The following is a 1072565-nucleotide window of genomic DNA, read 5'->3' on the forward strand; positions in this document are numbered from 1 at the left end:
CGGAGTCGTCGCGCAGATATATCTAATTCACATTGCGCGCTAATCATTGGACGCCGCAGCCGCTCGGTATCTGGCCAGTGTTGTAGTCACTGATGTGAACATGTCCCCAGTTTTCAGGTCGCATTGTCGAGCTCCGCTAGGGTGCAGGTGTACATGTGCGAGTGCATGTGCATGTAGCGTGTAAGTTAGCGTTAGCGTGTAGCGTGTAGCATGTCGATCGTATTAGAGCTGGCTTTCAACTTGGCTATAATTGTTGTTGTTTTTTTTTTCTTCTCGTATTTGTATTTCGTTTGATACCTATTCTGATGCTGCCGTTTGGCATGGGCCACTTTCAAGGATTTGAAAAAGAAAGTGAGCGATTAAATGTCTCATTCTCAGGCGTTCATGTCACTTGATGCACGTGGGCCCATGCAACTCGAAGATACTGTATCTCGAGGCTTAACTCCGGAAACGCGTGACTAATGAATAAGAGGCCGGTTTCCACACTTCCAAACGGGGTCAAGTCGGCTATTCTCCGGTCATTTCCAGCTCTCCCCAAGGCTTGGCTGTAATTTCTTTCCCCGGAGAGCCAGGAAACCGGTTTCTTTTATGGGTAGCCCTTAGTCGGCGATCCTAATCCAGCTGTCACTCTTGGCTGGAACTGAAGTACCTGGATTATACCTGGACTTTTGCCTGGATGGAGCCGCGCCTGACTCAAGACACTCTCTCGAGACAATTACTCCCATATAGCACTAACCCGCCATGTGCAGTAGCGTGTTGACGCCCCACGACTTGCCGAGTTCTCAAAAAATACGCAATTTCCCATCTCCACCGGTGGCCAGTGCGGTACCGGAGGAGGCTACGCCGCACATAGTAAGTCTTACCCGCTAATGCTTCGGCAGATCGCGTTAACTTGATCCCCCAGATGATGATCCCTGGGCCGTTTGGTTTATGTTCGGAATGGGATATAATAAGATCCGAGCAATCTCGGTTAGAGGAAGGATGTCACCCATGCCAGTACTAGTATCAGTGGAGGCCAATGAATGCGACGGAAACATGCAGGGATCTAACTTTGTCGGATGGGGGTCTAAGCATTGCCAACTCAAACCCTTTCATTATCAATTCCTGACCCAAGATATTATGGGGCCTCATTACGGTATTTGAATGCACTTGTCTACCCCGGGCCGAGTATATATCCAGCATGGGTTGCTTGTACTCTCTGTACAATAGGATGGTGAGCCCAACTCCCAAAGCCTGAGTCCAATCTGCCGAGCAGAGTTACATTTTCCATGCATATTCTTCGTCTGCTCTAGGCTCTCAAAAAAAAAAAAAAAAAAAGAGGAAGGGGCCTGAACCCATGTGAACCTAAACTTACATTTCCCAAGGGAACGTTGTCTTCTCTTAGCGTATAGCGGGTGTCCCTCCCGTTGGCCGCGGCACGGAAGAATTATTTATTATTTTTCTGATTTATTTATTGTGTTTTACGTTCGATTTGGATCTGGACCACAGCGTACATGTCCCCTTTTTTACTTTGCTCCGACGTGCATCGTCGGATATCACGTCTTTACTGGTCTTGGCATGGCGTCTTTGAGGCGTCGGGGGCGCTTATGCAGATTACGGGAATTGAATCCTCTACTAGATTTGACGCTAGGCTTGTGTTGGCATTATCTGACTGCATGTCGCTGTCTTCGGTTGTTTTGTTGTCGTTCTGAGTTAGTCGTATTTTTGGACGAGACTTGGGGTGCTTGGGACGTTATGCATGCACCTGCACTGCGATGCTGTTGGTTTCTATCGGGCCGGATGCATGCATTTTATATGTACTTTCATTTGATGATATCGCGTTGAGTAACTTATTTTTGAGGTTTGTTGGTACCGATGGCTCGGTGAGAACATCGATGTCTCTCCCGAATCATTCAAGAGACATCTAGACACGTGCCTCTTTTGTTTTTGTTTTTGTTTTTTGTGTGTGTGTGCATTATGATAATGCAGAGCTCGTAGCGACTTCTAAACTTCAATGTGAGGTAAAATTAGAATGTTGCAGAGAGATAAGCAAAATTTATGTATGTGCGTACACCAACAAAACCAGAGAAAGCAATGATCTACCTTCATGGACTTCCAATTAACCTCAATGTTAGTCTTACCCGGATCCTAGAGTTTGTCATGTCCTGAAACACTAAATGCAATCCACTGATAGCCTCATAGTGGGCCAGGTAAGCCCAAAGCTTGACGTTAAGCTAAGCACGAGCAACGATCTTGCAAATCAGAACCCTAGGGAAATAGCCTGCGGAACTAAGGAAGAGCATTGACACCGGTTGATAGATCACACTTAGGTCGAATCTGGTAAGGTCTATAAGGCTGTGTAAACGTTGCTACCTAATACCTCGCCCCACCTAGTATACATTCTTCCGCTACTATGTTTTGATTGACAGTGAAGTGATATCAATATTTGCGCATATCAATGAACATGGCATGATGCTACCTAAATTGTGTGATGATAGTGATACGGAATTCGACTTTCTTGATGTGACTCGGTGCAAACGCCTTGTTTAGACACGTCTAGTCATCCCTGGTTGTTTGCTTGCTAGGAGGACCTAAAGTCCACAATGAGACATAGAAGCAGGTTTATTGAGCTAGACTCTAGTTTTTCTACGTTTGTGTGATAGACCGTTAGAGGTCTATCAAGAGTACCTTCGTCTTCCAACCAGATATATCTAGATCAACAGCTCTACCCAAAAATGAGACTTGATTCCCAACAAGATCCAATTCTTCGATAGAATCTTTTGAGAAACACTATTTTTCAGGGAGCCTCGAGACCAAGCAGCCTCTAAGTGATACATGTCCCAGATATATTCCGCTTTATGACCAACAAAAACAGGATGGAGCGCTGTCCAAGGATCCTCATCTAGACCATCCTTTCCAGTCAGACTTTCAAACTTGAGCTAACTTGAAAAACGTTATAACTCAATGTCGACGGAAAAATTGATTCCGTCAAACCTCAGAATTTCCCCGTAGAACCGAGTAATTGCGGGGTTAAAGTAATGAAAGATCAATATATAACATTCCTAGTTAGAAAACATCAACGCCAAGTAAAGAAACTTCATTTAATCTTTAATTCCTGGTATAACTGATCACCGGGATGCTTCGTTTAGCTACATATACCCTAGCGGCAATCTCGAATATTCCACTCGCCCAGGCTGGCCCTCTATCAAAACAGACATCCAAATTTGACTGGTCATCAACAAATGCTGTGTGAGTACGAGAAAAAGCCTGACAAACAAAGTGATAACCTGACTCGAGATCTTAAGGATTGCTTTTGGTGATTCCTACACCTATGTACAGGGAACCCAGGGCCGCCAGAACTTCAGTTTCATTGGAGATCAATTCGATTTTGCCTATGATACGGAAACACTGTTGTCTAATAAGATAGTTCAGAATCAGGTGAGTAGATAATATATTGTCCACCTTATTTGCAACAAATGAATGATACTAGCGCTTAATATATAGACGGGAACCGCAGAAGGCGGACCAAACTGGATCGAATATCTCACAGATTGCGGCGTCAAAGACGGCCTAACTTCCCCAAAGAGCTGCGAGAAACAACTCTGGGATTTTGCATTTGCAGGAGCCGACATTTCAACCGAATAGTACGTCCAAACCCCTCACTTCCACCTACCATAGTTCTCAACAGTCGATATCAACCCCAGAGACTGGGAACCACCAACCCAAGAATGCAAACAAGAGGAACCCCAAAATATACCCAAATTAAGACTAACAAAAAGACCAGCATACCCCTACACCACAACTACACCCTCTCCCTTGAAAACCAAATAACACAATTCACCCAATACGGCCACCCAGCCCTACAGAAAAACAAACAAACGACCAACCCAAAGGAAACCCTAGTAGCAATATGGATAGGAATAAACGACATAAGCGACAGCGCAAAATACCCCGTCCCCTCCTTCCAAGAATTTTACAAAACCCTAACAAAATCCCTCTTCGCCTCCGTCGAATCTCTCTACGATCTCGGGTACAGAAAATACCTGTTCATGAATTTACCACCGTTAGACCGGACACCTGGAAACCAAGCTGATATTAATCCGAGTCCGAATGCCACGCAGGTTGCGTGGTACAACCAGGCGTTAGAGACTCAGGCGGATGCTTTTGGGGCTGGGCATGGAGATGTCGAGGTTAGGGTTTTTGATGCTCATTCGAGGCTGGCTGCGATGCTTGATGGACCTGCGAGGTATGGGATTGTTAATACTACCGGGTTTTGTGTTGGATATGATCAGCCTGATATTGAGGTTGAGTATTTGAAGTATGGGTGTCCCGTGCCGTTGGAGGAGTATTTTTGGTTTAATTCCGGGCATTTGACTAGTCACGTGCATCGGGTTTTGGCTGAGGAGTTGGAGGGATGGCTGAAGAGTAAATGAACTGATTTTGGAAAAGAAGAAGAAGAAGAAGAAGAAGAAGAGGAGAGGAATGGGTTCTAGTTGGCACATCTACAGAAGAGGAAGATTTGAATAATATCATTATTGCAGAGTGAGTCTGATTCAGAAACTCCCGCGAGCTTTGTGAAATGAACTTTTAATCAACATGTATGATTGTCGCAAGGTACCAAGCTTAAGTGGTAAAGCAAGTCCAAGCCGTGACAGGCTCCCGAGCCTGGAACCGATAAAACAAGTAAAACTGTCTATGACATCGAAAACGCCGCCCGAACCGAATTACGCAGGGAATCGAGAAAAAAAGAGTCTACCGGGACAATACAAGCTCGTCAGCAGCGAGACATCTACCAGCGACGGTTGTTGCCGAGGCCACCAGCGTTAGAGCCAGTGAAGCCACCACCACCACGACCACGGCCACCCCAGCCTCCACGGCCACGGCCACCCCAGCGACCACCGCCGCCGCCGCCACCACCGCCGTAGCGGACCATCTCGGCAAGACGAGGATCAATCTGCTGCTTAGCCTCAGTGAGAATGGTGACCAAGTCGCGAGCCTGCTTAGAGTCTACGAGAAGAGTTAGCAATTGAGCGAAGGACAAGACATGGAATGAACTTACTGTCAGTCGTGAAGAAGGTAATGGCGGTACCGTTGGCACCGGCACGACCAGTACGACCAATACGGTGAACATAGTCCTCCGAGTTGTTGGGGTAGTCATAGTTGAGCACGTGAGTAATGTCGCGCACATCTTTTCAAGAGAGGGTTCGTTAGCAAACACAGAACATTAGTGGGATTATAGATGAGGATGGCCATAAAGGACCCTTTCTCAGTCGTGCAGGACTTGATGCGTCACTGCTCTCTTCATGGGCCTCCTTGGAAAATCCGAAAGAAAGCGAGTCCATGGGAAGGTGGTGAAATCGTGGTCCTAGAGTAACCTTGGAAATGCAGCCTTCAACAGTTCAAAAAACAGCGTTGAGGTGTGGAAAAAACCTCGACTCTCCTACAAGTCTGTCACACAAGAAATGGAGAATCAAAGTCAGGCCTGAAATGCCTGCTGCTGTGCTGCACTGTGAGTCCAAGGTCCTCCTGGTATGAGAACCAGTTAGGATGACCAGATGTGCCTGGACAAGGCGTTTACACCGAATTACTTCGAGAGAGTTGAGCACCGTGCCATTGTCATCACACAATTTGAAACACGGGTGAGTTTTCTCAAGGGCCCCAAGGGGGGATAAACAGGGGAGAGGGGAAAAGGATGGGGGGATGCAATTTGTTCATACCGATACCACGGGAAGCCACATCAGTGGCCACCATGATGGGGCTCTTGCCCTGCTTGAACTCGTTCAGGACCCAGTCACGCTCGTTCTGCTGCTTGTCACCGTGGATGGCTGGAGAGAATGTTAGTACTGAATGTATGCACCAATAGCCTAGAAAACTTACAAAGCGCGGGCCATCCATCCTGGCGAAGGAAACGGGTAATCTCGTCAGCGATACGCTTGGTACCAGTGAAAATGAGACACTTATTGGCGCGGTTCTCCATGATCTTCTCAAGGTGCTTGATCATCTTGTCGCGCTTCTCGAAGTCGGAAACGACCTCAACAATTTGGTGAATGCGGTGGTTAGCGGAGAGGTCCATGGAGCCAACGTTGACCTGAATGTAGTCGTTCAGGAAGTCAGAGGCCAGCTGGCGGACCTCCTTGGGCCAGGTAGCAGACCACATGCAAGTCTGACGGTCAGGGCGAATCTGGCCAATGATCTTGCGAATTTGGGGCTCGAAACCCATGTCCAGCATACGATCAGCCTCGTCAAGAACGAGGTAAGTAACACGACGAAGGTTGGTACGGCCAGCCTCGAGCATGTCAATGAGACGACCAGGAGTGGCAATGCAGACCTCAACACCACGGGAGAGGTCACGAATCTGAGGACCCTTGGGGACACCACCGTAGACACAGGTGTTGCGAATGCGGGAAGACTTGCCGAACTTGGTGATTTCGGCCTGAATCTGGACAGCCAACTCACGAGTGGGGGCCAGGACGAGGACAATGGGGCCGTCACCTGGGGCGAGGAGGGGCTGAGCGTTGATGTGGACAATAGCGGGAAGACAATAACTCAGGGTCTTTCCGGAACCAGTCTCGGCAATACCGACGACATCACGACCAGAGAGGGCCATAGGCCAACCCTGGGACTGAATAGCAGTGGGCTTCTCGAAGCCCTGGGCCTTGACCTCGGAGAGGACGTACTGGGGGAAACCAGCCTCATCGAAAGTCTCAACGGGACGGGGAACGTTGGTACCCTGAACGGCCATGACCTTCTCCTTGCGGAAAGCTTGGATATCCTCCTCAGAGCGCTCGCTAACATCGGGGTGCTCCTTGTAGAAAGACTTTTCGAACTTGGGGAGAGAGTTCAAGTCTGAAAGGTTAGCAGGGAACAAATAGAAGTGAGAATAAAGGGAAAGCTTACCCCAGTCCTGTGTCTTCAGGCCAGCGCCGAGGTTGGACATGCGGTCACCACCGGCACCACCGCCGAAACCACCGCCGCCGCCGCCGTAGCCACCTCCGCGGCCACCACCGTAGCCACCGCCGCCGCCGTAGCCACCACCACCGCCTCCGGAGTAGCCGTTGTCACCTCCGCGAGAGCTGTAAAATGAGAGTCAGTAAGGTTTTGGTTCAACTTTGAATGTGATGTATTGCCTGTTTCCCGGAAGGATATTTGTTTTCCGGAAGACATGGGCGCGGAGAACCGAGACCATAGACGACCAGTACCATGAACACCCCAGTTTGATTCTCAAAGCTGCCAGTTGCAAGCGTCGGCTCAAAACCAAGTCGCTTGTCAACAGCGTCAAGAATCTGAAAAGAGCATACGGAGCAACAAGCCCGAAACACAGCCTGATGGGAAAACTTACCGGTAGGAGTTGTCGCGCGAGTAGCCGCCACCACCGTACGACATGATGAAATCTGTGAGGATGGACTGTGTAATGAAAAGGGAGAAAGAAGAAGTTGATCTCAAGAAAACAGAAGATCAAGTCCGCAAGTGAAAGGGGATGAAAAAAAGAAGGATGGAGGAGGAAGAAAACTGCCAGGGGAGAAGGCGCGAGAAAAAAAGTTGTTATCGGCGACGAATGGGGCCTAGCGTACTTGCTTTTTCTTCATTTTCTGCGCCTGCCAATTCACGTGATGAGTCTGGATCGGGGGCTAACCGCCTGCCTAATCGGGACCGATTAGAGTTTTAAGAATGCTTAGTCGATTGCTGATTGGCGCGGTAAAAAGCGGTAGAATCACCCATGGAAAGGAAGGGGCAAAGAGGCAAAATCCTTGATGGCAAATCGGAGGTGAATGAGATCGTAAAGTATAATTTGAGGAATTGTGGTTGATTACTGAGAAATTTTGCATAGAACGTGACATAGGAAATGTGAAAGACTCACATTAAGAAAGTAATCGAAAATCTACAAATTCAAAGTTAGAATTTAGATACAAGGTTGAGATGAAAAGCGCATGGAAGCATTCTAGAAGCTGTATGGAAGCAGATCGGAAAATTACAACTTCGAGATCACAATAAAGCACAAGCACTGTGGCGAAATGGTATTGTCGGCATAATGAAGATAGTAACACCCAACTACTCTCAACAAGTAGGAAGGAGCACTTTGTTCTGGCTGCAACGAGCAAGATTAAATACAGTAAGAAGCCTCTCATGGAGGTATACATTGTCTATCTACTCCTTACCTCCAAGACCCATGTCCCAGAACCGAATCTCCAAGTCTGTAGCCCGGATGAAGATCTTGATGAGCTCTTCCATGCGACTAGGTGACACCAGTTTCATATGCTCCTCGAGCAATGCTATAATAAGGAATGATTCAGCTAAGGTATCGCTCGTCAGTCATAAATCAACGTACCTGAACCCAATCGTACAGCCTCGGTATAGTCCTCCGCAACATAGTTCTCAATCCATTTCCAGTACTTATTGCCTTCTCGGATGGTACCTTCTTCTGTGTAGAGTCTGCGTGCAATGGCACCGTATCCGATCAAGCAGGGCGCGAGTGCCATTTGAAGGGCTAGCCAGTCCTCGGATTGGCCAACGTCCAGGATGTATCGACTGTACGCAGTGCAGGCTATGGATCCGGGTGTTAAATATCTGAGATACATCAAAGAGGTAGAGGGAGCTTACCGATGGTTTCGGGATGACTTTCCATCTCCTGCTTTGACAGGCCGAAGGAGGCACAGTAGTCAATGTGCAATGCCATTTCCCGCTGGATGTGCAGAACGATTTGGGCGGACTGAGATGCAAGTTAGACTGAGACCATGATAGGCACCGAATTACATACTGCTGCTACTGAGTCCATGGTCTTAGCTTTGTATGAGGCCAGTGCATTACTGCGGGCAAATTGAACCTGCAGGTTTAAGTTTTGTTAACAAAGGGACCCTTCGAAGCACATAGAAAAGGCGATCTTACCAGATAAAGATAATCCTGAACAAGGTATGCCTTGAACCGGTCGATAGGCAGAGTACCCTGGCCCATACCCTCCACAAATTCGTGAAGAGTGAACTTCTCCCATACCTGTTGCACATCGGGGCGATCAAGGACATACTCAAGGAATCGGCCACTAGATTATTCAACAGTCAATATCCCTGATCAAATCGTTCACAAAGGCGATCACATACGGCGCAAACGGCATGGTATAAATAGAGTGGAAATGGTTGATAGGTCCACTTCCTTTACCCAGGTCAGTGCTAGTCTTGATACCAACCTCAACGAATCGAACGGCACTGCGAACAGCTCTGATCATGTCCTTTCCTGAAGCGAGATTTGCAGCGATTGCTGATGCAAGTGAGCAACCTGTGCCATGTGTGTTTTTGGAGACCAAGAACTCGGTCTCAAACAAGGTGGTCGTGGTTCCATCAAAGAGAATATCCACAACAATAGCAGCCTCCTTTGGTTCTTGAGAGATCTTCTTTTCTTTCGTCAGAGGTAGATGTCCACCCTTAAGAAGGACTGCTTTAGGACCCAAGGAACAGATCTTCTTGGCGAGCTCAATCAGCCCCAATAGATCTGTCGGCTCGGGCGTTTCAGCACCAGAATCCTTCAATAGAAGCAGTGCTTCGGGAATATTAGGTGTCAGAACTGTGGTCAAGGGAAGCAACTTTGTTCGCAACTCCTTGATAGCTTTCTCGGGTAACAATTGAGAACCACTGGTTGAAATCATGACCTATTGATTGTGGTTAGTCTAGACGACATATCAACAGCCAATTCAAGCATACCGGATCAAGAACAATAGCTGGGACTTTGTGAGTCTGTAATGTCTCCGCAATGACATCGATCGTCTCTGCAGAGGAAAGCATGCCTAGCCAAGTCATCAATTTTGCTCTATATCGGTTTCAGTCTGACTTACCCAATTTAACTACATCAGCACCAACATCCTCCAGACCAGCATTGATCTGTTTCCTGACAAATTCCGAGGGAACGACGAAAATGTCTTGTACGCCCAGTGTGTTTTGTGCCGTCAACCCAGTTGTAGCAGTGAGGGCATAAACACCATGGGCTGCAAGAACCCTTTGGTCTGCCTCGAGGCCACTATGAGATGTTAGGATTGACTTATATAACGTAAAACAAGATGGAGTACAAGGCCAATCAGCGGGTTGGGGTGACATGATGGGATACTGCTATTTTTCTCGTACGAACTTGGGGGACCAGGGTAGACTTACGCGCCGCCAGAGCTGTCAGATCCAGCAATGACCAGAACTCGATTGGCCGACATGATGCAGAGAACCAATCAAAGGAGGGAGGGAGTTGCAGAGGAAGAAGTGAAGCACGTCGGAGTGGGGGATGGGGAAGAATTGCCGATAAGATAAGAGAGATCTACAAAAGGTTAAGCCGAGCTTTTTTTTGAATTGAATTGAATTGAATTCCGACGAGCGCAGTTGTAGTCACACTGTAGCAAAGAGAATTTGGAATACAAAAAAACAACACTGAATTATGCGAAATTGTCATAATGCTTGCCCAGAGACCCCATCCCTATTTACATCCAAATCATAGCCGAAGCATTTATTGTAACATGAAGCGGAAGAGACCATCCATCTCAACCCATTGCCGTCCACACTTCTTCAAGTAGCTGTCGACGACACCCTTGATCGTACCAAATCTTATCCGATTGAATTCTACAAGGGCGGCGATGCTGTCCTTCTTCTCCCCCGTCTCCTTCTCCGCCGCACTCTTGGCCTTGTCAACATCCCAGAGACCCGCAAAGTAGAGGAGCTGGTTGTAGATCTCCTTCTCGGAGTACTCGTAAGACATGCGACCCAGACAGCCTTCTGCCCGACCACGAGGACCGAGACAGCGATGTCCATACACACTGATTTGGCGTGTGCGGTTTCCACATGATGAGTCGTCGCAAGCCAACCACCCTTCGTAGTATCGTGAGGTTTGTTCACGGATCTGATTCTCCAGCTGGGCGACAATGGTCAAGACTGAGAAGGGTTTCTGGCAGCGCTGGTTGGGGCAAACAATTCCCTGAGAGGTGCACATGTGCGATGAAGCTGCCAGACCCTCAAATACAGACTGTTCTTTGCAGAATCGACATCTCAAGTTGAGTCGTGTGGAATCAGCAAATCGAACAGAGTCTGGAATTTGAGATTCAAGTGGGAAGATCTCGGCGTTTTGCTGGTTGTTCGAACTGGAGGTGTGGATTTGGTACTTGCGAGTATCAAGACCCAAGCATTCAGCGAGGCGGACGGCATCCGTTCCAGGGATTGGAGCGCAGAGACGCTCAATAGGAGGGAATATTTGCTTGAGGATGTAGAACTCGACGTCTGGCTTAAGGCCCGAACCTGCCTTCAGCACGTCCTGCGGGCTGTACGACCGCTTGGCAGGCGGCAGAGACGAGGTTTCCGAGTCTCCGTTTGTCACAATGTATGAGATGACGTCGTTAGGCCGAACATTCTTGCCTCGGGCAATGTCACGAAGAGCAACTTGTGCTGGAGGCATACTCTCCTTGTTGGGGTACTCCTGGGGTCGTTTCGAAAGTTTCTATCAAGGGGTTAGTAATGGAACTGAGCAGTCATGGTCTTCATCACGAACCGTGTAGATCACATATTTCTGGACAGGAATGGTGTACTCCTTCATTCTGTCGGCAAGCTCGCGCAGATACTCGTGAACCTTGTTGAGGACGATTTCTTGATCCTCGCCAGACAGTATCTCATTAAGAAGCTTCGATGAAACCTCCTTCGAAAGGGCGCAGTATTCACGTCGCTTCATATCAAGACCCTTGACCTCAAGTTTTTCGACATATTTGCCATCTACCTCAGTCAGGTTGACAGCAGCGTACTTCTTCTTGGCATGAAGCAGGAGACGACGGAAAACATTATCAATGTCGATCTCCAGAAGGCGGTAGCGCTCGTTGACTGATTTCTTGAACTCGTCTCCAACCTTGAGAGCATCACTCATATTGTCCATGTTAGTGTTGATCATGACTGAATCCGTGTCGCCATAAATGACTCGCAGTTGCTGACTTTCGGCTAGTTCCTTGGTGTTCCTCAGAATTTCACGTCCCTTAAATGTGGTGAGCATAGCTAGTGGGCGAGCATAGAAGCGACTCTGTGTGTATCCCAAGCATCCGTACATGGAGTTTGCAGTCAGCTTGAAGGCCATTTGTTTTGTGTCCCACAAAGCCAGTTGTTCAGGCGTGGCTCGCTTGTCTTTCATCAACTTTTTCACTTCGCGTCGACGGCCAACCAAAGTTGCAATCAGCCGAGGAAGCACGCCTTGATCCTGGTCCGAAGAGGGAACATCGGGTACTTTTTCTTCATTCTCATTTTCGACCTGTTTGGTTAGCATGAAGGGTATGGGATGAGGGTGAATCAAGCTTACCGAAGCTGTTCTGTCCACCGTGGTGAAACAAATGTTGTACTCTTGGATGATACTGGGATACAGACTGTTGAAATCCATAACCAGAACAAATCTGTCATAGAGGCCCTTTTCGGGCTCAAACACGAGACCACCTTTGAATTTGTCTTTCTTTTTTTTGTCGACCGCTTCTTCTTCCTCGCCATCTTGCATCATCTTCTCCTCCGCCTTCTGGAGACGGGAAGAATACTTGTCAGGGCAAATGTACTTGTTTCGATGGAACTCATGGAGTAGAATGTACTCGTTTCGCTCTGCGCGTGTGCCGCTAAGTGTACGTGCCCATGAGTTACCAGCGATGTTAGTCAGAACCTTTGTGAGCGGCAGCATTTGAAGACGCAGGACTAATGCCGCAATGAAATATGTATCTGTATCACAATGATTGACGAAATTCATGAGGCCTTCCTTTGTAGTTGCCCAAGTCTTCAATGCGGCCTCAGTATCCAACTCCTGTCGCACGTGGCCTTGGCCAAGGTAGAGTTGACACATCTCAGTCAGACTCCACGATTGGCATTTCATCATGAGAGACTATCTCTTGTCAGCGTTGTCATCTAACCAGTCCGTAGGGAGCATTACCTTGCCCATATCGTTGGCTATGTCACACATCAATCTTCCGGCAATCAACTGCCTTTCCGCAAAGAAGTTGCCGCCCTTGTTGAAGTTCTTAGGCCAATCTCCACGTCTGAGCCGACCAATACGGTGCCAGCCCGGTGTCTTCTTCTCGCGCATTCGGCTAAGCAGAATACCCAAGTCGACATCCTGCAGCTGGTGACCCATGATGACATCGGGATCCATCTTCTCAAACAAAGCAAGGAACTTGCTGAGCAAGAACTGCTCGGACCTTTCCAAAATCACCGTGCCACGTTGTTGTCGCGCTTCAGCTTCGAAGTGCATTGGATAGGAACTACCAGCAGGTCGCATAACAGTGAATGTCTTACAGGGGAGTTTCTCGGGGGGAGTAGTATCAGTGAGAGAAATGTCCTCGTACACTCTGGCACTCGCCACAAGAATCTCCTGTTTGTTCTCTTTGACATTGAGCTGCGTACGGAAAGCGAGACTCATGAATGTCAAAGGCGGGGTGTCCATATTCTCGGAATCTGGAATAGGACTGATGAGGGCTGGTTTAGTAGCTTGGCATTCAAATTTGCACCACGATGCATTCGTGACTGCAGCAAAGTCGGCCTCTTCAATTTTAAGCCAGCATGGGCCCATGATGTTCTTCCAGAGAACAAACTGTTCAAAGAGGGAGGTGTTGGTACCAAAGACGTTGGAAAAAGTCTCGCCTTTGGTCTCCATCGGTAACGCGGTTTTATCGTAAGGGTAGAGTAATTTGAGATATTGTGCCTCTTTCGGGACACCGGGCATTTCGAATGCGTACTTCCGCGTGCATTCTTTGATCTTGTGCATGCCAACTTTGAGCTTGGACATCATTTCGTCGACCTCGGTGTAGACGTCTTGCATGTCAACCTCCTCTTCCGTTGCGCGTCCATGCTTGTGTCTGTATTCCCGAGGAAGAAAGTAGAGCTTTCGCAAGATGTTGTCGACCTTGACGAAGGCACTGGTGTAGGACCCATTCTGCTTGTTCTTCACCTTTCCAAACAAGCAGAGACTACCGTTGACTTCGGTGTAATCCAACCAGAAGATGCGCAGGCTACCATCCTCTTCAACTACATCTTGGGCACGCAGTTTTCCGAAGGAACGCATTTCCGGGGCCGGGCTGCTGAGCACATTCAACTTGCTTCGTACGTCATTCCAAGAAGGATCCATGACTTCCGGCATAGACTTGACTGGGGATGAACTGGCCGGCTCTAAGATGACTTCGTTCTTGATCTTGGGGGGTGGCCGGCTTCCAGTCATATTGATGCTTTCTGTCTTGACGCCGGAGTCGCCTGTTACTTCTGCGACGTCCATCAGGTCGATATCATCATCTTCGGGTTGCTCGGCCTTGACAGGCACAATTTTCCTGCGCTCTACTGCCTTGCTGATTGGAGACGAGGGCAAAATATCACTCATAGGAACATCATCGTCGTCTGGCATCGGGAGTGGGCCATCGTCGAGGTCATCGGAGTGCAGTGCTTGGTCCTTCATTGGTGAACTTGGCATGTCGTTTTCGTCTCGTGGGTGAGCCTTCTCGCGGCGACGCTTTTCAGACAAAGGTGGAGAGAGAACGCGAACTTTGCGACGGGCCTCTGATTTCACAATGTTTCGAGTGGGGGCTTTGTTCGATACGACGTTGGTGTCAACTTCTCCGAGTAGGTCGGCCATGAATGCATCGTCCTCCGCAGTGGCAACAGGCTAGACGTACCCTTAGGACAAGTGTTTCTAAGTCAACGTGGAGGGCGCACTCACCTTTGGTTTGGGTGCGGAAGAAGCAGCCTGTCCACTGTTGAAATACTTGGAGATGCCATTGTTCATCTTCTCCTTTCGCTGCTGCTCCTCATCGCGCTTTCTCTTGGCAGCTTTACCTCGTGCGGGTAATTCTGCGCTCTCATCGCTGGCATAGTCTACTGTTTGTTCATTCCACACTTCTCGGCCATCGTCTGCGTAACCAGCACCATTGTCGTCGACGACAAAATCGTCTTGGTCGAGGCGGCTGCGGATGACCTTTTTGTAGCCATCGTCATCGACTTCATCGTAAATGTCGCCCTGGTCTTCGATCTCGTATGTTGAAATTCGTTTTTTTCCTGAGGCGCGAAGAGCCCTCAGCTCAGCTAGCCTGTCTGGCTTAGAAGGCATTGTTTTTAGTGATTGAGTCGAAGTCGACTGCCCATCAATCAGGATTGAAAGACAGAGATCGATATGGGGATCACAATCCTTGCGGGGAAAGGGAGGACGAAAGGAGAGTCACGCATTTGATTCAGGCGCGTGCACGCGTTGTGTCGCGTCCGCGGCCTGTAATTAGATTATGTCAGCAAATTAATTACTCCTGCAACCTGAGGCACTACTCCAATGTATGCCTGAGGTGTCAGACTTTCAGCACTCGTGCCCTGGACGGGAAATTGTTCATCCGGTGCCAAGACCATTTATCGGACTTTCTTTAGTCCGTCTATCGAGCCCTAACGACTTAGGCCCCTTTTCACCACTAACAGATGAGTGTATGAACAGCCTTTCAAACCTGGTGCTACAGGCATTGAGGGTCTTAGAAGATTCTCAGTCGTTCGATCCAGAGACCTATATACACACATTGTGTACTAAGTAGGCATCTCTCGTTTGGCGCCGGATAGAGACATGGAGCTGGTTGCCGTAGTATATTTAAAATCTGAGATACAATAGTGAGACATGTTGGTTCAAAATGAGTAGTAGGACGGCTGAGCTTTCATAGCATGAATCATACCAATGGCAGGTGTCTCACTTGGTCTAGTAACCGGAGATAAAGCCTAGTACTTACGTGTGGGGTTTGGTGGACGGGAGCAATGCATTTTGTCCACATATCACATTGCACAGACGTGAATTGAGGAACACATGAGTGTATATGGGGGTGAAAACTTAAATTCCATGGGAGATGTCTCAGATAAGTCCAGAGCCGCATACCACTTGACGGTAGATAATAGTTGTTCAAATCCTTGTACTTCGCTACGCACTACGGGAATTGCTAAACGTTAGTGATTTATTTTGACCCTGATGGAAATTTTGACATGATTATTATGATACTTTGCGGTGGGGTGCTTCGTTTATAGTTGTAATACTGTTGATCTCAAACTCAATCTTTGAACGTGAGTTGGTTGACCGTCGTAGATAACTGGGTTGACATTAACCAAGCAAGTAGACCGCATTTCTGTAGCCGTAGAGTGGTTTTCTCAAAAAAGCACCTGTAAAATGGTTCTTTTGATTGGGTAGCTCACTGTCGCCTCGACGATGTCGTGGGTGTCACGGTCTTTCCTCAACCTCTTGCGATGAAAAGTTTCCCATGAACACATCCATCTTCACTTCATTAATTTTCTTCTTTCTCATGAGATCTACTAAGTCATTGTCATCAATCGCATGGATTCGAGGTTTTCGAGCAAAATAACCACCCAGTCTACCGTTCCATGATCCTGAGGCCTTGAGGTCTTTCGAGCGATTGACTCGTCATTCGCCTCACCATCCCACTTCAGTACGCTTCTAACGTATTACATGAAGAGTTCAAGTACTCATCTCTCTCATGAAGCCTACCTTGCATCTTGTTGTCTCATTGAAGCTCGAGGATAGCATTTCTGGAGCACCTTTCCCCATATCGCCTCTTCGACACGCTCCAAATACAACCAAATGAGCCGGCCGGGATCAGTGAACACAGACAGCAATGGATTTTACAATTGCTTGGTTATATATCTGGGTTGTGGGTTGTTGGGACAAAAGCTAAGTTGGTGTTGAGGGACCTTTCATCTTATGCCCGACTGGGCGAGTGCTACCCATCCATCTTATACCCGCCAGGACAGGGCTCCCCATTCAATTTACACGCTCTGGAAACAGCTCAAAGGCTAACTCGTGGAACAAATTCTCTAGATTTTACGTCTTTTTTCCGGTATGGGAGCCCTCGAGACACCTCTCAGACCCGACATACACTTGCTGGTGATGAATGGACACAATCTCAAGTTGTTGAGTCAAGTTGATCTCTCCTTCTGATACACTGTATTACAGTGCATTCAGTTCAGATTACTTTTGAACGTGAGAAGAGGCCCCAATTGCGGGTATACAACACGGGCAAAGTTCTCACGCTTCTGGTTGATCCAATTGCGATATGGCTGTCGTACAGTCCTTGAGTCGATGACAGGTTGGTGAAAAAGGCTGGGAGTATCCAATCAATTTCAAAACATCCTCCCGCTTATGCTCATATACTGACAATTCTGTTTATCATAGATCATCTACCTATGTATCGCCAGACATACCTCAACGGAACTACCACAGGGAACAACCCCGCTACAGTCTGCAACGCCGACGATGAACTGAGACAATTTGATAATCGAACGCCCTTTATGCACTGTTTGTTGGATGCCAGGTATGTTCCTTCATCTTTGCTCTACAATTGATCTGGTGATGCATTAATTTGTGACTACTGTGGGCCACATTTTCTCTCTTTTCTCACGTCTATGATGAGGTTCTTTATACAATATGAGCTCTTGAACTGGCTCACATCCGTGTGGGTTAATATGATGCAAGAGAAGAACATCTGAGACGACGCCACTACGTACAATCATTGTTCGTCTTTCTGGTTCCAGGTATGTTCCCTCATCCTACTTATTTGGCGATGCACTGACTCGTACATTGATGAAGAAACCTTCTATCTACACAACAAGCTACTAGATTGGTGCATGAATTGTGTGAGACCTGCACAAAAGTAGGCACTCCTACACGGCCCCCCCTCCTTTTCACGTTCTATCTATCACACGCACTATGATGATGAAGTTCCAAAGCTCAGAAAAGGACTGTGCTTGCACTTGTCTTAGCACTTTATTGTGCGAAAGTGATGAGTCAAAATACAGATACTACATCTGATGTGCTGAAGGACCCATGGGGGCTCGGGTCGCTGGAAACATACTACCTGATCCGAATCCAAAGAAGAGAAAGAACTGTCTTTATTGACCTAAACTCCTGGCGCTCTATGCAGACCCATTGAAATACCCTCCTCCCCCCCCAAACTTTACCCTCGGTGGCTCTGTCACGACTTGTAAAGGTGTCTTTCAATTTCTACGGTACGTCTCGATGGTACACAGCTGTGGCCTTTCAATTTGAAGATAACCCCAGAATAAAAAGTTTGATCTCTGAAAAAGCCGAACCGAGGATCAAGTCTTCCTAATCGAATGGAGTACACACCAGGAATCAGACTCGCTATACTCACGGTAAGAGCAATCCCACCCATCAGACGAACTTGTTGATTTGGGACCCAATATTTTATGATGACCCCTATGAAAAGAACAATCCGAGGGAGAGCCACTCATATATATGGGTGACTCTGGACCGATGCTGATTCACTTACACTACACACCTGAACTGTCATTTTCAAACTGAAACATCCGAACACAATACTTTCAGAGTTATGCTGTCATTCTTCTCTATTCTAGGTATTCTATTTCTTTTAGGTCTCCGCTCCCGCCGATTACCACGACGTGAACCACTCCCATTGCACTTTACGACATAAGCAGAAGATCCCTTGGGATAAAGATTCAACCCCTCGGTGATGAAAAAGAGCTCTGAGGGAACATTATCCCCCATTCACTTGGATTGGATTGCCTAGTGGTGACAAACCTTGATACATGCACTTGCTGAGAGGGGTTTCTTTAAAACGCCAAGTCACCTTGGACAATGGGACTGGACTTTGCTTTTGAACCGGCTTTCATGATGTGTTACCCCATTGGGTACACTGCAAGGAACGAATGAAACTCCAAGAGAAAGACTGACAACATATATCTGCGGGATCTGATAATCAGGGGAACAGAGTCCCCCCCCCTGGTATCGTCGATCAATGAGCAGTAAGGAAGGTTGTCTGATGTGTTTTGAAAACCAAGCCCGCAGCACAATTGCCATTCAAGATCCGCTGCTGACCTTTTGTTTAATCCCAAGGACTTCACTCCGCATCCGTATGTTACCACGATCACGAACACGATACAAATTTGATACACTTTACAGTACGTCTAGTTGATACATGCAGATGGCATGAGATACCCCAGGATGACAGCCAACGAAAAGAACATTTGACTCGAGCCCACTAGGGAGAGAGGATGAAACTCTCGGAATCTAGATCTGGTGGACTTTGATTCACCGTGGAACCCGAAATAATACTACCAACTTCTGTCTGACTTGTTCGGGGTTAATTAAAATGCAGTACTATGCAACATTGTTGCGAAACAACTGCTGACATTTCTGCTTCGATAAATAATATAGGATCATACCTCACAGACCATACGATGACGACGACTTGTTTGCTCGGCTGGAGGTACAACTGGTGCCAGCGGTTATGATGGCTCAGCTTACGACATAAGGGGGTGAATATGGATACAAGAAGCTTGGGATGCAGCACTTGAACAGTCTGCTTGGGATATAACCTCTGTCTGTACTGTCGACTACAGGTGATTGTTCTCTATGGCCATAGTCTGTGTTGATGGTTACTAACTCAAAGACATCCCAGATAACCCCGCAGCCGTCATCTAGAATCGTCGCACATTTGAAGAATCGCGGAGGAGTGTCTGATCTGAAGGGATCTCTACTACAAATTGCTGATGAGCAAGGTTGAAACGATGAAACTGGAGACGGAAGCTAGAGAAGATCTCTCTCATGTGCTGATACCAATACCTTTTGCAATGACGTTCGGGGATGCGAATATGTACGAAGAAAGAGGCAGAGCAAGCCTCTAGTTAGGGCTCAAAGCCATTCTGCTGTATCTCACCAATGACATGTTCGACCGCAACCGCGCAACTGTAATTTCCTTGTAAACTAGGCTGGACTGATGAAATCGGAATATTATGCCTAGAAGAAGTGTATGTGCTGGAGCTAGGGGTCACTCTGCCACAGTGTTTAGCAATATCAAGAATTGGGAGGCAAATGAAGCAAGAAGCGAAATAACATTTATCGCAAGAGGTATGGCAAGCTTTAAGTTATAAAACTTCTCCCAGTCAGAATTGTTTTGGTACATGCATCGATAGTTCACGAAGCCACAGGGTTTGAACCAGTCTTTGTCAAGGAGCGCCTCGAGTGTATCGGCGTTATTCAGACAGGCATCCATCGTGGGATCGCGTTTTGCGGGGACCATTATTGTTGAGAATGTGGGAATGGTTTTCCCGAAATATGGTGGTTTATACGTGGGCGTTGCGCGACGTGAATGGTGGTTAATAGGAGCAGGGAAGCGGACAGCACTCGGGCGGGTGGAAAGGGCGAATTGGCTGTAAAAGCGTGGAAAGTGTGTAGTTCGGAGACATCTTCTAGTAATCATGGGTGTGAAGATCCCTGGCATCTTGTTATAAGATGATAGGGGGGGGTGGTAAGACTGAAAAAGGAAAGCTAGATAAATTAGGGAGTTAGCCATAGTCCAGGGGCACGCAGGTATCTTCCAAGGTTACAGGGCTTGAATTAGGGATCCAGTTCGTCTCCCAAACGCTCTAATACCTCAAATCTACAGGTTCCACGCTAAAATACCTGTGCCTAGATATAGTATACTTCTCCTATCCATAGATTGGTGCAGCTAGAGCCGACACTAGGGTTCCACTGGTAGAATTGTTCCAGGGTGATGTCGAACTTAGTCTCAACTGTAGCGTAATTATCGCTATCAGTAATCGTGCAGAACAAATAGCATCCAGCCACAGTATCTGTGGGCGTGGGGCCCATGGTGGATGTGGTATAGGTGGCAGTTCTAGTGCTAGAAATAAGGATGGGAAATAGACTGAGCAAGAGAGACTTTGGCACGGGCGTCGCCATCTTGGACCTATGAAAATATTAAGTAAACAATCGAAGACTCCAACTTCCGGGGGGTGGAATAAACAATAGTTACTTACCGTATACCACGCTAAATGTCGCGATCTCCATGGCACCCCTGCTGGTGGTGCTGTTGGCTTGAATCAAACTCTCGAGGATCACCAATTGCGGACAGTTTCCCACTTCCCCTTCTCCCCTCCTTCTCATCCTCATCCTCAAGTTTTTGGCGGTGGCGGGCGCGTCATTTCCGAGATGGCTCTGGAACCTTTTATCACCTGAAGCTGCCGTCATAGTTACATGTTTTACAGATAATCAAATTCAAAAGCCTGCCGAGGAGCAAGCATTTTCTAGGCGCGTGCCGTTATTTGACAGTCAGAAAGACAATTTACATGCGGTTGAAGAGCCTCTCATTTTTGCGAGGCAATAGTCAAGATTGCTCTATCGGAAACTGATTATTCTCATACATCGACAAGGGGGAAGAAGGAAATGAACAGAATCCAATAGCTGCTTTTGAGTAAATGAAGAATCATCAAATACAATAGTGTCAAGCAAATAGTCCTCCCTGCCATAACTTTTGCTCTGACTAAAGAGCTTGAAAAAGACAGGCCTGGAATAGTGAAGATTGGCAAAAATATGAGTAATCCTTAGGAAATCTCGATAGGGAATATTTGAACCTTGGATATTCTCGCTTTAAGAGGAGGGACTAACGTCCTTTAGCATCTGTTGGATCTATTACTAGTCGCATTTCTCGGAGATGAGCGATTTTGCTTCTGGTAACTATCTCCGTCTTAGGAATCACTTTGTGACGATAGGCAAGTGTGAAGGCTCTTAGGAATACCTACCAGGCTTCATCTACTAAGTATAAGATATTTTGTGGGTAGGCAAATAAGGAGCCGCGAATACTGTTAAAGCAGTCTAGACTATCTAGTGCGCATGGTCGATATGTCTAGAACTATTTGGCGATATCCAGATCGCTAGAGTTGAAGTCGGATTCCTAGGAGCGAGCGGCAAGCACTATCAAAGATCAAGCGAGAAAAAAACTAGATTAAATCAACAGACTGGATCTGGGATATTCTAGATATTGTAAGCCCAAAAATTGAGGGTGGGATTTTTTCCGCACCTATATAGAGACGGTAACGTGGATGCGAAACCTCGGCCAGTGGAATAGTGGCATAGCCGCATCATAGTAATGCCAATGAATATGGCCCCACTGTGCAGCTAGAGGCGACACAACCAGCATCGACCGCCATGCCATCCTTTCGTTGAGGGGACAACGGTCAAGTGTGTTGGTCAAAAGTTACATTGGATAGGGCTTGCATGGTGCAGTTTATTGAGGCGAGCTACTAACTTACTTAGCTCTCCCGCTTTGCTCAGGTCGCGCTCAGTGAAAGTCAAGAGCGGTTAGTTGGGTCACGCTCCGTGAGTGGGATCGGGATGCTTAGTGAGCGAGTCATCTGGCTTATAGTTATAACAAGTACGTATAACGTTAATTTAGTTAACAGTACTCAGGGAGCAATATCATTGTTAAGGTTAGACTGAGGGGCGTGCTCAGCTCTCAGTAAGCAAAAAGCGGCGAGGGGTGAGCACCAAAACGGAAAGGGAAAGCCAAGACTTGTCAGACATTATCCTGTGTATATGCGTCCTCACTGTGGTTCAGTGCAACTCTAACAGAGGTGCAATGGAAGACCCGTAGCTTTCTACTTGGGCGCATGCAATGCCGTAACCGCCTGGGTAGCTACCTGCTTGCAATATCGCACTTGAAAAGATGCATGCAGAAGACCGCTATACGAGGGAAGGTAAAGGTGAGCTAGTAAAGGTGATCCAAATACCACAATTAAGATAGTTCAAAACCAGAATGAACAAGGAAGATTGAACAAGATAAAACCCAGTATCATTGAGTAGATTTTCCTGGCTATGCTAGGTATTTTTTCCAGCCGTGCAGGACAGCGCCAGTGAAAAACATAGGATATCCATCCTCAACACAGAAACCGGCACAGCAACCAGAGGCCATGTTTCCCAAAGACCTCCAGCCCGGTTCTCGGATCTCATGCACGAGCGGCCATACCGAACAGAAACCGCTCAATACACATTCCCCGGGGATCCTCCCAATCCCATACACACCAGTCCACCAAAGAAGTCATGGAAATGAGTCGTGAGAGAAAAAAAAGACATAAGACAGACACGTTCCCATTTCCTCCCGTTTGTAAACTTTTCTTTTCCCTTTCGCCGCGTAATAAGGTATAAGAGAGAAGAAAAATTTAACGGTAGGACTTCTGGTAGCGGGAGCGGGCACCGCGACCACCGAACTTCTTGGGCTCGGCACGGCGGTTGTCGGCAACCAGGAGTGTGCGGTCGTACTGAGCGAGAGCCTGCTTGAGCTGGTTCTTGGAGTGCTCATCGACGTACTTCTGGTAGTAGGCGACAATGGACTTGGCGATGGCCTGACGGATGGCGTAGACCTGGGAGGTGTGACCACCACCGGTGACACGGACACGGATGTCGACACCGGCGAACTTGTCAACGCCGACGATCAGGAGGGGCTCGTAGACCTAAATTTCGAAGAGTCAGTTTTTTGAACTGGATTGAATGTCCCCGTTGCCATTTGTCGGGTTGTGGGCGAACCCTTTTTTTGCATCTGGCGGGTGGGTATTGGCGTAGCGAATGTGCGTACCTTGAAGCGGAGGATCTCAGGCTGGACCAGAGAGAGGGGCTGGCCGTTGACCTTGACGAGGCCCTTGCCTTGCTGTAAAAACACTCAGCATGTTGTCCAATTCAATCGTGTGTGAACCCCCCCCCAATGTTCGCGCAATCTGTTGTTCGTAGACCCTTTCGAAAATTCCATGTCGACTCCCAATTCTGTCTTCTTCCACGACAACTCTCCATGATTCCTTCCAGGTTTTTCGAAACAACGTGTTGACATCGAGGATGGGGGTAGAGGCGTCTTCATACCTTGCAGTGGGCGACAGCGGTGGCTATTGAAAATTGAATGTCAGCGCACAGATTCATGACCTCGCATCGAAAAATTAGAGCTTACCCGTCTTCTTCTTGCCGAAGCATTGCACACTCGGGACGGAAGCCATGGTGGATGAAATGGCCCTTGTTGTCGACGGGGAGGGGAGTGTGTTGTCGTGGGAGATGGAAAAAGAGATCGCTTGAATTCCCATACACACTGATTTGCCCTTCGGTGCGGGTTTCGCTTAGTGTGCGGCCGCTAGTGCCCAATTAGGCTTAGCCCAACACGAGACTTAGGGCTTGGTCACATGACCGGAGAACTTCGTCGGGCTGGGGAACAACAGTACCGTGAGAGGCCGATCAGATCAAGCGTTGAAACTCGGCCAAACTTGGGTGTTGGGTCTTTCTTGTTGCTTGAGTACTGAAGCGGATATCTGCCTTCATTAACTTTTTCGACTTTTGCCCGTCCCGAACCCCTATCACGCCCTCCGTTATCTGAACAAGATGTCGCAACTCGTTGGCAAGGTAAATAGCTTCAATGCGGAGTCTGCCGGACCCTCCGCGCATGTCCGTTATCATCTCAATGGACCCAATTCTAATAATTGATACTACAGACACGTCTTGCTTACTCGCGCGCATGGCACTATGTCGACGCCGGCGCTGATGAACGCTCCTTGGGCCGCCTGGCCTCGTCCATCGCCCTCGTCCTAATGGGCAAGAACAAGCCTATCTACGACCCCTCGACAGATTGTGGTGACTATGTTGTTGTTGCCGGATGCCACGACTTAAAGACGACAGGAAAGAAGCGCTTCCAGAAAAAGTACTACACTCACACGACGCGGCCGGGTAGCTTGAAGAGCATGACGATGGATCAGATGTTTGCTAAATGGGGAGGTGGTGAAGTGCTGCGCCGGGCTGTGAAGGGCATGCTGCCCAAGAACCGTCTGCAGGACTCTCGTTTGGCTCGTCTTAAGAGTAAGTGCCGGTCTTTGATGGGTAGACTGGAGATGTCCCATTGCCCTCGAATGAAAAGGATTATCTCTCCCTCTGCCCATCTATATCTCCCGGTGACTTTCAACTAACATCCCCTGCAGCTTTCGAAGGTCTCGCCCACCCATACAAGGAGAACATCGTCAAGTTTGGCAACAAGTCCACCACGATCGGCGCCATGCCCGAAGTGCAAGAAGCCTTCAAGGCCGTCAAGCCCACCGAACCCACCGCATAGAGCACAAAGTTTTCTCCTTCTTGTGTTACCATTATCGTCATTTTACAACGCGACCTCAACCGGGTCCGCGCGTGCCTGTATTCTATTCTGCGATGTTATGATCCAACCGCAAAAGCGCATGGGTTCGGAGTCAACCTGGGATATTGCTTTTGATTTACCATCTACTCTACCGTTGGCTTGGCCTCGGACTTTTCTTTTCATCTTCTCCAGCCTGCGGTTTCCTTGAATTGAAATGTAATTATAGCACATACAATACTACATACTAAATAAATTATCATGGGAAACACCTCGCAGGCGAAAGTTATATGATGTACCAGATTGGATTCGAGATAGGGAGTCAGTATCCCAGAGGTATAAGAGCATGAGATATATGTACAAGAGAGAATAAACAAAGTCGTGACCAAATCTAGCATTTACAGCTTAGCCTTCTGGCCAGCGCGGGCAACAGTGCACTTGATAAGACCGTTGGGGTTGGACTGAGGAGCATAAACCTCGGCGTCCTTGCCAGTGTTCTTGAGACCCTTGTGCCAAGACAGATCTATAAGCGCAACGATTAGTCCGGAACCCCAAAGCCTTCAAGGCAGCGGAAAGAAAGAAAAGAGTCAGAAAACGTACCAATCTCAAAGTAGTGCTTGTTAGGCAGCGAATACTCAACAGTCTCAAGCAAAGGCGCAGCAGCGAGAATCTGCTCACCCATCTTGTACATGGTAGCCTGAACACTGGCGCTGACATCCTCAGCGAAAGTCTTGAGGGTAATCTTGCGCGCAGCCTCGTAGGCAGCATTGAACTTGCCAACATCAGCCTTGACCTCGGCCACATTGGCGAACTGGCGCCACTGCCAGTTGGCAGCGACATCAGTGCTGAGAATACGGTCCCAGGTCTCCTTGAGAGTGGTGTACTCGTCACGGAGGAAGCCCCAGAACTGGGAGCCGGTGCTCTTCAGCACGGTCAGACCCTTGATTGCGGAGTTAATGGCGATACCCTTGCCCTCGACGACATCGACTTGCACATCGCGGGTCTCGGCACCGGGCTGGATGAACGAGTGCGGGTGGGGCTTGCCATCGACGTCCATGCGCTCCCAGCGGTGGGTGATGATGTTGACGTGCGCGGCGTGGATGTGGTTGTACTTCTCGACGAAGTGTGTTCCAAGAATGGAACCGAACAGTTCGGGGGGTGTGACGGGGTTCTGGCGGGCTGTGATGTAGATGGTGTTCTTGATAGAGTCGGTTGCGACGATCACGCTGTTATCGGCCTTGGTGTAGCTGCGGAGATGGGTTAGTTGGTGTTGGATAGGGTGTAGACTGTGCTACTGACGAGGTCTCGATGTCGCCTTCCAAAAGGACGCAGACGGTCATCTCCACGACTGTCTGGGTGCCGGTCTTTGCATCGCGCTCGACCTTTAGCACGCGGACATTGTCCTTGCCGTAACGGGCTGGTCCCAATGCGCTCATTTTGAGATAATAGTAAGATGGAGAGATTGAGTAGGTTAGAGATAGAGATTGATGCAAAGCTGTGAGTAAAAAAGAGAATCTAACTCCAGCAGATAGTCGAGTATTTAAATCACATCGCCATCGGGCACCTCCGATGACCGCGGATGGCCGCCCTCCCCGATCTTATCAATTTCTCTATCGTATGGCCTGACTTTCTCTCTCTCTCTCTCTCTCTTATACTGTGTCTAACCTCCAAATTCCACCAATAGCTTCCAATCTCAACATCCCAAGTCAACAAATGAATAAATCAAACCAACCTAAAAAAAGAACAAAATCCATCCCCCAGACTCTCGGCCCAGCCCGAACATCTATCTCATCAATGTTAACATTCCCGGCATCCGAACTTCCGACGCCCGAATAAATACAGTAAAGCGTCCCCAAATCTCACCCCTCTCTATAGTGTACTGTAGTCCATAGCAAAGCCCGTCATTTCCCACTGACGGGATCTCGACTCGTCTTGTCCGGGATCTACGTGGAAGCGCACTCTCCACTCGTGTCAGCCCGTTCGGCGACCTCCACTACGGATCAAGCCTGCGCGGAGAGCTGCGATATAGCATGGGCTCATTTTTTACGGACTAATTTTTGAACTGACCCTTTACTTAACTGACTGCGCATGGCCATGCCTTTGTTGTACAGTGCGGGGACATTATCGTGGTTTACTTGTTGAATTGCACTGGGGTTTATTTATTGGTTTAATGTTGGTTTTGTTCTTGGTCTTCTTGTCTATGTGCTACGCTGGGATCCTTCAAGTCAGCTGTGTATATATATATCTTTCGGATTTCATGGGCGCGTGAATGATATTGCTATAGGAAATGGTTTCTGGTAAGTTTATGAGCTGGAATTACAGGTTTATTGCGAGGCTACTATCTCCATGAACTAGTTTCTTTTGAGAAGGGTTTGTACTTCATTATCAAGACTCGCGAGTGGTAGTGTATTATAGAGAGAGGTTCAATATCAACAGACTACTATCAGCGACATACAAGGCGAAAAAGCGTGGCCGATATATCCTGGCACAGCGTATGCAGACATCCACCATCTCAATCAATCCAACGCTCCACATGGATACGGCAAAAGCAAATATCTGGGGCGGTGTTCATGCATTGGCGATCATGCGAGTCATATTGAAACTACAGATTGACCAAGGCTAAGATACACAAGATTGAAATATGACGGGGATCTGCACGTGATTTATGGCTTATAATCATTGAGTTCAAGACGAAGAGTCAAGCACATAGAATCGAAGATTGGTTAGCCGGCAAGAAACCTCAATAAACAAGAAGTATAGCCAAGTAGCCCCACCCCAGCTAAGATCGCAATCATCGAATCGGAAGCCGAGGTGTACTCTTTACCCCGGTGCATAGACTCAGTGGCGTCACACCTGCAACGACCATTGGACGAAGTCTGTATGCAGTGCGCATATAGACACTCTAAGCAGGGATGAGAAGATTTTGTGATTGGGGGAGGATGAAATGGAGTGGTGAAGTTCTCGAGTTTCTACATTGGGACTCGGCTGACGGTCGGGTTTCTTTGTTGGACAAAGAGCCTCTTTGCGATTGAGTGTCTGTCATGTACTTATCTGCTGTGTCATGTAACTTGACTTGGGTTCCTGGGGTTGGATGAGTGAGCTGAGCACGGCCGAGGTGTCATCTTCGCGAAAACAAAGTGGTCTTTGTTGGAATTCCTCGCGGGCTTTCTGCTCTGTTTTCTTGAGTATCATTCGTCCTCTTGATCACATCATGACCACGTGGAACCCATCAGGATCTGGAGAAGGACACGGGGAAAAGTGTCGGTTATTGTTTCTGAAACAGCGTTCATCGACGACGCTCATTGTTGGCGCCGTCTGGATGTCCACCTTGACAGTGCATAGTTTGCCTGGAATTATTGCAGTGTGACTGGCCTGGATTGAAATCGAAGGTGTTCCTGCTATATGCCATGGTAAGTGGGCCTTTCCCTCTGAAAAAAATGAGAACCAGAATCCATGTCGAACAGATTGCCCAGTCATACCGACAACACAAGTCACCCGAGCCGGAGTTGAGTATAAGCACCGTAAGTCCAGTCCCAGATCCACTGGTATCTGTCCAGCTCATACCCACATCCAGTAGGAGAATCGTGCGTCAGCGTACTCCTCATATGTGAAGCCGGGACATCCCTGGTTCTCTGTCCATTATTTGGATACCTAGTGGACCGCGGGCGCACACGAAGTCTGCCATTCATATTAACGCTACTTTATTAGTTGGCTGCATGCTAATCCTGCAACTGGCACATTCCGTGGCCGTGTTTATAGTAGCGCGTGTAATCCAAGGAAGCTCAGGTGCGTTATCCTAGGCTTCATCACCGACGGATTAGGTGCCCGCTTTGTATCCTTTGGTTGCTTCGTTGCTCTCTCACCCGCCCTCACCTGCCTCCGATTTATTGAGAGGAACTCCACCGGACAGATTGCGCTGCTCGTGGGACTGCTGTTCGTCACAGGTATCTTCATCCACGCCTGCGCACCAGCCATGTACATCGAGACCCAGCTGCCTCTCACGGCTACGGAAACCAACAATCCAGGTATACTGGGCGCCAAAGGTGCTAAGGCGCAGGGATTCGGCCTACAGAGTATGTGCCAATTTGCGGGTGTGTTCTTCGGACCGCTCTGGGGTGGGTTCGTGGAGTATCGATGGGGGTGGGGCGCGATGACAGGAACATTGGGGAGTGTTGATGGCCTTGACTGCGAATCCAATGTTGTGGTTGGAAGAGAAGAGAGAGTTTGGGCAAGGTGAGGTTGTTCAGTAGGGGTCCACTGTTCGGTTGGACTATCCCAATCAGGCAACTTATCGGCAGTCATCCATTGCCCGATTTGGTCTCTCCAACGGTTGACTTCATCAGTCTTCTCTTTATTTTAACCACATTCGTTGCCTACTGTCTTCGAAACATAAATACTGAGCTTCACTCTGCTAAAGTTCATGTGTCTTCAATGTCTCTTCATCTTCTACGATACGTTCCAAAGCTAGCGACCGTAAGTCTCATACTTCAGTGCTCAGGGAATATCATTGATTTGCATGTGATCTGACTCTATCAAGAGCTCGCGACTATCTATCCAGCATTCCAAAGCCTCTTTCTCCGATTTCGCCCACTTCAAACACACCACCACAATGGCTCCAACCAACAAAACCTGGCACATCCAACATCGTGCCAAAACCCAGGCAGCAATGCAACAATATACCTGCCCAGCAGAAACAACTCCCCACCTAGCAACCCTCCTAAGTTTCCCATCACGCCGCTCCCTCCTGCCAGAACTGCACACAAAAACAAGCAACGAAATCATAAACCTAGCAAAATCAATCGCAACCTTCGAACCAGTCCGCCTACACGTCCGCCCAGAAGACCTAGCCCACGCGCAATCACTCCTAAATGCGAACGAAAAGGCATCCCCATACCCAATAACCCTAATCGAAGCCCCAACAAACCACGTCTGGATCCGCGACACAGGCCCAGTCTACGTGCGCGGCGCCCACGACAACGCACGGTACGCAATCGACTTCCAATTCTGCGAATGGGGCCACAAAACGGGCGAAAGGATCTACGGCAGCAGCGCATCGCCCGCCGCAGCCCTAGCGCTAGAACAGACGCCCGCATACGCAGACTGGCCAGTCATGGACAGCGCAGCCATGGCGGAGAACACGAATTTCGCAGCGGCAGTGCTAGATCTGGAGAACGAGGCTGTGGCTGCTCAGTCTGCGCACGCAAGTCCTGCGCCTGTTACTCGTGTTTCCACGCATATTCGTCTTGAAGGTGGTGGGATTGAGATTGATGGCGAAGGGACGTTTATGGCCACTGAGAGTAGTGTTCTTGGTGCGCCGCGGAATCCGGGATTGGGGCGGAAAGAGATTGAAGGGGAATTGAGTCGCTTGCTTGGTGTTTCTAAGTTTATTTGGTTCCCTGGGAGGGTTGGGTTGGATGTTACGGATGTGCATATTGATGCCGAGGCAAGGTTTGTACGGCCTGGTGTTGTTGTTGTTTGTCGGCCTCATGAAAGTGCGGAGAAGGTTCATTGGGAGGTTTATGAGGAGATTCGGGGGGTTTTGAGGGATATTGTTGATGCGCGTGGACGGAAGATCGAGGTACATGATGTTGTTGAGCCGGATCCTAAGTTTGTGAAGGGGGATTTGCCTGGTGAGGAGGCTGCGCCGGCGGCTTCGTATGTTAACTTCTATTTTGCGAATGGCGGTTTGGTCATGCCTGCGTTTGGGGATGTGGACGCTGATCAAAAGGCTTTCGAGTTGATGAAGAGTCTTGTTCCTGAGAGGGTTGTTAAGCAAGTTGCTGTTAACGCCTTGCCGAGGACTGGGGGTGTGTTGCATTGTGTTACGCAGCAGGTGCTGTGATTGTAGCCAGTTGTTGTATACCAGATTGGAAGATTTGATGTTGTATTGCTTGAGCTAGTCACATAAACCAGCAATATAAATCACTCGGTAACTTTGGATAAAATGTGATATTGATAGTTGCATTGATCTGATAACGGAATCCATGCACTTTTGGTCAGGCTTGCATTGCAGACGAAAGAGAAGAGAAAGCAAGAAGCAAGGAAATGGCCCAAATCATAAGTCATGTAAGAAATCGTGTAAATGTATGTCTTTTGGGGGCTTCATTTGTACCAGCAAAGCCAATAGAAAGAAACCCAATCCCCAGCCCTCCAGAAACCCAGAGTGAAATAAACGCCATTCCGGTGACGCTCGGTAAATGCCATACGCCACACGAATGAACCAAAAAAAGAAAGCACAAGCATGAAGATCGTAAATATCAGTCCCACTACTGTGGCCGCGGTCTAGGGTGCAGTTTCGTATCATAGGAGGGACAGAAGTAGAAAGAGAAGCAATCCCAGTCTCGTCACAGACTCAACTGATCAATGCTTCCAACCCGTCCACTACCCCCAAGCCGCCCGCCACCCTTGGTGACCATACCAAGACGGTAGAACCGTTCTTCACCAGCCGGTGTCCGGCCCCCAATATACCACTTCTCGGGCCCTATAGCATCGCGGAACCCGCCAGAGCCACTGGAACTATCACTGCCTCGACGCTGACGGTCAGCCGGGCCCCGGTTGATCGGGATAGGGGTTGACGAAGCTGGGGTCGTCGGCGGCGAGGAAGGGAGCGAGGAATCGGCCTGGGCAGTAGAGTGGTGATAGTGGTGGGCCGGGGCCGGGGCGGGTCCTTGCACGGGCCCCGCTGTGCCCGCTGATGCGGAGGTCGATGAAGTATGCGTGTGGTGATTGTGGTGCGAGTGGTGAGAGGACGTGGAGCCTGAACCGCTTGACGATGAGCCTGCCTGTGCTGAGCTGGCGGCTTTTGTGGCGATAGCGCGGGCGCTCTGGGAGATTTGGGCGCTAGAGAGGGAGGAGGTGCCGCCGCTGCCCACGGGCTGGGAGGTTGCTTTATAGGTTGACTGGGCGCGGAAGGCGGCCAGAAAGTTGGCCAGGAATGGGCGGTTGGTTGACATGATCACCTGTGTGTTCACCAAGATGTGAATCTGGGGAGACTGGGAGATCCAGGAAGATATGGGGAATGTCTTGAGTCTTTGAAGTGGAGAAATGGAACCCGATTTCAACCTTTGGAAGTTCCCGAACCCATAGGCGCTCCAATCACAATCGTTGTATTATGGCCATGACGTCGCAATGGGAGTTTCCGGAGTTGAACTTCTTTTTTTCAGATTTCTTTCTGTCTTTTTTTGCTTCTTATACAAAGGGCTCTATTTTGGTGTTAATACTCACTAGTCTCTCTCGCTATAGAGCCCTGCAGGATGCCAGGTGCATGTCAAGACAATCAGTACCACATTTGAATGCTTATCTGATTCAGTTGTAGATATCTCGATATCTCTATTTCTCTCCCTATGGCTATACAATCTATACAAGCCATGCGCGCATATACCCTGAGCACCTGACTTCACCTAGTCTTCCATGGAACGCAGTATTTCCAGATGCACCCCGGACAAAGTATACCTCGGATGGCCGGCTAGGACCGGGCACATGGTCCCCTGGCCACGGGCATAAGGATGTGACCAAGAGGCCTGAGTTATCCGCGAACTCGTGAAGCCCCTTCCAGCCTGATGGTCATCCATTTTGTCCATGCAGTGGTGCCATGCTTCTGTCTTGGCTAATCCATTCTTGTCCATAACACCAGTCATGCCAGGTGGTCCAATTTCGATGGCACAGTTGTATCGTGCCCGCTGCGGTTGTACTATATCCCAAGAAGAAGAAGAAGAAGAAGAAGAAGAAGAAGAAAAAAAAGGAAAGTAGTAAAGCCACTCTCGAACCTGATATGCATTCATGTATCCTCAAGCCGTAGTTGTCTTCTTCTCTCCTCTTGGGCATCCAGCGCTCATTGAAGAAGAGGCAGTGAAGCCTTCACCAACCTGATGGTCATCCGTCTTGCCCATAGCATTGTGTATTATCTTGCTTGGTCGTCCTATTCTCGCTGAAAAAGCAGCACTGATGCCATTCCAGTAGTCGCTTTCCGTGGAAAGCTATATCGTGTTCTTGCGATGGGTCTTTCTAACCATTTCGAAGAGAAAGCAGAAAAGCTACGTCCAACCTAATACAATTCATCCAGTCATCCATATCCCATAGAAAATTGTTCCATTCACTCACCTCAGTTGCTTCATTATCGCTGAAGAAGCAGTCAAGCCATCTCCGCCCAGTAATATTCCAACCATGGATGGCTGCCCTGAGCTTCTGAGCTTCTGGAGAAGAACCAGTAGCTCTATTCTCACCATGCTTGCAACTGCTCGTCTCTATGGATAGGTGTGACATACTCTTACTTCGTTGTCCCTCTCCTCATTGTAAGATGTGCCACATCGATTTCGTCCGTTTCCTTCGGTGTGCGTCTCGGCCATTTGACGTTTTGGGAAAATCGAGGGTTTGGGGCTTCGGAACACTGCAACGAAACGATTGGTAAAAGTCGTAGAGTTTCCGGAAGAGGATCTCACTGTTGCTCTAGGTCGTGAGCTCGTGGGCTTGCAGGTCGTAGGATCCTTAGATGTCGCTGGCGTGATTTCTGGTTAGCATCTGGAAAGTCATGATTGTCTCTTTGGGCTCTGAAGGATGGAGTTGTCAAGCCTCTCGGTATCGCCTCATAAATTCACGCGTGATCTCTGTGCTCTGGGATCGCTGGTGGAGAATCATCGTGGACCTCGTCGGCCACCGAGGAAAGAAATTGTTAGAGAGAGAGGATACCCACTGGTGCCAACAGGAAATTGCACCTAACTGATCCTTGCTAGCACAGCTGCTTTCCCTTAATTCACGCTTAGCAATCATTCCAAGTCACCTTGCGGTCTGGTTACTTGGTTTGAGCTCATGCCAGGTTCTCAGTCGCCATGTTCAGGTTTCTCGGTCTCGAGTCTGTAGATGAAGCCGTTCCCATTAATGGCCAACCTTGATACATAGAATTATACATACATATATAGTCTCCCGCCTTGTAGATTACGACAGCGATGAGCTCCTCGGCAAGGGTGTCTCGGTTGCATTATCTGTCACAATAATGGTTGCAGAGCAGCCCTTCACGTAGTCAAGGCCCAGCAGCCTATCCAACTCTTAGCTCCGTATGTGTATTTTTAGTCTACTGCTCTATTCCTGTCCGCTGGAGTACTCTGTGGCCGTCGCCGTCGCCGTAAGTACTTGGGCCATGGGGTGGTACTGGTGTTTTTGTGCGATGCACAGGCGTGGTGGGCCTTGGGTCTTGATGGCCCGGTGACTCCTGTATGGTCGCAACATCGTAGAGTAGATTGCTGTAGCTCAAATTGTAGCTCTATACTAGCTGATTATCGTGAGATAATTTGTTTGACCATAATTAAGTGCTGAGATCGTATACGGGAGTGCCCACAATGGCCACCCAGGACCTCGTTGTACGGCGTGCGCCGGGGTCTTCAGGGCCCGGTGGCTCTTACGACCTCAAAATCGTAGAATAGACTACTGTAGCTCAAATTGTAGGCTTAGACTAGCTGGTTACCGTGAGGTAGTTGACTTGGTTATACAGGAGTGCGGTGGCCGTATACAGGGGTTCAAGAACGGCCACACAGGATCCCATTGGCAAAACTCGCTTCCTCGGCCAGAATCATCGCTTCGAGCCTCAAAAAAGCTCTCATCTATTCAGACAGGCCTCTAAAACATCATCATGAAGGTTTTTAAGCTCTACTTGGTCTACAAAAGTTTTGGTGGGGCCCCTTGAAGTGTCCGCATTTCTACAGGGCTGTCAACCTTCCAGCAGATCGACGCGCCATGTGGCTGCGGCTCTGCCCATTCTCATCTCTGATTGGTTGAATTCTGAGTCGCGCTCCGCTACAGCCAATCACAGGCGAGGATCGATCTATATATACCCCCCTCTCTTTTCTCCCTCCTTCTTTCTTTCTTCTCTTCTTCACATCTCTCCTTTCTTCAGGTCTTTCCCTCCAAAGGACCTTCCTGGCCAGGAGGTCCCAAGGTCAGGTTTCATCCCAACTTCTGTTCATCTTCCAACCTTCCAACATTTCACATGGTTGTCCAACATCTATGATCTATGTTGACCATGTTTGTTCCATGTCTTCTTTCTTTACCTTTCCCCTTCATAACGCTCCTTCACCTTCATGACCCTCCTTTACCTTCATGGCCCTCCTTTACCTTCATGACCCTTCATGACTAACATGTCTTGTCTTCCTTAGATACGTCCTTGACTTGGATCGACACTCAACTCTTGCCTTCTTCTCGACCTGCCTTGCCTCCTGACTTGCATCAACCTTCAACACATGTTACAACGGGATATGAACTCGAGTCCTCGCTTCTTGTAGCGAGTTGGATGTTGGAAACCGACGGGACCACACTCATGCCTTGCCTTAGCCTCATCGACAACCTTGGACACTCACTCAACACATGGTACAACATCGGGGTGGGAAAGAGGGGTCCGCGCTTCTTGTACGCGGGTGGGACTGGGCGGATACCGGGTCTCCGTTTCTTGTAGCGGATGGGATAGCCGGCTGTGAACTATACAGGCACCGAGAGGCATCGACAACATGTTACCACGGGATATGAATTCGAGTCCCCGTTTCTTGTAGCGGGTTGGATGTTGGAAACCGACGGGCACACACACTCAACACCGGCATCGACAGGCATTGGCACTCAACACTGGTATATCCTCCAACTCTCTTGACCTTCATCTTTCTTGGCCATCAACTCCACGTCCTCCTTCTCTTCGACGTCCATAGTCCGTCATGTCTTCCATGACCCTCCACCTCTTTTGACATCCGTGTCCTCAATGTCCGTCATACCTTTCATGACTTACATTTCCACGTCCTTCCGACATCCGTGTCCCTCATTGTCCGTCATTCCCTCCATGACCGGCATGTCCACCTCCTTCGACGTCCATCGCCCTTTATGACCTTCAAGACGTCTCATCCACAGCTTACCATCTTGCCTCTTTTGTCAACACTTCATGACATCTATCTGACCAACCTTCATCCACGGTCCACCCTTCAGGCTCTTGCCTTGCTTTGTCACTCACCAACCTTGCTGTGACACATCATCTGACATCACGGTTTTCTATGGTCTCGACTCACATCGATCTCCATCGGTCTTCGGTCTTCTCAGTCTTCCCCCATGTATCTATCTCCTATGTTGTTTGGTATTTATGCTTTCGTGTCACCTCCATGAGAGGTCCGACTCCCATGTATTAAGTCAAATGAAAGGTCCATCTTCAATTTCATCTTCTTCATTCAGTTTTCAATGTAGTTTCTATTGTATGGTCTTGTAAGATGTAAGCATACTTCAGGGTTAAGACATTGTAAGTGTTGTTATACACTTGGACACTCTTCTTCATGGCCCTTGGGTTTGTATATTGTCTTGATGTAGCTTGCTTGCATCATTGTCTATACTCTCTATCTTGCTCTCTGTATCTCCTTGTTCTTATGATCCCTATTCTCCGTGAACATAACATAATATTCACCATCAGTGCTGCTACCCTCTACTCAACCGTAGTCAACGGCCATCCACCCCACAACCCCCACCAAACAACGGAGCATAATAACATCCACAATCAAGGTCTTGCAGACTGCACTCTCAACTCCATTAATGACAATACCCACGATCCAGGCATTGTTTCTCATACCTGCGCTCGACTGCAGACAGACATACTCAAGCCTCTCTGTTCCCATGTCCTTTTTGCACCCAAGTCTATTTCTGCGCTCAGTCCCAAGCAATAGACCAAAATAAACCAAGATGATTACCGCAGCCCATGCATGCTTCAGGAATCCACTGTATCCAACGAGACTACGAAGATACACCCCCCCCCCCCCCTCTCTACAGTCAAATTGCATGCAACAAGTTGGACGACACTCATGACCAAGGCCAACGCTTTCTTTTAGGTTATATTACGCTGCACTGCATTTAAGTCTAGACATGCTCATGTCTTCTCTCTGTATCAGCAGAGCCCTCGCTTCATAAACAAGATCCGGGTAAGGTTATATCCACGGTCCATGCTCTCCTCTCCTGCTCTGAGGTGTAGGCGACTCTAAGCAGGCCTGGAAATTTCCTAGTCCTTCGCATAATCTTGAGGAAGGGGGTAGGTTCGAGTCACTGAGGGAGACGGTATTCATGACTGCTTTACAATTGACTTGATTACTGGGCTTCGGACATGCCCTCTCTTCATATTAAAATCCCAAGGCTGTAAGTGTAGCTGCAGATGCAGATAGCAACTTGCGACACATACCAAATTCAATAGATACGTACATCGATAGCCATGGATTCAGCAAAGTGAAATGATTAAAGGTCTATTCTGACAGCTTTTCCCTTGACCCATGAAGAACCATAAACACGAAAAAGAAAAACACCTAGATCACACCCTATCAATATCAAACCCAACGCACATAGCACGTAGCACATATAATATAAATGTTTCTCAGACCGACTTTACTAACACAAGAAAAGAAAAGGCCAAGAGATGCACATGTACACACCAGACCTCAGAAAAGAAGAGAAGATCAATGCACAAGGTAAAAACTGCCAAGAAAGTAATAAAAAAACCGACAAGCAGCCATCCCATAAAAAAAAGTAAAGATAAGATGTAAAGAGTAAAAAAAAGCTTTTTTCTTCTTTCTGATGATCGAACACTCGCGCAAAAAGATGAACAGAACAGATCACATGCCCATGTCTATAGTATGAAGACGCCGAAACAAACCACCCACCATACCCATCAACACACCCCCTCCCACGAACACGAACACACACAAACTCCAATGGACAATGGAACCATGGAGAGAGAGAGGGGGGGGGGAATGAGGGTAAGTGTAAAAAGTAACAACCAGATATCGCAAATCAAGTCCCACTTAAGATATGACATAAGGGTGTAAGGTGAAGATAACGAGATGCGGGAGACACAACCCACGCCTGATGGGAACAGAATTGAATCGAATGTAGAGTAGAATGAATAGAGAAAAATGAAAAATGAGGTGAGGGCCATCAAGGACACACGATACAAAAAACAAAACCGGACGAATAGGGACGCCGGGGCACGGAACGCCGCTGCGAGCTTCGAGGGCCGGATGTCGAGGGCGGTTCGGATCAAGGGACTGTCGTTGCGGAATTGAGGATAGAGAATCGCGACCTGTGAATTTGCACCAGCAGAATGCAGTGTATGGACGGGTTGATTGAGAGGGTGGAGAGCAGAAGTCCTACCCCCGGCGTTGCGGAAAAAGAGTGGTTTTCTCTTGATTCGTCAGACGCTTTTTCAATCTCTTGTCTCATCTTGCGTTCTGATCGAATTCACTGTCTACTGTCTCGCGGGCTGCACGGTACCTGATATGGTCAGCATGTATATCGAAAGATACAAGGGATTGACTAACCGTCACCACCCATGGTGGTCGAGGCAAGGTACAGGCCGTTCATGCCGCTCTCCGGGGCAGTGGTGGCAGGGTAGTACTTGCGGTCGTGGTCGACGGGAGCGTGGATGGACTCCTGGCCTGCGGCCATGGAGTGGGGAAAAACGGGGTTGATGTAGCCATCTGAGGCGCCGTGCTGAAACATCGAATTCCAGTCAACACCGGCGTGATGTGAAGGGGGACCGGGCATCACCGGTTTGTGGTCAGGAAGGACCAGGGGCTTTACCTGTTCAAGGGGACGATCAACCGTCAGCTGCTGGCCATGGGCATCTACACCGGGCTGCATGAGGTACGGATTCTGTTTGGGTGCAGCCATCCACGAGGCTCGCGCTTGCGCCTGGCCAGCGGAGAACGCGTCGTCACCGGGACCACGGTTCATGCCGTTGACAGACTGCATCGTGAAGCCAAGGGGCTGCTGATCCGCGTAGGCGGGACGACCAGCGGCCATTCCATTGCCATTCACGGCCCCATCGAAATGCGCACCCATGACACCATTGGAGTGGGGGACAGTATTACTGACTTCATCCTGGAGCGGCTTGGGAGGGTTGGCCGCGGCAGCCGCAGCTGCTTGCTGCTGAGACCGCTTCAGATGGGCCTGGGGGTGCGACAGGTGAGTAGCACCAGTCGGGTTACCGCGACGAATCGAGCACTTTTGGAAGTGACGCTTCAAGATGTCACTGCGAGAGAAGGTGTCCTTGCAAAGAACACACATGTAGGGGCGATCACCGGTGTCTGTGGCGCGTTAGTCAATGCCAATTTACTCCATATCGTCCTCAACTCACGTCTCAAGAGATGGCGCTTCAGGTGCTTCGCGTGGAGGTAAGTCTTATTACAGTGCGGGCAGGGGAATTTTCCGTCGGCGTCCTTGGCGGGGATGGTGGTGCTCTTCGCGGTGCCATTGACACCGTTGGGCACAGGAGTCGCGCGGCCCGGGACACTGGGCAGGATGCCACGGCGGCCCTGAGAGCCCACGACCTGCGTGCGTGGCTGTTCCTTGGCGTAGGGAGAGCCGTTCGCGCTATTCACATCAGGGGTCATTCCCCAACCCTTACCATCGGAATAGCTGAAAGCACCGGAGGGGAGACCATTGAAGTCAGGGCGACGGTCGCGTGGGGGAGCAGGGGCGATCGGCTGGGGGTAGCTCTGAGCGGTGGATGCGGGCGGGAGCACGCTCGGGGGAGGTGGGGGGTACTGCTGGTGCGCCTGTGTTTGAGGGTTAGGAAGGTTCAACATAGACGATGGCGGAAGGCTACCGACAGTCGTGTGCGGCATCATAGGGGCCGTGGAAGCCCCGTAGACATCGTGAGTTGAAGCGGGATACCGCGACAGATCCGGGCGGTACGGCTGGCCCATGTAATGGTGCGGCGCGGGCGACTGAGGGTGATGCGGCTGCAGAGGAGGCAGTGTATGCGGCTGCGAGACCGGGTACTGCGGCTGCATCGAGTATTGTGGCATGTGCATGCTCGAGATGGGAGTCGAGGACATAGGCGTGGAGCCTGGAGGCAGGCTGGTGGAGGGAGGACGGGAAGGGTGAGATCTGGGATCCATTGTATATAGAGAGAGAGAGAGATCAAGAGAAGAAGTTGTTCACGGTAACTGAATCATCGAACTCCAAAATCTGCAATCTCAATTTTTTTTTTTGGCTCGAAGCGCAGCTCCTTGTTTGACGAAATTTTCCCCGGAGGCGGAACGACTTCACAGATCACGGATCACGGGACGAGGCGGTTCTGAAACTCGGACTCCACAGGATGAAGAAGAGAGAATAAAAGAAGAAGAATGCTTAATTGAAGAAGATGTCCCCACGGCAGAGAAGTGTGATTTATCCGCACGTTGTCAGCGTCGATGGTTCTGTATCCACCGAAGAAGCGGGCGTGCAAGTGGGTCTGCAGGAAAAAACAACTAGTCCGAGATCTGCTTCGCGTCAATCGATTGAACAGTGAGATATGAGAAAGAAAGAAAGAGAAGCAAGAAAAGGTGTATCAAGTCGGAGAATTGAATGAGAATTGAGAATTGAGAATTGGGGGGAAAGAGAATTCTCAGGCGGAAGACCGGGTAATAAAAAAAAAAAAGAACGAAAAAGACGAAAAAAGACGATCGTTCCTCGGGGAGGCAAGAGGCGACGAGCCAAATATTGAGACTGTACGGTATTACGAAAATTACATGGCTGCCGTTTTGGGAATGGCCGATCGCGGTACTCGCAAGCAGACACAAACTATGCTATTCCATTCTGTAACTGTACTATTCTGACTATTCTATTTTGATTCTGTTCTCTATGGAAACTCAAACACCGGCTCATTGCTCCGATCACGGCCTTCCATTCCATCCCCCATCTCCATGTCCACATATACAATGTACTGTATGAAGATCTCATGGAGCTCCAGTGGATTATCACCCTGGCTCTTCTTTGTTTATGGCTCCGCAGTGGCTGACAGCCCCGCAAGTTGAGATCTGAGATGTACAGCTGAAGAGATAACAGTCATGTCTAGATCATCTGCATTGATCTCCCAGCACGTCATTCCGAGGTCCGAGAGAACCTTGGAAGGGTTAGAGCTCCGGAATAGGACTGCATCATGCTTCCCGGCTGCAGAGAGTCTATTGCATGCAGAGGGGATGGTTCTCCGGCCCCGACTTATCAATCATTATGGTTGGGGGGGATGTCCGACCGGGCGTAGTGTCGAGTCGAAGTAGTAACGACCATGCATAGTTGCCCTTTACGTACCCCTGTGAAGTTGTACATATGTACAGACGTACACACAGGTGTAGGTATAGTACTTTATCGGAGCGCCGTAGCCGCCCTGATTCCGTTCCTAGACTCGTAAGCTTGAGAGTCTAATCCATCTCCGATTTCTGCCTAGAGACGGCAGGAATGTTTCCGAATTCAGGGGGTGCAACCCCTGATGGAAGCAGGTTTAATAAGCATCCCGAGAAAGTTTCAGACTCAAATAGGAGAGGAAACAGGAGAATAGGGGCTAACTTATAACGTGAACGCATTCGTAGATTGATAAAAGTGTAATCCATATTGTAGCGTAGTCTAGTATAGTACGTGGAAACGGACGAGATCTGTATTCCGGACCCAATATCCCTGCCCCTCCTTCTCCACCCCTTCGCAAGAGCTTCTCCCGCTTCGATTGTGGACCTGGAAGGCTTCGACCAGGGTTCTGCAGAAATCAGACTATATCAGTGTTCTTTGAGGGTTGTATGCACTCCTTGGGATTCTGTATGAAGTGAATGAACTGAAAATAGGGAATGACCCAATTCCACACGTAACAGGCTCTCGCTTAACCTTCCACATTGTCTCACCTCGGTATGTGTATGTGTGTGTATTGAGTACCTGCATAGACCTTTCCATTTCATTTTTATTCCCATTTCCCCTACAATCCGGAAAAGCGTTATATTCGTGGCTTACCCTTAGCTCCGACTCAACTAATCAATTCAATGCGGTGTGTTCAATCTGGCAGGTCGTTAGGACTGCGACAGAATTAGGGCACTCGGCATCAACGCCGGATGTTGGCGGTCTCCACTCATCCCCCGAAAGGGAAGGGTTTGCAAAGTACGGTGAGGCTTTGCGGAGTTCTTTTCAAGAAAATCAGGGGGTTAATTGATTCAGGTACAAGGTATTGTTCTCTGCTTATACTACTGTTTATAAGGAATATACGGTTAGTGTACATATAATCCATGGATGAGACCGAGGTCTAGTCTCCTGCATGACCAAGCATCGGATCGGCCTTTTCTTTTCTTTTCTTTTGGATGGAAAGCTTGGCTTGAGAAAACCCTGCCGATGGATTCGGGTCTAGTAAAACTAACTGTCTACAAAAGTACTTGTTGGGCTGTAGTCAGGCTAATCCATACAGAGTACAATAGTAAATAATACCTCGAACCCGCGGAGATCCCGACTCCACGACTGCCGAACTGGTAGGAACTCACGTGAGAGTAGAACTGTACTCCGTAAAAGAATCAAAAATTACCCAACAGAAAGAGAAGTCTACAAGGCGCCGGCACAGGCCGGAAACACCGCCCAAGCCAAGTCCGGATCGCCGAGTTTCAGGATCCTGTTGGCCAATCATATGCCCTTGTCCACTTCAGCAAAAGGATCACGCCGCCACCGACCTCATAGGCAAAGACTCGGTATTCTAGATCTTACGTGTAAGTTGGAAGTGGTATTGGCGAGTTCAGTTCCCGAATTGACTTTGGACTGGAGAACATGTCAAGTGACATTCTCTCCATGTGTATGTGGAGTTGATGGAGACTTGAGATGTTGACATCTACTATAAATATATACTCCTGTAGTTGACAACCTCACTGTTGACTGGTATATGATTATTATATCTCAGGCAAATCCCTCAACCGGACGCCACGTCATAGGTTAGGATAGACTTTAAGAATCTACGGAAGTATGCGAATAATCACCAAATTCTATTCCGATAATCCAATATTATAATATTATAATAAGTATAATACTACCTCATGTGATGCAAGCCATGGTCATCTCACCACCCAAGACCCGAAACCCGTGGAAACAAAGTACCAACTACTCAGAACCGACCTATCCCATGTATGTGTATGCTGTTCGCATCCGACAATGCATCTGATTCCTAGTCTACATGACATGGAAATAACTTAGTGGCTGCCTGAGCCGAAGAAAAGCCAGAAATCGGGCCGAAATAGCATACCAATACGCCAAGTAATGGAAAACGGCAAAATGGCTTACCCTATTCGGAAGGTATGGTATTGTAAATTGCACTCGGGTGGTCTCCGACTGCAGCCACCAAGGCGTTTTTCTCTTTTGGCTCGCCTCCTTAGGTAAATTCCACGGTACTGGGATCAAGACACTTTCACACTTGTACATTTTCACACTTTTACTTGGGAAAGTGAAAATTTGCCAGGCACGGGATCATTGAACCGTGGGTATCTGGATTTCATGACGTACTCCGTATATTCTGTGCCGATCGGTTCCTGGGACACTGGGACCGCGACTGGGACCGCTGGGGTTGGCATTGGGACACCCCTGGCAGTGTCGATCGGGGTTTTACTGTACATTCTGTAAACGCCGGTGTGATTTGGGTGTGATTTGGGTGTGATTTGGGGTATTTTCGCTCTAGTTCTCGTGGCTTGGGGTAAGTGCTTGGCTGTTGCAAGTTACGTGTTGTCTCGCATGGCCGAGTTAGCTGATCTGGTTGGGCAATATATATAATAAATAGAGCTAAATTGACTTTGATAATAATGACCTGTGCCGTGTCTATAGGCTTGGAACATTGATAATGGTGCTATTTTTCATATAGTATCTCACTATTACATATAATGTTGTCGAGTTAATGCTCACTATCGACATGGGCATCAACATATCCATGTACACGTCGGTGGAGACAGTGGATGTTCTCCTGGGGTCAGATTAAGCATATCTGTGCCAACCCTTTTTTTTTATTCTCCGTTGCATCCATGTTCAGTGTCCACCAGCGTCGGTGGGGTCTCAGGGGGTGGATCTTTAGGATTCTCCCCGGGGATCCCAGCGCAAGGTACGTTGTATAGGGTACCTGGTGGTGTGGGAGGTGGTGTTCGCAGTCACTCTCCAGGGAGGAAAAGGGGTTTCTAGATTGCGGTATCTCGTCGCTGTCCGTCCCTACTTGGTTGAGGCGTACTAGGTGTCGTTTCGGGCTTGCGTTGCTGGGCTCTCAAGTGTTCTCGGCCCTAGTTGAGGTACCTGGTACAACTGCTAGACCCGATCAGCGTGTCCGGTACATGTACATGTACATGTCCTTGGCTATTCTGCGGTGTAAGATACTCTGCAGGGCCTTCTTTGAATTATTGCTTTTTCTTCTTTTTTTTGGCTGTGATATATGCTGTTATTCGAGATCACTGCATTTCTGCGCCTAGCCCTAACTGAATGCGGATTCTGCCTCAAATACCCAATGCCCAATACTTAATACCTTGCATCTAGTTTGATAGACAGATACCTGCTAATCGCTATCCTTATCCCTAGATACTGCATCCGGATCTAGCATACCTGCATGCAGTCGCATACGCTTATCTCAAGCTGGGACTGGTGGAGTAAGCCCACTCCTCCATCCACATGGTCATCACAGCCCCAAAATCAAGGCAAGATGGGGCACTGGGTCTTCTCCATGTGGCGGCTGTCAGATTTATCCATATTTATGGGCCCTGCGCTTTGTGACATGCAGGTGGCGGATGCTTATATTGTGTTGCTCATTTATCAACCATTTTGTGTCACTTCTTACCGGGATTAAAGCGTTAAGAAAGCTTAGACTCCTGAACCGAAGGATAAATTCCATTTAAACGTTATACATATTATACCAAGAACGCAGCACAAAAATCAAGTCCTAACTCTCATCCGATAACCGACATCCACCTCACAGAGGATTATCAGGATCATCCGACTTGCGCGGGAGACCACTAGTCTCCGTCTCCAGAGAAACAGGCTCAATCCCCTCACTAACAACAGGCTCCTGCTCAATCGCATGAATAGCATGCTCAACATTAACAACCGGCCCAGTAAACCACTTCCTTGCATCAACAACCCACCAGACCGAAACAGCCAACATAGGCGCCCCCCACACAAGACAAGTCCAATTCATCAGATCCGGGGTCAAATCACTGCCGGTAACACTAGGCAAACACAATATCGGCACCATAAGCAAAACAAAAGAAACACCAATACCACCAACCCAAGGCCCAAACGGACCCAAATGCCATGGCCCCCTCCTAAACCGATTGCCCACGAAGAAAACCCGAATACAAATCGGCACAGCAAAAGCAAAGAATTGCGCAATAGCCCCAATAGAAAACAAAGCCCCAATAGCAACCTCCCCGGCCAGAATGAGCAGACACATCAAAATCCCCAACACAGCATTCAAAATGACCGCATTTACAGGCGTCTGCGTATACCCATTAACAACCTTCCAATACCTCGAAAAAGGAAAACAATCGTCACGAGCATAGGCATATGTAACCCTCGATGCAGCAACCATACACCCCTGCCCCATACTGAATCCACAAACAATGGTCAAAGCCAGAATAGCCATAGCCGTGTTGGCCGGCATAACTTGCAGCAGGTACGACGCCCACGGCTGACCAAGATCGGAATCGATAACGGCCTCGACATCCAGAACCGTGTACGCAACGACGAGCTGCAGGAACCAGCCCAACAGCCCGCCCACGCCGGACGTCAGCACAATCGCGCGCGGCGAAGCGATATTCGCGTTCGAGCATTCCTCGCTCAGGTGGAAGGGCGAGTCGTAGCCGGACATTGTCCAGATGACACCGACGAAGGTCATTAGCACTGCGACGCCGTCGGGGAAATCTGTTAGGTTGGTGATGTGCGACCAGACTTCGTGGGAGGGGGTGAATTTGGGGACGTTTTTGGTGTTTGCTGGGATGAGGATGAGGACGGCTATTAGGGCTAGGAAATTGAAGGTTGAGCCCCAGGAGTTGAATTGCGCGACGCGTTTTGTTGGCATGCTGCTTATTCCCGCGTGGACTATCATTATGAGCGTTGTTAGGAGGAAGGTTTGCCAGGTTGTTGGGGTGTAGGATGGGTTGTGAATTGAGACTGCTGCTAGGATCATTGCGCTTAGCGAGTAGTTCACCGATGGGGCTGCTGTTATTTGGCCGATCCAGTTTGACCAGCCTGTTATCCAGGCTGCAAAGGGGCCGTAGCCTGGTGGTGCAAGGACTGCTGCTGCGTAGTAGAGGCCGCCGCTGTGGGTGGATTGGTCAGTTCTTCGTCCTTTTGCCCTGGCTGCCCAAGCGGTTGGCCTTCAGGTGGTGACTTACCTTGTAGGCATAGCTGAGCAAAGCTCCGCCATCGACATTGCAATGCATTGGATGAAGATCATGGCGATTATCCAACCCCAGACCATACCTGCTGTTCCGGCATATCCCATACCTTGATCCATCCATGTCAGTATGTCGAAATTCCATCAAACGATGCACGAAACCAGATATATAGCACTCACCATAATAAAGGGTACTCGCAAAAGAAGGCAACAGTCCCAGAACAGCAAAACTAACACAGAAAGTCGTCCACAGCGAGAACTCGCGCTTGAACTCCTGCTTATAACCAAGTGCCGTAATGACTCTCTCATCCGCATCCATATCATGATCCGTAAATGGCACATCACCATCAGGCAGAATAGAGGTAACCTGCTCATGTCCAGCATCGCGATACCCAGCGCCTTTGTTGACAGAGACGGAGGGTTTAGACTCCATGCTTGCGCCCATGGCCGAGGCAGTAGTAGCCAGTAGTCGGTATGATAATAAGATAATGCGGGGGTAGAATTTAAGATCTGAGATCTGAAATATTAGAGGTGAACCAGCAATCAAGAAGAATAATGGATAGTATAAGTCAAGTACTGTAGATCGAAATGGTAGGACCAAGTCCAAGATACAAGTTCAACAAGAAACCGAACCCTGACCAGAGGGAAGGAGGATATAATATAATATAAACAAAGACTCGATTCGATCCGAAGAAGACCAGGGGTACCTAGCACAGCATGTTATCTACACAATCTTGCAGGGTGGCGTTTTCCTTCCATCTTCCCCCGCGCACGATCGGAAGTACACTTCCAAAGAGAGCGGTGGAAAGACTATATCGCCAGAGAGGGGGCGAAAGCAGGCGAGAACGGTGTATTCCGCGATAAGGACGAATGACATGAAAGGAAATCAAATGAATAATGCAGATATACTAGCTTCGAGTTTGATCTGTAGACTTGGATATCCGGGAGTCCAAGGATATAGCTGGTGTTCTCCGCACGCGAGCTATGATTCGTACAGGGGGGAGCTGTTCAGGGTGTTCATTCGAGGCTCAGGGCTTCTGTGCTACTTTTCTTGGCGAAGGTTCCATGCCTATAGGGGAAACTGCAGGCGTTGAAACTCACGGGGTTGAAGTGCATGATAAGAGTAAGCGAGATAAGGCTTGACTTTGACGTTAGGGATAGAACATGGCCTTATCTATGCGTGGACTTGCCTGAATAGGTTCTGTTTGTATGGTTCTCACTGCTTTCAAGTGATATGATTGGGTCTTTTGAGGGTGGTACATAGACATCTAGAAGCCTTGTACGTCGTACACTTTTGACTACATAACCTTGGAGTATCGGAATACGACACTTGGAAACAGCCGTTTCTATGTGCTATTAAAAACAGAAAGACCTCGCTATTCTACACAGTACAGCCCTAGCCTGTCCAGAGTTTCAAGCCATGTCGGTCAAAAAGGGGAACAGGTATAGATCCGCGGATAATTTAGAAGGGCTAAACAGGAAAAAAAAGAGTCAGTCAGTCTCAATATCGCAAACAAAGGATCGGCCTCGACTTACGTTGTCCTCGGCGGGGATAGTGCGGTCGTAGTAGGTGTCGAAGAAGGGAAGCTGGCGGAGGATGTCGTTGCGCACACGGGGGACCTCGCCGAAGATAAAGAGGGCACCAGTGCCAATGGCGACACCGAAGCTACCGAGAAGGGTACCGCTGGGAGATGTATCAGTATATACTGTCCGAGTCGGAGTATTTGCATTTGGGGTGGGATGTCGGGGGTCTCACGTCTTGATGGCGGTGCCCAGGGTGTAGCCACCGTAGTGACGGGGGATGGTGTACCTGCAGATTGATGGTTAGTGTGGTGTTCTAATTCTTCCTCAGTCTTCCTTTGAGTCTGCTGTGAAGGTCCACAGGGTTGCACTCTGCGCTATACAGCTCCGCAAAGCTCCGCTTTGAGAGAACGAGAGAATTATATGAATTCCAATGAGCCGTAGAGACTGCATCAATGTTTTCGCCATCTAATAGCTCTGGGATTCTCTCGCCTGACCCTGCCTGGCACACTCAAAGTCCATCGTCCGAGGTTCAAGGAAGGATCGGGAAGTCTCACTTGGGAGCGAAGGCGGAAGTCTGGGCCGCAGCGCGGCGAGCGGAAGTGGCGAACTATAGTATGTCTGTTAGCAATTGATGCCTTGTAAGGTGACATCTTGACTTCTCATTCCGCCGGTCCGGAGGCCCGGTTGTGATATCCACAACGCGACTTCCTGCCCGGACCGTAGCCGAACAGGTAGAGAACTTCCAGATGACGATGGTCTTTCTGTCGTCTGTGCTTGCTGCAGTCACTTACCATTTTGAATGACACCGATGTGATTTGGTGGGACAATGGCTCGAGGGGAGAGCAGGCACTTCGACGAAAACCGGGAGCGCCCGAGTGGGCACGTGACTTGAAGCCGAACAGCCAATCAGAGGGAGGATAATTGTTTTCGTGATGCTCTACAAGTACAAGTATAGGACTGAGATGAATGCAATTATTGATTCGATTTCTGGAATATAGGAACTGATACGCCTGGACTCCAGGGTTGGGTAAAGGGGGAAAGGAATAGAATAAGGAAGGAGATATGTGCTGCAAAAACCCACGATCTGACATGCAAAAGATTCAAATGAGACAGAGTTGGTCGAACAGGCAGTGCATGAAAATAGACCAGCATCAATCAAATACAGTGGAAACAAAGATTATAAGAATCGCGCAGCCAAACACCCTTACTGTACATGTATCTCATTAATCGACTTTTCCGGTCGAGCCTCCGTTCAGAAAACCCTCCTTGCCGTCAAGGTGGAAGAAGCCGCCATTATTGTTGTTATTACCAATAATGCCGCCGCGAGAGGCGTTGCGACGGAGGCGTCCACGTCCAAAGAAGGTGGCCAACGCCACCACAGCGCCCAAAATGATGAAGAAGAGGATGGGGTGGCTGCTGAGGAGAGACCGGGCGAAGAAGAAGATGGTCTCGAAAGTGCCGATGGTTGACTTGGGGGACAGCTTGGTGGGGGAAGCAATGACGAGAGGAATGGTCTCGAGGATGGAGGTTCGCGAGGCCATGATGGGGGCTCCACTCGAAGCGGTATCCCAGTAACGGCGGTTATCTTGATCGTTGACAATCACGCGGTCACCGCTCTCCACATCAATGCCGTAGGTAGTGCGCAGCCAGCGCTCCCAGAAATCGCCATCAACCCAAGCAAAGGCGACTGGCTTCTTGTCGTCCTCGCGGATGGTGATACGCATGTTCTTCGCAGCGCGCAGAGCGCGCTGATCGTTGCGGTCATCGGCTTCTTCAATACGCAGTTGCTTGGCATCACGAAGTTCAGCACGCTCAAGACGGAACAACTGGACCTGCTTGTCCATCCACTCAAGAGCAGCCTCCTTCAATTCGCGCTTGGACTGCTTGAAGTCATCAGAACGACGACGGCTGAGGAGTCCCAGGACAACGAACTTTCCGTCCATGATTTCACGAGCGTTGGATGCAGTAAGTTCAGGAACAATGGGCAGCCACACAGTTTGCATCCATGAGAGGACTTGGCGGAAGTCTCTCATGTCCTTCGGGGCGAGAGCGTTATAGTAGTTAGGACGTCCATCACGGACCACCAGAAGACGAGGCCAAGTAGAAATCTTGAAGCGCTCGGACAGCGTAGCACTGTTGGTCTTGACGATGCGAGCGTGTCCAACAAGACTGAGAGTCAAACGGTTCATGGCCTCGAAATCCTCGGAGGTCGTCGCGTCGTCGTAGAGATACAAAAACAAAACTTCCTCGGTCTGTTCCAGCTCCTTGAATGTAGCAGCGTCGACATCCTGGATGCTGGAACCAACGCCAACAGCCTTGTTGGTATACGAGAGGAGATCGCCCAGGCCGCGGAGGCCAGTGTATTCAACCCTCTCGCCACCACGGAAGAAGTAGATAGTCGGGTAGGCACTCACTCGGGCATCTTCGCAAAGACGCTTCTCGACTTCACAGTTCACTTCACCAACGTTGAGCTTATCCTTCATCTCCTTGGCCATCGAGTTCCAGTTAGGGGTCATAGCCTGGCAATGAGGGCACCATGGGACGTAGAACTTGATGATCCATGGGTCACGGGTGGTGGTAACAAGCTTTTGGAAGCTCTCCGCAGTAAGTGGGATGGAAAGACCCTGGGGGTTAGCGGGCCGTCCTTGAATCTTGGCCTTGGCGGCCTGAGGGCTGACGCCTTCCAATTCAGAGGTTGCGACGCTCTGCTTCTCGTCAGCCTTCTCCTTGGCTGCCTCAATTGCAGCCTCGGTCAGAGGCTTAGCAGTCATTTCCATACTCCTGGCGCCAATCTTTGGCAGCTCGATGCCTTGCGAAGGCCGAGACCCAGGTTTAACCGCCTCTAGCTTCTTTTCAATCATCTCGCCCAGATCGGACATCTTTTTGGCACCAATTGGAGGCTCCTGCTGAACGCCATTTTGATAGAAACCCCACGCAGGATAGTAGTCAACCTTCAGCTTAGAGCAGAAGTCACTGTATGCTAGACAGTTCATTGATCCAAAATGGAAGTTGTAATAGCCAGTAAAGGAGTTCAAGGACTTCGATTCATCGGGCTTCGCTGCCGAGACGAACAGTGGATTCGAGGTCTACCCGCAAATTAGTTTATCTCCACGGATTGAACCAACATGGAGGATACTCACGTAGTAGTACTCATAGAGAGTCTGGTAGATAGGAGCAGCCGTCCGACAATGGGGGCACGATGGAGAGTAATGCTTAATCATCCTATAACAGTCAGAATACTGATGAATCCATGAGCTGGGCATCCTTACCAGAGACCGTCTTTGGTGACCTCCTCGAAATTCTCCGGGGTGATCTGCGTCAGCGGGGGCACCTCGACCCCATTGAAGACCGAGGGTTCTTCTGGGTCCAGTCCGCGACCGCCTCGTGCAACGAGTAAGGCATGGTCTCCCGATTCCAGATCCGAAGAAGCATCTGAAGGTGCTCCTAAAGCGGGCGCTGCCAACAGTGAGAGGAGGGACAAGCCCAACCAAGATGATTTCATGTTGACCGTGGGTCAAGTATCAGGACTGAAAGAAAGTATGAGGTGATTGAGAAAAACGAAGGACTCTGGTCGAAGTACGGGATCGCGAAATGTCACAGGTGGCACATTGAACGGGGGGCGAAGACGACTCAGGTGGGCACTGGTCAACACGTCGCAAGAAGGCAGCACTTAGCGACTATAGCGCCCCGGAGCTGAGAACAAAACAGAACTGCACACAGCCCGAACAATCCAGACGTGAGGCTTTGATGGTTAAAGAAAAAGGCGAGATGCGTCTTTCCCCCTGCCGTTTGGGTGGAACATCGGGTTAATCCGCTCCGGGCCGACTTCGACACTTCGCCCTCCCTAACCAGTGTGACTTCAATATCACCACAATTCATTCACAATGCGGTCTACACTCCGGCTACTGGCCAATGTCAAGCCCCGGTACTTGGAGCCTTTCGCTCCTACCGGTCTGACTGGTCTTTTCACCCACCCCAGCCCTCGTCCGACCTTGATCTACCTTTACTCGACTACTCTGCAAAAGTTGCAGACGTTCCCCGAATCCTCCGCCTACCGCCAATCCGTCGAGGCACTGACCCGCCATCGTCTCCAGATTATCGAATCCCAGAAGCCCGCCGGATTTGACGCCTGGTTGGAGCGCGTTCGCAAGACCGTGGGAGCCGAGCCCGAGCGGTTCGCCAAGGTCCAGCGCGCCGACGGCTCTTTCACCTACGCCGCTGCCCAGCAGAAGGATGGAAGTGACGATGCTCGTGGTGCTGAATGGGACGGCGAGGAACTCACAGCCACCACCGAGGGTCCCGCCCGCACCCCGCAACAAGAGGCCGAATGGCACAAGATCATGGCCGAGGCCAGCGAGACCACCGAGAAGGCCGAGTCCGACTTCTACAACGAGGAGATGAAGTGGGAGAGCGAGCCTGCTCTTGATGCCGACCAGTACGTGCGCCTGTATCATGGTTTGATCTGAAATATTTGAATATTGCTAATTTCTCATACAGGATCTCTCTGGTTGAGTCACAGATTGGCGCTGGTCTGATCGAAGAGGTCATTCAGGTTGCCGAGGCAGAGCTCAAGCTTGTCGATGAGCTTGCCAAGGCTAAGGTGTAAGTGAAAATGGCTCCAAATACTCCATGCCTGAACATACGCTGACACATTTACAGGTGGGAGGAACTCGAGGAGAAGCCTCAACCCGGCCAGTGGTCTTACTTTGAGCGTGGCAACTAAACAGCAATTCTGGAATGGCTGTGAATTTTAATCTCTGTAACTACTACTAGAGGTCCCTTTGTTTGAATACATGTTTCTCAAATTCAATGATCTTAATTCGGCTCAATTGTAAAATTATTTAGATTCTATTCATATGCGAATAGTGAGTATCTGTGCAAAGTATTCATCACAGGAATTTAGTGCTGACAGATTTTTTTATGTCGTATTCGCTGATCTAGATTCTTCATCAGAACTGCAAGATATATATACCCAAGGTTCGGCTCCATTAAGAATGTTTCCAAGATCCAGATCAAGCACTTTGACAGGACTAAAGAAAGGATACTCCCCCCAATGGAGGCCTAATATTTCCCATACAATTAACCAAAATAACACATAATTTCAATTGCTGCGCATGTGGATGGAAAGCTGTATAAGATCGATAGAGTGGAAGGCGGTGAGCCAAGGCGGGAATCCCTTGTGGACACATACATTGCTGTCCCTGAAGTGCTCTCCCTTAAGCTCTCCATCATCTCAATCCTTTGTTAATACCCTCAATTCCTACCTTAATTCGAGGCCTGTTCCTCAATACAACTTGGGCTGACTGAGCGGCTCGCGGAATCCCCCTCGCTGTCGCAGGCCCAACGCCGCACCACACAAACACTCATCTCATCCCCCCACACAACATGCGGCTCGACGTCAAGGTACGCAAGACGAGAAGTGCCTCATGTCGCTTTGAATATGCATTCAAAGGATATAGCAACATGGCACCTCATACCGATATAAACAAATTGAAGGGATTGCTAACGAGAATGTTCCATGCAGAGGCAGCTGTTTGCCCGCTCCGAGCGGGTAAAGGGCATTGATTTCCACCCTACAGAGCCATGGGTAAGTCTTCCAAGTATCCTCTGATGATTCACAGAAACTGATTTCCCTAGATCTTGACAACCTTGTACAGCGGTACGTCTGAAGGGCAGCCCACGAGATGTCCAATGCGCTAATCACTTCCCGGTGCAGGTCATGTCTACATCTGGTCTTATGAATCACAGGTAAGACCGGCTACAAGATTGCACCCTTCCTGCTCTCTAACCGTTCCAGTCCATTATCAAAACGTTCGAACTCACCGATGTCCCCGTTCGTGCCGGTCGTTTCATTGCGCGGAAGAACTGGATTGTCTGCGGTTCAGACGACTTCCAACTCCGTGTTTACAACTACAACACCTCCGAAAAAATCACCTCCTTTGAAGCACACCCCGACTACATTCGCTCCATCGCCGTTCACCCCACCCAGCCGTTCGTGCTCACAGCATCCGATGACATGACAATTAAGCTTTGGGATTGGGAGAAGGGCTGGAAGTGTGTGCAGGTCTTCGAGGGCCACAGCCACTATGTTATGGGCATGGCAATTAACCCGAAGGATACCAACACCTTCGCCTCTGCTTGTTTGGACCGGACCGTCAAGATCTGGAACCTCGGCTCTCCCCATGCCAACTTTACCCTGGAAGCCCACGAGACAAAGGGTGTCAACCATGTCGATTATTATCCCCAGGCTGATAAACCTTACCTCCTCACCACTTCCGACGATAAGACCGTGAAGGTCTGGGATTACACCACCAAGGCACTCATCGCAACCCTCGAGGGTCACACAAGCAACGTCTCATTCGCTTGCTACCACCCCGAATTGCCTGTGATCATATCTGGTTCCGAGGATGGTACTGTTAAGATCTGGCACGCGAACACTTACCGCTTGGAGCAGTCATTAAGCTATGGTCTTGAACGCGCGTGGTGTGTTTCTTACCAGAGAGGCCGACAGGGTATTGCCATGGGTTTCGACGATGGTGCGGTAGTAGTGAAGATGGGTCGCGAGGAACCTGCCGTTTCCATGGATGGATCCGGTAAGCTGATCTGGGCTAGGCACAGTGAAGTCGTCTCGTCTGTAATTAAGGGCGGCGATGCCAGCATCAAGGATGGCGAGCCCCTCATGCTACCAACAAAGGATCTTGGTCAGTGTGAGGTCTACCCCCAGACTCTGACGCACTCTCCCAACGGCCGTTTCGTTTCTGTTTGTGGTGACGGAGAGTATATCATCTACACCGCATTGGCGTGGCGAAACAAGGCCTTTGGACAGGCCCTCGACTTCGCCTGGGGTGCCAAGGACAACAGCAACGACTACGCTATCCGCGAATCATCGACGAGTGTGAAGATCTTCAAGAACTTTAAAGAACAGAGTGCTGGTCTTGATGTTGGATTCCAAGCCGAGGGTCTGTCCGATGGTGTTCTTCTTGGTGTGAAGGGCCAAGGTGGTATCGGCTTCTTCGATTGGGAGACTGGTAGCTTAGTCCGCAGAATCGAAGCTGACCCCAAATCCGTAAGTTTTCTCCGAAAATGTGATGAAAAAAGAAACTAATTTTTTCAGGTTTACTGGTCCGAATCTGGTGAATTGGTTACCCTCGCTTGTGACGATGACTTCTACGTTCTTCGCTACTCTCGCGAGGAATATATCAACGGCATGAACAATGGTGAAGCCGACGAGGATGGTGTTGAGGCCGCTGTTGAGTTGGTTGCCACAATCAACGAGTCCGTCCGGACTGGACAGTGGGTTGGAGACTGCTTCATCTACACCAACTCTACAAACCGCCTGAACTACCTTGTTGGTGATCAGACCTACACAATCTCCCACTTCGACCAGCCAATGTACGTCCTTGGCTACCTGCCCCGGGATGGTCGTATCTACCTTGCCGACAAGGATGTGAACGCCACCTCTTTCAGCCTCTCCCTCAGCATGGTCGAGTATCAAACCGTGGTGCTGCGTGGTGACATGGAAATGGCTGCCGAGCTCCTCGCGGATGTTCCTCAAGATCAGATGAACAAGGTCGCCCGCTTCCTCGAAGGCCAAGGATACAAGGAGATGGCCCTCGAGGTCGCAACAGACCCCGAGCACCGTTTCGACCTGGCTCTCTCTTTGAACGACCTCGAGACTGCTCTCGTGATCGCCCGCGAGGCCAACGTAGAGCACAAGTGGAAGATCGTTGGTGACGCCGCCTTGGCTGGCTGGAACCTCGCCTTGGCGCAGGAGTGCTTCACCAACGCCAAGGACGTCGGCTCCCTGCTCTTGTTGCACACCGCCAGCAACAATCGCGAAGGCCTCCAGTCTCTGGCTGCCCAGGCCTCTGAATCTGGCCTCCACAACGTCGCCTTCTCCACTCTCTGGTCCCTCGGCGATATCGATGGCTGTATTGCTCTTCTCATCCAGACCAACCGCATCGCCGAGGCTGCCCTCTTCGCTCAGACATATAAGCCTTCTAGTGCTGCCAAGCTCGTTGTCCAGTGGAAGGAGTCCCTAGAGCAGTCAAACAAGAACAAGGTCGCCCGCCTCATCGGTGTCCCACCCGGTGCTCCGGATGTCGCTACCGACGACGACCTCTTCCCCGAATGGGACGAGTACATCCGCCTAGAGAAGGAGGGTATCGTCCCCGAGCCCCCATCATCCGAGAGTCTGATTGACATCAACGGAGATGGAGATGAAGAACCCGCCAGCGCAACTAATGGCGCCCCCGAAGCAGAGGCTGAAGCCGAAGCCAAGCAGGAGCAAGCTGTGGATGAGGCCGATGCTGCCGAGGCTGAGTAAATGAATGGAAAAGCACCGGGATTCTGTTTGATGGAGAGATAGGTAGATCGTTTGTTTTCCGACTGACGAGTCAGTTGATTGTGGATTGCGACCGGCGTCTTAACGTGTGTCCGACTTTTTTCTTTTTTTTTTCTTTTCTTACTTTGTGTAATTCAGCTGCGATGTGTCTTGATCTGGAGGAAACCCTGAGACTGGCTAGATACAATTACAGCTGTTCTTCTCTATCCAGGAGGTTCCGGCCTGGTTAGGTCTATTGTTATATTATTGATGCATATATGCCTCTATTCCTATTTACTGTACCGTAGCAACCTTCTCTTGAGAGATTTTAGGATGATGGAGCTGATTATACGGCGGTTCGTGCTCACCAGTTCGAATATCAAAAAACGATTATGCTCTCCCACGTGAAATTGCAATTAATTTATGACGTCCTTTTCTTCTGACCGGCATCATATAGCTAATCCTCCAACTTTCCAATACGACTGCGGAATCCACGGCATAAGGCGAAGGGCGTAGGGCGCTCTGTACATCATGGCAGGGTAAGGCGTGCCCTAAACAAAGCTCCAATTACTAGCTTTACGATGAGTAGGTGCGTTACAAGGACTGATTATTCCTAACAGAGTCTTTGCAGAGAACAAAAACCTCGGACATTCAACGGTCAACCGTCGAAAGTTCTACGTCAATAGATGTAGCAGTATCATTTTAGCGCACATCAATTAAGATCGAATATGATTCTGAATCAATTCACTGAGGACAGATGTTACGAGTGCAGGTAAACTTCGACAAATCATTTGAAGCCAGCCCAGTCAAGGCAAAAACAGGAATCTTGGGCAGAGAACCAGTCCGCACGAGGCTTCCCAACACTCTGATAAGAGCAAGCCGCATCTTCATTATCAATAGACACCGGCTTCCCACCACGTCCAGCAGCAGCGGCATACGACAGCAGCTTTCAAGAGTATTATACCAGAAGTTACACTCCTCGATCGTCTTTTCAGCAGGAAGCAGCCCATAAGTCTGCAGGGTAATGGCCTTTGTATTACCAAGGGTATTGGCAAAACGATGACATCTACGGAGTATGCAGCTGGGATAATCTTTGGTGACGGGGTTAGGCTTATTCGGAGCCGTGAGGCGCCGAGGGCTGCTCCTGTTGGTTGTGTGGTTTGAGACTTTGGCTTGATGGAGGGGGGGGGCGCGCGGTTATTCATATAAAGTTATCTATCTATTCAATTGTAGGGCATTTCAGACCATCCGATTCCGCCGTTGAATTCGCAATTTGGATTCGGGGTTCGTTGGGCGTGGAGTGGGACATAGGGCGTAGGGAGCACAAGGCGCGGGTGTATAGGGCGCGGAGGAGATAAACGCAATGGATGCGCTCTCAACCGCTCTCAAGCTCGTCGACCACCGGATTGGTGCGTTCACGGCCTCAGAAACAATGTACAGGTTATTACATAACACATAATGATAGATGCACAACTGTCTGGCATTGTCCATTGCAAAGTTTTATCGAGAATACACAACAAGAGGGCAGGGAATGACCGCTTGAGAACAAACGAAACGAGGAAGAAAGGAACCTGCCTGGAGGGAATGAGATGAAACAACAAACCAAAGAAGATAGAGCAGGAAGAAGCCCAAACCAAAGCGCTCAATGGAAAAGATGACACGAGAAGAAACAATGTCGTCTCGAGATCAGGGAGCGACTCCGATATCAAGATGCCACAGACTCCTTTGTGATGGGGAAATCAACAAGATGGAATAAAAGAGACCAAAGAAAAGAGAGGAAGAAAAAAAGATCAAGATTGGTGATATGTGAATGAAAGGCGTACACAGTAGCAAAAAGTAACAAAGGAGAAGCGTTCTATGGAAAACCCCCTAAAGTCTCTTTCTCGGTCACCGATCAGTATTTCTCGATCTAATTTGACGCTAAGAGGGGACGACGATCTACTCCGGGATGCTACCGAAGGATGGGTCTTTGACACTGCCACCTGCGTCGCCGAGACCAGCCACTGGTCGGTTGTAGGACCAGCCTGCGAACTGTTGCTGCATGGTCTGCGACAGGACGGGACCCTCGACGTAGGAGTCCTGGGGTGCCTCGGAAGTGAACTCGCGGTCGAAGTTATCCGTGTCACGGGCGTCCAACTAAAGAAAGTCAGCGGGTGTTTCAACGTTACACAGGAAGGATACATACCACGTTCGGCCGGAAGCTGGGCTCGTACTTTCTCTGGAGAAGCTTGCGCCAGTCAATGTTGGCGAAAAAGTGGTGCGACTTGATTTCAGCGGCACCGTTGGCGCCCAGTCGGCGCACGGGATCACGGTCCAGCAGGCGGGTAAGAAGATCCCGAGCGGCGGGAGGGACGATATCGCTGGTAGGGAAAGTCAAAGGCTCTTGCAAGATCTTGCGGTACATCTCGTTGGTGTTCTCATCATAGAATGGAGGAAGACCAGTCAACATCTCATAGAGCAGGACTCCTAGAGTCCACCAATCGACGGACTTGGTGTAGCCATTGCCAAGGAGAAGTTCGGGGGCGAGATATTCAGGAGTTCCACAGAAGGCTGAATTCAATTAGCGTAAGTACAGGGTCAAAGAATGATGAAACTTACTGTTTGTCCGATCCTCGTCCTTCATGTCCAGCTTGCAAAGACCGAAATCACAAAGAGCAATATGTCCAGTGTAATCCAGAAGAATGTTCTCAGGCTTGAGATCTCGGTAAATAACCTTGAACCCATGCAGACACTCGAGAGCGCACAGCAACTCTGCGGTATAGAAACGGGCTCTGTTGATGTCAAATCGCTGTTCCCTTTGCAAATGGTGGAACAACTCTCCACCATTCACAAAAGCCAGAACAAGATACAGCTTCTCAGGCGACTGGAATGAGAACTTCAGTGGAACAATGAACGGATTGTTGATCTGTGCAAGCACAGATCGCTCAGCAAGTGTATGTGTGACTTCAGATCGTGAGATAATATGAGCCTTGCGGATGGTCTTGAGGGCGTAGATTCGGCCGGTGTCCTTCTTCCTGTTAAATCATTAGTAAGGCCCCAAAAAGTAAGCATTGATCCCTTACATGACCTGCATGACCTTGCCGAAACTACCCTTTCCGACGACCTTGAGCAAATCAAAGTCTTCCATCTTAAGACTGCGCTGCCTGTTCTCCACAAACGAGACACCAATCTTGATCGAGCCAGCACCGAATTGAAGATCCAGCCATTCGGCACCCGACTGACCAGGCCCACCAGCTTGACGAGCCTGCTCTTCATGAGCCGCAGCGGCCTTCTGGTTGTCCTTCTTGCTCAGCTTAGGATCCTCCACATATGGTTGTTGGGCCTCCTCAAACTTAGGGTGGACCTTGCATGCGCCTAAGAAGATGTCCTCACTACGACCGGCACCAGGCCGGGCAGCAGGGTTACGCAAGTACAGCTGCACATTCAACTCGGTCTTCCGGGACACATCGAATTTGAACGCTGTGCTGTCACCTGCCCACAATGGACTCTCGGGAGAACCCGAAACGGCATCCACAAAGACCTGGTTCTTTTCGAAATCAAGGAGGGCATAAGGAAGGTATTTGGTGGAATAGCGACCGTGGATAGTGGGGGCGGCATTTATTCCCCCACTTGTGGATTGTGGGCGGCCTGAGGGCACATAGGAGCCTTGCTGATTCTGGGATGAATGTGACGAAGAGGAGGTGCTAGGGCGTAAGGACGATGGTGCGTAAGAGTTGTTCTGGAAATGCGAGTTGAAGATCTGCTGGAAATGAGGGGACAGAGAAAAATTGCGTCCTTCGTGGAGAGTGACGATGAGAATACCCGGGTTCACGGGAGCCACAGGCGGGGAGACGAGAGATTCCGAAGCCGCTGTTTAAACAATTAGTGGGCTGTACTCCCGATCAGAGGGCCACGACATACAAATTCCGTTTGTTGACGGGGCGCCGGAGGAGATGCTAGGCGGGTTAGAGGCCACAGGGGTTTGAGCCTCGTCCCCATTTGAGTCGCCCTTGATCGTCGAGGTAGAGGACGATCGACCGAAGTTGGTCAGGGGCGCCAGATGCGTCTCCTTCAATTCTGAAGCATATGCAATTAGCCATTGTTCTGACGGTCTGCAGTGCAGGGAGGAGCGGGGGGAGAGGGAGACCAACTGCCAGTAAACATACTTTTAGTGAGCTTCCAGGACATTGTGGCGGTGGGTTGTGAGGGTTAGTGACGATAGTGAAGATATGAAAGTCCAAGAAGCCGACCGCAATGCGTGGTGTTGCAGAGTGCCACAAACCGAGGATCAACACATGCGAAAGGCCCAAAAAGAAAGCCTTTTAAGGAGGGACGGAGCACGAAGGGTCAGACCACTTTTATCCGGAAGCACAACTAATGAGAGAAGATGAAGTTAAAGTTGAAGATGAAGATTGAAGTGAAGGAGAAGAGGGGAAGCCCCCTGTAAACAAAATACGTGAATTACCGCTGGCCAAGCCCCAAGGGCGCCGATAGGGCTGTATGGTACTGAAACCAGCCTGAGGCAGAACTCCGCCACATTCAAGGGTGAACGTCAAGCTACGAAGTACCTCGGACAAGTCTGTACTCAGTGCTCACTTCTTATTGGGCGACTCCATGCTGTTACGATTGTGTTAAGCTTGTTTATTCCCCGCGATCTACTTCCCCTAGACCTCTCCTCTCCTCTCCGGGTTCCTGGGAGACACTGAGACTGGCTCCTCGACACCGTCAAAGCGGACGATGAAAGAGTCACTCAGACAATGGGTGTGATTCGCAAGAAGACCGCATCGCGCGGCACCGAGGCAGGCACCAAGTTCCATTGCGACGTGTGCTCTATTGATGTCACATCAACAGTAAGGACCAACCGTGTCATCCAGAAGCTCTACCACTCAAGAGCTCTATCATCCAGAAGCTGACATTGATTCTCCCATCAGGTTCGCATCTCGTGTTCGCATCCCTCGTGTCCCGAATATGACCTCTGTGTCCCCTGTTTCTCCGCCGGACAAAGCTCCAAGAACCACGATCCCGCTACACATCCATTCCAAGTGATCGAACAGAACTCCGTTCCCATATTCCAAGGTGACTGGGGTGCTGATGAAGAGTTGTTATTGCTGGAAGGTGCTGAGATTTACGGACTCGGCTCATGGGCCGACATTGCAGACCATATCGGAGGCTACCGCAGCAAGGACGAAGTGCGCGACCACTACTATGACACATACATCGAGAGCGGCCACTTCCCGCTTGCAGACCGTGCCGACCCAGACGATAGAAGCTTACAAGATTCGATCTCGAAAGAGGAGTTCCAGACGCGCAAGAAGCGACGTATCGAGGAGCGCAAGGATGCCGCCAAGGCTGCACCACCCACCACCCCAAAGCAGAAACCGACCGCCAGTGTACCGGCATGTCACGAAGTACAGGGCTACATGCCTGGACGATTGGAATTTGAGACCGAATTCTTGAACGATGCCGAAGAGGCCGTGCAGCACATGACCTTTGAGCCTGGAGCTGGTCTTAACGAAAATGGCGAGCCAGATGCAGAGACGGAGCTGAAGATGACTGTGGTCGATATCTACAACTCTCGCCTTACCGCGCGAACAGAGCGCAAGAAGATCCTTTTCGAACACAACCTCCTCGAATACCGGAAGAACACTGCCCTCGACAAGAAGCGATCAAAGGAAGAGCGCGATTTGTTGAACAAAGCCAAGCCTTTGGCCCGGATGATGAACCGGAAAGACTTTGAAGACGTCAACAAGGGCCTAGAATATGAGCACAACCTCCGGCTGGCTATCTCCCAACTCCAAGAATGGCGCCAGATGGGCATTGGGGATCTCAAGGCCGGTGAAAAATACGAGCAAGACAAGCAGCAGCGCGTCCAACGACTACTTCCCCAGGGCTCCTTCGACCGCTTTGCCAGCGCACGTCCCAAGCAGGCACAGCTCACCGAAACCCCACCGGCGGCGACTCAATTGACAACACCCGAACTGCCACTGCGGTTACAGAAAGCCGCCAATCCCCATGCCCCGACAGATGCCACCGATGAAACATTGAATGACTTCGATCGCGCTTTCGCCGTGGACGGAGATGCCCCTCCTCCCCAGCCATCCAAGACCAAATACGTTGTACCGCCATTGAGTGGGCTACCAGCATGGAAACTGGACAACGACACCGCAGCCGACCTACATCTCCTGACCAAGGAAGAAATAGAAGTCTGCAACGTGCTACGTATCATGCCCAAGCCATACCTCGTGGTCAAGGAGACATTATTGAAAGAAGCAATGAAGCAAGGCGGCAGCCTGAAGAAAAAAGACGCACGAGCAATTTGCAAGGTACGTTCCCTTATACCCAAACCAACTACAGTATCTCTTACTGACATGACCCTAGATCGAGGGTACCAAGACCAGTCGCATCTACGACTTCATGGTACACAGCGGCTGGATCAACAAGGCATAAGCGTGTGACCTGTTGATAGCCCCGATCGTATCCAATTGTGTTGTTTCTATTGATATCCCCGGTACCCAGTAAATTTTGCTTGCAGAGCGGCTTAGGCGTTAATAGGATGGCGGATTGATCTGTTCTCCCCTTTGCAGAGAACAAACCACAAATGAAAATCACCAATCTAGGCGGGTACCTGTCCTTGCACACCGGAAAGTAGACCGAGTATACCTCAATCACTACGTAGTCAATAGTTGGCTAAGGTACAGTAGAGTAATCAAGCCGAGACCTCCACACCGATCGGCCCTCGGCATCTCATCCATTCTCCGCATCTACAATTAACCCCAACCCCCACTCCTTACAGCCAACTCTACTCCATAATAACCTATACCAACGCCAAATCCCGAATCCAATTCAAATACCAACCAACCAACACTGAAGCAACCAACAAACACCCCTGATCAAAATGCCAAAATTCACCATTCAACCACCAACCCCGCACACGGCCATCCTCTCCTACCCAGCACCACACATCCTCCTCGTAACCCTCAACAGGCCAAAAGACCTAAACTGCATAAACGCCCAAGGCCACGCAGACCTCCACGAAATCTGGGAATGGATGGACGAGGAGCCGAGCATGCGTGTGGGCATGCTGACCGGAACGGGGAGGGCGTTTTGCGCTGGCGCTGATTTGAAGGGTATACACCCCAAATACCTTCACACCTTCAACTGAAACTGCAATTGCAATTGCAATCGCAATTTTAGGCCTCATAAGATCTACCAAACTAACCGAGTGCAATACAACAGAGTGGAATACCCGCGCCTCCTCCACCACCACCTCCACATCCCAAAAATCAACCCAAATGCCGAGTAGCGGCTTCGGCGGCCTCGCCCGGCGCAAAGGCAAGAAACCCGTAATCTGCGCGGTGAACGGGCTATGTTTCGGCGGTGGGACGGAGATGATCATCAATAGCGACATTGTGATCGCGTCTTCGCGGACGGTTTTTGGTTTGCCAGAGGTTAAGCGCGGTGTTGTTGCGCTTGCTGGTGCATTGCCTAGACTTGTTCGGACGGTTGGCAAGCAGAGGGCTATGGAGATGGTTCTTACGGGGCGGAATGTGGATGCGTTTGAGGCAGAGCGGTGGGGGATTGTTAATTCTGTTGTTGACGTTGGGGGGATTGTTCAGGGTGGGAAGGGGACGGAGGAGGTTGATAGGGAGGTTTCGAGGGTTGTTGTTGGGAAGGCTTTGGAGGTTGCTGGAACTATTGCTGGGAATAGTCCTGATTCTGTTCTTGTTAGTCGGGAGGGAGTTAAGCTTGGTTGGGAGGGGATTGGGGCGGATGAGGCTACTAGTATGTTGAGTGAGACGTGGGTGAAGAGGTTGAATGAGGGGGAGAATATCAAGGAGGGATTGAGGGCTTTCGTGGAGAAGAGAGGGCCTGTGTGGGTTGATAGTTAGTTGTGATTGCAAGGAAGATAGAGATATAAAGTTATTCATTGCTATTCATACTACAGTTCATTAATCATGTCAAAACCTAATCCATCGCGCCGTGTACCTAGTATTCGCCATATCCAATGCGAGCGGAAGAAAATCAATCAGATGCGCGGTTGCCCTGCCTCCCTGGAAGTGATGTTAAAAGGTTGGATCGAGGTTGGCGGGGGGGGGGTAAAAGGTTCCTACTTTGCGTCGGATTGTACGCCGTCGACGACCTTGACCACATGGGGGAACAGTGGGTGGTCACGGTCTAGGCCGGTGAGAGCGATGGCTGCATCGGCAGGCGAGTTCTCCTTGAGCACCTTGGCCAATTCCACACTCTCTTCATCTCCCTCGACATTCTGGAAACGCAATGCCATCTCAACAGATCCCATCAACGAGTCGAACTTTCCTCCACGCTCCGCCAGCTGTGCAGCCGGTCCGATAAATCGCTCCTTGCGAGAGACTTTGCGCATGGGAGCGCGACCCACACGCTCTACACTGTCTTCGAGGTAGGGGTTGGAGATGCGGGAAATGATGGTCTCGACGTACTCCTGCTGCTCGGGAGCGCTGATTTCGTGCTTGTCGATGATGAGTGCGGCAGTCTCTTGGAGAACATCACGGACGACTCCGCGGATGTAGTCGTCCTTCAGTGCTTCGGCAATAGTCTTCTTGCCGAGGTGGTATCCGTAGTAAGCAGCAGTGGCGTGGCTAGTATTGACAGTGAAAAGCTTGCGCTCAATGTAGGGCTCGAGGTGCCCAACCCAGTGGATGGCTGGGATGTCGGGGTGGCCGTAGCTGCCGAAGGGGGTCTTTTCCACAGCCCACTCGTAGAACTTCTCAATGCGCACGTTGAGACCGGCATCTGCGGCCTGAGCAGGGACAATGCGGTCGATGGCAGAGTTGGCGAACCGGGCACGGTCTGGCATAGAGTCCACACGGTCTGCGGCAGTGTTGTCCTTGATGAATCCATGCAGAGTATCGGTGGCACCAATAGCGTTCTCACAAGCAATGACAGCCAATGGGTGGGGGTCAGTGCGGGCATCGATACCCTTGGCAATGACGGGTGCGATGAACTTGAGGATGTTGGGGCCCACGGCGCAGGTCACGATTTCAGCAGTTGCGATCTCCTTGATGACATCGGCCTCGTGTGTCTTGGAGTTGATGGCACGGTAGTTGGTGATGGTCTTGGTGTTCTCACCCTCCTCACTGACCTCGGTGACTTGGTATGACTTGGTGTTCTGCAAAGCGGAGATGATGCTGTCCATGACATCCACAAAGACCACCTCGAAGCCAGCAGAGTGAAGGAATTCGGCAACAAAACCACGGCCGATGTTACCACCGCCGAAGTGAACAGCTTTCTTCTCCATGATGTAGAGTAGAAGTAGAGAGGGGGAGAGAGAGAGTTGAGAAAGGTGAAGTGTGAGAGGAAGTTGAGATAGAAAAGAGACTATGGACTAATGAGGAAATCGCAGAAGGGGGAAAGAGCAGCTATTTAAACTCAGGAAAGAGCCATAGTCCAAGCCCAAGCCGTGAGGCCAGGGAGTGGCTGAAGCAAAAGATGACTTCATAGATATCCCGGGACTAGTCTCCGCCTTGTTTGGAACCGTCATAGTCTTTTACCCCCACTCACTTGATATCGGCAATCTCGACCTGCCTATTCCCGCTCTCCTGTCCTCCTGTCCTGCCCGACTGCCCACCCAAGGCTCCGTATCCGTTTAGTCAACCACTGCCCGTCGTCCAGGGATCATCCGCCCGAGCCATACACACCTTCGGGCCTGAACTACTCACCGAGGAACAAAGGGTGGTCTGCCCCGGAAAAACCCGCCCATACAACATTCCCTCCGCACTCGCGCTTTGACATGCAACAAATGTCAACCTTGGCAGTTCGGGGCTTAGCCGGAGTCACCAGCCGACAGACCGGGACGAAAACCACAGGTATGCCCGGAGTACAGTGGTCCTAACACACCTACAATGAGCATAATAGAATGTGTTATAGTCAACCTCAAACAATAATGCCTCTATGTTACATGTAAACACAATGACTTTGATATCACATTGATATCTCTCATACTCTCAAGTCTCCACAGTGGTGACGTCGGATAACGGAAAGACCCAGTTTTGCCCGTCACTAGAGGGAGTCTCGAACTACCAACTTTCCCCATACCTTGATTCCAATGTCATCGATGAATTTCCATACAAGTCTGGATCCAAAACTAGACTAGAGTAGAATCTTCTATGGACTTGATTGTCATTGCTGCCTATCGTGAACCACCCCCCCCCCCCCCCCCCCCCCAACTCAGACAGTCTCCCATCACGCCCATTGGCTACACTGACCCCCTAGCATAAGCAAGCGGCCGGATTAGCAACTGTAATTTCACCATTACCGCCCAAGTCAGATTGGGCTCAAGGTAGTATTTCATTTCACGCTTTAACGAATACAAAGATCTAAATTGGAAATTGGAATGGGCGAGTAGGCCCGGTCATACCCCGTCCCCAGTCCTAGTCTTTCCCCCCACCCTCCCCCCCCCTCATTCGCATTCTCTGGCGCGTTCAGGCTACCAGTCCTCCGACTGGTTCCCTTTCATTTTCGTGCTTCCATCCCCCTTTCCCGTTTCCCTTGGGGTTACTTTACCCCTCTATGTCCTTCTCGACTGCAAATGCAGGCGCCGCTCGCGTGCGAATGAACACGTTCACAAACGACGCTACACTACCTGCGAGTAATAGCCCCACTGCGGCCCAGGTCATTCCTAGGAACTTTTCGCCGTAGCTAGCGGACACGTTGGAGCCCTCGCCGTGCGCGTTGACAAGGGATACGAACTCGAAGGCGAGCACTGTTGCAATTATTGAGGCGATGGTTAAGCTAGAGGATCCGAACTGGAGTCAATGTGTTAGCCACTGTCGTATTCAGTCCACCGAGTCATAGTCATAGTCATAGCCATGACCACGGTCAAAGCCATGGTGAGAGTGAGAGTGAGAGTGAGTGATATGGTATCCTGGGGGAATACATGCACAGCACAGACACCCCGAATTCGGGGAACATCATCTGACCACACCATCCCTCCTCTTCTGCCCCCAAGTCGTTCAAATGCAGGACAGAACTGCAGGAAAAGGGAAAGAAAAGAAATACTCACAATCAACCCCCCAAATTCAAAGAACCCCATCCCACCCCAAGGCTTAACCGTCCCAAAAACCCTCCCAATAAGCACAGCGCCCAAAACACCAACAGATATACAATAAAGCACAGCCATAGCCCGACTCGTCATACGGAAAGCATGAAAATCATCAGCAATGACACGCGGCCAGTCCAGTTCCGCGCCGTGCGTGACCTCTTTTGGCCAGGCTTGCGTCGGGTCGAACGCGAACAAGATCGTGCGGTTTGAGCAGGTTGTTACGTTGCGCGTGACGCCCGCGCTTGGGTCTGTTGTGCCTAGTTCTCCGCTGCAGTAGGACATTATGTGGACTGAGTAGAAATCGTGTGCGACATTCTGGGTGGTTGAGGGTGTTGCTGAGGGGGTGTAGAGCTGGTGCCATATTAGTTCGTGTCCTTTGGATGGAGTGCATGGGGAGGTAGGGCTTACTGTTAACAGATCGGCGCCATCGAGAAAATCCTTTTGCGTGCCGGCGAAGAGGCACAGGATGGTGATTATAAATGCGATGAAGGCTGTTATTGTTGGGAGTAGGGCTTTGAAATCTATCAGGGCCATTTTTGCCGTTGTCTGTCTCGGTTAGGCTGTGATCCGGTCTAACCTGGATGGATGTAGTTGATAGCCGAATGGTGTCAAGTCAAGTATGACAGTATAGAACTGAGCTAGATTCGACGCAAGAATAGATCGTGATAGCTGGAGCTGAAGCAAGCGGTGCAACCACGAAAAGAAGTCTACTCAATACCTGAATGAGAATCTTTGATTCAGCTGGTCCTCCTGTCATTATATACCAGAGTCTCTCATCCGAGATATGGATCAGTCGCGTAGATTTCTCGCGATCTGATCATTCCGGATGTGGGCTGCCAAAGGGGAGCAGAGGGGCATGTTCTAGCGTGAAAAGCCACTTTGAATTCTCCGTGGTATGTATGCATTGCACATGATGTGCTTGAGTACTGGTTATTGGAAATTTCAGCTGTCAGAAATGCCAGGTTCGAGCATGATGGCTGAAAAGTTCTGGGTTGGATTGAAGGGAGGGTGGTGAGGTTGGCCCTGCCCGCTTCAAGAATGTTGACAGCCACGGGGGATCTCGGTGCTGAATAGGGGGGCTTGGGGCTAGATGTGAGTTTTGACTCTTGGGGAATTCTGGGTATAGGCTGGAATTGTTATTTGAATAATTCGTTATTCAAGGGTAGGGTCAACATTGTTGCCCTAGTTTGCGTGGGATGAGCCCGCGACCCAGGTGTATGACTCCCTGCGGGGATTATTCACCACGCGAACGAGGAACTCTTTGAAGGTTGGCAGTTCACCATTCGACTGGTTGGTTTTCTGGAATCCTGTGAAATGCTAATTGAGCTTTGTGTCGTGTCAGCTCGAGCATCACTTTGCAACATCGACGGCGACCAAACTTATCACTCAAAAATTAGCTAGATCCAAGGAACACAAGAAAAGTAAGCTGAGCCCAAAGCTAATAAACCCATTCAGCACAGCTTACCGCTTGAGCAGACCACGGCACAAAGCGTACAACTCACCATAAACCGCCCATCTGACCCGAGCGAAACAGTTACATCCGGATCCAACCCACGAATCTCCACCAAACCCAAAGAACTGGTAAGCAATCGATGAATTCGACGGCCATCTGATCCGTGGCATTGTGATACAGTGACACCATATAATATACTAGCAGTATAGACAGTCCTATGAAGAGCCGCCGTAGAACCACGGGCAACGCCCACGACCAAACAGAAACATGTTCGCGAGACGAGCTGAAAGCCACTAATGAACTAGTGGCACGTTGTTACACTAGCATCCGAGTATCCGAGAGAAATCAAGCTCTTGTTCAAATGAAGGAGCGCTTAGTGCGGTTGTGGTGTGCATGTACAATATGGCTGAATTCAATAGACCCGGAGCTGGGCTGGGTCTCGGTCTAGACTACTGCAAGGAGGTGGAGTGCGCCACGAACATGATCATGATTATGGATGTGATTATGAACAGGAGATGGCCTACTGTATGTTCGGATCTTGCGGACTAAACGGTTGGATCTGTGAGTTTCGGAGATACCGACGGAGTTTCTGGATGGGACTACAGTGAACCATCTGGTCTGGTCATTGTGATGACGCTACCACAGGCGAAATGAAAGAGCCGGTGGAGTCATGCAAGTAATAGCTGATACAAGGGCGTTCCAGAAGGCATCCACTTTCTAGAAGGCATCTGATGCATGCATCTCGTGTCGGGTGATGCAGGGAGACGGGACCTACTGTACTGAGAGAGGGGCCGAACACCTAGCACGAACGGAATGTCATCACGACACACCTATTGGCCGGTAGATCAAACACACACCAAGCGATAGTCTCGGAGCAGTGCATGGGCCGGAGATCGGCCAGCTCCACGTAAGGTAGCCCCTGGAACAAAGTAAAAAAACCGGACCAAAAGCGCACTTATGCAAGCGAGCGTGTCATACGCAAGGCACAGCAGCAGGGGCCGGAAACAAGTACGGAGTACTAAGTAGATTGCAATCTCTCAAACCACATACTGGAAGCAGAGCATCCCCCGAGACAGGACACGCTCTGTGCGCGTTGGCTGACACGAACTGTCGACCAGCAATAGGCGCGGAAGAGGAGCACGTGCGTGTCTTGCTGGCAGGCGAACCAAGCATTGTTGAAGCTCACTTGGCGACGCCTCGCTCGCTACGCCGAATGCTTGACACGCATGGCTTTGCTGGATCAAACGCTAAAGACGTGAAGCAAGCATTAGCCAAGACGATGAACCGGCTCGGCATCGATATTGGTGGCATGGAAGGAATTGGTCGTGTGGTTGGTTAGAAGATGTGTCTGAGCGTATAATTCGGGTTGATTGGGGTGTTTTTTTCGGGGATTCGTGTCAGCCGTAACATTCTAGCCCTTCCTCTGGCTGAGATTAATTGGACAATGGCTTCTGTTTGACACGCGAGTGCTCCCACGTGTGGCCGGCGAGGTGAGTCGACGTTGAGAGGGAGATGCGGAGGAGGAGCACATGGGTGAATGGGGTGTTGTGAGTGGTCAGAGATTCTGCATGGATAGTCTCCCGAGTCTCCTAGCGTGGACTCTACTTCAAGGGGCCCAGCCCGTTTGGGATGAGATGGTTCCTGGTTGCACCTATCACAGCAGACTTGCTTATATCCACTGCCCGCCCCGGAAAGTGTGCACGTGTGTCCGAGCAAGAGTGACAGGGATTCGAGAAGCGATGCTGGCGCCACCCAAAGGTCTATCTTGGATGTGAAGTGTATCTAGAATAGTTAGTTCGGACCACTTTTCATTCAATGGACTATTATCTTGATAGAAAAAGAAGTATCATAAAGTGTATACCATGTCAATATGGTATAATTGACACTCTCCTCGTATGACACTGACTTTTGACTTTGTACTGTGTGATCCTAACGTGTGAGTCCCCGCGAAGATCTGCCGTGAACCGCAGGCGGTGGCAATCTGCGTTCAGATTCTGCCCCCACGTGCATTCTTGATTGGTTACCGGCAGCTCCAGCGTAGCCTTGAGGCCCCATTTTATCTGCTTCCGGCCAGAAAACCTTCGCCCGAGGACTCCATCGCTCTTTCCTTGGGAGGGGTTTTTTTTTTTTTTTCTGGGCCGAGTGGAGTCCGCCACCGACTTATCAGAAATGGCCGCTATTACATGTGCGCTTCTCTGTTCTTCCCACCCTTTTCTTTCTTATAAGAAGCTGATCGCCACGGACTTGGCTTGCAGTCAGCCACGCTCTCTTGTGGTCATTTCGACTCTTCCTTGTCTCCCCATTCGGTGGAATTGACCTTGCCAACTCTCTCGGCAAACTCTTATCGAAGAGACCAAGAGTTTCACCATGTCTGACTTTGGACCTCGTGCCCCCCATGGGCCTGACATGTCGGGAGATCACAACCCGCTGGAGGATATGGATATCAACGAGAAGGGTGCTTTCGATTCCCTCATTCGTCCCGATGACAGCTATACCCCCGAGGGTACCTACTGGGCCGACTTGCCCTTGTTCAAGAAGATCAGCTTCGTGACTTCCTACGACTCCAAGGAAGCCAAGCGCGAACTGAGCGGCATCTGGTCCATGATTAAGGAAGACCCGCTCTCGCCGGTCTCCTACTACTTCCGCAACATGGTCCTACCCGGTGCCGGTCTCGGTTTGGAGGGTTACGTGCTCTTCTCTATCGGTAACATCAAGCCGCTCTTCCAAAAAGCTTTCCCCACCTGTTGGGACACCCATGAAATTTGCAACAAGCAATGGATCAACGCCGTCGACTACCTCGAAATTATCGGTATCATTGTGGGACAGATCTTGGTTGGCGTTCTCGGTGACTGGTAAGCCAAAATTCGGATAAAATTCGGATCTCGGAAGCTAACGGCAACAGGATTGGTCGTCGCTGGGGTCTTATTCAGGATGCCACTATCATGCTTCTCGGTCTGGTCATGTTGACTGCCGCCTGGGGTGTTACCCAGAACGGCTGGGTTATCTGCTATGCTTGGTGTCTGTTCATCTACGGTATCGGTGTTGGTGGCGAATACCCCATGACCGCCACCAGTGGTATGGAGAACGCTGTCGGCTCTGGAAAGGTCTCTACCAAGGAGGATCGTCTTCACCGTGGTCGCAAGGTCACCAGTGCTTTCTTGATGCAGGGTTGGGGTCAGTTCTTCAACCAGGTTCTGCTCATCATTCTGCTGCTCTGCTTCCACCACGGCAGTGGCAACAACCCCTACTCCACTGTTGCCGTCCAGTGGACCTACCGTGTTTCCTTCGCTATTCCCGCCGTTGGCACTCTGTGGCTTGTGTACTACCGTGCCTACCACATGAAGGCCGCCAGCAAGCAGCTCACCGCCGCAAAGAAGAAGGCCTCCGTCACCGGTTACGATGCTCAGTCCCTGAAGCTCACCTTCAAGTACTTCGGTTTCCGTATCTTTGCCACTGCTGGCGGCTGGTTCGCCAACGATGTCTTCTTCTACGGTAACAAGCTCTTCCAGAGCGAGTTCATCAAGGTCATCAGCCCTGCCACCTCGTCTGTCATGCCCACCTGGTTGTGGAACTTGTGCAACGTCGGTGTTTCGCTGTGCGGATACTACATGGCCTCTTTCTTGATCGATAACAAGCTTTACGGTCGCAAGTGGATGCAGATTGTCGGTTTCATGCTCTGCTTCGTTCTGTTCGTCGTCCCTGCCTTCAACTACGACTACTACCGTCGTCCCGAGAACATCAAGTCTTTCCAGGCCATGTACTTCCTCAGCTCCTTCTTCAACCAGTTCGGTCCCAACTCCGTCTCTTTCCTGGTTGCTGCTGAGGTCTTCCCCACCCCTATTCGTGCGTCCGCCCACGGTATGTCCGCTGCCTGGGGTAAGGCTGGTGCCCTCCTCGCCTCCGTCCTGTACAACTACATCGACACCCAGACCAAGTTCTACGTTGTTCCTTGGTTCGGTCTGGCTGGTGCTTTGATCACCGCCCTCTTCCTCCCCGATACCACTGGTCTGGATCTCAAGGAGCAGGAGCGTCGCTGGGAATACCTCCGCCAGGGTCGTGAGGAGGAGTACCATGGACCTGCCGTTCACCCCAAGCACTTGTCCTGGTACGAGCGCTACGTCCTCCGCAAGGGCCGCTACTACAACGCCGAGCTCGACTATCAACAGAAGGTCGAGGAGTACCGTGCCGAGTGGGAAACCGCCATGGCTCAAAAGGTTGCCGAGAAGGAGAACGAGAACAGCTTCGACACCGACGACTCCCTCCTCGAGGGTCACGTCCACACTTACTTCCACCGTACCTCGCCCATGTTCAAGGGTATGGAGAAGAACGTGACCTCCAAGCAGGACAATTTCACCCTCCCCCCTCCCGCTGAGAGCGAGTCTGAGGAAAACTTGAATGAGAAGTCTTAATAAGCTGTTGCTCACAGTACATATCTTTTCTTATCTGTTCTTTTTACGGTCAAAATACTGGATATACATCGCGTTCCTTTCTCGAGCTTGCTAGCTTGCTATATGAATATTGTTGCATAGAATTCGCTGCATGGAGCGACCCATCGCTGTTAGATATTGATACCTCATACCCCGCGAATGAAACCTTACAAGATCATCTCCAATATTCAGTAATTTACATCGTACAGTCTAGATCGAACGTCATAATGATCGGTCCCATTTGGATCAGACAACCCAACCTTCTTTTCATTTGTGTTTCAATGTCTTTGTATTCCAACGAACTACAAATGATTACATCACACTCCCGCCTCCAACAGTTCACACTGAAGTTCGTCCTTCCCTCGCTCTCGCTCTCGCTTTGTTGCCAAGACACCCGTATATCAGCCTCCCAACAGCCGTGGATAGAACCAATGCCAATACGATAATACGAACATATATAAACCACCCTCTCACCTCATCAAACCACATTACCTCTGAAACAAAGTCCACCCCAATACTTTTAATACCATCTACAACCCTATCAGTTGATTATACCCCAGGCAATCCCTGGCATACCATTCAACGACCATGAGATCCACCATAACACTAACACTAACCCTCCTAACCCTCCTCACCACCAATATAGTCATCGCCACCCCCGATAACACCGACAACAGCAATAAAAACACAATCTTAAAACGCACCCCAGCACTGAACTATATAGGCTGTTACTCCACGAGTGAAAACCTCTCAAATCGCACATCCCACCTCTATCAGAGTTTCGGATGGTGCCTGACACAATGTCGGAAGAATAATGCCGCCACTTTCGCTCTGAAAGGGTATGAATGTCTTTGTGGAAATGCTCTGCCGCCGTCTGAGGATATGGTTCCGAAGAGAAGATGTGGCACTGTTTGTCCGGGTTGGGTAGAGGATACATGTATGATCCCTTTTTTTTTTCTTCTTTGGTGCATTGTTGTTGATGCTGATTAATTGCTACGCAGGTGGTGGTAATGACCTCTATTCAGTATATACAACCGGTCTACCCGGCAAAGATGGCGTCGCAGTTGATGCGAACTCAGCTTCGAATTCAACTTCCAGTTCCACTTCGACGTCGGAGTCAACTTCAACCTCGACTTCAAGTGCTGAAACAGCCTCGTCAGCTGATAACAATACCCCCGCCAGTGACTATATCGCAGACGACACGCAGAACAGCAACAATAACATTAACAGCAATACCGGCCTCATCGTCGGTGTCGTCATCGGAGCGTGTGGAGGTGCAGCGGTTGTGATTGGCGCTCTGTTTTTCTGGAGATGGCGAACCAGGAAACAGGAAGCTCAGAAGACTGGAGTTGATAGTGCCGGTGATTACTGTGGTGATTTCGGCCACGAGGTCTCGAGGGCCGATTCTCGGTTTGATGGGGATCATTTGGCTGAGTGTCGCAAAACTAATGGGAGTATTGATGACTTGGGTGATTATTCGAGGAGGATTTTGAAGGTATGTATGTTTCTGTGACTTTGCTTTTGTTTGGGTATAACGTTGAATGCTTTGACTAGGTTACCAACCCTGATCGATGACCCGTGGATAGCAATACGAATCTTTATCATGACGAGTGACGGAAGGCCTCTTTGGGTACTTTTGACTATTTGATCCTTTATTTTGGATCGATTTCTGCAAGCCTTTGATTCTTCTAGCCATTGCCCTTTTTTGACGCGCACGTCGACTTCTTCGGATGAAGTGTACTAACCTGGAAACACATAACTATCAAAAATAACCAGCTGATGTCAAAGCCACAGGTGAATAGTGATCGATTTGGGTGGAAGTAGAATATAGAATGCGAACATTTTAATAGAAGAGGTCTCCAGTCAGCGTTTTGCTCTCCTTTTCTTTGGGCGGTTAACAACGCACTATCTTGATATAACACAGGAGACAGCCCGATTCCTAGTTCCGTTGTCGTTGTCCTAGCACGCAGGAAGATGTCAGCCAACATATTCTCCATTACCTCCAATCTCTGCATCACTCTCCTCTTCTCCGACGCCTAGACCTTTAGGGTCCGGATGGCAGAAGGTATACTGAGTAGGATTCGGATCTGTCGTGATAAACGCCCACGTCCGATCATTTCTATCTACCATAACCGTAGCACCGATATTATTCTTGCACGAACTAGTCGAAATGAAACTCTGCAGGTCCGCGGTGACCTTCTCAATAGCCTGACCCTTTTCCGGATGAACCTTGCACTGCCACGGATCCGGACCAGCTACATGCATATTGATCAGGGAGTGTTTGGGCCTTGTGTGGCGCAGGGTCCCAGGAGCAAAGTGCCGAGGCCACTGTACAGGCTGACATAGATAAAGTCTTTTTCTTGAGGCCTCTGTCGATTCAGAACATGATATGTACACCAAGGCATTGTTTCAACGATTCCCATTCTGGGATAAAACACTTTACTATTTCTCCCGAATTGATCCAATCAGTCACTCCTGTCATAGCTGCAATGAAAATCGGTTAGGATGAACTGTTGCAGAATGGGGTTTTCTTCCGATTCGCTACCGATCGCTTCGGCCATCTCGGCCGCCTCGTATAGCCATCGACCGGCTCGAGAACAGTTGCCTAGCCTCGCAGTGATCTGAAGCGTCTGCGCATGTGACATGGTTCCTGGTCTCTGAACGCTTTTGGCATCCCGTAGGGCTCTAGAGTCAGGAGGATGGTTATACGCCAAGAAGCGTGGTGAGATCATCACCAACCAGATCGAGAGAGTTTGGCTCCGGGCTATGCCCAGAGCCGAGGGAAGAACCTTGCTTGAGATGAAGGCTGTTTCTTTGAATTTCCATCCCGACTTATGTCACTTACGAGTGCTACGTCGGAAGGTCAGCGCTGCGGGCGTAGGAGGGCCGGCTTCTCTATTGGCTAGAAAATGATCCTCAACATTGCTATGTATCATGGTTCAACTACATTCACCTCGGACGATATGCGAGTCCGACATGACTTTCCCGTGGGCATGTTTGGGCGTTCCGCCACAACCGTCCCACACTACGTCTGCATTTGCTTTTTGCATCCAGAGTCAAAACCCATCTCGTTCCTATTCCCGAAAATGAGAACCGGCAATGAGACTAAAATTGATGACTACCGTTACTTCATTGCTAGAAGTAGGTCTTCGTGATGAACAACTGACAGATGTTCTTTGCGACGCCTGAAATAGCCCCAATAAAACATGCTGACTTCCACCCAAACTTGCCTTCGATTTCAGACCATATGTTCTTCAAGATGATACGTGAAATCACCAAAGCCTTATATGTGCATAATATCTAAGAATACCGTGTCTAGTCTATGGACTCTGGTACACTCCAATCGGCCAAGCCATGGCTGTAGATGCTCCAAAGGAGTATTTTGCTCGTCAATCCATTGGTCCTCGGAGCTGGATTGATTGGCTTTTGTGAAGTCGTCGGATCTTACGAGAGGATCATTGTCTTTCTGACGTTACTGGATGTACTATGGATCCATTCACATACCTCATTGGGGGTTCCTGGGAGAGGCCCTGTGGGATGCTCCTGTGAAGTGTGCCGAGAACGAGTGGATCAAGATTGATTTTTTCGAAAGCCAGACCTGCGCTCCTGACATGGGCCCTTTCATTGGGTCTGCAAGGGCATATGTGCGTGATGCTGCCTCCACATCCTCGTGCGAATATTGTCAGTACGCGGTCGGCTCGGACAATGCACCACAGTTCATTCCGAAGGCTGAGTATTATTCGGGGGGGGGGGATAGAAGCTTCACCTATTATTCTGCTTGATCCAAGTTACCTGTTTTGTTAGGGATGATCCGCTGATATATCTTGTACAGATTGACATGACTGCACTCTTCTGTGTCACGACCTACACCTGCGTTTCCATCAGGATCAAGCTTCGCAGCAAGAAGACCAGAACTGCTGCAGCTAGACTTGTCTGTCCAATGCCTTGGTTTCAGGTGATCAGGCTCCCTGAAAGGTTGAAAACTTTCACTTTCGACTGTGCCCTCTTCCGACCTTTCATGTCCTGGTTCCTTTGTTATCTCCACTCTTTTGACACTGCTGTCTCTATTACTGCTGTAATTCTCAATGAGAATTTAATAATTGTGTCTTCATCTTTGTATAATGGAACTGCCTTCTTTCCACTATGGCATGCGTTAGTTCTGCGTGGTCCAAGGCAGACGGATTAGTAATCGAAATTGCTCTTGGCTGCCCGCTTCTATGTATAACCCCCACACCTCCTTCTCTTCTACAACCTCCCCAATACAGCATGAAACTTTTCGCCTTTGGATCCAATGGATCAGGCCAACTAGGAATTGGCCACACGGAAGACGTCTCAACACCATCTCAATGTCTTTTTGAGACAGACGTTGCAGAAACAGCCACAGCACAACACGAAAAGACAACTCTTACCGATATCCTCGATGATGATATCGTTCACATCGCAGCAGGAGGGAACCATACCCTCCTCATGACGAAAAGCGGAGCTGTCTATGTGGCTGGTTGTAATATTGACGAACGTTGTGGTCCACAATATCAAGATCAAGACGAGGATGGGAATATATCCCATTTTCGCCGTTTCATTCTCAAAGATTCAACTACCGGATCTGAAATTTCGACGTTCAAGTGTGTTTCTGCGACTTGGGAAGGGACTATTGCTGTTGCATCTACCCCACAATCACAGACCCAGTTGTTAGGGATCCCAGAACCACAGGACAGAGTCTACATAACCGGGCTCTCCCCTAAAGGAACTCTAACGCATGATACAACAACCCCAGTCCAACCAGGGACATTTATATCCGATTTTCCACCCAGGGGAACAAGCATTACATCGTTATCGAGTAGTATGGCGCATACAATCGCCATTCTCTCAAATGGGGATGTATACGGCTGGGGTGGATCGAGGAAAGGTCAACTCGGTGCTGGGAACCGTGGTTCAAAGATTGTCTGTCAGCCACGCAAATTCGATGTACCATTTCCTGTGAAGGGTGGGGTCTGTGGACGGGAGTTCTCGGTTGTCTGGGGGAGTGCCGGGGATGTTTATGTATTTGCTGATTCGGGGATGAAGTGGGGGGTGACGGGAATTCCAAAGGTTTTATCGGGGCTTTCAGATTCAGTTGGAGCTGAGGACGTGTGTGGAGGGGCGAGAGGACATATTCCTTTTGCTTCGGCTGGTATTGGGGCTAGTTGGCATGGTGTTTATGTACATGTTGCTCCTGCATCTGCTCCTGCATCTACTCCAATCCTAGCGCCCGGCTCCATCATAGCATGGGGCCGCAATGATCGTGGTCAACTCCCACCCCCGACCCTCCCATCAACTGCCCACCTCGCTGTCGGAAGCGAGCACGTCCTCGCACTCTTAGAGCATGGCCAGGTGGCAGCATTCGGATGGGGCGAGCATGGCAATTGTGGACCGGATACAGATACACAAGGTAATGTATCGGGGACATATAACATTGTTCCATTACCTGATACTGTGAGCGCTGCTGGTGAGCGGGTCATTGGTGTTGGGGCCGGGTGTGCGACCAGCTTTATGCTTGTGTCATGATCATAGCAATGACCACTAAAAAAAATGCGAATAATCAGCACCGAGCGTACCATCCCCTCAATCGAAAAGTCCCAAGTGCCGAATTTGAGATAGACGCTGCGTAGGCGGCAACCCCGTCTCATCTTCAGGTTCTTCATCCTGCCTCGAGAACGCAGGCTCAGTATCGTGCAGCGAAGTCCCGAAAGCATCCTGCGTCCCAGACGCATCCCACCCCAGGATATCCTGTGGCTCTGCTTCTTGCTCATTCATCTCATCCCACTGTCGGTCGTCATCAGCAGGAACGAAAAGACTATCGAATTCCATCGAAGGACCAGAAGCAGGGAGTCTCTCCGACCCAGCCCGCTGAGAAAGATTCTCTTGCGTCGATGATCCGTTCAGCGGACGAATGGATCGACTCCGCCGTGGAGGCGGAGGCATCTGCGTACTCGGCGCCGAGGGTCGAGTCCGAGCATGACTCGAGACTGGGATTGGAGCGGGAGTTTGTCGGGGGATGGTAGCGCGTGATGAAGTCAAAGTGTCGTCGATGTCTGCTTGGCCGCGGGTCATGATTGTGAATTCGGCATTCACGCCTTCGAATTTGTATTCTAGTTGCAGAGGTTTGCAGGGTCGTGTGTAGCGTGCTGTTACGGTTACGTTCGCTGTTTCTGCGTGGGCGATTATTGCTTTGAAGTCTTTTAGGTTGATTGCCACGTGCATGTTTTCTTCGACTATGTAGTCTTGGAAATCGCGTTTATCGGCGGCGACGGAGGTATGAACTGGGTGTTTGAGAACTTCTGCTTTGGGTTAGTGGCGGAAGTTAAACAGAAGAGGTAGACAGATGTATGCATACCTTTGCCTTCCATAATCTTTGTTGTAAAACTCGTGAATACTGCCCTGCTTGAATCGGAGTACATGTCTAGCTGCTCGGCTGATAGGCTGAAGTGATCGATAAGCTGCTTTATAAACTTTGGATCGGCTGCCCACATGCTTGTAGCCTTTGATTTGTCGAAGACGGCATGTTGGATGGCAGCTGGCTCGTAAGTGAGCTTGTACGATTTGATCACACCTAAGCATATATCAGCAAGAGGAAACATGACGATTGCGAAGTGTGTCTTACCGAGTCCACATATCATCTTCACCGTCAGTCGACATTCTGTCTGCTGTGAATCTTCATGGATTTCCATATCACAGCGTTCCACGGCTGTATCTTTGTTTCTATCAATTCTCCCACGGAAGATAGACAGAAGTGCCTACATCGCATATGAGCATCGAGTCAGAAAGGAGATATGTTATTCACGGACTACGCTGCGAGCATGTGCAATGAAGTCTCACTCACCTTGATATAAATTTGGCAAAAGAACCGGTCTAGTAAACTACTTCCACTGCGACCATCTCCACGCGCACTGAAGGCATACTTTTCAAAGAAAACCTCCTTCTCAAATGCGAAGGATGCAAAGCCCGTCTTGGTGGAATTGAGAGCACTTAAGCGGAGCTGGGGAGCAGTGTTAGCCAAGAAGCACGGATCAAAAATTTCCGAACATTATCTCAGAGAGCACAAGATGATATAACGTACAACATCTGGTTCTGCTTCGATGGCGACTGTTTCGCTGAATTTGGCTAGACATATCAAGACGTCGTGGAGCTGGATCAAGGCTGCCGGGCCTAGTGATAGTGAGAGCGAGGTCATGGCTCTTTTGGGGTTGTTCGGCTTGGCTTGGCTCGGGGTAGATTCTACAAAGTTGGCTTTGTCTCAAATTATGAATAATATGATCAGTTTTGTCCCATGACGCGCTGTTCGCTGCTCGTGGTTGATTGAAGGAGAAGACGCGAGCAAAAGACACGAGATTATGTAAGCACTTTACAGAGCCGCGAAGCGTACAACAATGCACATGGCGTTCTGTTGCGTTACTTGGAGAGCATATTATTGCAAGGCTCATGCTATGATCATGCAGTACTCTCTAATGCTATTGTGTACGGGTGAGCAGCCGACGAAACAAGTCTTCTTATGGACGCAGAGATTGATATTGTAGTAATTGACTAGCGATATGTACATGGCAACCACAATAGATCACCACAGGTATGACAATGAAAAGGACAGGAGAAAGATCGTATCGGTTCGTTGAAAAGGGGTATAAATGATTGTCATATGACAGAATTAACGAAAGTGCCTTTCATCGTTTTTGGGGAGTGGAGATTTCCAGATTCACAGACTACTCAACGGTGGTAGTCTCCGGGGCAAGTGGTCGTACGTTTTGTTCTCCAGCATTGGCATCAGCCCCAGTGTCTCTGGCTGGACTTCGAGTTTGATTTCGCTGGGGCAAGGGCTGTGGAAATTGCATTTCCAGAATACGACGTCTGCGTCGCCCTGTTCTCACAACTTGCAAGAAATTTACACCAACCTGAGCGAGGAATATGGCCACGAATGCACCAATCACAAATGTTTGTGGGACATATGTTTCATCTTTTTGCTCTTGCTGGCCAACTTCCCGGGGATAACCATCAGGATCAGGCATGTACGAGCCCGTCTCAAACGTCGACAATCCCGAAGTACCGAAAGAAACAGAAATCGAGAAAGAGAATGGCGTGAATGACGTAAATACATTCGGCGAGACAGATGTAAAGAATGCAGACAATGGTTTCAATAGCAGAGGAATGATGCAGAAGACGAGGAGGGGAACGGATAGTCACAAGACAGAGTATAGCGATGAACGGGTCGACCTGTGTAGAAATGTTAGAATCAAGAAGCTAAAATCGAGGATAAGGCATGAACCCACCAGTCCCGCGCTTCAAGTTGCCTTGCCCATCTTGCCGAGATTTTGAGTCTCTCTCGAACGCTGGTTGCGGTGAGAATCCGGTACTTCTCTTCCTCGGAGATGGGCATGATGCTGGCAAACCACCAAGGAAAGCGGGATGCATCTGTGGGAATGGGTCCATATGCGAGCATAACCCGCGGATGCAGCCAAGGTGCACCTGATCTGCGCTGGTTGGTGAGGAATTCTCTCGCCGTGAGGAGAAGCTGCTGAGTTGACATAGAGTCTAATGAAGGCTCAGCGGTATTTCCTTCGGGTAAAGGCTCTGTACTTTCTGCAGAGGTTTCCATCGACTCGAGCCGCTCTTCCTCTGCGAGTGAGATATCATCCACGCGCTCTGTTTTAGCAACATGATATCCATCAAGCATTGAGGAGTCAAGGATTTTGAACCGCGATATGCCTGTAGCCACCACGAGACTGCGACCATCTGGAAGCAGCTCATAGCGTTCGATCATCAATAGTGTCCCGTACTGCATAAATGGAGCATTCTCGAGTTGTCCTGGCTGCGTCCGGCTGCGGCGGTTCACCATGACCATGCCGAATTTTCCGTTTCCATTTTCGACCACCCGTCGAATCATAAGCCGGTACCGAGCCTCGAAGACATGAAGGAAAGTGGGCATCGTAGGAAATGACAGCGTACACACGAACAAGGGTAGATTCTTGTCAAGGTCGGTGCCCATCTCATCCTGGGCAACAGTTTCCCGCCGAGTTGCAACCTGTTCAGGGAAGAACTGATCGATCAGGTGCGCTACAGCCCTATTCATAGGCTCTTCTTTCAGCGAAGTTGGCATGCCAAGCTTTCGACGACAGATCGGACATAGATCAGTATGATCCAGGACTCGCGCGACACATTTCTGGCAGAAGGTATGACCGCAAGGAGTAGTCATCGGGTCAAGGATAAGCGCATAGCAGACCTGGCAGTCAAGCTCGGCACGGAGACTATCCCGTAACGCTTGGTAGTGCACGAGATCTCGCGATTCTGCGTGTCCATCTGCAATCTGGGGATCTTTATAGACGACCTCAGATGCATCAGAAGGGAGTCGGCCTTCCAGTGCCAAGGCGTAGATGCCCTCTAGCCACCCACGCCGCTTCAAGTGTGCAATTTCAACTCGGCCCTTCTCACTGGATCTCCATAGCAAGCTTCGACCATCATCATTTGAGACGTCTTGAGAGATGTTGTCTGGCCCAGCCAGTACACCCCCAAAAACACCAGCCAGCTTCCCAAGCAAGACATCAACGCCACAATCCCCAACACAATGCTCTCCGACACACCTATCAGTCCCTTCCCAGTAGCATGTAAACCCCTGCTCCCTCCCCTCAGCCACGGGGTATGTAATACCAGTCCGCTGCCGGACCGGGGGTAAACATTCCCGACATACGGTATTGCCGCACGGAAGTCGAAGCGGGGTACGTAAGGGCCGAGCACAGTGGTGACATTGAATCAAGCGAATGACAAGGTGAGGTTCGTCTGTTGTGTCGCTGGGCGCATGCTCATGTTCCTCGGAGCTGGAGATGTCCGAGCTCTCCATTGCGGTCGGGATGGGGTTCTGGTGCGGGGGCGTTGGGGACCCAGACTCGGCTGCATCTTCCATTGCACAGGGAGAATGGCGATGTTGATTTAAATATGGTCGAGCTGATGCTAGTGCATGAGTATTTTGAGAGGTGTTGTGGAGATTGGATTGTTATCGGGGGCGGGTCAACTTTAGACAATCTGATCTGATCTGGCCGAGGTTCAACGCCACATATGTCAATGACACCTTTGACTATTTCTACCAGGGTTATTTATTTACTGTGGATCATATCTCATTCAAAAGGACTCCGCCATGCCATATGGGCACAACAAAAAAACTCAAAGTTTCAAGCAGTTCGAAATTCATAGATTGGGCATGCATAAATCGTCGCTCAGAGTACAAAAAGCTAAACACCCGATCAGCCATCGTGCAGGGTATAGTAGCAAGACAAAAAGCCGCAGAAGAGAGCATTCATGAGGTTCATTCAGAGTTGGAGGTAGCCGAGGAGTCTGAATCCGAGTCCGAATCTTCGTCGAGGACGATCCGACGCAGAACACGCTTGTCGAATAAGTCCAGGGCAAATCGTCGAGCTGGTAATCTGAAATGGTGACTTTCTAGGATGCAAAGAGTTTTTCGGAAGAGATGGGCTTGGTGGAATCGCTCCGGTTGTTTGGATTTCAAGCTGGGATGGTAAGTAAATGCGAGCAAACCGGCCAAGTAAATTTGCAAACATACCCATGAAGATCTGACGCAGCTCGTTTGGAGAGCACGGTATTGCCCATGTCCACGATCAACTTGAGGACCTTTTGATTAACGGGGTCAGGGTCCGTAGTAGCCTCCTTGAGCTTTTCTGGGGGAGTGCGTTTCGATTCGGAATTGTAACCGGGGAAAGAAATCTAGACAAATGAGTATGACGAGCCAAATGAGATGAAATATGATACCCACCAAGAACAACTTCCGGAAATCGGTAGGAAGACAAAGACCCAGCGAGTCTCCCTTTTGGTCCACGCCAGAATCCCAGCCTAGTCCTCGCAGCACCTTAAGTCCGTGCCGGCTGCGAGAGATTAATCCCAGAACGAAGAAGGCGGTACCTCGCATGGTGAGTACTCCTGCACTTGTTGCTATTTCCACGATTCGTTCAACAATCTCTGCATCAAGGAATGGCGCTCCCAGCTCCATTGAGCCGACATTGCCAACAGCCCAGAGACATCCTTTAGCCTTGAGGAGCATTTCGTTCTCTTCCTCATCCAGCCTGAAATCGCGAATCGTCCAGGCAAATTCGTTGAAGTGGCCCGATTGTTCTAACAGCTTGCAGCCCTCGGCAGTGCGTGCAAGTTCGCGATAGAAATGCGGTGGTACCAACCCAATATCCTGGAGGTCCACCAGATCTTCGGGTGCAAAGCTTCCACGTCGAGGTTGTTCAACATAAGCTCGGGAGAGCGCAGCCTCAACGAGGCCAACGTAGGTATCGTTGCGGCCGAGGAACCAGTCGTCCATTTCTTGGGTGATATAGTCAAGGCCGTCCAGGTAGTGATAACCAACTGAAGTCGACAAGAACCGGAGTAATAGCGGCGCGCCGATTTCACCCAGATGATCGAGAGATGGCCGGCACTTGACCACAAATTCGAGGTAATCACGCTGGTTACATGCCTCTTCCAGGATCTTAACAGCGACTTGGCAAACAGTGACTTCGGGATCGTAAAGTTGAGTCACGAGAAGCTTGACCACCCATTCCGCATTTCCAATCGCCACATGAGGGGATAGTGAGACATCACCGACGGCATACTTGCGGAGAATTCTGGTTGCGAAGATCCGGATCTCCTTGGAGCCAATTGTCAGGGCCTTGGAAAGCATGACTCGAAGATGACTCTCCCGACTGTAGTCCATATTTCCTAGCAATGTCTGGATGAGATCATTGCGATCTCGCAGCTCAATGATATGGTAGAACATGTTAAGCATGTGCCAGCGCTCCATCATGAGCAATCCATTTACATCACCACTGAGTGTTCCCAACATCGCGAAGTAACCGCCACTCAATGTGGACGCCATTTGCTTTTGAGAGAAGAGTGGGGAAGTAGAAGTCAATCCACTCATGCGATCCAGCTGCGCTAGACACTCTGCAACCTGACGAAGGAACTTATTTTCGGCCAGATATTTGGTACCTTCGGGGGTCATGACCAGAGTGCGCATGAGAACGCAGCCAGTTCGGACATAGCGCTGGTTCGGCTTTGTGTTTGGAATCATGGCGAATCGGTATTTGAAAGGTCGATAGAATCCAATGAGTCGTTTCATGAACTTAGAGCCTTTGATTGCCTCATCCATTCGCTTTGAATTTGTGAGAGGGCCCTCAACCAGACGGTGAATCAAATCCCATTTCCACTTGGTATAGTTCACGGTGTTAAGAACGTGAGTCTCTAGAATGGCATTGCGGAACTGGGTCTCGTCCATGGCAGGGCTTAGTTTGTCCTTTCCCTGCTCGCCGGGAATGAGGGATAGAGAAGTTGATAAATCAGTCACCATGTTGTATCGGCCCTGCCCACTGGGATATCCACCGGAACGAGCCAATGTTCGGTTGATGCTTTCGATTTGGAAGATTGTTGTAGTTGAGAGGTCGTGGTTTTCAACGTCAAAGTTGACGGCTGGAGGAATAAGATGAGGAAGCACTTGTAGCTTCGCACTGACGGATTGTGGGAGGGAATGATGCGCAAGTTTGAGTACCTCCGTTAATAGTAGGGTTGCCTTGCGTCGGAGAGAAAGATCTGTTTCATCTTCAATGACATCAGAAAGAGTCTTTGCAAGCCCTGCCTCGACCAAGCCAGCCAAGATGAGAGTAGAGAAGTGGGCTGTCAGGTCAAATCGGTTGCTATTGGTGTCAATGAAGGTACGGGAAACCCTTGGGTCGGTATCAGAGCGCAGGTTAGAGACTCTGCCATAGGTTGTGAGCCTCCTACCTGCGAGGAAAGATGATGACCAGGATGGAGGCTTGATCCGCAAGGCGTCGAATAATAGCTCCATGATCAGGTCCCGGGCTGTGGGGTCATCGTAGTGAAGCGAGTCGAGGAGAGAACGCAACGGTTGCGAGTCATGCCTTGCAAGGATGACCAGACCCGGCCAAGTCTTCAGCATCGCCGAAATGGCCTTAGCTGCAGTCTTTAATCGTCCACTACGCAGAGAATCCGATAATGAATCAGTGAAAGGCGTTAGAACGGCTTCTAGTTCTGATCCTTGCAAGAACTTTCTGCTGCGCGGGGCGTCCACTACATGCAGGAAACTTGAGATCAGACTCTCCGAAGCACCAAAGGTCCCTTCTGCCAGCGCATCGTGTAGGGCAGCGAACCCGCCAGCCGAAGCAATCAGTTCGGGGTCTTTTACCAATATCTCGGCCAAGGTCATGATCGAGATGCTCCGGAGACGATCTTCATGGTGCTCGGCAACAGCAACAATAGTCCGCACAATGGCGCGCGAAATCTCTCGCACGCCGTCCTTGACATCCAGGAAGCCTCGTACGAACTTCAAAGCTTGTTCCCTTTCAATGCTCGCTTTGCTTTCTTTGACAAGGGACAGTATCACAAGCTCATCGGTATGCAGTGATCGGATTGTCTGCAAAGACTTGCGGTCCGCAATAGCATACCGTGTCAATCGATAACCAGCAGCTACTACTTCTTTGCTGTCGCTCAGAAGCATCACCTGGACTCGGAGACCAAATACAGACCATGCAAGATCATATTTTAATGTAGGGTGTCGTCTGAACAAATCAACTAGGCTGTTGGCACGTTCAACATAGAAATCAGGGGACATTCCTTCAATCTCCAGCGCTTGAAGTGTCTCCGAAAGCACGTATGTTGGCGATTCCATATCCGCCTCTCCATAGTCTTGTTGTTCTCCGTCCACTGATCCGCCGGTGTCTTTGTTGCGAGATGGTGAGCGCATGGGACTGCCTCGGAAGAGACTAGAAAGGCGGCTGCTGCGTGGGGGGGTTGAGGCCGGCGCCTGCGCACGTAAGAGTTCCTCTTCCAGCTCATGCTGCAATTCGACCAGTTTGCGGTTGGAAGAGCTCAGCTCTGACTCCACCTTAATTCTTTGGTCCTTGGTTTGTTTGAGTGGTTTCGATAGTAGCGCCTCTAGCATGTTCTCGGTTCCGGTCTTGATCTTGGTTTCCTTCGCGATCTTGCTCCGAAGGAAAGCCTGACGCTGTTCGGTAGTGTGTAGATCCTCCTCGCCAATCGATCTGCTGGCACGTCTGTTATATTGGCCATCTGGCCGGGGCGTGACACTGCGGGAGTTCATGCTTTTGAGCTCCGCACTGAAGCTGCCTGGCCCGCCAAACGAGGGTGCCAGCGACCCTCGCCCGCCCATATTGCTGCTGCCTCCAGATTCGGATCTCCCATTCCTTCCAGTCCGCGGGGTACCATCGTTCCAGCTGCCATTTGCTGAGTTGTCATCATGGCTGAGCGAAGAGCGTCCATCCACCAACGCGCGATGCTGCGTCGACGCGGAGAATGCTGAGTTGTGCCCGGAAGCCATGAAGCTCCATTTAGCCGCGCAGGCTTCGCTTTCACCTATCGCAAGTGTATCCGGTGGTGTATGGCTGCATTGAAGTCGCTTGTTTCGGAGCAGAGCAAGGGTTCCTGGGGAAGCGTAAGGGAGGGGCGCAGTCACGGGTCGCACTGAAGATCAGAAGAAGGCCACGGTCATGCCCGCTGATCAAGCAGCAATGACAGGTGGGAAAGCGAACTTAATCAACACAGCAGTGATCGTCAACTACTCCCACTAAAGATACTCTGGTTCAGTCTGATCGAGAGAAACAATGATGACTAAGGTACCTTAACCCCGGCCTGGGGCACGTGAAGACACAGAATTTCACCGCATGATTGTTGCCTTCTACTGAACTAATATCATATTTGCTATAAATGAACGACAAAGGCTGTTGAAGCACAAAATCATGGATCTCAATTTATCCCCAATTCCCCCAGCCTTGAAATTGAAAGAACCTCGGCTTTACCATACACCGAAACAATGCAATCGCAAGAATATCATACACCCTCATCATTTCATTACTTGTTAGAGGTCGTTTTCTCTAGGATGGTCTTCATCATCTGGTTACCAAGAGTGGCAGCCTCAGGGAAACGTGGCGCGAAGTACTCGGCAATGCGCTCAAACCGGTGACGGTAAGACTCGAAGTCGCCGAAGGAAACACAGTCTGACCATGCCTGGAAGTTCAAACAAAGGTTAGCTAGTCTGGTCTTGGCCTGACACAGGCGCTGAGATTGTTCAGAACATACCCGTGCAGCAAAAGTGAATTCCAGATCATCAGAACGGAAAGTGGTGTCGTCAATGGCAGTGTCCAAGGCCTCATTGAGGAGGTCGTCGTTCCGGAATAAGTACTCTGTCACACCCAACCAAAGACGGAAAAGCTGCAAGACATTAGCTCATCACTGGGGACTACTTCTCCATGGACGACGTACCGGTGTGGAACAGATCATATGGTCATAAGGAACAATGCCCAGCTTCGACCAACAGTCAACAATAGCAAGCAAGCTGAGATGGCTGTTCGGGGGCGACTTCTCGCGCGGCCGGTTGGAGAGAGAAAACTGGTCCAAGACCTCATCCTTCAACAAGAGATCCTGACCTTCAGTGCCGGCCTTGAAAACCGAAGCACCTGCAGCCTTGACTCTACGCTTGAGCTCTTCCCGGTGTCCTCCAATCATGAGTTTATACAATTCGGTGACCGACTCTGCGTACTGTCGGATCTGCTGCTTGGCCGCCGGGTTGAGAATGGCGAGTCCAGCATAGACGTGCCACTTGTTGGAGTAGATGCGCAATGTAATGTTGATCTTGACGTTCTCGATACCTCCGACCCAGCGTCCATGCTCCCAAGGGAACTGGTTGTTTGCCTGCCATGCAGTTCCCATACTCAAGAAGGCGGCATGGGTGACGGCCTGTGTATCGGCAGTGATACGGTCGTGCATCTCACCGGTGAGATAGACATGCTTCGAACCGAACGAGGAGAGGATTTCTTCGACGAATTTGAGGCTTTCGTCCGAGGCGCGGTGTTGGATCAGGACCTATATCACGGTGTTACTATTGCACATTTGTGCTGGTCCAGAATGGAACATGCGACGCAACCGTACCAGAGGTTGACCCTGCGTGTTGACTTTGGGGCCGTGCAGCGAGTGGCAGGATACGATCTCTACATCGGCAGGCAGATGTTTGTCGAATGCAGCAAGCTCCGGAGCCTTGCAGGACGTTTGACCTCCGACGATGGCACCGAGTTTGGTTGCTGGATTCAGAGTCAGACTGTACTAGGGCTTGGGCTGGGAAGAGACCAATTGCATTGGTTCGACACATACATGGTCCGTACTGTGCCACGACCTTGTCGATGACTCCAGCCTCTACACTGTACACAATGAAATCGCTAATTCTTGAAACGAGATGCCCATTTGGGAATATGGTGACTCCTTGCTATATACGATGAGCTTCTGAGCGGTATAACCCCGGCCGAGGGACGTACTTGAGAAGCGAACTCTTGTTTTAAAGATTCATAATTCTCAGGTCTGTCACATGCGTTTATCCTTGATATCAAATACCCATGTTAGTAAATTCAGGTCTAGTGGTTAGTGGTCACGGTAACCCAATGCGAATCTACAAGACTTTTCACATGTTAGCAATGTTTTAAAGCAATAGCATGAGTGAAAGCAATAAGAGTGAGGTTGAACAGAATCAGACATAAAAAATAAGGTAGCGTGGTTGTTACATCATCGACAGCAGGGCGGTTTACTATCAACCAGAATGGTGTAATAGCGACAACCAAGCCATGCTCGAGCCAAATGCACTCTAGTCATCATTCGAGAGGGGGTGTGGGGGCGAGAAAAGAAGGGAAAAGACAAGCTTACCTGAAGCATCTCTGGGCCCGTGTTGTTGAAGAACAGGGGGAATATGTCCAATTACCTCCATCCAGCGGCACTCAAGCGATTGGCATACATCTTGCCCATATCACCCATGCCGATGATGCCGATAGTGGCATCTTCCTTAGTGCGACCCATTCCGGCACACCTATATCTGCAATGTCAGACAGCTGGTAGTTCCCCTAGCGTGCCCAATTCGAATCACAATCTCGGAGCTTTATCACTCGAGTTTGAGAAGATCAATTGCAATGCTGAAGAAAGATTGAGTGGGAGAAAGATTTTTTTAAATAGGCAACCAAGCTAATGACTCACCGCCCGTCGGGCCGACTTCTGCCCGTAATATCCGCGGACCTGCGAATTCAGGCATCCACTCGCTTGGTTATGGCCAATCACAGAGCAGACATCACGCTAGGGCACACATCCACTTTTCTCCCATCCAAGTGGGATCGAATTTTGATCTTTCGTTCTCTGTTCCGTATTCCATCCACTAACCACCAACCGTCGCAATGGCCCCCAGCAAGAAGGCTCCCGCCGCCGCTAAGGAGAACGTCTCCCTCGGCCCCCTCGCCGGTGATGGTATGTTGAACAAATTATGAGAATAGGGACGAGTATTAACAATGAACAGGCAAGCTCGTTTTCGGTGTTGCCCGCATCTTCGCCTCCTTCAACGATACCTTCGTTCACGTTACCGATCTTTCGTGAGTATCCCCGAACCAGAATCTCTTGCAATCGACCCAGCCAAAGAAAAGTTGGGAATCGAGCGCGACAGAGCAATATGCAACCAAGAACATCCGACTAACAAGTTTGCCTTATAGCGGTCGCGAAACCATCTGCCGTGTCACCGGTGGTATGAAGGTCAAGGCTGACCGTGACGAGTCCTCCCCCTACGCCGCCATGTTGGCTGCCCAGGACGTCGCTGTCCGCTGCAAGGAGCTCGGCATCAACGCCCTCCACATCAAGATCCGTGCCACTGGTGGTAACGGCACCAAGACCCCCGGTCCCGGTGCCCAATCCGCTCTCCGTGCCCTTGCCCGTTCCGGCATGCGCATTGGCCGTATCGAGGACGTCACCCCCACTCCCTCCGACTCTACTCGTCGCAAGGGTGGTCGCCGTGGTCGCCGTCTGTAAGCGTGTGCGCTTGCAGCTTGGGTCTTTCTTCTCTACCGAGTTCATTGCTTGGCTGGATTGGAGGCTATTTGCGGGCTTCTCTCGCATCTGTGGATGGAATAAACGAGAAGAACGGCATTGATCGCCTGGTCTTCAATTTTTTTCATACGCTGAAAATTTTACCCCCTCGGGTTGGGGTGTTGTATTAGGTAGTCTTTGGCATCTGAATCAATATCTTGACCTATATATCGATGTTTTTGTAGGCTCTATCGGTCTCGTAAAAGCACCTTCGTCGTAGTACATGTATCAAGTTTTCTCCGGGGCCCTGCGGGGAGCTCTGGCGGGGTCGATAAGCCTTTGAAGATGAACTTACCGTTAGTCCTGTTCACGTACCTCCGTCACTTGCTCTTTAGTTTCGAACCCCATCACCCGCAGCTTGATAATGTTTATTGCATTCCAGCTCAATTGCTAGCTTGAGCGGGTATCCAACGGTCCCCTAAACTCACACTCCGCAACCTCATCTTTTCAACTGCGTTCGCGCGCATTCCCAACTCCTACCAGATCGAACCTTCAAGTTCGCATACGATCAACCAAAATGTCAACACAACAACCAACACCAACAATCCTCCTCCCAGACCTCCCCCCCAAAACACTCGTCGGCATCGACCTAATAACATTCACCTCAACCGCCAACTTCCACGGCATCCGCGACCTCCCAACCGGCTGGCACTTCCTCTACACAGGCGCAACAGAAACACTCTCCCTCCGCAGCGGCGCATGGTTCTACATCGGCGACATAAACACTGCAGGCAAAGGGCGCAATGACAACGGACTCGTACCACAACGACAGAAAAATCAAAATCAGAATCAGAATCAGAGCTTCGTGCCGGAAATATACATCTGGAAATGGAGTGACAAATCCGAGTCTTTGCTTTCGTTGAGTGGGGACAGTGATTCTGCGAAGCAGGAGGCCATGCGCTACAAGGCTAACCTCGGTGCTGTTTGGCAGAGTGGAGGATTGTTCAAGTATCGGAGTCGGATTTCGGCGTCTATGCTTGTTAAGCCGAAATCCGAGGGCGAGGAAGCCCAAGACCAGAATCAAAATCAGAATCAGGATGATGATCAGGAACTTGCTTTGACACAGGCCCCGGCTCAGGTTGAAGATGACGAGGAGACGGAGACAAATGGGCGAAAGGATTGGACTGGGTTGACAGATCGCATCTCGCCAGCTCTATTGTCGCGCGTTATCGGGAATCCTGATGTCGATGTTGATGGGCACCCAAGATGGGTATTGACGTCTGCTTCTACGGCTAACCGGGATGCGGATCATATCCCTGGTGTTGATTCACCTGCGGAAGGTGCGGAGGGTCCTGGGGCTGGCGAGGAACAAGAACGCGAATTCGGATTTCTGCCGATTGATCTGAAGCGCACGTGGAGAGAAGGCGCTGTTGGGCGTGAAAGGACAGAAGCTGCGCAGGACCGGTCTTGGGCTCTGGGTGAGCTGCTTGATCGGTATTCGGGTGACGCCTCTGGGGGGAATCAGGTTATTGGAGAGTTGCAGTTTACGTTCCTTATGGTGCTTACTATGATGAACTATTCGTGCCTTCAGCAGTGGAAGAGGCTTCTTGAGCTCATTCTCACGTCTCGGCGGGCAATTCTTGACAGGGATGAGTTCATGGGTGAGGTTCTGCGTTTGCTGGCTTTGCAGTTGCAGCGGTGCGATGATGTTGATGGTGGACTTTTCGAGATTGATGGATATGATGGTGGGTCATTCTTGCGCAAGCTGCTCACGAAGCTGAGACAATCTGTTGATGAGCTTGTTGGCGATCGACAAGATTCCATGGTCAAAGTTGAGCTTGACAAGCTTGAGGAATGGGTGAAGGTTGAGTATGATTGGGAGCTGCATCGCGAAGCTATTCTCCGTCGGGGTATGCTCCAATTGGAGGATGGTGAGGAGGTGGAGATGGATATGGAGGAAAATGATGAAGACGAGGAGACTGGAGAATATGCTCCTATGATAGTCGATCTGGGAGATGGAGATGCGCATGCTTAATCGCGAGGCTAGGATGATGACCCTAGCTTCGGCGTTTATCGATGTACAGTAATTGACGATTCTCTAATGATGCTTCATGTTCAGTTTGTCGACGCATCTACTGGCGTTCTTGCTACCTATTGAACAACGATCTATTAAACCTTTTATGAGCAGTATAGGTTTGGATATATCCTCCTATAATAGTAGAAAAGCCGATCTTTTTCTATGATGCAGTCCGAAATCTATATACAATCCATCCTAACTAACCTTCTTGAAATCATAACCGTCTATGGGGATAGGAACTCATGAGCACATGACGCGTGCACCTCTATTGCTTCTCCTCCTCAATGGTGTAGGCCCAGTCGTGCTCCACCTTGCCGAACATAATAGCCTCGAGCCAAGACTTGATCTGGGTAGCGTAACCAGCAGGCTCATCATTGACACCAAGAGTGCTGATATCAGTGTTCTCATTGCGGATCATAGCAACGGGGGTAATGAAGTACTAGCATAACGTCAGTAAACCCAGACAAACCAAAGAACCTAGAAAGAAAGGAATAACTCACAGCAGTACCAGAAACAAAAGACTCAACAATCCGACCCTCCTTAGAAGCCTTCTCAATATCACTAATAGTCAAAGTCCGCTCAACGGCCTCAAGAGGCTGAAGCTGGCCAACAGGACCGTTAGACAACCTCTCCCGAACAAGCTCCAAAACACTGCGACGAGTCACACCAGGCAGAATAAGCTGGTTATCAAGGGGAGCAGTAACAAGCTCCAGCTTGCCATTATCAGCATTGTGCCAGACAATAAAGAAGTTACTAGCACCAGCCTCGGTGACCTGGCGATCCTGACCGAACAGCCAGAGGATCTGGTCGAAGCCCTGGGCCTGGGCCTGGCCATGAGCCTGCAGGGAAGGGCCGTAGTTAGCGCCGAGCTTGGCATAACCGAAACCACCAGGCCAGGCGCGGATGGTATCCGGCGACGAGGCGAACAGCTTCAGTCCCTTCTTCGGGGGTTGCGAGGGGTCCTTGGGCATCTTGGTGAAATCGGGCCAGGGGACGGCAATGATGAACAACAAGGCTTCCTTTGGAACCTGGACACCCAGGTGGGGACCGTTACCGATGACGGTGGGACGGATGTACAGGAAGGAGCCTGGGTTGGGGAGCCAGCCTGTATCTCATTGTTAGTGACCGTCTATGATAATCCAGACACGCACAGGGCTCTTGGGACATACGGGGACCGTCAATCTGCAGGAGCTTGGCAACAAGCTTCTTCAATTCGTCAAACTTGAATCCGGGGAGCGAGGAGCGCTGGGAGCTGTTGTTCAGACGCTCGCCGTTGCAATCGGGACGGAAGAGACGGAGCTTGCCGTCGTAGCCGCGGTACACCTTCATGCCCTCGAAGCACTCGGTGGCATAGTGCAGCACCGAGGCTGTGGGGGGGATGCTGAGGTTCTGGTAGGGCTTGACCTCGGGGGTTTCCCAGCCCTTGGCTGCGGTCCATCGCACGGTGACCATGTGGTCAGTACAGTGGGAGTGGCTCAATTCCTCGGCGGAACCGGGGAGAGGCACATCGCGCAGGTTGGTAGAGCGAGTGATGTTGAAGTTGGAGCCATCCAGCTCAGCAATATGAGGAGCAACGGAACCCATGGTGTATGTGATCAATTGAAGGTTGCTTTATGGGATGTATCAAGCTGTTGTTTTGGTATGAGTCACTAGTCGTGGGGTTAACCGACGATCCTCCGCACTACAGGGAGGAATTGTGCGTACGTACCTCTTTGATCCTTGTGATTGATGTTTCCAAAAGAGAGCGAGATCCAACTTTCTTATAAAGTTGCGCGGTTTGTCCCGGGAATGCCCCTCTGGTATCAGGGCGGACCGAGAAAAGTTTTCAACGCCGAGCGGGAGTCGCCTCTCCCACGTTTTGGCCAATTGCCACATCTCAAATCGAGTCTACTGTCTAAATTGGGTTGGTTACTTTCTGCTATGACGAATCCCATGTTCCATTGCTCGTACAACATGCCAATCGCAACGCCTTACGCCCTGCAATTGACAAGCTGATAGTCGTTCTCGATCTATAGGCCCACTCGGCCCGGTTGACACCTCCGAGGCTAACCGTCACGTTGTTATTTAAGAATGAAGGGAGATGTGTGAAGAAGACTAAGATCTAGTGGATTGAAGTTGAGAGAAGAGAGGATTCAAATATGTCACTGTGATGGCATTGGCTGAACAAGAATTTGGTGAATCATTCTAGGTTACTGATCGACACTGCTGTTTTAGTTCGCATACATTCCACATTCCCGATGGCTTCTTCTAAAAGCACCTTGGGTAGTACAGGAGGGGCAGATCTTATCCCAGAATACCTAGTGTATGCGTGCCATCGATCGGGGAAAGTAATCTGTATTGCCGGTGGACAACTCCCGGCTATATCATCATACTGCACCAATAATATTTGTCTAGGTGATTTCTCCGACTATACAAGGGGAAGTTGATGGTGTGCAAGATTGAGGTCAGCCCGATCGATTTAACACGTTGCTCCAAAGAATGTATTCGACTGGACCTATGATAGGCTAAGATGATGCAGTCTCACACCGAGTCTAGCAGCATAGCAAATCAAATAACATCCAAACCACACACAAAGGAGATCTCATGAAAATATGTGAAGGACATATAGAGGCCCTCTTTTCCGGTCGGAAGTGGCGATACATTCTACAAACTACACTATGTCCAGTACCAGACTTGCAAAAACGGGAAGTGGCTCTCTCCGTCTCTTCAACCCAACCTACAGAACGAACACATCAATCGAAGCGTTCATCCAAGACCACCCCGTGACCCGCGCCTTGCGAGCCAACCCTAAGTTCACCGAGTCCCGCCCCCATCTCAACGGACCCGCGATGCTTCGAGATCCAAAACTCCTAGCGGGATCCCTCGCAGGCACACAGAAGCTATCAGTACCCCCATATGTGTTCAATGAAACGAATGGCAAACGCATGATCGTCATCCTCCATGTTGAAGGTGATGGCTGCAGTCATCCGGGTATCATCCACGGTGGTCTGATAACGACATTGATAGACGATACTTTCTGCAGATGCCGCTCGGCCGTTCTTCCCAAGCGGGTTGGTGTCACTGCCAATCTCAATGTTGATTTTCGTAAACCCGCTTTGACTCAGTCTTATATTGTGCTGAAGGCTGAGGTGACCAGGATGGAGGGGCGTAAATCTTGGGTGGAGGGGTCTATTGAGACGCTGGAACTTGATGGTGGGGATCCGTCTCTTCTTGCCGAGGCTAAGGCTCTTTTCATACAGCCGAAGGAGACTGAGGTAAGTCTTCGTTTTTTGGGAAAGCTTTGGGTAGAGTCCGAAGCTTACTTTTTAGGGCTTGGGCTTGTAAGATTGTACTTTTCCGGCCCAGCGAGACACGGGGAGTAGTCCTCACCACGGTCGATTTGCAGTTGCTGTGGCCTTTTGCTAGACAGATGAGTAAGTTCACATGAAGGCTTTTGGTTTTACGTGCGACGTTTAGTTGGATTAGAAATACAGAGAGTTTGGATGCAGGAGTTGGGAAATTGATACACACCCTGGATAGATATTGTAGTGGTGAGACAGATCTCATCTAATAGCTCCTCCTAGTGCTCTCAGTTGCCCTGTATCCCATGGAGATATCGTGAGAGTTCAGTACGCGGCCGGAAGAAGAGAAAGTCCATTGCCCCAGCAATCTTGGAGATAGGCAGCCATTCGTTGTGTGGGTGTGTCTAGCCTATCGACCTGTCTGCTCTGAAAAACTGCCAGCGTGCCATCCCCAGTTCAATATGGTCAAAACAATGCATGAAACGGGATAATCAATCCGGGGCTTTTGTCTAGAAACTGTTCAACCCTTCATAAGTGGCACTGTATTAACATTCAGGACCCCTGTTGTATTAATGACGTATATGCAATTGGAAAATCCAATAGTCTTTGTGAAGTCAAGTCCAAGCATCGACAAGTCGGACTCAGTCAGATCCAAGCGACCAGAATGGACCACGTAACAGATGCGAAAGATAAATCATGATACTGCGCAACAAACAATCTATTCCGGGTGCCATGTTAGTAAGCCTTGTAATTTAGAAGGGTTCTGGGGGTCATCACGAGGATAGATGATCCCTACAAAACAGTTGATAATAATTTCAACAACTAGGTCATTCAAAAAACCTTCATATTTCGTACTCCTTATGTGAGCATCGACAAACATGGTATCTCCACGAGCTTACTGTGTACTACGTCAGCGCTGCTGGGCATCCGTCATAATACTTAGAGCAGCAAACAATCCCTGAATTATCACCTGAGTGCACAAGCCTACCGCAAGCCTCGCCACGAGGCATGAAATAGGAAGCTAGGTTGAATATCGGCCCACTTCAAAAGCATCCAAACAAACCGTACACATCAAAGTCTTAAATCACATTTTTCAAGTCAATAATACCCTGATATCAGACCAACCAAGTCAAAATCAAGCCCAACAAGGCCCAATCCTCAGAAACGATCAACTCCCCGAAACAAACCAACACCAACACTCGGGTAACAACAGCGCATTGACCTAGGCGATCCGATGTCCGATCTCGTGGGTGGCTGAACAATATAGCAAACAACGGTGCAACACCGTCCCCACAGCCCTGTTCACACGGACGTCAAACCCAAGATCCAATACCCAATCTCCCTGCGCAGGGAAGCCCCCTGGACAAGTGTAATCAAACGGAACAAAGAAACGAGGGGAACGGGAAAAGGGAAAAGACTAGCGAAACGATCTGCATTATGACCTCAATATTAGGTATACTACTAAGACAGCCGCAATGCAGTCGCGGGCAGTGGCAGCAAAAAGTGAAACACTCTAGATCGGCCTTGGAAAAGCCAGATCAGACGTGTCATGTTCTGAAACTAGAGAAAATCAAAAAGGACATGTGAATAAAGATGCAATATGATGCAAAATATCCAGGGCAAAATTATCAGGAAGAAAAACCCAACCAATACCAACACGCGGAAAAGAGAAACTGAAAATGAAGGGAGTTGGGGGGGGGGGGTATGATGCCGGGGAAAACATACAGCCAACCAGGATTGTCCGGCTGCTTTTTCCGTATATCAGCCCTAGTTTGCCCATGAAGTGCGGTATCGTATAGACGCGGCAATTCCGTGTCTGCAGATCTGTTCGGCTAATCGCTGCAAGACTGGTTTCTTTGTTCTTTCTCTCTCTCTCTCTCTTTTTAGTCTATCTGTATCCCTCGGCTTCATCTATCACACCATGCAAGTGACAAGGGGATTCATAAGTGTTGTTACATCGCAGCTATTCTTACACACTAAAACAGTACTTGCAGGGGATTTCCATCCTGTCGGTAGTCTATCGCTGCCTAAAACACGGCACAAAGAGGGATCTCAGCCGCATGGCCCTGTCGCGGGATTTAGATCCTGGTATCCCCCATGGCTGGGAATATTTCAAGCGCACGAGATCTACTTCCGATGGAAGCGATAGTTTGGATTGTTCAGGTGGCTTTATCGTATTAGGCCTAGTCAGAGTACACAATTGGGCCTGTTGGATCTATATTTTTTAGTCCACGACTGGGGGAGCGGGTGTCCCACAGCATGCAACTAGTGTCTATAATTCGGTTAAAGGCCCGGAAGTTTGCTCCCTATTTTCATTTTGCTTTTGGCTGGCTCTTTCTGGTGTCGGTAAGTATATCTTATGATCTGTGGAGAAACGATGACGAACCACAGGAGTTCAAACGGGCCTGCATAGTCTGAGCAAAGTACCGAATTCACGATGTTTGCGTGAATCACTCAAAATGTACCTCGACCGCTGCGGAAATGGTTTCGTTGCACCTTCAGCTGGTCTTCATAGTGTTCCTGTGCGACCGGCATCGTTTGCGTGTCGCCAGCAAGGGTGTAGACAAGGTCAATCGTTTCAGGTCCCAGCAACAAACTGCCAAGATACTGAATCTCACAGAGGGCTTTCAACATGCAAAATCCGATTGGTCGGGTATTAACCACCAATAAAAAATGACGGAAGAATAATTTGTGGAGGTTTTCAAAAGGAGAATCTGTTTCCAAGGGGGGCGTCTTGACCGCGAGTAGAGAGAGACGGGAATTGGACCATTTGATCCTATATACCCCCAATCACTTCTTGCATGGCAGATTAGAATTCAGGCTTACATCTTCCGGGATGTATATCTGGGATGGAAATTTCGTGACGGTTCTTTTCCCCTGGGCGTTTTACTCCGGCCGATCCACCGTGATTGGGGCGGTACAAGGTTGATCCAAAGTACCGGTACGTCCACTTCATCTCTTGCCACTTGTACTCCGTATCACACCGTGTAGGAGCATGTCTCGTGGTCCCATCAACCAGTGTGTTGGAATTTGCCCATTCGTACGAACTGCAAACCTAGGATTCGTTTTCCTGACTCGTCTGGGTTGAAATCAAGATTGCTATATAGCAAGCTCTGCAGGTATCGCGCATTTGGCAGTGGTGAACGCAAACCGATTGCAACTGGAAAACAGTTGGTTTCCTGCACATGACCCAAGTGGAACTTTTGGAGGCCGTATCGGTGATTGGCCTGGAAACTTCACATCCATGTTTAGCAAGATACTCCGGTAAGCATCTTTAGGTCAGGCGTACATGAAACCTGTGAGTATCAATAAGTGCCTCTGTACAGGAGATATGCGATGCCCGAACCCAGCTAGAGGCACTGATAGGGCCAAGGGCACAAACAATGTGAAGCTGCGAAAACACAGTATGCGCTAGATTATGTTCACGTACTACGGGAGCGCATCAAATGAGCCACGGGGTGAGATTGGCTGTTGTGAGATCGATGACCGGTCGCAGTACCGAGCCCGACAAAGGCATCAAAACAGTATTGGGTACCACTGCCACGGGAACAGTCCCTTGTCGTCTGGTGTTGATGAATTTTGAGGTTCGTCATTTTTGTTTTCGCTTTTTCATTTTCCGAGTCCTTTGTTCCACTTCTTTGTTTCGAGGTCTTTCCATAGCTGCCCTGGACCTGCTGAATCTCACCATCTCTCATTTAGCCTCGTCTCGATAGGTCTTCCATTGCCCATCTGCATACCACCCATCCCAGATTGGCGAGCTGCTGTATCTCTAGTCCTCAAATCACTTGTGCATTCGACATTGGGCCACCGGGCTACCCTGGCTGTGTGACAGGCGTCGAACCCCCACCCCTTCTGTTTGCCAACGCGACCCCCTTGTTTCTGGGATCTTGTTATCTGCATGTCGACTTTGATCACTTCGACTGATTTCAGAACGGCTGGCTTTTCGTTTTGTCACACTCGTCATACATAACACAGCCGCCGCACCGAGCCATACTCGTCCTCACGACATGGCATTTTACACACCTTTTGATACTGAACCGGCGAGGCTCTGAAGAGACCGTCTTTAATGACACATAAGACGACGTGCAAGAAAAATAAAGGCGTGATTCGGCACCGGATTTGTTCGTCCTGACAACATTTTGCAAGAAAGAGCAACGGGTGTTGATTTTTATCACCATATTGCACCTGTCAAGACTTGGGCTTTGGCTTACCTAGCCTAGCCTGTTCGAAACAGAAACTTCTGCACATAACATCCCGCTGGGCTGATTTTGATCATGATCATGAGCCACCCAGACAACACGAAGTCACTACCGGCACTGGCTCCGGGGCCGCCACGAATAAGTGCTCCTCATACTTCCACGGGTGTCAGCAGACCAAAGAAGAACTCCACGGCGTGTTTAGCCTGCAAGGCGGCAAAGAGAAAGGTAAGCTGGTTCTCCGCTTGCTTTCATTCGAGACTCGTCCCGGGATATTCATGAAAAACACCCAAATCGATGGAATTTGCTAATCGTAATTTGCACTTCTGTTTAGTGTTCTGGACCACCCGGTAAATGCAAGGCCTGTAGTGCCTCCAACCTCGAATGCCTATTTGATCCGAGTCGAGACCTTAGGCGCAAGGTAGCCGTGAAGCGCACAATCCAAGAACTGACCGATCACAAAGACCTGTTAAATGTTCTGTTAGACACAATCCGATCAGCTGATCAATTCGATTGCGACAAGGTTGTGGGCATCATTCGAAACAGTGTCTCAAAGGAAGAAGTCGCCCGCGTTCTCGGAAGTCCTGCCACCAAGTTTGAAGACAGCCATGGGGCTAATGCCCTGGCGATCTTGGATGATCAAGACTATCCCGTGGAACCTTTAAAAACTGGAACGAGACGGGCCTCAGATCCTCGCCACATAACAAGCTCTCCAGAAGAGATACATGTCGAATTTCCTCAACAACCAGCAGTCAGCTCTTACGCACGTATCACACTGGAAAGCCTGTGTGATATACCGCTGTTCGAGGTGCAGGCCAAGCCGTGGACGCAAGTCACGGACGATGACTATTTGGTCTCCCACCTTGTTTCGCTTTACTTCACCTGGGATCATCCATGCTCTCAGTTCCTTGACCAGGGTGCTTTTATCGCGCATATGCGGCGCGGAAACCTGAACTCGGAATTCTGTGCACCTATCCTTGTCAACAGTCTTTTATCAATGGCCAGTGTATGATGCAGTTGCCCTATTTCTGAGATTGTCATGTTTCTGACCCCAGTAGGCCTATTCCGATAGCCCTGATGTCCTTTCAAATCCCGGAAATGCATTTTCACGAGGCCGAAGTTTCTTTTGTGAAGCAGAAAGATTGTGGAAAGCCGAAAAAGGTCGCGCGAATTTGACAAACATCCAAGCTTTGCTTTTGATGTGCTGTGTGTATGTGGCCCATTCATCGGTAGAATAGTTGTTTTGATGAGAAAGACTGATTGTATTGGTAGGCTCAAATTCCAGGGACAAGTTCAACAAGGTTGGTTGATGCTTCGGCAGGCTGTTCGCTTGGCTGAGGAAATGGGACTCCTCGATGTCTCCACATTGTCTCGACCTAAAAACAAGATGCTGCCTGAGATTGAACGTGTTCGTACAATCACTGCTTGGGGAATTTCCCACTTGAGCTCGTAAGTAACACCTTCGGCCCAGAGACTCATGGATAAAAGCAGCGACTAACAGTTCCCGCAGGGAATTGTCACTGGAGCTGCAGTGGGTTCCTGCCATAGTGTACCCGGCATTGGATATCAAGCTATGTGGCGACCAGGATTTTGACTGGACCCCATATCCTCGCTCAAACCAAATTACATATGACAAAAGACCAGCATGCCTTCCAGGTGTTCGGGAAGGAATGGCCCAGATCACCAAGGTCTTAATCGATGTCCAGAACCTTATTTTCCAAAAAGGTCGGGGTACCGCCTTTGAAGAGTTATGGAGACAGGCTGAGGGTCCATTCGATCGGTTGACTGCTTGGCTAGGACGTTGGCCTCAGGTGATTGAATTGGAGCGTGAACCCATTCCACAAGTTCTCCTCATGCGGTAAGCTCTTTCTGTTCACTCACGTTAGAGCCTGTTCCCTATGCTGATATTTTCTTTTCAAAGAGTCAAATGCCTTCACACCATCATGTCCCTCTTTGATATCCTGAATGACCCTCGTCAGCCACGACTCCTGCAACAGGCCTGGTATTACCAGATCAATGCCGCTGAGGAGATGGCGCAATGTCTTCGTATATACCGCGAGTCGTACGGTCTCAAGCACATACCCAGTCAAATGGTTGATGCCACCCAGACAGGCCTTCGGATTCTAGCTTGCCAGCTGGATGACAGTGACGAACTAAGACAAGCATTTGTTGAGCTCAGTCGATTTGGCACCGCTCTCAGCAAAAGGTTCAAGCGAACAGCTGACAAAATCCATGAGATTCGTGCCCAGACACTAAGCCAAAACCTCAAGCTACCGTCCGAGGCCGTTGCACTGTTCGATGACCCAGAGCACTGGGAGGGACGTGAGGCGTGAGCCTCAGTGTGGTCCGTGTAAATGCCTATTTGTATCACGAAATAATGCCGGCAGAAAATATATTGTTTTTTGATGTTGCTGGCGGTGCAGACTTGACGACGCGAAAGGAAAATGTGAATCATGAGGGCGACACCAATACAATCAAAGAGAGTGATAATATGGTGTTGACCGAAAAGTGACTGGAGGCTAGCGCGCAAGCTCCGACGAAGATGTTGAAACTCCCCAGACAGTGTTATAAGTGACCAATGTCATGAATTTGGTCCTTGGTACCTACCGTTGGTGTTGGCCAGTGTGAGCCGTCTCTTCTTCCCTGGCTTCAAGGTCGAATACCAAGACATGTCACCATGTAGGCTTGAATGAGTGGTATTGAAAGGGAGGGCAAAGTGGTCTTTCCTCAAGGCTAGTGGTTAGCTTGTTCTGTAGTTGCAGCAAGGATGTCTGGCCGATGTCTCTTTCCCGCTTTGCGGAGCTGAGCCGGAAACAACACCCGGATGTCTTCTTGAGAAGTTACACTGCATTTCCATTGAGCAGAAAATGTAATTCCAAGCGCGTTGCAGGGAATATGACGAGAGGTGAAGGAGGATGTTTCAAGGCTGGTACTTCGAAGGCGACTTTGTTGTGCCACCGCCGCCGGCGATTCTCCGCCTACATATCACACCCAGCCGTGGAATGAAGAATAGTCAAATAGTAGAAGTGGGAGGATCGATTAAAGTCAAATAGAAGCGCAAGTTTAGAGGGTATATATGGAGGAATACCAGGTTATTGATGTTTAGGTAGCTTCGAAGTGTCAGACCGTTTGTGTGATGCTAGTTTATAGTATCGAGTCGGATGCAATATTTGCAAAATATAGATATCTCTCTCTATTGAAACTGTACACTCCCTCTAGCAGTTCAAGCACCTACATTCTTCTTTTGATACATCTGAATCCGAAATAAACATACAAACCCAAGCATACAAACCCTGGAGTAAAGACTGCTTACTCATCCCGATAACAGATAAGCAAACACTGAGGTTAGCGAAAACCCTCACAAAATTCGTCTTTGGCAAATCGCACACGCCGACGCCCCCGACCCCTCCCCACCCCCCTCCCTTTGCCGTCTCATCTCGGCTTCTTCTTCGATTTTTATCCTTCTCTTTCCTCCCATACCCAATATGTCCTACGACGAGCGCGCCAATGCGCGCCCCAACCTGAACGATGAGTCCGACGTTGAGGAGGAGGCTATGGTCAACGACTACCGTGAGCAGGTCAACTTCGACGATGGCATGAGCGAGCTCGACCGCACGACATCCAACGGTGGTGCCGGCCAAGATCTCCAGGCTCAGCTGGCTGCCGCTGCTACCCCGCTGGAATACCAGGCGACTCTCGAGACCAAGTTCGCCAGCTACGACAACTACTGCAGTCTCTTCCACTACATTCTGAACTCGGATGGCCCCGTGGACTTGGAGGTTCCTTCGGTAGGTGGTCCACCTCACCGACCATTGTTGAATGCCATGAATGAAACGAATTGCTTGGCATTTGTGGAATCAACAGGTTAAGCTATTCTTGAAAGGGAAAACGTATAACTAACGATACCATTCTTCATTATCAGTACTACTGGGCTTGGGATGTTATTGATGAGTTCATCTACCAATTCGAATCTTTCTGCCGCTACCGGAACCGCGTGGCTTGCGGTGGAGTTAACGAGGAGGAGGCCCAGCTTCTCCGCGAGAACCCGAACACATGGGGCTGCTACTCAGTGCTGAACGTGCTGTACTCCCTCATCCAGCGCTCGCAGATCAACGAGCAATTGGCTGCCACAAAGCGCGGAGATGACCCTCTTACCGTCGCCGGCGAGTACGGCTCCCGCCCTCTGTACAAGATGCTCGGATACTTTTCGATCATCGGTCTGCTGCGCGTGCACTGCCTGCTCGGTGACTTCAGTTTGGCCCTGAAGACCCTCGACGACATCGAGATGAACAAGAAGGCTATGTTCGCCCGCGTGATGGCCGCCCACTTCACCACCTACTACTACGTGGGCTTCTCCTACATGATGATGCGTCGCTACGGTGATGCCATCCGCATGTTCAGCCACATCCTCGTGTATGTGTCTCGGACAAAGAACTTCCAGAAGGGCGGCAACAACTACGACGCCATTGCCAAGAAGAACGACCAGATGTACGCCTTGATCGCCATCTGTGTCGCTCTCCACCCCACCCGTCTGGATGACACCATCCACTCCGCTCTGCGCGAGAAGTACGGCGAGCAGTTCTACCGTATGCAGAAGGGTGGGCCCGAGGCCCTCCCCGTCTTCGAGGAGCTCTTCCGCTCCTCTTGCCCCAAGTTCATCAACCCTACTCCTCCCGACTTCGACAACCCCGCCTCCAATGTCGACCCCGTGGACCACCACACTGCCATCTTCATGGACGAGGTCAAGAACACTCTCTTCAACCCCACCATCCGCTCCTATCTCAAGCTCTACACCACCATGGACCTCAAGAAGCTTGCCGGTTTCCTCGAGGTGTCCCCCGAGCAGCTCCGCTCTTGGTTGCTGGTTAACAAGCAGCGCAGCCGCCAGATCCGCTGGGTCGAGGGTGGTCTGCTGGATGGCGAGCCCGCCATTGCCAACGACCTCGACTACGCTCTTGAGGACGACCTGATCCACGTTAGCGAGACCAAGGCCGGCCGCCGTCTGGTCGACTGGTACCTGCGCAACCTAGCCCGCGTCTACTAAGCGGTGTCTCATAAGTGTGCCGAGAGTTGAAAAGAAAAAAGCGAAGAGCGGTGAGAGCCTTCTGCTTACAAGAAGAGGAACGGACATGACTTGAGATGAATTTCTTTCTTTTTCTCTGCCGACTTTGTGTTTTCATTTCCAATATTATACTCATTGCCCCTCCCCTGTTGCCCTGTTAACGGATCCCACAACTCCCATTTCTCCGTTTCTTGTTTACTTTTTTTGTTCGAGTGTCATCTGTCCCGTGGACCTGAAGGAGCTAAGGCTTCTTGGTCGGTTCAAAATCAAGTTGGATTATCGCAATTTCTTTGGTGGGCGTCCGCTGTTTCATGTGTTGTCCTGGTCTTGCTGTCTCTGTCTCTTTGAAGACAGTGTGGTTTACACAGCAGGGAGAGTATTTGTGTCAGGTAGAGAAAAAAGCAGTTACTTGATGAAGCAATAGATCAACGAGATACTCTACATACACCCGCCCTGTCCATTCTAGTTATTAACTTGGGTACCTGCTTGATCACTTCATGATCATACAAGACCGAGACTTAGGGTTACAGCTACATGTAGTCTATCGTGGCAACCCGAAATCAACAACTTCTTCAGTGAACATCTTTGCCACCTTAGGATTTGTCAACGTGTCTGAATAAGGCATAGCAACGCTATATATATTCCACGTTCCGTCAGCCTCATGCCAAGCTCTATATACATTGACAAACCCAAGACCACATCCAAATAAACATGAATATATAAGAGAAGAGGGGTATAGCATGCAATTAAACTACCTATCCGGTGAACAGTATGCAATATGATTTACATGAAGGCAAAAAAAATCTCCCAACAACCTCCCCAATCAATCACTGACATCAAAGCTAGTACCGCAACCGCAATTGCTTGTAGCACGGGGGTTATCAACGATCTTGAATTGACTTCCGATCAACTCGGTGGTATAATCCACAGTACTGCCATGCAGCAGCTCGAGCGAGGGCTCATCCATAACAACCTTCGCATCACCGGCTGATTCTGCTGCACCCTCTGAGGCATCGGGCTCGCCTTGGAAGATCGTGTCTTCTTCTGGATCGATCTTGGAGGCGCCCTCCAGGGACATCATATATTGGAAACCGTGGCATCCACCACTGGTAACTGTGATGCGGAGGTGGTGGTAGGGGTTCTCTTCTTTTATGGCGGAGGGAGAGGTGGTTGGGTCTGTGATTTCGCGGAGACGCTGTGCTGGGTTAGCTTGGTCTTCGACAGTACATCGACTTGGAGACAACATTGAAACGACGAAAAAGAACACAATCGCAGCAGGAATGCACGAGCTGAAAAAAAAAAAAAAAATACATGCAACAGTGAGGATTCGCTAGTGGTCACCCACCTAACTACTAACTCACCGGCGTGTGGCTTAAGTACGGCTGAGCGGACGGGAAGCCCTGTTCTCCACACCCTGTGGTCGCATGTACTTGAAAGAGCAGCTGGAGAGTAGATAGCGCGGGTATCTGGCCGTCCACTCCAAGTGAAGTAAGTGACCAGAGCACCAAACACTTTCCCGAGGCAGCTCAGACGGCTTCCAGAAGACCCAGCACACGCCTTGCAGTATATAAAAAAAAGCAAAAGCAAACATATTGCAAAAAAACCATCATAAACGTACCTCTACAGCCCGTGGCGAAATGGCAATCTCAAGTGGTTCCCCGTCATCTCCGGTTCTCGGATTTTGCGTGACCGTGGTGGCCGGGCGAATGGAGGAGGATGAAAATTCAACGTAGCGCTGGCGGAGGGAGCGAGAAATCGGGGAGCGTCCAACAAAGCCTCGAATAAATGGTGCAGTGGCTGTCCGGCGAGAAAGGAATTGGCCGTCGGAGAATGCGGAGAGGCAAGCCGGACGAGAAGTTGAGAACAGGCGGCAAGCTGGGGCTTGCGAGAGCCGCCGAGCAGCTGTGGATGATAAGAGAGAGCGGGGCATGGTATGATGTGGTTTTATATAGAATATGTGGAAGAGAGAGGCTCAAGAAGAAAGGTCGATGTGCTTAGATATCAAATCATCCCATTCCTGATTGCTTCTTAGTCATTTCGGCAGTGACGCCATTGGTCAGAACTGGTCGGAGCAGGGTGGCAGAATATGTCTTGATCGGGAAGGGATCGTCGAATGGTGGGGGACTGCAGGCAGTTGCACGTCTGCAAGCCTCAATAACTGCAGCTTACAGGTGTAAGTGACGATATCAGGTTGATCTACCTGTTCCAATCTGGATTCGCAGCCATGGGTTCCAGACAGCACGTTCGGGATATTAAAAGCGGTCCTCCGCTGCACTACACGGATGATATCAGATCATACAAGAAAGAGTATGCTGAGGCTCTCGATGCACAAGATCCACTCCGATCTTTTCGGAATGAGTTTATCATTCCGTCTAAAAAGGATTTGAAGAGGAAGACACTCGCGGTTGATGAGGGTGAGTATTAGAATTCGACCTTCGACCATCTATTCTGAATTTCAAATTTGCTGACTTCTCAGTAGGCAATGAAGAATCAGACCCAAGATGCATTTACTTCTGTGGCAACTCCTTGGGAGTTCAACCTCACAGCACTCGCAGGTATATTGAGCAGTATCTACGAGCTTGGGCAACCAAGGGCGTGACCGGGCACTTTGTGCCGCATGAAGATGAACTACTGCCTCCTTTCGTTGACGTGGACACCGCAGGTGCCAAACTTATGGCCCCTGTCGTAGGTGCTTCTCAAAGTGAAGTGGCAGTGATGGGTACCTTGACTGCCAATCTACATCTGTTAATGGCAAGCTTCTACCGTCCAACAAAAGAGAAGTTCAAAATCATCCTGGAGGGCAAGGCCTTCCCCAGTGATCATGTATGTTGACAGCCGTAGCCACCTATGATACTCATTGGCTCTTTATTCGTACTGACACCGATACCTAGTATGCAGTCGAGTCTCAAATCCGTCATCACAACTTTCACCCAAAGGAGGCCATGGTTTTGATTGAGCCCGAGAGTCTCGATAAGCCTACACTCCGTACGGAACAAATCCTTCAAGTTATTGATGACAATGCTTCCAATACGGCACTTGTACTCCTCTCGGCTATTCAGTTCTACACGGGACAATACTTTGACATCGAACGGATCACAGCACACGCTCACTCAAAGGGAATAATGATCGGTTGGGACTGTGCTCACGCCGCGGGCAACGTGGATCTTCAACTTCACGATTGGAACGTGGACTTTGCAGCCTGGTGCAACTACAAGTATCTCAATAGTGGACCGGGTGGAATGGCTGGTATATTTGTCCATGAGCGCCACGGCCGCGTGGATGAGAAGCAACCTGACAGCGACGATACATTCCGTCCTCGATTCTCTGGCTGGTGGGGGGAGACATCAAAACACGCTTCAATATGGAAAATAGTACGTAAGGTTGTATTGGTATGCAGGATCCAAGACTAACAAATTAGAATTCCAACCACAACCCGGAGCGGCTGGTTTCCAGCTATCAAATCCCTCTGTTCTGGACATCAATGCTGTCGTCGCATCCCTCGAGATTTTCAATCGGGCAACAATGAAAGAGATCCGACAAAAATCGTTGAACATCACAGGTTACCTGGAACACCTGTTACTCAAATATCCTCTGGATGCGCCACCAGAAGATAAGCCCTTTACCCTTATCACACCCTCAAACCCAACCGAGAGAGGTGCTCAGCTCAGTCTACGTCTCCAGCCAGGATTGTTAGATCATGTGCTACATCAGTTGGAGGAGAACGGTGTGGTAATTGACGAGAGGAAGCCAGACGTCGTGAGAGTTGCCCCTGCACCGTTGTACAACACCTATGCCGAAGTATGGGAATTCTCTCAAATATTCTTGCAGGCGTGCAAAGATGCAGTCAAAGCTCGTGGTTAGTCGCATTCGGCCTATACATCGGACATAAGCCCAATCTCCGAGACCGTTTCTCCGGAGAAATGGAAGGATTTTCATAGTGCAGGTACATGTAGCACGACTCCATATTCAAGCTGAGCAAAGAAATACAATCAGATCCTCAAATTACGACAGTCACACTGCTTATATCATATTGTATCCCATTGCTTAAAAGAACGCCTTCGGTGCTGATCGGCTCAATCCGCCGATAAGCGTCCAAAAGCAAAGCTTCGGCTTCTCGGCACCCATTTATTAACTCCGCAATTAAATGGCCAAGCTATGGGCCCCTCCACATGGGGGATAGTGGAAAAAAAAGCAACATGACTTTTGATTCCGTTAACCCACATCTCTCTGGGGCATATCTCCTGGTGGTTGGTTGCAACCTCCACGTCTGCCATGACGGAAAAGGAAATACAAGAACCCTCTGCGCAAGACCCAGAATCGCAGCCGAAGGCAGCAACTGAAATCAGAGATGTCACTGATGTCGACTATTCGGTCTTCACTGATAGCCAGCGGCGCTATATCGTCTTTATGGCGTCATGGGCTGGCTTTTTCTCGCCCGTCTCGTCTCAGATCTATTTTCCCGCTTTGAACACTTTAGCGAAGGATCTTCATGTGTCTAATTCCTTGATCAATCTGACTTTGACAAGCTATATGGTGGATCTTCCTATCCTTTTATGTTTTTACTATGTGGTAACTGACTAGACCACAGATATTTCAAGGACTGTCACCCATGTTCATTGGTGATTTTGCAGACAAGGCTGGACGACGACCTGCATACTTTGTTTGCTTCACTATATATATCGCAGCTAATATCGGACTTGCTTTGCAGAGTAACTATGCAGCTCTTTTCGTGCTCAGATGTCTGCAGAGTGCAGGTAGCAGTACCACCATCGCCCTTTCATCTGGCGTGGTTTCCGATGTGGCCACTGCATCTCAACGAGGCTCCTACATGGGGTTCGTGACTGCTGGATCCCTAATGGGACCCTCAGTAGGACCAGTGATTGGTGGTTTACTATCTCAATACCTGGGGTGGCGCGCCATCTTCTGGTTTTTGACCATCTTTGCTGGTGCGTTCATGGTGCCCTTCCTGGTCTTCTTCCCAGAAACAGCTCGTGGCATTGTCGGTAATGGATCACTGCCTCCTCAAAAATGGAACATGTCCCTGATCAGCTACCTCAAAATGAGGAAAGCCTGTAAAGACGGGATTGTTCCTCCTACCAATGCCTCAAAGCAAAAACTCAAGTTCCCAAATCCTTTTCAGACACTCGCCATTGTCTTCCAAAAAGATACAGGTATCATTCTTTTCTGCAATGCCATTCTTTTTGCAGGATTCTACGATGTCAGCGCAACCATTCCTTCCATCTACAATGAGCTCTATGGTCTGGACGATCTCCAAGTCGGTCTCTGCTACATTCCATTTGGCCTCGGTGCTACCATCGCTTCAATCGGGAATGGCAAGTTCCTGGACTATAATTACCGCCGCCTCGCAAAGCAACTGAACTTCCCCTTAATCAAAAACCGCCACACCGACCTACGGAACTTCCCCATTGAAAAGGCTCGCTTGCAGATTGCATTCCCTCTTCTCGCATTGGGAAGTCTCAGCGTCCTTGTCTTCGGTTGGTTTTTGAACTATGGAATTCATCTTGCCGCGCCAACATGTATCCTGTTCCTCATGGGATTGACTTTGACGGGTGCATTCAATACTATCAGTACACTACTGGTGGATCTATACCCGACACAAGCGGCCAAGGCCACTGCTGCTAATAATTTTGGGCGTTGTTTGTTAGGTGCTGGTGCTACGGCGCTGATTGATCCTATGCTTTCGGCTATGGGTCGGGGCTGGTGTTTTACTTTCATTGCGCTTGTCATGCTGGCTACGACGCCACTGCTTATTATTGTTATTCAGAGGGGACCTCAATGGCGCGAGGAGCGTCGTTTGAAGGAGGAAGCTAAGAAGATTGGGAGTGAGGGTGCACTAACAAGTGAGAAGTGACAACTTTTTCTTTCGAATTAGGCAGCTGATTCGCTCAATACAATAGTAAACAAACCCTGAAATGCTATCTCGAAGTGTCATGTCAACTTTTTTCTTGGCACATAACTTATCCAAATCTACCTAAATCTCCGTCGACAGGAGGCAAACCAAAGGAACACGCAACTCAAAAAGTGTGAATCATGAAGCTGAAAATTCAGACTCCTATCCACACAACTCTATCTCATCTTTCAGCTCGTACATCGTCAATGCATGTCGCCCATTGGCCTTTAAAAGCTGGATCGTCTCATTCACTGCTCGAATCTCTTCCGTCGCTTTGTCGTCCGCTGCTTTGCAAACAGTCTCTAGCTATCTGCCTAACAACATGCGGTCCTTCGCCTGTGATTTCAAAAGGTCTTTCTGAAAAGTCAAGCCCTTCAGATCTGCAGACCATTCCGAACTTGTTGAACATGTTACCAGGCTTTCATGTTGTCATTATTCTGGAATATCGATAATAACTCCTTCGCTAATGACTCCGTGAACCCTTTCTTTTCTTTCAACTTTGGAAGTTCTTCGATATGTTTCAGGACTCCTCCTATTCGGTTTGGGAAGCGCTCTTCTACCGATAGAGGACGGTCCTTGCCCTTTTCGTCTGTCCCATTTCCGGAAAGGCCTTGCGTCTTTCCTGCTCGAGATCACGAAGATGGTTCAAATATTTCTTTCATGAGAGCATCATACGTCTTTAGAAAGTTGACGTCAATTTTGAGCTCTAATGCGAGCACTGGGCTAGTGGGATACTATCCCAAAGACCGAATCAACGCTTGCATGCTTAAGGAGACTGCCATTCACTCATCACTTTGCGCTTGTAGTCAATAAGCCGGATGAACCGACCATCGAGATCCTCGTATGCATCAAAAGCGCCATACAATGCGTTTCTTGCAATGGCTACACAAGAAAAGGCAAAGAGATCTGCGATGGTCGATTCATATTCTTCCTTTGTTTTGCGAAACTTTGTCGGTCACATGTGGTCGACAATTGGATTATCGTCGCACCGTTAGAGTAGAGCTGCCGCCTTTTCGTCGATGGTGGTAGGTAAAGCTGCCTCGGACAGACGGTTATATCTCACAACCACGTCCGAGATGGTTTTCGCTGTGAGATGCGCGGCATATTCAGAAAAGTAATGGTCACCACTAGCTGTCTCGTACTCTTCGAGAATCATCTGTTTTGATCCAGCGAGACAATTTCATGGCCCTCCTTGAGAGAGCCACTTCACATTTTGCCTGAAGCCTTTTGCTTAACTTCAGCCATCCCCTCCCTTCTTCGGGTTGCCAGAAATCGTCTTTGGGAATTGAGCCTGGGGCTTTGATGGCATCTTCACTTGCCTGTGCGCTTTCGATCGCAGATTCTTCCTTTGTGAAAGTATCTTTGGTCATATCTCAGCCCATTTTGACGAGAAAAATGTAGGGGTAGAAACAATAGAAAATAGAAGAGTTGGTTGTGAACGAATATTTCGAAGATCTAAGAAGCCACGAGGCCCCTGATTTCTTATAAATACATCTTGGCTTCGCCTCTCGTCCAACGCTACATGTACTTGGGAATGACGATCGAGATGCATATATCTGCAGAATGAAAAGGACCGGTTTCTGCAGCGTAGCGGATCCTGGCGCCGATCCTGGCCGATGAACGCCTTGCGTCTAACTAGATTTTGGCCAGTGTTTGGCAAATCTTATGTTCAATATAACCATGATCAGTATCTATATGTTCACGCCCATTGAAGGTTAGAACATGTATTGCATGCTTATAGAGCTGATACTACACCAGGCAGAAGGTCACGATATGAAAGGTTCTCATCTGCATTTCAATCTGCCTAATCCAAACAGCATCTCAATATCATATTATATCACCTGAAAGCAAAATGGGCATGCTCCAAGGGTTGACGTTCCGACTCCCACGCTAGCCAATCCGATCTCGTGGTTCTAGCCGTATATGTTAGCAATGAACGACATCGACGAAGGAGGCAAACTAACGGCAATAGACCCATCGCATTAACCTTCCAAATTCCTAATGCCAACAATAGCAGCTGCATCAACATGTAGACAATCTTCACTCCTAGCAGACGTGAATGTGTCGACTCGGTCTCGTACTTGGCGAACGCCGCGTTGGTATTAATCAAGCCCTGAATAGGACCCTTGAACAGCATCATAACCATCATAATGCTGAAAATCTGAAGGCTGTTGCCGGACATGTACATCATGATGGCGTTCATCGGGATCTGCTTGGACGGGGCGATGGCGATCTCCCATGCCTTCTTCATCTTAAGCGCATCGGTATCTTCGGGTTTCTTGGCTGTAGCCTGTTGCTGCTGCTGTTGGCGCTAGGAGAATCCGTGTTAATAGCTTCGTTCCCTATTTCCATAGGGGTGTCTCACCTGCTTGCCTCCCCGGCTGCTCGAGAATCCTGGAGGGTCTGGAATACTAGATGCGGCCTTTGAAGGGCGCGGCATCGGGGAGTTGAGCGCAACAACCCATTGTGGAGGAGGGGGTGGCGGCAAAGGTGTTTGTGACATGATGTTCGAGGTGGTGTGGGGAGAGGAAAGAGAACGGGAGATGTTCCAGTGAGTCTTTCCTCCGCAGTGCCCACTCCGCCTTCCGACAATTCTCCTTTCTCTCTCCCACTCTTCAATCTCAGTTCTCTCAATTCTTCTAATTCTTGCAGTTTGCGTTACTTCTAATGTCCAGTCAATGACCTTGTCTGCCGAGTTTCCCGAACGCGCAGTGGTGCAGTGAATACGCATTCGGTCTCACCCTTTTCGGTCCCTTCCACGAAACGCCCCTCGAACCTTTTTGAGCTCGATTTCGCACCTCTTTTACTTCCGTTTCATTGACGATCGCCTCGATATCACATGTGATTGTTCGCACGGTGACTAGACAAGAGCCTAAATCCGCCGAATCCGCACCTACAGCCCGCGCTTAGCAGTCCCTAAACGCTATTCGCTCATATCGCAGCCATGAGTTCTGGGGGAGACGCGAAGTTGTTCGCCAGGGTACGTTAGCTCCTGTCTGATCGGCTGATCCTTTTCTTTCCCCCCGCATTCTTCTTTCTGTCCCCTCGTTCTGGCTCGGGCATTTGCTTGCAGCTTGCTTCCCTTGCTTTTGGTGTACCCCTGTGATATTCTGCATGAACTCGCACTGTTTCATATTTCCTCATGTTTCTCGCGGTTGCTCCTTTTGCTCCAACATATGGCTCACGCTCTTCAAATCAACAGGGGAAGGTCGCGGAGCTGCGGCTGGAGCTCAATAGTGGCGGCAAGAAAGACAAGAACTACTCTGCCAAGAAGATCGCCCTCAAGAAGATTGTCGCCAACATGACCATGAGCAATAACGATATGGTAGCCTTGTTCCCGGACGTTATCGGCTGTATGAATCTGCCCAGTTTGGAGATCAAGAAGATGTGCTTCTTGTTCTTGGTCAACTACTCGAGAATGAAGCCAGAGGTCGCATTGAAGGCACTTCCGATCTTGGTCGATGTAAGACCCTGATATCGGCAAGAGAACATGGACTTGAGCTGACAGGTGACCTACAGGATATGGCCGATAACAACCCACTTGTGCGCGCGCTTGCACTACGGACCATTTCATATGTACATGTTCGCGAGTTCGTCGAAGCAACCTTCCAGCCTCTCAAACGCCTAATGCAAGACAACGACCCTTATGTCCGCAAGACGGCCGCTTTCTGCGTCGCCAAGCTTTATGAACACGATAAGAAGATGGTGGAGAACTCGGATCTGATCGATCGACTTAATCGCATGTTGAAGGATGAGAACCCAACTGTCGTGTCCAGCGTTTTGGCTTCGCTGGTAGACATTTGGGGCCGCAGTGAGTCGATCTCTCTCACTATCGACTATGTCAGCGCTTCGAAACTGGTATCTATTTTGGCAGACTGCTCCGAGTAAGAACTTTCCATCCACCTGCAGGAATAGATGTACTAACAGCTGCTCAGGTGGGGTCAAACCTACATTCTTGAGGCATTAATGGCATACGTGCCCCAAGATGCCGCGGAAGCACTTCTGCTAGCAGAGCGGATTGCTCCACGTCTCTCACATCAAAATTCGGCCGTTGTTCTCACTTCTTGCCGAGTCATCCTTTACCTCATGAACTACATCTCTGGTGAAAAACACATCACCTCCTTATGCAAGAAGCTATCCCCGCCTCTCGTTACATTGCTTTCAAAGCCCCCAGAGGTTCAGTACCTGGCCCTGCGAAATGCTATTCTAATTCTTCAGAAGAGGCCCGAAGTCTTGCGGAACGATATTCGCGTATTCTTCTGTAACTACAACGACCCTATCTACGTCAAAGTGACCAAGTTGGAATTGATGTTCATGCTCACCACAAAAGATAACATTGGCGTGGTCTTAGCAGAACTTCGCGAGTGAGTATATCCCAATCTTCAAATTGGGTTACGTGCTGATGGTGTTTGCAGATATGCCACTGAAATTGATGTGCACTTTGTGCGCAAGGCTGTTCGGGCCATTGGAAAACTGGCGATTAAGATCGAGTCTTCTGCAAAGCAGTGTATCGATACATTATTGGAGCTGGTCGACGCCAAGATCCCGTACATTGTTCAGGAGGCAACTGTGGTGATTCGCAACATTTTCCGCAAGTACCCCAACCAGTACGAGAGCATTATCAGTCACGTTCTCCGTAACATCGATGATCTCGACGAACCCGAGGCGAAGGCAGCTGTCATCTGGATTATTGGCCAATATGCAGACCGCATTGATAATTCCGATGGTCTCCTTCAGGATTATCTGGCTACCTTCCATGACGAAACGGTTGAAGTACAGCTGGCCCTGCTTACGGCTACCGTCAAATTATTTATCCAACGGCCTACCAAGGGCCAACAGCTTGTCCCACAAGTACTAAAGTGGTGCACAGAGGAAACGGATGACCCAGATCTCCGTGACCGTGGTTACATGTACTGGCGTCTACTGTCCACCGACCCAGCCACCGCCAAGCAAGTCGTCATGGGTCAAAAGCCCCCGATCACAGCTGAAAGCGAAAAGTTGGATCCCCGCACTCTGGAGGAACTCTGTCTAAACGTCGGCACGCTCGCCACCGTCTATCTCAAGCCCATCCACCAAGTCTTCCGCGCGGCCCGCCCTCGCCGCCTCTTACCCAGCCCAGCCTTGCAGCGTTCCCCCGTCGAGGACGGCACAGGCAACATGTTGGACTACAACCCTCCAACCGCAAACATGCCCGCTGCATCAACCAGCAACAGCGGCCTCGCCACAATCACCACGACAGGCGACCCCATCACCCCAGTCAACGCTCCTCCCCCTCCCAATCTCCCAATTCCTGCTCCCAATTCTGTAGCAGCCTCCGGTCCCAGCAATATGAATGAGGCAGCCGATGCAGCCGACGCCTACTTCAGCGGCATTGGATCTCAACAGATGGCCTCGCTGGATCTGGGTGATGTTGGTGGTGGAGGTATGCCTCAATCGCAGTATGTCGTGACTCAGAACCAGCAGCAGGTTTATCAGCCGCATTTGGCTGGTGGAGCTGCTACGGGTGAGCTTTTGTTGTTATAATCCACCTTGACGTTGTGGAGGGGTGTAATTGTACATGTAGATAGAACACGGGTTCTGTGTGGTCTGCGCCTAGTAATTAAGATTATTTTTGTCTACCATTTTGGAAAAGATATAGCCAAGACCTAATTCAACTTGGACTTCATCGTCTAGCTCTCTAGCCCGGATATGACCTGGAAGAGTGCCTATATCACTGCGCTACTCGAGGTTCACATGCACGATGGTAGCCCTAATGAGATACCATGGACGGCGCTATACCCAAAATGGCCACAAGTGTGTATACATATGTCAGTTCGATATCAGACGTCACTGTACCTCATGTGGCAGTGTGTGCACATATCAACTCTTTGTACAAGCCTCTTGGGTCACAGTCGCTTCTTGGGAGATACTGTACGTCTCTGAGCTGACATTTACACAAACTGCTCGCGCAAGCAACCTTGTCCAGCACGCCATTCCCAATGGCCGAAGATTATAAATCGGCTGATAAATGGGATTGCAAGGCCCCTTAGTATGTATATAGAGGAGTATATAGAGCACAGCTAATCCCCCTATCCAAAGCACGCCTACAACGTATTCCATTATCCTCGTCACCAACCTCTCAGAACGCACACAATATCAAAACAACCATCATGACAGACCCAACCCCAACCCGCCAACTCCACCTAACAGCCTTCATGCGCCCAGTATCCCTACACACAGGAGCGTGGCGGTACCCAGGTTCATACCCCGACGCAAACTTCAACCTCCAACACATAACGCACTTCGCCCAAAAGCTCGAAGCCGCCAAATTCGACGCCTTCTTCATGGCCGACCATCTAGCCGTGCTAAACATGCCCATCGAAGCCCTGAAGCGCAGCCACACAGTCACATCCTTCGAGCCCTTCACCTTACTCTCCGCGCTGTCAGCAGTAACCGAGAAGATTGGCTTGGCCGCAACAGCCAGCACGACCTACGATGCACCATACCATGTTGCACGTCGCTTCGCCAGTCTGGACCATCTGAGCAATGGCCGTGCAGCGTGGAACATTGTTACGACTGGCAATCCGGAATCAAGCCATACTTTCGGGTTCGATGAGCACATGACGCATAGTGATCGGTACAAGCGTGCGCGCGAGTTCTACGATGTCGTCACGGGTCTTTGGGATAGTTTTACTGATGATGCGTTTACACGGGATGTGGCGAGTGAGGAGTACTTCGATCCGGGCAAAATGCATGTTTTGAATCATGTGGGTGAGGAACTGAAGGTGCGTGGCCCGTTGAATATTGCGCGGCCGGTGCAGGGTTGGCCTGTTATTGTTCAGGCTGGACAGAGTGAGCCTGGAAGACAGCTTGCTGCTGAGACTGCCGAGGTTGTTTTTTGTAGTCCCAGGGATATGGAGGGGGCCAAGGTTCTCTATGCTGATATTAAGGAGAGGGTTGTCCGGGCTGGACGCGAGAGGGATCATCTGAAGATATTGCCTGCTGCGTTGATTATTGTTGGGGATAGTAAGGAGGATGCGCAGGCGAAGAGGTTGGCGTTGGATAGTCTTGTGCATTATGATAGTGCGCTGGCTTCTTTGTCAATTTCGCTTGGGGTTGATGTTGGTGCTTTTGATCCTGATGGGCCTTTGCCGGTTGATCTGCCTGAGACGAATGCGAGCAAGACCAGCAGGGAGAGTGTTGAATTGTTGGCTAAGAAGGAGGGTCTGACTATTCGCCAACTTGCGCAGCGGTACGGAGGGTATTCGGGGCTGGCTTTCCTTGGTTCGCCGAGTGATATCGCTGACGAGATGGAGACTTGGTTAACGGAGGAGGCCTCGGATGGCTTCACTTGCACATTCCCTTTCTTGCCTCAGGGTCTGGAAGAGGTGACGGACAGGCTGATTCCAGAGCTGCAACGGAGAGGTCTGTTCCGCACGGATTATACGGGCTCGACGCTGCGTGAACACTTCGGTCTGCCGAGGCCAGAAAACCGCTTCTTCGGCGAGGCATGATTGTAGTACCGTCTGGAGGTACTATTGCGGCCAGCAGACTAGATCGGAGATTTCTGGCATATCCTGTATAAATAAAAGACGTTGTCTTCCTTGGTATGTAGGATGGTATTGAACGTAAGTGAGCATCATCGAAGCGTGGTAGTCAAGAACTATGGCCGGAATGGTGTGAGCCATGACAGCCACGCTGGAGGGCAGGAAGACGAAAACACAGGGCAAATGGTGTAAATCCTCCTCAATCTCTTTGACGCGTCTTCAGATCACCAAGACGTTGTGATGTCAGCAACTGAGTTTCCTCCCAATAATTGGAAAACGTCGCCAATTGCCATGTCGGCTCAAATAGGTAATCTGGGGTAGCAAACAGCTTAAATCGTTTTACATGTAATCCATCAATCAATCTTGAGATGATATCAAAGCGCCTTTCGTGTACTTGATAGTTCTTTCTCTCCCAAAGTCTATGACCTACGCCACACCCCAACCACGAAGGTTCAGACAGACCTTGTATCCTTTTGCATTCAGCATGGGATGCGATGTAGCTAAGAAGCCAGACACAAGCCAGAGGTAGAGTAGTCTTCGTTGACTCGTGTCGTGTACGGAGTACTGCATACAAACACAGAATAATAGATATTAATGATCGACGTTTGTGCGAATCGCTAAAATAAATCAAGGGAATCATAAATACCAGTCCCATATCCAAGCCATCGAGGCTAGACAACACAGACAAGAAAGGAAGACCGATCTCACGCAAAGCCTCCTTCTCAATCCTCCTCCATGCGCTCAAGTCCACCACGAGAACGACGAATACGCTCATCGAGACTATCCTCTTGCACTCGCTTATGCATATCAGACATGAACCTGCCCCGATCTGAACGCTGACGATCATCGGCTTCTTGCTGCTGTCCCTCCTTCGCGGTGATATCCGTGATCCGCTGGCGTCGGTCTACCTCCATATCAGAGGCATTGGATTGCATCTCTGCCAGCTTGCGACGTCGTTCTTCCTCAACCTCCTTGGGATCAGGCTTGTTGGCTGGTGGACGAGCAGGAGGTGCACCGTTGTCACGACCAGAGTCCCGTCGGATATTAAACTCACGGCGGGCGAAGTCTCGGCGACGGTCCTCGGTGGGAGGGGGGCGTTCGTTGCGGTCTCCAGACGGACGAGGTGATCGAGAGTATCGACGAGATGAGCGGTCACCTTTGCGGTCCCGGTCACGTCTGTCATCGCGAGCCTGTCGGGAATATGAATCTCTCTTGTCCTGGTCGCGACGGTCTCGGCCACGGTCCCTGTCATCCCGACGAGATCTGGTGTCATCACTCCGCCGATCACGGTTATCTTCACGGCGTTCATCGTCACGGTGCTCACGCTCGCGCTCACTCCTATGCCTGCGGTGTGGAGATCTGGATCGGTGCCGACGAGGAGATGACCGATGGTGGTGTCTATCGCGGCGCTCATAAGCCGCATCATCACTGTACCGTCTGCGCTTGGAGTCGTGGTCTCGATGGCGACGATCACGGTCTTTTCCGCGCTCGCGAGCACCGTCTCCTGCCTGAGCACGCTTCTCCTCCCGTTCCTTGCGCCTCATCGCTTCCTTGACCATCGCCTCGTAGGCCGCTTGTTCCCTCTTCTTGACTTCAAGGAGCGGGTCTGCCATAACCTTCGACATGGTATCGCGCGCCGACCCAACAGATGGACCGGCCGCCGCAGCATCATTGCCCACAACTTCCGACCCCTTCTCCAGCTTCTTAGTCTCGGCGTCGTTCTTGAGCAAGACTCCATCAATCCGTCGCTTTCCTAGCAGGTATCCCTCCATCTCTTCGGAGTAGTGGCCGGTGGCGCTGGAGGGGGCTTGGTACATCCAGTCGACGCGGTTCTGCAGCTTCGTCTTACCGGAGGCTTCTTGGAGGCGCTGGAGTTCTTGAATTTGGCGTTCTTCTTCTCTTTCGCGTCGGAGCTGATCGATCTGCTTGCGCTCCTCGAGCGCGCGCTTCTCTTGAGCCCATACGCGCTCTTGGTTCTTGAGCAGCGATGGATGCCATGATCTGTTGTTGAGTTAGTATTAGCCATGTGCGTTTTCTCGAGAATTCTGAGTGGAACTCACTTCTTCAGGTTCAGATCGCCGCCCATTTTGGTTCGGGTGTGAGGAGATGTGGAGGTGAGACGGTAATGTGTCGAGTCCCGCTCACGTGGATGTGATCCAAGGTGGCAATGTTAAATCTCTTGTTCCTCCCAGATATCTTCGGCGATGTTTTCAAGCCGTGCCTCAGACAAATAAATATCTTTTCTTCCCGAAATCGAAGAAGGTCTGTCAAAGATGGACTCGAAAGGCATTCGGAGAGGCGCCGTGATTCGGATCTTCCCTTTCTTATCCTTCGAGATCAACACACTCTGATCACAGTGCGGACGCGAGCCAACTAATACCCAAGTTTTGATATCAATCAGAGCCAGGCGACGGCTAATCTTCATAGTGATCACCATATTAGTATTGCCCGTAGCGGGGTTCAGCCAAAAATCAACATCTCGCTTTAGCTTGTCTGCCGTTTCCGAAACCGCAGCCTCCACGGTCACGGTATACTGCCGTTGAACTGCATCAGCTCCTCTGAATCTCCTTTTCAGTGCCCAAGCTAGATCCGTGTCTTTCCCTGTACCATCTCGGCGAACGCCCGAACCTGCAGACATCTTTATAGCGCTTCCAAGGCCATGGCCCATCATGGATATCTCCAGGGTCACTTCTTTCCCAAGTGACCCGGCCGCAACGCCATGTTCCGGAGTTGGCATATTGATCAATAAAAGGCCATGCCCAATGTCTGTAGATAAACGAAGAGTTGGAAAATACGTTGTCTGAGGGTTTAGGAAGTCATGTTCTAAATCTACCAAGTCAATGTGAAAAAGTAAACAATCGGTTTCACGGTCGTGCCTGCCTAATTCAAGACCCATCATACGACAGAAATGGTGCCTTCCTTGATATTGGAACCTCCTGATCGAGAGAGGCAGACCCTCGAGGCATCCGTCTTCAGGCCGGGAAGAGCAAGTGACAGGGTTGGTCATTTTTCAGAGTCTGACACCAGAGATCGAGATATAAAGTATAGGGGAGGCCAAAGACGTAGGAGATAGTACGACGGGGAAAGGAATTGACCTTTACAGATGTTGGAATTACGAGAGATGATAGAACAGCCCGGAAAACAAGGCCGAGGAGCCATAGAATAACATATCGCCTTATGAGGCAAGGCAACAGACTCGCGAAATCACAAAGCCCAAAGGCAACTGAATTATATCTAAACAGACCAGAAGACACAGGCCCGAAAATGGGAAGTGTCAAAATTCAAATCAACCAAATAACAGGGGTAACTCTACATACAAGGTGAAAGACAAGATAAAACAAACACGCATCAGATCATATCATCATCCACGCCATAGAACACCAAAAGGAAAAGGATCCACATCAACCCAGACTACCAGAAACTACACCATCCGATCCAGTGCTGACAGATGTTCTCGACATTGGTTGCTTGTGCGAGAAGCTTGTCAACCTGGTCGCTGACACTCAGCTCATCATTGGGCTTGAAGTCACGTCCAGTAAGCTTCTCCTTGACTCGAGCGAGCACCTGGAGAGCACGGGCATTCTGTGCCTCGCGGGCTTCCTGAGGGACGTTCTCTTGGCCATCGAGGATACCGCCTTCAAGAATAGATCCGCGGCGGCGGGAGAAGTTGCCTGGTTGAACGCCGTGCTCGAAATTGACACCCTCAATGATGGATTGGCGACGTTCTGCTGTGAGGGATACCCGATCGGGAGACTCCTGGGTACCGAGACGCCAGTTGATCAGTGGATCGTGAATGAACTAGAACAAAAGTTAGCGGATGATGGCGAATGGTAGATGATTAAGTCACTTACGGCTTCCAAGACTGCCATCAGGGAATCCTTATTGTCCCGTAGAACACGCATGACAGCCTCGCAGGTAATGCGGTAGCTTCCTTCGATGTTGCTGACTTCCATGGCGAATGTCAACATACGCGTAAGTCGGAACGGTACTCGCTCTGGGTACTTCTCGCGATGCATTGCAATTTCGAAGCAGTCACCGAAATCGATGTGAACGACCCGACCGTTGCCACGATCAAGTAGCAAATTGGACGGATGCCGGTCACCAAGACCAAGAATGTAACCAACCATGGACATGACACCGAGAGATCGGGTGTAGTTGGTACGCCGTTCGAGCCATGCTTCTGAGCTCTTGCTCTTGAGCCAGAGTACTCGGTAGAGATCCTTGCCGGTTGTATTATCCATAGCGTAGCCGAAGACCTCAACTTTCTGCATAAGCGTAAGGCTGTCGTAGTCAGGTGCCATTTGTAACATGATGCGGTGCTCGATGTTGAGGAGGATGCGACGGCTTTCACGATACTCTTTGATCAAAGCGTGTAGTGTATCACTGTTGCAGACCCAACCGATCAGACCGGAAGCCTGGGACAATGGGATGGCGGGGAAGCGCTGGACTGAGAGGTGTCGCTTGAAGCTCTCGCTGTCGTTATCAAGCAGGGTATTGCACAGACCGAACAGTTGCATGACTCGCTCGTCTTGTCGAATATCCTCGTGTCCCTTGAGAGCGTACATGTACGAACTGCCGTTGCTACCCTTGAGTGTCATACGACGAGGCCGCTTCTTTGTCTGCAAGACATGCAAGATTGGATCGAAGCTGATGATTCGAATGATTGGCTTGCCGCTCTGGTATGTTCCGGGCACAGCAAGGTCAAGGTCCGAGCAGTCCTTCAGCCGAGGAGAAACATATTTGAGATCAAGGGTCGATAGCTGTGGGAGCTGTCGGTTGATCTTGCGGAATACCGTGTAGTACAAGTCCCAAGCTTGGTTCAAATCACCAATTTCTTCCGACTCACGGTACAGCATGCAGTAGTGCTTCGCCTCGGCCAGATCACGCCCGAAGGCCTGCGCAAATGATACCTCACGCAGGGTCTCAGCACCCTTGTCTAGCATGTCGTGAAGAGGAGCAAGTGTGGTGAACATGCCTTCGACATTGTGATCGCCAAAGTAGAGACGAGAAGCCTCTTCCAGACCCTCGTGCCAGAGTTCGTGCCACAGGACTGCGACACGGATCAACTCGTGACTCACGAGATCTGCTTGCTCGACAAGTTTGGCGCTATGTTGCCGCATACTTTCCATAATGTTGCTAGCAGATTGAGAGCGTCGGGTCACGGTCGATTTCGATGCAACCGTGAGTGGATACACCAAGGCCTGAGGATGCGTCTTGCCCACCTCAGCAAGCAGCCTGTGGACGGCACTCCGGACTCTGATGTTAGGCTGGTTGATTCGAGCGATCAACTGAGGAGTCACAGATAGCCAGGTATCAATGTTCACAACCGTAAAACCTTCCGTGACGACGGTGTTGACTTCATGGTCGCCACCATGACTGAACCAAAGAGTAAGCAACCTTAATGTGTCTTGCAGCGAAGATGTCAAGGACAAAGCGATGGACCGCAGGAAGCCACGAATAGCAGGAATGACATGCTCTGTGACAATGTGGGCAGGAACTGGCGCTGGTGCACCGTCGCGGCTGGCTTGGCTAGCGATGGTTGTGACGACTTCAAAGTTGGCAAGAGCCCATGAGTGCCATGCCTTGTACGAATCGCGGTTGTACTGGGTAGCCGCAGAGTAGGCGCTGAGGACCTCACGAACGTGCTCTGGTCTCCAATCACCTCTCTGGAGAGCTCTCTGCCATTCTCCCTGTCTGAGGTAACTCTTTGAAAGGAGCCTTCGGAATTTGTTGGCATCTCCAATCCGTTCACGCAAGCTGATTAGATCTGGGTGGTTTGGATCAGCAGCTCCATTGACCCCGTTCATTCCATGGTGATCGCCCTGTGCCACCATGAGAGTGTTAAACTTTTGGAAATCATCGGTCAATGCACTGGTGAACTCCTTGAGCATGTCGAGAGAATCTTGCTGGTGTCCGTTTGCCCAGCTAAATTTCAGCCTAGCATATGTGACTTCAGGGGGGATAATAGTGCGCACACCATTGCTATCAGCCACGATCGTCTCGAGAGATGCCAAAGATCGTTCGGCGAGACCCATGCGGTTGGATTTGCGACAAAGGTTGGCAAACTTAATGCTCATATCAAGGTTCTCGCGGGGAGCCGTGACAAGGGCCCTGACCTTGAGCATACGCTGCCACACTTCCACGTTCTGCTGACATCCAAGCAATCGCTGATTCCATGTTGCGCGCATGGCTTCTTGTTTTTCTGGGTCACCGACATTCTGCTTATATGTGATGATCTCTTCCAATTCAGCCAACATCTGAACACGGACAACAACGTTGTAAGCACGATTGTATGACTCTCCAAGAAGAGCAGACAATTCGGTATCGAGGCCATTACGTGCTTTCTCGATGTACATGTTCGCTTCTTCGAATTGATTGCGGTGAATAGCCAGAATGGCACCGAAGAATGAACGATCGGGAGACTGCTCCTTCATAACACCGAGGTAGGAGTCCATCAACTCCCACTGGCCTCGGCCCCAGGCAGCGGCAGCAGCAAGAGGAGCGATGGCTCTGCGATGCTCCAGTGATGCTTGGTTCCATTTCTCCTGCGCAAGGTCTGAAAGTACCTTCCATTCTCCAAGAGCGTGCAGACAACGCATTTTACCCATAGTAATGCCGAAGGAGTCTGGGTCTGTTTTCTCACGACGCTTGTAAGCAGCCAGAGCTTCGTCCCACCGTTGAAGCTTCTCGAACCAGGTTTCCTTGAGTTCCACATCACGGTACGCCTGAGCTTTGCGGAGAATACCGATAGCAGCATCGGATTGCTGGAGCTGATTGTTGATAGTAATCAGAGCTTCCACAGCGCCAGAGTTTTGATCTTGCTCAAACTCGAGCTCCTTGTAGTGAAGAGCCTTGGCAAAGGCATGACATTTGGCAGCATACTTTCCAAGGGTGCGAATATCAATTGGAAGAGCCTTGTCATCATGCTCCATGAATTCAGCCAGATTCAGGAGAATTTGCAAAATCTCCGGGGATATATTTGGAGAAGTGAGCGCTTTCTCGATAGAGCGGACGAGCTCTTCCTGGTATTGATCATACAACTCGGTCCAGCATGATACGAAAGCAGCATTGAACAAATCTCTGGCGAGCGGCTGGTAGATACCAGCCAAACTAGCACATGCACGTAGTGCCGGAGATGGGGATTCCTTGAGAAGCTCAACACTGAAGCGGCGGATCCATTCTTGCCAATCCTCTCGCGTGGACTTTTGCGAAGCATCCCAGGCGTTCTTTAGATGTTGTTGGTTCACAACGATCTTCTTTTGTCCAATTTCCGCGAAGTTGGTATCATCGGCTGGGAAAGCATACACTTCTTCGGGATTGAGATCCTGTGGAAGGGGATCACCCTTTTGAAGCTTGGTTACCAGGATCTGGTAGTTGACATGTGTAATTTGGTGGGTCTTCAGGACCTTGTTGAGGAGATGGATGTAGTGTGTGAAGTCCTGACCGAGCTGGAAAATAAGAGCACAGATGCAGTCAAGGGCAGCCTGACGTAGGACGCGGTCACCACTGGCCACAACTCTTGACAAAGAGTGGATCATGAGGGAGGCGAAGTCAGACACATTGACTTGTCGCGAAAGTTTGGTTAAGCTATCGATGGCTGACTTGCGAATGCTTGTTGGGTTCTGTGGCCGATCAAAGAGACGCACAATGGAAGGGATGATGAGATGCATGTACTCTTCTCCACTTGAGCCGAAGATCAAAAGAGTATGGAGAATCTTCTCAGATGGCTGGTGACGGGGCGTTGAGTCCTTCTCAAGTGTGTCGAGCATGAGAGGAATTAGGCCAGCAAGATACTTCCTGAATTCACCTTCTAATGATCTAGCAATGGCCTCAACCAATGACAAGATTGTGCCCTGGATTTGATATGATGAATCCCAAAACTCCCTGATGACTTCAATGATTTCTGGTAGGAAAGCACGAATATGCTGCCGCACGATATTTACCAAAATTGCCATCTGGTTGAAATATGATTCGAGGCGACTGGAAGGAGAACTTCTGATCACCAAGATAAACCCTGGAATAATTTGGCCAAGGAATGGTACACATTTCAGACCCAGCGTCTTGAAGATTGTGACGATTGCATCAATGACAGCTGAGTGATATTGTGCCAGAGAATTCTCGCGTAGAATGTTCTGCATCAGAGTGTGAATCACCACAGTGGGATAATACTCCTCGTTGGATGGAGTAAGATTTTGCATGATCAGAGCAACTTCAGAAACATTCTTCATCTCGTTGATGTGGTGTACGTCAGGCTCAAGCTCGCTGATCTGTTGATACTTGTATGGATCAAGAGCACCTAGGACACCGAGAAGTTTGATGGTTTCCTTGCGTAGAGAGCCGGTCATTTCCGTTTTGATGATGTTGATCAGCACAGCGAGAAGATGAGGGTATTCAATATAGGGCTCAATGACGTAACCGGAGTTGCTGGCCAATTGACCGAGTGTTCGAAGTGCAGCTTCCCGCTTGGTATGCGATGAAAGGTCCTGTAGAGCGTCTAGAATGATGGGCATGATCTGCGAAAGGTACCCTCTCATCTCACTGCCACCCACATTGGCAAGCTCACCGACAGCCTTCAAAGTGGTAGCAGCTACGCCGGGGTTGCTATCTGTTGCTTTTGGCATCAATGCAGTCACCATCGGATCCACATAGGACCTGATCAATTTGGTCGCATTTGAAACAAACAAGCTGATGAGCAGAGCAGTTTCTTCTTTTTGTCTGGCTGTGGTTGCAAACCCGAGGCCTGTAAGAAGATTGACCAACAACTTTCGAAGCGGTGGGAAGACATAAGCAGGGTTGACACTGGATAGTCGACCTATGATACAGATGGCAGCTTCTTTGACCTCGAAAACCTCATCATTGACCGCCAGGAACAGGCATCGAATGTTCTCTGGTCGTGCCAAGTGACGGTCAAACTTGCGGTCCAGAGACCACAACACGGTGCGTCGAATTTCTGGGTCAGGGTCTCCGATGCCCACGGTCAGCAGCTTGTCGATCACCTCACTCACAACCTGTATGGAATGTCCACTGGTTTGGTTGATGATCGGGTCGTGAACGAATAGTTGACAGCACGTCAAGGCTGAGGCCTTTCGAATCTCGGGGTTATCATTTTCCACGTAGTTAATGGCAACATCACGGACGAATTCATTCAAGATATGCCCGGAGAAGTCAAAGCTTCCTAATGTGTGAAGTGCCAAAGCGATATCGGAATCAGCATGAAGCTCGTGAGGTGCAAAGTCCTTTGCGAAAGATGGCATGGGAGGAAGTCGATTTTCAGGGCAACCGAGGGGCCTAAATGGGGTTCCGCAAAGAATGATGCTCAACATGTCAAGGAGCCTTTCTTGAATCATGGGTTTGATAGGTGGGATGTAATGAGCCATGTCAACGAGCGCCTGCGTTAAAGACTTGCTGAGTCCGCAGGCGAATATGGGATCCAGAAGAGCCTCCATGTATTTGCTTAGGGCTTGCCCCACTGCGAGGGACAGCATGCTGATACACTCAAACATCGGTGCCTCCTGAATGCCGGCTCGATTCCTAGCCTTCATTGCAAGACCTTCGCGGATGTAAATAATGATACCATCAAGGTATTGGCCGATGGCTGGGCCCACTGCATTGGCAATCTTTCCAATGGCAATAAAGGCGGAGTTCCGCTCTTTGTCTCTCTTCAGCTGTGCTTGGAGATAGATCATGAATCGGTGGAGATAGATCTCAATAAAATCGGTAGGAGCATATGATGCGAGAATGGGGATAGTGAGGACGACCTGGGTGCGGATCTTGGGGTCGCGGTGGTCCTTTAGGCGGAGTATGATTTCGCAAGCATTGCGGTAGTGCTCTTTCATGAACATTGTGCCCTTGAGAATCAATTCCTTGAGAATCAGAAGGGATCCATGAATCCAATCCACATTGTGGGACTTCAAGCCGAGAAGGGCCTCGTCGTGTATCCGCGCAAACCATGACTGTCGAACTTGGGTATCACGGGCCACAATGATCTCAAAGCATTCACCTACGGCTTCAGCAGCGGTCTCCCGAATGAGAACCTTGGGGTCTCGGAGAGCAACCCAGACGAGCTCAAATATTTGGGGGACGAAGCCGTATAGAAGTGTCGGCGAGCCCTTGGCAAGTTCCCGAATCACAAGCACCGCCGCAAAACGACGGCTTTCCTGGCGTTCTGACTGCAACCATTCTAGTGCAGATTGTATTTCACTTTCCACCAGCTCTGCGGTAAGAGCTCCGCCGGGTTTCGCGAGGCGGCCCAGCGATCGGGCCGCGCAAACCAAAACCACATTGTCGTTACTGCGGAGAGCGCTGCGGAGGTAGCTGGCAAATCTTGTCGTCTTCTGGGCTGCATCGACACCATCAAAGTCAATGAGTCGATCGAGGGCCAGCAGACCACCGATTCTCTCGTTTGCGTCACCGCCGGTTACCACGAGTTGGGCGATACGTTGGCTAACCGCGTTGTAAAATTCGACGAACTTCTCGGCAGGCCAATCTGTAGAAGTGAATGCATTAGTCAAGTCAGACAAATACCGAAGACTGAAATCGTGGTAGTACCTCTGGAGACAGAGAGAACATTGTCGTAGAGCTCATAGGCAGCTCTGGCTCTGGCCTCCTCATTCTTGGACTTGAGCTCCACGAACAGTCTTTGGGTGACGTCCGTCATTGCACCTGGTTGTGCCATATTTGTAAATCACACCCCAGGGTGGACATTGGAAATCAACCTCTAGGGGCAAAAGAAAGACGCGAAGCGCATAGAGTTGGTAGAGGGATGGTCATGTGTGAGGCCTGGAGAAGGTCGAGAGGCGCACGGGCCACGGCATTCCCGACGTGCGACCCTCAACTCTTCCGACGTCTAGACATGTCTACTCAGTAGTGGCATTTATTGTATTCTATTTCATGTCTTTCCATATGGATAGAACCTTGCTCCTGGAATATGAGTGTTAGTTCGTATCAACATAACAAGAAGACTCGTTGACACCGATCTTTGTCTTGACGCCTCATCCTTGCTTGCTATACCATCATGTGAACTATCTCTAGTAACACTAACATGGTCAGCCCATCTTAGAATATGCACAGTTCTTCTGGATTCTGACATTGAGCTAGAACAAAAAAATTAGACGACGCACAAGGGTCACAGAATTTAAGATGCATACAAGGTTCTATAAGATGACCGAGTCCAAAAGAAATAAAGAGTGCATGGGAAAGAGGCCGTCGACTTATCCTTACGTCTAGGTCTATGATCCACTTTAATACTGACCAGAGATGATCTACTAGATCTACTAACATTGCTTTGATGGCGGAGAGTTGTCTAGGATATTGACCTCCATCTAAGGGATATGGCATACGCCACGGCTCATTCTGTTTCAAGCGTTCTATTCAATTAAAGAGGACTTATTGCAAATCAGCCAAGACTACTATTACCAATAATGACTTTATCTTCCCCTTCAAGGGACTGTAGCTCAGCACCATCTCTACCGATGATGAATAGCGCAGAGTGGCTTCAGCCTGTGCAAGGGATACTAATGAGAGAATGCGGCTCTTCTTAAGGAATGACGCCCCATTTTTAGGTACGCAAAGATTTCTTAGTGAGCAGAGACGTTCGCCAGTAGTATACCTACAAATTCGGTGCCTAGCATGTTAAAGTCCGAAAGGGAGGCCTGGAGCTGGTTCTTGATATGGCACTTCGTTACTGTGTAAAAGTCAGGATGAATCTCATCGTATCAAAATAACTTTTGTCCTACGAACGTACTTGAAAATCATATATGCACCAGCAGAATCATTCAACACACACTCGCTAGATATTAGTTCAACGGATGTGCAAGGGTTATTGAAAGATTTTGATATGTCGAGCTTTCTAGTCAACGTGGAACCTTTGAATGGTTTCACTGTTTGTCCGAAGGAGACATCACTCAGTCTGCTTGTTTATCTAGTCTGCGATGTGTTCAGCTGCAATTGAATGTTTAAGCGGTGAAGACTAAAGTAATCAAGCATGGGCCTCGGGTCCTATCAAGGGCCACAATTAGGTACACGTACGCTGGTTGGAAGCTCTGGCCAATGGGCGGATATACTCGGATACAGGTTATATGGATGCTTCCATTTGACCCTATCCAGTATTTGTAATCTCTCCAACCCCTCAACCTTATCGGTGGAGCGATGACGGGATGGAGGGGCCGGGATCCATAAAAGCCAAGGTCCTCCCTATACTTCCTGTCTTCCCCACGTTCACTAAGACACTAAACACGATGGTTAAAGTACTCTTGACTGGTATGCTGTGTCACCAAATAGTATTGAATTGGTCTAACTTTCTACTTTAGGAGGCAGTGGCTTCATTGCCGCCCACATTGTCGACATTCTACTACAGCATGGGTATGCCCAAGATCCCCCCGCCTTTGAGGACTGGCTCTTAATCACTACGTTTTAGCTTTGACACTGTAGTGACTGTTCGGTCGGAGGAGAAGGGCAAGCAAATCCTCAAAGCTCATCCCGACGCATCAACGGAGAAGCTTTCTTATGTGATTGTTCAAGATGTGGCCAAGGATGGTGCATTTGACGAGGTCAGTATAGAGTTCGACATCTGGAATATTCGAGACTAATTGAAACGCAACAGGCTGTCAAATCTAGCCCTCCATTCGATTATGTTCTGCACACCGCATCTCCATTCCACTTCAATGTCCAGGATCCCGTTAAAGACTTCCTTGACCCTGCTATTAAAGGAACTACGGGTATTTTGAAGGCCATCAAAGCCCACGCACCTAGTGTGAAGAGAGTGGTCATCACATCTTCTTTCGCTGCCATTGTGAACCCCGATAAACACCCCAAGGTATATAGCGAGAAGGAATGGAACCCAGTGACCTGGGAAGAAGGATTGGACCACTCGAAGGTCTATAGGGCTAGCAAGGTAAGTCATCCTCGGGACTCGATGAAGGTAATGCAAGAGCTAATCGGGTCCGTATATCAGACATTCGCAGAGAAAGCAGCCTGGGACTTTGTTGAGCAGGAGAAGCCAAATTTTGATATTGCAACTATCAACCCACCACTTGTGTTTGGTCCCGTCGTTCATTACCTGAACTCTCTAGAGGCCATCAACACCTCGAACCAGCGTATGAGAAACCTCATTCGGGGCGACATGAAGGAGAAATTAGCTCCATCAGGCACCTTCCTCTGGGTGGATGTTCGGGATGTTGCCCTTGCACATGTTAGAGCCATCGAAGTTCCAGAAGCTGGAGGCGAGAGATTCTTTGTCACTGCTGGCTTCTTCTCGAACAAGGATATTGCGGATGTTGTTCGCGAGACCCACCCCGAGCTGGAGTCTAAGCTGCCCCCGAAGGACTCTCCCAGCGACCTCCCGAAGGATATCTATGAGTATGACAACAGTAAATCCCAGAACGTTCTGGGAATCAAGTATGTTCCGCTGAAGAAGACAGTCGTGGACACTGTCGATTCTCTTCTGGCTGTTGGTGCTTAGTATTTTCCTGGACGGGTCAAAATTTAGAACGGAATGAAAATAAGATATTTGAACATTTCATATATTCAATAAGATTGAAGTGTACTATCATAAATACTCGGAAATTGAGGAGCCAAAGTGCCAAAATCACATAGATACAAAGTTGCGGTTCAGGTCGTTACGTCGTACCCTACCGGTTTGGCCCGTGTTCTCCGGCCAACTTTTCTCGCGTTAACTCTTCAAGACCAAATAGCCCATTGAACAAGATGGCCTCCGCCAGGCTATCGCCAACGGCGAACCTTTTGCGCAAGTCCCGTTTATTCGCTCTTCCGAAATCCCTTAAAAGCTCTAGCGAGCCCTCAACATCTCGAGCGGTGTTCGAATCCGATACAGCAACTCTGCCTCACCCTATTCGGGCAGCCATTGTCACGCCGCAATCATCGCTAGCCCGAGGCGATTGGGGTCTGAAGAGACCTTTACCATCTAAGGCGACATCGGAGAAGTCATCGAGACCTGTCGTCAGGGTTAACGCCCTCGATACCTACGAACATGTCACCGACTTCGAATCCGCAGCGGACCACACCATGACCCTCGAGAAGTTTCAAGAGCTACACATGCCCATGTCTCTTCCCTCTAGAGTCAATTATGCCACAAGCGTTCTCCCGAGGCACCAGAGCCCATTTGAAGCACACCTTGATAACACTCAGGAAAGCCGGAACAACCAGGGTATCCAGGACCCTAGCGCCAAACAATTCAGACACACCGGCCCTTGGCTCGCTGGACAGACAGAGGCGGAATTTGCAGACTACATTAAGCAAGTTGGCCGAAAGAAACCTGAGCTCATGCAGAAGCTGCGTGAGCAGTTGATCGCGAAGCGGTCTGCAGAGATCCGCAAAGAGGCCCAGGATAATGGAGAGGATTTGATTGATCAAGCTGTCACCATTACCGATGCAGAGTTCAACACCTATATCAAGACCTTGCGCAGTGACCCTAGCGCCCTTGGTCCTGCTGTCTTCGATCTGCTCGATCTGCCCTCCGGCCCTGCCATTCCCAGCGAGCGCATCGGACGCAACCACTTCGCAGCTCCCCCAACCAGCTTGTCCTCGGCTGAATACGCTATCTCAGGACCCCCGAAGACACACCCATCTGCCGGTCTTTCGTACACACGCTCGCACGCCTTAATTCAGAACCACGCCCGATATGGCCCGCAGGCTCATCAGCGCCCTGTCGAGGCCCGCATCTTGCGCCCTAAGGGCCGTTTCAAGGGCCGCATGAACCGGGCTATTGCCGGTGTCGGTGGTATCGCCACTGAGGATTTGAATGCCATGGCCTTTGTTGAGCAAGGCACTCCTCCAGGCCTCACCTACTTCGATGCTTCCATTCCCGGTGGAGGTAAATACTGGGTCACCCCCATCCGTGCTGCCATTGATGCCCAGGGCCGCATTGGCCTTTCATCTTACCGCGCCAGTGCAACTTCCAAGGCTCCCTACGGACTTGAAGACCATTCCAAGCCTAACAGCTTGAGCGTCTCAAATGTCGCCAACAGCGACGACCAGACAGTTCCCCGACTTGACAGACTCCCGCACCAGCAGCCTCGGTTCCAGTCTAGGGAAAAGCCTGGCCCGAGACGCCCCATGCGGGGAACAGAGGATGTCGCTCGCAGTCTCCTCGACAACCTTAACTCTAGATCATAAGAGAGGTTCAACGAGAGTGGGAAGGATGTATGATAGAATTAGTGCTTGTAAAGCTACTCTCATTTTCTTTTGGACTGTGTCATAGTCATTTAAATTAGGTACATCAATGTATTTTTTCTGAGCGATTGTTGTCTAGGAGTATAACTGACAGGCTGAACACAGTTGACGTAGTCCCTTCCTAAAGGGGTAAGATTGGATCGATGACATAATCTGAATGTCCGACGCGTGATTAGGGCTCAGGGCAAGGACCCGCACAGGACTAAGCGAAAGCCGCTCATCAACTCAACCCAAATTGGCCATACACTTCGAATCTCCGAACATCCATCCCGCCAGCCAACAACCGCCAAAATGGGTCGCGTCCGTACCAAGGTGAGCAAACCAAGACAACAGCAGCGAAATAATCACCGATCTAACTTCTCTCCTCGAACAGACAGTCAAGCGCTCCGCTAAGGTCATCATCGAGCGTTACTACCCCAAGTTGACCCTCGACTTCGAGACCAACAAGCGCATTTGCGATGAGATCGCCATCATTGCTTCCAAGCGTCTTCGCAACAAGGTGAGATCTCATAATTACAACACTAGTTGCGACCAAAAATACTGATTCAAAATTCCTCAGATTGCTGGTTACACCACCCACCTAATGAAGCGTATCCAGCGTGGTCCCGTCCGCGGTATCTCCTTCAAGCTCCAGGAGGAGGAGCGTGAGCGCAAGGACCAGTACGTCCCCGAGGTCTCCGCTCTCGACGTCTCCCAGACCGAGTCCGGCCAGCTCGATGTCGATGCCGACACCAAGGACCTCCTCAAGTCCCTCGGCTTCGACAACCTCAAGGTCAACGTCGTCTCCGTCAGTCAGCAACAGCAGGCTGAGCGTCCCCGTCGCTTCGGTCCCCGCTAAATCTAGCGACCCGGAATACGGAACAAAAATTTCATGTCTGGTCTTCGGTCGACTCCCGGCGTTTCCCCGACGATGCTTGTTCTGGCTGGCTTTCGCCCATGCTAGCTTTGGTTTAGCTTAGAGTGGAGGTTATTCCTGGATGAGGAATGAATAAACATGATTCTCTTTGAGAAAGGTGTCGCTGATTCTCCGCAAGGGGATGATGCTTGATTGCCAAGTTTCCTCGTGTTTGTCTGGTTGGGGTTACTCTCCAGGTTGAACTACGTAGGGGTTTCTCATTCCAGGTCTTGTATCTTGGTTTGAGTAGCTCAAGACTTTTGGTCTGAACTCTGCATTGCTTTTGACAAGAGTCTTGCAGGCCAGTTCTGTATTGCATGGTCTCTGTAGAATGTTCATTTCTCGTAGTCGACATAAGAAAGGTAGGTTGGGTATATACGGTAAAGCGACGAAAATAAAATCCCCAAAATGCCATGGCAAATTCTTTGCCATTCAAATCTGATCGAGCACATCAATGTCTCCATCTTGGTCTTGGATATGTCGCTCTTGCTGCTCTCTGGGCACATAACCCTCAATGGAGCCACCCATGACATCCTCGGGACGCATCTGCGGAGCATCAACAGCTCGCTGAGATGCCCGCTCGTTCTCCCTGATATCGATGTTCACACGTCCATTCCGGACAATAGCACTCGTATCACCTCGCTCAATCGCAAGCTCACGAGCCCTATCTCCAAGCTTCAGATTCTGCAAACCATCCGCAACAGAAGAAACAGTGCCAGTAGCCGCAGGAGCCTTCTGCCGTCTAGCGCGTGCCTCCTCAAGGAAAAGAATCATCCCACCCCGCGTATCACCAGCCCGCCGCTCCCACACAGGCACTTCAGAAAGCTGCACACGGAGCCAAAGAGCGCGCTCAGCACACGCATCCGAACACCATTTCTCAACCTTGTCCTGCGGAACAATATCCACGGCGCGTCCGCGCCCCCCTGGCCCGCTCCCCTTCGCACCATACGTAAATCGAAACCCGCCGCCCCGGCCTCTGTTTTCTTTCCGGTGCTGTTTCGGACATAGACTATAACCGCACAGGTCACCGTAGTTGCGCTCCAAGATTAGGTTGTCGTAGTCGCTTGGGCGGAAGGGGGCTAGTGAGATTTTCAATTTCCGTGCGTCTTCTTCGGACGGTGCGGCGGGGTCGGCGTTTGGGTTTGAGGGTAAATCGAGGAGGTCAAGAATGTTGTTTAGGATGACATCTTCGGCATCCTTTTGGGTTTGGATTTGCTGTGCATGCTGTAAGGCGATCTCTAGGTGCTGTTGTGTAGCCCCAGGTCTGCCTTGGAGGTATTTGTCTTGCTCTTCTTGTGAGGGGTGCAGGTATGACGGCGAGGGCCGTTGGGCGTTGATGGCTGCGAAGGTCTCAGGGAGAGACGTTTTTAATTGTTGTGCCATGGTGGAATATATGAGGAGGGGAAGAAATTTTGGAGAAGCGGAAGAGGCAAACCCCGGATTGCTGACGTAGCTTGGGCAGAAGCAATAAAGTCAGGTGTTCACAGCCTGTTGTCACAGGTAAGTCAGTACTGCCAGCAGATTGCCAGCATATCCTTACGGTATGCTGTAGAATTGTCGCCTTACCCCCGGGTCTGGCTTATACGTGGTTTTCTATACTTGAACCCGTGAACAGAAATACTCCTATTACTTGTTCTCCTCCATAAAACCGACATATCCCTGCCCTCATCGTCTACTATAATCTACTTCTGAAGCTTGGTATCCTACATCTTTCCCCATGTGCGTGTTCCTTGGTTGCTGTTAGCCGCCGATCGTCAGTGGAGCCCATTTCCCTCATCCCGCCAAGTGACGGCCACACCTACCTCATCTCTTTCTCCCTCTTCATCTGCTTCCTCGTCTTTCCGGTAATTCCTTTTTATCTTGCATCCTTCCTAACTGGCCCTGACGAGGGTGTTCGGTTCTCCCGTGAGTGCTTCCGCAGTTTTCCCCCCCTCCCTTCCCCTCATCTCCTGGCAGGCACCACTCATTGACGTCTGTTTCATCTTAGCTGACGCACCTTCGTACCACCAAGGAATTGATTAATTTCCCCATATACCACTGCATGCTAGAGGTATCGAAGCTAGCGATTTGTCCTGTACAGATATCCTAGCGTCATTGCCGTTTCACACGCTAGCATTCCTCTCTCCCCACACCGTTCTCAAGTCTGAACCTCGGTTTCGACTTGCCAGATGTCCAGCCCGCCCTTTACTGTTCGGGCGGTCTTCGAGTATGCTTCGGGCCATGATGACGACCTCCCATTTCCGATCGGTCAGATCGTGACCGTCACCGCTCAGGAGGACGACGATTGGTACTATGGTGAATACTCAGACGCCTCGGGCGCTAAACAGGAGGGCATTTTCCCGAAAAACTTCGTCGAAAAGTATGAACCTCCGGCTCCTCCGCGCCCATCCCGCCCCAGGCCGAAGAAGGAGCCCGAGCCTGCGCCAGTCCAGTCACCTGTGATCGAAAGCAAGCAGCCCGAACCCGAGCCCGAGGCAGAGGCACAACCCGCAGAAGATGAGGAGGACATTGCACCCCCACATCCGCCTGCGCCCCAATCGCCTCCCCTGTCTGCAAATACCTCCGTCGCAGAAGTTGCATCGTCGCCCCCGCAGCCGGCAAAGGCGCCCGCTCCCGCTCCTCCGGTAGCCCCGGTTGAACCCCCCGCCAAGGCAACATCCACCAAACCTGCTCCTCCAGCTGTCGCGGAGAAGCCTTCGGGGTCGTCGTTCAGAGATCGCATCGCTGCCTTTAACAAGCCTGCCGCCGCACCAATTACGCCATTCAAGCCTGGTGGTTCTCAGCCATCTTTCATCAAGAAGCCTTTCGTCGCGCCACCTCCCAGCCGCGATGCCTATAAGCCTCCACCCAGGGAACCTGCGCCTCAGGTCTATAAGAGAGAGGAGAATCCGGATGTCAAGGAGCAGGTTGCACGCGAGCCTCCGCTCTCCGAGACCCGCCCTCCTGTTGTCCCCACGGAAGGTGGTGAAGAAGGTGCAGAGGACCAGCCTAAACCGACCAGTTTGAAAGATCGAATCGCCTTACTTCAGAAGCAACAACTAGAGCAAGCTCAGCGTCATGCTGACGCAGCTCAAAAGAAGGAGAAGCCCGCTCGTCCTCCCAAGAAGTCCTCAGAGGAACCGGTAGCCCCCACAGTTCCTGTGGCTCCTGCAGTCTTCGAAGATGAGCCAGGATCTCCTCTTGTTGAAGGAGCTCCGGCTGCCCGGGATCCCAGTGTTGATACCGTGAGAGCCCAGGCTCCCACCGCACCACCCCCTGTTCCTGTTCCCTTCTCGCCAACCGAGGAAATTGCTAGTGACACCAATGACGCCGATGCCTCCGCTGCTGCCGACTCTGAGGATGCCGGAGAGATCTCTACGGGCAAGGATGATGATGAGGAGCAGCCTCGTCCAGTTTCCAAGCGTCAACCATCGACCCGAGCAGTCGAGCAGACTCCTACCGAGGAGGCCGACGTGGAAGAAGAAGGGGAGGCAGAGGAAGAGGAAGAAGAGGAAATGGACCCTGAGACCAAACGCAGAATGGAACTGCGCGCACGAATGGCCAAGATGAGTGGTGGTATGGGTATGATGGGTCTCTTTGGACCACCTGGTGGCGGTATGCCGATGCCAGGAATGGCTGCCCCTAGTGCTGGTGCTCGCAAGCCTAAGACCCCTGGCGAGTCTGATAAGAGAATTGGCGAGACTGAGCCTGAACCCACCTCGCCCGCTGCTGCACCTCCGGTTCCTATGGTTCCCCTTCCTGGAATGAACCTGAACACCAAGCCCGTCCCCCCTCCTACTGATGTTGAGAAGGAGGAAGAAGAGAGACTGGCTACCCCCATCACTGAACAACATTCTGCCCGCGAGGTGCCAGACGTTGAAGAGGTCGTCCACGAAGGCGCAGTCCCTCGTGGTTCTGTTGACAGACCTCGTGGTTCTATTGACCGGCCTCCCCCGGCTCCTCCATCTCAAGGTAGGATACACCAGCAACATAATAATTGATTCCATTTGCTAACGACCGTAGAACGCTCCGCTCCTCCTCCGCCTCCCCGGGAATCAAGACCTGTTCCACCTGTACCAGCTGAACAACCCGGTCCTCCTCCGGCCGTTCCTGGAGGTATGGTTCCTATTCCTATGCTGCAACTGAGTACTGACCATGATCAACAGCCCGGCCTGTCCCTGTTCCTCCCAGACCCTCTACCGCTGATCAGGGCGAAGAGTCTGATGATGAACTGTCTACTCATGCAAGCAACCTATCACTGAATACTACAGTCCAGCCCGGTGCACCAGTAGTGCCTGCTCCTGCGGTCCCTGATCAGTTCGATTCTCGTCGTTCTTCGACCTATGACTCTGCTTCCTCTCCAGCCATGACCCCAGCCGCTGAAAAGAGAGCCAGTCGTCCACCACCTCCTATCCCTACTAATCCACCCATTCCACCATCGCAGGGACGCGCCCCGCCTCCACCTCCTCCCGGTCAAGTGCGTCGCCGATCTACTGCAGACAGTCGCACCAGTGCGATGTCTGGCCCCCGACAGGCCGGGGAAGAGGCGGAGGGAGAGGTGACCGAATACGATGGGGACTATGACACTGATATTGCCTCGGGAGTCAAGCACAAGGATGCCCTGAAATCTCACGAGCGTGACTCCAGCTTTGACGAGGGTACTATTACCGATGATGTCTCTATTCATTCCCCACGCAGCCCCCAGGAAGTTCGGCAACCCCCGCCTCTTCCTCCAACGGCTCCTAGAGGCGTCCCTCCTCCACCCCCAAACCAGCCGCCCCGTAATGCTCGTGCGTCTATTGACACACCCAGAGGACCCCCTCCTCCCCCACCAAACAGAGAGCCGGCTGGTGGTGATGACGATGAATACGACCCTTTCAACTACGCCGCTCCTCAGCACGGCCTGCCCAGATCTCCCGGCATTCAGCAAGGACGCCCTGAGGCGCCACCTCCCCCGCCGCCGCAGCAAGCGAATGATGACTATGATGATCTGTATGACGCCCCTCCAGATGTGCAGAGCCCAACACATGAAAGTCCCACTTCTTCACACCAGAAGCGGCCCTCTTTGGTACCTCCGCTTCCCCAAGGCGGGGCTCCAGGCATGCCCTCTCCCTCTGCAGCCCGAAGCCAGCGCGCATCAATGGATCTGTTGAGAAACCAGCCTAACCTTCGTCGTTCCATGGATGTTTCTCGCCCATCGGTTGACCTTGGCTACATTGCTGCCGATGTTGACCTCTCTGAGAGTACACTCTGGTGGGCCCAGCCCAATACTCCGCCTCCAATTTTCCAAAACCGCAAGGATCTACTTTTCGAGATTGAGGAGTCTGCGTCTACGAAGCGCGGCGGAAAGACATCGGTCTCTAAGGATGTTTATATTCTATTCATCGATTACTCTCAGACGATCGTGACAGTCCAATTCGATGCCAAGAACCCTGCGGATGCTTCCCTTGAACAACGTCACGAGTCCCCACCTCTCCAGCCCCGTCAGGATCAGCTAGAGCAGGCTCATATCCAACTTGGAACCAAGATTTCCGAGGCCGTTAACTCGATTCAAAACTCCACCGTTGGAGATGGCACTCCATTCGGACTGGTGCAGTACTTGCTCAACCCTCTATCCAACGCTCTTCTCCCCGTCGGTACTCGAGGATACGGTGCGTCGGTCTACTCAAACCTGGCCAATGCTTCCGTGTCCCAGAATGATGAAATCCGCGCTGGTGACATCGTCAGCTTCCGCAATGCCCGCTTCCAAGGCCACCGCGGCACAATGCACCAGAAGTACAGCGCCGAGGTTGGCAAGCCCGACCATGTAGGTATCGTGGTTGACTGGGACGGCACAAAGAAGAAAATCCGAGCCTGGGAGCAAGGCCGCGAGAGCAAGAAGGTCAAGATGGAAAGCTTCAAGTTGAATGATCTCCGCAGTGGCGAGTGCAAGGTCTGGCGTGTGATGCCCCGTAGCTGGGTAGGCTGGGAAGCCGGCAAATAAGCAACTGAGTTGGACTAGGATTAGATTCTGGGGCCTATTGTTCTTGGAGTCTCAATCCTCTTAGCAGATATTGCGCTATGAGCAGATGACCTTTTCTTTTGTGTCCCTTTTCCTTTTCTCTCTTCTTTTTTTCCCCGTTTATCTTCTAGATTGGGTGGGATCATGTATGAATGAAAAGGTGCTTCCTTTGTCTCTCTGTCCTCTCTATCTTTTTCTCCCGTTCTCTCTCCTGTGTCTTCTGTTCTCCTCTCGTTGGTCATCTGGACTCCTGTGGTAATGTGAAATCGGGGGTGGTTTCCTGTTTGATGGAGAGTTCAGCGAGCGTGCAGCTTTTTTCTCTTTCAATGTCAATGGTAACTTACATTTTGCATCTGTCTTTGGTCTTCCATATTGTCTAGCTACTGACCAGTTGGGATGCTTTTAATTGGTGTCAATTAGGAATTGTAGGTATAATTCGGTCTCTAAGCTATATATATATATATTTTTTTTTTTTTCATATTCAAGGTGCCACATAGAACTGACCAAGCTGATATACATACACGAGTTGGTGTGTACATGACGTCGTGACACATATCCAAGCAATATATATTAACAGAAGAGAAAGACAATACATGTGTAGAGCATGTTTAACCTAGAATCCCAACAAAGCCCAGCCCATGGTCTAGAACCAGTAAGAAATAAATTAACAAGCAACCAAAAATCGTAGCGAAGCACTAAAAAACCAAACCAAAGAAACCTTCTCTGATTAACGGAGCCAAAAACCCCAAGCGACCCCACCAACGCCCCAGGACCGTTGAAGCAGTTAGCGGCAGTAGTAGCCAGTTTGACCACAGCCACAACCAAAGGAAAGACAGAAAAGGGAATCCACACTTAGGCCACACTTAGGCAATTTGGCACGAACTCTATACCCTCTCCTCTCTGGTACCCGAGAAAAAAAAACCCCCCAAACCCAGACCTGGCAAATTTCATACCCTGAAACGCCGGCTTCAAGCACCCCCCACCTCCTTGGAGACTGGGGCCCCCCGGCGCCCCCCCCCCCCTTCTCAAAACGGGGCATAACGGGGGAAGAGAGAGGGGGACCCGCCAATTACGACTGGATTGGGGGCGGTACCTTTTCACGAAGGAAATTTTACTGTGTGCCGTGTTCGTGCGATCGAGTGATAATCGACAATCGCTGGTTCGAGAGTTCGAGACCCGGCGCGCTCGTCCGGATATTCGCGATCGGGTCGGCTGCTGGTTTCCGTGCTGATCGCGGTGAATGTCATGTCGATTGTGGTGACTATTATGCGGTGTTGTATAGATCCATGCACGGTACATGTACATGCACCCGTACAATGGACACTTACTGTACAAGGGACAATGGATAGTCAGCTAGGGAGTCCAGTCCTATTCGGCACTATATTTGGGACTTGGACGTGAAAGTGATAGATCCAGCGTCGGAGATTAAACTGGTTTTTGTGCCCACGAGGAATATACGGACTGTGTTCTTTGTTTCGACCTGGTTTTCTATATGTATATGTCTACACACAGACATTATATACTATATTCCAAGCCTACGTAGTACTATATCGTAGATTAATGACATCAATCTCGATCTACCATATTCTTGTTTATGTCTGCAGTGGACCGGGGAATACGGTGACCATCCCCATTAGGACTAGTCAGGGGCACTATACCTTATACTTCCAATAGTCTCTCTTTACTCCCTTCCCTTCTTTTCCCTTTCATTAGGAAGCTTTACAACGGCTGTCAGCGCTCACCGGCTATTAGACGCTAACTTCCGTTCTAGGCTTTCTCGCTTTCGGTCCCAGTGATCTCATGGGTTCCACGCCATGTCTTTCTTTCCTTGTTTCCTTATGATGCAACACACACACACACACACACACAATCTAAATTCTCTACTCCGTAAACTCTGTATTATTAATGCCGGCCTGGAGCCCTGAACGCTTTGGAAGATGCCGGGCCCCATCCCAGCCCATGGTTCCGATTTTGATTTCTCGGGGGCGGATCCACGTCCAGCAAAAATCTGCACCGTCGTATAATGTAGAGCTGAATGTGGGCTACACGGAATACCGCCCCCATCGGTCCTGCACAATGCAGGAGGCCCTGCAGTGCGGAAAATAAAATAGAATGCATTGTAATCTACTCTGTACAGGCCTGCGGCCTACAAGGAAATTTACAACTCATTCTTGGCCGACTCTTGCAGCACTGGTCTTATATTGTGGCTGAGTCCTGCACGCCATGTCCATTTCGCTAATCTCAGCCATGTCAGCCATATTTAATATGGTGGTCTCGTGTACCTGCAGATGCAGTACATGTACCGAGCAGGCGATATTGCAGATGAGGTGAATCTTGCCTATCTGCTTTTTGCCTTTTATGCTGCGCAATTGGTTTACGGTATTACCTGTTTATATTTACTGTACAGGGTTATTTCCTTGCCGGCCGACTTGCAATGCAAGGAGTTGGGTGGTTTAGTTGATCTCATTTGATATCAGAGTCTGATGTGAGTATCCAGTATCCAGTATCTATTGGAGTATATTGTGATCCATAAGACAGTAATTGCCCTCTTGGATCACCTTCTCCATTTGATTTCAGCTCCGATCTGGTATGAAGTAATCGAGCGACGATCTTGTTTCCCGTGTCCAGGCCCTCGGATCTTAGCGGGAAATGTTTTTGACTCGGACCCAGGTTATTGGAGAGTTTTGAAGACACACATGCTCAGTGTCGCATGGTGAGTGGCGTTCAGCCTCGAGCTCCGAAAGAGATACATATACTTCTATAAAAGAGGATGAAGCAAGGGGATGTATTGTGTAACGGTAATTTAGGGCAGAATTGGTGCGTGGGGGGGGAACGGAACACTACTGGATGACCATACCATACACAAGTTCCATGGATGTCGCTCGGGTAGCCCCTTGAACTTCATCAGGTTTCAGAGAGTACGAAGTATGTGTAAACAAACAAGTGTCTATATTTTCTGGTCTTTGGAATTGTACCATTGAAACATCTCATCTTTGTGATCGTGTGAACGGTGGGCTCGACGATCCCGAAGTTCATTTTAATTTTTTTAATTTTACTTTGACGCTAAGAGGACCTGGATCCATTCCAAATCGTGACATTCTTCGCGTTCCCTATGTGATTTGTCTACTCCAGATATCTCAGGGCTTCCTTTCTGCCATTTACTCTCTGACTTAGGTCATGCCGCTCTCTTCCTCTGGATAACATCCAGTGAGTCAACTCCTTCTAATTGAAGGGGCATCTGCTGATTCGGCATTCAAAGTACACTCAACACACTCGTTCAACCCCTCGCGATATTGTACATTCCTTACCCGCCGACTACGGCCTGCCTCCTGAGCTCACATTACGGATGATGAACCGCTTCCGCAAGAATAAGAAGGTGAAGAATACCTTGGGGGATCTCGAGGGGGAGTCACCAGCATTCATCCTCAAGGGATCCAAGAAGAGAGATGTCCAGCAACCCAAACCCGAACCTGATTTCGACCTCTCAGCCGCCCTCCCCTCCACAGATGACTTCCGCACCAGTCTGCTCATGCCGAAGCTGTCGGCTCGGTTTAGCATGCTGAAGGAACAGGATGACCCGCTCTCATTACTCGGCAAGGCGAGTGACGACAGCGTGTTATTCCCCAAACGCGCCTCACGATTGAATTTGTTTGGCCACAACCCTAATATGCTCGCGGATATCGATGAATGCTCCTCCAATGATGGGAGTCGGCCCTCCATGGCTCTCGGCCGCACCGATTCATTCGCTTCTGGGGGAGATGGATATGGCACAGATGACGACCGATCACAAGCTGGGAGTATGATGAGCAGAGGACGTCGCGCAGAAGGCAATAATTTGTTTGGCGGTCGCCAGAAGGTGTATAAGATCCCGGTTCGAGGCCCAGGGGGACCCAACGGCGCACCAGAGAGTGCTAGTCGGGGGATGGGCAAGCCGGTGTATGAACACGACATGAACCTCTCGGCTTTCCAGCGATTACGTCTTAAGGAAAAGGAAGAGAAGGCTGTGGAGGAGGCGCGCGAGGCTGCTGCTCGGGAATCAGAATACGCTCCTTCGACAGTCTCATCCAACGACCGGACGACATACTCATCTATTGCCTCCGGACCCCTATCAAACGTCCAGTCATTGACTCCAGCGACATCGGTCGATGAGTCGCCTTTAAGCGCATCATCCCTGCCCCCAGCGGGTGGATATCCATTCCCTGAAACCGTTGCCGAGCCCAATCGGTCCAATTCCGCCATGTCTAACCCGAAAACTGGCTCGATTCGAACCCGTCGTCTCTATGGCCAAGGATTGACCCAGGCAGCCCAGAGCCAGCAGACCTCAACTCTGCACCGCCTAGAAAGCCTGAGCCGTCAGCGTGCAGGAACGCCTGACCTTCCTTCTTTGAATCGCAACTACTCCCGGAGTGCAACCAACCTGCGTGATCGCCTGCAGAAGCTTGCCATCAACGAGCCCGCCTCCGCCTCTCCTACCAGCCCACCTTCGTCTGCGACATCGCCCAAGCCCCGCATTTCCGGAGAGTCTGCTCTGAAAGAGCGCATCTCACCTATAGCAGCAACTTTTGGAGCTGCCCCTCTGAGTCCTCCCTCCAGCGAGGCCGAGGATGTTGCCGCCCTCCTGGCTGCTTCAATTCACCCCGAAGACCACGGCAAGGCCACCGCCATGGGTCTCTTCAACCGCCCTGCCACAGGCTTCGACGAGCAAGCATTCTCCCGTCGGCAGCTTCAGATGCACCAAGGACGAGATACCCCCCCGCCGCGACGATCATCACCCCCGCGCCGGCCTCCGCCCGCAGAGCCTGCTAGCCAGCGCCCACGAGGATTGTCCAAATCCAGCTACCGCTCCAGAGCCGAGTCCGCCTCCTCTCACTACAGCAGCGAGGCGCACCGTGGCGTTGATCACTCCCGCGCTTCCAGCATCGAAGCTTCCCCTTACCGAGGTGGAGGGAAGACTTTCTATGCTAATTCCACTGCCAGCGAGTCGGGAGATGAAGGCGATGATCGCCGCTCGCACGACCTCTCGTCGGCTACATCTTTGGCCACAGAATATGGCCAGTCGATCCAGCGTTCGAGCGTAGTATCTAACGCCCCATCAACCCAGACCAAGGATCACCTCGAAACTCTTCCGGAAGTGAGATACTCAGATCTAGGTGACCTCAAGCCCATCGAGGAGAATGATTCTTTCGATGCCGCTTCCTCGCACGAGTGTGTCCCGCCTAGACCTGATTCCCCCACGATCCAGGCAGATCCTGGTCTCGGTGGAATGGGTGGAATGGTTCGCTCTCACCTTCGTCAGCAAAGTGACCGATCCTCCATCTTCCCTCCTCCGTCGCCTCGTCTTCCTGAGCATGAGCCCGAGGAGCCTGTGACAAAGGATACCATTCCTATGGTAGAACAATCCCGCGAATATGCTCGGCCGTCATCAGCTACACGCCCCAGTACATCAAGCTCACATGCTCCCTCTGCTCACTCCGCAGAGGGAATCGGTTCTCGCAATAGTGAGGACTCTTCCGCCCCTGGTGTCGGCGGTGCGAAGACACCATCGTGGAAAGAGGAAATGGCGTCATTCTCCCACCGCCGTGACGGAAGCACTGAGACCCAGAAGGAGCGCGAGGAATTCGCCATTGAACTGGCTGAACGACGCAGAAAGGTGCAGGAGAAGCTACGAAGTGTTGCCGAGAGCGAGAGCAGATCCAGCAGCCCTACTCCTGGCCGCTCAACACCTGACTTCACTAGAACGGGAAACGCATTTGCTATGTTGAAGCAAAAGGCCAGCAAGCAGGCCATGCCCAAGCCTGACCAGAAGAAGCTCTTTGGTTACAATAACTCGTCCTCCCCTGCCCTTGCTTCAGATGACTCGTGGCGCGAGGAGCGTCCTCCCTTCAGCTTTGGCCAGCACTCCAACTCTAGTTCTCCCCAGATTGGAGAGCGTTCATTCAGATCCCGTATGCCAACTCTCAGCCGCAACAACAGCCACGAGGAATCACGCGAGTCCAGCCGCAGCCGTGGGCCATCCCCACACGGTGCTTTCCGGTCTCAGAGAGACCGTTCGGGATCGGATGCATCTGGCCGCTCCAAGAGCCGCACCAGATACCGCGAGCGGGATGATCTCCAGACCGTGGAGGAGGGATCGGTCATTGCGCATGACAACTTTGTTGTCCCCGAAGGCTTCGAGCCTCCTATGCCCATCTCTCTCCCTCCCTCGAACCGCCCATCCGTTGAGATGGCTGAGTCACCGAACGTTGACCGTGCTCCCTCTGCTGCCTCGGGTAGACTCCGTAGCACCAGTCGCTCCGGCACCCCGAGCTTCCAATACGAGCGTCCGTTCCAGTTCCCCAACTCGAACACATCCTCAATCATCGGCGCCTCGCCCCGGCCCTCGCCTGCTGCACCACCCTACTCTGCCAACGCAACTCCTCCCCTGAACGAGGTACCAGCCAACACCTCGTCCACATCCCTCGCATCCGCAGCCAACTCTGCCCACACAATTCCCCAACGAGCCCCAGGACACGGATTTCTCCTCAAGCGCCCGGTGAACAAGAAGCAGATATCAGAGCCGACCTTCGTCTCTTCAACATCCAACGTCCCCCTCGTTGGCCTCCAGTCTCAATCGGGCAGCGCTCCTCCTCTCCCCCCAATGAACCCTCGCCGTCGCCGCGGCACAGCAACCCAGACAATCTTGGGTGCATTCAAGAGCGACAAGCACGACTCGTCGCGGGTTGCATCGCCAGCTCCAAGCACTATGGAGGAACAAAGCGTCTTCCCAGACGACGAACTCCGTCCCCGCTCCCGCAATCGTCTCCGCAAGACTTCCAGCGAGAGTGGTAACCTGAACGCGCGGGCGCGCCAGGAATCCCGGTCCGGCTCTCCACCTGCCGTCCCTCAATATCCTCCCCCTGCCGTCCCTGTTGATGGTGGCATGTTCTAATTTAATCGTATTCCCATTCCTGTCCTCTACCTCTTTCCTTGGACCTTGACTTCGACTCTTTCTTTTCTCAATCATTTCATTCCATCCATGTCTACCTACCATCTACATCTGTCACTGTCTTTGTCTGATCACCACATCCCAATTTCCGGGTTTCATTCTCATATTTCATTTTATTCGTTTTGTGCTCCTGTTCACTTTCATCTTGACGACTAGATACCATTCGGTGCATTTGAGCGTCTTGTCTTCCAATCTTTTTTTTGTTTTTCCTTTTTAGTTTTCCTTTCCCCCCATCTTTTGGATGCTCTTTCTGTGTATGTACTGTGTCTTTTTGAGTGTATTGTCAATGGATACATATCCGGTTTTCATTTTCATGGTGTCTTAGTAGTAGGTCGTACTTGGTCTAAGTGCAGTGCGATATGCGGTACACTCAGGAAGACTTCGGATTCCAAGGTTGGTCTACGTGTACAGATTGATATCCAACAGGGGCCATCATTCTGTTCATAGTGCTACAAAACATTCCACAATTTCTATACGCAGTCCTCGCAGCGAATATACTTTTCATGCATTGTTTGAACCCAAGTTGGCCTCTCTTTTTCGTCTCTTTTATCACCACTTTTTTGCCCATTCTCAAGTGCCTCAAGCAAGCTATTCAGATTATAGAACGTTAGTAGCGGGCGTGTGAAAAGGACTTATCACCCCTGTAACTACTAAGCCATGTTTGGAAACTTAGCCTCAACCAATCCATGGAACTGGACATGATTTCAACAACCCATTGTAAAAGAGCTTAGACGACAGTATCAGAATAACATATGAGATCACTGAGCAGGTATGAGCGCAAAGTCTCATTGCTCTCGCAAAGTCTCAGTGCCGTCAATCATACCACGAGCAAACGCCCCTCTCACACCAGCACTTTCAACAGTGATCAGCCCCGTGATAGTCGAACCCCCTGGCGACGAAACACTCTCACGGAAGTCAGCAGGCTGAACTCCAGTGCGAAACATCTCCGCCATTCCCAGCATCGCCTGGGCAGCTAACTCCATTGCATCGGCTCTCTTAAGACCCTCCTTGACACTACCGTCAAGCAGCCCATCAAATCCAACAGACAGAAGAGCCATCAATGACCCAGCAAGCATAGAAGCAGCATTGAATGCCTCAGAGTCAATAATCTTAACGTGACCAAGCCTCTAAAATATCCACATGAGATTCTCCCGTTGAGCCGGGTACATATCATTGCGTTCAATGGTAGTCATAGACTTGCCAATCTAAGCCGCCATATTGGGAATCGCTCGAACAACGCACGGTGGAGGATAATAATTTGGATCGCTGTCCTTGATTCAACCTCTTATGTCTTGCATCGTTACACCTCCCAGGTTGCTAAGTACCGATTTTCCTGCTAGCGCCCTCTTTACAAGTTTCTGACTTAGGAATTCTTGAGCCTTGTGCGGCTTGAATGCTAGAATGACGATTGAGCAGCCATCCATGATGGTCACGTTGTTACTCATCTCTGGTTGAGTGTTTTTGCCTCGCCTACCTCTGCGACGAATTTCCACCCTGCATCGTTATAGTTTGGGAATTGAGCTAACAAGCGATTTTCTTAGTGGGTTGTGTTTGTGTAGACCACTAGTAAGATTGATGACCCGCTTTTGCTGTCGTCGCGCAGTGTATTGAAGATGCCGGAGACGATTGCTGTCCTCATCTTTCCTGTTCGTTTGTTGGTGGGCTGATTTGACGACCAAAGAGAAGTCTTGATAGGTACCACATCCGATGATTCCCACCGTCTTATCCTGATAACTGAGTGGCATTTTTGCGAATGTCTTAATTGCGAATGAAGAGGTGATGATGATGCTGGAATCTGTCCAAGGTTGATGCTCCGCATCGCTAGACCTCTCGCCGCATTCAATGTTTACTCTCCGAGTGGTTTATTGTTCGCATATTGACTGCCAGAGATGATATTTTGCTGCATGGTCTATAGAAACGCTGGACTTGAAATTCTAGTATACATTCGTAGTCTACGTCTTCTCCGCAGCAGACTTCAGGTATCCCAGCACCCTCTCAACAAGGAACTTGCGCGGCTCAGCCTGATCATCATTGCTCAAAGCATGAGAAGCATTAGGGATAATACCCGTATGCTTATCATCCCAGATCTGATATTTGCCATTGTGATCTGTAGCATTCTTCCACCTAGCCAGCATCTTCTCCTTGTCAACCCAATCAGGAATAGACTGATCCTTCCCAGAGATCAACACCATCAACTTATGGTTGAGCAAACCACGCTCCTGAATCATACCGAAAGTCTTGCCAAAGTGCGCATCACTTAGATCAGAACTGAACAAATCATCTTCCTGAGGCGACTGCGGACTCTCAGGACTAACAAGACTTAAGAAGCGCCTGCAACTAATAGGCGTGTTGGCGGGGTAAATCATAGAAGTCAACTCCAAAGGCAGCATAGTATCATGCTTAGAATCGCGCGCAACAGCCTCGCGTGCCAGCAACTCCATCTGATCATATACAGCACGAGCCTTCTCAGGCGTCGTATCACCTATACCCCATTTCAGGACCCAAAAAATAGCCTCGCGATCCGAGACGGGCGCCTGCATAATCGCGCCATCAAGCACAGGCCGCTTTACATGCTCGACATCCGGGTCAAAGGCCGGGATGCTAGTGTGGGGGTTTGCTTGGGAGAGATAGTGCAGCACGCATTGACTGCCAGTGGAATGGCCCATGACGGCGATCTTGCCGCCGCCGAACTTGTCTTTCTTGTATTCTTTAATGTACTCCAAACACTGCGCGATCTCGCTCGTGTCGCGGTCCAGATGTCCCAGGCCCCAGGATTGGTAGGAGGAGGTGAGGTTTAGGGTGAAGAGGGACCATTCAGACTGCTGTAATGCGCGCGCGAGATCGGCCATGTATGATGTTGTGGCGAGGCCGTCGCCGAGTCCTCCGACGAAGAGGAGACTGTGTGGTTGGCGAACGGTGCTGGAGGCATATTCGAATGTGACGAGAGTTTCGGTCTTTGGTGTGTTAGCTCCCGTCAGGGTCCAATTGACCTTTTTTGTGGGGGGTAGGAACTCACGTAGTGGTGCAGGATGCCGGGGAGGCCTCCCTTGGGCCAGAATTTAGACATTTTGGCGTGTAGATGGTGATACTGCGATGGGTGAGCTGGAGGAATGTTTCTAGGAGAGGAAGTTTGCGGATCGTTCGATTTGCCGAGTTCGGGCTTTCAAGGTTCCGCATGACGCACTCTGTGGGATTCTGCATCGGTTAGAGAAACCGAATGCGCTCCACCGGTCAAATGTTTCAGAGCATCTTATCAATCTGATTACGCCGCGTCAAGCCGGGGACTATTAGGTAACAAGTCTCATATTTTGCAGCCAAGACTTCAGAGTCGCGAAAAGGGGTTGCACGGTTGGAAAGACTGGGTTGGCGTTTTTGTAATACAGTGTATAGCTGTGTATGGACATAAGAAATACTGTGTATCGTAATATACTAGAATAACGTGTGAATACGACGGTATCGCACCAAGTGGGCACTCACAGAGTCTGTCTCGCCCAGCAGGCTAATAAACCCACAAAAGCTTTAATACGAGCTAAAGGTAGGTCAATTACCATCCTCCGTTTCTGCTAGAAATACGGTACAGACGCGCCAACCCGCGCTAGTTGGAGATAGGTAAGATCAACGGATCTGATTAGATTGATTGGTCGAATCAGCCCGAATCTGATTAGATTGCCCCTCGGTGAAAACTCTATCCGGGTTAGATCGGACTTAATTTCATCACTTCCTCTCACCAATACCTGTGCTTTACATGAGCTTAGAAAGCCAAGGTCTATTGAACGCTTGAGAAGGCTTGTCCTTCGATAGCTAGCCTTACCTGACTCAAGCTTCAAGCAGATGATCACTGCCAAAGGGGGTGCGTCATGAGATGCTTGGCCAAAAGCCAAGTTGAACCACAAAGATCAACGTTGCAATTTCGTCAACCGATGGGCATAGTATGGACGAGGAGGGGCTCATGGATATTGTGGCGTTCGTGAGACTGAAGAGGCTTTCCGCAAGCGAGCCAAGAAATCACTCAAAAAAGCAGGTACATGTAAGACGCTAAAACCAGGGCCATTTTTTGTCTTTTTACTTTTTTTTTTCACTCCATCCACATTTTTGTAGCACCCGGAATAAGCGCATGTAATTTTATTTATAGCAAATCAGTGCTCAGAACGAGAAATGCGCACGCGTGTGATCTGAGTGGGTCTCAGAGTGACAGGATATCGCAAAGATCCTCGCTTCCATCGGGCATTACATCGGGCATTTCCGAAAAAGCTGCACAATAGAGGGTCTTAATGCACAGCCAGTCTCCGAAGCTTCCGTGCAACGGATTCAATTTCCTGTTCAGTAGGGGGTAGGGCTGCTGCATTGCAGAATGTAACCATGTTCTCCCCCCAGGTCTTGGTATTACGTAGCCCAACACCAAACCTACGACTAGCCCTACAGGAAAATGGCTCGGGTCGATTTCATCTTCTTGGCAGCAATTTGTATTATTTTACGTTTCCACATGACGCGCTACCCGCATGTGGAGCAGACATTTACATTACTTACATTACAGTATGAACATCTCAACGGGCAAATATGAAACCTTGAAACCTACAGGCTCCGGCCCGTTTCTTCTTTTTTCGAGTTGAACCCACCCCGCAATAGCCGATCTCGGGCAAGATGTGCAATACATGCAGGGAAAAGTTGACGCTTCGGAAGTTGGGTGGAGCATAACGCGACAGAACCGTGGCTTAGTATAAGAGTCGGCCATACCACTTCCGCCAAGTTGACCCGCTCCAAATTAAACAGCTTCAACTCCTTCACATCAGGGGATATAGGACCAGCTGTGCTGGTTAACGTCAATATGGGTTTCATCCCGCTCGATCAGGCGAATCTTCCCAGTGCGCCAACAAACGGTTTCGAGAAAATGACGACACACGTCAGTGTCGACGACTTTCTGTCTTTCGATGTTGCGGGCCTTGCATCTGATACCCCGAGCCCGACTGGCATGAAAGAAGAAGTCGTGTTGCTTTCATGGCTAATTGTTCTTCTGCGAAGCCGCGAAGATGCCCAAATAACCTACGACTGGACCTACAAACATGGCGCGGACTATGTGGCGTCGGAGCCAGTCAACAAGCTGTCAATGAATGAAGTAATGAGTGGATTACAAAGTAATGTGGGAGAAGTTGGTGCGACAATTGCGCGCAACATTGCGACAGCTTCACAAGCCACTTCAAACCCGGCATCCCTCGTTTTGAGCACGAGCTCCCTTTCAAGAGAGCCTGCTGAAACAAAAGATGAAGTGAGTGTGTAATAACTTTGTCTTCCCGGTAATAGCTAACCGTAATTGCAAGGATGTACTTCATCTCGAAATCCGCTTCAATAATGCGCGCCTCGAAATCAGCCCAGTGTGGCACATTGAGAAGATGCTGCCATACGCAGTGAAACACCATATTGAGGCTTTGGCTGATACCATTAAAGTGTGCCTTTCAAGCTCTGACGCGACCATCCAAGCTTGCTTGAAACCAACAGAAAGCGATTTGAGAGACATCTGGAGTTGGAACCACCAGCTGCCTCCTACGCACAGCTTTTGTATGCAAGACAGAATTGCTGACAGAGCTCGGGAACACCCAGACAAAGTCGCGATTGATTCTTGGGATGGTAGCTTGACTTACGGCCAAGTTGATCAATATTCCACCTATGTGGCATGCTGTCTCGTGGAAATGGGTGTCCAGGTCCACGATGTTCTTCCAGTATGCTTTGAAAAGTCAAGATGGACCATCATCGCCGTGCTCGGTGTGATGAAGGCTGGAGGAACTCTCGCCCTCATGGACCCAACTCTTCCCCTCGCCCGTCTCCAGAACATGGGCGTGCAAGTAGGCGCAAAGTCGATGGTTGCGTCTCGCAAGCAATCTGAACTGGCCCAAAAAATTCTTCCCGATGGTCAGCACTTTGTTGTAGACGAAGAGACGTTCACAAAATTGGAGAACTCTCCATCAACCACCACCCTACCAGCTGTGCCTCCCTCCGCTCTTCTCTACATTATATTTACCTCTGGAAGCACCGGTACCCCCAAAGGAGTGATGATCTCCCATGAAACATACACAAGTAGCGCTCTTCCTCGAGGCGAGGCAGTTGGCTACACCCCCGAGTCCAGAGTTCTGGATTTCGCGTCCTATGCTTTTGATGTCAGCATTGACAGCATGCTTGTCACTGTCGGAAATGGGGGCTGTCTTTGCATTCCCTCTGACGAGGACAGATTGAACGATATCAATGAAGTGATTCGGAAGTTGCGAATTAACTATACCGGTCTGACTCCTTCAGTTGGCCGAATTTTGGAACCGGATGTTATTGCATCCCTCAGTGGACTTGGACTTGGTGGAGAGGCAGTCTCCGCCAGAGACGCCAATAATTGGGGCAAAGAGACCCGTATTATTATTGGATACGGTCCTTGCGAATGTACAGTTGGTTGTACTATCAACAGCAGCGCTGCGACTGGCAGGGATTACCTTTCCATCGGTCCTGGCAATGGTGCTGCCATGTGGATCGTGAACCCCAATGACCACAATGAACTTGTTCCAGTTGGTGGTGTGGGTGAACTGCTTGTTGAGGGTCCTATTGTCGGACAGGGTTACCTCAATGACCCCGAGAAGACTGCCTCAGTGTTCATTAACGATCCCACCTGGTTGGTTGCGGGCCACAAAGACTACCCCGGTCGTCAAGGTCGCCTGTACAAGACTGGTGATCTTGGAAAATATGATCCCGATGGACTGGGCGGTATTGTCTTCGTGGGCCGCAAGGATACCCAAGTCAAGCTTCGTGGACAGCGTGTCGAGCTTGGCGAGATTGAGAGCCAGCTTAAGGCTGTTCTGCCTTCCGATGCCAACATTATTGCCGAAGTGATCACCCCTAAGGAGTATGGAGGCCAGGCGATGCTCGTCGCATTTGTTACTTTTGGTTCCACAAAGGGACAGAGTGAGCTTGCCCTAGAGCCCCTCTCGAGCGAGCTGAACGAGATTATCACCAAGGCCAATGCGGATGTTGCCAAAGTCTTGCCACGGTACATGGTACCGACTATCTATATCCCCGTCAACGTCATGCCAGTGTTGATCTCCGGCAAGACTGATCGTAAGCAACTCCGCGCATTCGGCTCCAGCGTCGATCTGCGTCAGCTGGACCAAGGAGCAGCAAGCACTGCCTCTCGCGAACTCAGCGAACTCGAGCAGCGTCTGCGGAAGACATGGGGCGAGACACTCAAGCTTGACGCCGAAGCTATTCGACCCGACGACAATTTCTTCGCCCTCGGTGGTGACTCTTTGGCTGCAATGAGACTTTCGTCTGTGTGTAGAACACAAGGTCTTGATCTCTCTGTCATAGATACCTTTGGGAATCCGACTCTCTCAGCAATGGCTGGTGTTGTCAAACCCTGCAGCACGGAGACCGAGACAGAAATTCCTGCATTCTCATTGATCTCTCAATCTGTCGAGAGTGCCCGTCTTGAAGCAGCAGAGGCCTGTGGGGTGGACCAAGAGGCCATTGAGGATATCTACCTATGCACACCCACCCAAGAGTCACTTTTCACTTTCTCGCTCAAATCAGCCAAGGCATACATCGCCCAGAGAGTCGCAAACATCCCATCGCACATTTCCACCGATGCATGGAAGAGGGCGTGGGAGGATGTTGTTGCCGCAAGCCCTATCCTTCGCTCTCGCCTGGCACCTCTCCAAGACCCTGGCCTTCAACAGATTGTTGTCAAGGAAGGCGTTTCCTGGAGATACGATACCGACCTGGAGCAGTACCTTGAGAATGACCGAAGTGAGCGCATGAACCTCGGACAAAGTTTGGCTCGCTATGCCATTGTCGCCAACGAAGACAATCGATACATGGTCTGGACTGTTCACCACGTCCTCTACGACGGATGGTCAGAGCCTATTGTCCTCAAGCAAGTTAGTGACGCACTGCAAAACCAATCCGTCGAGATCCAGACAAAGATGCGTAACTTCGTCAAATACGTGTGTGACACCGACGAGAATGCCATGCATGAATTCTGGCGTCGCGAACTGAAGGGCGCCGTTGGTCCTCAATTCCCTCGTCTTCCCTCCAGAGACTTCATGCCCACCCCCAACGGCTTGATCGAGCATCAGATCTCGCTCGAGCCCAACGCTGGCTCACCTTTCACAATGGCCACCTTGGTCCGTGGTGCATGGGCTCTTGTTGCATCTCAATACACTGGAAGCGACGATGTCGTCTTCGGCGAGACCCTCACCGGTCGTGATATCGCCCTGCCAGGCATTGAAAGCATCGTCGGACCCTTGATCGCAACCATCCCCATCCGCGTCCACGTCCGCCGCTCAAGCTCCATCGAGGCTTATCTGCAAACAATCCAGCAATCAGTCTTGGCCCGTACACCCTACCAGCACATGGGAATGCAGAATATCCGAAAGGTCAGTCAGGATGCTCAGTACGCATGCGAAGCCCCTACCGGTCTTGTCATTCAGCCCGACCCAGAATACGTGGGTAGTGAACTCGGCTTTGAGCTTGGAGACGTTGTACGCGAAGCAATTCACTTCAATCCCTACCCTGTCATGGTCGCCTTTGGAATTCGCAAGGGCGGTCTCAGAGTCTGCGCAAGCTTCGATACCAGCTTGATTGAAGGTTCTCAAATGCAGCGTATTCTTGCACAGCTGGAAACCGCTTGCATACAGCTGTCCAAGGGTCTTGACCGGAGACTTGATGAGATTTCTTGTCTTCCTGAAGCGGAGCTCAGTCAGATCTGGGAGTGGAACCAGACTCCCCCCTGTCTGTGGATGAGTCTACTGGTAAGCTTCGCGCGGAGGCTACCATGAAGCAGGGGGCTGTCTATCCCCGTGCTGTTGTTCCCTGGGTGTGTGATGCGCGCAATCCGACTCTTTTGTCGCCGATCAACTCTGTTGGTGAGCTCTGGCTTGAGGGTGATTGTCTCTCCGGCGAGACCGTTGACTCTCCAGCTTGGCTCGTGGCTGGAAGTGCTGGATCCGCTGGCCGGACTGGAAAGTTGCAGCCCACTGGGGATATGGTGCAATTGCGTGAGGATGGCAGTTTGGCGTTTGTCGGCCGCAAGGAGAACGTGGTTGCGCTCCATGGACATGCAATTGATATTGCAGACCTTGAGTCGCACTTCATTGACCACCTCCCATCGTCAACTCGTGCAGCAGCAGCAGTGTTCATGCCATCTGCTGATGACACTCAGAAGATGGTAGAACAAGAGCTCGTTGTCTTTGTTGAGAAGCAGCTTTCGGAGGAAGACAACATTAAAATCTCCTCCGAGAAGCACGGCGTTGCCAACAGTGAGTCTGGCTTTGAGACAACTATCTGTGATATGATCCCTGTCAGTCTTGCTGTTTCTCTGAAGAAGCTTGATAAGTACATTCGGGACTCATTGCCGGCTTATATGGCTCCCTCTACGTACATTATAGTTGACAAGTTGCCCGCTGGTCTGGGTCAACTCGAACACACCATGCTGAACCAGCTGGCATCGAAGATCCCTCGGAGCGTTCTCAACCAAGTCCGCGAGGGGACAAAAGAGGCCTGGACCAAGGGCTTAGCGCAGACCAGCCTGACACCCGAAGAGAAGATCCTACAGGCTGCTTGGGCCAAGATCCTTCGCCTTTTCCCAGAGCAGATTGATGTCGATGACAACTTTTTCCGTCTCGGAGGTGACTCTGTCTTAGCCATGAAACTAGTGTCCGGCCTCCGCACCCAAGGTCACGCCCTGTCTGTGGCCGATATTTTCCAAAACATGCGTCTCGGCGATGCCGCCAAGGTGTTGAAGGTTGACCAAGCTTCCAAGGACAGTGTTCAGCCTTACAAGCCCTTCTCGGCACTGAGCAACTTGGACATCAAGATGTTCTTGGCTTCCACCGTCCGACCCAAGCTTGCCAACCCTGGCTGGCCCATCCGCGATGTTTGTCCCGTCACGGAGTCTCAATCGATGGATATCCGACAGACTGTCCAGGCACCACGAACATCCATCCAGTACAACATGCTGTACTTTGACCAGACGGTCAACATCAAACAGTTGCTCCGTGCATGCAATGATTTGGCCAAGACTCATGACATCCTGCGCACCGTTTTCATCGAAAACGAATTTAGCTTCCTCCAGGTTGTTTTGGAAGAGGCAATTCTGCCCATAGCCATGCACCAGACCAACCAGGATCTCGAGCAATACGTGACCCGCCTCTGCAAGACAGACATTGAGACAGCCTACGAGCTTGGGTCGCCATTCTTCAAGATCTTCCATGTGGAAGGCACCGATGGCAAGCACTGCCTCATCCTCAGTCTCTCGCATGCCCAATACGACGGTGTCTCATTGCCCAGAATCCTCCAAGATCTCGAGACCCTATACACAGGCGGAAAGGTTATCGACTTTGAGCCATTCGCCTCATACATCGCCCGCATCTCCGACGGTCGCCTCCAAACCCAAGCCGTCAACTACTGGAACAACCTCCTCAAGGACTCATCATTGTCCGTGTTGGATGGCCCAGTCGTCGAGCCAACCGACAAAGCAATCTTCCAAGAGACGCCGGTGGAGAACTTCACCCCGGTGCAAGAGATCACCGCTGCAAACGTCCTCACCGCAGCCTGGGCATTGGTCTTAGCCCGCCGTCTCGGTAAGCCAGACGTGACATTCGGAACAGTCACATCAGGCCGAACTCTCGACCTCGCGAATGTCGAGAACGTTATCGGTCCTTGCTACCAACTCACGCCAGTTCGAGTGAAGTTTGAGTCTCAATGGACAGCAATGGACCTGCTTCAATTTGTGCAGAAGCAAGCCGCCGAATCGTCCGCATATGATTTCCTCGGCTTCGAGAAGATCTCCAAGCAATGTACCCATTGGTCACCAGAGGCGCGTACTTTCGACTCGATCGTGCACCACCAGGACTGGGCTGACTTTGATGATATGCCTTTTGCTGGTACTTCTTGCAAGGTTGATATTTCCAACCCGCATGGTGATGCTGCTTATCCCTTGAAGGCGGTTTCGTTTGCCAAGGGTGGGAAGATGCATGTTGGTTTTGTTGGTAGTGAGAAGGATGCTGCCTTTGTCGCTGCTACTCTTGATGAGTTGGCAGCTGCAGTTCAGGAATTGTCTGGCTGTAGTCCTGAGCCTTTGGTGCTTGATGCTTGATTTACGTAGTGGATTATAATACCTAGTTGCTTCTTTGGAAGGAGATAGTATAGATTGGTTTGGAATTTGATCTGTTACTTTTCATCCCTTGCTTCCTGGTCCACTTCGCCTAAATAAGACTTTGCCTCTACAGTAGAGATACTTTCAAGTTAAGTTATGTTCAAGCTGGTTTGAAGGTATTTCTACAGTATGTTTTCCCTTGGAAAACAGATGTCTTTCATTCTAAGCAACATTGTCTACATGCCTAAAGTATGCTCATTGACACAGCGACGTAAACCGAGAAAGAAACAAATGGATATAATATTATAAAGTAACTAAAGATATGCAAATCTACGATTTTAAGTAGCCACCGTCTGGTGCATGACGTTAGCACGGTAACTATCCGACCGCTGCAACAATTCCTCATGCGAACCAGAGTCAGTGCAAACACCACCATCAATCAAAAAGATAACATCCGCCTTGCGGATAGTGTGTAGACGATGGGCAATAGCAATCACAGTGATACCCCGAGCAGCCTTCTCAAGGCCATCCTGCAGAAGCTTCTCAGACTCAGCATCCAAAGCACTAGTTGACTCATCAAGAATCAACAATTTAGGTTTGCGAACGAGCGCACGGGCAATGGACAATCTCTGCTTCTGACCACCGGAAAACTGGTTACCGTTAGGTCCACAGAGAGTCTGGTAGCCCTCCGGAAGGGACATGATAACTTCGTGAATGTTGGCAAGTTTGCAAGCTTCTTGAATTTCCTCGAGGCTGACATCGTGACCAGGTCGGGCTCCGAGACCAATGTTGAACTCGATGCTTCCCTCGAATAGGACGCTTTCCTGGGGGACTAGGGAGACCCAGTCGCGGAAGGAGACATCGGTGGTCTTTGTCACGTCGACGCCGTCGATGAAGATGCCTCCGGATTCAGGCGTGTAAAGACGCTCGACTAGGGAAATGATGGTCGATTTACCGGCACCACTGGGCCCGACCAGAGCACAGAACTTGCCGGGGCGGATATCGACGCTCAAACCCTTCAGGACCTTCATGTCTGGGCGAGCAGGGTATGAGAAGTGCACATCGCGGAGCTGCACGCTAGAGGCTGGATTGCCAGTGTCGTAACTGGGCTTTTCCTCGACGGACTCGACATCCTTAAGGGTTCCGTTCATCTTGTCCTTGCCGATCTCGATCAGGCCCAGGATTCTGGCCATGGCGGATCGTGCAGCAGACAATTCGGGTGCCAGGGCGAACATCTGACTCCAGAGCAGAGCACTGACAAGGAGGGAGAAGACGACGATCAGGAACTGGGTCTGGGTGTAGTTTCCGTTGACGATTTGCTTGGAACCCCACCAGTAGGCGAGGGCGTTGACGAGGTTACCAAGGAAGTAGGTCATTGCCTGCCATAAACTGGCTTGAATGGTGACCATAAGTGTTTCCTTGCGAGGCCCCTTCAGGGATCGACGGTAAGTCTGCAGGGTATCTTCCTCGAGGGAGAGGGATGCAATGGTCTTGATAGAGGTGACTGCTTCGACACCAATGTCGACAGACTTAGTGTAGGCGTTCTCATGACGTTCCTCAAATTTGCCGAGGACCATCAGCTCCATCATGCCGGCTCCCAGCAGAAGAGGAACCACGGCCAAACAGACCAAAGCGATTCTCCATGCGATAATATGGGTGAGGATGATGGCGGCGATAAGGTTAACACTGATAGCAAACAGAGTACCGACGACAGAGCCGCTCAGGCCAGCCAAGGCGTTACCATCTCGAGTGATATATGAAAGAAGAAGAGCGGGAGATCTGCCGTTGGACTGGTGCCATTGAAGATCTTGTTCGAAAAGTGATCGGAAAGACAAGACGCGGACTTTGTAGACAATCTTTTCAGAAACGTAACCGAATCCTCCCCAGCTGACGATGTTTGCAAAGAACTCAATCAGAGCGAGAACGAAAAACATAAGTCCGTAGAAGTTACCGCGGTTCATAATACTGGCCGCGCTCTTGCAAGGGTTTAGACTTCCAACGGTGTTACCGAAGATGACAGCTTCGCCAGAGAAAGCTCCACCGACCATAGTGGCACCGAGGAGAGAGGCGAGGATCATAAGGAGATGAGGCCTGACGGCGGGTGCATATCCCTTGCAAAGAGCCCACAAGCTCTTTCTAGGAGTCTCGGGCTCTTCTTCCTCATCCTCTGCTGATTCAGGGACTGGTTGTTCGGTGGTAGAGACATGGGCCTCTTTAACGGGTTCGGTCTCATTCGAAACACTGCCCTTCTCGTTGTCAACCTCGGTGATAGAGGTGTCGTCAGACTTGCTGACGGTCTCAACGCTGACAGTGGATTCGGTCTTGTTGGAAGCGGACCCAAGAGTCTGCAGCTTGACGAGTTCGGAGTATGGACCGTTCTGGGTCATCAATTCAGAATGACTGCCTTCCTCAAGGATATCTCCCTTGTGCATGCAGACAATCTTGTCAGCACCAGTGATGGTAGACAATCGATGAGCGATGGTGATGACAGTTCGGCCGGTCGAGATGTTGTTGATAGCACGCTGGATGCGTTGTTCACTTCTAGAATCCAAAGCAGCAGTGGCTTCATCCAAGATGAGAACTGCAGGATCCTTGACAAGGGCTCTGGCGAGAGAAACACGCTGCTTCTGACCACCACTGATCAAACGTCCACTAGAACCAACAAGAGTGGCATATCCGTATTGCAAGGCCTCAATGAAGCCATCAGCATCTGCAAGCTGGGCAGCCTTTCGAACCAATGCAACGATTTCAACAACCTTATCACCCCGCTTTTCAGCGGCTGTGGTGAGGTCTGAGCCTTCTCTGATTTCAGCAGCGACATCCGAAAGGTCAGTGCTGAGAAGAGTAGTCTTCAGGTGTGCGTGGGCTGGGTTGCTTGAGTTCATCAAACCATGAGCAATGTTCTCCAAAAGGGATCGGTCAAGCAGAGAAGGCTCTTGCTGGACCAGACTGAGGAATCCTCTCAAATCACGAGTGTTGAGGTCGCGAAGATTATGACCGTCGAAAGTAATCTCTCCCTCAGTGACGTCGTATAATCGGTTAACCAGACCAGCGATGGTTGACTTTCCACTTCCGGAAAGACCAACAATAGCAGTGTGCTTCTTGGGGGCAATAGAGAGATTGATCTTGTTGAGAACAGTGATTTCAGGACGAGACGGATAAATGAATGAAACGTCCCTAAACTCGAATCCGCCCTCGGCCTGCGAGAGACGAATACCCTCATCACCACATCCATCAATCAAAGGCGTGCGGTCAATGTCGTCGCGGAGCTTGTGATACGAAGCCACAGCCTGGGTGAACAGGTGAATGAAGGGAGCAACTTGACTCAGGAGCAGGGTAGCTGTGTCTTTGTCAGTATGACTTTCGTTGTAAGAATCCTGCCAGACTAACCTTCAACCAAGACAAAGATAACAGTAAAAATGGATCCAACGGTCTTGCCCGCTGAGTCCGTGCCTAGTGATTCGGCTATCTGCTTACTTCCCTGCCAGAAGGCCAGACCGTTCGCACCATACGCAATGAAGTAAAGGAAACCAGCCTGAATACCAGTAGCAGCAGCCTTTTTCAGGCCTTCAGTCTCAGACTGCTTCAAAGCCTTGGAGAACTTCTGCTCCAGACGGCCGTTGGCACCAAATGCCTGCACCACAACAATGTTCGAGAGCGCCTCGGAAGCAATCGACGCGGCGGAAGCAGCGTAGTCAGACATGCGCCCGGTGTATTTCTCAATATAATGACTTCCAACAAAGGACATCAAAAAATAGGCCGGGACCAGAGAAATGAGCATGGCAGCCAGAATAGAGTCCTTGATGAAGGCGACAATGTACGCCGTGACGAAGAACGAAAAACTGGAAAGACAGATTCCAACCTTTTCTGCTGTACCGGAACGAATTGTCTGGATATCGGTATTGAGACGAGAAGCGACCTCACCAGCAGGCAAGTTATCGAAGAAGGAAGGTTCCTGACGGAGCAAGTTCTGCAGATATCTTTCACGGAGTCTCTGCGCAAGGCGCGCACCAGTCATGGTCCAGCATAGCAGGTGCATATAAATGAGAACGAATTGCGCAACGGCGAGATAAACAATCAACAAGATCTTGCTATTGATGTCAGACTGAGAGCTGGAGTCGGAGCTTGAGGAGGCGGTTCCGTCGGATTGACTGCAAGTAACATCGTTGAAATCGTCGAGCAGTTGACCGAAAACGATACCAATAATTGGAAAAGGAACACCAGCTGCAATAGCCGACAGTATACCGACCAAAAGCGTCCCCAACTCGGCTCTGGAGGGGTTGCCGGCCAGGAGCAGCTTGGGGTAACCAGAGAGTTGCCCGAAGAGCTTCATGGTGACTCGATATGGGCGCTGGCTTGCAACACCTGTATAGTTGACGTTTCGAGTGTTGAGGAAACTAAGTTCTTCAAGGCAACAAATTTATTGCTCCGCTTGACAAAGTCAGAAAAAAAGCCGCATCCACTCGTTAGCGTCTTTCCATCCGGTAAAGCAATAAACACACGAGCTCCAGAGAAATATGCCAAGTGAAGGTGAGAATTGAAGGGGGCCCGGATGTTTAACATCCGGCTACTGAGTTTTTTTTTTTTTTTTTCTTTCAGCCGACATCGGTTTTAACACTTGACGATAAATTGTAGAAAATATCCAGAAAATCAAATCGTTACGGGGGTTATCAGATCGTGGGGCTGCCGTACCATGGGTCGACTTGAGCTGTACATACCAGTTCGTACGAGTATGTATTGGAGTACTGTATGTTCATTTCACAGCATTGAAACATACACCGTTACAAGCCCTTTCAATTTGTGTGGTATGATGTTTTGTCCAATTGAACAAAACAAAGATACACTGTGTTTCAATCCCAAATTCTGTTCGAACTGGACAAGGACTCATGTTCGAAAAGACCTTCTGTCTTAATTTCGCTGCACACACATCTGCAAAACCTCCGACTATGAATTCCCTGCATATTACGTACAACAGTCGAAGCGACGGTACATGTACTCCGCGAGCTCCGCCATGCAAGATGACGGTGTGAGTGGGCCCTCGGGCTCCGTAAATTTACCGTGCAATCTAAACAGATTCCTTTTAACTTATCTGATCAATCAGATTTGAACAACAGAACAAGAGTGGATTCTCTAATTACCGCAGAGAACTGCCATAGGTAAGTTGTAGATGGTCAACAGCTGCGAAGTACGGAATACAGCAATACCCACATGTCTTGGACGTGGAGAAGCGAGAAAAAAAATCAAGAAAAACCAAGGCCGTGAATTTTGTACATTAAAGATCAAACAAGAAGGTCAAGCATTATTACAGCTTGGCATTCCACGCGGCACGATCAGCAGATTCTAAAGGCCGCTCACGTCCATCCCAGAACAGCGGGCATAACTGGAACCACTTCTCTCGGCTACAGATCGAGTGGACCGATCTTTTATGTCCGAGGTCGACGTACTTGCCGATAGTGAGACCTTGAGAATTTTCGTACGACAAAATGGTGGCACCGGTGGCCTTGGGCTCGCCTACCACATTGGCTGTGCGTGGGTCGTCTAGGAAACAGTAGTGGATGCAGCTAGAGTACCAGGCATTCACGCGATGGGCACCTCGGAAGCTCGCGTCGCCCACGAGGGAGTGGCGGCCGCGATCGTAGTCTCCGGCATCGTAGTGGGCGCCGTAGTGATCCTCCTGTGGGAAAATTGTAAGCATAATCGATATAACAAAGGATTACGATTGAGAGTGGAGTGTGAAAATTTACTTTTGACCAGTACAATTCGTAGTAAGAGAAGCGGGAATCGTTGAAGCGGCCAAACAAGCAGAGAACGTGAGGATCAAAGTGCAGTTTGCGTAGATACTCGGTGTGTTGCTCAATAGTTCCAGTCTCGTTCCAGCCAGCTGCAACGCGAGGGTCGTTTTGCCATGTGTTAAAAAGTTTCACATGCTCCGCATTTTGCCAATCCACCACCTCGAGTGAGAAGTGCTCGTTGATTTCTGGGATATAGCGACTGTACGCAATTGAGCCCGGGTGAGGCTTGGGACGACGTGTCGGGTGACGAGTATACACTGGCTCCTCGGGGAACTTGTTTGTGACTTGGTAGTTCTCTGGCATCACCGGGTATTGATCGAGCGAGCCCCGCATAGGTCCGTCTGTGCCATCTCCTACCACCCAGATGGGACGAGGTCCCATTGGTGAAGCAGCGCCTTGCCAGAAGGCGCTTCGGAGAACCAGCAGTTGGTTGAATTGGAGGGCTTTGTTCTCTCTGTCGCGAAGATTCCTTGGGTGTTGGATGGCCATGCCGGTAGAGAGAAGCTCATTGCGAATCACCTCCTGTCCTCTGCCGGCCAGGTCAAGTCTGAAATACTCAATTGTAGAATGAGCGAGGTAGATAGCGTGGATAATGTTCCAAATTTGCGCCAGAGAAGGCGCGCTTCCAGTCCATTGGAAAACGGTGTGCGGGCTGCGTCGCGCGCGACCCCAAGGTGTGTTATCTGAAATTGGCGGCTGTTCAGCCTTGGGAATGAATGTGAGGTCGTTCCATGAGAGCGAATCTGAGTGTAATGGTTCTGGCAGCGATCGTCCCACGGTGGGTTGCTCATCGAGCGTCAAACTGTGCTTAGCTGGCGACGATCCGGCAGACTGCACCCGATATGAGGTCAGATATGGGTGTGGAAGCTTGACCAAGGGGTATGTCTGAACAGTGGCGGAATTGGAGCTCATTGTCGTAGTCTTTGAGCAATTAATCTCAAGCTCGACAAAAAGAGTGTAAGTGGGAGTAAGAAAAATGTGGAAGGGCGCCAATCCTGGAGATAACAATCAGATTATAAGTATGCAGGGACCCTGAACAACCGAGGATGATCAAGAATGGATAAGGGAACCGAAGCCGAACTTTTTTTTGTCAGATCCTAACGAAGTAAATTTGTTTCGGATGCTCTAGACAACGCTATAATCCGAAAATACGGGGAATAGTTCCTTTTTTTTTTTTTTTTTTTTGATCTGTACCAGTCATGGTACGCGGGTTCCGAGGTTCCGTCGTCCGGTTGTAAGCTTCGACCGAATGCGCTAAAAGTAATGTCACGTCCCAAGCATAAAAAGACATAGGGCAGCCTTCGTTGTATTGGTCTATACTCTCCACATTCTTCGCCATGTCTCTACGAACAAGGCCGTCAAACTATGAGAATTTTGATGTGTCTTTCCCGCATGAGCGGGTTGTCCAGGTCACAATCAACCGACCAGATAAGTTAAATTGCATCGACAAAGCTACAAGTCGGGCGATCGCAGATATCTGGGATCAATTCGACCAAGATGAAAGTTTATGGGTGGCTATCATCACAGGCAAGGGCAGGGCATTCTGCACCGGAGCCGATCTAGGAGGTGGGTTCGCTTATTTTCTGCTGTTATCACTCTAACTGGAGCAAAATAACTAAAAACGAATAGAATGGAACGCGATGAACAAGGCCGGAGTGGTAAATGACATGTCCGCACCCGGTCTCGCAGGGCTACCTCGCAGGGGTGGCAAGAAGCCGATCATCGCTGCAGTGAATGGCATCTGTATGGGTGGAGGCTTCGAGATGATAGCCAATTGCGACCTCATCGTGGCTGCATCCTCCGCTATCTTCTCTCTTCCGGAGGTCAAGCGAGGTATTGTGCCTGTGGCCGGTTGCTTGCCGCGACTGACCCGCACCATCGGCCTTCAACGCACGATGGACCTCGTGCTTACCGGCAGGAACGTGGACGCCACCACTCTCCACGAATGGGGCCTTGTGAGTCGAGTGGTGGACTCGCCTGCGGATGTTGTCCGTGCGGCCCTGGATATTGCAGAAGTCATGTGTAAAAACAGCCCGGATGCGCTAATTGTTGGTCGCATGGGAGTTCGCATGAGCTGGGAAGCTGGCAGCGTGGAGGATACTGTCTCAAGTCTGGCGGATGAGTGGTATCCTCGGCTAGTAGGTGGTCCTAACTTCGCCGAAGGGATCCAGGCATTTGTGGAGAAACGGTCTCCAAGCTGGCGGAACTCGAAGCTATGAGAAAAAATGAAGAAAAAGGAATTTTATTATTTCCAAGGTTCAATTTAATCAGATTACCAAATGGGGACTAGTTCTGAGGTACGAAAAGTGGGGGGTGATTTATCTGATTAACACGTATTTGGTATTTGATACCTGATGTATTTGATACCTGGTGTATTTGATACTTGCTTTGTATTTATCGAGATGTGCTAGGCAGAACATTTATTGTTAGTACAATTGCAGATCAACTTGGACTTTTTAAAAGGACAGCGATTTCCGCTCCGAATCACTGATACTTGACCATGTCTGCTGCTTAGGTACATCTCTGAAATTCTTCATGACACAACAGTATGTACCCGTATCGGGTGAGCTCGCTCGGATCGCGACTGAGAGCTCTGGTGTCGGCCTCTGTGTCCCAAATACGGAGGCCCAATTTTAGCATAGGCGATTCTGGTCATTTATGGCTCTTGTCGCGGTGGAAAAGACAATCCCATTCGCCAATGTACGCCAAGTCTTGCCAAGGCAGTCCACTACTTGATTCCCTGAACAGGAAGAATCCACGAGCATCTCGAAGCTTGGTGGTAGTTACCCCCCCGGTTGGCGTTGCCTTCGCTTGCTTGAAACCAAGAAATCATTGCATCTGATTAGATTTGTCCGAATGTGTCCGAACGTGGGCTGACCAAAGACTTGGCACAATTAGCCCGGAAATTTTTTTGAATATCATGGCTTTCTAGCAAATAGCATGTTGAGACATTGCCAAGGCTTTACATTTTGGTTCAAATATCACGGCGTGGCGTGCATTAGTTTTCCACCAAGTTGCCGACTTCGGTGGATATCAAGCGCTGGATCTCAAGCGCTAACAATAACAGGAACTCTATAAGGGCAGCGGATCCCGACCTTTTTTGAGCTGATTTGAGTTCTTCCAAGGCATTTTCTTACGCAGATCATCATGGGTTTCGCCAGGTTCCGATCTACCTTCCGGAGGTCTTCGACCCAAGAGAATGTCACTCCTGTCACTGTGAACACAGACGAGGAAACCAAGAGAGATCTTGCTTCCGAGACTGTCGTTCCAGCAAATGCCAATGAGGAAAACCCGGAGATTCCTACCGAGGACACCCAGCGCGGTGTTCGCGATGTTGAGGCCATCACTTTGAGCTGGTCGAAGACCATGTTGATTGCGGTCTTTGTCAAGTGAGTTTTACTATGAGAGGAATGAGTCAAGCAATCATATCAGCGAACTAACAGAACTCTCCAATAGCATCTGGTTCCTCTACTTCGTCAATGCCATGCAATCCTCGATCAACTACAGCTTGATGTCCTATGTCACCAGTGACTTTGAAAGCCACTCGCTGCTGAACGTCATCTACATTGTCGCTGACGCCATGACAGCCGCAGTATACATTCCCACTGCCAAGGTCATGGATGTCTGGGGTCGTGCTGAAGGTTATCTGTGCATGACCGTTTTCGCGACTCTCGGTCTGATTATCATGGCTGCATGCCAGAACCTTCCTACATTCTGCGCCGCCTACGTCTTCTACAGCATTGGTTTCGGAGGTATGACATACTGTGTTGATGTTATCACGGCCGATATCTCTACATTGAAGAACCGAGGATTGGCGTTCGCCTTCACCTCTTCTCCCTACATTATCACTGCCTTTGCCGGCCCGAAGGCAGCTGAAAGCTTCTATGAAAAGATCAGCTGGCGTTGGGGCTTTGGTTCCTTTGCCATCATCTTCCCCATTGTGGCTGCTCCTCTCTTCTTTATTCTGAAGACCAACCTGCACAGGGCCAAGGCTGATGGTCTCCTGCACAATGAGCCAAGCGGTCGGACCATGCTCCAGAGCATCTGGCATTATACTAAGGAGTTCGATGGTAAGTTTATTCAAAAAAAAAAAAAAAACTTTGACTATTGCAAAGTACTGATCTTGAATAGCTTTTGGTGTTGTCGTCTTCTCGGTCGGCCTCACAGTCTTCCTTCTTCCATTCACCATCGCTGCTAGCGCTCCCAATGGCTGGAGCTCTGGCTATATTATTGCCATGATTGTGGTTGGCTTTGTGATGCTTATTGTCTTCTTGGTGTGGGAGATCGTCTTTGCTCCTACTCCGATGTTTGATTTCAGTCTTTTGACAGATCGGACTGTCATTGGCGCCTGTTTGCTTGACGCGACATACCAACTGTCATACTACTGCTGGAACAACTACTATACTTCCTTCTTGCAGGCAGTAAACGATCTCTCCATTTCCGAGGCTGGATACGTCAGCAACACCTTCGATGTTGTCTCCGGTGTCCTTCTGCTCGGAGTCGGTTTCATCATTCGCCGGACTGGCCGTTTCAAGTGGCTCCTCTACATTGCTGTTCCTCTCTACATTTTCGCCCAGGGTCTCATGATCTATTTCCGCCGTCCCAACCAGTCCGTCGGTTATCTTGTCATGTGCCAGATCTTCATTTCCATTGGTGGATCCGTCTTTATTATTGTTGAGCAACTCTCTATCTTGGCAGCGGTTGACCATCAGCACGTTGCTACTGTGCTTGCCCTGTTGAACGTTGTTGGTACTGTCGGTGATGCCGCTGGTTCCACTATCTGTGGTGCTATCTGGACCAACACCTTCTATAAGGCCTTGCAGACCAGGCTCCCGTCATCTGCCATGGGCGATATTGATTCAATCTACGAGGACCTTACCGTCCAGCTGAGCTACCCTGTTGGATCTCCTACCAGATTGGCAATTCAATCTGCCTATGGCTACTCCCAGACAAGAATGCTTGCTGCTGGAACTGGATTGATGGGGCTTTGCATCTTCTGGACCCTCATGATCAGAAACATTGACCTAAACAAGGTCAAGCAGGTCAAGGGTGTTGTCTTCTAAGGTGCTGGGATTCGCCTTTGCTGATGCTTCTTTTAAAAAATGGGCGTTGGTTCATTCTCTCCCCAATTCTCGCCAATCTATTGGTGTTTATTTAAAATTTATCGATGGCCTGGAGGCTGTTATCATACATCTTTATGCGTTTATTATATTATTTAATGTTACGCATATAACGATCTGAATGCAGAATGTTATAAACATGAATACTCAATTCTCCTTTGCTGTAAAAAGAAGCCTCGTCAATTCCCGTAGCCGCCATTCAGCCGCACTGAGGCTTGCGTGGACATGCAGTGTGACACGCCAGCTCAATTCTGTTCTGATAATGCCAAGTCCGTAAATCCTACGAGACGCGACAACCCTCCGCTCTGTGGTGTGCCAAGGCTCGGATTCGTAGCCTATGTAGGAATTCCCCTGACCTTTAACTCGCTAGGAATAACCATTATTAACCATTATAAATTGGCCTCCTAATTCAGCGAATTGGTAAAGCAATACCCCCCGTTAAATTACACAAATATACCACTAGTATGTAATGTACAAAGTCCAGATACAGTCGCCACGCATCCCAAACGGGCAAGTAGGGACCTCAGTAGATACCTACCTTTGTCGGTCACAAAGTCCGGTGTCTTCATTAAGATCTAGGCAGAATTCCGACCTCCAAAAAGCTCCACTCCGCAGTGGGACCAGGGATTGAAAGGATCAGATAACCTTTGTTTCTCCTGTTTGCGCATCTTCTCCTCGTTTGCTCGACATTCCGAGACAATCGGGATTTCTTTCGGGTCAAACCGCCTACCCTGCCACGCGTGGTTGACAGGGCTGATCCACTGCTTTATTTTCTTTTAGTCGATGGTTAAGCATGTCGGCCAGGTTTGACCGGATCGTCTTGGAACATTCCATCTAGGGAATCGTCGGCCGAGCTGTTTCAACCTTTTCCGCGGCTGCATGCATTGATGAACGTTCCATCAAGTGCATATAGTTACTAGTATAATTGCTCTGGAAACAAGTTGAACAGCATGGCATGTGCCAAATTTTCTAGATCATCTGATTAGATTGGGCTGGTACCGGTGTCCACCGTGGCGTTATTATCTGATCCGGTACCTTTCAATTTCCGTGTCTCGGGCTGCCCAGAGAAAGGTGATTTCGGCCCATGGTTTTGTATGAGGTACCGGTCTGTTGTCTCATTTACACGTTTGATGACATGTTTAGGTTGAAATATTATGTGCCATGTAGACCGTATGCTAGGCAAAGCGGCTGCTCGTGCTCAATAGAACGGACAAGGTTGTCCTTGATTACACTGAATTGGATTTGTATCAAATATAGGCTAGTGCTAGATATTGGTTTCCGATATTGACGCATAATATCTGGTGTCAATTCTTCACCCTGTGAGGTGAATTCTATACCGTACTCTTGAACATCTTCTACAATCATGGCTGTGCTTTGAGAAAGAGTTACTACTTTACTTTCTACTTTCATATACTCCGATGGTCATTGACTGGGTGTGAAGGCATTACAAACCCTTGAGCAGGTGGGAAAGCAGGCATTAAGTTTGTTTGGCATGTTTGCATGTCTTGTCTTGGCCTGTAGTCACGTGGCCCATGGTCACGTGTGGAGCGAGCCCTGAAAACAACACAACCTATATGAACGAATATAGGCCCCGTCCGCGCCCATAACGTCTACTATAGGGAATCAATGGCTCTAAAAGTCACAGATAGCTTAGCTAGGTTCTGATTTAAGATAATTAATTCTTTTCCGGGTCTCATCCATTGTTTCTTTGTCCCTTCTCGTAACCTTTCATCCTATCTTCTTCACTCTTCTCATCTCTTTCTCCATCCCATACTTGGCATTTGCCCCATCTGCTATAATCACGTTGATTACACGAACTGTGTATCTTCGTGTCTCCTAACACTAGACCTGTCTGATTGATCTCTTCACAGCCCTACTCAATTGTCTACGGTTCCGTGAGTACACCATAGTTCATCTGAAGCAAGCCTGGCCCAGAAGATGACCTTAATGCTCATCCCTAGGTGAAATATCATCTCACGCTGGTCATCGCTGTCTATCACACAAGATTGGCTATCCTACAACGTTCAAAGCCCTTCCTCTCATCAGCCTGGCAATCTGCTCAAAGCCAAGAGCTTTAGAACCAACACACCCTTCTTTGTCCATCAGACAAAGGCGCATACCCTCGTTTGCATTAGGCCAAAGGTCTTGATTACAACCATCTATTGGGGTAAGTGCACTCTAGTCTAGAGCCCTAATTGCAAAGGCTCAAAGCTCATCCTTTCCATTCATTAAGCGCGATAATCAAGATTCGAACCATAAAGCCCGAGCCCCAAAACCCGCAACTTTGAAGCCCTAGCATATCTCAGCCAATCTGTTCGATACCTACCACCGCCTTAAGATGTCTCCCTCGGAGGTTCGCCCTTCGGCAAAAGAGCTAGGTGACAATGGGTTTCCCAGCACCTCTGATGCGGCCCCTGCCTCGAACATTCTCGTGCCTACTCATGGAAAAGCTACTTCTGCTGTTTTCAATCACAGCCAGCTCCCAGAATACACCACAATAATCGAGCCCGTCAGGGACAGCGAGTGCCACCCTCTGCCTTTTGAGGCCCCTGTACCACACCCTGTGTCTTCCGAGCCTCTTTCTCCTGTCCACAATCCTCTGTTTTCTGAGGCCCATCAGCCGCTTGAGTCTTCTTCTCCTGATTCTGTCGAACAGCTAAACACTTACCGTCTCGTCTCATCAACCCAATCTACTACCGTTCCTGGCTTGACCCCTGCCAGAGATATTCAACCTGACAGAACCACCGTCAATCCCAAATACGGTGTGACACAGTTCGCATGGGATCAAATCGAATCGCATCTCCGTTTCATAGAGCGCATTACCAATATCAGAGCTGAACGAATTATCCCCAACATCAACATGCCGGACACTAATTCCGAGGTATTCGACTTGTATTACTCACTGGCCGAGCAGTGCGAGGCACTCGAGATTGAGATTGGCCTGCCTCCCTCCCCCTCGCTCCCGGAGAATACACAATCTGTGGCCAAATTGCCTGCGATAGCCCGTCTCAACTTCTACCGGGAGGAGTTGGGCCGCGAAAAGATTGGTAGTCCCCCTTCGGCCTGTGACTTCCATAGAGGTCCCCGCCCCGACTCGATTAAAGTGCGTGGTTTGCACTTTTTGGGGCAATATTGCAAGCGGCTCACGGACGTCAAGGAGGCCTTCGATGAAGAAGCAGAGGGGTTGCGCGCGTGTGTGATCAAGAAATACGAGGCGGAACGCGACGACGTAAGTTATGATATGCCTGGCTCCAAATGAGATTCTCATGCTAACTCTGATAAAGCCAAACAACAGCACAGTCTCCGACATTAATACCGAATTGATCGATGCCCTTGTTGCCAAAGTTGAGAGGGGCGAGGCAACCACCGTGAGGCTGCCTCAAAAGAAGAAGAAACGCAACAAGGGCATCAAGAAGCGAAGGAAGCCGGCCAAGAAGGGCAACCAGGAAAACACCCCTGGTCTGCCACCTCAGTGTCAGCCCCAGTTCGAATCCGAGGCGGCAGCTCCTTGTGAGTTTGACACTGAGGTGGCTGTGGAGCCAAAAGAAAAGGCTCTAAAGGAGAAGAACAACAGAAAGGGTGGCAAGGCGGCCAAGGTCATGGCTGCTCAGGTGCGAGTTGGTCGTTACCTTACTCAAGAGTCATCTGAGGCCGAGACTGACTCATTTGCTGCCGACACTGAGCATCTGAGTAAGGCCAAATCAATGGCCATGGTCAGCGAAGAAAAGCTTGGGGCTCCCGTTCCGGGAAACTTCATTTACGAGTCAGACACAGACTCCAGGGCTGTGATCCCAACCCCAGGCTCTTCTGAGCCATTCACGGGCCTTGCTGCCCTTTCTCAAGAGATCTCAACAGACCCTCCACTCCCTCTTCCGGCTGGCAGACCGTCCACCGGAAGAAGGTCCACCGGAAGATCTTCCCTCGAGAGAGATTCCACCACAGTAAGTTGCAGGAGAGGATGCGCCGCGCAGAGCAGAACTAGAAGAAACATGGCAAACTCGAGCGTGCTTTAGTGTCCTCTGTTTCCATCGGCAACGCCGAAAAGATGATCGGCGCCGAGGACCCAACCCCTTCCCCTCCAACGCCTCCAATCCCCACTCCTCCCCAAAAGCTCGCGGCCTTGTCAACCGCCGAGTCTGGCAGCGCAAACCCTGACGAGATAGACGCAGACGCCCGGGGAATTGAGGGTGAGACCGCAACTTGGTCTCTCCTCATGAACCCGTGGGCCCGGCCAGACACCGCGGCCGGCCGTCTGCTTGATGCCCAGTACCACCGGTCTGGGGTCCAAATTGTCTCATCGGAGGAAGCTGTCACCCGGGAGGAACGCCTCACCGAGCCGGAGGGCTCGTGTCGCGCTTCGGGATCCGGTATGTGCGGTTTCTACCGTGCATGCTGCTACCACCGGCAACGGGATCTGTGCGGCTGTCCGCCAGGCAGATCTTGTTGCTGTCTTCACCACGCAGGAGACTGCTGTCACTGCCTTGGCACTCATGGCGCCTCGGCGGAGCTGTTGAGTGAGCACCCTGATGGGGCACTCATTCGCCCCTGGGTTCCCCGTCAGGGTTCCCTGGGTAGTAACACTGTTCCTTTGCGTTCGAGGGCACTTACTAGCTAATTTAGCTGGTAGGTAGTGATAGGGAGTTGCTGTGGGTGGTGGGAGTGGAGACCGATGGGGCTTCTTTCTTTCTACTCAATTTCTGTTTCTTGGTGCCCCGACAACCCCCCCCCCCCCCCCCCAATGTGTTGCCAGTCCCTGGTCACCTCCCGCTTGACTCCCATCAGGGTGGTGAGGTGGCTTGGGACTGACTTATGTATGACAAGAAAACAAGAAGAAAGAAAAAGAGGAATAATATATTAAAAAGAAAATCCCAGTGTAGAGGACAGATAGTAGCGTAGATGTGTAGAGATAGAAGTAGGTATAAGTGTATATTGAAGGTAAAAAGCTTCGTTAAATAAGAGGTTATGCCTGTCAATCGAACATACAGACAAAAATCGTAAACAATTACTCAAACAAAACGCGGCAAATTTCAAGAAGGCTTGCTCGGAGGGGAAGGGGGAAGTCAACGAATCCATGGATATGACCTATGCTGAAGCTATTGGCAAGGCTTTCTGTTAGAGATTGAAGAATGTATCATCAGCTTCATAGTGATATCTCGGGCAACGCGTGGACTCAGGAACAGTGGACTCCGGGCGTGGGTGGCTTGAGGTCCAGTTGTTATGCCCGAGCAAATTGTAGCATAGTGTTTGAGACGTGGTTAGTGACTGGCTCTGTCTCGTGTCACGAATTAAGTGCAGCTTTGAGGAAGGGGGTCGCGGTGCCATATTGAGGCGTTCTTTTTTTAAAGTTCTCGACGAGTTAGAGAAGCCCGGGACAATGGTGGATAGCTTCTAACTCTAGGAGGGACAATGAGATCACGTAAATTCAATCTATGGTGCCTTGTTCCTTCTAGATCTTTCTAGCAATATCGTCTTTCGCGGCGGCATAGAGGTCCGGGATACCGTATAACACGATATATATCGCGCTAGGTAGAATGTTGGCCGTGACCTACTCGGCGCCAATCTAAGTATCTCGGTTAGCAAGCATCCATGTGGTCACCGATAGCTTCCCTCTCTTGTCGATTCTAGAAGGAAGAGGCCCACTACCCTCTATATAATTGATCGATATCTAAAGCCGGATCTTCTTGCCACGACGGAATAGATAGGCCCACACTAGTAGCTATTTCTCCGCCACTGTCCAATCAACACTAGTAACTTCAAAGTGTTTGTCAATACTCCTGTAGGAGTTCACCAATAACACTATATCAGTATTATCTAGTCTCACCCGTCGGCCACGCGCTATCTTCCGTCGTAGAATATTACTTGCGTCCTCTTTTATCTAACCCTAATAGGATGTAGGCTTTTAGGTCAGGTCTTCTTTTGTATCATTAACCATAACTCGATTGTTCAATTTAACCCGCCACTCGATTTAATGGTGGATACAGTCCAGAGATTGTATATCCTATGCACTTCTATCCGTACGTTCAACCATATGATCACAACTTAGCCGGTCGGACGGATGTTGATACAAGGAAGGTGACCATTCAGCAACTATGTCCTCAAGATCGGGTGAAGGGCAGATTACTGATAGCGTCCATTCGCGGTCTAGGTAACCGGGGGAAGGGGCACATGAGGTAGTCCCTTCCCAGAGATCAGGCAGCTTAGGTCGGTAAGTATCATCATCGTTAAAAGGAGTGTAATCCCCCCAAGGCAGAAGGTGCCACTAAGGAGTTTATTAACCTCGTAGCTCTCCGGCTCTGTTTAAAGCGAGAGTATCATGAAGGTGGTAAAGAACTATCTGTTGAAGTTATAAATATCCTATACCTCGTGCATAAAAGGTCCTTGACCCTGCAGGATCGACAATATGTCGTCTCGCATTTTTCTGATTTAGCTACATAGGCTTGCCCCCTCGCCCTTTAGACTCGACAGCCCATTTTTGAAGCTTTACGATTGTTAGAGAGTGGAAGTAGTGTTATCCTTGGTCTTCTTATGGATGACCGGGGTGACATGTCTAGAATAAAAGATGCCTACCCTGCCTGATGTGCAGACTTCGGACCAATGCTTTCTTTGTTTAGTGGACTCGATCTTGAGTTGATGCTTTTTGTTTGATGGACTCGACTGTTGATTTGCTGAGTCGCTGGTCTCGACTTCGGCCTCTTTCATGCATAGACAATACTTTGCTACAGTATTTGCACATGCCTTCTCTTCCTTTAAACTCCTCCCTTGAAGCTCCTCGTGGGCTTTGCTCTGCCCTGTTCCGTACACAATATCTATTCCAACCAATCAACCATAGCTTCAAGTCCATCAATAACGCAGCATTCCATCATCAATCCAGTCTACTTTCACTACAAAAAGCAAAATTGATATTCATGAAATCATAAATTTTCCTGGTATCTATAGCAACAAAACAAATACACCGATCTACCTTCTCTCTATGTACGAAGGCTCTATCAACCAGCGCTGCAATCATGTACAAAAACCCGCTTACTGCTTATCGGGGAAACCAAAGTTAACACCGAAGGGAGGGAATACAAAGCGCTGAAACTTGTTCTCGGCCTTGAGCTGCTCGATGTACTTCTGGATGGTAGCCAGATCCTCGGCGTCGAGTTTGATCAGGTCGGCGCGGTTGGCTTCGATGCGGGCTGGGGTGACAGACTTGGCCAGGACGGAGGAGCCACGAGCGACTGGGATTTTGTTAGTTCCCTCTTCATACGGAAACAGTTGTTTATAACTTACTGTGCCAGCTGAGCAGAACAGTAGCGGGGGTAACACCACGCTTGTTGGCGACCGCGACGATGGGCTCGGCAGTGAAGAGGGGGCTGCCAGTGCTGCCAAGAGGGCTGTAAGCAGTGATATGGATCCCCTTCTGTTTGCAGAAGTCGACAATCTCTTGCTGAGGCAGCGAGGGGTGGTTCTCGATCTGGTTGGCAGCGGGGACAATGGTGGCCTGGGGGAGGAGCTCCTCCAGGTACTGGACACTGTAGTTGGAGACACCAATGGCCTTGACCTTGCTGGTGCCAATGAGCTTCTCCATGCTCTTCCACGTGGTGACGTGCGAGTGGGAGTGGTCAATGTCCCGCGATCCATCGGGAAGCTTGGGGAAGATGTTGTGGTTGCCTGTGCGGGGTTTGTTTAGTTCATTCGATCTATATACAATTCCGTGCACGGAACTCACCCTTGGGGTTCATGGCCAGGGGCCAGTGCATCAGGTAGAGGTCAACGTAGTCGAGTCCGAGATCAGACAGACTCTGCTGCAGACCCTCCTCGACGCGGGCGTGAAACGAGCACCACAACTTGGTGGTGACGAACAGGTCCTCGCGCTTGACGATACCGGAGTCGATGGCCTCCTTGATACCCTGACCGACCTCGTTTTCGTTACCGTAACAGAGAGCAGCGTCAATGTGACGATATCCAACCTTGATAGCGTGAGCCACGGCACGCGCGACTTCGCCGGGCTGGGACTGCCATGTTCCCAGGCCGAGAGCAGGGATCTCAGCGCCGGTGTTGAGCTTGAAACGAGTATCGCAGGCAGCCATTGTGTAAGATTCGTAGAAAGAAGATTATTTACAGAAGAAGATTACAACTTCCAATCGAAAGTAAATGAGGAACTCGTTACATAGACACCCCGAGGTCCCCCACGCGGGGCACTTCAACCCCCCGCGTCGGGGTTTTTCCATCAATCACCGGGATCCAGTTGTGAAAGCGATGGAAATCTCTGGAATTCAGGTTCTCATAATAGAAAGACGTTTGGTCGGTAACCCAGTCGGCTCTCCAAACTCCAACAAGTCATTGTAGCGAGGGGCTATACTCCCATGAAAAACAGATGACTCAGCACGGAAACTGGCTTCCTCGAAGCCTTCGATTTCCTCGACTTTTCTCCGCTTGACATCAGCGCCCACTTTTTTGGCTCAACTTGCTGGTGGCGGCCAATGAGAACTCGAGATGAACTGCCCAAGTCAGATCTTCATCGGCGCGGAAGCCAGAATCCGATGTTTCACAGGATACTCGTTTAGGGCACATCATGGGTTTTTCTGGGGAAAGACTTCGGCGCACAATCTCGAAGATCGGAATTCTAGACGCGATATCCTAACCTGGCATCTTTCCCCGTGTATATAGTCTTTGATTCCTATATATACGTCTATCAGCCAGGGATAAATCATCTTCTACACAACCCTTCAGATTACCTAGACTGACAATCATTGCAATCTCATTTGACAAGGACTGCATCATTATTATTCAAGAGAAGCATATCAGCTTCTTCATTTATCCTTCACAATGGCACCAGTCGCCGTTTCACCTCAGGCCTCCCCCATCTTCAACAAGCGGGACGGCCAGGCACTCGAGGACCTCTCCGATGCCATCGACGAGGTCAATGTCCTTAAGGACACCCGAAAGCGTGAGGCTGAGAAGAAGATCGCTGAAGAGAAGGGTCTATACGAAGAGTCCGAGTTCGACAAGGAGAAGGACAAGACCAACTTCCGCCAGTACGAAGACGCCTGCGATCGCGTCAAGAACTTCTACCAGGAGCAGCACACCAAGCAGACAGTGGCCTACAACCTGCGTGCCCGCCACGCCTTCCACAGCAAGACTCGCGCAGAGATGACCGTCTGGGAAGCCATGGAGAAGCTCAACACCCTAATCGATGAGTCCGACCCCGACACCAGCCTCTCCCAGATCGAGCACCTGCTCCAATCCGCCGAGGCCATCCGCCGCGACGGCAAGCCCCGCTGGATGCAGCTGACCGGCCTGATTCACGATCTGGGTAAGCTCCTCTTCTTCTTCGACGCTGACGGCCAGTGGGATGTCGTCGGTGACACCTTCCCCGTCGGCTGTGGCTTTGACGAGAAGATCATCTACGGCCGCGAGTCGTTCAAGGGCAACGAGGACTTTGGGCACCCCATCTACGACACCAAGTTCGGTATTTACACTCCCGGCTGCGGTCTCGACAAGGTCATGCTCTCTTGGGGTCACGATGAGTACCTCTACCACATCGCGAAGGAGCAGTCCACTCTCCCCGCTGAGGCGCTTGCCATGATCCGATACCACTCGTTCTACCCCTGGCACAGTGCTGGCGCATACCACGAGCTGATGGATGACCATGACCGTGATATGCTCCGTGCTGTTAAGGCTTTCAACCCGTATGACTTGTACAGCAAGAGCGATGGTATTCCCAGTGTTGAGGAGCTGAAGCCTTACTACATGGAGCTCATCAATGAGTACTTCCCTACTAAGGTTCTCAAGTGGTAGATTCGAGACTACAGCTTGATGCATATTTGTTCTACCCATTTTGTTTTTATGAGATTCCCCTGATTACCTTTTGGTACATACTATCACGACACGAATAAGCGTTGATTTTTAGTGTCATTCTTTCAGGCAATATACTTTCAAGTAGTGGTTATATATATAATTTTACCCTCTCATTCGGAGGATGCATTATTTTTTGAGAGTAAACTCGGTCTAAGATGTTTCACTCAGTTCTATCTTCTATTGTAGCAGTCGAATTCTTTCGCATCCTCAAATCCGGACAGTAAATTCTCTTCTTATCCCGAGGAACATGTCCACACTGGCCTTCTTGAAAGATAGGCAAATGAAAATGACATATTACCTTCTAATGATTGGTCCATTATTGTGCCTATGTCATAGGGTTGGCAGAGTAGGCGATACTGTGACAGTTTCAAAGGTATAGAAGTATCCAATCATCTCTTATATTGTCTCCAACACAACCCTCTACAACTTCAAATTGCTAGAATGATACAAAATCCAATCAAAAGCCAGCCTATCTGCAAAGTCCTCCACTCAACATTTACAAGCGAGCAAGTTCACACCTCTCACCTTTCTCATCAAAGAAGATCTTCTTCTGAGTAATAAGCGACTCCTGCAACGCAGCCCCAATACGAACAGCAGTAACAGCAGAAAGCAAATCAACTGGAACAGGAGTATCATCCAAACAAGCAGCCGAGAACTCCTGAGCCTCCGTAACAAAAGCATACTCAAAGCGATCATAATAAGTCTGCGGAATCTCGCGACGAATACCAGTGCCATCATAAACATTAACATGATTCAGCGCCGGCTGCGTATTAACCGCCAGCTTCCCCTTGGTACCAATAATCTCGGTAACATCCTCCTGACCGGCCGCCATCATGCGCGAAGCATAAAAGAACGCAATGCGCCCATCATAGAACTCAACCAGTCCAACCGCGTTATCGCGGTCATTGTGTTTGCGCAGATCGGGCTCGACGGCTGTTATGCCTACCGCCGAAACAGATTTGATTTTGCTTTCTTTGCCGAAGAACCAGAGGGCTAGGTCTATGTCGTGGATTGAGCAGTCGACGAAGATTCCGCCGCTGAATTCGGCGTACGCGACGAAGAAGCCGCTTGGGTCTAGTTTGTCACAGGTTTGGCTGCGGAGGACCGAGGGGACGCCGATTGTGCCGGCTTGCATCTTTGCGTAGGCGTCTCGGTAGGATTTGTCGAAGCGTCTTGAGAAGCCGCACATTACTTTTAGGTGTGGCTTTTTGGTTGCGGCGTCGATTACAGATTGGGACTGTTTGGTGTTTGGTGTTAGTTGTGTTTGGTTGGTTGGGATTGAGATGTATAGATCGGGTGGGTCGAGAGATGGGGAGGCAATCGACTTACAACTTCCACACTGGTGGAAATGGGCTTCTCGCAAAGGACATGCTTGTCAGCTGCGATCGCTTTGAGTGCCTGTTCGGCGTGCACGGCAGTGGCCGAAGCGACAACCACGGCCACCAGGCCCTCGTGCTTGAGCATGTCGTCGTAGTTCTGGTACAGTCGGACGCCGAATGGCTCGAGATGGGTCTTGGCCCATTCGAGCTCAACAAGGTCCGGGGAGCTGGCAGCGACGAGTTCAGCTCGAGGAGTACGTTCAAGGAAGTTGAGGGCATGGCGCTTGCCCATGCGGCCAAGACCGGCACAGCCAATTTTCAATTTGTGAGCAGACATTATGTAGAATTGACTGAAAAAAAAGAGTTGCAGGGCCAATTGTATGAGCAGAAATGAAGCTCTTATAGAGAAAGGTCAAGACTAAATACGGAGGCCAGTCTCCGAATGGTCTCCGCGTGGGGTCGGAAAGTGAGTTCCAGCCAACCCAATGAATTATTACATGCAGAATATTACTCTTTCTTCGAGTCCCGACGTGCCTTACGTTTCGCTATCACCTCAACGGGGTCGGTGTATCCATCGCCTCTCATCCAGGAAAGACCCTTGCGCACACCGCCACCTTGCACGGCTTCGGGGTTGGCCTCGAGGATGGAGCCCATCATCGCCCAAGATAGGACAAAGAGCAACAGCTCACCGCCTCTTCGACCCTTCCACAGTCCGCGCTTGACGCCCGTCTTGTACGCAGAATCAACAGCGGCGCGGAAGAAATAGAGGAAGGTGCTGCGGCTGTTGCCCAGGAACAGGAATGGCAGACCGCCAAGCGCTCCGCTGAGGAAGAAGCGCTTGGTAGGGAGTGTAGAGCGAGGGAGCTTACTGTTCAAGAGACAGACACTGCCCCAGGCTGATCCAATGGCGACAGAGACGATAGCGGTCATCTTAATGATGCGCTTCGACATGCTGTTGAGTGAAGTCATGGGCTGAGACAGAATGGTCTTGAGCTTGGGGATTGAGAGGGCTAGAGTAATAGTCGTTAGGAACCGGGCAAGCAGCGGCACAGAAAGAAGGATGTGATGCAGGAACGCTGTGCCACAGTTCGGGAGGTTCGGGTGTAAAAGGGCGCATGATAGATTCGAAATTGCAGGATGTGCTGGACCAGTGATGGGAGAAATGGACGACACTGATGAAGGCAAGGTGTTGGGGTCGCCAGGGTGTAGAATTGGAGAAACGAATGCCCTGTATCATATTAGCAACTTCAACGCCCTCGTAGAAAGAAGATAAGACCTACGGCCAGCGGAGATCTGCAATAGATGCGAGGGAGTTCACAATCTCCTCCTTCTCAGGCCATGCGATGTCACTCGGGAGCGCATCAGGTCGAGTCTGAATGTAGCTCGGTGAGAGCCTAATAATAACATTTCCGAACCACTGCGAACACAAATTAGCGATCGAAATATAGTCCAGCATTCTCCGACCACTAACCTTGGGTGTAGTCTCCCGATCAAAGATGAATGCATGGAAGAGCTGCGCAAACGACACAGGCATCAATAACCAACTACCAAACCACCACGGGCGCTTATCCAACCAGCCCTTGGAATCCAAAGCATTAAACAAGAACTCCAAGCAGCGAGTACTAGAGTAGATAGCCGCTGACAGACGCAACTGGTCCTGCGGACAGATCCCCAAGGCGAAGCCCGCAACACTGGCGCCGATAGCCGGCGCATAACGCGAGGTCAAGGCACGCGAAATACGCGGGTTCCGCTCTCTGAAGGGCTGCGCATCGTCCGTGCGGAGGTTGGCGCGCAGTCGAACAAGAAAACGGTATAGGAGGCGATGGAGGAGTAGGAGGAGGGACAGGGAGATGGAAAGACGGAACTTTGGCGAGCGAAGAAGCGGAGTGCGGTCCTTCTTCCTGTAAATGAAATTGATTAGTACATTTGCTGTATAGCACCTGCAGAATCAGGCTTGGGATATAGTCGGATCATACTGTGGAGCGCCAGTGAAACGACCGATAAGCAGCCCACCCAGCTTCAACGCGATTCCAGAACCAACGAATACACGCAGCGATGCGCGAACAGCAGATTCGCTGTGTCTGTTTCTGGGACGAGCGATCGCATCGTATCGCGATGGCTCAGTGAGCTTGTTTTGGAGGGAGGGGATTCGCTTCGCTGTTGCGTGCAGGAAGCGGTATTCTTTGGCGGTGAGACATACGCGGAGGATATCGCGTAGTGCTGGTGGAGGGAGGTCCAGCGCATCCCCAGGGGGAGGGTCTGCGGACATCTTGATGTGTATTGTCCTGTCAGTGGATCTGAAGTCGGGGATGAGAAGGGGTTTCGGGCGGAGAGGCGGACCTCGGCAATTCTGGGCCGCGCATGGAATGTCAGATGTGGTGAGTTACTCAGTTATATTTGTTATTGTTCTCCTGTCTCATCTTGGATGTTATGGCAACTGTTTCGCTACTTTTTCCATGGTATGATGCTAAAGGCTTCAGGCAGAAACAGTCAATATTGTGCTTTGCCCTCAAAATAAGCTATTTTGTACCATGAATAGCAACCCTTCCTTCCACAACGCCCGGACAACTACGTATACGTAGATGGACAAAGTGCCGTGTTTTGTGGCGTGAATGTGGCTCTGGCTTTTGACCGTCTCTATAATATAATGTCTACTATATAAAGTTGCTCCCATGTGTGAGTACATTCAATATATGTCATGGGCCCATCCGTAGTATAACTTCGGCCTGGACCACACCTATACCTCCTGATTAATGACAAAAGTTTAAGAGACAACGTCCCTATCCTAGGCATAATTAGGCGTACCCGAGAAACTTGATTTATAATTGTAATGGTGTAGTCTTCAGTAAGCATCGTGGAGTATTAATCAATGAAAAACGCCATGTGAGGGTCTTCACGAATTGCCAGAGTGGAGAGGTTTCGACGCCACTGAATACTTCGGGATCAGCAATTCCTCGAACCGAGCCCTAGATGATAGATTCTAGGGACTCGTCCGTGGAAACCAGTGGTGTAAGGGGGGATCAGTATGAAACACAAGCTCGAGGTAGCTCCACATGGCGTCCAACGGTGTGGATAATAGCTCTGCAACTGTCAATTACCGCCAATCCTTATTGGACAGGAAGTAGTTCTTGCCAATATGAAACGGTACTTGGTCCAGGCTTCAGAATTCACCCGATGATCTTCCGATATTTGAGTCCAGCCGACCATATTTGGGTTCGTTTACAAGCCAGGTCCTGTGGGTGTGGATGCTTCGGAGGATTACGGATTACCTGTTATAGATAGCTCTAGCACATTTAGATTAACCTCATGGATGAGATAGGATCCTCTAAGGTCCCTGGATGTGATACTGGCCTTTTCTAGGCATAGCCCTATGGATACACTATGGGGAAGGACCAACACGGCGCTGCAGTAGGCATGTATGGAGGCGTTTCATGATTAGCGCAGGGGCTCAGGAGTGAAGCTGTATCGATGGTTTAAATATCAAGTCCAATCTAGTCAAATGTGTTCCTCCATCAAGTCGTTCTTTTTTCTTATTTCCTGTTTATTGCTTTCACTGGGCTAGCCCCGAACACATTTACTCTCTTTACTTTGTCTGTTGATCAGACATTGCTTCAAAATGCGTACTTCATTCCTTTCCATGTTGGCACTCGGCGCTGCTGTCGTCTCTGCTGCTCCTGCTTCCGACATTTCTGAGCGGTCCTCCAAGACCTGCACCTTCACTTCTGCTTCCAGCGCCAAGTCTGGCCAGAAGTCCTGCTCCACCATTTACCTTGACAACATCTCCGTCCCTGCCGGTGAGACTCTGGATCTCTCTCACCTGAAGGATGGCACAAAGGTCATCTTCAAGGGTGAGACCACTTTTGGATACAAGGAGTGGAAGGGTCCCCTCATCCGTGTGGCCGGTAACAACATCGAGGTCTCCGGTGAGGAAGGCCATGTTATTAACGGTAACGGAGCCAAGTGGTGGGACGGCAAGGGAACCAACGGCGGCAAGAAGAAGCCCAAGTTCTTCTACGCCCACAAGCTCACCGACTCGAGCATCACCGGCCTGAACGTTAAGAACACACCCGTTCAGGGCTTCAGTATCCAGGCCGACAACCTGGTCCTCGACCACATCATCATCGACAACTCCGACGGTGACAGCAACGGCGGTCACAACACCGATGCCTTCGACGTCGGCGAGTCCACCTACATCACCATCAGCAACGCCAACATCAAGAACCAGGACGACTGCCTCGCTGTCAACTCCGGTGAGAACATCATCTTCACCGGCGGTACCTGCTCCGGTGGCCACGGTATCTCCATCGGCTCCGTTGGTGGCCGTGATGACAATACCGTCAGCAACGTTACCATCTCCGACTCCACTGTGATCAATTCCGACAACGGTGTCCGCATCAAGACCATCTACAAGGCCTCCGGTGAGGTCAAGGATGTCACCTTCTCCAACATCGAGCTGTCCAACATCGCCAAGTACGGTATCGTCATTGAGCAGGACTACGAGAACGGCAGTCCCACTGGCAAGCCCTCCACTGGTGTCCCCATCACCGGCCTCACTGTTGAGGAGGTCACTGGCTCCGTCAAGAGCTCTGGTACCGATGTCTACATTCTCTGCGGTGAGGGCAGCTGCTCCGACTGGACCTGGTCTGGCAACAAGGTCTCCGGCGGTAAGAAGACCAAAGAGTGCAAGAACGTTCCTTCCGGTGCTTCTTGCTAAATCAGTCCTGGTTTGGGCTCTAGATCTGTCTGCGATTGGTCAATTGTGCAGTAGACGGGATCTGGGGTCCGAGTGCCATTGTACATTAAATAGACTTTAAATGTCATAATCAATGTATCATGGCTTGTATCCCAAAAAGGACATACCCTTGTAAGATAGAATTGAAAGTGGTTGAGATGAACTTAACCTTTGAACCCTAAATCATATTGAGTTTCCAGATCCAATGACGACATCACTCCCGCACGATTAACAAATAGCTCTTATCTTCGGGGACTTAATTACCTACTCAACTACCTACTTAACCCTCTCCCCTTTCATACAACCTATATTCATTTTCAACCCAATTCAAAATGCAAGTCCTTCTTCTTGGCGGCCACGGCAAAGTTGCCCTCCACCTAACCCCACTCCTCCTCAAGCGCGCTTGGAACGTAACCAGCGTGGTACGCAACCCAGACCATGAAAGCGAGATTCTAGCCCTGGGCAAAGGCCTCAAAGGCAAATTGAATGTACTCATCTCCAGCCTGGAAGATGTGAAAAGTGCAGCGGATGCACAGAAGATCATCGACACCGTGACACCAGACTATGTGGTCTGGTCGGCTGGTAAGTTAACGATATGGTTCTACCCCTCACCGCACCGATCTCAATACTTGAGCTTCCACAACACACAAGCTAACACCCTCCAGGCGCGGGTGGCAAAGGCGGCCCAAACAGCACCATCGCAATTGACCAAGAAGCAGCCAAACACTTCCTTACAGCCTCCTTCGCAAGCAAAGGAGTAACAAAATTCCTAATGGTCTCCTACCTAGGCAGTCGCAGAAACCAACCAACGTGGATGCCTGACGACCAGTGGGCCGGACTAGTCCGCATGAACAACGAGATCCTGCCCACATATGCAAAAGCCAAGCTAGAGGCAGACGAATACATGACAGCCCTCGCAGCACAGCGCAAGCGCGACCCTACTGCGGCACCCTTCCAGGCTATTAACCTTCGGCCTGGATTGCTGAGTGAGGAGCCTGCTACGCGCAAGGTTGAGTTGGGTATCACACCTAAGGGTCGGGGCACTGTTACCCGGGAAGATGTTGCTATTGTTGCGGATGAGTTGCTTGCTAGGGCTGATACTGAGGGGTGGATTGATCTTGTTAATGGGGAGGAGGGGGTTAGTGAGGCTGTTGAACGAGTTGCTAGGGAGAGAGTTGATGCTGTTGTTGGGGAGGATGTTGAGGGGATGATTAAGCGGTTCTTTGGATAATATGCTTGAAGGTAGGTATAGTTCTCAGGCTCTGCTTTTCGGGTTATATATGATTAAAAGGGAAAACTAAATATCGATATGGATGTGAATGTGAACATTGGTGTAAATTTGTCCAGTGTATTGTCCTGCAAGATAATCTTTGGGTATCGAATCATTTACAGCTTCGCCTTAGGTGCCTTGACCAACTCCTTGAATCTCAGCTTCAGTACACGGCGGAGAATCTTCCCACTGGGGTTCTTGGGGATCTCATCCACGAATTGCACACCACCGCGCAGCTTCTTATGATGCGCGACCTTGCTATCCAGCCACTTGGCGATGTTTGCCGCTTCCTGTTGCTCAGTTGTACCTGAAGATTTGCTCTTTGCGCTACGCACAACGCAAGCCATCGGCACCTCCGAGCCATGGGCATCACTCTCAATACCAATAACAGCAACATCATCAATGGCATCATTGTCAACGAGAATACCCTCTAGTTCAGCAGGAGGGACCTGGAAGCCCTTGTACTTGATAAGCTCCTTAACACGATCGGTGATGTAGAAGTGACCCTTCGAATCCTGGTATCCGACATCACCAGTCTGGAACCAGCCATCCTCAGAAAGACAGCCCTTAGTAGCCTCAGGGTTCTGATGATAACCCAAGAAGACGTTCGGTCCCTTCAGGTACAGCTCACCAACCTCGCCGACGGGAACCTCAGTTGGCGCAGATCCGTCTTCAGGCATGGTCATGTATCTAGCTTCCATGTTGGGCATCAGGCGTCCAACAGAGCCAGTAGCTTCACGCCAGTCCTCCCATTGCTGGGAATGGGTGGTAGGACTGGTCTCGGACAGTCCGTAGCCTTGCTTGATACCGACTTTGATGCGCGAGTACACGGCCTCAACCAATTCCTGGGTGAGTGGTGCCGCGCCGGAATTCATCATTCGCAGACTTGACAAGTCGTACTTGTCTACAACTGGGTGCTTTCCAAGTAGCAAGACCACAGGCGGGACGATGTAGCTGAACGTGCAGCGGTAGTTTTGCACATGTGCACACCACCTTTCGATGTCGAACTTTTGCATCACGATCAGATGATAGCCCTTGTAAAGGGCCTGAGTGATCAAGCAGGTCAACCCTAGAAAAATAAAATCAGTGACTCGTTCTGTATACTCTTTCAATCCCAAACATACCATAAATGTGATAAAACGGCAAGAAAGCCAAAACACGATCCCCCTTCCCATCATGTCCACCATCCCAGCTCAACTTTCCACCCTCCCCAATAACCTGCTGCATAATATTGGCGACAATATTCCGATGAGACAACATAACACCCTTAGGCACACCAGTTGTCCCGGAAGAATACACCAAAAACGCAACATCCTTTTCGGGAGCAATCTTCTGCTTCCGATAACGGGTAGCACCAGAGATATTGCGCACAGAAGTGAAATGCTTAACACGGGCATTGGGGTCCCGCTCATCGCCCACAAGGAAGACATTATCAGCATCAATGCCGACCTTCTTAGCTGCCTCAACTGCAACAGATAACACAGAGGCGTGTGTGGCCACGGCCTTTGCACCAGAGTTCTTCAGCTGGAAGACTAGCTCGTCGACTGTGTAAGCCGGGTTTGCGGGTGAGATGATTCCGCCTGCCCAGAGCGTTCCCCACATCAGCACCGGTGTGTCGATTGTGTTTGGTGTGAAGAGGGCTAGCACATCGCCTTTGCGCCAGTCGTAGAGGGCTTTCAGTCCCTTGCCAAAATCTAGAGAGGCCTCTCTGAGGGATTTGTAGGTATAGTGTCGCTGGGTATCGGCATCTTGGTAGAGGACTGGAGCGCGGTGTTAATTTCAACTCCAAAAAAGAAAGATATATCTGCGCTGAGCATATCAATGCTCTAGATATGACATACTTTTATCATCCGAAAACGGCCTATCCTTGCGCTCAAACAGGAACGTCCAGAGGTCCAATTCTGGAATGTCGACTGGGGGGTAATTCGAAGAGACTGGCATATTGCGGGGAAAGAAGGCCGATCCGGGGAATGACGAGGCTCAAGAGAGTCGGCAAGCCGGTTACACGTGCGGATATTCGTCTGTGTGTATGTGAAAGAGGAGTGTGAATGTGAAAAGCAGAGGCAAGTACTTAAAGAGTGCAGCTTTCTCCGCAGTCTCTCGGTACTGGCGGACTGCCTCGGTCTATTCCTTTGATTTGAGTCTTGACCAATACCCGAAGACCGGTTCAGTTAGCACCGAAGTTAAGCATGCTTGGAGTTTTTAGTATTATTTTACTTGAAGCCAATTGGACTTGGTTATGGATTTTGAGGCACATATTGAATTACTATATAAATTCCTATTGGACCCAATTGCTTCCCCCATGGACACGTCGTTGGGATATTGGGATCTCGGCGATTTCGGCGCTTTTCAACCGTTTTTGGTTTGACAGCCTCGGCGGATTAGTAATCCGGGGGACCAAGCCAACTGGAATTGTAACGTCTCGGAGTATACGGAGTGAACGGAGTAATCAAGCGATACGTATCGATATAGCATATTGTGAAATGGCTTCTCAGTAAATATTTGTATGTGCCGCAGTGTATCAGACCCTACGTCGAACTTAGTCTACATGTTGGGCAACGAGGTCCACTAACGGCCGACGAGACAATTTACAACAACTCGTGCAGATTGAAATTTGTAGTGTCGTTAGATTAAACTCCAGCCCCAGCAACAATAAAGGAGACCGGGGAAAGAGCATCTTTTTTACCTCGCCAGGATAGACGAGGGACCGAATCAACCCAGAATGATTTCATGCCGACAAGTTCTTAAATTGAGTTGGAAACAGCTGACCCGCACTGGAAATACATGCTGAAAAAAAGAAACCAGTTGAGATTTGTGCTGAATTCCATTTTTCCATTCCAAGCACCATTTCCTCCACACGCCACTCCGAGGGGAATCGTTTGAAATCGTTTACTTGAGGGGAATGAAACGGGAAGAGTGGGTGGCACCGATACCGGGACGACCGTGCTTGACGGGCTTGCTAAAGGGCTGTTAGAATTGTGTTCAGAGTAGACAGGATTCCAGAGACACATACTAAGAGATAGAGAACTCAGCCAGGTAGTGGCCAACCATCTCGGGCTTGATCTCAACCTGGTTGAACTCCTTACCGGAGTAGATACCGACAACGGAACCGATCATCTCGGGGACGACGATCATGTCACGGAGGTGGGTCTTGACGAGGTCGGGCTTCTCGTTGGGCTTGGCCTCCTGCTTGGCCTTGCGGAGCTTCTTGATGAGACCCATGGGCTTGCGCTTCAGACCGCGGTTGAAACGTCTGCGGGCACGGGCGTGAACGACATCACGGAGCTGCTCGGAGGAGAGGTCGAGGAGCCTGTAAGATTAGGTTAGAACCGTGATTTTTTGAGAGATGGCTTGGGTCTCATTCGCAGCGCAGCATCACATATGTAACAATGTCAAAGGTGCAACCATGGTGTGATGGCAGATGGTTTTCTTCAATAGTGTGGCAAGAGGGGCTGACTGCGAATGGACTTCCAAGGATTCGAAAATTGGTGGGAACGTACTGGTCGAGGTCAATACCGCGGTAAGAAAACTTGCGGAACTGTCTTCTCTTCTTGATCTCTGTTCGGCGAAGGTTCAGTCAGTCTCTGCGATCTCGTTGTCGTGTGTGCGTATTCCCCTGTGCCCAGGTCATATTCGTCCCCCGCCAACATCAAATCCATCTCATCCTCATCTCATAGTCGACCATGCGTGCTTCCTTCTTCTTCTTCTTCTTCTTCTTCTTCTTCGTTGGGTTCTTCTGTCCTTGGGCGATAGGTTGGGAATAGGTTGATCAAAACGTACCGGCAGCCTCCTCGGCGTTCTAGATGAAAACACATTAGCATATCGCACGGTACTCGAAGGACGAAATAAAAAAACTCACGTATTCGTGGTCAGCCATTTTTGCAGAAGTTCCTTCGGGTCGCTTTTCGTTTCTGAAAAGCGAAAGGAAAATGGGTTGTCGGAAATTGTCGTGTCGCTGAGCGGTCTGCTGCTAACACACTGGGTTTGGGAGGTGGGCAGGGCTCGTTAAGCGACGGGTAGGTTCAAGCCCTATGCCCTAGTCCCGATTGGGAAAGTGTAATTTATTTCGAAACATGGGTTTGGGTCTGGTAATTTACCCATTGGTAATCTTGTTTACTTGATTGTGCTTGGCGGATGGCTGCAAATACTGTACCCAGATGGTAACTTTGGTGTATCATAATTACGCATGGTTCGTATGGAGGCTCTCAGTATCACTTGATAACAATGAGATCTACAGACATGAACGGGAAACTCTAGTCCCTGATAGATTCCCGATTCACCTACATGCGATCGCCGCAAAGAACGACTACATTTAATGGAAAAATTGAGGATCAGATAATCTGTATTGGCTAGAGCTGTTTCCAGCTCAAATATGATAAGTTATAACTGTATCAAAACAGTCGGAACGATACACATCCAAGAAGCCAGCCGGCACAAGGTATTGTCCGGACTGACGAACCAGCCAGACATCTGCTCCCCCAGGTCATGATTTTGGAGGTCGTTGAGGGTGAGACGCTTAGTCGAAGAGTCCGAATCCCATGTCCTCATCGGACTCCTCCTCAACCTTCTCCTCCTTCTTCTCCTCAGCGGGAGCAGCGGCACCACCGGCAGCGGCGGCGGCGGGAGCGGCAGCACCAGCACCACCGGAGGGAACGGAGGCGAGCTTGGTAGAGCCCTCGGAGATGAGCTGATATTAACGATTAGTATGAAATCAATGCGCTTGGTGGTGAATTTGACTAACCTCCTGGAGGTTCTTGCCCTCGAGCTCAGCGATGACCTTGTCAAGACGGTCACCCTCAGCGTCGATACCGACGGAGGAGAGGACGGACTTGATGTCGGCAGCGGAGGGGGTCTCGTTGCCGGCAAGGGCGAGGAGAAGGTAGGCAGCGAGGTACTTCATTTTGAATAGACTGATCGAATTTTGTCGTTAGAATCTGGATTTGAAGATCTGGATGCGACTGCAGGTTGCGATGCGCAGGAGTCGTCCAGCTGGCTGGCACCAGAGAAAAGAGGCGTACGTACCGTTGTAGATTATTATCTGAACAAGAGAAACAATCGATTTAACCGCAAGTTGGGCGGAGACTGCAACGTCAGGTTCTGGTTGAAGAGGTTGGTTGACGAAGGATGGACCGACTCGCCAAAATCTTAAAGGAAAAGTGTGGTGCGAGCGGGTGTGGCTGGTGCCGGCAGAACTTCTAAGCGAGCGCTGTGGCGCAGGCGGACTGACTGCCACGTGACCACTTATGCAAATGTTGGCATTTACGTAGTTGGTCGCCCGCTCTTTCTTTTCATTCAGAAAGTCTCCCCATTCAAAGCTGTCAGGGCTCACGTGCCCCCTATTGCCTCAGGTATATTGCTCTTGAGAACAATAGAGTTATAAAGCGTGCCAGAAGGAGCCAAACAGAGATCTACTCCCAGCTATCGGGCTCGGAGTCATGAAGTTACTTAGTACAAACCATCGACGGTGAGCGTGACTTCTTCTCTGTACCACTTCTACGCTATCTCCCGACTGTTCATCTCTGTTCTTAAATATCTTCATCATGAGTGTATGGCCCTTTTCCCCTTTGTTAGACCCCACTTTTTCTAATATCTAATAGTTTCTTGATTCGGTTCTCTCGTCCCTCCAGACGGGCAAACCCTCGCCCCTCCCGCCTTCCCAGGTGCCAGCTGCGCCAGCGCCATCCGCAGTTCCCAGAAGAGACGAGCGGAAGCCAAGTGCTGTGCGACAGCCAGCCCTTCCAAGTAGCAATGTCGGTGGAGGTCTGAAGCGCAAGGCCGAGGACCAGCTGGCTCGGCCAGTGAAGCCTGAAACGAAAGTGGCGAGCAAGCCCGCAATCACGAAACCCACTGCTATTGCTACCAGGCCACCTATTTCATCTGCGCCAGCCAAAGCTATGTCCAAGCCGGCCTCCACCCTTACTTCCAGGCCAGCACCAGCCAAGCCTGTATCTAAAATCGGCACATCCACGGCTACAAAAGCAGCACCTGCACCCAAGGCACCGACTAAGCCAGCAGCTGCAAGCACCCCTCCAAACCCCCGCCAAAGGGATCTTTCGCCGAGATAATGGCAAAGGCACAGGCTTTGCAAGACAAAGCCCCTGCACATGCCGGTACGTTCCGACACCAGGCGGTCCCGAAGGAAAGACTCAGCAAACTCGAGCGCAAGAAACGGGCCATGGAAGAGCAGGCTAAAGAAAAGGAAGCCCGCTCTGGAAAGAAGCCCCTACCCGGCGGTACTGGCAAGGACAAGCTTGCCGCCACAAAGCGCAGCTCCGACGGCCCATCTTACAAAGGCACGGCCAAACCTGCCAAGAAAGCACCCGAGCCGCCTACTTATCGTGGTACTGCGGGCTTGCCGTCTAGCCGCGGCGGAGGTGACCGCAGACACCAGTCCCGCGGCCGATCTCGCGCAAATGAATACCTCGGAACTGACGAAGAAGACGAGGGCGACTTCGGTGGCTATGGTGGCTATGATGATTATTACTCCGATGAATCTTCCGACATGGAGGCTGGACTAGACGATGTGGATCGCGAAGAGGCCGCGGCGTTGAAGTTCGCCAAACGGGAGGACGAGGAAGAGCTGCGCCAGGAGACAGAAGCAAGGAACGAGAAGTTGGCGCGCCAGCGGAAGCTGGCTGCTCTTGCCTCTCGGAAGCGTTAAATGATCTTTTTCTTCTTTCGATTCTATTTATTTGTAACTGACCCGTTCTCATCCCGGTTATTTTTCCTTTGTTCTGGGGGATTTTTGTACTCAGCATTGTGAGCGTGTGCGGGGCACCCATAGAGGGTGTTCTATTTTTTGCTTTGAAGCGCCATCCATAGCGGGCGTCTTGTCAATACCAACTTGTTTCTCGCGCCTATAACTTGATATATACATCTGGACATGTTATAGTGAAGTAACCGGGTTGTCCTGGCCCCACTTGGCGGTGACATCACCCGAGAGCTTCACCTCTATTCCTCCAAATATCTCTCCAGACCTAACTTCAATTTCGCACACCTGTATTTCCAACATGGAGTCTGTTCATCATGTCTCAACCACTTCAAAGATCCTCTTCAGCAAGGTGCGCAAGATTGTGCCCCCAATGCTAGAAAAATTCCACAAAGGTTGGTGCCAATGTCATCCTCGGGTTGGTGCGCGGATCCCAAGTTTGATGATCGACCATTATGCATGTATAGAAGCTGAATATCTGATCAGGACAGCTTGGCCGTGTAGCCGTCATTGGAGGCTGTGCTGAGTATGTACTCGATCCCAATAGCATCGACACCCCACTAACTAATAAGCTATACCGGCGCTCCATACTTCTCCGCCATGGCCTCCGCAAGACTTGGTGAGTCTCTCATGTTGATGCATAAAATCCCACTGATGCTGACTTTAGAAACACAGGATGTGACATGGTACGTCAAACACCAGATACCTACCTCGCCAACGACTAACGACAACCAGAGCCATGTCCTCTGCGAACGATCCGCAGCACCGGTAAGTCCAAAAATCATCTGCAGTGACCTACTTAATCTAACACACGAATAGGTTATCAAGGGCTACTCCCCAAATTTGATGGTACACCCACTACTCCCAAGCCGCGACACAATCAATGGCCATGTCTCATTCGACGCACCAACACTAGCAGCCCCAATAGTTGACATGCTATCACGACTGCACGCACTAGTCATCGGCCCAGGCCTTGGCCGAGACGAAGTCACGCTGAAGATAGTTGCCGAAGTGATCCGAGAAGCGCGTTCACGATCAATCCCGTTCGTGTTGGACGCAGACGGTTTGCTGATTGTGACTGAAAACCCGAACCTGATTAAAGGATACAAGGACTGTATTCTCACACCCAATGTCGTTGAATTTGGCCGTCTTGCCAAAGCGCTGGGTGTCAAGGTTTCCAGTCCGGCAGAGATCGCGAAGAGCGGCGGGAACGACGTGACCAACAAGGAATCCGATGCCTGTGAGCAGTTATCCCAAGCTCTTGGTGGTGTGACTATTCTCCAGAAGGGACCTCATGATGTGATTTCCAATGGGGCTACTAGTATCATTTCTGATACGAAGGGTGGCTTGAAGCGCAGTGGTGGTCAGGGAGATACCCTGACAGGATCATTGGGAACATTCCTTGCCTGGAGATTGGCTTACCATGATAAGTTGTGGGATTCTGGCGAGAAGGATAATGAGAAGGAGGCGCAGAGCAAAGAAGATGTTCAGGCGGAACTTGAGTCTGAGGATATGCGCATGTCGCCTGCGACGACGTTGCTCCTGGCCGCCTGGGCTGGAAGCAGTATTACGCGGGAATGCTCGCGCAGGGCATTTAAGGCTAAGGGGCGAAGTATGCAGGCTAGTGATCTGACTGATGAAGTGCATCATGCATTTTTGGAATTGATTGGGGAGCCGGAAGGATCGAAGACACATCTTTAGACCGCCATATTGGAGAATATTGGACAAGAATAAGAGTCTGTGTGTATCGAAGAAGCTCTAGTTAGTGGATCTGTCTGTGTGCTTGTCTAATCGAATATCTTATCTAAAGGCAAGACAAGGCAATGGATATGACATTTCCATATTTGTGATAATTTTCGTGTCCGTTAGACTAACACAAAAAAGGGTCCAGAGCCCGATTTCCATTTTCCAAGTACCCCGGTTCAATATTCCAGCCTCAGCTGCGCTTACTTTGTACGAGATGCACATACGCGAACACGGGTTTCAATATAATATGCATACCGCTCAAAAAGAAAAGAACATACAGATCTTGAAAGTATCGAAATCAATTATTCAATCTTATCAAGGTCATACCTCGTCGGTGAAAAACCATTGAGACTCCATTACTAGAGAGGCAAATCAAGAGCAGAGTACGCGAGGACCCTTGAAGACGAATCTTCCATTGACTGTCATCCTATATATGGGTCCTTCCAGATCAACTATACCAATGTCAGTTCCAATAGCACCCGTGATGAATGTGCCACGGGCACCTAGGTACAGGCGAGCGAGTTTAAAGACCTCACCGAGTGATTGTAGAATTTTACCCGAAGACTTGACTAAGGATCTGAATCCGAGTGTTACATTGGACTGTTGTCAGTGACTGGCCCGATAGAGGCGAGAGTGAGCTGTCATGTTTGATTTGAGGTCGGTCTTATGGGTCAACATGTTTTTTTTGTATGTCTAATGATGTAAACATGCTAGTCTCAACAACTTGAGAAGCAACGATACAAGGACAGAAGGCATAAAAGCGGACACATAATCATCATAGCTACATCGAAAGATTAAGAAGCCCTATATAGCGCTGACTTTGGATACCGAGTTGCATCAAGTTATCTTAAATATCGATTGAAACCACCCAAAAGCGATATACGAATATGCATACTTAAATGGTTGGTTTCGATCAGGTCTGACGGTATCACCTGTATGCAGAGCCAACATAGATTCCTGTCCTAAATGACAAGGATGTTATACAGAAAGGAGGAACAATGTATCACAGCCCTTGCTTCAATCTTGAGTACCTAGCCAGCGCCTGATTCTCGTTTGCTGAGGTCCGTCTTTCGTCAGGTTCCAGAGCCCGCAGACGGAAGAAGTAGGATTTACATGCGACGACCTATCCAGACCAGAGAACACAAAGCCGTTGAGCTCAAGCGGTGCGAGGCAAATGCAAAGACAGCACAAGGCCTTCCCCGCGTTTCTATACATAGAACTGATGAATGGTTGGCGTCGAGCTCTGGATGCGGTTAGGGCAATTCGTAGCCTGAGACATATCCCAAGGCTGAACCCCTCGGAAGCAAGAGTGAACGCCCCCCCCAAAAAAGAAAATCAAAGCCTGGTTCAAAGCAAATTTGGCCCGACACAGCTTTGGTCAATGAACACTGACAATGTCTCGAGTCCTTGTTCCAGATCTCGTATTCAGATTCGCCCCATCCCGGATCCGGTGTCACTCATCCCCGTCCTATCCGATGAACAGAAAGCAATATTGGAACCATGGAAATCCGTATATGATACGATCTTCATCTGAGATCATCAATGCTGGGACCCAAGCTGAAGATGCCCGCGTGATGTGACGCTGATGGACATTACAGGGAACAGGCCGCATAGCATATCCGCACGAAAACAAAAATAGAGGAATGCAAATGACATAGGAGCAATCAATCGTATTAAGTTAGCCCTGAAGTACAGTCTATAAAGATGACGACCTTCCCAGCAAAAGAAATCGCCATCCAACACCAATCCAGCAACAACCCACAAGGCACAAGCTTCGATCTACGATAAGTCTATATACTCAATCCCAACCTCCGACCAAAATGCACATCTCAACATTGGCCTTGGTCATCGGCACCGCTACTCTGGTTGCCGCAAACCGAAGACCCTCTCCACCTTGCGGTACCTGCAACCCTGTCTCAGGCGAGAACCGCTGTGATGTGACCACCTCGTGCATCAACACAGGAACCGCCTTCCACTGTGCCTGCCGTGCTGGTTATAAGGCGTCGCAGAATAACAATAATGTCAATGATCAGTTCCGCTTGCCGATGCCGAATTATGAGTTCCTTGTTTTCGTTCCTGAGAAGACGGCTTGCAATACTCTTTGCAACAATCCCTTCGGTATGCCGTCGGAGCTTTGTAATGAGGTTAAACTCTACAACCGGTGCCCAGCTTAAGGGGATGTAATGGAGGCCAGGGCTGGCCGTGGGTTGAACTGAAGAGGACTTGGGGATGAAAGGCAACATCTAAGTTCGAGGATGCTCCCAGACCCTGTTGTGGCGACGCCAGGGAGTCTGGTGTTTATTCTTATAGCACCATGCTGCCCCTTAAAGTGAATCGAACATGTTTGTGTGGTCGTAAACCAAGATTAAAAAGTAAATTGGATGATCTTTCGATTGACCGTACAAAATCATAACAACCGGCTCCATATTCCCAAGAATACACCCAAACACCCGTCGCCTTAAACTCAGCCTGTTTCAAATGCATCTTCAACAGGCACCAAAAGCCCGGTCGACATTCAAGAAGCAAAAAACAAGATAGATAAGCTTCAAAATTACATGCCCATATCAGCATCAACTTCGGTGAAGAGCAGACGTGTGCCGTTGCCAGTGACTTGCCAGAGCTGTGAGGTATGAAATTAGCCAAGGTACATAATGAGGTGAAGGATGAGTCAAAACTTACGTCCATAGCGGCGTACTCATCGATAGTCATGGTGAGGTTGTCCTCGGTGAAGCCACGGGCCAACACTCTTTCGCGGATACGTCTCATGCTCATCTCACCCTCCTCGCCATCACCAACGGCGGCGGCACCACTCTCCTTCATGCTACGGATCAAGTTGTAGATCTTGCTGGAAGGAGTGTTGTCGGCACCAGACTCGCCATCGTTGTACAGGGAAGCCTTGGAGATCTCAATGAGACGTAGAGCCTCATCGACATCCTCACGGACAACCACCTCACTGAAACGAAGACGAGCAAGGGCCTGAGATAGACGAACAATACCGAGCAGAGTACGAGGGGTGACGTGAGAGAACTGTCTCTTCTTGGATTCGTCGACCTTTTGACGCTTGCGCATGGCTACGTAGGCGCCAACCATGTAGTCGGAAACGTTGGAAGGTACAACAGGGCGGAATGAGCGAGCCTTGGCGATGTACTGGCGGACTTCGTGAGGAGTGAACATCACGCCAGAGTCTTCGGTCTCGGGGTGCTTGTTGTGCATGTGAACGTAGGTTACGTGGTTGGCGAGTTCCTCATCACCCTCGCGGGATGGAGTATCAAGGAGCAAGAACATCACATCGAAACGAGACAGCAAAGCTGCGGGAAGGTTGATGTTCTCAACGGGCGACAAGCGGGGGTTGTATCGACCGTACAGCGGGTTAGCTGCTGCCAGAATGGAAGTGCGAGCGTTAAGAGTGGTGTTGATTCCGGCCTTGGAAATGGAGATGGTTTGCTGCTCCATCACTTCGTGAATAGCTGTCCGGTCTGAGTCCTCCATCTTGTCAAACTCATCAATACAGCAGATTCCGTTGTCGGCAAGAACAAGAGCACCTCCCTCCAGCATCATCTCGTCGGTGACGGGATCTCTCATGACCGCAGCAGTAAGACCGACACCACTGCTTCCTCGTCCGGTAGTGTACACACCGCGAGGGGCGACCTTGGTTATGTATCGAAGCAGTTGGGATTTGGCAACACCGGGGTCACCCATCAGACAAATGTTAATGTCACCACGAATGTGCATGCCGTCACCCATCTCCTTTGTGACACCACCAATCAACAACAAGAGCAATGCCTTCTTGACATCGAGGTGTCCGTAAATTTCGGGTGCAATCGAGCGAGAAAGGTACTCGTACATGTTACCGGAACGCTGATGCTGTTCAATCTTGCGTAGAGTCCGGCTATCCATGCCCATGTCGTTGTAGGACTTCTTGTGCTGGGTAATGTGCTGAGCCTCCAGATAAGTGTCGGTAAGTAGGCCAGCGCGGATAGCTCTGAAACCGGTGTAGGGAGTGGGCAGGAAGATTCCAGCAATGTCAACGACATCGCCAGGGTTCAATTGACGAGTGAGAGCACCATGGCAGTGAATAGTCAGAGTGCGAGGAATGTGGCCTACGGGGACTTGGTCGGCCATCTCCTGGATCTTAACTTCCTGGAAGGGAACGAACTTGGAAGCACGAGTTGAGAGGAAGAGCTGTCCCTTGGAGTTGTTCTTCTTGCATTCCTCCGACAGACACTCGGACAAGGGAAGGAACTGCTTCGTGGTGACGGGCTGGAAGACTTCGCATCCACAGCGATCGCAAGTGTAGGCGTTGATTTGAACAGCGGGCTTGACATCGGAGACACGGGTGGTAATACCGCGCACAGTGATCAAGCTACCCAGGTGCTCACCACGCACGCTGCGGACGGCCATGGCTTTGGACTCAACACTAGAGCCTGAAGGGGTGAGGGGCTTGAAGTTGAGGGTGTATCTGCGAGTGAGCTCCGGGGGGAACATCGATGAGGGGTTGGCGGCAGCTTCCATGTCGGCCTCCATAGCTAGTTCCATTGTTTCGTTGCGCTTTTCACGCTGGGACATGATCACATCAAGCACATCATCTTTAAACCTGTGCGAGGGTTAGTTGGTCTGAGAGGTCGCGCCCGCCGGAACTTCACGTACGTAACATCCTTCGTTTCCCTGGGCATAATATTGTCAACCGCTTGAGAAATAACGTCGATATAGCGCTTGGTGTTCTTTTCAATTGACTCGACCAATTTGAGGTCGACATCGCCGGGAAGGGATTTTTCAAACTGTAAGAAGATAGCTGTAAGGCACTGCTCAATGAGTACGAGCTGCTGGACTCAGATACTCACCACCGCGAGATCATCCAACTCGATTAGGATGTTGGACTTGTCTCTGTTTGCGACATCTTGCAGAATCTGCATATACTTGAGCTTCGGCTCCCGGCGCCTGCTTGATCGAGTGTTGGCGCCCGTCTCATCGGCATCATCCATGAAATCATATTCATCACTGGTCCGGCCTTCGTCGATGTTCAGATCCTCCAGAGCCTCAGTCGCAGCAGCTTCCGAGGAAGATTGGAAGGTCTTGAACCCCTTCAAGAAGTCCTTAAAGCCATCCAATTGTGCAGCATAATCAACGGGGGGTGGTATTGAAGGAGCGACATTGTGCATAAACGAGGGTTAATCGCAAAGAGGTGGTGGGACGGAAGAAATAGCAGGAGGGTCTAGCGGCTTTCCGAGCCCCTACCAAAATCGCTGGCAAAACGCGAACGCGACTCAACGACGCGCTAGAATGTTGCTAGCCTATTTGGGAATAGTGGTGACGATTTCGGATTATATGTTCTTCCGCTATCACGATACGTGGTCACGTGTATGACCATCGGGCCGAGGCGAAACAGAAGCAGTGTGGAGTCCGGGGTTCGTGTCTCTCCGAGTTCACGTTCCCCTCTCCCTCTCGCCCTTTGGTATTCACGACAGTTCAGCGCTTACAGATGGCGCCCAAGAAGCCTGCGGCTACGGCCGAAGTTGCCCTCGTTCCTCTCAAGAACTGCCTCGTCAATCTACCATCGTCACTGGTCGCTCTGCTGGTCAACGCAAACACGGTCAGTCTGCCATCTGTGACGTATCAATGCCTGATTTTCAGCTAATCCTCAGCTACATCAGACTGCCCAAAATGTGATCATTGAGCTACAATATAAGTCGAACTCCGCGAAGGCCAATGGAGCTCCCCGGCAGCAGTCATGCTTCCTCGGGTGGACTGGTATGCCAAGCAAGCGTCGGCTTGCGCCGGTCGTTGGAAGAGACGGTATCAACGGTGGATATTCCAGAGAGCAGGAAGTGTCTACTATTGAGCTGGATACTACCTTCGGGCGACTTCTGGGTATCACCGAGGGGCAAAAGGTAAATTCGTATCCCTGCCCGTGCACCATCCACGTGGGGTACTAACGCCTTGCAGGTCGGACTGTTCATTCACCTCGATCCACCTATTGCGCATACTATCAACATTGAGCCATTGACACCAGAAGACTGGGATAGTAAGCCACACTTGTGAACCATTCATATGAACACACCGCTAAATCAGTATTACTATAGTTATTGAACTCCATGCGACATTCCTTGAGCTCAATCTCCTCTCACAGATCCGCGCCCTACCGAATCCTACATACAATGCTCCCCAATCAGAGCAGCACATGCACCCGCTTGCATTGCATCTATCTCCCACGTCTACTGCAAATATTGTCGTCACATCACTTACACCCGCTCCCTCAAACACGTCTCCCTTCGCCAAGATAGCACCAGATGCGGAAGTTATTGTGGCGCCGAAGGTTCGATCGAAGACAAGCAAAGGATCTTGGACTGACAGTCGGAGTGCAGCTGGTAGCAGTAGAAGAAGCGCTGGAGGCAGGAGTGGCTCAAGCACCGTACGCCCAAAGAGTGGCCGTTCCGACTCGAGCACCCGCGGCTCTCTATATTTGAGAGGCGTTGATAGGTCAGCTACCAGCCAGTGTTTCGATGCGGAAATCGAGGAGGATGCGAATGAAGGACTACGTGTTTGGGTTGACCCGGACCTGCTTGCAAGTCATGAGCTGCGCGGGGCAACTTGGGCATGTGTATCGGTGGTTCAGCCATCTGGTCTCAAGCCCCCACCTGATCCCCAGCAACAACTTGCCCAAGCCGAGCAGCAGAAATCGAATGATGCTGGGACCCCTTCAATTAAGATCGTGGCCAAGCTGCTTCCATGGGAAGAAGCCCCCGACAATCGGCATGCGGCGATGTCCACTTTATTGTGCACGGCCCTTGGCACGGAGAACATGGTCGGTGGAATCGTTCGAATTGAGGCAGCGCCCCCACAGCTGCATAGGTCGGCTGTCAAGACACTCAAGGTTTATCCATTCATCGCCGATCCCTCCAAGAAACGAGATGGTCTGAAGTTTGGTGCTGACACCGCGGCTTCTCGGGATGCCCTGGCCGAGCGGCTGAAGGTTATTTACGGAAGCACAGGGTCGGACGTTGGGCTATTCTCTGGTCCTTTGACCGACGGGATGATTTTACCGAAATCTGAGTATCATCCGTCGGTTTCTTCATTTGATGGCGCGATTATTCGCTTTGATCCTCCCTTGAAAGGGAGCTCAGATGACACAAAGACCATGTTAGGATGGCTGTTGGGCTCGGAAGCCAAGTTGAACCTCGAGGTTCAGGCTGAAATTCCCAAGCCATTAGACACGAGTTCATCTGCACTGCCTATGGAAGATCCTCTTCCAGAGACCGCTCCTGATCTTGTGGGAATTGATTCTATCATTTCTCAGTCTCTGAACAACCTGACAAAATCATCTTCCATCCTGCTCACTGGTGGTCTTGGTGCTGGAAAAACAACACTTGCTCAGCTCCTGGCCCATCGCTTAAGAAAGGACCATCTTTCCAACGTCAAGTATTTCTCTTGCCGTAAACTCGTTACCGATGAGACCAGAATTTCCAATATCAAGGAGACTCTGAACCGCCTGTTCATGTCCGCATCATGGTGCGCACGCCTCGGTGGTCAGTCGGTTGTGATTCTTGATGATTTAGACAAGCTTTGCCCGGTTGAGACTGAGTTGCAAGTGGGTGGAGACAATGGCCGCAGTCGCCAAAACAGCGAGGTTATCTGTTCTATGGTCCGAGACTATTGCTCCTTGAACTCTTCCGTCGTGCTACTGGCCACTGCTCAGGCCAAGGAGTCTCTCAATAATGTTATCATCGGTGGCCATGTTGTTCGTGAGATTATTAACATGCGTGCTCCCGATAAAGAAGGGCGCCGCAAGGTTTTGGAGAAACTCACTAGCCAAGACAAGCCTACGGAGAACATGAATGGACATGTCCGGACCACAAGCTCCTCGACACAGGACTCGTGGCTGGACCCTTCAAATCCTGGAAGTCGCCCTAGCTCTTCCGGGGGCGATGGTTTCGTCATTGGAAGGGATGTTGAGTATCTCGAGTTGGCTGGCAAGACCGACGGGTATATGCCCGGTGATCTTGTACTACTTGTTTCTCGTGCGCGTAATGAGGCTCTCATCCGCTCTGTCTCAGATCTAACAGCAACATCGAAGATGATCACTCTTGGATTAGAGGACTTTGAGAGTGCTCTGAAGGACTTTACACCAGCGTCTCTCCGCAACGTTACTCTTACTTCCTCTACAACAACGTTTGCTTCAGTTGGTGGTCTCTTCGAAACCCGAAAGACCTTATTGGAAACCCTTCAATATCCCACAAAGTACGCACCTATCTTCTCCCAATGTCCGCTGCGGTTACGGTCTGGCTTGCTTCTTTATGGATTCCCTGGATGTGGTAAGACAATGCTAGCTAGTGCAGTGGCTGGTGAGTGTGGGTTGAACTTCATCAGTGTCAAGGGTCCGGAGATTTTGAATAAATATATCGGAGCCAGTGAGAAGAGTGTTCGAGATTTGTTCGAAAGGGCACAGGCGGCTCGTCCATGTGTTCTCTTCTTCGATGAGTTCGACAGTATTGCACCTAAGCGTGGTCATGATTCCACCGGTGTGACTGATCGTGTCGTCAACCAATTGTTGACACAGATGGATGGTGCAGAAGGCCTTTCAGGTGTATATGTGTTAGCCGCAACGTCGCGGCCGGATTTGATCGATCCTGCTCTTCTGCGTCCTGGTCGTCTAGACAAGTCACTGCTTTGTGGTATGCCAACCCATGAGGACCGTGTTGATATTATTCGCTCAGTGAGCGAGAAACTTAAAATGAGCGATGAGGTTGCTTCTCGTCTGGATGAAATTGCTGCCGCAACTGAAGGATTCTCTGGAGCTGATCTGCAGGCTGTTGTGTACAACGCCCATCTAGAGGCAGTTCACGACGCTCTAGGTGACCACTCTGGCGATGGAGACAAGCCTGGTGCCAAGTCCAATGCCGCTAAGAGCTCCAACAGTGCCTCTAGCAAATCATTCATCCAGTTCCTCTACTCCTCTTCCGAGGAGGCATCTGGATCGGTCTCCATGCCACCTCCAGCAGTGATTTCAGCCAAGCTTGAGGCAATTAAGAACTCGCGTCGTCGTCAGCGCCAGCTCGAGCAAGGCCCCGCTGCTGCAAATAACGCCGCCGCGCCGGTGACTAATGGCACCGAAGCACCTGCAGACGAGCTGCGCGAAGATATCATTGTCCGCTGGGAGCACGTCGAGCGTTCTTTGGCTACCACGCGCGGTTCCCTCAGTCCAGCAGAGCGTAGACGACTCCAGGGGATCTACCGGGAGTTTGTTGTTGGCCGAAATGGCGAGATGCCTAACGGTGAACCCGGCAATGAGATTGGTGGCCGGACAAGTCTGATGTGATATATTTCACTCTGGTTTGGGGGTTATGTATATTGTAGAATAAGCATCTGTATGCTGATTTAGCTTCTTGCCTTCTATATCTGTATTTATCAATGGAGGCAAGTGGACGTCATACCATCTATATCATTTTTCTACTTTGGTGTTGTTGCGTCAACCCACATATCCAATAACCGTGAGGCTTTAGTAGATATGTCATTTGCCCCCGACTCCCGAGGTATAAACCGGTGGCATGAGGTAGTTTACCTGCATTCCAGGTTGATACATGTCAGTACTAATACTCAATGACTCTGGAGTGAAGTATATCCTGGTCATGGGTCACTTGAAAATAAATATTTCGTTTTCGCAACCATTTTCAGCCTACTTTTTGAACGTCTTTTTATACTTGGCTACATGCCCATTTGCTTCTTAGTCTATTATTAATGAATCGTGGATTAAATTTGAAATCACCTCAGTATGCCTCTATAACTATATCTCTACTTAAATCAGATATAAACTATACAAAGCCGTACACAAAAATCATGTGTGCGGCCTCTGATTAGCTGCGGGGCGACCGCCCCGAGTCGGGAAAATCGAAAAAAAAGATAATTCTTCCCCCCCTCTTCACCTCTTCCTCTTCTCTTCAAGATCCACAAGATCTCTCTAGGACTCTCTCGTCCTTTCATCTGACTCTTTTCCGGCCCTCCCTTCCCGCCGGTCCGCGCTCCCCCCGGAGTTCCTTGCTTTATTTGGAGATTTCTTGACTTTTGGTATTGGGGGATTGTTGCGCGATGGATGTCACAGCCCTCCGAGACCGCATTCAGTCTACTCTAGACGCGAATGCAGACATTCGTACCCAGGCGGAGCAGGATCTGAAATATGTATGTGCTGGAATTTGCTAGCGGGGCAGCCGTTTAACTCACACGTGGTATAGGCCGAGACACAGCCAGGGTTTATCAATGCACTCCTGGATATCCTGCAAGGCGAGCAGAACAATGCTGTTCAGCTCTCTGGTACGTCCATGACATTTTCACGCGAGCATGAAAACTGTTCACTGTCCCTCGATCGACCCCGCTCATTTTCTCCTTTACAGCTGGTGTGTATCTGAAGAACCGTATCACCCGTGGATGGGCCCCCGTCGAAGATAGTCCACAGCGTACGCCAATTCCCGAGGCCGAGAAGCCCGGTTTCAGGGAACGCCTGATCCCTGCCCTGGCGTCTACACCCCCCAATGTTCGCAACCAGCTGGTTCCCCTTTTGCAGAAGATCCTGCAAAACGACTTCCCTGAGCAGTGGCCCGGATTCCTGGACCTTACTCTTCAGCTCCTCGGCACCAATGACGCAAGTACGGTGTATGCAGGTCTACAGTGTCTATTGGCAGTCTGCCGGGTGTACAGATTCAAGGCTGGCGAGAAGAGGGAGGAGTTTGACAAGATTGTGGAGCACTCGTTCCCCCAGCTGCTCAGCATTGGATCGAAGCTCGTGGATGAGGAGAGTTTGGAGGCCGCGGAGATGCTCCGCATTGTGGTCAAGGCCTTCAAACATGCAATCTACGTGGGTTTTTCATGCGCGCAAACCGGCCAAGCATACTGACTGACTGTGGAATGTAGTTCGAGCTCTCCCCTTGTTTACAAACCCACCAGGCCACCGTGGACTGGTGCACACTATTCCTGCGAATCGTCTCGAAAACACCCCCCGCGAACGCTATGGGAGAGTCCAAGGAAGAGCGGGAAATGAACCACTGGTGGAAGTGCAAGAAGTGGTCCTACGCCAACCTAAACCGTCTATTTATCAGGTGGGATGCATCTTATCCTGTGAACTGGTCCGCAACGGCTTTTACTGACATTTGAACCCAGATACGGCAACCCAACTACAATCACAAAGTCTTCCACTCCCGACTACACACCGTACGCGAAGACCTTTATCAGCACATTCGCCCCCGAAATCCTCAAGGGATACTTGACGGAGATCGATAAGTGGGTTTCCAAGTCGCAATGGCTCAGCAACTGCGCCCTTTCATATACCCTGGTCTTTATGGAGGAGTGTGTCAAGCCTAAGGCCATGTGGGACCACCTGAAGCCGCACATGGACAATCTTATCGCCCATTTCGTCTTCCCCATCCTCTGCCAATCTGATGAGGATATTGAGCTTTTCGAAGATGATCCTTCTGAATATCTCCATCGCAAGTTGAACTTCTACGAGGAAGTGTCTGCTCCTGATGTCGCCGCTACCAACTTCCTGGTCTCCTTGACCAAGAACCGCAAGAAGCAGACTTTCTCCATCCTCACTTTTGTTAACAGCGTTGTCAGCAAGTATGAGGCCGCACCAGAAGACCAGAAGCAGCCTCGTGAGAAGGAGGGTGCTTTGAGAATGATTGGTTCTTTGGCTTCGGTCATCCTAGGCAAGAAGAGCCCCATCGCGGATCAGGTCGAGTACTTCTTCGTTCGTCACGTTTTCCCCGAGTTCCGCAGCCCCCACGGTTTCCTCCGCGCTCGTGCTTGCGATACCCTGGAGAAATTCGAGCAGCTTGACTTCAAAGACCCCAACAACCTGATGGTCATCTACCGCAACATCCTCGAGTCTATGACCGACCCCGAACTTCCCGTTCGTGTTGAGGCCGCCCTTGCTCTGCAGCCCCTTATCCGTCACGATGTTATCCGCACATCCATGCAGCAGAACATCCCCCAGATTATGCAGCAGCTTCTCAAGCTCGCTAACGAGGTCGATGTTGACGCTCTAGCCAACGTCATGGAGGACTTTGTTGAAGTCTTCTCCGCCGAGCTTACTCCCTTCGCCGTGGCCCTCAGTGAGCAGCTTCGCGATACTTATATGCGTATTGTTGGTGAGCTCCTGGAGCGCAATGCCTCCAAGGGTGGTGATGAGGATGGCTACGGTGACTTCTTGGATGACAAGAGCATTACTGCGTTGGGTGTTCTGCAGACCATTGGTACTCTCATCCTCACACTCGAGAGCACCCCCGATGTACTCCTGCACCTCGAAACTATTTTGATGCCTGTCATCAGCATCACCTTGGAGAACAAGCTATATGATCTTTACAACGAGATCTTCGAGATTATTGACAGTTGCACATTCGCCTCCAAGACCATTTCCGCTTCCATGTGGCAAGCTTTCGAACTGATTCACAAGACTTTCAAGGCTGGTGCCGAGCTCTACCTCGAGGATATGCTCCCCGCCCTTGACAACTACGTCGCCTACGGTTCCGAGATGCTGGTCCAGAACCCTGCCTACCTCAACGCCGTGGTTGGTATGGTTCAGGACATCTTCGCCGACGAGAAGGTTGGTGGTGTTGACCGCATTTGCGGCTGCAAACTTGCCGAGACCCTGATGCTTAACCTCCGTGGACACATTGACCAGTACATCCCGCTCTTCATTGAGATGGCTATGCGGGTCATTGATGCCGGCGAGGCTCGTACCAAGTCTTACCGCATTCACCTTATGGAGATGGTCATCAACGCTATTTACTATAACTCCGCTCTCAGTCTTCAGGTTCTGGAGGCCAAGGGCTGGACCAACAAGTTCTTCAGTGCTTGGTTCGCCAACATCGATAACTTCCGCCGTGTGCACGACAAGAAACTGTCGATTGCCGCCATCAGCTCGCTTCTGACCCTCCCGGCCGGTGACGTTCCCGTCAGCGTCCAGCAAGGGTGGCCAAGGCTGTTGCAGGGCGTGACGCGGCTTTTCCAGACCTTGCCTGCTGCATTGAAGCGTAAGCCTTCCTCTCCCTTAATGGACCCCCAAATTCCAAAGCTAACCAAAAATATAGAACGTGAGGATGCCACCAAGGAATCTGACTTCACTCTGGACGATGAGGATGATGACGATGACGAGGAGAATGACTGGGATGGAGATGTTGAGTGGGACGAAACCGAAGTTGAAGCCGCCCTTGACGATGATGTCGCCGACGAGAGCGCCGCCTACCTCGACTTCCTCAACCAAGAGGCACAGAAGTTCGGCTCCTTTGCCGACGATGATGACGATGATATGGACGAGGAAAGCTTGCTGGAGACCCCTCTGGACAAGGTTGAGCCATATGGCATGTTCAAGCATGTCTTGCTGAGTATGTATTCCTCCTACCGACCACTCTGTTCCACCTGCTAACACAAACCTAGACCTCCAACAAGAGCAGCCCCAGCTCTATGAGAGCCTGACCAAGGTCCTCGGCCCCGAAGAGCAACAGATCATCCAAGGCGTCTTCCACGAAGCCGACGCCAAGGCCATGGCCGCCGCCGCCAATGCCGAGGCCGCCGCTGCAGCGGGCATGCAGAACGGCAACTAAGAGAATTTATTTATGTTCCGAGTTGATGTGAATATTTTCCCATGTCAATGTCAATGTCTCGTCTCGTTTTTGGTTTTCTGTTCTCCCTGCATCTTCCTCACGAGACCATATGCCCATATCATGTCTTTCCCGCTTCGCTTCTTTAGATCATGTCCCCCCAATCGTCCTCTTCCATCTCTTGCTTCTGTTCCTCTTTTTTCTTTTCTCTTTTCTTTTTCAGTCACACTCCCGCTGATGTACTCACACAAAAGTCCTACATCCTTATCCCCCTCTTTTTCCCGTCCTAATCGCTCTTCGCTGCACAGATTCCCCAGAAGACCTCATTTATTCTCCATGATATAGTACATCAGCCATGCTACAAATGTTGGATTCAAGTTATTAGATTCTGGATTGTAGAAAGTAGAATTCCTGTCAGGTAAGGAGTTGGAATCACTTTTTTGGTCTTGGGCATTTTTCTTCGCATCGACTGCTACTTCTTAGCAACTTTTGCTATCTTCGGAGTATCTAGTTGCTAGGTACAAAAACGTGTATCTTATCCTGTCCCTGTTCTCCTCCTGAACAAGGTCTGCTGTTGCCGGACCGTCTGGTCGCTGAGTATGAAGGGGCGCCTTTTGCCAATTTGCCTAAATCCCTTTGTCAACTATGTATATCAACCCTCCATACCTTTGCCCGTTCGAATACAACGGTGGCCAAAAGCCCTTCCCCATCTCCCACGCTTGTATGGTATGCATGGCTCCCCGGACGCACTCCATGGATTTAAAAAAAAAGGTGCAAAAAGAGGCGAAAAAAAGAGGCTAACTACGGACACCAATAATGCATGAAAAGGCACCCTACCCTCACTTTGGGAACTTTGTACAGAAATTTTTCCAATACTTAATAGCAGTGTGAACAGACTTATGGTCTCTGTTGCACATTGATGTGCATGCTGTCATGGCCGCAATTAACGTCGGCAACCAAAATACATGTACCAACTTCATCACAAACTATGAATGGAAACTCCACAAGCATTACCCCGACAATTAAAGGCAGACCAAGTAAACCAAGTAAAAGACAAGATATCCAAGGTTATTGTCCGCAAGCGCTCATACAATTGGAGCACAATCCAACGGCTTCACGGTCAACGTCATCATGATGAACACAGACCGGTTTGGTAACGTCAGATGGAACTTCGGCTTCTTATAAGAGAGTGAATAGCAAGTCTGAAGCTCGACTCAATCTCACTCTACTCATCTGAACAAACCACCACTCAATTATTCAATTCAATTGAGGAAAGCACTGCTATCAAAGGTGAGTTCGTGATCTATGCGTCGTCACCCACCCCAAACGTCTACCTATCTATTATCCCTGTTTACCACAAACCCACCCAAGATCACCAACTAACACAATCCTCCTGAATCCAGCACATCCACATATCTATCCTCTCCTCAACAAAACACAAACCAATATGTCCGCTCCCCACGCCGGCCGCCAATCCCCCGACCCGGAGCGTCAAACTGGCGCCCAGCTGAACGACACTCCCGGCACTGGCAGGACAACTATGGGCAGCCACCCCTCATCCGAGCAGACTCAGAAGGGCGCCGATGAGTTCAAGTCCCATGGTCTGACGAGTAACCCCGAGCACCCGCTTGAAAAGATCGAGGCGGCGAAGTTCGCGAAGGGAAAACATGATTAAATGTATTTTACAAAGTACACGGTGGTACTATATGGGCGTGGTTTTGATTTGATTTGAATTTCGGATAATGATATCATGATAATATTGTATTTCCCATAAGGGATCAATGAATTTGTTGAATCTCTACTTGAAGCTACGGTATGCGTAACCTAGCTACGTATGAGCAAGATATTGAGATAAATAATCCAGCATGGAGTAAATTTCTATGTCCTTTCGTTTGCTCTCATTAAAATATCAAGAAGAGGTAACCAACGCAATCACAAGCTCGCTCTGGCTGTCCAGAAACAGGTTATCATCGAAGACGCGAAAAGAAAAGTCAACTATGGACATATGGCATGGCATCATAAACAAAGGGGTAATGGAAAAAGCAATAGAATAGACACGAAGGAAACACGCCCAGCGCAAGTATTCATTCATCCACCCCTACATTCTCAGCGAATCTAAGCCTTAGGTTCCTGGGGAGGAACAGCAGCGATAGACTCAGAAGGAGCAGCAGGGGTAACCGGGGCAGCGGCCTCAGCAGCAACAGGGGTAGGAATATCAGGGGCAGCAGCAGAGCCCTCTGCCTCACCACTCTTACCCTGCTTCAAGTCTGCCAAGCGACGAGCCTCAGAGTGGATATCGCGAACCTGCTTATCAGTCTGAGCGTAGAAGTCACGGATCTTCTGGCCGGTGGGGTGCTCAAGGGCCTTCTCGAAGTACGAGCTCAGGCCGTGCCAGCCGCTGGTGGCCTTGTTGCTGATCTGGTAGCTCTGGTCGAGGCCCTTGGCGCGCTCGGTGGCGTTGTACTTCTTGTCGAAGTTGCTCAGGGCGGAGGTGAAACGGCTGGTGAAGCCGTGCTTCTGGTCGAGAGCGATGGCCTTGGTGATGGCGTTATCGCTGAGGACGTAGCCATGAGCAAGGTACTCGGCGACAATGCGCGAGCGAGGCTTGTCCTCCTGCGAGATGTCAGTCTCGTCTTCCTTGGTGTCGGCCGTGGTGGCCTTGGAGCCGGCGAGCTCGTCGATGTTGTGGGCGGCTTCGACGTGCACGGCGGAGGTGCCCAATTGGGTTTGGTCCAGGAGGAGGGCGGTCTTAGCGGCTCTGTGGGTGAATTCGGTTAGAATTGTTTTCAATTCAGTTTATGATGTCGTTTCCGTTGCGATCATCTGGTTGAAACCGGGTGCGGGGTAGCTTACGCCTCCTTCTCAAAAGTCACTGACGCGGACTTGTGCGCGTCGGCCTCGGACGAGACGGGGGTGATGGACAGAGAGACAATTTTGCCACTATATGCCAACCAGTCAGTGAGTGTTCGGTGTTCGTATATGCATTCATGCAAGGTTATGCCATACCAGAAGCTGAAGAAGTCGCGAACCTCCTTCTCGGAGGTTGCGGGCGAGATGCCCGAGACATGAACAGTAGCGGGAGCAGACATTTTCAGATAGAATGAATGGTGTGGGAAAAAGAGAAGTAGAGAAATCCAGATCTCACGGAGGGGCAGTACATATAGTGATCAGAGCTACTGCGCCACATGTGACGTAGAGAGGGGCTGGCACCGCCACATCGTTAATCTGGTCTTTTTCTTTTATTTTATTGAGCTGCCTGAAGTACATCCAAGAGCTTCTCGACTATTCTGTGCTTGCCTGCAAACTCCCAGCCCGAAAGGAAAATAGCACCGCCCCCATGGACGTGTAAGAATGATATGAGATACATTGACAGCTGAATTACTCCGCAATCTCGTCAGAAGAGGGTGTTACAGAGATATCACTTGTTGATACTGATGACACTGTGTCTTTCTGCTTCTTCAGTTTTTGCTCCAGATCCTTGACACGCTTTCTGAGCTGCTCATTTTCCCGCTTGATGGATTCCAGCTCCGATCGGTGTTGAGTTGCCTCTTCAAAACGGGATAGGGATGTAGTTGGCGAATACCCCAGCTGGGTCTGCGAGATCGAGTTCCGGTGGGGATACACGCTGCTGTTGCTCTGCGAGAATGTTGATAATGACCCGATTGATGGACGGCGAGATGTCAGAGAGGGTTCTCGGCTGCGAGCAGTTCGGGAGTGCAGACTGGTCTCTCGGGAGGGCGCAATGCCCGTTACACTTGCTGTCTGGGGGACCTGACCCGCCGATGCATGTGAGCTTAAGCTTGAATTGGACCGGTGCCGTCGTGTTGAATGGGGTCGGCCCGAATTGCTCAAGGTAGGGGATGCGCGTGCATCTGGTTCATTGAATGTGGATGTAGATGATGCTGTCGATGATACGGACGCTGTCTGGTGCCGGAGTAGAGAAAGCTCGCGAGTCAATCGGTTTACCTGATAAGCACATGTCAGCATTCTGATATTATGTACTTTGGGCCTTGGTCACCCGACTCACCATTGCTTCCTGCTCCTTTTCAAGCACTAAATGTAGATCCGAAGGCGTCAGCGGCTGCGGGTGACGCAATGGCCCTTTTTTCCGTCAGCCGGAGAAGAGCATAAGCGGTGTTTTCCACTAATCACTTACCCTGTGCTGTACTTGTGATGCCATAATCACCCGTGCCTAGGGGTGGGCTCCCGGGATTCTGAAGAGAATGCAGTGTTGTATGTGGTCCTTGTACCGGTTGCCGCGGGGTCGGCGACTGTGATGCCATGTCGGGAGGAACCGTTGTGGAAGCACGCGGCCGAGTCCCAGACGGATTCACGGTGCTCAAATCGGGCGCCATAGGGGAGTATCAGATTGAAGGTCGGGTTCCGGAGCATGTAAAGCGGGCGCCAGCGAACTATAACAGTTTTAGCATTTTGATAAACAATACATAACTCCACGTCAGAGATCGGGGCTGTGATCAAAATACCCCTTGATGATTCCAGGGAGGACTCTGAAACATACCAGTAATAGAGGGGTTCCGAGCGTGGTGACGCAAAGTTGCTACTTTGTGTAGTTCGCGAAGCAGGGAGAAGGAGACGGGATCAAAAGGGTCAGAGGCGACAGAGCACTTTGGACTGAAATCATAATTTAGGCCTCTTCAGCGTTTGTTTACTGCTTCATTGGGCCGTGCGCATAAACGGGATCTACTTGTACAGGTACTGGTGCAGGTACCTACATCTGCGTACATTCCAGAGCTCCGTAGAGATGTATCTCGAGAGATTTGGGGGATCTGCACTTCAATAGCATATCACAGCAGCCGATACTTATTAAACCATTTGTGAATATGTGAGCGTCATTGTCGATCTATATTCTATGACGGAATTTGTAGACAGGAGGTTGTGGACGTGCTCGGACCCCGATGAAGAGATAATGGATGTCTCATTTGGAGCTATCGAGCAATTTGAGCCCAACAATAGAAGATCATCTGCTGTAGGGACTATTTAATGCCATTTAATATAGAGATGAACGTCCTCGCAGCAAAACACGAAGTAACGTTATTACGTTAAGCTCGACGATCGACAGGTTATGTAATCCTCCACCCAAAGGAGCAAAACAACAACTTCTAGACATCTTCCTTTGTGATATTGTGGCAGTGAAGCCCGACCTGTCAGGGTCTCAGCTTATTTCTCATATCCCACCTCAAGTGTGCATAGCCTCCACGGCCAATGAAAGCCATGGCCCTACCCAGCGACCCTGTCCCTACCCACATTCCAGCCGTTGTGAAACCGCTGGCTCCTTACGTCAAATCCCGTCAGGAAGCCCGTCAGATCCGCCAGGCATTGACATTTTATCTTCGATCGTTTATCGAATTCGACGAGAACCAATCGACTCACCTTGCTCAGTCCCACCTTGCCCTGTGTGCGCCGACTGCTGCCGTTAGAGAGGTGAAGCGCATCCCCACCAATCTCCACGGACTACGAAAGGACTACTTGAAGGCGTTAGCGGCAAATGTTGCAGCTCGAAAAGAATTTGCCGCGGCTTCTGAGAATGTTGCCTCATTGAGGAGGCAGAGGAACGAGCAAAATCGCCCTGCTGACGACGCGGATCAGCAAGAACCCGGCGTCGAACTGCGTGAATACCTTATCCTCCTACGCGATCGCCGGCGACATACCAAGCTGCAAGTCTTTCAACATTATCTCGACGAGTTGAAGACGAGAGACACGACTGAGTTGGGAGATATTGAGAGTGGAGGGGAACAACTGCCATTGCGCGAGGTTGAAGCGGGTCGCAGTGGTTCTGAAACGGGCTTGGATGAACTCGTCCACAATCTCGAGAGGGCTGTTATTCGTGCTAGAACTCAATTGGATCGCGAAAAGCTGCTTTTCGAGAAAGCCAAGGCACGGAATGCATCTCTAGAGACGTCCCAGAGTGAAGTCTCGCCAGAGGTCAAAGCTCAAGCTTTACAAAAGACCCGCGATGAGCTAGTTCAATGGGTTGAAGAACGACTAGTTAGTCAGGGAGACCCGGATGAAAGCGTACTCCAGGATCTTCCTGCGGAGGAAATTGAGCAGGTCCAGCGGGAGCTTGAGGAGCGCAAGCAGCAGATTGCAGATCAATATGCTGCATATGTACAGGCACGGCGAGATCTCCTTGATGCCGCATCCAAGGCATGCCAACCACCCACCATACCGCCCAAACCTCCATCCAGATCAACCTACAAGAACGAAATCACTACCGCGGAGGTACCACCCCCAAACCCAATTGACGTGCTTTCGTACGCAAGTGAAAACTTGGTGCCACTATCAAAGAGCCATAAGGCCCTGGCTCTCCAGAAAACCTATCTATCGGGCTTACTCTCCAAGGAAAAGTTTACGACGCTGCGAGCTCTCAACCGCCTGAGCGATGAATCCCACTTGCTCCCCGAGTATCCAATTGTTGCGCGACAGCCACGGTTCAAGCACGCAGTTTCCGCTCTCGGTTCTCGAACCCAGACGCAACCTTCAGAGCAGCCCACTGATGAAGTTCTCAGTCTCGCCGAGGCATGGGCATTTGCCTCTGATGCTGCAGCCACCAACGAGCGAGACTTTGTCCAGCAAAAAATTGCACTGGGTACTGAAGTTGCTCAAGATGCAAGCAAGACTCTTACTGATGTATACAGCATTCTTAATCAGGACCTCGATGAGGTCATGGATGGCCAGGCACGGGAGCGGGATGGGAATATCTGGGCCTCCGAAGCTTACTCCAGAGAACTGCCGAAGGCTGGTGGGTCTCGGATTGAGAAGCGACCGAAGGGTCCTTGGTCAGGATTGAATGGAAGAGTTGGTTTAGAGTGAATTGTGTGTTCCTAGTGTGCGATTCATATACCCTCTTGACTTGTTATTTTATTGTTTACTGTTTCGTTGTATTGGGTGATGTTTGGTCCCTATTATATATATGTAGAAGGCTTGGCAACCGGCAGCTAGCCGGCGCAGATTTCCCAGGATCTTCATGCAGCGAGTAAAAAAGTTAATTGCGTCCAGTGTTTGGTTATACAGTACTGAGATGAAATAGGAGTCTGTGCATCAAGTGGCTATTAAGCATGTCACTTTGGTTTGTAGTGATATTAAGCAAATGAGTTTATCTGGAGCTAACATGAGAAGGACTGGACCGTTCTGACATTCAATATAAATTAGCTAAAAAAGTACTTTTTGTTCTCACCTTGCGTTAGTCTAGACCATTGGCAGAGTTTTCATACCATTGGCCCTTAGCCTACTGTATACACCATTATTTGTGACGTTCAAGTTGAGAGATAAGGCGGAGCTCCACCCTGTAGACAGCGTTGAGGTCCGGCATCGGCATGCAGATCGTACTTGCGCACAAGCTTGGCTTTTTGCTCAAACTTCCCAATTGCTTCAGGGTCTCCAGTTGAGACATAGATGTCTATTTAGTTGTGTTTATTCTTATAAAATAGCCATAGCAACGTCATAGGAGATCAGAATGTTCCCCGAGCGTATAGTCCCCGGCTCCACCTCCAGATTGACTCATCCGAAAAAAAGAGAAAAAAAAAAATTACCACTGGCTCCCCAACAACTTTTCTTATATTAAATCTTGTATTCAAATCTTCTAGTTCAACATTCTTTCCCTCTTTCACCCTCTTTACCTCACTTTCCAAGCTCTCGTGCGCCTTTATCTGGTAAAGTGGAACCGTATACGGTGAAGGGTACGAGCCAATTAGCGAGCCAGAGGGGGAAAAAAAGAATCCCGGAAAAGTGTAGACTCACCTCCTACACATCACCCTCGCAATTGAACCGATCTTTCTCCGCTCGAGCGGTGCAGTGCGCAATGGTTCTTGCTGCTCGATGTGGCCAGGCGGCTGGCCTGCTGCGCCAGCGCTGCCTCGCTGAAGCCCGTCCCGGTCTCTCTCTGCGCGCATTCTCCTCCCAGACTCCCGTCCGCTCGACGGCCTCCGCTCTGCGTCTGCAGAAGATCCCCACGGCCCGCTCTCAGCAGCTCCGTTCTTTCTCTAGCAGCCTGCGCCGTCTTGCTGCTGAGAAGCCTCCCACTGCTGAGTCTTATCTCGCCAGTGGTGCGGTGAAGACCGGTAGCGACCTTGTTGATGTCAAGAAGGTTCTCGTCATTGGTAGTGGTGGTCTGAGTATTGGACAGGCTGGAGAATTCGATTATTCCGGTACGTTGGAATTAATTGGTGACAATTGTGCTGCACTTGAATTGTTTGCTCCTGTGTAGCTTCCCCAAGAGGGTGAATGGGGATGGTCTCACGAAGCTTTTCTGCGGGGAACACAGAGAGCTTAGAGAGTCTCCTACAAAATAACTCTTCAGAGCAGTAGCTAACCTTGGAATCTCGGTTACATAGGCTCCCAGGCTCTGAAGGCTCTCAAGGAAGCCGGCGTCCATTCGGTCCTGATCAACCCCAACATCGCGACCATCCAGACCGACCACAAGCTTGCCGACGAAGTCTACTACCTCCCGGTTACCCCCGAATATGTCACTCACGTCATTGAGCGTGAGCGTCCCGATGGTATCTTCCTGACCTTTGGTGGTCAGACCGCCCTGAACTTGGGTGTGCAGATGAACCGCATGGGTACCTTTGAGCGCTACGGTGTCAAGGTCCTTGGTACCAGCATCAAGACTCTGGAGACCAGTGAGGACCGTGACCTCTTCTCCCAGGCTCTGAACGAGATCAACATCCCCATCGCTGAGTCGACTGCTGTCGAGACTGTTGAGGACGCCCTCAAGGCCGCCGAAGAGGTTGGTTACCCCATTATCGTCCGGTCTGCCTACGCCCTCGGTGGTCTGGGCTCTGGTTTCGCTGCCAATCCCGAGGAGCTCCGTGACTTGTCTTCGCGCTCTCTGTCCCTCTCTCCCCAGATTCTCGTTGAGAAGTCCCTCAAGGGCTGGAAGGAGGTTGAGTACGAGGTCGTCCGTGATGCTAACAACAACTGTATCACCGTTTGCAATATGGAGAACTTCGACCCTCTTGGAATCCACACCGGTGACAGTATCGTTGTTGCCCCTAGTCAGACCCTGTCTGACGAGGAGTACCACATGCTCCGTACTGCTGCCATCAAGATCGTCCGTCACTTGGGTGTCGTTGGCGAGTGCAATGTTCAGTACGCTCTGCAGCCCGATGGACTCGACTACCGTGTCATTGAGGTCAACGCTCGTCTGTCTCGTTCGTCCGCTCTGGCTTCCAAGGCCACCGGTTACCCTCTGGCCTACACTGCGGCTAAGATTGGTCTGGGACACTCCCTTCCCGAGCTTCCTAACGCCGTCACCAAGACTACCACTGCCAACTTCGAGCCCAGTCTGGACTACATTGTCACCAAGATTCCCCGTTGGGATTTGAGCAAGTTCCAGCACGTCAACCGTGACATTGGTTCCGCCATGAAGTCTGTTGGTGAGGTTATGGCTATTGGCCGTACCTGGGAGGAGTCCCTCCAGAAGGCCATCCGTCAGGTCGACCCCAAGTACCTCGGTCTCCAGGGTGACCACTTCGAGGATCTTGACGAGACCCTCCGCAACCCCACCGACCGCCGCTGGTTGGCCGTTGGCCAGGCTATGCTCCACGAGGGCTACTCCGTTGACAAGGTCCACGAGTTGACCAAGATCGACAAGTGGTTCCTGTACAAGATCCAGAACATCGTTGACTGCAACAACGAGCTCAAGGAGATTGGCAGCCTCTTCGGCATCAAGCAGGAGATCATGATGAAGGCCAAGAAGCTCGGTTTCTCTGACAAGCAGATCTCTCTTCTTGTTGGTTCCACTGAGGACGATGTTCGTGCCCGCCGTAAGTCCTTCGGAATCACTCCCTGGGTTAAGAAGATCGATACCCTGGCTGCCGAGTTCCCTGCCGACACCAACTACCTCTACACCACCTACAACGCTACCTCCCACGATGTCACCTTCGATGACCACGGAACTATCATCCTTGGTAGCGGTGTGTACCGTATTGGTAGCTCCGTCGAGTTCGATTGGTGCGCTGTCAACGCTACTCTCTCCCTCCGCAACATGGGCAAGAAGACCGTGATGATCAACTACAACCCGGAGACCTACTCCACTGACTTCGATACCGCTGACAAGCTCTACTTCGAGGAGCTCAGCTACGAGCGTGTCATGGATATCTACGAGCTCGAGGCCGCTAGCGGTGTCGTTGTCTCCGTCGGTGGTCAGCTGCCTCAGAATATTGCCCTCCGTCTCCAGGAGACCGGTGGTGCTCACATTCTCGGTACCAACCCCGAGGACATTGACAAGGCTGAGGACCGTCACAAGTTCTCCCAGATCCTCGACAGCATCGGGGTCGACCAGCCCGCCTGGAAGGAGCTTACCTCCGTCACCGAGGCCGAGACCTTCGCTGAGTCTGTCGGCTACCCCGTCCTGGTTCGTCCCTCTTACGTCCTGTCCGGTGCCGCCATGAACGTCATCTACAGCGTCGACGAGCTCAAGGAGAAGCTCCTCAACGCCGCTGCCGTTTCCCCCGACCACCCGGTTGTCATCACCAAGTTCATTGAGGGTGCCGAGGAGATCGACGTTGATGCCGTCGCTTCCAACGGTAAGCTTCTGGTTCACGCCGTCTCTGAGCACGTCGAGCCCGCCGGTGTCCATTCCGGTGACGCCACCCTCGTGCTGCCCCCTGTCAACCTCGAGGAGCCCATCATGGCCCGCGTCAAGGAGATCGCCGAGAAGGTTGCTAAGGCCTGGAACATCACCGGTCCCTTCAACATGCAGATCATCAAGGCCGATATCGAGGGTGCCGAGCCCCAACTCAAGGTCATCGAGTGCAACCTGCGTGCTTCTCGTTCCTTCCCCTTTGTCAGCAAGGTCCTGGGTACCAACTTCATCGACGTCGCCACCAAGGCTCTCGTCGGTCGTGATGTCCCCGAGCCCGTTGACCTCATGAAGGAGAAGCGTGACTACCTCGCCACCAAGGTTCCCCAGTTCTCTTGGACCCGTCTGGCCGGTGCCGACCCCTTCCTCGGTGTTGAGATGTCCTCCACTGGTGAGATTGCTTGCTTCGGTAAGAACCTCGTCGAGGCCTACTGGGCCTCTCTCCAGTCCACCATGAACTTCCGCATGCCCGAGCCCGGTGAAGGTATTCTTCTCGGCGGCGACGTTACCCAGCCTCACCTCGCCAAGATTGTCGAGTACCTCAGCCCTCTCGGCTACAAGTTCTTTGCTGTCAACCCCGAAGTCAAGGCCCACATCGAGTCCACTGCCCAGGACAGCGTCTCCGTCCAGCTCATCGAGTTCCCCAAGAAGGACAAGCGTGCTCTTCGTGAGGTCTTCCAGAAGTACGACATCCGCGGCTGCTTCAACCTTGCCAAGACCCGCGGCAAGACCCAGCTTGACGAAGACTATGTTATGCGCCGCAACGCTGTCGACTTCTCTGTTCCCCTCTTTATGGAGCCCAAGGTACGTTCAGCAGTCACCATCACCACATAACAACCTGGTAAAAGAACCAAATAACTAACCAATTCTACAGACTGCCACCCTCTTCGCTCAGTGCATGAACGAGAAGCTGCCCCGCTCCGACGAGGTCCCCTCCGAGGTCCGCACCTGGTCCAACTTCACCGGTGGCAAGAAGGCACTGTAAATGATTTATTTCCTGCACAAAGTGTCGAAAAAAAGCCCCACCATGTCGAAGCAAAAAGATGGAGACAGAAAGAACCCAATCTCTCTCTCTCTCTCTTTGACCCCCTTTGATATCCCCTATGACCACGGTCCTCCCGTCATGGTTCCAATATAGGACCTATATATGTTCCACTGTATGGTGTGGTGTAGTGGGTAGGGCAAATCTTGTTGATAGAAGGCGTGCATTTCGGCTTGTTTTGGACCCGCAGATTCAGGAATGCCTTTGGTCTTTTTTCCGCCCTCTGTTGAGTTGTTGGCTGTTTCCATGTTTTTTTATTATTTATTTCCTGCGAGAGGTGGGTCTCTTGTGGCGTAGCGCTTATGTCCTATTTTCATTTTTTTTAAAAGACGAATTTTTGGTCTGTGAATGCTTCTTTTTTGAGATGTCTTTTGATGATGTAGTAAATTGGTAATAGTGATATGTATTCGAGCATCAAAAGATTATCTGGATTTTGAGTTGGGTTCTCTCTGTGATATTTAGTTATCGATTGTCTCTCGTTTCTTGCGCAAATTCTTTGTCGGTGGTCTTATCTATACGTGCCAGGTCTGTTTGTGCATCATGGCTATAAATTCACTCGACTTCCTTGTCAAACCTCATCCTGAAACCATTACTGTCGCTATATCATCATCAAAGAAACCAATAACAAGTATATACAAGAGCGGGCTACAGATTCCAGCGTCCCTTATCGACTTCGTTAGCCTCATCATTGCATAGCCTCTATATATCTATAACCATTATCATTGATATTATTATCATCATCATCATCATCATCACGGTGAGAAACCCCATCCACCAAAAACTATCAACTACATAGCTAACCGAAAACCCATGTACCACCAGTTTAAAAATCCCTTACAAACCGGCATCGAGTCTCACTACCGCAAGATCAAGTTGCAAGAGCAGTCGATCAACACCATGAACGTGAAGCCACTAAGCAGTGTCACACGAATAGGAACACATAGTTATGGCATGGGGGATTGTGACAAAGGAGATGGGAGATGTTGCTTGCAGAAGCTGACGAGGTTCAGCTCCTGGTTGAGGAGTTGCAACTGGATGTGCCAGCCTAGGGGAGGCCTTTTAGGTGTCCTTTGCCCTTTGGTGACACTATAAACCAGAGTTTCTGTGGTTATTGTCGAGTATACCATGTCAAAAAAAGGCAACCAAGGCGATTAGAAGATTCAAGATCCCCCCAAATAGAACAGATTGTTGCGATGGTCCACCGCCTCCGTAGAAGATGACTAAGAACCATCCCCCACGCTCAAGACGTCGTCTGATTCTTATATCTTCAAATTATCCTTCTAAAAAATACCAAGAATACAAAAGATGACTTCTCGTATTTCTTTGCCCTCGGTGGAAACTAGGACCGTTCCCCGACAAGCCCCCAATGGCATGGGCAACGGTCTGTTTGCAACAACCGACATCAAACCCGGTGAAGATGTTTTACATGTCAAAACACCTTTCGTGGCTGTTCTTGATACGCCACGGCTAGAAGATACTTGTGCTGGCTGTTTTGGTAAGCGGCAGATGGAGACTGGGAATGAGTTGAAGGCTTGTACTGGGTGTCGGGTTGTTAAGTATTGTGATAGGGTGAGTTTGGTCTGTTGGTTTTGGCCGTTTGTTATTCGGGATCTGGATTGCTGCATAATTTTTGCTGCAGAAACAATATATGTTGAATTTGCTAACCTATTTTTACCAGGCCTGTCAATCCAAAGATTGGAAGTTTGCTCATTCTCTTGAATGTCCTATCTTCAAGAATCTCAAGCCTATGATTCTGCCCAACAATGCTCGTGCCCTGCTGCGTATAGTGCTGCGTACTTCAAAAAATAAGTACAGTGCCGAGGAGGCCAAGGTCTTTGATGATCTAGAGACTCATATCAATGAGATTCAGGAGAGCCAGGGTCAGCTTGATAAAATCACTTTGACTGCAAGGGCTGTGAAGAACTACTCCGGGACAGATGTGGATGAAGCAACTGTTTCTACCTATGCTGCCAAGGTAATATCTTTCAAGATGCGCTTGCATTGGTTTATTGCTAATACATTTCTATAGCTGGATCTCAATTCTTTTAACCTCACCACTTCCATGTACGACCGCATCGGTCTATACCTACATCCATATGCTGGCTTGATCAACCACAGCTGTGATTACAACGCCACAGTCGGATTTGATGGCGAAGAACTCTACGTCAAAGCCATGCGTCCCATCGAGAAAGATGAGCAAATCTTCATTTCTTACATTGACACCACAACACCATACAACATCCGCCGCAACGAATTAAAAGAGCGATATTTCTTCGACTGCCAATGTACTAAATGTGCCAAGGGCACAGATACAATCGAAGACAGATTCATCTCTACACCGGAAGACATGAGCCCCCTAGAGAATGCCGAACGAGAAGCCCTCCAACTCTTGCAAACAGCCACTGCATCTAGTACAGAAGCCTCGGTCACAATTGAGCAACTAGAGGCTGCCATGCACACTCTTCACAAAACCGAAAACTGGCCTCTCACCCGCCAGCCCTACGCATCTCTCCGTGACAAACTCATCATCTCTCTACTTTCCGAAGGAAACTTTACCCGCGCTTTCATCCACTCTGCCATTCGATACACAAAGATCGACCCCATCGTCTATGACAAGGCACATCCAATCAGACACATTCACGCATGGAGTCTGGTCAGACTCATTGTCTTCCTCTCTCAGGAAGGATTCCCCCCTAATCCTAAAGATCCAGTCCAGGTGAAGGATTTCCGATTGAACTTGCACTTCTTGATTTGGTACATCCTTGCCGAGCTTACGAGCACTCAGCTGGAGAGTTGTACAGTGCCTAGCTTCCGGAAGCTGGTGAGCACTCAATTTGCGCAGGTTCACAATGAGTTCAAGGCCAATGGTATTGATCCTACGAAGTCTCGGGCTGCTCTCAGTGCTGAGATGAATAAGTTGGAGCAAATGGTCACTCAGGCCTTGGCAAAGGAGTAGATATTATGCTGTATTTCACGTGGGGGTGTAAGGCTAATATCACCGTTGGTCTATGGCATAGAATACAAAAGTTGATACACTTGAGCAATTTCAAATGGCATGAAAGTAATTCAAATAGTCATTGGGCTCAGTTCAATGTTATCCGGGGCTACCTCGGAGCCTCGTTGAACATCACCGATACCCCGAGCATCGACAAAACCAGAAAGCACCGAAAAAGAAAGCCACGACCTCGCACAATGCCCCACGAACATTTCACATCTTCATTTCCAAATTTCTCTTCCTCTCTCGGTTATTCTCACTGCTTTGAATCCAACATCCCAATAACCATTCAAAGCATCCAGCATGGCGGATGACGAGTGCATCTTCCGTTGGTCCCTCGACCTCGGTGACCAAGCCCTCAGGCCCACCATCCCCGAGCACCCCGGCGCTACCGATTCCACGGGCAGCCCCATCCTCGCAGCCCTGGCACCCTTCTATTGACCAGCGAGCTCAATAGCCGATGTGACATAGAAAAATGCCAGCGCCCACGCCAGCCGGGGCGTCAGCCCCCCAGGCTATCGGCCTACTGAGAAGCTGGGCTTTCTTTCATCTGTTCATGCTGCCAGATTTATCCAGCTACTACTATAGAGGAGAGGGTGAGGGTGGAGGGTTATTTTTTTTGTTTCCTTTCTTTTTTGGACTTGCTTTGGATGTGCTTTGAGTTTTGTGGGATCTATTTTGGATGTGCAGTGTGTGGTGTACGGTGTCTGTGTATGGGTGTAGACGTATATATAGACCTTTGGCCTAATGTTTTAGCACCGCATGGACATGGCACGAGTTCCTTGACCTGAGCGCCCTTCGGGCCTTCTCAAAATTGTTTACTTTCTTCCGTATTTCTAGCATTATAATCAAGTGTCGGTGTACAGCCACGCGACCCGACGTGAGCGCTCTAGCCAAGTCCCGCACGAAGCCCTAATTTCTCGAGACAAGATGAGATCACTCCGAAACCCCGGATAATCAGTAAAAAAGCACCACATGCGAAAGAAGAGGAAACAAAGGTCACTTTTTGACTTGATCTCCCCGTCTGTCAGATCAAAAATCCTCAATCTTTAGAGGACTGTACCTTCTAGTTCTAAAGAGGTATCTTGAATTGAGCGCTAAAAACGAACATTCAATATGGGCCTGATATATTCTCAACCCCAAATTATTTCTCTGACCGGTAAAGTGGCCGAGTGGTCTAAGGCGCACGGTTTAGGTTTCTTCATTTGTCTCCGTGTCTCGAAAGAGGCGAGGGTTCGAACCCCTCCTTTGCCATTATTTTTGTGTTTTTTTTTTGCTACCCGGGAAGAGGTTTGTGATATCTAAATCACTTGGTTTTGGATTTAGTGCTATAATTATAGTTTTGGAATGAAATAGATACAAAAATGTACTGGAATAATGAAGCATACGTGGCGGAGAATCAAATATATATTTGCACATCTCGACCAACTGCTACAAGAAATAGCACATCGCGGAAACATCGGCCAGTGTGCAAATTCGGAGATAAAATGTCACAGTGAGCAGGACTATAGGATCAAAATAATTCATGTTTATTTCTTTACCCTGCTATACACATACATACGCTAGGGTCTCAAGTGGACGGAGAGTAGTCGTGTCAAGTAGGCACGAAGGCGCAATATCCCCCAACTTATCATATCAGGCACCTCACATGTAGAGCGAAGCAGCGAAAATAACATCACGCTTTATCAACTCCTGTGCCTGCTGCATCTTAGTGTAAAGATTAGGATCACCAACCAACTTAGCCGCATTCTTGACTTCGCGACATGTCTCATCAAGACGGGTAATGCAGCGAACAATAGTTCCCTCCATGACATCAGTCAGATCAGTAATACGATTGAACGACATGCCCTTGGCCCATTCATAGACAACCTCAGCTAAGCCGAAGCGGGGCTTGCTGGCGAAATCATTGGAGTCCTCTGTGGACTGGATGACTTGGTGTAGGATCTGGAAGTCATTCACTTTCTCGGCGATGGCGATGATCTCTTTCATTCCCTTGTCCAAGCGGGGGGTGAGTGTAGGCTTGCTGTCTGTCTTCTCCTGGAAGACGAATGCAGAGAGGAGGGCGACGATTTCCTCGGGTTCGTATTCTGCAAGGACGTTTTCGAGGACCAGCTCTGTCAGGACTAGTTCGTCGGCGGAATGGACCTCGCAGGCTACCTTGCCCTTTAGCTGCACGCGGGACTGGTCGTCGACGAAGCCGAGTTCCTTCAGGACTTGGATGCGCTGTTCGTAGTCGGGGAGCAGTTGGAGGTTTTGGTCTGACATCAGCTGCTTCAGCTGCGTGATGTTCTCCTTGACTTGCCATTCGTCATGTTGCATTTCGAACTTTTAGATGTTAGCAGAGGCTCAGCCAAAGAGAAGGAATCTGTTACTCACGTGTTTCAAGAATTGAGGGCACTGGAGGCAACGGCATGACTGAACGATTTCTGCTTGAGCCTGTCGCTTGTTCAGGAGCTCACGCAATTGCAGCTCTGTGATGCGCTGCCAGTCCATTTCGTCCCAAACAGAGCTGGTCCATGACTTGGTGTATTTGTGCAATTCTCTGTCGGCATATTTGGCAGCCTCTGTACGTGTTGTGAGTGTTTGTTCCACAATTAATCAAAGATGTTTTTACCTTTCTTGATGTTAAGATACCAAACGGGTCCTCCACTCCGAATTACAGTGTTGGTGATGCACTCGACATCAGCGAGAGGAATTTTACATACTTTCAAGCTCATCTGAGCAGCAGAAGTAGGCAGTGGTGGGAAGAATGGACGGAACATGGGAAGGAAAGGTAGGATATCGGCTGGATGGCGTTTGCTGCTCATGGTTCCGACCTCAAGGACGTGGATACAAGGGGCGGCTCCTCCAACTCCGCCGGCGATTCCTTCACGAAGGACAAGACCAGCAGTACGGAGTCCATCCTATGACACAGTTAGTACGTACGAAATATGATGGCGATACGCCGTCGAAATGGCACCACAAGACGTGAAATTTCTTCAAACTTCATGAAGGAAACCCACCTTCTTGTAAACAACCCACGTCTTCATTCCGATGAGACGCTTCGCAACCGGGGATGATGCCATTGCGGCATGCAGTTCAGCTGTAAGTTTCTGATACTCCATTGCTGCATCGTGACAAGCTACCAGATCCAAGTCGCAGATCTCACAAGGCTCCCGCTTGATCTTCGCAAGACTGTCCTCAGACAGTTGCACTTGCTTCTCGTGCTCCGGCAAGAGAGCCTGTGTGGCATTCTCACTGAAGCTGCGCTTGATCATCTCTTCAATCTTAAGTGCTTCCACACGCAACAGGTTCAAAATCATGTTGTACGTGAGACGGAACTGCGACCTCAACTTGGTGGGCTCGCCGAGAATCATCTTCTTCAGCGCACCAGCGGGTGGTGCTTCATCTTTCCCGCTGTTTGTGACGATCACATAGCCCACTGTGTCAAGACCACGGCGACCTGCACGACCGGCCATCTGGGTATATTCACCGGGGAGGAGGTCACGGAAGCCCTTGCCATCGTGCTTTCGGAATCCAGAGAACACAACGGTACGAGTGGGTAGGTTCAGACCCATTGCAAAGGTTTCCGTGGCGAACAAGATCTTCACGAGTGACTTGGCAAAGAGGATCTCAACAACTTCCTTCATGATGGGCAAGAGACCACCGTGGTGAACGGCAACACCTCTGCTGAGCAACTCACGAAGACGAAGAATCTGGGGAAGATCACGGTCCTCCGGCTTCAAACGGGTGAGAGACTTCTCAATGAACATGTGAATAAGACTCTTCTCAGTAGCGTTACAAAAGTCTTGATTTGATAGCGAATCGGCGTTCTCCTCGCATCGCTTCTTCGAGAATACGAAAACACATCCTGGCAACAGATCTTCCTTGCGGAGATGAGAGACAAGGTGTACCCAAATGTTCTTGTCTTGCGCCGCACTTGTTCGTCCACCACCACGACCGGTTCGAGCAATGTTTCCGGTACCGCGGTTGGTAGGCTGTCCTCTTCCGCCGCCAGCTTGCCCTCGACCTCGCTGGGGAGCACCTCCACCCCGCCCACCGCGTGGAGGTGGGCCACCTCTGCCACCTTGCTGGCCTCGTCCCCTGCCTTGACTACCACCACGCTGGGCCTGATTTTGAGCCTGAGCCTGGGCTGATTGGGCCTGAGCCTCAGCCTCCTTCTTGGCATAGATCTTGTCTTTGCCAGATATGATATCGTTTGCTTTCTTCCAGCCACTTTCGAGGAATCTCTTGTTGGAGTCAACGATCTTGTACTTGTCCTTTCCAGCCCAGAGATAGTGCTCCAGTGGAACAGGTCGCTTGTGAGTGGAAATGACGTAGATGTCCTTCTTCTTTGTGCGGCCCACCCAGGAGGCAAACTCATAGGTGTTGGGCACAGTCGCGGACAGAAGAATCAGGGTGACATGCTCCGGAAGCATGATGATGACCTCTTCCCAGACCACACCACGCTCGGTGTCATTTACGTAGTGAACCTCATCGAAAATGACGAACTCAACGTCACGGATAAGATCAGCACCTCGATACAACATACTTCGCAAGATCTCAGTGGTCATGATGAGACAGCTGGCTTCGGGATTGATTTGAACATCACCGGTCAAAATACCAACATCATCAAATTCAGTTCTAAAGTCACGGTACTTCTGGTTGCTCAATGCTTTGATGGGAGACGTGTAAATAGCCTTCGTCATGTGCTTGGAGGCCAAAGCAATGGCATACTCGGCCACAACTGTTTTTCCGGCTGAAGTGTGAGCAGCAACAAACACTGAATCACCGCCCTCAAGGTGGTAAACGGCCTCTTTTTGGAAAGTGTCCAGCTCGAATGGCCATTCTCTGGCCATGTCAGGAACAAGTTCATTGAAGTTCGGGATTTCTTTATTGACGTCGACAATGTGAGCCCATTCTCTGCCCTTGTCTTTCTTAACCCCTGCGAGCAACTGGTTCCGCGGCTCCAGTGCAGGGAACTCGACTGGCAGCAAAGCATCAATGTCTTCTTCCTCGTCATTGTCGGAGACATCCTCGTCAATTTCAGCATTGGAAGCTTCAATGTCGGGAGTTTCGTCGGGCTTGTCGGCAGAGAGATTGCCTTCTTCTTGGAGAAGCGCATTCTCGACTTCTTGGTCACCTTCAACGTCTTTCAACTTGGTCTCATCGAATTTGAGGCCGCGATCAAAGCCAGGGGCCGTTGTCAAGAGACCACCCTCCGTGCCAAAGTTGATAATCCGGTCAAGTCCTGACTGTTTTCCACCACGAGAATGCTCTGCGACTTCAGATTCGTCTTCCATTGCAGCAATAGCCTCAACGCCCTCCAAGCCACCGGGGGCGAAGGGGAAGAAGCCGGCTGCTCCTCGAACGAAGTCAGCCCGACCAGCAGGTCGGCGAGTAAGTGACGTAGAGTTCTTAGCGGTGGCAGCACTGGCAGCAGGAATAGTGACTTCATGGTAACCGGTGACCCTACCCTCTAATCCTTCGCGTGTAAATCGAGTGACGGTTCGAGATTGGGTGGGAGCAAGTTCGAAAAGATCTGTATGGTCTGTCGAGACATCCCATCGTCTGTGCAAGTCGTTAGCATCCAAAAACGCAGCTTCCCAGCCAGCCAGCAAAAAGAAAAAGAAGAACGTACTTCTGGAGACTGTTCAGCCATTTGGTATTGAACTTATCCGATGGAGTCAGAAATTCGTTTTCAAGCTCAGCCAGCAACTCCTCTGAGGTCTGGTGAGCTTGTTTGCGAGGTTGAACGCTCTCGACCGTGCCGTTCTGCTCATCTGCCAGGCGAGCTTCGAAAGCTGCGGGGCTGACATTCTTGGCACTCAAGCTTAATCGCTCCATGGAGGAGGCGATCGAGTCTGCCATGAGGCTAGCAAGTCTGGATATCGGAGGGAGAATTGGCGTGGTGAAATTGTGCTGATGTTTGACTCGGCAAAAGCCGCACCCCACGCCGATCTGTGCTAAGGCAATTCAATCACTGCCCGGAGATCCGACAGCAATTGTTCTTAATTGCGAAGAAACGGCCTTGTGGTAGCAGTCCTTGCGTGTTTCGGGGTGAAAAATGACGAAGATTGTCCTTCGAGGAAAAATGAGGTAAAACAGTGCCCTGTTGTTGGCTGCGCAGACCTCGTGGTTGGAAGGCTACTGGGGCGGTGTCGACTAAACAGGCATTATCTCCTGGCAGTATCCATGACGTCGTGTGGGGGGCGGTGTGAACCACTGGCCGAACGTTGTTCTACTTTCTTTCGGCGCGTTGAAGGGGTCATTTTGACCTGTCTTTTGCCTGATTGCCAGCGTTAGACTGTCAAAGCTTGACTAACTGTCTGCCTGGCTTACTAATGTTGTTCAGTTCGGAAGGAATCATATTAGCTTGGCAGCATATGTAGCCTAACTTTTTGTACTGTAATCATCCATACAAAGAAGAAAGAATAGCAAAGATGACATAATGGAAACATGGTGAAGATAAAATGTACGCCCCGAAGCGCCAAAGGCCAAAGGCATATGCAAAATAAATCAACAGCAGTAGTGAGAATTAACGACAAGAGAAGCTGGGGAAAGTTTTTCGGTCATGAATATTGAGATGAAACTCGTAAATACCTTCCAATGTAGCAATGTACCTACAAAAGTTAGTATATTTTCGCAATATCAGCCAAAGGTAAGAGTATACTGACAAAGTCCGTCCATCGGCTCCCCAACCAACACCAGCTGTAGAGTCCGGTTCATCGGCCGAATTTTGGCTGTTTCGATCAGGGAGTTCATTGATAATATTTCTGATCCAGTGAGGAGAGTGTGTCTGCTCAAAACCAAGTAGTTGTTGACGATGTCGCTGTTCTCTTTCGAAGGAGCGGTTGTGTACCTCATTGGCGATCTGGCGTTGGCGCCTGAGTCGCTCGGCGGCTACGTTGGCGCGGATTTCATATGTTGTCAGGCGAGACGTGTCATATCTCCTCTGTTCCGATGCCCCTGTTGGTTGTCGATCGATTCGTCGTGGGATAGAGCTTGATCGCTGGGACCGGCGAGTCAGGCCCTGTAAGCCGAGGTTTGGATTGGATGAGCCGTTTGCTTCAGACGGTGTGCTGATTTCATCATGAATTAGATCTGTATCGACTCCCGCTCGAGACAGAATCTCTGATGTGAGGGATGGAAGTTCAGAAGGAGAAGCTGAATAGTTCAGTATATTTGACTGGCGGTCCGGGTGGACAGACGCCGTTTCCGAAGATCGATTATCATGGGACAGGATTACCGAGCCCTGGCGTCTTGGATTGGATGCTGCACGGCCCAAATGGTTATCACGGGAGATATCAGAGTGATCATATGGGTACGGGGGTGAAGTAGGACGACGAGTGCGAGTGGCGCCATCTGTGGAACCATGATGCCGCGCCCGGGCTACAGGATGAGGAGGATGAAGACCAGAAATGGCGGCTGATCGTTCTGGTCTTTCAGTAAGTCCCTCTTCAAGTCGTGACGTCCATCGTGCCGTGTTCAGAAACTCCATAATCAACCCTTTCTCTCTCGGTAAGATCGTACATCACAGATTCGCGCAAAGAAGAACGCTCTGTATCGTCTGTGTACCTCTCAATTTCGAGCTCGTCATCATTGAACATCTGATATGGTGGCTGATCAGCTACCTCTTCGCTGGGACGCGGGCGTTCGAGCTCATCGGTCAGATAATCTGTATACACTTCTTCCATCGACGGTTCGTCGGCATCCAGATGGAGGATCTGCCTGCGTACAAATCCTTGACGAACGTCTGCAACACCGGCTCGGCCATGGCCTTCCAACCAGACCAGAAGGTCCCAAGGCTCTGGTGAAAAGGCCATGCAGCGCACAGCTCCACCCTCGGCGCATGACCTTGAAGCTGAAAATTGGCAAATAACTGGCGTGTCATCCTCAGACTGACCAAGAGTCCCCCAGACGGAGGCAACATCGATGACTGTGATAATTCCAGATTGGGATCCTATGGCACACAAACGGCTGGATGGTGAGAAAGCAACGGTAAAGCAACACGCATCGTCCGCGCGCAGGCCAATGTTCAACTCCAGGCATTGGATAAGCTCCCATTCCCATCCTGCTACCTTTTGATCGGCATCATTGGCACCGACTGACTCCAAATCACGGACAATCTCATAGAAGTAAGCGCGGTTCTCATCTCCGACAGCTGTAAGCAGTTTCGAGTCTGGAGAAATTGTGGCATAGTTCATGCATGTCGGGTGATGAAGAACTTTGAGGACTTTCGTGCGCGTCAGTGAGTACACTGTTACTGTTCGATCATTGTTGCTAATCAAAACGGTTAGCATCATCGGTATGCGCCAATCCTCTGATCCTGCGCTAACCTCAGTACAACCACGTCTTCATCCGCCAAACCATCGCCGCCACCATAGAACCGATGAACGGCTACCGAATTCACTATGCTACCACCAAACTTGTGAAGCTCCACTTCACGTAACGGTCGATTGAGGCGGCGGCGTGCTGATGCAAATTCGGAACTGACGTTATGGGGAGTCCCCGGCGATGTCCGTCTCGACGGTGGGTCGAGATCGAGTGGCAGCGGAGTATCCACATCGGAAGTGTAGAATGGAGGTATTTCGCCATGTACTTGCAGGTCTCGGTCACCAATTCGCACGAAAGCGCATTCGCCATTTTCGGGACCCCCGATGGCTATCCAGCCATGCCCGGCGGCTAGACAGCGCGGCTCAAACGGAATGACCGCTACACTCACTCGCTTTTGCGCAGAAATATGGATCGAGTACACTATTCTCTCAACGACCACATAGATGCGATCGGGATCAGCGGTGCTGATGTAGTTGCGAAGCTGCACATGGCTATGACAAAGTTCGTTAGATTGCGCACAGATAAGAGAGGGACTCAACGAACAAGTTGGGTATCTTGAACGGAAAGAAGCGCCGCTTGTTTGGAAGAATGAGTGCCTCGGTCGGGCGATGTCTAAGACAGTCAGATCAGTTTGCAGGGACATGATCCGGAGACTCACAGTAGAGAATCCGAGGTCATGATGAGAGCTAGTCCAGAGGTGACATTGTTCGAGCGGGGAAAGTGGACAAAAGAAACAGCCCCAGTCGACGTTCGATAGAGAACTGACGGTACTCTTCTTCTCTTTTTCCCTTTTGATAAGAAAAATAAAAAGGAGCAAAGCTCTCAGTTGAAAGTCCAACGCTTTCAGAAAATGATGACGTAAGATGGGCCAAATTGGCTGGTTCCGGTGTCGCAGTCCATCTGGGACAAAACCCGGGGAACTGCAAGCCCAGCGAATCGTGTTGATTTGCGTGCATAGACTTAGTATGAGCCATGTGCCCATGTTTAGTTGTGATTGTACTCTATTTGAGTTGGATGTATCTTGCCACTCCACTCTATACGGGCACTCTCTACTCCAATACAATCCGGGGTTAAGATCCACTCCATACTTCCAACGTAACTAAACATCAAGATCCAAACGGACTTGGCTCTATTGCTAATGTGTCTCAGGCTCAGCCAAATAAGGGAGTTTGCCGACCATGTCACACGACTGTGAAGTATAACTAGTTCTGTCACCCCGCTAGTACAGAGATAGGAGAATGCTTAATGTAACAGCTCAAGTTTGTGAATTATGACATATTCTGCTGCATGTGATATAGTTTTCTACATGTATACTGTGGTGCTCACATAGTCCGTGTCTTGACAGCATAGCTCTGGACCTCGGGACAGCATGGCTGGTATATAGGCATGTAGTATGGAGCATAAAGTACGAGTTAAAAGTACATCTGTACAGTATAAGTTGACCATTGGATATATCTAAATATATACCAATTATTATCTATCAAGAGCTCCAAATAATAAAATCTATTCTCCGTGCTGTATATCGATCGGACTTCCCCTATAGTTCCCCGATGACGCACACAAAGGCGGTGAGCCGGTTACCGGGCAGCCTGCCGGTGGCGTTGATTGGCCAGGTCCCGTGATTCTACCAAGTTCGACGGCCCGAAGCTCTCCGTGCAATTTCTATTCCCTTCTCCCCTTCTTTCTGATTCCATCCTCATTCCCCATCCTCTCCATCCTTTCTTCCTCCCTTTAATACTCTGCGATTGAGTCGTTGAGTTCTTTTCCTCTTTGTATTAATTAATATCCTCACAATGCTTCCTCGCACAATCACCCGCGCTGTAAGCTCCAACTCCCCTTTGGTCCGAAAAAAAAAATCGACGCGTTGACTAACATCTCTTTCAGCTCCCGCGCGCTGCTTTCGCTCGCACCCCTGCCTCCAGATTCCCCGGCGCATCGATCCGGAGATGGAACTCGACGGAAGGCGGTGAGGAGAAGGTGAAGGGCCAGGTCATCGGTATTGATCTTGGTAAGTGATCGCGCGACCTTGATCTATCAACATTTATCCTAACATGGTCAATTATAGGTACCACCAACTCCGCTGTTGCCGTTATGGAAGGCAAGGCCCCTAAGATCATTGAGAACGCCGAAGGTACGTGACAGAAAAACTTTTACACGCGGTCAAGTGGTCAGAGCTAGACTTCGGGAGCTCTGCCGAGGACCGAAATTTCGAACATCAGTGTCTAACTAGATGCTACAACAGGCGCCCGCACAACTCCCTCCGTCGTTGGTTTCGCCCAGGATGGCGAGCGTCTCGTCGGTATTGCCGCCAAGCGCCAGGCCGTTGTCAACCCCGAGAACACTCTGTTCGCTACCAAGCGTCTGATTGGTCGCAAGTACACCGACGCTGAGGTTCAGCGTGATATCAAGGAGGTCCCCTACAAGATTGTCCAGCACTCTAACGGTGACGCCTGGGTTGAGGCTCGTGGCCAGAAGTACTCTCCTTCCCAGGTTGGTGGCTTCGTCCTTAATAAGATGAAGGAGACCGCCGAGGCCTACCTCAGCAAGCCCGTTAAGAACGCTGTCGTCACTGTCCCCGCGTACTTCAACGACTCTCAGCGTCAGGCTACCAAGGATGCTGGTCAGATTGCCGGCCTGAACGTCCTCCGTGTCGTTAACGAGCCCACCGCTGCCGCCCTTGCCTACGGTATGGAGAAGGAGACCGACCGTGTCGTCGCCGTCTACGATCTTGGTGGTGGTACTTTCGATATTTCCGTTCTCGAGATCCAGAAGGGCGTCTTCGAGGTCAAGTCTACCAACGGTGACACCCACCTTGGTGGTGAGGACTTCGATATCAACCTCGTCCGTCACATCGTCGGCGAATTCAAGAAGGAGTCTGGTCTCGACCTTGCCGGTGACCGCATGGCCATTCAGCGTATTCGTGAGGCCGCCGAGAAGGCCAAGATCGAGCTGTCCTCTTCCCTGCAGACCGAGATCAACCTTCCCTTCATCACCGCCGACGCGTCCGGCGCCAAGCACATCAACCTCAAGATGACCCGTGCTCAGCTCGAGTCCCTGGTTGACCCCCTCATTGCCCGCACCACTGAGCCCGTCCGCAAGGCCCTTAAGGATGCTGGTCTCCAGTCCGGTGATATCCAGGACATCATCCTCGTCGGTGGTATGACCCGTATGCCCAAGGTCAACGAGTCTGTCAAGTCCATCTTCGGCCGTGAGCCCTCCAAGTCCGTCAACCCCGATGAGGCTGTCGCTATTGGTGCCGCCATCCAGGGTGCTGTCCTTGCTGGTGAGGTCACTGACGTTCTCCTGCTCGATGTCACTCCCCTCTCCCTCGGTATCGAGACCCTCGGCGGTGTCTTCACCCGTCTGATCAACCGTAACACCACCATCCCCACCAAGAAGTCCCAGACCTTCTCCACCGCTGCCGACATGCAGACCGCTGTCGAGATCAAGGTCTACCAGGGTGAGCGTGAGCTTGTCAAGGACAACAAGATGCTCGGAAACTTCCAGCTTGTTGGTATCCCTCCTGCCCACCGTGGTGTTCCCCAGATTGAGGTCACCTTCGACATTGACGCCGACTCCATTGTCCACGTCAACGCCAAGGACAAGTCCACCAACAAGGACCAGTCCATCACCATTGCCTCCGGCTCCGGTCTCTCTGATGCCGAGATCCAGTCCATGGTTGAGGACTCCGAGAAGTACGCCGAGGCTGACAAGGAGCGCAAGGCCGCCATTGAGGCCGCTAACCGCGCCGACTCCGTCCTGAACGACACCGAGAAGGCCCTCAAGGACTTCGAGGACCGTCTTGACAAGACCGAGGCTGAGACCATCAAGGAGAAGATCGCCACTCTCCGTGAGTTCGTCGTCAAGAACCAGTCTGGTGAGGGTACCGCCACCGCCGAGGAGCTCAAGGAGAAGACCGATGAGCTCCAGACTGCCAGCTTGACCCTGTTCGACAAGATGCACAAGGCCAACAACGAGGCCCAGCAGCAGCAGCAGCAGGGTGGTGAGCAGCAGGGCGAGAACAAGCAGTAAATGCATTCTCCCTAACTCCTCCCCCTGAACCATGTTGAACCTGGTTCCTGTACTTTTTATTATTTCCTCTTCTTTTCCTTTGTTAGAGACTCCCTGATTCTGCATCTCCTTTTTTTCGCATTTACCTGTACACATACTTTTGAAAGCCTCTTTACCTCTTTCCCCCTTTTCGTTTTACGGTGTCTCGGTGTTTGACTACCATGTATGATCATCTATTCTTCTCTCTTTGCCCTCGTGCCTCTGGTCGGGTTCATTGCCTGTCAGCTGGTATGCCGGGATTGTCTACAATTGTATCTAATGACATTACGGCAAGGGGCCACAAAAAAGGATGTGGTAGGCTTTGGTTATTTGGGGCATGTGACAATAGAAATCGGACAATTCTCCTCTCGCTTCAACAATTTTTGTTTTCAGTATCTTTGATCTGTAGAACCAGTAACGAGCAAAGTTTCGTGGCACCGGGGGTTGGAACATTCGCTGCTTCACTTTGCGTCACTCTGCTTCAGCTGCATCTCTAGTTGTTTCCGACCTATCACCTCCCCAGTCCTGATACAGAACCAAGTCTAGACTTTTAGCCCCAAACAAACAATAGATTGAACGTGACTGTATACATTATGTGTACTCTGCAGCGTGCAGATGCAGCTGTCTGGACAGTAGGCCCTTCGCACATATACATGCTAGTAGCATCTATAGTACGGAGTATGGAGTAAGTTACAATCTACCTAGTCTGTGACTAGTACGATTGGAAGAACACAGTCCAAGCTCGTGATTTAATTATAGTTATATTAACCCTGCACTGTACGTACACTTGTACACATCAACTCCAAAGGCAATATGTGGCCGACAACACTGATAGGCTGGATACCTCTGGCGCACGGGTTTCTCTCACTCCTAGCTCCACCTGTACAGCCAGTCATCTGAAACTGACGAGACGCCTTTGAATCCAATCTATTAATTTAAAATGGCCTCCACTTTTGTTTGTTGGGCCAATCGCCTAGGCTTTTCTTGCTTCCGCGGTTATGAGATGACATGTTTGTTTTTATTTGAGAGAAGTAAAGCGATGTACCGTAGAGCGGCTTCACAATGGAATGGAATAGAATACACAGTAAATAGCAAATGATATCCCAGGAATGAGACCGTTATCTAACAGGCCGGCCTAGCCTCACATCTACAGTCCAACACATGCTTAATCTTAATCAGAGTTTTCCCCATTAAATACTGTACATGCAATGCACTTCAACGTGTATACATGCACGCACTCCGTACATGTACATGTGAGCCGAGGGGAACCAGGGGCATGGGGAAAGAACCCAGAAACAAGAACACCACTTCCACAGAATATTGTTAGTGTATATGTACATGTACCCCCAAACAAGGATACGAACAATTGTTATCAGACCAATCTGGACTCGAGAGGGAAGTTTGCGTACAGACACTTCCCTGCAACGAGCGGTCGAGTAACAAATCATCGTCGTACACACACACCCCAGTCAGGCCCAGTCAGGCTGGCATTGTGGGTCCGGTCTTTTTGCAATGACGATGTGAATAATGTTGGTCGTCATCCTTTTACTGTACAGTTACAATTATTCTCAATTATTGTGGGGAGTGATAGGTAGGGTTAGGGGGTGTAGGGAGGAGGAGGAGGACACAATAGGGTATAGGGGGAGAGATGGGGATGAATTCATATAGACTATAGACTATCGGCTATAGAGGCTACTCTCTATACAAGGAGGTGTAGATCATAAAGACTAAGTGAAAATTTTCATACATACCAATTCCACCCTATTCGTCGATCATTTCTGGAGTGAGACCATCTGCTTTAGCGTGCCCCTAGTCTTGATTAATTCTCTTATTTCTCCACTCTGTTTACATTTCCCTTTCTGTAAACCCTGGCGTTTGTACCCGGCTACAATCCGGCTGGTGTTCGGGACCAGTTTTTGTGCCCTGATTTTTAATGGGTATGTTGTGGGTTAGTGTGTTAGTGTGCTGTCAGAATGAATGAATTTTTACCCTATCCTATTTTGGGGGAGGGGGGATAGTGTATTGGGGCTGGGATGGAAGGGGGAATATTGGATAGATTATGCAAAGGACAATAATGTACTATAGAATGTGAATGTACTTCGTAGCATGTAGATGTAATGAGTCTATATCCCTACTGGTATACTGGGTACACCGATTCGATTCTTCCCGTTTCTCACTTGTACCATGGAACTGTTCAGGAACCAGGTTACATAATATCTTGGCAGCCCTGGAGATTTACTGATTTTAGTTGTTTTCACTTACTTTTCCCTTGTTTAGGAAGTGATCGATCGACGGGGAAGGTCCGTCGCTCTCCAGATCCTGCGGGAATTCCAATTTCCCCTTGAAATTATCCTCTGGAACCAATAGAAGTCAAGGGAATCTGCAGATGGATTTTTAGACAGATCATGTTTCCCCCCTGAAGAGTGTCAAGTGACCTACAAATAACATGGACTAAGGAAATTGCGATCATTGGGACCCATTCTGATCCAAAGATGTGTAAACTGGTTTGAACTTATCCACTACGGAAATTAAAAAAGATGATAGTTTGAAGCTAGAAATCGAGATTTCGATTTAGATCCCCTTACGCCGTTACGGGACATTTCATAACGGGGGTGCAGAAGGGTCGCGCTAGTGGAAGTCATTTCTTATTTTCTTTAGAATTAGAATGTCAATGACCCATACATCGGGAATGGGTCTGTTTTCCTTTTCCTGTTTCTTCTTCTTCTGCTTTCTTCCTCCTTTCAGCCCATCATGACAGCTGCACCACCGGTGCACCACCCTGTTACGGACAGTGGCATGCCTGGTCACCTGGTTAATCTCCCGCGCTATCATCCCATTGCCATGAATCCTAATCCTCCACATCCATCAATGCCTCCTCCGGAGCAGATGGTGCAGAGTCACCACCATTTCCGCCATTTTGCGCCAATGCATGAGCATCACCAACAAGGCGTACCTCCAGTACACAGTCCAGCCACACTAGAACATATTGAAGCTCGGCTCCGCCATCTAGAGCATGAAGAAATGGCTCGCATGGCCACTCGCAGCCGCATTCTGGCAATGCGCAAGCACGAGGATGAAGAATTTCGATCCATGACTGAACGGGCCGAGGCGGAGGAAGAGGTGAGTCAGATAGTCATTTAGATCATAGAAATCAAAACTAAACAGATTCAGGACCTACGGAGACAGCGCAAGAAGCTGAAGAGGGAATCTATGGGCCTGGGGCCCAATGCCAACGCCGACTCGCCGCCTCTCCGGCCAACACCTCCGCGGCGGCTATCAGAAACCAGCGCCGCAACAACATTGGCCTTCTTTAAGCAACAGAGTCCTCCCGAGCCCCGCCAAACACCTCTCCCACCTTCACAGGCTCCTCCGATGCCACCACCACCACACATCCACCAACCTCACCACCATCCAGCTCCCCCACCACCCCCACCATCCCAACATCCCCATGCCCACCCAATTGTCACCCATGACTCAATACACGGCGCTGGTTCCATCCGCCGCAAACAAAAATACACCATCAAAAACGTAGAAGCGTGGGGCGAACGCCACGGCCGACCAGCAGCTCACGACTCCTCAGGCCGAGCTCTCTGGAAAAGACCCTCAGACGGAAGCCTGGTCTACCTAACATGTCCAATCCACGGCTGCAACAAATCGGACTTCGTCACCCTCCACGGCTTCATGTGCCACCTCACAAAGAAACACAAAGACCGAACCCTAGGCAGCCAGTCACGCGCCCTAGAAGTCTGCGGCGTAGTCTACGACCCATCCGCCCCCCTCCCGCCAGTCATGAACACACACCGCGCCTCAACAGAAGAGAGCCCACACTCAGCACACATGGACCAAGACCTGGGTGACGGCGACGGCGACGGCGACGAAATGGACTCGGACTCGGAAGCTGATGAACCGTACCGCGTCAAAACTGAACTCCCAGATCGAGATCGATACATGCCTGATGCAGAGGGGACGCCGGTTGATTCGTTCAATGCTGCTTCTACGCCTCCCAAGCCTGCCCTTCTTAATGGCAATGGCTCAACTAAACAATCCATCTCTTCTATCATCGACCGCACGCCTGATTCTGAGCCGAGAGAGGCGCTGGCGCACTTGCCGGCTTCTGAGGCTGTTGTGCAGGGTCCTTCGCCTACGCCTACTGAATCTTCTATTTCGGGGTTGAAGCGCAAGTTTGAGTACTCGCAGCCTGAAAAGGAGAATACTGAGCCTAAAAATGGTGTTCATGAGTGATAAGTTGATTCTTTTTCCTGCATCGTTTCTTCACATATTGTCCTACTCCTTTTTTTTTAAATTTACTTATATTGTCTATTGCCGCTGGCTACTCATACATAATTGTCTTACTCGGTTATCTGGTGATCTGCGGATTTCATCGGGTTTCTCAAAATACGATAATCAATTGCATTTTGTTTATCTATTCTGTTGCTGGTTTTCTTCTCGACAGCATGTTGTGTTTGTCATCATGCTGTGTCTGTGTGTGTGCCTGTTGCATCTCTCATCTTTTGAATACCCTCTGTTTGTGTCTGGGTGGCCCTGGTGTCTGTTTTGACTTTTGGTATGTCACGTCTTACAACTGTTGATTTTTGTTAGAGTGGCTGGATCTGTCTATATTTAATTGCATAGCATATTCATATTGACATTTTACTGTCTACATCGCTGTTCAAGCCCGTAGCTATTGCAAACCATTATCTCGTTCTCTATACTCTATCTATGATCTATGTCTATGTACAGCTCAATCTATATGCATGACCTATCACCCACCAGTATGTACGCAACATCATCTCATCCATCTCATCTAACCATCAACAAATGAACCAAATATCCAGTCCCACTCTTCAATCCCTGCCCCAGAACATCATCCGAAAGCCTCCAAACCCTAAACTCGCGCATAGTCTCCCTCAACCAAGTCTCAAAAACATCCGGCGACCTCTGCTGCTGCGCAATAATACAAATAGTCGGTCGACGGCGTCCCTGTCCCTGTCTCTGCTTGGCTGGATCATAAACCGGACGCAGCCGACAAATTTCAGCGCAAGTGCGCACGAATGGGGAGACGAGGGCTTCGTTGTAGATGCAATCGCACGAGAGGAGGAGATCAAAGCCGCGGTCTTCTTCTCCTTCATCTCTTTCATCTCTTTTGTCTTGGCTATCTTGGTTAGAGTGTGTTCTTCCAGAGGGAATACATTCCTCCTTTAATGAACCCGGTTGATCAGTTTCCCAATCTAGAGTCGTGAAGCTGATATTGGACGTATTTCCAACTTTGGGACTTGAGGCTGTGGAGGACTGTTTTGATTTGGAAATCTTGCTTCCTTTCCCCTTGCTGCTTTTGCTTTTGCTATTTCCTGTCCCTGTTCCAGTTCCAGCGGACGATGAGATGGACACATTCGCTTCCAGGTTCGTGCGGAATAACCGCTGCACGTATTCCTGGTCTGTGGCGATGTAGTAGCTGACGGAGGGGGCTAGGGTTAGGGCTACCAGGGCTGAGATTCCGGTGCCTAGTTCGACTACTGTTGAGGAACTGTTTAGGAGGGTTGTTGTCCAAAGGGGGTTTGTTGGGGAGGTTATCCATTCTGCGAAGAGGGGGGTGATTTTCCAGAGGACTGTTTTGTCTGGTTAGTCATTGTTCTGTTATTTGTCTTCGTATTTGGTAGTTGGTAGTTGGTTGGCTGGAGGGATTGGCAGTGGCATTGGCAGGCAGTGGCAATGATAGAAACCATGGCGAGAAGCGGTAAAGGAAGAAGCCACACGAGATGAATATATAGAAGGCCAAGAGATAGCAGTGCAGGTGACCGAAGCCAGCTCGTGTTCAAACGAAGTAACATTCGGAAGCACCTCGAGCATCTGTCAAATGAAAGACATTCGACCTCGGCTCACACGCGCTCGACGATTGGACGCCCCAAGCCCGTGGGCCGGTCTGGGCAAGACATTCAATCAAAAAGAAAAGCAGAAAACAGAGTTTGCGGGGCAGAACAACCGGAGTCCGTGCTGGAATGGGGGAAATGGGGGAAACGATATTCGGTGCAGATCATGCGAACGGCTATGCATTCTCATGTTCGTGGAGTAGGACTCACCGGCGCCTGTAGTACCCCCGGCTCTGTGACCAGAGAGGAGAGCAGGTGATTGATTGATGGTGTATTCATTGCCGTGGATTGTTAACTCCACTGATTGTGCGCGGGAATCGATCATGCCCAGATTGTTGGTTGGGATGTCTTGCGCGAAGAGGAGGAATGACTCTGTCGGGTGGTTAGTGTTGGCCTTGGCTTGGCTGCATTGGCTTACCCTCTTCGACATCGAGGACTTCTTCGCCTGTGGCGAGTAATTCGCTGATTTGGTCCATTGGTTTGTGGTTTTAATATTCGATCTGAATGAGTGCGGGTTTTCATATCTACGATCACGGGACCAGAGGCTCTACGGGAATTATATCAATGGATTAAAGGGATTTTGACTTGGCAGCACACTGTATTCCTAATTGGGAGGCTATGCAGTCATCATCTTGTTAGAATTCAACATGCGAGTAATTCGTATTCACTTGTTGGGACCCAACAGAAAGAAAACGGAATTGATCAGCCGGTAAAGACAACACTAAGTTCAGTTAGCCCAAGAGCTTTTAGCTATTTGCAACAGAAATGAGCACAGGCCTATGTGGCGTACGTTATGCAAATATAAAAAAGCACTAGTTTTGAAGGAATAAAAGATTAAGGAGACTAACGGAGTGGTACGGAGTACTTTGACTCCCGAGACAAGGAACCGTAGCTGCGTCATATTGCCGACCAGCCACATCTCCGACTTCAGGCCCTGCAGCTCAGGCACTTCCTCTTTCTTTTTCTCGAAGCTCATCCTCTCTCTTCCAATTAATTACTCTCGGGTCTCTGGTAAGCTCGGCGCTGACTACTCCGCAGCTCGTGTTGTTCACGGGTCCCCATTCCGCACTAGCTAACCTCCCCCCCCAGACAGAACTTTTCCAACTGCCTGCCCGACGAGTATCTCTGTCGATCCCTGGCACCCCTCTTCTCCTGCTTGAAGCTATACTCCCAGTATGTCGAAGCGCGACCTCCACATCCAACCGCGCATGGCCAAGAAGGGGCCCTTCTCCGTCGAAGCCCCCGGCTATGAACCTGTCGAAGGTGAGACTATCCCTCGGCGGCACCCCTCGGCCAAGGACGGTCTCATCCTGCGTCCCTCTGAAGACGTTAAGACTACTTATGACAACTTTCGCCGATCTGCCCGCGTCTTCGGCAATGCCAAGGCTGTCGGCAGTCGCAAGTTGATCAAGACACATGTCGAGAACAAGAAGGTCAAGAAGATCGTCGATGGCGTCGAGAAGGAGGTTGACAAGCAGTGGACCTACTTTGAGATGAGTGGGTACACCTACAAGAGCTTCCTCGAGTACGAGCAGCTCTGCTTGCAGCTTGGTTGCGGTCTCCGCAAGCTTGGCCTCGAGAAGGACAGCAGAATCCACCTCTACGGTGCTACAAGGTGAGAACATCCGCTGCAATGTAGATCTGACACGAAGACTGACTTGATTTGTTTACAGCGCAAACTGGCTCGCCATGTCACACGGTTTGTTTTTCTCCCTACCTCCTTCGTGACTCTCCACTAACCAACTGCGACAGGTGCTGCCTCCCAGTCCGTGACCATTGTGACCGCATATGATACCTTAGGCGAGGAGGGCCTGAAGCACTCTCTGGTTCAAACCGGCAGCACTGCCATCTTCCTCGACCCTGGCCTGATCAAGTCGCTCATCAACATCCTCCGCAGCGTCCCCTCGATCAAGCACATTATCTATAACACTGACGGAGAGGTGGACCAGAAGCTGCTCGACCAGCTCCACAGCGAATTTATCCACATCAATGTGCAGAGCATTGAGGACTTGCGCAAGCAGGGTGAGGAGAACCACGTGGAGCCCGTTCCTCCCAAGCCCGAGGACCTTTGCTGTATTATGTACACTTCTGGCTCGACCGGCCCACCCAAGGGTGTGCCTCTGACCCATGCCAACGTTATTGCTGCCACCGCCGGTGTTAACGAGATCGTTGGCCCTTATATCAACCACAAGGACTCGTTGTTGACATACCTACCCCAATCGCACATTCTCGAATTCATGTTCGAGAACCTTTGCTTGTTCTGGGGTGGTACCATGGGATACGGTAACCCCCGTACCCTGTCCGACGCCTCAATGCGCAACTGCCAGGGTGATATCAAGGAATTCAAGCCTACTATCTTGGTCGGTGTTCCCGCCGTGTGGGAGTCGGTGAAGAAGGGTGTCTTGAACAACCTGAACAAGAACAGCTTCTTGGTCAAGGGTATGTTCTGGGGTGCTATGTCCGCCAAGAACTTCCTGATGACCACCGGCTTCCCCGGTTCCAGCATGGGTGCCTGGTTCCTTGACACCATTGTGTTCAAGAAGCTGAAGGAGGCTACTGGTGGCAACCTTCGTATCGTTATGAACGGTGGTGGCCCTGTCTCCAAGGACACCCAGAAGTTCCTGTCCATGGCCATTGCTCCCATGATCAGCGGTTACGGTCTGACCGAGACCTCCGCCATGGGTGCTCTGGGTGACCCCATGGCCTGGAACCCTAATGTCCTGGGTGATATTCCCGCCTCAGTCGAGATCAAGCTGGTTGACTTCCCCGATGCCGGTTACCTGACCAAGAACACTCCTCCCCAGGGTGAGATCTTCATCCGTGGTGGCAGTGTTACCTCCGGCTACTACGACAACGAGGAGGAGACCAAGGCCGCGCTCACCGAAGATGGCTGGTTCATGACCGGTGACATTGGCGAGTTTGACCACAACGGCAACCTGAACATCATTGACCGTAAGAAGAACTTGGTCAAGACCTTGAACGGTGAATACATTGCTCTGGAGAAGCTCGAGTCCGTCTACCGCTCTTCCCCCGTCGTTGGCAACATCTGTGTCTACGCCGCCGAGGACCAAGACAAGCCTGTTGCTATCATAGTTCCCGTCGAAGTCGCTCTCAAGAAGATTGCCAGCGAGAACAAGATCGAGGGTGACACTCTCGAGACCCTTGTTCACAACGACAAGCTCAACAAGATTGTGCTCCAGCAGCTCCAGGCTGCTGGCCGCGCTGGTGGCCTCCGTGGTATTGAGATCATCAACGGTGTTGTGCTGTCCGATGAGGAGTGGACTCCTCAAAACGTAAGTGATAACCAAAACAGATAGAATGGCGAACTCAAGCTAACATAATTTATAGGGTTTCATGACCGCCGCACAGAAGCTCCAGCGCAAGAAGATCCTCAACACCTACGAGAAGGAGATCAACAAGGCGTACGGCAAGAAATAAAAAAAAAAAAGGCCCGCATTGAAATGATTGCGACTTCATTTGATTTCCTAGTTACGCTACCATTTGTCTTTTCTCTTTGCTTTCATCTGATTCAGCTTTGACACCCTCTCCGTTCTGTTGGTTTTGCTCACTTTGCGGTTCCTTCGACTTTTGATCCTGTTCATATGCCAGTTTGATGGGATATGGCTTGACTGTGTTTACTCTCCCCTCCCACGATGTGGACGAAACAGTGATGAATGCGGACATGATCAGATCGACTTCACGATGGATCTGGCTTCTATCTTATTCTATCTAGTTAGCCTCATCAATTGTGCTCTAACTCTATTCTGGTGGCTCCTTTTGGTTTCTGCCTTCTATGCTTTACACAACACTAATGAATTCCCTCTTAGAGATATGTATCCATCCTCTGCTAGATCTAATAGCCATATAAAATGGTGGTACCTGCATACATTGTCAAAAGTACCCAGGTACCTCACCGATCAGCCACAGTTAAACTAGCCCATCTCCATCCCCCGTACCCATATGGTACATGTACCTGACAGGACATGGTACCAAGCAACAAACCCACACACTCGAACCCGTCCCATTTGTACAATCCAAGTATGTAAATCGAAGTATATAATAAAGTTACGAGAGCCTCAGGTACCATCCCGTGACACTGTCAGCACGTGACCAGGTCATCCCAAGGAAACACTCAACTTCCACCTTCAGAACGGTACTGTACATAGTACATACTCGCCTAAATCCTTCTCCGACTCGACCAGATTAAGATATCCCTGCAATCCAATTGAACACAATGTCTCTCTGGAGGTACGTGACACAACCACAAAACCCAATCACCCAGCAACGACAAAAGAAAAACAATCCCAAGCTTGAATCCCAGACTAACAAGCCTCCGCCGCATACAGCTCCTATCGTGGCCTTAGCCCCAAGACTCGGGCTCTTTTCGGAATCGGTGTCATGGCTTGGGCGGGTATCGGATTATGGACCGAGTCGAAGATCGAGAGCGCGCTCGGTATGCAGCCCTCGAAGGAAGAGCAGGAAGCGCTGGATCGGCAGATGGCGGTGCGGGTCTCGCGTGTTGATGGGGATGAGCTGACCCAGAGCCCGGCCAAATAATTCCCTACTTTGGGGTATGGGTGTCGGGGAGACGTGAAGCAGCGTGGAACTACAATGCTTGGATGGTTGGACATAGGAAAGTGAGAGGGAAGGGGACAAACATGGCGCACAGATCCTGGCGCGCATTTCCCGATGCTCATGTGACCGATGATATACCATGACGATATCTGCATATGATTTTCTCCGAGAGCTGTCTCTGTCGTGGATGCCTACGGAGTCGGAAAGTCAGCCACAGAACCCTGGGCTTGAATGGGACTGGCTATGCGGGGGGGGGGGAAGAAAAAGAGAAACCATGTTAGTCCGGCCCGTTGCTGGTTTGGCTAGGTTGACCTGGGAGTGCTCATCTCCGAGCCTCAATCAAGTCTACCACGAACTGAACTGCAAAGCAATGCTGCGCCCGTGCACTCTGCATCCAGACACCAGGAGCCAAAGACCAGACTTCAAACCAAGCATCCATACACCCAAAATTCGATTTCGGATCGGAGATCCCGGGATTCAAAAAGGGACCAGGTTCGTTGGGGGGAAGAGGCGGTCATAGCAACCCTGCGCCTATTTGTCTGTCTTAAATTTTTGTCTTGTCTCCGGAAGTCACCAGCCAGAAAGACAAACAAGCAGTGGGGACCAATGATCAATGACCAATGGTCAGCACCTGCAGTACAGAAGAGTATTCTGTCGTGCACGCAACGCGACATGGCCTGATCTCTCTGCCCTGCCTTACCCCCAACTTTCTTTGTTTTTCCTCATGCATATCGCATGTAGCATACCTCATGTAATGTCCGTGCGGCTGTTCAGATACCCCGGCTTCCACCGCCCTGTTCAATGCGCACTGCGCAGAGTTATCAGACGCAGACGCAGAAGCAGGGGAAAAAAGAGGTTGCGCCCGCCTACCCCCGTCTACCCACCGTTTTTTGTCTTTTCTTTTCTTTGTCCAGGTTAGCACACATGGCTCGGAAGAATTGCTGCGGCTGAGAAGGTGGATCGTTGCTTAGCCTGGTCCAAATCGTGACGCGCTGGCTGGCTCTTGGACTGACAGTCCAATTAGCGGGGAATCTTTATTTTCCCTTTTTTTTATTTGCTCCGATTTGGGAAAGACATGCGAGGGGCAGGTGGTCTGGTTAGGATTGTTTTGAAGTGATTTGGAGTTTGCTTTATTGGTCACAATTTGATATTTGAGATATTTGCTCTAATATATGCGTCTAGATTAGCACTTTTCATCTGATCACATATTGGCTCTGTTTGTTTTAATATTGGAGTATATTTGTATCTTTGTTAGAGATCAAGCCACAGGTAAGTAGCTGGCCGACTCATTCGCAAGACTAGACCACCAACATGGGTATGAGATTGCTAGATTCGGGTTTCTGAACTCTGTCTTACATACACTCAAGCTGGATCATGCCATATCATCACGTAGATAGAAAGCTCATTCCTATAGCTGCGCATACCGTGCGGCTCTAAGTCACGAATTCCTCGGAACAGAAGTAGTCTATATCGTTAGAACTGTGCCACAAGGAGCCATTGGCTATTGAATGGCAATACTGTGTATCTAAAAGATCAGGATCAGATACCTAATGTGGAACTGAGGTTAGGGGAGTCCTAGCTCAATCCTGAGCCGACTTTATGCTTTGATATGTCCCTTCTTTACAGCTCTGGAGAATATGATATTGTTTTCGAGGCCGGCAAGAAATGAGACCAATGCCCTGACTTGGACAGAATGAATTACAATACGTATGGCGCTCAGACAGCGCGGTCCCCTCCTGAGACATGGACCATGAGGTATCCCGGAGTATATAGATTCAAGTGTCAGCTAGGAGTCCAATGACTTGCAGCGAAGTATATATATATAGATGTACAAGTATTCTTGACAGAAAGCTATTCCTGTACAAGTCCAGCTTTGAAAGCCAAATTTTCACACCAGCCCCCAAACAATTCCATTTCAATCCCATTAACAGCCCCATTATCGGGCTCCGCCTAATTGGATCTATAAAATAGGTCATGTGGTTCTATTCCCGGTGAGACTGAGCTAATGTCACACATTGCTGGGAGGACGTTGAAGTGGAACACGGAGATAGAGACCAACCTTTTCGGATGGACAATAACAACATTGCAAAGCCCGGGGTAGAGAGTCGGACAGATATAATTCAAAGCAGAGCAAAGTAAACCCCGATCTAAAATGATATCCCCGACGTGGCAAAGCATACTCGATTGACTTTTTGGCTATGCACTGCATACTAGGACCTGATTCTGGACACATTTGGTCTTTAATAGCTACACATGGGTAAAAATTGTTTGATTATTAGAGGACATTGATTGTGTGTAGGGTCAGCTTGACTGTTGCTCTTTGGGCGGCAAGCAATGATAGTTCACTACCTGGACTAGATAGGAAGGCCGAGATACACAAGAGTGTCTTGCCCTGTGGATGGTCAGACATTGTATGACGTATAGGAATAGTTGGATCTCGTCGTACTGACAAACCAGGGTCCATGTGTTTATATCATATGCATGGGCAATGTTTTGAAGTTATATTTCATGGAATCCTTGCTGTCCATGCTCTGGTGTACATGTTGACATTGTATGGCACATTTCAATGGAACCTGACTTATCTGCCTTTGATATTTGATGCTCTGGAGCTCTTCTTGCTTAACATGTTGTGTGACAGATATGAATCTGAGCCCAAAACAAGCCCCGGAGATCAAGTCTCAAGGACCCATAAGCATTCTGCGACCTGTGTTAATTAGTAGTCTTGCAAAAAGATAGCATTTAGAAGAACTTTACTTCTTCCGTCCTATATTCAACCTTGAATGAAAGCATTGAGTGTCTATTTCATGAACTATGTCAGACGCTCCCTGCTGCGGAATCAAGCACGGAACGCGGAGGGTCCAAAACGTCATTGTATCGAAATTGAGCAATTATCGTGACACCATGAGACACAGAGAGAGAGAGCAAAGGAGACAAAATGCTATTCATTACGCTCGAACTCTTGAAGGCCTGACAATAGCCCAAAATCAAGAGATCCCGGAACGTTGGATTGTCAAATATTACGCCCCAATCTAGGCAAATATAGGCGATGACTATAGATACTAGCAAATTTCTTTCCAAGTCTTTTATCGACCATATAAATTGATGTAAATTAACCTATATACCGAGGCAAGGCGGTCAGGAAGCTTGTGTTTTTACACCTCGAGCCTTCGACACATGTGAGCTCTCTCTCGATCGTCACGAACAATTCGAAAGAGGTAACTTGAAGACGACGCAGGTGAAAGAACTATAGTACAAAGTACTCGGACCCGAAAGGAAGTAGAGTTCTGTCACGAGAAGTAGCAAGACGATGATATAGAGAGTGGAAATAAAACACGGCCCAATGCATATAAGAGATACCTATACGCTGGGATGATGAACCAGCAATAAAAGTGTACGGTAGTAAATATTCCGATTAACAAAAGGCGCCTAGGATTGTCCTTTTGCCTAGCCCCCTTTGTACGACGTGCATAAGTACTTCTCGAATCGGCCCTGAGAAAACGCAACCTCCAATAAGAAAATCTTGACCTAAGATAATACATGATCACCCTTCTTACTAAACTCATTTTCTGCTCATCGGGATCCGATGTAGCTCCCCGGTGGCAAGCCAGGTATACCGATGCGGTAACTGGCACTTGATTGAAATGAACCGAAATAGGTGTTTCAGATCAAAGTAACAGAGAGTCTGACCCCCACAAGCAAACCCTAACTGATCTACAGACAGCCAGTACTTCAACCTCTTACTGCATGCGGATATTACCACCCCAGTCCATAGCAGACAAAGTTGATCAGGATTATAGGCTTGAGAACATCGGAATTTGCCGAGATGCATGGGGAGGCTGAGATGATACGAGAATCATTTCCACTTGGGATAAAAAGACATCAGCCATAATGGTGACCATATTGAGTCATGGGTCGATCCATACCCTCGTGGACATAACAAAACAAGAAAAAAATTAGAGATCAAATCAAACCCCCCCACCAAAAACCTGTTTATGTTTCACTCCGTACGTATATATACCGAGAGCATGCCAGATTTGAAAACACTCTACATTGCTGCAATAGCAAACAAGGCTGAGCTGGCTGCAATAAAGTATCAGCTGCACATGTACCGTCGATCACGATCTGCGCCTTTTGATTCATTACATACATACACAATAACACAAGTACGATACATAACCAGAGAATCGCTTCTCCATAGAGATAGAAGTTTATTTCTTACTTGAAATAAGAATAATCTCCAACAGCAGGCCTAATCTCTGCTGCCTAGTAATAAACCAACAAGAATTGCAAGCCCAAAGGCCTAACCCCAGCGCCTTTGAAACTCTACACCCAAACAGGATGCTGCTCAACTTCCTGATTGGCTCTAGTCTCTTCCAGTGTGCATCTTCCCACCCTTCCAGCTGGTGCTGGTTATGCACAGTACCTAATCTGCTCTGTTTGGTTTCGACCGCGGAGTTCCCCGGAAAAAAAGGTCATAGAAACAAAAAAAAAAAAAAAAAAAAAAAAAAAACAAAAAAGAAAAAGCAAAAGACTAAAGGCGATCCATATCGTAGATTGCCCCATACGAGAAAAACACTTTTATCTTGCATGACCCCGTAATAACCAACTAACCGATTCTTGCCGAGGCCACCCACACCCATATCCATGCCGCTGACAGTACAGATACAGGTACAGGCACATGGACCAAGGCAGAAATCAATCCAAAAACGTAGTCTAGAATGGCCAACGCATACAAAAGTACGAAAATAGACCCCAGAGGCAAATGATCCTGGGTCGTTGCATGCCTGAAATTTGATTGGATTGGGCTTTAGAAGAATACCTGACAGACGGGGAATAGAAAAAGCAAATAAGGTAAAATGGCAAGACTGCAAAACTGCCTAAAATCCCGGGCATTGTGAATGGGACTGGGAGCCCTGCAAAAAGATGCGGGATAAGACCAGGACCACAGGAAATAACGGTTCCTGGCTATCGGATTTAGCAAATCGGGGAATTAGTCGTCAGATCGAATTTGGGAGAGATCCGGAGTCAAATTTTGGCAACTGAATAGAAGTGAGGTTTTTTGGGGGTTTGTTTTGTAGGTAGGTACAGATCGTGGAGTTAGTTCATAATATGGCATTGTTATCCGTTGGATTTACTATGATCAAGTCAAATTGAGATCTTAATTGCATGATTGATTTTATAGTACCATTAGAAAGACCAGACATTTTCACGGATTGCTGCGGAAGAAAGTCTTCAATGGCATTCTGTATGTTTTTGTTTTTTTTTTTCAAAACACATGACAGATAAATGGGGGGGGGGGGGGGGGGGGGGGGGGGTAAGACCGTAGAAAGAGAAAAACCAATAACTAGAGTGACAAAGAAATGAGATCAAGTTCAAATTCACCAAAGAAAGCGTTAAGAATAAAACAGCGAATAAATTAGTTCATCAAGATCCCCCACGCCTTGCTGCACCAGTGCATAAAACCCGATCCAGAGGGTCATATCAAGCAATATAGAAATAAGACATGAAATGAAATAAACAAGGAGCGAGAAAATAAGAACTCAAGTGCATAGACTATGCGAGCTCTGAACAGGATCGTAACGGGTATAAGTCGTAGAATAAACCGGGTCATACCCACCAGTAGTCGCCTGACGGTGCTGGTGGCTAGGAACACTGGTATAAGATGGATCCTGATATAGGTCTGGTTTCAGATATGGATCTGATTTGAGATATGGGTCGGACTTGAGATAGGAATCCGACTTGATAGTGTCCATGGGATCCATCGTATCAATCATGGAGTATTCAAAGCCAGAGGAGGAAGAGGATGAGATGAGAGGGCTATCACTGAGAGGAGAATGATCCGTGCCGGGCATCTGCCGGAAGTCGGTTCTGCCATAGGGCAAACTGTTTCGATGGGCCGCGTCATACATATATGCGTGTGAGCGGCTTGTTTGGCTCAGGCTGTGTGGGATAGAGCTGCTGTTGCAGTTGCCATCGGCTCCTGCGCCATCGGGACCCATGCTGGCTGTGCTGCCACGGCGTCCGTCCTTGTAATGACCGGGTGAACGACCGCGCACTACCATGGGGTGTGACTGGCGTCGGGCGATCTGAACCCACTGCATTTCACCGGGGACTGAGCTAGCAATCTCGGCGTAGAGCTCCACGACCAGATTGTAATATTGCTGTTGGGCGCGGCGCTTGCCGTTGTTGGCGGTCGCCTTTTGGAATTGGATTCGTTCAAACATGTGAGATGTTGGGGGCTGACAGGGTTGGGGTGCTCCGGTAAAGGAGGAGTTGTAGTCCATGGACTGAGAGCTGAGAGGGAAACCTGACATATTTCCATTGCTGACTGAGGTTGTGGAGTGAGAAGCTGGGGGAGAGGGCTGAAGAATGACACGACCTGGTTTGCGTTCGGATTGTTTGTCTCGCTTTGGGGTATGTTGGACAAGTTCTCGAGTTTCGCCTCCGTATTGGCCGTTTACGATGGCCGAAATGGCCATTGCAAATCCTCGAATCAGCTCAACTGTCTGATCAGGGTAGCGGATATAAAGAGGAACAGTGTGGGGCCAAGGATGAAGACCAAAACCACAGGTCACTGAGAAATAGTTTCGTCGATAGCAGGTCCATTTGCCGTCGGATGGGAAGAAGCCGCGGCCCATTTTCGCTTGAACCTCTGGCTTTAACTTTTGGTATTGCCCGCCGAAATCTGCAACAATCGTTTCGAGGAAAGTCGTATCATCGAAAGGCGGTACCTCAATCTGTGACTGTGAGCGCTGCGAGGTGTCCACCATCGGTTGCTGATACAAGGTACTGTGGGCCCGCTCCAAGTTTTCCAAAGCTCGAGGAGTGCCTGAATACTGGTGACGTGGGGGAACATCGCTCATTCCAGCCAAAGGTAAGCCCATAGCTCCAACACTTCCGCGGTGTAAGCCATATGAGCCCCCATAGCCATTGTTTCGCCCCATGAGGGCAGGGATGGAGTTCAAAGCATACCCTGAGCTCTGAGTAGCAGATGGAATACCAGCCGGAGGTTGGCTAGGGTATCAGGTATAGATTAGCCACGACTTTATCAACGGCTGACAGAGCAATGCTTACAGAGCTGGCACTCGTCGAAAGTCCATTCTATCGAAGGAATGTTGAAGCTGGGAAAGATGAGGAAAGATGGGACCAGAGGAGGGCGAAAACGAATCTTTCCACCAACAATCAGTTAGTATGTCTCAACAGAAGTATAAGCAAGACTTACCAGCACAAGAGTCTGGGGGAGTCATTGCAAGAGCACTTGAACCAGAATATCTAAAGCAATGCAATTTAGTCAAACAAGATCCACGTGCGATCGCCTGGAATAAAAACAACGCCAGAAGATATCAGAAAAAAGTCCAAGCGCAGGTAATCATGATGCGCAAGGAAGCGAATCGAAACGGGCGCGAAAAGAGGCAAAAGATCTCAACGGCACAAGCCTGATAAAAAGGGACTCATCGGAAGAAAGACATGCAGGCAGCAGATCGGTATGGAAGGTACAGAAACAGGCCAGACTGAAGTCCAAGCTGCCCGGACCCGGAGGAAGCGCAGCGACAAGGGGTCGAGAGGCTGGCCGAGCGCAAGGGCAGTTCAAATTGAAAGGTAGAAATAACTTACTGTAAATCCTGCATCGCAGTCTGCTGTGCATGGTACCTCACGCCGTTGGTGTCAGGAATGGAGGCGAGACCTCCGACTCGCCGGCTGTCGTCTTCATCCATCGCAAACCCTGTCCCATGGGGGCTGATATAGTCACCCTCCGAAGTTACTGGATCATTCAACGAGAATGTCTCCGATAGGAGAGATGCTGAAGATTCCATAGGTTAGACCGGGGGGTATTATAGGAATGTTGAAACAAGCCGCATGACAAGAGTAGAAAGGAAGGAAAATTCAAAGAAATAGGAGACGTAGAAGATCTTACAGGGATTCATCCTGAGTGTGCTGATGCCAGGTGCTTTGAGGACCCTGAACTTTGGTGCAACTGAGGTGACACCAGCGAGACGCCAAAGCCGTCGGTCCTTGACTTCTTGGGTGGCAAGAAGTTGATGTCTAGAATAGCCAAGGTTAGTGGCCCGGCCCAGGATTCTGCTCTGTGTCAAATTCCCTCATACCCGATTAATGTTAATATCCAGGACCGTCGGAAATAGCGTGTCAGAATCTATGAAAGGATACGTTGAATATGGCGTATGTAAAGATAGGCCACTTCGGCCGGTCTCTTGATAGAAGCTGGAACGACCCTCAGAGATAATGGCTGGGTGGAGGGGGGGGTGGTAATCAATATGAACTTTGGAGAGGAATGGCAGAGTACATGAAAGTGGGCAATAAAGAGCGGAGTAAAGAAAGACGGCAAAGTTGAAGAGAAGAAAGTCAGGACAATATCATGCCTCCAGAGAGTGAAGCCTTATAGGTGACAGGAAGAGGTGTGAATGGTAAACGTCAGGCAAATAGTGCGTCACCGATTGATAGACATGACTTCCTATTTAGGGACACTCACATAACCCAGTGTACTAGGTACACACACACGCAGGAAGTATAGATCGGACCAGTCTTGTTGCGCTGAGACCACGAAAGAATGGAAAGAAGGCTGTAAAAAAAACAGCCAAATCGAAACAATAGCAATCACAGAGGGGCAAAAAGAAAAGTCCAGAAGGGGAAAAGATAAATTGACTGATGTAATCCGGTGTGACAGCGTGAACAAATAAAAGACAACTCGGCATCAACAAGTATCTTGCAGGTATTGCAAAAGAATGCGACCTCCAACTCTGCAGCCCTCACCTTTAGAGAGTAGAGACGCAGAGCAGATCCTGAGGGATATTCCTTTTAACAGGTTGCAAAGGTGGAATCTGGCTTACCTAGCAGATATAGAGGTGGATGGACGTGTACCGAGATTGAGGCCAAAAGGTGCGTATGCAATTGAGCTTTATGGGAAAAAAAAAAAAAAAAACAAGAAGAAGAGACATTCGTCTGAAGCTCATCCAAAGCCGTTCTCGGGATTGTAACCTTCTACCCGTTTGAAAAAGGCTCAACGATCTAGCCGAGAGGCGACCATTCCCACGAGTTCCTGGGAAGCTCCCAGGGATAGTGGAATTACGTTGTATTCAACAAGGCTACAATGGATGGCAGCATTTGGCATAGGGGTCCAACCAGAATCGGCCAAGAATTTCCATGAAAATTAATCAATAGTTTTTTTCTTTTTTAGATGATTTGTATTTCCCCCTACTTCCGCTCAAGCGCGAATGGGGTGGGTGCGTGTCTCCATAGTACAGTAGCATCGAATCATCGGCTCCGGCCCCAGACAGTCTGATTGTTCAAGGAACATAACATTGGTCGGTACACCATGCGTGCCCTAGGACCCGACACCGGCTGCACGGACCGTGACTCACTAGGAAAGGATGTATTTTCCCTTCCAATTCCCGAAGTCAGATGCCCCATCGCGAACCGACAGACGGGTTACTGCAGGAGAACGAAATAAGATGAAACTAGAAAGATGAAGGAGATGATCAACGCCCCAGGATACCCGTGCAGACCCCAGTCCCATGACAGAGCTGATGTATCAGACTTGGAAGCCAATAGCAAAATGTTGGATTGGGGGCATGTCCAGACAAGGAAGATCAGATCCTTGACCATGGTCCGTGGTTTTCTCCCCAAAGGCCTGTCGGAGTAGTCCCATTCATATTCATTATCGTTTTGATTTCTGTTGGGTCACCCAGGAGGCTCGAGGCTCCCAGCGGCGGTTCTTGCATGAAGAAATATTGAAGATCATGCGATCGGCGGTTTCCATTGAGCAAGCTGCATTGTTCATGTTGGCAATGTCCTCACCGACAAACCAGGAAGGGGAATAAACAGAGTAAACAGAGTAAACAAATCACGTTTGAGCTGACATGCCTAATCAAATTCTAGCTCAAAAGAAAGAGACCTAGCACGCCTGGATTTGTATGTTTAAAAAACCATTTAAAATTTAAAATTTAAAAAAAAAACAGTAATACTTAATGAAGGATGGGGTCTCCACTTGGGGGGGGGGGCTAAAATAGATGCAACGGGGGTAAAGGAAATGCAATGGGGGCGGTCCGTACCCGGTAGCCTTTTCCAAAATGGAGCTTTCAGGCCCACCGAAATCTGACCACGGGCCTTGGGGTTAGATCCAATCCTAGTCTCCATGAGCCCGTCCTGATCGCGTCGACAGAACTGCATTAGTGGCTGGAAGATCGGCCATCCTGCAGGAGGCTAGCTGGGCGTGATGGAAAGGTGCAGGGTGAAAAAGCACCCGGGAGCCCATGATTGGCGGGACAAGACCTAGATCGAATTCCTCGGGGTCCCAGTGAGTGGTAATGGAGGGTATGTTGTGCAGGTCTTTGCCCCACGTACTGGCGCTTTTGCCAATATCGGTATTATTTGCAGGGTTCTTGGTCAAATCGAGACTAGAACGATCAGAGACGGTGACGAGTGATGTGATGAATGACGATGTTGACATTTCTCGGCTTTTGGATATCCCTTCCCGCGGCACGTGCAGGGGGCGGTGAAGGTCTCTTAAGTCACCAGTACATGGACTTGCGTATTGAATATGAGGGAGCCCGAGTACAGGACTTGCAGATATTACATTATTACAGCGCCTATAGAGTGGTACTATACTAATGGTTTTGCTCTATAGGGCAAACTTCAACCTTGCAACCTTGGAATAAGCAAAACTAATATGCCTCTTCCGATCTATCACTTGAGATACATAAACATAATTGTCCGGACTCTGCAGGTACTGTACCAAGTCTAATTCTGATGATTTGAGTTTCCTGTCGGGCTAATAGGATGTGCATGAACTCATCAATCCAACCATGGACATGCAGGTCGATCAAAACCTAGAAGCAAATTCGAGATTGCAATATCCGCTTGTCTCATAAAAATAAATAATACAAAAAACCACCCCCAAACCCCAGCAAACAGACCCTGTCTATAGTCTGTGCACATGCCATATCATACCCCGAGTCAGTGAGGGATTCGCATTTCAACGCGAAAAAAACTCTTGTGCCATCCGCTGCAGATGAGAAGCCCCGTGGTCAATGCCATGCCTGTTTTACTGCGTTCGGCCGGGCAGTACTCCGTAGGCAACAGGTCCATGCAATAGACAAGAACACTCCGGGGTCGGGATGATCTACTTCGAGACATTTGGAATATTCTGAATTTCAAATGATCATTGGCTCTGCAAATCAGTTCCTGTCATTCTAGACCCTACAACCTGCGAGTTGCTCTGGGATCTTCAATGCGACACGCCCAATGGACCCATAACATCCACCCTGGTTGGTTCGAAGCAGATGATGCACCAAGTGCGGAAGGAGTTTCTCTTTGTTGCCTGATGTCGGGTCCGGAATAAGGTTTCAACGGGCATCCCGAGACATCAGCCTCAAGGTTACTTCACAATTCTAGACATGATCCACATCGACACAAGGTTCGGTGATGGGTTACCTACGTATCACTTCTTCCGAAATTGATGGTTACCAGATGCGACGATTGACCTGATTACTGGTAGCCCGTTGCAATGGATGAGATGAGAATGAACAAGGGGATCTGTCCTCCATACAGGCAAAGGGCTACCCTATATTGATGGATGTCATTGGCTGGGAGCCCTATCCTGTCATCACAGACCTTGATCTCCTTGGATCTCCAGCCCGACAACATTCGATCGTATCACAACCAAGAAGCTCCCGGCAAAAAGCTCCATCAAAGTCTGAAGCATCCTGACCCTGCCCGTATCGATGGCAAGACAACGTGACAACGAAACAAGGACCTCACCGGAAGTCAGAAGGTCCCATTGGCTCGCCGTCTTACAAACTCTGGACATGAAGCTTGTCTGGTAGGCAACATGCTTTGAATGGCGTCGATGAAAGACCAGTTGAAGATCACTGCGAGCCAAACAAACCACCTGTCAGCTGTTTGATTTTGTTTTTCGCCTCTCCATGGCAATCAATGCTCAGCCTTCGTCAACTATTTCTGACAGCGCCCAGCCAACCCTAAGATGCGCCGACGTAGCACGGAGAAACAGCAAGAAAAAACTCGCTCAACGGCACGGAGCCGAGAGGTTTCTCAACGAAGAATTGCCCTTCTTGTCAAACCCCTCCAATCAATACCCTTGCCGTCCTAGTTTCGTTCTGGCGCTACAATTCCCTGCAATGCCACCGAGACTTCGGAAAGTCATGAACGCCTTTCACATGTGTCTGCCTGTTATATTAGATGGTGGCAGCAGAAGCCAAAAGAAGAATACGGTGGCCTAAGAGCGTTTCCAGGGAAGCAGTAAACAACAGGGGAAAAAGCCCTCATCGCTCCACTTCACCCCTGCCCACGCAAATCCGCTCACCACAGGCAGAGACAACGGGGCCAAAGAAAAAGCTACAGACGACAAATAAGCTTTGTGCCCCCATCCCAGTCTCTTTCCTAAAAGAAACACCGATACTACGTTATACAATGGCATACATCCCGTTGCCGGGAAATTCAAATTAAGTCAATTTTTGCCGGCGAGGGTTGGTGTCTGGTTTCATTTGAGATCTCTTGTCGATCAGTACATAGGTACTTTTGTGATTAAATCGAGGGGGTCAAGGGCCTGAGGCGTAGATAGTACGCAATAGCGTGTGTCTATCCTCGCCTTGTGGGTACTTGTTCGCCGGAGACAGGTACCGTTATTAGCTCTAGAATGATCCCTCCAGGTTTCATCTCCGCTGTCATGCGAAGGTGCAGATATTGAGATGTCTCAATGCTTAATTCACCACCATTACCTGACATGTGTCTGATATTGGAGCAGTCGAGGCCTGCGCCTTTTTTCTTGCTGTCCAGGATTATGGTTTATCCCCTCTCTATGGGTTGGGGGTTTATTATCAGCCGGGTTTTGCACCAGGTCAATGCCGTTCATGAATGAGGAGATATGAGCCATTTTGTTGAGCGAAGTCAAAACCGGAGGTCCAGCTGACTCGTTCTGCCAATGGAGGGTTGTCCGAGAGCCTAGAATCAATGTCTATCTATGCAATTTATCTAGCTTGAGAAGGTTGAGTTATTGGATGAGCGAGATGGACGACTGACATCCTGCACATGAGCATATACCATGCTTGGTCGATGTGAGGGTCAACCCCATACCAACCAGTCTTCACAACCATGTATAAATAGAAATTAGATGATCAAAGGATTCAATCGGGTGCTAGATTCGCCATCAATCATGTCTACTGGTGAGCACCCCAGGAACAATACACGCGGCACACGTCCCATGGGGAGCATGAAATGTTCCGTGGTTGACATTGAAGCAAATATAGAATAAAACCTTCTATGAACAAGCGCCGATTCTACCCAGGAACAAAAAAGGCCATAAAAACCAGGACCGTGTAGAGTTGGAATGAATGTCTCTAACCCATTGCTTTTGTATCTGACGAATGCAAGTATATGACATGAAAGATGTCTTTTTGGTAATCATCATTATCAATCAGATCATACAGTACAAAGGAAAAGAGGATCGGCCAAAAGGCAGGCCCGCCTGAGAAGAAGGAAACAATCCATCCAGAAAGTCGTAAAAGAAAACTGAGAAACGAATTTAAGTAGACCGCTTGGCGAACTCGACGCGGAGAATGAGGTGGCGGTAACCGACTAGGAGAAGAAAAAGGTGTTAGTACTCTGTTGTCTTGCCCGACGTAGATGCTGGAAAAGGGTGAAAACATACAGCCATCCACCTTCTCGCAAGCAAGCGCCGCATCGCCACGGTCCGCATAGCTGATGAATGCGAAGCCCTTGGCCCTCTGGGTTTCCCGATCCCGAGCAAGGAAGACTCTGGTAACACGACCGAACCGTTCGAAGAGATCCCGCAACTCCTGTTCCTCTGCCAACTCGCTGACCTGTTTGAAGAAAAAAAAAAGAAAAGTCAGCACGGAACCGAAAAACAACAGTAGCCATCGTAGAAGAGCAGATAGAGCAGCACATACGTTTGTAACTCTCAGAGTCGCCAAATCGTCCTTCTCGAAGCGACCACCCATCTTCTCGCCGCCGCCAGCACCACCCTTCCGCATGTGAGGAGGAACGTAGCTGGAGCCAGAAGCACCAAGACCACCCTTGTCCTCCTCCACATCGGCAGCACCAGCACCAGCGGTGCCCTCCTCGACAGGGGCCATGGTGTCCTTGAAAGGACAGCGGGCCGTGAAATGCTCTCCGGAACAAATACGACACTTGACCTTCTTGTCCTTGAGCTGGTCCTTCATGCTGCCCTTCTCGCCGCCGTCCTTCTCGGCCTCCTTGGCCTGTGCCTTCCAGTTAACGCTGGGGCGGAAGACAATGTTCTCGCCGACGGAGGTGGTGTCGAAGGAGGGACCGGCGGCGTGGCCCTTCTCGTTTCCGAACTTTTCCCATTTGCGGCGTTCGGCGACTGAAGGGTTGACGTGTTCACGGACCACTGTGGTCTTAATCCGGCGGGTGACCTTCACTTTCTTGTTGTCATCGTTGAAGCGGTAGGAGATGACGGTCTTGGTGCCGTCTTTGTTCGCGATCACTTGTTGCGCGGGGAGCGCGGAGGGGTCATCGAATTCCTCGTCGTCGGCCCAGTCGGCGCGGCTGGAAATTGAAAGATTCTGTTAGATCGAAAGATTTGAAGGGGTTCGATGGGGGTTTACTCACTTCCCAAGTTTAGACATGGTGTGTGTAGTGGTGTTATTGAACTGCGGCTGAATTTCTGGATTTCTTTCAAAGGCGAATCCGTTGTGGATTTGATAATTTACTGTGGCGCTGTGGCTGGTGCAGTCACGTGGGGCCGTGATAGCCCCGATCCTTTTACTCCTTTCTACTTCTTCTTTATAGCGTACATAAGAGCAAAATCAATTTGTATTTGCTACTTTACGGTATGTCTAAGCATACCGACACAGGCCACGGAAGAAATTCATGCAAACGCCTGTCTAGAATCAAGCTCCCATTAACCACCAGCCATAAGAATCCTATGCCTGCTCCGGCATTTGAAACGCCCAGACCAGCACCATTTGACCATGTGATAGGATGACCGCTGCCAAACCCGAATATCGCGGAAAACACTGGAAAGAATGAACGTGAGGTATCTTACAGGTTGATACACAGAACTCTCGACTGGAAAAGGATCGGTGAGAATCAAGAGAAGAGACGTTGAAGACTACAATATCCGCGATAGGAGAAAGGACTTTTGACACTCTCCTACACCAGCTTTCGACTCATTTTAGAGAGAGGGAAAAAGATATGATATGTTCTCAAGCCTTCCACTCTCCCTATGATGCTTGACCCGCTAGGACCAGAGTCTGTAGAGCACCGTAGATTCCATAACAGGTGTAGTAGCAAAGCACAAAAGTAGTAGAGTTACACGCAGCCAAGATGAACGGGAACAAAGAAAGTAAAAATACTAACACAATATACAATATACATTATCACCATATTAGAACCTCCAAATTATAAACACTTCAGGTAGCGGAATAACGGAAAAGAAAAGCCCACGGGAAACGACAGGTCCACACCCTTAGAGTCCCTTCAGAGCCTCCTCCGTCCACTCCCACAGCCTCGCGGCAAGCTTGCCCTCTTTATCCAAGGCAACAGAATCCAAAGATTTCTCCATGAATTGCCCAACAGGCTCATAATACCCCCCATTGACGACGCCCTCATCCCCACCCTTACCCTTCTCCTCGCCAACCCGGCCCCCAAAATCAACAGTAGCAGCCCAAACCTGATTAAACGCCCCCTCCTCAGGCTTCACAAACCTCCACCAAGCAGTAGCATAAACAATAGCCCGATTCTTCAGACTCAACGCATCGACCAAACCTGTACTCACGATTCCCGGATGAATAGCCAAAACTTTAACCCCGTCAACCCTCTTCACAAGCTCACGCGCATAAAGCAAATTAGCCAATTTACTCTGCCCATACCGTTGCCACGGACCAAGTAAACACATATTCTGCCCTGTTTTCAATGAATCAAACATGATCCCGCAACGCGGGTGGAATGCCCAGCCCTGCGAGGTGAGAATAACGATACGCGGATCGTCGGACGTGGCTTGCATTGTTGGAAGGAGTTTCTTGATTAGCAGCGCGTGGCCGAGGTGGTTTGTTCCAAACTGGATTTCGTAGCCGTCGCTTGTTTGGCCTGGTGAGACGGCCATTATGCCCGCGTTGCACATGAGAATGTCTAGCCTCGGGGGAGGGGATTGGGATGTGAAGGATTCGGCGGCTTGCTTGATTGAGGGTAGGGAGGTGAGGTCACATTTGATGAATGTTGTTGCCACAGACGGGTTGATGGATTTGATGTTGTTTATTGTTTCCTGGGCGCGGGTCTCGTTGCGGCCGCTTATGTAGATGTGCGATGGGTTGTGATTTGCTAGATGGGCTGCTGAGGTTGCGCCTAGGCCATTTGTTCCTGGGTTGGGGTCAGATTTGGCTTCGAGAGAGTTATATCTGAAAGGTTTGATTACCTCCTGTTATGAATATTGATTTGCCTGTCAGGTCTGGGACATCTGTTTCTGGATTGTAATTGGATGGCATGGTTGCGGAATCAATTAGGGCTAAGTGGCGATAGAAGTTCCCGTGTACAGCTTAGTTGAAGAAGCTCGGCCAACAAGTTTTGATCTAATTTAAGCTGAATCCGAGTGTTAAAATGAATTTCTACGCGGATTTCTCGCCTACTTTATAGACCAATATGAATGAAACCCGGACTTAGGAGTTCGACGGAATTCCGCATAGGAAGTAAGCCTTGATATCCACATTCCTCTATTAACCAATCAGAGCCCGTAGTTTCCTAGCTCTCCAACGACACGCCTTAACCACGATCCTTTGCGCCAAACCGGCCCAATATCGTACCGAAACTCAGCCTCCAAGCTTGGGGATGAATTACCCCGACCCCGAACAACCATAGCGAACATGTGTATGGCCGAAAAAGATGACGTCGCTGTTAGAGTTGCGCCAATTCCAGACCTTGACGATTTACATCTACGTTGGACCAAGATCAAAAGTATAAAATTAATGTAAACGCTGAATTTATATGCAACTATGGACATGCAAAAATAACATACTGGCAGTCAAATGCCTTTAATCAACATTCCGACCCAAACCGACCTATTATGTACACCGTGGAAACCAAATTTACCGACCAAAGCGACGGAGCTCAATCGGACGCAGAACACAATATGATGCAAAAGCGAAAGCAAAGCCAAGCTCGAAACCGACGTCACCATTACCGGCGTGTTGGGCGATAGGACCCTCCCACCATGTTTGGCTCATACCTACGACAACACCTGCGACACCGCAGCAGAATGCGACAGAGGCAGCGATTCCGAGAGGCAGCTTCTCGGGCTTGTCATAGTCTTCCGGGTGGTAGCCGGCAAACCCACGACGGAAGATGAAGTGATCGGAGATGGCAATGGCGGAGTAGATGGCCAACCAGTAGGCGATCAGGTTCATGAAGTTTTCAAGGACGGTCTGGAAATGGGAGTATCCAGGAATGGCGATGGCGAGGGAGACACATGAGGCTAGGAAGGTCCAAATGAATCGGGGCACGCGCTGGGTGTACTTGTGCAAGACCTGGAGGGTCAAGGAAACCGAGTAAATGTTCGGGCAGTTGTTGGCAATGATGGACAGAGCCAGGATGACGAGACAGAACTTGCCAAAACCACCCAGGGGCGATAGCACAGCATCGAGTAGACCACCGTTGACCGAGGCTGCGTATCCAACGGCATACTTGTTGTCTCCACCGTTGATTGTGGTGGCAGTCATCACGGCGATACCCAAGAATTGGGTGAAGATCAGAGGAACGATCAGACCGAGCCACGCAGAGAAAAAGACCAGACGGCGGCTCTGGGTCTTGGGCTGGTAAACAGTGTAGTCGGCGGCGTAACTGGTCCAGCCAGTAGCGAAGCCGTAGACGGTAGATCCAAAGGAAAGACAGGAGCCCATTTCAGAAACACCAACTTTCATAGGAATGTTGTAGAAGTCACCCGAGTGAGCAAAGCAACCGAGTACAAAGAAGAAAACAATGCAGGTTGGGATCCAACTCCAGTATTCATAGACGTGAACGATCTTGTACCCAGCAAATGTGATGAATAGAGTACAGAAGGTGATGATCAGAATACCGGCGTATCCAGGCACGTCGCCGTTGACGGCGTTGAGAAGCTGAGCACCGACGATGGCGTTGGACGCGGACCATCCGACACAGGCAATCACGTTGAGGATGGCAACTATAAGATAGCAATCAGCACTGCCCCATGCCAGCTCTTCCGATGTCCAAAAGGCAACTTACTGAATTTCACAGCCCACCATCCAAACCAGAATCTAGAGAGCACCATCTGGCGCAATCCAAACTGCGGACCGAAGCACGAGAAGAAGCACACGGTCATGACACCAAGAAGGTTGAAGAAGAGGCACACCAAGATGGCATCCACAAAGCCGAGACCGAATGCAGACTGTCCAAGAACACCAATGGCAAAGGAGCTGACGACCATGTTGGCGGCCAACCACTAGGTTTGGTCAGTGGGACGGGCCTCTGGGCCATGGCAATCACGCCGGGTAATCGCAGGAACACACCATGCTGCCAATATTTAGATACGATGTATCATTCCGTTCGCTATCCGGCACTCGCTCCACACCACGTTGCTCAATGTTGAACTTTCCGGCGAAGCGTTGAATCTTAGCGTAGGTCGAGTTACCGTATTCGAAGCTTTCGCCGGGCACGGCACCGTCGCTGGAGTTATCGAACATATCATTGCTGCTATTGACCTCGGAGGCATTGTTCACCTGAGGAGCCTTTTCAAGATCCTCGTCCGAGCTGCGGAACGCTTTTGCGAGCTTAGGAAGCATTGTGAGAGATTCCGCACCAGTGAAGGAGAAGAAGAAGAAGGGAGAGGTAGAAAGGGATAAGTTTAGATCGAAGAGCTGGTAGGCTCAGCGAGACCCGAAATCAGGATGAAGAGAAGACAAGAGAACAACAGAGTCACATCTTTTTCTTTTCTTTTTTGTCTCCACCGCGAGGGACGAGCAGTACATATAGTGTCGCGAGAATTCTGTTGCGCGTTGGCCCCACAGTGGCAAAGATAGCCCTGTCGCGTGGGCAAAAATTCCATAAATTCCAGAACACAAGCAAATGACAAGCCTCGGGAACCCCCTGCCGGGCGCCTGTGGCCAATGAGAACTCCGCCAGTGGCTCCAGCTTATCAGCAGCCCGAGGGTTTCTGCATTCGCTTGCTTTCACACTTGCCGCAGATTGGCCGAAGTGGAGAAGTTTCAGTGCTGTCGGACCCCGTCGGAACATCACTGGATGATAAGAGCAGACTGCTATCGATGACTGTAAGCTTCACATTCAGCCATTCAGTGTATCTGTCCATCCATGCCCCCGGGTTTCTAACCTACCTAGGCAATCAGTGCCTGTTCTGGGTGTCCTGCTTATCATGTGCAGGGACCTCCCTGATTCCCCTCGACTACCATTGGCGTAGAAGCCCTGTCTGGTTGTCTAATCCAGCCATGATCAGGATGAGTTCAAGCTTTTATTCTGCTTGTCAGACGGGGAACGCCGAACTGCGTGAAGCTTGACAGTGTTGGCAATGCTTGTATCGTCTTGGCACGTGCCGTCGAAGCCATCCCCGTATTCATGGAGAGTCTCCACGCGGTCGCTTACCCCAGAAAGGACTGAAAATACATCGTTTAAGTCATGATCATCCATTATGAACTCACTGAAATGGCCCAAATCGCTCTTTGGCCGGCGACTGAGATGGTGGGGGAAGAGAAGAGAGCCAAGTATTCTCAAGGCAGAAGGTTCAGCCGGATGCCTGTCTGATAACTCCGTCTCCTTGTCGCTTTTACATGAACGTTGTACGTCAACTTAGCATTCGGAAATATCTGTGGCCTCAACATTAAGAGACGGAGATCACCGTATCGGACTTTATTGGTAGATCGACATCCCCAGACCCGCAGGCGTTGAAGTTAATGTTTGACCCTACACCTACAAATCTATACTGCCTCAGCATACAATCACGAGTCTTCTATTGGCTCTCTCTCAGATCCAGCTTGATCATACCACCTATCAAGCATCACCGAATGACGTTGTCTTCTATCTTGCATCTGCATCCACTCTTGTCGATCAATGATTCGGCACCCTCCGAGATGTCGGAGTCTTGCTATCTCTGGATGAAGTTCAAAGTCTCTCAGATTTGAGATCTCGGGCATGTTCGGTGTGTGACGGCAAGCGCGCTTAGAGTGCGTATCGATTGCCTTGCCCCTTTTGGGCACCATCGACTACTGTCCCTCCTGGGGTTGCCTGTGTTCTGAAATATGCGTAAAGTTCCACTCACCACGTGGTGAGGGACCTTGTGAGATTACTGGGTATTTCTTTATTCCTCCTCTTTTGCTTAGTTTCCATCCAACACTGCTGGACATTACACCCCACGTCTCACCATGACATACTAACCCCTAAAGTTCACAACAATCACTAACAAAGATCAAAGTCTGTACATTCATTCCACTCAGAACACTGAAATGAAAACCTATCATTGACAGGTTCAATAGCGAAGCCGAGTACCGGAACCCTCCGAGAGTGATTTCAGCGCAACGCAGACGGCGACACTCGGCCCCTTGATACCTCGTCACCCCAGGCATATATAACTTGCGGGGGCTTTTTACAAGAGCTTGAAGTCTGTGGGAACAACTGTCAAGATTTGAGGATGCCTTGTCCCATACTTGTGCTTTCCTCGTCGCGTTCAACTGCACAAGGTGGTGCCCTCGTATTCCCCACAAGCCGACAACTTGTTTGAAAGATATATCTACGACAACATACCAACCCCTTCAAGGTATGCAAACATGGGAGCCGGGTGAAGTAGCTCGATACGTGGGATACCGCTCACAATCTATACAGGCTGCCGCGTCAAACAGCCCGACGAGTTACCCCGGAAAGGTTTTGGCGAGCAGAATTCGGGAGAAATCAGACCGAGCGAGACAGAAGAAGCTTCAAGCCCAGATTCAAGACTGTCTTGTGACTGATAGCCCTGGACACATTTATCCCACCAATTATACAGTAACCCGAGTCGGAGAGAAGCCCGACTGTCCCAGTCTAGGTATGATTCCCATCAAGACTGGAACAACTGTCGACAAAGCCAGGTAACTTCCCCGCTTCCCCTCCTTTTGAAGGGGGAAGCTATATCTTGATAAACATGGGGAAGCTCGGCTATAGTTCGCCTTTCAACTAGTCATTTTTCCTTCTACCTTTGCGGGCTTATACATCGTCTCAACAACCCGTACCGAGTACCTCAATCTAATCAAATCCCCACCGCATCCATTCATCATGGGAGACCTTGTATCACCAACGAAAAAGCGGTACGCCTTAGTGGGCACCGGAGGAAGAGCAGGCCTCTTCTACACGACCATCGCAAAAGACTACAGCAAGACAAGCACCGTAGTAGGACTTTGCGATACCAATCAAACCCGCCTCAACTATGCTAAATCCAAAATCGAAGCCCTAGGCCACCCACCAATCCCAACCTATTTAGCAGCCGACTTCGACGAAATGATCGCAGAAACAAAACCAGACGAAGTAATCGTGACAACAATTGACCGAACCCACCACACCTACATCGTACGTGCCATGGAACTGGGCTGCAACGTAATAACCGAAAAACCAATGACAATCGACGTCCCTCAATGTCAAGAGATCATCTCGGCGGTCGACCGCACCAACCAGCGCGTCAGGGTGACATTCAACTACCGCTACGCACCGCACAACACAAAGATCTTCGAGATCATCCGCTCAGGCGCAATCGGGTCTGTGACGAGCATTCATTTCGAATGGATGCTGAACACGTCTCACGGCGCGGACTATTTCCGGCGCTGGCATCGCGATGTCCGGAATAGTGGTGGTCTTCTTGTTCACAAGTCGACGCATCATTTCGATTTGATTAATTTCTGGTTGCAGTCGAAACCGAAGACGGTCTATGCTCAAGGTGATCTGAAGTTCTATGGCAAGAAGAATGCCGAGGAGCGCGGTGTCACGGAGTTCTATGCCCGGGCTCATGGTAGTGCTGTTGCTAGGGATGATCCATTTGCTCTTCATCTCGATCAGAACCAGCAACTTAAGGCGCTTTACCTAGATGCTGAGCATGAGGATGGCTATTTCCGTGATCAGAGTGTCTTCGGTGACGGGATTAGTATTGAAGATACCATGAACGTCCTTGTTCGGTATGAGAACAATACCGTCTTGACATATTCACTCACGGCTTACGCGCCATGGGAGGGCTTCCGTGTCAGCTTCAATGGAACGGGTGGTCGATTGGAGGCGGAGATTGTTGAGAGCAGCTATGTCAACTCTGGAGGCGAACAGGCCAAGGAAGGTGCTGCTGAAAGCATCACGCTGTTATTGCGGCCATTGCTCCAAGAGCCACAGAAGGTTGAAATTGTGCAGGGTGCTGGTGGTCATGGAGGTGGCGATAATGTGTTGCTGCGCGATCTGTTTGGAGATGTTGAGCCTGATGAGTACATGAGGGCTGCTAGTCATATTGATGGAGCTGCTTCTATTTTGACTGGTGTTGCTGCTAATCGGTCTATTCGGACTGGGCAGGTTGTCACTGTTAGCGATATTCTCAGTCTACCTTGAGGTAGTTTGGTATAGATAGAGGGTTAGATATTCATATTGATCCGATAGAACAATCGATATCGACCAAGATTCAACTTGCACGCGTCCAAGTTGTACATCAACACACCTGTTTTTCCACTTCTAACAGTCTTTCTTCAAGGTTCCTCTACAACCCCGCAATGCAATGTCAGTCGTCAGATCCGGGTAAATTGGGCTGAAACGATGCGAGAAAACACGGGGAAACCCTATATCAGAGAAATGCGGGGGAATGCCAAGAACTATGAACTTGTACATCAAACTTATCTCTAGAATACATAGCAGGGGATGATGGAATAATCTCATCGCTTCAAAAATAACATTTCACATTCCAAGCTCGCACGGTCTGACAATGGCCAGACCATGCCGTATGCAACATTCCACCCGCATGATAAACGTCAACATCTTCTCAAGACATGAGTGTCTGACCATCACATTTGGTCTAGCTCATCTTTGAACCACCGATGATAGGTGCGAAAACTGCATTAAACGTTGATCTTGTGCCGCCACGCCTCCAGCTTGGCATCAGTAGTGCACCGATCTAACGACTTACGTTCCTATTTCTTCAATCTAGTTGTCCAGTAGCAAGGGGGAGGAGCTCAGTTGAAAGAGAAACGGCTGATATAAATTAGCCGAGGCCTGCCTAGTGAGCTCTTATTCAAATAGCTTGTATTTCCTGTCGTTCCTTACCTCCTGTAGCAATCTGCCCACAATGACTACCTCCTCACAGGACGAGATTTCCCCAGTGCAGAATCAGGAAAAGAAAAATCGTCCTGCAAAGACCACACGCTCAAAAGCTGTTGAGTTTTTGGAAAACCATGCTAACGAAGAGACTTCATTTACGTACGAGGAGGAGAAGGCTGTTCTCCGCCGCATTGATAAGCGTGTCTTGCTCCTCCTTCTATGGGCATATTTCTTTCAACAACTGGACAAAAGTACTCTAGGGTATGAAGCACCACTCACAACCCGCGCGGAATATCAATATCTAACCGTTGCCTACTCCACTCTTTAGTTATGTCTCCATCTTCGGCATCTCAGAGGATGCCCACCTAGTCGGCAAACAATACTCTTGGCTCGGATCCATCCTCTACCTGGCCCAGCTAGTAATGCAACCACTAGTAGCCTTGATCCTTGTGAAACTTCCAAGTGGAAAAGTCCTCGCCAGTGCCATCTTTCTCTGGGGCTCAGCCCTAACAATCATGGCGGCCTGCACGGATTTCGGATCTCTGTTGGGCCTACGCTTCGTCCTCGGATCATTTGAATCCTTCATTGCCCCATGCTGCGTTGCCATAACACAGATGTGGTGGCGTCGAAGCGAACAAACACTGCGCACAAGTTACTGGAGCGCCATGAATGGTGTTACTGCAATTGTTGGTAGTCTGGTCACATACGGCCTTGGACATGTGCATAGTCATACCTTGTACCGGTACCAGACTATCTTCATGTTCTGTGGACTATTGACAGTTGTTTATTCGTTCCTTGTTTTCTGGCTTATGCCAGATTCGCCTATGGAAGCTAATTGCTTGAGTGATCGTGAGAGAGTTATTGCTACGGAACGCCTGCGCGCGAATCAGATGGGTATTTCGACTCAGGTTTGGCGATGGGATCATGTGAAAGAGGTGGCACTTGATCTTAAGACTTGGATTTGGTTTATTGCTACCATTGCAATTTCAATTGCAAGTGGTGGGATCTCGACCTTCGGTTCTCTTATTGTCAAGTCCTTTGGATTTTCCAGCTTCCAGAGCATCTTGTTTAACATTCCTTTCGGTGTGATTCAGGTTATCGCCATTCTGATCACCGGATATCTGGCCACAATGACTCAACGCAAAGGCCTCGTGATCGCGGGCGTCAGCGTTTTGCCCACTATCGGCACGGTCTTGATGCTCACAGTTCCTCGGAAACAGAAGGGCGTTCTGCTATTTGGTTACTATCTTGTAAGCCCTAATCAGCCCCATCGATCTGCAAAGTATGAAGATCGGTAACTAAGAAGAGATAACAGGTTTCAACACTGGCAGCTATCACCCCACTTCTATACGCATGGTCAGCACAGAACACAGCAGGTGAAACAAAAAAAAAGTGTACCTCCGGTATGGTCTTTATCGCCATGTGTGCTGGCAACGTGATTGGACCCCTTCTCTACTCTATCGAGGATGCACCATTATACCGAACTGGTCTCATTGCCAATCTCGCCATGTTTGTGACGGTCGGAGCTGTCTGCGGGTATGTCATTAAATTTCTACCCAGTCTTTTATGCAACTCTTACTAATGTTTGTCCATAGGTTCACCCCGTTCTACCTTATGATTCTGAACAAGAAACATGAAAAGCGCCGTCTGGAGCTGGGAAAGACTGGTCCTGTAGCTGACATGTCTATGCTCGGTAAAGACCAAATGAAAAATACCAAGGCGGTTGAGGTGGAAGACATTCGGGACCAAAAGCTCTCTGTCGAAGAGGATAATGGTCTTCATGATATGACGGATCTGAAGAACGAGGACTTTGTCTATGTCCATTAGTGACTGTTCTTCCGGGTGAATGTCTCGTCTTCTTGTCGATATATAATTTGTGCGAGCTGCGACAGCAACTAAACATCATGGTTCGTCATGGTACATAGTACCACTCATTAAGGCTTTAATGGCACAAAACGGAACCAAGCCCCGTTGTGCCGTTTCATGTATTGTTTTATTCTTATGGCTTTAAACTAATATGGCTGTTCCATGCCGAGCGTTTCTAAACACTCATGGGCCACGAAATTATAGCTTGAGCATACTATGGTCAGGATAGTGTGACAGGTATTCAAGATAAGAGTTGTACTGCTTTCAATTGCTTCGGATAATTGTACAGGTTGGCTCAAGAATCTCCGCCAAATGATACTTCGAATTTGCTCTCGGTCCCTTCTCAAGAATGTCGCACTCTCTTTCTTCCTCGTTTCTCTTCCTCTACCTCTTCCCCTGTGGATGGCGAGAGGCTCGGCATATCGGACGGTGTCCAGTCATAATCGCTCAGACCGTTTGGATCATTTGGATCATTCGACTTGTTCGAATCTATATCTTCTCCAAAACCTAGAATGAAGACGGCTCGAGTGTGTCTCCGGCTGGGTCTCCGAATCCTTATCTTCTTTTTCTCCTTTGAAAGCATCGATGTTCTGATTGAATGGGAATGGGAATTCAGCCGCGCCACTTAGAGCAAGAACCCGAATTAAGAACCATTGTAACTCGATAAGTTCCATGGAAGGCAAGGGGTTCTTCTCAAGATTCTCAGTCCTGATGATGATTATGTCTCCTGAACAAATCTCTCTGATTGTTTCGTAGTTCCTCAGCCTTGAGAGGTTAGGGCCCCCGTTGAGATTCAATGGATAGACTGGCCGGTCTGTCAATTTGAACAGCTTTTGTGCACAACGCGCACAACCGGGAGCCAAAAGAATTGCAGCGTCATTGTCATTTTATCCTCGGATACTGTGATTGGCTTCAAAGCGAACCGTGCCATCTGCCATAGTTTGTGGGCACTAGACGAAAGGGTGACCATACTTTCGCCCGGTACCCGAAAATAACTCTGCGAATCGACGGCCTTCTGCCACGCCAACACTCTTTCCGCATTCCAGAAAAAAGAACCCCATTTCCAGCAGTAAGTATAAACTCGAAATGACTCCCGGCTTCAGGTGTGTCTCCGTGGCTGTTGTAGGGCTTCTTGCCTTCTCCCAAGCATCCTGCATAGATGTATGCAAGCTCAATTGGCTCGCTACATTTTGTCAGGATGCACTGTTCTTTGTCTCTGTCAAGGCACTGGTAATGTTGATATGTCATAGAAGTTCAACAGCTACTTCGTCAATAAGCGGCTCACATTGTATTCGATAGTTCTTTTGAGAATCACTTCAGCGGGCACACCACCCAGATGAGGAACTGTTTGGTCCGATGGTCCACACGCAATGTACTTGGTTGGGATGAAGTCATGGGGTATAGGTGGTTGAGGAAAAGAGAGACGCCACCCCAGAGGTTTCTTCCAACCAAGCCTGAACAGTTCATTTTCTGTCTTGCCTTTGTGCCAACCGTAGGGAGCCGTGGCGACAGGACATCAGTGGATCGGTCGACTTTGCGACGAGTGTGGCAGTACTTACAGTCTTGGATGCGATCTCGAAGCAGCAATCCATTGTATATACCCAAGATCTCTTGAATCTCGAAAAGACGCGATGTTGATGTATCCATCATCCATTCAAGCTGCGAGATATCTGAAAGCCACACCAGCGCGTGCGTGGTTTTATCGACATAACCTCGACCCGTATCCTTGGAGAGTTGTTCAATCAATCTCACCCTGATGGGATCGTTGGCCTCTGGTATAACCTCCATGATTGCGGCTTCTGAAGAGATGCTTGCGCCAACAGAGGATATGCTGACGAAAGGTAAACAGAGATCGCGACTGGAGAGAGGGAGGAACGAATCTACTTCAATTTAAGGTTCGGGCACCTTCCCCATTGAAGCTAGACTGCTCGGAGAGCCCCATCCCTTACATTTCTATTAGTTCTTGTTGGATCTTTTGCTTTGCAAAATTCGTAATATATCAGCTTTGGATCGTGCTCATGTGGTACATTTCGAGGGAAGCTGAGATAGAGACACATCTGAATTACCATACAGACAGGCAGAAAAATCTCTAGTAGCTTCAAAGCCGAAAGAACGCTTAATGCCAAAGGCACATCTTGTTTGAAAATTAGTCATAGAGCCAGACAGATGATTCTTCCCTTGGAGTAAGAATTGATCGAGAACGGGCGATATTACTTACGAGGAAATCAGGTATTGCTGAATTGGGAACCATATCTCGAGGATTTGCAGTACATGCACTCTGGCAATTGGCTTTGGAGTGCTACCTGGCCTCTATTTGACAGTTGGTCTCTCAATAATTCCATTGGAGCTTGTCTTGAAGATTCGGCAGCTACCTGTGCTACCCTATTATCAAATGCACGGCCTGTCCCTCAGCCAACCGATTATGGCACTACTGGTGCGGGAAAAGTGACGAAGGAGCTTGATACCGATGTTTATTTTACAACTGCTTGAAACACATGTCATAAGATTTTGCTAACCAGAATTCTATTTGCTAGTTCCTAATGGGCCCGATTGAATACTACCGATCCATGCCTTCCAGAAACCTCGCAGCTATTATCATCAATGCACTAAACCTATGGCTGAAGGCACCCGAGGCGTCAATCATCCAGATTTCAAAGATCATGCATACTAGATCTACGAGAGTTGTCAATGGAGAGGCGAGAGTTGTCAATGGAGAGGCGAGAGTTGTCAATGGAGAGGCGAGAGTTGTCAATGGAGAGGCGAGAGTTGTCAATGGAGAGGCGAGAGTTGTCAATGGAGAGGAAGCTGGATGAAGTGAAATTCTCTCTTCCAGTCATTCATACGTTTTCTCATTCTCCCGAACATCAATGGTTGAAATCCATCTTCATCCAAAGGTTACGTTCAGGAACGATGCCAATGGAGCACAAAAGACTTCTTTGGGACGAGATGGAGAGCGTGGGTAGCGCTAAGTATTGTAAAGGAATCATGGAAGATATCCGACCCAAAGCCTTTGCCAGACTTGAGAAGATCGAGAAACAACTTGGAGAGAAGAACTAAAACTTCCGCTTGATATTGGAATTCTTCACAATGGAGGATTAGTTCAAGACGTCTGAGTGAGCAATATGCTTTCCTTGTTATATTCAAGATTGAAGATTGATATTGAAACAATATCATACTCTGCCATTCATGATCATATCTGTGCGCTATGGCATCTTATATCCCAACTCTGTTCATCTCACCGGGTATGAAAACTCTCTCGCTACATGCCCAAAAATTCAGCAATCACCAATAACCACCAGGAAACAACACCACACCATTTGCTCATGAAACACCAATCAAGCCATACCCTTAACAACCTGCTCTTGTCTCTCCTGCCAAACATTCTTACCCGAGCAAGAGCAAACCATCTTATCATTATCCCAGACACCAGCACTGCGTGCAATAACACCAACAAGGGTATTCTCATCCTCTCGCGAGAACGGGCCCTCAGCGCTCTTGGACACAACCATACTTCTACCAATCAATTCCCAAATAGCAACAGGTCGGTCCAAAAATACACTGCCGCGACCCTTCTCATCGACATCTACATTTCCGAAGATACCGCGGGCCTCCTTGGGCGGTTGAGCAGCGGCCTCAGAGCCAAGAACCTTCGCCTTGACAGCCTCCCAGAGACCACCGGTTGACTCGGCACCTCGTGAGATATCTCCTGCTTCGCGGATAGTAGCGATATATTTGCCTGGCGAGAGGCCGTTAATTGTCAAGTCGACAAGGGTCATATTGGAGGAAACCTGGACCATACGGGCCAGGCCACGGATCTTGTCCGAGACGCTTGAGGAGTGGGTTTCAAGGATGCAGACAGCGGAGCCTGTTCAGATATATGTGAGCCAACGTATCTCAGGGATTTGGCGTATGAAATGGCCTTGGACTGCCGGGATCCGTACTGTTTGTTGTGCCGCTGCCGCGGAGGATAGCATCTCGGCCGGTACTTTCAATCGCGGAGACGATGGAACTAGGAGGAGCAGTGCCTTCGATAAAGACTAGTTGATCCTTGAGGTTTGCGTCTACCTTATTAATGCCTGTCGAGAGGTCAGACCGGAGGATCGCGGAATAGGGCCAGGGTCGGAGGGAAGACTACCTTCCAAGTTATATAAGGAGCTGGAAATAGACTTGACGCAGCCCTCGCAGGTCATAGGGACCGCAAAGGTCGTCTATAATTGAGCACGGCATCAGTATGAGGACTTGTTGAGTCACAGCGCAAACAGACCTGGAATGGTTCGATCATGGCGGGGAAGAGTGTAGATCCGACGTCGGTGGCAGGTATTTGGGTTAATGATGTGCACAGCTGAAAAGCGCAGTAAATAGAAGAAACGAGAGAACCTCAAGATATATTCAGAAGTTGCTACCGCATGTTGTACTTAAATCGCGAGGCGGGGCGACAATTGGATTTCAAAGCGAAGGAACTCGGCCCATTTCTGATCCCCCAACGTCATTCCCAAATCTTCCCCTGCCGCACTCTCCCCCGTCGCGCCGGCGAAAATGGCCTCCAAATCCAGATGGGCAAATGACGACCCCGAGACCGAGGCAATTATCGCGCAACAAAAACGCGAAAAGGAGGAAAAGCGACGCGCTAAGGCGGAGAAACAGCGGAAGCTCGACGAGGCCAGCAAAGCTCGGCAAGCTCGGCAGGATGCCAACAACGCACAAGGCCCCAATGGCGAGTCTGGGCCTCCGACGAAACGACGGAGAATCTCGAATGACCAGGAAGCTGGTTCGAGCGATGCGGAGGTAGTGAGGGTCGGCCAGAAACAGAAACGGTCGAGCCTGTTACGCTTCCCGGTTGGGGTATGGGGGCCTTGCAGACATGTGGATAACTTCGAGAGATTGAACCATATTGAAGAGGGCTCTTATGGATGGGTGTCGCGCGCGAAGGATATCTCCACGGGGGAAGTTGTTGCGCTGAAGAAACTGAAGCTGGATAACGCGCCGGACGGGTTCCCAGTCACAGGACTGCGGGAGATTCAAACGCTGATGGAGGCGCGGCATGCAAATGTCGTTTATCTACGCGAAGTGGTGATGGGAAATAAGCTGGATGAGTGAGTTCTCCTGTGGCAGATCTATAGTGACAACAAAAGCTGATCGATTGTTCTCAACAGTGTCTTCCTGGTAATGGACTTTCTCGAACACGACCTCAAAGCCCTCCTTGATGAAATGCGCGAACCATTTCTCCCTTCGGAAATCAAAACCGTTCTCTTGCAGGTCGTAGGAGGCCTTGAATACCTACATTCACAATGGATCATGCACCGCGACCTCAAAACCTCCAACCTATTAATGAACAACCGCGGCGAAATCAAAATAGCTGACTTTGGCATGGCCCGCTACTACGGCGATCCGCCACCAAAGCTGACCCAGCTGGTCGTGACCCTCTGGTACCGAGCACCAGAGCTGCTACTCGGCGCAGACAAATACGGCACTGAGATCGATATGTGGAGCATTGGCTGTATCTTCGGCGAACTACTCACCAAGGAGCCTCTCTTGCAGGGCAAGAATGAAGTCGACCAGGTATCCAAGATCTTCGCACTGACCGGCCCGCCAAACTCGCAGACATGGCCGGGTTTCCGCTCACTGCCTAACGCCAAATCGCTGCGGCTGCCGTCGACATCGGCCGCTTCCTCTGCTGGCAATCAGCCTCTGCTACCTCGGTCTCGATTTCCATACCTGACGAATTCTGGGTTGGGTCTTCTGTCCGGGCTGTTGGCGTTGAATCCTTCTTCACGTCCTACTGCGCAGCAGTGTCTTGCGCATCCGTATTTCCGTGAAGATCCACGGCCGAAACCAAAGGAGATGTTCCCTACTTTCCCTTCAAAGGCTGGGATGGAGAGGAAGAGGCGTCATCATACGCCTGAAGCTCCGAAGCGAGGCCAGGAAGCACCCGAGCTGGACTTTGCGGGTGTGTTTGGTGGTGCTCCTGGAGGGGATACAGGTGAAGCAGGTGCAGGATTTACTCTCCGGTTGGGATAGTCTCATTTCGCTGCATTGGCCAAGAGATGAACAAACGATAACGAACTCTCGGTCAGCTGCACATTATTTGAATACGATACGTGGTGGTCAACTCACTTGCATGGATTGCAAAATGGATTCCTGCCTTGAAGCTCCATGCAACTTGAAAATATCTAAGAATACTGTATACCACACAATGGATAGAGGGTAATAAATAACAACATTGAATCGGCGGTTTTCTCTCTGAGGCTCAAATGAAACGTATCAACGAATGACTTCCACCACCCTTTCTCGCTCTACCAATGGGGGTGACTCGGCAGACCACGATACTCAATATCATACATCTCCGTTTCATCTTCGTCATAACTCAAGTCTGTTCCGTGAGCGCTGTGCGATGCAAGCTGCACAGACATGTTTGATGGGTACATAACCTCAGTCATCTCTCGGCTCCGAATGGAAGAAGTCCAATCCAAACTGGAAAGACAATGGGAATTGTCTTCGCTGGTTGCTTGGCGGGAAGTCTTGACTGGTTGGTTACCTCGATCATGGTAGTAAGTGCTATCTTTCCCGTCGACGAGGTAATATTCGTTTGCGTTTACCGTTGACGTTGGAAATAGAACTTCGCTGTCGATCGGCGACCATGGGTCACTTGACATTGATGTCATTGAAGTGACTTCGGCCGATGTACAATCTGGCGATGTACTGTCGGCGTAGAGACGCGGATACTCAGGACCGTCCTGTAGGTTTTGGAATGTGGCATTCACATGCTCAGTGCCGGAGGCACAGTCCTGAGAACCTTGGTTTTGTGCGTCAAATGCAGGCTCTCGGTAACTTGCGCGATTTGACCTGTCAGGGCTATTCCTCTTGGTATCCTTCCCATGTCAGCTAAACATCATATCTAGATTTCCATTGCATAGTACTTACAGACGACAAGGATATGTGAAGGCCAAATGAGTGCCGAGCCTTCAAATTTGTCGCGTTCGTTGAGGATGATTCATGATATAAGACTTCGTCAATGGTATTGGGAGAATGTGTGAGCCCTTGCGATCCGTTGTCAAAGTGCTGACGGTCTAAATCTTCAGCAAAAGATGGGCCTGAGTGGTCGAGTGGCTGCAAGTCTTCCATAACTGAGGCGTCTACTATGACGCTGGGTTTTTGTGGGGACTCTAAGATGAGAGCATCCTGATCGTACTCATCGTATGAAGGTAGATCATCGCATGCATCGTCTTGGGCCACGGGGTGTTGTGCTGAGTTCGTGCGGGTTCGCTTTTGCAAAACGGACGATGTGCCTTCTAGCTCAGTGGCAAGGGCAACCTGACTTTGACGAGGCTCTCTCATCCACTGCTCAAGCATCTCTTGATAGATTCCAGGGAACGCAAATTCCACTTCGGCGGAGCATTGTCTCGATATAGTAACTGTTGCTGGATTCGTCGCGGCGCTCGCAAGCTCTTGTTCCGTGACTCGTGACGGATAAAGTCTGACATTCACCCCTTGGCATGCTGTATGAACGCTGAGATGACGAAAGATGCTGGGTGTTGTGCTTCTGGAAGATCTTGAAGATAGTCGGCTTTCTGATTCCCCATTCCCACGCATCCTTTGTTGGACAGCTACATAACCGCTTACGTCTGACATTGAATCTCTCTGGGCTCCATTGCCTTCCGTCGGCTGTTTTGCCCAAGCAGGTTGAGTATCACCGAGCTCATGGGACGACATATCGAGCTCTTTGTTGGTCGTCCCTGTAACACCCCGTGGTGTTAAGTTACGAAATGAAAGGCTGGTGTCGGCAGCATGACCATCCAACTGGCGCTCTAGTTGAGCCGGTACAGCTCCAGTGCTCGAAGTCAACTCTCTCTCGAGTTGATAGTCAACGTTGTTGTTGTGGCTAGAGGGTGACTCAACTGGGTCACTCAAAGGCGACTCCACAACAGAGATCAAGTCTGGACTTCGGTACACTGTTATTGTTGGAAATGTTGTTGGGGGAATCCCAGAAGGCCTTGTCCGTATTCTGGGTGCGGGAGTCACACTGTCTGATATATCATGGCCCTGGTGAACTTCCATCTCATGGACCTCGATGGTCGGCCATGGAGTACCAGTTCGATGAATCTCAGTACCGAAACCCAGATCATCTTGTGTATCCAAGCTGAAAGCTGCCTGTCGAAGACCATGCTGCTCTCGTTCGCGCCTCAAAGCAACGGGGCTAACAAAACTTCGCAATTCAGCAGTATCTCCAAGCTGGTCATCTTCGACAGCGGAACGGCGTAGCAGGCTCGCCCTCAGTGCCAGCAGACGAGACCGCACCCTGCGAAAAGATTGTCTTGGGATGCTCTGAGTCCACTGGTTGCGCTTTCGTGATTCCGACGAATTCAATGATCTTTGGCGATAGAGAGAAAAGGATTGTGCCTGAGGATTGTGACGAGGATCTTGAGGATCGAATACAGGGTAGAGGGCTCGCTCTTGGCAAGTTGGCTCTCCATTCATCTCAGGGAGGCAGCTTTTCAGTTAGCAAGACGCTCTCTAGTTTCTGGATATCTGTGTCTACCTGGCTCTCTTTCTCGTTGATCGGAACATCAAAGACAGTGAGAATCGCTGGCTGCGCGCAGGATGCAAGCTCTGTGTATTGGTATCCATGTTGAGATATTATGCAAAGGTAGTTGAAATGAGCCAAGAAGAGAGTTGAGACAATAGTGAAGGGAAGATAATGTAAGAGGTGACATGAGGGTCGACAGTGATGAAGAAGGAACGATCAATGTCGCCAAATTGGATAGTCTGCAAAATTATATGACTGCAATGAAAGATCAATAGAAGTAAGAGTGTCAATGTCAACGTGAACGTAAATATAAAAGTCTATAACAAACTAGCAATACTTGAAAGCATACTATGGAGATATAGTTCGGCTCGGCCCCAACTACTTTTGCGATCGGCCCCAAGCTTCCTTTCTCCCCCTACCTCCACTTCAGCTCAACCATCTTGCCTTTCGTTCATTATTCAACATGGCAGACAAGAAGCCTGTTTCCTTCGATGATATTATCCTCGCCGGTAATTCCTGCACCTTTCCGCTTACCCACGCGCAACTCTGACCCTTTCCGCCAGATCGCGAGAAGAACCAGAAGAAGAAACAGGAGGAATTGGCAAATCAACTACTCGGAAAGAACCGACGCAGAAGCGCACCCGCCTCGGGATCTGGCTCTGGCTCCGGCACCAACAGAGGACAGAACAGAACACAGAATGCGAAGCCCGGAAGCTTAGCAAGCCGGATCGGAGTAGCCAAGGTAGGCGCAATCCCAGTCCGCCACTACAAACGCGACCATAACAAAAGAACAAGCCCTGACAATCGATCAAGAACCAGCGCTCCACATCCGCGACCGTGAATGCCAACAAGAACAAGCCAACCCCCGTCACAAACACCGGCCGCTCACGCGGAAACACAGGGAAGAATGATCGCGCCAAGTCAGAAAAGGTCTGGGATGCCATCCGGGCAGGAAACAGCCAAGCGAATGTCCGTCCCGCCAAACAGAGCCGGGGATCCGGGAACAGCCTGTCCATTAAGGGCGCTTCAGGGCCATTTGTTGTGGTAGGAAGGAACTTTGCGCCTGGTACAACCGCTGCCGACATTCAGTCTGCTCTTGAACCTACAACTGGACCCATGCTCAGTTGCCGGATAGTTTCCAGCCAGCCGAGTGTTGTTGCGGAGTTTGCATTCGCAGAGAAGCAGACTGCTGAGCTGGTGATCGCGAACTTTGATAACCAAAGGGTAACGCCCCTTTGTCCTCCGATTCAAAGCCGATGCTAATATGTCTTAAAGGCCGATGGCAGAGTTCTCACTATGAGCCTCAAATCCGCTAATGCTAAGCCCGGCGCCCAAGATCCCTTCACTGCGCTTCGAGCGCAGGCCGACCAAGAACGACTCCGCGCTCGCGGAGGTGCCGGCCACCAAAAAGATCTTCTAGCGCCGCAGACTTCGCAATCCGGTCTTTACAGCGATGAAATGATGGTAGATACACCGCAGCAGAATAACAAGGGTAACCAGAACCAGAACCGCCGGAGAGGACGACGTTAAGCACAAATTTGCAACAATGATTTTTGAATTTGACCATAGTCACTGGCGTATGGAGCTTCTTCACATAAAATGGCCTCGGAGCCATGTTTGTCATTGAAATCCGATGAAATGTATGATATTGTCAACAATAGTGGATTCATGCACTTTCTTTTTGCATCCAGCTCAAAATGCGAATATCGATGAATCTGATACGTGCAGTTTATATATGTCCATACCTTGTAGGCTTTGGCTATGTCCTCATGACTTTCGCCCGCTGAGTTCTTCAGTCCACCATAGCGGTTCGTTGTAACTGACCACAAGCACATGATATCAGCCAGCCCTAAGGTTACCCACGAATGGGGACGAGAACGCATTCAAAGATCAGCATTATACGTGGACTCAATCATTACTTCCAACAACATGCTATATAGAAACCAAATGCCATCATAATCTGTACCGAAAAGTCTCACCAACAGGTCTACATCACGGCTCCTCCGCCGGGGGCCAAAGACAGAATCGTTTCCACTTCAGCCCTCTCAATCCAAACAATCAGCCGATGAGCCACTGAAGCCTGAGATATCATCACCACATTCTGATCATTGCTACCCAGCCCTGCATTTGCCAGCAAGCCAGCTTGGCTCGAATGAGAACCTACTCTATGGCCATATTCTGGAACCCAAGATTTCCTCCCAGGGCACCAATTAAAGATAAGCTTATCCACCGCCCTAGTCAAGGCATTTGCGGCATACTCAATATGATGGAAGGGCCTTATGCAATATACCGCGGGGGTTACAAGTCTTTCCACGCCTACATCCAAACGATTAGCCCGAGGTATTTGAAAACGGACAGAAAGGAGGCCAAAAAGAGGGTAACACAGAAATGCTAAGTCATAGATTACGCGTGAGCTAGTAAACTCCGTTCGAAGATTTATAGAAGCTGTCTAACACTTCATAGCACCGTGAACAGATTTACGACCCTAATTGTAGTTCGTTGTCAAAGATGTAGAGACATCAATTTACCTCTTTGGGACTGGGGTCAGATAAGACATCGATAAGGATATAGTCACGTGCAACGGAGCTTTTGCGGAGAGATTCAGAGAAACATTTGGACTTGAGTGTTGCACAGTCAATTGAAATCAAAGACTTTTACTGTGATATGAACATCCAAGTCCGTGTGTATCTTTGATCAATCAAGTCGAGAGCGCAGTATTTGCCATTTTCGAGATTTGACTCGACACCAAACAGAAATGAACCCAACGGCGAGGCGTGTAGCGTCGCATATCTTCCGCAGACCTCACAATGCAGCCGCTCCAAGATGCTCAAGAAGATGGAACTCCTCTACATTTGAGCAGAGAAAATGGTCCACGCCGTTAGCCCAGACATTGGCCAATGTGATGAAGGTATACCCGCGTCCCGTGTTCCGGTTCAATCGCACTTTCACTGACTATGCACGGCTTTAGGTCACCGGTCCTGTTCCAATTGCAGCTTTTATGCGTCAAGTCTTGACTTCTCCTGATGGCGGATACTATACAACACGAGGGGAGGGCGGAGGTGTTTTCGGCAAGAACGGCGATTTTGTTACTTCACCCGAGATCTCGCAGGTGTTTGGAGAGTTGATTGGTATCTGGACAATTGCGGAGTGGATGGCTCAGGGGCGGAAGAAAAGTGGTGTTCAGTTGATGGAGGTTGGTCCTGGAAAGGGTACTTTGATGGATGATATGCTGCGGGTAAGTGGTTGCATTTGCTTCTTATGATAAGAGCCAAGATCGTTGGATTGACGGAACTTTTATATGGCAGACGTTCCGCAACTTCAGGATGTTCTCTTCAAGTGTTGAGGCTATTTATCTGGTGGAAGCAAGTGCAACCCTCAGAGAGGTGCAGAAGCGGTTGCTCTGCGGTGAACAAGCTGCAATGGAGGAGACAGAGATCGGACACAAGAGTGTATGCAAGTACTTCGACGTACCCGTTGTCTGGGTGGAAGACATTCGCCTTCTGCCTCATGGTAAGTGACTAGCGCAATTGCCAATCATTCCGGCCGAAACTGACCAAAGTACTGGGTGGTCTGCAGAGGAAGGTAAGACACCATTCATCTTTGCCCATGAATTCTTCGACGCACTCCCAATTCATGCCTTTGAGTCTGTTCCGCCATCTCCCGAAAATGAGCAGCCAGATCAGCCACGAAAGATCATGACTCCTACCGGCCCAGCAGAACTACACACCCCGCCCAAGGTTGCAAACACACCGCAATGGCGTGAGCTAATGGTCACATTAAATCCCAAGGCCGTTGAAGAGAACATCGAAGGAGAACCCGAGTTTCAGTTGACCAAGGCCAAAGCTTCGACGCCCTCATCTCTGGTGATCCCAGAAATATCTGCACGCTACCGTGCTCTCAAGTCACAGCCTGGATCAACTATTGAAATCAGCCCCGAAAGTCGTATCTACGCTGCTGACTTCGCACGCCGGATTGGTGGTGATTCTGCCTCTGCACTTGCTATGAAAAAGAACACTGCTCCCAGCACATCCTCGGCAGACCAGAAGAAGACGCCCTCCGGCGCGGCTTTGATCATGGACTATGGGACACTTTCGACTATTCCTATCAACTCACTCCGCGGAATTAAGAGCCATGAGAAGGTGGCTCCTCTTTCGGAGCCCGGCCGTGTCGATGTCAGCGCGGATGTGGATTTCACCTCGCTTGCTGAAGCAGCTATTGAGGGTAGTGATGGTGTCGAGGTGCATGGCCCTGTTGAACAGGGTGATTTCTTGGGTGCCATGGGCATCGAAGAGCGTATGCGCCAGCTCCTTCGCAGTGTGAAAGATGAGGAAAAGAGAAAGACTCTCGAGACCGGCTGGACAAGGCTGGTTGAGAAGAGTGGTGGCTCAATGGGTCAGATCTATAAGGTTATGGCCATTGTGCCTGAGAACGGTGGACAGAGACGACCTGTTGGATTTGGAGGTGGTGTCCAAATGCCCTGAACCCGCAAGTACGCCTTGCTGTAAAGTAGCCTTTTCTGTGAACCCCATGTAAAATAATCTGATGCATACAATACATTCCAATTAAAAATGTCCTCAAGATCTGTAGGGCAACAAGGAGACGACAAGACAACTCGAGACTCGAGAATGTCAACGTGAAAGAAGGCCGGCTGGCACACCTTACCATGAAATCCACAAAAACCAAAAAAATGTTAATAGACATAATCAATGCATCTATCTAAGTGGTATCTCGATCATATTCATTTTCTCATCAAAAAAAAGGCAGATATGCAAAGTCTGAAACCCCCTTCACCTCAGAAACCCAATGCTCAATACTCTTCCCAAATATCGGCAGCATAAGCATCAGTCAAACGAGTATCATTGCCATACTTCTGCTGCCATTCCACAAATCCGCCGTCAAGTATGAACACCTGCTGCTTCTGACTTTCTTCCGCGCCAAGGGCGGTTTCGCGCTCGCGCGCATACCGCAAAGCAGAAGAGGGACCACGTTGCTGGCTGAGCGCGCAGTGGAAGATGACCATCTTCTTGTCCTTCAGAGTACGGATCAGCTCTGGTATGCGGACATCCAGTGTTGAGGTGGGGACCCAGGTTGATGAGTGGATGTGGCCGCCAACATGGTCTTTTGACGTTATTAGCTGGTTTGGCATACTTGAATCAATGCTTGTAGTCACATACCTGAGTCTCGGACATCGATGACTGCGAGGTTGCTTGGCTCGCTGGCGGAGAGGAGCAGGGCTGCAAGAGCATCGCGGCCCATGCGAGGGAGGGTTGCGATTGAGATGGACGACATGAGTTTGCAGCTCAAGTCAAGTATTAGAAGCAGAAGTACCGCTTTCGAGTGAAATGAGAGAGATATTTGTAAATACAAGAAAGTTTGCAGCTGTGATGTTCTTGATCTGTAACGTGTAGCATGGAGCATGCACGTGACCTACAATTTCCAATCGGGGTTGATTTTCCACCAGAACAACTTCAAACATCCAGTGACCCTGCGCACTCCGCCAGACCAACGCTCCAATTCCACGACCCAACAGACAGTTAAAACCCCCTCAATTGCACCTGCATAACCTTGAAACGCCCACATCTTTCCAAAATGGACGTCCGCCTCCTGGCTCGCAGCCTCCGCGCCAGGCCGACGCCATTCCTCCAACAGCGAGCCCAATTATTCCCTCAAACAACCCTTACATCCCTCCAATTCAACTCCTCCTCTTCCTCCGAAGCCCCAACGACCACCAAAACCACCCCCTCAGCTACACCCTCCACACAGTCCACCGAAACGGCAACAACAACCCGGGACAAGAAACCCTCGGACTTCGACGACATCCTGGACAGACTGGACCTTAACCCAAATAACTCGGCCCAACGCGGCCGTCGCATCTTCACCGATAGCCTCTCCCGCGCAGTAGGCCAAGGCGCCATGGGCCGGGGGCGACGCGGCGGCCCACCACCCCAACGCAAAGTCGACCTGAAGCTCGGCCCATCGCTTGGCCGACAGGCATTCGTCGAGCCTGAGCGTGGCCAGGACCTTGCTACTGCGCTGCGCAAGCTCAACACTACCATTGGCCAGAATAAGCTGCGTCAGACGGCTAATGCGCAGCGCTTCCATACGCGGAAGGGTATGGTTGCGAAGCAGAAGAAGATGATGCGCTGGAAGAAGCTGTTTAAGGTTTCTTTCCAGAGTACTGTGCAGAAAATCCAGCGCATGCAGACTCAGGGTTGGTGATTTCTTGATCTTTCATGTCTGCTTGTTGGCTGTATGTATGTATATACTGAGGTGGCTGTCCTCCGGTGTGTGGGTGGTTTGAAGAAGCTGTGATGTATGTGGGAGTGGCTTGAAAATGGGTTTCTTTTACTCGTTATATGTGTACAATTATTACCATGGTACCTTTGATTTATTTGGATTTTTGGCTATTGCATTAGACATGGAATGCATTGCACTTGATTGAATCAATTTATCCGCTATGGTCGTTTCGTGTAGAGCATAGCATAGCATAGCTCTCGTCCTCGCAGTCGATCGTTTCTTTTATCCTTCTTATAGGGTACACTGTACACGCCCATAGAACATCACTCTATCCCAGGCTATACAAACTTCACTCACCCCATCAACATTCATGGTTCACCTAATTAATCCCTCTTCCCAGTAGGGAGTCCATACCCACCACCACCAGCCCCATTACCATTAGGCGGACCAGAATAACCACCATACCCATTAATCCGGCCCCCGTTCCCAAAAGTAACACCAGGACCCTTCGCCCCCCTAGCAGGCGTCCCACCCAAGAGCCCATCACCATGCCAAGCAGGACGACCCCGACCCCCATTCCTCTCCCAGTAAATTGCAACCAACGCACCAACCGAAGCAGCCATCAAAAAGAAGAAAAGCTTCGAAAAGAACGACCCAGACCCCTTCCCAGACCCAGTAGCCAAAGACAACCAAGACGCAGAACTAGGCCGAACAGGCCACCCAATACTATCACCACCCTCCAACCAAGCAACATGGAACGAGAACGTCAACGGCTCACCGCGCACAACCTTAGTCCCATGTCCAGCCGTCCACGGCTCACGCGCCGCCTGTGCAAGAGCAACAGGCTCCTCGTCCTCATCGAGTTGCCGGTTTTTGCCAGTATTATCGAACTCAGGCGTCGAGTATGCAGTTCCCGCAACCGCAAACCCAGGCTGACCAGACTGCGCGCCGTTCATGGTCTTCTGCTCGGCGGCTGCGTCAGACGCCATGTTGTGCATTACGACGTTCATATCCGTCCAAATGTGCAGGTGACTGCGTTGCAGTGTACCCTGCAAGGCGATTGTGAGTGGTGTAAAGGGTGGGCCGTTATTGGCTAGTGCGGAGAGGGAGTCGACTTCTCCGGAGGCTGTCTCTGCGTCTTCGGCTTTGGTTTTCTCCGTGTGGTCGCTGCTGCCGGATTGAATTAGGGGTGCTGTTGGGACACGGCAAGTCATTGGTACGTCCGAGTGAACGTAGAACTCTAGTAGGTGGTACATTTCATCGGTGAGCGAGGCGATGGTGCAGGTTATTGTTTCGGAGATGCCGTAGTGGAGGGAGAGCGGGCGTGCGGTTTCATTGCAGGTTACGAAGGGGACATATTGTAGTTTTCCAAGGTCATCTGTGATCTGCAGATTTTGTTAGTTGTTGTCTCTTTCTTTGGGTTTGCGGGTTGTTGTATGCGTGTCAGGATTAGAGGGATGGGCGCTGCCGCTTACATGTTCCCCGTCACTGGAAGGCGAGTCTTGATTAGCGATGTGATTATATGCTGAATGTAAAGAAGACTTACACTGTGCGATTCAGACATGATACTGGGATGTCTTCTTTCAGCTTGTAGCCGTCGATGTTGCCACTGCTGCTCCCCGCAAATGCCCCGGATGGCCACCACGCGCTCAAAGAAAGCAGCGCGAGTGCGACCGAGGATCGGCTCAATTGGTGTGTGGGGATCATTATTGGAATTGTAAGGACTGTGAAGAACTCGCCCCGCGTCGGCGAGTTTGTGTAGAAAGATGGCGCAGGGGTCCAAGACGGAGTTCTGCCGCGCTGCGGAGGCGAGTGGCGGCGAATAAGGAACAGTATAGCTCTCCTTACTTGCTACCACGCCCAACCAGAGCGTCTCTACGGGTAGGTTACTTACCAACAAGTTCAAAATTGAAGAATATCAATAGCTGTTCATTTCTTTTTCAAACCAAAAATATGTGACAAAGTATCATTCGTTGCTCGTCATCACTGCATATCCAAAGGTCTCAATCTATGCCAGGTTAGCCTTCGCCTTGAAGGCGAGCAGTAGACCGCTGGTTGAGCTGTCGTGGTTGGCACCCTCGCCGGCGGTCTCCAGCTCCTTCTGAATGTTCTTGGCGAGGACCTTGCCGAGCTCGACACCCCACTGGTCGAAGGAGTTGATGTTCCAGACGGCACCCTCAGTGAAGGTGAGGTGCTCGTAGTAAGTGATCAGAGCACCCAAAGTGGAAGGGGTGATCTTCTGGGCCAAAATGGAGGTGGTAGGGCGGTTGCCCAGGAAGGTCTTGTGGGCAACAAGCTCCTCAGGGGCCCCCTCGGCCTTGACCTGCTCAGGGGTCTTGCCGACCATCAGGGCCTCGGACTGGGCGAGGAAGTTGGAAGCAAGCATGCGCTGGTGCTTGCCACCCTCAACGGGGTTGTGAGACTCGGCGGCCATCAGGAAGTCGGCCGGAATGAGCTTGGTACCCTGATGCAGCAGCTGGAAGAAGCTGTGCTGGGCGTTGGTAGCGGGCTCACCGAACAGGATGGGACCGGTGGTGTACTTGACGTACTCGCCGGAACGGGTGATAGCCTTACCATTACTCTCCATGGACAGCTGCTGCAGGTAGGCTGGGAAACGGTGGAGGTACTGGTCGAAAGGAGCGACCAGGTGAGTCTGGGCACCGAAGAAGTCGCTGTACCAGACGCTCAGGAGACCACCGAGGGCGGGAATGTTCTTCTCGAGAGGAGTCTCGCGGAAGTGCTTGTCCATGGCCTGGGCACCAGCAAGGAACTGGTGGAAGTTGTCGTAACCAATGTACAGGGCAACAGACAGGCCAATGGCACTCCACACGGAGTAACGACCACCAACCCAGGACTCGAAGCCGAACATGTTCTTGCTGTCGATACCGAACTTGGTGACTTCGGGCTCGTTGGTGGAAAGGGCGACGAAGTGCTTAGCAATGTGAGCCTCATCCTTGGCGGACTGGAGGAACCAAGACTTGGCAGAGTTGGCGTTGGTGGTGGTCTCGGCGGTGGTGAAGGTCTTGGAGGCGATCAGGAAGAGGGTGGTTTCGGGGTCAGAGTTCTTGAGGGCCTCAGCAATGTGAGTACCGTCAATGTTGGAGACGAAGTGGAGCTTCATGTCGGGGTGGCCGTAAGGCTTAAGGGCCTCGGTGACCATGACAGGGCCGCTGTTGGTGGGTTAGCTATGAAATCATCAATCGCATCGGGAGGAGTGCTTACAGATCAGAACCACCGATGCCAATGTTGACGATGGTGTTGATCTTCTTGCCAGTGTAACCCTTCCACTCGCCGCTGCGCACCTGCTCGGAGAACTCTTTCATATGCTCAAGTACGGAGTGGACATCCTCAACCACACTCTTGCCGTCGACCTGCATGGGCTCCTTGGAGACATTACGCAGGGCAGCGTGGTAGACAGCACGGTCCTCAGTGAAGTTGATGTGCTCACCACGGAACATGGCATCACGGAGCTCCTCGACATTAGCCTCCTTGGCCAACTTGACCAGAAGAGAAACGGTCTCCTCGGTGAGGAAGTTCTTGGAGAAATCGAAGAGGATATCCTGGTTGTCAACAGTGTTGGTAAAGGTGTGGCTGAACTTCTCGAAACGCTTAGGGTCCTTCTGGAAGTACTCCTTCAGGACAATGTTGCGTCCAAGGGCATTGTGGTGGTCCTGGAGCTCCTTCCAGGCAGGGAGGTCGCAAGCTTGTGAGAAACCAGGCATGATGACGATTATGGGTCTATGTGTAGAGCGTTAGTGCGGGGCACACGGAAGCAGAGGAGATAGGTGAGGTATGCAGGGAGTAGAAGTACATACCTAACAGTTTTAAAGGGGGTATATAGATGAAGAAAGCAAAAGTGGGAGAGGAACAAGAAAAGTAAATGAGGTCAAATGAGCCCGGCGCGTTGGGGTCCGGTCGTGGGGCAAAGCATCCGGCGAACATCATCATTGCCGCATTCGGTTTTCCACTATTGATTTCCCTTCTTTATTCTCCGATTTATCCGCAGTAATTTGCTCCGTAGACCGAAACTACCAATTCGTACTCAGGCTAATGACACGGCTTTTCAAGGCCCATTCTGACCAATTCGGCTGTTCCAGAATACCCGACTGTTGTCACTGACGTCTATAGCGGGGCATTTGGAACTGAACGGCTATCACGTCAACGTTGTTCAACTTTCCAGTTCACATCCTAAGCTATGTACAAGTGCTAGGCAAAAATAACGCTGGTACTATCCAGGTGACTGCTCACCCTAGCCCGGTGCAATAAGGGGAAGATGATCATATTCCCACATCTCCTAGCTACCTATAGCTGTGTCACGTGGTTCGGTGCTTCAGCGGTAGTTCTCGAATTGTATCTACGTCCTGCATCTCATACCAAAGAAAACTGACGAGTTGCCCCAGAGCCGAAAGGTGCGCATAAGGAGAAATTTAAAATCAGCCGTTATGTCCTAAAGTATGCAGCCCTCACGTCTAACTGACCATTGCATACAGGTAGCACTTGTTCGGGGAACGGAGCAGAGGCTCCTGGATTGGGCAGCTGGACCCAATCCAGGATGTAGGGTAAAAAATTGGCTAGAAGAGAAAGCGAAAGTTGAAGCCTATATAGGTCAAGAGGATTGAGGAATACCTTTAACTACGGCTTTGATAACGGCTACAAATGTGAGGAGGAAAGTCGAAAAAAAGTGGACGCAAGGATACTTACTATTCTTAGAGCACTATACGGAAGCCGTGATGGTGTATATGTCTTCAGGTGCTATGGCGTATTCATTTGGTGAACACGGTCTACTCCATTGGCGCGGGAATTCGTCGGTATACAGGGCAACATAAGAAGGATAAAAGCATGATCTAAGAAATGTATTTGGTGTCTTTTCGATCTCGGTCTCCGTACGTAGTTGGTCTTTCTTGGGTAGTGAATTGCCCTTAGCCCTGTCTTTGAGCGTCCTGATAAAAAGAGAATAGCACCGTTCCAACACATTTCCCCAGCAAGAAATCCCATCCTCTTCTTGTGGTTAATCACTAGGGCAAGCTCGCGGCTAGGTCATGTGCACAACTAGACATAATAGTCACGTAAGGTACTCTGCCCCCGACCATTTTACTTTTAGACTTCATCCGTTTTTGAATTTGTTGAGCCCTGACTTTTTCTTCTGGGGGCTCAAAAATTACTCGGTGATATCACATACCTAGCTTTCACGCAAGACGTTAATGTAATTTGGATCATGCATTGGGACCGCGCGCCGCAAACGTTCAAATGCTCCAGAATTTTGACGCCCATCAGTCGTCTCGGTAAGCATGGGGGATTTGTCCTTCATTTCCATTGTGGCAAATGCCTGGAGTTGGAATCGACGATATTTGCGGTATTGATCTATGGGGAATATTGCCTATGAGAACTCCTATAATACGAGGAACGCACTAAACTATCAAAACTAGCATTGCAGAAAACGGCAACTTCTCCTAGGGAGATAAGTGATGCTCGTGATTCTGAAGAACAACTAAAGGAACTCACAAGGCTCATCCACAGGGCAGAGCAAAAGCTTGAATACAACAAGTTATATCTCCCGCAACAGCGGTTAAAGAAGTTATATCATATAGCAAGAGAAGATCCTGCTTGGTATCTTCAGTAGAGCCTTGTCAAGGACTGTATAGCGAAAGGTGGATCCTGTAGCCGAGGCTACAAATGCTGCGAGAGCCAACATCTGAACAGCGAAGGAAGGAATGGAATTGGGCATTGTACGCTCCAGTCCAAGTGCTGTGTGAGTCATTTGGGATTTGAGCCGACAGAGGAAGACAGGAAGTTTGGAGAGGATGAAATATGGAAGGTTTTGGTCTCCTTTTATCCTGCGTATGCCCTCTACTTTCAACTTGAGTCACGATTATACATGAAGAAAACACTATGAGAAATAAATACTGTGAAAATGAAGCCCACGAAATAGCATATAGATGCATCCCTTTGTTAAATGAAGTACCTAGTGAGCAGCCAATTGCTCTCAATTCTATACAACTTGTAACATTATAACCGTCTTGCCATTTCCGAGCTGAAGAACTTCGGTCAAGTTTAGATAGACTCTAAGTAAACTAACTATTTCGCAAATAAAGATCTGACCTTGCGCAGCACACCAGAATGCCTCGGTGATCATCTCCAGAACTAATCAAGCTGCTGCCAAGATACGCGCACGGACCACATCCAATGCGCTTCTTTCGCCGACTTCAAACTTGACATTTCATCTGCGTCTGTACTTTCATTTCATTGCAGTTTGGAACTGAGCCTTAACCAACATTGCACAGTAAATTGTGTACTGGTTCAGTCTCCTTCAATATGTACAATCCCTACCAACGTGAGTGCATTCATCCTCTCCGATCCATGAGAAAGTCCCCAGACTTCGCGAAACAGATGCTGATCAATCCACAGACCCAGGTCTCTACGGCCAAGCCCCCGATTACGGTGCCTATGGCGCACCCCCAGGAATGGGTGAGTATCCCCGCCACCAAGTGAATCCTCATTTTGAATACAGGCTGACCAGCACCAGCGCCTCCTCCAGGGATGGCCGCCCCAGGAACCGCTGCTCCTCCAGGTGTGCAGCAAGTAAACAGCCAGCAGCCAGGCCGACCAGGAGGCTTCCCGCCCAACTTCCAACCGCCCGCGAATATGCCCAACATCAACTTTTCCGCGCCGGTGATTCGCCTGGGAACCTCGGGTCCCGCAAAGCCTACAGGCGCAGCTCCAGAAATGGGTCGGGAGCGGGGATCGGACGGTCCTGGCCGTCGTGCTGGTCTTGGAGCCGGAGGCATGGATACCCAGCGCCACCATGGCCGTGATACAATGATGCCGCTTCAGCCTCCTACACGCGACGAGGTCGTGCGCACTCTTTTCGTTGGCGGCATTACGGAGGGTGCTGGTGGTGATGATGGAATTGAGCGCATTCTGGGCTCTGTGGGTGGTCTGCGACGGTGGATTCGCGCTACGGATGCCGATGAGAAGCCCTGTCGGTTTGGTTTTGCTGAATTTGAGGATCCCGCCAGCCTGGAGATCGCGGTGGAGATTCTTAAGGATGTGCAGGTTCCTGTGAAGAGGCAAATGCCTCGTGATGAAGGTGCTGAGGAGCTGGATGTTGAAAAGAGCACTCTTCTGGTGCGTATACAATGTTTATTTGATCGTATTGGAACACTACTAACACATCCCATAGGTCGTTGTTGATGAGAGCACGCTCACCTATCTTGAGCAGTTTGAGGCTTCGCGAGCAGAGCAAGACCCCGAGGAACGTCAAGCACGCTTCAGCGCTGCGCGCAACAACCTGAACAGTGTTTTGTCCGACCTTTGCAACCCTACTACCCCTACAAAAAAGGAAAACGCCTCGGCCCTTGATCGTGAGGGAGACAGTGAGATGAAGGATGCTGTTACGAAGGACGGCGAGGTCGTCACCATTCCGATTACAATTGAAGACGAGTTGGCCGACATCCCACCCGAGATGCGCGCAAATGTCGCCAAGGAGATTGCTGCATTCCGTGAACGAAGCAACCGCCGCGATATTGAGCGTCTGAAACGCGAGGAGGAGATTGAATCTATGGAACGCGCTCGGAATTCGGGCTCGAGAATCAGCCGGCTTTCGTCACCCCCAGCATCAGCCCCCAGCGGTCCGGCTGGTGGTACCAACAATATCCCACTGGGTCCCCGGGATCGTAGCGGGGCCAACGCTAAGCCGTTCGGAGTTCAAATCCCCAAGGACTACCAGAAAGGTGTCTCCTTTGTGAATGGCGGATCACTCAACGGTGTCTCCATTGACCGTGACGCCGAGGACTCCGATGCTAGCGACGAGGAAATCGAACGCCGCCGACAGGCCAAGCACAACGATGATCAAGAGAAGCAGTTCTTGGATCAGGAGCGCCGCTGGCTCAACCGTGAGCGCAGCCGAACCGCTGCCCTCGAGCGTGAGAAGAAACGTGAGAAGGAAGAAGACGGAAGGCTACAAGCTGCACATGACGAGATGGAAGCACGTCTTAAGGCCTGGAATGATGATACCGAAGCCAGCCGCAAGACAACCGACTATTACGCAGATCGTGGTGCTTGGCTGCGCAGCCGTGCCGCCCAACGCGCTCGCGAGATTAACATCGACGATGCTGATCGTGCCGCCGAAGACCGTGAACGTGTTCGCAACGCCCAGCAACAGGAGCAGGCTCGCGGTATGGCAGATGACTTCCTTGCCCGCCAGGCTGAGGAGCTCACGGCCCGTACCGTGGAAGCACCCCGTGAACCCCAGCGCTTCAAGCTTTCTCTCGGAGCTGCAGCCCAGAAGGCCCAGGCCGCTACCAGCCGCCGCACGGTTGCCGAAGTTGAGGGTCTACTCGAAGACGAGGAAGAACCTGCTTCTACCACCCGCCGTCAACTGGTCCCAATCAAGTTCGACTCCGCCGCCGAAGCTGCCGGTCTCACCGACGAAGAGCGCGCCCAAGCAGCTCGCCAACTGGCTGCCGAGATCCCGACGGACAAGGAGGGTCTTTGGAAGTGGGAGGTCAAGTGGGAATTTGTGGACGAGGCTATTCTCAGCGACCAGCTCAAGCCATTTGTGGAGAAGAAGATTGTCGAGTATCTTGGTGTGCAAGAACAGATGCTGGTGGATGTCGTGGAGGAGCATGTGCGCAAGCACGCGCCTCCTCAGGAACTGGTCGAGCAACTGGCAGAAGTGAGTTTTGATCCATTTCCATTCATGTATTCGTTACTAACCATATTTCACAGGCATTGGACGAGGAGGCCGAAGTTCTTGTTCGCAAGTTGTGGCGCATGATCATCTTCTTCTCGGAGAGCGAGAAGCGCGGTCTTTCTTCGTAGATTATATGCCGGTCATTATTGTGGTACCATATTCCCAGATACGTACAAAAGCCGAATTTAGCTGTTTGAAATCCCAATCCCTTTTCCTAGTAACTTGACTTGCATATGTAGATACAACCCCACGCTTGAATAAAAACGCGGAGCTACTCCGAGTACACTTCCTCCGCTCTGATTGGTGGAATCTGGCATTTTCCCGCCGTCCGCAATCATCCACCAATTAACGCGCGTCAACCTCGAAAGTGTGAGGGGCGCTGGGTAAACTGGCGATGGCGCGGGGGATTATATTTTGCAGTATATACTGCTGCTTTTCTCTGGGAGTCCTCAATTCTTTTTTTTTTCTCTTCATCTCTGCCATACTCTATTCTTCACTGAGTGACTTTGACCAGGAAGTGTGGATTCAACCTCCGAGTCTACCCCGAACATATACTCCCCGCATTTCTAGCAACTACTGCTACATTGAACACTGCGCCTGCATTTCTTATCGCCGTTGCTATACCAAGCCTCATTGTTAACGTCGCATTCGACTACTCTCACAATGGTTAAGATTACCGGCTTCAGCACCCGGGACGTGAGGTTTCCTGTATGTTCATCCTTCTAAGAAATTGCCATGACCAACTTAGCGCAGACTCTAACAATGCATAGACCTCTCTCGACAAGACAGGCTCAGATGCCATGAATGCAGCTGGCGACTACTCTTCCGCCTACTGTATCATCACTACAGACTCGGAGCACTCCGGACATGGCATGGTACGTTAACCCATCCACTACCAATCATCCACTACATTATACCATAATCTCCAACAAACAGCAAACTAACCCAACAAAAATAGACCTTCACAATTGGCCGCGGCAACGAAATCGTCTGCGCAGCCATCTCTCTCCTAGCCCCCATGGTCGTAGGCAAAGACCTCTCTGACCTAACAGCCGACTGGGGCAAGACCTGGCGATACCTGGTATCCGACAGCCAATTGCGCTGGATCGGACCCGAGAAGGGTGTCATTCACCTTGCCCTTGGCGCAGTCGTCAACGCCCTCTGGGATCTCTGGGCCAAGACCCTGAACAAGCCCGTCTGGCGCATCGTCGCGGATATGACTCCCGAGGAATTCGTGCGTTGCATTGACTTCCGCTACATCACCGATGCTATCACACCGGAAGAAGCTATCCGCTTGCTGCAGGAGGTCGAGCCTGGTAAGCAGGAGCGCATCAAGGAGGCTGAGGCTTCCAGGGCTGTGCCGGCCTACACTACTTCTGCTGGTTGGTTGGGGTATAGTAAGGAGAAGCTTAAGCTTTTGCTTACCGAGAGTGTTGAGCAGGGGTATAAGCACTTCAAGTTGAAGGTTGGAGGTGATCTTGAGGATGATAAAATGCGGTTGGCTATTGCTCGTGAGGCTATTGGGTATGATAAAGGGAATATCCTTATGGTTGATGCTAACCAGGTATGTTATACTCCATCCCAACATCCCCCATTACCAATTTCTCTGAGCTGACACTTATGGTCCAAAGGTCTGGTCCGTCCCCGAAGCCATCACCTGGATGCAAGAACTAGCCGAATACAAGCCGTGGTTCATCGAAGAGCCCACCTCCCCCGATGACATCCTCGGCCACGCCGCAATCCGCAAAGCCCTCTCCAACACACCCCACGGCCCCGTCGGCGTCGCCACAGGCGAGATGTGCCAGAACCGTGTGATCTTCAAGCAACTCCTCCAAGCTGGCGCCCTGACAGTCTTGCAGCCAGACGCCTGCCGCGTCGGCGGCGTGAATGAAGTCCTCGCCATCCTCCTCCTAGCACGCAAGTTCGGCGTGCCTATCGTGCCGCACTCTGGTGGTGTTGGTCTGCCTGAGTACACTCAGCACTTGAGCACAATTGACTATGTTGTCGTTACGGGCAAGAAGAGTGTGCTTGAGTATGTTGATCACTTACACGAGCACTTTGTTCACCCTTCTAGTGTCCTCGATGGGTACTATGTTACTCCTATGGAGCCTGGGTACAGTGTTGAGATGAAGGCTGATAGTATGGATGCCTTTGAGTTCCCTGGACAGGAGGGCAAGAGTTGGTGGAGGTCTGAGGAGGCCAAGAGCATTATTGATGGGCCCCGCGTTGTATAGATTGGTGATACTGGTAGATCAGCGTGCATTCTTCATGTTATTATGTGGTTTCTTGTTAATAATTTTACATAAGAATTATTGTTCATATTGTGATTTTAATTTTTGAGTGCATTTTGCCCGGGCTGCCGGACTTGTGTTGATATTTGGACCGCTGTTGCGGTCTGGTATGACTATAATACATCGCACAGGTCATTGGAGCCTGAGTGAATGGCCAGTGGCCGATAGAAGTTACAGAAGGTACCGTGTCCAGACTGCTATGAGGAGATCAGACTTGGACAGGACAGGAACCAGGAACAAATTTCCAAGTTTACCACAGATAAGAAGCCATAGGTCTTGTGGTGAGAGTAGAAGGGTATAATAGCAGATTGGAGGCAATCGTGACGTTTAGCGCCACTGCATACCAAAGAGCTTCAAGGTGCTAGCAACGCTGGCTTTCTCCGAGGCCTTTTCAAGGACAACACGAGAGTGACCCTTAACATCGAGCGCGAGAAGCTGGTACTCGAGGTTGCTCTTGTCCAAAGGCTTCATCATGTGCACAATAACCACACCGGAGTTGAGAGGACCCTCGACCTGGATTCATAGTCAGTAATTTCGTCTTTTTTCATCTGTGGGGAGAGCATCATACGTGGAAATTCATTCGCAAATGCTCACGGCCTAATCGATCCTTTTCGATGGTTGTCCTAGTGATTGTTAACACTTCCGGTCTATAGATGCACAAAACTTATACTCACGCAATAGGTCTGCTCCGTGCCCACCGACTCCAAGTGTTCTCGCCATATGCCTTGATCTCTCCGCGATCACCAAGTAGTTTTATACACTCGGGGTCATCCTTGATGCGCTCAACTGCCTTCTCGAACTGCCACGTCTTGCTGTTTGGCGAGAATAGCTCTTGATAGAGAACTGTGAACACGCCAGCCTGGGAGTATAGTTAGCATCTCGAATTTAGCGCTTAACTGGGTGAAGTTCTTACCGTCAGAACTGCACCAGCCAACACAATGACGAAGTTGAAGGACTGTTGCGTTGTGCGCGCAACCTTCTCTCCTCTACTCAAATCACCCCACTCCACACGTCCGTCATCTGACAATACTGTAATGCTCTTCTTTCTTGATGTACCCGTAGGTCGAGGCCCACGGCCCAAGTCGCTCTGGGTGGCATAGTGCCGAGCGATCTGTGTGCGGGGAGACTGGCGGAGGAGGGACAGGGGGGAGATTTGAATAGCGCGGACCGGAAGGTTATTCATGGTGAACGATATAGCCCATGGAAGTTGAGGCAAGACGTGCAGTTATCGCCGTCGCTATCTGCATCGGCATCACGTGCGACGGGGCTCATTATGGAGTAAAATACGTAATTACATACAGCCTGTGGAGGCGTGGTAAGCGGCGAATTGGGGGGCGTCGTAACTCAAATACCAGGAACTTTGAATCTCAGTCCAAGTCCGACCACCTCTCCGTTTCCGACGCTTTTTGTCTCTTGGGCACATTTCACAACCACCCTTTTTCCTTGTGTTCTTCTCCTTACCTCTCCTCTGTACCAAAATGAGTGCCTCCAAGGCGCAGTCTCAAAAGATCTTTGAGAAGATCAAGTTGAAGCCCGCAAACAAGGTGCGCAGAACCCCACCCCCGTACGCTGCACGGTGGCACTCGATTCTAATGCCTTCTGCTGTGTTAGGTATGCTTCGATTGCGGTACCAAAAACCCAACATGGTCCTCCGTGCCATTCGGTATCTATCTCTGCCTTGATTGTTCAGCACACCACCGTAACCTTGGTGTGCACATCTCCTTCGTTCGATCAACAAACCTCGACCGTATGTACCTGCGACACAATTCCTCCGTTGTCTATGCTTTCCAGTGGATCAATGCTAATCTTTTACACAGAGTGGCAATGGGAACAGCTGCGGGTAATGAAGGTTGGTGGAAACGAGTCCGCGACCAAGTACTTCCAATCGCACGGAGGCTCCGCTGCGCTCGCAAGCAAGGACACCAAAGTCAAGTACACTTGCAATGCAGCTGTCAAATATAAGGAGGAACTCAAGAAGCGCGCCGCGCTCGATGCGCAACAGTTAGTGGACCCCAATGTCTCGGCGGAACTGCCTCGACCAGGCACTGATCAGTGTTGTTGCTTTGTTTAGGTACCCCGAGGAAGTCATCATCACAGATCTCCCCGCTGGAACTCCCTCCGATGGATCAAACACTCCTGCAGGCGACGCAGACGACGACTTCTTTTCCTCGTGGGACAAGCCCTCGATCAAGCGTCCCAGCAACCCGCCCTCGCGCACTGGCACGCCACCCGTTGTCAGCCGAACCGGTTCTCCATTCCTGAACGCCGGCGCGAATGCAAACGGATCCCGCTCAAAGTCTCCCCTGTCTTCCGAAGAGAAGAGCGCATCTCCCGCGCCGACTGCTATTCGGTCAAACCCTGCTGCTCGCAAGACCACCACAAACACTGCCGCGAAGAAAGGCAGTGTCCTCGGTGCTAAGAAGGTGCCTAAGCTTGGAGCTAAGAAGGTCGCTGCTGCTGATACTATTGATTTCGACGAGGCCGAGCGCAAGGCCAAGGAAGAAGCCGAGCGCATTGAAAAGCTTGGCTACGACCCCGAGGCTGAGCAGGCTGAAGCCGAGGCTAAGAAGGCTACCGCCGCTGCTGCTATTCCCATCCCTGCTTCCACCCCGATCAGCCCCGCTGGAAAGTCTCATGAACGCAACTCCAACGATGTTGAGCGGCTAGGCATGGGTATGGGCAGACTTGGCTTTGGTCAGGTCTCGAAGCCTGTTGCTCCTAAGAAGCCTACTTTTGGGTCTGTTGGCCCTGCCAAGCCCAACCCTGCTGATGGTAATACTTCCATTGATATTTACATTGGAGCCATATGCTAACATTCATTTAGACGAAGAACTCGCCCAGACCAGGACCCGTTTCGGCACCCAGAAGGGTATCTCCTCCGATGAATTTTTCGGACGGGAGCGCTTTGATCCCGCCGCTCAGTCGGAGGCCAAGGAGCGTCTCCGTCAATTCGACAGCGCTACATCCATCTCCAGCAACAATTACTTCGGCCGGTCCGAGGATGAGATTCCTGCTATTGACGATGGCTACGGTGATCTCGAGGTTGCTGCCAAGGACTTTATCCGCCGCTTCGGTATCACCGCCGGAGACGATATCGAGAACCTGTCGCACATTGTCGGCGAAGGCGCTACTAAGTTACAAGGTATGTAAATATTCTTTATAGTAATGAGTATCTCGCTAATGCGTGTCCTAGGCGCTATCCGCAACTATCTGAACAACTAAGTCAATACCCATTTTCATCAGATATCCCGCCTTCTATCGCTCTAAGTTCTTAGCAAGCCTCATTGTTCCCCTGTTCCCCCAATCCGCGACGTATATTGTGTCTCCCTTTGCCCTCCACCTTCTGAAATCTTCACCTGAAAATCATCGCGATCAGAAGCCGTTCAAAATTTATCTTCCTATTACGATGTTCACTTTGGCGTGTTCATGATGGCACCTTGGCTTCTTCTACCCTGTTTCTTCGCATCCCTTCACATTAACATCGGATGCTCGAAGGAATCCTTTTGTTTCTTTTCTTTTCCCCGTTTCGTTGGTATGGTTCAAGATAATCCAGAAATTCGTGATTTGATATTATTCATAGAGAAAATGAAAGTATTGACAACCAGTAACATAAAACAAAATTGTTTCTCAAACTCCCAATTTTTGATGTCCCATACCGCTTTATAAAACTCCCATGATGAATGAAGAGAAACGCAGTACAAGTATAACCCCCGCAACCCAAATGTTGAATACAAGAACTGGCCACTGTGCAGTACAGCCGATGGGTATAAACAGAACAAGCAACAAAAAAACACCCCCCTTCAACACTTACTCAACACGATAAATCGCATCAGCAACCTTAGCAACCTGCCACATCTCCTGAACATCATGAACACGAACAATATCCGCACCCCCAGCAACACTAGCCGAAACCGTCGCGGCAGTTCCCCAAACCCGATCCCGAGGCGTCTTAACACCAGTAAGCGTTCCAATAAATCGCTTCCGACTAGGACCCATCAACCACGGGAAACACTCCAGCCCAGCCATCCCACGCAATTTCGCCAACTCGCGCAGGATCTCCAGATCCTGATGCTGGACCTTCGCAAAGCCAAGTCCAGGATCAAGAATCATCCTCCACCGCCGGATACCAGCTTCCTCAGCAGCGGTGATTCGACCACGCAATTCGGTAGCTACGTCGTCGATAACCCCGTTCGGGTAGTCATGTAGCTGGCTCTGAGTCATTGTCTGCGGCGTGCCGCGCATATGCATTAGGATGATAGATTTGCCAATACGCGCGACTGTAGAGAGCATTTCTGGATCTAGGAGGCCAGCCGAGACGTCGTTGACGATATCTGCGCCGGCGGCGCAGGCTGCTTCCGCCACGCGCGCGCGGTAAGTGTCGATGCTGATTGCGATGTTTGCGGCTTCGGGGATGTTGGTGCGGATGTGGGTGATTGCTGGGACGACGCGGGCGATTTCTTCATCTGCGCCTACGGGTGTTGAGCCGGGACGTGTGCTTTCGCCGCCTATGTCGATTATTGTGGCGCCTGCTGCGATCATGCTGCGCACTATTTCTGTTATGTAGAATAGGTCTGTAGGGGAGTGTTTTCCGCCGTCTGAGAAGGAGTCTGGGGTTAGGTTTAAGATTGCCATTATGTGTGTGCTGCGTTTTGGGTCTGTTGCGTGGAGGGGTTGGAAGTTTGGTGAGATTGGAGTTGTTGATACAGGTGTTGGGTCTGGTGGGGTTAGGGCTGATAGGTGGCCGCTATATGTTTTTGTTTCTTTCCCTGTGAGTGGTGGGTACTCATTAGGGATCAATCTGGGGTGGGTGGTTAGTTTGCTTAGGTTTTGATGTTGGAGGCGTTGGGGGCGTACTGGCTCAGAGGGCGCAACACGAAGTCTCGCTCTAACATCAGGTTGTGTGGGATGTTGAGACGCTCGTGAGATACGACTCTTTGATCATAGAGCAAGATGTCCAAATCGATACACCGTGGGCCTTTGTCGATTAATTTTTTTCGGCCCATTTCAATTTCAATAGCTTGGATGGCATCGAGAAGCTCCAGAGGCTCAAGAGTTGTTTCAACCTATGATTGTCAGGTTCTGGTATTGAAGTATAAGGCTTTTTCGTGTGGTTGGAAGGCATACCTCGCACACGCCGTTGACAAATGTGTCCTGGTCAAGGACATACATTGGCGCAGTCTCGAACAGCGAGCTTGTCCGCTTCACTTTGATACCAGCTTTGTCCATTTCGAGACAAGCCTGTTCGATCATCTCTACTCGATCCCCAACATTGCTTCCTAGGGCAATAAAAGCCCGGTGTACATCTGGGGTCAGATATCTCAAGTTCATCTTGAAGTCTGAACGGGTGGCGGATCCACTGGAGAAATTCCGCGCAGGCGGGGTCAAATGTGGCGATTTGATCAGGAGCTGCGAGCGGCCATTTCTAGTAAAGGAATTTGGCTTTGCTGCTGATGTTGGACAAGTTTGTCCTACTAAAACTTTTAGTATGGATCAAATGCAGATCGGATGTCAAGAAAAAAAAAAAAATTGCGGGACAGTCATCTTTCCCTTTTGGGGTGATAGGCCGATAAGCGGGGGCGCGTACTCAAGCTTGAGGTTATTCCCAGTCTATATCTGTTAGAGATTGTGCAATTAATGGGATATGTTTACTCACCTTGCTGGTCGGTAATACTGCCTCAGCGAGCCCGGTGTTCCCGGCAATGCAGGGGTTCCCGGCCACCTCGCTGGTTGTCGAGAGACAGAGCCTCGGCGGATGCATGGCAATGCATGAGCTCTCCAACTCATCTGGACACTCATACTGGGAAATTGATTGAGAGAAAAAAAAAAGAAACGAAAAGATCAGGAGGATGAAATGATAGCGGGCACGGGAGATGGACACGGTTGGATTAGTGTTTGGTGCCTGAGGTGTCCGGTGTCAAACTACACGAGATCTAGAGAGTAGGGACAACATTGCAGTCTTGTTTTCCATTATATTCACTGTGTTGTGCTTGGATTTTTCAGCTAGTTCAATTCAACTTCTCCAGACTTTTGGCTATTCAGTTACGCATGGGTATTCTCAAAGATCAACGAGCACGGTGCAACTCAACCCTATATGCATATTCACGGTGATGGCTCGAGACCCAGGTAACCTGTCCAAGTAAAGAACATGACTCCTACAAGATCTACCAGACAAAATAGAATAGATTCCGATTTGGTTATATTTAATTCTTTTGGGAAAGTCATGCAGTAATGCAGGGAGAGGACAAAGAGAACTCGCAGGCTGTCAATGCTCATCGCATCCATTTTCAAACAGCAGGAAGCCATTTAGTTACCAAATGAAGTAATAGTTGGGGCTGTCAACAATAAAAGCCACTCGAGCGTAGTGGTGCACTTCTAAATGTACAATGTGGTAGATCGTATTGTTCTTGTTTCAACTGGGATCGCCCAATGTAACTATAAGGCCCTAATTTCTTGGAAGTCGCGGCCTCGAGAACATTGATGTACTCGCAAGTGGATATGTTATAAGTATTTACATCCTCTGCTTTTAAGAACCTCTCGTCTTCAAAACCGTTCATACAACATGGGTAACACTTACCTCAACCTTTTTGTGCTATGTGGGCTGTTTTTCAGCTACGCCAGCAAGGTATTAGGCGCTACTTCGCCTGTTCCAACGCAAGGCAGTGACGGGATTTGCTACACATATACCGTTCAAGGTGCCGATACTTGTTCTTCCATTGCCCAACAAAACAGCCTCACTGTGGCCGACATCGAAGCCTTCAACAAGGACACATGGGCCTGGCTGGGATGCGACAAGCCACTTTACCAAGGTGCATTTATCTGTCTTAGCGCTGGCGCTGCTCCGATGCCAGTCGCACTTCCGCAAGCTACTTGTGGTCCCCAGGTACCTGGAACAGCACGTCCGAAGAACTTTGATCTAGTTGGCACTCTTAACCCTTGCCCGAACAGGGAATGTGTAAGTGAATTCACAAAGAATCAATGTCTGGTTCGCATCTAATCTGGTCTCAGTGTTCTCTATGGGGATTATGTGGTACTACTCCGGAATTCTGTAGTCCCTCGGACTATTCATCCCATACCACATCGGCGCCGACTCAGACAGCTGATCAGAAAGCTGCTCAGCCAGTTGAAACAACACAAGCCGCCAAAAGTGAACCTACGAGCACCACTAAAACGACCAGTACCACAAAGAAACCCACTACTTCGACAACAACCAGCAAAAAATCACCAGCAACAACTAAAAAAGCAGACAAAACGACAAAGTCCGCGGTCGCTACTGAGACTGACATGGTGCCATGGCAACTGACACTCTACGAAAAGAAGAACTGTCAGGGAAATTACTACCTCCTGGGAGGATACAACAAAGGATATGATCAAATGAACCTAGCAAGATGTCTGAATCTCAACAGTCATCTCAATAGCGACTCCATGGGCATCGAGACCTTTTGCAAGTTCTACACCGAAGAAGGTTTGCATTCTACTAGTTGCGACGCTGGGACTTTCACCAAGATTGCGTCGTGGTACCTTAAGAATGGGTTTTGCTACACATGGAATCTGGAGGACTGCAGTTACAAGGATCATAAGGATTCGTTCATTGGTGATGGTAGTAATGCGTTCGGTTGTGAGAATCATGGACCCAGACATTCTCCGAATTATGCCTCTTTGAATTGCTACATTCTGTGATGGATTTCATTAATTGATGGGGCTGTCGACAATAATTAGATTTTGTTTTTATTTCTTCCTTGTTTCACGTTCGACTAGGTTAGGGGGCTTTTAACTACATCACGCAGGGAATATATATCTCGGTGGTTGAGGTAAAGTGGATTGACCACAACACAAGTACAACCACTGAAAGAGCTACCTAAAAGATGCAACGATAAAGACAGCTCAAAGGGTCGGTGTTATTTGACCTTCAGGAGCTGTGGACTCTACAACAAATTGAGGAGCTCGTCATAGACAAGAGACTGTCTTTCGAGGTGAAGCTGAATTTTTTAATTTCATGTTTCTGATCTATGAATTCCATGGTCCAAAACCCATCTACCAGGCCTTTAAAATTGGGCAAAAACCAGTGAATTTCTACTTTTTGAGCATCCCCCCTACCCGGTGCAATGGAAGCCGCATCCGGCCTCCCATTCCATGACATCTTGCACTCTAAACAAACATTACTGGCTCACTTCTTGAATTTGGGACAGCTTATCTTCTGAATATTAAGGAGACTGTCTAGCATTTCACTGATGTCAGGTTTTCCTCGAACTTAATCTAATGAATATCGTACGACAATGACGTCCCCCAGATTAGTTCATTGCTATACAATGTTATCTACGGGTATTATGAGAGATTCTTCCGTGGAATCTGAATCCCTGGACGTGATCATGCAATTTCTTGTGAAAAGGTTGTTCTCTTCGACTCCTCGTCCGTCTCTTCTGGTACATACCTATACCCGCCAGAAGAATTGGAAAAGTCGACCAGTACCACCCACTCGAATAATAAGCCAGTCCTATATTACCAGATAATATGTACTTGGCTGTTTGAATTGGAATTATGATCATAGTGAATAGTGTTGTCGGCCGAGTTCATCGAATTTTGAACTTCTAACGGTGAATGAACATCAATTATTTTTATCCTGTCAAAGCGTCGATCATTCTGGGGTATGGCAAGGCATCCCCAGAGGAATTACACATATCTGGATGCTCGGTTATGGGAATAGAGACAATAACCGATCTGTCTGCACTGCCACGGTGAAAGAATCTGAGTTGGAGAAGAGGAAGAGAATTTCATGGTAGACTTTGCAGATTGAAGTGGCAATGGGCCAAGTTCGGGATGTTCAGAGAACATTTCTCGGCGACGAACAAATAATTGAAGGCATCTCGGAACAGTCGGCAACCATGCTGCTAGGCGCCCAACCTGATTATTCAGTCTGCCATATTGGTTAATCAGCTTCTTCCTTTTTCCATTGCATCTGAGAGGCTGACTTGCGTCTTCAAGTTGCCACTTTAGGCTGACGTAAATGCTGTTTCAGTAAACGCCACAGAGGGCTGATGTCAGGCTCTCCAATTGCAATGTTTTCGGATGAGGAGAAAAGCAGTCCTATTTGACGACCAGGATGCGTAGACAAATGGAACGAACTTCTAGAAAGGAAGTTCTAGAAGGCCAAAACCACTGCGTAAGGTGATTACGAGGTGTTCGAGACCGGAGTGGAAACGAGAGCCGCAGTTCATTGGTGGTCGATCCAAGGAACTTAACCTTATTGCGCGCATCCACATCTATACTTGTACCATAAATGTAGTTTATCCATTCTTTGCTGGCTGTGGTTCACTTCGGGGTTTTGGGGCTTGGGACGTTGAAACTTTTTCGATTTCTTTCTCCACCATGTAGTATAAAAGGAGCCAGAGTCCGCTGCTCAGGTACTCTTTCTTCTTTTCTCTCCATCAGCACAATCTTTTGATCCTTCAAGTCACTCTCTTCTTGAAGTCATTCCATTCTCTTAGAGGTAGATCCTCATCACTGTCACTTCGGACAACTGTTTCACCAGAATCACTATTCTTTTCCACCAATTCCATTCACTTTTGCAATCCTGCAATATGACTTTCAACGTCTTCATGACTGGCCTCCTGGCAGCTACTGCCGTCGCCCTTCCCCAGCCCCACTGGACCCGTGACGCCGAGTCCAACGTCGAGGCTCGCAGCTCCGGCGGTGGTGTCCAGATCGTCAACAACATGGACACCAACGTGTACCTGTGGAGCACTGACAACAACCCCGGCTCCATGCAGACAATCAGCTCTGGAGGCGGTGACTACAGCGAGAAGTGGGCCACCAACTCCGACGGCGGTGGCATCTCCATCAAGATGTCCACTACCGAGAGCGAGGACAGCGTCCTCCAGTTCGAGTACACCCAGGATGGCAGCACTATCTACTGGGATATGTCCTCCATCGATCTTGACTCGACTTCTGACTTTGTCAAGTCTGGATTCAATGTGCAGCCCAGTGATTCGAGCTGCACCTCCGTTAGCTGCGCCGCTGGCGACGCAAACTGCAAGGAGGCTTACCAGAAGCCCGATGATGTGAACACCAACTCCTGCTCTCTTGACGCAGGCTTCACTCTTACTTTGGGTTAAAAAATTTGTTCTTTTAAACAACGGCAGGCCGGTGGAAATGTTGGTATTCTATTTTTGCAGAACAATATACATGACTTGATTGTGTTGAACAGCGTTGTGCTACGTGCTACGTTTCATTTCTTACTTGGATATAGACATAGATATAGACAGATTTTTGAACAATGTCAATACGTCTTTTTTTCTTTTCGAGATACGCATTATCTGACTCGTAAATTGGCTGGTCTATAAGCCCTAAGATCTACAGTCTTATACTCATGACAGACCAACACATGAGACAGGCTAGATCTGCATGTCTAATGACACTTGATGGCTTCTCAATAGATGAACCCTGGGGCAAAACCAGCATTTTTAGAAACCCTCAAGACGCCAAGCTATTCATGTCTCGTAGCAGATATTCGAATCACTCCTCGGTATACAATTCGGCAGGCGATGTTGATTACACTATCTACGAATTTTGATGGTCCAAGGGTGAGTTATGAAACTGAGATCAAGGATCAACAAAGAAAATATATGATTTCTCAACACATAATTCATTTCATTAAAAAATATAGTAGCAAACATGTCAGCACGTGATCCAACCCCGCTGCCGGGGTAGCATCCGTGACTAAGCTCGGTCAAGTCATGGACCGAGGCTCATCGCGAGTCTGTGAAGCGCCGAGGCTGCTTTGGTTTATAGGGTGGCTCCCTGCTTCTCCTCTTCCCCAGATTTTATTTCTGCATTATCTCTTTGACACATTTGACATCATGGCTTCTCCTCGTAAGTGATATCTTCAATACTGTTCCCCTTGATCTTGACATCGTGAACACATCCTCACATGTGACCTGTTTCCACCGATGTCACCCCCGCTGTTACCGAACGTTTGACAACTGCTAACATGTCTACCAAACAGAGGTCATCCGTACCCCGATCACCGATCTTCTCAAGATCAACCACCCTGTCTTGCTGGCAGGCATGAACGTGGCAGCAGGCCCCAAGCTGGCCGCCGCTGTCACCAACGCCGGTGGTCTTGGTGTAATCGGTGGTGTCGGCTACACCCCCGATATGCTTCGCGAGCAGATTACCGAGCTGAAAAGCTACCTGACCGACAAGAACGCCCCCTTCGGTGTCGACCTTCTTCTCCCCCAGGTCGGCGGCAGTGCCCGTAAGACCAAGTAAGAATACTCCCCGATCGGCTACCACGGTCCTTTGTTGTCGACATAGGGCTAACCACGTGTCTTTCAATAGCTACGACTACACCAAGGGCAAGCTCGGCGAGCTCGTTGATATCATTATCGCCGAGAAGGCTAGCTTGTTCGTCTCTGCCGTCGGTGTTCCCCCCAAGGCCGTTGTCGAGAAGCTCCACAGTGCCGGTATCCTCTGCATGAACATGATCGGTCACCCCAAGCACGTTGCCAAGTGCTTGGACGTCGGCGTCGATATCATCTGTGCTCAGGGTGGTGAGGGTGGCGGCCACACTGGTGATGTCCCGACCACCGTCCTCATCCCCACTGTTGCCAAGCTGGTCCAGGGCAAGAAGAGCCCTCTGACCGGCCAGCCCGTGCAGGTCATCGCCGCCGGTGGTCTGTTCAACGGTAACTCTGTTGCTGCTGCTCTCATGCTCGGTGCCTCTGCTGTCTGGGTCGGTACTCGCTTCATCTTGTCTGATGAGGCCGGTGCCCCCAAGGCTCACCAGGAGGCTGTTCGCACCTCTGGCTTCGAGGACAACATCCGTACTATCATCTTCACTGTATGTTAGACTCCTTCTCTGTATTTGGTATGATCACTAACCGATATAATAGGGTCGTCCCCTCCGTGTTCGCAAGAACCCTTACATCCTCAACTGGGAGGAGAACCGTCACGAGGAGATTAAGCAGCTCACCTCCAAGGGTGTCATCCCCGTCGAGCACGACATGGAGAACCTGCCCGATGACGTTGACGACGACACTCTTGATAACGCCCGTCCTTTCCTGATGGGCAAGGTCGCTGCCGTTGTCAACGAGAAGAAGTCCGCCAAGGCCATCGTCGATGAGCTCGTCACGGATGCCGCTGCTCTGCTCCAGAAGGGCAACAAGATGGTTGCCAAGCTGTAAATAAAGAATATCCCCTGTTTCGATCTACATAGTCATTCTCAGCGTTGAATCAAATCCGGCCGGTTTCCCGGCTAACTTTTGGACTGTACTTGTGTGAATTCCCTGTAGCCCTTTCCGAGAAGCCATGTGGAACATGTCAATATGCTATTTCTAGCACACGTGGGCCGACAAGGGTAATAAGCGCCTGAGTGGGCCTTGGACTACCAAGCATATGTTCACGTCAAGACCGATCTAGCGAAGGCTTGATATAAATAGATCTTTTGGCAGGGTTTGCCATGTGTAAATGGCGCATCACATTAATCTGCTCTCATATTTCAGTGAGCTTGCACTTATACCATGCCATGAGCATAGTGATACTACTATACCACGAAGTCAATGGTCCTACACACTTTACATACTGGTATACCTCCATACATATTTTTAAATCTTTGGAAACCCCAGTTTACTCTACTATATTCTATCATCCTGCGTCATTGATAATAAATCCCAAAATAACGCGAGACTAAAAAAGGTGCATGCATCTACTGTTAGCAGATATGTAGCTTTGTGGACCTCGATCGTCCCCTCTTCCAACCTTCCCTCATCATCTCTCATTGTCCACCATTCGATCTTTCATCTTCCTTTTCAGGCATCCCAAGCGAAATGTTGGGAGATACCCTCGGACCCTCAGCTCTAAATAAAGCACTACAAGCGCCGTGGCGGGGAATGAAGACCGAGTGACAGGGGCCACGCACCAATGATCAATGATCGCAACAGCTAAGATGCGACAGACCAGATTCCACGATTCTGTATCCCCGCACTCTGTACTATTTGGTTGTCAGGGTCCAGAGAAAAGTCCAATCCAAACTTGAGAGCGATCAGTCCACTGGATATGCACGTCAACCTCCACTCACAGGGCAGTATCACGAAATGCCTCGTCCGGCCTTCTCATTGCTCCAATCATGCATAAATGCTGCAGGTGCACGGGTTATTTTTGTCGCTCTTCCCTCGCTTTGGCTAGCCTCTCCAGCCCCCTCTCTGCAGGCTTTGAGGTTTGGGTTTTGCTTCCCTGATGCTCGCACTTTTCCCTCTCCTTTGCATACCCGCCTATCCGCTTCTGGGATCCAATGTGCTGGGTCCTCCACATCCTCACCGTGATCGGAGGTTAATCCAAACTTGTCCAGACTGGCGGTTTTAATCACACCAGCCACTCGCTCTGCGCACCCCTGGTCGCTTGTTCGCTTGGTATTTCGCTTTCTATTAATACCTTTTTCCAACATCCCAAGGCTTCACTTCGCAATCTCGGAGGCCCGCTCTGATATCGCCTCGTATCACGGCCAATCCGCATCCCACCAACTCGTCTCCCCCGCAGCTCCTCTCTTTCGCTCTCTGTGTTCTTGGCTGGCCCCTTTTATCGCGAAGGTTTTCGGTCACACCGACTAACCCCTTGGCCATTGGTGCCAGCGGTTATATTACTGGGATCCTCCTGACGTCTTCCGGACGGTGACCCCCGGCAAGCTCGTACCCCATCGATTCTCCTTGTGTCCTAGAGAGTCGGATGAGAAGTGCAAGACCTTCTCGCCGTCTATACCAACCTAGGCACGGGAGAAACAATCAATGTTCTCGTAACTCGAGACGATGTCGCTCAAACAAGTATGGACATTGGTGATGAATTGGAATTTGTGCGCTGACGACGGAGTAGGAAATCGAGACCTGGGTGCAGGCCTTGGACGCTTATGACAACCAAGAATTCGAGGAATCCTTGCGATTCTTTGACCAGATCGCCGATACTTCCAAGATCTTGTTCAATTGCGGAGTGATTTATGCAACGTTAGGAGAGCACGATAAAGCGGTAAGTGCATGAAGAAGATGGCCCTGGCCAGGCTACTGACATCGCGGTGCAGGTAGAATGCTATCAACGTGCTGTCGGCTTAGACCGGTATCTAGCGATTGCTTACTTCCAGCAAGGCGTGTCCAACTTCTTGCTCGGGGACTTTGAAGAGGCATTGGCCAACTTCAATGATACCTTGTTGTATCTCCGGGGAAACACTTCAATTGACTATGAGCAGTTGGGTCTGAAGTTCCGTCTCTTCTCGTGCGAGGTCTTGTTCAATCGAGGCCTCTGCTATATCTACCTACGGCAGATGAACCCAGGCATTCAGGATCTCGAATATGCGTCGAAAGAGAAGGTCACCACAGACCATGATGTAATTGACGATGCAATTCGCGAGAACGCAGATGTATGTGAATCTCTTGTCACCCGTCTACGCAGCTAACCAAATATAGGGATACACCGTATTCTCAATCCCAGTCGGAATCCTCTATCGTCCCAATGCAGCAAAAGTCAAGAATCTCAAGACGAAGGATTACCTCGGCAAGGCTCGACTGGTCGCTGCATCTGATCGTAACCAATCATCAGACCATCAATGGAAACCAATGGTGATTGATAAAGCTGCACTTCAAGAACGTGAAGGAGTATCCTACGCTGCAACCAATCTGGTACACAAAAACCTCAGCAGCCGCACCCGTCAGCACTCCGAGCCCCCTCTAAACCGTAACTTATTCCCACCAACACCACCACCAGATGACCGATCCGTCAGCACGGCTTCAGGCTCAGGAGGCCACTCATCAGGCCACCATCGATCATCATCCCTCCGAGGCGTGCGCCCACCACGCCTCGACTTAGACCGAACAGGCGCCAGCCTAGACCGTCGTCAAGAGCAAGCACTCACCGAGAAACCCCGAGTAGGCACAACACGCACAGCATCAGAGCCCCGCGGACCCTCCAAGCAAAGCAACATGCGCGGTTTCGGAGAACCCCGCCAATGGACCCAACAGTCCAGCCACAGACGAAATCTCAGCGACACAAACACAAACGCAACCTACCCCCCAGACCAAGTCTACGGACACCACGACCAGTACGATCCATACACAAGCCAACGCAATCTAGCAAACACAGGCTGGGGCCGCGGCTCCCGTCACCAACCACCACAATATATAGAAGAAGAAGAAGAAGAATACGGCAGTGACGCATGCGACGCAGCCACGCTTAACGACGGATCCTTCGAACTAGTCAACACAGCCGTTTCTGGCGGCCCGAATCATTCATCCCAACAACGACGTACACGCTCACCAACCCGTTTCTCGCGCCATGCCAACCCCCGCAGACCGGAGATCCAGAAATTCCGCACAAAGGTCCATGCCCCGGATGACACAAGGTATATCATGATCGGGCCGTCGATTGAGTTTGCGGAGTTTGAGAATCGTATCCGGGAGAAGTTCGGCTTTAAGTGTCCGCTTAAGATGAAGGTACAGGATGACGGGGATATGATAACTATGGTTGATCAGGAGGATTTGGACTTGTTGTTTACTTCTGCGAGGGAGGTTGCTAGGAGGGAGGGGAGTGAGATGGGGAAGATGGAGGTACGTTCATGTTTTACTGTACTTCCTCTTTGAATATGGGATGCTAACTTTCTTTCAGATATGGGTTGAGGAGCGGTCGATGATTTGATGTGGTGCATTTGGCTATGGTTTTTTTTTTTTTTTTTTTTTTTTTTTTTTTGATTATTGGTTCTGACTCTTGGATATATGGGTTCTTGATGCTGTTTTTATTAGCATACTGATTTTGTCTATACCCTGTTTTGCGTGGCATGGAGATACGAATGAAAGATATTGGATACTAGACAACACCTTGGTATTGACCCGGTCGTAGCTACTACGAGGACCCTTGACGTTGAGGCGTGGTGACAGCCATGGGTTCATCGATGCGAGTGGGGCTGTAGATAGCCTCGCCCAATCATGTGGTCTGTGCGTTGAATGACGATATCGATATCACTGCCAGGGTATGGCGACGAAATTTTCTTAGATTTCGAGACTGTGAGACTATACAGGGGTTTGGAGCATACTGGGTGGATGGAAATTGCAATTGAGAAACTAGTTCTAGTCAAGCTGCAAGGAGAGCAGTAGAGGAAAATAAGCACCATAGCTCGAACGGCTGGAATGCTAGGAAATCAGATCATGCAACACTTTTAACTAACACTCTAAAGACAACCCTGGCTGCAGGTATATAGTCTGAAACAGACAGCTCCAAACTCATTCACATTCGGAGATAACTCGGTTTCACCACCACGGATATAACCGCGGACTAAGGTCTTCGCCATCATGAAGGATCGACAGGCTGGCAGATTCCACAAATCTTAGCTTTCCGGATGAGCTGCCACCAATCACGGGCCTATCAAATATCAACACGCAGCAAAATTCTCACCGAGACAAAAGAACCCTGGAAAGATTTTCACGATCGACGGTGACGAAAGAGTGGAGCATCCCTTTCCAAGGTTTGACGACAAGCTTTGACAGCTGGACATTTATTAAATGGAGCATTGTCTCTGTTTCAGATTTGACATTCGCGTTTACCTCTGACATTGACCTTTCGAAATGGCTTCTTCGGAGGAGACACAGTATGGAAATGGAGGTGGAGGAGGTGGTGGTGTTAAGGGTAAGTATCCATCCAATCCAATCTTATAGATACCCACACGCGACCAATCCATCCAGGAGAACCCCCCAGCTAACCACCAAAAAGACACCGTTGAACTACCCGAAAAAGAAGCCCCAAATGGCACCCAAGAAGCAGGCAGCAGAAACGAAGGCCTAGGGAACGACCCATCATACAGTCTCGCAAACTCCAACGCACAAAACGCAAATGCCGGCAGAAACCAAAACGGCACATACTTAGACGGTGAATACCAAAACTATAACCCACAATACGGCCAAGAAGACGATGGCCCAACATGGTCTCTCGCACAGCCATTGCCTCACATCGTGCGACCAGGTATGCGCCACGGTGCGTTACCAGAAGACCGCAAGCAAAACGCAGATGATATGAAACGGCACGGCGAAGATCCAAGCCAGAAGAGCGCCGCGCAGAAACAGCAGGCGAGTGATACGCGTGTGAGACAGAACAAGGATACAGATGAACAAGGGTTCTTCAATACATGGACTAAGATTCGGCATTATCTTCGGGAGCCACTGGCCGAATGGCTTGGAGTGAGTATACCACCCAATAACAACATCCGTAACACACCAAAGAAGAAGGAAAGCAGCTGACAATCCCGCCAGACAACAGTAGCCATGACAATAGGCATTTGCGCAACCCTCTCAAACTTCACCTCAAACGGCCAAGGAGGCTCCTACTCAACCCAAAGCGCAGCCTGGGGCTTCGGCTTCATGGTCGCCATCTACACGACTGGTGGTATATCCGGTGGCCACTTGAACCCAGCAATTTCAATCTCGCTCTCTGTCTTTAGAGGATTCCCCGCGCGGAAGTGTATAATTTACATCGCGGCCCAGCTTCTCGGGGCGATTACCGCGGGCGGGTTCGCGTACGCACTTTATCACGATGCCATTGTGGAAATTGCGGCTGCGTCGAAGGTTCCGCAGAATGCTAGTGCGGCCATGTCTGCGCTGATCACTATGCCCAAGTCCTTTGTGCATCCTGCCTCGGCGTTTTTTACCGAGTTCGTTGGCAGTGCTTTTCTCATCGGGGCTATTCTTGCGCTGGGTGATGATACCAATGCGCCACCTGGAGCTGGTATGCAGGCGTTTATTTTGGGGATCTTGATTACGGTTATTATTCTTGCGCTGGGGTATAATACTGGCGGGTATGTCTTTCCGGGGGGGGGGGTTTCTTCTTTTCTTTTGGCTATTACGAGGATGGGACACATTGGCTGACTTTTTCTGTGTGTAGATGCTTCAACTGTGCCCGTGATTTCGGCCCTAGACTTGTTGCTCTCATGGCTGGATGGGGTGGTCAACTCTTCCGTGAATACCATGCTTGGTGGGTTTGGGGACCTTGGTGTGCTGATATTAGCGGTGCATTGTTCGGAGCTTTGATCTACGATATGGCTGTTTTCACTGGTGGTGAAAGTCCCGTTAACTACCCACCACGTCGACGCAAGCGTGCCATTCGGGTGAGATCATTGAACGTGCGGAAAAAGCTCGGTATTGGGAAGAGGAGGATTGGCGATCTGGAGAGATCTGTTCGGGAGACCGAATAAGGAAGAGAGTATAGCGTCGTGTACAAAGGGCTGGAGAGGGAAAAGCAAATGGTGGTAATTTTGTAAAACTATTGTACAGTTGAATGGCATTGTTCATTTTGCATCATAAGCGCTGAGTGACTGTTTCCGATGTTTCCTCATGTCGTGCTCGTTTTCTAGGAGTATCTTTTGGACACAGCGGCTGCCATTCGGGTTGTGCTTGACACGGTCGTCGTTGAGGATGTTTGTGAGGGTCGCTTTGACTTGTTGTTGCTCATTTAGGTGTGTGTCCGAAGTGTGACTTGGGGTACTTGGATTTGTACCGGTAGGATCGTCTCGGGTGGAGTATGAAGTGATTGAGCGCTTCATGTTTGGGGTGGAGTTGATAGTTGGCACCCTAGTCGATGAGGCTGCGAGGTGCATTCGAGATGGTTGGGCCATTTTGGTGGATCTTTGATGGGGTCTGGAGTGATGTTGAAGCTAGAGGGAATTGATTGTCTTTTATAAAGGCTGTGGTTAGATATTGCCCGATACAAGGGGTAGCCTTGGCCGTGTGAGGTGACGTGTGCGCGACACAATCCTTACAGCTATGGAACTTGACTGGAACCCTGTCCTGTCAGAAGGTTATAATTATAGTTTCCGCCAATTGGAAGCTGAGATTACCTTGTTGTTGTCTTCAGTTGATACTTTTCCGGGCTGAGGTGGTCTATACCATGTGATTCATCGTGGTGGTAAGCTACCGCCACATTACGAGGATATGAACCCTCTCAGCTATAAGTATAGCTAGGGTACCTTTGGGAATTTACAGGCTATACGAGATAAGCCTTTGATGTCATTATTCGTTTCATATCAAAAGTCTGAGATGGGCTATGACCCGAGTCTCATTATACATCATTTCCAATGGACGTGCTTGTGACGGCCATGGATAAACAAAAGTACCTCTAAACCGATGGAGCGCTGATTTCAAACTGCCCAAAATGGCTATCAATATGGCAGAATGGAATCATGGCCATGTTACAATCCAGCCTGTCCAGACGTCATTTCATACATCTGAGACAGCAGAACCCCCGATCCAACATCCAACAATATCACCACCAGTCTCTCTGAACCGAACACTAATCTCAGAGGGGCATTCCATAGCAAAACCCTGCTTCACTTCGACAGTCTCCTCAAAATCAACCACGAGCCCATTTTCCAATAGCCCAAATGCCAAAGCCGACGCCGCAATCCCCGTCGCCGCATCCTCTTGATACCCAGCCCCCCTAGGGAACTGCCTCGCCTCGAATATTTGGTCCTCCAAGCCCGATACAGCGTATGGATATAGACCAGTGCTACCAAGAGTATCACATAGGGATTGAACACGGTCGAATTGTGGTGCAAGGCCGTTCAAAGCTGCAACAGACTTGATCGGAACGAGCGTCTTCACTCTACTTGTTGCTGCATTTTGAATCGACAACCCCGGAACGAGGTCATCACTCGAGATTCCCAAGACGGATAATATCTCATCGATATGGTCTTGTCGTTCAACCTTTTCTAGCATCTTCACTGATGGTTGGGATACTTCAACCCATATCCCTTCGTCTTCCTCTCCAGACACCCGCGAGACTGTAGCTTCGACAATACCACTCTTAGTCGAGATCCGTAGATTGTCCTTCAACAACATGCCAAGCTTCGACAGTAGCCAAACTGCTCCTACAGTTGCGTGGCCACACATCTCCATTTCCTGGTCCGGAGCATAATAGCGGAACGCATAGTCGTATCTAGAGTCCATTGGTGCTGGAAATATAAAGCAGCACTCGTAGCCTTGGCTTTTGGCTAGTGCTTGCATGTCCTTGTTCGACATGTTTTGCGCATCTAGTATGACTCGAAGGGGATTGCCGCCATTTGGACCTGCGGAGAAGACTCGTAGTGAGTGTGGTTTTACGGCCATTGCGAGGGGTGTGTGAGAGAATAGCATAAGAGAAGAATAATGAGAGCAGTGAAAGAAAACAAGTACAATGCAAGTGGCAGTCAAGAATCAGTGCCCCGTAGGTATTCTCTATAAAATGCAGGACGCCGCACGGACCAACCGCGCACAGTGACGTTGAATGTTGATTGAGCTTCATCTACAGACCACATCACCAACAATGACCGACCTAACGCCCACCTTCAGCAGCCTCCTATCCAAGCATGGCTCCTCGACACACACAAAGGCCACAACCAGAACAGCAGACGAATTCCTAAAAGAGGCCTACAGAATCGTAAGTCAGCGAAGCGCAACCAACCCCAACCCCAAGCCCAATCCGACAGCAACAAAACTAACAACCCACCCAGAACCACCACATAACATCCCTCCTAGCCTACCTCCAAACAATCCGACACCCCTACCTCTCAACAACCCCAAACCGCCGCAATGCCAACACCAACCCACCAACCACCAAATCACCACCACGAAACACCCATACTACCCTCCCAACAACCCAAACCCTAACAGATCCAGAACGCGACAACATAGACACACAAACCTCCCTCCTCCTCCGCGACCTAGCAAACTCCCTCAACAACCTCTCAAGTGCGGAAACCCTCCGCCAAGAAACCGAACAAACCCTCCTACACAAGAAATACGGGCACAGCAGCGCAAGTGCGCTCCTCTTCCGCTGGGCGGGCGGAGCGGGCGTCACCGACGAAAGTAGCTCTCAGGGCGGTAAATCCGCCGAACAGATCACGGCCGAGGAGAAGGCGCGCGCGCTGAAGACGGTGCGCGAGGGCGTGCTGTGGTTCCTTCGGAGGGGGCTTGAGGGTGTTGTTGGTGTTCAGCGGGGTCTTGTTGAGAAGAGAATTGAGAGGGTTAGGGAGAGGGAGAAGAGTGTTCTTTATAAGGTTGCTGCTGGGAGGGATGTTGGGAGTGCTGGTGGAACTGCTGGTGGGAGGGGGAGTGAGAAGACGGGGGCATATGGTGGTGGTGGTGGTAGTGGTTCTTCTGGGGCATTCGATTCTTCTTTCACTGCGCCTGACGCCAGCACGCTTAGTGAAGCGGATACGGCGCGCATCGAGGCTCAGCTTTCGCCGGAGCAGTTGCAGCTCTTTGCTGAGGAGAATGATTCTATGTTGAGGCATTATGAGGATACGTTGGGGAAGGTGCAGTATGTTTCTCCCATGCCCTTTTACCTGCAGTGTTGTGTTTTGGTGCTAACGTTGTTCTACGCAGAAATGCAGAGAAATCACTCCTTGAAATCTCTTCTCTGCAAGAGACTCTCGTTACGCATCTTGCTACGCAGGAAGAATATATTACACAGCTTGTTTCGGATGTTGATACGACGCAGACGAATGTCGGGCAGGGAAATCGGGAGCTGAAGCGTGCTACTGAGCGGCGGAGTACGGCGCAGGCTGTATTTTGGGGAACTGTTGGGTTGTGTACTTGGCTTGTTGTTTGGGATCTGGTCTTTTGATCATTGAGCAGTACAGCAATCGCATAGCAATAGCAGTGGAAATAGCAGTGGAAATAGCAGTGGAAATAGCAGTGGAAATAGCAGTGGGAATAGCAGTGGGAATAACAGTGGGAATAACAGTGGGCATTTCATGCCATGTCGATTATAAAGTATATGTACATTTCTGGGCTAGGGGGCAGGGGACTTTCTATGAGATCTCATGGAAGAAAGACTGTAGTCTGCAATCGTGTCTCTATCTTCACATGTGACATATGCATGCCATACTGTATGGCATGCATAACCGGACCCACAGATCCATAAGGAAGAAAACGTCAAATTGCATGGTAAATCAAAAAAGAATAACGCCTAGCTCACGGTCTAACCCGAACCCAGCAAAAGGTATCAGTATCAGTATCAGTATGAGTATGAGTATCAATCCACAGATATCAAATCACCCCCGGACAACACTATCCACCGCCTCAGCGAAATAATCAATATTATGAGTATTAAGGCCAGCCATCGATATACGCCCATTCTTAGTCATGTAAACATGCCACTGCTGACGGAGCGTCATCACCTGCGCCTCGGTTAGGCCAGTGAAACTGAACATGCCAATCTGCGAAGTAATATGACTCCAATCACCAGGCGTCCCCCGCTTCTCAAGACGCTCCCTCAACCCAGCCCTCATCTCCAGAATCCGCCCACTCATAGTGCGCAAATCATCCTCCCACTCCGCAAAGAGTGTGGGATCATTAAGGACACGACTGGCAATGCGGGCCCCGTACGCAGGCGGGTTTGAGATCTCGGAGCGCTGCAAGATCGCAAGCTGGGAAGCGATGTTGGCCGAAGCAGCGGACGCATCAGCGCCAGGCGCCGAAACGAAATGGAAGGCACCCGTGCGCTCGCCGTACAGGCCGAAGTTCTTTGCGAAGGATTGCGCTACGCACAGCTCGAAGCCCTGCGAGACGAAGTAGCGGATTGCCCAGGCGTCGCGGGATAGATCGCCTGATGCGAAGCCTTGGTAGGCTGTGTCGAAGAAGGGGAAGTGGGAGCGGGCGCGCATCACCGAGGCGATTTCTTTCCATTGGTCTTGGGTTGGGTCGACGCCTGTTGGGTTGTGGGCGCAGGCGTGGAGGAGAATGATTGAGCCATTGGGCGCGGTGTTGAGGGTTGACATCATGCCTTCGAAGTCGAGGCCTTTGGTTGAGGCGTGGAAGTAAGGGTATTTTTCGATGTTGAGGTTTACGTTGGTGAAGATTTGGTTGTGGTTTGCCCATGTTGGGTTTGACAGGTAGATTGTTGGCTTTTTGGGGTGGAATTTCGAGAGGAAGAGGCCTCCTAGGTGGACGGCGCCTGTTCCTGAGATGGTTTGGAGGGAGCAGATCTAGTTTGAATTTGTCAGTTTGGCAGGTTTGGGGGTTGGAGGGCTGGGGACTGGTCGTACTCGCTTCTCTTTGATCGCAGGGCTGTCGGCACCGACAATCAGCTTCTGGGCGGCAGAAGTGAACTCGGCCAGACCTCCAATGGAGAGGTATTCATGGTTGAGACTGGGGTCATTGTGGATGGCATTGTCGGCCTTCTTGACGACAGGCAGAATCCAGGGCTTTGCGTTGTTGTCACGGTAGGCACCGATGCCCAGATCGACCTTCTTATCGGAGGGGTCCTCGCGATAGGCCTTCATCAGACCAAACAGAGGATCTTCTGGCGCCGCAGCCACAGTGGCTGCGGTGAATACTGACGGATTGGAGGAACCCATGATGTGTGAGGAGATGGAGGAGAGACGGTCGTGGGGAGACGAGGAAGACATGTTGTTAAATAGGAACGGCCGTAAGGGTAATTTCCCCGGAATCTGACACCGAAACGGGATTTACCTGCTTGCGGTCACCGAATGAGGGGGTGGGGAATCAAGTGATTGTCAGCGTCCCAAGTAGAAGAGAATATAGGCACAGGGGTTCTACAGCAGGATGTCCAACGAACGCTATATATCTCTGTTCTCTTCGACTTTATCTACCCTCGGTCTCAACATACCGAGGAACCCGTAATCTCCCTCCCGAGTTCACATGCTAGGCAAGTGTAGCCGTCAAGTATAAAGGCCTTACCCATACCCATCTACCTATACCCACGCACACGCACACAAGATAATAGAATAGGCTACGTGCTACAATCCTCTGACAGGCCACACACGCCGACCGTGTGTCATACGCCGAAAAAGAACGCACTGTGGAGACTGGAACGCAGCGCATGGTCTCGGGCCAGGGGATACATGCCACCGGATAATATCAGTAAAGAGGTACATTGGCATGGAAATCTTCTCCTCATCAAACTGACAAAGGACCCTCGTGCCAAGTCACGATGTAAGTGTAAGGAGGGGGATGTTAGCTGCGGAGTCAACACCCAACTCATCGCCGGGAATAGTAATTCCAAGCACCCCCACACGGAGGAGAACACCCGACACGAGACCAGGCCAAGACCCGGAGAAGGCACAAGGAAAGGGAACCGAAAGGCAAAGACACGGAGAAACGATTAAGGCGGACTTGGTCCGACTCCAGCCGTTCTCCACACCGGCTGGGTATTTCCGGAATATTTACGATTCAGTGGTATGATGTACTGCGGATGGGATGATGTATAGATTGCATGTGAGTAGATGAGAAGAACTATAACGCACAGGACATATACAAGAATAACAGTCTATTTGATCTACTTTACTCGGCCGTTGAAGAAACAAATGGAAAACCGGAAGTGGAAGTGGAAGTGGAAGTGGAAGTGGAAGTGGAAGTGCATATATCCCTCATACTCAAACCAGACATCAAACAAATACAGCCAGCCGCGGATGCAATCGGGCAGGTGGCAGTCCGAGTGTAGGGAAAGCCACCTACCCCAACTTGTTCCTGGCGATCTTACCATTCAATGACCCCGGAGATGATCCGCAGTCAATGATTTAATAGGTTCTTGTTAGTAATGCCTTTGTTCGTATTTCGTCATATGAACAATGCCCAGGTCCAGTACTCTTGGTACAGTCTATCCGTTCATATACGTCGGGTCCATGGTTTTAGTTCGTGTCTCAACCTATCTTGGCTGGAGGCCTGCTGACCTACCTGCACAGCCTATCTCTATCCATAGGGCTGGATAAACATATGTCGTACGCTATACGCTATACGCCAATGGGGTACAGGGGCCATGATGTTCATGTGAAGGTAGCCGTGATCGATGACATATACTCGGTCTAGACTTGATCGACGCACCTTGACTTTTGACTTTCGCTTTCGCTTTCAGGCAGTGCTGTACATCCATATCCAGTCAAATTGAAATATATATGTGATCTACAGCTGAAGCTAAATCCCAAATATACAAGTCCCACCAAAACATGCATGTATATGCAAGGAAGAGAAGAAGAGAAGAGAAATAAATCACAGATCCTCTTTTCCGCAGGAACGCCGTGCCAATTCCCACACATGGTAGCCAAAACATAACATAAACAGGAGAATCAAAAAAAAAAAAAAAAAAAAAAAAAAAACGCCTAGCCTCCAAACCGAGGGCATTATCATAACAGAATATGTGCAACCGTAAAGGAGTGATATGTATAAGAACGCAAAAAGGGAATCAAGTCACCTCCAATCAGCGATCAGATCAAGATGACGTATGAGCAGCCGCAGGAGCAGCAGGCATCGAGGGCCCAGCCTCCGCCTCCTCACTAATAGGCGTGTGAGTCTGAGTCTCCTCCGACTCGCCGTGAGCGCGCGTGCGGATGCGGAAGCGATCGCGCAGGCGGGTCGTCAGGCGGCGGCGGGTTCCTTCGGGGGTTGGCTCGGCCTGGTCTTGGTCTTGGTTTGCTTCGCGGACGCGGCGGAGGGCGGCGAGGCGCTCTTCCACCGTGGCGTCGCGCATGCGGCGGGCATTGAGGGGGCCGTGCAGGTAGTTTGTTAGGCGGCGGTGTGTGTGGCGGCTTGCTTGGGTTTCTTGGTTGGCTGGTGGTTCTGGTTCTTGGCGTTCACCTGTTTCTTCGGTTTCTTCGGTTTCCTCTTTGGGTGGGTTGAGATCGATGCGGCTGATATTGTTAGTCTGGAGCTTTGATATAGATGGTGGATGGTGGATGTATGGGGGACGGGGTGGGGGACTCACCAGAGAGGACAGGTGCCGGAGACATTCATCAGCCAGGGGTCAATGCATTCCATGTGGAATTGGTGGTTACAGGGTAAGACACGTAGATCTTGGCCCTTGATAAAGTCGTCGGTGCAGATCGGACACGAGAAATTGCCTGTTTCTGGCGTCTCGGTCTTCTCCGAGGCGGCAATTGGTGCATCCTCGACTGGAGTGGGAAGTTCCGACTCGGTCGGCGTCGAGTGTCCAGTGACCCCATCGCGCGGGGGGAGTGCTCGCGGGCGGGATCATCGGGATTAGCAGACATCTCAACGTCCCGCTTGGCGGCAGCGATTTCGTCATTGTCATCACCGAATTTGACGACGGGAATCGTGTCCAACATGGCTCGGGCTATACCTCGAGCTCGACTTTGCCGTACTCGTCCGGCGATACGACGAGGTCCATAGCGTTCTGGGTGTCGATGGGCCCGGACGGCACCGGTGATGATAATTCCCAGGAAGAGCGCGGTGATGATACCGGTAATACTGTACAGAATGATCATGGCTAAAGAATGTTAGCGATTGATCGCTCCATCACCCCTCTCAACATACCAGTGTTAGGACTGTCGCCGGAATTCCCGGAGTCACCGGTATCGGTCGGCACATTGGTCATTAACGACATTGAGACAATGGCAATGGTTGGGGATGCTTCTGTGAAAGTCCGTTGCAGCGCCAGCCAAGCACCTGGGCCTGTAAGGGTGAAGATATTGTTGTACCGGGCGGTGGTTTGATCATCGGCTGTAAAGTTACAGTGCGATGAATAGTGGGTGTACAACAGCACGGCAGCAGGCAAAGAAGAAGCAGTGAGGACAGTCTTCACTGTCTCGTCCAAGGTGTAGAAGCCGGGGTAGTCGTCGGGATCACAAGAGATACAGGCGATATCAGAATCAGTCAGCGAGATGGAATTGCCCGGTTTGACTTGGGTGGCAGTGCCAGACTGATTGAACGACTGGCAAATGTCAGCAATGCAGATGTAGCCCTAGACCCATTGGACCGACCTGTAGGTGGGCGCTGGTCGCTCCAGCGAGGGCCTCGGTTAACGGGGCAACTCGTTGAGTGAGATTGGAGCCCTGAAGACGAAAACCCTTGGATTGAACTTGAATCAGATCAGTGAGGTTAGAAGGAAGTACTACCACATCAGCCTGAACAGAGATGAACAGGAGAAAGAGGAAAAGTAGCCCCATTGCGTGTGGGGGGGGGGGATTAAGGGAAGAGAGAAGTGGAGGCCCCCAGGTGCATAAAGGAAAACCGGAAAATGAGGGGACTAGGGCCGATCGGTGGAGATGACGATAAGAGTTTACGAGAAAACTGTACGGAGTAGGGGAACTGAATAATGGTCTCCTATTTTTAACGTTACTTTGTTTGGCTACCTCTAGACTTTACTTCTGCATTGGACCCTGTAGACCGCAACGTGATCAACACGATCGCCATACCCCGTCGTATTTCAAGTGAAACTTGGTCTGAAGCAGCAAGAATCCCGACCGATCGACCTGGGGTTATGACATCTTGCAAATCGCTCTCGTATTTCTCCGCGCAACTTGCCCGTTTAGCCGCCCTGTTCCCCCGAGACATTTAATCTACAGTGGTCCCCCGATTCGAACCAAACAAAAGACGTACCAAAACACACAATTAAAAGAAAGTGACAGAAGAAGAGAAAAAGAAAAAGCAACGAAACCAAACTTTATCTAAAACGAACACCCTGGGGGGCTGGGGAGACCCGCCTAAATCTATTCTACTCGACACGCTTGATCATAAGATACTATATACTATATCTATATACTATATACTATATACTTGGACGTTATGCGGTATACTATCTATCTATACTAGAAGTATACTTAGATACTAAAACACTTAGAGATCATATCCCTATTTTGTCATAGACCAGTCTCGGCCTTTGCAAAAAAGGAGGGAAAAATCCCGGCCCAGTTCTCCGTATTAATAGATTCTTTTTTAGCTTCCCCTTCTTCCTCTCTCCACTCCTTTGAAATGCCCGCCATGAGTTGGCTTCAGCGTTATGATGCGAAACCAGTCTCTCCGTAAGATCTCCATCCCTGTCCTTGACTATTGGCTGACCCCGTCAGGATTCCCGCTATCGCCGAACTAGACATCGAACGGAACGAGTTGGCTCACACCTGGAAACGCTTCATCAGCTTACTCGTCCCACAAGACCAAGTCGAGTTTGAGGAGCGACCACAGACCGGACAAGATGTACAGACTCTGTTGGAAAATATTAAGACTTTTTGGCAATCGCGACCACGGAATAGAGTCTTTAGCGACTCCATGGACTTGTGCGATCGACTCCTACCGACCATAGACACCCACGCGACTCTCCTTGCCACCGTCCCCGACTCCCAGTCTTACTATACCCCTTTGCTATATGGCGTACTACAGTCGGCGATCAAGGTGTGTAGATAGCGTTTCCAGACAGTTGCGTAGCTAACATAGTCAGGCATCCTCACACTACCCGCGAGTGATGGAGGGCCTAGCCACTGCTCTACTGAACATCCACGACGCAATCGGCCAACCCGATCCCAGCTCACTTCAAAATGCCGTGGAACCGATCGCGAAAACTTACACTTTAATATTCTTCTTTCTGACCGAGTTCATGGACTGGTATGTTCGACGGTCTACGTGCCAACTACTGAACATCCATAGCCAAGATGTCTACTCGGAATTTCACCACTTGATCATCTTCACACAACGCCAGGCCCAAAGCCTTCCCTGGCAGCACGAGGATACCGACATGGAAGAGGAAGACTCGGATACGTATAGTGCCCGGGCGCTGTGGGAGGAAGCCCGACTGAGCCAAGTCGGGCGCCGAGGAACGGAGCGTCGGATTGCTGCCCAGAACACCATCACCCGGCGACTCTTGTGGGAGATTCAACAGGATGCAGAGGAACGTGCCCGGTATCGGGAGGGTCGGGATCGGTTATTGGCAGAGACGTTGAGCTCGGTGCGCGAGCAACTAGAGCCCGTCAGCGAACAGAGCACTGGCATTGTCTGCATGACCACGCCCCCTGCGCCTAATATTGGTAAGAACCCTGCATCTATGGGTCGATCCATGCTGACATCTCCAGACACATCATCCTTTGAATGGTCCAGGGGATCCAAGCGTCGTCTAGCACGACTCGAGATTCAAAGTTCCTCCAAACATCTGCAGGATTTCTTCGACAGCGATGATCAAATCTGCGACTATGAGCCAGATGTCAAAGTGGTCGCCGAAGGAAGCGTTGTCGCTTCTCTTCAGCAATGGGCTACTAGTCCACGGTCTCAAGCCCTGGCAGTGGGCGGAACCCAGCCTCCTTCGTCCAACAACCCGGTCGCTCTGATCTCAGCCTGCTACGCATCGTTCGCCCGTCAAGCGCGATTACCTGTGGTCTCTCACTTCTGTGCCTTGCCCACCCAAGAGGTCAAAGGACTCAGTCTCCAGCAGCAGGGGCTAGTCGCCCTCACCTACAGCGTGATCCGACAGTTGATCGACTGGCTTCCCCCAGTGGTAGACAGCGACGCCGTGCTAGACCTCAGCGCAGAGCGATTCCGCCAACTAGACGGAACCCTCACGAGCTGGAAAGCAGCGCTGTCGCTCGTCGACACGCTCCTCCAATCCGCCCCACCTCTCCTCGTCTTCATCATCGATGGCCTAGATGCCATCCATGACGCGGCCACAGATAGCGCCATCCGCGACCTGGTCCGCGTCTTACTCACCCACACCCGTCGCCAGCCCCAGGGCGGTCTCAACGGAGGTCCAACCCTCCTACTGAAAGTTCTCTTTACCGTCACGGGCCGACCCAGCGCACTGGTCGAGACGATGTCCGAGCACCAACTTATCCTCAGCGAGGCCACGGACCAACGCCCCTCCGAACCCGTTCTCAAATCGGATCTCGGAGTCATGATGAATGCATGAAATACCACAGTCACGCTTACGAAGTCTTTTCATTTTCTGTTTTCTGCTTTTCCTAAAAAGACGGTTGACTTATGACACCGAGCATAGATTTGCGTGGGGATATTGGATTCTTTTTCTTCTTTTTGCTTGGACACGGAGCTTTTCTATTTATGCATTTCTTCCAGACCAATTGGGCGTTTTCTAGCGCTTTGCTTGACCTTTGCGTTCTTCAACGGTATTCTGTACTTATGCTGCTTCATAGCTGTGATACCCATCTAGGTCTATAATTTGATTTGAGCCTGATTTGGCGTAGCTCGTTACATGAACTCCGTAGTTATCCAGTTGTACCTTCGGAAACCCAATCCCGCACCCAATATCCAAGTATCGTCAGAGCGGTTCTGACCCGAAAATGCGGGGAGCCGAAGGACATTGGTTTCCGCCGAGAAGATACTTAAGATACTCCATCTCTGCATAATTTATACCCATTCATCAAGGCAACCTGACCAAAGAAACCATGTCTTCCCGTCTCTACACCACCTCCACACCCAACCTCTCAGAGTTCAAACAAATCTGCTCCCAAACCACAAACCAAGCAGACTACCCACTATCAAGCACCATAACCTCCAACATCCCAATCTACAACCTCCAATCCCTAGAATCAACAGGAGCAACAAAAACAAAATCCAACCTCGCCGCCCTACAGGATGAATGGTACAAATGCCTACACACCGGACCAGGAGTCTACATCCTAAAAGGGATGTACCCAGCATCCAAATACGCCAAAACCTTCCAGTCCACCAACTCCGCCTTTGACAAAATAATCGCCACCGAAAAAGCCAACAACTCAATGACAAAGGGCGACCACTTTGCAGCAGGAGGAACAAACGATCGAATCTGGAACTCCTTCCAAAAACACGCCACAACAGATCCAACCTCCTTCGCAGACTACTACTCAAACCCCTACCTGAACGCCGTCTCGGAATCCTGGCTCGGCCCAAACTACCGCATAACAGCCCAGTTGAATGCAGTGCATCCAGGCGGCGCAGCGCAGGACTCGCACCGCGATTATCATCTCGGATTCCAGGAGGCGGAGTCCACAGCTCGCTTCCCGGCCGCTATGCAAATCGCTAGTCAATTCTTGACGTTGCAGGGTGCGGTGGCGCATTCCGATATGCCGGTTGAATCGGGCCCGACGAGGTTCTTGCCGTATTCTCAGACGTACGGGGCGGGCTTTATGGCGTGGCGACTTGCTGAGTTCAGGTCTTATTTCCTGGAGGAATATGTTTCTGCGCCGTTGGAGCTTGGCGATGGTGTCTTTTTCAATCCGGCGCTGTTTCATGCCGCTGGGGAGAATGTTATGAGTCCAGAAACGGGTTTCAGGCGTGTGGCTAATCTCTTGCAGGTTAGTTCTGCTTTTGGGAAACCCATGGAGAGTGTGGATTCTTTGGCTGTTGTGAGGGCTGTTTGGGGGGATTTGATTAGGATGTATGAGGCTGCTGGGGGAATTGCTGGCGGCAATCTTGATCCTGGTTTTTGGTCGGAGGCGCGGAGGGAGGTTAGGGCGCTTGTTATGGCTGTTGGGGAGGGATATCCATTTCCTACTAATCTTGACAAGAGGCCGCCTCAGCCTGGGGGTATGGCGCCGGGGAGTGAGCAGGATGTTCTTGTTAGGGGATTGGAGGAGGGCTGGAGTTGTGAGAGGGTTGTTGGGGTTTTGGAGGGGATGAGGGTTGACTCGAGGGCGTAGATTGTATGTATGTGGTAGAGATGCGGTTGACCATGGTTTCTAAGTTGTCTTTCTGCAATGTTATGCATAGGATATTATTGGGGTCTGGGTATATAATACTTCACTTAGTATGATCGGGAATTGGATATGGTATAGATCATCCTAGGAGTAAAAGCCAATCTTTTTGTAGCTAGTATTGCAACTTGATCTGGCAGTGGATTCTTCGATCCAGACGATTCAGATCCTGCAGAGAAAAGAGGGAGGGGTTGGAAATTGAGACAATTGGACGTTGTGGCAATCTGCATGAGGCGGCGGACAGTCCCTTCAGCATACTAATGTACCAACCCCCCCCCTCCCCCCCCGGCTTGGTACATAAAGTTAGATTCGTGAAATGAGAATGGTCTTACAGGAGCTCCATATAAATGCCCCAAGCCACTATTTGGAGAATCCACCTTCCAACTGCAACGTTGCGATTCCAATATCGATTCCTGTGAGAGACAACCTGCCCACAATATCGGCCAACATTCCCCAATATGAAAAGAAGTCCGGTACACAGTCCGTACATCGGTGATGTCAGTCCCCCATCCATTGAATCGCAATGAACATCTTCAATGAACCGAGATGCAGATTCTCGGCGGAATGTACCAAGAATGAACAACACGCACGCACCCCTGTAAAGATACATCCCAAGACAGAACCGAAATAGAGATTCATCGGCCATAGAAGAAGTATTCTGAAGCATCATGTTGATCAAGTTTCGAGCAGCGAACAAATGCTCCTTGCCATAATCGTTCATGTCCCGTTCCGCGCCCATGCGCTAATGCCGGCAGCACAACGGTTAGACAACATGTGTTGAATGCCGATTCGCACACTGGTCTTCTCCTCCCGAAAAAAATGATAGAGCTTTACCCTTTACCCCGTTCCTCAAGGGCTATGATCGGCGCACATGCGGGGAAATATTGTTCGTGGTTGGCGCTCAGCGATTGGATGGCATGCATCAGTGCAGAGGACTGAGGAATATATGTGAGGGCCGAAAATGAATATGGATTATCCTCCGAGTTTATCATCAGCATTTGACTGACTCTCTTTAACCAGCATTGCAGGAGATTACGATTGATGATTGTATTGGGATTTAGTGAGAACCTGGGTGTCTCGGGTTGCCATTTTGTCAGAGGTGGTATTGAGTAGCAGATCAGTCCGTGCCGCGCGCATCGGAGGCTATCTAAGTTTACAGACGGGCCAGAATCACGCGTCTGAGATTCGCAATGTCAACGCTGTATCTCCAGTAATGGACTTCAAGACGCCGGACTTTTGCAGCAGACAGGAAAGACCGGTATTTAATATGCCGCCGTTCTCCCGAGATCGTCTCGAGCGCCACATGGAAGAAGTTGAGAGACAGGAAGCCATTACGCAGAAACCAATGATTGTTTCTGAGAGTGTTACCCAGGATCAAATGGGATTCATGTTCTCGCTGTGTCAGCATGGGAATGGGGAGTTTGTTGTCAGACGATACTATCGCTCCGTATCCTCGGCACAAGTGAGAGCAACGAGCTCACATTCCGCGGGGCAGAGTGGTGGTGCTTCATGGGAAGGATGATACGGTGGCACCTATCTGATAGAGCTATAGATTGAAGAAAACGCTTGCTGAATGCGTACGTGGGTAACTACGTACCTGAGACAATGAGGCTATATATGGTTCGGAGTAACCTCGGAACGCGCACGTGACTTACTGCCTTGTCGCATTTGCCCCTTACCGTAGCTTCCTTACATCAGCCGACTTGCCTCGGATCTCATTCGAGCTCAGGGGATGTGGTTTACTTGGTTATCGGCCAATGATGCAACTGTTGAATAGCCCTCTCAAATACGTACGTATGATGTATCTTGCATATGCACTTATTCGGGTATTGAGACCCCTGGATCGTAAGCCACCCGCTGTTTCGCCAATATCATTGGGCGATCAGATACATCGCGATGTGGGGAGGAAGTGGACCTGCATCCATGTGTCTCGAGATTTCATGTCAATGGCCGCGTATAGTGGCGAGATGAGGAGGGTCTGAATTGTAGAGTCGATCTCAGCCCGGTGGACATACATCCAATCAATCAGAGACAAATCTGCACATTCCACACTTCCAAAAATGGCGGTCTCACATTTTTGGTGCTCCCGTGTCAACGGGATCTGATGAAACAAGTGGCTGACTCTAGGGCTGGACGTGTTAGTTGATTTCTGACTTTTGTCGTCTTTGATCTTCTCTTCTTTCACTTCGCTCCTTGACCTCCTGTCACTCGTTTGCCGGATTTTCCTAGACACGGAAAGGCTACTCGCGGTCCACATCTCCACCTCGCACAGCCATTGAGCAGAAAGGATCGACTCCCATCTACATCCAGACTGGCCCGGGAGCAGTAGCCAGCGAGCTAGCTTGCAACTATCACGGCAAGCGAAAAAACTGGTCCAAGAGGGGGAGGCGAAAAATAGCACACGAACCGTTGTTTTTTTCCTGCGTCTCCACAAGACCCAGAAGTCTCCGACTCCAGGGGCCGATCTACGACTGATAAAAAGGTCCTGTCGACCCTCTGCGTGCTGCGCTCTGCGATGGGAAGACCGAGCCTCTCGCAAAAGCGATTGACCGCACATCGATTCGAACAACTACCAGATATGCCTGAATACGGCATGGGGAATCCCCACGACGTGACCATTGACATCCCACTGACCGCGACCGCGAGTCGTGGTCAGACCGGTGCGCGCAAATGGGCCTCCAATTCCTCCCCCGAGAGCAGCGAGGCTACGGCCACCGCCACTGCCACGGAAAAGGGGCCTATTGCTACACACCGCGGGCCTGGGCGTAGGCGTCGCACCGATACGGATATCAATGAGTTGACTGGGAAGCCTGCCGAGTCGCCTGAGGATGGTACGCTGAATCGCATGGGCCGTGTCTACCAGGCTGTCTTGAATTTTTCGCTTATCACTCGTTACTTGATTTATGTTCTTCCAATTGCGATCTTGATCGCTATTCCTATCATTGTTGGTGCGACTGCTGCGCCTAACGCGAAGATTGGTGGTGTTCACCTCTACTGGTTCTTTACTTGGATCGAAATTGTCTGGTTCAGTCTGTGGACGTCAAAGATCTTTGCTCGGTACATTCCTTACTTTTTCCAATTTCTTTGTGGTATTGTGAGCTCTGGAACTCGCAAGTATGCGCTTATTCTGCGTGCGCTTGAGACGCCCATTGCGCTTCTCCTTTGGTCTATCATTTCCCTCGTTACCTTCCTTCCCGTTATGACTTTGAATCCTGGTAAACAGGAATCTGGTGATACTGCTCCCAAGGCTTGGGAGAAGAGTGTCAAGAACATTCTGTTTGCTTTGCTGATTTGCGCTATCATCTACCTTGCCGAAAAGGCGCTTGTTCAGCTGATCTCCATCAGTTACCACCGCAAGCAGTTTGATGCCAAGATCAAGGTCTCCAAGCGCAATGTGTACCTGGTTGGTTTGCTCTTCGAGGCTTCCCGCAATATGTTCCCCGTCTACTGCCAGGAGTTCAAGGAGGAGGATTCTCTCATTTTCGACTCCATTCTGGCCCAGGCTGGCAACAAGAATGGCAAACGCTCCTCCGCCATGCCCCTACGCATGCTCCGTCAGGTTGGAAAGAATGTCGGCCGTGTCGGTGACAAAGTCACTGCTGCTTTTGGTAACGTTGCTTCCGAGCTGACTGGAAAGCAAGTGTTCAACCCGACTGCCACTCACACTATGGTCATCCAGGCTCTTGAACGTAAGCGTTGCGCTGCTGCTCTGGCCCGCCGTATTTGGATGTCTTTCGTTGTTGAGGGCCGCGAGTCTCTGTACATGGATGATATTGTTGAGGTGCTTGGTGCTGAACACGAAGCCGAGGCCGAGGAGTGCTTCCACGCTCTGGACAAGGACGGCAACGGTGATATCAGTCTTGACGAGATGGTTCTCACCATCACCGAATTTGGTCGCCTGCGCAAGTCCCTCAACAACAGCATGCACGATGTCGACCAGGCTATCCGTGTCTTAGACAACTTGCTCATGTGTGTTGCCGGTCTTGTCGGCGTTTTGGTCTTCATTTCTTTCGTTACCACTGGATTCGGTACTGTCATTGCTGCCGGTGCCACCTCTCTGCTCTCCCTGAGTTTCGTCTTCTCTGTTACCGCCCAGGAAGTTCTCGGCTCTTGTATCTTCCTCTTCGTCAAGCATCCCTTTGATATTGGCGACCGTGTTGAAGTCAGCGACAAGCCATTCATGGTCGAGCGTATCTCACTGCTTTTCACTGTGTTCCGCAACGTGAACGACCACCGCATCACTCAGGTCCCCAACAACATCCTGAACAGTCTCTGGGTTGACAACTTCACTCGCGCCAATGCTATGCACGAACAGCTCACCGTTCCTGTTGCATTCGACACTTCTTTCGCCGAGGTTCAGCTTCTCCGCCAGGAGATGGAGAGCTTTGTTCGCGACAAGGACAACTGCCGTGACTTCCAGCCTGATGTTGATATTGAACTCGGTGGCGTTGGTGACATGGACAAGCTCCAGCTCCGTGTTGATATCCGCCACAAGTCCAACTGGTCCAACGAGACTGTCCGCGCCGCCCGCCGATCCAAGTTCCTCTGTGCCCTCGTCTTGGCCGTCCGCAAGGTCCAAGTCCGCGCCCCAGGTGTCGCCGCCCCCGATGCCGAGGCCGATGAAGGTGACGACAAGGGTGATGATGCCGACACCGGCAAGCGCGCCTCTCAGCAGGGCGGCAGCACCGAACAACCCGACGCCGCTAAAGCAGCCGCCGCCGGAGGCATCCTGAACTACGAGAACTCCGCCCAATCGACAGGCTTCGACCACGGCCGCTCAGGAACCGTCACGCATCGCGGCTCCACTCAAACGAACGCCGAGCGCGAAGCCGCCATCGTCGAACTGCTCAATGCTCGCTCTCCCTCCGCCATCAACCCCGGTCTGGACGTCGACGACAGCCACGCACTGCACCGCACAGCAACGAACGCCTCCAACACTCTTAGCGTCAACACCGCCGCAGGAGTCTCCCGTGGCCTCTCAACCGGCCACAGAAAAGCCGGCAACCGCGTCTCCTACACCGACCATGAGGCCCCCGCCGTCCCCCACGCACCCCTCTCCCCAGTGCCAGCTGGCCTAACCCCCTCCTCAAGCCAAGTGCCCATCCTGGAAACACCGAAGCCCGGCTCCCGCGGCAGCGCTCGCTATGAGCCCCGCCCTCATTCGTCTGGTCACTCTTCCTCGCAAACCGCGACTCACAACCAAGGCCAGGGCCACAGCCAGATGTCCACTGTGCAGACCGTCGGTTCGCCCGATCCCAACGCTTACCAGGGCTACTATTCCCACGACACGGGATACAGCCAGGTCCCCGTTGGCAACTTCAGCGCCGAGAACACACCTCATCGCCACGACCCTATCTCCGGCGTGACGGCGAGCAGCAATTACGAGCTTACGGATCGCTATGATCCCGTTTCGCCGCCTTCAATCTACTCCCCGCCTCAGGGCTACCCCGGTGCAGGTAATTCAGATGCCCCCGGGAGACGGCTCTCGTTCATGGACAAAGCTTTGAGGAGGAAGGATAAGTCGCCTTATGCTGAGCATGATGCCTGATTTGTCTTTTCTTTTTGATCTTTGATCCGTTTTGCATACTTTCCTTCTTCTAAAACTTTCCTTACCCCTTCTCTCATCTCTTGGGTTGTTAATACTCTCATGTGTGCCATGTCGGTAGATATGTTTCTTTTCTTTTCTTTTGCGTTTGGAGCACTTGCATAAAAAACCTTTCCTTTCTCTTCGTGCTGTACGAGTATGAGATATGCTTGCCTTCTGGTCTATTCCGATACAGGGGTTTACAATTTACTTCATTTCAATCTACAATCTTTCTCCATCTTCTAATTCGTGTCCAAGACGTATTGTATTGACAGAGGTCTCCGCTCTCGAACACTGATCTCCCACCCACAGCTCCCAACCAGAGACCAATCAAACCTTCCTCCTGACCAACCCCCTAAAGAAATCAAAACTATTAGAATCACTCTGCAATTGCCAAACCCGGCCCGTAGGCCGATCCCCCCACCCAAGCTCCTCAGCAAGAAGCAACCCATAATCACGCGTAATACCCTGAATGCGCGCCTTAGCCCCACCCTCCTCTTCAAGCGTAACAATCTGATGCATATGCAACCAATCCTCATAATAAAGCGCCTCAAACCCGCGATCAAATCCCGTCCGCAGGAACCGCGTATACAGAGACTCGAAGGTGGTTAGGATCCGCGCGAGCAATTTCTCCAGTGTTACTGGGTTTGCGGCGGCGCTGCCGGGTGACGCGTATTTGGCGGCCAGAGTGGTTAGCGCCGTTGTTGGTGAGGCATTTGTGGCGTTTACACCTATTCCTACTACCGAGATGTATTCGTTCGACATGAAGTGGCTGTTGATTAGGATGCCGCAGATTTTTGTGTAGCGTTTTTGGGCGGGGTCTTCTGGGTCTAGGGCGTCTAAGAGGTGGGTTTGTTAGTTTGGGGGTATGGCGTATGGTGTTGGGTATACGTACAGATGTCGTTTGGCCATTTTAGTTTGACGGGGATCTTCTCGTAGCCCTTGGCGTAGCTTTTGATGCCTCGTACTACCGCCATGGCTGATAGGTATTGGAGGAAGACTACTGGTGCTGATTGCATCTTTTCCATTGGGTGGCGGACGACCGTTGAGAAGATGAGTGAGCCTGCGGGTGAGACCCAGACATTGGAACCGCGGCCACGGCCGGCGATTTGGTTCGTGGCTGTTGCTGTGAAGCCTTGCGGTAGCTGGCGGAGGAGTGCAATGTTTCTGTTGCTTATTAGATTGGATTGATCCCAGGCAGTCAATGGAATGCTCACTTTTCAAGAATTGTGTTCGTGCTGGTCACGACTTCTCCGTATAGAAGGTTGGAGCCGAAGCATGTAGCGTCTCCCTTGGACTCGGCCTGATATTCACGTAAATTGGAATAGAATGCGTGGTGGTTGAAGTATGGGGTAAGTTTTGAAGATGGGATATCATCGTGGAAGACCAGACGCTTGGTGATTGCCTGGTAATCGATGATACCATCACTGGGCGCGGAGGACTCAGTAGGCAGCGATTCCTCGAGGTCACCGAGGTTCCATGTTCCAGGCCGCTCAATACGGAACTTATCGTGTTCATCTTTGAGGTACTCGGTTTGACCATCGTTGGTAAAATCCTTGCCAAGACATGATAGGATATCCATAGGCCCATCGGCATCGATACCAGACAGGTGCAAGGACGACAGTGAAGGCATTGCCGTTGTCTCCTGCGTAACCTCAAGCCCAAGTTTAGACAGGCAGGCCTTAAGGAAATCTGTTCGTGCCTTGTCATCTGCAGCAAGAGCAGCAACCATCTCCGCGTATTCCGGCCCGCCTGCCTTGGGGTCGAGATTGACAGCCGCGAATCTAGTCGAGGTCAGTCATTAATCTTGCCAATCGAACTCTGAACATACTCAGGATGAGGTCCTGTCAAGACTGCAGCTCCTTCGCCAACTTTGCAGTAAACAACAGCAGCCGCACCCTCCCCAGGATCGACATTAAGCTTCTCAGTATAGCTCGCAAGAACCTCAACTCCCTTGCCCGCAAGCAATTGCGCGTCAACAAACACTCCTCCACCATTGTAGTAAGACTTGAACTGCTCCGGCACAGTACCAATGCTCAGCGCCTCCTTGGACACTTTGAGCTCCGCAGCACGCGCACCCTCCTCACTATGGTAAACGAAGCCAGGGAATGCCCCGCCACGACAGATACCGGGGAAAAACGCCAATTCGCGGTCCCCGATAACCTCCATAGTCTTATCCCCAACCTCAAACTCACAGCTCTTGCAACCATAATAGCCCCCAGCACACATACCCAAGTATCTTCCGCCGTTGCGAACGAATTGCGCAATGCGCCTGTTTCCCGCGCCATTGAACGTGCGACAGTATCCCAGATCCGCACCGCCGGGGAAGACTAGCAGCGCACACGTAGCCATCCATGGCTCTTTCAGGAGCATATCCCCCGTCACGGGGATCACGGCATAGTGGGGAGCGAGGAGGCGGCGGAGGGTGTAGAGACAATGGCGGACTGAGTCAACAGTGGTTCCGTTTCCTGTCGAGAAGTCGTCGGTCAGAAAACGGCTAAGTTGCCATGCGGAGTAGGTGAGCGAACCGGAGTAGACTAGCACATTGAGTCTTTTGCCAGTGAAATTGGCATTGTTGCCTGTTGGCGCGGACATTGTTGTTGGGGGGGGAATCAGTCATCGATAAGATCAGATCGCCCGTTCCCCGTAGCTCCGATGCCAACCGCTTGATTTTGTCGTTTTCATACCTCGGCCATGTCGAACAACGCGGAAAAGACTACTGTTGTCCCGGAAGAAGATGATGAGCCTGATGATTGGTTAGTGGGATTGCAATTTTTTGTATTCCGAGAGCTAACTATGGGCGCAGGGACAAGCGCATCTTCAGCACGGGCTGCCACAGTGAGTTAGCTTGGTGTCCATTGGAAGGTAATAATTCTAATACAGTGCAGCTGAGCAGGACAAGATGAATGACTGCTACTATGCCAAGAGAGACTGGCGCGAATGTAAAGAAGAGGTGAGATGATCCTTATGGTCCGACATCATACTGGAAACTATTGGAAGCTATCTGCACCTTTCAATGCTTTCAACAAGCAACCCAGCTTCGATGATATTAAGCAAGAGTATACTTTCAAGATTCAGATCTTATATTGACCGAAAATACAGATGGAAGCCTTCCGTGAATGCTGGAAACGCCAGGGCAACGACCAGCGAACAGAGACCAAAGATGCCTAACGCATGATGTATTTTATCCAGCCACTATAACTCGTTCGATTAGCCTCTCCAAGCCTCTCCAATCAACTTTACAAATGAAATCACCTCTCTATATTGAAACTCGAGTCGACCAATTTAAAATCGGTATCACGTGATCACTCTCACAACTGACTTCACAGCTCCCCTGTCCAGCTTCAACGTATCAGTCAACCATGTCTTCAGCTTTGCGCATCCGCTCCTGGTGGGCAATCGAGTTCCTTCAGCATGCTACACCGATTTCCGGCCCTCGAGGGGTCACCCGCCTCCAATTCGGACAGATCTCCACCCCAATGACCAAAAGGGCAATCAGCTACAGCAACTCCCAGAAACAGAACGAAAAGCCCACCGCCCCGTTCTCCAAGCCATCCACAACAACATCAACCCAGAAACCCTCCTCTCCAACGCCTACAAGCTCCGCAAGCCGTGCATCGGCCCCAACTCCAAACCGCTCGACAACAGAAAACATCTCCCACAGCGGCCTAGCCGACAAGCCCCTCCTGCTCGAGACCGCCCCCGAAGAAAAGATTGATTGGACACGCTCATTCCACGGTCTTTCTGCTGCTCCATTCCCTAAGGAAGCAGCTGATATCCTGTTGGCCGAGACCGACCCGCAAGAAGTCGAGATCAAGCCCGATGGTATCCTGTATCTCCCCGAGATCAAGTACCGTCGGATCCTGAACCGGGCTTTTGGGCCTGGTGGCTGGGGTCTTGTGCCCCGAAGCGAGAGTATTGTCACGCCCAAGACTGTGACGAGAGAGTATGCTCTCGTTTGTAACGGACGGTAAAGATTCCTTAGACCCCAATTTCACATTGCATATAATATGCACTACTCCGATATATGTCAACATTCGAACAAAAGGCTAACCATGTTCCTAGCTTGGTCTCTGTCGCCCGCGGCGAACAAGACTACTTCTCCCCCGACGGCATCCCAACCGCAACAGAAGGTTGCCGCTCCAACGCACTCGTCCGCTGCTGCAAGGATCTCGGGATTGCAAGCGAACTCTGGGACCCGCGCTGGATCCGCAAGTTCAAGGCCCAGTATACGCGCGAAGTGTTCGTCGAGCATGTCGTTAATAAGAGAAAGACGAAGATCTGGACGCGCAAGGACGATGGCGTGAGCTATCCGTGGAAGGAGACGGGTAGCGTGAATAGATAGATCTAGATGTCCGTTTCGATCGACAGATGGCATCGCCATGTAGTCTTAGACTGCCTTGTACATTATGCATTGATTTATTTCTAATCACCCGCTTGATGAAGCGTTCCTGAATGATGGCGATTCCCATGAGAACGTTTGTTCTATCCCGTGGGACGGTGGCCAAGTGGTTAAGGCGCGCCGCTCGTATGTAGACCGTTCAATGCTTCGTTTCTTGATACGTACTTCGTATATACGGCGAGATCGCCGGTTCGACTCCGGCTCGTCCCAATTTGTGTGCATGTTTTGTCATATTTTAAAAATTCTTTTCGGCAGTTGATGGGGGGGGGGGGGTACTGTTTTTGGTGATTTGTTATGGTCTGCGTGGAAGTAAGGACGGACAGCCGGACCGTTGACTCACGGTCTTTGATCTCGACCTAGACAAGGAGAGCTACAGTCAATAGTGGGCATGATACCAGATGAAAATGCAAAGAAAAGCCTGCTTCAAAAGATCAGGTTCAGGCTTGAGCTATGCTTGAATTAAGTAGACTGACAGGACAGGGCCACGACATGAAAGTGGGCAACCGTAACTATACCTTGGAACCCCATTGTAGGGGCGAACAAGTCACAGGCTTGAATTGCGGTGTCATGACTGCAATTAATTCTTGTTACATGCATCTTTATGCCCTGCTTTGAAGACCAGACGATTTACCGCTATGTTGCTCATTATGATGTCAGCGTCAAAAACGCCTGGAAAGGAACGAGATAATATTATAATTGATCCTAGTTAACCTTTTCTCTCGAATGCGATTGATCAAAGTTTCAAATTGTCTCAAAAAATATAAGACTGTACTCAAATTGATCCGCAATGGCTGTATCTCAAGCAGCGAACATCGTGGAGAAGATTGTCGGCCATGGAGATGATGCCAAAATTACCACTGATGTCAGCAACTATGAAAACGAATTTGGAAAAGAGAGTGATGAGAGAATCCAGGCTACTACCTGGCAAGGCAAGAACACAATGGAAGTTGGTTAGTGATACAACGATCTTGGAGGTATCTTGCCATCCTAACAAAGTCAGTGGAAATGCCCAAGCCAAGAGTCATTGATCAGGATGATGTGATTGTCAAGGTGACAGGAAGCACTATCTGCGGAAGCGACCTTCACCTGTATCATGGTATGTTAGCCTTCTTATCTAAGAGTTACTGCTAAATTGCGTTGCGTCTAGGCGTCATCCCACAACTCCAGAAAGGTGATGTACTCGGCCATGAATGCTGTGGAGTGGTGGAAAGTGTAGGCCCAGGGACTGAAAAGATCAAATCTGGGCAACGTGTGGTTGTTTCTTTCCCTATTGCCTGCGGAAAGTGCATGAACTGCCAGAGGGAGTTCTTCTCGCAGTGTAGTGAAACTAATCAGAACACCCTCACGAATGCCATGTATGGCAATCGAACTGCTGGTATGCAGACAAAACAGCCAAGAACGACGAGATCGTTGCTGATTTGACCACAGGCATGTTTGGTTATTCTCATTTTACCGGTGGCTTCGCTGGTGGCCAGGCTGAGTACCTTCGCGTTCCATATGGAGATGTCAATCTGCTTCCTATCCCGGATGATGTTCCAGACGAGAAAGCACTCTATGTATCGGATGTCTTAGCAACATCCTGGCACTGTGTGGTCGACACTGGAGTCGAAAAGGGTGACGTTGTTGCCATCTGGGGTGGCGGGCCGATTGGACAGATGTGTGCACAATTCAGCTTTTATCATGGAGCCAGCCGTGTCATTCTCATTGATGGAGGCAATGCTGCATGGCGGCTGGACTTTGTCAAGCAAAAATTGCCAAAGCTTGAGACCATCGACTTCACCGATCTACCCAAGGGTGAGTCGGTAACATCACAGCTGAAGAAAATGGTCACAGGAGGCCCTGATGTCGCTCTCGAGTGTGCTGCTGGAGAGTATGCAAAAGGATGGGCGCATTACTTTGAGCAGATGCTCGGAATGGAGACAGATACTTCGGAACTACTGAACGAGATGATTACTTCTGTTCGTCCATTTGGACGAGTAGGCGTGACGGGTATCTACGCTGGATATGTGAGTCGTGCGTGACTATGTGCCCAGCCAAGCTAATGAATATTATTTACAGACTAATCATTTCAATATTGGGGCTTTGATGCAGACTGGTGTTCATCTTATGGGCAACGGCCAGGCCCCCGTACACAAGTACTGGAACCATCTCATGGATCTCATACAGACGAACGAGATTGATCCACTTGTTATGGTGACACACCGATTCCGTCTTGAGGATATGGCAAAGATTTATGAAATGTTTGATAAACGAGAGGGCGGGATACAGAAGGTCTTCGTACAGACCAAGCATTCTGGCCCTGCATCAAAAGGAGCCCCCACATTGACTGAATTTTGATAGGTGCTCTAAATAGTGTCCCATTGAATTTCGTATATAATCAGAATGGTGATATTAATAAGTTTCAATATTCCTGCAAATATCTGTCTCAATCATCGTTAAATAGTCCAAACACGGTTCGTTATCCACCAAAAAAACATAGTTTTTGTAGCCTCCGAGAAATACATTTTTTCAACTAACCAGCTACTGTTGTTAGTGGTCACAATAGGCAACTTACATTTCAAACTGAGAGCTTACCGATCAAGGATCCAACAAGTGTTCCACCAGAGTTTTGAAAATGTCAAATAGTCCGTACTCTCACACCGGATAGGTACACAAACCAAAATCACATAAGTGAAAGAGAAGTAAATACTTACTACCTGCTCTTGAGCACCACTTGGACCAAACCTTACTGGCTTTTCATCCTCGGGTTGTTCCACAACCATAAAGATTTCTGCTAGCACGGGAGTCATGATCATTTTCATAGACATGCCGATGAAAGAAAGATCAATAAAAAGCCCGGCTTCCTGGAGTTTGCTCTCGCCAGTGTGAAATCGTAGCAGTATATGCATGATACCAAGAATTATGTAGCCGGCACAAGCTACTGGGTAATTTCAAACGCGCTCGCAGTAGGAGCCTAATATTAAGATCCATGTTTATGAACATCTCACTTTTCAGGAGCTTGGGTTCTGTAATATAGTACTCGCCAACGATGGGAGAGAGGAATACGGGGATCATCCGTGGAATGAACGCAAGCGCTGTACGCGAGGCCTCAAATTTGGAGACTTCTTGTAGATACAAAGGTAAAGTAACATCCAAAGCATCCATAGTCGTAGCTTGGACTGAAACGCAGATCAGGTCACGGTTAACTGTACATTCTTGTTCGGGATATTATTATTTTTAAGATATATTTACAAACTTCGAAGCCCACTTAGGCGAGCCCGCAAAGAAAATGACAGAGAGAAGGGGGTGTCTGATCACAAATCCAGCAGGCTTTCTGGGACAGCAGTGAAATGCATCAACGTGTTGCGTAGCTTTCCCAACAAGCCGTTGATCCCACATTCCGGAACGAAGTGGCTAGAATATGCCAGTGTCAACTTGAGCATACCACCTTGCAGTTGCTCCGAGATAAGCTTCAAAGAATTATCAGTGGGTTCAATGGGAATATAATCGGCCAAATTACAGCGCAGGTCCTCTCCTATCTGGATCTCAGTCTTCTCAGAAAGATCCTGATGTATCAACAGATTCTGCGGCTTAGAGCCCGCGACCCAGTCGGTACTGCGAGATACAACGTGCTCCCACTCGGCAGCTCTGAAGGGAGTTGCCTGTGTGTTTTGGTCCTCAATAGCTCGGAGGAGATCTAGTGTTGTTTTGCATTGCCCATACTGCACTCGAACAGGCACTCGGTTTGAGCACAGACCGATGATGCGGTGTGCATCTGGTACGTTCAGATTGCGCAGATTGACAAGCTGGGCGAAGACAACGTCATCGTCCCCTGACTCTAGTCGGAGGACATTTGACCAGGCTGCTTTGACCATGCTCGCCATGGTGATTCCACTAGGCAAGGATGGAATAGTGACTTTAGTTGAGCATCGTAAGATGGTATTCTTTGACTGCATTTCCGGCGCGGTGTTTGGTATTTCGGTCATACTTGAGCCCGAAAGAAGAATACTCCAGAATTCAAATGCCTCGGGAGTTTGTTGCTTGGTGACTTCGTGCGCGAACAGAGCATATTCCGTTGAGCTGACAGCATTTGTCGGGTCTTGATAGAGCTGACACAGATCGGAAACCAAAGTCTCGGGACAGACACTGTCATATTGAGCATGTGATAGTTGGATCATCAGAGCATTCTGGTTTCTGACTCCAGTGATTAGAGTAAAACACAGGGGAAGTGTACCAAGAGGGAAGGTGTTTTCGGGATTGACTGTGCACAGGTTATGGGCAACTGATATCGGATGTTGAGACGCGTCGGTATGCACGGTGAAAGGAAGATCAAATTTTTTGAGTACAGTCTGTACTAATGTTTCGTCAACCCGTGTAAAAACAGACCGGAGTGCAGTATGGGACTCCAGGAGACGTTGGCATGAATCTTCAAGCCTTGAAGAGTCCAAGGGCCCGGAGAATTCCAGAACAAAGCAGCCCCCCTCGTGGTTGTTGAGTAGCCATTGCTGTGTTTGCGTGCATTTGAAAGTGCCTGACATGCTCTCAGGAGATGTCGTGGCTGAATCTTGGTTGGTATTTTCTTCAGGTTGCTTTTCGAAGATCGTGTCACAAGGAGAAATTGATGAATCGCGGCTTGTGGGAGGAGTATTGTCTCCCTTCGCAACATAATCTCCAGTAGTTTCCGTCCATGCCACTGCTGATAGCTGCGACTGGTCTGACTTTCCGTCCCAATCGCACAAAGGCGGGGCATTTTTGTTTTCCTCGCTTTTTGTAATTACATCATGTAGACCCAGTTCCTGTCTGCGCAGCTGAAGACGAGAGTTCGACGATTCGTCCCCCTTGAGTCCATTGGGTGAAATATCAAGAAGAGTTTTCAATTGGATTTCCGGGTCGGTCTGTATGCAATTCACAATATGGACCAATTGATCCATCACTATCTGTGACAGTGTTGTTGAGAGGATCACTGGGTCAAAGTCGAAACGCATATGAATCTCGGTTTGCTGGTCCACGCCAGTCAACAGCAAAGGACAAGTATCGAAATGACCACCGCTTGTTACAATTGGTGGGCTGGTGCTTGTCCAGTCTTCAATGTCATTCTTTATGACCAAGATATTTGGAAACACAGAACTTGTTGGTAATTCTGATTCAGAAAGCGGAGACATGACATCGCGTTCGGTACTCAGTAGCTTCAACAGCTTACGTACTGTCTGCTCTGGTTGAATAGTCATTTGCACAGCCGAAACCGGGTTGGCTGAGCGTTTTCCACATAGACCGAAGACGACATTGTTTGAGTTTGTGTAGGCCGCAACCACAATTGTCCAGGCAACTTGCAGAACAGAAGATATACACACAATCTCCTCTCCTGTCTTGATTGGGATCACTGAGCTGTGCTTTTCGGTCCGGCGAGCATCATAAGGCTCATCTGGCAATGGAGGGAAAACGCTTGGTTGCAAACTTTTTTCTTGATGATCATTTTGGGGTGATGGGTCAGCTTGCATAGTGATGGTATACAACAGAAACAAGGAGCTGGAAAAGAGAAAGCTAGAAAGTTCAATGGGCGCGAACATGTTTTGTATGTATGCTCCTCCAGCTTGTCTATTGAAAACCTCCAGACCCACCCGGAAACTCATGTGGAACTGATAGCCCCTTTTGTCAGATCATAGCGATCCAACCACTCTCTTGGGACGTCAACCCCCGTACTCCGCATAATAGTATGATATTACAAAGATCAAGCTTTGAGAGTATGAACAGCTTCAATTGCTGGTCCTAGGTACCTGAATACTCATCTGAGCAGGTCTGGGTAGTGACCAGTTTGACTCAGACTTCTACGCGATGGGATCTGCATATAACATTCCCAAAAACCAGCCTGTCAAAAAAGAACCAAATCAAGATCCACAATTCTCCATTATGATCGCTAGGGTTATGCTGTAGTTCATGTGCGTCACGTATGTGGTGGATCGGTGGGGCGCTATGTTTGAACTATAACCCGATAGATCGATACTGGCGACAGCCCCAGTAAGGGGGAATCAGGGGCTTCCCTGCCGCGAGAAAAATCTGCAGATCAAAATGCAGCTGTGTTAACATGTTTTATCTCAGGCCAATAGGGACTTATCATTCAATCTTGACGATTCGCGTGGGCATGTCAGTGGTATTATTGACAGCTCGGTATTCAATGGTTGTAGGATCCGAAGTTCATAAAATTGGATCTTTACTGACGATCGCTACTGTAACTGAACAGACGATTGGCTATTTAAGAGCTCACAAAGCTACAGTGGATCATCGGCCCTTCGGCTACAGCGAGCTCCTGGGTGTCTGCACCTCTTAGTCGTATTAGAGCTGCTAGCAGAGAGTTCACCGTATATATGCGTACTCTATGTATGTCTTTGACACTGCGAAGGGGTCAAAATTGAGCGCCTGATAGAGCATTAGAGTTTCAGTGAAGATTAGAGTGCAAAACACACAGTAGATTGGCCCCTATATGCAAGCCCCCAGCATTTAACCAAACTTGCCATTCCACTGTGGCAGATATGGTAGTGGTCATAAGTCCTTTCACACCCCCATGTTTATGTGATCTGAATAGCTCACCCAGGGCACTTAAAATTTGGGGAAAGAGGCGAAAAAGACAGGCTAAGAAAAGGCACGACTAATGAATGAACTGGCACACTCATTTTGAGGATTTGGTAAATAATTTGTCTCATACTTCATAGCGCCGTGGACATTTTCATGACCCCTATTGTTTTATTCCTGCCAACTCCCCAGTGCATGATAACAAAAATAAAAATAAACAGATGCTTTATCCTTGCAAGAGTGTGTATCTCCCACAATGGTTACATTGGGCCCAATGTGAACCGATGCATTTCCCCTGGAAAAAGGCAAAGTGTACCTGAGCCGTCCCCGGCAGTAGAGTATAGATCATAAGTAGGCTATAGCAGATCAACCGAACAGCAAACTGTAATTCATTCATATGTAGCGGTGACTATGCTTACAGAATACATGTACAGTACATTGATCCAAAAGAATACTGTATAAATTTGTCCAGGTTTCTGCGGTCTCAGCAAATTGGGCTGAGGGCTGGATCTGGCCCCTACACATGGTATGTATCGCCGCACAGGATTCTTTCGATGAAGAGCACGATCCACCATTAAACGTGTCTTGGCACGATTCCAACTACTGTGCACTTAGCAGGACTGGAGACCAGGTTTTTGTTGCCATCTTGCCTGGTGATGGATGGCCCCAGCCTCATCCAAACATCGAAATTAGGCTTCTCATTGGCCCGATATCTCAGCTGCCCCACATGTGCATATGAAGTGAAACGCCGGCCTCAGCGCGTAACTCGCGGTTTGATAGTATGCAGGAAGAAGACGCTTCAGGAAGAGATCTTCGGGATAATCGTCAAACTCGAGGCTCATATCAACCACAAAGGTGCTCTCGCGACGCGTATTGGAATATCCGAGGCCTTAGATTGAAATAAGAATCTGACCACCTGTCTCGTGTTATCCGATGAAAGGTAGAGATGTGGTTTACAGTGTGGAATGCTAGATTAGATTATTGAGTGAGCCAATTTAGGAAAATAAAGGTGCCTAGAGTAGGGTAGGGATATTATAAATTATATGAGTGTTGACATCTGAATGGATCGCCGTTCGGGCTATGCACATGCACCTCTGCGGGTTACGGGCGTTTAGAGTCGACCAAATCCCGGTGCCTCTTTTACCCGGGTCCCTAGGTAGATCACTTAAAATAGAAATCTCAAGGATGAAGTAGTTTGGGTTACTAGGCCGCTGTTCTTAGCTCCAAACATCAAAACCCCTCAAGGATCTAAGCTAAGAACATTTCTCTCATATTCCTGCTGCCGCCTTCAAGTATTCCACCCCATATTATGTATTTCGTTGTGAAAAGGGTTCCGAAACAATAACATTCGCCTAAACCGGGGATCAGAGTACCGAAAGTGGCTGCCACATCTATATGATGACCCTCACGACACGGCTTGGGCTTACGACATTGGTTTTGTTCGCCCAAGTCAGTCAATCACTAGCGGCTGTTCTTTCAAAAAGAGACACCACCATCACTGTCCCAGATGGTGTCACTTATTCCCAGAACATGATTTGCACACCAACCTCATGGACTGATATCGTGTCGTTTTTCCTGGGCAACTATCTAGCGCATGCGGCGACGGTCATCGCATTCCCTGGAGAACCAGCCCTCACCACCACAGTGAATATGATCTTAGCCATCCTTTTCCCTTCAATGGGCGCTAGTCGGGGATTGATGGCTATCGTCGGGCGAGGAGCTCTAAAAACTGATCCCCTAAAGCGGGCGCTTCAATCGAGAGCATTATGCATGGTGGTGCGATCTCGAGAGTGGAATCCGAAGCCTTTGCAATCTATACGCTCATTATCAGCAATGCCTATGTCATATGACGTGGATGAACCTGAGTGGTGGCCGTACCTGAAAATCGGTATGCTTTTCTCGGTCTATACACTGGAGGCTCCTGCTAAGATTGAGTAGCCCGGAATAAAGACAACTATGAGGACGACATTCAGGAATTGTAAGCTAAAGCTTTTATCCCGAACGAATTATTCTGCTCACATTGTCTTTCAGGGAGAACTATACCGGCTTATTCGAATTCAATGTCTGCACCCCTCCTTGGCTTGCACCCGAAGGGAACACATTTAGTATCGTGCCCCCGCGGTACAAGATATGTGGAACTTGCGACCTTCCTCCTGGGTATAGTCTGGCATACGTTCCGTTGCACGCCTTGGTAGAGCCACTGTCGTCGGCGGAGCGACTTCACTGCAATGGCCAGGATTCACAAAATCTATCTTCGACTTATAGCTTTGGGCCACCGCTGATTGCGCTCATTCAGATACTCTATGCCTCCGTCACTATATATCAGTCGCGCGGTCACCAAGTAGACACATATGGATACGCTGCTTTTGGATTTACCGTTGTGCCATATCTGATCATGTCGGTTGTTAATCTCCTTGGCAATATGGCTACTCACAGCTACCCATCAGTTTATCTTGTTCATACTGAACTGATGGATGAAGCTAGTAGCCGCGGAGGTACCTTTGCTGGCGCGGTTGGAACACTCAAAAGCGAGCCACTCCCCGTAAACGATAAGTTCGTTTTTTCGGGCACATGTCAACGTCGCCAAGGGTATTTGTGGGAGTTTGATTTGGGAAGAATGTTTCGCCCTGGCGAAATCGAACCGGTATATTTGAAGGAAAAGAAGTACAGGAACTTTTCTTATCCAGTACGAGCAACCAAAAGTGGCATAGTTTCTGATCATGGTTCTCAGTCATCATGTGAATCACTTTCATCGAAAGAAAACCGAGAAAAACCCCGACTTGTCATAATCTGTCCAAGTTGTCAGAACTTCAGAACCAGCTCCCCGAGGCCGTTTCCGATACTCTCCTTTCTGGTCGTATTCATTTCAGCGCTGCCCTTGGTAGCTATTGGTGCACTCTCGCGTTTTGAGGCTGGGTCGAGCACGTTGGCACAGCGGTTGTGGATTACGTTGTCGCTTGTATTTGGAATGATTATAGTCACCAATCCTATGGCTGCAGACTGGTTTATTGACAACATCCTCTACAATCCTGCTTGGGCCAAACTTCTCAGGCGGAACTTGGCCGACCCACGAGAAAAGAAACATTTCTATATGGATGTTATGGGCTTTCTTCATTTGACCTTTACTCTTTGTGTGATAACCACTCCAGCAATCGGTCATTTCGTTGTGGTTGGTAAAATGCTTTCAGAGTATGGGTCGTGCTCTCAGCTTCAAAAACTGGGGTTATAGGTCTGAACGTGATATTAATCATGATGTCAACCTGGAATAATGTACATCAACAAGATTTTTAGAGCCTTATATTAGATTCTCATTACCTACATACCGTGCTTGCAGAAGTTTGTGTCGTCAGCAATCATAGGACACATGAACCAAGTCTGCATGTGGCTAAGTAACTAGTCTTTTCGATTTCTGTTGGATCCATGTTTCCTGCTTCCACCAGTTGTTGTAGATCCTGTCAGATAGGATCCTAAGCTTAATCAACCAATGAAAGTTGTTTCTTGGGATAAATAGTTTCCAAAAGATTCAAACCAGTTGTTGGCATAGAGGGAAAGTCCATATAGCTGAATTCATAACAAATGTTTCATTCTTGTTATCATAAAGGGCAACGAAGCCTAGTCCGTGAGGTAGTCTGGAACAGACTGATGCGAATAAATATACTGAATCAATATGAAGCAAACATTCAAGTCACTCAGGCAGGGGAAACAAGGTGTACAAAAAAGGGATATAAACAACCCAAATGGGTTCCACCAAACAAATAGAACATCATAACGGAATATTTACTCAGCCGCCTCGTGCATGCGGACAGTAAGCCGATCAGCAGGAGAGCTGGTCAAAGTCAAGCCGTGTCGAATCTGACGGTCGGGGTTCACATCCTGGATCTGATCGAAGCGTTGCAAAAGACGAACAATGACATAGCCAGCCTCGGTAAGAGCGAACTGCTGGCCAATGCAAATACGCGGGCCACCGTTGAAGGGAATGTATTCCCAGCCGGCCTTGCGGTTGGCCCAGCGGTCAGGCTTGAACTCGTCGGCATCAGGGCCCCAGAGGTCCTTTCGTCGCTGCATGACATGGGTGGTGTAGATGACGGACTGACCCTTGCGAACGTAGACGGGGTCTTGGCCGTCAGGGCCACCACCGCGAGGAATGGTAGTATCGCGGGTTGCATTCCGGCGGTTGAATGGGACGACAGGGTAGAGTCGGAGGACCTCGTTCATGACATACTGTAGGTACTGACAGGATTTGAGAGCAGCAAATGTGACGTTTTCCGGATTAGAGTAAGTGCCAAAGGTGGAGATGATGGTTTCGCGAAGCTTATTGAAAATTTCAGGGTTGCGGGCAAGCATGAGAGTGGTCCAGCTGAGGAGGGAAGCGGTAGTATCACGGCCAGCCAGGAGGATGTTCAGGAGTTGTGAGCGTAACTCAATCGGGTCTCGAGTAACCTCCAGAAGGGCGTCAAGGAACACATAAGGGGACTTCCCCTTCTCAGTGTCCTTCTTTTCATTGTCGGCGGCTTGCAAAGCGGTTGCGACGACCTTGTCAACAAAGGCTTGCACTTGCTTGTCTGAGCTCTTGCTTTCCTTGGTCTCAGCGAGGAAAGCAAGCTTCTCGAATCGGCCGCGCTGCGCGCAGATGAATTGCGAATAATCAAAGTGGCCAGCGAAAGAATCCTCGGGTCTGTTCAAGCCGTTCAAGCCACCAAGCTGGCTCTCAACACTTTCGCCGAATAGGAACTCTGTGGCAGAATCGATAGTCAGGCGGAAGAAGATAGTCTGAATGTCGGTGGAGGCGGTCCAGCCGTTGGCTGCGACAGGCAGCGCCTGCATGGCCTTTTGCACATGTTCTTCCTCCAAATCTAATTGACTGATCTGCTCTCGGGTGAATTGAGGGCGTAGAAGACCTCTGGACCTGGACCAGTCCTCACCATCGGCCGTGAACTGTATGCGGTTAGTGCCCACACTAGACGGACAAAAAGGTTATCATGTGACTCACGATACCAGTGCCGAGCAAGGGGTGCAAGGCCCTCCGGCGAGAATCACCGAGTTCGAACTCTTTGAATTGTGTTGCTAGAACAGCTTGGATATTTTTGGGATCGATAGTGAAAATGCCATCGCGACCAAGGTTGCGGATCATGAAGGTAGTAACGTAGCGGTTCTCCTGCTCCGCCATAACTTCAAAGCGCTTCTCAGCCAACTCGGGCACGGCATTTTCTTTAGCTGCTGCCAGAGACTGCTTCAAGGTGTCGATTCCAATAGGATCCTTGCAAGGATACATGGGCAGACTGCCACAGCCCAGCTTTTTGGCATTGCGCGAATGCTGCCATGAGTTGATTACCATGCGGATAACCTGCAGCACGATGGCTGCGGCCGCGAAGCCCACGATGAACGTCAGGGCCATGGTGTTAGTAGTTACTTTCAAGCGGAGAACCGAGATTTTGCGCGGGCAGGAGGCGAGTTATATGGATGAATGCAGCACAAAGGCTGAGTGGGGACACTTGCGGAACACAGCAAGATTCAGTCAGGATCGTCAATGTCGGAGCCAATAAAATGCGCAACGGAGGTCATATTCGATCGGTGGTCGGAGTTCGCACTGATTCCATTCCCTGGGCCGATAGATCTCGGACCTCTTACTCGGTGAGTCCTTGGATTGAAAAGATCTCGGAGCCCACAAGTTTCACCTTCGGAGACACCGCCAGTTTGCATGTCCATGTATCCACAGAGATCTGTATCCTGCACTTTGTATCCACAAAACAATCTTCATGTTCGCGCCACCGTCGGTGGGTTACGCCTTTAGGCCTCGGTTGCACTCAAGGGGAGGTCTGTGTGGTGTCAAAACACGAGGCGGATTTCGGATTTCACGAACACCCTGTGCTCCGCACATGATGTGTACAAATAAAAAAAATATGTACTCCGCAAAGGTCCGCTGAGAATTAAAGTATAAATGAAGTCATGGGCATTGATATGTCATGCAGGCGACCCCTGTTGATGTCTGCATTAGTGTAGTTGCGACTTGGCCACTGCCGAGGTGATGAGTGATCAAAAAATTCACGGGATGAGGAGGCCTTTCTTTGATTACTTGAACTTGTCAACTTTCTAACATCACCTCAGCCCACCCCGATGCAGGATAATGGGAATTCTTCAAACGTGCTATCAGACATGCTCTCATCCAGATCCTATCTGGACTTACCCCCTGAACGACTACAGGGTCTCCCTAGACGGGAACTAGGCCCCGATATTAAACATGAGCCGGAGCGCAGTCTAAGGCCACGGAACAAGCGTGCCCCTAAAGGCCCGGAGATGACCGACCAACTAGCGATCAGTAGGGAGTCGGCAGCTCCGGATCGTCCCGCTCGGAAGCGAGGTCGGCCAAGACTGGAGACGGTCAAGGATGCGGCTGCCATTGAGGTAATTTGCCATATAAACCCTTCAAGATTCACCTAGTTGACTCCAACAGGAACGTCGTCTACAGATCCGGCGTGCCCAACGCACTTATAGACTAAAAAAAGAGTTCACTATCCAGGCTCTCAAATCTCGCGTCGATGGGCTAGAACGTACATTGGAGAACGTGTCTAATCTACTCAGTGCTGCCCACCAAGATACAGCTAGTTACCATAATGACCGACTTATGGCACAGTCGGGCACCGACTACCTGACTCGCGCACGAGAATTGGTTTTAGCCGAGCTCCATGACGCCCCTTCTACTCCCGATGAAGATGAAAAGATTGAGCGAACTCACAAATTATCGAGTAATATCTTCGGATATCAAGTTTCACATGCATCAGACAACTCAGTGGCACATTGCCAGAAGGACTATCTTTCGTACACCAATCGTGCCAGGTCACCTTCTCCGCTAATCAATCGCATCCTCCCAAACACAACAATATATACATACAGCCATCAGGAATCCAATCTCTCGCGACGCCTACACAGGTTCTGTCTCGAGCATACATATCGCTGGCTCACAGATGCTCGAACTGACCCAGCACTATTGGCTCGCGTCTTCGGGCTGGTACCCTGTATTCAAGACATGCCAGGCATAAGACGCAGTTTTCGCCGAACACTGCAGTCCGAGATTGGAAGTACATTGGAATTCAACAAACTGCCCTTCTACACGCTGGGTGGGGCAGGAAAGCACTTCCCTCGTAAAGGTAAAGATGGAACGCCCAACTTCCCGGAAAATAGTCGGAGACCTGGCAAGATTTTACGAAGGATGGTGAGAATTCTGCAACGTGGTGGTATTCAAGATTGGGATGAGGATTGGAGTGGGGATCTGGAACCTGGCTCTGTGGGACTAGACCAAGGGGAGGTGGAGATGGATCGGGATGAGAGGATCCGTTCGTTAGATCTGGATGGTGAGTGGTTTGATTGCCATGATATACAGGGTTATCTGGAGCACCGCGGTCTGGCGCTTGATAGATCATCGCTGAGGCTGGAGGTACCGCCTGCTATGGTTGGGCATTTGCATGGGTTCTCGCCGGATCGGTCTGTGGCGAGTTTGTACAGATCTCCCGACGATCTTTGCATTGACAGGCCTGCATCAGAGCTGAGCTCGTCGTCTTACATGCTGGACTTGGAATGTTTCTTTGATCGTGAGTCTACAGTCTATACCGCCCGTTTAACCTTCAACGCATACTCTAACATCACTAGTCCTCCTGGCCAACCTACGAATTCTTGGCCGCGCTCCAGGCTTCCGAGTGTGGGATGTTGACGCCGCGTTGAGATCTACCATCTACCGACGCCAGTTCTGTTAACCAGGAAGAGCATACAGCCTGTACATATATTACGACTATAAAGATACAGTATTAACCTATAGTTGTTGCCAAATGTCAAGGAATTAGAAAAAATGAACTCCATCACTGGTATTCTTCTGGGTATATATAGCGTGGATACGGAAAAGCGGTGTATAAAAGCAACAAAAGGGAAAGCAGCAAACAAGCCGCAAAAATGCCCGACACGTCACATTACAGGGATCCCAATCCTAGTACCTCCATCATGTTCTCAATAGTAGGGCGTTGGTATCGGTGGTCACGTATAGTAGTTGATCGAATCGAAAAAGCGTCCATTGATGCGTGAAGTATTTAGCAGCAGCACTCACAGCACTCGAAGCAGAGAAGACCGGCGCAACTATTTCACGCATTAGCTTGATATTTCTACTTTTTTCTGCGCAACCAGGAAATGTGACTCTGATATACAGTCCATGGATGGGTGTGATCATGAACTTACACTCCACAGCAGATACCACCGCCGTTGCCACCACCTCCGCGCAGCTGCATTTGCTCTTGGTTATTCTAGAGGCGACAAGGGTTAGTTCTTGTTCCTATAGTTATATCGCAGAGGATGTTGCACGTACGGGCTGCTCCGCAACAACAGCCTGGTTGCTGGAAGGGGCAGCAGGGCTGACAGGCTGCATGGTGACGGTGTTGGCGTTCCATGTGTTCTCAGCAGGGGCCTGGTCGTTGACCGGGGCGGACTTGAAGAAGTTGAAGTTGAACATGGTGAAAGAGGGTGTTGTAGAGTTGTAATTAAACACGAGAAGAGGGTATGCGACAGGGGATATGACAGGAAAAGTCAGACACGGGATAAAGGGGAGAATATATGTACTATTTATTTCCCTTCTAGAAATGTGGAGGATCAGCTCCCGAAATACAATGAAACAAATTTAGCGCCCGACCCCGTTTGGGACTGTACTCTCCGTACACGGGATTTTGTTACACATTCCTGCACACCAGCGTATTGGTACACTAGGTTTCAGTGCAGTAATCAGAATGATGCTGCCTGCTGACTGCGGCCGACCTATGGACCACGTATTGAGGCTTTGCACACATACGTAGTTCCCTTTAGACTGGTGGTTTTCTATATTTATTGAACTAAGACTATCTTCACCCCAAAGCAAAAATACACAGCCTCTTTTACCCACCCTTGGCCATAGTCAAGCATCATGAAAAGTCTGGCTCAGCCCTAAGTTCCTCAGCCCTGCCGCGCGAGGGCGGGTTGCCAAGAGTCTTGGCAAAACACTTGTATCGACCATGTAATGGGGAGATCAAAGAGGTTTACAGGTTGGCATAAAAGGTAGTATGCATTGATGTCAAGGCTGTTCGAGTTGCGCATATATGTACGTAGACAAATATAATATCAGTTATGTTTCTGCTCTCCATCATCCTACAGCTTCGAGAGGATACCATCTGGCAGTAAAACCGAAAGATAGCTTTTCTGAATCTCGCCGATCGTTCGGCACCTGTTTCCGATCAGCAAAGAAAAATTCAAAAATAGTCAGATGAGCATTCCACTTACCCGGCTAGTGCCATAGTGATACGCAACTCTTGGCGCAGAATTCGGATGGCTAGTTCGACTCCTTCTTGTCCGTTATACTGTCGATAGTTAGTTATGCACGACATCACAACAGGGGGCGAAACATACAGCCAAGCCCCAGAAGGGGATTCTCCCCATGAAACAGAAGTCCGCCCCAAGAGCCAGAGCTTTGAAGATATCTGAGCCTCGACGGATTCCACCGTCAACAGCAATCGGGACCCGGCCTTTGGCTACTGGCGCGCAAGAGCGAAGGGCATCCAATGTCGAAGGCATGCCGTCTAGTTGACGACCTCCGTGGTTTGAGACGACAATGCCGTCGACGCCATATTTTATAGCTAGCTCTACGTCTTCGGGGGAGGTCACTGTAAAAGCAAAGCATTAGTGGATACGTTCACATTCATACATCTGACGACAAAGAAAGGAGAAGAGAGTACATACCACCCTTGAGCCAGATCTTCAGAGAGGTATGCTCTCTCAACCAAGGAATTGTGCTCTCCCAGTCCAAGCTGGGGTCTACTAATCGTCAGCTATCTATCCTGCGAGTATAAAATACCCACCCCTTCATCCGTCGCAATCAAACATACCGTAATCAGTGCGATCGGAGGTATCACCACCGTGACTCAAGATATTCGGCCAAGACATATCTTCCGGAATGCGATACTCATGGCGGTATTCGTTCAGCCGTTTTCCAAGAACGGGCACATCAACCGACAAAAAGAGTGCCTTGTATCCAGCCTCTGCAGTACGAGATCAAGTCAGCTTCAAGAGCAATGGAATACGAGTGAGATTGAAATTCAACGGTCAACCACAAGCAGAAAAACACATACTCTCAGCCCGCTCCAAAAGCTGAATCGTAAGTGACCGATCCCGAAGCACACACATCTGCATCACATGTGGATTCCCCGTTCCTTGTGCGGCAACATCTTCAAGTGGATAATTCGAGTACGAGGATAAACCCATTGTGAGGCCATATTTTGCGGCTGCGCGTGATGTTGCGAGTTCGCCGTCTGGGTGAGCTAGTTTCATTGAGGCGGCGGGACTGAAACCGAATGGAAGAGCAACCTATTGGCTGAACTGTTAGAGGCGATTTGTGATCTGGGCTGGATTGAATTGTTCAATTCGTAAGAAAATTGGACGCACCTTGCTGCCCAGGATCTCTGTGCTTGTGTCAATCTTGTCGACATTCTTTAAGATTCGGGGACGAATCTTGTATCGATCATAGGCGGTTTCATTCTCGTTGAGACTAGATGGAAACTAGTATTAGCAATTGACACTGGCGATCCGCTTTTAAGCTCCCGTACGTGATCAAATCCATGGCTCCTTCATTGTAATAGTCTATCAGAGTCAGTATGGTCCATAGCAAACACAATTGTGGTAGCCGCTCACCTCTTACCATCGGAGCCAGTCGAGCACTTCCCAATCTCTTTAGATCAGCAATGCAGCACACATCTTTGTGAAAGGTTTCTCCGCGGTGGGCCATTGTTGCGCCAGTTGTGGGGTGTAATAGAAATGAACTTGGAAACCGAAAGAGACGACAGCAGCACGACTCAAATAAGATTTGCAACAGCTCAAGCTAACCCCAGCGCAAGACACTTATTACCAAATACAGTTATGCACTCCTACTTGCCTGCTCTTTTGCTATAGATTGGATGTCGATTTCCTATCGTGGATTTCCCCACGGGCGATCGTCGGAATTACCTGCCTGGTTAAGAGAGTCCTAAAGACTTTTAATTGGACATGGACTTTCAAAAAGTAAATTCCCCAAAGGGTCTTTTGTTTCAAGTCGTACGATATGGTGGACAATTCGTGGTGTGTGGTCCGATATTTGTTTGCGCCGCGCTGCTCATTTTATATTTCCCAACTGACTCTCGAGCTATAGTGTCGGTTTTTTCTTGTTTCTCTTGAGGATCATACCCCGAATATGAGTATTGTTTGTTAAGTGAGATGAACCAAAGTTGCCACCATCATAATTGTTTACCTAGATAATCGCATCATATCTGGTGATCTCGACTTCTCGTCGCTTGAGAAGGCTGACCAGGCGGATATAGTCTTTTGTGAGCCATGTCCAAAAGCCGCATTGAGCAATGACCGATATCACAAAACGCTTCTACTTCGGGTTATATCACAAGCGTTGACCGTCGGTATCTGAAAAGGTGTTCGGCAATGTTGATGTACTATACCAGCGCACGAGTTATCGTGGGGTACTAATGCATGGCCGCCGCGAACACTTATTTCAGTAGGAGATTCCGACGACAGTAAAGAAAAGAGACAAACGGGTCTTGGCGGTAGATAAGATAGCAAGTCACGGGTTGGGAAGGCGTTTCCGAGCTTTGCGGGGTCACCTCTACATGTTTTCTATCAGATTGCCAAAATGACATCTATTGCGATATATCTATTTTAGTTATGGTAAAAAAGCGGTCACGTCCTCGTCGGTCGCATGTGCTCGGAGGTTGCAGCACATGCAGGCGCCGGCATGTCAAGTGTGACCAGAAACGGCCCGTCTGTCGGACGTGTCGGGCTCTCGGAGTGACCTGCGAGGGATTCTCGGATCAAGTGCTTTGGATGCGCACTGATAGCGTGGAGGCCGAGGAACCTCATCGGGGCACTAGGCGGCATCTTTACACAGGTAAATTGCCTGATCAAGGATCATGTTCCGTTATTAATTCATGCTTTAGAACAATCCAGACTGTCTATGAGCGCTGCTCTTGGATCTGATCTGATATCTGGATCTATTGATGCGTCCTTGGCCGAGGTTGACTCAAGATCGAGAGACCCAGAACGTTCACTTGATAGTGATATCGTGATTGGGCCTTTTGCGGTCCTCGACTTCTCTACTGCGCCAGAGAAAACGCAACCACAGCCAGAATTGCCGGAAGTCGAATCCAACCCAATTGAGGCCGAAGTATCACCTGGAGTTGTACCTGAGCAAGTTGAAAATGTGCTATCAGAAGACGTACAAGGTCCCAGTCCTTCTTCGATCCTTGATTCGCTATCCCATATCGATGACTTCCTTCACTGGTCTGATCTATTGAGCTTCAGCCCAGACCAGAATGGATTTACCATGAGTGCTGCATCGACTATCCCAAATGATTTATCGTTCGACATGAGCCACGAGATGGGATTACTCCCAGCGGACTCGACAATGAACGACGAGCTTCTTCGGATGTTCACACCCCAGCAGACACCGCCAGATCCTATAGTGATGGAGATTGATGCTTTGAGTGACGCCCCCTGTCTGTTGAAACACTTTCAAGACATCGTCATCCCACATATAATGGCAATTCCATGCCTGCAAAAGTCACCGTGGAAGATTCTGAATGTTCCAGCGGCTGTAGTCACTTATGGTGACTCGACTTTCCTCGGAACGGAGAGGATTAGCCACGCTCGACTTGCAAATCTATACGGCTTGCTTGCATGCTCGGCCATTCACCTTGTTCTCAATCCATCAACAATTTCAACCAAACCGCCTGAGTATTGGTGGTCGGCTGCCAATCAGGCATACCAAAAAGCCAAAGATCATATGCAAACCTCGCTACAATCCGAAACACATGGTCTGAAAAAGGCAAAATACAAAGATCAGCTAATGGCTACATGTATTCTTATACAGTTCACAGTGAGTGATCCTTTCCAAGACTCTTTGAATAGTACTAACTCGCTCAGATAATGTCCGGACAGCAACAGCATGCTCGATGTTTCATGATTGACGCAGAACGACTATTACGACTTCGAGGACTATCCAAGACACGAATATCAAAAAAAGCCCGGCTTCTACATCACGTATACACCTGGCTACGAATCGTCGGCGAAAGCACTTTTGTTTTACACGACTATAATGTCTCCTCCTCCACTCTCCAAGCCCTTGGCTCTCGATTTAATTCACATCGATCAAGCACCAAAAGGTCCTCAGATACAACGGTTACTAATGAACCAAACCCCCGCCTCGATGATTTCCTACGACTTGAAAGCCAAAACTCCGACAATGATCTCAACATCGATGAACCGAAAGATCAAACCTCCGGACTACACGACATTCACCTCCAAGATTCAAGAAGCTATCCCGAAACATTATACAAACAGATTTACGGTATCCCAGAAACATGGCTTAGCCTAATGTCACAAACAACCAGATTAGCCAATGTGCTAGAGACATTCCGCACAGCGCGTAAGTCAGGCAAAGATGTCAATTTCGAAGCATGGGATACTTTACAACGACGAAGCATGCGCTTAGAAAACATGATCTGCTCTTTTAGCCTGGGTCGCACGCGGGGTGGAGTCTTGGAACTTCACGCCGACTCCAAGCCACACAGCCATATGGTCGAAGCATTAAATGCAGCTCTGGTGATTTTCTTCTACCGAAGGATCAGACAAACTCACCCAGCCGCTCTTCAAGGTCATGTTGACAATGTTATTGCTGCATTGGAGTCATGCAGTGCGGCCCTTGCACCGGATGATCCTACTGGTCCAGGAACCGCTTGGCCACTGTTCATTGCGGGATGCGAGGCGATGTCATCATCAAGGCGGGAGGCTATCACAAGTTTGCTAGATAGAGCGAGTTCTGTTTGTGGTTTTGCTGCCTTTGTGACTGCTAGGAATATCATTACTGAGGTATGGCGAAGGCAAGATGAGCATCTTACTGCTAACTGTGGTGACATAATGCCATCTTGGGTTGATACCGTGAAGCAAGGACAACTATGGCCTTTGTTTTGTTGACTAATGGGCGATTTATCTTTCTCCTTGACTTGTATTTATCTTCAACCTTACAATTGACAATCAGATGCCAAAAAGGAACAGCATTTACAAAGATTTAGTCGACCAGAATGATACAGAATACGAAAAAAAGGATAGCGTTCACGAGATGCATTAAAGATTATATTACTATGCATAATTATTCTAAAATATGAAAAAGACAGATCCAGATGTTTACGAACTTGCCGACCTAGCTTCTTCATCAGAGACAGCAGCCTCAGGCTTTGGCTTTACACTCCTCCAGCGGATCCCTAGCGAGAGAAGAAATGCAATTGCAGCAACACTAGTTGCAACATAGAACGTCCTGGTGATTGCATAGTTGTACGCATCAAGCACGCCTGGAATGTGTTCTGGAGAAACTACGCTCCTCGCTTCAGCGGAGCCTGCACTGAGAATTTTCTCAATTTCGAGCTCTTCGAATCCCCAGCTGTGAAGCCGCGAAACCAGTTTGTTTTCGAAAATAGCCTCTGCAATGGCAAGATTCACGGAAGCCCCAAAAAACTGGAAGCATTGCAGCAATGAGGTTCCGACAGGAATATCCTCTGGCTTGAGGACTGTTTGTGTGGCAACGTAAGGCATTGAGAGGGTCATACCCACACCAAGGCCTTGGAGAACTTGGAATGGGATCCACTGCTGGTGGGGAGTGCCCAGGGAAAAGGTAGAGAAGAGCCCCGTTGCTATGCTCATCAGGCCCGTTCCGAGTAGCATGTAGGGATTCGGGTATCCAAGATACTTGAGTGAAGCGCCGGTCAGTGTTGCAGAGAGAACATCTGATAGTGCTAAAGGGAGATACATGACTCCAGACTTTGTGGGTGGGGCGCCTTTGATGACTTGAAACCATTCTGGTAGGTAGTAAATGGAAATGTAAACGGCACCCATGGCGAAGAACTCGCTGAAGCACGAGAAGAAAATTGTACGCTCAGTGATCAGGCGTGGTGGAATCATGGCGTTGTCGCCTCTTCGGATTTGCCAGAGAGCAAAGACAACACCGAGGCCGGCGCCTCCGATGAAGAGACCAACGATGGTGGCACTCTTCCAAGCGTGTTCGGATCCGCCCCATTGAAGAGCCAAGAAGATCATGATAATGGCTGGAGCGAACAGGAAACAACCCAGGAAGTCCAACTTTTCCAATCTAGCAAGAACCGAGGGAGCTTTCGTCGAGCCTCGTGGAGGCGGTTTGAAAAACAAGACCAATGTCATGATGGTGACAGCACCGATGGGAAGGTTGATCCAGAAGCACCAACGCCATGTCACATGCTCTGTGAATGCACCGCCCAAAACTGGTCCAATGATGGTAGCGATTCCGAAGGTCGACTGAAGGATACCAATGTAGAAAGGTCTCTTGACCAGCGGGATGGAAATCGCAACAATGCAGAAGGCACCTGTAAAGCAACCTGCAGCTCCAGATCCGGCAATAGCACGCCCAACAATTAGCATAGGACTGTTGACAGCAAGAGCACAGAGCAATGAGCCCAGCTCGAAGACGGTAAAACAGGCGAGGAACATGTGCTGATATCGTTAATGGGATTTCCATGTATAATTGCAAATTTGGGATTATCTCACCTTCATCTCAAAGTTTGCAAACAGCTTTCCTGCGATAGGTTGCAAAGCACACATCGCAAAGGAGTATGCACTTCCATACCAGCCAATATCACCAGTACTGTTGAATTGCGACGTGATTCGGGGTATAGCCGTGGCAATGATAGACGAGTCCAGCGACATGAGAAAGATTGAAAGACCAAGCCCAGTAATGACCAGGAATAACGGAATCCCAGTCAGCTCGTAAGTGCTTGCATCGTCTGTGCCAGAGTCATTGTTGCCAGTCGACAGGCTGTTCCGTTCGGAGTCGCGTAGACCCTCGACGGGTTCTTTCTCGGCCATTTGATGTGGCTCTCAAGGCGTAGGTGGCTTAATGGGAAGACAATTACAAACGTAACCAACAGTCTTATATACCAAATGGACGATAAAGTGGATATACTGTACTCTCATTCCCGGCTAATCCACTTTCGGCCTAGCGCAGGTGAATCAAGATGACTCATGATGGCTCAAGGCACATCATTGGCCCGCAGCATGGCAAGTATAGTTGCTACAAGCGTGTATAAACACCAGATCTAACGTCAGTTTTGTTGTTTATTCTTGATCAATCACAATTAATTGCTATATATACATTTAGCGCATTGATGAGTGCCTTTCTTGGATCATCGAGGCTATGCCACTTGGGCGCTTGCATTGTTTGCTACTATATCTCTTTACCCCTGATCAAGGGTGGAACTGACTCCCTGGATATATGCGTCATAGTATGCTTCGTATATAACTCTCTCCATCCGGAGTGTCAGCATATTGGGAACTACGTCAGGCCACTCATCCAAAAATTTGCGAGTCATGGCTGGATGATGAACGAACATTTTATGCGGAGCGTCAGCCTCCTACTCTTCAAACGCATCGTCTGAGAATCGGAGTTCCAGGTACTTCCGGAACACACACTGGAAATTTTGCAAAGGAGGAGGGGGAACCGGGTACAAATCTGCATAGCGATTGGGCTGACCGGACCATGAGTGCATGACCCCAGAAAGAGGTTCATAATCTGGGACGAGTGATGCCATGTAGTATTGTCCTTCTCCAAGTTAGGAGTATTTGAGCAGAAGTGTCTGTAATGCATTCTGGGGATCGGCCGGCATAGTGATTCGTTCAGGGTAGAATGACCCTAATGGTACGATCGTAACCTCTCTCGAGAACTTTCCAACACTTTCACTTTTTTTGTTAAAGATTTCGGCTGTGCTCGGGTTATTGCCTCAAAAGGTCGACTAGCTGCCCGTATAAAGTGTCGTTTTCGGCCTCGAAGTCAAAGACTGGGTACTTGAGTAGATAGGCCATTTCATCACGTCTCATGAGTCGTTCGTCTGGATTTATCAATTTGCATTCCGCAGTTTTCCAGGAAGAACTCAGGAAGCCCGTTTTTATTCGACGCGGATAAAGCCTCCTGGTACACCAGACACAATACCGCACCCATATTTAATGATTGATACATCAAGCGACGGAACTTGTGCCTTCAGCCGAGCCAACTTGAAGACGGCTCTTCGGACTTAGCCGCTTGGATATCCTTCTAACAATCTTGACTCCAGTTCGTGATTTGCAAACAAAACTTTTCAATGCACCTGATCAAATATTCCCAACCAAGCAGTTGTTTCATTTCGTCAGAAGGTGGTTCCCGCGCTTCTGCACTTGATAGGAGCTGGAAAGGGCTCGGCGGGAATTTCTCTCTATGGAAGTGCTACACCACTGTGTTTGTCGCGCATACCTGAGCGTGGGATTTGCTAGCAAGTCCATATTGCTTCGACGGAGAGCAAGACGCATCAATATGTCACTTACTTCCATGATGACCTCGTTGAAGGCAGGGATATCACAACGTCCACAGCATCCTATGATTGTGTACATTTCAGACTGATAGATGGAGTGGACTCATTTGCATGTTAAAAACAGCGCAATTGCCTGAGGTATACTGTCACAATTTTAAAGAATGAGGAGAAGTCACTCAGTTGGAAGAGATATAAGAGTACACATGGTGGATATGATAAAAGAGGCCCAAAATTTTAGACCTCGCTATATCAAGACTACTGTAAAGGATCCCTTTCTCAAATCAAATGTACAACCAGCCCACCAACTAACCAAGTCAACTGAATCACTTTCTGAACAGTGCGATATTCTCATTGAACACATTCAGGTTATCAGCCTGACTGGCAACGCTGGCACCGTTAATATCAACCATACTGGCCGATCCCACCGTGTTGAGATTGTAGATGGAGATTGAAGATGAGCCCTCGAGGCTAAAGATTGAGTTCTGGCAGCTTCTTCCGGAGTCCTGGGCCGAGCACGCTAACTATTGTCAGTTTCGGCAAAGGTACAGTGGTAGGACTCATTCTTACAGGCATCATTGTTATCAAAGAAGGAGTACAGCCCCGCCCCGTAGACGAAGATACCAGTCGAATCTAAAACTCGCAGACCCCAACCTTCGGCGCAATACTTGCCTTTGCCAGCGCACGATGTTGTAAAGTTGGGATCATGAATAGAGGACACAACGGGGAATGGAGTTGTGGCGACGGGGTTTGGTTGGTAGTACCTGAGAATCATGAGTAAGTGGACTTTATCATGTAATGCGAATAATATACTCACGCCGACTCGGTTTGTATCTGTCCCATGTAAATGTTTTTCGTTGAAGCAAGCTGATATTGATAAAGCACGTTATGTTCCACCGAGGTACCCGAGCTGGATGTTGAGTTAGTTCATCTTGATCTTTCCTGCGGATTTGAACGTGATACCTACAGCCAGATATTTCCCTGGGTGCTCTCAATGTTCATTCCACGACCACTATAGATAGTGAGCTGGCCGTTTCCGTCAAGGTCACTACTTGGTCAGCATCGTTCTTAAGAAGTGAGTGATACTCAGAAAACATACTGATCTGCAACCCAAAACCAGTTGTTCTCCATATACAGCCCAGTGGCAGATGATGTGATGTGCATGAGCATAAAGGCAGCAATGCAATTTGGATTCGCCGTCGTGGTAGCTGTGCCTGGAGTCGCAGTACACTGTGCAGCCTGAAGTTGGGAGCCCGCGAACCCTCCAACCCTTACATGCACATCCCACATCCCAGAGGGGCTTCCAGAGGGAGACGCGAGATTCCACTCAATGAGAACAGCCCCTGCTTGTGCACCTTGTGTGCTAACAATCATGTCTGACCACTCAACCTGGCCACTGTCACCAGAAGCGCCAACTCGAACAACAGGCCGGGGACTATCCATATTGCTGAAGAAACTGCCGCTAGACATGATCACTGGATAGGCTTCACCAACGATTTTGGAGCCTGCCGGGATCTTGAGAGTGCTAGTGACACGATATGTGCCCGCATCGAAGTAGACTACTTTGCCAGATGATGCAGCATCGTTGATGATCTTTTGGAGAGCAGCTGTATCATCTGTTTCTCCATCACCCTTTGCACCGCCGTTTCGAGTGCTACTGAATGAAGACACACTCAAAGCGCTGTATTGAGGCTTGGAGCGTTCATAGAACTGCTGTCCTTGGAGGAGTGATGATGGCCGAGAGTTGGGCGTGAAGGTACCTTGGAGGGCCTGAGGACCATCTGGGGTGTAGCTATGTCCTTGCCCCCAGGCATCTACATGCATGGTTCCACCAGCCAGAACAGTTGTCTGGCCCGGGCCTTGAACAATGACAGGGACATTTTGAACGGACACATTCTCAAGGACAACACTGCCTGCCGTCGGAGGCTGAGAGGTGGAATCACGGGCAGTAACGATACCCACTGGTGTGTTGGTGATAGAGCTATCCAGCAAGGTGAGAGAGCCAACGGTCTGCTGGTCATGGCCTCCGGAGGTAATATCAATACCGACCTGACAATTGTTGATATGAATGCTCTTATAGGTCCAACCCCAGTCCCAGTAGTGACTGATAGCGGTGATTGCATTGTTGAAGGTCAAGTTTCTCATGGTGAATTGCTGGTTGCCTAGTGCTGCACCAATGTTTCCTCCATTGAAAACAAGATCACCCATATAGCCAGCAGAGCCTATTTAGTATTAGCGCAATCTCATCTATAAGGCTCTATCAGAGGAACCACAACTGACCACTTTCACAGAAAACACCCTGATGCTTCGTGCCAGACGCTGAGCTCATCTGGAAGACCAGGTTCTGGAGACTAGTTGCCTGCGCCGTTGGCCAATGAATGCCACTCACAGTGTTTCCCGTGGGGATACTGCGGAGATCTAGAACAAAATTCCTAATTTGTCGGAAGAATACCACTGTGGATGCCCAGTTGAGGTCCGCAGTGAAATATGGGTCGGCGTCAATGAGGTAGCCGCCTTGAAATCCTGATGTTGCTTTAATCACGGGCATGTTCGTGGGGTCTCCAATAATTTGCGTGTAATAGTAGTCGAAGATCGGATACGAAATCATGTAGGTACCGGCAGGGAAGTAGACCAAGGCTGGGGTGGTTGTATCTGATCCACAGCCCTGCCCACATCTATCACCACTGCTGATTGCTGCGTTGATTGCTGCAGTATCATCGGTGACACCGTCACCTGGTTCTCATATCAGTACTTTAGTTCTGCCATATATTCATCAAGAAGGTACGTTACCTTTCGCACCAAAGTCCTTGACGTTACGGAAGACTTGGTATCCAGAAGCCCCAAAGGCAGAGACACCTTGATGACCTATAGATTCCAACCAAAACGAGGAGCCGCTAGGGAGCAAGGCGCTTTCTTGGGTGATTTTTGCTTTCGCTGGGGGCTTTTTCTGAGGACCGGTGTATGCTTCATAATTCCCATATTCTTCGAGCGCCGCAGCAACAGCAGCATCTACTGACGGGATATCTATCAAAGCCGCACTTGCAGCAAGTGCCAAAGGCAAGATGGCCAAGATACCAAAGCGGACCATGTTTGCTTCGGTGAGATGGTTGAAGTGATGCCTGTATCTTAGAGTCCACGGCGCTCATATCCCTATTTATATGTGTACCCACATAATGGAGAGCAAAAATCAGGAGCCTCCTTACTTTCTTCATTACCGGGAGTTGATTCTTAGCCTGGACTAGACAAAAACTTGAAACCCACTTCCCCTCAAAATTGAATGCATGTGGCGGTAAATTAAGCCGATGCAGAACTTGTCCGAGCGAGCATGCATTGCAAGATAGACCCGAGATTCCGCAGCCTCGATTATAAATGTAAAGCAAGATTTGGAGCTAATGCAGGTGATCCGTGAAGGAAGTATATTCCATAGTAAATACTCTTCTCCCGAAAATCCGCAAATTGAATCCAAACGAGCAGATGCTTGAAGAAATTTCGGCTTTGTGCTCAATCAAGCGGCTGCAGGGATCCGAAACTCCGCATTGTATTTTCGGACGTCTTTATTGGCTTTGTTTAATGGTGTGTCTAATTTCGCGTAGAAAAAATGATGCCAAGAAAGCCACCAGTGAGAGAAATGAGATTTTTGGAACAATGTTGCAGTCTGAGGAAATATTCTGATTGCGCAAGTGATGACCCACCCACAAGACTCGTGTTAGTTCGTTTCAAAGTCAAAAAGTAAACTGATATATGAATTAGGGTACTCTAAACTATCCCTAAGTCTATTTGGCAGAATATTTTACTCCTCACGACAGGCCACAAGTTTCTATCACCAAAGACCTCACACCATACCTTAGCAATGGCTTACACTTATCTTCTCTTGGCCGCTCTGTGTCTCCATGAGGCGCATGGCCTTTCTGCGAAGAGAGGAATCGCATACAACAACAACAACCCTTCCGGGAATGCAGTGTACGCGAACCTTTTTAAGGGCAACACGAAGGTATCATGGGCCTATGATTGGGGATACCCGTCCTGGGACTTGGACTCCTCGTTTGAGTTGTAAGTTAAACCAATCAAGTTGGTTAAGACTTTCGATTAACCCATCTATCAGTGTTCCCATGCTGTGGGGATTGCCCAGCGGTGCCGATTCAGACTGGACGGCTGCTGTACAAACTCCAGGAACGATGAACATCCTTGGGTTCAACGAGCCTGATTTGACTTATGATGCTTCATCGAACATCATCCCCGAGAAAGCTGCAGCTGGGTATCTTACCTACATGCAGCCCTTTGCGGGAACCGTACGAATCGGTTCTCCCAGTGTCCTGTGGAATAACGTTGGTTCATCTTCTGGCGGCTCTTATAATACCGCTACATGGACTCAATACTTCCTGGGAAACTGCACTGGTTGCCACTTGGACTTTGCAGCTATTCATTATTACCAGGACTGTGTTACCCCTGATGGCCAGAATGGTGCTGTCTGGTTTGAAGGCAATGTGACAAACGCGCATGATGTTTTGGGTCTCCCAATTTGGATTACAGAGTTTGAGTGCTATGGAAGCGAAGAGCAGCAGATCGCATTCTTGGAGCAGGCTCTTCCTTGGTTGGACTCGCAAGACTACGTGGAAAGGTATGCGTATTTTGGTGCTTTCCCTGAATATCTCATCAATGCGGATGGAACTGGACTGTCTGATTTGGGAACTACCTACGCAACTATTTGAGCGCTCTATGATTTCATACTTGACTGGGATCTCAAGTACACGTACCTACTAGGGACCGCTAGGTTAAACGGAGCTATATTGAGAATTGATAGTTCAAGTTGAAAAAGCCGAAGTCCTCACAATAATTAGATATGACCAATAGGGATAGACCGCTGTAAACTTTCTATGGCTTTTCTTAAGATCATGGCTTACCTTCCACTTTTGTTTCCTGCTTTAACCAAAGCGGATTCTTCTGAAAGTCGTATGTGGCCCGGGCCGCTCGGGCTTTGTACCAATGGGCCCGTCCTTCGACTGTAGACCCTTTAATTTCAGCGACACTACTGTAGGTCAACCCCGCAAAGCATGCATGTTTAATATACATCTTAGGCCCACAGCCGTGTTCCTGCGGGGTTGTTCGGCACTAATCTAGTCTTAGCAAGGGCTCTGCCGCCGTGTGTTCTTCAATGTAACCACGTGGAAACCTCAATTGATGTCCGAATGTGTCAACTGAGCAATATCATGAAGTCTACCCCTTTTCTTATATTATTTACGCGGAGTCTCGGAGATAGCGACTGTATCGCTTCAGCATGTACTCTCTCTTGTATGCCGAAGTAGAGAGACACAACAACTTAGATTGTGCTAATGAAACAACCAGCTCAAGGCCAAGAATATGAAGAATAAAAGGAGATCAAACTGCCACTTGGAGAAAATCATTATCTGAATTTCACGTTGAAGAAACGCAACTACTATACCGATGATGACCATGCGAGCTTGTGCGAGTTATATTCCTTCTTTGTTGATATATATCGGTCCTGCTTTGGCATTCTTCAAGGTGCCATGCAGTACACCTCTGGTCATTGAGAGAGCAGACCCTCTCATTTCACCTGGGACAGTCTCCAATCATGTTCACACCATCATGGGTGGATCTGGCTTCGGGTTTACCATGAACTATGACATGACTCAGGAGTCGGAGTGCAACTCTTGCTCTGCAATTGAAGACAAGTCCAACTACTGGGTTGCTTCTCTCTACTACCATGCTCAGAATGGAAGCTTCATTCAAGTTCCACAGAACGGTGGAGCTCTGATATACTACGAGTAAGGGGTCCAAAGCCATATTTACGGCGCAGTCATACTCACACTGGCAAATCTAGACAGCGCCCCGATCCAACTACGGATGGGAAGATAGTGGCACCCCCGGCTGGATTCCGCATGATTGCGGGCAGTCCATTTGACCGCCAGTACAAGGACAGTATTGAAGCCGACGCGAGAAATTTCGCCTGTCTCAACTATGATGGTCCCGCAACGCCTCAAACAAATGGATTCCCAACGACAAACTGCCCCAACGGCCTTCGCGCCCAAGTTTACTTCCCTTCCTGCTGGGATGGAGTGAACTTGGATAGTCCCGATCATAAGTCCCATGTGGCCTATCCTAACCAAACATATGACAACGGCCCATGTCCCGCGACACACCCAGTTCGCATTGTCTCTATTTTCTACGAGATTACATGGCACACCGAGCACTTTGCAGACATGTGGTATGGCGACAGCCAGCCTTTCGTCTTTTCCTTCGGTGACCCTACAGGATACGGGCTACATGGCGACTTTATCAACGGGTGGGACATTTCAGTCCTTCAAGAAGCCATTGATACGTGCAACGATGGCGGTGGAGATATCACCGAATGCGCGCCAATCCATCTCTATCCAGACACTATCACAGACGGCTGTTTATTGGAACCATCGATCGATGAGCAGGTCGGCGGATGGCTGGATGCTCTACCGGGCTGCAATCCCATCCAACCAGGTCCAGATGACGCGACAATCAGGACTGGCTGCGGTGCGCCCACGCAGATTGGATCACCACAGCATTACTATACCGACGTTACCGGTGAGCTGGGTTGGGAATGGATTGGCTGCGCGGTCGACAATGCAGGGGGCGTAAGGATCCTAAGTGGCTCCAGCTCGGCTGGCTCGGACATGACGGTCGAAAAGTGCATTTCGAACTGCAAAGCTGCAGGGTATACAATTGCCGGTCTTGAGAACTCTCAGGAGTGCTACTGTGGCAACAGCATTGACCCTGCCAAGAAGCCGTCTGTTACGCCTATGGGAAATTGTCTTTATCCCTGCACCGGTAACCCTGACCAGAACTGCGGGGGTTATGGATTTATCGGACTTTACCAGAAATGTACTGGCAGCTGCCAGAATCTGCAATATCCCGTGGTACCTCACTAGGGGGCTGCATGGGTGGCTGTTCCTGTGAGAGGGGTATGGGGGAAGAAGAGTAGCTAACGGTAGTTAGTCTCGCATAATTGATGCTTATTGATTGATTTCCTCGGAGGGCTTGACTCTGAGGCCCTTGATATTTAGTTAGATTTCATTAGACTGGTTCAACTGCCGTTCCAAGGATAGGCTTGCCCACTAGCTCCGGGAAATAGTCAAAATCGGGGCCTAGTCTCGTTCTCGTTCTCGGTCTATGTTTCCCTGTTTCAGCCTGAACAATCGCTATCTTGTTTTCTAAATTAAGGAGCTGAATAAAAGAGCGCGTACAGAAAAAGAAATACCTGCATAACTGGGCGAGACTATGCACGTACTAATAGAAATCCCGCCTGATTTCTTCCATGTACAGATGTACAGATCTTTACATTGAGTCATCGAAGCTCTACGTCTTTAAGCAACTTCTTTCAATAATTATATAAAATTAACTGTACGCTGGTAGATACAAGTTGACAAGCTGCGATTAAGACCGCATCCCGTAAAAAACCCCTGCCCTGCAATTGACAGCCATGCCAGTGACAACCGACCGGCCTAAACCTCAGCTGCAGCCTGTTTTTCAGAGACCTCGCCGAATGCTTCTTCTCCGTCAAAGATTAACGCAACCTCTTCCAAACTGCGCCCCTTGGTTTCAGGGAATCCAAAGTAGACGAGACCAATTTCAAAGGCAATTACACAGCAGTAAACGATGTAGTATTTCCAGCTGATTGCATCCATCGCCACAGGATTGGCGTATCCATTGAAAAGAATGGCACATGTAGCTGCGATCTGCATAATGTTCGTACCCTTCGCACGTAGATGGGTGGGGAGGACTTCGGTAATATAGACCCATGGAGGCCCATTTAGACCAGCGTTGTAGAACAGCTGATACATAAAGATCATAACTATGACACCGGTACCAAGAGACGTATCATGGAAGCCTCTCTGCTCGTTGATTGCAGATAGGATTGTCCAAATCACGAAACAGCACAACATTCCTATTGTTGAGAACAGGAACAGACGTCTCCGACCAACGATTTCCATGAATGAAGCTAGGATGACGGAAACTCCCAGGTTGAAGACTGTCAGGCCACCATTGATACGGAGCTGCTGCGGGTCCGAAGTGAAACCGATGGAGTTCAAAATGAGATGTAGGTAGTAGGAGGTGAGGCCATTTCCAGAAAGCTGCATCATGCACGGTACTGCAATGATAATGAACAGGCGGTGCATGTTGCCTCTGGTACTAAAGAACTCCCGGTAGCCAGTTGAGGACGAATTCTTGGCGGTCTGGATGTGCAAGATGATTTCCTTCATCTCGAAGTCAACAAGCGCAGAGTTCTCATCTCCACCCGCGTGATACTTGGTAAGGACCTTTCGGGCTTCATCATATCGGTCTTTCTGTACGAGATATCGTGGGGACTCAGGAAGCAGGTAGACGAAAATGACTTGCACCAAAGGGAATAATCCTTGCAAAAGCGAAGGAATGCGCCAGGCCCAGGAAGCATCGGGTCCCATGAAATAAGTTCCGTAAGTGACCCATGCAGCAAGTAAGGCCCCGAGATACCACAGATTGTTATAATAACCAACAAGAACGGACCGATGAGGTGGATATGCCAGTTCGCTGACCAACATGGGTGATGCTTCAACTGCAATTAGGCCTCCGAAGCCAATGACCATGCGGGAGGCCAGAAACATAGCATAGTTCTGAGCGGCGCATTGAAGCACAGCACCGATCACCAGGAGAGCTGATCCGATAAAGATCGGGAAGCGTCGGCCCGTGTGGTCACATAGCCAAGGAGCAATGGGGAAAGCGAGAATCTGACCAAAGATTACACCGTTGGAAAGTGAGCCCAAACGAGTTCCGGTCGGCGAGCCGAAGAAGTTCTGCCACTGGCTCATAGACTGAAGGCCGTTGAGCATAGATCCATCATAGCCGTTGGTAGTCGAAGAGAGATAAGGAATGATCATCCCGAGGTTGAGGAGCAGAAGGTGACGCTGCTTATACCACGGCGTGCCGGTATCGGGCAGAACACTTGAAATGCTCCACTCGCCAGGGCTGTTGTGAACAGGTTGAACCTCGGCGGTTGCTTTGGTGTCGGTGTCGCCCATTCTGACTCTGGTTCCTATCCTGCTGGCTGGTTTGGTTGTCGGACTCAAGCAGAAAGCTGATTCGGATGCCGTGGAGGTCTGGGATTGTCGTGGTGAAGTCCTTGATATATCAATCTTTCCAACAGAGACCTCCGTGATTCCGCAGTGAAATCTGGACGAGGCGTGCAAAGCGCCATTCCGAATGGTTCTTCGTCTTCTAATGTGCAAGTGGTAAAAGCCAGTCTCACGCAGTGTGGCGTATTGAACTAACCGCTTCTGATCGCGCATGTCAGGTTTAGCCTCAAACTCCAAGCGAGAGAATCCCCGCGCTGGCAACCCCAGGGTTTCGGGTCCGGGGAAGGGACAAAGCGTCTCAGGGCGAATCGAATTTATCCATATTGGCTATGGCTTTGGAGGGGGAAAATTCAGATGCGCACTACAACCAAAATAGCTTAGGAAGACCCCTGGAGTTCCGAAACTCCGCTGAGTACTTAACTCGCTTCATGCTCTCTTCTCTACGCACTAATCTACCAGTCAAGAGACTGCTTTCCGGCTCGAATGGGGACCGTCTATCTGTCTAAGAACCAATCAGAAACCCCTTCCGATGGAGAATCTCCTCCTGGTAAGGCCAGTCATAAGAGAAAGCACCCTCGTGCTGCCGGGACGTACCCGCGGAAACGAGCGACACAGGCATGCCATACGTGCCGCCTTCGACGGACTAAATGCGACAATACCCGACCCGCGTGCGCATCGTGTGTCCGTCTCGGGGCGGAATGTAGCTACCAGCAGATAGATCCTTCGACGTGAGTGTCTCGAAGCTTGCGGAGATACGGAAGCTAACCGAGACCATAGGTTTGATTCCGCGAGTTTAGCTATCCTGAAGCGCATAGATGATCTAGAATCTCTCATCCAATCCAAATCCAATGACGTGCCGGTAGCGCCGTCTAACAGCATTTCATCCACGTCGCCTATCTCCTTCAGCATTGGATCATCTGTTATCGATCAAAAAGCTCAGTGGAAACCGTCATTTATCAATATAGACGAGGTTTTGAAATGGCCTGTTTTCGAGAATCAAAACTTTGATCAGCGACTACATTCACTATCGCAGTCAGAAGAAGACAAAGTTCAGTCGGAACTACCAATATCTGTTGATCTTGACCTTCACGAGGCCGATATTCTTCTTCGGAACTTCTTTGATGATGTGCATATTTTCAATCCAACTCTGAAAGAGGAAGATGTAGCGGAATATGTCAAGATTGTGAGGTACAACGGTATCGGCTGGGATGCCACATCTTGCCTACTAGTGAGTTCCCTCTCGTTTCAAACATTTGGACTTTTGCTAAGCTGTCTGGATAAAAGCTTCTCATATATGCCCATGGCTCAATCGTAACTCCATTTATCAAAAATGAGCCAGGTGTATCGTCCTCTTCTTTCCGTCTGTCAAAGGAATTCCTGCAGGCAGAGTCCTACTTCCTTGCTGCGCAAAAGCGAATGGGCATGCTGCTTTGCAAAAATGGCGCGATAGAAGCACAATGCTTTTTCTTGGCCGGTGTCTATTTAATGGCAACATTGCGACCGGTCGGTGCCTGGAGAATGTTTGTACAAGCACTAGCTTGTTGCCAAGGGTTCTCCACCCGAAGCACAAACGACAGCCAGTACGAAGATGAATGGAACACTAAGCAGAGGATATACTGGACCTGTTTCAAGTCTGAGCTGTAAGTAATCCCACTATGGACCGTTGATCTGACCTTTTGACTTTTCCAATAGGGAACTTCGACTGGAGCTAAACCTTTCGCAAAAGAACGTCTTGGATCTAAGCTACCCAACGTTCTTTCCTTCACCACCCGATGGACTGAAGGCTAAAGATGAGGCAGCATGGTACTTTTATCTGGCTGAGATTGCCTTGCGCAGATTGGAAAATCGCATCTTGGGATACCTCTATCGACCCGACACGGCAATCTCAGAATCAACCATGGTATACGCAATCCTGGATTTTGAGGAGCAGAAGGATGCCTGGTACTTACAAATCCTCAACACGCAAGAAATGTCACAGATTGCTAATGCCCTGGTTCTACCAGGTACCGCTCTCTGCCTGAAGGCTTAGCTCTTGACGCTGAAGCCCCCAACACAGACCAATATGAACCGTTTCGATTTATTCTCCGGGGGCACTTTCTGGACTGTCAAGAGACTATGTACTGGCACTTCCTAGTGGAGGCGATTTACGGCCGTGTACATGGCAACAGTGATATTTTTCTTCGAAAGGGGCTGCAAGTCTGCGTGGACAGAATCCAGCAGAATCAGACAGGCTTCTATCACCGTCATCATGGAACATGGCTCATGCTCCGGTCTTGTACAAGAAGCGCTCTCGTTCTCCTTGCTGCTGAGCGGTGTGTAGATCTTGTACATCTGTTGCCTCTAGGCTGGCAAGAGGCCATTTTTGAGGTGACTAAGATGCTGAACTTTTGGAAGGACGAGTCGAGTGACGTGCTTGAAATGTTGGACATTGCTCAAATTCTTATCAATGCCAGAGCTTCATAGTGCTCCGAAACCAGCTAGAGCGAGATCAACTCTTCGCATTCCTACGACAGGGGGACATGGGTCTGTTCATAGTGTCATGAAGTATTGGACAATCCCTTCACCAAATTCTCGAAGTGAAACTGTCATTTCATGCATGACTTGTGCTCTGAAATAGCCTCTCTTCTTTCACCTCTTTTTTCATTTCTTTTTTGCCAATTTTCGAGTGCCACAGGTAAGCAATACAGATTATATAAACGTGGGATTGGAAAAGTATTTATGGCCACTTTGTCATGCATGGTGTAGTTCACGATATGCAGCCTAGACCATTAGGCTAATCTGTAGAATCATTGAAGCCAAGGGCGACTCCACCGTGTAATTGGAATGTCTCATGGGTGTCGAGGCAATCTGATCCAATGGATTGCTACTCAATTCTCCAAGCCCGATACTCCGCGATGCACCCACTTGTTTACCGAAGTTATTACGATAATGAATTATTTCTTTAAGACAATATTACATAGAATTTCTACATAAGCTGGCATAGCCTTTTGCATAAGAATGGGCTCCGCTCCCCAAAAAGATCCAATTCTTCGTCTTCGAAATATCCTCCCGTGTTGATCACTTCCGCTAAGATGTCAGACATAAACATTGAAAATACGCTCGAGGAACTTTCGCTCAATGAGAAAGTATCCCTTCTATCAGGTCGGTGGCTTCCAGTCCTGGGACATTGCACCGCTAACCTCAAATTCAGGCGTCGATGGCTGGCACACGGCAGCAATACCTCGACTAGGGATCCCTCAAATACGAATGTCAGACGGACCAAACGGTGTTCGTGGTACTCGCTTTTTCAATGGTGTCCCTGCAGCCTGCCTTCCTTGTGCCACTGCGCTAGGGGCTTCATTTGACAAGGACCTTATATTTTCTCTCGGAAAGCTCCTGGGCGCCGAGTGCAAGGCGAAGGGGGCGCATGTCCTTTTGGGTCCGACCATAAACATTCAACGAGGGCCTCTGGGTGGGCGTGGCTTTGAGTCTTTCTCAGAGGATCCTGTCCTCTCTGGCTCCTTGGCCACGAGTTATTGCCTAGGAGTTCAGACTGAGAACATCATTCCGACGCCGAAACACCTCGTCTGCAATGACCAGGAGCATGAAAGAGTTGCTGTTAGCGCACTTGTGACAGAGCGAGCATTACGGGAGATCTATCTTTTGCCTTTCCAACTAGCCATTACAGGTGCGAATCCTGGTGCTCTGATGACTTCATACAATAAGGTCAATGGATGCCATGCGAGTGAAAGCCCTAAGTTGCTGCAGGATGTTGTTCGAAAGGAATGGAACTATAAAGGTCTTATTATGAGTGATTGGTACGTTTTCTCATCCAGACTTTACATTGCTTTCACCACTGACCAAAACAGGTTTGGAACGTACAGTGGGACTGAAGCCGTCAATGCCGGACTGGATCTTGAAATGCCTGGCCCAACTCGATTCCGGGGACCCGGCTTAGTGCATGCTATTACATCGAACAAGGTCTCTGATAGGACTATCAATGACCGGGTCCGCTCGATGCTAGAGATGGTAAAGTCAACAGCCAGCTCAAACATTCCCGAGGACGCACCCGAACTCCAACGAAACTTGCCTGAGGATCAAGCACTGCTTCGCCGAGCAGCTTCTGAGTCTATTGTCTTGCTCAAGAACGACGACCGCATCCTTCCTCTTGACCCAGCTATGAAGACTCTTGTGATCGGACCCAACGCCAATATTGCGGCATACTGTGGTGGAGGCTCTGCCGCCTTGCCGGGGTACTATGCAGTCACTCCATTGGAAGGAATAGTTAGCAACTGCACCGGCGGTGTTAACTTCTCTCAGGGAGTATATGGCCACAAAGAGCTGCCTCTTCTTGGCTCTCAGCTTACAAATGAAGAGGGTCAGACCGGGTATACATTCAGCGTGTTTACTGAGCCCTCTACTAAAAAAGACAGAGAACCGGTCGACAAGTTGCACATGACCAGCAGCTCTGCATTTCTGATGGATTACAAGCACCCAAAGGTTCACTCTGACCTTTATTATATCACAATGGAAGGCATCTTCGAACCAGCTGAAAGTGGAGTATATGACTTCGGTCTCACCGTCGCCGGTACCGGAGAGCTATTTATCGATGGAGAGTTGGTAGTCGATAACAAGACCACCCAGCGCCAGGGAACGTCGTTCTTTGGTATCGGCACTCCAGAGGAGCGCGGTTCTAAATATCTTGAGGCAAACAAGCAATATAAGATCCTTGTCGACTATGGTACGGCTCCAACGTCTAACTTGAAGTTGCATGGGGTCGTTTCGTTTGGCCCTGGTGGCCTGAGGGTTGGAGGATGTCGACGTATTGATGCAGAGCGCTCAATTGAAGATGCCGTCAGCCTGGCAAAGATGGCTGAACAGGTCGTCGTCTGCGTTGGACTTAGTGGGGAATGGGAAAGTGAAGGCTTTGACCGTCCACATATGGGACTTCCTCCACGGTCGGATGATTTGATAGAGAGAATCCTCGCTGTCCAGCCAAATGCTGTGATAGTAGTGCAAAGCGGTACGCCTGTCAGCATGCCTTGGGCTCGGGATGCCAAGGCACTGCTTCATGCTTGGTATGGCGGAAATGAAACAGGAAATGGGATTGCGGACATTATCTTTGGAGATGTGAACCCGGTCAGTGTTAAACTGTCTATATCTTCTCATATTGACTAACTTCATCTTGCAGTCCGGAAAGCTTCCTCTCACATTTCCAGAGTTCATCGAGCAGAACCCAACATATCTGTCTTTCCGTTCAGAGGGAGGACGTGTATTGTATGGCGAAGATGTCTATGTCGGTTATCGTTATTACGAAAAGACTAAAGTGAAGCCCCTGTTTCCCTTCGGGTACGGTCTCTCCTACACAAAATTCTGTCTATCAGGTCTTTCTGTGTCGCAGCCTCTGGAAAGCTTGAACAGAATCAAGGAGGAAATCCTAGAAGTTGCATTCTCAGTGGACAACACCGGACTATACAGTGGCGCGGAGACTGTCCTGGTATACATCTCACCTCCCTCCAGCAGCAGTGTTGCACGCCCAATCAGAGAGCTCAAGGGCTTCAAGAAGATCAGACTCGAAAAGGGGGAGAGACAAGAGGTATTGATCTCAATTCCACTTGCTCTCGCCACGAGCTTTTGGGACGAGGGTCACTCTGCATGGCTTAGCGAAGCGGGAGAGTATAAAGTGATCGTTGTTGGCACTGGTGATCAGAACTCACTCTCGGCGACCTTTCAGGTTGCTCGTAGCCGGAGTTGGAATGGATTGTTTGGGCCCGACGTGAAGGCTCCATCTCTTCATGTCAACGGGAATGGCAATGTGACTAATGGGCACAGATAAGGAGTAGACAAGATTTTTAAATGGCTTCATAAGTCAAGGTTTCAAAGATATTTGGTGGCCACGAATATATCCATTGAAAGCCGCATATATATATCTAAATACCCCATCTAGATAGTCTTAACACCAGCGTTTTGCAACAATTGCTTAAGCTCAGCCGTTAACTCGGGGCTAAGCAAAGCAAAAGGCTTGCGCAAGCCACCAGTAGGCTGTCCAATCAATTCACAGCCAGTCTTAACCGCAGCAGCATAGTTATGCGACTCCAAGAATTTGCAAACAGGCCAGGTCTTGGCCCAGATTTCACGTCCACGCTTGAGGTCGCCCTTTACAGAAACGGCATCCCAAAGCTCAACGGCTAACTCGGGAATAATGTTGGCAGCACCCCAAACACCGCCAGGCGCGCCAGCAGCAAGACCGTAGAATGTCAAAGTATCCCATCCATTGAATGCAGTAATCTGATCGGAGAGACCAAAGATCAACTCTGTAAGCGCAGGCGCATTACCAGAGGTATCCTTCAGGTACTTCACGCCAACCTTGGCGAGTCCCGCGATCTCAGTAGGCGAAAGCGTCAAGCCACTGGCGGAGGGGATGTTGTAGAAGACAATTGGCAAGCTGGAGGCAGTGTAGATATCATTGAGCATCTCGTGCAACTGCTCCAGGTTGACCGGGTCATAGAAGGGAGGTACAACCATTGTAGCGGCGGCACCGACTTTGGCTGCGTGCACGGAGAGCTCGACGGCTTCCTCAGTGGAGGTGCTGCCAGTTCCGGCAACAACGGGGACACGGCCTGCGGCGAACTTCACGCACAGCTCTGTTAACTGCTTGCGTTCGGCAAAGCTAAGGGTTGTGAATTCGCCTGTGCTGCCGCCTGGTACGAGGCCATGGCAGCCTGCTGTGATGAGATGCTCAATGTGTTGCTGGAGGCGGCCTTCGTCGATTTTGGTGCGGTCATCTGTGAAGGGTGTGATGATCGCCACCATGATGCCGCCGAGGGATGCCATTTTGGAAAATTGTGTAGGGAGGTGTTGAGAGACAATTGTTTGGGGGTTGGAGGGGTATATTGATGGAGGAGTTTGGATGAATACCTAGTGATCTAGATATAGTTGGGATGTTGGAGTCTCTTTCCATCTACGTTGGTTGTATACTCGGAGAGTAGGTTTGCGCGGTCGGAATCACTTTCCTCTTCGGTTAACCCACCTTTATCAATCTCACCCCCACCTTCCTTTTTGTGCTGACAATAGAATCGCCTTTCAGTCTTACACTGATGGAGCACTGAGCACTCCATTTGAACTGCGATGTCAATGAATCGGTGTCGGGTATGAGGAGTATGCAACGCGCGATCGACGTGACACATTGGCCCCAGAGCGGTGAACCCCACGTCCCCACTTGGAGGAATGGAATTGCCTCTATACAACAGAGCTGTAGATCTACTCTTCGGGTTCCTTCATTAGAGGGCACCTCAAGTCACCTGTCGTCACATGATCATTTTTGACATTGTAACCTTGGTAAGCATTGGTCTACCCCTGGACATAGGATGGTATGCGAAAAAAAGGTCTATGAATAACCGACTGACTGTTGTCATGAAAAGATATTAGTGTGCCTTGAGATATACTGTTTGTTTTTATCAGACCGAAACAGAATTAGAAGTATTGTTCAATGTTATTATACATGATGTAGGATTAGAAGTAATTCCATTGTCTAGGTAGTGCATCTGTTATTTCAAAAAACGTGGTCGGCTTTGATTTAGGCTATAGTTGCATATATGACACAACGGTAATGTTCTCGTTAACTGAAAATTACTTTGAATTGCATATCCACGGTGTGACAGGGTACTTTTATTGCTCTTCTAACCTTGACACGAATAGATTCCTACAATGCTGACGGGGCCAACGTACTTTTTGATACCGTTCGTGCAGTTTTTACTTGACAGGGAGCTATTATATGAAATCCCCGATGCATGCACTAAAAGGGAGGGTCTACTATGTTCTCTTCCCTTGTAGCAAGGGATGAATGTTGAATCTGTCAAGTTGCTTTAGGCATATCAGATGCTGCATCAAGCAGAAGTGACAAAGATTGAGGTATGAAACATCTACATGGAACAATCAAGTGCAATTTCCTGGTCAAGTCAAGGTCTGAGAAGTGAGATTCGTGACTTCACGATAAATGCCCGCTGGTGCACATGCGATTAGAAAGGAAACACTTGCCAAATTGGTCGGAGATCAGTCGGAAGGACATGCCAAAAAGGGGATAGCCTGTCCCCAAATGATCTTATATCAAACACTCCGCGCCTTGAGCTTAGTTTCTCAAGCAAAAATGGATCTCTTCGTCGATATTGTCACTCCCAATGGACGCAGCTACAAGCAGCCCACTGGCCTCTTTATTAACAACGAAATTGTACTCGCAACGGGAGGACAAACCATCACCTCTCTTGACCCCGCGTATGTCATACCATTTATCAATTATAGCCCCTCACTAATCCAATTGCCAGCACCGACAAGCCCATTGCTACCGTCCAAGCTGCCAGCGCCGCAGATGTCAACCGCGCCGTGGAAGCAGCCAAAGCGGCCCTAGTCCACCCCTCATGGAAACAGCTCCCCGCTACAGACCGGGGCCAACTTATGGGCCGATTGGCCGATCTTATGGAGGAGAACCGTGGACTTCTGGCTTCTATTGACGCATGGGATAATGGTATGCTTGATTTTAACGAATGCCTCGTAACTTGCTAACTCCCACTTAGGAAAGCCCTACCACGTCGCTGTTGATGAAGACCTCACAGAGGCAATTACCACAATCCGCTACTATAGTGGCTGGGCCGATAAGACTTTTGGCCAAACCATCAACACCACTCCTCAAAAATTTGCCTACACAATCCGTCAACCCATTGGTGTTGTCGGTCAGATCATTCCCTGGAACTACCCCTTGTCAATGGCAACCTGGAAGCTAGGTCCTGCCTTGGCTTGCGGAAACACAGTTGTTCTTAAGCCCGCCGAGCAAACCCCTCTTAGCGCCCTTATTCTCGGTACCTTAATCAAGGAAGCCGGATTCCCTCCCGGTGTGGTCAACATCGTCAACGGGTACGGCTGCGAAGCCGGCGCATCGTTGGCATCGCATCCGCTGGTCGACAAGGTTGCATTCACCGGGTCAACTGGGACTGCTCGGGAAATCATGAAGATGGCTGCTGGCACTCTTAAAAATATCACCCTCGAGACTGGCGGCAAGTCTCCTCTTCTTGTCTTCCCCGACGCAGACATGGACCAAGCAGTCAAGTGGTCACACGCCGGTATCATGTCCAACAAGGGCGAGATTTGTACAGCCACTTCCCGTATTTTCGTCCATCGCGATATCCTGGAATCATTCACTGCTTCTTACAAGGCTGCAGTTGAAAGCGTCAAGATCGGTGATCAGTGGGACGAGGCCGTCTTTCAAGGCCCCCAGGTCACACGTGCTCAATATGACCGTATCCTCTCCTATTTCGAAATCGCCAAGAGCGAGGGTGCGACTATTCTCACCGGGGGTGGCCCCTACCAGCATACTGATGCAAAGAACGCAAATGGATACTTTGTCCAGCCCACCGTTATCGTCCATGCCACTGATTCCATGCGCATCGCCCAAGAAGAAGTCTTCGGTCCTGTCGTGGTCATCTTCCCCTTCGATGACGAAGAAGAAGCTATTCGCCGTGCTAATGATACCACCTATGGTCTCGGCGCATCTGTCTTCACCCGCGATCTAGAGCGAGCTCACCGCGTCGCTGCAGAGATTGAGTCCGGTATGGTCTGGATTAACAGTAGCCAGGACTGTGACCCGCGCATTCCGTTTGGTGGTGTGAAGCAGAGTGGTATTGGACGAGAGTTGGGCGAGGCTGGTCTTGAGGCTTATAGTCAGGTCAAGGCTGTTCATGTGAACATGGGTACGAAATTATGAAATTTATGCAACTTAATATGTAGATGGCGCGATAGAATGATTATAACAGAATTGAATTGCAGTTAACCATTCATACAACGAACAAGCTTTGATCTAACCTCCCAAAGATATAGTTTTCCACTCACGCACTTAACTTGGCATTATCACATACCAATTTTAAATTGACTTTTTAATCGTCATGTCGGCTCACCTACGTCCGAAGCCCCTTTCACGCGCTGTTTTCATGGAGTCTATATGACTGACCTCAGGCCCTCGAAAATGAAGCTGAAAGGGTCGAAGAAGGAGAGATCATAGTGGGATAAATCAATGCATAAAAATGGTCCTCCCTATCAGGCTGCGATATAAAGACTGATAATAACTATAGTTTACATATCCATGACCAGTGTGTCCATTATATCAGTCATCCGGCCCGTAGAGCTAAGCAGATACACGTCCCACATTGATTTCATAGCGGCGTCATTCTGGTGGATAAACACGACTTATATCAGATAAAATGACACATGGTTAATTTTTATAAACACATACAGCCGCCTTAGAATTCTCCAAAAGTTCTTGCACTCCTGCAAGTGATTGATATGAAATATTGATATGAGCTTTATATTGTTGCGGCTATTGTCATCTACCGCTATAGCAGTGCCGACATTGCCTCCTCTGCCCTGGAATCGGCTGGTCCGCTGATCTCGAAAAAATTTTATAACTTGGTTCCCCCTACAGTAAGAACAGCTCGCCTTGCGTTTCATGACTATCACCTATCTATTCAGATTCTCATTGCTGGTGTTATCAACGGAGACCTTGCCGCCAAGTCGCTCTACGTTCTTATATTTGCTGGCACCGATCGCATGTCAAAGCGAGACTGGGTTGCTGTTAGCTCTGGATCGGTATTGCTTTTGGCCACTGGGCAGTTGCGTAGATTCTTGCTCAGGCAATTCCGGCTTCAATAACCTTCTTAATTTAATAGTGAGAGTCAGACTTCAAAAATCTACTTGGTCACATACTGACTTACAGATCTTAATCATAAGATGGCGCGATTTCGCAGCTGGTTCACTTTTGGCTTCACTGGCATGTTCTGGTTGCATATGATAAGTGCTTTCTCCCGGGTTTTCTGAACTGTACTAATGACTTATTACTAGAATACTCTTGATCGTTATGCTTCTGGGATGTCCATTCATAATAACCCCAATGGCGCTAGTTTCTCTTACATGAGTAGTAACTCTTGATTTCCGTCATTTTAGCTCCCCTACACGACCAAGAGTAGGTTTATGCAGCTTGTGGACATTTTACCTGTTCAAACCCTTTCACTTGTATTTGTGCTTGTAATTTGTACGGATCATTCAGCGCAATGCTAAATTCCGCTAATCTACCATCACAAGTCCCCGGCAGAGAAAGTAACAATATCAGAGTGTTTAAAGAAAGTCTTCTAGCACATGAAAACCCTCGGTCTGTCTAAATCCTTCTACCCGTGGCTATATATGCTCAGTAAACATACCAGGTATACATACTCAGGTTTTGGTGGAAAATTCCAATACAATAGTCTGGGGGTACTTTGTTACTCAAAGATCCATGATTCTGTGTATCATGGGCCATGCCCCCACACTAACCCAAATAGGTAACTTCAACTGTCGGTGCATAACTGGATGAGGGGAAACGAACTACATTGTGCTGAAAGCAACGATGCATTCATACCATCAGTGGGGAAGGAAACATATAAAATGTGCCTCCAAGAGTAGGATATCACAGATACATTGCTAAAGTTATGGCTTCCCAAGAACCCCAGATTAAACTTATCGAGTTAACCGACGCTGAGCTTGCGACTCGACAAATCGGATCACACAGCCTGCAAAAATGTCTAGAAGCTCTCCATCGTGATGGAATAGTCGTCCTCAAGAACGCCGTCAATCCATCCCATCTGGACAAGCTCAACAAGCGAATGGTCGACGAAGCCAAAAGCCTCTATGAACGCACAGAGACTCACAGAAACTTCGGCAAAGGAACAGGCAACATTCAACAAGAGCCCGTCTGCTCAGCAGAGTACATTTTCGAAGATATAATCGCCAACCCCTTCGCAACATCCGTAATCGAAAGTATGATCGGCCCACACCCAACAATGCGCTTCTACAGCGCCAACACGGCATTCAAAGCTACAGAGAGACAGCCAGTGCATATCGATGTCGACTTTGATATGCCGCGCATGCCATTTGCCTTCTGTGTAAATGTCAATCTTGTCGATACCTCGCCAAAGAATGGAGCGACGGAGGTGTGGCTTGGTAGTCATACGGACACGGATCGATATGTGCTGGATCAAACCACCCAGCATAAGCAGATCAGGGCAGATTTACTGGAGGAAAGGAGGCGCATTAGTCCCGGTATCCAGCCTGGGTTGCCGAAGGGTTCTTTGATGATTCGGGATTTCAGGTTGTGGCATGCTGGTATGCCGAATCGGACTGATGATCCGAGGGTTATGCTTGTATCTATTCAGTTTGCGAGCTGGTATCGGAGTGGGCTTAAGTTTGTGTTGCCGCGCAGTTTGGACGGGAGGGTTGATTGGGGCCGTGTTGTCCCTGCTGTACAGTGGGTTGATGATGATTATGATTATTTGCAGGGGGCGCATGATCATGATTTTTCGCCGTTGCCCTAGTCTCATTCTTGGTGTACATGTATCTTATCTCTAGTCAAAAGTTTTTTTAATGAAAATAGCTGGAAACAATTGACTCTTTCTATACCGGATAATTGGCCGCGAGCGATTGTTATTCTTGAACGCGCTCTCTAGTGCGCTGTAGACTGATATACCAATCTGAGAACCTTTCCAGGGGCCCCTCGTCTCACTGAACCTTCGTCTTGTTAGGTTTGATGTGCGGAACTCTTAGCGTTCCGTGGCCCCGAATAGGAAAGTGGTGTCATGTCGGACCTCGGGATCTTCATCTGATTAGATCTGATCTGATTGCCTGTCCCAAACTCTTAAATAAACCTCGAGCCCTTACATCCTTTACCTTATCTCCCCAATCCAGATTGCATCACCCTCTGATCATGGCAGAGTATAGAGACCTAGCAATAGCCCATCCCCAATGGGCTGACGTACATCATACCTCCCCTCCCACCCCTACATTCTACCTCCATAGCTAACTAACCATGTCCAAAGTTCCCAAACAACCTCCCACCAAATACCCGCCGACTTCCCATGACCCGCGACCACCTCCCAATAGCACCCCAAGCAAACCTAGACATCGAGGAGTTCCATATCCCCGCACGAGACGGCCACCCGATCTGTATCCGGTCCTACAAAACGTCCGACCAGAAAGATTTACCTCTGCTCATCTATCTCCACGGCGGTGGTTTCGTAACAGGTAGTCTAGAGACAGACCATGGCTCGTGCCGCGTACTGGCAGCGAACCTTCCCCTCCTAGTACTCAACGTCGAGTACCGTCTTGCTCCGGAGAATAAGTTCCCGGTTGGTTTTGAAGATTGTTTTGATGTTGTTCGCTGGGTAAGTAATGGAGTATTGTTAACTTGTACGCATTGGTTTGAGATGTATTTGAAAACAAAGTGGGACAGAAAACCAGCTGACAAGCTCACTCATATAAATCTACAGGCCGCGAAAGAAGGATCCAGTCACTTCCCAATAAATCTACGAAAAGGCTTCCTATTAGGTGGAACATCCGCCGGAGCAAATTTCACAGCCGGAATCGCCCATCTCGCCGTTGAAGAGGGACTTTCGCCGTCATTGACGGGGCTGTTATTTCTAGCAGGAAGCTTTTGCCATCCAGATGCCCGTCCAGCGAAATACTTACATCGTATTTTGAGTGTGGATGAGGTCAACGATGCACCTGGGCTGACGAGGAAGTCTATTGATTATTTTTCTGGTGAGGCATCCATCTTGGATTCGTCGATGGTTGTATAGGTTGGCGAACACTAATCCGGGTTTCCTTTCAGCTAAATACGGCGCGCCACCAGAAGATAAGCGGCTATCACCTTTGCTCTTTGATTCGCATGCCAATCTAGCTCAGAAGGTTGCGTTCTTTGTTTGTGGATGGGATCCGCGGCGGGATGAGGCTTTGCTACTTGAACAGCTGCTTAAGGAAGAAGGTATTGATACTAAGTTGTATGTTTATCCAGGGTTGCCACATGGGTTTTGGACGACTTGTCCTGATCTTGATGTCTCCAAGAGCTGGCAGCGGGATTTGGTGGAAGGGATACGATTTCTATTGACGTAGAATAAGCAAATAGATTTTCTACTATCCGAAATGAAGAACCGCCTCGGGTAATATGGTTATTCTTCGACAGGCTATCGTATACATATCTTCGGTCCGGATTAGAGGGCATCTCGGCTATATAATTTTATCTTGCGAGTACACATAAATGGAGATATGATGTAAAAGTAAATGTCCAAATGAATTTATATAGTAGAAGTGAAGAAAAGATGTGAAGAGAAAGTATACAAGGGTCAACCCAAAAAAAGATCTGCAAGCCCAATTTTATCCGTACGCTTATACATTTCTAGAAGAAATGGACTCATTTAAACGCACTGGTAGTAGTAAGGGTTCTGCTTGACACAGGTGGTGCCGGTCTCGCAGGTAGTGGCGCCAGTGTAGTTGATACCACCACACTGGAAGTAGTGCTTGACGACACCTCCGCTGGCAGAGGCGCTAGAGGTGCTCTGAGCGGCGGAGGTAATGGTGGCAAGAGTGGTAGGGGCGTAGGTGGGAACGTGGACGTCAACGGGGATGGAGGTGACGGTGGTAGCGGCGGGAGCGGGAGCAGCGGTGGAGGTAGAAGCGGCGCAGACGGCGGGGGCAGCAGAGCTAGTGGACTCGACGGCGGTGGAGATGGCCTCGACCTGGCTGTTGGGGGTGCTGGTGACCTCGATGGCAGCGACGGTAGTGGTGGAGGTCTGGGCGGCGGTCTTGGTGGAGGAGGTGGAGGAGGTGGAGGACGAGGAGGAGGACGAGGAGGAAGAAGCAGAGGAGGTGGAAGCAGAGTCGGAGGAGACGAAGTACTTCTCAAGAATGGGGAGGTAGGTGGAATAAGCAGGGCCATCGGAAGGCTCCAAGCTGTACATGTAGCTGTGCCACCAGGGACCAGCGGACCACCACTCAGCACCCATCCAGACGTCGCTGTTGTCGGACATGTAGGAGAGCATGCCCTCAACAGCGGCCTCACAGTCGCTGTTGACACCACCGGCAAACTCTCCGATGAAGCCCTTCTTGCCGTTGGACTGGAGCCACTCAGTGGCAGCCTGGATACGCTCCTTTCCGATGGTGCTGCTGACGCAGGTCTCAGAGGTACCGGAGCTGTCAGAGTCGAGGTACTGGTGCATCTCGTAGATGATCTTATCCTCGGAATCTGTGAGGTCCTTCAGGTTGTCGTTGTTGTCAGTCCACGACCAGGCACCAGTCCAGGCGTTACCCTCAACGAAGATGTACTGGCTGGTGGCACCGGCAGCACGGATACCGTTGATGGCAGCCTGGTTCAGGTTCAGAACAAGAGTCTGGTCCATGTCGTGGTACTCGTTGTCTATGGGAGAGGACTGTTAGGTTTTTTACCGATTCTGCAAAGAGTTATTGATCTTACTGGTGTCGAAGATGACCTTCTCGTTGTCAGCGAACACGGTAGCAACGGTCTTCCACCAAGCCTTGAAGTTGTCGGTAGACGAAATGATACTGCCAGAGCTGGAGATTAAATGTCAGTATGTATAGCATCTTTCCTGTCCGATGTAACTTACTATCTTCCGTAATTATGAGGGTCAAGGACCGCATAGGCACCGCTGTCAGTGATGAACTCTACAGTCTTCTTCAAGGCAGCCAGGTAAGTAGCATCGGTGGTGCCGGTCATGCTGGAGGGGACCAGACGCTCCATCAAGAAAGGAACACGGAAGACGTTCATGCCGGCATCTCTGAGGATCTTGATCTGGGAGGTCTCGGGCCAGGTGTAGTCCGATCCAAGAGTACCGGGGACGTTACCCTCGCCGAACTCAGCACCAGACTCGCTGACACCAACCCACTTGAAGCCGGTGCCGCGCTTCTTGATGCTCTGCTTTGCGGGGGAAACGTCACGTCCACGGGGGTAAGCAGCAGCCAGGCTTGCGGCGCTGGCAGCGAGAACAATGTTGGTGAACTTCATTTTGAAATGTATAAGAGAATGACAGTCGAGTTTGACGAAAGAGAATGTAAAAATGCGAACAAAAAAGAATGAATGTCAAGAAGCCAGTCTTGAAGAATTTGGATGAACAGCAGACAAGACCCCGGAAGCCGTCTGTTTTATAGTCCTGTGGCCCCATAAGTGTGCTCGGCGTTGTCAAGCTGCGCTTAGCGCAGACCAGCAGGACCTCCGGCACGAAAGTGGGCACATGGTTCGAGACTTTCAATGTAGCCACTCAGACGATACTCGGCTTGGTGATGACCGGTATCCCGGTGGAGGCTAACTTTGAGTTCCATAGTGAATATCCCGGATACAGGAAGAATTTCTCCACCACCGGAGAAACAAGCTGATGGTTCACATTGCCCAGGGGTCACGGTTCCAGCACGAACGGCCAGAAACGGTTTAGACTAGTGCATAGGTCAATCTAGCTTAGGGTAGATCCAGTATAGCGGAAATTGGCTTTATGGCGTGGCCGTTCATATGACGATGAGGACGGGGGTGGAGATGAGTGGCTGCAGCAGTCAGGGTTAGTTTCCTGATAGTTAATTTGCACCAGTCTCACCGTCAAAGAAAAGTAATCAAATCGATATTACTCTGATACACTTCTAGAATCAGCTATACCAATTTGGGGTGAGGGCCGAGATCGAGGCACCGGCTAAATGAGCGATTGCTCAAGATGAAACACGACGGGGCGGTTAGTATGGCCGTTATAAACCGGCATAATTTGCCCAAAGAGACTCGGAGGTTCCTTTTCGAATGAGAGAGCAAAATGAGATACCTGAACATTAATGTATCAGCCTAGAGAAACTTGATGGAATTGATGTGGAGGAATGACAAAAGAAAGGGTCGAAGTCGAAGGATAAACAAGGGCTGCAGGTCAGCCCACTACACCACAGAACTTTCGGGACTTTTAGATTTGGATATCATATTTTGGTGCTTGGTTTTCTAAATTAAATAACCCAGCATCAAGTCTCAAAGGCTGATATGTGCAAAATAATCGGCCCTTGTCGCGTTCGAACGCGACCCCATACGCAGGCGTGTGTGTTTTCTCGAAAAAAAGCATCAAGGTCGTAAAGTGGTGGTTACTCTTGACATAATCCCATTCCTTGTAACATTAATTGATCGCCCACATGGGAGGCACATGTGGAAATAATTGGCCACTGTCGCGTTCGAACGTCGGTCGCGCCCTCAGAACCAGCCCCTTTCCTAATTAGGCAATATGGGGACCCATAGACAGATTGTGAATAACCTCGAAAAAGCTTCCGTAAAGAAAAAAAAACTGGTAGCTTCTCTTTGATTGAGCGTGTCATCCTTAGTGCAGGGGCCATGCTAATCTTCTCTGTATATTTTCATTTGACCAAATGCCCCGTAGGGCGAAGAAACAGTGTCTTAATGACATGATATACCCTTTTCTTTGGCAGTATCAGACCGCCTTTTGGGAGGCCAAACCGACTGACGGAAGCTTTGGTGTTTGGTCAAGCACATGTGGGGCACTGGTTACGGGTTACGGGCTATGGCTTTTACCTGTACATGTACAAAGTACGTGTGATAATATTCAAAGGGTTGGCGAACTGCGAAAATATGAAGTGGTAGGGTTGCAAGGCGTGCTTCTGGTATCATATTGATATCTAAGTGCTACTGAATGGTAAACTCAAAGGAATGATCGCCTTCTCCCAACGGTATAGCCTTAGCATCGTTATCATACAACGTCCTTTCAAAGTATCTCACTCGCCCGTCCGGTCGTGCCAAAAGGACAGTCTGTTTCTGGGTTCCATAAGCTCCAGACATGAAGCTTTGGTCCAGGGTTCCGTTTGCTGGAGTGCCTGCAGCTTTTTCATGGTCGTTTGTATCTCCGATGATGGGAATGAAAATGCTTTTGCGCAGATGATTGATATATGTATCGAGCGTTTCGCCCTGTGAAAGCCGTGGTAACGTATCAGTGCTGAGAACGTGTAGTAACTGCTCAATCAAGGCATCCTCATCCTCCGTTTGGGTTGAGACATGATCCTGGATTGCAGCTTCCATCAGTCTCTCTCCATCAAGAATCTTGGGCCAGGATCTATCATCAAAGCTGGTATTGCTGAGCCCACGAGTTTGGTTTTCCTCTGTGGCAACCCATGTGATATGATCCATGTCGGATGAGCGGTTGGACACGATGGCCAGCGGTTCATTAATATGTCCACAGACCAGGCTGAATCCACCCACTTGCTTGGCTTCAGGGCTGGCAACTATGGCTTGGACGAATTCCCGAGTAGCTTGCTTGTCTATCGGTCCGGTCAACCAGCTGTTGACAATCAAACCACGACTGTAGACACCGATGGCTTCGCTGGCTTTGTCTTCGCGGTAGTTGGTGAGTACAGCGATTTTGCCATGTTTTGTGACCCCCATCCAGGTTCCATGTGTAGATCTGGCTAGGTCGCGTGAGCCGAGGACGTGCGAGGAGGGCTCCGGCCACCAGTCTGGAGATGACGTAGGGCGATGCAGAAATTCCTAGATCAGTCAGATTTATTCGAGGATTCAAGCGAGATATCTTACATCTCTGTTGTTGATCACGATCAATGAGTATGCAGGATGCGCCGTTGAGATCAATGCGATGCACATTGTAGCAGATGTGGGGTGGGAATGAGACGGGAGAGCGGGGATCGGGGAAATCACAACAGTTGATGGCCTTTATGATTATATATAGTATATTTCAAAAAGAGTATAGAAACTGTAGATAAATATGAGGGCAAATGCAAGTTCTGATCTAGAAAAACAAGGCGGAATATATATGTACGGTGCTACCTAGGTACAGCTCCCGACTATCCAGCTGACATGCAGTCGTCATAGTGTGATTCTTTTGATGTCTTCCCGCCTTCTTGGCTTCACCTCGTCTCTTGCCCTCGTCTCTCACCATCATTCAGCGGCCGGCCGCTGTCTTTGTTGTTGCCTGTTCTCTGAGCCCCATTTTTTATTGTACCCTCTGCCCTCCTGAGACAGTGGGGCTGAAAACGATAGTGCAGCTTCTCCAATAACGCTGTGGTTTCTCTCCTGGAGAGTGAATTCCTCACACATCGCCCACCATGTTCGGAATTTTCGCGGATTTGATGTCGTGAGTGCCTATACCTCAAGAGTTCCTATCCAAAAGATGGGTCCGACAGCAATCTAACGCAGATCTATCGTTTAGCTCGGTCATCACGATCCTCTTCCCGGTGTTCGCTTCCTACAAAGCCCTCCGATCATCCGACCCCTCACAACTGGCACCATGGCTGATGTACTGGGTGGTGCTCTCCGTCATTCTCCTGGCAGAATCCTGGACAGTATTCATCATCGGATGGTACATTCCCCACTCCAACCCATTCCGAAATCCCAAGCTGATTATGAACGACTCCCAGGTTCCCCTTCTATAGCTGGATCCGCCTATGTTTCCTCTCTTATCTTGTCCTCCCCCAGACGCAAGGGGCTCGCTTGCTATACCAGGATTACGTGGATCCGTTTTTGACACACCACGAGCGGGAGATCGAAGACATCATCGGCCGCACCCATGAACGCGCCAAGGCCCTGGGCCTCCAGTACTTCTACCAAGCGATCGATTTGATCCGAGAGAAGGTCCTCGGTCTTCCCCCGCAGCGTCCATCCACACCGCCCCAGCCAAATGCCGCCTCCTACGCTCAGTCCCTCTTGTCACGCTTCAACATTCCCACTGCCGGAGCTTCCGCCAACAATGACTGGTACTCAGTCCTCAGCTCTGCCGTGGGCTCGGTAGCTTCCGGCAAGTCTCGCGAAGCGCGGGAAGAAGAACTGTCCGCCAGCGGCAATTTGCTCCAGCGACAGTTGTCCTCCATGTCCGGAGCTGAGAAGGCACACTTCATTTCCTCACAGCGCGAGCTGCTGGATCACCTCCGGTCAACCCTGACCCGCGAGGAACAGAGCAGCAACCTGGATGTACCCGAGCCAGACGATCTCGCCTACGGCGTGCCCCTGCGTAAGAACCGCAGCGACAACTCCTTCGAAGTAGTCGATAACGAGGAACCAGGTACCCACACGGCCCGAAAGACCAGCGGTGGATGGACATCGGGCTGGTTCGGTAACGAGCAGGACTCCGCTGGTTCTTCTGGAAGTGATTTCGCTGCCCGAGCTATCGACGAGATTTCTCGTTCGCGCGCAACAGGCTATGATCGATCTTGATCTGCTTATTAGGGGGGGGTTTTCACTCTTTCTAGGGAATAGAGTAGAATCCCCACAACCCAAAAATAGAACCCGGTGCTTTGCTTTTGCTGGAATGCTGGGAAATGCAGGACCTGTATGGCTTACCTTGCTGAATATCGACTATTGAATCGAACTTGAACTGAATCTGGATTATATGTTAGATGGGCGGAGTAATTCTTGTGTGTGATATTTGATGTTTGCTGTTGTATAACTTGATAGTTATCTTGGAAGTAAGTTACTAATCCTTCTATAAAAGGACACAGCAATAGGACATAAGTCTTCCCACATCTCTACCTCTACATATGTATATGGTCTATAAGGTTTACCCGAAACATTCGGAAACGGGTACAAAAGGCATCGAAGGTGAGGCCAGAGTATGGCAAAAACAATGCAAGAGACAGCTCAAATCGCTTCAAGGTCCTTCTATGAAATCCCAAGACCATCTAATGCTTCATCAGTCATGAATCATTCACGCCTTGTACATCTGCTCAAATTGCTTGCTCGCTGTTCATCCATATGATCCGGAGGGAACTCAGAACCGTACATCCTCTACTACATGTCACATAATGAACATCACCAGTAGGACAATTTGTTGAGCTGAGAAGTTTCCTAACTTGCTAACGTTCTTATAGATACGACCGAGGCTCAATTGCTTACTCTCACGCGTACTGTATGAATCTGTGAAGGTTCTAAGCTCCATCCCTCCAAATCCGCTGAAGTGCTAAGGGCGTATTTTAACGTCTAGTTATAGAAGGTTTCTCTAGGGAAGGTCGGATTGTCATAGCTCATTTTCAAGGTAAAACTTTACATCTCCTGGAAATAGAAGTGGGCCAATATGTATATAGTTGAATGCTTAATCCATGGGTATCCGACGACATGATGTGCGCGCTGAAACCTTCTTTCTTTACCTCAAATTCTATCTTAAATCGGAGGAATACTTCTGCAATATGGTATATATAAGGAAGATCATATCTTCAAAGCGTACCGTTGAGCGCAGAAGGCTGCTCCCATACTATTACCGAGATGTGATTAAGCGTTGCTGCCTGGTGACTATTCAGACATATGGAGGTCTTTTCTTCCCCGATCATCATATGGCCAGGAATTTCGGAACAGAATAATTCGGTGACATATTTCAACTTATTACCATGGTTCCATTCTCTATAACGGATAGCTTCATGTGCCGCCCGCTATATTGAGGGTAATGTTACCACACCTGGAGATTTCCATTCACTTGACAACAATAGAGCCTCATGATCTCATCGTAGTCTCGGAGAATAAGCACTAATTAAAGGAGTGACTCATGCCCCTCGCAGAAGAGAACTTGTAGATGTATGGGTCACGTGCTGCCAAGACAGGCGAGATGCTTGAAAGTTGGCAGGTTCTGGTCATTTGCTCTTCCGCAAAATAGTATTAGTATAGGGAGTGAACAGTCTATATAGTACAGGAGGCTAGGAACACAGCTACGGAATGTTATTGAAAGCACATTCACAAAAGAGACCGAGGATCAAGGACCAAGACCAAAGACCAAAGACAAAAGTACCACTGGTTATCCACTGTATAAGCCTATGTATTGAATATAATAGTACAACAGAACCTTTGACATACCAGACGTAGTATTGTTCTGCACATTTGGTCTCTCCTTGAGTAATGTTGTTCCGTCATTTGCTCGCGACTTGATTTCTTTGTATAGGCGATGTCATGGTGGCGGAAGTAGATACACAGAATACATAGCATTCTTCTTGGAAATTCCGAATCCAACAATACTTTTGATTACAATAATCACACTAGACTCTCGAAAGAATCACACATTGAAATCGTTACTTTGACGTGAGTTGAGCCTGACTCGTTCGTAGTCGCGACTTTACCCTTTCGTGTTCCTCCACAAACCCCGAATTTTTTTCCACCGAAACGACTTTTTCCTTCACCCACCCATTTGAGAAAAATCAAATCATCAACTACCCGCCTTGTCGACCAAAACGCTGCTTCATTTGCTGCGTACCTGGTCTTCATTGCATCTGGGATCTTTCATCCCTTCTTTTTTTACGATTTCATCCCTTTGACTGTGTGTGCAGACATCCCAGGTTTGGATGTGGCCTTGTCACGTTCCGCGCCTTGACATCACCTCGTCTCTCCCCTCGAAAAAGACACCTCGCTCCCTTCGCGCGTTAAGGACACCACCTGTCTAATGACCTCGAACCCTCCTCAGTCGGGACAAGCACAGAGCACCGCGACCTCCGCTTCGACCCAGCCCGCAACCCCTGCCTCCAACCAGGCGCCCAAGTCCTACGCCAACGCAACCAAGAAGTCCGCGACGGATTCATCCGCCGCTTCAGCCACCGTGAGCGGTTCCGCGCAACATGGGAAGTCGAGTTCCGTCTCTCCTGTGAACGGCAAACCCATGCAAAACCAACAGGCCTCGGGCGTGACCATTGTCAATGGCGCCCCGACTGCTCCAGCTTCCCAGGGCGATCACTCTCGCAAGCCCTCTGTGACTATTTCCTCCGCGGGTACCTCCGGACAGATGCCCAACGGCGCCGCCAGTCGTCCCAACAGCCTTCAGTTTGGATTCGCAAACCAGCAGAGCTCTCCCAACATGGGCGCTCCCGCTGTGCCTGCATCCAACCCAGCCCAGGGTGGTCTGAGTGCTCCCTCTGCGAACCCTCGGGTGACATCTCCTCAGACCTCCCCATCGCCCATTCCTCAGCCTGCATCCAGCGGTGGACGACCTCCACCATCGACATACCAGGCGCAAGGCAACGTGCCTAACTTTGGCAGCTTTGGAGAATCAGGCGATGCCAACGTAAGTATTACAATATCGTTTTTTTATCCCCTGACTTCGTACATGATATGTGGCGTTTTTTACGTGCGCCACTTTTCCGGGTCTCTGAAGTCCGATCCCTTTGCTCACACGGCGAATTTTGACAGGCCGCCCTCGCTCACGGTTCCCAACACCTGCGTCGCGAATCGTCTCAATCTACCCACAGCGATATGAGCAACGTGGGCAACGCTCCCGGACGTTCTGGTTATCCTCACCAGGGCGGCCGCGGTCGTGGATACTCCCAGTCAGGCTACCAGGGACAGCAGATTCCCTACTCGCCTAACCCCGGTTTCCGCCAGCCTCCCAATCAGCCGCGGGGCGGTCCCAACATGGGCCCTCAGTTCCATGGCAACCAGAGTCGCCCTATGGGTTACCCTAACTCGCCACACCAGGCCAACCGCAGCCCTGCCCTGGCGAACGTGAACCCTACGACTCCCCAGATGAACCCGGTCCCCATGGCCCATGGCCAGATGCCTCCCGGCGCCTACGGTTACCCCCACCCTCAAGCTGTGAGACCCCCTTCTTCTTCTGCTTTTAATTCCTGCCAAACTCTCGCCCGGCGTGGCAATCACCAAAAAAAGAAACAAAACAAACCCTTTACCTCGGATTTTCCTGTGGACCTTGCGCCGGAAAGCGGCCAGTTTGAACAGATTCTAACTATGATGAAGGCTTACCCAGGCACCTATGACCCGAACTATGGTTACTACAATGGCGGATACTACATGCCCCCATCGCCTCAACCTCGTCCCGGCATGCCCTTCAACCCTCAAGCACAGTTCCCCAACCCGATGGGCGCCCAATTCCCTGGTGGCCCTCAGGCACCTGCTCTCTCGCGTGAGCCATCTATGTCTACTGACCGTCCAGGATCGAGCCTCAGCGGCCACAACTCGGCACCCACCGGCCCCGCTGCTTCTGGCCACTCCCACAACGCCAGCCGTACCTCAAACAGCCCCGCCCCCAAGCCTCACTTTATCATTCCCGCCAAGAAGAGCCCCATTGTCATCAAAGACCCTGGCAGTGGTGTCGTCAAGACCTTCGAAAAGAACCCTGCATCCCCCGCACGTGCTACTCCGTCTCCCGTGAAATTCACTCCCCCTCCCACAGCTACTCCTCCCCCACGAACTGCCAGCGCCTCTGAGCACAACCGTTCCGACAGCAAGGCCAACGCTGCCAAGACCGATGAGGAGAAGAAGCAGGAGTTGAAGAACGCCGTTCGTCTCAAGATTCAGCAAGATGAGGCTGACCAGAAGCGTCTGGCCGATGAGGCTGCTCGCAAGACTACCGAAGCCGAGTCCAAGCCCAAGAAGGAGGACGAGACCGAGGCTGCTCGCGCCGCCATTGAGGACCTGAGTATCAAGGACAAGGCTGCTGAGGAGCCCAAGAAGGTCGTCGAGGAGCCCAAGAAGGCCCCTGCTCCCACCTCTGCCCCTGCTCCCGCTCCCGCCGATGACGACGAAATTGACTTTGACGCCATTGAGCGCGAGATGGCCGAAATTGAGGCCAAGGAGCGTGCTGCTGAGGAAGACTACTACCGTGCCAAGCAGGCCAAGAAGGACGAAGCTGAGCGCAAGGAGCGTGAGGAACGTGAGAACTACGAGGCTAACATGAAGAAGGCTGAGGCTGAGGCCGAGGCTCGTGAGATTGCCCGTGAGAACGCTCGCGCCCAGGGAGAAAGCGAGTCCGGTGACAAGGACGCATTTGCATCGCTCAAGAAGGGTGGATATGGTGCTACCGAGTCATCCACTCCCGCTGACAGTGGTACCGCCACCCCTGTCTCTGACATGGGTCCCCCTGCCAAGCCCACGGGTGCTAAGAAACCTGCTGGCCTCAAGCTTGATACCCCCAAGCCCACTGAGCCCCTGCAGCCCACTCCTGGCATGAAGTCTCTGCAGAACGCCAAGTTCCTGGACGACCTCAGCAAGGTTACCTACCCTTCATCTATCACTCCTCCCAACCCTGCTCTGAATGCTGCTTCTCCCCCTGGCCGTCGCTTCCACTACGACCGGGACTTCTTGATTCAGTTCCAGGCTATCTTCAAGGACAAGATCTCCGTCGACTGGGACTTGCGCATTCGCGAAACAGTCGGTGACAATGACGCTTCTTCTCGCACTCCGTCCGCTCGCACTCCCAGCATGGGTGGTAGCCGTGCTAACTCCCGTGGTGGCATTGGTAACTTCCCTATGGGTACTTTCGGCACTGTCCCCAGATCTGGTGGTATGCCCCCCATGGGTGGCCCCGGAATGGGTAACCGTGGATCCTCCAGCTTCGGACCCTTCCCTGGCTCTCGTCCTGGCCTCAACGGCCCCGGAAGCATTCGCACTGGTAGCGGCGTTGCTGCTCGTGGTAGCAACAACAGCAAGGGTCCCCGCCAAGGCAGCAAGGCCGGCGGCCCCAAGCACGGCGGCAAGAGCGAGCACGAGCAGAACAAGACCATGCCTCTCACCGCTGGTATGGACCTCAAGGCTATCACTACCTCCGCCTCCGGCTGGAAGCCTCGCAGTGTCGGACAGACTGCTGCTGGTCCCGCCCCCGGTGGCGAAGGCTACTTGGCTCCCGATGTTGTGCAGCGTAAGGTCAAGGCTGCTCTTAACAAGATGACCCCCGAAAAGTTCGACCGTATCGCCGGCCAGATCCTCGAAATTGTTTCACAGTCCAAGGATGAGTCTGATGGCCGCACTCTGCGCCAGGTCATTCAGCTCACCTTCGAGAAGGCTACTGACGAAGCCCACTGGGCCCCTATGTACGCCAAGTTCTGTAAGAGCATGCTCGAGAGCATGAGCGCTGAGATCAAGGACGAGAACATCCGCGACAAGGCTGGCAACGTTGTTGCTGGTGGCAGTCTCTTCCGCAAGTACCTGCTCAACCGTTGTCAAGAGGAGTTCGAGCGTGGTTGGAAGGTCAACTTGCCTCCCAAGCCCGAGGGTGTTACCGAGGAGATTGCTATGATGTCCGACGAGTACTACATTGCCGCTGCCGCTAAGCGTCGTGGTCTTGGTCTCGTCAAGTTCATCGGTGAGCTTTACAAGCTCGGCATGTTGACAGAGCGTATCATGCACGAGTGTGTTAAGAAGCTTGTTGACTACGAGGGTATTCCCGATGAGGCCGAGGTTGAAAGTTTGACCAGTCTGCTCCGCACCATTGGTGCCAGTCTCGATGCTTCCGAGAAGGGCCCCGCCATGATGGATGCTTACTTTGCTCGCATCAACCTCATGGTTGAGACTCCCAACCTGCCCAGCCGTCTCCGATTCATGCTGCTGGTAAGTGCAAATTTCAGCTATGGTATCATTCAAACTAACTCACTTTCCAGGATATCATTGATCTCCGTTCTGCACGTTGGAACTCCAAGGGGGCCGACAAGGGTCCCCAGACCATCCACGAGATTCGCGAGGCTGCTGCCCGTGCCGCTCAAGCCGCCGAGGCCGAGCGCCAGCGCCAGAACAGCAACCGTGGAGGTGGTGGCCGCATGCAGATGGGCCGTGGTGATGCCCGCGGCTTCAGCTACAACAACCAAGCCCCTCCCCCCGACTACGCCTCTAGCAAGGTCGGCAGCGATGATCTCCGCCGTCTGCGCGCGACTCGCAACACCAACCAGCCCATGTCATTCGGTCCCTCCAGCCTGCTAGCAGGAGGCTCTCGCACCAACAGCGGCCGCAAGAACCTCGGTCCCGGAGGCAATCTGGTTCGCGGCAGTGACGACAGCGCTGCTAGCAGCCGCACTGGCACTCCTCCTGCCGGCAAGAAGGAAGACAAGGACACCTCGTCCATGAACGCTTTCAGGTACGCACCCACTCCCATTCTCGACTCCATCCCATACTAATATCTAGTTCTTAGTGCTCTCGCCGCTCTCGAAGACCGGGATAACATGGCGACCTCGCCGCCATCAAACCCCACCTCCCCCATGCTCACCAAGTCGCAGCCCGCGGCCGCTGAGCGTCGTCCCTCAAAAACCCCGTCGAAGGATGGCGAGTCCACAGCATAGAAAGTTTCTTTAGGAGTAATGATCAACGTTTCCATTATTTTGGTTCCTCAAAAGATTTCCTCATTTTCTTGTGATTCCATTTTCCATCTTGCTTCGAAATCCCGCCCTGCGCTTGCGCTTGTGCTTTTTTGTGTTTTAATCTGTGTTCCCTCCCATACGCAGTTTCTCGCTTGCATTTCCCCGACTGGTCGGTTAACGGGAATCAATTCTTCTTTATTTATCCTACCTACCCTTTCTTCATAGTGTACAATCTTGACCTCTTTCTATTATCATTATTTGACCTACCTCTTCTTGCCTTTTTTCATCTCTCCCCCCCCCCCCCCCAACCTCTTTTTTTCCCTTCTTCGTTTCTTGGCTCCTCTTTTATTCTATTGTTGCTTCACAGAGTGGCCTGAAATATGGAAAGACCGGAGTGGAGGCTTGGAGGGTGAGGAGATGAAAAGATGGAATATGAATATTGAATGTTGAATGCTATAACGTCGATCCATAACTATAACTCGGGGACCTTGAAGACGAGCAAAAAGAGGCGAAAAAGAAGTGAAAAGAGAAGCTAAAGTAATACGGACATGATGTGTGTGTAGAGCGTCAATTTCGCCTCGAGGGTTTCCTGAAAATATTCAATCTTTGATCAGTGGCATTGTATACAACCCTAAGAACCCCGTTATATTATAAGCTATGTAGAGCTACGTGTATTGTGTTAGAGTAATGAACTAGCTATTTGTCCTTATAGACCAGGTCATAGAAGCCTTACGTTAGGGATCGAAGTGTCAAAGCTATGATGTGATGGAATGGATGCTTCGGCCTTGGATACATATAACTTACCATGTTAAATGGCGTAGTAATTGGAATTATCTGTTGTAAGGTATCAATCAATCTACGTAGGAAATAGATCAAAATAGAAAGAAGTAAGATCAAGACAGAGAGGAAGAATTGGAGACAAATAGACATCCTACATTGAAGATGTGCAGCGTTTAAGGATGAGTTTTGCATTGTATTGTATTGGTAGTAGAGTAAAGCCACAGTAATATCTCCCACCAGACCAGGACTATATAAGGTTAACGTGTAGAGTATCGTATGCATCGTGAAATATGAAAGGTTTCCCGGTGTATAAGCAGCATCGCGGGGAAAAAAAAAAGTAAAAAAAGAGCCAGGCTATGCATGTGTTTAATGTTCTTTTTTATCGTTCTGATCATTGTCATTTGACACTTCAATGACAGGAATGGATACCGGTGTCTTGTTCTCGGGTGTCTCATCTGCCTCGCTGGGCTTTTCAGTCTCGGCGGCCGACGCAAAATCGTTTGAGTCGTCTTGCTCGATAGATGAAGGAAGATCCGTTGCGTCATCTGGAGATGATTTGATTCCATTTTCATCGCCAACAATGCTCTCTTGGGAGCTCTCGGCTGGACTTCCCATGACAACGGCATCCAGTGAATTTCGCGCTGGATAGGTTGAGTCTGATTCATCGACGCTGAGACTGCTCCGATCTGAGATTGATAGTGAACTTCGCGAGTTCGCATTTGAATATGAAGCGGGGAGACCCAGGGCCTCGGCGACGGCAGCTTCCTCGCCAGGTAGTTTCGAGATACTGCTTTCAGTGCTGGAGCTGGCGTCGAAGATGCGACTGCCACGCTGCTCACTCATTTCAAGGATATGGTTATAATTGCGACGAGTAGGGTCCGCTCGGCGCTTAAGTTTCTTCTTTTGGCGCTTCGGGGATGGACGCACGACGATGACGGGAATGGGTGATTGTTGAAGACAGTATTTCGAGACCGAACCGGGTAGAAGACTGTGCACTCCTTTCAAATTGCGGCCACGCGTGCCAACAACGAGCATTGCAGGTTCGTATATGCGAATCTAGAAAGAGCACGTCAGATTGAGAATTTCAACAAACTTCTCGGGGCGCTTACCATGCGCTGAATGATGCTCTCGACCTTGCCGACTGCAAGTTCCAGCACCAAGCTGATAGCCTTCTCATCCTGGCTGTTCTTCTGGATAACCTGCTCAAACAGCTTCTCCGCTTCCTGTCGGTACTTGCCCTCCTCAATGCCGACGTCACTGGCTATGCGCGAATCCTTCTCCACAGCCCGGAGACAAACAATCTCATCTCCGTCATCCACCAGCTCATCAAGAAGCCATTCTAATGCAAATTCAGAGTAATCGTTTTGATCCGTTCCACATAAAAATGTCCTGCTGCGTCGCGTGCTCTGGTATCCTTTGTGTTTGTAGTTCAATGTAAGGGAAAAATCAGTCGCATCGAAATTATCAAAAGTATCAAAGGAAACGCCTCGCTCATAAGTCCTGCCGGGAATCAGTCAACGCAATTCGGAAGATAGGGTTGGAAAAAACCATACTTTGGCGGAGGCGGAGACGGCCCTCTATTCGCAAGAGCGGCCTTGTGTTCCCTGTCCTTCTCTTCCAATTCCCTCTCTCGAGTCGGAGCATCCCCATATGACAGCCGCTTTTCCTTGAAACTGGATTTCCGAGTCGGGAGCTGGGCTTCCGCGGCTCCGACGCTAAACTGGATCGATCGTCGTCGGGGACTGTAGTCGCCGGATTTGTCACTGGCGGTGCGGGTGTGGCCGGAGCCTGTGGATGCTGTCGTATGATCCTGGGACTCTGGGCGGTCCTCGGAGTCGAAGGATGGTTTGGGGGAGGGTTTGGGGGAAGCTGGTGCAGACATGTTTGTGATAATTGCGAATACGCCGGAGATGGTGTGGTTGTTCTCCCGGTGATGATGTAGGTGGAAATGTACCAAAAAAGGGTTCAGCGAAGCATCTCGGGCGTGTAGTTGTTCAGGAAACCACAGGTTTCTCGGGCATGTTTTGGAAGTGGTATATAGGGTTACTGGTCACGAGGCAGCCGTGACGGATGCAGCGAGGGGTCCAGGGCGGTGACTGCTTATCGATAGGCAATAAGCTTAACTTCTTATGTAATCTGTGCAGATCCCGAAATGCCACGTGATCTGAATCTGAATGGCTTCAATTATTCAGTAGAAGTTGACTGCATAGCTAGGTATTCAAGTCCCTCGGAGATTTTAGATGTCAATTAGCCTAGTAATTGACAAAGAATTACAGACAAGGCATTCCATCTCACCAAATTGCATGTCAGATTAAAGCCACTAGAAATGACAGCCGGACGAAACATAGCCTAAGTCTTGATTCGAAACAACAAGTCAAGGCCAGAGAATCCAAGAATCCATACGTGTCTCAAAGGTATATCTCAGCCGCAAGCCACAAAGCCAAGCCAAGCTAATAGTCACGGTAAAAGCAGATTAACATACAACTATTATTTAGTCAGGGCCTGCGCAACACTCAAAAACCAGATCCAAGACCCCTTTCACGCATGCCCAACTCACGCCAAGTGAAATTACAATTACCATAGCGGCGCCTAACCTCACCATCCCAGCCCCCCAACAAAAAAAAAAATGGCCCTTACATGTACCCAAATCCACATCCATTCCATGTGCCGTGTTCCATTTCAACCCCGTCAAAACGCAACACTAGAAGCAAATAGAAGTGAAAGAAACTAACACCGATCCACAATTCCACAACGGAGCGTCCGAACACCCCCATCAAACCCACCAAGAACGCTAAAAACTAATAATACAACGACACTAGTAAAACCCTTCACAGCACTATAGCCACTATCGCCACTACACTTTCACCAGCATAGCTAACATGGTATAGCTAGGGTTAGGTTAGTGAGGTTGAAATGTATAGTATGCCGACCTAGCCGCGCAGATCTGATCTCTCATGTCCACCAGCGGTGAAGGGCGGCGCATGGCGTGCTGGGATGGCGGTGATCTATTTGGTCGTTACCCGCGCTCGGGGCGCTGGCTTGCAGGGATCGACGGGTCACATGGGGATTTACTTGGATGAAAGGAGATCAGATGAGATGGAGATTGTGAAGATATTGTCAATGTTACTGAAGAAGGGTCTGTATTTAAAATTTTTATTATGTATTTTGTGTGATTAGACATGTGTCACTATATAAATTCCAATGTATGTTCCAATGTCAATGTCCAAGAGAGTCTCGACCATGCAGGGAGAGCTGTTGGGCCGCTATCACAGATAGCGCAGAGATGAGAGGGGTATGCAAAATCCAAATTTGTGCAAGCGGTGCGCTCCAGCGACCGACCAAAAACGCCGATAATGAAAAGTAACAAATATGAGAAGATAATTATGGAGTCGTCAGAACATCGGGGTATCATCGCTGTATAGTACACAAGAGTAAGAGTCGTAGAATGGAGTGATCAAGAAAGACAAGGTAAAAGACACGACAAGTGTCTAGTAAGCCTCGATAATGGTACTCTGCTCTTGTGCACCAAAATACCCCTGTTCGAAGAGATGATCCTGCTCAGGCTCGGCCAGGGCAATGGCTGTGGTGGCAGGTTTCTTCTCATCGAAGGAGTCAAGTGTAGGCTGGGGCGGCGATGGGGGTGTAGCCTCGTCCTCGGACTCACCATCCGAGTCGGCGAGGAGCTCGGGTGGAGACTGGCGAGAGGGAGACCGAGTCAAGCTGAGCTCGTCGAGGTCCTCTGCGTCGTCATATTCAAAGTCCGAGTCTGTGTCGTCGGCGTCGTCCTCCTCCAGGAGGTCCTCGTGGAAGGGAGCCACTGGTGAAGGGGAGCGGCGACGGACGGGGGTGTTGATGACGAAGTCAGCTTCATCGAAGTCCGAATCATCGCTGTCGCTGTCGCTGACGTCTGAGTCCAGGTCGGAGGTATCCTCTTCCCAGTCTTCGGGCTCTTCCACTACTGTTGAGGTCGAGGCCCATTGGATGTGACGGTCGTTGGAGGAGGCCTTGGTGGCGCCGCTGACGGTTTGGTTGAACCAGCGTTCTTGCTCACGCTCTGCATCGGCTAGGTCGAACATCAGGGAGTCGAGGAGGTTGGCGTGGCCGACCAAAAGGCGGAGATCGTGGTCTGCCCGGGAAGCTTCACGGGTGAGCTTCTTCCGGGCAGTATGAGCGAGATAGTATGTTTGTGTGATGCTCATCTTCTTTTGTTGGCGGCGTTTGAGGAGAGAATCAAAGTAGGGAGAGGTGGAGGTAGTAGAAGTAGCCATGGTGGGCACGGCTGGGTTTTGAATATTTAAGTATGACTCTTTGTTTGACTCAATTAGGCGTCATCCAGTCACAGTGGGGGCGGTGTGAGCTAGGGATGAGACAGATCAAGTTTGATATTCCGATACACGTTAGTGTTGTAAGTGTGTAACAGGTGTCAATGTTGGAATATGAAATAGTATATGAAATTAAAGTAAGAGATAACCCTGGCGATCCAGGTTTATTTAATATCTGAGGCAGCGGGATTCTTATTTTTTTTGTCCGAACTGGACGGAGTTTACGGATGACTGACCCACCGGAAATAAAAAGTAAAAGTGGATCTGGTATTTCCATGTAAATTCCGAGATACACTCATACATAGTAGCCTCACCGCTACATGCAAGGGTTTGGATAATTGAATAGGCAATTAACTACAGTAATTTACACACATTCTCTCTCTCTCTCTCTTTACTCTCTGTTGTTTCGCTCAATCTCTGATAGTACTACTGTAAATCTCTCTCATAGTGAGTCACCGGGACTCGGATGACCAATCCGTGCCGTATCCCGGGACGGAGCATCGGTCGCACCTTCGCCCGATTATTCAACGTTTCCATTAACATTCTGAATAATCACCTCTATCTGTGGTTATAGTCCACGGACACGGATATAACAGACTTTCAGCTTCGATTTACAATCATTGATTTCAAATCCCGTATCTAACTTTAATTTCTCTATATCCATATTGTATTTCCAATATCACGCCTTGCAGATTAACGTGGACATGTATGACCTGGCATGTCAGCAAAAGAGGCTCAAGACCTTGGTAGCACGGCACAATCTATCCGCGCACATGTAACGAGTACGAGTCTTGGCAAAGGATTTAGCATTCCCCAGGAAATGATTCACATACAGGCTGTGCAAGCTGGGTGGAGAATCTCTAAGAATTGGCAGCCTCAAGGCAACCCAATTGAAATTCGTCGGCCTATACCACTGCACCAGGATGCGCTTATCATATACGTATACACGTATACTAGTAGACGTCTTGAAGCGTTGCCTGGGGAATTCGAGATTGCCATCTTACCTATCTTACCGCCTGTAGCTAACTTAACTTATAATTTACATGTACATGTACAGGTATGACCGCCTCACTCCTTGCCTGTGTATCGGGCACCCTTCTCGTCTGGTCAACTGTGGGGACCAATAACAGTTCGGCGCCATGTTTCACTTGTGGAATGTCCAGTAACGTCCATGTAATGTCTATGCGTCCTCATCTTCCTTGCCTGGTCGGCATATACAGTACAATATGTACATACCATGCCATGCGAAAGTGCGAAAGACAAGGCTACCTAGATGAGAGCGTGTTTGGCGTACGTCACAAATGGTCACAGTACATTGCCCTGCTCTTAATCCTTATCTTGGCGCTACATACCTAACTAGGTATACAAGATGTAGAGATTAGCTAAGAGCGTAAATACACACTCAGATTCGGCGAGGCGGATATCACCGAGCCAAGCCAGGCAGCCCAAGGCCCAAGGTGGGGAGTGGACTCGCTGGGTTTTCCCTTTTCAGTGCTTTCCCCACTCTCTTCCATCCCAGCCCTACCAAAAACGAAACCGATGACTGTGACTAACGGTTGGAACTGGAACTTAGAAATGGACATCATTCCACACTATTCCATCATAGTTGACTCCATATTGGAAATCTCCGTAATTCGATCCAAATATCCATTGGACCCTGATTCAGCATTGACATCAATGACACCATCAACAACAGCGCGGAACCATTGATTGTAAATAGTAAATAGATGAGGTCATTCGACAGGTCGAGATCAGGCCAAATAGTAGCCTAGAACTAGAACCAGACTAGAACAATTCAATTCACGGAGATAGTGAAATCCTCGGGCACGAAGACTAAGCTATGGCTCTTGAATTCCATTAATGAGCGCCCAATTACGCCCCATGGCAGAGATCGGTGGATCATTTCAGCAAACGCCGAAGATCCGAGTTTGACAGGTCGATGACATCAAGATGTGGCCTTTGCTGTTCGGCTATTTGGTACCGTTCGCCGGATGGGTCGGTGATGTCGTTTTGAGTTGTGAGATTGGCAATTGCCTAGAATTGACTAGCTTAGGTGGAGCTACTACAGTTCATGAGCTCATGAGTTACCTTGTTGGTGCTGTGTGTCGGTGATGTGATATGACAGGGTTTGGTGATCATGAGTAATACTATATGCCTAGTTATTAGTCTGCAGTCATGACGACTACACCATCTTATCAACACAAATACGTTTGAAACACCAATGTCCTAATTCTGCCAAGTGCAATTGCCAGGCTGGAGCTGAATAACCTTGGAATGCCATGCGCTGACTCATACCCCGAGCCTCGGGAGAAAACTTTACTCTCGGAGCCGGACTTCGCATCTCCGAGTTCCGCTCGCATTTTTCGATGAGCTCCACAGGGCGTTTAGGTTATGCTATGTCCTGTCCTTATGTACATATCCCGTGCGTGCCCACTCATATCCGGATGATCGACACGTGCCTTGTGACTCGATCTCGGGATGTTAATCGCCGTGAATCGCAACCTGGGTATTGCGGCATCCGTGCTACATCTCGGATAGATTTTTCCGTTATCTCCACTATTGGCCTTGTGATTCAAGTTGGAGCCTCCCAGCTCCTAGCTCTTCCTAGCGCATTGCTCATGCCTCATTGCTCGTGATAGGCTGCTCTCGGTGGTCCGCGGGTGGATGCGGATGCTTGGTATGGTGTCTTGCAGCTGATCAGGTTGGGATTTACATTCCGTGCATTTTATGTACCTGGGGGGCTGGGGTGATCGGTCATGTGACTGCACATGATTGATGATGAATGCGGGATGTAGTCCTGGGGGAGGTGGCCTGAGGAAGTTTGATATATTGGAGTTATTGAACTTCGATGGTTCATTGTTGGTTTCATAACCTGTTGTATGTATTTATTAGTTTTTTATCCCTCCGTACACGTTAGTTCCTTGTCTTCCTCTTCATCATCTGGTCTAGATATATATATATATATGTCTCTTTTTACGACGCCTCTTCCCTTCTTTTCTCTGTACAGAAATTTCCCACCATTCTCCTCAATACCTGTACATAATTCATTTCCGAAGCGGCTTGCCAAAGCAGATCAAAAGGGTGGCTTATTTAATACCCCAATGTAACACAACATGCTCACATAACGCACCAAATTAGTCAACAGGCCAATTCGCGACACGAAGAATGACACCCTCCCTCTATCCACCTTTATCAACATCGATGCAGGGGAAGACGGAGAAGGACTCACGGAGTGAATGCCCACTTCAATGCTTCTCTTGTATCCGATAAATCTGGCTGAGCTGGATGATTTTCTGGCTAAGCCGACTTCTTTTTGTTCTGTTCATGCGTGCTCTTCCCGAGTAGTCTGTTAACGGTGCCGCCTTACTTCGTGACATCTCATTATGTGAATGGGACTTGACTTGATTCACAAATGGCTTGGTTTAAATGGTATGCTGATGACTTGATTGGTCCGCTCAGACCTTTCTCATGCTAATAGTTTCTAGGGTCATCTTCAGAAAGTCATTACAAATCTCATCAAGATGCATGCGAACATGAGTACCACATTTGCTGAATGACCCATGGGTCGGCCTGCACCGACTTGACCATGTAGAGAAATGTCCCGTGATGAGGTTGTGCATCGAGCAAGAAAATGTCAGCTTTGGCTTGTGAGGAAGAGCTCCCTCTGGTTGAGCTTGCGCACTTCAGCAAGGACATCCAAGCTTCAACTCATGTTGATGTTGAAGTGACAGAGAGATTTAAAATATCCAATCACGGCTACCATAGCTACAATGACCAAGTTTTCTCGAACTCTGAATCCTTGAGGAATATCCATACGAACTCACGTACGTAGATCCAATGGTAAATTGTTGCATTCCTATGTAAAATTCAATATCAAAATCAAGATACAACCCAACCTCCACAGTATCAGTATCAGTACCACACCAGTACCAGTATTAACATCAGCACGCATATGCAGAAGACCTTGGTCGACGTTGTTCACGGGCTCTGGGCCACAAAACCAGAGAAACCACCACAGATCCAAGAGGTACGTTCCAACAAAGGGTATCTCGCAAAAGTATCCATAAAACCATCAATGAACAAAAGCAACAAGAACGAAAAACAGATCAGCCCCTCCCACCACCACTACCAAATAACAACCCTCCTAGATCTTCTTCCCCAAATGATTGATAACATCAGGCACATGATCAACATCCGCCAGTCGCCGATCAACAAAAGCCAAAGCATGATCCATAAAAGAATCAACATCAAACTCTTCAGCCAGACCATTCGCCTGCAATTTCCGAATAGCAGCCCGGATCCACCCAACACAATTTTGACTCGGCATGGCTCCACTAGACCCCTTCACTGGCAACGGGATAGATCGCAAGAGAGCATCGATGCGTTCAAATGCATCGCCATTGCTCTTGCCAATCTTAATCTTTCCAATTAGAATCCTCAGCAGTAACGAACCACTGTGATCTGGGTTGACGTAATTCTTCACACGGAAATGCCATTTGAAGTCGGGGTTGTTGTCTCTTCGTAGCAGTCGATCTGGAGATGAGCCATCGGTTACATCGAAGGCGTGGCAGTCTGGGCCTCGTGGGTGCCGGGGCCGGGGTGCCAGAAGGACGCCCCAGTGGTAGGCGCTTATGCCGAGTTCGCGTCTCCTTTCGTCGAGGGAGAGTTCGCCGCGGTGGTGGATTGAGATGAAGATTTGGTGGTCTTTTGTTAGGGTTGGTGGGGGATCGTCCTTGTCCTGGGGTTGGTTAGCTTTGTGCTGGTTTTCGGTTGTCAGACTCGGGGGATGCCTGTGTGCTGGATGCTAGATAGGAGATGCTTACCTCGTGACCCATGGCTGGCTGTTGATGCTGTGTGGGTGGTGATGGCGACGAGGGATGGTTTGCTTAATGCATAGCGTGGGCTTGGAGGACAGAGATGGAAGCTGGGATTCATCAGAGCTGGTTTGCCATATGGCCTTGTGTTGTCTTCCTATCATGATAGCTCCATTGTTGGTGGTAGGGCTGTTCAATGGCCCTCTATCGAAGATTGTTTGATTGACCGAGGCCATTCAAGCTCAGCTGTACCTGTATGTGTCTATTGTGTATTCAGAGTTTTGCTATATAGTCTGCTCGTACATAGGGGCACCGGTCTCAATAGGTATTCCCCGTATTCAGGTACCCGGGATATTAAGCGCAGAGCCTAAAGCTTAATTCAGCTTACCCCGTATATTCAGGCACAACTAGTACAATACGACGTAGGGAATAAAATTGGAATTTGGACAATCTGAAACATCATATATTCAACTAGAGTAATATGTGCCGAAAATCTGAATCAAAACACTGATTTTGTCATGACTATAAACAAAGTTCGTAACCAGCAATGCCTCAAGATGGCCATGACGTAAAAAGAGCCTCCAAAATGACAGCTACTCATAAGTTCGTATCCACAAACAAGCATACCAAGTGCTCCTCAAGGCAGAGAAAGGAACAGCTTCTTCATTTCGGGGAATTTAGGTGTACCCAGTCCAGTAGCTGGATCCCATCTACATAATCTGTCAGCAACATTCACAAACAAATCTCATAGGAATAAACATACCCTTTGATAGCACTGAAGCCATCTGAGCCACAACCAACATTGGTACCGTTAGTGATATCATTGAGAACATGAGGATGAGCGTAAAGCACAGGGTTGATGAAACCAACAGGACCCTTGCCCTTGTGGATACGCTCCTCATTGATCTAGAAAACAAGTAACACACCAGTTAGCCCCATTGCCCAAAACTAACAGCGATTCCAGACTCCACTTACCAAGCTCAGCACAGAAGCGAACAACGGCGAAGACAAACTGGCACCATAGAAGTGATGCTTTGTGCCACCAGCATAAGCAGGGAACAGAGCACCATTGGCCGCAACGTCCGGATAGGCACGACCAATGCGGTTGTAAAGACCTGTGGTCGTGTTCAGATCAACATTCATCTCCGAGTAATAGGGATACTCAAGCTTGGCCTTCTCAAAGTACTTCGCGATAGTAGCCTTCTGGTAGTCAGGCTGAGGGAAGTAGTTGGAGAAACCACCCGAGCTACTGAAGTTTGCGGCTGTGCCGCCCAGGTTGGCGTGCATGACGCTCTCATCATCCTTGTAGGTTTGATCGGCGTAGAGCATGGTGCCACCGACAGACGTGACGTATGGGCAGTTGGACGGGTATTGCGGGTTGAAGATCTTCGACTCGGGGCCTAGACAACCGTTGGTGGAGCCATCGCCTGGGAACGAGGCCACACCGTAGTCGCCGGATGCGAAGAGGATCGAGTGGCCTTGGAGACCGAGCTTCAGGAACTCGTTGCACTGGCGCTTTGTGTAGGCCATTGGGAGGTCGGCTTCTGCTTGGCCGTAGGAGGCGCTGATTACGTTTGTGGGCTTGTAGACGCCACATTGGAGTTGGCCTAATCGACCTGTAAGTATTTTGGATGCTGAAAGGAGTGTATGAGGTACCTTTATAACCACCGGGGCGGGGGTTGGGGTAGATTGGGTCGATGTCGGGGTTGTTGCCTGTCTCGCCGTAGGCGCTATATGTGCAGTATGACTGGGCATGTTAGCAAAATTTTTTTTCGGCGGGAGGTTGACACATACGCCGTCGAGGGCATCGAGGAAGGTGTTGAACAGGTTGGTGGTTGCAACCTCCTCTGGCTCGTAGAGCTGGTCATCAACCTGGTACAGTGTGACGGTCTGAGGGTAGATGAGAGCATAACTTGAGACTATTAGCAAAGCACCGAGCTTCGACCGAGAATGTTGTACTTACGCCATGTCGATATCAATATCAGACTCGCCACCATTCAGTGAGCTAGATGCAGGCACAGAGTAGTTCGCACCATCAATCAGAGCAGGGATTGGATAGGTACCCTGAGGCACATTTGGAGAGTACTCCTTGTAGAACAGGTCGAGGTCAGACTTGGCAAAGTAGTCACCTTGCTCGTACAGACCAAGCGAGTTGCCCTTAGCTGCCTTCTTGGCCACTGGAATATGGTACAGAGCCCTGATACAGTCAGGGGTCATCTCAGATCCGCAAGTCTGGAGGTTCTTTGGAAGAGCAGCTGCCTTGGCAGGGATTGATGCCGCTCTTTCAGCGTCGCTGACTTCCATGCTGCCCTTTGAGTGCGCCAAGTGGGACATCCGCTTCACCTTGGAGCTCTTCTTGACAATTGGGCTGAGCTTGACTCCAGGGGTAATGTAGTCAATGTGTTTTTGGATGTGGTCTGGGACATGGTATCTGATGTTTGTTAATCAAATAGGTCCAAATGTTAATCAAATGAATAATGCCGTACTCATCACAGCCAATCTTGATACTGCTAGTAGCCGCGTGCTCATGCTCATAGAATTCCGCCATGAACAGCTTCTCCACTTCATGAGCATGGGCATCGAAAGCCAACCATCCCTTATTGTCCGAGTGTACAACCCGGGACTCGTGAATACCCGAGCCCTCGAGCCACTTACGGACAGACTCGACAGCTTCCTTGGAGGGAGCAAACATATCATGCACCTCCTCTGCAGTCCAGTACTTTCCATACTTGGCAGAGGTTGGGTCGGAGCTAAGCAGGCGTTAGTGATTGACATGCAGACAGTCACAAAGACCAACTTACACCTCCATAAGCAAAGCATCACCCTTATCCAAATTGTTCTGAGTCAGACCAATTCGCACAGGCAAGACAGAGTCGCGCTTAATGCGCTCGCCCTTCACCCAGTCGGCATGCTGGCCACGCTTCTCATGCAAGACATGCTTCATCGGCGCAGGAACAGCACCCGAAAGGGCAGCGATCGCCAAGGCGAGACACACTTGACGCACCAACATCTCGAGGAAGAAGAGAATGGGGCAGATACATCAACATCGGGGGGAGAGGGGATGCCCCCTTAAAGTACCAGGAACTATTGACGGGCTTGTTGTGATTGCAACCCTGTTTCCCCATCTGAGATAGCGACAGGTACCATTTTACGCCAATGGGTTTGATTGGACATCATGCAGACCAATATGCACAATGCCCGAGACATAGCTGCACGCCCACGCGCGTCTTTAGGGCTAAGCATCCCTGGAAAGGCTAATCTCGGCATTTCTCAACAGATCCTGATCAATTGAGTCTTGCAGATATGGAGGGCAATTTCCGCACGGGTATTATTTCCTTATCATGTCTTTTTAGTGTTGATCTCTTGCTTTTTTTTTTGCGGGATTGGCTTTAGCGAGTTGGTTATCTCAGGCCCGGTGCTCCGATTAGGCCGCCCGTTGGCTGCGGAGTTCCGACGGAAGACTCTTTTGCATATTGCACGCGATGTTGAGAGTGCGGGGAATTCAATCAAGAGTTAGACCATGCCACTAGGGATGGGAAGTGGATGGGGCTATGTGAGAAACAACTTCCTCGCCACGCAATGCGCCCGAGTCTAATTTCAAAGTCAGGGGATGTCGAGCTTCAGGAGTATAAGGTCAGTTCCGACATTCTAATTTTTTCTTAAGCTTCTCAGTATACTCCAATATAGGAGTGAGTATGCTCCAGGGATCAATGTGTGATAGCCCCTGTGGCCGAAGCTGTGTACCCACGATGGCATGTTGATCTACTTAGGGTTGGACGACATCCTCGAAAACCACTCGTCAGTTCAGTTTTCCCGATAGATCTGCTGCTTTGATTTCTATATATCCCAAGATGACCTTGCTTTCAAAAGAAACAAATGGAGTGTTCCACTCAAGGGCTCGTTGGAAGTTCATATGTTGCCCGGGTTGTTTCAAAGGATATTAAGCTGAGCTGAGGCTAATTCTGCGTATAAAAAAGCATCCGTTTGTGCAAGCGTGTAAGCTCTTCGGAGCTCTTATCTGCTGCGTTCTCTTTCATATATCTTTGAGGGTGGGACGGTCTGCCGCAATGCTTGCTCGATGCCGAGAAGCTCATGAAGAGAATCGGACTTACTACACTTTCTTTCGGCAACAACAATTTTCAGTCGATGTCTTTGGACTGATTTTATATCCCCACTCTTCTCAAGGCTTGCCTCTTTGATTGTCTCTTTGCCGGGCAATGCAGCCGACTCGGTTGACTTGATCTCGCTCATGGTGAAGATCGATAAGATAAGTTGAAGGTTGTGGATTAAACAGTGATAACAAAACATTGAGTGTTAGATATACCGGCGAGGTAAATACCCCCAAAAGATGATGAAAACAGAAGAGGTGTGACTGACTTCAATTCAGAATTTAGAGCCCGATCCTTCCTCGGTATTGTCAAAGTAGTTTATGGCTGGAACGCAGTTCTAGGGGCTACCAGAATAAAAGCTGCGAGGAAGGAGCTCTCTCCTGGCTTGTATGAGTAATAGAATGGTGGGCTAAAGGTTGCAAGTCAAGCTATGAAAAGATCACCAGTCTTGGATTTCAAGATCAGAGTATAAATCTCTTAGTAGAACCTCATGCACCAACATGAACAAGCCCAGCAACTTTGGTGTAAGAATTACAAAGTCAATAATAAACACTGTACTCCTTGGGTCACGTTTGTTCTTGGTCAAAACAGTATATAGCAAGAGGAACAAGTGACAAGCCCAATCATTCCATCTCCACATAATGATGAACCTATCCCACCATTTAATTGTATCTCGCGTAGGTGATAGCATTGTTTGGATAATAAGGGACAGGCTCCTCATCAACATGAAATCTGTTGACAGAATCAAAGCACCTACAGAGTGTCCATGTCGATCGAGATATCACAGTGGTGCGAGATGAAACCAGTACTTACTTCAAGAAATAAACCGAGTAGACCGAGACCGGCTCGATGAATGCACAAGGTGGAAGCGTACAGCGTGATAGACACCTTCGTAATATTCCAGACTGGGCTTTTCATGAACCATTCTGCACCGATTGCTGCTGAGTCCGGACGTGAGACGACCCAAAGTACCCAATAAACCCAGTTGGCTGTTATGTAGAACACGAGTTTCACGGAGATTGCCCCGGAAATGCTCTACAAGGGGTTCTTCCCAACCCATTTGCAGAACAGTGGTGTTCTACCCGGAAACAAAACGGCCCAATATACATTGGATTGACTTGAAGGCTCCAAAGAGGAAAGCCGTCGACGAGGATTCACCAACAACTTCAGACGAGGATAGAAAGGGATCTTCCATCTAGTGCTTGTAGCCTAACTTTCTCTAGATCATCTGTAAATGTCATATCAAGGGATGAACATGATGGGGCGTGGTTCCATCGGCAGGAACCATGCTGTTCTTGTGCTTCACACTCAGCAATCGTAGACCAAACTTGCTGCCGATCACATAGGCTGGCCTAAGACAGTCTATAAAGAAAAAAGCCGTTAACGTACAGGTTACAGTAGAAATCGGTTATACTAAGCAGGGAACAGCTGACTAAAAAGGCTTCTAGAATTACGCTTTGGAAATGGTACAAGTGATTCGGACTTTTTGCCGTTGACTGTACAACAATGATCATAGGTCCTTTCACGCCCACCTTTATATGATCTAGTTGATTCCCCCGAGACACTCAAAGATAGGCCAAAATGCGATTAAAAAAAGAGAGACCAAGTCAGGGCACAGGAAATGCACGACATGGTACACTCGCTTCGAGTATCTCCTTTAAAGTTGTCAAATACCTCATAGCGCTGTACGATTTATGACTCCTACTATGTTACAAACACAAATAGCACGAAGAGAATATGTATATTTCTAAATCACAAACAAATAAAAGCTGACATCATCATCATATCGAATATCCATCACAGGGGAAACCACACAAGACGTGGGTTCTTTTTTACGAGAAGGGAGAAAAAGGGGATGTTAAGAAGGAAGGATGAAAAAGAAGGAGAAAGAGACCGAAAGATAACTACTAGTAGAAGAAACTCAAACTAGTGGTGGAACAGACGGATGCCCTGCTCGACAAACGTGATGCCCAGCTTCTCAGCGGTCTCGAAGACGGGAGTGTCGTTCTGGCTGCCGGTAGGGGCGGCAATGTACTTGACTCCTGAGCGGGCGGCGCGGAAGACGTTGTCGATGAAGGGGAACTAAGTCATGTGAGTCTCTATCAAAGAGAGGGAAGATAGATGGGGAAATGTAGAGGAACTTACGAAGGCATCGGACGAGACAGCAACCTCGCCGAGCTTCTCGAGCCAGGCCTCACGCTCCTCAGCGGTGAAGGGAGCGGGGACCTCCTCGAAGACACGGACGTACTCGGCAGTCTCGGCCTCGCTACGGGGAGTCTGGCCTGAGCAGAGCAAGTCAATGGCGTTGGACTTGTCAGCGCGCTTGGTGCCCTGCTTCCACTTGATGTTGATGACACGCTCGTGGAAGCGCATCCACCAATTGTCGGCCTTGTCACCGGCCAGACGGGTGCAGTGGATACGGCTCTGTTGGCCGGCACCGAGACCGATGACCTGGCCGTTCAGGGCGTAGCAGACCGAGTTGGACTGGGTGTACTTGAGGGCGATGGTGGCGACGGTCAAGTCACGGAGAGCAGCCTCGGGGAGGGAGCCGGAGTTCTTGGGGGTGATGACGGTGTTGAAAGTCTTGCTGGGGGTGATGACGACGTCGTTGCGGTGCTGGGTCAGCTGCACACCGTACAGGGTGCGGGTCTCCTCGGGGGCGGGGGTGTAGTCCTCGTCCATCTGGAGGACAAGGTACTTGCCGCCCTTCTTCTTGGAGAGGATCTCCAGAGCCTCGGGTTGGTAGCCGGCGGCGATGACACCGTCGGAGACCTCGCGGGAGATGATCTTGGCGGTGGGGACATCGACGATGTCGCTGAGGGCGAGGATATCACCGAAGCTGGACATGCGGTCGGCACCACGGGCACGGGCATAGGCCTGGGCGAGGCCGGAGGACTCGATGCCCTTGATGTCGTCGACCATGTAGACCTTGCGCTCCTTCTCGTTGAGGGGCACACCGATGGCGGCACCAGCGGGGGAAACGTGCTTGAAAGAAGCAGCGGCGGGGAAGCCAAGAGCCTGCTTGAGCTCCTTGACCAGAGGCCAGGCGTTCAGGGCATCGAGCAGGTTAACATAGCCAGGCGATCCGTTGAGGACCTTGAAGGGCAGGTTACCCTGGACAGAGTAGGCAGAGGCGGGCTTCTGGTGGGGGTTGGTACCGTAACGCAGAGACAGCTGCTTGACACCGTTGCCAGCGTACTCCTTGCGGAAGAAGCCAGAGATGGCGGAGTCGTAGTCGGCAGTCTGCTCGAAGGCCTTGAGGGCGTACTGCTTGCGGCTGGCATCGGCGATCTCACCAGCCTCGAGCTCCTTGAGGAACTCGGGGTAGTCAGTAGGGTCGGACAGGATGGTGACACGCTTGTGGTTCTTGGCCGCAGCGCGGAGCAGAGTCACACCACCGATATCAACCTCCTCGACGGCCTCGTCGATGGTGACGTTGACCTTAGCGACAGTCTCCTTGAATGGGTACAGGTTGCAGACGACGAAGTCGACCTTAGCAATATTCTGCTCAGCAAGATCCTTCTCGTCGGACTCGATGTCACGGGCGAGGATACCACCGTGGACGGCGGGGTGGAGGGTCTTAACACGGCCACCGAGCATCTCGGGGGCGTGGGTGATGGCGGAGACATCCCTGCCATGTTGTCAGCGCCTGAGCTGTATCTAGCCCAAGCTTCCAGTATGCTTGCACGAGGCAACTCACTCGACGGGGAAACCGGCCTCACGGATCATCTTAGCGGTACCGCCAGACGCGAGAAGACGGACATCCTGCTTGACGAGGCCCTTGGCCAGGTCGAGGAGACCAGTCTTGTCATAGACGGAGATGATGGCTATAATAAAGAAGGTGTTAGCAATTGCCTGGAGCAGTTGGGAGCAAGCAATTCATAGTCCGGGGAATGCCCGATCTATGAAGCTAAGAGTCACATACCAGACTTTTGAGACATGATGGAGTCGACACTGTATCAGTCAGTATCAAAAGTCAAACCTCAATTGCATTCTGCAATTGAACTGTAGCAAGAAGCCAATAACATACCTGAAACCAAGTGACAACAGGGTATAAAGCAATGACGGAAAGAAAAAAAAAGAGAAGAAATGTCCCGCGGGGTCACACCGTAATCGGAGGGGCAGCATTTGGTGGGCTAGATTACCAAAGATACCATTGGCCACTATTTACTCTCCGCTTTGAAGTCTATCCAATCACAGCTCGTGAGTGGCAGAATCCCTAGCGCACCACGTGACCCAGGCATTCAAAAGCTTTTTTTCCACTCGGCGCATTTCTTCTTTTCTTCTTTTTTTTCTTCATGAACAACGCAAAAAATCACATTCCAAAAAGCGTTCCTACGAGGACTTGTCTGATGAAGTACGGAAATCGTAAAGAGAATGGAGAGCGAGGGCCAAAGGCTAAAGGTATCGATCTTGGGTGCAGTGCCTGCTTGACCTTGTGTCAGATAGCAGGGATTGCAATGATTGATTCCACATCGCGAATCTCAATATTATTATCATTATTTATATCAATATTATCTTCATTGACATCCATCTATGACCTCTACGTATATGTCTATATCTATATATAATTCAAGAATTGCTGTTGGAGAGCCAGTTTCCATTACAACGTGCATATATCTATCACATAAATTATTTCTGTATCGGCCTTCCCGCCCTAAATCAAGCGTTGCATCATCTTCATGTTGTCGAGCTGAAGAAAACTCGGGTATTTTTAAGCCTATGGCTTCAGGGTATTTCTGCTGCCAGCACCGATGGCCAGCTGACGGCCAACGTTTCCAAAGCACACGCACGCGCAGAAAATGACGCTCGCGACCCAAGTGCGGACCGCAATGCTCTCCTGCGTGATGCCTGCTCCAAGCGCATTCTCCAGTCCAGTGCCATTCAGAATGCTCGTACCAAATGAAGGACCAGTGGACGCAGGTACCAGCTCTGGCTTGAGGCCGAGAACCACTCCCATACCGGCCAAGCCAACTGTAGTCGAAAGGACGAAGCCGGTCGTGGTACGGTCAATGAGGTACCAGAGAACGGGATTGGCGAGGGCGAGGGTAAGAGAGGCTTGTGTGGTAGATTGCCAAGGGAGTCTCCGCTGCAAGGGTGAAAAAAGTCAGCTTTGTCCAGCATGAAGAAAATAACAACGGGGGAAAAGAAAAAGAAAAAACCGTAAGCACATACCATAGCAAAGGCGATCCCAACAAAAGCACCAACACTCCGAGCAACAGTAACCCAAGATGGAGTCCGGTCCTCGCGCTCTTCGTCGTTACTCGCGTGCTTGGAATCAGCCTTCTCAAGCTCGCCCTCACGCCAGCCATCCAACCAAGGAAGCAAATTGCCCAGCGCAATACCAGCCAATCCCCAAATACCCAAGTACTGCCATGAATCATAGTAATGAACATTCTCCAGCTTAACAGGGGTAATCCAATGGTTCTCATGGAGATGCATCGTAATTACCCCGTAAGCAATGCCAAATCCAAACAGCAGTGCACTGCTCAGAATCTGCGGCAAGATCACACCGCGGAACAGTCCCTGACTCAACCGCGAGCGTGTGCGCCGCAGCGCCATTCGCCGCGGTTCAATGGCCGACTTTTCTGCTGCGAGCTGCGACGGCTCGGGCGGGAACTCTGATGCCGGAGAATTGACTTCTGTGCCCCAGGGGCTGGATTCATCGCGCAGGCTGTCAAATGCCGTTGGCGAGTAGATGCCGTACAGAGTTGAGGAGGTGAGGTTCATAATTGAGCCGGTGCGACTGACGCTCGTGGAATTGGGCCCTGTTTCTGGCGCGGCGCTGGGGTTGAGGTAATCCGTGCTGGTCGATTCGGCGGGGGTTGGAGGTCCGGAGGATTCGGTTGATGCCGGTGTAAGGTCGAAGGGCCTTCTTGGGCGTGGACGCAGGATTCGAGGTTGTTCTGTCATGGTGGCTAGGTTGGGGTGAGGTTGAAGTAAGCTGAGCTGGAAAAGTGTTTCCGGTGGTCGGCGCGACGGAATTCGACCGAGTCCCGTTCCGTATCACCCGTTGAGGATCGTACGAGAACGTCAGATGATGGTCCGGGGGTTGTGAAGGGGATGAAGTGGCCAAAGTCGAACCGGAGACAAATTTGTAGGGTCAAATGCGGGATACGACGCTTCCCAACAAAAATGTGTCAATTGCGATGCAGGGGTAGACAGAAATAGGTCTCAATAATTGTTTAGGAATCCGCTCTATGCCGTTGGTTGCTGCAGTATCCACACGTCCGTTCTATGACGGCCTTTTAGATCTTTGTAGAATTCTTTGTAAATGAGTCGGTGAAGGATAGAATACAGAATACAGAAACGAAGACGAGACTGGCAATAGAGGGAAAGAGGGGATTATCACATGTTCTCCACTGAGGTCTGATGTCAAGTCTCCACGATGCTGAGCTGCATGATGCCTCGGAGACTTCGCCACTTACGATCTTAGCCTATACCCATGTTCCGGGGGATACTTAGCGAGAACCTTCAACGGATATTTAAAGCTAGGTTCAAGTATGTTCAAAACATATTTATGATGACATTTCAAGAACACTTCAAAGACGCTTTGAAAACAGCAAAAAGAATGTTATAATGATATTCAAAAGTACACTAGAAAAGACATTAAAAAAAGACCCTTGAAAAGAGGCCTCTAAACCTAATCAGAAAGACGCCAAAAAAAACCAACCTTTACAAGAAGCTATACAAAGTCATCTGAAGGAGTTAGATTCACACCTAAACAAGACCCTTAAGCCGAAAGCACAAGAAATGTAGATCATGATACACAGTACAAAAGAGAAATCAAACGCCATTCCAATTACCTAGTCTTCCATCACTTCGTCGCCATCACCTTCACGGTGATCAGCAAGACCCGCAGGGGGCGGGGACGAGGCCTCATGTCGTGCATAGCCATTGGCACCTTCATACGTAGATGAGTTCTCGTCTTCGTCATCATCGTCTTCTGTGGAGTCGCCATCAGACCCTTCACCTTCACCCAGCAATTCGCGGTCGAGATCGTCAAGCTCTCCATCTCCTTCCATGTAATCGTAATGTCCACCCCAGTTCGGCGTGCCCATCGCTAATGGTGTTCCGGCGCCCGGACCGTCCTTGGCACGAGACGCTTGGGCTTTCTTTGCCGTGCCTGGGGTAGCTGTTACACCTGACTTGCGCTTGGCTGCACTAGGGCGTGCACGAGGACGCGAGCGATTGTTGCTGTTTCGCACGTCTGCCTCCAGGGCTGCGCGGGCTTTGAATCGCTCTTCGCGTTCTTGCTTGCGGTCTTTCTTGGGACCGTTGGCTTCGTCGCAGTCCCAGCGGTCCAGTCGTCGTGCGGCTTTGCGTACTACAGATAAGAAAACGCTGGCACATTCTCCGAAGTCGTCTTCTTCGTCTGGGTTTGGGAAGAGGCCGCCCTTGCCCCAGGACTTTTCTTCGTCATCTGTGTTGTAACCTTCTGGGAGACTTTGGAGCAAGCGACCGTAGCGGCCGAAGGGAATCTCACTCTCCCGCTTGGCGCGAAGGACGCGGTAGGCATTTGACCTGCGCTTGGCGAGGAGATAGTCGATCCTTTGGCGGCGATTTTGTTCCACGGCAATTTGGTGCTGTGTTAATGGGCGCGGTCGGCGTCCGGGCGCTGTAGACAGTGAAGGTTCCGCGATGAAACGGTTAAGAATTGGGTGATTGGAGCCCGGGGGCGCGGGAGAGGCATCAGGAGTGTGCTCCATCCTCGTCGTCTTCAAGACAAGTCTCTGCTGCCCCATTGCTCGGCTGAGTGATGATTCCCGCTTGGCCTGTTTAGGGCGCGGACGAGAGTAACCACCAGGGGTCATATCGTCTTCTTCGTCGTCCAAACTTCGTTTGGCAGAGGGGTGAAGAGGGGTCGACATGGCAGAGCCGCGGCCTCCGAAGCCAGAGTAGTCTCCTGCAAATGAGTCTTCTTCGAAGCCAAATTCTGTGAATGCATGTTAGACAAGAAAATATATCGGCTATCGCATATTGTGCTTACCTTTCTTGGGTCGCTTGGGGACGCGTGGTAATGGTTCTTCTTCCTCTAAAATGCCTGTACCAGTTTGTCAGTCAACAATTCCAAGTGTCAGTTGTCAGCACACATACGCTTGCGTTCCAGTCTCTTCGACTCTCCGTATTCCTGCTCCTCGGGTGTATCTACATTCTCCTCATTCGACTGCTCCTCGGTCAAAATATCAAAGGCTGGCACCTTGAGAGGTAGTCCTTCGGAGCCTTCGCCTTCCATACCAGCACCAAACGGGTTTTTCATGGCCGCTTCACGGCTAAAGTCACTCTCCAGGTACCACCACATCAGCCACAGGAATGCTCTGGCACGACTTTGACTGGAAAGCGTAGATCTCATAACCAAATCGAAGAAGTCCCGTGGAGGGAAGAAGTGAGTTTCCGACACTTTGGGGGCGTACTGCGCCAGAACGAAAATCAGATTCACCGGATTCGTCCGAGGCACATTTAATCGCTTGATCTTATCCAGTGTATTCGGTTGTTCGGCATCCTCAGAGGCACCCTTGAGGATAGATTTGAGACGTGGGGCATCTTGCAGCTGCTTGTAAGCATTGGAGTCCTGGTGCGCTTGTAATGAAGGAATCGAGTGATATGTCCGGAGTTGAGCACGCATTTCAGGGAAGACTGTAAAACAAAACAATCACAGTTAGCATTGTAGACAGAGAATGCATAAGCTTCCACGTACAGTTCAAAGTGGTATTCATGCGACCGAAATTGACCAGCAGACAGACCATGGCCATGCTGATAGCTGCCGGCTTGTCATTCTGCAGTTTGTCCTTGAGGATCTTGCTGGTCTTGCTGCTCCGGGCCATTGCATCAATGTAGACATCTGCGAAGTCCATTCCCTTTTGTCCGTCGGGGTACCGCGTAAAGACTGGTGTTTTGTCTTCAAACACCAACTTCAGGAACTGGTATTGAATATCTTTGCGCCACAGTGGAATACCGTCTTCTTTCTTGAGGTGCCGAATCTTGTTGCCAGAGTAGACAGAGCCAATCGTGCCATTTGCTTGTCGTCTTGTACCGACCGTCGCGCTTGCGGTTAAGCCAGCGTGGTTCTGGTCATCCGCAGCCTCGGACATCGCAAAGGACTCGTCCATCATGCTGTGATCCATGTCGGCCATCTTGGACGGTGGGGATTGGGGAAAGGTGGGCACGCTTGCGACAAACTGAAAACCGGAGAAATCGCGGGTTGGGGCAGTGGAGATGCCCCCTAGTAGGGCGGCCGATGAAAGAAGCAGAAATACCAGCAAAAAGATCAAAATGAGGATAAAAAAAGATAGAAGGGGGGAAGTGGAAAGGATTGAGGTTAAGGGAAAATGAAAAATGAGGTCAAAGTTCCGGAAAATCGAGGAAGAAAGCAGTGCCGAGTGCCCATGAAGGTATAGCTGTGATATCTACCCGTATCGGGTACTGCCACGCACTGAGCTGTATATACTGACATCGCCAGATGTATTTCCCAATATCTGTCTGCAGCTCTCGCAGTGAGCGTGCTATTTCATGCATTGTTTGAGCTCTGGATTGACCTCTCTTCTTTCGCTACTTTTTTACCTCTTTTTGGCACATTTTCAAGTACTTTCGGTGAGCTAAACAAATATGTCAACACATATTTCCCAAGATCACGCTTTGTCTTGGGTCAGTATAAAGCGACTCCGTTCTGCAATGATGATCCATTGGCTGACAATTCTCCATAGATTGAATCTTGCATATACGAAGCTCTATACCATTTTGGCTAGTGTCTTCCGCAATGGACCTTGACGATGGTACTGGAAGCAAATTGGCCCAACGTGGGCATTGTATGACACCCACCACCCGAGAGTGGGACATGGATGCGCAGGGAGATCAGCTTATACCTCTTCCTACTAATGTCATTTTAGCCTATATATTGCCAGCAAGCGGGTGATCGGGTGATCATATTAAGATGGGGGCGCGACAGGACCCGTGGCCAACGTTTGCTTCTACACCTCTACACACGAATTTGATCTTCACGAGCTGCATTTCACTAGGCTACATCATACAGATCTGGAAACACGTTTGAAAATTGCATTGGAGAATTCCTTCTCATGGCCTAGGGCCTCAGGTTCCTCCGAACCGCATTCATCCAGCGGCGGCGACAGCGTCCCATCCTCCAAGGTCCGAGAAAATGATCAAAATAGACAAATAATGTGATGTGTTCCCACTCGGAAACAATCAGCCTCCAGGACCAGAAAACAGAGGATATTGTGGATGCAGGTCAAGCCAACGCCATACAAAATGCAAAGTAAAACCATTTTTGTTTCGCCAGCAGAAGCCCGGAGAAAGAACATATTTTTGGAATAGAAAGACCGCAGAACGCACGAGGGCAGCAACTGGAAAGAAATGTCCGCCATGAGATACCGACGCTGTAAAAAGTCTATGCTGCACATAATGCAGCCATAACAAACACCGAGAAGGATGCAAAGAGAAAGAGAGAACTTTTCGAGAGGATGAAAAGCCAGCATTCTCCGCTCGGCGCACGCGCGTCACTCGAACGTGTCCCCTGCTGGGAACGCTCGAACATAAGGGGTATCTGACGAGAGCGGACATGAAAAAGATAAAAAAGGACAACGCGATCTATGATGTTCATGCAGTGGTGATCATAATTTGCTCGAAAGCAGATGATCCAACTGCACCAATGCCCCACGTCTAGACAAGGCTGCAAGCCTGGTATAGAACAAGTAAGATGGGCACAAGGAACAACAAAGGTAACAGGATTAAAGAAACATGCGCATAAATGGAAAAAATGACTCTAAAACAAGCATAGGAAAGTCGTAGCAGTCATGACAAAGCCGTCCCTGAGAGATAGCAAGGCAAGGAAAAAGAGATACTCAGGGACTCGTTCTGATCGTATCCGTCAACGAGAGACAAAAGAAAATAAAGCAATGGAGCCAATCAGACCCGGCGGCCTCGTCAAAAGACCACGACCGATTTACCACCAGGAAGAGGGGCCAGAGGAGCCGGAGGGGTTGCCGTAGCCACCACCGCCGCCGTAACCACCGCCGCCGCCGTAGGAGGGAGCAGCACCACCGTAGCTACCACCGTAGGAGGGGGTAGAGCCACCGGCAGCACCGCCGTAAGCAGAGCCGCCGCCGAAGCCACCGCCCATACCCATACCGCCGGGAACGCGACGCATATCGCGAGTGGCGTTGGAGCCACGGCCACGGCCACCACCGCGTCCACCGCGGCCGCCGAAGCCACTGCCCTCGCGGGCAATGCTCTCCAGGAAAGCGGGAACCTCCTGGTGGGCCTCCTTGAGGAGCTCGAGGAGGTCACGGACAACACCGCGGTTGCCACGGTTGAAGAAGGCAGTGGCAATACCGGTGTTACCAGCACGACCGGTACGACCGATACGGTGAACGTAGTCGTCAATGTCGGTGGGCAGATCGTAGTTGATGACGTGGGTCACGTTGGGGATATCGAGACCACGGGCAGCAACAGCAGTGGCAACCAAAATGGGGCAACGGCCGTTACGGAAAAGCTCCAGAGCACGCTCACGCTCGCGCTGGGTGCGGTCACCGTGAATGGCGGTAGCAGGGAAGCGCTGGTTGATGAGGAAATCGGAGAGGGAGTCGGCCATACGCTTGGTCTCGACGAAGATGAGGGTCAGACCAGTGCTGCCGTGGGTGTGGAGGATGTCCAGGAGGACGGAGCGCTTGTCAGCGTCCTCGACGTACTCAACCTTCTGGGTAATGTTCTCAGAGGTAGATCCGACACGACCGACGGACAAGAAGATGTAGTCCTTGAGGAAATCACGGGCGAGCATCTGGATGTCGCGGGGGAAGGTGGCAGAGAACATGAGAGTCTGGCGGTCCTGGACCAGAGGCATATCCTCACCCTCAACAATACGGCGAATCTGGGGCTCGAAACCCATGTCCAACATGCGGTCAGCCTCGTCAAGAACGAGGTACTTGATGTTAGCGAGAGAGATCCGGCCACGCTCGATCAAATCGACGAGACGACCGGGGGTGGCAACAAGAAGATCACAGCCACGCTCGATCTGGCGAAGCTGGGAACCGATGTCGGCACCACCGTACACGACACAGGGGCGGACCCAAGAGCGGTAAGCAAACTTGCGGGCCTCATCGAAGATCTGAGAGACAAGCTCACGAGTAGGAGCAAGAATGAGGGAAGTAGGGTAGGCCTTGCGCTGACGGCCGTAGCTGAACTGACCACCAGCAGTAGCAGGAGTGGCAGAGGGACCGTTCTTGAAAGCCTGGGAGAGGATGGGGAAGAGGAAACCACCGGTCTTTCCGGAACCAGTCTGGGCACAAGCCATGAGATCACGGCCGCCCATGACAATGGGGACGGAGTACTTCTGGACGGGAGTGGGGATAACATAGCTGGCGAGCTTAATGTTGGAGATCAGGTGATCGTCCAGAGGGGGGTTGGTGAACTGAGAAACGGGCTCAGGAACGTCGTTACCAGAGGCCTCAACGGGAATGTCGTCGTAGTTGGCGAAGTTGATACCAGTCTGCTGCTTGGAGGGGTCGTTGGGGACACCGAAGAGCTCGCGCTCGACACGGGCGTTGGCGGGACCGGGAATGTGCTTGCCGTCGCGCCACTGGCCATCGCCAGAGCCACGGCCTTGCTGAGCACCACCACCGCCGCTGTAGCTGCCACCACCACCTCCACCATAGGATCCTGGATGTCCGTAAGCCTGGGGATCAAAGGGTTTCATTTGACCGATTTGGTTCGTCATGGGAGGTTTACCATTCGCGGGGCCGCGAGGGCTGAAGTCGGGGGCGTTAGCGTTGGCCCATTTTCCACCACCGGGGGGACCACTAGAGAAGCCACTCATATTAGTGACAATTGATCAGGGTATTGATTTGGGAGACTGTACCGAGGGCCACCAAAACCGGCAGCGGGAGCAGCAGCAGGATCAACGTTGGCGGGAGCAGGACCGGGGCCACGCTGGCGGAGGTGTGGAGGAATGTAGGCAGCACGGCCAGCGCCAGGAGCGTTACCGGCGGGGGCGTGCTGGGACTCGTTGAGGGAAAGGTTTCCCATCTGCAGACCGTCGGCCATTTTTGCGGTTGAAAATGTCTGTGGCGACTGAGGTTAGAGGATGAAGTGCCAGGGGGGAGAGAAGTGATGCGAACAGTTTTTTTTTTTTCTGGTTCACCGAAAGGATGACAAGGCGCAAGCGATCTCAGAAAGACACTTGCAGAAGAAAAGAAGTCAAAGATACCTTCACTGTGAGAAGGACGGTGAAAAGATCGGGGTTTGCTGTGTTCCACCTAAAAAAAAGATGGAGTGTGCAAACAAAAAGAAGTCAAGAAACCGATAAATGCAAATCTCCCAAATCTAACTCTAGAAGAAAAGAGAGGAGAGTGGAAAAAAGGGATAGAGAACTGAAGTGTGTGGGAAGGAGGCAAATCGTCAGGTTGAGGCAGTACCGTACAGTGAGGTAATGAGACGAAACAGGAGGCGTGGGTACTTGGAAGGAACCTCAGATTTGGCTGACGATCGCTGTATTGACCAGGTACCGAACAAGTACTGACCGCCACGAAAAAAATTTCTTCTTTTTTACTCGCCAGTTGGGTCTGGGCGGTCTCTGACTAAGAAAAGGAGCTGACTGGTCATTTTGGAGTACACTAAGTATACTCTATTCTAGGACTTCATTTAGTACCTCTACTTCGGTCATTTCATGACTTGAAAGATGTAACATGAGATACTCAACAAAAGTATACATTCAACTCTTACGCATCATAGTGCTCCTTCTCCTGCTGTTGCTGCTGGCTGCGGCGACGAGCAATCCAGACACCCACAATAGCAACCAGAACGAAGAAAATCACCAGCGGTTGGAATGGGTAAGATGTCGTGGTCGTCTCGGGAGCCTCGGTGACCGGGTCTTGGTCGATTTCTTTTAGCCCAACATCATCAGCCACCAACCAGCAGCGGAGGAAACAGCGCAGACAGTCACCTATCTACAGCTCATCACGGCTACCTTTGTCCTCGGTCTTAGCCTCGGTCTTCTCCTCAGCCTCCTGCTCAAAAGGGAGCTCGCCGCTCTTGACGATCTTGACAGTCTCCTTGGGCTTATCACCGGGCAACTTAGGGACGTTCTGGATCTTGTCAACAATCTCGTAGCCCTCAAGGACCTCTCCGAAGACGACGTGACGGCCATCGAGCCAACTATTCAAGTGTTAGCCACGAATCATATAGTGGGTAGTAATAATGGAGTACGAACGAGGTGATGGCAGTGGTGATAAAGAACTGGGAACCGTTGGTGTCCTTGCCGGCGTTGGCCATGCCTAAAAATGGTCAGATATCCGAAGCATTCAATCAACAATTTGATGAATGAATATAATGCTTACTCAGGAGACCCTTCTTGGTGTGGCGAAGCTTGAAGTTCTCATCCTTGAACTTGTTGCCGTAGATGGACTTGCCACCAGTGCCTGCATACACTTAGTATCATGCATTTCAGCCTGATTGGAGGCTAACATACCATCACCCTTGGTGAAGTCACCACCCTGGATCATGAAGTCCTTGATAACGCGGTGGAAAGTAGAGTCCTGGTAACCAAAGCCCTTCTCGCCGGTAGTCAGAGCGCTAAGAGAGGGGTCAGCTTATACAGTGATCTTGAAAACGTTGGCGTATCTAGCAATCCATACCGGAAGTTCTCGGCGGTCTATAGTAAGAACAATGTCAGCGATAGATCTTCAATTGCCAGTTGCATGGGATATAGCTCAACTAACCTCGGGGACAGTCTTGCCGTACAGGCCGAACACAATGCGGCCAAGAGTCTCATCGCCATGCTGGATGTCAAAGTAGACCTAAATCACCATTTAGCTTGTTTTAATATCGAGCCGGTTAAACGGCCAAGGGCAAAGTAATCACCTTGCTGGTGACCTTTGGGCCACGGGGCTCCTTAGACTCCTCAGCCTGGACCAGCGCGAAGCCGACAGCAAAGATGACGAAGAGAGACAGGAATAGGTTCCGGAAATACATGATTGCTAATTGTCACTGCTTGGGAGAGACAGTGAAGAAGGGAGAAGTAGTCGAGGCCAGCTTGCAATGGCGTGCGGAGAATACACTCCACTACCACACATGTAATTTTTCAGTTGAGCTGTTGAATAATAGCGTGTAAATGAGGGTTTATTACAATTAATACAAGATTATACAGTGCAAATACGTAGTCTGATCTGCAAATAGTCACCGGAAAAACAATGATGCCGGATGATTTCTCGCGGAAGTTCGAGCAACGAGCAACGGACTTTAGTCGAAAGCCAAGACAGCAGCCAGCCAAAATACGTCAAGATGGTATGTCAGACACAATGCTACCACACAAAAATTACTCACTAACCATCCCGCCAGGTCTTCATCCTAGGCGTTAACTTCCCCGAGCGGAACCTGCTCAAGGCAAGCCAACCCTCATACGCTCGCAGTGTCACCACAAGCTCGACTCAATGGACCCCCAACTAACACGCAATACTTGTGCAAAATAGAAATCCCTCGAGACTTTCTTCGGAATCGGCAACAATGGCTCCTCCCGCCTCCTGTCCCGCTTCAACATCCACCCGACCTGCCGCGTCGGCGAGCTGGCCAACAAGCAGGTCCTGGATTTGACCGCTGTGCTATCAGAAATGAAGATTGAGAACGACTTGCGCCGAGAAGTTCTCAATGATATCAAGCGTCTAAAGGAGACTGGAACATACCGCGGCCGACGTCACGCGCTTGGCTTGCCTGTACGGGGACAGCGGACACGGACTCAAGTGAGTTATCTCTTTCGTTGCACATATATTGACTCGCTTGGAGGTGGATTGTGGCTAATGGATGTTCAACAGATCAAAACTCCTGTCCGGTTGAACCGCATGGAGCGAAGGCTCTAAATTGGACGGTAGCTTGTTCGCTGTGTGCTTTTATGGAATTGTCTCACGCTTTTGTGTGAGGGGCATGGAATTGGCGTTTTCTTGATACCTGGTACTTGCCAGGCTGAACTGTATTTGAATGTATCACCGCTCTGGATGTATTATAGGCTAGAAATAAACCTGGTGTGAACAATAGCAAAACAAATACTTCTACTCGACAATGCGGTAATCTTTGAAATTGTACGGAGTCCGTAGTTTTACAAATAGATATACACCTGCATCCAGTGCAGAGCTACAACCGAGCCTATAAGTTTGTACTTAGTGCCCTTGACAAAGAATTGATGTTTTCTACTCGACAAGACTGTAAGATCGTAGAAACTGTAGTCTTGCAAAGATATACATATACATTCAGTTCCAAGCTAAAATTATGAGAGATGGAACAGTAAAAAAATAATATGTATCTAGGTAGATTCTCAACTTTTGCCCTCAACCAAGTGTTAAACGCCAAGCCCATATGTGCAAGCAACTCATGCCTTGGAAGACAAGACACCCTCTCCGCGGTTGATTTGAATCCGCTTGTCCTCACCAGCGCTGACAATTCCAATCGTCTTGTCCCAGCACACGCTGAACACCTTGACACCCTCACCGCCAACACGCTTGCTGTCGGCCTTGCCCTCCTCCTCGAGGCTCTTCCGTGTAATGGAGTAAACGCTCTCACCGATAACACCTTCCTTATCGGTCTTGGTAGACCGGATATCCCAGATACGACATGTGCCATCGTGGCTACCACTAATCAGTCCATATGTGCTGTGGGGATCGCGAGCCAAGCTCACAACGGCGTTGGTGTGGCCACGGAGAGTCATAGCTGCAACAGTTGTGGCAGATGCACGGGGATCAATCAGAGTAATATGACGGGCGGCAGTGCCTGCAGCCAGGAGGTTGAGTTCGGGGAGGTGCTCGAGGGAGAGAAGCGAGTGTGATGTGGTGCGGGTGTCGACAAGACCGCCAGTGACCAAATCCCAAGTGCGCAGGGAGTGGTCCCATGAGGCAGAGTAACCAACAGTGGCATCCTTGGCGTCAAAGATGGCGGCAGAGACGGGTGCAGTGTGTCCAGACAAGAGGGACAGAGGTCCGCGCTGGGCAGTGCTAACAGAGGAGTTCAGCTTGCGGCGCTTGGAGTTGCGAGCGCTGGAAGGAAGCAAGCTCTCTGGTGCGGCCGGTGCGTCAGCCTTCTTGGTTGACCAGAATCCTACGGTGTGGTCTGAAGAACCAGTCAAAAGGCGGTTGGACTTCGCGTGCACCGATAGTGACTCGATTCCAGACTTGTGACCGTACAGCTCCAATTGGGGAGCAATCTTTCCCGCGAAACCACCTTCGTCCTCGGTATACTTCCACAAACGGACTGTGCGGTCAAGACCCGCCGAAGCAATCTGGTTCGGGGAAACGAATTTGGTGGCTTTGATGGAGGCAGTATGGCCGCCCTCGGTGGCAGCAGGGGAGGTCGCAATAGTCTCAGATGACATGTTCCAGATGCGGAGAAGACCGTCATAACTTCCGGAAAGGAGTCTCTCTTGGCCCTTCTTGACGGTTGCGCCTGATGCCCATGATGCAGCGGGTGAAGTGGTGGAAAGGACGTCAGTGGAGCTGACCCAGTCGTCATGCTGGAAAGAGGCGATGTGAAGAGGAGGGATCAAAGCCCGGACGTATTCAATCTCGAGGGTTGTCTCAGCAGAAATACCATTGTCGATCAAATATTCGTCAATCGAGGTCCGCAGAAAAGTTCCGTTGATCAAAAACTCAAATGGAATTGGCTTCTCGCTCGAGAGAAGGTTGTTCACCAATGTCGACAGCGCATAACGGCGAAGACCTGCACAGAAGAGACGTTAGTACTGTGGCTCTTACTTTTTGATCACCATCAACTTACCGGTGGGAACGAGAATTGGGCCGGTGCTCTCAGGCAGAGCAATATCCTCCTGCTGGCTGGTGAGCTGCACACGAACTTGTCGTTGCGCAGCCTCAGAGGCTCCTGACATGATTTGATCTTCACTCATGGTGAAATCGAGTCCAAATCGGTGCTGATGTTGGAGATAGAATCTTTTCTGGTGGCTGTCGCATTTTCGGCGGGCGAAGAAAAAATACGGTGACCTGTGCGGCACACTTGCGCAGAGCGCGGAGATAGGCCCCGTTACTATATGCAATACGCTAGGAACATGGTTTCTGTGAATAAATTCATATACGGAGTCTCTAGGTGATATATTGCTTGTTTGTAAATTGACATCTATTCTCTAGGAGCTCTGCGAATCTCCGCAATGGCTCGTCGCCGATGATCAGATTCAGCAAACAATGCCTCAATCAGGTCAATCACCTCCTCAGCGGAGAATTCCAGGCCCAGCTCACCTTCCATCCAAAGGAACTTGATATCGGCGAGTGAACTCTCCAGGATGTTGACCAGATACTGGAAGCGAAGCCAGCTTGGGACGTAGATTGCAGTGACAGGCAAAGCCTCGGCATCACCATTCTCGGGCATAAACAAGTCTTCAAGCTTTGAAATTTGGTTGCAGAAAGAGACTAGTTGCCGGGACTGATCTTCTGAGATATCTCCCAGATCCTCGACATCGATAACAACCTTGTTTATCACTGTAGACAATAGTGACCCAATAGACTGGAGTAGAGCAGAGTGTGACAGAATGGGTTGCCATTCCTTATAGACATCACGGATCCGGTCAACAGTGACCATGACAGAGTTCTCGCAGTCTGACTGGAATGGCTGTTCGGAACATTGTCCAAATCCTTGAGCTCCATCTAGCAAATCGGTAACAATAGTTCGCTGGGTTTGCATCTCCTTGCTATAAGCAAGCTTCCCGAACTTCTCCAATGCTTCAACATCTGGTTGAAGCCTGGAGAGATCGTGCTCCTCAACCAGCTTCCGGATTTCATCCGCGAGATACAAGCTGTCATTGTAGAGATACATCTGCCCTGAGCTAAGCTTCATCGAGTAGAACGTCGATGATGTAGCTTTGAACATGGCCAGGATGAGGGTCGGAAGAGCCAAGAGACCATTCCCAGCAGAGGCAACGCGGGAATCAGCATGTCTAAGACCTCATTAGTTTCGATGGAAGTGAAGTAGTGGCGGGCATGACTTACGTAGGCTGCGAGATATCCTTTGAATCAGTGATTTGCTGCCGAACCACCCTGAGAATCGACTCTGGGATATCGGTAATGGTAAACACTTCCTTCAGAGTAACCTCTTTAGGCGACTGAGACCCGGTAGTATTCTTTACGTCTGTTTGGTTCGTTGCAGCAGTGTTATGTGGCTTTGAAGTCTCAGTGTCGGCTTTCTGGGCTTCTTCCTCCTCATCACCCCAGCCCCAGGCATCATCAGCCTCATCATCTTCTGTTGATACAGCTGCATCTGGATTGGGCTCATCTTGAGTCTCGTCGTCATCAAGACCCCACGCACTAACGTCTTCCTCTTCTTCGTGAGGGTTTGATTTATCTCCTTTCACAGACGTGTTTTCTTTATCATCATCCCAGTCCGCGTCCCAGTCATCATTGACAGCATTTTCCAAGAGTGCCTCATCGGACTGGGAAACCTTCTCTTTCTCAACACGTTCAACCCGTTTGGTTGTGCTCTGGCTAGCAGCGAGGACCTTCCGAACACTATCGAGTGAGTCGACCCGACGCCGAGTCAACCATAAACGTGGAGCCTGACTGACCCACGCGAACAGTTCTTCCTGGCCAGTCCAACCCCAAGACTCGATTGTCTGAGTGAACTGCAGGACATTGTTCAATAATTTCTCGAAATCGGCAAGACCAGCTAGATCTGTGGGGATGGCAGAAGATAGCCACTCTGAGATCACCTTTGAAGCGATGCTTGGAATGAAAGTCTCGGGGAGGGCTGCAGATACCACTGAAGGTAGGTTCTGTCGCAAATGCTCTAATACAAGAGAAAGACGATCCAAAGTCTCTGAAATGGTGGCCTTTGAGGCCTCGGGCTCAATTCGGATGCTGGTATCCGTCACCACAACGCCATGGCTGGTGCCATCCGGGAGAGGCAGCAAAATTGGGTTGAGAATTGTAGAGGAAAAGTCCTTTTGAAACTTTTCGTTGGCAGATATAAGGATATCCATCCTGGCAAGTGATGCGATAGTGTCCTCAAGAGCAGTTGCGTCCGTCTTGGAGACCTGGAATTCGCGATTCTGTCGATCGACCTTCAGTTGGTCTACCCAGCGCATATGAAGCGCTTCAATAATCTCAGTTCGCAGCTGTGCCACCTCTCCGGAGAATATGCTTATCACATTTGTATTGGTAAAAAAAGCATCCTTCCCAACAGCCGCGTCCGTAGACTCCAGTTGTTCAATGGCAATCGTGATCTGGCCATTTCTGAGGGCAGCGCGTCCATTTTCCAGCTGCTGGCACAGTTGCTGTACCTCCCCCAGGGTGTCTGCGACGGCCTCGTTGAAGGCTATCTCCTTCTCAACCAATGCGACTTTCGCCTTTGCGTCTTCAACCTTAGCTTGTAGGGGATTGGTATGCTCATGCTGGGCGACAATCTCGCGCGCAGTTAATCTAGACTGTTCAATGTCTGCGTGAAGTTGTTTCGCTTGGATGATCCAGTCGTCGGCGTCAAAGGTGTTCTCGCGACTCAGGGAGCTGATCTCGTTCTGAGCGGGCACAAAGCGCAAGTCAGTAAATGCGATCAGCAAATGAATAATTGAAAGTTCCTACCTCTACCTGCTCACGAGCTTTGGAGATAAGCTCCAACTCCCTGGCTAGGGCAGCTGCCGGGAACTTGCCAGCAACCACCTTCTCCTCGGGGTACGTGCCCTCAGCGACGAAGCCCAGCACCGCCTGGCACACCTCCTCATCTCCGGTATTCCCGGCCATGGCGCCAGTGATTCGAGTGTTTGAGGGCGAATTATCGAGAAAAAGGTGCTGGTTAGAATGAAGTGTAGAAGCAAAGAGCTAAGCTGTCAACAACCCGTGACCTTGGGTGTCACCGCCCCCACGTGTGATTACATTCGTATATTCGCGTTCAGAGAGAAGAGAGAAGAGGACTCAAGATACTATTTGGACATGACATATAACCCCTAATTTTGATACTCCGAGTGACCGTTCTTTAAATCTCCAACACTGAGCTCGCTTTGTAAGGAACGGGACCCAAACTCCGCCTGGGTCCAGCGCACACTCTGAACACTCATCGTGTCTCGATTTTTACGCCTGAGTCGGGCAAAACCTTTGTTTCTGTAAGTCTTGGTTTTTGATGTGCCGTTGTTGGAGGGGCCATTTGATATCCCAATTTTCTCTGTCTGCCCCTCGATTCATGTCCTTCCTCGGCAGGATGTGATCGTAGGAGCCCAGACCAGGTAGCCATGTGCTTTCAAGGTATATGATGTGGCCATAAAGAGGATGTATACTGTCCTTCTTGTGTCCATCATCTCGATTTGGACAAGTCCTCTCCGGTTTCTGAGTTTCGGGCTTGGTATCAGAATGTTCCCCGCTGTGGATGCGCTGGCGATGAGACTCGAATCTCCTTGAGATGAAACGTGCTGACGAAAACCTTTAGACTGTCAAGCTTCCAGCGAAATATCTTCACTGGGCCTGCCCCATTGATCAATATGTCGCCCTCGGTGCAAAACAGTCATTTCAAACTGCTCCAGCAGTTCAAGCCAGACTACTCGCCAAGCGAGTTTACCCAGTATGAATCACAGCGCACCGGTATGAGGGTGGTTGTCATTGACCAGCCCGGTCCCAAGGTGAATGGCTACTTTGTGCTTGCCACTGAGATCCACGATGACTCTGGTGCTCCTCACACTCTAGAGCACCTGTGCTTCATGGGATCTCGTAACTATCGCTATAAGGGCTTCCTGGACAAGCTTGCTACCCGTGTATACTCCAGTACCAATGCCTGGACAGCCACAGATCACACAGCCTACACTCTGGATACCGCAGGCTGGGAAGGCTTTGCGCGTATCTTGCCAGTCTACCTTGAGCATGTTATTGCTCCCACTTTGACCGACGAAGGCTGCTATACTGAGGTTTTCCATGTCGATGGCACTGGAAATGATGCCGGTGTTGTGTACTCTGAGATGCAGGGCGTGCAGAACAATGCCGCTGAGCTAATTGACCTAGAAGCCCGGCGGTTGACTTACCCAGAGGGCAATGGCTTCCGTTACGAGACCGGGGGTATGATGGAACAGCTGCGTGTCTTGTCTGCGGAGCGTATTCGCGAGTTCCATCGCGAGATGTATCAGCCCAAGAACCTGTGCCTGATCATTACCGGCGAGGTCGATCAGCAGAACATGCTTGACATTCTGGATAAATTCGAAGACACAATCTTGGATGTTATTCCTAGCCCAGATGCGCCTTTCAAGAGACCCTGGGTGGACTCCGTGCAGGCTCCTTATTTGCAGAAGTCAGTTATCAAGAAGGTTGAATTCCCCGAGGAAGATGAAGACTTTGGTGAAATTGAGATCCGGTTCATGGGACCTGACTGTACCGATCCTGTTCAATGTACGTTTTGCACAATGCTATCTTTTGATTCTGGATAGAACTGACAATCACACAGCCGGAGCTCTCAATGTGTCTCTTTTGTACCTCGCTGGTTCATCTGCTGCCCTTCTGGAGAACATCATTGTTGAGAAAGAGCAGCTTGCCAGTGCTGTGTACTATGCAACCGAGGATCACCCCAGCATGGAAATTCGTTTCACTTTGACCAGTGTCGCCACCGAAAAGCTCGAACAAGTTGAGCACAGATTCTTTGAGATTCTCCAGGATGCCATGAGCAAAGACTTGGATATGAAGTATCTCAAAGAGTGCATTGATCGTCAGCGCCGGACCTGGAAGTTCTCGACAGAGACCTCTGCCTCCTCGTTCGCAGAGTACGTCATCTCTGACTTCCTCTTTGGAAAGCGAGATGGCTCGACCATGATGGATGTTGCGTCACTCAAGGAGTACGATACCCTTGAGGCCTGGTCTCAGGACCAGTGGCGCGATTTTATCAAGAAATGGATCTCCGATGCGGCCCATGTTACCATCTTGGGTGTGCCATCCCACAAGATGTCCGAGACATTGAAGAAGGACGAAGAGGACCGAGTCGCTGCGCAGAAGGAGCGCCTTGGTCAAAAGGGCCTCAAGGAGCTTGCTGCCAAGCTTGAAAAGGCCAAGGCGGAGAACGACAAGGAGATTCCCCAGGAGCTCTTGGAGAAATTTGCTATTCCTGGAACCGAGTCTATCCATTTCATGGATACAACAACAGCGCGCTCGGGTGCTGCTTTGAAGGCTGGACGTCCCGACAATAAGATCCAACAGGTCGTTGATGCCGACAAGTCTGACCAGTCCCTCTTCATTCACTTCGAGCACATCCCCAGCAGCTTCGTTCAGTTGGCGGTCCTTATTTCTGCTGACTCTGTGCCCGTTCAACTGCGTCCCTTGCTCTCCATCTACACTGAGGCCTTTTTCAACAGTCCCATCCAGCGTGATGGCAAGACAATCGACTTTGAGCAAGTCGTGGTCCAGCTGGAGAGAGACACTGTTGGATACTCTATGGAAAATGCTCGTGGTCTTGGAAACTCTGAGATGCTCCGTGTTTCCTTCCAGGTCGAGCTAGAGAAGTATGAGAACGCCATCGCATGGCTGCAGGAGCTGTCCTGGAAGTCCATCTTCGACGTAGAGAGGCTCCGTGCCATCAACACCCGCCTGCTGGCCGATGTCCCCGACTCCAAGCGCAGTGGTGATGACATGCTCGCCGCAGCCCATGTGATGGTTCACTACGCCCCGGAATCCATCGTCCGTGCTCGTTCCACTCTCGTCAAGGCTCGCTACCTCAAGCGCATTAAGCGTCTGCTCGCCGAAACCCCCGAGGAGGTTGTGGCCCGCATGGAGGAGATCCGCACTTCTCTCTTCCAGCCCGACAACGTCCGCGTCATTGTCATTGCGGACCTCGAGAAGCTCAAGAACCCCGTCTCGGCCTGGAAGTCGTTTGCCGAAACTCTGGGCACCAGCACTGACCTCCGACCCATCACCGTCCGCCGCGAGCGCTTGAGCGACGCAGGTAAGAACATTGGCGGCAAGTCCTACATCGTCCCCATGCCGACGGTCGACTCGTCCTTCGCCTACGCCACCGGCCGTGGTCTTGACTCGTACGACCACCCGAAGCTGCCCGCCCTGCTGGTTGCGATCTCCTACATGAACGCCGTCGAGGGTCCCCTCTGGGTTGCAGTCCGCGGAACTGGTCTGGCATACGGCACCAACTTCAGCTACAACATCGATACTGGCTTTGTCAACTTTGATGTGTACCGGTCTCCCAATGCCCATAAGGCCTTCGAGTCCAGCAAGCAGATTGTCGAGGACCATCTGTCTGGTGCTACGCCTTTCGATCCGCTTATGCTTGAGGGTGCTATTAGCAGCATTGTGGTCAACTTTGCCAATGAGCAGATGACTGCTGCTAGTGCTGCTCAGGGCAGTTTCATTCGCCAGGTCGTGCGTAACTTGCCTAGTGACTACAAGGAGAAGATGCTCAAGAATGTGCGCGGTATTACCCTTGATGAGATCAAGGGTGCTCTGCGTGAGATCATTCTGCCACTGTTTGCTCCTAAGACGGCTAACTTGGTTGTCACCTGCGCGACTGTCTTGGAAGAGGTGAGTTATAATTCTATTTGTATGCCTTGTATATACTAACATATATTCTCAGACTATCAAGCAGGGCTTCGAAGCCTCTGGCTTCACTCCTACTGTTCAAGCTCTGAAGGAATTCGAAGACGACTATGGTCTGAAGGCTGGTGACGAGGAAGAAGAGGATGATGATGATGACGAAGAAGACGACGAAAGCGAGGAAGAGAGTGGCGATGAAGAGTGATATGCTTCATGAATTTCATGCATTACAGGTAAAGTTAGAGGGTAGATCCCAGTGGTACTTGAGTGTCGAGAGACTCCACATAAATTAGGCATGATGAATCAACTCTCAATACTCAAGAACATGACCCGGTCCAGAATAAATGTAGCCCCAAGGCAAATTGAAACAAAAAAAAACGAAGCTGAAAATTCAAACTATATGAAAGTCTCACACCTCCTCTAGCAGAGGTAATATGGTACACGCCAGACAAGAGCCACATCATCTCATCTGAACCCCAAAGCCCATCTCAAAAGACCCCTATGAAAGAATCAGTCTCGAGAATGCAGAGTCAGGCAGTCAATCCCCTCTATTCTCCCTACATCATGGCCATAAACCCAGACCAATAAGTACAATGATACAATGAATCCCAACCTATCCATCAAAACACATACACGTTGGTATAAACCCCCCGACAAAATCACCAACTCAACTCCTTCCGCCCTTTCAAAAGCCTCCTCGTAAGAGTCTTCCGTCCATTGCGATCCTTCTTCCGCGCCAGATATCCATGGCGGCGCTTCTGCACCCGCCGCGACGGCCGGAACGTGACACGGCGCACGCCGAGCGACGCACTAGCCGAGAAGGACCGAGACTGCAGAGGCACTTGGCCGGCTCCGGCGCGGAGTGATGAGAGTGGTGAGAAGGATGTTGTGAGTGTCGAGGGAAGGCGAGAGCCAAGTGTTGATGGTTGGAAGCGGGTTGGGGTTGAGAGGAGAGAGAAGGGTCTGGAGGTGAGGATGGTGGATGTGCTTGGTTGTTGAGGGATTTGGGAGAACCTATGGCCGGTGGAAGAAGAGAGGGTTAGCTATATGCTGTTTCTGGTCGGGGATGATTGTCGATTTATAGGGTTGGTTGGGGTTGCTGTTGCGTACCTGGTCATTGGGGCTCGCATGGTGGATGTGGAGGCCCGGATGGCCTGGGGCAAGGCCCCGGTGCGCAGGCTGAACATTTTGAATACCCGGTTGGAGAAACGGGAGAGGCGGGTTGGGAGGGCTTTCAATGGATGTGAGATCTTGAAGACGCGGTGGTCGGAAGACAGAAAATTAAGCGCGGAGCCGCCGAGGCACGGACCCGCCTGGAGATGTATGTCTGCAGTAACTGGGCTATTGGGCGTGATATTGATATAGGAAGTATTTGAGATATATGGATAATTGTATTCTTCTATTAAACTTATTCTCCTGCACATTTTAACCAAGAACTGACGCAATTGAAGCACCGCAAGCCCGTTAAGAATACCTACCTAATCGGGCCTAGCGCCACCGAAACTTTTTTGATCTCGAGATGCGAACTGCTCGCCGTCGCCCATTCAACTCTCTGCGCTGCGAGTAAACCACCCTCAACTCAGCAGAAACACCGACTCTCAGCTCCTTCCAAATAGCAGCTGGACATACCTCCTCTCAAACCCGCACCCATCGGCGAACAACCACCAAAATGGCAACCAACGGCCCCTCCACGCTGCCCCCAACAACAGTGCAAGGCACCACAGCAATCAGCCAGTCAGCTGCGCATGACTTCCTAGCAGCCTACCTGGACCGCGCAGCCACAGACCCATCCCTGCAACCAAACGCCAGCATCAGCGAGCACGGCCCGGTCTCGCGTACGACAGCCGCAGCCCCAAATCTGATCCTGCACAACCTGAAGCGCGTGCAAGCAGGTCTATCTGGCGAGCACCTTGGTCGCGACTTGACTGTTGCCAAGCAGAACCCCGGCGAGGAGTATTTGGATGTTGCGGCTGGCGTTGTGCCGAACAATGTGGAGCACGAGGCGGATGAGGGCAATGACCTTGAGATGAATGAGGCCGAGTTTGAGACTGAGGCTGAGGCGTTTGCGGAGCAGGAGGCTGGGATTGATAAGGAGGAGCGCAAGCGGAAGAAGAAAGAGAGACGGATGGCTGAGAAGAAGGATAAGGCTAAGGCTAAGGCTATTGTTGAGGAGAATTCTGAGTGAGGTATATCCCTATTTGGTTGTGGGCGTTGATGCATTGGGTCGGAGTTTTTTTTTTTTTTTTTTTTGTCTGTTACGTCTATCATTCTGGGCTGGGCTTGGATTTAAAAGTACAAAAGTATCTTGCATCTCATGCCTGGACAAATTTTATGGAGTTTAGAATAGCTTCAAGTCAATAGATGGGATAATCCCATGCCTCAATTCTGCTTGTTGAGACTAGAAAAGATTACTTCAACCGATACTGTAAACTGGAAGGAAAGATCTCACACGCCTGCTTACAGCTCACGGTCAGCTGCCTTGACGGGCGTCTCACTGTCCTCCTCCTTGCTACTGGTGACCTTGCCACCCTTCCAGCCAAGCGCAGCGAGACGCTCAGGGAGGATGGGGTGCGAGTAGTGGTAGCTGGCATAGAGCGGGTCAGCGTCCATGGTGCTCAGGTTCTGGATCTGGAGCTTGAGGAGCGAAGAAGCGAGCTTGTCCGAGTATCCAAGCTTCTGAGCAAACTCATCGGCTTCGAATTCGAATTTCCGGCTGAGGATGTTCATGAGAAGCTTGACAACAGCATCCATAGGGGCCAGGGCATCGGAGAACAGAAGGAAGCCAATCATGATGGGCTGCTGTTTGACAAAGCCGAAGGACTGGTAGAGAGACTTGTTGTTGACGAAGACGGAGAACAGAGCGAAGATGTAGAACATGTGGAACTGGGCAATACCGAAGAGCTTAGTGGTGTGGCTCAAGCTCCAGTGACCAAGCTCGTGGCCGAGAACAGCGACAACCTCCTCGGGCTCAGTCTTCTCAATCAAGGTATCGTAAATAACAATGTGCTTCTTCCATGGTAGACCGTAGAAGTAGGCGTTGCTGTGGGCACTGCGCTTGCTACCGTCAATAACGTGGAGCTCGGAAAGAGGGAAGTTGAGCTTCTCAGCCAGCTTCTCGACACCAGTCTTAAGTTCACCAGGCTCAAGAGGCGAGAGTTTGTTGAACAGAGGCAGGATGGCAATGGGGTAGATGGTAATGGCGAACACCTGGAGGAAGACTCCAAACAGCCAGAGGTAGTAGTAGAACGAGGTATCGAACTTCTGAACGATCTTGAGCACACCAGTGATGATGGGAGCACCAAGAACAATTCCGAGCATCTGACCCTTGAGCATATCCGTGATCCAAAGCTTGAGCGTCTGCTTGTTGAAGCCGAACTTCTCCTCGAGAACAAAGGTGTTGTAGTACGAGACGGGCAGCGAGAGGACAGTGCTTAGAATGTTGAAACCGAAGAAGAAGACCAGAGTTTGACAGATTTCGCCTTGGAACCGATCGGGGAGGTATCGCGCCAGCAGGAGGCCGCTAACGCCCCAGATCTTGGGAAGGACATCACCGTAGATGAATGCGAGGTTTTGAATTTGACCGTAGAGACCGGAGAATAGACCGAACTTGGCCTTTGCGCGACCATATGCCTGCAGAAATATTCCAATGAGCTCTTGTCTATATCACGGGTTGTCTCATTCATACCTGACTTTGGTCGTAGACCTTCTGGGTGACCTCCCCAGCGAGAACCTGGGGAGGCTTAGTACGTTGCAGAATCTTGTATTGACGGAGCGATAGAAGACCCTCCAGGACAAACTGCCCCAGGGAGAAGCCCACGAGCACGTTCTTCCATGGGAAGAGCGGGCGATCGAGAAGGCGCGCCAGTTGCTGTAAGTGGTTAGCAAAGCCATGGTGTCCTGACGAGAATTGAAGAACGTCTCAGATGGCAAGAAATGTCAAGAGAGATATGACAGTGAAATCCACTTACCTCGAGAATATACATGATTGAAGTCGCGCAAGGCGAAGAAAGAAAGTTGCTTTGTTTCAAAGGACAGAAGTTACTTTGTTGTTGCGAGCCTTAGTCAGATCGTCATGCAGGCCCCCAGGGAATACACCACGAATGCTACTTGGTAGACAATTCGTCTTTGCAAAGAGTATTTAAGTCGGGAGGTAAGAGAACTATTAGTTTCAAGTCAAATGCACTATCTCCAAGTAAATAATAGGACTGAGGTGGTAAGGGTTTGTTCATATTGACCATAAATCCGAATGCTTACATTGTCAAGACCCTCGCTTTTATTTTTCTGAATTGGTTGTTGTATGGCTATGGGATTATCAATGTGTGCTTTGGTTTCAATTAACTTAAGGCTTTTTCAAATTCAACTTGTCGGTGATAACTTTTGGCGCCTGTCAGGCACGATATATTTATAACCAGCATTCAATATCGGCACTACACCTGCTACAACCTAGCTCTATTGTATATCCCAGCCGGAGAATAGAACACATTGAACATGCAAGCTCCTCAATTGTCATAATCATGACTTCCTCTTACATTTTTGATCACAGACCTATAAAGGTCCTTATCTACACAAGATCCGATGATGCAGACACAAAATGAGCAATGAACAGGAAACCTCTTGAAAACAACTCCCTCGAAAACACAACAAAACACGTCTCTCATTCGCCGACCTCACATCCTAGTAGTCTTCCACCCTGTAGACCAAATCCGCTGTCGTGCTGTCGTGAGCCAAACGTGGTAGCTGACATGCATGAAGCAGGTAATTTGATCAAGGTGGCGACAATGCAGGAATGCATGTCTCCTCTCCCACCACCATCTCTCTATCAGCCAGGGGAATCAGGTATATCATGTGTTTACTTTTTCCGACTCGTCATGACCGTAAAATTTTCTGCGATCTATGATCGTAAATCGCAAGACTCGTGTTCGAGGGTTGGCGGGCGGAGAGATCGTTGGTCGAAGATATAGCAGGAGTTTTATTTGCGTATTTTCCTCGATATAACAGACCTCTTTCCCTGAACCTCCCCATTTCGAACTGGGACATCATTCAAAGAATCGCTTTACTGCTGAATGGGCTCAAGGGTGTTACCACTGTAGAGAAGTAGTTAGTATATGTTATGAAAGTGTTACTAGGCCTGTAGAACTTACGCAACAATGTTGGCCCATCCAATGAGACGCCAGTGCTTCTCGATACGGCGAGAAATGGCAATCTTCTCACCAACCTCCGTGCAAGCGGGGCTGGTCAAGCTGAGCTTAGCGGCATCGGCCTTGACACCGAGAACCTTCGCACCGGTGGCAGTAGAGCCAATGTTGACCATGAGAACCTCATTCTTGGCGAGCTTGGCAACCTTGGCCTGCTTGCCGTCGGCGGTCTTGACACCGAGAAGACGGCGGAGTAGGAAGTAGTTGACCTCGATCTCGGTGTAGATAGCAGGGAGACGGCCACGGTGACCCAGGACGAAACCAACGAGACGATCGGCACGGCAAAGCGTGGGGTCGACGCGGGTACCGACACCGATAAGACCACCGGGAACGGCAAACTTGAGGTCGTTGTGCTCAGCGAAGAGAGAGACAATGCGGGAGAAGATGGGACGGCACTGGATCTTGCCCTGCTCATCCTTGGTGACAAGACCGGGACGGATCTCAATCTCGTCGTTCAACTTTACGACACCGGTAAGGATGGAACCACCAGCAACACCGCCCTTGAGCTCGTCGATCTCGGCACCGGGCTTGTTGACATCGAAGGAACGAATGATCATCATGTGGGGAGAAGCCTCGAAGTTACGGGGAGGAATGGGGATGGTGTTGACGAGGGCCTCGTTGACAGCATCGATGTTGTACTTCAACTGAGCGGAGATGGGAATAATGGGGGAGCCATCGGCGACGGTACCACGAATGAACTTGAGGATCGACTGGTAGTGCTCGAGGGCACCCTCTTCGCGCATAAGATCGACTAGGAGACGGCGTTAGAATATGCATAGAGGCGCAACTCGAGACAGAATAAAAAAAATACCCTTGTTCTGGAGAATAACGATGTGGCTGAGCTTCATGATCTCAATAGCAGCCAAGTGCTCGGAAGTCTGGGGCTGAGGGCAGGTTTCGTTTCCGGCAATCAGGAGGAGGGCAGCGTCCATGACGGCGGCACCTGAAAGCATAGTGCTCATCTGCGAAGCTTGGGTTAGATTCAAATCTCAAAAAAAAGACAGAGAATCTGGAGAAGGTGGAGACTCACGAGAATATCGTGACCAGGGCAATCAACGAAACTTTGAGGTACCATATGTTAGCCTATATTCGACGCAGAATGACTCTGAAATCGAGCCTGAAGGGCGGATTGGGAATTCGATGTACCTGAGATGACGCTATATTGAATGTTAGCTCGCTATCGGTAGAAAGAAAGCCCTGCAATCGGGCAAAGGGCGAGAAACATACCAACAAACGGTAACGACCTGTGCATCCATCGCGCTCACAAGGAGGGTCGACCTCCTTCTCACTCTTGAAACTCTTGTAGCATGTCGGCCGGGGGCATTCGGGGCTGTCACACTTGTAAATCTTCGCATTGGCGTAACCGAGCTTAATGGTAATATTGCGCTCAAGCTCGTTCTTGAAACGAACAGTCTGCACCTCCGAAATGGCCTTGACGACAGTCGATTTACCGCTGGAAAAATATTAGTGACTCGGAGGATAAAAATATCGGAGGAGGGAATCTAACTGAGCGACGTGACCGATGGTACCTATAAAAAACCCGTTAGTCAATCTGTAGCCCGGAAAAGAATGAGTTCACAGGATGTGCATTTTCGAGCGCAGGACCAGTTCCGCTGAAATTCATCCGTTGCCCGCAAAATACCTCCCAACAAAAAAGAGATCGAAACGCAGTCACGATCCAGCGATCACATACCGATGTTCTGGGTGGCTTGTCTGCAAATGATCTCAGGCGACAGAGGAGTCAACTTGGACAGATCGAGGGTCGAGGGCTCGGGCTGCTCGGGGAGTTCTGGGCGCACATGCTGGGGAGCAGGAGCAGAGGGCTTCTTCATCGCGGACTTGGTGGGCTTCTCCTCCTCAAGAGGCTCCTGGTCCTCGACCTCGCCGCGGGCGTTGTGGGCGTCGAGCAAAGGCGAGCCGGGCTGGGACCCCTCATCGGAGAAATCACCGTTGGTAGCCATGATTGCGGAAGAGGAAAAAATCGATTCGCGCGGAGAGGTGGAAAAGGTGGAGGGTGGAAGTTGGTCGGGTGAAAATTGCTTCCGATACTGATGAAAGAATGTAGGTGGGGGATTGTGTGCAGTGGAGAGCCACTCGGGCGGTGTCTAGATGGCAACTCTACACTTTTGTATAGTATACTTGATGGTAATTCTGTTTTTATTTTATATTTTTGACGCATGTAGTATGTAACTTGTAGCTTGTTAAAATTTATTGTGGATTTGGAGATATTCTAAACTAATGTGGTGCAGGGATAGACCACAGAGAACTTTCTATGTTTCTAAGGCGTCAAACTTTTGCTCATGAATACATTGCCGTTGTTTTATCAATGGTACAAAGGGTATAACAGGTGAGAGCCACGTATTACTCGTCGTCGCTATCACTGGAGTCCTCCTCGTTCTCCGAACTCTCTTCCTCAGAGTCAAATAGCGTGGATGGGTCCTCTGCAGGCAACATGACAAACGATGTCAGGCAGGTGATGCGGTTTCCAGTCTCATAGGTAGTCAGAACTCTTCCAATCTGAACAGTCTCATCCTTTGCCTTTGCAAGGTCCTTCCCAGAGGCCTTCCATACACGAACCACACCATCGCTACTGGCAGTCACAACCAGGAAGTCATTACGGAGTTCCTTTGCTTGCTCTTCCAAGCTGAGGATGTCGAAATCCTTGATGCGACCAGCGAAGCCGGCCTGCTTTCCACCAAGCTGAGCAACAGGGGTTGCATGGGGGATGGTACAGTCGTTATCATCCTTTGCCTCTTTCAGGTCCTTGGTCGAATAGAACATCACCCGGCCATCCTCTGTGGAGAGAACCAGGAAATCCTTCTTCTCATCACCCTTTACAGGCAGAGAAACATACTTCATCTGATGCAATTTGCTCCGAGGTCCAGGGACCACTCTGCACTTTGGGATTGAGTCCTATAGCCGATGGTCAGAAGGTGATTTCAAAAAGAATGATAACAAGAAACTTACAATTCCGAAAACCACTGCACCCCATTCAAATGCAACTGCAAACTCCTCTCCTTCCGAGTCCCAAGTAATGCGGCGACCCTCACCACTGCTGAATCTCGACTCGTTAACACCCATGAGCACCTCCCGTGTAAAGTTCAACACTCCGGCCTTTCTGCCGGTTACCAGGTTCCACAATCTCATACACCTCTCACCCTTGCCGAGAGTCAGCATGAGTTTCATGCTGGGGTGTACTGCAAAGTGGTTCACTCCAGATGGAGCACCGCCGAGTGGTGCGGTGTCACCGCTTGGCCGTCCTTGCACTTTGGGGTTTGGGGCTTTGATAGTTGAAACAACGGACCAGTCACGGGTTCTGGAGATAGAGATGGTGTTGTCTTCACCAGCAGCAAGTAGCTTGCTTCGGGAAGGGAAACTCAATGACGTTAGGCTGGCAGTGTGATGCAGCAAGGATCCTAGTTCGCGGTTCCGGGGATTTTCGAGGATTTTGTTTCCGGCGAGGGTGGGCACGGAGGGATAGTCGTCATTCACAGCAGGAGGAGCGGCGGAGATAGAGTACAAGTTGATACGTTCATCGGTAGCACCGCTAGCCAGCATCACCTTTTGATGCTCAGCAGAGTCGGTGGCCTTGGGGAGCGGTGACAAGGCAAGACAACGGATTGCAGATCCATGTGCCTCGAACAAGAAGGTGTCCACGCAGTCGAACTTGGGAGATTCGGCCTCAGTCTTGGCCTTCAGGCTGGCAGCTGGGATTCCTGCTGTGAATCCATGCAGGACCCGCTCATAGGAGCCAGTAATGACTTGAACAGTGATAGCCGCATCGGGGGTCTCTGATGGTGCCGGGGCGGATTTGGTAGTCTTGGGTGAAGGAACAGCAGGCTTATCCTCCTTGGATGCATCAGTTCTCTTGCGTTTAACCATGATTGTATATCAATGCTTGTTTGATGTTGAAGCTTGGGTGGATGATAACTTTTTTTCTGCTTTTCTGCCGGCCGGTTATCGCCGCCTGATAAGATCCTGGGTGCCTTATTGCCTTACAGCCCTCAGGCCTTGAATCCTTAGTGCCGGATAAGTGAGGTGTCTATTAATGCCCGATATCTCGGGTGTCAAACTACCGCAAGCGGAGGAATGACAAGATTACGCATTACATACGAAGTTACTTGGGCAGTTTGGCCAGTTCCAACTCCCATAAACATTTGATAGCTCGAATAATACATTCCTAGTGTTAGCCAACCTTATTACCCTTCCCTAGACCACAGGGAGGCCAAGTACAGGTACTTGGCACACCCGTGTAATTTTTGTGAGGGAGCGAGTACTGTACCCAAACCACCCACCCGTCCTTTTTCCCCAAACATTTTTTCCATACCGTAACCTCATTTTCACCCCCTTCAAAAGAAGACTCTGCTCTCCATCACTTCACTCCCTTTCTCCATCATTTCCATCTTGTCCGAGCGATTTTTTCCATCTGGATGACCTCGCTCAGTCCGTTTCCCTTGTTCCCGCGTTAATCGGATGCTGTGTTCCCAAGCTAGACTCCATGCTCCGCGACGAGCTCCTTCGGTCTAAAAACGATGAGATCGCGTAAGTATTAATTATCTGTCGCGTATTTTTGATATTTGAGTGCTTGAAAATGAAGTTTTGACTGACTTTGTGGCCAGAAACTGTTTGTCGCGCCGAAAGCGCAAGCTCAGCGCATTATATCTAGCCACGGTCGGGTTTGGCGCGACCGAGGACTCGCATTACCAGCAAAAGGAACGAGCATTTCTCGACGCCAACGACCTTTCCAAGTGAGTACCCTCTCTGCCTTACTCTAAAATTCTAACATTATCTGCAATTATTAAATTAAATTATTTAATTTCGCAATGCTGATGCTCTATACAGAGGTCGATACTTCGATGAAGCTACGCTTCCGCCGCCCGCCCATGCGCGCGCGCGTTCTCTACCCAGAAGCTTAGTTTCCCCGACATCAGCTTCTGGTACCAAGACCAAACCTGTTACCGAAATCATCCCCCCATCCACCGTCGATGGCGGTGTTCCACAGGTGACCGAACCAACCCAAGGCGAAACACCCGCATCGGCGCAACCTGGAATTGCAGCTCCCCATGTCGCGCCTTCACCAGAAACCAATGGATCACGTCGGCCATCTGTGCCAACCATCTCCCAGCCGCCAAAGGATATTGAAATGCCACCAACGGCTGCGCCATCACCCCAATCCTCGCGCGACCAGAAAGTCAGCGCATCGATCTCCGATGCTAATCAAGATGCAAACGAAGTCAAGGCTCCTCGCGTGAAGGGCACTGCGATAGGAGTTCCCTCACTAGACATCCCATCCGACACCCGAAGAAAAGAGGCGAAGCCGTCTTTGACTTTAGGGCCCTCTAATACCGAACAACCTCTTTCACCCGCCTCCTCTATCGACCCTTACTCTAATAACACACCCGTGCCGGCCGCTGCATCACCCGACACAAGCCCTGCAGAAGAAGTGGCCGAGGATGCGGAAACGATCACTCGTCCACATAAACATGACCAACCACGATCAAGCTTGGTCCCGTCCACCCCCGACGAGCAATTGCGCCTAGAACAAGCCAGCTCGACACAGGAGGAACCTGTGGATGTGAACACTGATCTGCCTTCGTCAAACGAGAAAATCAAGGAAAGCGCAAGTGCTGATGATCTCCAAGATGAAATGGATGTCGACAAATCGGCTCCCGATTCTGAAGCGAAGCAACCTGTATCAAAATCCGTGTCGCCTTCCACAATGGGCGTTACTGTAGATTCTGTCACACCTGTCAAGAAGCCATCATCATCTATACCTGGTACTCAGCCTGGATCGTCGCAACCAGAGCGCATGACCACGCGAGTTTCGTCTGGAGCTATCCGCCATAAGTCTGTTTCTGAAATCCTTGGAGAAACTCCGAGGAGTCACCATGACAGGGCTCCGCCCACACCCTCTGAGCAAGGATCCCCGGATTCCGTTGCCAGAATGCGTTTCAAGGACCGAAAAGACCGAGAGAAGGAGAGAAGCCGACTTTCAACAGTGGTTTTTCCCAAGCAGCAAGCCTCTCAGCCCGAGTCTGCGGATCTACTGCACAGAGACATGGATGCGGTTGCCAAGTTGAACGAGGAACAAGACTATCTGTTCACACTGTTTTTGAACCGAGCCTACGCTCCCCCACGGGGAACAAACCTCAATACTTTGTTGGCTTCTGCACACAAGACATTGAGTACGAACAACCATTTGCTTGAATACCAAGAGTCCATGGATTGTCGCACTCTACGGCGCATTTATGCACTTCAAAACGCCAACCGATGGCCCTTGCGGCAAATGAAGCGTTCTGTCGAACCTCCTCGGCAAGGATCACATTGGGATGTAGTGATGGACCACATGAAATGGATGCGAACCGACTTTCGAGAGGAGCGCAAGTGGAAGCTTGCTGCCGCGAAGAGCTGTGCCGATTGGTGTGCCGAATATGTCACCAGCGACGAGGAACACCGGGCTCTACTGCGTGTTCAAACGAAGATTCCTTTGCCAACCTTGGCCGGGAAGGATGCACCAAAGGCCGGCCTCAGTCCGCCCTCCGAGGATACTGGCGATGAAGCGTTTGGTGGCTCTCATCCCACTCCGGACCTTATTCCATCTGCCGAGGAGGAGTCGGTCAGTGATGGATTCAACGATGAGCCTCGCCATGACCTCCAAGACACTGTGACTCCTGCCGCTATCTTCTCCCTCGGCTCGGATGAGTTCAACTTTTCCATCGACATGACCCCTGCTGCTGAGAAGCTACTCGACGAACTGCCGATATACGGGCCACTGACAATGGCCTCTGGAACAAATGCACCGGACTTCAAAGCACCCCCTGATTCAGTCTGGAAGACAGAGCTTCTGCCTGTCTCTAAATTTGCGTCGACCAAGATCACCTTCCATGATGATGATCGTCCTCGCAAGCGGAGCAGATATGATTTCTCTCAGTACAACAACGATTCAGAGCATCGCATAACCGATCTTCCCCCAGAGCAGACCAATGTCGCCCTTTTCCGCCCCGAGAACAAACCCATCCGTGATCGCATTCACCCCGGGCACTCGTTCCGACCTCCAACCGAACACCCGATGCCGTCTGTTGGGTTCTTTGAGTCACGTCAGTCATCACAGTGGACTTTTGCTGAGGATGATGAATTGCGACGCTTGGTCAAGGAGTACTCCTACAACTGGTCTCTAATTTCCAGCTGCCTAACTCCATCTTCTATTTTCACTTCTGGAGCCGAGAGACGGACCCCCTGGGAATGTTTCGAGCGATGGGTAGGATTAGAAGGTCTTCCGGCCGATATGTCCAAGACGCAATACTTCCGGGCCTACCACCAGAGGCTTGAAACCGCCCAGCGTACCGTGCTGGCCCAGCAGGCGGCTGCGCAACAGCAGCAGCAACAGCAGCAACAGCAGCAGGGCAACAGCGGTCCTCCTCAGCCACCCATTCGCCGGAGGTCTACACAGCCCATTCGCGTTGACAGGAGACGCTCATCAAAACATCTCGCTTTGCTTGATGCCATGCGTAAGCTGGCTAAGAAGAGGGAGACTATGCTTCAAAAGCAGCAGCATGGTATGTTCTAGATCGAATCACCAATTATAACAGCTCTGACATTTCCTCTAGCTTCTCATCTCGCCTCATTGCGCAAGGCCAACGAGGCCAATCAACCCAAGCCGCCTATTTCATCGCCAGCTGAATTTAGTCGGCTGAAATATGACAGGGAGATGAAACTGCAGGAAAGGCAAGAGCAGTACCGCCAGCAAATGATTGCGCAACAAAGAGTGAATTACCCTTGATCTCCACGAGAGAGCTTTTTTATACTAAACTCTCATTTAGGCTAGTCTTGCAGCTCAGCGTTCCGGTCAAGCGCCTAACCAGCCTGCGGCAAACGCTCCAGGACGCAGCAACACCAACATGCCCCCCACCTCTAACCCTAGCCTGCCCGGAGGTACTTCGAATGGAGTGCCTAATGGCATGCAAGCCGGTGCCGGTGTCAATCAGGGCCGCCCTCTTTCAATGCAAAATATGCCGGCCGGTGCACAGTCGAATGGCCAGATGCCCAACGGTATGGCTATGAAGATGATGCCCAATCAGATCCAAGGACCAGGCGTGAGACCTGGTATGGCGATGCAAACCTCTCCCGATAACACTCGCGTCATTCGAGAAGCGAATCGATTGCAGGAGCAGCAGCGCCTTCTTCAATCTAGGCAACAACCGCAAGGCCAACAATTCCACAATCAGCAGTTTCCATCACAGGGATCGCCCAACCTGAACATGTCAAATGGTACGCCTAACAATCCAGCCATGATGGCTATGCAGGCTCAAGGAGGAATGCAAAGCCCATCATTCCACGCTGGCACGCCCCAAGGCGTGTCAACCCCGTCGCCTCGCATGGGCCAGCCGAATCCCCTCTCGAGCGGCGTCGTGCCACAGATCAGCAATATCCAAAGCCAGATTCAGCGCAGCAACCCGAACATGCCCCCTGAGCAGATAACCAAGTTGGCTACTGATCGACTCAATCAGTACCAACAGTCGCAACAGCAGCGCTTGTCCCAGCAGGCCGCGATCAACGCTGCTTCGGGTAGCATCAATGCGAATGCCATGAATGCGAACAACGTGCAGGCCAACTTCCAAGTTTCTCACGATGGTAATTTCCAGACTCCTTCGGCGCCTAACATGGCAAATGGCAATTCTGGAATACAGGTCCCTCAAAACCAGGGGTTTTCCCCAATGATGCGGGTTCCTCAGCCGGGTCAACAGAACCGCACTGGTCCAACTAGCTCGCCTGCCCTGAACGGAGCTGTCGCTCAGCCTAGCCGAAGCGCCACTCCTCAAACCCAACGCAGTGGCAGTGCTCAAGCTGGCCCTCAAGGCTCCAGCAAGAGCCCCCATGCCCCAGCAGCCCAGACAGCAACTAGCTAATGAATCGGCTAAAGCAGTCGCTGTGGCACCGTGATGTATCAATCACAAACCCCTTTCATCCCCTTATACCTTAAGCTGTACATACTTACACCACGCCTTATTTTGATTTATTACCCCATCTTTGTCCTCCATCCTTTCTTTCTCCTACCTCCGTTGATTCGGATTCTCGCACTACACCTCGCGCTAACTCATTTACCCTTTACTCTTTATTTACCACCTATCCCTCAACCCCTTTGACTCCTGCTTGCATGCTCTTATTTCTTTACCGTTCGAAAATTTCGATGCTCCCTCAACAGAGCGGACTCGATATGCACTGGCTTCTTTTTTCTCACCAGTGCTTTCTCTTTTGATTTTTTGGGTCTGGGCTTGTATTATTGATAGGATTAGGCGAACCTCTGGGACGGACGGACTCTAGGAATTGAAATGAATTGTATGATTAGTTTTGAACTTGTCTCTCTTGCTCGTAGATCTTGTCGTCGTCTCATATGAACAAGAACTAATTAGAGGATTTGTGAACTGCCTTTCTTACACACGACACAGCAGACCACTATGCAAATCATGGCTCCACTCATCACTTCCAACTCCGCTCCAGACAAACAGACTGCCAGTGGGGTCATACTTGTGCTTGATCTCCAGAAGCCGGTTGTAGTTTTCTCCATAGAAGTCATGTTTCCAGTTGCTGGCAAAGGGATTGCCCTCATTCATATAAGAGCCGCTCTCAGGTGCCCACTTCTTCCAAACAGGTTCACACGTAGAATCTAACCAGCTTGCCACGTCTCTCATAGACTGATTTGGATCACCAGTGGCATCGACAGAAGCTCCATAAGCCATGGTATGAGCGTACGCTGTACGCCAGGCCGGAAGAGTACTTCCACGTCTTTCTTCGGGAGTACTGGCTGTACCCTTGCCGGCTTGCAGTCCGAACAAAAGCATTGAGCCCGCAGTTGGATCCTGAGAGGCCATGATATCTTGGAGGTATGCTACCAGTTTTGCTTTGGCAATATCAGAGAGCTCGCGCCTGCCCAGAAGATGGCTTGTCATTATGCTGACGGATCCACAGCTAGCGCTGGAAAGAGGGTCTGGCTTGGTGGTTTCCCAGTAATCTTTGGAAGAAGGTAACTGCAGAGTGATGTTGACATTTCCAACATTTAGCCGAGAAGCCAATTGGCTGAGAGTAAAATTCATGCTCTTGGTGGTCATGTTGAAGCCAGTGAAACTGAGCATGGCTGAGACACCAGGCAGTACCTCCTTTAGTCCCAAAAGCGACGTGGCCTTCTTTTTGGTCAGAGCAGTCACAGTACCCGTGATTCCGTTGTCCATCAAATCAGGGATCTGGGCGGCGGCTTCGGCCATCGCATTCCAAGATGCTTCGCCGCTGGCATTCGAATTAAGGGCAGGATAGAAGGTAAGTCCGCCGCTGACCACATTCGCAGGCACAGGATGCGTTTTCAGTACAAATTCTGTGACTACTCCATACTGGCCTCCACCAGCACCCCGAACAGCCCAGAAGAGGTCTTGATTTTGCATGTCGTTGGCGACGCACAATCGGCCCTCGGTTGTGACGACAGTAACTTGATAAACCTGGTCCGATGCAAGGCCATAGTGGCTAGAAAGGAGGCCATGGCCACCATTTTGTATCAAACCACCGAGTCCTACAGTGGCATCCTCGCCACCCACCACTGTCCGATTCATCTTGTGTACTGCAGTATAGACAGATCCCCAGTTGTTACCGCTGCCGCAGATAACAACATCCTCGGTGGCATTACTTCCGGGCACTCTCCATGTAGATCTTCTCTCAACGTTATTGAAGTTGTGTGTCCATATTGAAAGAGAATAGGCACCAGTGGAGCTGTTACGGAGTTAGTCAGAATCCTGAAGTCAAATCAATATGAAGCCCTAGGTGAAACAACATACCGGCCACCAAGATCATGTCCTGTTCCTTTCACCACGATGCGGATATTAAGTTTGGATGCCCACTTCATTGCAGTGGCAACCTGCTGCTCGGACGTGGCATTGACGATGTATTGCGGCAGGCCACCTATGCTACACCCCTTGTCTTTGGAATATCCATCAACTCCAGGGGGAAGACACGAGTTGTTTGCATAGATCGAGTAATCGACACTTTCGGGCCGTGCTGCATGGTAGGCTGCATAGGACCAATGATTTTTCACCGTAGTGCAGTTTTCAGAAGAGCTGAAGGGATTGCCCAGATAGCACGAGGACCCAGCCGGGGCCGTCTTGATGAGACTTCCATGGATTGTCTGGTTAAGAGTATTCCAGTCTTCCGTGGATGGCCATGTCAAGTCACCAGGTGAAGTTTTGCAATCCGGTGTGGCGGAGGAGGTGGCGGTCAATGCCAGAAGCGAAATAATAGGAATATGAAAGAAACGCAGCATGTCAATGGTAAAGTAACTTGGTGTCAAAAGAAAAGAAGCAGTATAAAAAGAATGCAATCGGCAGATTTTATAGTTCTTGTACCTAAGAAGTGGATTATAAAAAACCGGCAACAAAACGACTACGATGATATCTTGTTGCGCCACTGACAATGTACCGGTCCAGGGATAGATCTGGATGCCAAGGCTTATTCGGCAGGCAACAAGCAATCACTTAGGTTAGATTGGAGATACACACATCGGGGGATGACGATACCTACCATACATGTACGAATGATTGTTGGGTGTCTGGAACTGACCAACTGAGCCTAATCGGGAGATTCCCGCGTATTCGCATGAACATTTCCGTTTCGGGCCTTCAGCCCTAAATTCAGCGCCAACAAGTTTGAGAAGCACTAGAATATTGTGCTCTGGGGTATTATATATTAGATACTACGATATAAATTTTGATGCCAATCGTTAATGAATGTCTTAAATCGGTAAGAAACAAGCTTATCAGACTACTCCACGCTCTACGCTTGCCGACGATCCAAATCGACCTGAGACCCGCCACCACGGCACCATTTGCTCTACTGAAAAGTTTCATTGGTACCTGCCAAGTTATAAGTCGCTAATTTACCCCATCCAGACTTCGGATTTTCCAAAAATACCCCGACGATAAACCCCTACGCGGCAAAAAAAGAAGCACAAAAGGCAAAGTCTGATCCAAGCGGATCCATATGCCCCACAGTCAGGCGTATTCGTTCGCAAATTACCCGATTAGGAATCTAGAAATAGCTGATGTTGTTCGACCTAAAGACCCTTCAATCTATAAAGATGTGCCATTTCTTCGGTTGTAAAGCGATTATCAAGCCCACCACTCAGCTGCTTTTTCCCAATATACAACATGGATATCGTTTACCACCCCGGCGTAAATGGATCCGATCCCTGGGTCGAATTCTATCCCTATACACCGTCTGCCACGGCCGGCTATGCCTTCGTGGCGATTTTCGGAATCTCGACCATAGTGCATCTCGTGCTGATGTTCCCCTTCCGTGCTGCATACTTCATACCCTTAGTACTGGGCGGAATATGTACGATCACCACTGCATTCCCTTGAGAAAAGAAGCTTCAAGGCTAATAATCATGACACCAGGTGAAGCATTCGGTTACTACGGCAGAGCATGGTCCCACGAGTCACGAACCGAGATCAAGTCATGGATATTGCAAGAAATGCTCATCATGTGCGCGCCACCACTCATCGCCGCTACAGTCTACATGGTCCTCGGTCGCATAATCCGCTCCTTCGACGCCGAGCATCTATCGAGCATGCGAGTCAAATGGCTCACATTTGTCTTTGTCATGAACGACGTTCTCACTTTCTGCACACAAATTGGCGGTGCCGGTGTCCAGGTTACCGGAGATGCCAATGTCATGAATATTGGCAGGAAGGTTGTTCTCGCTGGCTTGATCTTCTCTCTGCTCGTATTTGCCTTGTTCCTTTACATTACGGCGAAGTTCCATCGACGACTTCAGCGAATGCCTACACCTCTGATCCAGCAGAACCCTAATTTTCACTGGCAGCGGTATATGGTGGCAATGTATGTCGCCTGTTTTTCGATGATGATTCGAAACTTAGTGCGGACTATTCAGTTTGGTGCCGGTCAAACAGCCGATGTCAATACCAAGGAGGCTTATATCTATGTCTTTGATGCCTTTTTGATGTTTTTGACTATGCTTGTGCTGATGGTTTATCATCCTGGTCGACTGATTAAGAAGGCTCGTCGCCTGACCAAAATGTGTATGTTCGACGAGCGGATGGGAGAGCGCAATTGTGATCATATACTGCTGTCTGACACTGAAATGGGTCAGCGCTCATATAAGTGAGGGGTAGGGTTTGATCTGTTTTATTCTTCTTCTTTGTTTCTATTCTACAATGGGGTCCATAAATCTGTTCCTAAGGCTATGAAAGTTTAGACAAGTGTTTAACGAAATTCTCGAAGCGAGTGTACCATTTCATACACCAAAGGACAGTGCGCTGGTTCTAAGCCACATATCTTGACAACGCTGTTCTGCACTCCAGACCTGTCGTCTTCCTGTCCATTGCGAATCCCACCTTATAGGCTAATCAGCAGCTAGCACCCCGGACAATAACGTTCCAGTCAGTTTTGTGAAATACCTGCCCGTTGACAGTGGGAAATTCGATGCCAGCGCCAGAATTTGTACAATGGCCCAACACGTACGATGCGCCATCAGCAATGCTCCCAAAGGAGTTCAATGTCTTCGACTTCTTAGACTATTCAAGCATGTCAGTCCTGCGTATACAACTACGGTATCTCCTATGACTCACGTCATTGCACCACCAGATGCCAGACTGGTACGAGCAGCTCACTCGAGCACATTTACCCGGGCCAGGTCCAGCTCTAGGGTGGCCGCTAAGACCCCGAAGGTACTTGATACCATTGGAAATCGGTTTGGACCGTGCAGACGACCACTTGCCGCACACCACCTTGGCGCCGTAGAAGTCAGTTCGTTTGACTAGTGTAGAGGATTCGTCATCCTCGACGGGCAGGTCTGCGAGGAACTCTTCATCCCACTTTGGGTTCAGCTTGAGGAGCTCCTCGTGGACTTCTTCAATGGTGCCGTTTAGGATGACGCGGTCACCACCAGGGGTGATTTCGACCTCCCATTCAGGAATATCTAAGCCATATCCCTCGGGGGCTTCGCTGGTTGCCCATACCTGAAACCATGTGTGTTAGATTCTGAGTAGTGTGCACACTGGAGGGATTGAGTCAAACAAACAACAGGGCAGATGGCGGAGAGCACCGCAAAAGCAATTGCAAGTCTCATGTTGCTGGTTTGAGTGTTATGTTTCTGTGCTTTAGTTGTGGATATTGAGTATAATCACATTAATGGAGACAGCGGAGAGGTCTATATATACCCTATGGATCTAGTCTCTCGTCTCAACTGCGCTACACATCGCCCGATGAAGAAGGACCCCCGAGGAGAGAAAATGTTACCCTTACTCCGATGTATGTGAGGACTTGGTAGTGATCGAGCTAAACTAGCTAGGCCGTATGTTCTTGTCGATGGCATCTCGTACCAGAGCCTGTATTTGCCAAGGTGTGATAGACAGTGATTCAGGCCCCCAGCGTCAAGTGTATCTGCTAGCTCGGTCTGGCTGATCTAGAATATCTCATTATCCAACACTGTCTGTACCTGAGCAATGTCGGAAGCTTGGCAAGGCGTCCAGGGCACACTTGAAGGATTCAGCATTAAGACTCTGGCTTCTGTTTTTGGTATCATCCAGCGCTCGATTTGCTACACGGCCAGTTGAATTAAACCATCCACCGGGGAAATTGTCCGAGACATGCACACTATTTCATGCAGGGTGCAGCCCTTAGCGCCCAACAAACACCTGCAGTGAGCGATGAATGGCCCGATTGAAGGCTAATCGTCTGATGGTAACATCGCGTATATTTTCTCTCTCTTGCCAAGCGTGTAGTCGGCTTTGTTTCTTCTTTGGGGTGAATTGAGCGCTACAGGTTGTGATTCAATGCAACACTGTAAAGGTCAGCATGCTGATAGATCCAACCAGTGATGGATTCCTCAGAAACTTCGGGATTGGGGAGATGTAATTGCTAGTCAGAAAAGGTATAAAAGATAGTAGGATTTCCTCAACATGAATCAATTCAGACCATCAGATTGACTGTGATATACTGCTACAGTACTAGTACTATATAGCAAGTTCCACTTCAACGCCTGTTCTAGTCCATTCTCGCCGCCATGAAGTGTGCCACTCTTTTTGGCGCTCTCTGCATCTACTCCTTCCAAGTGATCAGCCAATTCTCCATGTGAACATTCAATGTCTCTAACAAGTCTTCTAGGCTCTTGTGTTGGCATCGCCTACCCCATCTCCCCTCGATGGATACGACCTCTTCATACCCTCATGGGAAGTCCAGGTCACCCCTGGTAGCGAGCCCCTCATTCTCAATGGAACAGTCGAAGAAGTGCACACCGAGTTGCTCCGACTGAACCCAAACTGGGATGAAGACTTCGCGGACACAGAAGACGAGACACTGGTTGAACGTAACTTCGACCTCGAGAAACGCACCGATTTTGCCGACTCAAAGTACAACTGCTTTGGTCGCTGGGGTCGGTGTAACAGCATAACTATACGCCAGGGCATCACTTACCTCCGCAAGCTCAGCGGAAATCCACGAGCCGCCGCTGGCCCAAGCAAGTGTGCTCGAGTGAGCTGTTCGTATAATTCTGCCATCTATTGGTGTAACGATGTAGGCTGTCTTTCTTCTTATTTTCGGAGGCTAAGCTGACTTTCCCCACAGAGCAAGAGTAAAAAGACGTTGAATTCGTTTGGTAGCATTGCTGATGGTGCCAAATATATTGACACCAAGTGCCATCTTGGGGAGGGGATCTCAAGGTATACCGCTGGGCAGGTCTTCCACAAGACTAACTGGAATGTGATTGTTCAGGAGGACAAATGCTGAGAGATTCGAGGCTTTGTACTTCAGCGAATTCTCACACACTCTTGCAGGTCGGCCTGTGTTCTGTTCATCTGTGTTGAGTCTGGTAGCAAGAGGGAGCAGGAACATGGAAAGATGGTGGTTGTGTTCTACAAACGAGGCAATTGATGTTCATGTCTTTTTGCAATGGTCCTAGGTTCGAGACACGATATAACAGGGGGTCAGAAATCTGTGCATAGTGTCATGAAGTACTAGACGGTTTCTATCTTGAACACTCAAAAGCAGGGGCCATGAAAGGACTTTTCGGTTATGTTTTATGCAGTCTTGTTTTACATCGAGTAATGCTTGCAATAGGGATATGATTGAACACTCAATGCACCAAAGAAATCCGGTACATATGCAAAAATGGTAGAAATACATACACCGATCTGACTCCAAAGACACCGGACCCCGAGCAACGCTCCCCATTTTATCTTCGACCAGTGAGCAAGGCCGAGACAGAACAATTATGAACAAGATTTATACATCAGCCCTCACGGTTTCATTAGTGGTGAGCGGAACCTCGAACACGACAGCTCCGTTACGGCCCTCAGCAGTAGTGCCTTCGTAGTAGTTGTTGGCAAAGCACTTCCAGCGAGCTAAGCGGTGCTCCTTGCCAACAGCAGCAACGATTGATACACCGCGAGGCTCGTTTTGGGTCTCCAACTTGGATTTTGATTCTCCGGGGAGGTCAGATTCGGGACGGCGCTCAAAGACAGCAATGTCGTTGATGACACCCTTGATCATGGGCTCCGGTTCTTGGGCTCCGGCTTGAGGCTTCTCATCTTCAACCATGCGGTCTGGGGTAGCATTGAAAGCAAGGGTCTGGTTGAGTTGTTGAGATGGTGTGTCAGGCGTGGCGCTACCAAGAGAGCCCTGGCCGATGGGTCCTAGAGGAATGATAGTTCTCTTATCGTCCGAAATGCGCCATGCGCGAATGAAACCATCCCAACTGCCACTGAGTACAATGTCGGTGCCGGGGAGCGTGGTCAAGGCGGTAATCCAGCGAGGCATAGGGCGCAAGTGCCGCATGTTGTGGGCGGCGGTCTCTTCATTGGTTTCGGGTGATAGTTCTTGAAGAGGTGGGATTGGGTCCAAGCCGTGGGCAAGACGGATGGTGAAGAGAGGCTTCTTCTTGTGTATGGACCAGAGACAGATAGAACCAGAGTCTGAACCGGTGACAAAGTGAGCTGGTGGTAGAGGAGCAATGCAGTCAATGTTGCTCTCGTGATAAGGAGCGCTTTTTGCGGAACCACCACGGAACACCAGCTGCGTTTCGTCGACAACCTTCCACAAACGGGCTGTGCGGTCACGAGCACCAACACTAACACATTCGTCGATGGTCATAGCAGCAACTCCAGTAACATGGTCCTGGTGACCGAAAAGTGTTTCGACATAGGCGTGGCCAGCTCCGCTGATGGACCATGTCTTAATTGTACGATCGTAAGAACCAGAGAATAGCTGCTCTCCGGAACTCATCGTTGAGATATGGCGCGCAAAGGACAATGAGCAAACAGAGTCTCTGTGTTGTAGGAAAGTCTTCGTGGGCGTCAAAGTCTCCGCATCCCAAATGATCAGTTTGTTATCGGCTCCACCAGTGGCCACGAACCGTCCAGAGGGGGACACGGCAACGGATAAGATGTCTTTCGTATGTCCATGCTCCTCGCCAGTTTCAGGGTTCTTGCGCATACCCCGAGCATACTTGACACGCTTGGGCTTCTTGCGTTGGGGGCGTGGTGGCCGCTTAGAAGTATCAGTATCACCGTTCGATGCGCTCGAGGCCGGTACACTGGGTGTAACCAACTCCCACTTGGTCAAAGTCTTATCCTTTGAAACAGCGTAGACGTATGGTGCGTGAACAGCAATAGCAGTTGTCGATTGGGTATCTGAGCGGAAAAAGGAATAGGGTGCGGTAGGGAAGGCTAGATTCGCAGCGATTTGACGGAACGTCCGTCCTTTGAACTCATCAACGTCCTTCTTAAGTCGTTCTGCGATCAAGTCTCGATCAATGTCTGCCGCATCGAATCCGGCTTCGTCGACCTCGTCCTTAATGTTTTCCAAGTAGCGTTCAGCGAGTTTCAATCTTCGATCTCCAGCCGTTTCGCCGTCTTCCGAATCCGATCCGCTCTCGTCGTCTGATTGCGATGCGATTTCGTCCTCATCGATATCACTACCAGAGATCGACTCTTCTCTCTCTCTGGCCCGACGACCGGCACCATCAGGTTTAGCATCTCCACCTCGCTTCTTCGATCCTGGGGCTGAGGCGCGGTCGTCTCTCTTGCGCTTGCGCTGGGCAGCGGGGACAGTGAAAAAGGAAGACATATTGGACTTGTGTCAAGCCGTGGCGCCTCTTCCTATCTTCCGTAGAGAACAACAAGAATTGAAGAAATGGCGTTCTCGAAAGACTCGGGCTGCGGAGATCAAAACTTCAACTTTTTTTTGGCAGAAAAAAAAGCGCTAAGCGGCGGCTGAGTCAGCAGTAGCTGACCCCGGGAGCTCCAGGCGTCAAGCTCACCGCGCGGTCCTCCTCACTTGACCACTTCTCCCGTTCGCCTTCATTGATCATCTACTTGCTTGTTTCTTCTTTGATATTCACTTACCGCAAACATGTGAGTTTATTGCTAGTCATAACTGTTATTTTCCAAATGGTTCCTGACGGCTGCTAGGGAGGTTCTCTTGGGTATCGCCGGCAAGGACTTCGTCATTCTTGCAGCATCCAAGGCCGCAATGAGAGGCCCGACAGTTCTGAAGGCCGAGGATGATAAGACACGACAGCTGAACAAGAACACACTCATGGCTTTCTCTGGAGAGTCTGGAGATACTGGTATGTGACTTCAACTACGGCCCCAATGTAACAAACATGCTAATGAGATGGGTTGTTATAGTTCAATTTGCCGAATATATCCAAGCCAACGCTGCGCTTTACAGCATGCGTAACGACACCGAACTCAGCCCCTCCGCCGTTGCCAATTTCGTTCGGGGAGAATTGGCGCGCAGTCTGCGATCACGGAGCCCGTACACCGTCAACCTACTGCTCGGTGGCATAGACCCGGTCACTGAGGCTCCCCATCTCTACTGGATTGACTACCTTGCGTCATTGGCACCCCTACCATATGCTGCCCACGGTTATGCCCAGTATGTTGAAACAAAGCTTGGGGACGAAGTATCAATGCTAACTTGAATAGATACTACTGTCTATCCATCCTCGACAAACACCACAACCCTAACATCAATCTGGATGAGGGACTCAAGCTCCTCACTTTGTGCACAGACGAGCTGAAGCGCAGACTACCTATCGACTACAAGGGAGTAAGTGAAATGCGACCATTCCAACATGCCAACATAACTGATTCTCTCTACAGGTCTTGGTGAAGGTAGTGACGAAGGACGGTGTGAGGGAAATAGACGTTGATAACGATAAGGTGGTCAAGTGTGCTTAATGGTCGACATGAGGCGTTTGTTGAATCACATCCTATGACGTTTTCTTTGGTTATGGCTTCATCTTGGCATGGTATGACTTAGGCTGTAACAAATGAGTGGATTTCTAAATGGTCCTGACAATATAAAAGACCAACCGAGCGAAGATCGCGTCCTATGAAATAGCCCAGTAAACAGCGGCTGTTGTAGTGTATACCTGGGGAGCTTCCCTGATCTCGTGTTGGCTGTTTGGCTTGTTTGCATCGAAATCGCATTCCGTCCGTAAGAACTGGGCGATCAACTTCCACTACAACAATATCGCAATGTCGAAAAGACCCGCAGAGCTTCCTTTGCAACAAGACTTTTCAGGTTCACCTGCCTCGAAAAAGGCCCGCGTCGAGAACCAGGCCCATGGTGATTCTCCAAACGGCGCAGGACTCGCAAGCAGCGAGTTGGAACAGAATGGTCGCAATGGGGCGGATATCGAAGGAGCGGCCGAAATAGAGAGAGAGGAGCTGGAGGAAGGTGAAAAGGATCCTTCAGGTCTCTCGGATATCGACGAAGATGCGCCTGCGCTTAGTGCTCCGAAGCGACAAAGCGCTCCCATGGAAGGCTACGGCGACCTCTACCTGGACACGATCAACCGCGAGATTCTTGATTTCGATTTCGAAAAGCTATGCTCTGTTAGTTTGTCGAATATCAATGTGTACGCCTGTCTCGTCTGCGGTAAATACTTCCAAGGTCGCGGTCCCAAATCGCACGCATATTTCCATGCACTCGAAGTCGGACACCACGTCTTTATCAACATCGGCACAAGGAAGGTCTACGTGCTGCCAGAGGGATATGAGGTTAAGAATAAGAGCTTGGACGACATAAAATATGTGGTGGATCCCCACTACACAAAGAACGAGGTGGTCAAGCTCGACAGGGAAGTCCATGATGCCTGGGACCTCTCTGGAGCTCGTTACCGGCCAGGTAAGAGCACCGCATATACCAGGACCTTTGAGATGCTTGGGACTGATTTATCTTATTTGCAGGATTTGTCGGCATGAACAACATCAAAGCCAACGACTACGTCAATGTAGTGGCTCAACTGATGGCGCATGTTCTACCAATTCGCAACTTCTTCCTCCTCCATGACTTCCCCACGCCTGGCACACCGGAGATGGTCCTTCGGTTCAGGACTCTTGTGCGAAAGCTATGGAACCCCAAGGCGTTCCGGTCACATGTCTCTCCGCACGAATTGCTGCAGGAGATCGCCCTGCGATCCTCGAAGCGTTTCACACTCACAAACCAGTCAGACCCGGTGGAATTTCTGTCCTGGTTCCTCAACGCCCTTCACCTATCTCTGGGCGGATCTAAAAAGCCCTCGTCGACACCTACGAGTGTCGTCCACGCAGCCTTCCAGGGCCATCTCCGAATTGAAAGCCAAGCTATTACCGCCCACTCCGATACCCAGAATGCCCGCTTGGTATTTACCGAGTCTGGCACTATCAATAGCCAGGTCACACCTTTCCTCATCTTGACATTGGATTTGCCCCCTACACCTCTTTTCCAATCGGCCAACCGGGAGTCCATCATCCCCCAGATTCCCCTGACCACCCTCTTGAACAAATACAACGGCTACACGGCATCAGAGAAACTGGCCCACCGTGTCCGACATCGTCTTCTCCATCCTCTCCCACCATATCTTTTCTTCCACATCAAACGTTTCAGCAAGAACCGCTTCGTCTCCGAGCGCAATCCAACTATTGTCACCTTCCCCTCCCCCCGTTCTCTGGACATGTCACCATACGTCGAGCCCAACCCCGATATCTGGCCTCCAGGTGAGCCAATCCTCTACGACCTCGTGGCAAACATCATCCTCGACCCAGCTGTAGCCGCCCCTGGTGCAACCGATGACGCCGTCGACAAGGGCGTCAATGCCGCATCAGGTGCCGGTGGTTCATCCAGCGGTGCTGGCGGCGGCAGCGAGAAGGTCTCCTGGATGGTTCAGCTCCACGACAAGGCCATGTCAGCCGAGAACACGCGTATTCAAAATGCCGGTTCTACGGAACAGCAGCAGCGCGGACCGGAGTGGCTCGAGATCCAGGATCTGTTTGTTAAGCGCGCAGAGAGCGAGACATTGTTCACGCGTGAGGGCTACCTGATGGTCTGGGAGCGACGCAAGACCCCTGGGAAGAAAGGAAAGGGCCGCGCATAATCTGAAACTGAAGTAATAAAATATTGGGGAGTTGATTTGGATATCTGTATTGCCGTTTTCTCTCATACATGCTAAACTATCAAGCTTCTCGTTGCTCCCTCGAGAGCAAGCCTGGTGTATTTTCACACAATGACGAAATTATGTACCTTGGAGTTAAGCTACTTTTTGGGTATCTTTCTTTAGTACTTGAGAAACAGTATGAGAAGGAGTTAAAACAGTGCAAATGCTGCACTGATTAGTGCATACGTAGTTCACTCGTAAAACATAACCTAGGTATTGACAACTCCAACAGAAATAGCAGATCATAAGCTCCCCCAATCACAAAACTTCCTGCCAATCCTCATCGTCGACCCAACCAGGAAACCCCATATTCCAGCTCTCATTGCAATATGCATTCCCCTCATAAGGAGCAATCGGCACGTATACGCACCGATATCTGGCCAAGTCCTTCCACCAAACCACAGACCCAAAGGATGGACATCCGAAATTCGAGTCACATCCGAAGGATGTGTGGTGAGCCATGACTGGGTTAAAGAGCGAAAGAAGAGTGCTTCAAGGGGCGCAAGGATAATACCGCTGATTGCAGCAGCGAGATTTGATGCAAGTGAGTCCACTGGGTATGCCGAGAGAAGGGTCACGCGGTGAACACCCGATGAATGGTCGGTTACACGTCCGGGAATGCGAGAAGTTGGTGGAAGGGGCTGGTGGAGGGTGTCGGACATCGTATCTAGGTTGTGGTCTGCGACGGCGACGGGAATTGGCTGGATAGTGGGTTCTTCATCGATTGGTTCTTCCACGCCGTCTGGGAGGATGTTTGGTACGCTGGGCTCTGGTGCCTCCTCAATAGATTCTAGAGCCGGTTCATCGTCGGACTCGTCATCTTGGGTCTGATGCTGGGTTGTCGGCTCGGGGACGCCTAGATCTTGAGGAGTCGTGATGGATTGGCCGGCAGTGACACTGGAGAGGCCGTCAGTGCCGCCTTGTGCTGGTGGATGCGGTCCCTGGCGCTGAGCCTGGCTTAAGATCAGAGCTTCGAGGAATTCAGCTATTGATCGTCTGTCCATGGCATCTGCATGTCTATTAAGACCTGGGATATCATTGCCTGCTAGTGCATTTAGGTTGGCAAGATTCGAAGCCTGGTTCTGTGGATTCCGGTTCCGGTTGCCTAATAGTTCAAGCTGCATTGTGATAATGTCAGAGCTCTGGTGGATCAAGGATGCTCTGACACGAGGTGATGTAGGTGGAGACGTCTCTGGCGAAGAAGGGCGAGAGAACAGAGTATTGGACCGTGAGTTGTTTCGGTCCATTTCTGGGCTCTCGCCGGTCTGTGAATCGCCTGGTAGGTCTTGTTGGTTTGAAGTGGTCGACGGACCACTTGTTCGCCCAACTGTGGCTATTTCGGAGAAATAGTCGTTGCTCATCTCGCCGGGCGACTGTGACATACGATTCTCATTTGTGAGCACCCGGTGCAAGCCTACATCTGATTCCAAACGACTCGAATGCGTAGATGCGATTGCATCCTGTAATGGAGGTGGTGAAGTGGCGGCCACCTGGACATCAGGTGCGATCCCTGGAGGCCTGGGTAGCGGGTCATTTGGTTCATTTTCATTAGGGTTGAGCTGTGTTCCCTCGAGTTCATTTTGTAGCATCTCAATCGAGTTTCGGAGAGATTCGATCCTCTCATCTCTAAAGGACGTAAAGGCTTGCTGGTCTGATGACTTGCTTGATCGTAGCCCAAACAACGAAAACACCCAGTGTCGAAAAGCACCTAGCTCACACTTGATATCTTCAAAGAGCGTAAGGTTGCCCCGGTACATTTCTTCGTCTGATTTGCGCCCCAGTGTCGGCACCACCCACTCAATTAGATTTTCTTCAAAGGCCACTCGGACTGAGAGCTCATCTGCAATAGTTGCTTTCGGGAGGCGCCGCCGAATCAATCGATAGATGCGCTCTTCGAGATCCGGGCGCAAGTAGTAGCCATAGATAAAGGCCAAGATGCCAGGATGGGTCAATAGACCCACGAGTGAAGTGCCTAGGGAGCCAGGGGAGAGATTGGTGGGAACCGCTGGGAGCTGCAGCAATGACCCTGTTCCAAGCGGAATCAAAAGCTGAACGCTAGGGATTGAGTAGGGCGACACAAGCGATAGTGATTGGAGTACGGAATACATGTAGAACTCCACGGAGAGCATGAGCACCGAGTTCTTGGCCCTGTATTCATCATCAGTCTTGTTCATTATCACTGTAAATGATGCTTACGCTGTGTACATAAGTCCAAAAATAAATCGGACGCCAAGTGATTTGCCTGTAAGAGACTGGGCATAGTCCCGCAGAGAGGCGAAAACCCGTTTGAGCGGATTCTCACGAGCAATGGCCAATCCACTTGAGATTGCCCAGGCAGGAATTCCTGCGAAATAAAAGCCCAGAATGCCTGTTGATCGTCTCTCGGATTTAATGACATCAAGCAAGGCAGAGTGTGCATAATGTTTGTAAGTCTAAGCAGTGACTAGAGGTTAGTCTATCCCCGAAGGCGATTGAAGTGTATTTACCTGTACTCGCCCAGTGAATGACAAGGTCCACCAGGTACCAAAGAAGACAAATAATTGGTCAAGGGTCGTTATGACCAGTCCGAAGTCATTTTCACTCGCAATTTGGTTGATTTTTTGCTGTTCGTTTGGAATACTGGTGTTTCGGTCTTCTCCACTGACAACAATTCCCATTGTTGAAAGGATATCATTCTTTGCCCTTCGAAACTCCCGTCCAAGAGATCTGGACTCGGGATTTACAGGGTGGCCACGAGCATCGTACTGTTGCATATAGCTATCTGCGTGGACACTCGAGACCCGTCGAACGGGATTAGAAGGGTCAACCGCCGCAGTGTCAGGGGCTTCATATGGCGAACGGCCCTTGAAAATAGTCAGTATAATTGATCTGTCAAGTTGTAGCATGTTTCAAACAAGGACATTATAACACGATGACATGTTATTTGCGGAACAATAAGTTGGCTTCCCATAATACATCCAAATCATCTTGCATATATAATCAAATAGAGACCATCTTGCCATAGGCCACATATATATTATTGCATCAAATAAGGAGAGTATATTCGCAAGACAAGAGAGGTAGCTTACCAAAGCGAGCCGGTTCAAATAGGCCTGCCGACCCATATCGTAAATTGTGACTGGGCCAGTAGCACAGCTACATCGCCTTACAGTGCAAGTGAGCGAGATGTCTCCCAATTAAATAAACGTGCATTCAAAGAAAGATGAAGATGTGAAACACAGTTGAAGGTGAAGTGATGCGGGTTGGGCGCCTAAGGCACGCCGATATCTTATCACTGAGCAAACAGAACAAACAAAAAAAGTTGCCCGCTCGAGCTGCCATTTTTTGCGACGGAACTTCTCTCGGGCAATGGCTGATTTCTGATTTGATCTCCTACAGTCATGTCGAAAGCTATTGTCAAAACTACTTTCGAGGCGTCTCGCACGCTCCGCCCTATTTACACCGGCGGTAGCACGGCGCTGGACGCCAGTGGGCGCATCTTGCTGAGCTGTGTCGGCGAGGATGCTTTGATCGTCGATCTGGAAACTGGTAACCAGCTTGCCAGTCTTGAAGGAGTGAGTGTTGCCGCTGTTATTTTTCTTGGTTCAACTACAAAGTGCTAACCGCAAGCCACACAGGATGGAGAAATTGTTACCGGTTTGGCCAGTAAGTCACAATTGCGCTCGTTGAGATTCAACCCTAACATATTTTTTAGTTACGCCATCTGCCTCACACGCTATTGTCTGCTCGCGCTCCATGTCTATGCGCATCTATTCCCTCTCACCTTTCGACGAGTCCGCTCAAACCATTGAAACAGAGCTTCTCCGAACCCTCAAGCCTCACACTGCGCCAGTCGTGACCATTGCTGTTGATCCTACTGGTACTTTGCTCTCCACTGGTGGTGCCGATGGCTCGATCAAGGTCTGGGATATCAGAGGTGGCTTCGTCACGCACACTTTCCACGGTCATGGTGGTGTTGTTTCTGCACTCTGCTTCTTCGAGGTTCCTACTGCCGACGAGAAGTCCTCCAAAAAGAACAAGCGCAAGTCTACAGATGATGATGAAGACATGAGCGAGGGCGCTTCTGTAGGCTCTACTGCAGGCTTCCGCTTAGCTTCCGGCAGCGAAGATGGCAAATTGCGCGTGTGGGATCTGCACAAGAGAAAGTCCATTGCGTCTCTAGAGTCGCATGTCTCTCTTGTTCGCAGCTTGTCCTTCTCTCCTTCAGAAAATGCTTTGATCTCAGCTAGTCGAGACAAGACAGTCATCGTTTGGGATGCGCGCACTTGGAAGACCCGCAGAATCATTCCTGTTTTGGAGAGTGTAGAAGCCGCTGCTTTCATCGCTGATAGTGGGCTTTGCGTTATTGGTGGAGAGAATGGAAAATTGCGTGTTTGGGACTGCAATCGCGGTAGCGAAGTTACAGAGGAACAAGAGGCCGGAGAGGAGTTTGAGAGCGTTGTTGCTATCCAGTATTCGGCTGGTTTGCCTTTTGTTTTGACTGTTCACGCAGATCAGACACTTCGCCTCCACTCGCTCGCGTCACTGTCTAGTTACAGGCCTGGGTCAACGTTGGAGCCCTTGACAGTCATCCGTCGGATTTCTGGGAACGACGATGAAATTATTGATTTGGCCTATGTTGGACCTGACCGATCAATGCTTGCATTGGCTACCAACACGGAAAGTATCCGTGTCGTTTCGGTTGCTCCATCGGAGGACCGACCCTCGGACAAGGGAGAGGAGGAGTACTTCGGCGCTGATGTCACACAGCTTGAAGGTCACGACGATATCATTATCTGCATTGATGTGGACTGGTCAGGACACTGGCTAGCAACTGGCGCCAAGGATAACACAGCACGCCTCTGGCGTATTGATCCGAAGACATCCTCTTATACTTGCTTTGCTGTCTTCACTGGTCACGCCGAGTCGTTGGGAGCTATTGCCCTTCCACGGGTACCACCGCCAGTTGGCAGTGCTGCATACAACGACCCCGTCAACCACCCGCCTGCTTTCTTGATTACTGGCTCGCAAGATCGCACAATCAAGCGGTGGGACACAAGCAAGCTCGCTCCTCTCAAAGATGACAAGCCGCACAACCCCAAGGCCATCTACACCCGCAAGGCACACGAGAAGGATATCAACGCAATTGATATCGATTCCGCATCTGAATTGTTCGCTTCCGCATCACAAGATCGCACCGTGAAGATCTGGGCCGCCGAGGAAGGCTCCCCAGTTGGTGTGCTTCGTGGTCACAAGAGGGGTGTTTGGTCTGTGCGATTTGCTCCCCAAGGCACCCCGATCATCAACACCGATTCTCGTACCAGCACAAACCGAGGACTAGCAGTCACAGGCTCCGGTGATAAAACTGTCAAGCTCTGGAGTCTGTCTGACTACAGCTGTCTCCTGACCTTCGAGGGTCATACCAACAGTGTCCTCAAGGTTCTCTGGCTTCCACCTCCCCAAGTCTCCAACGACAACGGCGACGACGAAGATGAAGAAACCGCAGCGGCACGCCACAACGCCATTCAGGCTCGTCCCCTGGTCGCTTCCGCCGCTGCAGATGGTCTGGTCAAGATCTGGTCCCCCTACACAGGCGAGCTCGAAACCACTCTGGACAACCACGAAGACCGAGTCTGGGCGCTCGCTAGCCCGACCCCCTCCGGCTCACGCAAAGACGTGAAGCAAATCACCTCCAAATTTAACACCGCCCCCTACGCTATCGCCTCCGGCTCCGCAGACGCAACAGTCACCTTCTGGACAGACACTACCTCGGCCACATACACCGCCGCTGTACACGCCAACTCCGAACGCATCGAGCAAGACCAAGAACTGCAGAACCATATCAGGGCCGGTAACTACCGCGAAGCTATCATTTTGGCCCTGCAGCTCAACCACCCGGGTAGACTTCTGTCCCTCTTCACAGCCGCCATCAACGCCGCAGACGACCCAACTCTCCCAGCCGAGGAACGCAAGCGTGCCGCAGCCAGTCTGACCGGCAACCCCTCCATCGACGAGGTCCTGCAGTCCCTAGACCCCGCCAACCTGCGCACTCTCCTCCTTCGTCTCCGCGACTGGAACACCAATGCCCGCACCGCGCGCGTTTCGCAGCGTATCCTCTACGCCCTGTTTCGCTCATACCCTGCATCCACATTCGTCGAGCTGGCTACCCAGTCCGTTCGCGGAAAGAACGGCCGTGCTGCTGCTGGCTTGAAGGATATCCTGCAGGCATTGGCTGCATACACCGAACGACACTACCGCCGTGTTGAGGAGCTGGTTGATGACAGCTACCTGGTTGAGTGGGTGCTCGGTGAGATGGATGGTGGTGTTGGTCTTGGTGGACTTGGTGCTTTGACCATGGACGATGCCAATGGGGATGAGGATGAGGTTGAGGTTGAAGATGAAGAGGATGTTGATATGTTGGAAGCATAATCTGGCTTTCGTCTTCTGTCATGTTTGTATATTGAATTTGGCGCTTTCTTTCTTGGAGTACCATGGGTGGGAAGGATAAAAGCCATCTACTTTTATAGAATTGAACAGTGTATTACGGCTCTTTGATCTCGATCTTTAGATGAAATGGTAGCTATATAGTTGCTAAAATGAGGCACTTGAAGAACACTGTAGATTCTCTAGCGAAGGCTCGAATGGGTGACCTACCCTCTAGGGCTTCTTATCTCTCATATCTCATTCTTCACTTTGATTGAACAGGGTATCTCTATTTTGTAACACTTTTGAATGGCCGAATATGGTCAGGCACATCTTCTGTAATGCAAGTTCTGATGTTCAACATCCTCCAATTTCCCATCCAAGTCATTGATATCTTCAATCGTCGCGACGGCTGCGTCGGGAGTCACGATCGCGGTCTCGGTCTCGGTCATGTCGAGATGAGTGTGACGAGCGTGAAGAACTGTACTTATCGTCTTTGTACCGGTCACTGCGTTCGCTGCGACCTCTGTCATAATCTCGATCGCGGTCTCTCCGTCGGTCCTTGTCGTCATGGCGGTCCCGGCGGCGATCTCGATCATAATCCCGATCACGATGGGAACGATCGTCCCGCCTGCTTTTATCATCATCGTCATACCGGGAACGTCTGGAAGATTGGCGGCCACCGGACAGACTGCGGTCACGGCGTGAAGACCCATTCCTCCGGTGAGAGCGGTCATAATCGTCATAATCGCGCTTGCGGTATTCTCGGTCCATGTCTCGTCCACTCTTTTCGAGGTTGCGGTCTCGTCTGTCGCGCCAGTCGTCCTCTTTGGGACTGGCCTTTGCCTCTTTTTTGAGGGCCTCGAGCTCTTCTTCGGTCAGGTGCTCACCCGTCTTCTTGTTGCGCATCGTGACTGGCATGTATACACCCTCCGCCTTTCCGTTTTCTTCGCCTGTTTTCCTAGAGGCCTTGCGCATAGCTGACTTACCCCACGCGCCAAGCTCTGCTTCGGCACCTTTGCCGCCAGATGTATCCTTTGCGCCAATGCCGAGGAATCCAGGTCGTCGTTCGGGGACACGGGCATTCTTCGCCTTCTCAGCAGCCGCGGCGCCGCCATAATTGCCCTTTCCAATAGATTGACCGTCCTTCCAACCCATTCCTCGTAGCAGCGCAGCACCAAACTCCTCTACTGGAATGGCATTGTAGGCGTCCAACGTAGCAGGCTCTGGTCGCGAAGCCACATCTGTCCGGAAAGAGCTTGTTTCGTTGTAGTGAACTGGCGCTTCCTCTTCTTCCTTTAAATTTGACTCGATAACAAGATCTGTTCTGCGCTCCACATCACCCTGTGTCTCGCGAATGAGGGCCTGCATGGCAATTTCGTCATCGGTGAGAGGTTTGGTCGCAACAGGCTTCGCATCGGGCATAGCTTGATCTTCATCCGCTGCGCCCTTCTCTTCCTGGGACTCGGACTGCTTTGCAAAGCTCAGGCCGTATGCCATGCTCGGCGCATCTGTCTCGACTGTGGCATCTCCGCCGGGAGTTTGTCCATTCCTCTCTGCCTCTTGCATAGCTTGCACTTCACGGGGAAGCAGATTCTTGCCCTTCTTCACATTACCAGTTGCCCGGTCGCGCCAGTTGTTCTTGCTTGTAACTGGGATTACCAGTAGCTGGTTTTTGTCGTCGACCGCTTGTCCGTCAACGGTAATTGCGCCACCGGTGTGCGTGTCGAAGCCTGAGACTTCTTCGTGGACCGGAGCGGCCTCTTCTTCGTCCGAGTCATCGCCGTGCGCTAGTTGGTGAGGCCGCCTAGGGAGTGACTGGCCTTTAGCTGCTGGAGAGTCGGTGGCACGGCCGCGGTTCGAGGAATGGAGGTTGAAACCGGTCTTTTTTGAGGGCCCATTTGAGCCTGAAAGGGAGAGTGAGATTGGCTTGGACGACGGTTTCCCGCCTCTATTGGGGTCGCGTGAAGACATCGCGACGGTCCCGAGTGTATTTTCAACAAGCCGAGGATATTTGAGAAGACATACTAACGGAAGGCGGAGCTGATATCTCGAGAGCTTGTACCGGGCGGTGGCAAAATTGGTTGCGCCAAACACCGATCACCGAAGTATAAGTTAACTTGACGTTTACAACACTTGAACGAACAACCTTGCAAATCTTGGCCTCCCCTTGTACCTATCATACAAACCGCTTTTGATTTACTCTCAAGCATAATCTTACCTATTTTGGACCCCGAGGGTTGCTCAGGGTCTAGAGTCACTGTTTTAAATATAGGCAGCACAATTAAAGTAGGGCTAAACAAGCCTTTTTCTATTAGACGCCCCGGAAATTGTCACAGTTGAGACTTCATCTGCCCACCCTCATCTTCCATGGTCTTCTAGATTGTAAGGCCTGCAGTAGTTAATTCTCTCCATTTGCCACCAGGTCCTCAACCGTCATCATGGCGTTGCGGGCTTGAAAGATGGTCGTGCTCGAGAGCTGAACTCATTCTCTATTATTTACTTGAGCCTCCCCTCCCACCTTTGAAAAATTTACCTTCTCTCCCTTTCCTTGCCTTCCTCCAAGGATGATATCCCCTTCAAAGGTCTCTGCAGGATTGCATGTGGCGTCCTCAGTCACAGTCGTGCTCTTTGTTTTTGCATCTTTCTTAATCAACTTCGGTCAGAAACAGAAGTTACCCACGCATAAGAGCGTCGTGAAATACACGGCTGTGGGATTAATTGCTCTATCCTACATCGCCAAAGCAATTCTTCTTGTCCTTCATGGCGATGCTCTCGGTCAGAGACCGGAGCGGCTGCATTCCGCAGTACTATTCGCCTTTGTATGGACTTTTGTCTGTACGAGAAAGCAGTTGATCAATTTCGAGGTCCTGGGCCTATCTGTTATCACGCTCGGCTTCTCGGTTCCCTTTCTGGCACTTGGGACGGCAGTCGACGACGCTGCACTACTCACCATTTCATCGACTCAGCTTCTCATTGCTACATGTTTACTCGTGGATTGCACGTCCAAATGTTTTACACGCAGCAAGAATCTTGATGAAACGACTCCTTTCTTGGCCCCTGAGTCAGGCATATCTTCCTACGGTAGCCAGTCCCCATCTGGTCAATCCATCAATGCCGAAGATGACGAGGATTTCAGTGACGACGAGCACGATGAAGACGATAACGAAGACTCCAATTCCCGTCAGCTTCGTAAGAGCGGCAATTGGATAACCTACATCAAGAATTTCAAGATCGTTCTACCTCTCCTGATTCCCAAGAATGACCTCAAAGTCCAGGCATGTCTTTTAGCTTGCGGTCTCTGCTTGATCGGCGGCCGTTTCTTGAATGTCCTAGTACCTTACCAGCTTGGAGTCGCCGCTGATCAGCTCTTTAAAGGCCGATTGCCGTACCTTGACCTGGCGATTTATCTTGCCCTGAATCTCCTACAAGATGAGTCGGGTCTAGGTCTCGTCCAAGCTCTCGCCAAGATACCCGTTGAGCGCTTCTCATACCGACAGCTCACAAACGCTGCATTCAAGCATATCATGGGTTTGGAGATGGAGTTCCACGCGGACAGAGACTCTGCAGAAGTCATGAAAGCCATCGAGCAGGGGGAGGCACTGACAAATGTTCTCGAGACTTCCGTTCTGTATATCCTTCCCCCGATTATCGACTTGACTGTTGCCTTTGTGTTGCTCTATCTCAAATTTAACTCTTCGATTGCACTTTGTATGCTGATTGCATCTCTCGGCTTTCTTTCACTGGAAGTCGTCACCTCTAGCTGGAACATCGGCAACCGTCGGCGCGTGACAAAGGCAGAGCGCGAGCAAGCACGGATAATGCATCAAGCCGTTCAGGGCTGGCATACCGTGTCATCATTCAATATGCTTAAGTGGGAGATATCACGGTTCGGAGGTGCTGTTGAGAAGCATCTCGAGGCCAAGACAGACTGGTCTAGACGCGATGCTTTTATCAATGCTTTGTTGGACATGTTGCTTCCTGCGACATTGTTCTTGCTCACATGCCTTGTGGCCCATGAAGTATACGAAAAACGCGCCTCGCCCGGAGATTTCGTCTTCCTGATTCAGTACTGGGACAACCTCATCTGGCCAATTAAATTTCTTTCAGGCAGTTTCCGCTATATCATGACGGATATCATTGACGCAGAGCGGCTTTTGGATCTACTTATGACCGAGCCTGGTATCATAGACAAGGATGGTGCCCCGGAAATAGGGCCAGTGGAAGGCAGAGTCACATTTGAGAACGTTCACTTCTCCTATGACCTCAAAAGAACTGCAATTCACGACGTAAGTATCTCCGCTGCCCCCGGAGAAACGGTTGCACTGGTTGGTACCACCGGGTCTGGCAAGTCGTCGCTCATGAAACTGCTGTTCCGATTCTACGACGTCACTTCCGGGTGTATCAAAATCGACGACCAAGATATCCGCGATGTCACTCAAGGGTCTCTGCGAGGCACTCTAGGCTTGGTTCCCCAAGATCCCCTTCTGTTCAATGCGTCAATTCTTGAGAATCTGAGATATGCAAAGACCTCAGCCTCTGATGAAGAGATCTACGATGCCTGTCGCGCGGCCGCTATCCACGACAAAATCTTGACATTTGCAGATGGTTACAATACGAAGGTTGGCGAGCAAGGGGTCAAACTCTCAGGTGGTGAAATTCAGCGATTGGCAATTGCGCGTATCTTTCTAAAAGATCCGCCAATCCTGATTTTAGATGAGGCAACCAGTGCTGTTGACACTGAAACTGAGACTCAGATTCAAAGTGCCTTGAGGAGACTGTGTGCCAAGCGGACGACCTTTGTTATTGCTCATCGTCTGTCCACTGTTATTAGAGCGAATCAGATTCTGGTGCTAGATGAGGGAAGTATAGTCGAGAGGGGGACTCATCAGGAACTGCTAGACATGGGCGGAAAATACCATAATTTGTGGCAAAAGCAGCTTGGTGGTGATATAGAAGAGGAAGGCTGTGTCTTGGATTTGTGAACAAGCATATAACAATAGTAATAGGTTCTTTCGCATCTCCTGTTGTACAAGATGAGTCTAGTTCTGGTAAATTCATGTATGTAAAAACATCCCGTACCATTTTCCAGCCAAGCCCTGGCCTCCCTCATTCGGCTGATGGGATAGTTGATTCTAGGAACTATAAATCAAGGCACTTGAATGTGAGCAAAACGAAGGCGGAAACGAGAGGCTATAATAAGGCGATCAATCTATAAAGCTAGTTTCGGTTAGGAATATTTAATATTCTAATGGTGTCACGGTGTACAAAATCATTACTTCTGTTATGTTAGAAACTATACAGATAGTGTAAGAGTAATCTAGGTGACAGTAAAACTGCCGCCTCGGGAAGTGATCGACTCCCAGAGCAACCTGATCGCTCACCCCAATGCTCAGGCTGATCGGCCCATTCAATCTTATCCTATCTCTCCGTTCTTTCAAATGCGAAAATCTAGTCCCATGTCCGTAGGACTTAGTCCTATAGGAATTCCTATGGAGGTCTAGTCCCGTGGACCCACTCCTATAGGACTAAAAGAATTTCCCATCTATACATTATTTTTATAAGAATAATAGATAAATCGCTGAGTTATCATGATGAAATACGGTAATTTATAGGTGTTTCAGCGAGTATCAAACCCACTAAGTATTTACTACTTTTGATATATTCCGACCATAGTTTTGTGATTATTTAGTATATCTTTAGTATCATCTAATGTGAACATTCGTCACCTTAATCCTATTTTATCACACTTCGAGATTAGAAGCGGCTAAGGCGAGAGGATAAAGATTTTGTATATATATAAGAATATAAATATTACTTAGTCTAAAATCATCTAATGTTTAGAAAAAGCTATTGTAAATGAAATATCGTTTGGAATCGCCAAGAAATGCTTAATTCATATAAGTCACGAGATAGCTGATGTTTGCATTGTTTACAGTCCCATGGGAAATGTCAAGGTCTAGGCCTAGAGCCCCGTCTGGCTATGGGGTACTTCCTCCGAGCACCACTAGCTGTACAACTACTAGGTGTCTAGCGCCAAGCACGTCTTTATAGGTCTCATTCAATCTAAGACGCCCTATTACCAGTCCAACACTACCTCCCTAACCCCCTACACTCCCCAGGACTCCTAGAACGACCCCGACTTCTCGAACTGCAAGACCAGCTCTTGCCGCAAGTCCTAGGGCCTGCGTGTTCTAGGTTCCTCGGATGGCTTCGTCTACGGCGCTAGTCTCTACAGTTTCTTTGAGAACTACGCCTAGTCCTGCCTCAACTCCGAGGACTGCTAGGAGAACATGGTCGAAGTCAACTGTTCGGATACCCACCTGTACGGTCTCAGCACCAAGGCGGCCGTCAACATGGTCACTTCATCTCAGGGTATGAGCATGGTGCCCAACAAGCCAAACCAGAGCAACTACTGCTCGACCATTGCTCTCTTCCAGCAGAGTGCTTAGAGTACCTCCCTTCCGATACTTCCCCCACCTCTCCTGCTATTCTGTCTTATACCCTTTTTCTTCTATTCCTATCATTCCTCCCGTCCACATATAGTGTGCGATCAAATCATTATCCCTTTTATTGACCTCCTTCCCTCCTTCTCTTAAATTGTTTTTCGGTTTAGCACTTGGTAACGGGTGATCAATCTTGGCGGTTTTCTGTTTGATACTAACTCGGCTTCGGTTCACGAGATCATTAATAGATTTTTCTCTTCTCTCCTTGCTTTTCTTATTACTACCTTTACCCTTTCCCTTTTCGTGGGCGATGATATACAATGCTATGAACAATTATCTTATGATCTTTACCCTTCTCTTAATGTGTCGGTATGTACCTTGGCACTTGTATTGCAGGCAAAGTTAAGAATTTCATGCACCTCCATGGAAATTTCAGTAGACTGATATATGTGATACGACCTAGTGGTGATGATGACATCAGTTGATTTGACTCTGATCAAGGAAAGATAGCATCTTGAAGTGTTAGCTCTAGGTCGAGGACGTTGAGATCATCCTAAGTGAGAGGTTTCGAATGCCTCGTGTAGAGCGTGCTCTGTTTGCGGAGTTATATAATGGATGGACATAATAACTTCACGATGTCATGTTGCATAGATAGAGACAAAAGACTTGGACTGAGAATAGAGGTTACAGCTGCTCCCAAAAGGGGGACTGTACTACGCCAATAAGGAAAATAAAAGCCTGGATGTTACCCAAACATCGATCTAGGGAACATTTCCGACCCCGAAATGTTATTCGAGAGCTATAGAGGTTGCTATGATATCTTAGCCCTTGTACCTTGTGTACCCCTCCCTAGCCTGTCGTTTCCATTTCCTCTTCTGCCCCTACTCTTTCCACTGCTTCCTCCGCTTCCTCTTCCCCACCTGAAATAAGGTATAACGGTACCACAAGAGGCATTTAAAGGATAGACCAATGACTAAGCTATGACCTGTACCTAGTACCCGTGGACTTTCATCCGGTTTCATGCAGTATTCGCGTGGGGATGCCAACTTGTTTAATGGTCGCATTGTTGAATAGTAGATGAACGAAATGCCCATCACGTTGGTAGATCAACTAAAATATCGCAAGATATAGCCTGATTGCTGCATTAGTCCCAATTCCTGGTGCTCCTACATTTGGGTCAGGGGGGTCATGGGCGCCCACGCGCTAAGCGAGACACAAAAGGACATCCAAGGCCCCGAGAGATTCTCATCCAAGGACACCTACTTGCAAAGGCACTGTGAGAACCATGACTCATCCACGTCAACCCAGTACCTTTCATCACGAATCATGGTCTACACCATGGCGGTCGTCGTCATCCGAATTTCTGCCCGAAGAAACCCTCAGCCAGCGAACAGCCCGACAAGAAGCAAAGCCAGAGTGGAAGTCCGCCCCGGAATTTCTCAAGTGTCAATGCCTTCGTGAGTTTCATGGCTGGCCATGGGGCTGGACCATCTATCGCACTGCTTATGCTACCATATCTGAGGAGGACTGGGCACGAGCCATTGAAACGCTCGACCAGGCCTGTCTGGCTGGTCTGGCAGATAAAGAGGGGGAATGGACCTGGCTAGGGTGTACGCTTATTGAACTTGTCCGAGAAGGCTATCGAAATGTGATCTTTGAAGATCCCGCCTTAGAAGGGGCGTCAGAAGCCGTGGTTCGAAGTCGGCATCGAGCGTGGCTTGAAACCCGAGGTCTCTATGCTAGTGGTGCCTGTCCTCGATTTCATTACCCTCTAGTGTTGGATGATCGCTGTGTGAGGTCGATCCTGGCTAGCGCGGAGCCTCGAGTCCCAGACATTGCTCAATGGGAGCTAGGGTCGCCGTTCGTTATATATGAGCCCGGCGCAATGGTCGGCTATGTCAATGTCGTGGACGCTACTTTTATCTACTCAGATTCTAAAGATGAAGCAGAATCTGATAATGAAAATTACTACCGTGGCATGGTCCGTGTTCATCTAGATTGTCTGTTCAAATTCGCGGATAGTTGCCAATATATTGAGGACAGAGATGTGGTTTGGGATGATTGGGGCATGGAATCACCTTTGGATATCATTTTTACAGACGGCCCGTCAGCGAGAAGTCAACCCAAGGATATGTTTCTGTTTTCTCCGGATCAGGAAGTGGAAAGAACAACAAGTATCACTGAGCGTGAATACATTGAACGCCAGTGATGCGTATCAATCAAGAAAGGGGTAAATAGCATTAGGGTGTATGTCACTTAAAAATTTGTATCCCAATATTCAAGTCGGGAATGCTACAACCTCTGCTTCATACCCATTGCTATAGATCTCACCCATCTTGATCCCAGGTCAACCTCCTTATGAGATTTTTCGAACCATGCCACAGCAGCCAGGTCTAACTCCTTGTGAATGCCTTCGTAGATCACATTGAATCTTTTCAAGGTGTTTTCCGCATTTTGATCATTGAAGACGGCAAATGTCTGTAGTGAGTCAGCGTTGACAGTTTCTCACAATAACACGAAGAACTAGAGCATTATGAGTAGTGAGACTTACGTCTCGTAGCAGTGTCAAAGCCTTTCCAGGATCATCATCCTTACGCAAGGTCTTCCAACGCGTGTTGCTATACATGCCGGTTGCTACACCCTCTGCACTGTCCCAAAGCTAGTGGACGGTAGTTAGCAAGATTTTCGATGCTGTGAAGTGGAACCAGACACCTACATCGCCTTTCAGCTTGTTCAAGATTCGATACGTTAGTCGGTAAAGATCCACGTTGGAATCAGAGCCAAGTTGCTCCATGATCCGATCAATAGGCTTTCGCAAGACTTCGCTGTGGCCAGGAGTCTTGGCCGCATCGTGCGGGATGACATCTTGATTGAAAAACTCCACAAGGAAGTTGCAATCAATAGCACATCCCCTCTGTATAGCCCATTGCAAAAATTGACCAATTTCCTTTACTGCAATCACATGGTCGGCTATAGCTTGTTAGTCATGTTCTTGTAACCCAATGAGCACGTACTGTTGATTTCAGGATCCGAGCCATCTGTGCCAGGTTTGAGTTCTGTAGTTGCCGCTTCTCGCTCCTCAATTTGAGTGTTTTTACAATCAGCTTTGTCTTTGTTGACCACGGCTTGACTGAGCGCAGTGTGTTTTCTGGGATCTGGATCCTCGTTCCCCTTGGGTAACCATTGGCCTGATCCTGGATAAGCAAATCTTTTATAGACAAAGACTCGCGTCGCCCCGGCCAAATCTGTGCATTTGAATTTCAGTTCTTTCTCCTTGGCACATTTTTGAAGATGATGGAGTACATCCCGCTGATATAGGCAGTGACGTTAGTTACAATAGAGACTTCGGGGGTCGCAGACATTGACAAACCTCTTGATACCATTGGACCTCGCGGCGGGCAAGTGCGCCGTCGGCCTCGTCCCCGCCTTCGTGGCACGACGCACCATCATATTCGCAAAGATCTATCTCGCAGGTGATTGTCGTGTCTTCTTCACCAAAGAAATCGTCATACAATGGCGGGTGATAATAGATCTCTTTGGCAGTTGCATCGTAGCCATATCTGAAGAAGTCATCGTGTGTTGTGTTCGAGAATAGACGTGGAAGCATCCCGTGACGCTTAAAATGGCGTCAAAACTAGCCGTTTTCGGCGCCCAATTTACCGTCACCTAGCGTTGTGGTGTAGTAAACTGGCTAATTATCCTGACTAGACTCACCTACAAAAGCTTTGCCTTCTAGGGCGCCCGAAGGGCGCTCCAAGCATCTTGTAGTGTTGTTATAATACAGACAGATTTAGTTAGGGATGGTAGCTAAGATTACTTTAATTAAACCTCATGACAAGCTAAGCTAATATCTCACGTTAAAAGAGATGCTGTAAGTAATGTTTGGATTTGATATTATGAAATAACATCCTTGGGGGTTCAACAGTTGTGTATCAATGATTGAGTTTTGGTGTGTGTTCTTGGTGGTAAGAACCAACAGAGGATCATTCAAGCCGAGAAAGAAGCAACAAGGGCATAAGTACAAGGGTGACAGATGATAGAACCGAGGGTTGGGGTGAAAAAGGGGGACAGAAAAGATCTAACACTGGTCGCCGAAACCATCAAAGATGAACAGTCCGTTTTTGGATATCAAAGGATAAGAAAATGCAAACAAAGCGCCAAGCATGCTTTCTACCTTTTCCCAAACGCCGTGCCAAAGAACAAGAAGTAGGCTGTATAGGGAGATGGTAGATGTTGTTTCGAAATATGAGTTTTAGTATGGGGAGTATCTGTTACGCCGTCTGTGGGTATTTCTTCTCACTGGGCCAATGGGTTGTTCGTCATCGGAATCATCAAGGGTAATCGCATTGCGAGCGGAAAGCCCGCGAACCGTGTTAGGTCGGCTGGGTGCTGGAGGAGGCGATGAGCTCGGAGGTTCTGACCTATCAGATGTCTCTTCCTCTTCTTCCTCAGATCCCGAGCCTGAGTCAATGGTCTCGGCAGAGGGTGTAGGAGCGTCTTGCCTCCTATGCATCCATGGAGAGGTGGGAATCAACCAAGTAGACTGACGTGTGTTGCCAAACGCCTGTCGAGCAGGCACAGCCCGGATATCATCTTCGTCGGATAATTCTGAGTCGTCTGAGTCTGAGTTCGAGTCTTCCTCTTCCCCTGAAGAGGATTCGGAGTCATCTTCACCATCTGTGTGATGGTTGAATAGAATGGGACGTTCATTGCGCTGAGAACTAGTTACAACGGTAGAATGACCCGAGTCCGATTCGTAGTCGCCACTTGTGATCTGTGTTCCATCATTGATGAAAGAGTCTTCGTGATCGTACTCATTCTCATCCTCGTCCTCGTCCTCTTCGTAATCAAACGCGTTCGGATCATAAGGTACACTGTATTCTGGAATAGGATAGGCAAATTCACCTGCCGTGCGGAACTCGCTCGGAAAGGCTCCTCGCAAAGGGTGCGATCCAAGTTCGACACCATTGGAAGAGATTGTAACCGATCCCCACACGCGATTCGCAGCATCTTCAATATCTTCAGAATCGTCCTCGGAGTCCTCGGAGTCATCGTCATCCATGCCATCTGAATCATCGTCGCTACCACTGTCATTTTCATCGCTTGATTCTGTCCCGTCTGTTTCGGACCCGGGGCGATATCGATAGCCACAATTAGCACATTGCTCTCCTTCCTCGAGTTCCCATGAACAATGCGGACATCGCATAACCCCATCGTCAATGTCGATGACGGGCTTGAGAGGGGGAACTTTGGGTTTGAAAAGTCCACCGAATAGACCACCTTGCGTTGGATGGTTATTCGCCTTGTCTTCCTCAAGTCTTCCGGCTTCTTCTTGTCGGTGTTTTATATGCTCCATGGTCGTTTCACCTTTGTCTAGAAGCTCGGCGCGAGCTGTGAACATCTGCACGACCGCCCGGACCTGTCAAACACCAGATTGTTAGATGTAATGAGCCAGATAAAGGTTTGTGTTGTAGTTACCAGATACGCTGGTGCCGGTTGCGATTTGACGGGTGCTCGACAATCGGGACATGTTCGCTTTGATCTTCCTCCTGCGAACCATGACGATAGACACTGTAGAGATCTGAGTTAGATTGCGAAACGAGAACCAAATCAGGGCAAAGGAACTCACTGAATAGCAAAACGTGTGCCCACACGCGAGAGTAAAAGGCTCATAGAGTGGTCGAATACAAATTCCGCATTGAATTAAGGTTCGAATGTCGTCCACATGGCTTTGGAGAGTATTGGCCAGCTAAAAGCGCGCGTCAGTCTCGGTCACGATGTATAATTCCAACACTCGACTTACTCCGGATGTTTCGCCCGCAGAGCAGCATTCGGCTGCCATGTTGTCCTTCGGTGGCTTATCAAGTGCTTGTTTCACTGCAAGAGCAGCTTGATCATCCACCTGGCGCGTTCGGCGTGTCGGTGGAGTGACTGCACGATTGCCGACACGATGCGGTGGGGTCGGGAAGGAAAAGGTTTCGTTTGACAAAGCAGGTCAAGAAGCTTGCGCAGAGGCTGAGGAGATATGGAGATCGCGCGAAAAATCAGATCTAAGCTTCGAACGAAGAGAGAGAGAGAAGAGCAAATAAGGCAATGTGATTTGGATCCAGAAGTGAGGAAGCCAGGGTAGGACACTTTTGTTGGTGGCCTCAGGCATATATCACATAATCAGGAAAGCTTTGGCAAACAAACTCGTTTGACGAGTCACATCACTTTGCGTTACTTATTGTTGACTCCTCGAAAAAGGGGCGAATCTCGGTGTTCTTCGTGCATGCTCTTTGTGTGTCAATGCCGAAATATAGCCTACGATACTATCGGTTCCACTTGGCCTCCGTTTCTTTACGTTTACAAGCCAACAGGTAGCATTTCAATCGCAAAATTAGCCTGAGGACGCATTTAAACGGCTTATTCTTTGGCTTACAGAATGACAGGCTTCTTTTATGGGCGACGAGAAGACGGCTTTCGTCGAAGACATCTTTTTGATATTATCATCAACAGTCTTCCGTGTCCATGTGTTTCAGGGAATCATTCTACTCACGGATACATCTTCGAGGCATATCATATCCAACCAACGCCTGGTTCACTTCTGGTCCCACATAAATCGGTATTCCGTCGCGAAACCAGTTCTGAAAGACCTCGAAGTGATACTCGGCAAATTGACGATACAAGCCACGGAGAGCTGAGATATACCGAACAGCTGCGAGGGCATTTTTGTTCTTTGTAGCTGACAATTTTGGTATTTTATGCATCAACCCTACTGGAACATGGCTGATCTCTATACATATTTCAAGTCTTTAATGTTGTAGATGCTGTTGGCGCCTTCACAGCCTCACCATTTCCATTCCTGTGGGCAGTCTTGTCGCCAACCCTTTCTGTACACTCGGGGAAGCATGCATTTACGCATGAATAGGTAGCCCTCGCCGTAAGAATTACGATATGGCTGTCAAAATTCTGCAAATCAGCTCTGTCTGCTTACTGTACCTCGCTACTCACGCAAAAGTAGACGAGCCCAATTCTCACAAAGCCCTTTCATGGCTCTCAATTTGCTATATCCTAAGCTCTTATAGTCCATTAACATTCGTGTTCTCGTCTTGATGTCCCTGCATTGTTTATACTTCGTCTCCGTGGTGTTTCAAACATGCTGCCCATGCTTATTATCAGCTTGAAATTCCAACTTAGCCTATCAATCCGAGCACCTACATCAGTAGTTACCTGATTCGTGCAAACTGCACTGATGCCTACTACTGCAGATAAAGTCCTCATGACACTGGCTCTGCATTTTCGGATGATTTCTGATACACCATTTTTTGCCCCATAGTTTTAAAATTAAATATGAACTACCTACAATTACTATTAGTATGGACATTGTACAAAATGACTCTCCTAGGGGAAGATAAGAATCCCGATGCATGAAGTGGTCGCAAACCCCATTACGGATCTCCGCGCCAAGACCGCGGATCCCCAACTCTTCTTACGCCCAGCGCCAACTTCTCCAATCAACTAACCTCCACCCCAATTTCCAACCAACATTTCGGTCTTTGGCCTTGATCTGGGTCTACCACCTTGATCATCTACTACCAACGCAAAGAACATACCAACACGGTGTACTCATGGCCGACTCCACACAAGGAGACGCGCATGACAAGGCGTGGAAGAAGGCCGAGAAGAAGTTTGCAAAGTATGTTTTGATATTACTTTACTGTCTTGATCCACTGGCTTTTGATTCTCGCGAGATATAGTCGTGTTTCCATGGTTATCCGTGGAATCGAGGTTTGTGGGGAGCCTCTCCATGGATTATGCACGGAACATCGGGCTGCATATCAGTCGAGATCATATGTACACATTCACACAACCGATAGCTAACATGCCATAGCAAACATGCCAGCCAATATTATGATCCATGCCAGGACTTCGCGGATCGAAGTCTCAAATGCATGAAGCGTAATGGCTTTGATCGGGAGATGTGCCATGATTACTTCCAGTAAGTTCATGGCCCCTTATCAACCATAATCACCCATACATATTGCTTGGGTCAGCTTCCGATGCCTGACCTACCCATGGACAATTCGTGCTCTATGGCTGTCGTTCAACCCAGCTCCTAGGGTTTTCACTGACCATTTTCATTGTTAGGGCATACCGTGATTGCAAGAAGAACTGGGTAAGTCAAGTAAATAGCTCCTTGGTTATCGTCCTAGTCTCCTGTCTTGTGTAGTATTCGCAGTCCGCGGTTTCTGTTGGCCTTGGCTAAACATGTTGTATGTTCAATTGCTAACAGTGGCAAAACAGTTAACCCAGAAGAAGGCCTCTTAGCCTTCATTTAAACAAAACTGGAACGCTGCCAGGAATTGGGATCTTCCGACAGGCAATCAATCTTCAGTTGACAATCTGCAAGATGAATGGGTCTTCTGTTTCGAAGTTTGCTTTGCTACAATTTGTACTGCAGTATGTAATTCTTGGCGTCTTAGCACTTTGATTTAAGTTTGTATATTAGCATCTTTGGTGGCCTTGTAGTATTACTATTGTGTTGAAGTGACATGGTCTTTTCGCTCCTAAAATGCGCTCTCATGCTATGCGAAGCCTCGTCGACTACTTTTTACATACATATATATACATGATCCCAAGACACATATTTTGTTTTTTTTTTTTTTTTTTTTTTTTCCAAGGGTACTCAATTCATACCTTTGACACCAAGCCAAATGCATATAATTTGCCTCTTTACAATTGCGATTATCAATTATGCTTGCGCCGGGCAAGTATAGTTCGTTCAAGTTGACAATGTACGTCACCAGGGTGTTGATTTACTGCCGGCAGTATGGTGCGGGGAGGTACATACCGCCTTCCATTTGATATCTTTCCCCGCCAAATAAAAATGCGGCATTCAATCTAGTCTCTACTGCAAACCAGCTCCTCGAAAACTTTTCGGCGCATGCTGTGCCTGGCGCGGCAGACAAAAATTAGTTTGAACTACTTGGAATCGAGTTTGAAGCTCAAGTTGAGCTAAATCTTCACCATGAGCTCCGGTAGTGATGCGGTCTTCCTGCGCCGCAACAACCAGATTCAAGATGCCATTGACAGCCAAAACATGAAGCAAGCTTTGCAGCTGATCGAGAAACGCATGAAGAAAGGCGAGAATACACCTTTCCTCAAGGTAAGGCGACCCTCACCAGCTCCCGAATGCTACCTCGTGGCCAAACTTGCTGGTCCCACTAACACATGAACTTGACGGAATAGGCCTGGAAGGCAAATGTCCTCTTCAACCACACAGATGAAGCTCACAAGAAGCGAGGCGTTGCGGAGACCCTTGAGCTGTGCAAATCCGAGCCACCAGTCACCGATCTGGATACCCTGGACACACTTCGCCGAACCCTCGAAAAGATGGATGACCAGACCGACCTTCGGAGCGCATTATGGGAGAGAGCAGCCAAGGCAAAGCCGCAGGACCATGAGCTTCAGATGAGATGGTTTACGGACGGATTTGACAGCCGTGATTGGAAGTCTGCACAAAAGGTACTATGGTACACAAACACCCCCATCTCGACGGCCAGCTGACACAAGCAGGCTGCCATGAGTCTCCAAAAGAACTTCTCCCGCGATCGAAAGTACTATTTCTGGGCCATTTTCTTCTGTCACATTGTTTCAATTGACTCGGCCTCCTCGGACATGGATCGTAAGCTTTTTGGAACTTTGGCATATCGCATGATTTCGAAGGCGGCAGCCGACGTTCCCACCAACCCGGTATGTGGTCCCTGCCGTAGAAACTCCGGGCAAAAGGACTTGGCGTTTGGCCTCAATGTTGACCAGTGACTGACCGGACATGAAAATGATTTCCTACAGACCGAGCTAATGAGCCCCCCTAGAGCTATTCAAAATGCCGAGGAACTTTTGCTGCTCATCAAAATCTTCGAAAAGCAAGATAAGCATGATGAGATCATAAAAATTCTCGACAGCGAGAGCACTGGTCTCAGCTCTCGGATTGTTAATAATGACCGGGTATTCCTGTCAAGCAAATTGAACAGCCTGGGAAATACTGAGCGCTGGGAAGAGGGACTTGCATGTGCAAAAGACCTTCTGACTGTGCCAGAAGATGAAGAAGGGCGCAAAGCCCTCAAAGAGCGTGATGAGTGGAAATTCTGGAACATGCTCATTGTCAGCACTCGCCATTTAGAAACAAGTCCAGGGTAAGTTGATCAATAACTCAGAAAAACAAACAAGACTTATACGATTTTTCTAGTCTGCTCGCGGAAACACAAGAGCTTATTGAAAAGTTCATTGAATTCAGCCCCAAATCTCGAAACGCGCATCTTGCTCGAATGGATTTGACTCTGGTTGGCATCGGACGTGACCAAAACACATCAGATGATTTGATTTCTGCATGCCAAAAATACTGGATCCAGCACAAGCACAAACTCTATCTTTTCGGTGACTTCCGAGGTATCCTGGAGAATCGCGAAGATAGCTTGATCCGCCAAGTCTGTGAATATTGCATGGACAGTGTTGAAGGCAAAGCTGTCAGTAAAGAATATCTTGCATTCTATGTATACGAGCTAACTATTTACCAAGGATGATGTGATTCCACTGATCAATGCATACAAGATGCAGTACTTTGCACGACTGTCTGGCAAAGACGCATCAAAGTCCACCATTGAGAACCTTGTCCGCAATTGTCTTGACTTTTATGAGAACTTTACCCTTCTTGCAAAGACCCAGATTAAGAAGGACAACCAAGAAGCTTCCGTCATGGAAAGTCGACCCACAGATGACTTCTGCCTTATTGCCGCCATGGCTCTTCTTCGGCCCAACAAGACCACTGGCGAAGTCGGTGACAAATCTTTGATCCGTGCCGCAGGCATTCTGGAGCGCCTGCTCGTTGATTCACCTCATAATTATGAGGCGCTCTTGAGTTTGATTCGGATCTACATCCTTCTCGGCGCTGGCTCGCTCGCTTTGAAAACGTTCAGTAAGCTATCGGTCAAGCACGTGCAGTATGAGACTGTTGGACATATCCTCTTCACTCGACTGGGCAGCATCCACCCTTACTCGGCGCCTCCGTATGAAGGTGCTGAGTATAAAGACTTTGATCCACAAGCTGCATTTGTTCAGGGCCTGGACTTTTACCGCTCTGCAAACCTCACCGTATCACGATCCCTCATGAATGGACTTCGCGAAGGCTCCTATGTCAACCTCGAGGAAACAATTGAGCTGCGGAACCGCCTCAACGACAGTGTTTGCCGGAGAATCATGGCTTTGGAAACCCGACGAGTGCAAAGACTGAGAAAGGGAGAACACTTGAGCTTCCATGAGGAGATTGGTAAGTCTCCGTCTACTCGCCACCCATCTGAAGCAACTGATCACTAATTACCTTATAGCCCAGTCTACTTCACCGGTTCACGACCAACGGTCGTACGATGCGTTTATGAACCTGGAAAACCATAGCCAACCGACATTCGAGACGCGACTGCGCGCAGGCCCGATTCCTAAGGTATGTTGATTTGACTACTTAGTAGTGATGACAACTAATACCAATATAGTTAAACTGGCTGGCCTCTGCCCGAGTCACTGATCAACTATTCGGTGTCCTCAAGAGTATCGCTATGCAAAAGCCGAACCCCACAGACGAAGCGCTGCCTGATATTAGCGACCTGAAGCTATCCGAACCTGATAATGACCTAACGTCCACGGAATTGGACGTAGGAAAAATCAACACCGAATTGCTCAAGGTTGCTAATTTTATGGCCGGATCTAAGGCCCATACTTCAGACCAAATTGCCAAGGTGCTTGGCCAGGTAGAGGCCTGGTTGAATGATAAGAAGCAGTACCTGACTCTTCAAGACGACAAGAAGTCTCCTATTATCGAGAGCACGACTATTTCATTTAACGGAACCCCTGCTGCCCCAACTTGGAGATACTTCCACGCCATCTGGTCTCTCGTGGAGATCCTCAAGGCTTTGTCGAACATTTTTGACCTAGATTCGAAGAAGACCGTGAAGACTGCTAAGCTTCCAGCTGAACAGTTGAAACGGGTGACTGCTCTTGTCTGTGATGTCTTTGAGGATGTCCGTTCAAACACCCGGGCTCTGAAACGGGGCCTTTCTGAATCGGCCACCCTTAGCACAGTGATTGACCTTGTCATGCAGGGTGATGCAGATGATGAATACGAGAAGCCCCTTCAGAATGTTCTCGACAGAATGATGGACGCATCTGCACTTGAAGTGTTCTGTGGAGAGCTGAGGGAAAGCTGGGAAGAGGCACTTGATGGAGTGATGACAGCCAAGCTCTGATACTGCATATCAAACGATGTAAATGTGACTTATGTGTCCATGACAAACATAGTGGAGTACATTCAAATGAAGAACTTTCAAATATTGAGTAACCGCCAAATGCTTGTCAGCAAACAAAGAGTCTGCCAGTTTAATACGAAGGGTAAGTGATATCACGTGACAAAGTCAAGACAGCCAGAAAATATTCTGCCTGAGTTGTCAGAATCACGCTAGTCCAAATTAGCTCACAGCCCTAGCCCTAACCACTCGCCTACCGCACCAACCAGCGCCAAGACCCCATTTTGCGGTTCCAGGCAAAAGACCAGGTGATTTTCACACGGCTTCCTCACCTCTTCTTCGACAACCCCCGCCAAACCCTTCAGTCAACAACCGTCGAGATGGTGCAAGAACGCTCCGGAATTGTGGTCGGCCTCAACAGCGGTCGCGTACGTTAAACCCATCTCTTTCCCCCATATTGCCGGGTCATCTGAAGGTCTCCAAATCTCTTTTCAATCGGTCTGTCAGTCTTCGAAGCCAGTCGGGTCAGGGTATATCACGAGAACACTGGGAATCACCACGCAAGGGAATATATGAACAACCAATGGATCGGAAAACAAGCCAGGCTAGCTGGAGAAAAATCGAAGATTTGACGGAAATTTTTCTGGAACTCCAATTCAACACAACAATCACACGACCTCGCCGCAAACATACCCCTGACTTTCGACGACGCCTCAATGACCGACAGGCACGAAATACGAACAAGAGATCTGGACCTGAGGCTGCTGTTGCAATACATTTTTTTGTGAAATAATAATACTGACTTCATACCCAACAGAAAACCACCGCCTTGAACACCCCCAAGACCCGCATCAGCCGCTCCGTTGGCAAGTCTTCTCGCCGCACCGCTTTCGTCCGCGAGATCGCTGCCGAGGTTGTTGGCCTTGCTCCCTACGAGCGCCGCATCATCGAACTCCTGCGCAACGCCCAGGACAAGCGTGCCCGCAAGCTCGCTAAGAAGCGCGTATGTCTTTCTGAATCCCAGTGCAAATCTTGTCTGCGGCTTCACGTGTGGTGGATGTGATTTGTCTTGTTTGAACTGAGGTATTTGGGTCAGGATGGTACAGCATGGATCGTGAGAGTCAATTCTGCGAACGGATACAATCTTGGCCGTTTGAACACTCCATGCTACTATCATTCTGTCTCGGTCGCTGAAACGTCTTATAAGACTATCCAAACACCCAAACTGATCCCAGACAAGTCGCCACCAAAACTACAAAACACCATGCTAACATTTTTTTTTTAAGCTCGGTACTTTCGGCCGTGGCAAGGCTAAGGTTGAGGCTATGCAGAAGGTCATCGCTGAGGCCCGTCGCACCCAGACTGCTCACTAAATCGCTCGACCCGTTTCTGTTTTTCTTTCGTTATAACGACTCGACGCAAAAAAAAAGCGGCTTGCGGATCGAAATGATGGGGTTTTGACTATTGGTTGTGCATGAAAGGGGTGGCAAACATGGTATTCCTTCTTAGTTGTATGGAAGTGAAACCATAATGAAAACAAATTTTCAAACATTTTATGATACCATACTTTTTGATCTTATGAAAGGATTCGGCTTAGAAGAGGTGACGGGTACCGTAGACCAATGAGCGATGTTAGATGCCTGAAAAATAGCATTTCTGATACAGGCGACTGTCTATATGATGGTGTAGATCCACCTGCTTGTTTATATGAACTTCGAGGCGTTATGAATTTATTTGCTAGTCTCAATATTCCTGGATTCTGAAAAGACGCTCTATATATCCCAGTCATCATCATCAACAAAGCGTAGCACATCTCGCTTCTATGAAGCAAATGAAATCCAGTATGTCCTTTATTTCTTCCCGGGTAACTTCAACCACTTGGGAATACCACCACCCTTCCGTAGCCCGCTGGGCTTATCATCTGTGGTACTCGGGCCGGCTTGCGAGGGAGCTGATGGCTCCTCTTCTTCCTTGGGCTCTGGTAGTTGCTCCACCTTCAGCTGCTGGGCCTGGCTTCGGAGCTCAGGGCGGAGCACCTCTGCACGGCGCTCGTGGACAGATTGAGCAACACTATCAGCCCAAGAGAAGTTGACCAATACACGGCCAGCCAGGCCGAGACCCTTGATCAGTTGTGTCTTATCTGAATCGGGGATAGTTGTTGCATTGTGAGATCGAGAGATGGTGTGGACTGTGAGGTGGAACTTTTCGCCGGCGAATGATGGAGCAAGACACCCGCGCACAAATTCATACAGCGAGTATCCTGTATCCTCCGGTCCGAACTTGGCGACTACTTGGCTCTGGTCGGGGAAGCGGACCTTCACATCAACATCGCGGATTGCTGCTCGCCTTGCCTCTTCTGCTTCTGCTTTGGCGGCAACCTCGGCGTCCGTTGGTAAGCGTTGGTTGCGCGAGGATTGATTGAGTAATCGCTGGTGCAGTTTGGCGTGCTCGATAGAGGGTATGTAATCATTCTCGTTGTAGGCTATTTGCGCCGAGGAGGGTGTGTTGTCCGAGGGGGGAGAGTAGACGGTGACAGTTCGGCCAGACGAGTCAGTTGTTGAGATAGCTGCTTCGGAGGTAGCTGTAGGGTTGGCTTCCGGCCCAGATGGAGTGGGTGCGCTGGAGGTCTCAGACTGCAAAGAGCTAGGTGGCTGCTCAGTATGTTCCTCACTTATGCTTGCCATGGAAGCCGCTGCGGGAGCAGCTGCTTTATCCTGTGTTGAAGGAGCCTCTTCCTCCTCCGACTTAAAGAACTCGCCGATCTGCACCATCGCATTCTCAATCGGCTCTTCTGTTCGTCGGAAGCTTAGTCGCATAAGCACATTTCCACTGTTGAATCCAAGCTGGGCGAGTGTTTTCTGGAGATCTGTAAAGCTTGATACTTCACGCTCCAAGATCTGAAGCACTGGCATCTCATAGTATAGACGTCCCGCACCATCCCCGCCATCGGTAGCGGGCACTGCACGCGAAGTGAGATTCCGTACGGGGCCACTTCCTGCAACACCAGCCTCAAACTTGCGCAGTACTAGCCAAAGTGTGGTCGTGCTTGGGAACTTGTCAAGTATGCGGCCATTCGGGGCACCTCGAGCTTCGGATTCGGGGAGTTGAAGGCCGACGGTAACAACGGAGGGCGAGCGAGAGAACTGTACAAGCTCAAGCTTCGCTCCAGAGCTGAGGCCAGTAAGGCGGAAGGAGAGGGAAAGGTCTAGTTGTTTGCGATTGTGCCTGATGCGCCGCAGGGCTAGGTTAATGCCTGCCGTTTTTGAAGGCAATAAGAATATACTCACTTCAAACCGTATTGGGTAGCATTGTATCCAAGCTTCTTGCAAGCTTCTTGCAGAACATCGGTCATGGGCTTGGTGGGTGTCGTCTTAATCGTTGCCCGCCTGGCCGTCGCGTCGATCACCACGACGTGGGCGCTCATCGTGATGGTATATGAAGATGCTAAATGCAGAAAAGAGGAAGAGTAAGGCTCAAGATGAGAAAGAAATAGACACCGAGAGTAAACACAATAAGTGAGAAGTGAAAGTGAAATGCGGGGAGATAGAGGGCGAAGAAAGTAGTCGAAGGTCACATACGAAACAGGCAGCGGTGCGGGCGTCATCCGAGCTCTCGCGTACCTCAAGAGCTTCCCCGTCATCAACCTCCCCCATCACATCCCCCATCTCGCCCCCCTCTCAACCCCATTTTCTGCTCTTCTTTTTTGTTGATTAGCTCTGAACCTCTCCGTCTATCTGGATTGCTTTGAAATACCGCAATAATGGTGCGTAATAGGCGCCCTTTCTCCCATTGAACTTCTGGACTCTGGCTGACCGACTTCTCCCATCAGTCCAACCCCTTCGACATCAGTATGCCGGAACCCCGAACTCCGTGAAAATTAAATGGAATACTAACCGTTCTTCAGATGGCGGTGCCTGTGTCGCCATGGTGGGCAAGGACTGCGTCGCCATTGCCTGCGACCTCCGTCTGGGCATGCAATCCCTGACTATCTCCAATAACTTCCCCAAGATCTTCAACTACGCCCCATCCACTTACCTCGGCCTGACTGGCCTGGCCACCGATGTCAACACCGTCTCCGATCTTTTCCGCTACAAGGTCAACATGTACCGCCTGCGCGAGGAGCGCGATATCGCACCCCAGACTCTGGCCAACCTAGTGAGCTCATCGCTCTACGAGAAGCGTTTCGGTCCTTTCTTCGTCAGCCCCGTCCTGGCTGGTATCAACCCTACAACGGGGAAGCCGTTCATCTGTGGATTTGACAGCATTGGCTGTATCGATTTCGCCAAGGACTTCATTGTCAGCGGAACAGCAAGTGACCAGCTGTTCGGTACTTGCGAGGGTCTCTGGGAGCCCAATCTGGTGCGTATCATCGCTACTTCATCTAAATTTCCCGGCGCTAATATGATCTCCGTTCCTTTAGGAGCCTGAGGACCTCTTCGAGACAATCTCACAAGCGCTGCTTAGTGCCGTCGACCGAGATGCTCTCTCCGGTTGGGGTGCCCAGGTTTATATCATAGAGAAGGACAAGGTTACCCAGCGGCTATTGAAGGGACGACAGGATTAGAATTGGGGAAGTGGTTATTTTGGGCTTTCCGTTGGTTTGAGGGCAAATCCCGGCGTCTACGGTCTTCACTGGATGATATGTGCCGTGTACGGTCATCAAGAACGGGATAGCACGTCAGCGACGTGAGAGCGGTTGATATCTGAGCCGAAGGGCGCATATGTTCTTCGACTCCATATTTCTCTTACTCCTATCATGATAATTCAAAATCCGTTGTCACGTCACGACAGTGTTTCATTTTGCGTCATCATTTGAATCTTTAACATGATATCCAGGTCAATCTCGATTTCAGCATTCAATAGCCATCCCTGCCCGCCACAGCTCCGTAGGCCGGTCCATCCATACCCAGGAATGCCTTCAAATCAGCCGCCAGCAACTCTGGCACCTCCCAGGCAGCGAAATGACCACCATGGTCATACTCCGTCTCCCTAACCACATTTCCAATAGACCGATACCAAGCAAAAGGAAACATAATTAGTTCCTCTGCAAACTGCGCCACAGCAAAGCGCACATTCTGCGGAGCCCTCGCCCCAAATACCTGCCAAAGTGAAATATACCTCGAATCCACCTTTTCCAGCTTATCATCCTCACCTTCCCCCTCGGTCTGTTCATCATCCCGCTTCGGCGCCGAAGCCTCATAATATATCCTCGTCGACGCCATCGGCCCAGCAGTAGAAAAGTAATAAATACTCACCCAAGTCAAAATCTCCTCATCAGTCCAGGGATATCCATCCGACCAGGAATGCATCTTATCATAAATCCAAGCGAGCAAGCCAACAGGACTGTCATGAAGCCCATACCCCAGTGTCTGGGGCCGGGTCTCTTGCACTTTCATGTACGCATTTTCGCGGGTGAAATACCCCACTGACTTGGCAATGAAGTTGCGGTCTCTCGCTGAGAAGGGGACTGATAGGAGTGATTTTAGGAATTGGTAGGGACTTCGCCAGGGGTAAGGTGGGATGACGGGGATGAAGTTTAGGTGGATTGCTTGCGTGTGTTCTGGGTAGAATTGGGCTATGCTGCGTGCTATCATGCTGCCCCAGTCGCCACCTTGGATTGCTAGTTCGCATTAGTTGGAAGCTTGATTATTTGGTTGGGGGTGAGGAGTTCGGGCTTGCCGTATTCTTCGTAGCCTAGCGTTGTCATTACTTTGTGGAGGGTTTCGGCGTATTGGGCTAGTCCGAAGCCTCTCTGGGGTACTGTTAGTGTCATTATAGGTGAAATTATATGTGGAGTGTCTGGTACCTTGTTGACTCCCTGTGAGAAACCGAAATTGGGCAATGAGGGTGCCACAATGTCGAAGACTGGGCTATCCTCGTTGTCTTGAGTGAGCAGCGGGATCAGCTTGGTTGCTTCAAGGAAGCTTCCTGGCCCTATTGTACAAACAAATCAGTAAACGCAGAGTTAGGGGGAGTTTCAATAGCTTCCAGGATTCCTACATCCATGAATAAACAGCAATGGAATCGCATTGGGGTTCTCGCTGCGGTGATGCACGGCATGTATATCAAGCTTCCCGAACCCATCTACTCCCACTTTAACATTGACATGCTCGAATTGCTCGTTCAATTTGGTTTCTTGCGCACGCCAGTCAAAACTGTCACGCCAGACAGTGACAAGTCTCTTGATTTCATTGAGGGGAACACCCATATCCCAGCCCGAGGCATCGAGCTCATCGGGGAATGATGCGTGTTCCAGCTTCTGGTGGAGCCGCTGGAGTTGCTCGTCTGGGACAGCGATCGTGTATGGAGTTACAGAAGACATTGTATGTTAAGAATGAAGTTCAAGTTGGAAGAGATATTCAACATTAGTTTTCAGTTCCACTTAGTTATGTCACGTCGTACAAATGTTTGCATGCAGCGATGATCAGTCGATCTGTTTAGATATTACCTCGGTTTCACGATACTGGCTTGCATCAGCAAAATTTGTGTCTAGGTGGTAGAGAGGGTGGAGATAGAACCTATATCTTCTCTTTCAATCTCACTAATCTCACTTTGAATAGCTGTAGGTATTGACCGTCTCCCATACACTTCAATGACAGCATTCTGGCATGATGTCGTTAATATATCCAGATCCGGTCACGCCAAGTATAAACGCGCAATCTTGAGACGTTGCCCTAACTTTGTTCCCAGACATTGTTGACTGGGATTGGGATATGTCTATACCTCGATCTTGAAGAAAGAAATGACAAAGAAACAAAGAAAAAGGCACACATCAAATGACGTTGAAGATCTCACGATAATCCTTAAGAGGCATTGTTGACAAGCACCCCTGTCATGTACTGAGTACTTAGTAGAGGCAGAGTAACCCTCAGTATAACAAGTATCCAGTACCTGGCGGACCTGTTCTGGTCTAGATCGCCGATCCTACTAACGCGACCCCGTGCATCTCCGCAGGGATCGAGAAAAACACACACAAACACATCAAAAAGAAGGCGAGAACGAGATCTATAGGCTTTCTAGAAGTAATAAATTGATCAACCCGGCAGGAGTCCATCGTAAACCACTCGTACTTCAAAGAAATCGCCTGTTTCAGGCCGCCCGTGTCTAGACCGCCCCCATCGAACTAACGGAAAATCCCCTCTCCCCTCCTTCACTTGGACACTCTTCTCGAGATATATGGTGGATGTTGTTTTGATTCATCCAGCCATGGTTGTTGTCCTCAGTTAAAACAAAGAAAAGGACAACGGAGAACCCCAACTTCATTCCCTTTTACCACATGGACTATGCCCGACACGCCCGAGCCGGATGCCTCCAATCCTGTGCAACGTCCCACCATGGCCTTCCCCTCCTGCAAATCCGAGTGCATCCCTGATCTGAACGTACGTGACGACGATGTGCAACTCGACAAGGGAACATGGAATGACGGTGCCCAGACCGCTGCTATTGAACATCTGGTCACCCTCAAACAGGGGTTGAGAACCTCCGATACCGAGCTGTTCTGGAAACGGCTCATGGAAGATGTCACCTCGATCGCAAAAGCCCAGTATGGATTCGTGGCACGGAGGGTGCACGGAGGTGAGCCCATGCCAGAACTATGCGGGCGGCGCCCGTCCCTGTTTGGTGCCGCTTTCTACTACAACGATGGCTACCAGACAGTTGGTTTGCAGCGAAACAGGTATTTCGCAGGCGGGAACCCCTTGTTGCACATGGACCATGAACGGCCTTGTTTGATTCCTGAAAACCTCAGCTCCTTGGTATCCTTCGGCGACGATCAACTCCCCTTCGGCGCCGATGGCTATCTGGCAATTCCACTATTCGCGGCTGGAAAGTGCCTGGCGCACCTCGGGTTGATGTGGTCGAAAGACGGTCTTCGCAATCGAAGTCTGTCCTGGTCTTTTCTGGAGATGATTCTTCACTCGCTCGAAGACCTCATTGTGCAACGACTCCTCTCCGGCGAGGTGTTAGCAAACGGCCAGACCTCGCATAATCCCACTACAAATCCCTCGATCCCCCACCCCCACGATGTCGGCATTCACGAACACTCCCATTTCAACTCCCAACCCCTCAAACCCTACGCACGAAGTTTGTCACATGAATTACGGACCCCAATGCAGGGTGTGGTAGGCATGCTTGATGTTATGCATGCCACGGTACGCGAGGCGATGGAGAGCAAGACTCCCGTCAAATCTGGTGGCATATTTCAGGCCCTGAAAGAGGGAATTGAGATGGTGCAAGATAGTGCGAGACGAGCTGTTGAGGCAGCTGACAATGTCGTCCATGCGTACGATCTCAACATGCAGGTCCCTAAAACACCACAGCGAGAGGAAACCCAAATCCTAGGCGAACCCGCAATTCCTCCTATCCCCGAAATCCCCGAAACCCGCCCGAGCATATTCATTGAAGGAAACAATATCGCGGTCAATCCCTACAAACGGCGACGCAGTCTGCCACCCGAAATGAATCCAAGGCCGGCACGGAAGCAGAGACTCCGTGCGGCATCATCTCGACAAGAGCTGTCGCCCCGTAGTGAAGAAGTGAAGAATGCTGTCCATGAGAGTGACCAGATCGTTCATGCCACCCCCGCTCGCCAGATTGAAGCTGTCATGGCCAACATGGTCGATCCACGCCCATCTCTCGCCGTTCGACGATCCGCGCCTCACCTACTTTTGGAGGGCATCAATGTGAATTTGAGGGGCTCTGCTTTGCGCTTCACCAAGTTGCGGGATCTTCTCCGCTTGGTGATCAATGAGTCTCTTCACGTTGGTGGTCGACCTGAATCTGCAGTCAGCAATACAACCGATTTTGGCGAGAGGATTGAGATTCGGTCCCGCTCCTCGAATGGCGAATTGTTCACGCAGGTTGTAGACTGGTCTGTCGATCCAGCACTCCCTGACACCCTTCTTGCCGATGACCGTGACCTGGCCAAACTGATTTCATGCGTTTTCCTCAACGCAATCAAATTTACCAACAATGGCACCATCACCGTGTGCGCTACTATCGACCCCAAGAGAAATGACGTCCTCATTCTTGTCCGAGATACTGGCCCCGGAATCCCAGCTGCATTCCTACCAAACCTGTTTAAAGCGTTTGCTCGCGAAGACGCATCCACAACTAGGAGCAAAGACGGGTTGGGTCTTGGTCTTCTCGTGGCCAAGGGTCTCTCACGTAAGATGGGCGGCGATTTGACCTGTGAACGCTCGTCAACCTCAGGGCCCGATCGTGGCACGGAGTTCCAAATTCGTGTCCCTGTGAATCAACGCGAGGCTGATGGCCGACCCGCAACTCCCAATGAACGGACTCTGACACCACCCATAATAAACGAACAAGGAAGACAGGGCAGTTCTAGCAGTCTCATTTCCGAGCCTTCCTCCTCTTCTGTCTCACCTTTCATCCTCCCCCAAAATCCCCAGGTGCAGCAACCGACACCCAGTACTTCTGACGAGAACATGTCTCAAAGCTCAACACCCCCGCGTCGAGTATCACAACCCCGTCTACATCGAACAAACATATCTGCTGGCGATGTATACGACAAGAAGCTGGCAGAAAAGTATCCACTGCGCTTCCTTGTTGCAGAAGATAACCGAATCAACCGTCGTGTTCTTGTGAACATGCTTCGCAAACTTGGCTACCGCGATGTTCTCGAGGCAGCTGACGGCAAAGAAGCGGTTCAAATCGTGCATGGTATTCTGTCCGCAGCAAAACCGTCCAACGAACCCGAAGCCGATTCCAACAATGCGAACAGCATGCAAGGCGTAATCAGCGAGCCGCACGAGCCGACAAAGGTGAAAGCCATTGATGTGGTCTTGATGGATCTCTGGATGCCAGAAATGGACGGATACGAAGCCACCTCGCGCATCCTCCAGATGGTCGATAATCACCGAGACCAACATAATGCTTCCGAGCAACCAAAATTAAACAGCCCCGACTCAATGGAGATGGATCCCAAACCCATGATCTCCTCCGCACCCCCACCTCCAACCGTCTTGGCCGTCAGTGCAGATGTCACGGACGAAGCACTGAACCGTGCATCCCGGGTGGGGATTAAGGGCTACATGACGAAACCCTACAAACTCTCCGATCTTGAACGATTGATCCTCGAATTTTGTGGTGGCGCTGGCAAGCCCAACTTCTGAACAGTAATGTTCTAGTTGATATCACCATCAGAACATATTGCTTTCTTGTGGAAAAATTCTGCACACATCCCCATTTGTTTTTTCGTTTGGCCCAGGGGCCTCTCATTTCGAAACAAGACTGTGGATTTAGATGCTTTGCCTCTTTGTTTGCTTGCATGTCTTGTCCTTCTGTTCACGTTCACCTGCCATATACCATTTCGGCTTTTTTGACACTATTTTGTTTATTACCTCCTTCTTGGATATAATGATTGATGATAAAATCTCAAGTGAACATTCTGCTATATAACGCCATGCAATGCATACTTACATTCATGTCCTTTGGATAAACGTCTTCTTAATAATGATATTGTTAGCGTGACCTAGATCCGAACAGTCATTTACAAATTGCCTATACCTCCTAGTTGAGACGAGACGATACTGACGACCCTACGCTCCTACTTGCATGTTGTGACAGTTTCTTTAGCAAAGTTAAGGATATAGAAGGCGGGTACTGCCGGTACGGCCCGCAGCCCCAATGTACATGGTCTCGTTGGCAGGACCATCCATGGGTCCATCGCGAAAGCTGACGGGTGATTAAGCATTTAGCCATAAGCAGTAACTTCCACTGGCAGTATGAGATTTCCCTAGATGAAGTCTAGGCTAGATGAAGTCTAGGGGATGAAGTCTAGGAAGTAACGGTAAGCCCGCGCGGGGGATGGTGTCTTTTGCAGCCCAATTGGAGATAGCCCAATTGTCACCTACAACCTACAGGATCTAGAGCATAGTTAGCCAATGATTAAGCATCTAACTGTAAAATGAGACCACCACTGGTAGGCACGCAGATTTCATCGGTGACCTCCGCATAGTTTACAGCTCAAAGCGGCAGCTTCCGACGGCTTGAGAACCCAGCGTGATAACGTGGTGCTTCTCCAACCAGATTAGCTCAGATAGCAAGGATCTACTGTGTACGGAGGGCTTTAGACAAGCTAGAAAGCGTTGGTAACCGGAAGTTTGGAAAAGTAAGATAGGCTGTCGATTCTCGGCAGTCTCCGTTGAAAGCTTGAAAGATTATAGAGCCTGAGGCTGTGCTATAACTCCACCGAAGAGAATTGGGAAAGGCCTTGAATGACGGTTCTCCGGCTAGAAAATGGGAATGGATCCTGCGTCTATACGGAAGAAATACACATCAAGAAATCTGATTTTCCCTCCTCGTGTGCTCGCAGCATTTCGTTCTTGGGATTGCATAACCATATGTCCGAAATGATAGAAATCAAGACACATCCGTCGAGTATACAGGAACCAAGTGCCAACAGCCAAAGAAACGACAAGCAAGCTGTAGAGAAAGTATCGAAGTCTTCTGCCAGTGAAATTCAAGATGTTCCCAACGGGGGCCTGAAAGCCTGGCTGCAAGTGCTCGGAACTTTCTTCATATTCTTCAACACCTGGTGAGTTTTCTATCTTTCATAACGCTGTCACAAAGGGTTTTTTTAACCTTTTTGGGCTGTAGGGGAATACTGAACACATTCGGGGCTTATCAGACGTACTACGAAACAGGGCAATTGTATACCACATCGTCGTCCAACATCTCCTGGATAGGCTCCGTTCAATCCTCCTTGCTTTTGATCCTCGGGCTTGTGACTGGACCGCTATACGATGCTGGATATTTCCACGCGCTTTTATACAGCGGGTCCTTTATGATTCTTCTGGGGCAGATGATGACCAGTCTTTGTCATGAGTATTACCAAGCGCTCCTTGCGCAGGGCTTTTGCATCGGCATCGGGGTGGGACTTATCTTCATCCCTAGTGTTGCAATTCTGTCTACCTACTTCGGCTCCAAATTAGCTCTTGCGAATGGCATAGCCGCAGCTGGAAGTGGTCTGGGTAAGCATAAACGAGCTACAACCTGATCGGTTACTAATATCAAATCTCCTCTAGGGGGGATATTGTACCCTATCATCTTCCACAGACTATGCGACAAAATTGGATTTGGCTGGACTGTCCGAGCAATTGGGCTTGTCATATTCGTGACTCAACTTATCCCACTCGCACTCTTTAGAGTCCGAGTCATACCTTCTAGCAAGAGGAAGCCAATGGACCTTCTTGCTTTCAAAGAGCCAGCCTATACCTTTTTTGTTCTCGGAGGCTTACTTACTTTCACTTCTTTGAATATACCCTTCTTCTACATCCAGTCTTATGCCATTTACGAGGGGATATCCGCTGATAAAATGGGATTCTATCTTCTTTCTATCATTACCACCGGCTCAGTCTTTGGCCGAATTTTCCCCAACTTCTTTGCCAATCATATCGGCCCCTTTAACATCATTTCTTTGTGTACCATTATATGTGGCGCTTTGATGTTTGCCCTGGTGAACTTATCCAGTCTGGCGGGCATGGTGGTTGTCTCGTTGCTGTACGGCTTTTTCTCGGGGGCTTTTGTTTCATTGCCCCCAACCTGTTTTGTGCAACTTTCCCCAGATCGAAGTCTTATCGGAACAAGAATGGGCATGGGATATGCAGTCATGACGATAGGCAACTTGATTGGCACGCCTGTAGCAGGTGCTATCCTGCAAAATGAAGGGTTCAACCCAATGTGGATCTTTGGGGGAGTTATGTCGATTGCAGGAGGGTTAATTATGATGGCCAGTCGGAACATTCAAGGGCAATGGAAGTCACTTGCTAGGGTGTAAGGATTCACTTGACGGATGTTGAACTGTTCTATGTTTCGCAGAACAAGCTGCTTCGCGTTGTCTTGCTAAGTTCGCCGGCCATTAGAAGATATTATCTTCGTAATTTTAGGTTCGAGTAATCTGTACGCTTTGCTCAATCTATATTCATCGAACAGCTGTTGGACAGACCTTTATCATGCTAAGTTAGGGCTAACTATTCCCGAGACTAAAGGAAATTTGTATTGGTCCAGTCATTTACCCAATATACGAGGACAGCTGACCTGGAGGATTTACAAGGATAACGGAAATAGAAGAAAAAGGCTATCATTACATCCATTATCAATTCGACACCGCTCCAAGCACTCCGCAGTCTTTTTTTTGTTGCGTTGTTTTGCTAATCCAGTCTGCTGACCATGAATAACCCAACTATTTAAATAGCCTGGAATCTTTCTAGCCAACATTGACTGATATATCGCTCGCAAACAAACAGTATAAAATCGAATCCCATGGGTAAACTTTGGTCAATATTTGCGTAAACTAACGTGGCCGTAGCAAAGATGAAAGGCACATGCAAGGCATTAGAAACGAGGTATGTGGCAGGGAAAATGGCAACAAAAAAATCCTAAGTCAACTTCTGCTTGATGAAGAATGACCGCAGGTGCGAGAGTTGCCAGGCGCAAGCGGCGGAAAGGACGGCCAGCTGGATAAGAGTCCAGCGAACAACGCGAGAGTTGGTGGTTTCGGACTGGTCACGGAACTCGGACTCGCGTTCCTAAGCAATTCGCATTAGTAAATGCATTATTCAATCTACTGCAAAGACCCGCAATTTGATAGCGAGTCTTCCACTGGAATGGGGGTCACTTACCCGCTGGTACACCTGCTCACGACGGATATCGTGCAACCGGCTGTTCAGATCCTTGACGCGCTGCACAATGTCCTTCATCTTGTCCTTGTCCTCGGTTTCGATCTTGCTGGTCTCACCAATGGCAATGTCAACGCTGACCTTCACAGCACCAAGAGAAGAAGACATGAAACCGGAGGTGGCATCGGTCTCCGGTGTAAAGCAAATTCTGTGCTGGCCAGCGTCGGCAGCGGAGAAGTGGAAGCGGCCAGAGTGGCTGTCGCGCTTGGAAACAACTCGGTGGTCATTGTCGAAGGTCTCCTCAACGGTGATGAGCACCTTCATGTTGTGATCGATTGCGTAGGTGTTGGTCTGAGGTTGGATGACATGTGTCTCGAAGCGGCCTGTTCATCGTTCAAAATTTGCCCATTAGCTTTCACTTTGATACAAGCATCAAACATGGTGTCGTACCGGCCACGAGGGTATCCTTGGGCAGGTCCTCGAAGAAGCACTTCGTTTGCCTGCCCTCCATGTAGAAGTACAAGGCATTAGTGGGGACCAGGAGAGAGAGAAAAGAGAGAAGAGTCAAGGCTGACGCCAGCCATGAGGATGTCCCAGAGAAAGCCATGGTGAAGGAGTGGGCAATTGGAGAGTCGCTATTCCAAGTATCTCCGCGAAGGTGTCAACATCAGGGACCGTGGCACTTCACCGCCTGCCGTCTGCGGAATCCACCCTTACCAACGGGAAACCTCTGTCGACTTGGTCTTCAATTTACTGCTTCTCTGTTCTTTGTTTCATCAAGACAAACGCGATATCCCCTTTTAATAAGCCGCCTCATTGCCTAGAATTTCCCCCATAACCAACAGCTCGATTTACCGCGTCGCGCCGGAGCAGAATTTCCACCCGACCGAATCGCCACAATGGCCGCGGCCGCCGATGTTCGCGACATGCTGGATTTGCCCGCAGAAGGGCAGCCCAGACCACACAAGAAGCAGAAAGTGGTTGAAAAGCGACCAGGTTCGTACTGTTTGCACCGCTGGGAATAGGACGAATGACTGACAGTCTCCGTTGTAGAGGGGATCACTCGCGAACTGTACGCGCTATTGGGCGAAAGAGCGCCCCCAATCGCGATTAATGAGAATAAATACAAGGGTCGCCCAAAATGGATGAATAAATTGCGCGTCCGGCCGTGGTATGTTCTGATATTGATTATCGTGAGATCCGAGTAAATGCTGATATGAGGTTGCGTATAGGAGCATGACACCATTCACCAACAACGCTCGCTCCGATGGCTTAGTTTTGAACCACTGGCAGAGAAAACACGAGTCAGCAAGGCCCCCCGTACCTGCGCCGGCACCTGAAGGGTCTGAGATGGAAGTCGATCAACCAAAGGAAGACGGGGAGGACGCCCCCAAGCCACCGGAGCAGGAATACGCTTTCGCCAAATACAACATCAAACCGCGCTTACCCAAGCGATACACAGACGACGAGTATGCGCGACTCCTGAAAAGCGAAGACTGGTCTCGTGAAGAAACCGACTACTTGGTGGATCTGGTTACTGAATATGATATTCGATGGGTAGTCATCGCGGATCGATACGACTACCAACCACCAATGGATACGGAGCCAGATGCCAATGCAATTGTATCAGCCAAGCAGTTCCGAACAATGGAACAAATGAAGGCACGGTACTACTTCATTGCTGCGACCATGCTTTCGCTGGAACACCCTCCTTCCGAGATGTCGGAGGCAGAATTTGAACTACACGAGAAGATGCTAAAGTTCGAGCCAGACCGGGAACGGGATCGCAAGGAGCTAGCCGCTCTCCAGCTTAACCGCACAGCTGACGAAGTCCGAGAGGAGGCAATGCTCCTCGAGGAGCTTAAGCGCATCACCAGCAACGAGCAGAGCTTCATCACTGAACGTCGCGAACTCTACTCTCGCCTTGAGGTCCCGATCAGCGTTGGAAACACGACCATGTACCAGTCCAGCGCAGGCCTATCTCAGCTCCTACAAACCCTCTTGCAAGCCGACAAGAGCAAGAAACGTCGCTCCATTCTCGGCGACGGCGCCATCCCTAGTCCCGCTGGCCAGACACCCACCCACACTGGTGGACTCGGCCGCGCCGAAACCCCTGTCACCCAAGCCGCAAACAAGAAAGGCTCCATGGCCTCAAGGGAAACCCAACAAAACGTGCGAACTCTCACCCCAGCTGAGGAAGCCAGGTACGGCGTTCAGCACCACGAGCGTGTTACGGCAGGTGTCAACTTCCGAAGCGACCGTGCCCAGCGCCTCACTCAGGCCAAGTCCAATGTGCAAACACAAAAACTGGCCAGCGCCCTCTCCGAACTCGAAATCCCTGTCCGTCTCTTCATGCCTACTGAGCGTGTATGCAAGGACTTCGAGAAACTTATCCAGTCCGTTAACCTGCTACTTGATGCCCGCAAGGTTTCCGAGAAGGTCGAAAGCGAGATCCGTGTTCTTGAGGCTGCAAAGGCAGAGCGCGAGCGCAAGTACAGAGAGGCCAATGGTATCCCAGAGCCGGAACCTGCTCACCCCCAGGTCAAGACTGAGGCCGAAGATGGTGATGCAAGTGTCCTGAACCCGTCTGCTGGTGGTGCTCAAGCCCAGTCCACAATTGGCAACTCTGCACAAGATCATGCCCACGGTGCGGAAGGTAACCACAAGCGGTCTGCTAGTGTGCTAAGTGGCACAAGTGAGAGCAACAAGCGGCAGCGGAGGTAGATTGTTTCCTACTGCTACTTTGTGTGCACTGTGGCTGGATGTACGATGTGTATTTGGGATATTACCCTTTCTTCTTTCTGTACGATTAATGACATCTGGCGGGGAAACATATGCATAATTCAATCAACTTTGTTCCTGCGGGTAACAATAACCTCGATACAGAATCCATCACTGTAAGAATGCTTTTCGTGTGCCCAGATACTAATATACCTCAATGCATCAGTTCGTTCGCCATCACTCTGCCTCAACCACTAGACTAGTCCGGCTAGCCCATTTGCTGCCAGAGAATGCCCCTGGCATCTCAATGCATTCCTGATACGCACTCGCCAACTCTTCTGCCATATCACTCCGGGTGGAGTTTGTTCGTCCCAATCCTTGACGGTCACTGCCTTGGTACTTGACCGATGAGTCCTGGGATGCCTCTTTCGGATAGAGCTTCGAACGCCGCTTGCTGTTCCTGTTCCTAGAGAATTTCAAGATCCAACGTCCGCTTCGAGAACGCGTCGGTGTCTCTTCCACTTGATCTGCACTTCCGTCGTTCCGCGAGTCGCAGTACACGGATTGAGGCTGATTTGCCTGATCCATTGAGAATCGCCGTTGTACCAGCGGTGGGCCTTCTTGGAAGGGGTTTAGTTCTTCGCTCTTGAGGTTGCTGACAGGGTTGATCTTGAGGGGCCGTGGCTTATCCCTGCCGCGGCTATTTTTAGTCCATCGACCCAGAAAGATTTCCGCATCTTCGACATAGCCAACAGCCTTAGGTGGGATAGGCCCATTTTTTTGCTCTCGTACCGGGAATGGACTACGAGAATTTCCAGCAGACATTTGATCTGCTGCTAGATCTACTGCCAGAGGCGCGTCGTTGTAACCTCGCACTGAACGGCTTCTGATTCTTGCCCATAAATCCGGAGTCAAAATGGGCTCGTCCAAGGCATTGGCAGGACTTTTGGGATTGGACAAGCGGCGTCCACCAGGAGAATCGCAAGACCGGCCCTGTTCTGGAGAACACGAATGAGTTGATTGTGCCATGTCGGATACATGATGGAGAGACCCCTTCATTTCCCGCGTTTGAATATCACCAGGTGTTGGTTCTGGGGTCAGATTGCGCCAGCCTCCGTTTGGAAGTAAACTGCCGGTTCCATCAACTTGCGATGGTCCCGCCTCGACATTGTCCACCATGGCATATCCGTACCCCATCCGTCGGCCTCCAGTCATCCATCCCGGACTGACCTTGCGCTGCCCTGCACTTTCGCTGGGCATGTCTTGATCCTGGACCAATATCAGGTTGCTATCGCCAAACTGCTCAACAAATCTCCCCTTCGGCCACTCGGTTCCCAAATATTGCTTGTTGCCGACATGAGCCTTGTCAAGCATATCTGGATGAAAGATTGGCATTTTGCTTCTGAAGTTTGCTGGACGAGCTCTGATTGACTGCGCGGCTGGGGATGCTTCTCCTGAAGGGTTGCTGCTTTGTCGGGAGTAGAAAGAGGAAACGTCTCGTTTGTGAAACATTGCCTGCTTGTGAGCTTCGAGACCCACGATTGTTGATGCTTCTGACTTTGCGGGCGAGGTCACATTTTCTTGAGACGTCATGAGCCACCCGTATCTGTTTTGATGCGCAAGATCTGACATGGATGGATTGGCTGATGTCTGTCCGGATCTTATGGCTGTCGTTGCGACTCTCTGCGAGATATCCATGTCGCCTAGGCGTGGGACTCGAGTCTCCTGACTTGTTCCATGCGAGTCCGGTTGCGGTCTTGTTTTGAAAACGGACAACTCTTGGGGCTGGTTGTATACAGACCCTGAAGATGCCGTGCGATAACCTTGGGGGCCCCCTCCCATATAATGGAGCCAATCAGCCCCGAGACCATGAAGATTCTCACCACTGCTCCCAACATTGTCCCCCCGAGCACGAAGATGCTCTTGACTTGGCGCAACATCTTGGCTGGGGTGTAGACTCGGAAGCGATTTGGTAAAGGCGTTTTGTTGGCCCGATCGGTCATCCCCAAATGACGACACAGATTGACTGTTCGTTCCTTCAGTTGCAGGTTTAAAATGAGCTCCTCGTGGTCGACCTCTCAAACTTCCCGGGGGAGTAGGTACGAAATGCATGCCAAATGGAGGCTCAAGACCGTTTGCATGAGACCGAACTCTGTTGTTAGCCCACTGCTCTGAGTGATTTCGATCGCGACTTCGCTCTATAATATCATTCAACCCCATTCTGCGGAAGGCTGGACTATTGGGCGATGCGCTCAAGGGGCCGGGATACTGTGGACTTCCAATACACTGAGCATCACTGTCGTAACCTCGTGCACTCATTAGACTGCTTCCCTCATCCACAAGTACTGACATCTCTGTTCTAACTTTGGGTGTGCTTGACTTTGGCTTTATCCCAAACGGAAAGATCGTGCGATATCCCGAAGACTGCCTCGATTCTATCGAGAATCGACGCCGGAGCCTGCGCGAAAAGCTTGTGGATCTTCGTTTCGGGTCTTGAGGATGGGCTGGCCTCGTTTCCGTGTGCTCTGTGATATTCATGTCAGACAGAACTCGCCAGAACTAGACATGGGAACCTTGCCTTGCGATCGTAGGGCCTGCTCATTCTCTCCAGGTTGATCAAAATTGGAGGGAGAGACATATCGTCTGTAAAGACGAGGACACATAAGAAAAAACATGGCTGAAAGAATATTTACAAGATGAGGTTTGCTGTGACTGCTGTTCTCTGCCTTTGGGCTGACATGGAAGAAGGCGCAGGTTAAACCACTCGTGCCTTCTTCACTGCACATTCCCACATCTTTAGCACACATCCTCTCATAAACATGCACTTCTTATAATGATCATATTGTCATTGCGATCTAGCATATGTACTTACCACGACTTCCAGCCGTATTTAACAGAATTGTCGAGGTGGTCAGAAACAAGTCTGTACCTGTGCCCTAATCAGACGCCAAATTGGCTCTGATGCGTGATTCTTAGGGATAGAAGTCGCTTCTCCAAAGTTCAATGTCTTTTCAAACTAGTCTGGAGACCATCCGAAAAAGCTTCCATTCATCCTCGATCGGATGGACTGGTACCCTTGACTATGATGTACAGGATCAAATGGTGTCCGAGATGCTCTATTATCCTATGAATTCAGTAATAGTCAGGCACGCCTGCACTGCCGTTCGTTCACTAGAGCCTATAATGATATGGAGATGGGAACCCTGCCTCCACGGCAAGCTCTTGCTCAGGGACTACAAGCTCTGCGGAAATCCGTTGGTAAAGTGGGAGATAGCACAGTTGTTGAATCTCCATTCATGCCTGATTATGGATGCAATATCCCGATTGAAGAGAACACTTTTGTTAATTTTATGTGCGCTTTGTTATCACTTTCATTCATTTGGGCAAGAACCTGTGCATTATCTCAAAGGAATACTAACTGTTCATAGTTGCACGATTCTGGACACTAGTATCATTGTCATCGGCAGTGGTGTGCAGATAGCTTCCAATATAAGCATTCTATCTGCTGGCCGTGAGACATGTGTTTTGTCCCGACAAATGTTCCTTGAGTTTGGCCTTCCTGTATACATTGAAGATGATGTCATGCTGGGCGCAAATGTGATCATCATGCACGGAGTCACGATTGGAAAAGGGTCTACAATTGGAGCTGGCTCGACAGCGATGAAGGCTATACCACCTTACTGTGTGGCAGTGGGAACTCCGGCTCGAGTGATCAAAAAGGTTCCTACACTGGAGGAGTTGCAAGATCCAGAAAACCCATTTCGAAGCGCTGTTGCAGTATGTAGCAAACATGCCACGATCACTATTTGGTAATAGGAGTATCCGATAATCAATCATGAATTTTTTCGCTTCTGAAAATGTTCTTGGCTTTGTTTGCCTAAGGGGGAGGCATATATCAACCAGCTTAATGCTTAGCTCGTTGGACTTGAAACGAGCCTTCAAAGCAACCTGCAGATGTCTCAATCTGATCACAAGGAATCTTTGATTGGAAACTCGAATCTACCAATGGCGGGGGAGGGGCTCCCCCAGGGCTGATTCACTCCATGACTATTTGATGCATGAAGCTAGGGGTGACACGGATTGACGAATAAACTCAGGGCTGAAAAAAACATAACGAACACCCCCTATTTTTCTCCTTTCGGCGTATTGACTCTTCCACACTCATGACGATTCTTTTCCCCAATCAATTCGCATTTGCAGGTTCACCATGCGACCTTCCGTTGGCCTCGCGGCTCAAGCAGTCTTAACGCAACCGCATGTTGGCATTAAGAACTTATTTACATTGTCCGTCACGAACTGCTTGAACCCTGTGTGTAACTGGTGTAATAAATGGACTGACCTGAGAAAATTGGCCCTGCAGCGGCGATTCCTATACAAGCACGGGCTTCAATACATTTGGGCCACAGCCATCGCCGTCTAACCCTTTAGGCAATCCACTGCTTGGCCAGGGCTCTGCGACCGACGGACTCAATTGGGTCGGTTTTACCGCGGCTACATACAATACCAGTCTGCTCTTCGCGTACGATTTGGCCGTATATGGCGCTTCGATTGACAACAAGATCGTGTCTGCCGTGCCACATGACCTTGTTTACCAAGTTGAGACTAGTTTTCGCGAGCGATACTGCAAGAGTAATGAGAATCCACAAAAATGGGACTCAGAAGATACTGTTTTTGCTATTTGGATCGGAATCAACGAGTATGTTGGCCTCTCATCTTGGGCTCCCACCAGTCACAGGCTAATTCCGATTGATTCACAGCATAGAAATGTCCTACGAGCGAGATGATACCGATGAGGGTTTGACTTATCTTTTCCAACGACATTTGCAACTGGCTGAGACTATGTACAATTGTGGAGCCCGTCGATTCTTACTGATGAACGTGCCTCCCGTGAGTCGCGCACCTACGTACCTGAAAAGGGACGCGTGGCAGCGAGACGCCCACCAAACCATGGTGGAGAAATTCAATACCAGGTTAACTCTTGAGACGGGAAAATTTCAGCGGAGGTTTCCAAATGTGAGTGATATCCTTGCTGGATTTGATTGCCGGACAACGGAGACAACAGAAGACTGACCTATAACTCTTTGCAGTCGTCAACTTTACTGTATGATTCATGGTCCTTTTTCACGCGAGTAATTGATCATCCGACTGAGTATGGATTTGATGCCGATACCGCTTGCATTGGGGATGGGTGTTTATGGTGGGATTCATATCATCCTACTTCTGCGGTCCACTCGTTACTGGCCTTGGATCTTCAGAAAGTGGTATTCTCATGATCCAACAACCAAATTCATGCCAAGGAAAATGTGCGAGATAGAATGTGACTGTGTTGGGCGCTCCGTGCTATCTTGAAGGGACTTTAATACGTTGAAATATGACAAAATACAATAATTTCGTTCGACATGGCTGTCTTGATTTCTTCCATAGATCTAGAGCACGGATCGACAGATAGTTATCGAGTTCAAACACAAGCGAACATTTAGTGCATTGTCCGGATAAATTCATGCATGGAATGAGCTGCCTTGGCTTCCTAAACGGAAAAACAAGCCAACCAACTCATGTTCCCTGTCGACATGACCGAGCATAACGCCTGATATAATGGATATTTCAAAACATTCAACCCTTTTTGTGACGAAGGATTGTTTTATATAGATATTTGTCTAGCTTTAGACTGCAGTACAAACTACAGTATGAAGACATTCAGCATTCTTTTCAAGGAGTGGATAGAGTGACATGTACAGTCAGGACTGATTGAGGTACATGATGCGATTGACAAGCTTTTCCCGTGTACCTGTAAGGTGCACTCAGAAAGTTTGACATCTTAGTGTAGCATCCCAAATCACTAGTGATAACGAAGAACTGCCTTCAATTGGATGACACTATAGAGTTACACAGCGTTGTGCCTTCTGGGGCTATCAAGACATTCGGGGCAATGTCCTCCAAGGGAGAGAATACATCTTGTATGGTAATTGCTTTTTCTTTGAAGATTGCTAGCTATATTGTCCAGCTGGTGCAATTATCGGTTACAGCATGCAACTTGGCAATAAGTTATCGGTGACATAGTCTCAAGTGGAATGGCAGATCTTCATGATCATGCACTACTTGCAAACATCATAACAAGATCAGGAAAAGAGAATGAGTTGTCAAATAGCGATTGGTCGGCCGATCGAATCGAACAATAGTTGAAATGCGTTGGATGATGCACTGAATAATGTAGCATTTAGAACCTGCTCAGGTGCTGCTATAAAATTCCATCGCTGTTAAAAGTTGGATTGGACCTGCCTTTTTTGGTAGCTTGAGCGACTAAATTCCAAATCTTTATCTTTATTCTCAATTCATCAGCCAACCTCATGTTGCCATCATTAGAGACCCCTGTTGACGAGGGGGTGTTTGAGGAGCAATATCAACACGGGCTGACCAATCTTATTAGGAGAAACACGCAGATCTTTAGCGATAACGTCGCGCTCGAACATGGAATCGAGAAAATCACGTATGAAGCTCTCCATCGAAAGGCCCAGTATCCTCATCGTCGCCTCCAGGCACAATTCATCCGCTGCGAGGAGCCGATTTGTGATATTAGCACCACAAGGAATCAATCAAGTTGTGGCCCAAGAATCAGCTATAATACACTTATTCTGATCGATGGACTTCACCAAAATGTTTCATTTTACATTAGGAATGACCTGATTTGGAATTGAGACTGAATTTCACATTGAGTCAAACCAAGAATTGACTCGCTCCATGACCATGCCAAAGATGTAGTAAAACATTGTGAATAGAAACATGTGACAAAGCTTACCGCTTCAACTCACCTTCCCAACTTAACCTCCTGTTCAGCCTATTCTTCCATCTCGTCCACATTCATCAAAGAGTTGAACTCCTCTTCATAGGCAGCTTCGCCCATTTGCTCGTCCATGGGCTCTGCAATGGTGTCATTCATTGGATCACAAATCTGCTCGTTCATCGGGTCAGCGTGTTCTTGGATCTGTCCTTGTGTCTGTTGCACGTCATCCCAGGTGTGAACCGGTTCTTCTTCCATTTCTGTATCATTAGCAGTAGTTGCCTGCTGGAGAAGCGCGATATCTTGGAACGTCATTCCCAATTTCTGTTCTTGTGCGGCCACTTCTGCTGTCAGTTCTCGTGTCACTTGTGTATTGGCAGGGGCTTCAGGCTGCTCTGCCGGCACCTCTTGGCGTCTCTGGGCGTCATTCAATTGCTTTAGGTATTCTTGTTCCTCGGTTGATGTTTCGAATTCTTCTCCTTCTTCTTGGTTCTGCTGGTGTGTCTTCTGAGGCTGCTGCCGAGGCTGTTCCTGAAGCTGCTCTTGCGGTTGACCCTGTAGTTGTTCCTGTGGCTGTTGCTCATTACTAGCCAGCGAACTCACATAGTCTTTCAAGGCGGGATCTATATTTAGGTCAGTTGCGGTAGTTGGAGCGCCAATCGTGGCAATAGTTGGCGCTGGTAGAGGGGTCTCATCCTTTTGATCTGTTTTGGCTCGCTTTGATACGGTTTCTGGACTTGAGCTCTTTTGTCGCCGCCTTGTACCTTTGACTTTTGAATATGGAAATGGGGCCCCTCCTGCGCGTTCAAGGGTTTCGACGATGTTCCATCCATAGGGTGTTTTCCCTATTGGAGCCTGTGACTGAGGCGTTGCTTGAAATTTACCAAATGGGCTGTTTTGAAGTAGTGTTGGAAGCGATATTCGACGAGATGTGACGGGTTGAAGGCTTCCCTCAAGTTCAGTGCCCCTTGAGCGATCTGTCTGAAATGAACGATACGGTCTATATTTGTCCGCAGTAGGGGATTCTGTTAGGACTCTCGGCGGAAGCGCATGAGGCGGACTTGGCCTTGGCTGCAGGAGTTCACCTCGCCGGTGCATATCAAGGAACTCCTGAAGTCTCCCCGCCAACAGTTGGTAAAGGACGTCCTCAACACCTGCCTCTGGTACACGTGATACGTAATTTGCAACGGCCGCCGGGAGCAAGTACAGTCGACGGGTGATTTGGAGCCTGATCTCATCGCGAATTCTCTTAGACTTGAGCATGTTTGCTTGGTCTACGGGCTCGACTGGTAAGACCAAGGAGAAGACATATCTGAGTACATTGAGGACTGCGTTTAGGGCCGCAGTATTACCGACGATGTCGAGTTCTTCAAGAATTCTGACTTCTCCCCTTCTTCTGACACTATTTTGCAAGTTGGTGACAAATCTCTCTCTCTCCGACATCTTGTATCCTTTCTTGGGCATGATGGGCTGCTGGAATAATCAATCTTTTGCGTTGTGTGCGGTGACTTTTGCTAGTGCTTAGTGCTTGAAAATGAGCAGTGAATTAAAAGAATAAATCTCGATACTTAAATACTCGAGAACCCTTTGTGTCCATTTTCTACTAAAATAGAATTTGGGTTCGAGAGGCTTGTGCTATTTCCATTGTCACTTAAATCCAAGTATAAGGTCACAAAGAGAAACAAGCTATAATTGATACTCAAGTTGACTGGGCATTGAGACAATGTAAGTGTAGAACAAAGGGGCGTTGCAAGAACAATGCAACGTTTCCCCTTTGCAGTCAATCGGTCATTCAAATCCAAGGAACCCAACAATTGCAATATAGAGCGAACAAAAATCCCGACGGTATCTGATACCAATAATCAAATGGTACGGCGCCATACCTTCGAGAACGAAGGTCCTCCAAGCCTCGCAGCAAGAAGAGAGGATAAGGGAAAGCCAAGAAGCCATAACATCATTGACCGCCTCCTATTCTCCAAAGGGGCGCCAAAATCTGAGGTGCAGGTCATCCGCTTCACAGGATTGATCGTTACGATAAGGAGACCAGGCGCTATGTCTATGATAAATTTGCCGCTACGATGTACGCTTTCGTGGCTTCATTTAATGATCCTAGAGAACAGCCATGGCCCAAAAGCTCCGCATCCGCTTTTTCAAGCATCTGAACTTCCAAACTTTCGTGGAAATGAACGGTGCCGATTAATACCCTACATGAAGCACTGAGTGAGAAGGTACTTATGTTCCAAGTTTATGGACTCATATCTGACAGCTGTTAGTTTTGAATCACGGGCTCAAGCGATCTCAAACGATCCCTGCAAGTAAGTTGAATCAGTGAAGTAAAGCTTGTCCTGTTAGCGATCACACGTTGACGTAGATTCGTTGTGATCATGAAATTCGTGCCGTAGGATTTTTGTGTACATTTAATACCTGTCGCTCATTTTGTCGATTCAGGTATTTTGGGGATCAGATTTGTACCAGGTAATTAAACCACATCAACTGTGTCATTATTTATAGATATTTGTTCATACAAAGCGCGTTGTTCGGTCATAATCACTCGATCGATCTTCTACCGTCACAGCAACCCCATAGTTGACCATAATAGTGCCCCTATCAGATGAATGGGCGAGTTTCTCTTGACTGCTTGCTGGACTGGATGACCGATAGGCACTTGCAGACTGATATGCCTCCACTTTCCCCGAAAAGCTGCTCAAGGCAATATCCGTTTCCCTCAGCCCACCTGATCTATGTGATTGTATGCCTCCACCGCCGCGGCCCCTCATGTTGTACGAGTCGTATGGATAGGTTTGCTTTGAGGACGAGACGCTGGTTCTGATGACGCGGTAAAGACCAGGGCAACAACCGATCATCACGGCTATGAGAATTGCGGTCAGTAAGGACCTGGCACTTGAGAAATGCTACTATGACAACTTACCTATTGCTGCCTCAATTGTTGCCCATAAGGCTAGCCACGATGGAGCCGGGACATCATTCACTGATTCTCCCAGCTGAACAACTCGGATAGTGGAGATGATGATGCAAATCCACCCAAAGCAGAACAAGCCACCGATGCTCACTTTTTGCTTCCGTTGCATCTTCAGGTTCCATATCAGACGAAGAGGCAAGGCCATAACTGTAGAAGAGTCAGATAAACCGTGTTACACTTGGCTTTTGTTGGAAGTGACACATACTTGCTAGGTCAGTGATGATATCAACCGCATACGCGAAGTATAAGCTGATCACGGCAGCGCGATGATCTCGTGGTGTGGAGCATTCCCCCGCAGTAAACCAGGCATGAAAGCTCGAGCAAGAAAACCATGATGATAGAATGCAGCCGATGATAAACTGGCGCACTGTAGGTCAGTGTGTGAGAACACGTAGCAGTAGATCCGGATATTCGTACCAGAACACAGAATACCAAGATAACCCACCAGGCGATGAGGTATGGTTTTCCAACTAACAATCGTTTATACATTGCCAAAAGAGAGAATTTTATCATCCACAAACACAGCCATAGCGAAGAGGTTGTGACGAAGAAAACAATCTGCAAATGAACCGAGTCTTCCAAAACGGTAGGATAAACGGGAATTGTTCCATCCTCAAGCGCTGCCAGTCGAAAGATAACGGGGGCAATGTAGATGTAAAGAATGCTCAACTCCAGAAAGAAAACATAAGCCAGGATCAGCAGGTAATCCTCCGCTTTGAGGTCTTTGGGTCTTCGAAGTGCACCGGCAAATCGAGTACCCACAACAAGCGAGGTTAGCACGATCAAAGCGATTCCCGTTCCTTTAATTGTTTGGGGCCCAAAACTGCCTTCTGAAGATACTTCCATCACTGCAGGCGAAACTTGAAGAAGGTCTACAGGGTAGTGCGGGACGCCCGACATCCATATAAGCTCCTTCTACCGAAATTCTATCACACATGGCTGCAGTCAGCTTCATTGTTCGTTTCAGAATGGGGGGCCACAGGCCTCGAATTCCTTGATAGTCAGCTGCATGCACCATACAGGGATGTTAAAACTCAGCCCGAGGCCAATATACATAGAGCACGGACTCCACGGCCGATTTCTCCCACTATGGGCCGGGCCACTCAGACAAGTGAGACAGCGCCTGGTCTAACCGCAGTGGACGCCTCAACTCCGGTGGGCCCGGGGACGGGCTGCCGGGCCGTCAAGGGAGAGAACGTTGACAGTGAACAACATGATACATGCCAATGTCAAAATATATGGGAGCTTTTGATATATGGTTCACAAAATTGGCCGATCTTTTTCAATTTGAATTTTGAATGTGTCAAGTGCAGTAAAAGATTGTGCCTGATGGTCTTATCTTCATTGGTTAATCGCGACATGACCCTAAGGACCGCTTCGATGCGTGGCGTTCTAAGTGCGGTCGCTTAACACGATGGGACTTTGCCCCTTTTTCAGAACGATACTTTCCCGGTACAGAAAGGGTATCGCGTGTTTTCGTAGAGCACAATATAAACAGATTGTCCATCAAGTTCATCGGCATCTTTTACCGTAACTCATAGGCCAACTGAAAGGCTTTGTCGATATCGGACAGAGAACGCTCCAATTTTCAATAGTAGAGATGGCGCATTTATGTTCATATAAAAGCCGTTCAAATGTCTCACTTAATCGGCATATGCCGCTTCGCTTACAGACCGAAGCGAAATTGTCGAGCGCGTTTACCAAAAGTGGATTCGATGCCGGGGTAATGGCATGCTTCCCCTGAACAAAGTGTTTAACAATCTACAGCGTAGTATATTGCTAATAACACATCGGATCTGACTTAGATCCAGTTCGAACCACTGACTTGGGGTTTAAAAGAGGCTCTTCTTTCCCCGCCTCTTTTTTTTCTTTTTCCGAACATCTTTTCCTTGCAATTTTGCCTATTTTGTTCTATTTTCCCTGGCAACATAGCATTTCATCATGCATCCTTGGACCTTACTTGGCGGATTATCCGCAATTGGAGGAGTTGCCCTCGCTCAATCCAGTGTATTTGAGCCAGCCAGTTTTAATGTCACCAACGCATTGGAGGATCTTGGTGTAGACGTTTCGGAAATCCCGGCACTCCAATCACTTTCTAGCATCCAATCGCGGTCTAGCCAAACATCTTGCTCGATTGCGGTTAGTGCGAAACTGCCTCCATCAATTCGGCCTTACTGGACTAATACTGATTATGTCAATTTTAGTGCTCAAGCCTCAGCTTCCTTTTTGGATCCAAGGTGTCAGCTCAGAATACCGCTGGATATGAAAACTTCACTGGCTCATTTTGGTCTGTGCAGCAAGAAGAAGTCCAGCCCCATTGCGTCTTCCGGCCCACTGCGAACACAGAAGTCAGTACTGCAGTCTTGATCTCCCGTCTTACCGGTTGTGAGTTTGCCGCCAGAAGTGGCGGTCATGCTGCTTTCACTGGAGCCTCCAGTAGACCTGATGGAATCAGTATCTGGTTCAAGGACATGAACGAGGTCACTTTGAACAGTGACAAGTCTGTTGCTTCCATCGGACCTGGAAACAACTGGTTGTCAGTTTACTCCGCACTCGAGCCCTACGGTATTGCTACTGTCGGAGGCCGTGCCTCTAGCATTGGTGTGGGTGGTTTTGTTCTGGGTGGTGGTATCTCTTACCATTCCAACTTGTATGGATGGGCTTGTGACAACGTTGAAAGCTTCGAGGTAAGATAATTTTCACTTCCCAAACAACCACGTGCTTACATGGGTTAGGTCGTCACTGCCAGTGGTTTGATTGTCACTGCAAGTGAATCCTTCTTCTCGGACTTGTACTGGGCTCTGCGCGGTGGTGGCAACAACTTTGGTCTTGTCACCAAATATAACCTCTACACGATCCCTTCTCCCGTTATGCGCGGTGGAGCCCGAAGCTTCCTCCGGGGATCTGTTACCGACTCGTCCTCTGGATTCAATGATGTCATCAATGCTTTCATCAACGTCGTTAACAATGCCACCGTGGATGGACATGCTCAGCAATATGTGGCCTTCCTTCAGACCAGCGGAATGGACCTGGCCTCGGCTGAGCTGACCTATACGAAGAACGTCACCGACCCAGAAATCTTCAAACAGTACAGAAGTATTCCTGCAGTCTCCGATGTTACAAGCACCAAGACCCTGGTCGAGTATGTGAAGTATCTCGAGACCGAGAACCCATTCGGTCTTCGTGAGGTGTATTGGCCTCTCGCCTTTGAACTTAACGAGGAATTCTCTAACTGGGTAGTCACTCTATTCTACTCGATGATTCCCCAGATCGCCAATGTTACCGGCGCTCAGCCCGTGATCATCTACCAGGGTATTACTGAGCCCATGCTCAACAACATGAACAACAACGGGGGCAACGCTCTCGGACTCGCCGACTCAACTGGTCCTGTCCACCTTATGCACATCGCCTGCTGGTGGACTAACGAGTCTGATGATGAGACCATCTATAGCTTCGTCAACAGCTTCTGGGAGAAGGTGGTTGCACAGGCCAAGACTGCAGGTGTATACAATGAGTATATTTACATGAACTACGCCAGTATGTTCCAGGATCCTGTCTCCGGATATGGAGAGTCGAACAAGGCCTTGTTGAAAAATATTGCGAAGAAGTATGACCCCAAGGAAGTCTACCAGACACTCCAGCCCGGTTACTTTAAGCTCGATGGTGCTCCCGTGACTGGCTCGTTTTAGAAGGATTTGGGAGGGGGATCTGACCGGGATCTTTATCGGTTGGATGAAAGTTCTGTATACTAGGGCTTAGTACCTAGAGTATAATGTAATATAATAGAAATTGTTCTCCCATGTGATATTCAAAGCCTTTTGCCACAAATTAAACGCGATTTACAAAATGAAAGTACCAGGAGTACCTTCATTGTTTTAGAGATTCAATTTTTCTCTGATCGTGCAGACAGATCCGATAAGTAACAGGAAAGTCTCTTCTTGGCAATTTCTCCGTGTATCTCGCTGATTGGATGTAGGTGTGAACCTCAAAGCAAAGCTTTTGAAGTTTGGATGGAGTCATTTGTGTGGCCTGCGGAGTTTCTGTTAGCCTGGTTCTATCTTTAACGTACCTAATTTACAATGGACAGTCGTGAATGCGTACGGAATGCTATGCGATGTGAGACTTATGTAAGAAAGCCTCGAAAGAGAGTATAATCCATTTTCCAGTGCCTCAGCTCTATTAGCTGGATTCTATTCATGAAACCAATTGTATCAGCCCGCAGCTCTTGTAATTGAACGATGTGCTAGATTTAGAGTAGAAGGTCAACTAAGATTATGATATCGAGCTTATTTACCTAAACCAACGTACATTAGGCAACTCCAAGGACTACAAATATGGATTTCGATGTTGAATATCTCTATCTCGGATTTTAGACAACATTTGTTGGCTTTCAACCGGAGTTGCACTTGCCTCTCAGGAGTTTGCCTCCCCAAAACGTCGCGTCCTTTACTTTGATATCTCATCGTCCCTCGTCACATCGCGATTTTGTGGTTACACAGTCCCGTCTCATAATCTCCCTAGCCTCTTGGTATCTGCCTTCTTCCTTCTCACCAACACAAGATGACTGCCAAACTCCCATTCCAAATGATTACGAGCTTCCTTCTCGTCGCACTCTTCCTGCGACTGGTGGATGCAGCCTCCGGCAGGCCCAGGGTTCCACAGATTGAGATCAAAGTGAGTGCTCGTAAAATCGGAGGCATCGACCCGCTAACCATCCAACAGGGCTCGAAGTTCTTCTATTCCAACAACGGAAGTCAATTGTGAGTCTTCATGTTTTCTATCAAGCTTCGCTGATACTAACTAGGTCATCAGTTACATCCGCGGAATAGCCTACCAGGGTATGTTTACTGAGCTGATCATCTGTTGGCATCTTAAGTCTTACTTGTCGCCCAGAGGATTATGATGCTCGCGGAGCGAACACAATCGGATCGTCCGATTCCACCAAGTATCTCGACCCTCTCGCCCAGCCCTCCAAGTGTGCCCGTGATATTCCGTATCTTCTCCAACTGCGGACCAATGTTATCCGTACGTACGCCATCGATCCGACAAAGAATCACGATGAATGCATGAAGATGTTGGCGGACGCCGGAATTTATGTCATCACTGATCTGGCATCTCCAGATATTTCCATTACTGCCGACTCTCCTTCATGGACAGTGGAACAATACGACCGGTACAGCTCGGTCATTGACGCGTTCCACAAATACGACAATGTTATCGGCTTCTTTGCTGGGAACGAGGTCGTCAATCATGCCAATCAGTCCGCAGGTGCTGCCTTTGTCAAAGCTGCGGCGAGAGACATGAAGGCATACATCAAGTCTAAGGGCTATAGGACATCCCTGGCAATTGGATACGCGACCACCGACCACGGCCACTTCCGTCTGAAGCTTTCTAGCTATCTCGACTGCGGCGACCAATCAAGCTCCATTGATTTCTTTGGTTACAACATCTACGAGTTCTGCGGAGACAGCAGTTTCAAGACATCTGGTTATGAGGACCGGACAGAAGAATACAAAAACTACTCAATTCCCGTCTTTTTCTCTGAATATGGTTGCAACACTGTCAAACCACGAAAGTTCAAGGATGTGTCGATACTGTTCGGCTCCGATATGGACAGTATCTGGAGCGGTGGCATACTTTACATGTACTTCGAGACACCTAACAATTACGGACTTGTGTCCGCCTCAGATGCTTCCGTCAGTACGCAGAAAGACTTTGACTATTATTTGAAGGCAATTGGAAGCGTTGATCCGACTGGTATTAACAGCGGCAGCTATTCTCCCACCAACTCTCCTCAGGCCTGTCCCACTATCGATGATACCTGGCGGGCAAAGGAAAGCCCTCTCCCTCCTTATCCCAACAAGGAGCTACGCTCTTGCATGGTAGACACTCTTGCATGTGTTGTCAAAGACGACGTGGCCTCGCATGGCTTTGGGGGACTATTTGATCAGGTCTGCGGTACTTCGAAAAGCGCTTGCGTCGGCATCTCTGACAACGCCACGGCTGGGGGATACGGAGCATACAGTGTGTGTTCTAGCCGAGATCAACTGTCGTTTGTCTTTGATCACTATTTCCATGCTCAGAAAGGCCTGCCTATCGCTTGCGACTTCAATGGTGCTGCAACTACCCAAGACGCAAAGGCGGCGACGGGCAATTGCAAGAAGTTGATTGAACAGGCCGGTGTAGCAGGTACAGGAACACTTACCAACCATCCCACTGCTGCTGCGACCTCTAAATCCAAGGGAACTGCTATCAGATTATTCACACCAAATGCAGTTCAGGGAAGCCTCTTTCTGGCAGTCACACTTTGTGCTGCGGCTATGATTGTAGGAGTCTTGATGGTGTATCTCTAATCAGCTTTCGCTTCGGGCACTCCCAATTATGTGTTCGTATTGAGGTGAAATACATTTATTTTATTGCTGGAGGTCGACGTTTTTGTATTTCGTTGAGCACTGAATGGAACAATTTCTTAATGATGCTGTGTTGATGATCTATTTGATTAACCCATTACTCTCGGAAGAGGCAGACAAGGTGAAATAAGAGAGACTGAAGCTTGACTAGAATAAAGCAAATAGCTATGTTGATGTTTAAGTTTCTTGGCCTCATGGTATTAATGCTATCTATCCTTAAGTTGAAAAAATCCCTCCCTATTTAATCCGAAGTATACTAAATCGGGACTGGCGCGGGGAAATTTTTTTGTTTGCTGAGTCAGCATGTATCCCGCCCCACGTGGAGATAACCCGCTCTTCCTTTTTTTTACAAAAAATTACGGATTTCCCTCGACATCAAACTACGCAACCGTCGCATTTCGTCCTTTAATATCTCCCTTTTTTACAGACCACGAGTCGCATACCGCTAATATGGGCAACGTAAGTCCAAATCCGAGGCAGCCGGGGTACATGTCGCAAAACTCTCTGCGCTCCATCTCCGAGCCTCCGGCTGACATGTGCATTGACTGACAATCTTTCCACAGGGAGCCAAGGCCACAATGAAGCGCGAGCGCAACCAGAAGGACACCAAGACTGCCAAGTCCCAGACTAAGAGCGTATGTCATTTTCGCATGGATTCAATGCCTTCCAACTGTTTGGGTGCTGTTGCTGACACTGAACTCGATGTCTAGAACGAGAAGGCCTGCAGCATTATGTGCCAGACCTGCCGGCAAACTTTTCTTCAAACCACCAAGGCCCCTGCGTACGTTATACCCAGCCTACGGCTATTTCCTGCCTTGGCGCTACATGCACCGCTCTACATAGTCGGGTTTGACTACATTTTACTAATGAAGTTCTTCTATCTAGTCTCCTCGAGCACGCCTCCAACAAGCACAACAAGGGCCTCGCCGACTGCTTCCCCGGCATCAGCGCATAAGATACCCAGCCCAGCGGATCGAAGACGAGTCTCTTTACGATATTACGGGTTAGCATGGCTTAAGGAGTTTTGATGGAAAGCGAAAATACCTGGGAACTACATTTCAAACTGCGGATATGCATTGTGGGCAATTGCATAGGTGTCGTGGGGTGTGTGGTGTAGAGTACATTTGGGGTTGGTGTGATTGCCTGTGATGATGTTCTACGTATTCGAGTCATACATATTATCTTGCTCTCCCTTGATGCTCATCTAGAATTCTACAAATTTATAAGAGGGGACTGGTTTTTTGAGACTACTCAATTCAATAGTGTTGCTCGGCTTGTTCATTTTTCTTCGTTGGTGGCCGGCTACGATTCCTCCCGACATGCCTTCGCTGCAAATTACCCTGGTTGCATTTCGCTCCTTTGAATGTATTCGGCATGCCTCACAATTGCCTTTGAAAGCCTTCATTGGGATTGGCCCCTTCACCTCATCTAGTGATGATCCTTGAACCCACACTGGATCTGGCGTGACCCACAGCTTGATTTACTTACTCCACACTCGGCAGATGATCTGCTGTTCAAATCTGAGTAGCCTTTAAGATTCCCAGCGCAAGTCTCAGTAGTGAGGTCTTCAATCAAAGCTTTCCGGTAATATCACGGTTGTTTCTATACCATGCTAGCTACAAGGCTTTCGCTTGACCCCCAAAGTCCCGAAGAAAAATCCAATGCAATTTTTCCTTCACCCCTGCAGCTTTCCAATTGCTAAGGTTTGCCAGGAATTAATCAATCCTTCCAGCTAGGGATGCATCATGTCCGATGATCACCCAGCACATTTTCGTTGGCATGAAACCGGGGCAATATCTGTATGGAGTATTTTGCAGCAACTCGATCCACGGTAGCATCTGCTGGCATTTCGTAAAATGGTTGCTTGAGGCAGTTCCTGGGGTGCATATCAAGGTAAAATGCTGTGGGCAACCTGTCACCTTGAACTAATATTAGAATCAAGAGGCTCTTGTTCGCTCGGTCGAAACGTTCCTGGGTAATAACAAATGTCGCCCGCCAAGAACACAAATATGTCTCTGGAGTGAGATGTTGAAGAAGATCTAGATGTAGAGTTGCTAATGCTGCAAGATGCCCGAGAGTATGACCAGGGGCATCCAGCAGGAAGAAGCTTCCATCTCCAGAATAGTCGAATGCCTCGGTGGAATCCACCAATGCACTGAACATCAGGCCCGTCCTGAAACGATATTTCCCGGACATTGCGTCCTGTCCAATTTGCATCAATGAGAGACGAGTCAGGACGGATCGGCCATCCTGGCAGATATGCTGCCCTGAAGTGTGCATGTCTGTGGTTTTGGGGAATTCACTTAAATGATCCAGATGATCTACGTGGTAGTGGCTTACAATAACAGCCTCAATCTCATCTAGCGATTCGTCATGCTCGCTGAGAATATCCGAAACATTCTTGTCAACCCTGAAGTTCCATCCTGAATCACAAAAGCACTTTTGCACTGCGGGTGACAGTGCCGAGAAATCTTTTCGCAGGCCGAGATCAAAAAGAAGTCTGCTTTTGGTTGCAGTGTGTTCAATGAGAAAAGATAGTGAGGGAATGTTCAAGGTTTGGTGGTGTGGAATTAACGGTGTGAGCAAATGAGAACAGGGGAAACTCATTCAAACTCATGCGGGTACTTGACTTTCATTAGCGGTATGTAGTAGGTACTACTACTGAGTTTTGGGTACGAGATCCTACGTGGGGATCCATGCTTACCTGTCGATCACCGATACATCTACAGTTATCGAGCCATCCGGCATTCGCAAATTGGGCGGCTTAGATTTGTTGGTCATCTTTCTTAGTAGCTGGATAACGTGGTATGACCTGATTGATCAAGCTGTGCAAAAACCAGAGACATAAAACGGATTTGTTTGGGAGTCAGTTGTGGATAGTTACGAGGTTATCGCCGATGCGGCCTTGTTTATCAGGCTCCGTCCCTCAAGGTTCATTTTGTCTAGAAGGTGAACTTCAACTTCCATTATAGGATGACCGGTTGGTGATGATACACTGTCTGCCGGGGATATGTACCCCGCAAATGTCATCCCTGGCTAAGGGGTGATCCTGCTGATCAATCAAAATTCCTTTCAGGCTTCCGAGGCTTAGGTCAAGTGCGCCTCTTCCGGCATAGCGATATTCCACCCCTGTCTCAATCCCAGTAGTATGCTATGTTAGCTAATGCGCGCATTAAACAGTAATTTCTCCTTCCAGTAGATGCGTGAGAGCATAAGGGACCGAAGCCCCTGCATTTCTGGGGTCATTTCCCCCGCACTGTCCCCGCAATATATGGCGACTTCGCTTCACAAAATGATTAGCCCAGTGTTCATTCCACCGGCATAGTGCTTTTCCTGAGATTACTGATCAGTTCTCACAAACAGCTTGTCTTGAAATCCCCGCATTAGTTTTACGGGCCTTGTATGCCACCCAAAAGCATTTTGCCGTTCAGTATGGGCACATAACAAAACTCCGGGGCAAGTTATAAAAGGGCCGGCATTGCCAAGGTGAATCGATGGAATCTTCAGTCAAGCCAATTGCTCTGCAGAGATCTCTAGTGGGTCTTCAAAGATGATCAAGTTACTCACCTTCCCCGTGTTAGCGGCTCTTGCTTTGGATGTCTTTGCTGTTCCTACTCACAGCCCTAGAAACTTCGCCGACTCGGGTCTACTTGTCGAGACAACTTCAGGGTCTGTTAGGGGCTTTGTCAACCATACTGCTCCTGAAGTCCGACAATTCCTCGGTGTACCGTTCGCGGAGCCTCCCGTGGGAGATCTTCGCTTTGCCCGGCCGCAGAAAAAGAAGCATGGTGGAACCATCAAGGCATTTTCGCTTCCTAATTCTTGTATGCAGCAATTTGACATCAATTCCTCGACAATCTACACAGAATATGAGTCGGAATTCTTGATTAGTGGGGGCAACTCGGAAGATTGCCTCTATCTTTCTATTTGGGCGCCCAGCCTTGACACTCTTCAATCGCAACAGCGCCCCCTGCCAGTTCTGCTCTATATTCCGGGAGGTGGCTTTACTAGTGGTGGTCAGGCATCTATGTACAAAATTCCTGACAAATGGGTTCAAAGAACACAGTCCCATATTGTCGTTATCATGAAGTGAGCTCTATCCAGGTTGGATTTTATACTCTCGGCTGACATCTCTTGATCAGTTATCGCGTGAATGTTTTTGGCTTCCCCAATGCAAAGGGACTGGAAGACCAGAATGTTGGGTTTTTGGACCAAAGACTGGCGTAAGTCAATCACAGCCATCCTGGAGGATCCTTGACTGACCCATCAATAGTGTCGAGTGGGTCCATGCTAACATAGGAAATTTCGGCGGCGACCCGGAGAGGATAACCCTGTGGGGTCAATCCGCTGGAGCTGGCAGCGTTGCCGTTTATCCGTATGGATATCCCGATAACCCTCTTGTTGCAGGTTTGATCGCAGACTCCGGGGGTCCGGGTATTGTGAGCGGAAGTGATGTAGCCCACACAAACTTTACTTTCTTTGCTGGTCTGGTTGGATGCAAGGGGCTCAGCGCTGAGAAGGAACTGAGCTGTGTCAGAAAGGTACCAGCTCAGGCCCTTGAGAATGCGCTATCGTATTATTCTGGCAATGATACGTTACCGTCTATCTCGTTCAAGCCAGTCATCGACAACAAGACCGCATTTTCAAACTGGACCGAGCGCATATTGGATGGAAAGGTTGCCAAAACGGTCAGTAGACAGGCCATTCCCCACTTGAAATATAAGCATACTAACGCGTTTTAATAATATAGCCCATGATCATTGGTAGCAATTCAAATGAGGGTGCTGGCTTTGTGTCCTTTACCCCTAATGGACCCGGGGATCAAGCCCTAGCCGGTGCTACTAAGATTATCAGCTGCCCCGTCGCATCAGAAGCTAAGAACCGCCACCTTGGCGACCTTCCAACCTATCGATACGAATATGCTGGCAACTTCACAAATATTTCCCCTCTGCCTTGGTTTGGTGCCTATCATAGTTCAGAGCTACCTCTGCTCTTTGGAACCCATTCTGAGTATGGTGGCGCCTCAACTAAGTTTGAATGGGAGATGAGCTACGCTATGGAGGCATTATGGCTAAGCTTTGCCGAGGATCCCATGCGTGGTCCTGTCCGTGCAGCGCTAGGAAATATTGCCGCAAATCCGACAACGGAGACTTTCTTTTCCTGGCCGCAATTTGCGCAGGGGTCCGCTGATATGTTACTGTTTGCGAAGGACAACAAGTTGATGCAGCTGGTATCTTCTAAGAGCATTGACACTTCATGTTCAATGTCCTAGTTGATTGTCATATCGTTTTCGGCAAGAGTAACCGAGACCTAGGCACAACATGCAATTCAATTTCAATAAGGTCTTATCCTGTTATCCTACTCCTGAACGCCACTTTGAACGCTCATCTCCTTGACTTGATTAGCGTCCGCGTTGTCTCGGGCAAAAATAGTAAATAAATCCTTTTCTCGAATATTTTTTCCTTCTAGCGGATGCTGGCGGGTTAAAAACATTAGAGCAACCAATCATTTAGCTCAAAAGGCCGGTGCCTGGATAGTTTGCTAACTAAATCTAGCAAACGTCTCCATCTAATTTGGCAGAGTGGATACAAATAGCTTTAGCGTGGAGCCAAGCTTCGCAGGCTTCGCAAGCTCGCCTCGAGTCTCGGAGCTAAACTCACAAGTTCAATTGAATCTGGCACAATTTTATGCGCTAGGCTTGAACAAGCATAGATGGCTTCTAATTACAGGTGGAATCATCGATAGATCTCTTAGCCTCGCTTATTGACCTCCCTAATCTTGGTTTCGTCGTCAGTGAGCTGGAATTTTCAATTTTCATATTAAGACATGGAATGGACACTCTCATTCTAAATCCCTGATGACGTTCGATTATTTGTTGTTCACTTTTCATCTCACTCACTAGCTCGATTGCATTCGCTGCACCGACATAGCCAATCGGCCCATTCGGATCGGACCGAAGAACCGTGTTGGCAGGGCACACAACACGACCATGATGACGTCCTTACTTCCCTTCCTCCTCATCGCTTTGGGTGGGTTACTCAATCTCACAAACGCCGAATATACCGGCACGGATTGCAATCCCCTCAACAAAACATGCGACGCGGATCCTGCCCTCGGCACCGAGCATACATGGCTGTTCAACTCGACCCTCGACAGCGAGCTATGGGACATGAGAACCGGAACACTGGACTACACATCTGAGGGAGCAGACTTCACGATCAAAACCGAGAATGCGTCGACCCTCCTGGTATCCAACTTCTACATCTTCTTCGGAGTAATGGAAGCGCACGTCAAAATGGCCAAAGGAGCCGGCATTATCAGCAGTGTGATCTTGCAATCCGATGATCTGGACGAGATTGACTGGGAGTGGGTGGGATACAACACTAGCGGGGTTCAATCCGACTTTTTCGGAAAAGGAAACACGACTACCAGTGACCGAGGCGGATACCATGCTGTTTCGAATGCTGATACCGAATGGCACAACTATACCTCATACTGGGATAAGGATCGCCTTGAATGGTGGATCGATGGTGATCTGGTTCGCACAGTGAACTACTCTGAACCTTTGACTGTTTATGGCAAGAATTACCCGCAAACGCCATGTCAAGTAAAGGTCAGCAACTGGCCGGTTGGTGTTAAGGGCCAGTCAGTTGGTAATCTCGAATGGGGCGGTGGTCTGGTCAATTGGACGAATGTACCATTCACCATGTCGGTACAGAAGATCCGTGTGCAGGACTTCCATAGTGGGAAAGAGTATAAGTACTCTGGGCATACAGGAACGTATGAGAGTATTGACGTAGTCAGGTAAGTCTTTCGATACGAAAGAGCAGGCTTGTTCTTGTTACTGACTTGTGTGTATAGCGGCAACTCGACCGCAAAGACGCAAATCAATAAAAAACCAGCAGAAACCTTGGCTCAGAAATGGGATGACCTCGGAACCGGAGCACACATTGGGGTTTATGCGGGTGCTGCCGTCGCAGGTGCCCTTCTTATCAGTGCATTTGCGTGGTTTTGTATTCGCCAACGGCGAGATGGGAAACTTCAACGCGCGCTCCACGACGGTCAAAATGATGCGGAGCTCATTAATTTGGCAGAAAACAAAATGAGGTGGAGGCAAAGTGAACTATTCCGCCAGAACCAGAAGTATCAGCCAGTTCCTTGACGAGATCTGCAAAGAACAATTCTTGTATCATAGTTCGCCTTTTCATATATACTTCTAAATGGAGTAAAAGTTTCACTGACTGAGATGTCATGTGGACCTGTCTCACCTGGTGGTATCAGCGACGTGTCTCGATTGCAGAGTAGAATTCTTCGGGCGAGATGGTGTTATAGCACACACCTTCCACGAGGCCCAATGCGGTTGTTTCTTGGCTAAGGATAGTCCATGCTCAACGGATGGTACGTGGACTTTATTAGGGTTGCTACTTGTGGGGTTACAGTCAGGGGTGATTTGCCGAGGTTTACAATCAGACAAGGGGGGAGGAAAGCAAGAGTTCCCCATAGTGAGGTGGCGCTCATATTTAGTTATTAACGAGTTACTATAGAATACCAAAGTTCGACCTAACGCGACAATTAAAACCAAGTGGAAACAACCAGCAAAGTGGGAATCTTTCTGGGAAGAAGCCTTGGTCCCCGACCACGCGGATGAGGAGCGTCTTCCTGAAAGACTTCTCGCATTTAGGAGTCGATGGCAGTACACTATCCAGGTCGGTATTGTTAGTTTCAGGTGTTGACTTGGAAGGGGAAGCGTGTTCTTACCTTGCCGGAGCCCTCGGGGCAGCAAGCAATGATGTTCTTGCAAGAGGGACCCTCGTTGGTGTCCTTGGTCTGGGCTGTAGGATGTTAGGAATTTGCTGGGCGAGGACAGTGGGGACGGAGTGAACATACCCAGGACGTTGAGGTCGTCGAGAGCGCTGGTCTTAGCGCAAGCGGCATCGTCGTTGCCGAGGAGGCCGTTCAGGGCGCCCTTGGCGAGGAGGTTACCGAGGATACCGTCACCGGAGATGGTCTCCTTGGAGTCACAGCAGGCAAGGTCGCCGGAGGTGCACTGCTCCTTGGCGCCACCGAGGGCGGCGGAGTGGCTGAGGCCCATGTTGGTCTTCTCGGCAACGGGGGCGACGGCGGCAACGGACATGGCCAAGGCCAGGATGGCGGTGAAGCTGGTCATCTGCATTTTGATGAATTGAGAGTTTGAACTTGGTTATAGGAGTGAGAGAGAGATGTGAAGTGTGATGATGGAATATACAACCGGGATGATGAGAGGTAATTTATACGTTTGTGTTGGACCCCTATGGTCCTTTTTTGTGACGTAGATACCTGTAATAGACAAGGAATGTGATACGGAATCGGTCCTCCTGCTACTCCCGAAGTAATTTCTTACTGAAATGGTACAATACTACGCATTTCCAGAGATCGCCGGGAATGTCAATCCGAGAATCTGGAATGACCAACCCAACTACCGCTTTCCCAGACGATCTACAGCGGTGACAAAGAACAATACTATCTCTATAGACATATTCAGTTTATTGTACTAAGTCAGCTGTCTTTGTAAAACTGTAGCTTGATTTTACACTGTATTGGAATCAATTAGAGTTTGTGGTCATTTCTATACTTAGATCGCCTTTACAGGTACATGCATAATCTACACACGATAAAAAAGCGAAGGGTTTCAAGATGACGATTCGATCACACACAAGCCCGGAAGAATCGAAATGAATCATCAATGAGCGATTCCGTATCTCGATGGTCTATGTAAGTGGTGGCGATCTGACTGTGTTCATGATACCCAGAAGGCCCCTTGTGCGGAGACTAAGGTCCTAAATGGGAAGCGGGTCCAGGGGCAACGAGTCCTCAGCGAATGCAACGGTCCCAAAAATAAATGTTCCGACCAATAAACATTATTGAGATGACGCTGCGTAGCTTAGCTGAACCTCCCCTGCGACATTCGCATCGCCAAATTCCGGAAAAAGTTTCCAGGAGCGCGCCTGGACAACCCTCTCCGCTTTCTTCATGAAACCCAAGCTCTTACATAGGCAGGGATTGCCGTCTAGACTTGGGATCAGGCACTACGGCATTTGACCACGATAGAATGCAGTAAATGAAACTCCCCGCCTAGATTCGGGTTGATCAGCATTCAAATTTCTACTATGGGTTGACCAAGGTACTTTTGAATCGAGCTTGCTCAAACACAGACAATCATCTACGGGGTACTCTAAAATTAAACGAGTCATTGACATTCATGTGCCGGTTGCTGTCACCCTAGCTTTCCCGCCACTATCAAGCCTGAGGCTGGATCAAGAATGCTCCAAAGAATGCTGATCGGAGAACACTTCGAGCTCAGCGTTGCTAGCCCACTAAGTCAAATTTGGTCAATGCTTAGTACTTTTAAACGTTTCCTGCTCTCAATTAGGTCGTGATAAAATGTCATCCTGGGTCAAACTGTCTTCGCGTCTACGTGGTTCGGGCCTAGCCTCACTTTACAGTGGCCTTGGCTATTCAGAATTCAGATCTTCTCCCTCTCTGGCTTTCCAAATATCTACTCGCTACCACCCAATTACGTATACCTTGCTTATCTGGTCAAGACATTTAGATATTTGAGTTTGCTGGCAAACTTCGCGTGTCCCAATGAGTAGTGATGATTGAACTTGGCGGAAGATCGCCTCTTTTGAGGGCACGACAGCTAAGCAGCTTTTGTACCTGCCCAAAATGTGTACCAAACACCTGATCAAGAGGCAAGGGTCACCTCCTGGCACTGTTGTTGGGCTTTCTGAGAAATGATTCATGTTACCATGCGGAATTTTCTCTGTCTGGTTTCTTTCTACTAATGTCGGTGGTCTAATGGTATTGACTTAGATCCGTCTTGTAGAATTCAGTAGCCTTGACCTTTCTGTGGTCATTTCCCACGGGGAAGGGATGTCAACTTAGAACAATGGGATACTCTTGAGTGTGCGGAAAGTCTAAGCAAAGGCCTTCATAATGTTGCAAGACGTGTCGTTTATACATATATATCGTAATGTTCTTTCCAATGACGTTGTTTGCTTGTTACATATGTATCGCATTTCTCGTGCTACGTATTGTGTAAAAGCATTCATATTCTAATTGCTGGTTCTTGTTTTTAATTTTAGGTAAATTGATTATATTAACCTATTTACTTTTTTTATGGGAGCTACTATATGTCACTCCACCCAACAAGGACGCCACAAGGAAAGAGCAAACAAATCCAAGCCCCAAATTAGTCCTTGTAGACATCTTGTTTCCTCAAGGTCATAATCTATTTGCCGGAGTTGTCGACAGCGATGCACTAATGGGTTCCATTGGTTAGGCTCTTGAAGATCTTGTTGGAGTTATTGGCATAACTTACCTCCTTGGTTCCCTCGGGGCAGCAAGCGATGATGTTCTTGCAGACGGGGCCGGAGTCGGTGTCCTTGGTGGAGGCTATGGCAGACGTTAGTATCTCGTTCCTTGTTTTGTTGTATCGTCTGTAGCAATAACATACAAAGGATGTTCAGGTCGTCGAGGAGGCTGGTCTTAGCGCAGGCAGAGTTGGAGTTGCCGAGCAGGCCGTTGAGGAGACCACCAGCGAGGAGGTTTCCGAGAATACCATCGGCCTCGGTCTCCTCCTTGGAGTTGCAGCAGGAGATATCGCCGGTGGTGCACTGGCTCTTGGCGTCGCTCATGGCGGCAGAGTCAGAGAGCTTGGCGCCAATGACAACGGAGGCCATGGAGAGGGCGAAGGCAGCGGTTCCGATGAACTTCATTTTGAAGGTTTGATTGAAGTGTGGTGAGATGTAGAAGTAAAGGATGAATTGATTTGGGTTGATCTGGAAAAGACATCCAGAATTCAGTAACAGCTTTATATGATTTCGACCTGGAGACCCGATGCCGCTTTGATCAGGTCTAGATGGAGTCTTGTCTGTTTTCATCAGAGACGAAATGTTACATATTCCCATTGGAGTGTGTCTAGAAAATTTCTGCTGTCCGATTTTGCAGCACTGACTTCCGCTTTTGGATGAGTATGATGGGGACTGCTTTTGGACCATTGGAAATTTAAGGACAGTGTTTGAGCATTGGCCAATCTGTGTACTCGATCGATCAAATGGCCCACTATTTCCAGGTCTAGATGTAACGTTCTCTGTCCTTTGGACCACAAGGTACCATATAGTACTCCTGAGTCTCCACCTGCACCAGCCAACTATTGTTTATTAAGTTTGGCCTAATATAGCGTCCGAAGGGGTATCTGGGGTGAAGATTTTGATGATCATGACGCAGTTTCAACACATTGGACAGCAACAATGTCAACTTAGTCAAAGTGTGAGGACTAAGATTATCTAACCTGGCCCGGATATAAGTTTTCAGCTCTGTAGGACCCTCTTAGACTGTCGCCGGTTCTAGTTTACTGACTAATCATGACGTCAGTACCTGCATTTGCCGCGGACCTGACCCTTAAAGAATGACTGTTGCATCTGTATACAACTTACTTTGTAGCTCTGGATGAAGACTCCAAGTAAGGGTCCACTTGACACAGTAACTATATGCGCGATTTTATAGTTTCGGCTTACATTCAGAGTTTGTCCTTCTAACGAAGTCCAAGTCTTCCTCTACAAGTCATTAGATGAACTCACATTCCACAGTGGCGTACGCATTCTTCACGAGATCTCAGAAAAACAGCCTTAGCCAATCATTACGTGTTCAAACCAAGACAAGATAGTCCGTGTGGTGGAGCTCAACTTGGTGATCAATTTCTTTGGACATCGGGAGCAACCGCAAGCGGATCTATGTAACAAGACAAGCTACCAGAGCTTAAGGGCCACGCGCCAAGAAAAGTAACTCCATTTTTTTTTTCTGAGCCCTGAATGGTCTGGGCAACTACTGTCTTAACTGCAGACATCCCACTCACAATTACCGAAGTCTCATCGAAATGGATGTAATCTTAGTCAATTACGCGTATAACGGATTGATTAGCAGAAAATTCGAGGTGAATGGAATAGTAATGTGCTTTGTTTTGAGTTTAGAGTCCATGCGACTAGTTATGAGCGTAGCAAACTCGATATTTCTTTTATGGGCAGTGAGACACTAGCGGATATATATCGGGCATAGTAGTTCTGTGCAGGACATCCTGATAGGGCTGTTTCAGCATTGACGTTTGGATCAAGAACACTGTAAACAACAGACGGCAGACTTATTGAAAAGAAGTTATCTATAGACTGTCTCCGTCCGTTATCTCCTAAACCCTTAACGATGGCTGGAATAAGCATTTGACTTCGACGGTTGGCTGTTGTAATTTAACGCTGCAGGTGGCCGCGAGTGTCCTCTAGGGAGGATGCGGGACTATTCAGGGTGGTGATAAAAGGCAACAGGCTATCTCCGTAGTACTAGACTACGATCGGCTTCCACGCTCCTCCCTTTTCAACTATACTGACCTAAGTTTCCAAAACTTTTCGCTAAGGACTATATTATCACCCGTAAGTAGATTCCTTCTTAGAAATCGGCTTATCAACGCACTCGTGGCACATAGTATCAATCACTCCATGTTGTATATAGCCCTCAAAGCCGGTCCCGATGATAGTGCTCCTCAACCTACACTGTATTATCCACCGTTCCAGCACGGCTCCCCTCCTGTGGAGTTCCTGCGTCAAATGTCGCGTACTCTCTGTCCCTTTGCTTGAACTAGACTGCCTATCACCCTCATCATTCTGATTAATACCGACCCGACGCAACCCCAATGACAACCCCGGTCTCACCTCCCCATCCTTCAAACATTGACCGTCCATTCTTCCTCGAGTGTTTACGCGACCGCGACCGCGACTGGCTTGCTCCCGAGGAGGATTGGTTGATACACCCGCTGGCCTTGGTCTGCGGAAGCTCGAGCCCGATCCCGTCGGCGATCTGGGTTGTGGTTAGGCTAGAGTGCAGGCCGGCGAAGATGTGGTAGAGGGTAGGGACGCAGGCGATTATGATGGCTGTGAGTATCATTGTCTGGCCGATTGTTTTCCAATTGACAATGTCCCCTATATAATTGTCAGATCAATTTAATGAGTTAGTCAGTGAGTTATTGAATTCGAAGGAGAAATCCCTAGAGTTTGTGCTAAACTACCTTAGGCGCAAAGAGAAGGAGTAGAGGATCTTCACCCGTTTAGGCCAAGCTATCTGGACATTCCGCATCATAATAAATGACGAGACAACAATAATAATCTCTGTGAGGATGTTGAAGACTGCGATTGGGTAGAATAGGGCTCCCTGTTCCAGATAAGATGAGGTGTTGAGTGAATTTGGACCCGGTTTCTTAGTGTATAATGACCTCTCCGGCACATCGCTCGGGGGAGTTTAGCCACAGATCGGGCAATTCGCACCAGAAAGCTATCCTCAACATTGCGAATATCGACCAACTGACAACTATACCAGCGGTGACAGCACAACTGCTATGGAAGGTCTTACTCGGCGTCGACTTCAACACCAGCAGAATGGCCGAGGTTTTCGAAAGCGACAAGACAATGCGGTACTGGATGGCAGTAGGCTAGCCCTAATTGGGAATTTGCTCTGCCCTATGACAACTCTAACCCCGATGACGGGAGTCTTTATGGTCATATTTCCAGGAGGTTGCTTGCTGAAGTAAGTCACTTTTTCTTCCATAAGGACCGGATATAATGCTAATAAAAGAAGCTCTCTTCGATATTTTTAAGTCTAACTGGGCGGGGTATGGATGCCAAGGTCCACGTCCTGTGAGTAAAATACAGCCCCTCCCCCCGAAACTAGGGCTGACACATCTTACTTTTGCTTATATTTCCGTGACACCCATGGACAGCATTTTCATTCTGAAATTTGTTTCATGTCAGATCACATATCCTTTGCTAGAACTTGATCCCGAATATGGCTACAGACGAGAATACTGAGTTAAATGACGCTGTTATGAAAGAGTTTACCGCTGCCGGGTATACTCTGGACCACACCCAAACGATAATTGATCAACAGGATCAGCTTCGTCTTGAAGGTCCCAGCGAGCTCATATGGCTCAGAGTCAATCGCATTTACCTGGATCCGAAAACCTTAGCTAAATATCGACTGCGCTGGAAATGGGATGAGGTAGGCATACCTTTTCTTGTATACCCCGTCTCAATGATTTGGTAGGAATTGGTCATTGACAATACTTTTAGGAGGACAAAAATTACTTAATAATCATGGAAACGATCAGTGAGGATTTTCAAACCGAGCTATTCGAGCATACTCGGCGTTTAGGTGAAGCTAAACGGAGGGAGATGAAATGGTTCACCCAAATTATTGTGCGTAAGGATAAAAAAAGCAAATAAAGCCCCATGAGAAATCACATGTCCGCTGAAGGGAGGTGTGATCTGTGTTATCAATTTGATGCTGCGAACAGAATTCTTTCAACCGTAGGATTATTGGGTTTAGGGGAAGGACATAAGGAACGCAGATTGATGTAAGAGCACGATACTGCCGTCACAAATTATCAGGGCATAGTTCACAGCAAGACCTGAGATATCGAAAGTTGCTGCCCAGCCTAGCTAGATCCTCGTGTCGTGATCAGATTTCTGTGGTTACATTATTCAAGGCCCACGGTTGGAATGAGTGTCATGTTTGATCTAATGCTTAAGCGTATGTACTGTGTATTCCCCCGGTTCACGATAGTCAGTCAATTTCAACTAGCTCTATGAATGCTCAACTTTCCCAGTTAGGCGTAGTCTGCACCTGCACACGTGATTGAATGGATGACCCCGCTGTGAACCGAGGTCGTTCAAAGAGCATCTTTTCCGCTTGCGCTTTTGGTACAATTTTTAGATCTTTCAAATACAAGCTATCTATGATCGGAGATGAAGATATGGCGCCTCTAGCTTTCGACTTTCGGAAATTGAACAAAAGGTCCATTTTTGTACGAAAAACAGACTCCTCGGGCCTCGACTCGGTGCTTCCTCTCGATAACCCTCAGAAATTCAAAAATGGGACTTCGTATATCGAAGACGCCTTTTCAATAGAAGCTGTTACGGATATAAAGATACCTCCCGATGATATTGGAGGGGTATGTTTGCGAACTGAAAGCATCGATCTGGCAAATGAGATTCGAAAGCCGGAGCTACTTCGATGGACGTAAAGACCCCAATGCGATCAACGTTGCACTTATGAGACTGACAGTTATATGGCTCTTTAGTCATTTGTCTAGTCAGGAGATCGAGCTTGAGACCTTCATCGTAAATGAAATTCATCTTCTCTATATGCGGGTTGAAAGAGACTGACATTTACGCCTCTACGTGACAGAAACGCGCTTTACGGGCATACGGAACTGAAAGTCAGACGCCGTATGCAAGCTGCTCCGAGCTTGTTGATTTCATATCAAATTCTCTGGAAGAGCGGTCCTACCAGGGCAAACGGCTACGGACCGGACTTGTCATCCGAGACTTTGAAGACCATCCGAGCGGAATCAAATTCACTTTCTTGGCAATGCCATACTTTCTGCTACAGCGGTTGCAGCAGAGAGGGGTATCTTCAAGCTCAAAATCTCATTGGGTTCAGCCCTTGGTTCAATCAGCCTATCATCTTGATTCATCTGTGGCCCGAGAAGACCAACAAGCCATCCGGAATTTGTATGATGGTAACATCCATGAAGCCCTTCATGTTCCACGGCTTTGGATATTGACCATGGGTCATAGTATGTCGCTTTGAATATCCCTCTGGTGGGTTTCTGTCTAGCCTCGAAGAAGCGACATAGAGAAACACCCCTTATGATGCACCATTTCGTCGGCTAACAAACCCCTAGAATTCATAGCAACATGCTCACCAACAGCCCTCTATAATGCCAAAACATCGTACATTACTACATCAATGATTGGAAAGGCGGCTTCTCCCTCCATGATCAGATTGATCTGGGGTTCAGGATTTTTCTTCTGTCTCAGCCGCACTAAATGCGAAGTGTGGTTTGTAAGTATTTCTGTTGCGTTCCCTGGCCGTATCGTGGTAGTGATCTAACAATACAGAAATTCATACACCAAGTTTCATACACACTTTCTGAAGCTTTCAATGGCTCGATTTCAGTTGGTAACCTCGTATACAGACTTCAAAGTGATGGCAGTCGCATTGAGGGGCACAACTGGGAGTCGGTATTACAATCCCATCCGGGTGATGAGCCATTGTGCATCTTAGTTCAACCCGAGGATCCTGAATCATTGGAGCTAGCTCCGCTTGCCATTGCGCTGGAAGGGGATTATTCAGGGGAATTTTCGGACAACTTCGAAGGAACAAGACTTAATGTGAAAATTTTGAGTTCACAGACAATGGATGCGTATGGATTACCCTTCCAATGGGGTCCCTTCCGGTCGGGGGTAGGATTGTCCCGATACTACTTACATCTTGACAAAGAATACTGATTAGAGTCATTTTTCATAGGCGGGCAAGGATCTCATCATTCCCTACAAGCTCACGGACCTTGACCAAAAGATTCTCTGTGACCATACAAGGCGTTTCCGCGCCAAGGAAACCAGATTCAATGCTTCGCGTGTGGTGCCTTACAATGATGAAAGCCCGCACTACGTTCCCCCCGAACAGGTACTTGAAGCGGTAGAATGTGCGGTTGAGGTTGAAAGCGCCCACACACATCATTCGGAATTCCACGTTGCGAAAGAAGAAGTCGATGGTCAACCCTCAGCAGGGAGAACTACCCAGCCCATCCTCAGATGGCCAATCAAACAAGAGATTTGCAATGCAAACCCCATGAAAGATGTACTCAACCGTCGGGATTTAAAGCCGAGTACGGCACGGAAAAGCCTCGGTCAACCAGAAAGAACTTCAGTGCATGGCCTGGCGTCTTCACATCAGATGAAAGCTTTGGCGGCCCACATGCATTATGAACTTCTCTTTGTACCTTCTCGTAAGATTGCCAAATTCTACAATGACTTATGCCAGAAGACAAAAGCAGACATTGAGACTGAGCTCGTTGGGCTCTTGAACAATCATCACGTCAACACGCATATTTTCAAGCTTGCTTCATCATTTTTTCATCATGTCAGTGGGATTGTAGGGTGTTTCATTGACGAAGACTACGATTGCCTGGTCAAGCGAAAGCTTTGTGCTGCAATTCTTCTCGTTGTTCATGTGAGTTCTCTGTTAGGCTGACAGAAATTGTGTAGTCCCATTCTAATAACATACACCAGTCATTTCGAATCCCTTTTTCCGACCCACTTTTCTCATTTCATTACGATATTCTCTCTTTGCCGCTGCTTAAAGTCAAAAATATGATACAGGCGCTACAAAATGGAATCCCCAGTACCGAGTGCCGCTATATTACACGTTCCATGGCGAGCGCATTTTCCCGGATCTTGGTACTTGTTATCCAGATATCATCGCAGGCATCTAAGCTTACGGAAGCATATGAGCACTCCAAGACATCCAAGTGCCACAATTCTCACATTGGCACTTCATCGTCCTCAAAATTGAAAGGCAGCAAATTGGCACCCGACGAAACAGATAACATGAGCGATGCTGCATCATCTGATGAAGAAATAAACTTGACAAAAACCACAGCAGCACCAAAGAATACAGCAGGACCTGATTTCCAAGAAGCCGATTTCTTGAATGACGTCAAGATTAGTATAAATCGGATCTTGTCAGATCTCCATCAAGCGCAGCACGAATGCGGCGCAATACTTTGTTCGGAGGACGGCATTGAGCAGGGCTACGGCATCATAGACTCTGGACAAATAATTGCTCTTGTCATGAAATCTATCATCCAGGGGCATTCAACCAGCAACCAAATGCGTACATTGGATGTGGTGGACATATACGCAACACGCACAACCCAGCTAGTAAGTCTGATATCAGTTAGTCCCACACTCATCTAACCTGAACATTACTTAGCAACTTGAAGCCCGAAATAAACCGAGGAAAAGTTTGCTGATAGAGATGAACCTCCTGAAAGAGGAACTCGTTATCATCACTGATAACATCCGCGACCAACTCGGCTTGATGGACGTCCTGCTTGGAAATGAATCGGTTGGAAACGGGTCGGTTGGATATGATTCAATCAAATATGATTCAGATGGAAGTGAGTCGGACGACGATAGCCATTACTTCGGTAATCAGAGTCTTTTCCATTCATTGTATGCTGTCAATCAAGGGAAGCATTCAGTGGTCGACAAAGCAATTTCCAAAATTCTCAACAATATGCAAACTGATCTTCAAGACAAGGTGGCATTATGTGATGAGTTGACTCAGCGCGTTGCACTTTTGGAACGACAGGTACATGGTCTTTCTTCTTCATCCGCAATAACTGCATTGTACTGATCAGGCTCTCTGAATCGCCTAGGTTGTTCAACGTGTTGACATTATGCAAGAAGACCATGGCAAAGCCATTCTCATCTTCACTATCGTCTCGGCAATATTCCTTCCTCTTTCCTTTGTGACCAGCTATTTGGGCATGAACACATCAGATATTCGGGACATGGAGTTGAGCCAGGCATTGTTTTGGCAGGTGGCCATGCCTTTCACTGTGGTGATAGTCTCTCTTGTTCTCATAGGGACATACAACGCTGACCGTATCGTGGGGTGGTTGTCCCGGGGGTCAAGACTTCCATAAATTCTTTTTTTTTTTTTTTTTTTTTTTTTTTGATATTCAGGCCAATGTAAAAGGAGCGTGAGAATAACAGGCAAGATAAAGAGTCAATGGGAATTGCGACACGAGGGTAACCAGCTCAGAACTATTATACAAAACCCTTGGCATTGGCCCAAAACATACCAGGCATGATCATTTCATCTGCTTTGATCCATTAGATACCTAGTGAATCCATTTATCGGCAAAGGGCTCAGATATTGACTTGAGAAGGGTTTCTTTAGTCATGGCGCTCTTTGGCCTTGTGATCAAAATTCTTAAATAATCAGCAATATGTGATCGGATTGGAAGTTGGCAGACAAAAAATGTGAGTAGTTCAATTGCACTTTTAGCAGTTCTTCAAACAAAAGAACGTCCAATACACGGACCATCTTAAGCCCGCTGCGGCATCGGAGCTCTTCAAAAAATCGACCTTTTTTGAAGACAAGTTTGTCTTGCATACAATCTTCACAGCCTGTAGCTCAGCTTGATCCTGTGCAACTGGACTATGCCGAGGACATAGTAAAGGAACACAATGGCAGAGGGCCCGGAATATGATAAACCTACGCCAATGGAGGAAGTTAACTTAGTAGCCATGTCGGCTAAAGTAATCGGAAGGTCAGTATAGCACTCGTGCAACGAAGTTTATTTCTCATTTAGCTTCTAATCCAGCCTGTTGCGCACTCAACCTTGTCATCCCCAGTCGCATGATAGTAAAGCGGCCACCACAATTGGTACATAGCGCCCATTACTGCTACATACGACCACAGGGTGTGGAGAACAGGGCTTCCCGTCCGCTCAGCCGTACTTAAGCCACACGCCGGTAAGTTAGTAGTTAGGTGGGTGACCACTAGCGAATCCTTACTGTTGTATTTTTTTTTTTTTTTTTTTTTGTTGGACCCTGTTTGCTGTAAGAACAATTTTTGGACACCATCTTCATTGGAGGAGAGATACTACTGCACGAAATTGGGCGTACTTGTGGAATGGTGACTTAACCTTAGCGATCGGGGAAAACACACAAATAAGAAAGCAAGAGGCGGAAAACAAATCAGGGTCGGTAGGAATCTGCATTGTCCCTTAGAGATATCGCCATCGAGTGGGCGCGGCCCTGAGCGCAAGCCCCACTTATCCAACGCGTGGCCTGCTTCTTTAGCCGCGGATCCTGTCATCCCAAGCCTGCTGGCAAACGCATTCTTTTTTTAGGGCGTCGAATTTTTTCTCACTAAGCTTGAGCTGTGGCTTGTTTTTGTGTAATCAGTCTTTTCTTTTCGTGCTCGATTGACTCTAGTTAATAGGGTAGTGCTTGTCGTTGTTTCGCACAGCTAGCTATACTATCAAACTGACCCGCTCATAATCCACAACCACAATGCTTGACCATTATGCCCAGAATGACCACGGGCGGTTTCAATCGGAAGCTCAAATACCGCCATCAGGATTTTCAAGGGCCAGCCAACCACCCGCATATAGACCGTGGGGTGAAGAAGTTGGAGACCAATACTCTAGATGGGATCCTCGAGGATGGTCCTTGAAGAACAAAATCTTTCTCGCGGTCGGAATAATCATTGTGATTGTTGCCGTTATCGTTGGAGCTGTTCTAGGCGTGCGAGCCAACCGATATCCCAACTACTCCTCCTTGGACTACAGCCTGGTAGACACCTACTCGGGGTCATCCTTCTTCGACAACTTTGAATATTATACCGACGCTGATCCGGCAAATGGATTTGTTCAGTACGTTTGTTATCAATATGTGAGGCATGGAATTTTGTGCTGACTTTCTATCTAGATACATTAGCCGGGCCAACGCCGAGTGGCTCAATCTCACATACGCTGATAGCACATCTGCCATTCTCAGAGTTGACACGACTTATAATGGAACAGAAGCTGCCAGTGGGCGCCAATCTGTGAGAATTACATCTAACAACACATATGCCGATGGTCTTTTCATCTTTGACATTCTGCACACTCCATACGGTTGTGGAACATGGCCTGCATTATGGCTCACAGACCCCGACAACTGGCCTGCACATGGAGAAATCGATGTCGTGGAAGCTGCCAATAAAGGTGTTTATGGGAACCAAGCCACTCTCCACACATCTGAAGGGTGTTCAATGGGCGTCAAGCGCAAAGAATACGGCACAGTGCAGAACAAGAATTGTTACTACGAGGCGAACGATTATTCGGGCTGTGGCGTGAAAGGAACTGAAAGCACCTATGGGCCTGAGTTCAACTCAAACGGAGGCGGAGTAAGTCACAATTCTGTATACCCACACTCGTTTCATCCATCGTACTGATATATTGTCTTACTAGGTCTATGCGATGGAACTTCGTGATGCCGGGATCCGAGTTTGGCAATGGGCTCGTTCCAGTATCCCATCCGATGTGACCTCAAGCAGTCCTGACCCATCGACCTGGGGTGAAGCCTTTGCAGACTTCCCTAATACGGATTGCGATATGGGATCTCATTTCAAGAACCAGAGCATCATCGCTAATATCGATCTTTGCGGTGATTGGGCTGGTGCAACCACGTACTATACTGATCAAAGTAGTTGCTCTGGTACCTGTGAGACATATGTGCGGGACAATGCTGATAAGTTCAGTACCGCTTACTGGGAGTTCAGCAGTTTCAAGGTCTACCAAGCTACTTGATCTTGTGGCGCTGGGCTTTCAACCCTTTCTGCTATTTTAGCGTCTTTTTGTATCTTTTTATATTAGATTAGCTTGGATTCTTAGGGACGAATGTCATACGAATAATTTCCGTCGTTATACGGGAACTTGATATAAGTTTCAAGATGTATTATTTTGAGCAGATATCTCGTCAACCTGGCCAGTGAACAAACCCGTCGACGTGACAGCAAGCTGCCGCATTCCAGGCTTATAGATGAGACCTTTACTGCGAAAGACTGTCTGAAAGTCAACCTTCCTTAACAGAAAATTGGAAATCTTGAGCTACGGGCCATTGTTAGCTGGGTTCAAAAGACATCATAGTATCACTTACGCTTCGCCATCTTCAGTTTCGCCATCTCACGAGGACCGGCCTCACCTTCTTCCAGACCATTGCAATTCTTACCTTCCTCAACAGTGCGCCATTTCCAAATTGGCGTGAACCTATTGGGGACTTTCTCTAGTTGATTTTTGACATACTGCAATAGAATTTAGCCTGAGATTGACATTCCACTGGAAGCAACACAGTACTGACTTTTCCGAGAACTGGAAGGAACTTAAAACCATGACCACTATAAGCCTAAGCTTAGAAGATGTTTCCGCATCGGAGGCAAATTACTTACGAACCACCAGTACAGATGAAAAGCGAGTCAGAGTATCCAGGAACGTAGTCAATCACGAACTATCATCTCTCAGCATCTTGATTGACATGGAATGTTGGCTACTTACCTCATTGTCAATGCTATCTGTGTACCAGCATAGCTAAGCTTTCGTCAGTAAATCGTGGTTTCAAATGATAATGAAAGAACAAACCCGGCTGTCAGTGAAACCGATATCCCTCAACTCTGGAAACAATCTACCGATAACTTGCTTCATGAGATTGAGACCATAAAGAGGCACGGTGTCTATGGGCTCGGGGCTGTATTTTGTGCGCGGAGTTGAGATACAACTGAAGTCAATCAGCAGAAGTTTTGGAACTTAGAGTATGTTTTCCTATTAAAAAACCCACATTTCTTCCGTTGGATGGGGTCGGAAGTTGGTGAACTATTAATGAAAAAGTAAGTCAAAGATGCAGAGGATGAAAAAGAAAATAATGACCTTTCGAGCCCGGAATCCGAACTTCAATCTACCTTCTCGGGTAATAGGGAATCCACCTCCCTCGTAAGCCCTGAAAATACTGGTTACTTAGAGCTCAGATCCAGTGTATGATCGACTTACCCATCACCAACGCCCTGGATGAACCGCCACACAGGGATATTGTCTGGATGAAACTTTTCCCTAAGATCTTTTCGGTCCTCCGGTATACCAATAAACATGACTGTTCCCATCGTGGCTTCGACAGAACGATGCGCTTCCGAGAGAACGGCCGAGGTCCAAGGACCACCTAAACTCGATTGTTAGCTAGATATTACTTCCTCGTACGAACTGAGACTTGAACTGACAAGCAACAACAACGACATCAGCTGAGTGAATCAATCCATCGCGCGTTTTTATGCCCGTTACTCGCTTGCTAGTGCCTTGGTTCTCGCTGATCAACTCTTGAAGTTCCCCCTGAGGTCGACCCAGGATAAACTTGACACCTGCCTTTTCACACAAGTGGCGAGCGTACACACAAGCCTATTTCAAAAAGTTAGAAGTCCCTGATAACGAGGGTGTTGTGACTTCACCTTGTCAGCAAGTGTGATCCCAGAGCCCGCATCGAGGAACCCATTTGTAGCACCATCCTTGAATTTGTCAAATAGGTGGTATTTTTTGGCCCATTCTGGACCCAGCTCCTTGGCTCGCTCAAAATCATCCTTGCTATCCTATGTTTGCTGTTAACAAAAATCTTCTGACAAATCACTTGATAACACACCTTGATGAATTGCAAATCGCGGAAGCTGGACGCTGTATCCTCCATCACGCGCAAGTTTTCAAATATATCGTTCTATCATATCGAAGCCATCAGCCAGATGATATACGCCACATAAAGTGAGGAGTTCATCTTCCGGAGTTACGAGGATCTTGAGAACTTCTTTTGGACTTACGTCACAGGAATGGAAAGAGGCACTTATATTAAGGACTACCTCTTTGTCGACGACTTGAAGTGGAAGACCTTCTCCGGGTAAGCTTGAAAAGTAGTGAGATCAATGTCATGCTCGCAGTCTCGATCTAATCATCGGTACTGTTTCCTCTCCTGACATGCTAATTCGTCAATATATCCCGTTACTTGGTTCGAAGGGTTGATTTGTCCAAGTGGTTGCCAGATGATGCACTTCCGGCGATTTTCGCCTCGGACTTGATTGCTGGAGAAAAGTCGATCGCCTGGGGCAATATCGAAGCACGGAAGCAGATCGAGGAGATGTTGCAGTTGGCAATGGAAAGGAATGTGCGACATTGGGTAGAGGAAATGCCAATGGGTGATGCCAATCAGGTTATTTCGCATTTGGAGTATGATTTACCTGGACATCGCTAAACTCTCGTCTACGATAAGCGTCTGAACTATATATCTTTTTGTCGGTTATCGTTGGTGGTAATGAATCAACAAATTAAGGAGTCTTTTCACATTTTAATTCTTCAGAGGCAAATATATTATTATTGTCAGAACATATAGCGCTCCCCGATCACCGGATAAAGATAAACATGGTGGTGACTCGAAGATATCTTCGCACTCACTCTTCTTAGAGTCGTACTGCAAATAATAATCCTTTTCAAAAGAGTTGACCAATCACATCCGGTTGTAGTTCAGTTGGTTTAGAGCGCAAGACTGTAATTGTTAACATTCATCTTGAAGTCGGCGGTTCGACTCCGCCCAACCGGATCTTTTTTTTTGTACTTTTAATTTAGTCGCTCCACTTTTTTGTTATGAGGTCTTGATGTTTTTTTTCTATCTAAAGAGTGTTTGGATCAATTTACAGATAACGTATCAAGGCAGTATCTCGGCGTGATGCCAGAAACATCATAGAGCTTTCATAAGCCTGGGAAACTAGCATTCATAGATGTCGAACGCCACCAGAAAGCGTGACACGTACATTCAAACAGAACCTGTGAGAGTGCCTGCCCACAGCCACGGAACACATTTCATTTCGCCACAATATCGCTCAAAGTGTAATGAAATGAAACGGTGAGTCACAAAGGGCGAAATGAGGTCATGCATTGTTTATGGTGGAGGCGGCCTTTTTAACAAGAGACGATGGCACTTATTAGATCTATTAACTTATATATAACATTCATTTCAAAATGTCTGAGCAGCAGAAGAAACTGGCGAAAAGCAAAGTAAGACACCAGCTTATTTTTCGGAAGTATTGTTTGTTTTACTCTGAAGGTGCTCACTGATAGAAATTTCTTAGATAGCGAGTCGGTATGGGGTTATCCCTATGAGGGAAAAGATGTTCCCCGAGGAATCAAGAGTCTGAGACCCAGACATACAAACAAGACCACTCAGTTCTAATAATCAAGGCAGCACCGGACATACTTCGATTCCGGAGACTTCGCTCTCAAGTCGGCCCACAAGTCATCGGAAATATCCCAGCAAAGCATTGGCACTAAGCACCCACAAAGGTCCAATATATCTCATCCGTTCTGTGCCGTTCCTAGTTCCAGTAATGTCTGCGAGGACGCGAATGACCCAATCCAGGCCCCGAAAGAGACGTGCCACAGTCATCTCCAAGATAAAGGCGAGCCAGTTCGCCAGGAAGATGAGGCCTGATATGTAATAACAGATGTTATGGTTTGGTTTTACTGATTCAGTGATAGCCCCTTTTTGGCGGAGCTCTCAATTTGTTGAGCAATAAAAAGGAAAGGTAGAATGTTGCGTGTGACGCGCACCTCAACTTAAAGATTTCAACCTGATGAAAATGAAATAGATTTAGCCTAGCCATGTGTATGGTTCCCAAGATAATTCAAACTCAAGGATTCGGAGTCTTCCTGCACGTTTGTTCTGCGAGGCAAGGCAGTCCTAGAATAAACAACCATTCTTCTAGAGTACGAGCTCGTCGGTTGAAAGTTAACAACAAAGAGATGATAAGAGCGGGGCTAAAATAAGGGAGCAAAACATGTATAAAACAATGTAATGGTTTTGGGGGTTTCGTATAGGAAATAATCAACCCTTGACCTGTTACAGACTCATGTTGTGTTGACAAGGCAGATAAAGAATGCCTTTGCCGGAGACTAATAGTCAATGGCTAATATAAATCACTATCGGTAGGTCACTCCTTAGCATTCATTTTATCTGTGATGTTTGCAATGTTTGTATTTGATCACAGCAGGGGGCCATTCCGCGATACTGTACAATATAGTACTCAGGCTTTTGCAGTGAACACGAATGAGCACTAATAAAATCTAACATTGCAGATAGATTTAATGTGGATACATCCACGGAGTATAAATGTGCACCAGTGTAGGTACATGTTCTCCCCACTTTTGGTTCGTCCGGCGACTTAACCTTATTTAGCTCGGGTTTGCCGGGAATAGTCAATGCCGGAGCTCGGCCGGAGACTCTGCACATTTTGTATGATCTTCCTATGGTTCCGCAGTAGAAATAGTAGGGCATGGAAAGATATCTCCCATTTCTCCGGCGACTCTCCAGAGATCATCCGTGAATTCTCTGATGGGTAAGAAACAAAGAATTTTGATTCGTGGAGAATTGCAATTGCACAATTTTGCCGATATCTTAGCATACAGAAAAAGTTCAGCCTTCAAACGGACTTAGAACTGATCAGTGCTTCTGTGTTTGGCGGAAGGCTAAGCATTGGACGGCATATTTTTCTGCATCTTATCTCTCCAGGATCACGTCGACTGTGCCAAAACGATTTATAGATTCGAACTAACGCCTTCGGGAACAATCCCCAGTGGAAAGGGTTCAGCTGATATCAGAATCAATAGTGTCGCCCCTCAATCTAGGACATCCAGACTCAATCGGGAATTTGCAAACAAAAAACAAGATCAATTCCAGTTGACTGATGGCCTGTGGCGTCTAAGGACCTACAGACAGCTCAATCATGCATTCACGGCGTATCATCTTTAACTTCATATGACAGATACCGTTGAAATTAAAGACCTATGAATGGCCTAGTGTAAGGAGACCCGCACTTGCGGAATCCGTCGGTTACGTTTGCACCCAGTCTTTCGTAAGTATACGGTGTGGCGCATTATGTCTAATCTCGTTCAAGTAGTCCAGGATCGGAGACCCCAGCAGCGATCAGCTCGGACCAAGGCGGCTACCACCTGGAAAGATCATGGTCGATCTTCAGGCCATCTAAGACTGTCTAATTCTCTCCAGCGCTACGGACCTGGAACTGTCCTGGTGCCCTGGTATAAAATTCTCGGCACAGTCTACTACAAGCTTTGTTCCCGGCGTCTCTATAGGCCTTTGTTTTTTTGTCGCTTATTTCTACCCCAGAATAGTATCAATTCATGGTTGGCAATAGCCACATTTTCTGAAACCGCCTTAGTTGCATCATCGGCCCTCGTACTTTCTCTCCAGAAAAATATATACATAAAGTCCATTCATAGTCTAGGGACGAACGTGAAAAGTCCCAATCGCTTTCATAAAGTATGCTCGAGCGGTGAGGCTCGCTCTCACAGCTTCTTTGCTCCGTTTGCATTTTTGGGTTTTTCGGGATGCATTTCTTGTCTCTCTTGGGCCTGACTAGCCTGGCAGCGGCTGCAAAGAATTCAGTCCCAGTGACAACCACCGCGTCAAGCACGACATCAACTACTACCTCGACTTCTTCTATTAAGCTTCCTCTAAACGTGTATCCTAGAAACACCAGTCTGACAAACCAATAGCTTCGAAAACTGCCATAATTGTTGCTTCAGATGGCACCGGCCAGTTCACAGCCATTCAAGATGGTATCTCTTACGCCCAGATCCATGCAATTCCGACCGTAACTGTTCTGGCTGGTACCTACACTTATTCGATCACCGTTTCAGCGACGCCAACGGTCACTGTGGTGAGCCAAAGCGATGGAACCGATGACTATGCACAGAACAAGGTCATCATAACCAATACTGGTACTGTGCCGTGAACAACAATGTTCAACAAATCAACTTCAAGAACGTCAATCTCATCAACACTGGGGCTAACTACGCTGACATGGTCCTGAAGGGAAACAAATACGCGTTCTATGATTGCCAAATTGTCTCGACTGGAACTTTGGGTATTACCGCCAGCGTTGGTCTCGGTGTCATTGCAAACTTGTATATCGAGACGCTCGACAAGATTATCTACGGATGAGCCAGACTCTATGTTTACAACACAGAGATTGTGCCCATTGACACAAATCTCGTCATAAATTTTCTCGTTCTGCTCATAGACGGCGTACTAGCAGTCCTTACTTTGAACAGTTTATCTTTGGTGGATCGGATGACTTCGATATATTAGGCTATCTCATCTTTTAAACTTGAAGCGTCTCTTACTCTCTTCGATTTCTATGGTCTCGGCATTCGAGTGAGCCGCGATGTTGTGGCAGTCGATCAGGTGAGTGAAACCCCTGAAGTGGATAAGAATGCCACGGTATTAGATCCCGGAGAAGCTGAAGGATGTTTACAAATTGGAGTGGACAGCTTTTCTGATACATATTGACACTGATTAGCAGAAGAAAGCGTGGCCCTTAAAGCTTAATCCAAATTGTATGAACATGATCAAGCGAGCCTTGCTTCTATATCTTACTAACCATAATGCTACAGAACAATCCCTGTTCTCGTTGACAATACGAGTGAAACGCCTTTCCCCATCATCGAGTCAACAACGGAGCTACTGTATCTCCTCGAAATGGTGGACAAGAACAATCACTTCGGTTTGTCCAACCACAAAGAACATATTATTGACTCGGTGGATTATCTTCTGGCATGCTACTGGTCAGCCTAAATAAGGTCAACTTGATCGATTCGCAAGATTTGCTCCAACAGAGTCCCGGCCAGTGGACATTTCCTACAATTGTAAATTACTACAGGTATTATGGAGCAAAGATCCAATTGATCAACCAATATTGTAGTTGCCGTTGAAAGAGTTCAGGCCGAGACACTGCGAGTTTACAACGTGTTTGAGCTCCATGTATCTAGAACCTTAGCAGTCAGCCTCGAGAATATATAGCTGGATATGAGCTTGAAAAGTACACTATTGTTGATATCAATGTGGTTCCTTGCATAAGGGCATAGAAAAGAAAAAGTACTATTTCAGAAGAAGACATGGCTCAATACTCCCGCTTGAAAGAATGTATAGCACGAATTGAGTCCAGACCAACTGCGCAGAGGGGAATAAGTGGTAAGTACCATGAAGACGTTCATACTGATTTACTTTTTGGTACTGCTAGTAAACAAATGGTACGTATGTGCATACATTCTGGTATCAGTTGATCCGTTTCAGACAACATGTAGTCCTAAGATGATGGTGATGGAATTAGTCCACTCATGCTAAGATAAATCTTTCCTAATTAACCTGAGTATATATGAATTGATTGATCATCAACACCCACTGAGTACCGTACCTGTATAAGCTTCCTACCAATGCTCAGTCCGTGAGCTCCACAATCAGCTTTGTGCAACTAACCCCCAAGAGCAATTTGTCCAACCCAGCATTGATAGCCCCCAAGCCCTTTCCTACGACGTTCGGCTCTGGACTCGGCCTGATATTCCCCTTGATCAAATTGCTCTTGAGAAACGTTCCAAGCCAGTATCGAAACTGCTCCAATCGCTCTGCTTCGACCACCGATGGGAAAACAAATATTGTCTCCAGTCCGTTCATTTCCTTAGCATTCGGAGGAAGCGGTGGAGCCGACGCGATCTTCGAGGTCTTTGTAATACTTGCTTTGTCATGCTCGAAGAATTTCTTGAGCACCGCCTGACATGGTGCTAGGTCCCCCGTAGCGAGAAAACAATACCTAATCACTACTCCGTCTTCCTTCGCTGCTGAGACGATCGCAGCCACCACTTGTGAGTCATTGTAATCGAATACTCGGTCCGCACCCAATGAATGCACGTAATTATGGTTCAATGATCCTGCTGTGGCGTAAACGGCGGCGAAGGACGAGTTGGGATCATCACGGAGCAGTCGAGCTGTTTGTACGCCCATGGTGCCGACGCTAGAGGAGGCACCCCAGATTAGGAGAGCTTCATGCTTCCCTGTGTTTGTCTTTTGTCCGCTCCCGTTGGTATCAGTAGTGGAACTGATGGAGACAGGAGCAGACACGAATGCGTCTCCTACCCGGGGGATCCCCATGGCATCCCACGCGCTGAGGGGCACCTCAACGGCGACAGGCAAGGTTGCCGCCTCGCTCCAAGTCATTCCAGAGCCCGGAATTGGTACAGCATGTTGCCATGGAATGAGGCACCGCTCCTGGAACGCGCCATAGTCTGGATCACAATACTTCCAGACAGAGACAGCGTAGGCGGCGACGCGGGTGATGCCCGGTTGGAAAGATGGGCCAGAATCATCGTCGGTATCTCCGGTGGGGACATTGTCACCGATTTCAAGGACTAACCCCGACATATCGAAGCCGATGACCGTGGGGTATGTGGGTATCATGAGGCCTTGATCACGCATGATGGCATCTGCCGGGTTGAGGGCCACACATTTGACAGCGATAAGGAGCTCACTCGGTCCTGGCTTGGGTGTGGGGCGGGTCTGAAGCTCGAAAGACAGTCCTTTGGCTGGGGATACGGCGGCAAGGTGAGTGGCCATTCCGACGTTCTGTGTTCTCGTTGTTTTGGAGATGGAAAACATGTGAACAGAGCGTGACATTAATGTCAAGGGTTCGCGACTCTGGTACAAATTACCCGGGGATGAAGCCTTTTTTTATATCTTCAGACTATCATTTCCATGCATTATTACTTTTGATATAGGGCCAAGCTTGCAGCCAATCAGAGCCCTCTCCATCCGAGGAAAGGCTAGCGTGTATGTTCGTTCTCGAAAGAGGTTTAGCGCATAATTCACTTCGGTGCTTCGCCGACTACCTACGAATCGAATCTTCTCGGCATTCAATATGTTCCCAGCCCAGAAGAATCACTCATATCAAAGGTGCCTTAAATTATCAGATGACTAACCAAGAATGGACTCCACTTGTTCAAGAAAAGTCCGGAAGTACAGAACTGCACGGCGGTCGAGATTTGGATGCCGAAATTGCAAGCTCAGAAAACTAAAGGTAGGTTTCTCTGGATGTTTCTTGTTCTGTGACTGGCTGAATAAGTCTCAATTTCTTCTCAGTGCGACGAAGAGAAACCCCAATGCAAGAGATGTATTTCGTTCGGTGTATTATGTAACTTCATGTCCGATATTCCTGATCTACAACCCATCGCCACGAATATAGGGAAGAAAATGCTGGCTCAAGGAGAAACAGCACCTCAAATCCCCGTCTCCAGCGCTATCTGGACATCTGATGGAGTTATATCCTATCAATTGAATGCGAAGTGTCAAGATTTAATCACTCGCTGTTTTGAACGAAGTCTCATTACCGCTGATGATCCTAATACGATATACGTTAATAGTAAGCTCCTGAGGCTGGCCTTCACTGTAAGTCTCATTCTACTGTACTTGTTATCTTTGGACAATTTCTAATTGTGTTTCCAAATTGATGGACCAAATGTTGGCTAACTCCTCTGGCTTACAGTACCCTTACTTGATGCACGCCTGTCTCGCTGTGGCATTTACATATGACCGCCACCTGAATAGATCAGGCGTTCGTCGCAGTCTAGATGAGTGCTACCAATGGTCTCAAAGCACAATTCTCTTCAACAAGCGATTAAGAGACCCAATTGAACCGGAAGATAAGGACCCAATCTGGGCCACTGCCACTGCCATGACCATCTTAATATTCTCATCTCCTGATCCATGCACGCCGGGGGAGTCCTGGCCCTTGAAGAACTCTGATCAATCCGATTTGAACTGGTTACATATGAGCAAGGGTAAAATGTTACTGTGGCAAACAGTGAATCCACTCCGCCCAGACAGTCTTTTTAGCGTCATGACCACAGCCTTTGCTCAAATAAATACACCTTTTCCGGAGAGAGGCATGGATGGTATACCAACAGCTCTGGCTGCCATTTGTTACCTCGAAGACTCATCTACGGCCGGAAACAATCCATATTTCTATGCCGCCCACGCAGTATCCCAGATCCTAGATCTCTCACATGGCGAGGTCACAACAGCTCAAACCCAAGTATTCATGCTCAACATACATGGGCCCTTCGAAAACCTACTCTGGCACAAGGACCCTGCTGCTCTGCTGCTGCTGTATTTATGGTACCGCAAAGCAAGTCCTAGTACATGGTGGATCGAATTGAGAGCTAAAGTGGAATGCCCTTCAATCTGCTTGTACCTAAGACTATACCACAAAAGCAATTCTGCAGTGCAGGCATTTCTTCCAGGAGGGCGGCTCGCTGATGAATAGAAATTTTGACCCTCTCAATGCCTTGCAGGGAATATTTAAGCCAACGCCTGTTTACGTGGGCGTGAAAATGCGGGAAAGCGGATGTTTCACCTACTTAAATGTTTTCTTTCTTGCGTCAAATCAAATTGTCTGGTCCCCTGGAAGAATATCTATGGGTCTCTTGACACTGAGCTATCTAAGCGGGATATGGTAGAGGAGAAAAAGTCTATCTGGCGAATGGATGATGGTGTCATGGAAACCTTACCTCACGTAAGGAAATGGTCGCACCCCAGTTCAGTAGCAAGTAAGTATCTGTTCAGGCTTTTTTACATTTATCGAGGAAAATCTAACATATAGAAATTGTAACCTTATCGCACCTCAGCATATCTACGGAGCCATGGACGAAGAAGTCGACTTCATCATTTCGAGTGACATTGGTAACTCAGAGAGAAGAAAGCGTGGGGGTGCATTTTAGTTGAGCTCCTGTCCAGAAGGACGTTTAGCACTATTGCTAGCTTCATTTTCATGCTCCAAGTAGCAATTGAGCAATGCTATTCCTTCTCTCCTGATCTTTACTTGAAATAATAGCATATCGTGGAACGATATACGTTGGTCTTCGAAACTGCTTTCCTTTGCTGAATTTGAAAGATATGCAGGGGCAGATAAAGCGTATATATCAACCAAAGTTTTGGCTCGACTGCTATTTGAAAGCTGAGAAATACAACACTGAAAGATGAACGCCGAAATGCTCGCTTGAAAGTACGACATTTCTCACTAACGATTGCTATGCGTACGTGCATACCTTCCTAGCGCCATCATAGGGAAGTAGTGAGAATATAGACTATACCCAAGGTAGAAATGGTTTGGGAACCCGGTTCCCGTATATTGAGACTCGGGCCATGATGCTTCATCGGGACGGTCAGATTCGGTCTGTGTTCGTAACAGATATCCCACTCCGCTTTCAATAGACTTTTCGTGGGACAGGCTGCGAGCCAAGAGTGCCATCAATGCCCACCCTGTTTGCGAAGCAGTCGAACACCCCTTACCCCCCAAATCGGGCTTTCTGTAAGATAACAATGTCTCTCCCCATCCACCATCTGGGTTTTGAGCGTTTCTCAGCCATAAAGTTGCACGATTGAGGGAATCGTTCACAAAATTGCTCCCCCCTCCCAATTCGAAAAGAGAGCCAATCCGCAGACCACGTTACTGGTGCCGTAGATATAGTTTGCTCCCCATCGGCCATACCAGGAACCGCTTCGCTCTTGTATGCTGAAAAGGTATGGGATGGCGCGGTCGCAGGCAAGTTTCATGTCTCTGACCAGATCAACTGGGAAGTCATTGCTGCTCTGAAAAAGGAGGCCAAACGCCTCAAGGATCCGGCCTGTGACATCTGCAGTGGAGGGATCGCACAAGGCTTCCATATCACTGAAAGGAATTTTGTTCAAGAATAGCCTATCATTATGAATATCGAATGCTCCCCATCCGCCATCATTGTTCTGCATGCCAATGATCCATTGAACTGCCTTGACAACAGAAGTGCGCGAGTTTGTCAATTTCGGATCTTGTTTAATCATGGCCAAGATTGCAGCTGCAGTGTCATCCACGTCTGGATACCACCGGTTGAAGTACTCAAAGCTAAATCCACCTGCGGTGATGTTTGGCTTGTAAACTCGCCAATCACCCTCTGGTCCGCACAGCTGTCGGCCTTTAACCCATTTCATGGCACTCACAGTGTCCTGCGAGGCCATATCAGCGTCGCAGAGTCCAATGGTACTCAGGATTGTATCCCAAACTGGTGAGACACAGGCCTGTACTCTTTTGCCGCGTTTGTCAGACCATGAAAATCGTTCAATGGCTTCGAGACCTTTCTTGACTGGGGCATCATCAAGCGCGTATCCTTCAAGGCATAGTGCTACGACCCCGGTATGCATGGGTGGGAATATTCCAGCCCAGTCACCTTCGGTCTCTTGATGCTGTAAGATCCAGTCAATGCATTGTCCTCGGGCGCGGGATCGTGTGGGAGAGCTGCGCAAGCCACCGAGCATATGAAGAATACTGTCAATTACCACGAAGGTGGAAGCTACCGCGTCTGTCTTCACCAGTTGCCACAAAGACGGAGAATACGGAACATTCTTCTTTGCTGGATTGTCCCATAGCTCATCCAAGAAATCATTTGTCTCCGAGATGCCATTTGGCAGAGCGTATACAGGACGGTGATGAGAAATGATGAGAAGGGGCACAATAGTGCTGCGTGCCCAGGAGGCTAGTCGATATATACTGATGAAAGCGGCATTCGGCATCATAATCAACTCTGCCGGAAGCTCTGGCACTGCACTCCATGGAAACAGGCCAAACGTTGCCAGATAGATACGCGTGAAGATGCGAACTTTGGCGACACCGCCAACAGAGAGAATGAATAATCGAGCCTTGCGCATGAATGCTGTATCTGGCTCAATACCGAGGATTTTTAACGCGAAATAAGCCTCCACTGAGGTCGAGATGTCGCCTGAATGACCCGGAGCGAGTGACCATGATCCGTCCTGATTTTGCTCTGACAGGAACCAAGAGATCAATTCATTGCGATCTGACTCCATGTCCAGGCCTAAGGCCTGGCGAAGCATGACATATTCCGCGGTGATGGTAGCGTTTGACTTCAGCTCACCACACCAATGGCCATCTTCATGTTGGCGATGGTGTGAGAAGTTTGCAGCTCGATCAAGTGCATGCTTGGCCTCGGCCGCCAATGAACCGAAAGAAGCATCAGCCATGAGGTCTCGAAATTCTTGGAAAGTATGATGAAAATTGCTTACTACCTCCGACGCAGATGCTTTGGAAGATCGTACCAGGGTCAGGTCAAATAAAACTACTCATAAGCCTGTGCAGGAGACTGGATAAAACAAATCTTTTTCTTTACGCTAAGGGCTGACCAGAGGATCCACACGTGGAAGCACTCTATCATCATTATGAGAGGCCACGATTGGACCCCAGACTGTCTGAGTCCAAGTCTGGAAGGTAGCAGCAGCACTGGCCAAACATCTCAATATCCCTTCCTGATCCTTGCGATTTAGATCCGATTACATGTAAAATCGATTGGTCCTATTTCGTTATTGCTAGTACCTGAAGACCCATGCTATGTGAGTAAGATTACCGTAAATCGGCAATAGATTTGGATCACAGCTAATCAGACACTTGTGTGGAGGTTATCTTACTCGCACAAGTAGTGATCCTGCGTTCGGCTTTGTTCGGATCTCCTTAAGCTGCATCTTGCGGGTCCACAGTCGAAAAGTTTTTCAAAAGTGTTTTCATCAAAGGATTCCCTACAGATCGAGGAAATATCTGAACCAGATCTCGGTGGCGTCATAAGTGGAGTCATAATATGGGCTTGAAGATGTCGATCTGTCGGCTTGCACCAAACGATTCGGATTAAGTGAGACCTTCCCGTATCGGTTCGTCTAGTACAACGCTAGGCCCACAGAAGAGCTTGGCTACATGTAGCTGAACCCCATGCTTGGCGAATAAGATTTGCACGTGAGTAAGCTAAGAATTCCCTTTGTTTTATGGTCAAAGGAACGCCTTTCCGGTACCCATAATGAGAGCCACCTCTTAATCTTACCCCGAGCCATAGTATGGTCGCCTCTATTCCAACCAGGGAAAATTGTAGCAAAGCAAATTTTATGGGTTTATAAGAAGAAAAACATTCATCCGAAGATTTCGAAGAAGTTTTCTTGTGGATCTTGGATCAACATTATCTTAACCGCATCTAGGAGAATACCCCGTGTGGATCCCAGTTATGGGGTTCTAGATCCCGATCTGATCCTTGTTTACACCGTACTTTCACGGAAAACCTCGATTGAGGTAGGGCAGTCTTGGACTAGCTCCACTGAAGAGAATTGGTAGGCCAGGCTGATTGTTCCCCTGAAACACTGACCCAGTCTGGGCCTTGCCCAGGTAATCACCAAACATCGTCCTCCGATTTGTTATTCTGACTTTCGGAAATTTCCAGCATATATGCCCCAATATGAAAGACTTGCAGGATCTGTCGACAGTTTGTGTCACTACTGCAGTCGGCCTTGTATGTCTAACGCTTGTCGTTCGTACATGGATCCGTCCTGAGCGGGTCCCTCTGGGGATAGAATGGGCAGGAAGGCGACAAGAGTTCTTTGGCGATATCAGGGCATGTATGCGTGAATACACTGGAGGGTTGAAAACAATGCTTTTGGGTTACAAGAAATTCAATCTCCGTGGGAAGCCATTCATCTTGCCCGGAACAGGCTTTGAACCTCATGTGATGCTACCACCTGAGTTCATCAAATGGCTCATCGACCAACCTGAGGGTGTTCTTTCCCACCGACTGGTTCAAGGAGAAAAGCTGGGTCTTAAGTATCTCCTTCCGGCTTTTGATTACACCTCTGATATGGCCATCATTGAGGCAATTCGTGTCCATCTCACCCGAAATCTTGGCAAAGTGCAGGGTGATCTCTTTGACGAAATGCGTCATTCGGTTGATCAAATGCTCGGGTTGGATGAAACAGAGTCGAAAGAAGTAAATCTCTATGACACTTTGAATGAGATTGTCTTTAAGGCGAGTGGTCGCATTCTTTTTGGCCAGGACTTGACTCGCAATGAAAAATTCATGCATTATGTCTTGAAGTTCGCGACATGGTTTGGCATGGGAACTGTCTTGATCGGACAGTTGGTTCCATGGCAATTTCGACGATTGGTTGGCTCACTCTGCGCTATACCAACGGCCTACTATCGGTCCATGTGCGCAAATCATCTTTGGCCACTATTTGCTGAAAGATATGAGAACATGCAACGCAAAAGAGATGACCCGACTTTTGATTACTCTCCGCCGGAAAACCTGATAACTTGGATGTACCGTGCGGCATTCGATACGAAAGACCAAGAGATCACGAGCGGAAAGCCTTTGGCGGCTAGGTTCACGGTCCTAGTAGGTGAAATCACAGGGGCATATTGTACGCGTCATTTCAAACTAACAACTATTTTTACAGGTAGCGGGGGCAATTGCAACATCCGTAGTGACATCCACTAACGCTCTACTTGATCTCCTTGGTTCCGACCCTGACCAGGACTATTATAGACTCTTGCGGGAAGAGTCAGAAGCAGTTTTCCTAACAGAAAGTGACTGGAACAATTCCACTTCACTCTTAAAATTGCATCGTTTGGATAGCACGATTCGGGAAAGTCTTCGACGACATCCGATCATTCTTCGCGGCTTGTCTCGACAGGTGATGCCCAAGGACGGTGTGACGCTACCGAACGGCCAAAACATTCCTCAAGGGGCGTGGCTCGGATTTCCCGTTCCAGCCATTCAGAACGACAGCCGATATTACAACGAGCCCGATGTGTATACTCCGTTCCGCTTCTTGCCCACAGAAACGACCAAACGAACTATGTTGGTGACTACCAGCGATACTTTCCTTCCTTTTGGCCACGCTAGGCACTCTTGGTATGCAATACATTGTGATCCACGACTTCTGGACCAAATAAGCTAATGAGATCTAGTCCCGGTCGCTGGTTTGCGTCTCACCTTATGAAGCTGCTCTTTGCGTACATCACTATCCACTACGACATCGAACCCTTGAAGGAAAGACCTTTGAACATGATAGTTGGCGATCACCCAATTCCTCCTCCATGGATCAAGATTCGTGTCCGTCGCAGAGCGCGTTATACCTAGGCTGACATAAGTGCGAGACTTGTGGGCATTGATGCGTACTGCAGAATCCGAAATCTTCTTCCTTTGTTGCCCCCCCCCCACCCCCCACCTTGGCTTTTATGGAAATATTCAGTATAAATGATTACTTAGGTCGCTTGACAGATGTATATACTGTCCAGTCATCTGAGCATGACTAACCCGAACCAAAAGCAAACCTCGGGGTCCACGGGACCATTCATGGTTACGTCATCAGATGGAGCCCAACAGCTCCTCACTCTTTGTACATTTATTAGTTTTCACTCAATTCTGCCTTCCAGAAAGAGACCCCATAGTTTAGAAAGCGCCGAATCACAATCAACAGAGAGTAGTCACTCGACGAAAGCAGAGATGAAGAATGCAAAACGATGCTTCCCAAGATACTCGTTTACATAACCCCTTCGAGCATGTCGAACTACCTGAACAGGCCCTGTCATCTCATCATCACATTGTGAGAAGCGAAAATGACACAGAGACAAGAGATTTTGAACCTCCTCATATCCCTGATGGATTAAGCAATATCTTCTCTAGGTGGGGATGGTTGACACCTGAATGTGAAGGTCGTTCTCATTCCAGAAGAACGTTATCAGATCAAGGTTCTCTAGAACCTACGACCCCATCTCACCCGCAGGAGACGGGTTTGTATGCATTTGAGTCTGATCAGACGCAGAGAACTGCAACGAGAAAGAACAAAACAGAGGGAAAATCACCAACATCGTTCGAGGAGGAATATGGCAAATTCAACAAAGTTCTCCATTTCGATGACTCCAATACTGTTCAATTATATGCAAAGAAAGTGCCGGCCTCCGATCTAACCTCATCGCCAGAGGCATCTTCGCCTAGTCATATGTTAGCAAGATTGAGGCGAAATTCAATATCCAACACAATCAGGGAACTATATGCAGTCAAAGTGTTTCGCCACGCCCCAAAGACTCTTCTCTCACTGCCCAGTTCTCTTCAAAGTGGAACCCCAACGGTTTCCCTGTGCCACCCCAATATTGTTCCTCTCCTCGACATTCTCTATAATAAGCAAAATAACCTCTGTCTTGTTATGCCTTATTATGCTGGCGGCAACCTCCATACATTTCTCGCACATAAAGTGAAATTAACGGAGAATGTTCCCGCCGAAGAGGCAGATTGTTTGACCATTCAAATGCTGCGGGCAGTGGCGTTCTTACATGAAAATAATATTGCCCATGGTGATATAAAGCCTGAGCACGTACTGCTGACCGCGCAGGGTGCTGTGAAACTAGGTGGTTTTGGTGAAGACCCAGATGCCATTCGAGAAATATTTCAACTATCACACGGCAGTAGCCGCACTTCAAGTTTTGCGGTATCCAGCCCGAAGTCAGCTTCGGCTCAGAAGCATGCGCCAAATTTTTGCATTCGGACAAGAGTATCGGATTCAAGTAAACCGTATCTTCCACCCGAGAGGTTTCCCGGTCACCCTGCTTCTCACCGTGAAAGTTATACGCATCAAGATGTGTCTGATGCCAAGGCGGGAGATATCTGGGCATGCGGTATAATCTACATGTTCTTACGTTCCGGTCAGCTTCTTTGGCAGAGTGCCCAGAGAACCAGTCCTCATAAATTCTTTGCTGAATACCTCCGGTGTCGCATGGAGGAAGATGGCTATAATTCTATACAGGTTCTTGGAAATGTAAGTAACTCTATCATCTATTCCCAGGATGAGAAATGTACCTAATCCTTCGAATCCCGCAGCGTTGTCGAAATGTGGTTTACGCGATGTTACATCCTGATTTGGGTTCAAGGATTACTGCAGCAGAGATCTTAAGATCTGAGTGGGCCCTGGGGGTTGCAGTATGTGAAGTTGGGGAGAAGGGGCTATGATCGTCACTTCAATGTTGCGCTTCCCATATGCAAGCAATTGACGCGAAGTAAATCTCAAAGATTGATGTAGATTAATAGCAATAAAGACAGAGAAAAAGAATATATAAGAACTACAACCGCAGAACCCCCTCCCATGTCACATGGTCGTATTTGGTTGCCAAGTGAAAATCCTTACTAGAATTGGTGACACTGCAAGAGTACGAGGTGCCCTTACCGCGAGGCTGATGCCAAACTTTAGAATTACCAGGGGCACAAGAACGCAAAAATATCATTCTCCTTCATATTCTTTGAAACACAACATGCTCATGGAATAGCTGACTTGCACTTCGGGAGGTTTTCTGCACCAAACCGTATCAGTCAGGTATGATCCCCCAAGACATTCACTGATGGGGACAAAGCTTACTAGTACTGCATTTAGAACTGGTATAGTAGCCATTGATATAGCATCCCATACCCCAGTTCCAATCCCAGGTGCTGATAATATTATGTGAGCTAAAGGGAAAGCGTGGAGTAAGTAGCAGACTCACCAGTTTCCTTTGTAACAGTCCCCAACAGCGTAGCACAGATACCTGTCTTTATTGCCATCTGCAACCGAGCCCCAGTACTCTCCATCTAGCCGAGGCTGTCTGCGGCACTTTACCCAGCCGTCATTATCACCATGGCTAACGATGCTGCACTCTTGTTCTCCGCGCTTAACAAGGGGGTTGGCAGTGGCGGCCAGAGGGAGAGTTATAGTAAGGACAGTGTAAAATCCAAGAAGCATTGTGAGTTCGGAGGTTTTTGAATCTTTGATATCGGGGGTGTCTTAATAAATTGGTTGAAAAAAACCAGCCTGGAGGGCAATGCAACCTTTTATAGCATGAAAATGTACTACATCCCGCCAAGACTACGACCTCGTATTTCGCTGCTTTGAACCTAATTGAAAGAGAAAAACAGACTAGTGATCCTCATGCCGAAGAAAGGATATTATTTCAAGTACAAAAGGCCTACAATGTAGGGGCATCATTTGTCGGATCCCCTCCAGTTGACTTTATTCTACGCGGTATGATACGTAGCTTCCTACGAGACAATGGTCTGTCAAGTTTTGCATGTCACAACTTAGAGGAAGCAAGTTATTTGGGGTGTCTATTTTCAACTAGCATATTGAGTGGTAGTCATTGGATTGATTATAGCGAGTCAAGAAAGCGGTCAAGATGATGGTCACGTAGTTGTAACTACGAACGGCATTGTGAATGAAGAATCAAAATCAGGACGTAGTCCAGAAATAGGTACCGCAGTCAGGTCAAAGTGATAATGAACACTCAACAGCCTGTGAAACAGCCAGGACATTGCTCTCTTTTACCAGAGTTTCAAAGCTACCTTGGAACCCCAGCAACCTAGTGTAAAGCGTGATAAAGCTCGTTAGTGCGCAAATAAAAGGCCCACCTGCATTCTTCTTGTGGCACGTCTTCTTGCTCTTGTTCCAAGCCGCAGCCTTACACTTGGTCCGACCAGCAGCAGCAGATTCCAGACAAGCGCGAACTAGATTCGTCACAGGGCTATCATAAACCGATCCTATGATTCCTAGGATGACACCGAATTAGTTTCAAGTCTGGAAATGATATGATCTTATCAACATACTCCTGTTGCAATGTACGCGGTAGGCCGGGTAACTTCCAGTAAGGTATTTGACAAGCCGGAGTTTACCATTGGCGTCGTCGCCTATTTCATTGTCTGTCTGTCTGTCTACCAAAGAAAAAACAGCGGTTGCAGAGAGAACTTTCAACATACAGACGAAATCTGTGATGGCATTGTTGAAAAGTTTTTGTTCCCTTTCTCGTACTCGGCTACTTCATTATGGCACTGGGTAGCTTTGACTTGGCAATCTTTCAGGATATCCATGCATCCTTCAAGCGTTTCAGGATCGTCAGGGAACTCCTCATCCTCAGTACCACGGCGCTTTGCATCTTCCTCCTTGACCTCATTGGTCATCCAAGTCTAGTCAAAAAGGGGTTTAGTGCCACATTTAATGGTATGGGCATAGTAGCAAGCCTTTCAATCTCTAGACCTGGAACTCCATGCGGTGGCCTTGCCTACAGCTGGGCATTTCTCACTGCAGCTAGTGAGTCAGGATTTCAAACTGTTTGAATCGACCCAGTCGCCCTAGGTAACTTTAGCTGCGGACTTGCTGCAATGGTAGGTTAATTCATATTTCTCATCAATCTATTGCATATCTTTTTGTGGATCTTGGCAGATATACTTGTACTCAGATTTTTCTTCACTGAGACTAACACTAGCAGTAGCAAGGCTAGCGGATAATACTAAAGCAAAGATGGATTGAGTCGTTTGCTCGAAATAATGAGCTACCAGAGCTGAGATCTACCCAGCATGGTCGCGCGAATCCACGTGGAATACATCAACAGATAGTTGTTCATTCGACAAAAGAATCTAAAGTCGTGGATTCGACGGCTGAAGTATCAAAGATGGCTAGATGAGGTACTTATAGAGAGCTTCTGCTCACGTCCGCTCCAATGAATTTCGTGGAAAAATGGACGACCAGTTTAGACTCTCGCCAATTGTGCACAGAATATGAATAGAGCAATCGATTCCAAGCGTTACTTTTGAACTTGTAGGTCGTCAAGCTCACATATCGTGGAGATCTAACGCGAGTATGTGGCTTGAATCTGTGGCTGAGTAGCCGGAGCCGCCCAACTCCGAGGAAATGCCGTTTCGGCCGAAAGGCTAGGCACAATCTTATAGTTCATAGCTTCAGAGTAGCACGGCTCTAGTGATCCCTTCGGGTCAAACTGGGAGGTCAAAAGCCACTAGATACTACTGGGGCTCAATAACTCTCGAGACTGATGGTAGATAGATTAGTCCATTCACTAAGGCATTCATTTGGCTTTTGACGGACTGAGCAGGCGACCACGAACCCTCGACAGTGTTAGCGCGGCTGATGGCATAACTAGCACGTCTCCACACTCTCTTCAAATCAAACGGATATCCCCTGAATAAATATGCACGTGACGTAGTGAGTCGGAGGAATAAAAGCCTGGATTTGACCTGTGTTCTGCTTCAGGAGTTCAGTTTCAACAGAAGCCGAAATTGCCCATATTGTCCAACTTGAGAAGCTGGATCGAGATTCAACAGGTTAATCCTATATTAAAAGGTCAGTTGCCATTGTATCTCTTCTCTTCTGCCACTTAGCATTACTAAAGGTAGTAACAGACCTGGGCAGCCACGTGCCATTTCCCGCCGACAAAGCAGAATGATTATCACTCGCGGATTTTCTCTCACAAACTTCGTGATCGCCAGCTCGGCATTCTGTTTCCAAGTTTGTGTTTTGTATCCTTGGCATCACAAACTCGACGATGAATTTCAAGAGCTGAAGGCCGAGCATCTTCGCTTACTGCAGGAGGGGGAGGAGAATCGATTAAATGAGCTGAAGTCTATCCGTGAACATCTTGGCCTGCTTAACGCCAAACCAAATTAACATTTTAATGAACTTGATGCTGGACAGGATCTTGGGGAGAGTGAAAGGCCCACACCTTTGGGCGTGAAAGACCATGTTCACAGTTATCACCCGCGTTAACCACTATCTTAGAGGAAGAATTTGGTCAGATAGACTATTCAAAGAACTGAGTTGAGCAGCAAGAACAATTTGTACAGGTAAACATCACAAGAATATGCACAATCAAAAATCCCAATGAAACTCCGGCGATGGTTGAAACCCAGGGGGATCGCGATAGCAAAAGATTTGTCATGCCCTACTCATCCCCAAGAGTCCTTTGATCCGTAACTCTTCCTCAGAAGCGCCTGAGTGTGTTGTCCGACCTCGATGTCACGGTAGTTGTGACAATGTCCAGCAGCCCCTATCTTCCAATCGGCACTGAATGCATCGATTACCTGGGCCTTTACCTGAACAGAGACCTTGGAATATCGATGACCGTGTGTCTCCGTGACATTACGAGTGTATCTTTCAGTGATCAATTGGAAAGTTTGACTCTTCGATCACTGCTGGCAAAAAAAGGCCTCTGTTACAATGCCATTTTTAAGATCTACCGAATCGTAAAGCCACCATCTACCCGAATATCCGCTCCATTGATCATCCCACTAGAATCCTACACAAATCACGCGTTAGCAATCCAGCATACATCAAACCTGTCACCCAACCATGAATGCCAAACCAAAGAAAGACTTACCTGACAAAGAAAAACAACCGCATCGGCAACCTCCCCCGGCAACGCAAACTTGCCAGTAGGAATGCTCTCCAAGAAAGCCTTCCTAACCGTATCCTCCCCCCAAGCCTTCTTCCCCAGCTCTGTCCAAGCAACAGTCGGCGAAACCGTATTAGCCGTAATCCCCCTTCCGCCCCACTCCGAAGCCATACTCCTCGTCAACCCTAGTAAACCAGCCTTGGACGCACAATATGCGCCATGGCGATATAAGGCGGCATGCGCAGCTTGAGAAGAAATACTAACAATCCTCCCCGGTGGAGCTGGAACCGTCGGTGAAGCCGACTGTTCGGACTCCGAAGCAGCGAAATAACTCCTTGCAAATGCCTGCGAGCAGAGCATCGGACCGAGCATATTAGTCGTTAGATGTTTGAGTGTCTCTTCCGGCGGTGTGATTTCCATATTGGATAGGGAGACATAGCCAGCTGTGTTGATCAGGATACTTGGGAATGGTTTCTCTTTTCCCGAGAAAGGGTGGGTTGATAGAGTCTCAAAGGCGGATTGCACTGAGTCCGGCGATGTGATGTCGCATTCGTACGTGCGGATGTTGTCCATGCTGCCTTCTTTGCTTCCGTAGCCTTGTTCTAGGAGTTCGTCGCGTCTGGCGGCTTCGAAAGGAGCGTAGAGGATTGCCAGGCTTGCGCCTTGGGAGTGCAGCTTTTTGCCTATGCTTGAGCCTAGGCCTCCTGTTTTTTTTTTTTGTTAGGGAGGCTGTTCTTTATATGTATATATCGGTGTGATGTTGTTCGCGTTGGGCATACCGAGGCCTCCTGGGAGGATTGCTAGTCTGCGTGCGAATGCCATTATATAAGGTTCGCCTGAATGAAGGCAAGATTACTATGGACGAGATTGGCAGAGAATAGTTGTTCAATGATGAAGCTGAGGTTGTTCAGTTCCCCCACGCTTGGCCTGAGGGGAACATATATGCTTTTGGTAATGATCGTCGAGACGTCTGACGTCAGATAAGACTGCTCCGGATTCCCATTACTCATGTGAGTAGGCACCAGAGGTTGATGATGCTGAGTTATATATCTTCCTAGTTCAGTTAATTTGTGTTACTGCCACTGCCATTGGCTTGGGAATATAACGTCATCTCTGTCTCTGGTAGTCAAGACTGAGCCGCTGGATTGACAAAACTCAATTGGAGAGAGCTCGGTCCAATCATATCAAGACCACAAACGAGGTTAGTATGGATGTTCAGTCTACATATCTACATGTCTACGAGCGGTTTGCTGTGACTGGTAGTGTACGGTGCCGACCTGCTGATCAAGTGGGGTCCGTGGGAGAGCTGGATCCCTGTGCAAGCCACTATCCTGCATCAACTCGATCCCAAGGAGTAAACACTATGCATGAGCAGAGGTATAAATCCTCTTGACGCAGCGAGCTAGACAAACCTTGTCGGTCAGGCGATACCCTGCAGATTGTACTCTGTACATGGGAAGAGCTATGCCCAAATCCTCCATTCTGCCTCATGGCAGAAATGCAGAAATGCAGGAATGCAGGGCGTCGCGGGATCGACAAGGGCACATCAATAGTGTAGCAAAGAGACAGAGCCTGCAGCAAGCACAGGGCAAGCAAAGAACCGGAACAAGCATGGTCTACCTGCCAGTAGCAAACCGCAGATCTATACCTTCGGAGAGGTGGTAAAAGCATCTGCCCTGAGACTGGGTCTGCAAGGCAAGACATCAAGGAGAGAAGAGGGATGAAGCATGCATGTCCTTTCGCTGGTATTGTCCAGATCAAGTTTTAACGGTAATATCTCAGAACGAGGCTTGCACCTTTGGCGGACCAAAAGCGCGAGATCTCGAACACCCGTCATGCGTGCTACGTAAAAATACACTTACCCTGTGCATCCCTATGGATGCCATATTATACCCTCCTCGGTGCTTCACTCGTCGCCATGACTTGTGAGAAACACCATACCTTTTTTTCTCGGCGAGCTGAATGGGAACTCAGACCGACACTGAAGCGTCCTTGTTCTCATCCCGCTCGATGGGCTGGTTGACCTCAGAATCCGAGTCAGCGACCTTGAGGTGCTTGAACCAAATATCATTCGACTTGCGCCACCATTCAGCGATCGCGAGGATAGTGACACCACCCATGATGACGATGGCGTAGTTGAACAGACTTGAGTCAGCATCGATCTCGCGGTTTGAGTAGGTCGGCGCACACAACACGGCGAAGGCGAACCCGTTCCAGATGAAAGTGACAACGGCAGCCACAACACCAAACCGACCCAAGTCCCAGAAACCCGGGCGGAAGGTCTTGCGAGTGATGAAAGCCCGACCAATGCCAACCAGACCATATGCTGCGAGTGAACCAGCAGCGGAGGTCGAGATCAAACTAGAGAAGGCCACTTGGGACGGGAGCTGTGTGCAAAGCAGAAGAGCGGCAATAGTTGCGATGAAGATGACTGCGTTGTGGGGCTGCTTCGATTTCGAGACACGGGACAGCACATCACTATATGGGAAGACACCGTCGCGAGCCACGGCGAAGACCAGTCGGGAGACAGCCACCAAGGAGATCGAAGTATTCAGAATAGCTCCGATCATTGAGATGATGGTCATCACCACATGGGCATGCGGTCCGAGCGCCATGGCGTACATATTGATAAATGGCTGGGGCGCACTGGTATCGTAAAAAGTCTCGATAGGTGGCATGCAGAACAGGAACAAGATAATGATCGGGAAACCACATATTGCAGAGGCGACGGTCGCCCAGAAAATACCCTTAGCAGCCGCCTTCTTAGCCGAGACAGTCTCTTCTGCGACATGGCCCGACGCGTCCTGTCCGACTAGGCAGCTGCCCACCAAGAACCAGGAGAGAACCCAGTTGAGGCCGGGACTTGTACCGCCTCCATTGTATGTGGACGTGAAAACATATTCAGCCGATTGGAAACCATAGGTCTTTGAAACACCGATAGGAAGCCAAATGAAGTTGAGCAACATATCGATGATGATAACCGTGACACCCGCCCGGAAGACCCACGAGTACATACGTGGTGGCAGGAAATTCAATGCGGTAGCGATAGCCAAGAAAAGCAGCGAGAAAGCCCAGGCCACGGCGCGGGCACGTACATCGGACGTCTCATATGGGAAGCTTGTTTCCGGATTGAACACGACGACTTCGGAGACGAGATAATTGGCAACACCAAACGAGTCACTGGCCAAGAAAGCGGTCCAAGCAACCAAAGTCCACGCAGCAACGAGGAAAGAAACAAAGCGACCAACGCGGCCACCACCCCAAGATCGGAATGCCCAGTAGTAAATCGACCCCGCGGCGGGGTAGCTCGAGCAAGCTTCAGCGAGGCAAGCGGCGGTGATGATCGAGAGAATGCTGCCGGAAATCCAGGAGCTCCATCTGAATGAAACAGGTGTTAGTGATCAACATTGGACTGCAGAAAAGTGCAAAGAAGGTGCAGAGGGGATTGCATAGAGCGTGTGATACATACATCGCGGCTGGCCCACCTCCACTCAAGGCAATGTAGAACAACACACGGATGCCCCCAATGCAGTACAAGGCCGAGAAGGAGCAGGCGAAATTGTCAAATGACCCCCAGCCACGTGCCAATACTGCACGATAACCCAAGTTCAGCAAATCGCGATCATCTTCGTTTGTCACCGACATTTCATCGGTCTGGACTTGATGGGTCTTGTCTTGGGACTTGGCCTCGACGGGGCCAATGGGATCAACACGGTCTGAGGATGCCATAATTGCTGTCTTTGCAACAAGAGCTTGAGGAGAGACGAGAGACTTGTGCTTGACTATTCTTTCAACAGCTGGACAATTGGCTGGAAGACCAAGGAATTAACTTTTTCGATGGCAGATCACGTGGGCCGATCAATTGCTTGAACGGACACCGATGTTCGGGGGAATTCTGGAATGGAGTGGATGTGACTTGGACGTGTTAGTCAAATAGGGGTTGGCTCATTATTGGAGCTTTGCTTGTAGTTCCCTGGGTTACTAGATATTTTCGTGTAGTAGTAGCTCTGACCAATTAATTGGTTCTAGTTGCGCGGGGTTGCAATAGGTTACATTTACTCGACACAACCTCATGAACAACATAAACAACATAAACAATGTAATAATATCAATTGGGTATGACCAGTATAAAGCAAACATAAGTACGGATCAATTATAAGTAAATATCATATCCTTACAGCTTACAGCACATCGACATATGCACAAACTATTGAGTCTTATCGGTGACACCCAATGGCGTGATCGACCTTAGTGCCCCGATCACGGAGATTACCGTGGGGTGTAAGTACACTGTATGGACTGTAACTTACATGTTGATCCCCGGAACTACACCCATAATATCAGCTGTATTGTCAAGTTCCCCGGTATTGTTAGTGTATGAGGGCGGCCATACCATACCACAGCCCCTCCGTGTAAACTCCCCCTTGGGTTAGTCTATTTTCCCTTCCCCTCTATTTTCTTCGAGCTTTTCCCTCTTTCCTTTTCTCTTTCTTCTTCATCTCTCAAAGGCATCGTCGTTTGCTTAAGAGACCCTGCCCATTCCCCCCTTACACACACACATCCATCAAGATGGTTCAATCGTATGTTCTATCCTCTCTATCCTCTCTCCATTGCTCCATGCTCCATACTGACCGGACCCTAGATCTGTTCTGGGTTTCCCCCGTATGGGAAAGCTCCGTGACCTCAAGAAGGCTACTGAGGCTTACTGGGGTGACAAGATCTCTCGTGATGAGCTGATCTCCGAGGGCAAGCGTCTCCGTCTTGCTCACTGGCAGATTCAGAAGGATGCCGGTGTCGATGTCATCCCCAGCAACGACTTCGCCTTCTACGATCAGATTCTCGACCACCACCAGCTCTTCGGAACCATCCCCGAGCGTTACACCAAGTACAACCTCCACCCTCTCGATGAGTACTTCGCTATGGGTCGTGGTCTCCAGAAGGAGGGTGTCGATGTCCCCGCTCTCGTACGTGTCCTCTATATTCCACTTTATGTTTATTTGTTTTCTTGGTGAATCAGATGTTAACATCCCAATAGGAGATGGTCAAGTGGTTCGACAGCAACTACCACTACGTCAAGCCTGCCCTCCAGGACAACCAGGTCTTCAAGCTCGCTGCCGAGCCTAAGCCTGTTGCTGAATTCCTTGAGGCCAAGGCCGCTGGCATCACCACCCGTCCCGTCATCCTCGGTCCCGTCTCTTTCCTGACTCTCGCCAAGGCCGACCGTGGCCAGAGCGTTGACCCCATCTCCCTCCTTGACAAGCTCGTTCCCCTCTACGTTGAGCTCCTCGAGAAGCTCAAGGCCGCCGGTGCCGAGGATGTCCAGATTGATGAGCCTGTCCTCGTCTTCGACCTTGCTGAGAAGTCCAAGGCTGCCTTCAAGCCTGCCTACGAGAAAATTGGTGCCCTCGGTGCCAAGGGTCCCCGTATTACCCTCACCACCTACTTCGGTGATATCGTCCACAACATTGATGTCCTCGCCAACCTCCAGAGCCTCTACGCCATCCACGTGGACCTTGTCCGCAACCCCGAGCAGCTTGACACTGTTGTTGCCGCTCTCGGCCCCAACCAGGTCCTCTCTGCTGGTGTTGTCGATGGTCGTAACATCTGGAAGACCAACTACAAGGCTGCCATCGAGAAGGTCGAGAACGCCATCCAGAAGCTCGGCAAGGAGCGTGTCGTCGTCGCCACCTCCAGCTCCCTGCTCCACGTTCCCCACACCCTCGAGAGCGAGAAGACCCTCGATGCTGAGGTCCGCGACTGGTTCTCTTTCGCTGTTGAGAAGACCGCTGAGGTTGTCGTGATCGCCAAGGCTGTCTCCGAGGGCCCCGCTGCCGTCCGTGCTGAGCTCGAGGCCAACGCCAAGTCCGTCCAGGCCCGTGCCTCTTCCGCTCGCACCAACGACCCCGCTGTCAAGGCCCGCCAGGCTTCCGTCACCCCCGAGATGCACAACCGCCAGTCTCCCTTCCCCACTCGCCACGCCGAGCAGGGCAAGACCCTCAAGCTTCCTCTCTTCCCCACCACCACCATCGGTTCCTTCCCCCAGACCAAGGAGATCCGTATTCAGCGTAACAAGTTCACCAAGGGTGAGATCACCCCCGCTGAGTACGAGAAGTTCATTGAGAAGGAGATCGAGGAGGTTGTCCGTATCCAGGAGGAGCTCGACCTCGATGTTCTCGTCCACGGTGAGCCTGAGCGCAACGACATGGTCCAGTACTTCGGTGAGCGTCTCACCGGTTACGTCTTCACCACCCACGCCTGGGTCCAGTCTTACGGCTCTCGTTGCGTGCGTCCCCCCATCATCGTCGGTGACATCTCTCGTCCCGCCCCTATGACTGTCAAGGAGTCCAAGTACGCTGCTTCCATCACCAAGAAGCCCATGAAGGGTATGCTCACTGGACCCATCACCTGTCTCCGCTGGTCCTTCCCCCGTGATGATGTCCACCAGTCCGTTCAGGCTCAGCAGCTCGCCCTCGCTCTCCGCGATGAGGTTGTTGACCTTGAGGCTGCTGGTATCCACGTCATCCAGGTCGACGAGCCCGCTCTCCGTGAGGGTCTTCCCCTCCGCACTGGCTCCGAGCGTGTTGCCTACCTCAAGTGGGCTGTCGACTCCTTCAAGCTGTCCACCGCCGGTGTCACCGACGGCACTCAGATCCACTCTCACTTCTGTTACTCTGAGTTCCAGGACTTCTTCCACGCCATCGCTGCCCTCGATGCCGATGTCCTGTCCATTGAGAACAGCAAGTCTGACGCCAAGCTCCTCCAGGTCTTTATCGACCAGGCCTACCCCCGTCACATCGGTCCCGGTGTCTACGACATCCACTCTCCTCGTATCCCCAGCGAGCAGGAGATCAAGGACCGTCTCGAGGAGATGCTGCAGTACCTCACTCCTCAGCAGTTGTGGGTCAACCCCGACTGTGGTCTGAAGACCCGCCAGTGGCGCGAGACCAAGGCCGCCCTCGAGGGCATGGTCGCCGCCGCCAAGTTCTTCCGCGCCAAGTACGCGCAGTAGATCCTTTCAACCCTTTACCATTTTAATAGGAGGCGACATTCTCAACCTGTCGTCTCTGGATCGGGGCATTTTATTTTATGATGAGTTACGAAGATGATACCAAAAGTTCAACATATGGGTTTCAATGGGTTTCTAGAGGATACCAAAAGCGGGCCTGGAGTTTCAACATGACTGACGATTATATCTGACATGGCTGTCGTCGCCTTGGTGGTGTACGGCCATGTCGGGTTTACTATTTCAACATTGTGTGGTTTCCACATGCGCAAGGTGTACAACCTTGCTTGATCGTTCTCGATCGACTGTTTCTATTATCGTGTAGAATCAGATGTCAATATTACATTTCCACAATACTTTTTCCTTCCGTGTAGACTGACTGTAGTGCTTGACCTGAGCAGTTGTAGATGTCAATTGGTGCTCCTTGGTGGATGTTCTTGTTACTGAATTGAAAATACTCGCCCATCAGGTGATGATGCCTCCAGGGTGTAGCGTGGTCCTGCATCGTGATTTCGAGGAACTCCCTCAAATACTTTTTCAGTCGTACCGTGTAGGTACCCGGTCCTCGGTTTCATTCCATGTTCTTCGTCGCACAGGCTGTTACATGTAGCTCCATGTGTTTGTCCTTGTGGAGTTCGAGTGATTGAGGGGAAGGGTGGAGGTTGGAGTATACTTATACAGGAGGGGAAGGACCTTGAGTTACACCTTGGTGGAATGCCACAAGGTACCCAAACAATATCCCACGTGCCTTTGTGAGAGCAGAGGTTATTGCGACGACATATAGCTCACTAGTGACGTGATATCGAATATCCAATTCTTATCTTAATACACGCCAAGGGAACACAATTCTTGTAAATCATGTATTCGAAAATTTGAGAATCAGCCACTTCATGAAGCTGAAGCCCGTAGCGAGGCCTAAGCACGGCGTCTAAGCGTGGGCTGCAGGTCCCAGGCCTAGACAGTCAGGGACTGCGGGGAAAGAAAAGGGATGATGTGCGTCTTGGCGCCCCATTCCCGCCAACCCCAGCCCACTTCTCGACCTCCATCAACTTGCACTGACCTCCGACGTCAACGCTACAAGTCCAACTAGATTAAAGTGATCAAGGATACTGCAATTCTCTCCCGTCAGCTCCCTCCCGGACATGGCGCCCCGACTCGACAGACTGTCCGCCCAGACAGTCATCCGACCACCAACAGAGCGCACCCTCCGATTCACAGAGAATGGCACCTTCCACATCTCAGTCTTCGAAGACCTACATTTCGCCGAAGGTACATGTCATGCCCAGTCCAAACCCCAGAACCCATGATTCCACCACCAAATCCATGAAAAAGGGGTCAAATTCAAACTTACGCCCCAATAGACGACAAAAAAGACGAAAAATCAACAGAAGTGATGTCATACATCCTCTCAAAAGAAGAAATCGACTTCGTAGTCCTAAACGGCGACTTAGTCTCCGGCGAGCGGACCCAAAAAGCCGACAGCAAGAAATACGTCGATAGAGTCGTGTCCCCGCTTCTAGACGGGGGATACAAATGGGCTTCGACGTACGGCAATCACGACAGCGAGGTTAACCTTGATCCCAAGGAAGATATGTTCGAGGCTGAGACGCGTCATGCGAACAGTCTTACGGAGAGTAAGGTTTTCGGTCCGAAGGCTGGTATCACTAATTACTACCTGCCTGTTTTCTCGCATCGTGCGGCGCCCACCGATAAGCCGGTGCTTATTCTTTGGTTCTTTGATTCGAAGGGTGGTCATTACTATCAGCCTGAGGGAACTGGAGGGCCTTCTGTTAAGAGGCCGAGTTGGATTGATGAGTCTGTATGTATTTGTGCTATTGGAGTCTTGAACGTTGTGGAAGGATGAACTAGCTAATTGGATTTTACAGGTGGTGGATTGGTTCACTGATACGGAGTCCAAAATCAAGGACAAGTGGGGTGTCATCCCATCGCTGGCTTTCTATCATATCCCGGCCCATGCCATGCTGGAATATCAAAGCAAAGACAACGTTGACCCGCATCGAAACCCAGGTATCAATGGCGAACGAGTGAATCCGCAGGGAACAGGCGATTGGAGCTATGATAGTCAAGATGTCAAGTTCATGAAAGCACTCCTTCACACCGAGGGCTTGATTGCCGGGTTCAGTGGCCACGACCATCAAAATGACTGGTATGCAACCCACCAATCACAGCCACCACCCCAGTCTCAATTCTAACAAATGAACAGGTGTTTCAAATGGGACGGCACTCTAATCGACCACGACCTAACAGGAAACGGCATGAACATGTGCTACGGCCGACACACAGGGTACGGAGGCTACGGCGACCTAACCCGCGGCGGCCGACAAATTCTACTGAATGAGAAGAGTCTCCAGGAAGGAATCGAGACTTGGATTCGGTTGGAGGATGGGTCCATCTCTGCGCATGTCACGCTGAACTCGACTTATGGTCAGGATCCGTATCAGGCGGTTTCGAATGGTGGTGTGACGCGGCCGGGTGTTAACTCGGAGGGATCGGTGCTTTCGCTTTTCTGGATGTTTATTCCTCTGTCCAAGCTTTTCCGGTGGTAGAATTTTGGTTGGGTTGCTCCGTTTGTTTTATATCTTATTTTTATATTTCGTGTCAGTCGCTGTGCAATGGAATGGTGACTTTGCTGTTAGGCTTGAGGTGTTTGCTAGCCTGTATGACCCACTTGGGACGACGAGGGGCTGTGGTGATCCTATACAAAAGCAGGTCTCGATCGAGGATAGACGCCCCAATATCCGACCAAGAGACACTGCTAGATCGATTAGATCCATACCCCGGATCTGTACTTCGTGCACATACAACAATCTCTCTTTCATCCTCCCTCTAGCCCATGCTACCATCGATTCTCTCAACTTCCCCGTTGCCCATTTGATCTACCCATCTATCCTTGCGATGACAGTAAATTTCAGTTGCCAATTTCGCACAGTTCCGTCGATGCTCTTCATCGAGTGTTCCCGATTTGATCGCGACTTCCTTCTCATCGCCTGATCGTGATGTAAACGGTGTACCGCAATCAGAACAGAACTCGCGGAATACCTGACCACCGTTATTGCCGCGATCCAGATAAACCTTGGGTGACCCCTTGGTGTATGTAAAAGTAGATCGAGGAACGATGATATTGGCGGAAAAGCCTGAGCCGGTATAGCGTTTGCAATTGATGCAGTGACATAAAACCACCTAGCATAGTTGTCATCAGACTAATAGGACTTGTAATTCATTAAAGGCAATGCCTACTTGAGGAAATGACTCTGATGCGGGCAAAATAATTTGATATGCAATGTTATTGCAGAGGCAAGTGCCAGTCAAGCGATTCTGCGCCATCCTGAGAGTTTCGGGTTTTCTGTGTATCTTTGAGAGAATTACATTCTGAACCAAAATATTCGAGCACGCATTGCTGCCATTTTACTGTGGGATCTCAGGGCTATTTTTAGGGTATCAAGAACGGAATATAGTCTCCACTTGACTAACCCCCAATGGCAGGATGCCCCGATATATCGCCAGCATCATTGAGTTTAGTCTGATGAGCTTAGCAAGCGTTGATGAGATCTGTAATTCATGGGCTTCTTGGATGAGATTCACCATTATTTGTTTCATTTTGATGCCCTCAAACAACATTAAGCTGCGGGGCCGAGGGTAACAGAACGAAAGAGGGGATCTACCCCACCTTGCTTACCTGTATACATCTTGGTGTGAACGCCAATAGCTTTTTGGTCTTATATCTACGACTAGTGTTCATTCTCAATCATAATATACGGAGAACGTACGCACCATGACCATGACCGCCACAAAGGCAATCGTGGCCCGGGAGCCAACAGAGCCCCACCAGGTGAACTGGTCGCTCGAGGACGTGGATGTTGGCATGCCCGGAGAAGGTGAAGCTCTCATAGAAATATGTGCAACTGGAATCTGCCACACGGATATTATACTGTCCTCAGTACCGCCAGGAAGCTTTGGAATCACATACCCGAAGGTGGTTGGACATGAAGGCATTAGATCCCCTACCATATTTCAACCCTCTGCTCTATTGCTCCACCTACTGACAAGGCAACAGGGGCTGGTATCGTCCGCTGTGTAGGCCCCAATACTAGCTCTGTCATGGTGGGCGATCCTGTGCTACTGTCATACCACTCATGCGGCTCATGCAAACAATGTCTCGACTCCCATCCTGCCTACTGTGATACTTTTGCACCCGAAAACTACATTGGCCACAAGGGATCGATGAGCATTCAAGATACCGGGGATATGATAGCTTCTCGCTTCTTCGGCCAGTCGAGCTTAGCACGATATAGCGTTGTGAGCGAAAGAAGTATCGTCAACGTCAAGGGAATACTGCGTGATCAAGAGGAGCTTAAACTGTTTGCTCCGCTTGGCTGTGGCTTTCAAACTGGCATGGGCGCTATCTGTAACACCTCAAATGCTGGGCCTAAAGATACTGTGATGATCTTGGGTCTGGGTGCTGTGGGAATGGGAGCACTTATGGTGAGTTAGTCCGTTTCCAGTCTTCGTTCCATCCGCTACAAGAATTTATAATTCAACTCAGTATGAATATACAGACGGCCAAGATATATAATTGTGCGGCCATAATTGTGGTAGACAGAATCGAGTCCCGGCTGCAACTGGCCAAAACTCTCGGTGCTAGCCATACGATCAACACGAGCGCCTCGGATTATAATACACTGAAAGAATCGGCTTCGGACTTGGTTCCGAGCGGAGTATCAGTAGTGATTGATACCACAGGCGTACCCAGTCTCATAGAAGACTCACTGCGATGTACACGAAAATTAGGAAAGTTGGTTCTGATTGGCGTCCCACCCATGGGGTATGGGCTGAATATCGACGTTGCAGAGCACATAAACGTAAGTCTCGAAGAATTTGAAAGATTTGGAAAGTCCTACCTGTTGACCACTCGTTCATTTTAGTCTGGTCGTTCAATTTTGGGATGTATAGAAGGGGACTGTATCCCATCCGAGGTCTGATACCTTTCTTGAATCCCTGTGAACTCACCTAAAGCGTCATACTGAACAGAACATTAGAGCATTCCACAAATGATCAAATGGTATAGAGAGGGCCGATTTCCTATTGAGCGTTTGGTCCAGTATTTCAAGGTTCGTGACTCAATCCTTCCGGACTTTGAATATGAAGTCAAAAAGCCGCCTCAATGCGAAGTGCATATTCTAATTATGTATACCCTTCAGGCGCCCGAATTTCAAGATGCCCTCTCACAGCTCAAGGAAGGGACAGTAATCAAGCCGGTATTGTCGTGGGATTAGCCGTTAGTGTACAAATTTCATTCAACTGTTTCATAGAGTACATGGGTTGAAATGAATGTACGGAGCAGTAGCTGAGAATATACATAGGACAAGGGTCAAGGGTCTCTCCCCAGTGTCATGAAGTATTGGACAAGTTCTTCACAAAATTCTCAAAGGGAATGTGTTATTTCATGCAGCATCAATTGTGCTCTTAATTAGCCTTTCTGATTTCGTCTCTTTCTCAACTTCTTTTTTCATCTCTTGTTTGTAATCCACGTGCCCCAGGTAGGCCATTCAGATCGTATGAACGTAGGGATAAGAAAGGACTTATGTCCACTGTTTTATAATATACCCGGATGAACCGGAAGTTGTGATCGGGGAGTTTACGTTTCACTTGGCCTTGTTTCTAATGTGGCTCTGTCTATTCCATCAGTTATTATATACAAGCAAGAACAGCAGTATGACGCGACGAGGAAACCAGCACAAACATGAATGTTGTAGAGACGCACCCACTATATCCTTGAAGTCACTGCCACCCTTCAAAGGTAGACATAGCAGAAAGGACCAGAAGTGGTACTCATGATATCGCGCATAGCAATCGGGCCTTCACCAGCAAGGCCAACGTCAACAAGAGTATCCAAGGTAGTGTTTGCCGACGCAGGTGCGTTCAAGAAAGTAGCAGTGCCAGAAATGGCATTGAGACGATTCTTGCGGTCCAAGTTCTGCCAGATCCACCAGGTACGATCAATCATACCGTGGTGGTGCCAGAAAGCCGGGTCACCGGGGCTAACGTAGACATCACGACCAGGATCACCACCCATAGCGTAGTGACCACCACCGTGAACACCGATAGAACCGCTTCCGGGGACACCCTGCATGTTCATCTCGAAGTCCCAGACGGAGTCGTGACGAAGGATGAGATCCACGACGGAGGTGTAGTTCGCATAGCTCTGGACGATGGCGGTCGTCAGATCACGGTTCAGACAACGGGGGTTGTAGTCCAGTGGGTTTGCTGCAACGCTGACATTTCCGCCGGGGAGAACTAGGGCAGCTGGACCCATGTTGACCTTGAAGTTCTTGAAGGGACCGCTGGTGACACAGCCACCACCCGTTCCAGTGGGGAGGTGGACAATGGGGTAAGCTCCGAGGGCCAGTTGGATGTCGCCGGCTGCCGGGGTGTAGGCACCATTGCCGGACATGGAGGTGTCGCTGCCGTCGAAGACTTGGGAGTTCTCCAAGTCGTGAGCATCAGCGGCCCAGTTCCAATAGCTTTGATGAACGTTAGCAACTGGCGTTATGAATGTATGATTGGAAGCGTAGTGAACTTACGGGTAGTCACCGGTGTAGCCACACTCGTTACGGAGGGCCTCCTCGAAATTCCAGATGAAGTAACGGTGCCACGCCAGGAATGTACCAGTGTAGTGGATTCCGAGAGTCTGGTTGATGTGCGTAGCAACGAAGTCATCGTAACGAGACTTGGCACCAGCGGCCACGTTGGAGGGGGTGCGGGCTGGCATCTTCGTGAGACAAAGCACGGAGTTGATATAGGACTTCTTCTGCTTTGTCGAGAAGGTTCTCCAATCGCGACGAATGCGAAGGTTATGGATCCCACAACCTCCGCGTTTCTCGATCTCCGAGTCACTGGAGACGCTAGCGCTCGAGGTGTTGAACGCAAACTCAGCCAATTGGTCCAGCTGGGCAGCTGCCACGGGCAGAGAGGTAGAAGCAGCTGTGGGAGCGGCAGCAGAGCTCTCAACCGGGTTCGAGGCAGCGGGCATAGCCCACGCCTGGCTGAACAGAGCCCCCAGAGCAAAAGCGGAGAATGCAACCATGTTGAGGTGAAGATGAAACACCGCACGTTCCTCGCGCCAAGAGATAAAAAACTGTTGACCGGTTGATGCTGAATTCGGGCGGTCATTGATCATTTAAAGGGCTGCCAATCCCTTCCCCCTATTTCGGGGTTCAAACTAATGCACGGTAATGAAGTGCCATTTTCCCGGACAATCTCTGGACTGGACTTCGCGAATTGGCCATTGACTTGAGCTAACGGCCAGTCAGGGTCACTTCGGGTCACTTGCAGCCCCCTTGGGGCCACTCAGGGCTTCGGAGAACGTCCCGCTCGGCTGAAGCTCCACCGAACACGATGTTGGGCGGGAGAGACTTGCCCAAGGCGCAGTCCACTTGGAACTTGTCGATCTGATGCCTCCCGAGAACCACATCGGATCGGCCCTTTGAGCCCTGACGATCTATCGCATTCAATCATGTCCAGGAGTGTTGTGTATCACGTCTGAAGCAACCCTGCACGCCACGGAGAATCTCACCGCCACCTCGTGGTCCTTTGTGCTTAGCGGCCTTGGCAGAGCAAGAAGCGAGATGCAATCAGGGAACACATTCCGGTGCCCTAGTGGACAACAGAATAGATGAACTGCATGGGTCTGGTGCCCGCAGACACGAGATCCGAGGCCCGAGAGTCTCCCAGTGCAGCCAGTGCCGATGGATCTGAGACATTTCATTGGTCTTGGGTCTACTGCCAAGAGCTTCGCTGTACAAAGTACATCCATGTTGTGTAAAAGAAATTTCTAGAGCACCCAGGGTACAGGGGTAAATGCATCAATCCAGTATAGCGCTTCTTCTACAATACGTCTCGGCACTAAGATATTGTGGTCCGCCGCCTTTGTGGCTTTTGACCAAAGACCAAAAGCCGAGTCTGTTCGAACAATCTATCCATATTGCTTCGGTTGCAATTGTGCTTTCGGTTGTAAGATGTGCTTGAACGAGTGGATATGAAGGGGAAAGAAACGGCCCCAAGACGGAAATGTGGACGAACCCGAAACTCACTATTTGCCTGCCACAAAGCCAAGCAAACCTTGAAGCGAAGGCACTTTATTCATAGTTATGATGCACCTGCATAAGCCGGAAGTCCTTCGCGTCTACCCTGGTCGACATAATCTCTCCATCCTCCACATGCCCCCTCGATAACACCCCCGCGACAGCCATGTCAGATACATCAAATTTGGCAGGCGCTGGCCTACCAGATGTCAATGAAGGATGGCGTATTCTTCTAGCTACGGGAATTACAACATTTGTGGCATTAATCCTCGTGCTGGCGCGATTCTACGTGCGAATTTTCATTATTCGCAATGTCGGCTGGGACGACTATACCATGGGCTTGACTATGCTCCTATCCTTATGTGGATTTGCGATCATTGTACCGGAGGTTAAATACGGCGCAGGTAGACATACGGTCTATGTGGAACATACAGCATCCCTAGCGATGCATTTGAACTTTGCGACTCAGGGAATTTACCTGTGGGCCATTGGCTTGGTCAAGGTATCCATTGGATTGTTTTTGCTTCGGTTTGCGCCCCAAAAAGGATACAAGATCTTTATATGGGTGGTGATCAGTATGTATCTGGGGATCTCAATCTTCTTTCGTTTATCAAATCCTATACTAACAAACCCGATCTATTCCGCAGTCCTCATGACGCTCTATACAACTATCTGTTTCTTGGTCAGTATCTCATTCCTGTGTGCTAGTATTACTATCGATGTCGAAAACAAGCTAATAGTGAGCCTCGCAGACTCTCATGTTTGAATGCAAGGACATCCGAACAAATTGGGACAAAAACGTGGTCTCCGAGTGCTTCTCTCCTAGACAACTTCTGGAGCTGAGCTATACAAACACGGGTGAGACATCATCTGGCAAACCAGTCTACAGTCACTAATACAATTAGCATTAAACATTCTAACTGATCTTATTTTCGCATTTTTGCCAATCTTTATGCTGCGCCATCTTCAAGTCAACCGCCGAGTCAAGGCTTCTCTCGTTTGTATTTTGGGGTTGGGAATTTTGTGAGTCAGAAACACTCTTGCTCGACAAGGATAATTATTGATGCAATGATATCCAGTGCCTGCGCCGCCGCTTTCGTCAAGATCTCCATCCTACCAAACTACGGCCGAACCGGAGATTTCCTCTGGGATTATACGAACCTTACAATCTGGGTTGTGTACGTTCCTCGGACACCTCCTTCACCTCGAATACAAGACTAACACATTCCAGCACGGAGTGCAACACGGGTATAATCGCAGGCAGCCTCCCGACACTCAAACCACTCTTCAAGCGCGTCCTCGGCACCTACGGATCCCGATCAAAAACGACACGCGAATACTACGGCAGCAAGCAATACAAACTACGATCTATGTCTAAGTCTCGTGGCGAACCACTACACTCCCACGGCCATGTCACTGGCAATCTCAGTGTTATCGAACATGACGACGAGATGAAGATCCCGAGATCAAATGTTGCCTCAGCCGATACTTCAGTGACCTATCCTGCGCGCAAGGGCAGCAATTCCAGCGAGGAGCGCATTTTGGGCGATGGCATTGTCTGCACAACGGAGGTTATGGTGTCACATTCGCAGCAGAATTCGCCGACATTACCGCCGGCTCCGAGTCCAACCAGGCTAGGCAGGATGAAGTCACTAAAGGGATTGAGAGGAGTTGAAGCGGATGATCGGGTTTGAACTTTTCCGTTGTTTGGAGTGATTCTTGGGTTAGGGAGACCTCTTGGGTCCGAATATGTGATCACCAGCACCACCCATGTGAACTGCGCATGAAACATAGATCAATTAATACACACTATATCCTCATCACTTTGCTTTCTCCAAAGCACATTCATTCTCCCTGAATAATGCCAGTCCGCCTTTCTATGTCTATCAAAATGATTGCGTATTCGTAGAGGAGTGGGTCTCGATTTTGCATTTATTCACTTCGGGAAGTGCGAGCGTTGGCAAGGCTTGCCTCCAGCCACGCTTTCTTCTTTTCGGCACAGCCTCGAACGAAGCACTTGAATGTTTCATCAGCCTTGACAGAATTTATCGAAGACTAGAGAAAGGCTTTCCGATCCATCCCCAGCGGCCATCACATCAATGAAATGGTATTCGCCATGTATTGCGGTCAGCTAATTGAAAGACGGCACATCATAAGGCTATTGCAACAGCTCAGCACAACTACCTGCGTCGTGGTGGGTCCATCAATAGCACCAAGCTTCTCCGCGAGAGTCAGTTGGGTGTTCGAGAGAGGATGGAGAGTGTCCAGGCGCAGTTCTCGCATTCCGTTGGATATCTTCTGCACGGATGGAGTGGTGTCTTTCAAGACATGATCCAGTACTCCAGGCTGCTGAATGATGAAGAAGTTTGATGAGAGAGGCTCTGGGAGCTGGTACAGTGCGATAAAGGCCGTGTTTGTTGTGCCGGGGGCAATCTCGTGGCAAGAGATGACCCCTGCACCAGTCATCAAGACGAGGATGTCGATAGCCATCCTGACGTGTGCGAGAGCCGTGATGTGTGAGGAATGTGGAACAGATGGCAGGGTTGAGAGACATTGCAGAAGATGTGGAAGTTGTTGGGCTGTAGAGGAGAGATGCGTAGCGCTGAAGGCAACGATACAATGTTTACTTTGATATCAACAACGACATGGGAACAATCCAGCTCGCACCTTCTCTCAGAATGTGTCTAGTATGATAAAAGCAGGAGACAAGACAGATTCCTGTGCCATGTATGGCGTGCAAAGTTCCTAGGCCCACTCGGTTGATTGATTATAAGAGGTTTAGTTGATATGCAAAACATGAAAATATATTTGAGTAAAGATGAGCTGCAACAGTCGAACCTATCATCAGCTACATCACATTTTATCTGCTGAATTGCAAGTACTTTTGTTACTAGATAGTAACGGTGGGATATATTTAGGGATAAAAGTCTTGAAACTACGTTTCTCCATCATTGACAATGGAGAATTGAATTATATTATCATCACCACATGATCGAAACAATGAAGGCTAGGAGCTAGCATTTCCCTCGGTTTTCATTCCCCCGAATTAATCTGTTCTATTTTACACAACGGATATTAGTTATGTTGACCTGAATTATCTGCGGAGTCCATCACCATTCCCCGCAAGTTCCCCAGTCGCTCACATCCTTAGCAGAGTATAGCGATTACTAGACTAGAGAGTAGTGTGGCTTTTATCAATAGCCGATGAGCGCAATGTCAGGTCACACCACCGCCGGCTGAGATACATATGGTGTCTTATGCAACCAGCAAGAGCCTAGTTCCAGGTAGCGTTGGCTGTGGCTTTTGACGTTTTGTATGGCTCAATAGCCGGTGGCACATCTCAGTCAACAGGCATTCAGCTTGTATTAGCCATTTTCGAGAATTTAGTGAAAGGGTCTATATGCGGACCGAGCTCCCGTGAACTATATCGCTTAGGATATAGTTTACGGTCCTCGGGCCTTTTCTTGGGGCGGAGAATATGATGTTCATTCCACCGAAAAGCTGAACCCCGACAAGACAAACAATCAAGGCAACGAGAACAAATTCTCGTCAGACATTACATCCACGCACAGCCAGGTACAACCGCACCTCTCCCAGCAACACCCTTCTCTCCAAACTTCTCAATATACCATTTCCTTCCCCAGCGAGCATGAGGCAGCATGTTCGTCACAGCATTGACAACAAAAATGACGGCAGGCAGAGGCAAAGACAGAGTAAGCTTATCAGCAACCCAAGCAGCAGGAATCAACCAAGGCGCAAGACGAAGCGGCGGAGCAACAGCTGCCGAAGGCGCACCGGCAGAAACAGTCGACAAAGTAAGCACTGCGGTACCAGCCAAGGCAAAACCAACCCACTCAAGCCACTCGAATGCATAGTGCGGGTACAAGATAAATCTGAAAACACCACGAGTAGGCGGGATGACGTAGACTTTATGGAATTTGTTGCGGCTGCTCCCACCATCTTCCCCTGCAGTAGCGCCAGGCTTGGCGTCATCCGACTTCTTGGCGAGACGTTTCTCTGTTTCTTCGCGGCGGAAGCGGAAAAGCGCTGTCTCGGAATAAATGTTTCCTGCCATGCCAATGGTGAACAGGATCACGCCCACTGTTGGAATAAAGGCCACTTTGGCAGGGAGAGATTGGGGGCTGTATCCGCCTGCGCTGAAGCTTGGAAGAGTTGGAATGGTGTATCCACGAATCCAGCCTGCTAGACAGCTTGAGTTGAACCAGTTGAACGCCATAGCGGATGTCATGACGAACGGGTGGATGGGGGACATGCTTGGGGCAGAGAAGAAGGGGGAGATAATTGAGCGGTTGAAATAGTGGGTACAATATAGCCCTGCTACGAGGACATTGGGCCAGGGGAGATCGCCAATTGAGGGTGAAGATGGTGACGGAAGTATCAGATTGTAGATCAGGTTTATAGGCCCGACGATCTCCATGGCGCACCAGGCTATACGACCTGGGATATTGAAAATTGAATTGTTAGACGTCTTGCCTGCCGGATGCCAGGAAAGAAGCCATTGGAACACTGTCACCTAAAGCGATGCTATTAGCTTTGGGGTGCACCTGAGGTGTATAGGGGTCCTCACCAGGGGGAAGTATTGGAAGATGTTGAGGATATTTGTGTATATCTCCGGGGTCGGAGGAAAGATTTCTGCGCTGGCAGGCAGAGCTGCGCAGCAAGTGGAAATTGCTACACCCATTGGAAAGTTGTATGATGGTTGAAGTTGAAGTAAACATGAGAGCTGGTGATGTAATGCGCCGAAAGGCGGTCAGGCCAACAAGGGGTATATTGACAGCTTCAACTTCCGGTTCTCTTTCATTCTAGGCTGAGCACTTTGATATTACCTCACAAAGAATAGCAGCCGCAATTCGAAATGAAAGCTTTCACGCAATCTCCTTGCTCATAGACGATGGGTCAATTTTGGAGCCAGGGTCTCAATTAGAGGTTGAGACGACGGATCGACGATCTGTCAAACAAAGGCAGAAAAGCCAAATGTGCACAAAATCCTGATCATTGAGTTTATGGGTCTCTGCTTGGCTACATAAAATGCTACAATGAAATGGCATATTTGACAATAGAAACGAATGATTGAAACCAGGGCCCTAGAGGCTCAAGTTAAGCAAAAAGCTATCGTTCTATCATCAATGTGTCAGCATTCTATGCTAGAGGCGCTAATAGAAATGCGGCAAAAACACCCATGAATCAAGCAATGCAAAGTTACACCCATACACCACATTAACCCGTAGATGTGTCCATATGTTCATGAGGGACCATCTCCTTCCGTTTGCCGGCCAATTTCTCGGATTTGAAGGCTTCGATCTTAGCCTTCAGGTCATGGTCTGCGAGATGAGTTGTCAGAGCTGAAACAAAGATTAAATAAAGGATGACTTTTACCAGGCACAACATCTTCCATCTTCAGTGGGACACGGTTGAAGGGATCGTGGGGGTCACTGAGCAAGTGCGAGCGGATAGTAGCTCGATCAATGGAGATCCGTGACCCAGGGAGAATGACAGGATCATCCATGAGCGTGTACATAAGAGGATCTAAACAATGTTAGCAGTTTTCCCAATGCAAGGATATAGCAGGGAACCATACCAAGGAAATCATCTGGAATCTCTCCGAGATCCTCCTCTGCCTGCTCATCCGCCAGCCTAGCTGCCTGGACCTTTTTCTGCATCTGGCCCCAGCGACGAAGCTCCTCGGGGGATTTCAAAGACCATTTACGGATTATATCAGCCGCTTTTTCAAAGTTGGCAGGCTTGTAGGATCGGCCATCGCGAGCAACCGCCAGAATGAAGTTCTCTTTGCCAGTCAGGTTCAGATAAACGTCGACGATCTCGCTCAGAAGGGCACGCGGGTTGAAGCCGTATTCTTGCAAGTTGTCGACACGGAGAGTGGCGCTCTTAGGACCAACCATGGCATCAAGGTTGTAGTCCAGCATGTCAGCCAAACGCTGCACGATTTCGGGCATTGTGAATGAGTCTGCCAGCGCCTCGGTGAACAGCTTAAGCATAGCCACAGTTTCGTTAGTGAGCTGCATGTAATTCTTAGCACTGCGCTGGGATTGTGACAGGTGCTCTTCGCGCTGCTGGCGGGTGGCAGCATCCATCGAGGCACCGGTGGTGTTGAGTTCAGTCTGGGTGCTAGTAATAGTCTTAAAGGCACCGAAAGATTCATCAAGAACGTAGGTCACATCGTTCAACAGAAGGTTGACAAATCGGACAAAAAAGTCCAGGTTCTGCTTAGCTTGGTTAGACAACTTCTCTCTGTAGAGCGTATTGGGCCAGATGCACTTGATGATCTGGAAGATCTCGTAACGGATGTTGAACTTGTCGTAGAACTGTGTATGCGCTCCCGTGAACTCTGCTTCGATGTAGAATTTCATAACTGCATGAAGAAGATGGTCGTTGGCAAATGGAAGCGAGTTGAGCAGGTCGACCAAAACGCCGCTAGCGCCACCAGGGCGTTTCCAAGTGCCCCGGAACAGAATTGAGACAAGTCCGGCTTTGAGATAAGGGTTCTTGATGTAGGCGGAGCTCTCCAGGAAAGTGATGCACAGCATCACCAGCTCATCGCCTTGGGTGGCGGTGATGATTTGTGGCATGCACCACATGATGAATTTGAAGTTGCTAACAATGTCTTCCACGAAATATTCCGGTAGGCACTTGAAGACTTCAGGCTGTGTCTCTGGGAGTGGGAGTGAGATCTTTTCGGTCGGGAAGTTCTTGCCAGACACGAGTCTCAAAAGCCATACGGTAACATATCGCATAAAAAGCATGGAGCGGCTCTGCCAGTGATCATCAAATAGGACACCCTGAAGGCTGTATTTCAAAGCCAGGCCCAAATCAAACTTGTCCTTGTACTTCTTGAGGGCATTGTCGAAAGTGGCGAGCTCTCCCGGGTTATTGATCCATTTGTGACGTTCCAGTTCAAATTTGGTGATCATATTCTCCATCTGTCGCAGATCCTTTTCCAGTTGCTCCATCTTCGAGGTCAACGACTCGCTACCGTAGTGATGAGCAGCAACAGTCAAGAAGAAGATTTCAGTGATAAAGTTTGAAGTTCCATCAACCTTCTTGGAATAGAACGCATCGGATGCATGCTGATCGGCATTTATCTTAGTCTCGTCGCGCATTTCAACTCGTGAGTTTCGATGGAGATAATTCGAGTCGATTCTGTCGATCTTCGTGAATGATGCATCCATGAAAGGCTCACAGAGCTGGTCTAAACAAGTTGTCAGGTTGAACATGAATCCATCTGATGATACTTGTTCGGCGTCCACCTGCATCGCGCGCCGCTTATGGTTGATGTTAAGTGCAGCTGCGAACCAATCTAAAACGCGATCACGAGCCTCCTTTGAAGCTCGAATCAAGTGATTGATCACGTCAAGAAGATCAGAGCTTAGCAATTGCTGCGTCATCCGAAGTGACCGTTGGGCATTCGAGATATATGCTGCATCACGAGTCTTGGGGCTAGAGAAATAAGACAAGGTGACGTTGCCCTGGAGAGGCGACAGGCTGAACCACGGTCCTAGAAGAGTGGCCTTCTCGAACTGTGCCGGGTCTTTTGAGGCGTTGAAGATTGCTGATTCTGTGATCGCAGCCGCGAGGGTACCATGGCGGACGAGATTGCGAAGGGCAATGGTATAAGGTTTGTAGTCATCGTTGACATCCATAGAGGAGAGCTGCGCACTAAGCTGCTCAACGGCAGTAATAAATGCTGGCTTGATACTCTCATCTTCATCAAACCTCTTCACAGCTTCGTGCATGAAGCTGAAGTCAATACCACGGTCCTCTTCAGGGTCCAGGAGCAGATACGAGGCTAAAGATTGCCCAAAGCCGTCGCTTCTACGAATCGTCAGTACATCCAATGTAAGTTCTCATATGCGAGTCAAACGTACCCGAACATCTCCGGCATGGTAATCGCGAAAATACAATAGCTCATGCATAGTCGACGCGCCTCGCAAAGAATCTGATACTTAGGGTCGTCATCTCCCGTCCGGCGGAAACCATTCGAGAGCCGTGTGATGCGTTTCCAACATGGCAGCAGGTAATCCAAAGGACGGTTCCGTTCAGCGTTCGATGCAGCTTCCAGGAGAGCTTGGTCCAAGACGGAGACTTGAATACGCAAATCCTGGCCCTCTCCTTCTAACTCGCTGCGCAGACCACTCAAGAAAGTGCGCTTGCCGTGAATGTCCTGGCGCCCATCATCCTTCAGTGTCACCTTGAAAACGGCGCTTAATGTGCGGTCTTCGAAAGTCTCGATGCTCTCGATCTTCTGTAGAGGGGGCGTGCCGGGGGCTGAGGGCGGGTTGGATCGTGTTCGCTCTGGGGTCTGGGCAGCTGGTGTGATTTTGATGCGTTTCCCCTCCGATTGTAGTGGAGTTTGCGAGAACGAGGGGGATCCGCTGAAGCTGCCCGTTGGTTGGGCGGACAAGGGCGATTGTGTCGGCGAGGTATGAGCGGATGACTGTGCTGAATCGGAGTTGTTGTCTTGGGAGGGGGACGGGTTTGGGTTGGACAACTTTGCGAGGCGCTTGTTGCGGATCTTGTGGGATGATAAGTCGACATATTCCGGAGACTTCACTACTTTCATACGGGATGAAATCGCTAACTCACCTTGTCCGCGTCGGAGAGGGAATCCGACATTTTCTGAAGTTGACCTCGTAAGGGCTGGAGGTTAGATTCGCAACGGTGGGGATCGTAAAATCGTGAATGTGGAGTGGCGACTCGACAACTCCAGTGAGATCCGCGGGGGAAGCGCGTTCGGTGATTCTGTGGTGATCGCTGAGGTTCGTCTCCAACGGATTTTGGTATGGCTTTGACTAAGCAGAAGGTACATTGACAGTACTTGAGTTTTTGCGGTGAAAGCAGCGAGGAGCGTTGTATCTTCAAAGTCGATTTTATGGTTAGCCTGTATCGGCATACAACACCCAACAGCTTTAATTTATTATAAGTCATGCAGACCTGTCTATTCTTCTCGATAAAGATTATCGTCGCAACATGGCCAAAATTGCAAATCCTTGTCTTGAGTCCTCGTCTTAAAAAATCGAGGCACAAAGAGGCTATCGCTGAGAAAGGACACTACCCTTGATACTTTCGGGATTTCTCCATGGCTGTAGTCCTGGACTTGACCTAGACACAATCAGTATAGTGATGCCTTTTCGAATTTTCAAAAAAACTTGTTTGGATTCAGTTTTTGCGAATATATATAATGAAACAAAACTCCGCATTCTTTTATCAAAACCCACGATTTTTGTAGAAGAATCATTCGACAAGGGCCGTAAACAGGCATGAAAGGCCAATGAGAGAAAGTTGTTCGATTAAATATCCGCTTAGGACAAAAATCTTCTCAGAATTGACACTGAAAATGCACACTAAACACCCTCATGATTCTTTTTTAACGAGCTCCTTGACTTGATCATCCTTACATAATCAAAATGGGTTGACTGCAGGTCATATCAGTTTCATAACCAGCACGTATACACTGGTTCAACAATTGACTGAGCACATGCAGGATGACCGGTACCTCGAGCAACTTGTGCGAGAGGGAATTTGGGGCCTCGTCTTCTCCTCATGCTTTTCCTGCGTTCGTCTTTCTTCCTGCTTATTTATTTCCAGCCAAGATTATGGTAAACGAACCTACGAGGACGCAGGACCTCTTATTGGCGAGATCTACAGAAAAGGTTCACCAAGGGGTTCTTCCCTACTGGGGATTAGACATTTTGCTTGACTTGAAGTGGAAAGAGCCAAATTTTGCATGAAAGAAAAGGTGGTTCATAAAACGATAACGACAGGTGCCCAGAACTGTGCTGGGGAATAATGTGTATGAAAATGACTGTTGCAGCCCAGTGGAACTATCAGAGAAAACCGAAACACGTCAGGAAGCACACTGCCCAACGAAACAAAGTTCATGATACATCGATGCAACAACAAAGTTGGAGACAGATGTTGAAAGCAAAGTACAATGACAATGGCCCTATAGTCATCTACCATGATACTTATTGCAAAGACCTCGTGATTTAGCCAACGACCTTTGAGCCCAATTTCCAAGCGCTGCCATCATAAACTTGAGTCCATACACTAGTCGGGTGCGCGAGGGGTTTATGGAAGAGTAGAACCTTCCCACCGACAGTAATGGCGCCCAACTTGGTGCCAGGAACATAAGCCGCAATCTCGGAGGAGCTGCCATCGTTGTATACCATAATCTTGAAAGGAGTAGTTTTAGTCGCAAAAAAGACATAGGGCTTGTCCGCAACAGAGGATTCGGCGGCGGTGAGAGGGGTACTGCTTTCAACTTTCTCCTTGGTGAGGATCACCTTCTTTGCTGTGTATGATGTTAGATATCCCAAAAAAAAATTGATTTCAACAGTCATACGTACTGTTCCAGGCATCATAGCCACCGAGGTATTCAGTGATGTTACCATCATGATCTTGGAAGAATAAGTGGGTAGTAGGGTTGGTGAGATTTGTCGCCAGTTGAGTTCCAGGCAGCGCAGCGACGGCTTCCTCCTGGAGAACCTTTCTGTAGATCCACTTGAATTGACTTTCAAGGCCACTTCGAATCTCAGCTATCTCAGATTTACCCGTAGTTCCATCTGTTCTGCTCCTTTGTGAATATCGTGTGCATTCCCAAAAAGGCACGGTATATTGCTTACTTCTCGAAAAATACCCACTGATGGGCGCCTGCAGCAGTGTCATGGCAGACTCCGCTAGAGAGCCGCGATGTTGAAACGGGGGCTTTCTTGATTTCCACGGGGAGTTCGCGACTTTCCCATGAAGTATTCGTCAAGGGGGATTTGACCTTCTCATGAAGGGTTCCGGATGCATCGAGATAGATGACGTGGATCTATAATGAATCCAATCAGCCAATGATCACGCAAACAGGTGGGAGGCTTTATTACAGCGGATTTCTTGCCTGAAGTGCCGTCGTTGGCCACGTAGTAAGCTGTTATGGGAGATCCGCCGGGACTCAAGTTTTCAGCAACTGCAGCCTGACTTGCAGTCCAGCTAGATCCATCCGCAGAAGTAACCTCGTGAATCTGGTTGGTATCGGTTTGATAGTAGAGGTAGATGTTGGTACCATCAGAAACGGCGGCGTAGTCGGTAGTGGTCAGGGCACCCATGGTTAAGATTGTTTATGGTATCAAGACTAGATTCTGAGAAATGACATTGATGCCTGGTCTTTACGGAGGGATTTGGACGGGGTACTTATAGTCATGGCAGTTTGGTCATTACCAGAAGCTATCAGTCTCTTAGCATATGATGCAGTCTGTAGCACACTTTTTTTCAAACCAGTTCTTGCGATTGACCCTGCGGCACAGCCTAGATCTACAAGTCTGTGTTACAAATTGGACGCAGAATTGCAGCATTAAGAGACATGACCAGCCAGCCATGTGCCCAAATAGATCGCCACTGTGACATCGTAGCAGCACACTGCAGCGTGCGTACAGGGGAAAAGCAATATGGGTGTAGTCGGCTGAAAGAGTGAAGTATCCTCAGCTATAGTACTCGAACGCCACTTCATTGTATGTCATATGCAGGCAGGGCAGAGGCGCGTTTTACCCCATCCTGGATATTATCGGCCCTGTTTCAGGCCACCAGGGCGTTGTATTGCAGCCACGCCATCTCCAGCCTGCATCTGCCCCCCACAATTATGATCTACACGTGTTGGCTACTTTATCGTAGACGATTACAGCTGGTTGAGAACAAGTTAACATGAAGGCCTATAAGGTGTAGTGATGATTATATTTTCGTCTAGTTGCATGGCTGCTGGAATTTAATTGAATTTGTTAACGGATGGAGCATCTAAAATGATCTTCCGGGCCGTATATGCAGGATGTTGCGTCACCAACAGCACAACCATCACCTATGCTTAAACTTGCATAGCATCTTCACCAGCTGAGGATGCCCATCGAAGCCTAAGTACCCCTTCTCCTACTTCTTTCTATTAGATTATCGCAAATGTCATAGATTTATACTAAATATCTTTATCGAGCCTGTATTCATTTCAGCTGACCCTAGAGTTCTGCATTCTGTCTCATATCTCTCATATCTAGAAGGTCTTTCATATTAGAGGTAAGTAGTGCACGAGGTGTGCATTTAGTGGCAGGGGCTTTCAGATCGTACATCTTCGGTCGATCTCGGGGGCCGAAGAGCTGAAGCTTACGCCAATCGGGACCTGGCAAACATGCTTATTTATTTATGAAGATTAAAAAAATTTCTCTTGCGTCTTGTCTTCAGAACTTGCTAAATTACGCAGGAGTATACAAATGTCCTTTGTTAAGGCTAGGGCGACTGGAAAGCGGCACGGCTCGAACCGAAAGCAACTTCAAACTTTAAGGTAGTTTTCGCATTTCATGATCTCACGAGTGTCTTCCAAAGCGCCTAGCATCTTGAGATGTGCTCTATGTGATATCAATATTCGCAGCGATCCAATCAAAGGCTGCAGGTGTTAAATCCATTTCCTTATTTGCTAATCATAAAGGCGGGGTACATGTACATCGGATTTCAGGCGGCGCCCAATAGCTTTCCCTTTCCAATTTAGTACGCTTTCCTTTGCTGCGGAGCATACGAGTTCAAAATTCTGGTATTTCTGCCTCAATGTCCTCGAAAAACCCAGAAATGGTATGAGACGGCCGTTCACGCCAGGATTTGTTGTAGGCATCATCACTAGGCTAAGCCAAATCAGCACCATGACAACAATCTTAGTAAACATAGGACAGTCTAACCGGTGTATCTTTCTAAAAGCTCAATTTGGGATGAGGGGATCGTAATATCCGCCAGCGTGATTGTTCCTCTCTTCGTATCCAGAATAATAGGAAATAGAATAACCGCCCCGTCCAGGTATTGTCCGAAGTGAAAAACCACTTTTGCCTACTTTTAAAACCATCTTCCGATGTGGTTATTGTACTCATGTAGCTCTTCGCTCTGCAAATCGAGAAGTTCGCATAGTCGATATACCTGCCAAGTGCCATCTTCATCCGCTTAGATATAGGGCAAATGTCGAATGAGATTTTTGACTGCGGCCTTTTTTCATGAAAGAGAGAAATTAGTCTGTGAGCGAAGGCCAGCCCCCTTCAGGTGGGACTTTAAGGGCGAACTCGGGAATATGATTTTTGAGTAGGAATCTGTAGAAGGATGATACCGCCGAGAAGGTTGGGTCGCGGTCGTCAGTCATTTGAATGGTCTGTTGCACGTCACGTACTCAACGATAGGTTCAGGATTTACAGCGAGGAGTGGGTGTTCGGAGGAAGTACCATGATATGGTACAATACAAAATGTGGGAGCCAGCGCTGATCGAGGACTACGGACTACTGCTGCGGGAGTGGGTTTGATATATGGAATTGCTAACCATGGAGATGTTTGTGTCCTCGCAGACCTGTTACTGCTCAACCAATATATTGTATAGGACCGATGAATGCATGCCATACAACTTCAAATCTCTTATCTTATATACATACATGAGACCTGCAGCTTGAATGTGACTCTAGAGCCCTCAAGTATCAAGAGAAGCTAACCGAGATAAGCACAAGGACAAGAACAAATGGATTCAAGCTCCCAAACAATATACAGGAAAGCGAAATAAGCTCAACTCCAACAGACGCCGCCTGCTGCGGTGTATGCTAATAATATTAAAAGCAGATCTCCAGAATCTCCGAGAACAAGAACAGGAGACCCAAAGAGAAGAGAGAAACAAGAGAAAGAAAGGAAAATGCCATAGACAAGCCAAGCAGTCTAAAACCTATGTAGTCAGCCGACAGAAGACACACCAGACCAGAACAGACAAGATAACATCAAGGCATCAAAGACATTGACATTGACATTGACACCAAGGACATCAACATCAAAGCCTAATTTTTCCCCTCAACTTCTCCAATTTCTTACAACTAGGCATCTCCATGGCGCGAGCAGCCTTCATCTTCTCAACGTCCGGGAAAATCCACCCCTGCGCATCCTGTAACCTGCGATCCCTCTCATTGGCCTCAGCATCACAACCATTGCGCAGCGTCCGCACGTAATCCACCTCAACGCGCGAGTCCAGTTCGCGGAAGTTGCGCGCACTAAAGTTATCGACGTCGAGCGGGTTGACAAAGTAATTCAGATTTAACTTGGGGGTTGTGCGGCCGAGAGTATACGGGGAAACAGGAGTGTCGAAGCGGTACGAGGGACCTGATGGAGTCGAGGAGCCGGAGAAGAGAGACGAGAGGAGAGGGAGGAGGAAGAGGATGATGAGTGGGAGGAGTTGGCGCAGGAAATTGCGGCCGTCTATCTGGGCTTCTTGTTCTCCTGTTGCTGCTGGGCGAGGTCTGCGGCGTGGTGCGCCGCCGCCAAATTGGTGGACGCGGAATCCCGGGCCTCCGCCCATGTTGAAGACAAATTGGGGGCCGCCTAGAAAGTGAGAATCGGGCTGTTAGTTTGGGTTCTGATAGTTTGGCTGCCATCGCGCCTTTTTTTCGTTTTCTCTGTTTTCGTACCGAAACCACCGCCCATGCCGCCAAATCCTCCATTGAAGAATCGGTTGAACAGTTCTTCTGGTGAAATTTCCTCGTCGAAGCCAGGTCCTCCACCTCCGCGTGGGAATCCACCGCCACCTCCAAATCCGCTGAATGGAGATCCGCCACTCGACGCACTGGGCCCGGGCTGGAATCTGCTGTCAGGGTCGCCGCCGAACTTGTCATAGCGAGATTTCTTGTCCTCGTCGGAGAGGATCTGGAACGCACGGGAGACCACTGCGATAGCGCATTAGCGGGCACCCTCATAGACGCAATACCCGACTCGGGGTCACCCCTCACTCACTCTTAAACGCCTCGTCGGCGCCATCATAACCATTCTTATCAGGATGCGTCAACAAACTTTGTTTGCGATAGGCCTTCTTAATCTCATTATCCGTAGACGAGCGCTCGACCGACAAGATCTCATAGAATGCCGTCGCCTGACATTTGCGGATCCGCAACACCGCCGCCTTTTGTTCTGGGGTATAATTGCGATTCTGATTGCCCTGGTTGTGGTCGCGCGAGCTCGCGCCACCTTTGGCGTCGGAGCCTGATGCCGTAGCGGAGGGCATAGCGACCTTGCTTTTTCAGTCGGAGAACGAAATCCGGTCTCGAGGTTGCTGTGTTTTGTGTTCGAGAGGGGCGTGGGAGGTGCTGGCGCCGGGGTGTTGGGTGGCGTAGGACGGAAAATGCAAAGCCAATCACGCGCAAGTCAGGTTGAGTCTGAGCGTGAGTGAGGCGTGAGTAAAAAGAGGGAGTTGATATGGTCCGAGATAAATCCCGGGTGGAGTGGGAATGGTGTTAGGTGTCTTTGCCAAGAGAACATCTGAGGGATTGCGATAGTTACATAACTTGCCCGTGCTCCGCTCGCAGCTCTGCAGGTCTTGTGAGTAGATATTCATTCCAACTTGAATATTAGTGCAGTTTTATTAACTTACCTGCAGCGACAAATCTGGGCTGTCAAAGCTTCAGCAGTACTTTGTACCGGTCCTTCCATCGTCATAGCCCCGTTCTTGAACCTCACCTCAACATCACCACTTCCGACAACGCCGACAATCACCCACAATGGCGGACGACGACACAATCGAAGAGACCAAGCAAACGCTGGTCCAGCGCTTCCGCGCATGGGGTGGTAAGTACCAATACCAGCCGACCTCACAACTCAAAGCATGTCGGGCAGTCCAAGCAATGAACCAGCATTGACAGTGTATGTTAAATAGAAAATTCATTCCCACCATCCCTCCTCGCCTCCCTGATTGCAGCACAGCACATGAAGCCATTCCAATTCTTTCCAATGCTCTTCCCGCCAGCCCTGCTCTTCACCAGCTATGCCAACCTCCAAGGCTTCAAGACCGACACAGCCGGCATGAGCGCCGCATTCTCAGGCCTGTACCTGCTGCTAGCAGCGCGCCGCCGTCAGCCATTCATGAAGAGGTTCGGTGTGCGCGGTGTGGTGCGGGGTGCTACAATGGGATTGTGCTTGGTCAACTTGATCGGTGGTGGACTGGCATATACCCTTGGTAAGAGAGAGGAAGAGGAGTATCGTAAGGATTAGTGGTTGATGGATCTTGGAAATGACCCAGAGCAAGGGAAGTTCTGCCGGCTGACCGGTGAGCTTGATCTTAGCTCTACTTGATGTATGATATGTGACCGAAGCAAAAGTGGTTTGGATTATCAAGTACGCATTTGGAGGAAGGTAACCTTGAAAAGCCTGGGATCTGGCGTATGGATGGATTTACTCAATCATATTGTATCATTATACAAGGATACGGACTATTCTAATATCTAACCGATATAAATGCCCATCTACACTTTAGCAGTCCCAGCTCCATCACTCGGATAAGCCCTTTCAGAGAGAATATACTGCTTGACCAGATCTGGAACCAGCCAATCCAAGTCCTTCGGAGCAGAATGCAAAGCTTCCCGAGCTCGAGTAGAGCTCACATGCGGATCAGTAGGTTTCCTCCCCTCAACCAACTGAATACGCTGCACCCACTCCCTCCGCGCACCCTCGGCATCCCGATCCCCTCTAGCAAGAGCCTCCAGAAATGCAACCTGCTCTTCTCTCTCACCCCACGCATCCCCAGGCCGCATAGTGACCCTCAACCGATGTTTCTCCAAGAACGGCACGAGCGGAGCAAGCGTATGATGCGGCGGATAATACTTAGTATCGAAGATACGCACGAGGGTATCAAATCCCGTAAGATGAACCTGCTCCAGCGCACCAGGATACCGACCGGAGCTCTCAATCGCAGCAGCCTTATCAACGAAATACGGTTTCTTGGTTACGCCAATATCAATCAAAGGCAGGGCCTCGACCGGCAGCTCATACTCTAAACCGGAGGCGGCGGCATTTGTGGAGGCTGGTGTTATCGCAAGGTGTGTGCGCAGATCGCGCGCAAAGAGCTCCATCATTGCTAGGCGGTCCTCGAAGGAGGCTGGTTTGGAGGGTTTGTCTGCATTTTGGGTTGCGAGGAGGAGGAGCAGGCGGGGACGGGGCTTGGGGGTTGATTGTAGGGCGGTGCTGGCTATGCGGAGGTGGGCGAGGGTGGGGGGATTGAAGCTGGAATCTAAGACATAGAGGGTCTCGGATGCGGAGTGGTCTGGGGGTATGGTTGTTAGGACGTCGAATTCTTTGGTGGATTTTAGAAATTGTTTTAGGAGGGTTGAGTATTGAGTGCGGAGGTTTTGGAAGGACATTTTGGGGGTTAGTGTTTTGGTGTTGTATACTTGTAGAGATGGGATGATAAGATCGTGCGTCACCGCCTTCACATCTACACTTTACTTCTCTGGACATCTTTGGCTTCAGCTTGAGACGAACTGACGAGTCTTAAGGTTGGGACTAAACATTGAATCAGACACACTAGGATTCACAATTGCCGAATTCCAAGTTAGCCCATCCCCGGTGAATGGCCAATCAACGTGGTGAGGCTGGTGAGCGAGAGAGGGATAGGGGGGTCTGAAAATCCGAGTCGGATGTTTCATATCGAAAGCTTCTCCGTTTACACCCCCCCCCCCCCCCCCCCCCTTGGGAGTAGGGAGTACGATGAAACAATTCCAGACCAGACTTCAACTGAGAAAAACATCGTTCGACATTACACACACCCAAATGGCGCAACTCGGCCCCCGGAAATGAAACATGATAGACCGAGTCTTGCCGTCTTTACTCGGACCCCACACGGCATTGACAGGTGCACAGGACCTTCATTTCCAGCCCGAGGGGCTAGACCAAATATCAGCATCGTCATTACAAATTTTATAGAAGCGTACCCTTCAGATGGCGCTCAATATGAAACCATCGGGTAATTTATAGTTCTGTAACGGGTGAAACGATCTGATTGCAGCCTAAACGAGGAAGGATTCGCCAAGCGGTATCTGTACACCGGATACTCCATACATGCTGTGCGAAGTCTGCTCAGAACATTCGGATCGAGACGGTTACCAGTGCCACCTTGTCCCACTTTCAGGACATTAGAGATTTAGCCGCCCATTGGGTCACTCGTATGCGTGTATAGCGTATGCAGCGTTGCGTATCTGCCCTATCATCTCACTCACTTTAAGAAAGGGGGTGATGAGCTAGTGTTGACATGTGGCGTCACCTCAACGCCACCCCAAGCCATCATTCACAGTCAGTTCATAGGGATATTTTCCGTGAGATTAAAGGTCAATTTCGGCTTACAGCAGGCCAATCAGATATTGGTGCCTGAGACAGTGGATCCCACGTTGGCAGTTGGATCTCCACCGTAATACAAGTACTGTAAACTTATCACTTTAATCTAGCGAAATGAATTAATATGAGGCTATCCCGCCTTGGCTTCCTTCCTCTCCTTCTTCTTCCTTAAGCTTGCAGTGCATTCCTTCACTTCTTTTTACTTCCCAGAGAAGCATTCATTCCTTCCACGAATTGATTTCGTGCCTTCCTGTCTTTTACCTGTGCCAACTTCTCTCTTTACCTTTCCAGGTTCACCAACTCATTCTCTCGTTAACCAATAACAGTCGCTACTTCAAAATGGTTATGAAGGTCTCCGTCGCCCTCGTGGCTGCTCTCGCTGCTATGGCCAATGCCAGCCATGAAGGTCTCCATGCTCGTCGTGGGAACCAGGCTCGTTCCGTCAGCGTTGCTCCTGCGCCTGCCCCCGAGGCTACTTCTACCGTTCAAGTTTTCCCGACTCCGGTCGAGCCTGCTCCTGAAGCCCCTGCTACTCCTTCCGCTGAGCCCTCCGTTGAGCCCTCGGTGGTGCCTTCTGTTGCTCCTAGCTCCGTTGCTCCCGTTGTTCCCAGCAGCGTTGCCAGCTCCAGCACTGCCTCTTCCGTGGCTGCTTCTGCTTCGTCGGTCTCCAGCGTCGCCTCTTCGGCCGCTTCCTCCAGCGTGATCGCTTCCATTGCTCCCTCCAGCTCCATTGGTGCCTCTGCCTCTGCCTCTTCCACTGAAGACTCGTCTTCCACTGGCAAGCCCCGCATCACCCGTACTCCCTTCAGCTCTCGCCCCACTGGCTACCCCACTGGTCGTCCCTCCGGACTGTCCTCCTCCGCCTCTGGCATCCTGAGCAGCTCTGCCGCTCTTCCTGCTGGCACTAACGTCCCTGGAGCTGGCTCCGAGTCTGCCAGCGCCATCACCGTTACCTACACTGTCGGCTCCGGTGACTCCACCAGCCTCGTCACCACCACCATCTACAAGACTGCCACCCAGGACCACACTGTCACTGCTGTATGTATTCTATACCATTGATGATTGATCTCCAACTAACTAAATATAGACCGAGTCCGGCGCCGGTGCCGAGATCACCAAGCCCGGTCAGGCTGGAAACAACCAGGCTGACAAGACTAGCACCCACACCAGCACCCTCCACTCCACCAAAACCGAGACTGTTACCCTCGTCGAGGTTCCATCTGCTTCCGCCTCCGCTGGTGCTGGCAACGGTGCTGGCAACGGTGACTCTTGCAACCCCAACCCCGTCACTGTCACCGCCACCGTTACTGAGACTGTGACTGCCGTATGTCTTGCTTACCCCAACTGTGAAACAATTTTAACTCTTATATAGGGCGCCGAGACCACTGCTCCTGCTGCCAACAACAACAACCAGGAGACCGAATCTGAGACTGTTGCCCCCGTCCCCGAGACCACCGCTTCCGTCTCCACCACCAATGCCCCTTACAGCAGTGCCCACTCCTACAGTCGCACCCGCACTCTCACCCCTTCCAGCGGGTTCGCTACTCGCACTCCCACTGGAACCCCCAGCGTTAAGCCTTTCCCCACTGCTAGCGGCTTCCCCGCCCCTCCCAGCGGTACCCCCAGCGGCAAGCCCTACCTTGCCAACTGGCGCCGCAACTTCATCTAAGCATTTCTCGTGCGGATGTGAGGGGTGCCCTAGCCCTCCCATGGAGCGGTGTGTTACGAGCCCGTTGATGATCTGAGAGAAAGTTCCTATTTCCTTCTAATCGCGCAGTGGCGCGCTGGTATTGTACCTATTTCTGTCAAGTTTTTCGGTACAAAGTTTCGATTTCAGTTCTCATTTACGCTACACTTTTTTTTGCCATGTTTCTTCCTTTCAACATCTTACTTTCTTGCAATGGTCTTGTCATGCGTTGTTATAAATTTCTGAGTTCCAGTCTTCCCCTTGCTGGTACTATCTGCAAGCCATCCCTCAATCTCGGAAGACCGACCTCGTTCTTACAACTAGCATGTCATTCCTTTGCTCCATTTTTACTCCAATGAGAAGCTCAATTCTAACGACCATTCCCATTGGACTCGGACTATTTTTCTTTCTCGTATCATGACTCGGGCATGTGACCTCCCTCCACTTCGGGGAGGGTCAGTGCTTCCTTCTTGTGTTTTTCCTTGCTTGCTTTGCTTTTGTCGAAAAGCTATCCTTGATTTTTCTATCGGATCTTCACCCGGAATGATCTCGTGCGCGCTATGCTTGTTTTTACAGTCTTTCGCATGGTTATTTCTATGTACCGCATGGCTGATCGAAAGATCGTGCTGTGTGGTTTGAGCATGAATTGACTTGAGGTTTTGTCCTCTGTAACACATCTTCAGGTTTTCGGTTGTTATTTGTAGAGTAGAATATAGTAGAATCATCAGGCTACCTGATGTGATACGTATAGTGCATACAGGAATTACGGTAACCGTTGTAGATCGGTCGATCAGCGCCGATCTTCTTCATCCGTCAGTGCAAGGGACGGTATAAGCATTGGCCTCGCACAAAATATCTAACGATTTAGTCGTCGAGGCTTGGGGAAGAAGAAACGAGACAATTGATCGACCGAAAAGGCAGGATAAACAAACAAAAACTCGTGGAACACCTCTGAAAGCAGGTCCTTCTATTACATAGTAACAGATATCAAAATGGCCCTAGAAAATGACAAACATGTCTCTTTTCACTTTGGAAATATCGAAGTTCTATGTGGGTGTTCTAAGTGAAAATCTTGTATTCAACCATGTGTCTACTGTATCTAACGGTTCCCATCTTGACCACCTGACATTCGATATGATCCACCTCAGGACCATTGACCTTCTTTCAAATTTCACTTCAGTCCAACTTGAACTTCTATCCCCATCAATTATCGCAGCCATACATGAATCTAGCAGGAGAAGATAAACTAAACCAACAGGTTCTGGACTGATCTCTTCATGGTTTGTGTCAAATTTTGTACTAGAAAGACCAGGTTCACCAGTCAAGCATGTCGGCCGGGCTATCGGTTCATCATCTGTCACCAAAGCATCAGAATTTGTTGCAAAGACGAGTAATCACCAAATATTTATGACAGATACGAAGGTTTTATTAAAGATGAGAAGGTTGAGATCGTATACATCATACACCGCATTTGATGCATTTCAAGATTGCACTGAATGCGATTAATGCTCGTATAAATCTACTTTGTGAAAAGCCTTTCGCTTTAAATGTCGATCCGAATCGCATTCTGATTGAAGCATCTCGCAAGATGGGAGCTTTGTTGGTGGAAGCATGTTAGCTACCTCATTGGTTTATAGCTACTTTCCAACATGATACATAGCCATCTGGACACGATTCTTCCCAGCTATCACTGAGCTGCAGTCCATACTTCATGAGAAAAAAGTGATTGGAGATATATCTCGAGTCTTCGTTGACTTTGTACTTGAGATGTCTCTTTCAAAGCTGCCCCCTGCCTCGAGATCCGCAGATCCGGCACTCGTGGCTGGTGTGCTCCTTGATATCGGCGTCTATACCCTAACCTGGGCCGATATCATATTGAAAGGCTGTTTACCGGAATTTGAGAAATGCCAGAAGCCAGAAGCGCTATCAAGTATGAGTTTCTGCAACGGAACCGATGAAATTACCAGCATCATCATGAACTATCGGGACATGAATGCTGAAGCTATTTGTACATCAAGCTACTGTTATAGGTCAGCAAAATCATGTTGTCGCATTGAGTGATCTGATGGAAGCAGTTCCATCGGTGGAATCGCCGGGTCTAATCCTGAGTACTTGGCGATCTGGAAATTGGGCAAGGGCTTTTTCTACGAGCAAGATGATGTGGGAGAGGATGCTATGGCTGGAAGGACAGAGAGCGGCATTGTTTTATGGCAGAAGATGGAAAATACAATGGTGCTCGTGGAGAGTATCAGATTTGCCAATGGCTTGAACGCCATTGATTGTCGAGCTCTCGCCCGTACAAATGCCTATGTATGTACAAGGCTTGATATCTAGTAAATCCAACTCCATTTATTCGGGTATCGATTTTAATGCCTCTATCCCCTCTTTCGCAATCCGCTCCCGCATGACCTGCCACTCAACCCATGTCACGCCTTGAAGGAGACAGTCCGCTAGGTCGTCCAGCTTTCCGGGATCTATAGCTGCAGTTGTGGGTGTAAGAGCCATGCCCTGTGCGATAGAAGCGATACAGGGAGACTCGGTCACGATAGTCCGGTCTTTTGTCTTTGTTTTTGTCGTCTTGGACTTCCTAGTCGCCTGGTCCAACCATTTCCGGAGGTATCCAGCGGAAATATTCTGCAGAATAGGGGACTCAGATGAATCTGCCAGCACGATCTTGGTGTCCGCCAATGAGCCAGGTTTCGTCGTACAAACTTCAACTTCACCTTCACCACTTGCTGCGTTTTGATGTTTCCGGGCAGACGAAAGCCAGTGAGCAACAAGATCAATTTTCGCCTTTTTGATATCTCTTGCCGTGAGCTTTTTCGCCTTGCTATCTTCTCCTTTCTCATCGGCATCTCTCTTGGTGCCGCCTTCAAGCCAGTACCGAACCACCCTTCTCGGTTCAATACCCTGGACAACAACATTTTGCAAACTGCCACCCCTTTCCTCCCGCAACGCATGGAGAATGGCATACAGCATGCCCTCAAAGACACCAACGCGCAGCGTCCATTCTTGCACTGCGCTTCCACCACCAGATCGGAAACGCTGACGCTCAATTAGGATGTGGGTTGGGTTGTACGCTTCCAAAAGAGATGTTATTAGTTTGTAGGCGTTTTGAGCATATAGAGATGGTGTGTAATTTTCTTTCTCTTTCTCGCTGTCTTTTGATTGGGCTTTGGCAATAGGGAGCGTTGTTTCTGATGTTGTTGATAGGTTTTCTGAAGTTTTGGGTATGAGGTTTAGATTTGATATTTCTGAAACGGCGAGTTTATGCCATGCCGTTAACTCTAATGTTGGAGGATGATCTGAGTCCAGAGAAGCTGGAGCAGATTCGGAAGAGCTGGGAATTCGCAAATGAGCGAATGCGAGATTCTGGATTCCCATGTCGATGCTGAGGATGCTCCATGGTCGTTGTTGTTTAAATTGCATATCATCATTGGTGCTTGATGGTGATAGCCCCACTGGCTTGCTCTTTCTCTTGCTAGAAGTCGGGGGTAAACATCCGGCAGTGGTATGCTGCAAGTTCAGCTCCGTGGCAATCCGCTCGACAAGCACACCCTTCGTTCCAGAAGACTGGATACCTGTGGCACGCGCGATACGCTGTAATTGGGCTGATTTCAAGCTTCCCAGCCAGGCGTGATTTGCTGAGTAAAGCGCGGCTGAGAGACGCATTGGGAATTGCATTTGCGTCCGCCGTTTTGGTTGTAATTTTGGATAGAAATATGGATCAGATCGATTCTTGATCTTGCATTATGTCAAAACTGGATTGGGAAATGTGCAGTCGGAGTTGGCGCAAATCGACGCCAAGGGGTGATGTTGGTCGTGCACGGACCCGATTCGCGTTTTTTCATACTTCCGATTCTTCAGTTGACCTGTTTCAGACTTTACTCATTTGATGTTTTTCAGAAAGAGAGAACCTAGTAAAGGTTTTCCTATGCATTATTTGGTGTTTTCCACAAGGCTATCACATCTGACCCAATCACGTAGTACCTTTCTCTCATTTTCTAAGTGACCTTTCTGGAGACATCTTTGCATTCTGAAATTTCAAGGAGGATGAACGAACTCTTATCAGAACAGAGTTTCAGAAGATGTTTGAATAGGCGTTTACAATAAACACTTTATCATGGGAACCGACTAACTCGATGTTAGAAAACCGAACAACGTGGGCATCATCTCTCGGCTCAGCAACTCTGACAATCTTGTCTAGGACTCTGCTACCAAGACCCTGTAAGTCACTGACTGTTTTCGTGCAACCTTACTTCTGGATAAGCTACGTTCGCTTGCCTATATCTTATAGTTATTGGGTTAGGCTTCGCGATTGGGGCGTTCTGTAAAAAGTGAACAATCACCGGCCTTGGTCATTTGACCTGGTTAAGATTCCTCAAGGGTAAAGAAAAAGTGAGATTCTGAATACACTACCAGTTGGATCTAGTGACTAAAGTGACTCATTACTAACGTGACTCATTGTCTAATAAGCAAGCCGTAGTGCTCTTTGTGGGTTATAAAAGGAGAGGCTGAAGAGAGGCCAAAATAAAATTAGACCAAGGCGACCAAAGTAAAACTCAAGTAAAGCTTAAGTAATAAACGAAGCAGTATATATACTCACTTCAAGGACTTGGTTGGCTGCAGCAAGAGCAGCTGCAGTGGCCTCTGCTCTGGTGTCCACTCCTTTGCTGGAGGAAAAACCAGAAGTGTCATTCAGTACCTGGTGGAATACTAAAGCTGCTCCTCTTCGGCAGAATCTTCTTTATGCAAATCCATTCTCCATCTCAACGTAGCTATTGGATTATGGATCTATCAAGTCCACATGCTCAGCCTGCAAATCATCCTCGGTGATATCCATGCCCTTCCCGTCATCTTCTCTACGATTGCAATCAGAATCATAGTCCTTCGGAATTTATAATTCCCTTCTCTCTCATCGTCCGAGTGAGAACATTGTTCTGGAATAAACGAGTGGCAGGAGCTCCATGCCCTCTTTTCTCAACTCTGGCTCTTCCAAGATTATTCCGACAAAGACACCTCCAGGGGCTTGCTCTAACTCAAACCTGTAAATTCAGAAACTAGGCTTAAGGCAGATATAAGATCCCACCCAGTAAAAGAGATATTCTGGTTGGGAAAAGGTTCTATGGTGACAATCACGGTATAAGAGGCTTGGTACTTAATATATGTTCAATAGTACTTAAAAAAGCTGTCAAGGCTTCTCAAAGCCTTATTAGAACATTAATTGTCTATTAGCCTAGCATACTACCAACATATCTCAATTTTTCACAATCATCGCGCCTCTAATCAAGAAAACTATACACGATCACGTAAGCACCGGCATTTGTTCAACCAAATGGGGACGTGCGCGACTCAATGTCAACATCAGCTTATCCATTCAAGTAACCCAGACCAATGAGTGGATGATCTCGTACCCAGGGTATATCCGCCTAAACAAGAACATAAGAGCTGATCTTAAATGTCGGCGTCCGGATTGGCGGACCAGCCTATGCGACGCCCGTGCGATCGCTGTCGTCATCGCAAGTCGCGATGTATACGGGAACCTGAGAAAGCCAACTGCATATTCTGCAGCCTGAATGGACTTGAATGCACATTTCTGCAGGGTCCACAGCCACGGAAAAGGGTCATGAAGTCATCAAGCTCTGCAGAATCCAAGTATGTTTGGATATCTCGCAGGACTTTTCTTAGCTGACCCCAAACAAAGGACAAAAAGACATCGCAGCTCATTAACGCCATCCACTGTGGGCTCTGTTGAAGATAAAACCCCGACAGATCTAATAAATTCACGACTAGAGGGCACACTGGGTCTAGAGCTTCATCTTCATTCTGAGTATATTGGTCCGGCGAGCTATCATGAACCTGAACTCCTTGATTTGCGGCCATCGGCCATCTCTTTCACTGACCAGGAGAGATGTTATCCCCGACGTGTGAATCAATCCGCCGCATTTATTACCTACCCTGACAAGGACTCGGCTTCTGAGATGCAACGCATCGCCGACCTAGACCGCATTGAGGAATCGATACGTCCGCTGGGGCCGACCTTGGTAAACCTTTATTTCCGCATCATGCATCGCACGTTCCCGATTTTGGACAAGGGCGTTTTCCTGGAAAAATATGATCGGTCCTATCGCGAATTTTCACCACCGCTTCTCGCTGCCGTCTACCTTGTTGCATTAGACTGGAAGCTCTTTGATCGGGTTCTTGCTACGACCAATCGAACGCCAGATGCTGAAGCTTTGGAAAACCTAGCAATGCGAGCCATGGACGACGATTTGAAGCGGCCCAAGCTCTCTACATTGCAGGCTGGTCTGTTATTACTGCAAAGAATGAGATCTTCCCATAGCACTCTTCCCGCTCAGCTTTTATCACTAGGGCAGACATTAGGAATTCATACTGACTGTACGGATTGGAAGATCCCAGATTGGGAGAAAGGTCTACGACGAAGATTAGCCTGGGCGTTATACTTGCAGGATAAATGGGGGGTTCTTGTGCACGGTCGCCCATCCCTCATTCCTGCACAAATTGACGAAAACGAAGGGATAAGTGACTGGGATGTTGCCCCGTGTACACTTAATGACTTTCCTGAGGACGCGAGCAGTGAAGAGCAAAATGGGGACGCAGATGTGGACGGAGGCGCTGGTAGGGCGGCATTCCTGCAAATTATTGAATTGACCAAGATCTTTAGTCGGATCGTGTCCACATTCTGTTCAATTGGTGCAACGAAAAAAAGCGGACTACTTGAGCGGATTGGACCATCAGGTGCGATGACCTTGGCGAAACCCTTGGCGATGGAGTTGCGCGAATGGTATGTGGCAGTTCCTACCAACCTCCAACTGGAATCCACACCCTCATTACGATTATCGACAAACGGCGCCTTGCATCTCTCACATATGGCAGCAGAGCTGACCATGCACCGCGCATTACTACGTGCTCTGACGCCCGATACAGCTCCTTCTCTTCGTGCGGCGATCCGAACCGCAGCCCGTGCCCGACTGACGTCGGCGATGAATCTGATCGAATCTTTCCAGCCAGAACACATTCAATCATTTTGGGGCTTTGCAGCAGCAGCCCAGGTGGCTTTAATTGGTGCCTTTGCCGGTCTTCTGTGGGCAACAAGCCCCGAAGTAGATGAAGCAGCGGGATACGTTGAACAGCTTGAAAAGCTTCGCTGGGTCCTGCAGGTCCGCGCATCCGCTGCTCCATTTGCTCGCGAAGCACTTCGAATGCTTCATGAGGAAGTTGGGGATTTGGCTGCTTTGAAGGCAGCAACATTCCGGGATCCTTAGCGAGCTCGTGTACTTCACTGGTCTGCGCAGGCTGCTTCTATATTCTTCCCTTGGGGGGTTCATTTCAAAGATAACGAATAACGAACTATTTCGAAGCATGACATGGTGCAACCAGGGTCATTAGTGTTTATATGGTGCTCATGATGAATGATCCAAAGTCGCTACACATAAGCCTCGAAGCGAGTATGTTGTTTCAGTGTCATTTTCTTCCTCCTTTTGGGTCTCTTTTTTGGTTATTTTTGATTGCCTCGAATTGTAGTTGTCTATATTGGAAGAGTGAACGGACTTAAGACTTATGAATATCTTTTTTTTTTCAACACGATCTTTCCTATTGAATGATCACAACATCATCACTGGGCTCAAGGATGTCTCCCTCAGCGGCTAGCAGTCTCACACATTTCCCACTGACAGGTGCACAGATCTTGACCTCCATTTTGTTGGACTCGATCCAGATCTAACTATCATTAGCTTGGGGCCTTGCCATTAATGTCGTCTGACATTGTACTCACTAGAGGATCCCCTGCTACAACTTTGTCTCCCTCCTTGACAGCGCAACGGAAACATCTCCCAGGCAAAAGTGCCTTCACTCGCTCTCCAGAAATATCTTCGTCACTCTCTTGGTCCCTACTGGGCCGCATTACGATAGCGTCGTATGGCTTGAGCAGATCATCGAAGAAATCAGCCTCATACATTGCCTTTAATCGTTGCTCCCGAACAGCAGTGATGTCCTCCTCTTTCTCTCCCAGCCACCTCTCATATTCATTGAGATTTAGTTCCGTGCTGGAGACTTTGATGAGATCACTGGCAGTTCCATCGGCCTCCGCTACGGAAAGTTCTTCTTCAGTGATAGGGTAGAAGCGAATCTGATCCAAAAGTGAGAACGTCCATGGTGTCTTGTCGCCCAGTCCGGGCTTATGAAACTCATCCCAGATTTGGACGGTCCTACCGACGAGCTGATACCCGCCAGGTGAGTCGGTCGCATAAATGCATAAGTATTGACCAGCAATACCGACAGCACCTCGAGGAGTAAAGGAACGGGATGGGTTATACTTCGTTCCGAAGAGTCGATGACGTGGATCCAGGGGTACAGCACAGGGAGACCCTTGATACACATCACCAAGACCCAATACGAGGAACGCGCCTTCGTAGAGATTGCTTTTCACACGATTAGGGCTGTCAAGTCCGTTCAGCTTCTGCAAAAACTCAATGTTGCTAGGCAGATACGGTGCCGAGGAGCGAATGGTCGAACTATAGCGGGTAATGGCACTGCGGCTTCTCTCGTCGTTGAAAACAAGGGGCATATGCACGATACGCGAGGGTAGTCGAGAGGGGAGTTCACTCCCTAGAGAAAGCTCATGATCGACTAGCGCGTCAAGAACTTGGTGTAGTGAGAAACCTGCTTTCAGGCGAATATGAAGGCTTCGTACTCCTGACGTGAGCTCCTCGACACCGGGAATTGGAGAGACTCGGTGCTTCTCAATGAAACTCATGATGTGAAATGTTTGTCTGAGCGTGAAGTTATCTTGGGTGCCAAAATCAAGTAGCAATGCACGATCACCTGCTTGGCAGCAACGAATGAAGCGGCCGGCCTCAGAGATATCTTTCACGACTGAACTGGAGACAGCAGCAGAATCTGGTTTCATGATATCTGCTGTTGACAGCGGGCTGAGGGTATCAATTGAATGCTCAAGAGCCCGCGCAAGTTCCTGCGCATCATCAAGAGAAATAGGGTGCAATCGAAGTCGATCTCCTGGTCGCATCTGACCAAACTTCCACATCTCCGCCTCCGCAACCGTTGCGAACGCGACAAATCCTCCCAGACTTGGACCATCTGCTGTCAAAACCACTGCTTCGTCACCTGTGAAGCTCACATTTCCAATTGAGTAAGGGCTGTCGTGGATGTTGGAGGGATGCAGGCCAGCATCACCACCAGTTCTCCGTGCCCATTCTGGACGAGGCCCTGTGAGACGGACTCCAAGCCGATTGCTGTTGTAGTGGACAGTCCATTCACCGTTGAACAACTCTTGAAGCCCGTCCTGTGTGAAGTGAGTCGGGCTACCATGTGGCCCAGGGATCGCACCCACGATCCATTCTCTGGTTTCAGGTATCGGCAGAGAAACTATTGGGGCGTTTAGTAATGGAACTCCCTCTTCTACAACAGCCGACAATAGTAAAAGATCACCAATTCGGAGACTGCGTCCATTGTGTCCTCCGAAGCGACCTATCGCAAATGTCGAACGGCTGCCCAGGACTTCAGGGACTTTAAATCCTCCTCGAACGGCAAGATAAACTCGTGAACCATTTTTGGCTGTTCCGATGGAAAGTTTCTGTCCAGCTGCAATGCTGATCGCAACGCCTGGCTTCTTTCTCTCCCCTTCGACAGATATAGGGGCATCAGCACCAACAACAGCAATGGTGGTTGGGGAATGGAACAATAAAGTTGGCCCTTGAATCGAACACTCAAGACCCGCAGCATTCTCGTCATTACCAACTATTCTGTTGGCGAGACGAAATGAGTACGAATCCATTGGGCCGGAGGGCGGAACACCGATGTGCCAAAGACCTTGACGGCCAGGGAAGTCCTGCACAGCAGTGTTGGACCCAGCATCAATGATCTCGACGACTTGGACTTTGTATGGGAATGAATTGAGCGATCCAATGGTGAAGCATCCAGAGTTGAATGGCTCCCAAGCAACGATTTGCTGCAAGTACTTCAGATTCGTTTCCACGCCAGTAATGACTGTCCTGGCCAAAGCTTCCGAGAGCTTTTGAAGAGCTGCATGACGGTTATCACCATAAGCAATGATCTTTGCGATCATTGGATCAAAGGATGACGAGAGCTTCTGGCCCGAACTGACCCAAGTATCAATGCGGACATCGGTTGGGAATTCAACGTTCAAAAGCTTTCCTGGAGAAGGCCGAAATTTTTGAAGGGGGCTTTCCGCATAGACACGAGCCTCAATCGCTGCACCGGAGACCGGAATCTCGTTGATTTGCTGGGGGAAAAGAGCGGTGCAGTCATTCATAGCAATGCGCATCATACATTCGACAAGGTCAAGGCCCGTGACGGCTTCGGTCACTGGGTGCTCGACCTGGAGACGCGTATTCATCTCCAAGAAATGGAAGTTTTCGGTATCTATGTCGAAGATGAATTCGACGGTGCCAACATTGCGGTATTGCAAAGCGGTGGCCAAAGAAGCAGCAGCACGACGCATGTCAGCTCGAACCTTGGCTGAGACGAAAGTAGCTGGGGATTCTTCGATGACCTTCTGATTTCGACGCTGTAATGAGCAATCGCGCTCGCCAGCACAAATGACTCTACCAGCGCCATCACCGAGAACCTGGACTTCAATATGTCGGGCCCGATCAATAAAATGCTCGATGAAAACGCCATCGTCGCCGAAGTTTGCCTGTCCCAAACGACGAACACTATCAAATGCTTCTCGGAGTGCATCAACATCGGCGCACCGCTGAAGGCCGATTCCACCTCCGCCAGCAGTGCTCTTCACCATCACTGGATAGCCGATTTTCTCTGATTCTGCCAGCGCATCCTTAAGACTTGTGACCAAACCCTTGCTTCCGGGTACGACAGGAATACCAGCTGTAATAGCGATATCACGCGCACAGTGCTTCAGGCCCAAATCTCTCATTTGATCTGGAGTTGGACCAACCCAGACCAACCCTGCAGCTTCAATAGCGGCAGCAAACTCGGCATTTTCTGATAGGAAGCCATATCCAGGAATGATGGCATCAGCCTCAGCTTCGATGGCCAAGTCCAGAATCTGCTTGCCATTCAAATACGTTTCGGATATCGTGTTTCCAACCAAAGGAAGTGCTACTTCCGCCGCAGCAACATGTGGCGCGCGAGCATCGTCACTTGAATAGATTGCTACAGACGAAATCTTCATATCGCGCAGTGTTCGAATGATACGTAAGGCAATCTCACCGCGGTTTGCAACAAGGACCTTCGTGATACGCTTCTCGCCGACGCTGGTTGCAGGCGTAGGAGATGCAGCTCGCGACGATTCGGCGGTAGAGCTGGTAAGGTACTGGGTGTATCCTCGCCATCCGCCGAAGTTAGTCACGTCTTTTGCATTCTCGAAGCCAGTAGGCTCACATATAAACCCGTGAACCCATCGGCCATCTTGTAATTCAATGGACCCAAGGCCTAAGGGCGCTGCAAGAGTACCGAGGAAGCTGCCCATCATATCAAGCGGCATGTTCCAAACCTCCACTTCAATTGAATCGCCACCGTCGCTGACCCTTTTCAAACCAGGCTTGGAAACTGGGCTTGTCGTATGCAGGGCAAATAACTGATAGCACTGTGCTGTGACAGTGGCAGTGGCAAAGGTAGCGCCGCGCGAGACCAAATCCTTGTTCAGGGGGAAGCCAGAGAGATGAGCACCGACTACAGCCAGCTGCGTCGAATTGGCAGAGACAGGCACAGGAGGCTCGGCCCAAATCTCTTGATACTCCACGCTCGTCGCTCCCAGAGTTCGTGGAGAATCAGTCATCCATCGCCGAGCGAGCTTCATCAATCGCGGTTCTTCCCACGCACCTCCAATCAGCGTGATACCAAATGGAAGACCGTCTGCTCTCCAGCCAGCGGGAATCGCCAATGCAGACCAATCCAGGAAGTTCACGAAATTGGTATATCTACCCAACTGACTATTCGCTGCGACGGGTTCATCGATGAGATTTTGCATTGAAGGGAATGTGGGAGCCGTGGGTACTAGTAACGCATCGTACTGCCCGAATATCTTTTCGATCTCACGGGACAGGTCCTGGCGATTGTACTCGCAGGCAAAGAGATCTGCAGCAGAAAACTTCTCTGCTTTCATGATGATCCCTCGGACAACGGGATCCATGGCCTCGGCTGGCACCGAGCGAATAAAGTTGTCGATAGCAGCGTATCGCTCGGCAACCCAAGGGCCTTCATACAGAAGGTTTGCAAGAGAGAAGAGTGGGGTAAAATCAACCGGCTCCAGCTTCCACCCCAGTCCTTGGGCCTTAGTCAATGCCACTTGGTATGGTTCAATCTGCTCAGTCGTGCCGTACCACTCAGGGTTGGAGCAGATAGCCAGCTTCGGTTGGGAGGGCAAGGCACCTCGAGGAGACTTACCAGTCGCACAGCTGGCCCGATCTCTCGAGTAAGAATCTTGGGTATCATATCCCTCAGCCAGTTTCATGACGAGGTCTGCATCATCCAAAGTCAAGGCGAAGATGGAAACACAATCAAGGGAGCGGCATGCTGGTACCACACCATATGCGCTCAAAGCTCCCCGCGTGGGCTTGAGTCCAACAAGATTATTCAAGCCAGCAGGGATACGGCCTGAACCCGCTGTATCAGTACCAAGGGAGAAAGGAACAAGTCCCTGGGCAACCACCACGCTACTACCAGAGCTGCTACCACCGCTGACTCGGCTTGGATTGAATGAATTGGCAACGGAGCCAAATGGTGACCGCGTGCCGACGAGCCCTGTGGCGAATTGGTCCAGGTTGGTCTTGCCAATTATAATGGCTCCTTGTGATTTCAGTCGTTGCACAACTGTTGAATCGGCTGCGACGGGCTCAGTGCCAAAAGTTGGGCATGCGGCTGTGGTGCAAAAGCCAGCGGCATCGATGTTATCCTTGGCAGCGAATGGCACGCCGAATAATGGGAGGTCTTTCCCCTCTGATCGAAGCGCTGTGATTCTCTCCCATTGTGTGATGATTTGTGCCGGTGTTGCCAATGAGATCCATGCATTTGATGTGTTGGGTCGTGCTCGCTCAAGCAGCGATAAGATGTGAGTTGGCTTGGAAACAGTTTTTTGTAACTCGCGCCATTGAGGAATAGTCAGAGGCTGCTCCTCGCCTCTGATTGAGTATGCTTGTGTCATTGTAAGGATCTATACCATCGTTCATCAGCCAAAGCATCGATATCAAGTTCAAGGAGTATAGACTGACCAATAAGAAGAGGAGATAGAAGAAGTGTGGATATATCAATCTTTCACATCTTAGATAGATAAAGCGGGATCTATATACCTTCTAATTACTCTATATGAGTCTACGATCCCTCCGATGCTGTCCGATATCAAGACATGAATCCGTCATGGAATTTACAAATGAGCGTGGGCCGCGTTATCTGCAGCCAAGCCAATCGCCAAGACTGCGAACAATGATTTGCCCGTCGCGCGCCGCGCGCCGTCGCCCCGAAATTATATGTTAACCCCAACTAACTCGCGATTTCTCTCCCGGTCGTTGCCGCTGCCTCGGTCGGTGCCTGTGACTGAGAGTGACGAAAAGAAAAAAGTAAGAGAAATCAAGTAGTGCGAAGATGAGGCGAAAATGCCATTATGTGCATGAAACGTTTACCCAGGAACTATAACCAGACTCTTTCCCAGTAAGAAAAGAAGGTCAGTCAAGCTAGATAACAAGCCGGAAATTTATAAAGAACAAAAGTCTCCTAACTCGCCCCTCTGCCTATCCAATTCACCAAATATCCTCAGGTACACCAGCTCTAAGCTCTCAACCTCAATGCTCCCTCGGAGCAACAACCACATCCCGTACAAACGCAAACATCTCTTTCGGCTTGTTGACAAAAACACTATGTCCCGCCCCACGGAAGAAGTGATAAGAAACGCCACGCTCTATAGCCCACGTCCCAGCAGGAGAAGCAGTAGCCGCAACAGTCGCGAGCGTAGCAGTAGTAGCCAACGTCGCCGTCGGGCCGACAGTCGAAGAAGGCGCCGCTTCATCAACATAGAACAGCTGACTCGATTTCCGCGAGAATCCCTGCGCACCCCGCCACGTCATATTTTGAATCGACAATTCGGTTCCAATGTGGTTGATCAACATATCCCACTCTCCATTATAGATATGCAACGCGACATTATGTTTCGTAATCAAAGACGGGAGAATGGAGTACTCCGGCGGAACAGGTGAGTCTGCCGCGAGGAGTGTGTCCAGAATGGTCGAGTTACAGGCTTCGTAATCGCCACTATTGCCAACGTGTAGAGCAGACTGGACGTCAGCGCGGCTGAAGTACTCTGCCATCAAGGGCAGTGGGGAGACAGTGCTACAGTCATGGCTAATATCATAAACGTCATAGCAAGCTGGTTTCCTGGAGCCTTCATCTGCCGTGGTTTGCATGTAGTCAATTGCTGTTGAGTGGGCTGCGCAGGGGCCGTAGCATGTCGAGTTGAAGATTGAGGTGCGGACTTCGTCTGTGGTTTTTGGGAATATGTTGCATGCTGAGTCTAAAGAGTCAATCATGTCTCTGCGAAGGCGACGTTTCAGGTTGAAGTACTCTGGGTTCCCTGGGATGTGGATTCGGCGATGTGGTGGGTAGATCATGGATTGGGCGAGTACCTCGTTGAATCCGCAGGTTTCGTCTGCTTCGTCGAAGATTGAGAGGATGTCTTTGGGGATGTTGAGCATGGATGCTTGAGATCTTAGATAGCGGCCCATTGCGACAGATGACATGGCTGCTCCGTTGCCCCAGGAGCCATCGCCCAGAGACATTGAACGCACGTCTAGGCGCAGTGTGTTCTTGCCATTTAGGAGTTCCGATGCAAAGTATGGTATGTAGATTCCGGCATATGACTCGCCCATTAGATGGATCTGCATGGATGCAAGGTGCGGGAAGTGCATAAAGAAGGCATTTAGCCAGCGTGTAAAATCGGCCGTTACTCGGTCATTATCTGTGACTGGGTAGGGGAAACTGGCTGTTGAGAAACCTGTACCGACCGGTTGATCGACATACAAGACGTTTCCGAGTTTAGTCCACGAGTTTGGATTGCGAACCAAATTGGTTGAATTGCCATCGAACAAGATGGGGCCGTTGCCGGTCGTTAGCCCTATTAACGATGAACAACCAGGGCCGCCATTAAACCAAACTATATAGTATTAGTAGATGCACTCTGTAGGCTTCAATTCCACCTAACTGATAAGGTTATCATTGTATGCTGCTTGCTCTGCTTGAAACAGCCAGAAGAAGATCTCATTCCCATCCGCTCTGCCCGGAACCGGAAGTCGACCAGCCCAGCTGGTTGGCAACGCAGGACTATCCGGTAAGGAATGTACTTCGAACCTGGAGATACCAGGGGATCTGGTAGCCCTTGAGATGACAATTTCCGGGGTGGCCCAGAGGACATTCCAGAAGTATAGCAATGCCGAGATATTCATGATCGGAGATAGCAACCAAAGGTCTGGCTATCAACGGTTTCCAGGATAGAATATGAAGCTCTAGAAAAGGTAGAGAGCACATGGAGAAGAGACTCTACGTGGAAAACGTCATTTTTATCTGCATCCTTTGAGACATGAGGTAATTGATGCGGTTGTTATTGAGCGGTTCCTGATTCGGGCCTCAATAGGGCTGATTCACCTCCGGTGCTCCGGAAGGTCGAGAGTGGTGAATTCATTGCTAGACACTGTGATATTGTCTCAATAATTGAATCACGCCATATCACAAAAAAGTAAGTCGAATAGCCGCCGAGATAGACACTGAAAGTGAAGTTGGAAGTATACAGTCCAGGTAAGTTTCGGGGTTTCGGCCTGATAAATCAGGCCAAAAGCGAAAACATTCCGATCCCGACCAGCAACCCGATGCTTCCTCATGCTTCACTCCTCGATACCTTCGAGTCAATCAACTCGAGCAACTCGATCACCTCGATAATCTGCCATTGCAGGTTTGTAGAGGCCAACAGAGTCTCCTGCATACTAATTGCATTCAGTGCGCGAAAAGGAGACTCACGTGGCCAATGCACTGGTTTCACGTTCAAAGTGAGGCGGATTTGCCCCTTTGGACTAGATCGAGTTACATGAAAACACATCAGATCCGATACGGCGATCTACCGCAATAGCCAAATAGCTCAAATAAACCAGTCCAGTCTCGATGTGTGCGGGTAACAGCAGAGGAATGCGCAGAACTGGTTGCGTCCACCCGAATCCGGTGTCTGGGGGACACATTGACTATATCTGTGCATCCCGGTCGCTTTGCCAATCACTCCTTTTTCTTTCTTTTCTTTTCTTTTTTTCTGCTTTGATTTGTTCAAACTTGGGCTTTTGTTTGCCTTGAAACTTTTGCCCTTTTTTTTTCTTGGTCTTTGAATCGCCTGAGACTTTTGCTTAACTATACGCGCTTGATCCCTATTCTGGTTTCTTTATTCTTCACCGCGACTCTTTATTATTTTTTAATCTAATTTTGCCCCTGGACCACGAGGCAATCGCTGCAGATCCAAGCTATCTTTGGCTCCACCGCAATTGACAGCTCACTTGCATCACTTTTCAGTGGCTGCGGATTGGCTGCCTGCCTCAGGCAAACAGGGGGCTTCTAAACTTGTGAGTTGCATAGGGGCCTGGCCTGCGCCTTGGGTTGGTGCATGGCGTGGCCTTGCCATTGCCGGAATCTTCATTTATCTGACACCCTGAATAGGGATATCTCGTGTCTAAACATGGATCTACAGGGCACAAAGGAGGCCCGGAAGGAGGAGGGTGCTGAAGGGCCCCTCGAAGCCTATGGCGGTGGAGGAGGTCGTTCAAAAGAGTATCACAAGAACGAGGGGCGAGACTCTCACAACCATGATGACCGAGCTTCCATTAATCCTCTCCGTCGGCGTCAACAACCATTCGCATATCCGCACGGCTCTCAACAAACGGCATCATCCGCCATTACTCGGCCGCGAGAGCCTTCACCGTCACCAGAAGCTATCAGTATACCGCAAGCCTTGGGACTTAGTTCTCGCGATCAGCGGCTATTGCGCAAGGCGCGGAGGTCTCCCCCGGTTACGAAGAAAACGCTCAGTGAGCTCGACCTGCCTTGTATAATGAGCAACATCAACCTTCGCATGGACGCCAACTTCGACCGCGATTTGCACTTCAAGCCTGATCTAGATGGAGAGAAAGGCAAACGCAAGAAGAAGGAGGCCGCAGACTACTGGGACTCATTGGCCTCGGAGATTGCGATCTACTCCTTCCGTGCTGCCGCTGCCGATATCAGTATCGAGGACGTCGAGTCGACTGACGGTTCCCGGCGCACCTTCGACCCCCGTTTGCCCGCCTTGTTTGAGACGTTGCAGGATGTCATCAAAACGCTTGTTCCAGAGCGGGATCATCCAACTGTCATGCAGAATCTAGAGGTCCCGCTGCTCATGCAGCAAATACGCAAGGGTGTTCTCGACATGCTTACCTTGGCGACGTGGTTGTCTACACTTCTCAAGACACACTGTGCTCCAATGCGAGATGAGTGGGCTGATCGCATGGTTGAACAGATCCAAGAAGGATCACAGTCACAAGATCCGCGGGAGATTGTCAATGGGTTACAAACATTGTTCTCCATCCTGGAAGCAATGAAATTGGTAAGTTCCAATAGCCTTTTATAGTAGGTCCAAACTAACCCACATCTTTCAGGATGTCGCCAACCACCAAATCCGCGCGTTCCGCGTTCTCCTAATCGAAGACACTGTCCCATTCCTCCAGGAATACTTCCAAGGCAAAATGAACCGGGGCAGTTTCCATGTCGAGCCAGCCCGCCACTGGTACCTAGCAGTGCGAGACCAAGCCCGACAAGAAGATGCGCAGATGAACCAAACTCAGCCCCAAAATACGACAATATCCGAGACAGAAGCCGCCCTCAAGCCCATCGAAGCTCTTTTCCGCGGCATCTCCGACCAACTCCTCCAATTCAACCCACCAGACGAGTTCCCTGAAACCTTCCTTTTCGACAGCGAACGCCTCTGGCAACTCCGCTCAACAGTCCAAAATCTAATCAACCTCGACATCGCCTGGTACATCTTTGAGTCCTACGTCAACAAGCACAAGCGGTATCTCTCCGCCCCAGAGGAAACTTACTCGACCTTCCGCACGCGCATCTGGTCCCTAATGGAAGACGGAATTGACATGGAAAGCCGCATTGCTAGTAATCCCGACGACAATGACGATGACCCAGATCAGCGCGGCGGCAAGCGCTGGACCCAAAACATGCGCTGCATCGCCCTGGAAATCGCCCGTTTCGCCTGTGCAGCATTGCAACTCGACGCTGTCGTCGCCGACGAGGTCATCGCCCCAATTGAGGAAGCGCTCGAGTGGCACCTGTCCAATGAATCCGATCTTTTCGCATATTTCCAAAACAGTATGCGCGCAAAGGTCCTCCATACTACCTTGGTCTCTGCACGCAGGTATCTGCCCTTATCGCCCTTGGCAATCTGCGAATCACAGCGCACGCCGCCATCATCATCAATCCCTGTTCCCGGAAGTTCCTCTTCCGCGCCTGCAGTCTCTGGATTTGTGAGTGCTTCGTCGCAGCAACTTACACCACAGATCTCTGACATCGAGCGTATCGGCATGCGTCTGGCCCATATGGGCGTCCTGCACTGGCGTGTCTGGGCTCCATTGCTATATCTCCGTGACGAGATTGCAATGGCCGATGCTGCGCCTGCGTTGATTTGATCTAATCTGCACTCTTTCTGTTTACACTTTACCTGCCTTCTTTTTTTTTTCCTTGTTTTACTTGCTTCAAGTGTCTTGTTTGACTTGCTCTTCAGCGTCCCGTCCTGCACTTGCATTTTTGGAAGGTGTTTTGTCATCCGCAGGGGTTTTCTGCGGAAGGGCGTTTCGTTATACTACTATACAAGGGGTTTGTTTCTTGGTGTTTAATTGACATTTTTTGGGTTATAGACTGGCGCATGTATTTTTGATTTGATTTTCGATCTTCTTTGGTTATAGCTCTACAAGATTTCTGAGAACATTCAAAATGGATATTCACTCTATTTCCGTCTACTTGCAACGTTGTAATTCCAGTTTGAAAGCGCCGACTGCGAACGGTGGCTGGTCCGTGCGCGTTCGATCGTCAACATCCGGCGAGTCTATCCCTTGCAACTTCATTCCGTTTTACAATGCTCTTACTTTGGTTTTGATGGGAATTTACGTCTTCGGACCTACCTGTGGAATAACGATCCATGGGTCTCTTTGAAAAGGAGATACGGGTCTCTTGGTGTCAGTCTGTATCCGTCATAAGGAGTATATCAAGTTGTTAGGCATCCTCATGCTAAGTTAACGTATAGAAACAAAAACAGCACAGAGATTATCAGGTTGTTATGCATCAAATCCTGACAGATACTGTCAGATGTAAGGTACCAGCCATATACTATCTAAATAGCAAGCCTATGCAGACCCCTCAGCACAGTTGGAATACAAATAAACAGATGGTCAGCAGTAGCTCTATTGAGTCATCCCGAATCCAACAGGCCCAATGGAATGACACAAGAACCAAGCAATGCATTTGTACACAACACTCTATATATTTATCGTCTAATCCTTGGCTGCTCGTAAGTCCCTAGCCACCCCCGCTCATATTGGGACATCATGACTCATGTTGGCTCATGATTACCCCAGTTTACAATGGATGGTTCGATTGAGAAGTCGGTCTTTGGAGAAGAGCAATACGGAATTTTGATGTTGTTATTCTAGAGTTTGATAATTAGTACAAAATGAACAAGTATGTATATAAATCAACAGGCTCCATGTGAATGATATCGAAAAATGAAAGCTAGATTCTCAAGTCAGAATTCCACTGTTGAAAAACGAGATACATGTCCACTCACAAAAAGAAACCTAGTGGTAAGTTCATGTTTCATTCCAAAATCTTTGACCATCTGTTCCTTTCCATGGAACACAAGGCATATGACGAAACTCCTTTCTGAACCTAGAGATCACATTGCTTTGGTGATACTCGCGCATGATGCAACATTCTGTCGACATCGTCCGAAAGTCTTGACTTGGACCATGCTATACTCATACCAAGGATGTAGAAGGAAATTGACACTAACGAAACTTATACCTTGCTAGATAATCAACGGAAGAAATGATGGAATATGGGTGGTTCGAAGTATTTATTGCATCGTGGTTGGATCTTGCACCCCCTCAGCTGGATGAAATGGATAGTGACGGGACAGAAAAGACCCAAAGTCGTGTCACTAAGTGTTGGCGCATTAGCTTTTCTTAGAAGCTAGGACTGAGTAGAAAGTCGAGATTCGCTTTACTTTCACTTGTGTAGATGTCTTGATCTATAAGTCAAGTCTAGTGCACAAAATACATTCGCAAAAGAAGAGGCTTTCTTTTAAAAGTACCTGGGTATTGAAAAAGAAAAAGATATTCAATTGGTCAGAAAGAAATCCGACCTGCCGAAAGATATCAACTCGCTAATTCAAAGAAAGGAAGGGGTGAATACGAAGCTGTCTAAACAAGAACGGAGAAAGTTCAAATCGGCTAAAATATTCAGTGGCACCCAATGATGCGTTGGTATTTGCACAAAGTCATAATCATAAGATGCAGATAAGAATGAGCATGCACGATCATGAGACATGAAGAAACAAACGGCTTCTCCCGAATAATTTGGAACATATGTAAAAGCCACCTAGCGTCGGAAGAAAGGCGCTTGGTTGGGCATTGACAGAAGTGAGTCGGCACGTTGGAAGACATCGCCCTCGAAGAACTTGTCGCTGTATGCACTTGCTGGCGTGGATGGGACGGTGGCTTGTGCAGCAGGACCGAGAGCCGCACTTAGCGGAGTGGCAGGAACAGTGGCGGATTGCTGGATGGTGTTGTTGAGATGATAAGAGGGATTAGACGTGATGGCCGATGTAGAAACAGATGTTTGGTGTTGCGAATGCGGTTGCGAATGCGGGGTTTGCAGGGGAGGCCCATACAAAGCACCACCGGGGGTGTCCTTTGTAGCCATGTCTGCGAGATAGGCCCACGGAGATACCTCGATCAGGCGACCTGCTTCGCGACTTGCCTTTTGGACTGGGCGTAGAATAATGACAATGTCTTGTGGGAGGAGCTGCATGTTTTTGACCTCGCGCAGATCGGTCACCAAGTCGACGAAGGCTTGCATGAAGGTTTTGCAGAGCTGCCAGAATTCGCGCTGATTGCGGAGGCCACCACCAGGTTCTTTGAGTTTCATGGTCGACAGACGCTGTCCTAGAGCCTCAGATACTTCCTGACAAGAGCGGCATCGACGAATGAGATTGGTCCAGACCATTTGAATTCCCTCAGGGGACCGTGATTGTTGAGCCATTTCCAAACAACGGTTGAATTGCCGGCGCGCCAGAGGAAGAGCCCCAAATGCAGCAGTATATGCAGAAGTAAGCTGGTGGAAGATCCTCTCGAAAATTCGCTCTTCTTCGTTCTCGTCCAACCCAGTCAATGTACTTATATGAGGAGGCCCGGACGCAGGGATAGGAGGGAATGTTTCGCCGGAACGAGGGGTTGCCAGGGAGTGTGGCATAGACGAGTTGATCAAGTTTGATCGACTGCTGGAGCGGCTTCGTGAGAAACTCGAAAAAGTAGGCGTCGAGAAACCGGGAGAATTAGTGCCATTGTTGCTATTTGTCATGGGCATGGGGAATTGAGGATGACGAATTGTTGTGTCGCTTCGCAATCGTCGTGTTGGGGGAGCATTTTCTCTTGTTGGAGTAACAAGGGAGGGCTGAGACCGACTGGACATGGAGGTGAGAGCATTGACAGGAGCCAGACGCTTTGTAGCAGAGGCGTGCTTGTTGATCATTTGGATCGGAGCTTCCAATATGGCACAAGCATTTCGCAGCTCAACCAGGCTGCCAAACATCATAAGCATCAGCGATCTCACATAGCGAGGATCGCCATTGGCGACAATCTTGGCAGAGCTGTTGCGTAGCTGCGTGCCGACGTGCGTGTAAGCAACAATACACGTCTCACATTCACGTTTCACGGTGTCCGTGACGGATGCAATTGAGTCAGGATCCTCGAGCAACGCAACTTCAGCACTCTCGAGAGCAGTATTGAGGCGTTCAACGTGCGAGGAAGCATTATGGAATACGAGTTCGAGGCTGTGGCGTCTGGTGTCATCACGCTTGATCACATTGATCAATGTCGAGATATGGGAGTGAACCTGGAAAAGAGCAAACAGAATGCCTTTCGCTCCCCTAATGATTGGCTCGTCCGATCCTCGCTCTCCCTTATGCTCTGGCAAGCTAGACATTCGATTGACCCAACCATCTCGGACACGCCGACGCTCCCTTGGGCTGCTTGGACTCGACGAACTGCTTCCGCTGATAGGAGTTGGCGGAGCTGGCCGAGGCCGAAGCACAGAGCCATGGCTGAGACCGCGCAAATGGCTGTTTCTGTAGGGACGTGTTTCATCCAATGTACCTAAATCAGTGTTCTTGCGAGTAATAAGACCCATTCTTTTACTTCGAGCGGCAGATGACCCTTGAATTATACCTTCACTGTTGCTTCGGTTGCGTTCATTCACGGCGTGAGGACCCACACCAGGTCGTTGAAGAGCGGGCATGTGGTAAGTAGCACCTTGTTGTCCAGAAGCCATGCGGTAGTGAGATTTTGCCGGGATAGGAGGTGGTCTGGAGATAGATGGAGATCGAGAAGAGGCCGCCGAGCTATCACCGGTGCTGGGGATAACAGGGAATCGGGCACTCGGTCTCCGTTTTGAAGGAGCCGGTCTAAATGCATCCATGATACCATCCCTGCAAAGTCTTAGCTTACTTCCAATATTCCAAATCATCGTGTAGACTTACCCTGAGTCGGGGATAATTTCTGGCTCGGGTGTAGTGGCCGTAAGTCGAGCTTTCAGCCCCCTTTTGAGCTCTGCTGTAGACGCAACTTCTTTCTCATTGTCAGTCATCCCAGAGTCTGCCATCTCGGTCTCGGTTTCCTCCAAAATCGCACGTAGTGGAGCCCGCAGGGGATTTCCGGCACACTTGATAACTTGAAGCTTGGGCATCTCTGAGAGCCCCACTGGCAGGTCCTCGAGACGATTTTGCATGACCGAGAGTACTCGCAAGGATTTTAATTTGCTGATTTCATCTGGAATTTCCTTGATCTTGTTTCGACTCAAGTCAAGGATCTCTAACAGTGGTAATTTGTAGATCTAGTTGGGTTAGTATCTGAGCACAAAGAGATCCAGGCAGAGTACATACTCCTTTGGGGAATTCACGGAAGTTGTTCGCTCTGATATTGAGATAACGAAGATGCAAGCACTCTGCGAAGCGGTAGGGTATGTGGAAGAGGTAGTTATTGGAGAGAGAAAGCCTTCGAAGGTTAGTGAGACTCCAACGAGCGATGCCGTATCCTGATACTAGGCACCGCGACACTCGAAGACTTGAACACCCCAAGTCAAGGTTCCGACATACCTTTCGACCTCATCTTTGATTATATCCACCACTGGCTCAGGCATGCGAACGATATGTGAGTGACCCAGGTCAATAGTCAACTTCGGCTTGACTACATCTGTGACGGCCTCACTCCCTGCCAGGGAACGCTTGGTATCTTGAATCCCGCTTTCCACGGCACGGCGCGCCAACTCAATCGTCTCTTCGTGTGTCAGCATTTTCGGACCAGCCGGTTGTTTGCTATTCTCCGAGTAATCTCCTAATGAGGTGCCTGGGCGACTGCTCCCCTCGTCTGGGTATGGAGAGCCTTCATTTTGCGATAGTGGTAATGAGCTCCCTGAGTCTGACGGTCCAGTTTCGATCTCATCATCATCTGTGTCACCGCGGTACAAGCGCAGTCCGCGCACTGTGTCCTCCGGACGAGTCATCGCGGATGTCATGGCTCGTAGAAGCCAAAAGGTTATCGATCAGGCACGCACAAGGCGGCTGCTTCACAAAGTAGTTGATGCGCCAGTAATCGACGTTTATCTCCAAACAGGCCGACCTTTAAATTGCGAGGGTGTTTCGGGTAATTGGGCGAAGCATCGTCGACTGTCGTATCGGGGGCACGGGTATCTCGGCGGCGCGAATCTAAGAACGAGCCTCGAGGATGAAGACAATGAGAAGAATCAAGGATGAGAGGAAAGCTGGGGTCGAGTGAATTGGAACAAGCTGCAAGACTGAGGGCAACTGTGAAAAGAAACAGAGCTCGGATCCCCGCGAAGGCGATAAAGAAACGGGGTAAAACTGGGTCGAGAAATGCCGCAGAAAGAAGGGATCTATCGGAGTATCCCAAGAGCCCAAAAAGAGCGAGTTTGGATGTTTGAGTGACTGAATGTCGAGTCAAGGGAATGAAACATTGAAGTTGGTGAGGCTGGAAATGCTCTGATTGGATGAAACAGCTGCGCGAGCCTATGCTCTGTTTCTGAGTAATTCGAAGTAGGGGGAAATGTATTGGGATTGTAGGTGTTATTCAGGTTATTCTAGGCTATTTCATTTGTCTAAATATATTAGATTGCCTGGGAAAGCCGTACTTGGAGCAATTGAAGGAAAGTGAATGCTTGTGCTATCGCGTAAATAGAGAAATACATCATCCAGCTGGGCAGCAGCTGGACAAATCAAATAATGTACATGGACTATCAATATGAAAGACTCGACCAACTGCCCTTACGAGAAGGCGCGCGGTATGGCCTGAGTCCAACCCACTCTGTATCAAACCGTTACTGGGTGGCCACTTCCTCGCTCTCATCAGCCTCGACAGCATCGACCTCATTCTCCGTCCCCAAATCTGGAGCACCACTGAGAGCTGCTGCCCGTTGGCCCTGGATCTGTGCCTGGTTACGAGCCCAGGCAACCCATTTGTCGTATTGCTCGCTCTCCTGCTGCATACCAATGTCCATGTATGATGGTCCGAATTCTGCGCCGTATGCGGCTGCCTCTTCGGCAGCAACACGCCGCTGGATATCTTCCTTAAGTCGAAGTCGATAGAATTCTCGGCGGGCGATGTCGTAGGCGGTGCTTTTGCTGATATCCGGGACGTTGTTCAAGAGCCACAGCTGTCGCTGGACAACACTACAAAGATGACACATTAGAATCAGCATATTCGAATTCAAAGATAGATGCGTCGTTAAGCTTTGAAATAACAACCGCCGGAAGAACTCACCTTTCACCATCTAGTCGCTTTCCGGGCTGTTCAATCCGGCTCCAATCATAATGCTCAAAGTCCTTACCGGTACTTTCAAGCAGCACACGGGGTCGGGCAAGTTCCCAAGGGTGATCCCTGAAAAATTCGGTTCGCAATTGATCTTCTTCGTATTTGAGCTCGACGGGCATGAAGGTGCGGCTGGGCTTCTTGGGTTTCCGGCGCTTCTCTTGGACTTGGAAGACGACCTGCGGCTTCGTGGTTCCAGTAATAGTCTTCAGGCGCTGTTGAACAAGCTGGTGCTGAGGAGGACGAGTACGGACGAGGGTCTCGGCAGGAGGAATGTCACCAACGACGTCGACCCATTGTGGCAGCTTGCTGGTCTTTCCGCTGGCGAATTGGCTGAGCGCGGTTTGTCGCACCCGCAGGGCTGTGAGATTGATTTTGCCCATTGCAATCTGACACTGCAATAGTCCAGACTAACGAGATATTGCTGTGAAGAGAGTAAGTCGACGAGAGCGAAGGAGGTTGCGGGAGCGAAAAAGATGGGATTGGCAAACGCGGGCTCCGATTGGCCGAGAGCGGCTCCGCCAGGCCAGAAAGTTGCAAGCCCGTCCATCTTCAGAAAAACACCTTTTCCGTTCAGGTTGTCACTCTTTTCCTTTGGCTGTTTGCTTCAAGCTCTCGGTATTGGTCGTCTCCTTACTGAGCGAGTGGCTACCGGCACTCTTTTCGATGCGCGAGGCCTATCCAATGCCATGATGTCTGCCATCTCATGCCTCACCTTAATAGATCCCCCAGCTCACCGGGCCTGCGAAATCACCACCGGCAGGCCTTGGATGAGCTTTCTCTCTTCCGAAGCCCAATGTCTCCGAAGCCTCCCTCTCACACCTCCGTTCGAAGAATCTGTTCTCGCCGTCCACGTCCGTCCGTCGCGTCAATAGCAGATATTTTTGTCGGCTCGCTAGTTCTAGCAAGCTTTTGCCATGAGCATTCGCCGTACCGCCGAGGGATTGCGACATTTGCCTGGAGTCCTTCGGATCGCAATCTGCAACGGTTTCGAGGCAAAGGGGTGACTAGTCGTGGGCAGTTACCCCGAAGCCAATCAGAGTATTCAAGCTCCAGGTTGCCGTTGTCGCAACCCACAAGATTGATCAGCCACGGATTGGCGCGTACGAATGACGACGATTTGGCAGAAGCAAAAGAAGGAGGAGGAGAACTAAATACGAGCTTGCGGGAGGAGACGGAGGAGACGGAGGAAGACAACGATTATATACCCTTATGGGTGACCGAAACTGCGGACAGGAAACCACAGAAACAACCTCACAGACCGGACTTGAAACGAGGCCACAATCATATACTAAACTCCAAACACGAACCATTCGATTCTGGCCTTGAAATGACGGAAAACGACGGCCTTTTTCTTGAAACACCTACAGCGTATCTGAGTCCCGACAAAGAGAGATACTTGTCTACATTGACGTTGTATCGGAAATTACTGGCTGACCATGATTGGGAGCAAGCGGCAAATGCCGTGGCGTCGTATAAGCGATTCACCAAAATGACGGAAGATGTGTCGCGTGATGAAACCGAAAGCCAGGCAGTGGCTCAGCTTGTCACCACCTTGTGGCAGGAGCAACGCGCTTCTACTCAATATCTTTTTCGATTATACAGAGATCTCCCTGCACCTGGAATGTCATTGCTTTCTAAGCGGAGCCGCGGTGCCCTGTTGCGTCGGTTTGCGAATCCTCCAGACCGGCGATGGGTAGATGCTCGTCGCTACTTGGCCTTGATAGAGGATATGGTGCTTTCTGGGCTTCCCGTGTCCCTCTCACTCTGGTCCTCTGCCATTCACATGGCTGGCCGAGCGAATGGCACCGTTTTGAAGAAAGACCTTATCCGAGCTATTGGCTTGTGGCAACAGATGGAACATGTTGCTGGAGTGCAAGCCGACGAAGTGGTCTTCAACATTCTATTTGACATCGCCATCAAAGCCAGCCAATTTTCAGTTGCGCATCGGCTGGAGGAGGAGATGGGCAGGCGGGGCATGGACTTCTCGCGCTGTGGGAAAGTTTCCAAATTGTACTATTATGGCATGATTCGGGATGCAGAGGGCATTCGAAGGACGTTTGATGACTTTGTGCAATCTGGGGAGATTGTCGACACGGTTGTCATGAACTGTCTGATCGCTTCTTTCCTGCAGGCGGGCGAGCGACAAACAGCGGAGCAGCTGTACGCACGCATGCTAGAAAGGTCAACAAGGCGGCAACGCAACGCCAATCGAAATTCTGAAGACGGACTGGTGGTTCGATCTGTCACTGAGAGCTTGACCTACAACATGCCGGAATATCGACAAAAAACCCGAAAACTAGGTCGTGTGTTGAAGAAGTCCAAAGCTCTCAAGCGGCAGTTTCCCGAATATCATCGTGCTCTCCAGAATTCTCTCTCTCTGTCACCTGATACCCGGACTTTTTACACCTTTCTACGATACCACGCCTACACATCTGGCCAGCTGGACTGTTTCATGGCTGTTGTAGGTGACCTAGAAAATGCCTTCAATGTGCCCCCACGGGGCATCATCTATCTCTTTCTCTTTGAAGGTTTCGCCATCCATGGTCGGAGGAAAAAGCAATGGACTCCAGAAAACCTTCGGTTGACCTGGCACGCATACATCCGGGCTCTACACGATTCGAATGCAAGACTTCGCGGGCTATACCTGAATAGTCCCAAGAATGTTTGGGAGAACCCACTTGCCCAAACTGTTAATATTGACCTGGATGCAGAGCTGCCAGTGAGCGATTCTCCCGATGGGCTATACATGTCTCTGCCATCAACAGACGGAGAGTCCAGCGCCACGGAGCAGCCAGAGGAACACGAGAAAAACGCCGAACCATCCACCACACAAGACCTCGATCCCGAGAGTCTCGAACCACACGGTCCAGAGTCTCTCTCAGATGAAGAAGACGATTTCATGTCTCAAGACGAAATCGACGAGGTGTTTAGGCCTCGCTCTTATTCTGAGTCTGATAGAGGTCAGTACGTCGATCGACGCGTTGAGAACGGTGTTTTCATTGGACGCCGCATGATCACCATTATCCTTAGAGCGTTTGGAACATGTTGTGGCCCCAAAGAGGTTCTGGATGTTTGGTTCCAACTCGATCGGCTTTGGCATCCTCAGCATCGCAGGGCAATTGACGTCCTGGCCATCAAGGAAGAACTTGATAAACAGATGTCAAGGAACCCACGCCGGAAGGACTGAGATCCAAAATAAGCTGAAATCTGAATCAGCGATTGTACATTACTTTTTTATATAGATCCCGATTTCTAGCGATTCTTTGCACAAATGTATAATTTATACCAATAATCTCAGGACATCGACGTAGATACTCAACCATGCTACACTTAACAGAGAAGTGTACTGGATGCTGCATACAATAGGTGACATAAGGAAGTTCATAATGCCATGAAATATTGGACGGTTTCTACGTAAAAGTAGTAGAGCAAGCACGTTGTTTTATATATTGTTTGCGGTCTATTCTAACCTCACTTTTGTTCGCCTATTATTCGTCCATGCTCAAAAATTCTAGATTGCTCCTCTAGATAATTTAAGGGACAGGGATTTGAAAGGACGTGGGGCCTCTGTAGTCAAAGCGACCCTTTCAATCAATCCCAAATAGGAAGTAAGATATCGACACGTGACCCCGCGTCTGTCTGGCACGCGCTTGAAGACTCGACCGTCAAGCATTGACGACCACCAACCCTTGCACTTTTATATCTTTGCTATGATGAGCAATGGGGCACAATCTAGCGCTCACGCGCCAAACGGCAAACATGCGCTGGTGCCTCCAGAACACTTTTCGCAAGAATGATTTCCGGTAGGTTGACAATGTACCTGTTCGTCCAAGAGTGTATCTGACCCCACTATAGTCCTCTACAAAGAGATGTGATTGTGGCCGTCATTGAAGGCCATGATGTCTTTCTACAGGCATCAACCTCTTTCGGGAAAAGCCTTTGCTACCAGCTCCCTGCGGTGTTAAAAGATTGGGGCTGTGAGTATTGCACTTAATATCATTCGGCACATTGAAGATATCGGACAGAAAATTGACTTGGACTATAGTAACAATTGTCGTGAGTCCGCTTCTAGCGCTGATGGTGAGCTACTCTTCTACCTTTTTGCCCCGTTCATTTCAATCAACTAAGTTTTGATAGGTTGATCAAGTCAACGCCCTGAAAGCTCTCGGGGTGTCAGTGGAAACAATAAACTCAAACACACCGCAACCAGAGAAGAAGCGAGTTTTACAAGACATGCTCTGCGGTCACCCAGAGACCAGGCTTTTATACGTCACGCCCGAACTATGTGCAACAGAGCATTTCCGCCGCCAATTACTAGTAGTCCACAAGCAAGGCCAACTCATCCGAATTGCAATTGATGAAGCACATTGCATCAGTCAATGGGGCCACGATTTCCGCCCTGCCTACAAAGAGCTGAGCTGGCTCAGAAACAACCTCACTAACCCACCCGTACCTATCACTGCCGTTACGGCAACTGCCACACCCCGAGTCCGCTCCGATATCATTGACATCCTAGGACTAGACGTGACTCAACTCAAACTCTTCAACACGCCCTCAGCTCGCCCAAACATCCATTACGAGGTCCGGTACCTCGAGGACTTCAACGATGACTACAGCGGTGCCGAAGACAGCCAACTATCAAACCTTCTAAAATGGCTCAGAGCCATCCGCACCCGACGAGAAGCTAGACTTGGTGCCGTGGAAGTGGCACAGCTCCCACCACTTTCAGGCATCGTGTATGTGGGAACACGTGCCCTGGCAGAACATCTAGCTAGCCGACTGTCTTCAGATGAGACGGTCTCCGCAGTTCCATACCACGCCGGTCTAGAAGCAGAGAACCGATCCAGGATTCAAGAGAGATGGAAAGCACCCCAACCAGTTCAGCAATCAACAGAGGGCAAAAAGCCACCTACTTTCTCAATAATCGTGGCAACGAACGCCTTCGGCATGGGAATCGACAACCCAAACGTCCGCTTTGTCGTGCACTGGACACCACCCTCAAGCTTCGAAAGTTTCGTGCAGGAATCAGGACGCGCAGGTCGAGACGGGTGTGCTGCTGCTTCAATCGTCTACTATGGTCTGCCCGAGCGGGACAGGGTACAAAAATTCATATACCGAGACACGGAGCAGCATCGCAGAAAAGGCATCGAGAACCGAGAGGCAAAGCTTGAGAGTTTCGGGAAGGTTATTCGATACTGTGAGAGTATCACGCGATGTCGACATGGTCTTATTAAAGAGTTCTTTGGTGATTTCGAGCTTGAAGAATTGGGTTCGCAACTGCCGCCTTCCACGCCTGCGCCAGCAGGCTCGACTTCGCCTTGTGATTTTGCTTGCGATTTTTGCAAGGAGGGGCGAGGTGGATTGTCCAAAAGGCGGTCGAAGATGGCGTCTGAGACGGAGATGTCTCTTCTATATGCTGATTTTGAATGATCAGATTGGCCGGGACCGTTTGCTGTCCGATTTTGGTTCATATTCACATTTTTGTTCTCATATTATACCTTTTGGTCTTGCTGCATGATCATCACTCCGGTTGAATGAGCCAGAGCTTGAGAGACCAATGCCGTCAGTCTACTATTGTCAATATAACGATCAGTTCTATCCATCATTAAGCGAATCAGAAGTTACAACAATGCCAGAGAGAACAAAATGGCTAAAAGGGGTTCTTTGAGCAAAAAATTAACCAAAGGTGAAAAAAAATTTCATAAATCAGATCGCTTATCTTCCTCCCATTAGAATGACGAGAATCTGCTTTTAGTCGCCGAACAAAATCAAATGAACTTATCTGCAGCTGTGCTGCAGAAGGTAAGCTTCAGCTACGTTGGTTGCTGGCTTACAAGCCAGGGGGTGGGGGGACCTGATTCATATGTAAGTGAGAGCCAGGCTATCCATCTTTTAGTAAACATACCGCGCTGTATCCATTGCCCCCAGGAGGACCGCCGGGAGGTGGGGGAGGGGGAGATCCGGATCCAGGGGGCGGTGGTGGTGCTTCGCCGGCAGGGGGAGGAGGCGGAGCGGCGCCCTCCTGGGCCTGCTGCTGTTGCTGGGCAGCCATGTAGTACTGATAGTAGGCCACGTAGTTCTGATATCCACCGTATGCCGCATAGGGATCGGCGCCATAGTATTGGGCATACTGGGCACTATAATCAGCGGCAGGGGTTCCGGCAGCACCGGCAGAGCCAGGGGTTGCTTGGCCTGAGGGACTAGCAGATGAGCTATTCTGTTGAGATTGACGATTCTCGTAGCCGCCACCATACCCACCTCTACCGCCACCACCGTGGTAGCGGTCTCCACGGTCTCCGCCGCGGCCGTATCCGCCGTAGTTGTGTTGGGGTGGGTTTTCCTTGAAGCGCTGGTACTGTTCCTTAACATTGGCCAGGAGATCTTCGCAAAGCTCCTTCGCCTGTTGAACATCGTTGGCATCAGGTCCCCTATGAAAAACCGTCAGTCAATGCCCACAAGTAGCAAACAGACAAGTTAAACTCACGCAACATGTAAGAACATGGCCTCATCACTCTCGCGGCCAGTGCTGGACTCAATAAAGCCCGAACCACGGCCCTTGATCTGGACACGGCATCGTGTCTGTTGCTGGATGTGCTTTACGTAGGCACCACCCTGGCCAACGACCTGGGCACGCAGATTGAAGCCGGGCACGGGCTCAAGGTCGATAGGAATGCGCTCATCAGGCCATTTACGCTGTAAATGATTAGCATTTTTCTCGAGTTATGTTATGAGGTGGCAGTCCCATACACGACCATACTCATCCCGTTCAACCTGCTCAGGCTCCCGGCGACGGAATCGGCGTTCATCGACCAGGTTGGGAAGTTCCTTCTGCATCAAGTCGTCAATAATAGCAACCGCCTTTTCAAGGCCATCCTTGTTGGTGCTGGTGACGTGAAGATAGAGCGGGGGATTCTATAACATAAATTAGTGGTTGTTGGCTCACAATTGACAGCATCGCTCACCGCGGCCGTGGCCATGTTCTTGTCAGGGTAGTAATTGCCGCGCGTGGTAACATCTTGAAAAATGGTGAGCGAAAACTTCTTTTCGTATGGTATACAATATCAAAGGAAGGCGTACCGGCGCCAGTCTCATCCTTAATCTAAATCACGCGGCGTAGGTCAGCAGATGCAACAGAGGGTGGATGGGATGCTATGTTTTAAGTGAAGGGTAAGCTTCATCTAATCACACAAGGAGGGAAACAGAAGTCCAACCATGAGAAGCTCATGGCGTCCATCTCCTTTGGGAGGTATGGCTGGAATATCAGCAAGTGACAACGGGTGTATTTACCATCTTCTGAGTGGATCCCTTGGTCAGGGTGTAGCGATTCCGCAGATCATTGATCTCGATGTCCTTGATGTAATCGCCATCTGCAACGTAAATCTCGGCGTTCAACTTGGCTGCGCCCTCTGCATTGGGCGATCCATTTTCGTCGGCCTGGCCTTCGGTCTATAACTGGGTGTTAGCGATGACTCGTGAGTCGAATATTATGGAAGCGGAAGTGAAATTACCGAGCGGATAGGAGGGACATCGACATGCTGGATTCCTTTCTTAGCCTGCAGCTGCGCATTAATCTTGGCTGCCGCAGCGGCTATGAGGACCGGATGGTTAGCCGTACGGTCCGGGTATGAGTGGGACAAGTGGCACTTACCTGCAGCAGCGGCCGGATCCGAAACGGTTGATTGCGCTGCACCTGAGCCAGGGCTGCGAGGCTCACCACTCAGTGGGCGACTCAGTGGACTGCGGGTTCTGGTCGATTCCGATTGTCGGTTCGAAGGAGACCGTGAGCGGCGATCAAATCGGGAACGTCGAGGTTCGGGCTCAGTCTGATCGAAGCGCGAGCGCTTGGCGCGAGGTTCATCTTCCGCCATCTTGAGGTGTGCGTGAAGTGAGGAGAGTAAGAGAAGTACGATCAAAGAAACCTTGGGGAGGCCCAGAACAATTGCGGGAAGGAGTTTTAGGAGCGGAGACACGCCGAGGTGTAACGGCGAGACAATTAACGCAAATTCGAGGACTAAGCTTAGTTTTACGCGTGATAGATTTGTGCGGTTAGCGCGACAAACAACAGATATCAAATGTTTCTTCCGATTGCCTCATCTACTCTGCTTTCAACGCATTGAAAATTGAGATCATGTGCTTGTATATCACGTGAGGTTGATCCATATGCACGCTACACCGCTTCTGGACTAGATCCATTGAGTCAGCAGACGGTCGCCGAGGTCGGCCAACCAAAAAGAATATACCCTGGGCCAATCTGGAGTGATTCATCGCACAACCTCCCAGAAACCGATCACCTCATGGCTTTCAGGAGCCCATTGGCGCTGTCCGCTGGGTCAGCGTCGCTGCTGTCCTCTGCGGCAGCTACCGCTCGGTCTCGTACCGCTGCTGCGCTCCCCCGATTCACGTCCATTCGTGCATCGTCGAGCTCGACCTCAGCTCTTGCCTACAAGGCATTGCACCGTCGGTCTCCCCTGCCCCTGCCGGTCTCCGATGCCTCTCCTCAATGGGATGCCCCCACTGCTGTTTCATCCATCCTCTATGAGACTCCCGTGCCTCCCAGCAACCCTCCCAAGAGGCACGTCCTGAACTGTCTCGTGCAGAACGAGCCCGGTGTGCTGTCCCGCGTGTCCGGTATCCTGGCCGCCCGCGGCTTCAACATTGACAGCCTGGTTGTCTGCAACACCGAGGTCGAGGACCTCTCCCGCATGACCATTGTCCTGCAGGGCCAGGACGGCGTCGTCGAGCAGGCTCGCCGCCAGTTGGATGACCTCGTCCCCGTCTGGGCTGTTCTGGACTACACCGACTCCGCTCTCGTCCAGCGTGAGCTTCTCCTTGCTAAGGTCTCCATCCTTGGTCCTGAGTTTTTCGAGGAGCTGCTCCAGCACCACCGCGAGATCACCACCTCGCCGGACTCCCTCGAGAGCCAGAAGTACCACCAGGATGCTCAGTCCGTCCAGCAATACCACCCCCGCCACCTTCCCCAGAGCCAGGCCCTGCGCCACAAGCACGAGCACTTGGATGCTATCACCCGCCTGACTCACCAGTTCGGTGGTAAGATTCTGGACATCAGCACCAACAACTGCATTGTCGAGGTGTAAGTACTTCCTACCTGACTCATACTCACCGATCACAATTGACTCATGATTCTCTCACAGCTCTGCTAAGCCTTCCCGTATCGACTCTTTCCTTAAGCTGATCGGTCCCTTCGGTATCCTCGAGTCCACCCGTACTGGCCTGATGGCCCTTCCCCGCTCTCCCCTGTCTGAGCCCAGCGAGGAGATCGAGAAGGATGCTGCCGACGTCGTCGATGCCAGCACCCTGCCCCCTGGCTAAGCTGTATACTGATCTTCAACCCAAAAACATACATACCCGAGTAGGATTGAGTTAGTTGCGTCTTTCTAGCTTTCCTGTGTAGTTGATATAATTTGAAAACAAATGTTCTATCTTGTCGTGCTTTCTCTAGATTTCTTTTTATCCCACTAAGCTGTTTCTATAGTCAACAGTCAAGCAAAAGTTTGATTTATAGAGTGAAAAGCCATTTTTTTGCCAGAAAACGAGATTAGAAAGACATGGAAAGAGGCTGTTAGCAGACGCAACAAGCATGTCCTTCAAGTAAATACAGACTGATTTGGATTTTAGCCTGGCTTTGTGGACCCTGGGTCGCCATTCTCATGGAAGTAACATGTCAGTGACATCCTTGGAAGCCAAAAATACACTTACAAGCTTCATAGTATGTCTTATTAGCCGACTTGTCTTGGCTGTGAGGCCAGAGCGTTGGTGACATACTACATTGGATAGGGCTGTTCATCTGCCCGTGTCTCCCTCCACTGGGGTCTATACTCCACCCGGCGTCGTCGAATAGCTTCACCGGAATTGATTTTTACCAACAATTAGACAAATTTAATACGCTGCATGGAGGGAGGCTAGTTTTTAAGGTTGTAGATCAGGTCTATAGTTCTTTCCAACAAAACCGACACAAAAGAACAACCACTTAATTTCTCATTAAGCAAAGATATATAAGTATAAAAAGCATCCCAATTCCACTACCGAGCCAGAAGTAACGGAAACAAGCCAAAAACACTAAATCCTCACTTTTGCAGCAATCCCCTTTCCACGATAAAGAACTGTAGCTACATACTTCCCAATCTGCATCCCAACCTTAGCGACAGCATCCATCTCCAACGACTGCCCAAGCGCCTTCCGCAAAGCATCATACCCCACACCCCCAATATCAAGATCAACTGGTAAGCGCGGCGTCAGGGAGAGACCCGGCGGGACATTAAAGGGGTTGTGATTTTGGATGCGGCCGATTGGGTCCTTTTGCTCGTAGAAGGCTGTCGCGTCGATGGAGATTATTAGGATATTTGTTTCTGTTAATGGGGAGTAGAGGGTGAAGTCGGCTGTTGAGGACCAGAGATAGAACTATTTGAGGGATTGTTAGATGGTTACTTTTATGGGATGGAGTATTGGAGGTGGGTGGGTAGACTGTACCGTTGCATCTTGGATGAAGTGGGGTTGTTCGTCGCTGTCGTTGTCAGGGGAGCCTGGGGATGATATCGGTGGGATTGGGACGTTAATTGCGAGGTTTGATAGGGCTTTTCCTAGATGGGGGAGGGAGGGAATTGTATTTTTGTGCGGTTTTATGGTGATTGTTGAGTTGTATCCTAGAAATGTGTTAGTATGACCACCTACCATTGCATTGGAAATGACTCACCTGATATATAGGAAGAGAGTAACGTTCTTCCAGCATCCACGCCATCTGGTCCACTCAATTCTAACGGACACCATGAAAAGTCAATAGGGACATTAGTATTGTTCCCCGCTGCAACGGCAATATTGCGAGCAGTGATATGCGCCACAGCCGTGTCATTGTAGAGCATCAAAAAGTCCGCAAAGGGAACAGTGGCGGAATAATTTGTCGGATTGGTGAAATTAACCTGTGTAGACACAACCATCGAAGATGCAGTAGTATCTCCTAATTGCAATGATACCACGCGCGGTTTGAAATCACCGAGCAAGTCGCCGAAGGAAGCTATGACATTGTCAATGGCCAAAATTCTCTTGATTTATACTAAGATGTTCTAACTTATGAAAACGAAAACATACTCTTCACGGGAACTTTCCCTTCTGCGGGAATCCCGTGCACGGCAAAGCGACCCAGGCCGGTTGAGACCTTTGTATCTACGGTTGCAGCGACGCGCAGCACGATTTCTTTGCTACCGAAGAGCAATGCTTGGATGACTTCCGCCAAGAGTCCGTCGTTTGTGACTTGTAAAGGCGCATCCTCTATCGCGAACTCCACGAGGAGTGCCGATGAGCCATCTTCATCATTGACGAGGGTGGAGTTGGCGTCTTGCCATTTGTCGATGACCAATACGCCGAGCTGTTCTTCTTTGTAGTAGACATCTGAAAGAGCACGAACTTGCGGGACATCAACCTTGAAGTTCATCTCCTCCGGCAAGGCGATCAGAACCTTGACCACGGCAGAGACTGTGGGTTGAGATTCCGGGGAGTCCGGCTCCGCAAAGGGGTCTGGAAGAGAGAAGTGTGTATCGGACATGGTGAAGTTCTTCACGAGGTTGTCCAAAGCGTGTCCAGTGAATGGCAAGGGGACAGTCACGCTGCGCATCAGATCTACCATCCATGCCGGAGTTTCCAGTGACGGCGCATCAGCCCCTCGAACATATATCGTTGTCTCGAGGCCCTGTACATAGCTTGACACCAAGAAGTCCAGAGGAGACCCCTCGCCTCCCGGGCATTTAGAGGTCAGTTCGTCAGGAAGATTCTCGATGAGACCATCAACGCCAACTGGAGTTGCCTGGCCGGGGTGGACCTCGATCTCGGCCGTCTTCGCAGAAGCAACCCGGATATAAGGATCACCCGGTGAACAGTTTGGCACTAGGATGTCGAAGCCGAGAGCAGGAATGGCAAAGGCAATAGGAGAGTCAATCAACGACTCCAATAAAACATCCACTGCCATAGCCCCATCCTTCGCATCATGTACGTTCAACTTGAGAATATCAATCTCCGGTAGAGCAGGGAAATCTTTCTCTATAGAGAGGTCAGTTCAGAGTCGAACACCAACGAACAAAGGCAGTATAGCAAAATACCTTCAAATATTATGTTGTCTGTTAGCACTTGAGTTCCTAGAGCAATCAAGCCCGACTTGAGATGCAGCGTAGCCTTGCCCTTTACATTGAGACGACCCAATCTGCCCTCAATCCAGTCAATAGCAATCGCATGAATGCCTCGGATATCACCCGCTTCTAGATCAGCAAGGAAATCAACATGGGTATGATAGCCACTGCGGATGCTACACTTGATGGAGGGCACTGCTGCACGCCCAACAAGAACATTCCCATACTCCGGGAGATACACTTCAACATCCGACGGGCCAGTCTCAACCTCTCTGGCAATCCATGTCGCAAGCTGACCAAGGTTTCGAATGGACTTGTTCTTCACGCGACTTGAGTCCATGACAAAATCGCCCTGGACCCGAGCGCGAATGCCATCGGAGGTTGTGGAATCGACCGACACAGCCGTTGGTTTGAATACTGCTGCTTGTTGCGCATACTCTTTCACCACTGCCGGAGCAGCAAAAGCAAGTACCAATATCGTCAGGACACATGCTGTTAAGATAGCAAGTGAGATCACCGTCGGCCATCGTACGCGGCTCGGCTTCTTGGTGGGGCCGTCTTCATACGACCTTCGGGATGCGATTGAAGGGGACCGAGAAAATCTTTGCTCTGTCCCATAGTCTGTTAATCCATCTTCACGGCGGTGTAGAAGAGGTGTAGATTCTGTAGATAGTTCGAAAGATGGCCTCGGCCGGTCGGTGGATGCCCTATCGGGAGATCGTTCGGGGGGGCTGGACTCTTCATCCAGCAGAGGCCGGTTTTCCTCGGCCATTGTGACCGGAGATGTAAGAGTAGGTAGCGATAATCTGGAGCCTGGTATTCACAGAAGATGAATACAAGGCAACGCAGGAGAGTAAAGTCTGGGCTGGAAGAGGCGAAAGCGATGACGATAAACGATGATAACGGAATGTGGAGATCTGGACACCTTACCGCCCGGATTGTCAGGCCACAAGGCCACAAGGCATCAACGCACATCCACCCGGGTTTTATTGAGTCATTGGCTCGCTTTCTCTCCTTCAGGTCTCCCCTCCTATTCCCTCTCCCCAAAATTGCCATATACCAATCCTCCCATCATGGCTAGTGGTCTCACAGCTGCTGCCCGTTACGGGTCCCAAAGTGTAACTCAATTGGCCGGCTCTACCTCATTGCGTCGAACACTCCAGGCTAATGGACTCCGACGATTTGCCCACCAGACACCGACTACACCACCTACTTCTCCTTTCGCCCCCCGCCATTTGCTCTCAATCGCAGACCTGACCCCTACGGAATTCGCCACCTTGGTTCGCAATGCTGCGTCGCACAAGATTGCCATCAAGTCCGGGGCCATCCCCGAAAGCCTGATAGGATCTCTCTCCGGAAAGACCGTGGCCATGATGTTCAACAAGCGTAGCACTCGTACACGTGTATCAACAGAAGCCGCCGCCGTCCAAATGGGCGGCCACCCCATGTTCCTGGGCAAGGACGACATCCAGCTCGGTGTCAACGAGTCCGTGTATGATACGTCCGTTGTGATTTCGTCGATGGTGTCGTGCATCGTCGCGCGTGTCGCGAAGCACTCGGATGTTGCGGATCTAGCCCAGCACTCCACCGTGCCTGTGATCAATGCACTGTGCGACTCCTTCCACCCTCTCCAGATCATCGCCGACTTCCTTACTATCTACGAGTCCTTCCCCACCAAGGCAGGCCCGCTCTCCGGCCTCGGCCTTGATGGTCTGAAGATTGCCTGGGTTGGCGATGCGAACAACGTCCTCTTCGATTTGGCTATTGGTGCTACTAAGATGGGTGTGGATATGGCTGTCGCTACGCCTAAGGGCTACGAGATCCCCGCGGATATGCTTGACATCATCCAGCGGGCTGGCGAGGGTGTGCCCAATGCTGGCAAGCTCACCCAGACCAACGTCCCCGAGGAGGCTGTCAAGAACGCCGACATCCTGGTTACGGATACCTGGGTGTCCATGGGCCAAGAAGAGGAGGCCAAGAAGCGCATGAAGGCCTTTGAAGGCTTCCAGATCACTGCCGATCTGGCTAAGCGTGGTGGTGCCAAGGAGGGCTGGAAGTTCATGCACTGCCTCCCCCGTCACCCCGAGGAGGTGAGTGACGAGGTCTTCTACAGTCCGCGCTCTTTGGTCTTCCCCGAAGCCGAAAACCGTCTGTGGGCGGCTATTGCGGCATTGGAGGGATTTGTTGTCAATAAGGGTAAAATTGTGGAGTAAAATATTCCGTACGGAGTAAAGGGAATAAGGATATAATTCCATGTATATAAAAATTCGGAATCTCATAAAATAAGCTTCTACATACATCCGACCAATGAGAGGAGCCGTGATTTCCTATCGCCCCATCCCTATCCGACTGCCCGTGGGGCTTCGGATGTTGGACGCCACCATTTGGCGGGGCATCCGAACTGACCGGGCTATCCTTTGTACTTCAGTGCCAGCATATAATCTGATATGCAGGTCCATGACTTTATAGTCACACATTACCTAGGTGTCATAAACACAGAATTGATCACCATATAATCTACAACTTGCGTTAATAAACCGGATGCAATGTTTACTCCGCAATGTATAATATTCTATACTCGATATGACGTTCCGATATAACTTTTTTTCATACCCGAAGATGGCGAACCTTAAGGCGAGGATATGCAACTGAGTTATAATCTCGGTAGACCGGTAAATCCGGAGTAAAGACTCGGAAGTTTCATAGAACTTCGCACCCCACGCTTTCTCCACGCTCCGAAGACCAATACCAAACCAGTTGATCGGAACGGCAATCCTGGAGGCGGAGACGGCGTCCCGATGGCCATACTTATGCATCGCTCATGAACTTATAACAACCACCTATCTCCTCTTCTTTGTGAACAAGATACCCTCCTCCATTTCCTTTCTTTTGTATACTTTATACCTTTCACAATGGGCTTTGAAGACAAGCGTATAGCCATCGTCGGCGGTGGCCTCGGAGGCATGTCCTTCCTCAATGCCGCCCTATACACCGGTCTGAAGAATGTCCAACTATACGAACAAGCACCCCAATTCGGCCAAGTCGGCGCCGGAGTGAGCATCACGTCCAACGCCAACCGCATCCTAGACACCTTTGGCCTGAAAGAGAGCATGACCCGCTATTCATCCGGCCAGCTCCCGGCCTACATGGAATACCACAACTATAAGACAGGCGAGTATGTGGGCCAAATTGAAGAATTTTCGGAGCCCCCCACTCGTCTCCTGCACCGCGCCCACCTCCTCGACTCGCTGAAGGAGCGTATTCCCGAATCACGCCTTAGCTTGGGCAAGCACCTCAAAACTGTGGACCGCAATACTGCTGCCGGCTCAGCCCCATATACCCTCCATTTCCAGGATGGCAGCTCAACCGACGCAGACATTGTCATCGGCTGCGACGGCATCAAGTCGAATGTGCGCCGGGATATGGGGCTCGGCGATGACCCCAACTACTCCGGCCAAGTTGTGTACCGTGGCTTCGTCGACTATAAAGATCTCCCCACTGAGACGGCGCAGCTGCTCCGCAGGACTGTCAACTTCCGTGGTCCCAAGCGCCATATTCTGATCTTGCCTATTGGTAACAAGGACACGCAGACCGACCGTGCTGCTGTCATTGGTTTCATGTCTGAGCCTATTGAATCCTGGGATACCGAGGGCTGGATGGCCCGTTCCGATATCGATAGCTTGCACGAGCATGTGCGTGACTGGTGTCCGGCTGTGCAAGATATCATTGCTGGTTTGAAAAAGGGCTCGCCTGATGGTAAGATGCTCAAGCAGGCTTTGTATGTGCGTGACCCGCTTGAGAAGTGGTATGAGATGAAGGCAGATGGTCAGAAGGATGCTGGTATTATTCTGCTGGGTGATTCTGCTCACTCCACTCTTCCCCACCAAGGCCAGGGGACTTGCATGGCTATTGAGTCCGGCATTGCCCTTGCTACCGTTCTGCGCCACTGGAAGGGTGATAGCCTTGAGGATGCGTTCAAGTTCTACCAGAATCTGCGCAAGCCTCGGACGGACCGGGTTACTAAGACTAGCTACGAGGCTGGTAAGCTTGCTAGCTCTGACTCTCCTGATCAGCTGGACAGCACCTTCAACCCTGATGCTTTGATGGAGCGTATGAAGTGGATTATGGAGTACAATGTTCTCGAAGACTTGCGCATCAAGGGTGCTGATGTGTTGGACTTCCAGGATTCACGCCTGTGAGTCGATGCTAAAAGATTTTGAGCTGTATATATTCCATGGCTATCTTGTATAAATTAATGCATTTCTCTGTTGATTTTGACATGATCTATATGAGCTCAAATTGTAACATGCTCACCGCTAGCCCTAATGACCGCGCCACCATCATATGATAAGTATACTTCCTGTGTTACTATTGTCAGTCCACCTCGACAAGTTTTATTAAATGCTCAGTTGCTATAACTCAGTTCAATTTATTTTTTCCACTCTTTTTACAGAATGATCGTTTTCAAAACATCGCATTGCCGGGCTCGGCTTTCACATGCCAACCGCACGTGCATCAACTCCGCATTTTCCCCATCTTCGCCGTTTTTCCTCTTTTCTCCATGTTGGACCCCATAATGGAGGTGAATATCAGACCTAAATCCCATTTATAGCTTAAGGAATACTAACAAACCACAGTTCACCACAAGCTCGGGTGGCTTTCGCTCGCGGCGCTCATACCCCAATCTCAACCACGTCTCTCTAGCACCACTGACCCCACGATTCCCCATAGACGACGACACAGAACCAACAGACTACTTCAACCACGAAACCGACTCTCCAACAACCACAACCAGCCACGAATATCCAGCCCCCTCCTACCTATCCAGCATCTCAGTTCCAAGCACGCCCCCAATCCTCTCCCACTCACGCAGCAGCTCACGCAACCGGCACACACGCAGCAAAAGCTCCAGCCGAACAGGACCCTCAAGTGACTCAAACCTGCACAGCCACGCCATCTCCACGCCCCTCCATCACAGCAACACAATCAAGAAACCAGCAAGCACCTTCCCAGGCCGTCGCCACGTCCCAGAAACGGATACATCACACACGTCCAAAACAGACGCAGAATGGATGCTGCGCGCCGGCATAGCATTGGCCTCGTCAACGCGCGAGGAAAAAGGCCAGAGCTGGCTCTCTAAACGCGAAAGCTCGACTAGTCTTGTTGAAATGCGTGATGATAATACCGCTATTAATTCCCGCCACCACCACCACCGCACCAAATCAGGCACATCATTACGCAAATCCCGGTCCGGTGCTTCAACGCCTGGAGGGCTTGGTGCACTATCCCGCCGTAGTTCTCGGTCTAGGGGTGGGAGTCGGCGTGGGAGTCGGGTTGGGTTGACTATGACTACTATCCCTGTATCATCATCATCACCGAATACGAATTCAGCAGGGCGGATGCCCAGTTCGGACTCGGGTCCTGCAACGGGGGCTGCGACTGGGACGGCTAGTCCTGAGATCCGTGGGCGGGGAAGTCTTGTGCCTGACTTTGTAGATGAGCGTATTCGCGCTGAGATGGCTACTTTGCAACACCGAAATCATCGCTCCTTCTCGGATGAAGATTCGGAACTCTGGGATGGGGAGGATGTCGATACATCAGAGTCCGAATATGACTACGAGTCTGATGAGACGCCGGATGACTTCGACGAAGCAGATTTGCAGCAGTTAACGCGCGAGCGCGGATTCGGGCTTGGAGGGTGGATTGACCGATTGGTTGAGTGGACCCTTTTTGGGGTTGAGGAATGGCCTGCGTCTGTACCTGATGCTGCTGGTGCTGTTGCGGCTGCTTCGAGGATTGGAACTGCGGAGACGAGTACTACTGTTACGTTTGAGGAACCAGTTATTTTGGAGGCTGTGGAGGAGAGAGAGCGTGATGATTTGCTTTCGGTTGGGGAGGCGTCTGATGATGGTAATGGTGACTCTGAGAAGGCTGATGAGGATGTTGTTCCTGTTGAGAAACCTGGAGCGAAGGGTGGGTGGGAGGATGCTGGGTGGTTGTTCCGTGTTGTGAAGCAGGTGTTGGTATGAATTCTTGAGAGATATCTTCCAGAGGGATGTCTGTAAATACGTTTTCTGCTTTTGTTTCATTGGTGTTACTTTAATACCTTAATTCTCCCAGATTGTCTATGAAGTGAAGCGAGCTGGATATGCTATTATATACTATGCATACAGCCTAGCAAAAATGATAAGTTATGACTAAATGAAGTACTCATATCTTTCAAAACCGAAGAGCTCAGTATCCGTTCTATGAAAAAAGAAGAATAATAATAAGCGATTGGATTGAAATGCAACAAGCTAGCGTAAAAAAGATGGACCAACCGACCACCCAGAACACATAAAAAGGCAAGTTGCACGAAATATCAGGACCAGAGTGTACCGTAGACAAAAGGGGTAGATGAGGCATCTTTCTTTCATATGGTAGGACAACGTTTTCAGCTGACAGAGCCAGAGCTGAAAAGCGCGAACGGGCCTAGGGACCACAGATAAGTCAGTCGAGCTAGGACCAAGACCGCTGCTTTTGACGAACACGTATTTCATCGGATTATGCAAATGACAAGAAGACACGGACAGGAACAAGACAAGGCGGTGCTCGGAAGTCAAAAAACAGAAATGGATGTTGGAATTCAAAAGCATCCAATATAGAGACAGGGAAGGAAAAGGACAGGAATGTAAGCGATTCCAGCGCATCATTTGATGTTGGAAGGAGAGAATGGGAGTTTGGATGGAGTACATGGTAGATGCAAGGTAAGACGGAAAGAAAGAGAAGTAAGGGCTTGCGTGGGAATTCGAAATACGACAAAAGAGAAAAAAGGGACAAGAAGCAGTACTGGGATCTGAGCGAGTTGAATGGGAAATTTGGCGCAACATTTAAACACAGAAGATTCCAGCCAGTAAAAGAGAAAAGAAAAAAGAGACAGAAAGAAGACTGTCATTGGATTCGCCTTGAGTAATATAACGCCATCTGAGACCATGTCGATTCTAAGGTCATGCAGCAGGTATCGTGATCGTGACATACGTCGAAAATTGCGCGGTCGAAGGGGTATGGACCGTATTTCAAGCTTGAGCGTGAGCCGGCATGGGTGTGAGAGGTGAAGCCGGGACGCAAGAGCGGTGTGTGTTGTAGAGGTGGTCGTTCATAAAGTAGATCGGAGCAAGCTGATTCATCACCACGGTCCAACCCTAACTGGGGTTCCCAGACCATATGTGCCCGAGAGAAGTTGGTCCCGTATGGAGCCCATCTCGCCACTAGATCCGTGGGTTGGTGTTTCTGGTCCGTTCATCCATCCCAGGCTATAACCCAGTTCGTTGACTGCTCCCTGTAGCTTTCCTCCAGAAGTCTGGTTGTGCTTGGCCAGCTTCTGGTCCCAGCCACCATACTGCAGCTGGATACCGCCACCTCGTTTGGCGGCTTCCCGAATCACCAGAATCCATGCCTTGCAGATTTCGTCATAGGCGGAGTATCGTTCGATGTTGTTCTGTGGCGAGCTCCAGCGAGGCAGAGCGTGGATGATATCGGTTGCTCCGTCTAGGTAGCTTAGAGAGGTGGATGCTTGGGATTCGTTCGGCGGGAGGAAGTTGGGAGTGAAATCACTCAGGGCGTCAAGAAGGTTTGTGAGTGGCTGTCGGACTCGGTTGTAGGCATAGTCCGACTCAGTGTTACCCCCCAGCGGGAAGGATGACTGGAGAGCGGCCTGGTAGTTTCGAAGCACTTGGAGGGTTGAAGAAACATTCGGACGGGGAGAGGTGTGCACAACCTCGTCGGCGAGCTGAGGGTGACGCTCGCACATGGTTCGTACCACTGTTCTCAACGCATCTGTGTCGAGGGTTTCTAGCAAACGAGGGAGAGACAGAGGTCGACCTGAAACATTCGGTCGGGAACGTTTGACGTTACGGTAGTTGTGAGGGAGTTGACGAGGTGTGAAGGCGGGAGAGTTGGTAGGCGAGGCAGACATGCGTCCATCATGATCGTTGCCATCGTCATCGGCTTTCCGTTTACGGTTCGAATACGACGACGACGGTGTAGACACTGACATATTTGTTAGCACTTTCTCGCCAGGCCAGAGAACAAAATGTTGGAAAGGGATAGTCTTACTCATACGGGAGGGAGAGAATCGGGGGTTCTCGTAGAAGTGAGGAGGGACAGGAGGTGTGGCCACCAGACTGTTCATGATGACAGCCTAATGGCAAAGCAGATGTTGTGGTCTCGAGAAAGACCGAAGAAAAGAAAGACAGGGGCAGTCAAAAAGTATGCCCAAAGGTGAGGTGGGGAGAGAAAGGTCGAGAAGAGAAGCGGTGGAGAAAAAGTAGGCGTTGCGGGCGGCAACGCAATCCCTCTGTGCAGCTTTCAAGGAGATTTGCCTCGCAGTGAAAAACTGTCTATAATAAGGTGATGTTAATACTATTTTGTTTCAGATGATTCTTTCTTTTTCTTTCTTTGACATGGTCCAAGCTAAATGGGTGGACCCCACTGTTTTCGGGCAAAGCTACAGTACCCGCATCATCTACATCTACTACGTCGTATGGGTAATGTGACATAAGTATGCATTTTGCTTGATACAAAAAAATGAATATGGGATATCGTATCTACAAGTACAAAGATTGAGCAGCAACAATGTCGCGGCGGATCTTCGTCAGAGCCTCTTCGAACTTGCTCTCCAGGTCCTCGCTGCCCATGACCTTGGCAGCCTGTGCCATCTGCCGCAAACACTCTTCCAGCCGGCGGAAGACACGGATCAAGCTTCCCTCGTAGACGTCGGTCATTTTGCTGGTAAGAAGTTAGTACATGGATAGTGAGACAGGACGGGGCATGCTTACCAGATATCGGCAAAGGACTTGCCATGGGACCAATCGTAGACCACCTCCATAAGCTCCCATTTGAAGCTTTGAACATATTCATCCTCATTCAAAGCCATTTTGGACTCCTGGGAAACCTTGGCGATCGTGCGAGCTTGTGTTTGGATCTCCCGGAGAGGCTTCGCCAGCTCATCCTTGGACAATGGAGGAGCTTCCTTGACCTTCTCTTCAAACACGAAACAACTCATAATGGCTGCAATCTGCTCAGGAGTAAGGTTGTTGAAGAAACCGTTAAACAGCAGCTCACTCAGCATCAGCTCGTCACCAGAGCTAATCTCGCAAGCGACCCGACCCTTCAACTGAACGACTTCATCCTCGTTGATAAATCCGACTCGACGCAGCACACGCTTACGATTCTTCAACTCTTCAAGTTGCATGATCTCCATGGCGTCAGAGATCTTCTTCTTGGCGGCCTTGATCTCTGTTCCCAACTCTACCTTCTCGGCATATTGTTCATAGAGTTCGGCCAAACGAGGTGAGTTGTGGAGAGGGTTGCTCAGCAAACGAGATTCGAGGACTTCGATTTTCTGTACCTCGTTAGTAACGCGAATCATGTATTTAGAACGAAATTGAATCTTACCCGTAGTAGCTTTTTGAAGGAGTCATCCGTGATTTTCATATTCTCGATAGCATCAAGCAACGGAAGACCATCTGGGAAACGTCGCTTGATTTCATCCAAAGACTTCTTCACCCCGCTTCGCGCGTCGGCCCCCTGGATATCCTTCGGGAGGAAAATCCGAATGTGTGAGATTTCATGAATGCAGCTGAGCACAATGGGCACAACTTCCATACGCTCCTTTTCTCCCTCCTTTGCGGGTTGAATGCCGGACGGGATGTCTTGGTGAGATTTAGTGCCGATGGATGGGCCCTCCGCAAGCCTCAAAAGCACATCGACAATGTAGGATTGATGAGGGGTTAATGGCTCCTTTTCATTCTTCGCTTGTTTGCGTTGGGTTTGCTTGACCACGACTCCCCATCCAAAATCTTGGCCTTGATGTTTGATATGGACAAGTCTGCCAGGCATAATGAAAGGCAGAGAATAGTTCGGGTGGCTCACAACCTGCTGGACATCATCTGCGAGTGTGTCCAGGTGCTTCCTTAGGTCGTAGTACTCGCGAATGGTGCCCTCATCCGGAATGACCATGTTGGTCCGTTTGTCCTGCAAATCCTGAAGCTCTTTCTCCAAACTTGACACATTTCCAGTGGTCTGGAACTGCTTGAAGCAACTCTCCAGCATGAAATCGGGCGATATGCCTTCCACACGCAAAAGATTGAGAATCATATTGTAGCCAAGGTGGAATGCGGAGTTGAGTCGGTCCTGTTCACCGCGCACAATTTCCTTCGCCACAGCTGGGTCCATTTCTTCGCCAACCATCATGATTACGATACCACGGTCATCGAGACCTCGTCGACCAGCGCGACCAGACATTTGAATAAATTCAGATGGGGTGACCCAGCGTTGGCTGGTACCATCGAACTTGCGCACACTCGTGAAAACAACAGTCTTTGCGGGCATGTTCAGACCAATGGAGAAAGTTTCAGTGGCGAATAGAGCTTTGATGAGACCCTCCTGGAACAGAATCTCGATGGTTTCCTTAAGAATAGGCAGCAAGCCAGAGTGGTGAACACCAATACCTCTGCGCAAAAGCGGAAGGAGATTTTCTATTTGAGGCAATTTTTGATCCTCTTCGGACAGCATTGAGATGGCGCTTTCGAAGACCTTGGTCACCATTTCCTTCTCCGAGTCATCGTTGAATGCTAGTTTGGACATCTGCAAAGCGCCTTCCTCGCATTCACGCTTGCTGAAACTGAACACAATGACAGGGTTCAATGACTTCAGCATGATGCTCTTTACGACTTTGTAGACATCCGATGGGCCCTTGTTTCCACCCTTGTTCAAAGACTTATCCTTGCCCTTTCCTTTGCGCTTGGCCATCGCATCGGCGGGATCATCACCCTTCTTGTCGGCAATTGAGCTCATCGCCTTCTGGAAATTTTCTTCGCGGAACACTCCCTTCTCGTCGACAATTAGGTGCATGCCGTCTCCACCAGCGGGGAAGAAATAGTTCTGAAGCGGTGTAGGACGGTAGTTGGTGTAAACGACGTGGCATGGTTGGTTGTGCATCTTCACAATCCACTCGGCGAATTGCATAGCGTTGGGGATAGTAGCAGACAGGAAAACGTAGCGGACCTTGTCGGGCAGGAGGATGAGTGTCTCTTCCCAAACAACACCACGGGTTGGGTCTCGCAGGTAATGAATTTCATCGAAAATGACCCACTGTACTTCACGCATAATCTCAGAACCACGATACAACATGGAGCGGAGAATCTCAGTAGTCATAACGAGGCAAGTAGCTGTAGGATTGATTGTCACATCACCAGTCATCAAACCACAATCACCAAACTCGGCAGCAAATTCACGGTATTTCTGGTTAGACAGCGCCTTGATTGGACTCGTGTAGATCACTCTCTGGTTCTTCTTCAAACTTTGCGCAATGGCATACTCTGCCACTACGGTCTTTCCTGCACTAGTATGGGCCGAGACCAGAACGCTTTCCTCGCGTTCAATTGAGGCGACTGCAAGTTGCTGGAAAGGATCAAGTGTGAAGGAGTATTTCTTTGCTGGCTCTGCTGGCGGCTTGTGCTCCGAAAGAGGCACGTAGGGATAGTTCGGAGGATATGCGACCTGATGGCGCACTTGGTGGGATACTTTCATAGACTCTTCTTCACCTTGCAGTTTGGCAAGCTCGACTTGTCCTTCGGTTTCAAAAGAATCCGCAAGTACTGGCGCAGGTTCATCGTCCAATTTGGGTCGCTTCGCATCGGGTTGATCGTTCTCGGGAGTGGGTGCTTCGGCGACTGCCGGCTTGGACTCTGTAGCAGATGCATCTGGCAAGACGGTATCCTCGTTCGGTTCAGTCTGGGCGTCTTCGGGGTTCTTGACGTCGCCATTCACCTGGCGTTTCTTGCTCTTGTCCTTCTTGGGACGTTTTGGGATAGCCTCGGACGGGGTTACCGCCTGAGGCGTGTCCTCAAAGACATCAAAGAGCTCATCCATCTCCAGCGAAGCCGAAATATCAATCACGGGAGTAGAATGAGCGTTGTGATTGCGCTGCACTTTTTCTGGGTTGAGAAAATTGAAAGTTTCCAGATGGGGAAAGCGGTGGGGGTGGCCCCAAAACGGCGCTAGTGTATGTCTCACGTGATGTTGAACATCGCAAGGTGCGGAATGGGATGATCTCGTTAGGCCTCGTCCGTCCCTTTCCGATCGTCCACTCTCTCCTCTCTATCTGGCAAGGTAGGCACCTTCTAGCGCAATTGGACTTGTTGCAACTACTCACAGCTACTTTTTACAACAGATGTTCTCCTCCGCTATCCGGGCCAAGATGGCCACCTCCTTCGCTGCCCGTCGTGGCTTCTCCACCACTCGCACCCAACTCGGTAGCCCCTACCACTACGCCGAGGGTCCTCGTACCAACATTCCCTTCAACCCTATGACCAAGCGCTTCTTCTGGAGATACTGGGCCTTCATGGGTTTGTGTTCCCCCGGACCTCTGCGCAGAGGCGTGACTAATTCGACCCTCATCTAGTTACCGGATTCGGTTCTCCCTTCGCCATTGCTGGTGAGTTATACGTCGCCTTAGCAATATCTTGCTTTGACCACGCGCTAACAGGTCTTCTAGTTTGGCAAACCTACAAGACCAAATAGATTGGTCTTGTCCTTGCGACAGTCTGGAGTCCGAAATCTCGGCTTGGGGAAGCAATTGGATATCATGTACAAAGCTAGAGATTATTATTGACATTTCTGCGCCTCAATGCCTCTATTGTAACCGTGTAGACGTTGAAACTCGTAGCTATAAGGACGTTGAGATGTGGATGAAGTCATTGGCTGAGCCGCTGTGGAAAATCAAAAAATCTCTGGGTCGGCGCGAGTTTGATATCAATTCTCAACACACCCACTCTCCACGCTTCTTGTCAAGAGAAAGCGTAGCTGGTCACTGTAACCTGCCTTTGCTCGTCTTTTCGTGAAATTTCATACGTTTACCGCCCTGGTTGCTTCATGGCGGGGTAACAAAAGAAGCATAGAAAAAAGTTACCGTTCCTGGAAAATGCGCAACGTGAGAAATGTGCGTCTCGCCGAGACACAGCTTGAGGGCGAGCTTCCTCTTACAGCAACTGCATGGGATACTTCGTCTGATGCAGTGGTGTGCACCTTTGGTCCCGCTGAGAACAATGCAATCATCGAGGTGCGGCGAAAGCGCCCCGAGATCACCTCAACAGACCCTCTCAGCCCGGAGGCATTCGAATGCATTGCGTCTTGGGATGCTCCATGCCCTCTGCCAGACCTGGCGTGTGACCGTGTCCTTTCTCTGCATTACTTTGCAGACAACCTGACTACTTGCCTGGTGCTAGAGGGAGGCGATATCGTGGTTGTGCGTGAAGAGCCTCTGCCTGGTGAAGATAAGATTGAAATTGTTGGTTCCGTCGACGTGGGTATTACAGCTGCTGCATGGTCTCCTGATGAGGAGCTCCTAGCTCTCACCACCAGAGCCCAGACTTTCCTTTATATGACCAGAGAGTTCGAGAATGTCGCCGATATTACCTTTACTCCGAGTGACATGCAAGCTTCACAGCATGTGTCGGTAGGATGGGGTAAGAAAGAAACACAGTTCCAAGGAAAGAGAGCCAAGGCTCTTCGAGACCCGACTGTACCCGAGAAGATTGACCAAGGAATTCTGAGCAGCCATGACGACGGTTGCACCACTATTACCTGGCGAGGAGATGGAGCTTATGTCGCCGTGAACAGCATTGAGGCTGGTACTCGCCGCGCTATCAGAGTGTACTCAAGAGAGGGTACTCTGGACAGCGTGAGCGAGCCGGTTGATGGACTCGAAGGCGCCCTCAGCTGGCGTCCGTCCGGAAGTCTTCTCGCAGGAATTCAACGGGTTGATGACCGTATTGACGTGGTCTTCTTCGAACGTAATGGACTTCGCCACGGCGAGTTTTCTCTCCGTATCACCAATGCCGAGACAAAGCCATGGACTTCTCGTATCCATCTTGCTTGGAACGTCGATTCAACCGTTCTCGCTGTCAAGTTCCAAGACCGCATTCAACTTTGGACTACCGGGAATTACCACTGGTATTTGAAGCAAGAAATCCCAATTGTTGTTGATCCCTCCTACTCGCATCCGTTCTCTCTCGAATGGCACCAAGAGAAGGCACTCCGATTCGTTGCTGGCTCCGCAGGCTGCATCCTTGATGCAGACTATGTGTTTGATACCAGCCACGGATCTACCTCTATTCCGGACGATGTGGGTGCCGTTGCCGTACTTGACGGACAAAACCTCAGGCTGACCCCATTGCGATTGGCTGGTGTTCCACCCCCAATGGCGCATAATGAGCTAGCTATGGACTCCAACGCTATTGATGTTGCATTCAGCAAATCAGGAACCCGCATTGCTGTCCTATTCAGCAACAGCTTCGCAGTCTACATCTGGTCTCTGAAAAGCCGGCCCGTTCCTATTCCGATTCTTGAGTCGAGCTACCCATTACCTGATGAGCCTGCCAGTCGACCTAGGCAGATTGCATTTTTGAATGATACCGAGGTCTTTGTGCTCCGAAACACTGGACCAAATGCTAGCCGCATTGAGCGGACTATCTTGGAACGTCGGACGACTGAAGCCGTGTACGAGGCTGCAGACTCCGAGCAATTATCATCGATATTTGCCGGAATTGGACATGAAGCTCTATGGTTATCCCATGCCTCTCAACCCGGCCGTCCCGTTGGCTACTCGAGTATTGAAATGTCATTAAATAACCCGGATATTGTCCCTTGGGGTGATAGTCCCAGTGTTGATAGCCATTGGGCTCGTGTTGTCTCCATCTCCGAGGACGAGGTAAGATTGCTTGATCTATATAGATTTGGACAGAATTGCTAACTCATCTAGCGCATCTTGATCACTATGTCAAGAAGTGGTGGCTTGTATGCAAACAAGCGAGTCCTCGCAAGGAACTGCACATCTTTCCTCGTGACACCGTCTCATCTACTGTTCACCACGTCTCAGCATCTGTTGAAGTTTATTCATCTTAACCACGTGGAAGGTAAGATCTGACTGTCCCGGCTACGTACGTTGTAAAATCTAACATGGACGCGAAGATATGGAAATCCCAGAAGACACACCCGAAATTGACGAGCGGTGCAGAAGTATCGAACGCGGCTCCCGCTTGGTTTCTGTGATGCCGTCAATCTTTGCAGTTGTGCTCCAAGCTCCCCGTGGAAACATTGAAACTATCTTCCCTCGTGCTTTGGTGCTGGCCGGAATTCGTACCTTTATTGACCAAAAGAAGTACCGATCTGCATTCATGGCATGCCGAAGCCAGATGGTCGATCTAAACATCCTTCACGATTATGCTCCTGAACAGTTCTTGGCAAATATCCCGTTATTCATTGATCAAGTCAAGAAGATCGATTATATTGATGACTTCTTGTCCCGTCTGCAGTATGTTTACATCCAGATATGGCCGAATTGACATTATTTGCTAAGTTTTATGCAGGGAAGAGGATGTTTCACAGACACTCTATAAGGACACGCTGAAGATTTCCAAGCACGAGTCTGCGGCTGTCGCACAAGCAGATGCTCCAGCTCCTTCATTGCCGGCGTCAGCCAAAAAGGAGAGCAAAATTAACCAGATTTGTGATGCTTTCTTGGCGACTCTCCAAACACGCGTCGATACCAACTTGCAGAACATCATCACGGCCCATGTTTGCAAATCTCCGCCAGACTTAGAAGCCGGTCTTGGACTTGCTGCGGGCCTGAGAACACAAAACACCGAGCAGGCTGAAGATGCCATCGAGCACATGTGTTTCTTGACAGATGCACACCGACTTTACTCTCATGCTCTGGGAATTTACGACCTTGAGCTTACTCTCTTGGTTGCCCAACAGGCCCAGATGGATCCTCGCGAGTATCTTCCTTTCCTCCGTAAGCTGCAGCAGCTTCCAGAAACCCGACGTCAATTTGAGATCGACAACCATCTCAGCCGCTTTGGAAAGGCTCTGAAGCATCTGTACGCTTTGAATGCCCATGATGAAATTCGCGCATATGTCGTCAAGCATGTCTTGTACAAAGAAGCCCTCGAGCTCTATAAGTATCAAGCAGAGCAACTACGTGAAATCACCGAGCTCTATGCCGACCATCTTCAAGACCAGAACCAATACAAGGATGCGGCAATTGGTAAGTGACCTGATATTTGAATGAAGACAATATACTAATATCTCCCCAGCTTACGAATCTCTTGAACTTTACGAGAGCGCCTACAAGTGCTATAACCTGGCCCACAAGTGGCGCGAATCATTGTACTGCGCAATGATGGCCTCTCTTTCCGAGGAGGACCTGACCGCCCATATCGAAGGCCTAGCTTCGACTTTGATCGATGAGAACAAAGACTACGTCTCAGCAGCCACAATCTACGCCGAGCACCTGCGCGACTTTGTCACAGCCGCACGGCTGCTCTGCCGAGGCTCAAAGTTCGCTGACGCCGCTCGTCTCCTCACACTGAACGGCAAGCAGAACCTAGTCGCCGAGATCGTCGACTCCGGTCTGGCTGAAGCAATGGGCAACATGACAGACCTTCTAGCCGATTGCAGATCCCAACTCAACGCCCAAGTCCCACGCCTCCGCGAACTCCGCCAGCTACGCGCTGCCGACCCTCTCGCTTTCTTCGGTGGTGATCCCACAGGAGGCGACGCAGGCATCGACATCCCTGACAACGTCTCACTGGCACCAACAGATGCATCGACGCTTGCTGGCCGCTCCATGTTCACCCGATACACAGGCAACACCGGAAAGACCGGCAAGACAGGCATGACCCGCTACACCTCAAAAACCCGCAGACGGGAAGAGCGCAAGCGGGCCCGTGGTAAGAAGGGAACCGTGTACGAGGAGGAGTACCTGGTTAACAGTATCCGACGCCTCATGGAACGCGTCAACTCCAGCGTGACAGAGACCGAAACCCTCGTTGATGCACTTCTGCGTCGCGGCATGCGCGAGCGGGCAGCTGCCGTTGAGAAGGCGTTGCTGGAAGTCTCCATTATGTGTGCAGATTGTCGAGACGAGGTCTTTGAAGTCCCCGTCGTGGAGAAAAAGAAGAATGAGGATGAGGATGAGGATGAGAATCCCGATGAGCCTCATATTCCACCTATTTACGGTGGTAGAGGCAGTGGAGTCTTGGCTGAAAGCATTGCTATTGTTCAGGGTGGGGGTTCCGCGCGTGTCAAGGAGATCCCTATCGTGAAGGAAATGAAGAAATCTTCTTTGCTGGCTTGAAGCTGTCGGTGAGGATAGACTATAGCATTGACATATGTCCATTATCAAAATGAAAGTAGCTTCTATTCTCAGTCATATAAAATATTCATGTAGACTCCAGGAATACGCCCTGGAACCAGGGAGGTTTGTTCCTTGCTAGGATACCCTAACAAAGGCTAGGTTGGAAGATTCAGCCTTGTGCACAGGTTTTCGTTTAGGGGAAAGATGTCTGTTCCCATGGAAGATACAGATAATCTCTAGCTCAATGCAAACGGCACACAAGCAGAACGTCAGACGGGTCAATCAACCCATGAGCTCTGTTAATCCTTGACATCCATCGAGAAGGTGATATTTATGTGCAAGGAGTCTCCATGCTATGCGTGACACGAGTGATACGTGAATATCAGCAAAGGAATGGAAGGCCCTCTTGTTGACCATATATTAGATGTGTTTTCAAGGTTGGTTTCTATATCTCTTGTCGGGGTGCCCCAGTCTTACCGATACCTCTCTAGACCTATACTGCCACAATGCAACACTGTTGAGCAATCATGCAGATGGCATCTTCCCTGCTCCTGGGGGCAATCACAGGTTGGTCTTTTCGATCCGTAAACTTCAGGACAAATTTTGATTGCGTTAAAGCTGCGAACCAGGACTCATGCCAACGAGCGGGGATGAATATACATTTCCGAGTCCTCTGGCTTGGCTCCCACGTATAAGGATACCGCACCTTGTGAGAGACAAATCCGAGTCATATCCAAAACATATATTGAGCCCTCGAGCAGTATACCAGGTCATCAATGTGAGTTAATGACATGATACCTGCTTAAAATGCAAAATACAGTGTGCTGCACGCTGTGGGCAACTCAAGTTCATAGAGAGCATGCCCACGAGGTAGCATGTAGTATGCAGGTCTATGTAACACACAATTGATCATGTACATCATGTCCATAGTAACAAAGCCACCTCCAATTTATTCCGAATGACGGGGTATATCCCAGCCGAAATACGTCGTGAAGCGCAGCCATCTCGAGGGAAGACAACAACTACGACTCCTTCCCACAATGACACGAAGATGTTACATAGGTCTGCCGTGTATCCAGTAGCCAAGCCAACTACGAAGGATATGAGAACAACCCCTAACCGAGCGGTATATAAAAACTAGCTAACGTCTCTTATTTACTGGACATCCAAGAAACAGTATCAGATAAGCGCAGTTATACCATCAAGCTGTTGAGTTATGTCCCCGGATATACAACCAGATTGAGTCTAACAGCACCTATTTATATAGAAGATGAGCCTCTATATCTGGAGCATTCTTGCTATGCTTCTGGGCGTGGGAGCTCTTGCGCCCGTTCAAGTGGTCCCATCTATCAAATGCTCTTGTGCTGGCAGTTCTGAACATTCTCGCTATGCGTGTGATCATACCGGTGCTTCTTATGGTGAAAGTGGATGCGGCTTTGCTGGTTGCTGTGTTTATGCTGGGAGTCAGCAGAGCAGGTTTATTCAGGCTTGTGAGGCCCTTGGATATGGGTTCCGGCGCTGTGATGATTGTGGCTCATGCTGATCGTACTGCTCGTTTAATAGGAGGACTTGCAGAGTGGATGTCAATGGATATTTCAAGATAAGGTGATGGGTTATTAGTTTGCGTGTTGTCTGTAGTGGCGATTATGAAAGTCATTTATGTATATGATCGTTAAATTCACGCTCGTATTGTATTATTATGTTCTAGATAGTCCCGAACAATGAAAGGGATACAGTGAAGTGAATATCTGCATCAATTTCGTATGGCCAAGTTGAATTGGTCCCATGCAAAGTTGTAAAAGGACGATAGGGTATCTTTCAGGTAATCAAACCTTCCAAAAGAATGGCTAACATGCCCATTATTCACCTCCGCATTGTCTAGGAGCTGATGATCTCACCAGTCTCGCTGACAAGGTGAGTGTCAACCTTGATGGGACCCTCTCCGACACCAGTCAAGATAACACGGCTCACACCGTCCTTGAGGACCTCAACGGCACGGGAGTCAACCTGGTCCAGGGAAACTCCGGGAGCAGTAACATTGGCAATTCTATCGTAGAAAGCACCGTCCCAGCCCTCGGTCTTGGGGCCGAGGATGGCTTTGGCGGTTCCGGCAACGAGCTCGGAGTCCTTATCCTCATAGTAGATGACGGCATTGGGGCCAGCGTCGAAGGTATAGGCAGCAACAGTGCGGCCAACAATACGGTTAATATCGTGGACAAGGCGGACGGCGGCACGAGAGACGTCGTTCATGTAGAAAATAGGGGGCCACGAGTCAAGGCAGGTAGCATGGAAGGTGTTGGAGTCACGCATGGTAATCTCAGCGAAATCAGGGAAGTTGCGGTCACGGATCGCAGTCTCAATGGCCGTCATGCGCTGGGGAACAACATTCTGTGCCCGCTCGGCAAAGAGAGCGGAGGTTCCGACGGTGGTCTGCATGCCCTCTGTGCTAGGGACATCCTTCTTCTCGGCGCTGACAACAAGGACCAGAGCACGCATCTCAGGCCAGTGAGACGCGGGGGCGACCTCCTCAGCCAGGCTGTCACTTCCGTCAACAAGCTCGCCGGTGCGCCATGCGACGTAGCCGCCCATCAGGGAGCGACAAGCAGAGCCTGAGCCTTGGCGAGCAATGCGACTGAGTTCCTTGGGGGACTGAGGTAGTTCGTAAAGGTTGGCAACGGCGCGGACCAGAGCTGCGAATCCAGCAGCAGAGCTGGCCAGTCCCGCGGCGGTGGGGAAGTTGTTCTCGGAAACGATACGGAGAGGAAGCTTGGAGAGAGCGGGGAGAGAGGAGTCGGCATCTTCGAGAGCTTTACGGTGGGCACGAAGACTGGAGATACAGGCGAGAGTGCGCTTGGAGGACTGAATGTCCTGCGGCTTGCCGTTCAAGTTCAGGGTGTCCTCAGCGGGGAAGTTACCAGAGCAGGAAGCGGTGGTCAGGGTACGGAGAGAGCGCTGAGAGAGGGTAACAGAGAGAGAGGAGTTGGTAGGGAGGTTAAGAGTAGTATCACGCTTGCCCCAGTATCTTGATGTTTTCATTAGGACTGTCATGGAATGAGGGGCAATCGAGATCAACTCACTTGATGACGGCAATGTTGACCGGGGCAGTGGTGGTAGCCCGGTAGACCGACTCGTTAGAAGCAGCCATTATGAATTCAGACAAAAGAACGAAATTGAGAAATTTCCAAGTGAACAAAAGGGGAGAAATAACGGGGGGACCGATAATGTTGTTTAGCCAGGCGGTGAGGGCAAAATATCTCTAGTTCCTGCTGATGCGCCGATCAATCATCCACTGAATAATCTCCAATTATTCAACAATGGGAGCTGGAGCAAGTACTCCTGTGGCAGAGCCACCTGCAACATGCCCAGTTGATCACAAGACCCGTGAGATTTGGCTGCAGCAAAATGGCAAATCACCGCATCCCTCGGAATCCGAGGACCGACAGGCGCCTGCAGGTCAGGGACAAACACGCGCTAAATCGCAACGACCACTATCAACGGACCGAGAAGTGAGCACGATACCCCGAGCTGGTGATTTTAGTGCCGACAGCGCCTGTCCTGAGGCCAAGAAGGGAGCATCATCTCCATATGCTGCTTCGCACGGCAGCCCGTCCAATGCCGAAACCGAGACCGGCCGTGACGAAGCTACCGGCAACTGGATCTACCCATCTGAAAAACAATTCTTCGAAGCATTGATGCGCAAGGGTAACACCCCCGGGTCTACCGAAACCGCCTCAGAACTTGCGACCTCCGTCGCCTCGATCATTCCAATTCACAACGCCGTCAATGAGCGCGCATGGAACCAGATCCTCGAATGGGAGAAAAAAGGCCCCTCAGCAGACCCAGGCAGCACAAAATGTGGAGGACCCAAATTATATTCCTTCCGCGGCTTGGGTGTCGATCCACAATACCTCAGTCCGCGTGCGCGGATCAATGGGTGGCTTGGCTACCAGCATCCATTTGATCGCCATGACTGGGTCGTTGAACGATGTGGAGGCGAGAAGATCGAGTATGTGATCGACTTTTACCAAGGGAAGCCAACAGGAAACAGTGGAAACTCCGGTCTAGCAGGCAATGCCGGTCCCGGGAAGCTCAGTTTCTTCCTTGATGTTCGGCCTAAGTTGAACAGTTATGAGGGCTGGAGGTTGAGGTTCAACCGATTCACTGGTCTATGAATATATCACTGGAGAGATGGGATAGACCCCCGCTGCACATAGCAAGGCGATAACGGAGCATAGGCAGGATTTGGGACCCTATTGGGTGTATTATGCATGTATAACAACATTGACTTCTGTAAGATATTGTGCTAGAGCATTGAAAGTCAACAATGAATTGAATGTTCTCCATTCCATTTACATTAAATGTTGCGAATTGATTTGTAAGCTAGAAGAGATAGGTGCTTCACCAACAAAACAAAAGCCGAAGAGAATTATGCAAAAGGGATATCGTGCGCATACATGACAGGGTAGAAAAAACAAGGATTGCGTGGTGGATGGAACGCAAGAACGGAGGGGGATCATAGGTATCGCAATTAACCAAGGACGATGGCAAGAACGATGATAAGAAGGATGACAGCAAGGATCACGAACAGACAGCAGGCCCTGTTGCGCGCATTTTTCTGGTATCTGCTGGCACTGCGAAGCTCAACGTTGGCGCCCCGGGTGTCTTGAGTGACGTTCTGGACATTCTCACTGATAATATCTAGCTGGCCTCCTTGTTCGGTGACAATGTGCGCAACATCCCGGAATAGCTCATTGAGTTCTCCCACACTCTGTTCAATGTTTCGAATCTCTGTCTCACGCTCGATGATAAGGGATTCCTGGAAGTCCACCTCGCCCTGATTGGCCATACGGTGCTGTTCCTCCAATTGCTGCTCTTGTAACTGCACATCGGTTTCGATTAGTGGTTGTTCACCATCCTCAACTGCTGTACGGGCAGCAACTGCTGAAGCACGCTGTTTCTCAAGCGCCCGGCGTTGGACTGTTTGGAATTCATCCAAGGTGGCCTTGAATTCAGAGGACAGCTTCTGCTGGGTCCACTTTTGGGAGGGCTAGTACGGGTAAGGTTAGTATCAAAGGTTTTGAAAGGCAAGGGAATGAGCTGAACCATACATTCACGTCCTCCCATGTCTGGACCTTCTTGATTCCTTCTCCAACATCCTTGAACCCCGCACGGGTCTCCTCCAAGAGATTATGAACTCGCTCGCGCACACGTTCGGTGTCTCGCTTGGTTCCGAGAAGGGCAATCTGGTTGGACAAGCGAGAAATGTTCGAAGTTAATGTAAACAACTGATCTGAGAGCGACTCGGCCAGATGATCGAAGCCCGGATCGTCACGGTACTGCGGGTCTTCATCCCTGCGCATAGTAGTAGGCTGTGCCTCCAGTGAGTTGAGGCGATCAAAAGACATGACAGTAGTACGACAAAGTAATGAGTGTCAAAAATGAAGGTAGAACGAGACTGGATAAGAAAGCAACTATCTGCAGGTCCCTGCTGCCTTTGCCGGCAGACCGCCCTCACATGACGTACCGGATCCACTAGTCTAAAAAGGGCTAGTACATATGGCTCAGTACATCAGTGCCATATATCACATGATACATGTGGCTGGTGTGTTTTGATGCCTCAAAATATTCCATCATTGATTTGGCCGTTAACTGATTCCGACCAGCTCAACCCAACCAGCCGTCAGCCGTGACTCTTCGTCAGCATTGTCGCCGGCTTGCCAATTCCATTCTGCAGCTTCCAGGCTGTCCCTAGGCTCGTCAGTCTGACCATGCTCTATTCTTTCTCACATTCTCTTTCACAAGCGCATCCCACCCCCCAAAGCTTGCATCATGGCTGCTATTCGAACCCGGCCATACAGGCGAATCTTGACCTCGGCCTTGCACCGAAGATTCGTTCATGCATCTGCACTTTCACTACTAGTCTGCTACATAGTTGCGATTCTCATCGGGAATAAATCATCCTGTAAGTATCTTATCGAGTCGAGCTCCGAGGCTTGTTTGGTTGCCCCGTGAGCGCACATTGCTAACCTTTATGATTGATACAGGGCTTTGGCTATGGTTTCCTATTGGCACTTGCGGAATTCGAACCGCAATGCTCTTCCTCTCCTGCCTTACCGTCTTCGTCCTTCGCGTCAGCCAAATGCACATCGGCTCGAGAACATCCGCCTCATCCTTTGGCACATTTAAACAACTTACTCTCTTCCAAATCGCGCAAACATTTGGCTGGTATATCTTCTCGGCCTGGTGGTTCACGCAGATTTATATCTGGTCGTCATCTGCCGATAATGATCTCCAACTCGTGAAACGGGGGAGGTATGTTCAAAGTCTCCAAATTGTAACGAGACTTGACTAATGAAATATAGGGTACCCGAGCGAGTGACCTTGAATGAAAGACCAATTTACCTCCACTTCTACCACTTCTCCCTCGCATGCGTGCAGGCGGCGTGGCACCTGTACTCTGACTACGACCGTGTCCCTTTGCCTATCGCAGACCGAAGCTCCAGAACAAACGACCAGCGCATTCACCCGGTACAGCAAACATCAAAGTACCTCCAGAGAACTTGGATGCAAACTTTGCGGGATGGGGGTATGAGAAGTACACTCGCTGCAGGCGCTACTGTTCCTGTGTACCTCATGTTTTTCCGCCAAACTGTGTGGAGCTGGTTCTTTGCTTTCGCCCGGACTTATGCCGATTTCCCAAGGTCGGCAGCCGATGTAAGAGGTTTCTTCCCTCCGGATCCTATCACCACTATCCTCCGAACCATCTACACGGGTGCGATTCTTGTTACCCTTTGGGAAACCGCCAACCTCTCTTTCTCGGTGTTCATCGGCAAGGAACCTCTGAAGCGGGGCCAGCCACTCACGACAGACGCCAAGGATCCCAATGGCAGTCTCCTCAATGGTCTCAATGCAAAGAAGGAGATCGTGAAGACTTTCGCACTCTGGGAGCTCGGTTTGATCAGCCAGCGTAACCCTGAACGCCGCAAGGCGATTTTCAGTGAACTTGATCGCGAGAAGGGCTCGACTTGGTCTCAGGTCCTAGTTAGCCTCACTGATGTTATCAAGGGCGTTACCATCCGGATCGAGCAAATTACCAAGCCCGCTCCCGTTGCCCAAGCACCACCGCAAGCCAAGCCATCGGACCCTGTTCTTCAAACTCTTCCACGTCTCACTGAGCCCTTGACAGACCAGAACGTCTTTTCTGCTGCTCCTAAGGCTACTTCACGACAGGACAAGTTTGGCGATGCGTTCAGTTCAACAGCCAAGTCTTTTGGTCAATCCGAAGACTGGACTCCAACTGCACGGGCTCGCATGCGCGATGCTTTCAGTCAAGCGTCCTCGGCTGTATTTAGCCCCGAGCGGAAACAGAGACTGCTCGGCTCTTCCGAGAAAATGAAACTTTTGACCGGCGGCCCGTCTACTACTCACAAGTCCGTGGACATCAACCCGTTGCTTGCACAATTCCTGCGTTCGCCCATTGGTCGACCTTTCCAACAAACTTACGCCAAGCGCCTTTCGTCAATTGTTTTCGGTGCCCCCGTGTCTTCGTTGTCTCCTATTGTGGATGCAGTGGAGTCGTTGGCTCGGCTTTTGACTGCCAGTTTGGCTGAAGACCCATATGGCAAAGTCCAGACCGACATACCCCCTACAGTGCGTCTCCTTACTAACACTATTCTTACACTGGATGCATTTGTTCACCAGGGTGGTTTGGATGCTCACTGGACGGATGTCGACTTCCCCTCTTCTAGTGACCCCACGGCGCAGGCTAAAGCTCGTCAGGTCCCAGAGGTGGAGCTCGTACTTGACACACTCCGAGGTAGTCTCAAGGACCTATTGGCGGCGTTCAAGCCTTACTTGCGGGACATTGGTGTCGTAGGCAAGGACTTGAGACTGGCCAGGGAGGCAGCTGCCATTGACGCGGAGGAGTCATTATGATCAATGATCGTGTTTTGTTCGTTTTTTTAATGCTCACTATATTTCATGATTTCTCATACAAAACCTCTTGGATTATTCTCGGTAGTACTGTCCGATTGGGTCTTAGTGGACAGATGCATGGTTTGGCGTTCTGTCAAGATGGGCTTGGGTGGGCTGGAATATAATCCAGCTAGTGAATCATTACCTTTTGTTCCATCAACTAGATCGCCTTCATTTTACTTTTACTCTCAGTTTGTTGGAAGTTCCGTTTTATAGACTTGGTTCGCTCCAAGTATGGGTCACATGACGGGCCCATTCCAATCACCTCAAGCCAACGACACTTGTCCTCAAACACGTACCAGGGCAGCAACGAGGATTCCATACTAGTCGGATAGTGCCGAAAAGTCAAACTCCCTTGAGCCATGTCATTAGCCAACGTATACCATGTACGTCGCGTGGCGGATACCTCCGCAAAAGCATGCCTGATCTGCTATAAGCCATCAACGAGCGTAATGATCACGCCAGACAACAAGGTATGACAACATCAACATTCTCAGTGGATAGAATATCTGTTGTTTCTTACATCAGTGCAGTGAAACTGTCAATTATGATGCATACAAGCTGCTAATTAACCTCCCAGGACTTCTTTTACGTGTGCCCCGCACATCTGCAAGACCGGCACTTTTGCTCGCCAATAATCGACACTGAAGGCCAGGCAGCATGCGCCAAAGAGGAGGCCATGGCCAAAGAAATTGAAAAGGTTAAGAAAGAATATGAGGAGAAGCAGCGCCGAAAGAAAGAGCGCGAGAACGAGTCTAAAAGCAAAGATGATAAAGACGAGAAAGACAAGAGCAAAGAGAAGTCAAAAGACAAGGAAAAATCTAAAGTTTCGAATACGAATGATGAAAAAGAGAGGGATGAGAAGGTATGTACATGCAAATGGTGTATCATTGTGGTAGCTGACTCTTTAAAAGATCGCTTCTATTCAGAAGGGCACTGAACCAGAGACGAAGGCAGATGATTCACCTCGAATTTTCGCTTTACACAAGTACGAGAACCCACGCAACCCTTAGACATTATATGGCCGTTGTTTCTAATTGCGATGCAGGAATTTCTATCAGATGCGCATTGACCGACTACGCAACATCGAAATTGCCAAGCGGAGTCAAGAAAGACTGAAGAGCTCTTCATTGTTTCCATCTGTGCCGTCAAGAAATCCTTAAGCCCTCTAGGTTACTCTTTGTTGTCCTGTTGTCGGTATGCAGGTAGATGACAAGTCCGATATACTTGTCGTATGATCAGTCATCGTCGCACACGAATCTCATGCTTTGCCAATTATCGATACATATTGACTAGCTGCCCATTTCTTCCGAAACACTCTCGAGATAAATGACCATGTCCAAATCAACTGTCACCTCAATCACGTTTCGGAAAATACCGATGCTATCACATGGGAAACCAAATCATGAAAGCCTCATTCCATCACACCTCCACCAATACTCGATTCAATCCAACCGCCCGCAAAATATGCGTCGATTTATACCATATACAGCCGCCAGTGGCTACCCAAACACACGTTATATTGGCCCCAATCCATGCGTGATGCCCCGTTTCTCGGACACATGTACAATAACCCAACGCAAATATCTAAAACCAAGCTCCTGATCCTGCAGGATGCACAGGCCAAACCCCCAAACTCTATCCCTATCCACTACGCCCTGCTTCACCCGCGTACTCGTAAAAATCAAGCCCCAAATATAGATCAACCAGCCTAGGCAACATAAGCCGGTTCTCGATTCTCGACCGGGTAAACAAAGATACCTCTCACATACACCCCAGTACCACTCCTGGGCTTCCTGATCCCATTTCCAGCAGGTGACTATCATAGTGTAGTATGACTCTGACAGAGGGAGGGGGGAGAAATAAGCACCAAAGCGGACTCTGCTTGTAGATTGAGGCGAAGCTCACGAACCCATTCCGGAGGCCATGTCAGCCCTAGTAGGCTACCTTGTTCCCTAGCTTCCATTTCGCAGAACCGCTAGTACTGTATTGCAGTGGCGTAGTGTATAGGCTGTCATGCATGGCATGTGAGGCTTGGGCGTTTGATCTTTCCTTCTGAGATGGATGCATTGTACATCATGTTATGCAAGGTAAGGCGAGGTTGGAAATTGAAGATGATTCATTTTGCTCTATTCTTGGACTTGCGGGGTTTGGCCGGGATTGCTTGCTCCGGGTTACTGTGTCAGCGGGGCTGTGTAGTTAATTTTTTGTAGTTGATCTTATATGAAGTTTGGCGTTTGGTCTTGTTGATGAAGGAGCACGACATGGGCTCTGCTTTGACTCTGGTCTAAATTTGTAAAAATTGTCCGAATTCACGGATTTCTTGCCTACAAGCTAGCTATCCATATATTGATTGATATTTATTTAGTACTTATCTGATAATCTCTAAGTCTTTATCGTATGCATATTAGTAGTTCCCGATATTTTAATATCCCAGCCCCTCATCCATCTAGACAGCTACAGTAACTTGCTTTGCTGTTTCATATCGGAATTGGGCAGCCTGGCAATGCCACAATCTATAATTTAGTAAATAGCATGTGCAGAACGACAAAGCTGTATCTGTCTTCAATACCGAAACAAAGTACTGAATCCAACTTGTTGTTTGGGTGCTGCCTGGCAGGTCTAGATAATGGACACCTCAGAGGGCCTAAAAGCCGACTAGGACGGCACTATGTACACTAGATCTTTTAGGCTACTTGGTAGCGCGAATCTAGAGTAGCGAATCAAGGCAGTCAAAATTTTTCAACTTGCATGTACAGATGCGAATCGGATACGTGTGTTTCGCATTTGGTCTTTAGACTTGCTTGGTATTAACCTTCCCTGAGTCGGGCAATGATTTAGAGTAAATAAAACCAGGCATTCAATTGAGGTCCTTCTAGTTATACTCATAGTCTAAATTTGTAAACCCCATCTCAGTTAATAAGAAGCGAACGAAGCACCAGGCTACAGTAGTACGATGCAGTCTACAGGATACAATATACCAGCCAGCAATCAGCATCCCACATTTAGTATGAAGTATAGAACCAGGCGAAACGCCTATATCACACCCCTCTACGTATAGTATAATAGAAGGTTGAAGAAAACAGAACCAAATGGAAACATAGCAGCCCAGCACCCAATTGCCAGCGCCAACAGTACCAGTAACAGTGCCCAACGACCAACCAAGGACGAGCCCAATTCCAGACAAACCTGAAACAAATAACATAACCAGCGATCGACCAGCGATCTGAACCCCATCCAACGCCAAACTATGCAATGACGCAAAGAAAGAAAAGGATAAAAAAGATGTGTATCCTATCCAGTCCAGAAAGGAACTCCACCGGGAGCTCCCCCTGCAAGGCAGTGCACTGCCCCACCCCCACCAGAGAAGGGCTACCAATGAGGCACAGAGTAGATGACACTTGTAAGTATGTGATATACCCAGAATACAAGCAATATATAACTAAAAGAACAGTATAACAAAGAAACGAGTACTGATATCTGACTATACCGCTAAACACATAGGGCAACCCAGATCACACGCTGATATAAGCCAAACAAACAAGCCAAACATGTTAGAGATACAGTAACAAACAAACAGTCACCATACCCGTAATTGCAATACACCAACCCAACCAATCGGGATCCGGAGGAACAGACCCGCTTTGCACAGCCTCCTTCAAACCTTGGAATTGGTCGCAAGGGAAATGACTGAAATGAAATGACCGTCCATCGCTGATCTCTTTTCTGACAGTGTGGAGAATGCGTTTGCGATGTTTCTTGGCGCGCGACTAAGTCTAATAGGCTTGTCCTTATTCGTGTATACTTTGAGTTTAGATTCACGTTTCACATCTTTAAGCCCTACCGTAGGGTGAAGACATGTACAGTACTGTATGTACATGCACATGCTCATGCACATGCTCATCCATCCACCGTAAATGTACGATTCGAAATGGGGCTTTGGTTGCGTCTCATATCGCCGACTGCAGTGTGACTCCAATACTGGACAGTATCTAGAGTTGGGTTTACTAGTACAGGGTTTGCTTTGTTCGGTACTGGTTTGCCCCGTGAGATGATGAAGATCCGAGGCGGAAGTGGCATGGTTCTACAGGTACATCATAGTATAGTATATCCCTGTCACCGTAGGCAGTTTTTTTGTTTTCGGCGGGCTGATGCCTTGAATTCTCCGTTATCAACGGGACACGGAACCAGAGCCACGTCAGCAGAGCCGCTGGGTGTGTTGCCTAATGTGTGTTTCTAGGTTTGTGGCTTTTTGTAGATCATGGGATGGACAGGGGAGATCTGTCGGATTGGTATGTTGAAGCGGTATTCCGAGACTCGGTTTTGGTGAATGCCTGTTTGCATATCTATATTCGATAGGAGATACTACGCAAGGTAGTAATGTTCTCCTACCCTGCCATTCTTCATTGGCCGCGTAGGAGACCTTGAATGCTTGGTTGCCTCGTTGGCAGCCTGGGTGCCGAACTGTGAACTTTGTGGACTATCACGCCCAGCTTGGGATATACTCCATTAGTAAATGGCAAGACCGGTGGATCTTTTCCGGCATCTGGTGATGTAAAATAAAACAATGAACCAAAGACAAAGTATGTAGAAGTCGCGGTTAAGCTTTCATGACTCGTAATTCTATTTATGCATATGATGTTCGTCACCTGTCCTCATAGATTACCACGCCCAGTATCATTAGATTCAGGAGCCCGCATGCTCGGAGGAAGACGGATAGCAGGGTTGCTCCTTGGGCCCTGGGCAACGTTGATTTGATTTGCAATGTCAACCCGCGCCTTGGCAAGACCAATAGCAGGTACAACCCAATGGTTACAGCTGCACTGCATGCCTTGCCACGCGAATTTACCGATATTAGCCCCGCAGCCAGGATTGGGGCAAGTCAAGCGGCCGGAGAGGGGAGCATCATCGGGATGGGCTCCGTATATTGTGTCGGCGGCAGGCTCGGATGCATTGTCGGATGGGAAGAGACTCGGGCGCATCCATGTCAGGGGGTGAAGGAAGACATGGCCGCAGTTGGCGGACGGGTTGATCTTGGCGCTGTTTTGCTTTTCCTGTTCATGTGGAATGATGAATGGGGTTGTTGCCAATTTTCGTCTGTGGATATAGGGTTAGCGGAGTTGGTCCGTGTCTCAGTTTAATATGGTAAATCTAGATCAGGGGCAGAACTAACCTGCATTTCCGGCATTTGATCTCGACGGTTTGACCGGTTCTTTCTTGGGATCGCATGGGCTGTTCATCTTCAAATCGCACTGACTTTAGCTCTGGGGCTCGGCCACACGCTACGCTTTCCTCGACGTCGCGGCGATACAGCCAGCGCTGGTACAATGGATGGTCGGTGACATCATCTGGACAGCCCATCTCATGGTACAGCTCGAGCTGCTCCATAAAGCCATCGTTGGGTTCACAGAGGGGCCGGGTTTCGCGGACCAGCGCAAGGGCAGACTGCGGTGTGAGCGCCCCCGGCTGGCGGTGGAGCAAGTAGGCGATGCAAATGGTTGCGGAGCGGGACTTCCCCATCGCACTGGATCGTCACATCAGCCACTGTACATCTTTCCATGTCGAGAAAGTCTGATCCGGCTCGGAAATGCCCAGAAAAAAAGGGTCCAGCATGTATCCTGAGATTGCAGGAAACCGCAGCCACGTGTAGATCGTAATTGATGCACACGTAATGACGTAGGAGGCATGAAGCCACAAGTATAGCTCACATCCACTGGAAGATAGGGGCAGCTGGAAAGCTGAGGAAAGGGAAAAGGCCAATAAAAGAATGATACGATATGTTTTGACTCACCAGTGTACGAGGACGCCACCACCGGTGTCTAGGCCGGCTTGGATGAACTTGATGGCCGCGGGGAAATGTTCCAATAGATTATCTTCATCAGTATCATCAACTCCTATGGAGTGATGCTCATAGCCCTCGAAGGTCCCCTCTGATGGGTTCAGCCGTAGCACCGATAGCACGTGGGAGATATCTGCTCGGGCCATTGCTGCTTTGTTTTTCAGACAGAATATACTATAATTGGCGGTTAGAATGTCAAATCAACTGCCAAACACGGTGCTGGCAGCATCGATTGGCAGTATCGATCGCCAGCCCCGCTTTGGATACATATGTTTTTGTGATATCTAAACAACAAGTACTAACCCGCCGACGTAGATATTGTGGCCTTTGATTTGATTCATGGCCATTTTGAATAGTGCTGCAAATGAGCAGTAGAGGAAAGATAGGGAAGATAGAAGCAGAAGATATATAAAGAAAAGTAGAAAGTAGAACGAGCTCTGAGAGTGAATTCGACACTTCCCTACTTGGACAAGGAGGTTGAGCCTCGGCGCTGCCAAACTCAAAAAGTCTGATAGGGCAAGGGTATGACAAAGCAGGTGACATGGGTGCCTGAGGCAGAATTTAAACTATTTCTTAATTTTACATTCTATTAAGCTAAGCTTGAAAGAAACACATGTTATCTACTCACGCTTTCAAGTTTTCATGTTCATTAGTGCCTTCTTTGAGAATATGGTATATGCAAGTATGGGTTGATCTCTCCAGAGTACCCACTGTATGAGGGGCTCCACACTTTGGGGATGGTTCTGTATAGCTTACTCAGGGTCTTTCCATGCAATAGAAAGTCTTTACAGGATATATGACACTTCACGCTAAGTATACACTCCTTCATTTTCCCACTACCCCTCTTTAAATAGGGCGTGTAGGGCGCTCAATTGAGATCCCCTCACCGACGGCCCGCCACTACACCGTCGTAACGCACACCTACAACTACACGCAAGCACCCAAAGCGCAAATTGAAGAATAATTGGACGTGGAAATTACAAGAAAACTCTAGCCAAGCGATTCACGCCGCAAGTGGAGCGCGATTTATCCCCGACACACATCAAACACTGAACCTCACAATACTGAAATCTGATTTGTTGCAACCGCTGCAAGGGTCATCACAAGTGAATGAAGGGCAAAGCCAGTGGTACTGTAGACTAACCGCGGGAAACCCACAGGCTTACTGGGACTGGTAACAAGGAATGACTATCGAGTGTGACTCGAAGCTATATACGGAACATATGGAGCACAGGGCAGCCAGGCGTCGCGTCAGAACCCTGGGACTACAAGTGACATGTGCTGCTAGGCTGCAGCCCTCTAGGGCTTAAGGCTGGCTGCGCCTCAGGAGGTGATGCGGTTAATTGCACCCGATCTTCTCCAGGGGCTTGCTGACAGGCTGTGTCAGCCTGGTCAGGGCGCCAGATGCCTAATGCCTCTGTCTCAAAAAATATTTACTAGTTGCCTGTCCGATCATTTCCTGAAATGAGGTGCAGAACAGACGCACTGCGATGGAGTCCGGAGCTTAGCCAGAGAGTGGTGACGTCTTCGAATGGAGAGGGCGTCTCGCCTCCTGGATCCCAAACTGGGGCTTGACGGCGACGATCTAGGGATAAGAAACTTTATTGCACTAGTGACTATCCCGCCACAGCGGTTCAATGTAATGAAGCAATGCAGTATGTTGGACTATGTTTGCCAAGTTCACTGCCACTCTCGAAAATTAGTCTGTGGAGACTCGGTACGAGAGTACCATCATACCATCAAGCTACCCCATACATCTACTGGAGCCTGACTTTTGAGTAAATACATGATAGGCTGGGATGAGATGCCCACGGTCAGGCGATCTGATATGGAATACAGTAGAGTACATGGCCGTACGTACATGCGTGTGATAGGGCTTACTCGCTATGGATCTCAGCAACCCTGTTACACCCCTCACTAGCCTACATGTACTGTACTGCTTTAGCGAAGCAAGATCTTTGGAAAAGAAAACGCCCAGAAATTTTTGTTCTGGAAGCTCTGCTGGTGTGGAGACTTGGATTACTCATCCTTCCCTGCAGCCCTAGATGTTTGTTCCAACGTTCCAATTACTCCTGAATGAAGATCAGGCAGATTACAGTGACATTTTCGGGGAGATGGCTTTTCTTTGAGTATGTCGCATGTCTCTCGAGTGTGTACACAAGAAGGTTCACACCCCTGCGCCCAAATGACAAGCCGGCAGTGTGGCAGTGCATGCAGTCTTAGGCGCCAAGTGGAACGCACTAGCAACCAGTGGGTCCAAGTCCAATTTGTCTGCTTTTTTATGTGGAGGCAAAAGAATGTTCTGTGTTATCCGAATACTCCGATTTGGGTATGCCCTACGAAGCACCACGGGAGATACTTATAATTCTACTATACACCCAAGCATTTATTTAAACAGTCGGGAGTTCATGATTTCAGTTCGAGGCGGGAAATATTAAGCCTAAATGCCAAGACTTCCAAGCCCCCCCGTGTATATTGTCACTGGCTGCAAATCTGCTCAAGGCCCTGCCAATCTATACTTCATTCTTACAGAGGCGTGACTCCGCATTGGTGCCCCTCTCTCTTTACAAGTTGGCCACCGCTAAACCATGGTTTTTGAAAGACGTGTCTCTCCTTGCTATCGTTCCGACCCGGTTCCTTTACCGAAAAGGGTTTGCCAGCCCTGTCGCTCTCAGCCCTCGGTAACACTCACCTCGATATTTAACCCCTTTCTAGGAGTAGATCATGGAATGTCACATTGACAAGGCGTCCAATATACGAGTGACAACCCCCACTCTGAGACTTAACGCACGGGGAGCCATGCTGCCATGTTCTGGTTGGTTTCCCATACTGCGAAGACTATGGGGTAGTAATAGAGTAGTATAGATCAGCGTTCGGTCTGGACTTCACCTACCGAGGAATAGCATTTTCTGGAAAAGCCAAGCAGTGCGCATTTGGAACCACTTTACCATGAAAGGGGGCAAAATTACGAGCCGGCGTGTCCGTTTTAAGGCTGAAGGTCCAGCCTTGTGTCATTCCAACGTGGTGTGCCACGCGGGATTAACCAAAAGAACCAGGATTAAAAGAATAAAGCCGAAAAAAGAATATGAAATAGTCCATGAAATGTAAAACGTATGGACAATACCCGTATGGTAACGATCATTACATATACGACCCGTCGCCTCTCTCCACCACGTCACCCTCTAACACTTTAAGTCCGAGACCTGCTGTTTCAATTTCTCATTAGTCGACTCCCTTTGATATCCTCGACTTAACTTACACCGATTTCTGCATTCACCAATCTAGCATTACTGACGCCTCACTCTCAGCTCTTCTCAGCCTACCTTTTCTGGGCTTCAGCTAGGCCCGAAATTAGAGCTTCTTTATACTGGTCCTAATTGCCTACATAGCCTTCTTTTTCTTCTGGTTTTACTATAAGCATGTGCGCGTCTAGTCTGGTTTGTCATTGAATCGCTCCCTGATTCTATGGCCGGATTGTGTGTTACTATAGCGGGAAACGTTTCATATGAGGCGAATCGCCCACGCCCCCGAGGTTGGTCCCTTTTTCAGCCCTATCCCCCCCTCCCGGTTTTTTTTATCTATAATTCCGACTTAATCTGACTTGGAAAACAGACTTGCACTGCATGAAGGTCCTGACTAAGACTCTGCGCCACTCTTCACTTCTCTAAAAGCTGGTCTTTCAACCCTTCATAGCTCAGCGGCCCGCTTAAGAATCGGAGCTGGTTCCACGGCCGACGTTTGCACTCAACTGGAATGGGTTACTGCTGCAGAGATCTTGACTTGACCTGCTTATTTCGATTGCCATCAAGTTCGACCTCTGATCTCAGGTTCATGACGCCCAGCCCATATTGATTCTCTGAGTTCAGCTCTGGCTCTAGGATGGACTTTCGACCGTCGCGTTCGAGTTTCCATGATTTTAGAGATCGCCGTGCTTTCGTCAGATCTTCAGCCGCTATGCCCGAGCTTTCTTTTGCTTCGCACGGCCCGTTACCTATAGCTTCTCGATCTAACATGAACACTGCTCCGCCACCACTGCCTCCACCGCCAAGCATCCCCGACCTGGAGAACGGGTATGACGCTGGCTGGCATCACGCAAACTCGGAACCTTCAACTTCTCTCCCACCTATCCAATCCAATTCTAGCTTATTAGGCGGCCATCGACTACCCGAGACTGCGTCACAGGGTGATTCTATGCAAATCGATGAGTGTGAGGGGAGGCAGAGCGCCCCCATTTTGCGAAGCCCCGAAGCTCAGATTAACATTGAGCCGCCTCCAGTCACGGAGGGATTACCAAGTTTAATGTCGATCAACACGAATCTGACAGGTCCAGTGTAAGTGACATGCGCAAAACCTGCGCATTCAATTGCGTACTGCGCTCTCCCTGTCTTCTTGTTGCTGATTTTATTCTAGCCTGAGTGGCGAACGCGACTTTTCCCTACGGAGTGTGAAAGACTCGTCAAATGCATACGATCAGCATCTACTATCAAAAATCGGAAAGCCCCTTTCACCGCGGGGATCTATCAGTCTAGGAACAGATAACCGAGGTTCACAATCTGCACTCACCGTTCCATCCGTTGCATCACGATGCTCCAGCAATCTCCCATCCCCAGGGCCATCAGAAGGAGCAACACTCGATGTGAAATGGTTCAACAGCCCTCAATCAGGAGGCGTTTCGCCCAGGACGAAGCCCGGGTGGCGAGAACATATCGAAGGCCGAAGCCCAAGTGTGGAAAGCAATACGCCATCAACAGCGCTGGACTACGACCAGGGATCAATGCGGGATATTGGGCGGCAGCGGTATCGAGGAACGACACCATCGCGGGAGGATAGCATCAGTCTACCGAGCCGATCGAACCGCGGAAGCTATGACCATGGCGTGTTTTCGGATATTGAGGGGGAGTTCTCGACCGATGAACCGGCGCCACCGCGCCAATTCATTCTCCGAGAACCCACTCCACCGTATCCGGATTCAAGGCAGGGCATGAAGCGAAGGGCTTCGTCGCCTCCGCGGGAACCCATGAGCGATGAGAGGCATACGCTGCATGTTACCACGAGTAATGGCGATTTGTCGCAGAGAAGGACGAGCGGTCATCCATTCACGAATACGCTGTCTGTTAACCCCAACTATCCCATCAGCCAGCGAACGCTCTCGGCTGCTTCGTCTTTAAGTATCCGAACATCGGGTTCGTATTCGTCTACGCTATCCATTGGGGGTAGCAGCATGACTAGTCTTTCGCCGTATGATCAACGATCACCCGGTGGTCTTTCCCCAAGCTCCGATCTCGATACCTATCACGAAAAATCGATCCTCAACCCTAGTTCTCCTGCAGCACTGGTTCAGCCAACAATTGCACGGGGTCTTCCTGGACCAGCATCCCTCGAGCCGCCTACAACAGATGCCACCGGTAAACTGTCTGTACCAACAACGATCTTAAACATTCCAAAGCCCCCAGCATCAAAGATCGGCGGCCTATTCATTTGCGACTGTTGTCCAAAGAAACCCAAGAAGTTCGACAATCCAGACGACCTCCGGTAAGAACCACTAAACCAACCACCAAAGCCAAACTGCATACATACTAACTCCAAACAGCTCCCACGAAATGGAAAAGCAATACGCATGCGCCTACTGCAACAACCGCTTCAAAAACAAAAACGAAGCAGAACGCCACCAAAACTCCCTTCACCTCCGCCGCCACTCCTGGTCCTGCGCAGCTCTTGTCTCCTTCCAAGCGGCATTCCACGCCTCAGGTGCACAATCATGCCAAACCAATGCCGGCTCTTCACACGATACATGCGGCTACTGCGGCGAGGAATTCCCTAATTTCCCATCTCCCGATTGGGATGCCCGCTTCGAGCATTTGACTACTGTGCATAAGTACGGCGAGTGCAACAATGCCAAGAAGTTTTTCCGGGCCGATCATTTCCGTCAGCATCTTAAGCATAGCCATGCTGGGACTAGTGGAAAGTGGACTAATATTTTGGAGAATGCTTGTATGAAGGAGGAGCAGCCTGATAAACCGAGGGATCAGAGTGGTGGGGGGTTGTCGTCGAATGCTATTTCCGAGGTTTTGAGTGAACAGTGAGCTTGACTTGTGTCTTGCCTTTGTGAATCTCGATAGTGGCCAATTGGTTGGCATGCTTATTTCTCAAAGGAGAGAGCTCAAAGTCGTGGACTCGACTTTTTTGGACCTCGACAAGGATCAAAAGCGGTATCTCCATCTCAGACCTGTCACTAGAACAGTATCATATCATCACTTCGGCCATCTCTCCCGCCATCACCAACAACACTCAACATCCGATCATAAACAACACTTATCCTACACAATCTCAACCCCATCAAAAAGCGATATCAAACCAAACACCACACTCAAAAAAGCCCGACGGGCACATACAACAAATAACGAAGTGAAACGATCATTTGAAATTAAACCTTCGAATCCACCCATACGGGAACAAAAAAACGAAGGACAAGGCAAGGGAGTTGGAACAGGAAATTTGGATCTGGGATCTTTAAAGCTGTGAAATTGGATCAACATACTCTGTGTATACCTGGTGCATTGTCTGGGAGGATTCATCATTCTCATTGTCATTTGACATCGGTGGAGTCGGTTCATGTTCATGGTTTTTATTATTATTATTTTTTATTGGAGCCGGAAGGAATCGATATATCTTCTATGCGTGTGCTTTTTTCTCTTTTTTTGGATTGTGTTTGTTTGCACACATATGTCCCCCTTTTTTTCCCCACCCGCTTCTTATACATACGCTCTTGGTTGGATGGATGGTGATTTGGGGCGTTGTATATATAGAGTTCTTGCTTTTCGATCTTTGGTTCTCCTGCATGGTAGCATTTCTGTAAGATGTTGTTCTTGAATATATGATCGAGATTCTACTGAAGAAAGTATATGTATATCCCAATCGATATAGATTGTAAAAAATGCGAAACACCCCCCTCTATATCAGAAAACAAAACAAAACAAACCCCTAGAAACCTACTCAGTAACACTATCCTTAATACTCCTCAACGCACTCATCTTATGTGCAGGATCAATAGCAGCAGCATTCCTAGCCCTCCTCCGTGCATCAGTCCAAAGCATAAATTCACCATAACTCTTTGGCATAACATGCACATCCTTCTCAACGAGGAAAGTATAATTAAACATGCCAGTAGACTTCTTAGTCCCATGCTCAACATCCCTCACCTTCGAATCAACACGCACTTGCACCTTGGTGTACTTGGTGCTATCGCCCTCGCGCTCCTCGGGCTCGGTGTACGCAACAGTAGCGCGCAAATACAGTACGCTGCCCACTGGCACTGGATTTTCGAAGGTGCTTGGGTCTAGGGCGAGGAAGTTGGGGCGCGCGTGTGAGAATGAGGCTGCGCAGCAGAAGGCTAGTTCGAAGGATTGTTTTAGGAGGAAACCGCCAAAGATCATGAAGTTGTGGCGGTTGCGGTTTTGAGGTTGCATTATCATGGCTGATTTTAGGACGGTTTCGCTCATGAATACTTGGTTTTCGGGGCGGACTGTAGGGGTTTGGGGGTCTGCTGATTGTTAGTCTTGGTGGTTATTGGCTGGTGGTTTGAGGGGTTGCGCACTTAGGTAGGACATTTCTTTTGTCCACATTGAATGGATTAGGTCACTCTCTTCATCGTCTGGGGCTCGCTCGAGGAGACTGCGCTTGCGGAGAGCTTTCTTGGCTTGGTAGTTTGCTTCGCCTTTCTTGAAGAGGCGCTTTTCTTCTTCTGTTTCAACGATGAGAGGTGCCACAGGAACGGGACTGAGATAAAGGTCAGCTTGTACGATACATGCAATAGGGAGGAACATACGTCTTGGTTGCCGGGTCCAAGGAGACCATTGTGAATGCACAAGTGATGAGAACATCATCAGGTTGAGCAGCCTGGCCATCAGGGCGGACCTTGTTTACCTGGCACGAGATCTCCATACTCGAGCGACCAGTTGCATATGTACATTGGCCACTGAGCTCGAGATCGCAAATCTCCATAAGAGGGTGCTCAATGGTGATTCGGTCTACGGCGGCTGTGACGGTTGATACTCCATCGCCGGTATGTTGGTAGGCAATAATGCCAGCCAATGCATCAAGATCCATCAGAAGGGATCCAAGTCTGTTTCAATATTAGCAAATAACTCTTTGGTTGTATTGATGTTGAACTCACCTGATGTGGCCGGATGAATTGAGGTAGGAATCCAGGAGCCACTTATCTTGAGCCAATGGCAGAACCTATAGCATATCTGGTCAGCAACCATTTATGGGTATTATTTCATAAAGACAAGGTAACATACAGCACTGTAAGCACTATCAGACATCTTCTTCGGCGTCAAATCAGGCTTAATAGCCTTAGCCGCATTCGCCTGCGAGTCAGCTTTAGCAGCCTCCCGACTCTGCGTCAAAGCATCAATCCAAGGCGTCTTGACACGCATTGGCATCCAAGTCGGCCGGGACGCACCCTGCGCAGGGGTAGAATGAAACTCGTGCATGTTGGCGCAGACAGGCTGCGCTGCGACCATGGCTCGCGCCGACATTGACGGAGCCAGGCATTTCGAGCGAGCAAGTGCAGACCTTCTACTTGTGAGGCCGAACATGGTGAATATGGGGTTTGAGGTGTTTGCAGAAGACAAAAAAAGGAACACACTTGGACCGAGTATTGACGATGACGTTCCCGAAGATCCCGATGTGGTTAGCCGCCGACGGGGATTCTCGGATGCCGACGAAAATGCCGAGCTTCATACTTCCGATCTCTTAGTAAATGCCGCATTGCTTTGCCTCTTATTTGTTAGTTTCAGAGGCCTTTTAATAATTGCCTTTTGATGTCTCGTATTCTTTCGGTTAATCGGTTTGGGTAAACTCAAGGACAACTTGTGGCGAGACACTATGCAACATGAGGTTTCGCTTCAGTCGAACATCATATCATACTTGATTGTTTCAAGCCGATCGCGATTATACAGCAGATCATCTTTCTTTATCGATAGGGTCTCGATAAGTTCTTCACCTACTAGCATCGTTTAATGTTCGTTGTGATCCGAGCTTCTATCAATGAGTTGAAGATAAAACCAACCAGCAAGGACGAAGTAGCCACCAACCTAACTAAGGGATATCTTTGATTATGGGCTGCTATTTAAATGCACCATTAGGCAAAGAATTTATGATTGCCTTTTCGTTATGTGAAATGAAGAAAAAGAACCTATTGTCACTTTTTATATATATCTTACTGCAGCAAGCTCACGCGAAGCACCGAGCACTCTCGGCCGACACATATACCTAACAGCCATCCAGATAGTTCTCCACTATAGATTCAATCCAATTATGATCGAATGAGTACCTGTTTTCTGTGCCTGTGTTAATCAGCTATTGAAAGAAAGCTCAGCCCGAGTGTACACCCACCTCAGCGGATTTCTCGGGCGACAAGTATCACACGCCCACCTAGTTTATCCATGGTATTCATGTGGTATTAAGTATTGAATTAGCTCTTGTCTGTGATGATATTTATAGTAAGTTGATGTAGACAGACAAACATTATCACACGCGACCGATCGAACCGCTCATACCACCAAAGATCCGAGGTATCAAACATAGACGAACTAAAGTGTCTGCAACAAACCATAAAAAATAAAAATATAACAGCGGTAAGCCAAAAAACCCCCAAAAAATCATCAGACAACCTGGATCTATAGATACCGGCACCAGGAGCTTCCCATTCCACACCAATCCACGAACACAAAATAAGCATTTAGCGCAGATCAAAGCGCAGATCCTGACCCAAACATTCCCATCTTGCATAAAGACTAAAAACAAGATCCCCGGACCGAAGTCAGGCCATGTTATGATGTTCTCTCGTCCGAGAACGGCCATGCAGCGTCAAAATGAAGTCATCGATAAGATAAAGATCTATAAATTTGGCTGTTTTCACAAACAGACTTTTATATTTCTCAATACCTGTATCGATTCAAACCTGACTTTTCGGGTTGAAAAGCTTGAAACCTGGATTTCATTGTATACCAAAATCAAAATGAGCGACCCCAGCAACCCTCATATCAAGAATCGCACCACGCCCCAATGGGGTCTCTACCAACGGGAGAACTTTCTGAAGCAGAACGAGGGACAGGCACCTCTTTTCAACACTGGTAAGCAATCACCCAATATCATATAAAAGCAAGATACTAACACAAACAAGATCCCCGAAAACTAGAAGAAAGAGCCAAAGAAAGACTCAGCGAAGGCGGCTGGTACACACCCACCCTCCACCCATCCATCCAACCAAAACAGTAAACTAACCAAAAAAAAAAAAAAGGTTCTACGCCTCGTCAAATGCAGGCCTCTCAAACACCCACTTGACAAACCGCCAATCCTTCTACCGCCACCGTCTAATTCCAAACCAACTAGTCGACACAAACAACCGCGACACAACCACAGAAATATTCAACCACAAAGTATCCGCCCCAATCGGCTTCGCGCCGATCGGAATAAACAAAATATATCACCCAGCCGGCGAAAGCGCCGTGGCAAAAGTCGCCGGCGAACTCAACCTCCCTTACTGCCTCTCCACAGCAGGAAGCACCTCAATCGAAGACGTGGGGAAAGCAAATGGAACCGGAAGTCCGCGTTTCTATCAGCTGTACATGCCGCATGATGATGAACTTACCGTGTCATTATTGACTCGGGCCTGGGAGGCTGGCTTTGATGCATTGATTCTTACGACGGATACGTGGCAGCTAGGATGGAGACATGATGATGTGTCCTCGTCGAACTATGCGTTTTATCGGGGTTTTGGTGCAGACCTGGGGCTGACTGATCCTGTGTTCCGGAAACGGTGTCAGGAAGACGGGATTGATCCCGAAGTTGATGTTGTTGCTGCGTCTGTTAAGTGGATTGATTCTGTTTGGCATGGGCGTGCTTGGTCTTGGGAGAAGATCCCTTGGCTAATGGAGACTTGGAAGGGGATTAGTGGGGGACGGCCGTTTGCTATCAAGGGCATTCAGTCCGTTGCTGATGCGCGGCGGTGTGTTGAGTTCGGGGTTGATGGGATTGTTGTCAGTAACCATGCTGGACGGCAGGTTGATGGGGCTGTTGCTAGTCTTGATGCCCTTGAGAGTATTGTTGAGGCTGTTGGGAAGGATATCTATGTGATGTTTGATTCGGGGGTTCGGGGGGCTAGTGATGTTGTTAAAGCTCTGGCGCTTGGGGCTAGGTTTGTTTTTGTTGGGCGATTATGGATTTGGGGGTTGAGTATTGCTGGCGAGGAGGGTGTGAGGCATGTTATAAAGTCTTTGTTGGCTGATTTGGATATTTTGATGGGGGTTGCTGGGTTTAATCGGGTGAAGGACTTTGATCGGTCGATTCTTGGTGAGTTTGCCTTTGGATTTGGTGTATTGGGATTGTTGCTGATTTTGATAGATTCTGGTCCGAAGAATTACTCGCTGATTCCACAGAAGAGTCTGTGAGGTATTTAGATGTGGGTGGAATGTGATTGAGATATGGATATTGTTGTATTGGGCTATTAGAATTGACAGTTGTTTCTATCATTAAAGTATGGCACGCCTTGTGCATGAAGACATTGAACCATCTAGATGAAAACGCCAGCGACTTTTGTCAGGTAAACAGAAAGTTGGGGTATCCAGCAGGAACGAGTGATATGTGCAGCTGATGAAACGACAGATAGACAGCGTCAACATATGCTGGGATGGGTGTGTACCCATTTGTATGGACAGAAGTGAAATGATGTGCATGAAGCGATAGCACGTAACAGGTGAGCGAGAGTACATAATACAAGCGGTGTGATTGTCGCCAAATCAGTCGCTGAGAAAGAAATATGGGCTAAAGAAGTTCAGACGAAGAAAGCGCTGAGGATGATTGTGAATATAGACCAGCTAATGCCACGGTTGAGTTGTGTTGCAGAGCTGCCGGACACCGTGGATGTCGCGGCGGTGGATGCGGTAGACTCTGCTGCAGCTTGACTAGCACTGGAAGCAGCAGCCGCTGCGGTAGGTGAGGTTGGGGGTGCTGTGGATGTCCCATTGCCCTCGGTTGAACCAGAGGCAAGGGACCCGAAGCCGATTTGCGCATTGTCATAATCGAAAACGGTGTAGACGTTCTTCAGGAACACATCGCCGACAAGCCAGGTGTTGGCTCCATTGGATGCATAGCTCACAATGGTCGAAATGCAAGACTCTGAACCGGGCTTTGTTGGATTTCCAACATAGTCTTCGGGTAAGATGGAATATTTGACACCCGAGAACTCAAACTCCAGCGTCACGTTTGTGCTACATGGGATGATGTGGTTGCTGTCAGATGCAGATGAGCCGGGGATAAGACCAAAAACGACTGCTGCATCATCAGGGGGAATCAAAATGTAGGTGGTTCCGGTGTCGATTGTAGCAGATTTGCCGGAAAGGTTGCAAGCCTTGCCATTCACGTAGGCGTCATCCAAGGGAATGTTCCAGATATCAGAATCAGTGGCAGTGTACTGGATATCTCCGTCGTATTTGGTTGTATCGAGACCGCCAAAGTTGACCTCTCCGTCCTTGTCACCATCTGCTGCGCGGGACAGACTAAACCCGATAAAGTTATTCTTGAGGTGTTTGCCTTCAGCAACACGATCCATGAACGATGGGATATTCCATCCAGATGTGTGTGAGCGACCTAGACCCAGAATGCCATCGAATGGGTAGCTCTTGAAAGTGTCTGAGGCATTGTTTGCCTGGCCGAATTCCAACGAGACTTCAATGCCTGCAATTGAAAGAGTGTCTGTTCCAAGTTGTCCAAGGACGGTGCCACTGCCATATCCGAGACTAAATGTCGAGCTGTTGGAGACATAACTGCTCGAGGCAGATCGGTCGAAAGTGTGATGCTGTGTGCAGACCTCCTCGGTACATTCGGAATCGAAGACCCAGGTGTTGGGCGCACCAGTGTCGAGTGCCAACCACATTTCAGTCTTCTGGGAGCCCACCAGCACGGGGGAGAAGTAAGAGTAATCAGTTCCATCCTGGTTCAGTGGAGCACTGTCTGCCATTGAAGGCGTGTGAGACTCGACGATCTTGTAAGTATCATCGCGACGAACGGGCAGTTTCTTCAGGTCGAGAGTTGGAGGCTTTGTATTGGCGTCGTCAATCTTGGCTTCGATCAAACTCCATGGCATAAAGCGACGCTGGATTGGCTCAACGGTACCGACTTCCACCCGCAGTTCCCACGGGTAGAAGGCATGAACACCGTTGAGGCTGGTAATGAGCAAACATGTTGAAAGACGCATTATCCCGAGGAGGGATTAGGTGCGGGAGAAATGAGCCCGCATTTGAATTAAGTGGATTCGAGGTTCGTTCGATGTCACTGACGGTGGAGCCTGGAGTTGCGGAGAAGTTGGCTTAAAATGATAAGTGCTTGAAAGAGAGAATAACCGAAACAAAAGCAGAAACAAAACGAAATAACAATGAAGACCGAAATTAAGTAAGAAGTTGGAGGTTGGAGAGAAGCAAATGTGAGGGGGGAAAATCCCCCTGGACAAGAACTGTGGAGAACAGTTCGGGCTAGAGGCAACGGGGACTAGTGGCACCTGAATGGGAGCCATCTGTTCCTTTTTCAGGCTACGATCAACTTGTCAGTCGAGGCTAGTGAGGCGCTAAACCAAGCTCAATGCTCACTGAGTGGGCCAAAACTGGAATTTGAGGTCTGAGCATGGGGCCATGATAGCGCTAACTGCCAAGTTTATTCAGTCCATATTCTACTGTATTCTGTTTCTATTTCAATCCTTTCCAACGTGTAGATTTCAAATGGTCTCATTGCCTCTTAGCGCTTCTTTCCCCCATATTCTTGCCTACACTGTTGCGTATTTGAACAATATCAACTCCTCTGGTGGGAAGATCAGAGTTTTCACGGACAATTACTTCGAAGATAGCAGAACATCAAAGTAAAATCATTCAAGTCAGCTTGAAATGATCTGTTCAACATGCAGAAGTCGCATGATTCAAATCAATGCGACCTGTATGATTGCGCGTCCCTGTCCCAGGGTCTAGAAGTCTAGAACTTCACACTCTCCACAAGGGTCGAGACCCTGCACATCACTTGGCCTTACAAAGTACCCTTTACTGAACATTTGACAATTGTTGTTCACATTAATAATAGAATTACACGTAGATTCATACAAGATCGAGCAATATTCTTTTCCAACGCAATATGTAGGGCAGCAATACTAGCTAGAGGCTGGAACTAGTAGATCTATCATATAGATCCCAAGTCACCATAGCGCCCCACGTCGCCTGTACCCACGAACTGCTGATGTTTCAGATAGATAAAATTCAACATGAACTCATGGACAGCAGAATCTATGCATTTGCCTTGCATCTCAAGAAAGTTCCCGGTCGGGACCGATGCCGATCGACCGGGCCTTGTTCCATTCTAAGCCTTCTAGAACAAAATCACCCGTTGCTTGGAAAGGACAGAGAACGAGCGAAGGCAGACACAACAGGTCACCGTTGGGTTTGAGACACATTTACATAGAACATCACCACCATTCATTCATGCGCAATACCACTAATGAAGAATTGGACAGTCTACATGGAATTCTAGAAGCGAGTAAGCAGTGTCATGCATCGGTTCGCCTAATTTGACCTCTGTTTTTTTTTTTTACCAGTTTTCACATCTGATTTTTGCCCGTTTGCAGACCCCCCATTGAATTGCTTAGGCGATGGACTGTCTTACAGCTCAGCTCGAGTGCCACAAGCCACAAGCCACAAGCCACAAGCCGTAATGTCGGACGCGTTTTAGCATCGCTAACAAGGTCCCTGTCACGAAGTTACATCGTGCCACGTGGATGAAGTGATCGGAGTATATCGACATCCATTCTCCCGATAGTGATAGGTATTGTATTAGGAGTTTGAGCTTTACACTAGTACATGCTAAGTACTTACGTTTACACCAGCCATTTGCATCGAATAAAAGACCATCCATGGCCAGCCCTCATATACGACAAATGAGTCGAGTCCAAACGACAGAATAATATCTTGGCCAGTGTATGTAATACCATTGCAAAAAGTAAAGTGTGACAAAATATAACCACCAACCAAGTATCCAATCCCAAGCCATCAATAACCCAAGCCCCTTTACTACAATACAAAAGAAAAAAAAAAAAAAAGAAACGAGACAACCAAGACGTCATAAGATCCCTAGATACCAGAAAGAAACAAAAAAGAACAAGTCGAAACACAAAAAGAAATCTGATCTCACCCCTTACAGCCAAAACACCCCCAACCACCAGCCACACCCTTAAATCTTCAATCTGGAGCCCATGCAAAATAACAAACAAACCAAGCCCCAAGCAAAGCCACACCAACTCATTCCCCATCTTCAACCCCGAAATACCAAACCCGATTGATAAAACAATCAGATAATAACCACCCGCCTCTCCGAAACCCCCCGATCCTCCCCCCGATCCGGGGGGATTCCTACATACTCCGGCGCACCCCACAAACATCAACACCAGGAACCCGCAGTCTGTCACCCGTAGTCCGCTCCCGAGTCGGTAAAACAAAGCCTCGGAAGTGTAAAAGATTATCCCGCGAAAGGGTACGGATTGGAGCTCGGGTGACGTGATTGCTCGACGTCATTATTGATCTACAGTGTCGGGATCGGGGGACTGTACATGTGGATGTGATGCAGGAGGATGGATATGGCGATGATGATCTTTGGTATGACTCAATGACTGAATGCTGGCTTGACATTGACTCCAGGGCTTGTACCTCGGGATATTCTGACGTTGACGTCGACAGTGTTCGTAGTTGAAAATCGGGATTGATCCCGTTAGATCTGTTTGGCGTAGATCATTGTGGAGACTGTGCCGAGGTAAGACGAAAATGTATCTTTCCCGGAGTTCAGCAAAGAAGGTGGATTGTAGGAGAGACAAGGTCGATTTGAATGTGAAACTAGATATTATATTGGAGATATTTGTTGGATTGAACTTTGATCAATTGGTACAACCTAACATGGTTGCAGATAATAAGATATAGAAAAGAAAAAGCCATGATCCGGCCGTCAGCCATGGTAATCCACGACGAGATAAAATAAAATATTACATCAAAACGCTAGTTCTCGCAGAGGAAAGCAGAGGAAAGCATATCAAAAGAGCCGAAGTCATATCATACCGTCATTCCCGTCAACAGGAAGACAAAAGATGAACAACATCAAATCAAGACAAAGACCTATTTCCGAACCTCCTTAGGCCCCATCACATCATCCAAAAACCCAGCCCAAAGCTCACGCATGACACCAGTCTTCGCACCCCCATTCTGGCGTCTGTTCATCTCCTCGCCAACGCGCGAGCGGCCCACAGCCTCCGTAAACGAGAACGGGTCCAGATCGACAGCGTGGTTGTCGACGACCTCGCTCATGGCGCTGGCGGCGACGTCGGCACCGGTACCGGCGACTGTGTAGATCTGGGGCTTCATGGGTGGGGCGGAGGGGGTGGAGGAGAAGGTGATGGAGTGAGTTTCGGGCAGGACCGGGACTTGGATGCCGCGGTGCAGGGGGGCGGCATCTAGGTCGGCCATTGTGGGCATGTAGACTAAGTCTACTGTTGAGGTGTCGTTGCGGGCTTTTGAGGAGCGGGAGGTGTTGAATTGGCGGGGGGTGCTGTTCTTCCTGTTAGTTTGGTTCAGGCATGGTTGAAAGGATGTAAAGGAGCTTGAGAGAGGTTTAGGTGCAGGGTTGGTTGGTGTGACATACTCAGAGAAAGCGTTGCCGTTGATTCTGCGCATGGCAATGGCAAAGGCTCTGGATTGGAGGACATCGTGGTTGGAGATGGCCTTGTCGGTTGTGTTTGCGGGTTGAGCGGATTGCACGCCGGTGATGTGTAGGCAGCGACGAGCTGAGGGGGCAGTGGGCTGCGAGAGCACGCGGAGAGCGCGGAGAGATGAACGAGGAGCAGACATGATGTATAGATGGGATAGAGTTGGGACGTTGAGGTGGTTGAGTTTGGGAGGTCAGAGGTGGATGGGTAGCTTGTTTGAAGTTCCCGAATTCAGAGAGGGACAAGACGGAAGATGGAAGTGGAAGAATAGAGAAGATAAAGGTCCGGTGTGAAGCTGTGCTTTATAGGAATTGTTGAGAGCTATGAGTCTTGGCAGGATGGACCCGCAGTGGAGCAGCAGGAGAGAAAGAGTGCGAGGTGTGGTAGACGTCAACACTCTGTTATCTTCGGTGAAAGTCTAGAATTCAGAGACTGGTCTGATCCAAGGTTATATACCTTGTCATTCTCACTTATCTTTTCCGCTGTTGTAACTCGGTGAATATTCCATTGTGAAGACAGGATCTACGTACCCGAGACCTCCCCCTCGGGACTCAAGTCTACCCCGTACCCACCAGAACACAGAGTGACAAGATGTACCCGGTACATCTCTTCTCCCCCCTCTCTGAAACTGATCATCCTCAACACATCCAATAGTAAATACACCAGTCTGGTCCCCACCACATAACGCAATTGCCTGATCGCCCTCCATAATTCTCCTACTGTAAACGGCCCGGAGATACTCATCCAACCCCCGAGTGGAACTATGAAATCCCTCCACGCTGAATGGCTGTCACCCCCCCCCCTTCAAGAGTGTCGGTCAAGCACGTACATAAGCCGTCCAAGAATGAACCATGCAATTACTTTATAATTCTAGGTTTGATTTTGGTCTTTTGAGCAGTTGAGAAAGGAATGGATCGGTGATCCCATGACCAGATCTAAGAATAAGTAGTGTTCCAAGACAATAGTTGGGGAGTTAGTGTGTAGAGTGGAGAGCGGATCTACGTCTGTCTTCTGTTCCCTATTCTCTGCTCTACACCGTAAAAGGTCCCCCTCTACATGTAATTTGACCTAATGTACTCTACAAGAGTGTACCTACGTGTTCATACAGGGCTGATCATGTAAATGTAATGTGAATATTCCCCGCAATCGCCTATTTTGACCGGAAAGCCCGGAAGGCACAGATCAGCAGACCTATACTCCGTAGTCTAATTTTTGTTCAGATCTAAGGGGGAGACAAGGTAAGGCTTGGCATATCTGAAATGTTCCTGAATTCTCTCCCTAATTCTCACCCCTGGATTTCGGGAATTTGAATCCGTTGAGTTGACTTATGCATTGCCATATGGTCGGGGTTATACGCTGTATATCTAATCCCTGAAACAATGGAGGGGGGCGGCGCTGCGCCATGCGGTCATCAATGCCAATCTGTCGGGGGAGACCGACACTCTACAGTACATTCAAGAACCCCTCACCCTACCCTAGCCCCCCTCCGTCACGCAGGCTAAAGCTTGCCCGGTCGCCGGCCTTTAGCTATGGCCCGAGCGTAAGGGTGTGAGCGGGACGCCGGAACGAGGTGGTCGATGTCACCAGTGTGCACGAGATCTGGGGAAGCTTCCGCCAGGGATGTGATTCCGACATTGCGCATGGCAGTTTCGAGTTCATCTTGGATGACTGAGAGACACCAAGTTAGCAAAACAGCCCACTTCGTGAACGAACAACACTCACTATCAATCAAATGTTCAACGCCCTCCTGCCCATAATTAGTAGCAAAAAGTACACTCCTTCCCATACCGACAGCAGTAGCCCCCAAACAAACAGCCTTGAGAACATCCGTCCCGCGCCGAATCCCACTATCAACATAAACCTCCAACCGGTCAAAAACCTCCGGACACCGTCGTTGAATCTCCAACAGGGTGACAATGGACGGCGGACTCGTATCCAGGTTCCGCCCTCCATGATTGCTAAGCAGGATGCCATCAAGCCCAGCCTGAACAGCAAGCATCGCATCATCAGCACACATAACACCCTTCAAACAAACCGGTTTGGAAGTATGTTGCTTGACCCATTTCAAATCCTCCCAGGTTAATCCTGGATCAATGAACCCGGCCATGATGCGGCCAAGTCCGCCGCCTTTCTTGTCGTTTTGCGCTTTGGTGGGGAACATTGGGACGGAGAGGGACTCGTCTGCTTTGACGCGTTCGTCTGCTTCGCGTTTCCCGGGCCAGGCTGCGTCAACGGTTACGAAGATTGCTTTTATGTTTGGGTTTAGGTTGCATTGGTGGAGGAGGGCAGCGGATTTGGCCCGGTCTCTGTTTACGTAGAGTTGGAAGAAGAAGGAAGTTGATGGTGCCGCTATACGGAGCTCCTCCATTGTGTAGGAGGAGTTGTTGGATATCTAAAGTATTCGTTGTTAGGTTGCTTTGTATGTTTATATTTGGGGAATAGTGAATATGGGATATACTCACGCCTTGCATAATCCCCTTCTCCCCACACGCTCGCGCAATAGCACACTCCCCATCCGGATGGATAAGTTTCGCCATAGCAGCCGGACTAACGAAAAGCGGGAGTTTACAGCTCCCGCCCAGGATATTCGTTGTGGTATCCACATCCCGAACATTTCGTAACACACGAGGCCGGAACCAGGTCCGGTCGAAGCAGGACTTGTTCGCATCACGGGTGATGAGATCGGTTGAGGCGCTGGAGTAGAAGGCCCACGTCTTCTTGCTGGCTGTTTTCGAGGCTACAAGCTCGAAATCGTGCGAGTTGATCAGAGTGTGCAGTGGTGGTCTCTCGTGCTCGAGGATCACCGTGGGATTCTCTTCTGGTGGTGGTTTGACCCATTCGGCGTCGATGGTCGATTGGTCCAGGGTGCCTTTGAAGTTTTGTGGGGAAAGGTTGTTTTTCATTACGCTTGGCGCGTGAACTTCAGAGTAGGCTTTTGTTGCGTCGCTGCCGGCGTATTTTAGGATTACTAGTAGATCCATGTTAGCTATAGACGATTGGATGGAATGTCTTTGCTTTTCACCTTTTGATCCGCCTGGATGCTCTTCTAGAAAATCGGTGACATCCCACACTTGATTGTCAACTACTACCCAGCAATCGTCTGGGGTTTTGTGGCTGGAGATTTGCTGGGCGGAGACGAGCTTTTGGTCCGTCATCTTGAGATGTGCGCGTCAGGATGTGCTTGTGGGTTATTGTATGGCAATTGGCGATTCCAACGAGGTTGAGAGGCATTAAATACTCAGCAAAGGGTCCGGGGGAGCTTATCGGCCAGTCCCCGGACTTACCCCGGACTGCACCGACCTTTCCTTTCTGTTGACTGCTTCTGATATTTGTATTAGACATGGTTTTGTCGATATTTTGTGGAGATAGTGGTGTCTGAGCTGCAGAGACATCCAATTTGTCCAGTTTATCCATCAGCCAACACCCATCATGGTGACCTGCGAGAATCCGAGCCTGAAGACCAGATGTATCTGTACAAGCGGAATCGGCGAACTCCCGACTGGCCTACGGATTTCTCTCCGTGCGGGTCCCATTTGGCCTGAGCTATGAGGCATTATTCCAGCCACATCTTTTTGACACCGCCACATTGTGGCAACTCACCTGCCTTAGTCAACACAAAACGTTGACTGAGTCAACAGTGAAAGTATTTTATCACCAACGCAATAGCGAGATTTCCAGTCAAATCATCTGATGCAAAGAGCTACCATTTGTGGAAGTGCCGCGAATTTCTTTGGCCGCAATATTACATCGGCTGCAAAGTCAACAGGGATCGAGAAATCTCTCTTTTTAGGTCTGTCGCGTCCAGTAATATAAGATATAGTCCAGAGGTGCGAGGCTATATGTTCCAAAGGTCCTGTGCTAACCCATATTACAGGGATCAACAAAGGACTGAATTTGTCCTCTGTCCACTACAACTCTGCTGGAAGATCCAAGGCATTCTCCACATTTGGATATAAAAAAATGGCTGAAGCCACAAACACACTCCGATATGTTGATGTACGTTGGTAATCCGAGTTTAGAAGCCTCGAAAAAAGCATCATCCAAAATCTAATATCTCCCAGATCGGAATCAATCTAAGCGACCCCGTCTTCCGCGGTGAATACCACGGAAAGCAAGCCCACGAAGATGACCTGGACGACGTAATCCAGCGCGCAAAAGACGTAGGCTGCTCCAAGTTCATGGTCACAGGCTCGGACCTAGTCGAATCCAAACATGCCATCTCCATCGCCAGCAAATACCGTAAGTCATCATCCCCACACACTCACCACGCATCAATTAACATAACCCAAAGCCGGCTTCTGCTACGCAACAGTGGGAGTCCACCCCTGCCAGGCAAAATTATTCGACGAGTACCCAGAAGGAGCGCAAAAAATGCTCCAAGAACTCTGGACAATGGCTGTGCAAGCCAAAAAGGACGGCTTCGCCGTAGCCTTCGGCGAAATCGGTCTCGACTACGACAGACTATTCCTCAGCGAAAAGGCACCGCAACTGAAATACTTCGAGGCTCAGCTCGACCTCGCTGTTGAGATTCAGTTGCCGCTTTTCTTGCATTCCCGTGCTGCCAGTGAAGACTTTGAGCGACTTCTTGCGCCGCGGATGGCGCGTCTGCCGAAGCGTGGTCTTGTGCATAGTTTTACTGGAACCCTTGAGGAGATGCATCGCATGGTTGCTCTGGGCTTAGATGTTGGTGTTAATGGGTGTTCTTTGAAGACGGAGGAGAATTTGGAGGTTGTTAAGGCTATTCCGCTTGATCGGTTGCAGATTGAGACTGATGGGCCTTGGGTATGTATATCCTCAATTCCGGACTGGGCTTTGTGCGGCTGATTTGCTTTCTTTTAGTGTGAGATTCGTCCTTCCCATGCTTCCGCGAAGCACCTCGAGGGTGCCCCCGATTTGCCCAAGGCTGTTAAGAAGGAAAAGTGGCAGAAGGGTTGCATGGTCAAGGGCCGTAACGAGCCTATTGCTATTGCTCGTGTTGCCCATGTTATTGCCAGTATCAAAGGAGTTACTGTGGAGGAAGTTTGCGAAGCGTAAGTTGCGACTGAATTCTGGTGTTTGGTTCTTCTTACTAATGATTTCTTGATAGGGCGTGGAATAACTCCATTCGCATGTTTGGATTGGGTGAGAAGTTGGACTAATCGCTGTCTATTGAACATAAACTAGAATTAGAGGCTTCTATCGCTAGTTTGATATAAATTATACACCGGGCTTTACGCCTTCATCTTCATCTTTGCACATATAGTGCTTTAGAACATTGATCTGAGTAACAGATGTCGAACGCTTCCGCAACGTGCAAGGCTGCGGAGCTGAGAAACTGACTCGGATGATTGAGTGCAGGCTGAAGATGATGATACCTTTTGCTTCCCCTTCCTAATGCTCGCTTCCTCTTTTTCTCATGATTGGCTCCAGTAGCTAGTCGCTAATTCCTCATATCTGGTATAACCACGATACAGCTTGACTCGAGATATCTCAGTGCTGCTTCCATATGGTGGCAGCAGCTGAGTCGGCTGGCTTTGCCTTGTTATGCATATAATTGCTTGACCCGGGGGGAAGGGATCAAGAGTAGTGGCAACACTAGCTACGCTTGAATAGGTCAATAGAGCATTGATTGCCTGACGGTGAAGAGAACAATCCGAATAATGTAATCCTTACTTTTACTTGTGTCTGTTTGTTTGCCTTGTCTACCATTGCTCGGCTATAAATTTGGCCACTTTCATATCTCGCCTGTCCTTCCTCTTCTTCTCTCCACCCTTCGAGCTTTAGAGCTTTCGATCTTCCCATCCCCACGTCACTAACCTTCTGGGTGCCTCTTTTGGATCTAGTTGTGCATATCGAGGCAAAAACTTGCCACAACTCCGAAATGTCAGTGCCCAGAGCGAACAACGATTTTGGCCAAGTCGTTCATGGAGTGTACCGCTCGGGGTTCCCTGATCTTGAGCACCATCACCAGAACTTGCGTGGCATTCGCACCATCATGTCAGTACACTGACGACAACCCCGAATCCAGATAGACGATCATGCTGATAAAAGGGCACAGCAAGCTTACAGACAAAGGATACGAGCAAGCTGAGGCAAGATACTTCTTCGATCACAGAGTTCGCATTTTGCAGCCTCCTATGCCTCGAGACCACCCCCGCCCAGACAATCTTTGGCCCCATCGAACCCTCGAAAAAGAGAGAGTTACCAACGATGAGGTTGACAGGATCCTCACCTCCATCATCGATACAAAAAACCATCCCATCCTCATACACGGGGATAATGGAAAGGTGAGCCCTCTCACACTTTACCACCAGAGCAATATTGATTAAATGACCAACCCTTCCTAGCATGCCACAGGAGCTATCGTTGGCTGCTTCAGACGTATTCAAGGCTGGGACCCTGCCGACATCATCCAAGAGTACCGCAGGTATGCAGGTGCAAATGCTCGCCACATAGACGAGAGCTTCTTCTGTATCTACCAGCCTAGTCAGAGAATCTTGGCACTGGCAAGCTGCACAAATGTGACCGCCTGGGGGTCATCTCGGGCCTCTTCCCCAAATTGGGCCTCTTTTCTTCTTAGCGAGGCCAACGAGAGCCGCGAAACCCTCCTGAGCCACCAGAGCCACCAGGGCAATCGGAGCCTCCAGGGAAGCGAGAGTCATCGGGACGACCAGAGTGTCCAGGATAGCCAGGGCCATCGGCGCAATCAGAGCCACCAGAGCGGCCGGACCTACCAGGGCAACCAGAGCCACCGTGAGAACCAAAGTCATCAGGACAATCAGAGCCACCAGGGCCAACAGATCCCCCAGAATGGTCCTGGTAGCCAGGGCCACCGGCGCAAACAGAGCCACCAAAGCAACCAGATCTACCAGGGCAACCAGAGCCACCAGGGTCGTAGCGAGCGATGTGGATAATAATTAAATCTACGGGATTGATGTGAGTTGGGGTTTTTTTGACATAGCCTTCCTTCATGGCCCGCTTACTGACCTGGCTCTTCTTCGGATAGGAACCTATCATCCGCTTAGGACAGAAAATTTTGATATGGCATTCAATTTGAAAACTGGGACGTTTGAAGGATTTCATTTGGGTTGGACCATGGACGTGTTGTTAACAATCTTGTTTCTCGCTTCGGGAATGACTACTTTTCTCAATGACGTTTTCATAATAATGAGTTCTTTCATAGAGATTCTATGTATATATGGTCAAAGCTGATCTTCTCAAGTCTGTGTAGTCTGTATGCAGACATGGCAGTACGAGCGACGCTAACCTCATGGAGACTTCGTCAAGGCCATTGGTACGAGCCTTGGTACGAGCCTTGGTACGAGCCTTAGAACACATTTATGATCCACAAAAAAGGATCTAGAGCCAGAGAGACGAGAGAAAGAAAACAGATCTCAAGCTAAATAGCTTCTACTACACGTGCTCTTCCGTCTTATCTGTGTTTGATTCGCCTTCTTTGGCAGGCACCGTTGGTGTCACAGGTGTATCTGCACATTCAACTTGAACAATTTCATGATAAAGTCTCCGATCACGAGCCTCAAACACAACAGCGCTTAATTGATTGCCGTATAAACACGCTGAGTCCAGTCCAATTGTATATTTCCCCAGCTGCAGACGACGCCTTGCATCGTGCCCAAATATTACAGTTGTCTTGGACGCTAGGCTTTCTTGCCAGCGATCCCACTCCACAGCCCAGCTTTCTTCTCCGAAAGTTTCTGTCGGGGTAAATCTATATTCATTGCCACTTTCATTGACCAGGCTCCGTACATGCATTACAGCATGTGGGTCCTGCTCTTCCAGTGTGATGCCAGGAACGAGGCCTGCATGAGCGACAATTAGAGTGTAGCCAAGGGATGATGTCAGATTATGAGGTAAATCGATGCGCAAGATCAAAGGTAAAGAAGCAAGCCACTCAAGATGATGCTTTGAAAGGGCCATTGCTGTGCTCTGTGTTGCGGGGCTTGCTCTCATCTTAATCTCGGGCGCCCCAGAGTTGTATTTGGCACGGACAGGATTCCCAACGGGGTTGGTGTCAGAGTTCTCAGGTGCAGCTGGACCGTCACTCAAGTCGTTGGGATGTAGTTGACTTTCCCGACTATCCCACATGTTGTTAATCTCGCTCACTGCATTAAGAACTGCATTTTCGTGGTTGCCTCGCACTGCGCTGGCTCCTAGTTTTATGGCCAGATCAACAACACCAGGGCTATCGGGCCCTTTGTTGACAAGGTCGCCAACTAGTATGAGATGATCTCCATTGCTTTTGTTGAAGCTGACTTTATCAAGCAGTGCTTCCAGGGATTGTCTCATTCCGTGTACATCGCCGATGATGACAAGGCGTCCACTGGGACCATTTCCACGAGATGATTGAAGAGGTTGCTGTATAAGATTGATTGGTAAGTTTGATAAAAATGTTGTGATAGGAAATATCTTGTCGGGAGGTTTCGTAGAGGTCATTTTTGGACATGAGACGTGTTTCTGAAGGGAAAAGAAGAAGTAGACGAGGTCAGTGGATTGATGCAGCATGATATTTGTGGAGTAACCTAATGGGGTTTAGCGTGGCTCTTGGGGTCACTGCATCAATGGATCTAATGCCGCTCTCAAGCAGCCATGGACAGTTGGATTCGGATACTTCAACCACTCTGAGATCAAAATTTGGTCAGTATTAAATGAACAAGAGGACACGTAATACAATAATCTAAAAGAAATCCTCCAGCATAACATCAGAATCGGGAGAGCCAATATATTCCGCAACTTCCCAGGAATGATCATGTCCCACTACGGCATGTGAGTCGCTAAATATATCTCCATGTTCATGATCAAACAACATGTCATCTTTCGTGCGAAGAGGTTGAGAAGATTCAATGGTGGAGTATGAACCGTCCAGGGAAGTTTGAGTGTTATTACTGGTGTCTGGGCTTGTCTCGCTGTCATGCCCTATAGAAAGGGCCTCAAAATCACTTTCGAGATCGGTTTCATCCAATATCCATTCATCCCCTATGTTGTCCACCTTCCTTGGGTGTGTATCGAGAATATGGCTTGGAATGGGGAACTCAACGCTAGGCTGCTGAGAGTGTGTAATCGAGGCACCCGTTGAATCCTCTGGCCCTATTTCTAGTGGCAAGACATCTGTGGGAGATACCCATATTCTCCTCATCGAAATTGTGTGTTTGCGAAGATCCTCCTGCGCAATTCTCCAGAGGGAGGAATGGATTGCAGATCTGAAACTCGCAGAATCCGCGTTTATCGCAAAGTCATCCGAATTTGATAATTCGGTATGTAGCAGGTCTGTTGCTTTTTCTCGGATGGTATTATTATCACTTTCCTTGATCATGGATGAAATAGATTTTGTAATGCTCGGGATTGACACTGCTCGTTGGTTCATGGCCTAGATACAATTAGCTGGTGGGCTACACGTGGCAATAGAAATAACTCACTTCTCGATATGCCGGATTGAACACCCCAGGAACTAGGGTAGATAAGCTTTTTCTTGTAGATTGGTTTGAAATGTAACAAGCGGAATCCTTGATAGTGTTGGAGATGACCAGCTGTTGTATCCCAAAGTCAAACAACCGTAGAAAGCCCCTCTGTGAAGTGTGCGTCCTGGAAAATTGAAACAAGGTCTCACCTTGTGTTGCTCGAGACATAGGATTGTCAGACTCCGATGCAGGAATGATGTGGTCCATTGTTTCGTCGAGAGCTTGTATCACGGCAAAAATCGACAGATCTTGCTCAGAGAGATCTGTATCAAAATTGGAGTGTTGTGGATGGCTCGCGTTCTCAGCATGAGAACCATACTCTAGGCGGATGTCAAGGGAGGTCAGGATAAGTGCCGGTATCCCAGGCGGAGGACATGCGTTGGGGGCATTGATCATCATGACGGGCAACGTACAACGTCTCCTGTGGATTGTTCTACCAGGGACTCTGCGCAAGCCGAGCTTGATAGAATGAGGCCCAGGGTTGTTACTATTCCCGAGATCTGCACCTTTGCGTTCCTCCGTCTCGAGCCTAGCAGAGAAGCCGACATCCGACCAGATCTAAAGAACAATGGTCAATAAATAATGAGAAACATCCCCTCACGAGCTTACATTCAGACCACAAAGTCGTGGCTCCAGCCTTGAGACGAAAGAGGCCACCGCATCATCCGAGACTGAGACCCCATTACTGCCAATGAAGAATCGCAATTCCAGCTCGGGTGCTTCAGTCATCCAGATATCCTGGAGTTTTGACTCTGGCGATAGGGTGGTAGTACCGTGACTCGGAGACTGACTAAATTGTGCGAAGGTGGTCAAGCTCAGTTGCAATTGCGAGTCATGGACTCGCAGCAGGCTTCGGCCCAAGTCGACTTTCTGTGTCATGTCGAAAGTGTCTCAACGCTGTGGTACACGGCCAAAACCTGAAACCGTCTTTGTCAATATTTCGCAATGAAGACCGTTTGAGCGGAAACAACCAGCAGATCAACCTGTGGTTAGGCACATGATGTTCCTGATTTGGACAGGAACATCAACATATTCCCAAAGTTATCCAGTTCTTGTAAATGCTAAGTAAATCTGTAAATATTGACTTCAAGCTTGACATGGGCATCAAAATTGATTCTAATCAGGGCTTAACAGCAATGCATCTCAAGCCAGTGGGCTAATCCACTGGGTTCCGTCCTCCCGGGCTGTGCCATATCAAGTCATTCAAACAGTTTGCTCGATGACCTTATCCTTCTCCTCCTTGGTACCCAAGAGATCCATCATTTAGGCTGGGATGGGTCTCATGAATTCCTCCATTCCAGCGCTAGCCACTGGGTGGGCTTCCGACTTCAGACCAATCATCTTTATCTCGAATCTAACATCTTCAGTGTGTCCTTTATGTTTGTATCATATGAGTAGAGCCAAGGGCAAGCTACCTCTACCTTTTCGATGGGAGTTCCCTGGTTCGCAAGAGTAAATCAAAGAGTGTCATCTTCTTCGCTGCATTGCCGTGTCCGCACATCTCGAAGAACGCTCTTCCGGGCTTGATGGACTTGAAAATAGCCTCCAGATTAGAGAAACAGGTAGCTGGGTCATTCAATATCCAGTGGAAGGCAGGGTTCGAGGCACTTTAATGTCAGTCATCCCATGGGATCAGCCCGGGGAGACCTGCACCTTGTCCCAGTTTCCATTTACGACCTCGGGATTGCCTTCCAAGTCTCAGCAATCAGCAACGCGGAATTCAGTAGCTGTGAAACCGTAGTCCATCTTCTTGGCGGATTCTATCATTGATAAAGACGAGTCAACGCCGAGCACGTATCCAATTTGCGGAGCAAGTCTGCTAATTAAGATTCCGTCTACTTATCCAATATCAAGAACACGGTCTGTGGGCTTGAATTTGACGCTGTCGATGAGAGTGTCGACAAAATTCGGCGCAAGGCAGCCGCCGCGTAGGTCTAGTTGCTATAAGCGAATGATACTGCAAACGACGCTGATATCACCAACCTCGGAGTCCCAGTAATCCTTTTGAGTCGCCGTGGCTTCTGCCCAGACAGGTGTTGGAATTATGGTCAGCATTTTGAAAGTGAGTGAGAAATGTGGGATATGAGTCTAGTCGGAACAAAGGGTTGCTGGAGGATCCAGGTCTCTGAAAGGAAATTGTTCTACGCTGACCCCGAATCCGAAACACTACTGGGAAGGAAACAACCCTCAATTCAGGCCATCCTCTTCATATTTTAGTTAATAGCCAATCCTCATGTCTTGCGTTGCGTTTCCTCGTTACTTGGTCTCACCCTGGATTCCATCGGCAAATGCGTGCTGATTTCTAGACTTCTCCGCTCCAAAGTAATCAAATAATCTGCGCTATCGCTATATCTACTTATTCTCAACCCTCGGTCGTGTTACGTATGGCTCAAATCCTTTCATACGATATGAAGTCCTAGCGGGGATTGCCAACAAACACCAATAATTGACGAACTCGAGCAAACAAAAGGTGAATGCAAAAGAGTAAATACCATTTAGTATGTTGGTAAAGCCGATATGGCTGGGTGCGTCAGAATAGATCTCAGCTGGCCATTGTCGGCCTAGTCCTGTGTTTCTTACGAAGTTGCTTATATTATCGAAATACATATCTTATCAGAACAAGATGACTTCAGCATTTCCAAAATTGCGAACTGCATAAAACCCCTAGACCGAACCAGGCCTCAAAGATTTGATCTTTGAAGTCACACACACTATGCCATGTGATTACCCTCCCTTTCCCTCTGGGGCCGGGCCGCTTTGGAGCCCCGCAGCCCCTCATAGCACCCATGGAAGACGACAGACACATTTTGGATATCACTTTCATTCTCAAAGAAAAGCTTCTATTCAATGAATTAGATTTTCACCATATTACACAAGTCAAAATATCTTGCACTTCATAAATCGGTATATAATGTAAATATTCACTGCTCTATCATCTTGCAATTGTGTAGAGGCTGTTTGGCCCCATGTTCACGCATAGTAATGGTTGTGTGGCTACCACCCGATATTTTTGTTACATCTCTTGCCTGTAACCATCTACTCATCCATAAATCGCAAATTTTTATGCACTTGCTAGCGTCTATCAAATGTACCCCATAGTATCCCCTGCATAAGAAACCGCTCTTATCTCGTCGCTTATCGGTCATCGGTTATCGGCCATCACGTGTCGCCCCATCCAGGTGGCCTGAAAGCTACCACCTTGAAACTATCTACGGTCAGCGATGCCAGGGGATGAAAGGTCAGAGGATCGGTTACCTGGCGAAAGCCAGAAAGTGTATGAAGCACAATCTCTTCTGTCTCAATCAGATGAGGAGCACGATCTAGTCGACACCGGACATCTCCCGTCTTCGATACCAGACGACGCGAACCGGACACCGCATTCCTCAATTTCGCAACCAGTCCTAGATGGACAGCGCCGTACGCCTCGTACTATGAATCGTGTTCGGTTCGATTTGGAGGAAGAACTCGAAGATGCCGATCACCATCCGAACGGTCGTGTTCACAGTCCAGATGATGCTCTATGGCTGGACGATGAGGACTATGAGCTGGGGAATCGGGGCAGTCAAGGAACACACCATGATGGACAATCAGTACCTCTTCTCACAAACATTGAAGCTCCTAGCGTCACACTTGCGACGTCGGATGACTTCTTCCCCGAAGATCATTTAGAGGACGCGCGGCCGAGAAGTGGTATGAAGATGGCGTTTATGAACATGGCCAACAGCATTATTGGAGCTGGAATTATTGGGCAGCCATATGCGCTTCGTCAAGCAGGTCTGACGATGGGTATATTGCTGTTGACTGCCTTGACTATAACTGTGGACTGGACCATCCGCCTCATTGTGATCAACTCCAAATTGAGCGGCGCGGACTCATTCCAAGCTACCATGCAGTACTGCTTCGGGAAAAGCGGACTCATTGCGATTTCTGTTGCCCAGTGGGCATTCGCATTTGGCGGCATGGTGGCATTCTGCATTATCGTTGGAGATACCATTCCGCACGTGCTAGGAGCGTTATTCCCATCTTTACGAGAGATGTCATTCCTCTGGCTTCTTACAGACCGCCGTGCTGTTATTGTTCTTTTTGTTCTGGGTGTTTCATATCCGTTGTCGCTGTATAGAGACATTGCCAAGGTCAGATCATCTTCTCATTCTATTTCCATCAACCTAACAGACAAATAGTTGGCCAAAGCTTCTGCCTTGGCATTGGTCAGTATGATAGTCATTGTGGTGACAGTAATCACCCAAGGCTTCCGAGTTCCATCTGAATCCCGTGGAGATATCAAAAGCCACCTCATCATCAACTCTGGTTTCTTCCAGGCCGTCGGAGTTATTTCCTTTGGTAAGTTGCTGTATTTGTCAATGAATGAATAGCCTACTGACTTTTTACAGCGTTTGTTTGCCGTATGAAACCTCTTGTCCTGTTGGTGCGGCATTGACTAATTAGATGCAGACCACAACAGCCTCCTTATTTATGGATCTCTGAAGAGACCTACTCTTGACCGGTTCACTCGGGTCACACATTACTCGACTGGAGTGTCCTTGGCCATGTGCCTAGCAATGGGCATAGCCGGGTTTCTTTCTTTCGGATCGAAGACTCAAGGCAATGTCTTGAACAACTTCCCGTCTGACAACATCATTGTTAACATTGCGCGATTGTATGAACCCCAATTGACCCCGGAAGTATTGAGGTTTCTAACTGATGGCAGTTGCTTTGGTCTGAACATGCTTACTACTCTGCCATTAGAGGCATTTGTTTGCCGTTCCGTCATGACAACCTACTACTTCCCGGACGAGCCGTTCAACCCTCATCGACATCTCATCTTTACGACATCCTTAGTCGTGGCTTCATTGGTGCTGTCTCTGATAACCTGTGATCTCGGAAGTGTCTTTGAGCTCATTGGAGCCACCAGTGCTGCTGCTCTGGCATACATATTCCCTCCGCTGTGCTATATCAAGCTTAGCAGTGCGTCTCGACGAGAAAAGATCCCGGCATATGTGTGTGTGGGGTTTGGCATTGTTGTTATGGGTGTGAGCGTGGTACAAGCCGTCGTGAAAATCATGAGAAGTGAGTCCTCCTGTCTTGTTGTTTTTTCGAATCAGTCTTTGAGCAATTTTGCAAAGAGCCCATTTTCTCGAATTTGGAAGCATTGGCTAATATTATGCAGAGGATGGGGATCCTCATAGCTGCAGTGCACCATAGAAATAGAGGGCTCGTTACTAGAATTAGGCAATGTTCCAATGGAAGACTGTTGAACCCTAGTCACTTGTGTTCGTGTTTCGCACACCCGTTTGGGTGCTCTGTAGGGAAGTCGCATAGTAGTCTCTCTGGTGAAAGCGTATTTCCCGAACACCAGCGACCTCTTCCTCTTACATCTTCGACTCCCTTCTCAAGCAATGTCTACCCACTCATCAATGACCGTGCGGGTGACGTATACGAAGTATACAGAAGAAATGATATACATTCCAGGCTACTGTAAGATCTCAAAGAGCCTCGAAGGGCACGGGCTACTCGTCAGACACGTGCCTCATTACCACAAACAGCCACACCCACGTGGCCAAGCTTTGCTTGATTTCCAGACTGCAGGAACGACGGACACAACTGATCAGTTCTTGGACGGAAGGTCCCTTTGGTCACATGCTGTTTGTGCCACTGGTCTTTTTACAGCTTTCTCTTTCACATTCATCTTCACGATCTTCTTCACCCTCAGAGCTTTTCTGCTGCAACATCTTGCAAGGACGTGCCGTACCTGTTCTCAGTATCCCCCTGCCCTCTGCCACGAGATTCGATTCCTCAATCTTCTCTCACTTCGAAGGGTGCCAGTCCACCGAGGGGCCACGCCTCGATCATAAGATTGGGGTTTCGAACCCCGGTGTTGAGCTGATAACCCCTTCTGTGGGAAAATCTCACACCACCCCCTGCCGCCTTGTGAGTGATCTCTTTGTTCCCTTTTGGCGTCTCACAACCGTTACTGGTACGAGGGGCTGTCTGTCCTTGACATAGCTTACTCTCTTCTCATCTCCAGTGTGTTTTGCAAAGCAAGATAAGGTATCTGTTGATGGAAAAACAAGTCAATACACTCTTTGCCTTTGCGCTGGTTGACACGGTCAACACTGCAAGATGGCCAACAGCAACATGAACAAAAGCCCCGAGGACTTGAAGCGTCTCGAAAGGCTCAAGGCTCTGCAAATGGTACTAATCTCACTTTACGCTCACTCCCGAACACCCCTTTATCAGTGCAAATGCTAACTGAAGCTTCAATAGGCCGACCTAGGCACATTCCGTCGTGAGGTGATCACAACCCACGATATTACTCGCAACCGGGGCCCCCCGCGGGGCCAGAGTGGTGTCGACAGAGAGTGCGACAAGCCAGGCACATTTACCTACCAATTGGCTCAGGCCAACAAGAACAACCTGAGCGCTTGGTCGAGTGCGTGTTCAATCAATGATTGTGGGAATTTTAACTAATTTCGGCTTTACAGACTATCACACAACCGTCACAGACACCGATAGTATGGAGGAGTTGGACGACATCAATGATGGGCAGTCCCACCGCCGTGCTCTGCATGACCATTTTGCTGGCCGCCGTCGCCCTATGCCCCAGCTGTCGGACTTGCATTCCAACAGCCCCCGACCCATCAAGAACCACCCTGCCTCCGCGATCTCTCTGGGCCGTGGTGGTGGCCGTGCTGGAACAAATCGCCGTGGTTCTTATGATCCCTCTCCTCTAAAGTAAGCAATGCCCTTTCTTTCATAACCATACAAACTAACCGGAAGACAGGTCTCGCACATCTCAATATGGAGGCATTGTCAAGACTAACAACAACCACCGGTCTGTTTCAATGACTGTGGGATCGCGACTGGATCCTGCCTTGAGTATCAACAACAATGACATTGAACCACACGCCCACGGTCGTGGATGTGGCCAGAGCCGCGGTGTTGATCGAGGACGTGTGAGGGCAATACCCCGTCAATGTCCCATGCCTCGTCGGTCCTCCCGTCCGCAGCGACCAATGTATGTTTATTGCCTTCGCTGCCTTTCTATGCTAACGTCTTTCCCAGTCCGGATATGTCGAGCGCACTTTCAGACTCCAAGTCCTTCCTGTCAATAATGGAAGCTCGCACCGTTGCCATGCCAAAGCTTCCCGCTGCCATGACTCTCTCCACTCCTGTGGAGACAACATCCCACGAGCAACCACTGCCATTCGTTATGTCCTCCCTGTCAACAACCAAAGCTCGCAGGGTGACCATGCCAGAGCCACCAACTTCCTTTCCTGTGCCCCCTCACATGAAGGCGCATTACAAAGATCAGCCATTGGCCGAGCGGATGACCCCTAAAACCCCAACGCTGTCCCGGACCGTCCCTCGCCCTCAGACTGCTGCAGTTTCGAAATCAAAGGATCCTGTTCAAACTTCCAAGAATACCGCAAAGTCCCCCATTGGCGAGACTGGCACTTCTACCCATGTTGAAGATCTTAAATGGAAGATTACCGCGGATGAATACCCACGAAAGAAGGGCGCTCTGTCGCTTGTGTCCGCTGCGGTCAAGAAAGCACCCTCTGCTACCCGGCCTCCTCAGATCACAAAGGATGTGCAGAAATTACCTTCTGGCGAAGCACAGGCTGCCAAGCATCGAGCTTCAGGTCAAGACCTTCATGAGGGTCCTGTCATGACCAAGACATCTACCCAGACAGATTCCGTTCCTTCTTACACCCCAGACAACGATCTTATCAACTTGGAATGGACAACACCCCCTGGACAAGCTTCCTTTACCAGCCCCAATGCTGCTGTTCTTCAAGGACTAGATATGGTCGCACTTGTACTCTCCGCCCCATCAGTATCTTCCATTGATGTCTCTGCCGATGCAGAAAGCCAACGGAGTGAACTGGGTTTCCATGATTTGATCTCCACTCGTGGAAAGTCTGAGCAAGAATTTATTGACATCGTGAGCAAAGCTGTGAACAAAAGTGTGCGCTCCGCCATTAATGACTACACAAAAGACCACAACGTTCCCTACTTGCCCACATCTTCTCACTCGGAGGCTCCAACCATTGCTCAAGATCTGGGGACCGATAGCTCCCAAAAGCTTCTGACGGGTATCTCTACTCCAACTCGCGACATGTCCCACTTGGAGATGTGGTTGTCCAAGGCTAACGATGCAGCTGAAGGTTCGAGCTTCGAGAAACATCGTTCGCCTCATGGCTCCTCGCCTGGGTCTGTGGATCAGAAGCAATCGACTCGGATTCCCGTCCCAGGACTATCGCCCCACAAGAGCGAATACTCAGAGATGGATGTCCAGCCTATCGCTTTTACCAAGCTTGTCGAAATGATGAGGCCTCGCGAGTTTACCAATTCCTTCGAACAGAACATGCCTCGCGAGTCTGCCAAGATTGAGCTCACCAGACGCCTGGACCCTTTCAACCCCATTGAATCTACTAAGCGTGTCGAAGTCCTTAAGTCTCTTCAGACGCCTGCTCCTGTCACTTCTCGCTCCTCCGGTGTTTCTACCAAGCTCACAGGGCTTCTCAGTTCCAGATACGCCTCTGAGCCACCTGTCACTCTGGCTAAGCCGGCCAAAAAGAAGCCCTTTTTCGCAGCGGCCAAGTCAATTCCCCATGATATTACCAGCAAAGTCGCATCGCGTACTCAACGTGCGCCTTCTCGCCCCCCAGGTCTCGGTGCGCCATTCCGACCTCCCGGTCTGCCTTTGCAATCCGAAGCCATGGCATCACGCCCCCGTCCTTCTGCCAGAGTGCCGAGTGAAAGCACTTCTAACGTTACCCAGCCTGTGATATCAACTGGAGTACGCACAATCGGGCCTGTCCCATCTGTGTTTGAGCCCACCACATTTCGAAATGGCCATGGAGCTACAACTCCTCCAATTTCTTCCCAGCAGCCAGTTGCCCGAATGCCTCTCCGGGCAGAGAACTGGTCTGCAAACATTACCCCTGGGAGCTCCAACTCAAACGCTTTGAACCGCCTGAGCAACCTGACCTTCTCGCGTGAGCAGCTTTTGTCTCCCGCGGCTCCTCGCATCATTGGCCCCGGTCCCGGTCCCATGTTGCCTGGATTTTCCCCCACACCAGTGGCCAAGTCTGCCGACAAAGCGGTGCGCAAGGTGTCTACTTTGGGCCCTGCTCCGTTCACCCCTCGGAAGTGAACTCTATCTCACCAACATATGCATATTTGACATTGTGCTCAAAACACGCATGTGCCGCATCTACTGCGTATTTACGATACGTCCAGTCAAGCCATTTTCATAATCTCCACTCCTCTTTATTCTTATCATGAATAATCGTCAGAAAATATGAAAATGTAAGAAAAAAAATAACATACAAACCGCAAAATCCAGGTGGCTTGCTTGTCAGTTTAATTTCACCTGCTCAATGTCTGCCCTCACTAGGGTCGTTCCCTAGTGTCGGTCCCCATAATGTGAACCTTGCTGTCAGTTTGAGCCATCATCCCCCATTGTTGTATCTCGAAAGAATCACTATCTTCAGTTGCAAGTTGTCAGAGTTGAGGGGGCCATGTTTTTCATCTGATTTTGTCATAACAGCAAGCTTAATGATGCTAAGTTCTGCGTCGTGAATCTTCCTCTCCGAGTAGATGTAGACTGTAGTACTCCAGGCTCGCTAGAGTCAGGTGTTCATCCAGTTGTAAGCAGAGTGTAGCATCCAACCTTGTATATCTCGTACTGTAGATGATCTATAATTGCACCCTGTACTTGGACACCACAACCTACTTCCCTCAACTAAGGACGATGTACAACATTACCCATAATAAACCACCTACGTCACATATCCACATCATCAAAAGACAGATTGATTGGTGCGGCTTCTTTCAATCTTTCCGTGACATTTGTACGTGATCTGCAGGAACCGATGGTATCTGACTCTCTGGGTCCAGACTTTATGGTTCCAGGGTTCGGACCCAGGGGAACTGCCGGGATGGAAGTCAAGGTACGTGTCTCATATGATTTCCTGCGGTGGGTCTGGAGAACGTGTCTATTTGGGCCGGTGGAACGCAATGAACATAGGAGAATATGCAGCATGCAGGGTAAAAGATTAAACGTGATAGGATGGGATGGGATGAGCCGACCTGGAAAAGCGAGGCTAAGGGAAACTGGGTCAACTATGGATGAAACTGGTCGCAACGTATGCAGGTGCAACCCCGATAGATCACATAGGAACGGGCGTTCGAGTGCATCATCATAATTTCGACCCGGGCTGCATAAGAAATGCCTGAACGGGCAGGTACTTTTGTCAGCGGCGATCATCGGGGGGTTCTTTCGTAACGTATCGCATATTTCTGTGCATCCGATTTGCTGGCGGAAAGCGCAAACAATTGCACAAACACTCGCTCTTTTGCTTTTATCTCTTGTCTTTCCTTTATCCGCTTAGCATTTATTTGGCCAGATCGGGACTCTCAATCCGTGGACTGCATGTTCCAGTTCCATCATATCGTCCTTTTGTCCGATCGTCTACATTATCTACGGATCTAGGAATTTGTTCCCCGGTCGCCAATATGCAGGTCTACCACGCCTTGGGTAACGGTTCATATATCGTGCTCCGGGGACCAACTTCCGGCAGATCCAAATGTTGTTCGGACCCGGCTCGGAATCTGTCGAGACTGGCGTAGTCAGTCGAGCTCAAACTTGACCGCGCCATCCTCTGTCGAAAAAAAAAAAAAACAGCGGTGTGGATTACAGGTCAGACGTCATCCTTGTAACATGGAGTCATAGGTATTCAATCCTCCCTTTACACATCTCCATTTCTTTTACAGTCAAGACAACCAGCCTGAAGGCTCGAAATAGGGCAAAACGAGGTGAACAAAAGAGCTGTCAAATAAGGGCTGGAATAATAAGTATACCTCGCTTCAAGCCAGGTTCTCATATAGGGGCTGTATACTTCACGACCTTGAAATTTCTCATGAACGGTTCCTGTTGTACCACCACAGTGGAAGACGGTGGGTCGTAATATAGGCTAAATGATGGACATGTATCCTCGGAAACGCTACGTGCACAATACTTCAAATTGATACATCTCAAATCTCATAACCTGTAGCCTGTTCGTGTACATTGCTTGACACATGTCTTCCATGCTCTCAAATATCCAAATGATCTATTCCATCATGCATCTGTAGAGAATCCGGTCAGTGAAGATGTACACTGCCAGGGAGTGTTCAGTACCATCGAAGCCATGCGTCCTCCGTCTTCTTGGTTGCTGGATATCCAAACCAAAGGATCTTTCCCACTTTCCAATAGGAGTCAAGTGCTCCTGCTAAAGTTAATTCATGTTTGAAGGGTTTGACTTGGGGGTCGTACAAAGTCATTCCTGGCAGGAGATTGGCGAGTAATCATCAAGTATAAAAGAGCCAATGTCAAAATAGAAGCCACAACGCCAATGATGATGAGGCTCGTTCTGTTGATGTCTGTAGAAATGGAGGCAAAAAGTGTAGCCATTTTGTAAGCGATATTCATAATGACTGGACTTTCGCGAGAGCAAGACTGAGTCTGAAAAGGAAGGGAAGGCGAGAGTCGCATAGGCACCATCTTAAATATTCCAACAATCACTCCTTCGTCAAAGCCTTGACCACCATGTCATTGAAGTTCCTCTTTGCAGGGAATATTCTGCTCATGCCTGAGGGCAAGACCCCGGTCACTTGAATATTCACAAGCGCAGCACCCGGGCACCCGGTGCTCCTGGCTGGATCGATTCCTCAAAGGCGGATCAATCACCTTCCTCGTGAGCTAGCTTATAGGGTTTATTTTAGAAATTAAAGAAATTAGACATATGCAAGAGCGCCATCTCTCCCATATCTGCCCTTTCTGCCACTTCCGTGATCCATACGATCCGCCCGGAAGAGAAGGATCCCATAAGACAAAAGTACCACGCAAACCCTGTCCAATAGCAGATTGACAACATATTCGAATTCTCTGGTGAGGCACTGACCTAAATGCAAAGTGCCGAAAGCCCAGGGCCCAGCCGAGAGGATATCAAGCGCGGAGCCCCACAGTAGGTTCCGCGGATCGACCCCAACCCAGGACCTCGGGACACCCGCATCTAAAGTGAAGCTTTGGGGGCCTTTTGGCTGGGCATGGGGGAAGGCGATGAGGGAGGCTTGGGGGGAGGGATCGCCGACTTGCCGGAAGCCATGCCTGTGGGAGACGCATTCTTTGCGGGTTCTTTGTGTCGGATTAGGGTCAGACTATTTTTGATGAACTGTCGATGCAAGGTAAATTAAAAAAAAAAAGGGGGAAAAAAGAGAAGAAAAAAAGAGAAAAAAATGTTGCTTTTCTGTTGTTCGTGTGCTTGATTTTGATTTTTAGTTTTATCCTTTTTTACCACCGCCGATAATGGTTCTCTACACGTCTATTCGTTGACCGTTAAGCTGCAGGTGATTCGCCCACTCTCGACACGAGCCACCGAGAAGCCGAACGTTGTTACATACTATCTTAAATCATGCAACTGAGTGCCGTGTTCCAGCATCCATGAGTTCCTTGATTGAAATGCTACAAATCTCAAGCTTGGCTGGAACTTGTTAGTACTCTCTACTGACCGGAATAGACAAATACATCGTCCAGGCAGCCATGTTCCCAAGGCAATTGGATATGTCACCGTCATTATGCAAAATCACTTGACACTACAACAGGCGACTTTCACGCCCTGACCTTTATATGATATCATTATCCTACTCGAGGCACCGGAAATGGGCAAAATGGAGGCACAGAAAGAGGGCTGAAGTAGGGCTAAAATTGTGCCTAAAATTGTACGCCGCCTTCGAGGCTTTCACAAGTAGACCGTCTTATACTTTATAGCACTCTGTGCACATCGATTTCCCCTATTTTCATAGGAATCGTTTTCTGGGTTGAAATCTGGATTGACAATAAATTCTCGAACAGCCTATGCTGCAGTTAAGCATACTTCATCGTTTTAAAGTAGCAAAAATAAAAACAATCCCCAGGAAAGCAAGGTTCCAATATGCACCTAGATAGACCATGTAACTTAATCCATCATGGGATCCTAAAAATTCACCTATTTGAAGATACCTAAAGTAAAGGTAAACGCCACCATCCTGCCCGGCCATGGCAAACGTGCAATGACACTGCGGGCCTGAATCGCAAAAATATCGAAAACAAAAGAGAAACGCTTGTGCTTGTGCTTGAGAATTGCGCAGTGATCCACCCTTCTTCGGGTGCAGACATGATATTCATTACTGGGGTGGCGGATCGGGGCCAGAAGACTCAGCGTCCGAGACGCGAGGTCGCTTTGGTTCATTTAGACCGGGGGCTGGGGGCCCATGATTGGCGCCTGGCGAGGCATTGGCATTTGTGACGTCGTTCAGAGGAGGCCGTTTTCCATTAAGGTTCTGTGGGGGAACGCTGCCTCGATTCATGGCTGTGGGATTGGCACCGGGATTAGGTCTGGTTAAGGGACGGTAAGATGAAACAGATGGGCCTCTGCTAACTGGGCTGCCGAATCCGGCACCTGGAGCACCGACTTTGCGTTGGAGATCAGTTGCCGGGTTGGTGGGTGCGGGAGAGGCGTTGGAGAGCATGGGTCTGGAGATGGGAACGCTCTTGGTATGATCCACGCCGGCTGTTTTGCGGATCGATGGACTCTCCGCGCGTGGATCAAATTGGGGCGCGTCTAATGCGCCGTTTGGGTTGTCGCGGAGGAGGTCCACTGCCCTGGCTGAGTAGAATCCCCCTGATGGTGTGCCTTGTGGCGGGTTCATTTCTTGATTTGGCCCTGGAAAGGATTCCCTCTTGATTGGAGGTTGCGCGATGTTATTTGCCTGTCCGTTTGGGCCAGCGTGTTGTGGTGGTGGGACTGGAGGTCTAGAATTTTGAATGGTTTGAGCGGGGTTTTGGCCGGACACTGGACGACCATTTGCTGCAGTTGGTGGGACTGGCCGTCCTGCCGGACCTGAACCGTTCCACCGCTCTGGTTTTGAAGGTGTGACGACAGCCGGGTTGAATCCTCCTCGCAGAGGCGGCCCTCGTTGGGGGACTGGACCTGTTGTAGGGGCAGGCGGCTGTTGTCGTGTAGGCTCTGTGTCTATTACTATCTCGTCTGGATTGCCTGAATCAGGCACCCCAAAATCCGCTTCATCAAAGAGGTCACCTAGATTGGTTAGCCAAGTCATGGGCTCGAGGTTGCTTGAACATACTTCCAAATTCCCCATCACCATCAGTAGGAATATGATTTGCTATATGATTGCTCCTAGCTTGATTTGCAGGACGAGGAAGGGGTAAATCATCATCCTCAGATACGCGCTTGGGTGGAGGTGGGGGTTGTTCTTTTTTGGCAGGCGGAGCGAAGTCAGGATGACGGTGGAGATCTTCAACATCCCATTTTGCCTAGTTCGAAAGTCAGTAGGAAACAGACCTTAGAGGGCATCATGAATCTTACCGGAGCTGCCTTCACCCTGGTCACTTTGGATACATAGTCCTTGTCATAAACGCAGTTACCCAACACATTGCCGAAGGTCCTCAGTGTACGTTTTAAGGAATCTGTTGTGCCTTCTTTCTTCGCCTTCTCAAAAGCCGCGGCCTTGCCCTTGCAGTTCTCGATATGTCCATAGCCGATATCCTGAAGGAGGCAGTTAACACTGGTGATAATTCAAATCCGCCATTTCCACATGGGTTGCCATACCTCGTGGAAAGTTCCATCCCTAAGAGTGACCCTCATAATCACTGAAAGACCTAAGCTGATTTTGCCAGTGTTTGGATTCTCTTCGACCTAGTTGATAGTCGTTAGCCAGTCCCTTCCTCACGATTCAATCCGAGGATAACACACAAAATCGATCTGAATAGTCTGGATAGAGCTGGACCAGCCGTTAAATCCAAACACCTCATTCGCGAGGTTGATACATTTGTCTGCTGCTAGGTAGTGGACTTTCTGCCCCGCGGCACCAGGTCGTGCCGAGATGTACTCCGGTCCTAATTTCTTGTCGAGACGTGATTGTAGCGTTGCAATCTCCTGCGCGGTGTATTCATTGATGCGGCGTTGGGGCTCTTCGAAGGGGTTCGCTGTCGCGGCGCCTGCTGTGTTTGGCATTATGATGTTCGCCGGACTACCGCGATGCTGATCACCAACACTGAGGAAATGGCTATCAGTTCCTGAATTCATGGGAAATTTGCATGAACTTGAGAGCTAGGGGATTGATCTCACGCTGGCATGTTTCGTAAACGATGTCGAGTCTGTTGTACGAGATGATTTGATCGCGTCTTTCCAGGCACCGAGACGCGGCTCGATCACGATATCACGTGCCGATAAGATAAGATAACGAGAAGAGAAAGAACAAAAACTACGAATAACAGGGTGAATATAGGTCGATCATAGATTTTATAGCTAGTATTTAGTCCTTAAATTCACCAGGCGTGGTTCCATATCAGTTCTCGTGGTGTTGGAGTTAATCATCCCGAAGCCGAGGTAGTGGCATTATTGAACGACTAAAGAGGCGCTGGGAACAAGTCCCAACTCCTTCAAAGTCTCGCCAAAGAATTCTGCGTCAAACACCTTCTTGGGGAAGGTCTGAACAAAGCTCTGGACTTCAATTCCATCCTGTTCCTTCAGCGCTGCGGCAACCTCGAACAGCGTGGTGCCTACGGGGAGGGTCTTCATGATGTTACCCTTGGGGGATTGAAATCGCAAGCGGGTTTCTGTGTATGCGGAAGCTGGCTTGGAGGTAGCAGGGCCAGAAGTAGCGGGTGCTGGGGCAGCAGCAGGCATGGGGGGAGGAGCGACTCCGGCTCGCTCAGCTCGTTCACGCTCAGCCTTTAGCCGTCTTTCCTCCTTGTCCGCCTCAATCTTTGCTTTGATGCGCTTCTTCGCATCAATATCATCCTGCTTCTCCTTCTTCTTGGCTGCCGCTTCCTTCAACATTTGTTTCCGTTGGAGCTCCTCCTTGGCGTCTTGACTCTCTTTGGTGCTCTTCTGTCGGATTTTCTGGTGAAGAAGTCAGCAGCTAGATCTCGCCACAAGCTGACAAGTGTGACAGGCATACCTCATTGTTCTTCTTGTCAATTTTATCCTGCTCAGATTGTCCTGCCCGCTTTGCCGCAAGTTTCTCCCGGAGCTCTGCCAGTCGGTCCTTCTTCTGCTCCTCGGTCAAGGGCGCGATCTCCTCCGTGGACTCTGAGAAATCAACGTGCTGAGACTTGGATGCATGGAATTCGGCCTGTGCGGTGCTTCGGAACTTCTTGCCACAATCGTTGCAGACCAAGCTGCGTGGGGCTTCGCCGGGTTGAAGTGCGGGGCCATCCTCCTCTTCCCCTTCGGCCTGAGCTTGAATTTCCTCTAACGACTTTTCCTGATTATCTTCGAGCCACTGTAAAGCACCCTGTACTGTTTGGTTTGTCAGTCATCTGTTCAGCAGCACGGCGAAGAGTGGAAGCTTACAGCCGCCTGTTTTCGTGACCGCGATTTGAGCGCGTTCTTTGTCGAAACCCATTTCAATGAGCTGATCTAGGTCTGACGCCATGGTGGAAAGGTTGAGGGATACAAGGGTATTCTGAAAAAAGAAGAACGATGAAAAGAATGGAAGAGGTGAAGGCTTGAGAATACGAGTGACGTATCAAAGGCGGCGAACGATAAGGCCCACCCTTGACCTCCACACTTCACCAGTTGACCTTCAGTGGGAGGTCCCAGTGTTCACAATTTTCCCAGGTGATCTTCGCAGTTCTCGTCCTGTCGCAACTAAGCCGATGCAAATGCGCATAATCCGCATAACCAGGCATCGTCAATTCCATAAATTTCAGCTTCGCCATTTGGAGAGACGCCCGGCCAGCGGGAAGGAGGTCGTTGGCAAGTTTCGCGATAACTTGAGACCGAAAAACCGGTGTTGGCTGTCTTCAGCAGGGAGCTGTACGTATCCAGGCCGCAATGGCTCCTTCATGACGACATTGTCTTCTTCGCATTCCGAGTCATCTAGGTCTCTGGGGCCCTCTCATGTAAACATTCTCCGGAGTGCGTGACTGGTAAAAAGTTGACGAAAACTTTGGTTAACCGTGGCAGAAAGAGACATTGAGCTTTTTGTCCGGATTCCAAGGTCAGAAAAGGTCGCGTTCCAATAGAGCTTCTCCGACATCGCGATATATCATTTGCTGAGAAAAATCACGCAGGCGCAAGCTCAAACTATCCTCCTCACCTTTTGTCACGATGGCAGGAGAATAGCAGTCGTTAGAAGGAGGCTTGCAGCTGAAATCAATGTCGAAGTCCTCTATGCTTAGAGGTAACAAGCAGAAACTGCGAGCAATATCTAAACAGTCAATTAGAATATAATATTTCGAGGGTAATTATAGCGGCGTGAATTTACCATCTGGGGAATACCTTCTTAACCCTTCGTCCCGCTTGCATTCATCCCTCAAGTGTGGTCGGAAATCGGTTAGGCTGGGCAGCGATACGAACGCATGACGCCGGTTCGATCAAACGTGCTAAGCGGCAGGCGAAAATGTCGAGGATTGTGATTACCCTCACAGATGGACACTGAGAAGCATCCATTATGTCGGAGAATTGCAGTTAGGATGTTTCATATCGCTGTTCGAAAAGGTCCTCCTGTCGTAGAATCACTGCTTGCTCTCGCTGCTTTCTTTCCCATTGTCCATTAAGATCAACACTGTCACTGGGAGTCTGCGCAGTGATCACGAGTGTCACGGTAGTATCAGCTGGCCAAGATGTCAAGGTTACTAATAACGAGTGGCTAATTACAGTGAAGATCTTGTTATTTTGTTGCTGTTCTTCGTGGATTTCGAACCTAGCGCGTGCCTTGTCGTCGTATGACTCTAGTTCAACCATGAGATCAATGTACCGAATGCAAGACTGTCTGTAGGTGTTGGATGCTACTACTTGTTGAAACTTTTGAGGCCGATTGGCGCTGTGGAGGTAGATGGCGGGAAATATGCGCCTCTCGGTCTTTAACTGCCATTGACGACTCACGGTGGCATATGGGGTAAGTTGAGGCTTTGGTTCGTGCGATGGTGTAGTCTCAAGGCAGTCCACCACTCGTGATATCAGGTCTGGTGGTAATGAGTCCATGACTTGGGACGCGATCAAGGAGTTTGGTGTAGATGTGTTGATGTCCAGATCGAAACTGGGTGGGTATCAAGAAGATATGTAGCATTAGTGAACAGTGTTCTTTTATCTATTCCAAGTTGGGTGAAGACCGAAGTTGTGAGAATGAGAGGGAGGGAATTGGGAGTCGTTAAGTTGGATGTAAAGCGTCAATATGGTCATATGCCACAAGTCCTTTCTCGCTCACGTTGTCACATACTTAGCTCATTTTGAATCTCTTGTGTAGATGCCGCCTACTGGTTCGTGGCAATGTACACATTCAAGGTCCTCTTCATATAGCCGAGGACATACCATGAAAAAGAAATCTCCCCACAAACCCTATGTTCCAACCTTAAACACGCAAATATGACAGCTTTTTTGTGACATATCATGGTAATGAAAACAACATCTATAGAACAATGTTCTATATAAAGTTATTGTGATAGCAGGAGTCGAAAATCTGCCTTTAAGCTAGTGAAGGTGACGGTTTAGGGAGACTGTGAAAAGTAATGTCCTTTGACGCCGCTCCATAATAGACTCACTAGTTTAAGAATTTGCAACCCGAAGCACTTGAAAACGAGGCAAACAGAAAAGTGAGGATAGAGGTGAAGGGAAAAGTGGAGGTAGAAATGAGGATAGAGGTGACGGTAAGAGGTGACAGAAGAGGTGACGGAAGAGGCGAAAAAGGAGAAGTAAAACAAGGTACGGAGCAGTACACTTGCTATGTAGAAATCACCCAATGCTTTATCAGTGGCAATATATACAAATTTAAAGCATTATTAGAATGACATCTATGCTTTACATTTATATCTATCTCTGCCCTTTTAGGCGTGTATGGTAATTGTGTCAATCTAGGATGCTCCAATTTACTATGTAACCCTACGTTGAAATTGATTCACTCTTAATAGATGACACTAGCCGCTACGTAGACTAGACCTTAATCTTCGTAGAGTCGTCAAAATTAGCATCTATTTTTTTTATTGTAACCCGTGCGTCATGATTGGGATACTCGATAGTTAATGATAAGAGTGACTTGATTCAGCCAGGGGGTGCGTAATATGTTGAAGTTTCTAGCATTGACCTTACAATCTTAGTGTCATGCTTGTGTAAAAAAGTAGCCATATGAGGCATTATTTCAAGGTTAGGTCAAAAGAGTGAAGATAGGGTCCAAAATTATCATCTCCTGATATATCAACAAAGATTCCAGGTGAATGGAGAACCGGCGTAGGATGACCCACTGTATAACATGTGGGGGGGGTCCATAGTAGAATACACCAGATGTCTGCAATCGCAGGATTATGAGCAGACTAGGCAGTCTAGTAGCTGGCCATGAAAAAAGATATTTCCAAAAATAAACAAAACAGCCAAGTCTGTTATAGAACGGCCAATAGTGACATCACCTGACTGCTGAGTCAGCATTTCCCCAAAGTGGACAGTAATCAAACTCCTGAGGTGTTGCGGCCTACGTGCACTTGATATCCTTCCCAACGCCTTTTTCTCCGAATCGCAACCTTATCTACGTACAGTGTCTGTGCCTTCCTTTTCTACGTCTTCTTTTGTCGCCTGTACTACCCTGATCGCGACCACCATGTCTATCCAAATCGAGCCCTCCGAGTTGGGCTTCCACCGTGCGTCCCCGATCCCGCCTCTGGCTACCTCCTGGCCAAACAACTAATTTCGCAATGCCTAGGTCCCTTCAACCATGAGAAATGCCAGGTCCTACGCCTGACCAACACCAACCAGGAATCTGTTGTCTTCAAGGTATGCCCACGCTTTTATCAAGGCGCTTGTCGCGAAATACGGCCGGCACTAACGTCACCGGCGCACTAGGTCAAAACCACCGCTCCCAAGCAGTATGTCCCAGCGAGTTCTTGTGCGACCCTTATGCCTATAATTCGTCGTCTGACTATTCTAGTTACTGTGTGCGCCCTAACTCCGGCCACATCGAGCCCGGCAAGGCTGTGGAGGTCCAAGGTTGGTTGATGGTCGGTCCCGCACAAATAAGCTCAGACTAATGGCTTCAATAGTTCTTCTCCAGGTCTTGAAGGATGCGCCGGCACCAGGCGCCAAGTGCAAAGATAAGTTCTTGGTCCAGGCCGTCCCCGTTGCTCCTGGCCAGGAACAGGCCAGTGTCACCCAGGTCGTACGTTCAGCTACCGACGCGCACAACACAAACCGATAACTAATAACTTTTTCTAGTTCGATCAAACTCCCAAGGCCGATGTTGTTGAGCGCAAGATCCGAGTGACTTGGTTGGAAGAAGATTCTGGTGATAAGGTTAATGACTCCGTATGCTTCCCGGCAACTTTCGATGCGCATGGTCTAACAACCCGCCAGGTTAATGAGGAAGAACCCCCCGCCTATACCTCTCCCCGGAGGCAATTTCGAGACCCCAGCCCCCAAGAAGAGCACCGTCGACGAAGCTTCTCCCATCCCTCAGCCTGATTTCTCCGACAAGATCAAGTCCGAGATCAAATCCGAGCCCTCTCCCCAGCGCGAGGCTGCCCCCTCTGCCCTTTCAAGTGCCAAGTCCGCCGTCGCCAATGCCCTTCCCTCCAGTGATGAACTCAAGGCCCAGCTCGCCGAAGCCAACGCACAAATCCAGCGTCTCAAGGACCGACTTGCGGACCAAGGCCTCCGCCAGCGGAAGACCGGTGCCGAGGCTGGCAAGGCCGCACCTGCCACCATGCAGCAATCACATGCGCAAACACAGGCCGGCGTCTCCATTCAGGCTGTCGCGGGTCTATGCCTGCTCAGTTTCCTGATTGCCTACTTCTTCTTTTAAGCTGGTCTCCCTGCCCATCACGGTCTCCTTGGGTTCATTGCACTTCTCACTCCGCGTGCTCACGCCTCCGGTCTAACGTCGCTGACGCCTCTCTCGAATTCCTATCTACTCTTTGCCTCTTGAAGAGCATTCCCTTTCTGTTCTAGCATCAGCCCTTTGCCTGCGTCTCTTTTGATCTCTTATTTTCCTCGGTATCGATATCTCGTTTTCTTCTATGTTATATCTGGGCTTCCGGATCTCCTCGAGTCGGACACTCGTGTGTCTATCTCTACCTCTGTTGTTTTTTTTTCTTTCTCCTTTGTCCCTTAACCCACCCTGTCTTGTCTAATTTCATTTTATCATGACGAACGGACTCCGTCTTTGATATAACTGTTATTTGTTCCATAAACGATCCTCGAGCTCACGCAGATTAATTCATGTGCTTGCTTTTACTTCCGAGGCCCATGCCGATGTAGCCGCAGGCTTTTTTTGTCTAATCCTTGCAATTAGGTGACTCCAAAGAGAATCCAAAAAATACATATACCTAATCCATTTTCCCTGCACAGTAAATGTAATGAAGACTAGAAGATCAAACATAAATGGTAACCAATTTTATTCCCAAACTCCAGTAATGTATACAACCAAATCCCAGTAGAAACGAAAAGATCTAGCATTGAATCTCACTCTCCTTCCACCCATCGCCCTCCTCACCAGCCGGACCCGCCGACGCAGCAGAGATGCCCTCACCACCACGACCAGTAACCTTGGAAGCAGCAGCAGATTCGCCTTCATTCTTCTTTCCACCACCAACAATGCGACCACCCTGCGCACGCTTCACACGGCACCAAGGACCAACATCCTTGTCCAAAATGAAAGTCCAAATAACCCAAACCCAGCTCCGATGGCAAGGAAGCGGCTCATAGAATTCACTCGCAATCTCATGCAACTTGTGCAATTTCGTCCAGGGGATAGCAGGGAAATCATGGTGCTCGTTATGCAATCCGACATTGTAAGTAAGGATATTCAGGGGACCATAGTAAGAGTATGTCTCGGGGGGAGGAAGCGAATCAAGCGGGTGAGGAGTAGCCTTCTCCTTCGTCTTGAGCTCGGTCAGAGACTCCGTGCCGCCGGTCTTGACGTTCGAAAAGAAGTAGTGCTCGGCGATGAAGTGGCCAGCGCAGGGGTGGAGAGAGCCCGCGAGGAAAGAGCTCATGATCAGGTACATCATTGGCTGGATGGAGCCGCCGCAGAGCTTAGTTAGAGCGTAGTCGAAGCTCAATTGCACGACTAGGTTAAGGAGGTGGATGTATGTGAATGGGGGGCTGTAGATGAACATTGGGCGGACAGCGTAGAAGAGGATCTGGAAGGTGCAGAAGAATGTCTTTCCTAGGAGGGAGTTTAGGAAGAAGGCTTCGACTGCTGTTGGAAGATCTGTGTCTAGGCCTGTTACACCGAGGGACTTGTGATGGGTCAGGTGGTAAGGCTGTTTGGGAATTGTGTTAGTTCTTTGCTTTCCGGGGGAGTCTGCTGGTGTGGTCTCGGGGTTGGACGTACTCTGAAGGCAGCACTGTATGGCACTCCGATAGGGAAGTTCGCGAAGATAGCCAGCAGGCGATTGGCCATGGGCGAGCGGAATGCCAGGTTGTGGGAGATCTCATGGATGGCGAGGAACAAGTTCTGGTTGCATGTTGCTCCAATCACGTAGGCCGTGGCTAGGAACCGCCAGTCGAGCATGGAGGTGTTGCGGAGGAGAATGGCGCAGGTGATTTGCAGGGAGACAACACCGAAGACGACCCATTTTGTGAGAGGCTCAGGACCACATAGCTTGGTGACCTGGAATGAGACTTGAATTAGCACTGTGATTGCGTTGCTGGGGGTGGTCGTCGTCCGAGACAGTGGGCAGGTGTGATATGCAGGGACTCTCCGCTACCTCCGCACGGAGTTGTCCCTGAATCTCTAAACCACGCCGGATGCTCACGAAACTGTGTCACATACCTCCGGATGGGCTTTGATAATTGCCTGGCGTCTTGAGCGGTGTGGCTCTTCGGTGTATGTCCAGAAGAAGTGGTCGTCAACCAGGGCCTCGGGTGCCTGGATTCTTGCGGACGCGGGCTCTGTTTTGGACGTCCTCGCCGACACCCGAAGGTGCGGAGTTGCTGTTTCGACCGCAGACATGCTATATGTGAATTGATCGAAATGTGAGAGAATAGCAAAGAGGCAAATTAAAAAGTCGGGAGTCGAATGTTCCACGTGGGGCGACACGGCATACTTGGATGGCTTGGCAGGATCGACTGCTAACCTGTTTTGCTCTACGGAGTACGGGATACTGCTGCTTCACCTATTACTAATGGGCTGTTTCTTGAATATGGTTGCTTTTATATTTGGGTTCTATAGATATTCCAAATCAGTAGTCGTCGCCGCGACTAATAACCTCCTTAACGTTCGGGCGCAGCACAATTGTCTAGGAAATAAGTCAGTATAAGCTCGGGCAGAACAAAAATAGAAACATACATGTTCATATTGGGCAGTGTATGAGCCCTTGATATCGCAGAGAGGAGGGTAGTCTTGGACAATACCAGAAGAGACCAAGTTGTTCAACTATATTTGGATCAGCTGGAGGAGATCGAATACTTTAGACTCAACCATATACTTACACCCAGAAGGTACTTCTCCTGGCCCAGTCGATCAAGGTAACGACGGCAGAAGGGGAGGCTTCCAAAGTTCTTATTGATGACGTTCAACAGGTTCTTGGCGGATGAAAGACGCAAGGGGACATTGGGGGCGTCAGAAGCAAGAGCGTAGTGCGAGGTTTCCATCTATATGGTGTTAGCATTTGATCCCAGTCCCTTTCTGGAGATTACTTACTTCCTCCCGCACGTAGCCTTTTCCAGTACTACCGAAAGTCTCGATAGCAAAGACCTCGCCTTCTTCCATCTTGGTCTGATCGGTGCTGCTCTTGACGATAGGTACACTCTTGCCGCCATGAATGACGTGCTGATCAATGTTGTGACCGTTCAGGTTGCGAATACACTTGACCGGGTGCATAGTGCCGTTGAGCTCAACTTCGTAGCTCTCCATGGCTTCTTGAATGGCGGCACCGATATCACTCATGCGGACATCAATCCCAGCTTCCTAACCACATGTCAGCTCTGCAAATACGCAAGTGTAAGATATACTTACCCGAATACCAGTGTTGGTGGCATCCTTGACGGCTGCCAGAAGAGGATCGTATACAGGATCGAAGGACATGGTAAAGGCACTGTCCACAATGCGGCCGTTGAGCTGTGCACCAAAGTCGACCTTCATGACATCTCCTTGGTTCAGGACCATCTTATTTCCGGCGTTCGGAGTATAATGAGCAGCGCAGTGGTTGATGCTCAGACCGCAAGGGAAACCCATGCCACCCTTCAGGTTGTCGCCCTCCTCCAAGCCCGAGTGGCCTGTCAGAGCACGCACAGAATCCTCAATACCCTCCGCAATTTCGGTCAAAGTCTGTCCAGGCTTAATGTTCTTCTGTGCATACTGGCGCACCTGGCGGTGGACCTCCGCACCCTGGCGGTACTCTTGCAGGAAGTCATTGTTCATGCGGTCGAGGTATCGCTTCTCTTCGTTTGTTGTGCGGTAGGCATTGTCGTTTAGGTACTCGACAATCTCGCCCTCGGGGTACTGGCCATTGGGGAAGAGATTGGACACAGGGACGCGCGGGGGCTCGGTCTGAACCTTCGCGCCACCCTTCTTCTTCTTCTTGGACTTGCGCTTCTTCTTCTTTTTGGCGGCTGCAGGGAACCTGCCGTTAACCTCTGTGGAAAGTCAAAATGGAAAATTTCAAATCCACTTACCTCCAGCGGCTCCAACCTCTGGAGCACCGTCGCCCTCCTGCTCGTCGTCAGAGTCGTCCTCCACGTCGAGGGCGGGAGCAGCCTCAGCGGGGTTCTGGCCGTTCACTGGCATTTTGTCAGTCGCACAACATATTAAAAAGCCCTATAAGCTTACGGTCCAGCTGGTCCAATTTCTCCGTAGCCTGAGCTGCCATGTTGGTGAGTGAAGAGGCAAAAGACACAGAAGAGGGGAATATCTCGGATGTCGGGGAAGACTTTTGCTGATAAGATAAGGATTTTAATACTTCACTTCATACTTCATTTCGTTTCAATTCTTCTTCTTCTTCTCTTTGATTTTTTTTCTACTTGACTTCTACTATTCTTGTGCTAGTTTTGTGCTATAGTTTCTTCATTTATGGGTTAATAGAGAACTTAGTTCTTTCTGCTTCCTATTCTTGCAATTTAACCATAGCCAGATCCATCTCGCTCATTCCCTTCATGCGCTGGATAGACACGAGGCCAGTACCAACTCGAAAGTAAGCATTTGACACCCGCATCCTGTGCTGCTGCCTCGGTACGTTTGACTTGAGCCATGATTTCTTTAATGACTGCCGCAGAAGCCACAGTTGATGCTTCATCGGCAATCGTGGTCTCAGTTTCCGCAGAAGAAACGGCCTGTTTATTCCTCGTTTCTGATTCAGCATTTTTGATCTGGACCTTAGTAATTAAGGTCTGCTTTGCTCCAGAGGGCATCATCTTATCAAAGTAATGCAATACGTGCACAATTGCTTCTGCCAGATTCCTTCCTGCCAACGCGTCCAAAACTGATATTCCGTCTTTGTTGGTGAAGAGAGGGTTGGTTCCCTTGCTCAAAAAAGCTCGATTGCCTTTTCTTTGTTCGTAAAGGCGGTGTAATTAGCTTCCCAAAACAAAAGCGTCGCGTCAATATCCTCTCTCCATGCGCTAATGTTTGCACCGTGTGCCAACAAGCGATCCATGTTTTTTTCTGCCTCTATCATCATAGCTCATTGGAGTAATGACTCTCCCTTCTAGCAATGGTTGATCAGAGAAAGTCTCCTCTGTCTGGGCTACTCCTGTGAGAATTTACCATTCGACAGACGGATGCTTGATTTCGAGCCCCATCTTAATGAAGATATCAAGAATTTCACGGTCCGAAGATGCTGCGAGCATAGCACACAGAACGCGATGCTCTTTGCGATCTGGCTAAAGCTTGAATCCATGGTCATGTTCAAGAATCATGTGGACCATTCTTAGAGAGTGAAACATGAAAGAGACAAACCCCAAAACTGACAAAATATTCATCACCCGAGGCCTGGTATCATATACCGCAAACGGAGACTCGTGTCTTGCTGTTAAAAAAACATTATGCCATTTAACCACAAGAGATTGGGTGCCATTATCAGAATCTTTTGTATTGATCTCGTCTCTTCTACAATTTACTTTGGAGTTTCATATATTGCTCCGCTAAACAGTCCTTATGAAGTTCTCTCTCATTCAATGCAATCCGTCCTATATAAAAAAAATTAAACCCGAGGTCAGTACCAATTTGAGATGACTGCTTAAACCTTGCTGTTTTCTGCTAATTCTGCAGCATCCTTGACCCGAGAATCGATATCCATGAGATCCTTCAAAACGGCCTCATCTTCCCGGTATCGAGTCCTAGGCCATTCTATTGCAGCGCCTGCTTCATACCTCCTTGCGACCTCAGCCTTGATCCGAGCTCTGATCATGTCAACTCCAGCGGCGACTCTGTTATCCAAATGCTTGAGAAGCAACTTCACGGACCTGGAGACATTGAGGTCTACAACTGCCCTCCATGGCGACTCGCCGCCTGGGCTAAGATGGAGAGCGTTGGCCCCTTTCCTCGAGAGAAGCACAATCCTTCACTCACGCGTGGGTAGTCTAGGCTCGCAAGCTACGCAAATCAGGGGCGTCCCATCTGGGGAACCCCGCCTCGATGTTTGCGCCTGCTTTAAGGAACGTGTGGATCTTTCCCTCCATTTTCGATGCCATTCTGCAGCTCTCGGTCCTTTCCAATTGGTGGGGTAGTCCTTCGCGATCTCCGGAGCCGTATCAGATAGAAATGGATATCCCGTATCTAGTACAACAATGTATTCAGCATTTACACTGAAAGCGGCTTGATGAAAAAATCAAAAATGCTGGCGCGAATTCTGTTCTCAAGTGGTTAGTTGTAGCTTGAATGAAAGTATCGTAATGTCCATGGTGTTCTGGTGAAAGTTGAAGTCCAAGATCAACCAGTATCTCGAGTGTTTTTGCGTGTAGTCCTATTGCTTCATGCATCACATTTTCAGACTGGTCATTCGGATATTGTGGCGTAATGCCGTGTTCGAAAAGCAATCGGGCCAATTCAGATTTCCCCATGCGCATTACTAAATCACCAATATTCCGATTCAGAAAATAAAAGATATCTCTTTCATTGAAATTGTTGTCAGCCACGTGTATTACTTCGAGAATAACGATCAATCCAACTTGAAAGCAACATTCCCTACTGAATTCTAGCTACTCAAATAGCTATGAATCAGGCAGAGCTGGTTGTCTATACGCCTGGCTTGATCACATAATCCCACCAAATAGGAAATAAAGGCTGATTTACAAGGAAAACCTCAAAGGTTCCGTGTCTACCCAAACCATAAAATCTCAATTATTAAAAATCTTTGAGACAATATCCCAGAGTTGCTTGCAGGCATTATCCATGACTTTGTTGTCAGTATTTCGAGCATTAGATGCGGCTCTACCAAAAAAAATACAAGAAATCTTTCCAGCGTCTGTCTATCATTCTGTGCTTTGAGCGTAGAACATAGGGCCAACCTTTAGAATCTATGATGGTGACAGTATGCCAGAAATGATTGAATGGAATTATGCAACTCCGTATTATTGCTATAAGAGATGTGACCATGGCCAAAAAGCATGTGAACGCTTAGTCTTCGCTTCCATTATAGACACAGCGAGGCCCTTTTCAAATACTTCCGCGCATCTCCTCTCACCTCATCAATGATCACTGCCGCCTTCTCCTGTTTCTTCACTAGTCCAACGCCCGTTCCAGCCCAAATGCTACCCATGTCTTTCGTATCCAAGTTCACAGAATCAGGACCATTCATCGCTTCAGAAATCCAACTCTGAATTTTCCTCACGTCAACTCCATTCTTATAGTGTTCGTATATTTTATTCCGAAGACATCTCCCATCATAAATGTCAGGCCAGAAGTTCGGACCCCAGACCTCATCAAAAACCCGCGATCGGGCTGTTGTTCGACCTCCATCAGACGCTTCGAAGACTGCATCCCGATAAATATTAGGAATGGAAGTTTCCTCGGCAGCGAGAAACCTTGTTCCCATGACGATCCCAGCGGCACCAAGAGTCAGTGCCGCAGCACATCCCCGCCCATCGACAATTCCACCAGCAGCGATGAGTGGAATATCACCAAGTCCAAGATAGTGAAGTGCATCAGCAATCTCGGGGAAAAGAGATACAATGCTAGCACCGTTCTCATGTCCATGACCTCCAGCATCCCCGCCTTGCAGAACAAGTGCATTAGGATGACAGGCCTGCGCTACATCAACAGCAGCAGCAACGCTTCCGATTTGCACCCAGACCCGAGTCTCAGGCGAGGATTTCCGAACACCTTCAGTCCACTGACTCAGTGTATCCGTATCGGCAAAAGAAAGCCAGGCCACAGCCGGCTTATATTTCTCGAAGAGTGGCATCCAGGCATGCATCGACGAGCCGAAGACGATAACGCCCAAGCCAATGGGAAGCGTCTTCGAAGTGTTGAACCCCGACTCTTCAAGACCCTTTTTGGTGCTTTCCAGCTCGGTCAATAGTTCATGCATGTCATCCAGGAAGCCGATTTGGCCTAGGCCGCCCGCGCGTGTCACGGCGATCGCCAGCTTACTTTTTGCGCTGCCGCTCATGGGAGCGTTAGCCACGAGGGGGGTTTGAATCCATGGGAGGTAGGCTTTGAGGGCAGTTAGGTGAGACATTGTTGTTGGTGAGTTCGGATGGGTGGGGTGAACGTAGTATATGATGGCTCGGGGCCCGACATACTGCGGTGATGCTCGCCGATGGGATCAAACGCCGAGTGGCACCGACCCCGGCGAATGTACTGACTTCGGGGTGTTTTTACACTGCTTTGAGATAGACTTTTGCTTTTCGTTGCGTTTTGCAGTTACATTTCTATGGTCTTGCGTCTCGCATGACAGGTGCTCGGGCATCTGTCAGTGTGTGAGATGCTCCTCGGAGCTATGGACTGACCGATGCTTATCAAGCTCAGTCCCGGTCGGTGGGATGAACGTGGGGTATAGTTAGAGTAAAGTTAGGTCCAAATTAGGGCAACCTAGAGCCAAATTAGGGCAGAGAACCGTGGGAGGTTAGACTCAGTGGACCAAGCCCAGTCTTGTTATCTAATCTGATCATCTCCCCAATCTTGCCTGGGAGCCTGAGAGTCTCTCATGCTCCATACTCAGTTCATAGTAAAGTCTCGGGAGAAAATAAGTCCACCATGGAGTTCGGCATACCGATAGACCCATAGCAGCACGTAGAGCATCTTAAGAGTTCACCGGGAATAGTATCGCCCCTAATCCGCCATGACGCCACTCCGATCTTCACCTCTCTCCGAACTCCTCTCCACTTCCACTCTCCGACAGTCCCTATCTACGCCTCCCTCCCACGCTCCAGGGCTTCTTCCCTCTTCAACATCCACATCCTCCTCACAAGCACTATGCCTCCACCTGGAGTAACAGCAATTTTCTTATCGCCGCGCGCAAAGACGCCCTCACTTCAAACATGCGTGCACACCCTTTCAACCCAACCCCTCCGACCACGCCCAAAACAACCCCAAAACAACCATCAGCAAGCAAATCGCCTCTCCAACCCCCAAATAAACCACTTTACAACAAGTAATTCCCGCCAAGCCCGGGAACAAAACTTCTACGAAATCCTCGACGTTCCAGTAGGCGCAACACCAGCCGAAATCAAAAAGTACCGACCTTTCCGAAACCCTCTTCAGCCCATCAACCAAGAAACAAAACTAACACAAACCCCCAAAACAGACAATTCTACGCCCTCTCCCTCCGCCACCACCCAGACCGCAACCGCTCAGACCCAAGCGCAAGCCAACGCTTCTCCAGAATCTCAGCCGCCTACAATGTCCTCAGCAACACCCAAAAGCGCGCAACCTACGACCGCGACAATGGCCTGCACGCCACCCCCTCACACAGCCACTCCTCCGCCTCACCAGGCCACACGCACGCCCATCCAATGGGCAGCCACAGCAGTGGCAGCTACGCCGGGTCCCGACCCGCGAGCGGGCTGAGCAAACGCCGCAATGCATTCCACGGACCGCCGCCTAGTTTCTATGAGCAGGGTGGGTATGGGTCTACGGGGAGGCGGGCAGAGACGTATGCGCCCGGCAAGGCTGGGGCTGGGGCTAAAGCTGGAGGGGGCTTTGCGTCGGCTGCTGGGTTTGATTCTAGTGTTGACGCCGAGGACTGGGCTGGCTTTATTAATCGGAATCCGTTACATCATTTCAATGCGCGGGGGCATTTCCGGACGCAGGCTGCTGAGGATCAGAGGAGGCAGGAGAGGAGGAGGCGGCAGGTGAGAGCGGCTATCAGGGAACATGCTGAGCATGAGAGTAGGTCTGGGGGTGGTTCGCGTGCGGATGATACTGTTGTGAGGTTCTTGGTTGTTTCGGGCATTTTGGTTGTTGCTACTGGTATTACTGGGTTATTTAAATGGTCTGCGGCGACAGCTACTGCTGCTGATGCTGCTCATGGGGGAAAGGCTACGAGACGGAGGGAAGCATATTCTTGATTGTTCAATATTCAATTGGTTTGGTTTTGCTATATACAGGAACTGGATTCTTGACGTGGTATATAGCGCTTCAATATAAATATTACTTAACTGCGCTGTCCCTTACATAGCTCTAAAGCGAGCTGACTGCAGTGTTCTCGGTTAGACCACATTAATTGATCGTATTGATCAACAAAGGAAACATTTAGATTTGATATACAAAGAGTGCTCGAGTATAAGCTACGACGCACACATGGCTATTATCTTAGATGAAAGTCCCCATCTCCATATCATCGTTCTAGCCCATCAGCAAAGACAAACTAGGAACAAAAATGACAAAATCTGAAAGGAAATTCAGACGCTTAAGCCTCGAAGGTGAAGCTGGCGCCGACCTTGTGGGCAGCCTGGTTGAGGTTCTGGGTATCGAAGGAGGCACCGAGGCCGAGGGTGACACCAGGGCGGAGGAGAACGTTGTAAGCCAGAGCGGCAATACCACGGTCGTTGATCTTGGCCTGTGTTGTAAAATGTGGTTAGCATGTATGCATATATAAAATCAGTGCGTGAACGAACCTTGGCGAAGGAAGAGGGGTCGAGGCGGTACTTGGAGGCAACCTCAAGGCCGACAGCGTTGCCGGAGGTTGAGTCCCAGGAGGCCTTGGCACCGGCCTCAACCTGAGCGTTGACGCGGTGGTAGTAGCTGGCAGAGAAGAGGGAGAGGTTGTTGCTGGCGGTGATGGCAGCGGAGTACTGGGCAACGCTGTAGCCGACGGCAGCAGAGTACTTGGTGATGGCGGCCTTGTTGACGTCGTAACCACCCTCAGCACCGACGAGGAAGCCCTCATGGCCGAGAACGGCGTCGAAGTTGGCGGAGGGGCCGTTCAGAAGGTCGAAGAAGGCACGGGCGTTCAAGTTGGGCTGCTTGAAGTAGAGGTTGAGCTTGGCACCCTTGGACTGCTTAGCGGGCTGGTACTGGGTGAGGATCTCAGCCTTGAGGCCCTTGGCGATGTTGTTGTCGAGCTCGAGCTTGGTGTCGAGAGCGTTGGCGGTGGTCCAAGCCTGGGTCAGGGTGAGGCCTGGGCGATGTGAATATATTAGCCTAACTCTGTGATGCGTCGTATCCGAAAAAATAAACAGGGAAACCTTGGGCACTGGACGGAGACCACATCCCCAGAGGAATGTGATGGGCCGTCCTTTTCGCGCGCCAGGATCCGGGGGCTTTTTCTGGAAGGGGCGTTTACCGGTGGGCGCATCGACGTATTTGGCCTCAAGCTGTAGGCGCATTCATTAGAATTGTGTTTGGGACTCAATGAGCGCGATCATAACGAACCTGGCCAGCAATGGGACCCTCGTGGGCGGACTTGCCCTTGACGGTGAAGGTGACACCGTTAGGGGCCTTGGACTTGACCTCAAGGTTGGCTAAATAGCCCTAGTTAGCCATTGAAGCTTCGGGAATGACATAATGTTGCCCATAGATAAACATACCGGCAGCGGCGTGGTAGAAGTCCTTGTTCAGGAGCTATTGGGATAAGGTATTAGCCAAGTTCCGGTGTGCCGATTTTTGATCCGGACAATGTGCGTACATCGTTGGCCGCCTTGGCGATGTCGGAGAAAGCAGCGGGGGCAGACATGTTGACGAGATGAAGTCTAATGACTGAGGAGATGTAAGAGAAAGGGGTGGTTCTATGGAGAGATGAAGAAAGAGAAGAAGAAGAGACCGATGATGTTGGGGGGGGGGGAACTAGGGGCTTAGCACGGGTTGGTGGGCGCCCGGTGATTGGCGGTTGCTCGGGTGCCGGGAAAGCCCGCCGGTGAAGTCACGTGCGTTTATGCCTGAGGCGGAATTCTACAAACAGAAAAGAAAGGATCATAACTTTATACTAGCAAAGTATATACAATCTATCCTTTTAATCCAAAAGAAAAGGCTAAAACAGAAAAGAAAGTCCAGGTGTGCTTTTTTGGCTCTTTGGCTTCACATTTACTTCGTCTCGTCATACTTCTGGTTGTGGGTGGAGATGGCTCTGTGAGGGATGTTAGAAGAATTTTTCAACCTTGAAACCTTGAAACAGGAATTGACTCACCTTCCACTGGGATCAGTCTGCTTGGACCAGGTAGGGGTCCAGCGCTCGACTGTGCCGGCACAGTAGGGAGGGAAGTGCTCATCGAACATGGTGCGGTACCAGTATCTGTGTGAAGTTAGTTTTGAAAAAATTATAGTGCAATAAGAGAAACATACGCCTCCTTGGTGTCGGGAACATCGGTGCCCCATTCGGGCTTGGGGTTCTTCATCATCTCATCGGTAACCTGGCGCTCGGCTTCGTCCTTCAGGCCATCAATCCAGCTGTAGCCAACACCGTCACTGAACTGCTCCTTCTGGCGCCAGAGGATCTTGTCAGGAAGGTATGCAGCAGTCTCGGGCTCATCAGTGGTGTCAAAGGCCTTGCGGAGCATGTGCTTCTCAATGCGGTCCTTGGTGATCATCTTGTCCTGGGGGTCAACACCCATGCAGGTCTCGAGGAACTCCTTGTCGAGGAAAGGCACACGGGCCTCAAGACCCCAGGCGGAGGTAGATTTGTTGGCACGGAGGCAGTCAGCCAAGTGCAAGTTCTTGACACGGCGGACGGTCTCCTTGTGAAGCTCCTCCTTGTTGGGAGCAGCGTGGAAGTAGAGGTAACCACCGAAGATCTCGTCGGAACCCTCACCACTGAGGACCATCTTGACACCCATGGCCTTGATCTTGCGGGAAAGCAGGTACATAGGGGTAGAGGCACGGATGGTGGTAACATCGTAGGTCTCGAGGTGGTAGATCACGTCAGAGAGGGCGTCAAGGCCGTCCTGGACAGTGAAAGTGAAGGGGTGGTGCTTGGTGCCGAGGAAACGGGCGACCTCAAGGGCAGCCTCGGTATCGGGAGCACCGGGGAGACCGATGGAGAAGGAGTGCAGCTGCTGGAAAGTGGTGACGGTAGAAAGCTCGTTCTCGTCATCAATGCCAACCAATTCGCCGTCGGCGGTGGAGGGAGGAGCGGCGCGGGAAGCTTCGGCCATGCGGAGAGTCTCGCGCTGGGCAATAGAGGCGACCAAGGAGGAGTCGAGACCACCAGACAGCAGAACACCGTAGGGAACCTCCGCCATCAGACGCTTGCGGACGGCCTTCTCGAGGCTGTGACGGACGATCTTGTAGTCGACAGGGGTGGTAGGGACGTTGGTAGGGTCCCACCACTTGGGCTCGAAGTAGCGGGTCAGCTTGTCAGTCTTCGAGTCGTAGACGTGACCGGGAGGGAAGGCAATGATGTCGTCGCAGACGGGGTGCAAGCACTTGAGCTCGGAGGCGAAGTACACCGCGCCGGGAGTGGAAGAAGAGCGACCAAGGTAGAAGCTGGTGATACCGATGGGATCACGGGCAGCAATGACACGGTCTTGCTTCTTGTCCCACAGAACCCAGGAGAACATGCCGTCGAGGTGCTTGGGGGCATCGAGACCGTGCTCCATGTACTAGAAGTAATTAGCGTCTCTGCTCTATCTTTTTTTCCTTTCTCACATACCAAGGGAATGATAACTTCGCAATCAGAGTGTGTCTTGAAGTTGTACTTGGTGTGAAGGCTCTTCCGCAGAAGACGGTGGTTGTAGATCTCGCCATTGACGGCGAGGGCGAGGCTGCTGTCCTCGTTCACAAGGGGCTGGGCACCGGAGTCTATAAAGAAACTGTTAGTTAAAGAAAGCGCGTCAACCCTCAGACAGAACTTACCGACACCGACGATGCTCAGACGCTCGTGCGCCAGGACTAAGAATTCCCCGTTAGTTATAGAAGAAGACCAATTCATTTGCTTGACTCACTAGTACTCTCGGCGCAGAAGTTACCGCCTGTTAAAGAAGATTGGTTAATCCTATTCCCTCATATATACTGCGCAATGTTGTAACTCGAGCAGTGACTCACTCCAATCGGGACCACGGTGGCGCACACTGTGTTCGAGAGATCAGTTAGCGACAATTCGGGATTCTGAGGACTGCAGATGCAATTGAAGATATAGGAATTGAAGAACTTACGCCTTGGCCATGCGCAAAGCCGTAGGCTTGAACTGCTGCACATCGGGGTGACTGTGGGACTATTAGCAATGACACGACGGTCCCCCACGATCCCACTATTGAGGATGGCGGGGGTTAGGGCAAGGCACAACATACTGGTGGCACGCGAAGATTCCACACATGTTGGGCAATTGGTGATTTTCGGAGAGTATAGAAGGAGGAGAAGAAGAGTCAGAAGAGAAGAGTGAGTAATTGACTAATACATGGGGTTACGGGAGGAACCAAGTAATTTTTTTCCAATTTCTCGGCGGGGCGATGTCGGCACTCTTTGAGTCACCGATAAGATAGCCGGATTCGCACCCGAAGTCGCATCTTCTTTCCATCTAGAGAGTCCTTACAGGAAATCATGTACTTATGGCTTCAATGTCTCAAACTCCATTGCTAACGCCGCGCTGTGGGAAATTGCTAATCCCTCATTCGCCGAAGAAAAAAAAAACCAGATATGCATAGATCTTCCCCTGGTATGTCGCATGCTGAAAATTGAAAAAGAAATTGTCACAGCTTTTTCGCTGTTCACGCTGGGAATCAATGCTTAAATAGGCTGGTTCTCCTTCACCACCTGCTTGACCTTGCGCTCATATGCGGGTCGGTCCTTCTTGAACAGGTTGTAGGCATCGGCTTGCGCAGGCGACTCTGGGTTAGGATTATCGAGGAGATCCTGAATGCCGAGCAGAATCTGTTTGATAGTGATCGCGGGTCTCCAGTCCTCCTCTTCATTGAGAATTGATAGGCAGACTGTGCCCGAAGGGTAAACGTTTGGGTGGAACAAGGGTGGCGTGAATTTGCCTAGTCTTGAATCAGCAAGATATCCTCATATTATATCACAAATGCCGTCTTGAGCATGATTCTGTTTTCGTAAAAGCATGCATTGGAGATCGATTGTGGAGGTACGTACACTTTGGTGGCTTGGTGGGGTATTCTAGAAGCAATGACCGTCTAAATTAGTACAAGGATCTTCAGTTTGGAATGCGCTGCACTCACCATCAGGGAAAATCAGAGTCAGTTTGAAGAGTCCACCCTCCCAAAGAGTCTTGCTCTTGCCGGGAATGGCGCATTCCCAGGTCTTAAGGTCCAAGCCGCCCTGGGGAGTACGGGCTGGCTTTGCGACAAAGCCGAAAGGATGATCGCGTCGCCACTGCTTGCTGTATAACCGGAAATCGTCAGCACATGGCGGTCTAAAGGCGCAACTAATGCGCATAATCCTCAAAAAGAAAGCTTCTTACCGCTCCTCCTGGAGGCGGTTCTGGCTGAGAGACATGATTTCAGGTACCGCTTGATGAAATCTGGGGAGATGAAGTGCGTGCGCGATGGCAAAGTTGAAGGAGAGAGAGAAGCAAGAAGGAGCGACTGGGGTAATCAGGCGCAGTTGTGGGGGAGAGGCGAAGCGGAAGGAAGATTTCAAAGGTCGCAATCGCGAAAGCTGGAGCGATGGGAATCAATCGCCAACAGGCCTGCGATCGCTTATGTAAGCGCCTCACAGGGCCGCCACGGAGCCTCACTTCTTTGGGTAGATATAGCAAATACAAGTATGCAGGGGCTACTGTGGAATTGGTATTTTGACTGGCCTGGAATCTATGCTATGAATTTTTAGTAGCTTACAGGTTGATTCAGTCGATCTATATACATTGACCTCTGGCCCAATATGGGAGTAGCGGTCATAACGGGCCAGCTAGCCCTTTAACCAGGTCAGCAATCCGATAATTGCGCCTTTTCCATGTTTGTTCGATAGTCTGCATGAATCATATCTGATAGGTAAACAGAGGTGGGGTAGATTGTTCATAGATGTACATTACAGCGTATGTATAATGTACTAAGGATCTGGAAATGTATGTCCAAACAAGCAACCCCAAATACATAATTTTTTATTATTACTGTTTCTATCAAAAAGCTAGAATATATATTGATATTCTCTTCAAGTTTTCCCTTTCAAATCGAGATCTGCGTGGCTGTAAGACGCAAGAGGTTGTTTACAGACCTACATATTTCTTCGAAAAAGCAGTTTACCATCAACGAATCCCCTTTATTTCGAATAGACCAATTGACGAGAAAATACAAACAAGCACTGCTTTTGTACATTGAAATGGTATGGTATGAAAGAAGAGCAAAAAAGCCCTTTGTATTCGCCATCGAACGACGAGGGATACATCCGAGGAAAGACAAAGTCCTATACGAAGCTTGTAGGCGAAAACCGGTAAATTATGGCTTAGCTTAGCAGAAAAGCAGATATATAAGGCTGCTTCTTAGCTCGCTCCGACAGTATCCAACCTTCCTATCCAAGCTCTCCATCAAGCGGCTTAACCCTAACCCAATCCCCAAATATTTAAAGCCATATGTCATCACCAATATCACCATCAATATTATTTAAGATATGTTTCAGGGCAGAGTGGTATTACGAAAAGTGCACCCACTCTGCCTCAGCGAACACAGCTTCTCTGATCTGGTGTCAACTACCCTATGAAGCAGGCTGTGCATGCGACCTGGGCTATCTAATCCCGGCACAGATGCCCCTGACAGGATTATGCAAGCAATATAAGATTGAAGAAAAGCTTGAGGAGACTGTAAGCCGTCTCATCGACATCGATAGATGGAACGCCGGTGGCCGTCAGTGTACACTGCAAGCCGTAATGGCCCTCCCTGACAGCAATGACGATGGCTCCGTCGAGGAATATGAGTCTGAAGATGAGACCGAGCCTGAGATCGAATCTGGATCAAACACAGACACAAACGCAAGTGATGCAGACGAACCAAGACAATCCCAAGATTTGACTCATAGCAATCCTGGGGGGAAATTCCATCGCTGGTTCAACTGGATAAATAAAGCCGACCTATACCCCACAAAGAAGCCTTCTGCTTATAATCCTGCTTCTACTTCTACTATTTCTACTTTGAATAACAAAGCCAAAACTGGGAAAATGACGAAGTGGCCCTTGTTCAAGGCTCCCATCCTGTGGAAAGATGAACATAATAAGTTCGGCTTGAGGCCTCTGGTCCTTGCTCGGAAGCATGGGCTAAATGAAAAGGAGAAGAAACCTCGCCGGCGTATTATCTGTGCAGGGCCTGCAGGACTGCAGCCATTGGTTCTGGTTGAGAAGCACAAGAAGCGTTGGGGCTGGCCTTCGTGGGATTCTTTTGGCCACGAGAAAGTTGATGAGATGTCGAAGTCAAACCCATTGCCGAGGCCGTCTGTTCAGGCGGAGTCTAGGAAGACTGTGATCCTGCGCTCTCGTCTTCCTGTTCCTGGTGGCAGGACAGGTGGACAGCCTGTAGCCGTTGGTGTGAAGAAGCGGCCGCTGCTAGCCAGGAGGACTACATCTGATCGGGTCACATTCTAGTGTCTTTTTTTTACTATTTCCTTGGGTTGGAAAATCTTAGTTAAGTGTACGTATTGGAGATAGACTTGATTAGTCTGACACGACCTCATAGATGAGATCTAATGGCATTGAATTCAATTGACATCATTATTGTGCTTGTGTGGGATTTGACAAGAGATTAATCCGTGTAAATCCCCTGGTCAAATTTCTCTGTGTCGAAGAATCGGGCTTCGATTGTGTTTCCGTTGAAGACCCGACCTTCTAGCGCATTGACGGCCTGTCGGCAGCTGTCAGTAAATGAAACGAATCACAAAAGCAGATTTATGCGGGCATAACTTACCCGTAAAGCAGACAACGGGCTTGTAAACTTGACAAAGACGGGAGCAGGAGTTCCGACATCACGGGCAATGTAAACTCTCTCGACAATTCCATACTAAAGTTCCAATATATTAGCATAGTTTTCATACATCAATTCGCAGGTAACAATAAGCATACCTTCTCATTGCACTCCTCGCCAATTTCCTGCATCAACCCTCCACCTTGGCTGGTCTCCAGCTCGGACTGCAGATCGATTCCATTCAACATACCTCGCAGAACAATTACTTCACCCATAGGGCCAAATTTGCTCTCGTAGCCTCCTAGCTTCTTACTTCCAATAATCTTACCTCGTCCAGCGGGCGTGATAAAGCCCCCACCCTCTGAGTCAGGTCGTTTCTTTCGCTTTTCAACCTTTACCTGTAGCGGATTCTTGATACCAGAACCAGTGGCACCAAGTCCAGATCCCTTGGTCCAGCCATACTTAGACAACAAACGTTCCGCAAAACCCTTTTGTCCTGGACGAGTAGAACGTGGTGCATCTTCGTTTTCTTCTTCCTCTTCGTCTACTGGCTCTTCTTCGGCCAACACAGCTTCAAGCTCGGCCTCTGATGTAGGGATATCTTCTGCCGGCGCCGGTAAAGTATATCTGACCGGAGCACGGGAGATTGTGGCAGTACTAGGTTGGAATTTATCAAGAGGGCGTGATGGCGGTGGAGGAGGTATGTTTTGTTCTGAGGATAGGTTGCCGCCTTTCTGGAATCGCTGCATGTATGCGTCTTCACCGGTGGGATCGTGAGAAACAGGGGTAGGATCTTCAGGTGGTGGCGGTGGCACTTGCTGTGCAAAGCTGGAAGCCTGACCGAGGCGTGCACGACGAGCAAAAGCATCTTCACCAGATGCATCATCAGGAACGGACGCCGGTGCAGGCGGCGCATTGTTGAGATTTGGTGGCGGCGCAAAGCTGCTCGGGGGTGCAAATTGTCCTAGAAATGATTTTAGTAGTGCTCTGGCATAACCCGACTGAAGCAGTTGAAACATACGGTTCATTGGCCTGTTGTCATCATCGCTGTCCGAGTCTCGGCTCAGCGAGCGTCTCATCCGATGCGCGTACAAGCGATCCTTCCAGTCGCGGACCTCCATGATTTTTTCATCACTGTGCCGGTATTCTTCGTAGTTGTTTGGTCGCGACGGATCATAGATGTCGTCCCAGTTCTGAACAATGTGCTCTTCTCGGTTCTTCTTGCGCTTCTTCCTGCCGCCGCGCTGTCGTTTCTCGCCCTGGTATCCGTAGTCGTCATCTTCCAAGGCCGCCCAGTCAGCCAAAGTGCTCTTTGCTGGAGGTGCTGACGAGGAATTCGGAGCTTGGTTGGGTGCGGGATGTGGCGCCGCCTTGGGCAACGTAGACTTCGGCTTGGACTTCTGCGCCGAGAGCTGTGGCCTTCTTGTGGGCTGGAATCGGAGAGAAGCTGTTCGGGGAGAGGAAGGTGAGCTCAAGCTGCTTCGCTGTAATCAGAGAAGTCAATTATAGCTACCAGCATTCAGTTGCTTTTTGCCCGCCGGGTCGTCGGGTTGCGCCTCAATTTCCGAGCTCTGTTTGAAGACAACTGGAGCACGAGAAATAGTTCCAGGCTTGTCGTTTGACGGATCGAGAAGATGGCCATAGAGAGACATGCCCCCCTTGTGGGTTGAGTCGGAAGCCATGGCTGTTGTATGGTTGATCCATGATGAAGACCACTGACGCGATATGCGATAAAGGCAGAGCGGTGTAAAGAGGGCCAAGTAATCCGTAGCGCTAATTGGCGAGAGAACGTCCCGCTATATTTACCGCAACACCATGTCCGTTTTCTGCCGGATCAATATCTAACCCAGCTCGATGGTTGCTTTCGCTCTCTATATATTAGTCTCAACGGTATACTGCGATATCCATACGCGCTTCTTTCTCCTTGATTCTACAACATTCATATCTCCATTTTAAATTCATACTTCATTGTTTCCATCGAATGATACCCCAGCGCCAAATTCCCACCCATCCGCAAAGCGCAGATCAAGCTGCCTTCCGTGTAGTCCGAGATCTGTCGCCTCTAATCCCATTTCAACCTTGAAGAATCTCTGAGATATACAATGCCACAACATCAGCCCAAATCAAAGACATTCGGCAAGCCATCAGGGGTATGTACAGCATATCGCGCAATGAATAAAAGCCATATTCCAATCAGCCCCTCGACTCCTATCCACACACTCCAACCATACGTTGGGTTCTAAATTGGGTTTGACCATTGTTCTGATACTGACCTGAATCAAGTCTATAAATGCTCCCATCGCGGCATTCACAATGGCTGTCATTCTTTGTTCATACTGTTTCAGTTCAATCCGCACAGCCCGACAAAACGCTCAGACTCAAGCCTCTACAGGATCTAGTCTCCAGCGACCTGTGCCAACTGAGAGAAAAGACGAGTCCTGGGTGCAAAAAGCCCTCGAAGAGAGTCGGGCCCAGAATGGTAGGAAGGGAAATTGATGATCTTCGTACAAGGAGCAATATGCTAGCGTCGGAATACATCCTTTACAGCGATCACGATTCAATGTTTAATTGTTTGTCTGTGATACCAATTTTTTGTAACTTTCATTCAAACTTTCAGTTTCCAACGCTATAGCAAATGTTTCTCCAAATTCAGTCAGAATTTTCAGTGTATCATTGATCATGCCCCGGGAGTTCAAGTGTTTAACAGCCCAGATCGATATAAAATTGTTCATCATGTGAATGATGGAGAAGAGCATTGTATCATGTACTGTAGGTCAAGGGAAGAAGGAGAGAAGAAACAATGAGATAGGCACATTACGCGTTGCCAAGTGACCCAAGAAGTGAGAGACCAGTATATAAATGGCTGAGACTACATCGCTATCCAGTTCATGGTGGGTGTCGAGATAGGTGCCACTTGGTCAAAGGAAGCACCGAATGGGTAGGAACCATCAGTGGTCGGTTTAGATCTCAGCATCGTGATACTCATAGTGTCAACATTATACACATAAGAGTCCAGGAATAGATCATTTGAACATGATTTTCGCAGAATTGGCGTTAATGAAAAATGGATGGGAAAGCGAGATGGAAAAAAAAATTGCGGGTAATTTAAATGGTCTGTCACGTGCGCTTCGTCTGTTTACACTGTATGCACCTATATAGACAGGATAATGTCTGCCGGGTGGGGCCTTTCCTATCTGGGCTGCCGCCGCTTTATGAGGGCGCTCAGGCTCAGGATCAGTGAGTAGATGTCAGCACGGGCTCAGACTCAGTGAGCATGCTCTGGTTCAGTCACGTGCATGATGACTAATTGGTGGCGTGCTCAGTGACCAATTGTGCATGCTCAGTGCGTGCTCCGGATCGCTCAGTGAGTGCGCAGTGATCACTGATACCTTAGTAATGCTCAGTGAGCACCCCTGATTTGTTGAACTCAATTTAGGCCTTGCAGGCCCCACAGGGCCATTTATTCTGTGATAGTTAGTGCATTGACGATATTCGGGCTGCCCTCGTTTTCTAGAGGATCCCTTGCCCCCAAAATCATGCGTCATATCTATTAGGCGCAAATAAGACGGCGAAGGCTATTCGATTAGGGATAGTCTAATGAAAGTTTCCTGTCTTTTTCCAGTATAGCGGCTGATTCGAGCTCAAAGTCTCAGCTATATAAGGACACTATGTCCCTATAAACTAGCTCTCTCATTATCTTATCTAAATTCTTCTATTTTATTAAGCTGCTTCTAGGCCTTGGCCATCCCCTAGCCGTCGCCTTGTCGGGCGTTAAGTGCGTACTGGCGGACGGAGCGAATATATCCAGTGATATATCGGTCTTCCGTGCCACTATTTTCAATGTGGTTAAGCACCCTACGGGCCCCTTCCGCGATCTCGTCCATGGATCGGGGCGGGTCCGCGAGGGCCGTGAGTTTTGATGTTCCTCTCCAGACAGGGGGCGCAAGTTCTGTGCATTCGCACCAGTCGCAATCGCCGCTGCCATCTTCCCTATGAAACAGGTATCAGATGGTAGCGCTTGAAGTTACGACTACGGTGAACTAATTCTTGAGGTCCTGCGACCTCTGGTTGGCTAGATATTCCAAGAAAACGTTTTTGCCAAGAAAGAGTTGTTCTCAACTTTGTCCGTAGCTAAAAATGAATACTATCCTGAAGACACAGTCAATAATGCCACTTACTCTAATCGGAAGTCCGAAATCGACGTGTACGTTGAAAGCTCTGCTTACCCTCGCGGAAAAAAACGTTACGGATTACAATTTTATTTCGCTGGATCTCAAGTAATGGGGAACAATCGGTACGTACCGCAGGGATCCTTACCGCACCTTGTCGTACTCACTTCAATATAAGTCACCGACGTACCTTGCCAAACAACCTTTTGGTGTAGTTCCCGTTCTCTAGGATGGTGGTTTTCGATTATATGGTTTGTCCCTATGTATAATGTGTGCAATACATAGGAGGCCTCTTCCGACATAAGTTCTCTTGTGACCCTTTGGTCAGGGTCTGCAAGCAATGCCCGTAGGGAAACGCTTCCGCCGGGGGTTGTTGTCACAAATACGCTCATGCAGATCAGAGTTAAGGTTCCCCTCTCCGAGTAAGGAACCCCTGGCAGAGCAAAGACCCTTGTTCGGTTCCGCACCGCAATGAGACCTTGTGCCGATAGTCGCTCGATCTGAAATAAATATTGGCCAAGTATCTCACGGAGATCCGCATCCGAGATTGCGGAATCAATCAAGTTCTACTGTACCATATATCGGCGAATCATCACGCAAGATCCACACTCCACGGTGCAATGGCCAATACCGCGGCTCCGCTTAGAAGTCCAGTGTCTCTTCTGACAGCATCCACAGTCACGGCTGTAGCAGCCACCCTTGGCGATACAGTCCTCTACAAGTTCCGTCCGCAGATACCAAGTAGAGTCTTTTCTCAGGGTATCGTACATCTCCTTCAGGGGTCGTTTGAAGAGATCCAGCTCGCATTCGTGAAGCTCGAGCTCCTTTTCGAAATACTTCCTGTTCACTTCATTGAGCAGGGAGTCAAGTTCGCAGACCTTTACTTTGTCTTCGGTGCTATTGATAGCTTTCAAATAGGCCCGGCCCTTTGTTCGCATGTGCTCTTCGCGTTGGACCGGCATTCGGAGGTCCCTCTCGACAGTGAAGAGCTTGATGAAGAGGTTGGTATCCCATTCATACACGCTTTTTGATATTTTCTTGTCCCATGACTCGGCGTTGTAGGCGACTTCGCCATAGAAATCTTGTGTTACTGTGAAGTGTCGTCGCCATCCGTATTTGGGGAACAGGATGCCTCGTTGATGTCGAGCCATCGGGACTATAATGGCCAATAAGCTTATCAATATTGAATGCAAAGGAAATGGTGGTTCAAAGGCAGTTTCGTACTCAAAGGACCTGGCGATGATAGGTAATGCCTCTGAGGTCAGACTTGGTCGTGCTCGGGTGCAAGAGCCGATGCCGAGAAATAGTTGGAGGGGAATACTCAGGAATGAGCACACACAGAAAAAAGTTAACAACTTGATATTGTGACCATGACCATTTGTAAAGGGTACACGTTCAAACATTTAATGTTTGTAGCAGAATGATTGCCCCCGTTGGCAGGTGACATCACCTAACCATTAATGGAGAAATCATCATGACATGGAGAGCCCTCTAAATCTGGAAGCCGATATATGCAAACAGAATGAACTCAATTGGAGTTGAAAGATCCCTAGGTATACAAACGGGCGAACTCGAGGACGGAATTTAGTATAATAGAAATTCCATTATCATATGTAACAAGCATAGAAAGATGTGGTGTCAATAGTATAGATGCTTGGCCATTTGTGTTAGGCATTGGATTTCACCGCATCACCAGAGTCCTAGGTACGATCCCAGATGAGAATAGCTAAGAGCATACCCCAAAACGCTAGAAACACACCCCCGTTGCTTCCTCAGGTTCGGCGCAGTACTGGTAATTCATTCAAGTTCGAGAAACCTGCAAATTTCTTGGAGAGCTTTTGTTTACCTGTATAAGAATTGTTACAAAATACCAGTGCTTCTAGAGTGTATTTACAAAACTGCTATTATACCACACTCAAGTGCTCGACGCGCTATATTGTACGTGGAAGAGGGATTGGAACTGATCTGAGATTATAAAGGTTGGTCCTAGTATCTACGAGCGATATTGCCATCGGTAACTAAGCTAGCGAATACTCGGCAGATAATACTCGAAAATCAAAGGGACTGACTGTATTCGACATATCGAAACCTGCATACTACCGATCCATGGGCTGTATACGGCGTGAAAGCTTGGATCGAAATTCTTCATCATCATACAAAAGACCAATATCCGCACCTGGGTAGGGCGCGTCAAGTTCATCTTTCAACTTCTGTGCAGTTTCAGTTGAGAGCCACATGTATCTCTCCACCATTCCCGGATTTGCTAGCCCGCCTCCATATGTACCTCGAGTTTCTTCGTGTTCATTTCCACAGGGATATTGCCCATACCCGATCTCCATGTCATGGTAGCTAACAGTGGGACCAGTGAGATCATCTCTAGGCTCCAGATCAGTCTGTAAGCCTGGTGCAGTGTGATCAAAGTCCTTGAAGTAGTGAAAGTCCGGGGGAGTTATGTCGCGATCCTTCATGATTTTCTCAAGGTATTGTAGGTAGAATGGATTTTCACTTCGCCTGGCAGCCACATACAAGGATCTGGTGTAGGGGGGCTTCAAACTTCGGAATATCGAACCGTAATCACACATTATACAAGTGATCGCAACTTGATGTCCCATAGACGGACACTTTCGAACCAGATCAGCTAAAGTGTTCGCAGAGGGCTTCACGGGCCCCCATATGACCCACGGGAGGCAGTCCGAGTCATCGTCGATACCAGAGATATCATTCTTCATTATCATACGGGCATTAATCGCAGTGCGAATCTCTCTGCACTCCCGTTCATTGCCTTGGCTGAGCAATTTACCTGGGAGGATAGCCCGTCTAGGGTTTGTTTCCAGCTGATAGGCCCACCATCTGGCGAAGGTTGTACTGTGATAAACGCCACGAAGAACACAATTGTATTCAAGTTTGGTTCTCAGCCTGCGTGGGTGCATTAGTCGACTGTATCGATCCACATTGCCCTCCCACGCGGCTATCTGTGTCTGAAGGCGCTTTTCAAGATTTGGGAGATCAGGCGGAAGAGGCATCCACAGTTGATCGGACTGGCCTAGGCCTAGTTCAGCGTAGTCCTCCATTCCGCTGATGTCCTTCAAGCTGATATCTTGAAAGCCGATAAATCTATCTTCCTCGATGTCAATATCATTAGCAGTCGTCTCTGGTAAATTTTTACTAGGGAGAACTCGCTGTCCCAAAGCCTATCGGGGCTTTATATCGCCATTCAGAAACGCAGTCGTTCGTGGGGTCTCAAGATGAACGGATCGAGAGAAATCTTCTATGACAGTATATCGTTGGGGGGCGGATACGATAATCTTGTAGATTTCGGCGTCTTTGTCAACTTCGCGGGATTCTTCCGCAATAGAAACGTCAGGCAAAAGGTCCAATTCTTTGTAGAGATCTGTATAGCATGCTATAGCACACGCTTGGCCCACTTGATACCGTATAGACGGATGCCGACGGGCAACTTCGCGATATGTTTCTTCTGATGCAAGGTCGGGATACCAGATACAGTACGGCTGAGTGGCAGGATTTTGCATATCGGGGATTATATCACTCATTATCAGGCGAGCATTGCGGGCGCGGGAAAATTGATGGGACTGACCATCGTCGCCGGAGCATAGCTCAAGAATTGCCGGGCTTGTTGCAAATTGAAGTGAATCACGAATCCCACGGATAACTGCTCTCTGATGCCAAAACGAGCTTAGATCGACGGGGAGATCCTCCCCCTTTATTGCCGCAGCACATTGATCGGGGTCGCATATAGGTATAGGTTTGCCGGAAGAGTCATACGCCTGCCTTTTCGGTAGAACGATATTGTATTGGCTCATAAGGCTGATACCAGACTTTTCGGTAGCCGCCATTAGGAAATAGTACGGGCAGTGGTGCCAGTGGCGCTGGTGCTGCGTGCAGTGACAAGTGGGGAAAATGAAGTTCAATGTTGAGGAAAAGGAAGGGGGGGGAAGTCAACTTCTCGAAGGACAGGATTATGCTTCGACCAGCAAGTATTTATGGCGAAGTAGATCGCACCGCAATTTTTGGGTTGTTCTTTTTTTTTCTATTTTATTTTATTTCATTTTTTTCTTCTCATTTTCCACTCAGCTTTGACATTCAATTTGCCCCTGCAGTGGTGCCCCACCACATGCGACGGCAACTGTACAGGGCTACTAGGGACATTGTTTGTCAAAAATTCCAGGCATTGTCTTCACAAAGAATTTTGCAGCTACCCTTTGTTTGACTGCAATTTCCAACATGCCTGTTTAGTCTGCTGCCGCTGCTAATATACGTCGTTCTTTCTTCCTTCACTTTCTCCCCTCTCTGCTACATTAGTCAACGACTCTTCTCTTCAATATGGCAATGCCTCTATTCGTTGAAACAGGAGCTTGTTTTTTTTAAAAAAAAAAAAGAGTCTACGTAAGCAAGCTCTATGAGCACGCTGTCAAAGATCTGTTGTTGGTGAGGGCTCTTCAAAGCTCTATCTGCTACTTCCCATGGCATTCTCTGCTTCCGTGGTCGTTGAAAGTCATGTAATTAGAAAGAAGCCCTTCTATCCACAAGTTCCCAGAAAGGCATTGTCATTATATACCATATCAGGGAGACGAGTACAACCACGAGGTCACAAGCCTGAACTTGCAAATCACGGAGGCACGCTCCAATCTCCTGCAGTCCGAGGCACACACAATCTTCCTCTATCATCCTATCGTCCGAGAGACACCATGATTAGGACTTACAATTAAATCATACGCAAGATGTACTCCTGGAGGAAGGCTCCCGGATGGCTTATGTCACTCACTACTAAGGGCGAGACCAACTTCTCTGCAAGTCGAACAATGCGGATTTCATCGACTCTGACCGAGCCCATATGTACCAGTGCCTAAGCTACCATTGATGTGTAGAAACCACTCAGTGTAATCCACTACAACTGAAAACAATGCGTAAACATGATTGAGGCACGTGCATTGTCCCTGCGTGGGCGTTGCGCACGGACGATGAACCACAAATGGCAATGTGGGTCCGAGCGGGTACTTGCAGATCATCAAGATCTATGGCCGGACAACATGTCTTCAATGTACACGCCAAACGGTTTGGTATTCACGGGCTTCTTATTATACTTGAGTCAAACTACTAGATTCATATCCACATAGTGAGTCTGTCTGCATCCTCGTCACATGAGCACAACTGTTGATTGCCGGTCGCGGTGACTACCCCAGTAACTAGGATGTGATCTCATAAGATTCAGCGTTTAGGACTATATTTTTGGACTCTTATGTATGTACTCGCACCGTCTGTTCTCTTTATTTTGATGTATTCAATATCAACAAGACAATTGTCTGACACTCAACGCAGGCTCGCGACCCGAAGAGTTCGGCGATACTGAAAACTGAGCATGACCGCTTGGTCAAAATGCTTCAAGACAAAGCCGCGAAGACCAAGCATCCCTAAGCGCGGGTGAGATAGACATCCTCCCCTACGCCACCTTCTCCACAACCTCCCCATGACCGTTGTCAACGCTTGACACGAGCCGAACGCCGATGCATTAGACATGGAGGTCTTGCAAATTTCGGCTAGGTGCACTTTGTGGATCCACAAACATAGCGACATAAGCTCCTTCCATTTCTATCTCCCATCCAATGCCTCCGGCATGTCTTCAATATAGCTGAAATATCTTACTTGATAAGCATCTCTATACACTCTTCCCGCATGGTTGTTTCGCACCTCGATACCGCTTTCTTCATTTTACACACCAATCTGTTTAGACTGGGAGCATGCGGGTTTCCCTCCGTCTGCTGAGTCGCCTCCGCGAATGTAAGATATCTAGGACAAGAAGTTTCCCAGACGTCTGCAGCGAGAATTACCCGCACTGAGCAAAGCGAGGGATGGGTAGCTGCTAAGGTTTAGCAAGTCCGTTGGAATGTGAGATGAAAATCTTACTAAACCATTCATATTTTTGTTAAATTGAGCACTAAGACTAACATATATGATATGACTAGTGCCAAATGCGGTGGATTTTGGTCCTCGGGGAATTGTTCGCCCTGATCTAAAATAGAGGTTCCAGAAGCGGAATACAACGACGAAGGCCCATCGTCTCCACGGGACTTGGATGCCACCATTGCCCACGTGGGTTTTGTCATTTTCCGTGTTTCCCCTCACCACTCATTCTTTCACGCACAGCAAACAACAGCATGGACTCTCAAGGCGAGAATCCTCCTGGACTTGCACTTGGTTCATCTCTGGATCTCCCTCCAGCACTTGGTACCAGCGCTGCCGTCAGCCCTGATAATGATCTCACTGCTGGTGTTGGTCCCACCGTTGCTGGTCATTCTGAGCTTTGGGTGAAAATGGGTTGTGAATAGCAAAGATAGAAGACCAAGGACGGTGATGGCAAAGAATTTCCATCTCACGAGATCTTTCATATTTGATCACATCTGTGTGGACTGATATTTGACCTGCTTGCTCTCAATGCAAGGACAAGCACTCTAACGTCCCACTCTGGTTATTCAGGTGATATTGCAAGTTTAACTGATAGACAACTGAGCTGTTGGTCATCTAACCCAGAGATCAGAGGTTATATAGGAGCCATATAAAATGATTTAGATATGATAGATAGGGAGTAATATCGATTCCTTATCATACGAGATCCGCTGCTGTCGGCACTAAGAGAGTACTATGATAGAAAAGCAAGTGATATTGACTAGCGCAGGAGAGAGAAGAAAAGGTAGAAGAACCATGCTCTAAGGTAGCAGCAGACTAAATAAGCATAATAAATGGGGCAATCAAACACAAGATGTCCGCAAAATTCTTTAGGTTGACAACGTCTAGAATCTTCTAACAAATGTCTCTAGGAACATTCCAAAGCGATCGCCTTATGCTGTCCTATGTCGTAGGTTTTCGATTGTCTCTGCTTTGCATTCATGCCGCCTGCAGATAATTCAGGGAATTCCTTAATTCACCGTGTTCCACCTCTACAAACTTCCCCGGCATTGGATCAAGGTTGTCCTATCCCTACGAAATGCACCAGGGAGGAATTAGACACTGTTGCAGCTAGTCACCGCGTTTCATGTCATATACATCAGATTACTCATAATACTTAGGACGGGCAGCCTGATCAACAAGACAGTCGATATGGCGGGGCTCAATACGTGCAATCGTAGACTTAAACATTTGATCTCCTTCTCCGTTCTTTACGTCCTACTTTCACGTCTTCTTTTTTGTTGTTTTTTTCTTCTTCACCTCTTTCTCGTTCATTTTCGAGTGCTTGGATCATCTAAACCATGCAAAGGCAGGATATTTAAAAGGGCTCATACTTGTAGTATGCTGGGACAGCAATGTTGCATACGTAAAGAGCTAGGTACTTCATGAAAGCCGAAGTTTACGTACAATACCGAACAATCGGCTGGACCCTGGAAATATCCACCCTGTGGGTCGCAGCACCTTCGGCCACACCAAAAAGTCATGCCCTCATACTTGAAGGGCCTGTGCAGCATGGTCATTTTGTGTTTTATCTTGGTGGTATGGAATACCTTACCATGACCAAGTTATTTCACTAGGCCTCGCGTATTTGAATGACTAGGCGTAACAAAGCAGATTACACTAATTAGAAGGGTTTCGAGGAAGAGGGCTTCTGGCTCCCCATTTGCGCTACGAAGATGGGAAAAAAGATGTATGACCTTGCCTACGGAATACCCTTTCCAAATTTGCTTATCCATGTGTTTCTGTGTTTTTTTAGATCCAAAATGAACCAAAGCCCGAGTGAGACATTTGAGACGCCAAGTGTTGCCAAGCGCTGGGGGCGGTTTTTGCGCTCAGCCCTACTCCAATTGGAACAAGCAGGGCGCCGGGCAGACCGGGAACGCTGGGCACGCTAAGTGAAGTGTTCCAGTCATGAGGCCCTGTTGCTGGTCAGGGGCTGAGTAGGGAACCGTAAAAATCGCGATGCGCCCGAGTCGGTGCTGTTCCTGGTTTTCATCGACATCCAACCTACCCAATTCAACATCTGCAAGATGATCGCAAGATCCTGCATGTTGCTTACATGGGTGCTTTCCATATTGCTATGCTGTTCTAGTAAGTGGAGTTTTGCATTTTTTGCAAGCGGGTTTTCATCTATGCAATCTTCTTGCTAACACTGTTCCTAGGGGTGTTGGCCTTCAACTGCACCTCAGCCATTATCTTTTCGCCAGCAGGTGCAGACTTACTTCGCAAGAACTGTCGAGTAATTCATGGCGATGTCACTATCGGTCCCTCCAATGACAATAGCACGACCCAACATATCAATCTCGACGGTGTTGAGGTGATCGAAGGCTCTTTCTGGAACTATGTGGTTGCCCGACGCGACGAACTTGATGACCAGCCTTACTTCACACTCTCTAGCTCAACTTTGACCGAAGTGAAGGGCGAGGTCGAATTTGGAAGATATCCCACAAAGCTACAGAACCTCACTCTCCCAAACCTCAAAACTGTGAATATAAGCTTCGAAGTAGGATGGTGGGCAGACGATCTCACCTATCTGGATGTCTCAAGTCTGGAGTCAGTGTCCCGCTTTGTTCTTGGGGCCGCTAATCTCACCACGTTCCGACACAAGAGCTTGCGCAATGCGAAAACTGTAGGGCTTTACCCGACGCAAATCGACTCACTTGATCTTGTATCTGATTCTCGACTCAATCTCACTAATGTTGGCTTTCAAGGCCCATTTCCAAACCTCAAGAACATCAATATTGGGTTTGCATATGCCAAATTGTGCAGCATTGATGCCAATGCATCTCTGACACTGGGTGGCCCTTCAGCAACAAACATGACAATCGGAACTCTTTCTCTCGGCGGTGGTGTTTCAGATATTAAGCGCAGCACGGAGCTGGAGTCAATCAGTGTGGATAAACTGTCATTGGCTAGCAGCATTTCCATTCCACACCTGGAAGTCCCATTCGACAACCTCCGCGATCTGACACTTGAACAAAACTACGAAACTCATCCTGTCAAGGATATCACTCTACCACCGCAAGCCGTGAACTGGACAGGCGGCTTCAGACTGCGTATTAGTGATGCTCCAGAATTGAATCTAACCTCGATATACCGTACCGACGACCAAAACAACCGCGTCCAAACCTGGTACTGGCCAACAAACATCTCGTCGATTTGGATTTCCGGTGCTAATATTAGTAACGAGTTCTTGTGCGTGTCAATCTCTTCTTCATAGACGATGTGATAGCTTACCAGCAGATATAGTGATCCGTTTGTCGCTCAGCAAAATTCCTCCTTGGACAGCATTCCGCCTCCATCAGTGTTGGATTCATTCTGGGTCCTTCCATCGGCAAACAGTACTGGTTTCAAGTGCGCGCCCTTCAACGAGCTATCGTACAAGGGCCGTTTACCTACTTCTAAGTATGATTTCCTGTGCTCGAACTCCACAAAATCCAGTGGAAGTGCTTTCATTCGTACACCAAGCTCGCTTCACCTTGCCGGTGTCGCCCTTGGAGCAGCTTTGTGGATGGCATGAGAAATATATTTATTGGTCACGGCTATGCAGGGCTTTGCTACTTTTCCATTTCTAGGAGTACTACTTATGTTTAATGTATTTTTATGAAGCATGGGGCTACAAGGAACGGGACATCCAAGACAGGTGTACGGCTGTTGCGCTTCTTTTCTATCCACGGGAACCTTTGTATGATTTTAAGGCTATGTATCACGGTCTGCTGTCTACGCATCATGTTGATAATACAATGTGGCCAGCTCTATGGGCAGCAGCGGGAAACGAGTCGCGTTATAGGCGTAGTAATATAAAGCTTAAATGTCAAAGAAGCGCAGTAGGAAGATCATGCAGCCTTAACTTCTTAATTTACATGTACACAAAAATAACATAACAAGACAAAAATGCTTCAAGCCGCGAAAGTCTTCAGCTAAGAAAACATGTGAAGACATGTGATAGCCTCGGGATCTCCAACTGGAGGCATCTCTATGCCGAGATTATAAGATTCGAAATGCAAAGGGCAAATTTCGCTCGCTAGAATGTTATCTGCAAAGATCAACAGACCGCCGGGTACATCTATACAGGTATGTGAGAAACGGAAAAAGGGGCTTGGCGATCGGAAATGGTTGAGGGTGATGTTCAAGAGGCGAGGAGATTGATAGGATATTGGTTTATGTATTGCTGAATCATGGGTATCAAATAGAAGTTTCCTGCGCTTCATCTTCTTGCTGCTTCAGCTTTAGATCACCCTCATGTTGCAAGTGACTGATCGTCTTGCGTAGATACTCGTATGTGAGCATGGTCGTCATAGCGGCCGGGACGGCCCGGAACAGGTTGGTCCCAATTCCCGAGTAGAAGCCGCGCCAGCCCTCTTCTTGGAGGATTGTTTGGAACGTGCGTATCATGCCGTTATAGCGTGGCCGGGTGCGCATTCCATCCGAGGAGGAATAGCCCGAGGACCGGCCACGGTCATGGGGGTGGTTGAGTCCACCGCGGAAGGAGATTTCTTCTGGTGATGACGCAGGCGCAGTGCGTTGCTGTGTTTGAAGGCGTGTCCGGAGGACCTCGTGTGGGTATGTAATGGTGCTTGCGCAGAGCTTGCTGAGGAAAGTGGCGAGGGAGATGCCGACCCACTGGGTATTGCCGTGTTCGGGGTGTTCGCCAATACCGTAGCCCGTGATTCCCATTTTCAGGTATTCGTAGAGGGGGAATTGAATGGCCACATGAGCCAGTCCAAGAAGAGCAGGGGTGAGCCCGGAATAGAAAGAGCGGATTCCCTCAACTTTATACATCTTGCGTGCCGCATCAAATGTCCCTGAGTATTGCCACGGGGCCCGGAATCCTTCGTTGTTTTGCTTAAGACTCTGGGACATGAGTCGTGTCTTAATAACCCAAATGGGGTTTGTCGCTATTGTCGAACATGCACCAGCGGTGATCGAAGCGTAAAGTCGTGATAGCCACCAGTTATCTGTCTTGAGTTAGAGCCGATGATTTGATATCTCGTTGATGGAGGGCACAAACCTGTGTAGTGGAGGAATTTCTCGCGAGATAGGTCATAGACTGCTAAGTAAACGGCCCAGGTGGGGAGATAGCCCAGCACCATGGGACCGAGTCCTTGGTAAAGACCGCGAATACCATCTTCTCGCCAAATCTTCCTTCCGCTGCCGAGCATTCCCCGGTAGAGCGTCTCCGAAACAGCTTCCCGTGTTCCCCGCCGGAAGCCGCCCTGGGCTTGCAGCTTGGTTTTGATCACATCTAAAGGACAAGTGACAATACCGGAGGCCACGCCAGCGCTGGCTCCACATAAAGGTGTGATTAGGCCGTCGGACCAAGTGGTTGAGAGGATTTGAAGGCGGGTTAGGTAAGCGGAGGTCGGCATGGCGGGCACATGGGGAGGTGCAGCGTTGTCGATAGGGAATGACTGAGCTTGCTCCGAGGAGCCGCTGGGAGCACTGCGGCCGCCAGAAGTCATCTTGGTGACCGGCGCTCACGTTGCTTGTGCGTGAATCAACGAGGGCTCCCGGACACGAGCATATCGGGTGCTCGATCCGGAACCCAAGAACCCTGTTTCGATAGAAAAAGAAAGAATGTTGAAGATCAAGCGATCCGAAGGTGTGTAGAAGGAGGAGAGAGGATCAGTGGAGGTCCGAGTGAGGAGAGATTTCTGGGGCCGATGGTTACCGAACCCGGTTGCTTGATGCAATACTCTAAGCTGCAGGACGGTGAGCGGGGTTATGAGCAATCAAGCTTCCCTAGAGAAGCAGGGATTAGAGATTGCTAGAGTCAACAGATCCCCATGGCAAATTGAATTTGGTCACTCGGAGGGGGTATGACATAGGAAACCTATCTGTGAGGTGGAGTGCTGCGATTGACATTCCCACCTGCTCTGGCCTCAGGCAAGCACCCGGCCGGTCACGTGCTGTTCCAGCCTTAGGCCTGAAATTTCCGTTTCGGGACTAGTCGCCCGAGCTTCGTTTTGCACAACTTCGCAACATCGGGTCATCTCGTGTTCCAGCCGGATAGCCTTACCACCTCTTTTTACTCCCTCGTCAATTGTGATACCCGGGACTCAACATGTCTGCCCCTTCTTTCGCCAGCTACATCGTCAAGCGCCCGCTGCTTAAGCGCTGGATGCAGCCCCTTGCCAACTGGTACACCGACGCCGCCGGCTACAGGAGACTCGGACTCAAGTAAATCTTGCCCTCACATACGACCCGACCGCGAGCGATGGAAACAAGGATCAGGGATCAATTGGGTGAATTGCCACAGATCGGTGGCATATCTTTTGGATGCAATCGCAGTCGTGTTGCATAGCCCGCGGTTCCGGTTCTTCGGATGTCGCTCGCAACAGGGTCCAGCCCAACGACACCTGCTAACCACCCATTAGGTTCGACGACCTCATTCCCGAGGAGAGCGAGAACGTCCAGAAGGCCATCAAGCGTCTTCCTTCCAAGGAAGCCTATGACCGTGTTTTCCGTATCCGCCGCGCTTTCCAGGTTCGATCAAAACCCCTTCATTTGGTCGCCAAAGTCTAACAATCTCAATTGCAGTGCTCCATCTCCCACACTCTTCTCCCCGCCAACGAGCAGACCAAGCCCGAGGAGGTGCGTTCCCAATATCCAAATTTCGCCCTCCCCGCATTAGTCCCCATACCAACCAATCCTGTTGCGAGGATTTGTCACATCCACCTTGACTCTGTTTTGGCATACATACCCAGCCCAATAGTCACAATGCTAATGATGCAAATTAAATAGGACGTCGAGTACCTGAGCCCCATCATCCGCGAGATCGAGAAGGAGGTCAAGGAGCGTGAGGACCTCGACAACCTTGTTGTCCGCAAGTAAACGATTTCTACTTCGTTCAATAGATATGAAAACATGGGGTTGGAAAGCTGGGCTGGCACGAAATAGACGCCTGGTGTGCTTTTTTTTTGAGGTGGATGTGGGCGCTATCGTCGGCGGCCCACGGCTTGGTTATGTAGCCTGTGTGTACTGATATTGTACAAATCGATTTTCTTCGCGCTCTTAATATATGTGCAGTTCAGCATTTCAGGGGAGTCCCGAAACACTTTGAGTATTCAGTGGTCTGGGTGATCTAGGGTAGTTCGTGTAGGCTGTTCCTATTTGCTTGGGCACTTGTCGCCTGATATCACGCACCTACTCTTTAGGAAGTAGACAACATCAAAATTCCGTGAAGCCTCACGGACATCAACAATATTGTAACGGTCATTTACACTGGATTATGTATACTCGTATCCTGCTGGTCTCTAACTGTTCAATTCATAAATCCCACTCCAAGAGGACCAGACCTAAATAGGTCAACCCCCAAGAACAGCCACATTAACATTCTCAATCCGCCACATATACCACATAAACAGACTTCTGTGGCAATCAATCAGTAAGGGTATACAATACTACCGACTTGATGATCAAACATACCGATACGGCGCAAACTTAGTCGCGAGCTCCAACATCTCTGTCTCAGACATATACTTGAACTTACCACCACCCTTGCCCTTGATTTTATTGACATCTCGTCCAACAAAGGCAGCACATCCCCGTCTAAGAAGATACAGTCAGCATACAGCAAAGCAATCTAAACAACCCAAGGGCAGACTTACTGAACCCCCAAATCCCCAGTCGAAAAGACATCAATGCGCTTAAGCGCAAAGCAAGCAAACATCTCAACAGACCACTTCCCAAGCCCCCTAACAGCAATAAGCTTCTCAAATAGCTCTTCATCAGAAGCCCTCGCCAACATCCTAGCCCCAAGCTCCCCACTAACAAACTTCTCCGCCAACCCAAGGATATACTCCGCCTTTCGCTGCGACAAGCCCGCCGTCCTCAAGGTCGGTATATCAACCTTAACAACTTGCTCAGGCGTCGGGAATGTAGCATGCCACCCCCCATCACCGCCCTTCTCACCAACAATCAAATCAAACAACGCGAGGAACTTATTCCGAATAGAGTTCGCTGCTGCACCGGAGACTTGCTGACCAATTATACTGCTTGTCAGACTATTGAACGGATCAATCTCTTCTGTCAGACCTGCTGGCGAGAAAAGCGGGCAGGGGTGTTGCGCTATGACGGGTGCGAGGCGTGGATCTGTAGCTATGAGGTGTGCCGTTGCTTGGTCGAGGAGTGTACCTGTTGTTGCGATGGGTCTGGGGAGACCTGTCTTGCTGGGCGAGGCATCTTCTGCGTGCGCTGGGTAGGCGGTTACGGCAGTGCCGTGGGGGGTGCGGAGGGTTGCGTTTGTTCGGTGCGGGTCGACGGGGCGGTCGAGGGGTGGTGTTTGCGGTCTTGTTGTCTGGGGGTTAGTCGTGGTTGGTGCTGGTTCTGGGGACCAGTATGAGGATGTGGATTTTGTTTGTGGTTTTGGTGTTGGTTTCTTGGGTGTCTTGCGGGGTTTGGATATTGCGCTATGTTGGACTCGGGATGTCTTGGTTGGCGCTGTACTTTGTAGGACTGGTATTTGTGAGTTGAGGGTTGGGGTAGAGCCTAGTCTGACTGAGCGTCGGAGTGACATGTTTGACTTGTATGATAGGTATACTGATGGTTGCAGAGGCCTTGGTGGAGGTTGTGAGGAGGTCCGAGAAGTTGCGGAGGTGCGAAGTTGGAGTTCGTTGTCCACGGGTACCGACGACTTTTGATAGCCGGACTTATACTTGGCATAAGTCAGCATTTCTGTGTTGAATGTCATTCACAAGCATTGGGTTATGCGTTCATTTATCGAAATCTGGCTTGATTTCCAATCACTCTACACGGCCCAAGTGGAGTCTACGGCGAAGGACTCACTGGGGTTCATCGTCGCTGTAGATCTGACGATCAATTTGACAGTTCACTTATCATGATGAGCATTTAGCAGGTGTCAGATGAGATGGTCTGTCCGCTACTAAATTAGAGCCATGTCATAGACAGTTGAATCGACCGCGTTATTTATTTAGTGCGCAAAATCCTCCCTTCTTTCTCAACCTCAACCACCCAGATATCAACAGTACCGAGCATGGATGCCTTCGAAGCACTGCCAGTAGAATTCGTTTTGATCGTTCTCGAATCCTGCGGCGACTTCGCCAGCTTAGATGGATTGCTCCAAATATCTCCTCGAGCAGAGCAGCTGTTCAACGCCTCATATAAGTCGGTCACAGAACACGTCCTGAGGAGCTGCCCTTTATCATCGGAAAGGCCCCACAATCACTTCACACTCCTACTCTCTACCGACTCTACAACGTTCACACCCACAGCCTTACTAAAACGGCTCGATCGCTTATTAGGGGATGCTGTGGAGCCTATATCCATTCTCACCGTCAACTCAGTAGCTGCAGTGCACCAAGCTTTGAGGACAGCAGCAAAAGTCCAACTTACAGCCTGCGCTTTTTTGCATCGTTATTTCAATCAGCTCAAGTGCGCAAAACCCCGCCTTTCAACTGCTCCTACAGACGAACTTATAAGCTGGGTGTATAAAACTGGAAGCTTTCCAGAGCACCAGGTGCAACAATACGATTCGTGGTTGATCCACCCATATGAGTTGAGACATATCGGACATATCGTGGTCTGTGATATCTCGAGGTATTTCGCTACATCTATAATGCCGCATCAACACGCCGGTCATGGTCTATACATGATCTAAATGGCTTCGCTGAACCGTACATGAAAACTTGACTGTTAGAAGAAATTCAGACAATATAAGAGTGCCTGGCTGATCGACGTTCCACTGAGCCAACCAATCTCAACGGTCGATATCCATACCTTATTACCCCGCTAGCCAATTTGAAGATGCAAATATGTTGGTCTTTACCGTCTGTTCCTAGCGGCACTGAAATGAAGTTCAATTGAGCTCGAAGTCGGGATGCGGGTTCGTCTGGACATAATGTGTTCGGTTATTATAGAATGCTGCGTGGCGCGTGAATCATACACCTCTCTGGAGAGTCGATCTCCGGAACGGCTCGGAATACCTCTCTGGGATTATTGGCGGCTGTATAGGAAGAGACTTCAGGACCAGTCTCGCCGTGTGCTCTCCCCAGAGGACAACTTGTTTGGTGGGATGTTGAATCCATGCGAACTGGTACTCTACATATATGGTACGGTCTAGCAGTGGAGGATGATTAGCTTACATAGTGTCGGAAATCAACTTGCGCGTATTAAGAGGAATTGTCAAGGTGAATTGATTGTAGGCGAGCCGCATTTTACATACTTTGGATACAAAATATGGCCAATCCTCGTTTAGGTTTATTATACATCGGGGGAGGGGAGGAGGGGGGGGGGGGGGGGGGCCAATAAATTACCAAGCAATGCATATCTGAGTTCTTAGCGGAATGATCCTATAAATATCTTTTTAGGATTTGTTTCTTTTCTTATCGGCGAAGTTAATCCGCCTATATATATTTCGCACCAACCAACCACAACCATACGACAACCAACTCATTCCTGGATACACCATCTATGTAACAAATGAAAAGCTAAATGCATAAAGAAAGCCCACTTCCTCTCAACAGAGGAACCGCACAATAAGTCAATGGAACCAAAAAAACGTTGAAATCTCGTCCTAGATACTCTTGGGGAACAGCAAATCAAGATACAGCATGGAAGGGTTGTTCCTTGGGTCTAGATATAAAAGTCACGCGATTGGTTGCGATATACTCCGCAGGTGTTAGGTTCCTTGGAAATATCAAGAATAAAGTCATATCCACGGTTGGGCCTCAACACAACAACCATCTGACTGAATTTTTTTTGCATTGAAATGTTAATTGGTATTGGTTATTTTCGTACTCTGTATTTGATAATTCACGTAGAATAATATAACCTGCAGTCGACACCGGAGCAACCCCAGTGCTTGCGTCAGCGACATACGATTCTTCAACCTCATAGGCAAATGCCTTGATCAAGAATCCAAAAAACCCCCATTGGTGGAGAAGAAACGTTCATCTACTGTATCTACAAAGAAAAAATCAGTTAAACCCGAGATTGACATTTAACCTGAAGGTTAGACCGACTCAGGTTCCCGAAAGAAGCGTGAACCCCTGTCTGTGATACAAACAGACCAACTCTCAGGTCAGACACAGGCCAAACTGACCAAAACCTTGTAATGATTCCAGAAGCAAATGAAAATGCCCGAGCAAAACAAAAACAAAGAAAGCCAAAGTAAAAAACAGAAATGCATGGCATTGAGCGCCAATTCGCCTCTCAGATTCCGTCAGGTACATGCACATATACATACTCCAGCGTGGTCGGGCGAACATGTTTTTTCCCCTATTTTTGTCACGGGGCTCGGTCTCGTGTTCTTCAGGAATGCAACCATCCTACCATCCCTAGATTCAAGGCCCTGTTCTCAAGATTACCCCAGTGCAGGCTGTTCTTGAGCGTTCCACGCATTCCAAGCGGTGGCAAGTTCGCAGCTCTGACAGGTCGGGTAGGCACCCCGGAATGTAAATCCAGGAAACAAACGGCCAGACATGTACGAATGTACGAATGTAAATGTTCAAATGAAATGTACAGTACAAATGTCCGAATTTTTGTTCGGGGTTACCGTGAGACAGGAGACCCCGATTCTAAGCTTAAACAGCCATATAATACCGACTCAACTAGGCTTGGTCTTGAGGCCGCGTATCCATAATTGTGGCGTTTCAAAGCACGGGGAAGGCCAAGGTCCGTGTTTGATAATATGTAATGCCGCCCACACTCTGCAGAGATGGGGTTGTTTTAGTTTGTAGTTGGTCAGAATAGTCTCCATAATTCAAAGGAACAATTGCACGGTCGGATCGAGCAGGTTTGCCAAAATTCTAAGCGATCGAAAAATACATATGGGTGGAGTGAGTGGGACGGAGTAAGTCGGCCCCGTTTCTGAAACATTTGCCAACTGTACACTGTAACGCTGTGTATAATGGCTTTGTTGCCACCAAGGCACCAGTATTGGTTGTATTGGTTGTTTTTGTATATGGAGTGTCAATCTTCAATTTTGTTATACGTTGTGCTGTAATCATTGGATCTTAAAGAGCGGGATACAATGGACCTTGTCATAGACTTTGCCACAGAGTTCCTGGGTTGATGTAGCTGTAGACATGGCTTTGATCGCCGTGTCTTGGATGACAGGAGCTCCATCGGGGCCAATTTATAGCCGAGTGCTAGCGACATGTTCTGTGCGCAGATGAAGTTTTCTCTAAATTTGTGTCAGGACAAAGTACATGTAATGCTTTGAAATGCGAAAGACTGATCAGTGATTGCGATCGACGAAAAGCTGCAAGCTTGATGTGATGGTCTGATTATAAGCAAGGATATATGTAGAGTAAATCCCGATGTCAGTGTATACCAGCAGATACTGGCCGGTACAAAGTGGTAAGTCAAGCGACTGCTCCATGATCGCCCGCTGTGAAGAGTGAAAAGGGGCTTGTTGCTCAGGGGATTAAGTTGAAGAATAGGGTCCGTTGACACCAATTGCATATCCGTCTGCGAGGGGCGTTTCGCTTCAGGTAGAGGAGCAGAAAACAGCCAGGATTGACATTAATCCAGGGCGATTCATTCCAACGTGCCAATGAGAGTCGCGCATACCGGTAATCGACGATAGCGGCAGGGGGAGCGGGTCCGTTGAAGGCTTGGATTCCCGCAAATTTAGATCGGCCACTATCAAAACATAAGATTGGAATTGATATCTATTTTCGGGTTGAAATGAAAGACGAGAAAGGAATACAGGGATTTCATTTAAGGATAGCCAATCATTATCCTAACAAAAGTTCTGGAAGATCAGGGGAGAGTCTCGAGCTTGAGGACATGGATGACGACAGCAAGTGATAGATAGGATGGAGCCTTTTGATAAATTGGCCTGCTAGTGCATTCTGGTAATACAAGCTAGTATTATGAAGCATTATTATTAGAGTCTAGAGTCTAGAGTCTAGTAACAGGTATCTAGGGCCGCATAAAATTACATCATAGATACCGTGGACAAGCAGGTTTGATAGGCTAAAGCAAGAGACGTGCATTGTACAACATGAAGTGGCGATGACATACAAATGCAATTACACCTTGCCTTTACAAAACAAAAAAAGCATCTATAAAATGTAAGAGTAATTGTAAAGTAAAAAGTAAATAATGTACTAAAAACATCCGCATTAAAGCATGGGGATGGAACACGTGTGTATTGAAAATCCTACAGGGATACGGAACCGAACTAGCGTGGGACAAAAGCAGGAATTGGGCCGTAACTTCCATTGGTTCTGAGTTTTTTTCCTGGTAAGACTGGTAAAACCGAAACCGGCGAAAGATACGCAGCACAGCCCAGGGCGCCGGATGCGGTATTGTGTGTGTTTTCCCCTGGTATATATAAAACAACAGAGACCACAATACACAATCTCCACCAGCTCCCCTTTCCTCGCCTTCCTCTTAATCTCTTCTCCTCCCCAACCCCGTCCATTCGTTCCTACTATTTGAGAGTTCCTGCCTAGCAGTATCATTCGCTTCCCTTTCGTTTGAAGCGCTTCTTCTTCTCTTCACTCACTTCCATATCTCCCCATTCCATATTTCTAATTCGTACGTGCTTTCCCCTGGAATCTGAGATTTATTCAATTGCTGACTGCGACGCGATTTAGCATCCACAATGTCTCTCAAGTACCTCCTGACCGCGCTGGCCGCTTCCCAGCTGGCTTTCGCCGATGACGACTGTGGTGACACTACCGTCGAGAACCAGAGCGATGTCGATGCCCTCGCCTCTTGCTCCACCCTCAAGGGTGATCTGACCATCAAGAAGACCTACAGCGGTGAGGTTTCCCTGAGTGGTGTCTCCAAGATCACCGGTGGTATCATCTCCAGCGGTGCCTCCAACGTCAGCTCCATCTCTGCTCCTCTCCTGGAGTCCATTGGCGACAAGTTCGATCTCGAGGGTCTCACCACCCTGACTCTGCTCAGCTTCCCCGAGCTCACCTCCGTTGGCTCTATCAACTGGGACGCTCTTCCCAAGCTCCAGTCTCTGAACTTCGACACTGGTGTTACCAAGGCCGGCAACGTCCAGATCTCCAACACTGGTCTGACCAACCTGAACGGTATCTCCCTGATGACCGTCGGTACCTTCAGCATCCAAAACAACCGTGACCTGAAGAACATCAACATCAACAACCTGAAGAACGCCACCGACCTGATCAGCTTCTCGGGTAACTACGACACTCTCGAGATTGACCTCCCCAACCTCGGTACCGGTACCAACATGACCTTCCAGAACATCTCTTCCGTGTCTGTTCCTTCTCTCGAGAAGCTCACCGGTCAGCTCGGTTTCTGGGGTACCAAGTTCGAGACTTTCTCCGCTCCCAACCTGACCCAGACTGGCGACCTTATCTTCAACGACAACTCCAAGCTGTCCAACATCTCCATGCCCAACTTGAAGACCGTTAACGGTGGATTCACCATTGCCCGTGACGACAAGCTGTCCGTCATCTCTCTGTCCAGCCTCGAGACCGTCAAGGGTGCCATTGACTTCTCCGGTACCTTCGACAAGTAAGTGACCATACTCTGATATTTGTCGACCTCTACTAACATCCACATAGGATCTCTCTTGGCAAGCTCAAGGATGTTGAGGGTGCCTTCAACATGCAGTCCACCCACGGCAATTTCAGCTGCGACGACTTCAAGAAGCTCAAGAACGAGGATGTCATCAAGGGTCACTTCACCTGCAAGGCTGACACTGATTCTCCCACCACCTCCAACGGCAAGTCTGGCACCTCCAGCTCCACCTCTAGCAGCTCTTCCAGCACTTCTTCCGGTGCTGCCTTCATGACCGGTGCCAACGTCCCCATTGTTGGTCTCGCCGCCGTTTTCGGTGCTCTTGCCCAGCTCCTGTAAGGGTTGACCACAGATTCAATTAACCTTTGGGATTTTGTATAAAAGTCTTTGAGGAACGATTTCATCCTGGTCCTACTCTGCATTTCTCATGATAATAATTCGGTCTTTTTTTGTGGAGAAAATTCGCAATGTGGATTTTGCCCATGGGAGGCACATGTCGCCTTTTACCTGAAAGGAGTCTTTCTTATCCTTGTGTTTGTCTTTTTATGTTCCATGGTCCGCTCATTGCATTCTAATGCATTCGGTTACCCTTGTAGCCTGCTTTGTTGACACCGAGATGAGAAGGCTGCTTCGGGCCTGTGAGTGGAATCTCGGTTCACGTTGTACTTCTTGTAAACATTCCTTGAGCTTTTCGTTATGGCAGTAATATCGTCCTCTATTTTAGTTGTGCGCAGTTTAATCATTGTAATACCCCATGCTTCATCATATCTCTTGTCCACTCCGACTCCGACTTAGATATTGTCCATTGCAACATTCTTCCCTCGACAGCCTCAAGGTTAGTTCTCCGTCTGCGCCCAGGCTACCATTTCGACGTCACTCATCAATTATCCCCCATCAATCCAACAGCACCGATCGCCACCCACCGATCCACCCAATGTAACCATACCTCGATCGAACTCTCCAAGATCAATATCCAACTTCCATCACCGTTATGCAAATCGGGACACAGGATCAGATGTCAAAGATCTTCCCTGCACTCCCCTTTCCTCCACTGCCAACTTTGTCTTGCACATATTCTCATGTCACATCCATATCAGAAAAAGTCAAGCCCCCAACCTCGTCCCAAAATCTAGCCTCCAGCCCCCCAACTCCATCTCCACATACGTAGCTCCAAAGCACATGTAGATCACAGTTCAAATCCCGACGGATACAAGGAACCAGAAGAAAATAAAAATGAACAAAAAGATAAGATAGAAAATAAACAGCCAGAGTCGGCACACCGGGATAACCCCGCGCGTCAGATCAGAAGTACAACCCACAACCTACAAACCCAAACCCAAACCCACACCAGATCCAATCCAAGCTCCGTCGATCCAGATCCCCGCTGCACGCTCAGTAGTCCCCGACGCAGACTGAACCCCGGTGCGTGGGACCCTATACGAAGAGGGAAATGGAAACAGGCTCGGCAGATGGTGTGTAGACTTGATTCCGAGACTGGACTGGATTTTGGGTTGGACTAAGACTAGCACTTGATCTAGGAATGCATCTAGTGCTGAATCTGGCAATGGAACTAGATCTAGAGCCAGACGCCTGACTAGGCTCTCGGCTCTAGATTGTAGAGACTGAACCCAGAAACTGAGAATTGGAACCACAAACTGGAATAGTGACACACGTAGCGTAGCTTGAGATGAGCCCCTAGCGACAGGAGCGAAATGAATTGATTCATTCATGGACGTGTGGACATCGATGGACGTGCAGGAATGAATCCTTGAAAGTACAACCTTGGAAGTTTGGAATCCTACATCTCTAGAAAGAAAGAGACTAAATCAGTGCATGCACAGTGACTCCATAGATGCATAGATGGGTCAAGGAATATAGGGTAGGAAGTAAGTTCCGGGATTTGTGCGATGACATGAACGGGTTAGATCAAGTAAGTACTAAACTAGCCACCGGATTCTGGGCCTCTGACAAGGCTCTGCCGGACTAGTCTAGTCTAACCTGGTGGGGGTGTAGTGTTGCAGGTTAGTGCGGCGCGGGTAGTGGGTTTGCCCGGTGGTATGGAAGATCGGGAAAGAGGATGTCGAGAAGTGTATGCCGAGGATGATGATGGTGAGATGCGATGAGGTTAGGGTAAGTGAGGGGAAGGAAAGTAGTATCATTTGTGGGCCAGGTACTATAACCCAAATAGGTATGCTATATGTTGGTAATATGATGTGTTGTATATTATGTTACTGTAGATGAAGGGGGAGAGACCGAGATAGAGATGTATCTCACTATGCTATGCAGTGACATAATATATGATTACACTATCAATATCAGCAACAATAAATTTCAAGACCCAGGCACCGAAACAGGAACATAAAACAGCCATGTGCGTCTCAGAAAACCAAGACAAAAAAGCCATCAACCCAGCCTATCGGGAAGAAATCGATATGTCGAACCCACAGCGCCGGGCCCCGCCTCCCAATCCGATTCGAGCCCTCTCTCTCGGGGAAGGCACACCGTCGAGGATCGAGCGCGGCTAGGATGAAACGGGAAACGAGATTTGGTTCAGATTTGGCTTGATAGACAGAGACGATTTTTCATTATGTGACGGTTTTGTCGGCTGTGGAGTTAGGATTGAAAGGGCTGGGAAGTTCAAGGTTTGATAGACGCGCATAGTTCCGGGCTGTTGGGCCAATCAGAGGGTCCGATTTGGGAGAGCTGAAGTTGTTCTTTTTTGTTAGGGCTCGTATCTTCATTTTTATTATGTGTGTAGTGGAAATGAGATCATCAGCTATTGTAGAAACTATCATTTGTATGCGTATGTCTGGTGGCTGGGGATGGGGTTTGTCGATCGGGGACACGAAGCGGATGTGTGGGTAGGATGCAAGATGCAGGAGTAAGTTAACTTACACGGTCGCGGAATCTAATCTTGCGGGAAGACGAACACCTGTTCTAAGAGAGGATTTGCAGTTCGAGGTACTTGCGGAGGCGAATATCTGATACAGTACGATTGTTTGTGGCGGATCGTGGATGACGACTGTGGAGGGGATGTTCGATGTGTGTAGTGCATATGGATTACCGTTTAGGTCGATGTACATGTACATGGGATCCAGACCGTGGCTGCATGCCTGAAACATACATTATTGGTGTGAAGGACGGATGTTCAGTTGATAATGTAGAATATCTTACTGGAAGTGGTGGACAGATCTATCCACAAAATTGCTATCTTTGGGATTGTGGCGACCCGTTGATCAAGGTTCTTCAGGCATATTTTTGCTTTTGTCTGAGTTTCGATTGGACGCTTGTATCTCAATCGAGATGGATGAGCTGGCAGTTCGAATGTAGATGATCTACGGGGAAAATTGAGTTCTGTGAGATCTGACATCAATTCGACTTTGCGCCGAACAGCCCCGAGGACTCTATTGAACCCTCAACTCTGATGTAGCCTTGTACTTTTGTGTGACTTTGTTAGTGTTATGATCTACGATGTTGACCAGGGTATAGATGGCGCCAAGAAACTGGTCGCGGGGTTGACTCTGACAGACATTGAACCATAGCCTTTTTGTTCAGTCTGCAGCTAGGCTGGAAATCATAATATGGGACATGGACCGGACCAGGTCATTGGATAAAGCCATCGTGGCCGTGGTATCCTCTTTCTGACACACATGTACAGCAAAGTAGACCCAGCACACGGCCAAAATGGTGGACGCGAGACATGGACTGGGACCACGTAGGCATACGTACTTTCAAATCTATATCCCTGATCAGAGTGTGTGCATTCCCATGTAAGTGCAATATGATACGGACAGGTGGCAAGGAGTATACTCAGCGCGGGACTCCGCAAAGGTATTTTTGTCGCCTTCTCAAATCTCGCACGAATCTGATGCACGCCGGCTCAAGGGTACCTGAATAAAGGCGCACATATCCAGGGCCGGCCCACCAGGCTACACATCCGCCTTGCATTGGAGGCAACTACTGATCCAGGTAACGGGAAACTCAGAGGCCCTGAGCACACATCGATTTGCAATGCGTCTTGTGGGAACTAGACGCAGAAGCAGAGCAGATCCTTGTATCTAGAACCAGATCAGAGCCCGAGAGCCCGATGATGGGAGGGCAAAGCACTGTCTGTTCTGATGGCGAACTCCACGGGGAGGAACTAGCTGGTGTGTATGCGTATGCATGCAGCAACTCGGGGAAGTGGCTAAGTGAGACCTGTCAGATGCGGCGAATTTGAGTTCCGTGTTGCTGGCGGGGATTCTCCAGGAATAGCCGCTATGCACCGTGGGCCCCTGCTAGATCTGTATACTAGGGACTTGTCCTTGCAGGAACCGTGGCGGCTGCGCCAGTCGGGGAATTATTTCCTACTCCAGACAATCGGTTGTACCTGCGCAGAGACCAGCTAGGCATTTCTTTGAGTTTGGGATTTTTTTTTTTTTGAAATACTTTTTGGAATTTAGGCTTATTCACAGATGATCTAAATGTACTTTTGAACAGTTAAAGTCTACTGTTAATGTATGTCACCTAATGGAATAGACGTGCAAGTTCCACATGGTTGCCGACGAAACTCTGATCCTTGCCCTTGCCGCCGATCTCCCTCAATATTAGTTGATATTGGATGTTATGTGTAGTAGACAATTATTGCGTATGACCATAACTCTGAACGCCACGGAGATAGGCTTCCTCTATCAAATGGCTCGGAATATTACCGAAAGCCCTTCCGTCATGGCCCGTACTCAGTCTAGCACGAGTCAGCAATTCATGCCGACCATTGAACCGGGCCCTGTGAAGGGGCCTTGGGTTGAAAATAAATAAATGTAAAAGTAAACACGCACAGTAGTGTACTTTAGGTACATGTTAGGGGAGGGGCGAGAAGTGGAGAGGGCAAATATCGAACAATGGAAAATTCCATATTTCGCATTTTAAATTACCAAGAACTCGAGAGATCTAAGGAAATCGATCGCACAAAACATGCGAACTCACAAGAAACTCATACGCTAAGATCAGGGCATCCCCTGGTAGGTTTGGCCAGCTGTCCAGGAAAAGGATCTTGCATCATGCATGAACCGGTACTTTTTAACGCTTGGCAAGGTAGGTCTGCAGATGAATCCTAAGATCAATTGTAGAGACCATACTCAATTATCATATACCGAATCTCAAATCAGTAGATTCATGACTCTATAACATTCAATTGAAGATTCTCAAATCCTAGCACAGCCTGTCATTGAAAAGTGAAACTTGACAGGTCAAGCGGGTCCGCGGCTGAGCTGACTACAGGCTACTATTGGGAATAAATTGGCTCGAGGAGGACGGATCCGTCGGTCATTGGTCCCAACGCCACCGTTGGCTTTGCCATGACACGGAGAGAGCAGAGTATGTAGAGAATAGGGTGGCTGGTCCTTGCTGAGCCGCACGGGATGGGGAGCCCACCCGAGCCTGTGAGCTCAGACGCTGATGCGAGGATGAACTTAATCCGAGGCCCATGGGGTCGACTATTGAGGGCTTATGAAGAGAGGCGGATCTATCCTGTAGAAGGGTGCGATCGAGCCCGCGATCCCAGAAACGGTAGAGGCATTACGCAAATGTACAAATGTACAAAGATCCGAAAATATCAGAATCGGGCCCGAGGATCAGGATCAAACTCTGATTTAACTTGGAGATCGAGTCCCCTGCGCGTCACTCGAACTGGTAAGAGAAAAAGAACAAGATCGGGCCAGATGGGTCCGGGGAACTGTCGGAAGTCTGTAGGTTTGTGAGCTCGAATCGTTCGTGCCTATTCCCCCTCTCTAGCTGCAGGTGCGTGCCATCTGCAAAAGACGACCCGAATACAATGTACAATGTAAACAATGAGTAATAGGGGAGAGCAAGCGAGGCCATTTTGCGCAGGGTTGCTGCATGGAATCCATCGAACTGCAAGTAAATTGCGTACGAATTGAGGCAGTGGGAATCTGATGAATAGAAGAGATTAAGGGGAACACAATGAGAACGTGGGGACTAGTGTGCCCGATGGAGCCGACATGAGGTGAAGTTGAGTGCTGGTTGGTGAGGGCGGGACGGAAAATATGACAGCTCGATTTCACTGACCCACCAGCTTCGTAGCGGACACACACGGGTACACGAGAGGGAATATGAAATACGAATATAAGATTATATGAGCCAGGGTCCTGCAGTGTTACATTATTAGGCAACGCAATAGAAACGAGGGTGATGATCGTGGCTGAACGAAACATAGGGCTATTCGCTCGAGGAACGTGCTCATTAGGGCTTCGCGCTAAGAATGAATCAATAAAGCTAATATCCAGATTAAATATATATTTATTCGCTCTGACTTGTCAATTCTTCAACGTCTGTGCGTAAATCAATTCCAAATCACTCTGATCTCCATGATTTGCCGTCTGACAGCAAACGTATCCTGGTCGTTGGGACCGTCCCAAGTCGCTGGTTGCCTCGAGCGATCATTTCGCTTCTTGCCCATTTGTTCTCCATTATTCGCTTACTTGGCGACGATACTGATTAAACGAGATTGTTCATCTCTTCTGACACGCGGATTGTCACAATCTAGAGCCTCCCTAGATGGTTATGATTTCGTCATGGGTATTGATGTCTACCTCCTCGCATGTTCTGACACTCCCGAGGGTCCTTGCTTGACTCTATTAAATTTAAGGGCCATTTGAATTTCCATAAGCTTTCTCGAGGGGGAGCGATGGATTATTGTACCCCTTGATACTATAGACCATGGTAGGTTCTCCTGACTATCTATGCAGGAGATCTAGTATGTACTCTCTGGTGCTGCAGTCGGCGTTTCATGATTGCCATCAACCCGGGGAAAAGATATCCGGTATGGAGCCGATATGTATGGGATATGCAAGCAAAGCCAATCTCAAACATCCATGGAGACGTTCAGTGTGTGCTGTTCATTGTCTTTTTTTTTTCTTTCTTTGTGAACAGTCAGATCCACACGAAGAAGCCGGAAGATTTGACCAGAGGCTATTCTATTGAATAGAGACTATGCAAGGGCATTCCCTAAATCGTTCCCCGTGTAGATCGCAACACCAACAGACCGGTGACAAATCAAGGGCCCTGGATCCTCGTTAGGAACCTTCCCACCGGGCTTCGTCGCACATTGCTGATTGGTCGATCTAATGCACTATACTGTGAGGTTCGGTCCGTGCATGATGTGACAGATACTCTGTGATAAATGGTATTTTCTCCATCGTTCTTTGGCGCTTCTTCCAAGCGACACTAGACCGAGAGCACCCACTCGGGATAGACACTTGCTTCCCCGTCATGGTGGGACTCTATACAGTATGCACTGTCTACTGTCTGTATGACATCCCGGATTCCACTCATGTCGATCGGCCCTGATCGCTGGTTCCCCCCTCTTGGGTCCGGAGAGGTCGTCTCTGGGCCCTTCGATCTAGGATTATCTGGAATATCTAGAATATTTATGATTTTTTTTTTTTTGAGATTATTCTGGTATTTTCTACATGCGGGTTTTTTCCCCCAAAATACTCCCCCTCTCTCGACATATAAACATGCACCCATCCCGCATGGTATCCCTTCATTGTCTCACTCACTGTCTTCGCCTCGTGGAATTCGATCCCTCTACTCTGTCTATAGCTCAGCCTGTTTTGTGAATCTTCTCTCCTATTGTGCATATACTACAGTTTATCTGCACTCGACAACGACTCATCGACCACCTGAACGTACGAGAACAAACAGAATTGTACATCTACCACCTCGATATACTACAATTTAACAACACTCGCCTCTGCACATATCACGCTATTCAACCAGAACCCTAAGATGTACGAGGAAATGGGTTCCGCTATGACTGACGACATTACTCGCCGCTGCTCTTTGCCGTGAGTCACCTCACCGTCTCTTCTATATTCAGCACTAACATCTTCAAGTTCTCTGCGATCTTCTATCTCTGGTGTGGCCGGCTCTGATGTGGGCGAAGACCGCCGTCTACCTCCTCTTCCTCGCATGGAGCCCCTGCCTCGCGGACCTTTCAATCCATTCAACATGAAGGAGACCCTCGTCCCAACCACCCCCGGTGCACAGGATACCTTCCAATTCAAGTCACCATGGGGTGCGGAGCAGATCATTGCTCCTCCCTCACCTGCCAACTCTGCTGAGAGCTCCTGGCAGGAGTCCTTCGCCATGCAAAAGGCTGGCTCCATCGATTGGCCAAACGATCTCTCCCAGAACGAGATCATGGCTCTAGTGGCCCCACAAAACATCAACCGCAAGGCTCCCCTGCAGCAACTGTGCGGCCGCAAGCGCAAGGGCAGCGCCATGTCCAACGAACAAGATGACCAGCGTGAGAAGCACCGCATCGCCGAGGGCAACCGCCGTAGCAACCTCAGCGAGCTGCACCGCCAGCTCGACAGCCGCATACACGACTTCTTCCTGGAGCGTGCAGGCTGGAACCCATCCAAGTCCCTGACCCAATCAAAGGAGCACATCGTGCAAGGAGCAATCTACCTCGTTGACTTCATGCTCGCCATCATCGTGCACCTCATTCGCCAGGAACAAGTCACACCACAGCTCTCAGAGAAACTGCAGCCCCAAGTCCGCTGCATGCAACTGCAACAGCTCGTCAGCTCCCTGCAGCAACAGAACCAATCGACCCAGCAGCAGCTCAAGGCCACAAAGGCCGAGAACGAGATGCTCGCTGACCGCAACCGCGCCCTTGAGTTCCAGCTCAAGTCCTATGAGCAGATGTTCCGCTCCCCAAAGACCGAGAGCACCAGCCCTGGTCCCGTCCTCGAGTTGCCTGAACACAAGCGCCAGAAGAAGAGCGCCGGCCTGCCTGGTCTGCGGGTTTTCTGCGATGAGATCGCCGCCAACATGGAGCAGACTTCCTCTGCTGGTCCCTTCCACGACTCCCTTCCCAGCTCGACCTCCCAGTCCTTCGGCAGCTCTTACCTGAGTGCTACTCCCCCGATGACTGGGCCTTCTTCTCCTGCGTTCCCTCCCTCTCATGTCTCCTCTTTCACATTCCCGAGCGTGCCTCGTCGCCAATCTCTGCTTCCTTCCCCGTGAACTGCCCTGAGATTGATGATCTGATGATTCTATGACGACCTGCTTCTCTTCTTGGCTTTCTCTGTGCCATTTCCTCTAGCCTTCGTCCCTTGCAGCCTATCGTCTTCTGCTCTATGTGCTTTTAGCGCCTGCATTGTGTAACAGTATTGTGATACGGGGGTGAACAAGAGGCCCCCTTTGGATATTTTTTCCTTTGTTTCTACATTTCGGTGGATTCTTGTTTGATTTTTTTTTTCTTTTCTTCTTGGACAAAACGGGTACTTCTTTTCTTTTCTCTCTTATTTTCTTTGTCTCTTGGGCGTTGAGTATGGACATATACGACCTGGTGTAAATACCTTGAGCTTTCTTGTTTCTTACTTTCTTATTTCTTTTGTCACTTTTGATCTCACGTCGACGGTTATGACCCAATAAATCATTTTTGATGATAATATCAAGCTTTTCTTGGAGGATCTTTGTAATTGTAATCTTGAGTATTCAACTGAAAACAGGTATGTGGGCTGTACTGGGGATGGAGTTCTATGAATGACGATTCTCATGAATGTCAGCATGTCTTCAGCTTGATAAGTGGAAGCTCAGTCTTAGTATATACAGATCTCGTGGAATAATGAACTAGCTATGGTCACGTCTAATGCAAGACTTTTTTTTTTTTTTCCGAGAGTAATTGCTGTCGTACTGTTGCTTTCTTCGTCATGCTGAGCCTTATTGATCAAGCATCCTTATACTATGGCATTGACTAAGGGGTAACTCTTATGTACGAACAGGATGGAGGGGACAGCCGAATAGTATACGAAGAATGTACAGGGACTTAGCAATGACTGTACTGCAATAGGGGCGCCTGACTGAGATCTCTTCATTGTATGTCGTGCAAATATATTTCCCAGCCTCTGCCATATACATGAGGACACTGGAAATCAAATAGTCGAAGACAAATCGTGTCTCTCCCCCTTTATATTACATTTATATATATATACATATATATATATTGATAATATTTGCCGAAAAAGATAGTAAACAAAAGCAGACCAAATTGAAGCCATGCTGCGAATATTGCATGCGTCTAGACTGTCCTGTGAAGTTTCTAGACGAATCAGCGCTTCGATGGAGGATGATCAGCCGATGGAAACAGCAAGTCTTCGCTTTTGGTTAGGACAAGTGTCCCCACGTTCATTTTAGTCATTTTTCTTTTCGCATTGCAAGGCAGTAGCATAAAATTCCGCTGTGTGTTTAGGGCAAATAGTAGAGGGCATACAGTCAAGGCCAAGTTATAGGGGACTAGCCAGGGTCGAGGCTTTGTTTCACTTTGATCTCGTATGCAGACTCCACCGTGTTTTGTGATTGTTTCGTCGAGTTCATGTGTACTGTACTATTCGCTTAGAGGGTAATTGCGAGAATACTAAATCTGGGAGTAGGAAATTGAATACAGTATACTAACAGAAGAATGGTGTTAATGTTGTGTGAAGTACTCTCTATACGTGTACATGCACACCCGTGGACGTGTCGAGGTGTACACGCAATCCCTACAGGAGTAATATATAGGGGTAACGAGATGTGTGCTCCTGTACCTGCGTGGCGAGGAAATCCTTTCAGATAATGTCAAGTTTGTATTCCGTTCTATACAATGCTACAGCACCAATCTAAATGTCCGTTGAGGTTCTAGTCGATCATGGGCTATAAATAAAGTTAAAGGTTTGCTGTCAGATCTCGGCCACCCCTGGCCAGCGAGACATAACGTTAACATTTGAAGTAGCATTAACTAGTCAAGTACTATCTATGTAGCAGACTATATAATTATTTCGAACAACAATACAAAACGAAGTTGTGTTGCTGATTTTAGCCGTTCCGCTTGGCACTTGGATTTCCCCCGACGATCCCGTCTCTCCTCTTTTTCCTCCCTATCAACCTCTCATCTCGCCTCCCAACCTCTCCCTATTCGCCACATTCGTTCGGTCGGGGGGTTTTCGACGAGATATCGAGACCCCGGATCGCCTTGTTTTCTGATTCTTTACGCGCCAAAATGTTGTTGCCCAAGGGTGGTGTTAATTGGAAGTCCGCGAAGGCCAGATTGCCGCCATGGAGGGCAATCGTCGTCTTATTAACGCGAACTCGCTTTCTGGTCTCGATAGCCTTGACCGGATTGCTGATCCTCATGTGGCGCGGCGTGAGCAGGTCTGCGTCGGAGATGCAAAAGTGAGAAACCCCCCGGAATCCAGAACACCCCCAGAAGCGAATGCTGACTCGAGTGTCCGCAGCTTCTACTGTTATGGCTCATCAAAGTCACCCATGGAGATGTCCCTCAACGAGATGGTTGAGTGGAATGCGCACGCCCAAACCCCCGTTCTCTTCAACCGCCACGAACCCTACGAAGTCAACAACACCTCCATCGCCGAAGTCGACCTGAACCCCATCAAGTCGACCACCCAAGCAGCGCTCAACCATGAGCGTGTCCTCATCCTGACTCCTCTCCGCGACGCCGCCCCTTACCTGGCCAAGTACTTTGACCTCCTGTACAAGCTGACCTACCCCCATGAATTGATCGATCTTGCTTTCCTCGTCGGAGACTGCAAAGATGACACCCTGGCCAACCTCGCCTCCGAACTCGATCGTATCCAGAACCACGCCGATGAGAAGATTCGCTTCCGCAGTGCTACTGTGATCAAGAAGGATTTCGGTGCCGATGTTGAGATGAGTGTAGCCGAGCGTCATTCATTTGCTGCTCAGGGACCGCGACGCAAGGCCATTGGCCGTGCTCGTAATTACCTCCTTTACTCCGCTCTCAAGCCCGATCACTCCTGGGTGTACTGGCGTGATGTGGATATCACCGACTGCCCAGAGCGCATTCTGGAGGACTTCATGGCCCACGATAAGGACATCCTTGTGCCGAGTACGTGATGACATTGGAATTTGGGCTGGGGCTATTTGCTGACAAGATATTTAGATATTTGGTTCCACCGCTATAGGGATGGCCGTGATATCGAGGGTCGCTGTACGTTATCCGTATTGTTTTGTATACCGCACAGCTTGCTGACATTTCCTTTTCTTAGTCGACTACAACTCCTGGATCGAATCTGACCGTGGTCGCCGCCTGCGTGCGACTCTGCCTACCGACACCGTTCTGGCCGAAGGCTACAAGGAGTACGACACCGGTCGTACCTACTTGGTTAGCATGGGTGACTGGCGCAAGAACAAGGACGAGGAGGTGGAGCTTGACGGCATTGGCGGCGTCAACATCCTCGTCAAGGCCGATGTCCACCGCTCAGGTATCAACTTCCCCGCATACGCATTCGAGAACCAAGCAGAGACCGAAGGTTTCGCCCGCATGGCCAAGCGTGCCGGCTACCAAGTGATCGGACTGCCCAACTACGTGGTCTGGCACATTGACACCGACGAGAAGCCCGGCAACCTTGGAGAGCGCAAAGCGTTTTAGAGCCGCTCCCATCCCAGCCGGAAATCTCGCCGCTTGAGATTCAAGTTGACCTTTGAATCGTCCCGTCCCCGAACATCCATCAGCTTCCATTTCCGCCGTGCATCTCCCCCTGACAAGCGGGACTCGCTTCGGCTTTCGCTTTCTTTCCCTTGTGACTCATTTTCTTTTCTTTTTTCTTTTTGGACGGCTGTATCGCGACGGAAGCCTAATGATTTCCCTAATCCTGTATCTTGCCGCGTTCTAGGGAGTGTGTGTATTTGTTACCTTGGCGCTACGGGGGAAAATGCTGTTTGGCGGGTTGCAGGTCTATAGAGTTCGCTTCTCATGGCCTCTGATATAACGAGTCATGCACTTGAGTCCACATACTCCTTCCTATACAGTTTGGATGGGGTGGTGGTCCCAGGGTATGTTCATTGTTCACTATTCACTGTTCACTCGAGTTGGTATTCCATCTCGATCTTCTGTTCTTCTTGCAAACCAACTCTAGGGCCCGAGAACCGGGCCATTACTGTCATGTCATGTTTGTTTTTCCTTGCCGTTTATTCTTTTGGTCTGCTATGCAGATTTTCCAAATTGTTTCCCTTCCATTTTGTCACGTCCGAGCTGGCGTCCTTGGTTTTCTTTTCTGGTGGTAGGGATGGCACTAGGCCAACATTGCTCTGCATTGGGTCTGGACATTATCGTGAGCTTGACTTTTTTGCAGATGAAGCAAAGCAGATATTCAGCGCACTTTGACTCTCCTCGTTCTTGTATATAATCAATTGTACGATTCTGACTATCCTACAAACCAAACACGCTATAGACCAAACCAGTAAAATACAGCCCCAACGCTAGATTCACCACCAAGACTCAAGGCCCTAATACATCCAACCCATCAAACCTCGGCGGGACCCCCCAAACCCCCCAATCCCCAACTTCCGCATTCTAAACCCTCCCCCAGACCCCCAGACCTCCCAAACCCTTTAATTACCCAACTAACAAACCCCCAACCCACCAAAACCACCTCCAATGCAACCCTGTCTCCCCCAAACGCTCTCACGCGCAGTCCCCGCTTTCCCCCACGCTCGGCAAACCCGCGTCCCGCCATTCTTCACCTCACCTCCAACCTTCGGACATTCACATCGCAAAACATTACCCCCACCGACCTTCCGATCCATATTCCAATCTCGCAATATGTCTTCCGCACCCGCTAAAAAGGAATTCCTCTGCATTCTGCCCGATAAGCCTGGTGCGCAGGCTAAGCGTCTTGAAGTTCGGCCGTGAGTTTCGCTGTTTCCGGTTGATTGGAGTGCATTGGATTGGGATACAGTGAGATCCAGATGGCAATTCAGCAGGGAGCTCTGAGATCTGAGATATTCTGTGCTGGACTATGCTGTACCGAACTAGGATATGTGCTGGTGGACCTTCGCTGACCGGTGTCCTACCCGACCAGTTTACACCTCGAGGGTGTCAAGCCACACGTCGCATCAGGTACTATTGTTGCAGGCGGTACGTTAATCCCTCAAAACCCCACGGACTCAAAAGTACATATAGTAATAACTTATGATTTGATGCTATAGGCGCCATGCTCAACGCCCACCCCGCTGACGGCGAGACTCCCTCTTTCAAGGGAAGCATGATGATGGCCGTTGCAGAGAATGAGGCGCAGGTTCTCGAGCTGCTGAATAATGATATCTATGTTAAGAGCGGTGTGTGGGATATGGAAAAGGCGCAGATTATTCCGGTATGTTTGTCAAATCTAGAAGCGGGTGCTTTTCCAGCGGGGGAGGTGAGAAGTTGTTTTACTAATTGTGTTTTTCTGGTTTAGTATAAGTCTGCCGTTCGTGAGGCTCTGTGAGATGGGAATTTTTTGATGGCATTGATGTTGCATTATATTTAGGAGCTTCTGGTGAAATATTACCTTTTGCATTGTCCGATTTGGTGAGATGTAGAGTAGAGGATAGTAGGGTAGAGGCTGAGAGGCTCGGTTAGGGATTACTCGCCACTTTATCAGAGTGATTGCAATTGATCAAACCAGAAGCTGGTGGTTTAGTCAAGGCTGAATGCCAAATGCAGAGATTCTGCTGCTTTCCCATCACTGCGGGCGCCTCTTCCACGTTGACACGAGTACCAACTCGGCATACAATTCTTGAGTACTATGGAGTCATGGGGCGACTTTGTCGCTAGTGGAGGGAAATAGACACTGTGGGCAGTAGACTTTATTACATGTTCGCAGGCGATGCTCTTCACAACATTGTATATATAAAGAAGCTTGAACTTCTAGCTATGGTTTTGGACACTTTCGCGTTATGCCACCCTGATTTGAATGTGAGAAACATATTGATTATAATTTCAACATTGCCTGCATTATGACTGGGCATTCACAGCATATATTCATACATTTATGATGTTAACTGCACATGACAACATGGCGACGAACAGAAACCCTTCATAAACGACTTCATTGATGCTACACCCGACTAGAGAGATGATAAGTTGATCCATAGATATTGCGAATCACTTGGTCATGGCCAAATATTGTGGAGATTAAGTCGACTGCTCAGTCTTGCCTCAATTGAGGATGACCTTAGATTGCATCTGGCATACTGCATGGACTTGAAAGAGACCTCGGGAATACTTCTTACAGCCGCGACGCTCGTCTCACTATCTCCGGCTGTACAAAGAGGATCAGCAGGAGGATCAGCCACTTTCGAAAATTGCAAGGGACGACAGGATTGTTTTCGACCCTAGGATTTCAGAAAGACCATAGCTTTGAGGCCCACACTATTCTGTCAATAATCTACCGACGCTTCTGACTGTCGCTTCTCCTAAATGCAAAAACAGGTGCAACGGTTTATACATGACTAGGAAGATATGGCTTGATCGGCTGCTCGAATCAAGCCCTCAAATGATATGTTTGACGGATGTGTGCTACAAAGTATTAGTCTCGGTAGTTTACAAAACCTCAAATTATGTGACAGCATTAGCCAATCTTGCTGTTACGGCAATCCCAACCTACAATTTGATTACAATCCTGCCACTTATTTGAATAATGCTATCGTATATGTATTGGAAAACGAAGGATAGTGATATTCGAAGAAAAGCCGTGGGACCCTGACTGAAGCTTGTTTCTTTTTTTCCTTCCTATCTGACATACAAGCCTTTTACCAGACAAAACAATAAACTAGCTGAGCTTTTCCTAAGAGGTATTCAAAGACAATGCTTATGGGTTTTTGTACAAGGCAGTAGTCGGCTTAAATAACCAAGTGGAGAGTAGTTCAACGCAACCCCGCTGAGGGGAGGCGGAAATCCCATAGAAATGTTGAGCTGCATACACCGGTTGAATTCACCGAGACCGAAGCCCGAACGGAAGTGGCTCCGATATCTCCGGCGAAGAATGTATACCGAGATATAGTACAGACTATGGAGTGCTCCTAGCTGGTTGCTGAGTGAATATAGACATGTAATGTAGTTCGCATAATCTGACGAGAACTTGCGACCGGTGTGATCGCCAGGCTTCTCTGTCCATCATTGAAAAACATCTCCACCATTTGATATCATCGACCGACAATTGGCTCACGGAGAGGCGGGAAACACAACGTTGGCCGGACGAGCCCACCGCGGACAACTTGAGTGGTGCAGGGAACTCGCCACCCCTGAGAACTGATATCACACAGAAGCTCTCTCACTGGCACAGACCACAGCAAACCCCGTAAAACATGTAATCTCGGCCTCACATATCAGATGGAAAAGAAGAGAAAAGGGAACGTCATCTTTGTCATCTCCGACGACCGGCGAATCCGGCCAGACAAGCTACCCCATTAGGCTTAGCCTGCTTATATAACACCCGATCAGATTATTTATGAATTCATCACTCCCTATCAGATCCATCTTTTCGCCTCTGAAACCACTTCACCTCTACGTACTATCTACCCATCAATCAATACCCATCAAAATGTTCAAGCGTCTCGTCACTATTGCTCCCCGCGTCGGCTCTGTCGCAACTCGCAGTGCCTTCGCTCCCCTCTCCGGCTTCCAGTCCGCCCAACCCATCAACCGTGCTACGCCCGCTCAAGCCGTGCAGCGCCGAGGATATCACGAGAAGGTCCTGGACCACTACAACAACCCTCGCAATGTCGGCTCTATGCAGAAGGGCGACCAGGACGTGGGCACGGGTCTCGTCGGCGCGCCCGCCTGTGGCGATGTCATGAAGTTGCAGATCCGCGTGAACAAGGACTCCGGCCGTATCGACGATGTCGTCTTCAAGACTTTCGGCTGTGGCAGTGCCATCGCCTCGTCCAGTTATCTGACCGAGTTGGTTCGCGGTATGACCCTCGATGAAGCTGGCCAGATTAAGAACACCGATGTGGCGAAGGAACTTTGCCTCCCTCCCGTCAAGCGTATGTCTTCCCCCCAATCTATCCCCCGTTCCCTATGAATAAAGTATGGTTCTAACTGGCTTTGCAGTTCACTGCTCTATGCTTGCTGAGGATGCCATCAAGTCCGCCATTGCCAACTACTACACTAAAAACCCCAACACCCGTGTCACAGATCTGTCCGGGACAGGCGGTTCCATTCCCGATGTCAAGGTCGAGATTGAGCAGACTGGCGGCAGCCCTGCCGCTGCCCTCTAAATTGTTTCTTCCTTTATATTTTGCGTGAGCGTGCCGGGTGCAGTGTCTGTCTGAAGCAACACTCGTTTCTCGAAGTCTGTGACTCATCCCGAGGTTGTCTCTACACAATCATTTGATCAAGGATGTATATTGGATGGATTGAAAGATTCGAGATTGTGATTTCTTTTTTGTTGTGCTGGGGTTCGTTGATACCGGTGTCACTGAAAATGCGTGTGCCTGGATCACGATGGACGAGATGAGAACGAACAATTCCCCATTTGTTCCATGTACATATTTTTCTTTTTCCCTTTTCTTTTCTCGCGTTTTCGAGATGGTTTTTATTTTTTTTATTTTCTGACGGCGCCTCGGCGGATATTTGGGTTCCTTGATCGGTGCTCTCAACTCCACTTTCTGAAAAAGCAGCGCCTTGATAGTTTCCTAATGAAATGATGAAACCAGAGATCTTTTTGTTCTTATGTGGATGAATGTAGATGACTAGAAATGGTCTATAATCTAAATGTCTATCTGCACTCCAAGTATCTGTACAGGCTGCACCGGGTCTTTGACCATCCCTTGAGCATTCTGTTCGAGGAATAAAGTGATCATATGTGAAAAAGCGAAAATGCAAAACTCCACCGCTGATACACGCACATCAATCAAGATAGTCCGCGCTCATGAGAATAACCCAACAAAGAAACCAGGGATATATATATATAAAAACAATAAAAGATAGCAGAGCCAATCAGAGCAACTGCAAGAAGAAACAAGGAACTTAAGCACTCCGAAGCCCAAATCGAGTCTTGAAAGATAACAAAGTCTCATAGACAGACAACTTGAGATCAACGCGAAGATATCCCGCCCAAGCAACGAGATACCGGAAGAAATTCCGGAAAAGACCACCAGACGCCTGGATAGACTCCATCTGTTCTTCAAAAACAGTGCGGGTAGCGTAGCGAGCGAGAATCAGGAACGAGCGCATCGGACCCTGGCGCGTATGCAGGTTCTCATCGAGACTGCGGGTCAAGTCATTGGTCTTCAAGATGAGCAGGATAATGCGCGGGACCTGGCCGAGCAGGATGACCAATTGTTGAAGCATGCCCTCGCCCAATGCGCCGGAAATTTCCTTCTTTTCTTCCGCTGTGCGCGAGGAGACGACGCTCTTCTTTGTGAGAACGCTGTAGTCGCGGCCGGTGATGGCGCTGGCGAATAAGGGGAATTGGTCGTCTGTCACTCCAGCGACCTTTTGGGCGTATTCGCGCATCCGAGGGACGTTGGCGTCAATGACGGCTAGCCAGAGCTTGGCGTAGTTGCGGCGGAGATCCTGGTCGATGTCGCGGTACAATCCATGGTCGTAGAGTATGATGTCGAAGTTGGGATGGCTGCGGGAAAGGTTCGGGCGGATGGCGATGTTGCCGCCGTGGGGATCGCAGTGAAGCGGAGCGTTGCTGCCGAAGATCATTTCGTTGAAGATGTGGGCTAGGGCTGCGGAGACTTCGTCACGGTCGATGTTGTTGGCGTCCAAGTATTCGAGGTCATCGGGGCGACGACCGCCGATGAACTCCATCACAAGAATGCGCTTTTGGGACCAGATCACTGTAAACTTGTCAGTTGGATTACCTCTACTACACTCACGAAGCATACGCACCTTCGGGAATAACCAACGGAGCGTCAGAGTGCTCCTTGAAATACTCGCTAGCACGAGTGGCATTCTGAGCCTCCATGCGGAAGTCCAGCTCCTGCGGCAAAGAGAAGTCCATCTCCTTAGACAACCATTCCAGATCATATTCAGGAAAGAACCGCTTGAGCATGGAGAAAGTGAAACGGGTCAAGGCCAAATCCAAGGGAACCCATTCGTCGAGCGCGGGGTGTTGGACCTTGACTGCGACTTTTTGTCCAGTTTCCTTCAGCGTGGCAATGTGCACCTGTGCCAGTGATGCGGCACCAGTAGGGGTCGGTTCAAAAGAGTCGAATAGTTCATCCATGGATTGACCAGTATCAGCGCGGAACAACTCGCCAATTGACTCAATTGACGAAACGGGGCATCTGTCCTGGAGCGGGATAAATGTCGAGGTCCATTCTAGCGGAAGTAGGTATCCCATGCTGCTGAGATGTTGGCCCAGCTTAATAAAAATTGATCCATTCTTCTCAAGAACTCGGAGGGTACGCTCGGCGCATCGTTTGTGGCATGCGCGAATCAGTTCGTCGTGTTCGGCGGGGGACGAGGCTTCTTGTTTCAGGGTAACGCGGTAACTGAAGATCAGATCAGATTAGCGACACTGTTGAAGGTGAGTAGAAGAAGCCGCAAAGTAACTCTACGTACTCGTTAATACAAACAGCCAAGGTGCCAGCAACACGGCCACTTCTCTTAGCAGCTTCGTACGCATGTTTCGCATCGGGGGACAATGTCACAGCCCCAACACCAAGCAAACCTACAATAGCCAAGATGACAACCTTGCGCCTGAATCCACCCTTCTTCCCACTCTTCTTTGTGCCCGCTTCACTTTGTACCTGCGACAAGAGAGTCAAGGTCCGCGTAGAAAAGCAACGACCAGAAGAAGTGGTAGAGATGAGGCTCGAGGGGACTCGCGTACAGCCCCATAACGGCGCACCAGATGCACTAGCAAAGGGCGACGATCGAAGCTGCGAGGTTGCGGTCAAACGAGACCGGGAGCCAAAAGTTGAGACAATTGATGTTTTCCCGATTACCGTGACGGGATCAGACTTGATAGCCCGCCACGGCAAACGAAGCGCTGCGCTCATTCCGTAGCGGAGCCCAGAGGCCTAATAAGCGAAATAGAATACGGGAAAGGTGGAAATTGGCAGTGAGCGTTTCTGGGTTCAATGCATCGTATGATCTGTTGAAGGGAGATTTTCACGGTTCTCGCCGCCAATCGGCTCCATCACACGTGATCCCGAAGGCCCGACGTCATCGGAACTGTACAGTTGGAATTCAGATATTGTCAAGGTGCTTATATCAAAGAGAGGAGGATCTGATCGGAAACGGGTCATTTTTTAAAAGATATTAGACCGGGGACAAATGAAGAACAAAGTAATTATGTTTGATTCAAGAAGTATGTAGACTCTGTGCAGCAACCAGGCTCGCATAGGCACAAAACAGAATAGTTTTACAAGCCTTAACCATCAACCCACAGTTCTCCCCTCTGTGATTGACAACGCCACTGCCTGTGTATAAAACAGACCAGAATGAACCAGAAAATTGCAAACGCAGTAAAACAAACATATAATGTTGTAGGAAACCACATGGATCACCGAGGATTGGATCACGTCCACTCGGAATCAGCAAGTGTTGGGCGGCGACGACGAGGAAGGACCGAAGGTCGTCGATTCAAGGAGCTCGGGGTTTTGTTGTCTTCCTCGCGCAGCACGTCAACGTGAGACATTCTGTTAGAAAGTGGTCGTGCAGATCGAGGTCTGGCTAAAGCGGCGGCACTTCCATTTGCAGAAGATCCGAGGGCGGGGTTATTGCCATCCCGGCTGCCAGGTCTCATGGCTAGAGAAGAAACACTGAGAGAATTCCTGGGGTGACGGGGTGTCTCTCGCCCTTCCAGGTATCCTCGTGGTTGACCGGTGCGATTCGATGAGGGTGTGGATGGGGTAGAAGAACCGGAGAACACAATGGGTGGGGTGGTAGATGTGCTTTGTCGTCGGTTTGCGGGTCTTCGTTTGCTGAGACTGAACGCTTCGCTTGACTGTACGAGCTTGCCTGCCATATCTCGAACAAGAATAGCTGGATCATTCTCCATTTCTCGAATGGCATCCAGAAGACCGTAAGTAGCGAGCAGACCGCCTTGCTGCTCACTTGAATCACAGATACTAGACAGTATACGCAGAAGATTCAGTCGAACTGCAGCCTTGTTGTGGTGCAGCTTTTGTCTCAGTCTTGTGAAGAGATCGGGCCGCGCAAAAGTAGATGCAACCGGGGGACTTAGACGGAGAAGTTTTTGTAGAGGGTCGAGGATGTTCTCGAATGCGTTGGCCTTGGAAAGCGTCAAGCACCGAACAATAGCATCAGTAAAGGATGCCGCCTTGTCAAAGCGATTAGCCAGAAGGTGCTCTTCAACCTTGGCGGTCTCTTCTTGAAGCCTGGTCGTTGTTAGCTAAGGAAACATGTGGTATCTGGGGAGGGAACAAACCAGGTGAAAATAGCATCCAAGGCAGTGACTTGCCAATACGGATCTGCGAGAAGAGTGATGTAGAAGGCCAGACCTTTGTTACGCCACAATTCCCGACGACCAACCTTTCCAGACTGTGCCATGTCACAGAGGATTGGCAAAGCAAATTCTTTCAATGGTCGTTCTGTCATGACAATCTTTTGCAAAAGCGGCACAATGCCGTTCAATGCCGCATCTTCCTGTCGAGACTTGTTCAGGCGACACATGTTGTAGATCGTATTCAGAATCTGATTCGACACCTCGCGGAAATGGGCCCGTTTCAGGTTGAATCGAAGCAAATCGGTCAAGACATCGATGGCATTGGAGTTTTGAAGTGAATCCAGTGTAGTCGAAAGCATTGACAGATTTTTGATGAACTTCAACATCGTGATCTGGTGAACGGGGCTCATTCGTCTGAGCTCTTTCAAGACTCCTGGAAGTCATAGTCAGCACCGAGTCTTATGAAGTTTCCAGACAGTACTTACTGTGCAGAACTGTTCGCTCAGCCACCATTTCCTTTACATGATTCTCGGCCTGCGAGAAAATGAAGAAGATATTGGCGATGCGACCTTCAATGACCTCTGCCAATTCCCCGTCTTCATCAAGAACACGACTCAAAACTAGAGACAAGGGATCAAGGACCGAGTTTCGAGAGAGGATACGACAGAAATCGTTTTTGGGAGTCGACCCCTGGATAAATATTAGCCTGGGAAAAAATGTGCAATGTAGGAAATACTCACTTGTAATTCGAAGACACTCCAGATGCCGTTCACACCAATCAACACCAGTTCGCGTTCATCTTCGTAATCATCTTCCAGGAACTCCACCAGGACATTCAGACCTCCAGCACTGACAAACATTTGTAGCGTCAGGGTCGAAGTCTGGTACATCTGCTGCACGAAAGCTGCAGCTTCGAGTCGAATTTCCCGAGGATATTTCTTAGCTGCGAACTCGTTGATGATAGGAATACCACCGACGAAGCATAGGTTTTCCTGGATCTCGTAATCGTCATAAATGATTGCATTAACGACCCTTAGCAAACAAAAGACAATATCACGTCGACGAGTAGTGTCAAGAATCTCAAGAATAGGCAACATTCCGTGGGCACTAATGATGATGTTCTTCGTTTCTGGGAGGTCACAGAAGATGTTGAACAGTTGCTCGGAAATCTCGGCGAGAACCTCTTCATCCTGAGATGTTTTGAGAGAACCCACGAGGCCCTCAACTTGGTTGCGGAGACGAGCGTATTTATCACGGGCAATGTTAGCCTCCAGATCCATCTCATCGAATCCTTCTTCCAACTGCGCGAATGGGTCATCATCGTCATCTTGGTCGCCAAGCCATGAATTGTTGGACAGCTTAGAGTTGAGCATCAATGTACTGCTTTGGTCAGAGCCATCGTCGCTTTCGGCAATATCTAGAGCCGCTTGATCGGCTCCAAGAATATCCGAGAAATCTTCATCAGTTTCGTTCTCCGCAAACCGCTGGATCTCGATAGTGGAGCGGTCTCGCTTCACGGAGAGTTGTTTCCGGAGCTGGGGGTGTGCGCCACTAAACTCATCATCAGGAGGATTGTATCCAACATTTTCATGAATAGGAGAAGATGGATCATCCTCAAAGTCCTGTAATGTGTCAGAAAGCAAAGGATTTGTAATAATGTTAAAACTCTTACCTGGTAGCCTCCCAACTTCCGATCTAGCACATCCTCATTTGCCATGATAAGATCGCTATAGTCCTCGACAGAGTTCTCCTTATAGAGGGCAGCCGGACGAGCCCGTCTGGGCATGGGGTTTTGAGTGAGGATAGGGACATTTTGCAAAGCAGAAACAGGAGGATTGGAAGGTTGGCGGCGCGTAGGACTTGGGGATTTCAAAGGCTCAGACGCAGCTGGCTTGGTTGGATATGGTCGAATAGTTTGGAGGGCATCATTGTCCGAGAATCCCGAATTTTCCTCCTCAAAGCTGTCATCAGATTTAAGTATCGTCCCATCAAGAGAAGCAAATGCTTTCAGTCTCTCAGAAGAGAGCATGCCCCCAAAGTTATCATGTGGGCGTAGATGCGGCAACTTTAGTGCACTGGGAGAGATCGCCGTAGCGAAGTCATCGTCCCAATTGTCGTCCTCTGCGGACTCTGACGAGCGAAACCTATCCGTGGTCTTGATGGAAGTTGGCGATGGTAGAGTATCTACCAATGGAGTGTTCCGAGAAGATGGAATGGCGGCGGGGTTATGGTAGTCGGGCTTCTGTGCCCTTCTTGAAGTCCCCGTTTCGGGTGACCTCAAAGCTTCGTTCCATTCCTGGACACTCTTGACAGCCTCTTCATATTCTGTCGACTTCTTGGGGACAACTGAATCTGATCTGCGGGCATTGACAATCCATGGATGTTTGAGGAGCTTTCGTGCCGAAACACGAAGGTTAGGATCCTTTTGGAAGCATTGCATAAGGAAATCTTTCACAGCCTATATTATGTCAGTATGAAACAATCTTGATGAATGGAAGAAACATACCGGTGAGGCACCCTGCGAAAAGGGAGGGTGGTCATCGTTCACGATACGAAACAGTGCTGGCATGGGCTGCATGTTATGATAAGGTGGCTTCCCCTCGAGGAGCTCGATGACGGTACATCCCAGACTCCAAATATCTGAAGCCGTTGTTGCACCGGAAAGTTCAATAACCTCAGGGGCCATCCAATATGGCGTGCCAACCACACTTGATTCACTCAAACCCGTGGTACGACTCGCCACACCGAAATCTGCAAGCTTGACGAGACCCTCTTTTGTGGTCAAGATATTGGCACCCTTGATATCTCGGTGAATGACACCCTGTTCGTGCAGGTACAGTAGACCATGAAGAACCTGGGACATATAGAGACCAACGAGGTTCTCTGGGAAACGACCAAAGTTCTTTGCAATGGAGTGCAAGGAACCATTTTCGCAATACCTATCAATGTTAGATTTACGGTAGAATAACCATGGAAGGAGAAACGCACTCCAAGATGATGTTTAGGGTTTCGGCAGACTTCACGAAGCCATGGTACTTGACGATATTGGGATGCTGCGAGTATATAGATCAGCAGATGCCCGCGTAGATATATCATCAGAAAATGTCTCACATCCAGATTTTTTAAAAGGTCAATTTCAAGCTGTTACACCGCACGTTAGCTATATCAAATCGCCGAGGGATAAGCAAACAACATACCATGATAACGCGCAACTCGCTCTTGGGCAGGTCGGTCAACTTGATTTGCTTGACAGCGACGGTCTCCCCAGTGTTCCAATTCAGTGCGCGGTACACCGAACCAAAAGCACCTTTGCCTAGACAGTCACCCAATTGCTGATTTAACCAGTCAGCATCTGCCCAAACCATGCTGAAGATATATCCATACGTAGTCCTTAAGCTCCGCAACGTCTTTCGCCGACGACTTCACTTTATCATCCTTGGGTTTCTCTTGCTTCGACGGACTTGTTCCCACTCGTGTTAATCGCGGCTTTATCGGGGTTCCGGGCGTTCTGGAGGAGGGGGTGAGAGGGCGACTCAGCCCCTCGTTCCCTTCGGCGGACCGAGAGACCATAATGGCTCGGGCCAGGTTTGAGCTTATGCCAGTAGGTGTTTGATCGGGCTGTCGGTCTCAGGACGAGGTTTCAGGTAGAAGGGTGGGGTGGAAGCTGGGAAGGAGGCAAGAGCTGATAGCAACAGTCTCAGAGGTCATGTCCGCAGGATCTAGTTGAGGATTGTTAGTTTATCTGAGGCATTCACCACGTCATAAACAAGAGGGAACAGCATTTGTTCTGAAAGTCTTGGGAGGAGGGTCTTACCAGGCGGTCATCACAGGAGGGATTCAGCTCTCACGCTCTAGAGAGCCGTTTCCACAGCAAATCGAGGCGCATACGAGGTTTTCAAAGGAAAACAATGATCTGGACAAGTTCTCGCGAACAACGATCTCGAAAAGGCTGCGACAGGGCGTGAAGGGGTTGACTGCAAAGAAATCGTGGTTGTTTTGAACTTTCTCCACCCGCATCATGCAGGCTGTGCTGGACAATCGCCGATCAGCCCTACGGTAGCAAGTTTTACGGAATCGTCTTAATTAATACTTAATATCTATGACCGACGTATACGGTGAGATTTACAATATACTGGGAGACTGAAGTATCACAATGAAAAAAGTCCCAAAAATAAGTGTTGTTTCGGTCAAGTTGTCTATTATTTACAATCAACATGGATCAACCATGTCAAAGTTCAACGCGATCTATCAAGCGATTTATACAGGGTATCATTTCTGTGCCTCGCGGAGAAGACGCAGCACATCGGAGACGAGATATAAGCTACCAGCAATAACAAGGGACTCGCCCTGGGCCTTTTGACTAGCCCATTTGAGAGCAGGGAATAGATCACCCTCGAAGCTCTGGACTTGGCCGATATTTTGGATAGCTTGGATTGAAGAAGCAAGTTCTTGGGCATTTGTTGAAGTTACCCATGGCATTCCATCCACAGGGCCAAACTCGGCTGTTGCGACACGATCCCCAGGGCGGATAATGGAGCCGAATACTCCAGCTAAATCTTTCCCACTTGATGCGGCAACAACCCAAGTGACCGATTTTCCATTGGAACGCATCTTGCGGTCCACATATTTGCCGAGAACTTCGGCAGACTGTGCATTATGAGCACCGTCCAGTAGGATAGGCTCTGCGCGGTCGACCAGAGGTTGAAGCTTGATATTTTGGAGACGGCCTGGCCATGACACGTCGGCAAGATATGGAAGCAAAGAGAAGACATCTTTCTCAGGTTGGAGTTGAGACAAAGCGAGGCGCAGAGCAGAGACTGCGCAGCACATATTTTCTTGTTGGTGAGGCTCTAAATCGAGCTTCTTAAATAAATTTGCAAGTGGCGGAAGTTGTTCGGCCACTTGTGCGGGAGAGACGAATGATGACTCGATACTTAGTTCTTGAATCCGACCTTTCACCGTCTCGAGTACTTCCCGAGTGTTTGTGTTGTCTACCACGCATGGTACGCCTGACTTCAGGATTCCTGCCTTTTCACGGGCAATCTCCTCAATCGTAGACCCCAGGAATGCTTGATGATCCATCCCAATTTTTGTAATGACGGAAACCAGGACATCAGTCAGGACGTTTGTGGCATCAAGGCGGCCTCCCATGCCCACTTCGACGACTCCAACCTCGACTCGCTCATGGTTGAATATCTCGAAGGCTGTTGCGGTCAAAAGCTCGAATTCAGAGGCGCCGATGCCCAAGATTTGGTCTCGTTGTTTGACCTGGTCCTCGATCTGTCGAAAGAGAGATTCCTGGACCACCTTCTCACCGATGGTGATGCAGTCCCACCGATCAATCAAATGTGGGGAAGTGAAGCGTCCACAACGAACGTCTCCAGTAGACAGCAAATGGGACAAGTAGGCACTGATAGAACCTTTACCGTTGGTCCCAGCAATGTGAATCGCCTTCCATGTAAGCGGGGTCTGCTGAAGCAGACTCGCGACCCGACTCAATCCTAGTTCAATCATCCCGGTGTTATCGTATCGTGGTGAACGGATTAGGACCAATTATCAATTGTCATTATATGATCGCAACAGATAGTGTCTTGTAGCTTCAAGGCTTCATCGTGGGCGTGGGAAGCCTAAGCTGAACATGCATAGTAGCGGGACTGTTGCTCGGAGATGACCGCGGAGGTGCACGTGACCTTCCAGCCACTTCCGGCCTGAGGCTGGCAAAAAATCCCCAATCTCCCCCCGTTCTCCATTCCATCCCCACTGTTGTCTACAAGGCGCGTTTCGCCATCTTTCTTATTCACTCGTTTCTCTCTGTGCTTTTTACATAATGGGTATTCCGTAAGTTTTGCTTACTTCCCGCGACATTGTCGCATGCGCCACCCATGACTGACTTCAGTATAGCATGTGGCGTGAGCCTTCCACGGCCGATGTACATAAGTCTGCTATCGAGAAGGACCGCACTGCTGCTGCGCGTTCGACCATCGGCCGTCGCGGTTCGTCGCGCCACGGTATCTCCCGTGCGCGCCGAAATGTCATGGCTTCGTTCCAGTCGCAGATCATAGATGAGCTCCGACGCGGCAGCGATCTCCCCCGACGATCTCCTGTGCAAAACAATGGGATGAGTGAGGATGGAATGACGCTGGCTCAGGCCCAACGCGAGGCCTTCAGGGGTCCTTCCTCGCGCCCGAATCACCGCCAGCGGGCCGATCAATCTCTACGCGAAAGTCAAGCTTTGACCGAGCTGCTTGGTCGCCCTGGTTTTCACGCCTCGAGCTATCGTAACGGTAGCCCCTCATTCACCCCCAACTTTGCTCCTGCCGCCGCATACCACACCCGCGGCTCTTTAACTCCCTCCTCGGACGGCATGCGTCTTCCGCCTCTCCGTCGCACAGACAGCCCCAGTGATGAGCCTTCTTTCTTTATGCCCTCAAGCCTCATTCGCATTAATCGGCACGCGGCCCAACCAACTCGACTGAACCGAGAGACCGCGATGGATGGACTTGGAGATCGCCAGCGCAGCCTGAGCCCCGATGGAGACCGCGATACTATCGCGTGGGAAAGTTTGCTGTCGACGATTACGCCCGATGCCAATCTACCTTCCAATGACACCTCTTTTGCCTCGAGTTTCGCTTCTGCGCCTGATGTTGCTCGCACTGGAACTACTCGCGCCTCTACCCATTCCAACCTACCTTCTTTGAGCTCTACCCGCAACGCCGCGCTTGACCCTTATCCTGACCACCTCAACCCTTGTGACTTTTCTTCTTCGGACGACGAGGATACGCCTGTAAATTACCGCCGGTTCATTCAACCCACTATGCCCCTCACACTCCAGCGTCTCCCGGACTTTCGCTCCACCCAGAGCAGCCACCCTCCCGTTCCCACCATTCAACTTTCCATCACCGACCACAATAATGACGATCTCCAGCAGATGCAGGCCATCCTGGATCGACTCGCGCGCCGTGAAGATATTCCTGACGATTGGTGGGCGGCGGCAGGCCTCGCACGAACACTCGACCGAGGTCTCAGCGCGAGCATGGACTCGACGGACAACGAAGGCGCTTCTGGGCCCAACCGCGGTGACCTTTGAGCACCATTTTTTCCATTGCATGACATGACATTTGATCTTGGCGATGGCGTTTTTTGGGGGTGGGGGTTTGAACTACACTGAATACTAATTGTTGGATTCGACCACGGGGCGTTTGTATCAATCATATGGGGACTCACTACTGGAGTCGAAGGTGTTTGTTTTTTCTGTTTTTCGGTCCTGCTGCACAGGCTGCAGTACCAAGCTTGTCCTTTGCGATGGATCTGGCAAGGGTGGCGGTGTCTTCAGCGACTAAATTTCTTGTTTTGATATGCTTTTGATGTATTTTTTTTCATAATCGTCTATCTGACAAATTGAACTCCCAACGTTTATGTTGGATATACAACGTGCCCTCCACATGCGCCATAGTTATTGACGCCGTACAGAGATATTTGGGGACTTTTTGTTTCGGAGGCTGTCCTTGACGTTCGACGTCAAATGGCAATGGGTGAATCGAGTAGGACGGAGGACGATCGGTCACATCTCGCGCTCTATCCGGCAAGTCGGAACGTGACTTTCACATGCCGACGCGTCGTTGGATATACTCTATAGTCGCAAGTCATTCTATGTAGATTTAATATTAACATGTTTGTTCCCAGAAGCGACGTGTTAGCAAGGGAAGACATGCGCATACCATATCCGGTGACGTATCTCCGGAGTACAGCCGTCCCCACTCTGTCCTGGAGACCCCGCCACGATATCTGGGTATTGAACACGTTCTGCATCTTGCGTACTCCAACAACCCTGACAATTCAACACTACCCATACATAGCAACAACTGTCACATTCACTGCACAGCAATTGCAACCGCAGCACTCTGCAACACCGAACCATCCTGTATCACATCTTGCGCAATCTCCAAGACACCTGGACCAATTCAAGTGACCAGGGCAATCCTTTCTCTCCGAAGATACTTGTCTCGATTGTCACATATACATCTATTTTCGACTCAAACCCGCCATCTACATACCATATCCAGTCACCATGGATCATCAGATAGACCACTTGGTCAACAAGGCCTGGGGTAAGCAAATCACCAACCCAACCCGAAGAAAAGAAACACACAGACAGCATATCACTCACCCCTCCCAGCCCGAGAATCCAAAAGACCACCTCAACACCTCCTCCACCCACATCGCACCCAAACTCATCAAAACCCCAAGCTAACAACCCCCACCAGCAAAATTCTGCTCAACACCAGACGACACACGCCTAATGATAGCAATAAGCGGAATCCCAGGATCAGGGAAATCCGGCCTCGCAAACACAATGGCAACACGAATCAACAAAATCCACGCCTCCGAAAACCCAACGGCACCGCCAATCGCCAGCACAATCCCAATGGACGGGTACCACCTCACACGCGCACAGCTAGCAGCAATGCCAGACCCAACATACGCAGCAGCAAGGCGGGGCGCAGCCTTCACATTCGACGGCGACAAGTTCCTCACACTCGTGCGGGCACTGCGGGAACCGATCACGAGCACAACGCCGGACCTGCACGCGCCTAGTTTCGACCATGCGGTTAAGGATCCTGTCGATGATGATATTGCGATTCCGGCGAGTAGCCGGGTGTTGTTTTTTGAGGGAAATTATTTGAGTTTGGATGTTACTCCGTGGAATGTGGCGGCGAGGCTTATGGATGAGCTTTGGTTTGTTGATGTTGATTTCGAGGTTGCGAGGAAGAGGTTAATAAAGAGGCATGTTCAGGCTGGTATTGCGAGGGATGAGGATGAGGCGGATAAGAGGGCCAGGGAGAATGATTTAGTTAATGGACGGGAGATTGTTGACGGGAGGTTGCCGGTTCAAGAGGTTGTTGTTAGTATTTTTGATCCGGTATGGGAGGGGCTATGATTGTGAGTTAAATCTTTATGGCGGTATTGATTTGATTTTGGAATTGGATGTATAGATCGTGTTGATACCTATGTTGGTATACGTGGATGTTGATATGTCATGTGCTATTTTGGTATTAGACTTCAGGTTACTTTTTCGACCATACGATAGAAACCGCGGATACCTTATACGTTGATAGTTCGGGAAGCGTCTTCTAGAAATAGCTTTTTCAGGTTACAAGCACCTTGGGAAGTGATAAACTTATGCTGACTTTTGGTACTATGGTAGAGTTCGACAAAGTCAATCCTAGTTATAAATAGAGCAGCAACGATAATATGAAGTATTATGAGACTTTCTCTGAGACATTCGCACAGCGTATGATTTACGAAACATCAAAATCAGCCATTGAACGCTGAAAAACTCAAAATGAAGTACATGAGAAGTGTGTCGAGAAGGGCCATCTGGGGAGTCCCTGACGCTAACCCGATTGGATTAAGTGTGACAAGCCTGGGGGAACACAATACCGCTTGTACTACATATACATGTACTGTAATGTAGCCATGATATGTGTGTCATACTAAAAGATACCTCTTGGCAATGGTCCCTGGTGTAATATTACAGACCCTGTCCCACTCGACCATGGCTGCGATGCAAACTGATTTCCCCCGTTTCCTCTGAGCTTATCCTTCGACATCGTCACTCTTTGTCCTTCAGTTTCTCTACCAGTCGCTCTTTAGCACCACACTCTTTACTCTCTTTACTCTCTTTTCAGACTCGCTGTGCGATCCTGAACTTACACTCTTTCATCCCTCAATATCCAACATGATCTTCAACAAGTCCATCCTCGCCGTGGCCGTCATGGCCCTGGCCAACGTCGTGGCCGCTGGAACCACCACCCCGCAGACCCCAGCCTGTGTCCTCAAGATCATCGGGTAAGTCCGCCGAAGGAATGGAAGGAATGTCAATCGCTTGGCGTGGATCTCCTAGCTAACCAAATTCCAGTCATCAGGACAACCCGGCCGACAGCAAGGCCATCTGCGGCAAGGATGCCTCCAGTATCCAGTCTGACATCGCCGACAAGTGCTCCGACAGCGATGCCGCACTGAAGTTCTTCGTCAGCAACTGCGCCCAGCTCGGCCACAAAGTTGGTAAGGATTGACAACAAAACAACATACCCCGAGCGCGTTACATCATCCCATGGGGAACATCTACTGATCGCTTCTCCTCTCCACAGTTGAGACCTCTCCTTCCTCCACCGCCACCTCTGGCAGTGCTTCCGCCTCCGGCTTCGTCACTGCTGCTTCTTCCAGCGGCGCTGCTGCCACCGGCTCCGGCTCCGGCACTGGTTCTGGTTCCTCCGCCGCTGCTACTGGCACTGGCTCTGGCACCAGCGCTGGCGGTGCTGGCTCTTCCAGCTCCGAGTCTGGTAGTGCCTCCAGCCCTACCTCGACCTTCAATGCTGCTTCCTCTGACCGCCAGTTCTCTGCGACTACCTTTGCCGCTGCGATCTTCCTGGGCGCTGCTGCTCTGCTGTGAGCATGCCTTGTCAGTTGTTGGCACTGCAATGCGAATATCGATGTGAACATAGATAATAGCCTTGATGTGTTGCCTTTGATCTGCTTTGATTCATTGTTCGGGAATGTGGTTTGGGCATTTTAATATGTCTTGCTTATACCAATATCAATATCCACCTGACATCAATTTCGGTTTACAATGTTTCTCACTTTGGAGTAGATTCTATCGTACGGTATAATTGCGCAGATGTAGTAATTTGATGACCGTCTAGGGCGGTCTACTGGGGACCTGTCCATACTTCAATCGTCACGACCAGCCCAAGCACATGTGGCTCATCAGTCTAAGATCATCTGACAAGTGTGTTTGGAGAGCTGATCACCCAATCGCGGACTCAAATCGACATTTGTTGATGGCAGCAATTTCTATAGACACTCCAACCTGAGGGACCTTGCAACAGTGTTATATAGCTCCTCTCTATACTCTTTAAGTCTATCTAGATGAACTCGGAAGCACTCGTAAGGTTATGCTTTGCCTAATACAACACGCGGCTCTTGGGCTTCCCCGCGATCTACTTTCATAAGGCATAGCCTATGGTCGAGCTAAGACAAGAGTGGGCCATAGGCTCAACAGACCGACAAGATGGCGAACAGATCTGTGCTACAAGGATATCCCTTGGCCCCTTGTCAGAAGTATTGTAGATCCATCACATCTGCAGTAAGGGTTGAGAACAGGCCTCCACGATGTTGACTAGGAGATAGAAGCGTGAATTCAAAGCCAAACGAGCAATGGAATTCGAAAATCAACTAAGCTCGGAATGCTTCAAGCCGTTCGGCGACATTCACTCCGATGCCATGCGGATGGCGCGTGTTCACGTGATTGTTTCGCGTGCCATTTGGGGAACAGCAGGGTTCACCGCCCTTTGGGTGGTCACACCGCCTTCTTAGTCTATCCTAGATAAATCACGCTAGTAGTGATGGCACGGACTCACTAACCACATATGGTGAGATTGGAGGCATTCTGCCCTGCAGAATGGAGCTTTGTAAGGGAATAGTGGACCCCTCTTGGTAAGCTGAAAAAACGCGGACGCGAAGGTCCTGGGCAACGCGTCCACTCGGCAACCAAAGAATCCTCTGCCCCTCGGGTCTCTTCTTCTTCTCACACCCCTCTACCCTCTACGGGCTTCACATTCACCTCTTCTTCTAGCCCTTACCTTTGCTCTTAATCTTGATACCCCCATTCTATCCTTTTTCTCCTCTTTCCAGCCCCCTACTTCCTCACTTCCACCAAGATGTTCGTTTACAAGAGAGGTGCGTTCACGAGTCTGATAGTTGGCGGGGATATTTGCAGCGAGTGCGGGCTTCCGGCTCTGCATCTCGTGGCAGTAACACCTTTTGCCACTCGTGTCTGATCGAGTTCTAACGCGAATTAAACCCACAGATGGCCGCAAAGAACGCGTGCAGTTCGACAAGATCACCGCTCGTGTCTCGAGGCTTTGTTACGGCCTCGACCCTGAGCACGTCGATGCAGCTGCTATCACCCAGAAGGTTATCTCCGGTGTCTACCAGGGTGTTGGCACCATTGAGCTTGATAACTTGGTATGTTATTTCACTGTGGACTTGTGAAAATCTGCTAATTGCATTCCCAGGCTGCCGAGACTGCCGCCTACATGACCGTCACACACCCCGACTACGCCATCCTGGCTGCCCGTATTGCCGTTTCCAACCTCCACAAGCAGACAAAAAAGCAATTTTCCATGGTCATCTCCGACCTCTACCACTATGTCAATCCCAAGAACAACAAGCCTGCTCCTATGATTTCTCAGCAGCACTATGAAATTGTTATGAAGCACGCCGATGAACTTAACTCGGCCATTGTGTACGACCGCGACTTCAACTACAACTTCTTCGGCTTCAAGACCCTGGAGCGTTCATATCTTCTCCGTATCAACGGCAGCGTTGCCGAGCGCCCCCAGCACTTGCTGATGCGTGTTGCTGTCGGTATTCACGGTGAGGATATTGAGAAGGCCATTGAGACCTACCACTTGATGTCCCAGAAGTACTTCACCCACGCCTCCCCTACCCTTTTCAACGCCGCCACTCCCCAACCCCAGCTTGCTTCTTGCTTCTTGGTCGATATGTCCGCAGACAGCATTGAGGGTATCTATGACACTCTTAAGACCTGTGCTATGATCTCCAAGACCGCTGGTGGTATTGGCTTGAACGTTCACCGTATCCGTGCCACCGGTTCCTACATTGGTGGAACCAACGGCTCCTCCAACGGTATTGTTCCTATGCTCCGTGTGTTCAACAACACTGCCCGCTACGTCGACCAGGGTGGTAACAAGCGCCCTGGTGCGTTTGCCATCTACTTGGAGCCGTGGCACGCGGATGTCTTTGAGTTCCTCGATCTCCGCAAGAACCACGGAAAAGAGGAAGTTCGTGCCCGTGATCTCTTCTACGCTCTCTGGACTCCCGATCTGTTCATGAAGCGTGTTGAAGCTAACGGTGACTGGACTCTCTTCTGTCCCAACGAGGCCTCAGGTCTCGCTGATGTCTACGGTGATGAGTTCGAGGCTCTCTACGAGAAGTACGAGAAGGAGGGCCGTGGCCGCAAGACTATCAAGGCTCAGAAGCTCTGGTATGCCATTCTTGAGGCTCAGACTGAGACTGGTAACCCCTTCATGCTGTACAAGGATGCTTGCAACAAGAAGTCCAACCAGAAGAACTTGGGAACCATCCGCAGCTCCAACCTGTGCACTGAGATCATCGAGTACAGCGCTCCCGATGAGGTTGCTGTTTGCAACTTGGCTTCTCTTGCCCTTCCTACTTTCGTTGATGCTGCCCGTGGCGAGTACGACTTCGGCAAGCTTCACGAGGTTGTCCAGGTTCTCGTGCGCAACTTGAACAAGATCATCGACATCAACTACTACCCAGTCCCCGAGGCCAAGAAGAGCAACTTCCGTCACCGCCCCATTGCCCTCGGTGTGAATGGACTTGCTGATGCCTTCCTGGCTTTGCGTCTGCCCTTCGACTCCCCCGAGGCCAGACAGCTCAACATCCAGATCTTCGAGACCATCTACCACGGTGCTCTCACTGCCTCTTCCGACCTGGCCAAGCAGCTCGGTGCCTATGAGACCTACCCCGGCTCCCCCGTCTCGCAGGGCATTCTGCAGTACGACATGTGGGACCGTACCCCCACTGACCTCTGGGACTGGTCTGCTCTGAAGGCCAAGATCGCCGAGACTGGTGTCCGCAACAGTCTGCTCGTCGCTCCCATGCCCACTGCCTCTACCAGTCAGATTCTCGGCTTCAACGAGTGCTTCGAGCCCTACACCTCGAACATCTACTCCCGCCGCGTCTTGGCCGGTGAGTTCCAGGTCGTCAACCCCTGGCTCCTGAAGGACTTGGTCGACCTCGGCCTCTGGTCCGACAACATGAAGAACCGCATCATTGCCGACGGCGGTTCCGTCCAGAACATCCCCAACATCCCCGCCGACATCAAGGCCCTCTACAAGACCGTCTGGGAAATCTCCCAGCGTAACATCCTGCAGATGGCCGCCGACCGCGGTGCCTACATCGACCAGTCCCAGTCCCTGAACATCCATCTGAAGGAGCCCACCATGGGTAAGATCACTTCCATGCACTTCGCCGGCTGGAAGATGGGTCTGAAGACCGGCATGTACTACCTGCGCACCATGGCCGCCTCCGCTCCTATCCAGTTCACCGTCGACCAGGAGCAGCTCAAGGTCGAGGACACCAACGTCGCCCGCTCCAAGAAGCGCACCACTGGTGCCGCTTCCGCCGGATACTCGGCTGTCCCCCGTTCCAACGGCACTCAACAGGCTACCGCCAACGTTGCTGTTCCAGAGGAAAGCCCCCGCACTCTAGTCGCTGACCCTATGGCTGCTGCTTCCCGCGAGCCTAACCTCCCCGCTGCCGAGGCCAACAGCGCCGAAGCTCAGCCCGAGGATGCCGCCGACGAGAGCGAGGCTCGTGAGGGTGATATCTTCTCTGATGCTGTTCTCCAGTGCAGCATTGAGAACAAGGAGGCTTGCATCATGTGTCAGGGTTAAATGTGCTTTCTAATAATTGTTTTCGGGATCTTGGCGTTTCTCCCATAGTCATGTTTCCGCTGGCTTCTCACGTGTACCTATATTATGAGATTGATGGATTTTGTTTCCTTTGTGTTTGGCGCGGTTTCGATATTTATTTTTGTACTTTCTTAGTCTCAGTTCAACAACGTGTTATGTTACTATTTTCTCTCAGGGTTTTACTTGTAGAAACCAACTACTGGGAAGTCCCCAGATACTGTCCCCGATGTACGCGTAGCTCCCAATCTACGAACTCCTTCATTAACTAATCACTCAATCTGACTATTTCCAACACTCATACATACCTCAACTCTCAACTCTCATCTCTCAACTCTCAAACCACCCCTATCCCAACCTCAGTCCCGCCCAAAAAAACCCGACCCAACAAGGCGCCACCATACAAAACGGCATTTCCCCATCCGGCGATTCGCAAACCAGACAAAAGGCAAAATGCCAAAAGATCAAGTTCCAAGTCCACAAAATAAAACCTGGTCCATCCAATCCTTCATTCCCCGGAAAAAGCAAAAGCAATCTCATTCAATGAAACACCCCTCAAAACGCTTCCCCGTTCAATCGAGGTTTGGTTCGATGGGTACGGTATCCAGGCTTTAAGCCACCGAGTTCATAGTTTCTCTTTTTGCGTAACTTACCTACCTTTTTGGTTTGCTTTTCGCCACGAGGCTCGGGGTTTTTCTTGTGATGTTGCATTTTCAAACTCTTCTAGTCGGATCCTTCAGGTTGGGGTTGGGATTGGGTTGTTTCTTCCTTGTTCTTACAGTCCTTTCAGGGGGGAATAACTGGTTTGCAGAAATTTAATTTTCTTCTTTCTTGTTTTCGGGCTTTACGTTGTATACTGTATGTTTTTGCTAGCACTTCGGATGCTCTCGGGAGGAATATACTGTACATATCTCATGTTCTACTATTGCACATTGTACCTTGTCCCTTGGCGCCAAAGCCACATCGTACAACCACAAAATGTACCTGAGGTATGTGCGGTACCCATATCCAAGACAAACCCCAATGAAACAACCCAAACTTTATAATCCGCCATCATAGAATATGAATACTGTACACACAGAGAGTACAACACATCATCAATTCCACTTTCAATTTCAATGGCAATGCCACCCCCACTAATTTCCATCCCACAAGCTGATCGGCAAGTGGAGCAATAAGAGACTGGACAGAATGAGAAATGGATCCTAACCAAGTTCCCGACATGTCTGTACCATGTCTCAAGCCCTATTGGTGCGACAGGGTCTTTCCCTCTCGGCTGGATGGGTCTAGAATATGGCCTGCATATAGTGAATACACATGTAGACGGTACTCGTGTGTTGGTGGGATTGACTACGTTCTGGAATTGTTTGGGAGGTTGTTTGTACTTGACAGCACACCGGGATCGGGTTGAAGTCAGTGCTGGAGGAAGAGGTGGGGGTAGATGTGGTTGGGGTTAACTTGATGTATGTATGTTCATGAAGTGTGAGGGTACGGGTGTTACTGTATGTGCCCTGCGTTGGGTAGGGCTAGGAGTTGGGAGGGACAGCTAGGGTGTTTGGTGTTTGTAGGATCCTGTTTGGAAAGGATTGACTCATAGGTTCATTGCTAAAGTCGACGGTTGAGTTGTCTATGATTTCACCTACTATTAACTGACAGATCGGCACTATTTCCCACTAAAAAATGGCTCAAAAAGTCCAGACCGTTAAGGTGGAGCGAGGGCTAACCCGCCATGTCCGCGTCCTCCAGTGCTCGGATTGGCTTGGGCTGCCTGTCTTACAGATACAGGCACACACCAATCACATTGCCAGGGACTGCAGATTCTGATCAGTCCCTGGGAGGTTGCGAGGTGCGAGATGCGAGGTGCGAGACGGGAATACACGTCATTTGCAAGGTGACGGTGAAAGTCGGAAATATAGAATCAGCTGGACCAGGGACTAGGGACTCTTCCATAGTCAAGGCAGATATGGTATTTCTCAGAGTTTTATCCCATCAGCGTGGCTTGATGGGTCTGCGAGGTACGGAGGCGACTGTGGGTCACCGCACTGCCCATAGGCTCGATCACATTAGCGCCAGGAACACATACTGTTGTACAGGTTGCAATCAGGCTCCGGGGGCTCCGGGATCGGGTATCAATGGACATGGACTGACATGTGTAAATGTGTAGTAACTAGTTGCAGTGTCCAAGATAAAAAGATGAAAGGGCAAAGAGGAAAGATGGGAAGATGAATGAGTTGTGGCTGAAGTGGGTCCCGTCCTGAGGCCGATCTCATATATAAGTTCCATTTCCTCCCCTTCTTCCTTTTTCTCTCCTCCACACGCCTCAACGGTCCATTGTCCATTCCCTCCTTTTCTTCAACTCACACTCCTTTGAGCTTGTCGAACATACTGCTGTGCAGTTCATCCTTTGAAATCCACTCCTTTGAGATTCAAACTTTTACAATGGCCCCTATCACCAAGACTCTCGCCCTCGCTGGCGCTTTCTTTGCTCTGACCGGCTACGCCGCTCCTGTCGCCAAGCGCGCTGTTGTGTGGGAGACTGTTACCGATGTCGTCTGGACCACCGTCGATGTCACCACAACTCTCTACCCCGGCCAGGCTCCCACTTCCGTTGCTACCGTCGTTCCCGTGAACGCCGCCGCCGTCCCTACCACCCAGGCTGTTGTCGAGGAGAAGAAGGCTGAGCCTACTACCACCTCTACCAGCTCGACCGTTGCTCCCGCCCCCGCTCCCGCTACCACTGAGCAGGCTGAGACCACTAGCGCGGCCCCTGCCCCTGCCCCTGCCACCACCCAGGAGGCTGAGACCACCACTGCCGCTCCTGCCCCTGTCGCGGAGCCTACCACTTCCTCCACCACCTCCAGCACTGTCGCCGCCAACACTCGCTCTGCCAACGTCGAGACCACCGCTAGCACCGGCTACACCGGCGCCTGCTCCTCCGGCTCTCCTTGCGACGGTGACATTACCTACTACGACACTGCCACCACCTCCACCAACCCCAGCTCTTGCGGCACCACCAACGACGGCACCACCGAGAACGTCCTGGCCCTCCCCGTTGGTATCATGAAGGACGGTGACTGCGGCAAGTCCGTCACCATCGAGTACAACGGCGTCACTGCCACCGGTACCGTCGTCGACAAGTGCATGGGTTGCGACGACAGCTCCATCGATCTGTCCCGCCACCTCTTCGGTCAACTCGCCTCCATGGGCGCTGGCCGTGTCAGCGGTGCCAAGTGGTACATCAATTAAGCGCCGCGTCGATCGCACGTTGACAATGATGGGTACATCTCTGGTAGATGGAACAAGCGAAAACGGTCTTGACGACTCTTTGCTTTCATTCTGGTTTATGGTTCACACTTGACGTTTTCTCACATTTCTTTCCCAGCCTCCGATCACTCTCTTGGAGCCTGCGGCCCTGTTATTACCCTTCCTTCCACTCATTTTTACCCATTTCACCATGTGCGCGCCCCTAGCGGGCCGCCTTACGATTGACATTTGCCCTTCTTCACCTTCATGTTCATAGAATTTCTTCTCTTCAGAGTATCTTCGGGCCTCTCTTGTTCAATACCACTGATAAACCACCCATTCGACCACAAAAGACAAAAAGCCTACCATCGCGCATGCTGGCAAAACATAGTTCGATCGATCTCTTGACGAGATCTCGTTCGATGCATTGCGCCGGAGAGCAACGATGACTACGACGACCATACTCATGCTACGAAAAATCCCCAGAGAAAAGGAGAATGGATTGGCGTATACAGAACGATTACAGTAGTATTCGAAATCAGATCTACCTCTACACTCTTTGACTTTCAATACAATTCTGTTGTAATTTATCGTATTTGCTATGGTGTTCTAGCTACGCAGCTGGCTTATTTTGAATTCTAAGCAAATTACGGTATTATAACAATGACCCATCCATCGTCCCCAGAGAATACAATACGGTTTGACCAGAATTACGAGGGTGTGGCTAAAATCAGACTAGCGTGTTTTAGGCTAGGGTTCGGGAATGAAAGTCAAAGAGTGTAGAGGTAGATCTGATTTCGAATACTACTGTTCGAGACTGTTGAATGAAATTCATTCCGTTTCACTATCATTGGCGTAGTCGAGTATTATTAGTATGGTGTAGTTCCGTTTCATTGTGTATCTGTATACCCCTTTCCATATTTGAGACTCAGTCTCACCAAGAAAGGGAACGAGGTAAGGCAGACTAAAAGATAATCCAATATTGGTCCATATGTCTGAGACAGTCGTGGCTGCGCCTCGCTCTTGGCTGTGATCTTCACGCGCAATTTCGGGCTTTGTTGCTGTTAAGGAGGGAGAACGGAGTACGAAGTACGGGGTGCTAAGTACTCCGTACGCGACTCGTTTTGTATGCTATTTCGTGTACAGCAGATGGATTTTGCAGTTCACAGAGCTGACTTACTTTCTCAGGATTCCGAATTGATACAGGCAGACATCTATCCCAAGGTGGAGCTTTGTCTTATTCGAGGACCTAAGTGTATACCTAAATTTAGATATCATTCAAGACACTTCAGCTGAGGTGAATTCATGTACCAGCTGTGCTGGTCCTCTAAGTACATGTAGCACCAAGCGGTCCATTGGCAAAGAAGAGAATTAGTATTCCCTGAAACTAGTTGTTTCTATGGAGCATGCTAGGTTAGATATACATCGTAAGTTGATAACACCACCAGTCACCAATTCCAACGCCATCTACCTCCAAACCCCAATATGAGTCGTCAAGTCGTAAACCGCGCAGCGATAATCCATAATCCAACTCCAAAAAAAAAAAACAAAGAGCATATCCAAAACCTCAAGGACCCCCATGACTAGAAACATGAATTCTCGGGACAGCCTGCGCCCCAGACATAAGGGTCGAGGTAGGACTCGGACTCCCATCGGAAATAGAAGTCCCCCGACTCCTACCCTCAGGCGTAACAGAAACAGGGCTCAACCCCATCTGCCACTCACTGATCGCCAATCCCGGACTGCCCAGATAAGATCCAGAGCTAGACCCGAAGAGACCACCCCCAGGCTCCGAATTCGAATGCGACGGTCTTGTCGCTGCACGCGGTGGAGGATGCATTTGGCCAGGTAAAGAGGAATGACGAGCTGGACTGCGACTCCGTGCTATCCGTGAACTCCCTTCGCCGTTATCAGAGTCCCGACTAACACTTATAAAACTACCCGCTCTGGACCGTCCATCCATTGATGGCGGGTATTTATTGTAGATACTTATATCCTCCGCTAGTTTCGGGTTCCGCAGGTTCTCGCCTGGTGTTGTTGGGTAGGTTGTTCGTTCGTCTTGGTTGAAGCCTGATTTTTCGGTTTGTTTGGCGGCTTTGGTTGTTATTGCTGTGCTGAGGGCATTGAAGAAGCGGGCTACTTTTCGTCGGTTTCCGACGTCTGTTTGGGTTGTTAGGGTTGTTTGGACGGTTGATGTTCGGATTGGGGTGGTTGTTGAGGGTGGTGGTGAGGGTGAGGGGGCTTGGGATAGGACTTGGCCTTGGGTTTCTGTGTTGGTGTTTGTGGCTGTTTCTGAATTTCGTCTGGATTCATTGTTGGACTCTGTGTCGGATGATATGGCGCAGCTTTGGCATTTGGCGCATGTTGTTGTTGTTATTATCATTTGGGGGTTTTGGGTTTCGTTTGGGTTGTCGTCGTTTCCTTCTGCGGCGATTTCGGCTGAGATGAGGAGGTATAGAGATCCGAAGACGGCGAGACCTGTACCGACTATGGGTGCCCATTGGCCTGGAGGTAGTTGTTAGATATTTCAGTGCATTTGGGCTGTAGTTCAAGTGTAGTGACTTACCTATACTCGCTATCCGCTCTGTCTGGTAATACACCGGCCAACTCCAAAAGTTCATTTCCCCCTTGACAAGAATGAACAAGACGGCTGCAGCAAAGACGGGAATTTCAATGAGAGCCAGCCAGCTGCGGATCTTCTCCGTAATGCCCGTCATATGACTGAGAGTAGCCCCATTGGTACCTTCGATTGGCTCCTCGGGCTTCTTCTTCTTCTCCCCGCGAGAGAATTTCTCCCAGTTAGCATCCATGATCTTAATCCACATGGAAACCAATTGCAGGATGGCTGGGACACAGCACCCGGCGGCGAGAAGGGTCGTGGTATTGAACGTCAATTGAGAAGGCGTCGGCACGACATATATATTGTCGGCGGAACCTTGACGCAACCGTGAAATTGGACCATCTTCTGGAGTGCATCGCATGCCGCAAGATTCTCCATAAGGGAATTTGTTTGTTCTTGTCCACTCGATTCCACCCTGCTCGTTTATAGGACAGACGACGGATTTGAGGCGCATAAATTCCACGATTAGGCTTAGCAGCCCGGCGAGAAGAAGTACCGTCCATAAGAAGATCAAATCCCGACCTGGATTGTTGAAATAGGTCGTGGATAGGCGGACTGTTGCTGGGGCTGTTAGGATGCCTATTGCGCATAATTGGAAAGCTCCGTAGACGTCCATGTCGACGGCTCCTGTGCAATGTTAGACAATTGAACCATGTCAAGGATCTCCGTCATTGCTTGTAATAAAGACCTACCATCAACGTGAAGCACTGCTAGAACAATCCCATGTATAGCGGCGACAGCGGGGAAAAGTAGCACAGCAGCCAGACAGGCGCTCCGTATAAACTCCACCTTCCGAGCGACCACACAAGCTGCAATCAAGGCGTAATATCTGCAACGATATCAGTACATGTGGATAACAAAACACTGCCAGCACGGTGAGGAACATACAAGACGCGGGTGCCCGGTCCATACTGGCCGGAGACTGGCCAGGCGCATACAACTTCAAGGACTGGGTCAATCCCCGTCGCATTAGGGGGCGATGCAAGGGTAGCACGATGCACGAGACTGTTTGCTAAGCCGGAAGCAAATGAAGGAAGCGCTGGCATCGCATGTTATCCGCCTCGACGGCGACTTCAAGCTGGACCAAGGAAAGGCATATATTGAAGTGGTGTGGTTAATTAGTCCTGCCTTGTCATGTATAAGTTATAACATGTAGATGCGGTATCAAGAGATAGATAGAGAGGGGAAAAAAGAAAAGAGCCTCTCGACAGGTCTTATTCCCTGCAACAGATTGCCCATCGCTAACAAGGCCAGAAGGGCGCGCACCCGGGTAGCAGGGTGGTTCGTCAGCAACAGCCTCATTCCTCGCATTTGTCTACCTCGGTCTACTTGGGATTGGAGTACTATCAATGCAAGCTATAGCCCTTGAGCCGGGAACTTTCCCCGTGATGGTGATTCGGGCGTGCGCAGCACGCTGGGCGCGGAATACGAGATGGGGCAATTCCTGCCTCCTCCTGATTGGTAAGTTGGACTTGGGCTTGCATAGCTCTCAGTGGCTGAGTCTGCGGAATAATTAATGAGTTGCGGTAACGCCGCGAGGGATCAATGGGATCTGAAGAGGAAGCAAGAAAGAGAAATAGACGGAGATCATATAGATTTGAATGTTTGGATTGATATGGATCAACCATGGGAAAATTGGAGATGTGCGGGGCATCCTCTTGGCTGGCTAAGCCTAATTCTACGCTAATCACACACTCCTTATGATCTCGTGCACGTCTCACCCTTTCTGATTGCTCCCGACTTGTCTTGTCTGTCTGTGTGTCTGTGCTGTCTGGGGCTCGGCTTCCAAGTGAAAATCTCTGTGCCGGCCCTATCCCGGTTTGGAGTACTAGGGACTGCTAGAACCACGCTGCTTCGCCCGCCTTCTAGTTCAACTTTGATATGGCCAAGAGCACTCCACTTTGATCACGGAACTCACAGCTCACAGCCCCAGCCCTGGCATAAGCTCCTAATAGAGGCCGTTCTCCCATTTCTGCCCGATCAGTCGCAAAATATTCCTAGCCTGCTGAGGATGCTATGAGGGGCATTCTGCATTTCCCCACATTCCTCTCGGTTTCTTGATTTCCTGATTTCCTGGCAAGGAGAAAGATCAAGTGACAACGTTACTCCAGCATTGACAAAAAGCCTAGAGGCTCTCTAATAGTCACCATTTTTGGAGTTGTTGCGGAAAGAAATGTGTCTGCCATAGGCGTAACATCTGGACCTTGATGTGCAATTTCCGTTGTCGCTGCATTCCGGTATTTGGCCTCATAACTCACAGCGGCTAAAGCGCAATGGACTGTACTGACTCGGCGCTTGACCACAACAGCTAGTACTTAGGTACATGCACAGCTGAAGCCCACGCGACCTTCAAGCAGCCCCAAAGAGAACCCCAAAGAGGACCCAAATCTCAAAATGGAAGAAGATCTCGATACATCCAAGATCAAAAGTTGGCGATCAATTATTACTCTAATCGTTTTTGTTTTAACTAGTAAGTGACCTGCTTCCCAAGGTCGGGTTGTCACTAACCGTTGCTGCGTGCTCTCCAGATACCATTGTCCTTTTCCCCTTCCACATCCCCATATACCTACCACGATGGCTCAACAACATATTTCTGGACTCGCTGAGCGCCATCCGCATAATACCCCGACGGCATCGGCAATACAAGGAAAAGCAAAGCCTCTTCATGAGGTTCCGTTTCCCGCTGAATTTCATTACGGCGCCATTGATAGCGGACCTCTTCCTTCTGGCTATTAAAGCTATTGGTCGACAAGAAGTACACGATGGGACCCTCGGCGCAAACCACATCCTGCCCATTGATATCATGGCCTTCTTCCTCACTCTGGCGTATATCGCAATCTCGATCGATGCCTCTGGTCTAATCAGATGGCTAGCATTCAAAGTACTCGAACGAGGAGGCAAAGTCGGCCACCGACTCTTTTTCTACCTGTACGCCTTCTTTTTCGGACTTGGCACATTCATCGGAAACGACCCGATCATTTTGTCTGGTACAGCCTTCCTCGCCTACATGACCCGGGTCTCAAGCAATATCGTCCACCCTCGAGCCTGGATCCATAGCCAGTTCGCCATAGCAAACATCGCCTCTGCAATCCTGGTCTCGTCAAACCCTACCAACCTCGTCCTCGCCGGCGCCTTCCAAATCAAATTCATCGTCTACACAGCAAATATGATCGTGCCCACAGTCGTAACAGCCATTGTCATATTCCCATTCCTGCTGTACATCATCTTCGCAGATGAATCTCTCATCCCACTGTCAATCAAAATGCACGAACTTACCGAGGACGAAAAACGCAAGAAACCCGTGAACCCGAATATCCCCCACGCCCGAGGCAACGCCGAAGAGGAAGAGGACATGAATAACGAAGAAGGAAAGCAACTCTCCCTAGAAGAGATCATGAATCCATTCCTGGATAAAAAGGGAGCAGCCTTCGGCGCCGTCATCATGGCAGCGGCACTTATTACTCTCCTTGCAATTAACGCATCCAGTCAAACTGGAAATGAAAAACCCGTCTTCTACGTGACATTGCCTGCTGCCTTTGTCATGTTCTGCTGGGATGTCGCTTCTGGCTGGATTCACCGCCAAGAGACACGCGAGATTGCCGCAAAGGGCCGACGAGATGTCGAGAATGCACGCGCAGAACGAGAACTGCGAGAACGGGGGGAATCGCAATCCCCAGAGATCCTAGGATTCGAACAGGATATGTCGGGTCTGCACAGGCGCACTGCTGAGCGTACAGACGATGAGATCTCGTTCGGTGCTGCGAATACAAGTTTAGCCTCGAAGACATCGAATTCCAACCCGGACCGCGAGATGCCACTGTCCGTCTCGGTTCTTGTTGATAAGGATAAGTTTCCGGAACTGGAAGCGCCGGGTGTTTCATCGCTTGATAACAAGAGACTGGCTCTTGCATCTTCACCCGAGCCAATTGATTCACGACAAACAATTGACACGGTTGATGAGGAGAAGCGCGTGTATCGTGATCAACAGGACGGACCGCCTACGTTGGTTTCCCTCTCTGCTGATCTGTACCGCTGGCTTCAGGAGACTTTCCCGACTGTCACCGTTGTTGTATCTCACATGCCGTTCCCACTTGTTCCTTTTGCATTTGCGATGTTCGTTCTTGTGCAAGCTCTCGTCACAAAGGGCTGGGTACCCGTTTTCGCATATGGATGGGATCACTGGGTAAGCAAGACAGGGACCGTGGGTGCTGTTGGTGGAATGGGATTCCTATCTGTGATTCTTTGCAACGTGGGTTCTACACTATACCTTCCTCCCTTCCTCCGAAGCAACTAACCTCTCTTCCTCCATTAGTTTGCCGGAACAAACATTGGCACAACAATCCTCCTCTCACGCGTCATCCAAGCCTGGCAAACGATCCACGACAAAAGCGGCATCCCTATCAGCGAGCGGACCTTCTGGGCAACTGTATATAGCATGGCGCTTGGGGTCAATTTTGGCGCTTTCAGTACTGCCTTTAGTGCCTCGCTGGCTGGCTTGTTGTGGCGGGATATTCTACAGCGGAAACATATCCGCGTTGGCAGTTTGGAGTTTGCGCGTGTGAATCTGCCTATCATTGCTGTTTCTATGGCTGTTGGTTGTGCTGTCCTCATTGGGGAGATTTATGTTGTTAGGGGGACTCAGCCGTATAACTTGTAACATTGTCTGTCTATGTTGCTTGGTGTATGAGGGGGAGTGGAGTTTTAGATGTTTTATAGATTATGTCTTGTAAGCTTGTCTGGTGCGCTCTTGTGAGTTGATGAGCAGATGATTTATGAAGTCAATGAATTGATTCATTTTGATGTGTTAAGTTGTCAATTGGTTCCTTGTTGGACACAGGCTTTACATGTATATTTCACACCACTAGATCCGAAACAAAATCAAAATCGAAAGCGAGAACAGCACTTAAATTTTATTCAAAGACGTTTGTATTGCGAGTTTCACGAATGGGATGTGTGGTATACTACAGCCATATACTGTCTCCTTCCTTTATGTATCTATCGATAATTTAGACGCAGATCTCAGAAGATAATCAGTCTCGTCGACAAAATAGTCAAATGGCCACCAATGAGTGACACACCTCTATCCCAATGGGTTAGTGGCAAAGTTGTGATCTGAGGAGACGCAGCACACGCCATGCTAATATTTTCTTGTCGTCTTGGGTTCAAATGCATATTGATTAAGTCTACCAAGAAGAGGATGACATACTAGTAATATATTAGGCGGCTGAACTCACACCAACTGCAACACCATAGCATCTCATCAAACACTAGAGCATTCCTGAAAAAAACTCAAGCATCAGAGCTAGCCAAACCTCTCTCCTCAGCCTCACGCACAACCCTTGCACGATAGGCAATCTTTCCCAAAAGCGACCCCATCCCAGCATGGTCACACTCAGGACCAGAGATCTTCTCCTTCTCCAATGAAGCATCCCCAGAGGCTTGATCCCGCTTATTGATAGAGATATTAAGACCAGGCTCCGGCTCATGACAGTTATGCTGTGCATCCGCAGCCCGAAGCATGCAGAGCTCCTTCTCCACACATTCGCCTGTACAAGTGGCAACGTTCCATCCGCGATTGCGTCTCGCCCAGAAATCTTGGAAGATGGAGGAATCGCTTTCCATGGCGACGGTCACATTGTGCCAGAAGGCAGGAGTGAGTTCTGCTTTTGGATCTGTCAAGGGAGGAGAAAGCTTTGAGCCATAGGCTGCTTTGGCGGAGTAGTAGGGGACCCATTCCGGATCTGTCTGGTAGGACGGATCACTGATGTTGGCTATGTATTGGGTAAAGTCCAAAACGCCGTATGTGACGGGATCAATCTCGTAGACACGGAAGGAGGGTGGGCCTGAAGTTGGTGTCATGGATGGGGCGATGTATGCCATTGCAGTTGCGGTGTCCGCATTGCGCTTGTTGTAGTCCGAGTATGCGATTTGGAATTCGTCCATGTGTGTATGTCCGTAGAAGAGACCTGCGATTGTTGCCTCGTATCGCTGCAGGATCTGGTCGAAGTATTGGGAATAATCGCGGAAATGATCTGTGAGGCCGGGTGGGATGTGTGAGATTAGCCATGCGCGCTGGCCTGCGTCTTCGGCGGATTGCAGTTCCTTGATGAGCCATTCGAATTGGCCGTTTGGATCTGTTTCCATTGGGTCTTGGTACATGTAGAAGTTGAAATTGTAGTAGAAGATGCTGTTGTAAGAGATGATGCGCAGGTTGCTGTTTGGATGCATGGCTGAATACGACCCGAATTCATTTGCAGACTTGACGGAGGGAATGCCTGTGAGTGCATACCAGTCTTCGGCGAGTGCGTTGTATGCAAATTGGGCGCTGGCTTTGCTTTCGATATCGTTTGGGGGAAACAGATTGACCGGTGCTGTGTCATGGTTTCCTATGGCCGCGTACACCATACCGAGATCCTTTTCCATCTGACCGTACGTATCATTAAAGACTTCTAGTGCTTCGGCCTGGCCAACGAGCCAAATATCGTGAGCTACCACGTCGCCCGTGTAAATGGAGAACTCTGGGTTGATCTTTGCAATGGCTGCGTTCATGCTTTCCTGAAGGATGTGCGGTGGATCACATTTGGTGTTTCCAAATGGACCACACGGGGTTTTTGTGATCCCCGGGGCATCTTTGTCTTCATAGACCCTGCAGCAGATGGGTTTGGTACATTCGTAGCTGGCTCCGGTTTCATAGAAGAGATCCACGTGTGTGTCACTGAAATGAACAACCTTAATGGGCGGCTTGCCACTGGGCGGTGGTCTAGTAGTTTCCGGCTTGGATGAAGGGAACTCCAATGAGTGTGAGCGAACCTCGGGGTATTGGCAGAGTCCAATCAGACTAGCGCACATAGTCCTGGTGGCATGAGACCCAATATGCAAATTCTGGAAGGCATCATGAAGGGCAGGGCCTTCTTTCTCGATGATTCCACGGCAGACATCTGGGTCCTCAACCTGTACTTTGGTCAATATGATTTGGTGAAGCACGCTCAGAATGTTGACGTACGCCACTGAGCTTGCATACGCCGATGAAGACGTCGATCATGAAGCCCTCGCCAAACCCAGAGACAAGCTTGAGGCCACCCAAGAGAGCCTATAGGATAGTCTAGATAAGCCTTTGTGTAATGACCCATAGGCTGGGATGAATATACCTGACAGCTACCACAATCGACCGCATGTTTGAAATCATCCCAGATTGATGAGATAAAGTTCTCCGTAGAAGCTTTTGCAGCCTCGGCGTGAGCGCCAAAAGCCAAAATGCTCAAGAAGAGCAAAAGAATTCTCATCTTGAGGAGACTTGCAAGCTTCAAACTGCAATGGGCGGAGAAAGATAGTCAGAATACTTCGCACCTGCCGTCGAGGAAAGTCTGGGTTTTAAGTATCAGCCAAGAACTAAAGCATTTAGTCTATATGAACAAAAGACCTGCAGCTCGCTTAGGATGGACCTGCATTTTTGCATTTGCGTTAATTATGAGCTCCATCACGATGCTCACATGTGATGAAAATAATGAGACATTGCTATGGACGGCCCGGGGAGTATACCCAGATTGCGAGCATATCGACTCAGGAGAGAGCATTAGTGCATAACAATAGCTCGACTGAATAAGGTCGGGGTTTATTAGCAGCCGATCGGTCGCCCGGGAGGGGATCCAACGAGTTTATAGTGTAGACAGACATGCAGCCAAGCAACTAGAAGTCACTAGTGACGGTTGCTTGTAACGCTGCAGGCCGAAGTTGTTGATCTCGGGGGATAGTTATATACCGTGGTCATCTTGGCATGTTCGCATAGACTCGGAGGTGTAGTCGTCGAGGCCAGTGCTGCTGATATGCTTAAATGGTGAATTCATGCATGCCCCATTTTGGTTGACAGGTAAGATGTATCAGCCCCATCTGACACCATGCCAAGCTCATCCGGCGATCTCATATGCAGGGACAAAGAACAGATGGTCCGGTCGGGGCGTCAGACGTGAGACGGCCACGCTAGCTATCCAGCTACACGGATATACATATCCGACTGGTCGGCATTTGCTCCTCAGATTGGCAGCCGGCGACCGTCGCAAAGTGGTAGCGACAAGCTCACACACGCCCTATTAATTCAGTGTGAACGTTGTTCCTCAAACCCAATGTTAGTTGTGATAGACACACCCCGGCCAAAAATGGCCCCAACCCTATCCTGAACCCCTTAGCTTGTGGCGGGGTTCGGTCGACATCCGAAACACCACTTGCATGGTGCAGGCCTTAAATTCGCACTAACGGAAATCCTGTAGGCCTCGAAGCATACATAGTCAATATACTGAGGTTGTGGATGTGACGCGTAACTCCAACCCGTGGTAAACCAAGAGGAACTCGGCAAATGTGCGCTCTTGGGCCGATGAATTGCCTAGATAGGAGCAATACCCCTGGCACGACCCTAGTCAAAGTTAACCCAGTTCCAAAGACTTGATGTAATCCCACGGTCTGAGGTGGGTGGCGTTCGCTCTCGTATATCTTGGGGGTGTTCAGTGCGTCACTGTAGTGCGGGATGGCGATCTGAATTGCAGTATGGACCGATAATACGATAGTAGCACTCAAGCGTCGTAACTAGTAACTGGTCCAAAGCCATTCAAGTGAGACAATAATTGGCGCGAAAAAGGTCAAAGCCGGGGTAAAACGGCCGGACCCTCCAACTAAATTTTGCCTGCTCCACTTCTCCAGAACTCTTCTTCACCTCCATTGCTCTTCCCCCTCTCCCGCCAGACTCGCTCACCTCTCCTCGCGATATGAAGTCGCCGACTAATCTTAGTCCGCTTCTTGCGATCAAAACTAAACAGTAACCTGGGCGCGCCCGCCCTGGACTCGCGACTTAGTCCGCGCGGACTCACCGGAGTCATGGAGGGTCGTCGCGCGGCGACTTTGGGCGTCTCAATCACCTTCTTCATCCTCGCCAGTATCTTCGTTATACTCCGATTCATTTCGCGCATATTCGTGGTCAGGAAAATTGGGTTACACGACTGGTTGATGTTGGTCGCATGGGTATGTGGGATTCTTCGGCCCAGTTCCTGCATGATCCCGGGGATGGAGTCACAATGGACTAGAGGACATGGGGGCCAGCAAGGCTGGGTCAGAGGCTAATGCGTCTGCAGATTATCGATTTTGGCTTTTCATTTTCACTTTTCTTCTCCGTGCAGAAAGGTCTCGGTCTCCATTCTAATGAGATCAGACCGGAGGACGAACTTGCTTTGAATACGGCCAACTATGCGTTCACCGTTCTATACGTGGGTGTCATTGGTTCCGTATCGCATTGTCTCGCTAATAAAACCCTAGAACCCGGCGTTAATGGCTGTCAAGACCTCCATCCTTATTTTCTACCTGACCTTGACACGAAACCAGAAAGTCTTTCGATGGGCCAACTTTGTGACCCTGGGAGTCGTAAATGCAGCCGGCCTTGCATTGACATTTGTCAATGTGTTCCAATGTAGCCCCCTCAACGCCGTGTTTCTTTCCGACGTCCCGCCCAACGCGCATTGCATCGACATTGTCACCCTGTACCTCTCGTCCTCTCCCGTGAATATTATCACCGATCTCGCTATTCTCTTCCTTCCGATGCCGCTTTTGACTGAAATGCGCCTTCCATTCAAACAAAAGATCATTTTGGTCGTCACTTTCTCCTTTGGTTTCTTCGTGGCCGTGGTCGACGTTATTCGAATTGCTTTTCTCCAGCGGGCTGCCATCTCTCGCTCGCTAGAGCTCAAATCCATTCATATTCAAAACACCGAAGGGGTAGACTTCAGCTGTACGACTCTCGTCTTTTTTGTTTAGCACAGGAAAAATAAGCTAACTGGTTTTAGGGTATGCATCACTATCTTTCATGTGGTCAGTTGTTGAAGTCAACGTCTCCATAATTTGCGGCTGCGTCCCAAGTCTCAAGCCTCTTGTGACTCGTCTTGCGCCAAAGTTGATCAAGAATACCGGTGACACCTCTAATGGCACACAAACTGGACGTTATGCGAACGGAGAAACACCTGTTGCAGTGCCATCGCCGGCTGCAACAGCAATAAATCCAAGACGATCGTCCCCTTCTCCAACTGGAAGCCAAGCCAAAGCAACTCGTAATGGTAGCGTCTTTACACGTCGGCACAGCTCTCGCAGCTCCAATGAACCAATAGACATATTGGACTTCTTGGGGCACCCTGAAACAGCCGTGACGCTAGACACGGAAGCAAATACGCACACTAGCACATCGTATCCGCCCGACATCACCTTCTTTGATTTTGTCAACATGAAGAACCCCCAAAGTATGCTCAAGCTGAATAATCGGGAGTCAATCGCGCCAATTGCCTTGACTACTCTCCTATTTTTCCTTTGGGGCTTTGCATATGGATTGCTTGATATCCTGAATACCCAATTCAAAACCATCGTCCACTTAGGTCCATGGCATTCACTGGGACTCCACGGTGCCTACTTTGGCGGATACGTGTTTGGTCCTCTTTTGGTTGGTGGGCCTGTACTAAAACACTGGGGATTCAAGTCCACTTTCATGACCGGTTTATGCATCTATGCCTGTGGGACCCTTATTTTTTGGCCCTCGGCTGTTCTCACCTCGACACCTGCGTTTATTCTTTCTAATTTCATCGTCGGTTTTGGCCTGGCGGTATTGGAAACAGCAGCCAATCCATTCATTGCGCTGTGTGGACCACTTGAAAATTCTGAAATTCGACTGAATATTTCACAGGGTGTTCAGGCCGTCGGAAGTGTGTTGTCACCCCTTTTAGCCAAGAGAGTTCTCTTCAAAGACGTCCGCGATGTTGCATCTCTGGTCGATGTACAATGGACCTATCTCGGCATCGCCCTATTTGACGTGCTCTTAGCAGTGGCATTCTACTACCTTCCAGTTCCCGAAGCCTCGGACAAAGACCTGGAAGAATTGGCAAACAGACGCCGAGAAGAAAATATGACCAAGGTAGTCGGGGTCCCAGTTGTTTGGCTGACCCTAGGTCTGGGTATTTGGTCCCAATTCTTCTACGTGGCCGGACAAGAAGTATTTTCAACAACACTTGCACGTTTCGTCGAAGCCGCGCACCCAGATTCTTCCCTAACCTCTTTCGACTTCCTCACAATCGGCCACAGCGTCTTTGCCGTTGGCCGTTTTCTCGCCGCCTTCGCGCAGTGGTTCCTCAAACCCCGCTGGATTCTCATGGTCAACTACATCGGCATGATCGTCTGCGCCGTTCTCTGCATGAAGCTAGACGGCTCCGCAGCAATCGTCATGGCAATGCTAGTCTACCTCTTCGAAAGCGGTACATTCAGTATCATATTTGCCATCTCCTTGCGCGGCACAGCCCAACACACAAAAACAGCCGCTATCATGTTAACAATGGCAATCAGCGGCGGAACCTTCTTCCCTTTCGCAAATTACGCAGCCTACCTAAACAACGGCGAATCCTACTCCTTCTCCGTCCTCGTGGCCCTCTTCGCCGCCGGCGCCATCTTCCCTATATACCTCAACCTCGTCCCAGCCGTGAAGAAACAAGTTGATCCCGTCCCGAACGAGTACCTCCGTCGCCATCGTCGCCGACCACGCGCCCACCTCGACACAATGCCTCGCGAGAAAGACAATCCTTCTCTAGGCGGCGTGTTCTCCCGTCCTCGCAGCTTGGTTTCGAACCCCGATCATCTACCTGACCTCCCCTTCCCCGAGGAAATCCACCGAACTTCACTCGCCAATGATCTCCTCGGCACAACATCAAATTCGAGTTCCGCTTCGACGTCGAGATCGAATTCCCACGCCAACTCGATTTCGTCGCGTATTTCAGTCCCTAATCAAAGACCCTCGACCCGAATTCATGATACATGATCTCTGATAATGTCTTTCGCCAATACTGGCTTCTTTCTTCCCCTCGCACGCTCGTCACGCTTCGCTTTTCCTTTTTTCGCTTTTAAAAACCGCGATAATTTATCCTGAGATACCCCATCCACTTGCTTCCTTCTAGGATTAAATGGGACTCTTGTTCTTGTTTCCTCTGTTCTTTGTACATAATTTGGGTGGCTGTGTCGCACTACTTTTGCATTACTTTAGCGATGGCGTTGAGGGATCAAAACTTTCAAGTCTCTTTTTTTGGGTTATATTCTCTTACCTTGATTGCCTAATGAGATTAGAGATTTTCCTTCGGTTATATACACTCCGTTGCATTCATTGCCCTATACTTCCGATTCTTCATTAAACTCTGACCGGGATTAGGTCTTTTCAAGTTGTGGGACGTACTGCGTACTTGCCATTCATTAAACATTTATACTTCATCTTCTTCCCACTTCCTATCTCTCTCCCATGGACAAATAAGCATCCAATCGGCTGTAATCCCCAAATCTCAAGCAAAGCCGGCAAACATGGCTCGTCTTGCAACCCCCAATTTTGCCAAGAAAAGAAGATCACCAATCACACCTGCAGTTCAGTCAGGCATCTTTGTCCACTTCCACATCGATATCGTATCTGGCAACTTAATCCGTGCCTTTGCTCCAAAGTGAGGCTGAGGCTGAGGCTGAGGCTGAGGCTGATGACTTCGCCTCTCATCATGATTATTATCCCCAGAAGCGCATCTTCTCAGGGCGTGATTTCCTTCACATCACCCTCAGTACATACACCATGGCTGGGAGTCATTGGGAGTCGACATACGATGACAGCGGGCTGGGTCCTGCCAGACGCGATTCACTGGATGGTTATGATGAACTCGGGTACGAAGAAGCAGCTACGTTCCGTCCCCGATCCGCGGATCGTTATGAGTCTGGAGGTCTGGATGGATTTGCCTCCCCCTGGCTCGGGAGAAGTAGACTCTTAAGGCGCAACCCATCCTTCAAGCCAAAAGAGCATGTATCCCAGCGCAATGCCCACAGATCAGGCTGGTTGATCCGGGCCCTTCGACAGTGGAAGCCGTTCAGTAAGAAGGACGACCGACCTGAATCTGACTTGACACCGGACGGTGAGGTAGGCGCAATGCCCGTGAACTGGTTGCAAAGTGTTTCTGGACAGTATGCTGATCCGTATACCAGATTATTCCCGCCGATACGGCTTCACTGGAACCAGCCACTCGATCTAGTGAAACTGACATTGGCCATAATCTTATTCTTGCAATCACCGGGGGAAAAGGAAAGTCGCAGATACGTTCGCTTTTGGCTGAGTTGCGCGACCCAAATGCGAAACCACTTCATCCAGTATATGGCAGTGTTCTCGCTGCTGCTGCTGGGGCAGGCTCAGTCGAAACCATTCGATATTTGTTAAACGCAGGCGCAGATGCGGACATGCAATTGATCACCGGGAAATACGGCAGTGCTCTGTGTGCAGCTGCAGCGTCACAACATTCTGACAATCTCAAGGCTATTCTGATGGCTGGAGTTGATGTTGATATGTACTTGATTGGGGGCGAATATGGAAGTGCCCTTGCTGCTGCCGCTAGAGAAGGCTCGAACAAAAACGTTCGGCTTTTACTACAAGCAGGCGCCGAGGTGAACATGATTTTGAAAACTGGATTGTATGGTAGCGCCCTGTGTGCTGCAGTGCCTTCACCTCAGAATCTCCAATCTCTCCTCGACGCTGGTGCTAATGTCGAAGAGCAAGTATACATAGGCCCATACGGAAGTGCCCTTGCTGCCGCTGCCGGGTCTCAGTTTCCTAAAAGTCTCGCTTCTATCCTGGAGGCCGGGGCCAAGGTTAATCGGCTACTTGGGGTTGGCGATTTTGGCAGCGCTGTTATTGCTGCCGCTGCTGCGCCTGACGAATCCAGCTCTACCATGAATATCAAGACCCTCATCAAAGCAGGTGCTGATCTTAATACACAAACCCCAGGCGGTCTACATAGCAGTGCTCTGGCAGCTGCTGCTTCTCGTTCAAACCCGGCCCCTCAAGTCATCGAAATACTGGTAAAAGCTGGTGCAGATGTCAATATGCAATTGCATTATGGAGTTTATGGCAGTGCTTTGGCTGCTGCTACTTCAGTTAAGGCTGTGGAAGCCCTCTTGAAAGTAGGAGCTGATGTTGACATGAAGCTTACACATGGATGCTTTGATACTGCGCTTGCTGCAGCGCTGCAGCGAGTGACTGATTCTCTTATTGGAGCCTCTAAGAAAAACACAGAGGAGGAAGATATTGCTGGCATTCTTCTTGCAACAGGAGTGACGGATGTTGGGCCACTGCACCAACTCTCAATTGGGGCACTCTCGATGTCAAACCCAGTGACCCGAAGAAGCTATGACGAGGCTCGCGAATTCAAGTTCGATTGGGAACTTCCCCTTATTCTGGAATTTTCAAGTGACATCGAGCCCGATCTTTTACACAGAGGGACTTTGACAAGAAACAGAAATACGGTCAAGCTGGCATCCTGTCATGACTTTCTCAGCAACTCTTTTGGGGACATAGGAACGAGGCTATTGCACGGAATCATGAGAGCCCTCCGGGTATCCCGTGGTCTTTACTGTGAGTACCCTGGGCACTATATACACTTTTGGCGCTAATAAACGAGAACAGTCGATGGCACCATCAAACTTGAAACCCATAGATCCAACATCTGCTTATGGGTTACTACAGAAACACTTGAGGCACGCGATGCCTTGGAATGGATATGCCTGACATTTCGGGAGGCAGCTCAACATGAGATTTCTGTTTCCACGCTCAGAAATGACTTTAATGACGAGTGCTCGGTATCACTCAATAAGCTGGCCCCGTTCAATTCCTTCTTTTCCTCCGCTGAATGCTGGTATCCTCTTTTTGACTCGGCCGTGATCGCATTACAATCATCTGTTGAGCCTCAACTTCAACCATGCGAAGGACTCGAGCTGGATTTCAAGCAGCTACTTAAACTCACAGCTGTCGAATATCCTATCATGGTCGATGATGGCATCATCCTCATGGGCTACTCAACTGCGCTTGTACCTATCAAGCAGACCCGCGATGGAAGGATTATGTGGCACTTGGAAACCGCCACAGACGACTTCCAACTTCAGGCTTCTGACCTCCAATCAACGCAGAAGCAATGGTTACGACTATCCAGTTTCGAAGATTTGCTTTCCGCAACAGTGATACTAGGCTGGAGCTCCAAAGCAGAAGTCCTCTTGGGCACAAATCGCCTGGTCCCAAGTGTGACATGGTCCAATGCAAAGGTCAAGACGGCTACCTGGCACTGGAGCGGAGCAAACCTCCAATTCATGGCCCAAACGGCGTCCCCGTTGAAGTTGGGAGCTCAAATGGGCATGATGTTTGATCGGTCAGTCAACACCATACAGTTTAGTCCCTCCACAAACTACCTCAAATGCTTGTCGAGCAGCTCTCAGCAACCGATCATCCTCTACGATGTGAAGACAAAAAGAGCCTGGTTGGTCCCACTGCTCTCCGTGTTCCATCATATGCTGCTGGCCTACTATAAAACGATAGACAAAAGATCCCGGGCCAATCTGCCGCCTTTCGCTGAGCCAACATCTGACTCGCATTGCCCATCGTGGGCTGCTTTGCATGATCAAGGAGAACTGATTCTTGAAAAATCAACAGGGAATGAACTAACAGTCCGCGATCTTATCATGGGATTTTCCGTGAATCTCTCGAAGACCACAATCCAACCTCCCAGGGCTTCGAATATGCATCCACTCACTGTATCCTCGATTTTCGGATATGAATTCGCAGACATTGTGATGGATTCGCCAAGTAGTGAGCTGAAGAAAACATCCCTTGAAAAGGAGGGTTTGGCCTGGATACCCCTGCTCAGCAATATCAAATGCCTCTTCTGTTCAGACTTGGGCGATGCAATCATCGGAAGGCGCTCACCGTGGGAATCCTCACCGTGCAACAGCCTATTAGAAGGATATGACCTAATGGCAGCCTCTATCGAAAGCATGGAGCTTCTCGCCAAAAGACACGGAAGCAATGCGCGCGTTTCTTCGTGTCAGTTATCCAACAACCACTCCTGGTGTCTGGCTGGTACACCCTTCCAAACCTGCGAACACGAAGAGAAAGAATCATGTTGGGACCGACCTGGTTTCCTGGAAGAAACTCTCCAAGAGATCAAAAGCCAGCAAGTGTCGGTGAATGGTCCTGTTCAAAATGGCAATAGCAATTGCTCTACTACCATTACCCAAGGGGCTTTAGTTTTCGGTGGACAAGCTAAAGCCCGGTCTAAGACAAAGACTTTTCTCACGCTGGTCCAGTCGACCGAGTCTCGCAAGGTTTCAATCCAGAGTGCTACTAGCTTAGTTTCTTGACCAAGGACGCGGGACGCGACACCTTTCGGGTCACGCCTGTTTGGGAAATTGCTTTTGGCCTTTCATTCTCAGAGTTCAGAGCCTGTTGACTGGATGTGGGGATTGAATAGAAGAGGAACCATCGGCGGTTCGGTGCGCCCATGTCTCCTAAGCCGATCGCTGATTCCAACGTCCGAGTTACCCCCAGCTTCGAGTTAGAAAGCTTTGTCTCCTGGAATTTTGTTTATGCTATTCCTTTGGTTAAAGCGTATGTATCCACTGTTTGCAACTCAAGTTTCGTCGTAACCCCCACATTCAAATGATATAGATTATCAACTAAAGGCACTCGAAAATGGGCGAAAAAGAGGTGAAAAAAGAGAGGTCAAACTGAGGCATAAATATTGCATCAAACGAAGCACCGACCTCGGGTTTTCCGTATAAAATCCGTCCAATGCTTCATGCCACTGTCGCCCAGTATGACAGCCATCAAAAGAAAAGCCACAACCACACCCCGCCAATACGATCCAGTCCCCGACCCAGTTCCAGTTCCAGTTGCGGTATCAGTTTCAAATAGTCTCAGATTCAATTCTTCACCCTTTTAAGCGCGGTCCCGAATCCCGTGAATGTTTCACAGATCCCACATGTAACCCCCAAATGCACGAACCAGAACTCCAAGCGCGTCAATCTGGACCGTTAAACCCACTGAAATCCAATTACCCACCCTAGGGCCGCGCTTCCTTTTCCGGACCAAACTTACCCTACCTTGATTCACGAGCAGGGCGTGGGATTTGGAACCGATGGAGCTGGACCCGGTCTGCGGTCCACATCAAGGATAGGAACGGTTGCGAGGCTGACGTGACGTGGTGGCACTTCTTGGCTTTCCAGGTTTATTGGTTTCTTTTAACTTACACTGGGCTGGGAAGATGAAGATACAAGTGTAGCGGTCAGTGGAAGTCAAAAGTTGATGTAATCGGGACTTGACAACCTTGGAATTCACAAGTTACTATTTCCCAATTCGGATTAGATCATTCTGCAGCATCTCAATATTGGAGCAGGGCTTGCAGACATGCATATCGAACAATGAACATGTATCCCCCATGCCCCGTAGATCGCAGACCAATATGATTTCCGGTGGCCCTAATAGGACAAAGGGAAAAGGCACCGAAGTTTGCCCCCAAAGTAAGGAGTCCACTGATTTACACGCACGGGCATTGACATGCCACCGAAACTTGGTTCATTGGCGTTTCAGGAAGTTCGATCTGCACGGTATTGATTCAGGGACTTGATTATCGACCTGAACCCCTGGACTAACACGACCTAGAACGAAATGGTACATTTGGCTAGGGAATAGGGAGAAGGGATGAAAAGAAAAAGCCACACGGAACAATACCTCACTCCCCCGCTGGAGGCGCCCGAAAAAAAAGGGTGATCTCGGAGAATTTTCTGATAGACGCCAGTCATGGGTCGCAGAAAGGGGACTCCGCAGAGCGACTAACACCGAAAAAGGGCCAAAAGCAAGCACTTAGTTTGGCACTAGAGTGCACTAGTCTAATAGACTCTGGCTTTCAGCTACGCCACGATTTGCCGGCATATGAATCTACAGATTTCGGACTTTTGGGGCAAACCTTAGTCGAAGCCGCGCAGAATAACCTTATTGGTCTTTCTCATCCATCTAGATCGACGAAGACTTTTGAGGCAAATAGTTTTCTTGCGATCAGCCTAGTCTCCCACATGTTGGGGGCGGCTTTCTTTTCCTTACATAGTTAAGGGAAAACTTAATTGAAGGAATATCGACTAAAGAAGCAATCAATAGGAATATATCCGAAGTAAAAGTGTAACATAACGTAGCCCCAGGGTGGACATTCTCCCCTCAAGATTACTACCCAATCCATCCATGATATTCAACCTGAATACTCCGTACGGTACAAAGAGAGAGAAAAAAATGAGAAAATAATGAGAAAGACGGCTGCTACGGGGTCTGAATTCAGATGGGACCCGCCTATAGTCAGCGGGTTAGGGATAGTCTTAGTCTTAACCCCCATCCCTCCGATGGTACCTGGATCCAGAACCTGACCCAAGCCCATCTTTCCATCCCCATCTCATCGCTAACTATATCGCTTCGTATCTCGATTCCCAGGCCGTGACCACGGTAGCCAAAGAGACGGACTTCAAGTCAGCATCTCTCAAAAACGCCTCGATCCACACTGTCCACGGGAAGGCCATCTACGGACGATCCTTGGATTGGACCTGGGGTGTCCACAGCGGAATAGCGCAAACCGGTGGGGGGTGGGAAAAGGAGTGGAAAAGACAAGTAACGGCACAGAGCAGATATTGGTACGGACGTTGGGGATTGTCGGTTTTTTTCTTCCTTTTAGTTACTTCTTTTTTCTCATAGGGCCGGACCACTTCCACTCGGCCGGGAATGACGTGCGCTTCGGATTTGCCGCTATTCCCAGATTTTGTATGGAAAATGGGTTGGCAGATTTTCTGGATTTTTCAAGAGAATTCTGGGCTGATCGTGTCCTTTTTTCTTTTTTTTTTTCTTTTTCTTTTTTTTCTTAATTCCCCTCTGTGGAGGTCTCGTTGCCAATCAATTGCTTGGTCTCGTGTTCGGATCCGATGGTACCGGATAGGTATGCCGGTGCGGCTCGCATATTGGAAGTGAGATATGGCTTGGATGTGATTTTGAGGAAATGAGGTATAGGTATATAGCATACATCCAGATCTAGTATATCCCCGGTAGAAGAAAAGAGGACAAAAGGCAAATGGCAATCCCAGGATCTCCGTATAATGCTGGAAAGAAGAAAAGCCGCTGGACAATGGACAACAGAATCGCTAGATGTGAAAAAGACCAAATGGGGCACAGAGGACGCCGAGTCGCCAACCCGATGTGAAAACAGTCAGATTCGAAACCGAGACAGAGACGGAGACAAAGAAAGAAGAAAAAAGACGGAAGTTATCCGCGTGCGCTGCGCGGCCGTGAATTCTGCGAGGAAGAGTCATGGAGGATATCAGGCGCCCGGGGTCCAACCATCCAATCTTCCATAGCGAGCCATTCACTCCAGGAGCGTTCGGCGGCTTCGATCTCCGCGTCCGAGGGACCTTGCAAAGGGCGCAAAAAGGGAATGGTTTCCAGAGGCGGGATATCGTAGTCCTTCTTGACGGAAGCCCAGCCGCCGCTCTTCGCGGCGAATAGGTAATTGCGCCGTTCCTGCTCGTGCAATGGGCCCACGCCGCTACCCCAGTCGTCGCCGAAGAAGCCGTGCAGCACGCCTGGGAAGTCCATTCCGGTTGCGACTAGGCGGCGGATGTATGGGATCAGTGAAACGGAGGGCGGGCCGGGGGGTTGTGAGCCGGCTGGGGGGATGTGGGTGGCGGAGGAAGACGAAGATGGCGAGGTCGAGTTGAAGACGGGATTCGGTTGGCGCTGGAAGGGGAGTCGGATGTTCAAAAATGCAGAGAGAGCCTGGACGGGGACGCTGTGTTGGGCGTGGTCTAGGAAATATCGTTGGCAGCTCTGGTATCCTGGGTACCATTCGAAGATATCGAAGTTGTCGTCCGTTCTTGGGGAGGCGCCGGCCAGACCGATCATGGTGGCCGGGTCGAATTGATGAGAGTTCATGGGAGGATCTACGTTTCTGAATAGTTGTTTTAGCTGTATTCTTTCTTTCTTTTCTCTCGGGGCTGCGCCTCTTTTCGGGAATCCAGTGGGGTCGACTGCGGTGCCCCGAGCTGCACTTGTAGTGAGGTCTGTGAACACGAGGGGTAGTGGAGAAGGGAAATTACTTGGAAAAATAATCCCTACCTCGACGAAAGAGGCGAGATGAGATAGGGGTAGAACGTAACAGGTCCCTAATGGCCCTTCGAGGTTGCTTGTTGGACATTAGGGGACCATGGGGGAGGAGGGGTGGATTCAATGCAGTACTAAAAGAACGTACATATTGATTCCCGAGAAGGGAAAGAAGTCAGTCAAAAGAAGTGAAAAGGGTAAGAAAGATTCTGGAACATTCATAGAAGAGAAATGGGGGTCTAATAAGAGAGACGAGAGAGTATAACGGAGTATTTTTGAATCGGATCCATCACGACGGGTCTATCCGGTCAGGCCAATCCTGAGATCTGCTTGTCCACGGGTCAATGGTGGAGACAGGATCGATCTAGGTAAAAGGCCCGTTGAATATTATTATTTATTGAGGATAGACGGGCATCCCTGGTACTCTTATACAGATCTCGCTTTTAGCCGCTGATTGGCTACCTCAATCGAGATGGCGTCGATTTTAATCTCCTATACCTCTTCTCCTTATATCATGACATACAGAATGACCAGGCTGACATTTACTGTACTATGTCTGTTACAGAAAAGGGGCAGGACCCAGCTATTCGCCCAATCTAACCCGGTCTGGCTGCAAGGCGCCTAGTCATGATTGGAATCAATGTCCACGAGGACACCCTTTCATTGTACCACTAACTGAGAGAGGATAACTGGTCCGATGATTGCCGATTATACTAGCCATGTGTCCTGCAGTGTTGAACCCAGCCCAGTCGCAAGGTAACAATAGATCATCGGAGTGGCGTATCAAATTGGTGTCAGACACAAAAAGTGAGCTGTATACTCCCCAGGACCGGGTCTTCAATATCGCGTGCAGGAGACCGAGAAACCCCGAACCCACTTCGGCTGTCAATAAGCCGATTTGTCTTCAGCTCTGTCAGGGGCGAACAATAAGACCAACATCCCAGTCTCTCTATCCCAGTCCAGTCAACGCAGGGACCAGCTAGAGCCCCCTATAGCGGAGACCAGCTTCCGATCGCGCCAATTCCCAGATCAGAAATGACAGAGCTGATCTCAGGGAGGTAAACTGGAGAACAATCCGGCTTTCATTCGGTTCTCCTTTTCTGGGGTTTTGGGTCTGCTGCACGAAATAGTGACGCTAGGGCCAGGGGTTAGGGACGCAATTTGGTACTTTCTTTTTCTTCTTCACATTGCGTGCAGATGAGTCTGCTATTTAAATGCTCAAATCCGAGGCATCCGGTTCAGTTCCTTCTGCTTTTTCCGTTCTCCGCCATCTCCGTTTGCCACTCGAGTTCACCAGATCCACTTCTTTAAAATGACAGATGTCGGCGCTTTCTCCAGATATGACCTGTGCTGCTGTGCATATGGAACCTGCAGTCGAGCCAGCCAGCCATACTAACGTGGTCTAAAGGATCGTGCCCCTGCTAGTGATGCGACAATGCGATGGATGTTCTAGCGACTTCAGCTGAGGTATTCTTTTGGCCACGGGTGCTATACCGAGGTATCCTGCGATGCGACGTTGACTCGAATTCAACATGCACAATTCAGGGGGGGGGGGGGGGGGGGGGTTCATTATCCAGTCCGAAGTTTGCTACAGGGACCAGCGAGGTGCTCAGGGTAGTCTGCTAACGCCGAGCGCACCAACCCATTTTGCAGTCGCGCACAGAATTCAGTGCGATCGCCGAATCAGAGACAAAATGGCGCCATGGCCAAACTATTCATTCACACTCTTGGGAGGACACGGTTCACGAATGCAATCTATCCGACCAGCGGACGCGTTCATACTTGGCAGACAGCATAGCCACAACCCAACTCTCCAATCCACTTGGCAAATCTGTCTTCTGTCGCGTTGAACAAGAGGTGAACGAACAATGTGCATGACAGGTCGCTGCGCTGCTGCCCAATGAGCCAGTCTGGCTATCAATTTTACACCGGTTTTTGAAACAGACAGATTCAACCGGTCGCTCTTGATTGTATGCTGTTGGCCGTTTGTTCCATGGAAGGGTGCATAGTCGCTTTTGAGGGAATCAATACACTTGGTCGGTGTTGAGACGAAGACCCCACGATCGGATATTGAGAAATGCTTGTGACTACGCTTCTGTCTCTGGGGATCGACTTATCGACACCGCAAGAAGAGTATGCAGAATGCATGGGGTTTTTTCTGACCGCTATATGTCGTGTCCACTGGCGCTAGGGAGCCATCTTGACCTTGCAATGCTTGTTGACTCTGTCGTGGAAATAATAAACCTCATCTCTCGACACCAACCCCGAGTTGGTCACCAAAAACGTGACCACCTACCACATTGGGCAACCACAGACCCAACTTGGAAAGAGCAACCAGAAATGAAATCCAACCCTTTCTATACACTCTCACAACCCCTCCTATATCCCAGTCCTCTCCATACAACACCAATAACCCGGAACAGTCAAAACGATCAGGCTATAGCACCCCAACACACCCTCAACTAAACAAGTCCCCAACCCGACGATTTCAAGTAAGACAAAACTCCAGTGATGCAACAATGACACCCTAGCGCGGGGTATAAAGATAGGGAAACAACTCTCCATCCATTATCACCCCTGGATTACGGGAGAAGCCCGCAACGGAGTCCGCCGATACCATCGGGTTTGGCCTATCCACCCGCTTAACTTCCCGGCTTGGCGTTGGGGTACAGCTTTCTATCCAGTGGAACAGTATCTAGTCTAATAATTTAATTAGTAAGTATTAATATATTTACTTGTTTTGAATGTTTAGTGTGGCTTGCTTAGAGTTGGAGCATGTTGTATGTTCCAGGGCTAGGTTAGGTTGGCTGAGGTGGTCTGTGTCTGTCTGTTGTGGGGTTGAGGCTCTTTGTAGGTTTGATGTGGATCTTGGAAAACAAGATCTAGATCCCTGGGTATGGAGGACACACTGCAGTATCTAGATCTAGTTGGGTATGCATGGGTGCGTAGGTGTCCTGGCGGTTGGTATAAGGCTGGTTGTGATCTTAGGTCTGGTGACGTGATGATGTGACTTGGGTGCATTTGCTATAATTGATATGCAGGGCTATCTTATAGAATGGTATATGGTCTGGTACTTGGTACTTGGGATGTACAGAAATTACGGAGATTATCTCTATTCATGTATTATTCCGTCGGCTTATTTGTGAGCTTGTAGTGTGCAGCCCCTCTCCCATGGTTAAACATAGAATGCAATACGTATCAAAGTATCTCTTTTGAAGAGTACATCCTGGAAATTATATCCAGGTATGCAACGCTTTCCAACATGATAGATATCTGACGGATGACTAGATTTTGAAGTAGAGTCAACTCTAAAGTATACGATACATTTGGTCTATAGCATATATTTTCAGTGATGGCATCAAAGCCAAAGCCAATGACGACAGCGCTAGAAAGAGCTTATTCTTTATTCCAAAGAGCTACACACATCAATACATGCCCATATGCATACTCAAGTCGGCCATACGATGTTCACCGAAATATCAGGCCCAAAAACAGAACTTCAGCAAAAAGAAAAGAAAATAAAATAAGAAGAGCAGGTCCATTTAACATTGCATATGTACATCCCAGCCGCAACTACTGGTAGTGCAAAATTCAAATCCAAACCCCAAACTAACAAACCAAAAACACCAAGTAACAATGCATATGCAGTTCCTCGTGGGGGAGTGGGACTCGGGATTTAGAACCCTAGAAGCCCTAGAAACAGAATAAGCTTCCAGATCTGCAAAGGAATTCCACCTGTCTGTGCTACTAGGCCCTGGTCTACAGTACATGTACTCCGTTCCACACGTGTCACATGGTTCCCCGAATCCAAAGATGCAAAGCACCAAGAGCCAAGAGACACCTCCGGCAAATCGAATAAGAGAACAAGACAGAGGTTGGTCCGTGTGATAAAGGCCGCCTCCCCATATGGCCTCCGGTGAGTAACTCACATAGTAAACACCCCAAAAACTAGCGGTGGGAATATCACCCCCATTTTTTAGTCCTTTTGCCGGTGGGATGGAGCGGGCATTCCCCGGATTGGTTGATTGACTGCAGGTGCCGGGCAATCAATTACTTTACGAATGTACTGTACAGGCATGCAGGCAGGATGCACAGTGGCGAGGGGGATTTTGGGTACGGGATGTGCGGTGCATTGGATGATCCAAACTTTGTGTACTCTGTATGCGGGGGACATATACGAATACTGATCATCTACACGGACATATAATTTGGACGCGGCAGCCGCCAATTAACTTAACTTTCTGGTCTGCTCAAGGCGTACTGGATTTGCTTATTTCCCAGTCATACGATCAGGGATCATGAGAGCGTCACATTGATACAGTACTACTGTAAGATAGAGTCTGACATGGATTGTTTCAGGCCGAGTATCGGGGCACCCCCTCTCCAGGTCAAATGCGGGCCCTTGCGTGCCTGACCCAAGCATCCCCGTCTGTGCCCAGGTTAGCTTACCTTGGATTCGGGACCCGGGTTTGGATCCGGGTGCAGGGACTGTAATTGCATATAGAGAGGTAGCTATTAGGTTCTTTATTGATATGCTGTACTCTGTACAGCGTACATGTAGACGGAAAAGCACAGATCAGATTTGAGTTAGCCTTGTTTATGCTCCGGGGCGAGTATATGGGGAAGGTATTGGAGTAGTATGTATGGAGATAAAGCATTGACCAGTGGTATATAGATCTATTCAAGTGTGAGTCAAAATGTTTGCACAGAAAAAGGTCGATCAGATAAGGTCTGGTCCACTTTGCCGTTTGCGGTAGGTGGCACGTGACTGCCGAGCCACACTGCCAAAGTGGGCAGTTGGTGGCGGGATGTTACTGGTACATTGAGAGATCTGTCCTCGACGCATCATGCATTTAGTCTACTTTGTTAGTCCACTGTATTTCTTTATGCAGGAACTGGATGTGTCATTGAAACTAAAGGTAAAATGTCTGAAATGTAAGAAATCTCCTCTTTGCCATGGCGGAGACGACCGAAGCTGTACGAAGTGAACACGGAAGAGGCAAATTGTGGCAAGGAAGAATTAGGAAGGCAGATATCACTGTGATTGGACGTGTGAAATAAAGTAGTAATGGCTGTCGAGTAATAAGAATTGACTTATTCGCAGGGAAGTGGATTTGCCCCATAGATAAGGCCAATTCTGTGACCTTAAAGCATAAGATAATTGTTGCCCCGACCATCGGACCTCTCCACGGAACTTGGATTTCCTATACTGTTCACCCGTACCACTCTTTCTCTCCCCCCTCTACTCCGTACTCTGTCCTCCATACGCACTACACAGTGCCCTTCTCCCGTTCCTGTTCCCCGTGTCCGGAATCTCTCGTCCGACTCCGGTGGCCCTTCTCCACCTTCCATCGCCGGTATATAATTGTAGACTTCTCCTTCTTCTCTTCTATTTCTTTACTCACTCTGCTTTGGGACTCTTCACTATCTTATACCATCTCACTTAATTTTCAAAAGAGTTACTATTCCAATTGCAATGATGTCGAACCTTCCCGTTGAGCCCGAGTTCGAGCAGGCCTACAAGGGTATGTGCACACATTCCATCACCCTCTAGCCCACGACTCTTTGCCCCTCTACTGTCTGCCCCTCCATCGGCTCTTTACTTTTCCATCGGCACCTTCGGGTGGCTCCATAATGACTCAGCTAATCCCGAATCCCGAACAGAGCTTGCCTCCACTCTTGAGAACTCCACTCTCTTCCAGAAGAAGCCCGAGTACCGCAAGGCTCTCCAGGTTGTCTCTGTGCCCGAGCGCATTGTCCAGTTCCGTGTTGTCTGGGAGGATGACAAGGGTCAGGTAAGAGGAATCGCAATTGACGACTCGTATGATCCCATCTAACCCTCGTTAGGTCCAAATCAACCGCGGTTTCCGTGTCCAGTTCAACTCCGCCCTTGGTCCTTACAAGGGTGGTCTCCGGTTCCACCCTTCGGTGAACCTGTCCATCCTGAAGTTCCTCGGCTTCGAGCAGATCTTCAAGAATGCCCTGACCGGCCTGAACATGGGTGGTGGTAAGGGTGGTTCCGACTTCGACCCCAAGGGCAAGTCCGACAACGAGATCCGCCGCTTCTGTGTCTCCTTCATGACCGAGCTCTGCAAGCACATTGGTGCCGACACTGACGTCCCCGCCGGTGACATCGGTGTTACCGGCCGCGAGGTCGGCTTCATGTTCGGCCAGTACAAGAAGATCCGCAACCAGTGGGAGGGTGTCCTCACCGGTAAGGGTGGCAGCTGGGGTGGTTCTCTCATCCGTCCCGAGGCCACCGGCTACGGTGTCGTCTACTACACCGAGCACATGATCAAGCACGCCTCCGGCGGTAAGGAGTCCTTCGCTGGCAAGCGCGTCGCCATCTCCGGATCCGGCAACGTCGCCCAGTACGCCGCCCTGAAGGTCATCGAGCTTGGTGGTTCCGTCATCTCCCTCTCCGATTCCCAGGGTGCCCTCGTTCTTGTCGGTGAGGAGGGTTCCTTCACCCCCGAGGAGATCAACACCATCGCCGCCATCAAGGTCGAGCGCAAGCAGATTTCCGAGCTCGCCTCCACCTCCGCCTTCGCCTCCAAGTTCAAGTACATCGCCGGTGCCCGCCCCTGGACCAACATCGCCGGCCGTATCGACGTTGCCCTTCCCTCCGCCACCCAGAACGAGGTCTCCGGCGACGAGGCCAAGGCCCTGATTGCCGCCGGCTGCAAGTTCATTGCCGAGGGCTCCAACATGGGTTCCACCCAGGAGGCCATCGATGTCTTTGAGGCTCACCGTGACGCCAACCCCGGCGCCGCTGCCATCTGGTACGCCCCTGGTAAGGCCGCCAACGCCGGTGGTGTTGCCGTCTCCGGTCTGGAGATGGCCCAGAACTCCGCCCGTGTGAACTGGACTCGCGAGGAGGTTGACTCCCGTCTCAAGAACATCATGGAGGACTGCTTCAACAACGGTCTCGCTACCGCCAAGGAGTACGTCACCCCCGCCGAGGGTGTTCTTCCTTCCCTGGTTGCTGGCTCCAACATTGCTGGCTTCACCAAGGTCGCTGAGGCCATGAAGGACCACGGTGACTGGTGGTAAATCAGTCGCCCTGGTTTAATTATCTTGGTGTGATGATTTCTGTCTTCTCTAGATGAGGGGCGGCTTTGATGCATTTTCTTTGTTTATAGCTTTTTTTCTTCAGCTTTTACCTTTCGAGCGGGTTCCGGATAGAGGCGCTTGGTTTTTACCCTTCTGTTGCATTGATTGATATCCCCACTTGAGCATCGCTGTTTTATTGGGTCTGCAGTTGGGATCGTCATGACGATAATGAAATTGAATGAACATTTCAAAAAAAAAATTTATTGGACAGTAATGTAGACAAAGTAATCTTGCAGTTCTTTAACCCTGAACGTAGAAGCAATCACCACATCAGCAGTGGAATGTGTAAGCTTCAATCTATACGTATTTATACAGAGCTCCTCATGTTATTAGAGGATTGCCTAAGTAACCTGCCATTTAGCCCTGATAGGTGGCCTTCACAAACACCGTTTTGCCCTGTACCACAACAGCGGAAATTTGCCATTTTATAGGAACTCTCTGTAAATCCGTAACTTGCTCAGCCAGTAAGGGCGTTGTGATCTCTCTATACATGGCCCGAAAGGACTCAGTAAGGTCTCTCGTTTCAATCGAGTCCTCTCCTCTCACTATGATCTGCTGGTAATTTGCTTGCCACCAGGTCGGCAAGACTTCCTTAATTGCTTGTAAAAAGTCTTTATTCGCGCTAGCAACATCGCTGGATTTGAGGCTTGCCGCTTGCTCGTACATCTCTTCCCATAACGTGACCCATTCGTCGACATCCCCAGTGGGTTTTTGAGATGGAAAAGCTCTCCATTTCATTCGAATCTCTTCCTCCAAGGCGCGGGAATTAGCAAATCGCTTGCTTAGATAGACCAGCCTCTCATACGGGGTATGATATTCGAGTGTAGCATGACAAAGTGACGCGTCCAGGGAAATAATAATAAAATTCATTCACTTCTAGTAGGCCTTTCCGCTGCCTTTTCCAACGGATTGCCTCAATTTTATAGACCTCAAATAGGTCTCTCCATCGCGCCTTTTCGTCCTGGTCTCCTGTCTCAGAGTACTCGGGTACAATTGGCTCAAGTAAAGGAGTAGGAAGCTTTGCCTTCTCGATAGCTGAGTTGCAGAGGTCCCAAACTAGCCGTTGCAGAGCAAATGCCTTCATTCGGTTGTGCCAAGACCGCCATTGTGACGAATTTTTCAATGTTTCGCTTCTCATAGCGGAGAGATATGTCGAGTCCATAGCCTCATTTGTTAATCGTGGCAAGTGGATTAGCGGTTTAGAGTTGTTCGGATGGATAAGGGTATTCGGAGGATTCAGGTGTATTTCGGACGGCGAGAACAAAGCTCTGGCAAGTGAATTGTCACTTGGGAATAGCTTCCAAAAGATCTTACTGTCCAATCATCGGTGTGCCGGGCTCATAACTGTTGGAACTCGCTGTAATCCGTAACCTGCTTAGCAATTAAGGACGTTATGCTTTCCCTTCCCTTGCTTGCTACCTCCCGCTATTTAGTTACGCTGACGTTATGCTCTAGTTAGTAATCCGTCCATGAACCAGCACTGACACACTCTCACCGCCTCAGGCCAATATCACGTGCAACCCCTCTGTCACTATCACCATGTGACCCTTCCAATCAACGCTTAGCTCCCTGAGCTATCCCCAGACCAAAACCGCAAACCAAACCAAACCACAATCATAAAAGAAAAGAAAGATGCCACCAAAATAACCCCCGATTCCCATCTCTACCTCCACGCGCAATCCTGGAGAAAACTTAGCTCCAATATGCTTCAAGAACCCCCCCAATCCCCGCCCGAACAATGGCAAACATTCCTCAACCAATGTCTATCAAACAGAATAGATATAGACGAGTTCACGACCCTATCCAAATTGATGCTATCGCGCATCCCCCTGAAGGAAAATACCCTCTTCGACCTCCTTCTTCGCTCTCGCGCTGATGCCCACATCGCTTGGGATCCCCTGCTGCCGTTGTATGTTGATGGACTCTGTCGGATGGGGCTTGTGAAGGTTTCGGGGGTGCTGAGGGGGTTGTTGAGGCATTCTTCTATTTTGGATTCAAGTTCAAGTTCCAATTCAAGTTCTAGCCAGGAGAAAGCCGAAGCGGATGCGCCGACCAAGAATGGTGGTGACAGTCCTCGCTCAACCCTAATGACAGATATAAAAATCATCCAAGATATAATGATGTCAATCTCGACAGGCACCCAGATCCCAAAAAGCACAACTGAAGCAGGCGACATCTACTCCGCGACCGTTGACTGGATCCTCGCGCTGGTGGACTGGCACTCGCGCAGCCAGGGCGGGGATGTCTCAACGCAAAGCGGTGGTCTGATGGACGAGCCTGATGCAGTCTCGTTATTCGAGTCCCTGGGGATATTGTTAGCTGCGCTTTCTGGTACGGCGAAGGGTCTTGAGGCTCTTTCTGGGGACTTTGATCGACCGTTGAAGGGGAAACTGGGCACTGCGCTCGCGGCTTATTTGCCGCTTTGTGTTGATGTCTCGTTGCCGCTGAGGCATCGGCTTGAGGAGTTGCAGAAGGGGTTTGGGCTTTTTCCTGAGGCGGCTGGGGGTGGGAATGGCAATGCTGCCAATAGTGATGGCAACCCTAAGGCTTTGGATCACTCTGGTAATGTTATTGATGGGATGAATGTGAGGGCGCTGCAGTTTGAGGCTGGGGTTATGGATGGGCCGGTTGTTAATACTAGAGCTGGTCTCTATGTTTATATCAACTCTATGGTTCGTGTTTTTCTTGGGTTTTGGGGTTTAGGGGTTTCACTGACTCGTTGTAGGTTGTTGGGCGGCCTTTGGTTGATGATACTATTTTGATCAATTATCTTACCAATCGGTATCAGGTATGTCCATATTCTGTCTCTTTATTCACCAGTGAGATACTGGGGTAGATATTGAATATCTACTGAGTGCTTATAGGGCCACAATGAAGTCCTTATCGAGGAGATTATCACAGCCGCTTTCGACGTCCTATCCAATGGCGTATACCGAAATGAATCCAGCCGAACAATGTTCCTTTTCCGATCATTCCTTGTGAACAAACTGCCAGTGTTCTTCGCAGCCATCTCGGCAGCATCAATGGTGCCGATCTCCATGGAAATGTGCATCAGCCAAGCCCTGAGCCACCTCAACCCCAACGCTTTTCCTTCTTTTTCGCAAATGTTCTCCATGCAAGGTAGCAGTGTCCTATCAGATGCGCGCCAGGAGTTTTTATTTGCATGCGCGTCGCACAAGCTCATCCAAGAATCGAGCATTGAGCAGCTTCTTGGGGAGAACCCCATGCAGACTTTACCCGGTGGTGGTCCTTATGTGAAGGATGATCTTATTTCTCAAATTAACAGCAATCATGAACGTGCTGAGCAGCTCATCGGTGAGATTGAGTCGATGGAGGGTAATGCAGGTGCCATCGTTGGTGCAGTGGTCGAGGTATGAGATCCATATATTGATTTAGAATCAAAGCTAATACTCCCAAGGTCATGCATAGTCTATGTCATGAGAAAGAGACAATGACTCTGAAGAACATCTGCAATTCGCTTTCACGTCGCCCACAGACCTTGGATGCCATCTTGCTTTTCAGAAATACAAAGCAGGTCTTGCAACCTCTCTGTTCTATCCTTGATTCCTGGAAATGGGACGAAGACCAAGGCGAGAATCAGCCTGTGTATGACGAATTCGGCAGCATCCTCCTGCTTGTTCTTGCCTTCAAGTACCGCTATGACTTGAGTCCATCAGACATGGGAATCTCCAGCAATGACTCCTTCTTACTCAAGCTGATGGACCGAGGTGCTTCCACCCAGAAGCTGAGCGAGCTGAGTGAAAAACAGAACAAAGATCTCGGCGCATGGATTGGGGCTCTATTCATCGCTGAAGGAATCAGTGAAGAGACCATGTCGACTTGTAGTCCTCATGAATTTTACATGCTTGTCACGACACTCTTCGATCAAAGCCTCGGTGCATGCGAGTCCGGAAAGCTAGATTTCGACACCTTGAAAGGAGGCTTCGAATGTAAGAAATCCCCACTGGTCGCATACATCCGACTAACAAAAATAGATCTCCTCGAACCCTTCCTCCTCCCATCTCTGGTAGTCGCCTTGACCTGGCTGGGCAACCACATCTGGGAAGCTGAAGACCCAACAATCCCCATAAAAACCCTCCACTCCCTAGTGAAACCAAACTCGATCTCAGGCGAAGCCCAAGCAATCCACCAAACAGTTCTAAACATAACCGCTCGCCCACTCGAAGAACAACTCAAAAACGTCCGCACCCGCCACCAATCCCGGACAGACATAAAACCAATCCTGGACGCCCTAGAACCCTACCTCTCCTTCCGCCGCGTAGGAAGCAGCCACCGCACCGAACTCGACACCTGGACCTCCCACACAGCAAACGGCCTAGTAGGCAGCATCCGCACAACAATGCAAAGCCTAATACTCTGGAGCGCAAACCCAACAGCAAACGCCGCCCCAACCCCCTACACGCACCGCCAGATCCTAGCCGGAATCCGCATCCTAGGCGCAACCCGCGTGCTCGCCGCCATAATCGACGAAGTAAAACACCAATCCGAGACAAGCAACAGCGGCCACGTCTCGCTGGATATCGCCACTACGATAATCTGCGCGCCCACGACTGAATCCTTCGCTGTTGACCAGAATAATTACCATCCCATTGATGCTATGAAGGAATCGCCGCCCCGCTGTCCGATCCTCACCCTCCGCGACGCCCTAACCCTCGCCCACGAAATCGTCCCCAAACTCTCCGAGAAGGATCCGCTCCGTGCGGAGGTCATCGTGCGCCTCTGGCGCCGGGTCAATCTGCTCATGGCTCCTCCGTCGCAGGTCTCCAATATCGATGTTAGCAATATCATCCATAACATGCATCTTGGCGTTGAGGGGCATGACCGGATGGATTTGGAGCCTTCTGCTGCGGATGTGGCTGGGAATACGGTTGGCGAGGATGATCCTGATAATATCAATCAGATGCTTGATAAGGCGGCTGCTGCTGCTGCCGCTGCAGGGATGGATGGGGGCATTGGTGTTACCCAGGATATGGAGCTTGATGGCGGTGGGGCTGGGTTGGATGCTATTGATGATGTGCTTAATGCTGCTGATATGGCGGTTGGGAATCCTGAGTTTTTGGATTTGGATATGGAGGGGATGTTCTAGTTTCTTTTTTTCTTGTTGTTGGTTTTGTCCTTGTTTTGGGATGGATTTGGGTTGGGTTGGATTTGGTCCTTTTCTTAGCTTTTATACTACATTTTATATCTTGCATATCGTCAGACTTTGCAATTGGAGTATAGGTTTGTGGGAATTGCTTTGATTGAATTCGAATCTTGGTATCTTGTGAACAACTCGATTAAACGTAGAGATCGCAGTGTCACTGCATAAGAAGGCCTCCGCCAGAGAGAACGAGAAGAACGTGACTCAAATAGCTTTGTAGCCAATTCTATGAAATCATATTAGCAATGCACCCCAATCCTCCCAGCTGAAGTCCCCCAGGGAACGTATACATACAGATATTAAGTGTCTTCTCAAGCTTACTCGCAAGCTTTGGGACTCCAGAGCCAGGATAAAGAGCCTCAACAGCCTCCATTGGTCGTGGAAGTCCCGGGATAAGGTTTCGAGGCTCAACGATTGGGGCAGCAGCCACCATTGAAGAGATAGATAGAAGGGTGATGATTGATGTGAACTTCATGGTGGCGAGTGTGTGATCTGTTTCTCTCTCTGTTAGCTAAGTATGGTACACATCCAATTAGTGATAGTAATAATCTAGTAGGCTTCAACCTATATTGACATCGATATCGATATATATACCTCAGGTGCCACTTACGTACCGTATCAGGTTAATTGCTGAGGCTGGTGGCTTGATATTTTCCGAGGCTGGGACCGGGGGCGTACATTAAACTAAAGGAATGAATGCACCGGTGCGCTCCTCGCTCTTCTTATCGTACCCTCCCTGGTCTAGAGTGCCGTAGGCTATTCTGGTGATATGATCATGAAAAACATGGAACTAGTTCATTCCAATGGCTTGAAGCCTTTCTTTTCTTCCATGGGATAGACCGCTTTCGACGTGAAGAATTTAGCGATGTACGCGGCGCGTCTTGACCTCTTCGGTCGGGTACACAGCAAGTTAGGGATTATATATCTTTGGTTCATTTCGCTATCCGACTTGCATAATTGCACGGTGCAAAATCTAGCGATATGAGTTCATCTATTCAAAACATCAGACGCAAATCTTAACACGCTTTGATATTGTTCTCGCTGGTAAATATGATGTGTTTAAAAGTTTCTTCGAGTATGGTGGAACGCCATCTATGCAAGGGATGTCATATCCAACCCTTGAATGCCCTAGGACGAAAATCGTCTGCCTTTCGGCCACAACAAAGCTACGCATTTTTTGTGAGTTACATTGGTCATTACTGTGAACTTACACTGTTGCGTTGGTTTGGTAAATGTGTCAAAGTCAATTCGTGTGGTATTGTGATATTTTTTGGTTGTGGCTTGGGATTCGTGTAGTTCTATACAGTAGCTGTTTGGCACCATTTCTATTCTGTATGTATATCTCTCTTAGCAATAAGTTAATTTTATGCTTTTTCAAGGTGTCTATTTGCGCCTAGGGCTTTAAGAATGTGCATCAGCTTTCGAATAGTATGCTTGTTTTGCGAATTGTATCATGTTAGGACCGGGATATATATGCATACATGACACCCGCTTTTTTGCATACAATATAGTCTTCTTCAATAATTAAGCATGTTCTTAATATTCCATGGAGCCTTGCAGGTTCCTGTCATCTGACTGACATTGTTTTGAATTGAACACAACTGCGAATTATTAGAAAGACCAGCATACAATGTGATCGTGTCTCTCCTCGAGTGGCCACGGATCCACAGCAAAAGACGATGCAAGACGATGCAAGACGAAAATCACATTCTATTGATAACCTTACCGCTCGTCAACTATGTCAAATTGGATTTAGATAGCAGGTTGGCAGACCGCATCTAGCACCCGGACACTGATATCATGCATAGTCGCCGTCCAAATCTGACACTCCACCGTCTGAAATACCAATCTCCACAATATGCAGCGTGATACAAACACTTGGGCCAAGTGCTCGGGCACAGCAAACCCGTGCGCAATTTCAGGTCCGCGGTATCCGTAATGGAGAAGGTATCCGGAGGCGGGCCGTAACGACATCTCTCACCTTCCTAATCGGGTACACAGTCTGCCGCCCCAAGTCTGAAAAATAGGGGAAACAGCCGAAGATTGTCATTAATCATAGCCCACTTTGACCAAAGGAACCAACCCGGATCGTCAAGCGTGAAGGACGGCGTGACCCAGTTCCCTTGCAATGGGTCCCGAGGCGGGCCCAATTCGGCTTTCTGTCCTCCACGAGGGCGTCATCGTCTCTTCAGACTCGCTCCGCCGACACGGAACCTGCCGTGCTTCATTTCGCTCGATGAGTAGCTGAACCCAATTCTTTCCCACGGGGGGTGCGAGGTGTTGATCCACATGAGTGTAATGAGAGGTCTGCCTCGTGCTGACGCTGCACGAGGGTGGAAACTGCTCTCCGGCTAAAGTTTGATCTGACAGTCACAGAGCCACATTCGGCACGGTGAAGAACTTGGAAATCGCACGAGCGCATAGCTGCGTCTGCAGGAATAAGGGAGATGCACACATTTTGTCGGGTGTTCCTCGTTCCTCGGCCCAAGGTTGGCTGTCACGGGCTGAAGAGGGAGATTTTGATCACATCTCTTGCAGACTGGAGTGTTGATCGCCCGGGGAGATTCCATTTCGAGGAATCTGGTTTGCTGGTGGGGAGTGGGATTGGTGAAGGATGGGTCTCGATTTAGATCCCGAGCTTCAGATCCCGAGCTTCAGATCCGGACATTCTCACCTTTTAGAGACTGTCCATGGAATTCTATAGATACATGCTACTGTTACTGATCACAAAAGCTCGAGACAAGGAATCCATCTTGCTTGCTTCTGTTTTGTTATGACTTCACTGTGACCCGACATCTCCCATCGAGAAAGGATCAACGGTGAAAGTGGAGTGCAATCAATTGAAGGCATAAGCAAGCAACTCTACTCGTGTAGATGTCGATGTTGATTCGCGCCTTCGATCGGCGAAACAGTGCTCCACTAAAGCGAACTCTTTGCCCACGAACAAGTCTATTTTGGGTTAAGCGGAAGGGTTGCTAGAACAACCTAGAAACAGGATTGTTCTATGAACAAATTGCTCAGCCAAATGGTGTCAAAGGAGAGATGTCAGAACCTAGAGAACCTAGAGGCTCGAGCTCGATGCTCCCAGTCAGTACAATAACACGGGAAAGTGTAAAGCAATTGCCACTGGTTACGTCGAGCTGAGTATATAGTGGACTTGCACCTGGAGACTGTGGAGTTGGTGCGATCGCGCTTGTTGCCGACCTAGTGGAGGTTAATACGCCCTCAAAAACTAGACACTCCATTCAATATGCATAATATATTAGTTGAAGACCAATGGCTAGCAACTGCTAAGAAATACAACACTTCGATACGTGGGAAATCCACGTGACTGTCTAACCCCTGAACCAGGCACATGTTCCCTTTCGCCGAGGCATCGCCGGTCAATAGTGTCTTCCTCAATATTGGGGCCAAGTATGGGGTCCAATAATCTACAACTGCTCGAAGCAACTACATGTATACGCGGTGGCTAGTGACAACGTGAAAAACACGCCTCTATCACCTCTGACCACGCGAGTATCCAGCCGTGCCGTCCCGGAAGTGATGATAGAGACACTTTCACACCTATCATACCCCTCTTCTGTGCCGTCCCAAGGAACGCACCGCGGGAAATGTGGGGGAATTGGAGTTCCCGACCACTGTAGGGGCAGTATACGGTGAGGTTAAGGATTCTGGGTGTTGGAACTATTGATTCTCGCAACGGCCGGAATCCAACAGGATGTGCTTCAGTACCGCTAATTTACCGTCTATCAGGGTGGAAAACGATAGATCGACATTGCGACTATCGATACCAATATACATACCACTATACCACTATACTATGTCTTGCCAGACGCATTCCTCCGCCGAAAAGGAACAGTTCTAGTCCGGTTGCCCAGACTCTTCGATAATCCTTTTGCCATCAGTGTTTTTCCGATAGGTCGGACTATCTCTGTTAGCCTCCCCCACTACCAAACCCCTGTTCACTATACAAGATCTAGTATCTTGAGCACAGGGGTGTTGACATGACAGGGAATACCCTTAGTCCCGCATACATGTTCAGGCACGTGCTTTAAACAAAGAGATTGGACCAGCCGCGGTGGCCAAGGATGTCTGTCGCAATATCGGATCAGGATGATCATCAAAATAGTCTACTAGTAAGCTCTGGACTCGAACCTTCCTTGCGGAATCTTAGCAACCACGGCAAACTACCCCCCTCTATCGGCAGTTGCAGACATTAAGCCATTGATTTTAGAGTGAGACCCGGTAAAATGAGAATTGTCTCTGCCTGCAGGCATGGGCCCCGTAATAAATGAACGCAGAATTTTCCCTTCAATTCCAAATCCAAAGCCAACATCTCCAAACTACAAAAGTGGATAGCTGACTACATTATGCAAGAAGCTCCACGAAAATACCCATTGTAAATCCTCAAAACCCCTTGACAGGAGCCAAAATCCACCAGCGCAATCCGAGTCTGTGTCTCTGGAACCGGGAGGCCGTTTCCGCCAGCCCACTTTAAGCACCAAGCCGCACCCAAAGAGGAAAGCTGGACCAATTTTGGGACTTTGGCCCCCCCCCAGCTCTCGAGTCTCATCTAGACCCGACAATCGCCGCCCATCCAGAATGAAGATCTCAGATCCTACACAAAGAACACCAAGAAATATCTCACGCGTGGCGCCGCACCCCGGTCGCCTTGCAACGCGGACACGCGGCATCCCCCACGAACACGGAGTATACAGCTGGTGTAATCTAGTGAATCTCATTCCTTCCGCCGGTTACCGGCCCCCGAGCCCTAGACAGGTCAAATACTATACTTCGTAGTAATGCAACGGTGGCGCTGGGGGATAGAGAATAGGGGCGTCGAAGCGTCGAGACTTCCGATTCCTTCGCCCCAGTATGTGCCGGCTGAACCGTTGTGCGGGAACGTGCTGGCCAATCCACAACTCTGCGCGTCCCGCCTGTCTTCTGGTGGCTTTCTAGACATTTCGCGGATGTTGGCCCGGATTGCGCTTATGGATAAGGAGGGTACTCACTGCACTATACGTACTTTACGTATTCGTGGTTGGGGCCAAATGAACTGTGGAGTATGACGTGTGGAGAAGGGTGCGTAGCTTCAATCTGTTTCTTTGTTGGTTCTCCATCGGAGCGTATTGCTGCGCCGTTTTCTCTTTCAGAGGGATTGCGCCAAGTGGGCTTCGGTATTGAATTGGCAAATTGGGACCGTTGGCTGTATGTACTTGTATCTTTGACCGTTACCATCTGCTGAATTACTATACGTATCTAGGTACTGAGAACCCGATACTTTACATACTCTATAGTTTGTGTACTTTACTTTGGACCCCTAGAGCTACTCGTTCGATTTAGAGACACTCTAATTGTTGGATAGATCTAGATTATTAGGATCTTTTGCATGTGTCTTTTTTTTTGTTTGCCGAGATCCATGTCTATAGGCACACGAATGGTTGACCCCTGTCTTTTGTCTATCTTGTGGGTTCCATGGGTCGAGCTGCGTTAAATTCAATGTCTAAATTTCACGGCGCATAGGTTTACTTTCTGCTAGTATAATGCAAGGCAGATAGCTCGTGTTGCCTTCTCAAGTGCTTTGAATTAAGTTCCGACTCGTCCAATGCAAATGATGTCATTTTGATAACTATTAGCTTCAGGACTCAAGCCCAAGGTATCAAATACAGTAAATATATAGACTGAACACGACAGATAATATATCTTGAAATGTCAATTTTGACATACTATATGGCGGACTGAAGAGCCAACTAACTCAAGCTATGAATGCCGTGTAACAGCGTAGTTACACGATCGGCTTCGCGGGGCAAAGCCTATGCAACATCCGATCTCACCGTACAAGCATAATATCAAGGCAAATTGTCCCGAGGTCTGCATGTTCAATCACACGCGACACCAGACCGCTCTTATTGAGACTAAAACCGGATTTCCAATTTTTGAGGTACGATCTTGCAGCCGAATGCAGGTACCTGGCCCCCTCTCAGGTCTGATATGCAGCTAGGCCTGTGGTGCTATATCTCAGCCTCAGCCACTCACCGCATCTGAATCAACTATCACACCCATGAGGTTGCACGACTTCTAGGTTGAAGAGAACAAATGGACATTGGAGTATGCTAGAATGTGTGCTAGAATATATACAGGTTTTGATATGACCGGCTTTGGCCATTGGGGACTCGTGTTGTAGCTCTTGTATGATATGAGCGTGAAGAAAATTCTTCATGAATATATTGATCACATTGGCAATAACACATGGTGATCATCTTCCTAGTACACCTTGATTCCCATCTGATACACAGTTATTTCGCCGAGATATCTGCAAGACATGAACTGCCAGACGAACAGGCCACCTCGTGATACCATCTACACCCAATAGACAGTTCTTTCCCATGAGAGAACCCCTTATGGGCCCCTTTGTGGCTCCTTTTCCCACGATATAGCCATGCAATTCGCTATGTTTTGTTGATTCTCGGCTACCAGCCTTGATCTCATTCTCAACGTGAGATTCAAGACATCGACTCAGATCCCCAGTTCGCTTCCCCCGTCTGGTTTCGGCAATTGAGGCCCACGCGGCTAAACACAGTGCAGTGCTACACGAGCAGTCCCAAAATTAGTATCTACATCACGCTCATCCGCGAATCACCCGTTGATCCCTTAGATTATATCGGACGAAGGCCGACGATATTAGCTAAAGAACTAGACCCAAGGATCATACCAGACTAAACAAAACACCGGCAGCATTAAACAGAGACACGGCCAAGGGAGATCCGTCAAAGATACCATTAGTGATTCAGACTGGCCCCGGGAGCTCTCGTGAATGCCCCTACCGGGATAGGACATACTGTATGGGGCCAAGGTCTCAGCCTCGACGAAGCAGATGTGACAATTCCACCTTTCCCCGTCGATCACTTGTCAGAATGGGGCCTGCAGCACAATGGCTATAATACAGTAGTCAGTCCTTTGGGAGAATGGCCGTGCATGCCCCACTGCTTGGGCACAAGTCTGTCTACAGTAGTGATGTACGCACCTGCGATGCAGCTTACAAGGCAACACTAAACAAATAGTGAGTCAAACTAAGGTACCCCTGTACGGAGTAAACAGACAATATGGGCGCAAACTGCGCGAGATGAGGCAAGCAAACAGTCCCGAGACAGTAGCCGATAGATGTGGGCTGGCCCGTCCATGTATCACCCTATGAGTAGCATTGTGCGACGATTTTGAAAGACAAAATAAAGAGAAAAAGCTATGTAGAAGTAAATCCGCGTACAAACAAACAGACTAGGGCTGGTATTCGAGTAACACCATTATTGTATAGACGCGACCGTGAAAAAGCCTCACCAAATTGTATCAGATATAGTACCCAAGCTCTCTCTCCCATGGTTCGAACCCGACTTCGGCACGGACAACCTCCCAATTCAAGGCTTGGTCTGCAGATCGCATTTTACTCTCTCTCGTGCCCTGAGTGAATGATGTGATACTGTGGAGGGGGCTTGCATTGGAGCTTCACGGAGAGGCGTATTGCGTGTCGGAGTGTTTTCTTTTTGATGGCCTACTACTGTAGGCTGACAGGGCCGTTCCCTAGCCGTCGTTGGCTGGCAACTGGCTGACCTACATTAGTGCTTCATTAGTGACGGGTTTGCCACCAACTATAGCAGTCTTATCTTGCTAGTCTTTTTTCTTGAACGAGTAATACATTCCACTGAACATGTGACGGCTGGATTATGCTGATGCACGCGTATAGGAGATTTCATCATGCATTTGCGCATTGCGATTGAGCCTGGAAACTGCAGAATCACCGAGTCCACGCAGCTTTGCGAAACCGTTGGTTGATGCGGGAGGACGTGCGAGTGATGGAGCTTGGAGAACTGGCATATTATATTGTCATTGTCATTTCGTGTGGATTGTTACTGTGTATTACAGGGTTCTGAATACATTTGCCTAGCTCTAGCTCTAGACCCAGTTGTGGGCGAAACTGCCCTATAGTATATTCTCTTTTTTTTTTTGTCATTTTTGGCGACTCAGGTTTCAGCTTCTTTTCCCCGGTCGTTCTCAAAGAAAGCATTGATCAGGTAGGGTTTGTGTGCTCCTCATATTTTTGAGTCCAAGACCTCGAAATAATTCGTACTTTCTCGGGTGTTTCAAAAGTACCGCAAATTTTTTCCTCCGAGCCCTCTCTATTATTACATTCCCACAGGGTGTAAGACAGGGGCAGGTCTAAGCTTGCATCTAGACATAACTCTGGCTATGCAAGCCTTGGGTAGCCCTGCAACGTGTTTGTACATGTACTACTGTACTTTCAACCATGGAAGCTCTCCTTCGCGTTTGTGGATCCTGTTTTCCAACGCGAACCTGTTCTCTGGTTCTTGCCCCACGCGGGAGGGAAAGCGAAGGGGGATGATGGAGGGGGAGATCTTAGTAGCTTGGTCTGGTTGTCAATGGGGAGACAGGGGGGAGTGGTCAACGGGTTAGATCTGTGACCTGGACTACTGTACTCCATATTCCGGACCGAGGACCACTAAGCTCTTTGCAATAATTTGCAATCACGTTGAAAACGCCAATGCCAAATAAACAAAAAAGAGTTTTATGGCTGCTGTCACTTGGGGTCCGGTCGCTGCGGCGTCGATCCCCGGAGGATACTTGACAGGCAACGTGATCCCTTTTCGTCTTTTTCGCCTAGAAATTATGATGGATCGAGTCGCCCCTACTGCAGGCTCTAGCACACACGGTCAATGCATTGCTGCATGGCCTGATTTAACCCCACAGGATTTATTTCGGGGTGGCAATATGATTGGTCTCGGAGTGGGCGGTTTTCAATTTTTAAACAAATTAAAATGGAGAATTTATTGCGTTTGGGGCGAATTTTAGTGAATTTTTGAAAGGTCTGGATTTGTGTTCGGCAGATGCAAGGACGTGCTTGGAGGGTACTTTGAGGCCAGGTATCTTTATGCTCGCCTAATGGTGAACGAGGAACCTTCTTGGTCGGTACTAGTGGATGTTTATTGGCATTATGGAGAACAAGTTTTGTACATGTACAAACGGTTAAAGGGAGTGAATGTTTCTGAGTTTACAGTCAAGAGTACTGAAGGGTGTCTTTTGAATACAAATTTGAGTAAATACTTCCATGTAAACGTAGAGTAGACATTGTTGGCAGATAAAGTATAAGGCCCGAAATGAGAAAACCCCCAAAAATCACCCCGAAAATCCCAAATAAATCGCGTTACGGTCTGTACGATACCCGTCACATTATATCATAAGTACCCATACAACCCCATTACCGGTGGAGCATGGATCGTCCCGATCGAGTCCCAGAAGATTCACTCCAGAGCTATTATTCCACTGATTTCCCTCTCTCTCTCTCTCTCTCTTCTCATAGTTCCTCTTTTCCTTTCTGCTTTTCTGCTTCACTCTTTTTGCCCCTTCTTGCCCATCTGCTTTTTGCTTCATTGCTGCCGGTGGCAATTGCAAAGCTATACTTAGCATTTATCCCTTTGGCCCTTGCTTACTTGGGACCTCTCCCCACTACTTCCGCTTCGGCCTTTTTCCTTGCAGTGATCTTCGATAGAAGGGTGCACTTACCTCCTCAAATCTCCCTTCATAGGCTGTTTCGCATTACCGCCAACCACTTTCATCCCTTTGTATAGGGTTGACCCTCGCTATTGCGACTCGTCATCCCTCTGGCAGGTGGATGCACCGGACTCCCGATAGGAAGTCTGTTTACTGTTTATAGTTTCGTTACTTTTATTATTGAGGGTGTGTGTGTCGTGCATTTCAAAGCTCCTTAATCCTTTCCCCCCCCCCCTCCCTGGCATTCCAAGCCTCTCCCCTCCTTTCTTTGGAATTTGCACATTCCAAACATTCGCTCCCTATACTCCTCTATACTGTCATTTCAGCCCTTCGCCTCAGTCAATTGACCTAGATTGTATAGGATCTTCCCCAGCCTTCGGCGATCCGATTCCTCCCCTCAATCCTTGATTCTCTTGTCTTCAAGTCCCTGTTCGTCTTTTGGTTTCACCAAACGATGTCAATTGCATCTCTCGAATAATCGCCTTCGGTCAGTGACCTCCCGCGGATTAGAACGAATTATATACGGATCGGACGAGAAATGGAATCAATGAAGCCACACATCCCCCCGTTAAAGATCTCGAAATCCAATTCGAATTTATCCGAACCAAGCGACAGACATACGTCGAGTCGTTTCTACTCCGCCTGGGGCCAGTCGGAGATGACTCCCCCGTTAACACCACAAGGAACACAAACAAACATGGAACAGTCGGAGCCCCCGAGGCCTGTCTTTCACAACTACCTGCGCGCCTTTTACCCTTTTCACCCGGCCGGAAACGTTTCGCCGTCGACCGTTACTCTTCCTCTGGATCAGGGAGACATCATCTTGGTTCACTCTGTTCACACCAATGGCTGGGCCGATGGTACCCTATTAGATTCTGGGAATCGAGGCTGGCTACCCACGAATTATTGCGAAGCATACGACCAAATGCCTATGCGCCCTTTGCTCAAGGCCTTGACTGATTTCTGGGATATCATTCGAGGAGGATGCGGGTCATCACTAAAAGATTTTGGAAACCAAGATTTGATGAGAGGCCCTATCGCTGGCGTTCGGTTTCTTTTGGTAAGTACCATTCGGAAAGAGGTATCCATATCACAGGGCTTATAATTCCACAGGAAAAGTCTGAATGTCTCACGAGAGAGTCACCCTTGGTAAGGAGATTTGATGGACTGCGAAGGATTCGGAAGGCATTGCTCTCTGATCTATCTTCGCTGGTGAAGACCGCGAAGAAGTTCCAGGAAGTCGCCAACGGAACACCGTCAGAAGACGAAGTCGAGGGAATCCTGGATGAAATGCTTCTGAAGGCTTTCAAGATTGTGACCCGCGGAGTTCGTTTCCTCGACGTCTGGAATGAAGAGGTTGGCTTGAGCAGGACTATCGCTGAATTGGAATCAAACGAGCCCCGAGACCAATACGATATGCCCCCCACACCGGCTTCTGAGAGCTTCTCTTGCGAAACCGAACACCCTGAACGCAACGAGTCACGAATGATGGAATCGCGAATGGAATCTCGCATGGAGTCACGCATGATGGAGTCACCACAGATGAGCCGCAGCCGTATGGACATGAGCCGAGCCTCAATGAGGACCGAATCGCTTGACCACCCCCCTCGACCGGTCTCCGTTGCCACGAAGCGAGTCTCGGTCTCTCATCGTATGTCATTCTCGGGTCCTTCCGCTTCTATACGTGCTCAGAACTTGGCATCTGAGCGTCTTGGTACCACTTATGATGCCTTCCTTGGAGTGCTTGGGTCATTCATTGGACTTCACATGCAGTCTCGTTCATCAACCGAGCTGGTTGTCACCACTCAGCAGGCTGTGCAATCCTGCCGAGCTTTGCTTAACGTAGTTGAGTCAGTCTGTGAGCATGATACCCAGCGCAGTGTGCTTCTAGACCAGGCCCGTGAGTCAATGTGCGAGAAGCTGTCTGAGCTTGTCCACGCTGCACGCGATGTGTTCTGCCCAGCTCAATCTTCTGATGAAGATTTGGTATTCATGCCAGATGAAGGAAAACGCCTGGTTGACGCTGCCACAGACTGTGTCCGCGCTGCTGGCAATTGTTTGGCGAGGGCTCGCCTGGTGCTTGAGCAAATTGGGGACATTGAACTTGATCCCGAGAACACAGAGACTGAGTTGGAACAAAAGCCACAAGAACGACAGGAAATCTCTCTCCGTCTTCCCCCCCCCTCCTCTTCAGATCCCCAGCACTACTTATTCTCCTCCCACACCTGCTCTTACCGATGCCACCACTCCATCCTCCTTCCAGTCTCACATCACCAACAGTCCCGCCAACCTTTCCGCCTTGTCTTCTCTTCCTAACTCTGCCATCCTCCCCACTCACCTTGAGAACATGGCCTCCTTCTCATCCACTGACAGTGGATATCCTGAAAGCCATGCCAAATCCGATATGACTGAATCATTCGGCCGTGGTGTGACGAGCAATGGCAGCAGCTTCACGTACAACCGCCATGCACGTGACTCTGAGATGAGCGGTGTTTCGCAGACCTCCACTCGGGCTACATCGCCTGATATCGGTGGTAGCTTCCAAGGAAGCTTCCATGGTCCCTCGTTGAAGGAGAGTGTTAGCCACTCGACCCTCGCCGAGGAGAATGAGGAGACCGAGGCCCACCTTCTCGAGAAGACTTATGCCCACGAGCTGATCTACAAGGAAGGTTCGGTGATGGGTGGCAGCCTTCGTGCTCTCATCGAGAAGCTCACTGCTCACCAGTCCACCCCTGACGCCTTGTTCGTCTCAACCTTCTACCTGACCTTCCGTCTCTTCGCCACGCCCCTTGAGTTTGCCGAGGCTCTCGCTGAACGTTTCGAGTACATCGGTGATACTCCCCACGCTGCTGCACCTGTCCGCCTGCGTGTTTACAACATCTTCAAGGGCTGGCTTGAGTCTCACTGGCGCCACGACCGGGATAACATCGCTCTCGATTTCATTCTGCACTTTGCCAGGACCAGACTGGTTGTTGACCTGCCCACTGCTGGCAAGCGTCTGATCGAACTGGGAGAAAAGGTGTCTGCAGTCCACGGACCTGTTGTGCCTCGCTTGGTTTCTTCTATCGGCAAGACTAACACCTCCATTGCCTCTTACATTCACCCCGACACTCCTCTGCCCCCTCCCGTACTCGGAAAGAAGGAAACCAACCTTCTCAAATCGTGGAAGAACAACGAAGCCTCGCTCAGCATTCTTGACTTTGACCCACTTGAGCTCGCTCGGCAGTTGACTATCAAGGAGTCCCGCATCTTCTGTTCCATTCTCCCCGAGGAACTCCTGGACACGGAATGGACCAGGAAGAGCGGCTCCTTGGCTGTGAATGTTCGCGCCATGTCCACCCTGTCGACTGATCTCGCCCACCTGGTTGCTGATTCCATCTTGTACCTCGAGGAGCCCAAGAAGCGTGCTACTACCATCAAGCACTGGGTTAAAACTGCCAACCGGTGTCTCGAGTTAAACAACTACGACTCACTCATGGCTATTATTTGCTCATTGAACTTGTCAATGATCTCCCGGCTCAAGAAGACATGGGACATTGTTTCGGCGAAGACCAAGAGTACTCTCGAGAACCTTCGTAGCATCGTCGATGTCTCTCGCAACTACGCCGTTCTTCGCCAGCGCCTCCAGAACCACGTTCCCCCCTGTCTGCCCTTCGTTGGTACCTACCTGACCGACCTCACCTTCGTGGACCACGGCAACCAGTCGCTCCGTACCTTGTCGATCGATGAAAGCAAGATGGCAGTAATCAACTTTGACAAGCACATGAAGACCGCCCGCATCATCAGCGAGCTCCAACGCTTCCAGATCCCCTACCGCCTGACCGAAGTCCCCGAACTCCAGGCTTGGTTACAGAACGAGCTTGTCCGCGTGCGTTCTAACGGCGAAATTACCGCGCAAACCTTCTACCGCCGCTCCCTGGTCCTCGAGCCCAGAGAAGCATCTCGCAGCGGCAACACCCTCCAGTCGCAGTCATCCGACTACAACCACTCTCTTCTCGACAATGCCAAAGACAAGTTCGATTTTCTCTCCTGGACCAACCAGTCCAAGGCAAAGTCGGTCCCAACACATGGCTAACTTCCATGAGCCTACCTCTTACCTCACAAATTTATGACTGATGACCCACACTACCTATCTTGTACCTCATTTCACTTCACTGGTATTCCATTTTATACCCTTCCAACCACTTTTCTACCATGCTTGCTTGCATCATCCCATTTACCTTACCACCTCATATCTGCGATCTGTGAATATCCCACCATCTTCTCCAGCTTACACCTTTTTATTTCCGGGCGGCGCCTTTGATATCTTTTGTTTTCGCTGTTCTCGATGAGAATCTAGCATTTGAAAAGCGGCGATGGAACGGGGTCTGGAATTCGACCACATGGAGTTTTACCAGGGGCCTTTGCTTTTTTTGTGTTTCTGTGATATCTTAATTTATGTTGTATCTGTCTTCTTTTCGGTCGGGGAACTGGAAAATGGGGAAAGGGCGGATCTTGGGGGGTTGGGAAAAAGGGTTTCTTTTTCTCTCTGGTTTGGACTTCCTCTACACAGGACTTTATTAGCCTCGCGGCTTCTGTACAGGAGCTCGTCTTAAGCTGCCTGCAATGCAATACGCTTATATTCTATTATCTGTCGTCAATTTTCAATTCGTAGTCATAGTCATAGCCGTAGTCTCATCTTGTTTTGATATTGCGGCCCTGACCTTTAACTTTCAATTGTCTACACTGTTTTATTATGTCCAGTTCAATATGATAGCAGCCCTATTCGGTCATTACTCATACTCTGTTCACCGGGGAACACGCCCAGAAGCTGCATACGCGGAAGGCTTCCTAAGAGTCACGCCACATTGAAGACCTTATTCCAAATCATAGCATGGCATAGTATTCTGATAGCTAAACGACGACATATCAAATTGAAGCAATATCAAATCAAAATCCACAGTAAGCCGCATGGCACACCGCAATGACCCATCACTTCAAACGCATGTCCGCATAACCCAAGTCCAAACAAACCCGAACGAACACAAGCCAACCCTCACCCAATAAACAGGAATCACTGTCCAGTAATCTGCCTCGAAGCATTAAAAAAACATAAAAGCAAGCACAGGAACCAAATCCCCCTTCAAGTGATCCCTGTCCTTCAAGAAACTATCATGGCCCCCAACTATCTCATCCCCAAGCCCGCGCCGACAATCCTCAATCATAGGACTCCAGACGGCAGGCAACACGGCATTGACCCTAATCCCAAACTTCCTCCATTCCTTCGCTATTCCAGGTGTAAAGCTCTGTATAGCGCCCTTCGACGCAGCATAATGTGCGAGCAAAGGCAACGGCTCATCAGCAAGATCAGAGCTGAAATTCAGTATCGTCCGACCTGATTCCTTGATATATGGGAAAACAGCTTGATTCAAAAAATCCGGTTGCTTAACATTCACAGTGAGCATTCGGTCAGGTTGCTTTCCCGATTTCGGAGGCGTAGCCTGTTATTAGGATGCGTTTGTTTGTTATGCTGGGTATTATCTCGCATTCTGTTTAGGATGTGGGATAGTTGCCGTGAAGGGCTTTGGGACACATTGTGATTGAAGTGTGCGTTTGGATTGGAAGTGGAAGTGAAATTGGAATTGGAATCGATAATTAGAGACCCAAATTGGTCATTCCTTACATGGATCTCTATATATCTCTTTTGATGGTTCGTGAAGTTGAGTTTTCGTGGCTTTGAAAACCGTCCAGATCATGTATGCCCCGAGTCCGAGGCTAGGCTTTGGCCGGGGGGTACCATTGCAGAGAAGCGACACGGGGAGCTTGTATGAGGAACACAGAGATCTCGAGAGGCGCTTGTTTCTATCTTCAATGCATTGATCCTCTGGTAGAAAAGCATTGGGTCTAAGTCTAGTCCAGAGCTTGTTTGCGATGTGAAACACCAAATTTGCACTTGAGATGTCCAGCACAAAATAACTGACCTGAACAGTCTGTAAATGATCAATATAGTGCATAGCAAGAAGCACCAATAGGTAATTATATTGAAGAACAACAAGATCTTTGAGTAATTCACTGGCTGTTCCTGTTAGCACTTTCGAATTAACTTGAAACTTGCAGCGTCCACTGGTTCAGATGTGGGACGAGCTTGCCGGCATCCACGCATGGAAGCCTAAGTAGAAATTCTCAGTCCCAGTTAGATGATCCTTGTCAGCTGGACAATGGCCAATAAATCAGAAGTGAGTAGATCTTATGGATTTCCAGAGAAGCGAATGAACAAGATCCTCGCCCGATTTCCACCATTGAATATGAGCCGATATGGTTTCAGCTCCGGTCCGCTTTGCTAGCAATTATACTATGGCTTTGCTCCCTGATAGAGGAACCCGCCAATCGGTCGCTTTACATCTTCATTCGGTCTCTTGATCTTGTTCCTGCACCTATCTTTGCGTGCCGGGTTTGTTACTGTCATGGGTGGTCTCGCAATAATGCTATGGAGTTTGTGGGCTTTGCTTGGCTTTGTGTCTGTTTTGGGGTGCTGGTATATTGGCGTGGGCGTCGAGCGAGGCGTATATACCTTCCTACTGTAAGCTTCGATGGATGGACCGTGGCTAAAATTGAAACTTGTTTGAAGACCCTTCGTTTAGAGGTAGAGCATAGGGCTGATGGTGGTCCGGCAAATTGAGATTCTTGTTCGTCTGTAGTTTCAAGCGATTCCGAAAAGTCCGGATCGGGTTTTGTTTGGCTCGCTTTGTTTCTATGAACCCACATACTACTTCGGTTTATTGCGAATAGTACGAAAAGTTCTCAAACACAAGAGTGGAGCTCTTTGGCGAATGTGAACATTAAAAATCTTTAAGCTTTTGTTACTTGTATGTAAGATCATCTGTAAACTGACAAGAATGTCTCGAGCCCCAAAACTAGATGCGTTCGCAAGTTCACCACGTCACATAAACCTAACAAGCTTTGTATTGTGTCCGATCTGATTAAAGTTCAGAGTGTATCATGACACATTGTTATTGAAGATCAAAAGACTAGTCCTAGTGTCACGGCATTCCATCAGTTTCTATTTTCATTAGTGGCTGATCCTTGCATAAACCCTACGCCACATTTCCAAGGCCTCGGTACAAGTACTGCGTACTGTCAACTTACAGCAGACAGGTAAGTACTGTATTGTAAGCCCCAGACCGGCATGCAAGGGATACATCCGACAAACCCAAGTTCGGACCAACGCAGAATTCTCGCTGTAATACCAGATCTAAGTGGAAGATCTGATTGTCAGACATGTGATGTATTAGAGGAATGCACTTAACTATACGGAGAAGGCGTCAAAGTCCTGCAAGCTCAGGACGGATTGAAATTTCCTTGATGTCATGCATAGTTTATGCACCGTGTATCTTGTTCATGCTGGTTCATGCAGCCATACAAACCGCAGCGGGTTTGAACTTGGCAACTAGGATGCACCTCGCTTGCGGGTATTCAATTGTTTTTATTGATGTTATTGATCTTGCAGTGGTTTAATGTGCGTGGTGTTTTCATGTTTTGACCTGTTTTAAAGTGTATTAGAAATGGACGTTGTATTTGGATGTGACCCGAAAGCAACAGAAAGTGATTGATCATATGTAGTGAGAAAATTCAAAACCAGGGTTCGATGAGAGATTTTGAATGAGTGGACGACACCTGGGCAGCAACTTCCTCGAAGCTCCGGGCTTAAGCGGGCGAAAGCGATAGATCAACCAGCATGGACGGAGGATGTGTCCGACTACTGTAGGAAGATGTCAAAGGAGACCGACCCCACAAGTACTGTATGGCAAATCACGCAAAAAGGGCGATTTTCAAAATGTGTGAAACTTGGTTGTTCGGCACTTGTGTACAATAGAGTCCTTTTGGAAGTTCCAAGAACCAACCTGCCCGGCATTGTCCGTATAAAATCAATAACCAAGGGAACTATGTTACATACTGAGACCGGAACGCCTCCACGAAGTCCAAATCCGTTTTGTCATCGTGAGAGCCTGTTGCACTGGTATTCAAATGCAGAGGCAGGGGTGCGGTGGTGTTGGGGAGGGAACGAAGATCAAGTATTGGGACCATTGAAGGGCGCCCATGGGCACACTGGAATGGAAAGGCACATTGAGCCAGCTGAGCAACTAAAGCTTGGCACTCCTCAATGCTGAGGGGATCGTTGAACATGATAGCAGTGCGACAGGCGCGAGAATTCAGCAGTTCAACGATGCCGTCAGGGCATCCATTCATCTGCTGAACCCATGGAGGGGAATTAGAGCGTTTTGTTTTTCGTTTGGGTATCATATCTTCGCAGTCAGACAAATCCGAGCCCTGTTCCAGCTCTTTAGTTGCAAAGGGGCTTTTTGAACGAAATGGCTTCTTCTCATTCTCCTCGCTTGACCAAATCTCACGTCTCATCAAGTCGACCAGTACATGAGGTTCTAGACGACAGCGCTCAGCTATAAGTGCAGGCAGAGTGTGCACCGTTACTCTAGCAGTAGATTTGGCTTTCAATTCGGCCGTATACAGGATACCCCAGGCCGAGAAGAACTTCCTATACTTTTGAAAAAGATCACCCTCTGTGGATGAGACTTCAAATGCTGAAGAAGCGATTTGAACAGTTCGCACTTGGGTATCCTGATTGAGATTCGCTGTTTTATCGGGAGAAACAAACATATCGCCAAACAGCTGCTCAACTCGGCATCGCTCGTCCGCAGCATGTTGGTCAATTAAAAGCAGAACATCGTTTGAACCCTGCTCCCCGTCAAGCTCCTGGCCAGCAGTATGTACTTTGGCAAGAATGAACTTTTTGTCCACCTGGGCAATGACCTCTGCGGTTTGGAGACCACGACGTCGAAGCTTCCCCCGGTGTTTCGCAACCCGTGCTGTCTCCAGGGACTCAATACCCTTGAAACAATCATGTGAAGTAGCCCCATTCCGTTCACCAGTAGAATCTAGACCCAAACTTGGTATAGGCATTTCTGTTCGATTAAACGCAGGGTTCTCCCATGCGCCTAGTATGTTTTCTACCCAAAAGCTCTGTGTTGGAAGTTTCGACGAGGCACCAAGAGAATCTGTGGAACGAAGATTCCGAAGAGGCGTTGATTGTCGAGGATTTGTCGTTTGACCCGTGCGAGAGTTGATGAGATAGACTAATTTTGTATGCGGATCAACCCATGTAATCATCTTATTTGCAGACAGGTCATCAGAATCATCCTTCGTTCTGGTCATGTCTTGATCTGCGGGCTGTGACTTGGGAAACCCAGACGAGACTTCAAAGTCTAGGCAATCTGTGTCCCGGTCTGTTTCTGACCCAGTTAAAGTAGCCAGGGGCATATCCTGCTCACTCGTTTCGGATTCAACACGCGAATGCTGAATCCGCGGAGTAGGAAAATGTACCCGATGATCTTGTGCGGCTTTGGTCCTAGACCAATTGGTAAAACTCTGACCAGAATTAATCGATTGAAGTCTTGGAAACGATGGAAGTTTCACGCGGTCACTCAAAGCGTCTTCAGTCGTTGACGCTGTCTTACCCTGACGCATGGAATTATAAGCCATTTCGGAAACATTGGATTCTGTAGAGCGAACGCTCCTAGTCCGATCCGATGTAAGTGCTTGCCGCTTGGCCGTACGGGGTCGCATATTGTGCTGCTTCAGAAACTCGTAAACCATGGCCCCAAGCACATCGACAATGCGTTGAATTGACTTGTCAGATTCTGGAAAGTGCTCGCATCCATCATTGTCTCGCTGAAGAGCAATGCTCGTTTCAACGCGTATATAAAACATCGGCCACTTGTTGATAGGCTTTGACCAGCTTCTGGTACTTTTATCACTAGGAGCATCCTGCCGACTCACTGAGGCCGCTGGGCTGGTGCTCGAAATTGCGTCGGAGAGGGCACCAACATTCCCAAAGTCGGACAGCGTAAACAACCGGTTGACCTCATCGTACAAGACGTTCGAGTTGCTGCGTGACAACAAAGATTCTTTCCCTAATGAGATGAATTGAACTTTTCGAGTTGGGCTGGGCAAAAGGGAAATTGCTGCTCGAACGGTGAGATCAGGAACAGAGGCAGAGAGTTCATGCCAAGATTCTACGTGTCGGGAAGAAATCAGGCCCGATTGTGCGAGTATTGAACCAACGCGCTTGAGGCTGAACTCGTTATCGCTGCGTGAGACATGTAAATTGGATACAGAAGTGACACCAAGACGAATGGAGATCCGTCTAGTTTTCTCGGTATCGGAGAGGACTACTTTCGAGAGTTGGGGATTCGCCAACAACAGAGACACCAACGAGTATCTCAGGTTGGCCCACTCTCGGTCCATCTCATCAGACTTCTGAAGAGCGAGTGCTCGACTCTTGACACGAACTGGCATGTTCCCAAAAAGGTCATTGACCGTAACAGACGTGCCATGACTGCCAGAACGGAGCACTTGATGCGGCGGTGCAGGGGTCAGCCGCGCAACAGGCGTCGAACGATGCAATATAATGGAGTTAGTGCTCTCATGTTGCATATGATGAGAGGTCAGAGTCAACAAAGACAGCGAGGCCAGTGAGGCCAAGAACAACCCACGGTGGCCAAACGAGCCACTCAAATTGAATTTAGACGTATCTACCGCAGGTGTTAGCAGACAGTAAATAGCGCAAAGACATGCATACATACGGTGAGCTTTGCCGAGACCTCCCTTCGCTTCGAATTCAGCTGGAGGGATCCCATCGCCATCGTCTTCAACTATACAACCACCACATTTGAAGTCGACAGTCACGAAGATCGTACGTGCATTTGCATCCAAGGAATTCTTGATTAACTCCACAATAACACCATTCAAATGAGAAATTGAGGTTGATGACTTGATCTTTGCTATCACATCAGGAGGCAGCGCTTGTATTGGTTGAGAAGAAGGCATCGACGCAGTTGTTTGATAGCTTGGCATTCACTGTGGCATTTTTCCGCAGGTAATGAAGTTGGGAGCACGAATAGAAGAGTGAATCATGGTGTCACATGCCTTTCTCTTTCCATCTCTCTTCGAAGAAATGCGAATACCTGTGAATGAAGCAAAGGTGAAGATGCTGCGAGTATGGAAGAGGCAAAGGCACATGACGTCTACGGATAAACAGTCCTCCCGCCTCCACCTGCCTCGGCGTCCAATCCTCTCCCTGATCCCTTGTCTGCCCACAAGGGTTCTGAAGCCTGTACAGCCCATCATGGCTACTGCTGAAGTTCCTGCAAGGGTGCATGGTAAGTAGGAATCATCTTGCTCCGTTGAAGCCTGGCTGACCCTGAATGCCCAATAGACCGAAATGCACGTCGTCGCCCATTCTCCAGCTGGATGAAGCGCCTGGCGAATCTCAAAAGTTCCTCCGATTCGACATCAAACCGCTGGTCTAACAAGCGTCACTTGAACAATAAAGGCAAGAAGAGCGACCAAGCCAACAATCCATACCCTCTCTCCGGAACGATCAATCGTCACACAGGCAACCAAACACCTACCGACTCGTACACGGATCAGAATTATGGCTCGGAATGTCGCTCACAGAGCGGATCTTCTATGGTCCTATCAAACTATGATAACCCGGCTCCTATTACCAGTGCGAAATCGAATGCGCCAACTATTTCGACCAACGGTGACACCACTTTCTCCGAAGCCGCCTATTCTAAGGCGGGCACCTTGGCAACTGGCACTGAAGGCCAGGGAGGGGGAGAAGGCAGCACCTTTTCATCGCCGGCGCCGTCAGTTCGATCGTTGACAACTACATTAACCACTGTGCATTCGGCGGCACCCTCGACTCAGTTGTACCACACTCACAACAGTCACCATGGACACCACAATGGCAGCTCGACGAATGGGTCTACGAACCAGCAAATTCAATTCTCCCACCAGTTCCCCTCGACTTCATCGCCCGCTACTGCAGTACCTTCGCACCTGGTACCCCACCATTCAATGACTTACAGCACCGCAACCGCAAACAATGTCTTGACTGATAATGCTTCTCTCCTCACACTCGCAAGTTCCTCCAAGAGACGCCGCCGCAACTCTCTCGATACCAATGCGTCTGTTCGTGGTTTGGCTCCATCCTCAGTATTTGGTGGTAGTCGCGAAAGCCTTCCACTGAGTGTTTTGAGCGCAAACACAAATGAAGCATCCAACACATCTGTCTTCAATGCTTCCGGTGTTCTGAGTCGACCAAGCATCGTGGGGCTTGCTAGCGCAGAGCGCATTAGTGTTTATTCGGCCTCTGGCGCTACCCCACTTGCCACCAGCGCTGAGCGCACTGGCTTCTACACTGCCAAGCAGCCAGCCAGCGGTGATGGAGCCAGTATTCGCAGCGGTGTACAATCGCACAGTCGAAATGACAGTACTGCTGCCAGCATAATGGGTGGCGTTAGCTCCCCACTGGCTCTCACTGGTCGCATGAGCCGCAGAAGCTCCGGCTGGGGAGAAATCACCGGTGAAGAGGACAACAACGAGGATAAGCCGGCCGAGATGAAGGAGGAAGATGAGCCATCGACCGAAGACGAAAATGGCCTCAATGAAACCCGGAATAAATGATTACACATGGCCGATCGCCGTGTTTCTGCTGGTCACGATTGACTGGCGATACTTGAAGCTTGAATGACGTTACGCAAGGACATCTCAGACTTTAAGCGAATAGCGATTCTTTACTACATAATGACTTGATGCATAGGGCTTGCGGATTTGGTTCTCTTTAATGGCTTGGTGGCGTTCAAGGCTGGTACTTTGATACCCTATGCGGTATGGACAAATTGATCTTCACTTTCATTGATATTGCATGCCAATCCATATCTCGTGTATTCGTTATAGGCTGCCAGATTGCCTTTTGGTAACGAAAGGAACGTGTCCTTGCACACTCACGACCCAAGTCGTAGTCGTATCTTTGAATGCATGTCTCTCGCGCCTTGGTGCCAACCCTAGTCTTCACCGAGCACCACTTGATCGACGCCGAATCAGCATAGGCATATCATACTGATACACAAACCAAGCATTCCGATACTCCCACTCATGCTCTGGGTCTACAAGTTGAATCTGGGCAAACTCAGCACTAACAAACCAATGAAACGAGATAAAAGACCACTCACATCAAACAAGCTATAAAGCGTCGCAATCAACTTCTTGATCTCAAGCATGGCCAAGTACCGACCCATACAGACACGACCACCCCCACCAAATACAAAGTCAACAGTATCCTTCATACGCCGCTGACGTTCCTCAAACTTTCCAGCACTCTCATCATCCCCTTGCAGCCAACGGTTAGGGTTGAAGGTATCAGCATCCTCGCCGAAAACACTATAATCGCGGTTCGCGACGAATGGATTAATGCCAGCTTTCGTGCCTGCGGGGAGATACCGTCCGTCTGGGAGTGTGAATCCACCTTCTGGAACGACACGTTCGAGTATCATTGCGATACCGGGGTTCATGCGCATGGCCTCGCGAATAACGGCGTCAAGGTAGGGTAGGTCGCGGATCTTCGTCCAGGGCGCGGGAGCAGATATATTGGCCTTGTTTAGTTCGGCCGCGAGCTTGTCTGTTGTTGATGGGTTCTTGGAAAGGTAGTATACCGCGGCTCGCATTGTGGCCGAGCTTGTGTCGCCTCCAGCTAGGATGCTTAGCATTAGCCAGTTTACGATTTGGTTGTCGTCGACCATGTCTGGGTAAGTTTTCTTGAGTTGGACATATTTGTCCAGAGTGTGGTCGACGGTTCCTGTGGCGATATTCTTTTCGGCTAGTTGGGCTTGATATTCGGCCACGACCTTGAAGGCGTACAGTACACCAGTTAAGGTGGGCTTGGGGCCGATGCGCGTGATTGGGTTCTTGTCGAGGAGGTTGTCCACCCATGGGATTTGAGAGACCTATTCAATCATAAGTTTGATTTTGGAGGTGGTTTGGATGATGACAGGTAGCCCTACCGGTGCGAAATATTCAAGGCCAGCAGTTGAGTCGGTGATGAGATTATCAACATCCTTCTCCTGGTCAAGGAATCCATAATGGCGACCGAAGCTGAAATTGGCTGTGACATCCCATGCAACTTGACAGAGTGTTAGCCTCTAGATGGCCCCTATTTCAGGAGCGCCTCAAGGCATACTCACAGAAACCAATCCATTCGGCTGCAGGACAAGTCTTTCCTGCGCTATCACCATCTACAAACCTCGAAGCAAGCTTTCCCGTAAATTTATCCAAGGTCTCATCAATAAGAGGCTCATATTCTAGGACCTTGGTCATAGTCCAAAGGCTGCGAATCGGGCGGATATTTTGATTATGCCAATCCTCATCCTGCGTATTGAAGAGATTCGAAAGTCGGTGTCCTTGGAGCAAAACATCGTTGGGGCGATACATGTCACTCTATAGTCGCAGCAGGTTAGCAAACGCCATATTAAGCCATTAACAATAAGCTATACGCAAGGGGTCCCAGTATCCAACCTTCTTCCAGGGATTGCGCGTCGAATAGATCGTCCGAATAAGACTAGGGTCCGAAATGCTCACGCAATTCGGACCAATCTGCACAGCTGTTCCATACTTGCGATGCAGCTCGACGTGCTTCTGATCGACACGTCCACGGTAGGTATGAAATGCACGCCAAAAGTCCGTTAACTTGGCCAATGCTGGACCGGGGAAGGATCTCAACCGCGAAAAGAATATTTTCCAAATCAGGCGTGTCGTGAAAAGCAAGCCTAAAAATGCAAGACCTTGGGCCCACAGGGAAGGATTTGCGACCAGTTCCGACATGATCAGTGGGCACGAGTTGCATCCAAAGTACATGCAGGAGGCGCTTTAATTCCAGTTTCAGGGTGCAAGCCTGGCAATGTGGCAGACGTGAAAAATCATGGTTGACAGTAGCTTTTTAAACCCTCCCCCCGAGCCCCGAGCACTAGGGCTTCCTTAACGGGAGATATAGTTTAACGCATTCTAACCACGAGGAGCGAGCGGGGTATGGCGAAAAGGCGAACCGCGCAAAGACATTCTAGACAGCATTTTGCCTTGTCATCACCGGTGTTCTGGATACTAGATCCTAGCCGCATTAGCGTCCTGCAGACGGGGGCGAGCGGAATGTGGAACCCTTTGTTTTGCGACGACGATGAATGGCCGCTTGAAAACACCGAGACAACAGCACTGGCCAGAACAACCTTCAGTATGACAGCGGCGCAGCCCTAGCGCCCGAACAAGACACCAAGTGTCCATTTGGCCCCCCGATGCCGCACAATGAGGCTGATGGCCGTGCGTTTATTAGCCGGGTTGAAATTTCGCAATCAAGGATCATTAAGCAAGCCATTGGACCACTACCCGTAATAAGAACTACTGAGGATCTTGACAGATCCACCGCCATGATAAGCGAGTGCATGCATGCTTTCAAACTTGGACGGATCGAATAGTTGCTAGTGCTTATTGCAGCCTAATCCCAGAAATACGAATTGGTCCGCTATGACAATTGACTGGTCCGAACCGCACATAACGCCCGTGTCATATTTTGAGATCCATAAGTTTATTCCTACGAAATGTGATTCTATCTTCTCTGTCATGTTTAAATCCTGTTGAATGCCCATGGGGTTGTTAATAACCTGACTCTACGGCGCTTTGCGACTGGGGGCGTTGGATCTGGAAGTTCAGGTGTATACTTCCTATTTTGATGTCGATCAATTTTGAAAGGGCATTCAACATGGTTTCTACTGGGAAGGCGGATTTCTTGTCGGAGACCCGGGCTCCAACGGTAAAGGGTGTGATGTGGGTTATGTCGCTTGTACCTCTGGTCTTCGTCGGCATGCGCTTGTACGTGAGGATATACTTGCGGAGAGTGTTTGGTTGGGACGATGGCATTGCGATTGTTGCAATTGTAAGATGGCTTTACATCAAGAACTTCTTGGAGTTGGGTTTGCGGACTGAAACTAACGTTACTTGCACTGTAGTGCTGTCTGGTTGCATACGCTGCCGTGTGTCATGTCGCTGCTAACCTTGGGTTGGGTCAGCATCTGCTCCTCGTCAAAGATAACCCTAATAAGCTCATGGAAGTGGGGCTACTGTGCAATATTGGCGAAACCCTGGCTATCATGGCATGCACACTGGGAAAGACCTCTTTTGCTGTCACGTTGTTGCGCATTGTGGTCCACAAGTGGATGGTCTTCTTGTTGTGGTTTGTTATTATTACGATGAACGTTGTCAACATTTTGACTGCACTCTTCGTATTCTTACAATGCAAAGACCCTCGCCATCTATGGAATCCGATGATCCCGTCGCAGTGTTGGCCCTCACATGTCTTTACCAACTTTTCTCTCTTTGTTGGGGGTAAGGTTACTCGTCATTGTCCATGTATACTTTTGTGATCGATACTAACTTGGTTTCTTTTTTGTGCAGCATACTCTGGAGCTCGGGATTTTGTTCTGGCGTTACTACCCTGGACGATTGTTTGGAATTTGCAAATGAAGAAGAAGGAAAAGTTTGGTGTGGCGTTCGCAATGAGTCTTGGAATCTTGTGAGTCCTACACCAAAGCAAAATGCTTAGGATTGCATAGACCTAACTATTCTTTAGTGCTGGCGCAGCGTCCATTGTAAAGACAACCTACTTGGTGGCCCTCTCAGCCAAGGCAGACTTCACCTGTAAGCACAGCTCTTCATTTCAACCCGCAAGCAATTGCTATGTTTTATGCCAATCAAAGCTAATCACATAGATTCATCTAGGGGAATTGGCTCCACTCCTTATCTGGGCTGCTGTCGAGGACGGTCTAGCTATTACTGCAGCATCCATTCCCGCACTCAAACCTCTTCTTGTCAGGCTATTCCCCAGCTCTACGTCAGAGACCTACAATATGGCAGCGTATCCACCGAAACAGCCAGTACCAAGAGTATTTGACAATACAGAGGGCGACACACTGACAGATATTGGACATACTACCATTCATGACTCGGGGAGTCAGACCGCTATACTGGACCCAGAAATGGCAGTGCCGGCTTCTCCAAAGCTTGAGAGTATCAATATGACCACTGAGGTTTTTGTGACATATAATAATCACGGCACGCAACAAATCAAAGGTCGAGGTCTTGTATGATAGGTCTCAAGGATGCCAATCTGTATTGTTTATCATTTAATCAGCAATTAATCTTGGGCAAGTAAAATCTTACATGAAAAGCTTTTCCGTCACCAGTATTGGGGCTGTGAATTGAGACAAACCCCAGTGGAGGCCGCCCCCGGCAACACCCGATCGTGAAACTGAAGTGATTCAGGCCACATTTTTGTCAAAGCCGTTCTCCCAAGGTAGATTCCAGTTCCAACTAATCTACTGGTTATCTTCAGTCTTGAGATTCTCCATTATGTCTAGCCGTATTAGCGAAGTGGCGCAGAAACATAGCAGCCTAGCACAGAAGTGACAAGCGAGCACCTATACCATTACGACCAGTGTATCGCTGCGCTTGAGGGAGCGAGAATTCTGGATGACCAGGCACACCTTGACCATCGGCAGGGGCGAAGCCAGTTGGCGATACCGTCTCTCCTAGAGTACCTGCAATAATTGGCAAGCCGCGAGAAACACGTTCAGCTGTATCAATATTAGGGAACAGCAGTAAGGCTTTGGAGATCTTGTTGTTCGTGAACACTCTATGCCCCAAGAATTGAGGAATTGCGGCCTTGATCCTTGGATAGCGCCGACGGATAACCGCAGGAATTCCGACCTCGGAAGGAGCCTTCGATCTAGTCAACACGAAGCGTAAGCACGAGGGATTAGATACAAAGAACCGCGGAAATAAACGAAAGCCCATTTTCATGAAAGAGAGCTGGAATGAAACGAAGTTAAAGGTTCATGAAAGAGCCTAATAATAGATCAGACGAAAATTCCGATGTAATTCCATTCCCCATTCTCAATAAACTCCTTCTGATAGTCCTCAACCCCAAAGCTATTATGCCACGACAAACTTCCATGTCATCTGTGCTGTACAAAAGACGAAGCCCATCTTGACCAAGGTCAGGGGATATAGCACAACGAAAAGCGTCCCATGTCACCTCCATATCCTCGGGATCTGCATTAGAAAAGATAACCTCAAGAGCCACAGCGCGATAGACTTTGAGCCATCCATCTCCACAATGGAAGACACTATAACCCAACTCAGGTGCACGGGAGCCAGCTGAGGTCTCAATTTGTCCTAAGACCGCATGATAAAGCAAGATAGTGGTTCTTCTAGGTTTGCAGGCAAACTCGGGAGTTCCCCTTCCAGTCAATTGACTGAGGAAAAAATAACCGGGGTCGGTCCCTGTTGGCGGCTTGACTTGGGTGAGATCTAGCGGGGCACCACTTCCGAACTTCATGGGGACATGCTTTCCTGTAGCGCCTGGTACCCGAAATACAAGGTTGAGCTACTCCCATTATTAGCGAGAGCACGTACATCTATGGGTTATTTCAACCATACAGTGAAATCTAGTGTGGAATCGACAGCGGGTGGTGGACTTGCGTAGAATGCACGAAGAGGAATCAAGCCAGCACGGCCAGCCTAGGATATTGTGAGGAGTTGGGAAGAGACTTTGAGGTATCAAACGTACACCTCCTATCCACATGGATTGATCAAGTGCATTAGCCTGGGCTTCACGCTCCATACAATCTTCCCAATCGAAGTGTCTCTCGTTGTGTTTAACACCCTGGATCCAGTATGAAACCGCCCATGACTTCCAAGTCAATTGGATCTCCCCTGGAGATGCCGTATAGCCTGCGATAGTTGCATTGAAATTTGCTAATTGCCCCGGATTCTCATTGGTTTGCTGAAGGTGTTGTTGAATGAGCCCGAGGCATTTAAGACGTCGATATACGTTCCAACTATGCTTTGTACCCGCTTGGAGCTGATTCCTCTGAGCTCTGGCAGCTTTGATGTCTTGCCTAATTTGTGAATCAGCCCGGGGTTGCCTGTTCATGTTGAATTCTGCACGAGTCACTGAAATCAAGATTCTGGATATGGTCACTTGTAGAACGGAGTGCACTGGGATGTTGAGTCAGTGCTGCATTCTCAAGCTTCTGGGGCGCATACATTGCACAGCAAGCATAACTGAATTGACTTTGGTTTCTTTGTCCTATAGATGATGTTGTTCTTTGTCCAGTATACGCGCGCAAAGCCACAGCACGCCCAGTGATATATACTTCTTTGAGTTCACTATGCATGTGATCTCTCTTTGTTTCATTAGTTCATGATCAATCTCACAGAATTCCTGTTTTTCCAGGTCAGACGTAGGCAGCCAAGGAGTCTCGATCTCATGTGTAGTTCTCTAATTCCCACGGCTTAAATATTGTAGCAGTCATTTCTTTAACCCTTTCAAGTCCGACAATGCATAATCTTTAATATGCCTAGTCTCACTTGGGCGCGTCTTATGAATGATGAAACATTCTTTGCCACACTCGCCGTCCGTTTGTGTACAGTAAGATGTGCCTACATGCCTGACTTTGTCTGCCACGTCTGAGCGTATCCTTTCCGCTCTATTGACCAGCTATGCCACTTTTCGCTCTGTGGGTATAAGTCCCTGAGCACCTTGACTTTATCAGTAATCCTTACAAAAACTCATTCATGAGCTGAGCGCTATATATATATATTAGAGAATGAACCCGGCATTGATACCGCTGACTACTGATCTGATGAGATTTACCAAAACTCACCCTGCTCTTCCCATTTGCTGGGGAGAGTCGGGGCATCTTTATATTGCATCTTTCAGCCCCATCCCCTAGACTGTGCACAGTCTTTTACGTAGTAATATAAGGTGGCCCCCAATGTCTGTTTCGCGTACCTTTTGGTTGGCTCTGAGTCCATGAGTACTTGTCACCAGTAAAGTCCTTGAATTCTGCCAACTCTTGAATGGTCATGGGTCCTGTAGCTATACTTCCGAAGAGCTGTGGCTAAATCCTTTCCCTGGCAGTGTCATCACCGGGATTGGAGTAAGCAATTGACTTCTCGAAGCAAAGGGTCAATCTGATCAGCACAGGTAATTATCACCTATTATGTCATTGTCTATGACCCTTCAACTGAATGCACTTCGAAGGGCCCGAAACAAAACTTCGAATTTTCCAACTCGGCCTAGCTCAGTGGACACTTTCTTGTTGGATAGCCTCCGATCTGGGTCGAAATACTTCATCCAAAACATCCAGCGCTTGTGCCAAACAAATTCTTCGACAGCAGTGCCCAGCTTGTGAGAGTTCTAGTGAAGGTGCGTCGTTGATTGCTAAAACATAGAATCATTCATTTTACTTTGCCTTGTTGCTTTTTAGCTTAATGTGTCCGTGTTAGCAAGATGCTTTAAAGATACTGATATAGCTGATATCTCCAAAAGTGCATTTTAATTTTGAGTGATCCTCAAATTTTTGCCGGTTTCGCGATACTCATAAGTGGATGTGCGCAGTTTCAACTTGATCTGGCGGCCTTTAAATGGCATCTTATTATCGACTTGGCACGGTTTTCTTGCCTGACACATCTCTCATGCTTGACAATGCTGACGAAATATCTCTATAATCAGACCTTTGAGCGCCTCTGGCGACTATTTGCAATGGAAATACTGGCAATATTAGTACTTATTGTTGGTTAATTGCTCACGGCAAATTTGAAATGGTCTGTATCAAATCCAGTTGGAACTGCGATTACATTGAGATCGACCATTATCTTGTCGATTTCTTGTCACCACATTAGTCTCCAAATAGATCTGGTGTACACCTGTTGCCTCTGACTGTGAATGTAGAATGCAAGGAATACTCCTGACCGATGTATTCATGTCAGACTCAACGTATGCTCACGCGAACTTGTTCATCAATATCCGTGACAATTTATGTTCATAAGATGTCATGTACGTGACCTCTTTGGACGCCAGTATGTCCTGCGTTCCACTAGAAACACAAGGAACGTTGAATTAATTACAAGATTGACGGTAAAATTAGGATATAAGCATAAAATAGCATAAATGAATAAAGTGTGCACGTGGCTAGACTGAGGCTGCTGACAAAGAAGTGGGTCCTGATCGGAAGATCTCCCCATCATAAGGCTAAGGTTAAAGCTGCAGAACCTTGGTTTCTGGAGAACTTCAACTGATGCTTCGATCCCATGAATGTCCAGACTTTCGAACTGAAATGATCTTCAATACTCATTTCCTATGTTGATCGCGAAATTGCCTGACATGGAAAACAATCCACCCCGCAAAAAGGTCGCCGTCGTTGGCACGGGAATGGCAGGGCTCATAATTGCCTATATTCTTAAAAATGATCCTCGTCATAGATTTGAAGTGGAGGTCTTCGAAAAGGTAGAACCGCCTTTGTGTGACACGCGCTGCACCTAGCCCGAACAACAGCTAACTTCACCGCAACAACAGCAAGACAAACTTTCCCTTGATTCCGCTTCACACTCGATCTCGTCCCAAGGTGGCGAAGGCGAAAAGCAGGAACATCTCGATCTTCCCATGCGCGCCATCGCCGACGGTTACTACGAAAACTTAAAGCGAATGTACGATTATTTCGGGATCACATACGGTTCGCGCCGGTTTATTTACTCCCTATCAACGTTGTCGGACAATTCGTACGACCAAGTCAGCCCGTACTACGTCCATTCGTCGAACAACCACCAAATACCTCCCCTGCGTCCAGAGGGCCTATCATGGACTAGGTGGCTGTTTGAAACGTGCTATTTAGCTCTTTGTTATTACTGGTTCACTGCCTGCTGTTTCTTCGTCGCGCCAAGGACGTTCGAGTCATCTGGTGCAGAGGAATCTCTGCGTCAATATGTGGAGAGGATTTGTTTGCCTTGGTACTATGTGAAGTATTACTTGCTGCCGATGATGTCAAGTGTTACGACTTGCTCCCACGATGCGTTATTGGATTTCCCTGCTATTGATGTGGTTGATTACGAAAGGAGGACGTTCCGCAAAACACACTATACCGTTACTGGTGGAGTGCAGCGCGTGGAGAAAGAGCTTTCTAAGGGCATGAAGAATCGGCTTGCTACAAAGGTCACGTCTGTCGAGAATGTAGGGACAGAAGTCAAAGTCTCTTGGACCGACACTCTCGACGGCCAAAATCATTCGAAGCTGTTTGACCATGTGATTCTTGCTGTGACACCAGATGTTATCGGCGCAATTTTCGAGCCCCTTCGGAGTGCAGTGGCAGCGGTCCCCACAACCACCGTGCAGATTGTTATCCACCGCGACTTTTCCAAGATCATCGATTGCAGCAAGTCTCTCTGGAGACAGATTGCTTCCAACCGATCCGACTCAGCCCCCCAGCCATTCCATATCTGCTCGAATGGAGAGGCAACCGAGGCAACCCATGAACACCCATCAGCCTATCTTATTACCAACTACCCCATTGCCCCAATAGACCCTGAGAAGATTGTACATACCGCCACCCTCACCCGAGTTCTGCGATCACCCACCAGCAGACATATTGTCAACAGCATATTCGGAACGAGGGTCCCGGGTCAAGAAAAGAGCCAACTTTGGCAAAATGGTGATGGAAATGTCTGGCTGGTTGGCAGCTGGTGCTGGGATGGTATGGTCCTCCTTGAGGGCTGTGTTGGCTCCGCTATGAGAGTGGCGAATGCACTTGGTGTTCAAGTGCCTTGGATGCAATAGTTTTTGGAGTGGAGCATATTGTATATTTACGAGATTTACGTCCACATATTTTGGATTTCGGGTTCGCTAATTATTTATATGTATATTGTCTACAATAAGAACAACCACACTTCACTGTGATATAATTTTCAGTCCTGTTCAGCCGAGCTCAACCGGCTCCACAACCTGTTGCCCTGCTTGCGAAATACCCACAGCACCAGACTTAAAATCCCACACAGACGAGGTGAATAATCACGAGACTGCATGGTAGCGGGCACTATTTTTTCGAGTCAGCAAGCCGAAGCTAAAAAGTGTCGCCCACTACTTACGCAGATCGGATCACCTAGATGATTGGATATTGGTGGGCAAGTATTAAGCGGCCCACAACAGCTCGGCAGAGGGCCAGTTTTAATACAGTTGAATCCACCGGGACACTTGAATACAACAATAAGTCTCTGTGAGAATTATCAACACGCGGGTCAGAACTCGCGGGTCAGAACTCACGCATGTGTTCGACGGAGCGCAGTACGGTTCACTCGGAGGGCAACCGATACAACTACCAGCTACACAACCCCCACCTCCAGTATCAGAGCTGCACTAAAAGAGAAAGTCAAGTCAGTATCTGCGGGCCACTCAAAGCAGGATACGCATCTGAACAGAGAGGGGTCACAGCCTACAGTCTTGGAACACGATCCACAATGATTCGGATCAGATAACAGATCAGTGCACTTGCCATCGCAGCAAATAGACAACAAGCCAGTACATGGAGCAGCATTACAAGAGCCGCAATGCTGCGTACTAGTAGCCAAGTCCGTACAGCGGCCATCGCAGCAAGCAGGTTGCGCCCCAGAGCACTGTGATTTGTTGTCAGCAAGCCAGACCTAATCACATGTTGAATTTACTCACTGGATTGCTGCATGAGCCGCAATTCAGAGGTGAAACCGCCAGGTCAGTACATGTTCCCGAGCAGCAACCTGGGCGTTGACCAACACAATGCGGAGTATTACAGCCACCACAGTGGGCAGGGTCACTCATAAGATCGGAGCAAGCCCCGGCGCAGCATGCTGGGGCTTGGCCTGTGCACTATGGGAGTGAGCAGATGTGCTTCAGTAACTAATTGAAACTTGAAGCGACCTGGGGTTGTTCACTTACCGTCCTGCTACATGCACCGCAGCTGGAAGGATTGACGTTGAGATCCGTACATTGCCCAGCACAGCAGGCTGGTTGTATTCCAGTGCACTGATTGCAATATCATGTTAGTGAAAGACCCAGAATGTGAAGATTAAGCATATAAAGTTACAGCTTACGGATGGAGCCGAGCAAGATCCACAAGCATTGATATCCGAGCTCAGATCTGCACAGACTCCGTTACAGCATGCTGCAGTTGAGCCGAGGATGCACTCAAGTAGTCGGATAAGCTGTTATCTTTCAAGTAGGTATTTACCGAATGATTGATACTCACAGCAGCACCGCATGATCCACAGCTACCTGTGCTTGAAGTTGTGTCTGTGCACAGAAAGAAGCAACATGAAAGTCCAGGTGCGCACTGTGCGAGAAGCATAAGCGGTTTGATTGAGAATTTTCCTCACAATTTTATATTGAGCTGTCAATCTTACCAGTGGTATCCAACAAACACAATATATTGCATTTTGCGGTGGGTTAGGGGTCTCGATAAAAGTGGTAGTGGTTGCATTCAAGGGACCAGCATTAGTACGATCGTGAAACGTGATGAGCGTGCCTAACAAAAAGTCAGTTAACAGCATTTTTACAACACCAGTGCGCATTCTAACCTAAGAGCAGGAGGGCCGATGATGGGAGAGTTGGAAACATCATTACAGATGGCGACATCGAACGACGATGGCTCTCGTGAATGTTAATCGAGATAGCGAGATATGGAATCTTGGTAGATAAGGTAATGAAAAGTATGTTTTCTATGAAGGCAATAAGGCCTTATATCGCGCATTTGACATGAGATCATGCATCATAACAAGCTTGAAGTGGTGTGTGCGGGAGCAAAGACAGTAGATCTGGGCCCTGTTTCCTGTGGGTGTGTTACCCAATTTAATATTGAGGTGCACAAGATCTGAGTATATCTCGTCCCAAAATTAATCCAGTATGCATTTATGCTTGAGATGGCAAGGGTATTCATAATCTCGAAATGGAACACGACATCGTCTACGCTTGATGTAAACTCATTCTCCGCAAGCTAGCCCTAAAAAATCACTGTGAGAATGATTTTCCTCGGGATGCATTTGACAAGATTCAGACCCTAGTATCGATAAGCACTTGTTCTACCATGTATTAGGGCAAATGCGACAGTAGCAGCTCTGAGTCCACAGTGTGTGTGACCCGCTTTGGAGACCGAACCACCAGTTATGAGACCGTTGTCACACGCCAAGACCATTCAAGCTCATATTTCGTACAGAGTGGATTCAAACTAGCAAGTATCCGACGGCTTTGCAGTCAATTCTACAAACAAGTTTCACTTACTTTTGAAATGACTTTGAGCAGTGAAGGGTTTTGCTCCGCTCACATCCTGCATATTAAATTTGGGGATCTTAGTCGTGTGGGGGACTGATCTAGATATATCGGTCACTGACAGCGACTGCAGACAAGGTGGCTAAAGATACTCTTTGACTTGACAGGAAGCACTACTCGAGACCGTTTTACTATTTAAAATTGAGTAAGAAGCAATTTTTGTTATGGAACCAAGGACCGATGCAGCTTGTAAAGTACTCGCTCGGCATGTTGCAGATATTTAGACAGTATTAACTCACCGTATGTTGAGCTAGCCGATAAGATCTAGATTTTCAGAAAGAATTAAGCCTTTCATATATGGAGATACCGAAGTGAACAGCCCCTTCACTGCGTAAGATGCATTTGATTGGTAGACTAAATGCGGGGTGTTGATTAGGCGCTCTACGTACTTTACACGACAGAGACATGCTAATGTCGGCTAATCTCCGGCTTATGAGTGGGGTGATCTCGCTATACGAGAGATACAGAATCCCCCAGTTTCATTAACGCTTCCACCAAGAACGCCATCTCACCGAAAGACAAGGATCTCAAGATATCCTTGTTTATGTTTATCGCCATCCCAACTCCAAACTGTCGGAGCTAAGAACTTACTGTTGATACCATGGCTATCCTACCAATCCAGTCGGAGTTATTGGAAAGGTTTGTGACCTCCAAGATAACTCGCAAACGATGACTATACTTACATCTCGAAGACTTCCACAGCAACAAAGGAACGACTGGCGAGACGAATTTCACGCCAAGGGCTACGTCGTAATTAAAGACGTGATCCCAGAAGACCGCGCAAAGGCGTATCAACAAGAAGCCTTCAGCTGGCTCAAGTCCTTCAGCACAGAACTCGACATCGAGAACCCGGATACATGGACAAAGGAGAACCTACCAATCCAATCTAAGATAAACTCATTCCCCAACTATGCTGTGATGCACGAGAAATTCTTCTGGGAAGCCCGACAAGAACCCGGCGTCCTAGAAGCATTTTCCAGGCTTTGGGGGACGAATGAATTATTGGTCAGCTTTGACAGTTTGAATGTGACATTCCCCAATCGCAAAGATGTCCTGCCAAAAGCTGCCTGGCAGCATGTTGATCAGAGTCCCTTTCGTAAGGGTTTGCACTGTGTCCAGGGGATCATTAATCTTTCTCATGCTGGACCTGAAGATGGGGGTTTGATGGTTTATCCTGGATCTCACAAGTTGTTTGAGCAGTTTTTTGAAAGCCAGACCGACAAAGATACGTGGAGTAAGAACGACCTATACTTGTTCAACGACGAACAGCTGAAATGGTATGGGATTCATCCTCACAAGGTCTGCGCTGAGCCTGGTGATCTCATTTTGTGGGATAGTCGTCTCATTCACTATGGAGCTGAGCCGACAGACAAGAGTAGTGTGATTCGCACTGTTATCTATGCTTCTTATACTCCGGCTAGCTTTGCTTCTAAGGAGGCTCTAGCTACCAAGGCTGACATTTTTAAGCAGTGGGGTGGAACTACTCACTGGCCGCATGACAATATCGTGCCTAGAGAGAAGAGGGCATTCAGAGAGGATGGCACTCCCGATCCTAGAAATCGAGAGGAGCCGTTGAACAAGCCTGAAATTACTGACCAGGTGCTGAAATTGGCGGGAGTGCTGCCGTATTGATTTTATCAAGTATGTTATACTCTTTACAGAATGATGCAAATTGTTCGAACCAAAGCACCCCACAGTTCTAATTTCTTTTTTTAATCAAACCGTGATTTTTTCACTCGCTTTGCATTCAATCATGAATTCAGTCCCTGACCTCCCGAACCTCGGTCATATCGTACATTCTTGGCTAGTCAAACGCAGTTTTGAATTAAAAAGGAAAAGAGAAATTTTCATTGCATAGTACAGAAAGTAATTGATGCAAAAGAAATGAAAAACAAAAGAAAAAGTGGTTCCAGAGGGGGTCGAACCCTCGACTTTGGCGTTATTAGCACCACACTCTAACCAACTGAGTTATGGAACCCGATTATTGAATGACGTCACATCAAGGAAGACTGAGTGCTCACATAAAAGAATTGACCAAGTCAGCATTAACACGATCTATCAAGATACCCCAACGATGCTATCAGGCGACGATCTAAATTGGGCCGCTCATACTCCGGCTCAAAAGCATCTCGCAAAATGCCCACTCCTTTCTCGACAGTAAAACGCCCAGCAGAAACAGGGTTCGAACCATTCTCGCAGAGAGACGAATGTACCTCTTCTCAAGCCAATCGCAAATCCTGACCAGGGATAGTCAGTCAACAAACCGATGGTAAGTGTTAGCTTCCATACTTGGTCTCGCTTGCTCCAGCAAAGTATGTCTCGTATTTCTGTGAACCAACCGTGTCAGCTGCTCTCGTAGAATTCCAGAGCCTTTCTGAGGGACCTGCTTCTGAGGGAGTGCCAGTTCCAAAATTTCTCTCCGGGCATCATGAGGGGAAGATCCAGACGACAATAGCCGGGGCTCTGAAGCGCTGTCACAATATTATCATAGTGCTCACTCGGTTTATCAAAGATAGTACTGCTTAGCCCGATTGGAAGCTGGTGAACATCGATAACCAGTTCAGAAACATGGTGCTCGTGCTCTGCAAGCAAGCTGACCACCTTTCGGAATCCGCGCCATTGATCCTGTCTGTTTTCATAACCAAGGCGCGGTGGTGATGGAAGATTCCTTCATGTCGGCCATCCCCGTGTAGCTGTGATTGGATACTTGAATCCAGTTGGAAGTGGAAGTGACCGGATCATGGGCGTTTGGTACAGAGATGTCCCGATTGGCCAGCCAAGAGCAGACCCACGTGAGAAGCTCGACAGGGAGATGGGAAAGATGATTGGCAACGTTCATTGCGGAGGCCCCAGACGAAAATCCGAGAAGCCCAGCGGGGAGGCTGGAAACCTTGGAAGACAACTGGTATCAGTCATGTCAGCGGTGTTAATTTGACAAATTGGGAAGGCGTTGAGAGAGTTTGATAAACAACCCCAGACCTCTGGGTGATCGGCCCCACTCTAGCCCTACGGCAGTTTGTTAGTGCCAGAACCTGGCCTGAAGTTTTGTCTCTGTAGATCCTCTATGATATGGTCAAGCACTTGGCTTTGATTCGAACAAAATATTTACGAGATGGTTCAAAAATAGCTCAGTATCGCTAAAAAATCCACTTTTAACATTAAAAATTATGACTCCTTAGTGGGAATGCAGAATGCAAGTATATACATGTACACGTGTAAGTATGTTCAACGCTGAACAGTTTCTTCAGCAATAGCATCGCCCTCATCCTCAGCGGCATGTGATTCCTGCACAGCCTCATAGAACGGCGCGAACTTGCTCTTCATTCTCAGCTTTTTGCCGAAGAAAAGGAAGGCGATAGGGATTGGAACGAGAACGGCGGCGACAGCGCCCAGGAGGGTGGATGCGTACTGGATGCCCATTCCTTCGAACATTTGGCGGGAGAAGAGGGGGAAGGCGGCTGCGACCATTGAACGGCAGAAGGTGTTTGCTGCGATGGCAGAAGCGGCAAACATGAGATATGTATCAATCAGATAGTTGAACAACTGGATGAAGATGATCAAGAGACCAAAACCAGTGAACAGACCACTCAATGTAGGGACGATCCAATGGATTGTACCGCTGAAACCGGTCCAGCCGAACCAGAAAAGTCCTGCGGCGAAGAGAGCTCCGCCGATGATTACTGGCGGGAGACGCCATTCGGGGATAGGGACACCCCCGTTCGAATCTAATTTCCTGTTGTACCCCTGGCTAGCCCAGATAACGTAGGCGGCGGCGATCAACAAGCCCACCACCATACCGAAGAGGGGCAGACCTGCAACACCAGGGTTCATGCCGTATACACCCTGGAAAACAAGGGTGTAGGCTGTCAAGAAACAGTAGAGCAAGCCGTAGATGAAACTGAGGTAGATGGTAACAGCAAGAATCAACGGCTCGCCTAGTAGCAGTCGAAGGGGACGAGAAAAGTTGTTCACAATCAGCTCTCGAAGATCGACTTCAATTTCTTCTTGCTTGGCGTGAATTCCCCAGTTCTTGGTTCGGCGACGCAATTCTGAAGCCTTGGCAACGAGAACGACAGGTGGGTATGATTCGTGCAGGAAAAAGAGGTTGATGACGAACGCGGCGTACCCCATGAATGCGGGGATATAGGCGGTCCAGCGCCAGCCAAGGTAGGACATGTTGATGAATCCTCCGATAAAGTTCGCAACCAAGGGTCCGAGGAAGACGGTACTGGAGAAAAAGGCAATAGCAACACCACGCTGACGGTTATTCCAGATATCCGAGAAAACAGCTGCGACAACGGCCAATGGGCTACTGCCAAATATACCGGCAAAAAAGCGACAGATCATGACGGTTTGGACATCCTTTGCGACTGCGACCCCAGTGTTGAAGATGCCGAAGCCAAGCATACCAATAATGATAGGCAGGCGACGGCCTTTCAACTCGGATAGAGGAGCCCACATCAACGGCCCCGAGGCATAACCGGCGATGTAAAGGGAGCTGGAGAGAGTGGCTGTTACCAGGCCGACATCGAATTGGCTGGCAACGGCTTTAGAGGAGGAACTGAAAATGGCAGAGTCGAATGTGGAGCAGATACTGGTAAAGGCGAGCATAGCACTGATGTAGGACCTAACAGGAAGAAATTGTCAGCACAATCCATGTGTAATAACATATGCGCCAAAAAAAAGCTTGTATAATTGACTTACTTTCTCGTCACTGGCCAGTTCAAAGGATACAGAGGATCATCAGGGCCATCGAATTCCACCACATATTCTTCACGATTAGGAAGAGGTGGTGGATACGGCTTATCCGCGCCAAAAGCGGGAAGTGGAGTAAGCGACTGTCGCGACCTGAGACTCTCACCAACAGTGAGCGCATGCTGGGTGCGCTGAGTCTCAGTCCTGCTCAGTGCGCGCGAAACACCAGTCCGGTGGCGTTCCAAGTCAAGCTCTGTATTGCGCGATTGTAGCCTGTGCACCTGGGGGTCATATTCAAAAGAACTGCTCGAGCCTGTGGAGGTCGAGCCTGATGTTTGAGGCCTCTCAACCTCTGCCGATGATCGCTTCTCGCTCGAGTCAGGCAAGTGATCGGCCATACTGCCAATGTTGACCGCTTTACCGATCCGGTGGCTCGTTGTGGTTTCGCTGATCTTCTGTAGGTGATGCTTGACGTATGTACGGAGTACGTCTGCACTGTTGTTTTTGTTTGAGGGGAAATAAGGTACCAGGAGTTGTTAGTGAAAATACTTTTTCCACAAAGCGCGGGCCAATCTATTTATTAAAGACCGAAAGCATCAGTTCCGAATATCCGTTTTGGACCCACTCCAGGCCGGCTTCAATACTGGATGCCGACTGCCGATGCTTTGAATGCAACGTGGCTTAGCAATGTCTTGAATTGCAGCTTGTGACGGGCTAGGCAAAGTGTTCTAGCGTACCAGACTTGATTCCATCGGCTGTATTGCACATTTTGTAAGCCCTGCTAGTATAGTGGCAAATTGATATTTTTTTTTGCCCTCAGGCAACAAAAGCTTGGCATAAGCTCAAGGGTATTTACGTCACCATGACTCAGCTGCCCCAGCTCCGGCCCGGATCTTATTGACATGTGCTTGTCTGTGGAGTATAAGCGAAGTTAGCATAAGTCAAGTTCATCTGAATGTACATCTGTTGAATGTCATCTTGCATCTTGCTTCGGATTTAAAACGGACTCTTGAGCATGTAAGCGGAATTATTCCCTGACCCACTTGGGGACCACCTGATATATCAAATAGTGCCCAAATAACAGGCAGCCATTGAAAGTGGACCAGCAGGTTTGTAATAGCGGACTTCCAAGCTGAGCGAGTTGAGTGGGAGATCTGAGAAGATCCGAAATCCTCACCAGCATTTCTTTCCTGAGTATAGTGGCCTGTGACTTGATCTGATGGCATTGTGAATCCTTGCATATTTGTATGAAGCTGCAGAGTGGGGATAGGAAGAGCATTGCCTCTAGCACGGGCATTGGAGCCCAATTGTGGGGAACGTCTCAAGAACCCTCCCTACCCTGAAACGGTCACCCTTGCTTCATTTCTTTAAGATCACAATGTTTGTCGCTATTGACCGACTCACCTCCAATTCATTTTTCGGTTGAATGCCCGTCTCCATAGCTTGTTGAGGAACCATCCATGCTCAGAGAGATCCCGGGGCTTTTCACGACAATAATTGACGAGATGGTGGGCATTATTTCAACCCTCTTGCTCTTGCTCTGGGACTTCAGAAACACAGTTCACATTCTGATGTCTTCCAGGAATATCATGCCAGATATCGTGCAAGGCCATCAAAGCCCCTCGTGGTCGTGTGACCCACCCTCATTGTCATCCAGGGCTAGTCACAAGCTGTTGGGGTAACAAGACAACTGGATCCCGTAGAGAGATTCTATAGGCAGTTTCTTGATGCTGCCGGTTCTGACTCGGCCTTGAAATGACATATATTCTTGTCGAGAGAGGAAGGCAGCCATCCCTTGTTGTTCAAACACCCTTTGGTGTCCAAGAACGAAACTCATCAAAATTATAATTGCCGTTGCTCGTCAATGATGGATTTCATTCTGATGGCAGCGCTTCGATACCCGGATGTCGTAGTATTGGCCACCTGATGATAGTTTTTGGGGTTAAGGGTAGAAGGCTCCGGCACCACGAGGCCATTTGAACGGAGCAATTGAACAGTAGCAACTTCAGTAGCAGTTTTGTAAGAATACGGGAAGGTGCTGCAATATGGGGTTTTGATAATGGTTTGGAACCCATCTTTAATCGTCGATAGGAAACCCTGATTGCAACCCCGTTCGCCTGAATTGAAAAGTGCATTAAGTGTGCCATCGCCGACATGGTACGGGATCACTTCATGCTCACTGGATTGTACCGGTTCCACACAGACGCTGCTTCGTTATATAAAGCCACCCCGGAGGTATGTTGTATGAAAACAGTGGGTTGTCGCGTATTGTTTCGAGGAGGTATTGAGTCCAGACAAAAACATTTTTATACTCTTAGACAAGATTTGACTGGCCCACCTTTTGATGATCGAGACTAAGCACTGAACCTTTTTTTTACCTTGCTTGGCGTGAGCGAGTGAAGACGTCCATATCCACGTCTGCTAAGCGTCCCAGCGTGATTTGAGCGTGGACCGTTCTGTAGTTGCGCCAGCGTCTCATGTTTACCAGAGCTCTTGTACTTTACCCTTTTTTGGCGGCAACTTTGAGTTCATACAGGTCCTGTGGGGTTGAGATCTTGAAGGTGTAGGTGTGTTTGTAGTAGGTAGATGTTGTCTCTCAGGAGAACAGGCCTGGAGGGGCTGCATATGATTAGTCAATTCTCATCTTGACTGCCACCATCCTCGAAATCTCCAATGATCATATCAATTTGAACATCTTGAAGAAAGCCAACCTAGGCCATTGTAATAAATGTACGAGAACCACCAAACCCACTCTGACAAGGCTCACAAGGCTCGCAACCCCTAAGCCCCTGGGCTCATCGCCAGGTTCTCTCCCTTGATTCTTCTACTCTTGACTGGATCCTTGCTTTGGGATGTGGGTTTACTTCCATGTGAATCTTCGGCTCTATGCAGCGGAGAATGTTTAATCCAAAGGAAAGCTTGCCCCGAGAACGAGCATAGGAAAAAAGGTGCAAGAATTTTTTGAGCAAGAAAAAGCTAGTTTGTGACAACTACCTTACTAACAAGAGTCTATAATTGTATGTCAAATATTAGGATCATTATCACGCAGTAACGAAGTTGAAGGAAAACACCTTCACCCGGTTTATATGGAGGACTTCCGGTTCCAACCTCCCCACCCCCAGTCAGGGACTTGATATCTATAGACAAGACGGCTGATATCTCAGACAATCTAAACGAGATAAAGAATGAGGTAGGTGATGCCATACCTGCTCCCCTCCCGGAACATGTCGTGGAAAGAGTACGAGCAATATTGAGATGATAGTATGCGGACATAATGGACGAACTCCCTGAAAAGGACTTTTACAAGCTACCTGGTGCTAAAATTCGGAAACACAAGGGAAACCAAGGCCCAAAGAACCATACAAGAAGCTTATACACCACAACCACTCATTTTCCCTCATTTCCCTCCACCTTGCCCCTCGCAACAACAATGACACCCCTCACAATATCCCCCCTAGCCCACCAAGCAAACATCAATCTAGCAACCTTAAATTTCCCCATCTTCAAACCAAACGATACACCCTCCCCAACCCTTCGCTCAATGAAATCTGCCAATCCCGGAAAGCAAAATTTAGTCACATCCCTCATCTCAATTTGAGACCGGTCATACCCAGCCGAGAGTAGCATGTCCACATATTCACTTCTCGAAACGAGATTCCCAAATGGCGTATTCGTTAACCAGCACAGAACCCTCAACAATAAATTTTGATGCCAGGGGATGTTATCGGCCATGATTAGATCGAAGGCCATGAGGTTTGCGTTAAGGTTGTTTTGGGCGTATGTTAGAAGTGGAAGGCGGGTTGGTCGAAAATGGTACATTGTGTCTAGGGCTAGGAGCCATGTTGAAGATTCGGGGGTGGGCGAGGTTGTTTCAAGAGCTGTGACTGATACTTTCAGGTCGCCAGTCCAACATTTTGGATTTCCAGCGTCGGCGCAGAATATCTCTGCTGGAATGTTGGCGGTTGAGCTTTCGCTTTGGAGGTCTCGTAGACGGCTGGAGCCGAATGAAGCTTGCGCTTTTTCAAGTGTTATTCCGATGTAAGATTCCAAATTTGGTAGAGATGATGGTAGACCCTCTGTTCCAGGATGTCGAAAACGAAGACCTTGCCTTGAAACCTGTACATCTGGGCTGCCAAAGCCTGTTGAAGTGGGAGATGAAGTTCCTAAAGTTCTGTGCAGGTACAAAGATTGATCACCGCATCCGCATCCAACATCTAGGATCCGCACATAGGATGCATTCTCTGTTGATAGAGCTGTTGTGACAACTTGCTCTAGGAGGGCTTCACATGCTGTTGGGAAGTCGTTTGTGTGCTGGAGTGTATACGTCAATGATTGATCTCAAGATCACTACATAAAGAGTGTAAAATACCTCCCAATATCCCATATTCATCCACATTGATTGCGGTGGGAGTTGGATGTTGAGGACGGCATGGTCGAGGCCGTATAGCTTTGCTGGGGGCTTTTGGAACCCCCTTTTGAGAAATTCTAGCATGAATGCTATTTCAAGTTGAAGAATCCCCCTGACAATATGAAGGGGTAAACGCAACACTTGCGTTGGGGCGAAGTTAGAATATGAATGATGTTGATATTGAGTGGAGCTGTGTGGCGGCCCGTGCCAAGCCTTCTGGGCAGGTGCATTTAGTCACGCTGCCAATATTGTAGATTAACTAACTTTCGTTTCTGATCTACAGCTCATGTGGAGATTCGGTTTGGCATTACGAGATATTTATGCTAGGAACACGGGAGGCCGGTCAAGATGCATGGAGGAATAACAAAAAGTGGGTAGAAGGTGCAGATAGCCGGATCTATTCAGGTAAACTGCTAGTAATATCATCACTCATCCCCCTCGACCTGCAGATGTTATCTGAAGTAGCTCTGGCTGCTGGAAGAAATAATAGAACTGAGCCGCTCTAAACACTATGAAGAAGAAAGCAAAGGTAGTGGCCTGAGTGAACCAAATCACCCTTCAAGTCACCACCTGGAGCAGCAGAGTAGGCAGGGCAATCAATTAAGACAGGGGTTGCTTTTTTTTTGTTATTTTGAGCTTTTTTTCTTGTTTCGGGATTTGGGAACGCTTTAAGCAATGGTGCCCACGTCCTGCTTCAGGTCGGAAGTACTTGAAGCATCAGGTTTCTGTGACGCAAGGAACTTCTTGAACATGTCGGAGATATCCTGATCGGTCTGCTCATCCGTGCCGTTCTTTTCCATGATCAAACCACGAAGCCAGTTGTTCTCCAGCTCGAGCTGAGATACACGGGACGCAAGGATGTCGTTCTTGTCGTTGGTTTCCTTGACGGTCTGCTCGAGAGCAGCTTCACGCTGCTTCTTCTTGACACGGAAGCGGGCACTTGCAGCGGTGTTGCGGCGGCGCTTGTCCTCCTCTGCCATGTTACGGGAGGCCTCCTCCGCGCTCTCCTGCGTGGACTTCTGTGTGTTCTTACGCTTGGGGGCAGCGGGAGTAGGGGGAGACACCACACTCGAGGGTGGAGCAGGAGCAACCTTCTTGGGGGCGCTGATTGGCGCGGGCTGAATGGGTGCTTGGTTCGCAGATGCGTTAGGGGCGGAGGGAACCCCCGAGAAATGCGCGTCGTGCATGGGCTGCGCATTGTGGCCATTCAGCTCGGGCTGGTACTCGGGCATACCCAGGCCTTCTGGAAGATATTAGCATTGCATTCATTAAATTTGAATATTGCGTTCTGTCCCAAAATGGTTGAAGTCGAGTGCCATTCACGTGAAATGGCGTAAAAGCGGGGATAGTTCACGCCAGCCACAACTTTCTCATTGAACGAAATATCCCTGCAGTATGCAAAGCAGCAAACTCGAAGGGTCCAAGCCGAGGAAAAAGAATGGGGTGATGAACTTCGGAGCGCATGCGCCCGAAATTCAAGAGGCAACTCCATAAACCAGATTCACGAGAATGACGAGATTAAGGCAGCCAATGACATAGGCAAATCGTAGGCAACGATCTCGTGAACTTGACCGTATAGAGCTCGTGGCAGTGGTGTGATCAGGGGAAAATATGCAGCTCGAACTCCAACCATCCAACCAGGAACGCGAACACATACACCAAGTTCAGCCACACTTACCATTTAGGAAATCCAAGAACTTCATATCCGCAGTTTGCGCGGCTTGGTCAGGGACCGCATCCTGGGGCTTCGCACCATCGACGGAGTCGAAGTTGGGCAGACCATTGGGAAGACCGAAGTCGGTGAACTTGTCAAAGTCGAAAAACTCGGTGTTGGTGAACAAAGCAAGTTCCTCATCGAGACTGAAGGAGTTCTGCTGGCGCTGTTGCTGCTGCAGGGCCTGGTCGTAGGGCGAGGGAATCGCGTTCAGATCATCGATGTACTGCGAGAAGTTGGGCGCGCGGCGCCCGTTGTAGCCGGCCATTTTGATTGTGTCCTATCAGTTATGGCAACTGCCAGGGACTGATCTCTTGATATCGGAGGACAATGTGGGAATGCGCGTTGCGCAGGCAGCGAGTTGACTCAAATCCGAATGCGGCTGGCGGACTCGCGCGGTAAGTCAGGACCGTCGCGAGGTGGCGATTTGCAAAGGCGATTCCAGATGTGAATCGCACGATGGACTAGATGGAATGGAGATAGTATATGGAGAGAAGGGGAGTCTTAGCAGTTGGGACCACAAGTGGGTTTTTTCTTTGAAATCAGTGGGGGGGGGAGCCCGGAGGGGTGTGGGTGATGATTAATCCCCGATTTTCCTCATCCGAACAATGACCTTCTCTGCTGCTACTCTAGCATTCAGTTGGAACTTGTATAAATGTTCTGTTGATATCTTGCTTTCTTCCCTTTTACCCAAATCTTTCTCTCTACCCTTCCCAGTGAACTACAGTACTACGTACAGAGTACACTTGTGTGAGTCTCAATCGGATGCCGGTGGCCGAGGATCGGAGCCCACTTTAAATCAAGGTTCCACGTTCGCACGTTAATCCCCAAAACAGGGCAATTGCAGGGCCAAGCACAATTCATGCATAGAATGATGAGCTGACATGCTGCAATAATCACGTAGTCTCTAAACACTTCTTCTCTTGTCCTCCCAAAAGCATTGAATATCCAGCGACAAGCGCGGCCACCGAAAACGAACGCCGAACGGCCGCAACGGGCGCACAGGGCTCCCCGTATTTATAAGCACAGCGTTTGTAATCCTCATTCTCCCGAGCTTCTCCCGAACATCGCAGCAGCCCTCTCCACGGACGAGCAGTATGAAATATGGAAATATCAATGCCTAGCTTTCCATTTATATACATCCCTGTTAACCATGGTATAACGCTTGGGCTTCTTCTCTGAGGCACAGAGTCCGATCGGCGTTCGTTATGCGAGCCTAAAGGGGTTTAGCGCAGGTCCTTATTTGGCAAGGACGATCCCGATATCGCTCCTGGCTATACCTCTTGCTCTGGCACATGGTCGTTTTTCTACTGGAATTGGCCAATGTATAATGAGGTATTCCCCGTCGGATAATTCAGGGCCCAATAACGATGTCTTCTCTGTGGAAATTATATGGGATCATTTGACTAGCGCATCCCCATGCTGTACTACAGTATCATCAGGCTTTGGGCTTTGTTCAAAATGCCGATATAAACATACTGTATATGTGGATATCATGGTTATTTGAAATCATTTTATCATGTATAATTCATACATAGAGGAGGTGTTGCTCGACATGCTGGTCTCATGACCTGAAGATGACCATGTCAACTCGATTTTTAATGCATTGGGAGCACAAGGTCTGATGGCGTGACTTTCCCAATCATTTATGACTTCTTCACTATGTCTCTCAAAAGATTCCTGTCTTCTAGCTTTCTACGGCTCTTTCATTACAAACCCCATTGACTTACGCGTATCCGGTCGTTCTGCTGCGTAGACTCATCCCGAATTCGGAATCCAGTGCTTAGCTATAGTCAAGTAGTCCGAGGACGCACTACAATAATTCCAGTCATTAATAATTCAAGAAATTTCCAAATTCCAAGTACAAAAGGTAAGTACACATTGAAATCACCAATGTTCAGGCCCAATCTCAACATCATTAACATCAACACCATCGACAAACCAACGTCCAGTCCCATCTCCATCCGGCCCAAGGATGAGATCATTTCCAGACATCATTCTCTTCTCCATTTTACCATCTTTATCAAAAGTCCAATCTTCTAGCCCGTAGCATCGTGTCCACTTATCTCCATTCTCTTTATCCTGGTACTCATACCAGAATTGCACTGCGATACGATTGTCGGTAAACGAAAATAGCTCCTTTCGCAGACAATATGATTTCTCTTTCTTCCATTTGGCTGTAAGGAATTTCACAATATCATCGGTGCCGCGGAGAAAAGAGGTTCGGTTACGCCAGATGCTATCCGCTGTATAGGCTTTGGCGATTGCCTCTGGGTTTCTATAGAAGATTAGATTATGTATATCAACTAGATAGACTTGTTTGTGAATACTGACTGAGTATTCCACAAGTTTTGCGCGGCTTTGACTTTGCTCGTGGCTGTTTCGAATGTGAAGGGTGGAGTAATTGAAGCCATGTTACCTGCTATGGGCGAATCTGCTTAAATATATGTTGAGACGAGAAAAGACAAAGCTAGGGATTCTCAACCTGCGGGCTAAAGAGCTTGTTGCGGGTATTTGAATACGCAAGTCCTGGTCAGCCTTGCATGGTTGTCATCGAACGTACCCCGCCACCTTCGGCCCCGAACGCCGGGCTAATAACGCCGATTGTTTCACTTCACACGACCGTAGTACTAGCTCAAGGATAATTATGTTCAATTATTGATGTCCTTTGAGAGATAGTTGTTTGAAGCGAATGATTGAATGACTATCTTCCTCTCAAATAAACACCTCACCTCATGCAACCTTCAGACAATATGCGCTCAGCTGAGAGGTCAAGGCGAAGATATATTTGCTTTTGTACATCTGTATAGGTGAGTTCTCGGTAGCACCTTTGACGTCACACTGCAACCTGTGTGAAGCGCATGTTCAGCCTGTTAATTTCACAAAGTGCGAATGAACGAAGAAGGCGATAGCACTTCTACTTTTTCTCATACACTTACCCACAGTATATATACAGCGGTTTGATTTAAGTAAATTAGTGGTCCGTGTGGTATATATCAACTGTTCCTTTAGCCTTTTTCATGTAGGGCAAATGATCCGAAGGCAACCTGCAGCATAGAGCATAAAATGTAAGACATACAACAGAGGGCACCCTCTCTGGCTTTCTTTTCTGCTCAGCTGCTGTGCCAGGGCCCCATTTCATCAAATCCAACTCAAGAACAGTGTTCGGATCAACAATCCTATCGGGTACACAGCAATCTGACAGTGACGGACGAGCTCTAAGAGGTTCGTCGGGACAATCACATCCCTTGGGATAATATTGCCCGGAATTGAACTTTTCTTCCACAGAAGCTGTCAAACCCGAAGTCCCTCCTGGGGCAGGTAGCAGTGATTGGGGGTCATAGCCCCTACAAAGTCCGCAGATCAAACTACCTACTTCACTGCATCTTTCCTACCACCAACACCGTTTTCAAGAACACGACTCCAAAAACAAGCGTCTCTTCCACATCAATAATGGCCCAAAGAATCGCATACTCCGTGTCCAATCCCTCGTCCCGATCTTTAGTAGAAAAGCCAGCAAGTAGGGGTGACACAAGCAATCAGAAAACGGGAAACGTCCATGGAAGCCGCAATGAACTGCCATCCAACCTCTCCGGAAAAGAATGGGTTCAACTTGGAATTGATTTCGTCCTGTCGTGAGTATTCCGTATTCCACATTGGCATGTATGATCTCATGGCTTACAGACCCGGTTTAGATTAGAACGGTCATGCTTATACCGTGACCAAAACAACCAGCCCAATAGTCATCCATCGATCATAGAAAGCAAGCCACGGCAGAATGCTTCAGCTACACTAAGTTCTGACGCTCGATGGGAAGTTACTGTAGAGGTTTTTCAGAGGCTGCTTGAAATGGCTGGTGAGCTAGATCTGGATGGATATATTACACCTGTGCAGGCTTGGAATCGAATTAAGAATCATGATAAGTTTCAGCGGATGACGCGTGGCAAGTTGAACCAGTTAGAATCTTCTATGAGACCTCATATCAAGTGTCAAGGGTAGGTATATAACCCTTTCGTTGTTTATTGATATCTTCTAATGACCTGCAGATTTGCCGCAATAATGGAAGAGCCGATTTTCGAGATTTTGTTGAATCAGGTTCTTAATCAGTGAGAAGAGCTTATTGATTCCAATACACTGTTCAGAGAGAGAAAGCTTCACCAAATAAACTACATGAAATCATTGAACCTGACACCAGCGATATATTCTTTTTGGAGATACCACGCCGCCTCCCGAAGCCTTGCGACCAATAATATGTTCAAGGTGCCAATGGATAATATAGTTTGTACCAACAGGGCTCAAGATTGAGACTTCTCACAGTCGCAAATCGGAGTGAAACGATATGGAAGATAAGAAGGTTGAGTTGTTGTGTTCACATGTAAATAGGGACGGACCCACGATATTTTGGTGGATAAAGTAAATGGTCATGATTGCAGACCCAGTACATTTGATTCAATTGCGAAACCCTTATAACAGTAGACTGCTGAAGTGGAGGTGTATAGCTAGTTAATTAGTTAGTTTAGTTGACTCGGATCTCGACGCCGTAACGTAATTCACTGGTGAGCCGCCACCCCATCCAAAAAAACGCGTCATTTAAATGCATTTATCTCAACCAAAACGCCATTAAATGCAATAAGCTAAAAAGAAATTCTATCAGTACATGTAGTCAATTTATGACCCTTAATTCCACATAAGCTGCACGTCGGCAAGGCTCTCGTACGTGGCTGTAAAGGTGCCGGAGCCGGCCCGCCTCACGGGATACTTGTGCTAAAATTTCTCTTAAGGTGGAGGCCTCTAAAGCTGAGAGGCCTTTTTCGGAAGGTATTTGCCTCATAGAACGAGTCTTTTTCTGCTTCTTCTTCTCGTTTTCAGCGCGTAAATCGCTTACTTCTTTCTCGAGTAAAGCAACCGATTGCATCATCATTTGGCAGGCTTTTAAAAGCTGATTGATCGCGGAATCTAGCAGGCTTGGTGGGGTTTTCGAGCGCTGTTTTAGCATAGCTTTAATCGAGGAAGCTTGCTTTTGCAATTGGACGTAATTCGATAGCGATTTTGGCTCCCACTCACTAACACGGCTCGAGGGGGGTTTCGGGGTCCGAAGGTGAATATTGAGCTTAGAAATCACTCGATCGGGGTTGTAATGTACTAGACCGGCGGCGGCGAAGCTATCCCTTAGAGTCTCCGAATTAAATACCTTAATTCGCGCGGACGGGTAGGCTTTAAGGAAGTCTAATTTATCGATATAATTGATCCCGACCCGTATTTTCGTTTCCAAAAGCCGACTATACGCGCGCTTTAATACCGCAAGATAGCTAATATCGAGAGGCTGTAAAAGGTGAGACAAGTGCGGAGGCATACAAATTGCGATAATATTGTTCTTCTCGCAAATTTCGTCGAATTTCGGGGTTAAATGACTCCCGTGGTTGTCGAGTATCAAAAGTCTATACTTTCCTTTCGTACGTGAAGAAGTAGACGGAATAAAAATCTTTTCGAGCCACCGAAGGCTAATTACGTCGGAAGTCCACCCGTTTAGACTAATCTCGAGTCTCTAATTACTCGGAAGGCTCTCGAACCAAGATTCGAGAAAGACTTTGCCCTTAAGAATGATACACGGAGGAAGCACCCACCCCGACGCGTTTATACACTTAATCGTAGTCACCCACGCGCGGTTTCTAGGCTATAAAAGTGATCTCCGACCGTAGAATTCCTTTCTCGTAACAACATTTGCGGTCGTGGTAAGACCTATTGCAAAGCTAGTCTCGTCAAAGTTATAGATATCGTCGGGATCGATCCCGTACGTGAGAACCGTTTTTTGAACAAGAGAAAACCATTCAGAAATGATTTTAGGGTCTTCATATTTAGCACGCTTATAATTGTAGCATCTTGAGAATCGGGAGGAAAGGTTAGGATGCCTCTTAACGTAGTTTGTGACCTAGTTTTGGCCGACCGAAGGAGGGGGGGTAGATCCACGCGCCGCGAGTAGTAAATCCGCCATCTTTCGTACAGTAGAATACCGAGGTGCTGCTCCACGAGAGTCCATAGAGAGAATCCATTTTTGAAGAGAATCTTCTTCAATTTCCGTCAATTTCAGGTTATTTACGCGAGAAAACGCGCGGTTTTGAACCCTAGTAAGACGGTTCCGTAGAGTTGAGCGCGCGGCACTTCAAAAGTCTTAGCAGCGAGAGTAATAGAGCTTATTTCGTGGTTCTGAATAGCCTGAATAGCTAATGAAATCTTGCCCTCTTGCTCTGTACGTTTTTGAGAGGATTTGGTACGAATTGGTGGCATAGTGCGTGGTTGAAGAAGAGAGGTCTAGTTAAACTGACGCGTGTTATAGATAGGGTGCGGCTCACTAGTGAATTACGTTAGTTATTTAACTAACGTATTTCACATGCGAACCGCCTAACCCAAAACACTATAGTAATCACGATGTTTTACAACCTGAAAAGTCAACAACGGGAGCTTAACTAATACTATAAGCCGTACACATATATTCAAAATAAGGAAAATTACGAATCTTAGAGGTTAGGATTAAATCAATTGATGTTGACTAAGATACATCTTTATATGTACTGTTAAATTCAAAATTACGGCGCAATTTGTTGTACCACCCCTGAAAACTTATCTAGATTGCGGTAAAATAAGCTGCGACATCATTTAGAAGCCGAATATTTCAGACCTGGCAAACAAACCTGACAATATTGTAGTTGTTGAGATAAAGGGGTATACAATATCGCGCTTACTATGGGTGTTTCGGGGCTGGCTTGTATGCGGCTCGCATGTGAATTACGTTATCAGACATGAATGGATTATCTAATACGATCGTGAATTCTTATCAGCACGTGCCTGTTTGTTGACAGCCATTTTTGACGCAAAAGAGCTCGAGAAACAATACCCCAAGCCCTGCGCCGAAGGATATGCGGCTCTGTTTTATCTAAGAGAGATTCTACCCAGCCAGGTTGTCCACACAACCCTCTTCACAAGTTTGGTTATGGCGCGTCCAAAAACAGTTCGCGCCCCGACAACAGCCAGTCTTCCAAACAACCTCCGCATCCCCTCATCGACCCCCTCGCTCTCAAAAAACCTCGGCAAGCTATCCAGACAAGCTCTACTAGATCTGGCATTCTTATGGCTCAACGACCGCAACATTGCCTCATTCCCACCTTACCTACAACACGATGAAGAAGTCGCACCAGATGAAGACGAAGCCCTACCCTACCCCGCCGCAGCGACAATCGAGGAAGTGCGCCAGGCATATGAAGACCTCCAAGATCGAAAGGGCGGCAAGCGCGAAGTCCTCGAACGGATCCTTGAAGGCGATTGGCGACATGGAATCACATTGCGACAACTAGCAATGGCAGATCTACGCTACATGGACGACCACCCAGCCAGTCTTCGATGGACAGCATTGGAACTCAGTCGTATCGACACGAAACAGAAAAAACCCGAAGAAACACCATCAGCCAAGTGGTCCGGTTCGGTTCCGCGCATGCAAGCTGCAACATTCGTTCAAAGCCTCCAACGGGAAATCTCCCCGCTCGTCAAAGCACATTACCATCTCGGCCGCTCAGGAACACTTCCTTTAACAATCCTGCGGATATTCGTCGTTGACTCGCCATATCAATCTCCACGACAGGCAGCTGAGATCTTCACTGAATCCTCGCGTGTCATCTACGTCGCTTTCCCGGATAGTTGTCCATTCGTGTATACATCCATTGCGACATCTACAGGATCGAAAGCAGCTCCAGCAGCTAGCTCTGTTACAACTGACACACGAACCCTTCAGCGCCTGGTGCGCGATTCTATACCCAAAGCTCTTTCCAGACCACAGGAACGATTCACCCTGAAGGCTACATCGCTGGCAGCAAAGAATCTACCAACACTCCTTGCACTCCGTGGCCCTGGACGCTCAGCATTTGCAAATGGAGCATACAGTATCTTTGCTGATGCGGTCATTGAAGGGAGCCCCCTTGATCCACGACCTTCAAATACAGTCACGCCAGAAGAGCATATCAAAACAAGTCACCAATCTCCCACAGAAGAAGGAATTGAAAAAGAAAACGGCAGTACTGGAGAAGTCTCCTCAAAGCGCAAATCCACGGGGAATGAAACAGCATTCCTGTCTCCAACCTCAAGGAAACGCCGCCTGGCTATCCATTCCAGATTTGGAACGTCGGGTTCATCACTAGCTCCCGCGCCACTGGACCGTCTTGACGTCCGTCTCCTCGACAAGGTACGTGCGGGGAATGAAGATGAAGCCAATGAGCCATCCGCCTCAACGTTACCGGCTGTATCCCTAAACTTCGCCGGCTCAGATGTCATCACTGGTATCCGCAAGCTCGCAGAGCTAGGTATCATCGATCCAGAACGTATGCCATCATGGATGACAGGCGACGAGGGTATAAGTGTAGCGACTATTCAACAAGGTCGACGGCTGTAAATGGGTAGAGAGATCTCTTGGTGCTCTGGGCTTTTTGGTGTTGACATTTCCGGAGTCTATTTATTGTTTTGGGATTTTGGGGGTTTGCTGTGATACCCACATTGGAATGAGTGAATCACTCCTGTGAATTTTGATATCTATATTGTCTGTAGAGAGGAACAAATTTTTGAAGCGTTGCATGTCATGGCATATTTTCGTTGCCTGTGTAGGCTTGCCTACTGCCGCGGCTATATCACGATATCTTGGCCTTTACAACGAGTGCATGTTTGGTATTTCTAAAGCTGTAGATATTGCATTTTCTTTTCAGACCGAGTCAAGTCGGCTACTAGTCTCTACTCTTACGGTACAGAATTGCCTCCAGACATGTCGACAGCCACGTAACCAACACCAGCAAAGCCCACATCGAATACAGAGGAAGAAAATATAAATGTACACCATGGATCACCAGCAGAGGCCTGGGGCGTAGTGGTAACTCGCACAGTGCTGCCGAAGCTTGATCTGGGCCGACACCTGAACCACCGAGGATGACCTCGAGATCCGCAATGAGTGCCTTCGGGGAAGGGACAGGGACGAGAGAAGAAATGTTCACCATGGATCACCAGTAGAGGACTAGGGCATAATGGTAACTCGCACAGAGACCGAAGCCACGGCCGCGAAGCTGTAGCCGAAGCTTGATCTTGGCTAACATCTGAACCATCAAAGATGACCTCAAGATCCGCAGTGGAAGGCCGTGCGAGGGAGGGAAGCAGAAGGAGAGGGAGCGATGAGGTGAGAGGGAAAGGGAAAGAAGAAAGCGAAGGGAAGGGGAAGGAGAGGAAAGGGAAGGTAGACATAATAAATGTTCACTATGGATCACCAGTAGAGGCCTGGAGCATAATGGCAAATCGCACAGTGGCTGAAGCTGCCACCGAAGCAGCACCTCAAGCTCGATCTGGGCCAACACCTGAACCGCCAAGGATGTGTCTTGAGATCCGTGGTAAAAGGCCGTGAGGGAGGGGGAAGCTACAATGGGGGTGGTGAGGGAAGAAAAGAGAGAAGAAGAGAGATGTGAAGAAGAAGAAGAAAGAAAGAAAAGAGGGAGAGGTGGGAAAGTTGGGGGTACTTGTACCCAGAGAGGTGCCTTCCTGATTTGGAAGGGTCATGGGGGAATGTTGCCTACGATTATCGGTGGGCATTTGTTGTCTAACACAGTATTATACTAAGGAATAAAGCAACACAGAAAATAACACCCTCGCAAGTGTAGTAATCCCCAAAGAAATGCTTCGTAAGTTCGTAGTTCAAATCACTTTGAAAGAAAAGAGCAACCATAACACCAGCAAAATAACCCGGTAATCTATGGAAAAGAGAAAATCCTCCGAATGAGATACATTTTCGAACTTTAGATCTCGACAAAAGGCCAATCCTTTCGCCAGCTTTGTTGGCAACCACAGACTATCCCCCCGAGATGGCGAAATGGTCTGTCAAAGCTCCGAATGATGGCCCTTGGGCGAGGGCATGATGAACAATCGTCTCTGGTGGCGAGAAAGAAGGGCATGTAGCCACGAATCTAAGCGTTAGGACTTGGCGGATTGTTAGCACTCGTGGAAGAATTAAATCCCACATTGGAATCCCCAATCCCAAATATGTCGCCGACATTGACGTAGCCATTTTTGCCGTGGAAGCCACCTTCCCGGAGGCGTTCAAGGTTCGGACCAGGGTCAGTGAATCTCCATGGGATGCGGCTGCGACATTATCATTAGAAATCTCATAAAGTCCTTTTGTGGACAACAGGGATACGATCACGTACCAGTAGGCGCAGCGCACGGCCAAGCCGGATGCTTTGTTAGTGGTTGCCCACCGCTCAAAACAGAGCTTGTGTATGTTATTCCCGCATCTAACCCTGCACCAGGTGACTTCTTCGATGGAGTTGAAATCCATGGAACAAACTGGACAAGGGCCTTCAACTGGCTTTCGGGCTTGGACGACCTTTTCTGAAGATACTAGCTCATCGTTGTGTAGCGGAGAGGCAACCAGCATTCTGGACAGTTCCTGTAGCATGGCCAAATGAATTAAAGACATGTAAGGATATCGAATGATAGTATCCTGGGTGGTCATTAACATACGAGAGGGAGAAAAGACATCTGAAATTAAAGTTCCTCGGGTGCCTTCAGCACGTTTACCAGGACTTCATATTTTACCTATTAGCATATGATGGACAGAAATGACACAACTAGACGTACCGTATATGATATGTTTGCACTGGCTCAAGCCCCTCCGGTATCTTGAGTCGGGACAGTCACACCTGGGGACTTTTTCAATATGTGTTTTGTAGAGATTGCCGGTGGTTCCCACAATGTCAAAGGTGACCACTGGTACATTGCCCACATGGCCAAGAGTATGGTTGACGATGAACATCCTAACAGAAGTGTCAACATCCCCGATCACCGGTCAGATTACCAAGGTACTTACTTTTCAGTTTGCGCACGATATGCCCTATCCAGAAAGGCTTTTGGAGGTTCCTCAGGCCAGTTGCGAGGACGCTTCCCAGAAGAAGGTGCCGGGTAATATTTCATGCCCGATTTGGTGATCTCAACCATTTTGGCTTCGCCTGCGTTGACACCTGCCATAACCACGCCGGCATGGCTCAGGTTTTCAGAAAATGTGGCAGGCGGATTGCTTTTAGAGGGTCCTTCAGCTTTATCACCTTTGGTGGTCTCTGGGGCGTTTGAGCTGACCTTCTTCTGAGCAGTTGTGCTGGTCTTCTTGGTCGTCTTGGCCACAGGCTTCTGTTCTGTCGCGGGGGCATTGTATGCCAGACTAGGCTCAGATGGAGGGACAGATGATCTCTCACTCCCCTTTCTTTTGTATGGCTTGGTTGGTTTGGTTGAATTTCCAGGAGCAGTACTTGCTTCCGGGGCATCAACCGCATCCAACAAGGCTCGTTGTTTCCGAGTGATGGGCATTCTGAGTGGCATAGATATCGTGAGGAGACGAAGAAACAAAGGTGGAATTAAGGCGGTTCTTCATTTTGTATTCCTCAGTGTCTAACTTCTGAAAGAACAAGCAGGAAAGAGCCATGTCTATAGATGTTTGCATTGTTTGCTGAGCTTATCGCTATCGAACTGCTCTGCCTCTGCGCTCTACACTCTGCGCCTTCATCGCTGCGACATGCTAAGCCAAGAGTATAGCTAAATTACGAACTGTCTGATCGCTCTGGATCTTACTTTGCTTCCATGTCGCGTCCTCGGGCCCTGTCGGGCGCTGACGCCCCGAAAGAACCACATGCGGTGTCTCTGAAAGGTACGTCACATCTACAAGTGCAATCAAATCGATTTACTAACTACTAGGACAGTCTTACGGTGACTAAATCTATTCCATCAAGCACATGGGGCTGTTCTGACTCCTTGCAGCTTGTCGCGGCCGTCACTTTCTTACCAGCACCCCCTCCCAGCCTCCAACAACACGATCTCCACGAAAGCCTCTCTAAGTTACCCGTCTAATGAATCCGATGACCAGTTTACATTAGCTCCTCTTGTGAGATTACCAAGAGCTTCCCGATACAGAACCACTGTGCTAACGGCAATAGCTTACACTACCCCCCTCCTTCGGATCCGTCTACGTCGGCGAAACCTTTGCATGTACCCTCAGCGCAAATAACGAACTTGACGATGACGACGATGAAAGAGTCCTCAAATCAGTCCGCATCGTGGCGGAAATGCAGACACCATCTTCAGTAACGGTTCTTGAACTTGAGCCACCGAGCGACTCGGCCCAATCTGACGGCCTAAAGATCGGCGAGTCATTACAGAAGATTGTACGATTCGATTTGAAAGAGGAAGGGAATCACATCCTGGCTGTTAGTGTCAGTTACACGGAGACGAAGATTGGGTCCGATTTCCAGGCAGCCAGCGGCCGGGTCAGGACCTTCCGCAAATTATACCAATTTGTGGCACAGCCCTGCTTAAGTGTACGGACCAAGGCCTCTGAGTTACCGCCATTGGAAGTGGACAACAAATCACTTGGACCGTATGGGAAAACAAGGTTACTCCGATTTGCCCTGGAGGCACAACTGGAGAACGTGGGAGATGGCGCGGTGGTAGTTACGGTAAGCCCCCTTGGAATGCACGCGGGTGTCCCGTCAGCAAGGACAGTACCTGAATATCGGGCTGAAAATGTTTGATTTGAGTTCGACTAACACGGGGGATGGACAGCAAACCAAACTCAACCCCAAGCCACCGTTCCAATCGAAATCCCTGAACTGGGACGCGACGAGCCCAAATATGTCAGCGGCGTCACCACCGACACTTAACCCGCGCGACGTGCTGCAGGTTGCCTTCCTTGTGGAACAGGAAGAAGGCCGAGCCGAGGGTCTCGATACCCTCCAGAAAGATTTAAGGCGCGACGGTCGTGCCACGCTAGGCCAGTTGTCGATCGAATGGCGCGGCGCCATGGGGGACAAGGGGTTCCTAACCACGGGCAACCTCATGAGCCGGAAACGAGCCTGAAACGCGGTGTGCACGACACCCGATCCCGTTCCGTGCCACGAAATGCCGAGTCTGGCGCAGCCTGCCGAGCTGCATGGACATGGGCGATTTGTACAGTCTCTGGACCCACTGGTACACAATATGACCATTGGCCTGAAAACAGTATAACTGTAGACCTTAAAGTGATATGGTTCTCATCCATATGAAGTATGAGGCTGATAGCCCTAGCGCCCGGAAAGCAGCCATGCAGCCCAAGCTTAATTTTCGCACAAATGCCAAACCCGACCCAATCCCTGACAAAGAAAAAATGGCCATTTCTGTCCGGTCTAACGAGCCACGTACACAGAACAGGGAAGGTTCTTTTTGGGTATGTATACAGGAGTCTGCTTGAGTCGAGACCCGTAAACAAAGGCCTAGACTCGCAGCTGATAACTGCCACACGCGGCAGGAAACCATAACCACAATAGTTTCTTTATAGTTCTTTCAGCTTCTACTACGGAAATATAGAAATAATCTATGTGTATCAAAACAGCAATTTAATCCCCCAAGGCCATGTAACCCAGTTGAGTTAATTAACTACAAAGTTCAATCCCTTCGGCCCCCACCGCTCGTTCTCGTCTCGAGACATGTCTACGGGCAGATGCGGGTTGGATTAACCTTGTCTCATACCCCTTGAATGCAGTCGGACCAGACGGCTGCCGGTGCATGTGCCCTATCCTTATGCAGGTAGCCATGTCGACAAGGGATTATATTCACAGTCACCGAGGAGTTTAGGTTATACGTTGCTACGAGGATGGAGAATATAGATCAGAGACATACTAATTCTAGTGAAGTCTCACTACTACCTTTTGTTCAATCAGATAATATTCAAAATATATACCAAAAACACTCCACTCCCAAGTTGAGTATTGATCGTCTCCCCGGGAACACTCTCCACTTGGCAACTGGTGCAACATCCATGAGATAAGTATTCCTAAGCATGACCAACCAGCTGCTGAAGGATTTAGTCTAACAATGGGGTACACAGTATACACATACACCCTACCGAGTCGATGCTGCAGTATAGCCCAAGACCAACATATGCAAAGCCCTCCACTCCATTCGGCACTTGCCGACCCCCTGAGGAGAACAGTTCCTGAAAATGCGTCAGAATGAACCCAGTCTACAAAATAATGGCATTGTGGCGTTTCTCCCGAACTCCTAAGATAGAAACAGAGACCCCTAAACGGCATGTCTCACTTGCACGTCAAAGGTCAAAGAGCTTAGACGAAACCCCCCCCAAAATACCGTAGCATCCCCCCGTTTTTATAGGAAGCTCGGACCCCTCGGGACGTTAAGATATGCGAACCCGCTTCTTTTTTCCGATGTCTCGCAACCATGGAAATTAGTCCTGTTGACCCCTGTGGGCTTGGGTTAGATTTGCGGAAAGTCCGAAAGTACTTTCTCCTCCACCGTACCAAAGGCGAAGCAGTTCGTTTTAGGGGGTGGAGCCGGTGAACTATACTAGTAAGTACGCGCATAAGGAAAGACAGAGTTCTTCAGCAATATGACGGGAATTCATTGTACAGTACGGAGTATACTGTAGTAACACTCTTCCCCGGGAGTCTGGAACACCCTCAGCCCAAATGCAGGTCAGATCCTTGTGTACAAGGCTACCCGGGAAAAGAAAAGCAAATAAAAGGAGAAATAAAATGGAAATCGAAATGAAATATAACAAATAAACCACACTACAATATAAAAGAGAAAATACAAAATATCGAAAATCGAAATCTCCTTTTACGTGGACCATCCCCGAAATTGATCTTCGTTCACCCCGCCCCTCCCTAAATTCTTCCTCAACTCACCCACCCCCCTTTACCCATGTGGTGAGAAGAGAATGCCGTCGTCTAGCACCTCCACGGAGGGCGCCCCCCTCGCCGATTACTTCTGGATAGCCGGTGTAGACGGCACCGAGATCCTGGACACATTCAAGAGATTGGGAGAAGACTACCGCGCCAATGGCGCCGCCTCTCCAGGCCCAGCGGTCGCGGACACAATTCAAGAGGACGCCGATGCAGAGGAGGAATTCAACCCGGACGCTCCTTCACGGCCCAACTCGATGCTCTTCACCGGCGCCAGTCGCCGCGGCTCATTCCAGCGCCTTTCGACGCTCTCCAAAACCTCCGAGGGAACCAATGGTAACGGCAATGGCAGCAACAGCAACCGCAGCAGTGTCACTGTCAAGGGTGCGTCGTCGCCCCTGCGCGGCTCGGCCATGTTCATGGAGGACTTCGATTTTGATCAGGCGCTGTTCAAGTTTGCGAATGAGCGGGAGTCATTTTTAACGGACTTGAGTCTGAGTGCTGGTGCTATTACGCCGAACACTCGCCCGCGGTCTCGGGTCCGTACGCAGAAGATCGTTTCGGAGGATTCGCCGTCGCAGGGTGGGAATCTCCTGAGATCTGGTATTGGGAGTGTCAGACGACACATGTCCTTCCGCGATATGAACAGTATGAAGCGGCAGCCGTCAGTTGCTCGTCAAGGTGAGACTTGCTCTTTGAGATTCGGGGCCTTGTTTCTGAAATTGGAGGAATCAGAGCTAACTTGGGCCATTTTCTCAGCTTCGGTGCGAACCTCTCGGCGACTCAGTAACTACAACTCCGTTATTCCTGTTCCGCAGCCTCTCGAGATATCTCCGACTATGCATCCGCTAAAGCGGCGATTCGAGCCCGTCCTACTAGACCGGTACCCCACACGTGGAATGCCCGATGAATTGAAGCAGCGCGGCAATTTCCCCGATTACGTTCCCATGTTTGCTTTTCCCAATGATATCAATATCGTTTCCTCCGACCAACGACCACGCTCTACTTGGCACGGGTTTGCCATGACAACGGATAACGGTTCCAGGCTGCATGCTATCTGTGTGCTTATCTGGATTCCGCTGAATCAGAACGCAGCCGAGGAGCTTGAGAAGCGCTGCGAGGAATGGAGAAAGGATAATATGACCGACGAGGAGCGCGAATTGGCTGCGAGCTTGGGCGAGCGATTGGCATCCGAGCGGGCTAAGCTTTCCCGCCTGTTAGCGCAGCTACCGACAGTGCCATCAGGGTCTGAATCCCGCGAACAACTCGAGGATGATATTAGTGCCGTGGAAGAGAAGATCGGACTGATGACTGATCTTCTGCGTCCGGTCCGCCATGGTGCAGCTTCCAAGATCGAGGGTCTTACCGATGGTGATACTGGATTCTGGATTCCCCGCGCATACGGTATTCTGGGTCGAGAGAGCACGATGACCAGCTTCTGGAAGGAGTGGCTCAAGGCCATTGTGGTGCCTATGACGGAGGGAGGTGTACAGCGCGTGCCCCCTCCTTCTCCGCGGATGGGTGTATGGCAGCCACTGGAGCGATATGTGATGAATCTCTGCACCGAGGCGTTCTGTCCGATCTCGTCGAAGACGCAGGTTGAACTAGCCATTAGGGAGTTAAGGTTGTTTGCCCGCAAAGAGGCGCCCAATGAGATCCCAGGGTCCCGAAACGTATGTATTCCTCTTCGGTTCAACCGGACCTTGGCTAACTATTCCAGACTGATCTCTATGCCTTGTTCCGAACATTATCCGTTCCCAATATCATGATTCTCTTCGAGGTTAGTTTTGCTCTTGCTGGTTTGATGGCAATGCTGACCATGGTAGTACGCTCTTACCGAATCTCGAATTATCTTCTTGTCCTCCCACACTTCCATGCTTTACCTTGCCACCAGAGCCCTGGTTGACCTTCTCTTCCCTATTGTGTGGGCCGGAGTTCTAATTCCTGTGCTTCCCGCTCGTTTGATCCAGGCCCTGGAGGCCCCTTGCCCGTACATCGTAGGTATTGAGCGTCGGTACGAGAAGGTGGAGCTACCCACCGACGATTTCGTCTTGGTTGATCTGGATTCCGATATGATCGAAAGCACTATACAGCCAACCGCTCTTCCTCGCCACCAGCGCAGAAAGCTTCTGTCGTTGTTGCAATTGGCTGCTCCTCAACACAGCCGATGCCACGTGCCCACTGGACCCCCAGCATATGCAATTGAAACGTATCCCTGGGACTCGTTCCTGTCCGAGAGCAAGGCTACTTTCCAATCCAAGGCACCGGCCACTAACCTGGCTAAATACGTCGGTCTCAACTCCAGTGCGTTTGGCTCGACCGCTGTTGTTCCAGGCACATACTCGCCTCCGATTTTCAACGTCTTCCTGCATGCTCGAAGTGAGCAAGGGCCCTCTCGTGGTTACTCGTCCCGCGGGAGTGAGCGTCCAGGAACCGGAAACACTATCAGAGCTAGTGCTTCTCCGCCATCACCAAGAGAAAGCTCGCCCACGTCTGGTTATTTCCCTCCCCCTCCCCCAACCCCATCCTCCCGCAACGATTCGGGTATGGCTTTGCAGGCATCTTTACGTGAAAAGCGTTCCGGTCACTTTGATGCCGCCTCTCGGCGAAGCTCGTCGTTCGGTATGAGCCGACGCCCTAGTGCACCATTCCTTGGTCACACCTCGAACCTCTCCGTAACAACCCTCAACACTGAGTATGGTGGCTCTGGCTCTACCTATGCTCCCTCCGTCTATGCACAATCTACCATTGCTGCATCGACGATTGTTCCTCAAGCCAATATGCACCAACCCGATAACAACCAGGGTACATGCTGGGCTGAGGGGCACTTTTTCCAAGTCCAGCCCTGGGATGACAAGTTGACCTGTGCTATCTGCGACGATCGTGCAGAGGAAGGCATGTACAAATGTTCTGCTTGCAAGCTGATCGTCCACAACCGCTGTGCATGTATGGTCTGCCTGCCGTGTGATGCAGCCTTCCATCCTGATCAGATCCGTGCTGCATTTGTCAGATGCTTTGCCAGCTTGTTCTACACTTACAAGAAGTTCCTCATCCCGGCCACTGGCGAAAAGAAGAAGTCCGGAATGTACTATACGTTCAACATGGAGTCTTTCATGAAGAGTCTTCCCAGTGAGCATGCTGAGTACATTGCTGTTCTGCAGCAGACACAAGGTGAGCATGAATAACATATCATACCGCGAAATAATACTAACCTATATAGGGTTCAACGAGTTCATCAGTGATCGGGAGAGAACAAGCCCCAAGTCCAAGGACCCACGGATGGCACTGTTCGACGAGATCGTCCTCTCAAAGCGCAATCGAGGCCGCACATCTATCTTCTCCGGCCGCTCGACAACCGACTTCTTATCAGACACCTCCAACCATCTATGGCGCACCGCCAACGCTACCTTCTTCGCCCCGACCAGCCGTAGCCAACAGAATCTCTCCGCTGATTACAGCAGAGTAGTAACAAGAGGTAAATCCATCACTTGCCACCCCTCCCGTCCCGTCTCTGACGATCTTCCTGCAGCTCCGGCGAAATTAGACACAAGCCTGATGACAGAACCCCGCATGATCCACGGCGCACCAAGGGTTTCCAAGACGGCGAATACTGCCCGCCGAAAGCCCCTGCCCAAACTGATGAATGGCCTGGCGATATCTCCCCCGAGTTAACGTTAATTGGTGCAAATCTTATGGCGAGTGTCCCCGGCGTTATCTTGCCTCGTGGGTCTTGTCTCTTTTGTCCCGCGTGTGATGTGCACGTGAAACACCTATGTCTCTCATCTGAAACGCATTTCCGACTCTAGCTTGGTCTCGACCCGATTCATCGTGTGGTCCGTACAGCCATGCTTGATTGATCTATCTCATCGCTGGGTATGGACTGCTTGCGTGATCCGGTGATATGCTTATCTCCATTTGTGGGTGTACGTTGAAGCATCCCATCCTGAACAGCACTGAAAATGTCCACTCCGCTGGCTCGGCTGGGCTTCTCCCTCCACTTCCCATACCTTTATCCCCCACTTCAGCGTCCTGCATTCCAACCCTGGCTACTGTCAATGATACTCGCCGGTCCGAGTATATTGACTGCAGGGCTGAATTCCCACAGTCGGACCACTGCATTGCAGTCCCGGCCACATATGGATACACACCCTTGATCGCATTCATCTCCCTGAAACCCATCCTCCCCTAACCCAATCAAACCTGCCATGCACCCCTCCTGGCAGGAAATGAAACCTCTTACGAGACATGGACAGTCCCACGCGCCAATATCCCTATCCTAGCGGTGGTAATCTGTCTTCGTACATAGTGTTGAACTGAACTCCGGCTTGATGTACGGAATACGTTGACGTTGAACAAAACTAAAAAGCGTGATTCTGTATGGCCATATGGTTATAATTTGTCTGATATTGACCCTACACATTTTTGTTGTCCTTTTTTTGCCCATTTAGCTTGTTTCTACTGTCTCTTTGGTTTTGAATGCCTGCTTCTACCCAATACCCTACCGTTGATTTGGCTGGTATTCTTCCTCTCTTTATGCTTGGTGATTTTGAATACAATTCTAGACGGTTGACTGATTCCGTTGTTCATCTTTCTCTCATATTTCTTTTCTTTTCTTTTCTACTAATTTGTTTCCTCTTCTGTCATACGAGTCGGTTTGCTTTGAGAGGGACATACATAGATCGTTAGTGTTTACATTTGCAAATCGTGAAAATGAATATGAATAGGCGTATCAACAGAAGGAGACCATACCATGTCCTACAACAGTAGTCATAAGTCCTTTCCCACCACGTATTTATAATCTCAATGATTCAGCTCAGGCGCTTGGAAATGAGCAAAAAAGAGGCGAAAAAAGAGAGGCAAAGTCAGAGTACAAATAATGCATGAAATGGCACATTCACTGCAAGAGCCTCGTGAAGAACTTATCCAATACTTCATGACACTGTGAACGGACTGACGTCCCCTTTGTATCATACCATATATCCTCGATATCATATTTTGCAAGTATACATCTATAATTGTAACATAATCTAGCATCTGATCCGTTACTTGCCGCTCTGTATCTGCCAGACGGGAGCCTGCACTATGCCACACTGCACCAGGTAGCAGTATTCCCGGGGCCGATAATTGGCTATCTTCTAGCCAAGACTGTCTCTCTCAGGCTCTTGATTTTCCCTCGTATCAGAGGTGCTGGATTGTATGGTGGAATTCTTATTTTTGCTGGGTTGTGTCGGCTCGAGGGTTTACACCTATATTACTGTAGCAGTAGCAGTAGCAGTAGCAGTAGCGGCGACAGTGTTAGATGGATGTTGTTGATGGTGGTCTATAGATAAACTATGTCTGGATAGATACGAATATAGGCTATATTCTACCCAATGTATAAACACCATATAACGCAAGCCCAAATAGCTATCGGACTAATGCCGCGCACTACTGTACGTACTATAAACATCGAGTATTTCCCCACAATCTGATTGGCGGAGAAATGTATCACCGCTCCCACTTTCCCCCGCGTCTCCGCCTCGAAGCAATGCCAGCGGTGGAACTTTGCTCGAGAGTTCTTCCGCCCAGATGCCGTCCACTGTGGACGTCTTCTCTCTGATCTAACTCTCTTCGGCTCTGGGGTTGTGTCTTCGCGAATTGTGGAATTGTCCGGCTTCGGATACCACCTACCTCTTTCGATAACAGCCTGTAATATTATCTGCGCGCTGGTCGATACCTGGCCCTTGCGCAACGTCTTCTATTCGTCTTTGCTCTTTTTACCCATTCTCTTCCTCAATTGCTCTGTTACTATTACTTGTCACGCCCGGCTATTGTTTTTCTTTGAACTTTGCCGCATACACACGCACACCCTGCCACACCCTGCCACGAGAAGTATGAAAACAAGGACTGCTATGCGATGATTCCGACAGCCCTTCCGCAGCACATGGCGACGCCGCTGCTCGACGACCCCCGGTTCCCGCCTTGAAGGCGCAAGACCCTCCACAAAACGGCACCGCTGTCCCCGTCTCGAATGTCACACCTATACCCTCCACAACCGTCTTCCCCGCGCCAAAAGAAACAGTGACCGCTGTCCCCGTACCAAGCCACAGCGCCGCAGTCACAGTGCTAATCGTCTACGGCGCCAACCAGGAACATATCGTGCAGCTGGTCGCGGAGGTACTGGGCAAGCCATGGACGACGGAGACATCACTGGAAACACTCGAAGGCGGTGATGCCGTGGTTGGAATCCTGGAGCGCGATCTGTCGCGTAGTCTGCAGACCGCAAAGCGTAAGCGGTCTTCTCTGATTGTTGTTAACACGTACTGTGTGGAAAACGGGTCTGCGCCTGATGACACGCTGACTGAGCGGTGTGATTATGAATTTCTCTATTCTCGCAGTCCGTTTCTTCGTCGAGATCTGTCGAGGTTTTTGTCTTTGATTTTGGGGCAGACGAGACCGCATGATGATCTGCGCACGAAGACACGGACGAATTTTATTTCGACTACTTTTCCTGATGTGCATGCTGCGCTGCCAAATTTGGATATTTTGTCCGTTGGTTCGGATGCTGTTGAGATTCGTGTTGATTTGCTTGTTGAACCTGCTGTTGGTCCTGCTGCTCCTGTTCCCAGTTTGAAGTATGTTGGGCAGCAGTTGATGTTGTTGCGGCAGCATACTGAGTTACCTATTATTTTTACGGTCCGGTGTACACGGGAAAACGGGAAGTTTCCCATGGATGATCCGGCTTTGTTCTATAAGTATTTGCGTCGGGCTATTCAGTGGGGTGTTGAGTATATTGACGTGGAGCTTTGGCTCCCCGAGGAGATTCGGCGACAGCTGGCTGAGAAGAAAGGGCACAGTGTTATCTTGTCTGCGTTCCATGACTTCTCTGGGACCTGGAAATGGACTTCAGAAGAGGCACAGCGGATTTTCACGGAAAGCGCCAAGTATGCTGATATCGTGAAGATGATTGCTATGGTGCATACCATCGAGGAGAATTATGAGCTGGAATACTTCCGCTCGACAATCAAGAGTCGTGGCCCAGGTCCATTGTTGTCGGCTGTTAACATGGGCCAAATGGGACAACTCTCTCGAGCACTGAACACCGTCTTCTCTCCAATCACCCATCCTCTTCTTCCAATGATCGCAGCCCCGGGTCAATTGACAGCCGCAGAGATCAACGAAGCCCTGCACATAATGGGTCAACTCCCCAAACGGGACCTCTACGCCATTGGTTCCTTCCGCTCCACTCCACACTCTATGTTCATGGAGAAATGCTTGAACGAGCTGGGCCTCCCACACCATTTCTCATCCATCGACCGTGGCCCGAAGGGCTCAGTAGAGTCTGTCATTATGCAACCACAGTTTGGTGGCGCCTACGTCAACCCTCCGGTCGCCAGCACAACATCTTACATTCCAGCGGTAAGCGACGCAGCCCGCGCAATTGGCTTAGTCGACACAATCGCCATGACCAGCACCCCAGAACCCCTAGCAAAATCACGCTTCATTGGCGAAAATGCTGCTTGGAAGGGTATTCGCGCAACCCTGACACGCGAGTACGTCCCATCAGCATATCAGAATCGCGCAGCTATAATCTTAGCAGGCAGCGAAGCAGACGCTTCAGCAGCAATCTTCGCACTGCGCAGTCTAAACGTCGGGGCAATTTACACAGTCGGCTTCAAAGCCTCGGGCCCGCTAGCGGCCGGCCTGGAACCATTCACATCCATTCAATCGGTGAAACTAGTTGAGCAACCATTCGTTATTGTCTCAGCTCTACCACCGGAGAAATCGCTTCTCGTCCAACCCCTACTTCGACATTATGGAGCCAATGGCCGCTCATCACCACCGTCAACCTGTGGAAAGGTTTACCTAGATCTAACGAGCGGACCACGAAAGGGTGATCCCCTCGGTGTAGCGACGGGTGCTGGCTGGACGGCATATGGATTCGAGGATGTGACCGCATGGACGACCGTCGAAACGCTGAGGTTGCTTGTAGGCCAGAATGTTCCTTTTGACTTTGTGCGCATGGCGTCTGGACGACCCCTGTTTTAGGACTAGGCGGCTCTGGTTTCTGTCTGTTGTTCATGCAATAGATTGTTACTGGTTTATTGGATTGTCTCATTTTAGCTTCTTGGTTTGGTTTTCTTGGTGTTTCGGTTGGGATCATTAGGGGCTTTTGCTATGCAGATATGCACTAGAAATGCATGCGTATATTTTATATGTTTTTAGCGTGTAGCTTATGTACATGTCTTACTTTGATCTCTACACGCCTCATGGATACAGATCTGCCAGGAACATATCCTTCGGCCAGATAAGCCCTTATCAAATCCGGGGTTTAGCCCCTCATTATTTTCCCCGGTCTTTCAAACTTTTTCCCTTTCCCAAACACATTCAAAGTCTCTTATTCATTGACATTGCCATTGTTTTACACCACATACACTGCATATAACGAACAGGAACGCAACATGCATCTCCGCCCCGACCACGCAGTTACCGACCTCCCAACCCTCCACGCCTTCATAAGACAACACCCCCTCGGTCTTATAACCACCTCGCTTCCCTCTAAAATCCACCCAACGCTGCAGAGCAGCCACATCCCCTGGGTCCTGGACAGTACAGCAAAATCTCCAGACCCGCAAGCAAACAATGCCGACTCCCAATCTCAATCCCAATCACTAGGAATCCTCCGCGGCCACATCGCCCGCGCAAACCCACAAACAAAAGCGATAGTCGACACCGTGCTGGATGATACAAACAAAAACAAGACCGCCAGCTCAGCCAATACCGTCCCGGGTGCATTCCCGACATCGGAAGCAGATCCGGCGCCATCATCAACATCAGAATCAGCATCAGCACCAGAATTGACTAGACATGGTCATACCCTCCCGGGTGAAGTATTAATCGTCTTCACAAGTCCGGTAGACCATTATATCACTCCGAACTTTTATACAGAGTCCAAGCCTAAGACGGGGAAGGTTGCACCTACGTGGAATTACGCCGCTGTACAGGTTTATGGCCGGGCGACGATTTATCATGACTCTAAGGATGGGGCTACGGAGGAGTTTCTTAGGCGGCAGTTGGGGGATTTGGCGAGGTTGGGTGAGGTCGGGGTTATGGGGTTCCAGGAGTCAGAGTCAACGTCAGACGCAGACAGCCAAGACAGCCAAGGAGAAGGAGACGCGGCTTCGGGTATGGCTACGGGTAAGGGAATCCCCACTACCAAGACTGCAACCAAGACTGCAACCAAGACTGCCACCAAGACCGTGACGACAGAGAAAGAGGAAATGAACCAGGGGGTGAGCGCTAGCGCTGGAAGTGAGAGTGAAAGTGACAGGACCACAGCCTCCTCGACACCGACGCCATGGAAAATCGCCGATGCACCACTGGAATATATTGCCACCCTGCTGAAGAATATTGCCGGCATGTCGGTTGAGATCACGCGCATTGAGGGGCGATTCAAGGTTAGCCAGGAACGACCGGTGAACGATCGCGGTGGGGTTGTTGAGGGGTTGGAGGGGATGGGGTCTGTGAGGGCGAGGGACATGGCTGACTTTGTGAGGAGGGGGGGGTGTTGTTTAGTGAACAGGGGTGTGTATATGCAGGCATACTGCATATGCATGAGTGTACAGGTAGAAAGTGCATAGAGTATAGGAGTGCATAGAATAGAGAGTTCATAGCGCCATGTACGCAACACCTCGGTTGGATAAATGCTAGGTCGTATACGAATATTTGCATACATATACACGGACTGCAATGCAAGCGGTAGCATAGCCATTCTCATGTCCGATGTGATATGCAGGGGAGGTGCTTCAAGGCCAAAGCCAAAAAACCGAAAGGAAACCGGGCAAGACGAGTTGCAGGAAACGCCCACGTTCCGTATCCAAAACAGTAGACTACGGATGATCAGGCGTCTAAAGGTACTTTGATAGGACCGTTGCTTCGTACAAGGGCGTTTCAGGTGCAAGTCTGGGAATCCGGGGAATTAGAAGCGGGGGGCTGAAGAATCGGGGGTGAAGACCGCAGAGGCTTCGGTTAATAGTGGACTTAGCAGGGTCCAAGCGGCATGAGACTAAATGTGACTACTGTCGGATGTTGGTGTGGAAGCCCTAATTGACCGGAGGTGGTGGTGAAAAGAGGATGTTCCCCGGAGTTCTGGACTGGGGCGTGGGGATATTAAGGGGATTGTATGTTGGCTGTCAATAGTAGAGGATATCAGATGTAGTATAGTACATATTGTATGTCAAGAAAGACAAGTAGACTTCTTTGAATTAGTCAAGTCAACAAGACTAGTAAATGAAGAATATAACGTAGAGAAGAGTCTGGAGAAAGTCCGGCGGCACATCTTCTCCGCATTTCGCCCTCCGCAACTCATATCGGCATAGACTCAAGCCACACTCTTAGTTTCTCTGCCTGGCCTCTTTCTTTCCTTTCCTTTCCTTTTCTTCACCACCTTCACCTCATCTCCTCCCTCAATGTACCATGTCTCGCCCTCAGGTCAGCATCGACCGTCTCATGCCCCGCCGTGCGACGGTCGAGCCACGCGAAACAATGAACTGCAAATCCTGTCGCAAGCGCAAGGTCGGTTAAATCCAAGTACCCCGATCGCGTCGCTAATTTAACAACATTAGATTAAATGTAATCGCCTGCGACCAAGCTGTGAAGCCTGCAAGGTATTCCAGTGCCCGTGTATTTATGGTGAGCCATGCCTCGTTCCCTCAACCAAATGACCCACTTTAACCCAAACAACAGACGCAGTTCCCAAAAAGCGCGGCCCCAAAACCGATGTACTAGAAGCGCTGTTGAAACGCGTGGATGGCCTGGAAAAGCGACTGCACGATGAAAAGAATCCCATCTCGCCCACTTCGCCTGACCAGACCCCGGACGATCCACCAAGCTTTCCCTCCCGTCGGAATACCATGGATACCTCGTTCAATCTTTACACTGCCAATGAACCACAACCTGCCTTGGCAAAGTCTTTGTCGCATGTGAAACCGTTTCCTCGGCTGGCGAGTCAGTCGGGGAATCTTCTTCCGCAGCAGTCTCCAGCACAAGGCGGTTTGTCGGATGCGATCTTGGATATTTACTTTTCGCGATTGCATGGGAAGCCTTTCTATATACTCGATGAGGCGACTACGCGACAGCGACATCAGATGAATCAATTGCCGGCGTTTTTGTCTATGGCTATTTCGGCAATGGCATTGAGGTAGGACTCCCTATTTGTCGCTTCTATTTGCTGTTCTGACCTTCTCCAGGTATACCACTTCACCTGGTCAGGTAGAGCAGTCGCTACGGCCGGGGCTTGATGCGGCGCATCAGGCAAGGCGTCTGATTGATATCGATAACCCGACGGTTGAAGGGTTGCAGACACTATTGTTGCTATCGCAAGCTTTTTTCGCCTTTGGATTGGGGAAGAAGGCATATATGGCGTTCTGTAGGTTTCTCTAATTTCTTGGATGAAACCCACTAATTTGACCAGCGAACTGCGTGGCGATGATTGTTGCGCTGGATATGTACCGTGAGGCACCAGCCAAGATGAACGTTTCACCCGCCGAACGGGAAACGCGACGTCGCCTGTTCTGGTCCGTCTATCTAATGGATCGCTTTATCAACTGCGGATCCAGGAGACCTTGTCTCATCTCAGATCATTCAATTGTTCTGCGCCTCCCCTCTTGGTCGCCCCATGCAGCCGGTCTCAACTTGGAAGGAGAGCTGTTCCACGTCGGACCTAACATCCAATATTCGGCAGACTCTCGCCGCAAATCACCCAGCGCGGCTTCTTTGTTGATTGACATCACACGGATTCTCGGGGTCACCAACAAGTATTTGGCAGCGGGCGGAGTCAAGGGCGACTCTCATTTTCCGTGGCATGCGCTGTCTACTCTCTCCAAGATTCGACAAGAATTGGATATCTGGGCCGCCGGTACGCAGGACGTATTCGCATCTATTGATGCATTGTTTGGTCACCCCGAGAGCACAACACTATTACTGAGCAAGTTGATTTATCATCTTGTGCATTGTTTAATTTACCGCCCATTTCTACCAATCGACTTGTTTGAGCTGCGCGGTACCGGGCAACACCAGTCTTGGCAAATCGAGGCTACTAATTTGTGCTTCTCACACTCAAATGCCATTGCCGAGCTGGTTGAACTGGGCCGCAACTCTCCTCTCGTTGAATGGCCTGCCTTTGTCGGTTACTGTGTTTGCACAGCTGGAACTGTTCACGTCCATGGTGTGCATTACAAGGGCCGCGAGGGTGAGGTATTCTCTTCGAGTGCTGAGTTCTTGACTCGAGAGATGCATCAGCTCTCCTGGTTGCGTAATATTTGGACAGGTGTCCAACACCAGCGGGAGCTGCTTCAGACGATCTATACATGTCACTCGGAATTGGTGCGCAACCTTGCGAGCAGTCCAATGCGTTTCTCGCCTGTCTTCCATCTTGAAGACTTCCTCGATCGATACCCCGGTCTGTCATTGGATGGATCTCATGTCCGTTTAATAGATACCGGAGATGAACTGTCATCAAGGTACGTTGTCCACACGATACATTTTGACACCAACTAACCTTGCAAATAGCACACCAAACTTCACTGATCGACAAGATCACTACTATCAACGATCAAGTGCAGCACCATCCTACCAAACCCCATCATCCTTCTACTCAAACGCCAGAGACGCACCCTCAACCCCCTTGACAATCCAAACCCCAGAAACAGACCGCCGAACGTCCCATTCTCACTCTCACGCCCAATCAATCTCCTTCACTCAAAAAGGCCAACACCCCCCTTCTCTCTCCCCAACCATCCAATTCCACGCCCCAAACCACAACCAACCATCACCCTCTCTCCCCTCAATCTTCTCCCTCCCCGCAGCAGACCTTTCAAATCCAAACTCAAACCATGCCCAAGACCAAAGCAACCAACTCTCCCTTCCACCAGGCTTCTCCCCCACAGCCTTTGGCCTCTCCCCGCCCGCCTTCCTCTCCGACCCGACCCTAAACATAGCCCCAACACCCCCCTCAAACCCACAATACGCAACCTTCCCCTTCGACGCCGCTCACACAGGTATCAACGGCGGGGCAGGCGGCACAGTCCTCACACCAGGCGCGCAGTCTCATACCAGCGGGACGCATACAACGACCGGAAGTGAAGGCGGTTCCCAAGAGAAAGATCCATTCCTCAGCTTGCTGGAGCAGCTGGCCGAGAATGAAACCTCTCAGGGTGGGCCTAGCGAGCTTGATTTCTTTTTGAGCGGAACTGGGGCTGTTGAGGGTGAGGAGGGCATTGTTAATGATAAGAATGGGGTTTAGCATTTGCAACGTATATATAGTCATGTTTTGTCAATAGCTTTTTTCTTTTTTTGTATATTGGAACTATTGAGGTAGCGTTTTGGTTTTGAATTGATACCCATTTGAGGTATTGCTTTTGCCTCATATGTTATTGGATTTATTGGATCTTCATTGATGATCGACAGTAGCCAATAATTCAACTTGGCGATATGTCAATGCCTGCTTCAACACATAAGTATGAAATGACACAGTGTTAATATTCCAGATCACTGCGGTGTCCGTATATAGACACAATAAGGTACCCCCGCGGGGTGGACTCAATTTATCCGTCTCGATAGCCGGCCAGCATCGGCTATTGAAAGTCAACAGACTTTCATGTAAGAATGTATAGAGCACCAACGATCGCAATTGCAACATGACGATATGGATCAAACTTTTCCAAGCTCCATGATGAGAATAAATCCAAACCAACCCATATATAGAAACCCATCACTTATAGAGAACGTGCAAAGCCAAGCACATCCTCCCCGGCCCCTCGACGGAGCTCCGCCACAGCCGAGCGGGAACCCCCACGTCGCAAAGCCGAAGCAACTCACATATAACAACCCCTCCAATGTCCCCAACCGACCGACTCACATCTCTAAAAAACCACCTCCCACCCTCACAAGCCAACGAAATCTCAAAAATGAAGCTCCTCTACCCAACCTCTCTAATCCTAGACACAAAGTCCCTGGAAGGCTTCTCCGTCTCCCTCCACCCGTACGACGTCACAGTCCCCATCCCAGACACCCTAATCGACGCCGAAATCCTAGTCACATGGACCAACAAGTCGGAAAACCTACGCGACGCAGCAGCGCGCATGAAAAACCTCCGCTGGATCCAATCCCTAGCCGCCGGCCCAAATGACGTCCTATCCGCCGGCTTCGACGCCTCCCGCATCGCCATCACGACCGGTTCCGGCTGTCACGATGAAACGGTTGCCGAGCACGCGCTTGGCATGCTGCTCAATGCCGCCCGCAAGTTCTACGCTATGCGCGATTACCAGAATAAGGGTGTCTGGCCTGGTCATCTTGGTGGGCCGCAGCCTGATCGTGCCCCCGGCACGTTTACCACGCTGAAGGGGGCTAATGTTACGATCTGGGGTTTCGGAAATATTGCAAAGTGTCTCGCTCCCGTGCTTACGGCGCTGGGCGCAAATGTTACTGGTGTTGCGCGGTCCGCTGGTGTGAGGAATGGATTTGAGGTTGTTGGAGAGGACGCGTTGTCGGATGTTCTCAAGAAGACGGATGCGCTTGTGATGATTCTGCCTGGTTCCGATAGTACCAATGGTGCGCTGGGCAGGGAGAGATTGGCGCTTTTGCCTAAGCATGCTTGGGTGGTTAATGTTGGACGTGGTACTTCTGTTGATGAGGGCGCTCTTGTTGAGGCGCTTGAGAAAGGGGAGATTGGGGGTGCCGCGCTTGATGTCTTTTCTGTTGAGCCGTTGCCTGCGTCTTCGCCGCTTTATACGGCGCCTAATCTTGTGCTTTCGCCTCATGCTGCTGGTGGACGGCCGCGTGATGCTGAGGCTCTTATTGCTTATAACTTACGGAGGCTTTTGGCTGGGCAGGAACTTAAAAATTTGATTTAGGGGCTTTGGGGGATTGTTGATAGATTGTTATTAGTACATAGATGCATGGATGTTCATACTTATGTCTTGTTCTTGTCAGGTGTAGGCAAGGTGTCATTTGGTTGGTTTACTTTGAGAATTCCTGAAGAGAGGAATTCAATAATTCTGGCCTGCCTTTTAGACAGGGCATGGAGAAAATAATCAACCCGTAGCTGAGACGAAGGCCACATGATTATCCCTATACGTGATCAAACCAGTCCCATTGAAATAACGGCTACTGATTATAATATAGGAATATAACTGAAGGGAAAATACTACAACGAAGAAATTGATCAAAAAGAAATGATATAAACATAGGACTATATACAAGTATCGAAACCACCCATATTTTCAAAAACAATCAACACCTAAATCAATGCCACATCAAAATTCCGACCCTAAAGTCTGGAACTGCTACCCTGACAACAAGAAGCAGAAGCAGCAGAAGGGAAAGCATTCTTGGACTGGGTATCAACACAAACAGCAGAAGGAGGCACCCACAGACCAGGATTCTTCTCAAAGAAGTTCGAAGCACGAAGCATAATGCTTACCGGCTCAGCAGGCATAATGGGGAAATCCTCCGTACGCGGGAAATGCGTCAGTCCAAACTGGAGGTAGCAAACGATATCGGTGTTGTCGATGTTCTCGTTGCGGGCTGCCCAGTCTGCGATAGTAGGGTTGTGCGGGTGTCCGTCGTCGCCGGTGGATTGGCAGACATAGTCGCCGGCTGGGAAGAGCTCGTAGTCCTTGTAGGGCAGGACCCAGAGGGGCTTACGGGCGAAGGCGGCGCGCTTCCAGACTGTGCTGCCTGGCTTCGCGAGCATGGGTGGGCAGTTGTTGTTGAGGATCTTGTACCCGACGGGCTTCTTGGCGATTGCGTTCATGCGGTTTGGGTTGATGATGTCCCATGAGCGGTTGGTCTCGTAGCAGTAGTCTGCTGCGCCTTGGAGGGCTGTGCGGAGGGCTGTCTTCTTGCTGTAGAAGGCGTTGCCGTAGGGGTTCTCTGGGGAGCCGACGGCTGCTTCGGCTGAGACGGCGTCGCTTTGTACGACGGAGTTGTTGTGGCCGTCGATTTCGGGGTCGATGCGGAGAGAGAAGAGGTGCTGGTGGTTGTGGGCGTTGATTGAGGGGGCGACTTCTGTACCGTAGGGTGCGGCGGTCTCGGTTGGGTGCATGCAGTAGGTGTTCAGCATGCCGGTAAGCTTCATCTCCAGCTTGTAGGTGCCATCCAGGGTGAAGGTGTGGTAGAAGCCGTACTCGTAGTTGGCGGCGGTGATGATTTGGGAGACAATGAGCTTGCGATCACGGGCGGAGATGACTGTGCCGTCGCGGTAGTCGGTGTGCTTGTAGAGAAGGCCGTTGTCTTCTTCGTGGATACAGATGGCGTTCTTGATGACGGCGGCTTCACCGTTGGAGGTGGACATGACACCATCCATGTAGTGGATGGCACCCTTGCAATCACAACCCAGCTTCAGGGAGTTGGTCATGAGACCGGTACCGTACTCACCAACGTCGAAAGCGTGCTTCTTGTGGTGAGGCTTCTCGGGGCAACCGTAAGGAACAACCATCTCAACAACGGAGATACGGTTGAAAAGGGTGCGCTCGCGGTCCTCGTACATGTCGTGAGTCCGCACATCGGAAATGACAATACCCTCGCGGTAGTTGAAACCAATGTGCATCTTGAAGTTGGCCCAGGTCAGCTCGTTGCCGCGGACCTTGAAGGAGACACCCTGGGGCTGGGTGATATCGATAGGCTTCAGGCGGTCGTGGTTGTACTTGTCGCCAATGAACTCGGGAAGGTAGTTGTGCTCCTGGAGAGGAACAGCGGTGCGCTCGCCGTTGACGTAGCGGACATCAACGCTGAGAACCTCTTCGGTCTCGGTATCCGCAACAACAGTAAAGTCCAGAGGGTGGGCATACTGGTTGTCGAACTCGGAGTTCCGATAGTACGCCAGACCCTGCTGGAGACGGCGCTCGAAGCCCCAGCGTTCGTCAATGCCGATGGCCCATGCGTCGAGGAAGACCTTATCCATATCGGTAATGCCGATCTCCTTGCAGGCCCGGATGACGCGGGCATCCTTGCGAGCAATGCGCTCCATCACATCGAGATCCTCCAGAGTGAGAGTGGGCATGACCTCGGAAACTTCCTTCCATTCCTCAACCTTGCCGGTGGCGAGATTGGCAACCACCTCGACGACCTGAGAGGTCTCGCGCACAATGACAATGGCAAAAGCGCGACGTTCCGGAGTGGGACTTTGTCCAGCGCGGAATGCCTGGTATTCGGCTTTCCGCGGTTCCCGGAGTGTGAGGCAGTTGAACTTGATAGTCTTGGGGTTGGCATGTTCCCGGATGATCTTGGCGGCCTCTGGGATTTCCTTGATAGTAAGTTGATCTGTATCCCGGGTTAGCTTTTAGTCTCTCCAAAATAATGCACTTGACCAACCTAATGGGTGGGGAGTTCCCTGGGGCAACATCGCTGCCGCGGCTACACTATCATAATCTCCCTCGCGGAAGATCGTGTAGCCGGGAATTGATGTGGTATCTGGGGCAGACGCCATGATGAAGATATGAGGGGGTATGGGAGAAGAATTCAGAGAGTTGTAGAGAACTGAAAACCTTCATTGCAAAGTCATTGACCTTATATAGCTACCGGACCTTGGATATCAGATCGAATGTCACCGCATGTACCTTCCCAGAAAGGAAATCGGGTTCTTATAGAAGCCGGGGGCGAATGGTCCCGAGAGTGGACTCTCCCGCCGTTGTTCGGTTTGGGCAAATATCTGGAGAACCTATTAGATTGACACTATAGCTGGCAGCTTGCAATTCTATGCCATAATATCTGTTTCGTAAAAGACATTGCCATCGAAAATATCGGCCAATCAGGATACAACGGCTGAGTAGATGTGTTGGCCTCTGGGTTCTCTGTTGGTCACCCTAATGAGGCAAGTCTTATCTGCAGAACACCCACACTGTAGGCACCACCTGCTTCTGTTCGACGAATCCGGTGGCTCTGCAGGTTGATAGAAGCTTGTTCTCACGTGGCGGGTTATGTAAGACGCGGCTCTTAACTTTCTATCTTTACGTGGAGGCAGGTTAGGTGTTCGCGGTCTGTAACTAGGTATGCATTGATTCGTATGATAAATTGAAAAGAATTCAAGACCATATTATCAACAGGCCGAAAGATATCAGAATTGTCCACCATCAGAACTGACACCGAACACCAAACTGAGGTTGGCTGGACATGCCTAATCAGGACTAGCGCATATACCCTTCAACCGCCGTGATTTGGTCTCCACGCCCGAGTCCACCCCGACTTTGATAGAATCCGGAGGTGGATCTCGTGGATCGGCTTGAAGTCACTATGGAGTCTGAAGTGGAATGTACAGCCGACTTATCGCTATCTCAGCTATCGCATAGCTAGTCCTCGGGTTAAGTACTACTATGATTCACGTAACTGGATCATCTCTTTACATACTTTCAACCTCATTCACACATTATGTCCGACGTGTCAGTTCAACTCACAGCGCCTAACGGCCACACCTGGACTCAGCCTACCGGTTTGTTCATCAACAACCAATGGGTCAAGTCTTCCAATGGCGAGAAGATTGCAACCATCAACCCCACGTACGTCTCCTCCAACTTCATGTACAATTCAATTAATAGCCAACCAGATGGAACCCACAGAACTGCAAAGGAAATCACATCCGTCCACGCTGCCTCATCGCAAGATGTCGATACAGCTGTCAAGGCCGCTCGCGCAGCTCTCAACAACCCTTGCTGGCGCGACCTACCTGGTTCCGACCGCGGCAAGCTGATGAACCGTCTGGCCCAGCTCATTGAGGAGAACCGCAAGACTCTCGCAACCATTGAGACAATTGACAATGGAAAGCCATTCTCCGTTTCTTTCAACGACGACCTTACCGAGACCGCCGAGACTATCCGCTATTACAGCGGCTATGCCGATAAGATCTTCGGTCAGGTCATTGATACCACCCCGGATAAATTCGCTTACACCGTTCGGGAACCCGTCGGTGTCTGTGGACAAATCATCCCGTAAGTTATACTGTGCTGCGTGATGATCGTTCCCCACTAAGTATCATAGATGGAACTTCCCTCTGGCAATGGCAGCCTGGAAACTCGGCCCAGCCCTGGCCTGCGGCAACGCCGTAATCCTAAAGCCAGCCGAACAAACCCCCCTCTCAATTCTCTTCCTCGCAAACCTGATCGTGGAAGCCGGTTTCCCACCCGGCGTTGTCAACATCGTGAACGGCCATGGAGCCGTCGCAGGCGCGGCTCTCGCCTCGCACACAGACGTGGACAAGATCGCTTTCACAGGCAGTACCGCTACAGCCAAACACATCATGAAAATGGCCAGCGTGAACCTGAAGAATATCACCCTCGAGACAGGCGGCAAGAGTCCCCTGGTCGTCTTCAACGACGCCGATCTCGAGCAGGCGGTTGAATGGGCGCATATCGGGATCATGTATAACCAGGGCCAGATCTGTACTGCTACCTCGCGAATCCTCGTCCAGGATGAGATTTACGATAAGTTCCTGGAAGCGTTCAAGGCTCAAGTCAAGAATGTGTCCAAGGTCGGCGATCCATTCGAGGAATCGACTTTCCAGGGTCCCCAGGTGACACAGGCTCAATATGACCGTATCATGTCCTACGTTGATGTCGGCAAGTCCGAGAAGGCGACCCTTGTTTCCGGCGGGAAACCGTTCAAGGGCGTTGGTGATGGGAAGGGATATTTCGTTGAACCGACTGTGTTCACGGATGTTTCTCCCAAGATGCGTATTTACCAGGAAGAAGTTTTCGGACCGTTCGTTGTTATTGCCAAGTTTAGCACTGAGGAGGATGCTATCCAGATGGCTAATGATACCACTTATGGTCTGGGTAGTGCGCTTTTCACTACCAACTTGACTCGGGCGCACCGCGTTGCTAAGAAGATCGAGGCTGGTATGGTCTGGATCAATTCGAGCAATGATAGTGATTGGCGTATTCCTTTCGGGGGTGTCAAGCAGAGTGGTATTGGGCGTGAGCTTGGTGAGGCTGGTCTTGATGCTTATTCTAGTATTAAGGCTATTCATGTGAATATGAAGTCTAAGCTCTGAGGGCTTCTATCATGGGTGCTGGGGAAACAGCTGGGATGCTGTATTGTATATATCAAAATTGAACATGCGTTTCAGGTATACTCCAGATGATGTATTTCAGTAATATTTACATGAAACTCAGCTTTTTGCGTCTCGCCAGGAAACCACAATGCCTTTTTTTCAATGACTAAGAGCATACTTAGGTGCAGCTGGAGCTTCCAGCAACGAAAGTACCATCCGAGTTCTCACAACCACACTCGCCAGTCTGGGGATCCTTGATGCAAGTGGTACCGTATCCACTGCTCTTGCCACCCTCACCCCAGTAGAAGATCCAGTAGTCGGAGTCCTCCTCGATCTCACTGGTGGTTGGCGCAGTACAGGTGTAGGCGCTGCACGTTCCGTAGGGAGCACCGTTGTTGGAGTCGTATTGGTGGTCGGTTTCGAAGACGGCAAAAGTCTGAGTGGATGAAGTGCGGGTGTTGTGGGAGCACTCAGCAGCCTGAATGGCCTTGGAGACCTTGGCGGCTTTTTGTCAAGGTTAGTATATGTGTTTTGATATACAGCAGCTTTTGTCGTATGCTTACCAGAGCAGTTCAGGCTGGTAGGCTTGTAACCCTTGCTATTTGTAGAAGCAGGGTCCAGGGTGGCAGCGACAAGAGCCGGAGCAGCCAGCATAGAGAGGAAAGTGATGAAGTGCATCTTGAAGTTCAGAAGTTCAGATGTGATGATTTACAATTTCTGTCCCAAGATGTTGTCGGATATATATATGTGGTACCAAGGCTAAACGTCGATCCGGAGACGTATGATCCTGTAGTCAATGATCTTTACCTGACACAGGAGTACTCACCAACTATGGAAAATTCCAGGTCTAGAGCGCGTTGCTTTGAATACTGTCTAGGGTGTTTGAATGAATTTGTGCTCAGGGGGGCCCACTTCAGCTTTCTGAAAGATGAGACTCATACAAAATGTGTTTCAGCTAAAGGGCCGAAACAGCCAAGATTATCTTTAGGACCCGCACGATGATCCGCCTTATGTGATGTAAGGAACACGATTGGGAAGCTTAATGGGATATTTCAGAGCCTTAAAGCTGTGTGTTAGACTCTAGATGTGTGTCTTCAACTTGAGAAACACATCTATGAAGGATTTTGCCAAAACAGTAGCGACCGACAGCTTATTGACCATTCGTCAGTCAAGTTTCAACCAAATTTGATGTTAGAGAATGTCTGTTCTAGATCCGGTAATCAGCCGAAGATGCGCCTTGGCCGCAGGCAACGTCAGACACCATACGTCACCCTATCGATGTACTCAATTAAAGTTGTGGCAGCTAAAAGGCTTGTAGGCTAGTCAAACACGGGGTTGGTAAATTGAGATTATCGTGAATGGCACCGGCCGGTTGTTGCAGACAAACGATCGTACAACGCCATCGAAATGGCAAGACAATTACAACATGAGAAACAAAAATTGATCTAGAAATTAATCCAACTGTCCTTAAGATCGACGAGAAAGCGCATAGAAAAAGCTGTATCGTCAGAATTAGAATCGTGCCTGTCCCTAGTCAATCAGATTGAAAAAAACATAGATTTCCGAAGCACTAAATTTTTGTTATATAATTATTTGTGTGTGACATAGTCTTTTGAAAGAAAGGACAGGATTTGGTCAGTGAGAGAACGTATGTAAGAGCCCAAGGAGCTGGAATCGGGATTCCACCGAGCTACAACTGGTCACAGGGACATAGTGTGACGAATAGAAGGAAAAGGCTACCCCTGCTTTATATAGTAATACATTTCCTAGTCTACGGATGGTCAAAGAACGTCTTATGAAGCGTCGTAGTTCCTTGCACGACCTTGGCGCGACTGGGATGCTTTCGGGGCTATTGTATTGACCCATCGACTCCGATAGCGAGTAACATCCTGGATTCTGAATGGATGAATTCCTAGATAGAGATTCTGTTCCAGTTTCGAACCCGCTTCTGCTACTGATCACAGAAAAGCATTGCGAGGATCACTGGAAAGACGGGGCGCAGCATATTCGGTTCTAACACTTCTGGATCACGATGCTCTCTGAATTCGATTTTGACAAGACCGCGGGTCCGTCTTTTTCTATTTGATATGCTTTGATATATTTTCAATTCTCCCATGGTCAGAAATCCATGAATTTTCCAATTTATTTTGAATTTGTCAATAAACTTGCCATGCTTCAGTTTCAATTCTCTCCAGGTGACACCGATGAATCCATAATCTAGCAATTGGTAGCGCCGACATATCCAAGATTCAGGAATTTGTAGTAGTGGCTCTCAACAAAATAAAAGGGGAAGTGGTGAGATTCTGCAACCGAAGGTCTACCAAACAGTAGCAGCTATCACATTAGACTTGATTATCTACTTCACTAACGTTGCAATTTACTAACTGGGCATTCGCAGCAAATCAATTCTATATACACGTAAAACTGCCGTCTATATACATCTCCCTTATATACCAGATCCCTCCAAATCATCATCAAACAACGCACATCGAGTCAACCGTCTAATTTTATTTCAAACTTCATGAGAACCCAACGAAGCCTGTAATCCTAAGTTTAAATCCATCGATCTTCCTTCTTAGGCTCAGATGGTGCAGGCTCATTTGCAACAGCATGAGCCTGAAGAACATGAGGAATAGACTCCTCGGTATTGAGATAGGTGCGACTACCTTGGATGAACCAGAAAGCGATGGAGATGACAAGCATCACACCAAAAACGCCAATGGCATAGTTCATGTCACCACCAGCGGGGTTGGGAGCACTGGGGAAGAAGAAGAAAATAGTTGTCACGCAGCAGTAGACGAGACTAACCCAGTTGGCAGGTGCTCCAAATCTACCAAGATGGAATTGACCACCGTGTGGGAGTTTGTCACGGCCCATCAGGAGTAATGTCATGATAGGTAGACCGTATGAAATTGTCAAGGCGATTGTGCTGACGCTGAGGATGGCATTCAGCACGGTTTCGGCGAATAGGAAGAGCACTCCCACCAGGGCGATGATGAAACCTTGGAACCATAGTGCCCGAATAGGGGCTTTCCATGTTGGACTGACTTCTGAGAGATATGTGCTGAATGGAAGTCCGCCATCGCGGGCAAAGCCCCAGGTTAGGCGGGAGGCTGTGGTCACTATACTGATTCCTTGGCCAAGACCGTTCGTGATGAATAGAGCGATCAAAACTGCTCCACCAGTTTGGCCAACTGTTTCTTGGACGAGCTCCATGAAAGGAAGACCACTTGGTGAGTCAACAACTGTCTTGACATTTTGGATGCAGAAGAGGCAGACCATCATCAAGATGAAACCGCTGATCGCGCCAGAGATCACAGCCAAATAGATGACCTTCGGGGCATTCTTGCGTGGGGCGGGGATTTCTTCCACTAGGTGAATCACGGCGTCGAAGGCAGTCAGACCGTAAGCGGCCTGGACGAGTCCAATAAACCAAACAACACCGTCTGGCCACCCGGTCTGATTAATCCATTTTCCAAAGGTGAAGGTGGCCGGCTGATACGACAAGCCATCTTTGATGCCCACGGAAATAAGCAAGGCAAGACAGAAGACGAAGAAAAGTCCGAAGAACCATATACCAACAAAATTATTCAACCAGGGCAAGAACTTCTCTCGCCGACAGCCGACCACATTGATCAATGTCAGAGCAAAGACACATCCAACATAGACGACGAATTCAAGCCATCCGGTAGACGCACCAGTCCAATTGGGATTGAACATGACCTTCATTCCGAGCAGGAAGTTGGTCATGAAAGCGACCTGAGAGGCAGCAAGAGTCCACCACCCGAACACATTGATCCAAGCACACATATACGAAATGAATCTTCCCAAGCGCGAGTCCCACAAGCGGTAAACCCAGTACGCCTGTCCCAGAGCAGTTGGCATGCTGCTGCAAATCTCGCCCAGCGAGAGTGCCACGCAGGTGTTGCAAAATGTAACCAGGCATAGACCCCAAAGGATCGAAACAGGACCACCGTTGATTAAGCCATCAGAGAGATCCTGTGCGAATGTTGACCACGTTCCAAGGACACAGAAAGCAAGCGCTAGCATGCTCCAAATGTTGAACTTGCGGGCGAGGGTCTGCTCGTGCCCGAATTCGGCGAGATCGTTGGCATCCTGGGCGCTCTGGTCGGTTGGCTTGAGGGGATTTTCGGTTTCCACGTCCATACTTCCAGTAATGGGGAAGACCAGTGAATTTATTCAAGAAGGTCGCTCTGGGGTCATTTCCCAATGATGAAGAGTTGGCGAGATACTGCTGTTGAAGCACTCGACAGCGTGGTTTGAGTTGTATATTGTCCTTTTTCAAGGCGATATATTGGAACCAGAATTGAGGATTCCAAAAGCAGTTGTAGCAAACCGAAGGCCCGCACCCCCAGTTTCAAGAACCGGGGGTTCTGACGTTTGTCTGGGGATACCCCATGGGCATCGGCATTTGTGGCCAAACAGAATCGCACGTACCCTGAACACTCACCGAGACCGGATCCACCTGCGATGTCCCGAATTTGGAAGCATTTACGAGATTAGCGACACGGAAATGTCGCGGTTGCTCCAGTTTTCTGCTGGAGACTCCACATTGGCCATGCGAAGGCTGAAGATTCCCTCTCTGGAAGGTAGATGCGGAGAGCTTGACGGCAAAAGCTATAGATAATATCAATGGTACCTGGAGATCTGCTCAGTCGGTGCCCAACAAGAATATTTCCCGGTGAACTCGATCTTGACAGATAGCCATCGGAACCGGCTTTTGTCACGAGTGGCGACTTCACCCCCAGGTCCAAATGCACCGGGTACAAACGGCGCAATCTCCCCCGATCGGAATGGCAATGTCGACCCCGGATTCACATTGATAATTGACTTTCCATCGATTTCAAACTCGCAGTATAAACTGGCGAGCAGAACAATGTTGCCGGAAGGTGAGCGGCCTGAAGCGCATGCTTGTTTGCCTGCGTGTACCTGCCCGAAAGGGGTTAAGTCGGAGTGCAGTCTTGGTGATCAACCATAAGAACAACCTCACGCCGTTGTGAATTTGGACTTGTCTTGAATGCGAGGGAATTTGCGCACCGAATGTCTGCTTGATTTTGAGCGAGTTGGCCGGCAAGTACTCCCTAGATCGGATTAGAGCGCGTTAGGCCTGAGATCTTTGTTCGGCCAATCAGAGATGCTCAGACCACCCATAGTATGACCATATATGAAGATGTAGGAATTCACGATCTTTTCTGTCTCTCCCTTTCTCTTTGATTTACCTTTTTTTAAGCTATCTTAACTATGTCTCCGATCGAAAAGCATAAAGATACCCCTCACCCTCGGCATCGCTCCTTCAAGGGATGTTGGACTTGTAAGAAGAAGCGGGTTCAATGCGATGAAGTACGCCCCTCTTGTCAAAGATGCAGTGTGCGGGGCATTACGTGTGAGGGATACGAGATCAGATTGCGATGGGGAGCTGGTATCGCATCAAGGGGAAAGTTTTCGGGTGCCGAGAAGCCGGTCAAGGAATCTATACCACCTCGGTCAAAACGAAGATGGGATATGCGAGGGAAGGGGGAAGAGAGGGAGAAAGACAGGCAGGGTCAGCCGAGGTTGGTTTCTCAGCCCTCGACAGAAGGTAAATATATTCGTGAATGTTGTGATGGTAGATCCTATACTCACATACACTATCAGAACCGCAGACAGACTTAGTTGCCGAACGAGCGACTGTTAATATTCTCAACTCGCCATGGGAGCCAACGCCAAACGACCATATCACGGCAGTCAACAAACATTTCGAAATTCCTGTGTCGTTGACTGCCTTGTCAGGGACGGGTACATGATGAGTATGCAAGACGGCGAAGTATATTGGCTTAGATCCTTGCCTTGTCGGAATGCTTTTTTGAGCTAATATCCGATCATAATGAGAATATGATATGTACATAAAAAGTGGATATAACACTTTCGTGGTTCTGAATTCCCTTCTCATATGATTCCATGTTATGACTCAAAGGCTCAATGATCAAGGAGGAAGTCGTTCACAAACTCATCCGGAGTATGAGGCAGGCTATCATTGTATCGGGAGTTTCGGAATTTTGCCAGCCACTCGGGGTTATCCGCCATAGTCTGGTTCCACGAATCCTCGGAATCGAAAAGAAGACGTCTTGCTTCCAGCTGAAACATCTCATCGGAAGGAATGACACCAAGCCTCATATTCTGCTGTGCATAGTGGCTCAAGTGACGAGTAAGCACCTCGGTATAGGAATCTAATTGGGATCCTGGTTCCTGAACAAGCTCAGGATCAACCTCAGCAACCTCGGGGGAGACATGCTGACTATCCTCAGCCTCAGAGAATGTGGCGCGGGTCATCATTTGAGAAAGGTGATCCGTCACAGCTCGATTAGTGGCAGAGAAAGGCACGAAAGATCGAGCTTCAAAGTCCAAAAGGTATGGCGGTACGCTATGGGTAACTTGAGCCGCGATCTCCGGGGGGAACTCGTGATCCCCTTTCCAGTGGGCCATATTGCGACCTTCCCGGAAGTGGAATGTCAAATGGTCGGCTCGTTCATTCCAAGTAGACATTCGGCCGCTACAAAAACCACAACGAGAAGGAAAGTCAGTAATAACGCGTTTCCAATCATCGATCAACGGCATTGTTTCCAAGCGGTGGGCAAGACGCAGATGCTGTATAAGGTGGTCCTTTCGTTTGAATATACGATTTTGACGCTTGCAAGCCGAGTAGTCATGTTGCTCGAGGTGATCGGCCGAGGGATCGAGCTGGTTGCAATAGGCACAGTGGACGCGACCAGTCGATTGAAGTATCATGCATCCTCCATGTGGTGCACAAATCCATGTCTCTAGATTCAGGTGCAGGGATTTCTCATGTCGCATCCAGTCGTATTTGCTTTTGAATTTGTCGCAACAAAATGTGCAACAAAAGATCCGAGGAGCCGGGGCTGAAGTCGTGCGCTTCTTTTTGCCCTCTCTTGCCTTGTGCCTTTTGACTCCAGCCGTTGATTGATGTTGAGATCGACTGCTGCTAGAGACACCAGACTTATCAGATCTCCTGGATGAGGCGCTGGCAGCAGTTTCTGCGCTCGTTATTGAAGCAGGTCGAGAGGTGGTGGCGCGACAATTTCGAAATTGCTCGGCGACGCCTGGATTGGATGTGCTATACCAACTGTCATGGTCTTGCTGTTCCTTATACCCAGTTGAATAAATGGATGGATTCTGAAGTGCGTTTCGAATTGCTGATAAACTGGCAGCTTCACCTTCGGGTGGCGATTCCTTCCAGCGTTCCAGTGGATGGGCTGGGTTTGCGTTTGGCGGTATGAACACGGGACTTGCTCCTCTGTCAGTTTCCCGGATGTGATACCTGCTTCTGCGACGTAGAAGCGCATGCCGCTGTTGATCTGGTTGTGGAACATATTGGCTGGTCGGCCACTGTGGATTTGATCTTGGTCTCGGGCTTCCAATTTCCTTGCCATTGTTTCCATCGGACACTGGAGCGATGGGTAACGGAAAGGCTGGATATAGTGAAGGCTCATGACCCAGAAGTGGACCTGACAGCTGAGAAGCATGAAGCTGTTCATTGGCCTCAAGGGGGAAGCGCTCATGGTTTGCGGTTGAACAATCCGCCTCCGATGACCTCGTGACCACATGTGAGAGCGCAGATGTAGAAAACGGAGAATCTGGACCTATCTCACCGCTGGCGATATTTTGATTTGCGGCATAAGACCCTGTGTGACATACCGAAGAAAAAAGGGCGAACAAAATCTCGTTGCCTTCGGGTGCAGCGAATGACTCGGCAATATGAGCTGCCTGAGGCTCATCTGAATTGTCTAGATGATAGATTAATTCAAGCACCGATATGAAACCACACTATGGTACATACCTTGTGGATATTGACGTGAATCCATCTCGGTTCTTTCAGATAGCTTTCGTGACGTGGCTAACAGCACCTAAAGACGAGGGTTCGGATGTGGAAAGAATGGCTCTCTATCATTTCAGATTATTCATTGATATTGAAATTAAAGAAAGGCAGCGTGATCAAGACGACAATCTTTTGTTGCAAGTGGCGGTGATTTTTGGTCGTTTGCCGAATCTCCGCAAAATTCCATTTTCCGGCGACCTCATGTGAAACCCTGAACGAGCCTAAAATGGCCGTCACACGCTAGTGGCCTTTAGCCAAATCCTGTCCTTGGGACTCAAGAAAGGATTGCGGTGATTTTCCAATAAGGGTCTCATAATTCGACGGATCGGTAGCTCCCTCCCGGCCAAAGCAAATAGCTTGGCTCTTTTCATCCAAACCAAGCTACTCATCTATCCCACTTTGCTTGGGTCTAGACACTGTTTTAGTTATCATTGAAACCAATTGGCTTCATTCCGGATATTTCGTTAGCTGGGATGCGCTTGAGCCTTCTGCAAAGGTTCCAATTAGAACAGCACGAACTGCGGGTGAACCTTCTTAATATATCTCACGTTACAAGCTGAATACAAATCCTATCGGCATGTGATCTTATCCATTTCGGCGTTTATTCATATTTTATGAAGATTCACCTAAAGATAAGCTGCTGTGGGGTGCAAATCAGTGGAGCCTCAATATCAAGAGCAAGTACAAGTAAGTTATAGCAGCAAGTTCAAAGTTATGGCCTGCGTCAGCCCCGCAAATTGTGCAACATTCGTTTATCCGAAACTCCTCCCATAGATGTTTTAATCATTTCATCTCTTCAGTTGCTACTTTGTTACGTTGATTAGCTGCGGCAATTGGGCCTTTCATTGATGGAAAACTACTGAAAGAAGGCTGGACATACAAGGATAATGTGGCCAATACAAGATGCAAAGAAATCATCCAGGGAGACACCAACATCGAAGCGATCATCCTCGATGGTCTTCTCAAACGCTTACACCAAGAACGATTCAATGAGCTCGTCGATAATGCACTCGCATCCCAGATTGCAAAGGAACTGTACACTCACTTCGGCTTCACCCGCGAACCTTAATCCGACAGAAGCTTCCGCAAATTATTCAGGCTTCTCATGGGCAACACAATCTTCATTTACTCACAAGTGGGTATTTCGGAAGCCTTGCACGACTCAGTCTTGTGGAGGGATCGCGTATATATGTACCACTGGGAACAACCATCATCATTCCCCGAGCTGACATGTGGTCTATCCTATCGTGGTCTGTGTGCAATGCTCTTGCGTCTAAACAAGTTTCAAAATTGCCCTCCTTCAACTCAGCAGGTTTCTTTAGAGGCTGCTGGGATTCGGTCCGCCTTTGCTCATGGTCAGCAGCCTTGGGAGCCATACCTGGATGCGAAGAGGCTCATGTAATTTGTTCCGGATGGCCAGTCCGGTTTGTATACTTTGGATGAGGAATTATGGGGTTCAGGAATGGCTTGGTGCTGATGTTGATAAGGTGGGTGTGTTTGTTCGCAAGCTTGTTCCTGATTTGGAAATTCAACTGAACTGGACGCATGTGGATGAAGACCGAATCCGTGAATAGTCTTTACAGCGAATGGAATAATTTCAAGGGTAAATTGGTTGGTCAAAATATTGACTCTGGTGTCCGCGAGTCCCACACATTTGATTCATGATCCACTCACATTATCAATGCCGATTGCTTGTATGTGGTAACACTCCATCTGATTCGGCACGAGAAGCTAGAAATCCACTTCAAGCAGCCTGTCTCCAGCTTAGGCCCTCAAATAGCAACTTACCGTTCTTCCTTTTCTGGTCAAAATTGGTTTTCTTACAGTCGTTTTCGAAATCAGATAACTTCAGTTATACCTCCACACTCTTCTAACATAATTCCTGAGCACGGTCCGGATCTACGATATGCCTTTTATGGAAAGAGAACGGCGATGACCAGACGCACGTACGCACGGCTAGTCAGCCCCCTCAAATTCTACGCTACTACCACACTACTTATACGCAAGTTCGACGCGCTTTACCACACCTCCTTCAGCTCCCGTAAACTTATTCAGTACGCATGGATATGGAGCCCAGTCATTTGACTCTAATTTCCATCTTGCATCGCCATGTTTTATTCATCTTGCGGATATAACTATTTACGGTTGTACTCGAACATTATCAATCGGAGATTGCTGCCTCCTCTTTTGATCGCAACAACGATATTAGCGGAGTCGGAGTGGTTTACTTGTAGGCTGAAAGGTTAGCTCGATCTTACGGATGCCGGCGGTTATCAATTATGTTGCCGTTACTGGCAATCCCATTCGGGCCTTTTTCAATGAATTATTGGACAAGATTTTTTTTGAAAGATTCTACAAACGAGTTATGCTAATTCATGCATGGTCTGCGCCCTTGCTTAGCCTTGTTTTCTTTTTTTTCGCCCTGTTTTTGCCCATTTCCAAGTGCCTTGGGTGAGCTATTCAGGTCACATAGACGTGGGGTTGTGAAAAGACTTATGTCCATTGTTGTATATAATTACTAATTGAATTCTCTCATTGAGTCCTTCGTATTCACTCCTGTCACCCAAAGTCATCAGGAGCATAGTTAGGGAAAGGAATAACCAAGAAGAACTTTTATTTTTTATTATAACATCCACACATCATTGCTCAACACCAGCCAAGAAACAAACAACAGCAGAAGCAAAAGCCTTGGAATCATCCTGACCCCCCTCCTTAAGATCGTCCCCAACCTGCTCCAAGAAAAGCGCAAGCTTCGACTCCTTCCACCCCATGACAGGCGCAGACTCAAGACACATCTTAGTCATACCAAAAGCATCCATCTCATAATGACCCTGCACAGAGAGAACCCTGCCAGGGTGGTAAAGACCCTGAATAGGGCAGATAGGCGTACTGCCAATATTAACCCAAGGCGCAGGCAGCGAAACAGGCGGCGACTCGACCAGCGAAACATGAGTCCCCTTCTCAACAGCCATAACACGATCCCCGTGGAACATCTGGATCCGCAACTTGCCTTCCGGCAGCTGACCCAGTGCCGCAGGGAATGAGTTGAGGAAAGCCTTCTCTAATTGAACGGTATAAATTCCGACTTCGCGGCCGAGGGGGCACTTCTCGACCCAGACGTCGCGCACGCTATCTTCTGAGTTGCGCACGAGCGCGTGCGAAATCATCTGGTGGCCGAAGCAGGTGCCCAAGATTCGTACTTGGGGGTAGTCGTTGTACACGGTTTTCACAAACTTTTCTAATGTTTGCATCCAGGGTGAGTGGTCCAATTCGTATACACCCGGTGAGCCGCCTGTGATCAGGACGGCATCGATGGGCGATGCCACTGGGATTTGGAATTGGTTGGCATCGCCGCGTAGCTTATAGAGGTCCGGGTAGTGGCCGCCGCGGATATCGTATGGTGTGATTTTAACTTCGAGTTGGTCTTTATCGGCGAAGAAGGTCTCGTTCAAGCGTGAGGCCGTCTCGCGGAGAATTGTGCGAAAGTGGGCGCTGCAGAGTCCTCGTGCCTCGTAGAGACGGCGGGCTGGGATGTCGACGTCCAAGACGGCGATGTGGATGTTGTGGACCATTTTGATATGTTGCGCAGCTATGGTGTTGATGCTGGGGGTGATTATAATTATGGAGGTTCGCAATGGTGAGAAGCCTAGAATATAACTACAGAACTAGAAAGCACAATTTCCCCATACTCCACTGCCAAATTGCCAAAAAGTTATGTAAAATCCGTGGATTTGCGGAATCCTCCAGGAATTTATTCGTAAGAAAAAAAAGCAATGTTCCAACGAAGATGTCGAATGACTCCAAGTGACCCCAACTGTTACTTAACAGCAACGTTGGTACTCGATGAGCTTAATTTCTGCTCCACTCGGGCAGACGCACACCGAATGCTTTTTCAGATCTTTGCTCCGAGAACGCTGGGAAGCGTCACGAAAATAAACCGGGTCATACTCGCTTGATGATTTGAGACAAGCACAACAAAAGCAATTGAAACAATAAAACATCAAATGAAAAGAAATAACCACGGCATTTCGGATTGTATGCACAAAACCTAACCATAAAGCTAATCTCGTAAAAAAGTGGAGCATTAGTTAACAGCAACTCGGAGAAACATTTCATACTCCGAAAAAACATGACATTCAAATTATAACCATAGACTCCGTCTCCTTGAGGAAATTGACCGTCTTCCCAGCCACAAATTTCACAATATAAACAGACCCCCTAAACACAACCTCGGCCTCAATATCTTTTGAAATCTCCACCTCCAGATTCCCATCTTCCACCCACTTCAACTTAATTTCCCCCGCAGGAGTCGCAAATGTCCCTTCGCCCGTCGGCATAAGATCCATCTGTGGCTCAATGCGGAGACGCGAGAAACCCGGCTTGGACGGCTTGACACCATACAATTGGGTAACGATTTCGTTGACTGGACATGCACTCCACCCGTGACAGTCGCTCCGAGGATTCTCCTCGAACTCAGCCCATGTCGTTAGGTCATCCGCCAGCATCCGTCTCCATGGCTTTAGAAGAGCAGGGAACATCTGAGTGTACAGGCCGACTTTTTCCACTGCGCGGAACACGTAGAATTGTAGTGCGCTGGAGCACTGTACCAGTGCGGAATCGTACATTGTTCGGACCATTAGGTCTCGAGCTACTGTGCCGGTTATTGTTTCCGAGAGGACGGCGAATACTTGGCTGTGCTGGCTGTATTCTTTTGTTGATGGGCCGTCTAGGTAGAAGCCGTCTGCGAAGCAATGCGTATTTACCGCTTCGCGGAGGGCCTGTGCTCGGATGGAATATTCAGAGGCTGTATCCTTTCGTCCCATAAATTTGCATAGATCGGCGGCTTGCATCAGCGCCACGATATATAGAAGACTATTGACTGTCGCTGCGCCGGTAGTGTTGTATGCTTGAGGCATGCACGATTGGAAGATCTTGCCCGGGACAGACCATTGATTTACCCAATCGATGAAAGGCCATGTATCCTCTTCAAACCGACCGACCAGACCTAGTTTATTGATGCGCTCATCGAAATGGTGGAGGATTCCATCAATGGTGCTCAAATACCGCCGCACAACCGCTTTGTCCGCGAAATATTGCATGTGATCCCATACCATGGCAACCCAGTATAATGAGAATTGGGGGATTTGTTTACTGTTGAATCCAGCCGGAAATTGAGCTTTGATCAACCCATCTGAGCACTGGCTGGCGTGAAATTCTTCTAGCGTTTTTCTGGCGAGGCGATCGTCTGATGATAGTTGGTATGTGAACAGCATTTGGAGTCGAGAATCAGATGCAAATTGATTTTGCTCATAGAATGGGCAGTCTTCATATGTTTCATGTCGGCAGTTCTGGAGAGTCCGTAGGCTGACATCCCAGATCTTGTTTATTTCTGGTCCGGCCTGGATTTCAGTGGTGATATCCAGCGGGTATGATGTCTCGCGTAGAGAAAAGCTCTTGAGCTTGAGAGGTTGGGATGATGTCTTGATGTGTAGTTGCACATATCGGAATGCTCGGAACCAGAATGGTTCGAATGTTTGTTCTGCTTGGCCGTCGGCCACTGTATAGCTATCTTTCACTCCATATAGCCTGCCGGTAGAATCTGACCTGAGGAGCTTGGTTCTTGGCATTGGGAAAGGAGCGATTTCAATCCCGAGATCTTTCTCGTAGCATTCAGAGTAAAGAAATGTGATTATTGATCCAAGTCCCTCGCCACATTGAAGGTTGACGAATGCCGTAGTCAAAGATGTACATTCAATGTCGACAATGACAGTCTCTCCAGCAGGGATAATCAGTTCCTGTTCTCCTTTGATGAAACCATTCCATTGGTCATGGGTGGTTGGACCAACGCATTTCACAACTCCATCAAAGGTTCCAGAAATCTCAGGGAGAGCGGGAATAGGCCGTTCGGTCAACTTCCATGGTCGCTGTATTGGAAGCATTTTGACAGGACGAAACTGGAAGGTTGCGTGCTCCCAGGTACTGTCGTCAAAGGCTGGTTGCTTCCAGCCAGAAAGCGTTCGGGATTCTGTTACTCTCTCATTGTTCGACATGAACGGTGGGCCCAGGAGAAAGTTCCATTCTGAATGCGGAATAATTTGACGAGTCATCTCTTGCAGACACTTCCACGAAGCATCCGTAGACACCGAAAGTCCCTGTTAAAATTGTTACTGATCTGCAAATACATATTGAGCAGGAACACAGGATACTGACTCCGATTTCGCCATACACCATAAGACCAGGTAACTCGGTACTTACTATCGACGAAGAACCAGTATTTACACAGGAGTACCGCAAGACGCGTGCACTAATGACATTTTCCCCTTCTGTGAGATAGGGTAAAATATCAACCGTCTCATAATACCAACGTTCTGGGTAACTCTTGCAAGGGCCCAAACTGACACGTTGCTCATTCACAAAAAGCCGATATCGACTATCGGCAGAGACATGAACAAGGAACTCGCGAAGCCCATACGGTCGAGTCCACTGGAAGCTTTTGCGAAACAGGAAATACCGACCGGGTTGACTCTCATCCTCACTATGTGTGGGTAGCCAGATCCACGGTGGCGTTTGTGTCCAAGCAGGAGATCCCATTTCGGCTTTCATTCGCAAATTAAAATAAAAAAGAACAAGATGTTCAGCTCTGTTGTGGCTCATATAGACAATCCGGGGTTGTTACTCTGACCTCGGATATTCCGACCGGTATGGTTTAGGCCGAACCCCACGGGGATCAGAAATCGGCAGAAACGGGGCTTGACTGGCTTGACTCACTTAACGTTAACTCGCTAACTTCACTTGAGAGCTTGCATTTGCCTCTAGCGTCTCAGATGATTTCCCCACATTTTCATACTCTTTAAGTCGCCCTGTGTCCACTGTCCACTGTCCACTTCCCCATGTCTACCACAACCCCAGAATCAACGCGCTTCCGGTGCGCATTATGCCCAAAAGAGTTTTCTCGGCGGGAAAATCTTTCTCGCCATGCTCGGATCCGTGAGTATCTGACCCACAGTCTACTGTTACATGCTGATTAGCTTGTGCTATAGACAAACAACAAAAGTTACACCGGTGTCCCGTGTGTGGCAAAGAGTTCACGAGGAGTGATGTGCGTCAGCGTCATGAGGAGATTCATAAAACAAAACGGGCGCCTAGCGCGACTTTGAAGCCTCTGGCACAGACTGCATCGCCACAAGAACATGGGCTGGCCTCGACGCATACTGCCGATGTGCTACGTCACATTCGGTCGGCTGAAACACACTATGTTGCTGAATCGAGCAGTCTGGGCTCTCTGGCTGCTCAGTCATTCCCGCAGAACAATGTACAGCATCTGGTTGAGAATGATTGGACCCCTATGCATCCATTAAACATGGAAATAGATCATAGTCCGCAACTTGAGGTTCAACCTAAGACTGGGCAACCCCTTCATTGGGCAGAGCAATCGTCCCAGAATAATTTTGACCACGATCTAATTCGCTGGATGCAAGAACCATGTTTATTCGAGGATATGTGTTTCGACGACGATATCATGTCAGTACTGCTGGAGTCGGGGTCGATGCCGCCGTTCAACGCCGCACCAATTTTGGCGATGGACATCGACAAAGATCAAGCAACAATCGACCGTCATGACCAGAGCTCTAATACCTTTGTTGAAAGAGGAGATCGAATGTGCCGACCAACTTCCCCTCCAAATGAAGCCTCTGAAGAAGACAAATGGCCATATAGATGGGATCCTGGATCCCAAGCTATCACCGCAGCTAAACCAATTGAACTTCTCAAAAACCATCCGTTGAGACGAGACCATGATCCATCCTTTGATATCTCTCAACAGCGTTATGAAAGACTGATCGCATTTCTTTTGGAACCAGCAAGAAGAGGGTTCAGCTTTCACTCACTCCATTTCCCAGAGTTGCAGACTACAAATATCTTCATAGGATTGTTCTTCACACGCTTTGAACATCAGATGCCTGTCATACATCGCCCATCTTTGAAATCTTGTGATGATTTGCCTGACCCACTTCTTGCCACCATGATTGCTATCGGAGCTATATACAGCCGCGAACGACATACCTGCCGCTTTTCAATTGTTCTCGTTGACATGGCAAGATTAAGCTCCCAGATTGCCCTCGAAATGAATAACAAATTCATGAGAGACCCTATGTTTGTCTATGCACTAGCACTAATCTGCTATGCAGGCTTGTGGTGCGGTAATAAGCGACTGTTTGAACTATCTGAAAGCCTACGGGGTTCGGTGGTGACATATTGCCGCCAAATTCAAAACACTGAAATTATCTCAGCGAGGAAAGACCTCAAGAGATTTGGGAATAGTCTCGATGGCCAATGGCAAAGATGGATAACAAAAGAATCCAGAAAAAGGCTCATGTGGGCAATTTACGGTCTTGATTGTACCTTTCCATGTCTGTTGTACCTACCGGCTTCAATCAGCCTAGCAGAAGTCCTTACGATAGAGTGTCCCTGTGACGAGGAGCTTTGGCATGCCGCGAGCGCCAATTGTTGGAGAGCATTACTTGGCTCTGCCTCTGTTCCACCTGCTAGAATCTTCTCTTCCGCCGTGAGTCCCTTTTTGGTGCCATTGAATCTGGGACGCGGGTCACACAACTTTTCATCTGATGCAATCCTTTGCCAATCATCTTTTTCCTCATCAACAAGTCTCAATTCCTGGACCCGACATCTCATTCTTACTACCATCCTGGTACAATGCTTTGAGATATCACAGATTATCTCAATAGTATCCAAAGTAAATCTCGATACAGAGATATGGCAAGTACCGGGGACAAAGGAACCAACTACTCCAACAAATAGCGGTTTCACGGCTACCCTCGAGCCCGAGGTTCAAACTCATTATGCATACTTGATGACAAGATGCTTATCAAGTCGTTATCCAGATTCTACTCTATCGCTTCCAGAACAAGATGTCTGTAGATCTCTCGCAGAGCGCAAGGAACTGATCTCAAGTGAGTTCATTGATATTACTTTGAAAGCCACATCTAATCATCTCCTAGAAATGCTAGTTGCCTGGGAACAAGCCTACGCATCAGTCCCTGCCCCAGATGTAGCGGTATACGAAACCTCGCGACATTTCCACTCTAGTTCACAAGTCTACCGTCGTCTCGGCCGACTAACTCTCCACGTCCCAATTGTGGATCTCCAAAACGCACTCGGAAAATCGGGGGCAGCGGAAATCACCCCGGCAATAGAAATGATGCATAAAGTTTTCACAAATCACCCCGACGATGTCGGATTAATACTCACACATTGTCTGGAAGTCATCCGCGATCTGCGCGTTCAGCCCAATTCGAAGTCCCGGATGACAGAGCCTGCTGAGATAATAACCTGCTTCCTCAGTGAGGTTTTCGTTTGGACGCTCGTTAGTTGTGCAGACCTGATACAGATTCGGCTCTTGAGAGATAAGATCGAAGCATTCGAGGCATGGGATGGATTTTTTGCCGTTGTGAAGGAGGCCTTGGATTGGGCGAGGGATCAACAGGGGCGAGGGGGTCAGAAGCAGAATACTTCTAAGACGAACTTGATTTTGTTTGCTGCTGCTGATATAATTAGCAAGATGACACCTTGGAATGCGTCGCTTAATTTGGCGTTGCTTTTGTGTCATCGGGGAAGGGCATCTACGACGCGTGAAGGTTTAAGGTCATGAGTAACTCTGATCTTTCTTCTACTGCTTCAGAGTTACAAGGAAGCAGTCTAATGTAAATTTATACTAAGCGAGCTGAATTTGGTGCCCGTGCTTCATGAATATTAGTCTCTTCCAACGATTATCATAACAAGCGAAAAATACATGTAGCCGATTCATGTTCAGACAGGCCCACCAGCTGACGTGGCAGCCTTTTTATGACTAGTAAACTTTCTAGCCGGGACCTTCGCCTCATAAAGGTTATCGATGTCTTCCGTAGAGAGCCCAGTGGTATCAGGTACAATAGCCCATGCACCCCAGATAAGCAACACCGAAGCACCAGCGAAGACCAACCCAGTCCGCGCACCCAGGTTGCCAGAGTCGATATTGTACATGTACGGTACCACAAAGGTAACGAGCCAAGTAGTGAATGTCTGAGACATCATTCCAAGAGACATGGACTTGGCACGCAGTCTGTAACTGGAGATTTCGGCTGCGATTGACCAACCTGGGGCTTGCATTAGACTAGCCTGCAAGGAGATGAGAACATTCCTGTTTTCACATTAGCGAGTAGTCTCCACCAGAGTTGGATAGGTGTCCGTACATGAAGATTGCAATAGCCCACTTCGGACCAGTACCATGAGCCCAGTAAAGTGCCCCAACAATCAGATTGAAGAGGAAATTGATAATGCATCCCCAGAGCAGGATGTTCCTGCGTCGCACATTCTTCAATGCGATACCACTGGCGATGATGAGAACAATGGCCAGCCCGAATCCACCGATCGAGATATCGAAAACGTGAACTGCGGGTAGGCCGACGGAGATGAGGAAGTAAATTGATTGCGAAAGGAAGGGACCACCACCTAGATTGACAAGACCGAAGAGGAACATCATGGTAATGGTCCTTTTGAAGTTCACTCCTTGGAAGCATTCAATGTAGCTTGATTGATTTGCCTCGCGTTGCGAGTTTTCTTCCTGAATGGTCTTCACTAGATGGTTGTAGCGCTCCTCGCGATCGGCATCGTCACGGTAGAGCCATTTGAATAGCTTCTTTGCACTCACTTCGCGTTTGTTGATAATGCAGTAGACGGGAGATCTATAGATAGTTATTGATGAACGACCAACTTAGAGTACGATATACGTACTCCGGTGCAACAGCAAACACAATCGCGACAAGTCCACCGACTCCCCATTGAATAGCGAACACCGTACGGAACGCCTGTTCAGACATGTCGGTAACAAAGATTCGAATGATTCCCATGGCCAATGCTTGCATGATGAGAATGAATACCACCAACGCTTGCTGAACAGCAGGAACAAGCATGGGAGGGACGACTTCGGAGGCATAGGTCATACCAGCAGACATAGCCATTCCAATGCCCAGCCCTCCAACAATCTTGCCACCAAGTAGCGCACTTCTTGTGCGAGCAGTGTACTGTACCGATGCACCGATCAACGCAATGACACCGGCAATGACACCAGACCATTTACGGCCAATGCGATCAGCAAGGAATCCAGTGCCAGTAGCTGAAAGGGCCTGAGCAAGGGCGGACATGGAAGTCCACAATGCCGTCCATAACGATGGAAGATATAATCCGGTTGCATCTTTCTCGCCAAAATACATCATAAACGCCGGCATGGATATCGAAGCGCCATTCACAATGGTATCGTAGCCGAACATCGCACCAGCGCTGAAGGAGATACTACCTGATCATGTTGTTATTCAAGTATAAAACATAATGGAAATATCAGATCTTACATATCAACAATGCTCTCCAATGTGTCTTGATAGCACTAATCAAACTCATCTCCTGATCAGCTTGCAGGAACCGAGGCTCCTCCCACTCGATGTGAGAAGAGCACGACTTGACATATTCTCCCGTCATGGTGGATAGCGACTAATTTGCTGAACAAGTGGACAGCGCTAGCACTTGTCACAATGGACAAGAGGCCATCTTAAATGGATTGATGATCTAGTTAGCAGAAAAATCCGGGGAAAAGCCCAGGGTGTACGATTGCCGGCCCCACAAAGGAAGTGGACAGTGGACAGTCGGATATTCCGGCGGACATGCATCTCCAGCTGGCGTGGACAAGTGGCCAATTGAAACGAAGCAAAATGCACTCTCCTCATTCTTGTTCGGTATAATGTTATGTCGAAAGACTATGTCTGTCGAATTCCTAATCGCCTCGCTTTCGTTGGAGCAAAAGGTTCCCCTATTGGCAGGTGAGTCTTTTTGGCGCACTACTGCTCTACCACAGCATGGCATCAAACCGACAAAGGTAGGTTTTTGTTTTTGTTGGGAATAATTATGCAAGGCAGGCCGTTAATAATGTGCATAGTATAGCGATGGTCTCAATGGTGTTCGCGGAGAGTATATCCATGCATCGACCAAAGCGACAGGTTTCCTTGTGCAGCATGCGTCGGATCAACGTTCAACCCCAATTTAGCCCTTCAAATGGGAAATGTCATTGGAAAATATTGTCACGCGAAGAATGTCAGCGTCTTGCTTGGACCAACAGTCAATTTGCATCGCTCGCCTTTGGGTAAACTTCATGGAGTCTATCGCTATCTCGGCATGCCCTAAGCACTTTGTTGGCAATGAGTGTGAAACCTGGGCGAGTCACCGAGTGATTTCTTTGTATGAATCGATAAGGCTATGAAATCAAATAGCAAAGAGTAGCTTGATCATTACAAGAGCAGATCACTAGACCTTTCTAGTACGTGGAAACCTAGGAAGATTATGCATGATCCCTTACCAACGATTTCACAAAGCTGCACCGTGAAATATCGGATAGAGAGGGAGGGAGCAGACTCTAAGAGTGATGAATCTTCTATGAGAAGAACAGTCTAAATAGGCATACATGTCTTAACAACATCTGCAATCATCTCCATAGACCAAAGATTTAGGGCAAAAGATATCGGATCCGGGATCCCGGACCCCGATCTCACTCTAACCCAAAAAGGCAAGGTGAAACACACGACAGTCTAGGATCTGATTGGAAAGGGGCGACCTCGTATAAGCTCGCTTTGTTGTAGACGTTTTCTTCCCCCTTCCACCTGTTTGACGGTCTGGTATAATGGCGATCTCAATCCCCCACCAGTCCAAGCAAAATGGCACATACCAACGTAGGAACATCACCCAATCAAAGCCATCACTATCTTCAATCAATGAAAATGAAAAGCAACTCAGCAATACGGTGAACAAACCACCCAAACAACACAAGAGCCGCACAGCCCTTCAACGCTGTAAGCGCTTTGCAACAAAAAACACATGGGCCACACCGCTAGCCCTACTGCTATCAATCTCATCACTATACGCGGTCAACCCGACCGAGTCCAACATCCTGCACCACTTTATATTCCTTTCCTACAAAGAGCCCTCAAATGTGTCATCCCAAAATGCCAAACCCCAATATGGCAAGGGACCATGGGATCTAGCCTTCGTCCTCTTCTACACGATTGTGCTATCATTCACCCGCGAGTTCGTAATGCAAGAACTCCTCCGCCCACTAGCACGCAAGTACATCAAAACCAACGGCAAGCAAGCCCGATTCATGGAACAGGCGTACACAGTGATTTACTTTGGCATCCTGGGTCCAGCGGGATTGTATGTGATGCGCCAGACGCCAGTGTGGTATTTCAACACGCAAGGAATGTATGAGGGTTTCCCGCATCGGACGCATGAAGCCTCGTTCAAGTTTTATTATCTTTTTGAGGCGGCGTACTGGGCGCAGCAGGCACTTGTTATGTTGCTTGGGTTGGAGAAGCCCAGGAAAGATTATTATGAGCTTGTCATGCATCATATTGTGACGCTTGTGCTTATTGGGTTAAGTTATCGGTTCCATTTCACATACTTGGGTATCGGGGTTTACCTTACTCACGATATCAGTGATTTCTTTCTTGCTGTAAGCTCACGCCCAATTCTGGTCTTTTATGCCAGGCTTACTTGTCTTTGTTGGGATATATACTGATCTTTTGTAAAGCTGTCCAAGTCCCTCCACTACATCGCACCAGATTACATGATCCCCTTCTTTGCAACATCAATCGGTGCCTGGGTCTATCTACGCCACGTATTGAATCTCCGTATTCTATACTCCCTCCTAAATGAGTTCCAGACTGTTGGACCTTACGAACTCGACTGGGAGACTCAGCAATACAAGTGCTGGATTTCGAACATCATCACTTTTGGACTGCTGGCTTCTCTCCAGTGTCTCAATCTCTTCTGGCTGTATTGTCTTTTGCGCAGCGCTCTCCGGTTCCTTGTCACTGGTGATAAGAAGGATGATCGGTCTGAGCCTGATGAGTCGGAGATTGAGGCGGAGGCTGAGAAGCAGATCTTGGAAGAGGTCAACGGTCATGTTGCTTTGATTGGTAATGGAGACGTTGTTTCTGGGAAGTTGAATGGGGCTTCTCGCTAGGCTTGAGATTGCTTTTCTAGTGAACTTCATATGCTGAAGATGAGTGAAGCTTGCAGGCTTGCAAATTTTCATGTCTGACGCTATCATGGACCATGAGGCAATGGCAACCGACTCTGCCTCACGGCAATGAACCGCAGTCCATGCTTCATATTCGAAGCTGTGGCATCTCTGCGGAATGATAATTTTGTGACTATACATACGTTTGGGGACTACATCACTGTCAAAGGTTACAGGTGCGATGTTCTACACTGGATCTCTCTGTACACGTGACATACTATGATATTTTTGGATATAATGATAATAACGGGTTATGTCCCCGGTAAATGAATGCAATTTTGGCTTTTAATATCTCAATCAGAGACGGCAAACCCCAAGTATGAAGTGTGGTGACAAGCAATTTAATATTTAACCGCAATCATAGGTGCAGAATAGCGAATCTTGCTACCCGTGTATCAAGAAGCAGAGAATAAAGCCCGCGTGTATTCGGCGAAACTCCAAGTATGTGCATATCAAAGACGATCTACAAGTCTTAACAAACATCTGTCTATTCCCATGACGTACACTCAGGAAAAGCGCATTCCCTGACTGGGGTCCCAAGTCCCGGGTTGAGGACCACGAGGCTTTGGAACGGCCTGAGCCGGTGTAGAAACAGGTGCCGGGTCCGGGTTCGCTCCGGGGGGTATAGCAGCAGAGCCGAACCTAATTCCCATCTCAGGTGACCACATGCCTGGCATTCCAGGTGTGGGAACCGGAGGGGGAGCAACGGGTGCGCGGACTGGCTGAGGTGCTGTTAGGGGGGGAGTGGGGTCAACTGGTCGTGCGGTGTGAACAGGTGTTGGATGTTGAGATGGTGGCTGTGACGGGTGAGCAGCTGTATAAGTAGATGGTGCGGGTTGTTGTGGTTGTTGGCGGAGATGGGGTTGGGAGATGTGTAGGGAAGACATTGCGTGGGCATTGGAAATGTCGCTATTGCGGTAGTCAGTATCCAGAAATGGTATGAGGAATTGTGAATGAATGAGGACATACGTTTCCATCTGACTCGCCTCCATGCGGCGCTGGTGGACGAAGGCTTTCCCGTCGTCACGGAAGCGAGCAACAATCTTAGCAAGATCATTATAGAACTTGCGTCCGACATCGAGGTTGGAGATAACTTCCTTGTACTTCAAGTAGCCATTTTCCAGATCTTGAAGAGCAATCTCGCGCTCTTTGGTTGAGGCGTCGCCCATATGAGCACCGGTGAATGCACGATTGGCTTCCCGAACCTGGTCAGAGAGGCTGTCCTGATCTCTGCGCTCCTGTACGAGCATATCGCGGTCCGAGTCAAAGTGCTTGAGTTGCTCTTCAAACAAGTCCTCAAACTGGCTGGCCTGGATAGCCTGCATAGGGAACTCGCGTTCGAGGCGTGCAGTCTGTCTCAGCAATGCAGGGTCTAGAACCTCATTAGTGGGAATTCGCCATGAAAGCAGCAAAAATACATACGAATATCATCGGCTCGTGCCTTATCCTTGAGGGTTTGGATACGCCGCTTCCTCCGGTTCTCCATACGACTGATTTCACTCAAACAGCCCCGTAGACGATTTGACTCGCGCTCAACATGGGGCGGGATAGCAGCTCGTCTGCTACTAGGCACGTATGATTCTAAATCCCTGTTGGTGCCAGTGAGTACGAGGAAGACCGAGTGTGAATCCTGTAGCTTCCGCTGTACAAGATCGTCGCTGCTTTGGGCAGATGTGAAATAGCCGCTGATCTCATTCAAACTCTTATAGAGCTTTGGTGCTGCAGATTCTGAGGTTGGACGAGTCCACCGGTCAGTGCCATACTTCTGGCGAGCTGCAAGATCCTCTGCCTTCTCCACTTTGAGGAGATCAACACCCTCGTTGTAAACTGCTTGATCATTTCCCTTGATCTTGGCTGTATCTTCGATCGAGCGGTGTAAGCGGTTTAGGCCATCTTGCTGGCGCATCTCTTCTGCGTGGGAGACAAGGGTTGGTGGGAGGCCCAGTGGCTTCTCGAGTGCCTGTAGAGAGCCGGGCAAATTCAAGGATGAAAGCAAGCTGTCGATCCATCATTAGCAGAACGTTATTTTGAAATTTTCAGGCCTTCGCGGGTACGCACTCCCGTAATTTATCGGTCATAGATTCTAATTCCCCAATGAGCGTATCGTTGACCAAGCGATCCCTGCGATCAGAGTAAATGCTAGCAGCAATGTGCACTGCATATGGCACCAACTTAGAAAACAGCGGCTGTCCCAGTGGCCCATTATCACCGAGCATAGAAATCGCATCGGTGACTTGCGAGGGAGCCTTGGAAAGAACCATGCTGGCGCGTTCAATGGACTTGAGCTCCGATTTCGGTGGCACAGGGTTGATGTAGATAATATCGTTGTCCTTCTCAGCACGCTTGAGGTCTTCTGCCACACGGCTCTTCAATCCGTTTAGGTCACCAAGAACAGTCCGGTTGATCCACCGCTGCTCCTTCAGACCTTCGTTGACACAGATCAAGCTGTCGCGCAAGCGGGCAACCTCTTCTCCGTACTTGCGCTTCTCCAAACAGTCCAGCGACTGGCGGAACTGAGCCGCTGCCGCAAAGTGATGATGCTTCGCAGTCATATGGTGGATCCAGTCTGTGCTGATGGCATTGGATTTAACAGCAAGATCACCGGCATCGCCGTAGAAATCAGACACCTTGGCTGCTAACTTCGCGATAGAGCTATCCTTGAGTCCATCCTTGACAGCCTTCTGCCAGAAGCACTCCTGGCCCTGGCCTAGCAGAAGCTGTTCTAAACTTTGAAGAGTCATCTCATCCATATCCTCCGGCGGCGATGTGCGAAGGTCGGGAATGATATCAACTCGAAGATGGTTCAATACGCCAGCTGCAGAGCACAGGTAATTGCAAGCCTGCTTGAGTCCATCGGCGGTCGTCCGGTTGGTTGCATAAGCAAGTTGCGAATATAGAGCAGCGAGGTTGAACATGACATTCGCCAATTCAAAGCGGAGGTTATTCTGCGATACTATTCGCTATTCGTCAGTAAACCTATCCGCCTCCCCCGAAGATCCTCGTGAACTTGCCTGGTCGCGCAGCATTGAACCCAAAAGCCGGATACCATGAGAAATCCACCCCGACCTAGAGAATCCCGTCAACCTCAAAGCTCAACCAAAAAGAGAACCACCACGCGAGGGACCGCGCACATCAATCGGGAACTTTCCACCTAGCCATTTCAGCTGTGCTGCGTATGTGATTAATCGGCTGATACCACTGAAATGCGGTTCCTGGACGTTGACAGCTTCAGATCTTAGACGATCAATTATCATAAGATCCTCCGCGAACATATCAGGGCGCTGGTCATATTTGGAAGATATGTACTGCGTGATAGCATCGGAAAGCGAGACGGCGTGTGAGCGACGGAACGGGAGCTGGAGGATGTTGCTAGTATACAATGTAAGCAGATGAAACCAAATCAAGTGCTTTGTAGCTATCTGCCTTGGAGTACTCACGACGCCATTGTCGCTGTTGGCGGGGTTGCGAAAGAAAGACTTCGTTTGTTGACGAGAAGTTTGACCCCACCGGGCAACGGGATGACGTGTTGATGGCCTAAGGCAGAATTCAAATCTATCCGAGCAACGATCGTGCTTTACTTGTTTTACGATCTAGGGCAACACATCGAATTTCAATTGTGATTCGTTTTGCTGTTCAAATATTTGCGCCTTAATGAGATTCCACCTCGTCCATGTATGTACGTGGATAGGAGATCATGACGTCCCCTCCATTGCCTGGGCTGAGGCTCATTCCAGACAGCGCAATCCTAGCCCGGCTGACTCACGATATCTTCACTTGAGCGCTCAGTTTGGCAGCTCGTCGATGCGGCGCTTAAAATACTCCATCAGACTGAGCAGGATCATGTTATTTAGCCCAGTCCGGAGCATGATGATTGAGATTCCCTTGTAGGTACTCGATTTGGCAATGGCTTTTGAAGCCTCGCCAATCTCCTGGCTCTTGCCGAGGAGGACACTTTGAGCGCGGGTCTTGCGCGTGTCAAAAGGATATGTCTGGTGGTCACATGTTAGTACCTTTTGTCAAGGCGGAATTCTGATCACATACACAAACCCAGGGGACAGTGCTGCAAATCACGCCGGCAAGCATTGTTGACCCCAGGTCGTTCTTGTTCCAACCCAGCTGTCTTTCTGCAGTTTGCTTCACGGTGTCGTAAATAGCGAAGTACATTCCGGTGCCAATGGTGTCACGCATCGCATGCAGACGGAATCCGGTATACAGTCCTCGAACTCCATGGCGCTTAACGATCTGCTGAATTGCTGCTATAGTACCCAGGCGAGGCTTGTGACGCAGCGTATGGTCTCGAGCGGCATCTGGAGCCGCCATTGCGCGGTTGGACACCAAAACGGAGGTTTGGACGACATTCTTTGCTAGTTCAAAGGGGCCTTTTTGGTGTTAGCCTATCTTGGTCGTTCACTTGGCCGAAATGAACTTACAGGCAAGAGGAGAAGCGAATAACCCCGAGAACATGCCTGCAGTGGCAAAAGTCATCACTCCAAGCATGTTTGGGGTACTTCCAGGCCGCTTATAGTCCTCAACAGGATTGAAGCCAGTTATGTTCTCAACTAGGTCGGAGATCCTGCCCGTGAATGAATGGTACACGGTGAAATTGACGACGCGCACTGCCGTGACACTTGCCAATGGAGGAAGAGCGCCTATGCGACTGTCAGAGAACCCCAAATTACTACATTGTAAACCGGAAACTCACCAGCGACATAGCCGCGATATCCCTCATTGCGCCAGAGGTAGCGAGCACATTGGAAAACGTTCTTAAAGTCATGACTATATCATCACTTAGTATGATCATTCATTTCCAAGGACGGAGAGAGTCTTACGTTTGCATTCGGGTCTTGATATTTTCAAGGGGAATCTATCCACGAGTTCAGACGAATTAGCATTGGTCCCAACAGGGATCACCAACCCGGTGCTGGCGCAAAAGAACTCACCAGTGATATGGTGGCGCAGATGGTTGAGGCCGCCGAAGAAACCTGGGTCTTGTATTTCTTCAAGAGCCTGTTGCGCGTGGACTCATCAAAGGTCCAAGCATTGGAGCCAGGCATGTTTGCGGTGATTGTTTGTGGTGACGACGAAGGGAATGGTGCGTCGTCAGAGCGCTTGCCAATAGTCATTTCTCTGTGTGGTCCATCGACGCCGAGGGGTAACGATGCAATCAACGGCCAGTACCCCGGAGAGCCTGACTCTTCTGCCGATAGGCTGGGGAACCCAATGGAACGCAAACCGGTCTCTCAAGCTAGAGTAGACCGTTCGGCGTCCCACAATGGTCCATTTAAATGATCCGCCAACACTGTTGTATTTCGACTCTGGCTCGGAGGTCCTACAGACTATGCCACCACACTTGCGGCACGGGTGCTGTTGTTGCGGGTTGTGTTGGGCACGATGCGACGGTAGACTATGGAGCCTGATGCTGGAGTTGACAGATTCGACGGGGCGACGGCACAGGAAGGACTGGTGAAGCACTTTACTTCGAAGTCCTCTGGTCCAAACAGCTGTGATCGTAGTGGGTTCCGACTTCCGCGGTAATTGTGACCGGTAGTGATGATCTGCAAAAGTAAAGTGTCAGTCTCAAAGTATTCATCTCAGACATTCAGCTCTGAACAGTTATACATCAAGCTCACATACCACCGAATGAATAACAAGCACAAACCAATCGCCCAGGCGAGCGAAGAAGTGAAGTTGAGCAAAATGGCATGTGGACCGAGCTTAATTCCCCAAAACGGTTAGGGCCAAATCGGGTGACGTCGTCGTGAACAATTTCTACTCCGTACGGTCTATATGTTCACGCTATGTTCCAACGCTTTTTCTACTAGTTCGGTTCAGAATCACTGAGTCGCTATATTAATTATCGAGTGGTAGAGCGCAGAAACATTGGGAAGAGTGCTACGAGTATCGCCACCTCTACTAACCCCGCTATATGCAAGCCAAACATCAGATGTAGGATATCTGCACGCCACAGGAGAACTAACATAAGCCAAAGACATGATCTGGAGAGTCTTAGAGCAAGGAAGACAGTACTCCGGAGAAACGCGGATTTGGAACCAGACTCTATTTACACCCAACAAATATATACCCATGGAATGATGGGATAAAATTTTCAGATTCAAGGCAAAGCGGCTATGATTGGGGAAATGCTGCAGATCGTTTGATCCGGTTTCATATCCTTGGCGAACAATGTTCTAGGTTGTACAATGTTGAGTCTAGGGCAAATGCATGTCATCTTAAGTAGATAACTGGGCAGTGTACAACTTAGGCACCTGCTCCATTGCCTTATGAGTGACTGGAATGCGGGGAGGCAATCTACTTAATCCACTTGCACGCAAAGCTATTTGGCTAGTCCGTTTCCGTACAGGGAAATCTTATCTCTCGTAATATCCAGTGCCTTTCACTGGTTTAGAAATGACTGGTTCTATATAACGCTCATGTAATGGTAAGCTTGAGCTACTCTGTCCAAGGCTAAATGTCATACGCAGGATCAAGACCTAATCCGGCGAAGCTCTCCACGAGGAAGACTTGTGGTGAATTGCTATTCCATGTAACATACTTGGGTCTGGTGAAATTTATGGATGTCAAGACCTTTATGTTGAATTAGCTTTTAATCAGACTGCAAAGCTAGCACATGCATGAGGCTAAGTCCGGGTATAGGCTATTCACGTGAGAAAGTGCGATCGGGGGGAATCCACATGCTACAGTTTATTATATCCAGGAACATGATCTTCAGAGCAAAAAGCCGACTTAACAAACTCCAGATTCCCAGGGTGGAACTGAGTTATGCAGAGTTGTGCCAATGCCAATGCCGGGGTCCTCGGGACCTCGGTCTCTCCCCGCAATTTCACACTTCCCCAACTCTTATTTATACATCTGTCAAGCCCCCTTGATAGCTAACACCCCCATATCCTCCTGAACAAAATCACACTACAAAATGGGTAAAAAGCAAGCAAGCCCTGCCTATGTCCTAGGCGTAGGCATGACCAAGTTCATCAAGCCTCGCGGCAAGGTCGACTATCACGAGCTGGGCTACGAAGCCGGCATCAAGGCCATGCTCGACGCCAAGATCAACTACGACGATGTCGACCAGGGTGTTGCATGCTACGTCTACGGTGATAGCACTTGCGGCCAGCGCGTCTTTTATCAATTCGGTCAGACCAGTATACCTATTTATAACGTCAACAACAACTGCTCGACCGGGTCTACTGGTCTCGCTATGGCTCGCCAGATGGTTTCATACGGTGCTGCGGACTGTGTTCTCGTTGTCGGCTTTGAGAAGATGAACCCCGGTAGCTTGCAGTCGATGTACAACGACCGTGAGAACCCGACGAGTCTGTTTGGAATGATGATGGCTGAGACGCGCGGTGTGACCAATGCGCCCGGCGCAGCGCAGATGTTCGGTAATGCCGGTGTCGAATACAAGGAGAAGTGAGTGGCCGCGATTCCATTATCTATCACATTATACTGGAAAAAAGACTAATGCGTTGAAAGGTACGGAGCTAAGAACGAAGACTTCGCCGAAATCGCCCGCGTTAACCACGAGCACTCCAAGCGCAACCCCTACTCGCAATTCCAGACCGAATACTCCCTCGAGCAAGTGATGAATGCACCCATGATCCACGAGCCCCTGACAAAGCTGCAATGCTGCCCGACCTCCGACGGTGGTGCTGCCGCCGTCGTCGTCTCGCAGGAGTTCCTGGACGCACGCCCCCATCTCAAGGAGCAAGCGATTCAGATCGCGGGTCAAAGTCTCGCTACTGATACCGCCGCTGTCTTCAACCGTAGCTCGATCGACCTGATGGGCTTCGGTATGTCGCGCCAAGCTTGTCGCACTGCTGTAGCCGAGGCTGGTGTCAATGTTAAGGATATCAAGGTCTGTGAGTTGCATGACTGCTTCTCGGCCAACGAGATGATTACTATTGATGCTCTTGAGCTGTGTGAGCCTGGTAAGGCTCACGAGATGGTCCGTAAAGGTGATATCACTTACGGCGGCAAGATGGTTATTAACCCGTCCGGTGGCCTTATCTCCAAGGGTCACCCGCTTGGAGCTACTGGTATCGCTCAGTGTGCTGAGTTGGTCTGGCACCTGCGTGGTTGGGCCAACAACCGTCTTATCGACGGTACTTCCTCTGCTTTGCAGCACAACCTTGGTCTTGGTGGTGCGGTCGTTGTGACTGTGTACAAGCGTGCCGACGGCAAGGTTGCTGCTGCTGTGCCATCTGATGTCGTTGGCAAGCTCAATGGTCTTGGATATAACCCGGCTGTGGAAGCCAAGGGCTTCACAGCTGAGCAGGCCAAATCTGTGGTGAGCAAGAATTATAACTCCGAGTATAACCTGTCTGCTTCGCAAGATACCGAGGAACGGGTTCTTGCCAGATTCTAGATATTTGATAGCGTCGCTGGAGCTACAATTTGCACATAACACCAGTTCTGAAATGACATGATATCCAATTCTTTTATATGCAACCCAATAACTGTCGAATCTATCCAATACAATCCAATATATATACAACTCCCGGAACCCCAACCCAAGCCACTATGAATGCGTCTCTGCCCAACCCGCCGGCAACTTGTAATTATGAGGTACGCGGTACTGCCCACTACAACTGGCAGGACCACGACACTTCAAAGAACACCTCCCATAAAGGCGACAATAACACTCCTCGGCAGAAGGACAAGCAAACCGATTAAGCTTCATCAAATCAACGCCCCCATCCTCCTCAAACGGCGCAAACAAAATATGCCACAAATAAGACAAAACCCGCCCAGCAATAAGATCATCCCCAGGCGCCGCCTTCTCATCAACACTCATCCGCCTCGCAACCCCATCATCACTCCCATCAAGCAACCACTGCCGAAGCGCAACATACTCCTCCAGAGTATGCTGCCACACCCGCTCGCGCGATACAACAATCTGCGCACAACACTGGGCGCGCACGGCATCATTCCGCCCAAGATGCAAATGCACCTGCTGCTCAATGCGAGATGAAAGCGCCTCATCAAAATCCCCACCAAAGATATGAGCCAACGCCTTCGGCAGCGCCATATCTGATGCAGCACGCGGACTCCACGGCGCAACGGCACTCTGCAATCTCATCTCGAGACTACCCTGTGCGGGGACAGACGAAGGACACGTCCCGGTACTCCAGTCACAACGCATATTGTGATACCCCGCTGGCTGGAGCGCGCGTCGGACATCCAAAGCCGCGAGCAGCGCGGCATTATCATAGTCCGGTGCGTCATTGTGCCAGGCCCAACGGGAGCCGTGGACGAAGACTGCGCCTGCAGACGGGATATCATCGTAGTTGTCGATGATGAAGGTTAAGTAGGTCATTGCTTCATGGCCGCGGTTTGCGGGGACTTGGAGTAAGTTGCTTTCTTTGTCGGTAGGGGCGTCGACATTGTATATGCATACATGATACTTTGCCCGCAGGTTCTCCAGCCAGGACGGATTGCCGTCTGCTGCTGTGCGCGCGACTATCAAGGCTGGTTTCGTGCTTCCTGCTAGGCCTGGGCAGATGCCTCTTCGCTCAGGGATGATGGCTGAGGTTGTTTTGTAGCGGATTTTGGTCCATGCGAAAATTTTCTCTTGGGTTCTTTGTGGGCGGTTGAGGTATAGGATGAAGAAGAGGATGCAGAGGAAGATCATTAATTGAGATATAGCCCTTTGTAGTTTTTTGTGCATTTTTGGCGGACTTTATATATGCATTTATGGTTCGGCTTGGGCTTAAGCTTTTCTCGTTCGCCGGAGCAGGCGGACTTAGGTTTTTCTGCCTCGGGCTTTTGATCTACATTTGCCCCTGAGCTGGAAATTGGGCCCATTCATTTCGTGGAACTTTATTTTCATGTTTAACTTTCTATCCACTGGGATTTTGATATAAAAATCACATTTCATGGTTTGATGGGCACAACCAATCTACACCGAGGGACCAAGTTAGTGCTTACCGTATATTGAAGCTATTTATCTTCGATACAATTCTTCTAAACATATGAGAAGCTGCCAAATATAGCTCCAGCTACGATATTAATATGTTGAATATAGATTGGAGTGTTTATAATATGCTTTGGATGTTTACAGCCCGAAAAATTGTATTGAATTTTCAAACTGTTATCTGAAGTATATATTTCCGTGCACGCAGATGAAGCCGCAATCAAATCCCAGATCTCAATTGACACCACCAATGACTTGAGTGCATGAGTTCATATCATAATAAATAGATCCAAGTCATTCTATCTGCGATGGAACGATAATTTCCAGGTCTAAGATAATGGGAATATTGTGATGGAATGTCCACGGTCGATAAAACTTTGGCCAGTTCTTGACCTATTGAAACCAGAATGCTTTATGATAAGCTACCTACACATGGAAAATATATATAACCTCGATTTCAAGACAAATATCAAAGAAAACGAGCTTCTTTTCCCATACATGGTCACGTGCGACAGCTGACATAACCCGCGCTAGCCGCCAAATAAAATTTGCGCACCGCTTCCCTCAGATCTTCTCTTCTTCAACTTCATAACATATTACGGTCTCCAACACACTCTTGTCGATGGAATATTCTCACTCCATCTACAAATTTTAGTTAGGGACCCAGACCGAAGAATGCTCGTTCTAATCCCGCCCCCTGACGTTCAGCCAGAGGGAGTCGGGTTCGCTTTTGAGCCAACATCCTCATGTCCAGGAATCTTGTTTTGATTGGAATTTGCCGATTTGTCACGCAGATCGGACTTTTGTCTTTGATACCCTCGGCGCTTTGGATGGAATTGTTTATCAGGAATACTGAAACGTTTGATGTTAGGTTTCAGCCCTGTACACTTTCAGCAAATCATTGCGAATCCCGGTTGATCATTCCTACAGACAGGAGATCAGCCCTACCTTGTACCCCACTAACTCACAGCTTAGCTAGATCCGTAGACACATGTTGGCATTTTCGAAGTCTTGTTCGTCATTCCTATGATATTCGAGGTCAAAAAAATGCCAAAATTGAGACCTCACAGTTGAACAAATGTTCTTCTGGAGCCTCCCTCGTGTTGCGTCCGCTCCCTACAGATGGGGCTGTGCGTGTCAAAAAGAAGGAGATACATTCCTGTAAATAATCATAGTTCATGAATTGTTTCGAACAGCTTAACGGCTACTTCGAAACACCTGATGTCGGAGAAATCACGGAAGAATGCTCCGTGTTTATGGAATGTGCAAGGTGACGATACCTTAGTATCCCTGCCAGGGATCGACAGCCCTGCGTACTATTCACAAGTTGGGTCATCCCTCGGGTCTTGTGTTCCTGCTTGTGATTAGCAGCACGAGGAACAACCATGAGATGGACAATAGATATTGACTCAAGTCTTGCCGTTCGTCCATGTATACCTTCTCCCGACGACGCATGAATATGTCTCCAATGCAACTTTCCACAAAGTGTGATAGATTGGAATGCTTACAGTCCTTGTTGTTGTTGCAGCATAGAGCTGATTACTTGGACTCGCTTCTCTCTTAACAACCCATCCCTTGATTGAAATCCCGGCGATCCTTAACTGAACGGGTGGTTCTTTCAGATTGTCGCAGGTTTTAACCATACCAGCTCCGAGCGTGGACGAGTCAGAGCCTTTTGTGGCGCAATACGAGCATTGAGCATGATTTGAGGGCCTATAGAACCAATGCAGTATCAAAATATTTGTTTATTCCCGATATAGATTGGATACAACGCGAAGACGCAAGATAACGCGCTACACGCCTCGCAAGAGACCCTTCGGAAATTCATCCGAGCCCCCTTGGCCTCTCATTCCCTTCAACCTGTCCGAGGGGCTAGATATAAATTCCACATAACTCCCCGCAGGCCAGAGGGTTTGTTTCTCCCTCCAGTCCACGTCCACCCACCAGCTGAAATCACTCTTTCACCATCTATTTGCTCTTCCACTCGCTTGGGCACACTTTCTGAACATACATATTTCTTCCCGTAATTCAATCGTTCAATATACCCGAAGTTCAAAATGGCCCGTCTCAGCGTCTCTCTCCTCACTGTTCTGTGCGTCCTAGCGGCATTGGCCCTTTCTATGCCCGTCAAGCGCGATGAGCAGGCACCTAGCCACGGTTTCACTCTTGAAAGCACTCTTGATCAATTGAAGGTACGATCATGATTGGCTCGACAATGTAAATACATTATCAACTAACAAATTCTGTGCAGAGCGCTACCAAGCTTATGGACGGTCTTGATAACAAAGACAGCAACGACAAGGAGAATCAGACTGAGCATGCTCCTGCAGAAAGCGACAGTGACAACGAAGCTCCCGCTAAGGAGCAGAAGAAGGAGGCCTCCCCACCGATTGATGACTCAAGCTCCGATGAGTCCAAGTCGGAGGACAAGCCTACCTCTACCAAGAAGTTGTCCTCTGGTACCTTCGTTACTCCCACTGCTACCAACACCCACCACCCTACCTCCGTGCCCAACGCTCTTGGCAAGCTTCCCCTCGTTGGTGGTCTCCTCGGTGGTGCTGGAGGTGGTCTTTAAACAGTTCAGTCTGGATAAACTCGATAAATAAGAGAATCGGCGTCTCTGCTGTTTCCAATGCCCCGATGAATCAAGTCATATATGGTGGATACTAGCTGAAGTGGTTTGATTTTCGTTTCATATTTTGTTTCACGCTATTGACAGTGGATGTATCTCGTGGAATGTTCATGATACTGTAGGCAAATGGTATGATGGTTGTGTTTTAGCATTAATTTGCAGTGATTATTTCCATTGTTAGCTGGCAAGTTTGTCTGGGTATTCGCTGATTATGTGTTGATGATAATGATAAGTCTTTCCAAGAGAACTTTGTCGGAAAAAAATGTCGCAGCACTGCCCAAGCTGTTCATGAACTTTTCTCACGGGTTGCTTTCTGTTGGCCTTCGTAGACGCCTGTATAGTATCCAGCGTAATACCAGGACATCATCAGGTTTTTCAACGCTTCATCTTGAACTATATGTTAAATTAGCCCGATATTAACACGTCATGGGCTTAAAACATACCATTAGCCATGGCTGGATGAGGCATCGGTGGAGCGGTTGTAGAAACTTCAGGACCGGGACCATTCGAAGGCTGAGAAGGCTGAAACTGAACTATCAGTAGGTGATACATATGTAATCGTGATTCTGGACTGGCACCATACCTGGGCAGGCTCATCGATGTTCATCGACGTGTTCTCGTTATCGGGAATAGCATCAGTCTCCGCGACATCGACATCGACTTCCTCCTCGATAATTTCATCCTCAACAACAAGGCCAGACTCCTCTGCCTCTCTCAACACATCTTCAACATTTTCACCTTTGGCGTGGATGCTGTGATAGAGCTGCCATCAAGTTAGATGGGATCACGTGATGACGAAGAAGACGCTAACCTGGTATTCCTCAACAGCATCATCCCAGGACTGAAGTAGAGCAGAGTCATCCCAGATCTCTTCCTGTGTCAGTGGCTTGGCCTTCTTATTCTTCCCCATTTTCGCAGCCCATTCCTGTGCGTAAGAAGGGTTGCAGCAGGTAAACACTACGCGCCGATATGTGATTTGGTAGGCCGGGTTCACCGCCTTCCAAGCAAATCAGAGAAAAAAAAAAGTTTCCCGCAAAAGATCGAGAAGCGTCCAGTCTCCAATTCGACACAACACAACATCAAAATGGCCCCTGATAAGAGTGAAAAGAAGCGCAAGGGTATGTGAATACCCAATTATCTCTTGGAATCTGTTTTGACCTTACTAACGCTGTTACAGCCGCGCCTGTCGCCGCCGATTCGCCCGCCAAAAAAACCAAGAAGGTTGAGGCCAAGGCCGCCCAAAACCCCAAGGACATTGTTCCCAAGTCTATTTCCAAGAAGAAGGAGTCTACAAAGCCCAAGGCTGACAAGGCCGCTGCCTCTCCTAAGACCAAGACCCAGCCTACCCGTGAGGTCAAGCCTCGCAAGCGCGCTGCTGATTTCCTGACCGACGAGGAGGTCGAAGCCCCTGCTCCCGCCAAGGCTGACAAGAAGGCCGAGAAGAAGCCTGCCAACAAGAAGTCCAAGAAGGAAGAGACCGAGGCCGCGCCTACCCCCAAGAAGGCCGCTGCTAAGAAGGCCGCCCCCAAGAGCAAGAAGTCCGAGCCCGTCGTCGAGTCCGAAGAGGAGGATGAGGAAATGGTCTCCGCCGCCGAGGAGAGCGAGGCTGAGGATGATGCCGATGATGACCAGACCGCCGCCCTGATTAAGGGCTTCGAGAGCAGTGATGATGAGGGCGAGTCCGGTGATGAGGGTTACAAAGAAGGCCAGCCCATCCCCCAGATTCCAGACTCCAAGAAGGCCCAGCGCAAGCTGGCCAAGCAGCAGAAGGCCAACGGTGTTCCTGAGGAGCCTGGCACTGTCTACATTGGGTAAGCCTTCATCTTTATCTTTGATTTATACCAATATCTGACATATATTCAGACGCATTCCTCACGGTTTCTACGAGCACCAGATGAAGGCCTACTTCTCTCAATTTGGTGAAATTACCCGTCTCCGTCTTTCTCGCAACCGTCTCACCGGCCGCTCCAAGCACTACGCCTTCATTGAATTCTCCTCGACCACCGTCGCCAAGATCGTCGCTGACACCATGGACAACTACCTCATGTACGGCCACATCGTCAAGTGCAAATTCGTCCCCAAAGAGCAGCTCCACCCCGAGATCTGGAAGGGCGCCAACCGTCGCTTCAAGGTGACCCCATGGAACCGCATCGAGAAGAAGCGCCTTGAGAAGGGCAAGACCCGTGACCAGTGGATCAAGCGTGTCGAGTCCGAGCAGAAGAAGAGACAGGCCAAGGCTGATAAGCTCAAGGCTATCGGTTACGCGATTGACCTCCCCCAGTTGAAGAGCGTTGACGAGGTCCCCGTGCAGGAGGCCCCCAAGGCTGTTGAGGGTGCCGAGGCCGAGACTGAGGCTGCTGAGAAGACCGTCGAGGAGCCTGCCAAGGTTATTGAGGCTCCTGTCCCCACTGAAGATACCCCTAAGAAGACCAAGAAGGGCAAGAAGGCTGAGGAGGCCCCCAAGGAGGTTGCTGCAGAGTCACCTGCTGCTAAGTCACCTGCTACCAAGGCCAAGAAGGTCAAGAAGGTCACCAAGAAGACCAAGGCGTAAACGGGATCATGTAAAAATTGTTTGTAATTCATTCATATAGCCTTTCTCAATGCATTCTTATTTTCAGACTTTTTGCAGTAACGGAATTGGGCAGGAAGTAGATAACGGGGTGATAACAGCACTGAATCAAGGAAGTGCCATCCTAAGTACTCAAACAAAGAAATCAATTATTACCCGAGAAGAACTCGAGCTCAATCTCAAAAAGCTGAAATTGTTTTACTTCTCTGTGAGGTTAGTCCCAACCAGGCTAGCGCCATCACCTGACCAACCGCAGAATAAAAACCCACCAAGAAAACTCGTCCTCTTCCTCCTCCCAACTCCTCGCTCAAAGAATCGCATTCAAAGCTCACACACAAAAGGAATTTACTCCTTTTATCTCTTGCTTTGGGAGAAAGTCCCCGGACACCCTGCGCTTTGGTTCCGCCAAAGTTCCAAGCCAGGCACTGCGGAAACGCGCCGCCATAGAAGCAATTCGATAGCGGCTGACTGCCCTATTCCCTCCCAGCACTTCGCACCACCCGACGGTTACATGTAACAATGTCTCTGGAAACAATGGGGTGTGTGTTTGGTGTTGGAGAGGGGAAGGATTTAGTTCCTTGTATTGGGTTGCCTTTCGTCATGTTCGGATAGTCATGCGATTGCCCTTTTCATCTGCTTCCGTCAGGTTGTCGGTGGAGGGTAACTCAATGGGGCTCATTCTTGAGGCGAGGAGTTCCCATTTTGTTCTTTTTGAGTCTGTAGCTTATGGCAAAGCGGTCGTGAGATTCTGTCTCATTGCAGATGCCCTGTCAAAGGGGCCGGACTCTTTATCAGTTCTTTTAACCTTGTGTCTTTGCCATGGGTTTATGTTCGCGTGATGATATACCAATCATAGAGTCAAGCACAGAGTCTCCAAAGGAGTCATTGACGATAAACGATTATCTTCTTATCTGATGAACATTTAAACAGTTATATATTTGAATCTATTGAAGCTATTGAGAAAAAAAAATACCAATGAACTCGAACTTGACCCAAATATAACGAAAAATTGATTAAATGCAATATGCAATGCAATATTCATGATATTATCGTGGCATTCCCCGTCGTATAATACACCATAACCATAACCAAGCCCATGTCCAACTCATTGCGCCTTCTTACTCTCAGCACCGACAGGAACAGGCTCCTTCCGGCCTACCACCTGCGCAATGAAAGCACCAACAACCTCCGCCACAAGCGCAATAGCAGCCGCACAGACACTGCTCCAGACCTGGATACTCACAGAGCCCAGCGGCGCACGAGGGAAGGACACAATCCATTGAACATAGTATGGGAACCAGTCTTCAGGGAGGGCAAAGACCGGGGTCTTGGAGTACCAGAATTGCAGGAAGATTTTCAGTCCGTTTGTGCTGAGCCAGCGCGCGATCTTGACGCTCCAGTCGAATGAGGTTTTTTGGGAGTTGAGGGCTTTGTCTGTGGAGAGGTCTGTTAGTACTCTGTTCAATTCACCCGTAGGTGGTCATTGTTGTCTTGTATCCAGTATGGTGGCACACGTACTTATCGCCTCATATTCCTCCATGGTCTTGTCATGGCGTCTGCGCAGCTTCGCCCATTTCGCGAACTGGTCTTGCGAGCTGACGCTGTTCATGTCGCGCTTTTGTTCAAGGACTTCGCGCTTGAGCTGTTGCTGCCTGCGAGCTTTGCGGGCTGTTGGCGTAGGCAATCGAAGGTACAGGAGCCATAGCTGTTGAATAGGTGTTAGCTGTTGGGTTCAGATGTAGATGTTCTGCGGAGCTGCAAATTGCAGCGCCTACGGAGGGCTCATCGGTAACATACAAGGTTGTCGATAGTGCTCGCGCCGATCGTATTGACCAGGTGGATTGCGATGTGCACAAAGAGCACCGTCAGGACAAGGGATAGCATTGTGGCGGGGGTGACGAAGGTAGGATAGGATGCGGAGATGGTGAGTGCGACTGCGACTGCGACTGCGACTGCGCAGGCTGGGATAGCCTGGAGGAAAGCGACGGCTCGATCGGATAGCAGGGCCTAAATGTGCAGGCAAATATGAGGGGCGTTGCCACGAAATGGTGTTGAGTGAAGTGACGTCCAATGTGGAAAGGTGGAAATAACAGCGGACTTGACTTGGCCTGTCCGCCTTCGTATGTCTACACCACATTTTCATCATTTGTCCACATTCACAGGCCCAGTTCAAACAAAGGCAGGCCCCAAATATGATGAGCTCCTCACAGTAATTACCTTCAATCGTTTGCACCCCAAACGAATAATCAAATGTCCAACCCAGAGCATGCATTTCAGGAACTTGCGCGCATCTTCTCATCTAGAGAAAACCAAGTCCTCGAGATTGAGATCATCCCTCCAAGTCTAGGCGCAACATTTCTGCAAGATGGCTGCTCAGTGGGAATCACCAAGAAAGCACTCGTGCAAGCATATACGGTCGCGCGAGCTATCTTCTTTAAGAAATCAATGCCCATGTCGGAAGATGACTTCCAAAATGCGCTCCTCATCCAAATTCAGTCAACAAATCCAGATTTAGCAATCACAGAAATCATGCTGCTATTCGATTGTGAACATCTCACAGCTTGCAATTGGCGCAAGCGCCGGTTATGCGCAGCCATGGCGCATTCAAATACCCAGGATCTTTCAAACGGGACACTCGCCACAATAGAGCTTTTAGAAGCCGAGCTCACGCTTATGTCGAGTTACCAGTGCTCGCCACTTCATCGTCATACCAAGTCGCCTACTTTATGGCACCACCGGCTCTGGGTGCTGAGACATCTACTCGAAAGACGGACTTGGAGTGCCGAGCCTACGCTAGAACTCCACCGGAGTGAACTGGAAGTTGTTCTTCGTGCGGGAGAACTGCATCCGAAAAACTACTATGCTTTCAGCTATATGCGACAGCTGAATGCGCTCCTTGTGGAGATAATGGCAGGAAAACCTGACTGGAAAGCAGAAGCTGCGCTGCCAATTCTTGACCGGACGATTGAATGGTGCCTGGCTAATCCGCGCGATATCTCCGGGTGGAGCTTTGGAATATACCAGCTGAGTCAAGTCACCGATCCCGCGGTGCGAACGCTTACACTTGAGAAAGTGCTCATGTTTGCTCTTGGTGTTGGCTGGGAGGGCGAGAGTCTCTGGACATTTGTGCACCAAATTGTTAAGCAATTCAATCTTGGTAGTGTCGCAGATGATATGGGGTTACGCTGCATTCCGGAAGATGCATCCAATGACTCTGCAAGTTCTTTACAGAAGAAGTCATGGCAGACCTGGCTGGACCGGGCGAGGGTATACTGGGCAGCCAATGGCCAGAAATAATAGCCCATACTCTATATATATGTACTCTGTGCCCCAAATCATAGTGATATAAACATGGTAGGTCAACGTAGATTGTAAATGTACGATCGCCAATTAGGGAACCACCAATTAGTTTTCAGTGTCGTGTCTCGTTTGATTAGCGCTTGATGTACAGTATGCTTTGGTATAAACGCCAATGAGAGTCAGATGAACGCCTCGCTAGACACCCGCCCCGAATATTTGCAAGTAGGGCATAGGTGGATGTTTTCTCCAGGTATCCAAGTTCCAATTCCCCCACGACCCGATCTCCATGCTATTCCAAAGTTGTCTGTTGTCTTTGCCCAGTTGCCTAGTATGTCCGGCACTGCAAGAACGGACAATCGCGAAGGGACCAGTATGAATCGAAGAATCGAAATCGGAATCGGATCGGAATCGGATCGGAATCGGACTACTTTTTCCCTCCTGCCTCTGCAGCCCTCTTCTCGTCCGCTGCAAGGAGAAAAAGATTAGCCCTTTGACCAAAGGGTCGCGGTGCACAATGGTAATACACACCCTTCTTCTGCTTCTCGCGCATAATGGCGGCAGCGTCTTCCTTGGACTTCTGGTACTGGCTGCCAGACTGGGTGTTCTTGCCCTTCTGTGGCGGTTGTTAGAGTCAGACACGGCGCTGGCGGAGAAGACGAACCGAAGCAGCAGCCTTCTTCTGGGCCTTGGCCCGATCATTATCGCGCTGGTTACCCCGCGTCATTATGGCTTGATATACAGAAAGTGTAGGGAGTGAGTTGGCGCGAAATCGTGAAACGGAGAAAAAGTTTGGAGGGGTTCGGCTTGGATCCCGCCACCGGATCGTTAGCCTCATACTTCTTTGCCCTAACTAAGAACTGACTAGAGTACTAACTGCTGGCTTGGAAGTGTTTGTCGGAGATTATACTTTATGTTCTGTTCTGATTCCGGCGGCTATTTACTCCCGACCATTGGGCGCGTAGATTGTTATCTCGTTTCATACTTTGCAATTGACTTGTTTAGCTTCGATAAAAGAACCCGTAAAGGATTTGCTTCAAATATCATGGGGCCTTGTGAATCACTCTTATCAGACAGTTCCAAAATATATAATTTTGGGCCAAAAGATCCCAATATAAGGCTGAAGGAGGCGAGAACAGTGGCCGCCCGCAGCCGCCAGGAGTCGTTTCACCCTAATCGAAACCAACAACTCTCAGCCACTCCTTCAGCTATCTCAAAAGCCAGTTGAAATCGTATTTCCGAAAGCGTCAAGATCCTAACCTCATGTGGGCTATAACCCCGGATTCCTCAGCGCTGAATGGCCTTAACTGGACCACAATGAAACACACGCATAGATCGCATCGGTTCCATATCGAGTCAGAACCCTGTTGATCTCCTTTAGTGCGAGCTTTAATTAAATGCCTTTTGTCAGTTTCAAGTCTATTCATAGGGTAGACAAGGCGCTACAACGGCATTCAGGGTAGATATTCTCGTCTACCGCCATTGTCCCATTGATGTTCTCATCCTTTTCCTTTGTCTATTCTTCCCTCGAGTTGACCTCGCTTTGTTCCATTGTGGGATATCAAGCTGTCTGCTGGTCAGGTTGCTTCTTTCCCATCCTTTTTAATCGCTGCTCCAACCCGGGGAATTCTCCTACACAATTATACCCGATTTTCTATTTCGTCTAGAGCTTTGCACTCTCAATATGATGAGCCGACTGCGTGAATCCCTGGCTGGTCCAGGGTATGTGATTCTGAACGCCATTCGCGTACTCAACATTATCGCTTTCCTTGATATCATTGCTGCGTCTGCGGTCATGCTGGTCAAGATCAATATGCTAAACAGCTTCTTTTTCTTCGAGGCTGTAACTCATGCCGTGGTGGCTATCGTTAGCAGTAAGTGAACACTTCCCTTCGGTATACTTGACATTGGACTAATCGATCGGCAGTTTTCCTCATTATCTCTGAGCTTCCCATTCTGCGCGCCTATTTCGATGACCACTGGCCGATGTTCGGTCAGGATGCGGGCTTTTACACTCTTGCCGGTATCATGATGATCCTGGGTGTCTCGACTCTAGGCAATTTGAACACCAAGGCCATGACCCAGGAAACAATTGGCATGGCATTCTGGCGCATTATCATCTCCGCCGGTGTCCTTGCAATGGTAGTCAGCGTGCTCAACGTGCTAGGAGTATGTCATCCAAGTCCTGAATCTCTTTCTCTTGATACTGACTCCTCACCCAGAGCTTCCTCTTCAGCGACCCTAAAGCCGGAGTCAGCGCTCGCCACGTCCGAGCCTATGGCGCCGTCGCAGAACAGAAAGTCATGAGCCGAACAAGCAGCCACCGCACCCTCCATCTGAGCTTTAAGCGCGAGGAAGCACTCCCGTCGTACACTAGGTCGAACCCCGTTAAGCGCGCTACCCAGCGTTTCACTGGTCGCTTCCCTTTGAAGATCTCCAAACCGATGAACCCAACGCTGGTCGCTGAGAATGATGCTGCTTCGTCCAAGTACTCTCGTGACTCGGTGGAGATTCGTGAGCCTGACCTTGCGCACCACCCTGCTTTGTACTCGGGGCATATGGTTTGAGCTGGACTTGTGGTTTGCAAAATGGAATGGTCTTTGGAATGGAGGATCTGGCGTTGTATTGAGATACTCGAGCGTTTTTGCGATGGCCATTGGGCGTTGGATTCCCCTGATATTTGTCGTATTTAATCATTGTTAGCTGGTGTCAACTGAAATTGTTTGATAAATATCGCAGGTGATCGTAAATGTAAATATGTCCACAGGTTGCAAAGAGCAGTTGTAGAGTGGAAGTAACTTGGTCGCGAGGGAGTACATGTACTTGGACCCACGCCTGGCCGACATTTGGCCCCGGCACTCATTGAACTGGACACTTCACCACTCACACTCTTTCATCTAACTTCGGTTGTTAGAGAGCCCAATGCAGTAGGATTATCTCCTACAAGCCCCAATAATGGCGACAATCTCTATCTCCTGGGGAACGTAAGTTCAAAGCTCTATTGTCTGAGGTCTATATCTAACCGTGAATAGCGTCAAATCCCTCCTCATATTCTTCGGCCCAGTCTTACTACCACGCTTGATTACTGCCTATCGCAACCTCCGCGCATCCATTGCAAGCTGTCCTCCACCACGCCCTCTCCCCGCAGCCCCAGGCCGCGCACTCAACATCCTATTCGGCAGCATCGTCTTCTTCCTCCTCCTGAGCCTCCCATTCAACCCTCACGCGCCCGAACCCAACATCTTCACTCTGACCCGCTCACGCATCAACACTCCGACAGACATCGTCTTCGCCCGCCTCGCACGATTCCGCCCTGATGCCCTCCTCACCGCAGCCGACAACCTCCTCCAATCCAAGTTCACCTCCCTCGGTGCCCGCAAGGTCTACCTGACCTATGGCCCAGATGCCTTGACCTCATGCCAGTACTGCTCCTTCGACAACCTCAACACTTTCCTCATGTACTACCTGCCCTTCCACGTCCTGCTCCCACATCTGGTTCACCTCATGATCCTCGGCATTGCCACCTCTGCACCCATCGCAGGCCGTGAATCTGCCCGCTGGCGGACGAAGTTCACCATGGCTGGTATGGCACTGGCCGCTATCGATGTCTACATAGTAGCAAGCTACGACGCGGTCTCGAGCGCATCACCGTCCGTGCGGTCGGGACAGACCCCGCCCTCCGGCCTCTACAATAGTATCACACTGCTGCGACCGCTGGCCTTCGTGGTCTGCGACGTCGTCTGTTCAGTGGTGCTATACCTCTCCGCTACGAATCGCTTCTTTTTCAAACAGCCCTCTCTGACGGACCAAATTGACCAGGCTGTCTCAGTAGCGTTGAATGCGTTGACCGGTGCCCATGGCAAAATGCATGCTACCAGTGTTACTCGCAATGCTGTGGTGCGTGACAAGTCCCTTAAGAGCCGGGATGATTTGTACTGGCAGACCATGGTGGCCTCGGAGAACCCCACTGCGGCTGGGGAAGGGAAGATCCTCAACAATATTTGGGAAGAGGAAGAAGTGGCTCGAGCCATGTCGCGGGCGATGGCTGGCCAAGGAGGTATTGACCTGGCTCAGTTGGGTGTCAGTGCGAATGACTTTGTGCGAGGGGTGACGGAGGGTTTGGAGTAAAGGTCAATATAGTTAATATAGTGATTACTAGTTGACGTGGACATTTACATTGCCAAGAATGTCACAAATACGCCGGAAATGGCATTGTATACACATACAGAAAGCCACTGCATGTAACTAGCTGTCGATGTCTACAAATTGTACGGCCAAGCTCAACCCCTACGTAGTTCATGCACCTGTGCATCCAATCATCAACATCGCCATTCAACACTTGATGAGGCGGTGAGTGGAGATGATCGTCGTGAGATGAAACGAGACTTCCCCCTCCATTCCCTTTCCTCAAGTCTCTCTCTCTCTTCTTCACATTTCTCTCGTTCTCTCGTTCCCGGTTGAGCGAGTCCTTCTCTCCACAACTCCAAAAATAGCGGCGTGGCGGATGAGGCAGGTCCCACACGCATCTCGGCCCTGAACATTCTCGACTCTCGACTCTCGATAGTCTACTCCGACTTTAGCTCCCCCAGATTCTCCCTTTTTCATATCCCTGGTGCACTCTTCACCATGTCCAAAGAGACGTCTGTAGCGCCGGAGCGCCATGCATACGTTGGATCCAGGGTCAAGGAGACCACGTTCCGCGAATGGGTGGTCGCCAACCAAATCGGTAGGAATACCCCAACATTTCCTGACCCAATTTGAGCAAAAGGAAACAGAGTGGCAACCGCAAATTTCCACTTCGTTCAGCAGAGAAATGCCGCGCTCCTGTTGATGACCACCTCGGCACAATTCCAAGCTAAATTACGGCTCCGCTAACGCATGTCCAATGGCTTTACAGGCATTTCAATGACCATCCTGGCTATGTTACTAGCCTTGCACAACCTCTACCCCTCGCTTCGACCCTATACACAGCCTTTCTTCCAATTGTCCTACTACGACGCAGCCTCGAATTCATACGTGCAGGGCTGGGACGATGTCTACTTCGTCTTCAGTGCCGCTGTCGCACTCACCGGTATCCGCGCCATTGTCATCGAATGGATAATTCAGCCAATGGCTCGGTCAGCGGGTTTGAAGCGGAAGCAGGCTGTTCGTGTGGCGGAGCAGGGCTGGCAGGCTATGTATTACTCGTTCATCTGGGGCGTGGGAATGGTGCGTTGGTCGATATTATGTTGTTCGAGGGGGTTCTAACTGACTGTTGTCGCAGTATCTCTGGAAGAATTCCTACTACTGGGGTGATTTTGCTCCCATCTGGTCTAGGTGGCCTGCGCGTTCTCTCTCTGGCTTGATGAAGTGGTACCTGCTCGTTGAGCTTGCATTCCTCGTGCAGCAGATCTTCGTCATCCACGTGGAGGAGAGGCGCAAGGATCACTACCAGATGCTTTCCCACCACATCATTACCAGCACTCTTTTGAGCTCCGCTTACATTTACGGGTTCTACAACGTGTCCAACGTAGTGCTGTGTTTGATGGACGTTGTGGATTTCCTGCTTCCGGTATGTTTATTGACAAGCGCTCATGTGCAGCTACTAATTATTGCTCAGTCAGCAAAAATTCTCAAGTACCTTAAGTTCGAGACGGCTTGCAACATTGGATTTGGTCTGTTCATGACCACTTGGTTCATCACCCGCCACATCATCTACCCGGCCCTTTGCTGGTCTATTTATAAGAATGTCCCAGCGCAAATGTCATACGGCTGCTACTCCGGTTCGACCGCTGAGATGATATCTGACAATGGCTACCCGAACACTGTTGCATACCTTTTCGGACCGTATTTCAACCTGGAGAACCCCATCTGCATGAATCGCACCGTGAAATGGACCTTCCTGTCCCTTCTGCTGACCTTGGAGGGCCTGTCCATTGTCTGGTTCAGCATGATTGTTCGTGTTGCATACGGTGTTCTTTGCGGCGGTAACGCCGAGGACTCCCGCAGTGATGAGGAAGACGAGGCCGAGGTTGAAAATCAACCTTCCCACGTTCCAGTGCACCTGGCCGCCAAGGACGGTGCCACCCCAGACACCATTGCCATCGACACTGCTCCTGGCCTTGACCGTCGGCGGTCCAATGGAGCCTCGGTGCGTGCCCGGGGCCGTGGTCGTGTCCCATTCGACCAGAGTGATCGGAAAGCTCTACTCGGCCGCATTGGTTGTGAAAAGCCTACATAAATGCTGCCAGCTTTCTTTTCCACTTTATTTTTCTTTTCTCACCAAAATTTGACGAATCCCATTTCGAGTCTCGTTAGCATGCCACGGCCTCTGCCTCTCGTCTCCGTTACGATGTCTGCTTTTCAGCCACGGGGATGTAGCAGCGCCCCCATGAAATGAACCCTCGACTCACGTTGAACTGCTAGTTTGTTTCCGGCATATCGTTTTCAGTCTGCTTGCCGGGTCTTATATCCTCCTCGTACTTGTTTTGTTCCATTTTGCATTTCTTTCCACCGCTTGTCGGCTTTGGCCGGGGGCTTTGTGCTGTACTTTTTGTTGCCGTGCTGATCTCTCGATCGAACTTAGCTTCTGTCCAGAGATCCACACAATAATACCCAATGAAAGCCTTTGACTTTGTATGTATGATAGAATCCACTGTCCATATCGGATCACTAGTACCCAGTGGGAACAAGACCAAGAACAGAACACGAACACACCAACCAGTCATGTATATCCCATCTTTAATACTCAATTATCAAGCATACCTCTTAAGTGCCGGCTCAACATTTGACCCATGCCGAAACAACGAAGTATTAAACCGCCCAACAACGTCGCAATAACCTCCGTCCCCAAGGACTGATCCAACCCAAGCCCAGGCGTAAGAGACATTCCACAAACAACCCCAAGATCAACCCTCTCCACCCTCCCAGGCCCTCATGCCCCAAAGCATCAACGAAAAGCGCAAAAGTCAACGGATGAACGAGCACAGAAGAATGCGAATAATACCCTCCCCCCGACAAGCATCAACAAAAGAATTCGATAACAGGTACGAAAAGACTAGAAATCGTTCCAGCACCCTTAACGCCGGACGTGATAGCCAAACAATATGCATTTAGTGTGTCGGACTTATCTCGTCATGCTCGACCGTCGCAATAGCATCTGAATTATGGCCTTTCTTTTGTGTAGCCCCAGATACATCAGAAGCACTCCGCAGAATGTCCTCTTAAGGGTCCTCTGCAACCACATCTTGAATAATAGAATGAACGTTGACCCCATTCAGCACCCCAATCCTCCGAATAACAAGCCAAGACGGAATGATACAAACCACGAAAAAGCTCATATTGACCGCGACAGCGCCGGATAGGGGAAATCGGTCCTGATTGATCGAATTGATGCCATAAGAGATTGCTTGCCCTGCACTTTCGATGCCTCGTATTACTGCACTGAGTCGAACTACCTCCCCGCCAATTTTGTTGATGGTTCCGACAAGCCAGTAGAGATAGTCATACATGAGGTTGAATCCCACTAGCATGAGGATGTAGACGCATACTGCTCTTCCGAAACCATCGTCTGTCCAGTCAAAGAAAGGCTTGGTGTCTCGGTTCTCGTACTCTTTTGTGATGACCATTGCATAGCTGTAAAGTGATAACTCGAATGCATAGATCAGAATAAATGCGACTATCGCTCGCGTATTGATACTTGGTCTCTTCCAGTCGAGGAAGAAGCCCAAAGAGAAGTTCGCGAGTATAACCCCAGTACTGGCGACAAGTGAAGCCCAAGCCCGTGCCCGGACGGTGAAGTAAGTGGCATTATACGTTGAGAAGAAAGCTTCCGAAAACACACTCTGGAATAAGTAGAACTTCCTTCCGACAGAGAAGGTTGCCCATTTCCTTCAGTTCCTTTGAAAGACTGGAAGGCAGAATCACCACAACAGGTGTATAGTCCGATCGTTGCACCTTGGCAGGAGGAGAGAGCAAAGAAGCCACAAAAGGCCCAATAGCCTGAATAGCAATGAAAACCAGATACGTTTCAACGCTACTATGTCCCTTCTCTTTCCGGTGCACATGAACACCAATGGTAACAGCACCTCCAATCATCTAGCCAACAATCCGACTAGCCAGCCAGTAAGCCAGATACTTGCCACGCTTCTGCTTCTCGGGGTAAGCCAGAATAACCCGGATGATGCACCCTGTATCACACAGGCCAGCATCACATACCACTTATTGTCGAATTTGATGTTGCAGTAGACACTAGAAGCATATATTGGGAAGCCCAGCATTCCTATGGCAAATGTCCATTTCAACCCTATCCTCGAGATAAGCGCCGTCCCGAATATGCACACCAGCACTTGTAAACAGAAGATGACTGAATTGGCGGCGTTGATATAGGTAGGGTCAGCGGCTCCCGCTCCTCCGAGCCCGTTCATTGCGGCCCATAATCCCGGTGCGATGAAGGCGCATAGTGATACAATGGTGATGTTGAAGAATGAGCTGCGGTACCAAGTTCGGCGGTGATGCGCATTATCGGAGACTATTCCGCTTTCCATGTTTCGGACAATCTTTTCAAAGTTAGATGCAAAACATATTCTAGATCTATATTGTAAAGGACTTCCTTGATTTTATAGCCCGCGGTTTCCCCGCATAACCCTGCATCCCCCCCATGGGGTATTTCTTTGTCAGGGATTTGATCCCTGTCAACTACGCAATTGTGCATTGATGCGGAAGCTGTTGCATCTTTTGAGATGTTGCTATTCACGGGACTCCCGAGCGGCAGATGGTTTCATAGATCAACCCAAGGATCTGGTTGCTCAACTGCTACATACAATAATGGCCTCGAAGAGTATGGAGGGCACCAGAGCAATTCTTGTCCGCAATTTGGGCAGGAATGTGAGCCCAGACTCAACGGGAATTCAGATTAATATTTAGCACTGGGTTGTTATCAGGAGTTGAAAGCCCACCGTCGGTGTAAGGCGTGCCAATCAAGTTCCCAAAAAGCCAGGTGACGGGATTGTTCGCAGTTCCTTGATTGCCTGTCTGATCCTCTGGCTGATCGTCGTCTTCTCGGTTGGGGCGAGCGATGGCAGTAATTTTGGCAAGTCTGTACCTGGGACGAAATCCAGAACGGCATATCTTTTCTGGGTCTCCGAGCCGATGAAGTTGGCGGGAACCTTTGGGAGAGGAACCTTGCTGCTGACTGCAACAAATATCATGTTCTCAGCTTCCAAAGGCGGGATCGAATATCCACATTTGACGGCGAAGCGTTCCTTCACTCGAGCCACGTTGATGGCATTTGTTCGTCTATCAAGGACATCGGTCGATGGCTTTGCAGCCAGTACTATAGGTCTGATATTGACACTTGGCCTTCTAGATCAGGTGTGCCTGTCCTCAGCTCCACAGACGCTACCCATCCCCCAAGATTATTCTGTTTAACGGGAAAGAGCTACATCACCACCTGCGATTTCCATGTGTCATTAGCTAAAGAGCAGTATCTTGGGGACACTAACGAGTTTGGCCAGCCCCTTGGAGTCAGTCAATTGGCCCGCGTCCGTTTTCAATTAAATGCGCGACAAAGCAGAGGGACCAGCACCATCTTGGCATCTTCCCTGTCCGTGGAGCAAGCTGAAATCGTGAAAATACCACTTCCATCTGACAGACAGGCAGGATGTCTCATTCGTAATCATCCAAAACTCATCACGCTGGTCTGTCACGATCTGTAAACTGACTAGGCTAGAATTCCTGCCAGCGCCCCGGCCAGGTGGTTGTGCAAGCCACACAAACTAGCGACAAGAGAGGAAGGTTGATAAAACACTCATAAGCTATTCTCTAACCAGTTGGAAGCTGTCGCGAGTCAGCCATCGACCCACCATGCAGGAGGCGGTGCAAAAAATAGGCTAGCGCAGGGCCCTCGGGCCAATTCCATAGAAGAGTTGGGGTGACGAATCTATCAATTCATGTCCAGACCCCAGTCTCCATACATTAGAGTTCCGGGGTCTCGTGGTTACGAATCAGCTTCAATTCAATTGTCAGCCACCTGGGTACCGCTTCCCGGGAACGAGGTGCTCAGTTCGCTAGGCTGCTATATAATTGAAATAAATAAGCGATATGTCACTTGCTAGTCAGATTTCACTGTGGTGAAGATAGACATTCTGTCCACGAAATTGTCGCAATTGCCGATATGTTACTACCCACGGGTGGAGTCGCACTTTGGCTGTTAGGTTGGTTCAATCTTGAGCTTAGCCATCTTGGCATTTCTATGATCCCTGCTTAACCAACTGATGCGTGCTTGGCAGGCCTCTTCTTTCCATTTTTCGCTGTAGGATCTGCGCATTCCAGCTCAAATGCGGCAAGCATTTTCAATCTGCCTCTTCAGCAGAATTCCAACTTCACATTCGCTCTGAATATCCCCGATGACTCCACAGACCTTTACTTCCACCTATCTGGCCCGACCGCCTACTCATGGGTTGCGGTTGGAACGGGGAGCGAGATGAAAAACTCACTGATGATTGTACTCTATTCCAATGCGCATGGGAACAGTCAGTTTCGCTGCCCGATATCTACCCCGCGAAAGATTTTCTATTAACACTGCATATAGATGTGACCGTCAGTCCCCGTTTGGCTTCTGGGGAACAGGAGCCAGTGTACTCATCTTCGCTCGCGGTCGACCTTCTCAATGGAACGGGTATCTATAACAATACAATGACCGTGAATGCCCGATGCTCGAACTGCACCAGCTGGGCGACGGGATCATTGGATCTACAGTCCACTACTCAACCCTGGATTTTTGGGCTGGGTCCAACCGGCGGTACCGCTACGATGCTACGGAGTAACTCCAAGACAGCCAGTATCGAGAGGCATTCGGAATATGGTACGCCCAGTCTTACTAAGAAAGCGTCCTCAAAAGAAACAAACAAAAAAAAAAAAAGGGGGGTTAGTCGAGCTGACTCGCATTCTTCTTATAGGCGTCTTTACAATGGACATGGTCCACGCAACCGGCGGTTCAGGCGGACTACCGCTCTCTTATACCACCTCAGCAGGCTCTGCGATAAGCGGCTCGGTTACAAATGACAGCAATTGGCCTAGCATCATTCATGCTATATGTCTTTGCGGTGCAATTTTCCTTCTTATGCCGACCGGTGTCATCTTCCTACGCATCTCCCCAAAGTCTGTGAGGTGGCACTGGATAAACCAGAGCCTCTCTTCTGCTATTGCCATCATCGGCACCATAATTGGGTTCTACCTCAGCACTATGTTCACCAAATCCCAAACCTACGGCTCGGCACACCAGATCCTAGGTATTCTGATTCTCCTCACCATCCTTGCTCAGTGGAGCATGGGATTTTGGCATCATCTAGTCTACAAGAGGAGTCAGTTGCCGACCAAGCTTGGTCCCATTCATCGCTATCTTGGCTATTTTATTGTCTTTTTTGCCATTATCAACGGTGGCATTGGGCTCACTTGGTCACACGCGTCTAAGTCTGTTGTCATTGGATACTCTATTGCCGTGGCTGTCATCGGGTCGGGTCTTGTCTTTCTCTTCGCTCTGGCAAGATGGAACTCCAATAGCGGGCAAAAAGGCTCCATCAGTAGCCCTTATGAGCTAGGAGAATTCCAGAGTAGCAGAGAGTCTGACAGTAAGTTGACAGGCCAGGGTTCAGACAGAGCTTTCCCAAGGTATAATCATCACGATTATGGTCGACTGTAAGATTTGACCTCGTGCTGAAGTTGTGTCTTGGCGTTGCGGATAAGAAGTTCTGATTCAGAGCGTGGACCTGATTTAAAACGCATCAGGTTTCGTTTGAAAGAGTATTAGGGAAAAAGCAAGATTCCATTCATTCATTCATAACCCTCATCAAACTTCGTCCACTAATCCACTAAACTCGTCTATATAATAGAATTAAGCATTGTTTCCTGTAATGCCATGAAAGGTGCTTCATGGAGAGAATGCCAAAGGCCATTTCCAAACTACATATATTTCACGCGATAACTCGCTTCTAGGTTTGATCCGGACACCGAGGCAAACAGCGGTTGAAAAGTAAAACTTCTTCGTTATAGCACTGGTGACGTTAACTCCAGCACATTTGCTAGATTATAACAAGTACGATGAACCAACATATCGATTGTCGCATTGTAGGTGAAACCGCCGATGAGAGTGTCAATTGACCGATTCTCTTGCACGAGCACAACGACACTTTTGATATTAGTGATAAATGAGCTTTGTTGGTGCGCGACAGTACAGATAACAAAGCCAAGTCCAAGTATAGCGACACTGAGTCGCATTGCGATGGCTATAAATGTGTGTACACCGAAGGGCTATGGGTTTCCCTTATTTTCCTTCCATAGAGATGCTCTATAACGTATTCTAGCGCCGTCCGGCGGAGAGGACAGAAAATGCTTTAAACCCTGAAACATTACTTAGTGGGCTGTTCTTAAAGGTCTAAAGTTAGTATGCACCGCTATAAAGCCGATCGATGGGCTGCTCGAAGTGCTGTCTTATTCCAGCTCACTGTTGCTCAAATTGATTGCGTTCACTTGCTGTACGTTGGGACTATGCATTGGCGAAAAGACTGGCTACTATGACAGCCGGGGAGATCCTGCATAAAATTAAGGATCCATAGATAGACAGCAGGACTGAGATAACAAGCATTGAGATCAGGACATGAACGTGGGAGATCAGTTTCATTGGCTACGGGTGCCCACGCCTCGGGTCATAATTCCGATTACATACTTCCTCCAAGAATACAAATTGCCGATAATAATCTCCCGTAGATCTCACAAAACCGGATTTCCAAATCCCACTAGCGCTACAGACACGCGCAATAGAATGACCATAAGATATAATTGGCATTGGCACCCAAATATTACATTTTTTCTGGTATAAAATGTTGAATAGGTTTAATTCGCCCGTAGCATTGTAATTTGGGTATACTCTTCGTTTACTGTCTCGTGTTCGTATTCGTATCTTCTTTTGATCGACCGCGAATTAAATTTAAATTTTGTACCCCAAATTCAAGGCTGTTTACTCCAATTTTGTGCTTGATGCCGAGGGAGTACGAGGGAAGAATGTCACTAGCCTCCCCGGATTGGTCCCGCTGGTCAAGCTTTCTGAGGAATTGAGCATAGACCTTGGCTCCACCTAGTCATTATTGGTGCATAGATCAAGTGTCAGCTTGCGTCACTACTTTTGAATGGAGGGCAGCCACCGGACGCCATTACGATCTCCGTACCACCCTAATTTGAGGGTCTAGACTGATGAGTTCGGGATGCGGATAGAAGTCGTAATCCTGATCCTTCCTTGGAAAACCAGTGTTCACGGTGTTCCAGCATGTTATAAAGTCTCCAAACCTTACCTTGCAGTACTTAAGACAAGGCATATCTTTTATGGATTGAATTCCTAGGTCTAACAACGGCCCTTTACCCTGCAATCCGTAACGGAAGCTATCATGTCTTCGCAAGGATGGGATTTGGAGGCTTGGGGGCTTCTACCGCGCAGAACAAGACCAGAGAGAGTTTCGTCTGAGCCCGACTTCATTTGTTATAGTGGGGAATCCTGCAAATCCTGCTTTTCGAAACAGGCGATATTGCGTGGAGCAGTACGGTGCGTTTTGGGGGGGCTGTTAGTTGTTCTGTAAGGCGTTCTTCTCTACAATTTCATGCTGAATACAACTGATTACTTTGGTCAATCTAGCGGTATTCTCAAGCTTCTATACCGGGCTCAGCAAGCCGATGATACTTTCTTTCGACAACATGGGGGTGAATATCTTGAGAGCTTTAATATTCTCGAGAACGAATCCTCGGTATTCTCGCATCAGACACACGATACAATTCCTGTCACCTGTTCTTCACACAACGACTATGGGCATCATATCCCATTGCAATCTGCGATCTCTTCAGGTTGCATAAGTATTGAAATGACCCTTTTTCCTGCTGGAAATGAGCTTTTAATTGGGTCAAATCCTTATATGCTGTCACGAGCAATTAACCTTCGTGGCCTCTACATTGATCCTCTACTAAGGATGATTCGAGAAAACAGCTGGAACTCGGAAATTTTACCATTTAGAGCACGCTCGCATAAGAACGAGATTCCAGGCGTATTTCCAGATAATCCTACACAAAGCCTTGTGTTGCTGATGGAATTTGGCGCTGACCCAGAGCGGATATGGTCTCAACTTATTCCACAGCTTGAGTCTCTTCGAGAAGCCGGCTTTCTAACCCATTTCAATGGATCAGCAGTTGTGCAAGGTCCGGTAACAATCGTTGCTACTGGAAATGTGCCATTTCATCGCATCTTGGAAAGAAGCTCCTTTAGAGATATTTTCTTCGATGCTCCCCTCTTACATATCTTGCCCTTTTACGACCAAGATTTCTCCCAAAATTCCGACTACAGCTCCCAAAATAGCTACTATGCATCCGCCGACTTCCGCACAGCAATAGGAAATGTGGGGTTCAATGCATTTTCGGACAAGCAGCTCGCCGACATTCGTCAACAGGTACAAACGGCTCATGGGCTTGGTCTTAAAGTCCGGTATGTGGGTACACCAGATTGGTCTCGCACATTACGAAGTTATGTGTGTCGTGTATTCATCCGTGAAGGTGTAGATATCATCACCGTTGATAGATCAAGTCACTAGCACCAATGAAACTTAGAATCAATGGGTGACTAGTTAGAAGCTCTGTTGAACACATACTCGGCTAGAGCAAGCCTAGCACGAATCCTGCAAACGATATTTGATACTCAATTACAGGAAACATCACCTGAAAATCCATTGTTGGAGGTTAAGCTATTAATCGTCCTCCTAAGGCCGCTTGCGTGATAATATGCGTCGACGTCAAAATAAGAATAAGAACTCTCTTTTAAATTATATAGTTGCTAAGGCTTTCTGTACAAGAAGTCTTTATCTCGCCTTAAACGCTTTGATTGCCGCATAGATAAACGCCTCTAGCCTGGACGGTCAAGATGGCGTCAAAACTAGCCGTTTTCGGCGCCCAATTTAACGTCACCTAGCGTTATGGTGTGATCATCTAGTGATCAAGTAACATGAAAAACAACTAAAATTTGTTGCATGATGCAATAAATGGCTGATATGTATTAGGCCTCTAATCACAGTGATTATTTTAGTTCAATGTAGGAAGATGTGAAATGTAATATTGACCAGTTGGTTTAATTGAGCGGAGTATACACAGGACCCTTGGCAATATCTTCAGCTTGACCCTTGTTTCTCGGCAGTAGTTGAAGCCTAATCCTGAGCAAGCGTAATGCATACCTGTACAATATAAGTTGAAGTGCCAACAAATGAGGCGAACCAGGAGGAAATACAAGCCCCTATTTTCTGTATAGAAGATCCAGAACCCCATGTGTTGCATAACAACTGCTGTGTAAGAGACTTGTTTTCCTTGATATCTGGTTTGAATCTTTTAGAAGTGATACGATGAGTGGGTGGCATAGCCAGGGAGATGTAGCTAATGTATGAAAGAAGGTCCAGATGCGGACCCGACCTCGCAATGCCTTGAAGTTCTCCGGCGGAGACTTACTGATCTAATGATTCCGAATCAATCAGACTATTCGAAGTCCCCTTTGCCCCGACTATTCTAGTTTCATATTGTTTGTAATATAATACCAAGGCTGTTAATAAGGGTCCGGTGGGCACTGGGGAAAGCCCACCGGCCCCACTTACGGCCTGCCCCTCACTTATCTATAAAGTCCCAGGACCTCATCTCAGTTACAACTTCCATTCATCATCTACCTACCTTTATCGTTCATCATGTCCTCTGTCAAATCATTCCGCCAGATCATCGGCGTCCCTCCTTCCACCGCCTCCACCAGTGATTCAACCCTGATCATCATCGACGCTCAGGACGAGTATGCCTCAGGCCATCTCAAGGTTGAGAAGGTCTCCGAGTCTCGCAAAATTATTGCCAAACTGCTTGAAAAATATCGTCAGGGTGGCAACGTCAAGAACATTGTCCATGTCGTGCACGAAGTGCCTGCCGGCGCCCCTGTCTTCACGCCTGGCACCACTCTCGCCCAGGAATTTGAGGAGCTCACCCCCAAGGAAGGCGAGAAGGTCCTTACTAAGAACTTCCCCAGTTCTTTTGCAAAGACCGATCTCCATGAGTACTTGCAGGGACTGGGAGATGTAGGCAAGAAGATTGTACTGGTTGGCTATATGGCGCATGTTTGCGTTTCTACCACCGCACGGACTGGTAGTGAGCTTGGATATGATGTGGTTGTCGTGAAAGATGCTGTGGGTGATCGCAATATACCTGGTGCAGCCGCTGAGACCGTTGTCTCTGTGGTACTCAGTGAATTGGCTGATGGCTTTGCCACGATTGTCTCTGAGAGTGAGATCAGCTCGTGATTTTGTGCATTGGATATCGAGGTTCTGTATATTAAATTGACAAACATCTGGGGATCCTCATATCTTGAATCAGGCACGTCAACTTTTGATCCAGTAATATGGTTCACGTGAGTTCTCTCGGACTGATATCCATTACTGCACTCAAAGAATTTGTCCCGGGGGCCAAATAGAATTCGGATGGAAAATATGCTGTTCATTGGCTCGTATAAGCATCATGATATAGGAAGTGAATGAAACAAAGCAAACTCAAAATAGTTCTGAGATGTTGCAAATGCCGATGATTTGAAAGCCGAATTATAGAGGGTGGGATGGGCCTGTGTAATGGGTCTGTGGGATGGTGGGATGATTAGTAAAGTTTGGAAGGATATCCCAATAGCATTATGTCCAACATTCATGGATTGTATGTCTCTATGCCATGGATGGATCGGGGCTGCTCATGAAGATGCTAACACCCGGGTGACGTTTTGTCATCGGCTTACCCGGTGGGCTCAAGAACCAGATATCAAAAATGGCCTATATAAGTCTGTAAAAGCACCAATGCTTTACGCTATGCATCGTTATTTTTCAATGTTATAACATCAATTGAATAATCTATCAGGTTTCTTCGAATACCAAACGCAATTATGTCTACCTTGAAAGGCAGTGTCTCCATTACCCACATAGCGACCGCCACAGCAGATAGCTATATTGTAGTGATCTGGATACATGTATGATGAAGCATAACTAGTTCCCTCCATGCTACAAGTCACTCATTATGTCAATTCCACCAATCCATCAATTTCTAATATCATCCCACTGTGTGAAAACCAATCCGTGCCTCTGGGATCGTCCGATTTGTCTCCTCTTCTGGAATATATCAAAAGAAGTCGAGACAGCTCCGCATTTGAGCCAGCTTCCCAGAGGCTCTTTTTGTCTGGCATGGGAAACTGTAGATCGGAGAGACACAAGCCTCGGCTATGGGCCTCATCATACTCTCCCGACCCGCAAAGTCGAGAGACTTTGTACAAAGCCAAGCCTAACCGTTTGATCTCTTCAACCCCGACCCACATGCAGGTACTAAATGACTCCACGTTCCGGTACCTTGTCAGCATATTAGGGTAATAGAAGATGTTGTTTCGCAGACAGGTTGTGTTCAGAGCGGAAAGGATTTGACGATCAGAGTCATTCAAGATCAAGCCAAGATTAAGTCCAAGACCGACCGGTCTCGAAGCCAACAACGAGAAGATTATGTAGAGAAGAATGCCTTGGTATGTTGCTATCGGCCATCGTGAGGTCAGGCCGACTGAAGGTTCCTTATCTTGCTCTTCTTCTACCAATCGTTCCCAATTGCCCTGAAAGTCAAAAATCAATTAGACATGTTTCTCGTCAGAACGAACACCTCAGCACTTACCCGCTGTGCCGAAATTGCCTGTCCCAACTTACTGTGTAGGTCCCGGGCGCCTTGTTGCGCCTCGGGATTCCCACTGACCCAGAGACCGATCATTAAGACTGCCTGAAGCAACAAAGGGGGCTCATCGGGAACACTAAAGGTAGATCGATGTAGGAATGGCCAGTGCGGATGAAAGTGTGCAAAGTAAAGATGTACATAATGTTCAACTCGTCCAGACTTTTCGTTCGAAGTATTGATTGGGTTATCTCCGCTATACTTCTCAACTTCCTCGGGATCTGGTTGAGGAGGCTCGATGTCGGGGAAGGCCGGATCGTCAAACATGCACAAATGTCCCCTTGAGGAACACTCTGTACACGGTGAGCCTCCCTGACATCGTGTTTTCATCATACGACATCTCGTGCAGGCTTGAGTGGCGCGAGTGAGAGACCGTCCGGGGTCATCATGGTTGCCACGAATATGGCGTCGAAGACTGTCACTGTATACATATCTATCATCAAATGATAACACAAATATGAGACCATAGGGCACTCTACCTGCGAGAAAAAACGCGGCCACAAGTTGGACAGGTACGCAGGTGACTTCCACGATGTTGCATTTCGTGGCGTCGGAGATGCTCTTTCCGACGGTAGCTGGAAGTACAGCCAGGGACCTGGCATTGGAACTGCGGCATCTTGTCTTTACTACTCGAGAATCGTTCGAGGGCTGAAGAGAAAATTTGCCCCAACGAAGAGAAGGATGTAAAGTATATCCATCCCACCGGAATTAGCCCACCGGGTCAGAGTGGAGCAGAGGCAATCATTATCGTCAAATCAGAAACCACGAAAAGTGGTTAACAATTCTTATAGCGATATATCAAGCTCGAAGTTGAGACCAGCGCGAAATATACAACGGAAAGTAGTATTGTTTTTCGAGACTTCTTTGAGTACAACAGCGCAAGATATCATATAGCCTACTCAATATCTGTCTGATTTCCTCTATCTCTCTTGAAAAATTCATAGAGGAATTCAATTATCTATACTGTCTATTCCAAATACAATCAAAACAAATAGTAGCAGTAGTCACCTGTGCCAACTGCCTCCAAAGACAAGAGCCTACTTGCCTGCTTCTGGCTTATCTGCACTTCGTTCCTGGACTTTCACCATCATGGTTCTCCTCACTTCCTCCACTGCATCACCAAAGTATCTGCCCGAGCTGAAGCTAATATCATGATCAGTCTAGCAGGCATTTGAGTCAAAGAAAGAGTAAATACCTCCAATGAAGATTAGCCTGGACTACATTTCGCACCCCACGAATGTATTTCTGGACTTCGGCATCAATATCACGTCCCCAACTGGGGAGATCTGCCAACGCTAGGTACCAATCACGGTAACGAATAGTTAGCATGCCGCCGATGCAGTCAAATGCTTCTTGTGCCCGCATCCCAGAATTTCGGCAGACTGCAACCATATTGTGCTCGACTCCCTCTTTCTGAATCGAACCATTAGCTCCAAACAAGATGATGGCTGGATTATAGATGGATACCTCTTCTTTGCAGTAGGATAGAATGTCATTTTGCCTTGCTTGATCATTAGCAATTTCATCAGAGGCAAAGAAAAAAAGCGGCTATGCTCACAGCACAACAAAGTCAACACCAATGCGGTTTATCTCCTTTATGCTGTGGCATTCAAAAACTTCATCAGGTAGATCGAGTCGGTGTGCATATCTGTGTTGAACTGTTATCAAGACATGCCCTGGTTTTATTCGGATGTACTAACTCGACCAATGAGAATAATGGGGATACACCTGCGGACTCTCTACGCAAAGCGAGAACCTCTTCTAGCGACGGATGCTCGTTCAGAGCGGTATTTTTCACTTGGCTGATAGTACCATGGGCATATTCAGCCATAGCTTTGGCAAATCGACGCTGTACACCTATGAAAGGGATCGAAGGTTTGATAGTCAGTGCCAAAATGGACTAGTATTATAGTAGCTGTTTTCTTACCTCGAGGCGAGTTCTGATCGGCACGACGGTACAAATTAGTGTCCGCTCATAAGGTTCGTACTAATATTGTACATACCCTAAATATTCGTTCCCAAACTGAATTGTGCACCTGCAAGAGAGGATCTTTCTCAAATTCTTGGCTAAGTTCATTACCTTCCTTCATGCGAAATAGAAGACAGTCAATTATTTTCTGGCTCTCAACCGGATTATCCCGAAGACTGCCGTTGTCAAACTCTGAAACATATGTTAGACATCGAAAAAACAAAGTCATACATTGCATGAGCAAACTGACTGTCATCAAAAGGAAAGACCTAAATACACAATCAGTCTCTCTGGTACCATATGAACTTGCACCACACTCACCCAGTTCCCCCAATCGCAACATGTCCGCAGCTCTTCTGGGTTGGCATATGGCACTGAAATAGAGATGAAGTACGAAAAGTTCGTTTTGGTTATAATTCGGCTCATCTGCTCATTGAAGGAACACTGCCTGCTAAGTCATTAGACTCATCCATGATTCCCAACAAGCCCAACCCACTTTGAGATCCATGCTTCGGATTCCTTGCGAACCTTGGCATAGTGTTGATTGACAATTGGCTTCTCGGAAAGGAACAGGACGAACAGATCTTGTAAGCGAACAGTAATACATGAGCCTTGTTCTTCGTCAGGTCCAGCAGGCACGGATGGAGGGGTGGCCTCTTTCTGCAAGATATTTCCCATTGTTGAGATTGTATCCAAGGAAATTTTGGAACAAGGTGGTGGTATCGTGTGCGTGATGTGCGCGATGTGAGTGAAGAAAGTATCAGGAAGATGTCAGTACTAGATACGCCTGCTCTCTGAGATAAGATCGCGTCTATTTTTGGGCTGTTACATTTCCCAACGCGGCAAAAGACGGTGTCAAATAGTAGCAATCTATAGGGGAAGAAGTGGATCCACTAGTTCAGGGAGAAAAGGATCTCAATGATGCTGGAGGCCTTATCCGGCCTCATTGGCCTTGGATTTGCAAGCTCCCGGCTCATAAAGTTAATTCATTACATCAAAATCGAATATACAATTCCAGATCCACGATTTCTTGATATCTTCCCTATTTCACCCAATACAATTGAAATGGTGTGTCCCACTGGTATTATAGTCACTCCTCGAGTATTGCACGCAGGATGATCAGATCAAATTTCCACACGCGAAATCACCCCATGCTAAGAGACACTAGCATGCAAAGCTGACGCCAAGTCGCAAATTCTAACAAAAAACTTGGCAATCTATCAGCCAGGTTCAACATATCGTCTTGTGTTCAATTGTCACAAGGTTGTGAATTCCAAATAATCTGCCTTATTGTTGCACGACCTTGTCGATCATACCATTTTCCAATACAGATAACCAGAATGCATGACTGTCCATTGATAGAATCCTCTTATCGGCTTTTTAGGCTTCCCATGTTAGGCGAATTCCCGTAGATAAAGTTTCGTCTCAAACCGAAATAGGAGACATTACAGTAAGACAATCTTAGAAAGGCCATATAAGTCCAAAATTTGATTGAACCGATGGCAGTTCATGTCATTAACGCCAAGTAGCGTGATTATTCTTTTCTGAGTTTTGTCTGTGTCCATTTTAAGCCATGTCTTGGTAAACAGCTACTACAACAAGGGCCGTCAATCTGCTGACAGTGCTATGAAGTATTCTACTATTTTTAGACGCAGTCCTCGCTTTAAGTGTAATTTTCATTGATTATTTGAGCCCCTCCTAGGCTTCTCTTATTTCACTTTTTTCTTCACCTCTTTTTTGCTCATCTTTTTGAGTGCCTCGTGTGAACCAATCAGATGATATAAAGGTGGTGGTGGTGTCAAAAGACTGCCGGTCATTGTTGCAGTATATGTATGCATGGGATCGTAGACAATACCCCTTTTCTTTGATATCTTTTCTGCATATAATTTAGTGCTTACGCAAGGCCACCACACGGTCTGACTTCCTCCTGTTCCTACCCCTCCATCGTTTTAGGAATCACTTCGGCAACTGAGAATCACCTCTCCCTCTCAGCTCACCATGTCCGATACCACTCAGCCCGGAAGCAAAGTCAGAAAATGGGGCTATTCATTTACCTGGACCGAAGAGCACCTGCCTAGAGAGCAGACAGACCCGTTGCAGTTCGAATCTGACCAACTAGGCGATGCAGCACTTGAAAGTCTTCAAGCGATAGAGAGAGCCATTCATGAGAAAGCCAAAGCACAAGGAGACAAGCCACCTAGCCGTGATATCTATGCCACCCTCCAAGAACATCATGACGATGATGAAGTCCTACGTCAGTTCTGGGGTCAGACTCACGCCGTCCCTGACTGGGTTGACTGGAACCAGATAGAACGGGGCCAGAAGTATTTCTCTCGCTATGCATTGGCGAATTTGCTTGGGTTTGGTTTGCAGGGTTTTGTCGCTGAGAATTCCGTAAGTACATTCCAAATTGAATGTTTCGAATATTGAATTGATGGCTTGTCCAGGCATCTGTCCGCGTTGTTGAAGTCCTTGTTCGGACTGGAGGGTTTTCAACCATGAAGTTATTAAAGCGGCTGCTAGAAACTTTCCAGTGGCTCGTTCAAGTCACTGATAGCCTACCCGCAATTCAACCTGGAGGAAGTGCCCATATTGCGACAATTCGTGTGAGACTGCTTCATGCTTCAGTCCGACAACGGATGAGAAAGGTAGCCGCCGAGCACCCGAAATACTATGACATGCAGCGCTTTGGTCTCCCGCTCAATACTCTCGATTCAATTCATTCAATTAGCACATTCTCTTGCAGTCAGATGTGGATGCAACTACCGCGACTTGGAGTCTTCCCAACCAAGCAAGAGAAAGAGGACTATGTTGCGCTGTTTAAATACATTGCGTACCTTCTTGGGACGCCACATTCATATTTTGAAGACACCGAGAAAGCAAGAAAGCTTATGGAGAGTTTGTATGTGCATGAGTTGAAGGTGACTGATACCTCAAACACTGTTGCGCACAACTTCATGGAATGCGTGTCCAATCTTCCTTGGCCATTCTATATCTCTCGGTCATTTATTGAAGCAGGCAGTCGGTGGATCAATGGACATGAGCTATGTGATCAACTAGGTCTTGGGAGGCCAGGATATTTTTACTATGTTATCTTTGCGGGACAATGTCTCCTTTCTATTGAGTTGGCTTGGGCTCAGCGCATGTTTCCATTCTTAGATGCGCTTGTTGTCAAGGTGAGCAGGCATTCAACCATACTTCAGTCGATAATCGCTGATCTTTTAGGGATTTCGATCACTGATGTATGACGGACTCGTTGAACGAAAGGATCGAGCACGCTTCGCAATGGAATGGGTCCCCAAGCTTGGAAAGCAAACAGGCAAGGAAGACCACACGAAAAATTCCAACAAGGGGCGACTGTCGCTTGGTAACGTCCAGAGCTTGGCACCAATTGGCCTTATTGAAGGCGGGTTTTTGGGCGTGATTTTGGGTCATCTTCTCCTTGTTTTGGCGACAGTCAGGTTGTTCTCGTAGTTCACGGGAAATGTACATAAGCATATACAACATGGACTATAAGTGTTCACACACTGCCATCAATGGAATCATTAGCCGAGCCAAGTACAGTTCTTGAAAACAGACACTCGAGATCCTGCAGAAATAGCGCTGGGTCACGCGTCTAAAGCATATTGCGCATTGACTACTTCCAGTAGCCAACTTGGTCCAAAAACGACAGGTCTGTTCAGCTGGAGCAAGATGGCGCGGATGTGTGGCACAACAAGCTTGTCGTTCAGCGAGGAGGCTCCCACTGAGATATAGGAGCGCTTTGGCGATTAAGAACAGCCGAGACCATGGTTTCAGCTCTCAACCAGCATTATCTCTAAGCCTCGCAAGCGCAGCCGTAATGCCTTCACTCATCTCTTCAGGTTGCGCATCAGGCGGACGAGCATCGCCGGACTTTCCGTCCTCGGCAGCAGTTTTCCTACTTTCGGCCATTACCGCACGAAGAATGGCTTCCTCCTCATCCTCGTCTATATCATGATCAGGTGTATCATCGACTGGTGCCGGGGCCGAAGCCGGTGCTGGTCGAGTTGGTTTGGCAGGAGCAGAAGACTTCTTCGTACTCTCGACTCGAAAGTCTTCTCGAACTGCATTGCACCATTGCTGGACCTTCTTCTCTCCCCATCCTGGCACAGCACTGATTTGCTCCGGCTGCGCATTGATTGCATTCTGCAAGCTCCCAAAGGTGGAGATCAGACTGGCTGCATCGGACTTGTTGATACTTCTTGGTACCGTGACAAATTCCACAAGAGATTCTTTATACGATTGCGCTTGTTGAGTTCGGATTGCCGTCGGCTGTGCGTTCTCCGAGGACTTGAAGAGTTCTAGATAGTGGGCGGCTTCTGGGGCTGACCAGCATAATATCAATGTAAGGTTATTGATGATAGATGTTTTGGATAATTCGCGGAGAATATCCTCGTGATTCGGAATGTCAACCATAACAAGGACGAGGCGGAGGTTGTATTTGCCGGCTAGTTGTTTTACCCGGGAGTAAATGTATTCTGGGTGTAGGCGGTGATATTTCAACGATAAGAAGAGTGCGCATGTCGTGGTGCCGACTACATAGTCAGCGGGAATATCGGCATATTCCCACGGTAGAAGCTTGATGTGTGTCAGAATCGGATTGCCCTTTTGTCGCGTGGATACAAGGATCGCGGAAGTGCCAGGTCTGGTTGCAAGGGCTTGTGGTTTAGGCTGCTGAACTTTCTGTCTGGCTGCACCTGGAGCTGGCGAGCCAGAATGCCTAGAAGGCAAGGTGCTGTCTGTTGGGTCCATCTCAGCAACACAGTGTTGGTAATGGCAGTGTACTAAATGGCGAGTTGATAAAGCTATCCTTATCGGACCGTGAATCCACACCGCCTGGTCAAGCCTTCCTAATTTTCTGCCGCCAATTTTTTTGATTCTTCTTTCACCAAAGAAAAAAAGTTCAGTCGCAACCAACACATTATGGTTGAATCACACAAGAAACGCCGTCTCTCGGGCGCAAGCACCACAGAGCAGGCTGAAGTCAAAATTGAAGACACCACAACCACCGCCGATGTCCCAACACAACCCCAAGCCAGGCGGACTTTGTTCGTCCGCTCACTACCCGTCTCGGCCACAACAGAAAGCCTCGCAGAACACTTCTCGCAATCCTACGTGATCAAGCATGCTGTCGTGGTCAGCGATCCCAAGACCAAGATATCGAAGGGCTTCGGTTTCGTCACATTCGCCGATCTTGAGGATGCAGAAAGCGCTCTGAAGGAATTGGACGGATCCAAGTTCGATGGAAAGATCATTCGTGTCGACTACGCCGAATCCCGTAAGCGTGAGATTGATGAGAAGGTTGGCCGCAGTGTTCCCACCGCTGCGTCCGTCGAGTCCAAGCACAAGCGTGAGGAGGAAAGAGGACAGGGCGCACCGCCTAAGCTGATTGTTCGCAACTTGCCGTGGACTATTAAGGAGCCCGAGGATCTCTCTGTTTTGTTCCGCAGCTTCGGAAAGGTCAAGCACGCTACTCTTCCCAAGAAGAACGGCAAGCTTGCTGGTTTCGGTTTTGTCATTCTGCGCGGCAAGAAGAACGCCGAGAAGGCGCTGCAGAATGTTAACGGAAAGGAGATTGATGGCCGTACATTGGCTGTTGATTGGGCTGTTGAAAAGGATGTGTGGGAGACTACCAAGAAGGAGGATGAGGAGGAAGAACCGAAAGAAGAGAAGGAAGATGTCGAGATGGAAGATGCTGATGGTCACTTGGAAGAGCCCTCAGACGACGAGACTTCCTCCGACGGATCAGACGATGATGAAGAGGATAACGATCTGGATGAGTTGGACGAGTTGGACGAAGACGCAGAAGACAAGGACGACGACCGCAACAACTCTACCATATTCCTCCGCAACCTGCCCTTCACCGCTACAGACGATTCTCTCTACGAACACTTCGCCCAATTTGGACCCCTACGGTACGCACGTGTGGTCCTGGACCACGAAACCGAGCGCCCTCGTGGCACTGGCTTCGTATGCTTCTGGAAGGTCGACGACGCAAACACATGTATCCGCGAAGCCCCTCGAGCAAACGATGTCATGGCCCCGAACAAGGACAAGCCCAAGTCCAATACTGCTATGAAGCACTCAGTCCTCCAAGACGAGAATAACGATCCCAGCGGACGCTACACCCTTGAAGGCCGAGTCCTCCAAGTCGCCCGTGCCGTCAGCAAGGGCCAAGCCGCAAAGCTGGAAGAGGAGGGTGTATCCCGCCGTCTAGTTCGCGACACTGACAAGCGCCGCCTCTACCTGCTTGGCGAAGGTACAATCGCCACCAACTCCCCGCTGTACAAGAAACTCTCCCCCTCCGAAGTCAAGATGCGCGAGGAAAGCTTCAAGCAGCGTGAGACCTTCATCAAGAAGAACCCCGCTCTCCACCTCAGTTTGACCCGTCTCGCCATCCGTAACATCCCCCGTCACATCAATTCCAAGGACTTGAAGCAGCTTGCTCGTGAGTCCGTCGTCAACTTCGCCAAGGACGTCAAGAAGGGCGTCCGCCAGCCCCTCTCAAGAGAAGAGCAACAGCGCTCCCGCGATACTATGAAGGAACTTGAGCAGCTGCGCAAGCAGAAGAAGATGGGTATCGTCCGCCAGGCTAAGGTCGTTTTTGAAACCCGCGAGGGTACCAAGGTATCCGAGAAGAGCGGTGGTGGCCGCAGTCGTGGATACGGATTCATCGAGTACTTCACTCACCGACACGCGCTCATGGGTCTGCGCTGGTTGAACTGCCACGCTATCCAGGTGCCTGAATCCGCGCAGAACGAGGACAAGGACAAGAAGAAGCGTCTTGTGGTCGAGTTCGCCATTGAGAACGCGCAGGTCGTCAAGCGCCGTAATGAGCTGCAGGCTAAGTCCCGCGAGCCGAAGCCCAAGAAGTCTGACGACGCCGATGAAGGAAAGGACTCAGACAAGAACAGCAAGAAGAGGAAGCGCTCCGACAGCCGCGGTAAAGAAAAGGATGGCAAGGGTGGCAATGCAAAGGATGCCGACGACAACGACGATGAAGAAGAGAACAAGATCGCCAAGCGTAACCGCATCATCTCGAAGAAGCGCATGCAGCGCAAGTCCCGTAAGGGAAAATGAAGGAAGCTTGTGTGATTTTATTTGTTTTACTGTATAGGCATTATTTATCCCAGAGGGAAGAACCGTTGTACCTACGCGATACCACCATTCCAAAAATGAAAAGCATTTGTGATTTCAAAAATGATTGACTGAGTCCGTTGCACTGGGTATATGTATTTCGTACACTCGATCCATTCCACGTATCTAAAACGTAGATGGCAAATCAATACTACTTCTATCATTTTAGGTGTTCTTTGCGCCCTCGACCTTGCCGACGATGTTATACCGCTTGCTGAAGAAGGTGAACCACTCGTTCAGTGTGGTCTTCTCCTTGTCGGCCAAATCATACCATTCGGGGACACAATCTTCGGGTTTGAGAGAGGAGCAAGCGAGTGCGCGGGAGGCGTCCTTGCCAACAAAGACTACATAGAAAGAAAATATGTGTTAGTGGTGTGCTTTAATTGACGAACAACACAATCCCCAGAACAGAACACTTACCGCGATATTGACCAGACTGTCCATAAGCGGAGTTCCGGGTCACATCGAACACAACACCCTTGATAGCGACCAGAGTCGGACGGCTAGGATCGGAACCTGTTTGCAGAGTCAGTCAACTCTTCAGACACTAGAATTGACAGCATTGGTCGTCGCTGTTGATTATCGCTGTTTGGATTGGCGGGGAAGTATCGTGAGGGGCAATGCCATACCGTCGCATTTGGCCAGTTCCTCGACGGAAATAGGGTCATCCTTTGGCGGATCGAGCTGGACGGGCACCTTGGGCTCAAAGCGCTTAGTTTGTTTCTCTTCAGTCATTGTGGCGTGTGTTCGAAAGAAAAGGTGAAGAGGTTGGGGTTTGGCGGGGTTTCCCGAGGTTAGGATTTGCTTACTGTCGGCTCGCTGATTGATCGGGAAATGGGGTATGGAGTTACTAGCTATGCTGTCTATGTTCATGTTAGATCTACAATATTGATATGTTATCTGTTGGGGATTTTGTTTCGACATATTCGGATGTTGGCTTTGTGTTTATGCTACAAATTTGTTGGAAGGTCTCTAGATATGTCCTGTACTTTCAGGCTATTCTTTTACCCTTCCATATAAGATCGACCTGTTCTCTCTATATTCGAGACTTTCTGGCCAGTGATACACCCTCAGTTTATCACTTGATTCGCATCCGACTGCTTGTTCAGGAGTATTGATACATACCTAGTCCTCACGTGCCCGACTTCTCTTTTTTACCCCATCTAGTTAGAGAAACAATTGGCTATCATATAGAGTTTCAGGAGAGTTCGAAATAATGCTTCGAAACAGAAGATCCCCTCATGACGTATAGAGAAGGCGACTGCAAGCATCCAAGTAATGTCAGATGACTGTGGCGAGTGCATAGAACTTCATACAACGTCAAACGTCAATGTCAACGTTCACATCAACTTTGTGAATTTTGCCACCCTTTCAAGATCCACCAAAATGAATACTATCAAGACATTCTCCAACTCTCCCCCGAGCTCTGACAGGCCTATCACACAAACTGATCCGGGCCAACGTCGGGACTCCACAGACTCTGATGTGATCCACCACCTCTATTTCGAAGACAACGATAGTTTCTTCCCACCTAGTTGGTTGGGCAAAGAGTCAGAACGCAGGCCATCGAATGAGAGCACAGAAAGCAAGGACTCCCAAGATAGGGATCAGCCCGTCCACTGAGCCCAGAACATATTTCAGCTTCGGACGGAATGTGGCGTTTGATATGCTTGAATGATTGACTGTTAGGTAGTTTACTTGTACTTCTCATGCTATGTCTCCAGAATGTATACACTGGGTCGACTCCATAGTCGGAGGTCTCCATCTTCCGTGGACCTCGGCAACATCCCTTGTCTCCACACGGCTCACGAGAAGACTTATATCCCTCCCCTGTCCCACGACATAATCCATAAGCCATAAGCATATCTCCAGGGATCGCACTTGCAGCAAACTTGATAGGAACTCAAATCGTGGTCACCGATGCCGATTAGAATCAAGATGCAGTGCAGCACCCAATGCGACCAAGTCAACCCCTTGCCCCTCCAAGTGGGGGACCCACGACGAGGCCCGGGGGATGTGTGTGATTTGCCGTGACTGTCTAGTTCGGACTATGCCGATTGAACTTGAGAGATTTTCCAGGAAAATACTACTTACCTGGGCAAAAATTTTTTCAATCATTCCTCTCGGTTAATCTTTCTTGCTTTCGTTCCTATCTCTAATCCGTCCTTGCATATTTATGCACCTGTCTCGCTCTTTCTAGGTGACAGTATCACCGCCAACATGCATTCAGATCAGGAGCATGTCTCGCACACGCCCACCGCCGCTGCCATCCAGAGCGCGGAGCCTGCCCACGTCGCCGATCCCGAGTCGAAATCGGCCAAGTTCTTCGACAAGACTGAAATCATTGAAAAGGACTCATTGGATAATCGCGCGCATTCTGTCGGTAGTGGCTCTATGAAGTCGTCGCATGACCACACCCATCGCAAGCTCAAGCCTCGTCATGTGCAATTGATCGGTATTGGAGGTACAATTGGTACGGCGCTATACGTTCAGATTGGTTCCAATCTGCGTACCGCTGGTCCTGCCAGTTTGTTTATTGGATTTAGTCTTTGGTGAGTGTCATTCCCGTTGAATCATTCAGTTGACTGTTTTGGGTTCTCGACTTCGACTTGGGTTTTCCCGTTGTTCCTCGGACACAAGTTTCATGTTTACAGTAAGTACGGGGATGTGAATGCCAACCGCCAATGCATCAAGAAGAAAGAGAAGAACAAACACAAAGAGAGCTCTACCAACATACACATCAATCATTCTCCAGACTCCAGGATGTAAAACTGTTAGGCCAAGAAATAGCCGTGTCAAACAGTATGAGAAATGACCAACCCGCCATTAGCCATAAGCCCACGCAACAAGTCGGAAAGCCTTGAACCCAAGCAGTCCTGATTCGCTTTTTTTGCACCGTCTTGGACCCGTGAAATCTTATACTATTCTCTAGGAGTTGTGTGATTCTCATTATCACCGTTTGTACGAACCCCTCAAGCCCTTTGCATCGTTCCAGCAGCTCTTCCCATGCATCCAGCCGTATATCAAACCATATTCCAAATGCGCCATTGGTTTGATGCCCTTGCATCGATCGCCTAATTGCTCCAATATCCCCCCAATCTTGCTAGATCTGTAGATACTCATACTCACTATACTTCTAGGCTTGGCCGAAATGGTCACATACCTACCTATCTCCTCACCTTTCATCCGATTTGCCGGCCGATATGTCGACGAGGCATTGGGCGTCGCAGCTGGATACAACTTCTTCATCTTCGAAGCTGCATTGGTCCCGTTCGAGATCGTCGCCGTCAGTCTGATCATCCGATACTGGACAAACATCATCCCAGTCGCAGCAATGAATGTCATCGTCTTAGTCCTCTACGGGTTCGTTTCCCCCTCATTAATCATCTATCATTCGCCATGACACAATCCAACTGACAAGTAACCAGAGCTCTAAACCTCTTCGCAGTAAAATGGTACGGCGAAGCCGAATTCTGGCTCTCCCTCGGCAAAGTCCTCCTCAGCACAGGACTGATCTTCTACACATTTATCGTCATGCTTGGAGGCAACCCGCTGGGCGACAGGTTCGGCTTCAGATACTGGAACGAGCCAGGCGCCTTCGCCGAGTACTACAAAACAGGCGATACAGGCCGATTCCTCGGCGTGCTGTCAGCCCTCATTGCAGCCAGTTTCACCATCGCCGGTCCAGACTATGTATCCATGGCCGCGGGTGAGACAATCAACCCCCGCAAAGTCCTGCCAAAGGCGTTCAATGGTGTTTTCTACCGTCTTACGGCTTTCTTCGTGTTGGGTGTTCTTTGTATTGGTATTCTTGTGCCATACAATGATAAGACTATGGCTGATGCATTTGATAATGATCAGCCGGGTGCTGCGGCTTCGCCGTATGTCATTTCGATGGATCGGTTGAAGATTCCTGTTTTGCCAGATATTGTCAATGCTGTTGTTCTTACGGCTTCGTTTAGTGCTGGCAATAGTTACATGTACTGTGCCAGCCGCAGTCTCTATGGGTTGGCTTTGGAAGGCAAGGCCCCTAAGTTTCTGACCAAGTGTACGAGTCGGGGTGTGCCTATCTACTGTGTTGCCATTGTCCTCGTCATTGCGCTGCTCAGTTTCTTGCAGGTTTCCAACAGTGCTGCTGTTGTGCTGAACTGGTTTGTTAACTTGGTACGCCAACCAATATTCCCAACCTTGTCTCTCCCATCTAATGATAGATCACAGGTAACGGCCTCCCAACTCATCAATTTCTCCGTCGTAACTTTCACCTACATCCGCTTCAAGAAAGCCCTGGAAGCACAGGGCATTTCGAGAGACTCCCTCCCCTACCGCAGCTGGTGGCAACCCTACATCGCTTACGTTGCCTGCACTTGCACAACGATCATGGCCTTTGTAGGCGGGTACACCGTCTTTCTGCCAGGGAACTGGTCCATCCCAACATTTCTCTTCTCTTACACCATGATCGGCGTTTTTCCCATTCTGTACTTCGGGTGGAAATTCTTCCATAAGACCAAGTTCCTCAAGCCTGAAGAAGTTGACCTGGTGAGCGGTGTTGTGGAAATCGAGGAGTACACCAGGGATTTCGTTATTGAACCGCCTAAGTGAGTATCCTGGTTTAGGATTTCTATGGAATGCGTTGCTGACAGTTTCCTAGGACTATCGTTCACAAGTGGATGTACAAGATCTTCGAATGAAATCCTGGCGTGTTTGCATGGTTTTGATTCTGTTCTTGATTCGTATGTAGAGAATTGAAGCCAAGAAAAAATATATTCAAGACTTGAGACTTGGTAGTTCTAACCGTTTCGCTATTTAGCACGGTAGTTTAATACCGCTATGCTGCCAATTCTCAATCTGCGACGATGTCCCATCTGCGTTAACGTCTTCCCTAAATTGTTCAACTTCGTCTGGTTTCCACCGGTGGTCATACCAAGTTGGTTTCCGCTTTCACTGGACTCTTATGCATTTTCAGGGACGTTTGCATTTCCATTTGCCTCCTCCTTGGCCTTCAAAGCCGCCAGCCGCGACTTATTCCGCTTGCTGATAATGCGCAGCGTATTCTTTTGCTCGATCTCGCTCATCTGTTGCCAGTTTCCGATCTGCGATAATGTTCCATCGGTGTTAACGACCATCGGTCCCAAATGGTCTAGTTTCATTTCCGTTCCGCCGGTGCTCATATCGAGTTTTATTCCGCCTGAGTTGGAGCCTTGGGCGTTCTCTGTGGATGCGCTTTCTGGCAGGTACATTTGTTCTGGAACTCTGATGGGTTCCGATTGGGATTTGGATTGGTCTGTGGATGAACTCTGTGCCGGGGTGTTGGCCATAGAGGCTGAGTCGGGGGATGTGAAGTCGCTCATTGTGCGGATCTGGGAGGCCGGGCTTGTGTAGGATGGTTTGTAGGTTGGTGGGCACTGGGGGAAGAGGATGCTGTACAGGCGGGTGCTTTGTGTTTGGGAGGTGACGATGAGAGACGAGGTCGATGCGCGCGCGAATAGGGGATTGACGGAGAGTTGGAGGAGAGCAGCGCGGTAGACTGTTGATACTTGCATGTCGTTCGGTGGTGAGAAAAGTAAAGATTGCGGAGACTCGGGAACCGAATCCACATGGAACTTTCCGAGCTCCATCCACTCTATAGTCACCGAGTCATTTCTATACTGTAGACTAAGGATTTATACCACATTTATGGCAAGTTTTAACCGTAAAATATAGTATTCACCTGTAGTAATTTTGAATGTTATTCAAGATCACCTGGCACATATCCCCTGCATTCTCAGCCTCATTGTCACTTCCAACGCACAGCTACACAGCCAACCATGTTGCCCTCTCTCATACGACCAATACGTCAAATTGGGCCATCGTGGAGACCTCTCAACACTTCAAGCCCAGTTTTCTATCATATACCTTCAAGTGACCTAATTGAGGAGGAAACAATCACAGGCTATGTAGCCGCCCATTACTATCCAACACAGATAAGGGAAATCATCCCAGATCGATACCAAATCGTGGGAAAGTTAGGATTCGGAAGTTGTTCGACTATATGGCTTGCGCGTGATATGAGGTAAGCTGATTTCCCATATTTCTGCTACTTATGAATGGAAATAAGTATACTAACTCATAATCCCGGAGACTGCAAGTCAAACAAAATGTCTCCCTCAAGATGTTCATCAAATTGAAAGAGCTCGACAAGCAGTTGAACAATGAACTTGAAATCTACAACCGCACGAGCGAGAGTCGAAGAATCACCATGGCCGCCAGTCTATCAGAACATTACACGATTCAGTTGATGTTGATGGCCCCAATGCTAAACATAGATGTTTCATACATCCTGCTTTATTTGAAAGTGTTGAGGCTGCCTACATCGCGACCCGATCCAGAAGCTTCCTCCTCAAGCCCTGGCAGTCGTGCTCGAGCAAGTGTTCTAGGCATTGGATTATCTGCATACATGTTCGATGTCGGCAGTGACTCCATTTTCAAAGACATCGAGAAACAAAAGGTCGAATATCAAATTCCAAGGAAAGAAGTTGACGGTAGAACAATCTACTGGTCTCGGAATCTCAAATGTCCACATTCAAAAGACCTCCGTCCGATCCTAGCGCGACGGTAATTAACGGCGAAGATGTTGAGGGGGATATTCAACCCGATGCATAACGTGCACCTGAGGTGATTCTCAAAATTCCGTACACGTACAGCGTTGATATATGAATGTGGGATGTATGATTTACTAGTCACGATCCAGAACATAAGGAATTTCGAAAGAGAGCTCATCTCGCCGAGATGATTACTCTTGTTGAGTCGCCGCGCAAGGCAAGGATAGTCATCGGTTCTTTTCAGACCAGGGTATGTTGGGATTCAATTGATGACTGTTTTGTGGAGTGCTAATCATTGCGGTACCTGTAGGAGTGTTTTGTACTGGTATGCCAGTGCAAGATCTGGTACCGTTGGAAGAGAGAGAAGACTCATCCCGAGGGAGAAAAGAAAAAGACGTCTTTGCGCCTATAAGGAGTATGCTGCAGTGGGACCTGAGCAAGCGTAGCACTGCCAAGGAGCTGGCTGAGGATGAGTGGTTGAAGCAGTATTTGTGATGTATCAAGACAAGCTGAATGATCATACGGTCTGCACGTGTTGTAGCAATAATCCCCAATATATCGATTTTACATATTTGTACATGGTCAAACAAACGCTAGAGGGCCATCAAGCTACCGGAACCACCAATTGACCTAGAAACCATCAGCAATCCACCTCGACACCGAAAAGAAAGAGCACTTACCGAAGCCGTCACACCCTCCCCAACACCCTTAATACTATGCCACCACCCCTTGGGAATAAACAACCCATCCCCAACCCCAAGTCTCGCCTCAAACCCAACTCCATTCCAATCTCCGCCAGCAGAAACAGGACTTCCCCAAACCGTCTCATCAAGCAAAACCCTTTCCCTCCCTTGCATCATCTCCTCACCTCGAATAGCAGCAGCCTCCCGATCCCCACTCTTCCCAAGCTGCCTTCTCACAGCCCCCAAAAACAACCTGTCCATCGGCCGGTGCGAGTAGCCTCACGACTTTCTGTCCGGCCAACTGGACAAACAAATTAGGATTCGGATCTCGATGCAGCGGGGTATAAGTGGGCGGATGTCCAATCCACACGTTCGTATCATAGACATCACCCTTCCCGGCGCGCGACACCAGATCCGGCGTGGGAAAGTCGGCTCTGAGGATTGGTGGGAGATCGAGGAGTTGACATTGGGCTAGGTACAGGCGCGTTAATTGCGGGGTTGATTCTGCCATGCGCATCCAGTCCAGAAAGAGGGTGAGTGGAGCGTGGAATTGTCGGAAGCTAGTTGTCTGTGCTCCTGGCGCGTCGCTTTGGGGATTTGAGTCGAGCGATTCGGTGAGTTCGAGTGGGACAAACGCGTCCGCGCCGTGCTTTTGGAGATATCCCACGTTCAAGCTGGCGATGTGGACATTTTCTTTTGTATCTGGTTCATGCTGACTAGATCTGAACCAGTGTTTCAATGCTGGGAGTTCTTGGAATTCGGCGCGTGGGAGGATCGCGGGCCTTTCTGGGTGGAAGCATTTCTGCTGGAAGGTTTCGAGAGTGGCATTTTCGAGGGTTTCGAGAGGTCGATATTGTTGCGCTGGTGATATGGAGAAACTGCGAGAGTGTGTTATTTTAGGGAGGATGTGTGAGAGTCTCCAGACTCTGGGGGTTGGCCATGGCTGTCTCATTCCGGAGGTTGACAGGAGAAGTCTGGGGGTGGAGCCCGGAGCTCTACATACCTCGATGTTGGATTCGGGACATCTACATCTACTTACGCACGCTGTCAGCTATGCATGATTTGAACACTAATGTTAAACCCAGCTAGACTGATCGCCAATTTACACAAGCATGAAACCGAACGGCGTTGCCGAGGTTGCCAAGGATCCCCTCACTAACACACGAACGTGGAGAGCTGAGCTGACGTCTTGCACATTTGAACCTTCTTTATTCTTAATATCTGACTCTGCACTTGGGCTTCGGACGTTGCATAGCTCATGTTGTGTTACCTGCTGAATACCACATCGACTATTGACCCTGTCGATCATCCGAGCTGCATATTCACATATTGAACCAGACCCAATTATTTATCCTTACCTCTACAATATGTCTTCACTTTCTCGAATCCATAAGCGTCATGCATATGGCAAAGATGCGCATACCTACTATCCTGTCCTCATTGTAGGCGCCGGTGAATCGGGAGTGGCCATGGGCTGTCGGCTCAAAGAGGTTCTGAAGACAGATCAGTTCCGGATCTTTGAGAGGCAGTCGGGAATTGGAGGTACCTGGTGGATTAACAGATATCCAGGAGCTGCTTGCGATATGTGAGTGTTCATTATATCATTTCTCGACGGGTGTGTTTTCTAATGTTTATAGTCCGGCCGCTTTCTACTCATTCTCGTTTGCGCCGAAGATGGACTGGTCTACTTTGCATCCTGCAGGCCCAGAGCTTGCACAGTATATGGCTGAAGTCTGCGAGAAATATCAGATTGTGGATAAGATACAATTTAACACCGATGTTAAGGAACTTCGGTGGATTGAGGCGGACGAAGAATGGGAGGTTACTATCTCACATCTTGTTCCTGGGACCGGCGATCTAGCTCAGCATGAACGAGACCGTCTGGTAGCCCAAGATGGTGAGCACCGTGTCTACGTCGAGACAGAGATTGTCCGAGCAAAGGTTGTTGTTAGCGGCGTTGGAGGTTTGGTGGAGCCCAAGAATCTGCCAACAGATATCCCCGGCTTTGAGAACTTCGAAGGTGAAATCATGCACACAGCCCGGTGGAACGACGAGATCGATCTCCAGAACAAAGATGTTATCATGTTTGGCGCGGGCTGCAGTGCCGCCCAGGTAATTCCCGAGCTGGCCAAGCCAGAAGCCAATGTTCGATCCATCACCCAGATCATGCGGACGCCGCCATGGGTGCAACCCGATCTGCTACCTGGTCGGCAACTCGAGCTGTATGAGAATTGGACACCGACGCTGTCAACCTACGTTCCCGGGTTCGCAAAGTTCCTACGCAACACACTATTCGTGATGCTCGAAAAAAACTTCTACGACATATTCAGCAACACCACATATGCTCGAATTATGCGACCACGCTTGGAAAAGAAGTTCCTTAATAACATGCGCCAGCTCGCACCAAAGGAATATCACGAGATCCTAACTCCAAACTACAGCCTCGGTTGTAAGAGACGCATCATCGATGGGACTTGGTATCGCAGTCTCAATGCTCCCAATGTAGAGCTTACTACTCAGCCTCTGACAAGAATTAACGCAAAGAGCGTAACCCTCGGCCCAGGTCGCTATTATCCACCCAATCAAACCGAAGCCGCAGATGAGGTGAGAGAAGTCCCGGCCGACGTCATCATCATGGCCAACGGCTTCGAGACAAATCAATGGCTTCATCCGCTCAAGGTCATCGGTAAGGATAACAAGAATATGGAAGATGTTTGGGCAGAACGTGGAGGAGCGCAAGCTTACCAGGGTATCGCGATGGATCACTTCCCGAACTTCTTTATGCTCTTCGGTCCGAATACAGCTACGGGTCATACCAGTGTTATCTTCGCCACAGAGAATGCCGTAAACTACTCACTGAAGTTTATCAAGCCCATTCTTAATGGTCGGGTTAGCTCGTACGAAGTGAAGGAAGAGGCTGAGCGGGAGTGGACTCGTCAAGTACAGGATGAATTGCAGAAGACTGTATTCCGTCGTGGGGTCTGCTCCAGTTGGTATATCACTGCTGATGGATGGAACTCAAGCACATATCCGTAAGTAGCTTGGCTGTTGCGCCTGTGGACACAAACTAACAATTCGTACAGATTTACTCAGATTCATTATTGGCTGCGTTGCACGTTCCCTGTGTGGTCGCATTGGTCTGCTAAGCTCACGAGACGAGGTCGTGTGCTGCAGGTTGTCAGGAGGGCCATCAAGGCCTCTGTGCTTGTAGTTCTCCTCGCAGGCTTTAGATTCCTGTATAAGAACCCAGAGCAAAGACTTCAATTCGTACAGTCTTTGCTTGCTGGGAAGGATTGGCTGCGTTCGACTGTGCAGGGTCTGATTTCTCGTTGAAAGGGAATTGGCTGCTGAATTTACGTATACTGAAGTTGAATAGGAAGAGATATAACATACTCATCAGGAACTACAAGCATCTATATAAATAGAATCTCGATCTTGACTCTATCCAATCAGCCAATCAAGGCACAGACAATCGGATGAGTAATGCGAATCCGGGGAAAACGGGAAACCCCGCGACAGAGGAATTTCTCCGCACTTCATCGCTGGTGTTTCTTCTCAGTTGTCACTCCCAGCTGCAGATCATGGCTTCAGAGTCCCCCCAGATGGAAAGGACGCCGCCGCAGACAGATGCCGGGGATCAGGCCATTGGAACATCTGAGTCTAACAAGCGGAAGGCGGAACAAGGCAACGGAACGCAGACGCGCACAAAGCGGAATCGCTACATCTCCATTGCATGGTAAGATATGGCCTGATGCGAACCTATCTCTTTCCGCTCCATCGGTCGTTTCATTCCCTGCTTTCCGGTTGGTCGGAAATGTTGCTGCGTGCATCATACGATTTGCTTTTCCTTCGGGTTATTTGTCGGCAGTCTGGCTAACTACGGGATTTAGTAACGAATGCAAGCGGCGTAAGATCAAATGCAATGGACAGGTTCCATGCCAGAGATGTGGTCATCTAAATTTAGAATGCATGTATCTCCTGCGATTGCCAGCCCAACCCTTCTGCATTCGGAGCTATCGGTCCGCAGTACCAAACTGACAACTGTACCAGGTCGCTATGCACCCAATTGTTGCAACAATAACTTCAAAGACTCGGAGTAGGTCTCGGAATTCTGTTCCGAGTAGTCGGCTGTGCTAATATTTCGCAGCGAATACCGATCGTTGACAGATCAGATCACCGCTTTACAGGATCAGGTTAACAGCCTGTTCACCAATATCAATTCTATTCGTACCCAACGACCTACATTCGAGACACCATCCTTTGATTCTCTATCAAGGGATGGATCTCAGCCCGTGTTCACGCCTATGCCACCTGGGCTGCCAAAGCCTCGGGCCCGGCATCCCCGTTTTCACGGCCCAACAAGTTCGGCATTTAACTTTGATGTGGCTAAATCCAGCTTACAGAATATGGGCATCACCCCTGCAGAAGATGGAATCCCCGATGACCTGACTACTGCGCATGTCACCCCAGCGGGCTCGCCTCCTCACCTGGGGCAGTTGCTCTCAACTGTACACCCAACTAAAGATCCTCTTTGGACGATTGGACGCGATGAAGCAATGCGTCTTTGTAAAGTCTACGAGGAAGAGATTGGGATTATGTATCCTGTGGTGGATATTGCTACCGTTACCAGTCAAGCCAATCTACTGTATACATTCATTGAGGCTGCTACCCGAACAGGATTTGCACAAAGGGGTCTTCCAGGCTCTGATGGTCTTCAGGATGAGGCTACGGTTCTCTTGAAATTGATTCTTGCTACCACCCTGGTCGTGGAAGGAGGTGGTGAAAGCGAGCTTGGCCACCGACTTTACCTGAATGTGAAACCGGTCATAGAATCCAAGATGTGGGAGCCTCACAGCGTCAAAACGATTCAATTGTTTGCCATTGTGGTGGGTGTCATTGCCTTCTCTTTGTGTGCCATCAAGTTCGCTAATACTGTTGTCAGGCAACATATCATTTCCACACAGATGACGATGCCATGGCCTATCGAGTCATCGGGTTGGCAGCGCGGATGTGTCTTGAAATGGGACTTCATCGTCGGGATGCTTTGGTCAAATCGTTCCCCAACGAGGATCACTGGAACGAAGTTACTCGACTATTCTGGTCGGTCTATAGCTTGGATCGACGATGGAGCTTAGGGACGGGACTGCCTTTTGTAATTCAGGATGAAGATATTGATCCTAATCTACCAGAACCGGTAACGCTTCCCTTCCTGGACATATTAAATCAATTTTAACTGACGACGCTCAACAGGATGCATCACTACCCTACTTACGTTGTATGATTCTTTACAACCGAATCAGCTCTAAAATCTGGTACTCTGGTCTAGGGTCAGAGGGCGCGACTGATATTCGACGAGATGAAATCGGGTATCTGGATTATCAGATTCTGCAATGGTACAAACAGGTTCCAGAAGAACTGAAGTTCTATCCTGTCGAGTCTCCCAAGACTGGAGACACTGTAAGCAGAGGCATGAGACGACTAAGGGTTCTCTTGTATCTGCGAATGAACCAACTCCGAATTCTGATCTACCGCCCCGTCCTCCATTCATCTGCTAGCATCGCAGAAGACCGTGGTCACGCCCAGACTGTGGTGGATGTAGCCAAGGACACCGTCCGAGTGCTCACCCGCCTTAACCAAATGTCCGATATTTATCGTACACAGCAGATCACCTTCAACTACTTCCTCGTTGCTGCATTGGCAGTCCTCTTCCTCGCAGTTTCTCATGCGCCAGCCGACTTCAACCGACAAGTTCGCGATGAATTCTACATGGCGCTCGATCTGATCAACGGGTTCAGTACTAAGTCCTTTGTCTCCAAGCGACTATGGAAGACCATCAAGGGCCTCCGAAAAATCGGAGAAAAGCTCGGAGTCTTAGCTCGACCTTTCGGACCAGACTCGAATGATCCTCATTCAAGTGCAGCGGTAGCTATGGCCGGCCTCGCAGGGCATCCGATTGAAGACCTTTCAATGTACGGGCAAATGAATAACAGGAATGAGCTTGGTAGTAGTCCTCTCAATGGTCTCCAGATGAGCCATGAGTTGACGAATCTGTTTGAGGCTGTTGGTGCCTTTGGAAACTTCATTCCTGGCACCACTGGTCCTGATACTATCGGTGGCTTTGTTGGGACAGATGGAGAGATTCAAAATACTGGTGAAGGTCTATCAGGTGTTTTGGGAGACGAGGGGGAGTTTGCCCGGGTCATTCGTGATCTGTTTTGATATAACCAATACCCAGGGAATACGATGCTGTATGTCTTACTCACTTTGTGATATTGCCGTAGTACAACCGTACAATATGACGCCGAGAGTTGAACATGTGGGGTTGTCTGTATGCTGGTGAGGCAACATGACATGCATATATTGGGCTACACCTTGAATATAAAATGACGAGAAAGTGATCGTTTTCTAAGCAAACTATATTAAATCATCGACCAAGACCCTGTTCACCCAACTCATGTATAAGCCGACTGGTTTCCGCATCCAGACGATCGAACCAGGCTATCGCACGTCAGCTTCACGTGACAGACTCCGACAATTGATCTCCGCGACCTCACTTCTTGACTTCTTCAAGACCATCACATCACATCACCGTCCTGTGATCCTGTGATCCTGTGCTGAAGAGTGCTTCACTCGCCCACCGCCCCACGAACCGAACGCACCTAACCCGATCCGACCGACACACCAACCTCCAGTCGAATCACTAATGACCCTCAATAACGCCTAGAGATCTCTAGGTACGTGGATCAGATAACTTGTGGCATCAAATTTACGCAAAACTGATAAGATTTTGGTGGGGTCTTTAGATCCAACGTTGATCGCACAATCTCCCCCTCCCGCACATTGCCATGAACGTCTAGCTTTTCAGCCCTCTCAGATCCCTCGCAATTCTTAAATTGCTTCACGTTACTTTCTCTCGAATCGCTGCCTCGCAGTCGCAGGACCTTCTCCCTCCGCCTTTTGCGTGACGAAATCGCTTCGGATTCGTCCTCGCCTACCTTCCCGAAGCTTATACCCCCCAGCTCGGCAACGTGTCGAGAGAGACAGGTTCGGCGTTGGCCGACGGCCTCGACAGGCTGGATTTGAGTCAACTGTCTGAATCAACCTTATCATCGTCCGTGTCCGCATCGTTCGATATGTCGTCCTCGGAAGGTGCACCGGAGTCCTGGATCTCCTCGTTCTGCTCGTTGATGGGCCATGAGTTCTTCGCAGAGGTGTCGGAAGACTTTATCGAGGATGATTTCAACTTGACTGGCCTGCAGTCGCAGGTGCCCATGTACAAAGAGGCCTTGGAGATGATTCTCGATGTGGAGCCCGAGGATGATGATGAAGAGGAAGAAGAGGAGGAGGATGAGGAGGATGAAGATGATGCGCTGGGCGATGACAGACCCGGATACCGGAGAGCAGGCGATCGGCGACACGCCCGCGTCGCCAGCGATTTGAGCGTCATCGAGAGCTCCGCCGAACTGCTCTACGGACTCATCCACCAGCGATATATCACCTCCCGGCCGGGCATTCAACAGATGCTGGAAAAATATGAGATGCAGCATTTCGGCGTCTGTCCGCGTGTCAACTGCAATGGTTGCAAGGTACTTCCCGTTGGCCGATCCGACACTCCTGGCCAAGAAACCGTCAAGCTGTTCTGCCCCGGTTGCATGGATATTTATACACCCCCCAACAGTCGCTTCCACTCCGTCGACGGAGCATTCTTCGGCACAACCTTTGGATGTCTCTTCTTCATGACCTTCCCAGACTTGGACATTGGACCCCGTCTGGATGCATCACTGTCGATTATGTCGCCCCGCAACGCCGCGCCCACGCAGTCTCGGACTGGCTCCGTGACCCGTCCCCAACCCTCCCGCCAGGTTCTCGAATCCCCCACCCCAGAGAACCAACCCTTAGAGATTAACGGCGTACGCACATCCAACCTCTGTCCCGGCCTCGGCAAGGGTAAGATCTACGACCCGCGCATCTATGGATTCAAGGTCTCGGAAGTGTCGCGCGTCGGCCCCCGCATGAAATGGCTGCGCACGAAGCCCAAGAATGTGATTGAGCTGGACGAGGCATGGAACAACGAGCAGGAGCTGCTGCAGCTGCAAGACAAGGATGATAAAGATGGCGATACCGTGATGAAACCGGAACAAGTGCAAGATGCAGCCATCGCAAACCGCAAGAAGGCCCCTATGCGACGACGACGAAACCTCAACCAGTCAGCACCCACAGATCCAATGGATGTGCATGTCCGATGAGTCGAGTCCAATGGAATTGGGAGTTTTGCGGGGATGTCGAATTTTTACACTGTTTTTAGGTTCAGAAAGATGGCCCCGGCAGAGGATTTGTTGAGGGCTTGATGCCGATGATGACAGATGCTGAGCTTGATCTACCCACTGTTTGAATGCGATTCGTTCTAATCTATTGCGCTTTTCGCATCTTCCCTCTAGAATCGAATACCATAACGCAAGGTCCATTCAGATCTAGCTCCGCGTCCACAACCCGTGGCCCTCGTAGACAGCACAATGTGCATGGACCATGATAGGCATATGCCATTGCTTCGTGTCAGCTATGTTCCACACGATACTCACCACGTACATGTACAGTAAAGCCTCCCTCCAGACTCCAGACTCCAGCCCTGGGGGGGCCCTGGGGGCCCCGAGAGCCCATCGCAAAGACAAGAACCACAGAGCCCCAACTCTCCCATATCCGCATGAAGTGATCTGCAGCAAAGAGCCTCAGAGTGTCACTCGTATACCGGCCTCCCCGACCAACCTAATCCGCAACCCGCAATCTGCATCCCGCATGCAAGTCCCAAAACAAACGGGCCCATCGGCGACGCCGAGAGACCACATGCCCGTGCAACCATCTCTCGCCATCTCTCGTATTGGCCCAGAACCATATTTACAAATCAAACGTATTTATCATCATTGACTTCTGATTGCAATTCTCAAATCCTGTGGCTAACCTGTCTACGTTATACTTACAAAGCAACCTTGGATCCGAATTCACTGATTACACATCCCACTGTGCATGGAACAGGACATGCCCCAGGTGCACATGTCCCGGGGTCAAAATTCTGGACAACGCCAACCGGAGAAAGCGGGCAAGCGGAACGGCGGATGAGCGGTCCCCCTTGGGCGCGTATTATGCGTATATGCGTATATGCAGTATATGTATAGACCCCTGTCCAACCCGAGGCAGTGGGAATGGATCGTGTACAGAGTAAAGGTACTAAGCTATTGCGAATCACATGGCTGACATGGTCATCCTTGTCTTCTACTTTGCTTTGTTTATGGGCATCTTTGGTTAGCTTGGGTGTCAGGTTTGGTGCTAGCATGAGCAGATTAGTGGGTTTCCTGCTTGCTTTGGCTTGGTTTGGGCTGGTTTGGGCGAGACAGAGGCGTGGTTATTGCCACGCTCGTTCTGTTGTTGGTTGGGTGCTTCGTTTAAATCCCCCCGCTAGATCCTGCATTGCGTCTTGGTTTCTGGTCGGATATAGGATCGAGAGGGGGGGTCTGTTTGATTGTTTTTAGCGCTTTGCTCCTCGCCTCGCTTCTTTGGATTTTTTTTTCGTTTTTTGTTTTTTTTTTTTTTCCAGCCAGCCCTCGATGGTTGCTTTTCTTGGTACCAATAGGAGGGCGCTTGGCAGTGTTGGTTTTCTTTCCTTTTTTTTTCGCTTTTGCTTTTTGTTTTGGGGCTTGCTTTGTTGTCTGTTTCTTTGGATAGGTTTGGCTTCACTTGTATCTGCTCATTTTCAAGCTGTATACTAATCCATAAGATCCGCGGTGAGATCTTAAACCTTAAACCTTGGGATGCCCTGCATAGGCTTATATCTTGGCAGTGGATGCTATCGTCTATAACAATGGGAGAGCCTTGTTTGCTTGTTTGATATGCAGTAGTTGGATCGCAAGGAATCAGCACGTTATCTATGCTTTGCGCAGTCTCCACTGTATATTGGCATGGCCCTGCTAATTGACCTGGAATAGGGTACTAGGTCATATTGTGCAACCCAAAGAACTGAGGCACTCACTATTGATTGCAAGGTGCAGGAGACAACCTTGCAAGACCGTCATAGACTGCCACTTTGGGGGATTGCACCGACATGGACCAGATACACATCCTATTGTGACCATATACCCGAATCCATACTCACCCAGGCGCAGGGATTGTGAATTTAGCTCTGCACTACATGTGTTCATATACGCAGGATCACATACCTTTGCCAACTTTATCAGGGAGACGTCTAAATAAAACCCAAAACGGCAACACCTCGATCAACCGGCCACTAAAACAAAGTGTCAAGTAAGACGGTTAAAAAAGGAAATCCCCATGACCAAATTCCTAATCGAACAACTGTCGCGATGTCCTCCCCTCGGTAAACCCAGCCAATGGGCACCCCAAGAGCCAGGTTCCAATTGGAGAACCGCCGTAGCGAAAACCATCGCGTAAACAAGATGCAGCTGGGGGACCTATTGCGGTAAAATACAAACGCCAAACATAACGCCATATACCATATGCCAAAGTCTTGTGCCTATTACCGAGATTGCAGAAATTAGTGCCAGCACTCAACCCGCCTAGCTGGAAAGGTGAAATGGTCAACCTTTACACATCATTTGGTCTGCATCGCCGTATACGATGTTGTATCCCGTAGAATTGGATGAGATGAGTGCCAGTGCCACGCATACAATGTGAGACCTGAGAAGTCACCCAATCCAATCCGAGCAGAATACTATTCCAGAATTGCACATTTATCCAAAAATAGATCTCCTCCTAACACAGGTTCTCCCATCTAGGCCCATGCGTCTCGTCTAACAGCCTCTCCAGCCGCTCCCACCACTCTGGTCTCCCGTGCTGACTGCGTGCCCCCCGCTGCAGAATGTGGAGTTTACATTGTGTTGATCGTTATCCACAGTTAAGGCGCCCGGATAATGATAGGCTCTACACAGTAACGGGGTTTGGTTATCGCTCCACTTTCTTAGGGACTTTTGCCTAGGGAGTTTGTTCCGCCCGACGAATGGTCATTACATTTACTATTTGGGCTTGGATCTAGTTGGGGCTCTAGAGATTTGAAATCAGGTTATCTGATTAATCAATGTGACCAGGCCATGTGGCCATGTGGTCTTTGCATGTACTCCGCTATGCTGGTGTAAGTATATTCGACCTTTCCAGGGTCCGGTGAGTTGGCACGGCACGGACAAACATAGTATAAACAGAAACACTAATCAGAAAGAGGAAAGCCAAGCCTAAGGCTGCGACCCTTTCCCTCTTGATTTTCGTGTCGGCACTATTGACCGACACAACGCCTTTGGCGTTGTGACTTCGATAAGGTTAGCGAATGCGGGTACATCACCGTAGTCCGCAGTGCCCCAGTCCGCAGCGTAAACACAAAGCAAAAAAGGAAAGACCAAGAGTCGATCAAACTCGGTAGATCATGAATGACGAATCCACCCGTCAAAGGATACACTAGAGAAGGACTAGAGAAGACTAGAGCCTTCCTACGAGTACGACATCAATTAGGAAATGGGGGCAGAAACACCAACAGCGCTGCAGACTTAGAGCCGCCAACCCTGAAATCCCGATAAGAACCCAAAAGTGCGAGTCTAACCCCAAGGGGAAAAAGAAGACTTGGACAGTGCTGTCCACTAACAGTTGGACTAACGCGTTTCAGGTTGTGGTCTACTTGTCGGATAAGTGGGTGGATACCCCTTTTAGCCCTTTATCCCCTCCTGAATCCTGGAATGTCCGTTGCCATGTGGGTTTCCCACTAGACAAGACATGGAGAACGGACCACAACGTTGAATAGCCCCAGATCCCGGCCGGAGAGGGAGGGGGTCGTCCTAGTCTTGGGTCTTGGTATAGGGCTATTCCTACTATAGCAGGTTGTTAAAAGGGTTTGGGGGTGGTCTGTTTCACTGGTTCTTGGCTGGATCTACGTACGGGAGGAGACATCGTGCCACTCTCCCATCAACATACAATCTTCAATACCCAGTAATTTTAAGTCAATAGACTGGATTTGTATATTGACTTGTACCGCACCCACGCGGCTCTTCTTTCCGCCCGAGTCGGGGTCGGATAGATAGATGGAAACTCTACTTTTCACGATCGCCTTATGTACATCATGTGTACTGGATGGATTTCGTCCAGTCTATAGTCTAGAGTAGTCTAGTCCAGGTGGTTGCCTATCCCTATCCCCAACCGCCCCTAGCCAACGTGCCAACGTGTAGGGTGAATGTACATGCACCGATGGACCAGTCACAAAGCAGGCTCTAAACCAGTATCTGAAATCAAATCGAGGATCCAGGATTCAAATGGCAATTGAAATTAACTAGGGGGAGAGGCGCAGCCTCGGAGCAGCTCCGTCTAATAGAGCAGTGTGCGCTCCGTGACGTACCCGGTACAGCGGAATAGTGGGAATAGAAATGGAGTGGAAGGGAGGGGGGAAGAGAGCATGCCCGGCGTTTAGGGGATTAAAGATAAAGGCCGGTGGATTGTGGGTTGTCTTTTCTGCAGGGATCGGATTTATCCCAGTGGAATGGATTTCACGAGTCATGAATGGATTTGTCCTTTTCGAGAAGTTGGTCTCTAGCTCTCATGCACTGCGCCTCACTCTTCCGGACTGGGAAGGTAGATCTGTGTTCATCACCGTTTTTATTTCCTGGTATTCCTTTATTTTTGGTTTTTACTGAAAATCCCGCAGAGTTGGGGGCCGTGGAGTTATGCAGTAAATCAGCCAATCGGAGATCGGCGTCGCAACGTTATTGACTGGAGAGTATTCTATTCGGATTTGCTTGTAGATCTGAATTTCCCCAAAGCAAAGAAGTCACCAAAGAGACAAATAGAAAGATGGAAATAAAAATGAATAAAAAAACAACAAAAAAAAAAAAACAAATGAAGAAATCATTCATGGCCGAACTCTTCCAAACACCAGGCTAGAGCAAATTGAACGCCAGGTATGCAGCTATCTCGTCACACATGTCCAGATTGGACTTCTCAAGGGCTAAGAAAACACAAAACAAAGAATGACTCAAAGTGGAACTCGTAAAAAAGGACCAAAAAAAACGTGGACTTAAGGCCTCCGAGGCCCGCAATAGGGCCTAGATGACGGAAAGACCCGCCAAAACTCGGGGCATTCACTCTCCGATACGCCCGATCCGCCTTACCGTAGATCATACTCGTACATGATAGAACGAGGCGAACAAGGGGCGGATTCGGGGGTGAGGGGCGATGTGAAGATGGATGCCTCTGGTGACGTTGATGGTGCTCGCGGGTCCTCGTAGCTGTAGGCAAGCGAGGGCATCTGTAGGGACAGGCAGATCATTAGCTGCTGGTCGTGTGGTTGTAGATGATAATGTAGATCTTTGAAATTTGACATTTGAAGGAAAATCAGCGAGGAATATGTACCGGAAGACCTGAGGGATATCCTTGTGTTTGTGCCTGGGCGTGGGCGTGGGCGTGGGCGTGGGCGTGGGCGTGGGCGTGGGCGTGGGCATGGGCCTGCTGCGACTGTTGTTGCTGGACGAGATCGATGCCAGCCATTGTTGCATAGCTCATGCTGAACGGGCTTATCAGATCTTCGTCGTAGGCTAGTTTGCGTGGTGCTCCCATTGACGGGAGCACTGGCATGATTGATGGGAATGTTTCGCCGTATTCGCTTTGGTAGGCCAAGTCACTATAGCTGCTTGGCGCGGTGTGGTAGAGCGGGGACTGGGCGTAGGCCGATTGCCGGTAAGCGTCGTAAGAAGAGATGGATGGGTGGGAGAAGACTGGGGGTGGCGAGGCTGAAAGCTGGCGAGTACATTGTTGGGCAAACATGGTCTGGCGCTCATCCGGTCCATAGTACTCGTTGGAACCAGACCGATCTGAGTGAGTGTGCGGCTTGACCTCGGATTTGACGGCTCGTTGCTTGGTTCGGGTCTTAGGGGGTGAAGCCTTGGGTGACACGGGCTCTGCATGGGACTGTTCGGGGGATGCGGATGTTGCTGCTCGTCTCTCGAGGTCCTCCAGGCGACGCTTCAGCTTCTTGCCTAATAGTTGCGCCGTGATCAGACTCTACTCCCCAAGGATAGTCTGGCACAGTACTTACGATAGTTCCGCTGAGCGATACGGTTCTGAATGCGACGGCGCTCTGCCAGATCCGAAATCTTGGTCCAGTCTTCATTAGGGTTGGCGTTGGGACTGAATGCGCTGCTGTTGGAGTGACTGCCACGGGAGCCTGAACGTCCATCATAAGAAGAGCGATGCATGATGAGAAGGAGTAAGTACAGAAATACAGGTGAAGTGAAGAAGTGAAGAAGTGAGTGGAGGTGGAGTTGAAACCGATTATATAGAGTCTCGGAGTATGGCGCTCTAAACCCCGATCAGCTGGAATTGGATTTCTGGGCCTTGCAGCTTCGTAGCGATAGCCAGCCTAGTCCGTGCTTGAATTAGACTCGATGCCATGTGTAAAGTCCCGATTAAATCCAGTAAAATCTTTTATTAATATGACAGGGATCCCCGTTCAGCCTCCCCCTAATTTACTCCCTTTAAATCAAATCAAATACACGTCGTACACTTGAACCCTCAGATCACACGGAATATTGTAGTTGGGCCGGACATAGGTCTCAACTGGCCCGAGACAGGATATGTCAGGGGTGAATACAGTGTGTATATCATAGATTAATAGAATAGTAGATATTGGATAGAAAAGCACGGTAAATAGAAATAGAAATAGAAATAGAAATAGAAATAGAAATACAATAAATAAATAAATCATGGTCCTTATTTCCTCACGTGGGGGTTATGTGCACGGCCATGCCACGTTTTTTCTCTACTTGGCAGACTAAGGGATAAAGATCTGACCTGCCATACATTTCCCTGGGTACAGACGCAAATCTAACGTTTCACTTAGAGGAACTTGACGCTAGAGACATGACTTGGCCGGATACCCGGTTGTATCGCCTACAAACACCTTTGGAGTGCCTGTGAGTAGCTGTCACGTCATTGGGTGGTTCGTATAGTACCATTCTAACCCTAACCCACTCCCGGAATAGAGCCACTTTCATCTGAAAACTGTCCAATGTAACGTTTATCATAGCATTTGATGTCTCTTGGCTTTTTTTTTTTTTTTTTTTTTTTTGACTTTTATTTTATTCTTTTATTGTCCGCGCGTGCTCTGGTTGCCTTATTGGCCTACATACTGGATACCTAAGGAGGTATACCTTGCGGAGGATCCACACCTGTTTCCTAAGATGATCATTTGTTGCGCTCGGGCTATCCGGAGGCTTGACACCCAGTTCTGTCGGCCCCGAGAGGCCCGGAATGAGGGGGCCAAACGAACACGCCGAGGAGGCTCTTCCCCAAGGTGAGACAGACTAGGCTATGAATAGGACGCCTTACATCAACTCCTCCTCCAATCCGCGTGCGAGATGCTGTTGTACTGTTGGTTTCCTTGTCTGCCAGTGCGTCGCTATATCCTCGTATTCCCCCCGCGGTAGGGCTGAGCAGCCTGACAGGTGGACCTTCTTATTCCTGTTTGAGTTAACTTGGAGGCATCGCTGGATGGTGTCACTCTGGCATGAGGCACAGCAGCTTTCAGGTACCCGGTACAATGATGTATTTCGGTTCTTTTCACCGCTCATGCTGTCCACGTCTTCAGCTGGAATTTCAAGATTGTATAGCCATCCCTGTGCCCAGCCTGTCTGATGCAGGCATTCCCACCACTCACCGTCCACGCTGGGCCCCGGATGCTTGGTTGAAGTTGCATTTCGAGCCTTCTAGTCACAATCTAGAAGAATGTTCCTGGCGGTGGACCTCCCATGCAGCCCCGGCCCTTGCTGTACTCGAAGAACACGCACACCTCCTTTCGCCCCATCCACCCCCATGACACGCATCTGTAGTCAGAGCACAATGGTGTCATTGCTTGGGTTTTGGCATTTAGGCTTGTCGATTTCTCTTTCTTTGCTTTTCTCGCTTCAATCCTGGTGTCACGGCGAATCGATGACGGCAATCTCCGAGCCTCTTGGCTTGTGCTAACACGTTGTCTCTGTTGCAGACAGTGCATTAAAGTTACACTAAGCTTCAAATGGACCGAGTGGGAAACGGATACAGGCCTACTGGCTTCGCCAACTTCATCAGATACCCCCCTCCCCTTCGGTGCACCTAAGTAGATTACACAGCCTAGACAAGGCGTCCAGGGCTGGAATGCCAAAAACAATCTCTGAATCGAAGTCAAGGCAGGATTCAACCTTGAATGAGTCCTGCAAAACGGACAAGGTCAGGTGCTCTTTCTCAAGTAACACGAGAACAGAATCACTTGGCACTGAACTCCATTGAACTCCAGTCAATTCGGTTTCAATTAACTGTGCAGTAAACGTGAAGAACCTATCTATAGAGATCCTCGCAGTATCCAAGGTAAGAAGCTGACATTCTACCGCGTGGCCTTGTTATTCCCCGCGTCGAAAGCATTTAGGAGTATAGAATTAGCACACTCTTACATGCATTACTACCTCACCTTCAACCTATGAGATCACCAAGAGACCCCTTTCATCCATGCGGAACATCATGAAACGCCTGCTGTACCCCGGCGATCATACTACATTCTGCCATTGGATCTGCAGCCAAGAGCGTACAGAGCCAACTTGAAATCTAGTGATTCGGGGAGACAAAACCGACCGTGTCATTTCTCTCTGTTCTTTTGTTCTCTTGCAATTCGGATTCGGTTTCGCTTCTAATGTCGCATCTGGGTTTAGCCGTCTCCACGTGCTCCACCTGCTGCATGTCGCCTATCTTACCTTATTTCGGGCTTAGTTGCAGACCGGGATCTTCATGGGCTATTTTGGTGCTTTCTTAATGCTGTATTCAGTGTTAGGTGTTCATCCTGGCCTATCAATTCTCCTGTTAAGCGAGTTGGCGCTTTGTATCTATTGTTTTTAGCCCCCATATCCTTGCCAGGGTAGAATATTTGTCTTTCTACAGATGGAATGGGGGCCCAGTATGATGCAGCTTTCCTGGGAGTCTGGTGGGGCCGTACGGGTGGCTGGGGTTGTCAGCACTGTGTTTGTGCAAGACAAAATGTAGAATCTGACATATGATCCTTGGATTGCCATCCCAAGGTCATCTTGGGGTAGCTGGGGAGTTTGTTTCATGTTGAGACATGCGCATTTACCTAGTTTATAATCGATCGTTTTATTCTTTGTTAAATTGAACTTAATGGTGTTCAAATAAAGCAAGCTTATCATTTCTATCTGAATCACGAATATGATCCGTTGGCGCAACCCAGAGGCGAAATTGGTTGCCCACTTGTTCATACTTGGCATGCAGGGGTAGCCTCTTGTTTCAAATCTGCAGCGAGGACATCACAAGACATCGCTTTGACTACAATGTTTTGGGTGGCAATTGAATCGAGATCTAACTCTCGGGTGATTAATTCAAGAGGCGTCATCGGTATTCGCAAGCAAATATTGCCGGCTGGAGTGATGCGACTCCATAAACTTGTACGCCGGCATTCAACTGGGTTAACGTGTTATATTTGAACAAGTTATTGGTTTACAAGGTTCAGTAGATGAAGACATAATTTTGGGACGAGCTGTTAGCACAAGAATGGATCAAGGAATCATTTTGCTTTGTTTCTTGTTTCTCAGGTATCTGTGATTCCACGTTAAACGACTAAGAAGACCACGAAGAGAGACTGTTGGTTTGTCGGAGATCTACAAGGGGGTTGAGTTTAGTAAACCATGAATCGAATTGAGAAACCAAACTTAGTAAGAAAACAGTCTACATTTCATCCTAGCTACTAGACATTGTTAGCTCGACTTGTCTTTCGGATATTGGAAACGAAGTCGACTGCGGAATACAGAATATATATTGGGGACTGGATACCTATCATGTCAGAACAGGGCGTGGTACTCCATCCAGACATAACAGAGCCTTTGATTACGCCTTAAATAGCCATTGAAGATAGATTAGTTAAAGTAATTTGAGGCTCTCATCTCTCGGGTGCGTATATTGAAGTCCTGTACATCAGCCTCTCCAAGCAAAGTGGACGATCAAAGTCAACTCTGAAGGAGATCATCAAAACTTGGTCGATACTTTCAAAGATATGTTTTTTACAGAATTTCTTTCAAAGGGATGATCATGTCTAATATGAACTCTTCCATAACAGTGTCGCCATTTTGGTTCCGTGGACAGCAGGGAATAAGCAGTTATTTATCATCAAAATTAGAATTTATCTAGTCAATCGTTGGTAGAAAAACTACTACTTGCGCAGCATACCTCTGCAGATACAAGTATCTCATGCTATAAAATGCAGAATCCTGCTACAGGTCTGCCAAAGCTTAGACCAGCCAGTTATAATGTCCTAGAAAAACCTTCTAGGGTTCAAATTTGGAAGCTGTAGAATATCACGTTTCCGCAAGTTATAACCTAGTTTGAATAATAGTACAACAGAAGCTACAAGCCCTTTCACCCTTCATCTTTCAACCTTTCAATGAGCCAGATGACCAACCTGAAGCACTCGAGGATGGGCCAAAAAAGAGGTGGAAAAAGAGAGGCGAAGTTAAGGCACAAGGAACGCATAAAATAGTACACTCGTCTCCAGGTCTCGTATAGAAATATGCTAATCCTTCAAGGCACTGTGGACATATTTCTGATCCCTCGGTAGTAAGTTGTGCGACAGTAAGTTGCCTCCTGTTGACTTGGCTTACATTTGATACCTTTGGAGCAATATTATGAACCAATATTCCACTTCAAAACAATCAATGGTCTGATAGTGCATATAGTGTATTTTCATTCTTCTATATGATTGAAATTTGTTATAAGACATGATTCTTGGAGCACAGAAATGCCAATACTATGATAAGAAAGCAATACCATGTAGGAATATTCCACATCGGCTACTCTCCGACACTGCTCAACATATCTTTGACTTTGAGTCTTATCTCGGGTATTAGGAATGAGAGAAATACTCTGGCCGCGGATATAGTCCGCTGCAGCTGTGGGGTTATCGACGAGTGACATTATAGCAAAGAAAGGTGATCAACGCAAATCATACAGTAGTGTCTGTCTGCCATATACTTCACTTAATTTCGGTGGCACATAAGGCTGATACTCATCCGATGCTAAGCTCTGGACAGTAAAGCTTCTAGTCATCCAAGAATGTAGGGGGCGGGTCTTTTTGATATCCTCGGGTTCGGTTATACTTCGGTACAACAACCCTGTCTTAAATTCTTGCCATTGAACAATAAAGTTCCAAACCAATGCCAGAAATTATCTCAAGGGCAATGCTTTTCCGATGTGGAGACAGTCGGGCCCTCACAAAGAATACCCCGAATAGGGGTGCGTAGCAAAGATGACGGGATGCTTGACCAGTAAAGCGGGGGATTAAGCGATCGGCGAGCAAACCACGGCCCAAACCAGTGTAACTTCACTTCGCAAAGCTTGGTTAATGCTTGATATTCGGCCTGTTGCCCGAATCAGGTCCAAGTGCAGTCTCCATGGACGAATGCCAGCATCCCCCACATTCCCTGGATCCACCCCCACGCATGTCGATGGCAAATGCCTCATACTTCAACACACGACCCGGTTGAAATGCTTCGTATGCGTATAAATGATCGGTATATCGTGTATGTTTGTGGTTTAGAAATGTGCCCGCATTGTCTTTACTTCGCTTGCTTTTACTCTCATTCTGTTGCTTTCCAACGAGATGTCATTACTAAGTGCTTGTTATGGCCGACAAGACGGGGTTGGGTGCTCTCAAAGGAGCTCCGCTAGTGGCAGCCATTACATCAGTATGTGCCTCGTCATTTTTGCTCTTTGGATACGACCAAGGTGTCATGTCTGGGGTTGTAATCTCCGAGTATTGGCTCGAGGCCATGGGACACCCGAGTACTGTTATGACGGGTACTATCACAGCTCTTTATGATATTGGCGCAGTATTTGGAGCCATTGGTGCTGCATTGACAATTGAAAGGCTTGGGCGAAAGGGAGGACTACTCATCGGGGCTGGTTTTATTGTCATCGGTGCTATGTTGATGGGTTGTTGTGTGGAGAGGATTCAGATGATCGTTGGTAGGATCGTGACTGGCTTAGGTATGTCAAATTCTATCGATTGGATATTTCTGTGCATGCCCTAATATTTTCGGGCTTTGTTCTAGGCATCGGATTTCTTACTTCCGTCGCTCCTGTATACCAAAGCGAAATTTGCCTACCGAGTCAACGTGGATGGCATTTATCATGCCAGCTCTCAACAATGTTGTTCAGGTTATGCTTGCTTCTGGCAGTTGGAATCCAATTTATGCAGCAAACTTCTGGTGAGACTGAATGTTCTTAACTAGCTTTCTGGAATTTCGCTGATAATATAGGAATCAACATTGTGACGTACTACGCTCCCACTCTGCTCAAAAGCTCTCTAGGCATGGCACAGGAGCGCGCACTTTTTGTCAGCTGTTTCCTTCAGGTGTGGTATATCATAGCTTCATTTTTGACGGTATGCTGCCTTGTTCAATTCTTTGATGGACATTTTTGATCTTCGCAGTGGTATATGATCGACGCTGTTGGTCGTCGCCGGCTGTACATTACCATGTCACTTGGGATGTGTGTTGTATTGGTCTGTGAGGCTGTGGCTGTAGCTATTGATAATCAACAGTCTGCTATTGCTGCCGTCTTTTTCATTTCTGCCTTTGAAGCTTGCTTTACTTGGGGTAAGCCTATATTCTTCAATCTCCAACTGTCTTTCATGCTAATTGGCAACAATCACAGGCTGGATGGCTACAGTATGGGTCTACCCAGCAGAAATTCTCCCTCTGAAGATCCACTCAAAGGGAGCTGCACTTGCCGCTGCAGCAGACTTCCTTGGAAACTTCCTTGTAAGTCCACACTCTGACTTTATTTCGCTGTGATGCATGATATGGTTCTGACCTTTCGCAGGTTGTCGAAATTACACCGCCTGCTCTAGAAATTATCGGTTATAAAACATACATCATCTTTGCGGTCTTTAATCTCGTCACTGCAATTATCGTTTGGTGTTTCTACCCAGAGACTTCATACCTCAATTTGGAATCAGTCGACCTACTATTCCTCCCAGACGAGGATCGCGACCAGGAAATTGTTTCAAAGCAAACATTCCTTCAAAAAAGTCTCCAGTGGAGTGTTGTTCCCAGGGCACGAATGGCTGTCAACGAAGCAAAGGCTAGACAAAAAGCGGGCCGTGATCTCATCGCAAGTGAGATTTTAGCCGATCATGTTACCGACGGATTGAAGAAAGAATTGGCATCGGATCATGTTGAACGCAGGGATTGAACGGTCAATTACTGATATCACATTCCATGTTTACAAGAGATTTCACCGAGGCTTGAGCGTGGATTCTTGTGCGAGTCAAGACAACCCATTCCATGTTAGAAACCTGATCATCATTTTTGTCAATTCTAGAACGAATATCGACCCTTAGACTGGGAAAGGTACTTTCACAAAAGTATGATGGTCATAGTACCTCTACAACGTTGGTGACTTGAAAAGATAATCGATAAGATAATGTAACAGTAACGGAAGATCTCTATAAAAACCCAGGCTCCAGATGAATATGTGAAAATGCCTACTGCCTAATAGCATGGCAATCTAGAAAGCCTTCAAGCAAAATGAACCGAAAAATGAAAAATGAAATTTGGGCCGCGGACTTTTGCAAGCTTCTGCGGTAATAACCAAAATCGGGTAAAGAAGCCCTTTATCCAACATATGTATCTTAGATCACGACGCTATCAAACAGTTAGTAAATCATCCTGCTTGCACAGATTGTTTTGTTATCATCTTACCTCCAGGGGTTCTGCTCATCACCATACTGGATACCCTCGATCCAGTTCTTCATCTGGAGAGCAATCTCACCAGCCTCCTGGTCCTCCTTCAAACCACACTCAACCATTTTACCTCTGTAGCTGATGTTGCGGACAGGGCTGACAATAGCAGCAGTGCCAGCACCGAACACTTCGATCATGCGACCTTCCTCGGAAGCCTCGGCAACCTCGGACATCTTAATCTTGCGCTCGGAGATGTTCCAGCCCTTGGGGCCGAGTCTCTCGCGGGCAAGAGTCAAGACGGAGTCACGAGTGACACCCTCCAGGATGGTACCATCAAGAGGAGCAGTGATAAGCTCCTTCTGTCCTGTCTCCTTGTTCTTCAAGGCAATGAAGAGGTTCATAGTGCCGACCTCGGTCACGTATTCCTCCTCACCAAAGAGCCACAGATTCTGCTGGAAACCACGGGATGCGGCCTCGAGCTGGGGCAGAATGCAAGGAGCATAGTTGGCACCGAGCTTCTTGTCACCAACACCACCAGGCCAGGCACGGACGGCGTAGTCAGTGGCCTCCAGCGAGATGGCCTTGAAGCCAGTGGGGTAGTAAGGACCCACGGGACTGGCAATAACGAAGAGAAGAGCGGATCCTGGGGGACCAACACCCAGGGTCTTCTGGGTACCAATCATGGTAGGACGGAGGTATAAGGAGTAACCACGCTCGCTGTGGCGGTTAGCAAAAACAAGTATCTGAGCAGAAGAAGATGCACTCACGCAGGGATGAATCGGCTATCCAACTTCACGAGCTCTCCGATAATTTTAGTCAACGCATCGCCGTCCACGGTAGGAAGGGCAATACGCGCAGAAGACTTGTTCAAACGCTCCATGTTCTTGTTAGGGCGGAACAGACGGATGCCACCGTTATCGTCCTTGTATGCCTTCATTCCTTCGAAACATTCAAATGCATAGTGGAACACACAGGTTGAGGGGTCCAAGCTAAGGTTCTGGTAGGGAATAATGCGAGGTGTGTGCCATCCATCGGTAGCTGTCCACTCCACAGAGAGCATGTGATCTATAGAAGACTTCAGTCAGCTTGAATAGATCAATTGCTACTAGAAAATCGCCCCACCCGTAAAGTTCTTGCCAAAGACAAGGTCCTTGGAATCCATCAGCTCCTTGGGAGTGGTGGTCTTTGTGACGGTCAACTTGGAAGCGTCGAGGCCGGGAAGGGTCGAGGCAGCGGCCGCAGAGGCGCTGAAAGCACGCTGCCATGTCCGGCTGGTGTTAATGGTCTGCGAGGAGACGGCGCGGGGCATAGCAAGCCCGGTTAGCACCTGTCGGCGAGCTAATTGGAACGGCTTCATGACTGTGGCAACGTCGTCAGGGACAATTCAAGGGCCCGCCAGGAACTGAGTGGAGATTGGAGATGACAATCGAGTCACTAAGAGGGGATATCGACGTACCGTTGGAATGCGCACAGGTCAATGGTCTTTATATCTGGACCAAGATGACTCCGCACTAGAAATGAATCTCTCTGCGGAGCTCAGCGACAACTCCGACTCGGCCCCAAGCGGGTAATTTTGGCTCACCGCCCCGCAAAACAGCAATGACTCAGCTGTTCAGCTGCAAAATTGACCAATCAGAAGCTCCAAATTAGATCGACCCGCCGACTTCGGCTTGTGTCGGTACCTCGCGCCTCAGGCACGATGTACACGTGACGGCGGTCGCGATACGCCAGACGATAACAAGTCATTGTGATCATCTTGGTGGCCAGGCAGAGCTATAAAGCTTCAAATTGCTACTCATATTCGTTGGTGGTTGGGCAATAGCGGATCCACGTGTCTTACCAATCGCCCCCATTCAATGCCCCCGTGTTGATACGAAGTCATGTCTTTTGCTGACTCTCTGTGACGACACTGAAACGAACCTCTACCTTCACTTAGTCTGCGCCATAGCAGATCAATTTGCGCCTCCAGATCCACAATGTTCTCCTCCGCCCTGAAGTCGTTCAGCTCCAACATCTCCGCCAATTACCAGATCTCGCCCAACCCCACTGTTTACTCCGGCCCCTGGAAAATCCACGACGCAAAGAAAAAGTCCACAGGAACTCCTGCGTCTGTGTTCATATTTGATCGCAAGTCACTCGAGTCGCGCTCCGGTGGGTTTGGGAGAAGTTCCGGATCTTCCAAGAAGCTCCAGGAAGATGTGATCGAACGACTCAAACGCGAAGCGAGTAATCTCGCGCGTCTACGACACCCGTCTGTTCTCCAAGTGCTGGAGCCGGTGGAAGATACAAGAAACGGTGGCCTCATGTTTGCGACGGAACATCTCACCGCATCACTCTCTGGGCTGCTCCTGGAGAAAGATGACCAGGAGAACACATCGCGAGGCGGTTCCCGAGGAACCCGCTACATGGTCGAGGAGGCTGATGGAACCCGGAGAAGAAGAGATGTGGAGATTGATGAGCTCGAAATTCAAAAGGGTCTATTGCAAGTGGCCAAAGGCCTCGAATTCCTTCATGAGTCCGCGGGCTTGGTGCATGGAAACCTGAACCCCGAGGCTATCTATATAAATTCCAAATCAGATTGGAAGATCTCTGGTTTGGGATTTGCAGGGCCTCCGGACTCTTCGGAAACTAAGTCATCATTGCCCCCATTAGCTGTATCCGAGGTTCTATACCAAGACCCCAGGCTTCCAGCTTCTGTGCAATTGAACATTGACTACACATCGCCTGACTTTGCTCTGGACTCGAATGTTTCATCAGCAGCCGATCTCTTCTCTTTGGGGCTGATCATTATCGCTCTGTACAACTCGCCGCATATCTCGCCTCTACAAACGAACGCGAACTTGACTACATATAAGAAGCTGCTTAGCTCTCCATCTTCTACCCCCTCACAGGGCAATAACTTTCTCTGCTCAAAGCCCATTCCCACCGATGTGCTATCTCATGTTCTACCAAGGCTCATTACGAGGAGACCTGCTCAGCGTATGAATGCTCGAGAATTCCAGCAATCTCAGTACTTCGATAATGTGTTGGTTTCCACGATTCGGTTCCTGGAATCTTTGCCGGCTAAAAATCCTAATGAAAAGTCTCAATTCTTGCGTGGTTTGCAGCGAGTACTTCCTGAATTCCCTGTCTCTGTGCTAGAAAGAAAGTTGTTGGGTGCATTGATGGACGAACTAAAAGATCGCGAACTGCTTGCTCTGATCCTGCAGAATGTGTTTGGTATTCTGCGACGAGTTCCAAATGGACGCCGTGTATTCCCCGAAAAGATCATCCCTCGTTTGAAGGAGGTTTTCGGGACTGATTCAGGCAAGACCGAACGAGACTCCAAAAAGGATGCCGGTCTTATGGTTGTGCTTGAGAATATGAAGCTCATTGCCGACAATTGTTCCGGCATGGAATTCAAGGATGGTAAGCTCTCCGAATCTTTATACTCACTTTCATCCCTGACTTTTCTCTAGATATTCTACCTCTAATTCGCCTTGGTCTGGATTCGCCTACGCACTCCCTAGTGGATGCTGCGATCAAATGCCTCCCCGTGGTGCTCCCGGTTCTCGACTTTAGTACGGTCAAGAATGAGGTGTTCCCTCCCATTGCTAGCACTTTCAGCAAAACCAGCAGTCTTGCCATCAAGGTTCGCAGCTTGGAAGCTTTTAGTGTGCTGTGCGGTGCCTCTCCGGATGATTCCAATGGGCTTGACGATGATCTGTCTGGAGTCCAGACGACCAAGTCGAAAACAGCCAAGTCTTCTATACTGGACAAGTACACTATTCAAGAAAAGCTTGTTCCGTCTCTAAAGGCGATCAAAACTAAGGAACCATCGGTGATGATGGCTGCACTCAAGGTCTTCCGCCAGGTTGGAACTGTCGCAGACACTGACTTCTTAGCTCTGGAAGTACTTCCGGTTCTGTGGAGCTTCAGTCTTGGGCCGCTGTTGACTCTCTCTCAGTTCAACGATTTTATGGCCTTGATCAAATCCCTTTCCGCTCGGGTTGAGCAAGAACAATCCAAAAAGCTACAAGAGCTTTCCTCCGGTGCTGAATCTAGTGGGTTCAAGAACGGCGTCGACCAATTCTCGCAATCTGCCACCGACCTTACTTCGCCAGAGACAGATGGAGCTCGGAACAACTTCGAACGCCTCGTTCTTGGAAAGAAAGCCTCGCCGACAAATGGTGAGATGGATATGTGGGGCAGTATGGAGCCTGAGCCAGCCAAGCCAGCTGCTCCCAGCGCACCATCTTCATTCGCATGGTCCTCAACCAACCCTGTGAAACCAACCCAAGCGGGTTCTTTGAGTCAACAATCCAACCTCGGTTTCCGTTCCATCACCCCGGACCAGAAATTGAGCACTTTCCCAATTCTTGAGCCTGCACGACAGACCTCTCCAGTTCCTCAAGCTTTCTCTGCAATGCAACCTTCATCTTCCATCTGGGGATCACCTGCTAGTCCTCAACCCCAGATTGGCGGAGGTCCATCGTTAGCTTCTATGTCGACCATGGCACCCTCCAGCTCCATGTCCAGGCCAATGGCTCAGCAGGCGCCCAACTACTCTGCATTCTCGATACCCCCTCCTCCTGCAGGGAACATGGGAGCCAATAATGCCATGAGATCTCCTCCATTGAACACAACGATGCGATCAACGTCGTTCCAGAGTACACCTCCGGCTCAGGGAACTCAAAAGCAAGGTTTGGACAAATATGAGAGTTTGATATAGGAGATCTGTCCAATGTTGCATAGTACATAGTCAAATTCAAAAACATGGGAACTAATTAACTTACATGTAAAACCGCTTTCAAGCATGAATTCCACTGTGGGTCTGCCAAGCTCTGTAGATCGGACCCCCGTCGGCGCGAGAGAAACACGTACCTGATTGGTGACTCTGCTATGTCATAGCTACCACTTCATGCCCCTCATGCACTTGATGCGTGGCATTGTGCCCTTATCCCGGCGCTTCGTGTCACCGCTACCCCTCCGTCGTTTTTCACCTCCCCGATTCGCAACATTCTCTTCACATTCTCATTCCCGCGCCATGGATGACAGCATTAAGCAACATTACTTGGCTGATTCGCCGCCTACAGTCGTCAGACTGGAGGTGAAGTCTCACTTTGACACTCTCAAAGACCAAAACCTTAGGAAATATGCACACTTCATGAGCAGGTACAGTATCCCAGGCACTTACTTCCCTGCACCACAACCAGTCAGAGTTATCATGAGCTAATGCATGATCTCCAATGTGAACAGGGCTGCGTTCGAGGGCACTCGTGTCACTCTGCGTCAAGTATCTCCCGAATCCGAACCCATCTACGACCTCATTCTCTCCCTCTACCACGCTTCCAATGGCGACTGGAACAGCCTCGCCCAAAAAACACAAGTCAGCACCGAAGACCTCCGCTTCTTTCTCGAATATGCAGGACAATTCCTGGGCAACTGCGGAAACTACAAAGGATTTGGTGACTCCAAGTTTATTCCTCGTATCCCCGCATCCGCCCTCGAGGCTTTGGCATCGTCCACTGCGGAGACCAAGGCGGCTTTCCGGAAGGCAAACAGCACTGGAGGAGGTATCTATGAGACCAGCGAACAGTCTATGATGCACCTTGGATATACCGAAGGCGGCCACATGACTACATACTACCCCGATTCCCCCACAATCTCCAAGGATGAAATCACGGCAATCGGTGATTTGATGGAGAAGAAGGGTCTGGCGTTGGAGAACACCAGAATCCGCAAGACACCATCTGGTGACTTTGAGCTTTTGATTGCTTCTGGTGTATCCTCTCCTCCTGTTAAGGACCGTGACCTTGGTGAGGTGGAAACGTTTGACCTTGAGGGTGACCTTAAGGGCAAGAACTTGCGCCTCGTCTTTGGTGACCACAAGGAAGAGATGGCGAAGATTGCCCACAGCATCAAGCAGGCTGGTTTGAACGCTGCAAATGATAACCAGAAGCGGATGTTGAACTCCTATGCCCTGTCCTTCGGTGCTGGTTCCATTGAGGCTTTCAAGGAGAGCCAGCGTGTCTGGGTTAAAGACCAGAAGCCTGCTCTGGAGACCAACCTTGGATTTGTTGAGACCTACAGAGACCCTCACGGTGTGCGAGGAGAATGGGAGGGTTTCGTCGCTTTGGTATGAATCGGATCCGCTATTGTTCACTGATCTTACTAACTATTCGCAGGTTAATTTGGAGCGCACACGTGCCTTTGGTACTCTCGTAGACAGTGCTGAAAGCATGATCCCTAAGCTTCCCTGGGGCACTGATTTCGAGAAGGACACTTTCCTCAGCCCTGACTTCACATCGCTGGAGGTCTTGAGCTTTGCCTGCTCTGGTCTCCCAGCTGGTATTAACCTTCCTAATTACGACGATATCCGCCAGAACCTTGGCTTCAAGAACGTATCCCTGGGTAATGTCCTGAGCGCCAAGGCTCCTAACGAGGCCATTCCTTTCATTAATGAGGCCGATCAGGATCTCTATCGCAGATGCCGCGATCCAGCATTTGAAGTGCAAGTAGGCATTCACGAACTGCTAGGCCACGGTACTGGTAAGCTCCTGCAAGAGACAGCGCCTGGGGAGTACAACTTTGATATCAAGAACCCTCCCATCAGTCCAGTTACCAATAAGCCTGTGTCAACCTGGTACAAGCCTGGGCAAACATGGAGCTCCGTCTTTGGCTCTATTGCCTCCTCATATGAAGAATGCCGTGCTGAGTGTGTTGCCATGGCTCTGGGTTGCGACTTTGGCATCCTGAAGATCTTTGGATTCGGCGATGGCAAGGAGGACTTATACGGTGAAGCCGGTGACGTCCTCTTCGCTGCATACCTATCCATGGCCCGTGCCGGTCTTGTTGCTCTCGAGTTCTGGGATCCCAAGACTCAGAAATGGGGACAGGCTCACATGCAAGCTCGTTACAGTATCCTGCGCACCTTCCTCGAGGCCGGCGATGACTTCGTCAAGCTCTCTTACAGCAAGGAGGATCTTTCCGACTTGGAGATCCGTCTCGATCGGTCTAAAATCCTGACTCATGGACGTCCAGCTGTCGAGAAGTACCTCCAAAAGCTGCATGTCTACAAGAGCACCGCAGATATTGCCGCGGGTAAGGGATTGTATGATGATATCACCTCTGTTGATGGCTGGTGGGGAACCAAGGTGCGGGATATTGTTCTTCAGAACAAGGTTCCTCGCAAGATCTTTGTGCAGGCCAACACTATCCTTGAGGGTGATCAAGTTACCCTCAAGGAGTATGAGCCCACTCTTGAGGGTCTGATCCAGAGCTTTGCTGAGCGCAAGGTCTGAGTCAGGGCATTTTAAGCATTTAAGTAAAAATTAAGCCAGTGCATACTTGTCTCCCACATGGAGAGTATTTTTGGCTATCATACCAAAAACAACAGCCGTGCTAAGAAGACATAAATAAACATTTGCTATGCGATGACTGTAGATAGCGTGGATAGGGGAATATATATATGTGCCGTGTATGGCGCACTCTATACAATTACAACTTACATGATTCGTCGTAAGTTGCTAGCTACATTGATTTATAGCTATAGTGTCAACAATTCCCTTGCTTTTCAACAACCATATTCACCAATGTGTGTAGATTAGACCGCCAAGGTTGTGACGGCTAGTGAGGCGCTCGGACTTACCGCCGAGTTGATCTACGCTTCCCCAACCTCTAAGCGCTCTCACCTCCTTTGACATTCCTAAACCAAGACCACCAAGCGATATAATTATCTCGATTGTTTTGGTATAGAGATTGTGTAGGTCTCTGTGCGCTAGTGCGAGAAACGGCAGACATCGCAACTCCTGAACCTCGTCTTGGGCGTGTTCACCTCAGACCAGATCGCGAGAGAACCCCAAGACTCATTTTGGGTTATTCAAACTGTGACGCCTGAGTCACTTCAGGCAAAACTTAGCACGGTGTCGCGAGAAACGCCGCCGTCCCATTCATCAAACACGGCGTGCCCGCACCCGCCAGCGAACTCCCCAGAGGAGCACGACGACTACCACATCGCACCCCCACCGCACTCCCCAGCTGCGTCTGCCTCAAGCTCCTCGTCCCCAAACCCACCGCCCTTTTCATCTCTTTTCTTCGCTACTTCGCCCGACCCCAATCGCGCGAATAAAGTCACTGAGCCTGGTCCCGCCTATCACCCAGCCGTAGCACCTCCGCCACCAGTCGAGGCGTCGCTCGAACCGGCTCCTTCGTCGGCGGTTGTTGCTGATACGAAAGCCTCTTTCTCCGAACCCAAAAACGAGGGACCCGGAAAGAGTTCCGACGACGGTGAACCGCCTCCACCCTACGAAGAAGGTTACAGTCCGCTTGAGTCATTCACCTACGTTATGGCTGCAGCAGGAGGTGCTTCAAGCATCATTACCCAGGTGCAACAAACGGGAGGTCCACCAATCAATACTCTGGGAGGTATGTGGTTGATAAAACGTTGTTGGAGCTGGCTATCTGGTGCTAATTCGTAATCCAGATATTGGCGGTGATGAGCATATCACGCTTGACCTTCGGTAAGGACTTGTTTCAACTCAGTCTATCGATTGATTCCTTCTAACTCGTATATAGTGGCACCCGGTTTACGCTTTCGCGGGACGAGTTGTTAACTCTACCGGAATTTGTCCTGTTGTCTTTGTTCCCCAATGGCTTACTTCCTGACGGACATGCCACCACCAACGGTTTTCATGACAGTGATGTCTATGCCGTCGATGTATGTGAACCTCCATATTGGGAACAAATGCCAGAATTCTGACAACTATTATACAGTACGACCCAGCTTCGCTTCAGTACATGTTGGACTTTTTCCGCACAGTCGCTCAAACTATTCCCTCATCATTGCCATCTGGTTCTACTTCGCCGGAGATGGAGATGCCCGATGCCATGCAAGGCTCAGCCCGTGACATGCTCCAGGATCGCGCTGGTATCATTGTGCTGCGCGAGGATCTCGATTTCTATGTCATCCCTCCTCGCCCTGAAATCGGACACGAAGAAATGCTCGAAGTGAAGCGAGCTGCTGGCCGATCGCTGTTGAGACAGGACGGAATTTTCTCAGGTCTCAGGAAAAGCGAGGAGATTGGTTCAACTGAGCAGCATCTGATTGAGATGTTGACAGCTGGGTGAGTGCCTCGGTCTTTAGTCAGCAAGATCAAGGGTTAACATTTGATATAGAGGATTCGACCGCGAGGATCAATGGGGCCACCGTGCTCCGGAGCCCAACAAAGCAGTCATCTGCAGTCTCGCCCTTGCCAAGCTCCGCACCGACATCCGCGGAGACTTATCCAACAACAATGCAGTTGGTATGGCTCAAAAGCTTCTCTTATTCTGGAGGAAACCTGCTCGACGATGCTGGTGGGAAGGTATTGAGCTCGATGATGTGGAGGGCGTCGAAGGACAAGTCAAGGTCTGGATCCGACGTGTATGGACTTTGGAAATGGTAAGAGTTCAACCCGTTCATTTCATTTGGCCAATCTAATAGCTAACACGTTCACAGAGCGTTATTGGTCTCCGCTGAATATTTCTTTTCTTTGCATTTGTACTGCGACTATCATTCCCCGGCCTTGCGCCTCGAAATTTGTTTCGTCTTTTCTTCGTCAGGGTTGCATTTACACGTTTTTTGCAACTCCGCTGATCAAGCCTATCTCACCGACAGCAGGGCTGGCGTACTTAGCAGTTTGGTGTTTTCATTCCTTTCAGTATATTGATTTTCCTACTCAAATTGGCGAGACACTTTTGGATACAGTAGTTATTTTGGCTGTGAACCTTTGAATATATGGTGCAGGATCAAAAACTAGCAAATCTGGCTTGAATCTAAGGTCCAATCTGTTTGGCAGCCACAATTCTCGTGTAGCAGGTAAACAAAGACCAAGAATGTGAAGCTACTTATCGTATACAGAACTCACGCCTAAGAGGTACCAGGCACGTGACACACTGGAAGCGGACTAGCGTCGAAATGGGCAAAACGCGACTTTGCGCAGACTGACCTCAGGGCGAGTCTTCCCAGTCGATACTGTCTTTAAAGTCCGGGTGTGGAATTTAAGGTTGCTCGACTTACGCATCCTCAGTTGACAATCTCCAAGTTGCCGTTGTCACCACTCTTCGTGCTTGGACCAATCTCAATTCTGCCTTTGGTGATCAGCCCTTCCAATACCGACACTGAGCATCGCAAGCTCTCCTCTTCTCGACTAACCCCTCGAAGGGGCATGTTCCCGTGCAATTAAATCGCCAACATGTCCCCTCTCAGAGGCTATATTACCTCCTACCCCCCGCGCGTGCGCCAATATGGGAACGCGTTGCTCACACCCGTCAACCCTCCGTCGCAGACCGGCCCGACGCCGCGCACCACGAAGCGTGGCACTACCGCTATCAATTACGCCGAGGATGGATTTGATGATGAAGACTTTGATGAAAGCGATGGCCCACGGCGACCAACAGGTCTCAGAAGCCTTCGGCGCGAAGACTCAACTGCCGACAAGTTGATTCCATACTCAGAGAAGTTAGGCAAAGAAGTCCATGAGCCCGTGGAAGTACAGGGCCTTTTCCGTGAATGGATGATAAAGCGGATGCTGCGACCAGCGTATGTTCCCCATTGACAAGATACATCTGGCCATTAACGTCATGGCCTCTGTCTCGCTGTTCTGTGTTCTGTTCATCTGGCTAACATACAGCGCGGTGATTCTAGATGTGCCGATCAACTTCAGATCCAAGCACAGCTTCCTCTCACTCTCGTTCCTATTCGAATCGACGTGGAAGTCCCCGCACATCAACCCCTCGAGCCTTTCCCCTTCCCGCGCACGATCGTGGATCCTAGCATCAACCCGACTCTTCCTGCGTATCGCAGACCCGACCCATTACCCCCATTCAGAATCAAAGATACTTTCCTTTGGAACCTTCACGAGTCTCTCTCTACACCTGAGGAGTTCGCAATTGGGTTCGTTCGCGATCTCGATCTTCCCAATCCTCAAGCCACGACTATGACTATCAGCAATCAGATTCGACAGCAACTTGAGGAATACGCAGGTGTCGCACTTCACCCTCTTTTCCAGAGCTCAGACCCAGGCTTATTGCCAAACCCCCCGCCTCAGACCGAACCATCTCGAGACACCTCTATGACACCCGCGGCTCTTAATGCTGGGACACCCAATGTTGCAACCCCCAATATGGCGACACCGAACCTTGCAACTCCCAATCCCGCAACACCCGATACCTCAGCCCCAGCTCCAGCAAATGGAACTACCGTGACCGTTACCAAGGTTGCATTCGTGAATGACAGCCTTCTGAACCCAGATGATGCTTACCGGTGCTTGATAAATCTCAACATCAACCTGCAAAATAAGTTGTACACGGACAAGTTCGAGTGGTCTCTACTACATCCACCTGGTATGGCTGAAGAATTCGCGCGCATCACTTGCGCCGATCTCAGTCTAGGTGGTGAATGGGTTAGCGCAATTGCGCATGGCATCTACGAAGCCGTCTTGAAGTTCAAGAAAGAAGTATGCGAAGGTGGCACTCTTGCTGCTGGACTGAACACGTACGGAAATGAGATCGATAACCTGGCCGCCAATGGCGTCGAGGCAGGCTGGAGATACGAGCCCGAGACTCTCTGTGACGAATGGGACCCCAAGGTCGAAACTCTGTCTAAGGAAGAGATTGAACGACGAGAGGGAGATCGTGAACGCCAGATCAGACGTCTCCGCCGAGAAACTGCCAGGTTCTCCTCAACTACAGGTATCACGCCTGATGCATCGAGACCGAACGGTAATTACTTCGAAGCCGACAGCGGCGAGACGCCTCTTGGTCGTGGTGAGCGCAATAAGCGGAAGCGCCGATTCCGTAGTCTGAGTCCCTCTGGCAGAAGTGGCACACCTGGTGGTCGCGGAACTCCGGATACCGGATCAGGAGCTGGTTATGGTGGCGGCGGTGGAACCCTTTCTGACTGGTACGTTGTTTCGGCGCATGTGCATTGAATGTATTTTCTAACAGTGGTATACAGGGAGCGACAGAGCTGGCGATGCAACAACTGTATGGTGTGGGGTACCGCAGTATGGGCTGTACGAGACGGTCCAGACGGTCCTCGGGTAAGTTGTCACCTTTCCTTATATAGTGAGATCCGTCTAACGTTTCCCTTTTCAGACACTCTGCCACAACTGTGGTCTGCTGTACGAGCGCGACAAGATCGCCCCAGAGTGGTCCAAGGATCTCCATCGCCACGATATCCCCGTCGGTCGATTTGGCTGATCCGCCTACCATCTGTCCTCGCTTCATTACTCGATATGTACTATCTCACTGAACATCCATGACCTACTTTACGCCATCTACTTTCTCGTGGTTCTCACGTCTTTTAATCCGCTATTCCCGCTTCCATCACATTTTTCTGCATCGTGCAAGGCGTTTGGCCATATGTCACGTTGCGGACACCTGCTGTCAGGACACCGTTTTCTCACTTCCAATCTATCTCTTCTTGTCTCGGGCATGAAAATCGCATTTTCCTTCTACGCGCATAGACATAGAAGGCAAAGAGTTATAAAACGAGTAGCAGATATAAGAGTCAAGCAGTTGACTGGACGTCTTTTTCTTCTGGCATTCTATTTGACTTTTTTCTTTCTACCCCCTGCTTGTTGCAGTGAATAACTTGGGCGGCATATCTATTCTTGGTTTATCTTTCTCTTGGTGCTTCTAAAGGAAAATTGGGCTGGCGTGGTGATGGCTCTTTGGTTTTCTAACTCATGTATGACTATGACTCTTGACTGGTTTCGTTTCTTCCTTTTATTACTGTATTGGCCTACACGGCAGCGTAGATAACCACTATGCTCCAACAGAAGTATACTGTTTGCGCCATAGCACACTAGAAACTGGTCGAATATAGGCACACTTCATGAAGCAATCCACCCTATATCCACACCTACAGAACCGCTTTACCCCACGATATTGCGTATCTTCTTCATTTCGATAGTATTTTTCTCACCATGCCTTATACGTATCAAGATGCGTGATCTTCCGATTTTGTTTTTTTCCGCGAGCAATAATACCCCTCAAGTACGACTAAGACACATCGAGTTCATCTGACAGCAGCACAAGAGGAAAGCCTTTGCGCATGCCAACTTGTTGACACATAGATTAGCACTAATATTCTCTTATGAACCTCTCAACCGTACTAATTATTTTTGCTGCTTTGTTCTTCACGTGATCATGAAATATATAACATAAATCATCCTTCGCCTTCAGTCCACAACACTAGTCGCTCACCCGACAACTGCAAACCCACACCGATCAATATTTTGAAGTATATTGTGTGCTATTCTTCCCCGAAAGCCAATGCTACTTCGGCACAAACGAAGACCCCATGACCGAAGCAAAATGCAACGCCTGGGATTGGGATCGACTGCGCGTGGTCAAGATTAAAGGACTGCGAAACTGTTGCGGCCTGATGGAAATATAGAAAGATCATTTCTGGCAAAGTTTTGCTGATTCATTGTTCCCGGAAGTTCGCTCCATCACAGTCGACGACGATGGGCTACTCATGAGCGTTTCGACTTATCCTGAAGAGGATAATACTATGCTTATTGCATATCTCCCCTTCTCAAAGTGTGATTCACTAGCAAATTGCCGTATAATCAAGTAGTCTCAGCTTCAGGAGCTTGGTTGGCTTGGTCCAGGTCTTGATCTGGCATCGTACGAAGACGTGGAAGCGCGGGTGATTGGATTCACAACAAAGTATATTTCAGGCGGGACAATCAATACTGGGAATATCCCTTTCCAATTTGAATAGTTACAACAGCCCACGCAACTCATGGATTTCCTTAACCTCGAGCTTGGAATTGTGCATCAAGATATTGCACCTCGAAATCTGCTTATCGATCCCAAGACAAACAATATTCTTCTTGTCGACTTTGATTGGGCCGCATGTAGACAAAAGCACTTGGTAGATGGTCGTGATGTGACTGATGTTGTACACCATACGATTTTATCACAAAAGATGCACATTTTTGCAAATATTCCATCTTGGGATCGAAATATGGGTATGGTGCTGAATATGTCCGAGCAGACCTGTAATTGGGAGCTGGACTCCAAGGTTTCGAAATTTCGCAATTTCTTGTATAAACAAGCAACTAAACGGACACCAGAGGAAGACAGAGAACGAGAATTCAATGCGTCTCATCGACTCACTTGGCCGGAATTACCAATCGCACCCGACTATGATGTACCTTGCGACCTAGACAAGACTGCGGATGAACAGACAATTTGGACAACGGGACCGAGGGTTTGACAGACTGCGATGGAGATGGGGCAGTATTGTTTTCGCTGGGAGAGGCCACAGAGTAGCTTCAAGGCCAAAACAAAAGTGGCATGCATCAGACGACATATGAAGTATAATATTCGATACCAAATCAGAATGAGGATTGCAAGAAGTAACAGATAAAGTGAACATAAATTACTATCGAGATCTGCCTATGAAAAATAACATTCACCCTAGAGTGGCATCCATCTATTTGTTAGGCCAAGGCCAAGACCAGTTGCGAATATGCTCAGGGTCAAGACCATTATTGAACGCCTCAGCCTTACCAGCCAGCTGCTCATTAATCAGCTTCTCCCTCACACCAGCAGCAGTGTTACCAAGCGACTGAACCAAATCAATGGCGTCAATAGCAAGACTGTACCGATCGGTGTTGTTGCGCATAGCCAGCTCGAAGGGCGTGTCAATGTTGCCTTTCTCGCGGTATCCGCGTACATGCAGGTTGTGCTGGCCGGGACGCTTGTATGTGAGTCGGTGGATGAGCCAGGGGTAAGAGTGGAAGTTGAATATGATTGGCTTGTCCGTGGTGAAGATTGCTTTCCACTTCTTGTCTGTCATGCCGTGCGGATGGTGCATAGATGAAATCAGTCTGAAGAGGTCGACGACGTTGACGAAGCGGACTTTCAGGTCGGGGAGGTACTCGCGGAGGAGGGCTGTTGCGGCGAGCGCTTCGTGGGTTGAGACGTCGCCGCAGGATGCCATTACGACGTCTGGCTCGCTACCTTGGTCGTTGCTGGCCCAGTCCCAGATTCCAAGACCCTTGGTGCAGTGTGCGACTGCTTCTTCCATGTTTAGGAATTGGATGTGCTCTTGCTTGTCGGCGACGATGACGTTTACATAGTTTACGCTGCGGAGGCAGTGGTCCATCACGGAAAGCAGGGTGTTGCCATCGGGGGGAAGGTAGATGCGGACTACTTCCGGACTCTTGTTGGCGACCACGTCGAGGAAGCCAGGATCTTGGTGAGTGAATCCATTGTGATCCTGTCTCCAGACGGTGGCAGTGATAAGGATGTTGAGTGAAGCGACCTTGGCACGCCATTCAACCTCAAGGCATTTCTCGATCCATTTGCAGTGCTGGTTGATCATCGAGTCGATGACGTGGATGAACGGCTCGTAGCTGTTCAGGAGACCGTGCCGACCAGAAAGAACGTAACCTTCCAACCACCCTTCGCATGTATGCTCGCTGAGAATTTCCATCACACGACCATCAGGCGCCAGGTTACCGCCATCCTTATCTTCTTCAAAGTAATCGCCCATCCAGACTTTCTTGCCAGCCTTGTACACCTCTGCAAGCTTGTTCGACTCAGTCTCGTCAGGACCGAACAGTCGGAAGTTATTCATATTCTGAGCGACCAGGTCACGGAGGAAGATGGCCATGTTTGCCATGCCTCCTTTGAGGGTAGAGCCTGGGACAATGTCCGTGAATCCGTACTTCCGGAAGTCAGGCATGTTGAGAGGCTTGCGCAAGAGGCCTCCGTTGCCAACAGGGTTGGCACTGATACGGGAGTTACCAGTTGGGGCGAGCTCCTTGAGCTCTGGAATCAAGGTACCATTGTTGTCGAAAAGCTCCTCTGGCTTGTACCCCTTCATCCAGGTCTCCAGTAACTTCAAATGAGGAGGGTTGGTGCGCACATCGGTGATGGGAATCTGATGCGCGCGCCAGAAACCCTCAAGTAAGTGGCCATCGACCTCTCGTGGAGCGGACCATCCCTTGGGTGTGCGGAGAACGATCATTGGCCAGCGAGGTCTGAAGGGAGTCTTCGTCTCTCGGGCTTGCTTCTGATACTTCCTGATCTCCAACACACACTGCTCGAGAGTGGTTGCCATGGCTTGGTGCATGGTGTCAAAGTCACTGCCCTCAACAAAGTAGGGCTTCCATCCGTAGCCAACGAGCAAGGCCGTCAGCTCGTCATGGCTGATTCGTGCAAGGACAGTAGGGTTGTTGATCTTGTATCCATTGAGATGGAGGACAGGAAGGACAGCACCGTCGACAATTGGGTTCAGGAACTTGGTGCTATGCCAGCTAGTGGCGAGTGGACCGGTTTCTGACTCGCCATCGCCAACCATGGTCAAAGTAATCAGGTTTGGGTTGTCGAAGACAGAGCCGAAAGCATGCGATAGCGAGTATCCCAGCTCACCACCCTCATGGATACTACCGGGTGTCTCAGGGGTTGCATGGCTTCCAATACCACCGGGGAACGAGAATTGCTTGAAAAACTTCTGCATGCCCTTAGCGTCCTCGGCCTTGTCAGGGTAGACCTCTGAGTAGACACCCTCAAGATAAGACTGAGAGATGATTCCAGGGGCTCCATGTCCAGGACCGGAAACAAAGAGCACATCAAGGTCGTACTTCTTGATGAGTCGGTTCATGTGAATCCAAGTAAATGATTGACCAGCATCAGATCCCCAATGACCCAAGAGCCGAGCTTTCAGATGCTCCAATTTGAGAGGCTCGGTGAGGAGAGGGTTCTCACGAAGGTAAAGCATACCCAAGCAAAGGTACATGCTCGCCCGGAAGTAAGCATTCATCTTCCGAACCTCCTCGGCATCAAGAGGTTTTCCCTCCACCGTCGAGCGAGCCTCTCCATAAGCGGAGATGCTCTTCTCGCCCGCATTTGATGCCATGTTGTGTAATCCCACTGAATAGAGATGGTTTCACAATATGCAAGGGCGTTGGAAACCTCGTGTGATGTTGTTCCGGGAATCCGGCGAATGTCGATGTAGGCTGATTTACACTGAAACTGCAGAAAGATGCAGTGTGGAAGAAGTGGATAAGCCTGAGATATCCCGGCTTTTTAACAACAAGGATAACATCTTGATTGTCTGACAAGTCAATGACGTGGAGGAGCAAACGTACCATTCGGCGTTTATGTCAGGCAATGCATGCATCATCGAATTTGCGGCCTGAGGTGTCATTCATTCCTGAGGCCACAAACACCACTTCACGTGTATACTTCACTGGTTATTCCTGTTCGTCATTATAGACCACTATAATTAGTTGTGTTCATTCAAAGGTTTCTGGAACACTCAGAGGTAGCGCTTGCTGAGTATTAACATGCATAGCAACGTCACCATATGAGACAGACCCGACTAATGCTTGAATCGTTAGCAAGACATCCACCATGAGCAGACGAAGCTTTCACCAATTAATCACCGATAATAGCGTACTATTTCGATCAGTCTTAAATAGTATCAAGCGTGAGTCAAAGCTACCAGCAGGCTGTAGAGCTAAGTCCCGAGTCAGGGCTCTATCGCATGCTCCGAAACACAAGATCTAATCAAGCCCCGGTTCGAGGTATCTCCTGGCACTAAATAGCCGCACATACGGAGTATTCATAATCGGTAACTATATAGGCCTAATTCTGTTCAGTTCATGGCCCTTTGAGGTGGTGCACATCGCCAACGTCAGATCGAGCCCGATGCCAAGTCTGCCAAGGCATCTAACTCACATTGTATGTTTGGCCGTTCGTATTGAGAAGGAACTCTCACGGGCTCCTTGCACATGTAACCCAAGGCGTACTAGACATCACTAGTTCGGGCACACTGGCAAACTTTTCATTGGGGGCACGGGGCGGCCCCCAAGCTTGGCTTAGCTTGGGACTAGACGTATTGTTATCCACTGGGGCCGTTTTTTAAATTCCAGAATTTGAGCTCAGTTGGGAATGAAGTTTTCTTCTGTGTCGGGGCAAAAGATGCATATTCGTTGACTAGGTAATATATTAGGAATAACACAACTCAGCTCGGACATATTTACAACGAGAAATCAAGGGTATTTCCGGTCTCGTATCAGGTATTAACATGACTTAACATAGGCAACGAAATACATCAGTGCCGATTAGCCGCTGGGGCAAACAAAGAAAGAAAGAAAAAAGAACCAAGGATACCGTGGCGTGCATGCCTTGTATTCCTTAATTCTTCATAACGGGCTGTGCCTGTGGAGGTTGAATGGGGCTGGGGGCAGTGTTGACAGGAGCCCGACTCTGTCCTTGTCTCGGAGCAGGGTTAGCTGGCGAGTAGACTTCCAGTTTGCCTTCATCTGAAAGGAAGGCTACTTTGTTGTTGCAGTTTCCGCAGAAGTGGTGGCTATCATGACACATCTCGAAGCAATAGGGCAAGAAGGCGCAGATAATGCCACCGAAGAGACAACAGCAGACGGCAGCCATACTGTAACTTGTTAGCATTGAAAATAGGACAAGTAGATCATAAAACTGAAACTTACGAGGTGGAACTGGTGCTCGTTTTTTCGACTTTAGTCAGAGCACAGTGAAAGCAGAATGGACAGTTCACGAAGCCTGGCTTGTCGTTTAGCCGGTTGAGGGGAATTACATTTGGGGTGACTGCAGCGGGTGCCACCTTCTCTGGTACAGGACCCAGTGTGTTGTTGTCTGTGGTGTCAGATATGACTGCTGGTTCTGGTGCGATCACATCTCTGGGGTGTCTAGGTACGTTAGCATTGAATGTTTGTATTGGATAAAGTTACATACTCTTCATACTGGGGAGGACTAGTGTCAGGAATAGGTGTGACCGTATGGGCTGCTGGTGTTGACGTGGTTGGTGGTGTGGTTGCTTCTGTTGCTGTTGGCTCTGCTGAAACAGTAGGAGCTGGGTCAGTCGCAGCCTGGCTAGCAACTGGAACAGCCACTGAGGGTTCTTTGTGATCGGACATAATGAATGTGTTCACTTTCAATGCGAGTGAACTGTTACTGAAGCAAAAATGGCGGCAGAGGCAAGGCTTTTAAATGCAAGACTGGGGTCTAAGCCCTATGAAGAAAGGATGAGGCTCAGTGCGGCAGGTGACACGACAAAACACGCGACAGAAAGAAAAGAACGAATCAAAAGTAGAGATTCTGGCATTTGCATGTAGCTAGCACGTTAGTATGAATCGACGTACAAGTTCATACTTCCATGTGGGGCGTTGAATTGCATTGTGACTCAGCCCTCGAGGCGATGCACTAACGTATTTCACATGCGAGCGGCTGTATTATCATGGTATCGAAAATTACGTTACTTTCTGCCAGATATCTTGTTCACTATGTTATAAAATTCCTTCAAACGCCCCCAAGAGCCTGAATATCGTCTAAAAAGCATGATGCTATGGGGCAAAGTCCCTACAGACCACCGTTGTTGAGCTATTAAGTTGTAATTTACCCCTTTTAATATGGCGTTTGGGGTGCGCCGCTCGCTTGGGTGCACCGCTCGCATATGAAATACGCTATCAAAATAGCGTATTTTTTATCTGAAGTTTCTTAAACTTCTAGGCGATGTGAATTGCTTAGGCTTACATGATTTGGATATTTGGATGGCGTAGACCAGCCTTTCAATCTGCATGCAATAGCTAATCTTAGACTCAGGGGCATGCAGGCCGCCTGAAATCAAAATACGCGGGCGCAGCCTCGCTCCGAGGGCCGCAGTACTAGTTGAGGCATATATCCCCCTGGTCGTATATTGAATGAACAATATTTACGGAGTACATGTCTAATTGGGATCACAGTAAATATATCGGTGCACGTCCATATGTTCTGCAGTGGGGCGTGCCTTCACATGTAATCGTCTCTCCACTGTGGCTGAGATCTCTAAATGCTCACTCATCCTTTGACACAGTTGACCATTAGATACCAAATTTAGGAGGGCGCACAAGGATAAAGGTTACGTGCGAGGTCTTTACACGCCGCCAGTTTAGTAGCTGTGGAAATACAGTGTCCGATGATATCTGAGTGATTGCAATGAAGCTTGAGCTACCACTTACTGTACTGAAGTAGAGCCCACTATAAATTTGCCCATTCTCCTATAGCAACCACGGAGGATACAAGTGGATGGGATCGAAAGCCCAGATACAATCAACATCCAATAGTCATCAAGCAATTATCTCATTTTTGCAACGCGTCAAAAGGGCAACTGGCTCAGCCCCACCGATCGACATGCCCAGAGGCAACCGAAACTTCCCCTTTATGTGATAGGTGTGATATGCGAGTTATTTATGATCACGCATTTCCGTCTTGTCGCTTGAATATATCTTCTTGCACGTGTGTTGGCACTTCAAGCCTCTCCAAATGATATCGCTGCGTCTAACCACCGAAGGGCTCTGGCTGGGCGTCCAGATCTTGATACCGGCATATCTGGTATATGTTCTGTCAGTTGTCGTATATAACCGATATTTCCACCCGCTACGCCATTTCCCAGGTCCTTTTTGGGCTTCAATTACTTCACTATGGTTGTTCAAAACGTATCGTCTTGGGAAAGCAAACGATATCCACCATGGGCTCCATGAAAAATATGGCGACTTTGTGCGTATAGGTCCAAAATACCTTGCTGTAGGAAACCCTGCCGCTATAGAGACCGTATTCGGGACTAAAAATGGTCCCGCTTGGCGGAAGGGGGGGCCTATACGACGGATTCAATATGCACATTCCGAACGCTCGCACAGACAGCTTTTCCGAGCGGGATGAGACAAAGGCTGCTGAAAGACGGCGGTTGGTCGGTGCCATGTATTCGCAGAGCAACGTCCTAAAATACGAGCCTTGCATCGACAGGCTGATTGACTTGTTCCGTCAGCAAATGAAGAATCTTTCCGAATCTGGCGAATCCATGGACATGAGTGTCTGGCTGGAGCGTTACACCTTTGATGTGATGGGCGAGATTTTTCACGGCCGTGAGGGGGGTTTTGGCATGATCCGTGATGACAAGGACTATAACCGCTGGTGCTATCTCATGAGTGTTATGCCCGATGTTGGCGCTTCCATCACTTATATGCCATGGGGCTTCCAATCTCTATATATGATCTCTCAATTAGCATTCCAAAATACCCGAGATGGTATCCTGGGTATGCTAGATACTGTTAAGCAGGCAAAAAACGCCGCCAGCCAACGATGGACAGTTATGCAAGAAGGAGGCCATTACCCCAAAACCGATATGCTGTCTGGTCTTCTGGAAATGGTGCGCGAGAAGGGTGATAAGATCAAGTGGAACTTTTCAGATGTTGTGGTTGAGGTCTGGTCCGTGATCTGGGCGGGCAGTGATACGACTGCTACAGCTTTGACGGCCATCTTTTACCACCTGCACAAAAATCCCACCAAATTGGCAAAACTACGACAAGAAATCGATACCGCATTTCAACAAGGACGTTTAGAAGATCCGGTGCGTTTCAGTGCCGCGCGGAAGCTCCCATATCTCCATGCTGTCGTGATGGAAAGTATGAGAATCCATCCGTCGACAGGAGCTGGGTTCCCACGAGAGGTACCTTCAGGAGGCGTGCAGCTATGTGGCACCTTTGTCCCTGGTGGTGTGGAAGTCCTTATGACTGCAGCTGCTGTGCAGGTGGATAAGCGGGCCTTTGGCGAAGATGCCCATGAATGGATCCCTGAGCGATGGCTTCAAGATGACGATACTGTTCGGCATATGGAGAAATCCATGCTACAGTTCGGTCATGGACCGCGGATGTGCATTGGTCGGATTGTCAGCGAGACTGAGATGTATAAATTACTCCCTACCATTCTGCGAGAGTTCAACTTTGAGCTGTTAGTCGATCGGTGGGAAGTGCACAAGGGGTGGTTCAATCGATCGACAAATGTCACTTGTCAAGTTCAACCGAGGGCGGTTGCATGAATGCGATGTACAAAGATATGAAAGGGGTATGATTCTCAAGCTTGACGTTATATATAATCAATGATCACGGTTCTACAAATTCATCGAGAATATGAACGGAGAAAATTACAAATTGAGGATAAAAAGTAATAGGCGATGAATACAAAGGAACAATAGCAACCTATCCAAAACTACTGCCCCCGCGTCAGCCCATAGCTCAAGTCTCTCTCATGATCCCTCTCATAAGAGTGACGAAAAGAAGAGAAGCTAACTTCATGCACATCGTTAATTGTCTCATGGTGCTGTTCATCTTCATAAACAGGGATAACCTGGTGTACCACAGAATCAGAATCACCCTCAAGGTCAGTCGCCCCGTCAAGTTCACCGTTGATCTCATCGGCGACAAGATGTACGTCTTTGGGAGAGTGCGCAACGCCTCCACCGTTTGTGATCTTAACAGTTGTCTGCAAAAAGTCTTTTTGTTGCTGGATAAGTGAGTTGGACAAAGCATTCAAATCTCGGCCAGCAGTGACGGGCGTCTTGGGATGTTTGTAGACTCCCTTACCGCGGCCTTCGAAGTGGACTTTCCATGCTAGAAGGTAGTATATGAGTATAAAAGAACAGAAGGTATGGTGTAGCAGCCAAACTTACTGGTTGGATCGAAGGTCAAGTGCGACCAGCTGTCGTTCAAATAGCATCGCTCAGTGCCAAGTGTGATATGCTTCAAGACCCCCATGTCGCCAGATGCAGGGCGGAGATTCTTCAGACATGCACAAAGCTTGACGAGAGATACTACAAATGAGAGGGTTATTTCCCGACCAATGCACTCGTGTGCACCATACCCATAGTGAATGTACGCGCTGGAAGGTCGGTCGAGTTTGAATTTCTGAGGATGAGGAACAACTTCTGGGTCCATGCATGCTACGCCCTGCAAAATTTGATCGTTTAGCAAACCTATATCTCTTTTTTTTTTTTTAAAAAAAAGCTTAAGTCAAGGATACTTACCAGTAATGAAACTACCGCATCGCCAGGCTTGAAAGTTCTGCCATCAATCGTGGTTTCACTGGCACAGATACGGAGATTTCGCTGGCTGCTTGTCAAACGTTGAGCTTCAAGCACATATTGTCGCAATGTGCTATCGGCGGACTTCGCATCAGAGTGGCTGACAAGGCCCTGGATGGCCTCCCAGTGGTGGGAATTGTCTTCCTTGAGGAAGAAATGGAGAACATCAACAAACTAAAAAAAAATAACACAGTCAGTCTACAGCCTCTGGTATTCTGAATTTGGAGGGACAAACCACTCCGATTGGGGCTCCAACACCACCAACAGCAGTCAACCAGCCGATATCGACGGTCTCCTCAGGAGTTTTTCCGGCAGCAATTATCTCTCTCATAACATTCTGGCCATACCAGCGCAGAGACCCAACAGCCGGCTTGCTTCTCTTAGCCTTTTTAGGTCCAAATATCCAACCAATAAGTGGAATTCGCGACAAAAGAGACCGAGAGTCTCCGCCAGAAATCGCTTCCAAGCCGGTCTCTGTCAGGGCTTCAACACCCTCACGAGCAGCATCTCTGCGCTGCAACGCGAGAGCCGGATCATTGTTGTTGAAGACAAATGTTCGGACATCCACAAGGTGTTTGTATAATGTCGGCCCACTCAGGCTTCCGCCCTTGTTCTCGCGCGTCTTGAGATCCAGAGCGAACAGATCAGCCAGAAGCCGGGTGTTCAAGGGAATCGCGACACTACATTGTTTGTCAGTTGATCAATATTCTAAAATAAAAATAAAATAGATTCAGACTCACTCGCGAACAATATCGATCTGGTCCAAACTCGTTTTCAAGTTCAAAGTCTCTCTATCGATGAGTTCCTTTCCAGCAGCCATCGCCGTCGCAGAGAAAAGCTGCATGAACTCTGCCGGACTGAACATAATATCCGTAACCAGATTCTTCTGTGCAGTGTTCATGGGAAGGTCTCCTGCCAGCATGGCGCTGTTGAATTTCCTACCCGGGACAATATCGTTCAACCACTTGATCCACGGGACGCGGAAATTCGCTTGATCTTTCAACACTTTCGTCACAGTCGAATGCTTGGTCAAGATGATAGGGGCTGGTGGCGGTGCTGGGCCGGCCAAGGAAAATTGACTGATGGTGCCGATTTCCCTTGCAATCTCTTCGTTCATCTTTCGGGTGAACATTGGCTGTGTGGTGTGGAGCGAGTTGTATGGGAACCATCCTGGTAAAGCGCGTTGGAACAATTTGTGGAACATTGATCCTCCCATGCTATACACTAAGTCAGTTGCTATATAATATTAGAAAGAGGATGATCTTACAGGTCCAGGTTTTGCTGAACCTCTTGGAAGCCCCAGCTCGTGAGGTTTGAGGCGGTATAGTCCTGGTTTCCTGTTAGCCGGACATATCCCAATTTTTTTTGAGTAATTGGAAAGAAAGACAAACCACTGTACAGAAGCGATCGGATCGCACCAAGGTGATAGCGTCACTGAAGACAGCTCTTCCAACGGTATATGGTGGACATCCACCGCATCCTGCGTAACCGGTAAGCAAACTTGATATAAGACAAGAACTGATGTCAAACATACCTGGATCCATACGTGGCTTAGCATCCTCGAGGAACATTCCAGGATACATTTCAACCATATCAGGATGGTCATACAGCTTTCGAAGGAGATCGGCAATTTCAGGGTTAGGGTTAATATCCTCGAAGGTATCATGGCGCTTCAATTTGAAAAAGTCGCGCATCTCATTCAAAGATGCGAGTTGCCATTTCCGTGCCGTGAGAATACCAGTGACCTCAATGATACGCAGTGCCTTAGGAACCATTCTGGCACCAAAGAGACCCGCTGGATCTTCCATGCTTTCCTTCATGATTCTTGCTAGATCTCCGTCGCTGAACCGACCGTGCTGGTCACGCTTGAGACCTGAGAACTCGCGCTTGGAGGGATCTTCTGGGATACTTTGCTCAAATCTGAATAGACCTTGAATGAATTCCTGGGGAGTGAGTTGGTCGAGGGGTTTGTTGTTTCCTGGGAACAGGCTTCTCAGGAATTCATTCATCCATTTCTCATCTCGCTGGGAGATTGTGGAGTGGAATCGGTAAAGAAGATTGAATTCTGCGGACACCTGGTTGCCAACACCTCGAGGGACGCCATCTGGGTCAAAGTGTCTTTCAACGGCAATACGGGGGTCAAGCGTCCAGTCGCTTGTGGAGTGGTGAGTATTTGTTAACCCGCGAAGATAGTCGTGCAGACAGATGTTAATATAGAGACCGTTGGTGACACTGTTCCCTTGTCAGAGATGTTCTTCTGATTAGGAATGGGGATCTTACAGTCGGGCTGTTTGGAACAAGTCCTCGTCCTGTTTTACAAGAGCGCGTTGCTTAGCTTCATCAGTTCTGGTTGGTGGCAAAGTAAAACGGCCATTCTCGTTGATCTTCAGAAGAACATCTGCGACGTAGTTATGGAACCGGCTATACATGACGAGCATAACGTTGATACCAGGGGGCAATCCAAGGAGTCGCCTCTCAGCAAATGTGTCCGGCTTAAGGAGACCACTCTGCATTGTCCGAATGCTCTCCTGGTCGGCACGACTCGATCCGTACAAAGGAGCAAGATCAAGATAAGAAGAGGTGTCGGAGATGTTCGAGTCAAAGCGATTTGTACGGAACACATCTAAAGTGGTTGAATCAGTCAGTCTGGCCATAGCACTATGTAATCGAGGTCTCCTCACCATGAATAATAATGCTGGCATGGTAGAATAGAACCGAAGAGATTCCAGCTGGATTCTCCTTGAACGTGTCATCAGTTCGGCCCATGAGCACTTCAAAAGTTTAGCAACTATATTTCTCAGAGAATTTGTGATCACATACAGTCAAACAAAAGTCCTGGATCGGGTTGAACACCGTGCAAATGCTTGAGCTTTGGAACTGTTCTAGCATAGGGGCTGCCAGCTTTACCAAGATCGGGTTGAAGAGGATTCTGTACATTCCTGTCAGATAATACCAGAGCAACAAAAACTCCATACTGTCAACGTACATTATAGCTTCCATCGGGGGTTCGGTACTGGAATTTGTCACCCAAATAGCTGAGAGGGGGATGCTGCAAGCTTTGCCATAAGCTGTCAATGATGATACCCGATAACTTCTTGCGTGTCTTTGAGTGACGTGGTAGAGCTGATGTGATCGCGATCATCTTCTCCATCTGCGATACTATCAGTACATTTGTCTCCTTGGATGCATTCTTCAATTCTTAATCTCACGGTCATCTCTCGATCATTGACAGGTTTCCCTTTGGTTTTGACCACCTTGAGCAAAGTTTGCAGATCTCTCACACCTGCTTTCAGACCGACAGACTTGAGATCTTTGACGAGACCCGTGGCCATCACGCTGGGGTCACCATATGGCTCCCCTGCTTGATATTTCTCATCGTCATCTTCTTCCGCGATCTTTTGCAAGTTGAATATTCTCCAATTTAATGGATTCAGTCTTGTCAGCAGACCGGGCGCAATTCCCTTGATGCTCTTCAGGGCGGATTGTGTACCCCTGGGTACCAACGCTTTCGATGGTTTACCAGAGAGCCGCTTTTTGAACGGGAGGCTCAAGCGCTTTTGACCCAGCTTCAAAATGATCAGACAGAGAACAAAGCCAAGGACCAGGCCAACAGTTCCACTGATCCCAAATTTCTCGACAAGGACCCTATACCATTCGTGGCTCTCGGGTTCAATTTTCGGAGATGACCACCAGCCATTGTTATTCAATGACCTAAGGCTAAACAACGATGCTTGGTGATTTTTAGCTTGAGTGCTCCCTTCACAGCTTTGTCTTTCCAAAAGAGAAAAAAAAAGCATACCTCGTGTTGGAATTGGCGGGGGAGTGGAAGCCCAAGGGAAAGACGTCCAGCCTAAGCTATCCCAAGAGGGCCTAGGCTGAGGCGCATCCTCACTGAACCAACCCATCATGAGATAATAGGACTGATTCAGGAATCGAGATATATGATGAAGTCAAGAACACGTGTGAAATTCCTCTAGATGATATGAATTGACGGAAAGACACCAGAAAGAGAGCGGCAAGATATATATGACAGCCATATGCTTGTCTGGGGCCGCTGTCAGTACGAAAATTTGGAATGGATTGATCTCACTGGTCGCATTACAAGCAGCCATCCTCACTGCGCTCTCGATAGGGGCATAATCTGCGCAACCCACAAGGTGTCAAAAGCCCTCGGCTGAAAAACCTCCACCTTCAAGTCATATTCAGATAGCCTGCAGACACGAGGGAGGGGGAAAAGCATGCATCAGCAGCAGGACGCTCCCAAGCCACCTTTTGCTGCTTCACCCAATAGTTCTAGAGGCCAAGTAATCAGGCGGAATATGCGCGAAGAAAACTCTTGTCACACTGTATGTTGATGCATATCTCGGAGGACAAATCTGATGAATAGATCACGGACTTGGGATTCAGAATATCAAATACGCGCCATGCATAATCAATCCATGTTCATTGGCCTGTATATGAATCTGGCCCCAATTCAGCTGAGTTGAACGTGCATGGTGGTGGGGTTGCTGCATGAACATGTCAGTGATCGTTAGAGCTGAAAATGGATACATGCATCATGCAGCAGCTTGGCGCTATCAAGTCCAATTGATAGTTTGCAGTGGCTGGCGGAATTGACGGTAAATGGATGACTAGGGAATTTCTGTTCTCTTCGGGGACTGAAGCTCCCCCTCATATGTTGAATAAAACCTCTCCGCTGTATCACAGACGTGCTGTTGAACTTCATCCTCTCAAACTAGATCATTATGCCGCACGCGACCCATGAACCAAGAATACCTGCTTCGGCCTCTGGTCCACGTCGAATTGTGCTTTGCTTCGATGGCACAGGCAATCGATTCCAGGGAAATGAGTCTGACACAAATATCGTGAAAATCTATCAGATGCTAGAAAGACACTCTCCTGGTCAATTCCACTACTACCAGCGTACGTCACCATAAACCGACACAAATTGAAACTCACATGTCTTCTAGCGGGTATTGGCACCTATGTTAAAGGCGAAAGTTCAAGTGGAAACCTCTTGACTATTTGGCCCAAGATCAAATCCAGTATTATCACCACTGTCGACCAGGCAGTTGGATCATCGTTCCGAAGTCATGTCCTGGCCGGTTACCAGTTCGCAATGCGCTATTATCTTCCTGGGGATCACATATACATTTTTGGGTTTTCACGCGGAGCATATACAGCTCGCTTCCTTGCCGAAATGATTCAGGATCTTGGTCTTCTTTCTCAGGGAAATGAAGAAATGGTCCACTTTGCATGGGAGACATTCAGCAATTACCAGCAATCACGCGCAAATGACCCTCCCACTGCCAAAGAAATCAAACTGCAAGACTATCTGGAGAATTTCAAGACTACATTCTGCCGCCCAGATGTAGGGGTTCATTTTCTCGGTCTCTTTGACTGTGTGAATAGTGTTGGTCAGTTTGAGATTCCGTTCTACCGTACCTCCTACAAGGCGATTGCCAATCCCGCTGCTCGCCATATCCGACATGCGGTGTCTATCCACGAGAGAAGGCTAAAGTTCAAGCCTGCACTCTTTCTTATGGACACAGACAAAGACCCCGTGGACTTGAAGGAGGTGTGGTTTGCTGGTAATCACTGCGATGTTGGAGGCGGATATGGGCTTCAGCGTGGTCAGAAACATCTCCTCTCAGACACTCCTTTGAACTGGATGATTCAAGAAGTTCTGAATTTGGAGGGCTCAAAGAGCAAACTAACATTCCAGACGCTCAACGTTGATGATGTGGTAAAGAGAGAGAATGCCTTCCCCGGAAAGGAGGAGCCTGGCACCAATGCGTTTGAAGTTCGAAGGGAAACTAACCAGCCACACGACACACTGCGATTTGGATATGGAACCTTCTTCGTGATGGTCATTATGTGGTGGATTCTAGGTGAGCATTTATGCTTCATACAAATTATCCCAAAATGGGAACCAGACTGACTTATGATCTCAGAATGCCTTCCAATCTTCACTCGGCTCGAGTTAGAAAAAGGAAAATGGGTTCCTCGTCGACTGCCCCCCAATCTCGGTGCCTCGCGGGATCTACCTATAGATGCCGAGATTCATCCAAGCGTAAATGAAATGATTCGAGCCGGCATTTTGAAGGAAGAATCGATACCCGTGCGAGGCGGGGACAACTCGCATCTGCCTAATGTAGCTAACATCACGTATGCGTGGACAAGGATGAGAAAGAGCAAGACCAAACAGGCTGTGAACGGGAAGAAGGGGGCTTGAGAGTGCCATTGGTGATTCCATTGTGAATAGAGCGATTGATCTCCCTGGGGCATGAAGCTAATGCATAGGCGGGATATAATGACGAACCTGTTCACCCAAATGATATTTTCTTGTAATCAGTCGGATGTAAATGCAAATCATTTCTATATTCGATAGTTCGTCACGATCTTTCAATGAAGTAGAACATGACATTTCGTCATACTGTAGAATAACTTGGGAGGGACATGGCAGATTCTGATAGGCTTGGTTCTAGACTTAACCTCTGCAGCTCTACCGCACCAATAGAACCAGCTCGCTACCATATGCCGACAATTCAGGTTTGACACATGCGCGGGCTATGGGGAAGAATGTGGCTGGCGGAACGGGCCCTAAGAGTGAGCTTGCATGAACTATCACCAATGGGAGATGAGGCCCATAATCAGCTCGTCTTGGAGCAGAGCGGGGATTAATGAGAAAAAGCAAATATAGACGCCAGATTCTAGTTTGAAAAGTCTTCACGAAAAATTCAGAGTAGGAAGACTCAATGCGTACTGTAGGGGCTAAGAGGGGAACCGCTCAGGCCCCATTCGTATCAAGTCCATTTAGCTGATCTGAATCCACTCGGATTTCAGCGGCGTCCACGTATTCACTGCATGATGATCACCCCTGCCGCTCCGGATAGTCTGTTATCTTTTGATTTTACCAGGCTGCTAACTCTTATCAGTGCAGGTTTGCTTTATGTGGCTTCAACCTCAAATAGGCTGTCAATGTTCCATTCGGCGAATTGGGACAGTTAACATGCATATTTCAATCCTCAATTGCTTTCTATATAATGGACTCAGTGATGTTCATTAAAAGCATGATCAGCCCAAAAGAAGCTGCAAGAATAGCATCTCGGTGTATTCAATTTCTCAGAAATCAATAAGCATGCATTCTCAGGAGAAGCAGACGTAATCTTGCTTCTTAGAGGAGATCAAACTTCTAGTTTGACGCGTTCCACCAGCGTGCTATTGCGTGCGAAGCCTCTTTGTCCCCACAGATCCAACGCATCGACTCAGATCCAAATCCATAACCACTTGCCCAGATTAGAATATAATTCGTCGTACTTGTGGGATCTAACGCAATGGCCTAGTAAAAGGTCAGTATCTATGTACAAATGATTCAAGTCACATCCCCACAATATGTATGGACCTATTGGCCTTGTGAAACTGGTCCAAATCTGGGTCATGCGCTTTCAAGTTGTATTTGAACTTCGTGGTGAAATCCCATTCACTCTGTAAACAAAGAACATAGGATTTCCCATAGCCCAATATCACATATCTCATCTTCTTGCCAACCATGTTGAAAATTTCACAGATATCTTCCTCCGCTCGGGCGGATCCGGTGTCTTTTCATTTCGCAAAGTGGGTATCATCGGGCCCAAGGATGCACACCTCTGGATCTTCGTTGAATCTGATATTGAGAGCCGTGAGAAGACTGGGATATTCCGCCACAAGGCTTCTGCTTTGTGCTAGGATGGAGACTTGGTCTCCCGAACAAGGCTCAGGGGGTCGTTCCATCACTCACTCCAAGTGCCATTGGGATAGCAAGCAATCCAGCTTCCTCCACTTCCATAACTTACCACATCTAGCCAGGCTGAGCCCTGAGATAGCTTTGGACTGTCATTACTGCTGGTATCTTGTTAACAGATTTGACACAGTCCTGGGTATAAAGCAGGCATGCCTAGCCTGCAGCTTGCCGCTTGAGGCTACAAATCTTGAATCGTACGGAGTGATCGAGTAAAACGACTGAACACCTGCCTCTTTGTTAAGCATCACGCCAATCGTTTTCAAGCCAGAATTCCATTTATGGTGAAGGTTTCTCGTTTTCATTCGGGATCCCGTGTCTTCTTTGACCACTCTTTCTTCCAACTCGGCTTTTTCGCTTTGATGTTGTTTCTGCTGCTCTATAACTTGGGTGAGCTCATCCTCATATGTAGTTTTCTGTGGGATCATTTGTTTTTCCAGTTCTGCCACACGCGCATCTTGTTGTGCCAGGAGATTCTCCATATTCGAGCGAAGAGCTCCCTGATCAGCCTGACCTTTTGAAATCACCTTTTTGGTTCTGTCTGGTGGTCTTGCTCATGCTTGGCTGCTGCCGTAGTCTGTTCAAGTTCCTCACGCTCTTTCATCCATTTCTGCCTGTCCTTCTGCAGTTCACTTTGAATATTGGGACCGGCCGAAGTCTCAGCCAACGTGCGTCACTCATCAGTCAACTGCTTCTGCAAACCTGTGGCAACCGGAATGTCGTTGTTTGCAAGTCGATATACGATGCGTTCTGCTGATAGCATCTTGTGGCCGTGGCGATAAAAAGCGCTACCGTGGTCGACTATCCAGCCCCAATATTCTTTGGTTTGAGTGAGTTGCCGTTCGCGCCGGACAGCTTCCTCGTGAAAGACTTCATCCCGCATTGAGCCTACTAAAATCACTCTTTTAAGTGTATCCGGCCACATAGCTGCTTGAACATCTGAAGTACTTTGCTGACCCTTGCATACTGATGTCGGGAGTATAATAGATGTATATGATTCCATTCAACAAAGTCTTATGCTTGTAAAAATTACCCAGCCATGCTACAATCTCGCCTAGGACTTCGGTGCCACTTTGTTTCCGTCGTCGAATCCTGGGGTGTCAATCAGGTAGCCTGTCTGATCAGTCATTGCTTCGTACTTATAAACACTGACGATGAAACTTTGACAATTTTGCCAGAACACACTGTAGGAAGATGGGTAAACTCCTCCCAAACCCTGTCACACCCATAACAGCAATGAAAGCATCATTATTTCTGTTTTTCCGGTTGCACATGCTCGAACTCACTGCTTCATGTCGTTAAGTCTCTTACCTTGGAATCCGATCTCCGTGGAAGCCTTTCAAGGCTGCTGCATACTCAGTTTCTTTTTTGTCAGGGTCAGTAGTTCTTGTGCATACCCAACCGACATACCCTTTCCAGGTGTTTACATTTCGAGTTTACTAAAATTGGATGTCTACTGAATTGGGAAGCATTCATGTCAAGGCTGACGACGTTGTTTAAGCCTGCTCTTTCTCTCAATGACTGAAAGACCCTGTATAAATGAGAACTCTTCTCCTGGACTATACTCTACTTGGGAGGTCTAATGCTGATCACTAGATGTCAGTGCTGAATTTATGAATACTGCTTGAGAATCGGAATCATAGTAACTCCGAGTAAGCGGATTACGAATCATGAGCATAGCATAAATAGCCAGATTTATCAGGTAGTAAAAGAAAGAGATTTGAATGCCCTCATTGGCTGAGCAAGTTATGGAAGACAGCAAGTTCCAGCAGCCTAGATGCGCCATGAATCTCAACAGAGTTGTCAAGTCTTGGTATCACGCACACATATCCAACACTGTGAGGCGCAGTCTGCTGGTTAGGGTGACTTGGAGGTATCCAAATGTTGCCAAGAGCATCGCCCGTCAGCATGCAAAGTGCAAAGGGCGCCACTGAATGAAATGGGCGCTGATGACTTTTTTTTTTCTTCTGACAGATCAGATAGATATTCTCCCACTCACAGGGGATTATATCGCGGCACGCGTGGGTGCCAATATTCGCTGCCTACAAGGCATCAAAACATGTTTAGCAAATATAGCAAACCAGCGCAGTATTTACCAATCCCCGATTCACGCAGACACAGTGTCCTTGAGGGCTTATGTTTCTGATATCGCTCATATCAGATGAAGGTCTGCAGGTGCGGGCTTAAAATAGCTGTTAGAAATACTGTACCTCTTGCCTCTGCAGTCCTTGAGTGGGGTGGTCAATCTTGCTTCACTTGTTGAATTCCACAGTGACTGCGTCTATTCATTCGAGGTCTAGCAAGGCAATGGCCAAGTCCATCTAAGCCATGGCGGGTAATACCCTCATTGTACATGTTTCCTGATCTAGTTTGAGGCTACTTTTCTACTCCTCTTCTCCAGGGCCTCGACCCGCTCATCGATCTTTTTGAAAGACCAGCTCTCGAATCCGGGTGGGTACAGGAATGGCCGAAGGTCAAATCGGTGATCGTCGGGCGAATAGCTCTCTGCGTGATAGGACGGCGTAGCAACTGTTTGCTTATGGCGGTTGATCTGATAGAAGTGGAAGAACAGTTTGACCTACCAGTCAGTTAGTATCAATCGATTAAGAAAAGGGGAGCGGAAATGAAAAGTTATGGCTCACCTTTTCGCCAATCTCGCGTGGGCCGAGCTTGCTCTCACCACCCCACTCTTCGAGGAGACGGAGGAACATTCCGTAAGGTCCGAGGTGGTTTACCTTCCGCAATGTACCGAAGCGGGAAAGCTCTGCGTAGGTCATCTTCATGTCGACTTCATCGCTTTGGGTCTTTCGAATGTCAGTATCATGGTCTAAGCAGAGAGATGATTCACATACATAATCCGAAGTGATGGGCTCAAGTTCTGCCGTGGGTGTGGCATGAATGAAGTCTTGGAGAATGGGGAGATCGAAGTCCTTCGAAGCCCAGGCAATGAACCGCTTCAGATCAACCTTACTGATAGATCCAATGGGGTTGAGATCCGCAGAGGAACAATCGTATTTGGTTAGGTCTGCTCTGGAGGTTAGCGTCCGTAATGACAATGAGGCGACCTCTTCAAAAGAGCACACTTACATCCGCGTAGGCATTCATCCACGTTAGAGCTTCCAAGGACCAGTAAACCACCGCCTCCGGATCGGTTCCTGACCTCACACAGCTCCTGGGCAAAGTAGTAGGCAAGCACCATTCTGGATCTGGCCTGGATGTTTTGGAGAGCCAGGTTTTGCGTGGCAGTTCCGCCGTGAACTGGTGAAGCAAATTAGTAAAACTTCTCAATTAGATAAAATAGCACAAGCTGATACGAACCTTTGAATTTGGGCTCAAAACCGGTAGCTTGAGTCAGCATATTCCTGGTGGAGTTGAACATATCGTCAATGTTCACATCAGTATGGTAAGATCCGATCTTTTCAGATAGAACCCTGGCACGGTCTCTTGTTTCCTTGCTGCTCTGCTTCTCCATTCCCATGTAGCAAGTGAAGAAGATCTGATTGCACAGCTCTTCGGCCGTTTTGGGAAGTTCAGAGGTGAAAGCAGCAATGCGCTTCGCATCTGCAATGACCTGTCCATTTCCTTCCTGAATCGCTTGTATGACAAGACGGCACATGGAGTACACGATGGTAGCAGTCGCACAGCTATCAATTCCACCAGACAGAGGAACGAAGAAACCAGCGGCCTTCGAGCGTCGGAGGTAATCCCAAAGCCAGCATGCAGGCCCGAGGGCAATTTCTTCCTCGGGGAGATGATAGCGCGGCAGTCTTGCGGGGGTTCTCTTCTGCAAGACTGCTTCATCGTCGCTGGATAGAGAGTAATCAACCTCAATCCGTTGATATTCTGGGGCTGCAACTGCCTGCATTCCACGTGAGGGGGCGAATCTGAAGGCTCTCACTTGTTCAAGATCCACAGTCGCAACCACGACTTCAACCTCATTGAGAGAGAACTGACTCGACTGACCAACGATGTCGCCGTTGACAAAGATCATGGCACAACCATCATAGTATCTGTTCTTAGTTAGTACATTTCTTGCTTGTCGCCATGCTCAGGATGTCCCCTCAAGATCTCCTACTCAGGAATCCTTGATAGGTCTGGATTTACTCACAGTCGATCGCCATCACATCCAAGTTGGTTTGAGTAGAGGTAGATACCTCCATTCTTGCGGGTAGCCTCTGAGATCAGTGCAATACGCTCATTAAGCTTTCGGAGAGAATGATGACTTCCACTGCTGTTGGTAAAAATCTCTACACCGTTGAGTCCCCTTGATTACATCACATTAGCATCTCAGATATTGTCTCACGAAAAGGGTTACAAACATGTTGATATGAGGGCTGTTGGGTGTAAACAGCTCCTCACAGGTCTCCGCGGCAAGGCATGTATCGATGGTGGAAAGAACAACATCACCAATAGGAACATGACGACTGCCTTGGTGCTTCTGGATAAATGGAGGCAGGTAGTACTGCTCAACATGTCTGGGTCTGTTCCACGGCGTGAAGAAGCGCATCTCGCGGAAGTTGCCGTCATTCGCGAGATAGAGCTTGGGCCGCAGGCACAGAATCTTGCCGTCCAGGACGATAGCTCGAGCATTGTACCTACAGTTCCGGTGAAGAAGAGGAAGTCCGACATCGATCATGATACCATGCAACTCAGGGTCTGTCAGGATCGAATAGAGGGAGTCCCATGAGTTCTCATAAACTTCGTTCTCCAAGAAGTGATCCAGGCAGCCTGTATCATTTAATTAGTTAAAAGGAACCGGGTTGTCGTGTTCAATTCAACGCGTACCGTAGCCCGGAATCTCGAGCTCTGGTCCGACACGCAGGGTTGCGCCGGCTTCCTTGGCCTTGATGATACTCTGTTTGATCCTCTTCAGGTTACCAGCGAAGTCCAAGCTCCACTGGTTCAGCGCGCATGTTGCGAGGGTAATCAAAGGCGCCATTTTGAATATGAAACCAAGACTAAACGGCGAAGTGGTCAAAAGTTGTAGAGCGACGACTGTGTGTAGTGGGGTGATTAGCTAATCTCGGGCGGATATCTATGGCTTCACCTTGGCAATTGAGTGGAAATTCTTTGTATGGTTTGACCATTTGGTGATTGCTAATTGAAACGTTTGATGTTTCAGTGCTTCTTTCATTCGTAGTTTTTGTGGTATTTTTGACTGCAGCCAGGCCGACATGCAGGACTGTGCGGACTCGAAGCTTCAACATCCCGGCATATAGCTCTCCGCTCAGTCAAGCTGCCATTAACTAAGTACTTCGAGCTGTATCTTTCATATAATTTGCTCCTTTGCGAGCCTTCACACCTGCCCTCCACCACTCTAGTCCAGACATATCCCTATCATGCTCAGTGGTCTTCGCATGACCTGCCCTCCTCAGAAATGGACTATCCAGCGACTTCCAAGGCAACTTATCCGTCGGACGCACAAAATACACAAGCCCCAACCGATCCATATGCACCTGGTCTTTTGGTGGCGCCATCACCCGATGTAAGCCACTTCTCAGATACCCATTGGTGAGAAACTGCAATGCATCGGCAATATTCACTGCGACAGTGCCGGCGGGGATCCTCAAATGTTCCCAGTCTGCTTGCACTCGCTGCACTTGCAATGCTGCTATTGGTTGTTGGAAAAGGAATGTCAATGTTCCTTTGTCTGTATGACCGCGGAGGTAATAGTCGTCAAACATCTTGTTTTCTTCCTGCGACCGGGAGTGGTATAACATGTACCGAACGGAGCTATCACATTCGTCTTCGTAGCGGTTACCGTTCACAAATTGATCTTCTGGGAGCTCCAGCATGGTTGCCAGTATTCGTAGAAGTTTAAATGAAACATTCTCATGCATATGGCGAGAGAATCGCTCGATCTCGGCTGAATATTGCTTGATAAGGTCTGGTTGCGAGCGTTGACTTTGGGGAATGAACTTGAAGATACTGTAAAACTCCAATGAGTCTTGCAGTCCAGGGAAGAGACTCAGGGTACCTAATGGCCGGTATCCATTATAATTCCCTTCATGCAAAGGGGCAACATGGCTCAGTCGCTCTTCTACAGGCAGTTCAAAGAATGCTTTTGCAATGGCAAATTGCAGATCTATCTCATCCTGAGAAAGGCCAATGTTGGTAATATTGAAGAATCCTATTTTGCATCAGTATCTGTCATGTAGTGGATGAATGCGAGAGAATTACCAAAATCATGCACGCATTCTTTGAATTGCTGTGCTAGTCGGTCCCTGCCTCCCGGACGATCATATTCAGAAAGATCAATGGTAACAACACTCGCATAACTCACTAGCAACGTGATTAGACTCGGGGATTTCTGAATGAGGGTATTGTTACTCACGTGAACATTTTGTCTCTGGTGGATGTTCATACTTTGGCAAAGGAATCTTAAAGCCAGGCTTAGTATCTAAGCTCTCCACTTGCAACATAATTCTCTTTTATGAACAAAGAACACCATGAAATAGAGGATGATCAATTCAGCTATATTTCCAATTCCAACAATTGCCACCAGATCAATACCCCATAGACAGTGGGTCAACAGAGTTCCACACCTGGGGAGTAAGTCTAGCCATTTGTGCTGGAAGCGTGTCAATGAGATCCACCAGAGCACATCCATCGTCTGACATGCTGTATCCACGCCTTTCAATGTGATTCTCTGTTCTCTGTCATTGGGAAACCCCGCATTAAAAAGCTGCAATGATCATCGGGCCTTCATGGCCCCCTCACCGCTATTCGGGGCAGTTAAAATGTATATATTTCAAGGTATAACTTATCTGATCAGTGCTTAGGTATTTCATATATGGTGAACAAAACAAGCTTATTAAATGACCTGAAAAATCTGCGAGGCTTTCTAGTATGAATCCATTCGAAACTAAGTAAAGACCAATCCTTCTAGTTGAGGACAATTTACGTAATGGGAGTCTTGCCTTAGTAGAGAGACAGGATACCTTTGATATTTCTAAAAAATATACTAAGAGCCAAAATCCCTTCTTTTCCGTAAGTTCATAATGATAGAAGCATACACAAGCCACCAACAGCAAAGAAACCAACACAAGTCAAGCACCTAGGTATACAAGAGGCTAGAAACTAGATCAATGTGACATGGAATCAATCAACACTCGCTAGCACACATGGGAGACACCCAAAGAAAACTTGCCAAAGCCAAAGAATGAGAGCCCCCAAAAAAAAAAAAAAAAAAAATTGTGAAACTCCACAGGAATCAAACCTCGATTTCATCTCTTAGGATGAGGAGCGAAGGCGAGTAGAGTAAGGACATCCCACAGGCTCCTATATAAATTCAGTAGATGTTTAATTTCCCTGTGGAAGGTCAGATGTGTACCGAAGTTGCACGGCGCTTGCGACCAGGATTCTCTCTTTCCGCAGGTGCCTGCCTTTTAGGCTGAGGAACCTTAGCCACGTTCCCCATGCAGATGGTATTGTTTCGACCATCAACTTTTATGCCAGCATTGAGGTTGACTTCAAAGGTTCTCAGATTACCAGACACATCGCAGAGCGCGTTAACACGGTTCAAAGCGTCAATTATTGTGGTCACAGTCGATGAAATGTTTGAGTGTCGCGGAGGAAGAGGCCTATTGGCCGGCGATGTGGTTGCCTCGGTCTGAGCTGGAGAATTGATAGCTCCAGATGGGATAATAACTGTATTGTCCTGGCCAGTCACGGAAATGGACTTGTCAATTCGGATTACGATAGGGCCAGACTCCTCTTCCTGGCCTGGGTTGATAGCCATGATATTTCTACCATCGGGTCGGCAGACAGAGAGTGTATATGGAGGAGGTGCAGTCGGCGGGTTGTTGCGATTGGCTCGAACCTCTGCGAGCTTTTGGAGCTGATGGCGGAATGAATCTGATGGAGGAAGCATTATGAAGAGAAAATTAAAAAGTTGTAGGAATGTGTGAACGTTAGAAGAAGTCAAGCGCGAAGTTAGATATTTAAGTCAAGTTTACAGGTTTCTATTGTTATCAGCAATTGACAGGGCACAATAGGAAGGCATCACAATAGGCAGCCAATCAAAAGCCAGAGTTGGCCATTGACTTGCCCGATCGGGAAACCTCAATGGATACTTGTCGCTCAATAGAGATCACGTGCTTGCTATTGTTCATGGGTATCTATAAAATATGTACCAGTACCTGGGCTATGTGCTGTGCGCCTCCGTACTCAAGTAAGTACCCTGTACATCTAGTGCAAAAAGTGTGATTCCAGATCCTTCCTCAAAAGGCATGGCATCATGCGCCTATCCACTAGTCCCTGACTGTGGATGAAGCCTTCATACAGGGCGTTTGTGTCACCAAAAGATCCGGACCCTACATGTACTTCGTCGGTTCCTTCTTCGGCTGCCGGGGGGTCTCTGATGTCTATGCCGTCTGGGCAAGGTGCAATGCCTGGTCAGGTTCGTTGTTTCTCATGGACGTCTGACGTCGGTCCCAGCTGATAGGGGAGGCTCCTTACTGCTTGGGGAAACGGCGGGATCAGGGTAGGGTTGGCCCGGGTAGTATGGCCCACCCGGGTGAAGAGACTGCGCCGTCTGCACCAACATTAGCAAGGACAAACGCCCTCGTAGATTGACCAAATTATACCGGTGTTTCTGTCGTCCGACATCCAAACCGTTACGGGTTGGTACTGACTTCACGGAACTCATCCCCTTCAACCTCCACTTCGCGATCTCTGATTCGACGCATCAAAGCTAGGAAGTTGCTTTGCTGGAACTTTTGGCTTTGGTCATTACGAACGCTGTCAAGCAGTTGGCCTGCAGTCCGGGCAAGCTCATCTGCATCTCGGACCCGTGTTTGAGGGTCCTCGTTGTCGCTCTGGGGAATGAGATCCGATCCAAGTCGGATTTGCTCTTGGGTAACTAGCTCGACGGTATCAACTTGATCGGTATCCAATTGCTGCTGAACATCTTGCTGGGCGAAGTCGGCCCCCTGCAACTCCATGTCGGCCCTTGCCTGATCAAATGCAGCCTCAAAAGCAGATTCATCAAAATGATCCATGGGCTTCTGTTGTTCAGGCTGCATAGCTTGCGGAGGTTGCATCTGATTCACAGAGCCATATATCGGGTAGCTGGGCGCAAAGGATGGCTGAAAGCCACCGTGCATTTGCGGGGTGTGCTGGGCCTGGGACATAGGTCCTCGTTGCTGTTGGTTCATAAACTCATTTTGCCACCCTCCCTGTGCTGTTGCTGGTGCGACATTGGGTCTGTTTAGTTGCGATACAGGGTGCGAGGGCCCTGAGATTTGCAAGTTCTGGAAATCCGACGCCCAACTGGCGTTTCCTGGATGATGTGCGGGGTGCTGTACTGCAGGGCGATGTACTTGTCCTCCAAAATGAGCCGGGTGTTGTAGATCTGGCAGTGCAGGACCGGCAGTATTAGCTTCGAATGCGGCGAACTCCGGGTCAAGTATTCCCTCTCGGGAGTTCTGGGATCGGAAACCCTGGAGAACATGGGTTAGTACAGATTAAACGAGGACATGCCAGGATGGTCACAAACCTGGGCAGGCGATTGCCTGGAAGCCAACCGATCTTGCTGAAGGGTCCGATCAACTGATGTATGCTTCTGGAAGTTCTGAAGCGCGTTCGACGGCCCGCACAGCGCATCAGCCATGATGACGGTGGTGATCAGCGAGAAGGTAGTTCGATAGATGTATGAGTAAATAAAGGTCCTCCAGTAAGCAGAGAGCAAAGGGACAAATATGGTGAGATAGATGAGAAGATCAGAAGATCAGAAGACAACCAGGGCGTGGGATTGCCGATGCTCGACCGAGGCCCCAGACTCATCACGTGCCCTGAGTCAGCACGATAAGGATAAGCGGACTCAGGCCAGGTTGTTTGGCCCATACAAACAGGGAGTTTCTAGTCCCGCTTTCTCTCCTCTACTTTCATTTTTGTTGCTTCCGATACCACGAAATGGTTAGTGTTTTTTCTTGGTACAACTGCGACTTTGCTTCAATCCCCTTGCTAACACCTACAAAACTCTAGGCTTCCGCTCAAGTGATCTCGAACTCAGGGCATGAGGAGATGATTGTATGTGCTTGGAGACTCGTTCCAATTGATAGCTCTTTATGTCCGCTGCGGAGCTATAGCTAACTGAGCTTCTCGGAATGTAGCATGATGCCACCTTGGATTATTACGGCCGCAGATTGGCAACATGTTCCTCCGACAAGACAATAAAGATCTTTGAAGTTGAGGGAGAGTCACACCGTCTCCTCGAGACGTTGAAGGGGTGAGCTGGACTGGCAAATCGTTGAAGTCAAAGAATTGGTAGCTGACTTGGGTGTCTGATAGTCACGAGGGCGCGGTGTGGTGTGTCGCATGGGTAAGTGGCGGCCCAAAACAGCAGCCATTGCATCGCGCAACCAAACTAACAGGTCCTCCTCCTGCTCTAGGCTCACCCCAAATTTGGCACAATTCTGGCCTCATCCTCCTACGACGGCAAGGTCTTGATCTGGCGCGAACAACCCCAGAATGCTACCTCCCCCGCTGGCGGCAGCTCATGGACCAAGGTATTCGACTTCTCCCTTCACACTGCTTCCGTGAACATGGTCTCCTGGGCCCCCCATGAGAGCGGATGTCTTCTTGCTTGCGCTTCCTCCGATGGCCATGTCAGCGTGCTCGAGTTCCGTGACAACAACTGGACCCACCAAACTTTCCACGCCCACGGCATGGGTGTCAACTCCATTAGCTGGGCTCCCGCCGCCTTTGCTGGCAGCCTGATCAGCTCCAACCCCGGACCCGGTCAACAGCGCCGCTTCGTCACTGGTGGCAGTGACAACCTGGTCAAGATCTGGGATTACAAGTATGTTCTTTGACTCCAAGTGGTTAATTGCATTAACTGACCACCCTACAGCGCCGAATCCAAGTCTTACAACCCTACTCAAAACCTCGAGGGTCACTCGGACTGGGTCCGGGATGTGGCCTGGTCTCCCAGCATCCTCTCCAAGTCCTACATTGCCTCAGCTTCGCAAGACAAGACCGTTCGTATCTGGACCTCCGACATTTCCAACCCAGGCCAGTGGACCAGCCAAACACTCGAGTTTGATACTGTTCTGTGGCGCGTGAGCTGGAGTCTCAGCGGTAACATCCTTGCCGTAAGTGGAGGCGACAACAAGGTCAGTTTGTGGAAGGAGAATCTCAAGGGCCAGTGGGAGAAGGTCAAGGATATTGAAGAGTAGTGGCTGTTTGTTTTCTATGTTATCTATTCCCTTCCTCAAAGCATAATTTCTTCATACCTTCGAACTAAAAGATATGCTACTTTTCGTTGCAACGGTTCTACAGATCCAATGATCTAGACTCAAACCTCAAAGGAAACAATCGACGATCTCTTCAATTGCCCCTGAATAGCCATTTTCTCTTGTCAGGTGCCCCCGCCTATATGCAGGGGACACCACGGTACAGCAGCAATATCTCAACGCCCAAGGCACAAATCACAAATCCCAGAAAATGAAAGGCCCCCGACCTGTCTCGTTCTTTGCGTCCACCCAGCGTCCCAGCATTGCCCGTCCTCCTGGAATTATCAAGGCCTCATAGCAGTGCACCCAGTCATCCCCGGCCATTTTACTGCCGAAGTCCGTGCTGGTGTCGCCCTGGCAGATGGTGAAGCAAATGCGCTTCCATCCACCGATACCGCCAAAGGTTACCTCTATGTCTTCGGTAAATCCGAAAACAGTATTGTCCTCCTCGCCAGGGTTTTCATGTATCATCTGTTTGCCCTGGAAATACGTGCGGCCAGTCGCGGGCCCAACTGGGGGCGCAATCATGGTGCACACCTCCGGCCAGAAAACCTCCACGTCTGGCTGTGATTTGACTTTGAGTGTCTATGTATCATTAGCTAGGTGTCACTTGTTTCTCACTTGATCATTATCTCAGGTGTAGCTCACCATGACTTCGATTGCATCGGCATGGTCCTCCAAATCAGCGCATGTCTGGCGGTTGAGGTCGGTGAGTTCCTCCAACGAATCAGGCAGGGGGTGCAGGCAAGCTAATCGTAGAGATACAGGCGTCAGTATGTTTCATGAATCAAGCGTTTGAAGTGATTGATATCTCACAGTACAGACCCAGCCATGAGGTACTCAGCTCGCTCAAATCCTTTGCGTGGACCTTTCGGACCCCGGGCTTTAGGTGCGCAGGAAGAGATGCGAAGGTCTCATGGTAGGTAAGCTCTGACTCGGTCAACAAGTGACGTTGCCAGAAGCTCCGCATTTGCAGCACTCTCTCGAGATTGAGGTCGTTATGGCCAATGAATGGCATGCCCAATTGTTCGCCGAATGAGTAGATCGTAGCCAGATTATAATCATCCCTGTGACATGCTCGGGTAATTGTCGAGTCGAGTGCAAGGGGAGTCATAGCCTATATCAGACAAAACTGTTAGTAAATTTCATGTCAATATAACGAGAAAATGTACCAGCTGGAGAGCGAAGAACCGCTCGGATGGTTCATTTTTCTGGGGGCATTTGAGAAAGTCCATAGTACTGAGAGATACTCGAAGTCGGTCTAATGTCTTGGAGGGACAACCTGCTTTGAGATGAACTGTAATGACTTCTTCGAGCATCGTCTTCATCACTTCCATGCACATGTTCTGCCGGTCATCTTCCTTTTCTGCGAAGTGAAATTTTGCACCAAGGATAATGGCTCGAATGAGATACTCGTTTCTGAACTCGTTCGAGGGTCGGAGAGATAGAACGTCGTAGCGGTTGGCAAAAAGAGTTCGCCAGAGGGCTGACTCTGGGGCATAAATTTGAGCCCATATTGCCTTGCATGTCTGAGAGAGATGAAGGACATCCTGATCAGTTGAGAGGAGGCTGGCAACTTGTTGGAGGATCTGTGTGTTTGATATATGAGCAAGGTATGATCCATGATGTATGGCATGGTGAGCTTACCTCGTTGGGAAGGTCGAGAATGTTCTTTGCTTGTCCAAGCGGGAGGTGTGTGGCAACTAGCTTTCGAGTGAATGGCAGGGACATCTCACTTGCTTCCATGTTGGAGGACATGGTTCTGTTCGACGCTCATGTTAGTATAGATCATCGGGCGATGTATGGGCTGGTATGAGGGTCATGTAACATACAAAGAAAGAGAACAACTGAATAAATGCGGGTAAATGTGGATGATGAGCAGAAGAGAAGAAAAGAAGCAGAGAACTGATCTTTTATGAAGTGAAGAGGAAAGTGCCGGTTAGACTTGCTTCGTTTCAGCGCATGAAAATCGAGACGAGCAAGAGAAAACGATTCTCAACTGTTTGATCAAAGCTCAAGGATATAATCGAAGCTCAAGTGAGATTGATGCAAAGATCAATTGAGATTGTACTCCATGAAATTGAGTTCTTATATCCCGATATCAGTACAGCCGAGATCGAAGATGAATTATACACGAGGTCATTCGGAGTACACGCATCCATGAAGTTCTAGGCATTTCCCATACATGAGCCTCGCTTGTTTTAACTTCTTTTGGCCTTTTGTTTCGAGTGTCTCGGGTTGCTCGTCTAGAACACCATTTAGAGGATGTGAAAATATTAATGTATGGCTCTGTTGTTGTTAAAGAGGCTATACACGAGGCGCGACACGCTTTCTTTGCAAGCTTTCTTTCACCCCCCATCCCTCTGCCAGAAGACCCTTCACTTCTTCAAGACCAAGTCCACTCATCTCAGGGTAAATTGCCCATACTGCAACCCACCCAGCTACACAGACCAGAGCATAGAGAAGGAAAGTCCATGAGGGTGAGATCCATTCCATCATGGGTAAGAAAGTAAGACCAATGACGAAGTTCGAACCCCAGTTAGTTGCAGTGGCCAAAGATGAGCCAAGTGAACGTACACTCAGAGGGAAAAGTTCCGACTGTTGCCATGGAACATTTCCGAGGCCGAAGGCATAAGCCGCAGTGTATACGGTGAGGCAAAACAAGATGGCAAGTGGCATCAATGAACCAGAACTATCGGGGGCTTCTTCACGTCGCGTTGGCGGTTGGTCGTTCCATACATCCTTGAAGGAAGAAAATGACAGCGCGCAGACAATTAGGGCAATAGTCATGACTGGCATGGAGTAGAGCAGAATGCGTCGGCGTCCAATTCTGTCAATGAACGCAAATGCAAGAAGCGTGAATATGAAGTTGGTGAAAGCCACTGAAAGAGACACCAACGTCGGGGAGGAGAACGACAGAGCTGAGAAGATGGTTGCCGAGAAGTACATTAGACTGTTAAAACCACACAATTGCTGTACCCCTTGAAGCATCATTGCAATGATCAATGCTCTCCTGTTCCCGCCATGCAACAACTGCTGCCCTCGTTCAAGGGTATCGTGTAACCACTGAGGTTTTGTACCTCGAGCTTTACCTTGCCCTAACTCTAACGCTTCTTCGTCAATCTCCCTATTGATATCGTGCAAGACTCTATCGGTTACCCTGTCACACCCAGGGCAATCTTGGTAAATCTTGGTCAGAACGGCCTTCGCTTGGACATCAAATCCAGCCTGGACCAACCACCGAGGTGTCTCGGGTAGAAAAGCGAGAATTGCAAGCTGGAAGAAGGCCGGGAATGCCCCAAGGCCCACAATCCAGCGCCAGCCTCCGAATGAACTGGAGAAAAGCCAGCCAACTATGTATGCTACCACCTGGCCGCCAGTGATAAACAGACTGAGAATAGTAACAAGCCTTCCTCTTGCGTGTGATGGTGCCAATTCAGAAATGTACCTGCAGATACCCCATTAGCAATCTTACTCTATCGTCCGTCGCGTGATGGCTTTCATCCCAATCCATGACGTGCAGTCAACTTACAATGGAGTAACCGCGCTTGCGCTCCCAACCGCAAGGCCGACAATACTTCGTCCAAGAATCATGCCCCAAACTTGGCTTGAAAAAGCTTGTACCAGAGCCCCTAGAGCAAATAATGCATCCGCGCCAAGTATAACCTTCCGACGGCCCAGCTTGTCGGCCAACACTCCTGTGAATGGACTAGCTATTAATGCGAACAGACTCGTACATGATGTGATGAGGCTTTTGTCGAGGGTTGTCAATGATCGATTCGAGAGATCCGTGCCGACTGTCACCAAGGTAGAGGAAATGACTCCTGTGCTGGAAGTTCAAACAAAATTAGCCGCTATCTGGATAAAAAATGGAGTCGCAACACGGTATCCGCCGGGTAGGAAGCATACTCATATCCAAAAAGGAGCCCACTGATTCCTGCTGAGAAAGTCAACGCCCATATGAACCAGCCCCCTGAGAATTCCAGCTCGGAGGCCAAGCCATCGTTGCCATTGTCTTCATAGTCATGGTCGGGATCGCGGGCGGAGGCGAGCAAGGGCGCGTTGGGACCCGACGTGTCTTGTTCATCTGCACCTGTCATATTTCAAAGTTCTATTCTCAGAGAACTGGAATCAGTTCCTGGATTCTATCGGAGGAATGTCCTGTGTCCAAGTGACCTTTGGGGTTACGATAAGCCGATAAGAAGGCGGAAATTAGGTTCCGGAATGCCAACATCTATAGAACTAATTTCGGGACAAGAAGGGTCCGACAATAAATGTGTATACATTAGCTCTGAAGTATTAGAGTCTTTGAGAAAATATTTCATGTCTGTACATGTATTGACACAGCTCACTGAAGAGGGAAATCATTTTTGGTTGATACTACACTGTGCATGTATCTTTTTCTGACTTAGTGCTTGGCCACAACACCAGCAGCATCTGCCTGCTCGGTGATCCGCTTCTTGTAAGCATTGACGGTGCCGTCAAACTTGTGCACAGTACCGCCATCGCAAACCCAGAGGCTGGTGCAAACGTTCTGCAACATAGTCACATCGTGGGAAACCATCACAACACCTCCCTCGAACTTGCGGAGCGCATCTGACAGAGCGTCCATACCCTCAATATCCAAGTGGTTAGAAGGTTCGTCAAGAACAAGGATATGAGGGTTGGTCAATGACAAGCATGCAAAGGCCACACGAGATTTCTGACCTCCTGACAGGAGTCCCATGCGCTGGAGACCAGTTGTACCAGTGATACCGAAGCTATGAGAACAGATTAGTGTCTGAGGTATCTGCAAAGGGTCAGGGGTTGACTTACGCGCCTAGGTGTCTCCGGTACTCTTCGTCAGTCTTTCCGGGATAAGTCTTAGTCATGAAGCCGACTGCGCTGGTTGTCATGTCCAGAGCATCGACGTGGTGCTGAGCAAAGAATCCAATGCGCAGTCTCGAGTTGGTAGAGATGAGACCGGCTGTTGCTTCAAGCTGGTTGGTGAGTAGCTTCAGTACCGTAGTCTTACCAGCACCGTTGGGTCCGACAATTCCAATGCGCGAGTCAAGCTGGACATCCAAATCGACATTCTTGAGTAGAGGCTTGTCCTTGGTGTAACCGAAGCAAACTTCAGACATCTGGACGATAGGGGGTGAGAGCTTCTCGACCTCGGGGAATGCGAAGTGGACGGTGTATTCGCTCTCAGGAGCTTCAAGAACTGGCATACGCTCAAGCTTCTTGATTCTTGACTGGGCTTCGGAAGATTTCGCGGCATTGTAACGGAACTTGTCAATGAACGCTGGGAAATTGTTATTACAGCTCGATTGACAGCAGGAGATGTAACAAACCTTGCAAGTGTGCTCTCTCGGCCATTTGCTTCTCGTATTCGCGCTTAGCAGTCTTGCGACGCTCCTCTTTGGTTGCGTAGAAGGTTTCTATAAATGTTAAAAGGTTTCATGTACCTCGATGTTGTCTAACTCACCAAAGTTAGCACCCCTGTAGTAGTCCAATCTCTCGGAGTGTTGGTGAATAATATCCGTAGCGACTTCGTTCAAGAATGCACGGTCGTGAGAAACCACAAGAACTGTGCTGGGGTATCCCTGGAGGTAATTCGAAAGGAAAGTAATAGACGGAACGTCCAACATGTTTGACGGTTCTATAAACAGTCAGCAGGCTAGTAGTTAGATAAAGGCAGTAAAACATACCGTCCAGCAAGAGCAAATCGGGCTCGCAGAACAATGCTCGGGCCAGGGACAGACGCATTCTCCAACCTCCGGAGAAGGTCTTGGTGGGGTACTGCTGGCGTTCTTGGGAGAAACCAAGACCAGCCAAGATACTAGCCGCACGAGACTCGGCCTTGTCAGATTCCATTTCAGAAAGTTTGCTATAAATATCACTCAAAGTAATATCCAGGCCTTCACGTTGCTCGTCAAGTCGAGCAGCATCCTGGGAGGTATCTGCCATCGAGGATCTCTCTTCTTCAAGATCGGCCAATTGTTTGGAGATTTTCTGTGATGTTGGTTAGTAAAGGTATGATAATTATGCATTGGGGATTGACTAACAGCCTGCTCTCCGAGAAGGTGCTTCCGCCACACATCAGCATCCAGGACTGCCTGCAAAGCTGGTGTATCATCACCAGTAATCTATATGAACAGTCAGTAACAGCAAACGAAAGTAGGTTGGATCAGATATACCTCTTGCTCGACGTGAAGAATTGAAACGTGTGTGGGAATGGCGATTTCTCTGCGACTCAAAGCACGCAGAAGTGTAGATTTACCGATACCGTTCTGGCCAACAAGACCATAACGACGACCGTAGGCGAGTGTGAAGGCAGCATCCGTCAGGATACGCAGGCCACTGATGGAGATATCGATGTTGTCCAACTTAATGTCCTTACTCTTGGCCTGGGAGTCAGAGCCCAGTTGAAGAGGATTGACAGCCATGAAGAACTCTTCGTATGACATAGTCTCATCCGGCTGGTTGAGCAAGCGCGAGGACTCGTAGGTAACGTTCTTCATCTGCTTCTTGTCCTGCTTGGCACGAATCTTGCGCTCGGCCTTCTCGAGCTTCTTCTTGTCCACCTTGGACTCGACCTTTCGAGCATTGGCGGATTCCAGGTCGACAGTGTTTCCAGTCAAGCCCAGGGTCGAGGACATATTCCGCTGTGCGCCGACATTTATGGCCTGGTCCAGCTTCTTAGCCCTGAATGGCATTTGTCTCTTCTCGGCATCGACGCCATCAGCGGCACTGAGGCCTGTAATGAACTTTGCGACCAAGTTGCCGATCGTGTCGTAGTTTTGCGGGGAGAAATCTCCAGAAGCGGAGACCAGAAGCTCGGTAACGGCTTCGGCAGCTTCTGACAGGGGGGATTGGCCGCTGGTATCTTCGACATAAAGGTTTGCGGCATGGGTCAAATAGCCCTATTAAACGGTCAGCTTCATTCACATTGCCCCTCGCGCATGCAAATACATACCACAGCGTATTCGGAGACGACATGGTCGATACCAGGGATTTGTGCCTGGATTTGAGTCTCCATAGTTTCAGGTTCAGGCGAACGTGGTTTCCTCCGGCGATAACCTGGAACCTCTAGTAGAAGTCGAGCGTGGATTTCTTGCACTGAGGTGCCCATGATGGAGTGGGCTTTTTGGATGTGTGTTATCGATAAGGTCATGTGATGTCAGATCTACAACTCTTTTCACACCCGTACCTCTAGAGAGATATGATCTAGACAATCATTGTGGCCCTTGGAAACATAATGAAAAGAGGCGAAAAGAAAGAGAGTAAACTTAAACTCAAATAATATATGAAATAGTACTCTTCCCATGGTTTTCGGTTAGAAATTGGATATCACTTCATAGCACCGTGTACACACTTAGGATCCAATTATATCAATATAGGGCTGTGGTTTCAATGTAAAGTTAAAGACCTTGTTTGTTTTTTTTTGTTTTTTGTTCACATTCTGGAGGGTGATTTGTCTGCATTACATGAGATTTAATGCCTCATACGCTCATGAGCATTATTGGTAATTTGTGACATGAGAAGGTCATATGGGAAGCAAGAAAGTATGCAGATAGTAGGATAATACATTTAGCTAGTCAAACGAGCTACTACGGTCTCAAAGGCACTTCTGAGAGCATGACAGATGTACTGATACAAAATTGGCATGTCCCAAGTTGGATAAAGGCACCTAGAACAGTGTTTGGCCAATTAGTCAACTTCCTACACAAGGTTAGAACTTAATCAGCGATTTATATGAAGAGTGAATACCTTTTCTATATTCCTATGTATCAAGATCTAAGTTGTGGTTAGTGATTATCGTTAGAGGCGCAATATGATGCATCTGGATTTATCAGTTCCGGTGTGTGTAATGTATATTCTTAATACCCTGTTTGGGTCCATCTGGGTGGTGAATAATGAACCGGGTTTATCTTGCAAGATGAACATGTATCAAATTTCAGGCCCAGAGGACTGCTCTTTCTGAGGACAATGGCTTCTGAGTGTCGGCGTCTTCAACATGTGCCAATGGATCGATAAGGACTTGTCAATATTATAATCAAAATGAGCTGAATCACAGTTGAGCTTTTCGGAGTTTTCAACTTTCCATGACTGAGTCACAGTGACATCCTATCAACGGAGACCAAGACAACAAAACAAGGCGGTGGACAGGCAGTCAAATTTTGAATTGGAGCATGCAGAATTGTCCACTTTCCAGTCTTATCCAAAGAAAATCCAGCTGCGGCCGCAGATAGAATATCGATACGGGCGGTCGCAAAACAAAAAGATGTGGCCTGCCACTCTAGTATACTCATCGACTGGACCCTAGTGAAACTCTTACCTAAATTAGACACCTCTTGCAGCATGCACGGCGTTTCATAAGTACACATAGTTTCATATCGGAGCGATTGCATGCGATTTGCGAAATTAAATGAACCGAGATCGAGAGTGCAAAGCTAGTGAAACAGCACGTGAACCTGTCAGGGTGATATTTAACCGCTTTGACCGCCAGATATGCATGATATACATCACAAAAGTCTTGCAGCCATGAAAGCACGAGTTTCCTGCATCCCAAAGCCGAGAGTTGAGCCCCAATGCCCAAGGGACGATCTTTGTTTTGGTGTCTGTTTTGGGAATAGCCCGCCAAGATGTGAAAAGCCAACCATTCGCCCAGAGCATTCAAAGATCATTGAACTGTGCAGGGAATGTGCTGACCTGCATGTAGCATGACACAGTCGAGACCAGCAGAACGGGTATTGGCAGATTTGTTTTCGAGCCGCTTGGGGTGGAACCATGAGCAAGAATAGATGTGGGCATTCAAATCAATAGGTCCACAGGTAATTTGGCATTTGATACCACTTGAAAGAGGTTCGACGTGGCCGAAGCTAAGCCGAGGGGACCAATCCCTGTAGCGCCAAATTGACCTTCCCGAATGATAGGATATGTCGATCTCTCAAGCGAGCCACAAGGTTTGGCTCAGGGTGGCTCAGGGCTACGGAGTGTCGGCCTGATCGGCTGGAATTGAGCTCGGAAAAGACAGAAAAAATAAACAGCTTATTGAAAGATGAAACACGAGGGTTTCCCCCACTTTCAGCTCTCAATTGACACGCCATGACAGTTAAGTGCGACGTACCCGCAACGAGAAGCGGCACAGATTCGGCAGTAAGAACCGATTCTGGCCGGTGGGCGACCCACGAGTTTTCCTTTTTCATTTGCAAAGTGGAGTGACATGACGGTAGCAAAACAATCAAACCTGGAGCTGATGCTCCGAACTATTTCAGGCTCAATTTGCGAAGCGAACAGGTCGATTCTGGATCGAAGATCGCAGTCGGGGGGAAGGGGGTCGTAAACATAAAAGCACTCTGCATCACCATGGACAACGTTTAAGTCATATAAGCTTGCTGAGAGACCTTGCAGCTTGCTCATCTCGCTTCTTTTGGACTCATCAACTGTAACTTCCAGAAGCCAGTGAAGTTGCAAAGTGGATCGAGAACACTTTGTTCAATGGCCCTGAACATCCGGGCAATTTGAGGAGGACCTCCCACATGAAGTAGAGCTCCTGAACATCCTTTGAACATCGTGTGAGCCATGGTTCTGCCTCGGACAACAGTTCATGGCAGGAAACCAGTGGACACCGATCGGCCCTGGGGCACTTGCGATCTAAGCTAGTCAGGCTAGGGGGCCGAAGAAGCGATCCTAGCCAGCCGAAACCAGATGTGTGGGGAATTCTGGATCGCATGGCTTTTTGGGCTCTCCATTTCCCTGCTGGCTGAGCCACTCGCGGCCCTTCACGGACTTCTCCGTTTCCTTGTAAAAGTCTGGACTATGACGCCAATGCAATGTGAGCCGCAAGGGATGACAGGCCAGCATCCTAATCTTTGCTGCAATAACACCCGCATGCTGGCCCAGGTGGGCTAGTGCTGTTTTGCTGTGCTCTCGCCGGGGTATTTCCATGCACATTGGCGTACATGTAGCCGTGCTACAGGTGTAGCCATAGGCGTGTAGACGTAGACGAGTTGAAGTCGAATCTGGGGAACTGCGCTCTGCAATGTGCACATATGTTTCAAAAGAATCAAGTATAAGATTCAAATTAAACCAGGATATTTTACTCAAGGGCCCAAGGAGGGGGAAGTTATTGATCTCTCCTAGCGTGAGTCCAGGGCGGGAGCTGATAATCCCCGAGTTTTGTTGTTGTTTTCCGCTTCCCATGGTTCTTACCCCCATCGCATCGCTCCTTTCTTCTTTCTCTCTCCTTTGAAGGAGGTGAGCTTAACGTCTTTTCGTTTTTTTGAGTTGATGGTCGTTTTTGTTTTTCGTTTTTCCGCTCATCGCGGCCTCAAGGGATTCCCAGCCGACCGCATTTACACACCCCTCCCTATCTCTCGTTCGTTAGCTTCCCCTCATATGCGCATTCTACTGGAATGTCATTCGCAAAGTTGTTCGACCTGGAGCTGAGTGTCGGGGTGCTTGTCACTCTCTTCCGCGCCCTCTGAGGATGGATCACGTATCAACGGTAAGCCAGAGTTGATCAATCGGGCATTGTTGCTCGCCACTTCGGTCCTTGCGCGTTGTGTTGGCTGACAATGACCTTCAGTTATGTGCGCTTAGCACTGTCGGTATCGCACCCACCGGTCTAGCGCTCGGGCGCGCAGAACGAAGCCAGAAGCCGAGTCTGTTCCGGCGCAAGACTCTCTCCCAGGACCAACCTCTCCTCCCCCAATATAACGCAAAGACATCCATTGATGCTCGGCCAAAGACAGCTTTGCCCCCGCGGACAAGTGTGGCAGCCGAGTGGCAGGCCGAAAAGGAACAAAGACTGGCAGATAGCGCGTATGGGAACCAATACCAACCAGGTCTTCGGGGGGCATCTTTGTCCTTCAGCGCTGTAAGACGTCGTCGTCGGGGTCAAACATTCACGGCGCCTCCGCTGCAGATTCCGGAAAATGAGTCAACAGACTCGCAGCCTGACCACGCCCGACGACCATCCACAAGCTGGCTGCGGCGCTTGTCAATGGTCTCGTTCCAGACTGAGAGCCCGACCGCGAGTAGTCCAGTCACTCCTTCTTTCAATGGGTCCGCGAGTCCTATTTTTCCTCGTCCACCGAGTCAGCGACGGCCCCCGAATAAGCTGATCAAGCGCCCCGCATCGCAGCACACGAACACACATCCTCTTGGATCACAGACCATCTCCGGACCTTCGCCGTCTGTGCTGCGCAGGCCAGCGACGAGTCACCAGAGATCAGAGTCGATGCGCCTTCCTTTGGCCACAGATTTCGACGATTATTTCCCCAAGAATCTTCCTGTTGAATCACCCGGAATTGAGGACTATGAGCTTGATAAAAAGACAGAATGGACGTCATTTTTCCTTCCTAGGGCTGGTAAGTTGGCCGAGAGACTCTCACGCAGGTTCTCAACATCGACGGCCCCGAAAGTTCAAAGTGTTCGCCAGATTGGGTCTGATCAAAGTGCTCTTCCCGTGTTAATTCTCGCCTCTGATGTCGCCACCACCACCACTACCATGCCCGGAGAAGATCAGCCATTTCCTGGCACCCCGGTCGAATTCCGCAACCCATTCCAGGCAGCTGCCCCAGGGCCTGCTCCGGACCCAGTTCTCGAGCAGGTGGAGAGACCGAGTCATAGGCATTCGTACTCTGTTAATGACGCTGAGCAAAAGCAGACTGTCATTGCAAACACCGTCACTGGTTCTGGTGTTCCGATTCTAGGACGACCTAGGGGTGGTTCTTTGAAGCGTGTGAAAGGACGCACTTTCTCTATACCTCGGTCAGAGTTATCCAAGTCGGAGAGGATCATCGCCATCTCAACTCCGGACCTCGAGCAACGGCGTAATATCACCGATCCGAATGTCTTCCGTCGCCCACATCCTGTGTCGCAACCTGGGGGTGCCCTTTCGGCTTTGGAGAGACGTTCTCAAGTTGTGCCGCGGTCAGTCTCTCAAGACTATAACATTGGCTTGGGATCTCGGTCCGGCTTGGATCCAGTAACATCGGATGCAGTCGCACTTTCAGCCTGGCAGCGGGCATCGCGTCCCAACGGCCAGCCTTACTCTCTCCGCCGTCGTCCCAAGGGTTTCTCAATCTCAGGGTCGGATCCATCTTCCACCATAATTGGCTCCGATGATACCAGGGTATTTACATCATGTGATGATTATGAAACCGATATTATGAGTGATTATTGGGACTCAGTCCGCACACGCGAAACCACCGGTAGTGGACTGAAGGGTCTTCGGATTGAGACGATGTTTGACAAAGCAGGCACGAGTTTAGCCAATGAAGAAGTCACGACCTTGGAGACTCTTCTGCCGCGGGGCTCTTTCGCCGCCAGGTCTTTGGAGCGGGATCCTCAACTTTTCACTGATCCATTCCTGGCGTCGCCTCCTTTGGATCAGGTCCCAATGGTTGATAACTCGTCAGTTTTGACCGATGGACCGGATGATGACGCCCTGAGCATGATTGGGGCGTTGCCTGGCGAATCCGACAGTGGATTCCAGTCGCCTTTGTCGCTTGCGTTGTCCAAGTTCGCCGAACAGTCCGAGTCTGGCCTGACTTCAGCGAAGGGCTCAAGGATAAAGGTAGACGCGTCCAACTCCGTTGTAAACAAGAAGACAAATATTTTCGACTGGTCTGAACAATCACGTCCTGATCGTGAAGCCTCCGACACTGAAACGCGTCCCAGAACCATGCATGGGAAGCAGGAAGGTGTTCTTGACAGAAGCAGTCGTGCTGTTTGCCGGAAAGCACCTTCCACTGTACATCTTCGCAGTCAGAGTGTCCCAGTTGTGAGTGACATTCCCACAAGTGACTCGCGCCAAACATCTGGAAAGTTTGGGACCTGGGGCTTGGGGAGTAAAGGCGTCAGTGAAGACTGGGACAGTGATTTCGATTTCGACGAATGCGAGGATACGCCCACTGCCGAAAACACTCAGGTATCTGAACCAGAAACTATTCGTCAAAGTATGACTGTTCCGAAAGCCATCCTGGAACGACAAGCCAGTCTTCGTGGTCAGTTCGGGCAGGTTCAGGAACTAACGCTACTCGTTGAGGAATTGAAACGTCTCCGACACCAGGCAAGTGTCTTGGATCTCGTTAGCGGACCTTCTTGTGAATTGTGGAAAGAGGCTGAGGGGATTGTCAACCTTGCTACTATTGATGACGAAGAAGAGCATCGCTCGCCTCCAGGATCTCCATCATCCCTCACTTTCAGCTTCGATGAATCAGAGGATGAGGGTCTTCATGCATCTTCCAAGCGTAACAGCGAAGTATCATGGAGCGATGTGCCGCAACGTCAACGTGAAACTCCCTCGCCCCTCACTCAGCTTGCGAAAGACTCGCCCAAATCGCAATCCGTGCTTGAAATCCTGCAGACTGGTGATAAACCGCTAGACATCACACCGCGTGCTCAGAAACTTCCATTCGACACATCTTCGTTGAAAGATCTGGTGGTTCGAGCTGGTGTTGTGACGCGCGCGCTGAAGGAAGTCATTCGCAAAGCAGAAGGGGTCGCAACCAGCCCGCAAGACGTCTTCCCCCAAGATCCCCCATTTCGACGCATCTTCGACAAACCCTCCCATGACGACCTTGCCAGCTTTGAAGCTGCTCTCGCCGACTTTTAACAATTTCTCTGATTTCTTTTTTCTCTCCTGTCACCATATCTCTCCACGATTCCCCAGCATCAGATGAAACGACCCGAAGATCATTTGCATGAGCAATCTCCTTTATTCTTTTAATATCTCGGTGATTCACCGTTGATCTCGCCCCTTTGCATACTCTCGCAAACCCCCATCTCTTTCACGCGATGTGATCAAAAGCGCCATGGTCTTACTTTTTCTTTCTCGTGTACAACTCTCACCCCATTGTACATTGCCAACCATCTTTTCCTTGATGTTTCAATTACCTAGTGTGTAGCCCACACATTTGAGTCTGTCTCAATCCGGGGGCTCCCAACGTTATCTTTTTTTTTTGTTCAGTCTTCTCATTCCTTTCAGCCATGTTTCATATTTGCGCAGCTCATATCTTCTAATTGCGCTGTATTAATCACGGAGCATTCCTTGTTTTAGGCGGACCTGCACTGATATGTTTTCACACGAAGGCCCATACAAGATGAAAAACACTGACCCCAACCCTGTGATGATTAAACTGGGGACAGAAGTATTTCTATGCATTTGCAATAATCTAACGCAACAATGACAAAAAAAGTTTAATAATCAAATCTTTCGCAAAATGTTGTAACCAGATTGTCTCAACGCACAGTGAAGAAGGACAGATATTATGAACCACGCTTTGGTTGTGAAGATATAGAAGAAAGCAGACTCTCGGCAGTCTTATGTCCTTGTTTATCTCATTATAGAAGTCATGTACATTAGCGCTGCCCATATAAGTTACCACAAGAAGCGTACTCTATTATAATTCTGCCACCGTTAACTCGCAGCTATATCAATTCTAAGGCTTATACCATCTCTTCATTGGCATGAGCCTTCGTTGTCATCACACAGTCCGTAGCAATCGTGCTCTTAGCTCGAATTCGGGCGTCACAGAGATATAACAATGTAGGAATCTGAATCAGAGCTGCTGCCACACAGCCGACCGTAATTCTTCTGAAGAAGCTCGCCTAGATCGATTTTAATTCTTCTTACTTGGCGTGAATGCCCCAATTCTTCGTGTGTCGGCGAAGCTCATTCGCTTTTTGAATTAGGTCAACAGGTGGAAAGGTCTCGTCCAGAGAGATGGCAGCCACAATTGCAATTGGACGTACTCCGAAAAATCCTTCAAAGAATCGACATAGCATGATGGTTTGAAGGTCTTTTGTGGTTGCAACGGCAAATTGGAACAATACGAAGCCGAACATCGCAATCAAAACTGGTAGACGTCGGCCTCGAAGTTTGGATAGTGGTGCCTAGATGACTGGACCTGTCGCGAATCCAAGCACATATAAATCCAGTCCTTGTGTGCCGACTTCGGTGGAAACATTGAACTCTGGTGATATCATGGAGATTCCGGTGGAGTATGTGCTGTTGGTGAATGTAGCGTTGAATGTTATATATATACGAGCATCACAACAGTGAGAACCCTTGATAAATTGTAATGATATCTATCTTTTGTATTTGATATCAACACTAGTTACATACTTATTTCTTGTCGGCCAATTTCGAGGATGCAAGGGATCGTCAGGGCCTGCCAATCCGACTACATAGTCTTCCCTTCCCAGGAGATACAGAGGTTATGACTTGCCAGCTCCGAATTCAGGGAGTTGTTTGACTGACACCCGATGCTTGAGTCCAGCGCCTACTGTTGCATGATATTGTCTGCGCTGGGTTGCGATTCGACTGAGAGCTGTTAGGTTTCGTTCTAGGCCAACATCGCGCTGGGTTTGTGCTGTTTGGACACTATCCAGTCAATTACATCGTGAAAGGATGAATTCGGTGATCCAATTGATGAGGTCGAGGAGGGGTGATAGACGCTGTTATTTATGCTCGGCTTCTTGTGCGGTGATAGCTGGTTCTCCTTTCTCCAGATCACGCGATGGGTCCATGACAATCTGCAGTAGGTATGGCCCTCATCACCTTCTATGAGAAGTGAATGTAGTAGAAAATCTAGCAGAGGAAAAGCATGCATATCGAACGGTCGCTTTCACATGTCAATATATTAAAAGGGGCGAATCTGGAGACAGGATGGTCTCGGAATATGCATATTTACATGTCATCATAACCATTCCCGAGATACTACCACTGTCCAATGGTTCGATACGTTTGGTTCAAGGAATCTATAGCGGCGTGGGATTGCTTTCGCCATTCCAATCTTAACAAGTTCAGATTGTGAATGTCAGTGTTGAGCAGCATCTTCGAGTGATATATATCTGTATGCTCCAAGATTGCATCTTATCATTATAATGACGCACATTCACAACGATTGTATGTTTCTCCTCGACAGGAGTAACACCATTCAGGCTATTGACCATGGTCAATATATAAGTTATACACGCTCACATATGTTTAATTTATTTGAACTAAAACATGATTTATGTAGTTTACCCCGGTACTCTCTCAGATGCTGACGAACTTTGGTACACAATGAAGCTCACGACTGTGCCCCGTAGATACGGGATAGAATCTAGGCCTTCCAATTTATTAGCTCCTTACTAGCTCGGGCACTATAGCCACTCAATCATGGACGCTATTAAAAATGCTCTTATCTAATGACTTATCAGGCAAAATTTCTTTAGGGAGGTCGTGAATTCTTGCGAACAGAATGATGGAGAGCTTAGCTTTATACTTCTACAAAAACCCCAACGGAACATCGAAAAAGACTTGGAGGGAAATGTCTCACGTGGAGATGCGACAGGTACAGTACTGAACATTTAACTCATCCGTTATCTGCGTCTCATTGGACGTTGGAAATGACGGGGCCACGCCGGCGTCTCGAATTAAAGGAGATGACAATTACCTATACTCCCTATAAGGACCATGACTGTATCCGAATACGAAACATCTACTACGGAGTACAGCTACAAGTACAAGACTATAAGCATAGCCAAGCAGAATCATACAGAAGGCTTGGTGGAGCAAAAAAACGCCCCTTGGGCCCTTACCGTGAAGATACATTAGTGTATACAAGTAATTTCGACGGCTTCAGGGGCAGCCACTCTCTCATTGGTGCACTCCGCTAGGCCCCTATCTACTTCGTACTGGAGTCTCACAATTCACCTTGCTTGCTGCAGAGTAGAAAGGAAAGATCAGACAATAAACAAAAGAAAAATAGGGAGGCTGTAAACAATGTGTATGGAGAGTCGTCCTAAATAAAGAAATCAGGTATCACTGTACAGCTCTCAGGGGGATGCGGAGAACGGTAATATGACTGTGTGCTTAGGGCCCCATATTCTAGAACTCATCTCGCTTTCTCCTCTTTTCTTCTTCCCAACTCTCATTTCCACTCTCTTTGGCTGCTGGCCGCCGCTCTTTTGAGGACTTCGTCCCCGTTCACTCTTTACTTGTCTTTAGTTTGGCTACTTTGCCTTTCCATTCCTTTTTATATCGTGTCGAACTTCAATGACGAGCACCATCTGATCGGCTTCCGCCATTACCGTGTTGATCACGCCCTCTAGACCGGCCTTGACTATGTCTCTCGCTCACCATGCCGGCTTGGTGATGAGGCATGTCCCGGTTCGCCGGGATGTCGTCCCTTCACATCGCCTGCCATTTTTGGTCCCTAGTACCACACCTTTAGCCACAATCTCGTCTCTCGTGGCTCGAGCTCCAGAGACCTCAGCATCTGGCACGACAAACGGAGAAAAGCCCACCAGTAACCTGACCACGACGGTCTTGCCCGTCGTGCTCGGTGCTGGTCTTCCTATCTTGTGTGCCATTGTCGTTTTGATTGTGCTTCACCGAAGACATGTCAAGAAACTTCTACGGGAAGATGCAAATGATAAGCATAAATCACTCGATTTTGGAATGGATACAGTTGGACCAGCTACACAAAGGCGAGGCCCTGGAGCCATGCCCCCGATGTCAGAACCCACCCATACTAAGGGTCTGTCTCTCGACGTTGGTCCTTATCTGATTCCCCCGGGCATGAAGAGCTCCAGGGACTCTCTGCACTCCATTTCTCGTTCCATAGACGATGATAAGTACCGACCCGCCGCATTCGTTGGTGATGGTGGCTCTGTCCGGTCCTTCCCCAGGGGACACCGGGATGATGCTTCCAGCTTTGGCGGTTCGCCAACTCGATATGGAGCTGCTGATGAGCCCGACTCGGGTCTTCTCAAGAATGCACAGCGGATGTCTCGCTCATCTCCGCCAATTTATAGCTCTCCCACCGAGTCTCACAGAGGCAGCCCGGTGAATCAGCGCAAGGATTTCCTTGGGCCGGTTCCCGGTGTTACTCCTCCGGCCCCTGTTGCACAGGAACACAGCATGGCCCCTGGCAGTGCCACAACTGACCGAAGCTTCGCATCCCCGGAGCCTCTGCCTCACCTTGATCCCACCCCAAGTCTCCATTTCGGATTTGAGACCGAGATCAACCATGCCAGTGCGCCTGAAGAACGCCTGAACTTCCCGCTACCTGAGCCTTCACACTCACAACACGAGTCTGTCCATGCACCGCATCTTCCTCGTATTTCCCTGCCAGCCAGCGATGTTACCAGTAGTGACTACGGTGACGATCGCAAGTCGGAGCTCATGATTCCTCCTGTCAACGTCCATGCCACGGACAGACATGATGTCCCAAGCCATGAAACGCACCCTGAACTTCCAGAGGAGCCTCAATCCCTAGACAAGCCATATGATGAGCACCGCGACACCCGCCGGATGACTCTCGGTTTGCGCCCGCTGCCCCCAGAGGACCCTGCCGACAACCCTGAGCAGCGTGCCAATCGGATTCGCTCCTTCTACAAGGAATACTTCGATGAGAGCAAAACTGGCCGCGAGACTACATATTACGAAGACTTCGGTCCTGAGTTCTATGAGGATGGTGGTTTCGTCTATGACCCAGTCACTGGCGACTACTTTGATGCTGCGCCAGCTCCCTTCGCCGAGCCAGTGACCCGTCGTGCTATGACACCGCCGCCTCGTGCTCCTCCACGCTTCCAGGGTGCCGCTCGTCATCAGGCCACGAACTCTGCTGGCTTCAATGGCTTTGCCCCTGGTCCTCGTGCCTTCTCATCTGCATCCGGACCCCGGGCTTTCTCCTCTGCCTCCGGTCGTATGCCTGGGCCCAGAGCCCCCCGGAAGCCGATGCCTCCCCCGGCACCGCTTCAGATGCTTCCCACTCCTCACATGCTGAGGGACGAATCTCTCATGTCCGCCGTCGACTTTGCACCCGCAAACGGCTTCCGCGACCAGCGTGCGGGTCGCCCGGAGACGCCCACTGGTGGTATGCGACCTTACAGTCCCGCTGTGCGCGCACACACCCCGCTGGCGTCTGCGTTCGATGAGCTTGCCGTCATGCCCAGCCCACACGCTCTGCGAAAGTCGGGAACGTATACGAACTTGGACTTCGTACCCCCGCCACGTTTCAAGAACGAGGGAGCCGGCAGTGACGCTGGTAGTATCCGCAGTAACCGCACTGGTGTTTCAAATACCCACATGAACAACATCCGCAATGGCAACTACCGCATCAGTCGATTGCCCGCAGACACGGTGGGCACCAAGGATGATTTGATGACCAGCTTGCGACCGCACTGGGATTTGAACAACAACAAATAATAGACGGGTTCAGTCGTTTTGTCATGACTCTGTTTTTGGTTATATAAGAGCATGTGATGATATGCTTTTTGTTTTTTGGGGTTTGCCTCTGGGATCTTATTTTTTTTTTTTTTTTTTTCCACTGGAGATCTACCGGCGTAAATAGATCGAATTTCACTTCGTTTGCCCGATGGGCTGTACATATTCGATCTAAATATTATCTTAACTTAAAAAAGTGTCTAGACTACGAGTACGGTATTGTACTGAAAACTGGATAGGAGTTTAGCACTTCCAACCTTTTAATAGACCGTTGAAGCGAAGAGTGGACCAAGACAATCTGCATCATCAACCAAATTCATGTTTCTGACTGGCAGAAACGGATGGGGCAATGTCCCCGGGCCCAGTCTCTCCCTTGCTGACCCGCGGTAGGCCTGAGAAGGCCTGAGTCTGAGTCTGTGTAAGCAGTGAAATCTCAGTATAATCTGAGCCCTATAATCACAGGGGAACAGTTGCAAGGGATTACCATAAGCAGGTGTTTGTTGACTATTCTCTCTAACACTGCATGCGGATGCCACTGCTACTGCAACTGTAACAAAGTCAGAAACCAAATGAAGATCTATTCTTACCGCTAAGAATGTGCATACGCTGCAATCGTACGGAATCTCCACTTCCCACTTCTTCCTCCTCTTCCACACACATCTCCCTCTCTCCCATGGCTACATGAGATTGTGAGTCTTTCTTCTCTTCTTCGCCTCTTTCTTTTCTTTCTTGATTTTGCCTTTTTCGTCTTTCAAACTTCGATTGGGATATCACCCGATACTCCCCCCTGAGCCCCCGACCATAACCCAGTCCTTCTTTAAACGCGTGCATTATAGTCTTTCGTTATCCAATCCGGTTTCACTTTTTGACTCTGAATCCACTCAGCATCCTATCCTCGATCTCATTCATCCTAGTTTCGAATCGGATCTCAAAACTCGCCGAACGGTGTCCTGGTTCAGGGTCGCATTGATCCCGACCACCAATCTCACCGCGTCGGATCATTGCATCGTCTAACCGGCAATCTAAATCAAGATGTCTTCAGGCGCAGCTACTGCTGCTGCTGCCAATACCAGTGCGGCTCCTACTGCTGAACCTGCGGCAACAAATGCGGCAACTGCGGCCAACACGCCGACCAGTTCTGCGGCTGCAACCACGGCCAGTTCTGCGGCCGAAACCACCTCCTCTGCGCAGCCCACAACCTCCAGCGAACCGACTACTAGCAGCAGCAGCAGTACCAGCAGCACTTCGAGTTCGAGTAGCACCATTAGCACATCTTCGACCGTGCCTACTACAACCTCTTCGTCTACGTCTACAACATCCACATCATCAACCTCTTCCACAATCGAGCCGACCACTACCGAGGCCCCTTCGACTACCGTACTTCCCTCAACTAGCAGTGGCTCAGCCGGAACGACCGTTGTTTACGTTACGTCTACCGCCGCCCCGAGTGAGAACACTAGTGCCTCCATCACATCTTCCAGCGCGACCGACTCTGCCGCTCTCGCAACCTCTACTGCAGCAGCCAGCTCCGGCGGTCTTTCTCCCAGCGGAACAATTGCTGTTGCTGTCGTTGTGCCAGTGGTTTCCGTGGCCTTGATCGTCTTGGCAGCCATCTTCTTCTGGCGCAAGCGCAAGGCGAACAAGGCGAACGAGGAAGAGCGCCGCAAAGAGGTGGAGGAGTACGGCTTCAACCCCAACAACGACCCAACTCTCCCCGGAATGGCAGGCGTGGTGGCACCGAAGGACGACACTTCCTCTGGATACCGTGGATGGGGAACTACTTCTGCTGGACGCAAGGCATCCACCAACCTCTCCAGCGGTATGGGCGGTCTCGCCATGTCGGAAGGAAGCAGCCCCGGCTACCACCATGTCGCGACTCCCAGCGAAGGCACTGTGCAATACTCGGATGGAGTTCGACCGGACTCTGGCGAGGTTGAGCCCATTGGTGTCCTTGGTGCCGCGCCCGCAGCCGCCAACAACCGCACTGGCGACATTCACCGTGGCCCTTCCAACGCATCCTCTGCCTATTCAGCTGCCAACCGCTCCGAGGCTTCGGAGGAAAGCCACATGTCTGCCGCACACCCGTCGGGTGGCTACTACGGTGAGAACCCGTACTACGGCGACATCAACACCCACGGTGCCTACGGCGACGAGTCCTATCAGCCCGTTATCCGCGACGTCCAGGCACGTCGCAACACACGCATCGAAAACCCCGGTGTCTACCCCCGACAAGGGAATGCCGGTATCGCCCAGAACTTCTAAGCCAGATTTCCTCTTTAATCTCAACCAAAAGCTCGGCTTTCTCTTTTCTTCTTGCACAATACGACACTCCTTGTCTTCACCACCGCCGACTACATTCATTCATTTCGGGTCTCTCATGTTCCAATTCCCGGCGCGATGGACCTTCACTTCGTCATGTCTCTATTTCCCCCTTAACCCTTTTCCCCTCCTATTTCTACCATAATCGGCCCGTGTTGGTTTTGATTCTCGTTCGGTCATCTGTTTGATATATCCCGCGCATCTGGTCCCAGCTGCATCGCTTGCCTTTTTACTCTTTTATTGCCACCTTCGTCTTATGTTCGTCTTTTTTGTTTGGGTATTGTATGGAGCCGCATTTGTACATTTCCTGCTGAGCGTGGAGTTTTCCATGCACTGGACATACTCGAGATTTGCAATGATACCTCGCGTGTCTAGAGTGGAATTACCCAGCTTTCTCAGGCTTGTATTTGTTAGAAATGAGATTACCTCGATTCTTCGACTTTAGTATACAGACGTACTTGTATTCGACTTGGTAGAATATATGCATATGTGGCTGTGGAATAGAAAGCCCTAGAATAAGTAAGAGTAACGTAACCATATATCCTCCGTACTGTAGGGGTAACGGGTGATGTTCGGAAGTGCCAGTCAGCAGGAAACGTGCGTCCACCGTTCGCGGTGATTGGCAACTGCATTCGAGCTCCCCACCCTCGGCTTAACCTCCATCTTTTTCCCTTCAGCGCAGAAGTATATGGCTCTATAGGTACCTGGTACCTGGCTTCTCTGCCCCGCCATCTTTTTCTCTATTCTACATACTCACGCATTCCTTCGCTCTTCCCTGCTTCACTGCCTCATCGCCTCGGAGCAACGTCACACATCTTATCTGCCCTCGGTGCTACTCCGCCTCTAGTCTCCCTCTCTTGTCCCACTCTTTGTCCTCCCCACCAAACTCCGGCCCTCTCCTAGTTCGACACGAGGCGCTGGTTCTCTTGACTCGGTCTCGGACGTGTCCCTCCTGTCCTCCCACCTCCCTCTCCTCCCATTGACACACCACCGCGCTCGACCTTGTACAGCAAAGTCCACATCCCACCAGCTCGCGGCTTCGTCTTGCTGAGTACCTGAGTACAGCAACCCCAATCTCCAAAGCTCGGGAGAGCTGAAGCTCTCTCCGAGATCGTGCAGTCATGTAAGTCTACAATACCGTGCCAACACGGTCGATCCCGAGTCCCGGTTGAGCGACTACTGATATTGGTTTCGGCGGGTAGGAAGTTCGGCAAACAGATTCAGCGCAGGCAGCTAGATCTTCCCGAATATGCCGCCAGCTTCGTTAACTACAAGGCGCTGAAGAAAGTTGGTCTTGGTTCATCCTGCTCGGAATTGCGCGCATGGCTAATTGATCCCGCTCCAGCTTATCAAGCAGCTCAGCGCTACCCCTACTATCCCTGCGCAAAGAACCGCCGAGGAGATCGCCAGGGATGATGATCCTCAGTTTGCTCTGCGCGCAAACAAGGAGGTCTTCTTC

The 1072565-nt window shown here is 49.3% G+C and overlaps 400 protein-coding genes across 400 annotated transcripts in view; 200 read left to right on the forward strand and 200 right to left on the reverse strand.

Moving 5' to 3' along the window:
- Positions 1-3115: 3115 nt before the first annotated feature.
- N7508_000366 (SGNH/GDSL hydrolase family protein) lies at positions 3116-4412 on the forward strand (the record flags this gene model as incomplete). Its single annotated transcript, XM_058458451.1, has 4 exons — positions 3116-3228; positions 3285-3417; positions 3484-3623; positions 3764-4412. 4 exons carry the CDS (start codon positions 3116-3118, stop codon positions 4410-4412), a joined length of 1035 nt encoding a protein of 344 aa, XP_058324673.1.
- Positions 4413-4768: 356 nt separating this feature from the next.
- N7508_000367 (DEAD-box ATP-dependent RNA helicase DBP2) lies at positions 4769-7362 on the reverse strand (the record flags this gene model as incomplete). Its single annotated transcript, XM_058458452.1, has 5 exons — positions 4769-4986; positions 5039-5167; positions 5697-5804; positions 5857-7052; positions 7319-7362. The coding sequence occupies 5 exons, from the start codon at positions 7360-7362 to the stop codon at positions 4769-4771; spliced, it is 1695 nt and encodes a 564-aa protein (XP_058324674.1).
- Positions 7363-8124: 762 nt separating this feature from the next.
- N7508_000368 (uncharacterized protein) lies at positions 8125-10165 on the reverse strand (the record flags this gene model as incomplete). Its single annotated transcript, XM_058458453.1, has 9 exons — positions 8125-8249; positions 8306-8521; positions 8578-8686; positions 8735-8800; positions 8863-9013; positions 9072-9616; positions 9669-9751; positions 9800-9981; positions 10113-10165. The coding sequence occupies 9 exons, from the start codon at positions 10163-10165 to the stop codon at positions 8125-8127; spliced, it is 1530 nt and encodes a 509-aa protein (XP_058324675.1).
- Positions 10166-10452: 287 nt separating this feature from the next.
- Positions 10453-15042, reverse strand: N7508_000369 (DNA-directed DNA polymerase alpha catalytic subunit POL1; the record flags this gene model as incomplete). Its single annotated transcript, XM_058458454.1, has 5 exons — positions 10453-11433; positions 11485-12225; positions 12274-12834; positions 12883-14601; positions 14656-15042. The coding sequence occupies 5 exons, from the start codon at positions 15040-15042 to the stop codon at positions 10453-10455; spliced, it is 4389 nt and encodes a 1462-aa protein (XP_058324676.1).
- Positions 15043-20418: 5376 nt separating this feature from the next.
- N7508_000370 (uncharacterized protein) lies at positions 20419-20601 on the reverse strand (the record flags this gene model as incomplete). The annotated part of the gene is made up of 1 exon (XM_058458455.1): positions 20419-20601. The coding sequence occupies one exon, from the start codon at positions 20599-20601 to the stop codon at positions 20419-20421; it is 183 nt and encodes a 60-aa protein (XP_058324677.1).
- A 1132-nt stretch (positions 20602-21733) lies between these two features.
- On the reverse strand, positions 21734-21943 carry N7508_000371 (uncharacterized protein; the record flags this gene model as incomplete). Its single annotated transcript, XM_058458456.1, is given in 2 exon segments — positions 21734-21808; positions 21821-21943. The coding sequence occupies 2 exon segments, from the start codon at positions 21941-21943 to the stop codon at positions 21734-21736; spliced, it is 198 nt and encodes a 65-aa protein (XP_058324678.1).
- Positions 21944-22946: 1003 nt separating this feature from the next.
- On the reverse strand, positions 22947-23768 carry N7508_000372 (40S ribosomal protein uS9; the record flags this gene model as incomplete). The annotated part of the gene is made up of 4 exons (XM_058458457.1): positions 22947-23237; positions 23360-23431; positions 23638-23660; positions 23723-23768. The coding sequence occupies 4 exons, from the start codon at positions 23766-23768 to the stop codon at positions 22947-22949; spliced, it is 432 nt and encodes a 143-aa protein (XP_058324679.1).
- Positions 23769-24144: 376 nt separating this feature from the next.
- On the forward strand, positions 24145-24865 carry N7508_000373 (mitochondrial 54S ribosomal protein uL13m; the record flags this gene model as incomplete). The annotated part of the gene is made up of 3 exons (XM_058458458.1): positions 24145-24165; positions 24255-24615; positions 24735-24865. The coding sequence occupies 3 exons, from the start codon at positions 24145-24147 to the stop codon at positions 24863-24865; spliced, it is 513 nt and encodes a 170-aa protein (XP_058324680.1).
- Positions 24866-25278: 413 nt separating this feature from the next.
- Positions 25279-26316, reverse strand: N7508_000374 (urate oxidase; the record flags this gene model as incomplete). The annotated part of the gene is made up of 3 exons (XM_058458459.1): positions 25279-25403; positions 25481-26127; positions 26180-26316. The coding sequence occupies 3 exons, from the start codon at positions 26314-26316 to the stop codon at positions 25279-25281; spliced, it is 909 nt and encodes a 302-aa protein (XP_058324681.1).
- Positions 26317-29489: 3173 nt separating this feature from the next.
- Positions 29490-30722, forward strand: N7508_000375 (agmatine deiminase family protein; the record flags this gene model as incomplete). Its single annotated transcript, XM_058458460.1, has 1 exon — positions 29490-30722. One exon carries the CDS (start codon positions 29490-29492, stop codon positions 30720-30722), a length of 1233 nt encoding a protein of 410 aa, XP_058324682.1.
- Positions 30723-31224: 502 nt separating this feature from the next.
- On the reverse strand, positions 31225-31833 carry N7508_000376 (uncharacterized protein; the record flags this gene model as incomplete). The annotated part of the gene is made up of 1 exon (XM_058458461.1): positions 31225-31833. One exon carries the CDS (start codon positions 31831-31833, stop codon positions 31225-31227), a length of 609 nt encoding a protein of 202 aa, XP_058324683.1.
- Positions 31834-32667: 834 nt separating this feature from the next.
- On the reverse strand, positions 32668-33225 carry N7508_000377 (uncharacterized protein; the record flags this gene model as incomplete). Its single annotated transcript, XM_058458462.1, has 3 exons — positions 32668-32856; positions 32981-33121; positions 33151-33225. The coding sequence occupies 3 exons, from the start codon at positions 33223-33225 to the stop codon at positions 32668-32670; spliced, it is 405 nt and encodes a 134-aa protein (XP_058324684.1).
- Positions 33226-38123: 4898 nt separating this feature from the next.
- N7508_000378 (C2H2-type zinc finger protein) lies at positions 38124-39780 on the reverse strand (the record flags this gene model as incomplete). The annotated part of the gene is made up of 3 exons (XM_058458463.1): positions 38124-38149; positions 38197-38964; positions 39015-39780. The coding sequence occupies 3 exons, from the start codon at positions 39778-39780 to the stop codon at positions 38124-38126; spliced, it is 1560 nt and encodes a 519-aa protein (XP_058324685.1).
- A 4817-nt stretch (positions 39781-44597) lies between these two features.
- On the reverse strand, positions 44598-46467 carry N7508_000379 (amino acid permease; the record flags this gene model as incomplete). The annotated part of the gene is made up of 3 exons (XM_058458464.1): positions 44598-45945; positions 46021-46132; positions 46203-46467. 3 exons carry the CDS (start codon positions 46465-46467, stop codon positions 44598-44600), a joined length of 1725 nt encoding a protein of 574 aa, XP_058324686.1.
- Positions 46468-47484: 1017 nt separating this feature from the next.
- Positions 47485-48340, reverse strand: N7508_000380 (cytochrome b-c1 complex subunit 10; the record flags this gene model as incomplete). The annotated part of the gene is made up of 5 exons (XM_058458465.1): positions 47485-47493; positions 47559-47706; positions 47779-47832; positions 48101-48153; positions 48338-48340. The coding sequence occupies 5 exons, from the start codon at positions 48338-48340 to the stop codon at positions 47485-47487; spliced, it is 267 nt and encodes an 88-aa protein (XP_058324687.1).
- A 429-nt stretch (positions 48341-48769) lies between these two features.
- Positions 48770-51048, reverse strand: N7508_000381 (putative disulfide isomerase; the record flags this gene model as incomplete). Its single annotated transcript, XM_058458466.1, has 3 exons — positions 48770-50632; positions 50687-50768; positions 50816-51048. The coding sequence occupies 3 exons, from the start codon at positions 51046-51048 to the stop codon at positions 48770-48772; spliced, it is 2178 nt and encodes a 725-aa protein (XP_058324688.1).
- A 382-nt stretch (positions 51049-51430) lies between these two features.
- Positions 51431-52269, forward strand: N7508_000382 (complex I NDUFA5 subunit family protein; the record flags this gene model as incomplete). The annotated part of the gene is made up of 3 exons (XM_058458467.1): positions 51431-51981; positions 52044-52148; positions 52206-52269. The coding sequence occupies 3 exons, from the start codon at positions 51431-51433 to the stop codon at positions 52267-52269; spliced, it is 720 nt and encodes a 239-aa protein (XP_058324689.1).
- Positions 52270-52836: 567 nt separating this feature from the next.
- Positions 52837-55872, forward strand: N7508_000383 (coatomer subunit beta'; the record flags this gene model as incomplete). Its single annotated transcript, XM_058458468.1, has 6 exons — positions 52837-52949; positions 53071-53133; positions 53184-53205; positions 53263-53294; positions 53344-54612; positions 54661-55872. Exons 1-6 carry the CDS (start codon positions 52932-52934, stop codon positions 55870-55872), a joined length of 2616 nt encoding a protein of 871 aa, XP_058324690.1. The 5' UTR covers positions 52837-52931.
- A 1935-nt stretch (positions 55873-57807) lies between these two features.
- Positions 57808-60036, reverse strand: N7508_000384 (serine/threonine-protein kinase; the record flags this gene model as incomplete). Its single annotated transcript, XM_058458469.1, has 6 exons — positions 57808-58005; positions 58055-58419; positions 58468-58883; positions 58932-59718; positions 59770-59925; positions 60015-60036. 6 exons carry the CDS (start codon positions 60034-60036, stop codon positions 57808-57810), a joined length of 1944 nt encoding a protein of 647 aa, XP_058324691.1.
- Positions 60037-60605: 569 nt separating this feature from the next.
- On the forward strand, positions 60606-62295 carry adaB (chromatin-binding transcription regulator ADA2; the record flags this gene model as incomplete). The annotated part of the gene is made up of 3 exons (XM_058458470.1): positions 60606-60698; positions 60780-62171; positions 62227-62295. The coding sequence occupies 3 exons, from the start codon at positions 60606-60608 to the stop codon at positions 62293-62295; spliced, it is 1554 nt and encodes a 517-aa protein (XP_058324692.1).
- A 448-nt stretch (positions 62296-62743) lies between these two features.
- N7508_000386 (enoyl-CoA hydratase/isomerase family protein) lies at positions 62744-63737 on the forward strand (the record flags this gene model as incomplete). Its single annotated transcript, XM_058458471.1, has 2 exons — positions 62744-62975; positions 63043-63737. The coding sequence occupies 2 exons, from the start codon at positions 62744-62746 to the stop codon at positions 63735-63737; spliced, it is 927 nt and encodes a 308-aa protein (XP_058324693.1).
- A 218-nt stretch (positions 63738-63955) lies between these two features.
- On the reverse strand, positions 63956-65122 carry N7508_000387 (mannitol-1-phosphate 5-dehydrogenase; the record flags this gene model as incomplete). Its single annotated transcript, XM_058458472.1, has 1 exon — positions 63956-65122. The coding sequence occupies one exon, from the start codon at positions 65120-65122 to the stop codon at positions 63956-63958; it is 1167 nt and encodes a 388-aa protein (XP_058324694.1).
- Positions 65123-66383: 1261 nt separating this feature from the next.
- N7508_000388 (SUR7/PalI family protein) lies at positions 66384-67459 on the reverse strand (the record flags this gene model as incomplete). Its single annotated transcript, XM_058458473.1, has 3 exons — positions 66384-66629; positions 66887-67276; positions 67334-67459. The coding sequence occupies 3 exons, from the start codon at positions 67457-67459 to the stop codon at positions 66384-66386; spliced, it is 762 nt and encodes a 253-aa protein (XP_058324695.1).
- A 648-nt stretch (positions 67460-68107) lies between these two features.
- On the reverse strand, positions 68108-68548 carry N7508_000389 (uncharacterized protein; the record flags this gene model as incomplete). The annotated part of the gene is made up of 2 exons (XM_058458474.1): positions 68108-68232; positions 68428-68548. 2 exons carry the CDS (start codon positions 68546-68548, stop codon positions 68108-68110), a joined length of 246 nt encoding a protein of 81 aa, XP_058324696.1.
- A 2197-nt stretch (positions 68549-70745) lies between these two features.
- N7508_000390 (putative MFS phosphate transporter) lies at positions 70746-72787 on the forward strand (the record flags this gene model as incomplete). Its single annotated transcript, XM_058458475.1, has 2 exons — positions 70746-71230; positions 71281-72787. 2 exons carry the CDS (start codon positions 70746-70748, stop codon positions 72785-72787), a joined length of 1992 nt encoding a protein of 663 aa, XP_058324697.1.
- A 666-nt stretch (positions 72788-73453) lies between these two features.
- Positions 73454-74380, forward strand: N7508_000391 (uncharacterized protein; the record flags this gene model as incomplete). Its single annotated transcript, XM_058458476.1, has 3 exons — positions 73454-73742; positions 73807-74300; positions 74360-74380. Coding segments are annotated over 3 exons (804 nt in total), but the record flags the coding sequence as incomplete, so codon positions are not given.
- Positions 74381-74782: 402 nt separating this feature from the next.
- N7508_000392 (uncharacterized protein) lies at positions 74783-75070 on the reverse strand (the record flags this gene model as incomplete). The annotated part of the gene is made up of 1 exon (XM_058458477.1): positions 74783-75070. The coding sequence occupies one exon, from the start codon at positions 75068-75070 to the stop codon at positions 74783-74785; it is 288 nt and encodes a 95-aa protein (XP_058324699.1).
- Positions 75071-75270: 200 nt separating this feature from the next.
- N7508_000393 (uncharacterized protein) lies at positions 75271-75450 on the reverse strand (the record flags this gene model as incomplete). The annotated part of the gene is made up of 1 exon (XM_058458478.1): positions 75271-75450. One exon carries the CDS (start codon positions 75448-75450, stop codon positions 75271-75273), a length of 180 nt encoding a protein of 59 aa, XP_058324700.1.
- A 1621-nt stretch (positions 75451-77071) lies between these two features.
- N7508_000394 (uncharacterized protein) lies at positions 77072-78349 on the forward strand (the record flags this gene model as incomplete). Its single annotated transcript, XM_058458479.1, has 1 exon — positions 77072-78349. The coding sequence occupies one exon, from the start codon at positions 77072-77074 to the stop codon at positions 78347-78349; it is 1278 nt and encodes a 425-aa protein (XP_058324701.1).
- A 57-nt stretch (positions 78350-78406) lies between these two features.
- On the reverse strand, positions 78407-80015 carry N7508_000395 (uncharacterized protein; the record flags this gene model as incomplete). Its single annotated transcript, XM_058458480.1, has 5 exons — positions 78407-79122; positions 79179-79394; positions 79446-79578; positions 79665-79820; positions 79902-80015. 5 exons carry the CDS (start codon positions 80013-80015, stop codon positions 78407-78409), a joined length of 1335 nt encoding a protein of 444 aa, XP_058324702.1.
- A 997-nt stretch (positions 80016-81012) lies between these two features.
- N7508_000396 (uncharacterized protein) lies at positions 81013-82730 on the reverse strand (the record flags this gene model as incomplete). Its single annotated transcript, XM_058458481.1, has 2 exons — positions 81013-81046; positions 81103-82730. 2 exons carry the CDS (start codon positions 82728-82730, stop codon positions 81013-81015), a joined length of 1662 nt encoding a protein of 553 aa, XP_058324703.1.
- Positions 82731-83129: 399 nt separating this feature from the next.
- On the reverse strand, positions 83130-87173 carry N7508_000397 (putative cytosolic regulator Pianissimo; the record flags this gene model as incomplete). The annotated part of the gene is made up of 3 exons (XM_058458482.1): positions 83130-83331; positions 83385-83545; positions 83595-87173. The coding sequence occupies 3 exons, from the start codon at positions 87171-87173 to the stop codon at positions 83130-83132; spliced, it is 3942 nt and encodes a 1313-aa protein (XP_058324704.1).
- Positions 87174-87703: 530 nt separating this feature from the next.
- N7508_000398 (prephenate dehydrogenase (NADP(+))) lies at positions 87704-89692 on the reverse strand (the record flags this gene model as incomplete). Its single annotated transcript, XM_058458483.1, has 7 exons — positions 87704-87859; positions 87932-88063; positions 88115-88714; positions 88781-88929; positions 89000-89111; positions 89161-89221; positions 89598-89692. The coding sequence occupies 7 exons, from the start codon at positions 89690-89692 to the stop codon at positions 87704-87706; spliced, it is 1305 nt and encodes a 434-aa protein (XP_058324705.1).
- Positions 89693-90060: 368 nt separating this feature from the next.
- On the forward strand, positions 90061-90682 carry N7508_000399 (40S ribosomal protein uS11; the record flags this gene model as incomplete). Its single annotated transcript, XM_058458484.1, has 3 exons — positions 90061-90130; positions 90180-90252; positions 90370-90682. The coding sequence occupies 3 exons, from the start codon at positions 90061-90063 to the stop codon at positions 90680-90682; spliced, it is 456 nt and encodes a 151-aa protein (XP_058324706.1).
- A 574-nt stretch (positions 90683-91256) lies between these two features.
- N7508_000400 (AAR2 splicing factor family protein) lies at positions 91257-92714 on the forward strand (the record flags this gene model as incomplete). The annotated part of the gene is made up of 1 exon (XM_058458485.1): positions 91257-92714. One exon carries the CDS (start codon positions 91257-91259, stop codon positions 92712-92714), a length of 1458 nt encoding a protein of 485 aa, XP_058324707.1.
- A 307-nt stretch (positions 92715-93021) lies between these two features.
- On the reverse strand, positions 93022-94340 carry N7508_000401 (branched-chain amino acid aminotransferase, cytosolic; the record flags this gene model as incomplete). Its single annotated transcript, XM_058458486.1, has 3 exons — positions 93022-93195; positions 93257-93861; positions 93926-94340. The coding sequence occupies 3 exons, from the start codon at positions 94338-94340 to the stop codon at positions 93022-93024; spliced, it is 1194 nt and encodes a 397-aa protein (XP_058324708.1).
- A 1073-nt stretch (positions 94341-95413) lies between these two features.
- Positions 95414-96080, forward strand: N7508_000402 (PaaI family thioesterase; the record flags this gene model as incomplete). Its single annotated transcript, XM_058458487.1, has 2 exons — positions 95414-96010; positions 96066-96080. 2 exons carry the CDS (start codon positions 95414-95416, stop codon positions 96078-96080), a joined length of 612 nt encoding a protein of 203 aa, XP_058324709.1.
- A 4231-nt stretch (positions 96081-100311) lies between these two features.
- N7508_000403 (putative C6 transcription factor) lies at positions 100312-102566 on the forward strand (the record flags this gene model as incomplete). Its single annotated transcript, XM_058458488.1, has 6 exons — positions 100312-100461; positions 100568-101239; positions 101292-101443; positions 101506-101682; positions 101744-102091; positions 102155-102566. 6 exons carry the CDS (start codon positions 100312-100314, stop codon positions 102564-102566), a joined length of 1911 nt encoding a protein of 636 aa, XP_058324710.1.
- Positions 102567-103718: 1152 nt separating this feature from the next.
- Positions 103719-105277, forward strand: N7508_000404 (putative eukaryotic translation initiation factor 3 subunit EifCl; the record flags this gene model as incomplete). The annotated part of the gene is made up of 2 exons (XM_058458489.1): positions 103719-104021; positions 104156-105277. 2 exons carry the CDS (start codon positions 103719-103721, stop codon positions 105275-105277), a joined length of 1425 nt encoding a protein of 474 aa, XP_058324711.1.
- An 841-nt stretch (positions 105278-106118) lies between these two features.
- N7508_000405 (HesB/IscA family protein) lies at positions 106119-107225 on the reverse strand (the record flags this gene model as incomplete). Its single annotated transcript, XM_058458490.1, has 2 exons — positions 106119-106490; positions 106914-107225. 2 exons carry the CDS (start codon positions 107223-107225, stop codon positions 106119-106121), a joined length of 684 nt encoding a protein of 227 aa, XP_058324712.1.
- Positions 107226-107519: 294 nt separating this feature from the next.
- On the forward strand, positions 107520-111167 carry bna5-1 (kynureninase; the record flags this gene model as incomplete). The annotated part of the gene is made up of 6 exons (XM_058458491.1): positions 107520-107709; positions 107775-108118; positions 108187-108570; positions 108668-109151; positions 109590-109828; positions 109884-111167. 6 exons carry the CDS (start codon positions 107520-107522, stop codon positions 111165-111167), a joined length of 2925 nt encoding a protein of 974 aa, XP_058324713.1.
- A 1876-nt stretch (positions 111168-113043) lies between these two features.
- Positions 113044-113709, reverse strand: N7508_000407 (ER membrane protein complex subunit 4; the record flags this gene model as incomplete). Its single annotated transcript, XM_058458492.1, has 3 exons — positions 113044-113119; positions 113171-113517; positions 113572-113709. 3 exons carry the CDS (start codon positions 113707-113709, stop codon positions 113044-113046), a joined length of 561 nt encoding a protein of 186 aa, XP_058324714.1.
- A 441-nt stretch (positions 113710-114150) lies between these two features.
- Positions 114151-116729, forward strand: N7508_000408 (putative AP-2 adaptor complex subunit beta; the record flags this gene model as incomplete). The annotated part of the gene is made up of 5 exons (XM_058458493.1): positions 114151-114186; positions 114409-114669; positions 114726-115090; positions 115142-115570; positions 115622-116729. The coding sequence occupies 5 exons, from the start codon at positions 114151-114153 to the stop codon at positions 116727-116729; spliced, it is 2199 nt and encodes a 732-aa protein (XP_058324715.1).
- A 626-nt stretch (positions 116730-117355) lies between these two features.
- N7508_000409 (LLM class flavin-dependent oxidoreductase) lies at positions 117356-118699 on the forward strand (the record flags this gene model as incomplete). The annotated part of the gene is made up of 1 exon (XM_058458494.1): positions 117356-118699. The coding sequence occupies one exon, from the start codon at positions 117356-117358 to the stop codon at positions 118697-118699; it is 1344 nt and encodes a 447-aa protein (XP_058324716.1).
- Positions 118700-119454: 755 nt separating this feature from the next.
- cwc25 (U2-type spliceosomal complex subunit CWC25) lies at positions 119455-120818 on the reverse strand (the record flags this gene model as incomplete). Its single annotated transcript, XM_058458495.1, has 2 exons — positions 119455-120733; positions 120793-120818. 2 exons carry the CDS (start codon positions 120816-120818, stop codon positions 119455-119457), a joined length of 1305 nt encoding a protein of 434 aa, XP_058324717.1.
- An 84-nt stretch (positions 120819-120902) lies between these two features.
- Positions 120903-121469, reverse strand: N7508_000411 (uncharacterized protein; the record flags this gene model as incomplete). The annotated part of the gene is made up of 1 exon (XM_058458496.1): positions 120903-121469. The coding sequence occupies one exon, from the start codon at positions 121467-121469 to the stop codon at positions 120903-120905; it is 567 nt and encodes a 188-aa protein (XP_058324718.1).
- Positions 121470-122143: 674 nt separating this feature from the next.
- On the reverse strand, positions 122144-129407 carry tor (putative TOR pathway phosphatidylinositol 3-kinase TorA; the record flags this gene model as incomplete). Its single annotated transcript, XM_058458497.1, has 3 exons — positions 122144-122530; positions 122584-129218; positions 129281-129407. The coding sequence occupies 3 exons, from the start codon at positions 129405-129407 to the stop codon at positions 122144-122146; spliced, it is 7149 nt and encodes a 2382-aa protein (XP_058324719.1).
- Positions 129408-130968: 1561 nt separating this feature from the next.
- N7508_000413 (SDR family oxidoreductase) lies at positions 130969-132191 on the forward strand (the record flags this gene model as incomplete). Its single annotated transcript, XM_058458498.1, has 5 exons — positions 130969-130990; positions 131041-131092; positions 131148-131280; positions 131334-131624; positions 131685-132191. The coding sequence occupies 5 exons, from the start codon at positions 130969-130971 to the stop codon at positions 132189-132191; spliced, it is 1005 nt and encodes a 334-aa protein (XP_058324720.1).
- Positions 132192-132436: 245 nt separating this feature from the next.
- On the forward strand, positions 132437-133864 carry N7508_000414 (mitochondrial 37S ribosomal protein bS1m; the record flags this gene model as incomplete). The annotated part of the gene is made up of 1 exon (XM_058458499.1): positions 132437-133864. The coding sequence occupies one exon, from the start codon at positions 132437-132439 to the stop codon at positions 133862-133864; it is 1428 nt and encodes a 475-aa protein (XP_058324721.1).
- Positions 133865-134212: 348 nt separating this feature from the next.
- On the forward strand, positions 134213-134759 carry N7508_000415 (40S ribosomal protein eS17; the record flags this gene model as incomplete). The annotated part of the gene is made up of 3 exons (XM_058458500.1): positions 134213-134233; positions 134295-134420; positions 134481-134759. 3 exons carry the CDS (start codon positions 134213-134215, stop codon positions 134757-134759), a joined length of 426 nt encoding a protein of 141 aa, XP_058324722.1.
- Positions 134760-135248: 489 nt separating this feature from the next.
- Positions 135249-136199, reverse strand: N7508_000416 (Rtr1/RPAP2 family protein phosphatase; the record flags this gene model as incomplete). Its single annotated transcript, XM_058458501.1, has 1 exon — positions 135249-136199. One exon carries the CDS (start codon positions 136197-136199, stop codon positions 135249-135251), a length of 951 nt encoding a protein of 316 aa, XP_058324723.1.
- A 785-nt stretch (positions 136200-136984) lies between these two features.
- On the forward strand, positions 136985-140778 carry N7508_000417 (SH3 domain protein; the record flags this gene model as incomplete). Its single annotated transcript, XM_058458502.1, has 3 exons — positions 136985-138767; positions 138819-138911; positions 138962-140778. The coding sequence occupies 3 exons, from the start codon at positions 136985-136987 to the stop codon at positions 140776-140778; spliced, it is 3693 nt and encodes a 1230-aa protein (XP_058324724.1).
- A 3364-nt stretch (positions 140779-144142) lies between these two features.
- N7508_000418 (uncharacterized protein) lies at positions 144143-147724 on the forward strand (the record flags this gene model as incomplete). The annotated part of the gene is made up of 1 exon (XM_058458503.1): positions 144143-147724. One exon carries the CDS (start codon positions 144143-144145, stop codon positions 147722-147724), a length of 3582 nt encoding a protein of 1193 aa, XP_058324725.1.
- Positions 147725-148566: 842 nt separating this feature from the next.
- Positions 148567-149205, reverse strand: N7508_000419 (uncharacterized protein; the record flags this gene model as incomplete). Its single annotated transcript, XM_058458504.1, has 2 exons — positions 148567-148908; positions 149134-149205. The coding sequence occupies 2 exons, from the start codon at positions 149203-149205 to the stop codon at positions 148567-148569; spliced, it is 414 nt and encodes a 137-aa protein (XP_058324726.1).
- A 528-nt stretch (positions 149206-149733) lies between these two features.
- sidJ (putative siderophore biosynthesis lipase/esterase) lies at positions 149734-150848 on the reverse strand (the record flags this gene model as incomplete). The annotated part of the gene is made up of 2 exons (XM_058458505.1): positions 149734-150735; positions 150798-150848. 2 exons carry the CDS (start codon positions 150846-150848, stop codon positions 149734-149736), a joined length of 1053 nt encoding a protein of 350 aa, XP_058324727.1.
- A 1758-nt stretch (positions 150849-152606) lies between these two features.
- On the forward strand, positions 152607-158906 carry sidD (nonribosomal peptide synthase SidD; the record flags this gene model as incomplete). Its single annotated transcript, XM_058458506.1, has 3 exons — positions 152607-153044; positions 153097-156487; positions 156532-158906. The coding sequence occupies 3 exons, from the start codon at positions 152607-152609 to the stop codon at positions 158904-158906; spliced, it is 6204 nt and encodes a 2067-aa protein (XP_058324728.1).
- Positions 158907-159244: 338 nt separating this feature from the next.
- Positions 159245-163239, reverse strand: N7508_000422 (ABC transporter ATP-binding protein; the record flags this gene model as incomplete). Its single annotated transcript, XM_058458507.1, has 2 exons — positions 159245-162246; positions 162297-163239. The coding sequence occupies 2 exons, from the start codon at positions 163237-163239 to the stop codon at positions 159245-159247; spliced, it is 3945 nt and encodes a 1314-aa protein (XP_058324729.1).
- Positions 163240-164208: 969 nt separating this feature from the next.
- On the reverse strand, positions 164209-165610 carry N7508_000423 (GNAT family N-acetyltransferase; the record flags this gene model as incomplete). The annotated part of the gene is made up of 2 exons (XM_058458508.1): positions 164209-164580; positions 164651-165610. 2 exons carry the CDS (start codon positions 165608-165610, stop codon positions 164209-164211), a joined length of 1332 nt encoding a protein of 443 aa, XP_058324730.1.
- A 425-nt stretch (positions 165611-166035) lies between these two features.
- On the forward strand, positions 166036-166917 carry sidH (enoyl-CoA hydratase/isomerase family protein; the record flags this gene model as incomplete). Its single annotated transcript, XM_058458509.1, has 2 exons — positions 166036-166264; positions 166328-166917. 2 exons carry the CDS (start codon positions 166036-166038, stop codon positions 166915-166917), a joined length of 819 nt encoding a protein of 272 aa, XP_058324731.1.
- Positions 166918-167845: 928 nt separating this feature from the next.
- On the forward strand, positions 167846-169761 carry N7508_000425 (uncharacterized protein; the record flags this gene model as incomplete). Its single annotated transcript, XM_058458510.1, has 3 exons — positions 167846-168087; positions 168155-168768; positions 168830-169761. The coding sequence occupies 3 exons, from the start codon at positions 167846-167848 to the stop codon at positions 169759-169761; spliced, it is 1788 nt and encodes a 595-aa protein (XP_058324732.1).
- Positions 169762-172156: 2395 nt separating this feature from the next.
- N7508_000426 (uncharacterized protein) lies at positions 172157-174433 on the forward strand (the record flags this gene model as incomplete). Its single annotated transcript, XM_058458511.1, has 3 exons — positions 172157-173047; positions 173103-173759; positions 173822-174433. The coding sequence occupies 3 exons, from the start codon at positions 172157-172159 to the stop codon at positions 174431-174433; spliced, it is 2160 nt and encodes a 719-aa protein (XP_058324733.1).
- Positions 174434-175534: 1101 nt separating this feature from the next.
- On the reverse strand, positions 175535-176077 carry N7508_000427 (uncharacterized protein; the record flags this gene model as incomplete). The annotated part of the gene is made up of 2 exons (XM_058458512.1): positions 175535-175693; positions 175844-176077. Coding segments are annotated over 2 exons (393 nt in total), but the record flags the coding sequence as incomplete, so codon positions are not given.
- A 761-nt stretch (positions 176078-176838) lies between these two features.
- N7508_000428 (putative glycerol dehydrogenase) lies at positions 176839-177890 on the reverse strand (the record flags this gene model as incomplete). The annotated part of the gene is made up of 3 exons (XM_058458513.1): positions 176839-177038; positions 177091-177471; positions 177530-177890. The coding sequence occupies 3 exons, from the start codon at positions 177888-177890 to the stop codon at positions 176839-176841; spliced, it is 942 nt and encodes a 313-aa protein (XP_058324735.1).
- Positions 177891-178629: 739 nt separating this feature from the next.
- N7508_000429 (inositol oxygenase) lies at positions 178630-179601 on the forward strand (the record flags this gene model as incomplete). Its single annotated transcript, XM_058458514.1, has 1 exon — positions 178630-179601. One exon carries the CDS (start codon positions 178630-178632, stop codon positions 179599-179601), a length of 972 nt encoding a protein of 323 aa, XP_058324736.1.
- Positions 179602-180157: 556 nt separating this feature from the next.
- On the reverse strand, positions 180158-181317 carry N7508_000430 (putative NAD binding Rossmann fold oxidoreductase; the record flags this gene model as incomplete). Its single annotated transcript, XM_058458515.1, has 2 exons — positions 180158-180898; positions 180991-181317. 2 exons carry the CDS (start codon positions 181315-181317, stop codon positions 180158-180160), a joined length of 1068 nt encoding a protein of 355 aa, XP_058324737.1.
- A 170-nt stretch (positions 181318-181487) lies between these two features.
- Positions 181488-183249, reverse strand: N7508_000431 (uncharacterized protein; the record flags this gene model as incomplete). The annotated part of the gene is made up of 4 exons (XM_058458516.1): positions 181488-182208; positions 182261-182397; positions 182452-182881; positions 182957-183249. 4 exons carry the CDS (start codon positions 183247-183249, stop codon positions 181488-181490), a joined length of 1581 nt encoding a protein of 526 aa, XP_058324738.1.
- Positions 183250-184596: 1347 nt separating this feature from the next.
- Positions 184597-185694, forward strand: N7508_000432 (glycoside hydrolase family 28 protein; the record flags this gene model as incomplete). Its single annotated transcript, XM_058458517.1, has 1 exon — positions 184597-185694. The coding sequence occupies one exon, from the start codon at positions 184597-184599 to the stop codon at positions 185692-185694; it is 1098 nt and encodes a 365-aa protein (XP_058324739.1).
- A 350-nt stretch (positions 185695-186044) lies between these two features.
- Positions 186045-186943, forward strand: N7508_000433 (uncharacterized protein; the record flags this gene model as incomplete). Its single annotated transcript, XM_058458518.1, has 2 exons — positions 186045-186294; positions 186378-186943. 2 exons carry the CDS (start codon positions 186045-186047, stop codon positions 186941-186943), a joined length of 816 nt encoding a protein of 271 aa, XP_058324740.1.
- Positions 186944-187098: 155 nt separating this feature from the next.
- N7508_000434 (acyl--CoA ligase) lies at positions 187099-188923 on the reverse strand (the record flags this gene model as incomplete). The annotated part of the gene is made up of 3 exons (XM_058458519.1): positions 187099-188051; positions 188107-188742; positions 188824-188923. 3 exons carry the CDS (start codon positions 188921-188923, stop codon positions 187099-187101), a joined length of 1689 nt encoding a protein of 562 aa, XP_058324741.1.
- A 948-nt stretch (positions 188924-189871) lies between these two features.
- N7508_000435 (40S ribosomal protein uS19) lies at positions 189872-190859 on the reverse strand (the record flags this gene model as incomplete). The annotated part of the gene is made up of 5 exons (XM_058458520.1): positions 189872-189941; positions 189996-190292; positions 190483-190540; positions 190763-190781; positions 190842-190859. The coding sequence occupies 5 exons, from the start codon at positions 190857-190859 to the stop codon at positions 189872-189874; spliced, it is 462 nt and encodes a 153-aa protein (XP_058324742.1).
- A 639-nt stretch (positions 190860-191498) lies between these two features.
- Positions 191499-192126, reverse strand: aspf8 (ribosomal protein P2; the record flags this gene model as incomplete). The annotated part of the gene is made up of 3 exons (XM_058458521.1): positions 192005-192126; positions 191724-191892; positions 191499-191669 (listed from the first exon to the last, which is right to left on the reverse strand). Exons 2-3 carry the CDS (start codon positions 191880-191882, stop codon positions 191499-191501), a joined length of 330 nt encoding a protein of 109 aa, XP_058324743.1. The 5' UTR covers positions 191883-191892; positions 192005-192126.
- Positions 192127-192522: 396 nt separating this feature from the next.
- Positions 192523-193643, forward strand: N7508_000437 (uncharacterized protein; the record flags this gene model as incomplete). Its single annotated transcript, XM_058458522.1, has 3 exons — positions 192523-192528; positions 192580-192927; positions 193005-193643. 3 exons carry the CDS (start codon positions 192523-192525, stop codon positions 193641-193643), a joined length of 993 nt encoding a protein of 330 aa, XP_058324744.1.
- A 349-nt stretch (positions 193644-193992) lies between these two features.
- Positions 193993-195392, forward strand: N7508_000438 (ATP-dependent (S)-NAD(P)H-hydrate dehydratase; the record flags this gene model as incomplete). The annotated part of the gene is made up of 6 exons (XM_058458523.1): positions 193993-194086; positions 194178-194217; positions 194264-194310; positions 194367-194377; positions 194427-194459; positions 194511-195392. The coding sequence occupies 6 exons, from the start codon at positions 193993-193995 to the stop codon at positions 195390-195392; spliced, it is 1107 nt and encodes a 368-aa protein (XP_058324745.1).
- Positions 195393-197257: 1865 nt separating this feature from the next.
- On the forward strand, positions 197258-197611 carry N7508_000439 (putative adhesin; the record flags this gene model as incomplete). Its single annotated transcript, XM_058458524.1, has 1 exon — positions 197258-197611. The coding sequence occupies one exon, from the start codon at positions 197258-197260 to the stop codon at positions 197609-197611; it is 354 nt and encodes a 117-aa protein (XP_058324746.1).
- Positions 197612-197988: 377 nt separating this feature from the next.
- Positions 197989-200596, reverse strand: N7508_000440 (DNA replication licensing factor MCM7; the record flags this gene model as incomplete). The annotated part of the gene is made up of 4 exons (XM_058458525.1): positions 197989-198057; positions 198117-200031; positions 200085-200215; positions 200279-200596. The coding sequence occupies 4 exons, from the start codon at positions 200594-200596 to the stop codon at positions 197989-197991; spliced, it is 2433 nt and encodes an 810-aa protein (XP_058324747.1).
- A 166-nt stretch (positions 200597-200762) lies between these two features.
- Positions 200763-204750, forward strand: pex1 (AAA family ATPase peroxin 1; the record flags this gene model as incomplete). Its single annotated transcript, XM_058458526.1, has 5 exons — positions 200763-200795; positions 200824-201027; positions 201089-201325; positions 201381-201459; positions 201518-204750. 5 exons carry the CDS (start codon positions 200763-200765, stop codon positions 204748-204750), a joined length of 3786 nt encoding a protein of 1261 aa, XP_058324748.1.
- Positions 204751-205517: 767 nt separating this feature from the next.
- Positions 205518-209023, forward strand: N7508_000442 (putative nonsense-mediated mRNA decay protein (Nmd5); the record flags this gene model as incomplete). Its single annotated transcript, XM_058458527.1, has 8 exons — positions 205518-205607; positions 205661-205739; positions 205820-206078; positions 206124-206280; positions 206337-206521; positions 206583-208453; positions 208511-208804; positions 208857-209023. The coding sequence occupies 8 exons, from the start codon at positions 205518-205520 to the stop codon at positions 209021-209023; spliced, it is 3102 nt and encodes a 1033-aa protein (XP_058324749.1).
- A 1444-nt stretch (positions 209024-210467) lies between these two features.
- N7508_000443 (uncharacterized protein) lies at positions 210468-210695 on the forward strand (the record flags this gene model as incomplete). The annotated part of the gene is made up of 1 exon (XM_058458528.1): positions 210468-210695. One exon carries the CDS (start codon positions 210468-210470, stop codon positions 210693-210695), a length of 228 nt encoding a protein of 75 aa, XP_058324750.1.
- Positions 210696-211135: 440 nt separating this feature from the next.
- vip1 (putative actin cytoskeleton protein (VIP1)) lies at positions 211136-212109 on the reverse strand (the record flags this gene model as incomplete). The annotated part of the gene is made up of 3 exons (XM_058458529.1): positions 211136-211778; positions 211874-211960; positions 212027-212109. The coding sequence occupies 3 exons, from the start codon at positions 212107-212109 to the stop codon at positions 211136-211138; spliced, it is 813 nt and encodes a 270-aa protein (XP_058324751.1).
- Positions 212110-212398: 289 nt separating this feature from the next.
- N7508_000445 (uncharacterized protein) lies at positions 212399-213375 on the reverse strand (the record flags this gene model as incomplete). Its single annotated transcript, XM_058458530.1, has 3 exons — positions 212399-212986; positions 213048-213121; positions 213177-213375. 3 exons carry the CDS (start codon positions 213373-213375, stop codon positions 212399-212401), a joined length of 861 nt encoding a protein of 286 aa, XP_058324752.1.
- An 868-nt stretch (positions 213376-214243) lies between these two features.
- On the forward strand, positions 214244-215851 carry N7508_000446 (uncharacterized protein; the record flags this gene model as incomplete). Its single annotated transcript, XM_058458531.1, has 1 exon — positions 214244-215851. The coding sequence occupies one exon, from the start codon at positions 214244-214246 to the stop codon at positions 215849-215851; it is 1608 nt and encodes a 535-aa protein (XP_058324753.1).
- Positions 215852-216839: 988 nt separating this feature from the next.
- N7508_000447 (carbamoyl-phosphate synthase (glutamine-hydrolyzing) CPA2) lies at positions 216840-220608 on the forward strand (the record flags this gene model as incomplete). Its single annotated transcript, XM_058458532.1, has 3 exons — positions 216840-217185; positions 217372-220427; positions 220498-220608. 3 exons carry the CDS (start codon positions 216840-216842, stop codon positions 220606-220608), a joined length of 3513 nt encoding a protein of 1170 aa, XP_058324754.1.
- Positions 220609-221970: 1362 nt separating this feature from the next.
- On the forward strand, positions 221971-223621 carry N7508_000448 (S-adenosylmethionine-dependent methyltransferase; the record flags this gene model as incomplete). Its single annotated transcript, XM_058458533.1, has 3 exons — positions 221971-222234; positions 222344-222640; positions 222695-223621. 3 exons carry the CDS (start codon positions 221971-221973, stop codon positions 223619-223621), a joined length of 1488 nt encoding a protein of 495 aa, XP_058324755.1.
- Positions 223622-225304: 1683 nt separating this feature from the next.
- N7508_000449 (SKI complex RNA helicase subunit SKI2) lies at positions 225305-229510 on the reverse strand (the record flags this gene model as incomplete). The annotated part of the gene is made up of 5 exons (XM_058458534.1): positions 225305-225985; positions 226037-226224; positions 226275-226563; positions 226663-229210; positions 229281-229510. 5 exons carry the CDS (start codon positions 229508-229510, stop codon positions 225305-225307), a joined length of 3936 nt encoding a protein of 1311 aa, XP_058324756.1.
- A 667-nt stretch (positions 229511-230177) lies between these two features.
- Positions 230178-232619, reverse strand: N7508_000450 (uncharacterized protein; the record flags this gene model as incomplete). Its single annotated transcript, XM_058458535.1, has 4 exons — positions 230178-230262; positions 230317-231156; positions 231218-231922; positions 231979-232619. 4 exons carry the CDS (start codon positions 232617-232619, stop codon positions 230178-230180), a joined length of 2271 nt encoding a protein of 756 aa, XP_058324757.1.
- A 1150-nt stretch (positions 232620-233769) lies between these two features.
- Positions 233770-236008, forward strand: N7508_000451 (Hsp70 family protein; the record flags this gene model as incomplete). The annotated part of the gene is made up of 4 exons (XM_058458536.1): positions 233770-233796; positions 233861-233984; positions 234042-234107; positions 234219-236008. 4 exons carry the CDS (start codon positions 233770-233772, stop codon positions 236006-236008), a joined length of 2007 nt encoding a protein of 668 aa, XP_058324758.1.
- Positions 236009-238777: 2769 nt separating this feature from the next.
- N7508_000452 (uncharacterized protein) lies at positions 238778-240268 on the forward strand (the record flags this gene model as incomplete). Its single annotated transcript, XM_058458537.1, has 2 exons — positions 238778-239146; positions 239198-240268. The coding sequence occupies 2 exons, from the start codon at positions 238778-238780 to the stop codon at positions 240266-240268; spliced, it is 1440 nt and encodes a 479-aa protein (XP_058324759.1).
- Positions 240269-240826: 558 nt separating this feature from the next.
- N7508_000453 (S-adenosylmethionine-dependent methyltransferase) lies at positions 240827-242369 on the reverse strand (the record flags this gene model as incomplete). Its single annotated transcript, XM_058458538.1, has 3 exons — positions 240827-241632; positions 242104-242265; positions 242312-242369. 3 exons carry the CDS (start codon positions 242367-242369, stop codon positions 240827-240829), a joined length of 1026 nt encoding a protein of 341 aa, XP_058324760.1.
- Positions 242370-243068: 699 nt separating this feature from the next.
- On the forward strand, positions 243069-245331 carry faa4 (long-chain fatty acid-CoA ligase FAA1; the record flags this gene model as incomplete). Its single annotated transcript, XM_058458539.1, has 4 exons — positions 243069-243508; positions 243567-243592; positions 243646-245186; positions 245242-245331. The coding sequence occupies 4 exons, from the start codon at positions 243069-243071 to the stop codon at positions 245329-245331; spliced, it is 2097 nt and encodes a 698-aa protein (XP_058324761.1).
- Positions 245332-246127: 796 nt separating this feature from the next.
- Positions 246128-246450, forward strand: N7508_000455 (uncharacterized protein; the record flags this gene model as incomplete). Its single annotated transcript, XM_058458540.1, has 2 exons — positions 246128-246141; positions 246240-246450. The coding sequence occupies 2 exons, from the start codon at positions 246128-246130 to the stop codon at positions 246448-246450; spliced, it is 225 nt and encodes a 74-aa protein (XP_058324762.1).
- Positions 246451-252008: 5558 nt separating this feature from the next.
- On the reverse strand, positions 252009-254282 carry N7508_000456 (uncharacterized protein; the record flags this gene model as incomplete). The annotated part of the gene is made up of 4 exons (XM_058458541.1): positions 252009-253482; positions 253543-253636; positions 253691-253740; positions 254083-254282. 4 exons carry the CDS (start codon positions 254280-254282, stop codon positions 252009-252011), a joined length of 1818 nt encoding a protein of 605 aa, XP_058324763.1.
- Positions 254283-260023: 5741 nt separating this feature from the next.
- Positions 260024-261110, reverse strand: tif35 (translation initiation factor eIF3 core subunit g; the record flags this gene model as incomplete). The annotated part of the gene is made up of 4 exons (XM_058458542.1): positions 260024-260076; positions 260150-260321; positions 260409-261030; positions 261094-261110. The coding sequence occupies 4 exons, from the start codon at positions 261108-261110 to the stop codon at positions 260024-260026; spliced, it is 864 nt and encodes a 287-aa protein (XP_058324764.1).
- An 842-nt stretch (positions 261111-261952) lies between these two features.
- Positions 261953-262967, reverse strand: N7508_000458 (oxidoreductase, short-chain dehydrogenase/reductase family; the record flags this gene model as incomplete). The annotated part of the gene is made up of 2 exons (XM_058458543.1): positions 261953-262842; positions 262898-262967. The coding sequence occupies 2 exons, from the start codon at positions 262965-262967 to the stop codon at positions 261953-261955; spliced, it is 960 nt and encodes a 319-aa protein (XP_058324765.1).
- Positions 262968-263564: 597 nt separating this feature from the next.
- Positions 263565-265274, reverse strand: N7508_000459 (cytosine permease; the record flags this gene model as incomplete). The annotated part of the gene is made up of 3 exons (XM_058458544.1): positions 263565-264655; positions 264718-264934; positions 265002-265274. The coding sequence occupies 3 exons, from the start codon at positions 265272-265274 to the stop codon at positions 263565-263567; spliced, it is 1581 nt and encodes a 526-aa protein (XP_058324766.1).
- Positions 265275-267747: 2473 nt separating this feature from the next.
- On the forward strand, positions 267748-269052 carry N7508_000460 (Gfo/Idh/MocA family protein; the record flags this gene model as incomplete). The annotated part of the gene is made up of 1 exon (XM_058458545.1): positions 267748-269052. One exon carries the CDS (start codon positions 267748-267750, stop codon positions 269050-269052), a length of 1305 nt encoding a protein of 434 aa, XP_058324767.1.
- A 727-nt stretch (positions 269053-269779) lies between these two features.
- On the forward strand, positions 269780-271578 carry N7508_000461 (uncharacterized protein; the record flags this gene model as incomplete). Its single annotated transcript, XM_058458546.1, has 4 exons — positions 269780-270012; positions 270080-271001; positions 271067-271287; positions 271347-271578. The coding sequence occupies 4 exons, from the start codon at positions 269780-269782 to the stop codon at positions 271576-271578; spliced, it is 1608 nt and encodes a 535-aa protein (XP_058324768.1).
- Positions 271579-272928: 1350 nt separating this feature from the next.
- On the reverse strand, positions 272929-273405 carry N7508_000462 (uncharacterized protein; the record flags this gene model as incomplete). Its single annotated transcript, XM_058458547.1, has 1 exon — positions 272929-273405. The coding sequence occupies one exon, from the start codon at positions 273403-273405 to the stop codon at positions 272929-272931; it is 477 nt and encodes a 158-aa protein (XP_058324769.1).
- Positions 273406-274157: 752 nt separating this feature from the next.
- On the forward strand, positions 274158-274430 carry N7508_000463 (terpenoid synthase; the record flags this gene model as incomplete). The annotated part of the gene is made up of 1 exon (XM_058458548.1): positions 274158-274430. The coding sequence occupies one exon, from the start codon at positions 274158-274160 to the stop codon at positions 274428-274430; it is 273 nt and encodes a 90-aa protein (XP_058324770.1).
- A 522-nt stretch (positions 274431-274952) lies between these two features.
- On the reverse strand, positions 274953-275899 carry N7508_000464 (copper chaperone CCS1; the record flags this gene model as incomplete). Its single annotated transcript, XM_058458549.1, has 4 exons — positions 274953-275482; positions 275559-275693; positions 275753-275825; positions 275882-275899. 4 exons carry the CDS (start codon positions 275897-275899, stop codon positions 274953-274955), a joined length of 756 nt encoding a protein of 251 aa, XP_058324771.1.
- Positions 275900-276153: 254 nt separating this feature from the next.
- Positions 276154-277635, forward strand: N7508_000465 (uncharacterized protein; the record flags this gene model as incomplete). The annotated part of the gene is made up of 2 exons (XM_058458550.1): positions 276154-276710; positions 276771-277635. 2 exons carry the CDS (start codon positions 276154-276156, stop codon positions 277633-277635), a joined length of 1422 nt encoding a protein of 473 aa, XP_058324772.1.
- A 275-nt stretch (positions 277636-277910) lies between these two features.
- On the reverse strand, positions 277911-280092 carry N7508_000466 (uncharacterized protein; the record flags this gene model as incomplete). The annotated part of the gene is made up of 2 exons (XM_058458551.1): positions 277911-278402; positions 278539-280092. 2 exons carry the CDS (start codon positions 280090-280092, stop codon positions 277911-277913), a joined length of 2046 nt encoding a protein of 681 aa, XP_058324773.1.
- Positions 280093-280604: 512 nt separating this feature from the next.
- On the forward strand, positions 280605-281671 carry N7508_000467 (uncharacterized protein; the record flags this gene model as incomplete). Its single annotated transcript, XM_058458552.1, has 4 exons — positions 280605-280650; positions 280705-280883; positions 280961-281365; positions 281417-281671. The coding sequence occupies 4 exons, from the start codon at positions 280605-280607 to the stop codon at positions 281669-281671; spliced, it is 885 nt and encodes a 294-aa protein (XP_058324774.1).
- Positions 281672-282896: 1225 nt separating this feature from the next.
- Positions 282897-284622, forward strand: N7508_000468 (uncharacterized protein; the record flags this gene model as incomplete). Its single annotated transcript, XM_058458553.1, has 4 exons — positions 282897-283049; positions 283110-283376; positions 283447-283651; positions 283718-284622. 4 exons carry the CDS (start codon positions 282897-282899, stop codon positions 284620-284622), a joined length of 1530 nt encoding a protein of 509 aa, XP_058324775.1.
- Positions 284623-284948: 326 nt separating this feature from the next.
- Positions 284949-285430, reverse strand: N7508_000469 (phosphatase YCH1; the record flags this gene model as incomplete). Its single annotated transcript, XM_058458554.1, has 2 exons — positions 284949-285259; positions 285316-285430. 2 exons carry the CDS (start codon positions 285428-285430, stop codon positions 284949-284951), a joined length of 426 nt encoding a protein of 141 aa, XP_058324776.1.
- Positions 285431-285730: 300 nt separating this feature from the next.
- On the forward strand, positions 285731-286360 carry N7508_000470 (mitochondrial 37S ribosomal protein bS21m; the record flags this gene model as incomplete). The annotated part of the gene is made up of 1 exon (XM_058458555.1): positions 285731-286360. One exon carries the CDS (start codon positions 285731-285733, stop codon positions 286358-286360), a length of 630 nt encoding a protein of 209 aa, XP_058324777.1.
- Positions 286361-286761: 401 nt separating this feature from the next.
- On the reverse strand, positions 286762-288085 carry N7508_000471 (uncharacterized protein; the record flags this gene model as incomplete). Its single annotated transcript, XM_058458556.1, has 3 exons — positions 286762-287763; positions 287854-287866; positions 287925-288085. 3 exons carry the CDS (start codon positions 288083-288085, stop codon positions 286762-286764), a joined length of 1176 nt encoding a protein of 391 aa, XP_058324778.1.
- Positions 288086-288386: 301 nt separating this feature from the next.
- N7508_000472 (glucose-6-phosphate isomerase) lies at positions 288387-290100 on the reverse strand (the record flags this gene model as incomplete). Its single annotated transcript, XM_058458557.1, has 2 exons — positions 288387-289548; positions 289601-290100. 2 exons carry the CDS (start codon positions 290098-290100, stop codon positions 288387-288389), a joined length of 1662 nt encoding a protein of 553 aa, XP_058324779.1.
- A 2590-nt stretch (positions 290101-292690) lies between these two features.
- N7508_000473 (uncharacterized protein) lies at positions 292691-295198 on the forward strand (the record flags this gene model as incomplete). The annotated part of the gene is made up of 5 exons (XM_058458558.1): positions 292691-292709; positions 292784-292843; positions 292902-293503; positions 293559-295052; positions 295106-295198. 5 exons carry the CDS (start codon positions 292691-292693, stop codon positions 295196-295198), a joined length of 2268 nt encoding a protein of 755 aa, XP_058324780.1.
- A 535-nt stretch (positions 295199-295733) lies between these two features.
- On the forward strand, positions 295734-297304 carry N7508_000474 (L-fuconate dehydratase; the record flags this gene model as incomplete). Its single annotated transcript, XM_058458559.1, has 4 exons — positions 295734-295778; positions 295841-295945; positions 296029-296634; positions 296702-297304. 4 exons carry the CDS (start codon positions 295734-295736, stop codon positions 297302-297304), a joined length of 1359 nt encoding a protein of 452 aa, XP_058324781.1.
- A 384-nt stretch (positions 297305-297688) lies between these two features.
- Positions 297689-298544, reverse strand: tim21 (the record flags this gene model as incomplete). Its single annotated transcript, XM_058458560.1, has 4 exons — positions 297689-297874; positions 297930-297984; positions 298036-298220; positions 298275-298544. 4 exons carry the CDS (start codon positions 298542-298544, stop codon positions 297689-297691), a joined length of 696 nt encoding a protein of 231 aa, XP_058324782.1.
- A 295-nt stretch (positions 298545-298839) lies between these two features.
- Positions 298840-300583, forward strand: N7508_000476 (ADP-ribosylation factor GTPase-activating protein; the record flags this gene model as incomplete). Its single annotated transcript, XM_058458561.1, has 6 exons — positions 298840-298905; positions 298973-299108; positions 299179-299362; positions 299433-300133; positions 300186-300503; positions 300555-300583. The coding sequence occupies 6 exons, from the start codon at positions 298840-298842 to the stop codon at positions 300581-300583; spliced, it is 1434 nt and encodes a 477-aa protein (XP_058324783.1).
- A 585-nt stretch (positions 300584-301168) lies between these two features.
- On the reverse strand, positions 301169-303157 carry N7508_000477 (folic acid synthesis protein; the record flags this gene model as incomplete). The annotated part of the gene is made up of 5 exons (XM_058458562.1): positions 301169-302159; positions 302216-302424; positions 302486-302829; positions 302946-302968; positions 303015-303157. 5 exons carry the CDS (start codon positions 303155-303157, stop codon positions 301169-301171), a joined length of 1710 nt encoding a protein of 569 aa, XP_058324784.1.
- Positions 303158-303920: 763 nt separating this feature from the next.
- On the forward strand, positions 303921-305038 carry N7508_000478 (uncharacterized protein; the record flags this gene model as incomplete). Its single annotated transcript, XM_058458563.1, has 2 exons — positions 303921-304313; positions 304367-305038. 2 exons carry the CDS (start codon positions 303921-303923, stop codon positions 305036-305038), a joined length of 1065 nt encoding a protein of 354 aa, XP_058324785.1.
- Positions 305039-306936: 1898 nt separating this feature from the next.
- Positions 306937-307470, forward strand: N7508_000479 (uncharacterized protein; the record flags this gene model as incomplete). The annotated part of the gene is made up of 1 exon (XM_058458564.1): positions 306937-307470. The coding sequence occupies one exon, from the start codon at positions 306937-306939 to the stop codon at positions 307468-307470; it is 534 nt and encodes a 177-aa protein (XP_058324786.1).
- A 744-nt stretch (positions 307471-308214) lies between these two features.
- N7508_000480 (nitronate monooxygenase) lies at positions 308215-309540 on the forward strand (the record flags this gene model as incomplete). Its single annotated transcript, XM_058458565.1, has 4 exons — positions 308215-308227; positions 308361-308622; positions 308696-309197; positions 309250-309540. 4 exons carry the CDS (start codon positions 308215-308217, stop codon positions 309538-309540), a joined length of 1068 nt encoding a protein of 355 aa, XP_058324787.1.
- Positions 309541-311157: 1617 nt separating this feature from the next.
- Positions 311158-313030, forward strand: N7508_000481 (putative PB1 domain protein; the record flags this gene model as incomplete). Its single annotated transcript, XM_058458566.1, has 5 exons — positions 311158-311172; positions 311222-311371; positions 311424-311759; positions 311806-312942; positions 313001-313030. The coding sequence occupies 5 exons, from the start codon at positions 311158-311160 to the stop codon at positions 313028-313030; spliced, it is 1668 nt and encodes a 555-aa protein (XP_058324788.1).
- A 923-nt stretch (positions 313031-313953) lies between these two features.
- N7508_000482 (MIP/aquaporin family protein) lies at positions 313954-315572 on the forward strand (the record flags this gene model as incomplete). The annotated part of the gene is made up of 4 exons (XM_058458567.1): positions 313954-314014; positions 314099-314562; positions 314635-315176; positions 315263-315572. 4 exons carry the CDS (start codon positions 313954-313956, stop codon positions 315570-315572), a joined length of 1377 nt encoding a protein of 458 aa, XP_058324789.1.
- A 93-nt stretch (positions 315573-315665) lies between these two features.
- On the reverse strand, positions 315666-315992 carry N7508_000483 (uncharacterized protein; the record flags this gene model as incomplete). The annotated part of the gene is made up of 1 exon (XM_058458568.1): positions 315666-315992. The coding sequence occupies one exon, from the start codon at positions 315990-315992 to the stop codon at positions 315666-315668; it is 327 nt and encodes a 108-aa protein (XP_058324790.1).
- Positions 315993-316593: 601 nt separating this feature from the next.
- Positions 316594-317481, reverse strand: N7508_000484 (PhzF family phenazine biosynthesis protein; the record flags this gene model as incomplete). The annotated part of the gene is made up of 1 exon (XM_058458569.1): positions 316594-317481. The coding sequence occupies one exon, from the start codon at positions 317479-317481 to the stop codon at positions 316594-316596; it is 888 nt and encodes a 295-aa protein (XP_058324791.1).
- Positions 317482-317677: 196 nt separating this feature from the next.
- Positions 317678-318979, forward strand: N7508_000485 (uncharacterized protein; the record flags this gene model as incomplete). The annotated part of the gene is made up of 3 exons (XM_058458570.1): positions 317678-317791; positions 317865-318673; positions 318739-318979. 3 exons carry the CDS (start codon positions 317678-317680, stop codon positions 318977-318979), a joined length of 1164 nt encoding a protein of 387 aa, XP_058324792.1.
- A 430-nt stretch (positions 318980-319409) lies between these two features.
- N7508_000486 (aspartate aminotransferase) lies at positions 319410-320765 on the reverse strand (the record flags this gene model as incomplete). The annotated part of the gene is made up of 2 exons (XM_058458571.1): positions 319410-320342; positions 320403-320765. 2 exons carry the CDS (start codon positions 320763-320765, stop codon positions 319410-319412), a joined length of 1296 nt encoding a protein of 431 aa, XP_058324793.1.
- Positions 320766-322585: 1820 nt separating this feature from the next.
- N7508_000487 (RING-H2 finger protein) lies at positions 322586-324278 on the reverse strand (the record flags this gene model as incomplete). The annotated part of the gene is made up of 5 exons (XM_058458572.1): positions 322586-323003; positions 323078-323264; positions 323285-323599; positions 323647-324043; positions 324093-324278. The coding sequence occupies 5 exons, from the start codon at positions 324276-324278 to the stop codon at positions 322586-322588; spliced, it is 1503 nt and encodes a 500-aa protein (XP_058324794.1).
- An 814-nt stretch (positions 324279-325092) lies between these two features.
- Positions 325093-327001, forward strand: N7508_000488 (uncharacterized protein; the record flags this gene model as incomplete). Its single annotated transcript, XM_058458573.1, has 4 exons — positions 325093-325133; positions 325179-325500; positions 325547-326129; positions 326175-327001. The coding sequence occupies 4 exons, from the start codon at positions 325093-325095 to the stop codon at positions 326999-327001; spliced, it is 1773 nt and encodes a 590-aa protein (XP_058324795.1).
- A 493-nt stretch (positions 327002-327494) lies between these two features.
- Positions 327495-328727, forward strand: N7508_000489 (phytanoyl-CoA dioxygenase family protein; the record flags this gene model as incomplete). The annotated part of the gene is made up of 1 exon (XM_058458574.1): positions 327495-328727. One exon carries the CDS (start codon positions 327495-327497, stop codon positions 328725-328727), a length of 1233 nt encoding a protein of 410 aa, XP_058324796.1.
- A 1267-nt stretch (positions 328728-329994) lies between these two features.
- N7508_000490 (uncharacterized protein) lies at positions 329995-330303 on the forward strand (the record flags this gene model as incomplete). Its single annotated transcript, XM_058458575.1, has 1 exon — positions 329995-330303. The coding sequence occupies one exon, from the start codon at positions 329995-329997 to the stop codon at positions 330301-330303; it is 309 nt and encodes a 102-aa protein (XP_058324797.1).
- Positions 330304-331359: 1056 nt separating this feature from the next.
- On the forward strand, positions 331360-334329 carry N7508_000491 (serine/threonine protein kinase; the record flags this gene model as incomplete). Its single annotated transcript, XM_058458576.1, has 1 exon — positions 331360-334329. The coding sequence occupies one exon, from the start codon at positions 331360-331362 to the stop codon at positions 334327-334329; it is 2970 nt and encodes a 989-aa protein (XP_058324798.1).
- A 366-nt stretch (positions 334330-334695) lies between these two features.
- N7508_000492 (biotin--[acetyl-CoA-carboxylase] ligase BPL1) lies at positions 334696-336960 on the reverse strand (the record flags this gene model as incomplete). The annotated part of the gene is made up of 4 exons (XM_058458577.1): positions 334696-335204; positions 335261-335532; positions 335583-336149; positions 336197-336960. The coding sequence occupies 4 exons, from the start codon at positions 336958-336960 to the stop codon at positions 334696-334698; spliced, it is 2112 nt and encodes a 703-aa protein (XP_058324799.1).
- Positions 336961-337059: 99 nt separating this feature from the next.
- N7508_000493 (uncharacterized protein) lies at positions 337060-337536 on the forward strand (the record flags this gene model as incomplete). The annotated part of the gene is made up of 4 exons (XM_058458578.1): positions 337060-337121; positions 337172-337203; positions 337254-337318; positions 337468-337536. The coding sequence occupies 4 exons, from the start codon at positions 337060-337062 to the stop codon at positions 337534-337536; spliced, it is 228 nt and encodes a 75-aa protein (XP_058324800.1).
- A 191-nt stretch (positions 337537-337727) lies between these two features.
- On the forward strand, positions 337728-338710 carry N7508_000494 (putative mitochondrial genome maintenance protein Mgm101; the record flags this gene model as incomplete). The annotated part of the gene is made up of 2 exons (XM_058458579.1): positions 337728-338335; positions 338431-338710. The coding sequence occupies 2 exons, from the start codon at positions 337728-337730 to the stop codon at positions 338708-338710; spliced, it is 888 nt and encodes a 295-aa protein (XP_058324801.1).
- Positions 338711-339554: 844 nt separating this feature from the next.
- N7508_000495 (zinc-dependent alcohol dehydrogenase) lies at positions 339555-341104 on the forward strand (the record flags this gene model as incomplete). The annotated part of the gene is made up of 5 exons (XM_058458580.1): positions 339555-339717; positions 339768-339863; positions 339915-340142; positions 340196-340773; positions 340826-341104. The coding sequence occupies 5 exons, from the start codon at positions 339555-339557 to the stop codon at positions 341102-341104; spliced, it is 1344 nt and encodes a 447-aa protein (XP_058324802.1).
- Positions 341105-342060: 956 nt separating this feature from the next.
- Positions 342061-344244, reverse strand: N7508_000496 (uncharacterized protein; the record flags this gene model as incomplete). The annotated part of the gene is made up of 1 exon (XM_058458581.1): positions 342061-344244. The coding sequence occupies one exon, from the start codon at positions 344242-344244 to the stop codon at positions 342061-342063; it is 2184 nt and encodes a 727-aa protein (XP_058324803.1).
- Positions 344245-347146: 2902 nt separating this feature from the next.
- On the forward strand, positions 347147-348024 carry N7508_000497 (uncharacterized protein; the record flags this gene model as incomplete). Its single annotated transcript, XM_058458582.1, has 4 exons — positions 347147-347201; positions 347252-347291; positions 347345-347957; positions 348001-348024. The coding sequence occupies 4 exons, from the start codon at positions 347147-347149 to the stop codon at positions 348022-348024; spliced, it is 732 nt and encodes a 243-aa protein (XP_058324804.1).
- Positions 348025-349090: 1066 nt separating this feature from the next.
- N7508_000498 (cytochrome P450) lies at positions 349091-350708 on the reverse strand (the record flags this gene model as incomplete). Its single annotated transcript, XM_058458583.1, has 2 exons — positions 349091-350248; positions 350304-350708. The coding sequence occupies 2 exons, from the start codon at positions 350706-350708 to the stop codon at positions 349091-349093; spliced, it is 1563 nt and encodes a 520-aa protein (XP_058324805.1).
- Positions 350709-351466: 758 nt separating this feature from the next.
- Positions 351467-353061, forward strand: N7508_000499 (uncharacterized protein; the record flags this gene model as incomplete). The annotated part of the gene is made up of 3 exons (XM_058458584.1): positions 351467-351715; positions 351765-352899; positions 352958-353061. The coding sequence occupies 3 exons, from the start codon at positions 351467-351469 to the stop codon at positions 353059-353061; spliced, it is 1488 nt and encodes a 495-aa protein (XP_058324806.1).
- A 327-nt stretch (positions 353062-353388) lies between these two features.
- On the reverse strand, positions 353389-353804 carry N7508_000500 (uncharacterized protein; the record flags this gene model as incomplete). The annotated part of the gene is made up of 3 exons (XM_058458585.1): positions 353389-353434; positions 353534-353598; positions 353661-353804. 3 exons carry the CDS (start codon positions 353802-353804, stop codon positions 353389-353391), a joined length of 255 nt encoding a protein of 84 aa, XP_058324807.1.
- A 665-nt stretch (positions 353805-354469) lies between these two features.
- Positions 354470-356099, reverse strand: N7508_000501 (alpha-hydroxy acid oxidase; the record flags this gene model as incomplete). The annotated part of the gene is made up of 9 exons (XM_058458586.1): positions 354470-354545; positions 354602-354678; positions 354728-354981; positions 355058-355132; positions 355204-355356; positions 355447-355681; positions 355760-355862; positions 355921-355954; positions 356006-356099. The coding sequence occupies 9 exons, from the start codon at positions 356097-356099 to the stop codon at positions 354470-354472; spliced, it is 1101 nt and encodes a 366-aa protein (XP_058324808.1).
- A 923-nt stretch (positions 356100-357022) lies between these two features.
- Positions 357023-359329, forward strand: N7508_000502 (Zn(II)2Cys6 transcription factor; the record flags this gene model as incomplete). The annotated part of the gene is made up of 3 exons (XM_058458587.1): positions 357023-357245; positions 357295-358232; positions 358280-359329. The coding sequence occupies 3 exons, from the start codon at positions 357023-357025 to the stop codon at positions 359327-359329; spliced, it is 2211 nt and encodes a 736-aa protein (XP_058324809.1).
- Positions 359330-359539: 210 nt separating this feature from the next.
- On the reverse strand, positions 359540-361246 carry N7508_000503 (MDR family MFS transporter; the record flags this gene model as incomplete). Its single annotated transcript, XM_058458588.1, has 2 exons — positions 359540-360874; positions 360929-361246. 2 exons carry the CDS (start codon positions 361244-361246, stop codon positions 359540-359542), a joined length of 1653 nt encoding a protein of 550 aa, XP_058324810.1.
- Positions 361247-363044: 1798 nt separating this feature from the next.
- On the reverse strand, positions 363045-365806 carry N7508_000504 (glycoside hydrolase family 55 protein; the record flags this gene model as incomplete). The annotated part of the gene is made up of 7 exons (XM_058458589.1): positions 363045-363238; positions 363289-363482; positions 363536-363628; positions 363686-363766; positions 363818-364940; positions 364999-365451; positions 365509-365806. The coding sequence occupies 7 exons, from the start codon at positions 365804-365806 to the stop codon at positions 363045-363047; spliced, it is 2436 nt and encodes an 811-aa protein (XP_058324811.1).
- A 762-nt stretch (positions 365807-366568) lies between these two features.
- Positions 366569-367427, forward strand: N7508_000505 (glycoside hydrolase family 128 protein; the record flags this gene model as incomplete). The annotated part of the gene is made up of 2 exons (XM_058458590.1): positions 366569-366768; positions 366821-367427. The coding sequence occupies 2 exons, from the start codon at positions 366569-366571 to the stop codon at positions 367425-367427; spliced, it is 807 nt and encodes a 268-aa protein (XP_058324812.1).
- A 736-nt stretch (positions 367428-368163) lies between these two features.
- On the forward strand, positions 368164-369635 carry N7508_000506 (DUF1996 and WSC domain-containing protein; the record flags this gene model as incomplete). The annotated part of the gene is made up of 2 exons (XM_058458591.1): positions 368164-368501; positions 368558-369635. The coding sequence occupies 2 exons, from the start codon at positions 368164-368166 to the stop codon at positions 369633-369635; spliced, it is 1416 nt and encodes a 471-aa protein (XP_058324813.1).
- A 573-nt stretch (positions 369636-370208) lies between these two features.
- N7508_000507 (sugar porter family MFS transporter) lies at positions 370209-371762 on the reverse strand (the record flags this gene model as incomplete). The annotated part of the gene is made up of 1 exon (XM_058458592.1): positions 370209-371762. One exon carries the CDS (start codon positions 371760-371762, stop codon positions 370209-370211), a length of 1554 nt encoding a protein of 517 aa, XP_058324814.1.
- Positions 371763-372299: 537 nt separating this feature from the next.
- N7508_000508 (transcription factor domain-containing protein) lies at positions 372300-373845 on the forward strand (the record flags this gene model as incomplete). Its single annotated transcript, XM_058458593.1, has 4 exons — positions 372300-372544; positions 372594-373044; positions 373188-373456; positions 373509-373845. 4 exons carry the CDS (start codon positions 372300-372302, stop codon positions 373843-373845), a joined length of 1302 nt encoding a protein of 433 aa, XP_058324815.1.
- A 1042-nt stretch (positions 373846-374887) lies between these two features.
- N7508_000509 (beta-glucosidase) lies at positions 374888-377631 on the forward strand (the record flags this gene model as incomplete). Its single annotated transcript, XM_058458594.1, has 4 exons — positions 374888-374957; positions 375007-375613; positions 375665-376934; positions 376987-377631. The coding sequence occupies 4 exons, from the start codon at positions 374888-374890 to the stop codon at positions 377629-377631; spliced, it is 2592 nt and encodes an 863-aa protein (XP_058324816.1).
- Positions 377632-377738: 107 nt separating this feature from the next.
- N7508_000510 (dihydrodipicolinate synthase family protein) lies at positions 377739-378629 on the reverse strand (the record flags this gene model as incomplete). Its single annotated transcript, XM_058458595.1, has 1 exon — positions 377739-378629. One exon carries the CDS (start codon positions 378627-378629, stop codon positions 377739-377741), a length of 891 nt encoding a protein of 296 aa, XP_058324817.1.
- Positions 378630-379941: 1312 nt separating this feature from the next.
- Positions 379942-381549, forward strand: N7508_000511 (aldehyde dehydrogenase ALDH; the record flags this gene model as incomplete). Its single annotated transcript, XM_058458596.1, has 3 exons — positions 379942-380066; positions 380117-380316; positions 380366-381549. The coding sequence occupies 3 exons, from the start codon at positions 379942-379944 to the stop codon at positions 381547-381549; spliced, it is 1509 nt and encodes a 502-aa protein (XP_058324818.1).
- Positions 381550-383302: 1753 nt separating this feature from the next.
- Positions 383303-384184, forward strand: N7508_000512 (phytanoyl-CoA dioxygenase family protein; the record flags this gene model as incomplete). The annotated part of the gene is made up of 1 exon (XM_058458597.1): positions 383303-384184. The coding sequence occupies one exon, from the start codon at positions 383303-383305 to the stop codon at positions 384182-384184; it is 882 nt and encodes a 293-aa protein (XP_058324819.1).
- A 389-nt stretch (positions 384185-384573) lies between these two features.
- On the forward strand, positions 384574-385752 carry N7508_000513 (Alpha/Beta hydrolase protein; the record flags this gene model as incomplete). Its single annotated transcript, XM_058458598.1, has 5 exons — positions 384574-384621; positions 384686-385030; positions 385136-385406; positions 385477-385645; positions 385710-385752. The coding sequence occupies 5 exons, from the start codon at positions 384574-384576 to the stop codon at positions 385750-385752; spliced, it is 876 nt and encodes a 291-aa protein (XP_058324820.1).
- Positions 385753-386059: 307 nt separating this feature from the next.
- Positions 386060-387663, reverse strand: egl3 (putative extracellular endoglucanase/cellulase; the record flags this gene model as incomplete). The annotated part of the gene is made up of 3 exons (XM_058458599.1): positions 386060-387057; positions 387115-387212; positions 387266-387663. 3 exons carry the CDS (start codon positions 387661-387663, stop codon positions 386060-386062), a joined length of 1494 nt encoding a protein of 497 aa, XP_058324821.1.
- Positions 387664-389316: 1653 nt separating this feature from the next.
- N7508_000515 (NRDE family protein) lies at positions 389317-390282 on the reverse strand (the record flags this gene model as incomplete). Its single annotated transcript, XM_058458600.1, has 2 exons — positions 389317-390171; positions 390217-390282. 2 exons carry the CDS (start codon positions 390280-390282, stop codon positions 389317-389319), a joined length of 921 nt encoding a protein of 306 aa, XP_058324822.1.
- Positions 390283-390743: 461 nt separating this feature from the next.
- On the forward strand, positions 390744-391848 carry N7508_000516 (HVA22/TB2/DP1 family protein; the record flags this gene model as incomplete). The annotated part of the gene is made up of 3 exons (XM_058458601.1): positions 390744-390772; positions 390848-390997; positions 391056-391848. The coding sequence occupies 3 exons, from the start codon at positions 390744-390746 to the stop codon at positions 391846-391848; spliced, it is 972 nt and encodes a 323-aa protein (XP_058324823.1).
- A 2206-nt stretch (positions 391849-394054) lies between these two features.
- N7508_000517 (putative eukaryotic translation initiation factor subunit eIF-4F) lies at positions 394055-398673 on the forward strand (the record flags this gene model as incomplete). The annotated part of the gene is made up of 4 exons (XM_058458602.1): positions 394055-394669; positions 394795-397944; positions 397995-398464; positions 398519-398673. The coding sequence occupies 4 exons, from the start codon at positions 394055-394057 to the stop codon at positions 398664-398666; spliced, it is 4383 nt and encodes a 1460-aa protein (XP_058324824.1). The 3' UTR covers positions 398667-398673.
- Positions 398674-399830: 1157 nt separating this feature from the next.
- Positions 399831-401346, reverse strand: N7508_000518 (universal stress protein; the record flags this gene model as incomplete). Its single annotated transcript, XM_058458603.1, has 3 exons — positions 399831-400520; positions 400574-400964; positions 401018-401346. 3 exons carry the CDS (start codon positions 401344-401346, stop codon positions 399831-399833), a joined length of 1410 nt encoding a protein of 469 aa, XP_058324825.1.
- Positions 401347-402952: 1606 nt separating this feature from the next.
- On the reverse strand, positions 402953-403732 carry N7508_000519 (uncharacterized protein; the record flags this gene model as incomplete). Its single annotated transcript, XM_058458604.1, has 1 exon — positions 402953-403732. The coding sequence occupies one exon, from the start codon at positions 403730-403732 to the stop codon at positions 402953-402955; it is 780 nt and encodes a 259-aa protein (XP_058324826.1).
- Positions 403733-407930: 4198 nt separating this feature from the next.
- On the reverse strand, positions 407931-408621 carry N7508_000520 (uncharacterized protein; the record flags this gene model as incomplete). The annotated part of the gene is made up of 2 exons (XM_058458605.1): positions 407931-408524; positions 408610-408621. The coding sequence occupies 2 exons, from the start codon at positions 408619-408621 to the stop codon at positions 407931-407933; spliced, it is 606 nt and encodes a 201-aa protein (XP_058324827.1).
- Positions 408622-409237: 616 nt separating this feature from the next.
- Positions 409238-411610, reverse strand: N7508_000521 (S53 family peptidase; the record flags this gene model as incomplete). Its single annotated transcript, XM_058458606.1, has 8 exons — positions 409238-409310; positions 409364-409506; positions 409576-410207; positions 410257-410347; positions 410395-410512; positions 410564-411031; positions 411087-411350; positions 411402-411610. 8 exons carry the CDS (start codon positions 411608-411610, stop codon positions 409238-409240), a joined length of 1998 nt encoding a protein of 665 aa, XP_058324828.1.
- Positions 411611-414635: 3025 nt separating this feature from the next.
- On the reverse strand, positions 414636-416650 carry N7508_000522 (phosphoribosylaminoimidazolecarboxamide formyltransferase/IMP cyclohydrolase; the record flags this gene model as incomplete). Its single annotated transcript, XM_058458607.1, has 4 exons — positions 414636-414791; positions 414855-416340; positions 416410-416536; positions 416635-416650. 4 exons carry the CDS (start codon positions 416648-416650, stop codon positions 414636-414638), a joined length of 1785 nt encoding a protein of 594 aa, XP_058324829.1.
- A 779-nt stretch (positions 416651-417429) lies between these two features.
- On the reverse strand, positions 417430-418622 carry N7508_000523 (INSIG family protein; the record flags this gene model as incomplete). Its single annotated transcript, XM_058458608.1, has 2 exons — positions 417430-417798; positions 417885-418622. The coding sequence occupies 2 exons, from the start codon at positions 418620-418622 to the stop codon at positions 417430-417432; spliced, it is 1107 nt and encodes a 368-aa protein (XP_058324830.1).
- Positions 418623-419515: 893 nt separating this feature from the next.
- On the reverse strand, positions 419516-421843 carry N7508_000524 (uncharacterized protein; the record flags this gene model as incomplete). The annotated part of the gene is made up of 4 exons (XM_058458609.1): positions 419516-420645; positions 420700-420753; positions 420807-421346; positions 421408-421843. 4 exons carry the CDS (start codon positions 421841-421843, stop codon positions 419516-419518), a joined length of 2160 nt encoding a protein of 719 aa, XP_058324831.1.
- Positions 421844-423666: 1823 nt separating this feature from the next.
- Positions 423667-425762, reverse strand: N7508_000525 (DEAD/DEAH box helicase; the record flags this gene model as incomplete). Its single annotated transcript, XM_058458610.1, has 2 exons — positions 423667-425518; positions 425578-425762. The coding sequence occupies 2 exons, from the start codon at positions 425760-425762 to the stop codon at positions 423667-423669; spliced, it is 2037 nt and encodes a 678-aa protein (XP_058324832.1).
- A 674-nt stretch (positions 425763-426436) lies between these two features.
- Positions 426437-427688, reverse strand: N7508_000526 (uncharacterized protein; the record flags this gene model as incomplete). Its single annotated transcript, XM_058458611.1, has 8 exons — positions 426437-426600; positions 426685-426872; positions 426928-426991; positions 427055-427135; positions 427186-427289; positions 427352-427368; positions 427436-427513; positions 427578-427688. 8 exons carry the CDS (start codon positions 427686-427688, stop codon positions 426437-426439), a joined length of 807 nt encoding a protein of 268 aa, XP_058324833.1.
- A 309-nt stretch (positions 427689-427997) lies between these two features.
- Positions 427998-428569, forward strand: N7508_000527 (mitochondrial 37S ribosomal protein uS13m; the record flags this gene model as incomplete). Its single annotated transcript, XM_058458612.1, has 4 exons — positions 427998-428000; positions 428055-428126; positions 428186-428452; positions 428525-428569. 4 exons carry the CDS (start codon positions 427998-428000, stop codon positions 428567-428569), a joined length of 387 nt encoding a protein of 128 aa, XP_058324834.1.
- A 506-nt stretch (positions 428570-429075) lies between these two features.
- Positions 429076-433435, reverse strand: N7508_000528 (uncharacterized protein; the record flags this gene model as incomplete). The annotated part of the gene is made up of 5 exons (XM_058458613.1): positions 429076-430415; positions 430473-430623; positions 430914-431640; positions 431693-433212; positions 433277-433435. 5 exons carry the CDS (start codon positions 433433-433435, stop codon positions 429076-429078), a joined length of 3897 nt encoding a protein of 1298 aa, XP_058324835.1.
- Positions 433436-434166: 731 nt separating this feature from the next.
- Positions 434167-437405, forward strand: N7508_000529 (putative zinc metalloprotease; the record flags this gene model as incomplete). The annotated part of the gene is made up of 3 exons (XM_058458614.1): positions 434167-435061; positions 435117-437188; positions 437241-437405. 3 exons carry the CDS (start codon positions 434167-434169, stop codon positions 437403-437405), a joined length of 3132 nt encoding a protein of 1043 aa, XP_058324836.1.
- Positions 437406-437859: 454 nt separating this feature from the next.
- N7508_000530 (mitochondrial 54S ribosomal protein bL34m) lies at positions 437860-438387 on the reverse strand (the record flags this gene model as incomplete). The annotated part of the gene is made up of 2 exons (XM_058458615.1): positions 437860-438214; positions 438311-438387. 2 exons carry the CDS (start codon positions 438385-438387, stop codon positions 437860-437862), a joined length of 432 nt encoding a protein of 143 aa, XP_058324837.1.
- A 482-nt stretch (positions 438388-438869) lies between these two features.
- On the forward strand, positions 438870-439385 carry N7508_000531 (uncharacterized protein; the record flags this gene model as incomplete). The annotated part of the gene is made up of 1 exon (XM_058458616.1): positions 438870-439385. The coding sequence occupies one exon, from the start codon at positions 438870-438872 to the stop codon at positions 439383-439385; it is 516 nt and encodes a 171-aa protein (XP_058324838.1).
- Positions 439386-439657: 272 nt separating this feature from the next.
- N7508_000532 (zinc metalloprotease) lies at positions 439658-441183 on the reverse strand (the record flags this gene model as incomplete). Its single annotated transcript, XM_058458617.1, has 3 exons — positions 439658-440830; positions 440886-441068; positions 441169-441183. 3 exons carry the CDS (start codon positions 441181-441183, stop codon positions 439658-439660), a joined length of 1371 nt encoding a protein of 456 aa, XP_058324839.1.
- Positions 441184-442253: 1070 nt separating this feature from the next.
- N7508_000533 (translation initiation factor eIF2 subunit gamma) lies at positions 442254-444356 on the reverse strand (the record flags this gene model as incomplete). Its single annotated transcript, XM_058458618.1, has 8 exons — positions 442254-442284; positions 442342-443146; positions 443207-443357; positions 443426-443456; positions 443542-443552; positions 443623-443848; positions 443903-443924; positions 444089-444356. 8 exons carry the CDS (start codon positions 444354-444356, stop codon positions 442254-442256), a joined length of 1545 nt encoding a protein of 514 aa, XP_058324840.1.
- A 400-nt stretch (positions 444357-444756) lies between these two features.
- Positions 444757-446277, reverse strand: N7508_000534 (putative 60S ribosome biogenesis protein Mak11; the record flags this gene model as incomplete). The annotated part of the gene is made up of 2 exons (XM_058458619.1): positions 444757-445308; positions 445363-446277. The coding sequence occupies 2 exons, from the start codon at positions 446275-446277 to the stop codon at positions 444757-444759; spliced, it is 1467 nt and encodes a 488-aa protein (XP_058324841.1).
- A 515-nt stretch (positions 446278-446792) lies between these two features.
- On the forward strand, positions 446793-451301 carry eaf1 (MYB and HSA domain protein; the record flags this gene model as incomplete). The annotated part of the gene is made up of 5 exons (XM_058458620.1): positions 446793-446937; positions 447015-447143; positions 447238-449951; positions 450003-450160; positions 450216-451301. The coding sequence occupies exons 1-5, from the start codon at positions 446894-446896 to the stop codon at positions 451299-451301; spliced, it is 4131 nt and encodes a 1376-aa protein (XP_058324842.1). The 5' UTR covers positions 446793-446893.
- A 525-nt stretch (positions 451302-451826) lies between these two features.
- On the reverse strand, positions 451827-453697 carry N7508_000536 (FAD-binding oxidoreductase; the record flags this gene model as incomplete). The annotated part of the gene is made up of 2 exons (XM_058458621.1): positions 451827-453150; positions 453216-453697. 2 exons carry the CDS (start codon positions 453695-453697, stop codon positions 451827-451829), a joined length of 1806 nt encoding a protein of 601 aa, XP_058324843.1.
- An 883-nt stretch (positions 453698-454580) lies between these two features.
- N7508_000537 (RTA1 domain-containing protein) lies at positions 454581-456323 on the forward strand (the record flags this gene model as incomplete). The annotated part of the gene is made up of 4 exons (XM_058458622.1): positions 454581-454767; positions 454830-455474; positions 455867-455981; positions 456221-456323. 4 exons carry the CDS (start codon positions 454581-454583, stop codon positions 456321-456323), a joined length of 1050 nt encoding a protein of 349 aa, XP_058324844.1.
- A 1136-nt stretch (positions 456324-457459) lies between these two features.
- On the forward strand, positions 457460-458181 carry N7508_000538 (uncharacterized protein; the record flags this gene model as incomplete). Its single annotated transcript, XM_058458623.1, has 3 exons — positions 457460-457507; positions 457561-457926; positions 458020-458181. 3 exons carry the CDS (start codon positions 457460-457462, stop codon positions 458179-458181), a joined length of 576 nt encoding a protein of 191 aa, XP_058324845.1.
- Positions 458182-458676: 495 nt separating this feature from the next.
- On the reverse strand, positions 458677-460518 carry N7508_000539 (ribosomal RNA-processing protein RRP9; the record flags this gene model as incomplete). The annotated part of the gene is made up of 1 exon (XM_058458624.1): positions 458677-460518. One exon carries the CDS (start codon positions 460516-460518, stop codon positions 458677-458679), a length of 1842 nt encoding a protein of 613 aa, XP_058324846.1.
- A 161-nt stretch (positions 460519-460679) lies between these two features.
- On the forward strand, positions 460680-461738 carry pre1 (proteasome core particle subunit beta 4; the record flags this gene model as incomplete). The annotated part of the gene is made up of 5 exons (XM_058458625.1): positions 460680-460805; positions 460867-461020; positions 461082-461331; positions 461382-461505; positions 461559-461738. 5 exons carry the CDS (start codon positions 460680-460682, stop codon positions 461634-461636), a joined length of 732 nt encoding a protein of 243 aa, XP_058324847.1. The 3' UTR covers positions 461637-461738.
- A 198-nt stretch (positions 461739-461936) lies between these two features.
- On the forward strand, positions 461937-463816 carry N7508_000541 (ubiquitin carboxyl-terminal hydrolase family protein; the record flags this gene model as incomplete). Its single annotated transcript, XM_058458626.1, has 2 exons — positions 461937-462588; positions 462651-463816. The coding sequence occupies 2 exons, from the start codon at positions 461937-461939 to the stop codon at positions 463814-463816; spliced, it is 1818 nt and encodes a 605-aa protein (XP_058324848.1).
- Positions 463817-464025: 209 nt separating this feature from the next.
- On the reverse strand, positions 464026-466980 carry N7508_000542 (uncharacterized protein; the record flags this gene model as incomplete). The annotated part of the gene is made up of 5 exons (XM_058458627.1): positions 464026-464042; positions 464247-466024; positions 466073-466308; positions 466363-466719; positions 466945-466980. The coding sequence occupies 5 exons, from the start codon at positions 466978-466980 to the stop codon at positions 464026-464028; spliced, it is 2424 nt and encodes an 807-aa protein (XP_058324849.1).
- A 276-nt stretch (positions 466981-467256) lies between these two features.
- Positions 467257-470284, forward strand: N7508_000543 (U3 snoRNA-associated protein UTP13; the record flags this gene model as incomplete). Its single annotated transcript, XM_058458628.1, has 3 exons — positions 467257-467430; positions 467494-467521; positions 467571-470284. The coding sequence occupies 3 exons, from the start codon at positions 467257-467259 to the stop codon at positions 470282-470284; spliced, it is 2916 nt and encodes a 971-aa protein (XP_058324850.1).
- Positions 470285-470674: 390 nt separating this feature from the next.
- Positions 470675-472252, reverse strand: spp2 (spliceosome ATPase-activating subunit SPP2; the record flags this gene model as incomplete). Its single annotated transcript, XM_058458629.1, has 1 exon — positions 470675-472252. The coding sequence occupies one exon, from the start codon at positions 472250-472252 to the stop codon at positions 470675-470677; it is 1578 nt and encodes a 525-aa protein (XP_058324851.1).
- A 593-nt stretch (positions 472253-472845) lies between these two features.
- On the forward strand, positions 472846-475263 carry N7508_000545 (ABC transporter ATP-binding protein; the record flags this gene model as incomplete). The annotated part of the gene is made up of 1 exon (XM_058458630.1): positions 472846-475263. One exon carries the CDS (start codon positions 472846-472848, stop codon positions 475261-475263), a length of 2418 nt encoding a protein of 805 aa, XP_058324852.1.
- A 2746-nt stretch (positions 475264-478009) lies between these two features.
- On the forward strand, positions 478010-478933 carry N7508_000546 (uncharacterized protein; the record flags this gene model as incomplete). Its single annotated transcript, XM_058458631.1, has 1 exon — positions 478010-478933. The coding sequence occupies one exon, from the start codon at positions 478010-478012 to the stop codon at positions 478931-478933; it is 924 nt and encodes a 307-aa protein (XP_058324853.1).
- An 83-nt stretch (positions 478934-479016) lies between these two features.
- On the reverse strand, positions 479017-480331 carry N7508_000547 (Chitinase II; the record flags this gene model as incomplete). Its single annotated transcript, XM_058458632.1, has 5 exons — positions 479017-479202; positions 479276-479383; positions 479441-479694; positions 479739-480033; positions 480095-480331. The coding sequence occupies 5 exons, from the start codon at positions 480329-480331 to the stop codon at positions 479017-479019; spliced, it is 1080 nt and encodes a 359-aa protein (XP_058324854.1).
- Positions 480332-480976: 645 nt separating this feature from the next.
- N7508_000548 (uncharacterized protein) lies at positions 480977-482566 on the reverse strand (the record flags this gene model as incomplete). Its single annotated transcript, XM_058458633.1, has 4 exons — positions 480977-482143; positions 482203-482295; positions 482354-482473; positions 482528-482566. 4 exons carry the CDS (start codon positions 482564-482566, stop codon positions 480977-480979), a joined length of 1419 nt encoding a protein of 472 aa, XP_058324855.1.
- A 1768-nt stretch (positions 482567-484334) lies between these two features.
- On the forward strand, positions 484335-485034 carry N7508_000549 (coiled-coil-helix-coiled-coil-helix domain-containing protein; the record flags this gene model as incomplete). Its single annotated transcript, XM_058458634.1, has 4 exons — positions 484335-484402; positions 484598-484705; positions 484855-484882; positions 485011-485034. The coding sequence occupies 4 exons, from the start codon at positions 484335-484337 to the stop codon at positions 485032-485034; spliced, it is 228 nt and encodes a 75-aa protein (XP_058324856.1).
- A 700-nt stretch (positions 485035-485734) lies between these two features.
- On the forward strand, positions 485735-490372 carry N7508_000550 (uncharacterized protein; the record flags this gene model as incomplete). The annotated part of the gene is made up of 11 exons (XM_058458635.1): positions 485735-485872; positions 485956-486231; positions 486283-486459; positions 486559-486902; positions 486956-487232; positions 487285-488032; positions 488091-488203; positions 488253-488981; positions 489269-489427; positions 489817-490002; positions 490286-490372. 11 exons carry the CDS (start codon positions 485735-485737, stop codon positions 490370-490372), a joined length of 3234 nt encoding a protein of 1077 aa, XP_058324857.1.
- A 477-nt stretch (positions 490373-490849) lies between these two features.
- Positions 490850-492423, reverse strand: N7508_000551 (putative UBX domain protein; the record flags this gene model as incomplete). The annotated part of the gene is made up of 2 exons (XM_058458636.1): positions 490850-492224; positions 492287-492423. The coding sequence occupies 2 exons, from the start codon at positions 492421-492423 to the stop codon at positions 490850-490852; spliced, it is 1512 nt and encodes a 503-aa protein (XP_058324858.1).
- Positions 492424-492759: 336 nt separating this feature from the next.
- Positions 492760-493563, forward strand: pup3 (proteasome core particle subunit beta 3; the record flags this gene model as incomplete). The annotated part of the gene is made up of 4 exons (XM_058458637.1): positions 492760-492762; positions 492829-492847; positions 492904-493358; positions 493420-493563. 4 exons carry the CDS (start codon positions 492760-492762, stop codon positions 493561-493563), a joined length of 621 nt encoding a protein of 206 aa, XP_058324859.1.
- Positions 493564-493855: 292 nt separating this feature from the next.
- N7508_000553 (epoxide hydrolase) lies at positions 493856-495321 on the reverse strand (the record flags this gene model as incomplete). The annotated part of the gene is made up of 4 exons (XM_058458638.1): positions 493856-494619; positions 494679-494751; positions 494806-494933; positions 495000-495321. The coding sequence occupies 4 exons, from the start codon at positions 495319-495321 to the stop codon at positions 493856-493858; spliced, it is 1287 nt and encodes a 428-aa protein (XP_058324860.1).
- Positions 495322-496282: 961 nt separating this feature from the next.
- N7508_000554 (ATP-binding response regulator) lies at positions 496283-499132 on the forward strand (the record flags this gene model as incomplete). Its single annotated transcript, XM_058458639.1, has 1 exon — positions 496283-499132. One exon carries the CDS (start codon positions 496283-496285, stop codon positions 499130-499132), a length of 2850 nt encoding a protein of 949 aa, XP_058324861.1.
- A 1230-nt stretch (positions 499133-500362) lies between these two features.
- On the forward strand, positions 500363-501798 carry N7508_000555 (MFS general substrate transporter; the record flags this gene model as incomplete). Its single annotated transcript, XM_058458640.1, has 3 exons — positions 500363-500556; positions 500619-500992; positions 501047-501798. 3 exons carry the CDS (start codon positions 500363-500365, stop codon positions 501796-501798), a joined length of 1320 nt encoding a protein of 439 aa, XP_058324862.1.
- A 601-nt stretch (positions 501799-502399) lies between these two features.
- Positions 502400-503246, reverse strand: N7508_000556 (p24 family protein; the record flags this gene model as incomplete). Its single annotated transcript, XM_058458641.1, has 3 exons — positions 502400-502549; positions 502643-503022; positions 503090-503246. The coding sequence occupies 3 exons, from the start codon at positions 503244-503246 to the stop codon at positions 502400-502402; spliced, it is 687 nt and encodes a 228-aa protein (XP_058324863.1).
- Positions 503247-503538: 292 nt separating this feature from the next.
- On the forward strand, positions 503539-505363 carry N7508_000557 (SANT/Myb-like DNA-binding domain-containing protein; the record flags this gene model as incomplete). The annotated part of the gene is made up of 3 exons (XM_058458642.1): positions 503539-503635; positions 503693-503810; positions 503872-505363. The coding sequence occupies 3 exons, from the start codon at positions 503539-503541 to the stop codon at positions 505361-505363; spliced, it is 1707 nt and encodes a 568-aa protein (XP_058324864.1).
- Positions 505364-505597: 234 nt separating this feature from the next.
- On the reverse strand, positions 505598-507712 carry N7508_000558 (uncharacterized protein; the record flags this gene model as incomplete). Its single annotated transcript, XM_058458643.1, has 1 exon — positions 505598-507712. The coding sequence occupies one exon, from the start codon at positions 507710-507712 to the stop codon at positions 505598-505600; it is 2115 nt and encodes a 704-aa protein (XP_058324865.1).
- Positions 507713-508455: 743 nt separating this feature from the next.
- Positions 508456-509173, forward strand: N7508_000559 (sugar O-acetyltransferase; the record flags this gene model as incomplete). Its single annotated transcript, XM_058458644.1, has 2 exons — positions 508456-508712; positions 508789-509173. Coding segments are annotated over 2 exons (642 nt in total), but the record flags the coding sequence as incomplete, so codon positions are not given.
- Positions 509174-512195: 3022 nt separating this feature from the next.
- Positions 512196-513602, reverse strand: N7508_000560 (uncharacterized protein; the record flags this gene model as incomplete). The annotated part of the gene is made up of 1 exon (XM_058458645.1): positions 512196-513602. The coding sequence occupies one exon, from the start codon at positions 513600-513602 to the stop codon at positions 512196-512198; it is 1407 nt and encodes a 468-aa protein (XP_058324867.1).
- Positions 513603-514657: 1055 nt separating this feature from the next.
- N7508_000561 (uncharacterized protein) lies at positions 514658-515964 on the reverse strand (the record flags this gene model as incomplete). The annotated part of the gene is made up of 4 exons (XM_058458646.1): positions 514658-515007; positions 515068-515265; positions 515324-515477; positions 515536-515964. The coding sequence occupies 4 exons, from the start codon at positions 515962-515964 to the stop codon at positions 514658-514660; spliced, it is 1131 nt and encodes a 376-aa protein (XP_058324868.1).
- A 1095-nt stretch (positions 515965-517059) lies between these two features.
- On the forward strand, positions 517060-518807 carry N7508_000562 (FAD-binding oxidoreductase; the record flags this gene model as incomplete). The annotated part of the gene is made up of 3 exons (XM_058458647.1): positions 517060-517257; positions 517323-517805; positions 517854-518807. 3 exons carry the CDS (start codon positions 517060-517062, stop codon positions 518805-518807), a joined length of 1635 nt encoding a protein of 544 aa, XP_058324869.1.
- Positions 518808-519678: 871 nt separating this feature from the next.
- N7508_000563 (glycoside hydrolase family 72 protein) lies at positions 519679-521471 on the forward strand (the record flags this gene model as incomplete). The annotated part of the gene is made up of 4 exons (XM_058458648.1): positions 519679-519792; positions 519841-519878; positions 519931-519956; positions 520012-521471. The coding sequence occupies 4 exons, from the start codon at positions 519679-519681 to the stop codon at positions 521469-521471; spliced, it is 1638 nt and encodes a 545-aa protein (XP_058324870.1).
- A 507-nt stretch (positions 521472-521978) lies between these two features.
- On the forward strand, positions 521979-522483 carry N7508_000564 (uncharacterized protein; the record flags this gene model as incomplete). Its single annotated transcript, XM_058458649.1, has 4 exons — positions 521979-521987; positions 522092-522163; positions 522239-522309; positions 522414-522483. 4 exons carry the CDS (start codon positions 521979-521981, stop codon positions 522481-522483), a joined length of 222 nt encoding a protein of 73 aa, XP_058324871.1.
- A 2595-nt stretch (positions 522484-525078) lies between these two features.
- N7508_000565 (uncharacterized protein) lies at positions 525079-526800 on the forward strand (the record flags this gene model as incomplete). The annotated part of the gene is made up of 4 exons (XM_058458650.1): positions 525079-525617; positions 525671-525751; positions 525802-526216; positions 526279-526800. 4 exons carry the CDS (start codon positions 525079-525081, stop codon positions 526798-526800), a joined length of 1557 nt encoding a protein of 518 aa, XP_058324872.1.
- Positions 526801-527520: 720 nt separating this feature from the next.
- Positions 527521-528690, forward strand: N7508_000566 (glycoside hydrolase family 16 protein; the record flags this gene model as incomplete). Its single annotated transcript, XM_058458651.1, has 2 exons — positions 527521-528332; positions 528390-528690. The coding sequence occupies 2 exons, from the start codon at positions 527521-527523 to the stop codon at positions 528688-528690; spliced, it is 1113 nt and encodes a 370-aa protein (XP_058324873.1).
- Positions 528691-529205: 515 nt separating this feature from the next.
- Positions 529206-529701, reverse strand: N7508_000567 (hydrophobin family protein; the record flags this gene model as incomplete). The annotated part of the gene is made up of 3 exons (XM_058458652.1): positions 529206-529226; positions 529287-529360; positions 529416-529701. 3 exons carry the CDS (start codon positions 529699-529701, stop codon positions 529206-529208), a joined length of 381 nt encoding a protein of 126 aa, XP_058324874.1.
- Positions 529702-531798: 2097 nt separating this feature from the next.
- N7508_000568 (uncharacterized protein) lies at positions 531799-532285 on the reverse strand (the record flags this gene model as incomplete). The annotated part of the gene is made up of 3 exons (XM_058458653.1): positions 531799-531828; positions 531889-531962; positions 532024-532285. The coding sequence occupies 3 exons, from the start codon at positions 532283-532285 to the stop codon at positions 531799-531801; spliced, it is 366 nt and encodes a 121-aa protein (XP_058324875.1).
- Positions 532286-534224: 1939 nt separating this feature from the next.
- Positions 534225-534500, reverse strand: N7508_000569 (uncharacterized protein; the record flags this gene model as incomplete). The annotated part of the gene is made up of 1 exon (XM_058458654.1): positions 534225-534500. The coding sequence occupies one exon, from the start codon at positions 534498-534500 to the stop codon at positions 534225-534227; it is 276 nt and encodes a 91-aa protein (XP_058324876.1).
- Positions 534501-536343: 1843 nt separating this feature from the next.
- On the forward strand, positions 536344-540105 carry N7508_000570 (uncharacterized protein; the record flags this gene model as incomplete). The annotated part of the gene is made up of 8 exons (XM_058458655.1): positions 536344-536559; positions 536796-537186; positions 537295-537455; positions 537512-537856; positions 537921-538625; positions 538685-539335; positions 539388-539768; positions 539836-540105. 8 exons carry the CDS (start codon positions 536344-536346, stop codon positions 540103-540105), a joined length of 3120 nt encoding a protein of 1039 aa, XP_058324877.1.
- Positions 540106-540652: 547 nt separating this feature from the next.
- Positions 540653-542763, forward strand: N7508_000571 (glycoside hydrolase family 16 protein; the record flags this gene model as incomplete). The annotated part of the gene is made up of 4 exons (XM_058458656.1): positions 540653-540735; positions 541621-541845; positions 541901-542360; positions 542425-542763. The coding sequence occupies 4 exons, from the start codon at positions 540653-540655 to the stop codon at positions 542761-542763; spliced, it is 1107 nt and encodes a 368-aa protein (XP_058324878.1).
- Positions 542764-543028: 265 nt separating this feature from the next.
- N7508_000572 (NAD(P)/FAD-dependent oxidoreductase) lies at positions 543029-544678 on the reverse strand (the record flags this gene model as incomplete). The annotated part of the gene is made up of 12 exons (XM_058458657.1): positions 543029-543063; positions 543113-543257; positions 543314-543350; positions 543402-543460; positions 543508-543540; positions 543592-543727; positions 543788-543822; positions 543877-543946; positions 543997-544162; positions 544221-544395; positions 544446-544583; positions 544634-544678. The coding sequence occupies 12 exons, from the start codon at positions 544676-544678 to the stop codon at positions 543029-543031; spliced, it is 1074 nt and encodes a 357-aa protein (XP_058324879.1).
- Positions 544679-544814: 136 nt separating this feature from the next.
- N7508_000573 (uncharacterized protein) lies at positions 544815-545233 on the forward strand (the record flags this gene model as incomplete). Its single annotated transcript, XM_058458658.1, has 2 exons — positions 544815-544882; positions 544999-545233. The coding sequence occupies 2 exons, from the start codon at positions 544815-544817 to the stop codon at positions 545231-545233; spliced, it is 303 nt and encodes a 100-aa protein (XP_058324880.1).
- Positions 545234-545997: 764 nt separating this feature from the next.
- On the forward strand, positions 545998-546466 carry N7508_000574 (uncharacterized protein; the record flags this gene model as incomplete). The annotated part of the gene is made up of 2 exons (XM_058458659.1): positions 545998-546033; positions 546221-546466. The coding sequence occupies 2 exons, from the start codon at positions 545998-546000 to the stop codon at positions 546464-546466; spliced, it is 282 nt and encodes a 93-aa protein (XP_058324881.1).
- A 1913-nt stretch (positions 546467-548379) lies between these two features.
- Positions 548380-548995, forward strand: N7508_000575 (uncharacterized protein; the record flags this gene model as incomplete). The annotated part of the gene is given in 3 exon segments (XM_058458660.1): positions 548380-548530; positions 548548-548711; positions 548816-548995. The coding sequence occupies 3 exon segments, from the start codon at positions 548380-548382 to the stop codon at positions 548993-548995; spliced, it is 495 nt and encodes a 164-aa protein (XP_058324882.1).
- Positions 548996-550270: 1275 nt separating this feature from the next.
- On the reverse strand, positions 550271-551440 carry N7508_000576 (zinc-binding alcohol dehydrogenase family protein; the record flags this gene model as incomplete). The annotated part of the gene is made up of 1 exon (XM_058458661.1): positions 550271-551440. One exon carries the CDS (start codon positions 551438-551440, stop codon positions 550271-550273), a length of 1170 nt encoding a protein of 389 aa, XP_058324883.1.
- A 367-nt stretch (positions 551441-551807) lies between these two features.
- On the forward strand, positions 551808-553145 carry N7508_000577 (Zn(II)2Cys6 transcription factor domain-containing protein; the record flags this gene model as incomplete). The annotated part of the gene is made up of 3 exons (XM_058458662.1): positions 551808-551900; positions 551963-552268; positions 552366-553145. 3 exons carry the CDS (start codon positions 551808-551810, stop codon positions 553143-553145), a joined length of 1179 nt encoding a protein of 392 aa, XP_058324884.1.
- A 1127-nt stretch (positions 553146-554272) lies between these two features.
- N7508_000578 (uncharacterized protein) lies at positions 554273-555892 on the reverse strand (the record flags this gene model as incomplete). The annotated part of the gene is made up of 1 exon (XM_058458663.1): positions 554273-555892. One exon carries the CDS (start codon positions 555890-555892, stop codon positions 554273-554275), a length of 1620 nt encoding a protein of 539 aa, XP_058324885.1.
- A 1250-nt stretch (positions 555893-557142) lies between these two features.
- N7508_000579 (cytochrome P450) lies at positions 557143-558822 on the forward strand (the record flags this gene model as incomplete). The annotated part of the gene is made up of 3 exons (XM_058458664.1): positions 557143-558075; positions 558137-558594; positions 558651-558822. 3 exons carry the CDS (start codon positions 557143-557145, stop codon positions 558820-558822), a joined length of 1563 nt encoding a protein of 520 aa, XP_058324886.1.
- Positions 558823-562026: 3204 nt separating this feature from the next.
- On the reverse strand, positions 562027-562659 carry N7508_000580 (uncharacterized protein; the record flags this gene model as incomplete). Its single annotated transcript, XM_058458665.1, has 4 exons — positions 562027-562064; positions 562114-562242; positions 562309-562405; positions 562459-562659. 4 exons carry the CDS (start codon positions 562657-562659, stop codon positions 562027-562029), a joined length of 465 nt encoding a protein of 154 aa, XP_058324887.1.
- A 2066-nt stretch (positions 562660-564725) lies between these two features.
- On the reverse strand, positions 564726-565706 carry N7508_000581 (putative short-chain dehydrogenase/reductase; the record flags this gene model as incomplete). Its single annotated transcript, XM_058458666.1, has 3 exons — positions 564726-564788; positions 564870-565588; positions 565664-565706. The coding sequence occupies 3 exons, from the start codon at positions 565704-565706 to the stop codon at positions 564726-564728; spliced, it is 825 nt and encodes a 274-aa protein (XP_058324888.1).
- Positions 565707-566854: 1148 nt separating this feature from the next.
- Positions 566855-568613, reverse strand: N7508_000582 (uncharacterized protein; the record flags this gene model as incomplete). The annotated part of the gene is made up of 2 exons (XM_058458667.1): positions 566855-568262; positions 568354-568613. 2 exons carry the CDS (start codon positions 568611-568613, stop codon positions 566855-566857), a joined length of 1668 nt encoding a protein of 555 aa, XP_058324889.1.
- Positions 568614-569453: 840 nt separating this feature from the next.
- N7508_000583 (5-methyltetrahydropteroyltriglutamate--homocysteine S-methyltransferase) lies at positions 569454-571893 on the forward strand (the record flags this gene model as incomplete). Its single annotated transcript, XM_058458668.1, has 3 exons — positions 569454-569464; positions 569527-569848; positions 569920-571893. The coding sequence occupies 3 exons, from the start codon at positions 569454-569456 to the stop codon at positions 571891-571893; spliced, it is 2307 nt and encodes a 768-aa protein (XP_058324890.1).
- A 1136-nt stretch (positions 571894-573029) lies between these two features.
- Positions 573030-574454, forward strand: N7508_000584 (metallophosphoesterase family protein; the record flags this gene model as incomplete). Its single annotated transcript, XM_058458669.1, has 4 exons — positions 573030-573156; positions 573249-573706; positions 573774-574054; positions 574112-574454. The coding sequence occupies 4 exons, from the start codon at positions 573030-573032 to the stop codon at positions 574452-574454; spliced, it is 1209 nt and encodes a 402-aa protein (XP_058324891.1).
- Positions 574455-575680: 1226 nt separating this feature from the next.
- N7508_000585 (uncharacterized protein) lies at positions 575681-577181 on the forward strand (the record flags this gene model as incomplete). The annotated part of the gene is made up of 4 exons (XM_058458670.1): positions 575681-575783; positions 575963-576390; positions 576465-576767; positions 576945-577181. The coding sequence occupies 4 exons, from the start codon at positions 575681-575683 to the stop codon at positions 577179-577181; spliced, it is 1071 nt and encodes a 356-aa protein (XP_058324892.1).
- A 518-nt stretch (positions 577182-577699) lies between these two features.
- N7508_000586 (tyrosinase family protein) lies at positions 577700-578992 on the reverse strand (the record flags this gene model as incomplete). Its single annotated transcript, XM_058458671.1, has 2 exons — positions 577700-578429; positions 578490-578992. 2 exons carry the CDS (start codon positions 578990-578992, stop codon positions 577700-577702), a joined length of 1233 nt encoding a protein of 410 aa, XP_058324893.1.
- A 1163-nt stretch (positions 578993-580155) lies between these two features.
- Positions 580156-581683, forward strand: N7508_000587 (uncharacterized protein; the record flags this gene model as incomplete). Its single annotated transcript, XM_058458672.1, has 6 exons — positions 580156-580564; positions 580637-580671; positions 580742-580847; positions 580895-581012; positions 581069-581167; positions 581221-581683. 6 exons carry the CDS (start codon positions 580156-580158, stop codon positions 581681-581683), a joined length of 1230 nt encoding a protein of 409 aa, XP_058324894.1.
- Positions 581684-581921: 238 nt separating this feature from the next.
- N7508_000588 (uncharacterized protein) lies at positions 581922-582479 on the reverse strand (the record flags this gene model as incomplete). Its single annotated transcript, XM_058458673.1, has 2 exons — positions 581922-582044; positions 582174-582479. 2 exons carry the CDS (start codon positions 582477-582479, stop codon positions 581922-581924), a joined length of 429 nt encoding a protein of 142 aa, XP_058324895.1.
- A 1066-nt stretch (positions 582480-583545) lies between these two features.
- Positions 583546-584691, reverse strand: N7508_000589 (3-oxo-5-alpha-steroid 4-dehydrogenase family protein; the record flags this gene model as incomplete). The annotated part of the gene is made up of 2 exons (XM_058458674.1): positions 583546-584523; positions 584578-584691. 2 exons carry the CDS (start codon positions 584689-584691, stop codon positions 583546-583548), a joined length of 1092 nt encoding a protein of 363 aa, XP_058324896.1.
- Positions 584692-585227: 536 nt separating this feature from the next.
- Positions 585228-588641, reverse strand: N7508_000590 (ubiquitin-ubiquitin ligase UFD2; the record flags this gene model as incomplete). The annotated part of the gene is made up of 5 exons (XM_058458675.1): positions 585228-585331; positions 585387-585536; positions 585589-587840; positions 587894-588540; positions 588612-588641. The coding sequence occupies 5 exons, from the start codon at positions 588639-588641 to the stop codon at positions 585228-585230; spliced, it is 3183 nt and encodes a 1060-aa protein (XP_058324897.1).
- A 1373-nt stretch (positions 588642-590014) lies between these two features.
- Positions 590015-591118, reverse strand: N7508_000591 (uncharacterized protein; the record flags this gene model as incomplete). The annotated part of the gene is made up of 4 exons (XM_058458676.1): positions 590015-590319; positions 590375-590595; positions 590651-590841; positions 590897-591118. The coding sequence occupies 4 exons, from the start codon at positions 591116-591118 to the stop codon at positions 590015-590017; spliced, it is 939 nt and encodes a 312-aa protein (XP_058324898.1).
- Positions 591119-593838: 2720 nt separating this feature from the next.
- N7508_000592 (J domain-containing protein) lies at positions 593839-595059 on the reverse strand (the record flags this gene model as incomplete). The annotated part of the gene is made up of 3 exons (XM_058458677.1): positions 593839-594383; positions 594470-594724; positions 594792-595059. The coding sequence occupies 3 exons, from the start codon at positions 595057-595059 to the stop codon at positions 593839-593841; spliced, it is 1068 nt and encodes a 355-aa protein (XP_058324899.1).
- Positions 595060-595552: 493 nt separating this feature from the next.
- On the forward strand, positions 595553-596042 carry N7508_000593 (uncharacterized protein; the record flags this gene model as incomplete). The annotated part of the gene is made up of 2 exons (XM_058458678.1): positions 595553-595619; positions 595708-596042. 2 exons carry the CDS (start codon positions 595553-595555, stop codon positions 596040-596042), a joined length of 402 nt encoding a protein of 133 aa, XP_058324900.1.
- Positions 596043-596293: 251 nt separating this feature from the next.
- Positions 596294-597187, reverse strand: N7508_000594 (nicotinate-nicotinamide nucleotide adenylyltransferase; the record flags this gene model as incomplete). Its single annotated transcript, XM_058458679.1, has 1 exon — positions 596294-597187. One exon carries the CDS (start codon positions 597185-597187, stop codon positions 596294-596296), a length of 894 nt encoding a protein of 297 aa, XP_058324901.1.
- A 1309-nt stretch (positions 597188-598496) lies between these two features.
- Positions 598497-599826, forward strand: N7508_000595 (uncharacterized protein; the record flags this gene model as incomplete). The annotated part of the gene is made up of 3 exons (XM_058458680.1): positions 598497-599195; positions 599245-599481; positions 599530-599826. 3 exons carry the CDS (start codon positions 598497-598499, stop codon positions 599824-599826), a joined length of 1233 nt encoding a protein of 410 aa, XP_058324902.1.
- A 1492-nt stretch (positions 599827-601318) lies between these two features.
- N7508_000596 (Gfo/Idh/MocA family protein) lies at positions 601319-602171 on the forward strand (the record flags this gene model as incomplete). The annotated part of the gene is given in 4 exon segments (XM_058458681.1): positions 601319-601457; positions 601505-601874; positions 601920-602154; positions 602166-602171. 4 exon segments carry the CDS (start codon positions 601319-601321, stop codon positions 602169-602171), a joined length of 750 nt encoding a protein of 249 aa, XP_058324903.1.
- Positions 602172-602193: 22 nt separating this feature from the next.
- N7508_000597 (uncharacterized protein) lies at positions 602194-603516 on the reverse strand (the record flags this gene model as incomplete). The annotated part of the gene is made up of 1 exon (XM_058458682.1): positions 602194-603516. The coding sequence occupies one exon, from the start codon at positions 603514-603516 to the stop codon at positions 602194-602196; it is 1323 nt and encodes a 440-aa protein (XP_058324904.1).
- Positions 603517-605302: 1786 nt separating this feature from the next.
- On the forward strand, positions 605303-607130 carry N7508_000598 (uncharacterized protein; the record flags this gene model as incomplete). Its single annotated transcript, XM_058458683.1, has 2 exons — positions 605303-605499; positions 605567-607130. 2 exons carry the CDS (start codon positions 605303-605305, stop codon positions 607128-607130), a joined length of 1761 nt encoding a protein of 586 aa, XP_058324905.1.
- A 328-nt stretch (positions 607131-607458) lies between these two features.
- Positions 607459-611665, reverse strand: N7508_000599 (Urea carboxylase; the record flags this gene model as incomplete). Its single annotated transcript, XM_058458684.1, has 2 exons — positions 607459-607584; positions 607640-611665. 2 exons carry the CDS (start codon positions 611663-611665, stop codon positions 607459-607461), a joined length of 4152 nt encoding a protein of 1383 aa, XP_058324906.1.
- A 1978-nt stretch (positions 611666-613643) lies between these two features.
- cp9 (putative serine carboxypeptidase) lies at positions 613644-615296 on the reverse strand (the record flags this gene model as incomplete). The annotated part of the gene is made up of 2 exons (XM_058458685.1): positions 613644-615007; positions 615056-615296. 2 exons carry the CDS (start codon positions 615294-615296, stop codon positions 613644-613646), a joined length of 1605 nt encoding a protein of 534 aa, XP_058324907.1.
- A 1268-nt stretch (positions 615297-616564) lies between these two features.
- N7508_000601 (TCP11 family protein) lies at positions 616565-618557 on the forward strand (the record flags this gene model as incomplete). Its single annotated transcript, XM_058458686.1, has 2 exons — positions 616565-617467; positions 617520-618557. The coding sequence occupies 2 exons, from the start codon at positions 616565-616567 to the stop codon at positions 618555-618557; spliced, it is 1941 nt and encodes a 646-aa protein (XP_058324908.1).
- A 1966-nt stretch (positions 618558-620523) lies between these two features.
- N7508_000602 (uncharacterized protein) lies at positions 620524-623715 on the reverse strand (the record flags this gene model as incomplete). Its single annotated transcript, XM_058458687.1, has 4 exons — positions 620524-622630; positions 622682-623034; positions 623084-623195; positions 623297-623715. The coding sequence occupies 4 exons, from the start codon at positions 623713-623715 to the stop codon at positions 620524-620526; spliced, it is 2991 nt and encodes a 996-aa protein (XP_058324909.1).
- An 819-nt stretch (positions 623716-624534) lies between these two features.
- Positions 624535-625408, reverse strand: rsm25 (mitochondrial 37S ribosomal protein mS23; the record flags this gene model as incomplete). Its single annotated transcript, XM_058458688.1, has 2 exons — positions 624535-624886; positions 624978-625408. 2 exons carry the CDS (start codon positions 625406-625408, stop codon positions 624535-624537), a joined length of 783 nt encoding a protein of 260 aa, XP_058324910.1.
- A 413-nt stretch (positions 625409-625821) lies between these two features.
- Positions 625822-628215, forward strand: N7508_000604 (pentatricopeptide repeat protein; the record flags this gene model as incomplete). The annotated part of the gene is made up of 1 exon (XM_058458689.1): positions 625822-628215. One exon carries the CDS (start codon positions 625822-625824, stop codon positions 628213-628215), a length of 2394 nt encoding a protein of 797 aa, XP_058324911.1.
- Positions 628216-628787: 572 nt separating this feature from the next.
- Positions 628788-630458, forward strand: N7508_000605 (putative RecQ family helicase RecQ; the record flags this gene model as incomplete). Its single annotated transcript, XM_058458690.1, has 4 exons — positions 628788-628831; positions 628884-629005; positions 629074-629108; positions 629166-630458. 4 exons carry the CDS (start codon positions 628788-628790, stop codon positions 630456-630458), a joined length of 1494 nt encoding a protein of 497 aa, XP_058324912.1.
- A 400-nt stretch (positions 630459-630858) lies between these two features.
- On the reverse strand, positions 630859-632896 carry N7508_000606 (KH domain-containing protein; the record flags this gene model as incomplete). The annotated part of the gene is made up of 9 exons (XM_058458691.1): positions 630859-630882; positions 630934-631456; positions 631513-631721; positions 631776-631940; positions 631991-632043; positions 632106-632127; positions 632316-632474; positions 632537-632616; positions 632677-632896. The coding sequence occupies 9 exons, from the start codon at positions 632894-632896 to the stop codon at positions 630859-630861; spliced, it is 1455 nt and encodes a 484-aa protein (XP_058324913.1).
- Positions 632897-633322: 426 nt separating this feature from the next.
- Positions 633323-634358, forward strand: N7508_000607 (acetolactate synthase regulatory subunit; the record flags this gene model as incomplete). The annotated part of the gene is made up of 2 exons (XM_058458692.1): positions 633323-634119; positions 634181-634358. 2 exons carry the CDS (start codon positions 633323-633325, stop codon positions 634356-634358), a joined length of 975 nt encoding a protein of 324 aa, XP_058324914.1.
- Positions 634359-635105: 747 nt separating this feature from the next.
- On the reverse strand, positions 635106-637934 carry N7508_000608 (uncharacterized protein; the record flags this gene model as incomplete). Its single annotated transcript, XM_058458693.1, has 5 exons — positions 635106-635447; positions 635517-635689; positions 635740-636057; positions 636132-637076; positions 637136-637934. 5 exons carry the CDS (start codon positions 637932-637934, stop codon positions 635106-635108), a joined length of 2577 nt encoding a protein of 858 aa, XP_058324915.1.
- A 301-nt stretch (positions 637935-638235) lies between these two features.
- Positions 638236-639375, forward strand: argB (ornithine carbamoyltransferase; the record flags this gene model as incomplete). Its single annotated transcript, XM_058458694.1, has 1 exon — positions 638236-639375. One exon carries the CDS (start codon positions 638236-638238, stop codon positions 639373-639375), a length of 1140 nt encoding a protein of 379 aa, XP_058324916.1.
- Positions 639376-640074: 699 nt separating this feature from the next.
- N7508_000610 (Monooxygenase FAD-binding) lies at positions 640075-643191 on the forward strand (the record flags this gene model as incomplete). Its single annotated transcript, XM_058458695.1, has 2 exons — positions 640075-641357; positions 641811-643191. The coding sequence occupies 2 exons, from the start codon at positions 640075-640077 to the stop codon at positions 643189-643191; spliced, it is 2664 nt and encodes an 887-aa protein (XP_058324917.1).
- Positions 643192-644327: 1136 nt separating this feature from the next.
- N7508_000611 (cut8/STS1 family protein) lies at positions 644328-645332 on the reverse strand (the record flags this gene model as incomplete). The annotated part of the gene is made up of 2 exons (XM_058458696.1): positions 644328-645190; positions 645257-645332. 2 exons carry the CDS (start codon positions 645330-645332, stop codon positions 644328-644330), a joined length of 939 nt encoding a protein of 312 aa, XP_058324918.1.
- A 415-nt stretch (positions 645333-645747) lies between these two features.
- On the reverse strand, positions 645748-649075 carry N7508_000612 (ATP-dependent RNA helicase MTR4; the record flags this gene model as incomplete). The annotated part of the gene is made up of 3 exons (XM_058458697.1): positions 645748-645928; positions 645979-646544; positions 646598-649075. 3 exons carry the CDS (start codon positions 649073-649075, stop codon positions 645748-645750), a joined length of 3225 nt encoding a protein of 1074 aa, XP_058324919.1.
- A 93-nt stretch (positions 649076-649168) lies between these two features.
- On the forward strand, positions 649169-649726 carry N7508_000613 (cytochrome c oxidase VIIc family protein; the record flags this gene model as incomplete). Its single annotated transcript, XM_058458698.1, has 5 exons — positions 649169-649180; positions 649265-649315; positions 649377-649551; positions 649608-649640; positions 649701-649726. The coding sequence occupies 5 exons, from the start codon at positions 649169-649171 to the stop codon at positions 649724-649726; spliced, it is 297 nt and encodes a 98-aa protein (XP_058324920.1).
- Positions 649727-650126: 400 nt separating this feature from the next.
- On the forward strand, positions 650127-654344 carry N7508_000614 (Elongator subunit IKI3; the record flags this gene model as incomplete). Its single annotated transcript, XM_058458699.1, has 5 exons — positions 650127-651914; positions 651966-652119; positions 652175-652517; positions 652573-653252; positions 653302-654344. The coding sequence occupies 5 exons, from the start codon at positions 650127-650129 to the stop codon at positions 654342-654344; spliced, it is 4008 nt and encodes a 1335-aa protein (XP_058324921.1).
- Positions 654345-656222: 1878 nt separating this feature from the next.
- Positions 656223-657489, reverse strand: mvd1 (diphosphomevalonate decarboxylase MVD1; the record flags this gene model as incomplete). Its single annotated transcript, XM_058458700.1, has 2 exons — positions 656223-657366; positions 657422-657489. 2 exons carry the CDS (start codon positions 657487-657489, stop codon positions 656223-656225), a joined length of 1212 nt encoding a protein of 403 aa, XP_058324922.1.
- A 169-nt stretch (positions 657490-657658) lies between these two features.
- On the forward strand, positions 657659-658516 carry N7508_000616 (cytochrome c1 heme lyase CYT2; the record flags this gene model as incomplete). The annotated part of the gene is made up of 1 exon (XM_058458701.1): positions 657659-658516. One exon carries the CDS (start codon positions 657659-657661, stop codon positions 658514-658516), a length of 858 nt encoding a protein of 285 aa, XP_058324923.1.
- Positions 658517-658872: 356 nt separating this feature from the next.
- Positions 658873-659749, reverse strand: N7508_000617 (SNAP receptor PEP12; the record flags this gene model as incomplete). Its single annotated transcript, XM_058458702.1, has 2 exons — positions 658873-659391; positions 659453-659749. The coding sequence occupies 2 exons, from the start codon at positions 659747-659749 to the stop codon at positions 658873-658875; spliced, it is 816 nt and encodes a 271-aa protein (XP_058324924.1).
- A 424-nt stretch (positions 659750-660173) lies between these two features.
- N7508_000618 (nucleoporin NDC1) lies at positions 660174-662279 on the forward strand (the record flags this gene model as incomplete). Its single annotated transcript, XM_058458703.1, has 3 exons — positions 660174-660306; positions 660389-660656; positions 660707-662279. 3 exons carry the CDS (start codon positions 660174-660176, stop codon positions 662277-662279), a joined length of 1974 nt encoding a protein of 657 aa, XP_058324925.1.
- A 401-nt stretch (positions 662280-662680) lies between these two features.
- On the forward strand, positions 662681-663481 carry N7508_000619 (AAA-ATPase Vps4-associated 1 family protein; the record flags this gene model as incomplete). The annotated part of the gene is made up of 4 exons (XM_058458704.1): positions 662681-662791; positions 662899-663183; positions 663233-663306; positions 663367-663481. 4 exons carry the CDS (start codon positions 662681-662683, stop codon positions 663479-663481), a joined length of 585 nt encoding a protein of 194 aa, XP_058324926.1.
- Positions 663482-666973: 3492 nt separating this feature from the next.
- Positions 666974-668504, reverse strand: dspC (dual specificity phosphatase YVH1; the record flags this gene model as incomplete). The annotated part of the gene is made up of 4 exons (XM_058458705.1): positions 666974-667415; positions 667492-667842; positions 668110-668331; positions 668461-668504. The coding sequence occupies 4 exons, from the start codon at positions 668502-668504 to the stop codon at positions 666974-666976; spliced, it is 1059 nt and encodes a 352-aa protein (XP_058324927.1).
- Positions 668505-672036: 3532 nt separating this feature from the next.
- znfA (putative C2H2 finger domain protein) lies at positions 672037-674240 on the forward strand (the record flags this gene model as incomplete). The annotated part of the gene is made up of 3 exons (XM_058458706.1): positions 672037-672488; positions 672568-673689; positions 673748-674240. 3 exons carry the CDS (start codon positions 672037-672039, stop codon positions 674238-674240), a joined length of 2067 nt encoding a protein of 688 aa, XP_058324928.1.
- A 906-nt stretch (positions 674241-675146) lies between these two features.
- N7508_000622 (putative acyl-CoA thioester hydrolase) lies at positions 675147-676757 on the reverse strand (the record flags this gene model as incomplete). Its single annotated transcript, XM_058458707.1, has 5 exons — positions 675147-675697; positions 675752-675933; positions 675983-676279; positions 676331-676395; positions 676458-676757. 5 exons carry the CDS (start codon positions 676755-676757, stop codon positions 675147-675149), a joined length of 1395 nt encoding a protein of 464 aa, XP_058324929.1.
- A 1424-nt stretch (positions 676758-678181) lies between these two features.
- On the forward strand, positions 678182-679613 carry N7508_000623 (uncharacterized protein; the record flags this gene model as incomplete). The annotated part of the gene is made up of 3 exons (XM_058458708.1): positions 678182-678296; positions 678347-678437; positions 678464-679613. 3 exons carry the CDS (start codon positions 678182-678184, stop codon positions 679611-679613), a joined length of 1356 nt encoding a protein of 451 aa, XP_058324930.1.
- Positions 679614-679996: 383 nt separating this feature from the next.
- N7508_000624 (pepsin-like aspartic protease) lies at positions 679997-681418 on the reverse strand (the record flags this gene model as incomplete). Its single annotated transcript, XM_058458709.1, has 1 exon — positions 679997-681418. The coding sequence occupies one exon, from the start codon at positions 681416-681418 to the stop codon at positions 679997-679999; it is 1422 nt and encodes a 473-aa protein (XP_058324931.1).
- Positions 681419-684359: 2941 nt separating this feature from the next.
- On the reverse strand, positions 684360-685088 carry N7508_000625 (uncharacterized protein; the record flags this gene model as incomplete). Its single annotated transcript, XM_058458710.1, has 2 exons — positions 684360-684789; positions 684883-685088. The coding sequence occupies 2 exons, from the start codon at positions 685086-685088 to the stop codon at positions 684360-684362; spliced, it is 636 nt and encodes a 211-aa protein (XP_058324932.1).
- Positions 685089-686444: 1356 nt separating this feature from the next.
- N7508_000626 (FMN-dependent alpha-hydroxy acid dehydrogenase) lies at positions 686445-688101 on the reverse strand (the record flags this gene model as incomplete). The annotated part of the gene is made up of 3 exons (XM_058458711.1): positions 686445-686614; positions 686669-687338; positions 687409-688101. The coding sequence occupies 3 exons, from the start codon at positions 688099-688101 to the stop codon at positions 686445-686447; spliced, it is 1533 nt and encodes a 510-aa protein (XP_058324933.1).
- An 805-nt stretch (positions 688102-688906) lies between these two features.
- On the forward strand, positions 688907-690084 carry N7508_000627 (3'-5'-exodeoxyribonuclease; the record flags this gene model as incomplete). The annotated part of the gene is made up of 5 exons (XM_058458712.1): positions 688907-688942; positions 689008-689185; positions 689238-689728; positions 689786-689976; positions 690033-690084. The coding sequence occupies 5 exons, from the start codon at positions 688907-688909 to the stop codon at positions 690082-690084; spliced, it is 948 nt and encodes a 315-aa protein (XP_058324934.1).
- Positions 690085-690806: 722 nt separating this feature from the next.
- yphA (tyrosine phosphatase family protein) lies at positions 690807-691839 on the forward strand (the record flags this gene model as incomplete). The annotated part of the gene is made up of 3 exons (XM_058458713.1): positions 690807-690922; positions 690984-691212; positions 691273-691839. The coding sequence occupies 3 exons, from the start codon at positions 690807-690809 to the stop codon at positions 691837-691839; spliced, it is 912 nt and encodes a 303-aa protein (XP_058324935.1).
- Positions 691840-692338: 499 nt separating this feature from the next.
- N7508_000629 (metallophosphoesterase family protein) lies at positions 692339-693379 on the reverse strand (the record flags this gene model as incomplete). Its single annotated transcript, XM_058458714.1, has 1 exon — positions 692339-693379. The coding sequence occupies one exon, from the start codon at positions 693377-693379 to the stop codon at positions 692339-692341; it is 1041 nt and encodes a 346-aa protein (XP_058324936.1).
- Positions 693380-693620: 241 nt separating this feature from the next.
- N7508_000630 (uncharacterized protein) lies at positions 693621-695280 on the reverse strand (the record flags this gene model as incomplete). The annotated part of the gene is made up of 3 exons (XM_058458715.1): positions 693621-694310; positions 694360-694959; positions 695011-695280. The coding sequence occupies 3 exons, from the start codon at positions 695278-695280 to the stop codon at positions 693621-693623; spliced, it is 1560 nt and encodes a 519-aa protein (XP_058324937.1).
- Positions 695281-695664: 384 nt separating this feature from the next.
- Positions 695665-696071, reverse strand: N7508_000631 (uncharacterized protein; the record flags this gene model as incomplete). The annotated part of the gene is made up of 3 exons (XM_058458716.1): positions 695665-695755; positions 695823-696008; positions 696055-696071. The coding sequence occupies 3 exons, from the start codon at positions 696069-696071 to the stop codon at positions 695665-695667; spliced, it is 294 nt and encodes a 97-aa protein (XP_058324938.1).
- A 28-nt stretch (positions 696072-696099) lies between these two features.
- N7508_000632 (S-adenosyl-L-methionine-dependent methyltransferase) lies at positions 696100-696456 on the reverse strand (the record flags this gene model as incomplete). Its single annotated transcript, XM_058458717.1, has 3 exons — positions 696100-696236; positions 696261-696342; positions 696367-696456. 3 exons carry the CDS (start codon positions 696454-696456, stop codon positions 696100-696102), a joined length of 309 nt encoding a protein of 102 aa, XP_058324939.1.
- A 1166-nt stretch (positions 696457-697622) lies between these two features.
- On the forward strand, positions 697623-699603 carry N7508_000633 (putative amino acid transporter; the record flags this gene model as incomplete). Its single annotated transcript, XM_058458718.1, has 6 exons — positions 697623-698534; positions 698583-698742; positions 698793-698804; positions 698854-699058; positions 699110-699468; positions 699569-699603. The coding sequence occupies 6 exons, from the start codon at positions 697623-697625 to the stop codon at positions 699601-699603; spliced, it is 1683 nt and encodes a 560-aa protein (XP_058324940.1).
- Positions 699604-700521: 918 nt separating this feature from the next.
- On the forward strand, positions 700522-703561 carry N7508_000634 (uncharacterized protein; the record flags this gene model as incomplete). The annotated part of the gene is made up of 5 exons (XM_058458719.1): positions 700522-700593; positions 700666-700831; positions 700884-701133; positions 701183-701416; positions 701464-703561. 5 exons carry the CDS (start codon positions 700522-700524, stop codon positions 703559-703561), a joined length of 2820 nt encoding a protein of 939 aa, XP_058324941.1.
- A 4052-nt stretch (positions 703562-707613) lies between these two features.
- On the reverse strand, positions 707614-709535 carry N7508_000635 (RAD52 DNA repair protein RADC; the record flags this gene model as incomplete). Its single annotated transcript, XM_058458720.1, has 5 exons — positions 707614-708527; positions 708574-708763; positions 708816-708995; positions 709059-709145; positions 709203-709535. The coding sequence occupies 5 exons, from the start codon at positions 709533-709535 to the stop codon at positions 707614-707616; spliced, it is 1704 nt and encodes a 567-aa protein (XP_058324942.1).
- Positions 709536-709847: 312 nt separating this feature from the next.
- Positions 709848-710889, reverse strand: N7508_000636 (UBA and UBX domain-containing protein; the record flags this gene model as incomplete). The annotated part of the gene is made up of 3 exons (XM_058458721.1): positions 709848-710354; positions 710413-710753; positions 710808-710889. The coding sequence occupies 3 exons, from the start codon at positions 710887-710889 to the stop codon at positions 709848-709850; spliced, it is 930 nt and encodes a 309-aa protein (XP_058324943.1).
- Positions 710890-711926: 1037 nt separating this feature from the next.
- Positions 711927-712442, reverse strand: N7508_000637 (uncharacterized protein; the record flags this gene model as incomplete). Its single annotated transcript, XM_058458722.1, has 1 exon — positions 711927-712442. One exon carries the CDS (start codon positions 712440-712442, stop codon positions 711927-711929), a length of 516 nt encoding a protein of 171 aa, XP_058324944.1.
- Positions 712443-714045: 1603 nt separating this feature from the next.
- On the forward strand, positions 714046-715242 carry N7508_000638 (uncharacterized protein; the record flags this gene model as incomplete). The annotated part of the gene is made up of 7 exons (XM_058458723.1): positions 714046-714085; positions 714148-714218; positions 714288-714310; positions 714373-714431; positions 714485-714600; positions 714657-714746; positions 714808-715242. 7 exons carry the CDS (start codon positions 714046-714048, stop codon positions 715240-715242), a joined length of 834 nt encoding a protein of 277 aa, XP_058324945.1.
- A 646-nt stretch (positions 715243-715888) lies between these two features.
- Positions 715889-717396, reverse strand: N7508_000639 (sphingolipid delta(4)-desaturase family protein; the record flags this gene model as incomplete). Its single annotated transcript, XM_058458724.1, has 3 exons — positions 715889-716704; positions 716776-717054; positions 717217-717396. The coding sequence occupies 3 exons, from the start codon at positions 717394-717396 to the stop codon at positions 715889-715891; spliced, it is 1275 nt and encodes a 424-aa protein (XP_058324946.1).
- A 229-nt stretch (positions 717397-717625) lies between these two features.
- N7508_000640 (methionine aminopeptidase 2) lies at positions 717626-719254 on the reverse strand (the record flags this gene model as incomplete). The annotated part of the gene is made up of 7 exons (XM_058458725.1): positions 717626-717682; positions 717733-717819; positions 717876-718037; positions 718087-718353; positions 718402-718997; positions 719061-719165; positions 719215-719254. 7 exons carry the CDS (start codon positions 719252-719254, stop codon positions 717626-717628), a joined length of 1314 nt encoding a protein of 437 aa, XP_058324947.1.
- Positions 719255-719501: 247 nt separating this feature from the next.
- On the reverse strand, positions 719502-719795 carry N7508_000641 (uncharacterized protein; the record flags this gene model as incomplete). Its single annotated transcript, XM_058458726.1, has 1 exon — positions 719502-719795. The coding sequence occupies one exon, from the start codon at positions 719793-719795 to the stop codon at positions 719502-719504; it is 294 nt and encodes a 97-aa protein (XP_058324948.1).
- Positions 719796-722014: 2219 nt separating this feature from the next.
- On the reverse strand, positions 722015-723061 carry N7508_000642 (nitronate monooxygenase; the record flags this gene model as incomplete). Its single annotated transcript, XM_058458727.1, has 1 exon — positions 722015-723061. One exon carries the CDS (start codon positions 723059-723061, stop codon positions 722015-722017), a length of 1047 nt encoding a protein of 348 aa, XP_058324949.1.
- A 737-nt stretch (positions 723062-723798) lies between these two features.
- Positions 723799-724892, forward strand: N7508_000643 (uncharacterized protein; the record flags this gene model as incomplete). The annotated part of the gene is made up of 2 exons (XM_058458728.1): positions 723799-724058; positions 724130-724892. 2 exons carry the CDS (start codon positions 723799-723801, stop codon positions 724890-724892), a joined length of 1023 nt encoding a protein of 340 aa, XP_058324950.1.
- A 341-nt stretch (positions 724893-725233) lies between these two features.
- N7508_000644 (porin) lies at positions 725234-726499 on the reverse strand (the record flags this gene model as incomplete). Its single annotated transcript, XM_058458729.1, has 6 exons — positions 725234-725383; positions 725442-725944; positions 726110-726140; positions 726199-726287; positions 726354-726387; positions 726452-726499. The coding sequence occupies 6 exons, from the start codon at positions 726497-726499 to the stop codon at positions 725234-725236; spliced, it is 855 nt and encodes a 284-aa protein (XP_058324951.1).
- A 305-nt stretch (positions 726500-726804) lies between these two features.
- N7508_000645 (asparagine synthetase B) lies at positions 726805-729073 on the reverse strand (the record flags this gene model as incomplete). Its single annotated transcript, XM_058458730.1, has 9 exons — positions 726805-726889; positions 726950-727054; positions 727105-728360; positions 728411-728559; positions 728614-728649; positions 728703-728729; positions 728803-728828; positions 728913-728963; positions 729048-729073. 9 exons carry the CDS (start codon positions 729071-729073, stop codon positions 726847-726849), a joined length of 1719 nt encoding a protein of 572 aa, XP_058324952.1. The 3' UTR covers positions 726805-726846.
- A 410-nt stretch (positions 729074-729483) lies between these two features.
- Positions 729484-730209, reverse strand: N7508_000646 (E2 SUMO-conjugating protein UBC9; the record flags this gene model as incomplete). Its single annotated transcript, XM_058458731.1, has 4 exons — positions 729484-729737; positions 729847-729870; positions 729933-730093; positions 730175-730209. The coding sequence occupies 4 exons, from the start codon at positions 730207-730209 to the stop codon at positions 729484-729486; spliced, it is 474 nt and encodes a 157-aa protein (XP_058324953.1).
- A 1243-nt stretch (positions 730210-731452) lies between these two features.
- N7508_000647 (uncharacterized protein) lies at positions 731453-732283 on the forward strand (the record flags this gene model as incomplete). The annotated part of the gene is made up of 1 exon (XM_058458732.1): positions 731453-732283. One exon carries the CDS (start codon positions 731453-731455, stop codon positions 732281-732283), a length of 831 nt encoding a protein of 276 aa, XP_058324954.1.
- Positions 732284-732440: 157 nt separating this feature from the next.
- Positions 732441-734281, reverse strand: N7508_000648 (uncharacterized protein; the record flags this gene model as incomplete). Its single annotated transcript, XM_058458733.1, has 5 exons — positions 732441-732539; positions 732603-732695; positions 732758-733563; positions 733621-734046; positions 734113-734281. The coding sequence occupies 5 exons, from the start codon at positions 734279-734281 to the stop codon at positions 732441-732443; spliced, it is 1593 nt and encodes a 530-aa protein (XP_058324955.1).
- A 631-nt stretch (positions 734282-734912) lies between these two features.
- Positions 734913-735095, forward strand: N7508_000649 (uncharacterized protein; the record flags this gene model as incomplete). The annotated part of the gene is made up of 1 exon (XM_058458734.1): positions 734913-735095. One exon carries the CDS (start codon positions 734913-734915, stop codon positions 735093-735095), a length of 183 nt encoding a protein of 60 aa, XP_058324956.1.
- A 2239-nt stretch (positions 735096-737334) lies between these two features.
- On the reverse strand, positions 737335-737919 carry N7508_000650 (uncharacterized protein; the record flags this gene model as incomplete). Its single annotated transcript, XM_058458735.1, has 1 exon — positions 737335-737919. One exon carries the CDS (start codon positions 737917-737919, stop codon positions 737335-737337), a length of 585 nt encoding a protein of 194 aa, XP_058324957.1.
- A 945-nt stretch (positions 737920-738864) lies between these two features.
- On the reverse strand, positions 738865-740622 carry N7508_000651 (uncharacterized protein; the record flags this gene model as incomplete). Its single annotated transcript, XM_058458736.1, has 2 exons — positions 738865-739959; positions 740068-740622. The coding sequence occupies 2 exons, from the start codon at positions 740620-740622 to the stop codon at positions 738865-738867; spliced, it is 1650 nt and encodes a 549-aa protein (XP_058324958.1).
- Positions 740623-744759: 4137 nt separating this feature from the next.
- On the forward strand, positions 744760-746249 carry N7508_000652 (uncharacterized protein; the record flags this gene model as incomplete). The annotated part of the gene is made up of 3 exons (XM_058458737.1): positions 744760-744820; positions 744892-745924; positions 745979-746249. The coding sequence occupies 3 exons, from the start codon at positions 744760-744762 to the stop codon at positions 746247-746249; spliced, it is 1365 nt and encodes a 454-aa protein (XP_058324959.1).
- A 665-nt stretch (positions 746250-746914) lies between these two features.
- N7508_000653 (uncharacterized protein) lies at positions 746915-748191 on the reverse strand (the record flags this gene model as incomplete). Its single annotated transcript, XM_058458738.1, has 2 exons — positions 746915-747687; positions 747741-748191. The coding sequence occupies 2 exons, from the start codon at positions 748189-748191 to the stop codon at positions 746915-746917; spliced, it is 1224 nt and encodes a 407-aa protein (XP_058324960.1).
- A 602-nt stretch (positions 748192-748793) lies between these two features.
- N7508_000654 (ubiquinol--cytochrome-c reductase subunit 7) lies at positions 748794-749563 on the forward strand (the record flags this gene model as incomplete). Its single annotated transcript, XM_058458739.1, has 4 exons — positions 748794-748909; positions 749107-749215; positions 749270-749323; positions 749474-749563. 4 exons carry the CDS (start codon positions 748794-748796, stop codon positions 749561-749563), a joined length of 369 nt encoding a protein of 122 aa, XP_058324961.1.
- A 473-nt stretch (positions 749564-750036) lies between these two features.
- alkA (DNA-3-methyladenine glycosylase II) lies at positions 750037-751403 on the reverse strand (the record flags this gene model as incomplete). The annotated part of the gene is made up of 3 exons (XM_058458740.1): positions 750037-750100; positions 750158-750280; positions 750340-751403. The coding sequence occupies 3 exons, from the start codon at positions 751401-751403 to the stop codon at positions 750037-750039; spliced, it is 1251 nt and encodes a 416-aa protein (XP_058324962.1).
- A 4902-nt stretch (positions 751404-756305) lies between these two features.
- Positions 756306-757540, forward strand: ecm33 (GPI-anchored protein Ecm33; the record flags this gene model as incomplete). The annotated part of the gene is made up of 2 exons (XM_058458741.1): positions 756306-757195; positions 757246-757540. 2 exons carry the CDS (start codon positions 756306-756308, stop codon positions 757538-757540), a joined length of 1185 nt encoding a protein of 394 aa, XP_058324963.1.
- Positions 757541-764989: 7449 nt separating this feature from the next.
- N7508_000657 (putative HLH DNA binding domain protein) lies at positions 764990-766234 on the forward strand (the record flags this gene model as incomplete). The annotated part of the gene is made up of 2 exons (XM_058458742.1): positions 764990-765048; positions 765097-766234. 2 exons carry the CDS (start codon positions 764990-764992, stop codon positions 766232-766234), a joined length of 1197 nt encoding a protein of 398 aa, XP_058324964.1.
- Positions 766235-768248: 2014 nt separating this feature from the next.
- On the forward strand, positions 768249-769658 carry N7508_000658 (ANP1/MMN9/VAN1 family protein; the record flags this gene model as incomplete). The annotated part of the gene is made up of 4 exons (XM_058458743.1): positions 768249-768421; positions 768484-769115; positions 769170-769217; positions 769276-769658. 4 exons carry the CDS (start codon positions 768249-768251, stop codon positions 769656-769658), a joined length of 1236 nt encoding a protein of 411 aa, XP_058324965.1.
- Positions 769659-770831: 1173 nt separating this feature from the next.
- Positions 770832-771495, forward strand: N7508_000659 (uncharacterized protein; the record flags this gene model as incomplete). The annotated part of the gene is made up of 4 exons (XM_058458744.1): positions 770832-770917; positions 771091-771146; positions 771218-771381; positions 771466-771495. 4 exons carry the CDS (start codon positions 770832-770834, stop codon positions 771493-771495), a joined length of 336 nt encoding a protein of 111 aa, XP_058324966.1.
- A 2097-nt stretch (positions 771496-773592) lies between these two features.
- N7508_000660 (iron-sulfur cluster assembly scaffold protein) lies at positions 773593-774271 on the forward strand (the record flags this gene model as incomplete). The annotated part of the gene is made up of 2 exons (XM_058458745.1): positions 773593-774037; positions 774105-774271. The coding sequence occupies 2 exons, from the start codon at positions 773593-773595 to the stop codon at positions 774269-774271; spliced, it is 612 nt and encodes a 203-aa protein (XP_058324967.1).
- A 751-nt stretch (positions 774272-775022) lies between these two features.
- On the reverse strand, positions 775023-777010 carry N7508_000661 (ABC1 kinase family protein; the record flags this gene model as incomplete). Its single annotated transcript, XM_058458746.1, has 3 exons — positions 775023-775843; positions 775896-776500; positions 776571-777010. 3 exons carry the CDS (start codon positions 777008-777010, stop codon positions 775023-775025), a joined length of 1866 nt encoding a protein of 621 aa, XP_058324968.1.
- Positions 777011-777531: 521 nt separating this feature from the next.
- Positions 777532-781992, reverse strand: N7508_000662 (serine/threonine-protein kinase; the record flags this gene model as incomplete). Its single annotated transcript, XM_058458747.1, has 10 exons — positions 777532-778354; positions 778405-778855; positions 778908-779112; positions 779163-780044; positions 780095-780880; positions 780929-781361; positions 781411-781475; positions 781534-781563; positions 781620-781754; positions 781807-781992. 10 exons carry the CDS (start codon positions 781990-781992, stop codon positions 777532-777534), a joined length of 3996 nt encoding a protein of 1331 aa, XP_058324969.1.
- A 699-nt stretch (positions 781993-782691) lies between these two features.
- On the reverse strand, positions 782692-783936 carry N7508_000663 (dihydrofolate synthase; the record flags this gene model as incomplete). Its single annotated transcript, XM_058458748.1, has 1 exon — positions 782692-783936. One exon carries the CDS (start codon positions 783934-783936, stop codon positions 782692-782694), a length of 1245 nt encoding a protein of 414 aa, XP_058324970.1.
- A 313-nt stretch (positions 783937-784249) lies between these two features.
- On the forward strand, positions 784250-785509 carry N7508_000664 (uncharacterized protein; the record flags this gene model as incomplete). The annotated part of the gene is made up of 2 exons (XM_058458749.1): positions 784250-784260; positions 784324-785509. The coding sequence occupies 2 exons, from the start codon at positions 784250-784252 to the stop codon at positions 785507-785509; spliced, it is 1197 nt and encodes a 398-aa protein (XP_058324971.1).
- A 981-nt stretch (positions 785510-786490) lies between these two features.
- Positions 786491-787360, forward strand: N7508_000665 (kinase-related protein; the record flags this gene model as incomplete). The annotated part of the gene is made up of 2 exons (XM_058458750.1): positions 786491-786530; positions 786687-787360. The coding sequence occupies 2 exons, from the start codon at positions 786491-786493 to the stop codon at positions 787358-787360; spliced, it is 714 nt and encodes a 237-aa protein (XP_058324972.1).
- Positions 787361-788161: 801 nt separating this feature from the next.
- N7508_000666 (putative GPI anchored cell wall protein) lies at positions 788162-788875 on the forward strand (the record flags this gene model as incomplete). Its single annotated transcript, XM_058458751.1, has 3 exons — positions 788162-788271; positions 788342-788487; positions 788574-788875. The coding sequence occupies 3 exons, from the start codon at positions 788162-788164 to the stop codon at positions 788873-788875; spliced, it is 558 nt and encodes a 185-aa protein (XP_058324973.1).
- A 1267-nt stretch (positions 788876-790142) lies between these two features.
- Positions 790143-792926, forward strand: N7508_000667 (ribonucleotide-diphosphate reductase subunit RNR1; the record flags this gene model as incomplete). Its single annotated transcript, XM_058458752.1, has 3 exons — positions 790143-790161; positions 790292-790449; positions 790500-792926. The coding sequence occupies 3 exons, from the start codon at positions 790143-790145 to the stop codon at positions 792924-792926; spliced, it is 2604 nt and encodes an 867-aa protein (XP_058324974.1).
- Positions 792927-795380: 2454 nt separating this feature from the next.
- Positions 795381-796187, forward strand: N7508_000668 (RlpA-like double-psi beta-barrel domain-containing protein; the record flags this gene model as incomplete). The annotated part of the gene is made up of 1 exon (XM_058458753.1): positions 795381-796187. The coding sequence occupies one exon, from the start codon at positions 795381-795383 to the stop codon at positions 796185-796187; it is 807 nt and encodes a 268-aa protein (XP_058324975.1).
- A 1564-nt stretch (positions 796188-797751) lies between these two features.
- On the reverse strand, positions 797752-799850 carry N7508_000669 (uncharacterized protein; the record flags this gene model as incomplete). Its single annotated transcript, XM_058458754.1, has 4 exons — positions 797752-798689; positions 798751-799431; positions 799497-799633; positions 799693-799850. The coding sequence occupies 4 exons, from the start codon at positions 799848-799850 to the stop codon at positions 797752-797754; spliced, it is 1914 nt and encodes a 637-aa protein (XP_058324976.1).
- Positions 799851-801198: 1348 nt separating this feature from the next.
- Positions 801199-803461, forward strand: N7508_000670 (putative arsenite efflux transporter ArsB-like; the record flags this gene model as incomplete). Its single annotated transcript, XM_058458755.1, has 3 exons — positions 801199-801274; positions 801333-803053; positions 803117-803461. 3 exons carry the CDS (start codon positions 801199-801201, stop codon positions 803459-803461), a joined length of 2142 nt encoding a protein of 713 aa, XP_058324977.1.
- A 632-nt stretch (positions 803462-804093) lies between these two features.
- Positions 804094-806087, reverse strand: N7508_000671 (sphingomyelin phosphodiesterase; the record flags this gene model as incomplete). Its single annotated transcript, XM_058458756.1, has 3 exons — positions 804094-805755; positions 805808-805894; positions 805953-806087. 3 exons carry the CDS (start codon positions 806085-806087, stop codon positions 804094-804096), a joined length of 1884 nt encoding a protein of 627 aa, XP_058324978.1.
- Positions 806088-807669: 1582 nt separating this feature from the next.
- N7508_000672 (putative MFS monosaccharide transporter) lies at positions 807670-810634 on the forward strand (the record flags this gene model as incomplete). The annotated part of the gene is made up of 4 exons (XM_058458757.1): positions 807670-807813; positions 807924-808055; positions 808105-808573; positions 808629-810634. The coding sequence occupies 4 exons, from the start codon at positions 807670-807672 to the stop codon at positions 810632-810634; spliced, it is 2751 nt and encodes a 916-aa protein (XP_058324979.1).
- Positions 810635-811420: 786 nt separating this feature from the next.
- On the forward strand, positions 811421-815019 carry N7508_000673 (ankyrin repeat domain-containing protein; the record flags this gene model as incomplete). The annotated part of the gene is made up of 3 exons (XM_058458758.1): positions 811421-811759; positions 811825-813244; positions 813413-815019. The coding sequence occupies 3 exons, from the start codon at positions 811421-811423 to the stop codon at positions 815017-815019; spliced, it is 3366 nt and encodes a 1121-aa protein (XP_058324980.1).
- A 2935-nt stretch (positions 815020-817954) lies between these two features.
- Positions 817955-818620, reverse strand: N7508_000674 (uncharacterized protein; the record flags this gene model as incomplete). The annotated part of the gene is made up of 1 exon (XM_058458759.1): positions 817955-818620. One exon carries the CDS (start codon positions 818618-818620, stop codon positions 817955-817957), a length of 666 nt encoding a protein of 221 aa, XP_058324981.1.
- A 5644-nt stretch (positions 818621-824264) lies between these two features.
- Positions 824265-825841, forward strand: N7508_000675 (glutamate dehydrogenase; the record flags this gene model as incomplete). The annotated part of the gene is made up of 3 exons (XM_058458760.1): positions 824265-824313; positions 824453-824583; positions 824636-825841. The coding sequence occupies 3 exons, from the start codon at positions 824265-824267 to the stop codon at positions 825839-825841; spliced, it is 1386 nt and encodes a 461-aa protein (XP_058324982.1).
- A 606-nt stretch (positions 825842-826447) lies between these two features.
- Positions 826448-827063, reverse strand: N7508_000676 (uncharacterized protein; the record flags this gene model as incomplete). The annotated part of the gene is made up of 2 exons (XM_058458761.1): positions 826448-826678; positions 826776-827063. Coding segments are annotated over 2 exons (519 nt in total), but the record flags the coding sequence as incomplete, so codon positions are not given.
- A 541-nt stretch (positions 827064-827604) lies between these two features.
- On the forward strand, positions 827605-831008 carry nut1 (putative RNA polymerase II mediator complex subunit Nut1; the record flags this gene model as incomplete). The annotated part of the gene is made up of 5 exons (XM_058458762.1): positions 827605-828573; positions 828627-828689; positions 828766-829272; positions 829320-829851; positions 829897-831008. 5 exons carry the CDS (start codon positions 827605-827607, stop codon positions 831006-831008), a joined length of 3183 nt encoding a protein of 1060 aa, XP_058324984.1.
- Positions 831009-841320: 10312 nt separating this feature from the next.
- On the forward strand, positions 841321-844698 carry N7508_000678 (guanine nucleotide exchange factor; the record flags this gene model as incomplete). The annotated part of the gene is made up of 3 exons (XM_058458763.1): positions 841321-841683; positions 841737-842752; positions 842781-844698. 3 exons carry the CDS (start codon positions 841321-841323, stop codon positions 844696-844698), a joined length of 3297 nt encoding a protein of 1098 aa, XP_058324985.1.
- Positions 844699-848543: 3845 nt separating this feature from the next.
- On the reverse strand, positions 848544-851504 carry N7508_000679 (putative DNA mismatch repair protein (Mlh3); the record flags this gene model as incomplete). The annotated part of the gene is made up of 2 exons (XM_058458764.1): positions 848544-851209; positions 851261-851504. 2 exons carry the CDS (start codon positions 851502-851504, stop codon positions 848544-848546), a joined length of 2910 nt encoding a protein of 969 aa, XP_058324986.1.
- Positions 851505-851664: 160 nt separating this feature from the next.
- On the forward strand, positions 851665-853148 carry N7508_000680 (uncharacterized protein; the record flags this gene model as incomplete). Its single annotated transcript, XM_058458765.1, has 2 exons — positions 851665-851836; positions 851893-853148. 2 exons carry the CDS (start codon positions 851665-851667, stop codon positions 853146-853148), a joined length of 1428 nt encoding a protein of 475 aa, XP_058324987.1.
- Positions 853149-853535: 387 nt separating this feature from the next.
- N7508_000681 (cytochrome P450) lies at positions 853536-855341 on the reverse strand (the record flags this gene model as incomplete). The annotated part of the gene is made up of 5 exons (XM_058458766.1): positions 853536-853643; positions 853697-854467; positions 854525-854643; positions 854705-854957; positions 855036-855341. 5 exons carry the CDS (start codon positions 855339-855341, stop codon positions 853536-853538), a joined length of 1557 nt encoding a protein of 518 aa, XP_058324988.1.
- A 928-nt stretch (positions 855342-856269) lies between these two features.
- On the forward strand, positions 856270-857653 carry N7508_000682 (uncharacterized protein; the record flags this gene model as incomplete). Its single annotated transcript, XM_058458767.1, has 5 exons — positions 856270-856443; positions 856517-856892; positions 856962-857079; positions 857137-857204; positions 857286-857653. The coding sequence occupies 5 exons, from the start codon at positions 856270-856272 to the stop codon at positions 857651-857653; spliced, it is 1104 nt and encodes a 367-aa protein (XP_058324989.1).
- Positions 857654-861735: 4082 nt separating this feature from the next.
- N7508_000683 (uncharacterized protein) lies at positions 861736-863181 on the forward strand (the record flags this gene model as incomplete). The annotated part of the gene is made up of 2 exons (XM_058458768.1): positions 861736-861858; positions 861928-863181. 2 exons carry the CDS (start codon positions 861736-861738, stop codon positions 863179-863181), a joined length of 1377 nt encoding a protein of 458 aa, XP_058324990.1.
- A 3186-nt stretch (positions 863182-866367) lies between these two features.
- N7508_000684 (phytanoyl-CoA dioxygenase family protein) lies at positions 866368-867330 on the forward strand (the record flags this gene model as incomplete). Its single annotated transcript, XM_058458769.1, has 1 exon — positions 866368-867330. The coding sequence occupies one exon, from the start codon at positions 866368-866370 to the stop codon at positions 867328-867330; it is 963 nt and encodes a 320-aa protein (XP_058324991.1).
- Positions 867331-868923: 1593 nt separating this feature from the next.
- N7508_000685 (MFS transporter) lies at positions 868924-870791 on the reverse strand (the record flags this gene model as incomplete). The annotated part of the gene is made up of 2 exons (XM_058458770.1): positions 868924-870325; positions 870403-870791. The coding sequence occupies 2 exons, from the start codon at positions 870789-870791 to the stop codon at positions 868924-868926; spliced, it is 1791 nt and encodes a 596-aa protein (XP_058324992.1).
- A 2989-nt stretch (positions 870792-873780) lies between these two features.
- N7508_000686 (uncharacterized protein) lies at positions 873781-874885 on the reverse strand (the record flags this gene model as incomplete). The annotated part of the gene is made up of 2 exons (XM_058458771.1): positions 873781-874704; positions 874763-874885. 2 exons carry the CDS (start codon positions 874883-874885, stop codon positions 873781-873783), a joined length of 1047 nt encoding a protein of 348 aa, XP_058324993.1.
- Positions 874886-875469: 584 nt separating this feature from the next.
- Positions 875470-876783, reverse strand: N7508_000687 (putative bZIP transcription factor (MetR); the record flags this gene model as incomplete). Its single annotated transcript, XM_058458772.1, has 2 exons — positions 875470-876044; positions 876480-876783. 2 exons carry the CDS (start codon positions 876781-876783, stop codon positions 875470-875472), a joined length of 879 nt encoding a protein of 292 aa, XP_058324994.1.
- A 1619-nt stretch (positions 876784-878402) lies between these two features.
- On the reverse strand, positions 878403-878929 carry N7508_000688 (nuclear transport factor 2 family protein; the record flags this gene model as incomplete). Its single annotated transcript, XM_058458773.1, has 2 exons — positions 878403-878793; positions 878850-878929. 2 exons carry the CDS (start codon positions 878927-878929, stop codon positions 878403-878405), a joined length of 471 nt encoding a protein of 156 aa, XP_058324995.1.
- Positions 878930-883503: 4574 nt separating this feature from the next.
- Positions 883504-884952, forward strand: N7508_000689 (CENP-N/CHL4 family protein; the record flags this gene model as incomplete). Its single annotated transcript, XM_058458774.1, has 1 exon — positions 883504-884952. One exon carries the CDS (start codon positions 883504-883506, stop codon positions 884950-884952), a length of 1449 nt encoding a protein of 482 aa, XP_058324996.1.
- A 1546-nt stretch (positions 884953-886498) lies between these two features.
- N7508_000690 (uncharacterized protein) lies at positions 886499-887894 on the reverse strand (the record flags this gene model as incomplete). The annotated part of the gene is made up of 4 exons (XM_058458775.1): positions 886499-886673; positions 886739-887096; positions 887172-887347; positions 887401-887894. The coding sequence occupies 4 exons, from the start codon at positions 887892-887894 to the stop codon at positions 886499-886501; spliced, it is 1203 nt and encodes a 400-aa protein (XP_058324997.1).
- Positions 887895-888164: 270 nt separating this feature from the next.
- N7508_000691 (trafficking protein particle complex subunit 13) lies at positions 888165-889436 on the forward strand (the record flags this gene model as incomplete). Its single annotated transcript, XM_058458776.1, has 5 exons — positions 888165-888231; positions 888284-888290; positions 888342-888465; positions 888518-889036; positions 889143-889436. 5 exons carry the CDS (start codon positions 888165-888167, stop codon positions 889434-889436), a joined length of 1011 nt encoding a protein of 336 aa, XP_058324998.1.
- Positions 889437-891291: 1855 nt separating this feature from the next.
- Positions 891292-894928, forward strand: N7508_000692 (dDENN domain protein; the record flags this gene model as incomplete). Its single annotated transcript, XM_058458777.1, has 5 exons — positions 891292-891937; positions 892016-892929; positions 892977-893036; positions 893083-894427; positions 894477-894928. 5 exons carry the CDS (start codon positions 891292-891294, stop codon positions 894926-894928), a joined length of 3417 nt encoding a protein of 1138 aa, XP_058324999.1.
- Positions 894929-896673: 1745 nt separating this feature from the next.
- N7508_000693 (type I 3-dehydroquinate dehydratase) lies at positions 896674-899284 on the forward strand (the record flags this gene model as incomplete). Its single annotated transcript, XM_058458778.1, has 3 exons — positions 896674-896688; positions 896737-896999; positions 897166-899284. The coding sequence occupies 3 exons, from the start codon at positions 896674-896676 to the stop codon at positions 899282-899284; spliced, it is 2397 nt and encodes a 798-aa protein (XP_058325000.1).
- A 413-nt stretch (positions 899285-899697) lies between these two features.
- On the forward strand, positions 899698-900876 carry N7508_000694 (FMN-binding negative transcriptional regulator; the record flags this gene model as incomplete). The annotated part of the gene is made up of 1 exon (XM_058458779.1): positions 899698-900876. One exon carries the CDS (start codon positions 899698-899700, stop codon positions 900874-900876), a length of 1179 nt encoding a protein of 392 aa, XP_058325001.1.
- An 835-nt stretch (positions 900877-901711) lies between these two features.
- Positions 901712-904538, forward strand: N7508_000695 (transcription factor domain-containing protein; the record flags this gene model as incomplete). The annotated part of the gene is made up of 6 exons (XM_058458780.1): positions 901712-901810; positions 901861-901927; positions 901982-902435; positions 902485-902663; positions 902709-903756; positions 903806-904538. 6 exons carry the CDS (start codon positions 901712-901714, stop codon positions 904536-904538), a joined length of 2580 nt encoding a protein of 859 aa, XP_058325002.1.
- A 592-nt stretch (positions 904539-905130) lies between these two features.
- Positions 905131-906147, forward strand: N7508_000696 (phosphoglycerate dehydrogenase; the record flags this gene model as incomplete). The annotated part of the gene is made up of 1 exon (XM_058458781.1): positions 905131-906147. One exon carries the CDS (start codon positions 905131-905133, stop codon positions 906145-906147), a length of 1017 nt encoding a protein of 338 aa, XP_058325003.1.
- Positions 906148-906563: 416 nt separating this feature from the next.
- On the reverse strand, positions 906564-908723 carry N7508_000697 (peroxisomal copper amine oxidase; the record flags this gene model as incomplete). The annotated part of the gene is made up of 2 exons (XM_058458782.1): positions 906564-908557; positions 908609-908723. The coding sequence occupies 2 exons, from the start codon at positions 908721-908723 to the stop codon at positions 906564-906566; spliced, it is 2109 nt and encodes a 702-aa protein (XP_058325004.1).
- Positions 908724-909661: 938 nt separating this feature from the next.
- On the forward strand, positions 909662-911279 carry N7508_000698 (uncharacterized protein; the record flags this gene model as incomplete). The annotated part of the gene is made up of 3 exons (XM_058458783.1): positions 909662-909789; positions 909850-910218; positions 910268-911279. 3 exons carry the CDS (start codon positions 909662-909664, stop codon positions 911277-911279), a joined length of 1509 nt encoding a protein of 502 aa, XP_058325005.1.
- Positions 911280-911457: 178 nt separating this feature from the next.
- On the reverse strand, positions 911458-911957 carry N7508_000699 (uncharacterized protein; the record flags this gene model as incomplete). Its single annotated transcript, XM_058458784.1, has 2 exons — positions 911458-911783; positions 911843-911957. 2 exons carry the CDS (start codon positions 911955-911957, stop codon positions 911458-911460), a joined length of 441 nt encoding a protein of 146 aa, XP_058325006.1.
- Positions 911958-913832: 1875 nt separating this feature from the next.
- On the reverse strand, positions 913833-915446 carry N7508_000700 (uncharacterized protein; the record flags this gene model as incomplete). The annotated part of the gene is made up of 1 exon (XM_058458785.1): positions 913833-915446. One exon carries the CDS (start codon positions 915444-915446, stop codon positions 913833-913835), a length of 1614 nt encoding a protein of 537 aa, XP_058325007.1.
- Positions 915447-917255: 1809 nt separating this feature from the next.
- Positions 917256-918856, reverse strand: N7508_000701 (uncharacterized protein; the record flags this gene model as incomplete). Its single annotated transcript, XM_058458786.1, has 2 exons — positions 917256-918586; positions 918616-918856. The coding sequence occupies 2 exons, from the start codon at positions 918854-918856 to the stop codon at positions 917256-917258; spliced, it is 1572 nt and encodes a 523-aa protein (XP_058325008.1).
- Positions 918857-921812: 2956 nt separating this feature from the next.
- Positions 921813-922745, reverse strand: N7508_000702 (type 1 glutamine amidotransferase; the record flags this gene model as incomplete). Its single annotated transcript, XM_058458787.1, has 1 exon — positions 921813-922745. One exon carries the CDS (start codon positions 922743-922745, stop codon positions 921813-921815), a length of 933 nt encoding a protein of 310 aa, XP_058325009.1.
- Positions 922746-923309: 564 nt separating this feature from the next.
- On the reverse strand, positions 923310-925764 carry N7508_000703 (uncharacterized protein; the record flags this gene model as incomplete). Its single annotated transcript, XM_058458788.1, has 2 exons — positions 923310-925325; positions 925429-925764. 2 exons carry the CDS (start codon positions 925762-925764, stop codon positions 923310-923312), a joined length of 2352 nt encoding a protein of 783 aa, XP_058325010.1.
- Positions 925765-926148: 384 nt separating this feature from the next.
- N7508_000704 (uncharacterized protein) lies at positions 926149-927375 on the forward strand (the record flags this gene model as incomplete). Its single annotated transcript, XM_058458789.1, has 3 exons — positions 926149-926160; positions 926228-927324; positions 927360-927375. The coding sequence occupies 3 exons, from the start codon at positions 926149-926151 to the stop codon at positions 927373-927375; spliced, it is 1125 nt and encodes a 374-aa protein (XP_058325011.1).
- Positions 927376-928995: 1620 nt separating this feature from the next.
- On the reverse strand, positions 928996-930699 carry N7508_000705 (uncharacterized protein; the record flags this gene model as incomplete). Its single annotated transcript, XM_058458790.1, has 4 exons — positions 928996-929365; positions 929418-929909; positions 929959-930520; positions 930573-930699. The coding sequence occupies 4 exons, from the start codon at positions 930697-930699 to the stop codon at positions 928996-928998; spliced, it is 1551 nt and encodes a 516-aa protein (XP_058325012.1).
- Positions 930700-931891: 1192 nt separating this feature from the next.
- Positions 931892-933232, forward strand: N7508_000706 (uncharacterized protein; the record flags this gene model as incomplete). The annotated part of the gene is made up of 2 exons (XM_058458791.1): positions 931892-932719; positions 932798-933232. The coding sequence occupies 2 exons, from the start codon at positions 931892-931894 to the stop codon at positions 933230-933232; spliced, it is 1263 nt and encodes a 420-aa protein (XP_058325013.1).
- A 563-nt stretch (positions 933233-933795) lies between these two features.
- Positions 933796-936734, reverse strand: N7508_000707 (putative pH signal transduction protein PalA; the record flags this gene model as incomplete). Its single annotated transcript, XM_058458792.1, has 7 exons — positions 933796-934198; positions 934259-934661; positions 934712-935286; positions 935348-936242; positions 936301-936355; positions 936421-936658; positions 936727-936734. The coding sequence occupies 7 exons, from the start codon at positions 936732-936734 to the stop codon at positions 933796-933798; spliced, it is 2577 nt and encodes an 858-aa protein (XP_058325014.1).
- Positions 936735-937071: 337 nt separating this feature from the next.
- N7508_000708 (putative mitochondrial carrier protein) lies at positions 937072-938412 on the reverse strand (the record flags this gene model as incomplete). Its single annotated transcript, XM_058458793.1, has 6 exons — positions 937072-937278; positions 937331-937668; positions 937720-937938; positions 937992-938065; positions 938119-938153; positions 938230-938412. 6 exons carry the CDS (start codon positions 938410-938412, stop codon positions 937072-937074), a joined length of 1056 nt encoding a protein of 351 aa, XP_058325015.1.
- Positions 938413-938625: 213 nt separating this feature from the next.
- Positions 938626-938993, reverse strand: N7508_000709 (uncharacterized protein; the record flags this gene model as incomplete). The annotated part of the gene is made up of 2 exons (XM_058458794.1): positions 938626-938844; positions 938949-938993. The coding sequence occupies 2 exons, from the start codon at positions 938991-938993 to the stop codon at positions 938626-938628; spliced, it is 264 nt and encodes an 87-aa protein (XP_058325016.1).
- A 1227-nt stretch (positions 938994-940220) lies between these two features.
- Positions 940221-941669, forward strand: N7508_000710 (putative sterol carrier protein; the record flags this gene model as incomplete). The annotated part of the gene is made up of 2 exons (XM_058458795.1): positions 940221-940714; positions 940778-941669. The coding sequence occupies 2 exons, from the start codon at positions 940221-940223 to the stop codon at positions 941667-941669; spliced, it is 1386 nt and encodes a 461-aa protein (XP_058325017.1).
- A 153-nt stretch (positions 941670-941822) lies between these two features.
- N7508_000711 (DUF3431 domain-containing protein) lies at positions 941823-942971 on the reverse strand (the record flags this gene model as incomplete). The annotated part of the gene is made up of 1 exon (XM_058458796.1): positions 941823-942971. The coding sequence occupies one exon, from the start codon at positions 942969-942971 to the stop codon at positions 941823-941825; it is 1149 nt and encodes a 382-aa protein (XP_058325018.1).
- A 2303-nt stretch (positions 942972-945274) lies between these two features.
- On the forward strand, positions 945275-945792 carry N7508_000712 (uncharacterized protein; the record flags this gene model as incomplete). The annotated part of the gene is made up of 2 exons (XM_058458797.1): positions 945275-945409; positions 945469-945792. The coding sequence occupies 2 exons, from the start codon at positions 945275-945277 to the stop codon at positions 945790-945792; spliced, it is 459 nt and encodes a 152-aa protein (XP_058325019.1).
- Positions 945793-946135: 343 nt separating this feature from the next.
- N7508_000713 (uncharacterized protein) lies at positions 946136-946759 on the reverse strand (the record flags this gene model as incomplete). Its single annotated transcript, XM_058458798.1, has 4 exons — positions 946136-946242; positions 946293-946362; positions 946433-946612; positions 946661-946759. 4 exons carry the CDS (start codon positions 946757-946759, stop codon positions 946136-946138), a joined length of 456 nt encoding a protein of 151 aa, XP_058325020.1.
- A 174-nt stretch (positions 946760-946933) lies between these two features.
- Positions 946934-948400, forward strand: N7508_000714 (RNA-binding protein; the record flags this gene model as incomplete). Its single annotated transcript, XM_058458799.1, has 3 exons — positions 946934-946967; positions 947027-947660; positions 947713-948400. 3 exons carry the CDS (start codon positions 946934-946936, stop codon positions 948398-948400), a joined length of 1356 nt encoding a protein of 451 aa, XP_058325021.1.
- Positions 948401-949523: 1123 nt separating this feature from the next.
- Positions 949524-950302, reverse strand: N7508_000715 (guided entry of tail-anchored proteins factor 1; the record flags this gene model as incomplete). Its single annotated transcript, XM_058458800.1, has 3 exons — positions 949524-949852; positions 949937-950123; positions 950216-950302. The coding sequence occupies 3 exons, from the start codon at positions 950300-950302 to the stop codon at positions 949524-949526; spliced, it is 603 nt and encodes a 200-aa protein (XP_058325022.1).
- Positions 950303-950668: 366 nt separating this feature from the next.
- Positions 950669-951715, forward strand: N7508_000716 (uncharacterized protein; the record flags this gene model as incomplete). The annotated part of the gene is made up of 1 exon (XM_058458801.1): positions 950669-951715. One exon carries the CDS (start codon positions 950669-950671, stop codon positions 951713-951715), a length of 1047 nt encoding a protein of 348 aa, XP_058325023.1.
- A 427-nt stretch (positions 951716-952142) lies between these two features.
- Positions 952143-952442, reverse strand: N7508_000717 (4F5 domain protein; the record flags this gene model as incomplete). Its single annotated transcript, XM_058458802.1, has 2 exons — positions 952143-952331; positions 952356-952442. The coding sequence occupies 2 exons, from the start codon at positions 952440-952442 to the stop codon at positions 952143-952145; spliced, it is 276 nt and encodes a 91-aa protein (XP_058325024.1).
- Positions 952443-953399: 957 nt separating this feature from the next.
- Positions 953400-954282, forward strand: N7508_000718 (uncharacterized protein; the record flags this gene model as incomplete). Its single annotated transcript, XM_058458803.1, has 3 exons — positions 953400-953589; positions 953643-953884; positions 953938-954282. 3 exons carry the CDS (start codon positions 953400-953402, stop codon positions 954280-954282), a joined length of 777 nt encoding a protein of 258 aa, XP_058325025.1.
- A 388-nt stretch (positions 954283-954670) lies between these two features.
- Positions 954671-955843, forward strand: N7508_000719 (uncharacterized protein; the record flags this gene model as incomplete). Its single annotated transcript, XM_058458804.1, has 2 exons — positions 954671-954699; positions 954748-955843. The coding sequence occupies 2 exons, from the start codon at positions 954671-954673 to the stop codon at positions 955841-955843; spliced, it is 1125 nt and encodes a 374-aa protein (XP_058325026.1).
- A 498-nt stretch (positions 955844-956341) lies between these two features.
- N7508_000720 (uncharacterized protein) lies at positions 956342-957935 on the forward strand (the record flags this gene model as incomplete). Its single annotated transcript, XM_058458805.1, has 4 exons — positions 956342-956441; positions 956613-956923; positions 956979-957266; positions 957315-957935. The coding sequence occupies 4 exons, from the start codon at positions 956342-956344 to the stop codon at positions 957933-957935; spliced, it is 1320 nt and encodes a 439-aa protein (XP_058325027.1).
- A 982-nt stretch (positions 957936-958917) lies between these two features.
- On the reverse strand, positions 958918-960240 carry N7508_000721 (uncharacterized protein; the record flags this gene model as incomplete). Its single annotated transcript, XM_058458806.1, has 3 exons — positions 958918-959452; positions 959538-959791; positions 960037-960240. 3 exons carry the CDS (start codon positions 960238-960240, stop codon positions 958918-958920), a joined length of 993 nt encoding a protein of 330 aa, XP_058325028.1.
- A 432-nt stretch (positions 960241-960672) lies between these two features.
- On the reverse strand, positions 960673-960903 carry N7508_000722 (uncharacterized protein; the record flags this gene model as incomplete). The annotated part of the gene is made up of 1 exon (XM_058458807.1): positions 960673-960903. The coding sequence occupies one exon, from the start codon at positions 960901-960903 to the stop codon at positions 960673-960675; it is 231 nt and encodes a 76-aa protein (XP_058325029.1).
- A 965-nt stretch (positions 960904-961868) lies between these two features.
- Positions 961869-963492, forward strand: N7508_000723 (cytochrome and DOMON domain-containing protein; the record flags this gene model as incomplete). The annotated part of the gene is made up of 5 exons (XM_058458808.1): positions 961869-961908; positions 961984-962226; positions 962286-962558; positions 962653-963324; positions 963482-963492. 5 exons carry the CDS (start codon positions 961869-961871, stop codon positions 963490-963492), a joined length of 1239 nt encoding a protein of 412 aa, XP_058325030.1.
- Positions 963493-967452: 3960 nt separating this feature from the next.
- Positions 967453-968049, forward strand: N7508_000724 (uncharacterized protein; the record flags this gene model as incomplete). Its single annotated transcript, XM_058458809.1, has 1 exon — positions 967453-968049. One exon carries the CDS (start codon positions 967453-967455, stop codon positions 968047-968049), a length of 597 nt encoding a protein of 198 aa, XP_058325031.1.
- Positions 968050-968801: 752 nt separating this feature from the next.
- Positions 968802-970109, reverse strand: N7508_000725 (uncharacterized protein; the record flags this gene model as incomplete). The annotated part of the gene is made up of 3 exons (XM_058458810.1): positions 968802-969380; positions 969440-969914; positions 969973-970109. The coding sequence occupies 3 exons, from the start codon at positions 970107-970109 to the stop codon at positions 968802-968804; spliced, it is 1191 nt and encodes a 396-aa protein (XP_058325032.1).
- Positions 970110-970530: 421 nt separating this feature from the next.
- N7508_000726 (terpene synthase family protein) lies at positions 970531-972140 on the reverse strand (the record flags this gene model as incomplete). Its single annotated transcript, XM_058458811.1, has 8 exons — positions 970531-970636; positions 970689-970994; positions 971052-971141; positions 971194-971393; positions 971497-971654; positions 971713-971731; positions 971784-971910; positions 971959-972140. 8 exons carry the CDS (start codon positions 972138-972140, stop codon positions 970531-970533), a joined length of 1188 nt encoding a protein of 395 aa, XP_058325033.1.
- Positions 972141-973460: 1320 nt separating this feature from the next.
- On the forward strand, positions 973461-974936 carry N7508_000727 (oxygenase MpaB family protein; the record flags this gene model as incomplete). The annotated part of the gene is made up of 3 exons (XM_058458812.1): positions 973461-973856; positions 973910-974638; positions 974688-974936. 3 exons carry the CDS (start codon positions 973461-973463, stop codon positions 974934-974936), a joined length of 1374 nt encoding a protein of 457 aa, XP_058325034.1.
- Positions 974937-975263: 327 nt separating this feature from the next.
- N7508_000728 (DNA repair protein RAD10) lies at positions 975264-976235 on the reverse strand (the record flags this gene model as incomplete). Its single annotated transcript, XM_058458813.1, has 1 exon — positions 975264-976235. One exon carries the CDS (start codon positions 976233-976235, stop codon positions 975264-975266), a length of 972 nt encoding a protein of 323 aa, XP_058325035.1.
- Positions 976236-976406: 171 nt separating this feature from the next.
- N7508_000729 (mRNA-binding ribosome biosynthesis protein NOP4) lies at positions 976407-978563 on the forward strand (the record flags this gene model as incomplete). The annotated part of the gene is made up of 1 exon (XM_058458814.1): positions 976407-978563. The coding sequence occupies one exon, from the start codon at positions 976407-976409 to the stop codon at positions 978561-978563; it is 2157 nt and encodes a 718-aa protein (XP_058325036.1).
- Positions 978564-978785: 222 nt separating this feature from the next.
- On the reverse strand, positions 978786-979355 carry N7508_000730 (putative progesterone binding protein; the record flags this gene model as incomplete). Its single annotated transcript, XM_058458815.1, has 3 exons — positions 978786-978964; positions 979041-979136; positions 979250-979355. 3 exons carry the CDS (start codon positions 979353-979355, stop codon positions 978786-978788), a joined length of 381 nt encoding a protein of 126 aa, XP_058325037.1.
- A 651-nt stretch (positions 979356-980006) lies between these two features.
- Positions 980007-980243, forward strand: N7508_000731 (uncharacterized protein; the record flags this gene model as incomplete). Its single annotated transcript, XM_058458816.1, has 1 exon — positions 980007-980243. One exon carries the CDS (start codon positions 980007-980009, stop codon positions 980241-980243), a length of 237 nt encoding a protein of 78 aa, XP_058325038.1.
- Positions 980244-980840: 597 nt separating this feature from the next.
- Positions 980841-983308, forward strand: N7508_000732 (putative general amino acid permease (Agp2); the record flags this gene model as incomplete). The annotated part of the gene is made up of 6 exons (XM_058458817.1): positions 980841-981147; positions 981202-981273; positions 981761-981983; positions 982049-982784; positions 982839-983215; positions 983269-983308. The coding sequence occupies 6 exons, from the start codon at positions 980841-980843 to the stop codon at positions 983306-983308; spliced, it is 1755 nt and encodes a 584-aa protein (XP_058325039.1).
- Positions 983309-983569: 261 nt separating this feature from the next.
- On the reverse strand, positions 983570-984160 carry N7508_000733 (uncharacterized protein; the record flags this gene model as incomplete). Its single annotated transcript, XM_058458818.1, has 1 exon — positions 983570-984160. The coding sequence occupies one exon, from the start codon at positions 984158-984160 to the stop codon at positions 983570-983572; it is 591 nt and encodes a 196-aa protein (XP_058325040.1).
- Positions 984161-984424: 264 nt separating this feature from the next.
- N7508_000734 (uncharacterized protein) lies at positions 984425-985215 on the forward strand (the record flags this gene model as incomplete). The annotated part of the gene is made up of 2 exons (XM_058458819.1): positions 984425-984669; positions 984738-985215. 2 exons carry the CDS (start codon positions 984425-984427, stop codon positions 985213-985215), a joined length of 723 nt encoding a protein of 240 aa, XP_058325041.1.
- A 12-nt stretch (positions 985216-985227) lies between these two features.
- Positions 985228-985693, forward strand: N7508_000735 (protein kinase domain protein; the record flags this gene model as incomplete). The annotated part of the gene is made up of 3 exons (XM_058458820.1): positions 985228-985271; positions 985337-985431; positions 985533-985693. 3 exons carry the CDS (start codon positions 985228-985230, stop codon positions 985691-985693), a joined length of 300 nt encoding a protein of 99 aa, XP_058325042.1.
- Positions 985694-985807: 114 nt separating this feature from the next.
- N7508_000736 (putative JmjC domain protein) lies at positions 985808-986833 on the reverse strand (the record flags this gene model as incomplete). Its single annotated transcript, XM_058458821.1, has 3 exons — positions 985808-985828; positions 985879-986066; positions 986119-986833. 3 exons carry the CDS (start codon positions 986831-986833, stop codon positions 985808-985810), a joined length of 924 nt encoding a protein of 307 aa, XP_058325043.1.
- Positions 986834-987248: 415 nt separating this feature from the next.
- N7508_000737 (flavin-containing monooxygenase) lies at positions 987249-989214 on the forward strand (the record flags this gene model as incomplete). Its single annotated transcript, XM_058458822.1, has 3 exons — positions 987249-987466; positions 987519-988913; positions 988965-989214. The coding sequence occupies 3 exons, from the start codon at positions 987249-987251 to the stop codon at positions 989212-989214; spliced, it is 1863 nt and encodes a 620-aa protein (XP_058325044.1).
- Positions 989215-989462: 248 nt separating this feature from the next.
- On the forward strand, positions 989463-992100 carry N7508_000738 (transcription factor domain-containing protein; the record flags this gene model as incomplete). The annotated part of the gene is made up of 4 exons (XM_058458823.1): positions 989463-989617; positions 990029-990767; positions 990824-991075; positions 991132-992100. 4 exons carry the CDS (start codon positions 989463-989465, stop codon positions 992098-992100), a joined length of 2115 nt encoding a protein of 704 aa, XP_058325045.1.
- A 914-nt stretch (positions 992101-993014) lies between these two features.
- On the forward strand, positions 993015-994127 carry N7508_000739 (casein kinase II subunit beta; the record flags this gene model as incomplete). The annotated part of the gene is made up of 1 exon (XM_058458824.1): positions 993015-994127. The coding sequence occupies one exon, from the start codon at positions 993015-993017 to the stop codon at positions 994125-994127; it is 1113 nt and encodes a 370-aa protein (XP_058325046.1).
- Positions 994128-999028: 4901 nt separating this feature from the next.
- N7508_000740 (bZIP transcription factor) lies at positions 999029-1000115 on the reverse strand (the record flags this gene model as incomplete). The annotated part of the gene is made up of 3 exons (XM_058458825.1): positions 999029-999169; positions 999274-999896; positions 999956-1000115. The coding sequence occupies 3 exons, from the start codon at positions 1000113-1000115 to the stop codon at positions 999029-999031; spliced, it is 924 nt and encodes a 307-aa protein (XP_058325047.1).
- Positions 1000116-1005572: 5457 nt separating this feature from the next.
- Positions 1005573-1007145, forward strand: N7508_000741 (uncharacterized protein; the record flags this gene model as incomplete). The annotated part of the gene is made up of 5 exons (XM_058458826.1): positions 1005573-1005936; positions 1006182-1006333; positions 1006382-1006547; positions 1006606-1006712; positions 1006774-1007145. The coding sequence occupies 5 exons, from the start codon at positions 1005573-1005575 to the stop codon at positions 1007143-1007145; spliced, it is 1161 nt and encodes a 386-aa protein (XP_058325048.1).
- A 439-nt stretch (positions 1007146-1007584) lies between these two features.
- On the reverse strand, positions 1007585-1008993 carry N7508_000742 (branched-chain amino acid aminotransferase, cytosolic; the record flags this gene model as incomplete). Its single annotated transcript, XM_058458827.1, has 4 exons — positions 1007585-1007597; positions 1007655-1008353; positions 1008404-1008701; positions 1008759-1008993. 4 exons carry the CDS (start codon positions 1008991-1008993, stop codon positions 1007585-1007587), a joined length of 1245 nt encoding a protein of 414 aa, XP_058325049.1.
- A 619-nt stretch (positions 1008994-1009612) lies between these two features.
- On the forward strand, positions 1009613-1012347 carry N7508_000743 (putative protein kinase Scy1; the record flags this gene model as incomplete). The annotated part of the gene is made up of 2 exons (XM_058458828.1): positions 1009613-1011044; positions 1011095-1012347. 2 exons carry the CDS (start codon positions 1009613-1009615, stop codon positions 1012345-1012347), a joined length of 2685 nt encoding a protein of 894 aa, XP_058325050.1.
- Positions 1012348-1012536: 189 nt separating this feature from the next.
- N7508_000744 (dipeptidyl-peptidase III) lies at positions 1012537-1014919 on the forward strand (the record flags this gene model as incomplete). The annotated part of the gene is made up of 3 exons (XM_058458829.1): positions 1012537-1012790; positions 1012875-1013754; positions 1013804-1014919. The coding sequence occupies 3 exons, from the start codon at positions 1012537-1012539 to the stop codon at positions 1014917-1014919; spliced, it is 2250 nt and encodes a 749-aa protein (XP_058325051.1).
- A 480-nt stretch (positions 1014920-1015399) lies between these two features.
- Positions 1015400-1017135, forward strand: N7508_000745 (putative general stress response protein Whi2; the record flags this gene model as incomplete). Its single annotated transcript, XM_058458830.1, has 6 exons — positions 1015400-1016042; positions 1016101-1016137; positions 1016193-1016334; positions 1016391-1016740; positions 1016793-1017057; positions 1017115-1017135. Coding segments are annotated over 6 exons (1458 nt in total), but the record flags the coding sequence as incomplete, so codon positions are not given.
- Positions 1017136-1017850: 715 nt separating this feature from the next.
- On the forward strand, positions 1017851-1019858 carry N7508_000746 (putative RSC complex subunit Sfh1; the record flags this gene model as incomplete). The annotated part of the gene is made up of 4 exons (XM_058458831.1): positions 1017851-1018197; positions 1018303-1019559; positions 1019614-1019698; positions 1019754-1019858. The coding sequence occupies 4 exons, from the start codon at positions 1017851-1017853 to the stop codon at positions 1019856-1019858; spliced, it is 1794 nt and encodes a 597-aa protein (XP_058325053.1).
- Positions 1019859-1022106: 2248 nt separating this feature from the next.
- On the reverse strand, positions 1022107-1024539 carry N7508_000747 (phosphoketolase family protein; the record flags this gene model as incomplete). Its single annotated transcript, XM_058458832.1, has 1 exon — positions 1022107-1024539. One exon carries the CDS (start codon positions 1024537-1024539, stop codon positions 1022107-1022109), a length of 2433 nt encoding a protein of 810 aa, XP_058325054.1.
- A 1283-nt stretch (positions 1024540-1025822) lies between these two features.
- On the reverse strand, positions 1025823-1026580 carry N7508_000748 (LITAF-like zinc ribbon domain-containing protein; the record flags this gene model as incomplete). The annotated part of the gene is made up of 3 exons (XM_058458833.1): positions 1025823-1026078; positions 1026134-1026352; positions 1026399-1026580. The coding sequence occupies 3 exons, from the start codon at positions 1026578-1026580 to the stop codon at positions 1025823-1025825; spliced, it is 657 nt and encodes a 218-aa protein (XP_058325055.1).
- Positions 1026581-1027964: 1384 nt separating this feature from the next.
- N7508_000749 (cytochrome P450) lies at positions 1027965-1029516 on the forward strand (the record flags this gene model as incomplete). The annotated part of the gene is made up of 2 exons (XM_058458834.1): positions 1027965-1028225; positions 1028248-1029516. The coding sequence occupies 2 exons, from the start codon at positions 1027965-1027967 to the stop codon at positions 1029514-1029516; spliced, it is 1530 nt and encodes a 509-aa protein (XP_058325056.1).
- Positions 1029517-1029686: 170 nt separating this feature from the next.
- N7508_000750 (peroxidase/cytochrome P450 family protein) lies at positions 1029687-1034462 on the reverse strand (the record flags this gene model as incomplete). The annotated part of the gene is made up of 14 exons (XM_058458835.1): positions 1029687-1030087; positions 1030147-1030423; positions 1030501-1030731; positions 1030793-1031237; positions 1031298-1031774; positions 1031825-1031886; positions 1031949-1032037; positions 1032092-1032789; positions 1032838-1033180; positions 1033239-1033328; positions 1033378-1033486; positions 1033544-1033708; positions 1033767-1034287; positions 1034357-1034462. The coding sequence occupies 14 exons, from the start codon at positions 1034460-1034462 to the stop codon at positions 1029687-1029689; spliced, it is 4014 nt and encodes a 1337-aa protein (XP_058325057.1).
- Positions 1034463-1035302: 840 nt separating this feature from the next.
- Positions 1035303-1036792, forward strand: N7508_000751 (T6SS phospholipase effector Tle1-like catalytic domain-containing protein; the record flags this gene model as incomplete). The annotated part of the gene is made up of 3 exons (XM_058458836.1): positions 1035303-1035480; positions 1035528-1036448; positions 1036512-1036792. The coding sequence occupies 3 exons, from the start codon at positions 1035303-1035305 to the stop codon at positions 1036790-1036792; spliced, it is 1380 nt and encodes a 459-aa protein (XP_058325058.1).
- Positions 1036793-1037952: 1160 nt separating this feature from the next.
- N7508_000752 (uncharacterized protein) lies at positions 1037953-1038285 on the forward strand (the record flags this gene model as incomplete). Its single annotated transcript, XM_058458837.1, has 2 exons — positions 1037953-1038028; positions 1038128-1038285. 2 exons carry the CDS (start codon positions 1037953-1037955, stop codon positions 1038283-1038285), a joined length of 234 nt encoding a protein of 77 aa, XP_058325059.1.
- Positions 1038286-1039010: 725 nt separating this feature from the next.
- Positions 1039011-1039220, reverse strand: N7508_000753 (uncharacterized protein; the record flags this gene model as incomplete). The annotated part of the gene is made up of 1 exon (XM_058458838.1): positions 1039011-1039220. One exon carries the CDS (start codon positions 1039218-1039220, stop codon positions 1039011-1039013), a length of 210 nt encoding a protein of 69 aa, XP_058325060.1.
- A 1482-nt stretch (positions 1039221-1040702) lies between these two features.
- On the reverse strand, positions 1040703-1043276 carry N7508_000754 (glutamine-dependent NAD(+) synthetase; the record flags this gene model as incomplete). The annotated part of the gene is made up of 8 exons (XM_058458839.1): positions 1040703-1040915; positions 1040980-1041141; positions 1041190-1041362; positions 1041425-1041595; positions 1041656-1042347; positions 1042446-1042601; positions 1042657-1043065; positions 1043123-1043276. The coding sequence occupies 8 exons, from the start codon at positions 1043274-1043276 to the stop codon at positions 1040703-1040705; spliced, it is 2130 nt and encodes a 709-aa protein (XP_058325061.1).
- A 307-nt stretch (positions 1043277-1043583) lies between these two features.
- N7508_000755 (uncharacterized protein) lies at positions 1043584-1044132 on the reverse strand (the record flags this gene model as incomplete). Its single annotated transcript, XM_058458840.1, has 1 exon — positions 1043584-1044132. One exon carries the CDS (start codon positions 1044130-1044132, stop codon positions 1043584-1043586), a length of 549 nt encoding a protein of 182 aa, XP_058325062.1.
- Positions 1044133-1045570: 1438 nt separating this feature from the next.
- N7508_000756 (uncharacterized protein) lies at positions 1045571-1046210 on the reverse strand (the record flags this gene model as incomplete). Its single annotated transcript, XM_058458841.1, has 2 exons — positions 1045571-1045618; positions 1045671-1046210. The coding sequence occupies 2 exons, from the start codon at positions 1046208-1046210 to the stop codon at positions 1045571-1045573; spliced, it is 588 nt and encodes a 195-aa protein (XP_058325063.1).
- A 540-nt stretch (positions 1046211-1046750) lies between these two features.
- On the reverse strand, positions 1046751-1047956 carry pex20 (the record flags this gene model as incomplete). Its single annotated transcript, XM_058458842.1, has 3 exons — positions 1047837-1047956; positions 1046974-1047780; positions 1046751-1046873 (listed from the first exon to the last, which is right to left on the reverse strand). The coding sequence occupies exons 1-3, from the start codon at positions 1047948-1047950 to the stop codon at positions 1046751-1046753; spliced, it is 1044 nt and encodes a 347-aa protein (XP_058325064.1). The 5' UTR covers positions 1047951-1047956.
- A 296-nt stretch (positions 1047957-1048252) lies between these two features.
- Positions 1048253-1049517, forward strand: sec13 (GTPase-activating protein SEC13; the record flags this gene model as incomplete). The annotated part of the gene is made up of 6 exons (XM_058458843.1): positions 1048253-1048255; positions 1048325-1048369; positions 1048453-1048568; positions 1048631-1048661; positions 1048732-1049141; positions 1049193-1049517. The coding sequence occupies 6 exons, from the start codon at positions 1048253-1048255 to the stop codon at positions 1049515-1049517; spliced, it is 930 nt and encodes a 309-aa protein (XP_058325065.1).
- A 252-nt stretch (positions 1049518-1049769) lies between these two features.
- Positions 1049770-1051332, reverse strand: N7508_000759 (uncharacterized protein; the record flags this gene model as incomplete). The annotated part of the gene is made up of 5 exons (XM_058458844.1): positions 1049770-1050159; positions 1050223-1050323; positions 1050391-1050691; positions 1050747-1051163; positions 1051222-1051332. The coding sequence occupies 5 exons, from the start codon at positions 1051330-1051332 to the stop codon at positions 1049770-1049772; spliced, it is 1320 nt and encodes a 439-aa protein (XP_058325066.1).
- A 549-nt stretch (positions 1051333-1051881) lies between these two features.
- N7508_000760 (putative MFS myo-inositol transporter) lies at positions 1051882-1053674 on the reverse strand (the record flags this gene model as incomplete). Its single annotated transcript, XM_058458845.1, has 3 exons — positions 1051882-1053022; positions 1053107-1053403; positions 1053484-1053674. 3 exons carry the CDS (start codon positions 1053672-1053674, stop codon positions 1051882-1051884), a joined length of 1629 nt encoding a protein of 542 aa, XP_058325067.1.
- A 308-nt stretch (positions 1053675-1053982) lies between these two features.
- N7508_000761 (putative AAA family ATPase GCN20) lies at positions 1053983-1056688 on the reverse strand (the record flags this gene model as incomplete). Its single annotated transcript, XM_058458846.1, has 8 exons — positions 1053983-1054334; positions 1054390-1054858; positions 1054908-1054994; positions 1055042-1055215; positions 1055265-1055568; positions 1055622-1055702; positions 1055754-1056479; positions 1056533-1056688. The coding sequence occupies 8 exons, from the start codon at positions 1056686-1056688 to the stop codon at positions 1053983-1053985; spliced, it is 2349 nt and encodes a 782-aa protein (XP_058325068.1).
- A 3360-nt stretch (positions 1056689-1060048) lies between these two features.
- N7508_000762 (uncharacterized protein) lies at positions 1060049-1063183 on the forward strand (the record flags this gene model as incomplete). The annotated part of the gene is made up of 2 exons (XM_058458847.1): positions 1060049-1060066; positions 1060148-1063183. 2 exons carry the CDS (start codon positions 1060049-1060051, stop codon positions 1063181-1063183), a joined length of 3054 nt encoding a protein of 1017 aa, XP_058325069.1.
- Positions 1063184-1066681: 3498 nt separating this feature from the next.
- Positions 1066682-1068769, forward strand: N7508_000763 (uncharacterized protein; the record flags this gene model as incomplete). The annotated part of the gene is made up of 1 exon (XM_058458848.1): positions 1066682-1068769. The coding sequence occupies one exon, from the start codon at positions 1066682-1066684 to the stop codon at positions 1068767-1068769; it is 2088 nt and encodes a 695-aa protein (XP_058325070.1).
- Positions 1068770-1069819: 1050 nt separating this feature from the next.
- Positions 1069820-1071049, forward strand: N7508_000764 (uncharacterized protein; the record flags this gene model as incomplete). The annotated part of the gene is made up of 1 exon (XM_058458849.1): positions 1069820-1071049. One exon carries the CDS (start codon positions 1069820-1069822, stop codon positions 1071047-1071049), a length of 1230 nt encoding a protein of 409 aa, XP_058325071.1.
- Positions 1071050-1071664: 615 nt separating this feature from the next.
- The window catches only part of phoC (uncharacterized protein), a gene marked incomplete at both ends in the record, with an annotated part of 4037 nt that continues 3136 nt past the window's right edge, over positions 1071665-1072565 (forward strand). The window contains 3 exons of the mRNA XM_058458850.1: positions 1071665-1071721; positions 1072172-1072393; positions 1072452-1072565. The exon at positions 1072452-1072565 is cut by the window's right edge and continues 9 nt beyond it. Coding sequence (XP_058325072.1) covers positions 1071665-1071721; positions 1072172-1072393; positions 1072452-1072565 — 393 coding nt within the window. The remainder of the gene's footprint in view (positions 1071722-1072171; positions 1072394-1072451) is intronic.

The sequence above is a fragment of the Penicillium antarcticum genome (genome assembly GCF_028974205.1).
Source record: "Penicillium antarcticum strain IBT 31339 chromosome Unknown utg000001l_segment0_segment0, whole genome shotgun sequence".
Taxonomy (NCBI): domain Eukaryota; kingdom Fungi; phylum Ascomycota; class Eurotiomycetes; order Eurotiales; family Aspergillaceae; genus Penicillium; species Penicillium antarcticum.